Here is a 1,010,678-nt window from a genome sequence, read left to right on the forward strand (position 1 = left end):
GTGTTAAGGGTCTTACACCTAAAGCCAATTATACAGCGTCAAACTTTTCTATCAAATATTGTATCAAACTTTCTTTGACGATAATTTGGTCAAATAAGATGTGTATAACTTTCGCACCGATTATAAACGATCAAATTTAAAGGTGAATATCCTTGGTCAGTTGTTTATATATCTTGATTCAATTGTTAGGTCACATGAACGTATATGTGAGTTTTATGGTGGCACCTGCTGGTGTAACTATAATAAATAAGGTTGAAGAAATGAATGGAATGATTATTCACAGTTACTTCTGTCTCATTTCCCTCCTTTATTGCTATTCCCAAATTTTCATGGTTCCTTTCTTCTTCAGTAAATACGTATAAATCTACATTCTATTTATTAGTCCGATGCTTAAATTTCTTCTAATTCAGTTAATTTTCGAGTAACTTTTGTAACTTTGGGGCATTGATTAAGAATAAATAGTCCGTCATAAAAATGTTTGGCTATTGTTTAGCATTGGGCGGCCAGGTTTTAATTGACTTTTTTGCGGTTTTCTATTAACATTCGGTTAGATTAGCTTAATAACATTTAATTCACACAGTATTGCCGAGCGAGCGTTAGCAAGTAAAGGCGGGTTAGAGTCTCGCAGGGCACATTGTTTTTAGTCTTCGTTAGTGTTGGCCACCCATTACTAAACAGTTACCAAATGTTAGGTTTTATAGTTAAAATGAGAGAGTGCATATTAACGAGGGTTCTGTAGGATATTAAATTCCCGAGGAATTTTTCAGTGTAGGAAACTTCTAATTTATATTTAGAAATGCGAAAATATTAGGCACTCTAACCTATTTTGATTTTATGCAACATCAAGTGTTTTTCGCTACCCTCATTTTGGCTCTCACCTTCAGCTATTGATGCCTCTGCCTCTTGCGAACAAAACCCTGTGCTTACTTGTGGGTCCCATGCTGTACTCCCGCTCTGAATCGGTTAAATATCATCCTCGCTTTAATGGCCACCTTTCGTAAGATGCTTTTCCTGCAGTCTCTTTTTAAATAATATTCGTTCGATGCGTAGTTACACCTTGGAGGTCTTCACTACTGCGTAATTAAACTACCGCTAATTTTAGAGTTTTTCTGTAATATCCTCAAAGTAAATAAAAATATCCGAAAAGTAGAAACGTATTAAACTAAACAATACGATTTTGTGTGTGATATTGTTATCACAACTCATCTATCTGCTTTTGATTTGCAACTGTAGATAGATTTAACAGTTTTTGTGGGTTATGTAAATAGCGGTATACCAAAAACAGATAGGGAATTGTAGTAAAAGTATTACTTGCACAATTGTATTGTCTAGTTCACTACGTTACTGATTTTCGAATATTTCTATTAGTTTTGAAGATATTATAGAAAAAACTAAAATAAGCGGTAGTTTAATTTCGCTGAAGTGAAGACCCTTAAAGAAAGTCCTCTAAAGTGAATCTGCACTCATGAATGCAACTCCTACCCTGAGAAACAATTTTTAAGGCATTACGAATTAATTTCGTGAAGAAATAACTATATATAACAAGATTGCACATGACCGTTCCATACACGTGATACAGAGGCATATTGTCAATCTGTGCGCAATAATCTGAGCATGCGCCAAAGTAATAACATGCCAGAACGTCTTAAGAAATCTTTTAAATCAAGAAAAGTGAAAATAATGTTTGTTTTTTTTCTTTTTAAAAAAGTCACGGAATATTCTCAATTTACACCACTTTTGAGAAGTGGCCTGTGGTACTTAGACCTAATATTCTTTAATTTTATAGTTATGTAAAACAGATTACTGCTAGTATGCATGAAAATAATATCAATTGCTTTCCGTGTCCACATACTCAATTTTAGTGCCACCGCATATCGATTTTCGTTTGTTTTCTTTGATATAATGTTGGATAGAAATAGAACAAGTTCTAATTTAGAGCAGTTATGTCAAATGTTGTAACCAACCCAAACGTTGCATACAACTTGGTATCATAAATGTTCAAATTCCACTTTGATTAAATATTTGATACAATATATCATGGAATATTCGTTCGTCTATAGCGTATTTAAAAAAGTTGAAAATTTCTCCATTTCCCGTGTCTAGCCTATTTTAAAGAAAAAATCCCGCCAGTGCCCAAGACTGAAACCTTGATAAAAATATATGAGAACAAATTTTAAAAATTATACTTGAAAAAGTCTAGTAGCAGCGTTTTGTAAGCTAATCACAAAATAATGGAAAGTCAGGAAAGAAAAACTCTTAAGAACTGAAACTGAACAATGTTTTAGCATTCTAGCTTAACTTGCTACCAGCGTGACACAGTATATTCAATGTTACGAGATAGATCTTACACACACAATCGTTGTTTACAAATAAAATCTGTGTTTAAAATAAATATGAGCGTGTCCGATTGTGCTTAGAAATTTCGGTATTAAATGAGGAAGAGGGGGAACTTTTATAATTAATTCCTGTCTGATACCAAAGTGAAAATAAAAAAAACAAGGCTAGAAGCTATTTCGAATGTATTAAATTTACCGCACTGGAAATAAGACTGGCGTCAAATCATACCCCATGGTACCTGACGCAGGTTAAATTATGGGTCAGATGGGCCGAATGAAAGGAACCAATGGGCTGGAGCGGACCCGAAGGCCGGCTGTTGCAAGTGGCTGATTTCTGTAATTTCTAAAGACATGGGACAAATTTTAGACACACGTGTATACATACAACACAACAAATTTAAAAGTGTATATCGATCTTTCGTCCCCCTCATTTGAAAAAAACTCTTGCCGGCGTTACTGGTAATAATTATGTTGTTAACTTCTGAATTATATTTTTTAAAACAGAATAAATATTTGTGTATTTATGTAACACTTAGAATCTTCTTTATATTTATTACGGCTCTTGCTTTACGACAGCATAATGAGTTCCCTTTGTCTAATAAAGTCAGTAAGGCGAATGTCATAATTCAACCGTACATTTGATACTTGGAACAGGTCCTGAATTGTTGAAAGAACCTTTAGACCTTGCACTATTAAAGCAGTTTTCAGCTCAGAGCAATGGCGGGTACAGTGCTGGATTTCCAGCCCGCAGGTTGTGAGTTCGAGTCCAGCTTCTGTAACGAAGTTTTATTCTTTCTGATATAATTCTTGAAATAGAAAATAGTTCTTTCTTAACTTCATCTCGCAATCCTGGATAGAGATGATTGTATGTTCACATAAATATACTAGAATATAAAAAAAGAAGGATAAATTACTTGTTTCACTTTGTAACTATATTTATACCTTTCTAGGAAGTTTCTAAAGGTTTAAATTTCTAGATCTTTCTTTTGTCCTGTTAAGTGTGTTTCAACTCCACTAATTCAATTCCTTTATTACCTTAGTTGATCACATAGATGTTACATATGTCGTCTTTGTTTCCTTGTCTTTCTCTTCATCATGCTGGAGATGAATTAACTGAAAAATATTCTGCAGCCACTATTCTAAAAGTAAGACGACCTTCGCTACTACTACTACTACTACTACTACTACTACTAATAATAATAATAATAATAATAATAATAATAATAATAATAATAATAATAATAATAATAATAATCTCTTTATCATGCATGCATGGGTGGCACGAAATTATGCTTACGATATGGGTGTTCCTATTCTTATTTCGTCTCTCTTTCCATTTCGTGAGGATGTGTTTTATTGTGCCGTTAGGCTTTTATATTAAAGATTTACATTACTCAACTTTTTGTGTTTTTACGGGATTATATTTTGGGGGGAATTAAATTACTCTAACTAGTAACATTTAACAAATTAACCGTAATATTGGTGTGTAAGACCTAGAACAATATTTGTTTTTGTCGTGTGGTAGCCCTGATTACGCAGCTTCCTCTACGTCTCAGTAGCTTCTTCCCCTTTGTCCGTTTCGACAATAATTTTGTTATTGGGCAGTTTGAGAGGGCGACAAGATTGTTACAGTTTACTTTTCAAAACATTCCTTATCTCAGATACCAAAAATTACAGTATACGTCACTTTCACGCCAGTACTTAGTACTGCATATTGCGTTTTACGCCATATACGCTAATTTGAATAGTTTTATTATAGTAAAGTACACTTTATTATTTTAGTTACACATGCCTTTCTGGAGACATTTGGAACAGCCAAATACAATTAAAAAGATTTCGGTAAGACATACCAGACTTATATATTAATCTGAAATAATTGACGATATTGTGAACACTAATTCAAAGCTCGCGTCAGTGAAAGATTTCTTGACTGATTCACCACACAAAACACACTATCGAGAAACAGACAATGTTCAAATCAATGCTGTTATAGGTTTGTTATTTCTGACATCAGGTTTGAAATAAAATTATGAAATTGTTGTGTCACTGTTCTCCAAATGTGTTTGTAATAGACCGTACTTCAGTGCAGTGCGTAAAAGCGCCAAACAGTTGAAGACAGAAAATAGGAGTTCAATATTTGGTTTAGTTTGTAAGTTTTCGTAATGGTTTTATAATTAAGAAATGTTCTTAATACATATATGGATTTACTTTTATTGCATTTGTTTATACTTTCGTTAAATAGTTGCAACTTATAATATTTCATGTGTACTTGCCAACTATAACAACAATATATACTTTAAAAGTTCATTCATAAACTAGGTTTAAACTTCTTGTATAATTGTAGAAAGAATAAGGTAAAGATTTCGTGGTTTTATTTTTATTGTTTTATTGTGATTTTGTGATTTGTAAATAAAAATCAATGTACCGGTCTCACAGACCGTATATTAAAGTTAATATTTCGGGAGTTATATTACCGTTACAGTGTTAAACCATTTTGAATGTGAGCATTTCGACATTCGAGTAATGCGAGTAAGTCGCGTAAACCGATATTGCCGGAGGCCCTAGAATATTCCAAAAGCGTTCGAAATTATAGAATAATCGCAACAGCATAAAATTGTTAGTACTTAGTTTAATACAATTTCGTATGTAAATGATGTAGTGCGGTTTGCATTTTTTTCATAATTTGATATATTTTGGGAAGATGGTTCACTGGTAAATAATGTATCCTTTGTTATATTAGGAGAAAATCAGCGAGCTGTTGCGTAGTTGAAATTTCATATTTTTTAAATTTATATTGCACTGAATTGCAGACACAACACACGCAAACACACACACACTTGTCTAACAAGTTTTCTTCTGATGTTACACCTTCCAAGATTTAATTGTTATACCGTTTTAGCATCCTAAACTTTCAAGGCAGAATAACAAATGTTAAATTGTAGGTTTTCGCTCGAAAGGTAGACTTGAAATATTTAACAGTCACACGCATCCGAAAAATATAACTTGTTGTTGGGTGGGCATGAATATTTATACGATGATAACACATAATATTTTAAACAATGGTTTCTTCAATATAAGTATGTTACGGCATTTGGAGCACTACATTTAAGTTCAAAATTTAAAAGGACGTGCGATGATAAATCATCCATCGTAATGCTGTATGGATTGGTAGATGATATCTCTTTTGCTCACTCAATCAAGATATCTGTAGTTCAAATAAATGTAGTAATCAGAATCAACTTCAAAACATCATCCCCTATATATATATATATATATATATATATATATATATATATATATATATATATGTGTGTGTGTGTGTGTGTGTGTGTGTGTGCGTGTTTGTGTTTGTGATATGTGTGTATTTTTATACGTATATGTATATACTTATGTGCTTTGTTTTTTACTAGTAATATATCCAATTATGTAATATATTAAAGAACATGAACGCCACTTCAACACTGTCATTTGATTTATTTCTCTTTCGATGGTTGCACTAATAATACACACGAATACACTATTACTGCTTTAAGAATACCTGTTTTTCTTCTTTCGAATCCATTTAAGCTAATGACCTCTTCACCAATGCTATCGAGAGATTTTATATCAAACTACTTCATCATGGTTCTGTTTCTAGACGATCTTACAGTTCATTTCAAATTTGATGAATAATTTTTCTTTTACACACAAAAAAAAACTTTACGACTAATTTTAGAATTTAATCTTAAATTTGAGCGCCATCATCATATGCGAAACAAACACCTGAAAAAGAAATATTAATTATATTTATTATCTGATGATTTATCGCATTCCGATCAATGCTTACTTGTATACAACTGCACAGATAAATCGCCAGAGACTTGCTTTCATATATACAGTAATTATTTTCAATTATCTCGGATTCCTTCTCAATAATTTTGGAAGTACTTGTTTATTATGATATTAAAATGATAAAAGTTATTTCAGTTACAAATTTAAGTTGTCAGAAAATAATGGTGTACAATCACAATTATCTTTAAGTCACTCAAATTAATTTCACTCTGAACACAAGGTCTTCGCTAATTCGAAGAACTGAACAAACTCGTATTCTAATCAGATAGAATTTCTCATGATTTTCGCATTGTCATTCATATTCAACAAATAACTTTTTTGTAGTCATTGTAGGCACGCAAGTACTCGCACACACAATATTTTAACAAGAGATTAACAAAGAACATTACTCTAAAGTAACATTTACAAACACATAAAATTGGGTAGCAATCGTAATTCCAAATAGCTTGAGCGTGTTCCTTGCTCACTCATGTTGGCTTAACGTTATTACTTCAGCAATGTTTCTGTTCTGTCTAAACCAATTTTAAATTATTTTCTTACAAGTATAACAGCACTCCCGTTTTAATAAATGATATTAATACTTCTTTAACCGACTCTAAGGATCAGTATTGTGAATAAGTATTTTCACTCCCTATTCGTCTATATAAAATCTAGAATGTCTAGTAACACAACGGATACAATACCATTTCAAGTCAGAATCAACCTCAAAGACAGAACCAGCTGGTTATATGGCCACTCTAGTCATACTTAACCACTAAATTTGAAGTAGTACCAGTAAGTAATAGTATTTACATGCTTTAGAAAGTATTGTCACAAATTTGAAGAATTCATAATTTAACGAGAAAATTGTAAAAACGTACTCCTAGGATGCCATGGAACTACTAACTTTAAAGCAATGCAATGTAAAAACCATTACATGTATTAATTTTGTTATTTAATTTCCTAAATAAATAAAGTACCAGTAACAATTGTAACATCGTAATCTTTAAAATTTGACAAACTACAAAATAAATCAAATTTGAAAACTATTTTTATTTCCTTTTAAATGTTGTAATAACAGAAAAAGTAATATAATCACACACTATGTCCGTTTATAGTTAGGGACTAAAAACATAAGTAAAAATATAAAGTAAGTAATTCGAACAGCAAATCTTATAATATATGAATTTTATATTTTGAAATTAGTTGTCAACAATGGAATTAGTTCAGTATGTTTGTTAGGTATAATTGTTGACTTTAAAACATTATGATTTTTAAATAAACTTTGGCATTGTATGCTCTATACATTAGTCAATATACACACATATATTATAAAAGCAATTAAGTGTTTTCCTATAGTGTTATGTTTTACGAGCCCACAATGCAGTATTAGAACAAAGAAACATACGATATGGATGTGAATAACAAAATGTTTAACTTAGATTCGTTACGTGTAAATATTTTCACATGTTTAAAGATAACGAAGTAATGATTCATGATATCGCATAATGTCACTCAAGTTCTGATTCACAAATATTCTTTCCGTTCTCTCATACGAAATGAAAACTATGAATACATTAAGGTGTTTAACTTTGCTCTCATTTATATGCTACTTAACGGGTAAGTAAAAAATCTTCACATGTTGCAATTTATCAATTATAAGCAATAAAGAAGTAAGTAAATAAGTACACACTTTCGCCTTAAAATTAAGCTGTTATTGATAATATTCGTATCAATTATTTATATTTTTGATACACATAGTTGATTCGGACTGATAAACTATTCTTTTAATTAAATAAGGAAATTTTTTGTAAGATTTGGAAATAGAATAAGGGTCTGTCGAAGGAAGATTTTATTTCACAGCAATACGTTATTCCCATATTAGGCATCTCTCATTTAAGAAATTACAGCCTGTCTTTGTTATCCTTAGGTTAAATGACATTTCATTAATTATATGTAAACTTCAATCTATTTGGCATTGGCGTGAAAAAGTGATATTTGCGTTACTTCTCAGCACCATGATGTAAACATGGTCGGTTAATAACCAGATTAACGCCGCTATATCCACTTTTTATTTGAGTTCCGCTGTAGAGCGGGAAAATATCTAAAAATTAATTGGTCAATGATCTTCATCTCGGTGGGTTTGACGTTGGCCATGTCGTCTTTTTCGTCAGAACGTAGATGTAGAAGATTTTGTTGAGGTTAATTGTCGCAAAATACATAAATACAAAAATACAAAGTACTGCACTAAAACCAGGTAAATTCGAAGCAGAACAAAGTAGGATTAAGTACCAGAAATATGGAACTGATAAGCTATAGATAATTAATGTTTTAGGCGAAGGAGCACAAATTAAAATCTCTTAACGTTTGCTGGAACAATCATCTTTAAATGCAGGAAATAGGAAAGGAAGTGTAGTAAACAGTGACTTTTTTTATAAATTTCTCAAGTTTTCAATAAAAATAATTTTCTTAGATTTTTCTTCAGTGATTTTCTTTCCCAATTACAAAAACTTAGCTGGTTTTCCTCGTAGGCTAATAACTACTTTCTTAAGTAACTTTTTTGGTAGAGGTTAGGAAAATGTCCTATAACTATTCTATCAGGCCTTGTTTCCATTTTGTGCTAATACGCAATAACACACTGAGCAAGGCTAGGTGGTAATATTATCACATAACAGTTTCAACACAATAACTGTGTCTTCTTCAGACTTCCACTCCTTCTCTGATGAGGAGAAGGAGTAGAAGTCTGATGAAGACACAGTTATTGTGTTGAAACTGTTACGTGATAATGTCTTTTACATATTATCACATAGCCTTGCTCAGTGTGTTATTGTGTATAAGGCTACGTAAATGACAGTATTAAATGTGTTTAGTTGAGGTAGCGTAATATATAATATGCATGGTTTAATTTGTTGCGGATCATCTCGCTTAACAAGGGGTTAGCAGTGCGGATTTTGAGAATGTTTTCCCTTTGAAAGGACCAGGGTTTCTTTCTTACAAATCACCTCAAAAAATTGTGAACACAATGTAACAGTTTGACATTTCTCTCTATCTAACCGCTCAAAAAAAGACATTGAGGATGGTCATTGAAAAACGAGTCAATGACATCATAATAAAGTGTTAATCGTTTTTAATTAATGTAGCTTACATAGATTACGATTACTTTTAGAATATGTACATGCATATATTTTATATTTTTGTGATTGTAGTAATATTTAATATAATGAGTGCAAATGTTATGTATGTCTGTGGTTTTACTTATTAGTGATATGATATTTGTTTATTATTATCAAGTTTCATCTTTGAATTTAGAGGACATATCATTTCAAGTACCAATATATTTAGTGCTATACAAAGAAATTGCATACGTGAGCATTTACTGTGTAATTCTTAATATTTTCAGTGCCCCTCTTTATGTATGAATTTGCGTCGTAGCAAAAGTACCGTATGTTTAAATAATATGAAGAAGTTTTCTTTCTTGGCCTGATGGATAAGTACATGTATGTGTGTATGTGATAGGATGTATGTATGAGTAATGAGTGGTTAAAGGTTGTACCTCGGTTCCGAAAGTTTATAATGATTGAAATTTTTTATAGTGATGCACACATGTAAATCGGAAATCGATATTTCAAGTTCAATCGGAAATCAAGTTCAATTAAATTTGACTATTATTACATATTAAATGATTAAGTCTCGTGTAAATGTAATAAGAGTATTACTGGAAACAAGTTCCTAGTTTTTTTTGAAGTACACATATGTGTAGTGTTTGGAGGAATGAAGTGTTTTGAATGTGCACACAAATGAACATTTTCAGGACGATGCTGTAGCGTACCTATCCCCTATCAAACAGAACATATGCTGAGAAGTTAGCTTTGCAAGGACATCTAATATCCATGTTAACGATAACCATTCAACATTACCCTAATTCGACCGCAGAAAAATCTACAGGAGCCGGTGCAGCACTACCCCAGATCACTCCTGAGATTATCGATTGAAAACACACCATATTAAAAAGACATGTTAAATCAACAATCAGTTATAAAGATAATATGTAAATAAGAGGACAAAAATGTCACGTAACTTCATTACAATAAAATGCAAAACTATGTAGAAATATTCCTTGGAAAAATCTCGACGACAAAGTTATTGAAGTTTGCAAAAAATTAGCAAAAAATATCTCCTAACTTTGCAATTAATCGAATTTAACTTTTCACCTTGCAGTGACCTCCAAGCAAAGTGAGGAAAATTTTCTTAGTTAAGAAGCTAATATTTCTTACATAGGACCTCTATTACTACTTATTTTCCCATTCGAAACAAAGTTTAGTTTCATAGAAACAAATCAAATTCCTTGGTAAAATGACATAAAGCGCTGTCTAGTCATGTCAATGAAAGTCTTTTATACTCTGGTTACAAACCAATTTTGTGGGGTGGGAGAGAAACTCAAATTAGAAAACTCTAAGTTCCTAGCTGAATTCAACACAAAACGCAAAGTGATGGTTAATAATCCTTCATGGATATCAAATACAAAATAGTTGTCTCCCACCAACAATTATAGCCTACCGCATTCAATCACAGGAAAGCAAATATACTAATTCAAATTCAATAAGAAAGACTTACTGTTCGTTAACTACTTCCTGTCTTTCAATTAAGCAACCCAAGACAATTTCTGTATGACATCAACATCAATAAATATAATATTTGAAGATTAGATTTCTAGAACACTAACCAAAAATGATGCTGAATTATCGATCAACCTGTAGTGATAAATCAGTAATTTAATTACCACCTAGTTGAATTCAAAGCACGACCCATAAAGCATAAGAAACAGCCAAACAAAATATAATTAATAAGGAACTCACCTTGACTTTTCATCTAATGTATTTACCTTGAATTTTCCTCTTCAGTGGTCCGCGTACAGACTCAACACAACAAAAGAAGAATAAATTGCAATGTCCAAGAAGCTAAATAATTCAAAAAGACCAATGCAGGTCGATTGAGAATGGTGAGTTGATAATCTTCGACCAGGAGACTACTCCTTCAAATCGAAGTAACTCCAATGCAGTTTGTAAAACGCCAGTGTTGTACACTATTGCTTTGCGAACTGAGCAAAACGTATTGAAATAGACCAAAATTTAGGTGAAACAAGTCTGATAGGACGTTAAACTTCAACCAAGGATCAACTACTTTAAATTGCAGGATCTCCATCGCACTTTCGAAACACTGTAAACTCTATTTCACACACTTGAAAGACTATCGATAAACTTCTCACCAACTATTCACAAATTCAATATAGCCCACTCCAATTTTAGACAAAGCACTCCCATTGTAACTCCACCCACTACTCGTATTGGACTTTTGCTACTGTATTAGAAATGTTCCTTAGTGTCCTGAGAATAAAAGAAATAGTTGTTGGTGAACATATAAGTGCAACATCTGGGCCCTGGGACTCATTACCCTTTAGTACCCCTATATATCCAAAGCCATTGATAGGATCTCGTTAAATAACGGTAGATCAGAACATAGTGCAACACTGGAACAAGTTGTTCCTCGATCGATTTGTAAGAGTGTGCGCTTTCAGTTTAAGTATTGAAATACTTACTTTTGCTTATAAAGGAAAAATAATCGAGTTATGCTTAAGAAAATTTCCTTTAAAAAGTCTTTTCTCGCAATTCCTTGGCAATTTTCGTTATTCCTTGGCTTCAATCCAGACTAGTTGTATAATAAAATATATTTATGCGTTCTGTTATATGTTCACTTTAAACTGAAAATTTCGTCTTGATCCTTTAAATAGCAGCAGAGAAAATATGTATTTTATAGTCATAATAGGGTTCATAATAATTAATTTTCATGGAACTACGAGTTTGTAAATATTAAGTTTTATTTTTCTACACGAAACAAGGGATACAAGTTATTAAAATTGATTTTCTCATTCCTTGTATTATGACACATTCCCAGTACCTAGAAATCAACAAGGAGATTTTATGTTTTGTTGGTCCATGGTATAATAGAAATTATTTCAAAGCAATAATTTTACTGTTGTGGGATTACCTTATGTTCTTTTGAAAATACTTGTTCCTCTTGTATTCTACAATGAATACAACTTCCAGATATGTCTGTTGGTATGTAAAGTTATCAAGGAACTCTCGTATTCTTATTACATGTACACACAGATAATCGCGCTTAATATAGTATGTAATATGTAGGTTTTTAATTGCTTTAATAATAAAGAATTTGTTATATTCTTTGTAACATTATCCATCTGTAATTTGATAATAGTAGCACATTCGCCCTAAAATCCGTGTGTTCTCGGTTAATCTGAAGAACAATTGCAAACAAAAGATGCCAGTCAGACAGACGACACTTGTAATAGGAAACGGAATTGCTATTGTGAAAAATCGAAAATTCTGTATAATACACTACGCATAAAACGAAATTGACATGAGGACAAATTTGATTTAAAAAAGGTTCTATAAACACTTCCAGGTCAAAGTTCTGCGGCAAGTGAGCGACACTGCAACAGTCTACCGCTAAACATCAATTTGCCTCCAAATTCCTACAGAATACGACGCTAACAAACACGGTCTATTGCTGGAACTATCAAAGTATTGATTCAGCAAACTGACCTTACAAAATTACCATGATTGCTACGTAAATCTGCTGAATCATGTGGGGAGTAAAATTGTACATTCTTAGTGAATAATTCATCATATTTGGAGTGTATTGGTACGTGCCAATATGTAACAGACATCCTGTTGAACGACAAGCAGTGATTGTTTTGTCAGAAATAGATCTAAAATGGGGTGTACGAGAAAAGTGAAAGGATGTTTCATGGGAACCTCAAGTGGCATGTTCTCTGAAACAGCTGATTATGCTATTAAAGGAACATCTATTCGATAGAATGATGAATCACTACTGTTAGAGATTCAAGAAGTGGATCTCATAGCAGCCGAAAGGAGGTACGACAACTTGTATCAGACGGTTGAGCTGAAAATGTTCATGGAAGAAACATACCTAAGGATAAATTTATTGAGGTGCACTCTGTGCAGATATATCAGCAGGTCTTGGCTGCATTTCTAATATAGTGGCAAAAGTTCCAAAAAGGAGGGAGTTATTACCCCCTTGGCGCTTGGTCTATTTAACATGCGTTTAAACTGTAGTTTTCCGCGGTTTTGGGCGTTCAAAATCTTTTTTCCTTTCCTTTTAATCTCACTGACTCCGTAAATTTGAAACGTATACTTCAAATTTTTATTCTTCTTTTGTGCCACACACACACATTCAAAATTCTCCCTCAGTCAAACTCTTGATCGCCAAAGAAAGGAATCGAAGGACCCACAGGAAAACGTTTTTATTATCCGAAAGGCATAGGAAGGACAGGGCACACCTACAGCCATACCAATTCAGGGAAGAAGGCACTTCTCGGAAATACGTAACGTGCTTAGGAAAATTCTGGCCCAGTGATCGATAGTCATAATCAAATACGAAGGAAGGTATGTCAATGATCTGTCTTGGAGCCGCGTCTTTCCAAGAATATTTACAAATGGTTTACCAAGAAATATCAGAGAATAAAAAAAGAATATGGTCTGCGTGTGACTCGTATCTCGTTGAAGTAGTTAATAATGAATATGATATTTATCTTCTAAAGAAAGATTTAGATTCAGAAAATAACTCCTACAAGCGTGCAGAAAACTTGTTTATAATATTCACTGACAAATCTTGACATATCATAGAAAATACAAATTTAATGCACTAAGAATGAACACATGAAAATAATTAAGAAATCATGATTGAAAGTTGAAATTTGTTAACAATATTAATGAAATGATGCAAACACCGAGAAAAATAACATAACACATATTTAGTCAATGGCCAGAATCTATAAAGGATTGTTTACATGTCAATATTTTTGTTAGTTTTACACTTTAATTTGTTTCAGCCATCTGAAACAGGCGCTCATGGACATTTAAACAAGGTTGAAACAGAGTGAATTATACGATTAGTATACTATAGCTTAAACAGAAATAGGTTTACTATTCCCACGATTACAATTATTGAACACTTATTGGGAAGTTATTCTCCATTGGAAAAAAATCTATTGTTAATTTATGTACAAGAAAACCAAATTGGGCAGCAATTACATTAGTGAATGTTGAGAAAAAGGATCAAGTAAATTAAACATGGTGCATGGCATTAATCGACAATGGCTGCACTAAATTAAAAACTAAATATTTTTCATTTACAAACTTTGCTTTAATGGACTTAACTCCGTTTAAATCTCCTCGTTAACTAACACAATATTTTTATTGCAAAACTAATAACGTGCAACAGTTTCTCCCACTATCCACTTGGCTTCATCAGACTCTATAAATAAGCAGGTAATGACTCATTATATATATATATATATATATATATATATATAGTATATAAGTAACAATACTTGAATGCTGATTGGCTACTACAAGCTATTTCAATGACAAATCCAGAATAAAAAGCAGACCCAAAATTATCTAATTTAATCTCCCCTGTTGACAGCAAACACATACGTATCTAATTTACAGAATAACTTTACAAATAACTCTTAAGAATGAATACTAAGTAAATAGTAAATAACTAATATAGAATAAATACATAATATAACATAAATAGTATAGAATAAATCAGTAAGTAATACTGAAATTTAAAAAAAATAGCCTGTAGAATAACCATATTCAATCTTTAAGGCTCCTTAACCACCTGTTTTATTTTTTATCAATTTTCAGCCCTGAATTACAGTTCATGATCCCATCACCTGCGAATTCATTGAATCTTGCTTCCTACCATTATCTCACAAATTTTCTCTGCTTTTGGTCCAGCATTTCAATTCACTCCAATTAATCGAATATCCCGTGTTTCCTATGTGCTTATAGACTACATTTTTGTTTCTCTCCAACCTAACGCCGTCCTTATGTTGTTCTTTCGTTCCTTTAACCACTTTTCCGTTTGCCCGATATAGCACATATCTCTACGTAGAAATACCTCCAATCATATTCACTATTCTTTTGATTACGTTTATCTCTTCCCCATACCCTCTAGTTTACTTTAATATTTTACTTTCTTATTTTTCTCCTTCCAGTCTCTGTACTCCCTTTACGTTTTCATTCCCCCATTTTCTTTAGTAAGTTACATTTGTAACAAAATTCATCAAGGGACGAATTCTGAACCGGCCAGTGAGCTTAGAATAATAAAATACTCAAATGCTCACTACACAATCTTATTTAATACTCTCGGGTATAATTTTTGTAATACAAATAAAGGTGAAATGCGGATGTTGGAGGAACTCTCATCCAATATCTTACTTTACACACGTTGTTTAAATTTCATATAAAAATACTAATATCCATATACGTAATGCAATTCGAATGATCTCCTACCACTAATCTTTCTCAATCTAAAGAAGTGACGTGGGTTATATACTAGACAGAAATAAAATTTTAAGAATTTAAAGGAACCTTCTTTATAATAAAGAATCGTATCAATTGAATACAATCCATATATACAATTTCTCAATAATATAGATTAATTATTATTATTATTAGGGAATAAGTAATGTTCTTGCAAACAACTATTTCAGTTTTACTTCTGAAAGTAATTTCAATAATTATAATGTGAACCTACCACATACAATGAAATAACTCTTACGCAATATAAACTCATTATTTGAAACAAATATTATATAGAACTTCACTTATTGAAAAAATTAAATACAATATTATAAAGTAGGTCTTTAACTTACCTAATAGATGGTATAGGCAAAGTTATGAACAGCAATTCTTCGTTACATAGGACTCCACATTTATGCCTAGGTACTTCTTTAAATAGCATAATAGTTTGCCGAAGTGGGAGAGTAATTCCATACTTAACTCGTAGATTGTGGAAATAGCAATATTAACGAAAACTCTCAGATAATCGGCATAATTACTGAATTCACTTGATCACCCACACGAACAGTCCACTCACCGAAAAATTAATCCAATCAATAGATAGTCAAAATGGAAATATGGATGAACTAACCAAATAATTTAAGAAAGTACTTCCACGGACAATCCATTATAGTGTAATTTAACACCATTTAGATTTCGGATTGCACTATATCTTTATATCGATAATCATTGCCACAATACGATTTTACTTCCATAACTTTTAATAAACTCGTGGTTCACTTCAATGTAACTATAATCTTATGAGAGTTCATAGGCGAAGTGTTAGCCGTTCCCAATTTCACACTTGTATGCCCGGGCAAACTCCAGCGCGCTTCTTCCTTTCAGCCTAGTTCGGCATTCCACCACCTCTTACAAGTGGCGCTCTAAGTAGTATTAAAAATTTGATAGCGCGCTAGCCTCCTGATAAGTCAAAAATAAACAATAAATTTATACGCAGAAATTAAATAAATCCCTCTCCGCATAAATGCTCTTTAATCTCTCTCTCTCTCTTTTTCATTATTATTTAACGAGAAATCGTTACACACATCCCCCACTTCGGAAAAAAAATTCTGTATATTTTTTTTGACAAGGTAATCCAAATCGTAGAACCAATACTTGCTATCAAAAACTTTACTTTTTATACATAGTCCATTTATGTCAAGCGTCAATGTTACTTGCAAACACAACTAACATTTCACTACATACCAGAACGAAACAAAATATAAACCAGAACTAAACCAAAACTAAACAAAACGAAAAATTAAGAAACAAACAAAACAACTCAAAATACCCCAAAACTACACATATATACAAAAGTTAATCATTACAGTCAAACGTCAAACTGACAATGTACGTCCTTGTAATTTTTATAGATGTACCAATAAACAATCAATAGCAAATACACTTTTCAAGATAAATATACCAAATATATCTTAGCAAGTTATTATGACATTATAAATAAATATATATAAACCTAATAAAAAGCACACACCATATTTAATGTACCTAGGATTTTAAATAACATTTTAAACATTCATCCAAATTATACATATTCTAAATAGATTTACATATTTGATAATGTTTATTTACATATATATAAATATATCAATAATACAAAAAATATAAATATACATACAGTAACAGGATAAATTTTAATTTCAGAAATATTCAGAAACATGACGATGAATGTTACGCTTATGGGAGTCCTGCCAATGCCTCCATGTACAGAGCCTATGTCGTCGAGCGATGTAGTACTCCAACATATGTATACATCCATTTAGTAATACAAATTCCAAAGTTAGGCCAATAACAATGATGAATTATAGGTACCTATAATTGAAAATACTTTAGTATATTCACCATATACAGACATGAAATACCCATTTCACTGATGAAATATTGTTATAGATGACATATAACATGAAATGAATAAGAATAGCCATTTAGGAATATATGCAAAGATAACCTTCAAACATTAACAAACAAATCTATATGAACACAGTCATTTACTTAAGACAGCATGTTAATTATCTCGAATACGAGGTTCACAAAAAGGCTTGGTCATGGATACATGAGCCTTTCTGACATCTTTTTGGTCATTAATAGATTGTAATTGAACAGTGTTGGTATTTAAAAGTTTTATTACCTGATAAGGACCTATCCAACGGTAACACAAGCTTTTTGTGATTTTATCCGCCAAGGAAGACTGGAATTGTGATTTTATTAGGACCTTATCACCTACTTGATAGGATGTTGGCACCCGATGTTTGTCATACAACTTCTTTTTCCTTTTCCAAGCTAGTTCCATATTTTTCAGAGCATTTTTCCAAAGCTCAGGATCCCTCTGACGAACATCTAATAGATCCACATTCCATTTTATGTCTAGAGGGTCATTTACAGAGAAGGTAAAGGTTAAATCCATAGGACTAGCTTTGTGATCGGAATGAACTGAAGAATTTAATGAGAATTCTATTTCATGGATTCCCTTATCCCATTGCTGTTGTTTTTCCGCAAAATATGCTTTTAAACTATCTTTAACTATGCGAATATATCGTTCGCTGGCGTTACTCCCACTATGATATGGAGATATCCTAATATCTCGAATACCATTGGCATACAGGAAATCCTTAAATTTGGCACTTACAAACACCGAGTGGTTATCATGACATAATGCATGTATGAATCCATGCCGACACATTAGTTTATACAACTTGTTTATTATTGTTTGACTCGATAAGGTTCTAAAAGGTTCTAAGTAAGTCATCTTAGTGAAAGAATCAACGACTATTAAACAGTATTTCCCTGAACTGGAATTTACCATTGGTCCAATTATATCACAGGCCCATCTTCCATTGGGGAATTTTTCATAGGTAGATACCAATTGACCCATAACTCTTTAATTATTACTCTTTGATTTTTATTTCCATCTTTATTTCCATCTTTATTTCCAACCAGAAAACATGGAAATGCAAAGTCACTTTCACTAGGTTGGATAATTTTTTGTCCAAGTAAAGAATCGAGAATTTTATCTAATTCTTTTTGTGCCATTCTAGACATTGGATATGCCTTATGTCTTATAGGAGTTTGATCCTTTAACAAAATTAGATATTCATAGTTAGGTATTTCTCCTATATTATTAGAAAATACAGAAGGAAATTCTATACTTATCTACAAACGACTGCAACTCAGGATCTTGTTCCAAGAACATTGGGTCTACAACCAAAGATAGTTGCTCAACATCCTTGTGAACCATCTGGTATAACATTGGCTTGACTAAGGCTTCATCAGCTACCTCACATATGTCAAAGGTATGATCCACTGGATGAGGGATGTGGTGAAGACTCTGCGCATTGGCTGCTTTCGTTCCAATATTGGATTGAAATCCATTATCTGATTGTCCTTGGACACCTGTATCACCATCCATCTCGATGTTGGGACACCCTTCATCAGCTTTCTCTGATTCAAACACTTCAGTCTTCAACTGTGATCTGCAAAACTCGCCAGACTGATTAATATGACTACTAAACTCATTATGTCTAAAACCATCTGACTTATTTTCCATAAACCGAAACTTGTCCGATGAATCAACCAAGGCACGAAAATTAAAATATAGATTATTATCCAGTGGTTGATTAAATTCAAATGAACTGGCACCACTGTTATAGTCTAATTTAGGATGACACTTCACATGTAATTCATCACCACTCTTACTAACATGTGAGTTAGCACCACTGCTAGATTCCAAAAGTTCACCATGGCTAGATGATTTTGGCCTAGGGAAATCCTTATTTCCATCTGAGTTTTTAATGGAACAACCGAGTTCATTTGATGCACTATTTATCAATGATGAGGATGAATTGACAACACTGGACAGCTGAGAACAACTATTATTAGGTTGGAGTTTATTTAGACCCTGGGTCATTACACTTCCCGTTAAAGGTTTTAAATCAGAATGATTCGCACCAAATAATGTATCGTCAATGTTTTTAATAGAATTGGCAACACTGGGTAATCGTAAGTTCGAACCTCCTTGAACTTGTTTATCTAGAACTATGAAGTTTGGTTTCGAGTCCAAAGATTGAAAAGAAACATTATTTTCCTTACAATCATTTTTGGGAAAACTACGAGAATTGGCAACATTGCACCTACCCAGTGTGCAATACTTGTTTTTTGGAGAGTTAGATCTGGTGTGATTTGGTAACGAATTGAAATCCTGGCTAAATTCTTTTCCCTTGCATTTATAGGATGCTTTTAGATTATTATGGGAAGTGGCAACACTGGTCTCCTGGAACTGTGAATATACACTAAGTCCACCTAAACTTTCAGAAAACTTCGGAATGTTCGAAGAATTTCTTGAAGTAGCGTATTTATTTGTGATACGAGAGTTTTTCCTATTTGTTGGAATTTTATTACCGATGGCAACACTGTCACCACAGGGTAATTCACTAACACACATTGGTAAAGGATGATTCATAGGATTACCTAGGTTCGCAGATTTCCTTTGAGTTTTATATTCACCAAGTTTATTATCACCACGATTATTTTTTATAGGGGCAGATACTGTGGCAACACTGTTATATACAGGGAGGGAGTGAACCCCATGTTTCGAAATGTAGTAGTCAGAATTTATCTGACCCATAAAATTCACTGAAGAAGCAAAACTTTTAGGTTGCTCCTCAAGTTGATCACTATTTAATGTTTTTGGAGAGGTGGCAACACTGGAAACCTGATCGTATATCTGAACAATATCCTCTGATGCAAGCACCGCCCCACGAAAACTATTATGATATCTTCTTTTTCTTCTCCATCTACGTTTTCTTCCTCTATCTGAAGACTTGGCAACACTGGAAAACTCATCAGGTTGGATACCGGATGACGTCACATTTAACTGATCAAGCTCCCCTTTTAATATCTTAGAAGAATACTGTGAGCCACTCAGCTTACTGGAAGATGAATTTGGAATATCCGTCGTAGTTTGATAAATCATCTTTCTAAGATGGGATGCTGGCTGTATCATATCAGAATGGTCATCTCTACAAGTTCCAATAACCGATGTTCTATGATTAGATGAAGTATACATCTTTCTTTTCTTCCGTCGACCCAACCTCTGAGGACATTCCATCAAGCCAGTGGCAACACTGCGTGTAGACGTCTCAGAATCTCCATCTCCTATGAGATACTCAGAACCAGCTGTTTCCTTGGACGTAGGTGCACAAGAACCATTGGTCAGAGTCGAAGGTGTGGTACCGAGACTATTCTCTCTTTGAGAAGAAACCAACCCAGCATCAGCAACTGGTTGAAGAATCCTTTCTTGACCGGAAATAACTCCATCATTCAAAAAGAGATTCGATATGGCAACCGAATCTTGAGGATAACATGATTTCCTTGATGACGACTCTATCCCCTTTTGCGACCTTGAATCCCGATAGGAATCTATTGACGTGGGATTATTATAATACAACGGAACCCTTACCTTTTCCAGGCCAAGATACAGAAAATTATTAGTAATATCTATTTGAACTTGCAAATATTTTAAGTGATTTACACCAATAATGAAAATTGGTTTTAAATCAGGCACTAAATAAAATTTTAAACGATAGACTCTCTGTTTGAACCGTAACGGAAGAATGACTGACTGTGACAATTGTATTTTAAAATTGCCAACACCAACTCCAGAAAAATTATCAGTTTTAACTTCTACAGCTTTCTTGAGGGATTTGTTCCACAACGTGAAACACTCCCGATTAATTAATGAACAACTCGCACATGAGTCAATAGCACCAATAATATCTTGTCCTAAAATATACACTTTAACTAAAGCTGCAACTAAAGATTTATGTTCTTCAGATCCTGTAGATAGAGTCTTATCACATTTCGAACGCACCTGACTAAGGTCATTTTGCGTAAGTGGAGTTTGAACCTGAGACCCCCTTAGACTTGGACTCGATCCCGGTTCCCCAACGACAAGAGTACTATTATTTATATATTTTAAGTTTCTATTTTGTCGACTCAAACCACTATGACTCCTCTGTGCCTTATTGGAGGAAGTATTTGAAACATAGTTTGATAGAGACACACGACCGGAATCGAACCGTGGCCTTCCACCTGAGAAGTTACGAGAAACGCTTGACACTAGTCGAGTCTTTTGGTTGGTATTTTTGACCGCAGCAGTATACATATCAACATTTCTACGGTGTAACGCATATACTTTGAGTTCAGTCACTAGTGTAGACAAATTCTCCGGCACTGAGTGTCTAAAAATTTCAAAACGTATTTGTGGGTTCAATCCTCTCATGATAATGTCTTTCACTCTATGATCCTCTAATCTCCCATGTGTTAAACAATAACTGTCCATCACTTTATTTACATAGTCTATCAAAGACTCATTTGGATCTTGAATACAATATACGTACTGATCAAATATTATTTTTTTCCCAATAGAGGTGATGACATTTTCAAACACCCTGTATGATATCAGTACCCAATCCTGTGTATATTCTAAACAGGCTAAAATCTGATCATGCAATGCTTGGGAACTCTTTCCGATAGAAGCCATTAAAATTGCTTCACGGGGATAAACATTAGATTTAACTATCTTATTCACACTTAACAAAAATGCGAACGTCACTAGATCGTCACTTCCATCCGCAAAAGGAATATTTCTATTTAAACCAGTCAAGTTACTTGTAGCAATCCCTACTGTAAGTTTACTTAAGTCTGTACTAAAGGGTTTAGCTACGTTTAATAACCCATTTTCTCTCGAAATTTGTAAATTCGGGTTATTCGAAGTTATATATGGCTGTTTGACAAAAGTCTCTGCATCCAAACAAGGCATACAAGCTTCCTTAACCTTTATCAAATTATCACTGAATTCTGCTTGAGTACCCATATCATGACAAAATGGATTTTTCTCCTGCATAACATAGGGTATTGGTGGTGCCCATTCACCAGTTTGTGTAACATTATCACTTACACCCATCTGTACACTTATGTCATTCAGAAAAGGATTTGTATTATTCCTAACTGCAGGTACCGACTGGGCATGTTCAACGTGCAAATCTTGCTTATTATTCAATTCCTTCTCATTATAGCCGACAGGCGGGCCTGAACCCAGGACCTCATTAACATGATCTAATGTCGAATGTAACGGTTGAGCTACTTCCAAATTGAGGTCCACTACATCGTTTGAAACCCAAGCTTGTTGAGCCCCACGGGGATTAAAACCGGGGACCTGATCTCGACTTGAAATCCCTACTTGGCTACCTATACCCAGGTCCGGCAAGGACAATTCAGACAATGACAGCCTCGAAAAATCACTAATCAGTGTTTCACTAGGAGACCTTATAAATATACCATGATCTCCGTTTGTAAAGTCCCCCAAGCAAAGCTGACCAGGATAGGCAAAAATTGTCGAAGAATTGCTGTTCATGTTAACTTCTACTAAACTAGCAACTATATAAACTAGGAATATAACAAATGTCATTAATTTGTGTGTAATTTTAATCTTTATAAACAAAAGAGAAAACTACTACTTCTTATGTTCGTTCAACCACTTGATCAATAATAAGTGTATATATATATAATGACGTAATGGAACCTTGACGACACAAACATAACATCTTACCCTTTTCTTTCTTTTTTTTTCCAAAACACGTCCAAAAACTCTGATACAAATAGATCGAGATATTGTAAGGCAGTCAACACCTAACACACACAACAAACAGACAGCTTCTTGCTTGTCCTTGATAATCCCTCAGACGTAATATAAACAACAACAATCCTACCTTTAACACAAGCAGTCTAGCCATTAAATATTAAGACTTGTTTTCTCAAACAATCCCAAAAGCGATAGCGGCCACTGAATGCAACTTATCAATCGAAGTGCCTAACATTTATTAAGGATAACAACACCTGTAGTTAATAAACAGGCCTTCAACATTCACGAAGACAAAACTCTCTTCCGTCTGCCTTGTTTATGCACATGACGTGACTCCAGGCGCAACTACTCGCATATCGGAACTTTTTTTTTTAAGGTATACGTAGAATCTACAGTTTTGTAAACAAAATATACCAAAGAATATCTTATCTCTGCAAACGCAAGGTACACGTTCCTATAAGTCTATTCCTTTTACCACAATCAACCTAATTAGTGAATAAAAGCTACGACTTAGCAGAGGCAGATACAAGTGTGAAATTCTGTGTAACAAAATTCATCAAGGGACGAATTCTGAACCGGCCAGTGAGCTTAGAATAATAAAATACTCAAATGCTCACTACACAATCTTATTTAATACTCTCGGGTATAATTTTTGTAATACAAATAAAGGTGAAATGCGGATGTTGGAGGAACTCTCATCCAATATCTTACTTTACACACGTTGTTTAAATTTCATATAAAAATACTAATATCCATATACGTAATGCAATTCGAATGATCTCCTACCACTAATCTTTCTCAATCTAAAGAAGTGACGTGGGTTATATACTAGACAGAAATAAAATTTTAAGAATTTAAAGGAACCTTCTTTATAATAAAGAATCGTATCAATTGAATACAATCCATATATACAATTTCTCAATAATATAGATTAATTATTATTATTATTAGGGAATAAGTAATGTTCTTGCAAACAACTATTTCAGTTTTACTTCTGAAAGTAATTTCAATAATTATAATGTGAACCTACCACATACAATGAAATAACTCTTACGCAATATAAACTCATTATTTGAAACAAATATTATATAGAACTTCACTTATTGAAAAAATTAAATACAATATTATAAAGTAGGTCTTTAACTTACCTAATAGATGGTATAGGCAAAGTTATGAACAGCAATTCTTCGTTACATAGGACTCCACATTTATGCCTAGGTACTTCTTTAAATAGCATAATAGTTTGCCGAAGTGGGAGAGTAATTCCATACTTAACTCGTAGATTGTGGAAATAGCAATATTAACGAAAACTCTCAGATAATCGGCATAATTACTGAATTCACTTGATCACCCACACGAACAGTCCACTCACCGAAAAATTAATCCAATCAATAGATAGTCAAAATGGAAATATGGATGAACTAACCAAATAATTTAAGAAAGTACTTCCACGGACAATCCATTATAGTGTAATTTAACACCATTTAGATTTCGGATTGCACTATATCTTTATATCGATAATCATTGCCACAATACGATTTTACTTCCATAACTTTTAATAAACTCGTGGTTCACTTCAATGTAACTATAATCTTATGAGAGCTCATAGGCGAAGTGTTAGCCGTTCCCAATTTCACACTTGTATGCCCGGGCAAACTCCAGCGCGCTTCTTCCTTTCAGCCTAGTTCGGCATTCCACCACCTCTTACAAGTGGCGCTCTAAGTAGTATTAAAAATTTGATAGCGCGCTAGCCTCCTGATAAGTCAAAAATAAACAATAAATTTATACGCAGAAATTAAATAAATCCCTCTCCGCATAAATGCTCTTTAATCTCTCTCTCTCTCTCTTTTTCATTATTATTTAACGAGAAATCGTTACACATTTCTTATATCATATTCATTTTCCTCTAAACGTTCATTAAATGCCTCATTCCCCACCACTGCTTTCCTTTTCTTACTATTCGCCTGCCTGATTCTTTGCTCTATGTTAGGTATTACCTAATACAGGAAAGATATGATGAAATTACTAGAAGTAATAAGGGAGAGGCAAAGAAAGGGGAGTGAATCAAAGAAGGGATTAATCATGCAGAAAGAAGAAGTAATATATAAGATCCACTGGAGTGACTCTGATGTGTGCTATATCCTGTAAACGGGAAAGCGAATAAAGGAACGAAAAAATAATAAGAAAGACGTCAGATGGAGAGAGACGGAAATCTAGTATATAAACACATACCAGAAACGTTACATTCGATTATTGGAGTGAAGTGAAAGTTTAGGGCCAAGTAGAGAGAAGTCTAGTGAGAAAACGGAACGAAATAAGAATGAATTAACTAAGGTGATACGATCATGAACTGGAATTCAGGACTTAAAATTGATGAACAGTGGAATAAATTCTTGAGGAGCATTAAAGATTGAATATGTTCATTGTACATGTTATTTCTTGTAAATTTTATTATTACTTACTTATTCTATATTGTTATTTATTCTATTTTATTATTCTTTATGTACTATATAAAGAATGATAATTGTGAATTGAGTTATTTGAGTTGAATTGATTTGGGCCCGTTCAACAGCGAGAATATATGAGACATGGACCAACTGATTAACGTGGAATCCATGAGCTCCCGCCGAATGATATTTATTATTCTTCACTATTTGTTTAGTATTCATGGTAAATAGTTATTTGTAAGGTTAATTCTTAAATTAGATATGTATAATGTATATGATGTTAATAGGGAGGCAACAAGATGGCACTCCGCCGCACTACTTGGTAGACTTAAGGGGATTCCTTGGTGAGGGTTTCCAAGATAAGTGGATAGCCATCTGACCGCCAAGGTCTCCTGATTACACTACAATTGACTTCTTTCTTTCTGCGTCCCTTAATTTTAATGAACTAGAATATCGCGTCACATCAGCCATCGTGGGCATTACCCCCGAAATGCGAGCAACTGTTTGGCAGTAAATCGACTTTTGTTAGTGTGTGTCGAGGTTGCCCACAGGTACACATATTGAGCTATAATGGATTTGACAAAAAAAGCAATAAATAAACGCTTGAAGTGTTCGTACTATAATGACACATTAACAAAGTCTATATGTGATTTCAATAAAGAGTTTTCTCTGACTGGAGTTCTGAACACTATAAAGAATCACCCTCTATTTAGAAAGGACCCCGTATTTTTAATCAATAGGGTTTTCCTTATCTGGTCTATAATGTTGGCGATAGGGTGAGACCAAAAGAAAATGTTGTAGAAAAGGAATATTGGACAGTTTATGGTTAATACAGAAGATAAAAGAGGAAGAGAGAAGAAGATAAAAAAGAAGAAATACGGGATAATTATTGAAATACAGTAAAGAAGCTTAAATAGATCTTAGATGTGAATCATATCCAAATTTTATTACTTGGGAATCAATTCTGAACCGTTTTTGATGAGACACATATTCCCTCATACGACTTTGATCTGAATCCAGGTAACTGCACAACTTGAAGTTGCCCTCACCCAGCCCAGATAAAGAGAAGTACTAATTTAATAATTTGTTGGTTGTTTCTAAGCATTAAATATCTTTCATGCAGTATCCGATTTTACATGTTGAAGGTAGATCATAGTTTGAGTTAGCCAAGGAAAAAAATCAAATGATAGACATATTTTCAACAAATTGGAGTTCTTGGAAATTTCCAAGAAACTCTTAATATCCCGCTGTGTAAAGCTTGTCTTTCAGAGCTCATTTGGATTACTTTGAAATTAATTATCTTCGTGACCTCGATCGATGTACTTTAATGTACTTTATATCAATGTACTTTAATGAAACCCTTTATAGTTTGCAATACAGAACAATAGAACCTTAAAAGTTAACAATTATTTACTGGCCCATATAGGCCCTATGTATACAGAAAATTCATTTTTACTCCATGGCATTAAAACAAGAATGGGCATGATGAGTACTACTTGTCACTTTCCTACAATTTTCTAATTAATTACCTCGATTAATAAAATTCTTATTTTGCACCACTATATCACAAATCACGAAATGAACTTGACGATGAAGGTGAGTAACCGTCACAATATAATAAATGTGTTTACAACCTCAGTAATTTGTAAATAATATGTTAAGAACAACGGACAATCGCGTATATCAATGTACTATAATGAAACCCTTTATAGTTTGCAATACAGAACAATAGAACCTTAAAAGTTAATAATTATTTACTGGCCCATATAGGCCCTATGTATACAGAAAATTAATTTTTACTCCATGGCATTAAAACAAGAATGGGCATGATGAGTACTACAATGATAAAATAGAAAGCAATTAATAACAAATGGTGGAAGAAACAGAAGCATGTTAAATCGCATACTGGGCGATTGCTCACGACTACAGAGGGTCGAATAGCGATGGAAACGTTCCCTCGATACATGACAGAGTAAATGACCCTACGAATTATATCTTCCCACATCTTAAACGAATATCTTAATTGAAATTGGATATGATAAGTGGTAGTATGATTTGACAGGTAAAAGTGAGGGGAGAAGAGGTCAGGAAAAATCTTCGAGAAAAGAATTGAAAAGAGCTAGATAATAGAAAGTGGCGCCACTTCAAAGCCAAATATGTATATGCTCTTTTTCAAAATTTTTGAATGGTCTAGCTTCCATCAAATAACAGAAATGCAGTTACAAACTAAACAGCCTACGTACAAACATAAGAAAAATATTTACAAACATGAATGTAATGAATGAAAAAATGGAAAACTATCAATTCATCTTTGAACCTCCATTGTCTTTGATGTCTGACATCACTGGGTAGCATATTAAAAATAACAACAACCATTGCAATACATCAATAGAATCATGCGCAATCATTGATACAAGTTTTCCCCAATCAAAGTGGGAGAAACGTATGCATTATGTTTCTTCAAGGTGAGGGAAGAACAAAAGTATATTTATGAACGCATAAATATACATAACCGGATGTATCTGAACTCTAACCATAACCAAAAATTTAAAAGAAAAAATCCTACACCCTAAGAATATTGTAGTGAATATAATAAAAGCACACAAGTTTGTAACGGAAACAAAATAATATTATGCTACGGGAAGGAATGAAGGAAAGAAAACACTTTCGCAAACGAGAGTGAGAGATGGCTAGAAGAAGAAGAAGTTATTTGTTTAGTTGGGATGACATGCCAGAGAATATAAACAAAACAAACAAAAATCACTAAATGTGATGCAACTGTCTTGATTGTATTACGAGAGGGTTGTTGGAAAGATAAATGGGCAAATAAAAATATGCATGAGAAAATATGTGAGCAGGGTTGCCAACACACAGTAAAAAGATATTGTGAGAAACTTATTTGAACATTATTGAATAATTATTATCAAAATACTAATATTAATATAAATGATTAGAGAAACGATACGTTTCACTAAAATAGTTGAAGTGTTAATCATGCAATAGAATCAATTCACTGGTTAGAAAATGTTGAGCGAAACAGTGAGAGAGGAAGTCAGAAACTAGAAGCAAAATACATTTGTTCGAAAAGGTGTACGTGTTACAAGTAATTTCAGTATTTTGTCACACATTGTGGGATGACATCATTTTCATAATAGAGTATAAGTCAGTTCTTAGAGAAAAGTATGTGATGTCCATTGAAGTCAAGGAGATACGAATTACCATCAAGTCGGAACATAATAGGATATGGACCACGAAATAAGCTACGGAAAGCAATATCTTCATTTGATTTTGTTTACAATCTTTTGACTATGACTTGCATACCGGGAAGAAACTAAGTATTAAATTTCTCAGCGTGAATTTTGGATTGGTGTTTTCAAAATTGTGTTTTGTCTTGTAAGCGACATAATCGCGGAGATCTTTAAGTTTCGCTAACTTATCGTGTAAATCTATGTCTTAAGAAGGAATTTAAAGTGTGTATATAGAGAGGGTCACTCCATAAAAAAATTGGAAAGGGGAAGACTGTTAAGATATGATCGTCTTATTTACTGTGACCGTTGCAGTAGGAAAATTCTTTTCCCATAATGAATTACCTTTTTCTCGTATGAGAACGCAAAAACTGTTGGAATTTTTTTGGGTTGTTTGTTTCTGCGTATCCTAATGTACAATGTTGGTTCGGCAGTATATTTTGAATCTCAACAAATTTCCCTTTGAGAAATTGTCTGGTTTTGCATTTGTGTAAGACGATTGCTTATCTATCAAGACCAAACAAGGGTATGAATGTGGAATAACAATGTGTTCCATAAAAATATTGAAGGCGTCTGAAGTAGAACTTAGACTCGGAGCTGTGATTGTAAAAGACTTGCTATGTTAAACTGCGGTATAAAGATATTAATATTTTCGAGGATAGGAAACTAATATTTTTAAACATAAATCCAAAGAAATAGCTTCAAGCAGCTGAGATGAAGGATGTATCTGTACAGTTTGATTGACAAACGAGGTGGCGAATTTCAAAATAGCACAATTTTGACAACCCTTGACTTTGTGAAATAAGCCAGAATTTAATTGGAAAATGTGGCATTTTGATTTGAGTAACAAATACACTTTCAAAAATGCAGGATGCGTCAGTGATGCTTATGGGAGTCGTCCCTATCGCATCGGGAAGAATTTTAGTAATAGACAACAAATGTTTATCTTCGGGAATGGATTTCATGCGTTTATATAAATTTCCTTGTTTTTGAAGAAACTGATTCTCGTATCGTTTATAATGAAATGAAATCATTGAATTTTACGCTCCACGCTTATGCCGGTGAGGCTAAAGGAGACGGTGATAATGAGAAATGAATGAAATGGTGGAATGAAGAAAGTGGGAGGAAACGAGAGAACCCCGAGGGAACCCACTAGCACGGTGTTTGTCCAACACAAAGTCCACATGGCGGGTGCTGGAATCGAACTAGGATCCCAAGCATAGGAGGTGAACGCTCTACCACTGAGCTATGCGCCCCTTTGTATCGTTTATATTATAAGTGGTTTGTCTCATTACTCTGCAAAATTTTGATTATTTTTATAACGTGCAAAATAAAACGATTTATCGACAGAGTAAGTTGAAGCACGAGGGGTGTCTCATTGGCCTCGTGGACCGTCTCTGGCGTTAGAGGTAAAGGGTTTCTGCACATATGATCTGGGATTAAGTTACGGACGCCAGCAATGAGCTGAATGCCAAAGTCGAAAGACAATAAAAGAACGCCGTCTTTGTAGTTTAGGTTTTGAATATGTGGAAGATTTCGTTCCTTGTACAGCAGTACTATCAGTAAAGATAGTGAAACGTTTCCAAATTATATCTTCTGTAAAAAAATAGAGCAAAGAAAACACTCGCAAAAAATTCCATCTCATAGATTTGGTGCCCCTTTTGTGGGGGGAAAGCGTGAACTTTCATACATAACGGATTTGTAAACATTTTCAAATATCTTGTTTTAATAACACCTTGCGGACGCCTAGTATTGAGCTGTCAACAGCGACTGCGTGTTAAGTGTTGTCAGTTGAATAAATTTGGAGGAGAGCTGGAAAGCTTCATCCACTGGAAAGCTTTTTCTCTTTCATTGTTCCCAATAAGCTCCTTGGGTTTATTTTAAGTGTTTCATACAACGGCACAAGTTCAATTTAAAAATTGTTGTAAAAGGAGAGGAAGAAATTGATACTACTTAACCAGGAACGCAATTGGTTGATACTGGAAGGTCTAGGAATTTCTGAAATTGAATTTTGTTTATCCTTATTTGGTAAACATGTGCAACGTTTAATATGAAAGCATAAACAATTAATTTCAGTATTACCAAAAGTAGATTTGTCAAGGTTATTTTTTTTCTTTCTGATTGAAAGATTTTTACGAAAATACTAAGCAATTCTGGGAAAATGTTACAACCAACATAAACATCAAAGACGTACAGCGCATGCGAATCTGAAGGCACTTCTTCAAAAATGTGTCGTAAAACACTTTGTAAGTTGATAGTATTATTAACAGCGAACCTCGGCATCATTAGGAGATGAAAATACGATGGGGCAAATTTAACGAAGGAAAACCAAAAGCAGTAAATTATCTGTCATCTTCACATAGGGGAAATTGAAAAATACTTTGATGAAAGTCACAACATATAAAGTACCGAGCATATTCTGACTTCTGAATAGTTCGTCAATTGATACTATAGAATTGCGAATAGCGTTTAAGTAGGGGTTGAGCCTGCGTAAATCCAACAGGCAACGAACATCATCCTTGTTTTTTCTCGGAATCTCAAGGGTATTATTCCACGTACCACTAGGAGATTCCTTTATGATTTCGTGAATTAAAATTTTCAGAATTTGTTCTCCAACATGGGGTCTTAATCCATGAGGAATGATAAACATAGGGCTCTAAAAACTGTTACGAATCTCTAACTTTAGCAAAAATTTCAAAGCCGTTATATTAATGTAATCGTCACGACCCCAGTAAAAAAGAGTGGCGTCCTTCAAAGGTCTCGCAATTGTTACTCTTGCTGATGAATAAGATTTTTACTTATTTTGAATTTCACGGGATCAAGAAGGTGTCCTACGTTTTGAATATGTTGACGCGTGTTTTCTTGAACTTCAGCGTCACTAGGTGTGTACAATTTGCGTATAGTATGTGCATGTACCACGTCTTCATTATCCTGCTGAAAGAAGGACCATATTGCAAGCGGTGTGCCCTGTTGAAATATTTCATATGATTCATCACGTTAACTAGAGGCACATATAGTTCTCTCTAGTTCTCTAGAGTTCAATGCTCGTAACAAATTCCACCTATTATTTACTGGAGTGTATATCAAAAGTTGCTTATCATTTGTCTTAAGAGGGAGGGATAATAAAATAAGTTTAGCAATGCGGAGGGGATAGAGAAATTTTGCGTAGCCAAGAGCGTCAAATATTTGTTCCACTGTCGTAGTGTCTGTCAAAGTAACTTGAGTTTGAAGAGCTACATTACGCAAAGTGCCAAGGTTTCGCAGTGACATGTTTAAGGGCAAGATTATTCGTTGTATAATTTATTTGGCCTCAATGACATCCTAAGAAATCCTTTTCAAGAACTATGGGAACATTTTGAAGCGGGATCGACTGAAATAAAATTGAATAAAATTTACCTTTAAGATGAATGTCTATGGCAGGAGCGGAATCAAACTGAATGGATTCCTTTGATACAGAATGTAAAGGAGTAGAAAGAAAATCGATTTACGGGATCTACTGTAGACAGGTCTGAGCACCTAAATGAAGGAGCAATGAGACATGATTGTTATTAAATGGAACTGTCAATATAAGCTAATGTTAGTGTAAATTTCAAAGGTAACTTTATATTGGTTACAGCATGGTTGATTAGATATTCTACATGCTCATTATGAAGCGGCACTGACGTTGAACATGTACATAACAAAGTTGCAGTGGGATTGAATGCCTGAGACGAGTTATTGGGGTGTGGAACGGTCTCGCACTCTAAATGGTCAGTTTGTGTAACAGTTGTGGATCTCTGAGTATTTGGCGAATAATCCAAGGCACAAGAAGGAAGTCCCTTCTCAACACATTCTAGTTTTTGGTCAGCTATCTGTGCTCATTTGTATTGGAGGAGCTGGGGAAGGGAGGGAAGGAAAACCTGGGAAATTGGCACTGTACGCGGGGGCAGCAAAGTAAGGTTAAAGAAAGGGATGAGTTACGAGAGATGATGAATAATGTGTTTGTCTACTATTTGCACTGTTCTTCTGTTTGTTTTTTCTCTTCCTGGCTCCTAGAAACAAAGAAAACATTTACTGAAACAAACTACGTTTTCCACTTGAGCTATTGCATGAACGGCGACGAGAAGAGAAACGTTCTTGAATAGACGAATTGCCATGGTGGAATTTTGTATTCTCGGAACTGTCCTGTTTGTACGTGAAGGAGACCTATTTACCCTTTTAGTATAACGATATGGAGAAGGTTACCTAGAATGTCGATGATGAACAGGGGCATCTGAAGAATATTATGAAGAGAATGAGAAACGAGTGAGACACGCCTTATCTGCAGCATAGTGAGCAAAAATAGTACTTTGGTCATTCACTAACGTATTAAGTTGTAATTTAAGGGATTCTAGCTATTGTGTCAGGGTGGATGTCGGATCGTAAGAAGATGGAGAGGGGAGGGAGGATAATGGAACCTGGGGTGATGTTGATACAATGGGCTGGATTTCTGGCATGCGTTCTCTTTCGAGTCCATCCGCCATTTGTAACACCTGCGCTTGGGAAATTAAATTATCAAAATTAGTAATAGCTTTATGTGATAAAGCATATATATTCAATCTGTGAGCACACTACAAACGCACTCCTCCAGAAATTCTCTAAAAGTAAGTTTCGGATTTTGAACGTAAACCAAATATTTCTTTGCGAAGATATAGTGACATAACGATTCATTCGGCTGTTGTGCCCTATTCTTGAATTCTGTGAGCGTAGTTACTACACCTTTAGACTGACCAAAGAAAGTGAGAAATTCCGTGAGTTTCGCTAAGGAATGAGGGGAAAATTCTACGAATTTTATCGACATTTCAACCATGATGTTGGATTTGTCTTCCAACATTTGCAAAAAAAAAAAAAAAAAAAAAAAAAAACATCCGCCATTTCTAACACCTGCGCTTGGGAAATTAAATTATCAAAATTAGCTTTCTGTGATAAAGCATATATATTCAATCTGTGAGCACACTACAAACGCACTCCGCCAGAAATTTTCTAAAAGGAAGTTTCGGATTTTGAACGTAAACCAAATATTTTTTGAGAAGATATAGTGACATAACGATTCATTCCGCTGTTGTGCCCTATTCTTGAATTCTGTGAGCGTAGTTACTAAACCTTTAGACCGACCAGAGAAAGTGAGAAATTCCGTGAGTTTCGCTAATTAATGAATGAAAAATTCTACGAATTTTATCGACATTTCAACCATGAAGTTGGATTTGTCTTTCAACATTTGCAAAAAAAGCTTCTGTATTTTCTCCTGGATGTCCCAAAAATACTTCTGATGGAATAGGGGCTATGATTACTGATTAGGAAGATGAAGAAAAGTATCATTTGTACACTTGGAAGCCATAATACAATTGTATGAAAATTTATCGATGAAAACAAGTAATTGAAATTGTAATGGACCAAACACACCAAGTACACAAAAACAGAGAGAATAAATATAAGCATTCCACTTAAGTAACATGAAATAGACCAAGAAATAAGAGTAACTTGTAATAAAAAAAGTCACCCCAAAGAGTGATTGAAGACAATTCCTAGATTGCGAAGCCATAAAACTGAACGATGGTTTTGTCGTAAAATATTATTATCATTATTAGAGTCGGTGGATGAAATTTCGGATACTAACGTGGTAATGCAGTGGAAAGAGTGAGACCTGTAGTTCGAATCTCCTGTATTGTATGTTATATCAGTGCAATTAACAGTATATTCTTCTTCCTAATAAAGATGGACAATAAGCCATTGCAAATCTATCATTGATAAGGAAATAATTATTTTAAAAACTACTTGGTGACCATTCTCTAATATAACGATACTAATTCTTACAACCCTTGATTAACCTTATTTAATAATTGCTAAATGGAATAAGAAATAAAATATGCAGTGGCTATGACGTTTACTTAAATAAGATATACATATGACAAAAGGGAATATGTCGGTCACTACTGCTTATTTTTATATTTCGTACATGTTGTGATAGACCAGGGTCAAACTCTTAATGGTGAATGTAAATCAATACCGGGCTTAGTGTGTCATAAGAGTTAGTTCAAAAGAATTTCATAAAATAATAGAAATTTGTCTGGCTTACAAAGAAAATCATCATAAGCAAGGTGATTTGTAATAATATGAGAGGCATAAGACAAGCCTTGGGCTGTATCACCTAGAACTGAATTAATAATGAATCTATTGTTTCATCCACTGAATTACATTACTGTCGACTTACATGTTACGGCGCCTTCTTGGAAGTCAGCTTCTCGTCTCATTTTCATGTCACACGATAATGATTTCAATCGCGCTGGCGCTGTAATTCTGTGAATGCATCTTGTATTTTTCTTCCAAAGCCTAAAACAGTGATTAGGTTGCAGCACACAGCTAAAATCCATTTTTGGTGGGATTTGCGTGGCAATACAAGGAAGCAAACCGTTCTGGAGTTTTTTTCATTTCTCTTAGACCTCGGTCCTTCAACTTTAATTTGACTAACCAGAAAAAAATGCACATGTATTAAACAGTCTATCATTTTCTCCGATTTGAGCTTGCACCCCCTTTCTGAGCGTAGGATTTCCACCTTGGCCTTCTGTAAAAATAGGGTGCCTGTATTAAAGCTTATACTGGGAAATCATCAAAGCAAGGAACCTTGTTTTAAACCTTCTAAATGTTTATGTACAATTTTACCACAAATTTGGTGTCAGAAGATACAATCAGATACCAACAAGCTTTTATCTTTATTCTCTCTATTTTATATCCCTTCCTTATCCACATCATTCAGGGTTAGAGTCAAATTCATTTAAGAGTAAAGATGTCTTCATTCAGAACATAGACTCTACAAAAGCACATCATTCAGTGGCTTTCTCCTTTACCCTATTTTCACCCATATATATATAGAAATCCGAGGCTACTAGCTATGGAACCTTCCGCGGAAAACAAAAGTTTTCTCTACACGGAAGCAAAGAACTTTCTTTCCTACAATTAGGCTAGAAGGTTTCTACCGGAAAGAAAATGTATTAAACATACATAATATACAAGTCGTTTTCAAATCTAATACACAAATTAACTATATATACTACTACTAAATATATATTTATTACTAATTTCTAAATATAACTAATGGCAGTCTTGGTATTATATACTAATTCTACAATATTTTGCATATTACTAAGTACAATATAACTCTATACCTTTGTGTAAAATAAAAAAAAAGCAGAAAGGTGCTTGTTGGAAACACTATGTGAATATTATCAACCCTGTATTTACCACTAGGAATATAGGTTATATTAAGTAAAAATTTTCAATACAAATTTAAGAACATGGTATATGAAAGCTACTAGCATTTTTCATAACCCTATTTTAACCCTAGATATTATCACGAACGTAGTAGAACATAGTTTCGCTACGTCTATTTACAATAGCAGAGATTACAAGGTAATTTGATATTTTGGTTACCATTTATGAAAAAACATTTCCCATCCCTTATTTTAAACCACACAGAAGACAAGTGGACAATAATAGAGATGGTATGTAAAGCTATGAACGTGGTGTTTAGCTTGTAATCGTCGAACCATAATGGGAATCTGTTTTCATACATGGTCTGAGGACATGGAAAATTAACTCTAGGTAAAAAGTCAAGTAGTTAATCTGGTGTAGATAGTAAATTGAGATAATATTTTCGTATTTAGTAGGAGGATACGGAATAGTTAATTGAAAAACAGTGACTATTACGTAACAAACATGTTACTCAATTTTATAAAAGTAATCATCATCAAAATTTTTATGATTAAAAATGCAGTGACCATGAAAAAATTAGAGCTGCTAATTCACATAGCAGTCAATGCAACTTATGTATTAACACGACGAAAAGTGCTTTTGCTCTTCAGATTTTCTTATCATACAACGTTAGACAATCAGCCATACTGTTAATGTTAGCTGGTTTAGAACTACATAAGGCGTTCTACAACTGTAATACTTTGTTCGAAACATGTCAGTGTAGCAAACCTCAAAAAAATAGAAAAGTATACATGCTTTTGTGACGAATAAAAAATCGGGTAGCATACGTCGTTTAGTATCTACAGAGCGATTGGTATTGTGAGATAGCCACAAAGAGACCTTATTTAACCTTAGACATACCAAAGAAAAGTGAACTTTTGTCATATATTCATTTTATTTTACAGGTTACAGTATGTTTGAAATCTCTGAATGTTTTATGTTATTCGCTTCAACGTTAGCTTCACTTTTGTTACTTATCAGTATTAATGTCTGTAGTAATCCTTCCAAAAAAATATGAGGTCAGGGTGTTTTGACTTCCATTTTTGTTTTGCGAGAACATTTTTATTAGAAAAACTGTCATAGTTATTTTACAAAATGTATTATTATTATTAGAGCTATTTTCATTTGCACAGCATAGCTAACAAGAATATTTTATGAAGTTATATTACAAATTTCCAGTGTGTTCGGAAAATGAAACATAAAAAATAACTAAAACTGAAAAGAAAGAAAATCTAAAATAGTAAAAACAAGATATGCAGTTTTTGTCAGTTCAATTTCCTAAAATTATAGCATGAGTAGAAATAATGTCATATCTTTAAAATATGAAAAATAGTCATATTGTGTGTTCACATAACATGAACTTGTGTAATTTAATATCCAATTAACAATACAAGCATGTTTTTATTTGAAACATTTACGATATCAAAAGAAAACGACTTCTGTCTTGGAATACACTGTAATACATCATTTACTATCTCTTGCTATATTCTAAGTAACCGAGAAATGTAACTTCGTAAACAATAATAAACAAAACGAACTAAAACTTAATCATGTGAATGTCAATGTATGTTTCGTATCATATTTCAATCGGATATAACTCCACTCTCTCTCGTTTGATCGGTTAAAATGTGCATGATGCCTGCATCTCATCTAGATTTAGAACGTTGACTAAAGAGAAGTCATCATACAACTTGCAAGAACACAGTAAATTTATAAGTTTGATTGACTTACATTGGTACTGAACCCACGTCCCCACGACTTCTAACCTAGTGCCTATAACAACTCGACTATTCTTTCACTACTGCTGATGTCTCGTAAGTAAAGAGTTGCGTCACGAAATGATGATTGCACGGAGAAAGAACGGAAACAAAAGTTTGATTTAAAAAAGAAATAAACACAGGAAGTGTTAGTTTGCCGAACGAGGGCTTAAGTAGCCAAGTCTCGGTTATCACACTGCTTTGAAGATATATTTAGTGAGACACAATGGGTACCTGGCATTTAACCTGTCATATCTGTAGTTTGGTATGGAGAAGAAACAAAATAGAGAACTAAAGTTATCTGCCAACTACATAAACTATGCCAGAGATTATTGATTTACATCATCATAAATGAAATACGAAAACAATTTCACACTCTTGTGACCGGTGATTATATTCAATGAGAAAAACCACACCGCAAAAAATATGTAACAGAATTTTCCTGTACATGCAACAGGTAGCGCTTTCGGAAGTTGTAACTTCCTTCTTCAGCCTTTTGTAGACTCCAAAAAGGATAAAAAGCATGAATGAAGCGTATACAATAATTCAAAGGCTTAGATATGTAAAGAAATATGTCAAACATTAAAACACACGGGAATAGAAAACAGTGAACATCAGTGTACAATGCCAGTGATTGTCTATTCCCGTGTATTTTAAGATTTGACAGAAGATTTGTTTTTACATATCTTAACCCAGTGACCATTTTAACCCTTTCTTCATGGTTTCAACCTTTTTGAAATGTGACAGAGGCTGAAGAAGGTAGTAGCAACTTCCTAGACCGCTACCTGTTCCATGTAAAAGAAACTTCTACAAAATATTTTTTGCGGTGCGTAGTAGCATTTTTGCTTTTTTTTTCATTAAAAACGAAAAACGTTTCGAAACGAAAGAAATAATCTAGGGCTGTAAGCGGACGCAAAGAAATCTAACGTGAAGACACTAATGACGAATATTTTACCGTGCAGTGATCATGGATCAGTGGTCAAAGACTCGGCCAGTAATCTGAATGTCCTCGATTTGGATCCAGGGACGAAGGTTTTTTTTTTTAGAATTTATGGTGGTGATTAATAGGGGAAGAACCACGTTCTATTATATTCATTTATTTGAATACTCTTTCAGTTATTTCAATACTTGGACTAGCAAATCTTTGGAAATAATAATAATAATAGTAATAATAATAAACTAATAATAATAATTTTTATTATCACGTAGAAGAAACATCTAGGAGCTTAATATCACTCAGAACATACATTTACAAGCAGAAACGTGACATTTGGCAAGAATATTTGGATTTATTTTAGTTTTTCCCACAAGAAGAGAAATTTATCTCGTTTCTAAAAGGAAAAAAGACGAGAATGAACATTTTATATTCGAGACGTGACAAGGCTAACTGAAATTATTGTCTTCTTTTCGAGATGAGAATCCAGAGGAGACGAAAAGTATTGTAAACATTTCTCGTCATATCTCGATTCTCGAAATGGTCTATGTTCATTCTTTAAGTAACAATTGCTCTGTAGGCTAAATCTTATACGCTATTTTTTTTACTTTGTACTTCAGAGCTCATCTAATTATGGTCTGTGTAAGTATTTTTGTAGCAACGCTTTTATAATTATATCTGCATATCCTAAAAGTTAGTTTATTATTAGCCTTACTGTTTACTGATATTCAGTTATTTTCATTACAGTTATATACAATAAAAATACAGAAGAATACTTCCTACGTGAAACTTTAGTGAAACGCTTTCGTTTAGATTTGTGTAATCGAGTTGTAAATCTCTGCATAAGTAGTTCCCCACAAAGTACTATAAAAAGTTTTCTGAAAGTTCAAACGTTTAGAACATCTTGAACTTTATAACTTTTACGTAGAGGTATAACAGATGTAAGTTACTTAGCCTTGACGAATTGTTCCTGATGTGAGCTCTGGGGTCAAGAGTAATCTCTGCCTCTGCATCATGAAGTGAAAAATATTGAAATGAGTCCATATACTTGTATGTTTTAGATTCAAATGTCCACTATCATTAGAAAGTGAACACGGGAGAACTTTAAAACGCTGTAAATAGACACGTCCCATATTGTTATAAAATTACAACAATGCGAGAGCATATTATCTGGTACCAAACGGTTATCGTCGAATATACATGGTTAAAAAAGAACTCTGATTAGGGTATTAAAAATACTTCAACGATCTATCCTTCCAGAAGCGATGGTCACTTCATCGCATCCGTGGCTAAGTAGGAAGATAACGCGATTCGTAATCTCAAGGTTGGTGGCTCGTGTCAAACCCCATGATTTTTTAAAAACTTTTGAATTTGTTTCTTAGACTCATATTAATGTAAACAAATCATGCATATTGGCGATTTAACGTATGACGAGCAACATTTTGAAAATCATTTTCGTTCCGTAGCCTCTCTGATGCTGGTTTACCAATGCTGGTTTAATTCTCAAATCGGAAGTAGGGCTACAGCGTAGAGTCCACCATCGCCGCCAATTTTTGACGAAAATGTCGCAAGTTGTCCATCGGTGTTAAAATATTATTATCTTTATTTTTATCGCTAAAGATAGGACACTTCAATATTACGTGGTAATCCAAGAAGGTTAAGAATATGTTCGGGATATTTCAGTGGTACTCTCCACGTAAACCTGGAAACTGGTTCAGACACTATATCCAATAATATAAGCCTACATCTATCACAATTCCCACCGATTTATACCGAGGGAATTGCATTTTCCCCCTGTTCCTTATATAGGTACTAGCTGGAAGCCGTACATATGCCGCCAGTATTCAAGCGTGTTGAACAGCTCTGTCTTCGTAAAAAAAAAATGTGAAATTTAAAGATCCAGAGCTCGAAAATAGCTGTCAGATGTTTCATTTATTTTATCACATGTAGATATGACAAAATAATTAAAAGTGTAATACTTTTTACATATGTAGATTAAAAATCCATTGATTTCATATTAAAGTTGGTGTTTACTGCCTATATTGCATGTTTGTTCACTTTTAGTTCAAAAAAGATTTATAAGAATTCTCTGTTTAAATTTCTAGAATAATCACTGACATTTGCATGAGTAAAATTAGACAGAAATAAATGCAAATAAGCACACTGACAATGGTAGGAAAAAGGAAAAGACATTGTTTCATTACAGTGTTTAAGGATGAATTGCCGTATAAAAGATACTTTGGAAGGATTTGTTTTAAGGCCTTAAGAGTCTTGTGTATTCATGAATTATTTGGTATACACGTTACGTTTACAGAGAGTTCGAATGAAGTTGCAGAGAAATCAAATTGAAATTAGAAAACCAAAGAAGATATATAAACACGCTAGGGCATGAAGGAGAATGTGGCCATTTGATCACTTAACTGAAATCTTGTGCTTCAAATTACTTTCTATTTTGTTTCCTGAATCACCGAAAATGTCTCTGTAATTGGTCTCTATTTTCTCTTTGGTTAGACACGTTTTACAGTTTCATTAACCTTGAACGACAGGGACACGAACACAGGCATCGAGGTCATTTAATTTTTTAAGATTTTTCTATCTCGAATCGAACCTGGGACGCTGTCTACTGAACTATGTGATAGGTGGGGTACCTGGTTCGTTCCGAACGCAAGTATATTTGGAGTTGGAAAACATCGTACACGTGGATTTTCTAGTAACACTGCCGTCCTACCTCTTCCTCTCCCTTCTCATTCAACCAACTCGTCTATCATAATTCACTTGTTTTAATCACGGTTTCACTCAACCTGATAGTCATAATCGTGGAACATTAAACGCAAAGAATTTATTTCATTTCATTATCAAACGGTTAACCGAAAGAAACGAACCGAATAATGTTGTATTTTCTATTACTCATTAGCGTGTTCTCACAAAAATATATACTTGAGTTGACTTTAAGTTTAAAATTAAATTTTTATTAATATAAATTAAAATTTTATGATTATATTATGAAATAAATATTATGATTATAAATTAAAATTTTATTCTGGAAATGCTAATGAAAGTCAGATTAATCGTAACATTCACAGAATTAATATTGCGAAGCTTCTTTCATATGTCAGTGACTGAACATAGGGCTACAACTCCCGTCCAAAATTCACATAAATGTTCGGCATAGATATAGCAGGGATACCAAATTACTTACAGGAAGAAACTTTTTTGTTAATTAATGTGAAAGTTGGCGTTCTTAGAATATAAAGGTTTTGTGCGTTTGAAATCTTGATTGTCTTTATTAAGACAGCGCCTTAGGTGGCTTTGGGGGCATATCATATGATGTTCAATCTTCATAAAACTCTAAATTTTATTTTGAAAATGAGAGTCGGTAACAAATTAATTACAAATGTCACAGGTCTAATACTAAGATGCTCCCTCGATGTGACAGTGACTGATGTAAGGTGACAGCATCTCTTCTAAAAATCACATGAAAAATTACCATCAATATCTTTAGCAAGAACTACCACAAGAAACTATCTTTTGGGTCAATTAATAATGAATTTCATGCTGTCGTACTAAGGAGGTATGAGATTTTCAAATTTGAAATGCTATTTTGGTAACGCGCCACCTTAGGGAGACCCAAAGGTTGAAAATGATGCATTTTTATATAAAAGTATTTTTCCTAGAAATGAAAAGGAGCGTCATATCAATTTAAAATGTCACAGAATTAATATTCTGATTTTCATTGCATGTATAGATGGAGCTACTCTCGACCCTTCCAAAAATCATAGCAAATGCAAGATAAATATCCTCAGATTGAATATACGGGAAGAAGGTAGGTGTCTTATGAATTTCATCAATATTGAACACAAATTCTGTGATTTTTTTAAATCACAAATTTACTGTAAATGATTTTTCACTGTAAAATATTCTATTACTAATAGATTGTGCATATAGTTTTGTTGTTATGTTGTCACTGTAATATAATAAAAAATGCTTTTGATTAAAGTCAAATGAGACTCTTGTTATAGCACAAGATCACACGCCAAAATCGCCACTTATTATCTGCACACTTATGTATTATCGGCTCGAAATAGAACATAATATGACATTGGAAAATGTTGTAGGAACCAAATAAAATTTTTAATGGAATGTATTAGGAATATCCTGTTTCACTGTTAATGGATTTACGATTTCAAAGGTTTTTTCTCTATATATTTTTGTGGACGCGTTAATGAGCAATAGAAAATTCATTTTTTTTATCATGGTTTCATTTTTAACCTGATAATCATAATCGTGGGACATTATAAACGCAAGGAATTTGGTTCATTTTATTACCAAATTGTTAACCTTAATCAAATCAAACCGATTGCTGTTTCTATTGCTTATCAACGCGTTCTCACCAAAATATAGAGAATAAACCTGGGAAATCGTAAATCCATTAAAAGTTAAATAGCAGATTCATAATACCTTACCTTGAAACGAAAGCATTGCATAAATTTCGAAACTTTTCCAAAATATGGACAGATATTTTATAAAATGGCAATATAATCTCGGTTTTCAAATAAAACTGAATCAAATAAACCGAGCATCATTTTCAACCTCAAACGAAATCGAAACCTGTTAACAGGGTTTTGGAACGCGTCTAGTACCCAGACTGTTTCTTTTATCTCGACTTTCATTCGAGTGCAAAGTTGGAGATAAAGCCTCTATAATCCCCTATTATGATGGACGTGTTGGTTGATTGAGAAGGGGGAGGAAGCGAGATGACGGCAGTGTTTCGAGAAAACCCTCGTGCACAATGTTTTCCAACTCAAGCTAACTTCCCTTGGGAACGAACCCCCTGATATATCACTTATCATATAATCCAGTAGTCGGGGTCCCGGGTTCGATTTGAAATGGGTGAGTCTTTAAAATTTTGAATGCCGCGGATGACTGTGTTCGTGTTCCTGTCGTACACGGTTAATGAAATTGTAAAACCAGTCTAACCTAGTAGAAAATAGAGATAAATTACGGAGATATTTTCGGTGAATCTTAAAAACAAAAAAGAGAGTGCTCTGAAGCTCAAGGTTTCAGTTAAGTGCTTGAATGACATCTTTCTCTTTAATGTTCTAGCGTGTTTGTACGTCTTCTTTTTCCACCTAATTTCAATTCAAATTCTCTACATTATGATATTTTATCACGACCGAAATAATATTGTTTCTTCCTTATTCAAACCTTTTAATCGTAAAGGCATGCGTTTTGCTACATACTCGATTTTTTTCCCTCTTACTTAAGAAACTGTCTTAGAGTAGTAGCGTGAGCATTCGTTTCATAATTAAAGAGTCCTGGGTAAGATTCCCGCTAAGGTAAATAAGGAAATTTTTATCGTTCACAATACTGAAGCTTCTGATGTATAATAACATATAGCTATTTCACTTCTCTCGATCTTAGAGTAGAAACCATTTTCTTCACAGTGGAAATATTAACAACTTGAAGTAACATGTCTTCAATTCTTCAATCTTGATTCGTACTGTCTGAGAATCTAACGTGTTTATAAAACTATTCATGAATATATAAGACTCATTCTTAGAGCCTTAACATTAATCCTTCCAAAGTATATCTTATAAGGCAATTCACCCTTAGACACTGTAATGAAACAATTTCTTTTCATTTTCTAACATTTTCAGAATTCTTATTTCTATTTATTTCAGGCTAATATCACTCATCCAAGTGTCGGTGATTATATCTATCTATCTATCTATCTATCTATCTATCTATCTATCTATCTATCTATATATATATATATATATATATATATATATATATATATATATAAGTGTTTTTTGAATTAAATGTAAACAAACATGCAATACAGACAGTAAACACCAATTTTAATATCAAATCACTACATTTGGATTACATCACTACAAATCACTGCATATCAAATCACTACAAATGTTACAGTTTTAACTATTTGAACATATTATCATGCTAAGAAAATAATGAAACATTTCAGACCGAGTTTCGAACTCTGGATCTTAAAATTTTACAAATTCTTTCCGAAGACAGAGCTGCTCAACACGATTCCCACTGGTGCCATATGTACGGCTTGCAGCTAGTGTCTTTATAAAAAACAGAGGCACATTGCAATTCCCTTTGTATAAATCTGCGAGAATTGTGATAGATGTAGGCTTACTTTTTTGGACTTCATGTCCGAACAAGTTTCCAAGTTTATGTGAAGAAGAGTGAACCACTCAAGAAGTCTGAAAATGTCCTCAATGTTGAAATAGAACATAATATTAAGGTCACAAATATTCAGTAATAATAATAATAATAATAAAAATAATAATATAGAATACAAATAACGTGTGACAATAGACTATATTAAAATTTGGGAAATCGACCTTAACATTAGGCAAAAGTTAGACAATAGTCAGGTTTGGAGAGAAATGCCCATACCAGCAGGACATACCACTTGCGTATGTCCCTACAAGTAGCTAAATGTTAAACGAGGCTTCAGTAAACTTTCATGTAGGAAGTGGAGCTACGGCGCTCACAAGAGTCGTAGAAAGTTTATGTTTTTAAGTTTTATGTTCCATGGTTATGCCGGTCAAGCTACGGGAGCTTCAATGATGAGAATGAAAGAAGTAGTTGGATGAAGAAAGTCTGAGGAAACAGAACCCTGCTAATACCCACACACATGGCGTTTGCCAAACAAAATGCACACTGAGGGTGAGTTGGGACACAATCTCCAAAGCTGAGTGGCCTACAACTGAAACAATCATAAAGGAAGCACTTAATCTTTTTAGTACGGGGTGAGCCGTTAAATTCTCAAAACATCAGTAATAATAATAATAAAAATAATTATTATTATTATTCATATCAAAATTTTAAAATTCATCTAAGGTTAGGCAAAACTTACAGAAAAATGGGGACGGGATCGGGATTTTGCGGATGGGTTCTACTTTTTAGAGCACAAATTTGCACCTACCCAAATATTGAACAAAATGATTTCACTTAAGTTTTATGTAGAAAGTATTCAACTGTACGTTTTAAAGAAAATAACTGTAATAAATGTCAATGAGTATCTCTGACAAGGGACGTATGCGAACCGTGAGAGCCAGATATTATTTTAAAAATTGGTACCCGGACTAATTGTGGATCGTTAATCATCGTGTTGATAGTCAGTCGGTGCGAAAACGCTTTGTTTACTCTCTACGTATAATACATATACCAAACAGTGACCTGTGAGGCTGTTGCGAGTTATATCTCAAAAACGCCAGATAAAGGCAGAAAATTAAAACTGCATGCAGGTAAACTGATACCTACGAGAGCATGAGCAAGAACACAACAGTTCTGTCGCACAAAAAGCGCTACTATGCAAATAAAAATATAGTTTTTCAGAAGTAACGTATATTATTTTATGGCATTAAAACAACTAACGTAAAGGTGAAAGAAGATAAGAATGTATATAATTTTGTGTCATTACAAAATTGGCATAAAACATGAAAGAAAACAAGCAAAATGTAGGTTATCATTGTTACCAAATAAAGGAGATATAAGGCTGTAAATTTGTGATATTATGGGATCCGTACAGAGAAATGAAAAATTACAACAAGAAGAAGAGTGCACAAGAACCAAATGTACAGTAGAGAGTAAACTGCAGCAATCACATAAACCAGTGACCAACGAGGTTGGTGCAGGATTCACCCAAAACGAATACATGGTAGAGTTGACGTAGAAGGAAGAAATTCAATGAGACATTATGTGAAAATGTAACAACAAGGCTTCCTGTAGCTTAGCAATTCCTATGTCGTTCATGTGGAATCGATATCTCGAACCGTTCGAAAAAGCTATAATACGAACTGTTTGCGGTTGAAACACTGCATAGACACCTGTATGCTTCCAGACCGCAGTAAAGAAGGCGTAGTGTCAGAAAGATTACAGAAAAACTGTGGCACGAAAGATAACAAATCTGTGACAAGAAAGAACATCAAATTCCATTCGCTGAAATTAACGAACTGTGATAGGAGTCAGTCCATAGTATAGGAAAGGTATTGTTAGCAATGTGAAACAATCATGAAGATAAAACACACTGCATTTAGTACAGGTGCAAAGTCATTTATTATAACACACCAATATATACAAGAGGAAAACCACAAATATTATGGTAAAATAGGCACATTTCTCCCCCTCACGGCAGAATCTACACGACGTATCAAGCCCTTAAGTCACTGGATGCTGTGTATCTTGTGGTTTACTTCCTACCGTACACTTGGCCCTTTTGTAGTATTGTTGCTGTTATACCTTTGTTCGTTTCATTGTATGGACAACATAATTTCTGAACTTCAGAGCCGCGTATCTCTCTTGTTTTGCAACACTGATAAACCATCTTTTGCCTATTTTTTTCAGTTTTATGCCAATTGAGCAATTCCCATAAAATGATGCACGCTCTATTTCAAAAGCTATAATTTTATGTTGGGATGGTATTACTGTTTGTGTGACACTACTGTAGTGTATTGGTCACGGGTCTCTTCTGGTAAGTATCAAATTGCCTACATACGTTTCTCATACTGGTAAGTATCAAATTGCCTACATGCGTTTTACCAGCGTCTTTTTGGTAGAACTCGGCACAGTGTCTCTCGATCAGTACTTCGCATATATGTTTTATAAGCAGCGGCTAAACAAGGCATTTCCACACCAATTAAACAACACCAGGATAATTACCGATCCACGATTAGTCAGGGTACTAATTTTCATAAATATCTAGCTGTCACGTTTTGCATACATCCCTTGCGAGCAGTAATGCATATAATAAATTTACTTTAAGAATATGCAGAAGTAATTATAAAAACTTCGCTGTAGAAATACCTAGATAAACCATAAATCGATGGGTTCCGAAATACATTCTAACAAAATAACAGACAAAATTCAATCTACACAGCAATTGTTACTTAAAGATTGGACATACACTATTCCGAGAATCGAGATAAGAGGAGAAATGTTTGCGATACGATAATTTGAGTTAGTTTTGTACCGCCCAGAATGTGTAATATTCTTGTCCAATTGCATGTTTCTGCTTGTAATTGCATGGCTTGAGCAATAATAAGCTCTTAACTTTTAATCTTCTAGAGATAATTATTATTATTTCTGAAGATATTCGATCAATTGCAAGGCAAAATTCTAAATTAAAAAACAAATTACCAGTTGGTGATCCGCCCCGAATACCTTCAGATTACCTTCATAATCAATGCAAATATAATTATGGTATATTTAGTAGTCCTAGCAACACGTCTTTTTTCCCCGTCAGAAATAAAATTGGTTCTGGAGGCGGAGTAAGTGTTGTAGTTAAACTTCATAAATTCAGTCTATAATTAACGGATATCTTATATGTCGGTCCAATGGGAATCAGTTCAATAGAAAGGAATAAACATTGCCAATTTTAGAGAGTAAGCATTACACCTGCAATTCACACTGAAAGCAAGCGTGATTCCCTTCCGAATTTACATTAAAAAAAATCAGTGTGAAAGGCTTTGCACGTAGTGTGGCAATGTAACAATTTCGTATTTTAAAAGGTCTTTGGGAGTAGGTAATCATTAATATTGAAAGTAGACACTAAATAACTTTAGCAACCGAACTCGTGGGTTGGTAACTTCACTGAAGAAAAGGTAAAGAGTTTTCTCCTCTTAAGTACTACGCTAATTAGATAAACATTCAGTTCAGTAAAGAATGGTTGTTTTATGTTACCGGTGTTCTCGACACCAACAGGTCTGGAGAACACCTGCATGAAATGAGAAAAGTACTTTCTCTGTCATTACAGAATTTTCAGAAGGGAAAAAGAAAATGTATTTTCACTTGAATAATATATTAATGTTGTATGATAATTTAAATTCGTTGAAAATATGCAGTTTACCCAACAAGTTAGTTGTATGGAAGAAATGATCATAATCTTATTTTCTGGTTTCCAAGTGAACTAATCAAACCAATCGATTCTTTTAATACATGACGCAATCACCACGTGTCATCGGCAGCTATAGATTCTTTATCAATTTGTTATTTTTTCGTTTCTTGTTTTCCGCATGAGAAATCTACCAACTGTAAAAGCTGAGGTTTCTGAATGGTATCCCATCAGTTGGAAGCGTATCGTTGCAGAGTGAACATCTATCCAAAGAGCAGATTTCAGTTTGCAGTGAGTTTACTGTGTCGTCGATAGTTGCAGAGTTAAGAGTGTAGTATGATGCAGTTTATATAGACAGATGTGAGAATTTTGACTTGATAGTAACAAGCCTAGAACATTTCCTCATTTCTGCCATGGAAAAAAAATAAATTAAGCAGTTGTATATGCACTATTGTAACTGACTATATGCTTTAAAATGAAACACACTTTAGCTCCTTGTTCACATTTTCTCTCCATGCTCGATATTTCGATTTAAATTTGGCTCATAAACTCACCTTCAGGAATAGTTGAGGTAGTTCTGGTCCTCTGATTATTGGAAAGCCTGAAAAAACACTATCTTTTGAAGAAAGCCCCACGTTCCCACGCGTTTCAGAATACTACGAGAATAGTTTTGAATACAAATGAATGTCATCGTGGATAGCTTTTGTGCTGTAAGATAAATTCTTGGGAAGATTTTATCAGGGGAAGTTTCTGTCTGGCTATCTTTTATCTCTGGAGATCTTGTACTAGATAGCTTACTTATGGGAGCTCTTGTGCCATAACCTCGCTGGAGTCGATATTATGACCATCCGTTTAGCAAACCAGCTTCTTGGCTAACCCCATTTGATAAAAACCTATGAGGATAGCTATTTCTTTAGTATATTTTAGCCAGGCATCAAATTCATATTACAAGCACTAAGTGTAATTACTGTTGCCTTGTTTAGTTGTGGTGATTTTTGTTATTATGTTATATTTCCCTCCCCTTACATCACAATTCTATTCCTTTTTAATCTTACTTGGAACCTTCCCAAAGAATTATAGCCCTTCTGTTTTACATAATTTATTTATTCAACACAACCGGCTCTAGGCCCAGTTACAGAGTTGTTCCTTAGAAATACATTTACCCTTAGGTATATATATAAACAAGGTTATACATTTATATATTTTCATTATCACATATTTCTAAGGCTATTCTTGTAAACTGTCTCCGATATTAAAAAAACATCTATAGAAGTTATCCTTTCGATTGCATCGTAGGAAGGATTCATTCTCCATATAGGAGACTTAGCGAGGGTATTTGTTCTTGCCTTTCTGCAGTAAAATGTACTGCTATTTTCTACGTGGGTTTTACCTGATGGGGCATGCAATTGAACCTTCGAAGTAAGATTGGGGCAGTCAATTTTACCATGTAGTAATTTGTGTACAAATAAAAGATCCGTATGTTATCTCCGTTGTTTCAACGTGAAGTTTTGTACTATTTCTGAATACGATTCGTATTTTGGTTAATGCCAGTTTTTCTATAAGCAAGCAATCTCGTATTTTCATTGTATTCTTTCAATCATACTATGTGTTTTTGTATTTTTGGTGACCAAGACAGAGTCACATATTCTAATTGAGATCTCACAAAACAAAAGTAGAGTTTCATTAACGTAGCATCGTTTTGAAACTCATTACCTATTCTCATAATAAAGCCAAAATTTCTGTATGGAATATTAACAATTGTTTCAATATGATGAGTAAAACTTAATTTAGGATCAAATAGCACTCCTAGATCTTTAATTAAAGCAGATGTCTCTAAAATAGTTTCTTCAATAGAATAGTCATATTTAATGGTGTTAATGGTAAAGGAAATGGTAAAGCATCAAAATCGAACAGGTTTCCGGTCTGGTACGACAATGAACTTCGTGAACTTCTTAAAAACAAAAAGCTTGCCTGGACTCTATGGAAATCACATCCGAGTGACTACACATACAAAAACTTTGCTAGAATTAGAAGTCTTGCCAAGAAGGTACAGCGGCGTAAATATTTTGAATACATGGACTCAATTGGTGATTTTACTGTTAGTAACCCTAAAGTCTTTTGGTCTGTAATTAAATCTAGAACAAAATCTCCGGGCATACCGGCAACAGTTCAAGATGAAAATACTGAAGCGAGTGATGATCAAAGACCAGACCTCTTCAATAACTACTTCTGCAAAACATTTACTTCCCTTCCCTCCACGACCCATCTCCCCCCTCTCCACCCCATCTGTTCGGACACCTTATCCATTCTCTCTACCACCCCGGGCGAAGTTCTGGCTCTCTTGCTATCGTTATCTCCACATAGATCACTTGGACCTGATAAAATTAGTCCTCTCTTTCTCAACAAAACTGCTTCAGTTATTGCGGTTCCTCTATCTATCTTATTCAATAGATGCTTCAAGGAAGGGTATTATCCCACCAGTTGGAAACTAGCTCACGTGACCCCAATATATAAATCAGGACTTAAAGATCATGTATCCTCCTATAGGCCAATATCTCTTCTTTCTGTAATATCAATTATCTGCGAAAAAATAATCAAAGACAGGCTACTTAAATTCACCTCACCTTACATCCATAGTTCTCAGCACGGCTTTCTACCGAAAAGCTCAAGTCTCTCAAACTTAAGTACTCTTCTTTCCTGTGCAGTCAAATGTATGAATAACAATACTCAATTAGATGTTATCTACTTTGATCTCTCGAAGGCCTTTGATTCTGTCAGTCACATTCATCTTCTTCATAAACTCTCCAATAGATTTAATGTACATGGCAAATTTCTCTCTCTAATCACAAGCTACTTGAAGGACCGTAAACAGAGAGTTGTTCTTTCAGGGGCGACTTCTAACCCCCAACCCGTGATCTCAGGGGTGCCTCAGGGGAGTGTACTTGGGCCTCTGCTGTTTGTCCTGTATATGGATGATCTCTACACGCACTTATCAGCTCAACCTAGTGGCCTTCTGCTTTTTGCTGACGATTGTAAGTTATACAGAGAAATATCGTGTCTCCATGACACAATTGCTCTACAGGAAGACATAAATTACCTTACAGGCTGGTGTGAAATGTGGCACTTGAAACTCAACAGTAAGAAATGTGACAGTATTACTATTACTTTGAAAAAGTCTCCTGTTCCCTCCACATATCATATCAACGATTCTCCTATCACACATTCTGCTAGTCATAACGATCTTGGTGTCATCTTTGATTCAAAACTCACCTTCTCTGACCACATCTCCTCAATACTAAAGAATTCAATGCGCATGTTGGGACTTCTTTATCGATTCACCGAACTACGCACTGTTTCTTCATTAGCAACTTTTTATAAGACTTTAATAGCGCCCAAGATCGAATACTGCTCTCCCATATGGGCCATGGCAGCACCTACACATCTCTCCAGACTTGATTCTGTTCTCAATTTCTTCATTGCTATAGTCCGTTTTCGTGTTCCTGCACTTCGAATATTATCTAAGAAGGAGCTCTTGCGACATCTTAATATTCAGACTCCTGAAGTACGCAGAATTATCTCTGACCTGAAATATCTACATAAAATAGTTAATGGAAGCTTAGGATCGGAAATATTACTTCAGGAACTATCCTTACGTGTCCCTTCCCGCATCACCCGGAATACCCACCTATTCCATCTTGCCCGTCCTAGGTTGGCTATTATACAGAGGTCTCTTTTTTATAGAATACCAAACTGTTATAATCAAGTAACAACTGATGTGGACATTTTTTCGAGCTACCCAGTGTTTGAAAGAGCAATTAAGCGAGCTTTGACGGAATAGTTTTACTTAAACACTCTTTTTTTTCTATGTTGTTGTTATTGTTGTCTTGTTTTTTTTCTTTCTTTTGTTAGCATGTCCCTGTGTAAAATGGCAAAGTTATGCTGTATCTGGGAATTTGTTCAATAAATAAATAAATAAATAAATAAATAATGGTAAAGGTATGGTAAATGAAAGAGTTTTGCATTTATTTACGTTCAACTTAAACTTGTTATTGTCACACCAATTTCTAATATCACTGAAGTCTATTTGCAGTTTAGCACAGTCTTCAAGTGAATTAATTTTTAGAATATTTTAAGGTCGTCGGCGAATAGAAGAGTGTTAGAATAATGCATATAAGACGGTAGGTCATTTATCACTCCAGATAAGGCTGTACATTTTTTAGATACATATCCTTTGTATATGACGGCCTGTTGAAGAATTTGCAAATAGGATGTGAAAAGCTTTTTGCTTGCATAGAGAAATTAAAAGTCGTTAGTTTTTGCAACAGTACATCATGGTCGACCAAATCAAAGGCTTTTAAAAGGTCAGTATAGATCACATTCACTTGACCCCGTTTATCCAATTCATTTACAATAAAAAATGTAAATGCAACATTGGCAAATGCTGATAAAATAGAAATAGGCCTAAAATTCTGTATATTCTTCGCATCACAAGATTTAGGCATAGGACAAACTATAGCTTCTCCACGGGAACACGCTTGTTTTTAATGACATATTTATAATTGTATGTAGAGGATGCTTATAAATGTCTATACAACCCCTGAGAATGTACGGCGGTATACCATCGGATCCGCACGATCTTTTGGATTTCAGCATTCGTGTGGCTTCCTCAACATCCTCTACAGCGATTTCATTTAAGAAAAGCATATCTAATGTTTTGTAAGCTGTCCCATCAGGCATGAATCTAATTGTATCGTAATGCACTCTGCCATTATTATAAACCGAATTAAAATAGGTAGCAAATTCTTCTGCAATACCATTATTGTTTCTCAGTTCCTTACCATTATACGTAAGGAAGCCTGCAGAAAGATGCTTTTTTATTTTTTATAAATTTCCAGAATTGACTATGATCCCGCTCTATTATGTGTTCGGATTCAAAATCGCAAGATTTATACGCTAACGCTATTTCTGTTTTCAATTTTTTTCCGGAGTTTACAAAATTCCTATTTGTGAAACGAAACATTGCCCATACCGTTTCTCCATTTTTTATGGTGATAGGACTTACATTTATTTTTTAAGAATAATATTTCAAGTATACCAACAAGGATAATTTTTGTTCAAAAATTTCTTAGAGGGAACACTTACACATATCGCATTATAAATAATTTCATAAAACTTATCAACAATCACATTAAAACATTCAGATCTTTGAGGCAGTCCGAGTTAGCATTTAGTATTTCATTGTACTGTTTACTAATATTTGCCTTTCTAAAGTTAAAATCTTGCAAATTGTTTTGCAGTTTATCTCTTATTAATGATTGATTGAGGTACAATAAGCCTTCCAATGTAGGATGATGTATATCTTAAGAAACCAAAGGGTCCTCTACTCTTCAATAAAAGCGTCATCAACATTAGTAATTACTAAGTCCAATGTGCGACCATTCTCGTACTGTATATTGTTAATCGAACTTAGAGCAAATAAATTAATAAAATTGAAGAACTTTAACAAGGGCCTGATGAATTTAAAAAGGAGAAACTTGAATTTAGCTCTGGTAGATTAAAGTCTCCCATACAAAGAATAGTGTTCCCTAGTGGGCAATTGGATTCAAAGAATTGACAAAAATTTTCATAATTTATTAAATTGGAGTCGGGTGGTATATAAACAGCAGAATCATACATAGTTACACAATTTGTCGCAAGTTTTATTAAAATACATTCAAATCCATTGTCATCTGAATTAACATGAAACATTCAATGTTTTTTAAGTACCGCCAGTAATACCCCTCCAGCTTTTGAGTTCCCAAACAATTCAAAATTCCTATCTTTTCTAAATGCAGTGTATCTACAATAAAAAATTCAAAATTATATAAACTATCCTACAGACCACTTTCAACAATTGCGATTATATCATAATTATTTCATAGTACACTTGTAAAAAATTCAGATTGTTTGCTAGTCCATTCACATTTTGAAAATAAAATTCTCGCTTTGATTTTGTTTACAATACTTTTATTATTGTTACCTTCAATATGGTCACAAGAAAGATTAGGTAGATGGACATTGCTGTTAGCACTTACATTGAACTGTCCCTTGAGTCATTTTTCTCATTTGGTGTAGTCTGATTTCCGCTTGACCAAACTTGCAATCTGCGCCTGTTTTCTTGAGGGGGAGGGAGACGATTGAGGGATGGGATTATTTTGGGTTTCCTCACTGACAGTTGAAGGTTGAACGACCGTGAATTCCGGCTTATCTGCTCGCTACACAGGTGCCCCATTGTCTTAGCGTTCCTGGTCTCTTTGGTGTTTTCCATTCTCCAGATCCCATAATGTAAATTTCCTCCCGTCTATGTTTAAGTACTTGAACTCCAGATATGCATCAGAACACGTTCTCTTAGCATTATTTAAATACAACTGTAGTTTCCTGCGTTCTTGTCTTACTTTGTAAGAGTGTCCTGTTCAATATAAATGTTCGAGCCTTTCAGTTTACTCCTATTTCGCAGCACACTCTCTTTTTTCTTGTAGCTTAAATATTTACATATTATAGGCCGATTTTCTGTTTCGGTCTTTCTCACCAATCTATGGACTTTATCGAGATCAAGTTCATTTATTTCCACTCCCAATCTATTCTATATCACTTCAGAAACTTTGCGTTCACTTTCTTCCCATGTTTCATTAGCGCTTTCACTTATTCCATAAAAAACTAAATTTTGTTTTCTGCTTCTATTTTCTCTCTTCTATTTTACCTTCAAGATAACTCTTCTAGTCTTGTAGTTCACCGATTTCCTTTGCCATCCTTTCGAACTTGCCTCAATGTTTTCTAGTCTTTCCACTAGTCTAACCACAGTACCGTTTAATCGCTTCACTTCTGACACAACACTATCATTTGAATTACGCAAAGCACTGAGCATAACTTTAACCTCTGCCATATCATATTTTGTGAATTAGGGGGTTCTGGGCTCTCCTCCATTCCTGAAATCAATAGCATAGCAAGAACCAGAAGCCCATACACGTAGTACGCTTTATTCGATTTTGAGATACTACCCACACCTGGATTACTGCACAGTATTTTCTTCCCAGCATCTAAAGAAGCCAATTCTGGCCCTCCGCACACCAATTGATACTCCCATGTCACACTTCACTGAGCACCGGAGCGTTAAACCAACACGTCTTTTCTCGACTACCACTGGGAGGAATTTGTCCTATTACCGAACGATAAGAGGTAATAACCGTTACAAGCAAGGTGAGGTGAAAAAAAGCTTTCAACAAGGCTCATCATCTGAGCATTTTTCATGCGACAACTATTTTGTCACTCAGAAAGTTCGATGTAATGTACTTTAGTCTACTTTATTTTGGATCCAGTTGCAACTCCAAAATGACTGTTTTGGGCTCCAGTCGACCAGCTACCACGGCTACTGTAGTCCACTGCGACACCTCCCCTTTTGTAAAATTGGCTCCAGATGCATGGGTTTCTAATACATTTTCTGATGCCGAATTGTGACTTTAAAATACTTGACTCTAGGAATAGAAGTCAGCAGAACGTAACTGTTTTCAGATGCCTTTTTAATTTACGAAAGATTTATAATTGTACGATTTTAATTTACGATTTAAGAATTTACGGAAAATTGTTCATGTGAAGGTTGACCTAGAGAGTTCAATATTTTAGCAAAGGAATGCTATAGTACTTTATGGCGTTACGGAATTTGATCGTACAAATATTTTATTGTTTATATTCTTTGCTGTTAAAAGTTTACATGTTGAGTTACCAGTAAGGAAATCATTTTTTTAAAGAAAGGCTGATCAAGCCTCTTTAAGGGCTTTGTACTCCTTTCCCTCCGATAGTATATATGTTTCGACGATATTTCTGCTCCTGAAGATTTCTTCAAAAGGGGTAGTTAAGAACCGGAATTTTTGGCCTATAAGAGTCATATAAGTAACAGTTTTTGCGAAAGTAATGAAATCGTAGAAAAGTTATGTATTTGTGGAGAATATATTACATGAGAATTGTGCTGGAAACCGTAGAACGAATCCAGCGAAGAAAGGATACGTGTTCACATTTTGCCAGTTTAAACGTTACTTTTGTGTTTCTCCAAAAGTCCCAAAACCGTCTCGAAAAGTGAACTTTAAATATTTGATTGAGGAGGTAGCCTTAATTATGTAAACATTTTCATACATGTACAATCTTGTCTGAACGAACAATACCTCTCATATGAGTTCAAATTATACTCCTATGTGACAATTTAATTGAATCGAAGAACTGGATGATCTATCCCAGGAAATTCAATTCCCAGACCATCTAATACGGCTTTACAATTATATTAATTAATACCCATTGAAGTATACTTGAGCAAATCCTTATAAATTAATGGTGACGTACAGTAGTTCCTGGTGTATTACCTTATATTATTTTATATATATGGTAGTAAAAAGGCAAACTTCATTTTTTTACAAGATTAAAGACTTTGAGCCATAAATCTAGCTCTTAACAAATGGTGCAATTCTGTTCACCTTAGCAAAGCAACGGTGGTAACGTCCCGAACCATGACCCCCAAAAGGCGTATCAAGACTTTTCAAGACAAAATAATATAAACATGTCCATTAAGTTAGTTTTTCATTATAATTTTCTTAACTTTTCTTACATGATTGCACTCTTTACGTGGATTCATTCAATGCCCTGGTCCGATAATTTTCCGAAACAACCATGGACACTTTAACCAATAAATAAAACACGATGTTGTCATTTGAGTCGGTTGACGCATTCTGCAGTAATCTTGAAATCATAGACAACAGCACAAATGCCAAACGACTAGGGAAGCGGAGATCACGATGTTCGGTAAAACATATTTTTTTCAACATGTAGAAATATAGCTGTTAGAAAAGCAAGGTTATTTTTATTGTACTTATATTTTTTAATGCAAATCATATCTTTTAATTTAGAAAGAACAGCAACATATCCCCTGAAAATTTAACCTCATTAATTAAGGGCCAATCTCTTGCACCCACATCATCTATACCCAAAGTAATTTATTTCATATAGATTACAGATTATAGATCACATAATTCCGTAAGTGTAAGTTTCTGTTCATTTGCTTTTTTAGAAACTATGACCATCGCGTATAGACACATAGCAACATTCCCGTGAAAAAAAAGATTAATTTTCGACAGAGTATGATCATTCTACTAGTGACGCGCGCTCAGCATTGATGATTGCTACGTAGTTGAGATCATTGTTAAATTCCTAGTATGTAGTATCATCCTGCATGTTGATATATCTAACGCGAGAGAGGTAAGATACTTGTCTTGGTTATTTGAAAGTATCTAATCGTAGATCCTTCGCGTTTTTACCTTGTTGTAGTCGTGGATGGGTGTCAGAGTTAAGTCCTTTCTCTCTTGCTTTTTGATCCCTTTCTTACTGGCGTGCAGAATTCACCCACCATTTTCCTTTTGCTCTGGTAATAGACTTGTTCTACAAGAAAGCTAAGTTTTACTATAGTCCTTGCGCCGAGTCGTGAAGCTTGGGCTCTAAACCAATCATAGAAATATTTTGCTTGAGTTTCAACACATCGGAAAACTTCGGTCCCCAAGTGTGCGCTCGGGAAGCAGCTCCACGAATTGTACCGAAGTTTTCCGATGTGTTGGAGCTCAAGCAAAATATTTCTATGATTGGTTTAGAGCCCAAGCTTCACGACTCGGCGCGAGGACTATAACTCTTCCGAAAGGTACCATAGGTGTCTCTCATGAGAATGTAAATTCCATGTCATTTTTCGGAGAGTGATAAATATCTGGTGTCTCATGTCAATATAACAGTACTGAAGACAGACCTAGATACTGACGTTTGTAATTGCCTCAACTTCGTTAGCACAGAGATCGAGTTCCTTCCGAAAGAGAAATATCTTTACCATAAAAATACCGTTTGCCACGTGGCATCGTGGAAAATGTCAGGGGTATTCATGCAAACTCATCCTTTAGGCCGTTCACCCAAAATGGCATACGGAGGAATCAGAAATTCTTTGCAATTTTCAAGCGGATGTGATATCACCATGGGCGAAGTCGAAGAGTCATTTTCGCACTTAAAGACGTTCAACACAATGCTTTCAAATATGTAATGCCCTCTGACCATTCATAGGAGATCCTTACCCAACACCTGCTGAAATTCGACGCCAGTTAGCTGCAAAAGGCCTGTATTCGCCGCTGTTGTGTCGGAGACAATTTCCTTAATATGATTCTGCAAACCACGTTGTAGGTTTTCCAAACAAAAGGCTTCGGCTTGAAACATTTCTTTGCTCTTAGCCACTTGTGACACACAAAACAGAATTCTATCCAGTTACTACCGAAACAATCGTATGAATATTGCTTTAATGATGAGAATCAATGTGTGATAATGTCTTTGTATAACAGTGAAAGAGAAATGGAAGAGTTTGAAGTATGCCAGCAACAGCCATTTTTGACAAGGCTCACTTTCCTGCTTCTTTCCTGTTTGTCCTTCAGTTACGTCGAATGGAACTTATTGAGAGAATATCTCCTTCAATGTTTTGAAATGTCAACCTAGCCACAATTCCAAGAGTTGCCAGAGTCTTGCGATCTGATATAAAGAGCGGTCTAGTACTGATGTTATTACTGAAGTCAAAAGTGTATAAGGAGAATTTTCATGTGTATTTCTTAATTTTGCCTGACTGCGAATCGGACATTGAGCATCATCAGTGTCTTTTATATCCAACCGCGAAGAAGAACAGTCAACCTTTATAGAAGAAAGATGCTACAAATCTCACTTTCCTTCTCACCACACATTTCATGGATACATATTATAAATTCAAAGTTCAGCTAAACTAAACGTTCAGTGGGAGTTCCAAATAATGTTTCATCAAGGTTATATTTGGTACACGGGTTCTCAATGTCAAATGGAAGCAGCCACAGTGTGGCTCGTAATGAACATTGTTGATGAATCACACTTATCCTTGTATATATTGCAAGGATACCCACGTCACTACAAAATCATATGTTCATGACTATACGTGCTGATATTCATAAATAAGCAGACGATACACGAAGGAACGATGGATACGGAAAGAAGACGAGCCAACCGAAGAGGACAAATAATTACGACCATTTTCAATGAAAGGACGAGATAAATATATGTTGGTAGCAACAGAATTAGTCATACATTACATAGTAGCAAAGATAGTGGACACAATAAATACCAAAAACGTACAGAATTTCTTAGAACTTAGGATCATTCTAAAATTTGGACCATTTAATTATATTTCCACCAAAATCAAGCACATGGAGCCGCTTGCTTACAATATCTTGAGCGTACTCGCCAAAATTTAATCACGCTTCGACCGGATTGGTACAACAAACCAAAAAAAAATCTCAAAGTGTTCGTACAAGAATATCATGGTGACAATTCGAGTCTCTCCCAATATGTGGTAAACTAGCCTTCTCGTGGGGGACTTCAACAACTCATATCAGTCAGTGCAGAACGCTTCCTTTCGCTGATATTGTGACTGTTTGGGACCGTCGCAAAACAGTGTAGCAAATCACGCAAAAGACAAAAAAAATTGTCAAAAAATGTAAGCTAGAACATGGCTGGGCTTTCTTCTCCGTTCACACTTTGTTTCAGATAGTGTTCTTTAAACAAAGGTGTGCTGAAACGTCCTTTGTTCACACGAAACAGCAAGAAAATTGAAAAAGAAACAAACAAAACGTCTTCCAGGAGTGGGCTTCAATCCCAGGTATGTTGTGCTTTTGCTCACCAATCCAAGATTATATCTGCTACATTCCGGAGCGAGCTGCAGAATTGCTGTTCAATAAGAAATAGTCCTTTGTAATTTATATAGTCTCCAAACTAGTGCTCGTGTCGCTGGTTGCAACTTTGATTTTCACGTCCGAAACGGAATCCCAATATCCTCAAAAGGCATAGTGTGTCAAGACGGATGCAATTCCATGCACAGACACTGTTGCAGTTACTAACACTTTTAAACTTCCAGCTCATAGAGCAACACTTTGACTTAATAGTACAAAGCATATTAGATAATAGAATTAACTATACACTAAGTAAACCAACCCTTTCTAACAACATTATACAGCGTACTTCAAATATAAGAGGCACCTTAATGGAACAGGACTTTGGACTTTTTTTATAAATGTTCAAAGGCATATCTGATATATTTTCATTCAAATAATCGGATTTTAGATATCATATTACAAAATCCCATTATACGGAAAAGGAATTATCACTTTCTCTCTAAAAATTTTAATAATGGATTTTTGACAGACTCTTCATATCTGCGTCTACAAACCTCAGAATTTGCTATATGTACGTCGTCAGTACTTTTTGAATTCCACGTTTCATTTTGCTAAACACACCGCATGATGGAAATCCGTAAGTTTCAATGGGATACTTTTTGAATGGGATACTTCCTAAGGAATCATTATAACCTTAACAAACTAAAGGTATTATGATTGCGTTTCGGTACAAGATTTTGAAACATGGATATTGATTTGTCCTTTAGAGTCGATGAATCTTTTTAGGTACTTACATGTATTTCCACCCTCTTTAATACTTGCGTTTTTATAATATATAGTCTTCATATTTCTCTCTGTATGTATGTATTTGTGTATGTATGAATCTATTCTTTCTTTCTTTCTATCCGTTTCTGTGCGTGTAGATGAGTGTAAAACGTCCAAGGCATATATTCCGTCAGATGGAATTGTCATGCTGATTAATGACAAAAAATAGTCATATAAAAATTCTACTATTTATGTTAAAATTTCTTCCATTGGTAATTTTATTTGATTATTCGTCTCGGTATCTCACTGCGGCATACCTGCTACAAAATACTTATATGAAGTTGCTTCTATTTGTATTAATCAGAATATTTTGTATGATTATTACTTTTGTTGTGTCACTAGAGTGTAAGTGACACATATTATGCATTTGAAGTTTCGTCTATTTGTTTAAACTGGCATATTTTGTTTTACTATTCGTCTCCTTGTCTGAAAATAGCGCATCTTTCCCACTATTACCTTGCAAACCTCACTTTGATTTTATTGAAAGGTTTTATATGTCTCCATCTTTTTTGCTGAAATAATTCTATTGTTCGCGATTGAATGCGAATGCAAGGTATGAAGTATAAAAGTGAATTATTTTAAAACTCTCATGCTTTAAATGTTTATGTATATAAAGAATAGTTGACATTATTTCCTCGATAAATCATAATGCATATCATTTCTAGGATATCCCAACAATCCTTATAGGAGGAAAATGAATTTCTTCAGAAATATTCCGGCAGTAGGTAAGTTCCTCAAATTTTGTAGTTTCCTTATTTAAATTATATATATATATATATATATATATATATATATGTATGTATGTATGTATGTATATATACATACATATACATACATACACACACACACACACACATTTATATATATATATATATATATATATATATATATATATATATATATATATATATATATATTGATTGATTGACTTGCTCAAAATGGTTTAATTTTGATATAAAATTTAATAAACCTCCTTTAAAGTTCAATATTCACTCATCTGCAGAGATTAAGGTCCGTTGTGATGACTCGCAATGTTCTCGTAGAATATATATTTGATTTATTGTAGTATTTGAATCAGACATATTTGATTTGAGGCTTTAAATTAATTTGTAATTAATGTTAACACTTTTAGTTAAGAATACGAAAATGAATTTTACTTTCCAAAAATATACTTCATCCAATCTTTCGTAAAAATGTATTCGTTTATTGCGTATCTTGGTATCTTGGGTATCTTTCAATGTGTTTCTGAAGCTTTCCAGTTATTATTTACACATATGATTATAATTTGTCGAGGATAAAATAGTGGCTTTATCTGACTCCGTGTTTATGAGAAAACAAGTTCCAGGTTTGGTTTTGTGAGGATAAATTGATTTGTAATAATATGATGCATATATTCAGAAACAAGTAGGTAATATATTATAAAATTAACCCTGCTTTGATCATGTGCTATAATCAGGGATTTTTTAAATGAATAATAATCTAAATATTTTTGTGAACTCAGTAAAATTGGTAAACGATAGGCCAATTAACCTCTGAATTACAAATAGTCTCTTCTTTACTATATAATGCGTATCACTTCTAGGTATTATTTGAAGCGAGAGTAGCGAGCTTAATTCATTATATATAAGCAACATGTGTGTGTCTGTGTTCCCGTTTGTCTTTCCAGTGACAACACTAACAAACGTTATCAGATTTTAAAGATAGTTGGTTTGCTGCCATCTTCCAGCCTATCTAACTGCAATAATAGTGTGGACGTACTAGCATTCTAGGTAGAAGTAATTGGTATAAAGCTGACTGTAGTTTCATTTGATGCAGAATCCAACATTGACACATTAAGAGCCCACCGCTACCCAAATTGGGATAATGTATACAGGGTGTTCCAAAGTGGATTAAATCTTATCTTAACTATATATAAAACTACATAAACTGACGTAAATTGTTGAGCACTTCCTGTAGGGCTACAATAATTAAATTTGGCATTATTGCAGTTTTCCGAGACTAACAAGCAGGAAAATTGCAAAAGTGAATATTTTTAATTTTTAGGAGGTCTAAAAAAGGGATGAAGAATTTCCCATGCTAATAAAATGGCCGCTTTTTGGACCTATACCCTGATGTTTAAGTCTGAATTTCCAAATTGCCACTAGCAGTATATAACCAGAATTCTGCAAAGAGGGAAAATTATGCATTTATTAAGCTTTACTCGGCACCAATTAAGAAAAGAATCTCAACAACCCTGAGACATCCACGAAATGAAATAATTGGGTACAATTTGAATATATGTCAAGAAAAAATTTACATATGGTGACGGTAAAAAGCCAAGACATTTTGAAGGATATCGGAGCCATTAAGCTCGTTATTGCATAATATGAAACATTAGGGCACATTTTCAAACATCTCCGTGCTCAAGGCCCCACGCCATGTATTTAGAGGTTAACAACTATGTTATATACTACATACTATAAATAAATCTTATATCGCAAATTTCAATGAAACGAAAAGGTAAATAGTTACTAAAGATGGTTTCGTATGTTTAAACCTTTCCAAACCTTATACTTATAAGTGAGTAAAGCAGAACAGCTTCCAAAATGTTAAAAATATCCACCTGATACTAAAGACACATCAAATAAATGTATTTTTTAAGTAGTGCAGAATTCAACACATTGCCTCTTATAAAGATAATAACTGAATACTGTATGTGTTTCATCATTCCAAAAGCATCTGCTCGTGAAAGCGGAGATAGAGAATAATTTAAATACCATTAAAATGTCCTATTGTTTTTATCTTCTTTATAGATTATTATAAACAAGATAAATCTTTCAAGCTAGCACAGATTAAAAAACTAATAATATTGTATTCGTTCATAAGAAAAACATATATTTAGATGAAAATATGCCATGTAATATTAAACTAGAAATCAACAGGTCTTGACTTGAAGACAGAATTCTGGAACTTCTTTCTTAATTTCAACTAGATATGTTTGTATATTCACTTTGTATCGTGACTATGAGTTAAGACGACTGGGGTTCATAATTACTATTTTAAAAGATAAGAATGAAGCATTATTGTGGGAATTTTAAATATGATCCGTTTTTGCAAACGTTTTAAATTGTACTGATTTTTTGAACTCCCTTTCCCCTTTTATATCCAATATTTTAATACATATAGTGTTTAGTGGATCAAATGTATACTATAGATATATTTTCTTTAAATCCTATTATTAACATACATACATACACATACACACACACATACACACACACACACACACAACACACACACACACATATATATATATATATATATATATATATATATATATATATATTGAGCCTCTGGGTTCCATAGGCCATAGAGTTGGTGTCTTCCCGTTGTGCCTACTTCCCGTTATGCCTACAGGCCCTCCAGCACTTTGTAGAAAATATTTTTAATGATCTTATCTGTAGGCAGAACGGTAATTCCCGTTGTGCCTACTTCCCGTTCTGCCTACTCTTTCGAGACGGGGAATTCTGTGCAGGGAGGGATCTTTTCTAGGGATTTTTTCTTTAGTAATTCTAATATATTCTGTAAGAAGAATAACTATTCCTTTAAATTTCATCATATATTTTAAATGTTATCTTACTTGCTCTTCTCAGAAAAAATGACTAGGTACAGTTTTGTTATTAGCAGCGTTATTCACGTCTACTTTAGTAGAGATGTGTTTTTTAATACTTACAGAGAAATGGAAAATTAATTGATTCAGTTACAAGAAAATAAACTTATTTCGGTCTAATATCAAGTCATTTCACAACAAAATTTTATTCAGTTTTCCAGTAGTTCATCTCCAACATTCTAAGGCTCGCAGTACGTAATAGGTGCTACAGTTCACATCCTCAAAATATATTTGGCCATATATTAAACAAACAATGCAAAAAGATGCATAATTCGGTCTCTTTTCTTTTTCTAAAAAAAAGTCTTTGTCTTCTACATCACAGATCTTTTTCCGGCATCACCTCTATATATGATCAGGTGCTTTGTCCTCTATACATGATTCTGTATTACACGCAATATGTCGTACTTATATTGTAAAAAAAGAAAAAAATGGGACCGCAATGGCTCAGGGGTAGAGCGTTCACCTCTGGTGCATGGGGTCCATGGTTCGATCCCAGCTCGAGCCAGGTGAGCTTTGTGGTGGACAAACACCGTGTGCGTTGGTTTTCTCGGTGTTCTACCGTTTTCTCCTACTTTCCACTATTTCATTCATTTCTCATCATCACCGTCTCCTTTAGCCTAGCCAGCATTACCGTAGGACGTAAAACTTGAAAATTTCATTTCATTTCATTTATACTGTCAATGTAAATACTAAATACCACATATCGTCAATATACCCAATGTAATTTAAATAAAGATCTCATAATCGTTGTTCAAAATGTAAACAGTATGCAACCACATCTATGTAAGCCATCAAGCCTATTACACGTGGTTCCAGCCTTCCTAATAATCGTAAATATCTGTGATTTTATTCTGTATGTGACCACACAAATAGCATTTTAATTTCGATTATTTTACGGTAAAAATATTCTGTGAAATGTAATGGAAATTCAGAAGGAGCCTTCTTTGCGAATTTCTCAGAGTTTTCATTCTCACCGTCGTGAGTAATCCGATTGGGTAGAGAAGCGTGATTATCTAAGCAAACTCATCACCAACAAAACGCCGAACACGTATTTCATACTTTGACCGTTTCTGATTTTGAAAACACTCCTGTGTAGACTATAAGTCATTACTAGGCACCTTGCTTATCACACTGACACTAACAAATCATATATAATAACTTTTTAACGTAATAAGTAAAAGCTTGTTGTGATTCTTATTGAAACGTTTATGTTGCGAGCGGAGCAAGCAAGAAAATTTTTATCATATCTATTTCTTTGCAAACTAACAATATTGATTTAATCGGACTCCAATACGTTTTCAGGGCGACGCGTCGTTTACTGACTTCCCATATTTTTCTTTCTTCTTGCTTGTTCGGCGACCCCTACTATTAGCGCTCAGGGCAACAGCCCCTCTCGTTCCCCTCTAGCTACGCATCTGATTACTATAACAGTCTTATGTGTTTCGTTGGGTTTCGTTGGGTCTGCAGGTCTTTGGGACAACCGGAAATTTACGGAAGCTTTCAACCACAAAGACAGTTTGGATGGATGGTACTTTTAAAGCAGCTCCCCGTATATATCAGCAGCTGTACACCATACATGGGACATATTTGGGGCAGACTTTTCCGTTTCTATTTTGTTTATTGCCTTCTAAGAAAGAGGAAGACTATCGTAGGATGCTGCTTCTCATTAAAGATGCGGCTTCTGCAAATGGTCTTTCCTTTAATCCTACTACAGTGATTATAGACTTTGAAAGAGCGGTAATCAATGCCGTTACTGGTGTTTTTCCGGATGCAGCCATTCGTGGGTGTTTCTTCCATTACACCCAATGTTTATGGAGGAAAGTTCAGTCATTGGGGTTGTCCACTTTTTATGAAGAAGACAAAGAGGTCAGGTAGTGGATAAGACGTGCTGCTGCACTACCACTTGTGCCAGTGTAGCAAGTGGGTGACATGTTCCTGCATCTCCAGGAAAATGCCCCGGAAGTACAAAACGCAGAGAAGTTTCATGACTATTTAGTCGAAACATGGCTGGACGATGCAGACGCCATTTTCACAAAGTAAGTACGATATAGTAGTTACCTTATTTTCTACGCTATTTCACTATCTGTTTTTCGTTTGATTTTTTTTTCAAATATATGTGGTTTTCGTTTGGGAAACGAAATCTACGTTAGCAGTGATTAGTTTTTCATATATAGGCCTACTCATTCGGTCATTTTAGTCCTTTATGTTTTTCCATTAGTTTCGTTTGTCATTGTTGTATTGCCTATGTGTTCTACAATTGTGAGCTCAGAAGTGTCTGGATATGAAATGGTGCATAGTGTCTTTAATGGAGTGTGGTAAGCGTAATTATTATTCTCATTCCATAAAAAATCATTTCTGAGATCTGCATGCCAATACGAAATTTTAATCTGCTCATACCAGAGATCTGAAATTAACTCTATACTAGTGTAATGATTACAAAACTGAATACTTATAAATTTACCGTGTTACTAACAACAAACAACAGACGTTATCCTTAACGTTATCTACGACACACGTTAACATGCAACTTCCAATCGTTGTTGAATGTCTATTGTCAAGCTTTGATTTGTTTTATGTAATTAATGTTTCTCTCTTTTCCAGAGATATATGGAACCAATATGATAATGTTGAGGGAAGAACAAATAATGTTGTAGAGGGCTGGCACTCTAAATTAAACAGAAAACTGACAAGAGAACATCCAAATATTTTTACATTTGTACAGCTGTTGCAGCAAGAACAGAGTGAGAATGAAGCTTGTATGCTGATGTTGGAGGTAGGAAAAAAGCCGAAGGAACCAAAGCTGAAATATAAGCGAATTGAACAAAAAATAAAATCATTGAAGGCACGTCTGGAATCACATGTAATAGACTTGGTGGCTTACACAGATGCAGTTGCATACTGTTTGCATTTAGAACAGTGATGGTGAGATGTTTTAAATATATTGGCTATATTAACGATATATGGTATTAACATTGACGATATGTAGTATTTACATTGACAATATAAGTATATGTAACATTGCATGTAGTATAGAATCGTGTTAGAAGACAAATTACCTGTTAAGGTAATGCCAAAGAAGGAGCAGTGATGTAAAAGACAAAGGCTCTTTTTTTTCAAAAGGGCCGCCTTATGCATCCTCTTACATTGTTTGTTTAATGTATGTATTGTATGACATGTCTTGAGGATGTGAATTGTGGCACTTTTTAGTACTGCAAGCCTTAGTATGCTGGAGATAAACTACTGGAAAACCGATTAAAATTTGGTTGTGAAATGAATTGATATTAGCCCGAAGTAAGTCTGTTTCGTGTTCGTTTCAGATACAATGTCAAACGGGTTACTGGCAACTGAATCAATCAATTCGAGGAAAGAGATATGATGGAGACAAACACTCTTTTTAAAGGCCGCCTTATGCATCCTCTTGCGTTGTTTGTTTAATAGTTGGCCAGACATGTCTTGGGGATGTGAACTGTGGCATTTTTTAGTACTGCAAGTCTTAGCATGCTGGAGGTAAACTACTGGAAACCCAAATAAAATTTTGTTCTGAAATTGCTTGATATTAGATCTTTTTTTTTTTAATGTTTGTTTCACATACAATGTCTAACATTCTTGCAACTGACTCAACCAATTTTCCATGTATGATGAAACTTGTAGAGGTGGTGGTTGTTTTATAGAAGCTTTTAGAAATACTAAAGAAATATTCCCTACAAAAATTCCTCCCTGCACATAATTCCCCGTCTCGAAAGAGTAGGCACAACGGGAAGTAGGGACAACGGGAATTACCGTTCTGCCTAGAGATAAAATAATTAAAAATATTTTCTTTAAAGTGCTGGAGGGTCTGTAGGCAGAACGGGAAGTAGGCGCAACGGGAATGAACCATAGAGTTAGTCAGTTAGTTATGACAACATTGATGAAAGTAGCGAATAGACTGTGATGACGTCATAGGCGGTAATTAAGTTGGATAAAATTAAGTAAATATAAGATTGAACAGCTAACAAATAGCAATAGAAAATCTAGTATTTTTTTATTACTGACAAAATGTGATGAAACGATTAAATAAAGTTTAGCAATGCTACTGTTGTCATAAGGCCGTCTTATTAGGAAATATCCTCTATAATAGAATTTAACAGTTTTGTTCAACTATGTATATTTTTGAATATCACATGTGATTGAAGTGAGAAATTGTACCTCGTAATGATTCCAAATATAAGATAAATGATGCATTGATTTTCTAAGGACTGGGTATCCCGTGGGACTGTGCAGGGAGCCGATATATGTGAAGATGTTAAAAAGCCCATTTGAAAATTTTGCCCTGTCCTGTCACTCATTTCATCTCTTATTAATTGCAGCTAATGATAAGGTGATGCATTCTGTTACACCACGTGAACCGGTTGTGACTTTCCAATTGCTATTAGGAGCTACAACGCATCACGATAGTGGTTCAAGATTTGTAGTTGACCTCCATGAAATTTAATTTCACTGTTCTTATTCAGGAGTACACTGTTATCAACTGTGTGCAACAGAGACAAATAGATCTGTCCACTATAATTAGAGCCAAGAATGTTTGATTGAGTATGCAGCAGATAGTACGGAAAAAAGCATCCAAATCATGGATAGATATGGGAACTTTCACGGAATACTCATGATTGCAATGATTGCTCCAGGAGTTTGGATTGGAATCAAAGTGCCACGTTACGATATATCAATCAAATATATTGAGGAAATAGCTCAAATTAATATCAAAAATTACCCAGCACCCTGCAAAGTGGATTGCAAATCTTTACTACAGCCGAATAAAAGAAAGTATAGCATTACAGACCGATGTCTACTATGTTTCATGTCTTAGAGCGTCCTGATTCCATATGACATGGTACCGCCAAATCTTTCTGAAAGGAAAGGATCATTCTGGGAACCATCTAATACTTTCCTCCGAATAACAGAATTGGACTCATCAAATGAGTATTGCACACACTCTACCTTGATGTCCGTGTATGATTACGCGCTGAAGAATACTGCCATTCCAACACTAATATTCTAGCAGTCCCATAATAAAACTAGCTCCATAAAATGCTTGCAATTATAGAAAATGAAAAGGACAGTCCATTGAAGAAAATTGTTACACGTCTGGGTGAACTTCATCTTTTCATTACTTTCTGGCATCCATCTGGCGCATCATGAGAGGGTCTTCACTCATAAAGATTTTGGAAGTTATCCAGATAGCAGTGTTCTGAATCATATACATTCTAGATGAACATTGGTATGAGCGATAGGTTGATATCTTGTAATTTTCCAATCTATTCACAATACTTATCAGAGAAACCATTGACTACGAAAACGATATAGCCATCACTGTTACGAAACCAATGTCTGCAGATATTTTTTTAAATAAAGGAGTTTTTAGATTTAACCGACGTAGTGACGATCTTAAAAGAAAAGATTTCATTTTTGAATCATATTTGAAGGAATACGGAGCAACCTCCTTATGGCATCTGCATATGAAAATGGTAAATGATATTCAAAAATTCATAAAGGCTGAACGTACTCTAAATTGGTTGATGCATTTATCAGTTATTAAAAATAACTCTTTGCAGCATCCATTGTTTGTACAAAATGGCAATAGAACATATAATACAAGTTGTATATTGTATCTACAGAATGTGTTGGAGTTAGAACATTCATCTCCTGATCTGTAAGAGAAGTTTTGTTAATGGTATCACTTTGTTCGAAGAAGTGATCGATTCTGGGGTGAACTGTCAGCTGACATAAAAAAATTTAGTAGATGCTGATGAAAAGTGTGAAGGGACAAGGACGCTTGACTCGTGGTCGAGGCATGACAGAACAACATAAAGTTCTCTGTATTTTCTCACGTCCTTTCTTCACTCAATTGAATAAATCTATGAAAGAGTTCACAAACACGAATCATAATATAAGTCGGTTGCGTATGACAGAAAGTGCAAACAGACAAGCGAATGATCAAGCAGATTTTCAGCAGTTGTTCATTTCTGGATACCTTTCACTGTATTTGACAAAATAAAAGGAATTTGAGAAATGATTTTAGTGTTGTAGCTGCGGGCAGTTGTGTCAATTCTGAAGAATTAGAAGAGATAAGAAATAATAATTTCAATGAGAAAGAGTTTCTGCATTTTCACTTAAGAAACGCAAGGAGATTTGCACCTTAAATGTTAAGCGTACTTTACAGGAAAGACATTTTGCTGTTCACATTGACCACTAACTTTTGTTTCAACGCCTGTTGCTATATATGAAGTCTAACAATTACGTCTTGCGAAAAGTGTTCTCATGTGAATTGTGCACTTTCCCAGCATCACTTTTGACAAAGAAGGTCTTATGCGTGAGAAGAAACACAAGAATGCATCTGTTGTTTCTGATGTCTTTAATCGTAATTAGCTGAACACAAACTCCCAAACCCATGAACGTCGTATAAGAGCTTCAGTTGGACCTCTTGTAGCATTCTCACCATTAACATAAGTTATGCTGGTAAATAGGTGTTCCTAGCTAATATTCGAAACTATCAAAAATTTCCTCAATACCTTGCAGAAAGATTAACATGTATCAGGTGTGATGTCTTTCAGCCACAAGTTGATGCTGATGAGACAATTGTGAAAACAGTCATTGCATTAGCAGAAAAGATGCCAACAGGTGTAAGTGGTGATGATACTGACTTGTTTCCTCTGCTTATTCATTACATTGTCAACATATCTTACAAATTTGTTATGTTAATGGGGCAGACTATTAAATATTTTTCAAAAGCTATCAATTATCCTTTCGCCCAGTTTTCGTAAGTGTAAAGAGATAATGGAATGTAACTTACCACATTAATAGATAATGTTATTCTACACCCAAAAATACGAATTCGAAGAATTTTCAGTGTTGCCATCCATAGAAATCACAGTGTACAAGAATTTGAATGACCCAAAAATCTAGGTTGAGGCAGCGACTAGAAAAGTGATCTCAACGCTAGTTGATAACTTATCATGTTTTTCTGGTTCCTTGTTAACTAGATGTTAAATAACAGTTGTGTTTATTTTTTAATAACTTATTTATTTTGTAATAGCTTACGAAAGTTATTACAAAATAACTACGAATGTGATTTGAAAAGTAGCTAACAAGGAACCCAAACACTATTGTAAATCATCATTACCGTTGAATTCATTTTTCTACCAGCTGCCTTAACCTAGATTTTTGAGAAATTCAATTTCTGGTCACACTGTGATTTCTATCGATAGCAACCCTAAAAATTCTTTGGATTCGTTATTCGGGGTGTAGAATAATATTATCTATTATCTATTATTGTGGTAAGTTTCATTTCATAATCTCTTTCAACTTACGAAAAATGGGTAAAAGAAAAATTGTTAGCTTTTGAAAAATATTTAGTAGTCTGCTCCTTAAGAAAACAAATACACCAAAACATTGAATGCACATACTATTTGCCTATGCAATGCATGACTGTGTCACAACTCCAACACTGTGATTAGTTGTTAAAAGTGAAGAGATTAAATTGTTAAAAATAAAGAAGCCTGCAGGGAACTTGCTTCTGTATTTTTGAATCCCACTAGTTTAAAACAAGAAGAAGCAATCACAACTGGTATGACAGCAAAAACCATGATATATTAAAAAATGGAGAAAGTTTGAGTGATGCTCGCTTTCGAAATTTCACTCAGAAAGTAACAAAAACTTTAAGTCAAGTGAAACAAAAGTCAATACCATCAACTCGACATGCATTTGACTTTATTTTGTTACTTTGTATTTCAGAGCTCACTGAATTATGGTTTGTGTATACATTTTTGTAGCAAAGATTTCTAAATTACATCTGCATATTCTACATGTTAGGTTATCATATGTTTTACTGTTCAATAATATTCAGTTATTATTATTACAGTTATATTCCTTAAAACGTACAGTAAAGTAGAATACTTTCTTCATGAAATTTAGTGGAAAGCTTTTGTTTATATTTCGGTAGTTCCAGAGGTGTTTCTTGAAGGCACGGTGCCCCTAGTAGTTAAAATTTACTTGGGAAAGATTTGAATTTTGACCTTCAAGCCTGGCCTGGGAAAGTTCCCTGGGGAACTAAACCGGTCCAAAAATGGCCTAAACTAATATGTCACTATATGGTCATGCTCTAAGACGCCTACCAGCTGTACAAACAAGATGGAACGTGCCTTCTTCGTCTTCTCACCTTGTATAGGCTAGTTATTTGAACCCACGTTCACGCCCCTCTTCCGAAGCTAAGAACCGAAGTTTCTTATAGCATTGGGTAGCTATTTTGGACAACCCATCCTTGTTCCTCGTGCGAAGCTAAATACGGAAGCTTCTCATAGCATTGGGTAGCTATTTTGTACCCCTACCGCCCCAGCCTCACGTCCGATTTGCATTGGTCGCATTACCATTAAAATGCCTGTAGGTTATGAACTGAATGAGTGATATTCAATGATCGAAGCTTCCCACCAAATTGTATTAAATTATTATTAGTTGCTAAGCTAAATATTGTATTTCATGATCTTTTGTAAACATAGAGTGAGAAATATTATATGCAGATTCACTCATAAGGTAGGCCCTGAGTTGTTAGTTTCGAAACAGATTCCCATAGAAAACGGTGAATAGTAATCAAAATCATGAAACATGCTGTTGCTAAGTGTTAGGATCCTTGTGGGAACCTTTTCGCCCTGCAAACGTTCCCTGGGCGCTGGGTTGAAAAGATGAATATGGTACTTCGTGATTGTTTTTAATCGTGTTGGATTCTATGGATTTGTTGCAAGTGATGAGATATTGCTCTGAAACACATTCCCATAGCATAAAGGACTACATGAAATTAAATGTGATTAAGGCGACCAGATTTTTGAAGACTTGTTTGAACTTGTTATGACATGTTTTGTCGAAGGCAATTGTGTGTTTGTGAATGTGTGTCTGGTGGGAAGCTTCGACCATTTGATATCACTGCTTCAGTTCATATTCTACAGGCATTTTATTGATAATAGGACCAAGGTAGATCGCTTGTGAGACTGGGGGCGGAAGGGGACCAAACTAGCAACCGAATGAAATGTGAAGCTTCCGTTTTTAGCTTCGCATGAGGTACAAGGGAGGGTTGTTCAAAATAGCAACACAATGCTATAAAAAACTTCCGTGTGTGTGTAAAACGGAAAAAGAATAACTGTAAATGAAATTTAACAGACTGAAGCTGTTTCCAGTACATCGTCTTTCGCATGTATTAGTGTGAGTGTATTTGCTGAATCTGGTTCCGCCGGATTCGATAGTTGTGAATAGTTGTGATCACCGGACGTTGTCATTAAAACAGGTAATAAAAATATATTACTAAAAATGTTACGGTCCATGGTTATTATTGAAGGAATAAAAGAGTATGTTATGTCTTCATTTAACTACAAAGTCACTCGAGAGAACGAAGAATAAAGTATATTTACTCATAGCCTCTTCGTATTTGATAAAAAGAACTCTACGTTAAAAAAAAACACATACACATACATATAATCAAATCTGAATGATTTGTGAATGTTTCTTCTTCTCGTTGTACATTGAATTCCGTGTCAAAAATGTTTAGTTTCAAGAGTAAAAGTTAAGACAAGATGTCAGTGTGTTTTGATGACACGTATTTCAACTCGGTCATAGCTGTCGTGAGAAATGTCTGGAGTCTTGTATAAAGCAGATAGTGAACGTTGAACGATGGAGACGTATCACATGTAGTTTAATGTTAAAATAATATTATAATAGAATAGGTATATTATGTGTTTAATTTTTATAATATCTTGTCTACCTGTCTGTGTGTCTGTCTGTAGTATGTGCTCGGGAACCAGAACACATTGACGACGCGATCTGGGAAAGAATCAAGAAGCCCACCAGTACTGAGGCCATCGTGCTACTAACGGAATTATAATAGAATAAGATGTGCAACAAGAGAAAAAATGAAATCCAATCTTTTCGTTTTAAGTCCCACTGTGTTGATGAGAAATGAATGGAATTTTGGAATGAAGGAACTGAGAGGAAACGGGAGATGCCAGAGGAAATCCAGGTACACGGTGTTTGTCCACCAAAAAGTTAACTTGGTGGGAGCAGGATTTTGAACCCTGGACCCTATGCACCAGTGGTGAACATTCTAACACTGAACCACCGGGGTACCTGGAACGAGGCATAGGTCAAATCACAACAAATATACAATGATTGGTTTGGTAACCCATGAAAGTTTTAAGAATGAACATCCGACCCAATACGTGTGTATTAAATATAAAAGTGTATACCTCTCTGTAGATCTTTGTGTCTATATGTGGACTAGGGTATCAGACAACTGAGTTGAAAAGTGACAAAAATTTGGTCATAGTCACAGACCAAAACGAAGCGAAATTATGTGTATGTTTTAAAACTTGATATTATATGATAGCTTTAAATAAAAGTGTACGTCTGTGATTTAGGTGGTCAGACAAAGAAGCCGAAAAGTTATAAAAATTTGGTAATGGCTCAGAACAAGATGAAGAGTTTTGGGGTGGTAAACTCGAGTTTACGATACTTTCAAGTTATTTCAACCTTCATGAGGTAAGGAACACCGCACTTATAGAGGGTTATCAAATCATATAAAAGTAATTTAAAATATTCCATATTAGTGTCAAATACATAGTTGTGTGGTTGGGTAGTTGTGTTTAGTAATGAAACCCTTTCACAAAGCATCTTAGTGGATTGGAGTTGAGTGCCCCCAAGGGGACATCGAGATACGTAAAATAATGCAAAATGCTCAATATTAGTGTCCATTCCACAGTTTTCGTGGCCGTTATGTTCACTGATGATACTACGAACTCATTAACGCATCATCTAAGGGGTTAAAGTATGCGTTACCAGGAGTGATATTGAGACACGAAAAGTAATTCAAAATGATCGATATTAGTGTCAAATCCATAGTTTTCGGGGACCTTGTTTTCAGTGATGATACTCCGAACTCATTAACACATCATCTAAAGTGTTCAGATACGGGTCGCCAGGAGTGATATAGAGACAGGGAAACAAAGTAATTGAAAATACTTGATATTATTGTTAAGTCCAAAGTTTTCATGGCCGTTGTGTTCAGTAATGAGACTACGAACTCATTAACACGTCATCTAAAGGGGGTTGGAAGTCTGAACCACACTCCAAATTGAGTTACGGAATAAGAACATCATACTGAGTTAAGTGTCAACATCATACCTCGTAACAGAGAGAGAGAGAGAAAGAGATGAAATTTTTCAGCTTAAAGTCCAACAAATATCCTCCTTACGGTGTAAAACGTGCGATAATAGTATTATATATATATATATATATTTCATGGTCACTGAAACTCTGACAGAATAAGTATAAAACCAACGTACAAAATTATTGTATATTAGACACCACACTTGAAGCAAATTATGAACCTACATTTGCTTCACTCTTCTGGAGTACAAAAAAATGTTAACAAATCGTTTTTAGCACACATTAAACAGTTTAAAGGTATGTTTTTGTTTCCTCGAAATTTGTCTTTCCTTACAACAAATTTATATATATATATATTGTTTGTATTTATTTGTAATATGGTTGTAAGTAACGAGATGCATTTCGATTTTATTTTAGGTTAAATACAAATAAACAAAGATGCGTTTGTAATCGCTATTCTTATCCTAATTGATATTGTTATTAATTTTTGAATACTTATTTATGTATCTTCTTTAGATACCCATATATTCTTTTAAAGTACTTATATCTTTTTGTATATATATATATATATATATATATATATATATATATATATATATATATATATATATATATATATATATATATATATATACACATTCTGTTTTACATAATACTTATATATCGTGTAATAATAGTTATACATACATACATACGCGAAAATATCCTTTTTCAACTACTTATTATATATATAGGGGGAATAAGGTGGAAAACAAGAAGAGATTACGGAACTTTATTAAAGACATAGAAGAAGAAGAATAAGAGGACGTACTAAATAAAGAGACGGAAGTTTTTCTAAGGTGAAATAGATGACGTAATCGATATATAAGAAGATTATCACCATAAGAGAAAGGATTAAGTCCAGAAGTAAGAAGAAGAAGATGATGAAAGGGAGAAGAAATGAAACACATAAGGTATAAGTAAGATTACAACAGATGCCACTGCTCAAGAAGAAAAAGGAGAAGAAAGAGATGTAGGTAATGAAAGGAACAAGCAGCAGCAGAAGAAGACATGATCACCAGTGCCAAATAAGAAGAAGAAGAGAAAGGAAGAGTTGCAGTTAATGAAATTGAAATTGCAGAAGAAGAAACATGAAAAGATGATGAAGAAGAAGATAAATATAAAGTACTATTAGAAATTTTAGAAAATCTGTGTAATAGAATGATAAAACAGGAAGAGGAAAAAGAAACATGCATCTGTATGAAGAAGAGATTTGAAATCTCACGTTTTTGCATGTAATAGTAGAGTCTTACAATAAACAAAACAAGAAGGCGGAAGAAGAATACTTTGCGAAAATGATCTTCAAAACTTCCTTAACAGATTATTTCCCAATCCTGGAAAAGAAGAGGAAGAAAAAGAAATATGTCCTATCTTTTTTGAGATTTTAGCTGCTGCTAACAGTAAACATGAAGAAAAAGAATATGTTTTAGACGAAATAAAAAAAGGATGGATGAATTTCTATCTGAATTTCAAGCTGAACGAAACACAAATGCAAACTGGAATTTGGAAGTAACAGGCGTAATCATGGGAACAATAGATTGCATATAATAGAAGAACGTAGAAGACAAAACAGAATATACAATATGGAGGGTACAATACTAAGCATTGGATTAGAACCCGTGCGTGCAGATGAAAATCCTTTTACTGCAATTGAAACAAGTCTTAGGGGTCTAATACATTATTTGCTACGTAATGTGGACCAGTGCGATTACGTAGAAATAACAATCACAAGTGAGAGACAAGGGTGTCGCCCTTTTCGGTTGTCTTCGAGAGCAGCAAAAAATCTCTCAGCAGAAGTTCTATGGACAAGTTATGACAAAGTACTGCAAAGTAATGCGTCAGTAGGGTATGAATGTATGTTCTAGAAAACTTTTCCCCCTCAACCCCCTAACTGTTAAAAAATTTATGAAGCCGCCACTGGCTATTGTACTTTAACAAAGAAGGATAACCCAAAGTGAGATCGCATAGGCTTTTATGACATCGAAAATCATAAAAGCTTATATTTAAAAACTTATAACTAACTTACATCTAAATCTTATAAGTAAAACTACAACTACTCCTCTTTTATCCCATAATTACCCCAAGTTAATGTATTTACCCCATCCCGTAATTTGCATCTTTTATCGTCCGAGGAATCTAATGCTAGCTTATGAACGGTTATACTATATATATCATGCTTATAACTTCTAATGAGGTTTATGTCTTTATACGTTTTAACATTTTTAAATAAGCTTTCTTTATAATCATTAAACTGCAACTCCTTTGATATTACAGCTTTAGTTACTCCTTTAGCTTTTTTCTCTTAATTATTTTCTACTCTATAAACATACATCTTTGATCTCAATCCAATAAACTCCGTCATTATTTTACCCTTATTCTCATCTTTCATCTTACCTATTACTTTTTTTGTTTATTAGTGGCAGTCCATATATGTTATTTTCCCCGTATTCACTCGTATCAAACTGGTCAACTATTTCTACTATATCTTTAAAAAAGTCATCAGTTTCAATCTCATATATAAAGCTATCAGTATCCATATAACATAAATCTATATTGTTTCCATATTTCGGCTTCATAGTGTTTTAGTGAAAATCATACATTAACAGTTTTGATAGTTCTAATACACTCATACCAACATATATTGGCTTATTAAATGTTAATCGCTCTTTTTTCATATGTATAGCACATAAATTCTCTGTAAATATTGTTCTGTAATCAAAATTAGGTTTTGCAATTAATTTTTCTACTCTTTGAGGATCACATTCTAATTGTATGGGCTGCCTCTTTCTAATATTTTCCATAGTCTTTCCAAATACCGAGTTATTCATGAGCTTATTAAAATCTTCTTCAAACTTGTTTTTAGCTTGCGTTCTTATATTTGTATTTAAATCAATGTATTTCTTTAACCAGTCTGATTGTTTGAATTCTAATACTCTATGCACTTTCTTTAATTTCATTCCAAGTGACATATATAGTTATAAGTTCCTATAGTGTATTACATATCTTTCCTTATTATAAAGTGTTGTTAGTAGTTTTGATTGTTTAGATTCTGGTGGACACATGTTTTCTGGAGCTAATGGTAAATCAGAATGTTTGTTGTGTAAATACTTCGGATATTCTAAATCTACTTCTAATATGTAACCAGTTTCTGAGTCAACTGGGATGTTCATTATATCTATACAAGGTTTAATCCACTTAAAGTCTTTATAAGGCATGTATTGACTCATAGCCCATCCATATAAGTTGTTTGCGTCTAGATATGCTAGGTATGTTGAACACTCATCTTTATTATAATCTTGCATATATTTGTTGTTAGCTTTTACTTATCTTTTACTACATTGTGAGATACCTCCTCGTATACCCTTTTCTAGCATTAGTATATTATCATAATCAGTCAACATTTCTAAGTTAATTTTAGTCATCTTTAACATTGCACCCCACGATAGACCCGGTGCTGTATAATACCAAGCAGGATCTAATCCATTTTCCTTTAAACACGCATCTTTAAAGTTTTCAAATATATTTGTTAATTGGAGGGCATCTGTTTTGTTATAATGATCAGTTAAGTCCCTCAATAACTTCAGATCGAATTCTCTACAAACTCGAACATGAAGCTTATGACGTTCAGGACTCATTTTTTCTCCTGTTAATCTGTTTGTACATTTGTCTGGAGATAGTGGAACGGGTTCTTCTAATTTTTCAAATGAATCAACAAACTCAAATGGATAATCACATTTAGTATTAACTAGATCAAGTTTATCAATTGGGAAAAACTTTAATGTTTCTCGAAATTGTTCTGGTTTTAAATTACTAGTTAACTCTGCTAAACTCTTTGGCATAAATCTAAATGAATCAACAAATCTTAAAATTATTCCATCTTTTTCTGGTCCTGCTTTTACATATTTTTCATATGTTATGTACCTTTCTTCATTATCATCAGTTATAGACAAAATGTTTTAAGTGTTCGAGATGGAAGTATGTACACGCTGAAAATGAAGCAAAGAAAGAGCCATGTAGAAACGCCCTGAAATATGTCGATATTTAAACTTGATAATCAAGAGTTATTAACACTATTAGACGTAGAAGGCAATGTATGGTTCAAAGGTAAAGACGTTGCCACAATTTTAGAGTATTCACAACCCAGAAACGCCATCCAAGATCATGTAGACGAAGAAGATAAGAAAAATTTTTCAGAAGTTAGGGGCATTGAATCAATGCCCCGTGTTAATCCACAACCACATACAATCTTCATTAACGAGTCTGGGCTGTACTCTTTGGTTCTACGTTCAAAACTACCGAAAGCCAAAGAGTTTAAGAGATGGATAACAACCGAAGTACTACCATCAATCAGACGAACAGGCCAGTACAGACTAGAACAACCCAACGACATGCTCTAGTTAGTGTCAGCCTTCCAAAAACAACTACAGATTAAAGGCAACCAACTAACAACCCTTTCCAACTCATTAGACATATTAAGCCACAACTTGTTTAAACGCGAACGCCTACTCCAAGCCGTAGAACCCAAGATAGTACCCGACACATACAATAAGCCCAAGTGACACAAGTTTGTTTTAATCAAGAAGAACTACAAGGATTGAGATGATTCAGGCGAAGAGACAAACCGACGCAACATTGAGTTTGAATACTACGCCATTAGAGTCCAAGAACAAAACTTACAATCAAGACTCGACGTAGCACGAAAACGTTACCCACAAATGGAAATCATAATGCAAGTAACAGACCGCAACTCAATCAATCTATGAAATAGGGTGAAAGAGCGCTTACAAGACAAGATAAAAACAAAACAGATGCACTAATCACTTGGTTCAACGTTGAGTGAGTCAGACCTAATGATGGAGATACTTAAAGTTCACAAGCACAATCTTAATCAAGTTAAAGAAAGTGCCCAAGACGGTAGCGATAAAGAATAACTTCACATACACCAATTGGCTTTATGAACATGTTCATCAAGCCTGTTACTGAAAACGATAGACTTTTAGCTACGTAGTAGTTGGACTTTAAACTCTGAAGGATGTGTGTTTGGGGTTTTCCAAAGATGCTTCTGACTATTGTAATGTCGCTGGAGCTTGTCTTTGTAAACGTTGGGGGTTAGAGAAAATTAATATAACTATAACACTAAGAATAAATACGATCTAATGTTCCAGTTTTATAATTACTCTACTGTTACCCAGGCTAATGATGTTAGTTATAGTTTGAAATATGTGCCTTCTGATGTGCGCAATTGTGTGCTTGCTAATAAAGGTAGGACCGCCGTTTGCTGCTTGAGCTCTTTGGTGTTAGAAACCTACGATGAATGGAAATACAAACAACAATTTTACTATGACACGATGGCTATGCTTGATAATGATTTAACTTTCTTTTGTAACTCGATAAGGTCGGTAAGATCAGCAAGATCAGATGGGACAATTGGTTCAGTGTATTCAAAGTGTATTAAGTCGATAGAAGGAGAAAGGCCAGGTATAGGCACGATTGGGTTTCAATCTTTGCTTCAATCTAAACAAATACCATTCGAGTCACCAAGAGCAATAAACGTGAACAAGGAAATTTTTAGAACAATTAGATTAAACGTAGATGAGTGCAACACAATTTTATTCCGAGAGAGAGGTACGCCAAATGACATAAAACACATAACAATACAAAAAAGGTTTTTCGTAGAAGGCAATAGTAAAGACGCTGCCGACATACTTGGTTATGAGAAGACCGCAAACGCCATTGAAAGACACGTAGATGAAGAAGACAAAGTTACATACAAACAAATACGGGTCCTGGAAAACGGGACCCGCGTTAATCCGCTACCATCAATCAGACGAACAGGCCGATACAATCTAGATCAACCCAACGACATGCTATGAGAGTAACGTTTCATTACCCTTATCTCATTCTAACCAGCCTTTTATGATTATTATTCCATAAAAGACAACATTCATATATTTACAATACAACATTACTCTTATCTACCCAACTATTATGTGAATCATCAAAACCTAGCCATTTAACATATACTTTGTCACCTTTCTTTCTCAACACCTTTTCCACCAAGTATTCATCTTTATGTTTCGTCTTTAATAGTTCTGGTTCGTAAAATCTACCTTGTACATCCTCTTCTTCTAAATCTTTAATTCTATATGTAGGTGGATTGGATGGAATAATTTCACTAATAACAAATACTTCTCTTGACAAATTAGATGTATATCTTTCTCAAATAACCCTTTCAACTTACTTATACGAACATGATCACCTAATTTGTATTTTTGTTTAACACGCTTATATACTTTCTTATACACTTTCTCGAATATTGTTTGCTCATTTTCTTATTAATTTCTATAGGCTTTAAACCGATTGTTCTATGAATTTGATGATTATACTCTTTAACTAGTGTTGGTAATGTATCTATCCATTTATAATTTCCTTGTGTTTTGAACTTCTTCCACATGTTCTGTTTAAGTGTTCTACTGAATCTTTGAACAACAGAAGGTGTCTTACCACTATAGGTTGAGTAATGATTAATCTTATTTACCTCCATCAACTTTTTAAATTCTTTATTTTAAAACTCTTTACCTTGATCTGTTTGTAAGTTATTATTTTTTCTAATTTTTAATATTGGCTCAAACGCTTCTGTAACATTCCTACCACTCTTATCTTTAACGGGAACAGGAAATGCATATTATTAAAACACATCTATAATCGCTAGCAAATACTTATACCCTTTATTGATTTTGGAAATACCTTTTAACACACCACTATCCATTTCCACACGATCTGCTTGCCATAAATCATCTATACCTTTAACAATAACACAACCTAGGATAATTCTTTCTAGATGGTTTATGAATTTCTTCTGTAATGTCTTCTCTAATACCTTCACCTTTATATAGTCAATCGGGCTTTTTAATGAATTGGGATTTATTAGTACCACATACAACACATATACCTCTCTTAACATATCTTCCATTCTTTGTCTGTTCTACTTTTTTGTCTGTCTGATTTTTTACACTTAACACAATACATCATTATTTATTAAAAGAAAATAATTAAGGTTGTCTCTCTATATACCTAATAACAAATAATAACTTACCTTCCTCCATAGCTGAATTTGTTTGTGCTTGAAACATAATTTTATCACCCTTTTTAATATTTAAAGGAAGATTTGCCACTAAAGTATTGTTCAAAAATATATCTAAAAAGTATCTATCCAAACCTAATTCTATATGCATTATTTTTCCATTGTAGAAAAACTCATAATCACTAGATAAATTAAATATTCTGAAGATTGGATTTGGAACATTTCTAGTTCTCAATCGGCATAATAAATTTATAGTTTCTTTTTGCATAATTTGATTAAGAGTTTCCTTTTCCATCATTTGGAAATCTTCTTTTGTTGTAAGTGTATTTAACAGGGATGATATTTCTCTCTTATATAGAAGAGTAACATTATTATTGGTCTTTTTAAATTCTTCCATATATTCGCCTTTTAAAACCTCAATATCATCTTTCTTTATATATGTGTCTTGTAATGTTTTTAATGCATCTTCAAATTTGTTTCTATCATCTTCCAATTGACTATTAACATTACCATTTATTGAATCTAGCTGTTGTAAAGTTACATCATGTTGGTTAATTGCATCACCTACATTAACAAGTCTTTTGTTTTTGAAATCAACCCATGTTATATTATTTGATGTAAAAACTTCACTTATATGATTGAGGTTTGTAGTCCTCTTTTTAGTATTACCAAAGATATCCATATTTATTTGATAACAATTCATATTATTTAACAGCAAGTAAAACAGTTATACGAGCTCCACCAAAATCAATCAGATCACCATTCTCATCTTGAATTGAAGCTTTTATATTATTAAATTTGTTGTGATGTATTGGAAAAAATATCTTTTGTCTAGGTTCATATATGATTGGTTCTCTAAACTCTGCATTTGTTCTAAATGTTGCTATTAAATCTGTTTCGTTGTGTGTTGTATCATTATATTTTTAAATCATACCTTCCGCTAAATCACAATGAATATTTATAGTATCAAACGGATGAAACCTTGGCACCTTATCTATTACATGTTCTGTGTTTCTAGTTAAGTTTTATCACTAAAACCTAATACAGTGTTAATGGTGTCCAAGGTTATATCACATTGCTGGCTAAATATTTTAACTCTATTTTTCCTTCTATCCTCAGTAAATTGAATATTTTTAAAAGGATCGTTGGTATATGGAAGGTATGATTTAATATATTCTTCTAATTCTTGTAAACTATATTGACCAGGCTGAATTATGAGTTGTTTTGTAAATGTTGAGTTACTATTACAAAATGTTAATTTGTTGTTCTCTTCTGTAATGTTTGGAGTTAAGTATGGTGTGTAAAACCCTGCAAGAGCTACTTCTAAATCGTATTCAAATGGGTAATGCAATGACATATTTAATACAGATGAATAAGCATTTAAATTAAATACTTTCATTTATTATATAATAAATAATTAAAATGGATAATTGGGATATTAAAGTAAGGTTAACAGAAGAAACGGCGAAGAGAAGGAGGAATGGTGAGTTGTTACCTGATGATATAAGATGTTTAATAGTTGGGCCTAGTGGTTGTGGTAAAACGACGTTAATGATTGATAATTTTTTGTTAGCACCTAAATGGTTAAAATATGCAAATGTTTATATCTATTCTAAAAGTCTAAATCAATCTAAATACCAACACTTAATACAACTTTTTCGAGATATTGAACGTAATATTAAAGATACAGTAGCAAAAATAAAGGAAACAATGAAGAGATTATTCCTTTAGATGAATGTGAGGACTATTCTGTGGTAGTATTTGATGATTTCGTATTAGAAGAACAAAATCACGTTAAAGAATATTTTACTCGAGGTCGTCATAAAGGTTTGAACTGTTTCTATCTTGGGCAAACCTATCTCAAGTGCCAAAACAATTAATTAGATATAACCTAAACTTTCCGTGTAAATTTAGACAAGACAATGTAAATTTAAAACATATATATGATGAATTTGTTGCACCTGATATGTCGTTTGAAAAATTACAATTATTATATAGCAAGTGGTGGAGTGAAAAACATGGTTTCTTAACAATAGATATGATTAGGAAGGTGAATAATGGTAAATATAGAAATAAAATTAAAGAATTTCTAAAAGTGTAAACTATACGTATATGAATGCAGGTGAACGTATATGTTATGTTATGTTATGTTTTTATTTTTTCTTTATATAATAAATGGATGTTAATAAAGCTAAGAAGTATATTAAGTTAAAAGAAGAACTTATTAAAAGATTTAAGGAAATTAAACAAAGTAATCGAAATAAGTATGAGAAATTTAAAGAACAAGATCAGCCTGTTATTGATGAAATTAAAGATTTAGGGCAAGATATATTAAAAGTAGCAGAACAAAATAAAAATCTAATTCAAGAGTTAGTTCCAGTTGTACATAAAAGTACGAGAGTGGATTCAAGCTTATTAGAAACACCAGTTTTGTATGACAGTCCTATAAATGAAAGTGATACGCATATAACAGAAGAAATAAAACACATGAGAAAACAAATTAAAGATAAAGTAGAATGAATAGAATCTTTAGCAACAACTCATTTTGGTAAGATTGCCTCAAGATATTATGCAACTAGAGATGATAAAAGTTTTTGGAATAAAACCATATGATGAAGATTGGAAAATTATACATATGATAGGAAATGCAGAAGTTAAAATTCATGGTGATGATTTAGTTATTAATAATCGACAGTATACAGGAACAGAAGGTTTATGGGAATTATTGACAAAACATAATCCAACAAATTATAATGATGATGATCTAGAAAAATATAAACAAATAGTAATTGATTCTAGCGTTGCATTTCATAATAATGATCCAAGTACAAGAAAACAAAAATCTAGTAAAGGTAAAAAATATAAAGAGATTATCAAACCTATTTGGAGTGAATATATAAAACCAACAACACCTTCAAAAAAGACACCAAAATCTGGAGAAGGAATAAAAGTATATAACGAATTATCAAAAGAATATATATGGATGGATGATGTGAGAAAACTGATTGATCGCTTGATTGTTATTGATGGGGAAGAAAAATCTGGAAATAATAGCTTTTATAATGAGAAGTAGGTATTATGGATATGATTAATTCTAAACTTTCACAATTTATACTTAATGATCCAAAGGGGATAGGTTATTTGGTTAAGATCTTAAATACATTACCACCACGATTCTGGAATGATGAGGAGCTTGGGAAGGGACTAATGAATAAGATTTTAGACATGAAGGGAATACCAGAGTTACATATACCAGGGTTCAGATTTTGCGGACCTTTTAAGAAGCTTCGAGAAAGGTTAGAGAGAGGTGATGAAGGTATTAACCTATTAGATGAGGCTTGTAAAGAACATGATATATACTATAGGGATAATAAAGATACAGAATCAAGACATATTGCGGATAAGGAATTAGAAAATAAAGCTTGGGAAAGAGTTTTTGCTAAAGATGCTAATTTAATAACTGAAAAACTACCTGCTCTTGGAACTGCTTTAGTGATGAATACAAAAGTGAGATTTGGTTTAGGTTTATAAATATTTTTTAGATTTAGGTTTATGTATACTTTTTATGGAAATTTTTCATAAAAAGCTTTTAATTATATAATAAATTTGCAGTTAAAAGGTTTTACATTTACGATTCCTAATCAGGAACTTAAACAATTAAATATAGATCACATTTTAACTAAGAAACAACTCAAACAAAAAGAAGCAAAATTAAGTAAAGGACAATGTATGTCTCTATCTCTTTCTATACCACAACTTAAGAAAATAAGCAAAGAAATGAAGGCAAATGATAATAAAGGTAATTATGGTGGTTTTATATTTACTATTCCAACGATTTTAGCTTTAATAGGTGCTCTAGGCTCTGTTGCTGGAGGTGCGGCTGCTATTGCTAAGACTGTAGATGATGCAAAAAAGAATAAAATGGAATTAGAGGAACAAAAGCGACATAACTTAGCAATGGAAGAAAAACAAGGTGGTACTTTCAAAAAACGTAAACTCCAAAACAGTAAAGAAAAAGAAGAAATTAAACCTTTAAGTAATTTAGACCTAATACAACTTGTTAAAAAACTTAACATAAGAAACTTTAGATGTGTATTTATGACTGATGAAGTGCCTAAACAACCAAGGAAGAATCAGTGTGGTATTGTTAATTTTGATACGTCTAAAATTATAGGAACACATTGGATTTGTTATTGGAAAAAAGGAAATAGAAAGTATGTGTTTGCTTCATTTGGAGGTAATCCACCAAAAACACTCGTAAAATATCTTGGTCATAATATAGAGTACAATATCAGCCGTATACAACATTTTAACGAGGTAATTTGTGGACATTTATGCATTACACTGTTTAAAATGTTTACAGATGGGTATAGATTTTCAGAAATTATTAGTCAGGTGAATAGGAATAAGGATATTTGGAGAAGTTATATTTAAGTTTTATGAGCTTCATTCATAAAACGATTACACTTTTTTAATAATAAATATGGCTAAGATAGAATTATATGAATTACAATCCTTTAAAAATAATCAAAAAACAATCGAGAATTTAAATAAGCCGAACAGGTCTATTGAATTTGATATTGACGTAGGTAATGACTTCATACATCCTTATTATGCTGATATTTATGTAACTTTTGAAATTAGAGGTAGAGATACTGATGGAGAATATACTACTGGTCAAAATATTAGACTTATTAATAATTTCTTCCCACATTTGTTTTCTCAAATTCAAATTAGTAAGCATGGACAGATATTATATATTACATATTATCCTGGTTTAACTTCAACAGCTGCAAACACATTTACGATTTCAAAACCAGAGGCAAATCACTATGATGAATGTGGATGGGAAGGAATTACGTGGGCAAGAACAGATGAAGAAATAGTGTTTTTGCTAAGACTTTTGCCAGGATTTTGTTCAGATTTTAAAGATATTATGTGGAAAGGAGGTTTGAAATATACATTTCAAAGAAGTGGTTCTGATGATAATGCATTAGCTATTTGAAAAAAAAATGCAGGATGGAACATATGAGAATGATCAACCACATCCAGGTAAAGTTAAGATTACAAATATGGAGTTAAGAATGCCTATTGCTAATTATGAACCTAATTATGCCACCTTGTTAAGATCTAATATGTGAAAAGAAGGTAAGATTCCTATTTCATTCAACACATATCAATGATTACAGAAATCAGTTAGTGGCAAATATTTAGAATTCGATTTAACCACACAATTTAACTCAAGTGAATTTGATGTGCCTAATTTCGTGATTGCCTTTTTCCAAACATCTTCCTTTAAACATTAAAAAGAGTTATAAATTTACGTTTCAACCACAAAAACTTCAGCTATGGAAGAAGGTAAGTTATTATCTGTTATAAGGTATATAGAAAGAGAACCTTAATTATTTTCTTTTAATAAATAATGATGTATTGTGTTAAGTGTAAAAAATCAACAGGTGCAATGAAAGGCACCATTACAGTAGAACAGAAAAAGAAAGGAAGATATGTTAAGAGAGGTATATGTGTTGTATGTGGTACTAATAAATCCCAATTCATTAAAAAGTCCGATTGACTATATAAAGGTGAAGGTATTAGGAAGACATTACAGAAGAAATTCATAAACCATCTAGAAAGAATTATCCTAGGTTAAGTGTTATTGTTAAAGGTATAGATGATTTATGGCAAGCAGATCTTGTGGAAATGGATAGAGGTGCGTTAAATGGTATTTCCAAAATTAATAAAGAGAATAAGTATTTGCTAACGATTATAGATGTGTTTTCAAAATATGCATTTGCTGTTCCCGTTAAAGATAAGAGTGGTAAGAATGTTACAGAAGCGTTTGAGCCAATATTAAAAATTAGAAAAAAATAATAACTTACAAACAGATCAAGGTAAAGAGTTTTAAAATAAAGAATTTAAAAAGTTGATGGAGGTAAATAAGATTAATCATTACTCAACCATTAGTGGTAAGAAAGCTTCTGTTGTTGAAAGATTCAATAGAACACTTAAACAGAACATGTGGAAGAAGTTCCCAACACAAGGAAATTATAATTGGATAGATACATTACCAACACTACTTAAAGAGTATAATCATCAAATTCATAGAACAATCTGTTTAAAGCCTATAGAAGTTAATAAGAAAAATGAGCAAACAATATTCGAGAAAGTGTATAAGAAAGAATATAAGCGTGTTAAACAAAAATACAAATTAGGTGATCATGTTCGTATAAGTAAGTTGAAAGGGTTATTTGAGAAAGGATATACACCTAATTGGTCAACAGAAGTATATGTTATTAGTGAAGTTATTCCATCCAATCTACCTACATATAGAATAAAAGATTTAGAAGAAGAGGTTGTACAAGGTAGATTTTACGAACCAGAACTATTAAAGACAAAACATAAAGATGAATACTTGGTGGAAAAGGTGTTGAGAAAGAAAGGTGACAAAGTATATGTTAAATGGCTAGGTTTTGATGATTCACATAATAGTTGGGTAGATAAGAGTAATGTTGTATTGTAAATATATGAATGTTGTCTTTTATGGAGTAATAACCATAAAAGGCTGGTTAGAATGAGATAAGGGTAACGAAACGTTACTCTCATAGCATGTCGTTATGTTGATCTAGATTGTATCGGCCTGTTCGTCTGATTGATGGTAGCGGATTAACGCGGGTCCCGTTTTCCAGGACCCGTATTTGTTTGTATGTAACTTTGTCTTCTTCATCTACGTGTCTTTCAATGGCGTTTGCGGTCTTCTCATAACCAAGTATGTCGGCAGCGTCTTTACCATTGCCTTCTACGAGAAACCTTTTTTGTATTGTTATGTGTTTTTTGTCATTTGGAGTACCTCTCTCTCGGAATAAAATTGTGTTGCACTCATCTACGTTTAATCTAATTGTTCTAAAAGTTTCCTTGTTCAGGTTTATTGCTCTTGGTGTCTCGAATGGTATTTTTTTAGATTGAAGCAAAGAGTGAAACCCAATTGTGCCTATACCTGGCCTTTCTCCTTCTATCAACTTAATACACTTTGAATACACTGAACCAATTGTCCCATCTGATCTTGCTGATCTTACCGACCTTATCGAGTTACAAAAGAAAGTTAAATCATCATCAAGCATAGCCATCGTGTCAACTTAAAATTGTTGTTTGTATTTCCATTCATCGTAGGATTCTAACACCAAAGAGCTCAAGCAGCAAACGGCGGTCCTACCATTATTAGCAAGCACACAATTGCACACATCAGAAGGCACATATTACAAACTATAACTAACATCATTAGCCTGGGTAACAGTAGAGTAATTATAAAACTGGAACATTAGATCGTATTTATTCTTAGTGTTATAGTTATATTAATTTTCTCTAACCCCCAACGTTTACAAAGACAAGCTCCAGCGACATTACAATAGTCAGAAGCACCTTTGGAAAACCCCAAACACACATCCTTCAGAGTTTAAAGTCCAACTACTACGTAGCTAAAAGTCTATCGTTTTCAGTAACAGGCTTGATGAACATGTTCATAAAGCCAATTGGTATATGTGAAGTTATTCTTTATCGCTACCGTCTTGGACACTGTCTTGAACTTGACTAAGCCTGTCCTTGTGAACTTTAAGTATCTCCATCATTAAGTCTGACTCACTCAACGTTGAACCAAGTGATAAGTGCATCTGTTTTATTTATCTTGTCTTGTAAGCGCTCTTCCACCCTATTTCATAGATTGATTGAGTTGCGGTCTGTTACTTGCATTATGATTTCCATTTGTGGGTAACGTTTTCGTGCTACGTCGAGTCTTGATTGTAAGTTTTGTTCTTGGACTCTAATGGCGTAGTATTCAAACTCAATGTTGCGTCGGTTTGTCTCGTCGCCTGAATCATCTCAATCCTTGTAGTTCTTCTTGAGTAAAACAAACTTGTGTCACTTGGGCTTATTCTATGTGTCGGGTACTATCTTGGGTTCTACGGCTTGGAGTAGGCGTTCGCGTTTAAACAAGTTGTGGCTTAATATGTCTAATGAGTTGGAAAGGGTTGTTAGTTGGTTGCCTTTAATCTGTAGTTGTTTTTGGAAGGCTGACACTAACTGGAGCATGTCGTTGGGTTGTTCTAGTCTGTACTGGCCTGTTCGTCTGATTGATGGTAGTACTTCGGTTGTTATCCATCTCTTAAACTCTTTGGCTTTGGGTAGTTTTGAACGTAGAATCGAAGAGTACAGCCCAGACTCGTTAATGAAGATTGTATGTGGTTGTGGATTAACACGGGGCATTGATTTAATGCCCTAACTTTTGAAAAATTTTTCTTATCTTCTTCGTATACATGATCCTGGATGGCGTTTCTGGGTTGTGAATACTCTAAAATTGTGGCAACATCTTTACCTTTGAACCATACATTGCCTTCTACGTCTAATAGTGTTAATAACTCTTGATTATCAAGTTTAAATATCGACATATTTCAGGGCGTTTCTACATGGCTCTTTCTTTGCTTCATTTTCAGCGTGTACATACTTCCAACTCGAACACTTAAAACATTTTGTCTATAACTGATGATAATGAAGAAAGGTACATAACATATGAAAAATATGTAAAAGCAGGACCAGAAAAAGATGGAATAATTTTAAGATTTGTTGATTCATTTAGATTTATGCCAAAGAGTTTAGCAGAGTTAACTAGTAATTTAAAACCAGAACAATTTCGAGAAACATTAAAGTTTTTCCCGATTGATAAACTTGATCTAGTTAATACTAAATGTGATTATCCATTTGAGTTTGTTGATTCATTTGAAAAATTAGAAGAACCCGTTCCACTATCTCCAGACAAATGTACAAACAGATTAACAGGAGAAAAAATGAGTCCTGAACGTCATAAGCTTCATGTTCGAGTTTGTAGAGAATTCGATCTGAAGTTATTGAGGGACTTAACTGATCATTATAACAAAACAGATGCCCTCCAATTAACAAATATATTTGAAAACTTTAAAGATGTGTGTTTAAAGGAAAATGGATTAGATCCTGCTTGGTATTATACAGCACCGGGTCTATCGTGGGGTGCAATGTTAAAGATGACTAAAATTAACTTAGAAATGTTAACTGATTATGATAAAATACTAATGCTAGAAAAGGGTATACGAGGAGGTATCTCACAATGTAGTAAAAGATAAGTAAAAGCTAACAACAAATATATGCAAGATTATAATAAAGATGAGTGTTCAACATACCTAGCATATCTAGACGCAAACAACTTATATGGATGGGATGTGAGTCAATACATGCCTTATAAAGACTTTAAGTGGATTAAACCTTGTATAGATATAATGAACATTCCAGATGACTCAGAAACTGGTTACATATTAGAAGTAGATTTAGAACATCCGAAGTATTTACACAACAAACATTCTGATTTACCATTAGCTCCAGAAAACATGTGTCCACCAGAATCTAAACAATCAAAACTACTAACAACACTTTATAATAAGGAAAGATATGTAATTCACTATAGGAACTTAAAACTACATATCTCACTTGGAATGAAATTAAAGAAAGTGCATAGAGTATTAGAATTCAAACAATCAGACTGGTTAAAGAAATACATTGATTTAAATACAAATATGAGAACGCAAGCTAAAAACAAGTTTGAAGAAGATTTTTATAGTCTCATGAATAACTCGGTATTTGGAAAGACTATGGAAAATATTAGAAAGAGGCAGCCCATACAATTAGAATTTGATCCTGAAAGAGTAGAAAAATTAATTGCAAAACCTAATTTTGATTACAGAACAATATTTACAGAGAATTTATGTGCTATACATATGAAAAAAGAGCGATTAACATTTAATAAGCCAATATATGTTGGTATGAGTGTATTAGAACTTTCAAAACTGTTAATGTATGATTTTCACTATAACACTATGAAGCCGAAATATGGAAACAATATAGATTTATGTTATATGGATACTGATAGCTTTATATATGAGATTGAAACTGATGACTTTTTTAAAGATATAGTAGAAATAGTTGACCAGTTTGATACGAGTGAATACGGGGAAAATAACATATATGGACTGCCACTAATAAACAAAAAAGTAATAGGTAAGATGAAAGATGAGAATAAGGGTAAAATAATGACGGAGTTTATTGGATTGAGATCAAAGATGTATGTTTATAGAGTAGAAAATAATTGAGAGAAAAAAGCTAAAGGAGTAACTAAAGCTGTAATATCAAAGGAGTTGCAGTTTAATGATTATAAAGAAAGCTTATTTAAAAATGTTAAAACGTATAAAGACATAAACCTCATTAGAAGTTATAAGCATGATATATATAGTATAACCGTTCATAAGCTAGCATTAGATTCCTCGGACGATAAAAGATGCAAATTACGGGATGGGGTAAATACATTAACTTGGGGTAATTATGGGATAAAAGAGGAGTAGTTGTAGTTTTACTTATAAGTTTTAGATGTAAGTTAGTTATAAGTTTTAGAATATAAGTTTTTATGATTTTCAATGTCACAAAAGCCTATGCGATCTCACTTTGGGTTATCCTTCTGTGTTAAAGTACAATAGCCAGTGGCGGCTTCATAAATTTTTTAACAGTTAGGGGTTGAGGGGGAAAAGTGTCCTAGACCATACATTCATACCCTACTGACGCATTACTTTGCAGTACTTTGTCATAACTTGTCCATAGAACTTCTGCTGAGAGATTTCTTGCTGCTCACGAAGACAACCGAAAAAAGCAACACTCTTCTCTCTCACTTGTGATTGTTATTCCTACGTAATCACACTGGTCCACACTATGTAGCAAATAATGTATTAGACCCCTAAGACTTGTTTCAATTGCAGTAAAAGGATTTTCATCTGCACGCACGGGTTCTAATCCAATGCTTAGTATTGTACCCTCCATATTGTATATTCTGTATTGTCTTCTACGTTCTTCTATTATATGCAATCTATTGTTCCCATGATTACGCCTGTTACTTCCAAATTCCAGTTTGCATTTGTGTTTCGTTCAGCTTGAAATTCAGATAGAAATTCATCCAGCCTATTTTCTATTTCGTCTAAAACATATTCTTTTTCTTCATGTTTACTGTTAGCAGCAGCCAATATCTCAAAAAAGATAGGACATATTTCTTTTTCTTCCTCTTCTTTTCCAGGATTGGGAAATAATCTGTTAAGGAAGTTTTGAAGATCATTTTCGCAAAGTATTCTTCTTCCGCCTTCTTGTTTTGTTTATTGTAAGACTATTATTACATGCAAAAACGTGAGATTTCAAATCTCTTCTTCATACAGATGTATGTTTCCTTTTCCTCTTCCTGTTTTATCATTCTATTACACAGATTTTCTAAAATTTCTAATAGTACTTTATATTTATCTTCTTCTTCATCATCTTTTCATGTTTCTTCTTCTGCAATTTCAATTTCATTAACTGCAACTCTTCCTTTCTCTTCTTCTTCTTATTTGGCACTGGTGATCATGTCTTCTTCTGCTGCTGCTTGTTCCTTTCATTACCTACATCTCTTTCTTCTCCTTTTTCTTCTTGAGCAGTGGCATCTGTTGTAATCTTACTTATACCTTATGTGTTTCATTTCTTCTCCCTTTCATCATCTTCTTCTTCTTACTTCTGGACTTCATCCTTTCTCTTATGGTGATAATCTTCTTCTATATGAATTACGTCATCTATTTCACTTTAGAAAAACTTCCGTCTCTTTATTTGGTACGTCCTCTTATTCTTCTTCTTCTATGTCTTTAATAAAGTTCCGTAATCTCTTCTTGTTTTCCACCTTATTCCCCCTATATATATAATAAGTAGTTGAAAAAGGATATTTTCGCGTATGTATGTATGTATAATTATTATTACACGATATATAAGTATTATGTAAAACGGAATGTATATATATATATATATATATATATATATATATATATATATATATATATATATATAAAGATATAAGTACTTTAAAAGAATATATGGGTATCTAAAAAGAAGATACATAAATAAGTATTCAAAAATTAATAACAATATCAATTAGGATAAGAATAGCGATTACACACGCATCTTTGTTTATTTGTATTTAACCTAAAATAAAATCGAAATGCATCTCGTTACTTACAACAATATTACAAATAAATATAAAAAGTATATATATATATATATACATTCGTTGTAAGGAAAGACAAATTTCGAAGAAACAAAAACATACCTTTAAACTGTTTAATGTGTGCTAAAAATGATTTTTTAAACATGTTTTTTGTACTCCAGAAGAGTGAAGCAAATGTAGGTTCATAATTTGCTTCAAGTGTGGTGTCTAATATACAAACGTTTTGTCCGTTAGTTTTATACTTATTCTGTCAGAGTTTCAGTGACCATGAAATATATATATATATATATATAATACTATTATCGCACGTTTTACACCGTAAGGAGGATATTTGTTGGACTTTAAGCTGAAAAATTTCATCTCTTTCTCTCTCTCTCTCTGTTACGAGGTATGATGTTGACACTTAACTCAGTATGATGTTCTTATTCCGTAACTCAATTTGGAGTGTGGTTCAGACTTCCAACTCCCTTTAGATGACGTGTTAATGAGTTCGTAGTTTCATTACTGAATACAACGGCCATGAAAACTTTGGACTTAACAATAATATCAAGTATTTCCAATTACTTTGTTTGCCTGTCTCTATATCCCTCCTGGCGACCCGTACCTGAACACTTTAGATGATGTGTTAAAGAGTTCGGAGTATCATTACTGAAAACAAGGTCCCCGAAAACTACGGATTTGACACTAATATCGATCATTTTGAATTACTTTTCGTGTCTCAATATCACTCCTGGTAACGCATACTTTAACCCCTTAGATGATGCGTTAATGAGTTCGTAGTACCATCAGTGAACATAACGGCCACGACAACTGTGGAATTGACACTAATATTGAGCATTTTACATTACTTTTACTCGATGTCCCCTTGGTGGCACTCAACTCCAATCCACTAAGATGCTTTGTGAAAGAGTTTCATTACTAAACACAACTACCCAACCACGCAACTATGTATTTGACACTAATATGGAATATTTTAAATTACTTTTATATGATTTGATAACCCTCTATTAGTGCGGTGTTCCTTACCTCATGAAGGTTGAAATAACTTGAAAGTATCGTAAACTCGAGTTTACCACCCCAAAACTCTTCGTCTTATTCTGAGCCATTACCAAATTTTTATAATTTTCGGATTCTTTGTCTGACCACCCAAATCACACACGTACTCTTTTATTTAAAGCTATCATATAGTATCAAGTTTTAAAACACACACATATTTTCGCTTCGTTTTGGTCTGTGACTATGACCAAATTTTTGTCACTTTTCAACTCACTTGTCTGATACCCTAGTCCACATATAGACACACAGATCTACAGAGAGGTATACACTTTTATATATAATACACACGTATTGGGACGGATGTTCATTCTTAAAACTTTCATAGTTTTCCAAACCAATCATTTTATATTTGTTGTGATTTGACCTATGCCTCGTTCCAGGTACCCCGGTGGCTCAGTGTTAGAATGTTCACCACTGGTGCATAGGGTCCAGGGTTCAAAATCCTGCTCCCACCAAGTTAACTTTTTGGTGGACAAACAACGTGTACCTGGATTTCCTCTGGCATCTCCCGTTTCCTCCCAGTTCCTTCATTCCAAAATTCCATTCATTTCTCATCAACACTGTGTTCATTATCCTAGCTCTCATAAGCGTGGGACGTAAAACGATTTGATTGGATTTCATTTTTTCTCTTGTTGCACATCTTATTCTATTATAATTCCGTTAGTAGCACGATGGCCTCAGTGCTTGTGGGCTTCTTGATTCTTTCCCAGATCGCGTCGCCTATGTGTTCTGGTTCCCGAGCACATACTACAGACAGATACACAGACAGGTAGACATGATATTTTAAAAATTAAACACATAATATACCTATTCTCTTATAATATTATTTTAACATTAAACTACAAGTGATACGTCTCCATCGTTCAACGTTTGACCTAAAAGGAGATAACGATATCGTTAGTTTCTTTGATGAGTTCGATGATGCTTGCCAAATGACGGGTGTTAGTGAAGCGAAGAGAAAAGAATTGTTACCGAGCGTCTTTAAAGGTACTGGTAGGCAATGGATAAAATATTTTTAAAGCGTAGGAATATTACTGAACTAGGATATAAGGAACTCCAGGATAGTATCATAGAAGAATTTACGAGAACGAATGTTACGATGGATATCGAGGACAAAATTAGAGAGGTTACATCAGGAAGATGTACCAATAATTAACTATGTGTACGATATGTTAGTCCTATGCGAAAGATTAGATGCTAATATGACAAATAAAAAGAAGATAGAAATAATTCTAGGTCTTCAGCCATGCTATATGGAGAAAGTTGACACAGTATCTTACTCAACTATAGTTAAGTTTGTTGAGGATCTTCAAAAATAAAGAAGAATAAGTGTAAGGTCGACAAGCGTGTGAAAAGAGAGACAGGCAAGGTTACAATTAAAGTTTTACTAAAGAAGATGCGCAAACAAGTAGAAGAAGAGGATAGGGATTTGGAGGTAGATAAACTAATTTTAAAGAAGGAAATTAGAAACAGAGATGACGTTAACGTAAAGCAAGAATCACAGAGCAAAACACAATTAGGCCAGTTACAAAAGAAAATAGAACAGTAACAGTTAACTTTAGCTGCCAAGTTTCAAGGACAGGTGAAAGAGAAGAAAGAAAAGGCAAATCGTCGAAAGAGCAGAGAAATAATAATAATAATAATAATAGAGAAAATATAATTTTTAGGAATAGAGGTCGTAACCAGTATAGAAACAATAATAGTAGAAATTGGAATAGCAATTATGATATTTTTAATCGTATTAGAGGAAACGGCAATTACGGAAATAGGAGAGGAAACAGAGGTAGTAATTGGCGTGGTAATAGAGAAGGTCGTAGACAAAATTTTTGCCAAGAGAGAAGAAATTGTTGTGGTGATAGGAACCATTGGGAGTCATGTTGTAATGGTCAAGGGCAATACAGTCAGGAAGTACAGTATGTACCGGTAGTGCCAAACCAAGTTAACGGGATTACATATAAACAAACGCAAAATTCGCAAAATTTAAACTAAGTAACGCTGTAAATGACAGAGGCACATTTACAGGAGACAGAAGAAAGTCTAGAGAGATTGTGGCCTCTATAACGCATGAAAATGAAATGCTGTACGTACCGGTTGAGGTAGAAGGAAGGAAATATCAGGCATTAATAGATACGAGATCACAGATATTGATTATAAATGAGCGTTTAATACCTCCTAACGCTAAAATACTTTCCCAGTCTACTAGAATACAAAGTATAACACAGAACGTGTTAGTAGTAAATAAAGTGGCAATTTTAAAATTTAAGGTATCAGGGCAAACGTTTCATTTAGCCTTTAGAGCAATCAGTGACCTTCCGTATCAAGTATTGATCGGAAATGACTTCTTAAGAAGCCAAAGTTGTCAAATAAACTTTGGTGAAGAAAAATTAACGTTACAGAGATTTGGTAAACCTCAAATTAAGAAGAACGTAGAACAAGAATCGGTGTCTGTATCCGAAAACGCAGCAATCAGTATTAAAAACAGTATTAGACCTAAATGGGTATTACGACATAAGGTACGATTGTTACCTAGGACTAAAACCACGGTCGAAGTAAACCTGGTAAATTCTTGGAACAACAGAGAGTATTTGTTAGAGCCTAACAGAGATTTAGAAAGACAATGTAACGTTTTGATACCGAGAGTACTATTATCTGCGAAAAACAATAAGATAGGGTTAGTCAATCCTTCAAACAAGTTCGCGATGCTGAGAGCTAATGTGATGTTAGGACATGCAGAAGAATGTATGCATGAATAGGATTTAAAGCAAGAAGGGTTATCAGATGAGGAAGTCGAGAGTGTGTTAAAATTAAGAAAGAATTTTGATATTTCCAGACTAAAATTTGGCGAAGATACGAAACCTAAAATTAGATACCAAATAGAGAATTTATCTTATAAATATGCCGATGTATTTGCTTGGCAGGAAAACGAATTAGGCAAGGTGAAACATTTTGAACATCATATCGAATTGGAAACTAAGGTTCCATTTCGACGGCACCAGTATCCTATTCCGATAGCTTTTAGAAATAAAGTTAAGGAGCAAATCAATATCTTGCTCAAACAGAACATCATACAGGAAAGTTCCAGCACGTACAACTCACCTATGTTATTCCTTAAGAAACCTCCTGGAGGGATCAGAGCAGTTTTGGACTGCAGATTTTTGAATTCCCGCGTCAAGCTGCATAGCATAGCTTTGCCGCCCATTCACCAAATTTTAACGTGTATGGGAGATCATAATTTTTTCAGTATCCTGGACGTCAAATCGGCCTATCATCAAGTGCTTATCTCTAAGGAATCGAGAGATTACACGGCTTTCAATATACCTGGTGTAGTGGCGTATTCATATAACGTGATGCCCATGGGTTATCTCCAAGCTCCTGCGATATGCACGAAAATAATGGCAATGACGCTCGCTAACGTCAGTCCTGACGCTGCTTCATACTATATGGACGATGTGTTTATATTAGAGTTGCAAAAACGCCGGATTTTCTGAATCGATGTTTTTTCACATAAAAAGCCGGCTTCTTTGGGAAAAACGAGAATTTTGGAAATTTTGGCTTTTTTCTTTTTCATGATTTTTCTATCTAAATAGCTTTCTTATAGCATATTCTATAGTTAGATAAGACTTCAATGACCTAAATGCCATATTTTGCTCTAAAATTCACCATCAAGTTGGATTTAGCACAGATTTTACGAATCAAAACTAACATGAGGAATGTAGTATTTTAGGACAATTTTAGAAGCTATTTAACTTTATTTTCACTTTTGAGTTATCGACATTTTTTCTTCTCGGGATCATTTCAGTTTGTCATCTGTGTTGTATTATTAAGAGCTTAGTACTCTAACTTCTAGCGCAAAAGTTAAACTTACGTTTGTCTATATATACGTCAAAGCGTACGTTTTTCAATATATCCGTCTAACCGTACTTCCACATTTCTTTTATATTGTAGTTGTGCAACGATTTAGCAACAATTTTTCGGATACAACCTTCAATACTAATTTATACAAATAATCTGTAGCGGATTTAGAAATGTACTTTGGGACGGGTTTCTTTGATTGTTTCGTTTTCTAAAATGTCCTAATTTTAATTGGGAGAAGCTTGAAGTTTATGAGTACAGGCATTACTAATACTGTATTTCGTTTCGTTTATATAATTAGAGACAATCTTCCGGATACAACTTTGAAGATCATTTTATAATGAGAATTAGTGGCGGATTTAGAAAAGTATTTTGATTTTTTCTTACTAATGTTTAGTTTTTCTAAACATTCGTAATTTTTATTTGACGGGAGCTTAGAGTTTATGAGTAAAGGCATAACTAATAGATATTTCGTTTGTTTTAGTTATTCGGTAAGTTTGGGGAACAGGCTTCAGTTCGAAACACCATCCCCCTAACCTTCGCAAACCGTCACTGCTGGTAATTAGTAATAATAACGATTTAAAAATAAGAAATGAAGTCGGCCAACTCACATTACACACACTATTTCTACTTCATACATGGAATGAAGAAAAGTTTTGTGAGAATGGTCGAATGCTGAGTTGATCGCGGACTTCCCGATAGAAGCGAAAAAGCTCCACTCAGTCATGTTTGTTGTGCAGTTGTATTTATCTTAACTTAAATATATTCCGTATCCTTTTTTAGTAGTGGGGTTGGGAGAGTTCCATAATGAAGGGTGTGAGCCAAGAACATGGTAACTAACAAATTTTCATTTGCTGAGTTATGCAACACCAGATAGACATCAACCGTTTACCGCTTCGCATAGATAAACGCATACCGCTTCGTTTAATCCTTCATGTATAGTCTTATGTGAAAAATCAGCTTTCCGACTTTCAAAGTATATTGTGCAGCCAAAATTTTCTAATTTCTTCAAATAGTAAAATTGTGGGTTACCATGTTCTTACCTCACATCCATCATACGTTGAATCCCTCTTGTTAAAAATACAGAACTTGAGGACTGAGTAAACCGTCATGGTGCTTATGTAAAACTGTAGAATTTCAAGAGTATACAAAACCAAAAGCTCTAGATGTATAGCCTTTAAGTATATCATATAAATCTAAATATTTTTGTTATGTTTTATATTAATTTATTTTGTTCCAAAAAGAGGGTATAAAATATTTTGAAGGAAAAATACTACATAGAATTTTGCTAGTTATTTGAGTATTTTTTAAAAGAAGTATTTACTTTTATTGTTGGCTGGTTTACACCAGCTGTTTTTTTGTTTTTTTAAATAAACAACTGGTTTAAACCAAAAAATAAAATAGAAAGAATGAAAAATTCAAATCGTGTGATCTTTATGGTGACGTTTCCACACAACAAACCATCTGCATTACTTTTATTTTCTTTTCACCTTTTAATCAAGGTGCCCCATGTTTAATTCTCGGTCGAACTACAACCCTTCTTTCATGCGTAAACAAAGTAGCGGTTCGAATGTAACTTTAAGCGAGTCTTGATAACCTCGGTATTACGTAAGGATCCTAAGCCTGGACATACGAAACGAAACTAAATTGTATATTTTTGCATGCTTGAATGCCTGTTGTTTTATAAAGAAGCCAAGGTTGCTTAAATATAATGATATAAATTGGCAAAATTTATCGATTGCCTACGTAGCTTACAACATTAGCTTGGATTGTACTTTCAATGATATGTATTGACTAAATTTGTAATTTAATACCTCGGTACTGATTATGATACGTTGACCTTTAAATTTTACATGCAAAGCAATAAAAGGATTTTTCCGTCATTGATTTACATTTAGAGTAATGACGGGATTTTCCCGATAGCTAGGGCGGGAGTGTCTCAATTTAAAAAATTTACTGACCGGACTTCTTTAAGCTTATGTGAACTCTTCCAGCATAACCTAATTGTTGCATAATAACACCAAAGCGAAAGAAACTTATTTCTGTTAATATGTAATATAAATACATAAAGCAAAATATCTAAACCCAAAAAACAAACTATCTAAACCCAAAAAACTAGTTTAAACTTCTCCCAAAAAACGGGTTTTTGGCATTTTCAAAACAACCATGGTTCTTGCCAACCCTGCTTACTTTTGTATGTAGGAGGTTAAACATAATTATATACATTGGTTAAACATAATTATATACATAATATAATTATATACATTGGTTAATCCTTTGGAATTCATAGTGTAAATATGCTGAGAAGTAAAACTGTTTGAAAAATCTTTTCAAAATTCGTAGTTTATTTTCGAGGTTTTATATTATTATCGGTTACAACCACCAATTAAGTGACTTTGTGTTATAGAGAAGCGAAACAAAATCTGGTTTATCAATTTAAAGCAGAATTTTAAAAAAAAATCCCAAGCAAACAAGTAAAGCAGAAATAACCGAGTTTTTTTCGAAAAAGCCGGTTTTTTCCGAGCCCTTGCATCTCTAGTTTTTATACGTTGATAAAAAAGAGAAAATTATAGAAGTCTTACAATCTGTGTTCAAAAGATTCAGGCATTACGTTCGAAATGTCAATTTATGGAAAGGAAAATTTTAGCTTCAGGACATATCGTTACTGACGCCGGTTATGAAGTAAGCCCGAATATCATACAGGCTATTAAAGCATGTAAATCTTCGAAGACTGTTAAACAACTAAAGTCGTTTTTAGGGTTGACAAACTATGTTCGTAGATTCTGTAAAGATTACGCTAAGATCACGTCTGTATTTCAGCCTTTATTGAAAAAGGGGCATAAGTATGAATGGAACGATACTTATCAGGAAGGATTTGAGAAGTTAAAACTTGCTTTAATGAATGCACCATTATTAGCTCCATTTAGAGAGGAATTAGAGACCATGGTGTATACCGATGCGTCAACCAGTTCAATCGGTGCAGTGTTAATACAGTAGCAATCAAATAACGAATGGACCCCAGTAGCTTACTATACTCGTGTGTTAAGACCTCAAGAGAACACCAGACATATCGTAGAATTAGAGATATTGGCAGTAATAAGTTCTTTAAGAGTATTTAATTATTATTTGTTCAATAAAGAATTTGAATTATATACGGATTGTAAAGCGTTGAAATATCTATAAAAATCTCCTAAACTAGCTCCAAAACTTGTTAGGTGGAGTCTTGATTTGTCCCAATACTAATATACGCCAGTGCACTGTCCAGGTGACAAAATCCTAGTGATATTTTTTCTAGAAACATTGATATTGAACCAACTCAGGATTATGTAGACCTAGAAACTTTAAAAGTAAATGTTGAAGACCTGCAAGTTAATTTAACGTTTGATCAAGACATAGATGTTGGCGAATCACAGCGACAAGATTCGTTCTTTTGCCCGATCGTAAAAGCGATCGAGAATCCGGAAGAAGCAGACGTTAAGGCAGAAAAACAGGCTAGGTGGTATACAATAAGGACAACAAATTGTATAGAACTCGGAAATTGGCTAGCGGTACTAAGTTGTTATTATGTATCCCATTTTCTTTGAGGGAACAGGTTTATCGAAATCTGCATTGTTCGATATATGGTGCTGGACATTATTCATATACCAAATGTTATAGGAGAGCGTTGAAGTTAATCAACTTCCCGAACATGAAAAAGTTATTTCAGGAAAAAGTGAGTCAATAATAAGCTGCCAGATGCAGAAAAAGAAGACTGGCAGAGTACCTTTTCATGCCCAAAGATACCCATCATATGCGTCTTTTTAATCTTTAACGATGGACGAGGTCGGACCGTTTAAAATTTCTCGAAATAACAGAAATAAATATATTTTGCTATTTATCGATAACGCTACAAGATTTGTAATTGCAAGAGCAGTACCTGCTATTACAGCGGACATAGTAGCTCAAGTAATATTCGAGGATTTAATTACGAAGCATGGCGTCTCATCTCAGCTTCATTTAGATAGATTGTCCTCTCATAAGAGCAGAATATTAGAGGAAACGGCTGGGAAATTTGGTATGAACTTGTATTTTGCGAATACAAGTGCCCACTATAGTATAGGAAGTGCGCAGAGAGCCATAGGTTCATTACAGCAAGTAATGAAACATTACATTGAGAAGGATTTTGCTAATTGGAATGAGATCTTACCCAGTTTGATTTTCACTATGAATACGCAAGTGCATGATGGTACCGGTTTCTGACCATATTACTTATTGCATGGAGTTGAACCTCGAATATTTCTCGAACAGGATTTGGATATTCCTTGCGAGTATGTCGAAAACGATGTAAGACTTCAAGTCATAAAGGAGGCAACAAAACTTGCATACAAAAATTGGCAGAAGAACTTTAAAGCGCAGAAGAAACAAATTGAAAGGAAATTCGATCAACCGAAATTTGACATTGGACAAGCCGCACTAATAAGAGAAACGCCTAGAGCTGGATTACCTGCATGTTTTGGCAATAGATATAATATTAAGGGAGTGATAGTAGTTAACATCAATAATTATTCCTATAAAGTTCGGTATGAAACCAAGAAAGGTGAATCAAAGTTCAATACTATAGACATAAGACGATTAAAATTATTTTTTGGTAATAAACATGAAACGTTAGGTAATGACGATGATCAAGTTTCGGATAGCGAAAACTAAATTTAAAAAAAGAAAGAATTGTTAGAGTTTATTGTAACTATAGGACAAATTGGGTCTACCGATGAAGTGCCAGTCAGGGGGCACTTTTCTCAACAAAACCCTTGTTTCCGAGACTTGAGAAAATCCGAGTCTAAATCGAAATTGTCCAGAATCGATAGACACTTTTTGGATTATAGTTACTAGAAATTCGAAATGTTAAATTTTATATATATGCAATAATTTTATAGAATTCAGTGTGCTTGATCAAGTGCCTAGAACATAAAATAAAAGAGAGGGTAAGTTAATAAATATATCAATGTATCAATAAATTATATCCTGAACATATTAATGAATAAATAAATAATATCGGGATAAAGTAGTAATTGGAAAATTTTTATTAATTTCAGAATCGATATACGATATGCGGTAAAGGGAAGTATTTATAATATGACATCAGCAAAATTAATCTGCACTCTTAGTTGCTTATTTATATTTGCAAATGGAAATGCAGAACACCATCAGTTAACGCTGCAAGATGTGGGAATAGCTTTAACCCAAGACGCTTTAGCGGTACACTCTTTTAATATGGTCTTCACGACGATTAAAATGCATATAAATTTTCACGAGGTTGTACCAATGCATAATGTATGTAGTGAGACATATGGTATTTTGGACGATTATGCCGAAAGAGAAAAGGAATTTAGGAACAACATCATCAACTCAATTCCATGTCATTTTGTGTTTATAAATGGAAGTTCGAAATGTGTTCAGAAAATGAGAAGTAAACGATCCATTCAGTCTTTCTTATTAGGATTTAGTTCAACTTGGTTGTCAACGTATAATCTGATACACACTCAGCAATAATCGTCGTCAGTTAAACAATTAGCTGAACATGAACATTTGTTAACCAAAGAAATACACACTCTAGAAGTATCGTATAATCAAGAGATCTCTATAGTTCATAAAATAGTGGTTAAAGTACACCATGTATTGCGGAATGTTAGGAGTAAACTGCAAGAAATGTATTGTCACTTGCAGCAAGCTCAAAGAAAAAATTTAACTAATTTATTTTCTCATTTAGCTAAAGAAAGAGTAACTAAAATATTTATGACGTTCTAAACAATCAACTGTCTTACCACATTTTGTCGAATTCTGATGTAAATAAATTTATAAATATTCATGATATTCAAAAACATTCTACATATCGTTCGGACATAGTTATGTTTTATAGTTTCATCTATATACCTCGTGAATATATCATTATAATGAGAATAATATTGATTTGTTATTAAAAACGCCCATTATCTATTTCAATACAGTGTCCATGATGTATAATGTAATTTCTATGGGTTATCTAACTCGAAGTTCACGATTTTTTTTTATAAATTACCTGATACCGTATATCTAGCAAATGGCGTACCATACTTTGGACAGGTCAAAATGCGAATTCAAAAGCTTTTTATATTTTTGTGAGTTAATAACGCTTGATGACGAAGCGAAATACCTCAATGACATTATATTTAATGGTTCATTACACGGTTTCCAACAGAGTACGGAAAAATATTTGGGAAAAGTATTGTATAGATACACTCATGCAGGTGTATTGTATTCTTCATTACAAGAAGGTTATATAACTAAGCTAGGTAAACATCATGAAGTAACATCAACAAAAGTAATGTTTGGCAACAATTGTTCTTATTTTGTAAACTATAATCAATTTGACAATTTAATTTTTGGTGAACTAGCCATACCTACGAAAAAAGTAATCTCAGTAAATAATAAACATTTAAATTTAATTGGTAATTGGACACAAAAGCAATTAGATTTTACTTTGCATTCCGAAGAATTAAATTCATTAGCTGAAAATTTACTTAAGTTAAAAGTGGACACGACTGTACCACAACTTGTAATTAAGACCGATTATATAATGTATGTGATCGTTTGATCATAATTGTTTTGGCCGTTTCTGTAATCTCATTAATGGTACTGTATTGTAAATTATATAAATTCATAAGAAAATATAAGTTAGAAAAATATGAGGCAAAAACCTAGTAATAACAATAATAATAATAATAATTGTAAACAATAGAAAATTTATTTTTGTTCTGGCACACAATATTTTATGTAGAATATGTTTTGGTCAGCAATGAAATCCGTAAACTGAAAATGTTGTTGTGAAAAAAATGTAAACAAAACGATTAGGTAATGTTGAGGTTCAAAATAAACATGCATCAAACACTTACCAACCAGTCATCACCAACAGTAAAGACCATCACCAAGTATCAGTATGTATAGGAATAAATAAAGTCTATAGTTCATAGTAACCGACCGAATATGTAGTAACCGATCGAAACAAGAAACCGAAACGTACGATGTCCCATTTATATCTCAGGTGTAAGGAGAAAAAATATTTCATAGTAATAGATGAGAATAGACAACCTAGACAAGTCTAGGAATGATACATCATAAATAAATGAATAGATATTTATGGAGAATAGATAAAGTTAATAACATCTAAGATTTTAAAAGGGACTAAGTTAATAGTAAACTAAAAGAAGAAAATTAGTAGTAAGAATAATAGTAAATAGACCAAAATAAATAAAATAGATAATAGATAAAGAAGAGTATTATTACTATGTTAATGGCTAATGTAAAAAAAGAATATTATAAGTATTATGAGAAAATGATAACAACTATATTTTATACAATGTTTACATTATTTGTCAGAGGGTTAATGTTATTTAATAAGCATAGATAGAATAAGAAATAATAAATGAAAAATATAGTAAAAATATTTGGATCCAATGAGCTTGATATATTTCATATTTATTTATGTTAAGTCGAGAAATTATTTTTAAAAATAATAGATACACATTTTAATAATTAAATAATGATAATCATTTATTATTAAACAAGAGTATTGATTGGCATATATTAATCGATTATTGTATGCTTCTTGCAAGCGCTAAAGTTAATAATGGTCAACGAATTAGTATTCATTTGCGTCACGACCGTCAGTAATTTCTGGTTAGCAAGAGGTGAAATACTTGACTGAGATCTGTGTTGAGGCTAGCTCCTCTCCAGCATCGCAGACGACACCGAGTATTTCCAAGAGCATCCGACCTGATACGAAATCCGGGAGAATGCGCTAGCTGTTTCATAATGAGCGATCGGGCGAAAGCTGAGCGTATAATGGATGAAATGCATACTAAGACATTAAAATATAATGAAATTAAATAAAATTAATTACGTTAGTGTATATTTATTATTACACACAAGCTCAAGATATATAAATACGTATTTTAGAATAGATATAAGCGATGAAATTTGAAGTTAAGAGCGAGTAAAAAAGGGGTTATATTTTAATGTAATTTTAATGAATTAACACGACGAAAAAAAGCAAAATTTTCCGTGTAGAACTTAAGCTTATAGATTAGCAGTGTTTTTACACACAAACTTTGTAGTTACAGAGAACAGTCTTACACTGATTTTACGTTGAACGTAGCAAGTTGTCTATGACAAAGAACAGAACATTATAAGCCTGCTTCAGTATAACGCGTAATGGAGTCAAAGAGCGTAAGACCACCAAGAGACTATAACGGGACATTTTAGTGATTGAAGCCGATAAACTCGATAAAAGTGGGAACACGGAAATCGACGGCAAGGAAACGATTTTTCCCTGAGATGTAGTGGTGATTTAAGCGCAAAACTTACGAAAATACATTAAACTTTTTGTGTGTAGGTTCGCCGAGTTAACTTTTATGCAGCCAAAGCCCGAATGAGAACGCAAACGTGGACGTTTTAATCAACCTTGATTGAAAAACGCTGATTTCGCGCTCCTCATCAAAGTCAAGATCATCGTTGTAAACTGTTTCAAAGACAACTTTCATTCTCTGAGAGTGAAAATCTGGCGAAAGTTTATTTTGATTCAAATAATTAGTAAATTCGTGATATTGATATGTGTAGTGCGCAGTGTCATATGAATATATATAGTTATTTAATTAGTGTGGAATCTTTTATAAAGCAGAAAACAGTGAATGAAAATGTTATAAATATGTAAATAAATTATGGGTGTGGGTGTGTGTTAAACATGTGCCCAAAGTGGCAAGTCTGTATACAGCATCGCTCACAAGAGACAGTGGAAAATTTTAACTTTGTCGTAGCAACAGACTAAAAGATAACTTAATTGCGTATCATGAAAAGAACTCTTGAAGCAATTAACACAGAGAATATACTTACTTGAGATAGTTCTCACCTCAGCCACAAGATGGTGTGAGGATTCATATTTAAAACTTTATTAACACATAATGTATTTTAAATGACCAATGATTAAAAAATGAATTGTATTGATAAAATTAGGGTTTTTGGAGATGGTAATATTAATCACGAATATTTATTTATGCTATTATATATATATATATATATATATATATATATATATATATATATATATTTCATTTTGTCGTTTAAACTATGTACAGTTTTATATATTTGATATTTTCATGTTTTATATATACAGGGTGTTTTAGCTAGCAACGATCTCCTGTGAGATCTAATTTGTTAGCAGAGCTAACAAGGTTTCGGTGGGGGGCAGAGCCCATACTTTATGATCATTTTTGTGTATATTTTATAAAGTTCATTTTTATTAAAGATTTTTATTTTGGTTAAGTTTGGTTGAAGAGTGAAAGAATACGGAAATAATTAGTATCAGCACAAGAAATTACATAAATGTAATAGTCAGTAATTTCATAATCTTATGTAAACAGTTATTCAGAACATTAGTATAGCGAATTGTTTCTTCTCTGAGAAATCAGGAATATAATCTCACAAATGTTTAATTGAGAACAATTAATATAATGTATTGTCAATGCATTTGTAAAATAATTGTCAACAGCAGACACTTTCACGGGTATGTTAGAATTGCCAAGAGTCGTGAGACGAAGCATTCCAAGGATAGCCAATTGTTGATTACAATGAGGAAACAACCTCGTTTCCTGGAGAAAAGAGCACACACGCCTCTAACGTCGTGCAGCAGCGGCGAATTCCGAGGAAGAGAAATTGAACAAAAACTGAGAGACGAGTGGTCTCGAGATCAGTCATGATGAGTTGAGATCAGCCAATGCGTCGAAATCAGTCGAGGAGTCAATGTGTCGAGCAGTTGAGGAGATTAGATCAGAGTAGAGGAGAACCGATGTGACTAGCCTTAAGTCACAGGAATACTTTCTTAAATTGACGAACATTATAAGTTCAATACGTCGTGTATATTAGACATAAAGTTTATCTGCAGTATAACCACAGATTTATACGGCTTAGATTCTTCCCGGTCGAGATTTGACCCGTCAACCTACAGCGTGGAGATATCAACAACAGTGATACCTCTTAGATTGCAGTGATTCTAGTGAAGAGGCCGTTGAGGACTACCACAGAAGGACAGCAGACCAGAATTCCAGAGGTATGTGTTGCTTGGAATTCATTAATCAACAGCTCAATGCTTGGTTTGCGATGCGTTGTCTGGCAAAACGTCTAAATACCCGTATTTGAATACATGACATTTTACACATGCACACTTTTTATATGAAAATACAAACATCATTCATTATCGTATTTCTGAGTTGTGATTTCATTACTAGAATCCCCATAAGGTTATGTATCGTAAATGTACCTCTCGCATATTAGCCGAAAACATTCCCACTCATTTCAGATGGTGAGTGGAAGGTGACTTCTTCAGTTCACCGTAACATCCCCGAATTTTTAGATACGAACTGAGGAGCTTGTCAAACAATAAAATTGACGACATTCACTGACACAACACGAAGATTTATAATGCATATGTCATCATTAAGAGCATGGTTGAGAAGTCAAATTGGACTCCAGAAGTGATCATGAACGGGGCGTAAATTCTATATCTTAAAGTACGGAATGTAACCTTCATGGTTTCATTAAGTTTTTTCCTATGTCTTTAAGTTTATTTAGTGGTGAGTTTGGTCTTCAATTTTGGAAAGAGTATTTCCTACATTTTTTCAATCGACGTGAAAACTTCAAGACATTAGCTATTATGGAGCAGATGTCATGAAAGTAGAGGAAAGACGCAAGTTTTCACAATGGTATACTAAACATCATAAAAGCACAAAAAAATGAAAAAAACTCATCAAGTATTGTGTACAGGATGGCGAAGTTTTACGATAAGCATGTAGATCATTTATGAATACATTTCAGTCTGAAAAAATGTAAATCCCTTACTTGAATGCATTACAATCGCTAGTGCATGCAATTTGGTATATCGAAGAAATTTATTAAATGAATATACGATTGGTTCATACTAAAGAACGGTTATTGATGTAGAAATGTACAATCAATTGAAGAAGTACAATGAATAGCTTTTGAGAGAAAAATAGAAAACTTTCAAATTGCCAATGCTGCACAAAGTAAGGGAAAACGAATTGCATCAATAGAAGTAGATGGTGAGTGGACAGACACTGACACAGGAAGAATAAACTTGTGGGATTATGAAGGATTTTGGACACATGGCTGTACTTTTATTACCCTAACAGTGATAAACCCATATTTTACAATGCTACAGATAGAATAGAATTTCGATAATAAGCAACATAGAAGACGATTCACACATTAAAAGATTTTCGTTGTGAAGTGCACAATATATGGGGCTGTGAAATAAAAAAAATATCGGATGAAGAAGTATTTTAGAAATCATCCATACACAAATAGGATCCATACACATATTCTTTACATGGAGGATGTGTGAATGAAATATTTAGTATCATAAAGCAAGAAAGTCTGAATAAGAAACAATCTGTTACAAAGATGGTATTAGTATTTATCCTTATATACGTAAAACTAAGTAAAATCAATTTTCTTCCACACTATTTATCCGCCTGGAGATTCAAATATTCCCAGCATTGAAGGAGTAGAAGGATTAGTTAATCCAAGTATTCTATCTCCAAAAACTCTTCTCCACCCTGTTTTATAATACATATTAAACGATAGATTGATGTTTCTCTATGTCTTATATTTTGTGATGAATTCCACAGTCACTTTGCAATCACAGTAATGAAGGCCAAGTTCTAGATGGTACATAGGTAGCAGATGATGTAAAAAAGCATTGAAAGAGGATTAGAAAATAATAGATATTCATGAAATTTGGACATATGATGTTAAATGTGATGATGAAAGACAAAGTGGCGGTTTATTTGGCAGATACATAAACGCATTCCTGAAAGCAAAAACTGAAGCTACTGACTGGCTATCATGGTATGGAGCAGATGAGGTATAGGAGAAATAAAGAGTAACTTTATGAAAAGGAAGAAAATACGTCTAGATGTAAAGAAAATTAAACATAATCCAGCACTTAGGAGTTTAGCAAACTTAATGCTAAATTAATTTTGGGGAAAATTTGGTCAACGTGATAACATGGGCCATGTAAGTATTATTAATGGCCTCAAGGAATTATATGAGAAATTAACATCTCATGGTTTACCGTACATCAAATATTTCCAGTAAATGAGGACATGGTATATATATATACTGGCAAAACAGAAATGAAGTACGACTTTCACTTCCAACTGTAAACGTTGCCATTGCCGGATACACAACAGGACAAGCAAGATTGGAATTTTACAAGTATATTAAATTCATATGAAACTCTTAAATACGGATACAGTCGTTAGAACAAAAGAAAAAGAGAAATATAATACGGCCCTTTATATATGTGTTTATGAAGAGAGAATTATCATACTTCTTGACATGGATATGATGTGGAAACATCCCGTTTTATGTATTGTTGCAGGACCAAGTGAATATGGAAAAACTTCCTTTGTAATATGATACCTGTTTAATTTATTGCGTATGGTTAATACATCGTTTCGTCATATTTATTTGTGATATGCAGAATGGCAGAATGCACACAGAGAAATTTCGACAAAAGTACAATTTATTGAAGGGTTACCTCGACCTAAGTCTTTTTACCTGAAAATGGACCTCATCTTATTATTATTGATGAGCACATGAGTGAAGTGAACAGCAATGCAGTTGATTTCTTTACAAAGAGTTCTCATCATAGAAATCTTAGTGTATTTTTTTTACACAAAAGATATTTCATCAGGGAGAAGGAAGGAAAGATATGAGCTTGAATTATTCGAATCTCGTATTATTTAAAACTCCAAGAGATAATAAAATATTGGGTTATCAACTAATTCCTGAAAATCCAAAATGTTTTCAAGAATGTTTCAACGATGCAACACAATAACCATATGGATAATTGTTTATTGGTTTAAGAGAGAATACGCCAGATGAACGTTTCCAAACAAATATGTTTCCTGATGACATTTTTCAATATGTTTGTCCCATCGAAATAGAAGAAGATGTGTTTCTAATGTGAGTTACAATTTGTGTTCGTTCATTCTGCTAACATGTCTCTACGAGTTAAACACGGAGATCTTCTTCGTACGCTGAGGAAAGCAATTCTTAAATTACGTAAAGCTACAGTGGACAATGCAGACTGTTCCGTGATTCGTAGTATTTGAGAACGTTGTTGTAATGTATTAAAAGGGAATATAACTTTACAAAGACACAGAAAGCAAGACTAAAGTGATATACGATTATGCTTTGATATCTTGTGAAGAAAGGAACTCCGTCGAAAAGAAAAAGAAGCATTTATTAGTGCAACAGGGTGAATTCCTGCCGGCATTATTAGCTCGTATTTTAAGTGGTGCATAATGTAATTTACTATTCCGTTAATGCAATTGAACACGCAAAGAAAATGCTTTTAGTTCCACCTGAAATTCTTAGTTGTATAGAAACACTAGCAACATCATCTCCAGCTCTGGAGAAACGTGAATCTAGTTTGGATCAAGAAATGCAACATATTTTACTTTTATCATCACTTAGTGATCAAGAAAAGTGGTATCAATATAAGAATATTCCTCAAAAATATTTACGTTTAGAACGAAAAGAAGCACCTTTGACAGTCTCGATTACTTCAACTAAATCAGAGAAGCCTAAAGTAGGGGAAGAAATATTGTCACCTATAGTCAAAATGTTTCGTAAAAGAGCTGAATTACTATTACATAGAATGAAACATGATGACAATATCACGTGGGATAATAAAGGAACAGTTCACATCAAAGGTGATATACTAGAGGGATTTCACATTGTAGATTTAATTTGTGATTTGTCGCGACCACGGAAACAAACAAATCCATCCGGATCTGAACAATTTTGTAATTATTTGTCTTCTAATAACACCTTAACAAGTTATTTAAAATCCAGAACGTTTGTCATACATTATACGACGAACTCAAGCATCACCAGAAGCATCATCGTCATTAAAAAAATACCTCTAAAATTGTTTGTAGAAGACTATGAAGTAGAAGCAGAAGGAGAAGAAGCAAAGAAAAAATAATGGTCTCCTATAAGGAAATGAAACATGCATGTAAATGTTCAGTATAATCAAGATGGAAACCACAAACAAACAGTTAAGCAAGATTTTCTACAGCCATTCACATCCTGCTTCATTTTCAACTGGTAAAAACCAGTTCATTGTGTTTAGCTACAAAGAAAAAAATTCCTAGACACTGTATAAGAAAGTGGTTACTGAAGCAAAGATCTTATATGATACACAGGACAGACGTCGTCTTTTAAGAGAGATTTCTATGTAGTGAATATAAATGATGATGAGACCGAAAGCGACATCAATTATCTTCAACCTCTTCATAAATTTAATGATGTATATCGTTATTTTCCTACAACGATAGATGTGTTCAGTCCATATGCATGAAGTGTGCTATTAAAATCTAAAATACAAATGATGTCATAAAACCATTAAAATTGGTTTCAAAGACAGAAAACCAAAACATTCCGAAAATATAAAGGAAGTGACTTTACGAATAAAACAATATAAAAGGAAAAAACATATTACAACTAAAAACCGTAATATGAAAGCTAGTATTGTAGAACGTTTTAACAGAACTCTAAAAAAATTGTGGAAAAATTTCACAAAATATCAACGTATAATTAGTTAAATGGATTAACGCCTCTTGTGAAATCATATAATTACAACAAGTACGTTGACACCTGCAAATGTTTCAAAAAAAAACTATTACAAGTGTTGGATAATCAGTATGGTAATACAATAAAGAAGAAAAAGAAGAATCCAGATTTTTCAAATATTTTAAGATTGGTGATACAATAGGAATTACAAAAACTAATCGTACATTTGATATAGAATTCATACAAAACTGGATTTGTAAAATATTTAAAGTTAAAAAGAAAGTAGCACGAGAGCAATCTGTTTATAAAATAGAATATTTAAACAAGGAACAACCTGATGGATTATATTATAAAGATGAGTTACATCATGTGACGGTATCAAAGACGTTTTATATGGATAAAATCATACGTTACACAAAGAAAAGGTAAAAGAAAAGAATATCGTATTTTTTCTACAGGATATCCTTCTTCTTTCGATTCCTGGATACCTGCATCATCAGTAAAGAAGATTGAGAAGTACAATTGAAACTGATGAAGACTTACTTTACGCATCCGAGTAATAGTTATCTGGAATATTTTCCTGACATCACCTTAACATCACACACTACTAAAATTTATTAAATAATGGATTCATTGTCCTCATTCAATATTAAATATTAAAGAAGAAAATGTTTTTTTTCAAGCCTGCTAAAAGTGATAAATGGTAATTTTGTAACTATTCCTTATGTTATTACATTGACATTTCAGAATTGATAAATATAATTAATACGCACAACAGATTCACAAATTTACATATTCCCTACACTTGCGAGATTAATACCTGTTCTATACGACGTCTTCATCAAGACGTAGATGTAGACCTGGCATTATCAACAAGTGTCAGTGCGATGTTGGGTTTTGATCCAAAGGTTGATTTAAAGGATATGCAACAAGGACCAATCATTCCAAATTTACGTTTAGGACCTCCATCTACAATGTATGTATATTGTCATATAATTTAATCCGTATTTGTTGGAAGTACAGTAGCATCTTTATTACGAATCATAAAAATGAATCCTGTGAATTATACTTTGGAAGTAGTGTTATAGAAATTTTGAATCATTCATATAATATGCCTATAGAGAAGATGTATCAAAAAGATGTAAAAGATAGTACAGGCTCTCCACTGGCATTTATTTTAGGAACTGTATGCGTTAAACTACATTTTCGACCAGTGCGAAAACATTAACAAATATGGCTAATTCCTATTTACAATATTATCGAAAAACAAGCTCCTTCTGGAACTATAAACGTTTCCTTGGAGGATTATTTCTTTCTATGATGCCATTAGTAAAACAAGTAGCTAAAAGAGTAGAAAAGGAAATATTAAATACTGGAACAAACTTTATTACTGATGTCATCGTTGATAAGTAACCTATTAACGATTTCTTTCATCAACGAATATGTGAAGCGAAGTCCATCTTGCAAGGAAAAGCTAAAAAAACTGGAATCAATGCTAGGGTCTGAATATCAACGAAGGTAAAGAATCACACATTATTCCATCTCAAGCCTTTCCTCATTACACATAATCAAGCGCAAGAAGGAGAAGAAGAAGAAGTTCAAGAGGAAACGTACTCAGAAAACAAAGAAAATTATTCGTATAAGAAGAGGAAAGCATCAGACGATATCTTTGATTAAATGATCATCTTAGCTCTCTTACATCATCAATCCTACGAGTATGTAAAAAGTGGTCTAGATATTTTTTCTACAAAACCAACGCAAACCAGTATATTGGATAATCATGTTGTTACATCCAAACCAATCAGTTCACTAGCTGATAGTAAACCTATAGAATTTGTCATCCCAGGAACAACTGATGAATACATAGATCTTCCACATATTCTTCTTTATTTTGAAGCTGAAATCTGTAAGCCAGATGGATCAGCATTTGGTAAAAATGATAAAGCTGTGGCTCTTATAAATGACTTCCTAAATTCTATATTCAGTGAAGTGGAAATGTGTTTAAATAACAAACTGATTTCTTTTATATCTCCTAATCATTTATATCCATCATACATCGAAGATCTGAAAATTATGATGATTCTGCTAAAAATACTCATCTTCAATGTGCATTCTTTTTTGAACATACTGCTGGACATATGGATGCAACACCAAGCGGTAATAGAGAATTTCAACAACGTTATGAATAACCAATACTCAGTGCAAAATTAGACATGATTAGACATCTTCATTGTGATATTTTTAATCGAGATAAATTTTTAATCTAAAGAGTAGAATTACGCATCAAATTAATTCCTACAAATCCAAACTTTTTTCTCATCGCAGGTGATTCGTCTGTTGAGGCTAAAGATAATATTTTAGACGCTGTTTTACATATTAAAAAGATTGATGTTAGTCCTACAATAAAACTAGCACTAACAAGCTTCTACAATCAACAACCTCCAAATATCCTCTCAGAAGAGTGCAAATGAAGTCATTCGTCATTCCAAATATCTTCAATCAAAAACACTCTATTATGTATTTATGATAGTACTCCAGTGATTGCGGCGTTTACTCAAAATGATATCTATGCATGACCATATAGCAAGATACTAGTTAAGGACGGTTTAGGGCGGGTTTTGGCCCCCAGGCAACTTTCCCAGGATACGCCTAAAGGTCAAAGTTAAATTGCTTCCCAAATGAATCTTAACTACTCCCCTTCTCTGAAATCCAAATTTAAGTAAGTTTTCTAAATTTTAGGCAACTTTAAAACTTTTACTACCATTTTTATTATCAATATTATAATGATTGTTATTACTGAAGTGTCGTTAATTTACTGGTTCATCCTGTTCCAACCATCTCCCTCCAAGTGGGCATTGTGCTGAACAAGCACCGTGTGTGTAGGTTTTCTCCGGGTTCCGCTTCCTCCCACTTTCTTTATACCAATATTTCTTTCATTTTCATCGTCCACGTCTTCTACAGTTTAGCCGGCATAACCGTTATTTAATAACACATTTTCTTCTGGCTCTTGTGAATTCATTATTCCTACTTTCCACATGTAATTTGCCTGTAAACTTTCCTTTTTAACATTTAGGGACGATGCAGAGGGTATGTTGTGATAGTCCTGACAGTTCTCTCCAATCCTGACTATTTTATAACTTTTGCCTAACATTACGGGCAGTTTTACAGATTTTAATACAATCTGTCCCCATAAGAAATTTGTGTTCTACGTTATTATTATTATTATTATTATTATTATTATTATTATTATTATTATTATTATTATTATTATTATTATTATTATTATGATTATTATTATTATTATTATTATGATTATTATTATTATTATTATTATTATTATTACTGAATATTTGGGATCTCAATATTACGTCCTATTCGAATGCAAGTAAGCATACTGAAGTTAAGAAAAACGAATGGAATTTTTTCTACGATATATGAGGATGAATTGCCTTATAAGATATACTTTGGGATGAAAAGAGGGGGAAAAGAAAGTTTCAACTACTGGACGATATGAAAGTCGAACTTTCGAATGTCGATTTGTCTTCATCACGATACATAGTAAGACCTTTCTTTTAGTACAAGACATTGGAACATGTATGCGTTATATTGATATTTAGGAAAATATACATACCAATATAAAAAGTAATTTATTCTTACCAATTTTGGTTGAACGAATATATGGAACATGCTGAAAATCTCTAACCAAAGTATTATTATTATTTTTAGTAAGAGTAGAAGAACTTATTAACAATCTAACAATGACGTTTCAGACAAATTTATGACTCATACTAGGTCTTAAGGATCACCCGTTTGTATTCATGAATTCTTTGCTAAACACACGAAATTTTCACAGTAGGTATCGAGATTGTACACTGTGACGTCATGTTTTTAGTTTTCCCCTATTAAGAAAGTCGTTTAAACTCTAACTTGTAAGAACGAGAGAAATTGACAATTTTTCATGCTATTATACGTAAGAAATATCAGTACTCATTTTTTTTCTAAACTTCCTAGGAAGCAATGGCACCGCTGACTCCGAACTCACGAAACAAATCCTTAACCACTACCCAAAGACTGCTATTTTAAATAAGAGTCAACAAACACTGGTCTATGTAGCAAATTGGAAACTTTTACAATGAAACACTGATTTCCGTCATGATAAAGTACTATAGTACTTTATTTTTTTTTAAAAAAAAGACAGAAAATATCTCCGTAAAGTTTCCATGTTGTAGTCGGTTATCCTCGTTTTAGTGTTGTTTCCAGTAACCTTGAACAACAGTGACACGGACACACTTAAATCAAGGACATTTAATATTTCAAAATCTCTCCCACCGCGAATCAAAACTAAGATCCTTCCTATTAAACTATATTATTGGTGGGGTATATGGTTCATTCCCATGTCAGGTAAAGTTGAGACGGACAATATCGTGCTTGTAGGTTTCCTAGGACATTCTCATTCCACAATTCGTCCATCATAATTCACTTGCTTAAATCATAGTCTTCCTCAATCTAACAGGCATAATCGTAGGACATTAATGGTAAAGATTTCATTTTCAAGTTTTAACCAAACCATTCCAAATCGAAAACTAGTTGTATTTTCTATTGCTCATTAACGTGTTTTCACACGAAAGTATGTACAAAAAACATGGGAAATTATAATTCAATTCAAAAGTGAAACAGTAGGCTCACAATACATTAACCTAAAAAGAAACAATTCCATAACTTTTGGAACTTCTACAAAATCTGTACCGATATTCTGAAAAGTGCCAACCAGAGTTGGAGTAGATCAGTCAATCGGTGATTCATTGGGTCAATTGGGTCTAGTTTTCTGAGTGTCAGTAGGGCATGGAAAACAGCATGTGACCAACTGCGCTCCATCAATCACCATGCCCACTGCGACATACCACCCATTCTGCTCACTGCATTGTAGACAGCACATATTTTTCAACACTTGACCCCAGCCATACAAACTAAAAAATACGTTACTGAATACTTGCAGTTTGCGATTGTCGAAACCAGGCCAGCAACCAGAGGGGAGCTAGATGGCCTGTCTCCGATAAAGTATTAGTAGCCCCTCCTGACCTAAAACAGGAAACACAATTTTGATTTGTGTAAGAGAATGTTTAATCACTTGTCCACTCTATCATAAAAGTGGACCCTCAAAAATCTCTGTGGCGGATGCGGGCTTGCTCCAAATCTTCTTATGTATGTTATGTATGTTATAGTTGTAATAGAAAATTGTCGCTTTGTTGAAATTGAAGAAGAAAATTGAAGGAGCAGTTGAGGTAAAATTTATATCATGAAATTCAAGGTGGAAAAAACGAACCATGCGGGGCTTCTAACTCTTTCCTACTTCTTCTTATTATTATTCCTCTTATACCGTGGAATCGTATAGCAAAACTGCACACCTAACGTGTGACTTGTAAATCACTTTTAGAGTATTATTTTCTTATTAAGAAACAATATTTTTTTTAAAAAAAATGACAATAGTAATTATAATTACTAGCGCATTGTGCTAGCAAGCGCGACCATGATGCCCGCCAGTAACAGTCAAATGATTTCTGTTATATATATACTACGTGGCGAGAAACTGATAACTCCAACTAGGTCGCATGAAATTGCAAAAGGTGGACCTTCCATAAGATCCCGTATTTAGACTCTAACACTTCCAAATTCCAACATTATGCGTTGTCCGTACGTTTGGTAAAAACAGAGGGAAAACGAAGTAGATATCCACGTGTAAATCTAATGCCGGTGAGGTTCTTGAGTGAGTTTTCTAAACTCATTTGAAATAACCCTTTTTTGTCATGCCAGGTTGTAAGTCAGGACATGTTAATAGCGATGGTAGTCATTTCTTATACCTCCAAAAGGTTGTTTAGTCGAGTCGAAGAGAGATATTCCTCGAAGAGTGATCGAACAGAGATCGTGTCTGTGATATATATATATATATATATATATATATATATATATATATATATATATATATATGATAGATAACATGTTAGTTAAAGTAGATTTTTTACAGTAGAGGGGAAGCCAGTAGAAATAAAGCGCGACAAGTGCAAACTAATTCCAAATGTTAGGTGAGGCGAGACTTAACTTTCATTGGCATGATACCTAAAACAAAACCTAAATCATGCCCCTTCTTTATTTTTGTTTTTTGTTATTGTTTTATTTCCTTTTTAAAAAAATATTGAAAAGGTACATAAAGGCACACACACATACATCCATACATATATACGTGAGCAGGAAACACCTTGCACAAAATGTAAAGGTATGAGCTGAAAAGAGAAAAGAAATAATTTGTAAATAATTTAAACAAGTATTACCAGGATCTTTCTTTTTCTTTAAATAGTTATCTCCCATGTATGAATTTATTTCTTGATGTTATTTATAGCTGTCTTCTCCACTAGGAAAGACAGTTTTTTGAAAGGAAATCGGACTTCCAGATTTCCAATTTGTTAGTTCTGGAAATCAACATCAGAACTATTATGGTCTATCTGAATTTCTTTCACCAGCTTTGTAAAGTATTCTTATTTTGTCTTTTATTTTAAAAGACTTTTTATATTTTAAAACCCTGCCACCACTAGTAAAATACTAAATAAGGCACTATACACTAACACTACCATAAATAAAGAACGTGATGTGTAAGTTCTCGAATTATCATCAGAACTTAGTTTTTTCTGTATAATTAGTTTTATTTTCTTCCAATTCTTTATTTGTTTGTATTTACAATGTAAGTTATGCGTGTTGTTAATTTCTTCTTCTTCCGTCGTTTCTTTCCCTCCACAAGCTTCTTGATAATGTCTTGCAACAAATTGTAATTTTCCTAATTTCATTTTATCGTTTATTATAGTTTCTATATTATCCCTTTTTTATTGGTCTCTTGTTTCGTTTCTGTTGTTTTGTTATTTGTTATATAACTATTGCAATTCCAGAAGGCATGTTCTGGTGTTTGTACTTCATTACAAGTACATTTATTGTCGTTAATTATATTAAGTTTTCTCAGATGAGATTTATACGGTTCATGTCCAGAAATGTATTTTATTAACTCACTACTTATTGTCCCCATTTCTTTTCTCATTTTAAAGTTTGAGATAATGGTCCTTGTTCTTTGTCCCTTTGTCGATCCCTACATTCATCTTCCCACTTCCGTTTAATAATTTTGTTAATATCGTCTTCGGTGCTTGGCAACTCTCTCGTAATTTCCAATATCATGGTTCTCTCATTATTCATTAGCCACGTCTTAATATATTTCCTTAATATCTGAAGGTGTATGTTTTCTTCATTGGCCAAAAGTTGTGTTATTTCTGCAGAGAAAGTCTTTATGATTCCACGGGTTCTAATTAGTATTAATCGCTGCATTCTTATTAATTTTTGCCTTAACGTTTTGATTAGAAAGAGTGTATGTCCCCAGATTCCGGCACAATATTGTGCAACAGCCATTAGAATATCTTGTAATATAATTTAAAAATTTCTCTCAATTTAAAAACCATTTATAGCCATTAAAAACCATTTAAAAACCATTTATTTAATTTACTTTCTATGCACCATCTTTCTAGATTTTCTAATATTATATTTCCTTTTTGGTCTATTTATCTTCTTGAGGATGCTGTTATCACAATTGTTAAATCGTCTACATATCCAACTACGACTAATGTTCTTTTAGGTTGTTTAGTTTTCTTAAACATGGTTGGAAATTAATGTTCCACATTGTAGGTCCTCATATTGAACCCTGTGGGAATCCTTTGGTGATTATTATTGATATATATTTTCCTGTAATGTAATCGTTTTGTCAGTACAGTAATCCAGCATGATGTTGTAAAGAGCTTTACGAATTTTTAGTTTTTTGAGCTCTTTAAAAAATGCGGGCCACCATAGATTGTCAAAAGCACCACTAATGTTGGCATAAATAACAACTTTGTACTTTTCTAGTTTAAGTTGTTCTATGAGGTCAATTAGTCTTTTTACAGCTGTTTCGGTGCTTTTCCCTTTTCTGAAACCACATTGCAATTTGTCATTATTTAAAATTCGGTTTTTGTTTATTCATTCCACAACGGTTGGTTCGAAAAGTTTACCTATTACATTTAAGAAGCAGATAGGTTTATAAGATTTTGGATCGTCATTTTTCTTGTTATCTGACTTTTTGAATATGATTAAATTTGCTTCTTTCCACCTTTTTAGAATTCGTCTGTTTCTAAAACACCAGTTGAAAAGTTTTGCTAGGTTTGGTGCCCATGATTCAGCATTATGTTCAAAAATTTCCGATTTTATTCCATCCCGTCCAGGAGCTTTTTTGCTTTTAAGTCGATTTATGTGATTTATTATTTCTTGGTTTTATATTTCTTCTTTTCTTTCTTCCAAAGGTGGTAATTGCATTTATCTTCTAATGAAACTTTGTGAGTTATTATCTTCTTCAGGTATATCCTATGGTAATGGAGATTTCATTAGATAGTCTATTGTCTCTTTCCAATTACCTGTATATGTACCATTTGTTCCTTTTAGAGTTGAGCGGGTGGTAGGTATTTTAACTTTATTACTTATAATTTTGTAGGGTTCACCCCATGAATCTAGATTTAAATTAGTTTCAATGTATGTTTTCCAGCTATTTTGATATGCATTATTTTGTTTTCATATTTTTGTTTTGACTTCTATACTTGTTTAATATGTTAGATTATTTGATTATTTTCTGTAGTATGTTGACAAAGTTTCCTACCTTTACGTGTTTTTCTTTTCACGTCTTGTAGTTCATTGGTCCAGAAGGTATCTGTTTTAGTGTGTAATCCTTTAGTTGTTTTTTTTTGTTTTTGCTGATTTCGTAATTGCTACTTTTATTATATCTTCTATTTTCTGGGGTAATTCATTTACTTTGCTCTCTTCTTCTATCTGTGGTAGATTTATTGTTTGCCGAAATTTGTCCAATTTATCTTCTGTGGGTTATATATTAATGTTTCGTCTGAAGATTGAAAATAATTTGTTTCTTCTGGTTTGGTTGGTTTTATGATATCAATATTATTATATTATGATCGCTTATTGTTGCTGAATCGAGTACTTTCCAGATTTTTATTTTATTACTCAATCTTGTAGGGTCTATTGTCTGATCAATGTTTGATTCCCCTGACTGTTCTTAAATGTTGCTGGGTTCCCTTCCTCATTTATTTTTATTAGGTTTATTGGTAATTCATGACCAATTCTTAAAACCTTCCTCCTCTATTGTCCGTTTTATAGCCGTGCCATAGTGTTGATTTGGCATTTGGATCCATGCATCCAAATGTTTTGCCGCATAATTTTCCCGGTATTCTAAGCTATTTAAGTTTCAATCCGCGTAAACGAAAAACACACTCTTAACATCGGTGCCCCTTCACACACTCTTAACCTCGGATAGTGATAAATTATGAACTATTAAATAACAAAACTGAGAGACTACCGGCCAAATAGAAACTAGCCGTTCCATCCATGACAAAGAATAACGATTCAAAGAAATGCGGAATGTGCTATGAATCAGAATTCATTTAGGAAAATTTCCTTTTTTTAATAAAATCAAGAAAAGGGTATGAACATTGTGCGAATCTTCAACAGTTGCCTACTGTTTTTTTTATTAAGTAAGTTATTACGCGATCTCAACTGTAATTGTGGCGTAAATCCGCATCCTCTCTTAGCTATCACTAAGGACAAGTAAGATGGTTACGGAAATGAAGATGGCCGTAATTGTGTTCTGATTTTTGATGAAGTAAAATTAAGCAATAATATTAGATACATTACTTCTGCTTTGCCTCAGATAGATTTTGCTTTGGGTCTACAAAAACCGCTATGTAATGGCACCCAACATGTTCCATAGTGTTATTTGGTTACAATCCCTTATTATCTAAAATTAAAACTCGTAAAAATGAGGAAAATGCTAAGTGGCTCATATTATCAGATATCAGATATAGTATCAGGCATAACAAGTGTAAGGCACAGGGATAGTAGCAGTAATGCTAATGCTGCTATAAATAAGTAAGGCATATCTCTATTAGGGAGAGCAATGCGTTGGACTGAAACATGAAAAGAAAAAAAATGATGTAGGTCAACCAACTTTCACTGCAGTATACATATGTTGATAGGGTTGTTGACACGCTAGATAAAAATATTGCTGCTTAGAGTCCACACTCGTATGAAGGAATGTACAGCAATTTCGAATATATCGTCTCAACGTAATGCATATCATTTATTCAAGATAACACATAATGGAAAGCAGACCAAAGCATGGTATTTTTGACACGTACAGGAAAAGTCATACAATCATAGGAACTTATACACAACGACTATCTCTACGGAGAAACCCGGAAGGCAACCAACAATCATGTCCCAGACTGCGTTCTTCTAGACACGGTCATACATTCAATACGAAAAAGTATAAAAAAGTGTGGAGTCATAAAAATTATTACTAAAGCATATGTAAAATGTAATATCAGACTTCACGAAAACTGTTTCATAAACTTCCTCTCCTAAAGATTCATGGAATTACGAATCATGTTGAACGTGTCTGCGTCAGAGACGGATCTAGAAGGTAAAATCTGGGGGTAAAAAGAACCAGACACTAGAATAATAACTTCAACTATTTTTGTTACTCAAAAAATTGGGGGCCCGACTTCCCTGGATTCGGGCTAGATCCACCACTGGTCTGCTTAGAGTAATAAATCAATTAGATAAATCAATCAAATAAATAAATCAGTCAATAAAGAATTAAAGTGCTAAAGCGAACAAAATATTCAAATTCGCTTGCTTTTGCTTGTAAATATACACTAAAAGTGCACTTAGCTTTCACTAATACGTTTCATGTTACCTACTCTCCTGTGCCCACTGCCCCATTTTAGGGGTGTTCTACTAAGCACAGGTAAATGGTTAGAAAAGTAAATTGTCGATTTATTGATATTACTTGATCTTTAAATAGACTAATTGAAGAGAAAAGCTAAAACAAATCAAGAAAAAATAATTCGGGAAAATATGGGTTAATAAAAACTGGTAAAACTTTTTCGATCATATATATATTCACCTATGGGTTGCATCCATTGCCAAATTAAGTATTCTACTATACTCTTTATCGTGTCTGCTCTATGCATGCTGTGTTGAAGTGCTTCACGGGATCCCTGCTCAGAATCGAGAGATACTCTATATGGGATTTAACCGTAAACTGTAGGTCAACGTCTCACATAGCCACGCTGCTAAAAGAATGTACGATAAGCTTCAATAATCTAATCTAATCTTTCCACAAGTACCTTTATATCAGAACAAAATGTAGTTATTTGCGATAAATCTGCGAAAAATCTGGATTGAGTTTAGAACCTACATATTCTTTTGGTTTATTTAATTTACATTTTGCCCTCTACCTGGAGTGAAATACTTCTTTCAGTTTTTGCATGAGAGCTCCTTTCAGCTCGCGGTTTCCAACAAAACTAAGATGAACATTCCTATTGACCTAGTTCTAACAAGATATAACTGAATTTCGCAGATTGTCCCTCGCAAATGCTGTTGTTATTTCTTCTCTTTGTCCTCTTTATTTTACTAGAGCTGCGTAAACTATTTCATTGATTTTATTTCATTTTGGAGATGGTCTTTTAGGTAAGGAAACTAAATGACAAACATAACATGTGCTGACACGTATTAAAAGTTTCGACATTTTGTCATTAGGTATTTCAATCAACATTACTTTCTATACACGTATAACTTTTCGGCACCTCTTTATTATATTTAAAGAAGAAACCAAATCTGCACATTTTTTCTCGGTTTGCAAGATTGGCTTGTGGGCTCGAACCTAGCATCATTGGTTTACTGCTTCTGCAGATACCCGAAGATGCCTTCTAATTTTTGTAATAAGGTGTACACATGTATCGAAAATTTTGTCACACGTCTTTATAAATTAAGTAAATAAAAATAACTATCTAGTGTATGATAGAAAATATCAGATGTCTTCTTGAAAATATGTACAAAAAGAACACGCAGAAATCCCAAAAATATTTCAGTAAAAAAATAAGCAGGTTGTAATAAAAGAAAGACATTTCTAAATCTTTGCTATTGCGCAGAAAAATTTAGAAAGTGAGTTCGAATATTATGATTTATTAAAAATACTAATAAATATCTTACGATTTGATTACTATGTATGTGGAACAGATTTATCAATCCTAGGTATAAAATATTTTACCAATGAACAAATGAGTAAAACGAAATATGCTACACATTATATGAAGCCATCAGGTCACTGCTTACCATATATACATGGAACAAATTAATAACTCTTAATTTACCTGCGTAGAAGACTTGTTTAGTTGTTTTCCCTTGTTTTCTAATTTTACATTATCATGATTTCAAATTCCATATTCTACACTAACTTTGTTAAGTTTTAGTAATGATTGATTCTTTTAAGGAAAATCTTACAAACATCAAGAATTTTATAGTAAGAGGAAATTTCATTTCTAATCATTGTCGTAGCAAGAGAAAACTTATCAAAAGCTTGAATTGTTAATTACCATATTAAATAAATTTAGTATTAAAGTTAAAAAAATATTCCAAATAGTCGCTGCAATTAATATGTAAAAATAGACAGAAATAATGAACATCAACTATTAGTTGTCAATTACATTTGTAGTATCCAACCCAAGCGGAATATTGACTCCGTGCTCATGAGAAAAATGAATATTAAAAGTCAATGACAAAAAAGTAATTTGATGACATTTACCAAGCGAACATGGTAGGTTAGTGGTTACCGTTGATGCTTCGTGATCGAAAGTTCACAGGTTCGAATTAAAATACCAACTAATGATTTTGTCGTACCACTAGGCGAATGCCGGGTTACTTTTAATACATAAGCTTTGGCGAACTTTCTTTAAAACTTGTTTTTACATTGTTGATGTCTCAGTGGGTTAAAGGGAATTTGCTGCATCGAAAATACTTTAATAAATGTATAGAAATGTACGTATTATATATAATACAATCACCGTGTCTTGATTGCTGGTTGGGTACAAGACTGAAATAATAGAAATAATACTATTAGAAGGTTTATACAGTTAAATGAAAGTATTAGCTAGAAACTGTTTATACGAAGTACACTCTTGCGCATTAATGAAAACGAAATATTGAATCTTCATATAAGCAATAGATTTGTGATGATTGCATCATCTTTATCAAACTTAGGTCGCACTTTATCCCTAGGACCATGAGTAATTATTCATTCTAGTTGGTACATTTTTCATTCTTTCGATTTCAAGAAACAGTATGAGTCAGCTTCATTAGTACCTAATCAAGCCTCCACATATTTGAAGAGTTTTGTTAGGAAAATACACATAAGCGCAAATGATTATCTAGGGGAACAGTAGAAGTTACATCCTTTGCTCTTCAATAACAGTAATAACGATAATAATATATTGTATAGGGTACCATAATGTGCACACGACAGGAGTCATATTTGAAAATGTTATATACAGGAAAGCCATATGAAGTATAATACTCTCGTTCAAATTGTGGGCGTAGATCCCTAAGATGGGTAATTTTGAAGAATCGTCTACAGATGAGTAAGAGCTTGAATTGCATATTACATATTCAGAGCATTTTTCCTACTTTTTCTCTGAACCTTCAGATACCATATACGAAATGAATTGGAATAACATTTCAATGTAAGAAACACAAAAAAATTATGTTTATTTTATAAACATACAGCTAATATTGTATAATGGTTCATCGGGAAACCAGCAAAATGTTTGATACTAATTTTTGAACATAAACAGCACTGTCCTCGTGCCGGATTCTTATCATTTTACTTCTATTTAAATCCAGATTCTAAAATAAATGATGCTACAAATTGATTATCTCAGAAACATCTTATAGTAGTAAATTAAAATCTGGTATATAAAAGATTTATTTAGCATAAGCGACCCTGTATCCAAGCGCTATCATTAACTAAGCTCCTGAGAACGAAAAGGGAACAACTTGAATAATATGAGGACTACCACCGTATACGTGAGTCCTATTGGTTTCATCCATTTTCTCCATTATTATCATTTTCTCATTATCATCTTCTCCCTTGGTGTCAGAGTACAATCGCGGAACATTATTCCAAGGATCAAGTAAAATATATAATTATATATCTTGAATATTTTTCTCAATATATTGACATAAACTCGAAGGTTGTCTAATTATCGCAAGAAATTGGCTGAACCGTAGTAAATGAACATCTTATCACGTGACTCCGTGTTTTAGACTTTCATAATATGCTACTCTTAAATAATGTAAGGTTCCATTCGTTTGTCAATACTTGTCATTGCAACATGCTAAGATACCAAGAAGCGATATTTTTCTCGATATCTTAACATCTCCAAAAATAATTTGATTTCAACTTCCAAAGTGAGAAAACAGTTAAACCATTTAAAATTATCTTGTGATTTGAGTCGACTTTATTTTCATTTCATTCACTTTGACCCACTCGAGAATTCTAAGTGGAACAAGAATGTTAAATATATCTTTAAAATTTTCCCACTTTATTTTCCCATATTTCCTATTAAAAACAATTTGGAATATTAGCTATCCTATTCCAATATTTGGGCTTTAAGGAAGGGAGGGGAGATATTTGAACAATACTTTTTCGATATTGAAATCAGCATTATTTATTTCATCATCATACAAAATTTTGTCATTGAGTAGGGATTTTCTTGCGTTACTTTCGTTAAGAATACAAAACAAAACAGCGTTCAAAATGTATGCTAAAATAAAGTATGTGAGGAGACCTTAGAGTTAAGGATATGAAACTTGGTGCATACATCCCTAATTTTAAATTAATAGATACGTATTGAAGTGTTCTACATTTCCGCTCGTAATTAGTAGAAGGGGCAATTCGTACAATGATTTTCTTCAGATTCGAATAAAACACCTTTTTTTTTATTATTAAAAGGTCTTAACAGTAGAATACAGGCTGGATAGATCGCTGAGTCAGCAAAAAATTATCTTGATTTCCTAGAATTCGATTTTATTTTCCACAGGAACGTGGCGTGGGCGTTGTCGCTAATATGGTGTACCTATGTTCACACTCTTGGACGCCTACGGGCTGTAGGATCAAGATGAAACATGCCTTTTCATTTTCATCTTCTTCTCGTTGCGTATTGGCTAGTTATTTGAATCCCCAACCCCCAACGCCCCCTTGCAAAGTTAAGAACAGAAAGAAGCTCATAGCATTGGGTAGCTATTTTAGATCCAACCCCAGTCCTTTGATATTCAGTGATCGAAACTTACCAATTGATTGATCATTGTCTCAGAGTAAACGCGTGTGAATTGCATCCCCTTCCGCATAAAGACATGGGTGTTCAGCTAACTATGAAGATAGTGTGATTACAGTCTTTTCCGCCTAAAAACATTAGTGTATTTCATGAAATGTATTTTGTGCTGCGAACAAAGTGTGATACCGGTCGTTCATATATATATATATATATATATATATATATATATATATATATATATATATATATATATATATATATATATATTTGTGTGTGTGTGTGTGTGTGTTCTTTCTTCATTTAGTTATATAAAGGCAGTTGAAAGAACAAGATACAAAGTGTATTTATTCATAGCTCAGTTCATATGAGTCCAGTACTTACCATTAAAAAGACACAGACACATACATACATATATGAGAATTTCTCTTTCCTAGTATCGCTTTCTCTCTGTGTTTGTTAGCACATTCAATTCCGTCTTAAAAGTGTTTAGTTTCAAGAGCAATAGATAAGATAACATTTCCAAATGTTTTGATGATTGGTATTGCAACGAGGCAACAGGCTGACCTACAGCCCTCCTAAACGAATGATAACAACTGCTATGAGATACATTAGTGAACATCGGACTTTAAAAGATAGAGTACTTTTAATTGTATGTTAAATAATATTATGGTCTTAGAAAGTTATAATATTATGTCTACCTGTCTGTCTCTCTGTAGTATGTACTTGGGAGGGCACTGGAACATCGGGCCACTTTATCTTTAAGTAATGATGATAGAATAAAAAATGTGGAACGAGGGAAAAAAGAAATGAAATCTTTGAGCTTTACGTCCCACGTTTATGCCTACTAGGTTAATGGAGGAATGGAGTGGAAAAGCTTTCAAGCAAAACGAGTTTTACGTCCCACGGTTATACCTACTAGGCTAATGAAGGAAGGCAGCCGAAATCAACTAAAATGAGTTTTACGTCCCACGTTTATGCCTACTAGGCTAATGGAGGAAGGGAATCGAAAAGCTATCAAACAAAATGGGTTTTACGTCCAACGGATATGCCTACGACTAATGGAAGAAGGGAGAAGAAAAGCTATCAAACAAAATGAATTTTACGTCCCACGCTATGCCTGCTAGGCTAATGGAAGAAGGGAGCAGAAAAGCTATCAGACAAAATGGGTTTTATGTCCCTCGTTTATGCTCATTAGGCTAATGGAGGAAGGGAGCCAAAACAGTTATCTAACAAAATGGGTTTTACGTTCCACGGTTACGTCTACTAGGTTAATGGAGGAAGGGAGCCGTAAAGCTATCAAAAAATAGCCTTTACGGCCCAGGGTTGTGTCTACTAGACTAGTGGAGGGTAAATGATGATGAGAAATGATGGAGTGAAGAAAGTTGGGGAAACGGGATAACTCACAAGGAAATCCATTCATACGGTGTTTGTCCACAACAAAGTTAATTTGTAGCAAGCAGAATTTTAAAACGTGGCCTCATGCATCAAAGATGAAAGCTTCGGAAGAACCCAGAGGAAATCCACCCACACATTGTTTGTCCACGATAAAGTTCACTTGGTGCGAACAGAATTCTGAACCTGTGATCCCATGCACCAGAAGTGAACGCTTTACCACTGAGCCTCCGAGACCCCTGATGAAAAAGTATCACAATATGGTCAGAAACGCGGCCTCCGAGCTAAGATGCACTCCAGTAAGTGAATCTACTTTGCGTTTCCGTATTTGATAAAGAGATGAAATTCTAACTTTAAAAAAACACATACATATAAGCGAATCTTAACTGGATTATGTTTCTGCTCGTTGCACGTTGAATTATAAGAAACTGATAAGATGAAATTCTTGAATGTTTTGTGACTCGTATTGCAAGTAGATTACAGCTGACGTAAGAAATGTCTGGAAGTTTGTATAAAGCAGATAGTGAAGGTTAAGTCGTATCACTTATCGTCTAATATTAAAATAATAATATAAAAAGAAGAGGTATATTATGTGTTTTAATTTTAATAATATCATGTCTACCTATCGGTCTATAGTATGTCCTCAGGGCCAGCAAACATTAATGACGCGAACAATGAAATGAAATCTTTGAGTTCTATGTCCGACGATTATGTCAGCTAGGCTAATGGGAAATCTTTGAGTTTTACGTTCCACGATTGAAAATCTTTAAGTTTTACGTCCAACAGCTATGCCTCCTAGGTTAATGAAGACGGTGGTGATGAGAAATGAATGTAATATAGGAATGAAGAAGATGGAAGGAAACATATAGTGTTTTTCCAAAACATCGTTCACTTGCTTTAAACAGGATTTTGAACCTGGGACCTCCATACACCATAGATGAACGCTCTACCATTGAGCCACAGAGGCCCCCTGCCGAAAAGGTATCAAAATTTGGCCATGGTCCCAGAACAAGACGAGGCAAAGATATGTGTGTATTAGCCATTGATAATATCATATGATAGATATAGATAAAGTGTATATCTGCGTGTATGTTTGGCTGTAATCTGGGGGGTCCGACAAGGGAGCCAAAAAGTTATCAAATTTGGTCATGATATTAGACAAAGAAGAAGCGATTTGGGGTGTTCAACCCCGGACTCCCATGCACCATAGGTGAACGCTCTACCACTGACCCACCGAGACCCCTGATAAAAGGTATCAAAATATGATCAGAAACGCGGCTCCCCGAGGTAAGATCGAACGAGAAAAATAATGAAATGAAATTTTTGTGTTTTACGTCCCACACATATGATGATGAATAGGCTAATGGGAAATCTTTGAGTTTTACGTAACACAGTTATATCGGCTAGCCTTATGAAGACGGTGATGATGACAAATAAATGTAATGTTGCAATTAAGAAATTGGAAGGAAACGGGACAACCCAGAGGAAATCCTCTTACACGCTGTTTGTCCACCTAAAAGTTCTTATGGTGGGAACGAGATTTTGAACCATGTGACCCCATGCAGCAGAAATGAACGCACTACCACTGAGCCACCGAGGCCCCTGATGAAAATGTATCAAAATATGGTCAGAAACGCGGCCCCCGAGCTAAGATAGAACGAGAGAAACAATGAAATGAAATCTTTGAGTTTTATGTCCCACGTTTATGACAATTATGTTAATGGAAAATCTTTAAGTTTTACGTCCCACAGATATATATCTGCTAGGTTAATGGAGATGGTGATGATGAGAAATGCGTGAGATGTTGGAATGGAGAAAGTGGGAGAGCCCAGAGGAAAGTCTTTGAATAAAAATATCATACTGAGTTAAGTGATAGCTTTTGTATTCATTCAGACATCATACCCTCGTAAGATATATATATATATATATATATATATATATATATATGTGTGTGTGTGTGTGTGTGTGTGTGTGTGTTTCAGTTTAACATCCCACAAAGTGCTCCTTACGTTGTAAAACGGACGATATTAGTGTCAAATAATACCTTTCGCGGTCGTTGAAACTAAAAGAATAAGTATAAAATTAACGTACAGAACCTTTATACATTAGACAACACACTTCAGGCAAACTGTGAACATACATTTGTTTCACTCTCATGGAATACGAAAAAAAAGTCACAAATGATATTAACTACTTAAATGGTATGCTATTTTTTCCTTGAAATTTCTGCTTTTCACGTATAACGAATTGAAATCTATGTGTAGATATATTGTTTATATTAATTTGGAATACGGTTATAAGTAACGAGGTGCATTTCTTTTTTATTTTAGGTTGAATACAAATAAATAAAGATACTTGTATAGTACTTTCCTCATCCTTACTGATATTATTATTCCTTCATTTACTTACATATAGTCTTTTTTATTTATTCGTATATCCTTTTAAATCACTTTTATTTATATTTCATTTTAAATAATAGTTATATATCCTCTATTTACTATTTACATATACATATTGGAAAATATATTTTTATTGCATTACGTATATACATTTGGAGAAAAATGGAAAACAAGGGTACACAAAATTTATTAAAAAGGATTACCGCATTTATTAATGACAAAGAAGAAGATGAAGAAGAGATCGTAATAAATATAGAGACGGAAGTTCTTCTACGAGAAATAGATGCCGAAATCGGAATAGATGGAGACCATCATGAAAGGAAGGAAGAAGAAATGAAAGGAAGGAAGAAAAAATGAAAGGAAGAAAGGAACACAAAAGAAGAAGAACAGATAGAAGAACAAAAAATAGAAATAGGAAAAGGAAGAAGAGATGATCATCAATACCGAAAAAGAATAAAGAGATGCAGTTCATGAAATTCAAATTGCAAAAGAAAAGAAACATATGAGGAAAAAGAACTATTAGAAATATTGGAAAGTGCAGGTTATAGATTGACAACAGAAGAAGACGAAGAGGAGTCATCCGACCGAATTGAACAAATTAAAAATGGTTACAAGGAATAGCAGAAGAAGAAGAAGACGAAAAAAAGACAATTGAAGAAGATGAAGAGGAAGAGTTGCTAAATCTAACGTTCTTCGAAATAATGGTAGAGAGTTACAATGAGGAAGAGAAGAAGACAGAAGAAAATGAGTTCTACGAAACTGAGGTAGGAAAATGGATTAACAATTTGTTTCCTAATCCTGAAAAGGAAGAAGAACAAGAAGTAATACATCTATCAACTATGGAAATATTAGCACAGGCTAATACAGAACATACAGAAATAGAAATCGATTTAGACGAAATAGAAAAAAGAATGGACGATGAAAACAATACATTTCATATAATAGAAGAACGCAGAATACAATACAGAAGATACACTATAAAGGTTATAATGACAAGGTTCCTTCTAGACCCCGTGCATGCAGGTGAAAATCCTTTTACAGCAATTCAAGCGAGTCTACGGGCGTTAATACATTATTTGCTACGTAATGTGGACCAGCATGATTACGTACGAATAACAATCAGAATTGAAAGAGAACGACACCTTCCTTTCAGAGAAGCAAGAAACCTCTTAGCAGAAGTTCTATGGACAAGTTATGAAAAAATATTGGAAAGTAATGCGACTTTTGTTATAAATGAAGATCGCACTGTGAATTTTCATCATGTATGTATGCCAAGAGGACAAGGGGGATTAAAACAACATGTCATGGATACTGAGGAATATGTAAAGGCAAAAATTGGTATTATCACAATTAAGAATAAAGGCACAATATGTTTAGCAAATGCAATCGTCGCTGCCATAGGACTGAAAGAATACAAGGGAAGAAATCAAACTGAATACAATAGATAAGTAAAACATCAAAATAAATATATCGTAGAAAAAAGCAGAAGACCTGTGTGAAGCTGCCGGTGTAGGTCTGTCATGGTGATGGAGTTCCTGAAATTCGTAAATTACAAGCATATATAAGGAATTTAAAATCACAGTGTATAGGGGATTTTAAAGAAGTGATGCCATGTATGAAGCTCCACCAAGTGATAATGAGAGAACTGCTTTAAATTTACTCTTCATACATAACACTAGAACGTCATTGAAAGCTTCACAGAATGTTTTAGCTGTAGTTATTATTGCAAAAGCTGTCATAAGAAATATGAAAACAAACACGAACATTTGAAACATTTTACAGCTGTATGCTACCGATGTAATCAGAAGCCACCGTGTGAGTTTCAAGAAGCTCATATTACTTGCAATGATTTTAATCGAGAATTTTATGGTCAATCATGCTATGACTATCACAAGTCAGCGCCGTATCAAAATAGAAACCCTTTATGTTCCACTGTGAAATGTTGTGCGCAGTGTTTGAAAGTTTATGTAGTAAAAGAAAAAGGATCCCACGTATGTGGAGAAACGTATTGCAACATTTGCTATGCTATAGTACCACCCAATCGTGAATGTTACACGAAAGTGAATAAAAGAAGAAAATCGAAAAAAGCTCATGAAAAAATTATCATGGAGAAGAAAGATTGTGTTTTGTGGTATTGAATGTACACAAGATACGAAAATAGAAGAAGAGGAAGCAAACATATATGAAACGATACTTAATGTCTTGGTTAGCCAACATGCATGTTACAATTGTTATGAAGACAACAACATCAAAAATAGTTGTATCGTTTGTGCAAAACGAGAAAATATATTTGACGGAGAAAATGTAATAGAAGTCTGTCTAAAAAAAATCATAAACAACATCGTCCAAACATTAAATCAGTAACATTTGTGGCAATAATTCTAAGGGATATGATGCACATTTAGTCATCAAGACCATGGTTGAGAAAATGAATTGGACTCGAGAAATAATCACGAATGGGGCGAAAATTCTATCTCTTAAAATAGTGAACGTAAACTTCATTGATTCATTAAGCTTTCTTCCTATGCCCTTAAGTAAATTAATTGTTGCATTTGGTCTTCAATCGTGCAAAGTATATTTCCTACACTTTTTCAATCGATTTGAGAACCATACATATGAAAGTACACTTCCAAACATTAGATATTTTGGAACAGATACCACGAAAGTAGTCGAAAGACGCAAGTTTCTCCAATCTTATACAGAAGATACCTTTAAAATGAATGAAAAACTCACCAAGTATTGTGTACAGCATTTTGAAGTATTAAGCTAAGCATGTATTTCCTTCATGAATACATATGAATCTGGAGTAAGTGTAAATCCCTTACCTGAATGCATTACAATCGCCAGTGCATGTAATTTGGTGTATCGAAGACATTTCTGAAAGGAAAATGTGATTGGTATCATACCAAAGAATGGGTATCGATGCAGAGATGTCCAATCAGTTGAAACAGTACAATGAATAGCTTGGGTAGAAAAAACAAGAAACATACAAATTCCCAATGCTGCTGGTAGTAAGGAGAAACGAATAGCACCAATGAAAGTAGATGGTGTATGGACAGATCCCAACACAGGAATAATACATGTGTGGGAATATGAGGGAGATTGGCCACATGGCTGTTTTTTGTGTTACCTTAACCACAGAGATAAACACATCTGTAACAATGCTACAGATACCATGGAATTTCGATATGAGACAACAAGAAAGAAAATTCAAAAATTGAAAGATTTTTTGTTGTGAAGTGCATGAAATATGGGGCTGTGAATTAAAAAAAATAGCACGAAATGAGGAGGTGAAGAAGTACGTTAGTAATCATCCATACACCATTAAAACACCATTAAATCCTCGTGACGCTTTTTATGGAGGACGTGTGAATGCCATACGTTTGTATCATAAAACACAAGAATCTGAAGAAGAAACAATCGCAAACAAAGATGTTTTTTCATTATACCCATTAATCGATAAAACAGAAATTTCCAATTCGTCATCCTACTATCTATCTTTCTGGAGATTCAAATAAACCCAGGATTGAAGATGTAGAAGGTTTAGTAAAATTAGGTATTCTACCTCCAAAAAATCTTCTACATCTAGTACTCCCTTACAAGTCAAATGATAGATTGATGTTTTCACATTGTTGTAAATGTGTTCAATTAAACCAGTAATCTTGTAATCACAGGGATTAAGACCGTGTTCTATATGGTATACGGGTAGCAGATGAAGTAAGAAATGCATTATAAAAGGGATACAAAATAATAGGTATTCATGAAATTTGAGCATATTATGTTGTTCGATATGATGAGGAAACAAAAAGTGGCGGCTTATTTGCAGAGTCCATTAACACCTTCCTGAGAGCAAAAACTGAACCTAGTGGATGGCCATCATGGTGTGAAACAGATGAGTTAAATGAGAAGTACATTCAGCAATTTTATGAAACGGAATAGGTCTAGATGAAAAGAAAATTAAACATAATCCAGCACTTAGCAATTTAGCGAAATTAATGCTAAATTAATTTTGGGGAAAATTTGGAAAACGTGAGAACATGGGTCATGTAAGCATGAGAAATGGGTCATGAGAAATTACCATCTCATGATATAGACATTCATAAAATATTTCCAGTGAATGATGATATGATATATGTATATTGGAAATACACGGATGAAGTTCCTGTTTCACACCCAACAGTGAAGGTTGTTGTAGCCGCGTACACAACAGCACAAACAAGATTAAAATTGTAGAAGTATTTAGATCAAATACAAGAAAGGGTATAGTATTTTGATACTAATCCAGTAAATTATACGCAAAAACGTGGTGAAAATGGAATTCCTAATGGTGACTTTTATTTGGTTTAACAAAAGTATTGCTTGAATATGGTAAAGAGCCCTATATTTTAGAATACGTTTCGGCTGGACCCAAGAACTACGCGTTTCGTATTTTTGATCCCAGTACGAAGGATTTTCAAGTATGCATGATACGGGGCTTTTCATTAAACTATGAATCATCTAAATACCTAAATTTTGACGTAATAAAGAAAATGATAGTAGATAATGAAGAGGAGGAAGAAGAAGAAGCAGAATCATGTCCCACTGAAGTCAAAATTACAATGAAAAAAAATTCCCGCAGGAAAGACCATACAATCGTCAGCATGCTCGGAACGAAAGTTTATAAGTTAAATTATATAAAACGACATAAAATACCGAATTCATATGATACTGTTCCATATGGCTACACTACTTATGACAAAAAACAGAGAAATGTAATAAGGCCAATTTATAAATATGAATATGAATATAGAATGATCATAACCTTTAACATAATACGAAGTGGAAATATCCCTTTTCATGCATTGTAGCCTGACCAAGTGGATTTGGAAAATCTTCCTTTGTAGTACGATTCCTGTCCAATTTATCACGTATGCTTAATACAACTTTTCGTCATTTTTATTGGTACTATGCAAAATGGCAAAGGCATACAGAGAAATTTCGACAAAAGAACAATTTATTGAAGGATTACCTCGAACAAAAGACTTTTTACCGTAAACTGGACCACATCTTATTATTATTGGTAATCAAATGTGTGAAGTGAACCGCAATATAGTTGATTTCTTTACAAAGTGTTCTCATCATAGATATCTTAGTGTACTATTTATTACACGAAACATATTTTATCGGAGAAAAGGAAGCTGAGATATCAGCTTGAATTGTTCTTATCTCTTATTATTAAAAAATCCAAGAGATAAATCACAAATTAAACATTTGAGTTATCAACTAACTTCTGAGAATTTCTTCAAGAAAGTTTCAACAAAGTTACCATATGGATATTTATTTATTGATTTAAAACAGGATGCGCCATATGAACTTCGCTTTCAAACAAATATCTTTCCTGATGATATTTATCGTTACGTTTATGTTCCAACGAAATAGAAGATGTGTTTAAAGCTGAGATGTGATGAAAGCTTTAAACTGTGTTTCTTCTTTTTGGTTATATTTCTCTAGGAGTAAAACACGGAGATCTTCATATGCTGAGCAAAGCAAATTCTAAATTACGTAAAGCTATAGTGGACAATGCAGACTCTTCCATGATTCCAAGTATTTGCGAATGTTGTTATAGTGTATTAAAAGGAAAGGTATCTCTTGCACAGACACAGGAAGGAAGATTAAAGCGATACAAGAGGACGCTTCGATATCTTGTGAAGAAAGCAAACTCCATCCAAAAGAAGAAACATTTATTAGTGCACCAGCAGGGGGATTCCTACCTGCATTATTAGCTCCCACTTTAACTGGTGCATTATGAAGTTTCCTATTCAGTTAGTGCAATGGAACACGCAAAGAAGATGATTTTACCTGAAGTTCTTAATCGTATATAAACACCAGTATCATCATCATCAGCCCTGAAGAAACGTGAATCTAATTTGGATCAAGAAATGCAAGAGATTTTACAGTTATCATCGCTTAGTAATGAAGGGAAGTGGAATCAATATAATAATATTCTTCAAAAATATTTACATTTAATACGAAAACAAGAAGAACATGTGACATTTTCGACTACATCATCCAAATCAGAGAAGCCTGAAATAATATTGTTATCTATACGCAAAATGTTTCGTAAAAGAACAGAATTACTACTTCATAGAATGAAACATGATGATAATATCTCGTGGGATAATAAAGGAACTGTTTATATCAGGGGTGATAAACTAGAAGGATCTCTCATTGTAGATTTAATTTCTGATGTGTCACGACCCCGGAAACACACAAATTAACCGTGATGGGAAAAATTGTAATCATTTATCTTCTAATAACACAGCTCAAGAACTTATTGGAAATTCAAAACGTTTGTCATATATTTTAGGACCAACTAAACATCACCAGTAGCATCATCGTCAAGGAAAAATACCTCTGAAACCGTTTCCAGAAGATGACGTAGAAGAAGCAGAAGAAGCAGAAGAAAAAGAAAAAGTAGTATATCCTATAAGGAAACGGAAACGTACCTGTCAACGTCAAAAATTGTCAAGATGGAAACCATCAGTAAAGAGTTTAGCAAGATTTACTACAACCCTTCACATCCTCCATCGTTTTCAACTCTTAAAAATTTGTGGATAGCTACAAAGAAGAGAATTCCTCTACATTGTATAAGAAAATTATTACTACAACAAATAACGTATACGTTGTGCAAGCCAGTTCGTCGTCGTTTGAAAAGACATTTCTATGTAGTGAATAACATTGATGATGAGTGGGAAACTGATGTTAATGATCTTCAGTCTCTTCATAAATTTAATGATGGATATCGTTATATTCTTACAGTGATAGATGTGTTCTGTTGATATGCCTGGGATGTGCCATTAAAATCTAGGAGTACAAATTACATATTAAAAGCATTGGCGATTGTAACCAAAGACAGAAAAAAACAATTACATTCCGAACGGATCAAGGATGTGAGTTTACTAATAAAACAATACAGAACTACTTAGAGGACAACAAAATATAACATATTACAGCTAAAAATCCTGATATAAAAGCTAGTATTGTAAAACGTTTTAACAGAACTCTAAAAAATGTGGAAGTATTTTACAAAGTATCAGATGTATAAGTATTTAAATGTATTACCTCTTCTTGTGAAATCATACAATAAATGTTATCATTCAAGCATAAAGATGTCACCTGCAAATGTTTCCCAAAATAACGTACTGAAAGTACGAAAATAAAATCAGTATGATAATAAAATGAAGAAGAAGAAGAATCCAAATTTCTCAAATCATATGAAAATTGGTCATACAGTACGAATTAGAGAAACTGAATTAGCAGTACATTCGATAGTGAAGAAGATAATAGCAAAACATCCACCTGTTTATGATATAGAAGATTTAGATAATGAACCTCTAGACGGATTACTTTATAGAGACGAATTACAGCCTGTGACGTTATCAAAGACGTTTTTCATAAATAAAATAATACGTACAAGAAGAAAAGGCAGCAAAAAGAAATTTTTGTTCATTGGAAAAGATATCCTTCTTCTTTTGATTCCTGGATTCCTGCATCATCCGTAAAGAAGATCGAGAAGTACAATGGAACCTGATGGAGTTTTTTACGTTACACTACCCAGTAACAGTTCTATGGAATATTTTCCTGACAACAGCTTAACATCATATACTACGGATCTTCATCAAAGAATGGAATTCCGTGAAAAGTGGGAAGTGGCTATTGTTGAAATTCATTGTCCTCATTCAATATTAAATATTAATGAAAAAAGTATTTTTTTTAGAAACCTGCAAAAAGTGATGAATGGAAAATTGTAACTATTCCTGTATATGTTATTACAGTGACATATCAGAATTGATAAGGATAATTAATCGGTACAACAGATTCACAAATTTACATATTTCTTATACTCGTGAGAGTAATACCTGTTTTATGCGACGTCTTTATAATGACATAGATGTAGACGTTGCATTATCGCCAAGAGTTAGTGCGACGTTGGGATTTGATCCAATCGTCGATTAAAAGGATATGCACCAAGGCCAAAGCATTCAGAATTTACGTTTAGTACTTCCATCTACAATGTATGTGTATTGTTATATAATTCAATCTGTGTTTGTTGGAGATGCAGTAGCACCATTATTACATATCATAAATATGAATCCTGTGAATCATACATTTGGAAGTAGTGTTATAGAAATTTCTAACCATCCACATTATGTGCCTATAGAGAAGATACATTTTGAACAGATCAAAATAGATATAAGAGATAGTATAGGCTGGCGTTCACTTTCGGGACTGTAGGGATTAAACTACATTTTCGACCAGTGCGTCAACATCTACAAATTTGAATAATCAATACTTACAATATTATCAATAACAAGCTCTCTCTGAAACTGCAAAGGTTTATGTTGGACCTCATTATCAAGTTGGACATGGTATTGTAAGTTTCCTTGGAGGATTATTTCGTTCTGTCCTGCCATTAGTAAAAAAATGGAGCTAAAACACTAGGAAAGGAATTATTAAAATCTGGGCCAAACGTTATTACTGATGTCATCGTCGATAAACAACCTATTAGCGAATCCTTTCATCAACGATTGGGTGAAGCGAGATCCGCCTTGGAAGACAAAGCAAAAAATAAACTGAAATCTATGGCAGGATCTGGATATCAACGAGGGAAAAGAAGAATTATACATGATTCCATCTTTAACCCTTCATCATTACACATCATCAAGCGCAGGTCGAAGAGGACGAAGATGAGCAAGAGGAAACGTACGCAGAAAACAGAAAGATCAGTCGTATAAGAAGAGGAAAGTATCACACGATATCTTTGATTAAATCATCACCATAATGGCTTTCTTACATCATCAGTCCTGCAAGTGTGTAAATGTGAACTAGATATTTTTTCTACAAAACCAACGTAAACCAGTATATTGGAAAATCATGTTGTTACATACAAACCAATAAGTTCACTAGCTGATAATGCTCATATAGAATTTACCATCCCAGGAACAAGTGATGAACACATAGATCTACCACATACTCTCCTTTACATTGAAGCCCAAATCGTTAAGCCTGATTGATCTGCATTTGTTGAAAGTGATAAAGCTGTGGCTCCTATTAATAACTATTTAAATTCTATGTTCAGTGAAGTGGAAGTGTATTTAAATAACAAACTGACTTCGTTTCCATATCATAATCATCCATATTGATCATACATCGAAAAACAGTTAAATTATGATGATTCTACTAAAAATACACATCCTCAATGTGCATTCCTGTTTCAAGATACTGCTGGACCATGGATGCAACATCTGGTAATAATATAGGATTACAACAACGTTATGAATTAAAAAAAAATTTCAAAACTCGACAGGCTTGGACAACTTCATTGTGATATGTTTAATCAGGATAAATTTTTAATCCAAGGGGTAGAATTAAGCATCAAGTTAATTTTTTCAAAGCCAAACTTTTCTCTCATCGCTAGTGATTTTTCCGTTGATGCTAAAGTGAATATTTTATCCGCTGGTTTATATATTAAAAAGATTAATTTTAGTCCTACTTTAAAACTAGCACAAAACAAGCTTCTACAATCAACAACAGCCAAATATCTTCTCACGAGAGTGCAAATGAAGTCATTCGTCACTCCAAAGCATTTTCAATCAAAAACACTTGATAAATTATTTATGGGAGAATTACCAACTCGAGTGATTGTGACGTTTACTCAAAATGATGCTGATACAGGAACAATAAATTCAAATCCATTTCATTTCAAATAGTTCGAGATCTATTTCTTCTCTATAGACATTGATGGAAAATCTGTACCTTCAAAACCTTTACAACCGTATGTCGGAAACAACCTCTATGTTTCCTCATATCATACCGTATGTGGATCAGGTATTGACTTTTCCAATCATGGCAACAATATTCCTCGCCTTGCCTTTCCTCAATGATACACTTTCTTTGTTTTCGAAATTACAAAGATGGAGAAGGCAGCGCTGTGCAGCATAGGAATCTCATCAAACATGGATGTGATCTTCTGGAAGTTCTTTCTCTACCAGCACATGTCTCATGCATCACATATGGCGAGTTCCAATCTCTCTTAGAAGTCGATCATCAGGGGAATATCATCATGGATTTTTAAAGGTACGGTACTATTATTATTACTATTATTATTATTATTATTATTATTATTATTATATAAATACCGTACCATATATGTACATGTCTGCATTTTTGTACATGTTGCCCTCTAGACTAGATTTATTGAATTCTTTGCAAACAAATTATTTATTTCACAATCATTTCTTTATCGTATATGCAGCCAATCAATTACCAACACATGTTCCACTACCTGCAGCTATCATCCAAAATACAGATCTCTGGAAAAAATCTTGGCACACACTGAATTTCCGTACACACTCATACTGATGGACGTGCTCACTACTTCCATATATTTCGATTTCCTCCATATATAATGCAACACATTCAATTTCTACTTAGAAATTCCATTTTTTATTCATTTAATAATAAACAAATTCAAAGTGTGAAATCGTCCCTTTGTGGAGATTATTCTTACCTTTTCCTTTGCTTCAAGATAAAGGAAAGTCCTTAAATGAATTTCGTTACACTTTCTCATTAACTCCAGAAAAAAATGACCGTCGCTTAATTTATTTACTTTTACAGGTAATCATTTCTCCAGTATATTTATCATCATGTCATCATTTCTCTTCTTCGTTTGTTTCGAATACTTTTTTGTTATAGTTAAAATTCTAGCAACTGTTATTGCAGGTAGTCATTTTTCCTTTATCGTTATGTGTTTGTATTTATTATCATTTCTTGTTTTTTTATTTGTTCACGATTATAGATAAAATAAATTTTAAGTTATGTATTTCATTTTCTCATTTTTAGAATAAAAGTTCGTCAACGTGTGTATGGAGATAATCATTCTACATAATAACGTTTATCTACGCTTCATCATCATCAACAGCAGTAGTATCATCTGTGAAGTTATCATTAATAAAACAGTGGACTGTGTATGTGTAAAAACAATACAACTGTGTACGAGTGTATGGACAACATCAGTGAACAGTATATGGCAACTGTGAAGTTATCATCAACTGGAGAATGAAAAAAATCTAACGTGCTGTCTTTTAAAAATGTACTATACCTACCGTCGTTTTAATTGTGTAAATATCATCAACATCAATCAATACTTTGTATTCTTTTTCTGTTTCAAAACACATGTTTTATTTCTAATTTTTTTCCGTTTCCTGATAAATATGTTTTAAGATCAATTATGTAATTAAATACACATATCACAAAACATATTTTAACTCGTTGAATTTAAGAATTTCATACTGTCTTTTTAAAAAAAACAGTATGAAATTTTTTAATTCAACGAGTTAAAAAAGAATCTAAAACTGATTTTAAATTCAATGATGTAATCACATAACTAAATAATAATAATAATAATAATAATAATAATAATAATAATAACTTTTATTTTAACATTCATTTCAACAATTTGAATTTATCATTATTATTATTATACATATCACTTATAGTATACGAGGAAAAATATGTTAGGATATTTTCTTATAAAAATTAGTACACTATTTAAAAATCCTATCATATTGAGGTGTATGAAACGAACACAAAACACACACAAATAAAACCTTTCACTTTCACTATATATTTTTATTACATTTGATATTATTATATTTAGTATACATTAAAAAACAAATAAATTTTCTTATTCTTTATGAAGAGACGTTCACTTCGTTGATACTCTCCGTAGGTTGAGTGTCTGTTTCTCCCCACCATGGATGTAGCTTTACACTCTCAAATAAATCAGCCATAATTGAAGCTATCAGTTTTTGTTTGCGAAATACTTTCATTTCCAATTTTAATCTATTACCATCAATGTTCACATCACTGTTCTTATCAACAGAGACACTTGAAAAACTAATGTTCATACCGTTAATAATACTCTGTTCATCTATACAGGTATGGATTTCTTCAAGTCCTCTGCATGAAAGACACTGCGATTGTACATGATTGCGAATTGTATCCATACACAAGTAAAAATATTCACGTAGCACAACACTACAAACTTTACTGTTTTTCACAGTATGTTCGTAAACAGTAATTTTTCCAACAAATAAAGCCAATCACTTGAAGTTAATTACACAGTGTTTCGAGGAGCATGAAGTGTTTCTTTCTTCTCTAACATCACTAATTTTTCACCCATTAGTTTTCGCACCACTAGTTCGTTTTTTCGGCCAAGTGATTTTATAAATGTAATTTCCACTTTAGAATTTCAATAGTCCGTAACAACCGGTGTAAAATGTAAAAGTTTCTCCCACTTAGCCACATTTAACTCCACTCCAAACACAAGTCCTTTGCCAAGACGAATCACTGGTTCAAATATATCACTATCCAGACCAATCTAAATTAATTTGGTTTTCATTGAATTAAGTCCATATTCAACATTTAACAAGTACTATTTCTTGGTGTCCATAGTTGTTGCACAAGCACGCAAAGGCTTGTTACTCCAGTAGCTGGTCAACAGAGAATAACGACACTATGTATACAGATGACTGCCCACGCATGAAGAGGGGAGTGAAGAGGAAAATTCATGTTTCATCTTGTTTGTACATGCCACCATACACTTACGATGAGTGTACCAGTTCAGTAAATTCAAGATCGTGCATGTTACGTCCAGATATATTCATCTTCATTCCTTTATACATTAAACATACATTTTCACTTTGTGAATAGGTTAATAATGCACCATTACCTGCTTCCAATTTTTCAGTACAACGTCCGGGTAAAATCACTGATAAAATCCTTCGAATGTCACACACGCCTTCCTACTATATACCGTTGTAATTATCTCACAGTTTACAATACGAAATCGTGCTCTAATCTCCAAATCTCGCATTTTTGTAAAGGGTATAATTGATGGCTTATTAATCTTATCTAATAAACTCATTGACGATGACATCTTTAAATTTGACGTTTCTTCCTTTGCAACAGCTGCTAACGGAATGATCTACAAAGCACATACGTTCTGGTTACGCTCTTCGCGAGAGGGGCAGGGCGTGCGGCATCCAAATTAGTTACCCAATACAAGACGACTAGAAAAAGAGGACGAAAAGGCATTCTTTCAAGAACCAATAGCTGGTGGTTGCCCTAAAAGGCTATGAGCCTAACAAATAAAGGCCTGTTGAACCCTGCCTTCGAAGTCTCCAATACTATGAGCTTCTTTCCTTTCTTAACTTTGCCGTGGGGGGTTGGGGGATTCAAATAACTAACCAATACACAATGAGAAGAAAATTAAGAAGAAAAGGCATGTTTCATCTTGATTTTACACGCGGTAGGCGTCCAAGAGTATGAACATACGTATACCAGCTTAGCAACAACGCCCAAGCCCCCTTCCCGTGGGAAAAAATCGAATTCTAGGAAAACAAGATAATTTTTTGCTGACTCAGCCGTCTATCCAACCTGTATTCTACTTTAACTGCTTGGAGTGATTTCTAGAATATATAAATACACAGTTCAGTAGACATACGTCATTCTGTCCTGGCATAGAAAGGTTTCTCCTTTGGAGAATATAACCGTTGGAGTCGCGTGTGACCATTTCTGCGGGATTTTCGTGTGAGGATTATTTCTCTTAAACCGCAAACTGCCACGTACAGAACTGGGTATGAAGTCTGCGGAGCATATAAACATATAAGTGTCCATAATTTCGACATGGTAGAAGTTCCTAATTAAATATTCTTTACTTTTTGACAATTTAGGGAGAAGTGACAGATACTCCTTGTTGAGCATTCAATTATGAGTTATAATACGATACATAAGAATTGTTTCCAAAGGCGGTCGACAGTACGAATAATTGATACACCTTTTTTCGCATATTAATGATCTTATAATTTACACAGAAGAAATACGATAATATATGCGGCTGCGTATGGATGTTGTATATGGGATGAAAATGTCACGTATAATAAATATTTTCCGGTTGAGGAAACGTTAATTGGACAAGCAGAATATAAAAAAAATCTTTAAAGTTTGCTATCAAGGTTATTATCGTTGTAATAGGGAAAGAAGATTGGCAAGTTTTTAGATTTTTCTCAAGGTTATTGTCCTTGGAATAGGGAAAATAGTAGTCTCAAAGTTTCCAGATGGCTCTCAAGGTTAATATACTTCTATAAATACCGATTCATTTGCATGATGTGTACACTTGCGAAGAAGATCGTATGAGGAGCAAGTGTTAAATTTGCGAAGAAGATATTTTACTACTAGGAGAGATTGGAAGATTGGCAAGTACTAACTTTGTAGTATTCTTGTCTTATACTTTTCATTTTATATGGAAGGGCATTTGGAAAATTAAATACATGTAAAACATATTGTAATTGTCGGGAGCATAAGGGAACTGAAGTGTTTGTCTTTTATTGGAAATTGATTGCGGATTTTCCTACAAAACCGTACGCTAAACCTTTTGTCTGCAGTGCGGAGTTTTACTTATAAATATTATAAACGTTACTGCGTATGAACAAACTTACATTCAACAGGAAGTCAGCGGAATCCGCGCCGGGAATCGAACCTGCGCTCTTCCACGTGGAAACCCACACGATAAACCTTTTGCTTAGCAGGTGATGTTACTTATATGTAGCTATGAATTAGGAGAATCCGCACAGGAAATCGAACCGTGGCTCTCTCACATGCAAAGCTACCATGCATGGGAACGTTAGTGCTAGATTGAATATTTTTTTGTAGTTTGAAAAATTGCAATACGGTAACTATGTGCAGTTTTGTATTTTCTGGTCTATGTGCTGAAGCAAATAGAAAGTGATAGAAGCGAGAAAAAAAGCAGAGAGCGACAAAGGACCTGGATTGGATCATTAATTAAACAAGAGATAAAATAGTTTTCAGTAAGTAATATAATAATAATAATTATTATTATTATTTTCATTTTTTCATTGTCATATGACTCGGTGTACTTTTATGGAATTATAACTTGACTAAGATATATTATAATGTAGTATGGAGGGTACAGGGAATCAACATTGTTCATTGAAGTAGGATTCTCGAACGTGGAAAACCGTACGCTAAACCTTTTGTCTGTAGTGCGGAGTTTTTACTTATAAATATTATAAATGTTACTGCGTATGAACAAACTTATATTGAACAGGAAGTCTGCAGATTCCGCGCCGGGAATCGAACCAGGGCTCTTCCACATGCAAAACCGCACGATGAACTTTTTGCTTAGCAGGTGATGTTACTTATATGTAGCTATGAATTGTGTAAGATTTATAACTGGTGTTTATAAAGTATATTTGAGAAAGAAGTTATATTGGATAGGTAGCCATGTCACTGACGGGACGCGAACCAAGGCCTTCCTACATGGAAAACAATATAACTAATACTCTAATCCTTTTTATGCTTGTATTATGGACTTTCACTTATAAATGATACAAATTTTACAGTGTGAGAAAAAACGTCCGTGTTAGAGGTAGTTAGGAGAAACCGCACAAAGAATCGAACCGTGTCTCTCTCACATGCAAAGCCAATATGGTTGGGAACGTTAGTGCTAGATTAAATATTGTTTTTTGTAGTGTGAAAAGTTCCAATACGGTAACTACGTGCAGTTGTGTATTTTCTGGTCTAAGTGCTGAAGCAAATAGAAAGTGATAGACGGGAGAGAAAAAGTAGAGAGCGACAAAGGACCTGGATTTGATCATTAATTAAACAAGAGATAAAATAGTATTCGGTAAGTATTATTATTATTATTATTATTATTACTACTATTATTATTTTTTCATTTTTTGTTTTAGGCTTTTTTCATTGTATACATCTATTGATTGTAATTTTCGTCTTGTATTTTACAGAAATGGAGTTTTACTTTGAAGGGGTTAACTTTATTGATGAAGCAGTTTTCCAGCGAAGACCGAGAGGCTTAGATAGTGCTGATCGTGTTTTACATACTTGGCAGCAGGTAGTTGATCTGCAAGCAGCAGGGTACATTGGGTCTTCCGAAATTGTAAGTGATATACTATCACTTTTGTACTTATATTTTAAGAATAATCAATATATGATTTTGAATAAAGTGCGCTAACATCGGATACTATAGATCTCTTTCACCACGGTTTCTTCCGTGAAGATCGATTGTATGATGCGGCATTTATGTCATATTTAAATTATATGGCCTCTGAGAAGGGACAGCTAGAGTAAGTTAATGATAAAAGTGTATCTGAGTTTTTTCATTTACGGGTAATCGTGAAAATGCTCAATCAGAAGATAATGATTTGACTCATTACATATTGATTGGGCACTATTGGACGAAATTAGTTTGGATGAACCATTGAAAACTCAAAATTCCGAAACAAATAACGAAAAAGTCTATACACAGATGTTTTGGCAAAAATTGCAAGAAATTGAGGAAGAAAATGCGCGTGTGGATCGTCTGAATAATGCACATTATTCACAAGATTTGGGCCCAAAACTTCTCACCACCCTCCATTGGGAGGGCGTGGAGGCAATGAAATAGACTGTAATATTTCTGAAATTGTGGTGAAAAATGTGAAAGAATACTCACGTTTCAATATGAAAGGGGTATAAATTACTGTAAAACCAACGGTGCAACATGTAATAACAAATCCCATGAAATATATTAAGTACATGATGAATAATACTCCCTCTACCGTTCTGAGCGATACACGGCGATTTTGTTGGGTTAAGATTAAATTCCGATAGCATCTTGTGAATAAGGAAGTGTTTGTTTCATGACGAAGCCGTTAAAATTTGAATACCGATGTGGTTCTTAGAACGGATGAGAAAGTACTAAATAGCAACGAATCATTTATTTTAAGGAATCAAATAGAATTTCGGTTTGACATCGTTGATGGATTACACGGACAGGGTATACCTAAGCGCGCAACGGTAAGAATATATGCAAAAATCAGTATTTTTTGAAGGATCCTGTTGTGGCCACAAATGTTAGCGATTTCTTCAGCCTGGCAAACTCCATAGTATATTAGATTACAAAACATGAACAAAGTGAACAGGCTTTATATGATAAGACCCTGCCTACGAAGGAAACATGCCAGAATAAAGCAGATAAATTTTGTAAGGACGGTAAAATGTAAGTTGAACGGAAGCAAGGATTTAATTTGGAAGATGTAGTTACTTTTCAAAGTTATTTATTGAAAAAGAATTATCAAATAATAGTACATGAACTACCGGAAGGTTCCAGAACACCTGTGGTACGGTACCCAGGAATAAATGCAGAGAAAAATATATGTATTTTGTATCAGAGAAAGGATGCTGTGGGTCATTTCCAACCCATTAAGAATATTAATTCATTCATGGGTAAGAGGAATTATTGATTTTCGTGTATGGAAGAATTCAGACCAGACAGCAGTACTCACCAATGCCAGACAAGGTGATCGTATTGTGAAAATTCCCATATTATAGATAATAACGCGAAGCTTGTACATTGCACAAAATGTAATAGGAACTTTGCTGAAGGCAATTGTTCTAACAACCATTTAGCACTGAACAAAATACAAAGATCCGTGTCTGATTAAGTGAAATTATGTATTTCGTGTGGTGTAATTTACGATATGAGAAAAAGAAAAACATCTCATGTATTCGGCGACTACTACTGTAGTCTTTGTAAAGGGCACTTAACTGTTGCTCATCGACGTTTCGACACCCGTGAAGTTAGCGACCAAATGTTTAATAAATAGATATTTTTTTAAAGTTCTGATATGCACTCAAAGAGTTCCTGCTAGGTTAGACCAATAGTTCTGGGTAAATAAAGATTTTATAGCGAATTTAAAGTTTCGCTGCTAACTTCACGTAAACCGAAAATCTTAAAATGTCTATTTTTTAGTCTTCTGAGTAGCACGCAATGAGTTCTAGAGTTCTTGCTAGGTTAGACCAATTGTTCTGAGTAAATAAAGATTTTATAGCGATTTTAAAGTTTCCGTGCTAACTTCACGTAAAACCAAAAATCTTCAAAATGTCTATATTTTTTTAGAGTTCTGAATAGCACTAAAAGAGTTCTAGAGTTCTTGCGAGATTACCCAATAGTTCTGGGTAAATAAAGATTTTATAGCGATTTTAAAGTTTCGGTGCTAACTTCACGCAATAACAAAAACCTAAAAATGTATATATATATATATATATATATATATATATATATATATATATATATATATATATATATATATATATATATATAGAGAGAGAGAGAGAGAGAGAGAGAGAGAGAGAGAGAGAGAAGAAGAGAGAGAGAGAGAGAGTTCTGAGTAGCACTCAAAGAATTCTAGGGTTCTTGCTAGGTTAGACCAATAATTTTGTGTAAATAAAGATTTTAATACCATTCTAAAGTTTCGGTGTTAACTTCACGCAAAACAAGAAAAATCATAAAATGATTATATTTTTTAGAGTTCAAACTAGCACTCATGGAATTCTAGAGTTTTAGCTAGGTTAGAGCAATAGTTGTGTGTAAATAAAGATTTTATAGCGATTTTAAAGATTCGGTGCTATCTTTTCGCAAAACCAAAAATCGCAAAATATCTATATTTTTTATAGTTCTGAGTAGCACTCAAAGAGTTCTGGAGTTCCTGATAGGTTCTACCAATAATTCTGGGTAAATATAGATGTTATAGCGAACTTAAAATTTCGATGCTACCTTTTCGCAAAACCAAAAATCGTAAAATGTCTATATTTTTTAGATTTCTGAGTAGCACTCAAATAGTTCTAGATTTCCTCCTAAATTTGACCAATACTTCTGGATAAATAAAGATTTTAATAATTTACCACTTGTCAGTACACTGCCAGAATAGTAAATCCGTTCTTTCCCTCATGTCACTGTAGTGACAGAGGCGAAAGGTCTACTTTGACCCGCGACACACCGGTTGAGAACCAACGTTTCTGGTTCCTTTCACTTTGGACTATCTCTTCATACAATATGGCACATCATTTTAAAATATAAGTGTGCTATTCCTACTTTTATCTAGTTTTTAACAGCGATAAGAATTTAGGTTTGTGATTTTTAAAAAGAATGGCTTTTAAATTTTAAAAACTCTGTTTCACAAGATTTTATAAATGTTTCGCATTGAATATTGTCATGGTAATTCAATGTATACTCTAGCTCGTATTCGCCGAAGGAAAAGAAAAGTCTTCTTTTTTTACCACATCTAGGGGTGCGTGGAGGGGGAAGTTAGGCAATCATGTTTTTCTGCCGTTCTAGACTGAACTTATGTCGCCACAGAAAATAATTTATGAATCACGAATAAGAAGTTGATTATGTTATCTCCATTTCTTTTTCACAAGTGGGCGATATACACAACCTGCCCTGCTACCCCCTTCCTCTCAAACCCTCGTGCTCAAACTACGTCGTTTGTTTCTTGTGTACAAGTCCATGTGATTCATTTTCCGTTGTGTGTGTTAGCTGGAATTCTTTCACGCAGAAGAAAGTCTAGAATCAATTGTTCGTTTACCTTTTGAGAAGATGGCGTCAGCAAGCCTTAAACAAAGAACTTCCTTGACGACCATAATAACGCCATCAAACCACACATTGTTGTGGAATACAATTAACACATGGGTTACGTTGACAATGCTGACAAGATGACAAACACGTATAATGCGCGGAGACAGACAGTGAAATGCACAAAGTAGGTTTTCTTCTACTTTCTTGACCTAGGTATTTTAATCTCTTTCATTCTGTTACGTTTTTTCGACCTTCCCGTGCCTTAGGAGACTATAGAGTTCAACTGATTTACGAACTGGTGGCTCTGGGGACGCCACCAGTTCCGGGACCGTCGCGCCAGGCCCGTATCCAGGGGATGTCTAGGGGGCCGGGCCCCCCCTAAATTTTGGCTGGCCCCCCTACAATTTTCACGGTAGGCTTGCAAATGAACTATAATGTGGTAATATGGTTGGATCGGCCCCCTTAACTTCAGCCGGGCCCCCCCTAAATTTTTGGGCTGGCTACGGCCCTGCGTCGCGCGTAAGTCTACTTCCACCTCCAAAAATACGAAGGTTGGAAGCTGACCATTCTAAGCATTGGCCTAAGAAAGTAGACGAATGCAAGGACTGTGTGGTGTGTTCCAATCATAAAAATAGGAAGTATGTGGCCGGAGAGTAAGGTTTACCTGTGCGTGGATCCATGCTTCGGGCTGTACCACACGCGACAGTGACCCACACGTGACCCTGACCAAGGGACCTGAGTGCATCGTACACAAGCTGTGACCAGGCTGTTGCTAAGTACAAGTACTAACTTTCATTTATATGGCATAATTTTACTTCTTTGTCAATGTATATAATGAAAAAAGCCATTGGATTGTTACTGCATACATTTGCAATGTTTGAGAAGAAAAATGTATAGTGAAAATACTATTTCATTCTAAAACCAAAACCACAAAGATTTCGCATTCGGAAGGATATACGTAGATTTTCAATAAAATTCTTTACAAACAAAATTAAAAACGGGGGACTTGGGGGTGTTTTCACCCCAAATTTATCATTGTTTCTAGACTTTTTGACTTTTGGCGTCTCGTGGCTTCCCGCCAGTTGGTACCAAGTATCTCAAAGGACCCAAAAAGTATATCACGGACTTTCCTTAAGAACATAAAAGTCGCATTTCGTAACGTCAGAATAAAATGTTTTCTGAAACACTGCAATGACATAAATTATACACATTTTTTTTTGAATTTGCAAGGTGTGAGAAAATAATTTATAGTAACAGTACTATTTCATTCTAAGACCTCAACCAAAATGATTTTGCATTCGGAAGGATGTACGTACATTTTTAATACAGTTTTTTGCAAACAAACTTGGAAAGAAGGGGGCTGGGAGTGTTTTCACCCTAAATTGTGCATTTTTCTAGACTTGTTTATCTTTGGCGCCCCGTGGCGCCCCCTCGGCTTGTACCAAGTATCTCAAATGATCTCCGAATTCATAGCAGAGACCTTCGGCAACAAAATGCTTTTTATTTTATGTCTCTGTACCAATAGAAGTTATTTTAGAAGCTTTTGTTTCATACACTACAAACTATTAAAAATCATTTAAATTTCCCGCGGTATGTGGAAGCGTACAACCTGTTGGCAGGCGGTATTATAAAGGTAGACATTTTAAAGTTTCGTTGAAAACTTCACGCAAAACCAAAAATCTTAAAATGTCTATATTTTGTTCGAGTTCTGGGTACCACTCAAAGAATTCTAGAGTTCCAGCTAAGTTAGACCAATAGTTCTGCGTATATAAATATTTTATAGCGATTTTAAATTTTTGCTGCTAACTTCACGCAAAACCAAAATCTTAAAACTGAATGTTTTATTTTTTGAGAATTCTTAGTACCACTCAAAGACTTTTTGAGTTCCTCCTACGTTAGACGAAAAGTTCTGGGTAAAAAAAAAATTATAGGGATTTTAAAGTTTCGTTGAAAACTTCACCCAAACAGAAAAGCTTAATATGTTTATTTTTTTTATTTCTGAGTAGCACTCATAGAGTTCTGGAGTTCCTGCTAGGCTAGAACAATAGCTCTGGGTAAATAAAGATTTTAAAGTGATTTTAAAGTTTCGGTGCTAACTTCACGTAAAACCGAAAATCTTAAAATGTCTAAATTTTTAAAGAGTTCTGAGTAGCAATCGATGAGTTCTGGAGTTCATGCTAGGTTAGACAAATATTTCTTGGTAAATAGAAATTTAAAGCAATTTTAAAGTTTCGTGTTAACTTCACGTAAAACTGAAAATCTTAAAATATCTATATTTTTTAGAGTTCTCAGTATGAATCGAAGAGTTCTAGAGTTCATGCTAGGTTAGACCAACAGCCCTGTGCAAATAAAGATTTTATAGCGATTTTAAAGTTTCCGTGTAACTTCACGTAAAACCGGAAATCTTAAAATGTCTATACTTTTTTAGAGTTCTGAGTAGCACTCGAAGATTTCGTTCTGGAGTTCCTGCTAGGATAGAGCAATAGTTCTGGGAAAATAAAGATTTTATAGCGATTTTAAAGTTTCGGTGCTAACTTTACGTTAAACCAAAAATATTAAAATGTTCATATTTCTTTACAGATTTGAGTAGCACTTGAAGATTTCTAAAGTTTCTCGTGAAAATTTAGAAAAGTACTCTCAAATTAGGGAGTAAATGAAAAATAAATGTTTTGTCTTAATCTACTGACCACACATGCAATCGGTGCAAGTCACTAACAAGAATATAACTCGCACCTAATAAAATTCAAACAATGTTACCAAAAACATTACAGATATCGAAAGTGCTACCGACCAAAGTTTAAAAAATCGGTGTTTTTAGAGGTGTGAGTAGCACTCAAAGAGTTCTTGCGTTCCTGCTAGATTAGACCAGCAGTCCTGCGTAAATAAAGATTTTATAGCGATTTTAAAGTTTAGCTGAAAACTTGACGTAAGACCGAAAATCGTTCGAGTTCTGAGTAGCACCCAAAGAGTTCTAGAGTTCCAGCTAGGTTAGACCAATTGTTCTGGGCAAATAAAAATTTTATAAGGTTTTTAAATTTTCTCTCCTAACTTCACGCAAAACCAAAATCTTAAAACTCAATGTTTTTTAGAATTCTGAGTACCTCTCAATGAGTTCTAGAGTTCCTGCTACGTTAGACGAACAGTTCTGGGTAAACAAAAAGTTTATACCAATTTAAAGTTTCGCTGAAAACAGCACGCAAACAGAAAACCTTAAAATATTCATATTTTTTCGATTTCTGAGTAGCATTCAAAGAGCTTTAGAGTTCCTGCTAGATTAGACCAACAGTCCTTCGTAAATAAAGATTTTATAGCAGTTTTAGAGTTACGTTGCTAACTTCACGTAAAACCAAAAATATTCAAATGCCTATATTTTTTTTCGTTTTCTGAGTGGCACTCAAAGAGTTCTAGAGTTCCAGCTAGGTTAGACCAATAGTTCAGGATAAATAAAGATTTTATAGCGATTTTAAAGTTTCGGTGCTAACTTCACGTAAAATCCGAACATCTTAAAATGGTTATATTTTTTTCATTTTTCTGAGTAGCAATCGATGAGTTCTGGAGCTCCTGATAGGTTAGACCATTAGTTCCGGGTAAAAAAAAACTTGAAGCAATCTTAAAGTTTCGAGCTAACTTCACGTAAAACTGAAATCTTAAAATGTCTATATTTTTTAGAATTCTCAGTAGGAATCGAAGAGTTCTAGAGTTCCTACTAGGTTAGAACAACAGTCCTGTGTAAATAAAAAATTTGTAGCGATTTTAAAGTTTCTGTGCTAACTTCACTTAAGAACGGATATCTCAAACATTCTATAGTTTTTTAGAGTTCTGAGTAGCACTCAAAGAGTTCTGGACTTCCTGCTAGGATAGACCAACAGTTCTGGGAAAATAAAGATTTTATAGCGATCTTAATGTTTCGGTGCAAACTTTACGTAGAACCAAAAATCTTAAAATGCTTATATATTTTTAGGGTTTTGAGTAGCACTCAAAGAGTCCTACAGTCACAGCTAGGTTACATCAAAAGTTCTGGGTAAATTAAGATAATAAAGCGATTTTAAACTTTCGGTGGAGTACCATTTGAAGAGTTCTAAAGTTTCTCATGAAAATTTAGAAAAGTACTGGCAAATTACGGAATAAATGAAAAATAAATGTTTCGTCACAATCTACTGACAACACATGCAATCGGTGCAAGTCACGAACAAGTATATAACACGGGCCTAATAAAATTCAAACAATGTTACCAAAATCATTACAGATATCGACAAGTGTGCCGACCAAAGTTTAAAAAATCATAATTTTAGAGGTGTGAGTAGCACTCAAAGAGTTCTTGAGTTCCTGTTATATTAGATCAACAGTCCTGCGTAAATGAAGATTTTATAGCGATTTTAAAGATCCGCTGAAGACTTGAGGTAAGACCAAAAATCGTTCGAGTTCTGAGTAACACTCAAAGAAATCTAAACTTCCTGCTACGTTAGACGAACAGTTCTGGGTAATAAAAGATTTTATAGCGATTTTAAAGTTTCGCTGAAAACATCACGCAAAACCGAAAGTCTTAAAATGTTCATATTTTTTTTTTAAATTTCTGAGTAGCACTCAAAGAGTTCTAGAGTTCCTGCTAGGTTAGACCGTCAGTCCTGCGTAAATAAAGATTTTATAGCGATTTTAGTGTTACGCTGCTAACTTCACGTAAAACCGGATATCTTAAAGTTTTTTTTTAGAGTTCTGTGTAGCACTTGAATACCAACCACTCACTTTAATATAACATTGTCCACTATTGGTTGATGACCAAAAATTGCCCAATCACAAATTAGTTTAGATGCCACTTAGACACTTGGGGTGACTTGCTGATTTTCGTTCTCATGGGAAGTGAAGTAGAAAGGTCTCTCAGCAACTTTTCGAACAAAGAGTTATTGTTCTACGCACACACACATATAGTAATAAAGTTAAGTTTGTCGTCTTCAAGTCAGTGTATGGCGATAAGACTGAATTCACTCTTGCCAACTAGCGTCCTTTTCACTAAGATTTGTTGGAAAAATTAATAAAATAAGCGTTTTAATTTTCTTGCTCTGATGAGCGTCCCGCTAACGATAGCAATTTTCTAAGGCCATATGTGAGACCTGGGTTTCGGTGGTTATTAATGTTATCGAGAAAACCTGTGAGAAACAAAGGATGGACTTAACCCGTACCTGTGCTGGTGGGGTATGAAAATACCCCATTGTCTCTATTATGTTACGCATGTTTACTTCTCGCTAGCAGATGGCGCCGTCCTCCACAGTATTTTCACTTGACAGTGCCCTTGTGCATGTGATGCTATTAAGACGTTGTTACGACTTTACTGCTACTAATAATACGTTATTGGGGTGCAATATTATCCCAGAAGCACAGTAACGTCAGTTTTTTATATAGATTATATTTATACTTCTTTTTCGCTGAAAGTATTCCTTGTTTTTATTTTAACATATATATTTGTGTTGTTATACTGAAAACATGGCAGACGAATATCACATAGTAAATCCTTGGGTGAAGACGAAATCATTGCTATACTGCAGAACCAATTAAAATCTGATGTTGAATCAAATGCAGATATTGAGTACAATATCGAAAGCAGCCATTCATCTAGTTCAGAACAAAGTGAAGACAGTACGTCATTCGATGATGATAACAACGATGTTTCTGATTTCTTCTATGAAAGAAAAATAAATGTTTTAAATGGAATAAAAGTGCTCCTGTAAAGAAACGTACCAGCTCGTGAATTATTATTTTGCATTTACCTGGAACAAAAGACTGTGTAAATATGTTCCTTCAGGAGATACTATTGATTGTTGGGAACTGTTTTGTTCACAAGTTATCTTAGGGTGTATTTTGGAAAACACAAATGTGAAGATCCAAGAAAAACGTGAAAAATTTCGTGATCCCAAACCTTCGTACACAAATGGCATTGACATGATAGAGCTTCGATCGTTCATAGGCCTTCTCTACTTATCAGGAATGATTAAATCAGGACACGAGGATGTGACAAGTTCATTTGCTTTAGATGGAACTGGAAGGGATATTTTTCATTCTACTATGGGTGTGTCGAGATTTCCTTTCATACTTTCGTGTTTACGCTTTGATTGTACGGAAACAAGAGAACAACGTAAACAAGATGAAAAACTTGCTGCAATAAGAGATGTGTGGAATTCTTTTGTGCGTAACTGTCAGACATAATTTGTTCCCAGTGACAACGTCACTATTGATGAGATGGTAGTGCCTTTCTGTGCAAAATGCAGTTTCAAAATGTACATTTCCAAGAAAAGCGCCAAATACGGAATAACAATTATAGAACTTTGTGATTTAAAAAAAACTTTTTATATGGTTAACGCAATCGTTTACGTGGGAAAGAATCCTGACAGAAATCAAGATATTAGTGTTATAACAGAAGCTGTTCTGAACCTGATATCACCAGTCGAGGGAACGAACAGAAATATAGCTGTGGACAACTGGTTCACTTCGATTGAAGTAAGAGATAAATTGAGGAGAAAAAGCTAACCATGTTAGGAACAATGAAGCAGAATAAAACCCGGATTGAGCACATGTTCAAAGCAAACAGAAAACGACCAGTTAAGACAACAATCTTTGGACACTCGAAAGATTGTACACTTTGCTCTTATGTTCCTAAAAAAGGAAAAGCTGTTGTTCCAGTTTTAAGTATGTATTTTGATCAAGCAATTGATGCAAAAACGGGGAAGCCTGATACGATATTCGATTATAATAGAACAAAAGGAGGTGTGGACAGCTTGGACGAATTATGCGCAAACTATTCAACGTCCTTCGAACCAGAAGATGGCCAATGGTTATATTTCATGTTACTCTGAACATAGCTGCAGTAAACAGTCAAGTAGTTTCTAAAACAAGTGGAACTTATTTCGGAAATAAGTCATCACTGCCTGAAAGAAGAAACTTCTTGAAGGAGATAGGTATGGCCCTAGTGAAACCTCATATTTCCAGAAGAGAAACAAAATATTAACTTAGGAAATTACAAGAACTTGTAAGAAGAATGAGCGGGAAGAAACGTAAGAAAGCCAAAGAGACAGCAGCAGAAGAAAATGCAAGTAAAAAGGTAAGGAGATGCGCATTTTGATCGCGTTCACTGGACAGAAAAACAAAAGTGTTTTGTAGCAAATAGCACAAAAGTACCTGCAAGGACCACTATAATTATGTTTTCCCCGATTATGTGTAATATTTTCTGTATATATTATATACAATGAAAATGCTGTTATATTAATAAAGTTAATTTTCACCAGGGGTCTGTAGGTACCCCACCAGCAGGTAAAAGTTACTTTTTTTACCAGCACAGTTAAGGGTTAATGATTATATTGGAACAGACCAGATTACATACATTATCCTAAATGTACTCCCTTCAGCATTAAAAAGAAAAAATCCTTAAAGCTCTTCTCATTACAAAATAGGTTTTATCGTATCATGAATATTTAAAGTTTGTTTTTTTAACAAAAGTTTTTCTAAAAAAATGTGACTTCACCATTTGTAACTCGAACTTGGGATACGACGGAAAACTATTTACCATCCTTCATGTAACGCAGTAATATAAAGGAGATAGTATCAGCTTGATTTATTTTTATTTTGGAATTCCTGCAGAAAATTTTTGATTTACAGAAGCTCACTAAAGAAGGACAAAGAAAATTGTGCCATCAGGGTCCATAATTTAACGTCGCTTTTGGTCCTATTACTCACCTTGAATCAACCCATTTATTATCTTTTTCCTTAGTCTTATGACATTTTTTGTGATTTTCACTTTTCCCTCAATTTTATGTTTCGGGATCGTCATCTGCGACAGTTAACCCGATTAAAACAGTTCATGTTTGTGAAAACAGAATTATTTTTGAGTGAACTTCACAACGCACGTTCCAACTTACTAGGCTGTCTCCTCATACTGAAAATACTAGAATTTTGATCCACATACTGGAAAAATTATCAAACTGGTAATTTGTCAAAAATACATTTTTGTAATTGTTTTAATAATCTTAGAAACAATTTTGTACTCATTTCGATTGTTATTTTTTTCCAAAGCAAGAATTGTCTACATTTTGTAATTAGAGATTTAAAGCAATGGACGGAGTGGAGGGCTATGAGGGAAGTTGGGAGGCCATTTCAAAATGTCAAAAGATCATTTTATTTGAGAAAAATCAAGGCTGACTAAATTTATTAAAACTAAAATATTATTTTGATAGTCAAACAATTGCAAACTTGATACCATCCAAAGTGTAGTTATTCCTAAAGAACTTCTTAAAAAAATCATTGTAATAGGTATTGGAATTTCGATAATAGTTCTACTGAAATTTTGAAAATAAAACTCAGTAGACACCCTGCCTACGCAGACACGTAAAGTTACATTCGATTAATTTTAACAAAATAGGTCCAAACTTCTCTTACCCGAAGCTAACCTGACTGTCCCTCTCATACGCTACTACACTCTTTTAAAACAGTCCTATCGATGTGCTGGTGAAGCGTATCTTGTAAAGGTACCCTTATTTTCTTTTAAAAAATAGTGCGAATAGTTTATTTATAATTTTTGAAGAAAGTATGTTCTTAAAAGAATAATATCGTGAAAATTGAAATTTTGTTTGAGGTACTGAATACTAATCCCCGTATACTAGGAAATCCCGTTTTACTCAAAAAATGTGGTTGTTGCATAAACGCTGATATCGATCTTAGATGTTAATTAATACAAGAATTGTAACAATTTGGTTTGTTGCGTGATACATTTAAGAATTTATTATTTTTATTTCAGACGAAGCATCATCATACTCAGGTGAGATTAGTCATATTTGGCTCTCCATTTACTAATAAGCAGTTTTCAAATATGTTTGCTAATTACGATAACTATATTTGACAGAAGTATACATAATTTTATCAATATAACATATTAACTTTGGTTTGGAGACATTGGGAACCTGATATCAGTTATACCTTGCTACACACGATTAGAAAATTCGGATATGTTTTCAGAAATGCTTAATATATATTTTGCTTCACTTCCGAACTTTTCTAAGCTTTTGTATATTACAATATGATAATGACATATTAAGAATGATATATATTATTAAACATTTTCTTTTATATGTGCAAAACATTTGTACATGTTTTTCCATAAAGAATGACCGCAATATTTATTGCTGTTCTGAGGCAAGGCTATTCTAATTCCAACTTCGTGTATCTTTGGAAGAAAGTAACTACGTTTCAACCTCCAATCCAACCTTTGCAATCGGTAAAAGTGTGTAGATTGTTTTCCAGTTTCTTTTAAAATAACGTAAGACTTCTTATTAAGTGTAGAGAAAAGCAACACTGATTGAAATACTTAAAGATACATATTTCGAAATCGTGTATTTTTGGCAGCACATAATTGTCATTTAGCTTCCCATGCGGAAAAGAACATTTAGATATGTGTAGGAAAAAATGAATAAAAGAAAACGTGGAGAAGATAGTTCTCGCATTCCTAGAAAAGTTAAAAGGAGAAATAGGAGAGAAAGACATAGAATTTGTAAAGGATAAGAATGACACTGTCTTGAAACTTCAGTTATGTTTTGTTACAAGTAACTTGGCCAGGGTCGTCATGTTAGTTCAGTGTTAAACAGCGGGATTTCAAATCGTAACGTCGTGAGTTCGGTTGCCGATTGGATGAAGTTTTCTCTATGAAAATTTATTTTCCTCAATGTATAAAAATTATATAAAATAATTGCAATAAGATGACTAAGTTATTTATAAAAAAAGTTGTATATATATCCATATAAGGACATAATATCAATATAAGGACATATCCATATAATCATTTCAGGACATTGTAGTATGTTGTAAGATTATAAAAAAATAAAGATCGTTTAAAACTAGCGCCACTTGTAATGAGTGGCTAAAATAGGAGCTACTATTTCTGGAGGTAGTTAACTGACCACCTTCTGGTAATTGGAAATTGAATGTAACGACGAGAGCACATGCTCCTATTATTAGTCGTAAATGGTGCAATATCATAGAAAGTTCCGAACTCTGTCATCTACGTTTTATAATTTAGTGAATTCTGATATTTTGATATAAGCTGGATAAGTATTTATACTATTTTCTTGAAAGTGACTAACATAATCAAATGGAGTTGAATAGGTGCCAAAATTGAATACTTATATGAGCTATTTTTGTGTTAAAATTATCTAGGAATGAAGTTTGCAATTTCTATGGCTATGTTTGACAGACTGAGTAATTATATCAGTGATTGTGAAGCTTTTATTTAATATTTCCAAAAGTGTTACGAGAAATAACTTTTATTGTGAGGCAAAATATATTAGTACGAGTGATTCAAGGGAACATTTAACCGTATTTGGCGTAATTCATCGATGGATTACATAACCAGAATTGCTGTATGAGTTATTGCAATTATCTATATCCTAGTGTGATTTTGAATATAATCATTCCACGTATTAGTGTAATAATGTATTTAGTGATATTTGTGAAAATACATTAAAAGCTTGAAATCACTATCGTCACCACGCTTTTGGTATTTCTAACGCACTCACCCAAATTCCATTATAATGACAGTTTTTTTAAATAATTTGTGTGGGTTTGATACCCTGCATCAACGGCGTCTAAATTATTACAAGACGTCGGCACAAAAGTTCAATTTCCAATCCCTAATTATAAATGGAATTTAGTAGGGAGTGTCTAAACTGTGCTTGGTGGAAGAATAGTGAACAAGTATTGTCATTGGAAAAAAATACTAGGCATAAAATTTTTAGTTGGAGTTTGCTACACCTTGGTAGATACGTAAATGTTGGTTATTGGTTCGTCTTGTCTGGCTGTTGGAGTGGTGAGAAGAGGAGAGCTATTACGACAGTGTGCTGTGTGTGAATAGCTGTGATTACCTGGTTGGATTGTGTGGAAGAAAAGAAAAGTGATAATATAAAGTTTGTGGTTAATAATAATAATTAGTGAAGTGAGTATGGCTAATAGTGAAGAACATGTGGAACGTGTTCCACAGTTAGTATTAAATCATTTTTCGAATGGAGACGCAGGAATCTTCAGAAGGTCAGTGGACAGCTATTCGGAAAAACAAGGACATGAGCCGGCTAACAAGGTAGGTGATTCATTTATTATGCCTAGAGGCGCTGTTTGCTTCAACGAACCTAACTTGTTATCAGGGAGACAACGTGAACCACAAGTGGACAGGTGCGCAAGGTCAGTTACTCCTGATATTGATATAAACAGACTCGGCTTAAATGAATGTGAAAATCAGATGTTTAATACTTTGCATTGCGATAGAGAATCAGCTGAATTATTTGACGAATACAAAGAATTACCGCAAAGAAATGAACTACACTGCTTTGAGGATTTACGACTTCCAAAATTGAATGAACAAGTTGTTACTAATAATCAAAACGTGGGAAACGATAGGTGTTGCTAATAATTCCTTTTGTAATTTAAGTCAAGAAATCAATTATTGTGACGGAAGCGATGACTTGCTGTAGATTGAATTTCTACTGGAAGTATAGGGTTTAAATAAGGATAATGTTTATCCATATGAATCAATAGTAATAGCTGCTTTAAATAAGAGTAAAGGAATTTTGCGTACGAAGATCTTAGAATATATGAGACAATGTGATAATTGGTTGATGCTTGCTCATAAAGTGTTCAAAAATTTTAGTTCTTCCTTAGGAAGAAGAGTTGTATCACGTAATTATGTTGAAACGATACAATCTGTAGGTCAAGATCCCATTCACTTTGTAGAAAAAGTGAAAGATAGTTATATAATACTGCATGGGAAATTAAATGAGGTTCATGTGAAAGAAATTATATTGAGTGGCGCAGATCCACGACTCGTAAGAGATATTTATGGGGTTCGAGTTCCAGATACTTTACAGGAACTTGAAAGGGATTTATTTTCATTTGTGACTCATTTAAAGAATGTAAGTATTTACAAGGCAATTAATGAATTTTCTGAAAGTGAGGAAAATTTTAAAAGGAAAGAGTTGAAAAAAGCTGTTTCATGTTTTGAATGTGGAGGACCACATTATGCAAGCAAGTGTAATTTGAAAAGAGCATTGAATTAATCTAGAAAGTTGCATAGTTTGCATTAGTAGATAAGAGGAATGCGAATGTTGGAGGAGGAAGCAAGAGTAAAGGAGGATATAGGCAAGAAAAGGGGGAAAATAGTAGAGATAATGATAGAAAAAGTAAAACTGTGAATAATACGTTGAGTGTGGGAGTAAATGGCAATGAACAGTTTACTAAGGAATTCAGTGTTGGTACCTTCGTAGAGGCTTTTGTGTTAGGAAAAAGATTAAGAGGGTGTGTAGACACTTGCTCAACTATCAGCCTGGCAAATTCTGGGGCTTTCAGAGAATGGAATAACACATTAAATAATAAATTCAAAGTGATTGTTGATTTGTTTATTGTTAAGGGTGTAGATAATAAAATGTTACGTTGAAAGAATCTGTTACTCTGCCCCTGAAATTGCTAAATAGGGTATATAGAATAAAATTTTATTTAGCAGAACATCTAAACCCAATGTTTATATTAGGGGTTAATGAGTTAAAACAAATAAAGGTTACTATTAATTTAGGAAGTAATAGGTTAGTATTAGGTTTGGAAGAAAACAAGACCATTCGTTTATTTGATCAATTGAGTCAAGCAAACTCAGATATTAGAAAAGAAGATGCGTTAATGTCTTTTGGTCCCATTGATTGTTTTCATGATAAGTTGTTCATTCCATCCGAAGAATAGGGGAATGAGAATGTAGGAGAAACGTACCATTTGGAGGGTGTGAATAAAGGGAAAAAAGGAAAGCATAAAGAGAAGCTAAGGTTACAAATAGTTGAGAGAGGAGAAACACATGAAGGGTCATTCCATGAAAACGAAATTGACCATTTGTCCCCGGATTCTATTTTAAATGTCAGTACGGAAGCTAAACTTAAGGGTAGCGATTCGTTAAGAACTAGGCAAAAGTTAGTTGACCCCAAAGTTCTAGAATTAGATAGTGGGTTACAACATTATGTAGATGAGTTAGCGAATCAATTTAAAGATATATTTGAAGAACACATAGGAGAGGTGCCTAATTTTTGTCATCAGATCATATTAAATGATGACCAGCCGGTAAGAGGAAAAGCTTATCCAATAAGCAGGGTCGCACAAAAGTAAATGGATAAAATATTGGATAACCTATTGAAACAGAATATTATTCGAGAAAGTGATAATGCATATGCCTCTACCTCTTTCTTGGTGCGGAATAAAGATATCAGTAAGAGATTAATCGTTAATTATCAAAAAAATAATAAAAAAATGTTACTAAATTCTCAGTATACCCCGAGAATGGAGGATATCATGAGTGAGTTATCCAATAGTTAATACTTTTCTAAACTAGATATTCATCATGCATATCACGTGATAAAGTTACATGAGGACTCAATTAAATATACTACATTTCTTACTCATCGTGGGTTATACGAATATAGGTATGTCCCTTTCTGTATAGCAAGCGGATCGTTCGCTTTAAGTAAATTAATCACAAAATTGTTGTATCATCTTAAGGATAAAGGTGTTACCTGTTATACAGATGATTTAGTGATTTACACAACAGACATTGAAAGTCATAAAAAGCTCGTTAGTGAAATTTTTACGATTTTTAAAGAAAGTAACATTACATTGTCATTCAATAAATGTGCCCTTTTTCAAAGAAAGATTTCTTATTTGGGGCATATAATAGAAAATGGCCATATTTACATGGATCCATCTAGAATAGAAGTAATTAAAAATTACCTTCTCCGAGGAATAGGAAAGCTCTAATTAGCTTATGTTCATTTCTTCAGTATTTTGCCAAGTTTATTCCTAATTTTCAAGATCTTATGGACCCTTTGAATAAGTTGAGGAGCCCGAAGGTTGAATTTAGATGGGGAGATGAGCAGGAAGCTGCCTTGAGTAATATTAAAATGATATTTTAAAGTCACGTAATTCTTAAATTACCAGACCTCAATAAGAGATTTTTCCTGTCAAGTGATGCCTCACTAACCTCCGTAGGAGGAATGATCTCAGAATTAAACGAAAAAGGGGAAGAAGTTCCTGTAGGGTTTTATAGTCGACGCTTGAGGAAACATGACGTAAATAAACCCATATTCCTGCTTGAATTAATGGCTGTAGTGGAAACTGTGGAACGATTTAAAACTTTTCTCTCTCATGCACCTTTTGAATTAAAAGTAGATAACATGGGGTTAAGTTATGCGTTACGTAATTTGAAAAGATTAAAGCCATATGGTAGTTTATTGTATCGTTTGTTTCAATTTAGTTTTACAGAGAAACATACACCTAGCGTTTTGAATATTCCGAGTGATTTCATTTCTAGATTGCACAATAAAAATGAGTTTGAAGAGTTCATAGAGGATCCTACTTTAAATGAAGAAATAATTAATAAGCTATTTGTGAATATTTGGAGTATGCCTTTTACAAGACAATCTATAGAAGAATTTCAAAATGAAGATCAGGAAATGAAAAGTATTATTGATAAGATTAAGAAAAAGGAAGATGTACCAGAATATAAAATGGTCAATGGAATATTGTGTAAGAAAACTAGATCTGTTCACAACCCTTATAAAATTTATTTACCTATGGCTTTGACCAAATCTATTATAGAACTCTATCATAAGCCAGGCTTGTCATTAGCACATTGTGGGATTAATAAATGTATAGGAAAAGTGTGATCTAGATTCACCTGGGAGGGTGTTATACCTGAGATTAAGGAATATGTGAGATCTTGTAGGGAATGTCAACTGGCAAAAAAGTAATAATAGAAAGAAGATAGGTCAATTGGTATCAGAATTAATTCGAGGAGTTAATTCTAGGATATATATATATATATATATATATATATATATATATATATATATATATATATATATATCCGTGTAACGTGGGTTCCTGTCACCACGGCATGGCGCGTCCTCAGGTTGCGGATCGAGGAGAAGGCCTCTAGATATAGAGGTTAGCTGCGAATATACTGAATAAGCAGTCGCGGACAGACGACTAGGAGTGGTCCTCCAGCTTGGGGGTTTGGGTAAGGCTAACACCCTCATCCTGTAAAAAAAGGCACTTGTTCAGAAACATTCACAAAAGCCTCGGACAAGGACTGATAACTTGGCACGACATCAGCCAAAGAAAATGGACATGACATTTGGAACATGGAATATTAGAAGTCTTTATAGGGCAGGCGCGTTAAAATCTGTAACGAGTGAGTTAGAGAAATACAGGATGGACTTAGTAGGAGTTCAGGAAGTTAGGTGGGAAGGAAATGGATCTGAGAATTCCGGAAATTTTACGTTCTTTTACGGGGAAGGAAATAAAAATCACCAGTTAGGAACAGAGTTTTTCGTTCACAAACGAATATTACCAGCAATTAAACGGGTTGAATTTGTTACTGACAGACTTTCTTTTATTACTCTTAAGGGACGGTGGTGTGATATTATTGTTTTAAATGTACATGCTCCAACTGAAGATAAGGGTGACGATATAAAAGATAGTTTTTACCAAGAAGTGGAACGGATATTTGACCAACTCCCGCGATACCATATGAAGATTCTATTAGGGGATTTCAATGCGAAGGTAGGACGAGAGGATATTTTCAAACCGATTATAGGGAACGAAAGTTTGCATAAGGAAAGTAATGACAACGGTGTTAGACTCGTAAACTTTGCAACATCCAAAAACCTAATCGTGAAGAGTACAAAATTCCCACATCGCGACGTTCATAAATACACTTGGACATCACCAGACGGAAAAACACATAATCAAATTGACCACGTTTTAGTAGATAGAAGAAGACAATCTAGCATAATTGACGTCCGGTCGTTTAGAGGGGCTGATTGTGATTGAGAGATTATCGTTGAATAAAGGTAATACTCAATGTCCGAAAACGGAGAGATTTAATTTAAAGAAATTAGAAGAGAGCCAGGTAAGAGAGGAATACCAGATTGAAGTTTCGAATAGATTCTCGGTTTTAGAAGACTCGGAGTGCACTAGTGTTGAGGATACTTGGATTGAAATTAGAGATAGCATTAAAAGTTCAGCAATAGAAAAACTGGGACACGCGAAAATACGTAGGAACAAACCATGGTTCGACCAAGAATGCATTAAACTAGTAGAGAAGAGAAAACAGGCAAAATTACGGTGGCTACAAAATCCGAATGAAATAACTACACAAAATTTCGCAGATATCAGGCGGGAAACTTCCAAAACTTTTAGAACAAAGAAACGGGATTTTTTGAAAGCTAAAATTAAGGAACTTGAAGATAATAGTAAAAATAAAAATATTCGGGACATGTATAAGGGGATCAGCGAATTTAAGAAAGGCTATCAACCTCGTGCTTATATATTAAAGAAATCTGACGGAACAGTTCTCACTGATACGGATAGCCTCTTAAATAGATGGAAAGATTTCTTTGACGATTTGCTGAACACGCAGCCAAAAACTAATGTGCGTGGAGAAAAGGAGATACACACCGCAGAACCGTATATTCCAGAACCCAATCGAATAGAAGTGGAAGCCGCTATAAAGAAATTAAAGAAACACAAATCTCCGGGTATAGATGAAATTCCGGCTGAGTTAATTTTAGCTGGAGGCGAAAAATTGTGGAACAAGATACACAAACTCATTCTCCTTATCTGGAACAAGGAAGAATTGCCACAAGAGTGGAAAGAGTCAATCATTGTTCCAATTCACAAGAAAGGCGACAAAACTGACTGTAATAATTATCGATTCATTTCTCTTCTGTCAACATCCTATAAAATCCTTTCAAATATTCTGTTAGCAAGATTGACCCCATACGCAGATGAAATTATTGGAGATTATCAGTGCGGATTTAGACGAAATCGATCAACTGTCGACCAAATATTTACCATTCGCCAAATACTCGAAAAGAAGTGGGAATACAATACCCCGGTACATCAACTATTTATTGATTTTAGAAAGGCTTACGACTCGGTTAGGAGAGAAACATTATACAACGTCCTTACAGAGCTTGGAATACCGAGAAAGCTAATTAGATTAATTAAGATATGTTTAAGTGAATCCCAAAGTAAAGTCCGGGTAGGAAAATTTTTGTCCATGAGCTTCCACGTCGAAAATGGCCTGAAACAAGGAGATGCGTTGTCGACATTATTATTTAACTTTGTGCTGGAATACGCCATAAGGAAAATCAAAGATAGCAACCAGGGCCTAGAGTTGAACGGCATTCACCAGGTTATGGCATATGCTGATGATGTAAATTTAATAGGGGATGATAGGAGAACAGTAGAAATAAATGCAGAGATATTATTAAACGCTTGCAGGGACATGGGTTTAGAAGTAAATGTAGAGAAAACTAAATACATGGAAGTGCGTCGGGACCGTAATACGGCAAATTGTGGAGGCGTTAAAATATTAAATAATACTTTTGATAAAGTGTATACTTTCAAATATTTAGGATCAATATTAACAGACGAAAATCATATTCACGAAGAAATTAAATGTCGACTAAAAGCAGGGAATTCGTGTTACTATTCGGTTCAAAATCTCTTGTCGTCGCGAATTCTGTCGAGGAATTTGAAGCTTAAAATATATAAAACGATAATCATGCCTGTTGTTCTGTATGGTTGCGAAACATGGTCGCTTACTCTGAGGGAAGAACATAGACTGAAAGTATTTGAGAACAGGATCCTGAGAAGAATATTCGGACCCAAGAGGAACGAGAATGGGGAATGGCGGAAGCTTCATAACGAGGAACTACATAGTTTATACGGTTTACCCAACATTGTTAGGGTCGTCAAGTCTAGGAGGCTTAGGTGGGCAGGTCATGTAGCTAGAATGGAAGAAAGTAGAAACGCTTTCAAAGTCTTGACTGGTAGACCCATAGGAAAACGACCATTAGGAAGACCTAGGCGCAGATGGGAGGATAACATTAAGATGGATCTCGCAGAGATAGGAATACAAAGTAGAAACTGGATCCAGTTAGCTAAGGATAGAAGTCAGTGGAGAGCTTTTGTGAACGCGGCACTGAACCTCCGGGTTCCATAGGCCATAGAGTTATATATATATATATATATATATATATATATATATATATATATATATATATATATATATATATTTATATATATAGATGTAATAGGACCTGTTACACGTTCGAGATCTGGTAGATACTGTTTGATAATAGTAGATTCTTTTTCAAAATACGTGTTTTTCGAACATTTAATTAATTTGAATAGCCAGATTATTGTTAATAAGCTTTTCAAATTAATGTGTCGAAGAGGATTCGTGGCAAGTATAGCACATGATAATGCCAGTATATTTAGATCATCTGTATTTAAAGACTTCTTGTATAGCTTAGGAATAAAGGATATATGTATTTCACTCTACCATTGTGCAAGTAACGCGGCTGAACGATACATTTTAAGCTTTAAGCAGGCTTTGGGAATATATATAAATGATAAACAACATTTGTGGGATAAATTTATACATGGAATTGAGTTTTCACTAAACTCTTCTGTACACTCCGAACATTGGTTTACGCCTATGGAGTTAGTTTTTAACTATAATGTTAATGATCCCCTGGATATTTGTTGGAAAATAGATGAAACAGATATTAAAAATAAAAGAACTGATATATGGGTAACAACATTAAAAATATGGAAGGCGCATGGTTGAAAAGGAAAAAGAAATGACAAAAACAGGACCGAAACTAATTATCAAGTAGGTGATAAAGTTTTGATTAAGTCACAGATTCAATCATCTTTATCTGGTCAGATAAATAAGAGCTTATCAAATGTGTGGCATGGACCTTCCGGGTAATACGTATCTTAACAGTCAATACAATATTGGTAGAAAATCTTGAGAATCCTAAAGATATTAGAAAAACTCATGTGAGTTTAACGAAACCGAATAGAGAAAAAAGAAATAGTTAAATTGCTATTCAGAAAAATTACAGGCCTGTAATTGCTAAAGAAGGGGACTACATTATAACTGAAATTGCAACAAGACAGGAAAATAAGATCTTTACCTGTGATACACATAAACTAAGGTCTATCTGTAATTAATTAATTGCATGGTTAGATATGTTTTGAGATATATGCATTTAATATTAAATGGTGTATACAATACTTGAATGGCTAGAATGATTAGTGTGAAAGATGTATGAATGTCATTATGAGGGATTTTTTTTTCTTTCGTTTAATTATTAATTTTTAGTTTAGTAAGTTTGAATCGAATGGAAGTTTAGTGTTGTTTACATTATTATATCTCTTAATATATAAGAAGGAAAAAATGATTATATCAATTTTTTCCCAGAGGGTGGGATGTTGTAGCATGTTGTAAGATTATAAAAAAAATAAAGATCATTTAAAGCTTTTATTTAATATTTCCAAAAGTGTTACCAGAAATAACTTTTATTCTGTGGCAAAAGATATTAGTACGAGTGATTCAAGGGAACATTTAACAGTATTTGGCGTAATTCGTCGACTAATTTATAGAATTTTTATAAATTAGGAAGAAGGCAGAATAGCATTTCTTTCCAGAGGATTTCGGTTCAATACTCTGCCATACATATGAGGCGGAGAAAGCACTGACCACTACAATATACAAAAGTATGTCAAAGTATATAGATAGATAGATAGATAGATAGATAGATAGATAGATAGATAGATAGATAGATAGATAAATAGATAGATAGATAGATAGATAGATAGATAGATAGATAGATAGATAGATAGATAGATAGATAGATAGATAGATAGATAGATAGATAGATACTTAGATAGATAGATGTGTGTGTATGTGTTTCATCGTAACTCTAGATTTAATGAAGTAAATTTAAACAACAATCCTACATATAGTACTTACAGTCTGAAAAGGTGTACTTTCGGGGTTAGCTATTGGGAACTTGGAAGGGATATATATACAGCACGAGCGATCAATATTAGTTTCGAATCCACAATCCTCGAATTAGCTTAGATAAGAGTGTCACTTAAGATTCCGTTTATATCCTATTTAAGGTTCCACTTGCCCTGGGCTAGGTGTCCCGCAGTTACGTAAAAGTATTAAAATCGACCAATATTATTGTCGAATCATAAATTTTCAACGATGCTAAGCTAATTGGTATCGGTTGCAATGCCGTTTACTTCCAGATTCATCACGAATGGTGGCAATAGTCTCTTAGCTTAACTGATAGTGTGGGAGTGGCAGATATGAAAATGACAAAAAGACTGATTCTGGTGTCTTATGCATAATTTCGGGGATACCTTAGAAAAGTGCGATACTCCACATGGCCTTTTAGTTCAACCTGCATTAACACTATGAAATGGTTTGCAAAAGTGTGACATTTAAAAACAATTGAAAATGACAAATATTAATCTCGACTCCATAGTTTCTAGGTCCTCCACGTTCATCGGCAACATTTCCAGTAACCTTCAAGTTCATTTTCTACAGGAGATAAGACCGACTGCTAGATCTAGGGAAGATGAAAGGGAGTAACATCACAATAATTCAAAATGACTGATATTGGTGTAGCGTTCATAATTAAGTGGATATCGAGATAAATGGCAACACTTCCGATACACTTTAAGTTAAGGTTCTACCAATTAGTATCTCCGCTTTGGGGAAATGGTGACGTGAGAAAATAATCTATAACAACAGACATTAGTATCGAATCCATAGTTGGCTCCGTCTCACACGTTGATTATCGACAATCCCTATACCATTTAAGTCTCTACTTTTTTACAGGAGCTAGAGGATCTAGCGCTTCACAGGAGCTACTGGGATAATTTTTTACAAGCCTAAAGTCTTTCGTGTCTGGAGAGGATGGATCAGAGTGGATGGCGATGGGCTTTAGTGGGTGTGAGCTGTTGGCAATGCTTCAGAGTGGTTTATAATTTGTGTTGGTTCTGAGTAGGTCACGGTGTGTCAATAGATCACGTACGTTGGTGTGTCATCACGGGTCATGATGTGTCTTGGTTCACTATTTTGGTGTGACAGTGTGTTGTGAAACAAGTTTTCATTGACCCACGCCCTCTCTCATTACACTTGTACTAAACAATAGAGAATTCGAAGGTTGTCGGTTATTTTGTTCGAATTTTGCAGATAGATAGTTCCTCACCAGAAAGTAATAAATCTGAATGGTTAACGGTATCAGTTCATAAAACTCGAAATTGAACAGAGGGATTTGTCTGATTGGCTAAATAAAGACCTCCATAATTTACCCTTCTACAAAGATGTTTCCTTCATTGTTTCTGACGTGAAGTGGGATGAGTACGCGGCAAAAAACATATGATTGAAGGTTGGTACTCACCTGAAAAAACTTGGTTTGGTTTTAGTGTATTTTAGACTCATGTAAATATAAAAACAAATCAGTCATATAGAAGGCTTAACAATTTTTTGGAGATTTTTTGTTCGTTTGTATTTCGAGGTCTTCGCCGGTGGTGGAATAATTTTAGAAACGGATTTGAATCCAGCAGCTTATATTCGCTGCGGGTTCACAATGTTTTAGCCATAGTTTTCCTTTGGTGGTCTACTGACACTAACGGCATAGGGGGTTTGTATCTGAAAGATAAGAGAATAAATATGCATTACATCAATGAAGTCTGTGTGCACAAATATGAGAATGGAGCAATGATATAAAAGTGAAGACTGAAAAATATGTATTTCATATTTCGAAAGGTACCGCGTATCAAGGTAAAAAGATTTGCGAAAAACGTTGCTTGGAGCGTCCCAAGATTGGCTCAACTCAACATTAGAAAATGGCAAGGTTATTAAATAGTATATCATTTCAAAGTATTGATAAAAGAATAAATACTGCAAGAGACTCCAATTCCAACGCTAAACTTGTGCAAAATAGCGAGCGGTCAAGATAGTAATAAATCCTTCATTGAAAACTCCGTGGTTACCTCTAGAAATATTAAGCTGTAAATTCGATATCAAAAGATCAAATCCTTGTCTTATTACGGCAAAAGTGTGTTGAATCAAGTTGAAACAAGACATGTCCCAATGTGGGTTTATAATGTCACTAATGTTAAATTCCAAATTCCACATTTTTATGTACGCCACTGAAAAGGTGGTAATGAATTACGAAGTTAATGGTAAAATACAGAAAAAAGGAGATAATGGCGCATGAAACGTGCTAGGGTCACCAAAGTGCCTGAGAAAAGTAAAATTCAAACCAATAAAAAGCTGTGGATATTGTCAAAGTTTATTCCGAACTTTAAATTCTCCTGGTTTAAAAATCTCGTCTTGCCCCAGCAAAAACATCGTTATTTCTCAAATTTTTCATTACATGCTGATGTTTACGTTGCTGAAATAGATTCCTAGGCGTAAAGAAATGGCATAAACACTGAATCAAGTCATGGTTCCAGAGTCGAGTCTTGGTTGCAGAGTCGAGTCATGGTTCCAGAGACAATACTCAAAAGGAAAAAAACTCTCCAAGAAATTCTCCATTTGCAAAGGCCACGTGAACAGACTAAAGTTATTCTAAGAACTGAAAGTCTTTTCACAGGATTCCAGTTCGATACTCTGGTATACTTTTTAACATGGAAGTGATATTTCTTAAAACATGGCGATGCCTTGGTCGCTTCATTTCTCGCTATCGAATATAGATATATCACCATATAATATTTGGGCTTTATTTTCGCCTGTAGAATAGTGCTCTGTGTTCCGTGGTCGCCATTTTAGGAATACCCGATATATATCATACAGGGTATTATTGAACTTACAGACAAACTGTAAGAAGTGATTCATTACATCAAAATACGTCAGAAAGTTTTTTTTTGGACATGTGGGTAAACGTTCAAACTCTCAGAGCTAGAGCTCTCCAAATTTGAGACAAAGCCACATTTCAAGAGGAACTATTTTGAATTCGTGACATTCCAGAGTGGTGATCGTTATCAGCATAATAGAAGTCACACATACAGAATTAAAAGACGCATGTTTTATTAATGTTCAATATGTGTCCATTATGTTCGCTGCAGGGTGGAATTCCCAGACATGCCATCAAAAGAATTTTGAAACATTCTATGATTTAATCATTGGTGCAAAGTAGGTAAGCGATAAGCTCTGACAGCAATGACCAGGAAATCATTTGACACGATGTCGAAAGTGTTAAATATCGTCAACAGCACGGTCTTTTGTACTCGAGGAAAAACATGATACGATGATTTCTTTCACGCTTATAAGTGAACTAAACGTCAAATATAAAGTGACGAAATACGTCGCTTCACACGTTATTCCGAACACAAAAAACATTGAGCTGTCGGTCCCTAAGACTTTTTACTTCCCTCCGAAGCACTGCGTGTAGATTGTTGTCGACTGTTGTTGATTGTTGTTCCCTTCTACTTACCTTGGACCCTCCTTGATAAAAGGTATATCTGAAAACTCTATTGAGAGCATACTGGATAATTATAAACTGCACACCTATTGAGAGTTTAGATAATATGAATTATTGGATTGTATGTGCTTCCTTTATGCATAGTTCTAGCTCTAGGACCCTGCACTTTTTTTATACGTCCATGTAAGCTTTTTTTCTTACTTTTATTTATATATAGATTTGGTTATAATTAATTAACAAGTTATATATATATATATATATATATATATATATATATATATATATATATATATATATATATATATATATATCCGGTAACGAGTACGAAATAACACATTATCTGAAGCTTTGTGGTAACCACCGAAAAGAGTGGAATATATTTAAATTTTTATTTTAACAATTTTAACCTCCTGAGACCCGAGCATTCATTTGTCAAGAACTTTTGATGAAATTTATATATTAGGTAATAATAGACCCAATAGTACATTTTTAAAACCATTTTGTCATGCTGCTATTGATCCGTAATGGGTCGTATTATATGCTGTACGTTGGGTCTCAAATTACTATGTGCATACAATACACAAGGAAAACTATATTTCCCCTCGTAATATAAGCATAAAATATATAAATCATTAAACTTGAAATTTACTTCTCCATGTTTTATTTTCTGAGAAATTATTCAATCAATGTACCTGGATCAGATGTGTCCATAAACCCAATTGTCCTCTTCCCGCCTTCAGCAGACAATAGAGCCACCTGTAGGTGAAAACAAAAACCAGCTGGCTTTTCTACAGTAATTGAGACACTTCCCGTATACAATAACCGAGATTCGGGTATGGTCTATAATATTCGTAGTCATAACGGGCGTTGGAAAAACGTATTGTATGCAATACGCAGGGTCTCAGGACGTTAAGACATTTTATTACATTACCATTAAGAAACATGGTATAACCAGCACTGGTATAACCACCAGCAAAGGTATCTCATAGCTAAGTGCTCTAATTCCATTACTTGAAATTTTGATAATTTGCAGTTTGTAAAACGCCTGGGAATATGAAACCCAACTTACATGCTACTAATATCGGCACTAACAGAAGTTGGGAGCAGTGCGTCAGGAATTTATGCAAGAAAAATTGTGAGTAGACTATGCAGGAAACATTTCTTCACTCTGAGACGACGCTCTCTGGTTCGGAACGAATATTCCAAGTAACACAATATATTAATCTCAATATTGCTTTGTATGTAATGTATTATTTCATTATAACTGTATGTTTAAAGAAATAAAACACTGACGACGCTTAATTTAGAAAATACTTGAAAATAGTTGTCAATATCAACCCTAGAATAACTGCTGAAAATAAATTTGTAAATCATTGCCTTCATTCACAGAACACATCCAGTTCTCCTCTTTCTAACATCTTTTACTTTCTGAAGAGAAGATCTTGTATGCTACACTTGGAATGCACTGAAATTGAAGTTAAAATATTTGAAAAGTTTAGCCTGAAGGGGATTTGAACTCGGGTCTACGGAACAGAAGTTCAATGCGCTAACTACTGACCTACAGCATAGCTTCGATTCAAACTAATAGCTAGTTAAAATATTTCCATGGAAGACCATACCCAAATAATACTATTCGTATAAGGAAATTTTGATCATGTGATTGTCACAATGACATACTCTAGATTTCCATGTTTATCTTAAAAACAAGTTATAAAGATATCACTCATGGAAGATAATATTACGAAACGTTCTACAAGTTGAGGGTACGTCACCGTTTTCAACAACATTCCCAATTATTCTTACTATTCTTGCTCACCTTAACTTCAAATTTACAAAGAAGGAAATAAGTCAGGAATTATTTTAACATTCTCTGAGTTCTATGAACACGTTCGGAAATAGAAAGTTTTATGTTTATCTTCAATAACAACTAGTTTATTTCTATATCATCCAATGATTAATTTTTTCAACTCAAATCGCAGCTACTCGGATTGGAATTCCTTGCTTGCAATTATTATATATATTTTTTATTTATTGCAAAGTATTATTTAGGAAATTTATATTATATTTCTCTTATTTCTTTATTATTATTATTATTATTATTATTATTATTATTATTATTATTATTACAACATAGGGAGGAAAGAAACAGCCACATAGTTATATATAGGAACAGAAAATATACGTCAAATATTTCTTAGGTTTACACATAATGCAATAATATTATTACGTATATGGATTTACAGAGAGAAGTATCATTTTATGAAAAAAAGAAGTATTTGTGAGCTGAAAACTATAATGAATATTTTTTGCTCTACGTGTAGATACAAATGTGAGGTGGCATTTTAAATAATATCAGAATCGTAACTAAAGTTTTAATTTCAGTGGCTATTTGCACTTTGTGCACAGGTAAGAATAACTCCATAATTCTTAGCAAACAACAACACATTTTTGATTCATCACATTTTTAGCAAACACTAACATGCCTTATGCATTCATCAATAATTGGCTTACAATCCATAAATCATCATTTGTCATATGTTATCAAAATACGTCATTAACTTTCTGACAACGTGATACTTTAAATGTTGTTAATACGCGAAGTTCATTTATCTCGTCACTTATTAACTTAGTTTCTTAAGATCATAAAAACTTTTCAGGGTACTTCCAGTAGATATAGCAATGTGGAATGTAGTGTGCAACATGAAAGTAAACAAATTCAAAGTAAGAGGATAATATTTTTCTTCAAATGGAGTGTGTTGATTCTTGCACGAAAAGACTTTAGATCCAATAAGAAACTTCATAAAGTATAAAATGTGTAGCTAAGTATCAACTTTGCGTTCACAATAAAAATAATAATAATAGTAAAGGAATAACACTACTACAATACCAATTACGGAAACAACACCTTCCAATTATGAAAAGTTAACACTAGAAGGACCAACATTTTTACCTCCCTAGAAGTACCGAGCCGTCATTTTGACGGCTATTTAAATGAAGGAGATATATATCATTTTTCTTTATATTTCTCTTATTTTAGTTTTAATTTAATATGTTTAATCGACTACCTTATATTTTATGTAAGTTTTTCTCGTGATATAATACAGGGTGATCCACTAAATTCCGTCAATACATTAAACATAATATTAATATCGAAAGTTTGTTCGCAGGACAGTGACATGAAAAATTAAAATAAAGGAATAATACGTACATTCCTACGTATGAAATCCTTTTTTACTAATCACGTGATCACACTACCTGCCCTGTAGACACTAGCTGGGCTATTTTTCTTTAGCACAGACCCAGTGTATAATACACCAAAACCATTATATTTATTTCAAACTTTTTATTACATGAAGGTGAATTTACATTTTCAATACAATTTTGTTTCAAAACTTTATGCACTGAACTCAAGGGAAAAACACTTTCCTCGCGTTTACACTTGTGTACTGTGAGTGGATTTTCTGATTGATATCCATAAAGGTTAGTAGTGAACATATTCTTTTCTTTCTGATTCAAGCAAATTTCAGAAAGTTCTCTTCTATTTGGACGCATACTACCAATCAAGGTCAACTGTTTCTTTTTCAAAGATTCGACTAATTTTTAACTCGTAAGAAAAGTTATCGTATGTAACATTCAGACCTCTGTTGAGAAAAGAATCAATCGTCTTCAGAACAATATATTCGCCTAACTCTAAATCCCGACGTCGTTCTTAGTCGTTTCCCATGTATGGAATGCCTTTTAGTTGATACCGTGACTTTAGAACTGCAAGCAGCCACATTTGAATCCAAATTTGTCAGGCTTGTTTGTCATATATTATATGTATTTGAATGTCATCTTACTAGAGAATAACTGTTCATCCACACAAACACTGTTGTGGATTTTGTAGTGCCTGATACAATTCTCAATGAATAAGTTCTACACAGATGATACCAAAGCAAGCTTGTTTGCTTTCAGCATTGAAGAGCTAGGACACTTTTCATCGAACCGAAGATACTTCATTATTTCAAGAAATATCTTTCTCTCCATAATCTTTCTGTAAAACACTGGTCCACAGCTTACGTTCTATAGTTCCTTTACAGATATATCTGAAGCTACACGAAATATCAATATTGCTAAAAATGAAAGTGTTCTGCAATTGACAATGGCCAAAGAGAATCTTGACTGTCTGAACTTCAATAACGGTGCATTTCAGAATGTTTTTGAACATTGTCTCGTCTATGTACAAGCGAAAAGCACTACAAAAACGACCATCTTCAATATGATGTAACGCATAATATAACGAACAGGTTTCTCGCGAAGGATCTCATGTGAGGCAGTGCACCCATCATTGTTCTGTCTGTCCATTTTACTCCAACGTGTCCTATGACCTGCTATAAAAAAATTTGATTGATTACTTCTGGAAACTTCTGTATATGTTTCCTTCCTCTTATCCGAAGAACTAGCTTCAGACACTGCATTCTAGTTACTACTGCTGGCTTCATCGAATAAATCTCCCTGTTGTTCTTCCACGCGAAATTCATTTTCACTCAAATCTTATAAAGCAGTCAAATGGGGCAGTCAAATTGACGGTTTGGTCCTTCTAGGGGTATACAACAAAAATACGTATTTATTTAAAATAGACACACAATGTTTATATGCTGTATCAAACCTCTCTTAAAAATAATAAAAGTCCTAAAGTATGGTTGCGTTGGTCAAAGAAATATATGAGATATAGACAATTGTTTTACGTGATGCCGTCAAAATGACGGCTTGGTCCTTCTAGTGTTAATAATTGCTAAAAGCGGACTCAAACCGGCTTCGCCGTATTGGTAGCTTTCCTTTTTTACATTTACCCACAAATATCTCATACGAAATTAAATAAATAAACTAGTAGTTATATTAGATAAACAAAAAACTTTCTATTTCTATAGGTTTTGATAAAATTCAAAGGTGAAAATAATTTCTACCGTATTTTCATGTCTGGAGATTAGAAATTAAGGCAAAGAAAACTTTTAAACCTTGACCGTATCTCAGAAAGATCACATTACCTCAAATGTAAGAACGTTTCGTGATGTTTTCTCCATCGAAAAACATCTATATAACTAGTTTTTCAGTTTAACAAGGAAGTCTCGAGTAAGCCGTTATGATACTCACATAATCAATGTCTCGTTATATGGGCATTACAATCTTGAGTATAATCCCACACGATTTTAATTAGTTAATAGTTTTGGCAGGAGACGGAGTGACGCGGTGTCTAAGTGAATAGCGCACTAAACTTCTAGTGGGTTGTAACGGGTTATAATCCTATCTATCCTCAAACTTTATCAAATGTTTCAATTTCAATCCCAATGCTTCTTCAATGTGATAAGCAAGATGTTCTTCTCTCAGAAAGATAATAAGTGTTAAAAGGTGGGTAAATGGAGAACTTATAGGAATGGAGACAATGATTTTAGGAACTTGTTTCCAGCAGGTGTTCTAGATTTGATATTTTCATCTACATTCAAGCATTTTCTGATTCATGCGTGGTCCGTGTTTTTATTTCCTGTGGCAAAAATTACTTTTAGGATACTACTCGCAGATTTACAAATCTGTAATGCAATATCCAGGCTTGATGTAACGTGCAAGTAGAAACAAACAAATCAACAGCATTTTGTTTTTTCCCTCCCCTTAACCCTTACAGTGAATTGTGTTGATTATTCAGCAGTAAAACGAGCTCCACTCAGAAAATTCATAAAATATAAAATATGTAACCACTCTGTAGGTCCCAATAATAATAATAAGAAGAAGAAGATAGAAAGAAGAAGATGAAGAAGAAGAAGAACAAAAGAATAACAGTATTACGATACCAAGTACGTAAACGATACCTTTCAAACAAAATTAAAAATCTTTCCCATGACAATATTCCAACCCGAGTCTGTGTGGGTCTTGAGCACTCTATCACAAACTCCTGATACAAATATAAGAAAATAAACTGGTATTTATGGATGATAGAATAAAACTCTATTTTTACACGCGTTGATACAAATCAAAAAAATGTGAAACTAATGTCTTCTGTCTCTTCTTAAAAGTTCAGGTCAGCGACAATAGTATAGTAATAGGATCATCGTTGAAACCTATGACGTAGTCTCTCAGCTTGAAGAATGTTTAGTTGTATTTTAATCATTCACGAAAATCTATACAACTTGCTTTTGGGTTAAACAAGGAAATCTCTAGTAATTAATTGTGATACTCATATTTGCAACGTTTCATTATATGATCATTAGTATAATTTATATAAATAATACGAAACGATTTTAACTAGCTAATAGATTATCGTAAGATGCATTGACGCGGTAGATAAGAAGTTAGTACATTGAACTTCTATCCTGCGCACCAGGGTTTAAATCCCGGCCAGGATCAGCCTTATTTGAAATGTTTGAATTTCAATTTCAGTACACACTTAGTGTGACAAATAAGATCTCATCGACAAAAACATCTTGGGATATGGAGAACTGGGAAGCTTCTGTCAATAGAAAGTAAAAGATTTACAAACATATTTCCAGCAGTTCTTCTAGATTTGATACTTTTAACTGCTTCCAATCACTTTATGATTGATAGATGGTCAGTTGAGTTGATTTTAGTTTAGCGTCCCGTTCAGCAGCGAGGCTATATGACACGTGGACCTACTGATTAACGTGGAATCCAAACCACATGAGCTCCCGCCGGGAATCGAACCCGGGTCTCCCACGCCAAAGGCGCGTACGCTAACCGCTTAGCCACGAGAGAGCTCAATACACATGGTCAGTATTTATATTTCTCTTAACATGGAGTATATAAAGAAATAATACATTACAAACACAGAAATATTGAAAATAATATGTAGTTTACTTTAGGCAACACGTTCTGAACCAGAGATATTCATAATAGAATGCTGAACTGTTCGTTAGTCACCTACTTTACACTTTTAGCTGCATAAATACCTGAACCAAAACTACCAACTGCTGTGAATGCCGAGAAATGTCTCATTTAAGTTGAGTTGCATCTGTCGACTAGTTCTTACAACTGAAAATTATCTGGACAACAAGTAATGGAATTAGAGTACTTTTGGTGAGATACTTTAGCTAGTGACAGTACCAGTCTTAAAAAGTTTCATTTAAAAGTTATATTTTTAATTGAGAATTTGAGTAATTATGCGTTCAGTATGAAGATACAGTAAGATGCCCATTCACTCTTTCTCTCTCTTTATTTTCTTTCTTTGTTTCTCTAGATCTTGGATTAAGCATGAGGGAATTACCACATATACTTACTTGTGTTAATGTGTTTTTAGGGTGTATGAAGTATGTATTAGGATCAGGTAGTGGAACTTAATGTATCGTACGGTAATACTAGTACGTCCGTCTGCCCACCCGTTATTCCGCACGATAACTTTTGAACGAATGTGAAATGTTTAATTTTTTTGTACTAGATAAATAGAGAGAGTATCTCTATGCATTTCTTTAATGGAGGAGTTTCGCTTAATGGAAGTGCTAGAAAGAAGTCAGCTCCAACTTCAGCGTTAATCACTATAAAGCAAGAATTGTCATAAAAAGCGAAATGCTGTTTTCGGCAATAGATGCAAAGTTTCAACGAAACTTTTATCTTCATTCTAAACTCAAATGAAACAGGAATTTGTATAAAAAATGGATTTATAACTTTAACATTGATCACTTCAGAGCAAAAAGAGTTATAATTTGCGAAAAGATATTTTCGGCAAGTGATTAAAGTGGTCAAGGGCAAGCTCCGTTTCATTCATAACTCTGTAGTGATAGTGTAAAATTTAGAAGTGAGTGCAGAAACAAGTGATTTTCTGTTTCAATCTTCATCGCTATACAAAAATAAGTATTAGATAGGAAGAGTGGTTTTTGGTAATCGATTAAATGTTTCAAAGGTTTCTAACATCTTCATCACTAACAATCTAGTATTCCTAAAAATGGTAGAAATTGAGCCATTTGATTTTTTAACATTTATTACTATTTATTACTATAGAGCAAAAACGATAAATGATACCAAAATACTATTTCGGCATTCGATGAAACTTTTCAAGTACTATCTTTACCTTCAACTTTATCACTTTAGTAGAACCGGAAGGAACAGGGATGGGTCTTATCTATTTTCAACGTTGAGAGTAAAAAGTAATACTGAGAAAAGCGTCTTTCGGAAATATATTATACATCTCAAGAACAACTTTCATCTTCACCCTTAACATTCTAGTAATACCGAAAGTGGTTGCAATGATCCATTAAGAGTTTCAAAGTTGATCACTATAGATCGAATAAGGTAATAGATAGTAAGAAGTAATTTACGCCAATTGAGGTACCAAAAACTATAACATAAAATGAGAAACTGTTTTTGTGGATCAATTTTGTGTATTGAGAAAAGGTATCATCTCTCTTAAAGACCTATTCAAACCGCAAGTAGCAAAGCACATCTTCTTCTGATTTTACGGGTGATCGTCAAATAATAGAAATTTTAATAGAAGGTGAGAAGTATCTTCTGTAATAAATTAAGCATTTCAAGAATATGTTCTATCTCTACTTTGACCTTTCAACTAAAACCGGAAGTTGTAAAAATCAATCTCCACCGGTTCTAACATTGAGTGTTATAAAATGGATAGCGAGAAAGGGTTTTATGTAATTCATTCAGTACCCTAAGAGTTATTCCATGTCGAGAGTAATACCCCTATTCAAGTTGGAAGTGCTTACGGTTTATACAATAGATTATTTTTCAATAACTTCTTACTTGGTTTTAACCAAACTTGGGAAGAAAGTAGACCAATGCCCATGGAGTATTGGCTTATGTATTCTTTGCCACGGTCGCGAAGAAGAGGCTCCAATAGGGTTGTATTTAATTAACATACTCCTCGATAACCACTTAATTAGTAGGTAGTATAAGAAAAAAGATTACTGTACTTGGTGAGTGACAACCGAGTTACAGGCTTAGCTTCGCAAAGTACGCTATGCGGTACTTTAATTGTCGGTAACCAGCCGCCGCATCTGAAGCAAATTTCTTGATCGTGTGGGACATCATCTAAGAAATAACGCTTGTTATCATTGGTGCCCGAGCTCTTGTTGAATTGTTCTTCATAAAGTCTTACTGAATTCGAACTAAATTCTTTGGTCGGCAGCCCCAAACCTAACTAATTGAGGCCATCATATTTGTTGACATCGCTCCGCCAAGTTGTGGGGTCGACTTGTGTGTGGCATTTCATTTAGCGGTAACCTCTTATAGATCTAATATAAAGTAATTGCCAAATACAGAAAACAGCTCGTTATTACTAACTCTGTGGTGATAAACGTAAAGTATAAAATGGTTTATTTTAAAACTTTTGGATTTAAATCAGTATTAAAGATGTAGATGAAATTTATTTTTGGAATGCTTATTCAATTGCCGAAAACCGCTTCACGCTATATATTACTATTTTTGATTTACAGTGGTCATCGTTGAAAAATAGAAATGGTTCATTTGTACCAGTTCCTGTTTATCTATCATCTAAATTAACTAGCTCCTCCGAAATAATTATTCAACCCATAATTAAAAAAAATACTTTGTTTTAAGTGATATTATGTGCAGTAACAGACGGACAGTTAGGTTATTATTATTATTATTATTATTAGTAGTAGTAGTAGTAGTAGTAGTAGTAGTAGTAGTAGTAGTAGTACTTGTAGTGCTAGTAATAGTAGTAAGTATTCTTTATTTTGACATGTCCCAAGACTAACAAGAGGTGTGTACGCGCCTTTCGAGTGGGAGATCCGGGTTCGATTCCTGGCCGGAGCTCTGCGTTTACGATTCCACGCTAATCAGTTCATGTCTCATATACCCTCGCTGATGAAAAAGACACTAAACTCATTCTGAACTCAACTTAATAGAAGATGTGAGTGTGTGCGTATGTGTGTGACTGTGTGCGTGTGTGTGTGCATGTATGTATGTGCGAGTGTTTGAGTGTGTTAAGATTTGGTTTGGAACAGCTTTTTGAACTTTTTCGATCTTCATCTTCGTCTTTTAATTCCCAATATTTTCTTCCATTTTACGAATCATCGACCAGCTACATTCTTTTTCTTCCTATTACTCTCTTATCTTTCATGTCTTACCTTTAATCTCGCACGTTCTTCTTCTTCAATGAGTTGAGGATGTGCTATTACATTTTAATCCGTTTCCTAATAATAAATGCCAGTAGTTTCCTCTAGTTGTTTTGAAACTATTTTTGTTTCAAATAAATAATTAATTCCTTATATAGAAGCATAACCATTTCTGTAGTTTACCATTGCAGAAGCCTCATAAAACTTTTTTTTCGTAGAAACGAAAAACTTTTTTTTCTCTACCTTTGATATCATCTACTCTAATCGACAAAACTGGAAATCAGCGATAGAGTTGTACATGCAAATGTGTTAATTGCTATTTTACTTCTTTGTAAAAAGAAACGTAGAAAGAAAGAAAGAGAAAAGAAATAATGTAAAGAAAAGCATCTCTTGTATCTGCTAACAATACTAATGAAATTCAGTCATTGTTTCCAGGTGCGAAAATACTTACTTCTTTAGTATTTATTTTGGTTTAATCGTTATGTGTATACTACTTCCAGTTCAAAAGTTATAGAATTTCAGTTCCAGGTTGTGTTGACAATTTAACACCCTGTTTATCTCAAGAGTACAAGATGACGAAGACAAACGGTTTTCCTATTTACAATCTGCATGAAATACTCCACTAGGAAAGCGAGTATTATGTCAGATGTCTATAGTATTATTTCAGTGTAATGGGCAATTTCAATTTATTTCATGTGATACCCAATGGAGCAGTCGCCAAACTTCTCGCCTTTGGAGAGAACGATCTTGGATTTAGTTCCCGGTTGGTCACTCCGTTCTAAATGTGTAATAGTTTTTCAGAGGCCAACCATACTGGGTAAAGTTTTTCCTGGGTTCTCCTCATTCACACCACTGAAGTACCTTGATGGTACCCTACAAGTCCCAGGACTCTCCCATCCCTCTCCGTTCCCTTTCATCTTTATGCTCCCCGAAAATGTGCTCGACGCGGGACTTGCCTAAATGTGCCGGGATTAACGCCTGAAATGCCAATTAAGTATATAAATGAATAAATTTATATCATAGTAGTATGAATGTGACTACTCATGATGATAAAGTGGTCACAGAAAAAGGTATACAAAATATATACAATTAAAACGAATGTGTGTGCGTATTATGATAAAGCGTCAGCCCCAGGCCCCCATCGTTACAAGAGGAAATGTTTTTGGTCTGCGCCAAAAACGTTTGGGCGTTATTCTAGTACTTATTGACACATCACGCGCCTCCTTTCAATTCCCTCCTCTTCCCTTCAAGATCAACATCGAATTTTCCTTGTTCCCGAGCTTTATTTGAAGAAAATTGTGCAATTCTGTTTGTCTCGACAAGTACTGCAAGAATCAATAAAAACATTATGAAACTACGTGTGATTGCAAAGTAGCCTCCTTTCCAGATTCAACACCTGTTTTTCCTATGTTCGCGAGAATAGGTTTAATCAAATTGTTATCGTTGGGTTTGTTGCTTCCAGTACTATAAAAAGCAATCAACACATGACAGGTGCCATCAATTTTCACCAATAAGATCTCTATACGTCCTTAGCTGAGTATCTCCACGTCTCAGCTTCAATGTCTCAGCTTTTTTACAATTGTGTTGTACTAGCGACCGTTTGAAGTGTGAGGGTTGTGTCCGTTTGCTAGGAAATTATCGTTGTGGGTTCGATGTGTGGATTATGTAAGCAGTTGTGTCCGGATTTTTATATAATATCAACTCTCTAAATATATACATAAATATGTAAAAAATGCTTAAAATTGTAAGAAATGTGTAATAATATATATGAATATGTAATATTACACATGCTACATACTTATGAAAACGTAATATTAAGGCGGGTATGAGTATGCAATATTTAAGCGAAATATGAAAATTAAAAGAAAATCTACTACACTTTATCCTGCCTGAGGAAAGTCCCCCAATGAAGCGAAATGCTTCCACAGCTGAGACAGCCATATTCCACTGTCGTGACTGATTTCAGGATAATAAAAATCAGACTCGAATGAAGGAAGGTGTGAATCGGTTAGAGAGAACCAGGATAGCCCCGAGAAAGGCAATGGATACGGCTTTGGTACCTCAGAAACCTTATGTGGTGTGGTGTGGTCCCGTTTCAAATATAGAACTTTTTTCACTAAATGCGCATTAGTCATCACGTCCGATCTTGAAAGTAATTATGGGCAATTTATATATTTAAATACTATAAGCACCTTAAGGGGAAATGTATTGTCTTATTGTAACCCTGTTTCAAAAAGAATATGCGTATTTTGAATGCATTTATTTATTAAACATTAAGACATACGGATATGAAATTTCACACCCATATTTACGAACCTCTCAAGTTCAAGTTAGAGTTCAAGGTTTAAATTTCAGGTGTACAATACGTCCTCCATCAGCGACACGAACAATATCACATCGATACTCAAATTCCTCCCATAATCGTACAAGCATGTCCTGCGAACTGATGTTATGCTATACGGATCCGGTTCTTCAACTCTTCCAGGTTATGTGGCAGTGGTTGTACATAAACGTTGTCTTTACCGAAACCCCACAGGAAGACGCCACAGGGTGGCAAATTTGGGGACGTCGAGACCAGCTGAAAAAGAGTTCCCAGCTCCTTGACGACCAATCCAACGGTTCGGTACAGTTTGATTCACATATTCACGCACTTGGCGACTCCTTTTAGGAGCTGCCTCGTCTTGTAAAAAAATGAAGTAGTCTTCGTGCATCATCGGAAACAACCATTTCGGTAACATAGCGAGATACTCCTGACTGCTAACCGTGTTTCCATTAAAGAAGAATTGGTCATAAACAGACGATCCAAAAGTCGCACAAAATACATTGACTTTGGGCGAATTCGTACATGTGGGTTCTGTAGGCAGAACATTTTGTTTGTTTAACTAAATACTGCTGGTGATGACAAATATACGTATACAGATACATATTAGTAGATACATATTACTAAATTCTCTGATAACATTTACTATGCATTCAAGTAACTGACACACATGCTTCTACTGATGTTATTGAGAAGGATGAAAGGCAAAACTACTTACGACCAAAGGAGATTATTCATTGTTACATGTTTTATAAATATTAACATATGCAGAAACAGAACTATGTATATAAATTCAAAATACTACTGAGAATAATAGGATTGAAAAGGCTTTCTAGCTTCAAGTACGAAAAGCTTTTTTGCGCTTGCAAAACCTTTGCATATGGGTTCAGAATGACTCAATTTCATAGTAGCATCAGACGATACAAATTGTTATCAGTCATCTGATTTAATGGGTTTGCTAATTGGGAATAAACAGATCATTAATGAACAGACAATTATTGTCCTTCAATTATGCATCGTATGGTTCGCACTAGTGTAAGCATGAACCCTTCTCAGTAGTTGTCTATCTAGTGTAATTAAAAGTTGTGTGTTTTTAGTCTACACAAGCGTGTTGCGAGATGGACAAAACTATGCGAAATAATTTAGCATTTCATCTTTGTATTATAATTTGCATGAAACAGTTGAATCCTTTCTTTAACCCTGCATCTACCATACATTTTTACAAACATGTTCTTCCATTCGGGTCCAATGGACCCTAATCAAGAATTGAGGATATGGAGTAATTTTATGAGATTTTCACATTGTTTTATTGTATGAAAAAACAAATACAGCGCAACAAATTAACTTTCATGAAGAAAATAAAAATATTGGAAAGTATAATCACTGATCCAATGGACAAATCGTTATTTTGATGGAAGAGATTAATTTTCTAAGAGACGAACCCTGAACGTTTGGAGACCACAACGCATGCGATTCATAACCTTCTTCCACTGATCTAGGGGCTTACGCCGGTTACTGTATTAAAATGAACATTATTTTGGACATCCAATATCTGTAATCTAAAGTAGATTTATTTTGTTTGGTTTTCCATGCCACTAAAATAGGATATGCAGTGCGGTGGTATCTGAGTTTTCCTCTTTCACCATGTTTTAGTTCCAGATGGATTGAAATTATTAATTTTTAAGTATGGAATTCCTTTTTCTTATGGTTCCCTTTGAACAACTATAGGACACATTACAATATTTTCAATTTGAACTACGTCAGTAGCCCATGAATGTTAGCTAATACAAGAATTGTAACGATTTGGTTTATTGCATTTAATGATATGTTTAATAATTTATTATTTTTGTTTCAGATGAAACATCATCATACCCAGGTGAGATTAGTCATATTTGGCTCTCACTTTACTAATATGCAGTTTTCAAATATGTTTGCTAGTTACGATAATTGTATTTGACAGACGTAGACATAATTTTGTCATTATAACTTATAAACTTTGGTTTGGAGACACTGGGAACCTGATATCAGTTATACCTTGCTACACACGATTAGAAAATTCGGATATGTTTTAAGAAATATTTAATATATTTCTTGCTTCACTGTGGAACTTATCTAAGCTGATGTATATTATAATAAGATAATGACATATTAAGAATGATATATATTATTAAAAGTTTTCCCTCATATGTGGAAGATATTTGTACATATTCTTCCATAAAGAATGATCGCACTATTTATTGCTGCCAACTTCGTGTATCTTTGGAAGAAAGTAATCAGGTTGGAACCCCAAAGCCAACCTTTGCAATCGGGAAAATTGTGTAGATTCGTTTCCAGTTAGTTTTAAAATATTGTAAGACTTCTTATTAAGTATGAGAAAAGCAACACTGATTGAAATACTTAAAGATACATATTTCGAAATCATGTATTTTTGTCAGCACATGTTTGTCACTTAGCTTCCCATGCGCAAAAAAAAAGCGTTAAGATATGTGTAGGAACCAATCAATAAAAGGAAGCGTAGAGAAGATAGTTCTTTCATCCCCAAAGAAAGTTAAAAGGAGAAATAAGAGAGAAAGACATAGAATTTGTAAAGGATAAGAATGACACTGTCTTGAAACTTCAGTTATGTTTTGTTACAAGGAACTTGCCAAGGATCATCATGTTAGTATAGTGTTAAAAAGCGGAATTTAAAATCGTAACGTGAGTTCTTTTGCCGTTTGGGTGAAATTTTTAATATGGAAATTTATTTTCCTCGATCTATAAAAATTATATAAAGTAATTGCAATAAAATGAATAAGTTTTATATAAATAAATTGTATATATATATATCCATATAATCATTTCAGGACATAAGTAATTATTATGTTTGAAATATAACTTATGAGATGTGGGAGGTGTTAACACAATGTCAATGTATTTTGTGCGACTTCCCGATCGTCTGTTTACGACCCATTCTTCTTTAATGGAAACACGGTTAGCAGTCAGTAGTATCTCGCTCTGTTACCGAACTGCTTGTTTCCGAGGATGCACGAAGACTACTTCATTTTTTAACAAAACGGGGGAGTCCCTCACTGGAGTCGCCAAGTGCGTGAATAACTGAATGGAATTCTACCGAACCCTTGAATTGGTTGTCAAGCAACTGGCGACTTAGCATGTCTCAGCTGGTCTCCGCGGTTACCGTTTTTGCCACCCAGTGACTTATTCCTGTGGGGTTTCGTTAAAGATAACGTTAATATACCACCACTGCCACAAAACCTGGAAGATTTGAAGAACCGGATCCGTACTGCCATAACATCAGTGACGCGGGGCATTCTTGCCCGAGCATGGACGGAATTTGAATATCGATTTGATATTATTCGTGTCTCTGTTGGAGGACATATTGAACATCTGTAATTTGAACTTGAGAGGTTCGTAAATTCGTTAATGTGAAATTTTATATTCGTATGTCTTAAAGTTTAATAAATATATGCATGCGAAATACGTATATTCTTTTTGTAACAAGGTGTATACAAAACAATACATTTCGTCTTAAGTTGCTTATAGTATTTAAATTAGTATATTGCGTATAATTAATTCCAAGATCGAAACGTGGTGATGGATGCGCATTTTGTGTAAATTGTTCTAGATTTGAAACGGGACCACACCACACCACATAAGGTTTCTAATTACAAATGCTGCATGCATTGCTTTTCTCTGGGCTTTCATGTTTCTCTCTAGTCGATTCACATCTTCCTTCATTGGCGTCTGATTTTTATTATCCTGCAAACAGTCACGTCGATGACGTGTGGCTGTCTCAGTTGTTGAAGCATTTCACTGATTGTGGGACTTTCATTAAACAGGATATAGTTTAGTATATTTTCATTTTCATTTTCATATTTCGTTTGAATATTGCATACTCATACGCGTGTTAATATTACGATTTCATAAGTATGTAACCTATCCAATTTTACATATTCTTATATAATGTTACATATTTCTTTCAACTTTAAGCGATTGTTGCTACATATTTATGTACTCCCATGCGCAATAAAAATTGCGCGTATACTGTAACTCATGATTTTTCGCATTTATTTAATTTTCCTTACGATTTTGTGTAAAGCAATCCATGTAAGAAGATATTTCCAAAAAAAATATAATAAAAAAATTAAAAATATAAGCAAAAAACAGTTTTGTATACACGGGCAATCGCGGTTTCTGGGGATTTTTTCAGTAGAAGAGCACGATTGCGTAAGGAATTCAGTAGGAAAATCCGGGAATTGGATCAAGGATAGTGGAGTAAAATGTTGAATTTATTGGTTAAAAAGGTAGTGTGTAGATTGTCTGCGGAATATGAATTAGCTTTTGTAAGAAAGATGTAAGGAAATACAGATACAAAGAGGAAATGTCCTATCTTGAGGTAAGAAGTGACATGGATATTAGTATTTATTTGTTAAGAAAAAGAAGAAAAGCAAGAAGAAGATTAAGTGATTAAGTGGGTTGCGTGGTGGATTAGTAGTTGTTACACTACTTTGACACTAGATCGAATCCCATCCCGTCCTTTTTATTACAAATTATAATTTTCATGTTAATATGAACCGAAGCAATTTAATAAAAACAAAACTTATTGACATTTTGTTGTAATGACGTATTAGAGTACTATCGTTAATAGCTATAGTTTTCAGTTCATGCTGTTGTGTAGCTTGTCTCATCCTGATTCGTTGGGAAAAGAACAATTTTGTCTCCAACAAAGTGAGAAGGATATATACGTACAGAAAAACAGACATCTTAGTACCAAAAGCGATTTATCGTGATGAAATAAAATAGTTTGCCATTATTTAAAAAAATTAAAATTAAAAAAAATTAACAAGGAAAGTTTCATTGAGCTCATATCGAAACCTACCATACAATTTCACTCAGAGGAAGGAAGTCCCACAGAAAGACACACAAAAAAGCTGGTGAGTTTTTAAGTGGAATTAACCAATAGTAAAAAGTCAAAAACAACAATGTGGGTACACACTATACCTAAGGGAAAGTCGTACGGTAAGGTGTGCATTGACGGCAGCTATCTTGAAAACCGCATTTTGTAAAAAGTGATAGGCATATTTATTGTGTATGGTTCCATGTGCACAACTTCCGAATGAAGCAGTTGTTCAAAAATAAGTTTTTGCTATTAAAATGTAACTCCTACAAGTGTTTAGCTTTGCTCAATTACATGTGGTGCAAATTTGAAAAATATAGAAGGTATTTCCTATACTTTTGTATTTTACAAATTGTTGCAGCTGCTTCATTCGGGAGTTGTGCACATGGACACATACACAATAAATGTGCCTCTAACTTTTTACCAAGTGCACGTATCTTAAAACTATTCCTACCATTGCTTTTCCCTATAAATTCAAGCCCAAAATCATGTACCATATTGCCAATTGTTATTTAAAATCATGATTTCCATTCAAGATGGCGGATTGCAAGATGGCTGACGTCAAGGTTCCCATTACAGTACGACTTCCCCTTACATATAATATGTACCCACATTGTTGTTATTGACTTTCTATTATTACCACGCCGTTTACAAGGGGTGGTACTGAGCGTATCGTGCAATTGTCGACAATGATACGCGACAATTTCCATCTACCATTTTGGTCAATTCCACTTCAAAAACGTATCTGCTTTTTGTGTGTGATCTTTATGTGGGACTTCCTTTCTCTGAGTGAAATTTTAGGTAGGTTTCGATATGGGCTCATTGATACTTACGTTGTAAGTAAATTATTGAAGTTGGCTTCTCTTTAGCTTTTAGCTAAAAATATTTTTTTCTTTATAATACTATACTTTATAAGGCAATGTTTGTGGATTCCATGTCAGAAGGGCCTGGACAAAAGGGCGAGGACAGAAAGGCCCGAGTCAAAACGGCCCCGCGTCAAAAGGGCCCGGGTCTAAGGGGCCCCGGTCAAAACGGCCCCGCGTCCAAAGGGCCCGTGTTAAAAGGGCCCGCGTCAAAAGGGCTCTGCGCTAAAAGGGCCTTGCGTACAAAAGGGCGTGGGTCAAAAGGGCCTGAGTCTAAAGGGCCCCGCCTCAAAACGGCCCCGCGAGAAAAGGGCCCGAGCCAAAAGAGCCTCATGTCAAAATTGTCCCGCGAAAAATTGCTCGAGTGGAAAGAGCCCGGGTAGAAATAGTCCCACGGCCAAAAAGCTTGAAATCAAAACAGAAGTTGAAATCAAAGATGCAGGAGTGGATAATGCCAACTTAGTAAGTAGAAGTGATTGTCTAATAGAAGGAAGAATATCAGTGGTTATTAGTGACAAAAAGGAAACTTGAATGGTGATCTTAATTTTGTTTGGTTGCTGTTTGTTCTGGAACAATCCCTATCGCTTAAGTCGTTTCTCGATGAAAGTTTACTTTCAACCGCGTTTCTCTGAGTTTGTAGACGTGAAGACCGGTGGGATCTCATGTGGTTCGAATTCCACGTTAATCAATAGTTCCACATCTCATACAGCCTCGCTGCTGAAAGGAATGCTAAAGTGAAAATCATATCATATCATATCTCTAAGTTTGTATTCTCGAGACCTAGCCCAATCAGACTATCTATTAATGACTGTTCCCTTAGTTCTAAAATTCAATTTCTGCCCCTGAATCAAAGTAGCAAAATACGTGTTATATGAATAATATTATCTTGAAAACGTTTCTTTAATTTTGGTGTAAGAACATACATGTGGATCTCCATACAGGGTTAGTCAAAATTATTGGGAAAGAACAATAATAACGACACGCGTGGACGGGGGAAAATCAAATGTTGCAATTGGTGTTATTGCAAAAACTGCTTTGGCTTGGAGTGTGGTCACCGTGGAAGCCACTTTGAATTACACTATATTGCGGATCGCACATTTTTTAATGGAAAAGGTTATAATCTTACACTTCAGTTTAGGCTTTATGTTTCCACAAATGTGAAGGTGAACTCATTTTTGACGCATTACCATTTGTTTATGATATAGGGTGTTTGACATATGTATCTAATAGAAAAAAGTATCATGACAGGGCAGTAACAAAGAGACAAATGGACAGAGGAAAAGTAAATGTTACAGGTTGGTATTGGTGTTAAAACTGCGTTAAATGATCATGGCACCCAACTTGAATTCCGCATATTATATACCATAAAATATTTTCAAATAGACAGGGGTAATTATGTCACATAAATTTAGGCTAGAATCTTGCTACAAACGATAATCTGAATTAGGGATGCGCACAAGACAAGATTTGAGGCTGTCTCGTCTCAAAAATGTATTGTAAACGTGATCTCTCGACTGGAAAAATGTGCATTTTTCTATTGGAAGAGCTGTCTCGACTCGGATATTCTCATGAAAATTCTGTCTCGACTCGTCTCGTGCGCATCCCTTACTGAGTCGACTTTTGACCGATCTCTATTCATTTACGCGATAGTGTGTGCTAAGTTTGACATTTGTTTCTAGTAGAAGAAAGTATTTAGACAGGTAACTAATAAATAGTACTTCATTGTGTTCTTAACGTTTCTGTTCGTTTGCTTACGTTTGTAAAATATAGAGAAGTTACCGCATATGTATAACATATTTTAATAGTAAGTATATTTGTGATTAATTTTTACTTTACGACTATAAAGCAATAGAATACTTTTAATGTGCAGTTCCGAATATTTGGTAGAGCTCAACAATGTCGTTCAAATAGTAGTGGGTGATAACGATGTTTCTTCTAGTCAATGTATTGTACCATGTAGAGTTAATACGGGAAGGATATAATGGTAGAATTGCTAGAAAGAAACCATGTATTACCCAAATTAAGAAGTATAAGATACTTAAATTTTCTAGAGCTTTTGAAAATTAACCCAAAAACTGGTGGGAATGTTTTTATGGACAAATTTAAGTTAAACCTGCATGAATATGATGGCAGAATAATAGTGTTTCGACAAGTAAATACAGAAATAAATGTCGAGAACTTCCAGCCTGCTTTAAAATACAGAAGAAATATATCTTCACATTCTTAGAAAGACTTCTAATTTTATCAAGATATTTATCCCAAACAAAGTATATGTTGTAAAGAAAAGATTGCTTTAAAACTGCCCAAAAGTTCGCTAAACTCCACCACACAGTACCGGCTTTAATTCCATTGAGAATCTTTGGAATGAATTGCAACGTAAGGTTAATATATACGAGTTACGGTGAAAGAAGGTTTGAGAAAAGCATTACGTACAGATTGGAGCAATATTTCCCCATACTACACCAGGAAAATTGTAACAACGATGCCGAAATGCTTAAAGAAAGTTATAAATCATTGTGTGTTTGCTATTAAATACTAACTGTATTAACTTGAAGGAATAAAATAATTTTAGAGGACATTTTATAGTAGTTTTTTAATAATATCTGAATATTTATGTGATCAACAATGTCCACATCCCCATTCAATGTAGTTTTTGCAACAAATCACACTTGCAACATTTGCTTTTCCTCCGCCACATTATTATTTTATTGTCCTGATACTTTTGTCTACTACACACAAATGTCAAACATAGCACACTTTCCTCGTAAAAGAATGAGGATTGGTAAAGAATGAATCATATTCTCGTTTGTAGGAAAATTCAATCCTAGATTGATGTGCTAAACATAGTCCTTTCCATTTAAAAATATTATGTGATATCCAATATGGCGTATCTAGGATGGCTGTCGTTATGTCCACGCCCTCACTCAGTGTAGTTTTCGCATCAACCTGCAACCTTTTACTTTTCTACGTCTACGCGTCTCTTTGCCTGTCCAAATACTTTGGTCTACTAGATACAAATGTCAAACGTAGCACCCTATCTCGCAAACGAATGAAGATAGATTTTTAAAAATTAGTTCTTCTTCTCATCTGTGGGAACATTCTAGCCTAAATTGATGTGTCAAATCCACCTCTTTCCATTCAAAAGATATTGTGTGATATCAAATATCGCAGAATCCATCATCTTCAATATTTACTTTATCTCCGCCCACGCGTATCGTTATTACTGGTCTGTCGTAACATTTTTACTAACCCTATATTTTTTCCACATGTATGTTCTTTCAACACAAATAAACACGTATGTCCACGTAATATTGTTCATCTAATACGTATTTTTATACTTCTGAAGTTTTGCAGGCTAGGCCTATATCTCAGATTTCTTGACGTTGGGCCTTTTTGTTAGGGGGCCCTTTTGACCGGGGCCACTTCTGACCAGGGTCCTTTTGATTTAGGCCTTTATGACTGGAGCCCTTTTGACTAAGGCCTTTCTGTCCTTGCCCTTTTGTTCGGGCCCTTCTGACGTGACACCGGTTATAGGATAGGAAGAGATCATATACAGAGGTAAAACAGTTATTTAATGCTACATTTTCTGACCATAACCCAATTTCGAAATCAACTGCCTAAGAGAGCATTGAATGTTTTGCAGAAAGGTACCGCATGCGATCAGGAAGGCCGAAACAATGTAGCAATTTGGCAGTTTCTTTTAATTTGCAATCTCTCGTGGAAATTCCGCATTCATTGATAACCAGAGTTGCTAACAAGCTAGGTGTTTCCCAGAGTTCAGCGCAATGAATTTTTGTACACTATGCTCTTTATGTAAAGTCATTCTGAAGTATGATTAGTACCATACTAAAGAGTTCGATTAACATATGTTAATTACAGTAGTCAAACCTTTACTATGACGCTAATCATACGTCAAAACTACTCTGCATAGCACGGGATAAGTTGAAACCCTAGGAGAATGCGTTTAGTGCATGAAATAACGGAAGACGACTTTGATAACCGCATTGAGCTTTGCGAAGTAATGATATGAAATATCGATGACAGCAATATTGTAAATGAAATGGTATTCTCTGATAACTTTCAGACTGTCAGTTTAACGTCCCACATTATGCCCTTTAGGATGACGATGATTAAAGCAAGTGAATGATGATGAAAGAACGAGTGAAATCAAAAGGAAACGAGGGTACCCCGGGAAAACTCACGTATACAATGTTGTCCACCACAACCTTACTTGGCCAGGAATCGAACCAGTAGTCTTACACACCAGAGCTAAGCGTTCTACCACTGAACCACCGTGCCCCTCCCTCCGCTATTCTTTGATGAAGTGATATTTACCTTATATGGCCTGGTGAACCGAAAAAAAATATCACTATTGGAGCGATGAAAACCCACATTGATGGGATGTTATTCCCAAGAACAGAAGTGCAAAAGCTACTGACAGAAATAAACTACATTTTTAATTAGAAATATTACGAATGATATAAGAGATATGTTAAATTAAAAGTAGGAATGCAAAATATTTTTTGAATACGAACTGTGGTTTAATTAGGAATACAGCTCGTAAATAATAATATTGGACTACAAAGGTATTCAGAAGTCTTGCTAGAGGAAATATAAATATATTATTATTATTATTATTATTATCGAATTGAAAATTCAATGCTGTATCTGAAATCAGGTAAACGATCAGAAAAAGTACGTGTAGCCAACAAGCGGTAAGAAATGTGTGAAGTATTAAGGGCTTGCATTGAGGGTGCCAGGTAAACATGATTGGGAGCCACTGATATACGATATTGCATTGAGGACGACCCCTTCTGTACATGTCGTTCTTTGTCTAGGCCTTACTGACATGGAATCAAATAAAAAATAATGAAACAAGAAGTATATTATAAACAAAAAATGCTTACTAAAAACTATTATATATTTTTTCTCCACTAAATCTCATCAAATTATATATATAGATATATACAATATTAACAACTTGACTTCGGTGAACATTACATTATTCTTATTATATATTAACGGTGCTAACCTAACACGAAGCCTTATAATAAGGATTTAAAAACAGCTGAAAGACAAATGACAAACATTACAAACAAATAGCATTTGTTTGTATTTTCTGTTGCATCTGATCAGATTTTATACGTATATAATTATTTTACATTACAGTATATTTTTTGAACAACTTGACTTTGATTAACATTACACTATGATCATTATATATTAGAAGTACCAATCTTGCATAAAGCCTTACAGTAAGATAAAAATAGTGAAAAAAAGAAATTACTAACAAAAAGTATTTTTGAGATAAACATATATTTATTATATTTGGAAAGTACGTACCTAACATGAATCCTTAGAAAGAAAAATCTTCATATCTTGTCGATTAAATTGGATTTAAAGTGCCAGTGTCACTTTTTGGCAAAAAATGAGATGTTTGTCAAATTTTAACGCCTATAAATGGATATTTTCTTTGCAAGAAAAGCAAATGTTAATATGAATAGTATATATACTCCAAACTACTTCGTGTTGACATTAGCCCTTTTAGTCCCAAGTCGCAGATATATAAAGTATGTGAACTTACATTGAAAAATTATGGCTACTTTAATCTGTTTTGAAATTCTTGCAATTTATATTGGACATAAGTTTATTATCATTTTTGCTTAACTTTCCAAATGCCAAATACGATTGACATTTGTCTCGAACTGCTTGCGTGGATTGCAAATTAAAATTGTGAACCAAGCCACGAAGAATAGTTCTCTAAAGGTCTCTGAGCATACTCCTGTACAATAGTACGTACTCGACTTGCAGTTACTCTGTATTTTTTTCTGCCGGTGGTCAATACTTGTCTAGCAACTTCTATTAATTTGATCAACAGAGTGCTCCTTTAATAAGCAATGTATATTCGACGATAACCGTTTACGATAAGATAAAATTCGTTGCGCCATATAATTTTATGATAAAATTACGAGCATCTCTTTATTTCATAGTTCTACCATATTCACTTTTTAATATTCAACGACAGTTGCCATCGAAATTCATACAGTTATACGCAAAATAATAATAATAATAATAATAATAATAATAATAATAATAATCATAATAATATTAAAATAATAATAATAATAATAATAATAATAATAATAACAGAATTACAATATCAATTACATAAACAATACCTTCGAATAAAGAAAAATAACTGTCACGCTGGGATTCGAACCCGAGTCACTGAAATGGCAGTTCTCTGCTTTCACATTTGATACAAAGAAGAGAAAATAAACTAGTAGCTATGTTACATAAACATAGCACACACTATTTCTACACATGTTGATGCAATTCAAAGAATGCGAAAATAATGTCTGCCGGCTTTTCTTCTTTAGAATTTAGCAGTCACGGTAAGGAAGAATTGCAGTAATATAAATCGGGACCAGTTAGAAACAATGAGGTAGAATCATGTTGAAGAACGCTTCGCGATATTTTTCTCATTGACGAAGGTATATATCACTTGTTTTTGAGTTAAAGAAGGAAACCTCGAGTAAGTCATAGTGACACTCATAAGGAACATCTCCTTATACGAGTATTAGTACGAGTATTTTGTGTATAGTCTTACATGTAATGCTTTTAACTAGCTAATAGTTTAGGCGAAAGATGAAGTGACGAGGTGGGTAAGTTTTTAGCGCATTGAACTTATATTCGGCGGACCGCGTTCAAATTCCGGTCAGGTTCTAACTTTTTCAAATGTTTCAACTTCAATTTCAATACATACACAGTGTGATAACCAAGATTTTCTCTCCTCCAGAAAGAAAAAAAATGTTGGAATGAGGAGAATTGGAGGAGACTAACTTATTTCCAGCAGTTGTTCTAGATTTGATATTTTCGTCTACTTTCAAGCATTTTCTGATTTATGTGTGATCAGTGTTTTTATTTCTTTGAATATACAGTATATAGTGAAATAATACATTACATACACAACAATATTGAGATTAACATATGATGTTCATTGGACAACACGCTCTAAACCAGAGAGGTTCATCTCAGAATGGAGAAATGTTTCGTGCGCCATCTCCTCACAATTTTTCTTGCAAAAAGACTGCATTCAGTGCTACCAACTGTTGTCAGTGCCGAGAAAAGTTACGTGTAAATTGGGTTGCACCTGTCCAGGCGTTCTCACAACTGCAAATTACCTGGACCCCAAGTTATGGAATTAGAGCACCTAGGGTGGAGAGACTTTTGTTGTTGGGTGTACATATATTTTCCTAACACGAGTAACACTATCTGCTATTGATTTAAAATATTCCAAGTAATTTTTCCTCTTTCTCTTTCTTTCCTTCTTTCCTTTTATTTCTTACTCCCGAATTTTGCGCCACCTTACTTCGGCAGCCAGGGTCGTTGTCCCGCTCACCCGCACCATGACACGGCACTGATCAGTACCTACCTCCAACACTTTTCTCTGTTCACATGATTCGTAACTGGGCTGTCGTAATAACTTTGACTAACACTGTATACAGATCCACATGTACGTTCTTTCAACACGAAGCAGGTGGTGTCCACTGAATACTTTTAATCTAAAAAGCATTTTTATATTTCTCATGCCTTTCACGCTATATATCAGGATTTTTTGACGTGAGGCCCTTTGACCGCGTGGTCCTTTTGACTCTGGGCCCCTTTTGGCTCAGGGCCTTTTTGACTCGCACCCTTTTGCTGGGGACCCTTTTGACCCGGCATCTTTGGACGCAGGGCCCTTTTGACTCGGGTCCTTATGACCGGGGCCCTTTTGACGCGGGCCCCTTTTGACGCGGGCCTTTTGACGTGGGGCCCTTTTGACTCGGGCCCTTATGTCTGGGGCTCTTTTGACGCGGGGCCCTTTTGACCCGTGCCCTTTTGACGCGGGGCCCTTATGACCAAGGCCCTTTGACGCGGGGCCCTTTTGACCCGGGCCGTTTTGACGCGGGGCCGTTTTGACTCGGGCCTTTTTGTCCCCGCCCTTTTGTCCGGGCCCTTCTGACGTGACACCGATTTGTGATCATACCCACAAATTTAGATAGGGAGTGGCAGATAATTGTTTATACATACATTTCACCGATTTAGGTGCGTGAAACACGAATACTAGTGCTCTTAAACGGGTCGGGTTACGTGTCGGGCAGGGACAGGTCAACTTGGGTCGTGTTGTCGGGTCGGGTCAGGTCAACTCGGGTCGAGATGTCGGATCGGGTCAATCGTGTCAGCTGGGGTCGGATTGTCGGCTCGGGTCAGTCGGGTCAGTCGGGACAGTTCAGTTTGGTCAACTGAGGTTAAACTCGGCTGAAGTTGAAACCTGCTGTTTTCCACTAGCTGCCTAATTAAAAAAAGCAATTTTCAATTGATTTTATAGAAGCCATAAATCTATTTTGAACTCTTGCAGCTAGTGTTTTTTGGTGAATGCTTGCTTTTGTAATTATGTGTACTTTAATTTTCAAATGTGGAACATTGAATTTACCAATCGACTGTAATATTAATATCTACGCCAATATGGAGTCTGGACTTAAATCAAAACTAGAAGTTGTTTAAGTAAGGCCAAGAGAAAGATTGGATATGGAATACCAAGCCCAAGTGGGGCTGCTGTGGCTCAGTGGTAGAGAATTCATCTCTGGTGCATGGTGTCCGTGGTTCGATCCCAGTTTGTACTAAGTAGGCTTTGTGGTGGAGAAACGCCATGTAGTGGGGTTCCTTGGGTATCTCGTGTTTCCTCCCACTTTTTTCATTTCACCATTGCATTCTTTTTTCATGGTCAACATATCCCTTAGCCTCGGAGCAGAATTGAGGGACCTTAAAATGAAAATTTCATTTTATTTCACCAAGCCCAAGGACATCGATACAAGAACAAGATAAAGATTGGATATGCAAGACGAATTGCATAGTATTCTTGCTCTTGGTCTTGTTTTTTATCACCAATTATATGAATTAATGTATTCAATGGTTCCTTGCTCCTTGTTGTTTCTTTCTGGTAAAAAGTTATGTTGTCCCATTGGTCAGTTCAGATAGATTTCCACGCTTCTGATTGGCTGTTTGAACGGGCCAATGAGAGAGCAGATAGGGAGTTGAATTGTGTAATTTTTTGTAATCACTCAGTGTACGTCTGACGAGGATCTTGGCTAGAAGATCGAAACGTCACGTGTAAATGTGTTTTTATATTAAATAAATGCAGTCTTGTTCAGCAGTGTGTTTATTTTTTCTTATTTTATTCGCAAGACGTTGACTATGATTGTGTGTCAGGACCAAGTAGCAATGAGCGTATTTTCTTGCTTTCCGTATAGTATGAAAGACCATAATCAAAATCACACTTCGTCTTCATTTGTACCGATGAGGCGAGCATTCTTGGCTCTTGTATAGCATGAAAGACCACCAAGACTACTAAATGCAGGACCAAGACTTGACTGCAAGACAAAGAATAAGACGCAGTATTGACGACCAAGACCCAGGGAGCGAATTGTTTGAATTTCGTTTGTTGGGCTGAAAGGGACGAAATAAAGTTAGTACTTTATAATTAATTATCACACTGCAATTTTTAATTTTAAATTGCAAAATTCACATTAGGTGTCTTCTTACTTGCAATTATATAAACTAAAAAATACGTTTTAATTACCGAGAAAGAAAAATCAAACTTGCGCGGGTCCCGGAATCATAAGAACCTATTTTGGAATGAAAGTTGAGGGGTTTGAAAAAAATCACAAGTATCCTCTCGTTTCCGTAACTCTAATCATTGTAGTTAAACGATTTCCTTTTGTCTCCGCCAAGAGACTCTTGATACTTTCTTCTGACAAGACCCCTTGTCGTCCGAGCAAGTGAGAACACTGACCTTGAAGAAAAATTTCGTCACATAGAATTAAAGCATTTAAAAAAATTCTCCCACGTCGGACGTTGGTATCGGCTATAAAAAGAAATAACCAAACTTGAAAAGTGTCAAATTATCATTAAGATGTATATACAAATCCAGTGGTGATCCGGGTTTAATTCCCAATGGGAGTGATTTTGGCGCTAATCGTGTCGTGATAATAAAGCTTTCAAACGAGTCTGGTCGGTTCAACTCTGATCGGGTTCTCGGGTCGGGTCAGCTCTGGTCGGCTTGTGGGGTCGTGTCAGTCGGATAAACTAACGTCGGGTTGCCGGGTCAGGTTATCGCGTCTGGTCACTCCGGTCATCGTGTCGGGTCTGGAAATTCGTGTCACGGATCGGGTTGGGTCTTTCTTCAACCCGACCCGACCAAACCCGTTGAGAGCACTACTTGCTTGTAATCGGCGACAGTTCCATCTAAATTCATACAATTATATGCACCCATCTCAAGATTTTTCACTTCATGATGTAAAGGCAGGAGTTACTCTTGACCCCCGGAGCACAAGTATTGTCGTTATAAAAAATCCGTCAGGGAAAATTAACTTATAATAATAACCGCATGCACATGTATGGCGATAGATCGTGTTGGGCCCTTTGCGATTCTCCGTGACAAATCAAAGGAGAGCGAATCAGAATGAAGTACTCGCTGTTACGCGGTTGTAACTTCAATACCCCCGATTCAAAATATCTGCTTCGACTCGACGAGATCCTGCCACTAGTGGCACACTAGCTACAATTCTTCGGCGCATCGCTATATCGACGATCGTCATTTACTGCAAGTGAGGCACTAGGTGTTGACGACGTTTACGGCATGGTGAAGCTAATAAACAAACAAATCAATAAATAAATCTAAACTCTTTTAAAAAGATTTCCAAAATTTATATCTAGCAAAATCATTCCAGAACTGTAAATTTACCTTTATTTATAATTTACATCTATCGTAGTTTTGATATGACAATGATATGTCAGAAATTGTAATACAGGTCATTAATACTTTTTTGCTTTAGTCAGATATAACAGTTTAACTTAACAGTCAGACAACTTTGAAATGAAAAATGAAATGAATTCTTTCTGTGATTTGTCAGTTTTAGAGATTCACTTAAAGATTTTCATTTCTACAACAGTTGTCAACTAACACCTTTAAAGTATCAGTTTCGATATTTTCACTGGTAATGGCTTGGTCACTCCCAGTATATTTCAAACAATAAACTACGGTGTCTTACTCCATTAATCCGAATTACAATTAATATCCAACAACTCCGTGCAGTTTCCCTTAAATCTGCAAACTTTGTACTAGGTTGAAACTGAGAAGTATCTTTTGTTTCCTTTCTTGCGAAAACAAAAATGTTCTTTAGACAATCTAGAAATAATGACCGAATATTATATTATGTTGCATAGGGCATTTTATGTAGCATATCATTTGACAGTTGGATACTCTCTTCGTATATTGAAAGAAACATGGATTAAGTCCTTCTACACTTACATGAGAAGTAAAACGTTCCTTTTAATTCGTGGAATCGTGCCAAGGCACTAGGTCCAGAGAGTTTTTAATTTAAGATTATTATTATTATTAATAATAATAATAATAATAATAATAATAATAATAATATCTTATTATTGACTTAAGTTTTCCTGAATATTAAGCAATATTTCACAAAAAGATGGTATTTTTAAACAAATGTGTTCAATGTCTGATTTTCATAAAGTAGTCACTCTTTCCTATAAATAATTTCAGAGTGGCCGCGGTGGCTCAATTGATAAAGTGTTCACCTTTGGTGCATGGGATCCTCGGTTCGATACCACGTCGCATCGAGTGACTTTTGTGATGGACAAACAACATGTGCATGGGTTTTCTCGGGGATCTCCCGTTTTTCCCCACGTTCTTCATTTCACTATTTCGTTCATTTCTCATCATCACCGTCTCCTTAGCATAGCCGGTATAACCGTGAGTTGTAAAACTTAAAGATTTGATTTCAAATAATTCCAACCCAAAGAGTTGCCGGATTTCATATATATATAATTCCCGCGAACCTTATTTCTAAATTGACGGGTAAGAAGACTAAATTCACACCCCTATTATTATATATTCATTTCAATTGAAGCAGTTAAAATAGTTGGGAAAAATTAGAAAGCCATACCCTGTATTCCAGTGAACCACAACCGGATAACACGACCCACTGGCGTGCCCAGCAAAATGATCAGTGTGACGCAAACTTTTGCCTATTATTTTCAAGAATATTTGTCGAGTTTATTTTATTTATTATTATCAACGATTCTTCCACGGATCAGCTGTCTGTATACAGTTAAACAAACAAGTATCCCATTGAGGGAATTTGTGTAATTATTTACTTTAATAGGAGTAAAAGTTAATTTATTGTATTTTCGCCGCGAATAACTGCATACGGTCTAGAAAGCTGGAACTAACAACAAAGGAAATCAATGTGCCAACCACACGCCACCCTCTAGTTGTGAGTGTCACAAGTCCTTTTCTACGCCTTGACACCCAAAGTTTGTTGCTTTCAAAGAGAGAGAGAGAGAAATAACTAGTCTTTTGCTCTGCCATGCTTAAAAAAACTAAATTATGTAAATAACTGTTTCGTTTTATGTTTATTATTATTATTATTATTATTATTATTATTATTATTATACAAGATGGAGCCGACTGAGGACACGTTTGGATTGTGTCTCAAGCCATTTTTGGTAAGCATCTAATATGAGAATGCTCTTTATGTAAAAATAGATTTCACTAAAGTATTGTTTAAAATTTGTACGCACTGAATATGAAATGTATTTGGTGAATGGTATATCAACGTATAAGTGCCAAAATTGCATAAGGCACCTTGATGACAACACAGCCATTACTCCCATAGTGACGAAGCATATTAGATCTCGAAGAAGAGACCAAACTGTGAATTCTGATGCTGAGTTAAGTGAAAATGAAGACTTAGACAAATCAGTTCTTTCTCAAGCAATAATGGACAGAATTGCTCTACATGCTGTGAGGAAGTGAAAAATAAACTTTGTCAGGTGTTAATTATGTTAAGTGATATCAGTGAAAAATATGATGCACTGAAGGCAGAAGTGATATCTGTTAAACAAGAAAATATTAAGTTGAATGAACTACTATCAACTAACAACAAACCGAAAACATTTGCTCAAGTGATCAACAGCTCAACACCCGATGTTCAAAACAAGGTACAAGGCGATTCTGAAAACATGAATGTCAAGGTCGGAGAAGTGTCTTCTTTCACATTACAGCAGGAAACAAGTGGTAGTGAGTGGAAGCTAGTAACCAAACGCCAAAGGCGAAATAACGCTCAAGTACAGACAGGAGTGAAACAAACGAGTGAATCAGGCTTCGTTTCCAGAAACCGGAATACTCTTATGCAAGGAAGAAAACCACGGACAAACTAAAGATAAAGAAAAAGGCCCCTCGTATAGCAGCACTGTTTGTAACGAGACTTGACCCTTGTGTTTCTTGTGAGGATCTTATTGCATTTGTGAAGGACAGTGTTAATATTAATGTTAAAAAATGTGTTCAATTAAGAGCTAAAATAGCAGTTACTCTTCGTTTTATGTTAGTGTAGAAGAAAGTGAGTTTAATGGTATTTGTACGGCCTGATGTATGGCCTGATGGTGTGCTATTTACTAGATTTCTTGGACGATTGAAAGACGAAATTGTATGTCATGAGGCAGAAACTGATCCGGCTGGAAAAAATAATTCAGGGAAAAAACTACAATAAATTAGTACACAACAAGCTGGCGTACTTACAGCTATTCTATCAAAATATGAACGGTTTAAATACAAAAGCAAAGCTATTTATACATGAAATAAACTGCTCTAACTACGATTTTTATTGCATAACTGAAGGGTGGTTAAAAGGAAACAAACAACATTTTGTAAAGCTCTCAAATAATATAATGTCGTATGAAAAGATAGAAACTTGACATTAGTAAATAAAACAAAGGGTGGAGGATGTATGATCATAATAAGAAACGAATAGTCGTATGAAGTAATAAATCCTCCAGATGAAATACTTGATGTTATTATAATTAAAGTTTTAATCCCTGGAAATAAACCATTATTGTTGTGCTTGCACTACTTCCTACCAGATTTACCGTTGACGAATTTTACTAATTATTGTGACTGGCTATGTACGTTTTTACTCACAAAAAACTATAATTTTATAATTTTAGGTGATTTTAACGTAGATAGAATAGATTGGATTACCGGAAATATAAATATAAGTAATTATTATATTAAGAAAAAAGCTGAAAAAATAGTTGAACTGTGTAATATTCTCCAGTTAATTCAATTGAATATATCATATGACCCCTTTAACAAGGATAAAGTATTAGAACTAGTGTAAACTAATACAGAAAATAATTTAATGGTATTTGAAATTCCACCGTTAACAAAAATTGATCATTTTCATCCACATTTTCCATTACAATGGAAAATAACAAAAAAATATAGTAATGACTTTGGGAACACCTCAAATAAATCCAGAATTTATGATCTTTAAAATGCTGATTTTCTAGGTGTATATAATGGAATTAAGGAAATGGATAGGATATATACTAAGAGTAGTAATATTAATGATTTGACCAATATATTGTATAAAATATATATGATGTGCTAGATAATTGTGTTCCTAAGAAACCAATTAGCAATAGGCCTAAATACAAAGACCCCTGGATGAACAAGGAGCTGAAATCATTAATTAATAAGAAAACCAAATATTTTGTTAAAACAAGACAAACAAATAGTAATACATGATATCAAAGAAACTCCAATTTACGGAAAGTTGTCAAAAAGAAATACTTAGAGGCGAGAAAATCATATTATATGAGTCTCGAAAATAGTGTTCTCAATAACAATATGTTTTTCTTGAAAATATTTAAAAATTCTGATGGCAAGCAAATACCAACTGAAATGAAACATAATGACAAATCAATTACTGAATTAAATGATGTTGTGGAATTGTTCAAAGATGTTTTTAGTGAAAATTTTAATTTAGAATTAGGACATTACCCAGATAGCCAGGTTATGAATTCTCCTTCGCTCATTAGCAACCATGACGTCATAGATATTCCGAATATCACTGAGTCTGATGTAATTCATGCAATCAAAGTTATTAAGGCGAGCACAGCTCGTGGTCCTGACAATATCCCCTATTATATAATTAAAGCCTGTAGTACCGAATTGTCAACTGTTTTAACAAATATATTTAATGCATCCCTGAGAAATGGTGAGTTTCCTTCAATGTGGAAACAAGTATACATTGTACCAGTGTACAAAGCAGGTGATCGTAGAATTATAAGAAATTATAGACCAATAACACTAGTCAATGCATTTTGCAAGATTTTTGAAATTATAATACACAAACATTTATATTTTAATGTAAAAAACAAATTAAGTGAATTTCAGCATGGATTTTATAAAGGGAAATCGATTGCAACAAATCTTGTACATTTTACTGATTTTACACATTTAGGACTTAAGAATAGATTACAAGTAGACACTATATATATAGATATGTCAAAAGCTTTTGATTCCATAGAGCACGAACTTCTTACTGATAAATCAAGAAACATAGGTCTATCTCCATTGTACATTCGATGGTTTGTAAGCTATCTAGCAAACAGAACGTTTGAAATAAAAATTGGTGAAACAACCTCTAGTTACAGTTATATAAAGAATGGCATACCTCAGGGATCACCTATGGGACCCCTTCTTTTTTCAATATTTATTAATGATTTGCCTGAGAAAATTAAATACTCAAATATTCTGTTTTATGCCGATGATTTAAAATTATTTAGAATAGTAAATAGTGAGTATGATCACTACTTACTGCAGGAAGATCTAGATACTGTTAGTACGTGGTGTAAAAGTAACTTACTGAAAATAAATTGTGCCAAACATGCCAAACTGTTGTTATCGGCACTTATAACTACCGACTGGCACGACGAGTTGATTTTGAAAGAATACGTTAGAAAACAGTTTGAATTCGTGCAACGTTTTCTTCAGGAACATGAGGGCGGCAAGGACACATTCCTAATGATTGTGAATACACAATATCACGTACACCGAAAACCTGAAATTAGAACTAGCATCCTAAATACAACTGTTGATGACAAATATATTGGTAGATACATATTACTAAATTCTCTGATAACATTTACTATGCATTCAAGTAACTGACACACATGCTTCCACTGATGTTATTGAGAAAGATGAAAGGCAAAGCTATTCACGACCAAAGGAGATTATTCATTGTTACATTTTTTTATAAATATTAACATATGCAGAAACAGAACTCTGTATATAAATTCAAAATACTACTGAAAATAATATGATTGAAAAGGCTTTCTAGCTTCAAGTGCGAAAACCTTTTTTGCGCTTGCGAAACCTTTGCATATGGGTTCAGAGTGACTCAATTTCATAGTAGCATTAGACGATACAAATTGTTATCAGTCATCTGATTTCATGGCTTTGCTAATTGGGAATAAACAGATCATTAATGAAGAGACAATTATTGTATTTCAATTATGCATCGTATCGTTCGCACTGGTGTATGCATGAACACTTCTCAGTAGTTGTCTATCTAGTGTAATTAAGAGTTGTGTGTTTTTATTCTTCACAAGCGTGTTGCAAGATGTACAAAACTATACGGAATCATTTAGCATCTCATCTTAGTATTATAATTTGCATGAAACAGTTGAATTCTTTCTTTAGACATGTAAGTACTATTAATTGCGAAAACTAAACTGTTAACTAAAACCTGATATATCCAAATCGTTATTTTGATGGAAGAGATTAATTTTCTAAGAGACGAACCCTGAACGTTTGGAGACCACAACGCATGCAATTCATAACCTTCTTCCACTGATCTACGGGCTTACGTTGGTAATGGTATTAAAATGAACATTACTTTGGACATCCAACACATTTAATCTAAAGTAGATTTCTCTTGTTTGATTTTCCATGCCACTAAAATAGGATATGCAGTGCGGTGGTATCTGAGTTTTCCTCTTTCACCATGTTTTAGTTCCAGTTGGATTGAAATTATTAATTTTAAGTATGGAATTTCTTTTTCTTATGGTTCTCTTTGAACAACTATAGGACACATTACAATAATTTGAATTTGAACTACGTGAGCTGCCTCATAAATGTTAGTTAATACAAAAATTGTAAGATAATTGTTTATTGCATGATACATTTAATATTTTATTATTTTTGTTTGAGATGAAACATCATCATACCCAGGTGAGATTAGTCATATTTGGCTCTCATTTTACTAATATGCAGTTTTCAAATATGTTTGCTAGTTACGATAATTGTATTTGACAGAAGTAGACATAATTTTGTCAATATAACTTATAAACTTTGGTTTTGAGACATTGGGAACCTGATATCAGTTATACCTTGCTACACACGATTAAAAAATTTGGATATGTTTTAAGAAATGTTTAATATTTTTCTTGCTTCATTTTCGAACTTTTCTAACCTGTTGTATATTATAATATGATAACAATATATTAGGAATGATATATATTATTAAACATTTTCTTTTATATGTGCAAATATTTGTACATTTCTTCCATAAAGAATAACGTTTAGATACGTGTAGGAACCAATCACTAAAAGGAAACGTAGAGAAGATAGTCCTCGCATCCCTAGAACAGTTAAGAGGAGAAATAAGAGAGAAAGACATTGAATATGTAAAGGATTAGAATGACACTGTCTTGAAACTTCAGTTATGTTTTGCTACAAGTAACTTGCCCACGGTCGTCATGTTAGTTTTGTGTTAAAAATCGGGATTTCAAATCGTAACGTCGTGAGTTTGATTGTCGTTTGGATGAAGTTTTGGGTATGAAAATTTATTTTCCTCAATACATAAAAATTATATAAAATAATTGCAATAAATAAATAAATTTTATATAAATAAGTTGTATATATATCCATACAACGACACAATATACATAAAAGGACGTATCCGTATAACCATTTCGTGACATAAGTAATTATTATGTTTGAAATGTAACTGATGACATGTGAGAGGTGTTAACACAATGTCGCTTTATTATATGTGAATATTAAATATATATTAAGCAACTGGCGTTTGAGCAATAAGTGAGTTGTGTAACGTATTTGTTGCTAGCTATTGTCATTTGCAGGTTACTACTCAATATTCTCATTGCAGCAAGTATGAATGGTGAAGTGAATATACGGGAATACATATAAATAATCCCAACTCAAATCTCAGTTAAAGACACAAATCTCATGATCCCCAAAAAATGTTAAATCTACGAACTAGTGATGGGTAAATTCCCGGGAAGATATTTTTCGGGAATATTCCCTTGGAATATTCCTGGGAAGGTTCCCAAAATGGGAATTTTTCCGGGAATTTATATACAATCACAAAGAAAATTGCATCCTATTACTATATTATGATTTCAAAGTTAAATTCGTTTCTTTTATCTCAGTATATTATTACAGTTGTCCCCAGAGGATTCTTTAAAATGTATATTCTGAACGGTACTATGTTACTTTATTAATATTTTATTATATTTAGAGAGTACGCATAAATGTATATTTACTTAGAATTCTATGAAAGTAAATATGTGGAAAAAATGGTATAGTAAATCCACATATTTTTGCACCGCTAAACCGTTTAAATTTATAAGTAAGTGGATTTTCTAAACTTCACTCTACTACTGATATTATAAACATATTAAATTTTTAAATGTTATAAACAAATTAGATTGGGTTACTGCCAGAAGATACATGTATCAGCAATTTATCAACATTTGCGCATACATACTTATGTTCACAAAATTTGCAAGATACTGACTTAACTTTATAATTTTGCACGTAACATTGCCTCACATGACCTTTCTTCCTAATTAGTTCTCGAAATTTCATGCGTTAATTCACATGTAAGAGAAGTCCGAGTACCTCTTCAGAAGCTGAAGTCAGAGACAGGAGACAGATCGACGTCTATTACTGAAGATGGTTCGGGGTGTATTAACTGTACTTCATCTCTATTTCTACATAATTTCTATTTTACTTTACAAACTGGTTCCTTTTCAGAATTTTAAATTAGTGCTTTGCTACTTTTTAGTGCAAATGGGATTGGAACAAATAAATCATATTATTAGTTATATAAAGTACAGTCAACGAATTTTATTTTTTTAAACCTCCAAATTATTTAAAGCCTAGAAGTAAATCATAATAAATGAAAGTAAAGTAATTAGTCATACGGTTCTTTTAATTTGGAAGATAACATAAAGAAATGGAAATAAATTCCTTCCCAGAAATTTATTTGCCTAAGAAAAAACCCTGGAATACATATTCCCATTTTTTATTTTCCTTCGCACCGGGAATATTCCCACTGCCCATCACTAGTTCAGGATTTGTTAATAGTACTTCATTTCTATTTCTACATAATTCTACATTACTTTACAAAATGGTTTCTTTCCATCATTTGTAAATTAGTACTTTGATACTTTTGGCGATTGTTCAGCTTTGGCGGGTCAGATTTTGCACCTATTTTTTTGCGATATTCTATTCCGATGTTTTTGTTCTATGGTTTCATACGTTAAATTACGTTACCAACATTAAGTTTTGACAGCATTACCGAGTAAGCGTTAGTGAGTGAAGGCGGGTTACAACCGCGCAGGGGAACGTTGTTTTCTGTCTTCGTTACCAGCAATCCACTTTCTTTTCTCACATAAATCACTTCGACTTACCTTTACGGTTTGTACAAATCTCCTACTGACCGCCAAAAATGTGTTCGATACTTTCTTGACTGCTTGAACACTACCATCAATTCATTTCTTCCGTAAATCATCCTACTTTTTGCTAGTTTTGGCCCTCCAATACTAAATAATTACTCTTTTTCAGTGCAAATGGAAATGGAACTTGAAAAAACATATTATGATACAACATAATACTGTCAAAGCATTTAAAAATTTTTAACCTCCAAATTCTTTAAAACCTAGAAGTAAGTCATAATATATAAAAATACAGTAATTAGTCATATGGTTCTTATAATTTGGAAGATAAAGTAAAGAAATTGAAATAAATTCCTTCCCGGGAATTTATAGGCCAGGGAAAAATCCCGGGAATATTCCCATTTTTAAATTCCTTTCCACCGGGAATATTCCCACTGCCCATCACTACTACGAACACCAAGTTATATCTAAGAATTTTTTTAACTTAGAAAGAAGGAAGAATAGTACTTCTTACCAAAAGGATTTCGGTTCAATACTCTGCCATACTTATATATATACACACATCAGCTAATGATTATGACATCAAACACTATTCGAAGCTTTCTTGCACCCACTGGAAAACGTGAAGTATATTAATATTTATTTGCATATATTGTTATTGTAGACTGTTCCGATAATGCCCAACGATTTCGATTTTACAAAATTTGAGAAATAAATTTCACTTTTTATTTTGTGGTCAATTTGAAGGCATTTTGTTATACTACCCTTAAGAAACCCATATACATCATATTACCAATCAACCATTTTGGAACAATTTAATGTGTTACACGCAGCTTTGGTACCAATCTTTGAAAGTTTCATTTACAACTTTCTTCCTTTCTTTTAACTGGTTTTATGAGTAATTGTGCATTCAGTATAAAGGTACAAGATTTTTTTTTTATCTCTCTCTCTCTTTCTGTCTGTGTATGTGTTTCTAGTTTCCGGCGTAAGCGTGTGTATACTACCAAGTATACTTTCGTGTGTACATATGCTAGTGCGTGTGTGTGACGGGGGTATATGAAGTATTAATTTGGATCGCGTAGTGGAACTTATCGGTATTAGTACGTACATACTAGCGGCCGTTACTTCACACGATAACTTTGGACGAATGCGAATTGTTTAATTTAGGGAGTTCCTCTTCAGGGAGTTAGTTAATAGTGGTGATTCGCCAACTGGAAGTGGTAGAAATGGGTCATTTCCGACTTTAACGTTGATCACTATAGAGCTTACAAAATTTGGACGATTACTGTGTTTGAATTCCATCATAATCTTTGGGTCTACGTCTCATGTAACCTCGATGCAGAAAGGATTCCTAAACTTAAATAATTAACTAACCCGAAACCGATGACAGTACAAAACTTAAGGTTTCGGCAGAAAACAAGCACAAAAATTTGGAATAGAAAAAGTATCAAGTATCCAGTTGGAGGAGAAAGGAAAGGATGGAAACAAGGACATAAGACCATAAAACACATTACTGAAATGGCAGTCAGTGATGATTATAGAGGTGGCTCTTGGGCCTAGAGCTTCGAAATTCCCTCTATGGCATTTATCGAGCGTGCACAATCTGAGTTACTAGAATTTTCACAGTAATATATTCAGCCATCGTTTATTCAATTCTCCCGCCCTGGAAAATCTAAAATGAACATTGCCTCCTATCGTGCTCAATATGAATTACATGTATTTTTGCAGTACTGATTTTCACGTCCATTTAGACAGCCCCCCGACCTTTTAAGACTAAATCGGAAATGGTCTCGTTTGTACATCGTTTGTACAGAAATGTGGGGGGCTGTCAAAATGGAAGCCCCCCACCATGTCCAATTCAATCACAAATTCTCGAAATCATTTGTACGTCGTTTGTACAGAAATCTGGAGGCAAAGTTTTTGTTTGTATACAATTAGGGGCGCCGCCAGAACGAAAACAAAGTGGGGGCTGTCTAAGTGGTTGCCCTCCACCATATTCAATTCAATTACAAATTGTCGCAATCATTTGTACATCGTTTGTACAGAAATGTGCAGCTAAATATTGTTTTTTACACAATTATGGGCGCCGCCAGAACTAAAACGATGTGGGAGCTGTCTAAATGGTAGAAACATTAAAAAAAAAGGTGTCACCTACTACGGAGTATTTTTCTAACAAGACTTTGTACACACTATTGTGTCGATTGGTATGTTCACACTATCGTGTGATTCACTACATTGATCTTATTCTAACGATGATAGAATTAAATGTCTGTTTTTGTTTTTATATTTATATTTATACTTACAATCATTATTGCTGAGTTACTTTATCACTCATCGGCTCTTATTATTAAACTTATTCATTATTTCTTACGTGAGCTGAATCCTTATGAGAAAAATGCATTTTTTTCTTTCTAACTTGCACAGAAACCGTTATTCTCATCTCGTACAGGAAATTGATAAGTGGAAGATATAACAAATTCGCAAAGTAGATTGTTAAAGGGGAAATTATAACACAATATATTGATTTATTTGAACATTTTCATTAAACTCATTTTGCAGAAACTACAGAATGCAGAAACTATAGAATAAATTTCCGTTGTATTATGCATTATCGATATTTTTTAATCTATGGCAGCTTTTTATTTATTTAACATAAGAAATTTGATAACACTTAGATTTTATTGTTAAAGAATATTCTACATTTATTGAGAGTAGAAAATGATTTTTTAAAGCAATTTCCTTTGTTTTGAAGTGTGAGTAAATTTCATTTTATGAACCAACAATTGTTACGTAAAGATTAATATCCAGTATTATTCATCTGTTTCGTTAATTTTAAAGAAGTGGCAATTGCTTGTAAATAGAATCACGATCAATACAGCCTTCAGTTTCTCATTTGTACAGAGAACTTTAGGGTTTGCCGGTAATTTTGTTTTCCTGAGTTGGCAACCTATTTAGGAAGTTTTGTTTCAACTCTGCTACGTAGTGGCTCCGTACTGACACTCCGCATGCAAATAAGTATGTAAGGCTACCATACGTCCCGGTTTCTTGCAGAAATTTTCCTTCTTGTCCTGTGTTTTTATTAAAATTACATATGAAAAGTTCTGAAAAGATAATATAATCGACTGATTCCTTTTGGTTTCGATTCCGACAATACTATAGGAACAATTTAATTCTAATCGTTATTTTTATTCCAATCGCTGCTTCCCCGGATATAACATGCAATGTTTAAATCCTCCTAACTGGCTTTCTTATCACCAAAAGTAAGAATGTATACTCCCAGGTGGCAAAAAAATTCTTGTGACGTTGCAGACCAACCCCGAAAATACTTTTATTCTCTACTCCACAAAAACAATTATGCAAATTGCTTTCTTTTAGTTCGCATTTTAGGTTAACAAAAATAAATCAGTCCAATGAAATTTGGAAACAACTTCATAAATATGTTATTTTTCTTTATAGACATGTAGAGCATGTGACGTGGTATGTGTAATAATATTGAAAATATAATTTTTGCCTAAATATTGTATGTTCACTGATTGCGTTTATATTGTATAACACCTTCTAGCTTCTATAATAATTTTTAGCACTGTTGATTAAGTATGGACTTCATTATTACATTATTTTAAGTTGTGTAATTAGTGCGATGCTGTAGTAAAATTCGAAAGATAATATTAATACAAAATGCAATAATTACTACTAATTTGTAAAATGTCCCGTTTTTTTCTCTGTTTTCAAAAATTATGGTAGCCTTAAAGTATGTTAAACCATACAAAATAAATTGTACTGTAAATTGTGCCCCTATGATAGTACTCTCAAACGGGTCGGGTTACGGGTCGGGTCGGATATGTAGGGTTGTCGGGTAGGGTTAATCGAGTCAGCTCGGATCGGGTCACTCGGGTCGGGTCGTCACATTCTTCACTTATTTTGAAATACTATAAGGAGCTTTGTTGTAGAATTCAATTCGAAGTCGGTGAATAAATGATAATTGTGACTAATTGTAGCTGAAATAGTAATAAAATTTTAATTGAACCCTGTATTAACTAATTGGCATGATAATTGTAATTAATATTGCGACCGACTTTTTCTTTCTGCGTTTTTATGTCAAGTTAAATGTCACATTAAGTGAAATTGAAAGGAAATATCTAGTTAACCTCCCACGTTATGCACCAACGCTAAGAGAGACAGTGATGATTAGAAATAATTGAAGTGGTTGAATGTAGAAAGTGGGAGGAAATGGAAGAACACCGAGAAAACCTATGCACAAGGTTTTGTCCACCAGAAAATTTACTTACTTTTGGGGGAGATTTTTTTTCGTTTGTGTTTCGAGGTATCCGCCGCTGGTGGAATAATTTTAAAAACGGAATTAAAGCCACCAGCGGATCCTCGCTGCGGGTTCACAATTTTTTAGCGATAGTTTTCCTTTGGTGGTCCACTGACACTAACGGCATATAGAAGTTTGTATATGAAAGATAAGAGAATAAAGAAGCATTTCATCTATGAAGTTTTTGCAAATATATGAAACTGAAGCAATGATATAAATGTGAAGACTGGAAAATATGTATTTCATGTTTCCAAAGCTAACGCGTATCAAGGTAAAATGATTTACGCCAACGTTCCTTGGAGCGTCCCAGGTTTTGTTCAACTCAACATTTGAAAATCTCGGTGTTGGTGTCGAACCCATAGTTTTCGAGGTTGCTAAGATGAACAGTGTCATTTTCGATGAAGCTTAAATTCAAATTCAGCACTGCAACTTGGGGGGAGGGGGGGTATATAAAAAAAAGGAAAATAGCCGATATCAGTATCGAATCCATAGTTTTCGGGAACGCTAAGGTGAACAGTGACACACTTTAAGAGCCCTCACTACTTCTCAAGCATGTCAGATTTCAGTGTTCTGGGAGCGGGGGGAAGGGTAGTGTAGGTGTGATCATTCGCCTGTCAGTCGAACTCGTCCTGTAGTTTTTCCACTTTGCATTAAAAATCGTTATCGGTACTTAGACATTTTCCTCTTGTTTTGTCATTTGTTAGGAAAATTCTACCACATTTTCATAGGTGACGTATTCACACAAAAGATACTACAAATTTCTTACTGTTCTTCTTGCAGAATACGTACAGAACTTTAACTTTCTTGTCGAATTATTTTTTTCCTTTAGATGATTCTTTCATATCAGATATGGTAACCTTGAAATTCCGCCCAAAATAGATCTCATCAATAAAACGTGTAAATTTCGGTTATAAGTTTTCTTTAAAACTTTTCACTGCTTGAAAACAACCATAATGAACCTTCCTGACATCCTTACAGACACTGGTCTCAGCATAAAGTATGAATCCTATACTTCTGGGACAATTTACTGCAATACTTCCGTGATGCTTGAATGGCAATGAAGTTGCATTGTAGTCGACTTTGAAACTACCCTGTGCTCTGCATCACCGCTTGAGATATGATTAAGCGACCTACCACATACACACACACTCACAACGTGTGAACACAGGTTCCTTTTAGAAACGCGCGCGCAGACTCTTGATACCTGCCGGAAAGATAGTAAATTATTCCCGCACTCCACAGTCCATTCTCCTTTGACACGGTTTCAAGCTGTGAAGGAGACCTTTCAGTTTGTGAAAAATATGAAGGGACTTCGTAATGAGAACTGCCTTGTTCCGTTTCCTGAAGATAGGTTTTTTAATCCCACATTGTAAGAAAGCATATGCCCTATGCAATTTCAGAAACGTATATCACAATACTTCACACGCAAAAAATTCTAATACAGTGGCGTCAAAAAATATTTTGTTTGGGGGCTGAAGACCTTTTGGGTGGCATACTCCCCAACAACCCAAAAACTCCGTTTAGTATTTTAGAATCATCTTCAATCAAGGACACAATGAAATTCGCTTTTGGGCGAGGAGGGGGGAGAATATTGTTGCTGCTCTACGCTTTCATATTTTTGGTATCACAGTCATGTTTATTTGTTTCACTTTTATCGCTACGGAAATGCACATCTTGTACTTCATCGATTCATTCAGATACAATCACGCATTTTTTTCTTTCTTCGTTTCCTTCTTTTCTTGATAGTTATTTTTCTTAAAAATACTTCATGAGAAACTTCTTTCTCAGCAATCTGATTTTTATATTCGACTTCTGACCTGCCTGAAATAGTCGTGTAGTCCCGTTTGGCCGAATCCCGTTTCTCCGAACGACCTTACAGCTATTTAGATCAAAACTCTTATCAAATCGTATATTCGTCGAAACGGGATATATCGTTTGGCCTAATCCCCTTTCGCCGAAAATTGAATTAGGGGAATCTTGTCCTGTTTGAGGGATTTTTGCTTGAGAGTCAGGGAAAGAATTTCCTTGACGGATTGAAACAATTTCGCGCACAACGACGATAAGTAAAACTCGAACTAGCCTTCCTTTTATTATCAGTAATGTGTACTTTCTAATACATAATGTGGTTTATTTTTTATATTTTACGGCGAATATGGTAATGTAAATAAGTTGATGTTGTAATGCAATTCAAACATACCATATAATTTAAATAAATTTTTTATGGAATTTATTGAAAATCATACATACAAGTACATATTATTGATCATGGTATCCATCAAAATCTTTCGCAGTCCATTACTTTTCTTGAATTTTTCTCACTTCACTGTTGCAGTTCCTTCACTATGCAGTTCAAAAATTAATAATAATAGTAATAATAAAAGCTTTAGTACATTTGAAAGGGAACTTAACGAACTGATTAAGAGAATCTACAATTTCATAAGAGAAAACAAAAATTAAAGGTCATATTTTTCCCTGTGATGAATGTTCTTATAAAAATTTATTATATTTACAGAAAATGTATTCAATTCTACCTAGTTGTTTGCTAGGGGTTTCCTTTTATTTTAAGCAGGCTTATCAAGAAATACCTTATTAACTGCGTTAAATTGCTACAGTGTACCACCAATATACTAATGATAAGAGGAACAAAGACAAGACAAAAAAATACTATACAGCACGATTTATAAATGGAATAGAATTAAATATGAGGTACACAATCATTCGCATGCTGAATCATACATCCCTATCAGTATTAATTTTGCTAGTTACGATACAGGCAGAAACTTTCAGTCAGAAAATTCAAATGTTACGTACCTAGATGAAAACAATATGATACTGCATCTACGTATTGGAAAACATCTATCTCTCGAGACACTAGTCTCTGTTTAAGAGTTTGAATCCTCTCATTCAGCCGCCTATAATTCGGATTTTGTTTCCTTGGCGTATTTCCCACTTCCAAAGTTTTGATTGCAATTTCATTTTCAGCTTGCTCTTGTTTCGTCAGTTCTAGAAAGACGAAGATATTTGGATGTTCCTTTGCGAGTCTTTTGTTGAATTTCGAACACCATCCTTCCACATGATTCGTTGCCCTAGGATTATCATTATTGAAGTGGTTCCATATACCGCTGAAATAAACACACCCAAACGATGAGTATCATCAAATAAAATTGAGAAAAGATCATTGTAAAAAACATAATATTATAACTTGAGCTGCCTAATTTGATTTTTACCACGGGATAAAAACGCAAAAATAGATAATTTAAAAATACATATAAAATAGAGCTATTTAGAAACATTATTTATCTTTTCTTCTATTGTATTTTCCGAATTTTCACTACTCGCAAAAACTGTTACAATATTCTTGCTATATACTAGGTTCTACACACACTAATTAAGTGTAAAGGTTTTATATTAAAGAAGAAGATAATACATAAATACTCACGGTGAAAAAATTGCATCCGATTCATGAATCCATGTTTCCACCAAATAATCATGGAATTCTTCTTTATTGATAACGTCCGGTGCATTTTCTTGTAGATAAATGAACACATCTCCTACACTCTCTACAGGTACTAATGGGAGGGCAGCAGCTCGACGTATCCATTTCCTCACTTCCTGTTCCTTCTTGTACGCAGCAGACAATCCTAACTCTTGCACTTTCCTCCAAATACACTGAGTGTAATGAAATAAACAGCCACGTATCACACTGTTTGAGAAGATGCTACAAAAAGCGTTCATTGCTGCTTTCTCAAAATCTAGAATTACCTCCGATGGGCTGAAATTAAATCCACTGTCACTAGCTTTCTTTCGTATCAAATTAAATAATCTGACATTTACTTCCTCTCGCTTGCTGGGAAGGAGGCAAAACAATAAGGGAAATGTCTGCCCCAAGTACTTCGTATGCAATGTGTACAGCTGACAAAAGATGCGAGGAACACACTTAAAGGTACCATCCATGTAAACTGTATAAATTGAGACTTTGTTTGTCTCCTTTAGATTCCCATGAAAAACATAAGTCCCTAACCAGTCAAGGAAATTCTTTTCCTGACTCTCAAAGAATAATCCCTCAAACAGGGCAAGATTTCCCTAACTCCATTTTCGGCTAAAGGGGATTCGGCCAAACGGGATATCCTCTTTCGCCGAAATCAAGATATGATAAGAGTTTTGATCTAAATAGCTGTAAGGTCGTTCGGCGAAACGGGATTCGGCCAAACGGGTCCAAATCGAAACAGTAATACAATAAGGTAAAAATGGGCAATAAGAAATAGCATTAAAATTTCTTAAAGGTTATCCATCTAAAATTTGCCGCATGAGATAGTTTATAGTTGAGACCTCACCTTGCAGAAACTAAGAAGTAAACGAATGAGAAGTTCAGTTCATATAGTATTTCCAAGTGAGAAATACGATAGAAAAGCATAATTACGTCCAGTGGCGTATTTACGATTTTGTTTCGGAAGGGGCTTTCCTAACTTTCGGGTGGGGGAGCTTTGCGTGGAAATGTGAAAATTCAGCAAGATATTTCAGTTATTTTATTATAGTAAGTAAGATTTCGGGGGGCGGCCTTAAGCCAGGAAGTCGCCCTAAATACGCCACTGATTACGTCATAGTTATAATAGCTATCGCTTTTTTCAGCTAAATCTAACACATCAACAAGTATCTGTAATGGCTCGCCGAAGACTGAACTTCACATTGAGAACTCTATAGAGAACGCGTTACTGTTTGTTGAAGCAAAAAGAAGGCAACCCAATGTATCCTGAGTGTACTGAGGACGTGTTAGTATCTTACCTTTGAAATAAATTTCTCAGTATATAAAGTATTTTCAGTGTAAGATTTGGGAGGTCGGCTTGGAAGAAATTTTCGGGCTTTAAGCCCCAAATAAGGCCTAGTGACGCCACTGTACATATAGTCGTCTTCTGAAAATAAAAACGAAATTAGCTAAGTAAATATGTATATTTTTAAACAATGTGCTTACATACTGAACTTGCACACAATAAAAAGTCTCACATCACAGAAACAGACACTTTGCATTGGGTCGATTATTTCCCTTAAATGACTATATAGGAAACAACAAGATGAAAAAAAAGACACAATGCTCCTATTGGTTATATTTACATATTATCCATACACTGAATAACTTACGTTTCGATTCCGTTTCTTTTCCCACTCCCTTTCTCTTTTGCATGTACCGTAAGACGCGGTTAATTTGCACACGATTTAAGGACTTTTAAAGAAAATCGCATGTAACTTAGAAACGTAATGATTTAGAACACTGTATTTTAAACATATGATAGCTAGATATGTGTGGAAAACATTCGTTTAAGTTCATAGTTCATATAGTACATTCAGTATGACCATAGTTACTGAAATATAAACTTTGGTGAAAAGTAACCCCATAGTTGGGGTCACTTTGCACAACATACAAAAAAGTACGTTAACATACGAATATAACGTTTCTGTGCAATGTTTTACCTTCAGTATTTATACATTTTACTTTATAGACAAAACTGCATACAGTTTACAAATATTGATATTAGAACGAGGGTACTGGTATCGATACTAAGTATGAATTACCAATATTTGTGAAGAAAATTTTGTATTTTCTGGTACCGGCACAGGGACTACATTCTAATAGTTCAGCATATGTCCCACACAAATGCCAACTCAGGAACAGAAAAAAAATCCCCGTGAACTGATTTGCCTGGGTTATTCCTTATAACCAAGAATATCACCCCAACCATAATTAGTGGAAGATCTACGGAGTTTGAGACTTTCAGGCTGAAGTCCACCCAAATTGCATGATTTCTTTTTCAAAAAATCTAATGCTAATCATCGAGCCGTTGACAACCCTAAACCCGGGCCGAGCAGCTATGAACATGTTTGACCGACGCTCTATGAGTTTTAACAATTTTTAGCTCAAGCCCGAATACTTGTTCCTCCGGAACTCAAACCCAGAACCTCGTGACCGATGTCCTTGCCTCCTGAAGACTCCTCGACGACCGAGATCGACAGTCAACTAGTTTTAAGTATTTCAATCCAAACCGCCGACATTTCATGGTTATACACACTGTTATAATAATAATAATAATAATAATAATAATAATAATTATTATTATTATTATTATTATTATTATTATTATTATTATTATTATTATAAGTAGTAGTAGTAGTAGTATAATCATCATCATCATCATTGATAATTATACTGTCTATGTAGGATATTTGAAGAGAGTACTTGGAACTACACAGGCTTTAGCTCAAATTGGCTCGACTCGACTCGAAACTTGACGCAAATTCCAGTCGAGTTGGAAGAAATTTTTCGAGCCGAGTTTTCGAGTCGAGCTCAAAGATATCTGTTTCAAGTTGAGTCGAGTTTCAAAGAAAACTCGCTCGTGCCCATCCCTAAGTATTACAGTCTTCATTGATAAATCAGTGGCCACCCCTAGAAACCTGGAACGGTGAAACGGATGTCAAATCAGGGAGTTTTTGGGGCAAACTTCTAATCTCCATACGTTGTTATTTATTATTATACCCATTGTTACAATTTTGGCTTATTATGATTTGAAGCTAATGAACTTTCATTCTCATTTGTAAAGATTGTATTATATGGAATATGATTACTTATCATCATTAACAGGAGATGGGCAAATATAGTTTTTCAGAGAGAAATGGAAAGTTTCGCCAATAGGGACTGTTGCTGCCCTGATATTTCTCCTTTGCTCTAGCAGAATTATAATCATTGATAATATTACCTCTGTCTTATATTAGCATGTTTCAAAGTAAAATATATAACACTAAAAATATGCAAAATACAAGTCAATTACATACTATACAGTGACCCTGGTGGAATGAGTGGTTACGCTCGTCGCATTCTAATCAGTGATGGGTTCAATTCCTTGTGGGACACAAGTGGCTCGTGTCTCACGTTAAACTATAGATCCCGTCCTTTGGACGTCATCATAATCCCATAGAAGACAATGACAAACCACCATGGGCTCACCTTGCCAAGAGATATTCGGGTTAAAGACCTACTTTCGGGCAGAACACTCATCATCATATAATGTTCATCGTTAGTTGTCTCCATTTTTTAAGTTCCGTTTTCTTTCTACATCACTTCAAATGCAAGACTTTTTTTGCGCTAGTAACCTCACCTTACGATACGTATAAGTAAAGTGAGACCTCCACCAAAAACAAACCAACAAAAAAAGAAAGAAAGAAAGAAAGAAAATAAGAAAGGAAAACAAATAAATAGCTGCATTCACGTCTAATGTTAGATGCGTGGTATTTGCAAAAAAAAAAGTTTTTAGTATTTGTTGCCAGGGTAACTCTATTATCACTGGCATGGAACCGTAACTTATCATTTAATATTAGCAATGTCCGTTGACTAAATACTAGCCCTGTTTTTGAAATGATGTTCGAGAAGAGAAACCGAAGTCAAATAGCAGTAATAGGTGAGACAATACCAAGACTGTATCTGCAGCACACCAACAAAATGTACTCAAAATTATAGCCTATTTGTGAGGCCCTGGAAACGATAATGACTCCAGTTTTCTGAATTTCTCGTAACCTTCTTTAGACCACCTGATTTTCTAGTCAGTAAAGTGTTTTTTCTTTGATTTTCCCTCGGTGATTTCGGTCGCTACTTTGCCACAGAATCGTGAATATTTATAAAACTAGAATGTCCTTCTGATAGGAATTGTGAACAGGGACGTATGCAGGGGGTGGGTCCTGGAGGTCCGGATCCCCCACCGAAATTTCGACTTTTGTATAAATTTAGCCTAAGTGTAGGGGCAATTTTAGGAATGTTGATATAAAATACCTTCATTTTGAGTTTAAAGCCCCCGAAATAAATTCCTACGTACGGTACGCTACTGATTGTGAATTATGCGACCAACCCCGCCTACTTTACAATTTGCTTTCATGCTCTTTACTTCTCCTTTCGCATAGGCAAAGTATCAAAATACTTATAGTCTTTACTGATGAGTGATAAACATAACAGTGATATACTTGATAAAAGAAAGACAGGATTTTTATGCTGAAGACGTCCAGTTGTTAAAAAAGCCATCAACATTTAGGGTATTCGGTGCACTAAATTACAAATCAAAATCTTAAACTAACAACTTATCTAAAAATTTTATTAAAAATCTACCCAAGTAATGAATGAAAAATTAAGAAGAAAATTTTGTCGATAGTTTCAAAATTTACAAATGACATTTAACTGTCCGTTCCCTCCAGGCAGCTAAATTTTCGTCTCGATTTTTCTTCCTTCTTGCAAAAAGATAATGGCCGCTCTTCTTCCTTTTCTGAGATGGCTTTTTCCTAACGATTACTTTCTTCAAAGCTGCACAAACACACTGCGGAAGCAAAACAAAACACACTATGCGTTCGCCCTGGAATTCGGAGATTACAAACCTACCAACACAGGAAAGGAATCCCGAACGTGACATAAGCAGCCGATTTCGAATGAACTGAACTCGTATTTCGGGCCTATAAGAAGTTGAGTGAGGCAAACTGCAAGGAATAGTATCACTCCGCGCTGACGTCAGAAAGTGGGTGGGTCTATGCTTGCAGCAAACGCCGCCTTTGCTGGCTAGATTTTTTTTTAATGTACCAATTTCGAGACCATGTAAAATATAAAATATGTAGCTAAGTATCAACTTTGCGTTAATAGTAATAATAATAAAGGAATAACACAACTATAATACCAATTACGGAAACAATACCTTCCAATTAAGAAAAGTTCAAAATTGCCACAATCGGACTCAAACCGGCTTCGCCGTAACGGGAGCTTTCGTCTTTTACAAATTCCTCATACGAAATTAACTAAATAAACTAGTAGTTATATTAGATAAACAAAGAACTTTCTATTTCTATTTTGATAGAATTCAAAGAAGGTGAAAAAAATTTCTACCGTGTTTTCATATCTGGAAATTAGAAATTAAGATAAAGAAGACTTGTAAACCTTGACCGTCGCTGAAAAAAGATCACACTGCCTCAAATGTAAGAATGTTTCGTGATGTTTTCCTCATTGAGAAACATCTATATAACTAGTTTTTCAGTTTAACAAGCAACTCTCGAGTAAGTCGTTATGACACTCACATAATCAATGTCTCGTTATACGGGCATTACAATCTTGAGTATAATCCCACACGATTTTAACTAGCTAATAGTTTTGGCGGGAGACGGAGTGGCGCGGTGTGTAAGTGAATATTAAACTTCTATTCGGATATCCATGGGTTTAAATCCCCTCAATCCTCAAACTGTATCAAATGTTTCAATTTCAATTCCAATGCTTGCTCAGTGTGATAAGCAAGATCTTCTTTCCAACAGAAAGAAAAATATATATAAATGGAGAACTTATGTAAATGAGATAATGATTTTAGAAACTTGTTTCCAGCAGTTGTTCTAGATTTGATATTTTCATCTACTTTCAAGCATTTTCTGATTCATGCTTGGTACATGTTTTTATTTTCTGGGACACAAAGTACTTTTAGGATACTTCTGGCAGATTTACAAAGCTGAAATGCAATATCCGCACTTGGTGTAACGTGCAAGTACAAACAAATAAAAGAACAGCATTTTGATATTTCCCTCCTACAGTGAATTGTGTTGATTATTCAACAGCAAAGCGAGCTCTAATCAGAAAGTTCAAAAGATCTAAAATATGTAGTCAGTCTGGACATCTCAAATAATAATAATAATAATAATAATAATAATAATAATAATAATAATAATAATAATAATAATAATAATAATAAAAATAATAATAATAATAATAATATTACTATAAAAATAAGATGATGAAGAAGAAAGGAATAAAAGTATTACGATACCAAGTACGTAAATGATACCTTTCAAACAAAATTAAAAACATTTGCCCTAAGAGGATTCGAACCCGAGTCTGTGTGGGTCTTTATCACTCTATTACAAACTCCCCATACAAATATAAAAAAAATAAACTAGTATTTATGGATGATGGAATAAAGCTCTGTTGTAGCAAGTGTTGACAAAAATAAGAAAATGTGACACTACTTGTCTACCGTCTTTTCTTCTTTTGCAAATTAAAAGTTAAGGTTAGCGACAATAGTAATGTAAATCACGAACAACGTTGAAACCCATGACACAGTCTCTCAACTTAAAAAAAGAATAGTGGTATTTTAATCATTGACGAAGCTCTATATAACTTGCTTTTGAGTTAAACAAGTCAATCTCGATTAAGTCATTGTGACAGTTATATATGTAACGTCTCCTTATATGATCATTAGTATACTGTGTACAAATAATACGAAACTATTTTAACTAGCTAATAGTTTTGGTGGAAGATGCATTAACGCGGTACATAGAAGTTGGTACATTGAATTTCTATTCTGCGGACCCGGGTTCAAATCCGGGCAAGGATCAGACTTTTTAAAATATTTGGATTTCAATTTCAATACACACTTCGTTCCCCCAGAATAAGACTCTCGTAACTCAAAATAGATTTTTAATTTTTATCAATTTTTAGCGTGTAATAATTGCAATGTGCATGTATTTAAGAAAGACTTTGTCTGCAATAATTATTACTGTACATATTGAAATAACATTACAATTTTCAAAAAGAGACGAGATAATGAAGTTCCTCTAGATATAACAAATTTCTTTGGCTTACTTTTAAAATTGATATTTCAGAGTTACGACAGTTTTATTCTGGGGATGCGACTTAGTGTGAAGAATAAGATCTCTCCAAAATGTGGAGAACTGGGAAGGTTCTGTCAAGAGAAAAAATATTTTCGAACTTATTTCCAGCAGTTCTTCTAGATTTGATAGTTTTAGCTACTTCCAATCACTTTCTGATTGTTACATGGTCAGTGTTTTTATTTCTCTTAACATGCAGTATATAAAGAAATAATGCATTACATAGACAGCAACATTGGAAATAATATGTAGTTTTCTATAGACAACACGTTCTGAACCAGAGAGATTCATAATACAATGCAGAACTTTTTCGTTAGTCACCTACTTGATACTTTTAGCTGCATAAATACCTGAACATGAGCTACCAACTGCTGTGGATTCCGAAAAATGTCTCGTTTAAGTTGAGTTGCATCCGTCTAGGAGTTCTTACAACTGAAAATTATCTGGACCACAATTAATGGAATGGAATTAATAATATCAAATTATTATAAGTTATTTATTGGTGACTGGCATAATTGTAATTTAAATGAAGTCAAGTTTTGGGTTAAGAGATTACAAAGAAAGATGTGAAATTGTGATATGTTAGAATAGCACGTGTTATTGTTATTGTTTGTTTATGTTATCGAGTCATGTATGGTTGTGATTTTATGTTCATGAAATACTGTCGAGACGCTAGCTCGCAGTATGGTGTAAATAGAAATTGAGATAAATTGATGTAAGCCTGAATTTAAGAAAGATGTAATGAAAACTACTTTGTTAGCACAAACACAATTTGGATATGGCATGTTATTCAGATTCGCAAAGATTGACTGTTTGGGAATTCGGTCATGATGTGACAACTCTGTAACGAAAGTTTGACCAATAGTTGAGGTAACCTAGTCGGGACATGAAACGACGAATTCCATTGTCTTGAAAAGAAGAATAAAAACGAGATGTACATTGGATCGAGGTCGGAGTTCTACATCAGAGTTTTAGATGAGAGCTTGAAGAGTTAGGATTCGACGGTTACAAGTAGTAGCATATTTGTAACTACCATCTTACGATGGTTGGCTTCTAGTCGGCTAATTGTCATAAAGCCGAACTGTCAGTTTAAGCATTAGTAGCTTATATCTTCGATCGACGTGAGAACGTGATTTCGTCCATGGTCATCACCGAGAAGTAAGACATGCGACTGTCCACGAATTGCCAAACGTAGTTCAGAGAGGATTCCAGGATTGAAACATTCGTCGCTCCAGGGACCAGCCAGAACATCCTAACGTATGTGTATCTCAACTATAGTATTGACTGTGATCAAATCTCCAGACACTCGTGTACTGTGATCTGAATATATTAGGTCATATCCGGACCAACAACGCATTACACATTACACTTTCTTATTGGTTATAATGCATGAGATTTTACAGATGAAATGGAGTGCTTTGATTTACTAAATTATCCTCTCGCTAGTTTAATAGATTTATTGAAACCTGCCCATTTCAGATAATGGGTAGAAGCAACTTCTCATCACAACGCATTTGTCCCCGAAAATTATAGGCAGGAGGTTGTCAATATATATATATATATATATATATATATATATATATATATATATATATAGAGAGAGAGAGAGAGAGAGAGAGAGAGAGAGAGAAGGGAGAGGTAAAAATTTAAGAATACATTTGGAAAACGTAAAATTATATATGCACACAGTGTTTTAATTGAAAACTTAAATATATATATCTAGCATGCACGGGAAAAATAATATGAAAGAAAGTGCTGTTTTTCAATAAGCTCTTTGTTTTCTGGGAGACATATACTAAATTTCTCAATATAGTTTATTCAACTGAGGTTTAAGAATGACTTGTAAAATTGTACAAAGGTGACGAAACAGTTGTGGATCTCAAATATCGAGTTACCTCATTTTGTCTAATTTCTGACTTTTATTTTATTTTCCAAGCACGATAGACATATTGTAATTAAAAAATCCATAATATTTATTATGCTATAAAAGTAAAGTAAATTTCTTCCTTATGAAATATGGATACATGAAACATAAAACAAAGGAAATTACGTGAAACTACTTCCAAGGAGACACTCCCTACCTTGAAAGTCTATCCTTCCAATGCCTAGTTGTATATGAACTTTATTTTAACACTACAATATTTTGTTACTATTTAAAAATGTATTCTTCTTTTGTAAGTAAAAAACAGTTCCAGTAATAGATAACATTTTTATACACGCTAAAATATTTCACTCATTAGAAGCTATAAATAAATATTCTTGTGTGCACGACCAATGTACAAGAGATTTCAATAACTTACTTTTACTAAGGAAACACAATGGAAACATCAAACATTATATGTACATCACATACATAAACTGTACCGTCTTCAAGCAATGCATCAAATTCTTGTTTGTTTCCAATTTCCAGTTCTTGCAATCAAAATCACACCACCTCAGAGGGAGAGCATATAGAGAGCAACAATGGAGCTACATTATAAATTACAGTAAGGTTCAAGAAAGCAGTACACTCCTCACTCCTACGTTTCATGCGTGATATGTACAATATTCCAAATTTCCCAAGGAACACCGTGCCTCAAATACTTGAAAGTGCCAGTGAGTGTCTTTATACATATTATTATACTTATATCCATTCAGAACAACAGTTCTTGTCAAAGATATTATTAACAATAAAATAACTATATAATTACTAACTACTGTGCAGTATCACAAGAAATCATGTCAATATTATTACTAAACAGTGACATATTTGAGTAAAATCTATATGATCTCTTCCAAACAAAACGCAATTTGATCATATAATCACAGGAAGTAAAAAAGATAAATAACCAGCACTGGTACTATTAAAAATATTCGAAAGTAGTTGTAGAGAGAAATTATCAATAAGCAAGGCATATTGCTTTCTGCAGCAATTGTGAGGCTATTCCTTTAGATAAAAAGTAAAACTTCTTAGAGAAAACAAATGAAGATTAATTCGAAGTTTATTTATTTATTTATTTATTGAACAAATTCCCAGATACAGCATAATTGTGCCATTTTACACAGGGAAATGTCAACAAGCGGGAAAAAAGAAAAAAGAAAAAGAATTAAAAAATAAACAAAAACGGTAACATCAATAGTATTAAGAAAGAGTGCCCAAGTAATATTATTTAGCCAGCACGCGTTTTATTGCTCTTTCAAACACCGGGTAGCTCATAAAAATGTCCACCTCACTTGTTAGATTATTATAATAGTTGGGTACTCGGTGAAAAAGAGACCTCTGTATAATTGTCAACAAAAGAAATTTAATACTGTAATGCGTCGTTATTATCTAGCTGTCCCGAAGCGCATTATATAAAATTTATTTGTTGATGGGGTGTCTGGTACGCTTCTTGTGATGTTAAGATTAAAATTTAAAGAATAACTTTTTGGAATCGAATTTAAAAGTTAGTTAGTAGCTCAATATTATAAATGGTTTTCACAGTATCAGTTTGTGTTTGTAACTCCCGATTTAGTTTTAAAATATGAAGCGTTGATAAGTAAAGGCCTTGCATCATACGTCAAAAGCTAATCCATCTCTTAAATTATGTATGTATTTATATTTAATGCCCAGAAATATCAAATCAGTTCGAGCTGTGTAAATATATTGTTATTTGTTCACAGATGATGTGCAGCTTTATAGAAAACAGAATGATCGATAATTAATAATGTTGATTATATTTATAAATATAGTCAGAATATTAATTCTAATTTTGAATACAGCCTCTATGAATTTGAAGAAGGTGATAAAATGAGTTTAATGATATGATAAACTATAAGAACTGTGTATGTTTATAATCAAATTAATATATTACAACGCTGGTGTGGTACTTCCCGAGGAGGTGGAAGTTGACATTGTAGTGAGTGTTTGCGCGCGCATGTAGCGGAAGTTGTGTTTCTGGAGTGCGGTGGAGCACTTAAACTGTAGTAAGTTATTCGCTGCTTCATGCAGAAAATTAGAATGCATTGATTACTTTTCGTTGAATTTTTAAATACTAAATGATAGTGCGTGTTGTGAAGTATGAGATAATTATTTCCTTAAAATGATATTTAACGTGTAATTGCATTCAGTGCTTGGAGTGGCGTTATCGTATGTATATATGGCCACTAACCGAGCTTATCAGTGTATTAACCCGAAGTGTGTTAAGTAGGAAAGAACGTTCAAGAATTATTTAGTGCGACCAGTAGGCGTGGTAAATTGAGATCAAAAATTGCACGCTTGATTGTTATGCATATTCCTGTGGAGGTCGGTAGATTATACCCACATACAATGTGAGGTAAGTTAAACATTGCAATAGTAAGTGTAGGGTAAGATTGCTTTCGTATATATAGTATTAGTAGTAGGAACCGGTTAGATGCACCGCAGGGTTGGTTGAATTCTGTTCTCAACAGAAGTAGTAGTAGTAGTGGTACTAGTAGCAGTAGTAGTAGTAGTTGTAGTAAAAGCAGTATTAGTAGCAGTAGGAGTAGTAGGAACGGTTTAGAAGCCCCGCAGGTGTTGGTTGGGTTTTGTTCTCGACATAAGTAGTAGTTGTAGTAGCAGCAGTAGTAGTAGTAGCAGTAGTAATAGTAGTATCAGTGACAGTAGTAGTAGTAGTAGTAGTAGTAGTAGTTGTTGTTGTTGTAGCAGCTGTAACAGTAGTAGTAGTAGTTGTTGTTGTAGTAGTATGATTATGATGATGTATGTATGGAGATTCCATATCGTTGCGCTATTGGTATTCATGGTTCTTTATTTTGTGGGAGGGGTAACTTGGTACATTGTTGATTACCAACATGCCATGTTACCACTTTTTTATAATAAGGTACCGATAATATAGATACTACAACGATATGGGATCTCCACATATGCTAGAATGGTCACACCATCGTTGTAAAGAATTACCATAATGAAGATGATAATATGATAATATGTAATGAATATACTATAATATGTAATTTGGAAAAAGGGCTGTTGAAAAGTTCAGAATTGACACCTATTAAAATATAATCTAATATTCGTATGTTCTTTAATGCTGCATAGTCTAGTTGACATTTAAACGGTGTTTTCCTGCAAAGCTTGACTTTTAATGTGCACTTTTACGCATGGCTAATGAAATGAGATGTTACGTTCTTCATTGTAGGAGTACCTTCATTTGCACAATTAACCTCCAATTTTATACAATAGAACATTCACCTGTGTGTGGGACAAGGTGTATTTCAATACTGGCTTATTTCTATTATTAATAATAAAAGATTCAAAAATTGAAGAATCGCAATCATTTCTCTGTTTCATTCAGTATTGTATAATTTTATTATAATCGTTCTATGCAACCTTATTTTTCAATGGGAGAACCTTAACTAGTTATTATTTTTATCTTCCATTTAATCCATGTTACTACCTACTGACGAAGAAACAACCAAGAACCTAAGAAACCCGAAGTATTCGAAATTTAAAACAGATGATTATTTTGGTTAGGTATGATTTATTAGAAAGTTATGTTAATGAACCCTAATATGTATTAATTTTACCTTGAAGCGCTCCATATTGATTCAAACTTCCTTTTTTATTCTTTCAACTTCCACCATTGAGTTCATCATTACAGATGGAAGGAAATAGTACTTAGGTCTCCTTTTAGGTGGAAGAACGATACAGATAAGTGTAACCCCTGAATAATACAGCACATTCTACCAAGAGCTGTAAGTACGTGAGAAGACAACATGGAAGTGATCAGTTAGGACAGCGTTGGACAACGTGGTTTCTATGTAAAGATGGTGTAAAGACTGCGGAAATTCACAGGAAATTCGTGGCAGTGTGTAAAATGCGTGCACCGTCACGCAAAACCGCATAGAACTGGGTGAACGGCTGAAGAAGTCGTCGCACACAATCGGATAGGGGAATCAGCACTGGAAGAAAAGTGACTGTGACAACACCAGTGAATATTTCAAGAGTAGAGAACAACGGGTGCACCACGTTGACGGAACTGGAGGCGGCCACAGGACTTCCCAGAATCACTCTGCATCGTATAGTGGACGAGCACCTTAAGATAAGTAAGGTGTCTGTCAAGTGGCTTTACAAATTCCTGAATGTAGTACAAAGACAACAGCGCAAGGGCGTGAGCAGTGGTCTTCAGCATCACTGCAGCCAGGATCCAGAAAGCATCATGTCCAAACTCGTTACTGGAGACGAGACCTGGCGCACTATCATGAGCCAGAGATCAAAGACCAATCAATGCAGTGGAAGCATTAAAGGCAGCCCCATGCCAAGCTAGTTGCGTACACAGCCCTCCGCAGGCAAACGCATGGCCACAGTCTTCTGAGAAAAGGATGGAATTATCCTCATTGACTGGCTGCAACCCGGGATCACCATCAATAACGAGTCATACCTAACAACGCTTCGGAGTTGGCGCCGTGTAATTGAGAGGAAACTACCAGGAAATTTGGCGAAAGGAGTGTAGGCCGAGCAGTATTACAATCACTTTGAAATTTCCGCACACAGATCACTCATAATGTCTGTACTGCACTTTTTCAGCAGAAATTTAAGATCTTAGTCCGTATATTTCATGTTCACGTACAATTTTGACACAACCAACTATCCCTCCTTCTCCCTAGAGCAGGCTGGAAAATTTCTTGTCTCGAGGTCGGCATTGACTACTAGAAATTTAGAGCTGGCGACCAGAGTTTAGTAGGAATGATTTCTGTCTAAACTCGTATGGCTTCGCAGTTTATGTTTCGCATAAAAATAATTGTCGCAAAGTGGGGGAAAACACGGAGTGTGAAGTCTTCACAACGGACATGGAAAGCGAAGTCTACACAAGGTTGCAATTCATCCATCCTTTCTCAACCTGAATGGCTATATCACATTTTGTGCAGGGTTACCTGTGAGTACAGCCTCATGTGAGAGAGGCTTCGGAAGTATCAATAAAATTAAGACTGCTTGCAGGAAATTAAGACTGCTTGCTGCTTAAGACTCACATACTGGATAATTTTATCACAGTTGCAATTAGTAGCCCTTCATTTAAGGACTTTGATTCGAAAACTGCAATCGACAGCTCGTACTTCCGTGCAGAGAGACAGTGTTACACAAACGAGAGGTCTTAAGTTAAGATATTTTTAACATGTATATGAGCTGTCCAGTTGAAATTCACTATCCTGAATTTCATTGTCTGTTTTAAAAATTATATGCCTGATGTAATATCTTTCTTTGTCAAAGCAGAGGTGTTGCGACAAGGGGGAGGGACTCTCATAATTTGTACGTGAGAGATAATGGCGACCATTATTTTTAGATTGGCGAGTGGATCTGACAACGAAATTTTGCGTTCTGCTCTAGAGCATATTTTAACACGCTATGCACGTTAATATATACAGGGTGATTCAATAAGAACGTACCAGGTCTACATCGAAGCTAATATTGCACGCATAGCTTTCAAACAAAAAAAAATGCATTACCAAATCGTATGTGTAGAATATAATGAAAATAGTAGCGGAACCAGCGCAGTCTCGTGAATACCTCCAACGAGGGGCACCTTCTAAATTTGAAATGGAATGTGGTATAGCTGTTGGAATTGTTCGAAAGGACATTAAATGCCATGCAACTTTTAAAGGGCAAACTTTGTCATATCCTTTCCCACTTAGCCGCTAGAGGCGTTGTTGCAGACTTGTATCTGACTACTCATAGCAGGCCTTTTTTCTCAGCTACTAATGCACATAGAACCCGTCAAACAAGCAATTGAACTACCAAATCGTATGTGTAGAATGCTATAAAAATAGTAGCGACACTAGTAGCGTAACGCGAATATCTCCAACAAGGGTTACCTGCAAAATTTTACCTGGAAAGAGGGGTTGGTTATGCCTCCATTAAAACAATCGCACAATGTGAGAAACGTTGAGAGGAAACACGTTGGCACATTTCTTCTTCTGTGGAAGCAACACGATCTTATTACGAGGTCAAAGTCAGTTGATGCGAGGTTTTCTGCATGCGGGACCAAATGGAAGAGTAAATACTGCTCTCAAACGAACGGGGCCTACAATTGTACATACGCGGAATCACACCGTGTAAGTGGCGACAACAATGGCGTCAGTAAGAGATCACGACGGGGGTAGGGTACATACTGTAACATTAGCAGACTAACATATGCTCAAGTTGAATTAAGCTCTAAATAGGGAACCAATGACGCAATACTTGAAGGGAATGGTTTCCACATGGCTGCGACAGAAGCGCAGTGGATGGGGAGTACTATAATGAGGGGCAATGTACGATGCTATAACAAAACGGAAGAAGAAACTATCTTTAGCAACCAAGAAAGACGAACCGAATGTGCTGGTGTCAAAGCATAGAACAAAGCATTGGAACAGAAAACTGAGGTGTTGCTATCAAGCCATTGGAGAAAGATGAGTAAAGAGTTGAAGAGTCAGCTTACCTTCTGCGGAGTGTAGTCCACGCCCCCTGGCTTTCACAAATGTTCAATGTGATGTCCCCGAAAAGCATTCACTGATTTATTCGCTGTACGTAATTGTGTGTAACAGCTTCCAACTCGGTCATGTTGATGGTCCGGAATGCGGCTCTAATGCACTCTTGCATCTTGCGAATTGTAGTTGGTCGGTTGACATAAACAAGTTCCTTAACTAAACCCCAGAAAAAACAGTCCATACAAGTAAGGTTGGGTGACCGCGGAGGAAACTTTGTGGATTGGAACCTCTTCCGATCCAGATTTGCGGAAATAGAGCATTTAGGTCTTCTCTACACATGGCAGCTTTATGTGCTGGACAGCCATATAATTGAAGCTACAGTGACTGACGGATATGGAGCGGTACGTTTTCCAATAGCGGCTGTAGATGATGCCGCAAGAAATCACGAAACATTGCACCTGTTAAATGACCACCAAAAAAACATGACCCAATGACCTGAGTCCCTACAATGCCACCCCACACATTAATGCGCCATCGGTATTACCAATTGACCTCTCTCACCCAGTGAGGGTTCTCTGCTGCCCAGTAATGTGCATTATGGAGATTCACGTTGCCATCACTGCAGAGCGTCACTTCATCTGTCCATAAAATGAAGTGAACGAAATTCGGATGTTCTCTCACGCGATTGACCAACAGTTGCAGAACAGAAGCTGTAAATTACAGTCAGAAGCACTTACTTCTTGATGGATATAGAGGTAATACGGGAGAAAATGTGATTTCAAGAGAATACACAGGACAATACCTTGACTGATACCACGATGTCGTGTGATCTGCTGCGAAGATACATGATACTGCAATAGCTGCAAGTCTTCATTTTGTATGACTCTTCTCCAGACACCATAGCGTTCACGCATCTTGCCTGTCTACCGCAATCGTTCTGCTAATCTCAGCAGCAGATTGTGGGAAATAGCTTTTCGCTGTGTATAGCGGTCAGCGTGTAATCGATCTGCAGCCCTATAATTTTCCCGGCATTCACCTAAAACCATGAGCACTTGGAATGCCTTCAAATTCCTATACAACATGAATGTTATTTACTACCGACACTTTCTACTTCAATCACTGAAATATCAACTCAATCAAAGAGGTTTTACTGCTTGTGGAAGTTTCGTATTCGTCCCGTCACTAGATTCTAACGACTCCTTGTCCAGTACACTTACCACCTTAACTCACTGCAGAGGTACCTCTCGGACTCTACATGCCTGTGTTACCTGTTTTGGCTACAGCATCATTCCTTCTTCCCTGTGTCTGACATAACAGCAATCTACTGTTTGAGGCCGCATAGACTATATATTCAGCAAAGTCATGTACGTTTTAGCTACTGGATCTACAAGAGTTCCACCTCACAATCACTTGCAACGATAATGATTGTGCTGTTCGAAACAACGAGAAACAAGCCCACAACATATGCTCCCAGATTTGGGAGATATTTCATAATGTACATACGCACACAAGATACATCGTGCGTCCGCGTCATTGTGGGTCTTGGCTACCCTTGGCTTAGGCCCCGAGTTAATCCTGCAAAGGCGTGGGCGGTAGTTTCCCAGGTCATGGTTTGCACGTACCCTAACGCCATTCGAATGGGGTAACTGGGGACACCCTCGCACCATCTGAGTATCACCTAGTAATGCGGCATACGAGGAAGAAATATGCCAACGTGTTTCCTCTCGACGTTCCTCTCATTGTGTGTTTGTTTTAATGGAGCCACAACCAACCAATGTTTCCATGTTAAATTTTGCAGATAACCACCGTTGGAGATATTTACTATTTTATTGCATTCTACACATACGATTTGGTTGTTCAATTGTTTATTTGACGGATCTATGTGCATTATTAGCTCAGATAAACGCCTGCTACGGGTAATCAAATACAGGTCTGCAACAACGGCTCTAGCGGCTAAATGGGAAAGGATATGACAAATTTTGTCCTCTAAAAGTTGCATGACATTTAAAGTCCTTTCGAACGATTCCAACAGCTATACCACTTTCCATTTCGAATTTTTAATTTGCCCCTTTTGGATGTATTCATGACACGCCACTGGTCCCGCTACTATCTTTATTGCATTCATCAGATACTATTTGGTATGCAATTTTTTGTTTGAAGGCTCTACGTGCAGTATTAGCTGCGATATGGGCCTGGGCCTGGTACTATCTTATTGAATTACCCTATATATATATATATATATAGATAGATAGATAGATAGATAGATAGATAGATAGATGTCATTAAAACGTGTGTTTGTATAATTTTCACATTTTCGTGATTAGTGAAAATACATGACGTAATGTATAACTTTGATAGTTACATTCGGAATCTGCAAAGCAAATCGATTCCAGTACACCATTTTACTTCAAGACAACAGAAAAAGGTCAAAAATGCATATCAGTGCTTTTTCTACTACTAACAATGATGAGTACTGTTTCAAAAATGTTGGTTAACGTCATCCCACATAAGATGGACTTAGCTTTGAAATAAGCTCTAGATAACGTTTGTATTTTGTCAGTAAATAAAATTTACAGCTTTCCTTATATCATGAGAATCAATCCAAAGTTGGTGTTCCTGCCACATAAAAGTTTGCACCCATGAGGGCTATAATTGTGCAAATAAATGCCCCTTTCACACCACGTATTTATCCCACAGAAGTTTCAGGAAATTTGGAAAGGGTTAGATCGAAACGGAATGTTGTTTTATTAAATTCTACACTCCATACATTTGAGTTGAGTTGATTTTGGGTTTAACGTCCCGTTCAGCAGCGAGGCTATATGAGACGTGGACCTACTGATTAACGTGGAATCCGAACCACATGAGCTCCCGCCGGGAACCGAACCTGGGTCTCCCACGCCAAAGGCGCGTACGCTAACCGCTTAGCCACGGAGGAGCTCTCCATACATTTGAATGTCACATACTGATATGTTTAATCGTAATAAAAATATGTACAGTAAAACAGATAAAATGTAAGGATTTCCACAGGTGAAAATTTACACTGGTATACAGTGGATTTTTCCAGAAACGAAAGTAGCCAATCTTTATAGATTTCGAGGCGCTGAACACGAATATCACACTTAAAATTAGCTGGTAGCTAAGGTTTGCCAGTAAATGTGGAATTTACGTAAAAAAATTAATGTTTTTCACATTTATTTTGTTAGGTTTTACCCAGGAACATATAATTTCGTCCCTATTTATTGTTGCGGAATGTGTTATACATATTTCTATTCGTCGATGACCGTACTCTCTGAAAATTTAACAATCATTCCGGTAACCGGTACCGTTCGGAAATTATATACTCATATATTCGAAAATATTCCTTTTTTAGAGGAAAATCCGATTTTTTTCTTTACTGGCTTCCCTGCAACAGTAAAATTATAATTTATATTTGAAAAATATCCTGTCAATATTGGGAATGTTTTCTGCAAATGTCATCATGATCGAAGGGGGCCGGACTGTGAAAAAAAATCTCTGGGAAGACATCGAGGTGTGAGTGAAGAAAGTGCTTTTTCAGTGTCATGTTGCAGCCAATGTTTTGATAATCATGAATTAATTCATCCACAAGGTCCCTGTTATTGTCTGTTATTGTCGGCTCTCTTAGTATCCAAAGAACTATGTGGTCAAATTACTTAAACAACGCCATGCATGCAGCTAATCAGGGGTTAGAGTGGCCTCAAAGTCAGGGTCATTTAGGAGCTGGCGTATCTGTGGACCAATGAATATTCCCTGTTTGATATTCTCTGTACTTAATCGTGGAAACTTCATGCACAAATATCCTAATGCTACTTCAATTGTGTTCACTGCCTTTACAAACGCTGTCATATGTCCCAACTTAATATGCAGTGGTGGGAGAACAATTTTCTGAGGGTTCACTAGAGATTCATTCACACTATTCTTTTGATCCAGGAATCAGAGCGGTTCTTAAAGGCCACTCCTTTTGTGTATAGTGTTTATCTTCTGTGCGGCTGTCCCACTCACATATATAACAACAATACTTAGTATAACTTCCTTGCAAACCCAACAAAATCGAAATTACTTTGAAATCTCCACATACTAGCCATTCATGCCGATTGTAACTAATGACGCCTAGAAAAGATTTCAACGTTGTGTACGTTTCTTTCGCTAAAGCAGCATATGCGACAGGAATGGACAGTCTTTCGTTATTATTATGTAACAGTACACCCTTCAGGCTTGTTTTGGAACCATCCGTGAATAGTCTCCACTCGTCTGGTTTCTATGAAATATGTAGGTCATTAAACAAACCTTCAACATCACTGCAGAATGTAATGTCATCTTCAGTAGTGAAATGGTTCTCAAGTTCTTTCTAAGGATCCCGAAAAACTGTCACTCGCACTTCGGGAGGTCTAAATCCCTAACCAGATAACTGAGTTCACGTTGTGTAATTTTGTGTGTTTCGCTGGATGAAGATGGCGAAAATGAACAGTGGTGGATCAAGAACACTGGTGGATGGATGCACTTCTTCGCCTGGATGTGTAGGATCATTATTCTCGCTATCACTGCTTGATTTTGTTGGTTTTGGGGGAACAGGAAATGGCAGTCCTTGTCCATGAGGCACAGGGCGAATTACAAATGGAATGTCAGGGTATTCGATATTTCTCTTCCTTTTGGTATTTATTCCTTTCTTCAAGGGCGGTGTCATACAAAAATAGCAATTAGTCACATGATGTGTTGGTTCACGCCAAATAGCAGGCACGCCAAAGTTCATGGAGACGTTTTCCCCATGCATCCAAGCATTTAGTACGGAAGAACACGACGTACAACACACGTATGTAGCCCAAGATTTGTCTTGTTCTCCCCCTCGACAACTGAAATACAATGAATAGGCTTTCCTTACTGCATCAGTAAGTGGTCGCCTTCTATTACCACAAATAGCGTCTGCACAAATGTAACAAAAGTTATCAGGATTGTTCTTGCAGGTGCGGGACATTTTCATGAAAACCGACACTCGTTCAAATAACACAAACACTCACAGTTGACTTCAAATACTTTACTGTGTATACATTCACCACCAACCAACTCTCAACCAAGACACATTACAGTAGTAAAAGAGAGCGCGGACACACACATGCACGCCGCCAAGTTTCAGCCTGTCGAATGATCAGGTAATTGGATCGTGGACACATGCGTGAGCTTTACGCATTGTTGAGAGATCCAACAAGTACAGCTTGCTTAACGACGGCAGCAAAGCCGTTGTTACACTTCTTTGTATATTGCTATTATAACAACAACTCAATTAATTTGTTCCTTAAGCACGTGTCACATTCGTTTTTTTTTTTGACAATACTGTCATCCCATGGCAAAAACATTTTTTTGTGTGGATGTGAATGGAATATAAATTGTTGGTGTCAACGTATATTTTATGGTTATATTTATCCAAGGATTAACAGTGCAGTTATTTATTGCAGGATGGCCAGCTGTAGGCAGAAAAAAGTCGGAATTTTGCAGAAAGGGAATTTTTCGTGCAATACTTCAATACATTAAATCCCCACCCCAGTACAGACTACCGAAATGACAGTTACATTATCTGCATGTATTGTCCTATAATTCTGTTCGGCATACAGAAGTCAATATTACATTTTTAATGTCCATATTGTAAAAGTATGTAAAATTTCGACAATTCGGTAGAAGGGATAATATCTTTTTCACAGATCGGCTCGCTTCGATCATGACGACATTTCCAGAGAACATTTCCAATATTGACAGGTTACTTTTGAAATATAAATTATATTTTCACTATTGCAGGGTTGCTAGTAAAAATATTTAAAAAATCGGATTTTCCTCTAAACAAGTGATATTTTCGAATATATGGGTATATAATTTCCCAACGGTGCCGGTTACCGGAATGATTGTTAAATTTTTGGAAAGTACAATCATCGAAGAACAGAAAGAGCTATAACACATTCCGCAACGATAAATAGGGACGTAATTATACGTTCCTGAGTAAAACCTAACAAAATAAATGTGAAAAACATTAATTCTTTACGTAAACTCGACATTTCCTGGCAACCCTGAGCTACTAGCTAATTTTAAGTGTGATATTCGTGTTCAGCTCCTAGAAATCTAGAAAGATTGGCTACTTTCGTTTCTGTAAAAAGTAAAAAGTGAAAATTTGTTGACCAGTGTTATAATTCACAGATTTTGGTGCAAATCGTTATATTTGCACCATCTTTTACCTCGTGTGTTATCCTCGTGTGGAATATACAATTTAACAATGAGAAAAGTACTGTAATCAACAATTCAGCTTTTTTCTGCTATTTTCCGATGCATTTCTTCTCGTAGTTATACTACTATTTAACTTCTTTACAAAACGAACAAATATGTAATTCTGAAACGTAAATGTACACTAAAAATGCATCTAGTAAACACTCAGCTAAATGAAAAAAATAACACGTTATTCTTTGATGATGCGTTCCGTACATCACAACTATGCGATGTATATTTATATCAACATTTTACTTTTTAAGAGAATGAATTTGAAACTAGCGATTGAGGTATGTGTGTTGCGAACACGACATATAGCAAAATGGAAACGTATGCAGTAAATCTTGGAATGATTCACAAGAAGATCACGGTGGTATCAGATAAAAAAGAACATTTTGAACGAGTGAAGCAAGATCAGTCGGATGCAAGTATGAATATATTCATAATTTGCTGGAGTATGTCCAATCCAGGACATTTGATTATATTACACTGATTAAGGTCACTGGAACAGCTGACTGTAACAGTTGGTTAAAGGTATAACTGAATAACACGTTACGCATCCTGCAAGGTAAATAACACTGGTCGGCAAATTGAAACTTTTTTCGCTCCCACGAACGAAAATAGCTGATTCCTATAGGTTTCGAGCTAGTGAGTTCGAATCATTTACTCGTTTTTCTAATGGACCTACCAGTTTTCAGGGAAGAGGTGGGCTGTTTCAACATCCGCCCACAGATGCTATTTTCCACCCATAAAATTTGCACGTTATAATTTAAATATCAATATAAATTATTCATATAAAATTTCATAAAAAGTTTAATACTAACATGTCACATGGTTTTCCTACTCCTCTTGTAATTACAACAGGGTGTCCTGCGTGTCACATTCCAACATAAGTCTGCCAAAATATTCACACTTAATTTATCAGAGAAGCGCCTCTCCATGGTAGGTATTTGCTGGTAAAAACTTTCCCCGTGTTCGTCAGAGACCTCCCCCAATCTGTACATTTCAGGGAAGAAGTCCAGGTGGCAATGCAGGAAGTGTTACTTTAGGGACATATTACATCTCATGTTACGAAATGAAGTAATTAATATGCCCACAATGTCTTTGTAATCAGGTGACTTATGGTTCCCTAGAAAGTTACTGCACACTTCTCGAAAGGCCTCCCAAGCCTCACTTTACACTTCATTAAGCTTAGAAGAAAATGTAGTATCCTTAAAAATGTCTCTGATTTGAAGTCCCGTAAAACACCTTCTTTCACCTTTGCCTCGCTAAGTCTTGGGAATAGTTTTCTGAGATGATTAAATGTTTTACCATCCCGGCTCAGGGCCTTAACGAAGACCATCATGAGCCCTAATATGATATGAAGGGGTGGTAAGAATATTTTCTTTGGATCCGCAATTGTTCATCTCCCCTGGGACCAGTTGATTCGTTGGAAGCCATTTTGTGATGGTGGACTGATCTTTGGCTCTACTATCCCAATGTCACAAGAAGCAGCAGTGCTTTGTATAATATCCTTGTAAACCGGTGAGGAAGACAATAACCTTAAGGTCAGCGCATACAGACCACTGGAACTGTTAGTACTTTATTTTCTGCAATAGGTTTCGCATGTTCTCGTATGTTTTTTTTTCATATGTACAGCATGAGCAATAGGGATGGTTGGCTTTTCATTGCTATTGTGTAGTAACACTGCCTTGAGACTTATCGTAGAGGAATCTACAAATAGCCTCCAATCTTCAGTGATGTACAGTAGTTCAACTTCAGTTGTCTCATAAGCGACGGAATGTCATTGCAATACACCAAATCACGATCCTTTGTAAAATTAGGAACTAGGCTCATCTCTCTTTTGCTATACATTGATATATTCACATCTTGGTTTAGTAGATTCCATTGTTGAAGTCGTGATGCAACCAACAGGGCCTTAGACTTGGGAAGGTTTAATTCTCTGATCAGATCATTCCCCTCTTCCTGACTTATCACATGTGGTTCATTAGTGTCAGGCACTGGAGCGTAATTGGGATCTGACTGTGTACTCGAAGATTGTGCAAAATCCTCACAAGCAGCAGGTTTTTCATCGGATGAGACACTGCACAGGGTGTGTGAGTTTGGTGGTACGAGTACACGCAGACAAACATGATGTTTCACAGGTCATGTTTCGCGGAATCCAAGTTAGGATACTGTACTGTATGCTTCATGTTTTTTGAGAAACCTATTATATTAGTCAGGCAGAAGTAACAGTCTGAAACATGATCACGGGGCTCGCGTTAAACCATAGGTACAGCGAACAGCATCGATTTATGTGTACCTGTCAATCATCCTGTGAGAGTTACAACTTTGTTTCGGAACCCAAATGCGATCCTGGTCGCCGATTTTACATCCGAAATACAGATGGTAAGTTGTCTTCAGGAACAGTAACAATGGCCTACTTTGTCCCTTGATAATCACTTCCCACCACATGTAGCAGAAAGAAAATGTCGAATCGTTGCAAGTTCTCGTCATGTTCGTTTAACACAAACGTCAATATTTCACGCAGAAATATTTTTCACCTATTGTATACACAGACACAGCGTAACACCACCTTCTAACACAAAGGTCAACTCGAAACTGAAATATTTGTTTCACGCGACAACGTGGCATATGTCTTGGCGCTTTTTCAACAATCTGTCTGTCGTCTAGACAAAAGGGAGAAGATTAATGTTCGCTAGTTGATTACGAAACCTTTCTCCGTCAATAACACCTAGGTTTAGTGTATGCAGTATGGAACGCCAATAAATCTTTGCAACCCTAGGGAAGGGGGTACGTTTCCGGGGTGTCGTGAGCTACAGAAAAGAATGTTCCTGGGCTATAGCCTGATAACAGTTCGTGCGCTCGAAACACGGAAAGCCATATTAGATACGAAAAATAGATTTTTCTTTCAATTATGGAAACAGCACCCCGCCAAAAAAATCCTTACGTGCTGGAACTTTCTTGATGAGATATTCATAATCAGCGTCTCAAAATCTATCCGATACACCCTTTCACCCTCGTGGGATGATTTTCATGCCGACCAGTGTAATTGCTTACCAAACACAGTCCTCCAACTGGTGATACAAGCCTGCTCTCCCGAGCTTGCTGCACTGTTTTTTGACATTCAATTTCTTTTTTTTTTTGTGTTGAGTTGACTTAAAGTTGTAGAACGTAATGTCAAATCATTAAGAATTCAACATTAAGTGAAGAATAAGAACATAATCAATGGCGTTGTTCAGTAAGATTAAGAAATAACATTTAATAATAATTTAAGATTTAATCTTATTGAATAAGATTTAATCTTGTTCAATAAGATTTAAATAAGAAAAAGGTCAACATGAATTTCACAGCAGATAAAAATATTTATTGCTTCTAGCAAAACGTTCAAAAAATAATGAATTTTCAGGGTTTACACTTTTAAAATTTGGAATAGAAAATTACTATTTGCGAGTGGTAGTATAGAATTCAGACTTTTGTACAGGGGAGCAGTAACGTAATTACTTTTCCTGCGCCCTGTATCGATCGATCATCCATTTACTCATACCCGCGCCCCTGGAAACATTTCAGCTGCTAAGTTTGTAATTATTATTACAAAGGTTTTTTTATTAAGAAACCTAAAATTTTTACTTCTCTTTTTCATTAGTTATTACTACATATCATTTTTTTTTTTTTTTTTTTTGCTGCTACTTTTATACTTGAAAGGTAGAATGATATCATTCCTTATAATTCTTGACGTACGTAGGGAATACCTTATAGTCTTATAAGTGTCGACTAGGTTTCAAACAAGCAAAACTTCCGTTTTATTCCCGGGTGGGGGTGTAACCCGGGAGGGGGCGCGGCGCGTTGATTGGAATGACTCATTAAGCAATCTTTTACTAGACAGCTAGCTAGACAAATATTGTAGTGATGATTGTCTAGGTTTCACCCAGTGTGGATCAACAAAGAGCTCGCGCCACTCCATGAGGAGTAAAATATATAAATTAGTCCCTAATAAAGGGCTTGTTCAAAGGCTGTGGGAAACAGAATTAAAATTTCTCTGAAAAGAATGATTCTGGGTTTAAGATTTAGGATTCAGATTTCTGTTCATTCGGCGTCTGAGGCCATTTTGCCCGTCACGTTTTTCTTTTCATGTTTCTTAGGAATGACGTTTCTCGGCGAGCACACAATCCCTGGAAAGGATAGAAGAAAGGATTGGGGAAACAAGGAAGCGGCCTGGGACCTATAAGTTAGATACCACCCTGAGTACGTTCTCTATTTATTGAAGATAATGTATGCGTTTCCAGTTCATAGTAAGCATGGATTCTCTTAAGCAACATGCCTTTCCTCAATGTCGCCTGCAGATGGGCAGAGTTAAATACATATTACGAAACATTGCAGTTCACAATTTTAGTTATCGAACCAAATATCGATAAATTTCTCAAGTTTATTTTCAGACCTTAGCCCCCCTAAGGATTCCTGGATAAGCCCCCGGTATTGGCTCTTGTCAATTAACTGCTAATAGTCATAGCAAAACTTCTGAAATGTTCTGATAAGTATATATGCTAAATGGGTAAGTGATGTCGCCCAGCGCAAATCTTTTCATGAACAATAAGAAATCATGATCAGGTAATTTACGTATTTCAAATTCAGAATATAGTAAATTGCCCTATAGTTTTACAAAGAGAAAATTATTCCACACCTTAATACTAATAGTAGCGCAACAAATACGAAGAGGGAAAGGTTCATTTAGTAACAGGCGCGCTCTATATTCTACTTTTAATGGTATCGGAAAGCAAAAGTAGACAAAATAAGTTGTTCAAGATAAGTTTTTGATTAATATGTTGTAGCATGATACAATCGCCTAATTATTTTATCACAGTACTTTACCCAACATAGTGTAAGAGTATTTACAGAAAGAACTTAGTAATTTGGAATTTTATAATATTGCTGTAAAATAATAAAGATCGCAAAATTTCGATTTTAAATAGTATTTATTTGATTTATATGTCTGAATTGAGTTTTGAAAGAAAGGTTAAAAACCATATACTAAAGATAACAAATATACACACATATAAACTTTAGTTTGCTTGATGAGAGAGAAGCAACAGTATGCATATATATTTAGATTTATAGCATGGCTTTCCTCGCAATCCTGCCTTTGATGCCGCTTACATCTCTCTAGCACCGCATATGAGAAACATAAGATGAAATAAATTATCTTGTATCATCAACAAAAGATTAAAGAAGACGAAGAAGACAAAAGATCAACAATAACACAAAAAATCTTTAAAGATGTTGTGATTAATTTTCTTCGCACTTATTCTTTTGTACCTAGAAATGACACGAAAAGAAGAAATGAACAGAAAAAGAAGCATATTCTCATTGGGATAAAAAAAACAAAATCATATTTGGCGTGAAAAACCAAAAAATAAAAATAAAGTGAGATTGAGAGAAAGAAAAAAAAATATTTAAAACTGGATGGTAGTGAGGAGTTTGACCAACTCCGATGATATATTAAGATACAGTCCAGCCTTCAGGGAAACTTGAGGAGATAATTGCTAGGTACTAAAGTACAAGAGAAATTAGTTGGAGGAGTTTAATATATTAATCCATGATATGAAGCTTGGAAAGAACATGATATATACTATAGAGATAATAGCAATAGAGAACTACCAGTTCAACCTTGGGAAAGAACATTTACAGAAGACGCATCAATTGGATAGAGACTCGTAGTTATTTTGTTTGGTACTACTATGAATGCTGAAGTTAAGTTAGGATGTGGATTGTAGGTGTTTATTAAACATCTTTTTATGGGTAATTTCAACATTTTTATATAAAAAATAGTATGGAGAGTATGAGGGTTGAGTTGCAAACTTTTACAGCAAATAGAACATGTAATTATTTGAACGAAACTAACAAAGATATTGAATTAGACTTTGATATAGGATTTGGATATATTCATCCTCAAAGAACAGACCGTTATATAGAGTTTGAAGTTCTCGGTGATCAAGCAGGAGGAACATTGTAGCCAATGATACAAGAAACTTATAAATAATTTCTTCCCAATCATCATAGAAATTAGAAAGCATGGAACAATTTTAGGTGGGATTGATCTACCTCAAATAACATCTACTACAATCAGAACGTTAAACCTTTCTAAACCAGAAGCTAAATACTTAAAGCAAGCAGGTTTCGCAAGAGATGGTAAACTAAGATTGAGAAAGGATTTACAGTTTCATATATACTAAGATTAAGTACGGGCTTTTATGTTATTATGAATAAGTTATGAGGAAAGAGATTGGGAATAACATTTAAAATATCTGGTAATAATAAGGTGGTCTACATAAATGAACAGAAGCAGGTGACAACAGCGAATCATGATTGTAAATTAAGAATAAAATGTGTGGTGATAAGAATGCCAACTGTAAAGTACGAAAGACAGGTAAAATTAAATATTGTTAAAGATCCTAAAATAATGTTTTCATTTCACACTTATCAAAATCTGTACAAAATAATGTAAAGAATTTTCCTTGTAAATTGATGTAACTACTTAATTTGACTCTTGACTATTAGATATGCCTGATTTTATAATTGTAACATTACAAACTCATAAAGACAATAAGCGGATTGCTGAATTTAGTGAACTTGATCACTGTAAAGTTAAGAATATTGATATCCAAATGGACGTCACGAGATCTTCCTAAAAGAAAATAGAAATTTAAGTATTGCTAATAATGATTATTTTAACGTTTATGAGGATTACACTTCTTTGAAGAGAATAACTTGTGTAAAACAAAAATATATTACAATTTAGATAGTTCATTAAAAATATACCAATGTATGTAGTTAATTCTAGTATCCATAAGTAAGAGAACTAATATAAAAGCTATAGTCGATTTTACACAAGCAGAAGCTAATTATACAATTTGTTAAATAATTTTAATATGTCCAAAGAACTTTATTCATGATCCTAAGCATGATAAAGTATTAGTAGTATTTGTTATATAAAGTTAATTTTAGATTTCATTTATAGAAGTGTTATGATATAAAGTTTGGTTTTACATAAAATGATTTTCTATGAAGATTTTCAAATAAATAAATATGGTAGAACACATTGAATTTTTAAATAAGCTTGTATCTTAGAACAGAAACTAGTTATAGGCTTGAAAGAATTAAAGAGAGAACATCAGATTTTAAAAGTGCACAAAAAAGACTAATTTCTATAGAAGAATTTAGAACAATGTGAAAACTAAGGTATAACTTAACCCTAGATTTACGAAACACATAGCTTGTAAAATTGTAAGAGATATAGTTAAAGATGGCTTAAAGGTTAGTTGTACTGGGCTAAGAGATAATCATCCAACAGTTGAATATTGTGTTTAACGTCGTAAATAAACTATTTAAAGATTTTCTAGATAGTAAATCAGAAATACCTTCCAATTTATACGTTTATAAAGATATCACTGTTTTAAGACCTGTTAAATTACATGATCTAGGAAAAGTCAAAGTTTACGAATTCACATTATAGAAATGGAAACAAACACAATATCAGGTTAAAGTGCTTTAGTACATCTAGATGGGAAATATAGAATATTTTTTTACCAGAAAGATATAGTAATATTGCAATGCAAGTAATTAAAGATATGAACATAATGAACTACTTATCTGAAAACTTATTTATAGTATTATCCACAGCAGTATGCAATTTGTGAACCATTAGGGAAAACTTCGTTTAATCCTTTGTTGAAAATCGTTCGAATATTTTCAATATTCTAATCACCAGTTGAGATATTATATTTTGAATTTAGTAGTTTGATAAATTGCGTGGAAATATATAGTGAACTTACACTTGTTTAGATTTTTTAATATCTTAATCAGCAACAGAGATGTATTTCTTTCTACAGTAAATTTAAAATCTAATATAATAGTTCGGACTAGTTTGAGATGCAAGTATGTGATGAGGTCATTCGACTGTCAATTGAACATGCAGCTATTTTTACTTTCTCAAACTGTTAATTAGGAGCTGAAATATATAATTTGGGTGGTGTTAGTTAAGGGTATTTTAAAGGTGAAAATATGAGATGAGTTGTTTGGGGAAAATTAAAGCTACCTAGTAGTTTGAAGTTTGAAAATAGGTAAAATAGATCTTGAAATACTTGATTTTGTATTTTAAAATGTCAATATTAAGTATATATTTTACTCATTTTTGTCAGAAAATTGCCATAATTTTTATTTAGGGAGATACTATATTGAAACTTACGGGGCCAAAATAATAATCTCGAAAACTTTTGGGTATATATGATAGTATTGTTCAAAACAGTTGGCAATACTGCAATTTTAAAAAACCGCCATAAATTTTTTTAGGTTTCTCAAAAAAGCAGTAGAAGAGAAGAAAGGAGTGATGCCCATCGAAGTATCTAGAATCCTAGCATAAGTATGAAGACTGTATTGCTGATATGAGTTTCCCTACTTCGAACTTTGACCTGATGTCGCGATAGTGATGATCTAATCTCCATTGCAGAGACTGTCAGTGAGAATGCTATCTGGTGGCTGCTGGTCCTCGTTGACAGAAAGAAACACGTTGTGCATATGTGTGTGTGTAAGTACGATGCCTATAGAAGGTAACGTTTTGCTAGAAAGATGTTTGAAAATGAAAGAAAGACAAATGTAAGCAGCATCAAAGGCAGGATTGCGAGGAAAGTCATGCTATAAATCTAAATATATATGCATACTCTTGCTTCTCTATCATCAAGCAAACTAAATTTTATGTGTGTGTATATCTGTTAGCTTTAGTATATGGGATTTAACCTTTCTTTCAAAACTCAATTCAGACATTTAAATCAAATAAACACTATTTATATCGAAATTTTGCGGTCTTTATTATTTTACAGCAATATTACAAAATACCAAATTACTAAGTTCTTCCTGTAAAGTACTCTTACACTATGTTAGGTAAAGTACTGTGATAAAATAAATAGGCGATTGTATCATGCTACAACATATTAATCAAAAACTTATGTTGAACAACTTATTTTGTCTACTTGTGCTTTCCGATACCATTAAAAGTAGAATATAGAGCGCGCCTGTTACTAAATGAACCTTTCCCTCTTCGTATTTGTTGCGCTACTATTAGTATTAAGGTGAGGAATAATTTTCTCTTTGTAAAACAATAGGGCAATTTACTATATTCTGAATTTGAAATACGTAAGTTGGCTGATCATGATTTGATGATAAAAGCCTTGCAACTTTTTGGTATATGGCATCACACACATAGGCATTTACTTATTATTTCATATGAAGCAACAGTATACCCAGATGAGATTGTCCTGATTTAACATTTAGTTTAAAATTAATTTGTTCTAAATATGTTTGTGAATTGGGATAATAGTATTTGAGGAAGGTAGACATAATTATTTTAACCCACCTTGCTTAAGTTGTTTTTCTGACACTTAACATGAAATACAATGCAATTATGAAGTTTTACGACCTACGGTTATGCTTTATATGATAAAAAAATACAGTGATGAAATTAAATGAACGAAATGGTGGTTTCGAGGAAGTTGTATGAAACGATACACCCGAGTACCCGACCAAACCGACACCACAAAGTTCACTTGGCACGAGCTGTATCAAACTACTCCAGCTCCAGAAGTGAACGCTCTCCCACTGAGCACCAGCGTTTCGTTTTTGTGTCATGCAGAAACAAATATGTGTCAGAACTAACTATATACGGTATGAAGATTTTGTTGTGTTATAGGACATTTTTAATACATTTACCTCTCCATATTCAAACATTTCTAAGTTGATGCATGCTATAACATGATAATGTAATTATACTAATAGGCATCTTTAAAAAATTCTTTCATAAGTGCGAAATATATGTACCTATAAGTTTAGAGTAGTACATTTTAAACCACGAATATATCCTCATTGCCAAAACTTCCTCTACATCGCCGTGATGGATATGTGACCGAGTATCACATTAAGGAATGCAATGTTCAAATGAATTTTTTAGTAGATTTTTATTGTGACTAGAGGATTAAAATATGTATAGGCATAAAAAAAACACAATTGATATAATAATCCACTGTCATCTCAAGATAATTGTATTCCAAGTTTTTCGAGTTATATTCTTATATGTTCAGTTAAAAACCAAAATATGTATCACTAATAGCGCTGATTGTCTTAACTTTTATAATGGTGTCTGTTGAATATTTGTGAGATCATTTACATCCACACATGAAATAGAGCGAAGAGAAACAAAGATTTACAAGATCAGTAAGATTTATTTGATTCACTACTGGATAATAAGAATAAGAACATCCAAGGAAAAACACGCGTAAAAAAGCGAAATGGAGAGCAAGAATGGTAACTTAACTAAATATTATAGTGTGTAGTATTTGCAACTTCTTATCTGTTTTGGGTTCAGTTTTGTAAAACAAGTCCGCACACGGTTAATACGGTTATTAGCCTGCGTCTCTTTGAAAACGCTATACTCTGAATAACGGTATTCAGTTGAACATTTAGCATTTTGACACTGTAGATACAGTCACCAGGGGATTAACATTATCCGAATGTGTCTTACTTATTTGAGATTGTTAACATAAAACTGATACCGATTAATACCACTTCCCTCTCGCACCCAGTGTTATGTTCTCTATTCTTAGCGATATGAATAGCAAAATTCTCCAGAATATTTTCATATAAGCAGACAAGTTTCCGTTATGATCAGTATTTTTCTATGTCTTTATTTGGTTTCTTGACTATATTTTATACTTGTGTTAATTCTTCCTCAATTCTGATTGTCATATATTTCTTCGAATAACATTATCAACAACCTTCGCCGCAGGGGTTCTAAGGTGAGCTTAGAAAGAATCTGAATTATACTAATATAAAAATTCCAAGCTTTTCAGTCTTTTTTTTTATTTGCCATACATGAGATTCAGTAAGTATTCCTTAGACCTCGAGCACATATCCACTTCCATTGAGAATAGAATCATTTTTATGGGAACATTAAAAAAGAAAAAAACAGTGAAATGGTGAGATATTTAATGTAGATTTTCAATAAGACTTCTATTTCCTCCTGATGAAAATATCGGCCATGAACCAAATATATAAATTTTACAACAGGCTTGCTCTGACTAATATCTTTAGGGTTCGGTCTCTCTTCTCATCAATCATCGAGCTCAGGATTACGTTACCAAAGGCACACTGACTTACCACAGCAGAAGAGGAAAGGGGACATCATGGGCTTGTTCGATAACCTGTAACAAGGATAGTTTATCTTTCAAACAGTGTCGACATATCTGATTTGATATAAAGCTTATTTTGAGATCAGAATTACATTCTATATCGTATTATCCATGTGGCATTCTTCATGAATCTCATATGTAGTTTCGTAAACTATTGAATTGTGAACTGAACGTCCAACTTCACGAGGAAACTGGTTCGAACCTTCAGAAATTGGGCAATTGGGCGCAACTTCTTCACAAACAAACTGTTATATTAGTTAAAAATCTTTATTGAAAAATAGTAAGCAATACTTTATCAATTTATAACTGATATACAAAAGCCAAAAATCTAAATTAAATCACAAAATTTACAATGATGCAACGGACAAAAATTACGAAGTTTTTTGCCAAGGGGTGTTAAATTAGGTACCACAAAAAGCGGGGGTAAAATTGAATCTGAAACGCTAGGATTACGCATCTTGCTTGTCTATTGCTTTATCCATTCTTTCATTAGCTTTTTTGGGGGGATTTTAAACGTGCAAAACTTTCAAGACGTGAAACCACGAATATTAAAACGTGAGCGAGGTATATTCGTTTGTGCGGGTGCTTTTCCCATTTGTGTAACAATTCTGACTAATTCTTCGTAGTCTATCCTTTCATGTGGAAGTGTTGTTCATTTATGTGGAGATTGATACCATTGGTACGTGTGGTGTTTATGACTGATTCAATGGGTTTCTGGAAATTTCATGAGTGTCGTGGCTATGGTTCTGGGGTTTATGACGCATCGCGCGTTTGGTCGATTTGTGCGTTCGTGTGGATTTATCACTGACTGTGTGGGAGGTTGAGATTTCTTGGGTGTTGGAGTTTCTTCTGTGGGGTTATGACCCTTTCGTGCATGTGCAGCACTTGTCAGATAATGTTTGGGTTGTGACCGGTTGTGTAGGTGTTTAGAAATTTCTTCTGTGTGATAGTTTTGGCTGTGAGATCTTTAGCCTAAACAAAATAAGACAGTAGTGCAATTTCTCATTTTCATTTTAACATATAGTTATATTTTTAATTTTGTTAGTTGCTAAAAATCTGTCTTATATCTTACGTGTATACGATGAAGTCCTTGATGTACAAATTTCCATTAGAACACAATTTCATATACATAATTAGCATATGTTAATTCATAGACTCTTCTTTTATTTTAAAAATATTAGGCACTACAGTAACAATAAGTAACAATCACGTACGTTTGACCACTTCCACGTCGTAGAGGAAAGTATAATAATAATAGCAGACTGCAACAGTTCTTGAATTATTGCAAATATAGTGTGTACCATACAGTGGTTGGTACTTTAAGCACTTTCAAAAATATAGATGTCTACATCTTTCATCATTTTAAATATATTCTCTTGATTTTTCTCTAAATATACATCAATTCTAATTAATTACAGAGAGCGAGTATTTTGTACGGAGCCCGATTTCAGAAGCAGAATATTTTGTAGAGATTATAGTGAACACAAATATAAAGATATAGTGATTGGCACTGTTAGTAATCCACAACTCAAATGATTATTATTTATAAAGGACAACATAATTTACACTATGTGACGAAATACAATACTGTCGGGTTACTCTTTGATGAACAATTACAAGAAATCACTAAAATTGTTTACAACGTTCTACAAACAACAACATTTAAATTTAGGGAAAACGACCAATGATTTTTAAACTCTACCTTAATAAATCTTTAACTATGAAAGAAAGAAAAAAAAAACAAGGGTCGCACAATTTGTGTTGTAGAGATTGATATTAGTCACTGTTATCATAACGTGGTATGACTATCTTTGCTGTGATCATCCAGAACGTTGGCAATCTGGAACACAAAATCATCATCTTCCACCTCTTCTGGAATATGAATCATGTGATCTCTGAGAATGCATATAAATAAAAACTATTTGAACACAAAGTACGCGTTGTCATGTTGTAAGCGTTTAACTGTAGTACACATTTTAGACATGATTTATTGGAGTTTCTACTGACATTCACGGAGCTATTTTCTTTTACGTTTACCCCTTTTGGAATTCTGAGGAGAAATGTTTCCGGTTCTAGCACTACTTACGTATATTTCTGATTGGTCTTTGGCTGTACAACTTTTTGATAAGGTAATAATCCATGATATGAAGCTTGGAAAGAACATGATATATACTATAGAGATAATAGCAATAGAGAACTACCAGTTCAACCTTGGGAAAGAACATTTACAGAAGACGCATCAATTGGATAGAGACTCGTAGTTATTTTGTTTGGTACTACTATGAATGCTGAAGTTAAGTTAGGATGTGGATTGTAGGTGTTTATTAAACATCTTTTTATGGGTAATTTCAACATTTTTATATAAAAAATAGTATGGAGAGTATGAGGGTTGAGTTGCAAACTTTTACAGCAAATAGAACATGTAATTATTTGAACGAAACTAACAAAGATATTGAATTAGACTTTGATATAGGATTTGGATATATTCATCCTCAAAGAACAGACCGTTATATAGAGTTTGAAGTTCTCGGTGATCAAGCAGGAGGAACATTGTAGCCAATGATACAAGAAACTTATAAATAATTTCTTCCCAATCATCATAGAAATTAGAAAGCATGGAACAATTTTAGGTGGGATTGATCTACCTCAAATAACATCTACTACAATCAGAACGTTAAACCTTTCTAAACCAGAAGCTAAATACTTAAAGCAAGCAGGTTTCGCAAGAGATGGTAAACTAAGATTGAGAAAGGATTTACAGTTTCATATATACTAAGATTAAGTACGGGCTTTTATGTTATTATGAATAAGTTATGAGGAAAGAGATTGGGAATAACATTTAAAATATCTGGTAATAATAAGATGGTCTACATAAATGAACAGAAGCAGGTGACAACAGCGAATCATGATTGTAAATTAAGAATAAAATGTGTGGTGATAAGAATGAAAACTGTAAAGTACGAAAGACAGGTAAAGTAAAATATTGTAAAAGAGCCTAAAATAATGTTTTCATTTCACACTTATCAAAATCTGTACAAAATAATGTAAAGAATTTTCCTTGTAATTTGATGTAACTACTTAATTTGACTCTTGACTATTAGATATGCCTGATTTTATAATTGTAACATTACAAACTCATAAAGACAATGAGCGGATTGCTGAATCTAGTGAACTTGATCACTATAAAGTTAAGAATATTGATATCCAAATGGACGTCACGAGATCTTCCTAAAAGAAAATAGAAATTTAAGTATTGCTAATAATGATTATTTTAACGTTTATAAGGATTACACTTCTTTGAAGAGAATAACTTGTGTAAAACGAAAATGTATTACAATTTAGATAGTTCATTAAAAATATACCAATGTATGTAGTTAATTCTAGTATCCATAAGTAAGAGAACTAATATAAAAGCTATAGTCGATTTTACACAAGCAGAAGCTAATTATACAATTTGTTAAATAATTTTAATATGTCCAAAGAACTTTGTTCATGATCCTAAGCATGATAAAGTATTAGTAGTATTTGTTATATAAAGTTAATTTTAGATTTAATTTATAGAAGTGTTATGATATAAAGTTTGGTTTTACATAAAATGATTTTCTATGAAGATTTTCAAATAAATAAATATGGTAGAACACATTGAATTTTTAAATAAGCTTGTATACTTAGAACAGAAACTAGTTATAGGCTTGAAAGAATTAAAGAGAGAACATCAGATTTTAAAAGTGTACAAAAAAGACTAATTTCTATAGAAGAATTTAGAACAATGTGAAAACTAAGGTATAACTTAACCCTAGATTTACGAAACACATAGCTTGTAAAATTGTAAGAGATATAGTTAAAGATGGCTTAAAGGTTAGTTGTACTGGGCTAAGAGATAATCATCCAACAGTTGAATATTGTGTTTAACGTTGTAAATAAACTATTTAAAGATTTTCTAGATAGTAAATCAGAAATACCTTCCAATTTATATGTTTATAAAGATATCACTGTTTTAAGACCTGTTAATTTACATGATCTAGGAAAAGTCAAAGTTTACGAATTCACATTATAGAAATGGAAACAAACACAATATCAGGTTAAAGTGCTTTAGTACATCTAGATTTGAAATATAGAATATTTTTGCCAGAAAGATATAGTAATATTGCAATGCAAGTAATTAAAGATATGAAAATAATGAACTACTTATCTGAAAACCTATTTATAGTATTATCCACAGCAGTATGCAATTTGTGAACCATTAGGGAAAATTTCGTTTAGTTCTTCGTTGAAAATCGTTTGAATATTTTCAATATTCTAATCACCAGTTGAGATATTATATTTTAAATTTAGTAGTTTGATAAATTGCGTGGAAATATAAGGTTCAATTTACCAAAGTAAAGTGAACTTACACTTGTTTAGACTTTTTAATATCTTAATCAGTAACAGAGATGTAATTTTTTGAACAGTAAATTTAAAATCTAATATAATAGTTCGGACTAGTTTGAGATGCAAATTTGTGATGAGGTCGTTCGACTGTCAATTGAACATGCAGCTATTTTTACTTTCTCAAACTCTTAATTAGGAGCTGAAATATATAAGTAGGGTATGTTAGTATGTTTTAGGCCACTTTCCCCCCTTCAACCCCCCTAACTGTCAAAAAAATTATGAAGCCACCACTGACTATGGTACTTTAGCACGAGAGGATAACCCAAAGTGAGATCGCATAGACTTTTATAACATTTAAAATCATAAACACTTACATTTAAAACAACACTACACTATACTACACTACACTACTTATTATTATACTTTTATTCTGTCCCATATTGACCCCACGCTAATGTATTTACACCATCTCTTAATATATATCTTTTATCATCTGAAGAATCTAATGCTAGCTTATGAACGGTTATACTATATATATCGTGCTTATAACTTCTAATGAGGTTTATGTCTTTATACGTTTTAACATTTTTAAATAAACTTTCTTTATAATCATTAAACTCCAACTCTTTTGATATTACAGCTTTAGTTACTCCTTTAGCTTTTTCTCTTCTTTATTTTCTACTCTATAAGCATACACGTTTGATCTCAATCCAATAAACTCTGTCATTATCTTACCTTTATTCTCATCTTTCATCTTACCTATTACTTTTTTGTTTATTAGTGGTTGTCCATATATATTATTTTCCTTGTATTCACTTGTGTCAAACTGGTCAACTATTTCTCCTATATCTTTATAAAAGTGACCAGTTTCAATGTCATATATAAAGCTATCAGAATCCATATAACTCAAATCTATATTGTTCCATATTTAGGCTTCATCGTATTATAGTGAAAATCATACATTAAGAGTTTTGATAGTTCTAATACATTCGTACCAACATATATTGGCTTATTAAATGCTAATCGCTCTTTTTCCATATATATAGCACACAAATTATCTGTAAATATTGTTTTGTAATCAAAATTATGTTTTGCAATTAATTTTTCTACTCTTTCAGGATCACATTCTAATTGTATGGGCTGCCTCTTTCTAATAGTTTCCATTGTTTTTCCGAATACTGAGTTATTCATGAGCTTATAAAAATCTTCTTCAAACTTGTTTTTAGCTTGCGTTCTCATATTTGTGTTTAAGTCATAGTATTTACTTAGCCAGTCTGATTGTTTGAATTCTAATATTCTATGCACTTTCTTTAATCTCATTCCAAGTGACATATATAGTTTTAAGTTCCTATAGTGAATTACATATCTTTTCTTATTATAAAGGGTCGTTAATAATTTTGATTGTTTAGATTCTGGTGGACACGTGTTTTCTGGAGCTAAAGGTAAATCAGAATGTTTGTTGTGTAAATACTTCGGATATTCTAAATCTACTTCTAATATGTAACCAGTTTCTGAATCATCTGGAATGTTCATTATATCTGTGCAAGATTTAATCCATTTAAAGTCTTTATAAGGCATGTATTGACTCATTGCCCATCCATATAAGTTATTTGCATCTAGATATGCTATTTATGTTCAACACTCATCTTTATTATAATCTTGCATATATTTGTATATTTGTTATTTGCTTTTACACATCGTTTACTACATTGTGAGATTCCTCCTCGTATTCCCTTTTCTACCATTAGTATTTTATCATAATCAGTTAACATTTCTAAGTTAATTTTAGTCATCTTTAACATTGCATCCCACGATAAGCCTGGTGCTGTATAATACCATGCAGGATCTAATGCATATGCCTTTAAACACACATCTTTATAGTTTTCAAATATATCTGTTAATTGGAGGACATCTGTTTTGTTATAATGTTCAGTTAAGTCCCTCACTAACTTCAGATCGAATTCTTTACAAACTCGTACATGAAGCTGATGACGTTCAGGACTCATTTTTTCTCCTGTTAATCTGTTTGTAAATTTGTGTATAGATAATGGAAAAGATTCTTCTAATTTTTCAAATGAATCAACATAATCAAATGGATAATCACCTTTAGTATTAACTAGATCAAGCTTATCAATCGGGAAAAACTTTAATGTTTCTCGAAATTGTTCTGATTTTAAATTACTAGTTAACTCTGCTAAACTCTTTGATTTAAATCTAAATGAATCATCAAATCTTAAATTTATTCCATCTTTTTCTGTTCCTGGTTTTACATATTTTTCATATGTTATGTACCTTTCTTCATTATTTGCGATCAGTTTAATTTTCTGCGTATCATAAGCTAACTTCTTAATAAACAAATGCGTATCATAACCAGTTAAATTGTGAAGAAATACAGGAACAAAGTTTGTATTTTTATAGTTTAAATTGCAATAACTGTGAGCTGCACCTCTACACTTTCCAGTTAAATGATCATGATCTCTTACTTTTGCTTTATTTTTATTTATCTTATAGAAACATTTTCTTAATTTGTATTTCCATCCTTTTATCTTTTCATTCATATCATTTCTATTCTTATAGAACTATATTTTCCTCTTTAATATATTTATTTTTTTCTCAACAGCTGGTGGAAGTCATTCAAGTTTTTCTCATATATATGAGAAGTATCCGAACTGTTATAAGCTTCTATTTCCTCCTCACTAAGCGGAGTCATATCAACTACCCTGTTATATTTCCATAATTTCTATTGCTTCTTTTTGTAACATTTCAATAAATAGTTTCGCAGTATGTGGACCTATATGACTAACCGGGGCTTTATAGTTCCCATTTGAATATTTGACATAGTAACAAAACTCATTGGTTCATGCTTTTGTTATTTTACTGCTTTAGTACAATTATGCTCTATTTTTAATTTGCACAAGATACATTCAAAGTCAGCAATTATCGCAAATGGAACTCTTAATGATCGATTATAGTTTTGAAACTCTATTTGATTGTCGTATGGTTTTGGAAGTTCTATTCTAACCGCCTCATGCTCTTTACAATATAGCTGATGGTTTTGCAACTGCTTCTCATTTCGAAAGTTCCTCGTTAAACATCTATCACAAAAGTATAACTTCTCGGTATTTTTTGTAACTTGACTTCTTATTAATCGCGATAGGTCTTTTATCCAACAAAAATGACTGTTTTTTATCTTTTACATATAATAAATTGATATGACTTTCCTGCTTATTTTTTTTGATTTGAAGTGGATATACATTATAGTTTCTGTCATAGCTCTAAACATTGATGGAAATATTACTTCTTTTTTCAAATTTCGGAATATCTTTTAATTGTACACGAAATTCAATCTTATCACAATACTTCTTTTCTAATTTGTCAACAAGTCGTTTATAATGTGAAGGTCTTTCAGGATGTTTTTCAACAGGTTTTAAGTAACTTGCAATAGAATACAAGAAACATTAATTGTCCTTATTTTTAATATTAATCACTGCTTTCTTATCTTTAATTGGTTTATGAAGTTCAATATAGGAAAAAGCTCTTAATGGTACATACTTGTTTAATCTGATTTGTAAATATTTAATTTGATGTAATGTCCATCCTGATCCTCTACCTTCAAACTCTTCCATTTCTCTACGAAGTTTCTGCTTTGCATGATGTATATATTCACTTAAGTTAGTTGATTCTAATATTCTCTCGTTTGATGTTTTGAAATGGCGCTCTTGTATTTCTTTATCTTTAATATAGTCACAAATGAAAACGAGATTTACTTTAAGAGGGTTGAATTTTTATTGTTCTTTGATTTTGTTAATAGCGACTCTTCCACTTGTATCTAGAAATTTTATTGGTCTTTATATAGCAATAGTTTGTAAACGCTTCTTGAGTGCTGTTTCTTTTAATTCTATTTTAATTGGTATTCGTGCTGGCTTTGGTTCGTCAATTACTTTTTGTTTAAATGGGAAATAATTCTAATTTGTCTTCTGTTTTGTTCATCATCATCATATTCTTTAAGAAGGTTTATTAGTTCTGCTTTTCTTAATCGGGAATATCTTTGATTCCCTCTTCTTTACATTGACGTCTTAACTCTATTACAGTAAATGTACTATAATTACTCATCTTATTTACAATATAGAAAATCTTACTATTACTCAATTTTTATCTTCGCCGGATTGTTTCTAATTATTTTTGTACTATTTTTACTTCCATTTATTCTAATACAACACTTAACATTGTGCACTCCTGCCGTTGTCTACATATTACGCGTTGTATTAGAACACAACTTTGATGAGAATAACTCATCAAAGTTATATATACACATATTAAAATTAAATCATTTTTGTAAACTTACCCATCATCATCATAATCATCACTACAATATTTATATTCACCGTCACTACTCAAATCAGATGTTTTTTGTTGCATTATTAATAATTCTTTTTCCTTTAACAGTATTTGTTTCTCTAATAGTGCTGCTAAGAGTTTAAGATCTTGATGAATTAGCTTAAGTCTATATTGTAATAAATCAAAATCTTTCTCCATATTTATTATATAGAAAACCAGCAAAAATGAGATAAATTTTAAAAAAATCTAACAATAAAAACGAACAGGTGAATATGACTAGTGCTAAGGAAATATTATCTTAAAACCTATATTTGATTGTGTATGTAAACATTTAGATATTGGTGGTTATAATGATGAAGACAAAATAAATTTTAGCGTGTCCATACGTATGTTAGATCATTTGTTCAAGAAAGCCACTAAAGAAAAGAACTCATTTCTTATACAAAACATTCTCTATGCAAACGTTATGAATTTGTCTGATGAGATGTTAGATTCCCTGACTGATGAACAACGGTTATCTATAGGTTATGTTGATTATGAGGACGAATATAACTATGATCACATTACAGAAGATTTCATACGCAAATATCAGGAGAAAGTTAATTTGAGTGAAATATGTTCATGGAAAAAGTTATCGGAAGAGTTTATAAGAGAATTAGCTGTTAAAGTTGATTGGGACATTATTTCGGAAAGCCAAGACTTATCAGAAGACTTTATAAGAGAATTTGCAGATAGAGTTCATTGGAGAGAAGTATCGTATAATCAAAACCTATCTGAAGAATTTTTTAATGAGTTTATAGACAAAGTTGATTTTGATGCTATATCTTTTGGAAACAAACTCTCTGAAGCGTTTATACGAGAACATGCAGATAAAGTTTCTTGGTGGCGCTTATCTGGAACTCAACAATTATCAGAAAACCTTATAAGAGATTATGCTGGCAAAGTAGATTGGGAAATAATTTCAATGTTTCAAAATTTAACAGAAGGATTTATTGCAGAGTTCAAAGACAGAGTTCATTGGCATAACATTTCAATTTATCAACATCTCTCTGTAGAGTTTATATATTTATTTAGACATTTTGTGGATTGGAGAGTTATAATAAGAAAATATCATAATAATTCTGATTTAGGTAGTATATTGAATTTAGCATTCGATGTTACAACAGATGGTTTGTTTAATTTTTAACTAATTACCTTTTGTGACTATTATATCATAAAAGTCGTAACCTTAATTATTAGATATTAAACTTAATTATTAGATAATAACCTTAATTATCAGATATTATCTGATCATATAAACAATCAATTTCTTTAATCAATTCTTCTTCTGATAGTGATGTCCAAAACTCATTACCCTTACCTTTACGAATATCTAGTTCTTGTTGCATTAGATTGAATAGCTTAATACTGTTAGGATCGCTAAACTTTTCATATATTATTACATGATTCGGATATTTTTCTTCTGCTTCATTAAGAGGCTTGTATAGACTTCTCTTTTGACATCTGATAGCATAATAAGGGAAAGGATCATTAGGTATATTCTTCTTATATATGATTAGACAATTATCTTTTAAATTATCGCTTGTATATGGTGCTGCAATTTCTTTTAAGCCATCGTTTTGAATTTTCAATCTCTCCATTGTTTGTTCTATCTCTTCTACTCTTCTTTGCAACTCTTCTTTGCAACTCTTCTTGATCTTCTTGAATCTGTCTAAAATTAGAAACGAAATAGTCCTCGATAATATCATAGCATTTGTCATGGAAGTCTTGTGATATCCATAAAGCAATAGCTAGAAATATTTTCTTATATACATATGTTCCTGAGATGATCGATGTTGTTTCCTTATCTCCTCCTGTTATTAGATATGTAGAAGAGCAGTTACGTATTTCTTCTCCAGTGCTTTCTTCTATTGTATTAATCTTTTCATTATAATATTGTATAAATTGCTTTGATTCTTTATTTCTCAACCACTCTTAAAATCTCTTACCTCCATCATTACATACTTTTGTTGCATTAAAGTGTCCTGTACTCTTATCTATAATCAGTTTAAAATCACCAAAAATGCTATACCAATAACTATCTTTAATCTGTTCATAGTAAATTTCATTTAAACTATACGAATTATCCATAATACTCATATTTATTATATAGAAAATATTTCATGTGAGCTCTGGAAATATATGCTATGAGAGTAAGGTTCTGTTATCTTTATCTCATTTAAACCAGAATTTTATGGTTATTATTCCATAAAAGACAACATTTTTACTTACACGACAACATTACTCTTATCTACCCAACTATTAAGTGAATCATCAAATCCTAACCATTTAACGTATACTTTATCACCTTTCTTTCTCAACACCTTTTCCACCAAGTATTCATCTTTATGTTTCGTCTTTAATAGTTTTGGTTCGTAAAATCTACCTTGTACATCCTCTTCTTCTAAATCTTTAATTCTATATGTAGGCGGATTAGATGGAATAACTTCACTAATAACAAATACTTCTGTTGACCAATGAGGTGTATATCCTTTCTCAAATATTCCTTTCGATTTACTTATACGAACATGATTACCTAATTTGTATTTGGGTTTAATACGCTTATATTCTTATACATTTTCCACAATATTGTTCGCCCATTCATCTTATTAACTTCTATAGGCTTTAAACCAATTGTTCTATGTACTCTATTATTATACTCACTAACCAATGTTGGTAATATCTCTATCCATTTATAATTTCCTTGTGTTGTGAACCTTTTCCAGATTTTTTTAAGTGTTCTATTAAATCTCTCAACAACAGAAGCTTTCTTACTACCATAGGTTGAGTAATGATTAATCTTATTTTCATCCATTAACTTCTTAAACTCTTTCTTGTAAAACTCTTTACCTTGATCAGCTTGTAAGTTACTAGGTTTTCTCGTTCTTAATATGGATTCGAATGCTTCTGTAACATTCTTACCACTCTTATCTTTAACAGGAACAGCAAACGCATATTTCGAGAACACATCTATAATCGTTAGCAGATACTTATAACCTTTATTTAATTTGGAAACACCTTTTAATACTCCACTATCCATTTCAACAAGATCAGCTTGCCAAAGATCATCGATACCTTTTATAACTACACTTAATCTGTCAAAGTTTTTTTCTGGATGGCTTGTGAATTTCTTCTATAATGTCTTCTCTAACACATTTACCATCATATAGTCAATCATTCTTTTTAACGAATTGAGTTTTAGTAACACCACATATAGAACAAATACATTTCTTTAGATATCTTCCATTCTTTGTTTGTTCAATTCTAATGGCATCTTTCTCCGTATCTGTCAATTTCTTACACTTAACACAATACATCATCATTATTTATTGTATAGAAAATCAACAAAAAATTAAAATTTATCACTATACTTTTAATATTATCATCATCATCACTTGATTCGTCTTCACTTTCATCTTCTATTTCTATATACATAATAAGCAATAATAAATTACCTTCTTTCAATTCAGAATCTTTGGATGGTCTAATTGTTAACTGATCATACATATTAAAGTGTAATGGAAAACTTTCAACTAAAGCGTCATTTAAAAATAGGTCTGTAAGATGTTTATTAAGACTTGATTCTATATGCATTAACCTACCTGTATAAAGAAATTTGTAGGCAGCAGCTAAATTAAAAAAAAAGGCTCTTTTCCCAATATCATCTTCTGCCAATCGACATGGAAATTCTACAATTTCTTTTCGTGTAAGTAAATTAAACTCTTCTTTCACTGATTCAAGCATTTCTAATGTTACAACATCTTGTTTATCAATAGCATTAGATACATTAACCAATCTTTTAGTCTTAAAATCAACCCAGGATGTAAAAACTACTCTAGATTCTTCTTTTGTACTTTTAATGTTACCAAAAATATCCATATTTATTATATAGCAAACGTCTTTAGGAAAGTTCTCTTTCTATGTACATTACAACAAACAATAATTGACCTTCTTCCATAGCTGAATTTTTATTTGGTTTAATTCTAATTATATCATTCTTGTTAAAGTTAAAAGGCACATTTTCGATCAAAGTATCACCTAAATATATCTCTAGAAAGTATTTATCCAAACTTAATTCTATGTGCATTATTTTTCCATTATAGAGAAATTTGTAACCATTAGAGAGATTAAATACTCTAAAGATTGGATCTTTAACATTCTTAGTTCTCAATCGATATAATAGAGACATAGTTTTTTCTGCATAATCAATTTAGTAGTATCCATCCTAATCTTTTGAAAATCTTCTTTCTTTATGTATGTATCTTGTAACGTTTCTAATGCATCTTCAAATCGTTCTCTATCGTTCTCTAATTGAGCTTCTATTGATCTAAGTTGACTTGCGTTAACAACATCATTTAACTTATCCAACAATTTTAATCTTTCTTCACTAATATCAACATCACCTTTTCTATCTTTAACATTACCAAATATATCCATACTCATTTATTATACAGAAAATGGCCATTCTAATTTTTCAAAACATTTCTTTAACATCTCTATTTGTTTAGGTGAATGTTTAAAATCAATATCAACATGAACATCGTGCTTTTTCAACCTATAATACAATACACATTTTAAGTTAATAAACAATAGTCTTTTCGGATACAATTCTATAAAGGTCTCGTGTAAGTTTTCAAACTCGTTTATAAGTGTTTCTTCCGTATGCCCTAAGTTTAATGGTTTTTGATCGGTAAGGTGATAGTGTATTAAATAGACATCATCATAATATTTTGTGTATTTAGTTTTCTTTAGTACTTCTAGAACATTTTTTATTGATATTAAATCTTTTGATATATCTCTAAATTCATCATTTAATACCTTGATCACATCTTCAGGAATAATTCTATCCTGTAAAGCTTGCAAACGAGATAACTGTAACTTAAGTCTTTTTGTAGTATCTTACCATGGTTTTCTCACACAAGCAACAAATGTAGCTACTTCTACTTTTGTTAATGACTTACTACCACAATAACTGCATTTTAATGGTCCGCATTTATAATTTGTCAACATGTCCTTTAAGGTAATTATTGGATATAACTTTGCCAACTCTTCTTCCTATACAAAAATTTAGGTATTAAAATTTCCCATAAACCAGTAACTTTATATACGTTGTTTTTATCTTTTAAGTCTATCATACTAACATCTCGAAAATACCAATTAAACTTATATTTAACTAGTGCATCTAGTTATTCCTCATGCTTCTCAAAATAATCTAAATATCTATTGTGTATAGCTTCCATATTTATCTTAAAACAAAACTTTTATGGATATAAACCATAAAAGTACTAAAACTTAACAATATTTAATCATTTTTAATCATATAAATAACATCACTAAAACAATACCCTTGATTTAGAAGATTTAAAACCTTAACACAAAGATGACCATATATAACTGAATTAAAGTAATGTATTCGTTCGTCATTGTAAAATAAGTTTTCGGTACCAAGATATTGTACTAGTTGTTTAGGAGGAACACCACCATAAGAATCGAACACGTACTTTTTATTGCTATCTTTCCAATAACATATCAAATGAGTGCCAATGTTTCTGATCTATCAAAGTTAACTACACCACACTCATTTATATAGGGTTTTTGTGGAAGTTCATCACTCATAAATACGCCTCTAAATCGTTTTATCTTTAATTCTTTAACCAACCTCTCTATATCGAAGTTGGTCAACGGTTTTAGTTTTTTGACTTCTTTGGTTTACCCGCTCCCTGCTTTTCTTCCATAGCCGTATTGTGCCTTTTTGTTCTTCAAGTTCTTGTTTATTCTTCTTAGCATCAAGTACAGTTTTAGTAATCGCTGCTGTACCACCTGCTAATGAACCAACTGCTCCTAAAGCTGCTAAAATGGCTGGAATTGTAAAGATAAAACTACCCATATGCTCTTTCTTAATCTTTTTCATTTGTGCAGTATTTAAAGTTAAATCCATTCCTTTACCTTCTTTAATTTTCTTAGATTTATCGTTAAGTTGTTTCTTTGTTAATAAATGATCGATATTAAAATCCTTTAGTTCGTTGTAAGGAACACTAAATATACAACCTTTAATAGAACACATCTTCCTATTTATTTAAGAGAAAATCTTAGTTTGTAAAAGTACAGTTGTTGTAGCTCGACCAAAATCAATTAAGGAATCATTCTTATCTGTTATCCTTATCTCAAAATTATCAACTTTGTCTTTAGATGTAGGGAAAAATAATAGATAAGTAGGCTCATAAATAATACTATGTTTAAACTCAGGCTCTGTTTTAAATGATGCTATAATTTCTGTTTCTTTATGTGTATATTCCGTATCTTTAACAAACATACCATCAGCTATATTACAGTGAACATTAATTGTATCGAACGGATAAGGCTTTGGCAACTTACTTCCAATATGTGTTTTTTTCTCAAACTTCAAGAACATTAAACCCGAGGACAGTACCTATACCCCCAATTGTAACATCATTACTATCAGTTTCTATTTTAACTCTATTTCTTAAATGATCTTCTGATAGGGTTATGTTGATGGATTGAGATCTTAAATACTCATTAAGTGATTTTAAATTATATTGCCCTTCTGGTATAAAAACTTGATTATCACCATATGAGAAACTGCTTTTTTCTGTTGTTATGTTTGGAGTTAGATATGTACTGTAAAACCCAACTAGTCCTATACTTAAATAGTTCCTACTTTTGTCTAATTCGTAATGGAGTTTCTTCTTTAAAACAGAAGTATGACTCGTTAACTTTAATACCTTAGCCATTTATTATATAATAAATGAATGACCTTGATTTACCTAGAGATATACCAAGAGAGAAAGTATCAAGTTAATAGAAGATATCATTCAAAAGTTAGAATACAGTTTAAAGAAGAAAAAGAGAAAACTACGAATTGTTATATATGCATACTACACTTTGATTACGTTATCGGTTATACTTTCTGCAACAACTGGGTTTATTGATATTTTTATACCTGTAGCAAATTACTCAATATTAACAACGTCTCTTGCAACTGGAAGTGCTATTATAACAGGTTTATCATCTAAGTTAAACATAAGCAAAAGAAAATATGAATATAAAGCCATTGTCACTTTATTAATTCATTCAAAGAACAGTTAGAGATGATAATGACATTAAATGGTGAAATGGATGACGAATATATAAAAGATACGTTGCTGAAGATCAGAGAACAACTTAGAGATACAAGATCGTAAAACAGACGATTTTCTCTATAATAAGTGAGTAAGAAAACTATTAATTGGGATGTAAAAGAGATGATAAAAGAAACAACAGTTAAGAAAAGAAATGGAGAGCTTATACCTGATGATATTCGATGTCTTATTGTGGGTCCATCTGGGTGTGGTTAAATTTTTGGTTATTTAATTTTTTATTATAGCCAGGTTGGTTAAACAATAATTACTTTTACATATATTCTAAAAGCATGAATCAGCCAAAGTATGAACAATTAAAGGATCGATTTGAAAAACAAGAACTAAAATTCAATAAACAAATAGCAACGTTCTTAAGTAGTACTGATTTTATTGTACCTATTGATGAATGTGAAAAATACTCTGTTGTTGTGTTTGATGATTACATTTTAGAGAATCAAGATACTGTAAGAAATTACTTTACAAGAGGTAGACATAGACATTTATACTGTTTCTATGTTGCACAGACATATTCAAAAGTGCCTAAACAGCTTATAATAGATAACGTTAACTTCCTATGCGTATTTAGACAAGATGATACTAATCTTTAACATGTGTATAATCAGTTTTTTTTAGGAGATATGTCTTATGATAAATTTAAAGAGATATGTTCAAAATTTTGGCAAGATGATTATGGTTTTATAGTAATTGATATGACAAGGAAGGTAAAGAATGGTAAGTATACTAACAAGATAAAACACTTCATAAACGTTTGACGTTTTTCATGTTTAATGACGTTTCTTCAAGTTTATTCACCTTTATTGACTTTTGTTCGTTTTCTATATAATAAATGGATGAGAAAGAAATTAATAAGAATATCAAGTTAAAGCAGATCTTGATAAATTGCTTCAAATCTTGGAAGAAAGAAAGAGCAGGTATATATGAAAAATTTGAGACACAAGAACAACCTGTAATTGATGCTATTCAAAATTTAGGAAGTGAAATCAAAGAATTAGCAGAACAAAATAAAAATCTAATAACTGAACTTGTTCCTTCTGTACATAAGACGGCTTCAATAGATCCTAGTCTACTAGAAACACCTAAAAAGATAACTTATGATAGTTCTCCAAGTAGTAGTGATACGCCTATAACAGGAGAAATAATACAAATGAGAAAACAAATTAAAGACAAAGTGGAAGGAGCAGAACCTTTAACAACAGCACAATCATTTGATAATATTGCAACGAAATACTATAGTAAAAAATGGTAGTGTATTTGGAATAAGAACTGTAGAAGAAGGTGGAAAAATAATAAATGAGATAGGAAATTCTGAAGTTAAAGTGAGTGGTGATGATTTGATAATTAATGGTAAAACTTATAATGGAACAGAAGGTCTATGGGAATTGTTAACGATGAATATTAATAAAACCATTGAAGATTATGATGATGACGATTTTGAGCAATACAAGGAAATAATAATGGAATCAAATGCTGCCTTCCAAAAATCTAATCGAGATAAAAAGTAGCATCTAAATGAGGTTCTAAGTACATTAATATTATCAAGCCTATTTGGGATAATTATATTAAACCATCTTTACCTCCAACACCTAAAAGGACTGGTGAAGGAATTAAAAATATACAGAGATACCTAAAGAATATATATGGATGGATGGTGTGAGAAAGTTAATTGATCGGTTAATAGTTATAGATGGAGAAGAAAAGGCTGGTAATAATAACTTTTATAATGAGAAAGTAGGTATAGTGAGTATGATTAATAACAAGTTTTCACAATTTATTCCTAATGACCCAAAAGGTATAGGTTATTTGATTAAGATCTTAAATACATTACCACCACGATTCTGGAATGATGAGAAGCTTGGGAAAGGATTAGTAAATGATTTGATTAATAAACTCCCATTTGAATTACATATTCCAGGATTTTCGTATTGTGGTCTGGGAACTAAGCTACAAGAAATACTAGAAAGAGGTGATAAAGGTATTAACTCATTAGATGAGGCTTGTAAAGACCACGATATATACTACAGAGACAATAAAGATACAGAGTCAAGACATATTGCAGATAAGGAACTAGAAACTAAAGCATGGAAAACAGCATTTAGTAGTGATGCATCAATTGGTGAACGATTAGCTGATTTTACGGGTTGGTACTGCTATGAATGTGAAGGTTAAGTTAGGATGGGGATTATAAATTTTTTAACTGTTATTAAGTATGATTCTTTTATGAGTATATCCCATAAAAGCGTTGTATCAAGATGTTCTTTATAATAAATGGATAGTGTTGAGAGTTACGAGTTACAGAGTTTTAAAGCTAACACAAGAACATTTAATAATTTGAATGAAGCTAACAAAGATATTGAGTTTGATTTCGATGTGGGGGAGGGGTTCATACATCCACACAAAGCAGATTGTCATATGACTTTTGAAGTTGTTGGTGCAGTAGTTAGAGGAACATTTGGAGCAAATGATACTATAAAACTTGTAGATAACTTCTTACCATTCTTCTTTTCTCAAATTGAGGTTAGTAAGCATGGAGTTCTTATAGATAAGATTGAACTACCTGGAATAACATCTACGGCTATTGGAACATTAAAGATTTCCGAAACAGAAGTTGAATATCTAAAACAAGCAGGAATGAAACAGATGATAAACTTGGTCTAAGAAAGGACTTTAGCGTTTTGTGTCCATTAAGAGTATTTCCAGGCTTTTTAAGTGATTATAAAGATGTTATGTGGAAAGGTGGATTGAGAATAACATTTACAAAAGCTAACAACAATAACGATGTCTTATACAAATGGGCTGGAACAGAAGCAGGTGCAACAGCTCCTTATGATGGAAAAATAACAATAAAAAGTATGGAGAAAAGAATGCCTATTGTTGAATACGAATCTAATTATGGGAACCAGTTAAAGTTGAATATTCTTAAAGAACCTAAAATTATGTTTTCATTCCATACTTATCAATGTGTTCAGAAGACTGTTGTAGGTTCTTTCTTGGAGATTGATGTTACTACTCAATTTAATTCTAGACAATTTTATATGCCTGATTTTGTAGTTGTAATGTTCCAAACTGATAGAAGTGGCAAACAAACAGCAGTTGCAAGTAAGTTTGATCATTGTGAGGTAAAGAATATCTGTCTTAAGAATGGAAGGAATGAGGTATTTCCAAAGAATCAAGAAACTTAGATATTGCTAACAGGGATTATTTTAAGATGTACGAAGATTATACTGCATTTAAGAGAATAACATGTGGCAATACCGAAATGTACTATGATCCTAAAGAGTTTATTGATAACAGGCCAATGTATGTGATTAATTGTAGTAAGAGGAAAAATGTATCGGTAAACGAGAGTAGAAACATAAAGATTGTAGTAGACTTTGCAGAAGCTGTGGCTGCTAATACTATATGTTATGCGATTTTAATTGGACAAAAGAACTTCACATATGATCCCAAGAATGAGAAAGTAGTAGAAGAGTATTAGATAGTTAAATGTATGTTTGTGTTGTTTTATGGAAGTTTTTCCATAAACGAAATTAACAACAATGATTAAAATCTTTTGGTGAAGATAAAACTTGGAGAGTGTTAATTGATTTTCTATATAATATATACGATGGCGAGTCATATTGAGGTTTTAAATAAACTTGGAAGTCTTGAGCAAAAACAAGTTATTGGATTAAGAGAATTAGAATTAGGTACAGAATATAAGATTGTGAAAATGGAAAAGATTAAACCTAAGTCTGGAAAGAGCATTTTAGTTGAGTATGAGGAGTTTAAGGTCTTTCTTAAACCTAGATTTACAAAACACTTAACAGATAAAATGATTGATGAGATCGTTAAAAATGGAATAAAAATCAAATACACTGGTCTTAAAGATAATTATCCAATTGTTGAGTTCTGTATGTAAATTTCAAATGAGGATTGGTTTTGTGAATTTCAAATGAGGATTGGTTTTATGAATTTCTCATAAAACGAACATTTTCGTTATAACAAATAAGCTATGCCTACTTATTTGAATAAAAAATGACGTTAAAGCATTTAGAATCCTTCGCATAGATGAGTTAGAAAAAGGTAAAGCGTACGAGATAACATTATGGAAATTGATTCAAACACAGCGTTATGGTCAAAAAGTTTTAGTACATTTAGATGAGAAATATAAGACGTTATTACCACAAAGATATAATGACGAAACTGAGCAAGTGTTGAAAGATTTGAAAAAATATAACCTGTTTTATAAGTATGAGGGTTTTAAATATTTAGATAATGATTATAAAATACATCAGTTTCCCTTTAGAAATGAATCCAAAAATAGCAGAAGATTCCAATATCAATTACCGAACTTGTAATTTTTAGTATGTTTTAAGTGTATAAGTGTTTTTATAGTATCAGGACTATAAAAAAATAAGACCTTTGGATATACAGAACATAATGTCATTTAAATTTTAAAGATACATGTATAAATGAGGGATTTATTTCAGTTTTTTGTAATTATATCCTTAGAGTTATACAACCTACAAGACATTCGATAGATAGTAAATTTCTTTCTCTCTTGATTGAAGTTCGAATTTTAAAAATCGGTTAATATTTGACGAAGTTATAACAAATTCAAAATTTCGGGAATTTTTTACGGGTTTATTTTTGAGTTTTCTGGAAAATGTTATTCTTTAAAAAAGTATTAGAATTTTATGTAGATTATGGTAGTATTTTTTATTTTTCAAATATCTGAATTTTTTGCAGTGTGCCAACTCATTTTTTTTCTGAAATTTGCCAACTTTTTTATTTGATGAGTTAGCACATTATAACTATGGAGGGGTAAAACTATCCTCTTAAAAATATTTTGGGTAAACACTATATTATTTGGTAAGTGGGTTGGCAACACTGACATTTTTTTTCTTTTTTGAACATTGATGCTTTAGCTATATTTGCTAGCTAGGTGGACATATTCAAGAAGTTACTCACCTACTCGATAGATGGTGTTGCGGATTCAGTGACGTTGTCTAACAGCTATTATACTACGTCATCAGTACAACGCCCTGTGGTTGAGACAAAAAAATGCTTGAATATGTATATATGACGTTGTCTAACAGGCATTATACGACGTCCTTGGTATACAGCTCCATCTCACGACTGCTAGCTAAAAAGTTCTGTTGGCATGAGGAGGCTAATGTATATATATGTATGTTAGTGTGAGGAGAAGAAGGAAAGAGAGAGGCTATAAATCTCATGCTTCTCTCAACTGAATATATGTATATGTGTGTGCTTAAAGTGTATATACATGTAATAACCATATGCGATATACTAAACTTTAATTTCGTATTACTCAGCTATTTCTGAGCCGATTTACACCAAACACAAACTATTTTTTTCAATCAAAGACAGCACTATATGTTACAAGTTTTAGATGTAAGCGTTTTATGAGTAATTTCATAAAACAGAAGTTTATTTATCTTTACTTCCAATTTAAATAATGCATCATCCTTATCCTCCATTTCAAAAATGCATTTATATAATCAATCCACTTCTTATTATTAATATGATTGATAAAGATATGATGATTCTTAAAACTGAAATAGTAGTCTAATTTCTTATAGGGTAATGCATTATTCCACAGCTCGTGTATTTTATTAAGATGATATTTTGATCTTTCATCAAGTTGAACATTTCCTTTCTTATAGTCGATGTAAAATTCTAAAAACATTAGTTTGATACAATTCAGTTCGTTTTGTAAGTCTGTAAATTCTTTTTCAGATAATTGTTCAGGATTTACAACATTATAAGCAAATGCACCCATTTTTTCTGTTTCATCATTTTGTTTGTGCATTTTTTCCGACATGCTTTACACTCATCTCGTCTTGTATTTCCATTGCGAGCAAATTCTTGATATTGTTTTAATTCTCCACAAATTACGTACTTTTTTATGATTTATTAAATATAAAATATTCAAAATAGTTAGCTCATTTTTGTTTGATTTTTAAATGTCATAAAAATCTATTCAATCTCACTTTGGGTTATCCTTCTGTGTTAAAGTACAACAGTCAGTGATGGCTTCATAATTTTTTTGAGAGTTAGGGGGGTTGAAGGGGTGAAAGTGTCCTAGAACATACATACATACCCAACTTATATAGTTTGCGTGGTGTTAGTTAAGGGTATTTTAAAGGTGAAAATATGAGATGAGTTGTTTGGGGTAAATTAAAGCTACCTAGTAGTTTGAAATTTGAAAATATGTAAAATAGATCCTGAAATACTTGATTTTATATTTTAGAATTTCAATATTAAGTATATATTTTACTCATTTTTATCAAAAAATTGCAATATTTTTTATTTAGGAAGATAATATATTGAAACTTACGGGGTCAAAATAATAATCTCGAAAACTTTTGGGTATATATGATAGTATTGTTCAAAACAGTTGGCAAGACTACAATTTAAAAAAAACCGACATATATTTTTTTAGGCTTCTCAAAAAAGCAGTAGAAGAGAAGAAAGGAGTGATGCCCATCGAAGTATCTAGAATCCTAACATAAGTATGAAGACTGTATTGCTGATATGAGTTTCCCTACTTCGAACTTTGACTTGATGTCGCGATAGTGATGATCTGATCTAAATTGCAAAAACTATGCCATTGAGAATGCTATCTGGAGTTTATTCTGTGGGGTTATGACACTTTCATGCATGTGCCGGATTTGTCCGATAATATGTGGATTATGACCGGTTGTGTAGGTGTTCAGAAATTGGTTCTGTGTGGTAGTTTTGGTTGTGAGATTTTAGCCTAAACAAAATAAGACAGTAGTGCAGTTTCTCGTACATTTTCATTTTAACATTCAGTTATATTTTTAATTTTTTTTAGTTCCTAAAAATCTGTGTTATATCTTACGTGTATACGATGAAGTCGTTAATGCACAAATTCCGTTAACACACAGTTTCATATACATAATTAGCATATGTTACTTCATGGACTCTTCTTTTATTTTGAAAATATTAAGCTGTACAATAAGAATAAGTAACAATTACTTATGTTTGACCACTTGCATGTCGTAAAGGAAAGTATAAAAATAATAGCAGACTGCAGCAATTCTTGCAATATTGCAAATATAGAGTATACCATACATTGATTGGTACTCTAAGGATTTCTAAAAATATAGATGTCTACATCTTTCATCTTTTTAAATATACTCTCTTGATTTTTCTCTAAATATACATTAATTTATATTAATTACGGAGAGTGAGTATTTTATACGTAGCCCTATTTAAGAAGCAGAAAATGTTTGTAGAGCTTATAGTGCACACAAATAAAAAGCTATAGTGATTGTTACTGTTAGTAATCCACAACTCAAATGATTATCATTTTTAAAGGAGAACATAATTTACACTATGTGACGAAATACAATACTGTCAGGTTACTCTTTGACCAATAATTACAAAAAATCACTTAAAATTGTTTACAACGTTCTACAAACAACAACATTTAAACGACCAATGGTTTTTAAACTTTAGCTTAATAAACTTTTAACTATAAAAAAAGAGAGAAACGAAAAACAAGGGTCGCACTATTTGTGTTGCAGAGATTGATATTACTCACTGTCATCATAACGTAGTATAGCTATCTTCGCTGTGATCGTCCAGAACGTTGAATATCTGGCACACAAAATCATCATCTTGCACCTCTACTGGAAAAAGAATCTTGTGATCTCTATGAATGCAATATAAATAAAAACTATTTGAACACAAAGAATGCGTTATCATGTTGTAAGCGTTTAACGGTAGTACACATTTTAGACATGATTTATTGGAGTTATTACTGGCATTCATTTAAGCACCGAGCAAATTTCTTTTTACGTTTTCCCCTGTTTTGAATTCTGAGGAGAAATGCTTCCGGTTCTAGCACTACTCTCGTATATTTCTGAGTGGTCTTTGGCTGTACAAATTTTCGATTCATTTCTGGCTATACAATCTTGAAATCCTATTTTTGTTTGAATTTGTGTTTTCTTTTCTGCCTTTGATTTCTCTCTTGTTCTTTTCCGCTTAACATATTCTTCTTCAATTTGCCTATCCGGATTTCAATTTCTTCCTATTTCTCTGATATGACAACAAACGGTAGTCTTTCCACGTTGCGTTTCCCCTTGCGCTTAGGTGTTTCTGGCCAATTGAGATGATCAAATGAAACATTATTCAGATTGAAAATTTTCAACTCTCTGCTTAAGCCTTTACTCATCTCTGCACTTTTTGCACTGACTTCACTGTCAAATGTGTCTACATTTGCAATCTCCAAAATAATGGTCTAACTTTGTTGGAGTTATTTTTATCATGCATATTTGCGTTTGCTTCTTGTTCGTATATGGCGGCACCATTTGTTTCTTCTTTTTAATTGACTGACGGATCCCCTATTAGAGAATGTTAAAGAACATTTGGATTAATTCCTTTCCCTAGTGAATCTAAGTACTGCTCTGTGTAGATGCTTCGAAATGTCTTTACAAAGAATGAAAGGTTGATATTTCCACACTACAAGCTTTTTCTGAGTCCTTATCAACTTTAGTATATTCCAAGTATTGCAATGCATCTACTCTTACAATGTCTGAGAACTACTCAGCTGTTAAGACAATAGCATCGTTTGTTATCGCACAAGACTCTTCAGCAAAAATTGGTGAAGACAAAGACGTGTTCCAAACTCATTTAAAATTTAATCTGGATGCCTATGCGTCCAATTCCGAACCACTTTTCTCCACCAACTCTTTATTGCTCGAAATACTGCAACATGTGTTGTTTATAGTACTCAGGTTGCATTTCGATACAAATCAATAAGTTTATTTGTAAATCAAATCATTTAACTGGTTCGTTAAGTGGGTCTAATTTCCATCAACAAAATAAAGGTTTGTAAATTGAACATTTTGTTCTTTGTACAACATATTAGCAACGTATTCGTAGAATACCTCACATTTCATTCAACCGTTGTTACTATGCCCAATGCCTATTCTCTTGGGAACAGATATTGCCTTATCTTTCGAATATGCACATAAAATTACGCTACATTGATGAAGTTGTATCACCGTTAGCGTAAAATATAAACATTACTGTTACTGAATCCTTAACATTAACTTGATAAACGTTTTGGCACTCTTTTCAGCTAAAACACTCATTCTACTCTGCAAGTATGATTTTTTAACGGGATTAAAGTGTAGAGCTTGGCATGCTGTAAATATTTGAGGCTCTTTCGATTCCAATGCCTTCTGAAACTTTCAAGAATTTGCTTATAGAGGGTTAGAAGTCGTGACATATTGCAAGGTTGGGATACGTGTTTAAACAACAGAAACTACTTCAGTACAAGATTTAAAAATTAACATTACAGCAACCCGCAGGCTTAAATATTAATTGAATCGCTGAATTCGATGACCAATCATCTCCACTTTTTGAGAAAATTGAGATTATTGCATGTTCTAGCTCAACTGATGTGGGAACACAATTTAAGGTGAAAACAAGTTACTTTCCCCCACTGGTTGAGGAAAATAGTAAGCATAGAATTTTCGCTTTAGTTTCAAAACATGTTATATCAGAAAAGATTTATTTCGATGGTTAAGACAGATTTTCCAAATCAATAATTGAATTGAAAAACAAGAAATACGGACAGTGTTTTGCATTAATAGGCAAAACGCCAATTCTTAGAATTTCTCTATTATGGCTTACTCTATTTGAGATCATGGAAATAAAAATCACTACCAATTCTTAGCAGCGTTTTCCTACTAATAGTTTTAAGACAAGCACCAGTTCATTTATAGGTGTACTACTTTAAAAACTTCAGAGTTAATCATCTCATAATGAGATTCTGGTGCTTCATCTAGTATTATCTAACACTATACTAAAATGCCATGATTTCTGACTCACGCGAAGAAACTAAGAGCTCAAGTGTTTAACATTTTACAATTTGATTATTTTTGAATTACAGCGATTGGCACCACGATATATAGTAATTGGTATGGGTACCATTAACTAGAAAGAGTTAACGTAGTAACACGAGCATTTAGTTGCTACGAATCGAAATAAATCTTTTCTGAAATAACATGTTTAATTTTAGGAATATATATCAACGTATTCCATAATATACTTAATTCTAAAACACAAGTAGCAGGAACGAAACTTCACAGAATATAAAACCAAAAACTAGTGCTACCATCTGTTAATGAATACATTCAAAAAACTGATTTGTTTTCTTGTTATTTGAATATTAACTGGAAAAGTGCCAGTTACTATCTGGATGTCAGCCACAGTATGGTTTATCTTAGTTCGGAGGCAAAATGACACTTAAAAGTGTATGTACTCTTAATAAGTCTCCATTGCTGTTTTCAAAGTCATCCTGTTGCATTGATTTTTTTCGCGAATAGGGATTACTGAAAACTAATGTGAAAAAACCTCATTGTTTGGAATACATTATAACATGCAAACGAAAAACGACAAATTCGAACTAGCAGTATAACGTTCAATATCCATTTGATAACAAATTTGTGATAACTAGATAATAACAAGTCTCTGATAAAATGTATTAAGCATTCACCTATTTGAAAGGAAATTTTCTACTTCTGTTATTGAGAAAGATTAAAACCGAAGACGTTACGAATACACCATTAAGGGAGAGAATTCATTGTTACCTATTTTCGAAATATTAACATATACATACATATATGTGTATAGAAATTAACATTTTGTTAAAAATAATAAGATTGATATTTTTCTGTCTTCCGTTTACACTTAAAGACCTTTGCATTTAGACTCAAGATGGTTCATTTTTTAGAATCTTCAGACGATACAAATTGCTATCAGCCAAATCATTTTACGACGTGGCTGTTTGGGAATAAACGGATAATTAATTAATTGACAACAAACGTATTTTAATGATACATCTTATATATAGTACCTAATGCTGTATGCATGAACCCTTCTCTGTAACCTTCTATCTAGTTTACCTAACAGTTGTGTGATTACGCTCTTGAAGCGTGTAGTAAGATGAAGAAAATTATATCCAAGATTCTGGCATCTCATCTTAATATTTTTATTCGCCTGAAGCAGTCCAATAGTGTTTAAAACATGTAAATACACTTAAGAGATTAAGATAAACTGTTAAGTAAGAGTTTAAATATTCAAGTAGTTGTCTTCGTGAAACAGAGTTATTTTCTGAGAAAATAACACAGAACGTTCCGGCACGGCAATACATGAACGACTTGATCTTCGTTTACTCATCTACGCCGTTTCATCCGTAACACTGTTAACACGAACATTACTTTTGTAATCCAAGATCAGTAATCAAAAGTAGAGTAAGAGTGTTTGCTTTCTTATACCATTAAAAGTAGGATATGAAGCGAGGCTGTATCTGAATGATCCTCTTTGCCCATGCATTACTTGCAATTGGAAAAAAAATAATATTAAAGTGTGTAATTACTTTCCCTTATAGGTGTCTTTGAAAAACTATAAGGTACATCACAATATTTTGAATTTGAACTGCATAGGAAGCCTGAAAAATGTTAATTGATAAGATTATTTCAATTTTTTGATTTACTGGATCATACATATAAGATTTTGTTTGTTTTTTTAAATTTCAGATGAAGGACACACACACCCCGGTTAGACTAGTCAGATTCAGCTTTCACTTTACTAACAAGTAGCTTCCAAATATGTTTGCTAATTATGATAAGAGTATTTGACAAAAATTACACATAATGTTATCAACTTGTTTTTTTGACAATTGGAACCTAATATGTTAAACCTACGTACACACGATATGAGTATTTTGTCAAGTTTAAGAAGTTTTCAATGCATAAAGAAAATTTAGATAACAAGTTTTCGATATTTATTAATTTTTACGAAAAATATTTCGGATTTTAAAAGTGGAAAGTTCATATCGCTTGATTCTTAGAACTTTAATTCCATGCAGATGCTGATAGTTGTCTGTTGCGATTGAAATAATGGCTTTCTTTTGGGAAACAACTTCTGTAATCCAAGCTATCAATAAATAAAGATCACCTAAATATTTAATAAAACAGACTTTTTTATCTGAAACGAAATGAAAATTTTCAGCATATGTCCAATATTATTGCCAGATAGGTTAAAGAGAATGATGATAATGAGAATGAGCGAAATAGTGGCATAAAGAAAGTGGAAATAAGAATAAAACGAGCATACGAAATTTAACCACAAATGTATACATCGTGCGAGTTGCTATTTAACAAAAACCACACGCACCAGGGTAGAATGCTCTATTACTGAGTCAGCGTGTCCCGTTGTCGTTGAAAAGGATCGTGTGAAAACACATCATAGAGTACATATAAATGCGATTGTTGTTTTCTTCTAGAGCTTATCACGGAGTATTCTTAAAATGTAGCAGGGTAATTAAACAGTGCATTTGCTCGAAAACATATGAATGAATATACTATACGAGATCGGTTTCTGTAGACTTTTGTCTGACTGAACACACTCCATTTGAACTGAAAACGTCCCACTTCCATTATGATAACTGTGAAAAAAAACCTTTCCGAAGCTGTTCTTAAAGATGTAGATGAATCTAATACAGAACATGACACCACAATTGCGGCTCCAAACAATCAGCAAACAGTAAAAGTCGGATTTATTTCTACGTCATATCTGGTAAAAATAATGACGTTGGAAGGTATGCCTTTCTCTGAAGATACGTTATTACCTGAAAGGTATCCTGCATTAGATTGTAACCTTTATGAAAAATAAATGTGTAATTGCGAATATCAGGATTGTAGACGATAAAGTAAATTTTCAGTACAGCATTTGGATCGTCAACACTTCCAGCAGCATTGTCCCCAGAACCACCATTCACTCGCAAAACGGATTGATATGATGGTCTTTGTTGGAGGTGATCTATTATATTTTTCTATGTCGTGGCGAAACTATCCTATGGATCATTCCGTCGGAGACTCACGGAAGAGGCTGTAACGTCTCCAAAGGTAAGATCAATTGACTTTGCGATATAGAGGCAAGATGTCTCGCGTTATACAAGGTTCGAAGATTTCGAGACGCGTGGTTGCCGTGGCGACTGATAATACGAGCCTGGCTTCTAATAAACGTCAGCCAAAACTTGTAGGATCATCTATCAAATTTGATTTCCTGGTTTTCAAAACTTTCTTGTAAATTGTAAAATTTTTTAGCACTTTCAATATATACGGGCGATAATTCTTATTACCTCACCCTACACCCTTTCTCCCACTGCCATTACGACATAGTGATGTGTTGATAAGGAGATTGATTTTCAATTCAGGTGCAGAATCACAAAAGAGTCGTAAAGTTGGCTTGACTACGGAATGAGGAGGTGAACTGATAGTTAAAATTACTATTAGTAATGGGCGTCCACTATTGGCGTGTTTCAGTAACATCTATTTTTTATATAAATAATAAGGTGTTCTCGACAGTAGAAGACCTACAGCCAGTGATGTTTAAGAAGAGTACAAGAAAGCTCTTGGGCATATCAAAGTTGAAGGTGGAAAATGATTATATTAGTTCTTAAATAAGGGTCAGAAAAATAGGGGAGATCGTTAGCAAACCACCACTGGCAGATGGCCTACTTTTAAGTGTGATGTTTAACATTTATGAGTGTCAGTGAGATGTTATTTCCTTTGATATAGATGATATTCTCAACTTGCTGCTCTACAGCATTACAGTGCTCTCGTTATAAAAAAAAGCAAAGTGATTTGGCCCAATTTTTCAAGTTGTTGTCATCTGGGGAATACCTTACGAACTCGATCTCCTATTGTAATTTTTCCATGTTTGGTGATTATATGTTATGTTCTTTTTCATGCCTTAGAACACCACCGCTCTATGCACTTTCATTTCGCGCCTTCTCTGGACCAAATTTCTTTTCCTCCTCCAATTTTCACACGTCTTTAACTTGGAAAGGAAGCCATGTACTAATATACACAACTTTTTGCATGGTTATCAATGCGAAATTAATTCCCAATCTTTATCAACGATAAAGTATTACATCTTGGATAAGTATATTGCATTCAATGCAGTGAAGTGCTTAACGTAACCAAACACATACAATATCAACATGGTCGTGTATAAGGAACCTTTTTAAATGGAGGAAAATTGTAATGCTTTAGGAAACTAAATATTACTCGCTGAGTCATAAAATAATATTTATATTACTGCTTTCGTTGGAATTTATACTCATACAAAAATTGATTGTCGCATATCTATAATTGTTTCTTTGTAACAATATCATTTGATAATGATTTTTTCAGAGTTATTTTCACACTATGTGTATAACCGGGAAACGTAAATGTTTGGTAAGTGTCATAGGGAATGAATTATAAAAACGAAAATTAGAATGACTAAAACAAAATGTTGCTAAATGCAAAAGAACTTTTTATTTTCGCTTTGTTGTTCTTATTTACTGCTCTTTTGACATGACATTGGCCACATATATGTCTCAGCCGATTATAAACGTACTACACGGAGAAAAAATTGTAGGTGGCGTACTTAAAAAGGTAGATTGCATACGTAATTCCTGTAGTTTTAGGACTTAACGTATGGCAGAAGTATAACTGAAGTATAACACATGTTTTAGAATACCTTCTGTATAAGTGTTACATCTATACTTACTTCCCGTACGAAACAATATAAGCGGTCAGGATCTTACATACGAATGAACGTATATAACATATAGCTAAGAATTTAGGATACATATATGTAAGTGATATACGGAAAACTGTTAGATGTCAGACATCCTGCAAAAGCATGATGTAACAACTAATGGTAGTGCCTTTGTAACATTGGGTAACGTATGCTCCCTACTGATTTGTGTAGTATGCAAGAGGATACGTGTATTTGTACAATATACTGCTCTCCTTAGAACATACTTTTCTCTGTGTAACATTATAAGGAATACTGGGCGAAATCATTATCTAATTATATTCCTGCAACAACATATTTATATATATGCGACAATAATTTTGGACATGAGTGTACCTATTACGCCTATGGACATTAACACTACAGTACTCGCATGAAATTGTTGAAACGTGAGCGCTCGCGTAAATTACGATTGTAGTCCATTTGATAAATACATATATCTTAGTGGTTATTCAATTGGTATTTTTAAAAATTATTTTTGTGGGTTTTCGCAACCAACAAAGGACACATTTCAGTGCAAACATTTTATTTTTAATGCATAAAAAGACTTATAAGCCAAAACTTTAGAATGCGTATGCAATTTACTATATTTTTGTAAATGTTCGTTTATTTTCTTGTTATTTGATTAAAAATTGAAATAAAAGAGGAAATTTGCATTTAAAGTCTTATAAACTGTTATAAACAATAAAAAGAAGTTGTTAAATTGTTTGCAAGTTTAACTTTTACACTTGAAAACGTGGTCAAAATTAGGCAAAATTTTGGGCGTTTCAGTCATAAGAGTCAGTGCAAAGAGTGTTCTTGTGGTGAGAGCAGATCCACTTACTGCACTTGAAACATCTTTTTCGGGTACTCTTGTTTCTTCATCTTCCACAAAGAGGTTTCATAAGTTCCATAGCACAGATTGCAGGAAGTCTTTACGGTTGATCATAACATCATTGTTATTTGCTTTGAAAACAATGAGAGCGTTTACTCCAGCAACGTTTAACACGTGGAAGAAGAGAGTGAGTGGCCATCTTTGCGAATTCCTGGCTGTATCTGACTGGCGACACAATTTGTCCAATATGTCAACTCCAAATTTAGTGTTGTTCTATGGAGTAAAAACTATGCAGTGTAGGTATGATGTTATGACGCTGTGTTCGCGTATTTCTCCGATGCACTGGATCAATATACCATCTGGTAATTCTGCCCTTTCCAATGTAAAATTCTCCGTAAAATTCTGTCTTCCTGGATAATACCGTTCCTTTCTTCATCTTCTATTTCTTTCAAATCGTCACTACCACTTTCTTCACAGTCACTACTCAAGAACATCGTGCTCTATTTCATTTTAGTGTTCTATACTCAAAACACTTTCGTCGTCACTTTCAGTTTCTGTTATTCACTGTCGTATCTGTTCTTGCTCTGACATTTTAAACTAATACACATATCACATATATTTGAGCGGACAATGTGAAATAATACATTAGAAACGAGAACAGTTAAAACGTTAGCCAGGAAACTAACTACCACGTCAGTACTCGCACGGATTACAATAGTAGTCCATGCGAAAATAACAATCCGTATAACATCAGTGCGTTGACTTTGGGTTCTATCACTCGACTAATATTGTTCTAAAAATGGGGGAGGAAGGTAGACGACCGCTCAGGATCACAGGTGTTGCCAACCCTCAGATACCAGAAAACTGAAACCCACTGGACTACAATAGTAATCCGCGCAAGCTGTATAGTGTTAATTATCATACGCCACACCCACACGCACACCCACCCCCAGCCACCCCCAGCCACCCCCACACACATACATATACATATACATATATATATATATATATATATATATATATATATATATAGTTTCTTTTTCTTTTCTTGGATCTATTAGAATAATTTAGTTTTATTAGTTTATTAATTTATTATTTATAATTTAGTTTCCTTTCGTGGATATTGCCAGGAGTACTGGGGTCAAATCAAATGTACCAAAAAATACCAAACGTACCAACATTTCAAGTATTTCTTAGCAAAATTTAGAGAAAAGTCTAGATTTCAATCCCAACAATAACCGTTAATATATTTCTAATATATGACGAAAAAAGGTCTATTTCCAAATGTTTGAGTAGATGTGTTACTTTTTTGTGGTTAATATTTCTCTATCTATATCATTAATCAGTTTACTATCGGTCTGCATTTCTAAGATTTCTTACATACAGCCTTTTTAATACTAATTTACTAATAATCACGATCAACTAAATAAAATTTTATGTAGTAATACTTTAAAATGGTTAGGATATATATTTGGAGACTTGCATTATGAAGTTGGTTTTAAAACTCCCTACTTTTGTGGATAGAACTTTCAGATAATAGAGGTACATCAAAGGGTTAGGGAAATGTACAAATCAAGTTTTGCTAGATGATGTTCTTCGTGTTAAATTATTGTCCAGTCAAGAGAAATACAAATGAAATCGTTGCATTCTTCTGGTTTCTGAATTTTCTGTTTTTGATTGACAATGCTAGAGGCGTTTCAATTATGTAAGTGAGGAAAATGCTTTTAGTGACAAGAGAGGGCTTTAACAGGGATGTTCTCTCTGTTGTTCAGTTTGTTCTGAAGTTCCGAGAGATAATAAATACATTTCTCTATTTGCGTACACAAGTTCGGCTTTCGGGGTTTTACTCCTTCCTTTAAGCAAGATATTAAAGAAAAATTAGATTTACTATATACTCAAAAATATTGCCTTCTTGAAAGAATACTAGATAGAATACTTGAGCTTCCTTAATGGAATTCTGCATATGCCATTACTTTAATTGATTAACACACACTATGTATGATTCCTGTATTTTCTTTTCAAGAGTGTGTCCCAGCATAGCTACTTCATATTTCATTTTGTCCTTCCGAACAAAACTTCCCGAAAAAGCCTGAACGTATAGAGTTTGAACTATATCTCATGAATTGAATAGATATCATAGATATAGATGGACTCAAAAATTTAGATCATTTGAAATCGGCAGGAAATGGATGACAGAAACACATTTCACCTATACAAATGCCAAATTGAGCAAAATAATATAAATGAATGTAAAATACAATTAATATAAACAGACTTCCATACTAAATTTCGTTCTTCTTTCCCTGTTGTAAGAAATTAATTATTTCTTACGCGCAGGTGTAGAACCTAAGAGGTCCTTATCTTTAGTTACATATATTTGTATATCACTTTGTTTGCAAACTTGGAAAACTCCGTCTGTGACAGAAGTTCAACATCTTGTAGAGAAGACTTAATGAATCACGGATCCCAGCAATGAGTTTTATTTATTTATGCCATATTTAATGTATCAAATTTGAACCTTAGTAACTCAGCTTCTTAAAATTATCAATATAGTTGTAGAAATTTGTACTTTTCATGTAATATTTTAATTCCAGAGATGCAACACACAGAGAGAAACGGGAAATGCAATTCTTATATAGTCACCCAGAAAAAAGTAACCCAATCAGTAAAGAAAAAAAATCTATATTTTTATTAATATAAAATAATTCTACTTAAGCGGAGTCAGTTAATGACTGACAAAGCGACAGTATTTTGTTCTCAATTAATTATTACATTGATAACGGAAACCATGCCATTAGGCCTTATTGCTCCATAGAAATCCTTTAGTTGTGTAGACTAGTGATGGTCAATTCCTGGCTAGCAAATAAAAGCTGCAATGATATATACCTTTAAAAAATTCAGTGTGTACTTGCAAGACTATAGACGGTTATCATAAATACTTAAAACGAGACTTAAATTTTAAGATCATACACTCTATAATCTCTCGGTTACCATTTCTATCTTGGGAGGTAAGACCAAGGGCAGTATACTAGTTTTGCCGCCCTGGGCTGTACTTTCGCATGCAGCACCTTTAACTCTCAGACCTTATGTTGCCAAAAGATGTTCAAGTGTCACGAAAAAGTATAGGTAAAAAATCAGGGTTGGCAAAAAATCATGGTTTATATTGAAAAAAGAAAAAAAAATAAATATTTTTTGTTTAAACCAGTTTCTTTGGATTAAATGATTTGCCGGGTGTTTTTATGTCACATAATGACAGAAATAAGTTTGTTTCGCCTCGGTGTTATTACGTAACTACCGGGTTATGCTGGAAGGAGACACGGATTTAAAGTAGAATCCAAACCGCTTATCAGCCTTCATTCGAGAGAAATCACCCTCCATTTGACTGGAAACCGGGACTAATTGGCCACAAATGCGACATGTCTGTCGCCTCATTCGCGAAGGACTCCTGATAAAAATCCGTTGATGGGCCTGCTGATCTTTACATATTTGTTAATATAATTGTCCAGAGTCATTTCAGGACAAACAAAATAAACTTTTAGACAAGTAAAACCAATTATACAGAATTACATATCGACAATTTCAAAATGCTGCAGAGTACAAAATAAAATAACTAATAAAAATAGTAAAAGTTAAAGAATTGCAACGACTTAATTTGCGTATCAATAAGAAAAGTGAATAACGATACGAATTATGTGAATCCACTTTGGCTCGGACGCGTTTATACATATACAGATACCAAAGATACTTCTGATTCCAACATATTCCTCCTGAGGGATTTGTATTACTCCCCAAAACAAAAAGTATGGCATTTCGATGTATTTTGTCGATAGTAAACATTATTAAAACAAAACAATTTTTCGAATTTTTTTCGAGTGCAATAGTGTAACAATAATAACACAATAGAAAAATAAAGGAATATTATGAAACTTATTTTAAAAAAACAATATTGCTTTTTTTCGTGGTATAACTTCTTTAGGTAACGAATTTGGAATTTAGGTCTGAATATAATGCAAATAATATACGGGAGTGAAACGTAATAACCCACAAATGTGTGTTCATAAAGACTTTACTAAAACTTACAATTTTACGAGCATCTTTCGTTTTCTGGTTGAATACAGTTTTTGTTAAACAGCTGGTTAAAACCACGGTTTAAACCACCTTGGTTTAAACCAGCCAACCCTGGTAAAATAAAAAAATAAAATACCTCTCTCAAATGCTTAAGTGATAATTTAACGATTATATATATCACATAATATTCAGTGTGTTCCACTTTGCTGAATATCTGTGTAGTACAGCAACGTATACAGGAAATAAAGTTTGAAAATACGTGCGTTAGTGACGATTAAAAATTTTTATTTTGAACTTGATTGTATATCAAATTGTGTTTCTCTCAAAGTATCGAGCACGAAGATAATGCTATGAATAAAATGTAACGAAAAACTAAGAGAATAGCCTAAGCCTTATAGCGCACTAAAAAAATAGAGATTTTTGAATTTAATGAATCCTATTTGAAAGAAACATTTCTTTCTTTGATATGAGCAAATTAAATTTTGACATTCTCGTAGTCCAATGTTTCAGTCAATTGATATTATCGCTAGACCATCCAAGCATGTTCAAGCATATACGTCAATCCATTCTAAGTGAATAAGCATGTGCTGTTCGACCATCTCCAAAAAGTCTAATTTTTTCATGAATGTTTATCTACATCAGGATACTTCAATACCACAATCTTTGGAATTTTAGAACATCTCGTATTTACGCAGTCGCTGCCACCATTTTGCGTTTTCTCAATTTGAAGGATTCAAAGGTTATTCAATATCCACTGGTATATGTTTAAAACTACCTATATCATAATAGAATCGAAATACTCACTGTGATGTTTAAGTCGCTTAAACGTTTTTCTTGAAACTAAAAAAATCTACAACTTTGTAATGAAAGTTGATTTTGTATATTCTTTGTCGAACTTCAACTGCTTCATCCTCTGCCACGTAATTAAACGGTCTCTCCTTCTTTCGACCAAAAGGTTGCATTGCAAAACTATCACTGGATCATCCATATGTTGCGTTGATTACAACGCCGTCGCATAAACTAACTTTGTAACATTGTATCATTTCTGTTTCTTTCAAAGTACTCATATATATTTTAAAGAAACCCGACTGCATCCAACACATGAGAATCACTGCACTGGAAACTTTTATGTGGAGTGAAGGGTAATACCAGATAATAAGTAAGCAAATTAAAGGAAAGTGATGCAGCTGGTTTGCTACACACAGAGCAAACATGGGTGACCACTTTATATGTTCTATTTTCATCGGCGGGAATTTGTCTTCAACATTGAAGGGACTGGTAAGACCGTTGTCATATTATATATATGTATATATATATATATATATATATATATATATATATATATATATATATATATATATATATATATATATATATATATATATATATATATATATATATATATATATATATATATAAGCGATGTTCAAAATATTTATGAAGTTGAAAAACAATGATGTGAAGGATCAGGGAACAGAATTCTCTTCAGTGGCGTATTTAGGAGGCTATCGGGCTCCATCCTCCCCGAAATAAATTTGTTAGTTTTTCGCATTCCGCGCACAACAATAATCGTTCTTACCATTTCTAAGAATGCGATTGACTTTCCATTTTATTATGTTCTTTATTCAGAAGCAATAATTATTTGTCAAATTTTATTTCATGTAAGAACTGTGTCCTTTTATTCTTACTTTCGTTCTTTCTACGTTTCAGTTTCTTTTTCTTTGTTTGACGTTACTTTCTTTCATTTCGCCTATCATACTTTATCGACCGTTGTCAGCTGTGATTCCATTCGGCCGTTATCAGTAACACCAAAACTAAGAGGAGTTGATAAGCGAAACTGGTGATCCACTCTAACTTGCGCGGACATCAACATGACAGTACTTTAGTTATTACAACAAACGGAAAATGATATTGTTATGTTATTTTTAAAAGAAGGAAATGTTTGAATTAAGAAAATTAGAACTTGGGGAATAATTAGCATGGGAAATGAGGAATGCCAAGAAGATGGTTACTTTTTCTTGTATGAATAGAATAATTATTTAGATTCACTACTAAAGTTTTGTATTATATCAAATAAGGTTTAACAAAGCCCTAAATAAGCCATTGGATGTCTTCAAGATTGGGAGGAGGGCAGATTTGAGGCTTATTCTAGAGAAGGGAGATGAAACTCTTATTACGGTAGATGTATCTGTTCAACTGTTGTAGAGTATAGTATATATTACGCGATGTAGATGAAGTAGTAGAACATATCATTATTGGAAATCACTCCCGTGAACACATTCTGAAATCTGAATACATGCATATTTATAATTAGTATGTTTCTAAATATTCACCCACAAAGATCCACGTTAAAATTGTTTTATAATAATATAATAATATAAACAATGAAATCTCCAAAACTATGAAGAAAGAATATCAATTACGTATCAAAAATTTCGAAGACATTAGCCGAGAAACTTCCAAAACTTTTAGAACAAACAAACGCGATTTTTGAAAGCTAAAATTTAAAAACTTGAAGATAATAGTAAAAATAAAAACATTCGGGACATGTATAATGGGATCAACGATCTTAAGAAAGGTTATTAACCCTCGTGCTTATATTAAAGAAAGCTGATGGAACAATTCTCACTGATACAGATAGCATTTTAAATATATGGAAAGATTTCTTTGACGATTCGCTTAACACGCAGCCGAAAATTAATGTGCTTGGAAAAAGGGAGATACACACCGCAGAACCGTCTGTTCCAGAACCCAATCCAATAGAAGTAGAAATCACTAGAAAGAAATTAAAGAAACACAGATTTTCGGGTTTAAACAAAATTCCTGCTGAGTTCATTTTAGTTGGAGGCGAAACATTGTGGAACAAGATACACAAACTCATTCTCCATATCTACAACAAGGAAAAATTGCCACAAGAAAATGAAATGAAATCTTTGAGTTTTAATTCCACAGTTATGCCGGTTAGGCTAAAGGAGACGGTGATGATAAGTAATGAATGAAATGGTGGAATGAAGAAAGTGGGAACAAAGGTTTGTCCACCACAAAGTTCACTTGGCGGGGGCTAGGATCGAACCATGAGTCCCAAGCACCAGAGGTGAACTCTCTAAAACTGAACCATAGCGGCCTGAAATTGCCACTAGAGTGGAAATAATAAATCATTGTTTCAATACATAAGAAAAGCGACAAAAGTGACTGTAATAATTATCGATGCATATCTCTTCTGCCAACATCCTATAAAATCGTTTCAATCATTCTATTAGCAAGATTGATTCCATACGCAGATGAAATTATTGGAGATTATCAGTGTGGATTTAGACGAAATCGATCAAATATCGACCAAATTTTTACCATTCGCCAAATATTCGAAAATAAATGGGAATACAGCAGCCCGGTACATCAAGGCTTACGACTCGGTCAGGAGAGAAACGTACAAAGTCCTTAACAGATTTTGGAATACCGAAAATGCTAATTAGATCAATTAAGGCATGTTTAAATGAATCCCAAAGTAAAGTCCGTGTAGGAAAATTTTTATCCACGAGCTTTCACGACGAGAATGACCTGAAACAAGGAGATGCGTTGTAGCAATTTTTATTCAACTTTGTCCTAGAATACGCTATAAGAAAAATCAAGTATAGCAACCAGGGCCTAGAGCTGAACGGTATTGACCAGGTTATGCGTACGCTGATGTAAATTTAATAAGGGATGATAAGTGAACAATAGAAAGAAATACAGAGGTCTTATTAATCACTTTCAGGGTCAAGGATATAGAAGCAAATGCAAAGAGAATTAAATATATAGAAGTGCGTTGGGGCCGTAATACGTCAAATTATGAAAGCGTAAAATATTAAATAATACTTTTGATAAAGTGGATACTTTCAAATATCTAGGATCAGAATTAACAGACGAAAAATTATATTCACGAAGAAATCAAATGTCGACTAAAAACAGGGAATTCGTGTTCACTTCGAAATCTCTTGTTGTCGGAAATTCTGACGAGAAATTTGAAGCATAAAATATATAAAACGGTAATCATACCTGTTGTTCGGTATAGTTTCGAAACATGCCGCTTACTCTGAGGAAAGAACATAGACTGAAAGATTTGAGAACAAGATCCTCAGACGAATATTCGGACCCAAGAGAAACGGGAATGGGGAATGACGGAAACTTAATAACGAGGAATTACATAATTCTTACGGCTTACCAAACTCTGTTAGGCTGATCAAGTCTAGGAGGATTAGGTGGGTAAGTGGTATAGGCAATTTGGAGGAAAGTAGAAACGCTTTCAAAGTCTTTAATGCAAGACCAATCGGAAAACAACAATTAGGAAGATCTAGGCGCAGATGGGAAGAGAATATTAAGATGGATCTCGCAAAAATAGAAATACAAAGTAGAAACTGGATCAAGTTGGCTAAGGATAGAAGTCTTTTATTTATTGCAATTTGCCTAAGTAGTTGAAGTGGAATTATTAAATATTGATGAGACATCTAAACGCACTGCAGAACAAAGTTCGGGTTGAAATATTTCTGACAGAATATGATTCTCTTAAAAAATGGAAAAGCCATGAGAAATCAATTTAATTTTACATTCCTATGTGCAGTCGGACACAAGCCATCAGATTTATCCCAAAAAGCACTTTTTAAATCAGATTATTGCGGGGACAGTGCACCCTCGATCCACGATTTGGGGTGACATGTCCCCTCTTCCCCTGGGATTTGGCAAAGTCTTTATTATCATTAGTTAATTGAAGTATGAATAATAAATCTCTTAGGCACGTTAAAAAAGAAGCATGGCGTCTACAATAGGACACAGATTCAGAATAGTGCAGCGTCTCCCTTTGCCAAATTCCAAAACCTGAAATCTCTCAGAAAACATTGATGGTGCAGCAGAAATTTTGTGGATAGGATCCTCTTCCTCACGCTATAAGTCGTTGGTGTATAATATGCTAACCTTCACTTTTTAAAATAAACAAACAAGATATGGAATTCAAAATAAAACAAAAAAAAAACAAATTCTTCTTTTCGACAACAATTTTATTAACTGAAGACCAACTGCTGGTTCTGTGTATATAATAAATATTTTAGATAAAATTTACGGCTTACTTGTTGGCTACAGCATACTGCAGTCCACCGATATTAATCCCGCAGCCGATCACTGACACTTCTTGCGCTCCACCGTAACTAGGACGTGTGATAGAAAACTCACAGTGTATGTTCGTGACAAAGCGTGAGCAATCACTATTCCACTTAAGACAATTTTCATCAAAGAACTCTGCTTTGTATCTAGTTAGGAATAGCTCTCTCTTTCTCTCTCTTCTTCCAGCTAGACGGCGCTGTAATTACTTAACATCATGTATCTAATCTCAGATATTTCTATCCTCATAGACTCGTTGATATGAAGTAAAACTGAAAGAGAAAAGGTATCGAACTAGTAGCTCAGATATCTCTTGTCTGTACCTGAATCTACTTAGTAATCACTCTACTGTATGAGAAGTTCAATGAAGAGAGAAATTTCAGAATATTAAAGTTTATTACAGTAATAGGATCGTTATACAGAATTGGTACAAGATAATGGGATAAGCACTGGATTCCTACGAGTGTCATGATTACTTAGTCTAATAACGTTAGAGTCTATCACGTACCCTTGATTATTAAAAAGGCTAAGTTCTATACTACGTCAACGTTTCAAATATTATTTTAACTTGTCGATCAAACGTCTCGAAAGGAGGAAAAGGAGACTAGAAAATTAAAATAAGTAAAAAAGGCCAAAATGATTATAATTAGGCCGAAGCGACATAGTAGTCTGTCTGACGCAAGCTATATGAAGAGCAAGGCCACCTGTCGATTCTAAGACGACTCTAGATGTTACAGCGCAGCGGCTAAGATTACTCATACCTGACTAATGTCCGAGACTGCTTCAAGCACGTCTATTCGTCTTGGAAATCGATGAAAAGTGATAACCGGAATTGATCAAGGCCGTTTCCGACTCTCTATATAATGCCTGCTCAAGTTCGTCCTTGAAAAGAAAGTGGTGGTATGAGGTGGATGAGAATTCCAATGCAAAATAGAGGAAGAAAAGAAAACCACAAATAACAGTGGTTGTAGGTGGAGTGACAAGTGCTTCCAAGCAAGCTACACTAGCGCCGTTGTTCTAACTGGTGGATAGATGGCTAATCCAGCCGGTTTTATTCGATATGGAAATGCTTCCCCAAGGATATTTTTGATACAATACACTTTACACTTTACTACATTTTCTCTCTTTCTTGAACTTTTCTTGTTTGTAAGGATTTGGTTACAGAATAATGTCGTTGTTTTATTGAATAACTAATAATCCCAAGTCGTTGAAGCCTTTCCTATATTTCAACCAGGTGGATGTTAGCTTTAGCTAGGTCTATATGAGTAAATAATTCGTTTCCCCTTGCGGTCATTCCTATCCTCCTTCGGCTTTATTAATGGCTGCACATTCCCAACAAGGACTGCTGAGTTCATAATCCAGGAATCGAAAGGCGGCCATCACGCTTGCTCGCCTTATGTAACAAATTTTCCTCGACTCATTTTTTTAAAAAATAAGACAACAACATTATAAAGAGTCAGAATTTATAACTTTTTAGAAAAGAGGTGTTATACTTACGGAACAATCTTGCACATAGATATGTACGACCAAGCAGACTGTTAAAAGAAACATCGGATAATAAAGAAAAAGTACTAAAGAAGCTACATTCCTTTCTGAAATGGTGTTTCTGCGAGGTCAGGTTTACTTCTTGCTTTCCGTAGTTACTCGGAAAGAAAAAGTAAATTGGAAAAAGAAGGGATATGAACTGCTGGCTATCTTGGCAGCTTCGATGCTCGTATGCATCATCATGCGTTTAAGACAGGAGATATGTTTGATTTTTTGACGGAGTTAAACAAAAGAGATCGATCCTTGAGGAATTGACATAATCGTTCGGAATTGTATTCTTGATGAAAAGTGTTCAAGCACTTTGTCTCTATGCTTGAGTTCATACCTTTACGGTAGCTACAAGATAAGCCAAGCATTAGGACAGACACATATACATGGCTTACAAGCTCAATACTTTCTGGCTAGCCGGTCTGATAGCAGAGGGAATGCTCCCGTTTAATATTACGTTACAACAACTATTTTACAATAAAGATATTATAGGATAAAGATACTATAGATCTTGTTGTAATGGACTACATAGGCTGTATTCATAAGGGCAAATATAAGCTTCATACTAATAGTAAATGTTTTAAAAAAGGCTACTGTACTTGATGAACTCTGTGCTCCAGAAATTTATTGAGCTTTAAACAATGTATATGTTGCTGTCCTAATGCATTATGGTTATTAAATGAATTAATAACATTATTACAAGTAATGAATATTATTGATATTTCAGAGAAACAAAGGAAAATGTGTGTCTGCCTAACTTTAGAGCAGCGTTGCTAGTTTAAAATAATCCTACTACAACGCTTAGATAATAGCACCGCGTCTCCTATTTACGGCAGAAGTATATAATCTGAATATGATATCAGTAGCTAATAATAAGCTGTTAACTGGTTATAAACACTAAGCAAATGCTTATAGAAATTAAGGTTTGATATGTATCCAGTTTTACAAAAGTTATGAAGCAACCTAGAGAATCCTCACAGGAGGATTTTACAATTAAGGAAATATTTTCATATTTCTTACATTAGAACACTAGTGCATATCTACTGACTTCACATTAGCTGTATACTTTTGACAGTAGTTTAAAGGTGTTTAATCCTTTTGGAAAAGATTCAAACAGTTACTTCTTATACAGAGGAAACAAGTAAAATGTTGATTATAGTTGAACAATACATGCACGCTGTTAATTGAACAATAATTGCAAACTAATTAAGGAGTACAATCACTTAGGCAATAGGGTTTGAGCTCTCTACAATGCCCAAGGAGGGAATGCAGGTATATAATGAACATTATGTTAGTGGTTCGCAACCCGAAACTTTCATTCAAGAAAGTATAAACAGAGTCGCGGTTGTCTTGTGGTTCGAGTTCGAATACTTAAATATCCCGATCGTTCGTTGGGTATTCTACGTTTAAACGTGAATGCTGTTGAAATATGAGTAAAATTAAATATGAAATGGTATATCTACTTCTTCTACTGCTATCATGAGATACGTTTTTCCTGGAGTCATATTGACTATCAGTTATCGAATCTTGACCACATTTACCGTTCCTTGTTGCAACAGTTTCTGTCTTAGGCTATGGTCAATTAAAAAAAAAACAAATACCAACTTGTCCGTGATAACAAAGTAATACAAAGGCAAGTCGTCTTACATATTACACTTAATTGGTCAAAATTCAAGTCTTATAATAGTAGATATATGAAAACACTGGGTGAATGTAATACAATAATTCCTCATTTATTTGAAAATTCAAACTCATTTATTTGAAAATACATAGATTTTTAAACATAGAAAGTGACTGCGACGAATCCATATGCATATTTTCGAATGATGAGTTTCTTTCTTTATGTATCGGAAACTCAATCAATGCTATTCTTGAGCATCCGGCCGCTTGGTTCGATCTCCGTTGGGCCCAAATCAGAGGAAGACTTTATTTTTTATCTTATTTTATTTGGTAGTCTCAAGGCTATTAAAGCATTCTGAATTATTTTTCATTTTCTGTTATTAAAGTTAGCACACAAGGCAAACGTCCTAGAAGTCTCTCACATTTACCTTTAATTTCCGTTTATGCAGTCTATTGACAAACAGCAGAAATGCTGAACCTGTCTACCGGTTTTAGCTTCCGCGATCAGCAATGAGGAAGATTTTCTACTGGTGTTTGAATCTTCCGTGTTTACTTCAAGAGTCAGAGATTTTGTCTTAGCTGGGACATCGATTTTTTGCCATGTTCGATTCTGATGAGGTCGGCATGCACTGTGGGCATAGTAGTAACGTGGAAGTCATGAGCTAGCCGTGCGTGGCGTCTAGAGGGACGCCTTGAGCAAATAAGGAAGACCGTATGACGTGATGTTGGAACTCTTAAACGGAGTTTTAACAAAACTAGCGGACAGAAAGTTGTCGGGGAGGAAGGAGTGTGATCGTCGATGAAGGAACATCTCCAAATTCCAGCTTGGGAAGCAAGTAACAGCATCATGGACGTCGCTCAATAGTTAAGGGTAAAGTACCATTCTAGCCGAACAGAATTCAAATACCAAACTGTATGCGCACGCCCCTAAAATTCTTCACTATTTGCGTTTCCAACTCCTTCATGTTTGCTGTGCTACATCTAAATATAAATTTGAGTTTTTTCTAAATTATTAGAAGAGGAGTAGATTATTTAGAATCAAGGCCATATGTTGTTTAACCATAGCTTAGCTAAGAATACTATAGACTACAGAAAAAATATTAACCTATCAATATTTACTGTACGATTTCTTCATTCATTCCCTGCGTGGAAATATTTGAAATCTAGTTACGTTTCACTATGAAAGAAATTTGATCGAAGGGAGCGCAAGTACTTGGTTCCCCTCACGTGAATGCGCCGTATAGATTCGGTTGCATTCCCCATACTGGATTTCGAATGAGAAAAGAGATCAGGAACAGAGACAGAGATGACGCCACAAAGATGCTATGGAGATCAACTGAACTTAAAAAAAAAATTTTCTCATTACTCATTTTGCTCTTTAGGTACATTATAAGTTGTATTCTCCAAAGAGTGTGCTGGCTGCATGTAGAGTTCTGTTACAAGTTGCATACAAAGTTACACTAATGAACAAAGAATACGTGAGTACAGTTAATGGTCTTCCGTGCCCTTTTTCTCTTTGATAATTTTAAACAGTATAATGTGATACTACTACATATTTGGCCCAGGTTCTTATCCCGCTGTTTGGTACTCGGGATAAGGTATCGCGAAAGAGGATGGAGTCCTGACACCATCAGTGGTCAAGTTGTTCACACTACAGGCGCGCACTTCATTTACAGCTAACATTACTAACTTTTCAATGTTTATCAGTATATTCCCCGATAATTTGTAATGTATCCAGAAATGCTTTGGGCTTCAGTGGCAACGAATCTTTTAGACGATGATCTTATCCTGAACCCAAGACAAGCAATATTTCTTAATAATGAAGTTAATACAAGCTTCGACCTTACATAAACTAAACTTGTTTTCCCATCGCCCTACTGTAATCAACATTATAACATAAGCCTATTAAGTCTTAACTCCCAGATTGACATGTACATTCCCCATAAAAGACAGCCAAAGCTACTTGAAGAGGAATCATTTAATTGTAGTGCATCGCTCCAATCACCTTATGGGCGGATGTTAAGTTCAATATAATATTATGTTCTGCAATACTAATTGGCAATGTCACTTCTTTCTCTCTGCAAAAGACCTTTTCATGCATAATTATTTGCATCGCGTTTAAGGTATTGTATAACGCCTGTAATTGTTTCATTTTAAGATTAGCCTCAATTGGCGTATGAGAATCAAAACCAGATGTGCAGTTATTCTTTCTCTTTCCAACGGTAAAAAACTACTCGCATGATTAATGTTAACTCCATCCTCTTACGTATACAAACATTAATTAGCATTAATCCGATTTTCACCCCCTTTTAGTTCGCCTCTGTTAACAATGTTCAGTATTGCCAACTCATAAACCTTAGGTAACACTACGACAGTATAATTTTGTAAATGTTGTATTTTAGAAAATAAATGAAATTGTTATCCCAGATTTACGATTGCAAGCAAACCGAAACTGATATTAATAATAGTTTATATGTATTTCGTTTCTGTGATAATTTTACTTTGGTTTAGCACACGAAACAAACTTTACTTGTATCATATGATGACTCATTCAGAGAGATTATAAATTTAATACAGTTTAATTTGCCATCCTAATCATACAGCTTTATAGTTTGCCTTGCTAATTATGTCGCTTGAGGTCCGTTGCTCATTGTATATGACATAGGCTATAATAATTTGAATTGTCAATATCTAAAAATATAAGGTAATTTTATTGTCTGGTGTGGAACGAAATGAGCAGCATCTAGTGCACACACCATATCTTTCTATCACGACTAGTTTTTGTTGTTAGTCTCTCATAAATTAGTCGACTTTAGCTGATCTGACTTCATACAACTTCTGATGTGTACCTACAAGGAAAATATATTTAAAGAGTATTTTTTGAGCCGGAGAACTTTACGTTGAAATAAACAAAAAAGTCTTTAGTATCCATGATATTGCCTTTATCTGAAAAATATTTTTATGGCATTACTCTTTGAATGAAATTTTGAGCATATGACCACCACGTCTGGCGAGTACATGGTATAACCTGGAGGTCCAATTTTCACACACTCTTCACGGCGTAGACTTGCGCCTTTACATATTCCCACAAAATGATCTTATGGCGTCAAATCGCACTAACGAGGTGCCCAGTTGACACGTCAATTTCGTGAAATTAATCCTTCATCCAATGTTTCATTCAGTAATTTAATTGTGGCGCGCTGTGGCATATGGTGCCGTCCAGCTGGAACTACATATCTGCAGCATTAATGGCTTTCAATTGACGCACGAACACGTTAGTAATCATGTCTCTGTACTGCTCAGCGTTGTCTGTAATGTTCTGACTAGCCTCGTTCTGAAGGCATTTGAACCAATGATTCCACTGGCCCATAGGGTGCAACGGTCATCTTACGAGATGCGTATGATTGTTTTGATTTAAAACATTCTGAAACGACCCATAGTTTCTGTAATTAATTGCTCTCATGAACGATTATGAGCAGAGTAAAATGCACGTGATGCTCGAAGAATTTATCAAATTGAAGCATGTTTCTCTAAATAAATTTATATAATTTGCAAACTTTACCCCAGAGTGAGTCTGTTCATGATATATTGTCAAAACAATCTAACCTGAAAATAACCGACAACTGTAATATCAACTGTCACAGAGAACAGTTTTGCTAGTGTAAATATTCCCGCCTATAAAATAAGCCCTTTATAACAATTAGTAAGTGAGTGATTGATTTGTGACTATGAATATTAAATAATCTATCTCTTAATATAATTTCAGTAAGGTAAGTAGCTTACTACTATTTACACATGCAATACATTATTACATGATAAATAAAGGATAGTGATTTGACATTTTTAGTGTGTAAGTTCCATAAGATTTCAGATTATTTGCTTGGTACTTTTGCTATCATATACCCCCTGTTAATTCTATTTCTTCTAAAATATGGTACTACAGAAGTAGTAACGGATGATAGTAAAAACCAATTATATGCTTTAATTAACAAGACTTTCAAAGATGTCTGTGACTGTTCTTTTAACAAAACCAAAACATAGAATACACCCCCTTCAACAAACAGAGTTATTAAATAGTAAGAAGCTCTAATTGCAGTTCATTTCTCTGTATTTTATCCATTCTTTTATGCATGGTCTGATGTTATGAGACGTAACCGTTAGCTTCTATGGTAAGTTCAACAACTATACGTGGTTGATTAGGCTATGATTAATAACATCTTGTATATTAACTGTGTTAGGTTCACCCTTGTGCATTGCTAGATCACATTATTACTGTTCCTTACATATAATAATTACGCCAATTTACGCAAAATGTTAAGTGATATAAATTTCTAGAATATGCCATGTTTATTGATAACACCAACAATGGTTCGTTATTCGAGTAGTGACGAATACCGAAAGCCTAAGAAAGGAGACGTTATATCTCACGTTGACTAGTTACCTATATTGTGTTTCCTCCGTTTTTCTTTCTCCTCTTCAGCATCACTCTGAGTACGTCTATATATTAAGAAAAAAAATCTTGGATCATAAATATTTAACGGGTGTTATAATGGTATTTATTATTTGTTTCGCTAGAAATCCTACTGCATTTCAGTATTACACAAATCAACTCTATAATCTATCAGATGCCTTTGGTCCCTTGGTATTACACCCGTAGCATACTGTGCGAACAGAGTAAGAACAAGAAATAGTATGTAACTTTTCCAATGTTCTACTGACACAAAGTAATTAACCGTCTAGAATGTAGCAACACAAGACCCCAGTATTAACTTAAGATTTCATTTAAACACGCCGTGTTTCACTGATACCGTTTTTTAAAATGGTGTTCACAAGAATAAAGAATCACACGATGACTATATCTATTATAGATCTTGTTAAAGATATAAGTTGAATGTATCTAAGATTATCTAAATAGAATGTTAGCCATTTGCCTAACTGCTAAGAGTAACATCCATGTAATATATAATACAAATATAAAATCTTAAGATTACGTTACATGACTCCGATTACATTTAGTAGCTGCACTGCGAAATAACTTTCTTCGTATGAGCAAAGCCTCTTCATACTTTAACGCTTATGAAGCCATTACGAATGTAATGATAAGCTTCTGTTTCATGCCTATTCTAGTGATGAATATATTATTTTCTAATGTTTTCTATTCTTTTCTGTTTAGAGCTCCTTTGTGGCTAAGCGGTTAGCGTACGCGCCTTTGGCGTGGTAGACCCGGGTTTGATTCCCGGCGGGAGCTCATGTGGTTCGGATTCCACGTTAATCAGTAGGTTCACGTCTCATATAGCCTTGCTGCTGAACGGGACGTAAAACTCAAAATCACCTCACCTCAATCTTTTCTGTTTCTTTTTAATCAGTTAGACGAATTGTCAATTATTAAATAATGGGTCTCACATCGATCTCATGCAAGGGTTGACTTTTGAGTGCAGTCACCTTACACTCTTTCATATGACCCAAAAGGAAAATGCATAGAGAGTAAAAAGGTGCTAGTGAAACAAACAATTCGAAACCTTGGGACGCAAGTGTTCTTGGTTGAATCGTTGACATTGCTATTTGATGGTCTCCTTGAATCACAGAGCCAGGTTAATACTTAATATGTAAGATTGCGTCACCTTTTGTAACAAAAGCAAGAACAAATTAAAGAGTGTAAAGGTAAAAGGAAAAAGAAGTGGCATAAAAAAGAAAATAAAAGGAACCCTAAAAAGTATATTTTAATAGTTCCTTCTGCGTGATCGTTTAAAAAATAGACTACTAGCAATGCTTTTGGTGCTTTTTCCTTTATTCTGATTTCCATGGGTCAAGGTGAAATGACAAACAAGTGTAGGACATCAGTCAGTGTAAAAGTCAGCCTCTGACCTTGGCAAACCAGTTTCAGAGTCAAAACTGTACAGGCAAGCGAAGTACGTACGCTATCGCTGTAGAAACCTTCGACCATTTCTTCAACTTAGACTTTTGTAACAGTTATGCTATAATTTACAACGAAGGTATTTTGTGTCTGAAGTGAACTAGCATTTGACTTCAGAAATAACTTATAGAATCTATTTCATATATCCTTCTGTTTTTCACTTTGAAACATCGCATTTAAAAGAAGAGAACTTTAAGTAACTTAAACATTTTTTATCCCGATGCGGGACTTCTGTTGAAGCAGGGCATAGCACACATATATCTTAAGTTTGTTACTTTGGGTTCGATTCCGTACACTACTATAACCAACAATTGTATTATTCACAATGCACATCTTTTCTAGCTTTTGCATGTTTCTATTTTCTGCTTTAAATAAATTTAGCTTTCTATGAAATGTCTCTTTCCTACAAGAATATACAACAGCAAACTTCATATATTTCCATCATGAGATTATAATAATTGGATTGTGTTGCTACCTGGTAACGAATCTCTTCTGACAACATCCTGCTTGGAAACTCCTATCCCACATAATTCAATACTAGCGAGCAGGTGACGGCGTCAGGCGACCTACACGTAATTGAAAGTTTTCTTTCTTACGATTTGTTGGTCACAAGCAAAGTACGATAAGTTGTCGCTAAAAAGCTATAGGAAAGGGTTCATCATTAGAAACATTCTTCTAAGTTGGTAGTATGGGGCCAATCCCGGCCTAATAGTGTGTCGTAGATGTCACTTATCGAAGTTGAACACAATCGAAACACATACGCTGTTACTCATTAACTCAGCACAAACACATACACGAGTAATCACATAACCTAAACTGGTGGAACGTTGGGCTAAGATCTGGTGAATCTACCCCTTCCCCCATAAAACAACCGCACATATTTTTACCTAACAACAGTATTTCTCCAATTCATTTTATTTGGTATGTCCTATAGTTGGTAGATTCTCTACACGTTTTTTCCTAATCTTGTTTTGGAAGTTTCATACAGCTATGTTTCAGGCACAAAGTAGAAATCTTAATAATGAAAGCGCAATTCTTAATTTGATATTTTTGTATTGCTTGCCAGTTCACGATGCAAAAGATTGAAAAAACTTTAATATCTAATGTGTGGTATTCATCTTGATGTTTAAGGATCCATCGTAAGCAGTTTTCTTCCACTGAAAAATTATAATCTTAGTGTTCAGCTAGTTTCTTTAAAACTGATGTAATATGCTACCTTACTTTTAATATTGAAATTATCATATGTTATTTAAAATAAAGAAGCTTGACTTGATATTTGACTACATTTTTTCCTGCTTCGTGGCCGTTTCTCATTATTGTTACAACGATACAGAACTTCTGGATGGTATGAGAACAAACAAGACCCGTTATTAAGTTTGGAACTCACTTTCATTTTAAAATATACTTTTACATTTAATGTAGTTTAGTGCCTGAAGATATGTTTTTCAACTGATGTGTCTACGACGATGCTGTCGAGGTACTAGTTTCTGTTGGTAGAGTATATTACATCAATGATAAGCATATGTTAATTTTTAGCACTTCCCCTGTTTTAAAACTATTAAGCTGTAAAATAAGAATAAGAAATAATTATCCACCTTGATCACTATGCAATTGTGAGCACACTACAACACTTCTTTTAATATTACAAATACGATATGGGTGAGTTAAGACACTAGAAAGGGCAAGTAGTATTAATACGTCTGCACAACATTGTTCAAAGTCACTCTGCTACCATGTTCTTTAGAGAAAGGGAGCTACAGAAAACTATTTCTAAAATACCTTATTATTCCGTATATACAGTACCTTTACACCAATAATAGTAAATCCTTTGATAAGAAGTACCTACTATACTCAATTTTTTTTGCAATCATAATCATAACGAGATAGTTGAAAAACATAAAATATAGTTAATTATTTTATAGTTATACAAACAATAAGTACTGCTCTTCTAACATTAAAGTGCTTACAATATTTAGTATTGTGAAATGAATTATATATTTATAGTCATGCATACGATATACGCATAACCGTGGAAACGATACGGCGCTTGCATGAAATTTCATAACCGTAATATTGATAATGTTTTGCTTACTTTTCTGCGCTCTAATGGATTGGAGACATAATATGACACACATGTTTGGTAAACTTACGCGATTTGAAGGTATACATGCGTGAACCCTATGTTTCTATGTTTAAACAGTATAGTATTATTTCCAAGTTAATGTGTTAGGCTTTTTTCGTAATTATGCTTTGATTTTGGTAAAACCGCTCAGTGTTAAGTGGTTTTATATGAGTTGATTTGAGGATGTATTTATATTCTACGCCTAACGTTTCGGATCTGTTTGGAACATTTAAAATATCTTTATTTTCTCCCTCAATCTTACAGATACAAGATCTCTAGTGTTACTTACTCCAAAAAATATAGCTGAACCAGCGAAGGGGGTTATAAGCCATGCTGGGATCATTGTTTTCTACCTCTTACACGATTTAGACAAAAACAAGTTTCTCGGTTTTGGAGACATGAAACGTGTTGGGGGAAGAGTTTAAAAACAATTTCAAAACGTACGAAACACGTAAGAGTATCGGAACAAATTTAAGCTGATACGTGCATTGCTCTCAGGAATCGTAGATTAAAGTGTGAATATTGTAGAACGTTTGCAGCATTTAGGGTAGGTTTGTTAATTTGTGTACCTAAGCTCAATTGACATAGTACTAGGGCAAGGGAGCGATCCAGCGGTTACTAGCTCCGCATGCAAGACGTTATCTATATTTATTAGAACTCAATGGAGAGGGAGCGAGTGTTCTAGGAATTTGCTGAATGAAGTAGTAAATCCAGTAATTCTATTACATCCTGCAGAAGGGTATAGTTCCACCTGGCAACTAACTTATATTTGGGGACTTCCTCTTTCAGAACCTTTCCAGAGGCTTTTCTCTTTCCCATGTCTAAAATAATATAGACCTTTAGTTTACGAATAACATTTAGCAGTTAGAGTGAATTAATAGAATTGCATTGCTATTTGCTTAACATGTTGGTTAGGTTTAGAATGCAGTTATTCATATACCGTGCTAAATGCACGTATTGTTTGTTTTCGCGTTATTACGCCCCTTTATTTTTTGAGACGTTTAAGTTCGGCATTTTTACTTTACGTTTGATGGCAGGTTTGTATTGTTTCATTTCTATGTTGCTTAACATTATGCACCTATATATATATATATATATATATATATATATATATGTGTGTGTGTGTGTGTGTGTATTCTTTGTACTATTATTTTGTTATCGAGCGTAACCTAATTTTCTTTTAGTGTTTTATTTTAATTTTTACTGTTATCTATGTATGCAATTTGACGTATTATTTTCTGACTTGTCCTGTGTGCTTGAAGGATGAAACTAAACTAAAGCGAACTAATAATAAGGGAATATTTTTTATGAATTCATCATTTGTGCAAAATATCAATTTTAACATGGATTTGTATTAAATGAGATGAAATTTGAATGTAACGTTTCCCAATTACATACCGAGGCAAAGGGGAATGGTGATGATGAGTAATGAACGAAATGTTGAAATGAAAAAAGTGGAATTGGGAAGAGTGTACCACCATGGCCTCGTGGATTGCATTGTACATAATATTTAGAAATAAATGTTAAAGATTATTTTTCGAAGCTTACGAGTGGAAATGGTAGCAGAATGCATTAAGTAGTTGCCTTGAGACAACAACTGTTTTACCTTTTTGTTTTTGATGAATTGTTTTTCTATTTTGGTTCTAGATTTACAAGTATTCATCTTGAATCAGTATTAAATAATTGCAGTCGTAGCAATAAATACTTTTTTTAATTTTATGCCTTCTTACGAATTTCACCTCAAAAATTATACAGTAATAATTACCGAGTGAAGTGGAATACGTTAGTTTCTTTTTGCATTACTTGTTCTCTATTACATGTAAGAGGGGGCTATTTGGCTAAATGATAAAACGTTCACTCGTGCCAAGTAGGAATTTCGGTAAACAAACACTGTGTGTATGTCGGTTTTCTCGGGTTATTCCGTTTCCTAACACATTCTCCATTCCACGATTGCATTCATCTTTCTTCATCAACGTCTCCATTATCCACGGTACATAATCAGTAGAGGTCCCGCCGTTCATTCAATTGGGACTTAAACCGGTGTAAACTAGTATGATCCTATATGGTCATGCTCTTGGACACCTACCAGATCTAGAAACAAGATGAAGCATGATTTTTTCGTTTTCTTGTCGTGTATTGGCTAGATATTTGAACCCCCAGACCCCCACTCCCTCCTGCGAAGAGCTTAAGCGTAACGTATGTGCTTGTGTAGATCATTCTGCTAGCAGCTGTTGCAAAAGAAGGAACGTCAAATTTAAAGATGGCATCGTCAATGAGTTTATTAGATAACCATAATGAACCATCAATGGTACCCTTTACAAAAATGTGAGAATTAGAGATTGGAGTACCATTTCTTATTGTAAACTTTGAGATGATTACAACAGTATATGCTAGGAAAAAATGTGTGATACTTGAAGGAGGTGAAAAAGGAATTTTACCATGACGTTCTACTGAGAAATTGGAAGCAGATAATTGCGCATTATTAACGTATTTACAAAGTGGAAATGTCTGTTTAATATATAATGGAATGAAGATTAATGTATCTGGACATAACATGCACGTTCTTGAATTTACTGAACTGGTTTATTCCTCGTAAGTGTTTCGTGGATTATACAAACAAGATGAAACATGAATTTTCCTCTTCACCCCTCCTCTTCATGTAAGCGCAGACATCTGTATGTATAGTGTCGTTATTCTGTGTTGATAAGCTACTGAAGTAACATGTCTTTCAGTGCTTGTGCATCACCTATGGACACCAAGAAAGAGTACTTGTTAAATGTGGAATATGGACTTAATTCAATGAAAACCAAATAATGTTTATTGGTCTGGATAGTGATACATTTGAGCCAGTGATTCGTGTTGGTAAAGGACTTGTGTTTGGAGTTGAGTTAAATTGTGCAGAGTGTGAGAAACTTTTACATTTGACCCGTTTGTAACAGACTATTTAAATTCTCAACTGGAAATTACATTTATAAAATCTCTTGGTCGAAAAATCGAACTAGTGGTGGGTAAACAAATGGGTGAAAAGTTAGTGATGTTAGAGAAGAAAGAAACACTTCATGCTCATTGAAACACTGTGTACCTAACTTCAAGTGATTGGCTTTATTTCTTGGAAATATTTGTGTGTATTGAACATGCTGTGAAAAACCGTAAAATTTGCAGTGTTGTGCTACGTGAATATTTTGACTTTGTACAGATATTATTCGCAATCATGTACAATCGCAGTGTCTTACATGCAGAGGACTTGCCGGAATCCATACCTGTGTAGACGAACAGAGTATTATTAATGGCATGATCATCAGTTTTCAAGTGTCTCTCTTGATAAGAACAGTGATGTGAACATTGATGGTGAAAGATTAACATTGGAAATGAGAGTATTTTGCAAACAAAAACTCATAGATTCAATTATGGATGATTTATTTGATAGTGTACAGACACAGCCATAGTGAGGGAAAATGATAATAAACCTTCCTAGAGTATCAGCGAAGTAAACGTCTCTTCATAAAGAAGAAGAAAATTGATATGTTTTTTCATTTATGCTAAACAACGTAATAAGAAAAATATATAGTGAAAGTGAAATTTTTTATTTCGTGTGTTTTGTGTTCGTTTAATACACGTAAATATGATAGGATTTTTAATTGGTGTGCTAATTTTTTACGATACGAAAAAGGTCCTAACATTTGTTTCCTCGTATACTATAAGTGATATGTATAATAATAATAATAGTAATAATAATAATAATAATAATGAATTCAAATTCTTGAAACGAATGTCAAATAGATGTTAGTATTTAAAATTATTATTATTATTATTATTATAGTTTTTATTATTATTAAAAATTCTGTCTTAAGTATAATACGACTTATTTATTTTTAAAAAAGGTACTAAAATAGTTAATATTAAATTTTTAAAAATAAAATCCTATCAAAATAATATACACTTCACATACTTAGTTTAATTTACGAAAGATTAACTATTATGTATTTGAACTCATTGTTATTATTATTATTATTTAGTTATGTGATTACATCTTTGAAATAAAAATAAGTTTTATATCATTTTTTTTAAAAAAAACAATATGAAATTCTTTAATTTAGTGAGTTAAAAATATGTTTTATGAGATGTGTATTTAAATACATAATAGATCATAGAACATATTTATTAGGAAATGGAAAAATAAGAAATAAAACATTTGTTTTGAAAGAGAAAAAAGAGGAATACAAAGTATTTATTCATGTTGATGAAGATATTTACACAATTAAAACGACGGTGAGTACAGTATATTTTTAAAACACAGTACGTTCGATTTTTTCTTTGTGCAGTTGATATAACTTCACAGTTGCCATATACTATTTACTGTTGCTGTTCATACACACGTACACAGATGTGTTGTTTTTACACATACACAGTTCACTGTTCATATAATGGTTAACTTCACAGATGATACTACTGATGTTAGTGATGGTGAACCGTAGATAAAAGTTATTATGTACAATGATGATGTCCATACACACGTTGACGATCTTTTATTCTCTGAAATGAAAATAATGAAAAACATAACTTAAAATTTATTTTATCTAGAATCATGAACAAATAAAGAACAACAAATTATAATATATACAAGCACATTATAATAAAGAAGAAGTGACTACCTGCAATAATAATATCAAGAATTATATCTGTAATAAAAAAGTATTCAAAACAATCGAAGAAGAAGAAGAACGAAGACATGATGGTATGTATACGGGAGAAATGATTACCTGTAAAAGTAAATACAGCAAGCGGTGATCATTTATTCTGGATTTGATGAGAAAGTGTACTGAAATACATATAAGGACTTTCCTTTGGCTTTGAAGCAAAGGAAAAGGTATGAATAATGTCCAATTAAGGACGATTTCACATTTTGAATTTGTTTATTATTAAAGGTATAAGAAATGGAATTTCTACGTAGAAATTGAATATGTTGTATTACATATGGAGGAAATCCAAATATATCGATGTAATGGGCACGTCCATCAGTATGAATATATATGGAAATCCAGTGTGTGGCAAGTTTGTTCGAGGGTTCTGTATTTATGGTGATAGCTGCAGGTAGTGGAACATGTGTTTATAATTCATTGGCTGCTTATACGCCAATGAAATCATTGTGAAATGAAGAATTTATTTGCAAAGCATTCAATAAATCTAGTGTAGGAGACATCATGTATAGAAATGCAGACATGTACATACATGATACGGTATTTAAATAACGTACCTTTAAAAATCCATGATGATGACCCTCTGATGAACCACTTATATGAGAGGTTGGAACTCCCCAAATGTGATCCTTGAGACAGGTGCTGGTAGAGGATTCTTAAAATGAACTTCCAGACGGACACATCCATGTTTGATGAGATTCCAACGCTGCACAGCGCTGGCTTCTCCATCTCGGGTAATGTCGAAAACAAAGATAGTGTATCCTTGAGGAAAGGCAAGGCGAGGAATATTGTTGCCATGATTGGAAAAGTCAATACCTGATCCAGAGAATAAGGTATGGTATGAGGAAACATAGAGGTGGTTTTCGAAATTCGGTTTTAAAGGTTTTGAAAGTACAGGTTTTCCATCAATATATATAGAGAAGAAATTGATGTCAAAATGAAATGAAATTGATTTGAAGTTATTATTCCTATATAGGCATCATTTTTAGTAAACACCACAATCACTCGAGTTGTTAATACTCCTATAAATAAATGATCAATTGTTTTTGATGAAAGATCCTCTGGAATGACGAATGGTTTCACATGCACTCTTGTGAGAGGATATTTTTCTTTTGCTGATTGTAGAAGAATGTTATGTGCAAGTTTTATTGTAGGACTAACCTTAATCTTTTTAATATGTAAAGCAGCGTCTAAAATATTCACTTTAGACTCAACAGACGAATCACTAGCGTCAAGACAATAGTTTGGATTTGCAGGAATTAACTTGAGACGTAATTCTACTCCTTGGATTAAAAATTTATCCTGATTAAAAATATCACAATGAAGATGTCCAGGCATGTCGAATTTTGCACTTTTTTTGTTAATTCATAACGTTACCACTAGATGTTGCATCCATATGTCCAGCAGTATCTTGAAACTAGAATGCACATTGAATATGAGTATTTTTAGCAGAATCATCATAACTTAACAGTTTTTCAATGTATGATCGATATCGTTGATTATGAGGTGGAAATGAAATCACTTTGTTCTTTAAATAAATTTCCACACCACTGAACATAGAATTTGAAAGTCATTGATAGTAGCCACAGCTTTATCACTTTCAACAATGCTGATCCATCAGGCTTAACGCTTTGAGCTTCAATGTAAAGAAGAGTATGTGGTAGATCTATGTATTCATCACTTGTTCCTGGGATAACAAATTCTATAGGAGCATTATCAGCTACTCTTACAATGTCTGAGAACTGCTCAGCTGCTAAGAAAATAGCATCGTTTCTTTCCGCACAAGACTCTTCAGCAAAAATTGCTGAAGACAGAGATATGTCCCAAACTCATTTAGAATTTAATCTGGATTGTTATGCCTCCAATTCCAAAACACGTTTCTCCACCAACTCTTATTGATCGAAATACTGCAACATGTGCTGTTTCTAGTACTCAAGTTGCATTTGAATACAAATCAATAAGTTTACTTGTAAACCAAATCATTTATCTGGTACGTTAAGTGCGTCTTATGTCCATCTACACAATAAAGGTTTGGAAATTTAACATTTTGTTGTTTGTATAACACATTAGCAACGTATTCGTAGAATACCTCACCTTTCATCCAGCCGTTGTTACTATGCCCAATACCTATTCTCTTTCTAACAGATATTGCCATATATTTTGGAATATGCACATAAAATTACACTACATTGATGAAGTTGTATCACCGTTAGCGTAAAATGTAAACATTATTGTTTATTGAATCTTTAACATTAACTTGATAAACGTTTTGGCACTCTTTTCAACTAAAACATTCATTCTACTCTGCAAGTATGATTTTTTAACGGAATGACAGTGTAGAGCTTGGCATACCGTACATCTTTGAGGCTCTTTCGATTCCCATGTCTTCTGAAACTACTTGGCGAGCACCTTCAAGAATTTGGTTATAGAGGAGTTAGAAGTCGTGACATGTTGCAATGTTGAGATAGGTGTCAAACCAACAGAAACTACTTCAGTACAAGATTTAAAATTTGACATTACCACAACCTGCGGCCTTAAATATAAAATGAATCGCTGAGTTCGAGGACCAATCATCTCCATTTTTTGAGAAAGTTGACCGTCTTGCATGTTCCAGCTCAACTGATGTGGGAACACAATTTAAGCTGAAAACAAGTTACCTTCTCCCACTGGTTGAGGAAAATAATAAGCATAGATTTTTACTTTAGTTTGAAAACATGCCATACCCGAAAAGATATGTTTCGATGGTTAAGACTGTATTCCCAAATCTGTAATGCAATTGAAAAGCAACAAAGACGGACAATGTTTCGCATTAATAGGCAAAACGCCATTTCTTAGAATTTCTCTTTTATGGCTTACTCTGTTTGAGAAGTCATGGAAATAAAAATAACTACCAATTCTTAGCAGCGTTTTTGCCTACAAATAGTTTTAAGACAAGCACCAGTTAATTTATATGTGATTCACTTTAAAAACTTTAGTGTTATTAATCTCATAATGAGATTCTGGTGCTTGATCTAGTGTTATCCAACACTATGCTAAAATGTCATAATTTCTGACTCAGGCGATCGAAACTAATAGCTCAAGTGATTAACTTTTTACAATTTGGTTATTTTTGAATTACAGCGATTGCCACCACAATATACGGTAGTTGGCAAGGGACCATTAACTAAAAAGAGCTAGCGTAGGAACACGAGCATCTAGTACATTTGTATTTTCTCTAATTTAATACTTTTAAAAGCCTGATATCATAATAAATATTAATTTTGTATAATGCAGGGGTAAGCCAATTACTATGTAGACACATACATTCTCAAGCTGTGATTGGCACCCACATTTTTTTAAAAAACGTAGATATGGATTACAATATTGTTTGAAGGGAAAAGACATTTTGATGCCTGACCTGCATAGGCAACAAACCAAAACTTAAAGAAAAAATTGATAAAGAAGAACGATGGTAAATATCCTTGAAACATCCTTAAAAAATTCGTAAGAAATAAGGCCATATTTAATTTTAGGAATATATATCCACCTATTCCATAATCCACTTAATTCTAAAACACAATTAGCAGGAAAGAAACTTTACAGAATATAAAATCAAAAACTAGTGCTAATATCCGTTAATGAATACATTCAAAAAACTGATTTGTTTTCCTATTATTTGAATATTAGCTGGAAAAGTGCCAGTTACTTTGTGGATGGCAGTCACTGTATGGTTTACCTTAGTTTGGAGGCAAAATGACACTTAAAAGTGCCTGTACTCTTAATAAGTCTCCACTGCAGTTTTCAACGTAATTCTGTTCCGTTGATTTTTAGCGAACAGGGCTTACTGAAAACTAATGTGAAAATACCTCATTGTTTGGAATACATTATAACATGCAAACGAAAAATTAGAACTAGCAGTATAACATCCAAAATCCATTCGATAAGTAATTTGTGAAATCTAGATATTAATAAATCTCTTATAAAATGTATTAAGCATTCACCTAACTGAGGGGAACGCATTTACTTCTGTTATTGAGAAAGATTAAAAGCGAAGACATTACGAATACGCCATTAAGGGAGAAACTCCATTTTTGTTACCTATTTTCCAAATATCAACATATACATATATATCTGTGTATAGAAATTAACATTTTGTTAAGAATAATAACGTGTTTTTTTGTTAAGAATAATAAGGTACATTTTGTTAAGAATAATAAGGTGCAAGACCTTTGCATTTAGACTCAAGTTAGTTCAATTTTTTAGAATCTTCAGACGATACAAATTGCTATCAGGCAACTCATTTTACGATGTGGCTGTTTGAGAATAGACGGATAATTAATTAATTGACAACTAACGTATTTTTATGATACATCTTATATATATTACCGGCTGGTGTATGCGTGAACCCTTCTCTGTAGTCTTCTATCTAGTTTAACTAACAGTTGTGTGATTACGCTGTTCAAGCGTGTAGCAAGATGAAGAAAATTATATGCAAGTTTCTGGCATCTCATCTTATAGTTTTATTCGCCTGAAGTAGTTGAATAGTTTTGTAAACATGCAAATACACTTAAATGAGTAAGATAAACTGTTACTAGGAGTTTATATATCCAAATCGCTGTCTTGATGAAACAGAATTATTCTCTGAGAAAATAACACTAAATGTTCCGGCACCGCAATACATGAGTGACTTGACCTTCGGTACTCATCATTCATAACACTGTTAACACGAACATTACTTTTGTAATCCAAGATCAGCAATCAAAGTAGAGTAATAGTGTTTGCTTTTTCATACAATTAGGATATGAAGCGCGGCTGTATCTGAATGCTCTTCTTTGCCCATGCATTACTTGGAATTGGAATATATTAATATTTAAGTGTGGAAATACTTTCCCTTATAGTTGTCTTTGAAAAACTATAAGGCACATTAGAATCTTTTGAATTTGAACTGCGTAGGTAGCCTGAAAAATGTTAATTGATAAGACTATTGCAATTTTTTGGTTTACTGCATCATACATATAAGTTTTTTTTATTACAGATGAAGAATACACACACCCAGGTGAGATTACTCAGAGTCCGCTTTCACTTTACTAACAAGTAGTTTCTAAATATGTTTGCTAATTATGATAAGAGTATTTGATAAAAAGTAGACATAATGTTCTTGACTTGGTTTTGTGACAATGGGAACATAGTATGTGTTAAACCTACGTATACAGGATATGAGGATTTTCTCATGTCTAAGATATTTTCAATGCATAAAGAAAATTTAGATAACAAGTTTTCGACATTTATTAATTTTTACGAAAATTATTTCGGATTTTAAAAGAGGAAAGTTCATATCACTTGATTCTTAGATCTTTAATTCCATGCAGATACTGATAGTTGTCTGGTGCGATTGAAATAATAGCTTTATATCTGTTGGAAAAAACTCCTATAATCCAAACTATCAATAAATAAAGATCACCTTTATATTTTCACAAAACAGACTATTCTTTGAACTAAAACGAAATAAACTTTTTTTAGCATTACATCCAATGTTATTGCCAGATAGGTTTAAGGAAATGATGATAATGAGAATGAACAAAATAGTGGCATAAAAAAGTGGAAAGAAAAGGAAAATAACTACACGAAATTTAACCACAAATGTATACTTGGTGAGAGTTGCTATTTAATTAAAACCACACGCAGCAGGGTCGAATGTTCTATTACTGTGTCAGCGTGGTCCGTTATTGTCCTACTGTTCTTAAAGCTGTAGATGAATCTGATACAGAACATGACACCATCGCTCGCGGCTCCACGGAATCAGCAAAAAGGAAAAGTTTTATTTATAGCTACGTCATATCTGCTAAAATAAATATCGCCGTTAGAAGGTATGCCATTCCCTGAATGTATGTTATCACCTGAAAGTTATCTTTCATTAGATTGTAACCTTTATGAAAAATAAGTGTGTTATTCTGAATATCAGGATTGTAGACGATAAAGTAAATTTTCAGGACAGCATTTGGGTCGTTAACACTTCCAGCAGCATTGTCCCCAGAACCACCATATACTCGCAAAACGTGTCGATATAATGGTCTTTGATGGAGGTGATCTATCATATTTTTCTATGTCATGCCAAAACTTTTCTATGGATCATTCGGTTGGAGACTCACGGAAGAGGCTGTAACGTCTCCAAAGGTTAAACTAAGATCAATTGATTTTGCGATATAGAGGCCAGATGTCTTGCGTTATACAAGGCTTACGTTATACAAAATTTCTAGACGTGTGCTTGCCGTGGCGACTGATAATACGAGCCTGGCTTCTAAAAAACGTAAGCCAAAACTTCTAGGATCATCTATCAAATTTGATTTCCTGGTTTTCAAAACGTTCATGTATATTGTAAATTTTTTTAGTACTTTCGATATATACGTGCGATAATTCTTATTACCTCACCCTACAACCTTTCTCCCACTGACATTGCGACATAGTGCTGTGTTGATAAGGGGATTGGTTTCCAATTCAGGTGCAGAATTACAAAAGAATTATAAAGTTGGCTTGACTACGGAATGAGGAGGTAAACTGATAGTTGAAATTACTATTAGTAATGAGCGTCCACTATTGGCGTGTTTCAGTGAGTAACATCTATTTTTTCCTTATATAGATAATAAGGGGTTCTCGGCAGTAGAAGACCTACAGCCAGTGACGGATGTTTAAGGAGAGTACAAGTAAGCTCTTGGGTATAACAAAGTTGATGGTGCAAAATTACTATATTTGTTTTTTTAATAAAACCTTCTAGGTAAAGGGTCAGAAAAACAGGGAAGATCGTTACCAAGCCACCCATGGCAGGTGACCTACTTTTAATCGTGATGTTTAGCATTTTTGAGTATCAGTGCGATGTTATTTCCTTTCATATAGATGATATTCTCAACTTGCTGCTCTGCAGCATTACAGTGCTCTCGTTATAAAAAAATGCAAAGTGATTTGACCCAATTTTATTACGTTGTTGTCATGTGGGGAATACCTTACGCATTCGTTCTCCTATTGTAATTTTTTCATTTTTCGAGATTATATGTTATGTTCTTCTTCATGTCTTAGAACACCACCGCTCTATGCACTTTCATTTCGCGCGTTCTCTGGACCAAATTTCTTTTCCTCCACCATTTTTCACAAATCTTGGAAAGGAAGTCATGTAATAATATACACAACTTTTTGCATGGTTATCAATGCGACATTAATTCCCAATCTTTATCAACCATAAAGAATTACATCCAGGATAAGTGTATTGCATTCAATGCAGTTGAAGTGCTTAACGTAACTAAACACATACAATATCAACATGGTCGTGTATATGGAACCTTTTTAAATGGAGGAAAATGGTAATGCTTTAGGAAACTAAATATTACTCGCTGAGTCATAAAATAATATTTATATTACTGCTTTCGTTGGAATTTATACTCATATCAAAATTGATTGTCGCATACCTTGTTTCCTTGTAACAATATCATTTGATAATGATTTTTCTCAGGGTTCTTTTAACACTATGTGTATAATCGGGAAACGTAAATGTTGGTAAGTGTCATAGGGAATGAATTATAAATACGAAAATTAGAAGGACTAAAACAAAATGTTGCTAAATGGACAAGATCTTTTTATTTTCGCTTTGTTGTTCTTATTTATTGCTCTTTTGACATGACATTTGCCACATCCATGTCTCAGCCGGTTATACACGTACTACACTACCAAAAAAATGTAGATGGCGTACCTCAAAAGGTAGATTGCACACGTAATTCCTGTAGTTTTAGGACTAAACGTATGGCAAAAGTATAAGTGAAACCGCATGTTTTAGAATATTATCTGTATAAGTGTTACATCTATACGTACTTCCCGTACGAAACAATATAAGTGGTCAGGATCTTGCATACGAATGGACGTATATAACATATAGCTGACGAATGCAGCATACGTATATGCATGTAATATACGGAAAACTGTTAGATGTCAGACATCCAGTAACGGCATGATGTAACAACTAGTGTCAGTGCATATGTAGCATAGGGGTAACGTATGCTCCCTACTGATTCCTGTAGTAACCAAGAGGATAACGTGTATTTATTCAATGCACTGCTCTCCTTAAAACATATTTTTCTCTGTGTGACATTATAAGAAATACTGGGCGAAATCGTTATCTAATTATATTAATACAACAACATGTATATAGATATGCGACAATGATTTTGGACATGAGTGTACCTATTCCGCCTATGGACATTAATTATCATACGGCAAACACACACACACACACACACACACACACACACACATATATATATATATATATATATATATATATATATATATATATATATATATATATATATATATATATAGTTTCTTTTTCTTTTCTTGGATATTGCCCATAATACAGAAGTCAAATCAAATGCACCAACAAATACTAAACGTACCAATATTTCAAGTCTAGAGAAAAGTCTAAATTTGAATCCCAACAATAGCCGTATAATTCTTATATGACGAAAAACGGTCTATTTCCAAATGTTTGAGTAGATGTGTAACATTTTTGTGTTTAATATTTCTCTATCTATATCATTAATTAGTTTACTATCGGTCTGTATCTCTAAGATTTCTTACATACAGCCTTTTTAACACTAATTCACTAATAATCACGATCAACTAAATAAAATTTTAAGTAGTAATACTTTAAAATGGTTAGGATGTATATTTGGAGACTTGCATTATGGAGTGGGTTTTAAAATTCCCTACTTTGATGAATAAATCTTTCAGACAACAGAGGTGCATCAATGGGTTAGGGAAATGTACAAATCAAGTTTGGCTAGATGATGTTCTTCGTGCTAGATTATTGTCCAGTCAAGAGAAATACAAATGAAATCGTTGCATTCTTCTGGTTTCTGAATTTTCTGCTTCTGATTGTCAATGCTAGAGGCGTTTCAATTATGTAAGTAAGGAAAATGCTTTTAGTGACAAGAGACGGCTTTAACAGGGATGTTCTCTCTGTTGTTCAGTTTGTTCTGAAGTTCCGAGAGATAATAAATACATTTCTCTGTTTGCGTACACAAGTTCGGCTTTCGGGGTTTTACTCCTTCCTTTGAGCAAGATATTAAAGAAAAATTAGATTTACTATATACTCAAAAATATTGCCTTCTTGAAAGAATACTAGATAGAATACTCGAGCTTCTTTAATGGAATTCTGTATATGCCATTACTTTAACTGATTAACAAACACTATATATGATTCCTGTATTTTCTTTTCAAGAGTGTGTCCCAGTATAGCTACTTCATATTTCATTTTGTCCTTCCGAACAAAACTTCCCGAAAAAGCCTGAACGTATAGAGTTTGAACTATGTTTCATGAATTGAATAGATATCATAGATATAGATGGACGCAGAAATTTAGATCATTTGAAATCGGCAGGAAATGGATGACAGAAACACATTTCACCGAAACAAATGACAAATTGAATAAAAGAATATAAATGAAAATATAATGTAAAATACAATTAATATAAACAGATTTCCATACTAAATTTCGTTCTTCTTTCCCTGTTGTAAGAAATTAATTATTTCTTACGCGCAGGTGTGGAACCTAAGAGGTCCTTATCTTTAGTTACATATATTTTTATATCACTTTCTTTGAAAACGTGGAAAACTCCGTCTGTGACAGAAGTTCAACATCTTGTAGAGAAGAGTTAATGAATCACGCATACCAGCAAAAAGTTTTATTTATTTATGCCATATTTAACGTGACAAATTTGAACTTTCGTAGCTCAGCTTGTTTAAATTATCAATATAGTTGTAGAAATTTGTAGTTTACATGTAATATTTTAGTTCCAGAGATGCAATACACAGAGAGGAATGGGAAATGCAATTCTTACATAGTCACTCATAAAAAAAGTAACCCACTCAGTAAAGACAAATAATCTATATTTTTATTAATATAAAATCATTCTAATTAAGCGGAGTCTGTTAATAACTGACAAAGCGACAGTATTTTGATCTCAATTAATTGTTACATTGATAACGGAAACCATGCTATTAGGCCTTATTGCTCCATAGAAATACTTTAGTTGTGTAGACTAATGGTGGCCAATTGTTGGCTAGCGAATAAAAACTGCAATGATGTATACCTTTAAAAACTCAGTACGTACTTGCAAGACTATAGATGGTTATCATAAATACTAAAAACGAGACTTGAATTTTAAGATCATACACTCTATAATCTCTCGGTTACCATTTCTATCTTGGGAGGTAAGACCAGTGGCAGTATACTAGTTTTGCCGCCCGGGACTGTACTTTCCATTGCCGCGCCTTTAACCCTCAGACCTTATGTTGCCAAAAGATGTTCAAGTGTCACGAAAAAGTATAGGTAAAACATCAGGGTTGGCAAAAATCGTGGTTTATATTTAAAAAAATAAATAAAAATTTTTGTTTAAACCAGTTTCTTTGGATTAAATGATTTGCCGGGTGTTTTATATCACATAATGACAGAAATAAGTTTGTTTCACCTTGGAGTTATTACGCAAACAGGGTTATGCTGGAAGGGGACACAAACTTAAAGTAAAATCCAAACCGCCTATCGGTTTACATTCGACAGAAATCAACCTCCATTTGACTGGAAACCGGGACTAATTGACCACAAATGCGACACGTCTGCCGGTTCATTCGCGAAGGACTCCTGATAAAAATCCGTTGTAGGACCTGCTGATCTTTACATATTTGTTAATATAATTGTCTAGAGTCATTTTAGAACAAAGAAAATAAACTGTTGCACAAGTGAAACCATTATACAGAATTTAATATGGAAATTTCAAAATACTGCAGAGTACAAAAGGACTAATTTAGTCCAAGTCAGTTCACTACGATTTTTGTTAGTCCAAGTTAAAGAAATGCCACGACTTAATTTGCGTATCAATAAGAATAGTGAATAAAAATACGAATTATTTGAGTCCACTTTGGCTCGGACGCATTTATATATAAATAGGTAATAAAGATAACTGATTTCAATAAATTTTTCGTGAGTGATTTGTATGACTCCCCAAAACAAAGAGTATGGCATTTCTATGTATTTTGTCAATAGTAAACATTATTAAAACAAAACAATTTTTTGAATTTTCTACGAGTGCAATAGTATAACAATAATAACACATTAGAAAAAGGAATATTATGAAACTTATTTTAAAACACAATGTTGCTTTTTTTCGTGGTATAACCTCTTTAGGTAACGAATTTGGAATTTAGGTCTGAATATAATGCGAATAATATACGGGAGTGAAACGTAATAACCCACAAATGTGTGTTCATAAAGACTTTACTAACACTTACAATTTTACGAGCATCTTTCTTTTTCTGGTTTAATTCAGTTTTTGTTAAACAGTTTGCTAAAACCACGGTTTAAACCTCCTTGGTTTAAACCAGCCAACCATGGAAAAATAAAAAATAAAATACCTCTCTCAAATGTTTAAGTGATATTTTAACGATTAAATATGTTACATAATATTTATTGTGTCCCATTTCGCTGAATATCTGTGCAGTACAGCAACGTATACAGGAAATAACATTTGAAAATACGTGCGTTAGTGACGATTAAGAATTTTTATATTGAACTTGATTGTATATCAAATGGTGTTTCAATCAAAGGATCGAGCACGAAGATGATACTATGATTAAAATGTAATGAAAAACTAAGTGAATAGCCCAAGCCTTATAGTGTACTAAACTAAATAGAGAAACATCAATTTAATTGATCATAATTGAAAGAAACATTTCTTTCTTTGATACGAGCAAATTCCTTTATCACATTCTCGTAGTCCAATGTTTCAGTCAATCGATATTATCGCTAGACTATTCAAGCATGTTCAAGCATATACGTCAATCTATTCTAAGTGAATAAGCATGTGCTGTTCGACAATCTCCAAAAAAACTAATTTTTTCATGAATGTTTATCTACATCAGGATACTTCAATACCACAATATTTGGAATTTTAGAACATCTCGTATCTACGCAGTCGCTGCCGTCATTTTGCGTTTTCTCAATTCGAAGGATTCAATGGTTATTCAATATCTAGACATGAGTTGGTCCAACTTAAATGGAATTTTCTGGGCGTCTCCAACCTTTGCAGAGCAAAAAGTTTGTTCTTTCAATATTTTTTCATAGAAATACTTCAAAGGGGTGATTGCAGGTCCTACAATAGCAACACTTTTTGGACATTAAAGACATGGAAACAACTGACACGTAGTTCTAAATTATTGTTTGCTTGAAGTTGGCGTCATACATTTATACATAAACATTTACAGAGCTGTAGCTGCTCCCAAAAGTCTGAAAAGAAATCGTAAAGTTTATAAATTATGCGGATTTCCATGTTTCACTGTCCAATAGCCTATATTCAATGGGCCTGAGAAAAATTGTGAAATTTTGGGTATGGTTTACTCTTGTACTATACCATAACTCACAACAACATAATGTTTTGAGATTTTAAACAGAAAGGTGGCAAAGTATTAAGGAATAACGTAATACTCTAGGAGGTATATTCGGTATACTGCATCGTACGTATATTGCTCATTCGCTGTAAACACTGACTGGTGTATATAGATCAAATGAAGGGACAACAGTCTCGTGCATGAGTTGATAGTTAAAACAAGGAAAAAAGGATTCAATATAATTGATATAGCAAGCAACAAGAGCCGTGAGTACTTACGAACTTTTTGTCAAGTGTACATTGTGACCCTTCTCGCCTTCCATTGATGGCGGTATTCTTCACCAATGCTTCTGTAGGAGCGGTAAGACAGTGAGGCACAAATAGAGGAAAGAAAGAGCTTGTGAACTCTGACTGTAAAAGCCTTTGATACTGCTTATGTTTACTTCATAACAACGAATTTCCAGTAGAATTTCTGAAGAAAATAAATCCTAGAGTATGACATCATTCCCTTATACTTTGACCTTCTGCTCAAAATAAAAAAAATGCGCTGTTGTTGTGTGTTATGGTATGCTAAAAGAGTAACTATTCAAAACATTTCAGATTTTTATCCAGGCCCATTGTAGATACTGGAAATTGATACATGCCAAATTGCCAAAATTCCCTAACTTTTGCTATTTCTTTTCAGGCTTTTGGTAGCAGGTAGTGTCTGGAAATTTTTGTGTGAACACTTATGATCCCGGATGCATACACGAACTCAGACCTCTACATCAATTGTCTCGTTTCAAAAAATATGTCTTGAATGTTCAAAAATATTGCTACCGTAGGCCCTGATTTTCTCCTTTCAAGTGGTCTGGTAAAAGATGATATATAAACAAAGTTACAGCTCTGCACAAGTTGGAGACGATTAGCAATTTTCAATTTGGTAGGATAAATGCAAACTGAGCTATTGAAAACAATATAAACTTCTGGCATCTGCCTCTGCGTAGCAAACACTTGTTTTAAAAATAGTTAATTGTGGTTTTGAAGTACTCTTATATCGATTAAACATTTCTGAAGAAACGAGATTTTTTTTTAAAAATTTCGAGGAGCAATTTTCATTTTTTCTTGATCACTTAGCATGGATTGACCAACATGGAAGAAAGTAGAGCGTTTCTAATAAGCTTTAGGTTCGATAAATAATTTCCTTTCCCACTTGCCATAGTTAAAGGTAAGCTTTGCGATCAAAGTCAGCGCCTCTCAATTTAACCATTCGTTTTGAAAAGCCATGAGTCAGATAATAGCGATAACAGCGAGTCAGATAATATAGATATGAGTACCCCTTTTGCGGCTGGTATTAAACTGTTTCTTATTTTGTACAATGACAGGAAAAATCCACTTTTTCAAAGAAAGGTCATCATTTCATGTTTAGCATAAGTATGAAAAATTAAACATGTTTTGTTAGATTGTTGTATCCCTCTACCATTTCAAAACTACTGATTCAATTAACTTTAAAGTCTGTTTATTTTTTTAAACCTTATGCTTAATTATAACTGATAACACTTCTTTTCGACCTTCAGATCACTTACTAAATATCTTTCGTGATGTTTAATTGCTTAAACGTTTTTCTTGAACCTAATAAATCGCGAATAAAACTTTGTAATGAATGTTGATTTTGTATATTCTTTGTCGAACTTCAATAGCTTCATTCTCTGCCAATCAAACGGTAGTAATCAAACGGTCTCTTCTTCTTTCGACCAAGAGCTTGCATTGTAAAACTATCAGTGGATCGTCCATATCTTGCGTTGATTCCAACGCCATCGCATAAACTAACTTTGAAACTTTGTATCATTTCTGTTTCTTTCAAAGTACTCAGATATATTTTCAAGAAACCCGACTTCATCCAACACAAGAGAATCACTGCACTGGAAACTTTTATGTGAAGTAAAGGGTAATACCAGATAATAAGTCAGCAAAGGAAAGGAAGGTGATGCAGCTGGTTTGCTACATACAGAGCAAACATGGGTGACCACTTTATATGTTCTATTTTCATCGGCGCAAATCTGTCCTCCTCAACATTGAAGGGACCGGTAAGACCGTTGTCATATTATATATATATATATATATATATATATATATATATATATATATATATATAAGCGATGTTCAAAATATTTATGAAGTTGAAAAACAATGATGTGAAGCATCAGGGAACAGAATTCTCTTCAGTGGCGTATTTAGGAGGCTATCGGGCTCAAGCTCCTCCCGAAATAAATTTGTTAGCTTTTCGCATTCCGCGCACAACAATAATCGTTCTTACCATTTCTAAGAATGCCATTGACTTTCCATTTTCGTATGGTCTTTATTCAGAAATAATAATGTATTTGTCAAATTTTATTTCATGTAAGAACTGCATCCTTTTATTCTTACTTTCCTCCTTTCTACTTACTGTTTCTTTTTGTTGACGTTACTTTCTTTCATTTCGCCTATCATACTTTATCAACTGTTGTCAGCTGTGATTCAAGCCGGCCATCATCAGTAACACCAAAACTAAGAGGAGTTGATAAGCGAAACTGGTGTTCTACACCAACTTGCGCGGACACCAACAAGACAGTACTTGAGTTATTATAACAAACGAAAAATTATATTGTTAGGTTATTTCTAAAAGAAGGAAATGTTTGAATTAAGAAAATTAAAACGGGGGAGTAATTAGCCTGGGAAATGAGGAACGCCAAGAAGATGCTTAATTTTTCTTGTATGAATAGAATAATTATTTAGATTCACTACTAAATTTTGTATTATATCAAATAGAGTTAAACAAAGTCATAAATAAGCTATTGGATGTCTTCAAGATTGAGAGATGGGCAGATTTAAGGCTTATTCTAGAGAACGATACTCATATTACAAAACTCATATTACGATAGATGTATCTGTTCAACTGTTGTAGAGTATAGTATATATTAGGCGATGTAGATGAAGTAGTAGCACATATCAGTCTTACAAATCACTGCCGTGAACACATTCTGAATCTGAATACATGCATATTTATAATTGGTATGTTTCTAAATATTCACCCACAAAGATCCACGTTAAAATTGTTTATAATAATATAAACAATGACTTCTCCAAAACTATGAAGAAAGAATATCAATTATGTATGACGCAACAATACTCATAGAGCAAAATGATGATAATCTCAATAACAATGCAGCAATCGTTACAGAAGTCTGACGCATGTCATATACTCTTTAGCTAAAAGATGTACCTTAAGAATAGGGAGAAGAATATTCCATAAATTGAATTCTTTTCTTTGCTTACGGAGCATCCTCTGTCAAAAGAAAAATTTGGACACGCAGAAATACGTAGAAACGAACCATGGTTCGAACTAGGAGAGAAGAGAAACCAGGCTAAATTACAATGGCTAAAAAATCCGAATGAAACAACTACACAAAATTTCGAACACATCAGCCGGGAAACTTCCAATACTTTTAGAACAAAGAAACGCGATTTTTTGAAAGCTAAAATTTAGGAACTTGAAGATAATAGTAAAAACAAAAATATTCGGGATATGTATAAAGGGATCAACGAACTTAAGAAATACTATTAGCCTCGTGCTTATATTAAAGAAAGCAGATGGAACAATTTTCACTGATACAGATAGCATTTTAATTAGATGAAAAGATTTCTTTGATGATTTGCTTCACACGCAGCCGAAAATTAATGTGCTTGGAGAAAGGGAGATACACACCTCAGAACCGTCTGTTCCAGAACCCAATCCAATAGAAGTAGAAATCACTAGAAAGAAATTAAAGAAACACATATCTCCGGGTTTAAACGAAATTCCTGCTGAGTTCAGTTTAGTTGGAGGCGAAACATTGTGGAACAAGATACACAAACTCATTCTCCATATCTACAACAAGGAAAAATTGCCACAAGAAAATGAAATGAAATCTTTGAGTTTTAATTCCACAGTTATGCCGGTTAGGCTAAAGGAGACGGTGATGATAAGTAATGAATAAAATGGTGGAATGAAGAAAGTGGGAGCAAAGGTTTGTCCACCACAAAGTTCACTTAGCGGGGGCTAGGATCGAACCATGAGCCCCAAGCACCAGAGGTGAACTCTCTAAAACTGAACCATGGCGGCCTGAAATTGCCACAAGAGTGGAAATAATAAATCATTGTTTCAATACATAAGAAAAGCGACAAAAGTGACTGTAATAATTATCGATGCATATCTCTTCTGCCAACATCCTATAAAATCGTTTCAATCATTCTATTAGGAAGATTGATTCCATACGCAGATGAAATTATTGGAGATTATCAGTGTGGATTTAGACGAAATCGATCAAATATCGACCAAATATTTACCATTCGCCAAATATTCGAAAAGAACTGGGAATACAGTAGCCCGGTACATCAAGGCTTACGACTCCGTTACGAGAGAAACATTGTAATAAGTTCTTAACAGATTTTGGAATACCGAAAATGCTAATTAGATCAAGGCATGTTTAAATGAATCCCAAAGCTAAGTCCGTCTAGGAAAATTTTTATCCACGAGCTTTCACGACGAGAATGGCCTGAAACAAGGAGATGCGTTGTCGCATTTTTTATTCAACTTTGTCCTAGAATACGCTATAAGAAAAATCAAGTATAGCAACCAGAGCCTAGTGCTGAACGGTGTTCACCAGGTTATGCGTACGCTGATGTAAATTTTATACGGGATGATAAGCGAACAATAGAAAGAAATGCAGAGGTGTTATTAATCACCTTCAGAACAAGGGTTTAGAAGCAAATGCAAAGAGAACTAAATATATGGAAGTGCGTTGGGACCGTAATACGTCAAATTATGAATGCCTTAAAATATTAAATAATACTTTTGATAAAGTGGATACTTTCAAATATCTAGGATCAGAATTAACAGACGAAAATCATATTCACGAAGAAATCAAATGTCGACTAAAAACAGGGAATTCGTGTTATTATTCACTTTGAAATCTCTTGTCCGTCGAGGAATTTGAAGCTTAAAATATCTAAAACGGTAATCATACCTGTTGTCTGGTATAGTTTCGAAACATGCCGCTTACTCTGAGGAAAGAACATAGACTGAAAGATTTGAGAACAAGATCCTGAGACGAATATTCGGACCCAAGAGAAACGGGAATGGGGAATGGCGGAAACTTCATAACGAGGAACTACATAAATTATACGGCTTACCAAACACTGCTACGCTGATCAAATCTAGGAGGATTAGGTGGGTAGGACATATAGCCAAGATAGAACAAAGTAGAAACGCTTTCAGAGTCTGGAATGCAAGACCAATCGTAAAACGACCATTAGGAAGACATAGGCGCAGATGGGAAGAGAATATTAAGATGGATCTCGCAAAAATAGGAATACAAAGTAGGAACTTGATCAAGTTGGCTAAGGATAGAAGTCAGTGGTGAGGATTTGTGAACGCGTCATTGAACCTTCGGGTTCCATAGGCTATAGAGTTAGTTAGCTAACGAAGCATAAATTGATGCCTAGGCTGATACTACAAATAGATTAAATGCGCGTTTACTGAAAAATGGGTTCTACTGACATTGGATACTCTATATACTCTTCGTGTGCTAGGGCCTAAGGTAGAGGAGGAGATACGATTTCATATCACGTTACGTCACGCACAGTCACACGCCTTCTTTTTCATTAAAAATGGTAAAGCCAAGAGAAACAAATTTCATCTGACTTTGTAGCAGTCGGACACAAATCCACAAATCATCACACATATCTGTAAAAAAGCACTTTTCAAATTGGATTATTGGGAGAGCCTGCAGTTTCAATATTGGGGGTACATGTCTCCCCACTTCCCAGGAATTTGTCCTCGTACCTACAGCTGGGACAAGTTTCCAGCATGAGAAGAGAAGCATATCCTCCTCTTTTATTTATTGCAATTTGTGCGTAAGTAGTGGAAGTGGAATTTAATACATATTGGTGAGGCTACTAAACGCACTGCAGAACGAAGTTCGGTTTGAAATAATTCTGACAGAATATGATTCTTTTAAAAAATGGAAAGCCAAGATAAATCAATTTCATTTTACATTCTTATGTGTAGTTGGACACAAGCCATCAGACTTATCCCAAAAAGCTCTTTTTAAATCAGATTATTGGGGGGGGACAGTGCACCCTCGATCCACGATTTGGGGTGAAATGTCTCCTTTTCCCCTGGGATTTGCCAAAGTGTTTATTTTCGTTAGTTACTTGAAGTAAGAATAATAAATCTCACAGGCATGTTAAAAAAGAACAATGTCGTGTACAATAGGACACAGATTCAGAATAGAAAGGAAACGTACTCGATTCCACGGAGGGTTCTTATTTTCCACTGTTATCAGTGCTTATTTACTTAAGAATTTATCATATAAACTCAGAAAAGTTTACCAATTTCAACTTTAATAGTAATATGAAAGAGAAATCGGCCAAAACTTGTAGAGGGTCCAGCAAGAGTAACTATGTTGGGAACACGCATTCTAACTACTCACATATCTAGGCTTATAGGGACCAACTGAAAAAGTCTTCTACAATAAAAATGTCTACCTACCTCAACAAAGAGTGTGCGTCATCATCTACACCAGTAATAGGCATAGTTTAACCTGTGAGGTACGGCGTGCCAATTCTAAAGTTTTCTCTGATCTACGACCCGATTCCTAATCTGACACAGGGAGTACATGGCTGGTATTGATCTTTTTTAACAAATCATATAGACAGAGTAAATTATTATCTTTCTCGGCTCCCCACTCCTCTAAAAATTTTCCCTAGGGCTGCTTTTCCGTTCGCCAAATTCCACAAATAAAACCAAATTAAATCTCGAAAAAAGTTTTTAACCTGAAATCTCTCAGAAAACATTCATGGTGCAGAAGAAATTTTGTGGGTAAAATCCTCTTCCTGATGCTATAAGTCGTTGGTGTATAATATGCTAATCTTCACTTTTAAAAATTTAATAAACAAGATATGGATTTCAAAATAAAAAAATCTAATTTTCGACAACAATTTTATTACCTAAAGTCCAACTGATGGTTCTGTGTATTTAATAAATATTTTAGATTAACTTTACGGGTTACTTGGTGGCTAAAGCATAGTGCGGTCCACCGAATACAAGCCCGCAGCCGATCACTGACACTTCTTGGGCTCCACCGTAACTAGGACGTGTAATTGAAAACACAGTGTGTGTTCGTGACAAAGCGTGAGCAATCACTATTCCACTTAAGACAATTTTCATCAAAGAACTCTGCTTTGTATCTAGTTAGGAATAGCTCTGTCTTTCTCTCTCTTCTTCCAGCTAGACGGCGCTGTAATTACTTAACATCATGTATCTAATCTCAGATATTTCTATCCTCATAGACTCGTTGATATGAAGTAAAACTGAAAGAGAAAAGGTATCGAACTAGTAGCTCAGATATATCTTGTCTGTACCTGAATGTACTTAGTAATCGCTCTACTTTATGAGAAGTTCAATGAAGAGAGAAATTTCAGAATATTAGAGTTTATTACAGTAATAGGATCGTTATACAGAATTGGTAAAAGATAATGGGATAAACACTGGATTATTACGAGTGTCATGATTACTTAGTCTGATAACGTTAGAGTCTATCACGTACCCTTGACTATTTAAACGGCTAAGTTCTATAATACGTCAACTTTTCAATTATTCTTTTAACTTGTTGATCAAAAGTGTCGAAAAGAGGAAAAAGAGGCTAGAAATAGAAAATAAGTAAAAAAAGGCCAAAACGATTACAATTAGGCCGAAGGGACATAGTAGTCTGTCTGACACAAGCTATAAGAAGGGCAAGGTAACCTGTCGATTCTAAGACGACTCTAGATGTTACAGCGCAGCGGCTAAGATTACTCATACCTGACTAATGTCCAAGACTACTTCAAGCACGTCTATTCGTCTTGGAAATCGATGAAAAGTGATAACCGGAATTGATCAAGGCCGTTTCCGACTCTCTATATAATGCCTGCTCAAGTTCGTCCTTGAAAAGAAAGTGGTGGTATGAGGTGGATGGGAATTCCAATGCAAAATAGAGGAAGAGAGAAAATCAACAATAATAGTGGTTGTAGGTGGAGTGACAAGTGCTTCCAAGCAGGTTATACTAGAGCCGTCGTTCTACCTGGTGGATAATGACTAATCTAGCTGATATTATTCCATATAGAAATGCTTCGCCAAGGATATTTTTGATATAATACACTTTACACTTTACTAAATTTTCTCTCTTTCTTGATCTTTTCTTGTTTGTAACCATTTTGTTAGAGAAGAATGTCGTTGTTTTATAGAATTACTAATAATCCCTCGTCGTTGATCCTATATTTCATCCAGGTAGAAGTGAGCTTTAGCTAGGTCTATATGTGTAAATAATTCGTTTCCCCTCGTGGTCACGCCTATCTTTCTCCGGTTTTGTAAATTGCTACACGTTCCCAACAAGGACTGCGGAGTTCATAATCCAGGAATCGAAAGCCGGCCATCATGCTTACGCGCCTTATGTAACAAATTTTCCTCGACTATTTTTTTTTTAAATAAGGCAACAGTATAAAGAGTCAGAAGTTATCACTTTTTAGAAAAGAGGTGTTATAAAAAAAACTTGCACATAGATATCTACGACCAAGCAGGCTGTTAAAGGAAACACCGGATAATGAAAGAGAAAATACTGAAGAAGCTACATTCCTTTCTGAAATGGTGTTTCTGCAAGGTCAGGTTTACTTCTTGCTTTCCGTAGTTACTCGGAAAGAAAAAGTAAATTGGAAAAAGAAGGGATATGAACTGCTGGCTATCTTGGCAGCTTCGATGCTCGTATGCATCATCATGCGTTTAAGACAGGAGATATGTATGATTTTTTGACGGAGTTAAACAAAAGAGATCGATCCTTGAGGAATTGACATAATCGTTCGGAATTGTATTCTTGATGAAAGGTTTTCAAGCACTTTGTCTCTATGCTTGAGTTCATAGCTTTACGGTAGGTATAAGATAAGCCAAGCATTAGGACAGCAACGTATACATTGTTTACAAGCTCAATACTTTCTGGCTAGCCTGTCTGACAGCAGAGGGAATGCTCCCGTTTAATATTACGTTACAACAACTATTTTATAATAAAGATATTATAGGATAAATATACTATAGATCTTGTTGTAATGGACTACATAGGCTGTATTCATAAGGGCAAATATAAGCATCATACTAATAGTAAATGTTTTAAAAAAGGCTACTGTACTTGATGAACTCTGTGCTCCAGAAATTTATTGAGCTTTAAACAATGTATATGTTGCTGTCCTAATGCATTATGGTTATTAAATGAATTATTAACATTATTACAAGTAATGAATATTATTGATATTTCGGAGAAAGAAAGGAAAATATATGTCTGCCTAACTTTAGACAAGCGTTGCTAGTTTAAAATAATACTACTACAACGCTTAGATAATAGCACGGGGTTCCCTTTTTACGGCAGAAGTATATAATCTGATTATGGTATCAGTAGCTATTAATAAGCTGTTAACTGGTTATAACATTAAACTGTTTATACAAATTAAGGTTTGATATGTAACCAGTTTTACCAAAGTCATGAAGCAACCTAGAGAATCCTCACACGAGGATTTTAGAATTAAAGAAATATTTTCTTATTTCTTACATTAGAACACTAGTGCATATCTACTGATTTCAAATTAGCTCTATATATTTGACAATAGGTTAAAGGTGTTTAGTCCTTTTGGAAAGGATTCAAGTAGTTACTCCTTATACAGAGAAAACAAGTAAAACATTCATTATAATTCAACAATACTTGTAGGCTGTTAATTGAACAATAATTGCGAACTAATTAAGGAGTACAATCGCTTAGACCCTCGGGTTTGAGCTCTCTACAATACCCAAGGAGGGAATGCTGGGACATAAAGAACATTATGTTAGTGGTTCGCTACCCGAAACTTTCATTCAAGAATGTATAAGCAGAGTCACGGTTGTCTTGTATTTCGAGTTCGAATCTTTTAATATCCCGACCGTTCGTTGGGTATTCTACCTACTTTAAACGTGAATACTGTTGAAATATGAGTGAAATTGTAATATGAAATGGCATATCTACTTCTTCTACTGCTATCATGAGATACATCTTTTTCTGGAGTCATATTGACTAACAGATATCGTCCCTTGATCACATTTACCGTTCCTTGTTTCAACAGTTTCAGTCTTAGGCAATGGTCCATTTAACAAACAAATACCAACTTGTCTGAGATAACAAAGTAATACAAAGGCAAGTCGTCTTACATATTACACTTAATTGGTCATAGTTCAAGTCTTATAAGAGCAGATATATGAAAACACTGGGTGAATGTAATACAATAATTTCAAAATAAACAATTCAGTGCTGAAGAGATTGGACTGAAATTACAATAAAAAACAAATGATGAAGGCGTTTGTTTAAGTTGGTGAACTTGGGATAACTCATTTATTTGAAAATACAAAAATTCCATAGATATTTAAACATAGCAAGTGAATGCGAGGAATTCATATGCATATTTTCAAATGATGAGTTTCTTTAAGGATCGGAACCTCAATCAATGCTATTGTTGAGGATCCGGCCGCTTGGTTAGATCCGACCGCTTGGAGCCACATCAGAGGGACACTTTATTTATCCTCTTATTTTATTTATGCAGTCTCAAGGCTATTAGAGCATCCTGTATTATTTTTCATTGTCTGTTATTAAAGTTAGAACACAAGGCAAACGTCCAAGAAGGCTCTCACATTTACCTTTAATTTCCGTTTAAGCAGTCTATTGACAAACAGCAGAAATGCTGAATCCTGTCTACCGGTTTTAGCTTCCGCGATCAGCAATGAGGGAGATTTTCTATTGAGGTTTGTAACTTCCGTGTTTACTTCAAGAGTCAGAGATTTTTGTCTTCCGCTGGGATATCGAGTTTTTGCCGTGTACGATTAAGATAAGGTCGGCATGTACTGTGAACATAGCAGTAACGTCAAAGTGATGAGCTGGACGTGCGTGGCGTCTAGAGGGACGCCTTGAGCAAATAAGGAAGACCGTGTGACGTGAAGTTGGAACCCGGAAAACGGAGTTGGAACAAAACTGGGGGACAGAAATTTCTCGTGGAGGAAGGAGTGTGACCGTCTATGAAGAAACATCTACAAAATCCAGCTTGGGACGCGAGTAACCGCATCATGGACGTCGCTCAACAATTAAGTGTAAAGTAACATTCTGGCCGAACAGAATTCAAATACCAAACTGTATGAGCACGCCCCTAAAATTCTTCACTATTTGCGTTTCAATCTCCTTTATGTTTGCTGTGCTACATCTAAATAGAAACATGAGCTTTATTTCTAAATTATTACTACAGGAGTAGATTCTTTAGAATCAAGGCCATATGTTGTTTAACCATAGCGTAGCTAAGAATACTTTAGTCTACACAAAATATATTAACTTATTGACTCTGGCCAATATTTAGTGTACGATTTCTTCATTCATCCCGTGAGAGGAAATGTTGGAAATCTAGTTACGTTTCACTATGAAAGAAATTTGATCGATGTGAGCGCATATACTTGGTTCCCCTCACGTGAATGCGCCGTATAGATTCGGTTGCATTCACTTACTGTATTTCGAATGAGAAAAGAGATCAGGAACAGAGACAGAGCTGATGCCACAAAAGTGCTATAGAGATCAACCGAGACTTAAATAATTTTCTCGTTCCTCACTTTCGCTCTTTAGGTACATTATAAGTTTTATTCTCCAAATAGTTTCTGGCTGCATGTAGAGTTCTGATACACGCCAAATACAAAGTTACAGAAAGGAACAAAGGATACGTGAGAACAGTTAATGGTCTTCCGTGTCCTTTTTCGTCTTCATAATTTTAAACACTATAATATGATACTACTATATTTTTCGTCCAGGTTCTTATCCCGCTGTTTGGTACTCAGGATAAGGTATCTCGAACGAGGATGGAGTCCTCACCCCATAAGTGGTCAAGTTGTTCGCACTACAGGCCTGCACTTCATATACAGCTGACATTACCAGCACTTCAATGTTTATTAGTATATACCCCGATAATTTGTAATGTATCCAGAAATGCTTTGCGCTTCAGTGGCAATGAATCTTTAAGACGATGATCTTATCCTGAGCCCAAGACAAGCAATATTTCCTAATAATGAAGATAATACAAGCTTCGACATTACATAAAGTGAAGTTGTTTTCCCATCGCCCTACTGTAATCAACATTACGACATAAGCCTATTAAGTCATAACTCCCAAATTGACATGTGCAATTCTCCAAGAATGAAAGTCAAAGCTATATGAACAGGAATTATTTAATTGTAGTGCATCGCTCCAATCACCTTATGAGCGGATGTTAAGTTCAATATAATATTATATTTTGCAATACTAATTGCAATGTCATTTTTTCTCTCTGCAAAAGACCTTTTCATGCATAATTATTTGCAACGCGTTTAAAGTATTGTATAACACCTGTAATTGTTTTATTTTAAGATTAGTATAAATTGGTGTATGAGAGTCAAAACCAGATGTGCAGTTATTCTTTCTCTTTCCAAAGGTGAAAAACGATTCGCATGATTAACGTTAACTCCATCGTCTTTCGTATACAAACATTAATTAGCATTAATCCGAAATTTCATCCCCTATTAGTTCGCCTATGTTAACAATATTCAGTATTGTCAACTCATAAGCCTCAGGTAATAGCAGGGGTGCCCACAAGAGGGGCTATGACGCAGAGTGCGTCATTGAAATATTTGGGGGGGGATAAAAATCTATATAAATATGTTTGACAGGGTGTAAAAATTAATCGAAAAGATTTTTTTCAAGGAAGAACAGCTACGGATAGGCAATTAAGGGGGGTGCGTCATGGACATGAGGGGGGTGGGCACCACTGACGACAGTATAGTTTTATAAATGTTGTATTATAGTTTAGGAAATGAATGATATTGTTATCCCAGATTTATGATTGCAAGCAAACCGAAACTGATATTAGTAATAGTTTATATATATTTCGTTTCTGTGATAATTTTACTTTGGTTTAACACACGAGACCTATGTTACTTGTTAACAACATTAAAACCTATAGGATATCACAAGGCAATATATTCAAAACCAAAACCCACATACTTCCTGTTACAGTGGAAGAATCCCCTTTACAGTTTAAATTTAATATGCTTTCTTCTATGTGAATTTCTACTCATGTTACTGTTTTCAAAATCACAACAGAAAATGACACAGAAGGGAATTGTACTCCCACCTGTTCAATTAGTAACTTATATCTGCATAGACTAGGTTGTGAATTCATATAATTGTTAATCGCATGTAACTACGAAAGGGGAACTATTGGTGTATTTAGGTAGGGAAGACCGGTGGGACATCTTCCCTTTTTTGTTTAATAAGTTAAATTAAAACACAACAATTCTTCCCTCCGATCAGATTTGGTTGGCGTAAAATGTTAGTAAAATAACACAATTATCTTTCTCTTTATCCTCTTTCCTTATAAGACGAAACAAGGAAACAAACAGAAAGTAAAATCATACAATATAGGTCACCCAAGCGTTGCTCATTTCTCCATATATTTTATTTTGGTTTGTGCCTTTTTGTTTCATTAAGAGCCATTATTTACTATCATACTTACAGAAACTTTATGGAAACACTGATACCTGTACATTTTCACTAATAGCAAAAGTACCATTAGGTCCCATCAAAATTGTGCAGTTGTCCCTTAGATGGTTTAGAAATAAAATTCCTGTAACCTTTTACAAAACTGCTTTACTTAAGAATTAATAATAAAACGAAACTGCATGTACTTTTTGTACCACATATTCAGTTAATAATAAAAGAATACACTAACATGTAATTTAAATAAACTAGTATATCTCTAATGCTGATAACCTGTAATGTTACTTGTTACCTGTATCGCGACTAGTTTTGTTTTTAGTCTCTCATAAATATGATGACTTTAGCTGATCTTGTAGCGACAGTTTCAAAATGTTTGTTCATACAACTTCTGATGTGTACCTACAAAGGAAATATATGTAAAGGGTATTTTTTCAGCCGGAGAACTTTACGTTCAAATAAAATAAACAAAAATGTCTTTAGTATCCATGATATTGCCTTTATCTGAAAAATATTTTTATGGCATTACACTTTGAATGAAATTTTGAGCATGTGACCATCACGCCTGGCGAGTACATGGTATAACCTGGAGGTCCAATTTTCACACACTCTTCACGGCGTAGACTTGCGCCTTTACATATCCCCACACAATGATCTTATGGCGTCTAATCGCACTAACGAGGTGCCCAGTTAACATGTCAATTTCGAGAAATTAATCTTTCATCCAATGTTTCATTCAGTAATTTAATTGTGGCGCGCTGTGGCATATGGTGCCGTCCTGCTGGAACTACATGTCTGCAGCATTAATGGCTTTCAATTGACGCACGAACACGTTAGTAATCATGTCTCTGTACTGCTCAGCGTTGTCTGTAATGTTCTGACTAGCCTCGTTCTGAAGGCATTTGAACCAATGATTCCACTGGTCCATAGGGTGCAACGGGTCATCTTACGAGATACGTATGATTGCTTGGAGTAAAAGTATTCCGAAACGATTCATAGTTTCTGTAATTAATCGATAACATGAACGATTATGAGCAGGGCAAAATGCACGTGATGCTCAAAGAATTTGTCAAATTGAAGCATATTTCTCTAAATAAATTTACATAATTTGCAAACCTTGCTCCAGCGTGAGTCTGTTCATGATAAATTGCCAAAACAATCTAACCTCAAAATAACAGACAAATGTAATATCAACTATCACAGAAAACAGTTTTGCTAGTGTAAATATTTCCGCCTATAAAATAAACCTTATATGACCATTACTAAGTGAGTGCTTGATTTGTGACTATGACTTTTAAATAATCAATCTCTTAATATAATTTCAGTAAGTTAAGTGACTTACTACTGTTTACACATGCATAACATTATTACATGATAAATAAAGGATAGAGATTTGACATTTTTAGTGTGCAAGTTACATGAGATTTCAGATTATTTGCTTGGTATTTTCGCTATTATATACCCGCTGTTAATTCTATTCTAAAATATGGTACTACAGAAGTAGTAACAGATGATAGTAAAAACCAATTATATGCTTTAATTAACAAGACTTTCAAAGATGTCTGTGACTGTTCTTTTAACAAAACCAAAACATAGAATACACCCCCTTCAACAAACAGAGTTATTAAATAGTAAGAAGCTCTAATTGCACTTCATTTCTCTGTATTTTATCCACTCTTTTATGCATTGTCTGATGTTATGAGACGTAACCGTTAGCTTCTATGGTAAGTTCAACAACTCTTCGTGGTTGACTAGGCTATGATTAATAACATCTTGAATACTCACTATATTAGGTTCACCCTTGTGTATTGTTAGACCGCATTATTACTGTTCATTAGATAAATTAATTACTTCATTTTACACATGATTTAAATTTCTAGAATATGCCATGTTTAGTGATAACACCAACAATGGTTCGTTATTCAAGTAGTAACGAATTCCGAGAGCCTAAGAAAGGAGAGATCACGTTGACTAGTTACCTATATTGTGTTTCCTACGGTTTTCTTTCTCCTCTTCAGCATCAATCTGAGTAGGTCTATATATTAAGAAAAAATCTGCGATTATAAATTTTAGGTGGTGTTTTAATGGTATTTATTATTTGTTTCGCTAGAAATCCTACTGCATTTCAGTATTACACAGATCAACTCTATAATCTATCAGATGCCTTTGGTCCCTTGGTATTACACCCGTAGCATACTGTGCAAACAGAGTAAGAACAAGAAATAGTATGTAACTTTTCCAATGTTCTACTGACGTAAAGTAATTAACCGTCTAGAATATAGCAACTGAAGACCCCAGTATTAACTTAAGATTTCATTTAAACACGCCGTGTTTCACTGATACCGTTATTTGAAATGGTCTTCACAAGAGTAAAGAATCACACGATGAGTATATCTATTGTAGATCTTGTTAAAGATATAAGTTGCATGTATCTAAGAGTATCTAGATAGAATGTTAGCCATTTGTCTAACTACTAAGAGTAACATCCATATAAAATATAATATTGTTTTCTAATGTTTTCTATTCTTTTCTCTTTAGAGCTCCTTCGTGGCTAAGCGGTTAGCGTAGGCGCCTTTGGCGTGGGAGACCCGGGTTTGACTCCCGGCGGGAGCTCATGTGGTTCGGATTCCACGTTAATCAGTAGGTTCACGTCTCATATAGCCTCGCTGCTGAACGGGACGTAAAACTCAAAATCACCTTACCTCAATATTCTGTTTCTTTTTAATGAGTTAGACGAATTGTCAATTATTAAATAATGGGTCTCACATCGATCTCATGCAAGGGTTGACTTTTGAGTGCAGTCACCTTACACTCTTGCATATGACCCAAAGGAAAATGCATAGAGAGTAAAAAGGTGCTAGTGAAAAAAACAATTCGAAACCTTGGGACGCAAGTGTTCTTGGTTGAATCGTGGACATTGCTACTTGATGATCTCCTTGAATCACAGAGCCAGGTTAATACTAAATATGTAAGATTGCGTCACCTTTTGTAACAAAAGCAAGAACAAATTAAAGAGTGTAAAGGTATACGGAAAGACAAGTGTCATAAAAAAGAAAAGGTACCCTAAAAGTATATTTTAATAGTTCTTTCTGCATGATCGTTTTAAAAAATAGACTACTAGCAGTGCTTCTGGTACTTTTTCTTTTCTTTTATTCTGCTTTCCATGCTCCAAGGTGAAATGACAAACAAGCGTAAGCCATCAGTCAGTGTGAGAGTCAGCCTCTGACCTTGGCAGACGAGTTTCAGAGTCAAAACGGTACAGGCAAGCGAAGTACGTACGCTATCACTGTAGAAACCTTCGACTGTTTCTTCAACTTAGACTTTTGTAGCAGTTATGCTATAATTTACAACGAAGGTATTTTGTGTCTGAAGTGAACTAGCATATAACGTCAGAAATAACTTATAGAATGTATTTCGTTTATCCTTCTGCTTTTTCACTTTGAAACATCGAATTTAAAGGAAGAGAACTTACTCATTTTGTTTCCCGGGACTTCTGTTCAAGCAGGGTTACATTACTATAAGCAACAATTGTATTAATCACAATGAAAGTCTTTTGTAGTTATGTATGCTCCTATTTTCTGCTTTACATAAATTTATTTTTCTATGAATTGTCTCTTTCCTACAAGAATATACAACCGCAAACTCCATATATTTCCATCATGAGATTATAATAATTGGATTGTGTTGCTACCTAGTAACGGATCTCTTCTGACAACATCCTGCTTGGAAACTCATATCCCACATAGTTCAATACTAGCGAGCAAATGACGGCGTCAGGCGACCTACACGTAATTGAAAGTTTTCTTTCTTACGATTTGTTGGTCACAAGCAAAAGTACGATAAGTTGTCGCTAAAACCTATAGGAAAATGTTCATCATTAGAAACGTTCTTCTAAGTTGATAGTATGGTGAAAATCCCGGCCTAATAGTGTGTCGTAGATGTCACTTATCGAAGTTGAACACAATCGAAACACATACGCTGTTACTCATTAACTCAGCACAAACACATACACGAGTAATCACATAACCTAAACTGGTGGAACGTTGGGCTAAGATCTGGTAAATCTACCCCTTCCCCCATAAAACAACCGCACATATTTTTACCTAACAACAGTATTTCTCCAATTCATTTTATTTGGTATGTCCTATAGTTGGTAAATCCCTACACGTTTTTTCCTAATCTTGTTTTGGAAGTTTCATACAGCTATGTTTCAGGCACAAAGTAGAAATCTTAATAATGAAAGCGCAATTCCTAATTTGATATTTTTGTACTTGCTTGCCAGTTCACGATGCAAACGATTGAAAAAACTTTAATATCTAATGTGTGGTATTCATCTTGATGTTTAAGGATCCATCGTAAGCAGTTTTCTTCCACTGAAAAATTATAAACTTAGTGTTCAGCTAGTTTCTTTAAAACTGATGTAATATGCTACCTTACTTTTAATATTGAAATTATCATATGATATTTAAAATAAAGAAGCTTGACTTGATATTTGATTACATTTTTTCTTCTTTGTGGCCATGTTTCTCATTATTGTCACAACGATGCAGGACTTCTGGATGGTATGAGAACAAATAAGACCCGTTATTAAGTTTGGAACTCTCTTTCATTTTAAAATATACTTTTACATTTAATGTAGTTTAGTGCCAGAAAATATGTTTTTCATCTGATGTGTCTACGACGATGCTGTCGAGGTACAAGTTTCTGTTGGTACAGTATATTACATCAATTATAAGCATATGTTAATTGTTAGCACTTCCCCTGTTTTAAAACTATTAAGCTGTAAAATAAGAATAAGACGTAATTACTCACCTTGTTCACTATGCAATTGTGAGCACACTAAATACTTCTTTTAATATTACATATAAGATATGGGTGTGTTAAGACACTAGAAAGGGCAAGTAGTATTAATACGTCTGCACAACATTGTTCAAAGTCACTCTGCTAGCATGTTCTTTAGAGAAAGGGAGCTACAGAAAACTATTTCTAAAATACCCTATTATTCCGTATATACAGTACCTTGTACACCAATAATAGTAAATTCTTTGATAAGAAGTACCTACTATACTCAACTTTTTATTGTAATCATAATCCTAACGAGGCAGTTGTGAAAAACACAAAATATAGTTAATTATTTTATAGTTATACAAACAATAAATATTGCTCTTCTAACATTAATATGCTTACAATATTTAGTATTATGAAATGAATTATATATTTATAGTCATGCGTACGATATACGCATAGTCGTGGAAACGATACGGCACTTGCATAAAATTTCATAACCGTAATATTGATAATGTTTTGCTTACTTTTCTGTGCTGTAATGGATTGGAGACGTAATGTGACACACATGTTTGGTAAACTTACGCGATTTGAAGGTATACATGCGTGAACTCTATGCTTCTATGTTTAAACAGTATAGTATTATTTCCAAGTTATGTGTTAGGCTTTTTCCGTAATTATGCTTTGAGCTTTGTAAAACCGCTCAGTGTTAAGTGGTTTTATATGAGTTGATTTCAGGAAGTGTTAATATGCTACGCCTAACATTTTCGGATCTCTTTGGAAAATTTAAGGTATCTTTTTTCTCCCTCCATCTTACAGATACAAGATCTCTAGTGTACTTACTCCACAAAATATAGCTGAACGAGCGAAGGGTGTTATAAGCCATGCAGGGATCATTGTTTTCTACTTCTTACACGATTTAGACAAAAACAAGTTTCTCGGTTTTGGAGACATGAAACGAGTTGGGGGAAGATTCTAAAAACAATTTCAAAACGTACGAAACACGTAAGAGTATCGGAACAAATTTAAGCTGATACGTGCATTGCTCTCAGGAATCCTCGATTAAAGTGTGAATATTGTAGAACGCTCGCCGCAATTAGGTTAGGTTGGTTAATTTGTGTACCTAAGCTCAATTGACATAGTACTAGCGCGAGGGAGCGAGGCAGCGGTTAGTAGCACCACATGCAAGACGTTATCTGTATTTATTAGAACTCAATGCAGAGGGAGCGAGTGTTCTAGGAATTTGCTGAATGAAGTAGTAAATCCAGTAATTCTATTACATCCTGCAGATAGGTATAGTTCCTTGTCCCGCATTAGTTCAGTATGAAGTTACAAAAAAGGGGTATACTTCCACACAAGGCATACCGCGGTGCCATGGTGTGAAAATATGTCCGTGGTATTCAAGTTTTCGGTAGGGTCCTTGGCCCCCTTCTCCATTCAGTTGTAATAAAGTTAGAAAAAAGTATGCCCTGTATCGATACTAACCTGTCTTCCTTCGCTATCGCCTGCTCGGCAATACTGTGTGAATTAGGTATTGAGCTGTGGTACAGAAAGTGTCACACTGTACCACCTGGCAACTAACTTATATTTGGGGACTTCCTCTTTCAGAACCTTCCCAGAGACTTTTCTCTTTCCCATGTCTAAATAATATAGACCACTAGTTTACGAATAACATTTAACAGTTAGAGTGAATTAATAGAATTGCATTGCTATTGCTTAACATGTTGGTTAGGTTTAGAATGCAGTTATTCATATACCGTGCTGAATGCACGTATTGTTTGTTTTCGGGTTATTACGCCCCTTTATTTTTTGAGACGTTTAAGTTCGGCATTTTTACTTTACGTTTGATGGCAGGTTTGTATTGTTTCATTTCTAAGTTGCTTAACATTATGCACCTATATATATATATATATATATATATATATATATATATATATATATATATATATATATATATATATATATATATATATATGTGTGTGTGTGTGTGTGTGTGTGTGTGTGTATTCTTTGTACTATTATTTTGTTATCTAGTGTAACCTAATATTCTTTTAGTGTTTTATTTTAATTTTTACTATTATGTATGTATGCAATTTGACGTATTATTTTCTGACTTGTCCTTTGTGCTTGAAGGATGAAACTAAACTAAACCAAACTAATAATAAGGGAGATTTTTTTATGAATGCATCATTTGTGCAAAATATCAATTTTAACATGGATTTGTATTAAATGAAATGAAATTTGAGTGTAAGGTTTCCCAATTACGTACCGAGTCTAAGGGGAATGATGATGATGAGTAATGAACAAAACGTTGAAATGATAAAATTGGGATTGGGAAGAGTGTTCCACCATGGCCTTGTGGAATGTATTGTTCATAATATTCAGAAAATAATGTTTAAGTTAATTTTTCGAAGCTTACAAGTGATAATGGTAGCAGGATGCATTAAGTTATTGCCTTGAAACAACAATTTTTTAGCTTTTAATTTTTAGACTTGGAGTTAGTTCTTAGGTTTGTTTCTATTTTGCTTTTAGATTTACAAGTATTCTTCTTGAATTAGCATTAAATAATCGTAGTCGTATCAGTAAATATTTTTTTTTAATATATGCCTTCATAGAAATTTCACCTCAAAAATTATACAGTAATAATTACCGATTGAAGTGGAATACGTTAGTTTCTTTTTGCATTACTTGTTCTCTATTACATGAAAAATGGGGCTATTTGGCTCAATGGAAAAACGTTCACTCGTGCCAAGTGGGATTTGTGGTTAACAAATACTGTGTGTATGTCGGTTTTCTCGAGTTATTACTTTTCTAACGCATTCTTCATTCCAGGATTTCATTCATCCTTCTTCATGACCGTCTCCATTATCCTCGGTACATAAGTAGTAGAGGTCCCGGCGTTCATACACTTGGAAACGTTTGGCAGTAGGAACGTTCCCGCGGACTTAACTGGTGTAAACTAGTATTATCCTATATGGTCATGCTCTTGGACGCCTACCAGATCTAGAAACAAGATGAAGCATGAATTTTTCGTGTTCTTGTCGTGTATTGGCTAGTTCTTTTAACCCCCAAACCCCCACTCCCTCCTGCGAAGAGCGTAATCGGAACGTATGTGTTTGTAGTTGAAAAAGTGATTTTACCAGGATGTTGTACTGAGAAATTGGAAGCAGATAATTGCGCATTATTAACGTATTTACAAAGTGGAAATGTCTGTTTAATATATAATGGAATGAAGATTAATGTATCTGGGCATAACATGCACGATCTTGAATTTGTTGAACTGGTATACTCCTCGTAAGTGTTTCATGGAATATACAAACAAGATGAAACATGAATTTTCCTCTTCACCCCTCCTCTTCATGTAAGCGCAGACATCTGTATGTATAGTGTCGTTATTCTGTGTTGATAAGCTACTGAAGTAACATGTCTTTGCCTACTTGTGCATCAACTATGGATACCAAGAAAGAGTACTTGTTATATGTGGAATATGGACTTAATTCAATGAAAACGAAATTAATTTGTATTGGTCAGGGTAGTGATACATTTGAGCCAGTGATTCGTGTTGATAAAGGAATTGTGTTTGGAGTTGAGTTAAATTGTGCAGAGTGTGAGAAAGTTTTACATTTGACCCGTTTGTAACAGACTATTTAAATTTTCAACTGGAAATTACACTTATAAAATCTCTTGGTCGAAAAACGAACTGGTGGTGCGAAAACTAATGGGTAAAAATTAGTGATGTTAGAGAAGAAAGAAACACTTCATGCTCCTCAAAACACTGTGTACTTCACTTCAAGTGATTGCCTTTATTTCTTGGAAATATCTCCGTGTATTGAACATGCAGTGAAAAACCGTAACGTTTGCAGTGTTGTGCTACGTGAATATTTTGACTTGTGTACACATATTATTCGCAATCATGTACATCACAGTCTCTTACATGGAGAGGACTTGCCGGAATCGATATCTGTGTAGGCGAACATAGAATTATTAATGACATTAACATTAGTTTGCAAGTGTCTCTCTCGATAAGAACAGTGATGTGAACATTGATGGTGAAAGATTAACATTGGAAATGAGAGTATTTTGCAAACAAAAACTCATAGATTCAATTATGGATGATTTATATGATAGTGGGCGAAAACAATACTCAACCTTCGGAGGCTATCAGCGAAGTGAATGTCTCTTCAAAAAGAAAAAGGAAATTGATTTTTCATGTATGTTAAACAACTTAATATCAAATGTAAGAAAAACTTATAGTGAAAATGAAATGTTGTGTGTGTTTTGCGATCGTTTCATACACCTCAAGATGATAGGATTTTTAAATGGTGTACTAATCTTTTGTGATAGAAAAAAATCCTTAACATATTTTTCCTCGTATACTATGAGTGATATGTATAGTAATAATAATAATAATAATAATAATAATCATAATCATAATAATGAATTAAAATTCTTGAAACAAGTGTTAAAATAAAAGTTAGTATTTGAAATTATTTTTATTATTATTATTATTATTATTATTATTATTATTATTATTATTATTATTATTATAGATATTATTATTATTATTATACAATTCTGTCTTAAGTATAATAGGACTTTGTTATTTTCAAAACCGGAACTAAAATAATTAATATTAAATTTTTAAAAAGAAAGTCCTATCATAATAATATTGGATTCAATACTTAGTTTAATTTACGAAAGAACGACTATTAAATATTTGAATTCATTTTTATTATTATTATTATTTAGTTATGTGATTACATCATTGAATTAAAAATCAGTACTCTATCATTTTTTAAAAACAGTATGAAATTCTTTAATTCAGTGAGTTAAAATACGTTTTATGAGATATTTAATTAATTACATAATTGATCATAAAAAATATTTATTAGGAAATGGAAAAATAAGAAATAAAATATTTGTTTCCAAAGAGAAAAAAGAGCAATACAAAGTATTTATTGATGTTGATGAAGATGTTTACACAATTAAAACCACGGTAAGTATAGTACATTTTTAAAACACAATACGTTCGATTTTTTATTGTGCAGTTGATGATAATTTCACAGTTGCCATATACTGTTCACTGTTGATGTTCATACACACGTACACAGATGTGTTGTTTTTACACATACACATTTCACTGTTCAATTAGTGGTAACTTCACAGATGATACTACTGATGTTAATGATGTTGAAGCGTAGATAAATGTTATTATGTACAGTGATTATGTCCATACACTCCTTGGCGATTTTTTATTCTCTGAAATGAAAAAATCTAAAACATAACTTAAAATTTATATTATCTCTAATCATGAACAAATAAAAACAACAACAAATGATAATAAACACAAGCACATTATAATAAAGAAGAAAAAGGAAGAAGAAATGACTACCTGCAATAATAATATGTATAATAAAATAGTATTCAAAACAATCGAAGAAGAAAAAGAAGAATGAAGGCGTGATGGTATGTATACAGGAGCAATAATTACCTGTTTACCTGTAAAAATAAATACAGCAAGCGGCGATCATTTTTTCTGGAGTTGATGAAAAAGTGTATTGAAATTCATTTAAGGACTTTCCTTTGGCTTTGAAACAAAGGAAAAGGTATGAATAATATCCACATAGGGACGATTTTACATTTTGAATTTCTTTATTATTAAATCTATAAAAAATGGAATTTCTACGTAGAAATTGAATATGTTATATTAGATATGGAAAAAATCCAAACGTATCGATGTAGTGGGCACGTCCATCAGTATGAATATATACGGAAATCCATTGTGTGCCAAGTTTGTTCGAGGGATCTGTGTTTATGGTGATAGAGGAAGTGGAACATCTGTTGGTTATTGATTGGCTGAAAATACGCCAACGAAATGATTGTGAAATGAAGAATTTATTTGCAAAGCATTCAATAAATCTATTGTAGAAGACATCATGTATAGAAATGCAGACATGTACATGCATGATACGGTATTTAAATATCGTACCTTTAAAAATCCATGATGATGTCCCTCTGATGAACCACTTATATGAGAGATTGGAACTCGCCAAATGTGATCCTTGAGACAGATGATAGTAGAGGATTCTTAAAACGAACTCCCAGACTAACACATCCATGTTTGATGAGATTCCAACGCTGCGCAGCGCTGGCTTCTCCATCTTGAGTAATGTCGAAAACGATGATAGTGTATTTTCGAGGAAAGCCAAGGCGAAGAATATTGTGGCCATGATTGGAAAAGTGAATACCTGATCCACAGAATAAGGCATGATATGAGGAAACGTAGAGGTTGTTTTCGAAATTCGGTTGTAAAGGTTTTGAAATTACAGGTTTTCCATCAATGTATAGAAGGAACAAATTGATGTCAAAATGAAATGAAATTGATTTGAAGTTATTACTGCTGTATAGGCATCATTTTTAGTAAACACCACAATCACTCGAGTTGTTAATACTCCTATAAAGAAATGATTAATTCTTTTAGATGATCCTCTGGAATGACGAATGATTTCATATGCACTCTTGTCAGAGGACATTTTTCTGTTGTTGATTGGAAAAGAATGTTATGTGCAAGTTTTGTTGTAGGACTAACATTAATCTTTTTAATATGTAAAGCAGTGTCTAAAATATTCACTTTGGCCTCAACACACGAATCACTAGCGATTAGACAAAGTTTGGATTTGCAGGAATTAACTTGAGACGTAATTCTACTCCTTGGATTAAAATTTTATCTTGATTAAAAATACCACAATAAAGATGGCCATGCATGTCGAATTTCGCACGTTTTTGTTAATTCATAGCTTTGTTGAAATCCTCTATTACCGCTAGATGTTGCATCAATATGTCCAGCAGTATCTTGAAACCATAATGCACATAGAAGATGTGTAATTTTAGAACAATCATAATAACAGTTTTTCGATGTTTCATCTATATGGATGATTATGAGATGGAAATCAAATCAGTTTGTTATTTAAATACACTTCCACTTCACTGAACCTAGAATTTAAAAGTCATTAATAGTAGCCACAGCTTTATCACTTTCATCAAATGCTGATCCATCAGGTTTAACGCTTTGAGCTTCAATGTAAAGAAGAATATTTTGGCAGATCGATGTATTAATCACTTGTTCCTGGGATGAGAAATTCTGTAGGAGCATTATCAGCTGTTGAACTGATTGTTTTGTATGTAACAACATGATTTTCCAATATACTGGTTTGCGTTGGTTTTGTAGAAAAAACATCTAGTTCACTTTTTACACGCTCGCAGGATTTGTAATGTAAGAAAGCCTTGAGGGTGGTGATTTAATCAAAGATATCGTGTGATTCTTTCCTCTTCTTATACGACTCACTTTTCTGTTTTCTGCGTACATTTTCTGTTGCCCTTCTTCTTCTTCTTCTTCTTCTTGCGCTTGATGATGCGTAATGATGAAGAGTTAAAGATGGAATGATGTGTAATTCTTTTTTTGGATCGTTGATATCCAGATCCTAGCATTGAGTTCAGTTTATCTTTTGCTTTGCCTTACAAGACTGATCTCGCTTCACCTATTCGTTGATGAAAGGATTCGTTAATAGGTTGTTTATCGACGATGATATCATTAATAACGTTTCTGCAGATTTTAATAATTTCTTTCCTACTATTTTAGCTCCTTGTTTTACTAATGGCATGACAGAACGAAATAATCTTCCAAGGAAACTTCCAATACCATTTCCAACTTGATAAGAGGATCCAACATGAACGTTTCCAGTTCCAGAAAGAGCTTTTTTTGATAATATTATAAATATGGATTATTCTTATTTGTTGATGTTGACGCACTGGTAGAAAATGTAGTTTAACGCATACAGTTCCGAAAGTGATTGCCAGTGGAGAGCCTGTACTATCTCTTATATCTATTTTGATGTGCTCAAAATGCTTCTTCTCTATAGGCACATAACGTGGAGGATTAAAAATTTCTATAACACTACTTCCAAATGTATGGTTCACAGGATTCATATGTAAGATACATAATAATTTTGATACTGTATCTCCAACAAATACAGATTGAATTATATCACAATACACATACATTGTAGGTTGAAGCCTTAAACGTAAATTTGGAATGCTTTGGCCTTGTTGCATATCCTTTAAAACAACGTTTGGACCAAATCCCAAGATAGCAGTAACATTTGGTGATAATGCAACGTTTACATCTATGTTTTCATGAAGACGTCTTATAAAACAGGTATTACTCTCACGAGTATAGGAAATATGTAAATTAGTGAATCTGTTGTAGGTATTAATAAACTTTATCAATTCTGATATGTCAGTGTAATAGCGTAAAGGAATACTTACAAATTCCCATTCATCACTTTTTGCAGGTTTGTAAAAAAGTTAATATTTTCTCCATTAATATTTAATATTGAACGATAATAATGAATTTCAACAACAGTCACTTCCCACTTTTTGCGGAATTCCATTCCTTGATGAATTTTAAAAGTGTATGTTGTTAAGGTGTACTTCTCAATATTCTTTACGGATGATGCAGGTATTCAGGAATCGAAAGAAGAAAGATATCCTTTCCAATGAACAAGGTATTCTTTTCTGCTGACTTTTCTTCTTGTAGTATTATTTTATCTATTAAAAACGTCTTTAATAACGCCACAGGTTGTAATTCCTCTCTATAAAATAATCCATCCAGTGGTTGCTTGTTTAAATCTTCAATTTCATAAACAGGTGATCTCTTGGTATTATCTTCTTCACTTTAAATATTTCCCACGTCAAGTTTTGCATCTATTCTTTATCAAATGTACGTTTAGTTATACTAATTCTTACTGTATCACCAATCTTAATAGTTTTTGAGAAATTTGAATTCTTCTTCTTTTTTATTTTATTATCATACTGATTATACCATAATTGTAATAGGTTATTTTGAGAAACATTTGCAGGCGACATCTTTATGCAGGAATGATAACCTCCATTGTATGATTTCACAAGAAGAGGTAATACATTTAAGTAATTATACATTTGGTACTTTGTAAAATACTACCACATTTTCTCTTTTAGAGTTCTGTTAAAAAGTTCTACAATACTAGCTTTTATATCAGGATTTCTAGTTGTAATATGTTTTATTTTGTTGTTTTCTAAGTACTTCTGTATTGTTTTATTAGTAAACTCACTTCCTTTATCTGTTCGGAATGTAAAAAGTTTTCTGTCTTTGAACACAATTTTGAATGTTTTTAAGATATCATTTGTATTTTTAGATTTTAATGGCACAACCCAGGTATATCAACTGAACGCATCTACCACTGTAAGAATATAACGATATCCAACATTAAATTTATGAAGAGATTGAAGATCATTAATATCATTTTTCCACTCATCATCAATGTTATTCACTACATAGAATTCTCTTTTACAACGACGACGTACTGGTTCGTGTAACGTATATGTTTTTGTGTTGCAGTAACCATTTCCGTATACAATGTATAGGAATTATATCATTTGTTGCTATCCACAATTTTTAACAGTTGAAAACGTTGCAGGATGTAAAGCGTTCTAGTAAGTCTTGCTCAACTGTTTCTTTATGGTTTCCATCATGACCATACTCGATGTTTACAGGCACGTTTCTTTTTCCCTATAGGAGATACTACTTTCTCCTTTCCTTCTTCTTCTTCTTCTTCTTCTTCTGCTTTTTCTTCGTCGTCTTCTGGAAACTATTTCAGATGTATTTTTTCCTTGACGATGATGCTGCTGGTGATGCTTTAGTTCGTCGTAAAATATATGACAAACATTTTCTATTTCGAATAAGTTCTTGAGTTGTGTTATTAGAAGATAAATAATAGCAAACTTTCTACCATGCCGGTGTATTTGTGTGTTTCCATGGTCGTGACATATCAGAAATTAAATGTACAATGTGATATCCTTCCAGGTTATCACCTCTGATGTAAAGAGTTTCTTTATTATCCCACGTGATATTATCATCATGTTTCATTCTATGTAGTAGTAATTCAGCTCTTTTACGAAATATTTTGTTTATAAATAACAATATTTCTTCTTCTACTACAGAGATCTTTGATTTTCTTGCCGTAATCGAAAGTGCCACAGGTTCTTCTTGTTTTGGTAGTAAATGTAAATATTGTTGAAGAATTTTATTATATTCATTCCACTTTTCTTCATCACTAAGGGATGATAACAGTAAAATCTCGTGCATTTCTTGATCCAAATTAGATTCATGTTTCTCCACGGACGATGATAATGATGCTGGTGTTTGTATACACTTAAGAACTTCAGGTAGGACTAAAATCATCTTCTTTCGTGTTCCATTGCACTAACGGATTAATAAACTTGATAATGCACCACTTAAAGTAGCAGCTAATAATGCCGGTAGGAATAAACCCTACTGCTGCACTAATAAATGCTTCTTCTTTTGGATGGAGTTTACTTTCTTCACAAGATATCGAAGTGTCCTTTTGTACCGCTTTAATCTCGCTTTCTGTGTCTTTGCAAGAGGTACATTCCCTTTTAACACATTATAACGACATTCGCACATAGTACGAATCACTGAAGAGTCTGCATTTGCCATCATTTAATTTAGGATTTGCTTTGCTCAGCGTACGAAAAAGATCTCCGTGTTTTACTCATGAAGACATATTGTCAGAATTAAGGAACACAGTTTAATACGATCATTATAAACACATCTTCTATTTCGTTGGAACATAAACGTAATTATAAATATCATCATGAAAGATATTTGACTGAAAACGAAGTTCAACTAGCAAACCCAGTTTTAAATTAATAAATAAATATCCATATGGTAACTTTGTTGCGTCGTTAAAAGTTTCTTGAAGAAATTTTGAATTCTCAGGAGTTAGTTGACAACTCAGATGGTTAGTTTCTAATTTATCTCTTAGGTTTTTAAATAATACGAGATAAGAACAATTCAAGCTCATTTCTCTGCTTCCTTTTCCCTGTTGAAATATGTTTTGTGTAATAAATGGTACACTAAGATTTCTATGATGAGAACCCTTTGTAAAGAAATCAAGTATATTGCGGTTCACTTCACCAATTTGATCATCAGTAATAATAAGATATGGTCTAGTTTCAGGTAAAAAGTCTCTTGTTTGAGGTAATCCTACAATAAAATGTACTTTTGTCGAAATTTCTCTGTATGCATTTTGCCATTCTGCATAGTACTAACAAATATGACGCAATGATGTATTAACCATACGTGATAAATTGGACAAGAATCGAATTACAAAGGAAGTTATTCCACATCCACTTGGTCCGGCAACAATACATGAAAAGGGATGTTTCCACGTCGTATCCATGTTAAAGAGTATGATCATTCTTTCTTCATACGTATAATTATAAAGGACCTTATTACATTTCTCTTCCTCCTTTGTTGGAAGTAGTATAGCCATATAGAAGAGTATCATATGAATTTGGTATTCCACGACGTTTTATATAATTTATCTCATAAACTTGTTTCGGCATGCTGACAATACTATGCTCTTTCCTGCGGCAATTTTTTTCTCATTGGTAATTATGACTTCAGTGGGACGAGATTCTCCTTCTTTTTCTTCCTCCTCTTCATTATCTAGTATCATTTTCTTCATTACATCAAAATTTAGGTCTTTCGAAGATTCATAGTATAATGAAAAGCCCCGTATCTTGCATACTTGAAATTCCTTCGTACTGGGATCAAAAATACGTAACCCATAGTTCTTGGGTCCAGCCGAGACGTATTCTGAAATTTAGGCCTCTTTACTATACTCGAGTACTTCATTTGTTTAACTGAATAAAAACCACCAGTTGGACTTATACTTTCACCAGGACTTATACTTTCAGTTGGACCTATACTTTCTAAATACTTGTACAATTCTAATCTTGCTTGTGATGTTGTGTATGCGGCTATGACAACGTTTACTATTGGTAATGAAACAGGAACTTCATCTCTGTATTACCAATATACACATATCATATAATCATTTACTGGAAATATTTGATGAAATCTATATCAGGAGACGTTAATTTTTCATATAATTCCTTAGGGTCATTAATAATGCTTACATGACCCATGTTCTCACGTTGCCCAAATTTTCCCCAAAACGAATTTAGCATTGATGTACCTAAACTATCAAGTGCTGGATTATGTTGGATTTCATTTACATCTAAAGGTATTCTTTGGTTTTCATAAAATTGCTGAATGTACTTCACCTTTAACTGATCTGTTTCACCCCATGATGGCCATCCACTAGGTTCCGTTTTTGCTTTCAGGAAGGTGTTATGTAGTCTGCAAATAAGCGGCCACTTTTTGTTTCTTCATCATATTGAACATAGTATGACCAGATTTCATGAATATATATTATTTTGTACCTTTTTAATGCTTTTCTTACATCATCTGCTACCCCTGTACCATGTGGAATACGGTCTTTATCGTTGTGATTACAAAATGACTGATTTAATTAGTCACAACATGTACGACAAAATGGAAACATGAATCTATCATTTGACTTGTACTGGAGTACTGCTTGTAAGTGATATTTTGGAGGTAGAATACTTAGCTCAACTAATCCTTTTTTTTTCTTCAATGATGGGAATATTTGAATCTCCAGGCAGACGCATTGAACATCTCTTAGTCTTAGAAATGTGTGTTTGTTGCGAATTAACACCCTTGTATTCGAATGTTTCTGCTTCAGATTCTTGTGCTTTATGATACAAACGAATGGCATTCACACGTCCTCCACATATAGCGTCACGAGAAATTAATGGTGCTTTTATTGTATATGGTTGATTACTAACATACTTTCACATCTCCTCATTTCCTGCTAATTGTTTTTTTTTAATTCACAGCCCCATATTTCGTGCATTTCACAGCCAAGAACCTTTAAATTTTTAAATTTCCTACTTTGTTGCTTTATATCGAAATACCATGGTATCTGTAGCATTGTTATAGATGGGTTTATTACTGACGTTAGGTAACAGAAAATACAAGCATGTATCCAATATCCCTCATGCTCCCACACGTGTATTCTTCCTGTATTGGGATCTGTCCATACACCATCAACCTTCATTGATGCTATTCGTTTTTCCTTACTACGAGCAGCATTGGTATTTTGTAAATTCCTTGTTTTCCTTTCGAAGCCATCCATTACACTGCTTCAGCTCATTGGACATCTCTCCATCGATACCTGTTCTTTGGTATGATACCAATCGTATTTTCCTTCAAGAAATTTCTTCGATACAACAAATTAAATGTGGTGGCGATTGCAGTGCATTCAAGTAAGGGATTTACATTATTTTCATATTGAAATGTGTTCGTAAAGGAAATACATGCTTGGCGTAATACTTCAACATCCTGTAAACAAAACTTGATGAGTTCTTCTTTCATTTTAAAGGTATCGTTTCGATGTTCAGTATAACATTGGAGAAACTTGCGCCTTTCGTCTATTTTCATGGTATCTGCTTCATAATATCTAATGTCTGGAAGTGTACCTTCATATGTTTGGTTTTCACGTCGATTGAGAAAGTGTGGGAAATATCCTTTGCACGATTGAAGACCAAATGCATCACTTAATTCACTTAAGGGCTTAGGAGGAAAGCTTAGTGAATCAATGAAGGTTACGTTTCTTATTTTAAAAGATAGAATTTTCGCCCCATTTATAAATACTTCTGGAAACAATTCATCTTCTCAACCATGGACTTAATGATGAAATGTGCATCATAGCCCTTAGAGTTGTGTGCAATACATGTTACTGATTTAATGTTTGGACGTCGTTTTTGCAAATGTTTTAGAAATTCTTCTATTATATTTTCTCCGTGAAATATATTTTATCGTTTCCCACACACGACACAATCATTTTTGGTGTTGTTGTCTTCATAAAATCGGTAACATGCATGCTGACTAACGAAGACATTAGGTATATGCTCATATATGTATGCGCCCTTATCTTCACTTTTCGTATCTTGTGTACATTCAATATCATAAAATACAATCATACCTTTTTTCTCCATGACAATTTTTTCATTGGCTTCTTTTATTTTCTTCATTCATTCACTTTCATGTAACATTCATTATTAGGTGGCACTGTCGTATAGTAAATATTGTAATACGTTTCTCCACATACGTGAGATCCTTTTTCTTACACTACATAAATTTTCAAACACTGGGCACAACATTTCACAATGGAACATAAAGGCTTTCCATTTTGATAAGGAGCTGACTTGTGATAATCATAGCATGACTGGCCATAAAATTCTCGATTACAATCATTGCATGTAATATGAGCTTCTGTAAAGTCACATGGTGGATTCTGATGACAACGATAACACACAGCTGTACAATGTTTCAAATATTCGTGCTTTTTTCATATTTCTTATGCCAACTTTCGTAATAAAAATTGCAGGTAAAACATGCTGTCAAGCTTTCAATGACGTTGTAATGGTTATCTATGAAGAGTAAGTTTAAAGATGTTCTCTCATTATCAGTTGGTGGTGCTTCAAACATAACATCACTTCCTCAAAAACCACTATACACAGTAATTTTATAATCCTTTAAGTATTCCTGAAACTTACGAATTTCAGGAATTCGATCACCATGACTGAGATCGACATCAGCATATTCAAATAGGTCTTCTGCTTCTTTTTCAATTATATATTTATGATGTTTTACATATCTTCTGTATTCGGCTTGGTTTCTTCCCTATTATTTTTTCAATCCTGTGGCAATGACGATTGCATGTGCTAAACACATTGTACCTTTGTTCTTAATTGTAACAATAACTTGTACCTTCGTTTTTCCTTTACATATTCGTCGGCATCTCGGCATGCGTACATGTTGGAAATTCACGAAGCAATCTTCGTTTATAAGAAAAGCCGCATTACTCTACTTTCTCATAACTTATCCATACAACTTCTACTGAGAGATTTCTTGCTTCTCTGAACGACACCCAAAAAGGACGATATCCTTCTCTCATTTGAGATTGTTATTCCTACGTAATCATGCTGGTTCACATTACGTAGCAAATAATCTATTAAAGCCCGTAGACTTGTTTCAATTGCAGTAAAAGGATTTTCACCTGTAGGCACGGGGTCTAGACGGAATCTTTGCATTGTACTCTTCAAATTATATCTTCTGTATTGTCTTCTGCATTCTTCTATTATAAGAAATCTATTGTTTTAATCATTACGCCTGTTATTTCCAAATCCTACTTGTACATTTGAGTTTCGTTCTGCTTCAAATACGAATAGGAATTCGTTCATTCATTTTTCTATTTCGCCTAAATCGATTTCTGTTTCTGTATGTTCTGTATTAGCCTGTGCTAATATTTCCATAATTGATGAATATATTACTTCTTGTTCTTCTTTTTCAGGAAATAAATTGTTAATACATTTCTCTAGTTCACTTTCGTAGAACCCATCTTCTGTCTTCTTCTCTTCCTCATTGTAAGTCTCCCCTATTATTTGGGAGATAGTTACATTTAGCAACTCTTCTTCTTCTTCATTTGTCCTTTCTTCGACATCTTCTTTTTCTTTCGCTCCTTCTTGTAACCATTTTTTAATCTGTACAATACGGTCGGATGCTTCCTCTTCTTCTGTTATCAATCTATTACATGCACTTTCCAACATTTCTAGTAGTCCTTCTTCTTCATATTCTTCTTTTTCTTCTGGAATTTGAATTTCATTAGCTGGATCTGTTTCTTAGTACGATCTCCTCTTCTTCTTTATCTTCTATGTCATTAATAAATGCGGTAATCTCTTTTAATAAAGATTGTTTTCCATTTTTACCACCCAGATGTATATACGTAATGCAAAACATATATATTTTCTAATATGTATATGTAAATAGTAAATAGAGCATATATAACTATTATTATTTAAAATGGAATATAAATAAAAATATTTTGAAAATTATACTAATAAGTAAAAAAAGGCTATATATAAGTAACTAAAAAGGAATAATAATATCAGTAAGGATAAGGGAAGGATTATACACGTATCTTTATTTGTATTCAACCTAAAAAAAAGAAATGCATCACGTTAATTATATTAATATTCCAAATAAATATAAACAGTATATATACACATAGATTTCAATTCGTTATACGGAAAAAGCAGAAATTTTAAGGGAAAAAGTAGCATACCTTTTAAGTAGTTAAAATGATTTGTAACTTTTTGGTCATATTCCTTGGGAGTGAAACAAATGTATGCTCACAGTCTACTTCAAGTGTGTTGTCTAATGTATAAACGTTCTGTACGTGAATTTTATACTTATGCTTTCAGAGTTTCAGCGACCAAGAAAAATATGTATTTTACACTAATATCGTCCGTTTTACAACGCAAGGAGCATATTTGTGAGACGTTAAACTCAAATATTACTCTCTCTCTCTCTCTCTTTCTCTCTTACAAGGGTATGATGTCTAAATGATTACACAAGCTATCAGTTAACTCAGTATGATATTTTTATTTCGTAGCAAATACGGAAACTCAATTTAAAGTTTCCGTCCAATTCCCTTAGATGATGTGTTATTGAGTTCAGCGTATCATCACTGAACACAGCACCCCCAAATCTAAGAATTTGACAGTAATATCTTTCATTTTGAATTATTGTTGCGTGTCTCGATATCAACCCTGGAGACCCCAACTTCAGCCCGCTTAGATGGTATACTGACGAGTTCAGAGTATAATTATTGAACACAGCGGCCCTGCATGAGTGTTGTGGTTTAACTTCCCTCTCTCTCGTTTTATGGGTCTCGGTTTCTCGGTGATAGAGCGATCACATTTGCTGTATGGGGTCACAGGCTCAAAATCCTGTTCCCACCAAGTGAACTTTGTGGTGGACAAACTCCGTGTACGTGGAGATTGCCAGGTTACAAATCCCGTTCGAACAAAGTGATCTTTGTGGTGAACAAATACCGTGCACGTGAATCTCCTCCCACATTCTCCGTTCCAACATTTCATTCATTTCTCATCATCACCATCTCCATTAGCATAGCCGACATAACTGTGGGACGTAAAACTGAAAGATTTCCTATTAACATATTCGTCATAAACGTTGGACGTGAAACTCTAAGATTCCATTTCATTGTTTCTCTCGTTCCACATTTTTTATTCTATCATCAATCACTTAGGGGGAATTGATGGCTTAGTACTTGGAGTTCCTTGATTCGATCTTAGCTCGGGGGCCTCCTTTCTGACAATATTTTGATACCCCTTCATCAGGGGTCTCTGTGGCTCAGTGGTAGAGCGTTCACCTCTGGTGTATGGGGTAACAGGTTCAAAATCCTGTTCCCACCAAATGAACTTTATGGTGGACAAACAACGTGTACGTGGATTTCTTCTGGGTTCTCCCTTTTTCTGCCACTTTCTTCATTTTAACATTTCATTGATTTGTCATCATCACCGTCTTCGTTAACCTAGCAGGCACAGCTGTGGGACGTAAAACTCAAAGATTTCATTTCATTGTTCGTGCCTTTAATGTTTGCTGGCCCCGAGCACATATTACAGACAGGTAGACATGATATTTCAAAATTAAAACACATAATATACATCTTCTTTTTATAATATTATTTTAATATTAGACTATAAGTGATACGACTTTACCTTCACCAGTTGCTTTATACAAGCGTCCAAACATTTCTTACGTCAGTTGTAATCTACTTGCAATACGAGTCAGAAAAGATTCAAGAATTTATTATTATTTTCTCAGAATTCAAGATACAACGAGCAGAAACATCATACAGTTAAGATTCGCTTATATGTATGTGTTTTTAACGTTAGAATTTATCTCATTATCAAATACGGAAACGCAAAGTAAATACACTGGTCGGAGTGCATCTTAGCTCGCCGGGCCGTGATTCTTACTTTCGATACTTTTTTATCAGGGGTCTCGTTGGCTCAGTGGTAGAGCGTTCAATTCTGGTGCATGGGATCAGAAGTTCAAAATCCTGTTCCCACCAGGTGAACTTTATAGTGAACCAATATCGTGTACATGGATTTCCTCTGGGTTCTCCCGGAGCATTCATCTGTGATGCATGAGGCACCGTGTTCAAATTCTGCTCCAGGCAAGTGAAATTTATGGTGAACAAACACCGTATGAATGGATTTCCTTGGGAGTTGTCCGGTTTCCCCCACTTTCTTCCCTCCATCATTTCTCATCATCACTTTCCCTCCACTAGTCTAGTAGGCATAACTGTGGGACGTAAAACCCATTTTGTTTGATAGCTTTTCTGCTCCCTTCCTCCATTAGCCTAGTAGACATAAACGTGGGACGTAAAACCCATTTTGTTTGGTTACTTTTTCGACTCTCTTCCTTCATTAGCCTAGTAGGCATAATCGTGGGACGTAAAACCCATCTTATTTGATAGCTTTTCGGCTGCCTATCTCCATTAGCCTAGCAGACGTAACCGTAGGATGTAAAACCCATTTTGTTTGATAGCTTTTCAGCTCCCTTCCTCTATTAGTTTAGTAGGCATAACGTATGACGTAAAACCCATTTGGTTTGATAGCCTTTCGGCTCCCTTCCTCCATTAACCAGATACGCGTAACCGTAGGAATAAAACACATTTTGTTTGATAGCTTTTCGGCTCCCTTCCTCTATTATCCTCGTAGGCATAATCGAGGGACGTAAAGCACAATTTTTTTGATAGCTTTTCGGCTCCCTTCCTTTATTAGTCTAGTATTCATTATCGTGAGACGTAAAACAGAAAGATTTCATTTCATTTTCTCTCACTCCACATTTTTTATTCTATTATCATTACTTAAAGATAAAGTGGTTCGATGTTCCAGGGTACTCCCAAGCACATACAACACACAGACAGACAGACATGTAGCCATGATATTATAAAATTTTAAGACACATAATATTATTTAACATACAGGGTTTGTCCAGAAAGTAATAGGACTGAGTCGATTTTAAAAAAATATTGAGCCAATCGTTACAATTCTTTAAAAACTTTCAAAATAGGCTCCTTCTGCGTCGATGCAGCGCTACCAGCGCGACTTCCAAGCATTGAAGTCGTCACGGAAGTCATTCTCCGGAATAGCCTTGAGAGACGCGGTGCAAGCTGCTTGGATTCCCTCTGTCGTCTCAAAATGCTTGCCTTTCATCGGGCGTTTCAGGCGAGGAAACAAAAAGAAGTCCGGGGGTTCCACATCTGGGCTGTAGGGCGGCTGGGGAAGCGTTGGAATGCCGGCCTTGGTCAGGTAGCTTTTCACAAGAAAGGGCCGGGGCGTTGTCGTGGTGCAGCTTCCAGTCGGCTTCGATGTCTGGTCGGACCCGATTGACCCTTCATTTTAGTCTCTTGAGCACTTTCACGTAAAACTTGGTGTTGACGGTTTGTCCAGGAGGAACAAATTCATGGTGGACGGTGCCTTTGATGCCAAAAAAGACAATGAGCATCGTTTTCACTTTGGATTTGCTCATTCTTCCCTTTTTGGGGCGAGGAGACGCCGGCGAGTGCCACTCGGAAGATTGCCAATTTTTCTAGGTATCATACTTAAAGATCCATGATTTGTCACCTGTGATTACGTTATTTAAAAATTGGGGGTCACTTTCACACATGTTCAAATTTTCTTGGCACAATTTCACTCGCCGCAATTTCCGGTCGTCAGTGAGTACTTTTGGGACAATCTTCGCGCACACCTTGCGCATGTTCAAATGCTCCGTCACAATTTAATGAACCACAGTTTTTGGTAAATTTGACATCTGGTTAATTAAACGAAAACTTAGTCGACGATCTGAGTTCAAAACTTCGCGCACACGAGTCACATTCTCGGTGTTTGTCGAAGTCGAAGGTCTTCCAGCACGGTCTTCAACGGCGACCTCTTCCCGGCCCTCCGAAAAGGCCTTGTGCCACCGAACCACTTCTTGCTAAACCATCATCTGGGTAAGCCTGCTTGATCATATCAAACGTCTCTGTCGCAGATTTACCGAGTTTAACACAGAATTTAATCGCGTACCTCTGCTCTACCGAACGCTGCATTTTCGGCGTGCACCACTCACAAAAACACGTCGCGCGAAAAAGCCTGTCCTGACTTTTCTGTCGTTCGTTAGCTAGGAACGCCCTCTATCGGATCCAGTCGGTGCGCGTACGCTCCGAAGTACAATCATGGCGGAATAAAATCAGTCCTATTACTTCCCGGACAAACCCTGTACAATTAAAACGTCCGATATTCACTAACATCTTTAACGTCCGATATTCACTTACGTTTCTCACGGCAGTTGTTATCATTCATTTAGGAGGACAGTAGGTCATTCTGTTGCCTACTTGCAATACGATTCATCAAAATATTTGGATTTGTTATCTTATCTGTAGCTCATGAAACTAAACACTTTTAAGATGGAATTCAATGTCCTAACAAACAGAGAGAGAGAGAAAGAGAAGCTATCAAGCAGACATTCATATATATATATATATATATATATATATATATATATATATATATATATGCCTGTGTTTTTTTAATGTTAGAAACTAAACTCATACGAACTGAGCTATGAATAAACCTTGTTTTCAACTGCCTTTATAATTAAATGAAGAAAGAAGATACATATATATTTCTACTTACCTATTTTAACAAGAACGACCGGTATCACACTTTGTCCGTAGCTCACAAAATACACTAAAATTTTTAGGCGCAAGATACGGTAAAAACACCATCTTTACTGATACTTCAACACCAATGTTTTTACGTGCAAGAGGTTGTAATCCACACACGTATACTCTGGTAAATCTGAATCACAAATGTTCTCTGTAGACAGACACACGTGTTTGCCTTAGAGAATGATATCAGAAAAAGTTTGATCATGCCTACCATATTCCAGGTCCCATACTAGTCATCAAAAAGATATCTCGTCACGGTTTCAATACAGACAAAAGATAATACCTTTCACATCAAAACTTGGGTAAGTCATGATTCATTTTGTTAATATAGGCATCTCTATGGGAATATGACATATTTTCATCCTACGTTGTGAAAACCTTATCAAATGATTCATTGAAATTTAATACTTTTTAAAACATTCATATTCATCTTAACAACCCAGGGATCGTTCTAGGGCTAAATTTTCTCACATGTGTCCTATCACTTAGCAACATGAATTTAACACTTTTCATATGTAATACAAGTATACCCTGTATAGTATGTGAATGCAGATTTTCATCCTAAGTTGTGAAATCATTATTAAATGATATGGGAAGCTTCCGTTATTAGATTAGGTTCAATCAATGCCATCCAATACGTTTTAAAACAATCATATTCATCTTAGCATATCCATGGAACGTTCCCAGGGCTCCTAGGTGCTAAAATTTTCCCACGTGTGGCTCTAACACTTAGCAGCAAGCATTTGGTTTGGGTATGTGTTTCGCTATGTGAGTCATATATAATTTCTCCTCCCACGTTTTAAAAAGGTCATGAAATATAATATTTACCTTTGCAACTAAGACCAATTTTATACAATCTGCTGAGAAGCTTCGATCATTTGAATATCACGCTTTCAGTTCATAACCTACAGGCATTTCGTGGGAATAGGACCAAAGGGCTAAATCACTTATCCTCTATGGCTTTCTAGGAGGAGCAGGGTGGCGGAGGTTCAAATAACTAGACAATATAAGGTGAGAAGACGAAAAAGGCATGTTTCGTCTTGTTCATATAACTGGTAGGCCTAAAGAGTATACTTCCTTATTGTTTGTCCCTACGTTTCTTACTTGGGCTTTTTATCTTTGTATTTACTAATTCTTTCTTTTTACTCTCCATAGTTTATTTTAGAAATTATCCTTTCTCTGGCTACTTTGTATGAGACACATCCTTCCGTTTGTGGGTTTTGACATACTTTGTGTCTTAGTTTACATGGTATACATATCTTTTTTCCTTTGTCTTCACATTCGTCGCTTTTATGTTGCAATGAGCCACAATATCTGCATCTCACTTTTTCCTTATTGTCGCAATATTTCGTAACGTGACCGAATTCTTGGCAAATAAAACATTGAGGAACGACCAGGAAATCTTTTATTCTATGTGCCTCATAATCGATGTAGACAACTGGCAAAGAAAGATTGGAAAATTTTCTAGAAAGAAAAAGACAACTACTTAAAGAAAAGAGAGATAAAGAAACACAAACATATGATACAAAAAAATGAAAAATCGAAAATAAAAACTGAAGAAAATGAAATGGGGAAGTTAACAAAAAACGACAAGGAAAAAGGAGAACTAGAAACACTTCTAGAAAATAGAAAAAAGAATAGGAAAAAGAAATTTAACGAAGAGAATTATAAATGTATGCAACAGACTCCTAACATTAATGAAACATTTATCCACGGTGAAGAAAAATATCTTTTCCTAATTCAAGAAGAACATATACAACAAATCCAAGATCCGGAAGTTTCAAGTACAGAAAATACTCCAGTAAAACCATCAAATGAAGAAATTTTAATAAATAATGTACAATTATACGAAAATATAAACCATATGTATAGGCTAGCAAAATTGGAAGAAAAACAAATCCTAATGACTGCACTAAGACAGATAGTAAGAGATATTCATATAAATGGAAGAACTATAACATTTCCAACCTTGGAGGAAGCCGATAGAATTGAACTGCGAATTTATGATCTCCCAGCAAACGGATGGGAATTACTTGATCTAGTGGATGAGGTTTTTGAGAGACGAGGGATATACTTGACGCTAGAAAATGTTTACAAACAACTGGTGCGTGCGCATGGTAGAGTATACTTCGACCCAACGAAATCAGGAACGGATGCCTACATATATACGAGATATGGATAAAAATCAGAAGTATTTGAAAATTATGCAGAATAACGCACAAGGAAGTAAAATAGCCACAATGGAACTTAGAAGACTAATAGAAATCCAAAAGATTGATATCGTAGCAATACAAGAACCATATTTACTTAAAGGGAAATTAACAACCTTTCCAGCAAGCTCAAAAATAATGTACGGAGGACAGGAATCTAAAACAGCTATAGTTTTCATGAATAGAGAAATTGAAGTAATTAAACTAAGCCAATATAGTAACAATTGGATAAAAACAGCTGGAGTTAAGTGTGGAAACATGAAATTCTGGGTAATAAATGCGTATTTCCAATACAGCTTAGAAACACGTGACTTCATAGACAAAATTCAAGAGATAATATGGCAGAGGAATAATACGGAAATATTAATCCTTGCCGATACAAATGCAAAATCAATCTTATGGGGTGCCCCGGAAACAGATGATAGAGGAAAAATAGTTGAGGATTTTGCAAAACTGACTTCTAATCTCAAACATAGGAAACAGACCAACTTTTGTAGGGAATAAAGGCAGCTCTCATATTGATGTGACATGCGGAACATTTGAAATAACAAGTAGGATTGAAAATTGGCAGATTGGAGATAAAGTCACTCTCAGCGAACCACGAAATAATACTATTTGACATGAAAATTGAGAAAAATGGAAAAGAACAAAAAAAAATAATATAGCTAAGACAAATTGGATTACTTTCAAGAACAAATTAAATCTACCCCAAATAATTGAAGATGAAAACTTGACCGAAATAATCAACGAAATTGAACAAGCAACAAAAAAAGCTTACAAAGAGGCTACTCCGGAAAGTCAAGAAAGAAGAGTATATGAAGACTTTTGGACACCTAAACTACAAAGATTAAAAAGACTTGCAACGTCAGCCCGGAAAAGTTATCAAGCAACTTATAACCCAATACTAAAGGAAAGAAGATTAGAAAAATATAGAAATGCAAAGAATAAATATAAGGAAGCTATATTAGAGGCTAAGAAAAGAAGTTGGGATCTTTACCTCAAGAAAAATATTGAAACAGATCCATGGGGTGTTCCATACAAACTCATAACACGAAAAATAAACCCATTAGTATTAAATACAGTCAAGAAATTAGATGGATCATACACCTCAAACAGAGAAGAAACTCTAAAAGTTTTAGTGAACAATTTTTTTTTCCCCAGAGATGAAAACAATAACGACACAGAAAGAAACACAGTACTAAGAAACAAAATGAGTGAACAACATACAGGAACTGTACCAGAATCGGACAAAGTCACTAACGAAGAAATAGAAAAGATCTTTAGAAAACTTAAAAACAAGAAATCTCCGGGTATAGATGGCATCAAAAACGAAATATACAAGAAGACTAAAGATTTATGGGTCACCTACCTAACGAAGCTTTTCAATTTACTAATAAAGAAACAAGAAATTCCAGAGCCGTGGAAAGCATCAAAATTAATTATTCTCTCAAAAGGACCAGAAAGGGATACATCAGAAGTAAACTCATATAGACCTATATGCTTATTAAAAAATATATCAAAAACTTTTGAGAGAGTAATATCAAACAGAATTCAAAAATACAGAAACGTAACTGAATACAAACTACAATTTGGATTCAGAGTAGGAAAATCAACAGAAGACACCATAAATACTCTTCTAGATGATATCAAAGAAAAGATATACGAAAAGAAATATGTATTAGCGATCTTCATTGACATCGAAGGAGCATTTGAGAATTTATGGTTTCCATCCTTAATTGAAAATGTAAAAAAAAAACTGGAAATGCCGGCATACTTACTGAATTTGATAAGAAACTATCTAGAAAACAGAAAAATAATAATACCCAATGAAGAGGGCGACATAATAATTAAAACAGAGAAAGGATGCCCGAAAGGATCAATATTAGGACCCGTACTGTGGGACATAGAATTACCACCTTGCTTGGAAAAAATAAACAAAAAGCAAGAAGTCGATAAAATAGTGGAATTCGCCGATGACGTCGTAATAACAACATCAGGAAACAGCCGAAGGGAATTAGAAGAAAAAGTTAAAAAGATAACAGAAACACTTGAAGAATGGAGTATGGAGAGTAAATTAAGGATATCATCAAAGAAAACCAAATATCTAATTTTCGGCACAAAACTACAAAAAAAACCGACTATAAAATTAAATGGAGTAGGAGTAGAACGAGCGCAAAGCATAAAATACCTTGGCATAATGTTAGACGATAGACTAAAATTTGATGAACATTTGAAATATATAGTAAAAAGGGGAAACAGTGTAGCGAATAAATTGACCACTATTGCAAGAAACAGATACAGGCTACCATTAAAAATACTAAGACTATACCAAGAAACTATTTTGTCAGCTACCATGGCGTACGCATCCAGCGTTTGGATTGATAGACTATTAAGAAATAAGACTTACAGAAATCAAATCAATAGACCACAAAGAAACCTATTAATCAGAATGTCTGGAGGTTTTAACACTACTTCGCATAGCGCACTCTGTATAATCCTTGGTATCCAACCAATGAACTATGTGTTATTGCAAAGGGCAATTAATTACTGGTTAAGGAAAGAAGATAAAAGGAAAATTAGAGAAATTTTTAACAGGGATCTAAAAGATGAGAAAGAAATTAACGACAACATAATACAACTATGGGATAAAGAATGGCAGGAATACAGTGGAGCGCAACGATTACATAGACTTCTTCCTAGCATCGTCGATAGACTAAAATTAACCACTTAAATCCAACATATGGATTGGTTCATTATCTATCAGGCCATGGACCATACGAACAACACCTCCACAGAATCAAGTTAAGACCCAGCCCAACGTGTGAATGCGGAGAAGAAGGAACTCCTGAGCACCATGTCATGTGGTGTCCATTATTAGAAGAAATTTTAGAACTAAGAATTCAAATAAGAGAAAAATTACTGAAAGAAATAATAGAAGTAGAGGAAGACTGCAAGAAATTGGAAAATTTGACAAATGAATACTCCGAACTAAGACGAAAAACATACAGAAGAAGAATAGAAGGATGAGTGCAAGTGGAAGAATGTGTGAAGAAGTCCTCGGACCGGAGAAAAGACTCCTGGAATCCAAGCACTGGATCACCGTGCTTTCGCCGAGGACTAGAATGCGTGCTGCACCTCCAGCCTCTCGGTTTGGAAAGGAACTCCGGTGCAAGAGTGAATGTTGCGTGAGTGCATGAGTAGAGGTGAAGCGAGGATAGTGTCTCAGAGATAAATAATAGAGCAACTCTTGCCAATAGGACGGCCCATCCCGGGCGTGCCGGCCGAAGGATAAAACGGACCAGGGGCTGCACTAAGTGCTCTGAGTGGGCCCTGGACCTCAAGCCAGCACAAATGGGTGGAACCTGGCATTGATACGCAACTGAGAACACTAAAGCATCAAGGCAAAGGTAACAGGAAACGCTTATATAGAAGCATCAGAAAATTAAAAGTTTTGAAAATGTGAAAATTTAGATAAAAGTAAGTGTAGCGTGTGTGTTTCATAGTGTAAGTACTAGTTGGTGAAGGTTAGTGATTTCATCAAAAGCAGTCAGTGTCAATAGTGAGTGTAGTGTAGTGTTGATGCAGGATAGTGAAAAGAGGTAAAATATAAAGGTGAAAAGCCAGTGTAAATAGTGCAAATGTGAAATAAAACACACAGGAGAGAAATGCAGGCAGAAACCAGAGAAACCAAACATACAGAGTGAAAACCTGAAGAAAAGAAGAAAGAAGAAGATGACCAATAGGTAAACACGAAAACACAAAACATACGACATACAAAACAACACATACGTAACAAACTTAAACTCAATAAAACAAAAAACACACAAAATCTCACAAGACTAGAAATGAGAGTAGAGTTAAGCAAATATTAAGTTTAGTTATTTTTTTGTTTTTTGTTTTTTTGTTCGTTTCATCTTTTTTTGTCCAATCCCTTGTTTAGGTTTCACGTCCTTTCCCCCTTCCCTTTCCTTCTTCAAAATTACGAAATAAATAAACCCAAAAGAGAAATCATTCGCAATGATGATACTTCGCCGGTTTTGAATGCTCAAGGCACCGGCTGACAGTAACGCGGCTGAGCGAATGAAAAGAAAAAAAAACTTCCTTATTCTAGCATAGCAACATAATGGTTTATGCCTGTTTAGGGCCTCTGATAACGGTTTTAGGGCCAAAATTTTCCCACATGGATGAACGCCGGGATCTTTACTACATAAACGTGGAACGTTAAACTAAATATTTCATTTCATGAAAAAACTATGTCAAACACTGAAATCAGTCTAATATAGTCTTAGAACAGCATTCAATATTGTGATACTTGTTTAAAAGAAAGGTTATTTTTGATGCGTAGAACGTAAAATAATCAAAGTTTGTTGTTTTAGTTTGAGTTTCTTTCTACCTACTTCAAAAGCTCTAGATCGAGATGTAGCTCATGTTGGTGAGCTAAAAGTGTAGAACAGGGATGGCAGTATTGACATTAAGAAAAGTATAAAAACGTTCTTCGAGTACACTCAAAATTTGTGGCTTTCAGGAGGTGCTAATAATGCTAGCGTACAAGGTCTTCTGGTATATATATATAGGATGTTTCTAAGCAACACCGACAACCTTTTGGGAGGTGATTTCTGACACCAAGATAATACAAAAAAATAAGACAAAGATAAGACCAATGCTTCCTTTCGGAGTTATAGTCTGCACAAATCCAGAAAAGTTGGAATTTTAAATATCCTTAGGTCCATAACTGTGGGACATACCTTAGTCGGACCAAGACTTCACTTAGGAACTATTATCTGCTCTGTCCAAATATCCATGTTTCAGAATTCTGCGGTGCTTCACAATAATTTTATAGATGTTGTTGTTGAGTGCTTCAAACTATATGCCCCAGCTCGCGCTGTGTGAATTTGTAATGGACAAACAGCGTGCTCGTGGGTTTTCTCGGGGTCCTCCCATTTCCTCCCACTCTCTTTCTTCCACCATTTCATTCATTTCTCATCATCACCGGCATAATCGAGTAACGTAAAACTTAAAGCTTTCATTTCATTTTCATTTTCAAATTATATGCCCGTATCCAAACTCCTTCTTTAAAAACCGTTGCGGAAGTACCTTTTCCGAGTAACAAAAGGACCAATTAACACTTTTGCCATTGTTGCAAGCGGTTGTGGGAGAATGTGTCAACTGTGGCCTATACGCCCTTCTTATGTTGGAGGTATGCCGTCTTTCGGCAATCACAAAAACCGCAAAAACGAATTGGAAATGGAGAGTTTAAAATTATATATTGTTATCATGCAGACATTTGCTTCGGTTAGTAGACCTGGAAAGAAAGATGTAGTACCCTGCCTTGTGTCTATCAATTAGGTTTTTGATGTTTAAAATAACATCACATGATTTGTCGGATAAGGAATCCGATGATTTTCATCATTCCTATAATACAAAATCCTTCGATTCAGCTAAAGATAAATATGATCCTGTAATAATCAATGGTAATAACATTCACTCCTTATACTCATATCTGATATACGATGAAGGACAATAATATACATTTTCTTTTCGTTGGATGCTGATTTCTTTCATACGTCCCCCACAAAGAGATACTGTTCTATGTGAGATGGGCAGAAGTAAGACCAAAATTAGAAAGTATTTTCAAGAGTACCACATACTTAGCTCCACAAACAGTGGAACTAATGCAAGCTTTGGAATTCAAAAATATAGAAACAGGTAACTTATTTTTGTTTCCTTCCTACTTGGCAATACGTGTTAATGAAAATAAAATTATATTTACCAGAGCATATTGAGCCAGACTAACTAAATGTAAATTACTGGAGTGTTAGATTCGTATATTCACAAGATAAAACAATTACGTTTTCACTTCATCCTGTCTGGTTTCCTGTTTGGATTAAGTTACAATTTATTAAAATATCATTAACTACAATTCCCTAACACTTTCTAAATGTTATTTATACTGTACAGGGTGGCATAAAATGTATTGTATCGTCTAAAGTATATCTTTATTGTAGTGCCGGACGTGCAAATGGAGAAGTGGGGATTCTCATTGATCATCGACCAAGGTGGAAACACGCTCATACTAGATACGTGATGACCATCCCTTTGCCATCGACAGCCACTTACCGACAATATGGTGTTGACCATTCCTTCTTGATGTGATAATTCATTGACACCACCATTTCCACGTTCGAACTTGAGTGGTGATATATTGGGGAGTTCAGAGTATTCTTTACTCACCCTGTATATTCGCCATTGTTAATTATTTCTCTGATCTTGTGATTCACTGTTAACGTAGTAAGTTATATTTTATTTTTTATCTGCATCAGTTATCCACATCCGCAAAACGCAGAAAGTTACCTCAAAAATAAAATAGTATAAAATCAATGATATAAGCAAAAATATATAAATAAATTAAAAATACTTCATATAACTTAACTTCTCCGTTACACAGCCATAAAAACGGAAAAATCTTTCATAGATGATTATTTTTTTCAAATATCCAACGATCTGGTATTTATGAAATCTGTTGTAACTATTTGCATGTTACGTTTAGATGATAAGCGTTCGTCATGTGTTACGATCATGGACAAGAAATGAATGCAATTAAGGGTCTTCAACACCCGTCAAATTAACTACAGCGAATTTTGCAGTTTTTATGTAATATTTTCAACATAAATAAAAGTAACTGAAAGGCAAAAAACACTGAGCATTACAGAATATTATTTTGCATGTCATAACGTTATTACAACTCATCTATCTCCTTTCGCTGTGCAGCTATTTATAAATCTGCAAATAAATGCAAAATCTATAAATATCTGTAAAGCGAAAGCAGATAGATGAGTCATGACGTTACTACATGTAAAACAATATTGTGTAGTATACTGTGTTTTTACTTTTCGATTAATGTTATTTGTTTTGAAGATATTACAAAAAATTTTGAATTCATAATTTTGGATTATAGTTATAGCTCGAAAGCTTTAATAAGTTTTAGAGTTTCTGACATTTTTTTTGCCAGAGAAATGGAAGGATTTGGGAAGAAGTATGTTATTACCGTTAGTCTGTGTTCAAAAATATTTTCCATATATGGATTCAATAGATCACTCAATGGGCTAATATTTATTTTTAGAAGTATCTGCGTACATAGTTTTGATTCTGTAAGACTGTACACTATGCAGAGCGTCTCAGCATACCCCACATGACCCTATTCATTACGTTTCCTACTTTACGAATACGTTCTTACTGATCTGAGAAAAAATTATAGATTGTGGTGTTTTAGAAAGAAAGCAATAGATGTAATGAGACAGAGAGTTTGAAGGTTTTGCAAATATTGTTCGCATCCATTATTATACAGATGCTTAAACGGACTTTGGGGCTATTAATTTCTACTCCCAGAGGTAATTACTTTTATAGTGTATTTTTAAACCTACCCTATTGTGGAATAGTAACGTCTTTTCTTTTTGATGCATTTACTGTATTTCTCGAAATGAAAGTTGCGCTTTTGTCCGAAGCAAGACGGAGTACAAGGGAAAGGATGAACTCAAATATTTCAACCATATTCATATTTAGAAACTTACGATTAGAGAAATGGAACTCATGGAGATCCGAGCATCGGCTGAAAAGTTACAAAGAATAATTTTCTTAATAATGTAAGCTTTTTGAAAACTTCTTGGGAAATATAAAGTTCCTATGCAGCGTGGTGAACGAATGGCTGCGTTATTCCTCTTAGTTGAAACCCAAATACATTACGAGGGAAAAAGAAAATCTAAATACTATTTCTTATTTAAAAAGGAAGTTAATAGACATTGTACCGAATGATCTCGAACTCAATAATGTCAATCACATCTGCTTACGCAAATGTGGTCAAACTTCCAAAATTTGTAACTCGAGAATCAATGGGAAAATTGATTCAGTTTTGAAATCAGCATACAAATCTCAACTAACAGAAATGTTTATACGGTCTTGGTATAGTCAGGCTCAGGATATTGGGTGGACGTACATCAAATTATATAAGTTCAAATTACTATCAATTATGATAATCGCAATGCTAATCGCACTGCATACTTTATAAAGAAACATTTTCCGGAGACAACGTCCCTACTATCAGCTTGAAAAAACATGAAAAATATGAAATTACGGTAAATGTCATGCGGAAGATTAAAAGGATAAAAAGTGATTAAAACAACTGCGCTGCTCCATGTTACAAAACACAATGTATAGACAGGATGTGTTTTGTAACCTGGAGTAGTGCAGTTGCTTTTCTTTTATCCCTTTTTGTACTTTCGCATTACCATATGATTGTAACTTATTTAACCTTTCTCAGATTTTTAAAGCTAATAATGTAATGTTGTTTCTCGCAAATATTACTTAAACTCTTAAAGAGATAGCTATGGAATATCCAATGGATTAGCCACATCCATTTTGCAAGGGATCTGCAATTCCAGGAAATATTGCCTCCCTGAAAAAAAAAATATATTCATCACTATGAAATATCCAAAGAAGTTTCCCTACGGTCGTTCAGTGGTCTAGAGAAGACGAAAAGAATGTTAATTAGAATTTACAAGAAAATAAAATAGTTAAACATATTTCCGCATACATATCAATATGGGAGAAAAACGACCGATCACCATCATAGTATCTGTTCATATAGTTCCTTCTAAAAATAAAAAGATTACTGGCTTAGTTTGGAGAATACTCTTTTCACACGATATTCCCGCACATACTATTAACAAACAAGGAAATGCCTGTTTTCAATCGTTTAAGGCTTAGCCTACTTTCCTTTCTATTAATTATAAATGTAAAATTTAATATTTTACGCATGAAATCATATATTGAATTTCAATTACCAATATATATATATATATATATATATATATATATATATATATATATATATATATATATATATATATATATATATATATATATATATATAAAAGAGAACGTACAAAATCCTTTGTTCCCTCATCACGCTAATACGGCTGAACCAATTTCTTTCATTTTTGGGGGGTTATTAGGATTTGGACCCTAGATGGTTTTTATCATATCACTTTAATTTTTAATTACCAGTGTCTTGAGATAATTGACCATTCAAGTGTCCATAACGTACAAATCCTTTGTTAGTTATTCATCATAGGTAAAAATAAACGTATTTATATGCAACCCACATGACCGTGTCACTCGGCGGGTTAACATAAATGACAGGCGATATAATGTTAACATTTACTGCAATAGCGAAAAAGTAAAAATTATCTAAGTAACAAAGTTTATTGCGTTCCGGGGTGACCGCAGCGAAGCGGGGCGGGTTAACATAAATGACAGGCGATATAATGTTAACATTTACTGCAATCTTCTATGGTTTTTATCATATCACTTGAAAGCGAAAAAGTAAAAATTATCTAAGTAACAAAGTTTATTGCGTTCCGGGGTGACCGCAGCGAAGCGGGGTGAACGCTGCTAGTATATCTATCTATCTATCTATATATATATATATATATATATATATATATATATATATATATATATATATATATATATATATAGTTAACATTTAAATATATTCTTATCCTGGGCATCTCGATACGCTTTTTTTTAAATTCTGAAAAGAAAATCAAACATTAATTGTGAATCATACCTATGATAACATATTTAAGAGTGTGAAAAGTGTTAAGAGATTTTAAAAGAATTTTGAAATTTAAAACACTTACTAAAATATAATACGAGGAAAAATATCTTCCCAATGGCTGAAGTACGGAACTGCGCTACTAGTTCAAACCGTTTTTAGATAAGCACGGTCCCCCTACGTATGTAACGTAATTAAGAATTTGGAAAGTGGGAAGGGATCCTAAAAAATAATTCAAAATTTAAAGACATTTAATATATTATAACGCCAAAACATCTTCCCACTGGCTGAGAGGGCGGAAATCTCGCCAAGATATCAAATTGCTTTTAAAATGCAATTCCCCTACGCATTTAGAATGCCTTTTTACTAAAAATTCTAAATTCAATCATCTGAAAAAAATAATGACATTAAACTAATAGTAAGTCATTAATAAGGTTTGCAACATTGATATATACTTAAATGTATGAAATACGACGTTGGGCCAAGAGATAAAATCAGCTGTGTGTCGCCCGTTATTCATCGACATAAGCAGGTTTTCGAAAATGCAGGGGCTATATTATCAAAACAAGAAAAAATAAAGAAAAACACAATAGGTGGTCTTCGCTGACTTGTTAAAAACTAGAAGCAAATAGGAGTTTTAGAAGTAATGCGTAGTTCTTCTTTTCGTATCCAGGTGTTCTGATCAAAATATGAAAGCAAAAAGGAAGAAAAATGAATACATGTTTATCACCTAACAGTTGAAAGAAAGTTTAAAAGAAATGTGTGGCTTTCCTGGAAGAAAAATTCGTATCAGTGTAGGAAGTCTCTGTTTCTTTTTTAAAAAATGAAACGAACCTCACTTAACATCTGTTTTAATTTCTGCTCTCTGCGTAACTTCTAAGCAATTGTAGTCCATGGTGAGGTTAGGTGCGATTAATGAAATACGCGTAGGCTCCCAATATGGTGAATTGAAGTAATAATGTAACCAAAGATCTCCTAAATAAAGAGATAGAAAACGGGTGGTTGATAAGTTGTTGACCTGTAAGAGATTTGAATTATTGTCATTAGACTTGTTATTTCCAAATGTTGACAACTTGACTCCTCCACTAAGGGAGAAAGAGATTGGTTCTTGAGTTTCATTAACAGGTGACGAATTAAGGTCATGCAAAAGATCTTCTGGCAGTTGGCTACGTGCCAAGGTAATCCAAATTTCACTTGTTTTAGGGCCAGGTTCACATAGTTTGGTCCTGTCTATGGAATGAAGTCCTAAATATTCACCTCTAGAAGGGTTAGTAAGTTCAACAACACGGTAATTAATAACCTTAACACATAAAAGGGGGGCTGGATACTAATAAAAAACTTAAATTTCACCTTTTAATAGATTACTAATGCTACGCTGCCTTAGAGAAATTAAACTTCCTTGTTTTATACGTCGTTGTTGTTGCTTACTGTCGTTCCACCGTGCGTTCCTTTTTTCAATGATGGCTTTTCATCGGTGGTCTGCCATAAGTAATTTATTCTACCAACAAATCCCGTCTTCCTTATCAAAATCTTAAGAATCCTGTAAACCATAATGCTTAAAAATGGGACAAGAAAAATGAGTATTAAGATACAAACTTCCTGGTGAAACAGCAAGACTTTCAACGATGGAGTAATTATGTAACACAACTGCTAGCTTCAAGTTCTCGGCCTAGTTGTTATGTGACTGGCAACATAATAACCTAAAGGTAGATACAAGAATTTTATTAGTGTGTTCTGTGATATTACTCATGGTGTGATAAAGTGTTGTATGATGGACTTTAATATTGTACTCCTGCATTTTAGATAGAAACGTTTTGGTATGAAACACTGCAGCGTTATCTGGCGGCACTGTTCCATGATACCTAAATGTAGCATGTATATATCAAATAAACACTTGATAACTGAAGTATCGGGTAAGCTGTACAATATTGAGTAAACACATCAAATCAGGGTGAGACAAGAGAACGTCTTTACAAATATCGTCTTTAATTTGTTGAAAAGAATGTTCGTGTTATTCAAGCCATTGCTATTAGTAGTAATTCAAGCTTGACATGCTTATGTAATATTTTAAATACTTTTTCCCACTGTTCTCCTTTTTTTAGAAGCTGAAAAGAGATTGCATTTTTTCTGAGAAATGAGGAATAAAATTTCGTGACCAATTAAAGAGACCAATTACAGATTATAACGATTTAATATTGGTCGGTCGGGTAAGTTACAAACCGCTTCTATGTTTTTTGGATATTTTTGATGCCTTCGGGATTAATCATAAAACCTAGAAAAGATATTGAGTTAGTACAAAACAAACATTTTTCAATGTTAAGAGTAAGGTTGTGTTCTCTGAACTTTTCAAAGATTTGGCTCAGCAATGCAAGGTGTTCGCATAAGCTGTCTGAAAAGCAAGCCAAATCATCAATATATCGCAAGAATTTAGCATGTAACTCTGGTCCCAATACTTTTTGGAACATACTGTTTAATACGCTGCTGCCATTTTTGTAACCAAAACATGCGACTCGGTATTGGTAATGCTGGCCTTCGAAATTGAATGCTGTATATTCCTATGACTTAAGAGTAAGCAAAGCTTGATTATAGCTACTTACGAGATCCAGAGAGCTAAGGAAAGGTTTACATTTTACTTTTAATAACAAGTCCTGTATGTCCTCAGATTTTCTTATTCGAAGATCCACAAACTAGTTCAGCAACGAAGATCAACACATACCCTTGGTGTCCCGTTTTTCTTGGGAAATACAAGGATAGGATTGCTGTGAACAGAACTAGAATGACAAATTAATCCAAATTCTAATAACTTATCTAATACTTACTGGAGATACTTATGGGGGATGGGATATTGTTTACGTACTAATGGCTTATAGGTTTTCACTTCTTTTTCTTAAAAAATATTTACAAAGGAGTAGATAATTTGTGAAAATACCTATATTTTTGATAAAAGGGAATGTAATTTACTTTTGTGTTGATTGTTTAAATTAAAAGTGCGGTTAACAGCGTCTCTAATCTGTTCGTCTGTAGCACATTGTTTTACAAATGTGGCAGCTGAAGCAGAAAAATTGTTATCTATCGTATCTCTCTCTTCATCTTCGGAGATTTCCTGAAAGTCAAAATTTTCTGGTAAAAGATTAATAATGGTTTTTAAATTATTGTATTCCATGGAGATCGTACCATCCGAAAGATTAATTTGGCTTCTCAAGGCACTAAGTGCATGAAGTTCTAAGATGAGATCTTGATTAAGAGATTATGTAACATAAACTTTTACATAAACAGAAATGTTATCGATGTGGATAGTGATTAATGTGTAACTTCTTACTTTTCTTCTGGTTGACCCACTGAAATCCACTAAAAGTACATCATCAGCTGGAGTGAGTTTGGGTGACGTCACATCTGCACTAATGCGTTTCCAAAACGCTAAAGACATGAGTCACGTGTCGGAGCCTGTGTCCGCCAAACATTCGGGCTTAGTATGGACTAAAATTTTAAGTTTAGCAGAGATAGGGTTGGGTTTCGCATATAATGATCTAGACAATCGGTGTGCGATTCACAGTCACTTCTAACCAAACCAGGATTATTTACACTACAAATGTGAGTATGAAATACCAGAAAATGTTTAGTTGGACCTACTGTAGGATAGTATGTGTTGGCCGGTACCCGGTCCACAGTACCGCCTTCTAGTTGTTTTCCAAGTGACGAGAATACCGTTCGTTACATCGGTTTGACCGGTTTGAGTTGTTCCTGTTGTTATGATTTTGCCTATTTTGTTACTTCAACTATTATTATTACCCCTATCATTATTGGCACTATTGTTTCGCTGATTTCTAGAATTATTGTTCTTTCGTTCAGGTCTAGTGTAAGCATTATCGCGTGAGTTCCGATTCCTGTTTCATTTAATATTATTGCTCTGATCACGTGATCGCGAGGGTCGGTTCCTTCTGTTTCTAGTATTGTCATGTTACGTACGACCTTGGTTCTGATTCCTGTTAATTCACATGTTATTTAAACGTTGATCCTTGTACCTTTGATTATTACTCTTATTACTTTGATTATTCTGGAAAATTTCCTTGGTTACCTTGGAAATTGGAATTTTGATTACCATTATAACTTTGCAGAGCATGTAAAATTTCTAATTTCTGAATTGCGGCCTAAAATTCCCTGATATTGTTACATGAATGAGGAACAGTTCAGTTTTAAATCTATTAGGCAAAGTCTGTGTTACATATATAAGTATAAGGAATTCAGTCAATTGTGGTGTTAATTCACGAAGTTTATTGAGTTGATCGAGCGCGAAATCATGTACAGAATTATGTACCTTGGAATCGAACCTAGTACACTTACAAGTTGATAACCTGTGCTGTTTTGTAGCTTCTCCCGCAAAAGCTTTAATAAATGCTTGTTTGATTTGATCATATTTAGCAAAGTCGTCTTTCCTGATATTATACCAACTTAATGAAACTCCTTGCAATAAATGTGGAATAAGCTTAAATAGAGCTTTATCAGAAAGGGTGGCTAATTGAGCTGTAAGCTCTAACTTTTGCAAATGATTGTGAATTGGTTCACTGGAAGGGTCATCCTAAAATTTAGGAAAACACTGAATTTCTTTAAGCATGACGTCCTCTTTCAATTTCGTATTCTTTCTGTGATGACTTGTGAAAGTAAAATTTTTACTATGCCTCCGCCTTCGATCATATACAACCTTTTTTCTGAATCATCACTTACACTATCACTACTACTGGTGACTTTAGATTCCGAATAAGCCGAATCACTATAGTGTCTATTTCTGGCTTGTCTAGAAGTATCTGTTTCTACTCAGGGTTCAAATTCTGGCGCTTATTTTCAGTACTTTCTATTCTCTGAGCGAGCTCTACCTTATCACGACTAATTTATTTTATGTTCATATCTATTGCCCGTATTTCAGCGCGACCTTCTGCTTAGATTCATTTTTTACCTTCATATTATAATCTATTAGTTTCGCTTCCTCATATACCATTTTAATGTCTTTATCTTGCCTTTCTACACGTTCGGAAATTTCCTGAATACTGTCGTGCATCTCTTCTAATTTATCAACAGTATATATGTGTAAACTAACGCAGCGCTCCTTATTGGCCTGACACACATCTCGGGTTGATTCCAACTGACCCTGGACAGATTCTGTGAATTCGTGCAAAAATCCTGAATAATTCTGAATTTTACAAACCTTGTTCTCTATATGTTCTACATGATGGCATGTTTCTTCAATTTGTTGCTTAACTTCGACTCTGGTCTGTGTGGCGAGGTCGATTGCTTGTTTCGTAGTATGACTAACTTCCTGATGCTTGTTATGAATATTGAGTGTCATGCCATTTTTGTTCGAGGATTTCATTCCTAAATTTACTTTCGGCTTCTACAGTCCCAATACTCTCCCTTAATCTTTCGTTATTTTCGCGACATTCCTTTTGAACGGCGTCTAATTTCTGACCTAATTCGCACTTTAAGTCAACAAAATTTTCTTTATTCTCCTCTACTTTTCGTTCTAATCTACCAAAATTTTCTTTGCTTTCCTGTTCTAGCTTAGCTGGTTCAAATCTTCAAATCTTCAATATTCTCTTTAAGATAAGCAAAATTCTCATCGTTTTTGAGGAAATTCTCTTTGTTGTCTCTCTATAATTCTTTGAAAAGTGAATTCATCCTAGTTATCATATCTATTTCCTTGTGTTCCTCTTTGGACAAGAATAAAACTTAAAACGTACAATTAGAATTAAATAAACTATCACAAAATGTATGATTAAAATCACCTGAAAAGATTTTTTTCTGATTACTGGTTCTAAGGTAAAAGAGAAATAGTATATTAAAATATAGATGTTATAAGTATTCGAGCTTCAACGGTCTCGAATCGGGTCGGTATTTCGGTATCCAGTTATTTGCAACCGTCCGTGGATCTTGTCGTTATTCGTGGTTCGTAGTCGTAGCAATAAGTACTCTCTCGAGACCAGAACTTACTTGGATAGGACGATGAAGGACCTTTTGTAGAAGGGGTTACAAATTGTTTCCAAATCGCTCGTCGGTCTCAATGATGAAATGAGCATTAGGCAACGAGAGGTTCGGATGTCTCGTCTCGAAATCCTCACGGACGATCAAACAGTCAGCAAGACAACAACGCACACAAACTTCACTCACACAAACAACGCATCACACGAATTAAATAACCATATTTATTTATTTGAAGACTATTATATAAAAATAGCGAAGAGAAATGAACACAACACTTAACACAGAATATGCATAATAATCTTCATCACTAAAATAACACGTTGCCTTTTTAATGCACTGTAGCCCTTTATATATATGAGATAGGGAAGAAGAATGAAACAACACTTAACACAGAATATGTATAATAATCTTCATCACTAAAATAATACTTTGCCTTTTAATGTACTGTAGCCCTTTATATATATGAGGTTATATTTGAAAGTACTTTATAAATACTTTTCTCACACCATTGACGCAGTTAGGGGATCAGCACTGGCAAAAGGATAGCCGGGGTAATCCCACGTAGTATCCTGGTTGCTACTCGAAACAGTCCTGAACAGTCGACGTGAGTGTTCAGCGAAATAATTTCCGAAGTGGAATGCTGATGTTGGAGGGCGCGTTTATAACTTTTTGGCGCACAAGGTCTATGAACCTGGGACTTCACTAGTTGGGGCTAGCCGTAAGGAAACGTGCTTCACCGGCTAATAGCTTGTGCCTCTTAACACAAAATCATACTTAATTCCCGACGCAACGTGCGTGTGGCTGCACACAATACCGGAGTCAATCTCTCTGAGCACCAAAGGCCAAGTTACGAGCTGCAGTGGTCGACTGAAGAGTGTTGGCAGTTCATTATAAAAACCACTCAGTTAAATTAGCTGCATGCACATGCAAACAGAATACGGAAAACATTTATGTTAATTTTAGTTCACTGATCACAATGCAGGAGACATTGTGATAACTCGGGCATGAGAAAGTACAGATAAGAATCTGTAAAAGCATTGTAGTTGGTGCCACTCTGGTGCTCGAAAATCTGGTCAGTAGTATTTCCATAAATGATTGAAGAAAGCACTTAATTGAGTTCCAAATAACTGCAGAATATATACTATGTATAATAATTAGTCAGTGAGAAATACTGAAAAGGTTCGTAGTTCACTGAAATGTACTCACCAGAAAGCAGTGTTTGAATATATATATATATATATATATATATATATATATATATATATATATATATATATATATATGAAAAAGCAATGAAAGACTTCTTTGTCCATTTGTGTGGGATAGAAGAAATTCCCACCGAAGAAAGAACTTTTATGCGTCGCAAAATAAAGTATAAATCGAAAAAAATGATCACTGTCTTTATTAAATATACAGACCGTCTACAAAATACCTCTATAACCTGGTTATAAGCTTACAGATAATGAGTTTTCAAGTCTATAGTGCTACTGATAAAAATAAGAGTTTAGCGTCCTAAGTGGAGCCTGTCCTCGCAGTAGTGAAGAATGATGCCAGGATTGGATTTCCTTATGAGATTCTGTGATGATTTCTCACAACTTGTTCCCCTCACTAAGTAATAAAAATAACTTCATCTTCTAAAGCTGTGTTTGTGACATGTGTTTTAGAACCAAAGAAAGGAAAATCATTTGCTGGGTATTACTCTTGAAAAAGAATTTTTTGGGTATAGATAATGAATTGCTCGTAATTCGTAGGTTGTACTATGATGTTTATATTTGTAAGTAGTAATATATTACAACGATATTGTATATGTGCGATAAATTAGTTCCGCTTTCTTGTAGTTATTTTTGGCAATGGCACTTAAGTGTGCACAGTTGTTTTAAGGGAAGAAGAAGAAAATAATATATAGGTTGTTGATTTTTTAGATTAATAATCAGACCAATGGTCTTATAAAATAGAGGATGTGCCCTTACAACAAATTCATGAAGCCATACGACACAGTTTCGCCACGCCTACTCTGCCTACTCCGTCCAAAAAGATTGCAATGTTTTGAGCCAACAATCATGGCGGAAACGAAAGTAGTCAATCAGACTATGGTGGGAACGAGATGTGCCTCTGCTCGGTTGATTTTTTGCTTCATCGATTTAATAGTATGACAATTCATATGGGCAGATCCTCTATTTCTAACATCCTTGAATCAGGCAATGTGAGCTTGTTAAAAAGAAAAAAAGTTAATTTGCTCGGTAGCTATGACAACATAATAATAATTTTCATGAACGTTCTGAAAACAAAAGGTAATTTTGCTACAATTGACGTGTCTGATGTGACGGGCTATATTTCGTGACCACTTTATATACGCCTGGGTTCTTGATTCAATTCTCATTAACTTTATTGGAAACAAAATTTTAAATTTTTTCTTTGTTCTACATATGCATTGCTTATAGTAACAACAATCTTAATGTTTGATTGCTATTTCCTTTAAATTGTCCAATTTACCTGAAGGAGTGAGTGATTCAAGAAGAGAGGAAATAGAGAGATAACGGTTGGTTGACTAATGCATTCTAGTTTCATCCAAACCTGGAAATTATGTAAACACTTCGTTTTCTTCCTGACGCAAAGACATCGGATGATTAGTCAAGAAAACGCAAACAACAAACAACTCAAGGTTATGTTGCACGACCAGTGCATACGTGACCTAGTTTGCAAGAAACAGGACATTGGCTCGATATGGATCAAGTAATGCCACAATTCAGGAAATGTCAGTATGATAATGTCATAAAGTTTGGGATAGGAGTGATGTGAAGCTTCCGATCAAGTGAGATACCATCTCCCGCATATCCAACTTCTCCCTCTCCCTCCTTAGACAATCACTTATTTTGATTGTTGAAGAAAACAGATTCCGGATAAGCAATTGTGTATATCTCTTGTACTTTCTTCCCTCCTCACACTGACACTTGAAGAGGAGACTCATCCTGCCTTCTGGAAAAATCCAGAATATCACACAACCACATGCGTCACCAATGACAGAGTCGGGCATAATAAAATGACCGAACCCGTGAAACATAGTGTGAGATAGTTGAGTGCGATTGAAAGTATAGTGTTCGTCCAGTGTCAACACCTTGTACGAAGCCTACCATCACTTTTCAGATAAATATGTTTCTGTTTTAAGTTATTTTTGTTTCCGGCAGGCAGCCTCGGAACAAATTCAATATGGGAAAGTTCTAGTGGAGAACTCTCAACTTAATACATTCTCTGTCAAATGTTAGAATAATTTAACTCTTTAATTGATTGCAAACGATTTCAATTAGTATCTGTCATTGTAATTTGTAATTTTGATTTTTACTTTATTCTGATATTACTTAAACTTACAGACAGACAAGATGCCATAATTTGTCAAGGCTTTCAAAATATTGTCTCAGTACTCCTCTGATATATTCTGAGTTTTGCAAACTATGTTTTCTTCTTTCTTTTTTCTTGTTATCTTTATTTTATTTTAATAAATTGTATATTGTTAAATGAAGAAAGAGTTCTTCCTTTATATTTGACCTAGACCCATCCATTCTAGGATAACAGTATAGGGTACAACTAGATGGGTGTATCTTGATCCCTATATCCCTAGAGAAATTTTAATCTGTAGTATCTCATGTTTCTCTGCCTTCTGGCCTGGAAAAAAGGGCCGTGAGAACTTTGCGGGCCTGTTCGGGACACACCCTTGTACCTTTCACATTGCCTAATTGCTTTTGTTTAGAGTATGCCTGCCTCCATTTAAGTGTAAGAATGTTTTTATCCATCCATGTTGTATTCCATGAATATTTTGAGAGAATATGTTAATCATTATTCAGCATATGGGCTGTATTTTTGTCATTAGAAATTGAAATTCCATTCTGTTTCGGTCATGTCTTTCTTTATGCAGCGGTCTAAGGTTAAAAAGCCGAAATGTTCACAAGTGCACTGTTCGCCATGTGGAGCTATCGCTAAGAATGATGAGGAACTGCAGAAAACGCCATGTCTAGGAAGGCCAATGGTTGGGTCATTCCTCCCTCAAACCAGGCATGAGGAACCATTGGATACTACTGAATATAAGACGGTGTCGAAACCCGCACCGAAACCACGCACCGTATTCTCAGATACATCTTCGGATTCCCCTGGGAACATGTCAACTAGCTATGAGTTTCATAACCCAATGGCTACTTCAACTCCTCAGGACCTTCTAAAAATACCAAAAGAGGAAGTTGCATCTTCTCTACATGTACATATACAACCAGGTGACATCCTCAAACAGGATGAAATATCCTAAAGAAAAAATTCCTGAGGCTTTGCCGTTCACACCTCGTGTTGAGTTAAGTGCCCAGGAATCTAAGTTAGTGTGGGCTCGTATTTTAAACTTTCCTTTCTTTAAGGGAGCCAAAGGTGAATCAGTTACTCGTTTCCTGGCAGACTATGAGCTTTTATCTCAAGCATACCAATGATCTGAAGAAAAGAAACTTTCTTGTTTCTCATTATGTCTTCGAGAAAGTGCTCAAGCATGGGAGTACGTAGTACGGCCACGCATAGCAGAAATGCAAACGTTTGCAGAGTTGAAAAACTCTTGATAACAGCATTTCCAGACGACCAGTATTTATCCTATCTGCATCGGGATCTTCTGAAGCGAAAACTCTAACCCGATGATGCAGTGATTCTTTTGTTTACATTTGCAAACGAGATTGTCTGCTAGTAAGACCTGACATTACCGAACAGGAATGGTTACTTTATTTCTTTCGAGCTCTCCCATATGCTGAGACTCTTATGTTATTTGAAGTGAGATCATTAGAGGATGTTATTAGGAAATTACGTACTTTAAAAAGTGTTGACAATCTGAGAACACGTAGTGCCTCCCTCGATAAGGGATGATATTCCTAACACGAAAATTAAATTATCTGTTGTTGGTGTTGTCAAAGGTCCACAATTAGGTATATCACTCCCCACGGTTCATCTTAAGTTAGGAGGGCGATTGGCAAATGCTCTTTTGGATACGGGAAGTGAAGTGTCCGTGTGTCACGAAAGTTTAATACCACCCAAGCTTTCTATAGCAAATCGTCTTAAATCCACAGTTCGAATCCAGACTATAGGTGGAAACCTGACCGAAGTACTTCCAGTTGTTCGGTTATGTTTCTATTTAAAGGATCATCAAGGTTATACCACCCGGATGTGGTTAAATATGGCTTTGTTGAAAGGTCGACAAAACGAACATAGTGTTATTCTAGGTAATGGTTTTATCCAAGTATTCACTTGCCTTCCATCCAAACTATTTGCTGTTGAAAACCCCTGCAGCTCAACCTAAGGGACGAGTTTATTTTTGGACAAACCGCAGATGTACCAAGTCTAGGTTTAGACCCAGGTTAAACTTATCACGTGTTTACTACTTCACACGTTCAGGTTTACCACGGAGACCTCCTAACTTAAATGCACGCAATGATTCCAATGTGATCACCAACAGTAGGAATCGAACCAAAAACTGCACTAGAAGACGAAATAAATAGCAAAGACCACAGCGGAAACTAAATTCGAAAAGTAGTCTAAACCAGAGTAAGTCAAAGGATTACACTTCAACTCAAGATCAGATTAAAGATCAACAATCACAAAGTTCAACAAACAACAATGTTGAAAAAGAGAATTTAGACGATGGTGTTCGGTTGATCTTTAGAATCCAGGACATAGAAGAATATAAGCCATCCGTGTTTACTTACACTGCTAACGAAATAAAGATCCCCGCCAAACAAATGGCGGTAGTAAAAGTAAGAACTGATTCCCATAATTTTACTAAGGTGTACATTGAACCTAGTGATGAGTTACATCACCGGTTTCGATGTCTTGTACCACGTACTACATATGACCCAAAATTGGAAGGTCAAGTGTTAGTACTTAACTGCAACCATGTGACCACCGTTATCCCTTCAGGTACCATGATAGGTAATATGACGAAATTATTAGAAGAATATGACGAAATTATACATTCTGATTCTGTTGCTTCAGTAAATCGGTCGACCAGGAAAAGCAAAGATAAGCCCCAGGGCTCTCCATCAGTCCAGTCGACGACTTCTGAACATGATGTAGCCACTGAAATAGACATCTCACCAGATTTCACGCCTCATCAACGGGCAGAGATTGTGGATTTACTTCGTAAATACAAAGATATTTTTGCCTGGCGAGTTGAGGATATTACGGTAGCTCCAGAATATGAACATTCAATCGAAATGCTCACAAATGTACCCATAAGTACCGCACCATATAGAGAAACGCCATCACAGCATAAAATAATACAACAAGAAATAGCCAAACTTCTAGCTCAAGATGTAATTTGGCCAGTGAAATCTGCCTACGCATCTCCAGTGTTAGAGGTAAAGAAACAAAATGGTGAAAATAGACTCGTTTGTGACTTCCGGAAAATCAACCAGTACACAGTTCGAGACCAATATAGGGCCCCTCTGATAGATGATCTTCTATATTACATTGGCAACTCTCAGTTTCTAAGCTCAATAGACCTCCGCAGCGGATATTATCAAATCAAACTAAAGGAATCAGACGAGGAAAAGACATCAATCATATGTAGTGAAGGTTTGTTCTGTTTTAAGACAGTTCCTATGGGTTTATCCACAAGTCCAAGTTGTTTCCAGCGATGTATGGACAAAATATTTGCGTCTTTGAAATTTAATATCATGGTCCTGCTTCTTGATGACCTCATTGTATACGCTCCTGACTTTCCTGAGATGGTTAGAAGAATCAAATTAGTTTTTCAGATACTAAGAGAAGCTAATCTGAAACTCCACCCAGGGAAATGCCATATAGCATATAACAATTTAGAAGTTTTAAGTTTCAAAATTGGGCGGGATGGGCTACTAAAGGTTCCATCAATAATCGAAGCAATCACTAAAATTCCCGAACCAAAAACTGTCAAAGATGTTCGTTCATTTCTGGGTTGGGTAAACTTATTTCGAAGATTCATAAAAAAATTGTTCCATCATACCCAAGCCTCTCACTGAACTGACAAAACCTTCAGTTCCATTTCATTTTGGCGAAGAACAGAAATTAGCATTTGAAAACCTAAAAGGGAAACTCACGGATGTTCCAGTTCTTCAGATGTTTAACCCAAAACTCGCAACAGAATCGCATGTAGATGGAAGCCAGAAAGGCATTGGATCGGTTCTCATACAAGTTAAGGATGGGAAAAGACATCCTATTGCATACTTTAGTAGAACTCTCACTAAACCTGAATCTAATTATTTAATACCGAAAATCGAAACTTTAGGATTATTGCAAAGTATCCTTCATTTTCATCATTACTTGTGTGAAATTGATTTCGTAGTGTATGTAGATGCATGTAGTCTCTGCTACTTACGCAATCTCACTTCTCTTCGTGGAAAATATTTAAGATGGACAGTAAGATTGCAAGAATATTCTTTCAAAATCGTGCATAAACCAGGAAAAACAAATTATGTCCCAGATTGTTTATCAAGGTACCCTGTTACTGAGTTGTCTCTAGAAGAGCGTGATCTAAGAGAAGTATGACCCATGGTGAATTATCTTCGAGTAAATACTGAAGAAACCATGACGGCTAAACAAGCACAGGACTCATTTTTTTCAAAATCCTAAACGAAGTCAAAGACAACCCGACTGGCGCTGTCGCACGCCCTTATGTGTTAAAGGACGGTGTGTTGTATAGAAAAATGGGAGATAGCCTCAACCTGTGCATTCCGGAGTCAGAGATTTCGAAAATTCTTCTAGAAGCTCATGACTCAGAATTGCATGGTGGGCATTTTGGTTTTACAAAGACGTATGGAAAGATAAACACCCGTTTCTATTTTCCCCATATGGGAAGAATAGTGCGAGACTATGTCAAGTCCTGCCTTCCGTGCCAGCAGAGGAACGCTGATAATAGACCTAAGCAAGGTTTCCATTGCCCAGTAGATGCTAAACATCCATTTTATTCCTTGGAACTCAATATTTTTGGACCTCTTCCTCCTTCCAATTCATATAAATATATATCATCACTTGCACTTGTAAGATGACCAGGTATACTGTTGCGATCCGTAACTGCAAAAAGTGCGGTGAACTTCGTGATCGAAAATATTGTCTGTGTGTATTGTCTTCTGTCGATCATACAAACAGATAACGCAAATAACTTCCATTCCGAATTGATGAAGGAGACAGCTAAATTGTTAGGCATACAGCAGGTATTCAGTAGTTCCTATCACCCGGAGTCCCAAGCGCGTGTAGAGAATTGTAATTATACCTTGCCCAAATACCTACGTAAATACGTTGATGCGAATCAAAGATAATGGGCAAAGTACGTTCCTTTAGCAGCTTACGTTTATAATATAAGTAGACACCACTTGCATCCCTATAGTCCCTTCGAGCTAGTGTATAACAGAAAGCCGAAGTTGTTTAATGAATTAGAGACGCAATGTTATAAACCAATGTCTCGTGAGTTTAAAACAAGACTCAAAAGAATTCACGAAGTGGCCAAGAAAGTTTCAGCCCAGCGATAGGCTAAAGATAAAGAACGGATTTATAAAGGAAGGCGTGAAATATCGTATAAAATTGGTGACAAAGTACTATTAAAGTCCTACGCTAGGAAACCTGGTCGTTCACATAAACTAGAACGAAAGCACTATGTTTGTCCTTACGAAATACTCAAGGTGTTACCTCGTAACACCTGTGTCTTAAGATCACTTGGTAGTGATAACAAGGAATTTACGTAGAATGTTAAGCGCTTAAAATCATTTCATGAACGCAAATGGTCTCCAGGCAATCCTATCAACTCTGATACTAAAGCCTAAAAAAATTAATCATCGCCCTTCGATGGTATATCTTTATAGTCGGTTTACTTAGATAGAGATACGTGTCTTCCTGATCCAGGCCGGCTAGGTCTCGAAGACATCCATTTCATTTGAATTGATCGGCAAGAAAAAATGTATACGCCCTGTACTCTCAAAAAAATTGTTCCTAAGGTTCTTCGAGTAGGCAGCTTAAGTTCAAGGTTCCCGGGTTTGAACCAATATTCATTTAAACTCTACCCTGATGGATTGTTTTAGTCCCGTCGTAGCTCTTAACACGGAGTATACTTTGCTCAGAAATGGGAAAATAATTTATAGAAATATTAAATGAGTGTTCCCGGAAATAAAAATATGAATGAGGAAGGTGGTAATGTAGAGCTACCAAATTCGAAATCATCAACGAACGTGGCTGATCTTATAAGACATCTTGGTCAGCAGATATAGCAGCAACAGCAAAAAATGAATATCAAGCTTGACCAAACACAAAAATGGATGCCAAGTTGGAGCAAATGTCACTTCTAAGACAACAAAAATATTAATACAGCAAAAAATGGTTAATAAGCTAGAGCAAATACAGCACAAAAATATACGCAGGTGCAGCAAATGTCCCACCAAACTACACAATCCATAACACATCAACAAACACAACAGATGGATTCTAAATTTCAGCAAATAAACCAACAAATGCACTCAAAATTAGTAAGAAAAATATTATAAGATGTAACAGATTTTACATCGAGTTACTGATGTACAAATTTCGGTAGAAGTTGAAACTGTAGTTAATAAGCATACTAGTCAGATCAAGGAATTGCAAGAAGTAAATGCAATCAAAGAGAAATTTTGCACTACAAATAGTGACGGAGTTCCGCTTGTCAACTTTGAACCAATCCCATATGAGTCCAGAGTTATAGTGGAAGATAATAATTCCTCCGAAGTATATTCAGGAAAGCACGGTAGTGAAGATAGTATAGACAGAAATGGAAAAAGGAGTCATTCATTTCACCGCCAGAAAATATTCCCGTAAATTCCAAACATTGTAAGCCTACTAATAAAGGTAATCATTTTCGATTTAGTGAAATTATATATCTAACAAAATTTAGTGTAATGACAGATGACATCCCGGCCAGCACATTCTTAGAAAAGTTCTAGAAATACTGTGTTTTAATTCGAGTAGAAAGATCTAACTTTTTGAAAATTCTGCCGCATGTTTTAATACGACCGTGTTCCGCATGGTTCGAAGCAATCAAAAGTAATTTATGTAATTATTTAGATTGTAAAAATACTTTACATTCTAATTTTGAAAACGATTTAATGTTGGCCAACAGATAAGTTTTAGTTCGAAATGAACATTATAACACAGAATTGGATAAGAGCCTCACCGATTTTTCGATATCTGTATATAATGAATTAAAGTTAATTAATCCATACCAACAAGAATCATGAGTAATAGCATCAATCAGAATTTTGTTATCTTTCAAGTTGCAACAAATGTTGATTTCTGCACAATGCGATTGATTTCTGCACAATGCAAAATTTTGAAAATCATTCGATGCGTATGTTAGAGGATAATAGTAATCGGAATCAATTCAATACTAATCGTAATCAAGTTAGTTATGTAGCTGTTCACAACCTTAATGTCAGGGAAGAAACTGATCTTAATGCGAGAAATAATAAATTCCATTCTAACGAGAATTGTGCTGAACCCAATTTTACCGGTAATATAAAAAAATCTAATTTTAGGAGAAACAGGAACAATAATAGTAATACATTTAGGAATAAAGGAAACAACTGTGACTTTCGACGAAAATGATTTCATAATAGATTCATAGGTGGCAGAAATTCTCAGAATAGAAACCAAATTACAGCGGAAGCACGTAGTAGGTATAACTGTAGAAAAGATTTATCATGCAATGTTACTTAACCGAATTCTTTAATAATGTAACTTAAGCTAATGTTGTGGTTTCTGAGAAAACATACTCAATTAATTTTTGTTTCATTTCACCTTAAACATCATAATGATTTCATTTTTCATTCGTACTCTGTTTGAGTTCTATACAGGTAATATTAATAATATTGTTAATGTAAATTGATACGAATAGTTCCTATCAAAGTTATGCTAATTATATACAAATAAATACAACATTTTACATTGTATCCTAATTCACATAAACTTTGTCGGTTCTTATTATGATAATGTCATTATTTGTATTATTCCTGATAATGATATTGATCAAGTCAGGTTTTGTTTTTTTGACTATTATTATCATTTATTTATAATTTGCTTTACTTCTCCGTACTTTTCAATTCTTTATAATTATCTTGATTATGCTCAAATGGAAGGAATTGGTTGTGTAATATGTCAATGTACTTTTGTTGAATGATTTAATGAGCTCCGATGATACTGTATTAAATAAACTACTTTTGGGCCAAAATAGTTAACAAGTTGGTCATATTTTTGAATAAGTCCTCTTCAACAATAATTTATAAAATTAACATACGATTAATTATTAAATAAATATAAGGTTATTGTTGATATAAAATGAAATTAGTATATATGTATTATAATTTATAAGACGAGGGCTATTCGAAAAGTAAGGTAACTATGTATATGACATATGTAATGGTCTAGAATTATCTATTAAATTGTAACCAATTAAAGCAGCTCTCTTCGGGACTCATTTATACAACGCTATTGTATATCTATGTGGTAAATTACTTCCGTTTTCTTGTAGTTATTTTGGACATCGGCGTTTAAAGGTGCACAGTTGTTTTAATGGGAAGAAGAAAATAATATATATATTGTTGATTTTTTATTGATAATTCGATAGTGTGAGTTGTTGGAAACAAGATAGTTATTTTGCTTGGTTGCTATGACTGCATATTAATAATTATCATGAAGGTTCTGAAAATAAAAGGAAATGTTGCTACAAGTGACGTCCCTGATTACATGTAATTTGATTGTGTTGACATATCTAAATAGTACATAAACTGTGAGCTGAATGTAACAAAAAATTAATACATACAATATTACACCAACCATATTTACCTCAGTTCAGTGCTTTGGACATTACTTTAGAACAATTAAATTGAGATTATATTCTGGCTTTGATTAAGTTGCTTGTTATATAAGGTTATGTGCACTTAAGCAAAAAAAAAAAAGCTGAGAACAACATATAACATTAATTTTATTTCTTACTGATTTTCCGAGTTGGTAATGCAATAAAATAACGCCACCAATATTCTTATATAGACTTGTATCTTGTAATCTAATCGTGTTTCTTGTTTCACATTATTGTATTCTTGTGGAATTGTTAATGATTATATATATGGGGTTTGCAAACAACACAGACAACGTTTGGTAGATGATTCCTGGCACCAAGATAGGACAAAAAGTATAAACGGACTTGTTTGCACAAATCATTCATTTCGGAGTTACAGGCTGAGCACAACACGTAAAAATGACCTTTGAGGGTCCCTAGTTCCAATAGTATGTTATCTACCGTATTCGGGTGAAAACTTCTCCTCGGAACTAGTATGTGTCTTATCCACATATACATGTTTCAGAACCCTGACTTACCTTCGCCAAATTTTTTATAGATGTAGTTGGTGAATACTTCAAATTATATGCCCGTAGCCAAACTACTGTTATTGTTGTTGCGTTTGGATGTTATGTTTCTGAAACATTTCCTTTTGGATAACGCATATATCACTTCGTAAATGAAGTGTTGACTCGGTTACAGTAGATCCAACAGATTTGGAGCTATGGACCTATAAGTTCGTTTTTTATGTTTTCTGCACCGATTCGTTTCCACTATAACTCCGAAAGGAAGCATTAGTGCACTCATGTTGACCTTACTTATATATTATCTAGATTTAGGAATCCCCTACCAAGTGTTGTTTTGAGAACCCTACATATATATTTAGCGAGAGAGAGAGTTCGGGTAGATACCTGACGTCAACCAAGAAAAGAAGTCCTCTTCAACTTTGGCCAAAAGTGCATAGTTTCGGAGATACAGGATGCTTAAAGTAGGAGAAAATGAGCCTTAGAGATTTATATCCTCACTATTCTAAACGATAGAACAAAGGCGGAATGGTCAAGTCAAAGACATCGGATGTGCTTTTCCAGAAATGGACAAGCCACGATCTTGAAACCCCTGCGCAAGGGATTCCCCAAAAGGAGTGGGAATCGTCAATCTCTGGAGAAAGTTTCTACATTTATGTGGTTCGACGAATATAAACACAGCAAACAGTAATTCGTTTCCGGCAATATGATATCCTCTACGAATTCAACATGGCGCGGGAATTTTGTAATATAACATTGTCCCTACTTGTTACAGATAATACAGTTATGCAAACTCACATAAATAATAAAGAAATCAGCCTCATGTCGAAGTCGTTGAATCTATCACATTGCCGACGACGAATTACTGTTTGCTGTTTTTATAGTCTTCGAACCAAGCTACTGTAGACCTGTCTTTCCGAAGAGAATTGACGAGGATTTCATACTTCCTTTGGGCCATCCCTTGCTCTCGGGTTTCACTATTATTTCATAAGCATATGCGAATACAGCACATTCGATGTCTTTGACGTCACCCTACCGCCTTTGCTCTATCATTTAGTTTAAAGAAGGTTTAGGTTTATATCTCTAAAATTCATTTTCTCTACTTTCGGCCCAAATATATATATCTGAAACACTGAAGTTTTAGCCAAAATTGAAGAGTACTATTTTTCTTGGTTTGACATCAGGTATCTACTATTAAACTTCTTGTACGCATTAATAAAACACCTTGTATTTTTTAAATTATACAATAAAATATCACAGTAATTTAAGTTTGTATTGTCTATACTGGGTGCTCAGAAACAATGTCTCAAAAATTTGACAAATGAAATTTTCAATCTAAATCATGAAATTTTCAATCGAATTTTCAATGACTCAATCGAAATCATTACCAAATTATGAAATAACATAGTCTTACACAAATGTACTTCGGAATAATATCTCACCCAAAATTGAACGAAAAGGTACAAGAAAGGGTCATTTATTCCAGAACGAAAAATCGAAAATGGGGTAAATGAACACCGTGCTTATCAAGATCAAATACTGTTAAAATTAGAATAATTTATTATTCGAATATCCAAAAAATGAATTCTACAAATATTCTTTCTTTGATTTTTTAAAATTATAATAAAGTGTAAGTTTCATTAACTTAGCTTTATCTTCATCAGACATTAACTAGCAGAAATATCTCCACAAAATTAAATTAATATTGTTGTATAATGTCGATTCTTAATTGTTAATTTGTATATGTATAGCCCTTCATATATTCGGATTTCAATCATACACTTTATAATGCTCTGATAGAGGGTTGGTTTATCTTTTTTAGACATAACTATACATGAATGAGAGCATATGCAAAACAAATTTGATCAGGGGCTCCTTCTCTGAAACATGGGATCCACCCGATCAGTAATCTTCAATCCGCTATATTGGATTCAAATATCGTTTTTTAAATGGGAATAGGTGCAAGTTGTAAATCATATTCATGTACAATTTTCCCAGAAATTGACTCTTGTAATGATGTATACTGTGGTTTGTATTGTTTGGAAGATACCACATGTCATATTCCTCTAGGCTGTTCGTGAATAAACATTGTAGAGTATTATCAGTTCCTCCTACATTTTTGATGATGATAAATCAAATAAATTTTTAAGTGGAAAAATACTATAGGTATAAACAAACTCTTTACAACATTGATGTCATAATCTTATTACATTTCCGCTGGTGCTTGTTATTAATTCTATGTTATACTATAAACAAAAAGTACTGTATTACGGTGAAATTGTCTAACGTAAATTCAGAAACAACCAGATTTGTGTTAAATCCTACAATGCCCGTATTAAAATTCGTGTATGGGCATGTAAGCACGTTCAGAGAATATTTCGTCAACTATAAGTAACGTAAAATATTACATGTGCACACGGTACCCTGCACACGTTTGTATTTTTTGTTTTCAAAATTCGTGTGAAACCTGACACTTAGCATGCAATGTCTTGCAAAGGGAACAAGAGTAAAAACCACTACACCAATGAATTTTCGAGAGCATTGTATCACTTGAACATATTAGTAGGGTGGGGTCACTTGAGCGTGTTTTTTCCTACTGCGCATGCGCAAACCCTTGACGCTGATTGGCTGGCGCAGGTCACGTGACCCCGCCCCCTTGGCCACGCCCCCGACCACGCCCCTTGACGCTGATTGACTGGCCACGCCCCCGACCACGCCCCTTGACGCGGATTGGTCACGCTCTTTTATGACCTCCTATCTACTGCGCTGACTGGCTGGCGCGGGACCCCCGCCGATTGGCTGGCGCAGGAGCCTTCCGCCCCCTTGACGTTGATTGGCTGGCGGCGGCCATGCCCACTGGACTCACGTACCGCGAACATGCCACATTGCAGTGGAGAATACGAACACATAGCATAGACATATTACATAAGATTCGTTCCCTTTTATGAGCACTAGCAGATCGATAACACACACGCCTATATAACATAGCAGGGGTGTACTCGTTTTTTACGAACACATAACAAAGCACATATTACATAAGACTATATAGCATAGCAGGGGTGCACTCGTTCCCTTTTATGAGCACTTTTCTCAACATAGCAGAAATTACACAGAGACTCGTTCCCTTTTATGAGCATAGTTTCCACCCCTTACTTAAACATAGCAGAAATTACATAGGACTATGTAACATAGCAGAGCTAATAAAAGAGTATGGCTTATTTTCTTTTACGGGGGTAGCAACCCCAACCCTCCTCCTTTCTCATCCAGGGCTTGGGACCGGCAATGGCGGAGTTTAAAAAAATAACACCATCATACTCTCATAAATGAATAAAGCATAATATGTTTAGCATCAATAGTGGTGAGTGAGAATTTGTTTAAGAAATCGTGCAGTGAATAACCAGATGCACGACATGCTAGATATAGAAAACAGTAATGTCCACAAAATTGAGATAAATCTGAATTGAATACCTTGAATACGTCTATTATTAAATGTATAATACAGACAGTTTCGTTTTAAAAACCTTATATGATGTTGTATATAGAGCGGTATATCGTAGCTATCGAAATACTCTCCCACACACATATTAGATATATAAACAGCAACCCAATGTTCACCAGGCTTATCACTAGAATCAGTGTTTATAATTATGGCAGCTGGAAATGTATGAATAAACAGAGGTAACTCATCTGCGGCATACACACCAATAAAATGATCTTTATGTAGATTTTGTTGTAGTGCCTCATAAAGTTCAATTGTATTTAACATTTTTTAATTAATATATATTTTTCTCTGGAAATCAATTTCTAATTCTGAAGAGAATTCACCATAAATAATTGTTGTTACAGGAGATGGCAGTGCCTCTTTACAATGAACCTCTAGGCGTACACTTCCTTGCCGTTGTGGACTAGTATGAAATCCAGCACTAGCACTAGAATCGGGAGTTAAATCAAACACCAGTAGAGTATGACCATAAGGATATTCGGCTAGTGAAATATTATTACCTTGATTAGAATAATAAATACCTGAACCTGTAAATAACGTGGAATATGCTTGTATATATAGCTTATTATCAAAATCAGGTTGTAGTGGTTTGGATGGCACAAGCATTCCATCAACATACAGTGTAAAAATGACATATTAAAATGCTGAAAATTGAACGGATTTGTCTGATAAGTACCATTAAAAGCAGTATTACTAACAAAACCAATAATAATACGTTTAGGCACTAGGCCTGAAAATAGATCTGGAAGTGTACTATCCATAATTCCTTGTGGCAGAGTTTCAGTCTTCACCTGTACTTTTGTTATAGGATATTTTACTCTAAATTTAGGATTTTGTAATACTTTATTTTGTGCTATTTTAACGGCCGGTGACACATCAACCTTTTTCAAAAGCAATGTTGCATCTGTAATTACAACTTTTCCATCAGCTTCTGCGTCACCCATTAGGCAGAATGTAGGTTTAGCCGGAATTAGTTTAATGCGCAGTTGTACACCATTCAGTAAAAATTTCTCCTGATTAAATATATCAGCATGAATATAGCCCAATAATTCAAATGACTGACTTAAAGTAGTGAGAAGAAAACGTTGTTTAAATCCTACATTACTATCGGCCGCACTGTCCATATGCCCTGCAGTATCTTTAAACCACATTGATGTTTGAAGATGCGTTGATTTAGCTTTAGCATTATAATTTAGTAGTTTTTCAATATACGACCGATATGGATATGTGTGTGAAGAGTAGGAAATAAGTTGATTATTTAAATATAATTGCAATTCACTGAACATTGCGTTGAGAAAATCATTTACAGGGGCGATATCTTATCGGCAGAAGTTAAATTAGAACCATCTAATTTAGTAATTTTACCTTTAATATAAAACATTGTGTGCGGTAAGTCAATATAGTCATCCCCATGACCGGGGACTACAAATTCTGTTGGTGCATTATCAGTTATCGAAGCCACAGGCTTATATGGAACTATTTTATTACCTATAATACTGGTTTCAGTGGGTAAACCAGCAAATAAATCTAATTCTGATTTCATACACTCACACTGCATTTTTTCTCTTTTCTTACTATTAATATTCACACATGGTAAAATTTATAATACCGTATTACGTTTGCGAAAATGTAATTTTACACATACACTACCATGTTGGAAAGGAAGTGGATTACCTGTACTATCTCTTAAATCAATAATAATTTGATCAAATTTTTTACGTTGTACGGGGACATAGTGAGGATTGTCAAAAATATGTACATTATTAATACCATACTCTGTAATATTTGTATTTATAATACGTAACAATGGAGCTACGGTGTCACCCACCATTTGTGGTTCTACAATATCACTGTAAATATATATAAGTGTAGGTAGCGATTTTTGTAAATCAGGTGGATAACGAGCATGATGCACAACTGCAATATCTTCTTGTTGTATGTGATCAAACCCTAGTATTCTGGCTAGTTCAGGAGATAGACGTACTTCTATATGCCTCTGTTGATCTTTTATTACTCTACTGACTTCAACTCGTTTTACAGATGCTTTAACTTTTAATTGTAAATTTAATATATCACTTTTATGATTAATTTGAGATAGAATATCATCAACATTATAATAGTGTCCTGGTAAGATTTTAGTTATGTTCCAGCCTTTTGTATTCATGAGACGGTAATAAATATTATTAGTATATTTGGAAACATTCTGAAATGAATTTGCATAATGTACTTCAATAACTGCCGTCTCCCACTCACATTTCTCTAGCACGAATGGATGATATAATTTGGTCGTATAACATGACAAAGTATTTTGTGGGAAGTACTCCATAGAACTGTTACTCGGTAATGTAAGATAAAAGCTAGTCTGTTCCATATTAATAAAAAATATCTCTCCCTCTTCCTTTTCTTCTTACCACCAGTCTTTGCAAAATGAACTTCTCTCCGTTTTCTTCTTCCAGATCCTTCCAACACTTGATTTATTTTATTTTGAGCTTTAGTTTTTAAATTATTTTTAGCTTCTTGTCAACGTGATGTTAAAGCTTCGTCAATAGGTCTATTATCACCTAATACATCTCCAGCTACATTAATTCCTGTACATAACAATTCTTTACCAACAGTTTTTGCTCCTTGTTTAATTAACGGAAATACACTTCGAAATAAACCACCTAAGAAACTTCCAATACCATAACCTTCTTGATATGGTGCACCTCTATACACGTTATAACCACCTCCTGGTTGGTGTGTATAGTATTTAAAGTATGGATCATTCATTATTATTATTATTTTTTCCTATATACACAAATATAACAGTTATTTATAATATTGTATTGTAGCTAAATGTTTTTTAAATGTGACACAGGAATCCATGAATTAAAGGAAGGGGGGTATCCCCGCCAACGAACAAGTACACATTTACTTTTAACTTCTAAAGTTTCGTCTATTTCATAAACTTTATGCAGAGGCACTCCTTGTAATTCCTCTTCGTAAAATGTACCATCAATTACTTCACCATTTAAGTCCTCCAACACATAAACCATTTTCTTTTCCTTATGTATCACCTGTTTTATTTTAAATATTTCTACAGTCCACTTTTCTTTGTACCCTTTTTCAAAATGCCGTTTTGCTTTAGTAATGCGCACAGTATCACCTTTTTCATATTTTGCAATGTTAGTATGTGGCATCGGTTTTATTAATTTATTCCAAACTTGTTGAAAAGTGTCCTGGTTCACACTGGCGGGTGGTAATTGATGAGCTCTATGTGGTGTAGAATTATATGCCTGAACAAGTTTCGATAGCACATCTATGTATCGGTAAGTCTTCTTTGCTGTAAAATATTTCCACATTCGTCCTTTAAGAGTTCGATTAAAACGTTCCACCACACTTGCCTTAATATCGGAGTTTTGTGTTGTGAAGAATTTAATATTTTGCTTTTTTAAGTATAACTGAAATGGTTTATTAACAAACTCTGTACCTTTATCTGTTTGTAGACGTAAGGGTCTACGACGTGTAGATGCAAATATTTGCTTAAATGCTTTTAATATTTTCACCAGTTTTTGCACGTACAGGCACAGCCCATGCATAACGACTAAACAAATCAATCACTGTTAAAATATACCTATTGCCATCATTATACTTTTGCAGACTGTGCATATCGTTTAAATCGGCTTGCCACTGATCGTCAATATTGAACACTAAATAGGGATTACGTGGAAACTTTTTACGTACTGGTTCATGGAGAGTATAAGTCGACTGTTCTTTTAACCACTGTTGCACTTTATAATGTAATAGATTTAAAGGAATAGATTTCTTCACAGCTCTCCATAATGACGTAGCAGTTGAAAACGAGGCAGGGTGTGAAGGGTTATAATAAATATCGGACAGCTTCTTCCTATTTTATAATCACGCCATCTGTTGACAACTTTACGTTTACGTGGTGGCTCCTCCTCCTCTTCCTCCTCTTCTTCTTCCTGTTTTGAATCAGCAGCAGATGATGTCAGCTTACGAATATATTCTATACGCTGTGGGTTACCTATATACTCTATAGGTATATTGGATTTTGCTAACAGTACAGCAAAGGGTTCCCAACCTGTAGGGGGAATATATTCCTTGCGACACCTGACAAAATCTGCTATTAGATCTACTATATTAGCTCCAGGAATTAATCTATTATAAATATTAACATTACCATTGTCATCCCAATGAATGTTGGAATTTTGTTTTAATTTACGTAATAAAGGTCTTGCTTTACGCAGACAATTTTCGGGGAGGGTAGATAGTATTTCTTCGGCCTCCCCATCCTCCTCCTCCTCCTCCTCCTTCTTAGTACCAACACTAGTTGATGTTGTTGTAGTAGGCTTTTGCACAATGTGTAAATATTTTTGTAACACCTCTTTATAGCGTATCCATTTTTCTTCAACACTCATATTTTTATTATTTAAAATATTTTTCATCTCATCATCTAAATTAGATATAGTTTGATATTGGTGCAATTTTTCTGGTGCAATTAAAACAAGCTTTTGTGCATGCTGCATAATTATTTAATTAAACTAGATAGTATACCTCCAATAATAGGTGCTAGCAAAGCAGTAAGAAACCCACCTTTTTGTACAATTATTCGTTTTTTCTTTTGTTTTAATGATGGACCTTTTTTCGCTAAATACCTCAATTCCTTTCTATATCTTTTTAATCTATTTTTCTCTTTTTTATTTAACGGAACATTTCCTTGTAATACGTTATAGGAACATTCACAAATAGAGCGAATTAATTCGGGATCAGCATTTTGTAAAATTGCTTGGCGTACTTTAGGTTTTGCCTTTGCTAAAAGTTTTAGTAAATGTGCACTCTCTTTGCTAATCATTTTTTGTAGCTATAATATTAAAATCGAGTATTAAAATATATCAGTTATTGAGATTATTTTTTTACTGGTACATAAACATAATTGTAAGAATCTGAGGAGAAAATTTTTGTTCGAACACGATGTTCGTCGGGAGTGCCCTGTTTTAAATCAGAAACCAAATAACTATGAGGATCTCGTGCTGCGTCCTGATAGGCCTCCTGTACAAATCTTGTGTTACCAGGATATAATTGACGTGCTAGATAATCAATTTGAGCCTGGTCTCTGGGGTTTTTAAAACATATTATATAATGGCAATTTAATGATATGTCTCGCATACCTTTAGCTTGATGAAACATATTTTGTGTTATAAAAATAACACTTAAATTTCGGTGGTGGCTACCTTTAGTAAAAAAGTCAACAATTCGTATATCACATTCTCGCATTAAATAATTAATAATTACAAGATGTGGGCTAGCTTGTGCTGATAAATCATCTATTTTGGGGAGCCCTTCTTTAAATGTACAACCTGTGGATAGAGTTTCATACAGGGGTTGCCACTCACCATAACACCATACTATATTTTTCCATTTTTCGACATAATGTTTTAAAAACTCTTTTACAAAATATGATTTACCACACCCAGTGGGGCCAGCTATAATACAAGTAAATGGATGTTGAAACTCCATATTCTGATACACCACAAAATAATTATAAATATAATAACATATTATTATTATTACGATTCAAATTGTGAATGCTTTCAGACATGTTTACATCTTTACATAATTATGGGCCGCTGAATGCACGGCAAATGATGCTGGAGTTTTCGCCATGTACAAACACAGAAATTTACCTGACCATTACTATCGTCATCTGACAATGATATTTTATAATTTTCACTAATGGAATTTGTAACAGCATTAAAGTAGTTTTCAGTATACCACTCATCAGGTGAAAGACGAACTCTCCCTCATCATCGTATGCTAGACCAACACATCGATTATCCATTTTTTCTCTCTCTCTCTCTACTTAATTACCCTATTCGTTTTCTTTTATACCCGTAGGGAAGTGTATCAAAATTTTCTATTCGTTTTCTTTTACTAGCAGTAACCTGATAGATTTTATGCGCCTCCGGCTTAGTAATCAATTTATAATCTTTAGTACGTACAATTTGTCGACCGAGAGGAACGCTAATAGAAGGTGAATTATTTAAAATCATATCTTTCATCTGTTCAAAGTTAACATATTTTAATGTTTTATTATTCAGTGTGATTCCCTTGATTTTACATATTGTCTTTGTTTTACCATTAAGAGTGTTAACAACGGAATAGCCGTAACATTTGGGACCACCAGCACAAAATTCTTCGATATATGCATCCGGACCATATTCCGCCAACTCATTCTTCCATTCCCCTAAATGCATTCCTATTTTTAACTGTGGCTCACCAGGCGTTTGAGTGTAAATAATACTATTGGTATCATAATATAACACACGCTCGCCAAGTAAATCCAAATAACGAAATAACTCGAGGCGAGGATGTGTCGTGGTGTATGCGGCGATTATCACGTTAATGTTTTTAGCAGGAGCAATAACGCTCTCATTAACACTCCAGTTGAGCACACGGAATTTGTCGCCGATTGGAATACACAATTTAACCTCAATATTCGGATTTGTTAATTTATCGAAATACTCCTCGGGAGTTTTAATGATAGCGATTTGCTCCATGTTTTCTCTTTGTGCGAACTTACCCCACAAGCTGTTTACTCCTAGCTTTGAAATTCGTTTCTTAGGTTTGTTGCGCATAATCTTTTCCCGGTCTAATTGAATACCCTCTTTCTCATAATACTCCTGTATGAACTGGTCTTTTTGTTCGGTGACGCATCCTGCAGGCCAACCGTTACACTCAGTCTTGATCTTCATAAACAGGTTAATGTATTCCGTGAAAATACCGCCCTCTTTCTTTTCAGCGTCATACATTACAACCTCATAGCTCCATACCTCATGTTTTTCTAGCACTCTATATCCTTTCTCGACAGCTACCCACACTTCGTCTACAACCAACACTCCAGTCAAAGCTCTTTCCCCCTCCGAATGCGTGCATTCTTCTTCTTCATTCAGAGTGTCCGCTCACGTTCGGCATAAGGGGAATAATAATTTTCCACCACTCCGATAGGGCAGCACCGGGTGGTAGAGATTGGCCGGGGGTAATACCGAACACTTTATTATTCCCTCAAACGCCGAAATATCGGGACACTCGTCATCACCCACATAAACTTTCGGATGACCCACAGGATATTTTTTCACCTTACAGCAGTAAGGATAGAGGGAGATTATATCGGTATACATGATACGTTCTCCCTCTTTCGTCTTTTTGTAGAGTTTCATGGTGTCGACTGTACCGCCATACAGGGCATCCCGCGGATGAATTGGGGATTTCTTAGCCATGATGTGGTTTTTTACAAATATACTCCCCGGCGGGTGTTCTTTCAAAAACTCGCGCCACCGGCATTCCCACATTTCATGTACTATATACCCCAGCTCTTTTAATCGAATAATTTTGTTTACACTACTCTCATAACGCATATTGAAAGTAGTGTACGCGTCATTATATATGGGGTTGTCACGGCCTGTGGGTAACACTCCCGGCCCCCGTGGAATAGACACCCCTGGTACTCCCAAACATGTTCTGCACCATTATAGTGCGCATAACCATCCACTTTATACCCACCTCTCACCACAACCTCTCGTCCGTTACCAGAATGCTGGATTTGGACTTTTAATCTGTCGGCCTCGTACACGAGCCACTGAACGGCGCCGACAGATTGGTTGTCACGCCACCTGTACCCTCTATGTTGGATAATACCAATGGTGTCTGTTCGCAAGATATTTTTTCGATACATTAACTTGCACGCGCTGGCAATGCTTACACTTTCTAGGAACGGGTTGAAGCCAGATATAACCTCAAACTCGTTCATAAATTTTATGCAAGCATTGCGCAGCACGTTCACATCGTTCACACAGTATTTTATAAGCTGTTCTTTTAAAATGAAACCCACCTCTCCAAGTATTTCCTTTTCCTCATTGTACCAACGCAAAAACTTCTCTTTCTGCTTCTTTTTCAAGCCCCCAACATCGTAATACTCGATGCCTGGTAAAACACCCCTATACTCCTGATTAGCTTTTGTGTTGAATAAATGAGGGAAATGACCCTTCGAGACGGGCAAATCGAACGCGTCACCTAATTTGGACAAAGGCATTGGTAAGAAATTTAGACTATCAATAAATTTTAAATATAAATACTCCATCGATAAAATTTTGCACCCCCGCATAATTATTCGCGGTGTCCACTCTTTATGAAGCATCATCGCGCGTAAAATAAAATGGGCGTCGTAACCCTTTGCGTTATGAGCTACAACGACTATTTTATTTCTTTCAGAACGCCTTTGTGCTAAATAATCTAAAAATTCGCCAATGCATTTGTCCCCATAAAATACATGTGTTCTATCGCCGTATACACCACACCGTTCACTCTCACTGTTTTTACAACGGTAGCACACCTGTTGGCTAACTAACATGTTGGGCTCATGCTTAAAAATACCACCGGCTACTTCTTTATCCTGGCGGCACTCAATGTCGTAAAACACTAATATCCGTTTCTGTGGAGTACGCATTCGGCAGGGTTGTATATAACATAAATGCCCTGACGGCATCTTAATATTACATCCTGTGCAGAATACCTCCCCACAGACATGTGGATTCCGCCCTTTTTTCACCACGTAGGCTTTACGACATTGAGGACACACTTTCAGAATATCGCACAATGAAGCCTTATGGTTTTTGAGGCACTGAGCCCCATAAAAGCATCTATTGCATTCCCGGCAGTATATTACACTTTTCGTAATTGTGCATGGTGGTCTGTTCCGGCATTTATTGCATAAAGCTTTACACTTCCCCACGTGCCTGTCTTTAGTCTGAAATTGTTTGTGGCATTCTTCGCAATAGTAAACACATGAAAAGGCTGCTGTTAGGCTAGTGATGACATTATAATGGTTGTTAATATATAACAGATTAATCCGTTTCCCATGACCACGACCCTCAAAAAATAATTTTTCCCCCGATAACCCATCATACACGGTGATTTTATAACCTGCTAAATATGCCTGAATTTTTTTTTATTTCGGTATCCCCCCGCCATTCTCTAGGCTAACACCAGCCTTTTCACTTAGTTCGGACACCTTTTGAAACATATGTTTTGCGTATTGATCGCGATATCTATGTCTTTCATTTTTATCATTTTTATGTTCAATAAGCCCTATAGCTACCACCAGAGCTTGACCCAAACAATAGTATTCAGGGTTTTTAATGACTATAATACCTCTGTTGTGTTTTATGTACTCGTTTATGTCAGAAAATTTCTGTTTCACCCGTCCCATTCCAATAGGTAATTCGACGTGGTGAAAATAGAGAATAAAGCGATCTTGATATAAGAATGAAATATTGGATTGAATTACTTTTTCTAACGCACCCCACACATTATCAGCAGTCATATTATTAGCAGTTTGAAACGACAAATAGAATGGTTTATCTGGGTGATTTTGGTTTATAAAAGTCAACCCTACACGATGATGAGGGAGCACACCTCTCATTACATGCCGTACCAAATCAATAATGCCGTTTTCTACCCATTCAGGGGGTTTTCTCCCTCCGGGGGAGGAGTTAATTCAATTGTCAGTAAATTCCCGTTATCTTTAAACTGTCTATAATATTGCTGAGATTTGGATATTATATTAAATCGCTCCATTTTTTTAGAATATTGTAAAATCGTTAATGCTTGCTGTTTTATTTTAATTGTGGTCTTCCAACTATAGAACGCCGATTACAATTTTTTCTAATAAGCTATTATTCTTAACGATCAACAATTATTCACTGTAACGCTATATTGAAAGCAATGCTTAGAATTTTGTAAAATCGTTAATGCTTCCTGTTTTATCTTAATTGTGGTCTTTCAACTATAGAAAGTCAATTAGTATTTGTTTCTAATAACCTATTATTCTTAACGAACAACAATTATTCACTGTAACGCTATATTGAAAGCAATGCTTAGAATTTTGTAAAATCATTAATGCTTGCTGTTTTATCTTAATTGTGGTCTTCCAACTATAGAACGTCAATTAGTATTTTTTCTAATAAGCTATTATTCTTAACGATCAACAATTATTCACTGTAACGCTATATTGAAACCAATGCTTAGAATATTGAAAATTCGTTAATGCTTGCTGTTTTATCGTAATTGTGGACTTCCAACTATAGAACGCCGATTAGTATTTTTGCTAATAAGATATTATTATTAACTATCAACAATTATTCACGGTAACGCTATATTGAAAGCAATGCTTATAGATTTTTTTTGCAAAATTCTTCTCGGAAAAATCAAGTGTTTGCAAGAAAAAATTAATTGGGGCTGTTCCCACTATAGATCACCAAAAGTGTTTTTCCCAATAACGTATTCTTTCTAAACCTGTAAATAGAAAAAAAGGAATTTTACTTTGCAAAACCACCACCGAAAATTTTGACAAAGTTCAAAAATAGTTATTTTTTAAAAATATATATTTTGCTTATTTTTTACCTTTGTGACCTCGGGTTTTCATGAACGTATTCAACACAACGTATATTTCAAAAAAATCAATCATGGGTGAGGTTATGAGGAACACTTAAAATCCGCAACGAAAATTTTGACAAAGTTCAAAAGTACTTAATTTCTTTAAAAATCCATATTTTGCTTATTTTTGACCGCTGTGACCTCGGGTTTTCACGAACATATTTAACACGACGTATATTTCAAAAAATAATCGGTCTTGGGAGCTGTTATGAGGAACACTTAGAAATCCGCACCTAAATTTTGACAATGTTCAAAAACACTTAATTTCTTTAAAAATCCATATTTTGCTTATTTTTGACCGCTGTGACCTCGGGTTTTCACGAACATATTCAACACGACGTATATTTCAAAAAATAATCGGTCTTGGGTGCGGTTATGATGAACACTTAAAAATCCGCGCTGAAATTTTGACAATGTTCAAAAACAATTAATTTCTTTAAAATCCATATTTTGCTTATTTTTGACCGCTGTGACATCGGGTTTTCACGAACATATTCAACACGACGTATATTTCAAAAAATAATCGGTCTTGGGTGCGGTTATGATGAACACTTAAAAATCCGCGCTGAAATGTTGACAATGTTCAAAAACACTTAATTTCTTTAAAAATCCATATTTTGCTGATTTTTGACCGCTGTGACCTCGGGTTTTCACGAACATATTCAACACAACGTATATTTCAAAAAATAATCTATCATGGGTGAGGTTATGAGGAACACTTAAAAATCCACACCCAAAATTTTAACAAAGTTAAAAAATACTTACCCTTAATTCACACTTAAAATTCACTTCAATCTTCTCACACACTGCACACGATGTTGCATTTTTACAATCCAACGAATAACTGACTAAGAATTGCTTCGAACCTCAGCCCTTATATAGTTGTTCTGCTTTCCTCTGATTGGTTAAAATAAAACTCTTTTTCATTATAGCAAAATCGGCAAGTCAAGTACCCCATTGGCTAAAATAAAACTATTTACTATTGGCTAAAAACAAAAACGTCTAAGATATGTGCTAAATATTTTCTGAGCCCATTTTGAGTGTCCAAAAATCATAAAATGGCCCATATCTCGAAAACGGTCAAAAATATCAAAAAATAATCGAAAAAATCTCCCCGTACGTCACCCCTTGCCGTTTTTACACATGAAGAACCCATGGAACCATGTTTCAATCTTGTACGACAAGGGTGGGCCATGGTGGCCGAAAAAAAACTTCGGGTCGTCATATCTTGAAAACTGTAAGAGATAGAGCAAACATAACATATTGAAGCACTGTTTCTCCTCTTTCAGGGCGCCATTGGAAGAAATACTCCAACAAATCGTCATTTTTGGGTGTCCAAAAATCATAAAATGGCCCATATCTCGATAACGGTAAAAAACATCAAAAAAATAATCGAAAAAATCTCCCCTTTACAAATTCTCTTGTCGTTTTTAGACATGAAGAACCCATGTAACCATGTTTCAAACTTGTACGCCACGGGTGGGCCAAGTTGCCAAAAAAACTTCGGATCGTTATATCTCAAAAACGGTGAGAGATAGAAATAAAATTTTAACGGCATTCGATTTAGGATCATCAAACGCATCATCTACCCACGTTTGGTAAACATCGCCCAACTTTCAACTTTTTTTTCGAAAATCGCAATTTTTAACACTGCTTAAAGAACAAGTTTTCAATGTGTTAGATTGTCCACCACTTTCTCTTCTCATCTGAGCCCTGCTATGTTGAATGAATAGGGGTTGGAAAATAAGCCAGTCTGCTATGTTTAAATAGGAGTTGGAAAATATGCCATACTCTTTTTTTAGCTCTGCTATGTGCTATGTTAAATAGGTGGATGGAGAATGTGTTATCGATCTGCTATGTGTTCGTAAAGTGCTCATAAAATGGAACGAAACTTATGTGGCATGTGCGCTGGGCGGGGGTCCGGTAGCGACCGGCCAATCAGTGTCAAAGGAGCGTGGTCCGGTGCCAGCCAATCGGCGGAAGTCCCGCGCCAGCCAGTCAGCGCAGTAGATAGGAGGTCGTAAAAGAGCGTGGCAAATCCGCGTCAAGGGGGTGTGGCCGACGCCAGCCAATCAGGGTCAAGGGGCGTGGTCGGGGGCGTGGCCAAGGGAGCGGGGTCACTTGACCTGCGCCAGCCAATCAGCGTCAAGGGTTTGCGCATGCGCAATAGGAAAAAAAACACGCTCAAGTGACCCCACCCTACTATATTCCCTTTTGAAAAAAAACAGAAAGTTGAATCCAGCATTCGGATTCAGGTTTGGGAATGGGTTATACCATGTGTCAGAGAAGAGTTCTTGATAAAAATAGTTTGGCACGAGCCTGTATTCATGTTCAGTTCCATTTAAAGAAACTAAATCTTTTCTTGTGCCGAGTATACAGTATTGTATCATTGAATTCAAGTTGTTTCCGGCCAAAACAGAACAAGGAAGAAAAAAGTGCATGGACAAAAACCGCGAATGAACAAAAACAGCGCAATTATAGACATTGTTAGGAAAAAATAGTCAGGAACAAATACAGCAGAATTCCCTTAAGCTTATCAACTCAAATGTCTTTACTATGTTTCAGGTTGCATAGTAGACAAGCACTAATTTTACGCGGAGTCTCCCACAAGTTGTCGCTAAAATCACATAGCACATGTGGTAGAGCATCGTGAGAAATTAAAATGAACAAAATTTAAGGTACTATGAACGAGAAGGATATGAGCTACTGGGCTTCAAAATTGGAATACCCAAAAAATTATAGCATGGAATTATGAATATATAAGGAATTATCTTGAACACCGCTAAAGCAAATAAAACAAAAGTTGCTCAATATAATGTAAATATAATAAATATAATAAAGTTGTTCAATAAAATGCCCTATCGAAAACTACAGCGTTGCCACAAGTGAAACAAATTTAAAAACTCAGCATAAAAATATTTTGTTTGGATTAGCACCATATACAAGTGTGCACTGATTTAAAATGCGCAATTATCATTAAACCTAACATTGAAATGTAGTGATACAGTGTTGCACAGAATTGGAGGAACATGTGCTGAAAATGTACAATGGAGAAGCCAGATATATGGCAACAGATTTTAATATAGGAATCTGGGTCTCACTATGAATTTAGTTCAAATGCATAACACAGATAGTATAACATAACAAAATGTCGATAGTGTCACAAACATTGATGCATTTGGAAAGCGAAATTGGCTGATGCAATTGTTACGTCCTGTGTCAGCTCCAAATATATATATATACAGGAGTGTTCACTGGGATCCGAATCACTAACGAGAAGGATTGCTATGAAATGTAATGTTAAAAGTACAGCAAAACATATCCGAAGCGGGTTTGGAACCCGTAATAACTAATATATCCGTTGTCTAGCCTTCTAGATTACATGGCTGTTCTGGCCGAAATGAGGTAGTAATAAAATAATTATATTTCCAATTTGAATATGGTAATATTACAGTATACAAACAAGCTTATAGTATGTAGGACTGGAAGTAAAAGAATATGTCACATAACACTAGAAGCACGGAAATTTTGAACCCCCTAGAAGCACGAAGCAGTCAAATTGTCTGCTTTCCGTTTCTAAAATATAGAGTAATGGTGACACAGGATGAACGTTTTTAATGACATTGAGTCACATTCACAAGTAAGCATAGGAAGTATATTATTTATTTTATTATTTTTATTTATAAGCATTAAGTGCATTAATATGATATATTAAAAATATTTATGAATAAAATATGTTCGATATCAGTATTTTTAAAATAATGAAAAAATAATAAAAGATTACTCTCAACTCTTAGATATTAAATGTTTATTGTAAAATAATATATCCTATGATATCTTTCTAAATATCTTCTTAGGAGGAGATCATTACAAAGTCACCTACACTTGGCGCAGATTAGTCGGTTTCAGATCTCTGCAGTACATATTCCACAAACATACTTTCGACATTTGAAGCATATCTCAACTGTTTTGCTGTTTTATACAATTGTACTTGACATTGTCACGTGGGTGTGGAAGGAACTTCATCGTCTTCAGATACACTGTCATTGTCATAAGCGACATTGCCCATGAACTCCTTGGCCAAACGTTGGAGATATTTTCCCTACTGATTTTATTTCCGGTAGTTTCTCTGTATATCATCTAGGAATTAAAATATGCCGAATCAACCATGTTGAAGAAAACGTGCTTTAGCCACCGTCTGAACGTACATCTCAAAGTGTGTTTCTTCTCTATTTGATCCACGATGACTACACCAAACTGTGTCTGATTGTAATATATTATAGTTCGGGTGCTTCCTTGATGTCACAGAAATTGACACTGACTTATGGATGAAACTCAACACAGAAACGCTTTTGTTCCGCTTACACTTGTAGACATTTAATGTACTGCCACTCTGATTGCAGTAAACATCACAGTGAATAAGGACTTTGTTGTTTTTATTGAGGGGCGGGGTGCGAAGTAGGTAGTGGTGGTGCTTTAGGAAACTCTCTTCAGTCTTCCTTTATTGTCTCAACCAAATTAGCAGAGCTGAACTTTTAGCACTAAGAGATTCAGCAAGTTTCCTTGTGAAGAAGTTATCACATTTCACATTTATTCCTTATTTTAGTAAAACGATTTATCAAACTAGGCACCACAAATTCACCTTACTCTATTCGAAATCCTTGCCTAGAGATGGAAAGCCATTGATGTCGGCAAGTAACCAGATCTTGATGCCAAATTTATAGGATTTATTTGGCATATATTGCAGAATTCGACATCTGACTTTCGTAGAATAGAGTTGCTTGTCAACAGTCACGTTGTCATGTGGTTTGTAACATTTTATGTAGTTCTCAAGAAAGGAATCCCACAGTTCCAATGCGGTTGCGAATTTGTCCGTTTGAAGTCTTAGAGATTCTGTCACCTTTTCGTCAAATCTCAAGTACTGTCTTATTACACAGAACCCACCTCTATTCATTATTTTCCTATAAATTGGTGACCCGGTTGTTCTCTTGATTACCGTAATGGGTATTGCTGACGCACCAGTAGCACTTCGGTAAATAAAAAGGCCCAAATAAGATTGTAGTTCTGAAAGAGCTAATGTCCATGTTGTTGACTTCACTTGCCTATTTCCTTCAGGAATGTTGCACTTTAGGATATGATTCATCATTGGATCATCAAATAGTAAACGAAAAGCACTACTACATTCTTCCTCAGACACTCGTCGCTTGGCAAAATCTGTCAGTTCTGGAGCTTCGTGAACTATATTCTGCTTAAATATACAGCAAACGTCACCTTGCCCCAAATCCAATTTTGTCCACATTGTTCCATCTGGAGCAATAAACTGTACCAACTACTGGCGTGGTCTTATCACTGTATTCCACTTCTTCATCACTTGAATATACAATGTTCTCTTTAGGTTGAGAATCACTTGAGTTTCCATCTTCTTCACTCGAATCCTGCAAATTGCCATTATTTTCTTCAGACTCATCTTCTGAGAGATCATGCAAAGCTCGAAATATTTCTTGAGGTCTCATCGTAAAATGTCACATGTGCACAGTTCACCTCAACCAACTACAGGTACAAACTAAGATGCAGATATTGGGCACATGTACCTGAACTAATTTATTTTTCGACAATAAATCACTGCGAGATATCTGGTAAGGCATTGGAAAAACATCTGTGAAGTTATTGTTGGAATTAGATATCACAATAAAATAATAAGTTATCTTATTTCTTTCTGCTTCAAATTTCAACTAATAAAGGTTTAAATTTTTCTTTTCTCCAGAAACAAGAAGCGTGTTAAACTGCCATTTTTAAATTAGAAACAGATACACTATATTTCCATATTCTTTATAAGGCAGTCAAATTGACTGCTTCGTGCTTCTAGGTATAATTGACAATAGCGCCCCTGTAGAAAGGGACATAAACATACTATTAATACTATCAACAAGTGGGAACGAAAATATTAAAAGTAAATTAATTTCAGGGCCTTAGCGGAAACATTACAGAAGTGATACAAAATTATATTTCTCGAAGCAGTCGAAATGACTGCTTCGTGCTTCTAGTGTTAACACGAAAGAAAATCTTTGAGTTTTACGTCCCACGGTTATGCCGGTTAGGCTAAAGGATACGGCGATTATGAGAAATGAATAAAATGGTTTAATCAAGAAAGTGGGAGGAAGCGGAAGAACCTCGAGAAAACCCACGCAGACGGTGTTTGTCCACCACAAAGTTCACTTGGCGGGAGCAGGGTTTGAACCCGGGATCCCTTGCACCAGACATGAACGCTCTACCACTGAGCCACAAGAAACACAGACACCAAGAAAGTACTCTTCCAAATATTGAAAAGATAATCAAGAACAAGTTTACAGAATTAGAAAATCCGTGTTTCATTCTTCACAGGTATCATTTTGTTTTCGCGAGCTGTCTGCTTAGTCGTCGGGGTTATAAAAGTATACTGCAAAATCATCACTTGTTTCTAGTGCATTCCTTTATTACCCTTGTTGCCACATAACGGATTTCTCTATTATACATTTTCAACACATGTAGCTCCAACAATGTGCAACACTGTACCACCATACTTCACTGTTATGTTCAGTAATAATAGTGCATTTTTAATCTGTGAACATTTGTATATAGTGTTATTTCAAAAAATATGTTTATGCTGAACTAACAACATTGCTTCAGCTATCGCAACACTGTTTGCTGTATTCGATAGTCCATTTTGTTCTCATTATATTGTGCAACTTTTGTTTTGATTGCTTTAAGGGTTTTCAAGATATTTACTTAAAACTTACATAATAACATGATTTAGTTCGTTCATTAAAGCATGTTATTATTTGTGCACTCATTCGTTTATTTTATGCGTAGTATCTACCTGCCATTTTTTTTTCAAAATCAGATTGTTATATTTGGGAGGTGTTCCTTGTGTAAGTCACGCGTTACAATGAGACAAATAGAGCATAAAAGATGTCAATGAGAAGAAATAGGCAAACCAGAACATCAAATATTATGCTGTCCATTACTGAAAGAGCGGCTAATGGGGAGAGATCAAATAAAAAGCACAAAAAAGAACGGAAAACTATGTTCGTGCACTAAAATTAGGTACCATAGACAATGGACTAAGTCCCTGGAGCCCAATAATCCTGTTAGCATAAATCAAATGGAGGCTCGCAGTGAAAAAAGCTATTTCATCAACACTGCGCATGCATCGTAGTTGATTCTTTTCAGCATGAAACAAGTTTTCTAAAGGTGCTATGTATTGGTACTCATAACTTATATGAAAACGGAAAATTGTGAAAAAAATTCCCTCCAAACATACATCCCATCTATTTGACCGCCTCTGGAATGGCCCCAGATAAAACACACAATCCAAATGTATCTTGAAAAATACTACACTGCTTAACAAATGAGACTACCAAGCTTCGTTTTGATTGACGGAGTAGATATAAGGGGAAAGGTTGTATACCAATACTCTATTTCTATCCATAACCGACCCGGTGACTTGACCTATAAAGAGAACACAATATAAAAAGTAATAACGCAATACTATTTAGTGAGATATCAAGAGTTGTACAATGTTTGCTCTGTGAAATGATGTGCAATGCGGGCCATACATGCGCTGTTTTTCTCATAAATGTCCAAACTCACGGGCTCGACGCTAACGAGCTTGGCACTCGGTCTCAGCTGGTCTCGGGCTCAATAATTGACTACGTACAACATCCTAAATTATGTAAGTGAACGTGAGTTCGAGTGAAAGTGAGGCTAGTCAAGAGATGTTAGAGCATTCGCTGGCATAGTTTGGGGAAGTATTCGCGACCCGAGTGAGCGCGAGTCCAATTAAGAAAAGTGACCACGAGTGCGATCCCAGTTGAGGGAAATGAGCGCAAGTTCGAGTGAATGCAAGTTCACTTAAGATTAGTGAGTGTGAGCTCAGTTGGGAGAAGTGAGCGTGAGTCCGAGAGAATGCGAGCCAAACTTAGGATTAGTAACCTCAAGCCCACTTGAGGGAAGTGAGGACGAGCTCAGTTGAGAGAAGTGAGCGCGAGTCGGAGTGAACGAGAGCTAACTTAGGATTAGTGAGCGCGAGCCGATTTGAGGAAATTTACTGCGAACCCGTGTGATCGCAAGCACAATTTGGGGAAGTGTTCGCGATCCCAGATGACAGAAGTGATCGCCAGTTCGGTTGACGGAAGCGTGTGCAAGCCCGAGTGAGTGTGGGCCCAGTTAAGTGATTGCAAACACCAGTGAGCGTGAGCCAACTTGAAAGTAATTCCCTCAAGCACGAAGGAGTCTTATGCAAAAATGTTCATCTAAAATTTTTGTAATTCTATGTTTGTACATTCTATGTTTGTTGAATTTGCATTCGCTGCTTTTGTCCTAGAGCGTGTTTGTCCACACTGTATTTGCATGTGCTGTTTTTGTCCACGCTGTATTTACACGCGCTCTTTTCGCTCAACACTGTTATTGCTGTTATTGTTATCGTTATTGTTATTGTTATTGTTACTGTTATCGCTAAAATCAGTACAATACACATTGAGCCAAGAAGAACGTCGCATTTAAGTAGTGTGAAGAGACTAATATTTATTATTTATTGATTTGCGTTCATCTCCCACTAAATCATTTATTGTTTTTATAGGAAAAATGATATTCTTTAAGACTAATCATCGGTGTTGAGAGATTATTTCCATTTTCTTCCTAATTACATAAAGCTATTTCTTACGTGTCAAAGAACGCTCGTCATTCGGAAGTCTTAGTTAATGAAATTGATTTATGTGTGAGAATTTAATCAATGTTTTTCTTCCGTAAATTCGTGTTTTTGTAGCTAAATCGTGAAAGTGTTGTTAATATTATATAGGGGAGAGGGGGGTACATTTGAACATCTGTTTTCGAATATTCGTTCTTGCTTCCAAACACTCAGTAAATTTCCTTATAGAACTGTAGCAAAAGCTAAATATAATATACATTATATTTGCCATAAAATAGAGTACTTTGTTTGATCTTGTCATTCTGTGCAAGGGAGCAGGGGGTGCCGTTCAAATCTACCCCCTTGGGGGGTAGATTTAAACAGGCATGGGGTAGATTTGAACATGCGTGGGGCAGTTTTGAACAAACCATATTTTACTACAATAATTGTTATTTTCAGGATGAATTCGTTTACGAACAACAAGGCTAATGTAACAAAGGATCATTAACGGTTTAAGGCACAAGAATTAACCAATCGCGTATTTCAAGAAAATAATAATAATAGTAATAATTGCTGAAACATATATGCAGGCCCGTATTTGTATATTGTGCGCCTCTGTGCTCTAAATAATTTCCCTCCCTTTCGGAAACACATCTGAATTGAATTGAATTCATAGTTTTTGGGGTCACTGAGATGAATAGTGACAGTTTCAATCCAATTCAACTTCAAGGTCATACTCAACTACCGAGTGAGGTGGGCGAGAGTTTAAAAGTAATCGAAAACGACAGATATAAGTGTTGAATTCATTGTTTTCGAGGTCGCTGAGTTTAGCGTTATCAGTTTTCATGATGTTCAAGTTCATCCTCACCCCTTCGGGTGGGAGTAGGAGAGGATAACTTTTTTAAAAATAATCAGATAAGCTAGCTAATTAATAACTACTGTAATTAGAGCGAATTAAACATTTTCTCGCTCTTGCGCGGGACTCTTAGTGTGGTAGTGTTAAATGTAACTTTATTGTGAATCTTTTTTCTTTTAAAAATTCCAAAATTTTGCCGCCCTCTAAATTGGGACGTTCTGTGTTCGAGCACAGAATAGTAGTTACCTAAATACGGGCCTGCATATATGCTGTACGTTATACGTTACACACACACGCACACAAAAGGATATGCGGACAACATATCTATAGGCGTAGGTGTGATCTGAAGAAAATTTTTAAAAAATATGATCATCGAAGCATATCTGTGAAAATATGATTATGATTCACTTTTTAATTTTGCTCGTCACACCTGATAGGCTTAATGGAAAACCTATTACTATCTACTAGCAATCTAAGAAATTACATTTTTTTCACTACTAACCGGGTACTGGACACGAAATTTATTCTACCCTAAAATTCTGCAAATCAACATGAAATGTCAGAATTTTTGCAGTACGCTTTGTCTCTCCAGAAGTTGTGGGATCAGAAAGTCTACACACAATATCAGCAGTTGGCAGTGAACATTTGTCTTCCTTGTCTGAGAACACAAACATGTTGCTGGTACTTACAAGTTTCAGAAAAGTATAGGTAGAACAATGTTCAAATGTGCCCCCTAATTTTTGTTCAAAACTGCCCCAACCGGTATGACCAAGCAGAATTTGGTAATACCCAGATAGTACACACTATTGTGAAATACAAAGGGCAACATTAGATAAGTAAATTAATGTACTTGCTTCTGCAATGAATGGCAGATAATATCAAAACACAGGCTTCTGTCAAAAATCTTACAAAACTTCACACAAATTCCAACTTTCCACCCCACAAATGTAACAAAGTACTGCTGTTCATCAACAGTTACACTAGAATGGCAGATAACAGTTGACCGTCACGCAACGCTGTTTTGCCAAACTAAAAATTTTGAAACCACCAGATATGCTATTATTTCTAGCCTGTTATCTTAAATGTTCAAAGGTACCCCCTGTTCAAATGTACCCCCTCTCCCCTAATGTATTATGTCAATCTGTATTTTATGTAATAAAGCTGAAAGAGCTCCTTTCCCAATTATCTTTCCATCTCTGACGTCATGAATACCTGTTTAGACGAAAACATCAAATCTACACGTGCCTGTTGTCCGCAGGAATACCAGCAGATCTGTGTATTTAAATACTCTCTTCAACCCCGAAACGGAGAGTTACTCACAGTGTTGGGAGTCGGTTATCGAAGTTAGTCTCCAGAGTCTGTCGAGAGCCGGTCTTCAGATTCATCTTTGGACTCAGTCTCGGAGTTGTCAAAAGACTGTCAACGGAGTCTGTGCGGGAAGTACACGGCAGTCAATAGGGAACACCGAGAGTAAATTAGAAAACGAACCAAACAATCTGAAATTCGGTTATCGACATACAAAACGTCGGCCGAACAACAGGAGGACAGCAGGAAGCCCAGCAGAGAAGGTGGAGCTACAGGTACTGTAACGTCAGATTTCATCCCTTCTTCTCCTCACCTCTCGCCTATACACTCTCTCTCTTCGAATAAGCTGAAATCCTTCTTTTTATTCCTCTTAAAATGAGACGGGTCATGTCCGGTCCCAGGACTCGTTCTACCCTTGAGAAACATCCGAAGAACCTCATTTTGACGACACAGCTTTCTTTGAAATTTATTTTCAAATTAAGCACCATTAAAATGGTCGAGATGCTGATTTCTTTCTGTTTCTACCCCCGTAAAATGGCGGAGATATTGGTCTTTTCTCAGTAATTGTTCTTCTATTCCTGCTCCGTAAGATAGTGCAACCATTGGTTTCTTTTTTACAACCTTTCAATTAAGTCTTTTCTAATCCTTTTCACCACCGCTACCCTCTCCGTATTACGCTACTCAAAATTTTTTAATTTCATTTCTTTCTTATTCGCAAGATGTGTTTTCTTTTCTCTTCAATCTTTTAAACAGTGGTGGAGAAGTTCCAAATACCTCTTGTGCTTTAAGACATCCTTTATTCTCTCTTCCTCCCTCTATGCTTTTGCATGTGTAATTTAGACTTCAGTAGTGATATATGTACACAGTATATTTCGTTAAACTATTGCCCATTTAATTCATTTTTGTGTACATGTTGCAACGTCTTGTTGACGAATTTTTAGTACCGGGTGATGATTTCTTAAATCTTAGTGACACGATTTATTTCTATCCCGCGGCTTGTTCGTCCCCTGTGTCGGCTAAGTTTACCAGAAGCTATTTAGACTAGCTTCGGAAAAAGTTAAAATTTTCTGAGGTCTTATCCGATATTACACCAGATTCTTAAGAAGTTACTGTTGAGAAGCCCATTTTAGACATGGCACCAGTAGGTGATAAAAAACGTCGCCTATTTTTGACACCATTGTAAGACCAAAACCCTTTCTACGCTAGGTTAGGAGAAGACGTGGAACGTCTTGTACGAAAATATGAATCTATTGCTGAGATTAATGGTTGGGACGGGATAGGACGGAAGCTAGTACTTGGGAACCTGCTTAGGGGTTCAGCCGAATCATGGTTTACATTTATGGAAAGGAAGCCAGATTATGCTCAGATGTCTTATGAGAAATTTAAACAGGAATTGATAACAGCGTTTAAGGATAATTTTGTTCCTTAGTTGACAGAGGCCCAAATGTGAAGACGGAAACAGTGTGATGATGAGTCAGTTCTTGATTATATGTATGCAAAACAGGATCTCGTTCTGAAAGCAGATCCCTACGGGCCTGAGAAAAAACAGATATAACTGATAATGAAAGGGTTATTGCCCGACTTTTTCAAGGTCGTTATTTTCAAGAATACAATACCGTAGCTGGGTTGTTGAGTAACTTAGTAGTGGAAGAAAAGAATCGGCTATTATTCAAGAGAATGGAATTAGAAAAATTCTTTAAAGAGAATTCTGCGGTCTTGCGTTCGCCAGCGCTTCCGCCAAGCCAAGTTGATAGTCAGTTATGTAGAAGCAAGGAGTCAGGAGTTCAGAGTCCGCTTTACTGGCAAGAGAATTTTGAGATGCCAGATATAGCACAGAAAGAGCACACTAAAACCATTAGCGATCAAATGAATCACTTATAACAGCAATTGGCAAACATGACCTACATATATCCGCGTTAACCTCAAATAATGAACTTCAAGGTAGCGATCATGCACAAAATACTAAAAGTCAGCAAAGCAATGTAGATCAGGGTAATAACGAAAAGAGTGATAATCATCAAAAACCGTAAAAACAATAACAACAACAATAATAAAAACAATTCAAGTCCTTCCACGCAATCCTCTTCACAGACCCAGGGTTCGACCCCTAGTAAGTGTCCTATTATTTGTTACAAAGGCAACATGCCTAACCATATTGCACGGTACTCTATAGCGTCTTTAAACTCAAAAACAGAGTAGATCACAGGGACGAATCTGCTCGAAGTTGCGTTATAGTAAACATTGTATCTTCTATCGACTTACCACATGTTTCGGCTTTTTAGATGGTCAGCAAGTTAAGATCATGATAGAACCTGGTAGCCAAAAAATATCTCGGGGAGAATCTAGTTCCGAAACCGCTACACGTTTTCGTCTTAACACCAGATTAAAGGGAGTTACGGGTAAAAGCATTCAAGGATCCGAAATTGTCTTGTTGAAATTTTTCTTGGGAACAGATATTTTATTCAAGGTTTTAGGATAATCTCGAATTTTGATTATGATACTTTGTTTGGTGCGGATTTCTTAGAAAAACATAGAGCTATCATAAGCTATAATAAGCAGAATTTGATTTTGTATCGTTTTGAACGACCTCCGTGTAGGAAGTTACCACCTACGAACATAGAGGTCATTTTTTCTGAAATATGAACATCGAGTTACACTCGGGAATCTAGAGCTACTTTTAGAGTCCTATGGGATACAGTTTTACCACCTCGTTCTCTCACTGTAGTGAATTTACGTTCCTGATTGGACGTTACTACGTGGAAAAGTCTTTACTGTTACCATCTTAGCGTAGAGATGAAATGTTCGGAATTTTTATCACAAGGGTAATAGTAGATCGTGAGTCCCCGGTGGTGTTTGTATCTCATTCCACCGTCAACACCGTGAAGGTGCGCCAAGGAACGAACCCAGGCGATGCAGAGGTGTACGAAGTACCCGATGAACCAGAAAGGACATAGACAGCATCAGAAGAATCTTTGCCGTCTCCAGAGAAGTTGGTCAGTCTAGAAAGATGTGTGACCCGGACGTCTTTTTCACACCTGCAGTAACATGAAGCAGAGCTTTTTGAAATTCCAATCACAAAAGAGAGTCATGAGTGAACAGGATTTTCCGTACCAGGTGCTTCGTGTTATGTTTACCACGTTCTGCCTACGGGCCATATATCCTCCTCAGCTGCTTTGAATAGATTAGTGAAATTTACTCTCTCACGCGCCCCGAGTTCGAATATATAATGTACTACATTGACGATTTTTAAGGTAGTGGCTTCTACTGTGGACGAGATGATACACTGGTGCACCATCCTCTTCCAAAAACTTCGAGGACGTGGGTTGAAACTGTCACCCTAGAAGACAAAACTAGAGCAGCACACTATGGTGGTTTTAGGCCATAAACTTTCGAAATATGGTTTACAGATCTCTGACCGAATGCTGGAAACGATCAAGAACTACCTACGGCGAATGCCAAAGGAGAACTTGAAGAGTTTTCTCAGCGTTTGTTCTTTTCTGAGGAGGTATGTCCAGGACTTCGCCCAAATAACGCAACCACTACAGAAATTGATGAAGTGTGGCGAAGAATTAACTTGGGGTTCCGAACAACAGCAATCCTTCGAGGCATTAAAGAAGGCGATTTTCGAAAGTCCGACTTTAATGGCCTATAAGGCTGAAACAGAGCTGCACATCTATACAGATGCTTGCAAGAAAGGGTTGGCTTGTGTAACCAAACATCCACCTATAGATGAGCCGGATGCTGAATTGCTGCGAATGGGTATGGAAGCAGGGCGGTTGCTACAACAAAAAAGGATTTGTCCGTTTATCATTTGGAACTTTTAGCTCTTCTCTACGCTTTATGATCCTTTCGTTACTTTATTGTCGGACGTCATTTTCATCTTTACACTGATTCCAAATCTACCATCTTTCTTCGCCATAGCAAGAATTTTAAAGGGAAACTGGCTAGTTGGTTGTCAGAGATTGTTTCTCATGATTTTACGATTTCTCATGTTGCTGGTTTCGAGAAGTTAGAAGCAGACTCCTTCAGCCGTTTTGTGAAACATCGAACAGACAAGGAGGACGATGAAGTGAGTGCCTCAGACCCAAGGGTCCTTGATGATCGAGGATGTGGATAGCATTGGCCTTACGGAGGACCAGAGAAATGACGGATTTCTGATTAAAATCATTCCGTATTTGGAGGATAGACCCGACAAAGTCCCGGAGTAAGAGAGAATATCATAGCATTTTGCCATGCGTAACAACATCCTGCATAAAGTTAAAAAGGTACCCCTGGGTAGAAGTTTTTCCATTAGCAATGGCCACCAAGTTGAGGGATGTAGTATTTGAGAAGGCCCATTCAAAGAAATTATTAGGTGCCAATCACGCTGGTTTCAGTAAGATTTCACCTCCTAGTGAAATTGTTTATTTTGTAAATATGAAGAAATTCGTTTATGAAATATGCAAACAATGCATTAGCTGTCAACTATTGGAAAAGCGTAGTGGCAAGCCTTACAGAAGTCTCCAGACGCATCCTTGCGTTCCACCCTTCTATAGAGTTTACGTCGATTTAGGAGGGGTGTAACCCTGGAATAATATCTTACGACACAAGTTTCTCATCATCGTCGTGAAATAAGGGACAAAATTCTGAATCACTGGATGCTTCGGCGGCTTCCGTTAGTTCTTTTCTATACGAAAAAGTTGTTCTGAAATACGGATTAGTAAAAGAGATCGCATGTGACCGTGGAGCATCTTTCTATAGTGTTGTGTAAAGAGCTTTGTCACATCCTAGGAACACAGATACACTTTGTGAATGTTCAAGGGCATTACAGTGTCGGAAAAGTTGAAGTCGTAATCCGGCATATAGAACACCAATTGAAGTTAGCTTTGGACAAATAGGATCAGTCGAATTGGATAGAATTACTTCCACATGTTACGTTTCGTACATGTGACTTCTAACCTGGGTATGGGTTTTAGTCCCCTCGAAGCCCTTCATGGGTATTCTTCACGGCTATTACTCTCTGCAATATTAGCCACGCAATTCCAGTTCTCTGAGAAGCAAGACAGGATTCAGCAACTTCAGTACATAAGAAACACTACCCAGGAAAATCATGTACAATAGACCTCTGACTTCTGTAAAGTCACATAAGAGCGAGCAGCAGACATTTAACAAAGGTTAGCGTGTGTGGATCTACGATACGACCAAACGTAAAAATGACTGTGATGCGTTCTCCGGAAAATAGTTTGCACCAGACTAAATAGTATCCCGTGAGCACGACAATTGTTATTATGTAAAATACCGAACTCCTCGAGGTCAGATAAGGATTGACTCTATAACCATCGACAGGTTAAAAAGTATTACCCTCCCCCAGAAGGACTGCCTAAAAATTTGCGTAAATTAGAAACATCTGGGATTGATGTAGTAGGAGAGGGCGTACCCAATAAAATCTCCAAGGAGTGGACAAGGTAAATTCCTTCTTGATGGAATTCCAGGACCCAGATAATGAAACGCAATTAGAATCGTCGTATATAAGGAAAGTTGTCTTCATTTCCGATCTACCATCTTGGGATCAGGTGGGTTCGAGAACAAGTTCAGTAGAAGGTTTGGAGAGACCGATGTTTGCCGTTAACCACGACATTAATAAGAATGTTGCGCTTTATTACTTATCAATCACGACGTTAGCTGTTGATTGTATAATGAACTCGTCCAATTCCCTTCTAGAGCCACGAGGAGGCGTGGACAAACCAATTCAAAGTCTTGCAGGAGAAGAAATGCAAGAGGAGTGTCGTAAAATATCCTACCTTCTTCAGGATAACGTATTCATTACAGAGGGTTACAATCTACCCGCGGATTTTGTGATTCATGTAAGCACACCTGATGATCGAAATCCCAAGAAGTTAAAAATGTTTTGGGAAAAAACGTTGCTATTAGCCGTAGACAATGATATAACATCTATTGCGTTTCTCAACATCTCTACAGGAGCTTTTGGTTTTTCTAAAGAAGATACTTTACAATCAGTACGTCTTTTCCTGGAAGAATATTCTGACTTAATCCAAAGAATAGTGTTCGTGCAGTATGACAAAGAGAATCAGAAAATCTATGAACAACTCATGCACCTCTATTTTCCTAAATGAAAGTAGCTGAAACAAAAATGTATTAGTATATTAATGGCTAATGTAGGTTAATTGACTTAAAGTTATCTTAACGCAAGCAATATGTATATAGAATGAGAGAAAGGATATAGTTATTCAAAATCAGTGCTATGCAGTATTCTTCTTTCCTCTCGTCACCATATCCGCTTCCTATTATCAATTTTCCTGGGAATTTTTTCAAATTTTAGATTCTCCACTTACCTGAAAAGCAAAGAGAAAAATGTAATTAGTACACAATGTTCATCAAAAAAAAAAAAAAAAAAAAAGAAATCACAAATATTTTATTTTATGCACAATCTGGAAGTAAGAAAAGATTGCAAAAGAAATATTTGGTTGGGTTCTCTGTTTACATCACAGATAGTCAACAAAATTTTAAGCTGCCTGCACCCTTTTACCATGCTACCTTATGCGGAAACGAATGACATTGACTTTATCATCAGTTCTGTTTTACATTTTAAGAAACTACTTAATGTGATTCTATATCAACATTTTTAACAATATCATTCAACCTAACTTTTTCTTTTCCCCATGACCTTTCAACTTCTTCTCTATTTCAATAACTCCATTGCGAAAATAACGATGACCCACTGACAACATCAATTTGTCAGTCAGCAATAAAATTACATGATCTTCACAGACACATCAAGAATTTCTTTCTCAAACCGCCAAATCTCAAATCATGAGATGTCGAGCAGATCATCCAGAGCCCTTTTGTCTTTTGTTGGTGATTTCCTTTCTTATTGTTGTGGTGTTGCATACAGTTCATCCCGTTGAGGATATGAATAAGAGAGAAGCGCATTTGATTTGGAAAAGCAACTTTTAAAGAACAATCTTTTCATCCAAAATTTTACGTCTGAGTTTGTGACTTTTGAGAATTGAATTGAAAAGAATCGGGATTTTTCTGCGCGAGTTTTGGTCCAAGAAAAGGATATCACCGACCATTTGAACCAATTAACGGAAAAAATGCAACAAGAAGCGACAGCTCGAGGGGCTGAGTACGGGGAGGAACCACAACTACATGTGGAAATCCATTAATAACCTAAAAAAGAGACTGACGAGCCGCGCTGAGCAGGATTGAGGGTAGTTAATGGGGAGTGCGTAGTTGAGAGGGAAGAACGAGCAAAGCGAAAGCCGAAGTAAGGTGGGATAACGCACTACTAGGTTAGTTTTGTTAGGTTATGCCTACTTCGCACTTACCTTAGTACATGCGTACGTTGGTAGAGCTTTCCTACCTCAAGCAGAAACTCGCGAACCATTGTTGGTGGTCTTTGTTCTTTCATTCATTAAGACATGAATATTCAAAAGATTATTCTCAATCCCACCATTATGTTTTACAAGTGTTAGTACTGTCAATTCACATTCAGCGCAAAGACCTTGTGCATCTGCAGGCATGTTTACTCTAAAATTATCCACAATCCAACTGTCCTGAACCTAGAGACAAGTAGTTGCCTCTACTTGCGAATTAGTCCCGTCTTTATAACCGCTTGTCAAAAGACATTACAGATACATTACTCTTGACTTACATGTTATCAAGCACAAAAGCAATCAAATTATCAATTTCTTCTAGGTAAATTTTCAAATTTTGATAAGAAAAGGGCGGGCAACTTTGCAAGTTAACCCTAAACAAGAGCCTAAGTAAAGTTGAATTTCCTTATTTCACAGTAAATCATCTCTCGTTCTTGATCTTAATGTTAGTACGACATGAGGGATTAAAACATTTATATTTTAATTCTAGATCGTGTAATTATTAATACCCATTTAATAAAATCCAATTTTTTCATGTAGATTACAAAATCTTAACTAAACTTAATGTGTGTGTGTGTGTGGAGGGGGATAACAGAATTAAGTAGAAGGAAAATACTTAAACATTGAAGAGCAGATGTGATGAATTGCTGATGTTACTATTTGATGAAATATAATATGGTTGGCTCGGGCCCGCTCACTTTTACCGGGCTCCCTTTATATCTTTGGGCTGGCTACGGGCCTGCTCCGTACCATTATTGATCAAAATTTGTTAATTACCACAAGAGCAAAGCGGTGAAATACATTACAAGTAATACAATATATGGCAGTGTGTAAATAACTACTTCATCATATGTGTAGCATTAGCAAGTGTAGTATTTTATGCAATGTACAAGGACCATAATTTAGAAGGACCAGAAAGTATAAGAACCAACTGGCAAGTTGCGGAGGGTTATTGAATAGTTTAAGCATTTCTCACATGCAGAGATCTTTATTGTATCGTATTACAAATTAGAGAGCTCCTAAATGGTTGGTTCCCGCCATTATTTGTATGAGACTTGCACACTTACGTAATATATCATCCTGGGAGAGGATATCTCGAATTGTACGCTACAATTGAGAGCAGCCCGAGTCAACACTGCGTCATAGGGAATGTCATCTCTAGTTATTTATAATATCTGAATGATTGCGACAAAGTTTAAAGTAATCCTTTCAAATGAACTAGAATCCACATCTTTCCTACAGTTGTTCACTCTTTCCCTACGCGTTTCTTGCGCAACCAGGCTGGTGACTAATTGAGTTAAATAAAATTTGTTTTGAATGCTTGTTTTTAAGTTCTAAATTAATACTCTATTAGAGCTAAATATAAATCAAAGTAATAGAAATTAAAGAAGAAAATAATATATATCCCTGTTAAGCTTGTCAAAAGAAAAATAATTTCTTGTGTTATGAACTTTTTTTTCCTTTTGAACCATAGTGGTTACTCCATTAGTTATGAAATAATGTTGACAAGTGTAGCTTTCTTCTCCTAAACACTAGTGAATGCAATGTTACTTGTGCTGCTATATGTTATGAATAGACAATCAAAGACAAACGCTACAAAACTCATTAAAATGCATTAATTACTAAATGATTAACCATTGGATGTTAAAATTTTCTATCATTAGTGCAATGGTAGAGTAGACATTGGTGAGAGTTTAACAGCGAATTCATCCTACTTCGTGACATTAATTTAATTTTTCTTATTTCAATTATTATTGGTAGGCCGATTAATGTACTGAAATATAATGTAAAAAAGGAAGAAACAAGTAATTTATGTCTGATATATGTTTTCTGTAAAATATATATATCTGGTATATATAGTGGACAACAATGGTTCCCTGTATCTATTAGAAGGCACATCTAATTATACTGCAAATAGCTGTAGGAAAGAATGAAATATCTGCCACATATTTATGTGTTTAAAGGCAATAGCTGGCCATTATTACAATTCGTAATTGTGGAACTAATATTACTGTTATTGTTTTTTTTTCTGTTAATTTAATATATGCCATACATTTCAGGTCTTCTTGTCAGGCCACAATAAAAATTCCTTCCGTCTCTAGTATTTCACACCTTTTTCAATGTGACGTTGTGACTTGGAGTTTCTGGAATTGTAGCGCGGAACAACATGACATCCAAATCAGATAGCTAAACATCGTTTAAGTCTTTTTCTTCTATACATGAACATATTTCATACAAATTTTCAACACGTCGACTTTGGTTTGTAGATGTTTTTACAGGCACGAGTTTACTGAAGGCAAATTGATGTAAGGTTTGAGTGAAATTCTTAGGCACTTCAAAGGCAATTTTAATTTATGAAATAATTACGATTTTCACAAAAACATAATTTATTTTGTTTGTGATTGACCGATTTGGTTACAGTTGGATGTTCGCATTCCAATCATCTTACGCTAGGAAATGTAACATACCTTAAGTCTCCACATTCTCATAAACCTTTTCTTAGAAAAATTGAAATTATATGACATTCGGGTGGCCGGCTGGGCATATTTGTATGTAATAATATATTTGTGTTTGCTATGTCAGAAAAATGAACTACAAAATTCCTAAATTACTGGAATTTAGCTGAGTGCTGAAGGTATCAGGATAAAAAGATTTAGCTTTGAATCTTTAACCAGCATACATGTGTGCGTGTATTATAAAAATTGTTACGGATGGAAATAAATTTGAGTCTGCGTAGATTTAGTGTTAATTGAAAATCAATCGTCGCTTTAGAAGTGGTGGTCTGCATAAAACTATAAAACTCTTAACGAGGTTGTGGTGGTCCGTTGGTAAGGATACTGAATGTATATAGAGTAACTACAAGGAAACTTATTTCGAATAATAATATAGATGTAAATTGCGTAGTTGATTTAGAAACACTAATTAATACATGCACGTTACAGGGTATAAGCAAACTATAATAATAATTTGATAAATGGTAATGTTTTAATGTAGTCATAATTAAACTTCTGGCATATTTCGAGTTAATCGCGCTGCACAAAATAATAACTTGCATATTGTAAACTGTTAAAGAAAAACACTTTGGTGCATATGGTACTAGGAGAAACAGTAGATATCCTAATCTAGTAGGCAAAACAGCATACATAGGTTATTAGATGTATCCAAAGAATAACTTCCATGTTTTATATTAAGTGTTAAAAGCAGCATTAACCCTTGTACGTCCTTCGATTTTTGCATACACATAAGTTCCTCTGGTTCAAAATGGACCCATTCATTTTTTTACGTTTCAATTTGTAGTTTACACTACATTTGTACATGCAATAGCGTTCTGACTGGTTTGTGTCAAATATAACAAAAGATGGGTCAAATCTAGACAAGCGCCACTGTTTGCGGGGGATATCCTCGGCCCCCTATATTTTTTAAATACATGATATATTTTCCTGTCGTCCTCAAATATTTAGAAATAATTGTACAATTGTTTTATTATTCACCGAAATTTAACATGCCAGAGATGCCCTTGCATCTAGAACACTAAAACATCACACACATACGCACACCCACACCCACACCCACACCCACCCACCCACACACACACACACACACACACACACATATATATATATATATATATATATATATATATATATACCCTAGTAGCAAAATCGATTGGCCCAACGTTGGGAAAATGGTGGTAATGCGACATACAAACGGTGGCCCAACGTCATGTTTGGCCGCTTTGGCAACCAATTCCCACCCAAACCATTACCCACTTATTCCCCAACCAAAAGAAGGGTGGGCCTTCGTTTACCCAACCAATTCCCAACCATCTCCCAACGTTGGGCCAACTAAACCCCAACAACCTTGAGAATGTTGGGCCTTCATTCACCCAACCAAATCCCACCAGTTTCCCTACGTTACCCCAACTAAACCTCGACATTAAATGGTGGTTCAGCATCCAAACGCTGACGTTTACCCAACCAAATCTAGCATTATTCCCTGACGCTCCCCGACGTGTCCTTGCGACGGATGGGGTAGGGTGGTGATGCATTCGGTTTGGCACCTTTGACTTTTTATATGGTATTCCTGAGATATTCGGATGTTATTTATTTACACAGTTATTATTCATATATAATGACGCAGATATTATCGACCGTATTTGCGTTATTACCATATAAATAATAACTCGTTCCTAAATAAATAACAGATCTGAGTATCAGGAATACCATGTAAAAGTAAAATGTGTCGAACCGAATGCATCTCCACCCTACCTCATCCGCAGCGAAGACACGTTAGGGAACGTCAGGGAATTATGCTACGTTTGATTGCGCACACGACAGCATTGGATGATGAACTACCATTCAACGGAGAGGTTTGACTGAGCTAACTTGGGAAGACTGAAAATATAGATTATTGAATGTGTGAAGCAGTCTGCGATTCGACTCGCTCAGCATGTGTGTTGTGTGTTGGTCTCACGATAACTTTCGAACAATTGAACCGACTCAAATGAAACCTTCAATGATTATTTATTCGTTCAAAGTACATGCCAAGTGCATTGGAGAGGAAAATTGGGCAAGAGGGAGGGGGTAAAGCCCCTAAATGTGCAAAAATGTAGGAAAACACTAAAGATGAATACTTACATGTTGGGTCAGGATGCGACGTCTTCCGATTGTACATTTATACTAGTACTAAACAATAAACTCCCTGGTTCTGGATAATCAATAACCATTAAAACGCTCTGGAAAACCATTAACCATTAAATAACCATCAGTTGATAAGATCTGCTGTCAACAGTCTTTTCTCAATGTTTGCGTCTGATAAAGATGACGTTAGGTTCTTGAAACTGTAACGTATAGTTATTAATATAATTGTTCCGTTCAGAACTACGTTTTAATGGATACTAGTAGTAACCAAGCACATTATTGAAAAATAAAAATCAATAGACAAACAGCCAAATAACAAACACGCATTGTACCCATTAGAGATTGAGGAACTTTTCCTTGCTATTATATACACCAATCCACAATACTACTGCAATAACAAAGTAATTGAAAAGAGAACAGTATTAATTTAATGGAAATGAAATAAATTAAACACTGTTCTTAAGTTTCCACTACATAATTTTTATTATAATTGCAAGTTGCAAAATCATTTGTTTTACATTACAATCTTCTTACATGTAAAAAAGTACAATAACAAATAAAAATAGTAAATATTTTTGAAGTTGCAAACAAAATTTTGGTAACTGTTCATTGTAAACAACAATAAGATATGCATATTAAATCTGGATCCATGTTGAAATCCCAGCATTATTTCACATATGTGTACGAGCATATGAAAGGGGACCGGCCGGTGGTTAATGATTAAGAAGTAAATCTGTGCATGAAAATGGCATATTTTGAAGCACTATACAGTAAACAGTTTTACATAATGGAAATTCTTATTTTGTTAATATTACAATTATACTCAGAAAGCGTAGATCTGTTATTACTTCTACTACATATGAAGAAATTTTACAGCACCATCGCCTCATATACGTATAAAATAAACTTTTTTGAATGCGATTATATATATATATATATATATATATATATATATATATATATATATATATATATATATATATATATATATATATATATATATATACATATATATATAAGTCTGAGTGTCTACTTTCTAAATGCATGCACCCATACATATGTTGTAACATTTCAAGAAAAACGTTGAAAGTGTAACCGGCTACTAAACCTATATATTTCGTAATTTCTTAACTTACACAACTTAATATTCTGATCAGATAAAACAAGTAAATGCCTTTTTACCTTATAAATCCAAGAAAGCAAATAAATAAAAAAAACACTACATCATAGGAAAAGACAAGTAGACCTAACAGTGCGAAAGAAAATTGAAAGAGTCATTAAACGTACGATTCGATTTTATAAGACACAGGATGATGATTTGGATAAAACATACCTACTGTTTCCCTTCCCCCCGTAACGTACAGCTTAAAGTTCAATAAACGTTGCTTTCTTTCTAAAATTAAGAGACCCCGTCACGGCGAAATCAAAATATCGCTGATTTTTCAGTAATTATGATATCTTCAAACACATAAAAGTAATCGAAAAGTGGAACAAGAGCTCGCTAGACAATATTATTTTACATGAGATACCGTTATCACGACTCACTTATCTGCTTTCGATTTCCAGCCATTTAGAGAATCGGCACTTATTTTTGCGTTTACAAATGGCTGCAAACGCAAAGCTACTAGGTGATTCGTGATAATGGTATATCATGCAAAATAATATTGTCTAGGGCGCTCTTGTTCCACATTTCGATTCTTTTATCTATTTGAAGATATCACATAATTACTGTAAAATTAGCGGTATTTTAATTTCGCTGTGACTAGCCCTCTTAAAAGTATACTTCATCACAAAGTCAACACTCGAAAAGTAAGGACTATAGAAAATAAAAATATCTCAATAAAGAAATTAGGGCGACTTCCGATTTTTACACCAAGCCTCCGCAAGTGCAGACATTATAATTTTGAAGTAGAAAATGTGTGATTGGACCAACAATCGAACCTGAGCCCTAGGCTCATCATGCTTATGTGCTAACTCACTGCGTCACCCAGTCGATCTAACTCCCAACCACACAATTTCAACTATTGAGGACGGTGTTGTCTTTCTTTCAAACCACATGGAGTGTACTACAACTTTGTTGAGTTTGGACTGCCCCAGTGTCTGCTGGGAAGTCCAATGACAACAGAAAGTTCTGGTATTCTGACTCTCCATATAGTCTGAAAAAAAAAGAACACCGTACTCAAAAGTGTAATTGTGTGACTGGAAAATGGATCGACTGGGTGGCGAAGTTGGTTAGCACACAGGCGCGATAAACCTAAGGACCTGGATCTGATCTAGAGTCCTGTCACACACTTTTCACTTTTTAAAATTAATAATAATGTCTACTTGAAAAACTTAATTCGGCAAGCGGTAATGTAAACAACTCAAAAAGACTGTACTCACCGCAGTATGTGAAGAACACACAAATAAAATTTTCGAAGTACCCGCTACTTTATCCTCAGTTTGCTTACATTCGTAAAACGGGTTAAAAGAATCAGTTAAAGTCCTTTCTGACATGTTGAGGATGAAGTAACAAATAATTCAGAACATTATTTGTGGATTCTTCACATACAGCGGTGAGTACAAGCTTATTTGTTTACATTAAAAATATCTTAGTTTTCCAGGCCGAAATATGAAGCCTAAATTTCCCATATTAATTATCTGATTTCAAGTTGACACCCTGCGATCTGTTATTAATGAAATAAACACATGTTAGCATATGGAATAGACACGTAAGAAAATTGGTCATCAAAATATGGTAAAAGCACACATTTCTTCTTTAGATCTGAAGAAATATATCTCTTGTTTTCAGATATATTGCGAACTATATATATATCTAATGCTTTACTTTCGAAAGGTACATTGTACAAATTGGTTTTGCTTTGAAAAACTGCACACTGCAATTCGTATTCATTACAAGGGAGCTTTTTTATTTGACGGACAAGTATGACGTCACCTGATTGGCTGAGAAAGCAACCATCACATTCATTTGCCCCAATCAAGAAGGAACAATTCAACATTTTGGACATATAAATGACACCTTTACACCTATCCAATTGAACTTTGACCTTTTCTTTCTTGCAAACATCAGTGTAGTCTATTTCTTCAACTCTCTTTGCCACCTGCTGTATACAGTTGTTGGTGCTTCGAACCATTCTTTTAATTATTCTCATATGGTTTTCGAAAGGAAATGCCGAGAAGTTATCTAAGTTACCATAGTTAACAACATCCTTCTCTAGATGTAACAAATTGTGAAAGTTATATGTAAGTAACTCTTTGAAATACAGGTCTGTGATATGCTGCACGAAGCTGTGCAGAAGGTCATTTGCGTATGTTCTCCACGTTGCATTTTTCCACAAATCACTTACTAATATATAAATGGTTGCGTGCAATACTAAGAAATGTTTGTATAGTTGCTGAGGTAGAATTTTATACAAAACTACCGGCCCGAAATAAAGAAGGAAAGCACGATATTCAGTGGCTTTCCAGTATTTATACATTTTAAGCGCTCTTGGTTTACGGGCAAACTCAACAGGTACGCAATTTTTTGAAATAACTTCAAGTCTTTCAGAAACAATCACTATACTACGCCAACCAAGCTTGCATCTTGCAGGTCCCTTATCGACCCACGTTTGTACAAGGCGCTTTACCACACCTAAGCAAACTAAGTGCATATAATCTAAGGGCACTTGACTTACAAGACCTAGTTGCAAACCTGTTAACACAGTTTCGGAACGTTGATGCTCTTCGTATTTTAATTGTTTGAACGAAATGTCATCCTTTAAATTGGCATTTTTCTCATACAACCATATAGTTCTACTAAAATATACCCCTTCCTGAGTACACTTTTCACAGCCATAAATAGAATTATGTGAAGCAATACACTTCAAGAAAGCTCTTGCTGGAGCGTCAGCTATAACTGCACTGACACGGAATATATACTGTTTTTCCATATACACTACGCCACGTGATTCAAGTCCTTTACATTCTTTTACAAACGGTTCAAAGAACTCATTGCAGTTTGATGGTTTAGATTCACCATAGTAAATCGCGATTAAGAATGGTGTTTTATCTACTGCCTGATCCACAATTCCCATTAAAGGCCAAAAACATTTGGTTGAATTCGAATGTAAAGGTAAACCATCCACATTAATTGTAATAGTTACCAAACATGTTCCCTCATTTTCTACCAACAACTTGGAATTTACAAATGGATAAACACATGGAACCAAACCTGATGATATTTTCTTCACAATATTATGTTCTACGCCAAAGTATTTAAATAGACTCCCTGCACGTGTATCTACATTGGAGCAAGACGGTGTATGTAATAGAGTTCGTGCGTCTAAAGGAAGTTGAGGGAAATATTTGTTTAAAATATGTAACAGATCGGTAGTGGCTGTATTAGTTATGTTATGTTCCTTCGCGGACTGCACCAACTTCACTTCCAAAGAATCAGGAACTTCACCATGTGAACTATCACTCCACATTCCAAAATCACTAGAATTATCATATTCACTGGATACCTCTGAAATGTCGAGGTCACTAACACGTGGAACTTGATCATCATTTCTGCACAAAGTTTCATTCGCATTGTTATCTGAATCTAGTTTATTAGTTTTCTTTATTTCTTGTCCTATTACTTCTGCAGAGAGAAATGTGTATTCATTAACAATTTCTTCATACTCCTTTTGAATCTTGCGGCGCTTAGATCTCGCAGAATCTCCAAAGTTTTCTTTTTCCACTGTTTCCTCCATTTTTCAACTATTTACCTGTCCTTTTAAAATCTAAGAATTGGGTGTAGGTTCAGTAGCTGGCCTATCATCTCAACCAGAACTGCAAATATAAGTTAAGTAGCTTATTAGTACAAACAATCCCCTCCAATGCAACGTAATATATATTTCATATGTACAAAGTGAAAACAGCCGAACTTAATTTATAAAATATAATTTAAATACATTTGCAGTTCGCGATTTTCTAAAGTAAATAAATAAAGGTCCATTCTACCACTGGTTTAGCATTTGCAAATTCTGTGCTTCGCGAATGTCAATACTGGGTAGAAATTTTCATGTACACCTCAGATGAATACTGGAATAAAACTTTCAAAACAGACCCTACCAGAGCCCTTTGTCCTTCCGACTTGTGCCATATACACTTAACACCTTAAAACCTATCGAAATAAATAATGAAGTGTAAAAAATATTTTTAAAACTTCATTTGGCAGTTCTTTTATTTCAATCTTTTTTAAATAACATTTTTCTCTTGTAATAAGTGTTGCGAACCAGGGTTGGCAAAAAACGTTTTCTTACAAAAAATAAAAAGTCAACCTGTTTCTGTGATTGATTAAAAAAATACGTATGGACAGAAATAAATTAACTTGGCCTTCACGTATTTCCAGCAATGGGGTTATAAAGGACAAGATCTACAACTCCTATACGAAGTATATTCGGAAATCGAAATAGTACTTTGCGTATAGAGTTGTGCGGTTCTATTAGTGTATTTTTTAGACCAGGAAATTCCCGTCATAATCATGCCTGCATTATTATTTATCAACAATATTAACAAGTATGTAACGTCATTTTAGTGACATTGTATTATAATCAATACGCTAGAAATGACGTTTATAAAAGTAATGAATGGTTGAATTTTAAAATAAGAATATTACTCAACACAGGGTTCTTACAAAATTACTTTTATCATTTTCCCTGATTTCCAGGTGCAAGATCACCCATTTTCCCTGACCCGCGACATTTAATAACATAATGGTGTATTGATGATCAATGCCCGTAAAAGCTATATAAAGACTTGGGGCAGTGATTCTCAACCTGTGTGCTGCCAAAGATCAGCAACTTTCCGTTTGTAACACTATACAGTAGACACAGAGCCATACAAAATGCTAATAATTGTAGACCAGTGTAAGTTATCCAAGGAATTGCCATTTGAGATAGTGAAGAGACTTTATAAGACATTTTCAAATAATATTATACACTAACGTTAAATTTCTTTATATAAAACACTAAAAGATTAACCATCCTTCTCCACAACGAGCAGCTGTAACTTAAGAATTCTTAAAAAAATGGCAACAAATTGATTCTATAAATTACGAAAAAAATAAGCGCTCCTAAAAGTTTAGTAAACAAACCAGAAAAAAAAGAGATACTTTAATGGAATTTCTCAATATTTCTTTGAATTCAATAAAATGAAAAATAAAACAATGAGAAACTTTTCAAAATAATGTGTAAATGTATATGCAACTGTGAGAATGCAAATTGTGAATTTTCCACCCTCAAACGCAAAAATATTTGAAAGTTTAACATAACGAAAGTTATGACGAGCGAACACTACAGCTGCCCATACCAATTCCTACCGATTTTTTTTTCAGTTATTGCAATAGATCCTACTTGGTATCACAACAAAACAAATTTATTGTTATACATATTATACAACATATTAAAAGATAACGAGAATTTTAGGAATGACCCTCGCCCCCCAAAAAAAATTTCATCACAAGATTGCGATCTTGGCCGATAATTAGTTTTTGGATCAGGAGCTACAAAATTTTTTAACGGCACCTAAATCAAATTTTCGTATTTTTTTACGGAATAAGCTCATACAGAGTTAAGGGATAATTTTCTCTTTCTTTTCCCGTTTCTTCCAAAGCCGAATTGTCTTCTTCTCGCACATTTCACAGAAGTTAAGAGTTCTGAAGTTCCACGTGCGTAGGCCAATCTACTAGTTGTCGTTGGGCTAATGAAGAAGCCACTTACAAGTTGTCTACCAATAAACTTTTCTTAATAGAAATACCAGACTCTACACTTGAATTGCTATGTGAAATAATCAATGTCATTTTCACAAGACTCCACAAGTGTTAGAATTCACTTTTCCCACTTAGAACTGATTTATAAAATTCATCAAGATTTGAATTAAAATCAGACGCTTTTAGACGGTTGAAAAAAAAAGATTCGAACACTTTCTGAACTACCTGTTTTAACATCATCGAGACGAAACGACTGATGGAGTATTACCAAGCACTTCGTCATCCTTATCCGGGCAATTTTAGGTTTATACAAGAATACCTCAGGATCAAAGCATGAAATAGCACGAGTAAGAGGATATTTTTCGAGAATTTCTTTCAGTAGTGCCTATCCAAAATTTTCGACAATCAGTGAAGAAACTGCACTTGTTTACTTCCTTGACATCTTTAAGCTTCCCAATGCAATTTGTTTCTGCCCGAATCCTATATCTACATTCTTTGGAGCTTTCAAGTTACTTTTAACTTCTAGAGCTTGCCCTCAATCTTCTTCATTAGGCATTGGTATTTAAATGTCATCATATATTCTTTTAAAAAAGTTCACAGTCTATTACAGTGTGAAAAAGCATTGAACAGCAACAAATTACCTTCATTTACTTAACATTACTTCTACATTATTATGATCCCAACAAAATATACAATCATGATTTGAAAAAATTAGGTAATTAAAAAGAACTTGGACAGATGTGATTTATTTTCACAATTGGAGTTCTTTTCCTTTTAGCGGCAAAAAATGTTCCAATCTGCTTTATCTTCAAGCAAGACTGATAAATTACTTCGTGTGTCTATAAAATCTACAAATGTCTTAGAAACATAAAAAATGTTAAAAACTACGTTTGAAAGTAACATTTTTTGGCGTCATATTTACCCTGTATAATTTATGACAATTTAGGTCACATCTCCTAAATTAAAACATTTTATGTCAAAAGGAATTTAGTACATCACATTCTTAGGAATAATAACAAATATTTAGGCATCAATAGGGCGTGATATGGCTGAGAAAAAAGTCATCTCCTAATTGGTAGTATACCTTCTTCCTAACTCCTCCCTCGGGATTTCGAAAATGTAAAAATATCTTCCTCAAGTGGTTTCCCTGAGAAAATACTGATGTTTTGTGTGAAAGCACCACAATTTTAAGAAAGTACATCAAATAAAAACATCACAATTTGTACCTTATGCTGCGGAAAAGTGCCGTTTCACAAAAACACGTGTCAAAAGACAGACCAGGTCTATGAACTATGAAGAAAACAATTTTATTCCGATTACTAACACTAAAATGCGAAAGTTTATATTATCCTTTTCTTTGAAGTTTCATCATTTCAGAAAGTTCAGAAAATCATATAATGTAAAAAACAGAAAATTCTGGGTTTTAAAACTGGTATTTTTATGTTTTCATTGGGGAAGGGGAGGGGAGTTGTCTCGCTGGTGGAACCTTGAGTAGAATTAACGGAGATTAATTGATATATGTGGAAAAATCGTCACCAAATTCATACAATTTGTGGCACTTCGGCTTTTAATTTATTTTTTTACTTTATTTTATTTTAGTTGCTGTTTTTGTTTAAACCAACTGAAAAAAGAAAAATGGTTTAAACCGTGGCTCAGGATGAAAACTTTTAATGAACACTCAATCTTTAATAAATCCTGAATCCGTAGCAATGTTTCTTAAGAATTAAAGTTACACTAACGTAACTTTACACTTTTTTTCCACAAAAGATTATGATAACTGGCAAAGACGTATTTTACAAAATCAAACAGCTACGATTAGCTTACGGCACAAAAGACACACAAAATACATAAATTTCGCCTAAAGTTATGCAAAATACACGAATTTCGGGGATAGTGGGTCGGATCTTCTGGAAACAAACAGACGCGCATAAAAACGAATTTTTGTTTGATCAGCGTTCTGTAATTTCTATTGCAGCATTTCTAGGGTTAAAATTAGACACGGAAAACAAAAAAGCAAAAAGGTGAAAGTAACGTCCTTTCTGAGTTCTGCACGTGAGAAAATAATCAAGACTGAAGTTTGAAGCGCATTCTATAGTGCAAAGGATAATATAGTGTTCGAATATTTTCAGACAATATTGTCAGGCCTTCCTACAAAGGAATTTTCGATTCATTTATCTATTGTGAAGACATTACAGAAAAACGGTGAAATTAGCGGCAGGTTAATGTTAAACGCACTAAAATTATGACTTAAATAATATTAACTTAAATCTATCCATCTTAAATACAATTATTTTACATCGAAATAACTTACCGAAAAAATGCTTCTTTTTCTGTCTTTTTTAAAAATGTATTAGTTGTTTCTTAAGATTCCCCACTCGCAGAGGATGGTCGTCTTCGTTCCCGCCCACCGTCTCTGTCGATGGAGTATTTAAACCAATTCCTTACGTGCATTTCTATTTCATCATAGGTTGCTGATGGTATTACCCGCCGAACGCCATCTGGAATGATTACAAAGTTTCAATGTAATTAACATGTATAACGCAATGTATAGAACACTTATGAATTAAAAAGTACAATCGTTCACTGTTAAATTACTCGGAATATTCTGAAGAGAATTTAATTTTAATATTTTGTAGCCAAGTGAACATTACGGTCGAAGGTCGTCACACCTGAGATCTGACGTCCCTTGCCATTCAGATGCAATATCACTTGCCTCTGTGGGACTTAGAAAACCCGCAGAAAAACTCAGTCAGGATGATTACCGACATTGGTATCCTCACCTTCGACGTAGGAAGTAAAAGTTTTACTGCCATTCTCCTATAAACAGTACTAAATGGTCGCAAACACAAATGACGTGTTAATGTTCCGATCCTTGTTACCAGATCCGATTTCGGTCCATACGCTTGCAATCCCTCGGATATTTCCTATACCAACTAGCCTGTATTCATTGTACCATCTCGACGTTTGCTCCATGGTTGTGGAGGATATTAACGATGTAAGATTTTTCCAGTCCCTACAAACATCAATCAACACTACAGTCACTGACATAAACACATTCTCTCTTGCTATTTATGGATGGAAGATTTCATCCATGAATAACGTAAGACATAATGTTTTTGTCTGTTTGGTGGGAGTTTCGCGTCCCTTTTCAGCAGCGAGGCTATATAGAGACAGAACCTAAACTTTAAGGTGGGATCTGAACCACTACTCGAGTTGCTATCCGAGGCATTAGGTTCCCAGGTGAATTTGAACCTGCGACCGCGCACACTGAAGGCGAGCGCTGTAACCGTAACGACGGCTACGGGGGAACCCGAGAGAGAGAGAGAGAGAGAGAGAGAGAGAGAGAGTTTTATATCACTGAGTTAGTGTTAGTTGATTTTTAGAAGGACTGCTAAAAAAATCTTACTTCAATAAATTCCTCCTCAATATTTTAATTTTGTAAGGTTCTCTTCAATCAATAAACAAATAAATGTGATTTAATGGTTAGTCTGCAGTTTCATTCGAATCCAAAAAAAGTAAAAAATTCTTCATCTATGCATAACAAAATGATACAGTGTTCTATGTCAGTGAGTGCAGTATTAGTTGTTTACAGAGTTTGGAAAAAATCTTACTTCAATAATGATCTTCCCAACCATGGACTAAATGTCGAGATGGTACCGTGAATCCAAGTAAACTGTTGCTATACGGAACATCCGAGTAATTTAAAATTAATGGACCAAAATTGGATCTGAGAAACCTGTAATTTATTTTCGAGATAAAATTGGCTATTCCCTGTAAAGTACAAAGCGAATTAAATGAAAATGAGATCTTTCAGTTTTACGTCCCACGGATATGATGGTTAGGCAAAAATGATGATGATGAGAAATGAATAAAATGGTGGAATGAAAAAGTGGGAGAAAACGGGATAATCCCGAGAAACCCACGAGTTCGGTGTTTGTCCACCACAAAGTTCACACAGCGCGAGCTGGGATCGAACCAGTATAGCGAATTAAAATACTGTGTAGTCGAATGATGGGGACTAATGTTGAACTTCGCTCTATGCTTAAAAGTTCCCTTTGAAGCATTTTGGCTGAAAAAAATTGATATAGAAGTGTAATAAATGTGATGGGCTTTCACACTAACGAGCGTTATTCAGAATTCTTTTTCTGACATGCAACGAATAACTTGAATACAGAACATTTATCTTTAGAACAGACTTGAAAAGAAAGAAAGTGAAGAGAGAAGATATAGTCGAAGTAGTAATGCAACTTACTGCCAATAATCTATTGCAGCATGGAGAACAAGGATGATGCCGATAAGGTAATGAGTCTGTTAAACAAATCTACTATACTTATTAAAACACTCACATTTGGTAATCTCACTTCTATTTGGAAGCAACAGTTCACGATATGTAAATTTTGGACATGGTTTAAAACTTATTTCAAATTTTTTGACATTTAAATAAAATTAAATAAATAAACAAATAAAAATAAAAAAAAATAAAAATAAAATTCAAAATTCACTGTATTGGGGGAAGGAAAAATTCTTATAAAGCTAAATATTAATAGTAATAACAGTAAAATTAACTATTTTTTTTTCAAATTGTTAATTGTAAAAATTCTACATATATGCAGGCCGAGGCAAAAGTCTGGACATGTTATATTTTCAACATTGCTGGAGAAATCGGGCAATACCTTACGATGGAGTAATAATAACATGAGGACCGAACGCCTTATGACCATCATGTTGAAGTTAGTCACCGTGCGTTTTGTCGACAATTGTAATAAACGGTTATATAATAATTAACTTGGGACCAGTTGGTCCTAATATGGCGTAGAAGACAAATTTTATGTCACCTGGCAGCAAATTTGATTCATTAAGTTTTACTATAAAAGCTAGAAAGCAGCTGTGTAAGGTTGCGTTATTTTGCATGCAATCCAGCTAGGCACTCTCTTTGCATGACCGCACAGAAACTGTCTTGGTAAGTACTAGTAGCAACAACTGAGTGATAAGCCAGATAAATGAAAGAGCATTCATTTGGTCCTTGTCCAAGATACCGACAGGTCAAATATTAGAAAATCTAAGCAGTGACAAAAGCCAACGAGGAAACTATAACGAAATTTAGGCCGTCATTTCGAAGTGGTGTATCTTGATTTTTCCCAAGTTTACAGGAGAGCGATTTAAAGTTCTACTTGAAATTTGAGTTTTAAATCTTTATATCGCCGGAACTATAATGAAGTGAGATACTGCATTTTAACAGTTGATAGAACACGTGGAAGTCATAATAGAAAAACGCACTTTTTTTTTCAAGTTACGCCCCTTTGCGTTTTCACCCCTGAATTTGTAAAGCGTACAAGTTGTGTTTCGCGCATATTATCGGAGGAAACGAGCATCAATGAATAGTAAGTAAATCCTACAGGTCTGTTATTTACGAATGGAACCTACACAAGATTCAGTCACAACAATAACGCACATATGAACCTCAGATCGCGGGAGGAAGGAGGGGAAGGTGGCATTTTGCTCAATGTACTTGACAGGAGTGGTGACTGTCCAAAATTTGCCCTCAAACAAAGTGCATATTAGACAGGAGTTTCCAATCAAAGCATACCTTTTAGTATTTGCATTATTCTCAGGGTTCTTAGTGCTTCTTTACCCTTTCTACCGGTCCAGTTGAATTTCTTTGCTGCGTCGTTACTGAATACTTTTTCTAACATTCGTCTCACTAACTTCTCAACACTTTTACCACCCAAGGTACTCAAAGCTATTTGCTGTAAGCAAATATAATAAAGGAGTTATAATTATACATATTACCAATACACTAGTTGTTACTAACGAATAGCAGGACACAATGAACTAAAAATATCAATTTTTTCCTTGCCTAGCATAGAAACGAAGAAAACTAGAAGTAATAGATGAAAGGTTTCCTGCTCGTTTGGCAAAATCAAATTTCCTGACTTTTACAGGTTCTTAAATACCACTACTTAGAGATGTTTAGATAGCATATATTTATACCAGTGCACAGAGCAGTACAATTTGCACACGAAAGAACGGAAACATAACATTTTTAATATGAAACATCCCGTAACAACTAGCCGGATAAGGCAAACAGTAAAATATGCTATTATTTCCAAACATGAAAATAATGACGAACAGAATTTTAAAAGCATAATGAAGCATAAAGAACCTTAAAATGTGTAGCAAATATACAATGAAAAACTTATTTCTCTTTAATCATTTCGCCAACACTGAATAAATAATTATTTTCTTATGATACAAAATCAAAGGAAGCAAGGATGCTACTTCAGGGATATTTCCATTGCATTGTGTATAACGTTTTGTTTATAATCTAGATACAACACACACGTTACATAACAGCTTAAGATGCGGGAAAATGTTTAAGCCCTGACCATTTTCTATAGGCATAGTCTTAAAATTCTCCTGGTGGGAAAATCCTGAAAGTCCCTGTTAGGATGGCGGAGCCGAACTTGTGCCCAAAATACAACGAACGCAAATCCAAGTCTCTATAAAATAAGATATGCCCTATAGGCTTCATTAGGTTATGTATACTGGACCGAAGTTATTCATAATTGCTTCCGCGGTTGTGAATATTCATATTACAACAACTGAGACATTCATAGAAACAGATGCCGAATGTTTCTACCACACACGCCTCAACATGACACGTTAAGGTCGTTGACTGCTCTGTAGCGGCTTAATATATGAACAATTTATGAGGCATGTTATATAGATTCATACTAGAAGAGACGCCAATTGCTGGTATGAAAAAGTTTATTTCTATCATAGTTGCTGCATTATCAATGTTCGAAATTACAAAGGAAATTATGACCCACTTTGTTTATTCAGTTTCAAGTTGCCACGTGTCATTGAACAAATGTAAGATACCTAATGGGAAGTATCACCCCGTATAATATAAAAATACGGAAATTACTGTCTAAAATACTACAGTGAGCTCAAAACCTACCAAACTTGTAGCATTATTTTCATTGTGTGCCCATTCTTCCAGTGATTTAACCAATGATACAGTTTCACAGGGTAGAGTCAGACCGTCGGGTAATACCAGTGGTTGCGAAATTCCCGGTGAACGTAAATTTCCGTGGATGTATTCCAGTATGCGTGACTGGGTTTCTTCTATACGTTCCAGACGTCCCTTAATGTTCGCCAAATGCTTAGCAATAACCGTGAAACCTGCGGGAAAAATGAAGTATAACCTGTATTGCATATATAATAACTTTTAAGAAATAGAAAGAAAAAAAAAGAACTATAGAAGGAAAATAACTTTAAACAATTTTTTTTTGCAACATTACGATTTCGAATGCTCATAATTTCGGCATTTTTTGTTTAAGAATGTTAACCCTTGTGTACTATCAAGAACACTTTTACACAGGAATTACATGGGGTCTTCTAGAATCCCACCTAAATTATGTTCTTTACGCAGAACCATCAAAGAGACAACTTAGATATTTAGTATGCATCTTTAGCATACACTCGAGATAGTCTGCAAGAAAAGATGAATTGTAACCTCACTTTTTTAAAGCTGTAACATGAGAAACAAATCTAGGGTTCCAAAAGACCCCATGGTAGTACACAAGAGTTAAAAATAGTACTATTAATAATTTCTGAACTTTGTTTTCAGAATTTTATTCATTTATTAATAAATATTTGCACCAGTTCAGTTTCATAGAAAGTATAAAACCAACCAACCATTTCTGCTTTCAAAGATATAGTTGCTAATGGGTGAAGGAGTTTACTTCTGCCAGCCTCAAATGCATTCATTGCAACATATTTTTGAATGTACAATTCTAGGATATACTCATTTATATGCCTGCTTTCAAAACCCGATATTATGATACTGATCTTACAGTTTGGGTATTCTAATTTCTCCTCTCAGCCGTTCAGTCCAGCTCATCTACTGACCGCAAACATGCTCTGCACCACGCGGGAGTCTGGTGCAGGGTGGAAAATACTAACTTTTTCTTTTAAACAGTGTTATCTTTAATTTAATAATTTCTTTCGCTTTGGATAATACATCTTGAGACCTGAGAAAAACATTGGGAATTAGAGTAAAATGTTAATTAGCTATGAATTTTCATAGCAAATTTCCTAATTGGGATTAAATTTCGAATTGATTCCCAATCTTTAACTGATTGCAATCCCAAACACTTTTTCATACTTTTCATGCTTTGAGGAAAAAGTACAACAACATTCAACAAAATGATACACTGTATTCACGAAAGTTATTGAAATCTGGCAGGAACATATATATATATATATATATATATATATATATATATATATATATATATATATATATATATTATATATATATATATATATGTGTGTGTGTGTGTGTGTGTGTGTGTGTGTGTGTGCGTAAAATCGGCCGGTTCAGAACTAGTTTACGGAATGAGATGCATAAATTTCGACTCAAGTTATGTAAAATGCACAGGGTTTTCAACCTTGCGTGCAGATGGGGGGGGGAAGAACACCCGAAATAAGTCCCTGAAGTCTGAACGCCAAAAATTTACATTTTAAAAGAAGGAAATACATACCGACCGTGTTGATTTTCGATTGTTCTGGGCTTAATGAAGATGTTTCTTCAGCGCTGAAGGTCGCCTCATCCTCGCTTCCAATGGCACTTGAAGACTTTCCTGCATTTCTCCCAATTGCATTTTGGTTACTTTCTGAAGGTGACGAAACTGAATGGGCCTCTGATTCCCTGAACAATTCTCTAGAGTTCATACGTGGATAAATTATTTTCTGGGTTCGTTGACTATCATCTTCTTCACTTGTGTCATCACTTTCCACATATTGTGCATTACGACTAGTTTTCCTCTTTCTTTTAACTTCCTCTGCATCACTTAACAAATCCGAAGTATACTGAGCATCCCTTTCTTTTCTTCGTGCAATCAATAGGTCACCTGAAGAGATACATTACATGGATAAAGGACGTGGAAATTTCGTTAATAAGATCTTCCACTAAGTCTATTACAATAGATAGAACTTCTGATGCAAAGCTAACGTGAATGAAGTGCAGCTTCCGACATAAAATAAAATTAAAAATTAGTAAAAAAAAAGTCTTTTCCTAATTAGTTAATTTGGAAGTGTTTACTTAGGAGCGTAACATAATGTAATAGTAGCTGTCAGGCTGGAACGATATGTTTAATTTCTAATGAGAAAGAAAACCAAGTATATTTAATGTAAGTGAATAAAGCTAATAATTTTCAAGAGATTCATTGCGTTGATTTTGAGTTTAACGTCCCGTTCAGCAGCGAGGCTATGAGACGTGGACCAACTTGTTAACGTGGAATCCGAAACGCATGAGCTCCAGCCGGGAATCGAACCCATTGCGTGATTATTTCAAACGGGACATTTCCTTTTCGCAATATAGGATATGAATTGTAGGGTCATTAATTCGACCGTTTTAAAACGGCACAGACAGCTAATGTTTCTTAAAGAAAAAAAGTCAGTATCCTAACATGTCCGGACGGAGGGGAATATCTTTGTATTTACTGCACTGCATACCAAATAATAATAGCAGTAGGTAAAATAATAATGCCATTTTTCAAGGTGGTATTTATATTCCGCTATCCGGCTGACGTTTGGGTTCCGCCGTTTGGGCACCGGACGTTTGGACGCGAAGCCATTTGGGCAACAGACGTTTGGACGCGAGTTAAATTAAAAAGTCATTATGTTAGGCGCTGAATACTAAGTTCGAATCAAGTCATCACAAGATGTTTACTGTCGTGGAAGTCCTTGAATTATGCTTGATTTTGTTTTACATACTAGAATTACTGGAATTTCAAAATTCTAAAAACTTAATTAACAATTAGATTTCGTAAATTTAAGTTTCAACCAAGTTAAGTGTACTTTTTATTTGATAAATTTTCAAGCCAAAGGTAAGTAGACCAGACTAGATATGATTGACTGCATTACATACGTAGTGAGACTATTTCATTATTAAAAAAAAAAAAAAAAAAAAACTTTAAACCTACTTCTGCAGTTATGCAATATGTGAATGTCAAAAACACATCTTTAGTGGCTAAATGATCAATATATGTACACTTAACTATTATTTTTCACTTTGAAATCGTTCTTTTTTTTCCTTTCGCCACTTTCGCCAGTTTAAATGCTTACAATGAGACGAAAAAAGTATGTTAAGTTTTGACTTTTATATTGGAATGTTTATATATATATAAAGTGATATTATATATATATCACTTTATATATATATATCACTTTATATATATATATAAAGTGATACCAGTAATACAGCACACTGCAGTTCCTAAACTCAATGTCTTAGACACTCTGTATTAACATCTCTCCCTCAACATTATTAGGATTTAGAAGTTTTAGATTTCTGGGCTCTAGGCATCTAAGGCCATTTAGCCCGTGACGTTTGAGGGATGACGTCCCTCAGCGAGCACACTATCTGGGGAAAGTGAAGGAAAGAAGCGGCCTGGAATATATAAATTAGGGTAGTACCCCGGCATTTGCTGGTGTGAATGAGGAAAACCCAGGAAAACCTCATTCAGACTGGCTGGCCTGAAAGAGCTTGTTACACTTTCTCGATCGAGTGCCCCCACCGGAAATCGAACCCGAGACCGCTCGCACCGAAGGTGAGCGCGTTAGCGACTACGCTACGCGGGGCCACTTTCCTCGACTCGAGTGCGCGGAAATCTTTTATTGGTAGTTCTTTATTGGACTTGGAGAGAAGAGAAGAGTTTGGCAACGTAATACGAAAGAAAACAAATTTTAAGAATCATGAACAAGCGAAAAATCAAGCCATGACGATGTTAGGCAACAAATGTCTCAATCGCATTAAACTATTTAATTTAGATTAATAAATAAAGTAGAGATAGAAAATAGATAGATAAATGAGGTGAGATAAAGACAGAAGTGCAGGAAATGTATATATATCTTGATTCGCGCTTAGTTTTCAGTCCTAGCTTACTTTATATATCGTAAATTGTAATTTTTACTATGTATTTCGCGCCCAAACGTCCGGCGCCGAAACGTCCGCGTGTGAAATAGTAGCGCCCAAACGTCCTGTCCAGCCCTATCCTGGGAAGCGTGGAGGGGAATATACTTTTGTAAATGTAGGGTCGCTACCATAGCTCAAAGGAAAGATAATTAACTAACCTGTTACGTAATGAACTTTTCTGATTTAATACAGCTTCCAAGAGTCCTCAGGAATTACGCCATCTTCCAAAAGTTTATTGAATCTTTTTGATTCTTTACAAGGTGGCCAGAAACTCTCCGTCTTTCGAGGAGTTAGCCATTCCGAATGAACAATCCCCAAGCCACCCCCAGATTCTTCGTCAAATTCCACCACATGAAACATCCTGAAATCAACGTGTATACTTATAATATGCTATTGGATAAAGAAAGAAGAGAAACAAATACAACAATACAATACATTGCAATATAAAACACCTTAAATATAAAAATATAAATATAATATTTCTAGACAGGCTCACAAATACATATTTGGACGCATGGTTTACACGTATAAGTGAGTTACAATACACATTGATGCGCCACGTTTGCTTTCTCGAAGCAGGTTAACAGAGGAGATGAAACTTGTAAATGAGGTGTGTATATATAAAGGCTGATCAGATAAACTCTTTTATAAAGACCATTTTCAGAACAAACTACATTCACATTTTTTGTCAGGAATTCTCGTCAAATTATTGAAAAAAAATGCTTAGGTGAGTCCTAAATCGTTCGTTTTCAGAGGAATTTTTCTGTATATTTGTTCTAAATACCTCCCCCCTCTCCGCCTTGACAACCTAAACTACAAAATTACCTTAACCGTTTCCTGCATTTTCACTTTCCGCGCCCCGAAACCTTTTTATAATACATATTTTACAGATTAATGAAGTAGCTAATTATTATCATCCTATTTAATTACCCAATAAAACAGGGTTGGTTAAAACCCTGTATCTTGAAAGTTTTTATGGTTTAATACGCTGGTTTTCTTGGTTTAAATAGTAACATGTGGATACAAATAAGTATGTCTAGCCTTAACTTTCTTATGTGACAGCAGAGCTACGAAGGACACGTGTCTTACAGCTCATAGTTCCTTTCACGTACAGATACAGTGCTACTTAAAAACACAATAAATAGCCAACAGCCAGGCCTAGCACATATTTCGCGGTTCCACTCGAGCAGAATGTCTAACCAAAAACAAAATTTATAGCTAAATACGATGTGAAACATCTTTTATGAAAGAATGGAATTGTGAATGTAAGAAATTACTGTCAGTGCACAGCATATTTAAATGAATTTTGAGTGAGAAAAAGTGTGCGTCTCCACTACCCTCGTTTATGCGTACACCCTCCGTCGCTGACGCGCCTGCCCCGTACGGACGCACCCCTCGCTTTCGCTCGCGCCTCCCTGCTCTGACTCAGACAGCATTCATGTTTCTTAGTGGCCACCTAGTACAAGTTAGTTTGTGTTTTGTGCATTGTAGTTTGTGTGCCATACGTCTACACTGTATTTATACTGAGCCCCAGGGTTGGCAAAAACCATGGTTTTTATTGAAAAGCCAAAAAAACAGGTTTTTTTGCTCTAAACTCGGTCTTTTTGGTTTATACCAGGTTTTTTTTTTGTTTAAATAATTTGCTCTATGTATTTATATCACATATGGACAGAAATAAGCTTTTTTCGCCTTGGTGTTAGTATGCAACAACCGGGTTATGCTGGAAGGGGTCACATAAGCTTAAAGCGGAATCCAAACTGCTTCTCGGCTTACATCCAAGAGAAATTGTTCTCTATTTGAACTCGAAACCGGGACTAATTGGCCACAAACGCGATACGTCTGCCGACTCACTCACGAAGAACTCCTGGTAAAAATACGTTGACTAATCTTTAGGCTACATATTTGTCAATAAAATCATCAAGAGTCATTAGGACAGGACAAAAAGATAAACAATTGCACAAATGGAACCATTATACAGAATTACATATGGACAATTTCAAAGTACTACAGAGTACAGAAGAACTAATTTGGTCAAAGTCAGTTCACTACGACTTTTATTAGTAAAAGTTAAAGAAAAATAACGACTTACTTTGCGTATCAGTAAGAAAAGTGAATAAAGATACGAATTGAGTCAACTTAAGCTCTGACCAATTTATACAAAAATAGTTACCAAAGATTCTTGTTATTTCAATAATTGCCTCCAGTGGGGTTTGTATGACCCCATTCCCCGAAAAAGTACGGTACTTCGACGTATTTTAGCAATAGTAAACATTATTAAAACGAAACAATGTTTAGAATTTTCCTTTGGTTGCATAACAATAATAACAAACTATAAAAAAATCACAAAAGAAACATCCATAAAGTCACATAAAAAAAGTTGCTTTTGTAATATAATCTCTTTGAGTAAAGAATGGGGAATTTAGGTCTGAATATAGTACGAATAATATATGTGAGTGAAACGTGATAGCCCACAAATATGTGTTCATCAAAATTTTACGAATAGTTACACTTTTACGAACATTTTGTTTTTTGGTTTAAACCAGTTTTTTTTAAAAAAAAAAACCAGCTGGTTTAAACCAAGGTTTCAATCATGGTTTAAACCAGCCAACCCTGCTGAGCCCTCCTGAAGTCAATCTGCAAGTAGTAATGGAGCTCCTCCAAGGTTTGAAAGAAACCGGGTCTTTTTGAAAAAGCACAACCCACCTGGGCCCATATGGGTATTTTCCGGTTTAATTGTTGTTTTTTTTTAAACTAGCAGCGTTCACCCCGCTTCGCTGCGGTCACCCCGGAACGCAATAAACTTTGTTACTTAGATAATTTTTACTTTTTCGCTTTCAAGTGATATGATAAAAACCATAGAAGATTGCAGTAAATCTTAACATTATATCGCCTGTCATTTATGTTAACCCGCCCCGCTTCGCTGCGGTCATCCCGGTGCTGGCATATTGTAAAAGTGTCTGTAAAAATAAGCAAATCAATTAAAAAATTTTAAACAGAAGATTCAAGCTATTTTCCGCTGTATATCGCCTGTCATTTATGTTAACCCGCCGAGTGACACGGTCATGCGGGTTGCATATAAATACGTTTATTTTTACCTATGATGAACTAATAACAAAGGATTTGTACGTTATGGACACTTGAATGGTCAATTATCTCAAGACACTGGTAATTAAAAATTAAAGTGATATGATAAAAACCATCTAGGGTCCAAATCCTAATAACCCCCCAAAAATGAAAGAAATTGGTTCAGCCGTATTAGCGTGATGAGCGGACAAAGGATTTTGTACGTTCTCTTTTATATATATAGATATTTCAATGTCTCTTGATTTGTAGTGTGGACACCCGCTATTTTGAACAAAATGGCCGCCATTTTGAAATTTTACATTGCTATGCAGCCAAAGTCTGTACAGGAAATTTACAGAAAATCTCCTGATTGTGCTCTGAAAATTTAAGCTTAAAACACTGAAAGTAGTAGCGTGTAGTATGTGTGATACATGCAGACGAACGAATAAATATAGATAGAATCATCCCGGGAGCCTCAATGACGTTCGCCAAAAATATTAATTTAAAACAAATACACAACTCATGTTTTATAAAATAAATAGTTTTATCGGTGAAGTTCACTTCCGATACTTTGTGTTCAATTATGGGAATTTCCCGAGCATTTCTTTCGCGATGTTTTCTCTTTTTTTTCTTTCTTTCTAAAATCCAAGCATTTTTTACTGTACATCGAAACTTCTAGTAGTATGGAAGTTTGAATTCAGCACTTGAAATAATAAGCGTCACACGGTTTTCGGAACTCTGAGCATTACGCTTCTTAAATTTGACAATAATTTTTACGCTATTGCTGCTGTTGATTCTACAGAATGCTTATTTGAGGAGGAGCAACAAATAAATGGACTAAACAGCTGTTGTTGGAAAACCAAATTTTACTTAAGAATACTTGTGCTACCATCAAAGGTAACCAAAAATAAATAATGAGTAAGAATGAGTGAAAGTGGGGTAAGTAAACTAGTAAAAGTGAAGAAAGTTGTTTTTGTTCGTTGTTTTTGATTTTGTAAGCGGCACAGTATGTTGAGGCGGAAGGACTATTTGGCGGAGAGGTACATTTGTTATGATATTGTAGCGCGAAAGGCAAGGTGTTGGGGAAGAAGGAAGAGCATTTCGAGGGCTATTTACCGGACTATTTATTTAAGGAAACGAAACCCCAGGAAACTGTTGTACACGATTTTCTTCTTGAAATCGGGAAACTTTACAAGCCTCAGTTTTGATAAGTGACTTCCAAGTGAACGGGAACGTTGTCACTACCCTCGCTTACGCGTATACCCACCTGCTCCCTTCGGACGCAACCCCTTGCTCCGCTCGGGTCTCCCTGCCCTGTCTCGGTTCGACAGCATTCGTGCTTTTTAATGGCCACCTAGCACAGGTTGGTTTGTGTTTCTGTGCTGTAGTCGTTTTTATGCCCCTAACGTAAAGTAACATAATTTGATGTAATCCAACAAAATATAACCGAATGCAGTGCATTTTGGTGCTTTTTCCAGTTTTCAAATTGGTCCGGCGATACGGCACTAATGCCAAAAATAATACTAGTATTTTCACTAATGCAGTACATATTTACTGGTAGTACCGGCACTCTGTGAGGGATAACGTCCCTCGGTGTCGCATTTGGCGAGCACACTATTCACGGGAAGTATCTTCTAAAATATAAAATTGCATATTTTATTTCAAACAGGCTATAAGCATAATCTGCACTTTAATTTGTTCTATAATTATCTCAAGCTAAGAGAAGGTTTTTTCTTTTTATCCATTCAGTGCATTCTAAAGTTTATAAATGTCTTATGTTGAATGCTGTTGAGTACCTTAACGTGAAAGCATCTGATTCGCCCAATGAAAGTTCAAAATATGATAAAAATCACTTTCAATATGATCGCCTTAGTTGTACCAATAAAAATACTAACAAAAAGCTCAAAAACCAAGATGTTTTTTTCAAGTGGGTCCAACCAGAAAAAACCCGGGGGATTTTATCGGGCAGGGCCCACTTGGGCAAACCCTGATCTCCTCACTTAATGCATGCTCTGCTAAAAGGAATACAAAGCCCTAACATAACTTGAAAATATAGGAAACGTGTCAAAGTTTGGTAGAATTGTGTGCTCGAGTAATGCCCATTCCAGTACATAAAAAACTAAAATCTCCTAACTGATACACACTGTTCCTCTGAAAACCAAAACTAGGCCTAATTGTTCAATATATTCGGCAATGTTTCTGAAATTGGTTGGGACTTTGGCAATTCACTCAAAATCTAAGTACAAGGGGCATATGTCTTAAAGTTTATTGCATGCTGTTTTCAGTACATTTTGGCACTATTTCCCTTTTTTCAAGTGATTGGAGAATCGTTACTAATGCATAAACTTATACAAAGTCAAAGCATTATGTCACACTTGGGTGGAAGAGCAGAATTAACCTAACCTAATGTGCATGCGCAGGAACAATGCATTGTAGCCAAAGATAATCGGCCAAACTGAACCCAGAAATATTTATTAACTCTAATTTCCATGCAGACATCTGCTGTACTGTAACCCAGTGAAGAGTGTAACTAGCTCACGTAAACTAATTTTGCCTTCTTAAAATAGATATTAATCATTTCAATGTTATTCTACATTAGCACTCCATGCACAATCATAACCTGTTCACCCACATGTTTCCATAAAAAAAAGTATGGAAATTATTTTATATAGAACGATTATATAACCTACTTACCTTTCTTGTCTTGTCTTGTCTTCTTCACTTATGAATAGTGCTGGTTTTTTGCATCAGGTCTAAATCTTTTTACAAAAGCACTTAAGTTTGACCACACTCTTTCTTCTGTACAAACCAATGACCACAACACTTCTAATATGGCGGTGAAGAACTGCGCATGAACAGTAACGCACTCTACCAACATCAAGTATGTTGGAGTTAGCGACCTTTACCCAACGATAAAAATCAGTGGTCGTGTGGTGGGAAAAAATGCTTTTCGTAGAGCGATTCCCCGTTATTTAGCCAACGCTAAAGTAACGTATTTCTTGGTTGGGAAAACAGTCAACTCGAGTATAGTTGCGTGAAGGTCGGGAGAATAGCTGGTTGGCCAACCATACATTTAACCAACGGTGGGCCAACGTACGTTTCTCCACTATAGGCTTGTACCGACCATCACCCACTGTTTTGACCAAATCCCACTCAATCCCCAACGGTGGGCCAACCAACCTTGCTACTAGAGTATATATAATACTTTTGACTTCTGCTGCAAGCAGGTTTTATTTAGGTTACTTTTGGTTAGGTTAGGTCATGCATTCCTGTTAACTTTTATTGAAAACCTCTGAAAACAAAATCCACGTAAGTGGTTGTTTTCTTTTATGCTACTTGAAACATGTGAACACCCATTTAACTGCTTTTGACATTGCTCACAAATCTGATTGAGATGTCTTTTACAGATAAATTTGTTTCACAAACTGTATTTGATCGTATTTTAGTCGTCTGTTCCCTTTCGCATTTGGCAATACCTCTTTTCCTCAGAACATCAGGGCTACTCGTCGTTTGATGAACACACTCCTCCTATGTCTCTCCATGGAGCGATCGTACGATTTCTTGGGCTGCATTTGTTCTTAGCACATTTTTGTTTGTTTGATGTAGTTTTCAGTTGAGTTGATTTTAGTTTAGCGTCCCTTTCTGCAGCGAGACTATATGAGACGTGGACCTACTGATTAGCGTGGAATCCTAGCCACATGAGCTCCCGCCAGGAATCAAACCCGGGTGTTCCACGCCAAAGGCGCAACCGCTTTGCCACGAGGGAGGTCATGATGCAGTTTTCAATCACAGCTTTCCGAAGAATTTTCATCAGACAGGGAAGATGATGACAAAGAATCCTGCACCGATAATTGATCCTCCGTTTCAGATGTCACTTCATCGTAAGAAAAAGTGAGAATGTTTTGAATTCTTCTGGTGTCAAAGCAGTCATTTTGGACACCAAATTGAACTGTAATTACTGCACAACGAGGAAACATTCAATACTACGAATACAAACTTATCCAAAAATGAACCTAAACAATGTTGGCAATACAAGGTATCTGAAAAAACTAAACAATTTTGACAGTACAGTATACTGGAAGAAAATAATTTTCGGACAGTGCAATAACTAATAATAATTTTTGCATTGTTTTGTGCAGGTATTATCATCAGAAATCCATTCAATAATTGTTTTTCAGTCACTTAAATATTCATTGAACTAATGGGTCTAAATGGACCCGAGGAACTTATGTGTTAGTTTTTCTACTGTGACGTAACAGGATGGAGATTTGATTCGAAATTTTTACAAAACACATATTTAGTAAAATAACTAAAAGTCACGAAGTATGATGATCAAAGCTCACATAGTGTCCGAGATAATCAAGTTGAAAAATCGCTTTGGGTCAAAATGGACCCGAGGGACGTAAGAAGGTTAAGGTGCTTAACGAACTAAATATATTTATTATTAATTTTCTAAGTATCATTGCTTCTTCAACCTTATACCAAGAGCGTTCGGTATTAGACTTCAGGTGTTTTCGCAACGCAGTACTATCTACAGCACCATGTGTTTAACAACCGAAAGATTTATCTAAAACCTGACCTTGGTCAGCACAAGCACCACTTTAGCGGCTAAGTAAAATCAGTTACTTAACTAATTCAATGAATTGTTTGGAAATTAATGAACATAATCGAATATCGCAATTACATACTGAAATTAAGATCATGCAGTTCTACTCACTAAATATGATATAAAGTTTCAGAATTTAGAATACTTTCTTTTTCAGCTTCATAGATAGCTTCCAAAGCAACAGGAGGCATCATTCTGAAATCTTTGGATAAAACGTGACTTTCTCGTTATGCACTTAAATATAGGTTTGAAGTCTTTGAGAATTAATTGAAAATGAGATATTTAAACTCCATCAATATGAAACAAGTCACTACAAATCACCGTTGATATCGATTGTATTCCGGTCTCTATCTATTGTATGCGCACGATTAATTCACTTATGAAAGTAATGACCAAATCACGATTTTCTAGCATTAAATACATGGAGATCAAAAGTTGTTTTGTAACAACACATGCACTAAATCAGGAGAAATTATAGAGGAGCTTTTGCATTGGGTCATTATTTGTAACAAAAATAATTAACTATTTCCCATTCCACATCCACAACCAAAAATATTTGATCGGTTTCAAACATACAATGCCCATTTAATTGCCTAGCATAAACAATAAATGAAATGCGATTTTTTTTTTCGAAATCTAGAGTCCAAGTATGTAACTAACACCAAATTTAGCCCCTTGCGAAAAGATATGTTTTATATTTAAATACTGATGCAAAGATAAGCGACAGAGCGGAACTTGAAATCAGAATTAACAACACTATGAAGCGCTACCAAAACTCAAGCCAGACGACCCAGTCCATTGATTAAGTAGCCACAGTACATAAACTTTATTTGTTACTCACTTTGGAATGTTAAATTTACATTTTTTAGCCAATGTGTCCTGCAACAAGTACACGTACAAATACATGTCATGTATTCTAAAAATTGGTTAATATTATGCAGTGGCGGCTGGTACTATATGTAGCATGGTTGTCAAACCGGATATTTTTCAATACTAAAGATATATTTATCTATTAAAGTAGTGTATCAGTCAAAAACACACCTTTGCGCAAGACAGTATTGAGGTATGTCTAATAAATTCAATTAAAAATTGAAAGAAAGAGAGAGATTTCTGGAAGCAGTAATATTTAGCACATCGTAGCGAGCTCCTATCTCTTAACATGGGGAAGTGCATTTATTTCTGCATCGCTGCTATCCTTCCCTATTCTACGCTTCCAGTTTCACGTTGTTCCGCAACTGGTATATAGTCACCTTCTGTAATAGTTACGAGTTCTTCCGTTTGGCCGTGCTTGATTCAATTGATAGGGTGAGTAAGATACAGACGCTTGGAAGAAAGAGGTTATTCACAAAATACAAACTCGCAAAAACATATACTCGTCTATGGTAGTAGTGTTTCTTACAGGGGTAATGTTTTAAAAAGTTTGCCCTCCCAAAGTTGGATAGCGTTTCCCCCGAAACTAAGAAAATTGAATTGCTACCCAGTTCAGCCCTTTTGATCCTGTTCTCGGAGAAAAGTTTCTGGAAGAAAGCTTGAGTACTAGTAAAAATAATTAAAAACAAATAAAACAAAAAAGTAGGAACATAACCAAGCAGGATTGACGAGATTAGAACCAACAATGCAAGCAGGATTAACATGATGTAATGGCTCTCAGACTCTATCATTTTCTCATCGAGAGAACCGAGATTATCCATTATGGTACTTTTACAATAAAGTCCTAATCATAGACACGAACAACAAGACGGCAATGACCCCCGGGATTTTTGATAGGGTTTCAACTCTTTGAAACACATGCTCCAATATTTAAAATTCGCTTCCTCACTCTCTACAGTAATTTATATATTTACTATAGGTAGAGTTATAACATATGCATAAATAATTATGGTATTACATGCAAGGGTAAAACTGAGGGACACACGCGTGTATGCCATCCCCCACTATTGCGTCCCTCCACTTCCTAAAAAAATGTAATGGGCAAAGTTAGGCAAAGGGGATGGTGTGACGTCATGCGCCCCCCACCTTTCTCCCCTAATTACGTGAAGAAAATTGCATCAAGTTGTGTATATTCGATGCTTCGCTTTGTATCGCTGTTGCCCCTCTCCCACTTGCGGGTGCGTTAAAATCCTGCGGATGTTTGTGGGTCTAAATATTCATTGTTATTAAAACTAAGGAATTATCACAACACTAAATAATTCTTTATTTTAATTTTGTGGTCGTATCGGTGCAATTTTTAAGAATGTTTACTGCTTCATGAACTGCCTAATATCGGTTCTACTTCAAGCAAGATGATTTCCTTTTACTTTTTTGGGAAGGTTGTACATCATATTAGCAGCCAAAAAATCAGGAGATTACAACATGGGACACGAGAAAGTATGTCTAATGAAAAACTGAAGTATAAATGCAGTCAATGGAACTTAATATTTACAGTATATCTTCCCACTCCACACAGTAAATAACTTGTAATTAATCTCTCAATCAAAACTTTTTTATCGCCATATGCTAAATGATATGGTGAGAATAAATGAAATGTTGGAATGAAGAAAGTGGAAGGAAACACACGTACACATTTTTTGCCTAACAAAAAGTGCGCTTGATGCTACATGAGATCGAACCAGCGACCACAAGAATATAGAATCTAGGAAATAATTTGTGACACTGAAAGAATAATCTTACTATGCACAAAGTATATACATTCTTTTTGTGTTTTAGAGGTTGCTTGTTTTTGTTTTCATTAAATTTCTCTAATTAAAATCATTGTTACAGTTAAGATCTGAAATGAAAAAGACTCAATAGTCAAACATAATTATAATATGATGTACAGAATGAATGGTAAAATAAATCAAATTAAACAAATATTTATAATAGCAGAAATATCTAGTGTTTGAAATTGCAGTTCGTTCTTTTTTCCTACTTTGAAGTATATTCCTACCATTCCCAAAAGAGAAATTCCTATATTCAGGGTATTTTCAAATTCTGTGTTTTCGAATTCACGCTTAATTCCTTTGATTTAAAATTGACAAATTATTCGAAATATGAAATGGAATGAAATTAAATTTTGAGTTTTACGTCCCACGCTTATGCCGGTTAGGCTAAAGGAGACGGCGATAATGAGTATTGAATGAAATGGTGGAATGAAGAAAGTGGGTGAAAACGGGAGAACGCCGAGAAAACCCACGCACACGGTGTTTGTCCACCACAAAGTTCACTTGGCGGCAGCAGGGTTTGAACCCGAGACCCTTAGCACCAGAGGTGAACGCTCTACCACTGAGCCACCGCGGTCCCTATTCGAATATTTAGTAAATCATGTCTTCAAGGAGAAAAACTTCTACCATTGGTCTAATTCATAGATCTGTCTTTCATGCACCTGATCCCGTGTTCGATTTCCGGCGGAGAGCATGTACGAAAAACTTATCTCAAATAATTCATTTTCAATGATCACTGTCTTCTTTAGCCTAATTTGCAGGAATGTTTAACTATTGTTTTACCTTCGGAGGAAATCTCTTAGATTTCATGCTTTTTATTGTAAAACAGCAGATAAGAATACGTTGTTACTGAAAATGGACCTTCTGGCACTTAGTATTCATATAAAAAAAAATAAACGCTAATAAAATGCTTATTGTTGGAGCAGAGAATTTTTCTGTACTCTAAAGAAAATAAAACATAGAATATTTGCTGTATGCGAAGCTTTCTATTCAGAAAAACTTGGAGAGCAGCATTCTAGATTTCAATGAAGTCATAGAAAAATTTGAAATGATATAATTATGATTATCTTCATGTTACTTATATACATATATACATATATTCACAATTATTTAGTGTAGTGCTGTTGCGAACAATAGTGCAAATTTACATAACATAAAATCAGTGTTTATATATTAAAAAACGAATGAATTTTGTTTTATATAATGATATAAAAACATACTTACCAATATATCAGCGAATATATCTTGAAAACACATACAATTCACTCAATCACAGAACACAAACAATGTAAAACTGACCTATATTCAGTTTTGCTGTGTGGAGGTTTTTTTTTACATGTGACATTCCAAGGACCCATGCATATTCTTGTGATTGTATTACTGACCTTGTAATATGCAAACGTAATCATAACGACTTCTTTTCTATGTTTGATATGATTATCTTGGACTAAGCAGTGTTTTATAACTCATTCATTTCAGCTTGCTACAAACTGATTTTTATTTTAACAAAATGTCTTATACATATATTCAATTTATTTAAGGTTTGGTGTTACCTAGATTTTTAAATATTTATATCGACATCGGAGATGCCGAATATCCAAGCGGGGAGGAATGTAATATGACTAAAGCATTTTGGTGAGGGCGATTAATATTTTATTTTTAATAATAATTTTGTATGTCAACGTCCGGATTTCGGTAAAATATGTTGGCATATTTTAATATTATGCATTTTTAGGATATTGGGATTCCGTTTGTGATAGTGGAAACCACAGCCGCAACCCGCGATACAGGCGCTCGTTTGGAGATTGCATAAACTACAAAGGACAATTTCTTATTCAACAGCAGATCGGCAGATCGATCCGGAGTGTAGGAGATTTCATTTTGGATTGGCGATCAAAAAGACGACCTATGTGGGAATGAAGCCCACTTCTGGACAACGTTTTGTACGTTTCTTGTTCAATTTTCTTGCTGTTTCGTGTAAGCAAAGGACATTTCGGCCCACGTATGGTTAAACAAAACTATCTGAACAAAGTGTTACATGTAAAAAAAGCCCAGCCACGTTCTAGCTTACATTTCTTTACGAATGTTTGTTTTCCTTTGCGCGATTTGCTACACTGTTTTGCAACGGTCTCAAACATTCACAATGTCAGGGAAAGGCAGCTTTCTACATTGACTCGATGAGTTACATGAGTTGTTGCTTTATCAAACCAGAAGGATAGTTTACCACAGAATGAAACGACTCGAATTGAGACTATTGGTTTTGAGAGTCTCGTCCACATTCACTTTTGTTATATCGTGGTTGTTCAAACTCTCCAGCATGTGTTCAGTTGCTGGTTGTTCGTCCACTGTTGGTTCTGTCGATTGGATGTATACTTGTTTTTGAAGTAGACTTAGCATTAGTAACATCACATTGAGAGGGTTCGCCTTAGCAACTCTACATTGGTGTTTGTAGATGAACGATACTTAAGACACATTTGCTACGTAGAATATGGCCTCTCCTGTCACGTTTACTTCGTTCCGTATGTGCCGTTGAAACCAGTAGAGACAATTCGAGTAGTTTCATAGTGTGGTAAACTAGCCTGCTTGTGGAAGACTGCTACAACTCATGGAATTGATCGAGTCAATGATTAACGCTGCTTTTTCCTGATATAGTGACTCTTTGGGAACATCGCGAAACAATGTAGCAAACCGCGCAAAGAAATAGAAACATCTGGGCTTTCTCATTCGTAACACTTTGTTTCAGATAGCGTTGTTTAAGCAAACGTGGACCAAAATGTCCTTTGTTTACACGAAACAGCAAGAAAATGGAACAAGAAACGTACAAAACGTTGTCCAAGAGTGGGCTTCAATCCCACATAGGTCGTGTTTTTGATCACCAATCCAAAATGATATCTCATACACTCCGGAGCAATCTGCCGGTCTGCTATCCCATAAGAAATTGTCCTTTGTAGTTTATGTAGTCTCCAAACGAGCGCTGGTATCGTGGGTTGCAACTGGTTTTCCTTTCCCCAAACGGAATTCCAATATCCTCGAAATGAATAATCTGTCAAGGCGGATGCACTTCCATGCACACACAATGTTGCAGTTACTTGTCGCGTAACAAGGTCATGGGGTCTTGCCACATTATTCTGTTCTTTGAACACCCGCTTGTTTTGCCCTAGTCTTCCACACTTTGTCCCGTCCATAGATTACACATATCTTTTTCGCGGTTACAACATTGGTTTTCCTTTTGCATTTTACCTTTAATTGATATATCACACATCCCGCTTCTCATTTCAATAACCTTACGCTATATCCAAGATCGCGGCTTGCATGATGGCCGCCAAGCCAGTGTTATAGCATATCAAATATCTTTATATCATTCTGGTGCTGTCCATCCTTTCCGTTTTCGACATAAATGGGTATCTTGCGACGTTTACCTTATATCATAATGTCCCGTGGTGCGTTATGTTGCGGTGCATATCTCTGGTGTTTCTGGGTGGGGGCAGCTCCAATTTGGCACTTTTCCTTTTCTATTATGTATCGGATCTGATCCTGCCTTGTTCTGTACGTTGCTTGTTAGTCATGACAAACAATTTTCATCTTCATATATTAAAGTGACATATTATTTAACTTATCCGTATTGTTATGAAGAAGAAACAAATTATAACACAGCTATGTGCTTTAGGTACGTCACTGATATAAAAACAATATTTTATAACTTGCAAATAAACAGCATGAAATAAGTGGCGCCACGAGTTTTCAGTTTCCTATAGGAGTCATTCATTGCACACATGTTCAAATTAAAATGCCTCATGAACGCAGGGATGAGTACATAAATCGTAAAGAACATTACACCTTGAATGCTTAAAACACTTGTAATTGCGGTGAGGAATTCACGAGTGTTTGAGCTTCCTAGCCAGTTTCTGTGCACAATTCTTAAATATAGATGAACTCAGCTTTTTGCATGATAAGGGCAGAAGAGAACAGGAGCCTTGCTTCTGGAAGACACCACTATTGCCCCTTAGCTTATGACTTTTCCGTAATGTAGCTACAACAGCAAAAAGGAAAGTCAACAACTACTTCACCATTAAATGTGTGTAATAGAAACATATTTCGGTCAAGTTAAGCAATGATTCCCTGTACTGAAAAATAAAATAATATTGTCAACCAGCGAAGTGCTTTTGGTGATTCTAGCCTGTTTTTTCTGCATAATATGGCTTAATATCTGAAAGATTTAGATGTTGATATTGTTCAAAGAGGGTTGGAAAAAAGGACGCCTTTGCGAAACAGCGCGGGTTCAAATGACGGTAATACTGAACATGTTAACTGAATTTTTATGGCTTTCCCTAGTCCCACCATGTGAATTAAGGGTGTTGCTTTTATCAAAATCTTTGCCCATTTCCCCTTTTTATCTCATCCTAAAGGCAAACATGTGATGTTGTGCAGCCTTTGTTGATATGAAGGCCAGAAATACAGTGAAAATAATAAAATATAAAGAAAATAAGGTTATATCATTATTGAATCATTTCCTTAAATATATGTATCCTCGTCGCCAAAAGTGCCTTTACAAGCCGTGACGGGTATGTGACCACGCAGTACTCTAAGGAAGGAATGGTTGCATAAGAAATTGTGATTAATTTTGAAGAGTTTTTATTTTGACTAGAGAAATAACGTAGGTATAGGGAGTAAAGGAATATATTAGAAGCATCAGTGCACTGTCCTCTCTGAAAAGATTCCTATTCTCAGATTTTCAATTTACTGTCTTATATGTTAAGTTAATAACTGCTAACAACTGCTACTAGCGCTCTTCACTCTTCAGGACTTTACTACATGTTCGCAGGACACTTTTCTAAGTCCTAAATGTGTGCGTAAATTATTTCATTCCTCTCACTGTAATTATTTGAGAATGGAAATTGATTACGCTGAACGTGAATATGTTTCGATGTCGTAAAGCAAGGACCATACTAAATGTAGATAAGGTTCTTATTATTATACAAAACAAAGAATTATTTATTCCGTATATAGAACAATATAATACAGTAACTAGAAACATCATAATCACTTACGCCCGCAGGATTTTTTCCAACGGGGAGGGAGGGCAAAATACCGATATAGAGTTTTTCATTTTATTGCCCTATATATGTTAAGTTAAAATCCATAACATTAATATTGATAGCGTATATCGTCTTTCGCCGCTGTAGCTCATTAGTCAGAACATTCATCTCCAGACATGATGTCGAGAGAATAGAAAGAAAGAGATATGAACAGGGGCGTAATTAATTTTACTGCGCCCTGGATCGATCGATTATTGATTTACTCATACTCCACCAGGCCCCGTCCCAGGTATTTAGCTGCTGCCTTATATATAGGGTTCCATGTCAGAAGTTCAGACAAAACGGCATACACAGAAAGGCCAGAGTCAAAACGGCCCGCGAAAAAAGAGACCCGCTACAAAAGGGCCAGACCGAAAAGGCGCCGCGTCAAACGTGCCCGAGTGAAAAGGTCTCCACAACAAAATGGCCTGAGTCAAAAGGGCCCGAATCAAAACGTCTCTCATAAAAAGGGCCCTGGCCAAAAGGATCACACAAAAAAAACCGAGTCAAAAAGCTCTGTGTCAAAAGGGAACTGTCAAAAAGGGGCCCCGCTACAAAAGAGCCCAAGTCAGCCATGCATCAAAAGATATCGAGTTAAACAGTCTCCGCAAAAAAAGGCCAGAGTCAAAAGTGGTCGAATCAAAACGACCCATATCAAAAGGGCCGGGTCAAAAGGGTACCAAGACAAAAGAGTTCAAGTAAAAAGGGAACTGCCTCAAACAAGCCCGGGTCAAAGGGGGCCACGCTACAAAAGGGCCCCAGCCAAAACGGCCCTGCGTCTAAAGTACTCGGGTGAAAAGGTCTCCGCAGCAAAAGTGACTGAGACAAACGGGCCTTAATCAAAACGCCCCTTATAAAAGGGTCTCGCCAAAAGGTCCCACAACAAAAGGACCCTAGTCAAAAGTTCATATGTCAAACGAGCCTGGGCCAAAAATGGGCGTCGCTGCATAAGGGCTCAGTCAAACGGCCCTGTATCAAAGGGACCCGGTTCAAAAGGTATCCGCAAAAGAGGGCCCGAGTTAGATCACCTTTCATCAAAAGGATCTGGGTCAAAAGGGTCCCGCGACAATAGGGCCCTGCGTCAAACAATCCCCGGTCAAAAGTGACCCGCTACTAAAGATCTGAGTCAAAACGGCCCCACGTCAAAAGGGTCTGGGTGAATGGGTATCCCCAACAAAAGGTCACAAGTCGAAAGTGGCACCGCTAAAAAGGACACGAGTCAAAACGGACCCGCGACAAAAGGACTCGGCTCAAACGTCTCAGCAACAAAAGGGCAGGAGTCAAAAGGGCTCGGGTCAAACATCTCAGCAACGAAAGGGCAGGAGTCAAAAGGGCCCGAATCAAAACAACCCTCATTAGAACAACCGGCTCAAAAGGGCCTCACGACAAATGAACCCAAGTCAAAAGGAACCTTCCTTAAACAAGCCCGTGTCAAAAGGGATCCCGCTACAAACGGGCCAGAGCCAAAACTTCCCCGCGGCAAAAGGTCCCGGTTCAAGAGATCTTGGCAACTAAAGGACCTGAGTCAAAAGTGTCCGAATCGAAACGCTCTTTATAAAAAGGGGTCGGGTTAAAATGGTCCCACGACAAAAGGACCCGAGTCGAAAGGCCCTGCGTCAAATAGGCCCGTGTAAAAAAGGGTCCCCACTACAAAAGGGTAAGACTCAATCGGGCCTGCGTGAAATGGTTAAATGTCTTCGCAACAAAAGGGTCGGAGTCAAAAGAGCCGAATCAAAACGCCGCAAACCAAAAGAGCCCGGGTCAAAAAAGTCAAACGACAAAAGGTCTTGAATCGCAAGGGCTCAGCGTAAAACGGGCTCTGGTGAAATGAGGCTCCAATAGAAAAAGCCTAAGTCAAACGGCCCCGTGTCGAAAGGGCCTGGACCAAAAGTCTACGCAACAAAAGGATCCGAATCAAAGGGGGCCGAATCAAAACTCCCCTCATCAAAAGGACCCGGATCAAAAGAGCCCCACGACAAAAGGGCCCGAGTCATAAGGACCCTGCGGCAAACGGACACGGGTCAAAAGTGGTCCCGCTACAAAATGTCCGAGTCAAAACAACCCCACGTCGAAAGGGCCCAGGTAAAAGGTCTGCGCGGAAAAAGGGCCCGAATCATAAGGGCGCTGCGTGAAAAGAGCCTGGGTCAAAAGGATTCTGCGACAAAATGGCCCGAGTCAACAGGGAACTACGTCAAACGGGCCCTGGTCAAAGGAGCACCGCTACAAAGTGCACGGGTTAAAACGCCCATGCGTCAGCTGGGCCTGAGTCAAAACGCCTCGCTTCAAAGTGGCACAAATCAGGAAGGTCCCGTGTCAAAAGGGCCCGGTAAATACGGTTTCACGGGTTAAAAGCTTTAGATCAAAGCAAGATTGGAGATCAAGCATGCACAAGGATTTTGTGTCCTGTTAGTAAATTAAAGTGTTTGTGAAAAAGAAGGAAATATATCTGTGTTTGTTAGTAACAAATAGGAAATTTGAATGGTAATATTAGTTTTGTTTGCTTGTTGATTGGTTTGCAACAATCGCTTTCGCTTAAGTCGTTGAAAATTTGCTTGCATTCTCGTCATAGGCGGACTGGGTGTATTAGGGCCTAGGCCGCGGTTATCATGACGGGCCCTCAGACTATAACACCAATTTCTAAAATATCGTACAATCAGTGGCGCAACCAGCTATGCGCTCGGGGGCTCATGCCTCCCCGAAACAAACCTGGTCTATCTTATACAGCCGCGCTGCAGACAAATTTCGGTGAAATTTCAAAATAGATTAATGCATAAATGAATATTGAATTAAGTCAAAGCACTGTCGAAAGAGAAATACACAGAGAAAAACCCTACATTAATTTCTTAGAATAATAAATGTTAGTAAAGAGTGCGTCATTTTATGCAAAAACATAAATGAACAAAATAATAATTATAGTGAAAATTTTAAAACTTGTAAACGTTAATAATAGGGAATTTGTCAATTGGGATTTTCATTTTAAGGTTTTTTAGCAAGATAATAATAAGGATAACTAAATTGCTTGTAATAGGAATTCAAACTTTCGATTTTGTCCATATCAAATGGTGCAGCACGTCCTTTGCGGACTACTGTATTGAACATTCTTGTCCCCTCCCGAAATAAATTCCTGGTTGCGCCAGTGCGTACAATGAACATATGCGATGAGCCATCGCGTTAAGTAGTGGTAAATTCGTTATTATATGATAGTTTTTGCAAGCTATGATTTTTTATTGGTCATTGGAAATTTGATGTCATGACAAGCACAGGATTTTCAGAAACAAACTTTCAAGAGAATATTTTATAACAATTATTGTATTGCCACACGGGGTGTCTAAAAAGTCCCCTGACATAGGATAACTGTTATTATCAGAGTTACAACAAAATGTAAGAGGAGATACCGTCTTCAAATAAAGCTTTTAATGGACAGTAACTTCATTCATTTATGTTCTGGGTCCAGGTAAATGGTAACGTTGCATTTTCATGTAACATTATGCGCATATAGAGCGTACATCCCGAACGGCTTGTCCGATTTGAAAAATTCTTGCACTTTAGATTGAAAACATTATATTTGGAGACGTTTTCCCCTCCTACATTTTGTTGTAGCTCTGATAATAAGAGAGTTACCGTATGTCATGGAACTTTGAGACACACTGTATAGTAGCTGAAACACTAAACGAATAATAGCCAATAGCTTTTCACTATGGAGAGAACAGAACAGCTTACTGAAAATTGTAACAAACAACTAATAATAACTTTTGACTCTGGAATGAACACGACGTTTTACTGAAAATGAAAAACACTGCTGAACCACTAAACATTAAGATAATTTTACAACATTAAGATTCCTCTCAGTTCAGATTATGAATAGGAGAGTTCCTGAATAACTTCGTTCACACACACTAAATTTAACATATCTCTTTCCATTTTCATTAGTAAAAATGTGTCCAAAATGTCCTTACACAAATTAGCTCTAAGATTTGTTTACTCTCACACTTTAACTTTGAGAACCACCTTTCACATGTCACTTGTGTGCATGGTAGAGTCACCGCATGTTTGTATGCAATGTATAATTTATTAAAACTACTAGATTGACAGAAATTGGTACAAACTTTTCGCTGCACAAGACAAAAATTTTTTAGACAATGTCTTTGTAGCATCATTATCACTCTTGCCGTGAATCCCGTCCAAAATGTTCCATCTCCCGTAGCATGCTCAGATGCATAATCATCATCATCTTCTTCTACGGATTCAGGGGCATCATTCTCTTCAGGATCATCAAGAACCAGAACGTTTTGTGACAGCATACACGACAAAGAACTGCTGGAGCTCCTTGTATATTTCCTCCTATTTTATATTTAGTTTTTTCGCAAGAACTTTGAAAGTTCTTGCAGACACACCATTCTTCCTGATTTCCGAAAAGTACTTGGGATCCAGCATTTGGAGTTCATTTGGCTGCTGAAATCTATCACTGACTCATGTAACAGCTGTATTCAGAATTTTCGTTGAAGTTTTTTTTATTCTGAATAAATCATTTTCACTTACATTTAAGTCATTTTCCAGTTCAACTGCCGCAAGCTCTTCTAACATTTTGTTCTTCTTTAAGATTCTTCTGGGCGGAAAGTCTTTTTCCATTGCAATCTCTACACCAGATTGCACAAGCTGTTTTTTTCACACAAAATATTTTTGTATTTTCGTATAGCTTAAACAGACATCTTTTGCCTCTATTTTCTTCTGAAGCTGCTGCAGCAAATTCTCTCCAAGTCTCCAGATTGTACGATAATCCAATCCGTGAGGCTGCAGGTATTTTGAAACATGCTTCGTTTCTGTAAACAAGTCTTGAAACACAGAACACATCATTACAGTGTTACATTCTGTCAATTTATTCAACAAAGTTTAGCTTGAAATGTTGATTTCTCATTAAAACTCCTGCAATGTACATCATCATTGAGGAACAATAAAAATGAAAGAAATTTTGATGATGATAGACAGTCGTCTCGTCTTGGCTTCATGTAGCGAAACTCGTTAGTGTCGACTACCGCATTCAGTGCCTTGTTTTTGCTATACAATCGTGTTGCACCAACTTTTTGAACTTTTCGTAGTTTGTCATGTCCCTCGTGGCTTGCATCAATCATTTTCTTCCAAACATTTTTTCTTTTGTACTATTCAGACAGAACACGGCACTGGTTTCAACCACACCAAATAAATTTGCAGCTTCAGGGATCTACTCAGTCAAATTTGTCATAACCAAATTAAGAGCATGAGCCATGCATTGGATGTAAATGATTTCAGGATTATCCTTCTCCAGTAATGCTTTAACTCCTTTACAGCATACACTCAAGTTAGTAGCTCCATCAAAAGAGCAACTTACAATATCGGACATCAAAACATTGTTGGCACAAAATACTCTTTTGTTTTCATTTTAAGTTACTTGTCATACTGTCACTCTTTAGGACAATTGCTAACAGCCGCCCAAATACTTGATCGCCTATAACGCAGAGAATTACTATAGTAAGCTGATTCAGCACTAAAACATCTTAAATAGAATCAACCATTATGCTGAAAATGCCCGCTTTCTTGCCGTCTTCCACTGTTTTCTCGTGCAATTTTGTAACGCTTTTGATAGAAAATATTTTTTAAAAATATGCTGTCTTTCCATTTTTGAGTTATCAAATATAGACCTACAAGATGTATTAACTTCCATACAGGACCAATCAGCCTCTGGTTAAATGTGGACCCAGCTACAAACCAGACCCCAGTCTTCAACGATGAAAGGGCCCCAACTGCCAACCTAATGAAGAAGTTCCAGGTCCCACCAGCTCAACATGATGAAGACAGTGCCTAGAAGCCCAACTTCTCAATGAAATGAAAGAAGGTCCCCAACTGCCCAATATAATGAACAAAGGACTCAGGGCCACAATTGCTCAATGTAATGAAAGAAGGCCCCAACTGTCCAATATATTGAAAGAAGGGTCCAAGGCCCCAGGTACAAACTAAATCACAGTTTCCGACAATAAAAGACCATAGTGAAAGAAGGACCTAACCACAAATCCAGTTACAAAAGGACCTTATTGAAAAAGATAACTTACTGATTGATGAAAGGATAAAAAAGGAGTGTGTGTTGGCAGCATAATAACCGTGATCTACCGAACTATTTAGCATTCTTCTGTTTTAGCTTTTCTCTCTTTCTCTTTCTTTCTTTATTGTTTCTTAATTTTTTTCTGAGAGGGCCTAGGCCGCAATTGCGGCCTAACGGCTCTGGCCAGTCTGCCCCTGACTCCCGTCTTTCTGAGTTGGTATTCTCGTGACATAGCCCAAACTTTATCTATTGCTGGTTTTCCCCTTACTTGTAAAATTCCATTTCTACCCCCTGGATCAAAGTATAGTATGAAAAATATTCTGTGGAAAAGATTAGTTTAATTTTACTGTGAGAATACATATGTGGATCTGTATACAGGGTTAGTGAAAAGTATTGGAACAGAACAATAATAACGACATGCGCGGACGGAGGAAAAATAAATGTTACAAATGGTATTATTGCAAAGCCTGCATTGATTTGGAGTGTGGTCAACATGAAAGACATCTTGAATTCCGCCATATTGCATATCACACAATATTGTTTTAAATGTAAAATGTTAAGATTTTACACTTCAACTTAGGCTTGAATATTCCTACAAATGAGAATGTGAACTCATTTATTACACATCACTTGTTTGAGACAGAGAGTGCTATGTTTGACATATGTATCTAATAGAAAAAACGTATCATGATAGGGCAGTAACAAAGATATGCATAGACGGAGGAAAAGCAAATGTTACAATTTGGCATTGGTGTAGAAACTGCTTTAAATGATTAATATACATCATAGTAGCCATCTTGAATTCCGCATATTGTATACCACACAATATTTTTAAATAAAAAGAGATATGTGTTGAGTTTTGATTTTGAGTTTAACGCAGTGGCAAGGCCTGAGGGGAGACAGGGTAAACAGCGTCTACCCTTTAGAATAATAAATGTTAGTAAAGAGTGCGTCATTTTATGCAAAAACATAAATGAACAAAATAATAATTATAGTGAAAATTTTAAAACTTGTAAACGTTAATAATAGGGAATTTGTCAATTGGGATTTTCATTTTAAGGTTTTTTAGCAAGATAATAATAAGGATAACTAAATTGCTTGTAATAGGAATTCAAACTTTCGATTTTGTCCATATCAAATGGTGCAGCACGTCCTTTGCGGACTACTGTATTGAACATTCTTGTCCCCTCCCGAAATAAATTCCTGGTTGCGCCAGTGCGTACAATGAACATATGCGATGAGCCATCGCGTTAAGTAGTGGTAAATTCGTTATTATATGATAGTTTTTGCAAGCTATGATTTTTTATTGGTCATTGGAAATTTGATGTCATGACAAGCACAGGATTTTCAGAAACAAACTTTCAAGAGAATATTTTATAACAATTATTGTATTGCCACACGGGGTGTCTAAAAAGTCCCCTGACATAGGATAACTGTTATTATCAGAGTTACAACAAAATGTAAGAGGAGATACCGTCTTCAAATAAAGCTTTTAATGGACAGTAACTTCATTCATTTATGTTCTGGGTCCAGGTAAATGGTAACGTTGCATTTTCATGTAACATTATGCGCATATAGAGCGTACATCCCGAACGGCTTGTCCGATTTGAAAAATTCTTGCACTTTAGATTGAAAACATTATATTTGGAGACGTTTTCCCCTCCTACATTTTGTTGTAGCTCTGATAATAAGAGAGTTACCGTATGTCATGGAACTTTGAGACACACTGTATAGTAGCTGAAACACTAAACGAATAATAGCCAATAGCTTTTCACTATGGAGAGAACAGAACAGCTTACTGAAAATTGTAACAAACAACTAATAATAACTTTTGACTCTGGAATGAACACGACGTTTTACTGAAAATGAAAAACACTGCTGAACCACTAAACATTAAGATAATTTTACAACATTAAGATTCCTCTCAGTTCAGATTATGAATAGGAGAGTTCCTGAATAACTTCGTTCACACACACTAAATTTAACATATCTCTTTCCATTTTCATTAGTAAAAATGTGTCCAAAATGTCCTTACACAAATTAGCTCTAAGATTTGTTTACTCTCACACTTTAACTTTGAGAACCACCTTTCACATGTCACTTGTGTGCATGGTAGAGTCACCGCATGTTTGTATGCAATGTATAATTTATTAAAACTACTAGATTGACAGAAATTGGTACAAACTTTTCGCTGCACAAGACAAAAATTTTTTAGACAATGTCTTTGTAGCATCATTATCACTCTTGCCGTGAATCCCGTCCAAAATGTTCCATCTCCCGTAGCATGCTCAGATGCATAATCATCATCATCTTCTTCTACGGATTCAGGGGCATCATTCTCTTCAGGATCATCAAGAACCAGAACGTTTTGTGACAGCATACACGACAAAGAACTGCTGGAGCTCCTTGTATATTTCCTCCTATTTTATATTTAGTTTTTTCGCAAGAACTTTGAAAGTTCTTGCAGACACACCATTCTTCCTGATTTCCGAAAAGTACTTGGGATCCAGCATTTGGAGTTCATTTGGCTGCTGAAATCTATCACTGACTCATGTAACAGCTGTATTCAGAATTTTCGTTGAAGTTTTTTTTATTCTGAATAAATCATTTTCACTTACATTTAAGTCATTTTCCAGTTCAACTGCCGCAAGCTCTTCTAACATTTTGTTCTTCTTTAAGATTCTTCTGGGCGGAAAGTCTTTTTCCATTGCAATCTCTACACCAGATTGCACAAGCTGTTTTTTTCACACAAAATATTTTTGTATTTTCGTATAGCTTAAACAGACATCTTTTGCCTCTATTTTCTTCTGAAGCTGCTGCAGCAAATTCTCTCCAAGTCTCCAGATTGTACGATAATCCAATCCGTGAGGCTGCAGGTATTTTGAAACATGCTTCGTTTCTGTAAACAAGTCTTGAAACACAGAACACATCATTACAGTGTTACATTCTGTCAATTTATTCAACAAAGTTTAGCTTGAAATGTTGATTTCTCATTAAAACTCCTGCAATGTACATCATCATTGAGGAACAATAAAAATGAAAGAAATTTTGATGATGATAGACAGTCGTCTCGTCTTGGCTTCATGTAGCGAAACTCGTTAGTGTCGACTACCGCATTCAGTGCCTTGTTTTTGCTATACAATCGTGTTGCACCAACTTTTTGAACTTTTCGTAGTTTGTCATGTCCCTCGTGGCTTGCATCAATCATTTTCTTCCAAACATTTTTTCTTTTGTACTATTCAGACAGAACACGGCACTGGTTTCAACCACACCAAATAAATTTGCAGCTTCAGGGATCTACTCAGTCAAATTTGTCATAACCAAATTAAGAGCATGAGCCATGCATTGGATGTAAATGATTTCAGGATTATCCTTCTCCAGTAATGCTTTAACTCCTTTACAGCATACACTCAAGTTAGTAGCTCCATCAAAAGAGCAACTTACAATATCGGACATCAAAACATTGTTGGCACAAAATACTCTTTTGTTTTCATTTTAAGTTACTTGTCATACTGTCACTCTTTAGGACAATTGCTAACAGCCGCCCAAATACTTGATCGCCTATAACGCAGAGAATTACTATAGTAAGCTGATTCAGCACTAAAACATCTTAAATAGAATCAACCATTATGCTGAAAATGCCCGCTTTCTTGCCGTCTTCCACTGTTTTCTCGTGCAATTTTGTAACGCTTTTGATAGAAAATATTTTTTAAAAATATGCTGTCTTTCCATTTTTGAGTTATCAAATATAGACCTACAAGATGTATTAACTTCCATACAGGACCAATCAGCCTCTGGTTAAATGTGGACCCAGCTACAAACCAGACCCCAGTCTTCAACGATGAAAGGGCCCCAACTGCCAACCTAATGAAGAAGTTCCAGGTCCCACCAGCTCAACATGATGAAGACAGTGCCTAGAAGCCCAACTTCTCAATGAAATGAAAGAAGGTCCCCAACTGCCCAATATAATGAACAAAGGACTCAGGGCCACAATTGCTCAATGTAATGAAAGAAGGCCCCAACTGTCCAATATATTGAAAGAAGGGTCCAAGGCCCCAGGTACAAACTAAATCACAGTTTCCGACAATAAAAGACCATAGTGAAAGAAGGACCTAACCACAAATCCAGTTACAAAAGGACCTTATTGAAAAAGATAACTTACTGATTGATGAAAGGATAAAAAAGGAGTGTGTGTTGGCAGCATAATAACCGTGATCTACCGAACTATTTAGCATTCTTCTGTTTTAGCTTTTCTCTCTTTCTCTTTCTTTCTTTATTGTTTCTTAATTTTTTTCTGAGAGGGCCTAGGCCGCAATTGCGGCCTAACGGCTCTGGCCAGTCTGCCCCTGACTCCCGTCTTTCTGAGTTGGTATTCTCGTGACATAGCCCAAACTTTATCTATTGCTGGTTTTCCCCTTACTTGTAAAATTCCATTTCTACCCCCTGGATCAAAGTATAGTATGAAAAATATTCTGTGGAAAAGATTAGTTTAATTTTACTGTGAGAATACATATGTGGATCTGTATACAGGGTTAGTGAAAAGTATTGGAACAGAACAATAATAACGACATGCGCGGACGGAGGAAAAATAAATGTTACAAATGGTATTATTGCAAAGCCTGCATTGATTTGGAGTGTGGTCAACATGAAAGACATCTTGAATTCCGCCATATTGCATATCACACAATATTGTTTTAAATGTAAAATGTTAAGATTTTACACTTCAACTTAGGCTTGAATATTCCTACAAATGAGAATGTGAACTCATTTATTACACATCACTTGTTTGAGACAGAGAGTGCTATGTTTGACATATGTATCTAATAGAAAAAACGTATCATGATAGGGCAGTAACAAAGATATGCATAGACGGAGGAAAAGCAAATGTTACAATTTGGCATTGGTGTAGAAACTGCTTTAAATGATTAATATACATCATAGTAGCCATCTTGAATTCCGCATATTGTATACCACACAATATTTTTAAATAAAAAGAGATATGTGTTGAGTTTTGATTTTGAGTTTAACGCAGTGGCAAGGCCTGAGGGGAGACAGGGTAAACAGCGTCTACCCTTTAGAATAATAAATGTTAGTAAAGAGTGCGTCATTTTATGCAAAAACATAAATGAACAAAATAATAATTATAGTGAAAATTTTAAAACTTGTAAACGTTAATAATAGGGAATTTGTCAATTGGGATTTTCATTTTAAGGTTTTTTAGCAAGATAATAATAAGGATAACTAAATTGCTTGTAATAGGAATTCAAACTTTCGATTTTGTCCATATCAAATGGTGCAGCACGTCCTTTGCGGACTACTGTATTGAACATTCTTGTCCCCTCCCGAAATAAATTCCTGGTTGCGCCAGTGCGTACAATGAACATATGCGATGAGCCATCGCGTTAAGTAGTGGTAAATTCGTTATTATATGATAGTTTTTGCAAGCTATGATTTTTTATTGGTCATTGGAAATTTGATGTCATGACAAGCACAGGATTTTCAGAAACAAACTTTCAAGAGAATATTTTATAACAATTATTGTATTGCCACACGGGGTGTCTAAAAAGTCCCCTGACATAGGATAACTGTTATTATCAGAGTTACAACAAAATGTAAGAGGAGATACCGTCTTCAAATAAAGCTTTTAATGGACAGTAACTTCATTCATTTATGTTCTGGGTCCAGGTAAATGGTAACGTTGCATTTTCATGTAACATTATGCGCATATAGAGCGTACATCCCGAACGGCTTGTCCGATTTGAAAAATTCTTGCACTTTAGATTGAAAACATTATATTTGGAGACGTTTTCCCCTCCTACATTTTGTTGTAGCTCTGATAATAAGAGAGTTACCGTATGTCATGGAACTTTGAGACACACTGTATAGTAGCTGAAACACTAAACGAATAATAGCCAATAGCTTTTCACTATGGAGAGAACAGAACAGCTTACTGAAAATTGTAACAAACAACTAATAATAACTTTTGACTCTGGAATGAACACGACGTTTTACTGAAAATGAAAAACACTGCTGAACCACTAAACATTAAGATAATTTTACAACATTAAGATTCCTCTCAGTTCAGATTATGAATAGGAGAGTTCCTGAATAACTTCGTTCACACACACTAAATTTAACATATCTCTTTCCATTTTCATTAGTAAAAATGTGTCCAAAATGTCCTTACACAAATTAGCTCTAAGATTTGTTTACTCTCACACTTTAACTTTGAGAACCACCTTTCACATGTCACTTGTGTGCATGGTAGAGTCACCGCATGTTTGTATGCAATGTATAATTTATTAAAACTACTAGATTGACAGAAATTGGTACAAACTTTTCGCTGCACAAGACAAAAAATTTTTAGACAATGTCTTTGTAGCATCATTATCACTCTTGCCGTGAATCCCGTCCAAAATGTTCCATCTCCCGTAGCATGCTCAGATGCATAATCATCATCATCTTCTTCTACGGATTCAGGGGCATCATTCTCTTCAGGATCATCAAGAACCAGAACGTTTTGTGACAGCATACACGACAAAGAACTGCTGGAGCTCCTTGTATATTTCCTCCTATTTTATATTTAGTTTTTTCGCAAGAACTTTGAAAGTTCTTGCAGACACACCATTCTTCCTGATTTCCGAAAAGTACTTGGGATCCAGCATTTGGAGTTCATTTGGCTGCTGAAATCTATCACTGACTCATGTAACAGCTGTATTCAGAATTTTCGTTGAAGTTTTTTTTATTCTGAATAAATCATTTTCACTTACATTTAAGTCATTTTCCAGTTCAACTGCCGCAAGCTCTTCTAACATTTTGTTCTTCTTTAAGATTCTTCTGGGCGGAAAGTCTTTTTCCATTGCAATCTCTACACCAGATTGCACAAGCTGTTTTTTTCACACAAAATATTTTTGTATTTTCGTATAGCTTAAACAGACATCTTTTGCCTCTATTTTCTTCTGAAGCTGCTGCAGCAAATTCTCTCCAAGTCTCCAGATTGTACGATAATCCAATCCGTGAGGCTGCAGGTATTTTGAAACATGCTTCGTTTCTGTAAACAAGTCTTGAAACACAGAACACATCATTACAGTGTTACATTCTGTCAATTTATTCAACAAAGTTTAGCTTGAAATGTTGATTTCTCATTAAAACTCCTGCAATGTACATCATCATTGAGGAACAATAAAAATGAAAGAAATTTTGATGATGATAGACAGTCGTCTCGTCTTGGCTTCATGTAGCGAAACTCGTTAGTGTCGACTACCGCATTCAGTGCCTTGTTTTTGCTATACAATCGTGTTGCACCAACTTTTTGAACTTTTCGTAGTTTGTCATGTCCCTCGTGGCTTGCATCAATCATTTTCTTCCAAACATTTTTTCTTTTGTACTATTCAGACAGAACACGGCACTGGTTTCAACCACACCAAATAAATTTGCAGCTTCAGGGATCTACTCAGTCAAATTTGTCATAACCAAATTAAGAGCATGAGCCATGCATTGGATGTAAATGATTTCAGGATTATCCTTCTCCAGTAATGCTTTAACTCCTTTACAGCATACACTCAAGTTAGTAGCTCCATCAAAAGAGCAACTTACAATATCGGACATCAAAACATTGTTGGCACAAAATACTCTTTTGTTTTCATTTTAAGTTACTTGTCATACTGTCACTCTTTAGGACAATTGCTAACAGCCGCCCAAATACTTGATCGCCTATAACGCAGAGAATTACTATAGTAAGCTGATTCAGCACTAAAACATCTTAAATAGAATCAACCATTATGCTGAAAATGCCCGCTTTCTTGCCGTCTTCCACTGTTTTCTCGTGCAATTTTGTAACGCTTTTGATAGAAAATATTTTTTAAAAATATGCTGTCTTTCCATTTTTGAGTTATCAAATATAGACCTACAAGATGTATTAACTTCCATACAGGACCAATCAGCCTCTGGTTAAATGTGGACCCAGCTACAAACCAGACCCCAGTCTTCAACGATGAAAGGGCCCCAACTGCCAACCTAATGAAGAAGTTCCAGGTCCCACCAGCTCAACATGATGAAGACAGTGCCTAGAAGCCCAACTTCTCAATGAAATGAAAGAAGGTCCCCAACTGCCCAATATAATGAACAAAGGACTCAGGGCCACAATTGCTCAATGTAATGAAAGAAGGCCCCAACTGTCCAATATATTGAAAGAAGGGTCCAAGGCCCCAGGTACAAACTAAATCACAGTTTCCGACAATAAAAGACCATAGTGAAAGAAGGACCTAACCACAAATCCAGTTACAAAAGGACCTTATTGAAAAAGATAACTTACTGATTGATGAAAGGATAAAAAAGGAGTGTGTGTTGGCAGCATAATAACCGTGATCTACCGAACTATTTAGCATTCTTCTGTTTTAGCTTTTCTCTCTTTCTCTTTCTTTCTTTATTGTTTCTTAATTTTTTTCTGAGAGGGCCTAGGCCGCAATTGCGGCCTAACGGCTCTGGCCAGTCTGCCCCTGACTCCCGTCTTTCTGAGTTGGTATTCTCGTGACATAGCCCAAACTTTATCTATTGCTGGTTTTCCCCTTACTTGTAAAATTCCATTTCTACCCCCTGGATCAAAGTATAGTATGAAAAATATTCTGTGGAAAAGATTAGTTTAATTTTACTGTGAGAATACATATGTGGATCTGTATACAGGGTTAGTGAAAAGTATTGGAACAGAACAATAATAACGACATGCGCGGACGGAGGAAAAATAAATGTTACAAATGGTATTATTGCAAAGCCTGCATTGATTTGGAGTGTGGTCAACATGAAAGACATCTTGAATTCCGCCATATTGCATATCACACAATATTGTTTTAAATGTAAAATGTTAAGATTTTACACTTCAACTTAGGCTTGAATATTCCTACAAATGAGAATGTGAACTCATTTATTACACATCACTTGTTTGAGACAGAGAGTGCTATGTTTGACATATGTATCTAATAGAAAAAACGTATCATGATAGGGCAGTAACAAAGATATGCATAGACGGAGGAAAAGCAAATGTTACAATTTGGCATTGGTGTAGAAACTGCTTTAAATGATTAATATACATCATAGTAGCCATCTTGAATTCCGCATATTGTATACCACACAATATTTTTAAATAAAAAGAGATATGTGTTGAGTTTTGATTTTGAGTTTAACGCAGTGGCAAGGCCTGAGGGGAGACAGGGTAAACAGCGTCTACCCTTTAGAATGTTATATATATTAAGCCATTAAGCCTAAATTACTAACTTGAAATTTTGCAATTTAGATTCTGAACTTAAAATATCCTATAATTTATTCTCAGCTTTCTTTAATGCTTCCGTATGAAAGACAGAAAGCAATGGGTCTCCCGAAACCTTGAACATTATTCCTATAGAAGCGTAGGAGAAACAAACAACCACGTGCGAAGTCCAAAGACTCGTGCAATGTAGTACAGTGAAACCTCTCTAAAGCGGACATTCATGGGGAATCACAAATTGTCCGCTATAGAGAGGTGTCCGCCTTAGAAGGGTTTCAATACTTTATGACGTAAATTAGTAAATTAGAGAGGTTTATCAATTTGGTTTTTCCTATTACAGTGTTTGGGGATTACAAAATATGTCCGTTACGGGAGGTGTCCGTTGATAGAGGTTTCACTGTAGTACTTGCGAAAAGACAGTTGCTATTCTGACTACGTTTACAGGGCTACCTATCTTCATTTTAAGCTGGGTTTGTAAGTGACAGAAACAGACCGCTATTTCTTCTTATTTGTTTTTATTTTAAACCACCTTTCGAGCTCCCTTGAAGAACATTAGTATATATATATATATATATATATATATATATATATATATATATATATATATTGTTCCTATATGTCTCCAACATCAGAATAAAAAAAAGACTCCCTAACGAAAAGTTTAGATGTATTGGCAATTCTATCACTTTTATGTTTTCGAGAGTGACAAGTACTTTTACATGTCCCGGTAAATGCCCCCTCCCGGTTCGAATTTTGAAAAAGAGAAACCTTTTTGTCTTGGTCTGGGGCCTGGATCAAGGTATCCGTGACCACATTTTGGTAACTCGGTCCACTCGTCTGGTCCGCTGGCGCACACAGACACAGATAGATAGATAGACACAAATAAACTACTTTATTTATATTAGATTCTTCGCTCAATAATTGTGCAGATGAAAGATTTAAAAAATACAAAAATCTGGTCATTGCAGAACTAATAAATTATAGGAATATTTAGTATGCATCAACAAATTATTCCATACGGCGAACTGAATGACTTTATATCCACCTTTCCTAATACATTTTGCTCAGATCAGCTTAAGAATGAACTTATCAACTTATGTTCTGATAGTACTTAACACATTTCTCTTCCCCAATACTTGAAATACATTCTCAGTAATGAACCTCAAAGCATACATCAGGAAACAACGAAGCTGCTAAATATGGTATTGAGCATTCCATCAACTCCAGTTTTTTGTAAACATTCAATGAATGCCCTGAAAGGTGTGTAACTTACTTAACGAACAGCATGACAAACTTTCTGAATTACGGACACTTACAATAAAGAACTTGGTATGGAAGCTTTGTAGGCTATTTGAATTCAAAGAAATAGCTATTAATATTTTCGCCGAAACGAAGAATAATGTATAGAGCTCATTTTCAAGACTGTAAGGTATTAATTAGGTAAGGTATTTGGTATTAAGTATTAAGTTAGGTGTTGTAAGGTGTTTGTTTTCTTTATTTCTATCTTTTTTTGTTTACTTTACACTTCATTTCTAAGGTACTTAGAAATGACTATCCCTAAGGAGGGTATGGGGAAGTAATGCCCCCATTTCTTGCAAATGAGGTACCATTCAAAAATCTATGCTTCGAAAAAAAATATATTCACCAAATTTCACTACTTATTAATTTTATACTTATAGGAAGAGATGAAACATATGCCTTAGAAATACTATATATATATACAGTGAAACCTGTCTATGCTGGCCAACATTAGTTCCATTGAAAAGTGGCCAACTTACGGAAAATAAGTATGATTCGTGTATTTTTAGAATAGGATTTCTAGTATTACTTGATTGTTAATAAGCAATGGCACGACAGCTATTTTAAAATAATGTATATAGATTAATCATTTAACTACTTTTTGTTAATGAGCTACAAGTGTTTCCCTCGGAGCAAAAGATGTTTTGAGAAATGTTAAGGGAATTCATATTTCAAAACCTCCACTACCTTTTGACAAGAAGTCATGTGCCAATAGTTGAGAATTGATATGGTTAGCTTTAGCCTTGAGAATTTTCCGGAATTACTAAAGCTCCCCATTGATGAACGGAGCTGATAGGCTATAGCTAATGATTTTACCAGAACAGATAGGGTAAACAAATAAGTGCAATCATTTCCGGAATTCCTGTACGTACTTTTTCTTATTCATGTCTTCCTTCCCCAACCCTTTATCAGGGTAGTGTTCTGGCCTTTGACCTCCAAGAACAAATCTTAGGAATATATGCTTCTTTGTCTCCACTTACAAATAGAGAACATCTGCCTCGCGTATGGGAATAGGAAAGAGTTAAGAAAAACAACAAAATGGTACTTTGCTTGGCCAATATATGCAGTTAGATTTATCATTATCATCATAGGGTAACACTGTTTCAATGTGGCCAACTTCGAAGATAGACAGGTGGCCAAGTTGACAGGTTTTACTCTCTCTCCCCCCCCCCGTCTCTCTCTCTCTCCCTCTATATATATATACATATATATATATATATATATATATATATATATATATATATATATATATATATATATATATATATATATATATATAAACATACATTGTGGCCCACTTTAATCTTTCCACGGAAATATCTCAAGAATGGTTGAACATAAATGAACTGAACAAAAACTCAAATAAGAAATACCATGGGGCAAATCGAATGATGATATCGGGGTGCCCCCAGGGCCGCTCTTCAAGGGGGCCTGAGGTCAACTTAAAAATTTTAAATGGAAACATGGGGCTAGGGACACTTCATTCAATAGATCCTTAAAAACTGAAAAGCGATGTGGCAAACGGTTTTTCATATAGGTCACCGTATTCAAAATGGCCGCCAAAATATGTTACCTATATCAGATAAACGTCCAGTAGCACAAATATGAAAACGGTTGAACATAAATGAACCAAACCAAAACTCAAATATGAAAGTCATGGGGCAAATCGAGTAGCGTTATCTCTGTGCGCCCAGAGTCGCCTTCCATTGGGGCCCAGGCCCAACTTAGAATTTTTAAACGAAAATATGGGTCACGTGATACATCGTTCGATAGATCTTCATACACTTAACAGCGTTGTGGCAAAAGATTGTTCATAGGGTCACCGTTTTCAAAATGGGCGCCAAGACATGTTGCCTGTATCAGAGAAAACGTCCAGTATCACTAATATGAAAACGGTTGAAAATAATAGCGGGTGAACAGAATAGAACTAATATAGGAAATCACAGAGGGTATTATTCATTCCACGCCTCGAGAATGATCCAATGGAGAAAAAGATTATTAAAGTATATGTGATAATGCTAAAGAGAAAATCTAATTCTTAGAAAATTATCTTTTCGATCTCCTTCCGTAAGGGGTTAAGCGGAAATGAATGGTAAAAATTCAAATGAGAACCCCCACATTTACTTGCAATAGGTATGGTTTGTCTGAAACACTTGGTTGAGTTGATTTGATTTTGAGTTTATCGTCTCGTTCAGCAGCAAGGCTATATGAGACGTGGACCTACTGATTAACGTGCAATCCGAACTACACGTGCTCCCGCCGGGAATCGAACTCGTATCTCCCACGCCAAAGGCGCGTACGCTAACCGCTTAGCCAAGGAGGAAATTCTGAAACACTTGGGGTGTACAAGTGACTGGTACTGTAATCAACTAATATTCTGCAGACGACTTTTGAGAAAACCAACGTTTCTACAGATTGTTCTGAAATTGCATCGTTCGACAAATTGGTTTCGCATTTCAGTTGATTCATTTTGATCAAATTATTTCATGCAATCAAAATGGAAGGTACCGTTTAACAAGAATTTTACCTACTTTTTTCCATTACAGACTTATATCTCATAAAAAACGTGCATGAAATAATTTTATTATGTAGATACAATTTCAAAAACTAAGGTTCTCGTTTGGACTTTTACCGTTCCTTTCCGTCCCCTTCACCCACTTATCATTGGACCGTTTTCAAGGAATTAGATTTCCTCCTTTGCATCACGGCACCTTTACTCTAATCATCTTTTCCTCCGTTGCAACAATTTCGAGTCGTGGAATGACCCTCTGTGATTTCTTGTAGAAGTTTTATTCTGTTCAATCCATTATTATCTTCAACCGTTTTCATATTAGTTGTACTGGCCGTTTTATCTGATACAGGCAACATGTCTTGGCGGCAATTTTCAAAACGGTGGCCCATATAAACCATCTTTTGTCACAACGCCGTTTAGTGTATGAAGACCTATCGAATGAGGTATCACGTGACCCATATTTTTATATAAAACTTTTAAGTTGGGCCTGGGCAAAGGTGCAAGTCAGCCCTGGGGGCACCGCGACAACATTATTCGATTTGCCCCACGACTTTCCTATTTGAGTTATTGTTTGGTTCATTTATGTTCAACCGTTTCCATATCAGTGCTATTGGACGTTTATGTGATGCAGGGAACATATTTTGGCGGTCATTTCGAACACGGTGACCGATATAAAAAATCTTTTGCCACATCGCCTTTTAGTTTTTAAAGATCTATCGAATGAAGTCTCACTCGCCTCATTTTTAATTTAGCCCCGGGCCCCCTTGAAGAACGGCCCTGGGGGCATCGCGACACCACCGTTCGATTTGCCTCATGGTATTTCCTATTTGAGTTTTTGTTCAATTTGTTTATGCTCAAACGATTTCGAAATATTTCCGTGGAAAGATTAAAATGGGCCACCCTGTATATGTAATGTGTGTGTCTACTCCGCCACTGGTTTAACGTTCCGTTCAACAGCGAGGTTATATGAAAAAAGGCGTGTGTGTCACAAATTCATGCTAGAATCTTCCTACAAACTACGTTCATCGTCCGTTCCAAAAGCATCGTAGTCTACATTATTTATTATTTCCGTAATTTCTCGGGGCGAAAATACGCCACTATCATAAGAACCACGACTTGTCGCGGTGGTATTCATAGCCAAAAGCTCAACTAAAAAGAAGAAAAAATAGTAAGCAAACTACAAGAAGGATGTGAAACAACCATACACACTTCCAGTGGCTAATAGAAAAGGGGAAAACAAAAATAGCTACATGTTTTTCCCTTTTGAGTACTCATATCTTTTTGGAAACACGTATATACTTGACACATGTCATTTAAATCTCGCAATACGCATGAAGGTGAAAAATATTCGTGAAAAGTAAACAGAAGGGACTAGTTGTTGCTGCTGTTGTATTCTAACAGTCAACTCAATGTTCAACTAACGGAACTGACCTTCATAGGTACTGACTAAACGCCTTGTAACAAGAGGGCAACTAATTACCCATGGGTCTCTTGCAGCTACACAGCGAGCTGTGTGCGTTTTGAGTCTCTCCCTCAATAAGCTTCGCTGTGTTTGCGAAAATATTGTTCGCTTTTCTTGCCTTGGGGCAAGGATTAGGAAGGCATCCTTCCACACCTTGGAGAGTGGGACGGAGTAACATAAAATGATCGAAAGACGACCGACGTTAAAATAGAGTTAATAGTTTCGAGCAGTGGCGTATACTGGTTTGAAAGCATGGTCTACCACTGACCTTGTATATTATTATTATTAATGATAATAATACAAAAAGTAACAATAATAATAATCATTAAATTTGCATAACAATGAACAAAAACTAGTTTTATTTTTTTTCTTTTTTTGAACGTTTGTTTTGAGACCATTAATGTTTTCCATCGTAAATGAAATTCCACCATACATTTGCGCAGTTCTCGCGGATTACATACGTAAAGTGTAAATTGTTAAAATTGTAACTTCCATCAAATATCGCCTCCGTTACTGACGTTGGTTGTCATTCCTTAACAGTCTTCGCAAAAACTCTGAGTATAGTAACGTAATGCGAAAATGCAGACAGTCATTATAATTGTTATGTTTATTATCGCTACCTAAGTCCCAAATTTTTGCGTTAACAAACTATTCTCGGGCCCTTTTGTTGCGGAGTTCTTTTGACCGGGGCCCTTTTGATGAGGGGCGTTTTGATTCGGGCCTTTTGACTTGAGCCCTTTTGTTGTGGATACATTTTGACCCGGGCCCTCTTGACGCGGGGCCCTTTGACTTGGGCCCTTTTATAGCGAGACCATTTTTGACAAAGGCCCGTTTGACGCAGGTCCTTTTGACTTGGGTCATTTTGTCATTGGACCCGTTTGACCGGGCTCTATTTATGAAGGGCGTTTTGATTGGCCTCCTTTCGATTCGGGCCCTTATTACGAGGGGCCGTTTGACTCGTGCGCTTTTGCAGTGGACCCCATTTTCACCTGGGCCCGTTTGACGTAGAGCTTTTGACTTGGGTCATTTTGTCGTGGAACCCTTTTGACCCGGGCTCTGTTTATGAGGGGCGTTTTGATGGGGGCCCTTTTGACCAGGGCCCGTTTGATGAGGTGCGTTTTGATTTGGGACTTCACACGCGCCCTTTTGTTGCGGAGACCATTTGACCCGGGCTCTTTGACGCGGGGCCGCTTGACTAAGGAGCCGCGGTGGCTCAGTGGTAGAACGTTAACCTCTGCTGCTTGGGACCCTGGGGTTCGATCCCGGCCCACTCCAATTGAACTTCGAGTTAGACAAACACCGTGGGCGTGGGTTTTCTCGGGTTTGTCCCGTTTCTTCCCACTTTCTTCATTCCACCATTTCATTCATTACTCACCATCACCGTCTCCCTTAGCCTAACCGGCATAATCATGGGACGTAAAACTTAAAAGATTTTTCTATATTGGTCTTTTGCCTGCCCCCCATTGGAAAAAATCCTGCGAGCGTTAGTGATTATGATGTTGCTTAGTTACTGTATTATATTGTTTTATACACGGAATAAATACTTCTGTGTTTTATATAATAATGAGAACCTTATTTACATTTATTACTGTTCTTGCTTTATGACAGCGAAACATATTCACGTTAAGCGTAATCAGTTTCCATTCCCAAATAATTAGTGAGGCGAATGATATAATTCATGCACAGATTTAGGACTTAGGAAACATGTCGTAGTAAATTCCTGAAGAGTGAAAATCGCTAGTAGCAGTAATTAGCAGTAGTCTCCTTTTGTTGTGGAGACATTTTGACCCGGTCCCTCTTGACGCGTGGCCGTTTGACTTGGGCCCTTTTATAGCGGGCCCATTATTGATAAAGGCCCGTTTGATGCAGGTCCTTTTGACTTGGGTTATTTTGTCGTGGAACCCGTTTGACTGAGCTCTATTTATGAGGGGCGTTTTGATTCGGCTCCTTTCAATTCGGGCCCTTTTAACCAGGGGCCGCTTGACTCGATCCCTTTTGCAGCGGGCTCTTTTTTACGTGGGCTCGTTTGACGCAGGGCCTTTTGACTTGGGTCATTTTGTCGTGGGACCCGTTTGACCGAGCTCTATTTATGAAGGGCGCTTTGATTGGGCTCCTTTCGATTCGGGCACTTTTATACCAGGACCGTTTGACGCGGGCCCTTTTGCTGGGAGCCCCTTTTTCACCTGGGCCCGTTTGACGCAGGGCCTTTTGACTTGGGTCATTTTGTCGTGGGACCTGTTTGACCCGGACTCTTTTAATGAGAGGCGTTTTGATACGTCCCCTTTGACCATTGCCCTTTTAACCCGGATACTTTTGACTCTGGCCTTTTTGTAACGGATCCCTTTCCCACTCGGGCCCGTTTGACGCAAGGCCTTTTGACTTGGGTCGTTTTGTCGTGGGACCCTTTTCACGCGGGCTCTATTTATGAGGGGCGCTTTTATTCGGCCCTTTTGACCAGGGACCTTTTGATGAGTTGCGTTTTGATTAGGGACTTTTGACTCGCATCCTTTATTTGAGAAGACCATTTGACCCGGGCCCTTTTCACGCGAGGTCGTTTGACTCAGGGGAAGCGGTGGCTCAGTGGTAAAGCGTTCATCTCTGCTGCTTGGGGTCCCGGGTTCGATCCCAGCCCACGCAGAATTGAACTTTGTGTTAGACAAACACCGTGGGCGTGGGTTTTCTCGGGTTTCTCCCGTTTCTTCCCACTTTCTTCATTCCACCATTTCATTCATTACTCACCATCACCGTCTCCCTTAGCCTAACCGGCATAATCATGGGACGTAAAACTTAAAAGATTTTTCTATATTGGTCTTTTGCCTGCCCCCCATTGGAAAAAATCCTGCGAGCGTTAGTGATTATGATGTTGCTTAGTTACTGTATTATATTGTTTTATACACGGAATAAATACTTCTGTGTTTTATATAATAATGAGAACCTTATTTACATTTATTACTGTTCTTGCTTTATGACAGCGAAACATATTCACGTTAAGCGTAATCAGTTTCCATTCCCAAATAATTAGTGAGGCGAATGATATAATTCATGCACAGATTTAGGACTTAGGAAACATGTCGTAGTAAATTCCTGAAGAGTGAAAATCGCTAGTAGCGGTAATTAGCTCAGTCGGTCCCTATAGTTCCTTAGTGAATTACATAAATCTTACAGATGTTGTATCTCTTTCTTTCTCTTCTCTCTACATCATGTCTGGAGATTAATGTTTGCACAAATAAGCTAAGTGGCAATTTTAAAAAGTAAGATGATCTACGCTATCAGTGACAGATGTTTTGGTTTAACTTAACATATAAGGCAATAAATTGAAAAACAGAGATGACAGTGCACTGATGCTTGAAATCTGTGCCTTTACTATCCATACCTACTTTATTTCCCTAGTCAAAATAAAAACTCTTCAAAATTAATCACAAATTCTTATGCAACCATCCCTTCCTTAGAGTACTGCGCGGTCACATACCCGTCACGGCGATGTAAAGGCACTTTTGGCGACGAGGATACAATTAAATGGACATTAAAGTGAAAAATCTAGTTCGTGTTCCCATTCAGTTCACCTTATTAGCGATTTAACCTTAAGTGAGAACATACTTCCGAGAAAAAAAACAGCGAAAGACATAGCGTGTGTAATAAGTCAACAGTACGAACAGTAGGTCATACGTTAAATCTTAATTCTTATCTCAGAACGAGACGCTTAAACACATACATGTTTCTCCGGGGTTTGTGGACTCCAGATTAGGAATTCCTGCTTTGTTTTAAATATTTGAACCGGAAATAGCATATTACTTTAGTCTAAAATAGGCTATTCGACCTATCTGGTCGCAAATGCTGATATTTTATCTTGTTTTACTTCTAGCAATGAAGTTACAAGCATGATTGAATAAACTCATATCATGTCTACAAATTCTAGCAAAGAATCTTCTTTTTTCCCATATAGTATTTTTCGTATCACTGATTTTTAACACGTTTGTTTAAATTACATAAATATCTGACATATGTTACTTCTATGCTGTCTAGACGTGAGTTGAGCAAACTCTGTGAGCAAGCTCAGGTTATTTATGAGTTCTCTCAATTATGATTGTTTTTATTCATACGAAATTTGACTGTTTGTTTATAAAACAGTGCTTGTGACCTCGCTCATGAGCAAAGTGAGTATAGTCAAGACGCCGTTTTATTCCTAAGGCCCATTAAGTCTACTCAATTTGAATAAAATAGCAATATATGATCCTTAGAAATAGATGTAATGAAGTCGTGCACATTGCAAATTAAAATGTTTCTATATCCTGATCGAGAGTAAGATTCTCTCTCTTCTTTGGAGAAACATGGGTTTTCCAGGAATCCGTAGCAGTAAAGGAAGCCAGCCAGAATTAGTTGACTTTCTGAGTCGTTTACTTGTTCAATTGAAACTTATAGCTGACACGTAAATACAAGACCTTACAATGCATGGCAAAACACTGTTTCAAGAAGAAATGTTTTCGTGTTTTACTTATGACAGTCTGCAGGATGTAATGAAAGTGATTAACAACATACAATCCACATTGTAGTTGCCGATGAGATAAGCATACCTTTAGTCAAGAAAAAATTACATTTCATCCTCTCACTAGTAAAAAATTTACTTCGTTATTCCCTTACTACCGTAACTGTCCTGGCATTGCAGAAAACAGCTCGAGCACTGCCATTCCTTAAGTTTAAGGATGACTGGTCTCGGGGAGACGTAAGGCATATGCCAATGTTACCTGCGATATCTAATGTTCTTCAATATATATTGTAAATGACCAAAAAAGTGAGCACCAACCTAGATATAACCTCTTAGACACTTTTCAAACTGAGTTTGGTAAATTTTGCAGAACTTCTACAACCTATATACGCTCTGACTTGGACAAGAGGCAGGAAACCATTCTTCCCTATGGATTATATAAAACCTTTTAAACCATTACATTTTTCTACAGAAACTTGCACAAAATGTTAGCTTCTCTTCTTCAGCTGCGAAGTCTAACTAGATTTACTTATATGAACTAAAACAGTAGTTGCTAACTTATTTTCTGGTCTGTAAAACCTAACTTGTGAAGCTATTCAAGGTAGTGTTATAGGATTTCTTTTCGTTTCTGCCTGCTGCTGACTTACAACAATATACGGATACTGAAAATATCGCATATATACGAATCATGTACGATTACATCTTTCTCCTTCAAAAAAATAGGCAAGCATAACAGACATACACGAAGATTACAGTAATTCTGCTAAAAGGTGAGCAGATAATTGTAAGGACAGTCAAATAACAGTTTAATTACCTCCAAACATAAGGCTACGTTTTTAGATGTTTCACTTGCTCCTAATATAAGTTAATACTGCGTTCTTTCTCTTCCTCTGTGAAAGATGTCCTCGTAATATGTAGCAAGTATTTAACTTGATCCGGTGAAATTAGTACATCGTGAGAAATGGCATTTAATTTCGTTATTCCCTCACAAACTAAAAATGGTTTTCAATAGAGTTGGGAGACTTTTATCCAGTTTTAGTAGTACCATATTTGGAGTACTGTGACACCGCCGTAACAGAGACCAATATATAATGTTACAAAGTTAAGCCTCGAAGTCTTAAGCCGACTCAAATTATGGGGCGAGACACCCGCGCTTTTCTAATTGTGTGAAGTTGCAAAGAAAGAGAGAAAGGGAGAACGGAGTTAGCTAAGGCTTTGATTGTATTAGCAATCTGATGCCTCAATGACACCAACCCACCCGCATGTAATAGTGGTATGATGCTGGCTTTGATTTACCCAAATCACAGCGCCGGGTCGCGGATGTAAATTTAGTGAACACCACGCAAGTGATAAGTACGTAAAAACATTATGTATTTGGAGCTCTGCGTGAAGTAAAAATGTATTAGTAAATGTAAAATAGATACTTCAGCCCCGGCGTGATGGGGGAAAATCATAGAAAAACTAGAAGTCTTGGCCACTATTGAGCATGCGCGTGAAGAAGCTTCTCCAAGCTCGTCAAGCCTTGTGACGTAGCTTTCGAGCTACGTCATAACCAGCAGAAAATGCGTGGGACGAAGTCCCTACAAAAGCGAGGCTCTTCGCCTAGTTCCAGTTGATCGTTTCCGGACTTCGTATAGTGTTCTTGGATCGTCGTCCTGGACGTTCGCTGTAAAAACAGGTATGTGATTATTTTTCTAAGTCCCCCCCCTCGATACGGGATGAGCACCTTGAGATTTGTTAGGGATTAACATAAAGTTTAATGCGACCATGAGACCAAGTTTCTACTTCAAAAATTATCACTCCCCCTTTGGGCCAATGAAAGTTGCAAGTACGAATCATCAAACTTACTATTTTCAATAAATCGCGGCTTAGCATAATAACCTTCTAGCTACCCGTTTCGTAAGGAAGGGGTTGTGTCCATACATGTTATGTAGTAATCGAAGTATCGAAGACGTTTCGATACTGAGGCTTAAAGGGAGTTGAACTCAGAACCAACTTTGACATACTGGGTGGAAAGTAGAGGAGTGATCTCAAATACGATTTCACGAAAGAAAGTGTTTACAAATATAACGACAATCTCAGAAAACACATAAGAGTTTTATGGCGGAGGCGCCGGGTAACGAACTGTGTGTCTTGAATCCATAAATAAGTCTCTGGTGATCGCTCACTTTCTAGGGGAACCAAAAATCTCAGTTGCGTTTCAGGGCAAATCGCGAGTGTTCTTTTATCGAAGAATTATTAATACATAAAAGTGTAAAGTGTACGCGAAGTTTTTCTTTTGACTAGTCAAGTGGTGTATCTGTACTATGTAAAGTCAGTAAGGTTCAGTGGCGTACTTGGCCTAGGCGGTGTTAAGCTTATGACTCTGATATACAAGTATAATCCTTCTGCTCTAAGTAGTGTGTTTTACAAGAAGTGAAGTAGCGACGAAAATTTTCTATTGTCAACTTCTCTCGCTTTAAGTTGTTATAAGTCAGCAGAATAGTTGCTAGGTTCCGCAGAGTAAGACTCAGTTTACCTCACGACGTTTTCTTGTGTAGCGATGGAAATGTAAAATCGGGACGCGAGTGTTAAGACAGAATTCAGCCTTATCTCATGTACTTGCAAAACCCTAAATCTGCTTATGCTTCTGCTAGCTTTGGTGGGATCACAGTCGGTTTATCTCTGGGCAACAGAACAGCCCGTTTTACGGGATGAAAGTTCGACTCGTTTGTCCGGCGATAAGTGGCTAAAATCCTTACCACTTATTTGGGGAGGATATCACAGGCAGTTTATATCTAGACAGCAGAACTGCCCGTTTCACGGGATGAAAGTTCGACGGTCTGTCTGGCGATAAGTGTCTAAAATCCTTTCCCATGTAAAGCTTGGGAGTCACAGGTATCTTATTCTCTGGGTTCAGCAGGGCCCTCCTGTACTAGGAGTGCATGTCCGACGGCTGCCTGGGAATAACTGCCTAAAACTCTCATTTATGCAAATGCAACAAACCCAAAAATCAAAATGCACGTACATGATCCAATGGTTGAATATTAGTAATCCCCCTTGTGTGCATTAAAAAAAATAGTTTAAAAAATGATGATGAAGTTTAAAAAAAGGTTAAAGAATAGAAGTAAAAAGTAAAATCATTATAGAGGAACAAATAAACATTTTTCTTTAACAATAAACAGCTGTCTAGTCACTTTCCGTTTCCCGTTCTAAAAAAGTAAAGCCAATTTTATAAAGAAAGGGAAATTGAGTATTCAAGTTCAAAGGAAGTTAAATAAAGATATTGAGATAATAATAAGTCTCATAATACGTAAAAGTTGACGTAGCATTTCGGAGGGAAGAAGCTATAAGTGATTACATTCCTACTATAATCAGAGGAAATAGGTTGATTACCTACTGCCCTGGTTTAAGAGGCCACTGACCAGAAAAACGGTTATTCTTTACAAATGAGTTTTGTGCAGATAATAAAAGAAAAGCTATTATATTTAGGGCAATCCCATTGTCCTAAAACCCCCACGTGCAAGCACCGTTATATTTTGGATCGGTGGAATAATTATTATTGTATTGAATGCAATAAAGTGAAGGTATACGGACATTGTCCTCCTCAATTTGGCCGTTAGAAAAAGAACCCATTACCGAAATACTTGGATACGTGGAGTCAGCAAAGACATCTCGAACCAACGACCGCTAGCCCGCAAACTCCTGACGCTCCTTCAAGTGGCTACGACCTAACGCCGCTTGCCGCGTCCAGTCCTATCCAGACTAGAAATGATACAGAAATACAAAGTGCTGGTTCGAGTGATAAACCAACACCAGCTCCCAGGACGATATATGTAAATTCAGATACTGACGAAACCCCACCGGGGTAGATCCGAAAACTCTAGTGAATGAATTAAATTTAAAAGATGAACTAGAAATCGCAGAACTAATAACTGCAGGTCAGGAATGCCTTCAAGCAACAATTGAGATAGAATCAACAGCATAGACCCTTAGACAATAATAAGTTAGTTGATAAGGAAAATAGATTAAGTAACGTAGTGTTAAGTTCAGGAAATAAAGATATTGGTGCATCAAAAGAACCAGATAGCCCACGAGCACTATATTTTCCTATTAAATACGAACTATCAGATCCTACAACGCCGTTAGAAATGCAAAGAATGACCTTTCAATCTTTTTATGCTGGTAGTAGTGATGAAACAGTTTATGCTGAGATCGGTCCTAGAACTATGTATGCTAACTTAAATACCGAATCACGAATATCAATGAGTAAAGAGCCAATTTACGAAAATATTGGTATCGAACCCCAGACTTTAACAAATAAAGAGTCAATTTATACAAATATAGGAACCGAACCATGGGAAACGGAAATTGAGAGCCCTGACGAGAACAATGAAAATGAATTGCGCTCTCTGACACAACCTAACGATGAAGCATTAATAGACCAGATGAAGCATTCATTACAAACAGAACTGTCTCTTGTAGTAGGAAACTTAATTCGACCTTTAACTAAACAACTTCGGAACAAGAAAGTACAGGTCACAGTGGTTCGCCGCCAAGGTGACGATGAAGGGAAATTAGGTATTCTTTTTCAAGCTGACCCCTCAGCCCCTTTGAAGATATATTACCTGAGGAAAATGTAGTTGGAAATTTTGATATGGAAATACAGACCGAAGTTTATCCAAAGAAAGATGTTAGTGTTCAGACCGAATATAAGTTTACTAAAATGATCAGGATTGACACAGATCGGGATCTTAAAGTTATTCGGACAACAGCTACTCAGACCAACTCTGTTATGTTTGAAAATAGCTTTACCCTCCAAGAGAAACTGCAATATTTGGACAGTATAGATAACATACTCAGTGTAGTTACTAAAGTTAAGTGGTCAAACGAAGATATTAGTAGTGCAGATTCAGATGGGGGTGAATCGATGAAAGACGATTGGTTGAGATACAAACTGCAGAAATTACAAAACGAAGAACTAGTCCAATTTCAAGACGACAACCCAGAGTCTCCTCCTGCGTCATCCCTGGAGGATGAGTCAAAACCTTCTTGGAACTCCGAAGAAGAAGTCTGATATGACCATTGGGATACTCGCACGGTTTCTACTCCCCGAGCAGCGAACCAAGACCCTCCCACAGAGGACGCTAACCAGAGAAATGACCTTCTCGTCCCTGCTCTAGTTGAGAGGATGTTAGACGATAAGAAGAAAAGTGATGATACTTTCCCCTCAGTTTATTCCGACCACCAGAGACAAATTGAGGAAAAAGAAGAAGAAGTTAACTATTCCTGGTCTGAGAGTAGAATAAACGAAAACATCGGTAGAATATTTAAGTACGCGGAAATTCGTGCGTCAGTAGTTAGTTTAGATGAAGTAGAAAATAGAGACGATCCCACAACCTCTCAAAATCAAAGTGAACCTAACAAAGAAACTGATAGTGTTAAGAATATTGGTATACAAACTTCCGCTAGAGCTAGTTCTAAATTTAGTTCCCATAACGAGACTGGTGAATCCCCTGCGACCAAAGAAATGAAAAAATACCAACAAGAGAAAAAGTTAGATCCCTTACAGATAGTGTTTGTTTCGCCACCTAGCAGCGTAGTTACACCCACAACCCCAGTGGAGAAATTAGAGTTTAGCGAAGGAGAAAAGACAGAAAAATCAGTACTTAGCGAACAAGATAGATCTCATACATTAGAATTCAGTCCAGAACAAACCTCCGAGTTAGAAAATAGAAGCGTAACTTATACCGACTATAGGTCCGTTTCTGAACATTTCAACACCTCGGCTTCTTTAGACAGGTCCTTAGATCTGAAAGATGAGTCCTGTTCACATTCATCAAGTGAAGATAAAACCTCTGACAAGCAAAAATAAAATTTTTCGCCTTTTTTTAAAATTAGATCTTGAAGATAAGCCTCGTATAAATTTAAAATCTGAGGAAGAAATTAAAACTAGTCCGGTTACCGAGCCATCTATACCATATAGTTTTGAGAAACCTAAATTTTCAGATACAGTTACAACAGGCCAAGTTAGCAACCCTCCTCCCGAGGGTGATAATCAAAATTCTACTATTGGTGCTAATCCACAAGTATTCAAGATCTATCCAAATGTTGAAATTCCCTCCTTCTCTGATAATAGACATGAGTGCGTGGAAATTTTCCTGCAAGAATATGAATTAATGGCTAGCATATACGAATGGTCGACCCCAGAGATAGTAAATTATCTCCCTTATTGTTTGAAAGGGGAAGCTCTCTCCTTCTATTTGGTAGACACAGCAAACCTTTCACCCTTAAACTGTAACGAGATGAAGGAAAAACTTAAAAAGGCATTTCCTAGTATTGAGTACACTGCAAGATTAGAATATGACGTTGATACAAGAAAACAACAGCCCAATGAAAGGACTTTAGCGTTCATTTATAAGTTAATAAAGGATCTGAAATTCTTGGGTTGGTTTATGAAAGTGGTTTATGAAAGTGAATTGATGAGTAAGCTCAGAATGAGTTTGTTACCAGACGTCCTAAATTTGCTGATGCTTGAAGTGAATGATTGTGATAATCTCGAACAGTGCATGCAATATCTTAAAAAAATTCACACAGCACAAAGATTAGTTAGTCAGAGGATGAGTTATGACGTAATATGGGAAAATGACCGCTTGGACTGGTCAAGCATTAAAGAAACTACCCAACCTGGATTTGTACAGGTTAGTTCTTGTTACTCTGACGAAGTAGTAGCAGAACCGGGTTATAAAATGTTAAGGAACACTCACCAAAATACCTATGGCTTTGGCCATGGGCGGACGCAGCTTTGTACAGTCAAGATAAAAGTAGGAGACTGTTGGGCACAAGTCCTTATTGACACAGGGTCGGAAATTTCGCTGGCTTTGAAAACCCTCTTACCCCCAAGATTTCCACTAACAGAGAGACTGAAGGGTTATGTAAAGCTTCGTGGCGTAGGTGGCCAGCCCACAGATTACATTCCTGTGGTGAGAATAGCGTGTAGTTTCAAGGATCACTTGAAAACAACCAAACGAAGGTTTCTAGACGTAGCTATAGTTGACCCACAGTGTTGCGCCTATGATGTTATTTTAGGGATAGATTTTTTGCACAAGTATGTCACAACAATTCATTCCAAATACTTGGAGCTAGCAGATAAAGATGGGATTCATGTTGAAGACCTATGGTTCACAATCCCAAAAGGTACAAATGGGCATCGTCAAGGTGTGATTCATACCTTAGATTAACACATGTTAAACGATACCCACCATCAGGAGGAAAAGGATCGTTTAACGATTCCCAATCGGCACAGAACGATAACACTAGACTACCGGCTTTCTCTAACCCTCCTCATAGAAACAACCCAATTTATAGGAAACGGAACCTCACACTCAGGAGTAAGGATCCGTCTCCAAAATTGGTCACCGAAAATCCCATAAATCCCGTTGCTAGTGTAACTGATAAAAGACAAAAACTCCCTGCTAAAAAATTACATCTCGAGTATTCGTGCGTTACAGGGAAACTACAAAATTTCACTCGGAGCCTACGAATAGAACGAATTAAAAAGTTAATAAGCGTAAAAAGGCAAGACGTAATCGAACTAAGAAAAGCAAGGTATCTTCCAGTGCTCCTGAGCTGGAACCTACCAATTTGCCTGACTTAGAAAAAGGGGAAAAGAATCTATCCAACCTTGTCTCTCAACCAGGCACTAGTGGAACTTCGGTAGCTAGTTCTACAGAAGGTTCGAATACAGAGACTATTCCCAGAAGAAAAACAAAGTTTTTTATGGGACAAAATATAGCGAAAAGAACCAACACTCTGTAAAGCCACCCCTGCCCTCACAGGCGCCTTATGAGCCTGTAGAGGACAAATCAAATAGAAGAAAGTTAGAAACATTAAAAAAACTTTGTCAACGCAAGGAAGTGTAAAGATGCAGCAACTCTCTCTGACCTACAGAGTTTTGCTTAGGATCCTATTGGGAAAGAGGTCGTGCCAAACCCCTTGGGGTTGAGCGAAGAAATTTTTGATATCTATCCGGACACTACTTATAAAGTGCATCTTCCGGCAAATGTCCGCGTGCCGTCCAAGGCTTCGTAGGACGTAGAAATCACGGCACCAACCGGGACCGTGCATATTTGGGAATTCATGCAGTCCAAAGGAATTCGGTATTGGCACTCCTGTTTGATCCCCAGGGGACAAGTTTCTACTGAAAATGGAAATATTACTGTGACTATTTTTAATAGTTCGGATCGAACTAAATCTTCGTCTAAAAACCTTTATTTAGTTAAACTTGTTCCCCAGGTTGAGTCTTTACATGACGAGACAGACAAAGACGTGCAGGCCGTTAATCAGATCGTACACCTTACTAGCAAAGATAATTTAGTACTAAGTACTAAGTATTAGCACAAGTACTAAATATTGGTCCAAACTTAAACCCAGAAGAAAGAAACCAGTTACTGGATTTATTGATGGAATTTAGGGATGTTGTAGCATGGGACAAGTCTCGTCTTACTGCGGCTACCGATAAGTTTATGTGCCCCTAAGAGGTCATCACAGATATTCCTGTTTCTCACCCCCCATATAGTGAAACACCAAAACAGAGAGAGATAGTCGCAGAAGACATCCAGAAAATGTTAGACAGCAATATTATACAGGAAAGTAAGAGCCCATATTCGGCATCAATTGTGATAGTACCTAAAAAAGATGACTCTCCACGCATATGTATCGACTTTAGAGGAATTAATAGGATTTTAAGGCCAAATGAGAAAAACCAAATCAAAAACCAAAATGAGTAAATTAAAAAAAATGTATATTTTGATCATTAGTATAGGACAGAGTTATGCAGTAAGATTGTAATATATTGGCAACCAATGTAGATTGTAATAACTAATAATGTTAGTTATATTCTTCGATGTAATTAGGATTAGTTTTAATATCAAATGTTTATATTAAAAGATATCACTTGAAAAATTTATTAAGCATTGTTTATTAATCGTTACTTGCTCATTATTCAATATACAGTACCACATTCAAGTTATATTATATACACTTTTTAAGCATTTAGTATGCAATCGCTTCTGTATTACAAGAAATATATTATAGGATATGTAACATTGTACTCAAATACTTTCCAAGTTATATTTTTTCTTATATGCCATAAATATTCAACATTCACTTGATTCTTGTTTTATAGAAAAGTAGAGTATCGCCTATGCTTTATTAATTATAAATGGTATATTAAAACAACATAATGAATTTGGTTCACAAATTGTAAGGCACAACCCCGCACGGTTTTAAGAAATCAGGCAAACACGATCGAGTGTACTATCCTATATCATTATGCGTTTCACATTTGGTTTATACTATAAACAAGGAAAACTGTTCTTGTAATTTTGTTGTTCATCTCAGTCATACTTTAAAGCGCTTGACGCTATTTTTTTCTTGAGTGTACTTAATTCTACTACTAGATTAAAATCTACTAGATTGATTTCACACGAAACCTCTTAGAAATTATAAGCTAGAATGATACCATGATTGTAAGGTTTCATCCTACAAATTTCAAATCATAAAGCTTCGTACTAAACATGGTAATACTAAACATGGTTCTTTAATCTACTATTTTGTTAGTGGAACTGTTGTAGCATTTAAACGTAGTATAGTCGAAACACATGAAATCTTACAATTCCGCTCTCTTGCAATTCATTCGTTCATAATCTCCAGATTCTCAGAAAAGTTTGTTTTTTGTTCCTTAGCGTCTTAAGTAAGGCCCGTTGTATATTAACCTTTTAAAACCCAGCAACTTGCCTTGGATAACCGTTTCCGAATTTGGATATTTTATTAGAAAGATAACTTTCGACACTTTTTTTACTAAGGTCGGCGGATAACTGTTACACAGTTAAGCCTCGAAGTCCTATGCCGGACTCAAGTTATGGGGCGAAACGCCCGCGCTTTTCTAATTGTGTGAAGTTGCAGAGAAAGAGAGAAAAGGAAAACGGAGTCAGGTGAGGCTTTGATTGTATTAGCAATCTGATGCCTCATTGACACCAACCCACACGCATGTAATAGTGGTATGACCCTGGCTTTGATTTACCCAAATTACAGCGCCGAGTCGCGGATGTAAATTTAGTTAACACCACGCAAGCGATAAGTACATAAAAACATTATGTATTTGGATAAATGTAAAATAGATACTTCAGCCGAGGCGTGATGGGGGAAAATCATAGAAAAACTAGAAGTCTTGGCCACTATTGAGCATGCGCCTAAAGAAGCTTCTCCAAGCTCGTCAAGGCTCGTGACGTAGCTTTCGAGCTACGTCATAACCAGCAGAAAATGCGTGGGACGAAGTCCCTATAAAAGTGAGGCTCGTCGCCGAGTTCTAGTTGATCGTTTCCGGACTTCCTATAGTGTTCTTGGATCGTCGTCCCGGACGCTCGCTGTAAAAACAGGTATGTGATTATTTTTCTAAGTCCCCCCCCTCTCGATACGAGATGAGGACCTTGAGATTTGTTAGGGATTAACATAAAGTTTAATGCGACCATTAGACCAAGTTTCCACTTCAAAAATTATCACTCCCCCTTTGGGCCAATGCAAGTTGCAAGTACGAATCATCAAACTTACTATTTTCAATAAATCGCGGCTTAGCATAATAACCTTCTAGCTACCCGTTTCGTAAGGAAGGGGTTGTGCCCTTACATGTTATGTAGTAATAATCTAAAGTTGTAATATCAAGTAACCGAGCATATTCTTTGTAAGATTTTTTGTATTTTAATTTTTATTTTTTTTCTATTCCTATAAATAAACCGTACGATAGAAATGGTCTCTTTAATTTAGTCATGCTATCCCTCCCTACCTGGATTCAGTTCACAGCCTTCATATGTTACCTGGGTTTAGATTTCCAGTACAAGCTCTACCTCTGAAGTACGAGTCTCCCCCCACTATTGAGACTTTTAGTGCACTTTCTCATCATCTTCGAACCAGTAAAGCCGAAGACGTTTCGATACTGAGGCTTAAAGGGAGTTGAACTCAGAACCAACTTTGACATACTGGGTGGAGAGTAGAGGAGTGATCTCAAATACGATTTCACGAAAGAAAATGTATACAAATATAACGACAATCTCAGAAAACACATAACAATAATTATTTACAAAACTGTTTGCAGCAGAGAACAATTCTTGTATACGTTTCGTTTTCAACTTAAAATTCTTTGAACATGTAAAGAAACTCTTAAAAAAAACGATGCAATGGCTCATAATGCAACAACGATGTAACCTGCACTCACTGGTACAGTTCTATAGAATACTTGCACTAAAAGAACCGATTTACTTTTCAAAAACCTCTCTTTTCCAACTGATTTTCAGGACATAGATACGGGATAACATTTTAACTACTCCCTTGCAATTCAACTCAAAGATCTTATTGCTGGAAGCCATATATAGTTTCAACCTTTTGTAATTGAAATTCTTTGCCAAGCTTAATACAAGAGTAAAGTTCTCCAGCGTTTTTCTAAAGAATAGTTTACAATGTATACTTATTAAAGCAGTGTTATACGTACTGACAGGTGGAAATACAAAAAGAGAAGCCTCCCATAACACTGTTCAACAACGAAAATGTAAATTCAACAAACTCAGCTAATTCTTATTGATTTTGTGGTGCTGATCACGAATTTGAAAGTTATTTTCGAATATTAGCTCTACTTTTTGTTTTACAGGCTTTTCTAATAATAACGCTTTAAAAATAAATATATTCGCTTCGTTTGGGGTAAAATGTTACACTGATCCGGCAATACTGGAGAAATTATATGAACGCTTGGTTTCATTGTGTTCCTTCTCTGAGTAGTATTATGCTATTGTTATGAAACATGACTAAATAACAGTTATGTTTAGCTTGATTTTATCTATCCCTTTGGTCATTATGAGACCGATATATTACTAGATTTTGGGGTATCTTCTCCACCACCAGCAACTAGCGCTGGAATATAAAAGTACATCTCATCTGAAAGATAATTCTACAACTAAAGTATGTGGGAAATGTAGCTCATGGTATTTAAAAATCATAACTCATACTCAAATTTGCTTTTAAAAGTGCAGCAGATAAGGAAAGGAAAATTAAGTATAAGAGTAATTAGTCTGGCGTAGTCACTTATTGTTAAACTGTACCTTCTTCAAGGATAGTAACTCCATTCTTCTCCTCTCCCTCTCGCTGGCTCGTTGCTGTTCTTACAACTTCAAACGAAGTACCCCGAGAAACACTCACCATCCAGTTTTGTTTCCCGGACTGAGGCCTCAAACCACACCTCCTGATCTCCTCAATACCAAATATGGTCATTCCATAACTCACCTCCTCCTAACACCGTGTTCGTGACGTCACATGAGTCAAAACGTTTGAGAGTCGAAGACCTCACACGCTGGGGACTTCACCTCCAACTCCTGAATTGTACTTTCTGAGGAATTCCAAGTGCGAAGCTAAACCTCAGCGAAAAGTAGAAAATACAAAATACACACTTAATAATCGTTGACGTAGTTACCAGACAATAACTTTTAGTTGAGGCAATCCAATGAGTCAGCTAGAGAAGAGCTAACTGGGCGCTCGAAATATTTACAAATAAGTTGAATGTGAGCAATGTCCTCAAACGCAGACTAGTGACACTGCCAAGAAATGGAAACGTAGCCATACACAAGTAGAAAGTTGATATGTTGCACAAAGATAGGAAAACAAACAAGAGTAGTGATTTTATATGAGGTTAAAGGAATCTGCTATTGCACTTATCTTTTAATAAAACAAAAAGTATACAAAAATGCTTCTAGGAAACTTAAGACTACATAGTTAAACTTTCCGAGGAAAGAAAAAAAAATAATCCAGCGAAGTAGATGACGTAAATCCAATAGTCTGTCGTTGGAATCGAACCAGGGACCTCCGACGTATAGTATCGTAACAGTTAGAAAAGACAGGTTTAGTGCAGTTATCAGCGTTTTGGGTGTGACGTTTTGTAGTGCAGGACATAAAAATACAACTACAAGTACGCAAAAACACTGGTATTTCGAATGTATATTTTTAAATAGTTGTTGGAACTATTTCAAGTGACATTTTGATAATTTCAATAAACAAAAATGCCGCGAAATTGTGTAAACAGTGCGGATAGCTACTGTTACGTGTGTGGCGAAGTGACATTTTCCTCACAAAAGCAGACTATAACACCACTAATAAGAAAAGTCTATCAATATTACTTTGGTTGTAATAATGGAGACCAAGATAAATCTTGGGCACCCCACATTGTGTGTAACACTTGAGCCACCAATGTAAGAAATTGGGTTAATTAGAAGGGGCACTCAATGCCTTTTGCAGTGCCCATGATTTGGAGGGAGCCAAGCGACCACATCAGAGACTGTTATATTTGTATGGTTCCTTCCGTCAAGAAGGGAATTTTCGCGAAGAAGAAGCGGGCCTTGATCTATCCTAACATTCCTTCTGGAATGCGCCCTGTTCCACATGGATGGGACTACCTGTTCCTGACCCACCTAAAGAATACGATCTTTTTTCGGATGATGATCAAGAAGTTGAAGCTCCTGAATCAAGTACTTCGAAGGACCCTACGTTTTTTGTAGAAGAACCTCCATGTAGAAGAACCTTTTGTAGAAGAAACTCAAGAGGAACTAAGTGATCTAATAAGAGACTTGGACCTCTCGTAAAGGAAAGCCGAAATTTTAGCGTCACGCTTAAAGCAATGGAATTTATTGCAGGAAAAAGTAAATATTTCAGTGTATCGGAATAGGGAGATGTTCATTTCATTTTTTACTATGGAAGACACACTTGTGGCATGTACAGATGTAAGTGGTCTCATGAGGGCACTTAAAATTAATTACGAACCTACGGAGTGGAGGCTCTTCATAGATTCGTCCAAGGTGAGCTTAAAAGCAGTGTTTTTACATATTGGAAATGAACTTCCTTCAATTCCTGTAGGTTACGCAATTCATATGAAGGAAAATTATGAAAATTTGAAACATTTACTTCAAGCCATTGAATATTACGATTTTCAGTGGCTCATTTGTGATGACCTTAAAGTAATACCACTATTGTCTATTTTCTCCATCGTACTGATCGGTAATTGGTTTCAGTAATTTTCAAATTCGAAAAGTTAATGATAAGAATTAGCAAAATAATTGATGTGTTTGTTAGAACTTAAATGAAATCTTCAAACATTGCAAGTCCCCTGCATCAGGTAACTTATGAGACTTATCCATACAAACATATTTCATTAAAATGAAAATCGATCCAGAGCAAACAATATCTCTAAACTGAATCCTAAAGAAATATCAACATGAATACATTTTTTTCTTAAATATCCAAATTTCTAACACACATCTACAACTCTCGAAATTTAACGCATAAAAATAAAAACTAACTATTTATAAATATGTTGTTTGTAAGATCAATTACCATTATTGCTATTAAATACATACTACATTTAAATATATTCAGTTTCTGAAATACTTGAAAAATATCAAACATGTACAGAGAAACACACACATAAATATACAATCACACAAATAATAACGTTTTCGGTTAAATATTACTTCTAAGCAAAATGTGATTAGAAATACTCGAAATGTGATAATAACATAAACATGAAATATATCAATAATCATTTTCTCTACATTTTATTATCCGTAGGTATCTTGGAAATATTGAAAAATACCATACCCAAATCATTTTTAAGAGATATTTACTTTTGAAACATGAAAAAAGCTCTGATTAATAGTACCATTTCTCGTTACATTTAGTATTTCAATAAATTGAATAGAAAAAGCAAATGCTAAATACTTACATCAGAAAGTGCTTAGAAAGTTCTAAGTCCGGAGGCTGAATACTTTGTGTCTAATTTGCCAAAACAACTTTAGTTTTATTAAATCCATCGCTGGAGATAAACCACAATTTTCGAAATGAAAACGTACTATCTGTTCTAAAACAGGTTTAGTACTTTCCCTGCTTAAATATGCAAATATTATTAGGAAATTGTAATCGTAAAAGTACCACAAAATAAAACAATGTAAAAAGGATATTTGATAAATAAATATTTGTTAATTACTTGCAATGTTGAATACGTTTCTCTCCAAGTGTTCTTCTTTTTGCTTATACAAAGAATCCATAACAAATTGTATTTTATATTTTCCACGATGGCAGATAAATTTTCATTTTATGTGCACTATCTACAATGAAATCGATACGTATTATTTTAAAAGTACACAATAAACTATAATATGCAGAGCTAAGTACACCAATAAGTAGTTGTCTGTGGCTTCACATGATTCATCTCACAGTGCATCCCCTAGACGAAAAGAAATTTAAAATGTTGTTTTAAAATATTTCATAAAGGCTAAGAGGAAAATAGATGCATATGTATTATGTGATTACGTAATTATAAAAATTGTTATGGCAATATTGGTTTTATTGGTAAAAATGTGTTTATAAGCATTGCTGAGTAAAAGCATGCTCGAAGTCCGTAGCTACTCCCTAATTTTCTCCTCCTTCAAATAACTTCACTCCTTGTGAGATTAAATGACAAGTGCCGTAGACCATGATACGATAATTTGAAATTCGTTTCAAATTTATTTGTAGTGGGGCATGTAGACTATACCTGTATCGGCAAGTGATTATATTTTAAGCTCCAACGGCAGATTATACCGTTATGTAATCATGGCAACTAATATTATCAGTTCTGTTCATAAAAATGCATAATATGAGTATTGTTTATTTAGGTCAAAGTACTCATTGCTAACAGTATTACGAGTACTGTTTTAATTACTAGGAATAATTCCAAATTAACTCATAAATAAGCCAGTGTAAACATAGATAACTGTTTTATAATTTAAACGAGAACGAGTAAACATGAAAATACAGAAGGCTGTTTCATCCTTATGGTAGCAATTTGCAGTCGCCAATAGAGGCGTTAGCCAGACACTTCTGTACAATCGGTGCAGACGAGAGACGTGTGTGAGGAGAATGCCGGAGATGATCGACCTTTTTGGAAGGGCTACATCGTAGCACTTTCTGATATATGCTACAACTATAGCCGAATGAGAAGACAGTGCAAGAAGAAAGGTTTCACAGTGTGTGATAAGGGAATTAATGTGGCCATCCATCGTAATGCGAACTCAGAGCAGACAATTGCCATGCGTCGTCAAAAGGGCCAAAAGTAGCAACTGGCTCCAAAACGCAGTCAAGACGTCATGACCAAGGTCTGCCGGTTTGTGACCCAGGAGAACCCACCAACCCAATGTAACATAGCGTATTGGATGGTCAACTCCAACTGTACACCGAATCATACGCAACAATTTGGGACTCAGAAGTGTACGCAAGTGGTGGGCCCATGTTCTGAAGCCAACGCACATCGCAGAACGGTGAGTGGCATGCAAAAATCTGTATGAAGGTTATCTTGCAGATGACAAATGGCGCTATGTGATCACCTTTGATGAGGCATGGGTATATTTGACAGGATCCTAGCAGATGAATGCAAGTTACTACCGCCTCAGTGATGCAACCGATCATGCAAATTGTGTTCGCTCCTGCAAGGAGAGTTTTCCAAATGGATTTATGGTAGTGACGGGATTCTGTGCAAAAGGAAAGCTTCCGATACACCGGGTGTATTTAAATGTGAAGGTGAATGCAGCGTATTATACCCAGCATGTACTGGAACCCATTTGTCCCGGCTTTGTATGGCAATGACACTAACAGAGTGTCCATCCACCGGGACAAGGCCAGTAGCCATACTGCCAAACGAGCGGTGACCTACATGACACGTATGGAACAGGAGACAGGTGTAGAAGGAATTCCATTTCGAGACATCTCCGTCAAGTCACCAGATTCATCCCCTATGGACTTCTGTGCTTTCAGCCTCCTCAAACGGAACATCAATAAGCGTCGTCCGACCACACTTGGTGGCCTTTGGAAAGTGTGCAAAGAGGAATGGGCGAAATTGGATCAGGCAGTGCCCCATAGAGGTCTAACGATTGCACGACATCGTGCTTCTTAATTTGTATGTATATGTGGGGGAATCGTATATTCCGTTTATAGACTACAGCTCACTGCCTAAACTTGAATTAATGGAACAGTTTACAATTTAAGTAATATGCTAAATTGTTTTGAAACATAAATGTCGGTCAAAAGTAAATGCATTTGTTAAATGGTGCATTTCAGTTTATATGCATAACGCTTAGGGGGATATTAACTAGTTCATTAGCTTCATAATAGTGAAATAATGAGTAATCATTTATTTTCTTAGTTGTAGTTGTAGGTAAAATTCTTCATCTTACATTAAGTGTTTAATACTTGCATCTGTATGTGATTATTTAATTTCGATTTTAGGTGATGTGATTTTAAATTATGAAAGGGACTGATATCGTAGAGTGCAGTGTGAATACAAATTTAAATAATCTTTATAGCCCAGTAAATAAAGTACCAAAAAGGATGTCGACCTGAAATAATTTCGAAAAAGCTGAAAATTTCAGGATTTGTTTTTCATGTGTTCTTAAATGAAATATCAGAAGTCCCCTAAAATCCTGTGTGCGCTTCATCCTCAAAATGGCGGCCAAAGATGGCGGCCGTCCGCATTGCGCATGTCTCCCGATTTTAGCTTGTAACTCTGAGACTATTTAAGATATTCCAATTCTGTAAAAGCACTTTTGTTCTAGAAGCGCTAATCTATAACTTTTCTTAAAACTTCTTTCTCGTAAAGTTTGACGCAAAGCCACCATTTTCCATTAAAATATAAAGTGATACATTTTGAAAGTCCTGTTCTTGGATTGGTTGTAGAAAATCTCCAAAACCGTTAGGAATTCCGAAACAATGCTCGGAATAGTTTAGATTGAACAATTAATCAGCTTTGTTTTTTTAAAAAATGAATCATCTAAATCGGAATACAATTAGTCGGGAAATTCGATGTTTTTAATTAAAAGTAGTTGGATAAAAATTAATCGCTATTAGTCCAGCACCTAAAGTTTCGAAATTCATTGTTGTGTTGGATTTATGGCATTCATGCCTTGGATTCCAAACTGAAATTTCAAAACTGTCATAAAACCTATGTGAATTTCATACCAAAATGGCGACCAAAGATGACACTTGTCCGACATGTCCAACCCTAAGAAAACTAACTGCTAGAAAAGGGATTATTATATTTTAATTCTGTAAAAAGCACTTTTATTATGAAAAATAAAAGTCCTATTCTGTAACTTTTGTTAAGAGTAATATAATTTTAAGTACATTGAAAACAGTGGCGCTTGTTGTTATGCAACCGGTGGTGCACACGGAATAACTAAGTTTGGTTGTATATTCATAAGGATACCAAACGGTCAACTTGCATTGAGTCTACTTGTAGATACACAACCAACTTACAGTTTTGTACTGTGCCTCACTGATTATATACCAACGAGCCACCATTGTGAAAATTAAGTATCTGTTTTTACATCTCATTTGAACTCTCTTGTACAGTAGATTCTTCATTGTAAATAGTCAAAAAGGGAGTAAAATGTTTTAAAAATATGTATTACACCTACCTTCTTTAATACATGAGAATTTCATGGTCTTCAGAGTCGTCAGGAATTAACATATTTAAACAAATATTTTCCCGATAATTAAAAGAGTTTGAAACAATCCAATCCTGCCTTTCTATATTCACATTTGCTGTCACAGTCTTTCTGCATTCTTATCTTACATGGGCAACATACAAGGTTCAGCAGATTGTCAGGAGCAGCTTTTAATTTTATTGCACTATTAGCAATTTACCTTCTATTAATTGCCACTGGAAACAATTTACCTTCTATTAATTGCCACCCCATTTTGTTGGGTTCAAATCATTCCAAAATCGTTGGTGTACTTGAAGGTAAACACATACACTGTGCTGAGAGGCAGCATCACTTGTAAGAGGGAAATTTGCCAAAGTGAATTTTGAGGATAGTTTTCTAGTCATTATCCTGTTGTAGGCTTATATCGAAGTTCGTCTAAAGAAATTTGATTGTGTTCTCCATACAAACGCGTAACCAATTTTTCTCCTATTTTAATGACTGGTTGGAGATCTAAATTGGGTTGGTGGAAGACTGTGGCCGCTTTAGATAGTTCTTGCTGCTTCTGAAGAATTTTGATAGCAGCCTTTGTTGAAAAAAATATAATGATGTGTTACACCCTGTGATAGCATGAAGACACCCTGTGAAAGATGTCCTTCAGTGACTCCAGTTTCCTTTGGATGTTGCCAATGTGGAAGCATTTCTGTTCAACTTTGTTTGTTTTCGGCCTCACAAAGTATACTGTAGTCTGCAATTGTTCTAGAATTAAGATGGCCAATAAGTGAGAGTTAGTTCCTACTACTACAGCAACAAAAGTGTTTTATTTACTAAGATTAATGGCTGTGCTGACAATCAGAGCATCTGCATCTCCTTCAGCTTCGTACACTGTAATGCTTGAAGAGTTAAAGTGGGTTTTGAAGAAATAAATCAAACGTCTTTTATTTTCAGAGTTCAGTGAAAAGGGTGCTTGCTCAGTAGTTACTTTAGTATTTTCATCAAATGCGATTGTAGAGACATCTTTGACATTGCTCTTCTCTGTCGTTCAACATTTTTGGTGTTATTGTCTGTTGCATAGCCATCAAAAACTGCAGTTCTGCATGGTGAAATGTGTTTCTGTATATATCGTACATATGTTTCAGAAGTATTTGCATGTGTTAATATCGGACAAACAACCGCATGGAGTAAGAAACCACCTTCTACAACGTAACTCAATTCTGATAGAGTTTTCATATAGGGTTCTGTAGGTCCTACAATGTCCACAAGTATAGATTTTCTAGTTTTTCTAATTGAAATTTCATCAAACAAAGAGGTAAGATAAGGTGCTAGTTCATATTTAAAAAAATAATGCATCTATTAATATGATTGCAATACCACAGCTATTCGGCTGAACAACCAGAGTGAGTTGATGCTAACAGCTTCCTTCCTAATATTAATTGTATTGCTTGTCGCAGACACACAGCCTCCTCTTTTCTTTTTAGAACTACACTACTAAAGATTTTACCTACCATTTGAGATAGTGATTTTAACCCTATCTCTTTCGCCCTATCACAGTTAACTTTCTTACCAGTTACTAAGCCAGTTGCAATGTTGACTAGGTCTTTTTGATAGGACTGTTTAAAAGGGTAGTGAAGACTAAGCCAATCAGAAAGTTTTCTAATGTTTTGATCATCTGTCTCCTGAACGAAAGGTCTAGTTTCTACATGCTGTTCAGACACTGACGACCATTTTTCACAGAAACTTTCTAAGGCTTCACCATATCTCGCCCGGTCCGAGATAACATATTTGAATCAGCTTTCTTACTTCTAGTTACATTTTCAACAAAAAATTATAATAATTGCGGATTCTCGGGAGTAACTTTTTCCAATGAAGGAATTGCTTCTTTCTAGGTAGATGCGATACGAATGCATTGTTGATGCTTCTATTTTTAGACATGATCTGCTTTTCTTTTCTTGTTTGCTTCATTCTTTGAGATAATAAGGCAGGGGTTTGCTGCTTACTTTCATACCACTATGAACCACATTAGCTTAAAATTTATGTATGTTTAGAATATAATAAAATATAGACTACCAGCTGTTACGCCAATGATGTTAAGGGTGAGTCTACTGATTATATATATATATATATATATATATATATATATATATATATATATATATATATATATATATATATATATATATATATATAACTTTATTTCTGCTGCTAAAAAGAAAGAAAGGAGATTTAAAGGAACACAGTATGGACAATTGGGCGACAAGAAAGCAGCTCTGTCCAATATATTTTCAAAAACGTCGAATTTCTCGAATAATTGTATTTCTATTTGGATGATTTTTTTAAAAAAAGAAAGGTTATTTAATGTTCAATCTAAACTATTCCGAGCATTGTTCCCGAATTCCTAACGGTTTGGGAGATTTTCTACAACCAATCCAAGAACAGGACTTTCAAAATGTATCATTTTATATTTAATGGAAAATGGTGGCTTTGTGTCAATCTTTACGAGAAAGAAGTATTAAGAAAAGTTATAGATTAGAGCTTCTAGAACAAAACTGCTTTTACAGAATTGGAATATCTTAAATAGTCTCAGAGTTACAAGCTAAAATCGGGAGACATGCGCATTCCGGACGGCCGCCATTTTGAGGATGAAGCGCACACGGGATTTTAGGGGACTTCTGATATTTCATTTAAGATCACATGATTCACATCAGTCCGTGATTAATCGGAAGTTAATTGGGATAAGGCGGAAGTATTGGAGATGGAGAAAAGAATGATAATAAGGAAGTGGAAAGAAGCAGATTGGATAAAGAAGGTAGGAAGAGATAAACTGATAAACTGGACAGGGAGCTTACGTATTAATGAATTATGGCAAGGAAGTTTGAATAGCATAAAGAAAAAGAAATTAAATAAAAAAAAAGAAAAAAGACTCTTATAAAAACCAAAAATGAATTAACGTGATTAGTTGGAAAGTGGAAACGAAGGCTTATGGGATTGGCTGAAGGCCTCAGTAAATAGGAAGATAATAATAATAATAATAATAATAATAATAATAATAATAATAATAATAATAATAATAATAATAATAATAATAATAATAATAATAAAATAATATATAAATAAATAAATAAATACAAATAAAAAAGTAAAACTAAAACTATACATATGTCTGTTGAAAGAATTTAAACTTTTTCATAATAATGACTATATATTTGACGGTTAAATAATTTAAACATTGTCATAACAATATTTATATATATGTCTGTATTCTCATTTATTTTTAATAGTGTCTGAAGAAGGATATGCTAGATATCCGAAACAGTTACAAATTATAATTTAAAATAAAATGGGTTTTAAGCTTTGGTCAGTGTCTCTTTTGTTAATATAATCAATCCAAAGCCATGAATAGTCTTACTATCTATTCAAGGTCCCACAAAATAGTATTTTCTTCATACTAAAGGTTTCTTTCGCCATTTCTATCCTTGCTTTTATTTCACGTTAGCATGTCATATCATCACTAATAATACTACTCAGATATCGAAAAATAGTCGTTTGTTTTTTTCTCCCGCTCCTACTTCTATATTTGACACCGATCGCTTCGTTTCAATCACCACGGTTTTTGTCTTTCTAACATTTATGCTCATCCCATATTCTTCAGAAGCCCTTCTCAAGTTTCCTACATCTTGTTAATTTTCTTTTTAGACAACAACCATGTCAACCCAAAACCCTATACATCCCATCATTTCATCTCCTACCGAAATTCCATCTTCATTAAGTAGACTCGTTTTCGCAATCACTTCTACATAGCTAATAAATAATGCAATGGTGCCTACCCCTTATGTCATGACACACCTCCCCAACTGTCTGACTTACCCTACCCTCCCAGCCTGATCGTATAATTATGACAATTCAAATTTAAATGTTATGTATATACAAGTAATTTCTCTTGCCAAATCGTCTGTTTCACTATCCATAATTTTAAGTTAAAATACAAAATTCTTTCTGTGAACCACAAAGAGCTCTCAGCAAGCAAAATTCAAAGAACACGCTAAAATTCAAGCACAACTACAGTACGCCAAAAGTAAAAAAGAAATCCTGAAACAGTTTCAAGATAGCGGCCAAGGATAACAAATATCTTATCTGAGGCTACTGATACGTGGAAGTTCCAATCACTAAAAAACATTTAAAATGCAATTACATAGTAAAAACTATTATAACCGACTAATTCAAATATCAATCTGGTCTGATGCAACGAATTTTAACTCATTTAAAATATTAATCAAAACAACGCTTTATTCAAAGAGAATTGATGACTTTGCCTCTGTTTAATCATGGACAAGAGTAATGACTGGTCAAGGATCTGCTATCTTAATATCACTTTCCATATTCCAAACTCTGGAAAAAACAGAACTGAACTTCAAACTAAAATTGGATGACTAGTTACTTAATTAACAGGGCCTTCGACATCGAAATTAAACTATCAGCTAATTTAAAAAAAATCGTAAATATCCCTTAATGTAATAAAGTTCAGAAGAACACAGACTGAAGTGGTGTAGACAAGATGATCTTCAGGTAAGGAATACAACCGAAAACCTTAAAACCGTTTCAACCATTAACCAAAATTGTCAGCATCGTGGTATAAAGCACAGAAGAAAAAAATTATGCATTGTGTTATCCGTAGGTGTTCTTCCATGAAAATTAAATCTTCTTTTAGATTAATTTCTACACCCCCCTTCAAAGATATTTATATGGATTTTTAATCCCCCCAAATGTTACAATGACGCAGTTTGCGTCATAGATCCCCCTTGTAGGTACCCCTAAATAATTTCAGCGAAATGCATAATCTCTTTTGAACCCACCTTCCAATTATGTCTACTGTGCATGCACCAGCGAATTTACATGAAATATTATGGATAATTCTAATAATTTATATAATATTTATGGACGAATACGGCATAGAACCTATATAAATACCATATATCATTCCTCAAAGTAACGAATACGGTAAACATAAAAAACATAAATAGACATATTACATCAGGGTGAAATAGGCATAAACATCAGACACTTCAAAATACGTTTCCCTCGCTATTACCGCTGGTGTAGTAGCTAGCACGTGTACCTTTGGTATACGGGGCCCCGTGTTCGACCCCTGGTAGGGGAACATTGAAATTTAAACTGTTCTAAATGTTTGTATTCTTGTTCCTGTCGTTCAAGATTAAAGGAAATAATTGTAAAGCGAGTAGAAAATTGAGACAAATTACTCAGTTCGGTGAATCAGTTAACTTAAAGAAAAGAATCAAAATGTCCAAGGCATTTGGCTGTAAATTGTAAGGGAATCTTAAAGGTTAGTTTCAGTCCCACTAAAGTAACATTTTTCTTTTACCTGTTCTCTTAAGTTTTTCTTTGTATTTCTATCGGATTCGAATAAATAGAACTTCGAATAGAGACATCGTTAAATTCATTTGTTGAGTATGCCTTAAATTCTTATAACATATGGCTATAATTTTACTTTATTATTATTATTATTATTATTATTATTATTATTAGTTAAAATACGAAGTTCAGATCAAGGCGATGAAGTATTTACGTAAACTAAATGATAATTTATTTTATAATATTAATTGCCCATTATACATCTGTGAGGCTTTGCTTTGGATAATGAAATGTATACGCCATTGAATAGTAAAAATATTACAACAAAAATATATTATTAAAAATATTGATTGAGTAATTGGTGTTAAGCATGCTTTCCAGTAAGAATTATATATAGAGAGGATTTACTTTAAAGTGCTCTGCAAACAAATATTCTAGTTTTAATCCAATTAGAAATAGATAACTTACACAATACTATTTACTTTATTAGTTCTAGAAATAATTATGCTTATCGTATTACAATTCTGTTTAAAATTATGATTTTGTCATTTCAAACTTAGAACTAGAATTAAATGTAATATTATATCTAGGTATTTGTTAAGGAAACCTTTCAAACAGTCATGATTTTAGGGCATGAAATGTGGGACAATTTGAGACCCTTTCGACTAAATTTCCCCGTACGTGGCCACATTTTCGATCATGCTGAAAGTGGACAAATAATGTTTTATCAGTTTTCTCTCATTCATACATTGACCATTACCCGGGGAGAATCTTCTGAAATCATGACTGCTTATAATTAGTTTTTAAGTACAAATCAAAGGATAATAATGAAATATTGAACATACTTAATATTTTGTTTTCAGCTTTGGATTTTAAATTTGCAATTCATATAATTTTCCCTTCTAATCGAATTTTAGAAAAAGTAGTTATCAAAGATTTATTCAAAAAAAATGTTCTCAGTCCTTTGATGAAAATAGGAACACATTTAAAATAGGATCACATTTAAAACACATTAAAAAAAACAAAACGAATACTTCCTACAGAGTTTGAACACATAAACTTATAATTGACAGACTATTGACCCTAACCGCTCGACCAGTTCGTACGTCTTCACTGAGTTTCTTTAGACTTTTGTGTAAAGTGTTTTCCTCCTCCACATTTTTTTGTGTTTTATATCTCGATACGACTATAAGTTTGTTGTGAATATTTGGATGTTACAGGTCTTGCAATGTATAAAAGCATTTTTTCTTATAAAGTGCATTCAATTTCACGTCCTAATAACCTATATACGACAGATTGAACCAGTGAAATGATTGGTTTTAGAGTGATCTTAAATGTTTTCATAGTTAGGATCCAGGGTATGCAAACCCGCTTAATGTTGGGATATACTTCTGTGAAATTTGGTACATTATTTTATTGCATTGTTTATTGATATATAATTTGTGAAAGAAGCCTTTGCTGGAGATTACTTCTTTAATTGGAGTTATTTACTCTCTTTGCTCTCTATGAATGATATACATTGAATATAAATAAATAACTTAGGATTAAGTATTGTATTTGAAAAACACGCATTTTAAAAGATAGGATAACTACTCTGCCTCGTGGTCATTATAAGATAAAAGATGCAATTTTACATATGAGTTTATATAGTTAAAACGCTCTAAAAATTATACTAGCTAAATTACTTCATTGAATTGTTTGCTATATTAATTTACTGGACTCTTCTTCAAATATCGTATCTAGTTTTTGTATTTAATAAGCTTAAAAAAGGCAAAGTGCTTTTGAAATGAGGTATGTATATAGTCCAGTACTTGAAAATAATTGTTTCTATATCTTATCGTGCCAGGAAGTTACACTCTCGTGCCGTTGTGCTCAATTTATTTCCATTTTCTGGTTCAAATACTCCATCACAAGTCACTCTAACTCCCAATAATACAAACGCGAAACCGAAATAAAAAAAATCAATATTAGCTGAATATAATCATCAGACTGTTCAATCGACCTAAATATTAGATTTCTTTCTCAGAAAGCAATGCCCAGTATATGAATGCGTCGTGACTTGCCCGATCACACCTGTATTGAAAAGCTTGCGTCACCAAACCCACCCTCGCTCTACTTCCTTGGTATGCAACATAACCCGGTTATTTCTTCTCCGGGCAGTTGCAGTAATTGCTAGTGCAGTACTTCAAGATGTATGAGTCATTTCAACAGAGCATAAAGACCTTGTGTGCGTGGAGGGAAGGTTGCGGGTTCTTATTCGGAATAACATAGAATCGCTCGTGTAGTACGTTTAGTGGTGTATTCTCAGGATTAATAGCAAAAACAAACATGAAATTTTCAACTAAACGAATGTAACAAATTATATTGTAATAATTCAAAAAGAGAAAACAATTTTTAACTAGATAATTTCTCTTGCAAGTAATTAAGAAAACATGATGTCGTTTCAATTTCGTCTTCAAACAATTTAGTCTATCCGCGATAGAAAATCAATAATGGATATTTCGAATGTCTATGTAGCTTGTTATCGTTTGAAGTACTTTATACCCAACATAAATTGTCCATGTTCTTCTGGATGACAATAATAAAGAAAAGAATACATACTAAGAATCCAGGTAACTTAACATATACTGGGTCCAAATCTAACATGCATCTAGTAGGTCAAACTGGTTTGTCCAAATTATTTCCATTCATAATTTTGCCTTTCCTACACAACTCATTTTTCATTTTTCATTTTTTTGTTTCTACACACTATACATACAGGATTTGTTTCGAAGCAGAAAAAGTTAATAATAATTTTAAGATAACATGTTCACATGATTAAACTACTCAGAAAAAATAAAGGTAGTCCTACTTCTGCTTAACCAGGTCTCTAACTGAAGAGATAAGGTTTGCTGCATATGCACGAAAGCTCATAGATGGCAGCACCGTCCACTACCTCAGCAAGAGAACAAGGTAGCCAGCTAATATGCACCTAAGACAGTGTCCTGTCCAAGAGGCATACGCCAGCTGGTTATTCTTTTTCAACAAAAATTTTTTTCAAACAACAAAAATCTCTTTGGGGCGCAGAAACAATTTTATGATAACTTCACTGAAAACTTTATTTTTTCACTATTCACTTCCACTAGATCATCTTCCACATCACTAAGTTCTCGTGCCTGGAGAGTTCCATATTGCATTTCAAGGGCCCTTACTACGTAGAAATACAATGACGTTTCCTAGTGAAATTTCTCTTTTCAAGGAATCCTGATGGTCAGAAGGTGGTACCACGTCCTTCTAACTCTTGTTCCAAAGGATCTTACATTCGTGTTTGGCGACTTCCCAGGTTACAAAAATGCTGAAAAATAATGAATCAAAAACAGTACCATTCTTACATAAAAAATCATTAACTCTAGGTATATCTATAGCAATTACTTTGAAATATAGCATGCTATTATTTTACAATTGACATCTGTACTTAAAGTGTGTTTTTCTTAACATACTACACAAGCTTTAAAAAAATAAGCGTATGTTACTGTTATATTTGTTGCTACTGCTTTGGCATTTACAGAACTTCTACCGTCATGATATTTCTTTAGGGAGTTAGCATGTCTTTTAACTTGTACATCTGGATTTTCTGCTAGTATAGCCCAAACAGTATTCTGTGTCGGGAAGTCCAGGATTTCATACGGGCCTTTAGATATTGTATCGAGCTTAGGATTATATTTCTTCAGTAATGACGCTGTAGTCATATTCTTTATAAGTACCTTTTGTCCGACAGTAAACTCAGCAGGTATTGTTTTCCTCTTATAATTTTGTTCTTTTCTCTTCCACGATTTACTTATGTTATCTGATATAATTTCTAATATTTGTTCTTTTTTTCTCATTTTTAAAAAGATTTACATTTAGAGACCATTTGGAATCTAATGGACTTAAAAGATTTCTTCCAAGATAAAGCTCTGCTGGTGAAGCACCAAGCTCACTAATTATACTTGAGTTTAAAGTAAATTGAATCTTATCTAAAAGTTTCGACCAATTTCGATTATTGTTAACGTAACCTAAAATCTGTTTAACTATAGCATTTACTTTTTCTAATAAGTTCGGACAAGGGTTATATGGACTAGTTCTAATGTGTTTTATGCCTTGACTATACAAATATGTCTCAAAGGCATCACTTAAAATATGAAGCACTACTTGGTAGTAAGTTATTTATCCACCAGCAATGACACAAGATTTTTCCAAATTATTTATTATAACTCTGGAATTTAATTGTTTTAATTGTTCTAAAAATGAATATCTACTGGCACTATCGTGAGTATCAAAATAAATTTATAACCAGAACTACTAGTAAGAGGTTTTTGGACATCTATATAAAAACTATGATTCGGTAGAGTTACTGTTTTTGAATAATATGTCTTACCATGTTATTATTTTTCGGTTTGTTTTCCTGACAAGTTTTGCAGCTCTGTACATAATCTCTAATATGTTTGAACATTCCTGAGCATGTAAATTTTCCTGCAATACGTCCTTTTGTACGTTTTATTCCTTCATTAGATCCTGAACCTAGAAAATCGTGATGGCATTGCAAAATAGTATTTTTCATATCTTTAGGCACTACAGCTATAAAACCTGTAATTTTTTACCTTTAGTTTCTCTAACAAACACTCTGTCTCTCATAAAATAACCTGGTACTGTTTTACCTTCTTCTATTTGTGTAATTACGCCTTTTAACTCTGGGTTTTGGCGCTGCAATTCCTTTCAAGATATGTTCAAAGAAGGAAGCTTCCAAAATTTATGAAAGATAAAGATACGGTTTTTCCTTCATATTCTGAAATTTCTATCTATTTTTGGAGATAGAGAATGAAAATAAGTAGTATCATACAGTATAGTGATAAAGTCTGCCTTGCTGCTATGGAAACGTTTCAGGTGAACTATATCAAATGGAAATTTACTGATTTTCTCTATAAGAATATCATATTTTTTCAGTCTACTATGATTTTATAAAATCCAAGTTAAAGCTTTAGAATCTGTAAAAATGGTAAATTTCCTATGCAAAAATGGTTCAAATTTTGAGAGAGCCAAAGCTAATGATTTTCGTTCTAGTTCAAAGACATTTTTACTCCAATCTGTTTCCGGAACCAATTTAGAATAAAAGTAAACTGATTTAAGCTTACCATTCTCGTCATATTGACTAAGAATCCCACTATAGTCCTTAGTGCTGGCATCTACATGAATTATGATTAGAGAATCGAAGTCTGGAACTTTCAAAATTACATGATTTTCTATTTCTTTTTTTATTTTATATAAAATTTTATTTTCTTCCTCACCCCACTAACCAGGTGTTTTTACTGCCTTAATTTATGCAAGGATCTAGCAATTCTGAAGAATTAGACAGACATCTATTGTAATATTCTAAAAAAGCCTTTAAGCTTATGTAGACGTCTTCTGTTCTTCGGCCCAGGTAAATTTCTTAACACCCTGACTCTATTCTCGTCAGTACACATGTTACATTCACTAGATTTGTATCTCATGAATTTTATCTTTCTCTTATACAATTTACTTTTCTTGGGTGAGACTGATATTCTACATTATTTACATCTATCAAGAATTTTTTCTAAAGTTCTTTTATGGGATTCTACATCTGGACCGTGTGTTATAAAACCATCACATAGGATGCCTAACTGATCCCCAAATAGATCTTTAAATATGTTATTAAAGAGGTTTCCTAATACAAAGGGTGATACACATAGGCCCATTGGGAGTCTTCGAAAGGATGGAAGTTTATTGGGAGTAGCAAAAGCTGTATATAATGTAGACTTTTCCTCTAATAGGCACTGGTAGAAGGCCGACTACCTATCAAAAGCACTGAAAATCTTATGTTTTCCAACATTCCCTATTATACTTTCACAATTAGGAGGTGGAAAGGCCTGCATAATTACTTTTTCATTTACGGAAGAATAGCTGACGACCAATCTCTTACAAGAAAACAAAGGGATATATATTGCGAACTTCTAATTTATTCTGCAACATCCTGTTTTATTATCCCATCTATGTAGCTACTCGTTTCTTTCGTTTTATGTTTCGGTAGGGCATAAGGCTGTTGGATACTAGGTTTGTCATCTTTTAACAAAATCTCATATTTAAAGTTTTTTTATAGTACCTAATTTTTCTGAGATGGCTTCAGAGAATTTTACTTTTATATCTTTTACAGAATAACACAAACTTTTATCCAAAATATCGGTAAGTATTTCATTATTACCTTGGGATTCATTCATGACTTCATCCAACTCATTGTTATGAATTGTATGGTATACTGGATTGAACACGGGCTGTCCGGCAGCAGGAAAAAAATGGTAGCCAGCTTTTTTCACTCTCCCCTTTCACCTTTTCTCTTTTGTGGGTGCTGAAGGTTTCGCTGAGTAGTAGATGGTTGCTGAGAAAATTGCGCAAGGCTTTTTGTCCTCTCCCCAGCAATGCCTACTTCGCTTCTCGACATAGCTGTTGAGCCGGCAACCCTGGAACGAAAATTCCAAAACGAGGATTTCCTGTTTTTGACACTTTGTTTTCTTCCAATTTCAAATGCACAGAAATACCTTCTTTACCAGTTCTTTTTCTTTGTACCGAATACACGCATCGTTTTCTTCCAAATATTGTCTACCAATTAATAATAAAAGATCTGAATAGTGTATCACAAGAAACTAATCTGTAAGTTTCCTATAAATTATAAAAGAAAATCCTCTGCTTCTTTTATGTAAATCGGTATTTCAGTCATGGAAGTGATCACATGATTACCTGTCTTTCTTTGGGAGTACATTTTAACTTAATCTGATCCAGTAATGTTTTGCCTATATAATTTGTACTACTTCCAGTGTATATGTAACAACGTACACAAATATGAAACACAGAAACCATAATTGGCACCATGTAATTTTGTTTTGCTTCCGAAATATAATAGCACTTTTTGTTTTCTAGTAGATTTTCAATTTTTCTCTTTTCTTAAATTACATTGACGCAAGAAATGATTTTTCATACAACAAGTATAACACTGTCTAATTTGACTACGATCTATTCTAACTTTTGGTGAAATTGAACTACTAGCTACTTGAGACTGCACGGTCGCATCTGTATTATATTTCCAGTTTGAGACGTAGGTTTTGAGTAAATGACAATAATAATTGCTTTTGATTCGTAGTGGAGGTTAACAAAAATATATTACGAATCTCAAGTGTGTTTAAGTTAACTATCACGTTACAAAATTCTATTTCACCCATATGCATGTTGAATATTTCCAAAATATTTTCTTTTTCGAGTATAAATTTCTTAAATGTTTCCTCTGGTCTCATTACATATACAATCTATCTGTAATTATTTCAGTTTTTATAATACTGCTTACACAGTTTTCTACGATTCTATTACATACTATAGCCCAATTAGCATTTTGATTTATGTTTTGGTGGAAGTTTGGACCTGTAATTGTACCTAATAATAGTACTAATATAATATCTGTATGTGCTATATTCTGTTTTATCAAACTGTTTGCCTGCATAAAAAAATTATATATCTTGTATCCATCTACGGCATTTCATATGGGAATATTATTCACCAGACATTTTCCTGATTTGAATGCGTTTTGATTTTTAAATTTACTGGTCACATCGTATACTGGTATTTTACCCTAAGTTAGGGTTATGACTTAAGGTGTCGTGAGGGATTGTAGTCCCTGCAAAATCAATCAGATCCTCAACTGGTCTCACCTGACTACTTCTACCCGGTTCCACATGCCCAGATGAACACATATTACCCACACTAGCATTATTAACACTGCTATTTAAATGGGTATAATATTGATAGCGGTTAAGACTATAATATCCCCTATTAAAATTGTTATAATTTTCATATGCCTCTGCAGCGTACATGACATTTATACTGTCTTATGTTTAGTTTAAAAGGCTTCTCTTTCAAACTTCTAAACTCAATTTTACAGGTTTTAATTTTGCAGGTTGATCTTTTCTCTGATAAAGTTACAATCCAAACAAACATAAATTTTCACACAAGCCAGAGCTTTTACTGAGGAACACCGAGTTAGGAAACTGGGTAAGATAATATCTATTGCGGGTTCTTTTACGTAATAATATAGAACCGCTCGGAGAGTACGTTTTGTGGTGTATTCTCAGGATTAATAGCAAAAACAAACATGAAATTTTCAAGTAAACGAATATAACAAACTTTTTAGTAATAATTCAAAAATAGATGACAACTTTTAACTAGATAATTTCTCTTGCAAGTAATTAAGAAAAAATGATATCGTTTCAATTTCGTCTTCAAACAATTTAGACTATCCGCGATAGAAAAATAATAATGGATATTTCGAATGTCTATGTAGCATGTTATCGTTTGAAGTACTTTATATCCAACATAAAGTGTCCATATTCTTATGGATGCCAATAATAAAGAAAAGAATACATAACAAGAATCCAGGTAACTTAATATACTCGGTCCAATTCTTTCATGCATCTAATAGGTATAACTGGTTTGTCCAAATTATTTCCATTTATAATTTTGCCTTTTGTACACAACACAACTTATTTTTCATTTTTCCTTTTTTCTTTTTGTTTCAACACACTATACACACTGGATTTGTTTCGAAGCACAAAAAAGATAACAATAATTTTAAGATAACACGCTTATAAGATTAGACTGGTTAGAAAAATAAAGGTAGTCCTACTTCTGCTTACGCAGTTTACTAATTGAAGAGGTGAGGTTTGCTGCAATGCGCGAAATATCAAAAATGGCAGCACCATCCACTACCTCAGCAAGAGAACAAGGTAGCCAGCTAATATGCACCTAAGACAGTGTCCAAGAGGCATACGTCAGCACGTAATTTTTCTTAACAAATACATTTTATCACACAACTGGGTGTGTGTGTGTGTGTTAGGTTCATCATTCATAAATCATGATCAAAGTTTGTGATTAACAATGGTAGGGAGAATACGAGGAATAAATAGCAGATTCAAGTAGAGATAAATTTAAAAACAAATACCTTATTGAAGCAAAATTTGGTATTAAAGGGGATAAAACAATGCTAAATATACGAATTTAAACATTTCTGTAAAACTTCTAATAATTTAGCGTATTTTCTAATATATGGCAATTGATTAAAAATTAGACTTCGGAATAGAAGGTCATAAAGGATGAGGAAATTAAAACCTGGTATGAGGGTTAACGAATGAAATAAATTTATACCAAATAGGTTGAAAAATTATTTTCCCCAAAATTACTGGGAGGGTGGAATTAAAATGGTAAATTGACTTTCGTTCTATATCTATCTGTAGTGGAAGTGTATTCTATACTTGTCCAATATATGAATAAATGAGACACACTGACGATAGATTATGCCGTTAGGTAACCACAGCAATTAGGTTTACAGTTGGGTGCATAAAAATACACAATACATATACTGTTTATTTAGGCCAAGAATCTTTAAATAACCTATTTTACATAAAACGTCACATTAACAATACTATGGGAAAGGATACATAGAATCGGAAAAGTGACAGGAAGCACTGTGCCAGATTGCTTCTCCAGGCGTATTTAAAGCTTTGAGTCACCACCTAATTGATTTTGTTCTTAGTGTAAACCGGCATTTACAAAGCACTCTAAAGAGTGACTTGGCACAATAATGCGGATCCTATGGTACAATTTGTACCATACGCATTTTTCATGGTGCATTGCGTTATTTCTCTTCTATTTGAGCTTTTACGTCCGGGTTTTTTTCAAGTCCAGAGGTCTTGTAGAAGACAATACGTATGGTTTCAGACCTTCCTGCGTCCAGACATAGGAGGTGATGACGTCATAAATCAAACATTTATTTTCTCATTTAATAAGCTTATGTTCAATATTTTTTGGCGGGCTCATTTTTCAACGTAGAAGATTGAAATTTTGCCCAAACATTCAGTCCACCGACGTTTTGCTCCGATGCCAGTGCTAAAACAGGGGGGGACCAGAGGGGCAAAGGGGTGAAAAAAGGGATATTTTTACCCCCAAAATCATGTTTCTCGTCATTTTCCCGCCTCACATACATGATGGGGACACGTGAGTCATACCGTCTGAAAGGCAGTTCCATTTTAAAGAGAATGACGGTCGAATCATTGTCCTAGGGTAAAAAGGGACGTCTCAGGGATTTTTGAAAAATATACTTCTATATAGGGAAAAATGGGACATGGTGGGTAAATTTTTTTTGACGGGCTTACTTTTGCACCTAGAAGATTGAAATTGTGCATAAACATTCAGCCTACCTAGTAGTATTTATCAGATTTTTTTCAGATCTCTGGGTTAGAACAGGGGGTCCAGAGGGGAAAAACTGAAAAAACGGTATTTTTAGACCAAAAAATCACGTTTCTCAGAATTTTCCCGCCTCACATACATGATGGAGACACGTGAGTCATACCGTCTTTAAGGCAGTTCCATTCTGAAGAGAATGACGGTCGAATTATTATTCTAGGGTAATTAGGGACGTCTCAGTGAAGTTTTTTCAAAATATACTTCTGTATAGGGTAACATAGGGAAATGTCTGAATTTTTTTCTGTTGGGCTTATTTTTGCACCAGAAGATTGAAATTGTGCACAAACATTCATTCCACCGAGTAGTATTTAACAGATTGTCTTTCAGATTTCTGCGTTAATACAGGGGGTCCAGAGGGGCTAAAAGTTGAAAAAAGGGAAATTTAGACCAAAAAATCCATTTTTTCTGGAATTTCCCGCCTTAGATACATGATGGAGACATGTGTATGGTACCGCCTGAAAGGCAGTTCTATTCGGAAGAGAATATGGGCGACATATGACCCTAGGGTAATTAGGGATGTCTCAGGATTTTTTTCCCTGAGATCATAGTGTTTTGCGGTAATTAGGGGCATTGTGGGAAATTTTGATAAAATTTCTACCTCCCTTACTATTAAAGATAGAAACTTAAAATTTGGCACACACATTCAGTATACCAAGTACTATTTATCAAAGTTTTTTAGATGGCTACGTTCACACAGGGGGGTCCAGGGGGGACAAAGTTCGAGAAAAAAATCCCTACGAAACTTTCACTTTGACATTTTTTCCCACTTCTGGTATATGGCATGAGCATGCAAGTGGTACCAATTGAAAGCCAGCTCTATTCTGAAGAGATTGAGGTGTGAACCAAGATCCTAGGATAAATAGTGACAATACAGTAGCTGCTTGACTGGAAGTCTAAAAATAGCCCAAAAAGTCAGGATCCGGAAAGGATTAAAATTTAAAATTATAAGTCGACTCATAAATATGGGTGAATTAACTTTGCTAAAGCGACTATAATTTAAACGAAAGCGAGTATATATGGAAATGCTGAAAGCAGACACAATCGAATTAATATTATGTTTTAGAAAAATAAACACAATTAGCTTTTCCTAATGTGGTGTTTTGAAAGAAACATAAGAAAATGGATGTCGAATTCCTTCTTGGACAACAGCTGATCAGTTCTTAGGAGTTGTTTTTTAATTTTATTGCAATAATTAATTGCATAGAGGTATATGTAGCTACGTGGCTGTTTTTTTAACTTCATATTTAGGTGTCGAGATCTTGGGAGAGCTAACAAATCCAACGAGACGATTGAAATATCGTTAGCTGATATACCTTTATCAGTCTCTTAAAAGGATAAACAACAACTCGTGCGCAAATGAAATAGGGGAAAGTTTACATAATATTCATTGCAAATGGTTCGAAATCTCCTAATTATTCATTCCGTAAGTAATTTCTTAGTATTAGTTCGAAATAATTTTAGAACGTTCGGCTACAGTGAGATGAAAGCAGGCATCATTTGTGTTTCTAACGAGAACGGGTAAGAACCAGGATATACTTTGTGACATGTGATTGCATGGAGTGTGTCGTGAATTCGAGTTCAGATGGTGTTTTGTGATTACTACCCATATTTTAATATCCACACTTTCTAAAAAAAAAACATCAATCGTGGAACAATTTGGCTAGTGAGGGAGGACTGTTCTGAGTTATGTAGAAGTTAAAAGTTAGAAAAATGACTGCGACTAAACAGCAGCTACTGACAACATTTCTCCCAGTGCTCGGCTGTTTTCGAAAGTATAATTAAAAACAAACATTCATCGTTGTTAATGTTTTAGTACACTGTCATGTACAGTTCAATTACCAATTTGGGCATTACGTAGATTATCCCTCTAATACGAAGGGTAAGTAAATTCGTTGTCAATAGTAATAATCCAGTCTCTTGTTGTACACTCCTCATCAAAAAAATTGCGACAGCTAACTCCGTGCAGCTAGGCCACTAAATATACACCTTCATATCCCATAATCATGTCTCGTAAAGAGACCATCTCTCTCTCCCCATTTTTCACTCCCATACCAAAATTAGCTAACAACATAAACGCAATTATAATTTCAAACTACACATGTATTAGTATCGAGAAAACGAAATAACGAAACCGAGACTAAACAAGATTCATAAGTTTATTTAGGGAGAAACTGAAACACACAAAATGAAAAATTGAAACCACTAGATGTCTATAACGCAGAGGTTCAGAAATGAGGCAGAGAGAGAGGATGCGAGAGAAGAAGAAAAAGAAAAGGAAGAACAGATAAAAATGTGGAATTTTAAACTTAGTAAGAAAATAACGTAACATTATAAAGTTCCCTTACCCGAAATTTAACAGTAATATAGAAATAACGTTTGTTTTTATATTTTTTTCACGACTGTTTGAATATATAGAAGATGCTTGAAACATTCATTAAGTCTCTTTCATAAACGATAACTTACTCAATTTCCTGTAGAATTGTAGATCTCACAGACAAATCTAAGATAATGTCAAAAGTTTTAAACACATGCTTTGTTTCCGCGTGGTTCGGTTGTAAATTCGGTATTGTTAATTGGACGTACCGATGCAAACTACATTGTAATAAACCCAGTAGGTAGCATAGGTCATATCTTCCATTCCAGACTACTAACGGAAAGTGAGCAAAAAAAAAAAAGAAATAAAAGAAAACAAAAGTAAGAAAGAAAGAACGATAGAATTGAATGAGTGCTATTTTACTGGTAAATTATAAGAAGTATCCTATATTAAAAGTCCAAACCTTATCATAATGAAAAGTTATAAATTTTCAAACGGAAGATTAGATGTTCCTTATAGATATAGTAGATCTTTGTATGTTTCAAATTTCAACCTCAATAAATCACATTGAATTATAAGATAGAAACAAATTTGTGTCGAACTAGTATGAATAAAATTTTGTTCTCAAATAACCAAAGAGGTTGCCATTTTCTAGTCTTTTTGGAGGATTTACCTGTTCCGAACATGCAGCAGCACTTTCATTTCCTGCGGATATAACGTAATTCGCACAGATAGAATAAACACGCTGTACCTCAAACGGATCACAGTGCCAGTCGGATGATGTTGTTTGTTTATGGATCACCTCTGCGTCAAGGATTCAAACCGGTAGTGACCACGTAATTCGACTAAAACTCTGTAACGCAGATGATAAAAAATATATTTTGCGCATTCCCTTGCGTTTAGGCAGTGTTTCTTTCAGAGATGACCAGGACTGGAGACATTATGCCCAGAGCACGAAAAACTCGACGCTGAAGTTGCCAGTTAATTACATTCTCCGGACCACGTGAATCGATGTCTTGCTCCGTTTAGCTTTGGAACACGCACACGTACATGCACAAGTTCGAATGTACGTGAGAGTGATTGGGAGAAGTGAGAGATGCAGCGACAGGATAGTAAAGGTCAAGAAAGAGAGAGGTACGAATAAAAATATGAAAAATACTGATCATTACAGCGTATGAAGAAGAACACACACACTCTTTATTCGAATCCTCGCCAGTGGTGGTTGGTAAGTTCTGCAACAGAAGATAAATCTGTGTTTGCAGCCATTAGTTTATGAGAGAAAGTTATACTATCTCGGGGAATCCAACACCGATTTTCTGGTTGGAAGTCTGATAATTTACCACTACACCACAGATTGCTTTACCCAAACTTTGTTCACGAAACGATAACACGAAAAGTGTTTACTGCAAATCAATGAAGTGTTTCGAATGTCCTGCTAAATGCCTTGCCCTTTCCCAACCAATATTCGAAAATCATCTTTATCATGATAAAGTCGTTTGCTTCTACATTCTTAAGCATGGCATGTCGAATACCAGAAATCGATTCTTCACGATCACTTTGTAAAAAGTGCAAGTTTGGCGTGAACAGGATTTGAGCCTTTATTACTCGTAAGTCCATTACGTTACCGCTGCACTATCAGTTTTATTATTACTTTCATGGTAAATACAAAATTGACTCAACTAGCTGAGTCTATACAAGAAAATCACAAGACATAAAATAAAATTACCAATTCTGGGTCCACAACTATAAATGTATAGAACTAGAACTAGATAAATGCATATCAGAAAAAAACACGAGAGAGGAAATTTAATTCATGACAAAATCACTTCTAAAAATGTAATAAACGAAATCCTTCCTGCTCCGGAGAATAACATTTCCGGCGTGTACGTTGAAGAAAATCAAAATAAGTTCGTGCATCCAGTAACGAGATATGCTGCTGGAATTATAGTAAAGTGCTTGCTAGTGGGAAAAGAACTGTGCGATGCTTAATGGAGGGGAAAAAATGAAAGTCCGGCAGGAGCATATGATCAATTTGAAACTGTGCACACGGACGACGAGTGATACGACCCACCATCACCTGCAAGGCGTTCCAAATCACTGGTGGTCCCTCATATGTTCCAAACCGGTGAGCCAAAGTGTCCTCAGAACGACATATAGTACACAAGGCATCTGGTGCTCGTTGTAAATGCATAAAGGCTCGCACGTGTCGGGATAAGTTGATGGACTAATTGAAACCATAACACTTGCATATAGGAAGGTAAGATTGGGTTCCAAATGTTTGCCCACACTTGCTGCCACTCTATATGTGGAAACTGTTGTACTACTGTAACTGAGTCGACTGAGACGACAATGTGATGAGAACAGAATATAATGACCAAGCATTGTGCTGCTGACGGACCAAGGCCACCCTGGCATAAGTCCAATATCGAATACAGAAAAAGACATATTTCGGACACTGATAGGCAAATTGAATAAAAGGGAAATTGACAGGGTGATCGTACTCCGGCCAAAAACAGCTAAACCAATGGTTCGTAATAGAGTCGACGGATGAAAGACCCACGAAGGAATCTGCCATGAACAGAGTTTGGCAATTGAGACGGATATCAACTAAACCTAGACCACCTCGGGAACGTGGGAGGTAAATGGCATTTCTGGGAATGCGAAAATAATAACCATACCATATATGCCAAAGGAAGAAGGATTAAAATCTTTTTGCGTAAATCTCAGGGAGGGGAAATCTCCGAGTCCTATACCACAACTTAGATGCCACGTATATATTCATAAATTGAATGCGATGCCGAAAATGCAGTCTACGAAAACGGAGGGAGAAGAATAACCCACGAATTTGCGTGAGGATAGGTTGCCTAACTTCTTCATAATGGGGAGTGGGAAGTGGCGTAATTGGAATGCCTAAAATAGTTAAGGATGTAACATGCGGTACAGTCTGCGTACCTGGGGTAGGAGTGGGTAACTGAAATCCGTGAAATTGTAACACTTGAGTTTTCTTTTCATGAAACTGAACGCCAGAGCAACTCGAGAATCGCTTGAGAACCGGAAAGACACCCTGAAGAGAAACCGCGTCGACCCCTCAGATAGCCAGATCATCAGCGAAACAATAGATGTTTTGACAAGAGGGTAGGGCCTGGGGGAGACACAAGCGCCAATCGATAGAGGAGAGGGTCTATAACTAAGGAAAACAAAATAGACGTTAAACTACAGAACTGGCGCAAACCTCGCGTTAAGGGAACGAGGTCACATAGATGTCCGTTAATTTGGAGACGAAACGTGGCGGCGGCGTATAAATTCGAAATTACATGACAGAAAGCTGCGGGAAAACACCAAACGTCTAGGGTTAGACGAAGGAAGTTGTGATCGTCACTATCATAAGCTCTCTCTAGGTCTACTGCCAACGCTTCTGCTTAAACACCGCGAGACTGAAAGTATGCAAATAGATCTCGAAGAGTACGAAGGGTGAATTGCATGTTATACGATTCGTGCAGGGCTGCTTGATACGGACTGATAAGTTTCTGTATGATAGGTCGTAATCGGGCTGTAAGAACTTTAGTAAATAATTTCAAATCAACTGGCAATAAAAAGATAGGTATGTAATCAGCCACAACCTTCGCCTTGGACGATTTAGGTATAACTGCAACTACAGCAGTATTAGAATGGAAGAGTACATTAGACAAGCAGGAATTAAAAAGTGTCACAAGTGTACCACGAAGAATAGTCCAGTAGTGACGGTAAAAAGATACACTCAAACCATCTATGCCGGGAAAACTAAGTCCCTTAGACTTATTGAGAAGCGCAAAGATTTCGTCAGCAGTGATAGGGCACAATAAGGCCTGACAATTATCTTCTGTCAGCTGGGGAAGGGCTGATAGAAACTCGGGAGCAAAAAGAAGATCCGAATTCGACGCGCTCGTAAAGGTGACATAGTGTCACGTAAATTCTTTTAGGATCTGTAAAGGGTCAGAAATGGTATCGCCTTTGGCCAATACTAACGATTCAATACATGTAGCTCGTTGCTGTTGAAACAGGAGATCCACATGATACAATGAAGACGATTCTTCCGGAAAACAATGATAGAGATCGTCTGAAAAATGCGCCTGCAACGATACTCGAGAATCGATTTGACGTATTCTAAGTTTAATATCGTTAATACAAGCCTGATTAAGTAGAGACGGCTGGGCAGCCCAGAGGTCACATAGTGCCCTATAATAAAACTCATATAGCTGACGATCGTGCTGTTGGGACAATTTCCCTCTCCATTGAAAGAAACTACGGAATTTGGGTTTAAAATAAGTAGACCAACACGCAGTATCCGTTGGAAAATAACGTTGCATTTTACGCCAGTACTTAAAACGCTCAGTAAACTATTCAACAGTGTCGTCTCTTAACATCACTTCGTTGTTGATCTTCCAGAATGAACGTCTCCTCCCCACCGGAAGAAAAGAAGGGAGTTTAAAATGAACTAATACAGCTGCATGATTTGAGAACGATAAAAACTTGTATGAACAGCGAGGACAGCCTTACTTAAGCTAGCATCGACGTAAAATCTATCCAAGTGACTCCGTGTCATAGGACAGGTGTACGTCATTGCATGCTGAGAGTGAGATGCTAGAAGAGCATCGTGGAGCTGAAAACCTCTCACCAACTCAACTAAGGCATGACAGGGAGGTGATGGTGTGAGCGAATCAGGGGTTTCGATAACCGCATTATAATCGCCGGCTAATAAACAATAATTAAGACCTGGAGGTAACAATGTTGGAATGACACTGGAAACAAAATCTTCCCTCTCTCGTGTTTTAAGAAATCCACTAGGGGCATATAAGCATATAATACATATACCATGAATTTAGCAACGGATGGCTCTCCCATCCTGAGATAGCATAACCCTATCATAATGTAGACCCTTTCGTACTAACAAAGCTACACTAGTTTTTTTCGGAATTCACTATAGCATTATAGTCAGAGAGATAGTCAAATGTATGAAATGTGACTTCAGTTAAACAATAAACATCTGCACGATTCTGTTCAATAAATTGTTGTAATAACGCTAGATTCTGTGCAGAACTAATTCTATTAATGTTGAGAGTAATTAAAGTAAATGCATTTATCTGCGCCATACTCTCACAAAAAACACGAACAGCGGTACAAACAAAAACTTACTTGTAGCGCCCATAGAAAAACACTGCAGTAGACAATAAATGTACGACACATAAAAACTTGAAAAAGAAATCTTCACCTTGCTAAACACACAACTCAATGAAGCTGTAAAACACTCGTGAACTGAAAGCGCAAAAAAGAAAAAAATAAACACACTAGGCAGGCACGCTATATCTCAGAATCTGAAGTAGCACGGCCTTTGAGACTGTCGTCATGTGACTTGGACTGTATCGCACCTTGAGAACCACCAACCACAGCAGTATGTTCTTTCTTTTTTGTAGTTGATCTAGATATCCTTCGGCGTTTTTGTTGGGAAGCCGGATCAACGGCAATCATCATAGCACTGGGTGATATAACAGAATTGCTAAGAGGATCAAGACACTGGGATGGGGGGTTCACTCGAGCACATTGTAACATCTACATTCTGGAAATTTGCCGAATGTATCGTAGAGACCAGAGGCAACTCCGAGGGCTGTTGCTCAGACACCAATAATTTTTTCTCCTCTAATACTCACGACATGGTGAGTAATGGCAAAGGCCGTGCTACGTCAGATCCCGTTGGTAAAGCAGGAAACTGAGATTCGTCGGGAACACTGGTATAATTTGCAAACGCAGTCTTAGATAAACTTGGTTCATCACTTACGTGATCGGAAGAATACTGAAGCGGATTAGATCGCCATACCTTCCCCAATTCAGTCATAATCACTGGCGGCGGGGGCGGTTTCCGCCCATATCACTATTCTTCTTCTTTAAATGACAATTAGACACTGTATGAGACGTGCTCTGGCAAAAAAACAAGTAATTGGCTGACCATCATATGAAACATGCACTTTGTAACCTTGCACTATCAATCTAGACGGAATATGCTTAGTTAACTCAATATGTATGACTCGCACAGCACTGTCAATGCCTGTAGGAAACGGGGCCGCCCAAAATTGTCGTTCTACTCGCCTTACCAATCCATAAGCACGAAAATGATCTTCCAATAATTGCACTGGAGCTTCCAATGGAAAATCATAAACTCTCACCAATTTTACAGGATCCTCATCCGGTAAAATTCGTACTGTAGTTATGTTACCATCCACACGATTAAAGGTCACAGTCTCAGGCACTGTCAAGGCAAACTGTTCATAATATGTGAATGATTTAAACTTAATATAAATACTAAAAGTTTTTTCATGAATTTGAAGAGCACAAATCAGGTCAAACAGGCGAGGAAACTTCTCTAACATCCATTGGTAAACTTGATTTGAATTAGGTCGAAAACTTCGATAACGCTCATCGAATATAATTTTTTTTGTAATTCTTTCTTATAGGACATGACACTCAAATTTTCTAGACACAGGAATTGGAATCGCCACAAATATCAAACGTACTAGCCTGAATAGGCAAAAAGGATGCCACTAAGTGCACTACACTACGAATGTGTGAAAATCTTATGAATAATGCTCCCAGCAGGCTTTGCGACCTGTGCTGCTCGAAGGCACGAGCACGAATAACTATCATGCTACCTGAAACTAGAAACTAAATATTAGTTACTTTTGCTTTGATCTTTGGAACGATCAATCTTCTTCCTGTAAGGTTATTTTCACCTAAGTGCCCAACGAAATTCATTTATTCGACGACCTGGAGAGAAATCAGTGCCCAATAATAAAGGAAACAACATACAATCAAGGAAAAATTACAGAAATAAAAACATATTATAAATTAATTTCGCACTGCAAGTTCTAAAGTACGCCAGTAATAATAATAATAATAATAATAATAATAATAATAATAATAATAATAATAATAATAATAATTATTATTATTATTATTATTATTATTATTATTATTATTATTATTATTATTATTATTATTATTACTAGCATCAGTTAGCCACTTTGCTGGACTAAATTGAGAAAAAATAATATGCTCCTTTATTCAGTCACTTTTTACTGTTACTAAAGTGCTCTTTGATATCGGTCATTTTTGATGAGTTTTATATAATCCTCCCTCCCATGTTGCGGAGCACGGCATCTTCAGTCATTGTTCATCTCAGCTACCCGCAAAACTATGAATTTCACAACGATATTGGTTATTTTGATCATTTCCATGTCTCCCCTCCTCCGGGCTGAATTTGAATTTAAACGGCATCAGACGTGTCACTCTTCATCTTAGCAACTGCAAAAATTATAGATTCGATACTAACATTGGTCATTTTTTGTTATTTTTTAAATGTTGTTATCCTTCCCCCTTCCTTTAGTTACACCATCAAAATGATATTAGGTAAACCATATCAGGCCCGAACCTCATCTATGTTAACATTTGATTGAGATAGGTCGCGTGGTTAAAGAGTTATTAAGTTTTATTTATTTTTATATATCTTTCCCCTCCCTGCACACCCCTACGTTTTACCTTAAATGTGATATGAAAACCATTCCAGGATCAAACTCCATCCATGTTGAAAATTTGATGCAGATCTGCCCGGTGGTTCAAGACTTATTAATTCATTAACATAGTCACTTTTCTTTTATTTACAATAATTTTTGAATATCTCCCCGTCACCCCATTTTCTACATTCCACCATCAGAGTTAAATGATTAAAAGCATTCCACTGCACGAACGTAATCTATGTTGAAAATTACATCCAGATTGGTCGTTTGATTCAATACTTATTAGGTTTTCTTTACTTTCTTATATTTTTCCATCCTCCCCTCCCCTAAGTAACACCATCAAGACGAATAGATATAAATACTCTTACGTACGAACATTATCAATGTTGAATATTTGATCGAGATCGGTCGGGTGGTTCAAGAGACTATAAGTCACAGTCACTTTCAATTTTATAATATAGGTTATTATTATTATTATTATGATTATGATTATTATTATTATTATTATTATTATTATTATTATTATTATTATTATTATTATTATTATTATTATTATTATTATTATTCGCGCACATTTGAATTTGAACGGCAAAATTACTGCATAATATGTTTTTATTTCTGTATTTTTCTTTTATTGAATGCGGTTTCCTTTATTAGTGAGCACTAGTTTCTTTGTAGGTCGTCGAATAAATGAAATACGTTGTGCACTTAGGTGCAAATAACCTTACAGGAAGAACCTTCATGGTTCCAAAGATAAAGGCTAAAGTAGGTAACATTTAGCTGGTAGCTTCAGGTGACATGATAGTGTAACGGTAACGTAAAGGATTTACGATTAACAAAGCTGTCCAGCACAGGTTCAAATCCTGTTCACTAAAAAGTAGCATTTTTTACAAAGTGGTAGTAAAGAATCGATTTATCATATTCGACATGCAATGCTTAGCAATGTGGAAGTAAACACATTTATCATGATAGAGAGGATTTACGAAAGTTGGTTGGGAAAGGGCAAAGCATTTATCAGGACATTCGAAACACCTTATTGATCTGCAGTAAAAACTTTTCGTGTTATCGTTCAAATATTACAGGAATTGTTGAACAAAGTTTAGGTAAAGCAACCGGTGGCGTAGTGGTCAAGTACCAGACTTTGAACCGCAAAATCCGGGTTCGATTCCCCATCACGTAGTATAACTTTTTCGCATAAAATAATGGCTGCAAACACAGATTTATCTTCTGGTGGAGAACTTGAAAAGCATCACTTACCAGCATTCGAACAAACAGTGTGGGTATTCTTCATCACACGCTGTAATGGTGAGTATGTTTCATATTTATATTCGTCCCTCTCTCTTTCTTGACGTTTCCTTATCCTGTCGTTGCATCTTTCACTTCTCCTCATCTCTCTCACGTACACTGGAACTTCATGTGCGTGTGAATGTTTCAAAGTTAAAACGAAACAAGAAACCGATGGACCTGGTCTGCAAAATGTTATTAACTGGCAATTTCAGCGTCGAGTTTTTCGTGCTCTGGGAATAACATCTCCAGTCCTGGTCATCTCTGAAAGAAATAATGTTTAAACGGAAGGGAATAAGCAATATATCTTTATTTTTCATCTGGGTTACCGAGTCTCAGTCGGATTACCGAGTCACTACCGGTTTGAATCCTCGACCCAGTGGTGGTCCATAAGCTAACCAACATCATCAGTTTGAGCTCTAGCGTGTTCGTTATATCTGTGCAAATTACAACGTTATATTCGCAAGAGATGAAAGTGATGCTGGATGTTCGGAACAGGTAAATCTTCCGAAAGGACTAGAAAATGGCAACCTCTTTGGATATTTGAAAACAAAAATTTATTTATACTAGTTCGACACAAATTTGTTTCCATCTTATAATTCAATGTGATTTATTGAGGTTGAAATTTGAAACATACAAAGATCTGCTACATCTATAAGGAACATCCAATCCTCCATTTCATCATATGTAACTTTTCATTATGATAAAGTTTGGACTTTTAATATAGGATATTTCTTATAATTTACCAGTAAAATAGCACTCATTCAATTCTATCGTTCTTTCTTACTTTTTCTTTTCGATTTTTTTGTTCACTTTGCTTTGGTAGTCTGGAATGGAAGATATGACCTACGCTACATACTGGGTTTATTACAATGTAGTTTGCATCGGTACGTCCAATGAACAATACCGAATTTACAACCGAACCACGCGGAAACAAAGCATGTGTTTTAAACTTTTGACATTATCTTAGATGTGTTTGTGAGATCTAGAATTCTACAGAAAATTGAGTAAATTATCTTTTTGAAAGTGACTTAATGATTGTTTCAAGCATCTTCTATATATTCGAATAGTCCTGAAAAATATATAAAAGCAAACGTTATTTGTATATCACTCTTGGATTTCTGGTAACGGAACTTTATAATGTTAAGTTCTTTTGTTACTAATTTTAAAATTCGACATTTTTATCTGTTCTTCCTTCTCTTTTTCTACTTCTTCTCTCGCCTACTCTCTCTCTCTGCCTCATTTCTGAGTCTCTGCATAATAGACATCCATTGGTTTCAATTTTTCATTGTATGTATTTCAATTCCTCCTTAGATAAGCTTACGAATCTTGTTCCGTCAGGGTTTCGTTATTTCATGTTATCGATACTAATGCATGGGTAGTTTGAAATTAGAATTGCGTTCATATTGTTTGCTAATTTTGGTATGGGAGTGAAAAATGAGGAGAGAGAGATGGTCTCTTTACCAAACACGATTATGGGATATGAAGGTGTATATTGCGTGTCCTATTTGTACGGCGTAAACTGTCGATTTTTTTTTTTTTTTGATGCGGAGTGTATATAAGTCTCTTTGGCTCTATAATGAAATTTTGCTCCTGCAATTCAAAATACACTGTGGGGTTCCAAATAAACACTGGAGTATTGCAGTAATGATGAGTTCAATTCAGCACAGTTTCTGAATTTTTGCATGTTTCCATGGCAATATTAATATTTTAGGTCAAATTTGTTCATATTATTATTTATTTCTATGCAGTATATATGAATGAGTGAGAGAGTGTAGGTTTGCGGTTAGCATGTATGGGGAGTTTCTTATGTTCTTTTAACAATTTTGTATATTATTACGTACATCAATGTAATTCACTGTCACTTACTTCGTCATAGTGCATTCTAAATTGTACGTGTGAGTGACCATTTGTAGATTCCCTTTAAAAGTTATTCCCCACTGTCTAAACTGGAAATTAAAGCACATTTTCTAATTTAAATAATATGGTAAATGGTTTTTGAGACATGAATCTCAATAAGAAGTGAGTATATTTGTTAGAAAATACATTACAGTTTGAGTGAATAGCTCTTGGAGAAACTTTAACAAATCCGTCAGCTACATAGTAGTGAAATGAGAAATAATGGTTCTTTCTTCTTTGAAAGCAAGCAGTAATTACTTATCATGTTAGATTAAATGTTTAATAATTTCCTGTGTATGTAATTGTTTAATTTTGATTTAGAGTCATGTAATTTTAAAAGACCAATGGAACCAAATTCGTAGTGTGAAACTCTGCTTATCATAACATTTAAATATTGTTTAACTAATATATGCAAATCTGTACAAGTTTAAACCAAAAGGAAGTTCTGAGAAGACCATGAAAAATTATGCTAAATATTTGATTTTGCTTTTCGTGGGCTAAATACAGGGTGTTACAAAGCAATACAGATAACGTCCCGGAGGTGACAAGTGCATTTCTTTGTAGTTATGAACTGTCAAGAATATCAAGAAGTGAAATTTAAAGGTTTAAGACTTCACTTAGGAACTATAATATGCGCTATCCAAAAATACATGTTTCAAAATCCTAAGGTACTCACGTAACGATTTTCTATACATGGAGTTTGATAATGGACATATAATTTAAAGTATTCACGAACTACTTCTATAAAAGTTGTTGGAAAAGTATTTGAAGATTGTGAATCGCGCATATTTGGGTAGGACACCTATTAGTTCAAAGGAAAGTCTTGACCAAACTCCATCGGTCCCATAGTTTTGGAGCAGAAGACTATTAAGTTACGTTTCTTCATGTTTTCGGCAGCCTTTAACTCAGAAAGAAGCATCTTATCATGGTGTCAGAAACCACCTCCAAAACGTTGTCAGTATTGTTTGGTAACACCCTGAAAGTCTATGTTTAGTGGTCCAAAAAATGAAATGAAATCTTTGAGTTTTACTTCCCACGGTTATGGCGGTTATTCTAAAGGAGAAGGTGATGATGAGAAATCAGTAAAATGGTAGAATGAAGAAAGTGGAATTAACCCCGAGGAAAACTACGCACACTGTGCTTGTGCACCACAAAGGTCACTTGGCGGGAGCAGAGTTTGAAACCGGGACCTCATGCACAAAATGTGAACGCTTTACCATTAAGCCACCGCAGCCCCCTTGAGTAGGCCAAATGTTGTCTTTGAAAGTTATACATAATATCACTTCTGAAAACAGTATTGTCATTATCATTTCATACATTCTAACATTTGAAAAACTTTAAAGTATTGCACTTCGCCGCTACAATGAGTTGTGGCGTATATGTTGATTTAACTTTCCATCGGATTTGAGAATGCTGACCTTGACAAGGAACTGGAAGAGTATTCTATATATTATTTTTGGGTTGTAATGATTTTAATAAGATTTCCCTTGCGCATGTTTTCTTTATAGTTGGTTATATTGAGTTGGTATATGATTCAGTGTTTCTTTACGGTAATCATTAGTAATTCTTTTTTCTGTTTCTCTCCAGTCGCATGGACTACTATGTTTCTTCATTGTGTGTCTGATACGCATATACGACTTGCCGATAGAGAATCTGAGTAATGGAAAGTTGGCACATGTTTGGCGCCATGGAATATTTCTCGGCCATGAATAGGGTTCGACCATAAATATGCTTATCATAAGTTCAAAATGATGTTAATAAACTCTTTCGGTATAAACGAGTTTCAGCAATAGTCCTAGTTCTTTATTATTACACTGTATTAAATAAATCTTGGGAAAGGGAAGAATGTTCTTTCATACAAATGATTCATTATTTTGTCCCTCATCGAAGACACTTTTCCCTACCACCACGCGGTTCACGATAAAACCGTTAAATGAATCATTAATTAACAGTTATGTTACCTGTTTATAGCAAGTAAATCAAAAGTGAACTTTCTTTTATTATTACGACGCTGGTTGAATACAATATCGTAATTGTTACATAGCTTATGAATCTAATGATTATTTCTACCACTTGTCGGTACTGAGTATTTGGGACTGAAACAATTTCATTCAATTTGGTCATCAAAATTTTGATTTCTTAAGAGCAGATGTTTTCGATACAGTTTCTTAAAGATGGTAAACTCCATAACTATACATGTAAGGAAAGTTAAGATATGATTATATCAAGCACAGTGATGCAAGCAATGTTGTCAAATCTTTAATAGAATTCATTGTTATAATGCCAACACATTGCTACATGCTTTTTGTATATTGTTATTTACACACAAAATACATTTATACTGCTTACTTTGTAATATTTACATTCGCTTTAATTCTGAGAATAAGTATATTTATGACTGAAATGTACTTTATGAATGTGTTATATACATGAAAAGTTATACAATATGAATACATAAAAATGTTCGAAATGCTGAACATTAGTTACTAATAACTTGAGAAATAATATTTCTCAATTTTACGTAAATCAAACAATTGGATTTGCATAAAGTTACATTGAACTAAAATTGAATTCTTGTTAGTGAGGTTTTCTCATTAGTGTCATTTTTCGTATGTTTCATTTATATGCTTATTTTGTTTTCAATCTCATTTCATTTTTGTCTTTTGTTTTTCAGAAAAATCGGAAAGTTCTGATATCAATCTCGCACAATATATAAAAGATGAGGCACCTAGATTTCATGAATTGCATGCAAACGAAGAGCTTAAAGGAGAAACACTTGTTGATGCTGCATTGGTCCTTCTGACTTACGTAGATCGTTGTCACTCAGATATTCCATTCAGAGATATAACGGTAAGTAGATGTTAAGAATAAGAATAAATACTATAATTCTACATATAGCGAAACTGTATATACATTGATAAACTTTATATAATACAAATGCTGGACTCGGATATTTTTGATAAGATTATTGGAAAAATATTATTGGTAAACTTCGTACTTTCTGTGGGATGGACGCACTTCATCCTGAAGAACTTGTGTGTAAGTCTATTATTTTTCTACCTCTTTTGAAAGATACAGATTTGAAAAAAGAAATAATATGAAATTTAAATAATCTCAAGAGTGTATTATGCCAGTGATTTTTCTTGTGCTTTGTTAATTCATATGGATCTTTCCTTCTCACTTTCTTCCGAGGTCAAATGCAAATGTCGAAGGCAAAAGTAATTTAGTACATCTCGCTATCTTTGTGAATCAAGTTATCACAAAATTTAACACAAAGTGCGAACGAGACCGATATTCGGAATACACCATGTGGTTGATTATTCTGATAAAGTGTAAGACATGTGTCAGCTTCAGATCCGAAGTTACCGTATTCTACAGTTAAACTATATAAGCAATCGCCGAGGAGCGATGCAGCTTTAATGGGTTATTACAAGTAAATATAAGAAAAAACTAAGCACACAGTAGTGCCAGTGATTCTAAGCAGGCTTGTCTTATTTTGTTAATAAATACAGGATAGAACATTTACTTTCATGAAAAGTAGATTTTAAAAAATAGTTGAATTTCTCCTTAGATACTAATTTCATTAAAAGTGTAAGAAAAAATATAATTTTAAGATTATTATTTTGAAAACACTAAAGTCTTCCCCTTCATAAATATTTCATAGTACAAATTATGATTGTTGTAGAAACTTCATTCAAATTTGAATTCAAACCGTTGAGTGCACTCTTCTTAGTCCAGGAAAAATTGGCATTAATACCGAGCGTTTTATTATTATTTTTACACTTGTTCTCCTCCTTGCTTAAATACTCTATGAGTGCTAATATAGTATACCTTTAAACTTAAACTTCGTTTGGAATGTCCCTAGCCATTAAAGCGATCCTGATAAATAATATATAATAAAAGCGATATTTAAAACATTTTTTCTGAGTTCTTTCCTCTTTCTACACACACTAATATATTGGCTGGTGTGTCTAAAATTTAATTATATTTTCCATATATAAATTCACATTATAAGATATAAGGTATAGAAAGGAAATTAAAAGTTTAGTAATATTGACGTTTTGGTTACTTTCACTCATGTGCAACATGAACGTTTTACATTATTTAATATTTAGAGTTGAAAATAGGATGCCATTATTCAATTCTAAAGCGTTTACAATTTTTTGAATTGAATCATTTATAATTCAGAATATGTAAAATGATAGTTAAGTACGTTTTCATTGCCTAAGTTTACGATGTATGAATAAAGTTTGTTTTGGATGTCCGCAGAATTTCAGTGATATGTTCTAATACACATGAGTAAACAAACACAACTACGCATAGGCGTGCTTAAGTGCAAAGAAAATTTTATATAACGAACAACGTAGAAATTGGTCACTTTCGGTTGGCAGCATCAGTGAAAACAGGCAAGGAAGTTTGAATACTACGATTAATACCGTGTGTTGATTAATAGCCATAGTACTACCTACAAGTTTTGTTAGACATTCCTAAACGACATCGGTGAGGAATTAAATCAGACGTATCAAATAAAAACGTTGTTAATATTGCTATAATTAAAAGTATCAATTGACGCAAATTCTGAACAACTCAATTACTTATTCACATCATTCGTCTGTCTAAAAATCAATCATTATTTAAAATTACATAATTAAGTGTCAAAGCTCGTCTTTATAAGTTAATAATGTTGATTAAGTAAATTAACTTCTTAACATTGAATTATTCTAGTGCGAGAGATAAGGTATTATCATGCTAACGAATATAAAAATAAGCAAACCATATGTAACAAATACCCACTCCGCGCAGTGGTTATAAGCCTTGAAAAGTTAGTAACCAAAACACCAGTTTTTGCTTTAGCTCTCAAATTTTGAGGATTACAATTGTTGGCTGTAATAGCATGCAATTAGTTTATTATCTATATTTGTAATAGAAAAATTAATAAAGGTAGAGCGGTACATTTAAATTATATACCTCTAAAGTCGCAATCACGCTTAATTGTTCGCATACTTCCACAAAACGTAGAAACAACAAATTTCGCATGCATACTCATCATGTGATGTGAGTAACGCGAAAATTCCGATATCATGAAAAAGGGAACATTTTCCATGTGAATGAAGTGTGGAAATTTTTCGTCGTTTCGAAATGCTGGTTTTTATAGTAGTTGCACACATAATAAAAGCGTCATATTTTGCCAGGCAGTGAAGCTAGGAACATAGTTTGTGCTAGAAGAAAGAACATTAAAATTCGTTTTCGTTTGGATGCACAAATCGAGAAAATGTAAAATTTTTAATGGCTGTTGCTAGAATTTCAAAATTTCGAGCGCATTTATTCTGATGCGTAGTCTCCGGGAAAAAATCGGAGTAAGGGGAAAAAAGGACATGTTGAAAAGTCGCCATCTTCGATACAATATGGCGGCTGAAAAATTTGTAACGATAAAAATTATAAGTTGTGCTCAAGGTAGGTAACACAGGTTCTCCTATATTATTAAACGTAATTTGTAGGTTAAACTAAGAAAAACATCCTTGGAGAAGTGGCCATCTTGAATGCAAGTTTGCACTATTTTTGAATTGCCTTCAACTGGCCTGTTATGTGGTATGTTGAGGGTAATAGAAAAAGCGGAAAGCTACATAGTAAATTGGCTCTGCGGTCAAGTTCCGCTCGAGCAGTCGAGCGAAGCACATCGTGGAGTAGTTTCTGTTAGGTCTCTTTGTTCTACTCCTGCGAAGTTGTGTGCTCTTACAGTTTCTCGTTCTTACTGTGTTGGGCCGGTTAGTGCCTCCTAGTGAGTGAGTTCTGTGTGTTTTGGTGTTGCTTGTTTCTGAGTAAATATGGCTTACAAGAAGGACCTGGAATTTAAATGTATCTTTGATAAAAAGTTCTGCAGTTCACGCACGACTTCCAGTCAAGTTTATCAGTGATTAAGTGAAACTTTTCCGAGCATTTTCGATAATATTAGTGCTCTTCAGTTAGACGCCGAGTCTTATCTCAAATTTAAGTATTATCTGTTTTTAAGTCCTACCTGAATAGAGTATTTATCTAAAATTTAAGAATGTACAAGCGTATGAACAGTTTGCTTTTAGTGCCCCTGATTCTGTGGTTTTCATCATGCCGATGGAATATCTAGCACTGTGAGGATTGTTCCAGCGGAAATCCGGATAAAGCAGATTAGGATATATGACTTCGCTTTGGAGGCGCCATTACAGTTACTTGGAGAACATTTTAATGCTTGTGGAAAGGTGGGTCAGGTGGAACCCCAATTTTGGGCAGCTCCTTTTCCCCGAGGAATTGATAGTGGTATCCGCATTATTCATATATAGAACTCCAGAAACATATCCCGTCACGTTCAATAGTACAGGGCTATAAGGTGGGTGTATCCTATGATGTTGAACCTATTACTTTTTTTGTTTTGGTCTCATTTACATATGATCTCCGTTTGCGCATTGAAAAAATCCAAACCTGTGATTGCGGAACCGGCCCCTGTCTCTGTTCAAATGACTGAACTTGGAAAAGTGCAACGTTACTTTTTGTCGTCACGGCCCTTGGAGGTTCGAGCAGATGTCCACCAGAAACCTGCTCGGGGTCCCCTAGAAGTTTCTGTTTTGAACAATGAGAGTGAGATTCCTCAGTTACCAACATCACGCCCAGTATCGCTGTTATCATCATAACCACCTATTTCGGCAGAGGCAGTGCCAAATGTACTAACCCGATAATCCAAGAGCCGCCACTGGATGTTATGCGCCCAGTGTCAACTAGTGTTTCGGTGCCTGATATTCTTCCGGGGTCGAGTGACTTCTCTTTAGTACCGGCAGAAGCCTTCTTTTCCCCTCCAGTTCCTCAAGGTGATGTGTCTGCTTTCCTTATCCCGCTTCTCAACAAAAAGACGACGAGTATCAAGGTTCTGTACAAGGAAAAAAGAATTGAGTTTACTTCTTAGTGCAGTTAAAGGAACGGATAAAACTGATTCACGTGACCCAAAATCGCAAGTGCATGCTATTTCTTATTCGGAACTCACGGGAATTCTTATTCTCACAGCGAGCGTTTTGTAGCAACAAGTTGGTGATGTATGTCTCTTTACTTATGTTTCTCTTTTGTGTTACGGCACAACAAAGCTCTATATTACAAGAAGTGCCATGGGTGAATAGAGACTTCTCCCTTGTGTGCACAGAAAACAATCATTCTTTTGATAGTGAGTATGCTATTGTTGTTAATGTTTTCTTCTTTTGTACCGATATGTCAGCGGTAAATTCATTTACAGTATTAGCTCTTAATATACATCGCATCAGTTCTGCGTCTAATAAAGTCCTCCTTAAACAGTTTTTAAGCACCGTCACCCCGACGTATGTGGTAACGTTGAACTGACTTTTCCGTCGTTAGACTTTCTTCGTGACTACCCCGCAATAATTAATTGTGAATCTTCTACAGGGGTGGTTCTTTTGGTAAGGAAGGGTCTTATGTATGGCATTGTCTCCCGATGGATGGGATTGTTTAATTGTACTCTATGCGCCTTCGGGCTATCTCATGGTACGAGAAAGGAAAAGTTTTATGAGCATACCATCCCATCTTTAATTCCGCCCGGTATAGTCAGTGTATTTTGATCGGTGATTTTAGTGCTGTAATTAACCCCCAAGATTCTCTCAACCCTTCACCTCCATGGAGCTTGTGCGAGCTATGCAGCTGCAATATGCGCTCAGTGTATCCAACTCGCCGCATGCGTTCACCTTCAGTGGGTCGACAAATAAGAGTCGCCTCGACCGAGCGTACTTAACGGAACCTTTATGTTCGACGGTGGTCCATTTGTTAACTCTTCACTTGCCGTTTTCAGACTACTCAGCCATTGAAGTGGCTTTTAAATTTCCGTTTTTCATACCTGCAGCACGAGGTTCTTCTTTTTGGAAAATTAATACAGACGTTATGTCAGGAGAGGAAGTGGTGGAGTTGTTTGCTACTAAGTTTGTCTATTGGTGTAGTATTAAAAAATATTATTCGACTGACGGATCATGGTGGAACGTATACTGTAAGCCCGAAATCCGTAGTTTTCTTCAATGGCGCGGTTGAATTGCGCGCGAGGACGATCGTCTGTTGCACGATTTTTTATAGTCTTCTTTTTGAACTTTGGGCGGCTCCTGCTTCCCTCAAAAACTTAGCACGTATTAACGATCTTAAATTCCGGATGAAACAGATTTACGCACATTCCTCGCTCCAAACTTATTTTTCTGAGGATTTCTACCATTGTTTCCCAGAGGAAACTGCGTCTATATATCACGTTGACCGCCTGCTACGAAAACGACGGTCGACTTTCAACCCTTCCCTTGTTTTACATGACGGGACGACTACGAACGCCGTTTTCCAGATTTTAGATGAATTTATGCACTATTACACCGCTTTTGCGAGTGCCAAGCCGATGGATTATGCTTACGGAAAGGAATTCTTTTCCACGTTACCCCACCAACTCACGGATCAAGAAGGTCAGGCATTAATGAGTCCCATCAACGCAAATTAAATCTTAAATATTTTTAAGAAAGCTAAAGGTCGCAGTGCCCCTTGAATAGATGGCTTGAACATAACATTTTACAAACGTTATTGACCATGTCTCAGTGCAACGCTCGTCACTCTCTTTAATGATTTATTTTCCGGAGTCCGTTTTCCCACAACACCGCCGTCCTTGCACTTATTCCTAAATCATTTTCCGCACGTGAAGTTTCAGACTTCCGACCTATCTCTTTATTGCCGGTTGACCTCAAACTATTTACGAGGGTACTCACCTTGAGACTACGACCAATTATTCGCCTCTATATCAGTCCTTTTCAGGCGGCACAGCACGAGACCCATAACTTTCAGTATACTTTACGTTCCCTCAGACATCTTTTTGCGTATTTTCATTCCCGTCATGTGCCGGCGGAAGCACTGGCGGTGGATCTGGAAAAAGCGTATGATAGCGTCGATCATGGCTTCTTAGCGTTAACTGTTGAAGCATGGGGTTTCCCGTTAGCCTTCCGCCGGGTCATCTCCAATCTGTATGCTACAGCAGACTTTCGCATTCTGTTACAACGAGGTTTGCGTCATTTATGTAGTTTGAGTTTCACTCTCTTTGCATTGGTGCTCGACCCTTTACTTCGGCGGTTGGCCACATTATCGCCTTATGGCCCCTCTAGGTTTCGCAGCCAAAATATCTTAGCGCATGCTGATGATCTGAACATCATCTGAGTCGATCCCGCGGCTATGATGGAATGTTTTCCAGTTTTGCAGCGATTTTCGCGATGTTCCGGTCTCCACTGTAATACACGTAAGACTCACGTTCTACAGTTTCGTGATTTTCATTTACCTCCCGATGACTCCGGTACACCACCTTTACCTCATGTAACGTCTTTAACAATCCTAGGAATTCCCTTTACGTCCTGTCCCACTCAGCATTATTATGAGATTTGGTCCCCACTGTTATCACAAGTACGTCAAGTGTTGTATTCCATACATTTTCGAAGACTACATCTATCACATCGTATTCAATTTATAAAGGTTTATGTGGCGACCAAATTGTGGTACCTTGCGAGAGTCTACCCCTTACCGGAACTGTACGCACCTAAGTTTGAATCCCTTTTCTTTGGCATATTTGGCGCGGTTTCTTTTTCCGCATTCCCCGTACTGCACTTTACCTTCCGCGTTTCCGTGCCGGATTAAGTCTCGTTCACCTTCGCCTTAAATGCCAAACTTTGTTTATGTGCGACTTCTATAATGCTCTTCTCATTTGAGACTCTGTCACACAACGATGGATTCGTTACTTCTGGCCGAGCTATGAATCTCCTCTGAACCCTCCTTTTATCCAATTTGCGGCCCAGGGTCCGTCTTATGTTTTGACCTTAATTCGTAATTGGACCTACGCTGGGTCCCCGCCCGCCACAATGCCCCTACATTATATGGTATTATTTTAGAGTTAACATATCATCAGGCACGCCTTAGAATCCTCCACCATTTCCCGCATGTGATTTGGCCTCAAGCATGGGCCAATATTTTTCCTGCTGTGTTACCTTCAAATATGCAAGAGGCCTGGTTTAAAGTTGTTCATCAGCTTATTCCTACTCGTGCGCATTTATTCGCAGTTCAACGCGCACTCGATGCGATTTGTGATAGATGCAATGAAGAAGATACATTGGACCATTGTTATACGCCGTGCGTGGGTGCGTCCTCAATCTGGAGAAGTTTGATGGCGATGTTAGGTCGTATTAGCCGCCGTCCACCACATCAGACCACTGTTGATTACTTGCTACTTCCAGATTTTCGTTTATTCCCACCAGCAAAACATCATGCAGTGCTCTTCCTAATTGCCTGTACGATAATTTATGTTCAGCGCTTCACGCCTTTGTTAGATGTCACGCCTTTGTTAGCTGTCACGCCTTTGTTAGCTGTCACGCCTTTGTCAGCGCTTCACGCCTGCACGTACTTTGACTTTTTGCGACGCACTCGCCGAAAGCTCTTCCCTCCTCTCCTCTCCTCAGTCGGTTTTTAGAGGTGGTGTTACTCTTTCCTTCCCGTACGTGTGAATATCCAATAGTATATAGACGCTATCTTTTTATATACAATACTTTTTTCACTGATTTCTTTTATATTTTTTCTGATATGTTGATTATTTTCTTCTTATATGTTAATGTTCATTAAGTACAGCTATTGATAGAGCTGCTCTCTTGACATAATTCATAACGGCAGTTTTTCGGTTCCTCTTATGCTTGTGTATGTTCTGTAGGCACAATAAAAACTCAACGGTAAAGCTTCTGCTTTCTAAGTAGCAGGTCTGGGTTCGATTCCCAGGCGAGCCTGGTTTTTTCTTGCGTTTTTCTTCCTTATTACCGTTGCTTCATTTTACCTAAATAGTTTCTGTTGGTATTTTGTGAACAAAATATTTTCAGTATTACAGACATAAACGGAAAGAATATATTTATAAGGTAACTGTTGAGATGGTCTCGAAACTAGGCACTATGTTCGTGTGAAGCTTCGAGACGACACTCAACTATTTAAAAAGAAACGTATGTAGCTTTACAGATTGGGTATCACCATTGTATCTTTCAGAACCAATGTTCCGGGGGATCACAGTTAGTATTCCCAGGGGCACTGCTGATAATATTCTATTTTTTATTCTATTATACACGTATTATTTGGTCTCCTGCAGGGGCACTCTAAGAGCCCGAAGGAGGGAGTGTACCACCCAAAAACATTTTGGAAAAAACATTGGGCATCATTTCCACGATATAGTATTCAGACGAGAAAAAATACATTTGTCTCGCGAGAATAGTGTGTGCCTCACACCGGAATTGATTGCTAATAATCTTCCTTTTTATACTAGTCGTTTAGATACATGAGTATACCAAGTTTGAAGTCTATACCACAACTCAGAAAGTATAATATTATAAATTTTAAAGCAATACACACACACACACATCTATTTATCTATCTATCTCTCTACCTATCTATCTATCTATCTATCTATCTATCTATCTATCTATCTATCTATCTATCTATCTATCTATCTATCTATATATATATATATATGTATATATGTATATATACGCATCTTTTGACAATTGTCCCGTCGACAGCGTGTATAGTTATAACATATGAGATACGTGGAAAAGTCCCCTTTCGGTTCAGTTGTTTGTGTGCAGGACCGGTTGGAATGAAATGCGATGTATAACAGACTCAAGCTTATAGGCAAACGATATATGCTATAAAAATAAACTTTCAAACAAAGAAAAAGTGAGAAAAAAGATTTTGGGAATTGAACGCCAGCCTCTTGCCCAGTACGCTCACGTCATTCCCCTACACTACTGAATTCCTTAGATTTTCGACTTCCTACTTTCTATTGATATAGTACTGGTACGTAGCGGGCCGGCATGTGAGTAACGGTAAAATTCCGATATCTTATAAAAGGCAACATTTTCCATGTGAATAAAGTCTCGAAATTTTTCGTCGTTCCGGAGGCACATATAAAGAAAATGTGAAATTTTTAACGGCTGTTTTAAGAATTTCAAAATTTCGAGTGCATATTTATTCTGATGCGTAGTCTCCGAATGCGTTTTTAAAATTAAAAGAAAAAGCCATCTTCGGTGTTAGAAAGTGCTAATAGTGTTTTATGGGTGTGTCTAAGTCTAGACAACTTGTAGATATGGTGCAAACACGAAATTGCGTTCAAATGTGTAGATTCCATCGAAAGCAAGGGGAAAAATCGGACATTTTGAAAAGTCGCCATCTTCGATACAATATGGTTGATGAAAAATTTTTAACCAAATATAGGGAAATGATATATGGTATAAAAATAAACTTTCAAAGAAAGAAAAAGTGAGAAAAATGGTTGGGAATCGAACCACGGTCTCCTGCCCCGTACGCTCACGTCATTCCCCTACGCTACTGAATTCCTTAGATTTTCGACATAGTACTTAGTTCTTACATAGTAGTGGTACGTAGCGGGCCGGCATCAGTAGAAGTATATACCTATATAGTCGGAAACACACTTAATTGTTTGTATATTTCCGCAAAACATAGAAACACCAAATTTTGCATACTTCCTCGTCATGTGATGTGAGTAATGGGAAAATTCCGATATCATAAAGAGGCGACATTTTCCATGTAAATGAAGTGTCGAAATTTTTCGTCGTTTCGAAATGCTGGTTCTTAGAGTAGTTCCGCAGATCATAGAAACGTCATATCTTGTCAGGCAGTGAAGACAGGAACATAGTTTATGTTAGAAAAACAGTATTAAAATTCGTTTTGGTTTGGCGGCGCAAATCGAAAAAATGTGAAATTTGTAATGGCTGTGTCTAGGACGTTGAAATTCCTAGATGATTTTTATTCTGATGCGTAGTTTGCGAATCCGCCCTTAAACTTGAAAAAATAGTCATCTTCGGTGTAAGAAAGTGCTAGGAATGTTATAAGGGGGCGTCTAATTCTAGACAACTTGTAGATATGGTGGAATCACGAAATTTCGTTCAAGTGTTTAGATTATAGCCTAAGTGAGGGGAAAAATCGGACATGTTGGAAAAGTCGTCATCTTCGATTCAATATGGCGGCTCAAAAATTTGTAACCATGAAAATTATAAGTTGTGCTCACGGTAGTTAAACTAGGTTTCGCTATGTTATTAAGGACGTAATTCAGTTTAAGTGAAGAAACAAATCATTGGAGAAGTCGCAACCTTGAATGAAAAATTGCCACATTTTTGAATTGCCTTCGTTTGGCCTCTTATGTGGTATGTTGAGGAGAATAGAACAGACAGAGTCCAACGTGGTAAGTTAGCTCAGCGGTAAAGCGTCTGCATTCTAAGTTGCAGGTCTGGGTTCGATTCCCAGACCAACCTTCTTTTATCTTGCGTTTGTTTAATCACCGTTGCTTCGTTTTAGCAAAATATTTTCTGTTGGTATTGCGTGAACAAAATATTTTCGTTATTACAGACATAGACGGAAAGGATATATTTATACGCTAACTGTTGAGATGGTCTCGAAACTAGACGTGTGTTCGTGTAAAGTTTAGAGACAATAGTGAATTATTTAAAATCAAACATATTTGGCTTTGGAAATGGAGCATCAGCATTGTCTCTATCGGAAGCAATGTTCGGAGGGGGAGTATTACCCGGGGGCACTGCTGATAACATTCTATTGGTTATTGTATTATAGACGTATTATTTTGATCTCGCCAGGGGTGCTCTGAGGAGACAGTGTCCCACAAAAACAGTCTGAAAGAAACTTCACGATATAGTGTCCATACAAGACAACAATACATTTTGCATTGCGACAACAGTGTCTGCATCAAACCGGAAACGATTGCAAAGTATCTCTCTCCCCTTTCATGTCCCTCGTTAAGATACACACGTATACCAAATTTGAAGTGAATACCACAAGTGGAAAGTATAAAATATTAATTTTAAGGAAATACACACACACACACAGGGACGTACGCAGGGGCTGGGTTCTGGGGGTCCGGACCACCCCCAAAATTCCAACTTTTGTGTAAATTTAGTCTAATTTTAGGGACAAGTTTAGGAATTTCAATATAAAATACCCTGATATTGAGTTTGGACTCCTCCCGAAATAAATTCCTGCGTACGCCACTGCACAAACACGCTCATACACACACACACACACACAAATTGGCACCTCTTGAAAATTGTCTCGTCGGCAGCGTACATATTTATAATATATACGATACCTGGAAAAGTGCCCCTTTCGATTTAATAATTTTAGTTGCGGGTCCGGTTGGAATGAAATACCGTATATAATAGAGTCAAGCTTATTTTCAATCACCTATACTATAAAAATAAACTTTCAAAGATAGAAAAAGTGAGAGAGAAAGTTGTTGGGAATCGAACCCAGATCTTCAGCCCAGTAGGCTCACGTTGTTCCTCTACACTACTCAATTCCTTAGATTTTGGACTTCCTACTTACTGCTCACATAGTACTGGTACGTAGCGGCCCCGCGTCTGTTGAATTACACCTCTAAAATCCGAATAGTAATCGTGTTATAAATATGTTTTTAGGATGATTCAGGAAATGATGTCTTGTTATTTGATTGTAATAAGAAATTAGAATGACACCATTCTAGTACACTGTTCTACCACAATGCAGAAAGTGGTGTTTTTTTAAGTTGCTATAAACAAATTTTTAAAAGCCTCCAATAATATTCATATTGTAAATCACCTAGTAAATAATCGTCTTCATTGAAAATATAAGAGTAAAGATACAGGAAGACTGTATCTAATTGTCCAGTATAAATAAACATTTCAACAAGTCTTGCTGCCCAATAATTACTTTTGTACCAAAGGCCAGCCTTACAATACAGTGTACTACGTTACTGTGCAAAAACTGGTGTTCAATTAAATGTTATGAACTAATGTTTAAAAAGCCTTAACAAAATTCATATTTGTAAGTTACGAACAAATTTAGTCTTCATTAAAAATACAAGACGAGAGATACAGGTAGACTGCAAGAAATTGTCCAGTAAATATGAACTATTTGAAAAAGTCTTGCTGCAGGTAATATGTACTACTATGCCGAAGTATTCCATTATAACGGACTTTTCTATATTATAGTGCAAAAGTAGTGTTCTCTCAAATGTTACCAACAAATGTTTAAAAAGCCTCTAACAGTATTCATATTTGTAAATCACCTACAAATTGTAGTCTTCATTGAAAATACAAGAATAAATATACAGGGAGACTGCAAGAATTTGTGCAGTATATATTAAACTTTTCAAGAAGTCTTGCTGAGGTAATATGTACAACTATTGCCAAGGTTTCCATTATAATCCGCTGTACTACATTATAGTACAAAAGTAGTGTTCACTCAAATGCTATGGAAAAAATTTAAACAATCTCCAACAATAATCATATTTGTAAATTATCTAGTAAATTGTAGTCTTCATTGTAAATACGAGAATAAATGTGCAGGAAGCCTGAAATATTTTCCCACCCTTATATCACACATATGAATTACTTCTCCTGCAGGTAATATGTACAATTAACTACAACGACACTATTATAATACATTGTACTAAATTACACTGCAAAACATAAAATTAAAAAATTGCTACGAATAAATATTTACAAGGCTGCAAAAATCACATTTGTAAACAGTGAGTGTTTTCGTAAAATGCAAGGTTTAATAGGTAGGCTATTGGAAGACAGAGTCCGCTGTTTATGTTTGAGAAAATAAATTCTGTTATTGTCTCTAACATGTATAGATGTGCGCAAAGTGTACATAATAAGCCATGTACATGATTCCCAGAGCAGAAGTAGTAATAGAGTTCTTTCTAATAAATTGTGTGCTTGCTTTTCAAAGTTACATGGAAGGAATAATACCGGTTGAATTGAAGTATGTGCAGGTAACAAGTGTCTGCTGTAAAGGGAAGTGAATTAATGAAGAAATAGTTTTGTAGAACATGACACCTCTTGGCAAAGCGATGACCAGTGGTCTGGGGCGGAGCGAGCTTTAGGGAGTTGAACCTCTAAAATCGGAATAGTAATTGGGTTATATATGCGTTTTTTAATATCATTAAGGAAATGATGTCTTGTTATTTGATTGTAATAAGAAATGACAAAGATACCATTCTAATACACTGTTATACTACAATGCGAAAGTGGTGTTGTTTAAAATGTTCTAAACAATTTTTCAAAAAGCCTCCAATAATATTCATATTGTAAATTACCTAGTAAATCAGAGTCTTCAATGAAAATATAAGAGTAAAGATACAGGAAGAATGTATGTAATTGCCAACTATATATAAAAATTTCAAGATGCCTTGCTGCGCAAAAAGTACATTTGTACCAAAGGACACCATTATAATACAATGTACTACGTTACAGTGCAAAAACTAGTGTTCAATCAAATGTTTTGAACCAATGTTTAAAAAGCCTTAACAAAATTCATATTTGTAAACTATCTACAAACTGTAGTCTTCATTGAAAATACAAGACAAGAGATGCAGGTAGATTGCAAGAAATTGTCCGGTAAATATGAAACATTTCAAAAGATCTTGCTGCAGGTAATATGTACTACTATGCCGAAGGTTTCCATTATAAGGGACTTTTCTACATTACAGCGCAAAATTAGTGCTCTCTCAAATGCTACGAACAAATGTTTAAATGCCTCCAACAATATTCATATTTGAAAATCACATACAAATACAAGAATAAATATACAGGGAGACTACAAGAATTTGCTCTGTATATATGAAACTTTTCAAGAAGTCTTGCTGCAGGTAATATGTACAACTATGTCCAAGGTTAACATTATAATCCACTGTACTACATTATAGTAAAGAAGTAGTGTTCACTCAAATGTTATGAACAAAACTTTAAAAAAAATTCCAACAATGTTCATATTTATAAATTACCTAGCAAATTGTAGTCTTCATTCTAAGTTCAAGAATAAATATGCAGAAAGCATGAAATACATCTGTATTTTCCCACTCTTATATAAGAGATATGAATTAATTTTCCTGCAGGTAAAATGTACAATTAACAACAACGACACTTATAATACATTGTACTAAATTACACTGCGTAACATAATATTTTTAAAAGTGCTAAGAAGAAATATTTAAAACGCTGCAAATATTCACATTTGTAAACAGTGAGTGTTTTCGGAAAATGCAATGTTTAGTAGCTAGGCTATTGCAACAGTGTCCGCTGTTTATTATTCAGAAAATAAATTCTGTTATTGTCTCTAACAGGTATAGATGTGCGCAAAGTGTACATAATAAGCCATGTAAATGATTGCCAGAGTAGAAGTACTAATAGAGTTCTTTGTAATAAATTGTGTGTGTTTGCTGTTCGAAGTTAAATGGAAGAAATAATTCCGGTTCAATTGAAGTATGTGTAGGTAAAAATGTCTGCCGTAACGGGAAGTGAAGTTTTCAAGGAATAATTTTCTAGAACTTGACACCTCATGGCAAAGCCATGACTGGTGGTTTGGGGGCGGAGCCCCCAGCGAGCTTTAGCGAGTTGAACCTCTAAAATCGGAATAGTAATCGGGTTATATATGCTTTTTTAGTATCATTAAGGAATTGATGTCTTGTTATTTGATTATAATAAGAAATGACAAGGACACCGTTCCAATAAACTGTTATACTTCCATGCAAAAGTGGTATTGTTTAAAATGTTCGAAACAATTTTTCAAAAAGCCTCCAATAATATTCGTATTCTATATTACCTAGTAAATCATCGTCCGTCTTCATTGAAAATATAAGAGTAAGGATACAGGAAGAGTGTATGTAATTGCTCAGTATACATATATAAACATTTCAAGAAGCCTTACTGCCCAATTAGTACATTTGTACCAAAGGACACCATTATAATACAGTGTACTACGTTACAGTGCAAAAAGTGGTGTTCAATCAAATGTTTTTAACTAATGTTTAAAAAGCCTTAACAAAATTCATATTTGTAAATTATTTACAAATTGTAGTCTTCAATGAAAATACAAGTCAAGGGATGCAGGTAGACTGCAAGAAATTGTCCGGTAAATATGAAATATTTCACAAGGTCTTGCTGCAGGTAATATGTACTACTATGCCGAAGGTTTCCATTATAAGGGACTTTTCTACATTACAGTGCAAAATTAGTGTTCTCTCAAATGCTACGAACAATTGTTAAATGCCTCCAACAATATTCATATTTGAAAATCACATACAAATTGTAGCCTTCATTGAAAATAACAAGAATAAATATACAGGGAGACTACAAGAATTTGCTCTGTATATATGAAACTTTTCAAGAAGTCTTGCTGCAGGTAATATGTACAACTATGTCCAAGGTTAACATTATAATCCACTGTAATACATTATAGTAAAGAAGTAGTGTTCACTCAAATGTTATGAACAAAACTTTAAAAACAATTCCAACAATGTTTATATTTATAAATTACCTAGCAAATTGTAGTCTTCATTGTAAGTTCAAGAATAAATATGCAGAAAGCATGAAATACATCTGTATTTTCCCACTCTTATATAAGAGATATGAATTAATTTTCCTGCAGGTAAAATGTACAATTAACAACAACGACACTTATAATACATTGTACTAAATTACACTGCGTAACATAATATTTTTAAAAATGCTACGAAGAAATATTTAAAACGCTGCAAATATCCACATTTGTAAACAGTGAGTGTTTTCGGAAAATGCAATGTTTAGTAGCTAGGCTATTGCAACAGTGTCAGGTGTTTATCTTTCAGAAAATAAATTCTGTTATTTTCTCTAACAGGTATAGATGTGCGCAAAGTGTACATAATAAGCCATGTACATGATTACCAGAGTAGAAGTAGTAATAGAGTTCTTTCTGATAAATTGTGTGGTTGCTGTTCAAAGTTAAATGGAAGAAATAATACCGGTTCAATTGAAGTATGTGTTGGTAACAGGTGTCTGCTGTAAAGGGAAGTGAATTTCTCAAGGAATAATTTTCTAGAACTTGACACCTCATGGCAAAGCCCTGACCGGGGGTCTATGGTACTCCCAGCGAACTTTAGCGAGTTTGGAGTATAAGAGCTGAAGTAAAGAATTACTGTAAAAGTTATTTTTCGACAAGAGAAAATCACCACCATACTAAAATTAATGGAACTTATACCTTGTATTCTTTTATTAAGACACAAGCATAAATACATTGATCTCAACACTTTTCAGAATCAGCAATTGTAAAGTCATTCTCGCCCTTCCATGTCTTTTATTCGAAGTTTATGTAAATGTCACATTTTAAAATTATCGGTAATGGCGACCTATTGGAATCGGATATTCGTCAACTTTAGTCACCAACGACTGGGATATTGACATAATTTAATGATTTTTGTTACCATTATAGTTTAAATGCTCATTTCTCCTTCAGACGGAAGTAGAACAAATTCCAACAATTTTGATGTGACACGAAAAGTGTTAATAAAAAATCAAGCTAGCTTACGATTTCTCTGAATTGATTCATAATTTGTTATTGTTAAACTTTATATGGTTTGATTGATTGGTAGTTTATAATTCATACATATTTTAAAGTCTGTGTAATATTGAATACAAAAATAAACTACAGGGATAAACAAACTTCGTAATACACTTATCCTTACTTCATACGTTATTTTCTAGGTTCCACAATCATTGTGCAACCCCATTTTTATATGTGTTATTTCCTTAATTTGCTCTTACTTCAAACGCCGCTGTGCAAGTAAAGAATATCCAAATTATTGTATTAAATGAGTCGATTAAAAATTATTAAATAGTAAAAGATATTTTTACTATTGTATTGTAAATCTCTTGTTTTTATTATCTTAGTATCTGGTTATCTACTGTGTTGAAATTGCTGGTGCATCTTTGCTCCATAATCTGACAAATACATTTCTACATTTCTAAACTTTTAGCAGTACTCCAATGAAGCTTTACTGAAAGGTCTACAATGCATATATTCAAATACAGCAATAACACACTGACTGCGAAAGTAATGAAGACAATTTAATAATTCACCTTAGCGAGTTGGACTTCGGATTCCAGAGACGTACTATCCATTCCAATATATACTGTGTACTCTGCTTTATGCTTAAAATATCCCATTGCAAATCAGTCACTTGCAGAGTACAATATAACGTAATCCGATTATATGCTTTTACAATCTCCTTGCGTTGTGCCTATAGAATTCGGGGATGACTGCGTTGTGACACAAAGAAGTTGCCTCTACTCATTGTCTGAAATGAGTAGGTTTGAGTACATCTAGTAGTTAGAGAGAGGATTAATTTGCATATTACAGAAACAATCCACTTCATCTATAATTACATGTATTTAAAATTAACGAAAGGTGTAATAGTGTAATGATGTTGTACTAGAGGATATGACTTAAAACATTCAGATCACAGTACTCAGACATCTGGAGCTTCGATCACTAGTAACGCTTATAACTGAGGTACACATTCCTTTAGTTGTTCAGTTTTCTTGGGATGACGAATATCCACTCCTGGGCTTTCTCTGGACGACTTGTTATCAGAAACTCGGCTTTATTACAGTTAGCCGACTGAAAGCCAACCGTCAATAGCTGGTCGCTCGTAAGACTCGTAACTTAAAACTAAGAATCCTCGTATCAAACTCTACCTTCTGATCTCAACTTCTGAGGACCGACTTGTGATCTTCAACCCCTACAGCATCTCGGTTTTTGTTCTCTTCCCAGACGATGAAATTCGTCATTCCATGATTTGACGTTGGTTACCTTAGCTATTGGTCAAACTTTGGTTGCAGACCGCATTACATTGTGAGTGAATTTCCAGACTATCAATCTCAGCGAATTCCGAATATTATGCCATATCCGAAATGTGTCTGTGTTAACAAATGGCTTCGTTACATCTTTCAGGCTTACATTCATTTTCTTAATTATGTTTATATCATCCTGCGAGTTAGCGCCTCGACAGGATTTCATGAATATCAAAACACAGCAATGTGTAACTGATCATATAAACAGACAGACAATAACAAACAATAACAATAACACGTGCCATACATATCACAATTTCACATCTTTATAATTTCTCAATTTAGACCTGACACTAAATTATAATTATTCCAATCACCTACTGAAATCTTGTAATCCTTTATTATTTATCCACTTGCATCACATGTTGTTCCAATCTCCTATCTGGTTCCAACAAAAGCTGGTTCCCATTCCAGGAATTAACCAGGTTCAGCTCTACTGTTGTTCTACTTCTTGGCAAGAATCTAACCTTGTGGTTTAGTACCCATTTAGGTATGAAAGTCATCTTAACTTCTATAGCTGTATTTTCCGATACTAATCTTGGTTCTTGATCGTTATCGCATCTCATTCTAAGTTTTCCAAATCTTTGTACTATTATCTTATTATTACCGTAATTAATTTGACAATTTTGTGTTTTTAGAAAGTTATTTCCTATCAACACCTGATATGGAAAATCCTTAATTACTCGAAAAGCCAGATGAAACGTCTGGTTACCGATTTAGAACTTTACAATTGCTAACTTGTTAATTACCAAAACATTTTGCGTAACGTACTTTTGTTCCCTGGGGAATTACTCTAGCGCTAGGTGGTATTAGTTTCTCGTTTATAAGCGAAATCTGGGATCTACTATCTAGTAACGCTTCCACATGTCTATTTTCCACTTCTATTGATAAATACATCATATTGTTCCCTTGGAGTACTGAAGCTATCACTTCTCTTATTCTACTATTCTTTTCCTCTATAAATGTGCCTTGACCATTTAGTACGTTCTAGTTTAAATTCTGAGCACCTATGGGTTGATAATAAGTAGTCCCATTTACTTGAGCCGGTACTACTTGCACAAATCACTGTTGACCTTGCTCATTACAACACGTATGTTGACATCGATTTCCTCCTTCCCAATGCTCTCGCTGTGATCTACCTCTATGGTTCCGCCAATAACCACCTCTGTTTCCTCGCCTATTCGAAAACCATTATTATTGCCTCTTTCCATCCATTTCTTCTAAAATTATTCTGACTTCTGCCACCACCATTATTGTTCCACGTTCTATTGTTATTATACCTATACTGATTTCTTTCATTATTTCTAAACTGTCTATTTCCTCTATTGTTTACACAATTCTGATTTGTTCCAGACTTATTTTCTTTACTGTCCCGTTTATCACTATCATGCACCTTTGCTGCTAAAGCTAACTGGAGCTGGTCTATTTTCTTCTCTAACTGTGCACTCTGTGTTAAACTTTGGGGTTCCTGCTTAATATTCGCTTCTTCTTTGCTTTTACTATCTTTCCGAAATACCGCTCGATCTATCTCCGTATCACTATCGTCTTCTTCTACTTGCTCTCTTATCTTTTTCACTAAATCTTTAATGTTACCTTTCCGGTTTCTCGTTTTACTCTTTTGTCTACTTTACACTTATTTCGCTCTATCTTTTGTAAATCTTCTACGAACTTGTCCAAATTCGAGTATGCTACCGTCCCTACTTTCTCCATGTAGTAAGGCTGCAAAGCACTAACTATAATCCCCATTTTCTTTTTATCTGTTATATTCGAGTCCAATCTTTCACACATCACGAGCATATCATATACATAATTTGTAATCGGTTCATCTTCCTGATGCAACCGTTCCCTGATTCGTTTCTCTATTTCTAGGCTTACGTTCGTCCGCGTAAACTCGTCAACTATTTCCGCCTGTAATTCCTTATATGATATACCGTCCAAATTTTTCCGCTTTAAGAACAACTTGATCCACTGTCCAATACCTTTAAATACACTTGGCAATAACTCTTTTCTCTTATTTTCCGCGACACCTGCCAGTTGACATGCATCATCGAATTCATCAAAGAATGATATTATGTCTCCATCATTCTTCAGATCAAATTTGGGAAGTTTATTTACATCCGCATAAAAAGTCACATTTGATGCCATATTTGTTTTACTATTGTTACCTAACTTTACTGAATTCTTATCTTTAATATTATGTAACACGTTTTCGTCAAGCTGAATAATTGACGGATAATCTTTGGGAAATGATTTAACTACCGGGCTATTAGGAAAATTAAACACCGGTCCTTTTTCTACATCAACCATTGGACTTGCGGGCTCCACTTCTGTATTTTGATTATTTATATTTACTTGTCTTAGTCTTTCAGGCATTCCCAAACTAAATAAATTATTAAACTCTACTCTTATTCCCTTATTTGCTTTTTGCGCTCTAGATAGTACCGTATTTTTACTCATTTATTTATAAACTTTGAATTTCAAAAATAATTTTACTTAACTGACACTGAGGGTGGGTGGTGAGGGTTAACCTATTTTTCTTATTATGAATACCACCTTTCATTTCATCTACCGTGTCTTATTAAAATTAACATCTAAATTAAACACCCTTACTATTGTGAACAAGCCGGGACTCGAACAAAAAGTGTCTCCACCATAACAATAATGAGGCAATATGCTTAAGAAAATTATAAACGCCCGGGGAATCGAACCAAAAGCATCTCCGCCATAACAATGGTGGGTTAATATAGCTAAGAAAATTATGAACGAACCGGGAATCGAACCAAAAGCATCTCCACCATAACAATGGTGAGATAATAAAATGATAAACGCACCGAGAATCGAACCAAACGGTTCTCAGCCATAACAACCTCCTCGCGTCGTGCCTATAGAATTCGGGGATGACTGCATTGTGACACAGAGAAGTTGCCTCTACTCACTGTCTGAAATTAGTAGGTTTGAGTAAATCTAGTTGTTAGCGAGAGGATTATTTTGCATATTACAGAAACACTCCACTTCATCTAGAATTGCATGTATTTAAAATTAACAAAATGTGTAATAGTGTAATGATGTTTTACTAGCGGATATGACTTAAAATATTCAGATCACCGTACTCAGACATCTGGAGCTTCGATCACAAGTAACGCTTGTAATCGAGGTACACATAACTTTAGATGTTCAGTTTTCTTGGGATGACGAATATCCACTCCTGGGCTTTCTGTGGACGACTTGGTATCGGGAACTCGGCTTTATCACAGTTAGTCGACTAAGAGCCAAGCATCAATAGCTGGTCGCTCGTAAGACTTGTAACTTAAAACTAAGAATCATCGTATCAAACTCCACCTTCTGATCTCAACTTCTGAGGACCGACTTCTGATCTTGAACCCCTCAGCATCTGGGTTTTTGTTCTTCTTCCCAGACGACGGAATTCGTCATTTCATGATTTGATGTTGGTTACCTTAGCTATTGGTCAAACTTTGGTTGCAGACCGCGTTACATTGTGACTGAATATCCAGTATACCAATCTCTGCGAATTCTGAATATTATGCCATATCCGAAATGTGTCTGTGTTAACAAATGGTTGCGTTGCATCTTTCAGGCTTACATTCATTTTCTTAATTATGTTTACATCATCCTGCGAGTTAGCGTCTCGACAGGATTTCATGAATAACGAAACACAAACATGTGTAACTGATTACATAAACAGACAGACAATAACAAACAGTAACAATAACACGTGCAATACATATCACAATTTCACATCTTTATAATTTCTCAATTTAGACCTGACATTAAATTATAATTATTCCAATCACCTACTGAAATCTTATTATCCTTTAATATGTATCCACAACTTCTATGTCTAAAGATCTTGAGACTTTCCCACTATAAAGTGCTTCCTCCGTTGCTCCGCTACTGGAGTATTTACACTCCCAAATATTTTCAGTAGGCGTTGTTGACGTAGACAGATCTCGCATTGAGCGTTGTATAGAATGAGATCGACACTCTGAGATCGAGAATGAGGCCGATCTCAATATTGCTGAGTATGTAATGTATTATTTTATTATGTACTATATATTCAAAGAAATAAATCAGTGATCAAACATGAATCAGAAAATGCATGAAAGTAGAGGAAAATATCAAATCTAGAACAACAGCGTGCTAAAAGGTTTTAAATCACGGTCTCCAAATCTCCTTATTCCATCTTTTTCTTTCTAGGGAAGCGAAGATTTTTCTGGTCACACTGAGTATATATTGAAATTGAAATTGAAACCGAATCACTTGAAAACATTTCATCCGGGCCGGGATTCGAACCCCGGTGTACCGAAAGAATGAGATGAAATCTCTGTTTTACGTCCCACACTTATGCCGGTGAGGCTGAAGTAGACGGTGAAGATGAGAAATGAATGAAATGGTGGAATGAAGAAAGTGGGAGAAAACGGGAGAACCCCGAGAAAACCCACGAGCAAGGTGTTTGTTCACCACAAAGTACACACGACGGGAACTGGGATCGAACCAGAAACCCCAAGCACCGGAGCTGAATCCTCTACCACATAGCCACCGCGCTCCTCGGGTGTACCGAATAGAAGTTCAAAGTGCTAAGCACTCACTTACTAGTTTTTATTGTTCATTTGCTTGTCTTTATACAAATAATATACAAGAAACGGACTTACTCCGGGTGTAATACAACACAATAGTTCTTACATGCACGAAAAGGAATGACGAAATGTATAATAATAATCGCTAAAATGAAAATAAAAAAAGAACGCTAAACCTATATCAAGAGTAGTTACTTTTTCTTCAAGGAATGGAAAGGAAAACCACTCCTGAAAACCGAGTAAGATACTGCCTGTCCAACTCAGGGGAAAAGAGCTTTCGGCGAGGACGTTTTAAAACATACAAGTAGATGCGGTAATTAAGGAAATGCACAATGGCGATGGATATAGACAATTGTACAGGCCACATGAAAAAGCACAGCTTGGTGTTTGGTCTGTGGGAAATAACGAAAATCCGGAAACAAAACTTATGATACTGTGAACTGGTTTGGAAGTTGTCGACAAATGCGTCCTAAGAAGGACGTGAGACAGTTCTAGATAGCTCGAGCACCTACACACTGATCTTCCCGATGGTAAAGTGTATCCTGTTTGGCGCATAGAGAACACAGAGGGTCAGGAACATGCTTCAGCTCAAATAAACGAGTACTGATACCACTGATACACCACTTGAAACCCTTAAACCTGTAGATATGAAGGTAATAATCAGACGAAGATATTAGCCCTTACCTGTGACCACACAGTCTGAGGATATCGGTGAGGAATTCGGAGAATAATCTGATCGTTAGGCAACGAAAAAAGGAAGTTATACAAAGTGCGAGAATTCTTTGGAGGTAGGGCAGAGAATCACACCGGCGGATATCCAAAATCGTACTAGCGAATTAATGTACGCCGGACAACAATCAGCAAAGTTAATAAAGGGGGATGTCAGGGAATTCATAACTAGGAAAAAAACATCGTATCCATTGTTGTGTGAATGATTCGTTAATAGCAACTGCAGTATAGAAATCCAGCATAAGAAGAGTTTGGCATTTCAATCTGAGATTTACGAGACCCAACCCTCTCTGTGAACGGGGAAGATAGAGTTCTGTACGTGGTATGCGGAAACAGAAGCCACTGCAAATACTCCATAGGAATAAAAAGTCAATCCGCTTAGCAAACCATTCATGTAATGGGAAAATTCGAGCCCTGCACCACAGTTTCAGTGCAATGTAAATATTGATAAAGTGGATACGATGAATTAAATGAAGGCGACGGAAACGCTAGGGAAACAAACGTTGGCGAACTTGTAACAACAACGGGGGCAAAATCTAATGGAAAAGGGAAGTAGGTTGTGACGTAACGGGATACCTAAGATCTTCAACGAAGCGACGTGGAGTACACACGACATCCCAGGCTAATTAGCAGGTAAATGAAGACCATTGGACTAAAATACGTTAGTTTTCTGTACATTATACTGTAATCAAAGTTCGAAATGTTGCAAAACTGCAATAACTGCGCCATAAGAAAAGGACACACTCCGGTGATCCTGACGTCTCCGCATACTGAAATATAATTTGACGTAAGAAACAGTAGGGATCAGGTGTGTACATGGTGATCAACTGTCTCAGTAAAGGATCTAATGTAACCGCAAAACGTGTCGTAGAGAGAGAACATCCTTACCTTAATTACCGCTTCAGCAGAATAAGAGGAGACAGGTGTCAGTTAATCTGGATGCGGCAATTTGCCGTGGTACATAAATTATAATAACCGTGCTGAAGGCTAAAGGAAACCTCCATTCTTCCAGTACCTGCAACAAAATACCTTGATCTAAACTGTCGTACGCTTTTTCTAAATTTATAGCTAATTCGCGGCACTTTCCGAAAATGCAAATAAGAAAAGATATCTCGCAAAGAACGAAGAGTATATCAAAGGTTATGGGTAGCATAGAGTGCTGCCTGATAAGGAGTAACGTAGTGGCGGGTGAATGTTTGAATTCATGTGAAGCACTGTAAGCACTTTGGTGAACAACTTAAGATCGGCGGCAATAAAGAAATCGGCCGATAGTCCTGAACATAAAGCGCTACTCGGGGTTTCAGAATGGGGACTATGATGACCGTATTACCATCCCACAGCTTCGCCTTGTAACAAAGCATTGAATAAAGGGGTAAGAGAGGGACTGAGGTGAGAACAATACTGTTTATAAAACTGGATATTTAGTCTATCTTCTCCGGGAGCACTGCGGCCTTTTGTCCTCCTGAGGACTGAGTAAATTTCCTTCTTACTAATGGAATTGTCTGACACTCATCATTCGTGAGATGATGAGATAACATGGACAGAAACTCCTTGGCATATGTTTAGTCTATGGGACGCGCACGTGCGAAGTCAGTATAGTAGCGAGTGAACTCTTGTAAAGTCTGCGTACAATTGGTAGTGGTAGCACCATCTCCCAGAATGAGAGAGGGAATGGCGGTGGATCGCCGTTGTAGCAAAATCCAATCAACATGATAAATACTTAAAGTCTTCGCCACAAAACGTTGATAAAAGTCTTCCGACAAATACGTACTGATCGATGTATGAGAGTAAAACGTTTTCAATTAATGTTTTATACCGTGAATGCAGGCCAGATTCTCCAGGGAAGGCAGAGCACTCCAAAACTCTCAGAGAGCTTGATGTACAAATTCATGTAAATGGTGCTGGTCTCCCCTCGGGACTCGCCCTTGCCATTGAAAAAACTGCATAATTTAGGTTTGCAATATAAATTCCATAAGGAAATCACAGAGGTGTAGTACCACTGCATGCCACACCAGTAAGGTAATTGACGCGACATTTCCTCCACAACTTGCGTGCGAGACATGCTTTCAGCAATAGTCTTCCAATTGGAAGGGCCCTGAGATGGTGGTAGAAAGAAAGGCATTTTAAAAGCTACTTCATTTGCGGCACTATCCGACAGCTATACAGGAATTGTTTTTTCTTGTATCACCGCAGTGCATAAATTATCTGAAATGTATGCTCGGTCGATTCGACTCTTCGTCGTAGTAGTGGAGTGGGTGAAGACCTGTTTTTGACACAACTGGAGCGTCTTTTAACGTTAGGACGCAAATAAGCTCCGACAAAATAGAACAACGCATGGAAGGTGTCAGAGAATCTCAGAGATCAACAAATGCACAGAAATCTCCGGCAATTGTACAATGAGAAATTCCTGAAGGAAGTAAGGAAGGAATGGTTATCGCATAAAACGCACTCATCACTTTTGTACGTAAAACTCAGAATGCCCATACAAAGTTACATACAGAACCCTGAATGCCCATACAAATCCCAGAATGTCCAAGTCCATGGAAAAACATTGACTGGATACAAGAACGTATAGCCCTTCCTTTAGGTGCTAACACAATACGATCATAACTGAGACGCTTGCGTACCAAAATCGCAACCCCCGTCTCTTGATCGCGGTTATATTTGAGTAATCTGTAAGCAACTCCAACGATGTAAGAAGAGAACTTATTTTTTGTAGCACGCAAATACCTGGTCGGCGGCTTCCGATAAAATGATTTAGAAGGGTCAAATTATGATCGAAACTAATTCTACGAATATTAAGTTATACAAACTTAAATGAATTTACCGTTAAAATTATAAAATCACTCAAAAACCAAAAAGAAAAACAAGAAGAAAATATTTACAAAGGTGAAAAGGTTTCTTTCCCGTGAACACTGTAGTAAATGTACGCAGTTTGAAACTTTTATAAGGTAAAACGAACTATATGAACTATCCTTTCCGAACACAAAAACAAACACTGCCAGATACAACAACATAATATACAATGTGGACGATACCCTGGAAAGCAGGTGTGACGTTGAATAGCGAATATTAAACATACCACGCCTGAGGGAAGTTCCAAGACTGATATAAACCCGATGTTTTGATCATTATTCGCGTGTTTCAGGTTGGTCTATCCTTCGTGTAACTTCAACGGCACACTGTTCGTTCTTTCTTGTAGACGTTCGAGTGACTTTCCGTTTTATTTGTTGGTAAGAAAAATCAGCTTGCTCAGAAGTGACAGTATATTCAGCTGAATATTGGTTGCTTTTTCGTTTTGTACTTCAGACAAAGACCAGGCAGCACAGTTAATACTTCCCGCTTCGACGGACGTGACGAGTCAAGATCCATGACATTCTCATTCTTACTCTCTAAAGCGTGTGTCTCAGTGTCACTCAAGAATCTCCCATAAATATGGAATAATTTTGTTAGGGATAAATCCACTTGAACGGTTCGTAATAACACTGGAAACTAGTTATTATCAGTCAATGAAAGCAACCCTGATGAGCTCTAACCGGGACCCGGGGGGCAGTGACAGAGAGCGAAAGCGATCCTGAATTGTGAAAAGACAGGTGCACCTTGCCAATCTTCGTCTTGTTAGAGACGGCAGTAGCTGGTTTTGTGTTCTTCAACGGGCACGTGGCTCAGGTATGAAAATTGCTTTGACATCGGAAACAAGTAATGGGCTGCCCTTCAAAGTCACACTCACTTTACAATCTTGAACTATGAAACGAGGCGGTATATGCTTATGTATTTCTATATGAACAATATGTACCCCACTGTCTATGCCACCTACCGCGCCACTTAACATTCCACCCAAACTAATACCTAGTTAAAATCGTTTCATGGAGAAATATAAACAAGATAATACTTATGTGAGTGTCTAATGACTTACTCGAGATTTCCTTGTTTAAGTCAAACACAAGTTATATAGACGTTCCTCAATAAGGAAACTATCGCGAAACGTTCTTAAAGTTGAGGTTACGTTATCAGTTGCAGGGATGGTTCCGATTTACATTACATTTCTACTTTATCATAAATTCTAGTTTCCAAAGAAGAAAATACGACAGAAATTATTTTCACATTCTTTCAATTGTTCAACAGGTGTAGAAATTGATAGTTGTATACGTATTTTCCATAACTATTAGTATATTTTCTTATATTCATATATGGAATTTGTAGAAAATCGAGCGGATGATCTCGAGCGTTCGCCATCTGACCATGAGGAGCAATCCACTAGGGATTAGAATTCCTCTGAAGAGCAAGTTGGAATTGTATCCGTCAACAGTATTTCTGTGTTCTTGTCTCTGTAGTGTTTTTAATACGTCGAAAGGACATAGGTTCCAATGGCAAGTAATTGGAATTTTATTTATTTTCTCTAATTATCTTAATCTATTTTTGTTTTATTTATTTTTATTTATTTTTTGTTAACTTAATACGCTTCCCGCCTGAACTACGGGGAAAAAATAAAAAAATAATAATTGCTAAATAAGCTCAAAAGAAAAACAAACAGGGCGAGGCATGTGTGGAGTACACAAAGGCAGGTGAGTGCTGTAGCACTCGAAGAGGGAGAGCAGGCGAAAGCTCATAAAAGGCTAGAGAAACATAAGTGCCTCTGGCAAAGAGAGGGTAGCATTAACACAAAAAGAACGAGACTGTAGGAGAGAGGGAAGGAAGAAGGAAGGGGGAGGAGGCTGCCCGTACCTAGGGAGTACCAGTTGGACACGACAACCACGCCATGGACAATATCCCTGGACTCTTCGTCCGTGTTTAATGGTGACTTTGGTTCATTCATGTGAGGTGTCTGATTTATCCACCTCAGAGGCGGTCGCAAGGACGCACTGACTCAATGGTATAGCAGGCCCACTAGTGGGACTGCTGAAAGGGTGGGGAGTGCATTGGAGCCCCCCAAATTACACTTGTCACCAAACAATGGAGTCGTACCCATCTTTAAGGCAAATGGTTCCTGGTGCGAGATTGTGGAGGCTACACATCGGGATCCTAGTTACTGGGATTAGGAGAGGGCAGATTCCAATTTAAGTACGAGTTGTGCATCCGTTCTAGGGTGCTGTGGCTACAGCGCGTGAGGTCGATCCCATGGTGTGCCACCACTGGGCAGGTAAACTCAATCCCCAACTCCGGATATGCGAGCCAATGGTGCCAGGGGTTGGGGCACACCACTGGCAGGTCCATGAACAGGCGCTTAAGAAGTTTCACTGGAGTAACTCGGTGGCGGCCTTGCCGTAAGTAAAAATGACCGTCCCATAAGGGACATGAGTCATTAACCTCCCCAGCACATCCTCTAGGAGGTGATAAGCTAGGTGATAAGGGGGTAGTCGCTTCGTGTATTGCTACACGGAGCTGGTTCGCGTAGGAAAGGTCAGCTGTGGAAGAGAAAGGAGTAGCTAGGAGGTAATTGTCGAAATCATGGACGACAGGTCCGTCCATGGGGGATTCATTAGTAACTAAGAAAGATAGTTCATAGGGGATAAAGAGATTGGGGCCCCAGCAATAGAGAGAAAATAAGCCGAAGCGACCGAATTAACATTGCAGAGCGGTAAATGGAGTTCGTCCTGGTTTCTTTGTGCCATGGCCATGGTAACACGTAAGATTCAGATGATACCCTGGAAAGGAATAACGGGCATAGTTAAAGGAGCCTATGTAAATGTCTGGTGGGGAGAATCAAGCTCCCTTTTTTTATATATACGGGTTGACAACTCAGGACGAAAGAAAGCGAAACGTAAACATTAACACGTGTATCATAAGTAGGAGTAAGTTTGGAGGTGACCAAAAAATGTACTGAATCTGTTTTATTTTCCAGGATAATGCATTCCTAGACACGAAGAGGGAGAGCGGCGAGTTTGTTAGAGAGAAAGAAATAAAGTAATCAGGCGTCAGCAACGGATGGATCCCTGTAATGTGAATGAGGAGTTTGCAGCTGCAACGAAGTATAATTAAAGCCGGAGTCGAGTATAGGCGGTAATACAATGATGTATAAATGTATGTATAAATGTTCGGGCTCACTAATAGTAATTTCTCTTTCAGCTATGTCAACTCTCGGTTTCGTTATATGTTCTTCGTGTTTGTCAGCATTTTGAGAGTGTTATAGGAGAAGAAGAAGGGTAACTCATTCTTCGCCGCCACATTCACACAAAGAACAAAAAAAAATTATCATCCCAATATGTTGGCAACACATTTTTTTAGGTATCAACTCGACGTAATTTTTCCTGTGACGCGTCTAACTTACTGGGTATGGTAGGGCTCTAATTCTAAAAACGACTGGTTTGTTCCTCAGGTCAGTGTTAGCGCCGCTGACTAGCCTACATGGCCTACTAATGCCTCTTACGGCATAGAGGGAAGAGGGGGATGCATCCCAGGAAGTAGGAGGAGAAGAAACATTTTCGTTTCTGATTCTCGAAGAGTATACTGTACCGTTTCTTTTTCATTTCACATTTTCACTGTTTGTAAGAGATTCTTTCGTTGCTTTTGGAAAAAAACCTGGAGAGACCCAGTCTTCATACGTGAGAAAAAGTGAGACTAACGTTATGAAAAAGTGATAGGAGTTGACTCTAGTGACCCAACCCTTTGTTGCTGGGGTGGAGTTCAAATTATCCTAAGGGATGGGATCTTGAGTCATGATAATATATATGTATATCTGTAGGCTCTATCTATAGCTATGTATGTACGTGTTTCCGGTGTGCCAGAGGTCATGTTTAAATACGTGTACTCCACCTTTTAGTGGTCTATGCGATATATGAGATACTCAAAACACTCAATAAATAATATACTCCTAGTTTTTTTTACACTATTCCTCGTCCTCACTATCGCTAGAAACTCCCAGCACGCGTGAGTTGTCTCGGTGGAAATACTTCTTTAACCTTTCGATGGTTACAATCTGACAAGCAAGGGGCGCGATATCGAGACTCGAATTGCGCAATAAGAGTTACACATACTGAAAGGGCATCAGGTAGTTAGTAAGTTACCAAATTATTAGCTACAGTCCGCCAGTAGGGAAAAAGTTATGGGACTGTAAAGTTTAGAGCCTGTCGTACGAAAACTACACAAAACTTAGTATTTGGCTTGTTCCTCTTTGTATTGACAAGAAATAATAAACTCTAACGCATTCCCATCACAGAACATGATGCTTGACATAAGAAAATTTGTATAAGAAGAATTGTCAGTGTTCCCATCCATAGAAAATTACAGTGTTGCCAGAATAAGAATACCTCGAAAAGCTTGCAAGCAAATAGTACGTGATCGGGACTTACGTTGCACAATAAGGGTTATATATTCTGAAAGAGCATCAATCATGAAATGACCACGTTGTTAGCTGCAGTCCGCCAGTAGGGCAAAATTATGGGGCTGCAAAGTAAACATGAGAGACTATGGCAAGCAGAAGGAATAACCTGTTTGTGTGTGCAAAACCAAATAATATTTGTTTGGGAAGGGGAGATAGCTATGTAAATGACAGTGTTAAGCCACACAATTGATATGAAGAGCAGAAAGTATCGAGTGATCCAAACAAAAACAGTTAGTATAATATGCGCATCGGACGATAGCCAGCGACGCGCAGTAACAACACATTTCTGTGGTAAGGGAGTCAAAACAGCGCTCCTGGAGACTTGCCATTGGTGTCATCTATAGACATTACAGTGTTGCTAGAATACCCTACGCTCTTCGTTAAGACACGGACTACAAGAATGAATTCAACGGCGTTATTCAGCGGCGATATATCACTAACAACACGAACCGAGTTTTACGATTCGCGATGCTCGGCATTTGTGTTGTCTGTCTGTCGGTATTCCTCACGATAAATGCCCAACGAAGAAACCGATTCGAACCCGAATGACATTTTCACAGGCTTATCGTGAGGTCTACTTTGCGAAGCATCTTCATACTAGTGTTCTCTTGGTAGCTTTTGTACTTATGTTTAAGTAATATTCTGTAATGTTAATACAAGTATATTATAACTACTTTCATTCTTACAAACTAAATAACCTATTATGTAAAATGTAATTCCGTGCGAACCACGAAAACATGATGTCACAAAACACCGTTGTGTTCACTCTTTCATTCGCTGCGAACCAAGCTTTTCGCTGTATTCTTATTGGGGCAACACTGTAATTACTATGGATGGCAACGCTGACAATTCTTCTCATATAGATTTTCTTATGCCAAACATCATGTTTTGATATGGGAATACGTTAGAGTTCATTATCTCTTGTCAATACAAAGAGGAACAAGCCAAATGCTAAGTTTTGTGTGGTTTTCGTACGCCAGGCCCTGAACTTTACAGTCCCATAACTTTCTCCCTACTGGCGGACTGCAGCTAATAATTTGGTAATTTACTAACTACCTGATGCTCTTTCAGTATATGTAACTCTTATTGCGCAATTCGAGTTTCGATATAGCGCCCCTTGCTTGTGAGTGTGGTTAGGGTTTGCCACTAATTCGATTTTACAGGCATTTGTGTGAGAAATACTTCTTAGGTAATACGGTCCCATAAACTTTGGTGTCAATTTAGGAGAAATATCCTTCTTAGGTAGATAATATCTACACAATACTAAATCACCAACTTTTAGCTTAATAGGTTGTCTAGTGCGATCAACTCGTAATTTAGTCTGCTGCTGTACATGCGTCATGGCCTGCTGAGCTTGCTTACGGATTAACTTTAGTTGTTTCTGATGTTTCTGTATTTTTGTAAATTGGTACTGGGTGTCCAACTGAGTGGGAAATCTTGCCTTTTGACCAAAGACAATCTCGTGTGGGGAGTATTTTCTAATAGGGGAGGTTGATACATTATAAGCAAATGCACACAATCGGACATATTCCGCCCACTTAGTAGGCTGCTTAGCCGTGTACTTAGAAAATTTGCAATGACAGAGTTAAATTGCTCACATCGATCGTTTGTTGACGGTTTGAATGCTGCAGTTTCAACATGTTTAATGTCAAATAAGTCATTTAGTTCGGCCATTATTGCTGATAAAAATTAGTTCCTCTATCAATTAATACCTCTTTTGGGGAGCCAAAACGCGTGATTAACTCGTCCAAGATGGCTCTAGCCACTGTAGGAGTTTTCATGTTTCGCAGTGGTACTAATATTGCGAAATGGCTAAGATATTCTATCATAACCAGGATGTAACTGTAGGCTGCGTACTATGTAGCGGGCCAAAAAAATCCAAACTCCAACGGGAGAATAGTTAATCTTTTACAGGTAAAGGGTGAAGAAAACTTTGTTTCCTTTCTCGAGGGATGTTCACCCTTTGACATTCGTCACAAGAGCGGACATAGTCCTTAACTATTTTCCCCATGTTAGGAAAGTAGTAACTTTCGTTCACTTTAGAGTACGTGCGAGAGAATCCCGTGTGGTCTCCACACAGCGGAGACGAATGGGCCTCTTGCAAGATGTTGGGGATAGCCTTTTCCGGAATTACCAGTTTCCTATCACTGTTCATGACTCGATATAAAAGATCACCAACTACCACATAGGGTTTTAGAGCACGATTAGTAGGTTTAACTTTCTTCTTTTGTATTAGTTCTCTAATTTTATCGTCCTCTCTTTGCATTGTTCTTATATCTTTTTGGGGCATAATACTAGGCTGCACACGTCTGCACAATCTTCTTGACTAAATTTGGAGAGTAACTCATCCTTCAATGGACACCTTGACATGAAATCAGCGGTAACGTTTTTGCGGCATTTTACATGGTCAATCGTAAATTGATAAGGTTGTAAACGGTTGGCCCAGCGCATAAGACGAGAACTTAGCATCTTATTATTTTTAGATAACAGACGCCGCAGGCATCAGTCCGAACGATAAAGGGGAGATCTGCCAGCAGAAAGTGGAAGTGCAAAATTGTATTAGTAACACCTAAAGCTTCCAGCTCAACCGTCGAATAGTTGAGCTCTGCTGCCGTCAAAGATTTCGAAAAATAGGCTATCGGGTGTTCTTTATTATCTTCCATAATTTGTGCGACATTTCCACCGATTCCGTCTCGACAGGTATCCGAATAGACTATGATGTCCAGTGAAGCGTTCACATCCGCCGTGAAAGACAGAGTAGTTGCCAAGAGCCCAACATACATGGATAATGAGGTCGCAAGATATGTTGATTCATCAGCAACACCCTCAATCAACTATAGAGGGTTCTACGCGAGCGGACGTCACTAGACTATATTCAGAGAAGGTTTGACACAGTGAAAGATAATTCGGCATTTATCAAATATTTCAAATAAATACCACTCAAATAACCAAATATACTTATATCAAGGGAATGACAACAAGCACAATTCAGCTTAACAATTTTATTAACATAATATTTAAAATTATATCTGATTAAAAGATATCTGATGGCAACAATGTATTCTCCGTCGATAAATATGTAATACGTGGTAGCTTCAAATCTCAAATTAAATCCTTCAAAATTTAGTGAAAAGGCAATAATCATTAATGTTCAAATCTCGAACATTTTAAAAAATACCTAAGTTTTCAGTAATTAGTTATATATAATTTCCTAATAAGGAGAGAGATCAATTCTTTGTAATGCCTCTGCATTTCAAGCGATAATAGCAATTCAAATACTACTAATACAAAGTATTCAATATTTCTGGGGGGAATTGAATTCTAAATGCAATTCAAGCAAGCAGAAAAGTTAAATATTTGAAGTTTAGTGAAGTAAAACTTTAATTAGAATTCAATATGAAAAACGCCAAGGCAATGTCTCACCCCGTAAGTGTAACGCATCCAATATTTGTACTTAATCTTTCAATATTATTTCAAGATTCCAAATGTTCTCTATATTCAATATTGAGGTTACGAAACAAGTTAAGGTTATACCAATAATATACGAATATACATATGTATATAATAAATGAATGATAATAATGGCCCTTATCCAAGTATTAAATGCTGAATTATCACGCGGTTAAATCACTACGGAAGAATCGGAAACGTATTAGACCTCAACAAGCTACAATGGAAACGAATGCACAACCCACGAATAAACAACACACACCAAGGACAACCAACTAATAATTAAATAATTTAACACTCACCTCACGTCTTTTCAATTCTATAGTTACCTCCTCATATGCTTGTCCTGGGACTGCATGTCGACTTTACCAAGTTGAAAAGGGAGACGAGAATAATTGGTTATTGCTGTGTTGTCAAATTAAGCTGTATCGAATTTCCGATAAACCTTAGATACAGATAGGAAAACTCCTGTTTTCAATCAGCATGCAACCACTGCACTTCGCAACACCCTTTTGCAACTGTTGCAACTGAATTCTGAACAATTCTGTAATTAAGCCCAATGAAGATATAACCAGGACTTATATTTCTCTTTATCAGTTTGAACTATTTTCTGCCTTGTGACAACCCACATCCGCATTCCACTAATTGACTAAATAGCAACTTCATGAAAATAATGATAAGGTACTTTTACAAGATGGTGGGAACAAACCTTTTTGGAACAAACCAAAAATTAGACACTGTACGCTCTTGAGTTTTCTACATTCCCATTCCACCATTTATCAAAATTTCCAAAGTACCACATATAAGCGAGTACTATTTGAACTGGCATTCAACCGCCAACACATCGGAATGCTAACACTGTCTGAAGTGGGAAATTTCAACCAATTCAAGCACGTGTTTCCCTCGTTCTGATTCCACCAAACAGAGAACTGAAATTTAACAATTCCAATAAGGGTTTTCCGTGAATAGGGTAACTCAATGATCATGCCAGACTTAGGCAAATGTATCTTATACGACTTTTTTGTGCGTGAGAAACACGGCAGAAAAACGAGAATTATAAAAATCAAATAGAGTGGCAAATGGAAAGAAACTCCACTCACTCGAAAACACAATTGGGCTCAATGTGCAATGCACCATTACTTCGATCATGAAGTAACACTATTGTATTCACAGCACTTCACTTTTTAGAAAAATTACACAAAACAAATGCACAGCGACAACTTATTCTCATTTCTATTATTCTTCCACACAGTAATGAAACTTCACGAAAGTTTTAGAATGAAACGAAATTGAATCTAACGTCACATTAAGTAAAGTCCTCTTTCGACTATATAGAACGCGAACAGGACATAGCCTCTTTCTTCCTCCGAACAACAAATCCAAGAGATCCTCCCACACCTAGCACTCGACGGTCAGTTCGCTGCCACGAAGGACGAGCGAACCCACGAAACCAATCGGCGCTACCATCGCGTCAGGTGAGACACACGTAACATGTAATCGTCCTTGAGGCAATACAACGGAATTCCTCCCCTCTCTCTCCTTAACTACGAAACTCAGCTGATCGAAACATCTCACATTCTTTTACTCTTTCTTTTTTCTTCTTTTTTTTTAAAAAAGGCAATGACAAAGTAAGGAAATTGATACATAATTATAAGCATTCCCTTTCATGAAGAGAGCATACTTTACAATAATAATAAATTATGTTAATTTCTTTTTTCCTTTTTGTCCTCTCTCCATACCCATCGTAACGAGATCGCTACAGGCTTGCCACCGATGGAAAAGGAAAATTCTTCATCCTGGAATTTTTCGTCTACTCATGTAGCGAGGCTACAGAATATACAAATATCATAAGTACATAATATACATATATAAACATACAACAACTAAAACAAATTAAAATCTTAAATTATAATACACAGAAATTATATATTTATATACAATTAATTTTATTTTATTTACCATGGTTTTTAATTTACTCATCATCATTTTTTTTGTTCATCATGGCCATGATGAAATAGTAAAGCATTTAAAATTTTGAAAACACTAATATGATAACAAACAATTATAGCCTTGTACTTACAAACAAACATATTTATACAAGAATTCCAAATTATATCAAAACAATCTGCCTGATTTTTTTTTACATTTTAATCTCGTCTACTTCGGTAAAATTTAACTCAGATACGTGCCAACGTCTGTATGAATCCTCTTTGCCGTTTTCGTCCGATACTAATAACGTGTTAGGGGTCAAATAATTTCGGATGACAAATAGACCAAACCATTTGTAACTCACTGATTTTACTACCTTGTCCCTTAAACAAGACTTAATATGTGCCTTTATCAGTACCTTCTGTCCAACATCCAAATTAACGGAATTTCTCCTCCGCAACATTATTTTACGTCTTGAAGCAAAACTTCTCTCCGTGTTACACATCGCTTCCTTCCACAAGTCTGCTGACGATTTACCCCCGAAATCGAGATCGCTGATGCACCATCGATTTTCAAGCGTGTATTATAAGTACGTCCAAAAAGATCTCGAGGCGTGACATCTTCAATCCCGAATGTTCGCTGATGTTCAAGTAAATTGTAGCTCTGGGATAAGGGATGACCATAGATGTTGCTTAGTAGATATATAAGCTCTAAGAGAAGCCTTCATCGTTTTGATAAATCTCTCCGCTGCGTTACAACCAGGATGGTAAGGACTAAGCCTTATATGCTTAATGCCTAGGCCAAACAAAAACTTCTTAAAATATTCGGAAACAAAGATCGAGGCATTATCAGTAGACATAGCCTCCGGAAAACCCAATCTACTGAATATTTCCAACAAATTTGTTGGCCACCACACTATAACTTAAACTTCGAAGACGTTCTAGAACCACAAATATGAAAAGCATTATCCACCCGAATGAGAATATACCCTGTCAAAATCCATTGCGAGTTAATTCTTCTACTGAAGTTGGAAAAGAGTCTGGTTGGACTCTTTCACCTTCTGAGATAAATCACAGGTACTGACAAACTTCTTTACGTCTTCTTTCAAACCGTCCCACGTGAATTTCTTCATTACCTTATCCAGTGTCCGAAAAACACCAGCATGACCATCAATTAGAGCATCTTCGTGATAATACTTATTAAGCAATCTTCTCAAATCCTTAGGGATTACAATTTTATAAGGATTGATATCCGAATTCGTTCTCTTCAACAAAAAATTTTTGTTCATGATATACCCATTAACATCTTGGCCAGTCTCCAATTTCTTGATGACATCTACATCTGAATCTTCTCTTTACAGTTTGTCAATGGGTTCCTTAACTAACGGCAAATTCCTTATATTCATATTCTTCATATTTCTCTTAAACGCTGCCAAACCAACTGGGCCGTCTAAAACACTAAATTCAAAGGGGTCGTAAATTCGCGTTAAAAATTCGGCGATGATGTTCTCCCCTGACTTTATATGCCGGAATTTGAAGTTGAATTGGCAAAGCATCTCCACGAAAGGACCATATTTCAAAAGTCTTTTGCTATTGTTGAGGATCCAAAGTAACGCTTTATTATCGGTCAACACACCAAATTAGTTAACAAGGTAGTGCCTATAGCGAGATATAGTTTTTACCAAACTAATAAATTCAATCTCATAGATGCTGCGGTGTATGTCCGCCTCTGACAATTTCTTCCTATAGTAACATACCGGTTGGAGGTAACCGTTCGTATTTCTCTGAGACACGCATCCTGCTATAGTCTTTCCATTTCCGTCAACATGGACTACAAAGCGCTTATTCAGATCCGGAGGTTTCAAAACAACATTTTCGATCAAAATACATTTTAACTTCTCCAGGATCTGTTGATGTTCAGGTGTCGAGATAAACTTAAGATTTGGAGATTTTAGAGCACTAATGGGAGCCATGAGCTCTTGTAACTCTGAAGCAAACTTAGAATTGTAACTGAACACAACTAAAAATTTTAATAATCCACGCCTATTGCGGGAAAGTGGAATATTTCTAATAGCAGAAACTCTCCTCGGATCTATCTCCATCTGGTCTCCTTCTATTATATACCCTAGATAATTTATTCTTTTATAGAACATAAAACATTTATGAGGTGAATCCGTAATATTATATTCTTTGCATCTTTGTAATTTTTTTTTACCATTTGCATATATTCTTCTATAGTATTACTGGCTACCAGGACTTCATCATAATAGACCTTGACGCCATTATCAGTTAGATCACCCAATACTTTCTCCATAGCCCTCGATAAAATATTACTTCCCGTTTTTATACCAACGAGTGTACTGATAGCACCCTTTAGAATAACGAGTGTAGTGATGTCTCGAGACCATTTTTCGAGGTATATTTGATTGTAGGCCCGCTTTAAATGGTCAACCTCCTCCAGTATCCCTTCTTTAACAAGATCATCAATTTGTTCATAAAAATATTTTTCCTTGTTCTTGGGAACTGGGAAATTCGTATCTTTACATGGTCTATTCTCTTTTAAATAGAGTCTACCAACAAACCCTTTGATGCATCCAACCTTCTCTGAAATTACATCTGAATACTTGGCTTTCATCGAGTCGATAAAAGCGGTAACCTCAGGGGTTTCGTACTTCCATGAGTCCTGACCCAAACGGTGATCTTTCACCTGTGTGTTACTGTGGTTAAACACCTGCGTGTTATTCTGAGCCACATTCGATGGACCCGAACAATGGTCAAGAGGCTGGAACTTTTTGTTACGTTGAATCAATTTATGAAAGTTCTGGGATTGTTCAAAGTCCACATCCGATGCTTCTGAACCACTGCTACGCACATTAGACGAAATATTCTTATGTTTATTAACATCCGCCTTATCACTCACACCTGGAGCACAAGCATCTGTTGATCTTCCTAAACCACTATCTAGTTTCGAAGATTCGGTGACTTTATTCTTCTTTTGATCTTTTCTTCTTCGACGACGTTCACACCTTTTCTTACTGCAACACTTCTCGTATTGTCCAGTGTTCGAAAGGTATTTAACCAATGAATCCAACTTGTGAACATTACCAACGTTATCCAAAGGCAGAACACTACCTGATGAAGGATTACCACCAGATAAAGATTCTGAAGTTCTTCGATATCACGAGTTTCAGTATTCAAAACCCACTTCGATGATTCACTATCTACGAAGGTTCGCTGGCTAATGGTCATTCCATTCGCACCAACCTCATTAACAGAGTGAGAATCTTCAAAACAAGATCCCTCAGTAGCATTCGTAGGCATCACATGTCCTGCAGGTGAAGTTTCCTGAAAGCACATTTCACTTGCATCACAAGATCATTCACTCGAAAAACGATTCTGGAAGTAACCATCTGATGTTCCAGACACCCAACTATTCCGATGGTCTTTGTTGGAATCCTCGTACACACCAACTTGCATCACATTGGATAGAGTACCATGGACATTGTTCCGTTTGGAATTAATCGAACCCAAACTTTCACAACAACGTGAACGAGAACTGTATATACTAATTACACCATCAGTACTTCCAAATTCTTCCGCTGGAACAGTAGTATGTCTAAGCGCAGGTCTGAAGTTCGGTATGTTAACACCCATTTTTCTCCTCCCACATGACATTCCACTAGCACCAATGTTCCAGTCGAAATCCTTGATGAAGTACTAGGAGGATTTCCTGACGTTTCTGAAGTTGAATTACCAAGTGGTGAAAATTGCACCACGGACATTTCATTCACACCACGTAATCAAATGGTCGATGATACAGAACGATAAGCATCAGCCATAAACGACAACGTATCTTCAATAGGACTTCCTAAGTCTACTTCGGAATCAATCATCGCTCTAAGTTGTCCTAATTGGATATCATCTGGAACGTGAATTTCCAAAATCCTAGATTCAACGTCCAACAAATCCAGATTACATTGGATTCTCTCATCATGTAAACCGTAGTTGAAAATATCTTCGTAAATGAAGATTGAAAGCATCTTATTATCATTGGTTTCGACTTGACTCCATTTCCGATGATCCTTGGTATCATTCGAACTCAACTGGCAATCACGAGATACTGACTTAAATCCCTTGAGATGAAAAACGGGTTGACGAACCGTCTTCTTAAAGTTCAAAGAGATTCGACGTTTACCATTGCGGAGTATCAAGATTTCTTGGAGTAATCAATAACGGAATATGTACAACGCAAAAACGGAGTTCCGAGTAAACACTTGCAAGGTAACTGTTCAACAACCTTGAACCCAACTCTTTCGAAGTGACGCGAAAGGTTCAAAGTCAAGACAATTTCCTTGTTCGTAGTAAAATGCAAACCAGAAGGTGCATTCACTAGCTTTTCTTGCGTTATAGTAATCTTCTCTAATCGGCAAGCACGAACTAAGTCTATTCGAACGATGTTGAAACTCGAACCACTATCAATGCATACGTCCGTCACGTGGTTGTTAATTTTACCCACAATGAAAGAAGCAACAATATTGTCCATCTCAGAAGGGATTTGCATTTGTGCTGGTCACTTCGCGTCTAGGCTCAGATATGGAACAAGGACCCCTGGAATTCCGAAGATCCCCAGAGTTTCCCATGAATCTACCCGATTTTCATTAAGGGTTGATCTGTTTTTATTTTCTGACAAAGATTCATTTACCACTGATTTATGCTGATATGTACCTTTAGACTGATAACTAGATACCAATGTATTTATTTTCTTTTTATTATAACCCATTTCCTTATTACAATCTAATTGATCTCGGAATTTCAACACATGTCTATCGGCAATGTCTAATAACTCCAAACGAGTTGCTGGTATATAGTTGTTTAACATTCTAAACATTTGATTTGGGTTTATACCAGAAATTATAATATTTACTAATTCTGATTCTGGACTTAAGGACCCTAATACATTCATAGCCATAATAACCGATCTTACATAATCATTTATTTGTTCAGAGAATCTTTGCCTTCTGTAAACGTAATCCGAAAAAAATGAATTTCGACTAATAGGAGTAACGAAATTATTCAACAATTTCTCTCTTAAGTTCCGCCAACTTATGTTATTATAGATAGCAAATAATATTTCCCTCAATAATGCCCCTGTACATTTGGCAACAATCACAGTTAATATCATATCTAGGGAATAACTTGTCTCCAAGAGAGTTTTTTCGATATTTAGTAACAATTTAAAAACTAGATAACTATTACTCCCATCTGTTACAGCTACATTCTTGAATCTCAATTCAAGAGATTCCATGTTTCTCTTAAATGCATATTTAATCATTTGATTATGTTCAATATTATTTAAATCCGGTTGGTTACTACCACCGAAAGTACCAGGTTCTAAGCTATGTCTCTCCATACCCTTACTCGTAGGCTGAAAGACAGGAGAACTCACAGGAGCTTTAGGAGTCGAAGTTCGTATATGCGATACCCTTCGATAATAATCCCGAAGATATAAATATCTGTTAGTACCATTACCTTGATTATTAAAAACGGCATTATCACTCGAAGAATTTCTATTTACAAAACCCATTTGCATTGGTTGGCTCAACGGCTCTTCGAAAGCTACCTGTCTCATATCTCTCTGTGGTTCTGGAAGCATTAGCTAGTCTACTAAACCATAGCTAATTGAACGTGAGCTCTTATTATCTCTCCCCAAACTCCTATTGTTTTCTAAAGAAACTCGCCTAGCATATAGAATTCCATGCATGGTTGGAGTAAGAGACATGCTCAATTGCCCAAAATCTGAATGCATGTCCGTTTCACAACAGCCCGTTCTATGAAGTGTTACAAATTCCGAATACCCTTCTGTATATTAATACTAATATATTCCGATCGATTATTCACCATACACATTCAAAATAATAGCACAATTCAAACTTTACAAATATAACACAAGAAATTTATAACAGGTTATAATAAATAAACTTAATACTAAATTATCTACGGACACTACACAAACCAGAATGGATCAAGCTGAGCAAACAACATTTGACTTTAATTTCCACAAATAATTTTTTATAAACTCCAATCGATGTCAGCCCCACAAAAATTATCAAAAAATTTACAATTATTATTCAATATTTATCAACACGAACAAACAAATTATTTGCCTGTAAAAATAAGTATGATATTAACAAACTTTTTTTTCCAAAAAAAAAAAGACTTCTGAACTGTACTGAACAATTGGTATGGAAACTTTCTTTTTTATAAAAAAAAGATTCGGAACTGACCGTCGAGCAAATTTGAAGCGTTCCCATCCGCCATCAAAGCCAGAGTAGTTGCCAAGAACCCGACATACATGGATAATGAGGTCGCAAGATATGTTGATCCATCAGCAACACCCTCAACCAACCACAGAGGGATCTACGCGAGCGGACGTCACTAGACTATATTCAGAGTAGGATTCACACAGTGAAAGATAATTCAGCATTTATCAAATATTTCAAATAAATACCACTCAAATAACCAAATACACTTATATCAAAGAAAGGAGAACAAGCACAATTCAGGTTAACAATTTTATTAACATATTTACAAATGATAACTGATTATCAGATATCTGATGGCAACAATGTATTCTCCGTCGATAAATATGTAATACGTGGTAGCTTCAAATCTCAAATTAAATCCTTCAAAATTTAGTGAAAAGGCAATAATCATTAATGTTCAAATCTCGAACATTTTAAAAAATACCTAAGTTTTCAGTAATTAGTTATATATAATTTCCTAATAAGGAGAGAGATCAATTCTTTGTAATGCCTCTGCATTTCAAGCGATAATAGCAATTCAAATACTACTAATACAAAGTATTCAAAATTTCTGGGGGGAATTGAATTCTAAATGCAATTCAAGCAAGCAGAAAAGTTAAATATTTGAAGTTTAGTGAAGTAAAACTTTAATTAGAATTCAATATGAAAAACGCCAAGGCAATATCTCACCCCGTAAGTGTAACGCATCCAATATTTGTACTTAATCTTTCAATATTATTTCAAGAATCCAAATGTACTCTATATTCAATATTCAGGTTACGAAACAAGTTAAGGTTTCACGAATAATATACGAATATACATATATATATATAATAAATAAATAATAATAATGGCTCTCAGCCAAATATTAAATACTGAATTATCACGGGATTAAATCACGCGGTTAAGAATCGGAAACGTATTAGACCTCAACAAACAATAATGGAAACGAATGCACAACCCACGAACAAACAACACACACCAAGGACAACCAACTAATAATTAAATAATTTAACACTCGCCTACGTCTTCCTCAATTCTATAGTTACCTCCTCATATGCTTGTCCTGGGGCTGCATGTCGACTTTACCAAGTAGAAAAGCGGAACGAGAATAATTGGTTATTGCTGTACTGTCAAATTAAGCTGTATCGAATTTCAGACAAACCTTAGTCAATTCGTACAGATAGGAAAACTCTTCTTTTCAGTCAGCATGCAACCACTACACTTCGCAACATTCCCTTGCAACTGTTGCAACTGAATTCTGAACAATTCAACTGAATTCTTAACAATTCTGTAATTAAGCCCAATGAAGATATAACCAGGACTTATATTTCTCTCTTTATCAGTTTGAACTATTTTCTGCCTTGTGACATCGCACATCCGCATTCCACTATTTGATTAAATAGCAACTTCATGAAAATAATGAAAAGGTACTTTTACAAGATGGTGGGAGCTAACCTTTTTGGAACAAACCAAAAATTAGACACTGTACGCACTTGCGTTTTCTACATTCCCATTCCACCATTTAGCAACATTTCCAAAGTAGCACATAAAAACGAGTACTACGTGAATTGGCATTCAACCACCAACACTACGGAATGCTTACACTGTCTGAAGTGGGAAATTTCAACCAATTCAAGCACGTGTTTCCCTCATTCTCATTCCACCAAACAGAGAGCTGAAATTTAAAATTTCCAATAAGGGTTTCCCTTGAATAGGAAAACTCAACGATCGTGCCAGACTTAAGCAAATGTATCTTATACGACTTTTTTGTGAAGAATCATAAAAATGAAATCTAACATAAAGAGTGGCAAATGGAAAGAAACTCCACTCACTCGAAAACACAATTGGCCTCAATCTGCAATGCACTACTACTTCGACCATGAAGTAACACTATTGTATTCACAGCACTTCTCTTTTTAGAAAAATTACACAAAACAAATGCACAGCGACAACTTTTTCTCATTTCTATTATTCTTCCACACAGTAATGAAACTTCACAAAAGTTTTAGAATGAAACGAAATTGAATCCAACGTCACATTAAGTAAAGTCCTCTTTCGACTATATAGAACGCGAACAGGATATAGCCTTTCTCCTCCTCCGATCAACAAATCCAATACATCCTCCCACACCTAACACTCGACGGTTAGTTCGCTGCCACGAAGGACGAGCGAACCCACGAAACCAATCGGCGCTACCATCGCGCCAGGTGAGACACACGTAACACGTAATCGGCCTTGAGGCAATACAACGGAATTCCTCCCCTCTCTCTCCTTAACTACAAAACTCAGCTGATCGAAACATCTCACATTCTTTTACTCTTTCTTTTTTCTTCTTTTTTTAAAAAGGCAATGACAAAGTAAGGAAACTGATACATAATTTTGTACATTCTCTTTCATGAAGAGAGCATACTTTACAATAATAATATTTTTCAAATTTCATTTTCTTCCTTTTTGTTCTCTTTCCAAACCCATCGTAACGAGATCGTTACACCTGAGTCGGGTCAAGTGTGCGAGGACTAGAGCAGATATGAGACAAGATTTCAAAGTATCCCATGCCTTTTTCTCGGTTTCTCCAAAGTCGAATTTGTCGTTCTTTTTAGTCAATGAAATGAGTGGTTTTGCAATCGTAGAAAATCCTTGAACAAAAGCTCGGTAAAATGAGGAAAGTCCGATTAAACTACGTATTTCTTTGATTGTAGTGGGGTATGGTACCTTTGATATAGCCTCAGTTTTGGCGGAATCTACACAAATTCCTCGTCTACCGACGATGTGACCAAGCACCGCGGTTTCTTCGTAACCAAAATAGCATTTCTTAGAGTTGAGTTTTAGGTTCGTCTCCCGGAGCAGAGATAGAATAATTCTCGTCCTTTCTATTAGAGCTGGAAAGTTAGGACCAGGGTAAACCAAATCGTCTAAATAACAGATTACATACTTCCAGATGATGTCACCAAATATAACATTCATGATGTTTTGGAAAAGGCCGGGGTCGTGGTTAGGCCAAATGGTAATCTCAAAAATTCGAATTTTCCGCGGCTGCAGATGAATGCAATCTTCTCTATATCGCACAGACGGATGAGCAACTGATGTTATCCATTTTGCAAATCTAAGGTATTTATGAATTTGGTACCATTTAAGAAAGCTAGTACCTCATCTATGCGCGGCACTGGCACAAAGTTTGGCCTTAATATCTTATTAAAGAATATGGGCTCTTGCTTTCCCTGATAATATTACTGTCTAACATTTTCTGGATCTCCTCTGTGACTATCTCTCTCTGTTTTGGTGTTTCTCTATATGGGGGATGAGAAACAGGGATATCTGTGATGACCTCTAAGGGGCACATAAACTTATCGGTAGCTGCAGTAAGACGAGATTTGTCCCAGGCTACAACATTCCTAGATTCCATCAGTAAATCCAGTAACTGGTTTCTTTCTTCTGGGTTTAAGTTTGGACCAATATTTTGAACTTGAGCTAATTCTTCCTTTGTTTGTGGGACTTTTTGGGGTTGTCCAGAGACTTCCACATCGTCTGTTTCATCTTTATTAGTAAGGCGTATGATCTGATTAACAGCATGCATGTCTTTGTCTGCCTAGTCATTTAAAGGCTCAACCTGGGGAAAAAGTTTCCCTAAATAAAGTTCTAGTTCGATCCGAACTATTAAAAATAGTCAGACAAATGTTTCCCTTTTCAGCAAAAAGTGGTCCCCTGGGAATCATGCAGGAGTGCCAATACCGAATTCCTTTGGACGGTATGAATTCCCAAATATGCACTTTCCCGGTTGGCGCGGTAATTTCTAAGTCATACGAAGCCTTGGACCGCACGCGGACATTTGCTGGAAGGTGCACTTTATAGGTAGTGTCCGGATAGATATCAACAATTTCGTCGCCCAACCCCAAGGGGTTCGGCACGACCTATTTCTTAATATGATCCTGAGCAAAACTCTCTAGTTCAGAGAGAGTTGCTGCATCATTTACACTTCTTTGCGTTATCAAAGGTTTTTCTAATGTTTCTGACTGTCCTCTATTTGATTTGTCCCCTAAAGGCTCATACGGCGCCTATGAGGGCAGGGGTGGCTTTACGGAGAGTTGATTCTTTTTGCTATATTTCGTGACATAAACGCATTTTACTTTCTGGGAATAGTCTCTGCACTCGAACCTTCTGTAGAACTAGCTACCAAAGTTCCACTAGGGCCTGGTTGAGGGGCAGGGTTATATGGATTCTTTTCCCCTGTTCCTAAGTCAGGCGAATTGGTAGGTTTCAGCTGACGAGCAGTGGCAGATACCTTGCTTTTCTTAGTTCGTTTACGGCTTGCCTTTTCGCGCCTATTAGCGTTTCCAATCGTTCTATTCGTAGGCTCCGAGGGAAATTTTGTAGTTTCCCTGGAACGCACGAATACTGGATATGTAATTTCTTTAGCAGGGAGTTTTTGTCTCTTATCAGGTTCACTAGCAACGGGATTTAGGGGATTACGGGTGACCAACTTTGGAGACGGAGCCCTACTCCTGAGTTGGAGGTTCCCTTTCCTATACGTTTGGTTGTTTCTATGAGGAGGGTTAGAGAAAGCCGTTTGTGTAGTATTATCGTCCTGTACCGATTGGGAATCGTTAAACGATCCTTTTCTTACTGACGGTGGGTATCGTTCAACATGTGTTAAATCTAAACTATGAATTACACCTTGACGATGCCCATTTGTACCTTTTCGGATTGTGAACCATAGGTCTTCAACATGATTTCCGTCTTTATCTGCTAGCTCCAAGTATTTGGAATGAATTTTTGTGACATACTTGTGCAATAAATCTACCATTAAAATAACATCATAGGCTCAAAACTGTGGGTCAACTATATCTACGTCTAGAAACCTTCGTTTGGTTGTTTTCAAGTAATCCTTGAAACAACAGGCTATTCTCACCAGAGGAATGTAATCTGTGGGGTGGGCACCTACGCCGCGAAGCTTTACATAGCCTTTCAGTGTCTCAGTTAGTGGAAATCTAGGGGGTAAGAGGGTCTTCGAAGCCAGCAAGATTTCCGACCCTGTGTCAATAAGGGCTTGAGCCAAGCGGTCTCCTATTTTTATCTTGACTGTACAGAGCTGGGCTCGCCCATGGCCAAAGCCATAGGTATTTTGGTGAGTGTTCCTATACATTTTATAACCCGGTTCTACTACTACTTCGTCTGAGTAACAAGAACTAATCTGTACAAATCCCGGTCGGGTAATTTCTTTAATGCTTGACCAGTGCAAGCGGTCATTTTCCCATATTATGTCGTAACTAATCCTCTGACTAACTAATCTTTGTGCTGTGTAATTTTTTTAAGATATTGCATGCACTGTTCGAGATTATCACAATCATCCACTTCAAGCATCAGCTTATTTAGGACGTCTGGTAACAAACTCATTCTAAGCTTACTCATCAATTCACTTTCATTAGTGCAACCTCGTAAGAATTTCAGATCGTTCATCATCTTATAAATAATTGCTAAAGTACTTTCATTGGGTTGTTGTTTTCTTATATCAACGTCATATTCCAATCTTGCGGTGTATTCAATACTAGGAAATCCCTTTTTAAGTTTTTCCTTCTTCTCGTTATAGCTTAAGGGTGAAATGTTTGCTATGTCTACTAAATAGAAGGGGAAAGCTTCCCGTTTCAAACAACAAGGAAGATAGTTTACTATCTCTAGGGTCGACCATTCGTATATGCTAGCGACTGATTCATATTCTTGTAAGAACGTTTCCATGCACTCATATATATTACCATAAAAGGAGGGAATTTCAACATTTGGATAAAACTTGAATGCTTGTGGTTTAGCACTAATAGTAGAATTTTGATTGTCAGCCTGGGGAGGAGGGGTGCTAACTTGGTCTGTTCTAACTGTATCTGTAAATTTAGGTTTTTCAAAACTATATGGTATAGATTGCTCGGTAGCCGGACTACTTTTAATTTCTTGCTCAGATTTTAAATTTATGCAAGACTTTTCCTCACGATCTAATTTTAAAAAAGGCGAAAGATTTGATTTTTTCTTATCAAAGTTCTTATCTTCACTTGGTGTATGTGAAAAAGGCTCATCTTTCAGATCTAAGGACCTGTCTAAAGAAGCTGAGATGTTGAAATGTTCAGAAACAAACCTATACTCGGTATCAGTTGCGCTCCTATTTTCTAACTCGGAGGTTTGTCTGGACCAAATTCTGATGTATAAGATTTATCTTGTTCGCTAAGTACTGATTTTTCTGACTTTTCTCCTTCAGTAAACTCTAATTTCTCCACCGGAGTCGTGGGTGAAACTACGCTGCTAGGTGGCAAAACAAACACTATCTGTAAGGAATCTAACTTTTCCTCTTGTTGGTATTTTTTATTTCCTTGGTCGCAGGTGATTCACTAGTCTCATTATAGGAACTAAGTTTAGAACTAGCACTGAAGTTTGTAATCCAATATTCTTAACACTGTTAGTTTGTTTGGTAGATGCACTTTGGGTTGGAGAGGTTGAGGGATCGTCTCTATTTTCTACCTCAACTAAACAAATTACTGACGCACCAATTTTCGCGTAATCAGATATTTTACGAATATTCTCGTTTATTCTACTCTCAGACCAGGAATCGTTGTCTTCTTCTTCTTTTTCCTCAATTTGCTTCTGGTGGTCGGAGTAAACTGAGGGAAAAGCATCATCACTTTTCTTCTCATCGTCTAACACCCTCTCAACTGGAGCAGAGACGACGAGATCATTTCTCTGGTCCTCTGTGGGAGGGTCTTGGTTCGCTGCTGGGGGAGTAGAAACCGTAGGAGGATCATAATGGTCATATCGGAGTTCTTCTTCGGAGTTCCAAGAAGGTTTAAACTCATCCTCTAGGGATGACGCAGGAGGAGACTCCGGGTTGTCTTCTTGAAATTGGGCTATTTCTTCGTTTTGTAATTTCTGCAGTTCGTATCCCAACCAATCGTCTTTCAAAGATTCGCCTCCATCTGAATCTGCACTACTAATATCTCCGTTTGACCACGTAACTTTAGTAACTACACTAAGTATGTTATGTATACTGTAAAAATTATTGCAGTTTCCATTGCAGGGTAAGGCTATTTTCAAACATAACAGGGTTAGTCTGAGTAGCTGTTGTCCGAATAACTTTAAGATCACGATCTGTGTCAATCCTGATAATTTTAGAAGACTTATATTCGGTCTGAACGCTAACATCTTTCTTTGGAAAAACTTCGGTCTGTATTTCCATATCAAAATTTCCAACTACATTTTCCTCAGGTAATAAATCTTCAAAGGGGACTGAGGGGTCAGCTTGAAAATGAATACCTAACTTCTCTTCATCGTCACCCTGGCGATGAAAAACTGTGACCTGTACTTTCTTGTTCCGTAGTTGTTTAGTTAAAGGTCGAATTAAGTTCCTAATGCAGGGGACAGTTCTGTTTGTCATGAATGCCTAATCTGGTCTATTAATGCTTCACCGTTAGGTTGTGTCAGAGAGCGCAATTCATTTTCATTGTTCTCGTCAGGGCTCTCATCTTCGTTTCCCTTGGTTCAGTTCCTATATTTTCATAAATTGGCTCTTTACTCGTTGAGATTCGTGATTCAGTATTTAAGTTTGCATATATAGTTCTAGGACCGATCTCGGCATAAACTGTTTCATCACAACTACCAGCATAAAAAGATTGGAAGGCCAGTCTTCGCATTTCTAACGGCGTTGTAGGATCTGACGGTTCGCATTTAATAGGAAAATATAACGCTACTTGCTATCTGGTTCTTTTGAAACACCACTATCTTTATTTCCTGAACTTAACACTTAGTTACTTATTATATTGTCCTTATCAGTTAACTTATTATCGTTTAAGGGTCTTTGGTTCTAGGGGACAACAGGTATTACACCTGATGTTGATTCTATCTCAATTGTTACTTGAGGGCATTCCTGACCTGCAGTTATTAATTCTGCGATCTCTAGTTCGTCTTTTAAATTTAATTCATTCACTAGAGTTTTCGGATCTACCCCCGGTGGGGTTTCGTCAGTATCTGAATTTACATCTATCGTCCTAGGGGCTGCTGTTGGTTTATCACTCGAACCAGCACTTAGTACTTCTGTGTCATTTCTAGTCGGGATAGAACTGGACGCGGCAAGCGGCGTTAGGTCGTAGCCACTCGCCGGAGCGTCAGGAGTTTGCGGGCTAGTGGTCGTTGGTTCGAGATGTCTGGGCTGACTCCACGTATCCAAATATCTCGGTAATGGGTTATTTTTCCAACGGCCAAATTGAGGAGGAGAATGCCCGTGTACCTTCACTTTATTACATTCAATACAATAATAATTATTCCACCGATCCAAAATATAACGGTGCTTTCACGTGGGTGTCTTAGGACAATGGAATTGCCCTAAATCTAATAACTTTTCTTTTATTTTCTGCGCAAAACTTTATTCTGATGAATAACTGTGTTTTTCTAGTAAGTGGCCTCTTAAACCAGGGCAGTGTGTAATCAACCTATTTCCTCTGATATAATAGGAATTTAATCACTGATAGCTACTTCCCTCGGAAATGCTACGTCAAATTTTACGTATTATGAGACTTATTATTATTTCAATATTATTATTTAGCTTCCTTTGAACTTGAATACTCAACTTCCCTTTCTTTATAAAATTGGCTTTACATTTTTGAACGGGAAACAGAAAGTGACTAGAAAGCTATTTATTTTAAAGAAAATGTTTATTTGTTCACCTATGATGATTATATTTTTTTTACTTTTATTCTTTAACTTGTTTTCATTTTAAACTTCACTTTTTTAAAACTATTTTATTAAATGCACACATATATTCATAAACATTCAAGGGGATTATAAACATTCAACCATTGGATCATGTACCTCCAGATATTTTTCTTTTTGGTTTGTTGCATTTGCGTAAATAGGAGTTTTAGGCAGTTATTCCCAGGCAGCCATCGGACATGCACCCCTAGTATAGGGGGCCTGCTGAACCAAAAGGATAAGATACCTGTGACTCCCAAGCTTGCATGGGAAAGGATTTTAGACACTTATCGCCAAACAGACCATCGAACTTTCATCCCGTGAAACGGGCGGTTCTGCTGTCTAGAGATAAACTGCCTGTGATACTCCCCAAATAAACGATAGGGATTTTAGCCACTTGTCGCCGGCCAAACGTGTCGAACTTTCATCCCGTGAAACGGGCGGTTCTGTTGCCCAGAGATAAACTGACTGTGATCCCTCCAAAGCTAGCAGAAGCATAAGGAGGTTTAAGGTTTTGCAAGTACATGAGACAAAAGCTGAATTCTGTCTTAACACTCTCGTTCCGATGTTACATTTCTATCACTACACAAGAAATCGTCGTGAGGTAGACTGAGTCTTTCTCTGCGGAACCTAGCAACTATTCCGCCGACTTATAACAACTTAAAGCGAGAGAAGTTGAGAATTGAAACTTTTCGTCGCTACTTCACTCCTTGTAAAACGCACTACTTAGAGCAGAAGGATACTTGTTTATCACAGTCATAAGCTGAACACGACCTAGGCCAAGTACGCCACTGAACTTTACTGACTTTACATAGTACAGATACACCACTTGACTAGTCAAAAGAAAAACTTCGCGTACACTTTCCACTTTTATATATTAAAAAATCTTCGACAAAAATTCACTCGCGATTTGCCCTAAAACTCAACTGAGATTTTTGGTTCCCCTATAAAGTGAACGAGCACCAGAGACTTGTTTAAAGATTCAAGAATACAGTACGTTACCCGGCGAACACCGAACACCATAAAACTCTAATGTGTTGTTTGAGATTGTCGTCGTCTTTGTATACACTTTCTTTCGTGAAATCGTATTTGAGATCACTCCTCTACTCTCCACCCAGTATGTCAAAGTTGGTACTGAGTCCAACTCCCTTTAAGACTCAGTATCGAGACGTCTTAGGCTTTACTGGTTCGAAGATGAAGGGAAAGTGCACTAAAAGTCTCAACAATGAGGGGGAGACTCGTATTTCAGAGGTAGAGCTTGTACTGGAAATCGAAATCCAGCTAACTCATGAAGACGGTGAACTGAATCCAGATAGGGAGGGATAGCATGACTAAATTAAAGTGACCATTTCCATCGTTACTTTTAATTTATAAGAATAGAAAAAAAATAAAAATGAAAATACAAAGAATTTGACAATTCGGATACTTGAAATTACAACTTTAGATTATTACTACATAACATGTATGGGCAAAACCCCTACATTACCAAACGGGCAATAGAAGGTTATTATGCTAAGCCGCGATTTATTGAAAAAAGTAAATTCGATAATTCATACTTGCAACTTGCATTGGCCCAAAGGGGAAGTGATAATCTTCGAAGTGGAAACTTGGTCTCATTTTTAAGTCGAACTTTATGTTAATTTCTAACAAGTCTCAAGTGTTCGTCCCATGTCGGGGGACTTAGAAAAATAATTACATACCTGATCTGATACGGAGCGTAAGTGACAAAGAATCGAAACCTCTCGCTGAACGCCAGAGAAGAAGAACAACAAGAACAACACGAGGCTTGACGAGCTTGGAGAAGCTTGTTCACGCACATGCCCAATAGTGTCCAAGACTTCTAGGTTTTCTATGATTTTCCCCCATCACGGCGGGGCAGAAGTATCTATTTTACATTTACTAATACATCTTTATTTCACGTTTAGCTTCAAATACATAATGTTTTATGTACTTATCGCTTGCGTGGTGTTTAATAAATTTACAACCGCGACCCAGCACTTGTGATTAGGGTAAATCAAAGCCAGGGTCATACCACTATTACATGTGTGCGGGTTGGTGTCAATGAGGCATCAGATTGCTAATACAATCAAAGCCTCATCTGACTCCGTTCTCCCTTCCTCTCTTTCTCTGCGACACACACAATTAGAGAAGCGCGGGCATCTCACCCCATAATTTGAGTCCGGCCTAGAACCTCGAAGCTTAACTGTGTAACAATATATATATATATATATATATATATATATATATATATATATATATATATATATGTGTGTGTGTGGGGGGGGAGGCGGTGAGTGGGGGGGTGATTGGGTGTGAAAGGGCCAATGTCAGTTTTTGTATGTTCGCCAAGAAATGAGATGTTCGTTAAATTTTGAAGCCTATAAAGGGATATTTCCTTTTGCAAGAAAAGCAACTGTTAATATGAATAGTATATATACTCCAAATTACTTCTTGTGACCTTAGCCCTTTTAGTTCCAAGTCGCAGATATATAAAGTATGTTAACTTACATTGAACAATTCTGGCTACTTTCATCTGTTTTCGAATTCTTCCAACTTATTTTGGACATAAGATTATTATCATTTTTGCTTAACTTTCCAAATGCCAAATACGATTGAAATTTGTCTGAAACTGCTTGCGTGGATTGCAAATTAAAATTGTGAGCCAAGCTACGAAGATAGTTCTCTAAAGGTCTTTGAGCATATTCTTGTACAATAGTACGTACTCGACTTGTATTTTTTCAGACGGTGGTCAATACTTGTTTAGCAACTTCTGTTAATTTGACCAACAGAGTGCTCCTTTAACGGTGTATATTCGACGATAATCGTTTGCGATAAGATAAAATTCGTCTCCCATATAATTTTATGATAAAATACATCTGTTTACTTTATTTCATAGTTCTTCCATATTCGGCGACAGTTGCCATCGAAATTCATACAATTATACGCATAATAATAATAATATTAATAATAATAATAATAATAACAATAATAATAATAATAATAATAAATAACATTACAATATCAATTACGTAAACAATACCTTCGAATAAAGAAAAATCAATGGCATGCTGGGATTCGAACCCGGGTCACTGAAATGGCAGTTCTCTGCTTTCACATGATAAAAAGATAAGAAAATAAATTAGTAGATATGTTTTAAACATTGCACACACTATATCAACACGTATTGATGCAACTCAAAGAATGCGAAAATAATGTCTGCCGGCTTTTCTTCTTTAGAAATTAGATGTTACGGTGAGGAAGAATCGCAGTAATATAAATCGGGACCAGTTAAAAACGATGCGATAGCCTCATCTTGAAAAACGCTTCGCGATAGTTTCTTCATTGGCGAAGGCTCATGTGGTTCGGATTCCACGTTAATCAGTAGGTCCACGTCTCATATAGCCTCGCTGCTGAAAGGGACGCTAAACTAAAATCAACTCAACTCATTGGCGAAGGTCTATATCATTTATTTTAGTTAAAGAAGGAAACGTCGAGTAAGTCATTGTGACACTCATAAGGAACGTCTCCTTATGTGAGTATTAGTACGAGTATTTTGAGTATAGTCTTACATGCAATGCTTTTAACTAGCTAGTAGTTTACGCGGAAGATGAAGTGACGAGGTAGGTAAGTGTTAGCACAATGAACTTATATTCGGCGGAGCCGCATTCAAATCCTGGTCAGGTTCTAACTTTTTCAAATGTTTCAATTTCAATTTCAATACATACTCAGTGTGATAACCAAGATTTTCTCTCCTCCAGAAAGAGAAAGATGTTGGAATGAGGAGAATTGGAGAAGGTCTCTCAATGGAGGCAATCATTTACTAACTTATTTCCAACAGTTGTTCTAGATTTGATATTTTCGTTTACTTTCAAGCATTTTCTTATTCATGTGTTCTCAATGTTTTTATTTCTTTGAATATACAATATATAGTGAAATAATACATTACATACACAACAATATTGAGATTAACATATGATGTTCATTGGACAACACGCTCTGAACCTAAGAGGTTCATATCAGAATGGGGAAATGTTTCGTGTGTCATCTACTCACAATTTTACTTACATAAAGACTGGACTCAGTGCTACCAACTGCTGTCAGTGCCGAGAAACGTATCTGTCTAGGTGTTCTGATAACTGCAAATTACCTGGACCCCAAGTTATGGAATTAGAGCACTTAGGGGGGAGATAGTTTTGCGGTTGGGTGTACATAGATTTTTCTAACATGAGTAACGCTTTCTTCTGTGGATCTAAAATATTCCAAGTAAGTTTTCCTCTTTCTTTTTCTTCTTTCCTTTTATTTCTTACTCACGAATTTTGCGCCACCTTACTTCGGCAGCCAGGGCCGTTGCCCCGCTCACCCGCACCACCGCACCACCATGATCAATACTAACCTATAACACTTTTCTCTGTTTACATGAATCGTAACTGGTCTGTCGTAATAAATTTGACTACTAATGTATACAGATCCACATGTACGTTCTTTCAACACAAATCAGGTGGTGTCCACTGAATACTTTTAATCTAATAAGCATTTTTCTCATCCTTTTAGGCTCTATCTCAGGCTTTTATGACGTGGGCCCTTTTATCGCGGGGTCCTTTTGACTCGGGCCCTTATGAACGGGGGCCCTTTTGACTCTGGCCCTTATGAACGGGGGCCCTTATGACCGGAGCTTTTTGATGCGGGGCCCTTTTGACTCGGGTCTTTTGTCGCGGGGCCCTTTTGACCCTAGCCCTTATGACGCGGGGTCCTTTTGACTTGGACCCTTTTGTCGCGGGGCCCCTTTGACTGGGACTCTTATGACCGGGGCCCTTTTGACGCGGGGTATTTTTGACTCGGGCCTTTTTGTACTCGCCCTTTTGTCTGGGCCCTTCTGACGTGACACCGGGTCCGGTGGGTCGTGAATCATAGTGGGTCACGGTGGGTGGTGAGTCATTGGGTCGTGGTCAAGTTTTCATTGACCCAGGCCATCTCTTCTCAAATCTTTAAAACCAACCCAAGCAAAGAGCAATATTAATACATAAAACGCTAAGCATCTTAGCTATCCATGAGAAATATTTCATTATCCTAATAACTCTAGTATATCCACAAATCAACATTTGTTATATTTTACCAAAATACGTCATGACTTTCCGATAACCTGAGAGTTTAAGTATTGTTTATATGAAAAGTTTATTGACCTCATAACTTATTCACTTACTCTCTTATGATGACCGAAACCTTTAGGGTACTTCCCGTAGATACAGAAAGGAGAAATGCAGTATCAAGGCTTGCTGTAGCGTGCAAGTAGAGATATAAAAAGCAACATGATAATATTTCCTTCCCCTAAACCCCTACAATGCAGTGTGCTGATTATTCAACAAAAGGACTTTAAATCCAGTCAGAAAATTCATAAAATAAAGAATATTTATCGAAGTGTTAACTTTAATAATAATAATAATAATAATAAGAAGAATATGATAACAGAATTACAAAATTAATTACGTAAACAATACCCTCCAATTAAGAAAGAAATGATTGCCACGACGGGATTGGAACCCGTGTCTCTGATATAGGAGTTCCATAATTTAGTGATTTAGGATTTAAATTGTTGGGCTTTCCACATCTAAGGCCAATTAGCTCATCACGTTTCGAGGTACGACGTCCCTCGGAGAGAATACAATTCGGGGAAAGGTAAAGAAGAAAGGATTGGGAAAGGATGGTAGCGGTCTGGGGCCTATAATTACGTAGCACCACGGCATTTGCCTGTTTTGAATGAGGAAAACCCAGGAAAACCTCATTCGAAGTGGCTGGCCTGAAAAAGCATTTAACACTTCTTTGACAGAGTGACCCCACCGAGAAGTGAACCCGTCACCGCTCGCTCCCAAGGGAAGAGCGTTAGTTGCTACGCTATGCGGGACCAAGAATTGCATAATTTGCCAAACTACCACTAATTCCTCATACAAAGATAATACAATAAATTAGTAGTTACGGAAGATAAAAATATAACCTTCTTTCTTTACACGTGTTGATGCGATAAAATAATGCGAAAATAATGTCTAACGACTTGCAATTGCGCGGATTCCACCAATTTCAAATATCCCGTTATCTTATTGGCCGACGCAGATAAGAGATCAAGAGTCATGACCTAGATAAAGCGGAAAATAAATAGGCGCTGGTAGCTGAGAGAGTTAGCGCAACATCCTAGTAATAAAAATTGTTTTTGGCGTGGATTCAAATCCTGTCCAAGGGTATTTCTTTTACTTTTTAAATGTTTATAACGGTTTTGGTATAAAACCTTGCCGCCAGAACCTCGCGGACAACCTCGCGGACCAAAACCTCGCCTCCCAAAACCTCGCGGCCCAAAATCTCGCCGGGCCGAAACCTCGCCTGGCCAAAACCTCGCCGCCCAAAACCTCGCGGGACAAAACCTCGCCTTGGCAAAACCTCGCGCCCCAAAATATCGTCATACCCAAAATCTCGCCTGACCAAAACCTCGTTGTAATGATCTCGCGACACAGAATCTCGCCTGGTCTAAATTAAGCGAGACGTAGTGTCGCCTGGGAAGAAATGTCGTCAGGATAAAACCTCTTCACGACGATTTCTTCAAAGTAGAATGTTCTATCGCCAGATTTACAAAACTTATTAGTTTTGGAACTCGACATATTGTATAAATCTTCCTGCTCCACAAGGCCACAAGCTCCAGATAAGACAATATTTTGCGAAATGCATGCTCTAAGTAGGAATGGAATGGAAGGCCTTGAATGAATTTTTCCGTTCTCCAGATCTAAAAAAAAACTACTACGCATAGAACCTTTACTTGAGTTGAGTAGATTTTAGTTTAGCGTCCCTTTCAGCAGCAAGGCTATATGAGACGTGGACCTAATGATTAACGTGGAATCCGAACCACATGAGCTCCCGTTGGGAATCGAACCCGGGTCCCCAACGCCAAAGGCGCGTACGCTAACCTCTTAGTCACGGAGGAGCTCTAGAACCTTTACGTTTTGGTACAAATCTTCTCCTTGTACCATAAGAAGGAATGTTGCAAAATGCTCCTTGTAAGGGAGTGTTGAAGTTTAGATTATTCTTGAGCGTTGGCTTGATCTCAGGACCCACGAGGTTTTGCGGCGAGGTTTTGGCCACGCGATGTTTTGTCCCGCGAGGTTTTGGCCGGCGAGATTTTTTCCGTATCGCCTTTATAACACCTTTCTGATTAAAATAGAATTGAAAATAATACTCAAGAAAGTGATTTACCTATTATTTTTTTTTAATTTTCATAAAACATTTTAAATTAAATTAAGCTTGTGTTTTACTATACGGATCCATAGTAAACAGTAGTAAAACTTGTAGTAGTAGTAGTAACAGGCATAATAATAATAGGAGTAATTATAGTAGTAGCACTAGTATTAGGAACAGACTAGAAGCTTCGCGGGGATTGGTGAGGTTCTGTTTTGTTGCCCATTTTTTTCTGTACATTTTACATGACCAACTTGAAAACAGCTGGCTAGGGTAGCGCGCGAATACTGAAGCTCTTGGGATCAGCGTAAATACTGCCCGCTTTTCTTCTTTGGAAATTAGAAGTTACGATGAGGAAGAATAGTAGTAATGTAAATCGGGAGTAGCTCAAAATGATGTGGTAGCCTTAACTTGAAGAACGTTTCGAAATATTTTCCCTCATTGACAAAGGTCTATATAACTTGTTTTCGAGTTAAACAAGGAAATCTCGAGTAAGTCATTGTGACACTCATTTGGAACGTCTTTTTATACGTGCATTAGTATTTTGTAGTCTTATTTTAGTATTTTGAATAGTTTTTTATAAATAAACCTATTTACTTGTACTTGATAATTGATAATTGTTCAGATCTTTTCTTTAATGTTATTTGACTTCATCATCACTCTACCAGAAGAAATCAACCTCACCCGATTTATTTTTAGAAGACTATTACTGCGTTTGCACTAATCAGAGATGGGCACCTTCACTCACTTTTGCCCTCAAGAAGACTGACCTTGCCTTCACTCACCCTTATTTTGATAGATGAACGTAACGAGTCTGAGGTGAGCGTAAGATAGTCGATTGAGTGTGAGGGCGGCTGAGGGTCAGGGAATCGACTGAGGGTGAGGGATAGAATGGCTGAGAGCTTCTGTCATCCAGTTGATTGAAGGTGAGGGTGGCTTAGGGTGAGGATGATGGAGTCGATTGAGTGTGAGGGTAGCTGAGGGTGAGGGTGGGTGAGGATTAGCAAGAATGCCCATCACAAGAATGAATTTCTGAAGGATGTTAGTCTGAAACTATGAGTTTAGTTTGTTTCAAAGTAACACAGTTGAACAGGCAGATTTGGTAAAGGTATTGTGTTCAACAGTTACAGATCTTATCAGATCTTTGGAGAGCTCCTTGGACATGGTATGAGTGTATTGTTGTTCAGAAGGTCACACTGAACTTTGATCTTCAGGTGGTGAAGCAAAAGTAAATTTCACTTTCATATGTTGTAAATGCAAATCTAAAGTAGAGAGAACAGAAAGGAAACTTGATTAATTTCTGTGAATATCATAGGAAAAAGTCAGCCAGATAAAGGAAAATGCTGGTGGAAGTGGAAGCAGGGTCAGGGGAAGAAGAGAGTGAGTCAAAAGAAGCAGAGGAGGAAAAATAGACAACGTCTTTCATTCTTCATCTTGCTTTGTTTTCATATCGCTCTTCGCTGTTCACAAGAATAGCAGGATTAATTGATGTGAGACCTGTTTCATGAATGGTTTACGCAAGCCTATGAAAGTATATTATTATTCTTATTAAAACAAAACTTTACAGTTCTATAGCCCACAAAATAGGAAACTGCGCAATGCATGCCCACGTCATTGGCTAGCAGTCTGCATTATTTCTGGGGTATCTCACCGGAGTTTGTTGATTCTTAATCCAGACACATCCCCCATTGGCGTATTGTGTGAGTTTGTGTGTGTGTTCTATGGTAAATTTCGTCTATGGTAAGGGGTGAAAAGCCCATCCAATCATTTTATTATTGGGCAAAAGAAAATGTTCATTAATCCATAGAATGAGCATAAGAAAATATTATAAGTATACACATACGTGTATGATCCCAACAAAAATTGTACCATGCAAATAATATACACACAATAAGGAATACACTTTACTCCTTTCTATGAAAAATGATATTAAAAAGGAAAACACCCTCCCGTAAGTTTCTGGAGCTAGCTTTAAAAAATATAGAAAACTATATCCAATTTACTTGAAAATTGTTGCAAACATAGCAACAATAAATAAGGGATAATGTTTGTTTTCTTTTCTGTGAAAACTGGTATAAGGATTTAATAGCCCTTCCCGAAATATTTTCCAGCTAAGTTCGTAAATAAAACTTTATGATTAATTCAGTTGTAACTTCGATTATATGTAAATCACAACGATAAAATAAAATCCTTTGAAGTGTAACTTTTATGTGAAATCCCGTTTAAGTTAAATATTTTCGCCACTTCCGAAATACTGTAATGCCAGTGCGAGAAACTGTAGAACACGTCAAATAAACTTGAACTTGTCTATACGTACGCACTAATGATACAATATAACGTTTCTTTCTTTCCTGCAGAAACTCGCGAAAGGGACAACACATCTCTAAACATTTTGAAGGTAACTGCGTAACTGGCCAAATCCCCACTGAATTCTTTAGCAGAGATTGTCGAATACGCCATATCAATATGTACTATTCACTTGCAACTTCATACAACAGCTGAACAGGAATGAATCCAGTGTTTCGTTTGGTGGAAAATACTCCAGAAGTCCAGAATGTCCCCGGGAAGTCTTGTAACAATTTTATATCATTTAGGTTTTATTTTTATGTAGTTTTAGGTTTTATTTTTATTTTTATGTAAATGAAGCAAACATATAAAAAGTAACATTCCTGTGTTACTCTACTTAGAGTATAGTAGAATCTTAATAGAGAGGGACCCAATTTCTACCATTATTATTATACTAGAGTATCTCCGAGATTTTACTTCGTGCCCGCTGTTTTTAGAAAAATGAAATTCTATGCCATTCTATGTTATCGCGTTTCAAATGTCTCGAAAGCATTCCATGGCTCTCTCTTGTCCGATTATCAATTCTAACTTGTAAACTTCGTTACATTTCGAAGTCGCAGGGCTTCCAATTTTACTTCTATTATTATGAGGTTTACAAAAGAAAATTAGACGAAAAGAGACGAGATAACAATTTGTATCGTTTCGGAAACACGAGATGACACTGAGATAGCCACGAGACGAGACAGGCTTCGTCTCCCATCACTAAAATGAGAAAATTTAACATGGGTTGAAGAAACAGGCAATCATGTTGTATCTAGTGCATCATAATAATTTATTTTCTAAACTTCAGTTTTCATTTCATTATCGAATTATTTCCCGACGTCAGACATCGAATCATGTTTCAATGACCGTCTCGATTCCCGAACCTTAGGTGATAACGCTTGTAATAATCACTTTGATTTTTTATAGTTGTTTGTGTTCCACATTCTCATTATGTAAGCGTCTATTTGTGAACTCATTGATTTGAATGGAAGCAATTCACTTTCAGTTCCGGGAACATATCTCTCTTTCCGTTTCAGAGGCGGTGATAGACAAAAGGGCAAAATTGCATAGAAAATTTACGGCATTTCTGGCAAGATGGTCTATGCAAAAGGCACATTTCTGAAGAAATTTGCCTATCGTAGAGACTCGCATTTGCGAAATTCGGGAAAATTCGCAGTTTTTGAGATTGCCACCCTATAATACATACGCCTGATTAAATATACCTGCTTTCTCGTTTTCATTGTTTCACTTCTCTAATAAATTTCACCGAAAGTTTTAACTCTTTTTCACTTAACATATTAAACGGATAATACACTCTCTTTCACCATCTCTCATGTGCTCTATGTCTTATTTAAAAAAAAAAACTAAAAAATATATATCCTCCTTCGAGAATTCAAACCGTCGTCCTTTGGATTTGTAATCTAGCGCCTTAAGCACTACACGAAGATACGATACGATGCATACACCAAGTGAGAGATGTTAAAAGAGAGCGTATTACCCGTTTGAGATGTTAAGTGAAAACTTGGTAAATATTATACTGACATTTATTAGAGAAGCGATACAAGCAAGTATATCTAATCAGCGGTATGAATCAGAGGGCGGTGATCAATAAAACGAAATTTTTCTGAATTTCACACATGTGAGTCTCTATAATAGGCAAACTTAGTCAGAAATTTGGCTATTAGAGGGACCATAATATTCCACTGATTGCGCTAGCCAAAGTTAGTTTAACAATAACAAATGGTATAGTATATTTTCCTTAAAACGATAAATTAAAAAGTGCATACTGCAGATGAACGAAATGTTTCGAAGTCCTAGTAATTTCTTTGCCCTTTCCCAATTAACATGCGTAAATCGTCTATATCATGATACAAGTTCTTGCGTCCACTTTCTTAAGGATTGCTCATTTAGTATGAGAAGTCACTCTTTGATTCTTCACTATTGCTTTGAAAATAAAATAACTTAAAAAGGATTTGAAGCTATATTGATTAGCTGTATTACTCACAAGTCCAGCACTTCACCTCTACCTTATCTTATCATGCAACATCATAAGCTAAATATTGCTAAGGTCAGCCCTGATGTTTGTAACGAACCGGTAATGTTCCTGTAATGATATTTCTACCAAAGTACATGCCGAAGTTAATTTATTCGATGATCTGGAGACAGTTTAGTGCCCACTAAATAACATACTATGCAGTAAAATTACAGAAATGATATCGTATTATACAATAATTTCGCCATGCTAGTTCAATACTATAATAATAATAATAATAATAATAATTTTTCATCTGTCCTGCGTTGAAAATGAGAATTAAATCAATGAGATGTGTAGTCATGGTAAGGAGAAAAGCCTAAACTGAATAAGACATTGAAGCGGGTCACAAACTGGGAATAAGAACTCTGCATAGTGTAAATAAAGGACGACACCGAAAGAGAAATCCAGAAACAATAGATAAACGGAGAAGAAAAGAGTAGAAATTGTTGAAGTGGAAATATAAAATACAAATATGAATAGGGGTGAGCACGAGTCGAGCCAAAAATTCGACTCGACCCGAGTTCAATTCGAGTCGAGTTAAAGGTATTTTTTTGAGTTGAGTTCCGAGCCAACTCGCTGTTTTCGACATCGAGTTTGATAATGGCTCGCTCGCTCGTTCAGCTCGTTTTCAAATAATGTCCTGATTAGACTGGAAAGCGAAAGCCACGAGAAACGTAGGCAGTAATGTGTTAGTGTTGCTCACGACAGTGGTCAATCTAGTCACGTAATTTTAGTGCATCTCGTGGGGCAATTTTAGTGTATCTCGTCTCGTCTAGATAACGAGAGGACAAGAGTTTATTTTAATTATTGTTACGAGACGGCCTCAAAGTTCGTAATCACCAATATAAGTATCTTCTGTAGTTCTTAAAATCAAGGCTGAGACCTTCACGGTCGAATTGTTGAGCCCAAGCAGAATACCAACACGGGTAGTTATATCAACCGGCTCGGCTTGTATCAACTGAGCGAACAGCTCAAGGCGGCTGGGTTGGGATCAGCCATCGGCTCTACCCAATTGAGCCGATCACCTAAGCCGGCTCAGTTGGAACGAGCCATAGAATCGGCTCAATTGAGCCGATGGCTTGAGCTTTCTCGGTTGGGATAGGTGACCTACTCGGCTCATGTGAACCGGTTCGAGCCAGCTAAGTTAAAACTTGTCCATCGGCACGGTTGGACTCAGCTCAACTAAGCCGATAGCTCAAATTGACTCGGTTGGGTGACCTGTTAGCTCGGCTCACTTCTCGGTTCGGTTCGGGAGTGAATGAGCTGTTAGCCGAGCCGCTCGAGCCGTTGAGGAGCCTAAACCCGGTCCCAGCTGTTCCGAACATGTTTGGCTGAATCCTATAACTTTTAACAATTTTTGGCTAGAGCCCGAATACTTGCCCCTTCGGAACTCAAAAGCAGAACGTGACCGATGTCCTTGCCTCCTGAAGACTTCTCGACGACCGAGATCGACAGTAAATTAGCTTTTACTATTCAGATACAAATAATAATAATAATTATTATTATTATATTATTATTATTATTATTATTAATAATAATAATGGCATTAAAAGTTTTAAACTTGCCCTAAATTTTGGCAGAACTTACTTAAAAGTAGATATTTCGGGAAAAGGGTTCCGTACTTTCAAGACACACCTCTGCAACTACCAAAATTTTAAACTAGAACGTTCCGCTGAAGTTTCATGTAGCAAGTATTCTACTGTATGTTTTAAGGAAAATAACTGTAATAAAAATAATTGAATATCACGCAACAGTAAGGCATATAATAAACTATTTTTTTAGGATATGCAGAGTTAAATATAAAAACTTTGTTGCACAAATACCTACACAGACCATAATTCAATGAGCTCAGTAATACAATGTAACGAAATAGCGTATGAGATTCAGTCTACAGAGCAATTGTAACTTAAATAATGGACACACACTATTTCCAGAATCTAGACAAGACGGGAAATGTGTACGACACATTTCGCCTCGATTCTCATCTGCAAGACCGAGACGAATATTTTGAGTTATCCTTGTCCCGTCTCGAAGGTAAAATGTTAATTCTCATGTTATTTTTTTGTTTTAGAAACAAGATGAGAAATTCCTCTTCTTGTGGGGAACATTAAACCAAACTGAAATATTCTTTCCAAATGTCACGTTTCTGCTTGTATTGGTATGACCTGAGTGGTAATTTGCTCCTAGCTCTTAATCTTCTACGAGATAATAATAATTATTATTAATTTATTACTTTTACTATTGTTATTCCTGAACATTTGATAGTTTAAGTATTGAAAAATCCGAGTATTCAAGTATCTGAATATAAAAAAAACGTATGTCACTGTCGATCAATCGCCATCAAAAATCCTACAGGAAAGGAAAATATAAAAAATAAAAAAAAATGTGCGACGTGGATTCGAATAAGGCACCTTGACCACTGAACCGCGATAGCTACGCGGTAAATGATTCATCTTTAGTCTGGTTACGTTAGTTAGGTTTCTTTGTCTCCGCTTCCAAAGTTCTATGGTATATTTCTTCGATTCGAAACTTCTTTCGTATTTCTTTTTTGAATAATCTTCGCCAAACTTTATATTACTAACTTGAATTGTTCTTAAATCTTTGGTTAACAAGTTTGTTTTTTCTCCACACGAAACAACAGATACACATATTTAGTTCTCATACTTTGCATTTGTTTCAAAGCAGTAGCCATTATCTGGTCAAAGACTTATGTCCGACACGTTTCAGATTAACCAACAGAAATTCATTTTCCGGAAGCGGAAGTTTCACTTTCCGGATTTCGGTAAATTATGGAATTCGGTAAAAATTCTGGAACTCAGAAAGAATCCGGAATTTAGAAAATTCCGAAACTCAGAAAAATGCAGGAATTCGAAAAAAAATCGGATTTTTCCGAATTCCGGATTTTTTCCAAAATCGGGGTTTTCCGAATTCCGGAATTTGTGCGGTTTGACTTTCGGGAGTCCGGAAAGTAAAAATTCCGGAATTGGCTATCCCTAGTTTACGCACAACATATAAGAACACTAAACTAATAAGTCTCTACAAACAATGAAGTAATGCAAAGCAATTCGTTTCCAGCAATACGTCTTGTATTAAAAACCGATAGAAGTTTCAGTATCTAACCAGAAATTGAATATATCTAGCTACTGGAAGTTGAGGTATGAAGAATTGTATTGTGTCTTATCTTTTTGTGTCTTATACAACCATTGTGTCTTATACAACCAATTCACAGTTACATCCATTTGTTTCTATATTATCGGGTTAGTAAAGCTTTCTATAGGATAGGGTTAGTAAGTCTTTCTCTGCTCTCCCGTAAAGTTGTGATACGATCTACTACAGGATCCAGAACTAATTATCAATTTAACCAAAGTTCTTATATTACTACACATCTGATTCCGCCTCTGTCAACTCTGGTCGATCTCGTAGACGCGACATGTTTGCTTTCTATACCCTTGTCTTCGTTTAGTGAATTAGACTGTAATTATGCTGAATCATGTTACTGCGCATGACTTGTAGATAAATATTTCTTCTAATGCCAATACTTTCCGTTTCGTTCAACCAATATCCCGTTTCTTATTTCCAGCATGAACCTCTTTTTACATTATATGGAGAGCATGTAGGTCTAAATATTTCATGTATTACATATAGCATGTAGATTTAACTACTACATGTAAGCCATTTGTCGACTTCCAGCAAAGAAGGAACCCGTGATCACAATATACAACCCACGGAAATGATAGCTGTTAATACATAGTAATCCCTAACGATACAGTGCGTGAATGAACAAAGCACTGGCCAGCCGAATTCGAATTTATCTTGGCTTTTTTAATCCAGTAGGGAGAAAATATTGTTTCTTTTTGTTACAGGTAGTCACTCTTTTCATAGTTTCCGCCCTCCTTTGCATTGTAAAAAAGAAAACTGTCTATTCTTATTCTTTCTACGAATGATGGATCTTCTCTTTGATTCCATGTCAAACATGCGCAGGTATAGAAAGACGCTGGTGATAATAATAATAATAATAATAATAATAATAATAATAATAATAATAATCATAATAATAATAATCATAATAATAATAACTATTACTAGCTGACCCACGCGTAAATTTCGCACAATATCATTTAATATTAATATGTGAAAATAAGTAAGGGAGCTGGCGTACCCCTCATATTTTTTTCATGCGCCTTATGGATACGCAGTGCCCAACGTTGGTCCCATCCCTCTACCACCTCCTGCACTCGATATCAATTATTGACATTTTGCCTTTGGAGGGCTCTACTGTGGACGCATGACTCCACATGACGATGCCCCGAAGGACGCTCTTCATTATTATTTGAACTGAAATCGCTTATTTCCATTTGTTTACTTTTTAATGAAGTTGTGGGGGCTGGCGCCTCTACATATTTTTTTTCGATGGGCCTTATAAGTGCATAGTGTCCAACGTTGCTCGCATTCTTCTATCACCTCTCGTTCTCTGGATATAAATTATTAATATTTTTCCTCTAACGGAGATATGTCGTTTCAATAATCACGTTTGATAAAGAATTGAGGAATATACGGAGTTGCCATAAACAACACCTTCTAGTGATTATTATTATTATTTTACTTATCACTAATGTTGCTTATCACTATTTCCAATGCATGTTAAAAAAGAAATTAAATTATAGTCCTTGCCACTTACGCATTCGAACATCAAACACTTGATTTATAGTTTTCTGTGTTAGCGGAAAGCACATTTATTATACTATTCTTTCAAATAAAACGTTTCGCAAGTTACTTCACTTTCAGTGTGTAACTTCACATCATTACTAACAATCGTATCGTTCCGATAGGAAAATATTCCCCTCCCAAAACCTTAAACTGGCCGTAGTGAAAGGACGTGAACCTTTTTTAAGTGACTTCAATAAAAGCAGGTAAATACTCCAATACTTCAATAAAAGCAGATAAATCCCTCCGCACCAATATTGCAATAAAAGAGGAAAAGTCACTCAACTATTGTGAATACCCATTTATGGGCCAAATTTGGTTCCTTGGAACTTTTTAAAAGTTTGAACTGCCGAGATTTTGAACATTTACACCTCATTATTATGGTTAACGCATTTATCCAAGATATTTCAACAATTAATGTTTGTTACAAGTTTAATTTCCATCCACTGCAAGTTACGACAGTTGTTGCGTTAAAAAAAGCGTTATATATATTGGTGGAAATATCATTAAAGGAAGAACATATCCTATTCGTTCCAAACATCATACAAAATAGAAAAAGACGAGTATTGAGATTTGCAGTAACGTACGTTCAGCTGTAACCGGAAAGTTTTATCTTTTTTTATTATTTCGAGGTAGGGGAACAGTAATGAAGTGTCTTAAGATAACAATGCAAAAGTACATGGACAAAGTGTTCCTAATAAGAGGTGCCTCTACAACTATCATAATAATTTGATACATTGCATGTATCGAATATATTGATAACAGTTCACTAAAGAGCATGCATGGTAATTAAAATATAGAGTTGAGTCGATTTTGAGTTTAACGTCACTCTCAGCAGCGAGGCTATACGAGACGAGACCTACTGATTGACGCTGAATCAAAACCGCGGACTACCTCCGGGAATCGAATCCGGGTCTTCCATACCACAGTCACTTACGCTAACCGCTTAGACACGAAGGAGCTCTTCAAATATACGAAATAGCAGACGTTTGCAGTCTTGATACTAATGGAGATTACATTTAGTATATTATGAAATTGATGGTGAGTCTATAGAAAGACATAAAATAAAATTCGTGAAAATCATAGCAAATAATCCGAAGTTGACTGCAGAAACTGAAAGTTATGTTAGAACATTAAAGGAGTACCGTAGCTCAAAATAGTCTCAGTGCATTAGCTATAGTATCAACAGAGAAAAATATTGTAAAAACTAAACTTGAGAAGAGATATTGACAAGTTGATTGCCCAGAAGTATATGAGAAGTAATTTCATATACGAATGAAATGGAGTATTTGTTTATAAATTGGCTATATGCTTACCTTTATTTATTATTTACAGTTTTTCTTATTTAGAATATTGAAAGATTCTAGAATGGAATTTTCTAACTACTGTGAACTACCGAAAGATTATGTTACGAGACGCTACTCCTCCGTTAGCCTAGCCGGCATAATCGTAGGATGTAAAACTAAACTATTTCATTATTATTATTATTATTATTATTATTATTATTATTATTATTATTATTATTATTATTATTATTATTATTATTTGATTGCTTGCTTGTTCGATAGAAGTGTTCACCCAGCAACAATGACACACCTCCGGTGAAGCACCGCGGCTACAGAAAACATAGATCGACAGGCTAAGGTAGAATCTAAACCATTGTAATGCATTCAACTTCATTCACCAAAAATGGTCCCGGGACCGCGGTCATCAAAGAGCGCTCCTTTCTAGATTATCAGGAAGAGCATAGGCGTTACTAAATAGTCGGGAGGCAGAACACGTGGTTATTATGTTTCGCTCAACTCGAGAGAGTAAAAGCAACCGGTGTCCTAAATCATCGGGTCCACCATCCCGATCAGTTTTAGAGCGCCAGGAACTTGATACTAGCCGACGTTACGCCCGCACACTTCCTCCGACCTCTACTGAAGCTAAAAAATGAGCGTTTCTAATGAAAAGCCATATCTCCAAAACTAGTCAAGATATTGATAAATTTCTTCTTCCAGCTTTATATGTAAGGCTTGGTTTATGATTTTGTCTATTATGTTTGTATAGTCCCAAAGATTTTTTTCGAAAAATTAAACATAAACATTAAAATCTGACATATATTATATTGTCCTTAATATTTCCTTTTTTCCTCTCTATTTCTCCAATGAGTTGCGATATGATGATAAATTCTCTAATTAAATTTGTACAGCTTACAATTATCATTCCAACTGTACCAATATTGTTAGGTTTACTCCCAGAAGTAGCTTTATAGCGAGGAAAGTTTGAAGGCAAGTGCGCTGGTTCAAATGATGATTCTCCGAATGGCACCACCGAATTTCAACTCAGACATTAAGATTTTGTTTCCAAGGTAAAAGCTGATTTTTCTCCAATATTTGAACACCAAGTCCCACTCTTCTCCCTTGAGTTTCCTGCACTTTCCTGATTATTTCTATATCTCCGGTCACGTGATACAACCGTCAGTTGAGAATAACAAAATTTTGAGTTACATAGATATGTATTTTATAGTGTTCAATCTATTTGCAGTTGATATAGAGGATGATTCCGATTTTTCAACTCAAATTGTGTATAGTATTTCCACAAGTCATTGAAAGTAATTCCTCGTTTCTGTAACAAAAATGTTTATCTTACAATAATGAAAAAACAGAAAATATATAGAATGTAAGAACATTTGTGAAGATGTCTTAAGTGAGTGCGATCACAATTTACAGGTTATAAGGGTATTTTTAACATCAAAACTGGGCCATTATTTTCTTAAAGTTTAGTTAGAAAAAGCGTTTTTCAGAAACCTCAACAACTATATTTGTATAGAATCTATGACAATATTATATAAAACTTCATTAAATACTGGAAATATTTACTGGAAAGAAGCAGAAATACAATAATATTCTACATTATCATGTCAAATATCTGCCAAATATTTGCCGAATTACATAATTATTTAGTCTTTTAGATCCTCATCACATAAATTATTTTCTGGTATGTAATTTATAGCACTTGTCATCATTCCAGCTACAGGTTCTAATGTACTCCACTGGAAAACACACACACTTGCAATTCATTGTTTCGCACATATAGTTACATGTACAAGACTTTAACTCTGGAAAATTTCACACATAGATTCCTGAGTGATCCATTTGGGTACCAATTTTCCATTCGTAGTTTGCCAACCAAACTGTTCGAATTGAAGGAAGTCAATATTGTGGTTGCTAGGTTCCCGCCAAGTGTATGTTTGAAGATATCCTCGCTTGACGTGGAGCATTAGAGCATCCTTTTGTTGGAGGTTGGTCTGTTTTTTTTTTTTTTTGCGACCGACCATATTAACACGGACTGCCTTGATCGTTGATTTTTGTGAGTCGGTGTACACATTTACCACTAATTTTTCTGCACGTACTATCTTCTCATCATCCACATTACCACATCCTTAAATATTTAGCAAGCATGACTTTTTAAAAATATACATTCAACGCTTTCTTTTTCCAATATCTGCGGACTGACTAGTGGTGTTGCTTCCAGTAAGTGCGTGGAATTCGATATTTTATCGTTTAGCTATTTCACAATTGTGTGGATGGGAATAAATTTTTATTTTATTGCTGTTCTTGTAGACGTCCATATTTTTTGCCTTAATTCTTTTAAAAATATGCAAGGAAAAGAAGAACATCGGTGTCTCTGCAGTCAACGAGCAACTGCTTATAACCAGAGCTGGAAGCGTGGTATTCGCAAAGTATTATCTCCGTAACAGCCTCTTTATGATTAACTTTCAAAAATGGTAGAACTTCTCCCTGTGATGACTCCATGTGAAGTAAATCTGTAAATTTGCCTGATTTGAAAACTAACTCTTCATCGCTTGATGTAGGCCAACGAGACCTAATCAGCTCTAAAGAAAGAAATGATACGAATCAAATTTGTTTTCAGGCAGATCAATAAATCATTTCCTCTGCTGAGAAAGAGGACGATCTCGACCTTCAGTTCTTCTCCGTATCAGTCGGTAAGTACTTGCTGTTCGCCTAAATATTGTCTCTCCTTTGTTCCAGTGCCATGTCTGGTCATACCTGGTTAAATGCTTGGAGGGATCATTTGACAACGAAATTGCCATTTTCAAACTTAGTATATACTTTCTGCTGGCTCTGTAATTTGTAAGAAATTCATGTTAAGTATAATAGATAAACTGCTCCCCACGGAATTTAATTTTGTAATTATACACAGCCATCCAGGCTAACATACTTAGGAATGTAGTGAGGTATAAAGACCACAAACCTTCAATATCTGCTCGGATGAACTGCAATAAGATATGAATCACTTTCAAGTACTGTAGCCAGTACACAGAGGTAGGGCAAGAACCAAGTGTCATATCACATTTTCTTTTTAGGGAGCTAATTCCTATACAGCTAATTCCTACCACTCTATTGCATCAACCAGTATAGTATTATCATGATTCTTCCTTATTATAGGTAATATCTGTGCCTTGTGCACTTTTTGTGGTAAACTCCACAAACACAGCTTCATCGTCTTCCATCTAGTCCAAGAATTTGTTCCAATATATACGCCAGAGTGCCTATAGAATTCGTTTATAGCATTAACATCTCTATTCCATTGTTTCTCCTCCAGCGTGTTTTTTACGGTCGTGTCGTTGTAGAGTCCAGCCACGACTAACACATCCCGTAAAACACTATCTTCTTAATGCTAACTGATAACATTCAAAAAGTGTATAGCAATGTTGAATCCCCCTAATCGTGGCACGAAATTTTTGCATGTCTCAAGATGAGCCCAAATTAGTTGTTTAGCTTAGAAGTACAAGCATTCATCAAGTGTCCTCACAGTTCTGTTCTTCAAATATCGGAAAGAATCAGCTTTTATCTCGGAAACGAAATCTTTATCGCGTTAACTGAAATTCGACGGTGCCATTAGGATCATCACCATTTGAACCAAAGCGCACTTGCCTTCAATATTACCTCGCTGTACCGCCACTTCTTGAAGTAAAGCTGACAATATTGGTATCGTTGGAAAGATAATTTTATACTCTACAAATTTGAGAAGGGATATTCTTACTGCATCACAATTCATTGGGGAGATATAGAGCAAAAGAGGAAATATTAAGGACAAAATATGTCAGTTTTTAATGTTTATTTTAAAATATCAAAAAAAAAAAAAAAAAACGTTGGGACTATCCAAGCATAGTAGGTAAAATCGTAAAGCAAACCTTATATATAAAGCCGGAAAAAGAAATGTATCAATATCTTGAATAATTTTGGAGATATGGCTTTCTTTTAGAAACGCTCTTTTTTTTAGCTTCAGTAGAGGAAGGAGGGGATGTGCAGGCGCAACTTCCGCTCGTATCAAGCAACCGGCAGTCTAGAACTGATCAGGGTGGTGGACTCGATAATTTAGGACCACCGGTTCGTTTTACTCTCTCTGGTTAATCCAATTTTATAGACTTTTCCAGATTCTGCCTTCCGACTTAAAGAATAACTACTCCCAACTAGGAGCTGTTCATTACACCAAAGAGGGAGAGCTACCATTATTATTATTACACATTGTTTATTATTATTATTATTATTATTATTATTATTATTATTATTATTATTATTATTATTATTAATAATAATAATAATAATAATAATAATAATAATAATAATCTACAGGTGTTATAAAGGTTAGTTATAGCCCAAACCATGAAACCAGTTTACGCCACTGTTATATACTAGGTTTTCTAATTCATAAATCTTTGTTCAGACTAGGTACTCGGTCTGACTCAGTCAAGTTTGAACAGTGCTGAATGAAGAGAGTGGTAAACAATCTGTGCTCTACTTGTAAATTATTTGTAAAACTAATTTACGTATTACCTCGAGTTTCACTTATTTCATTTAAAAAAATGCAGGCGGCCAGAGCTACCCAATAAAGTAAAAAAGTGTTCACAAAACAAGTAGATTTCTGTGGTGCAATATTTTCACAACAACCGCAAAAGATAGTAGATTTCTACCACTTTTAATAGAGAGATTAGAACACAGACGTAATTTATATTCTTGGTACGCTTAACTCAACAAAAAACAGCTTTTTATTACATATTACAGTTTTTTTATATCAGTGTTAAAACAATAAGTTTCTGCTTTTCTACCACTTCCGGTTTGAATAGAGGCTTAACACAGATAATAACTGCTAGAACGCTGAATAGAATGCTGAAAACCGCTTCTCACTGCTACCATTCCTGTTCTATGAAGATGACTATTGTAACTGGAAGTGGTTCATTTCTACGGCTTTCGGCTTCATTTCAATCTCAATAGAGGAAATGAAAATTACTTTTACTCTTCAGATTTACTCAATTGGAGAAAACCGCTTTCACCTATCCTTTACCGTTCTTGCTCCACATATGTAGATCAATTTTTATTGAAACGTGAAATTATAGTTGAATGAAGCATTTCCGGTTTCAGTAGACAGTTATAATACAGATTAAATATGTTGTTACAAAACATAAACTCGGATCCCAATATATACAACTGTTTTCGATCTAAGGTTATCAATAACCAAACCGGAAATGGATCATTTAAACCACTTTAGAATTGAGAAGACTGTTTTAATAAACTCAACCTCTAATTCTTGACATTTTATTTTGACCAAATTTGGTGATGATCGATGAAATGCATCTTTAGTTTTTTTTTTGTCACACATGTACACACGCAGATATGGTAAATTTATAAAGGAGTTTTGGTACACCAAACTCTAGTTATTCAAAAAAAAAAAAAACTTACGGGAGAAACTTGGTTTTTGCCATTCCTGCACACAATTAATCCGTTCTAACAACATACACATCGTACTATGAATTTTTGTAATATTATAAAATGAAAAGGAATCTATCCTTCTAGGAAACACAAGAAATAGGCAAATAAATAAGAAACATTTTTACTTTCTTTGGTTTACACTTGTGAGTAGAAGAGATGAAAGCTACTGCTTCGAGGACAATCCGTCCGTTTCAAGAAGAACAGATGTAGAAAAGCAATTGAAAAGACATGTTCATACTGACGTTTCAAAGATTATTATATTTGTTCTACTAAGTATTTTGTTGAAACGTAAGTCACGCCAGTTCCGCGGAAAAAGCAGTTCTAGGAACTCAGTAGGGAAGTAGAGGTGGGAGTAGGAAGGGAGCTGGTCAAGGCGTAAATGATTATGAAACTGGAATGGTAGACACGAGTTTCGCTTCTCAAATTACCATAAGGCATCCATCCCCAGCATTTGTTCTTGAAAGAATGTCATCCGTAGTAATTAATGAGTTTTGCTAGTTGTCTTTTGTCACTTTACCAACAGTAACGATTACTTCATTACGGAAGAAAGCATTACAATTAATCTAAGTAAGCATTTGCAAAATTGTCACAGTCATGTAAATTGCATTACTCTTTGGTAACAATATTACCATATGACTACAAAATTACAAGTTCTTTTGTAAGATACATATTTCTGAACTAAATGTTATGGAGATTCTGTACTCTCTGATGATGAGAAGACATCCCCTTAGGCTGTAGATCATGTCTGACATGTATTTGATCATGTATTTGAAAGTAAAACTACATTGCTAACAAGCAAATGAATTGTCCTTCCCACTACCCAGGTGGCCAGTGTACGTGTAATGTTGGTTCATGCAGTTCCGGGTTAGATTCTTGGTTAGAAGTGACCTCGATCCTCAATGACATTGGTCAGTGATTGTAAAATCAGTTGTAAAATTGAGACATACGGTGACTACCGGCAGTGAGTTCCTTCGTGGCTAAGCGGTTAGCGTACGCGAATTTGGCATGTTAAACCCCGGTTCAATTCTGGCGGGAGCTCACCTTTTTCGGATTCCACGCCAATCAATAGGTCCCGTCTCATAAAGCCTCGATGCTGAAAGGGAAACCTTTAAACTATGGAGGTAAATTCTTTAACTCAAATAAACTGAACTACTGGCAGTGTCATCACAAGAAGTAAAAGTCTTATCAATAAACTTGAATTAAAATTTTCACTACTTGATCATTTTTATTTTCTCTCTTGTTAAATACAGAACAATCAAAGTAATGGTATTCTCAAAGGAATGTACCCGGGGCGTAAGGTGTATAAATATCCTAAATATGAGGGGAGATAAAGCAGAATGAAAAACTTGGAATTTATTTACTGATATTAAAGAGATTCCTTTTAAGGCCACCTTAGACCCCCTGTCGCAAAGGATGTTTATGTTACTCAAGCGTAACTCCAAGACCATCAGAATTGAAAAGTATACTTAAATTATACTTAAAGTATACTTAAAAGAAGTAGTTCAATAAGTATACTCAAATCTCCCTTACCTTTATATACATTTCATCAATCACGCTTAATAATCAAATTCCATATATTGTAATTTGACGCCGAAATTTTCCTTCTCGATTGTTTAGTTTGTTCCTCCACAGAATTTTCTCTTAATAATTCGAAGCAAAATTGTTACTTCATGCGATAGCAAGTTTATAATTCTATAATCCTCACATTTCTATGGATTTGATTTCCTAGCCATTCCTATAATGATCATCTTCAGGATATATTTTAATCAATTGTCTCTTTCATGTACCTTATGGCATATGGACACAATCCTTTCCTGTCCTTATCTCCCATATTCTTAACTAATTTAATTTTTATAGTATCTATCCCATTATGCCCGAGGTTATGTGCCCATGTCTACCCTCGGACATAGCTTTCCCAAACTTATCCAGAAGAATACTAAACCCTGTATCATCCTTGAGTATTTCATATTATACCTCAATATCTTGTCCGGAGTTCTTTCCGTAATCTCTCTTCATTCACCAACATATTATTTCCTTCTTCCTAAGCCTTCAGCACTTTCTCACTACATTAGCATTCTTATTTTTTACTATCATTGCAATACTTCCTTATTTTATCCTAAGTTTAATAATTTTCACATCATTGTGCACTTCCTAATATCTCCGCACTCTTTCTAATTCTTCGATTTCCTCGTATTTTCTTTTGTAAAATTTCTCCCTTGCTCCATCTTTTTATCTTCCTAACGCGTTATTTAACTATCTTCGTAACGTTGTACATATTTCTGCCTGTGTCTATATCAACTTTTTTCTACGTTTTACTTTTTCTCATACTCTGGAACATCTGCTCCGTAACGTATGGTTCTTTAGCAGTCGTTTGATACATCATACTATTTCTTGTACAACTTGTCGTACGCAAAGTGTAATATGTTCTTACCGTATGTTACTATCCACACCTCTCTTCGCACTTGGGTAATTTCCTAGTAATTTCTAAACGAAAAGGTTTGTTATTTCCTCCTTTTATTAATTTTTAAGAATTCAAGATCTAGTTGTGTAATTTTCTTCTCTACATTTTTTAAAATTTGAATATCCACTTTTCCAGAGGTTATGACTACATAAGGTATAAGCTCAGGAAGGATCTTCTTGTTCTATACGGTATTTCCAAACCTGTACAGAATAATAACAGAATCTTTCTGACATTTTCGGAATTGTATTGAGGATTTCCATGTACATCTTCTTCTCTTGTTTTGATTCAATCACATGTTCTCAGTTCCTACAGAATTCTGTCTACAGAAACTAAAGATCCCACTCCCTTTCATGTATTTCTCTTAAAGCATACTTGAATGCAACACTGTCTTCCTGTTTCTCTCCAACAATGCATTAAAATCTCCCATTATAATTGCATATTCTTCTCCCTATTTTTTCTATATTTTGCTCTACTCCCTTAGTCGTCAGTGCGTACGTCAGTATCACTTAGAGCCCCTTCCTTTTTAAGTCTTAAGTTCATCAACCAATCATAAACAAAATTTTATATATATACTACCTTTCCTTTTAAGAGCTTAACAATACTAATTCCTACACCACTATGGACGCCCTCTTTCTTACTTAGTAGATATATTCTATATACTTTGATGTTTAATACTCGATCAATTTCCTATAGAAGTTCGTGAACAGGTAGCAAACTAGTTTATTTTCTCCAATTTCCTCTCTATGATTTTCTAACTTCATTGTCTGTAGCATGTGCATACGTTCCATGTCCCTATTCTAAAGTTTTAACTACTATAATAAAAATAATTTTGTTTTAAGTTAAATGGTTCTTATGCCATTCCGAAGTATCTCTTAGACAGGATGCTATTATTAGCATTACTACTAGTATTAATAATAATTCTAGCAATAATAATATTGTGGCTTTGTTCTACAAATTTAGCGAAGTATCACTGTAACTGACTGATAGTTCGAGTTAACAGAATAAAATGTATTTATGATAATTACGATATAGAAATCGCAATTTAGTTTTTCTCTGTGCTCCGCAAATCAACATAATCATCATGTGACTATGTGAATACCGAGTATTAGTTGGAGAATACCGAGTAGCATCGAGTGCTTTTAAATAAAGGCAACGACACTAAATAATGCATCTTTTAATGTATCATTCTTTGAAGAACTTTAATACTTGTAATGTTTTTATGAGATACGAATTTTTAAATTTCCGAAATGACCTTTTGCTCAGTGTCACTTTGAACGAAGGTGACACTGGAAAAAATGTGTCATGCATATCATGAGACTACAAAATCAAATAACTTTTATATGTGATAAAAACTGTTGACTTTTCATGTGAGACTTTACAGCATTCTGTGATAAAGAGATGCACACAGAGATCAGTGACAAGACATAAAGAAAATATCAGCCAGACAAGTTCTTAAATGTGCGAATATTGAAGGATTTCGATAGCATATATAGCGTTTGCCCCAGCAAAAGATATTTTGTCCTCTTTCTAGTTGAAACATTGCCTTCGCCGGCACTAGGACAAATCTAATACAAGGACACTGTATGTTTTACGGGCACGCCTATACGAGTTTGCAAATTAGAATATTGTAGTCTACAAGCGATTCTCATATTAATACTACCGAGTTGTTTCGATAACTAATAAATTGATATTATAACTATTAGATTTTGATAACTATTAGATTACAAAATTTTCTTTAACTACTAATTGTATTGATGAACAATAGGTTAAATTGATAAAATATGTCACATGGGATTGAAATATCTCAATATAAAGGTACGCATAAGGTCTGTAGGAAAGGAATATAAACCTAAGTATCCTTGTATAAACGAGGTATTGTTAAGTTTAGTAAAAATGAGACATAAATATTACTCTTTAAATAAATATTCTCAGATAATATAGATACACGTAATGAGCATAGGAATCTTAGAAATATGGTAACAAAGTCGAGACTGCAACTGAAGAGCGAGTATTATCACCAAAAATACAGGAATCTTTGTCTGATAGTAGGAAATTTTTGGGTGTTGTTAAAGAAATATTAACTAATAAGATAAATAATGATATAGATTGTATACAATTGAAAAAAGGAAATACCTTAATTGATAATGAACGTCTACCAAATTTGTTGAATGATCATTTTGCAAATGTTGGTAAAACACTAGCATCAAAGATACCCTTAATGGAAAATATAGCTTTGAATACGGGTATACCATAGAACCGCTCATTCTTTTTTACGCCAGTTACCCACATGGAACGTATTAGAATTATTAGTTCTTAAAAAATGAGAAATCAGAAAAAGGTGGATTACATAATGAAGTTTTAATAAATTGCAAGGACACCATAAGCCATACTTTATCTGAAGTAGTAAATCTTTCCTTTACTCTAGGCAAATTTCCAGTGCAATGTAACACTGCCAAAGTCATTCCAATTTATAAAGGTGGAGATAAGTTAAATGCGAATAATTATAGGCCAATATCAGTATTGAGCTGCGTCTCAAAATTAATTGAGAAATGTGTACATAAATGTGTCTATAAATTATTTTTATAAATATCAATTTGGTTTTAGGAAAAAAATTAAGTACTTTAACCCTTATCCGGGCAACCGGGGCCTCCCAGGCCCAGTAGCTTCATTTTTATAAAATTTCTCAATAACCATACATATTTCGAAGACATAAAATACTGAATTCTTCTATCTTTCGTCGAAGTTAAAATCATGAACATATCGAGTTGGTAAAGCTATTTTTTTAAATTTGAAAATCTTTTCCTGACGTAACCGGGCAACCGAGCCCTAGAAGGTCCCGTATAACATTAGTGAAATTCCTGTCAAATATTAGATCAAATTGTCACATAATTATATATTGAACACGTGACTATTGTAAACTTTAGTCGGAACAGTATGCGGCAACAGACATTGAATTTTGTGTGTTCTGCACTTAAAATATATACTGGGCCTGACAGGCCCCGGTTGCCCGTTTACGTTACAAAAATATCTTGTCCGGATAAGGGTTAAATGCTTTAACTGATATAGTAGTAGCAATTCAAGAATGTTTAGATAACTATAAACTTGCAGCGGGATTGTTTATTGATTTAAATAAAGTATTTGATACACTCAACAAAAACATATTGCTTCGAAAGCTAGAAAATTTACGATTCAGAGGTATATCTTTTTCATGATTTAAAAGTTGCTTGTCTAATAGGTCACAATATATCCTAGTAAATGGAAGAGAAAGTATTGATGCTCAAATAGAGTATGGTGTTACATAATGTTCTATATTGGGTCCGTTAATGTTTTTAATTTATGTAAATGATGTTCATCTGCTTAATCTAAGAGGTAGAATAACTTTGTTTGCTGATGATAGTGCTATATTCTACAAAGCTGATACTGTAGAGGAAGTGATAACATACATTAAAGAAGACTTATCTACATTATGTTATTGGTTATGCATAAACTCGTTGTCATTAAATTTAGAAATGTCTCATTATATAATTCTTCACAAGCCGTTGTCAAAGATAATTCTTTCTAACAAAATTGGAATTAAGAATTTGGAGGTGAAAAGAGTCGAATACATTGCATATTTAGAGATAATAATAGATCAACATCTACCTTGGGAATTACATATTAAAAGATTAGATAAGAAAATAACTCCTATTGTAGGTATTATGACCGCTTTAGAAAAACCCTAACAGCGAACTTAAAAAGAATGGTATACAATGCATAAATACAAAGTCATTTCATATATTTGTGTATTAATTGGGGACAAGCTAATAAATAAAAAATACAGCCACTCATATTATTACAAAAGAGAGCCATTAGAGCAATGTATGGTCGACCTATGGACTATCCTATGGACTAAGAGATTATTTATGGAATTAAATATACTGCCATTCGATTTATTAATTAAAATGCAACCCTGTTTGGATGTACATAAGGTACTTTCAAATAATATACATAGTAATCTACTTTTAATGAAGAGAAAAGAGGTACATAATTATAATACTAGAGAAAAGAATGATATTGATATTGATAATGTTAATACAACAAAGTATGGTATAAATAGCGTTAAGCATAACATTACTCAAACTTATAATATTCTGCCAAATATATATAAAGGACACATAAGCAATACCTTTATTTAAAAAATAAATCAAAAAATACTTTTGGAATAAATTTGCTGAATAATCTAGTAGCCATAAAAATGATAAATGAAGACAGTGGATTCTGACACATTACTACATAAAAAATAGCAAAAAGAAATACTTAGTCCCTTAAGGTGAGCTATTTCTCGTTAGGACAACATTTTCCATCTTCTACTATCCACATGTTATACCTGTCAGTCATAGGGAACTTCGAGAACCAGTTACGTTTATATTTTAGATATATTAAGTGTGGGAAATCTGGAAGACCGATTTTCCTATTAATGACGTATATTAAGTGTGAGAAATTAGGATATTATCAAAATAAATTGCATGTAATTTGGATTTGCAATTTCCGTATAGTATGGTATTTATGTTGCTCTTTGTTTTTTTTTCTTTTCTTTCTTTTCCTCTTTTTTTTAAAGGACTTGTGTTAGTAAAAATATGTTTTGATTGTAATGTTATAATATATTGAAAACAAATGTAGATATCTTGTATAAATCTTCCAGAACTGTTCTAAATTCTGTAGCATCTCTTTTGTATAATATATAAAATATGTTTATCCTCTTTTCCCGCGTACAATACGAACCATTCTAGTATAACAAGGGGAGAAGAGGATTAATTTGTATGAAGTAGTAATAATTAATGCGTTTACAAAAGCGATTTCCTAGTGTATGTGTGCACATTTGTTTAGGGATATTGTTTATGTTAATACTTGTAATTAGCTCTTTCTTAAACATAATAATTTCAAAAGCATGTAAAACAGATTATCTTAATCAATCTGCTTAATGAGTCGTCTCCTTCTAGAAACAGCGGGTGCAAGTCTTGGAGAACGATATGTAGTTTATCAAAGTAGTAGGAACAGTTGTCATCACTATATTTTTCGTATGTTCATCATTTTAGTATGACTTGAATTATATCATATAGACCAGTGGGTGTGTACGTGAATTACTTTACTGGCTATGTAAACTCTTTTCATTCCAGTGAGGCATATTTATTACATCACGACAAATATTTTTCTTCAATTTAGTGACTTAAAATTGAACAATACAATTTTTATTGAGTTCTTCAGTTATAAAAACGAAAACCACGAATACAAACTAGGCTTAGAAATAGAAATTAACAAGCCCATTTTCAAAGTTAGAGGCAATGTCTTTTACTATGATCTTTAAAACTAAAGTAAAGTAAACATAGGCTTATTTATTTTTGCATGTCAATTTCAGTGGCTGCTAGCCTTTGCTATCATCCAACATTTTGCAAAGTGTTTTCATTGTAAAAGGACGTGTGATTTTTTGTCCCCTTAGGAGGTGTAGTATTATATCACAAATGTGATTTCTTAAATAAAAGATGTTCAGGTTATCAAGAGTAACAAAATTTCTGTTAGAGTTCTAAGAGAAGAAAAGCTATGCTGAACAGTGGAATAGCTCACTATAAAATGAAACAGCCACGAAATCTATTGGTACCACACGTAATGATTATCACTTTCCGGATCCGGGGTTTTCGGGCTATTTTTTAGACTTTCAGTCAAGCAGCTATTGCATCGTCACTACTTATTCAAGGATCATGTTTCATACCTCATTCTCTTCAGAATTGAGCTGGCTTTCAAACGGTACCACTTGCATGCTCATACCATATACCAGAAGCGGGAGAAAATGATGTCAAAGGGAAAATTTTGGAAGGAAATTTTTTCTCGCACTTTGGGAACCTCTGGAGCGGGTCTGTGTAAACGTAGCCATCGAAAGAAATTCATAAATAGCACTTGGTATACTGAATGTGTGTGCCAAATTTCAAGTTTCTATCTTGAATAGCAAGGGCGGTAGAAATTTTATCAGTAATTCCCACCATGCCCCAAATTACTGTAAAATACGATGATCTCAGGTAAAAAATTTCCCGAGACATCCCTAATTACCCTAGGGTCATGTTTCGCAAATCATTCTCTTCAGAATGGAACTGCCTTTCAGACGTTATGAATCACGTGTCTCCATCATGTATCTAAGGCGGGAAAATGAGGAAAAACGTGATTTTTGGGGTCTAAATATCCTTTTTCCAAATTTTAGCCCCCCTGGACCCCCCTGTTTTAACACAGAGATCTGAAAAATCTTTTAAATACTACTCGGTGGGCTGAATATTTATGCACAATTCCAATTTTCCAGGTGCAAAGGTAAGCCCGTCAAAAAAATGTACCGACAATGTCCCATATTCCCATATACAGAGGGAAATTTTTAAACATTCCCTGAGACATCCCTAATTACCCTAAAATCATGTTTTTCCCATCATTCTATTTAGAATAGAATTGCCTTTCAGGCGGTACCATTCACTTGCCCCCATCATGTATCTAAGGCAGGAAAATCCCGTGAAAGGGATTTTTTGGTTAAAAATTCCCTTTTTCAACGTTCAGCCCGTCTGTACTCTCTGTTTTAACGCAGAAATCAAAAAAAATATGGTAAATACTACTCGGTGGACTGAATGTTTGTGCACAATTTCAATCTTCTAGGTGCGAAAATAAGCCCGAAAAAAATAATACCGAAAATGATTAAAATTCCCCTATACAGAAGTATATTTTGATAAAAATTATCTGACACTTCCCTACTTACCCTAGAGCCATTTGGCCCACATCATACTCATCAGAATAGAACTGCCTTTCAGACGGTATGACTCACGTGTCTCCATCATGTATCTAAGGCGGGAAAATGAGGAAAAACGGGATTTTTTGGGTAAAAATATCTCTTTTTTCAACTTTTAGCCCCTCTGGGTCCCCCCTGTTTTAACGCAGAAATCTGAAAAAATCTGGTAAATACTACTTTGTGGACTGAATGTTTGTGTAAAATTTCAATTTTCTACGTGTAAAAATAAGCCCGCCAAAATACTTTACATAAACCCCTCAAAAAATATTACACGAAAATATATATTTTAGAATTATGACGTCATCACCTCCTATGCCTCGACGCAGGAAAGTGTGAAACCATGCGTTATGTCTTCTACAATGCTTCTGGACTTCAAAAACAAACAAAAAAAACCGGACGAAAAAGCTCAAATAGGAGAGTTATAATGCAATGTCCCATGAAACACCCCGTATGGTACAGATTGTACCATGGGATCCCCAAAGGGTTATAAATCTGCTGTAAAAATACACTGCGTTCCCAAGCGGACTCTGCATAAATGCTTGTAGTGGGAGACAGAACTAACTTTGGTTCTAACCCAGTGCCTACAAAGAACGAAGAAAATTTACTGATGAAGTGGTTTGCAAAATCCCAGAAGAAGGGCTTTCCTAATCGGAAAGTTGATATTTGTCTTATTGTTAAGTTATGCATTGAAAGTAGTAATATACGAATCCTTTCAAGACATAATTTTCCAAAAGTGGGAATTCCACAGTTTGCTTGGAGATATTCAACAAATTTTTCACCTAATAGTTTTGCACTATATATTATTATCGACCGAAAAATATTCCCACTTTTGGAAAAAGCCACGAACACAGTAAGCAATTATTTTTCATTTCATAAATCATCGTCAAACACATTTATATACCTCTACGAGCAAACAACATATGCTCAATCAGAATTGAAAATGTTTCCTTCGCCATTCGAAATTCATCCAATAAGTAAAAAAGTCCTCTGTTAGGTATTTCTGAATGTCATGAAACCAGTTTCTGGCATTCATTAATACCTGAACTTGCTAATCCCATTTATTGTAATGTTCTGGTCCCTACTATACAAGCCTACAACCAGAGGGGACTAGGGGGCAGGCAAGCCTTAAACTTTACATTGTCCCTCCAAAAGTGGGAATATTTTTCGGTCGATAATAATATATAGTGCAAAACTATTAGGTGAAAAATTTGTTGAATATCTCCAAGCAAACTGTGGAATTACTTGCAGGGATAGAAGATGAACGAAAATCTTATTATATATCAAATATCAAACGGTACTCGTTCATATGTATGAAAGCATACTACAGAACATCCGGAAATTTGGTTCGTATACGATAAGAAAACACCGTTCACCATTTAGTTCAGTCAACTTTATCCTGAGCATAAAATTGAGTAAATTGTTATGCACTCTTAATCAACAACAATTCTTCAATTAGTAGATGTTGTAGGATTTTGGTCCTGTGAAAACTGAAATGCTAGAATGGCATAGAAATTGTCCACCGAAGGCTGTAACCAGATAACACTATGCTCTTGATCTATAGATAAATTTGAAGACCATTAAACCAGAGACACTAAAGATCGGTTTCAGAACATGCTGACCATTTAAAGCGCACTTCTGTATGTAACGACTTCAGAAAGTACAACAAATGGTGTTACAATAATTTCCAGTTCTCAAGAAATGAAAAGATGCTCAAATTGTTATAGGGGATGAAAATTTTCAAACTGCGCTTGCGTACGAATTGTCTCCAGCTAGAAATACCAAGGAACCTTTAGAAGATGTAACGAAAGAATGTAAAACTCTCAGTGATAAGGATGATTAATCTCATGATGAGCAGAAAGTCAGCCAGATAGATAAGCCAAGCATCTCTCTTGCAGCATTTTTCACCATGCAGTAAGACATAAGAAATCTTGGTATTTCTCTTTGTAATCACTTCCGTTAAGCAGAAACAAGTTTAATATCGAAATAAGGGAGAGGAAGCTCAAATAGAATATAAGGAATTAGAGAGAAAGAAAAATGATTGGAGATAATAATAAACTCAGATATGGTAAAAATGAAGAGAGCAAAAATGTTTTTTTCGCAGGCAAGTAAAAAAATTGAGCATCTTATCATTGTGCTTGAAACAATTTTTGCAAAATGGTAAAATTTACCATTCTTAATTACTAATGTCTTCGACACTTATGAAAAAGTAAACATAGCAGACACTCAGAAAGTTACACCTAGTGAATTATCTAGAAATACATTTAATTCAAAAGGTATAAAAATTCAAAGCATTTCAAACATGAGTATGTTTCGTTTGGAGGGTTGTAGTGTCAATTTGCATATTTTTTCTTAGAGTTTTTCACTGGAAGTACTTGCTTTTTGAGTAACAACTTTTCTCTCAGATTCCCTTTTCCTTGTTCTACGATGTAGTACCTAAGAGGATAATAACGACGAATCGTTTTCTCGCGCGATGGTTAAACGAAAATTCAGGTGGCAGCGGCTGAAGAGCATTTAAATGTTAAAATTAATAATAATAAAAATGCATTTTTCTAGAGGTGAATGGTGTTTTGTGGCTTATATTGATTTTGTGATTATTAGGACTTCAGATTTTATTTCAGGATTACCAAACAATCTTATTGAAGCAGGCAAGGAGTGATCTGTATTAAGAAGAAGCAAAATTTACGAACGGAAAAGACTTCAGGCCTGTGCAACATCTTTCTTTCTTTTTAGGTTTGAAAGTTGTCAATTACTTACGTGTAATATTCATACGTGAAACATTCGCAATCCCTGGATAGTAGACAATGCACAAAAAAAGAATTAACTTAGTACGTTTCGAATCAGATTCGAAAGTATTAAATGCAAGAAAGAGGCGCACTAACACGAATTCTTATCGAAATAATTGTAGTCATTTCTTATATTTGATTCCATAAATAGTTACCCCTTCAAAACCATCAGCATTTTACAGCATATTTTGGTGGTAAAGTGTGTATTGTCTTTAACTATTACTAAGGTTTCGATATTTCGCCAAATACTTTCTTGGCCTTTGTGTATGATTACGTTGAGTAACAAAAAAAAGCTGAATATTTCAAAGAGCGAACTGAGAGCTATGTCTGGATGTGTCGTTATTTTACACCCTTGCTCTACCTTTTATTCGAATGTGTTGTTAACAAATCGGCAATTAAAATGGATTTAGTACAATTACATAGTGCAATTATATTTTGAAGAAGTTTGATAGTAGACAGCTACATAAAGTTAAAAAGATGTTGAAAGGAGTGCTATAGTACATTACGTTATGGAATGACGAACGAAAACACCATTCGATTTTCCTTTGCCAACTGTTGTTGTTACGATAGTGAAGAAAAATAATTTATCTTCAACCATCATCATGTTCGGTGAGTTTTTCAGAACACCTTGAAATGAAACATCTTAAAATAGTTTCTCGTATTGTTGCCACGTTAGTCATACACTATATGATTGGTGTTCGGTGGTTCCATGAAATCCACAAAATGACTCAAATAACTTGCACGTGCTAAAAGAAATGGCACTGACTAATATGAATTTCTTTGTGCGATGTAGATAATATTCTTATAGCAAGATGTACTTGAAAACATGAATTGTATTGAATAAAACCTATTATATGAGAAGTAAAAACGTACCCGTACGGCAATTGTAGGTAACAACATACAATTGGAACAATTATATTGGAATGCAATTTTAGGGCGACTTGATACACTACCTCTCTAACAACAGAAACTATTTAGTTTTCCTTACGATCTATAGTGAGGTTGATTCATCATAACCCTAAATCATTTCGAAACACTTCCTGAGGTTTCTTATATATCTAAACGTCAAGAAATACAACACAATTTTGCTAGTAAAATTTTAAATAGTTTCAAAAATCAAGGTGATCGTATCTCACAAAATGCACTCATATATATAGTTCAAAAAGACATTAAAGACTCTGCTTCAAACTACAGTATTTGACACTTTCTTAACTAGCACATTCTTCATAATCCTCTCCGGGTCAGTACCCTTCGATTCGGCATGAGAAATATTTTTCGAATTAGATCTATCTTGATGAAAATAGGTACAACGTGGACTATAGGAATTATTTGCATTATTAACTGGAGAGTCTAGTTAGAAAAACAGATACTGGAAAGACGTGTGTAGAAGCGGTGACTACTTTCAATGAAAATCATGTGATATAAACTACACTTATTTTCTTTGAATTGACACACTCTAAAAGGACACTTTATTTGGAAGAATATTATAAAAATATTAAAATTATATCACAGAAGCTTTTTTCTTCTTAGCATAAAGGTTAATGACATATATTTTGACTGAGATATTTAATGAAAGAAGTATACATAAAGTATCCAGACAACTACTTTAAGGACATTATATAATTTATTTTTCATTGTAATGTTGAAGCGATTGCTAAAACTTTTCATTAGCTTGTACAGCTGCTACTAAAGTATCTCCCCCATAGGTGCTCTAATTCTGTTATTTGGGGTCCAGATAATTTGCAGTTGTGAGAAAATCTAGACAGACAGTAGTGAGAACCCAACTTACACGTAACTTCTCTCGGTACTGACAGCAGTTGGTAGTGCTGAACAACGTGTTTATGCTGATAAACTCGTGAAGTAACTAACTAAAAAATACAACTCACCTTTCTAAGATGAATCTCTACGTTTCGGATCGTGTTGTTCAATGAACTCACATATTATTGCCAATATTGTTGTGTGTGTAATGTATTATTTCGTGATATACTCTATGTTTACAGAAATAAAAACCACGCATGAATCAGTAAATGATTGAAAGTAGATGAAATTATCAAATCTAGAACAACTCCTAGAAACAAGGAGTAAATGATTTCCTCCATTCACATGCCTTCTCCAATTGTCCTTATTTAGACATTATTTTCTGTATGGAGAGAAGATCTTGCTTGTCACACTGAATATTAAGTGTGGGGATATGAATAGAATTTTAATGCTCTAACCACTTAAATACCGCGTCACTTCATCTTCAACCTAAACGATTATCTAGTTAAAAGTCGCTGCGTGTAACACAATAAACAAGATAGTAATCCCCTTATAAGAAAACGTTCCCTATGTGTGTGTCACATTGACTTACTCGAGGTTTTCTTGTTTTACTCAGATACAAGTTATATATACCTTCGTCAATGAAGAAAATATTCTGAAACGTTCTTCAAGTTGAGGCTATCTCATCGCCTTTAAAGGTGGTTTCGATTTAAATACTACTATTCTTCCTCCCCTCAGCTTCTAATTTACAAAGAAGAAAAGACGGGAGACATTATTATCTTATCGAGCACTTATCGAAATGGAAAATTCTCTTTTTATCTTCCGTAGCTACTAGTTTATTTTCTGGTTCTTGTGTGAGGAGTTATAGCAGAGTGGAAAAGCACAAAACTCGTACGACAGAGACCCGCGTTCGAATCCCGTCAGGTCAAATGTTTTACTTTATTGGAAGGTATTTTTTACGTAATTGGTTTTGGAATTATTTTATTCCTTTATTATTATTATCATTGTTATTATTATTATATTTTATGAATTTTTTATTGAATTTCTTAACTTTATGTTTATTTCAAAATTATTTGAAGTGGCGAATTGCTACATACATTTATATTTCAAGCAGGCGTAGCAGTAGAAGAAGTACTCGTAGTAGAAACTTATCAGCAATTGCCGGGAAACGTTTGTGTTTGTTCCGCTGCATGTATGACCCATACTAACGATATCCCTTATATATTAGTCAGTTGTTAGCTAAACACGTTACATGCCTAGAAAGTCCGAATCAAGCTTGATACGGCCAGCGTCATCATCCGTAGTTAACTTTTATACTGGGAGTGCACTGAAGAAAGTTGTCTCAACATTAAGACTGAGAGAAATTTAATATTTTACATATTATCGTGCAGAGGGAGTATCAGTATTACAAATGATAAACGTTTCCTTTCATTACCTAACGGGTATCGAACACCAGACCACCAGGGTGTGAAGCCAACCCTTATCCCACTACTCTAAGACATCGCTGTTAATTAAAAGGGAAAACTTGGGGTGAAATATCTTCAGCAAATTGCGCATTTTTTGCGGTTCCAATACTGTAAAACTCTTGCTCCTGTCATAACAAAACAGGAAGTATTATACAGAGACAATAGTCAAGCGCATTCAAATCTAAATCGTCAAAGTACATTGTTGAAAATTAGTGATAGTATTAGTATTATAAATATACCACATTGACTTGACACCTAGTCTTCCGTTTCAGGCGCTGCTATCGGCTGAAGGAATTCCATTCTCTTTCGCTAAGTCTCTCTCGCTTAGCAGCTGCTGAACCCTTATTGGCTCAGCGCGTGCGTGTCGGAGTGTCAGCTTTAGTTCGCATTTTTGCCACGGCTCAAGACATTTTGGCAGCATAATAGTTGATGTGATTGCACTTTTTAGAAGTAAGGACGTTTAACGCTCTGCTTGAGCATCAAGGCTAAGTTGTTATGTGAAATTGCATTTTAAACATATTTATATATATTCGTGTATCTCTTTATAATTATATTCTCTCACAATCCATTAACACGTATTGGAGATTGTTGAATTCCACTTTTATCTAGTCTACTCGATACTGTGAAAATCAAAGGCTCTAATTCTTGATTCGCGAAGACTTGATGTATGGCCCGCGCACTTAAATGTACTTTATATACATATTTTACGTTTATTACGTTGTTTTGTGCGGAAGTTCTTGTTTTGTGGAATGTAGAAAGAGAACACTTATAATGTAAAAAAACATGAAACTCAAACTTCTCCATACCGAATACTCAGGTAGACCAACGATGGGCAACTAGGGACCTCTCAGCAAAAATTGGCGCCTTCGAAAATGCGCTCTGACTCAACTTCCATTTTGAAACTTATACCATTAGCGTTAGAGACGCGAAGTAACGCGAAGGATCCACAAAATTACAACCCCAAGATGTCTTAAATCTCTTATATATGTGATTTGTTTACATTAAAGTGAGTTTGAAAATAGTAAAAAAAGTACCAAGCTTGGGGACCAACCAAAAATCTTATAATCAGTAGGTGCGTGTTGTTCCGACTTCGTCACGGAGAAGACGTCGCATATAGAGGGAATTCTTTTTAATTTGGTCAATCAGTGTTCGTTAATGTAATCAACTGAAACTCAAGCCACTACCTTTTACGATTCAATTAAAGCTAAACCAACCTTGATGTAAATAAAATTTGTGATAATGATGTCCACTATGAAAATAAAATAAAAAGGTATTTTCAAATTCTCCACATTTCCATATAAATTCTTACGGAGTAAAATTTTAAATTCATATTAAGAAGTTTTAAACTCTATGAGTAGAGAAATTCCTGATTTAAGGGAAAAACTATAATATGCAAATTACAGAATGCCGATACGAACCTCTTGTGGCGCAGTCGGTAAAGCGTTGTCTCCAATTTAGGAAAGTTGTGAGTTTAGATTCCGATGCCGATATTTGGGACTGAGTTTCAAATTCTTTAAAGTATGCAATAAACAATATTATTTTGTAGTAATTAAGGATAGTATATGCTAAATGTCGTATACACCCTGAATATCGTAAATGCTCTTATTATAGTACACACTACATTACCTATGCAATTTCAAAATTATTGCAATTACAAAAGAAAAAAATAATAATATAACTACATACAATGTAAGAGAAGTAATTAACTCACATGACTGGGTTGCTATTATTCAAGGATGAAAATCTAAATTATTTTATTTCTCTTGACTTGCAAGTTCAATATTAGAGTTAACGTAAGGGGCTAAGAGTGGCCAGACCTTACGATTTTTCGGGACCGTCCCGGCTTTCAATGAGAGCATCAGCTGTCCTGAAAAAGGCATTTGGAACGCCTGTTTGTCCTGTTTTTCGTTTTTGAGATTAAAAGAAAATAACTTGTAAGAAGTAGTATCTCTCACATAAAAACGCAAGCTTTTCGGAGAATTTGTGTCGTCAATTAATTTTACTGAACTCTCTAACTGGAAGTTTGTTAATCACATCCATTCTTTCGTTCTATTGGTTGTTTAGCTTCCACAGAGAAAAAAAGGATTAACAAATATTCAAGAGAAACCGTGTGATATGTTATTAATTTCTTGAATATCACTTTCAATACAAAAGAAAGTACTTTTCCCTGTGACGGGCTTTAACTACTAATTATTTTATACTTCAATTGGCAGCGCAAAATTGTTAGTTGTTGGACTCTAATCACAAATGGCTAAGCTCTTAGTAGTTGCATGATAACCGCAATTAAATTGTCTATTCCTTCCTGTCTGTCGTCTTCTTAGGCACAACTCCTTTTGAGAGCTGAATTGGCTTTAATATATTTTCACATGTATGGGTTAATACTTCTAAATTGCTGTGCACGCATTCAATAATTTTGCATTAAAATATTTCATTTACCTGAAACATTTTCAGTAGTTTTCAGACTAAACTTGTCTAACAACCTACTCTAATACAAGAGGTGGCAGTTAAACACACAAAGATATTTGTCCTGTTAATTTTGATACAGGATTTTGTGTTCAGCTAATCTTTTGTAAAACCTGTGCAAATCTCTCAAGAGATTTAGTATTTATTTATCATTCTGAATTTAGTTTAGGGTTTACATATATTTTTCTTGCTAAATGCTAATTTTTTATTTCTTTTAGGAAAGTGACTATAACTAAAGCGATGTCACAACAAAGTAAAACAATATATCTTCTATCACGGATGGGAGGGTGTGACGTAATTGGCGAAATATTTAGCACCTGCTAAACACAGCAAATCGGAATTTGGAATAAGGGACGCCAGGCAGTTCTTCTTACATTACTTTTTCATATTTGTTTTGTTCAGCCTTTTTCGGGCTTCATTTGTGTTATCTACGCATGGTATGAACTGCAAAATTGTGAGAAGTAAAGGTAAAAGAGAGGTAATTGAGAAAATGAAATTTTTAAGTTTTACGTCTTACCATTATGCCGGTTAAGGTAAAGGAGACAATAATGATGAGGAATGAATGAAATAATGGAATAAAAAAAGTAAGAGGAAACGGGAGAACATCTAGAAAACCCAGAGCACGGTGTTTGTTCACCACAAAGTCCACCCTGCTAGAGCTGGGATAGAAAGCAGGGACCCTAAGCAGTTGTATTCAATGTACCTAATAAATATAATCAAATGGCAGTTCTGCATTTTGGGATTAATTCTTTTTAAAATCGGCCATTAACCCTTATGTCCACATTAAAAATTCTTTATTATAGTCAATACAAAGGGTTCCCGGGTAGCCCGAATTTTCTGAGCTTTAAATATTGATCTTTTTTTAGAAATAGTTTCAGTTTTTACTCATTCGGAGGATATATGGTAAGTATACACTGCAGAATTGCCATGGGCGGATTTATGGAGGGGGCATGGGGAGCATTGCCCCCCAGAAATTTTGGGATTATTTAAATTTTTCATTCTAAACATTAGCTTTCTTTAGATAACTTCGAACTTTCAAGTCATTGCCCCCACGTTATCTCTCTTGCCCCTCCCCCCGAAGAGTATCACTTCTAAATCCGCCCATGACCATTGCCTAACAAGCATTGCCGCCCGACAATTATTGCAAGACCGCAGCAATCTTTGATCACACTCCAAGCTATATTTCTTTCTTTTCAGGTTTTATACATTTTGGGTATACTCGTAACCTCCAAGACAAAAATAAGATTTATAATGTCTGAAGTAAATACATTACATGAAAGTAACTATTTTCGCGGTCTTGAGGCACAAATAGGTGCACTCAAAGTCATGAAGGGGTAAAGAACATTGTTTTGTGTTAATTCAAGTAAGAATGACCGCCTTTCAACCGGTGTGTACATTGTTGAGCATTTGTTTCTGCCGCTCCGGTGCAAATTTGGAAATTGGATGCGATTCAACTACTAACTGTGTTTACTGAAATAATAGTGTTATTATGAAAGTGATTTATTGTATTGTATGGTGAACTGTTGTAGTTATTCAGTTTGTGTAAAGTATGTCAGGTTTTCGCGAACTCAGTGCTCAAGAATATAATAAACTGACTTATGATGAAAAACAGAAGTATGTGCAAAAATTATTACAAAATGAGGAATCTGAAGATGAAGCAGTGAACTTCAATTGTGAGGATTTAGAGGATGATTGGGTGCCAGACCATGTTGATGATTCAGACATAGAAGATGTAATAAGAGAGCCTCAGAACATTGAAATTGAAGATGATGTGGAGAACGAAGATATTTCTGGTGATGAAGAAGGTGAAAATAGTGACACGGTATGTGCTTCGGGAAACATTTTACGGGTTAAGGATGGTGCAAAATGGCATAGATCAAATACCGGTTTGCGGAGAAAACTGAAACACAACATACTTCGAGAAAAATCCGGCCCAGTTCGGCCCATTCAAATGCATATTCACAGACGAAATGTGTGACATTATTATCCGTGAAACAAATAGAAAGGCTAGCACAGTATTTTCAAATTCCAGTGCAAATGTAACAAATAAGCCAAAAATATGGAAACCTCTTACAGCAGAAGAATTTGATGCGTACCTTGGTGTCCTTATTACTGAAGGTGTGCGACACTCCAATTTTGAACATACTAAGGAATTGTGGAAAACTGATGCTTGTCCACTCTATCGCGCTTCTCTTTCTTTGAACAGGTTTTGGCAAATAAGTAGATTCATTAGATTTGATAATGTCAACACACGAAACGAACGTTTGGAAAATGATAAGTCAGCAGCAATAGCGGACATATTTGCCACGGTCAATGCTAATTTGAGGTCAAATTATATGCCATGCGAATGGCTTACAGTTGACGAACAATTGTTTCCCTACAGAGGTCACACTCGATTTACTCAGTATATGCCATCAAAGCCGGCTAAGTAGGGCATAAAAGTGTGGTGGGTATGTGACTCTAGTAACTCTTATCCCCTCACTGGGAAAATATACACGGGGAAAATATCATCAGAAAGGGAGGTCAATCAAGGAGAAAGAGTTGTAAAAAACCTCGTTCAATGCTACAAGAATTCTGGGAGAAATGTTGTTACTGACAATTTTTTCACAAGTTTGCCACTAGCACGATTTCTCATGTCATGGAACCTATCGCTAGTGGGAACGCTAAAGCGTAATATGCCGTACGTACCGAAAGAAATGTTGCCCTCTCCTTCCCGCCAAGAAATGAGTTCGTTGTTCGGGTTCAGTAAAGATAACGTAACAATGTGCTCTTATGTTCCAAATAATAATAATAATAATAATAATAATAATAATAATAATAATAATAATAATAATAATAATAATAATAATAATAATAATAATAATAATAATAATAAGGCAGTCTTTCTTTTCTCTACAACGCACTACGATTGCAGTGTGTCTGGTCCTCTATCGAAACCTGAAATAATACATTTCTACAACAAGACAAAGGGGGGCGTAGACAACGTGGACAAAATGTGTTCGCACTACACAGTAAAGAGGAAAACACAGAGATGGCCTCTAGCGTTCTTCTACAACATTTTAGATGTGGCGTCACTTGCTGCATACATTATTTACGTAGAAGATAACCCCAACCTAAAAAGAGTGACACATCAGCGGAGAATATTTGTCACAGAACTTGGGAAAGAGATGGCAATGCCTGCTATTGTGACTCGATCAAACAATCCCGCATGCATTCGCCTATTTTCTGTAAAATCTCCTATTGAATGTATGCTTGGAAGACCGGTGATACCTACATTGAAAAGGGCTCCTGAAGAGAGGGACTCTACTGGTCGTCATCCAATCCTTGGAGACTGTTTTGTTTGTAAATGCCAACCGCAAAAGAGAAGAAAAAAGACACGAAAGAACTGTCATGAGTGCGAGAAGCCAGTGTGTGATGAACATTCAGTAACAGTATCCAAGTGTATTCAGTGTGGGTGAATAATAACAAGGAAATTGCGTCAGAATAGAAGCTAAAAACAAATTTTCTCATACGGTACGGTTTGTCTTGCAATTTTCTTGTGATATGCATTATTTCAAATAGATATTTGGTATAATATTCTCTATTCCTGAATACTGTAAAGATCCACAGTGTAATAAAAACTTTGTTAGAGTACCAAAGTGAACTCTGTTTTGATAGGCTATTGCATGTAAATATTGCCGGAAAAGAAATAAAAATACAAGATACCTATTCATTAAAATTTAAACTTCAGTAATTAGGGAGATTACTGAAAAATTGTTAGCACATTAATCGCTTGAATGTATAAAAGTCTCTGGGTTACCCGGTACCCCACTGCGGAGTATAAGTAATGATTATTTTAGTGGCAAATATATATTTTCTAAAAAAATCTTTCCAGGGTTTATTTAGGGCAAAGTGTATAAAAAGGTAAAATTAACGAATAAACGAACGCTGAAAGAAAAACTACTAGCCATTGTGCAGAAATTTCTATTCAAAACCCGGGTAACACAGTGTGGACATAAGGATTTAATTTCGCCTGCCAAAATGAAGTCCAGTTGTTATTGGTGCACTTCTTTTTAGACTAGCGTAGGCAGGAATTCTATAAAGCTAATTATAAGGACTCATGTGGTAGTGGTCGTACCCAAGGGAGCCCACTCGTATATATCTGTTCACATAGAATTAGTTCCAATTCAGTGTTAGTATGTAATAATAATAATAATAATAATAATAATAATAATAATAATTATTATTATTATTATTATTATTATTATTATTATTATTATTATTATTATTATTATTATTATTATTATTATTATTATTATTATTGACTCAAAAGCCAAACGGGAATCCGCTCGTTCCCGAACGGGCAAGTCCGCCCCTGTCAGCGAGGACTTCATTTTGGCCGCACTCGCATCGCGAATAATTCTGAAATCGCTTTCCAGTAATTGCTTATATGTTTCTACTACGAATACTTCTTTACTGCTAGTACTCCTAAAGATATTCATGTTTGAAACGATTAACAAGTTCAGATATTTCACATGTCAACAAACTGACTTGAAATTTAATCTGAAACTTCATAAAGTATAAAATATGTAGACAAGTATAGACTTTTTAATAGTAATAATAATAAAGGAATGACAGAATCGCAATACCAATTACGTAAATACCTTCCAATAAAGAGAAAAATAGTTACTAATAATTCCTGATACAAAGATAAGAATATAAACTAGTATTCACAAAAGTTAAAAATATGACTTTCTACTTCTAGACGTGTTAATTCTAAAATGATATCTGCCGTCCTTTCGTCTTTGAAATTTAGAAGTTAAAAGGAGAAAGAATAGTAGTGATGTAAATCGGGACCATCATTAAAATGATGAGATACCGTCAATTTGAAGAATGTTTCATGATATTTTCCTCACTGATGAAGGTATGTGTAACTTGATTTTGAGTTAAAGGAGGAAATCTCTTGTATGTCATTCTCAACTCATAAGGAACGTCTACTTATGTGAGCATTAGTATCTTGTCGATAGTATTAAATGAAACAATTTTAACTAACTAATATTTTAGGTGGAAGTTGGAGTAACGTTGTAGGTAAGTGGGTAGCGCAATTAACTTCTAGTGAGTAGAAACGGGTTCCAATCCCGGTGGGGTTCAAGTTTCTAAAATTTTTCAATATCAGTTTCAATGCATACTCAGTTCAAAGGAAGCTCTTCTCTCCAGAAAGAAAAATATTTTGGGAATGAAGAGAATTGGAGAAGGTAAATGGAGGTAATCATTTACCAACTCATTCCAGCAGTTGTTATAGATTTGATAATTTCTTCCACTTTCAAGCATTTACTAATTCATAGGTGTTGAGTATTTTTCTTTCTCTACACATACAGGATATAGAGAAATATTACATTACATACACAGCAATATTGAGAATAATATATTGTGTTCATTGGGCAACATGAACCGAACCATAGAGATTCATCTCAAAATGGAGAACGGATTTGTGCGTAATCTATTTACAATTTGCCTTTGCATAAAATCTGACTCAGTGCTACCAACTGCTGTCAGTGCCAAGAAACGTTACGTGTAAGTTGGGATACGTGCAACTGTCCAGGCCTTCTCTCACCTGCAAAATATCTGGTCCCCAAATTATGAAATTGTAACTCTTAGAGGAGAGATGCTCTTGCTGATGGTTGTACATACATATTACTTAGTAAAGAAAATGTTTTAATAGAATACAATTTTTGCATTTTTGTTCTACAGATGGAAATTATTGCCTATCATTCATGTGTTCGACTAAATGATGTTCATACTGGCTTGGACAAAAATATAACTACGTGGGAAGACTACGAACATATAGATGCTTTCTGCAAGTAAGTGATATTTCGTTAGATGTAATGGATATAAATCAATAGTTATGTAAAAAGGAAAAAGAACGAAAAGTTAGCAAAACTACCAACTAAAGTAATACGCCGATTTCCGACAGTATATTTTTATTTGGGGAAGGTAATGCTATTCTATAGCTTATGAACAACATATTTTAGAAATAAAACCACTTAATGCTGCTAACTTAAACCGAGGTACTAGTAAGCATCAATAGAAACCTTATAAGCTGCTTATTTTGCCAAAACATAGCAAAATAGGTTTTACTTTACCACATGCCAGTATTTTTTTTAATTAAGGCAGATTAAATGGGTTAAAGGAAAGTAAGGGAATTCAGCAAAATAATTGAGAGTAAATTATACTAATACGTATGTTGCTCTGTAATATTAAAATTTCAATTATAATAGTTTTAAAAAATCTGGCGATTATTCGGTGTTTTTCTAAAAAAATATTTTCAGTATAGTCAAACTAGGGTTGGAGACGAAAAAAATACTAGGAAGCATATTTCCATTTACACATTATCCTGATACTCCACAGAAAAACCTAAAATATACACGGGAACAATCCACCTGAAATGACGTCATCAATATAACAGCCACACAACTACGACTACTTGTGCCTATGCGGTAATATCTCAGCACAGAACTGAGGTACAAACTTCGTTCTGATGCCAAATTAAAGACAAAGCATCGTTTGAGTGATTTAAACTAATATCGTTCTTAAGTTTTGCCACCGTTTTAAATATGGTGGTTATTATTTTAAAAGTTAATTTTCTCAGTGCCATTTTATTTGTTTTATAGTAGAGTACTATGAAACTATCAAATATACGGAAAAACACCTCGAAGTAAACGTTATAGAGTAGAGTCTCATCTTTCTAAATATACCAATATTATTTCTGTTTCTAAACAATTAAGCGAACTGGTCCAGTTTATGTAGCACAAGGTGTCAATTTTCAGCAGTTAGATTACGCTAAACATATGAGATTTTTTTAGTGTTAAGGGTGGGAAAACGTTTGGGAAACAAACATTTAACATTTTTTTAAAACCACTGAGAATCCTCAAATCGTCAAAATAGCATATGGGTAACCACCTGAAATGATGTCATCAATAGAGCGGCCATGCAAATAAATTCATTTATGCTAGTACGATAATATCTCATGACATAACGGAGTATATAATGTCGTTCTGTGCCAAGTTAAAGGTTTAACATTCAAATGATTTCAGTTAATATGGATTTTATGTGTTACCTCCATTTTTAAATATGTCGGGTATTATCTTAAAAATTAATTTATTATGTTTTATTTTATTTGTTTCAAATCAAATCACTATGAAACTATGAAATACGTACATACGAAATATTTTAGTATTTTAAAGTAATATTGATATCACTAATTTACTTTGCTTTGTAATTGCAAAAAAGTCTACAAACTTATGATATTATCAAACAAAATTATTCTTTAAAGTAGCAAATATTAAGCATTCTACTGTTATAAAATAGCACATATTTAAAATTTATTAAACAACATAACACATACAATTAATAAAAATTTGGAAATCATTCACTGCATTACAAAGTACACATAACCTAGTTCTCTACAATTGCGTTTTAACTGTTTCATTTATTAATGTTTCTGAATCGTGTAGAAGATGGTTTTGAAGTTTCTTCAATATCATCACAATATAATCGTCGCTTTCTAATGAATTTAATTCTAGTTTATCTGTTCGTAATTCTCCCGCACATTCTCCACACATTGATGTGCAGTAGGGTCCTTTTCGGAACTCACAATTTCTGGAACAGTCACTTTTTCATCCACACCTTACGAGATGCAGTGGATTATCTGGCACTGGTGGGAAAGTCGATGACCCGGGTACGTACTGTCCCACCTCTATTTTCCATCCCCATTTCTCAGACGAAAGGTGATTTCCCTTCCACTCTTCTATGAGATGGTACACTCGCAAAATTTGCTGGAGCGCTCTGCAGCTGAGCTTGGAGAGGAGGCTTCCGAGGTTCATAACGTAATTCGGTGAATTTTCGCAACAGTTTAGATATATTTCTTAATCTTGTCTTGTCGTGTCTATCTGTTATTTTTCCACAGCACAATTTCACAACAAATGCTTGTACTAGAAACATAAAAATACGTTTTAATAGTTACAAAGGAAATTTACCCTTTCCTAAAAATAAAAGGAGTAAGTAAGAGGAAATTTGCTGAGTATTATTAAGAAAACATTTCAAAGGGTGAGCTTCATACGCAAAACTCAAGTATTCACATTAGGTGCCATGAGGAATACGTTTTTCTTGATCAGGATCCTGTGATAGTCAAATTTGGTATATTGGCTGTGTTTGACAAGAGCTACTCTTGTGTAGCGAGCACGACGTTCATTTCTGTTACTTTCAGCTTCATACGAACTGGCTTCCCACGTATCAACGTAAAAGCAAAATATATTTTGTATTTGGTTCTTCATTCCCGTCGAAAACAACTACCATATTGGTTCAGTAATGATAATTTATGTATTCGGGGTACCTATGACAAATTTTACCATAGATAACAAGGCAGGGCCAATGTGATCGATGTAAAAGATCGCCATCATCGAAAACAAATCGTGGATTATTGGGCAATGTATTGCTTAGATCACACGTCTTGTCAATGACATACGTTATCTTCGACTTCGTTCCTTTATCCAGTAGACCATTATTGAACAGAGTTAGGGAAAATGGAGATAATTCGTACCTCAAGCAAAGTTCTTTCTCTCTCCTTAACACGTGGGCAATACGGCGAAGGAGTTTGTTTGAATTAACTGTCACCGGATCCTGGTCAAGAAATAATGTATGTTCCCCCTTGGCGCCTAATGTGAATACTTGGACTTTGCGTTTGAAGCTCACTCTTGAAGCTTACCCAATAATACTCTGAGAAAATTTCCTCTTCTTTAATTCTCTTATTTTTAGGAAAAGGTAAACTTCCGTTTTATTAATTAAAACGTATTTTTAATTTGTAGAAGTGTTAATTGTGAAATTGTAAAGCGGAAAAATAACAGATGAACTCGACAGGACAAGATTTAAGAAATATACCTAAACTGTTGCTAAAATCCATCGAATTACATTATGAAACTCGGAAGCCTCCCTTCAAGTTCAGCTGCAGAACGCTCCAGCAAATTTTTCGAGTGTACCATCAGATACAAGAGTGGAAGGGAAAACACCTTTCGCTTGAGGAATTCGGATAGAAAATAGAGGTGGGACAGTACGTACTCGGGTATCAACTACAGACCTCGCTTCCTGTTCTTCACTAGAAGTGTCCAGTATGTCGGCAGCGTTATTTCAGATTTTGACAGTCGGAGGGGAACAAGATTGTCCACCGACATAAGAGTTTCACGTTTTTAATAAAATGTTATTACACAATTTATTAAAAAGCACGTATTTCTCAAACTAAGCGGGATGTAATTGCCCCTATTCTCCCCTATGATGCCTCTGCAGTGAATCTGCAAACCTTCAAGACTACAGTAGTAGGCAAGAAAGAGGGTAAAGTTACCGTTTAATAGAAGTTCTTGATTCTGTTCAATAAAGGTAGCCTACATTATATGTCTTAAAGCAAGACGATTTCATGTTTTTGGGCACGAAATTGCGCAAAAAGTTTTGCAATCAGAAATATACAGTAGTTTGTATAAAAGAACATGCATAATATATTCACGACACTTTTTTAACAGTAATAAAACCAGTGTTAAGTCTACATGTATTGAGAACAGAACAAGATTTTCGGCACCCCCAGAGAAAGAAGCCGAGGGTCATTGGGGAAGGATAAGGCGGACAAGTTATCCCTTGGCTTTCAGAATCACATGCTCTTCAATAAATTGTGTACTAAAAGACTAAACAAAACGTAGAACTCATATGTTGATAGAAAATCTTGCCCCAGCCCCTGGCAAAGTCTGAAATAACGCTACTGAAAAGAAATGCTTAAAAATTTTAATACAAAACAACAGGACTTAGTAAAAATGAAAACAATATATTTTTAAATTTCTCATTACATTTACATGAAATAAACCATGTACATGAAATAAAAAAGAAATGATATCTATCAGTTTAATCTTCGTTCAATATGAAGGTGAAGATCTAGCATTCCACCCACTGAAAATTTGTCATGGGAATCAAACATTCACTAATCATTGGATGCATCAAGAAGCTGTATGTTCTCTCGCTTTTCATAGATTTGGATTCAATATCTGGATTTATTTCAAGAAAACACATGAAATCAGAAACAAACGTATTTCGAAGCTGGAGAAGAATAAGGAAACTTATTTATTTATTTCAAACAGTAAATTGAGTTGTATAACTCTCAGCACAATATCGTGCTTAATTATGTTTCTTTTATCATAAATATAATTACATTTTATTTTTCTGTACAATGTTTCTTAGACAAACCTTTCCATGTTTGATTAACAATACTATAAGTTATAGACTTGCATTAACTATTCTATAAATTTATTGAAGCATTGATTGACACTAACCATTTTTATTTTGTACCGTTTTACATCCGTGAAGCTGGCATAAGAACTGTGGATAAAGATAATAATCTATATATATAAAAGAGAACGCACAAATCCTTTGTTACCTCATCACGCTAATACGGCTGAACCAATTTCTTTTATTTTTGGGGGGTTATTAGGATTTGGACCCTAGATGGTTTTTATCATATCACTTTAATTTTTAATTACCAGTGTCTTGAGATAATTGACCATTCAAGTGTCCATAACGTACAAATCCTTTGTTAGTTCATCATAGGTAAAAATAAACGTATTTATATGCAACCCGCATGACCGTGTCACTCGGCGGGTTAACATAAATGACAGGCGATATAATGTTAACATTTACTGCAATCTACTATGGTTTTTATCATATCACTTGAAAGCGAAAACTTCCGGGGTGACCGCAGCGAAGCGGGGCGGGTTAACATAAATGACCGGCGATATAATGTTAACATTTAATGCAATCTTCTATGGTTTTTATCATATCACTTGAAAGCGAAAAAGTAAAAATTATCTAAGTAACAAAATTTATTGCGTTCCGGGGTGACCGCAGCGAAGCGGGGTGAACGCTGCTAGTTAACATATAAATAAAAGTCTCGAAAACATATTTGGAATTTTGGAAAGAGATTAATAATTTTGCACTATAAAAGGTAATAAGAAATAATGTATTATCATTATTATTAAAAATTTCACCTAATAGCAGTATCAAACACAAGAAGTGTGTTTTCAGTTACAAAGTGATGTCATCTACGTCTGGAGTACATCGATATGGACAACGTTCATAATCGTACTAAGTGGGCTAGGGAGCCGAATGAGTAGAGTTGTGCATTTTGCGAATGTCCAACGTGGTGAGATGGTTGCATGCCACATCCGCTGTGTAATTAGTTCAGCAAATCTAAGCTCTTACAAAAATCAGATTCTGTTATTTCGGTTGTTGCAGTGAATTGGAAATGTTATGGGACGTTCTGAACACATAAGCAGCCAAGATGACCTCGGATTTTGGCATCCAGTATTCTGGAATAAGAGCGTCCAGAACTGTGGACCTTTTAAGTGGATTGTACTGTGATTCTCATTATGTATCAGGATCTATTCAGCATAAGCGTCCGGCATAAGATGTGGAAAATTAGTTCTTATGACCAAGTAGATACCCATAAGTAATTTTGCTCCGACAAATATTGTGTAGCCACCATACTTGGTGTATGGAGCGTCGTCACTGAGAGATACAACAAGAAGAAACGTTATGAACTTGGTGTAATCTTGGACTATATCAGTCATATAGTAATTGCCGAAATTTTCAATCGGATCTCCCGTCTTCATCAGAAAACCAACAACGAACTTATCAAGTAACACGGTATCCATTCTTGAAGTACAGAAATATCACAATATAAATGTTCCCACTAGTAACAAAAGTGTACAACTAACTTGATAATATCAGCAACAAAAGCTGTACTCTTTAAATTACGTTCTTCGTTCCTTTTAATAAAACGAACCCGTTTTTAGAGCCCCTATTATTAAACTTTTCCTGATATTCCGATCATCCTCTTATGAATAACGTGATGCATTCAATATATTTTCTATTGCTATTTGCATTGCCATAAGTCTCCGAAAACTGATACTTAATTGTTCAATCTCTCTCATAATAATATTTCATTTTTTGACATACTTTTGATAGTTGTTTTACATGCAACACTTTAATATCACTGACCTGTGTTTGAACGCATGAAGATGTGATAAGTCTGAAAGTGCCTGATCATCCTCTTTAGTATCTGGAATACTCTTTGACCTTAGTGGCTATAATCGTTTTTGTCAAATTCATGAACAATTCTTTGTTAATACATGTATATTATGAATAATTGTCATCTAGCACATCAACCATAAAGTTTATGGGTTGAATGGTACAATACAAGTTAATTTTCACACTACTTTATTTCCAGATAAATTTACAATTTCGATGCAATAAATTTACCAAACTGAATCTGCAACAACTTAGTAAAAATTCAACCTACAGGTTAAAGAAATATTGTTAGTTGGTTTGTAATATTCATTTCCTTTACATTTACTTATTTGTTCATTTACCAGCAAACACTTGTCTTTTTTTAAAATTTGATTTCATAAAATTATTGACAGAAGCATGGAGAAATTATTGCTTGCAAATTCTGCAGAAGGTATATGTGCTAATTATACGGCAAGCAGAAGCTCTTTTTTTTTTAAAAAAATATTAAATTTTATTAGATATATTAAGTAACTTTCTGCCACATTTATTTCTTGTAATTATAAGAAATCCAAGTAGGATCTATTAACTTTAAAACATTCTTTTTATAAGAGTGAATCATCTAACTTAGACAGGGTCAATTATTCAAATGCGCTAAGTAACCCAACACTGTAAATCAAGATGGAGGATAGTTAAAATTAGTGAACGTTGATGCTAACCTCAAAATTTATGAGTTAACTACACCGGAACATTAAAAATCAGCATGTAACACTTTACATTAAAGGGAGTTCAACTGTTGGTAAAAAGCAATGATAACTGTAAAAAGAAATATTTGCTGTATAAAGCAAATGAAGATGGTATGATATAGCCAGCACCTCAATATGCTCATTAATATGTCCAATATATTTTGAATGTTCAGTAAAACAGTGTATTAAATTAAACACATCTTATACGAAACAATGCATACTGCGCTGCTACGAAATTTGTAATGTTAATTCTTCTTGCCTTACTAACCTTTTTTTTCCCTAGCAATCAAATGTTAAAGAAGCGAAGTCATATTCCGATCTCCACCATTTTCGTTGACTCGTTAAAAAAGTATAACAGTCTCCACAGGGAACTTCGGGTTAAGTGTTAGAGAATAGGACCTGAAATATGAAATATACGTAAATTTTACAGGAAAGAAATGATGATTTAAAAAAATATCCTGCTAACTAGTTTAATCTACTACTTCAAACGTGAAAAGCTGCGTGCTGTTGGAGGACATGCTGACATGAGACTTACGCTGTAATGAGGAAATTAGTTCCGCGTATTCAAAGATGGCAATTCGAGGTTTCGATTTTGAGTTTCATAAGAACGTATGTTGAGAAGGAAAGAGTTATCACGTTTTGTGGAGTGGTATGGATTATTGAAATTGAGCAAAAAATATGATCAATGTAGGAAATAATTGAAAACAAAGCAATGTAGAAACAGTTATATAGGGTGGCCAAAAAGTAGGCACACAGTTCTGTACCGACCGGCTGATGATATTTTATATAATTCTCTTATTGTCATCCATTCAGGTAGTGACTTAGTTTCTTTATTATTTGTTCTTAACCTCTTTTCACTCATACCTTAACCTTGGAACAAACAGAAACAAATAAACTATCTTAATAAACTAAAATGTCATACTTTGTAGGACTGTATATCTACTTTTGGATGTATATACACATATTCAAATGTGTTAATGGTGTGAAAAACTGATCATATGGAAGTTTTTTTTATCACAGTACTTATTCAAGTCCTCTACCACAAAACAGCTAATTGTTTGTAGTTTCCTAAATGCAGAATTGTACAAATCGTAAAGTTAAGTAATCGCACTGAATGTGTTAAGAAACTAACCTAATTTAACTGTTTTCAGTAACATCCTCGTTTACGTGCATACGTACCATCTATGACGCGCCTGCTTCTGCGGACTCAACCCTCGCTACCGCTCGTGCTTCCCTATTCTGATTAGATAGCATTCATATGTTTTGTAGCCAGCTAGCACGGGGTTAGCTTGTGGTTTTTACACTGTAGTTTTGTGGCATATTTTCGGACCCAGTATTTACACGCAAAACTGTGGAGTTCTTTTAATGTGATTATACACCGAGGAATTGTTGAGAAACAATTTCTAAGGTAATGTCTGTGAATTTCTTGATAAACAACAAAATTTTAACGTTTTTAGGACTGAAAATACTTGTCCTGCTCTATGGCAAAAAAGTCCGTTCTTTTTCTTGCACTTAAATTGACGGCACACAGTACTACGTGCACTAGAATAGTTTGCGAACATACTTTTTATGTGGTGTTGCATAATATATGCTTTGAAGTCAGTGCGTTATTTGTACACTGAAAAAGGTATCGAACATTTTATGCAGAAACCAAGGTGCTTGACCGGCTAAAACTTTACACAAAAGACGATCTTGAAATAGTGAAAGAAACTTGCACTCCAATCCTTAAAATAGAAGGAATATGCACCTTACAAATCTACTTAAAATAATAACAAATGTACTCACCTATAATGTTAATATAACAACAAAACACAAACAAATATTTGCTTCTTCATATGGACACAAACACACAATCCCACAGCTCGAGAGAAATCAAACATAGAGCTTAGATGATGTAGTTTCGGAAACAGTTTTCATTTGTCATATCTAACGACAGTGCCTACAACCACTAATGTAAGACTAAAATTATTTAATAATACTTCAAATTATTTTGCTATTAAACAAGAAGAAATAAATAAATAAATAAATAACATTTTGGTAATAGTATACATGAGAACCCCCTGTCTTCCGTGCGCGAGGATACTTCATATATATTTCTACGTTACCAAATTAAATCACTGCGTTGTCTTCATTATATGTGCTTAACATTCTATTTTACTTTCTAGAATAAATTTTGTTGATTTCGATTCGAAAAGTGTTAAATATTTTTAAATTTATATCATGATGCAGACCAAAATCCTTGTTGCATATAATGTAATGCGCTATAGCATATAAAGTACAAGGGCAAATAGGTACGTTCTTTTTTATTTTCGTATCAGTGGATCAGTAAATGAAAGTGGGTTTGTTACCCCCTTTCTAAGTTCGTAGATACTCAATGAATAATCCCTAAAAGTATGAGCGTCCAGCTTCTTCTGGAACTCAGACGATCTTACGTATACTATATCCAATATTTTTAACGTTAATTTCTTTGGTACAGCTTAATAGTCATTCTATTATTCGAAATATATTAACAACTTCAAACAACTCGTAAGACCTTTTGTCAAATGCAGGATACACTGTCCAAAATTTATTGAAATTTCGCCTGAAATGTCAATTCTGGTAAAAGACCTATAAACTTTACGGTGAATTTTCAGCGAAACCATCTGAATTTTTAAGAGTGTATTATAATCGCCAATTAGATATATCGCTCACTATTCATTCTTAAGGCACTTTGCCGGGAACTCCGACATCCCTTCCCAAAAGGGGTGAATTGGCTCCTTCCAGACAATATGAACAAACACTTCACAAACTTCATACAACACTTTATCTTGCGAAAAAGAAGAAGGTATAATATTCACCACTTAATAGATTGGTTGTTGCACTGATTTCAAAACGCAATTTGCCCACTCTATGCATTTAATTTCATACTCTACTTCTAAAGAAAACACGCATACAAATTAATGCGAAGAATTCGACAGAGCACGAAAGTCGTTCAAACTTCCAATACGACATAATATACTTCAGGAAAAATAATAAAACTTGTATGCGATCACATAACGTAACAGGAGTAGTTCCTCTTTCAAACATTACGGCTTAAACAACAAAACATAAAGCCCCGCATACAAAAAATCTGACACTAGAACACCTCGAAGCAAATGTTCCCCGATAAAAAGCACAAGAGCAGGGAGCTTCACAACGAGCTCACTATCCTCGTAGACTTGATCGGCGATATCAACGCCCTCCGGCCAAACAAATTACCTCCCCTAACTTGCCTCCAGTAACTGAACTAATTCTATTTCTTCTTTTCCTTTCTTTCACACAAAATAAACGTTCTACAAAAGCAACTTAACCATTAATCTAACAACATTCTAACAAGTATGGACAGACTAATATTAAATATAATTTTATCGAGAACGTTAATTAACATTCCAGCATTGTATACACTATATGCATAGTTTCTAACTCTCTCTTACAAAACATTTCCCTTTTTTTAATAATTTCCTTGAGAAGAATCCATTTTTTAATGTCCCAAATGATCTTAAAATAATGGCTCCACTCACTCCATTCGGCTGAACTTTGGCTTTGCTACCCCAAATTCTATTAATTCAAGACTAATATATATATATATATATATATATATATATATATATATATATATATATATATATATATATATATATATATTTACATCAACTAATGCTTATGGCAACTAATACTATTCGAAGCTTTCTTGCACCCACTGGAAAACGTGAAGTATATTAATATTCATTTGCATATATTGTTATTGTAGACTGTTCCCATAATGCCCACCGACTTCGATTTTACAAAATTTGAGAAATAAATTTCACTTTTTATTTAGTGGTCAATTTGAAGGCATTTTGTTATACTACCATTAAGAAACCCATATACATCATATTACGAATCAATCATTATGGAACAATCTCATGTGTGACACGCAGCAGTGGTACCAATCTTTGAAAGTTTCATTTACAACTTTTTTCTTTTTTGTACTGATTTTGTGAGTAATGGTGCATTCAGTATAAAGGTACAACAAGATATTCTCTTTCTCTCTCTCTCTCTCTCTGTGTGTGTGTGTGTGTGTGTGTGTGTGTGTGTGTTTCTAGTTTCCGGCGTAAGCGTGTGGATACTACCAGGTATACTTACGTGTGTACAAATGCTAGTGTGTGTGTGTGTGGCGCGGGTATATGAACTATTAATTGGGATCGCGTAGTGGAACTTATCAATATTAGTACGTACATACAAACGGCTGTTACTTCACAGGATAACTTTGGAGGAATGCGAATTTTTAAATTCTGCTTTTTGCAATAAATAAGTAGAGTGATTCCTCTCGAGGGAGTTCCCCTAAATGGTAGCCCCTACCATGTCCAATTGAATCACAAATTGCCGCAATTGTTTGTACTTCGTTTGTACAGAAATGTGCAGGCGAAATCTATGTTCGCACTCAATTAGGGGCGCCGCCAGAACGAAAAAAATTGGGGGCTGTCTAAGTGGTAGCCCCCGACCATGTCCTATTCAATCACAAATTGTCGCAATCGTTTGTACTTCGTTTGTACAGAAATGTGAGGGGCAAAATTTTCGTTTGTACACTATTAGGGGAGACGCCAGAACGATAACAAATTGGGGGCTGTCTAGCTGGTAGCCCCCCACCAACATGTCCACTTCAATCACAAATTATAGCAATCGTATGTACTTCGTTTGTACAGAAACGTGCAGGCGAAATTTTTGTTTGTACACAATTAGGGGCGCCGCCAGAACAGAAAAAAATGGGGGCTGTCTAAGTGGTAGCCCGCCCCACCATGTCCAATTGAATCACAAATTGTCGCAATTGTTTGTACTTCATTTGTACAGAAATGTGCAGGCGAAATTTGTGTTCGCACGCAATTAGGGGCGCCGCCAGAACGAAAAAAATTGGGGGCTGTCTAAATGGTAGCCCCCGACCATGTCCTATTCAATCACAAATTGTCGCAATCGTTTGTACTTCGTTTGTACAGAAATGTGCACCCGAAATTTTCGTTTGTACATAATTAAGGGCGCCGCCAGAACAGAAAAAAATGGGGGCTGTCTAAGTGGTAGCCCCCCACCATGTCCAATTCAATCACAATATGTCGCATTCGTTTGTGCATCGTTTGTACAGAAATGTGCAGGCGAAATGTTTGTTTGAACAAACTTAGGGGCGCCGCCAGAACGAAAACAAAGTGGGGGGCTGTCTAAGTGGTAGCCCCCCATCATGTCCAATTGAATCAAAAATTGTCACAATCGTTTGTACTTCGTTCGTACAGAAATGTGCAGGCAAAATGTAGGTTCGTACACAATTAGGGGCGCCGCTAGAACGAAAACAAAGTGGGGGACTGTCTAACTGGTAGCCCCCCACCAACATGTTCTATTCTATCACAAATTATCGCAATCGTTTCTACTTCGTGTGTACAGAAATGTGCAGGCAAAAGTTTCGTTTGTACACAATTAGGGGCGCCGCCAGAACAGAAAAAAGAGGGGGCTGTCTAAGTGGTAGTCCCCCCACCATGTCCAATTCAATCACAAATTATCGCAATTGTTTGTATTTCGTTTGTACAGAAACGGGCAGGCGATATGTTTGTTTGTTCACAATTAGGGGCGCCGCCAGAACGAAAACAAAGTGGTGGCTGTCTAAGTGGTAGCCCCCGACCATGTCCAATTCAATCAGAAATAGTCGCATTCGTCTGTACGTCGTTTGTACATAAATGTGCAGGCGAAATGTTTGTTTGTACACAATTAAAACGCAGCCAGAACGAAAACAAAGTAGGGTGCTTTCTAAGTAATACCTCCCCACCATATCCAATTGAATCACAAATTGTCGGAATCGTTTGTACTTCGTTTGTACAGAAACGAGAAGCCGAAATGTATGTTTGTACACAATTAGGGGCGCCGCCAGAACGAAAACAATGTGGGGCTGTCTAAGTGGTAGCCCCCGACTATGTCCAATTCAATCACAAATTGTCGCAATCGTTTGTACATCGTTTTTACAGAAATGTTCAGGCAAAATTTTCGTTTGTACACAATTAGGGGCGCCGCCAGAACGAAAACAACCTAGGGCTCTCTAAGTGGTAGCTTCCCACCAACATGTCCAATTGAATCACAAATTTTCGTAATCGTTTGTACATTGTTTGTACAGAAATATGCATGCGTAATTTTCGTTTGTACACAATTAATGTCGCCGCCAGAACGAAAACAAAGTGGGGCTGTCTAAATGGTAGCCCCCACCAAATCCAATTCAATCACAAATTATATCAATCGCTTGTACATCATTTGCACAGAAATGTGCAGGCAAAAGTTTCGTTTGTACTCTATTAGGGGCGCCGCCAGAACGAAAACAATGTGGGGGATTGTATAAATGGTAGAAACATTAAAAAAATGTGTCACATTTATGGAGTATTTTTCTAACAGGACTTTGTTCACACTATTGTGTGGTTTGGTTTGTTCACACTATCGTGGGATTCACTATATTGATCTTATCCTAACGATGATGGAATTAAATTTTTTTGTTGTTTTTTTATATTTATATTTATACTTACAATCATTATTGCTGAGTTAGTTTTTCACTCCTCGGCTCTTATTATTAAACTTATTCATTATTTCTTACATGAACTGAATCCTTATGAGAAAAATGTTTTTTTTTTCTTTCTATCTTGCGCAGAAACCGTTATTCTCATCTCGTACAGGAAATTGATAAGTGGAGATATAACAAATTCACAAAGTAGACTGTTAAAGGGAAAATTATAACACAGTATTTTGTTTTATTTGATCATCTTCATTAAACTCATTTTGCAGAAACTATAGAATTCATGGTGAAGTATTTTGGTGCATTCAGCATTCTGATTTACGAGTAGAGTTGCTAACTGGCCGGTATTTGCTGTAATTTTGATTAAGGCCGGTGACCGGTACAAACTTCTTATTAGACCCCTTCTGACCGGTATTTTGGAATCTGCAATCCAGAATATAACATTGAACATCGAAATTTTTCAACAGTGCCTTTACAAACACAAATTTCCGTTGTATTATACATTATCGATATTTTTTTTAACGTATGGCAGTTTTTTTATTTATTTAACATAACAAATTTGATAACACTTTATTTTATTGTAAAAGAATTTTATTCATTTATTGAGAGTAGAAAATGACTTTTTAAAGCAATTTCCTTTGTTTGAAGTGAAGTTTATAGAATAAATTTCATTTTATGAATCAACTATTGTTACATAAAGATTAATATCCAGTATTATTCATCTGTTTCGATAATTTTAAACAAGTGGCAATTGCTGGTAAATACAATAACGATCAATACAGTCTTCAGTTTCTCATTTGTACAGAGAATTTTGAGGGTGTGCCGGTAATTTTGTTTTCCTGAGTTGGCAACCTATTTACGAGGTTTTGTTTCAACTCTGCTACGTAGTGGCTCCGTACTGACACTCCGCATGCAAATAAATATGTAAGGCTACCATACGCCCCGGTTTCTTAAAATTTGTCCCGGTGTGCAGAAATTTTCCTTCTTGTCCTGTTTTTTTCTTTATTATTATTATTAATTACATATCAAAATTTCTGAAAAGATAATAAAATCGACTTATTCCTTTTGCTTTCAATTCCGACAATACTATAGGAACAATTTCATTCTAATCTTCATTATTATTGCAATCGCTGCTTCCCCGGATATAACATGCAATGTTTAAATCCTCCTACGTAGCACTTATCACTAAAAGTAAGAATGTATACCCCGAGGTGGCAACAAATTCTTGTGACGTTGCAGACCAGCCCCGAAAACACATTTTTTTTTCTGCTTCAGAAAAACAATTATGCAAATTGCTTTCTTTTAGTTCGCATTTTAGGTTAACAAAAATAAATCAGCCTATTGAAATGTTGAAACAACTTCATAAATCTGGATATTTTTCTTTATAGACATGTAGAGCATGTAAAGGTGGTATGCGTAATAATATTGAAAATATAATTTTTGCCTAAATATTGTATGTTCACTGATTGCGTTTATATTGTATAACAGCTTCTAGCTTCTATAATAATTTTTAGCACTGTTGATTAAGTATGGACAGTGGCGTATTTACGATTTTGTTTCGGGAGGGGCTTTGCTAACTTCCGGGAGTGCTTTGCCTGAAAATATGAAAATTCTGCAAGATATTTCATATACTTTACTATAGTAAGTAAGATTTCGGTGGGGGGCTTGAGCCCGGAAGCCCTCCCTCTAAATACGCCACTGAGTATGGACTATATTAATACATTATTTTAAGTTGTATAACTAGTGCGATACTGTAGTAAAATTCGAAAGATAAAATTAATACAAAATGCAATATTTACTACTAATTTGTAAGATGTCCCGTTTTTTCTGTTTTCAAAAAGTATGGTAGCCTTAAAGTATGCTAAACCATACAAAATAAATTGTACTGTAAATAGTACCCCTCTGATAGTGCTCCCAAACGGGCCGGGTTACGGGTCGGGTTGTCGGGTCGGGTCAGTCGGGTTAGCTCGTGTCGGGTCACTCGGGTCGGGTCGTCACATTCTTCTCTTATTTTCTATACGGAATACTATAAAGAGCTTTGTTGTAGAATTCAATTCGAAGTTGGTGAATGAATGATAAATGTGACTAATTGAAGGTGAAATAGTAATAAAATTTTAATTTTACCCTATATTAACTAATTGGTATTGTAATTGTAATTAATATTACTACCGACTTCTTTCCTTTCTGTGTTTCTATGTCAAGTTAAATGTCACACTAAGTGAAATTGAAAGGAAATATCTACTTAACGTCCCACGTTATGCACCAACGCTAAGAGAGACAGTGATGATGAGAAATAATTGAAGTGGTTGAATGAAGAAAGTGGGAGGAAATGGGAGAACACCGAGAAAACCAATGCACATGGGGTTTGTCCACCAGAAAACTTACTTGGTACGAGCTGGAATCAATACCCATGGACCTTCGGGTCAAACATCTGCCTTTGGGCAGGAAACATTATTATTATTATTATTATTATTATTATTATTATTATTATTATTATTATTATTGTTATTATTATTATTATTATTATTATTATTATTATTATTATAACTTTAAGAGTGCCCAAGAAAGTTCCGCCGCCTTTTCACCAACACCTTCGAACATTGGTATGTAACCTAAGACGTACCTGGAATATCAAAAATCGTCTCCATCAGCCTTGACGACCTTCTGAAAACGTTCTGGAAGGCCATGGATTCCATCGCAGTCGAACTTGGTGGGACGTGAAGTGAAGAATGTATCAAGTGCATATTGAACCTCTACTAGCTGTTTGAATTGGCGTTCTCTAAGGTGATTGTCCAAGGAATGGAACAGGTGATAATCGGACGGTACAATGTCCATGGAGTATGGCGGATCCAATAGTGTTTTCCATCCAAGGCGTAGAATGATGTACTGGGTCATTTTAGCCACGTGGGGCTTAGCGTTGCCTTGTAACAAGAGGACCCCTTTGCGATTCAGAACTGCTGGATCCAGACAGTACACAGTGACAGTACACAGTGACAGTACACAGTTGCATTGATGATCTGACCAGCTGGTAGCAGTTCTCGATGGACAATGCCTCGAACAGTCCACAAAATGCACAGGAGAACCTTATTCTGGCGTAGTGCTGGCTTGGGCTTTTTTGAACCGGTTCATGGGATGGTAACCAACAATGACGGCGCCGTGGAGCTTCGTACAGGACCCACTTCCCATCACATGTCAACACCCTGTCCAGAAATTGCTCCTTCCTCAGACGGGACACCAAAGAAACACAGGTGTCTGCTCGCGTTGCTTTCTGGCTCCAAGTCAAATCATGTAGGACCTATCAACCCAACTTGCAGTGCTTCCCAAGTTGATGGTGGTGGTGCCGAATGGTTTCTCCATTTACACTGAAATGTAGTACCAGTTCCTCACATGTCTGTCTTCGCCTCAATTGCTGCTTGAAGATCTTTACTTTGAACATCTGTTTGTCTTCCGGCACGTGGTGCGTCTTCGAGTGTTTCGTCACCGTCCTTAAACCGTCATACCACTGCACTCTCCGCGTAGTCACGACACCCTCACCAAAGGCCTGTCATATCTTCCGCCCCGCGGAGCAGCAATTTGAACTCGTACAGCAAACAAGCCCTTATGACGCTCTGTGAAGGCCCCATGTTCACTCAGTACTTACGCACGTTCACGGTGTATCTGAACAGCCACACCAAGTAGTATGTTGGATATACTTACTAGTGTTGTTCACGAGACCTGGTTTGGGGCATTCTCGTTTCGAAAATGTGTCGTGAAGGTAGTCTCGTCTGGAAAAGTGCATATGTTTCTATTGAAAGAGCTCTGTCTCATCTCGTACCCTTTCATGAAAATTCTGTCTCGTCTCGTCTCGTCCAACAACTGACCTTCACCTTATATCCATTCGCATTCAACTAACGGTGTGAGGGCCAATTGAACACAGACCTCCACAAAGAGACAGAACTTCCTTGGTCACCTTCAGATTATTATTATTATTATTATTATTATTATTATTATTATTATTATTATTATTATTATTATTATTATTATTGCTGGGGTAGTGATTTGACTTTCTCCGCAATAAAATACTTGCTAATTTTATATAACGTTGCAAATATCTTCTAGATAAATTAATCAAGAAAAAATAAAAGGTAATTCCCTACAGAATGATATTTCAGTGCAATTAGTTCCTTATGATTCTATCAGACAGCAACGCTGTTTTTAAATAGAAAAATCGGAATGTTAACGTGATGAAATTGTTGTTTGTTACACAGCAAAAAATATTAAAAGAAGTTCTATATACATTCCTTACTAGAAAATAATGTTGTCTTCAGAACTTTTATTCTTTTAGTCTTCAGAACTTGTCTTCAGAACTCAGTCAAATTTTATTTTGACTTTCGAACTTGATTGCCTAAATTTTAACCTTGGAAATTTGGATGTGGAGTAAAATAAAGAAGGTTAGCAGGGTAGAAAGGAAAACGAATTAGGAAATGCTGAAAAAATGCGAGAAACGAGAGCAATATTAGACGATATAAGAAAGCGAAAAATGGACGGATCACAAGTTTTGATCTTGCTAAGGGATTGCATTCTGAGGGATGTAGTAAAGGGGGTAATATCAGGAGAGCGAGAGTGTGTAAGAAGGTTGGAATTGATAGATTGTAATAAGGAGGGTGGTACTTTATGTTGGGTTGCGAGGCAGATATTAACGGGAAATCGCAAAAATGGAAGCTTCTTACCTAGTTCACGGAAACTGGCCTGCTTATTAATGGGAGAACACTGAGGAGGAGGAGGAGGATAATTATACTACAAGTAAAAAAAGCCGAAACAATGGTTTATGCATAAGAATTGGTCAGCATTTTTTTTTCTGGTGGCAATTTTGTAAAGTTCTAGCTCTCTCAAACTGGTTAGATTGTAAGGTCAAGTCACTCGGGTCGGTTGTCGGGTTAAGTCACCTCGGGTTGGTTCACTCGGGTCACTTTGGGTCGGGCCAATCGGGTCAGCTCGGGTCGGGTTGTCGAGTCGGGTCAGTCAATTTGGGTCACGGGTGGGGTCGGGTCGGTCTTCAACACATATAATTTCCACGAAAATTACAATATACCACGGTTTATACCTCATTGGACTTACAATAAAACGTTTTCAATGATGTGTACACCATGTCACCATTTTTGTATGAGGGAATGTCTAGAGGGATTTTGTGGGAATTTGATGGAGTGTAGATTCCTGTGTGTGTGTGTGTGTGTGTGTGTGTGTGTGTGTGTGTGTGTGTGTGTATGTATGTGTGTGATACCTTACAGGATACAAGATGTCGAGGAAGTGTGTAAATAAACCGGACAATTTCTGTTATGTATGTGGGGAGCTGATATTTAAATCACAACGTCGATGTTTTACTCCACTTGTGAGGAAGTGTTATCAGTTATATTTTGGTTGCTGTGTAGGAGACCAGGATAAGAACTGGGTTCCTCACTACATTTGTTGTACTTGCGTGAAACGTCTGACTGGGTGGGCAAATGGTGGACGAAACATGAACTTCGCAGTACCGATGATCTGGAGGGAACCAAAAGATCATTCTTCAGACTGGTACTTTTGTATGACACAGATAAAAGAAATAAGCAGTAAATCTAACCACACAGTACAGTACCCTAATTTGCATCAGCAATTAGGCCAGTTCCACACAGTGCAGAATTATCTGTACCGGTACCTCCTCCTCATCTTACGGTAAATGAAGATTACGTACTTGAGGCAACTATTGAAGTTCCAAATGAAGATGATGATCCTACTTATGCAGGAAGCACATCTACATTGGATTCCCATCTGATAACTCCGGGTGAAATAAATGACCTCATACGGGATTTAAAACTCTCCAATACACAGACAGAACTTAAGGCTGGAATCTGCTCCATCGTGACACTAAAGTGTGTACTTTTTGAAACCTTCATACAGAGTTTCAAAACTACTATTCTCAAGAAAATGATTTAGTGTATTGTAATAATGTCTGTGCTGTGATGGATAGACTTGGACATGCACATATAAGTACAGAGTGGAGATTGCTTATTGACTCTTTGAAAACTAGTTTTAAGGCTGTCCTTTTGCACAATAGCAACAAATTTCCTTCAGTGCCTTTGGCTTATGCAACTAATATGAAGGAAACCTATGAAAACATCGAAATAGTGTTAGAAAAAATTCAGTATGAGAAATACAAGTGGACCGTTTGCTGTGATTTACAAGTCATTTCTTTGTTAATGGGTTTGCAGCTTGGTTATACGAAATATTGTTGTTTCCTCTGCGAATGGGACAGCAGGAACAAAGCGGAACATTACATCAAGAAGGAATGGCCAACGCATGTATTAACTCCTGGACAGAAAAATGCTGTTTATTCCTCACTGGTGAGCCCTGATTAGATAATTCTACCTCCTCTTCACATAAAGTTCGGGCTCAAAAAACTTTGTTAGGGGAATGGACAAAAGTAATGCAGGATCTTGTTACCTCAAGGAAAAAATTCCTCGGGTTAGTGACGCTAAAGATTTTTGTAGACCACGAAATAAGATGTTTGATTCGTGACCAAAAATTTGCGGATCTCTTAACTCTGGTTGAGAAAGCAACTTGGTGTCCATTTAAATGTTTAACAGAGAATTTTTTTAGGAATCAAGAAATCCCCAAATTACCGTGAAATTGTGAGTGATTTCCGGCAATCATTCAATGAAATAGGTTGCAACATGTCCCTTAAAGTTCACTTTCTAGACTCCCACCTGCATTTCTTTCCTGAAAAGCTTGGTGCTGTTAGTGATGAGTATAGGGAACATTTTCATCAGGACATTTCCTCCATGGAGAAGAGGTACCAGTGACAGTGTAGTTCAAAAATGCTAGCTGATTACTGTTGGACACTTAAAAGAGATGTTCCAGAAACCAAACACAGAAGAAAGTCGACAACTAAAGCATATTAGTTGAGGTAAGTAAGTGTCCATTTATTAAGAAGATACCACTCACTTCTTTTGTATTATTTATTAAGTAGATATAAAATGGTGACACGGTGTATACATCATTGAAAATATGTTTTATTTCAAATCCAATAAGATATAAACCGTGCTTATATAGTAATTTTCGTGGAAGTTTATGTGATTTTTTCTGCACTAATGAATATTGTAAAATGAACAGTACACATAGCATATTTTTATATAAATATGTTTATTTCTCGAGATAGAATAATGCTATTCTTATGAAACTTAGAGGGCTTACTAAGTATAAATCAGGCTAACATACAATATAATTTGTGCGTTTATATACCTAAGGTACCCAAGCTACAAGTATGAAAATGATTTAAAAAAAAGAAAAAAAAGAAAAAGAACAGAAATTTGAGGGGAAATTTTCCGAAAACACCTCTGTCACGGGAAAACTGAGGGTGATGGAGAAAAACTGATTGCAGATTCGAATTCTACGTGAAAAGTTCTATTAGAATCAGGCATTTCCTTCCGTGTGCCAGAGAAAAAGAATTATTTTTTCAACTAGTGCAATAGGAACCATTTTCAAACTCATCAACCGTTTTTCAAACCGGTTAATGTTCATCGTAGATATTAAAAATACTCACATCCGTATATTATTTAATACAAACGAAAATTTTACCTGCACATTTCTGCAGAAACGATGTATAAACGATCGCGACAATTTGTAGTTTAATCGAACATGGTGAGGCTAGCACTTAGACAACTCCCCTTTTTTTTCGTTCTGTCCACGCATCTGATAGCTTAGAAAAAAAATTTCGCCTGTGCATTACTGCTCAAACGATGTGCAAACAATTGAGATGATTTTCTTTTGAATCGGACGTAGGGGGTGCTACTAATTAGGTAGCCTATACTTTTTTATCGTTTTGGCGCGCCCGCAATTGTGTACAAACGAAAATTTCGCCTGCAAATTTCTGTACAAAACCGTAACAAACAAGTGCGACAGTTTGTGGTTGAATTCGACATGGTGGGAGGCCTATCAATTAGAGAGCCCATAGTTTGTTATCGTTTTGGCGGGGCCACATTTATGTGCAAACGAAAATTTCAGCTGCACATTTATGTACAAAGGCGTACAAACAAGTGCGACAGTTTGTCGTTGAATTGAACATGGTGGGAGGGCTAACATTTATACAGCCCCCCACTTTGTTTTCGTTCTGGCGGCGCCCCTAATTGTGTACAAACGAAAATCTCGCCTGCACATTTCTTTATAACTATATTCAAACGATTGCGACAATTTGTGATTCAATTGCACATGGTGGGAGGGCTACCATTTAGACAGCCCCCCACTTTGTTTTCGTTTTGAGGTCGCCCCTAATTGTGTACAAACGAAAATTTTGCCTGCATATTTCTGTACAAACGATGTACAAACGATTGCGACAATTTGTGATTGAATTGAACATGGTGATTGGGCTATCACTTAGAAAGCCCCCCACTTTGTTTTCGCCCTGGCGGCGCCCCTAATTATGTACAAACGAAAATTTTTTATGCACATTTCTGTACAAACGATGTAGAAACGATTGCGACAATTTGTGATTGAATTGGACATGGTGGAGGGCTATCACTTAAACAGCCCCCCACTTTGTTTTCGTTCTGGCGGCGCCCTTAATTATGTACAAACAAAAATTTAGCCTGCACATTTCTGTACAAACGATATAGAAACGATTGTGACAATTTGTGATTGAATTGTAAATGGGGGGGCTCCCATTGAGACAGCCCTTACATTGTTTTCGTTCTGGCGGCGCCCCTAATAGTGTACAAACGAAAATTTGGCCTGCACATTTCTGTACAAACAATGTACAAACGATTGCGATACTTTGTGATTCAATTGGACATCGTGGGGGGAGCTACCACTCAAACAGCTCCCCACTTTGTTTTCGTTCTGGCGGCGCCCCTAACTTTGTTCAAACAAACATTTCGCCTGCACATTTCTGTACAAACGATGCACAAACGAATGCCACAACTTGTGATTGAATTGGACATGGTGGGGGGCTACCACTTAGACAGCCCCATTTTTTTCAGTTCTGGCGGCGCCCTTAATTATGTACAAACGAAAATTTCGCGTGCACATTTCTGTACAAACTAAGTACAAACGATTGCGACAATTTGTGATTCAATAGGGCATGGTCGGGGGCTACCACTTAGAAAGCCCCCAATTTTTTTCGTTCTGGCGGCGCCCCTAATTGCGTGCGAACATACATTTTGCCTGCACATTTCTGTACAAATGAAGTACCAACAATTGCGACAATTTGTGATTCAATTGGACATGGTGGGGGGCTACCACTTAGACAGCCCCCATTTTTTTCTGTTCTGGCGGCGCCCCTAATTGTGTACAAACGAAAATTTCGCCTGCACATTTCTGTACAAACGAAGTACACACGATTGCGACAATTTGTGATTCAACTGGACATGGTGAGAGGGGCTACTACTTAGGCATCCCCGACATTGTTTTCGTTCTGGCGGCGCCCCTAATTGTGTACAAACGAAAATTTAGCCTTCACATTTCTGTAGAAACGATGTAGGAACGATTGTGACAATTTGTTATTGAATTGGACATGGTGGGGGGTATCACTTAGACAGCCCCACTTTGTTTTCGTTCTGACGGCGCCCCTAATTGTGTACAAACGAAAATTTCGCCTGCACATTTCTGTACAAACGATGTACAAAACGATTGCGACAATTTGTGATTGAAGTGGACATGGTGGTGGGGGAACTACCATTTGGACAGCCCCACTTTGTTTTCGTTCTGGAGGCGCCCCTAATTGTGTACAAACGAAAATTTAGCCTTCAAATTTCTGTAGAAACGATGTAGGAACGATTGCGACAATTTGTCATTGAATTGGACATGGTGGGGGGTATCACTTAGACAGCCCCACTTTGTTTTCGTTCTGACGGCGCCCCTAATTGTGTAAAACAAAAATTTCCCCTGCACATTTGTGTACAAACGATTGAGACCATTTCCGATTGAGTCTGATAAGGGGGGGGGGCTGTCTAAATGGACGTCTCCTTTTCAGCTCTACTGTAATTAAATTCTTCCTCGAGAAAATCTTAATCAACACTGTCAGTAGCTACGTCCTCGACTAATATACCTTAACAAGTACAGCTTTATTTTCGTATATTTTTCAACAGTTAACCAATTTAAAACTATCGCAAACAAGAATATGTAGTCAACTTCTTAAATACTTCGCTCGCCGAAACACGTTCAGCGCGTGCAACAAGCAAAAACAACATGTTTGGCGTCTCACAAATGGAAAAGGGGGAAAAAAGAGAAGGAAAAGCAGCACGGCAGTGCCTTATCGCAGTCAGAGCTGACAACATAGTTTCGGTCGTCACTCTCGCGAATAGACCTACTAGCGGTGTACAAGAGTTATACAGTTACAATATACGTCGTGCCACAGTAGCGCTACAGGCGGAATGTGCACGAACTACAAATGAATATGTTCCCTTACAAGCATCAGTCACTGTTGCACCCTCTTTACGTTCTACACATCCTTTTTTCTCCCACTTTTTGACCTTGACAAGCAGAAGTACCAGGCTTTTGCGAGTTCACAACCATAAACTGTTTGTGTACAGAGTACGTTTTCAGTTCTTCGAATGACTGTGCGCGCGAAGAACAAGGGTGATGATCGGGCTACCGTATACGGAAGTCAGTAACACCCGGTTGCAATAATAAATGTAAAATACAAATATAGAGCCTTGACAATGCCGTGAGGATGAATATATATATATATATATATATATATATATATATATATATATATATATATATATATATATATATATGTGTGTGTGTGTGTGTGTGTGTGTGTGTAAATTGAAGAGATTTCTTGGAAAACTCTATTTCCGTACCCCAAAATGCAAACCTTTCAAAGAATCAGTATGACGTTGGTAAACACAGCTTGTTTAGGAACTATTTAGTGACTTATTTTGGTTTGAGATATTGTACATGAAAGGCAATTGGTGTTTATTCCGAGAAAAAAATAGGAACTTCAAAGTACCAAAGTACTTGGTCTAAAACCTTTGGGGGCCGTCTGCCCTGGGCCCTCTTCGCTACGCCCCTGCATAAACTTTACAATATTGGGGAGATATATTCTTATTTATATTGTTTTCGATTATGCACCTATGACTATCTGACATTTATTTATATCTACAAGTTTTACTTTTCTTCTGAGTACATTGTATCATGGTATTAAAATAGTAATTGTTTGCACATTGTGTGTTACATAAAGGAAACGATTATAACACAGAAATGAACTGATGGAATGAATGGATAATGAAAAAATGGTAATGCAACAATTCCTCTTAGTTCACCAAATAAAATACATACACAAGATCGGTGTTAATTTACTCTTTACTCTTATTACAATAATAATAATACAATATATCTGACTAATGATACATAACTTGTATGTTACAAAGAAATATAATACAATATACTGTCTTTTTGCTTCTTTTCTACGATTAGTGCCGACGTTCGAAACATTCATCGCCCCTATTTATGCACAACCAGTACCCGTAAGAACAAGTGTACAATGTTCTCCGAAAAGACTTGATAATAGAATAGTTAACAAACTTTACCTCCGTACAAAACATAACAAATACACGTGAACAACAATACAATTGAACGATAAACGTGTTCAAAAAATAACTATGAAATTATTACTCATGTTAAAACATGTCAGCTTTATGAACGCCGGACTTCAATCCTAAAATATGAATCACTCTGTATAACGTGTTGGATATTTACAATTCATAATATTATGGAGCACTCCTTTATACCATTAGGTTCATATAACTCAAGTTGCACAGCGCATGGAAGATATTGAAAAGGGTAAAGTCACAGAAATGCTATATGGCATTAGTGTCATGAAAGGAGTGGAATATATACAGGGTGGACCATTTTTCTTGAAAAGCACTTGTAACTTGTAAACCAATGAATAGAGAATGCCGAAATTTTGCACCATGCAAATATCGGCAAAGGGACGTTTTCTCATGTACTGCTCGATACCAACAAATTAACAGTATTATATTAAACGGCACTACATCAGGTTATTACAAATCTTAAATTTACATTTAAAACAAAAACAAACAATAACACACTTGTTGTTCAGTGCTACAAACTAAAGAAGCTACAGCATCACAAACATTCACGAATATAAAAAAATTATAGGCCTATACAAGCGTAATAACTCAAGTGAGACGGATGGGAAATACACATCCAAGGTACGATTGTGCAGTATACTACTATCATGGAATTACATATATCGATGGGTTTGAAAATTACAAGGGTTTGAAAATTTGACCTTCTTTAAAAAGGCTTTATTTCGAAAAAAAGTGCTTAGATAAGTTTCACATCTAAATAGATAGATTAGTGACAAAAGACGTAATGATCATAATGTCGTTTACTGCAATTTTATATTTTAAACTACTCTGGAGATATAATAGCTATTGTTAAAGTTCGAAATATTAAAATAACGTAGTTGCAAGAAATTTTGGAAATGATTGTTGAATATTTATTTTTCTTTGGCATCTCAGCCTCAGTTTCTGATGGGTGTAATTACAGCAAGTTCTCGCATTTACAAGATTTTCAGCTGAGTTGACAACTTAAACATCTTTAAAACGGTTTGGAATATCAAATTGCAGTAAACAGCATTACGATCTTTACGTCTTTTGCAACTAAACTGTATAATTAGATGTCATACTTACCTGGGGACTTTTTGAAATAAAGCTTTTTGAAGTCAAATTTTCAAATCGTTGTACCTTTGTTCGTATTGATTCGAAATAAGTCATAGCATGATATTAGTAATACTGCACTAACGTACGATGGATGTGTATTGTCCCATCCGTCTCACTTGAGTTATTACCCTTGTAGAGGCCTATAAAATTTTTATATTTGTGAGTGTTTGGGATGCTGTAGCTCCTTAGTTTGCCACACTGAACAACAAGTGTGATATTGTTTGTTTTTTGTTTTAAATAAAGAATTGTAGATATTTGTCATAACCAGACGTAGTGTCGTTTGAAAAAAATATAACTTTGTGTTGGGTTAGCACCACTGTTAACTTGGTGGTACTGAAGAGTATGCGAGAAAATATCCCCTTACCGATATTTGTATGTGCAGAATCGCAGCGTTATATATCTATTTACTTAAAAGTTATAAAAGCGTATCAAGATGAGTACACCCGAACAAACTAAAGAAGCTTTATTTCACCCTACATCCGAACACAAAGATGGTGCGTGTCGCCAAACGCAAAATTTTACATGGGAATGGCTGACAACACAGTTTCTCTGTCCAATAATTTATATAACCGAAATGATTTCATTTAGATTCTCCTGTTCGAGTCCAGATACATCCCTTGTTAGTAAAATTAATTTTCAAGTTTATAATAGGAAATGATATTTAAGATGCAATTAAGTGCTTTTTTCGTGATTTTTTGTGATGCAGCGATATGGATAAATATTTTTGGATACGATGCCCCTGGTATGCCTTCTTGATATTTGTCATGTCGGTACCTCTATATTGGACTTATAAAATATATTTTTTTCCAAAGAAATGGTAGAGGGAGTGTTTTGGGATATTCAAGGTCAAAGTTTAAAACCTGGATGAAACTTGATATATAAGCTCCTTCCTAGTAACATTATTAAAGATATCGTTGTATGGAAGAAAACGTAGACTATTTAGGATTATTTGGTACGCACCTTGCGGGGGAGGGAAAAGAGGGGAAGGAAAATGTTCAAAAAGGAAAAAGTGAGTAACAAGTAATGCAAAGTTATAATATCTTACGAGGTGAGGTGATATTTAGAATACTTCCTCTTTTAGCAGCGATTCTATATAAGACGTGAACCTACAACTTAGCGAGTATCCGAACGACACGAATCCCACCGGGGATCGAACTCGGGAGAGTATATCACGAGTTCCTTATCTTAGGAAGATTAAACAAAATACAGCATATAAGTTCCTTCTAGGTAAATTCATAAAGGACATCATAGACTGGAAAATACTGTAGTAGACCTACATTTTTAGCGGGATTCAATGGAGAGAGGTTTAAACATTATTTCAAAAATAAAATATGTCCGGGAGGAGAAACTAAGTTCATGTATATCTTCAGGCACTTCCCATAACTATATTTTCTGTGTATAACTTGCATTTCAGCTGGTATTTCATAAATTAATGTGAATGATCACATGTATGTGTTTAACACCATTCGAAATTCTTGCTGACTTCTGTTTCCTGGTTCATCCCCGTGTACCGGCATCCCGACTAAAGTTTTATTCCATTTTATTACGTTTCATGATGAAGGAGACATATTTCTGAGCCTACGCTTACTTAGCTAATAATGACCTAACCACAATTTATAAATTGAAAATGCACTAAAAACAGTTTGAGAAAAGATCCTCCCGTTTAAATATGTCATATACCTAGACAGTGGTGTATCGAAGGGGGTTTCTGGGGGTTTTAATCCTTCCCATTGAGTCTTTCATATACTACAGAAGGTCAATTCACCTAAGGTGGTCAATTTTACAGAGCTGATGACGAGCACAGCATAGGAGAAGGAACCAGAAGTCAGTAGCTCGTGAATCCAGTAGTGAGTCACGTGCATGTTGTGTGGAATTTGTTGTGGTGAACAGCTAGTATGTGGTGAACGTATGTGCACTTTCCGATGCAAAATGCAATTAGTCAGTGATTGTGAAAATTTGTGCGACAAGCGTCAACAATATCAGCAGGCGTATAGTAGGGAGGGTAATCCAGCGTTGTAAAAGCACCGGCCCTAAATATGAAGTCGCGAGAGTGAAAAGGAAAGGGCATATCCAATCAGAAATCCACGCGTTGTGAGTAACATTAGGGCACCAGTTGTGAAGGAGAACCCACCCACCCAAAATAACCTTACCATCTCATGCAGTGTGTATGTCAAGGACAATTTGCGACTGAATAAACAACATAAGGCATTGGATCACCTTCAAGAGAGATCAAGAAAGCTGTATGAACAGTACCTCTTAGGTGACAAATGGTAATGAGTTGTCACTCTGAATGAAGCCTGGAGTTACCTTGATGTCACCAATAGTGGAGAGCGCAACACCACATGATGCGAAGGTCCGCGGCAAGTTCGTCCGTGAATGTCGTGAGAAGTATTCGAAAGGCTTCGTGGTTTTGGCAGGTTTCTGCGCCAGTGGAAGGTTGCCAATGCATCATATGAATTCCGAGGACAAGGTAAATGCAGCCTACTTTCAAACGAATATCATGGAACCCTTATACAGAACGCACATCCCACAGTTGTATGGCAGAGACTCCCGGAAGTTGTGGATACACATGGACAAAGCATCAAACTACAATTCTCGCAGTTCTGTTGTGTAATATTTGCGTATGGCCACGGAGACTGGTGTGTCTGTTATACCATTCCCGTCCAAACCAGTAGAGTCACCAGATGCGTCGCCGATGGATTTCTGCGCCTTTGGCCTTCTGAAACAAGGATTCACGCAGAGGCGTTTCTTTACCATAGAGAAGCTCTGGAAAGCTTGTCAAGCGGTGTGGTCTACAATTTCCCTCACATACCTTCGACGCGCAATGCTTCAGTGGCAATTGCCTTGCAGGGCAATAGTCCAAGCTCGTGGCCGCCACCTCGAGCACAACCGTTGATGGAGGAAGGAATTGTCTCAGCAGGTGAGAGGACAAACTTTGGATATCTTAGGTAATTTGACTTTCTGTATGGAAATGGAAAACATCGCAGTTGTATTTAAATCTTGGAAAAAAGGTTAATCTATACATATGACGATACATCATTCCAAACGTTTAGAAAATATAAACGGGTAGAGTATATTGTCCTGGCGGGCAAGAAAACGAAGGAATGTTTACTGAAATTAAAGATTGTAGTATGCTGGCACGTACCCTACTTCGGAGGAGGAGTCCAAATTCAATATGAAGATACATTATTTTCAAATTTGTAAAATCGCACCTAATATTAGACTAAATTTACAGAAAAATGATTATTTCTGGTTGAAGTGTTCGGGCTACGACGACACCCCCTGTGTACGTCCCTAATAGTATGTCATTTATACCAATTTGAGTACATCTAATTGTGCAAACGTAACCGAAGCTCGAAGAAACTGTATAAACGATTGCTTGACGGAAGGGAAAAAGTGAAAATTTATTCTAGAAACGCAATAGGAAAGAAGATAATAATAATAATAATAATAATAATAATAATAATAATAATAATAATAATAATAATAATAATAATAATAATAATAATAATATATTGTTATGTATTCCCTCCCATTGTATACTTCTGGCTACGCTTACGTACCTAGGTATGTTTAAATCGTTTTATTATTTTTAGTCCTATCATTGATTAAGAACACCAATCACAAGACTAGTATGTATCGTTCGCAATCGAAGAAGTTATTGTTACCATGAGGCAAGAAATGCCCATGAGAGATGAGAATCATCCGATTTTGACATAAATTTGTATTGTGGAAAATACAAGAAGTACATTTTTGTGTTGAAGATGAAACGAAACACATGACAATACTGTACTTTTTGATGATTTTCAAGAAACCCACCCCAACAAATTTCACGATTCTGGTAGGCAACAATAACACTAGTTAACAAAGGTTTTGTTACATAAAAGGAAATACCTGTTCTTAAAGGAACATTTTGCGCTGAATTCGAATATGCACTCGGTTTTTCTCCATCACGTACGATTTTCCCGTAACAGAGGGACTTTCGGGAAAATCCCTCAAAAATTTCCCTTTTCGTTTATTTTACACCCCAAGATCTTGTACCCTTGCATATACTAACATAGAAATTATACCTAAGTATACTTTGATTCATATTTAACAAACCTTCCAAGTTTCGTAATAATCGCTTTATTCTTTCTAGAGAAATAAATATGTTTGTATGTATACTGTGTGTACTGTTTATTGCACCTTATAGTAATGCTTTCAGATCTCTTAAGTTGAGGTAAAACGTTTTGCTTTATTACCACAAACACATATATAAAATTTAATACAATATAATTTACAAGTGTGACAATTTACAATAAACAATAATACAAATGTACCAAAAGGTCATGAAAAGACAATCAAAACTATCACAATATATGAAACTTCCATTGGGTTACAAAAACGTACATCACTTCCTTCTTTTGTAAGAAATGTTGCATTCTCTAACAAGACCCCAACAATAGTCCCCCATCATTGAAGGATCCCGTCGTCCCTGGTACCTTTTCTCCATTGCCATTATATCTTGGTGGAATCTTTCCCCCTGTTCGTCGCTGAGAGCACCTAGGTTAGCAGGAAAGAAGCTGAGGTGGGAGTGCAAAAAGTGGATTTTTAAAGACATCCTACAACCCAACTCTTTGTATTTCTGTATCATGTCCTGTACGATTTCTGTGTAACTCTCAGCTTTGTTATTGCCCAGAAAGTTGCGCACAACACACTTAAATGCTGTCCAGGCAGCTAGCTCAGCACTGTTTAACTTGCTGTCAAAGCTATCATCAAGCATTAATTTCCTAATTTGGGGACCAATAAACTCCCGCTGAAATCTTAGCATCACTCAGGTTAGGGAACTTATCTCGCGCAAATTTTGGCGCGGGAGACCCGTGTTCGATTCCCGGCGGGAGCTCATGTGGTTCGGATTCCACGTTAATCAGTAGGTCCACGTCTCATATAGCCTCGCTGCTGAACGGGACGTAAAACTCTCAATCAATCAATCAATTAATTATCTCGCAAATACTTGAAACCTTCACCAGATGTGTCCATGGCTTTGACAAAGTTTTTCATAAGTCCTAACTTGATATGAAGTGGCGGTAGTAATATCTTATTAGGATCTACCAAAGGAGCGTATTTGACGTTGCATTCTCCAGGTACGTAATTCACTCTAGGTTCCCATTCCTTCACTTCATAATGTTTGTCATCAGCTCGGCTATCCCATAAACATAAAAAACATTGGTACTTCGTGTAACCGCACTGCAGTCCTAATAAAATACCAACTACCTTGAGATCACAACATATTTGCCAACAATGGTCCTTGTAATTTATAAGATTTAGCAAAGTTGACATGGTGTCATAGGATTCCTTAATCTTCACTGAGTGCGCAAGTGGTATAGAAGGTTTTTTATTTCCATTATGTAAAAGGACAGCTTTAAGGCTGACCTTTGACGCGTCGATAAATAACCTACATTCTTCTGGAACGTAAGGAATTCCTAGCTCCGCCATCAACCCATTTATATCCGTACATACGCACACATTATCTTGCATTGAGAAATAGCTTGAAAATTGAACATGTCTTTTCCTGTACACTGATATGTTCGTTTCTACATCCAATAAGTTCCACTGCTGGAGCCTTGATCCCAGAAGTTCTACCTTTTGTTTTGTCAGGTGCAAATCACGGACTAGGTCATTAAGTTCACATTGCCGGATGAAATGTGGCTCGCGAACACAGTCAGGGATGAACGTTGGATCCTTGGATGTACATGTTGATGTCGATGGTTCATCAAGGTCATGATCATCATCAGAGTCTTTTGGCCACATCTCTTCCCAGTTGGTAGGCGGCTCGGGAAGTGAAAGTTCATCCCCGTGCGGAATAGGTCTAATTGCGGATTTAACGTTGGGATAACTTATTGTGTATTTGCTTTTTTTAGAATGTCCCTTAACTACTGTGAGACAAAAATAACAATCATCCAGATGATTGGTGGGTTCTCTCCACACCATTGGTACAGCAAATTTCATGAACCTCCGTTTCCCTTTGGCCCATGCAAGTAAAGTGACGTAGCACGACGCACAAATTATATTGGGTGCCCAAGTTTTATTCCGATCTCCCACACGACATCCGAAATATATATAATGTGCTAGTTTCACGGATGGCGTAATGGATCTACACTGTCCTTTAACTACAAACTGGCCACACACATAACAAAAACTATTTGGTGAGTTAACACACGAACGCCGTCCTCTTGACGCCATTGTACTGATCACAAACTAAACTTCTGGTCTTAGTTGGGTATAATGCCGTTAAGATCAAACATGAAAGCACTCTTAGCAGCAAAGACAACTTTGAAAGTGAAGTAGTGTTAAACCACACGTCAATATAAAAATGTACAAAACTCCCTCACCAGGTGTCAAGAACACAAGAAAGAAAGAAATGCGCAGGGGAGGGGGAAACGATACCGTAGTGGAAAATTCAGACTGCATTAGTTCATTGTTGTCAACAATGAGTCTGTATTCCATTCTTTCTTTCTTTTGCATTCTGTTACATTTGATAACAAATATTGATAACCATTTCATGAACAAAACGAAAAAACTTGGAGAATTGTATATATATATGTATTAAGATATACTGTACGTTTTAAAAAAATATACGTTGGAAGTACATTCTATTTTTATACACGTTTCTAATTTACAGAGAGCAATACAAGTGTGTTGTTGACTATTGTAAATATTCATTTTTATGTCTGTGTTTGTAGTAATAAAGCAAACCGTTTTTACCCCAACTCAGGAGATCTGAAAGCATTACTATCAGGTGCAATAAACAGTGCACACAGTATACATACAAATATATTTATTTCTCTAGAAAGAACAAAGCGATTTTTACGAAACTTTTAGGGTTTATTAAATATAAATCAAGGTATACTTAGGTATAATTTGTATGTTACTATATGTAAGGGGACAGGAGCTAGGAGAATAAAATATCTGAAAAAGGGAAATTTTGAGGGAATTTCCCGAAAATCCCTCTGTTACGGGAAAACTGTACGTGATGGAGAGAAACCGAATTCAGAGCAAAAAGTTCCTTTAAGATCAGGTGATTTTTCTCATGTAACGAACAAAAAGTTTAAATTTGTTAACTAGTGTAATTCATCCAAGTCTTAGATCTTGGTTATTTATTTATTATAGAGAGTTATGGGCATTACCAGCATATTTAGCCTTAAGCCCGTAACATTGGAGGGATGACGTCCCTCGGCAAGCACTCAATCAGTGGAAGGGAGGAAGAAAGCAAAGAAAACATCCAGATGGATCAAGATATTTTCTTTTTGCCATACTGGTGTGTCGAAAATTGGAAAAATTGCAAATTCTTAATGGGGATTTATGGTGTTAATTGTCCATATACAATGTATTCAAGTTATATCTTCAACATCCACCTTTATAAACACATTTCTCTCCGTTTAAAAGACCATTTGATGATCAAAACAAGTGCGCATAGTTTCACAATGTGAAATTACAGTACCATTCAAAACTATGCAAATTGAATATTAGGTTATATTTAATACGTGGAACATGGCCTTGGGACCCTAAATCTATTCTTGGAAACCGTTTTTCGATATCTCTCACCGTTAGTGCTATATAAAAAAAGATCTTGAAACCGGAAGTAGTATAGATTTTCTATCACTTTCGGTTTCAGTTGAAAAATAGAGATGGAGGTGGTTCAATTCCCTATTATCTTAAATCGATTTCCGGAAACCGTTTGTCGCTATCTACCACCATTTTTGAATGATAAGCATTACTGTTGAAACCGTAAGTGGTTGATTTCAACAATATCCAGTTTAAGTGGAGGATTGTCTAATCGGATGGAACATATTCCTAGGACTCCTAATCGATTCCCAGAAACCGCTTGTCGCTAGCTATTACCATTTCTGATTTATGAAAATTACTTCTGAAACTGGAAGTAGTCGGTTCCGGTTTAAATCGAAGGTTGTAAAAGGGGATTATGACAACGGTGAACCGATTCCCGAAAACTGCTTTTCGGTATCTCTAACCGTTTTTTCTTCATGAATATCAGTATTTAAACCGGAAATCGTGGTAAATTACTATCACTTCCGGGTTTAGTAGAAATATAAGAATGGAGGTGAATCGATTACCCAAAACCGTTTGTCGCTAGTTATAGCTGTTTTTGACTTATAAGCATTACTATTGAAACCAGAAGTGATCTGTTTCAACAACGTCCGGATTAAGTAGAGGGTAGTCCATAGTAATGAAACCTACTTCGGGAAAGTTTATCTACTTCAGGTTTCAATACTGATTTTCATAGAAAAAGATTGTAAGATATATTGAAAAGAGATTTTCGGGAATCGATTCAGCATACCCGGAATAGGGTCCATTTCCTTCAACTTCCTTCTACTTAATCCGGAAATGGTGGAAATCGAGCTCTTCCGATTTCAACAGTAATGCTTGTAACAAAAATGGTGATACTAGCGAAAAACGGTTTTCGGGAATCAATTCAGGTTGTTAAGGAAATAAAAACATCCATTCGTATATTTTTACTAAAATCAGAAGTAGTAAAAATTAACTACTACTTCCGGTTTCAAAACTTAATTTCATAGAGCAAAAATGGAAAGAGATATCGAAAAGTGGTTTTCGAGAATCGGTTCAGCTCTGCAATAATAAATCCCAACCCCTTTGCAACATTCTATTTAACTTGAAGGTGGTAGAAAATGACTACTACCGCTATCAAAAGTAAAGGGTATACATCAGAAACGGTAATACCTAGTGACAAGCGGTATTTGGGAATCGATTAAGCCTCTCAGGTATATATTTCACCTTCTTGGACAAAGTTTCAACTTAAACCAGATGTTGTGCAATCGACCACTTCCGGTTTCAACAGTAATGCTTATAACTCAAAAACGGTGATCGCTAGCGACAACCGGTTTTCTTAAATCGATTTGGGGTCATAGAGAAAGAAACCACCTTCACCCCTATTTTTAAAAATACCGAAGTGGAAAATTCTCTAGTACTTCCGGTTTCAATATTGTTTTTATATAGCGAAAACGGTAAGAGATATCAAAGAGCGGGGTTCGAGAATCGATTTAGGGTCCCAAGGATATGTTCCATGTATTCAGTATAGCCCAGTATTCAATTGGCATAGTTTTGAAATGTATTGTAGTTTCACATTGTGAATCTATACGCACTTGTTTTCATCATTAAATGGTCTATTAAACGGAGGGAAATATGGATATAAGGATGAATGTTGAATATATAACTTGAAAAACATTGTATATGAACAATTAAACCCATATATCTCCATAAAAATGCAATTTTACAAATTTTGGACACACCAGTATGGCGAAAGAGAAATAATGCCATTTGATTCTTTTCTGTTATTGGCGTCGTTGTGTGTTCTGAAAAATATAAAAAATTCATTGGTCAGGAAGAGTGCGATTACACCTTAAAAAAATCCGTATGTGATGGGTAGTCTCAACATAACACCATTAGTTAAAAATATTTTTAAATAATTTCCAAACGACTGAATCATTTTTCAAAAGATTATTGTTGCCTGTTGACTTATAAGACCCCTGGTAAGAAAAGGCTCTAATTTGATGGAAACATGAAAGTCGATTTTCCTAAAGTGGGTCCCTTTGCACAGACATTTCGGGACAGAATGGCTAAAGCAGAGATGGCCACCCTTACTCATATTGCCCTGATAATAGCTGCTCTAACTCTCACTCATCCTCACCCTCAATTGATTCATTACTCTCATTTCAGTAAATGAGGGTGAGGGCGTGTGATGGGGAATGCGTCAAGTGAGGGTGAGGGTGACGGAGCCAATTGAGGGTCAGTGTGTGTGGTAGGGTGAGAGCGAGTGACGTGATTAAACATGTCCATCTGTGGGCCAAAGTGACACATACGTGTTTGTTTCTTTTATTTTCCGCTCTTGTAGAAATAGTAATTAAGGTATCGGGATTATTTTTCACCAAATATAGTTAAACCATAATTTATCATATTATTCTAGGTGTCGAATTTTCTTGCCAAATTTGAGCCCAAAGTAAAAAAAATGAGAATTTTCGAATTTCAATTTTTCTCTGTTTCCCTATAGCTTCCTTTGTTTTTGAGAGATCTCTTTTCGACTTGCCAGGTAGATACCTCGGGTGGATCCCTAATTGCTGACGTCAATTAGACCGGCAGCCGCGCAGTGTTGACAACTAGGGAATTAAAATGTCCCTACATTTGGGGTGAAAAATCGAAATATTCGAAGACTATGTTTATAATTAAGTGCCTGTACGTCCGAGCCAAAGTCAACTGCGTCAGTCGAACTTCGGTTTTTACTGATCAAACGTGGGTACAGATCTTTTCAATTTGATTATTAGGGGGCGAACTATAAATTCTTATTTATGATCTAAGCCTTGAATTTTCCCACTTTCATATTTACCATAATTTATTATTTTTTAATTACTGGCTTCGTTAATTCACTATTGACATGATACTTTTAAGATATGTTAGTGGTGGGTTAAGGTTTATTTTAAGGTGTTTTACGCCTGTCTCATAGAAGTATTTCCAGATTCTATAGAACTAGAATTGTATTTATTTCCATACTTTTGGTAAAGATTCCGTTTTTTCCGTTCTACAATTTGCCTCTTACTTCCTTCTCTCCTATTGGCTACATTGAAACGAATATTCCAGATTATAGAAGCTTCATACATGACCTACACAAAGTACTATAAAAAGTTTCACTTGGGTGATTAGGGACAGTTCAATTGAGGTCTCATATTATACCTTATTACATAATTTTAAGGATAATAGTAACTTCGTAGATAAAATGATATATATATTTTTTTAAAATTGCATGCTTAATTTGAGGGATATCGTCATGATACTATCTGAATATATTAGCGGAAGGAGAAACGTTATTTTTAAAAGGTTTGCGTTTGTCTGGTAGCAGTGTTGCCAGCTACATAAAACTTTAATTCCGATACTTTGTGAATAATTTGGAAAATTTATCATTTCCCCCCTATTATTGCAGTGTTGTTGGCTATATTCGAACCAACGTACCATTGTCTGAACTCATCCTTGGCCTACAAAACGCATCATAGAGGATCATGATTGGATAATTAGGAAAGCTGGTCCCTCGCCATGCATGCTGAGGTTTGCTTCTGACGCGTAAGAAGTCCAAAATTTCATGTGTATTATGAGGGAGAATTTTCTCTTTCTCTCTTTGTATGGCAGCCAGCGACTTCAGACTTTTACTGTACCTTCTCAGCATACTGAAGAATTCTTTTTCTGTGACTTGAACCCATGTGGCATCAGTGTTGCCAGTTAGAAAAATCTTAAAATTCGGCTAGAGAATTTTTTTATAAATTTTACCCCTTTATTTCTCCTAATAATTTTCCTCCGGTGGGCAATACTGCAATCTAACTTACACCAAAACATAGCCATGTCCCTCTTCTAAAATACAAGTTCTTAGCGATATCAATCAGGCAAATAGTGTTTTGGCAATAAATCATTAACTGAAAGTCCCAAAATCTTTTCTGTTCCGTAAGGGTTAATGAGATATGGGCGGCAAAGATATCGGCCACTAATTTAACATGTGGCTCCCAACTTTCTGGACTGGTCCAGATAGTACTGTGGGCTGGTAAGGGTAGGAAATTTCAGCTTTTGTTCTCCCATAGTTAATGAGATGTGGGCGCCGAAAATTTGGGGGCTAACTACACCAGAGAATCCCTACTTTCTGGGATAGTTTAGAGAAAGATAGAGGGGATAACAAATTGCATATTCAGGCCAATATTTAATAAGCTGTGAAAGCCAAAGATTTGGTGCACTAACTTAAGGTGAGTCCTTAACTTTTGGGGCAAATTGGGATAATGGGTGTACCAGGTAGTATACTTCATGGGCCTTTATTATTTAGCACTTGGGACACTAAGGGAACACAGATACAGGGTCTCGAAATGTGAAAATGAAATCTTTAAGTTTTATGTCGACTGTTTTCCTGGATAGGCTAAAGAGAAGGAGGTAATGAGAATGAACGGAATGGTGAAATGAAACTTGGGGGAAATGGCACTACAAGAAAACCCTCACACACGGTGTTTGTTCACCACAAACCGCACATGGTGCAAGCTGGTATAGAACCACGGCCACACATGATGGGTGAACCCTCTGCCACTAAGCCACCGCGGCTCAGAACTCTTCGAGGTAAGACACAAAGGCATATACCTACGTGTGATTTGTTTCGTAGCCCGAATTTCTGTTATGGTAGAAGTTAGTTAAACAATGAAAAACCGACAATATAATGTGGACAATCGGACCGAAAATATACTGTGGACAATCTCGGACAAGCAATGAACAATCTTGCGTGATTTGTTTAGATTTTGGAAAATAAGTTCTTCCAGATTCACGCTTATCGACTGCAATCGTTTATTTATTTATTTATTTATTTATTTACTAGCATCATTTACCATATTCGCTGTGTTAAATTAAAAAATAATAATAATATGTTTCGTTAGTCAGTCACTTTTTACTATTACTAAAGCGCTCCTTGATATTGATGATTTTCGATAATTTTTATATATCCCCTCTCTTCCCCATTTTGCGGACGACGGCATCCGAAGTGTCATTGTTCATGTCAGCGACCCCGAAAATTATGAATTCGACACTGATATTAGTAATTTTGATTATATATGCATATATATATATATACGCATATATATATATATATATATATATATATATAAGAGGGGAAAGACATTTACAAATTTTCGAAAATGACTGATATTAGTGTCGAATCTATAGTTCTTAATGTCGCTGAGATGATCAGTGACACTTCTGATGCCATTTAAATCCAAATTGAGCCCCACATCTATATATCCCCTCCGGTCCCACAATTTTCGCGGGGATATCTGTCATTTTCGTTCATTTGTAAAGGTTTTTTTCTCCTTTGACCGAGATCGCTCCGGTGATTCAGAAATATTAAGTTTTATTTACTTATATATATATATGTTCCCCTCCTATCTCCTCTCATTAGTTCTGCGCTTGTGACGCGGGGAGGTTAGCATAAATGGGTTCAAATGCATTGATGCATAGGTTCAAAAGCACGCTGTAGGTATTGCACAATAGTTTTGAATACATTTTTTTTTTCACTGCACTTTCACTCCACACAATAAAACAACTAAAACTCTAGTCCGTTGTTTCCCACGTAACGTTTATGGTTGAACCGTAAACTAGTATAAATTGTATGTTAGAGTAAGTTTAAATTTGATATTTATATATATACTATAAGCATCCAACGCAGGTGGATTAATAAAGAATCTAATACATAGAATCGAATTGAACGTAACAATTCCACAGGTCACCAAATGAGGCGTCTGTCTTAGATATATTTTGCAGATAGTTATCAATGGTCGCATCTTACGCATTTGAACAGGTATCTTCCTAAGTTCCGCAAATAACAATGTCGCAAATGAATGGAATTTAAGTAGACTTTTGGAAACATAAAATCACATGTTTTAATTACCGTAAGTGAAATCGGAACAAAAACTTGGAAGTTCGGTTCGTTTAGAGATTTATGAGGCGCTAAGCAGTAGGCTGAGCAAAATTTGGATTTGGTGGTGAAGCTGCACCTAGCCAAAACTAGATTAATAAACCTTCAACTCTTCCAACTACCAAGTCCGTAAAAGAGTTAATAATTCACATCAACTGGGTAACTAACAAAATGCTAAACCAAGAAAGTCAATTCAACGTGACCACAGTCTCCTAAGTAATAACTGCCAACTAGGCATTTTAATTTGCCAATTTGCAAACTCTACCTAGCCAAAAACCTAGAATAATTACATAAATCTTCAATTGTGCCAACTGCCAAGTCAGTAAGAGAATTGATAATTCACAATAACTGGGTAACTAAGAAAATGCCAACTCGATCAGAAGTCGGTGACTTGGGGGGAAGGATCCCCCCTTTTGTCCTTAGCAACGCCCCAGGTCGTATACAATATGGATCGTCCGCAGTGTGGATTCCACAAAATGTGGATCGTACGCAGTTTGGATTCTACGCAGTTTCGGTCGTGCGGAGTCCATGAATATAACCCTAATTGATAGCTGCACAGGTTAAACAAATTAGAGAGATAATAAAATATATTTTTGAGCGCATGAATAAAACTTAAATTATTTCAGGGCAGAGGCGTAGGACCGAACCTGCGTAGGATCCGAACTGCATAGAATCCAAACTGCTTAGAGCCCAAACAATGTGGATCCTACGCCGCATTCCGGCAAATAGTACATTTTGCAATCTAAGCAATGAATTAAAGTTAGTGATGGAAACGACGACAAGTCATTGTTCCAATTTCTGTTAGATATTGAATCTTTAAATAAGGGAAACATTTTTCCGTAAGAATCCGCTGTAATGGTGACATAGATCAAAAGCACAGATATTTTACGTTATATAATTCTGGACTATATAAGAGTTTATGATAAATGGATAATGTTAGCTCATGTCATATTTCCGAATTTGAGTTGTTCATTTGAAAGACGAGTTGTAAATCAAAAAATTGTGAACGCTATGCAATCCCGAGAGCAGAATCCTGTAGAATTTGTAGAAAATGTTGAAAATGGTTACTGAATTCTAGATGGTAGCTTAGATAATTATCATGTGAAAGATATTATGTTGGGTGGTCTCGATCCACGACTTGCAAGGGACATATTTTGAGTTCGAGTCCCGAGTTCGTTAGAAGCTCTTGGGAGTGATTTACATTCCTATGTCATATATTTAAAGAATAAAAATACGTATGATCCGATAAATAAATTTTCTGAGTCTCAGGTAAACATAAAAAAGAGGTTTGAAAAAGCCTATATAACCTGCTTTGAGTGTGGTGATCCACATTACGCTAGTAGATGTAACATAAAACGTGCATTGAATATCTCGATAAGATTGAACAGCTTTCAGCTAGATAATAGGGAGAATGAAAATGTAGGACGAGAAATTAATTTTATAAGAAATGTACAGTCAGCGACAGTAGAAAATGGAGGTTGGATACATAAGAAATGATAGCTTTTTCCAGTAGCAGAATAGTTTCACTGTATGTCTGATAGTTGGACAACCAATATGACAGCAAATACATGCCAGAAAACATAACATGCCAGGATATTCCTCCATTTGGAGGAAAAAGTATTACTATCTGAGAGCATCACTTAGAGAAACAACCAAGATATAAATCTACAGAAATTCCATTCACTTTAAGATCAAAGAGATAGGAATTAATGCAAAAGAAACGAAAACAATAATACGCATCAGGCAGAGACCGAAAAAGTATGGGAAGCTAAACAAAATGAGAAAAGAAGGAAAGAGGGAAAGGAAAGAGCAAAAGACATGGGAATAAATTAAATTTTAACACTTAAGGATAAACAGTGTCCGTCATTCCTCCTGCCCCCTGTATTGTCTTGTTTCTTCTCCCTTCATAGGATAAATCTCTTTCAGTATCAAACGCGAATATAATTCATAGTGTTTAATTCCTTGAAAAAATTGTAACTCAGTCCAGGCCTAGACCCGAACCCCGGACCTTTAGCATAACAGTCAGACGCTGTAACCACTTACCTACACAGGCTATAGCAAGTGTGTTTATAAACCAGCCATTACCCGCGCTATCAAACGCCTTAAATCAGCCATTGCCGGGAGTTACCCCAGTTACACTTGAAGTTTGAATTTTATTTACGGCCTTTAGCCATCTACGGCAACAGAACCCATGCTTTCATTAAAAGCATTTGTTCTGTAGATTAAAATCAAGAATATCTTAATCTATACTCTTACTTACTATTGTCAATATATATATATATATATATATATATATATATATATATATATATATATATAGAGAGAGAGAGAGAGAGAGAGAGAGAGGAAGAGAGAGATAGGTATGTATATAAAATTCGTAAGTCGGTAAGGTGTCTGCTTATTCAGTAGGCAACTCGAGTTCGAGTCTTGAATACACCAATTACTTTTTATAATCCTTCAAAATGCATTTCTATATTTTTTATATGTTATTAATAATTGCTTTCCTGCATTTTTTGTAAATTATCTTAAATTAGTGAAGGTTCAGTAAAATCAAGAAGGTTAAAATACATATATATGATTGTTTTATCCGTATGTACAGTCCAGAGATGGACCGGATCGGGGGGCCGCGGGTCGACAGAACGTGACCCACTGCAACCCCCACTCTGATTTAACAACGTATTACGACCCACAGACCCACAGACATACACATATTCAGAAAATTCATGAAAAGCAGAGTAGCATTTGCCACTAATAAACTTTTCGGATCAACCACAGAATATAGAATAAATCTTGAGATATTGGAAGAAATTGCTATATAACTCTACTATCCATATAGCAATAACTTGAACGTTGTTATCACAAAATTTCATACAAAGCTTAACTTCCAGTAATAACATACATATTCTTGCCTTTCACGTTTCTCTTCCAGTTTCGGAATGAAATTGTTACAGAAAACACTTCGTCGATATTTGATAAATAATACCTTACTCATGAATTTGTATACATTTCCATGTTTTTACTTCTGACTATGTATAACTTGTAGAAAACTAAAATGAAGACCCAGGGTCAGATACTGAACCTTGAGAATTTGACTGTCCACTTCTCTATCGTAGTCGTAATTATGAACATACGGACAGCTACGGACAAATCACAGCCTAGCGCACGAGTTCCAATTCTATCCACTATCACATGAGTAGTGCTATTTATACTATAAATTGACTGCCGATTTCCTCACCTTTTTAACTTCAATGAAATCGTTACACACATCCAGCAGTATATTTATAAACAAACGCAACGTATATTTTTTCCTAATTATGAATGTAAAAGTACAATAGTGATCTGTCAAAACAAAAATTAATAATTTAATTATCTATACCCAAGTAATAATAATATTCTAACTACAAAATAAAAACCCCCAAAACTAAAAATTCCCAAAATAAACTACCTAAATACAAACGAGAATTCTTAAGTCTAAACGTCAAAACGTAATCTATAGTCTTAAAAGTCCAAGTACTAAATACATTCATAAACAAACATATAAATAACTAGAATCCTGAAATAACTATAGAAATCAAATTTTCCATAGATATGTATAAATAAATGTACCAAAATTCACAAAAGTAAATCCCCACGTTAAGCGGGTTTTCATATCCAGGCTCCTAACTATGAAAACATTTACGATCACTCCAACCCCAATCATTTTACAGATTCAACTTGTTGTATATAAGTTATTAGGACGTAAAATTGAATGTAGTTTATACGAAAAAGACTTTTATGCATTGCAACACCTGTAACGCCCAAATATTAACCACAAACTTATAGTCGTATCGAAATAAACAAAAAAATTGTGGAGCAGGAAACTACTTTACACAAAAGTCTAAAGAAGCTCAGTGAAAACGAACGAACTGGTGGAGCGGTTGGGTGAATATTCTATCAATCATAAGTGTATGTGTTCAAACCCTGTAGGTATTATTCAATTTGTTTTTTTTTCTTAAAATATGTTCATATTTTCATCAGAGAACTGAGAACATTTCTTTGAATAAATCTTTGGCAACTACTTTTCTCTCAAATTCGATTAAAAAGGAACATTATATGAATTGCAAATCTAAAATCCAAAGCTGAAAACAAAATATTAAGTATGTTCTATATTTCATTATTATCCTTTGATTTGTAATGAAAAACTAATTATAAGCATTGAAAATTTCAGAAGATTCTCCCCGGATAATGGTCAAGATATGAATGAGAGAAAACTGATAAAACATTATTAGTCCACTTTGAGCATGATCGAAAATATGGCCACGAAGGGGGAAGTTTATGTCGACAAGGTCTCAAATTCTCGAACAGATAATGTCCTGAAATCATCACTGTTTGAAAGGTTTCCTTAACAAATATCTAAGTAGAATCAGGGGCGGATCCAGGAGGAATCGGGGCAATTGCCCCCTCAGAAGAGGAAACTTTCTTACTTTATATATATAAATAAAATCTATCCCAGAGTTTGGAGCCCTTAGAAGTTTCATTATGACAACCCACCGCCCCTCCCCCCGAGAAGTCGGTCCTGGATCCGCCCGTGGGTAGAATATTATATTTATTTTTAGTTCTACGTTTTGAGATGACAAAATCATAATTTTAAAGAGAATTATAATACGATAAGCATAAATATTTATAGAACTAATGAAGTAAATAGTATTGTGTAAGTTATCGAATTCTAATCAGATTAAAACTAGAATATTCGTTTGCATGCACTTTAAAGTAAATCCTCTCTATATATATTTCTTACTGGAAAGCATGTTTAACTCCAATTACTTAATGAATATTTTTAATAATATAATTTTATTGTAATATTTTTACTATTCAATGTCGTATACCTTTCATTTACCACAGCAAAACCTCGCAAATGTATACTGGGCTAGTGAATATTATCAAATAAATTATCATTTAGTTTACGTAAATACTGCATCGCCTTATTTCAAACTTCGTACTTTAACTAATAATAATAATAATAATAATAATAATAATAATAATAATAATAATAATAATAATAATAATAAAATTATAGCCATGTTTTATAATAATGTCAGGCTTACTCAATAAATGAATATTCGAAGTTCTATTTTTTCGAATCCGATAGAAATACTAAGAGAAACTTCGAGAACAGGTAAAAGAAAAATGTTACTTTTGTGGGACTGGAACTAACGTTTAAGAGTTCCTTTCAATTTACAGACAAATGCCTTAGGCACTTTGTTTCTTGTCTTTAAGTTAACTGATTCACTGAACGTATCTGAGTAAGTTGTCCCTATTTTGTACTCGGTTATACAGGTTTTACAATCATTTCCTTTATGTTTGAACGACAGGAACACCAATTCAAAAACCAAACACAGGAACAATTAAAATTCCAAAGTCCCCCTCCCCCGGGACCTCGCACACGAAAGGCACACGTGCTAGCCACTAGACCAGCGATAATAACGAGTGATATGTATTTTGAAGTGTCTGAAATTTATATCTATTACACCCTGATGTAATATATAATGATGTTTTTATGTTTAGCGTATTCGTTACTTTGCGGAATGATATGTTATTCATATCGGTTCTCTTACGTATTCGTCTATAAATATTATATAAATTATCATAATTATTCATGATCTTTCATAGAAATTCGCTGGTGCATGCACAGTAGACAGACAGTGTAATTGGAAGGTGAGTTCAACAGAGATTTTCGCCGACATTATTTAATAGCTATATAGAAGAGATAGCAAAAAGAAGTCTACCTAATAAAGATGGAATTCCGGTAGGAGATAAAATGATGAGGTGTATACGGTTTGGGGTTGATATGATTGTTGTTGCAGAATCTAAAAAGAAAATTGATAAGAGGTAGAAAACTTGAGAAAAGCTTCTGAAGAATATGGGATGAAAATAAATGTTAGAAAGACAAAATCCATGGTGATTGAAACGAAGCGATCGGTGTCAAATATGGAAGGGGGAGCGGAAGAAAACAACAAATGACTAGTTTTCGATATCTGAGTAGTATTATTAGTGATGATATGACATGCGAACGTGAAATAAAAGCAAGGATAGAAATGGCGAAAGACGTTTTTAGGATGAAGAAAATACTATTTTTTGGAACCTTGAATAGAATTGAAAAAAAAACTCATAAAATGCTTCGTGTACTGTATTTTACTGTATTTATAAGGCAAAATCATGGACATTATTCAAAAATGATGAGAAACAATTGAAGGCTTTCGAAATATGTACGTGGAGAAGAGTGGAGAGAAATAGCTGGGTCGAGAGGAAAACGAATGAAAGGGTGTTAGAAATGGAAGGAGAAAAATATTATTAAGAAAAGGAAGAGAAACTGGTTGGGATATTGGTTAAGAAGAAACTGTATCATGAGGGATGTGCTAGAGGGTATGGTGGCAGGAAAGAGAGGGAGGGGATTAATTATACTATATATAAGCAGAATTAGGCTATTGGCGATATCAAAACAGAAAAATCGTATGTGAAGATGGAAAGGTTAACAGAAGATCGTTGAGCATGGCAGTTTCTCAGTCACGGTAAGTGACCCGGTGGTAATGGCGGAATACTTCTTATATAATGATGCTGATGATGCACAGTAGAAACAGAAAAATCCACTTTACGGTCATTACTAATGCGAATCACAAAGCAAATTTCTACAGGCTGTAAAAATACCTTGCTATAAAGGCTGTAGAGAACTATTTGTTACTATGCGAGGGGAAATCATAGGTCGTTTAACTATGAAACAAACTGCAATCAGATAGCTAAGGGTATGGGCAGTGACATGAAAACAGTGAAGAAATAGATTTAGTGGTATGAAGAAAGTGATGAATATTTCAAATCTCAGCCAAGAAGTGGGAGACCAATAATAATAATAATAATAATAATAATAATAATAATAATAATAATAATAATAATAATAATAATAATAATAATAATAATAATAATTATAGTAATAATAATAATAATCTCAGGTATTTATATTTATTTCCAGCAAGTCTTTAGCATACCCTCCTAGTTCAGTATTATTTTTTAAACGGTCATTATAAAATTGTCAATCAAAATTATAGAGTCATTATAAGTGGTGCTTTATTTATATATTTCACAATTCATTTCTGCCAGTAGCTTTCGCCCCCTTCATGCTTAACCAGGAGTAAACTGCGCGTCCTCAGGTTTGGAACCACTGCTTTTATTAAGGAATTCTGACAGCAAGTTAGAAATTTCCATTCGGACTAATATCAATAAACTGCATTCTTCTGTTTCTACTGCGCATGCACCAGTGAATTTCCATGAAAGATCATGAATAATTCTGATAATTTATATATTATTTATAGACGAATAGGTAATAGAATCCATATTAACAACATTTATCATTCCTCAAAATAACAACTACGATAAACATTAAAAAGTCAATAGACAAATTACATCAGGGTGAAATGCGTATAAACGTCAGACACTACAAAATACATTTCACTCGCTCTTACAGCCGGTCTAGTGGCTAGCACGTTTGCCTTTCGTGTACGGGGTCCCGGGTTCGATTCCCTGTGGGAAGTTTGGAATTTTTAATTGTTCCTGTGTTTGGTTTTTGAATTGGTGTTCCTGTCGTTCAAGCTTAAAGGAAATGATTGTAAAACCTGTATAACCGAGTAGAAAATAGGGACAACTTACTCAGATACGGTCAGCGAATCAGTTAACTTGAAGAAAATAAACAAAGTGCCTAAGGCATTTGTCTGTAAATTGAAAGGAACTCTTAAACGTTAGTTCCAGTCCCACAAAAGTAACATTTTTCTTTTACCTGTTCTCGAAGTTTCTCTTAGTATTTCTATCGGATTCGAATAAATAGAACTTCGAATAGAGACCACGTTGAATTCATTTACTGAGTAAACCTGACATTCTTATAAAACATGGCTATAATTTTATTATTATTATTATTATTATTATTATTATTATTATTATTATTATTATTATTATTATTATTATTATTATTATTATTAGTTAAAGTAAGGCGATGCAGTATTTACGTAAACTAAATGATAATTTATTTGATAATATTCACTAGAACAGTATACATTAGCGAGGTTTTCCTTTGGTAAATGAAGGGTATACGACATTGAATAGTAAAAATATTACAATAAAAATATATTATTAAAAATATTGATTAAGTAATTGGAGTTAAACATGCTTTCCAGTAAGAATTATATAGAGAGAGGATTTACTTTAAAGTGCATGCAAACGAATATTCTAGTTTTAATCTGATTAGAAATCGATAACTTACACAATACTATTTACTTCATTAGTTCTATAAATATTTATGCTTATTGTATTATAATTCTCTTTAAAATTATGATTTTGTCATTTAAAACGTAGAACTAGAAATAAATGTAATATTCTACAGACGGGCGGATCCAGGACCGACTTCTGGGGAGGGCGGTGGGTTGTCATAATGCAACTTCTAAAGGCTCCAAACTCTGGGATAGATTTTATTTATATATATAAAGTAAGAAAGTTTCCTCTTCTGAGGGGGCAATTGCCCCGATCCCTCCTGGATCCGCCCCTGATTCTACTTAGATATTTGTTAAGGAAACCTTTCAAACAGTGATGATTTCAGGGCATTACCTGTTCGAGAATTTGAGACCTTGTCGACATAAATTTCCCCCTTCGTGGCCATATTTTCGATCATGCTCAAAGTGGACTAATAATGTTTTATCAGTTTTCTCTCATTTATATCTTGACCATTATCCGGGGAGAATCTTCTGAAATTTTCAATGCTTATAATTAGTTTTTCATTACAAATCAAAGGATAATAATGAAATATAGAACATACTTAATATTTTGTTTTCAGCTTTGGATTTTAGATTTGCAATTCATATAATGTTCCTTTTTAATCGAATTTGAGAGAAAAGTAGTTGCCAAAGATTTATTCAAAGAAATGTTCTCAGTCCTCTGATGAAAATATGAACACACTTTTAAGAAAAAAAAAAAACAAATTGAATAATACCTACAGGGTTTGAACACATACATTTATGATTGATAGAATATTCACCCAAACCGCTCCACCAGTTCGTACGTTTTCACTGAGCTTCTTTAGACTTTTGTGTAAAGTAGTTTCCTCCTCCACATTTTTTTTTGTTTATTTCGATACGACTATAAGTTTGTGGTTAATATTTGGGCGTTACAGGTGTTGCAATGCATAAAAGTCTTTTTCGTATAAACTACATTCAATTTTACGTCCTGATAACTTATATACAACAAGTTGAATCTGTAAAATGATTGGGGTTGGAGTGATCGTAAATGTTTTCATAGTTAGGGGACTGGATATGAAAACCCGCTTAACGTGGGGATTTACTTTTGTGAATTTTGGTACATTTATTTATACATATCTATGGAAAATTTGATTTCTATAGTTATTTCAGGATTCTAGTTATTTTATGTTTGTTTATGAATGTATTTAGTACTTGGACTTTTAAGACTATAGATTACGTTTTGACGTTTAGACTTGGGAATTCTCGTTTGTATTTAGGTAGTTTATTTTGGGATTTTCTAGTTTTGGGGATTTTTATTTTGTAGTTAGAATATTATTATTACTTGGGTATAGATAATTAAATTATTAATTTTTGTTTTGACAGATCACTATTGTACTTTTACATTCATAATTAGGAAAAAATATACGTTGCATTTGTTTGTAAATATACTGCTGGATGTGTGTAACGATTTCATTGAAGTTAAAAAGGTGAGGAAATCGGCAGTCAATTTATAGTATAAATAGCACTACTCATGTGATAGTGGATAGAATTGGAACTCGTGCGCTAGGCTGTGATTTGTCCGTAGCCGTCCGTATGTTCATAATTACGACTATGATAGAGAAATGGACAGTCAAATTCTCAAGGTTCAGTATCTGACCCTGGGTCTTCATTTTAGTTTTCTACAAGTTATACATAGTCAGAAGTAAAAACATGGAAATGTATACAAATTCATGAGTAAGGTATTATTTATCAAATATCGAAGAAATGTTTTCTGTAACAATTTCATTCCGAAACTGAAAGAGAAACGTGAAAGGCAAGAATATGTATGTTATTACGGGAAGTTAAGTTTTGTATGAAATTTTGTGATAACAACGTTCAAGTTATTGCTATATGGATAGTAGAGTTATATAGCAATTTCTTCCAATATCTCAAGATTTATTCTATATTCTGTGATTGATCCGAAAATATTTTGAAGTTTATTAGTGCCAAATGCTATTCTGCTTTTCATGAATTTTGTGAATACGGCTATAGTGTATGTATTGGTCAAATTCTTGTGAGTATTGAGTATAAATGAATTGTGTTTAAAGTTGTTTTGAAGGTTCCTTATTAGCTTGTTTTGTAACAAAACCACATATTTATTGTATAAAGTGTAATATTCGCTATAAAAGATGTTGTAGTGATATGCGAAAAATATTGGTAAATGTTAACTTTCCTAATTGAATACTCTTTTATCTCAAAGTTATCCTATTAAGTTGATTGAAGATTATTGAAGATTATCAAATAAAATAACTTTAGTAGAATATTGAATATATTTGTGCTGATAATCAATTAATACACAATTATTAATTTTTTTATTTGTTGTAGTATCTACTTTGGAGTGATCAAATTGTTTATAAAATTATTTAAGTCAAATTTTATGTTCTGTTTCCTTAATGAAATTTACATATTATAATCCGACGAACTTTATGTATTATTTCATTGCATAATTCAAATAGCCTATTGAGCGATTTACTAAGTTGATAGTATTAATGCTTCTGTTTCAGCTTATTTATTACACACACACACACACACATATATATATATATATATATATATATATATATATATATATATATACATATATATATATATATATATATATTTCTTTAGTTATTTAAAACCAATTGTGAATGTACTTTACCAGTACTTGTCCCATAGCGTTAGTTTTTGTGGAAATATTTTATCTTCCACAAAGGCTACGTTACAAGTCACAAATTGAGTTTTCCACAAAAACAGTATTGTTTTATTTTAATAATTACGAAAGATGGGTAGATTGGTCATTCATTCTACGTGCAGAATTGTGTGGGTCAGGGCTGAATGGGCTATGACCTTTCCTATAGGTGCCGTGGGAATGTTTTCTTCAAGGAAGGTTTTTAATCTATCTATTTTATAAACTGACAATAGAAGTTAAAATAATACATAATCATCTTGTCCATCACAAATAGGGATTTGTTTATATAAATTACTAAAGCTGTCTGAAGCAATGCCTACACTTACTTTATCTACATTAGTATTAAAAGGCATAAATGAATTCCCTACACGTGAATCACCAAACACAATTCTTCCAGGTTTAAAGCCTAAAGAAAAATAACTTTCGTTTTCATTTTCCTTCGACTTGAAAACAGCTGATTCGCACGAGACGCTAAATGAATTGTTATCAGCCAAGCCATCTAAACAACTCGCGTGACCGACCTTTGGCTCTGTGTTCACACACACGCTGTCAACCAAAACCCGTCCCTTAACGCTATCGCTACTAAGCAAACAATTGCTATGATCACTCTCTGTTTCTACGAGAGGACTAGAAATATCGCCAAAAGACAATTTTTAGTCTTCTATTTGAGTAGTTGTATCCATATTTTCTGAATAAAAATTCCATGCCAGCCATTAGAAAAAACATTTAACACTAATTGAATTGAATGCTACTTCGGATTGCACAGGTTCCATTATGAATAATAACTAACAAAAGTCAACTCAACAAGTCGGATCACGACGAAAGTGTTTGTAGCGTTCGTTAATGTACTATCATGGCGTTCGTAGTTACTTAATCTCATCAGTTCTCGCTACCATTTTTGACTATTCTGGTTCAATATGAATGTGATATTAAGTTAGAAGTTAACAACCATTAATATAAACTATAATAATGTAAATATACACAAAATGTTATATATATATATATAGATAGATAGATAGATAGATAGATAGATATATAGATATATATCTATCCTCAAAATTGTTTTAAGCAGATACATAGGGATTTTATAGAACAAGAAGACTCTAGACCAATACCAAGATTATATAAATACACAGGAAGCTACATAACTTTATAGTTACTTCTTGTTAGTTAGTACGAATAATACGAATAATTACGACTACGATTTTGTTAACGTAGTCTGAGTGGGGGGAATAAAATATTCCAACAAAAACTAACGCTATGGGACATGTATTGGCAAAGTACATACACAATTTGTATTAAAGAACTAAAGAAGTATATATATATATATATATATATATATATATATATATATATATATATATATATATATACCAGCTGAATATACCCGTTCTTCGCATGGGGCCAGTACTTGGAAGTCAACTCTTGTGAAAATATTACCATTCATTTCGGCGACCGCGAAAACTTTCTATGTGACACTAATATCGATCATTTTGGATTACTTTAAAATGTCTCGGTATTCCCCTCCGACTCCCGACCACATACAATTGTAGCTGAATTTGCAAGTCGTCGCTAATGGAAGTGTCACCATTGATCTCAGCGGCCGCGAAAACTATGGATTTGACTCTAATATCGGTCATTTTGGATTACTTTTACATGTCTCGGCATTCCGTGCCGCCTCCCTCCCCGCTGACTCCCGGCCCGCATACAATGGTAGTTGAATTTGCAAATCATCGCTAATGAAAGTGTCAGCATTGATCTCACCGACTGAGAAAATTATGGAACTGACGCTAAAATCGGTCATTTTGGATTATTTTTACATTTCTTAGTATTCCCCGCTGACTCCCGGCTTGCATACAAGTGTAGCTGAATTTGCAAATCTTCGCTAATGGAAGTTTCACCATTGATCTCAATGACCGCGAAAACTATGGATTGGACACTAATATCGGTCATTTTAGATTACTTTTAAATTTTTCGGTATCCCCCCTACCCGCTGATTCCCGGCTCGAATAAGGTGAATTTTTAAGTTAATGTGGTCAGAGTTTCACCATTGGTTTCAGCGACCGCGAGAACTATGAATTCGACACTAATATCGAAAATTTTCTACTACCTTTACATGTCCCGATAAACGCCCCCCTGAGACCCCCTGGTTCGAATTTTAAAAAAAAAACGACTTCCTCTTGATGTGGGGCTGGGGCTAGGTACCCCTGACCAAAATTTGGTAACTCTCGGTCCACTCGTCTGGTTCCCAGGCCGCACACGGACAGACAGACAGATATACAGACAAACACACAAACAAACTTTATTTTATTTATATTAGATAAAGAATTAATATACTGAATATCAACTCTCCAACTTGAACGGCTTGTGAGATACTAAATGTTTCGCAAAAATTCGGACCCTCTTAGAATATGTAATATAATGAAATCGATACCGAATGAATGATAACTTCCTAGTTGAGATTGACGCCTAAGTATATACCAAAAAACATTTCATTTGACTTTGCAATTTGGATATGATGATCATGCACAGATAGTTACATTCAATTTTTTATATAATAATTCATATATTATACATGATTGAAACATTTTTCCCAGTAGTTAGGTCCTCTAAGAAATCACAGGCTGCGTCTCAAATAAGTCATGTTGCTATTATTACAGTTGCAAATATCAATATCAAAATTGCCTGAAGTTCTTTTGTCAATAGAAACAAATGAAAAGAGAAAGGATGCCTTTAAAGTAGAGAAATTCGCAGAACGAGTCTGTGGGTCGTAATACGTTGTTAAATCAGAGTGGGGGTTGCAGTGGGTCACGTTCTGTCGACCCGCGGCCCCCCGATCCGGTCCATCTCTGGACTGTACATACGGATAAAACAATCATATATATGTATTTTAACCTTCTTGATTTTACTGAACCTTCACTAATTTAAGATAATTTACAAAAAATGCAGGAAAGCAATTATTAATAACATATATACAAATATAGAAATGTATTTTGAAGGATTTTAAAAAGTAATTGCTGTACTCAAGACTCGAACTCGAGTTGCCTACTGAATAAGCAGACACCTTACCGACTTATCCACGGCACAACGGGCAGTTCGTCGTTTCGAAGCTTTATTTCTAATGTGTGTGTTACGTAACACCGCTACCAGATGTCAGTAGTGGTGCGATTATCCATTTCGCAGTTACGAAATCACTCTTTTAACCCCCATTAATCCGATTTTTATATACCTATCTCTCTCTCTCTTCCTCTCTCTCTCTCTCTCTCTCTCTCTCTCTCTCTCTCTCTATATATATATATATATATATATATATATATATATATATATATATATATATATATATATATATATATATTGACAACAGTAAGTAAGAGTATAGATTAAGTTATTCTTGATTTTAATCTACAGAACAAAAGCTTTTAATGAAAACATGCGTCCTGTTGCCGTAGATGGCTAAAGGCCGTAAATAAAATTCAAACTTCAAGTGTAACTGGGGTAACTTCCGGCAATGGCTGATTTAAGACGTTTGATAGCGCGGGTAATGGCTGGTTTATAAACACACTTGCTATAGCCTGTGTAGGTAAGTGGTTACAGCGTCTGACTGTTATGCTAAGGGTCCGGGGTTCGAGTATCAGCCTGGACTGAGTTACATTTTTTTTCAAGGAATTAAACAGTATGAATTATATTCGCGTTTGATACTGAAAGAGATTTATCCTATGAAGGGAGAAGAAACAAGACAATACAGGGGGCAGGAGGAATGACGGACACTGTTTAACCTTAAGTGTTAAAATTTAATTTATTCCCATGTCTTTTGCTCTTTCCTTTCCCTCTTTCCTTCTTTACTCATTTTGTTTAGCTTTCCATACTTTTTCGGTCTCTGCATGATGCGTATTATTGTTTTCGTTTCCTTTGCATTAATTCCTATCTCTTTATCTTAAAGTGAATGGAATTTCTGTAGATTTATCTCGTGATTGTTTCTCTAAATGATGCTCTCAGATAGTAATACTTTTTCCTCCAAATGGAGGAATGTCCTGGCATGTTATGTTTTCTGGCATGTATTTGCTGTCATGTTGGTTGTCCAACTATCAGACATACAGTGAAATTATTCTGCTACTGGAAAAAGCTAACATTTCTTATGTATCCAACCTCTATTTTCTACTGTCGCTGACTGTACAAGGAAAGAACAGATGAAAAAGTCAGTCAAGGGAAAATGTTTATAGATAATACAGAATGTAAAAGCAGTAAAACAGCAAACAATTAGTCGGGGGGTGGGAATTGCAACCTTTGTTAATGCTTTTTTATATAAAAGAATACAAGGTTGCATAGATAGGATCTCTACCATTAGTGTGATAGACACAAATAATTTTAATCAATTGAATGAAAAACTTAAAAATAAATTTAATATTAAGCAGGATTCGTTCACAGGTTGAGGATTTGTCAATAAAACAGTTACTTTTAATAAATCAGTTACATTGCCTTTAACATTACTGAATATGGTGTATAAAGTTAAATTCTATTTAGTAGATGATTTGAAACCTACATTCATTTTGGGGATCAAGAGCTGAAAAATATGATAGTTTTAATTACCCTTCGGACAAATAAACTTCTTTTTGGCTTATAGGAAAACAAAACTATTCCTTTATATTATACGGTTAACGGATATTATTAACTAAATGCGTTGGAGTGATAAATCAAGTGAAGTCAAACCGTTACCTGATAACCGTTATTGTAAATTTTTTATTCCATTAAGTGATCAGAAATTGCTTTATAAAAATATCACAAGAAATTTAGACAAGAAAGAAAAACAAAATAAAAGTGGTCTTATCTGTAAGCATTAGTTTATAGAAATGAGGAGACATGCAAACAGTCTGCCTATGTTGCCACATCGTCTTTGTTATTAGATAATAGTGACTTTAACCTTAGTGGTGTTACCCAATGAGTTGGAAAAGTTTAGTATGTGCGATTTTCTTAATTGCTATTAATACAGGTCTGTGATAATTAAAAACAACGACTCTTGTAATATCAATTAGCTATTAAGTTAATTCAGCTGGAATATCAAAACACTATAATGGTAATCAGGTGGTAATATCAACTGTTATGGTTAATGTTTAGAAAATATAAACATAATAATAGTGAAAGGAATAATCATAAAAAATCTAATAACTAAACACCACTCATCACTTATTATCTTTAAATATTATAATTGAGTTAAATAAATAAATAAATAAATGGTTAAGAGATATATTAAATCTTTTACTAATCTACAAAGACAAACTGTATGAAAGAGTTAATGAATAATTGTTATTTGAGGGTTTTTTTCTTTTAGATATGTTACATTGTTACTATGTGTGCATGTGCTGAGTGATTACTTTGTTAAATGTAGATGTTTTGGCATGGTTGGTTAATGTAGAATTAGACTATAACTTATCCTAGTAACAGTAATATATCTAGGAAACCACTTAATAATAATAAAAGAATCTGAGCTTTTCCTAAACAGGGAGATTTTGTAGTATGTTCTAAGGACATTTAGATTATCTGAGTAAAATAGTTACTACTAGCAACCATAAGTATTAGCGAAGACTTAAGTAACTATGAAAGTTTTCTAGGTAGAGAAAGTTGGCTGGAAAGCCATTGGTATACTGAATAAGACAAAGAGCACAAGTACCTGTTATTAGTCAAATTGATGCCTCTTTCTTATTGCCTGCGATAGCACAGTTATTCTGATTACTATCATAATTTGAAAGACAGTGTAATGTTTGGACTTTTCCACGTCAAAGTTATTATTAAAATATTATATCTAATTTCAATATAGAATTTTATTTATATTATTTCCAGAACTTAGCAGTGGATTTATCGAGTGATGATCGTAAAAAAATATTTGCAAGGCTATTATATGTATGACACCCTTAAGTATGTAACATTTAAATTATTTTGTGTGGGATTTTAGCCCGGCACCACGGCGTGCTGTATTATAAATCCTACGCGTCGCCGCAGTAGCAAAGTTGAAAATTGTTCCTACGACTTTCAAATTCTAAAGGACTATTTTTTGGCAGTTGCCTATTATTTCAGGAAAGGAGAATTACATGAAGTAATGCACTTTAGGAGTCGTGTATACATGCCGCTAATATGTTGCTGGAATTTCCGTCTAAAACCAACTTTTATGTTGAATATACAGTATTGTTTTTCGTTTTGGTGATGATATAAGAACTTGATTTTCTAGACCGGACACCTTCTTTCTCCTTTTCAGATGAGGATCTAGTTTAGCCCCTGTTCCACCCACAAGAACTAAATGAAACTAGTACTTTAAGAAGGTACCAACGTCCGTGAATCAAATTTAATATATAAACAGGAAACAAGGTCTTCCAAAGAGTTTAAATCCAAGATGGGCGCAAATTCTTTTACGTATAAAATATTTCTTTTGTTTAAGAATTTACAGAACCAAAATAAAAAACACTTAAAGTATAAAATACTTCGTTCAGTATGTAACTTCTGAAAGATGTTCTTAAGAAGAACAGTATATATTGTTGTCTCCATTTTTTGCTAACATTTAGAAGAAAGAATAAGAGATGGCATAATTATACATTTTCCACACTTATTTGGAAGTCAAATTTATTGCCAAAGTATTGCATCACCTATCCTCAGACGTACTACAATCTTGCACGATGGTGGGTGGGGGATACTGGAACACACTTAAGGCCCTTTCGCATATACAATCCGATAGTATTGATTCGTCGCGAAATTGCTATGGAGACAGGCAAACTTCTGAAGCCCTGGCAAACACACTAGTAATGAGAATGGCACGTTTGTTCCTTCTGACAAATTGGCCAATGCATCGATCCTCCTAACGCGACCCCACCAGCAAACGTAGCGTATCAGTTCTTCGCAAGTATCAGTTCTTGTGGTCATAGAAGCTTTCTTCAGTCGGAAAATAACACTTTGTATTACTCCTATCATACATCCAACACCTATAATACTTTGACTACCAGCTGTCCCATGATCATAAACTCTTTGTGCTATTCTCCAGAATATCTACTTTTTGTACTATAGTATTGTATTCACAACAGCGGCTATCATTCTCGACCGTATCTTTTGACCCATTCGGGAGTTTGTTCGTGAGTAGGAATCTCAAATTTTGCCAAGCTCTATCGTCTTCTGTCTTGGGAACAACTTTCTTACAGAATTGAGAATACAGTAATATATAATAAGATTAATTAAGATATGTTTAATTGAGTCCCAAAGTAAAGGTCGGGTAGGGAAATTTTTGTCCACGAGCTTTCTCCTCGAAAATGGTCTGGAACAAGAACATATTATTACCAAATTATTCAACTTTATTCTGGAGTACGCTATAAGGAAAATCAAACGTTTTGTCCAAATTTGAAGCTTGGAATAATAAAATCATTAATCCTGCACTGTTATCAAACATGGTCTCTTACTCTGAGATAAGAACTCAAACTGAAAATATTTAAGGAAAAGTGTTGAGACGAATGTTTAGACCCAAAAGAAACTGGAATGCGGAAAGGCGGAAACTTCATAACGGAGTAGTTGGATAATTTATACGGTTTACCGAACATTGTTGAGGTCATCAAATGTATGAGGCTCAGGTGGGAAAGTCATGTAGCCGTAACGATAGAAAGTAGAAACGATTTTTAAAATTGGACTGGAAATCCTATCGGTAAACATCCATTAGGGACAGATGTCGATGGAGATGTTTTGTGAATACGGCATTGAACCAACCTATCCATAGACAGTAGAGAGAGAGAGAGTTAGAGAGCTATATTTTCATATTGTGACTTTAGATTTTCATATTTTCTTACTGTTTCTTTATATTTATCCTCTATCATGGTACTACATTAATTTGAAACTGCTTGTTTGATGCTAATAATTTACAATATCTAATATGTATATGTAGTATTTAACTATTCCCCAACAGTTTTTTAATCGAATTGCAAAAGCTAAATTAAATAATTGTAGATGGGGTAATATACTAGGGATGGCCAGACGGATCCGGATCTCGGATATCCGAATCCTATAAGATCCGGATCCGGAATTTCGGATCTTGGATCCGGATCCGGATATCCGGTTCCTGGATCCACCCCCGAAATTTCAAAGCTCAGATTCGGACTCCTGTTTTGAATATTTTAGGCCTTAGATTGAGACCCAGAACTAAAATATCCATATTATAAAATTTACTAGGTGAATTTTATCTAACTCAGTGGGAAGAAAATTCAATTTAAATGACAAAAGATTACATCAAAATGTCATTTTTACATTTTTCGGGGTTAGACCAAAGTTGAGCACACAACATCATTTAGTCTTTAGTATATATTTAAACGTACTACAAGTATGCCACTTTCATCTCAAGTCAGTAGTTGTATAGATCTGCCTTTTGTTATATGGTATATTAATCGAGTTAGGATTAAAATTCGATTGTTTGTGAGACCTATGATAAAAATATTTTCAGAATGAGTTATAACGTTGAAAAACTGCATAGTAATGCTGCATATTTTCTTTGTGCCACATTGGAATTTAATGTAGTCTATCTTAATACAGTCGGCTCTTATGATTAATTCAATGATCTGAACTACTGCAGCATTACGCTAAAATCATGGATGTCTTTGAATTTTCGTCATCATTTCTATTTTTTTATTACGAGCAAAATAAATATCATAAGCGGTATTTTACATAATACATATAGACGTAGATCAGTCAGTTGATTGTTTAAAGTTAGTAGCAAAGCTATTACATTTCTAAGACACTGGCGGCCTTAGGACAAAATCCATGGCTTTCCCATAAAATCTTAACTCTCTCTATATAAAAAGGGCAAAGTCCTGAGTGAGTGAGTGACAGATTACCGTACAGGCCAAATCGCTTAAGCTACAAACTTGAAATTTGGACAGTTTATAGGCTTTGTGACGTAGGATACCACTAAGGAAGGACTTTGGGAAATTCGACGAAGAAGGGGGAAAATGGAGTGGAAAATATTGATGATTCTTGACGTTAGATACTTCAAATTTGGTATTTGGGTTTCTCATTGAAAATAATTTGATACTTCTTTAAGTGCTTTTTGATATTTAAATTAGAAGGGGCAGGGAAGATATAGAAAGTAAAAGAGCGGGTGGTAATTGCAATTATTGCAATTAGTATGATAATATGAATATATCTCGGAAACTTAAAGGGTTACAAACATGGAATTTAGTATTTGGACTTCTTACTTAAAATAATTAGATACATAGTTCAACGTTTTATATATATATATATATATATATATATATATATATATATATATATATATATATATATATGGGCCAGAAGGGAAGAAAAAGGGCGAGAAGAGAATTAAGTGGGGATTACAATTATTGTATTAATATGTGATATCCTTTAAGGTTAGAGACTTGAAATTTGGTATTTGAATTTCTCATTGGAAATAATTTGACATGTGTTTCAGTGTTTTTTTTAAGTTTTAGTAAAAAGGAAAAGAAAAGAGATGTAAAGGAAAGAAGGTGGGGATTGTAATTATTATAATAAGATGTCGATATCTAGGAACCTCTGAAGGTTAGGAGCATAGAACTTGGTATTTGGACTTTACATTTGAAATAATTAGGTATGTACTTAAGGGTTTTTTGATGTATGTCTTAGAGGGGAAGAAAAGGGGCGGGGAGAAAAGACTTTTATATCTCGGAATCCTGGAATGTTAGAGAAATGAAACTTGTTATTTGAACAAAAATTCGTAATGAAATGAAATCCTTGAGTTTTACGTACGACGTTTATGCCGTTTAGTCTAAAGGAGACGGTGATTATGAAAAATAAATGAAATGAAGAAAGTGGGAGGAAACGGGAAAACCCCGAGAAAACCCACGAGCATGGTGTTTGTCCACCACAGAGTCCACACGGCGCGAGCTGGGATCGAACCAGGGACCCCAAACACCTGAGGTGAACGCTCTACCACTTTTTTTAAATCTTCTTTATTGTGAAACAACAAACAAAATACATGAACATATTAAGAATTTTTAAAAAAAAATATATATATATATAATCAATACATTTTTTTTAAAAAAAGTATATGGTAAAATTAAACAAAACAAAAAAATGACATAATGAATAAAAACAATGTATATGTACAGAGATGTCTGTACGGGGCAGGCAAGTTACATTATCATTAGTAGTTTTACCAGGAGTTATTCCTACATTATCAGGAACTGATGTGACAAAGGTATATTACAGAGTTTTCATCTTTTTTTTTAAATATTACATTTTCTTCGTTTTAGTTTTGCTTCATCTGTGTTTTATTTTATGCGGGGACAAAGACTCTGTAAGAACAGTTAAATAGTTAGCAAAAAGTTTCCTTTTTCGTGCGGGAGATAGAAGGCTTGCTTGATATTTCAAATATTGGTTGTATAATTCTATATGATATTATTATTATTAGTATGCACAAGAAACATAATTGTCTGTATAGTAATCCAGATAATAGCATTATTTTTAAATGTCGGAAAATAATTAAAATCAGGCCACAAGATAAGTTTTGTTACAGTAAAGCTATGAGGTGAAAGACGACAAATTTTACTAATTAAAATACAAAAATACGTCCAGATGATTGATACGTTAGAACAGGCATGAAACTTATGTTCTAGTGTATCGAGATTGTTGCAGTATTGGAATATATTACTATTTACAATACCTATATTGTGAAGTTTTTCCAATGTTTCGTATACATTATTGACTATGAAATACCAGGTTGTACGTTGGTTGTGGGTGAGGAATGAAGCATTGATGGTTTTCCATATAGCATTCCAATTTTTGTGAGGGTGCTTTAACACGACATTAGGTATACTAGGAACCCACAAGCGAACATAGCGCCAGTAAAGGTTGTTGACCGAACCAGTTTCAATGGGATCTTTTGCTAGCAAGGCGTATATCATATCAAGTATGACATCACGTAAATGAGGAAATTTGTAGCTCCAAGGAAATACGTGTAGTGGCGCCTGAAGGTCTAAACAGTGGAAGCAGACATTGATAACAGCAGCCGTAATCGAAGTCTCGTGTTCACAGACCAGCTTACAACTTCTGTGCATAAGAAGGGCACGTGCCTGTGCTTCTATGTGCAAAAGCCTATGCCTCCTTCACGTGAGGGGAGGTAGAGTTGATTCTTAGCCACGCGTAAGATTTTGGAATGCCATAAGAAAAACAAAGCCTGACTGGTTAACTGGTTAGATATTTTAACTGGCATTGGTAAAATCTGTGCAATGTGGCTGAAAATACTAAAAACAGATGTAGTGTAAGTTTCTACTAAAAATGTTCATGTTTCGCTGTCTATGAATAATAAGAAGACTTCGGATTTTATTTGCTGTAAGATGATATGACTGTTCTACGGTTTGGTTGATATTATTGTACCACCATACACCAAGTATTTTGACACTTTGAACCGTATCATAGTAGTGGCTATATGAAGCATTGTATTCTGGATGAATACATAATATTTTTGTTTTTCTGTGATTGAGTTGCGCTCCAGAAGCCTGTTGATACAAGGTTTATAAACGTTGTAGGCAAGTCATGTCGGCCGGATTTTGTAAACAATAGTGGGAATGATCCATGTAACTTTGTACAGTTAGTTTGGTATTGTAGACAGACACACCAGGGAGTAAACGTTCAGTCGCGTACATAAGTGGGGCAAGGGACAAACTGAATAATAAACTTGACATTGGGTCACCTTGCAAAATACCATTATTAATGTTTATTGGGTTACTTAAGCCACCATTAACCTTGATTTTTGTCAATCTATGGGTATAAATTCCTCGTACAAGAGAAATAAAGGAGGACCCAAAACCATATTTCTCAAGGACTTTAAATAAGTATTCATGGTTAATCCTATCAAAAGCTTGAGAATAATCCGTGACTAAAACAGCAACGGGTGAAGGAGCAGCAGATTCGTGGTAGGAAATGAAATCTCTAAGATTTGATAATGCCTTATAGATCGGGTTCTTTTGGCCTATTCCATATTGATGTGAACTTAGCAGTTTGTCACTAAACACTTTTATTCTTGCAGTAAGACAGCGTGTTAAAATTTTTAAATTTGTACACAGAAGGGAAATAGGTCTTAAATCATTAACACTGTAAGTGCGAGAATGTTTAGGTACTAAAACTGTAACACCTGTGCGGAGAGATTCACCTAGAACAAGAGTCTGCCTATATTCATTGAAAAGGTTTCTAAGAAAGGGTGCTAATATATCGATAAAGGTTATATAGAATTCTAAAGGTAGGGAATCAATCCCCGTAGATTTTCCTCGACGGCCGGAAGCAATGGCTGATTTAACCTCGTCGACTGTAAATGGACTAGATAGATATTCTTGATCCTGTTCCTGTAAGACTGTAGGAAGATAGTTGAGAATTTCTGGACTGTCACAGAAGGAAGCAGGCTTGGCATACAGCTGTTTATAATGATTTGTGACACAATGTATTACTTCCTCACCGACATACACGTGACCTGTGGCATCTTTAAGCTGCGATATAAATTTCTGCTTTCCGCGCAGGAGTTCTTTGCTGATTTGTACAATTCCGGGAGTTTCTAAGTCGTCATATTGATGTATTTTACTGCGAGTCGTGAAAGCTTGGATGCGGCGTTTGTGCATGGCTAATAAGTGGGCTTTGATTTCTTGAATTCGAGGTCGAAAATTGCTACCTTGAAGTTGTTCTTTCATGTAGTCTCTTAAGAGATTGGTGTAATATTGATACTGAGTATAATATGAAGCATTCCGATCCCGACAATATTGTTGGGTAACCACACGAAACTTCGGTTTGACTCTCTGTTCCCAGAAATGCATAAGGGATCCTTTGTAAAATTGGTGACGGTGTAAAAGGGCTGCCCATTCTTCGTGAATAAGATGGATGTAGTCAGGCTCCTGGAGGATGGATGTATTAAAATACCACAAACCACTTCGTTTTAAAAATTTTGAGACGGTTAGATCGACGGTCATTGTAACTGCCAGGTGGTCACTAAAGCAGATGGGTGTAATTTGTACATCTCGAACCCCTTGAAGAAGAGACTTACTGATATAGAATCTGTCCAATTGAGAGGAAGACGATCCAGACGTGAAGAATGTATTTCTTGGTTCATTAGGATGAAAATGTCGCCACACATCCACTAAGTCATAGGTTGTTATTAGTTGACGTAGAGCAGACGAATCACTGAAATGAGGATAAGCATCGAGGGGAGAAAGGGTGCAATTATAATCCCCGGCAAGAATGCATGGGGAGCGACCATTATACAAAGCCGATGGGAGTTCAGTAGCAAAGAAATGATTTCGTTCTCGTTTATACGAAGATCCTGATTTAGCATAGACACTGCACAAACGAATATGTTGTAAATCTCCGCTGGCAATACGTTCACTGGGATGTTGTAAAGGTGTCAAGAAATTGAGATCGCTGCGATAAATAATGGCGGTTCCTGAAGCTGTTTCACTAACACTGGTAACATGGGAATGATTGGGTAGGTAATGGAATTCCGTGACTGCGACTTCCTGAGCGAACAAAACATCGATTTCTTCTTGATGAATAAAATCACTCAGGGCATGTTGTTTAACTAGAGAAGTGAACGTATTTAGATTAACAGTCGCTAAACGGAACGTAAACATAAAAATGAGGAGAGACCAGAAATATATGCAAGCGCAACACCACATGACAAATAGGATGTAATATTACTGCAAAAAGAATAAAGAAAAATAAAACAATACAGTATTATGATGCCACTACAAGTTTAGGGACCACCTCCTTCGGAATTAACCACTGATTTCAACTTTTTAGTTAAAGCTCGCGTTTAGCGTGCATGATTGAGAGGAAGATCGTGTATGGGACGCAAGTCCTTACCACACACACTACTGAGTATTTTTTGTTTACTGAGTTTGCGTTTATCACTATGAATCATTTCTTATCTGAGTCACTTGTGGAGTCACTACCGCGAGAGCGTGATTGTAACTTAAGAGTTAATTCTGGTGTAGCAGCTAAAGGTACAGTGTGAGAGACGGGACAAGGTTCTTCGACTAAACCAGAATCACTTACCGTAGAAACTGATGTTACGACTGTTGAAATAGCTGGTGCGGTGCTGGGTGTTATGGGTGCTGGAATAATTTTAGTATCCTGAGTTTCTTCCACTTCCATGGTATAAGAAGGTGCAGCTTCTGAAGGAGCCGATTCGGAGTGAATGTCGGGATCTGTTAGCTGGTTGTCTGCTTTATTCGGTGGATTTGAAGAAGTTGATTCCAGAACATTCTTATGAAGCACGGGAAAAACACTGTAACTACCGGTGTCAGGAGCTGATGGATCCACTGGTAAATTATGAGGTACTCGTAAAATGGGAGAAATGGAATAGGTTGATATAGAAGGCACAGTAAGACGTGAATTCCTCTTCTTGGAACACCCCTGAACTAAATGGTCGGGGGAGTTGCAGATGGCGCAAGTTTGAATTTGACCAGGAAAGCTGGTAAACAAACGTAAATCACAGACCGTGATAAACGAAGGAATGTTTCGTTTAATAGTCATTTTAACAAGCTTACGACCCGTTCTGGTAGCATAGACATGTTCCTTTGAATATTGTTCGTCGACAATACTAGTGACATCGCCATATTGGGAGAGCACACGAGATAATTGCATGTCACTAAGTTCCATGGGGCATAAGGACACCTTGACTATCACCACAGAATTATCCGCCAAATCAATAGGCAACACATGGTCCCCATTATTACCTGAGTACGTCACTACTCCATTAGTATTAGCTAGGATTTGTTCACATAACACTTTGTTAATTAATTTCAGATATAAGTTCTTACGTATAAAGTCCATTTTAATGGACAATACCTGATCAACAGTTAACTTAAATACCTTACGTATCCATTCATGAACGGCAATAGACGTGGGCTTTTGACTCACCGTGACAAAGTTGATGCGCAATGTATTAGCTCGTGTGTGTGTGCGCGTATTATTACTCATGGCACTAATTCGACGATAAACGTCACCAAACTATGAACAATAATAAATATGCACTGAAAATACTTATAAAGTTATAACTTTAAACTGAAAGTAAGTCACGCTGAAACTTTAACTTCACACAAGAAAGTAGCGATGTAAAGAAACACGCGCAACTGGAGCGACGGCAGAGACGATGTTATTCGCCTCGTTGCGAGCGCTGAACTGACCACTGAGCCACCGTGGCCCCTTAAAAATTCGTTATGTTGGCAGGCGTATGATGTGCGAGGCCGTAGAGCGAGCAAATGTGTGGGCTGGGGAGAAAGCCCCCATGTACTCGCACTGAAATTCGGTATGTCTCGGGATACCGGAATGTTATTACATACAATTTGATATTTGAACTGAGATTCGGTATGGTTGTAGGTTTACGAGGTACGAGGTCATAGGCCGATCAAATGAGATATCAGAGGGTCTAAGGGCAAATCCCCAGACATTTCTTTTTAAATTGATTAAGATTAGAGGCTTTTGTGGTGCGAGGCCCTAGTAACGGGGGTCTAGTGGCGAAGCCCCCAACTAGTCGAGGTCTATTAAGTATATAGATGTATTTGCGTAATGACTGAAAATTGCATGTATGCCTGAGGACAAAATTGCATAAGTAGCCACGAGAAATGACAATCCTTTAAGATAAAAAATTTAAAAAGCTACCAAAATGTACTCTTGAATGAGTTGTATATTATGTTTGCGCAGGGGCGAATCCAGATAAGACTCCTGAAGGGGGCGGATGGATTCTTAGGGGGCGGTTGGGAATGCTAGCAGTGAAAAATTACTTAGATGATCTGAAATTGCCACGAATTACTACTAAAGTACACTAATAGTGGTGGCGCTGGGTAGGGGCGAACGACTTTTCGCCCTCCCCCTGCATCCGCCTATGTGTTTACATGAATGATATAGCTCCTTATACAACCTATGCAGAGTTAATAGTAGTGGATTGCTAAGCTACGTGTTACTGCTCGAGGCTCCATATGGTATTTTGTATACACATACAGTACATTAATACATTGATTTTGATACATTAATTGCCATTTAGAACTTCATCTCTACTAGAAACGTATTTTTAAAGAAAGAAAAAAAGCTTATCAAGAGCAATAAATGGAAGTTGCTCCTTAATTTGATTTGATCTATATTTTATGGGCTGTTCCATTAGCAATGGCCTAGCCCATCACGACTAGGAAATGGCCTCATTCAGTGACCACAATAACTCAGAAAGAATTAGAAAAGTAAGCAGCCTGAGTCTAATGAAGAAGCTTGGGCTTGAGACTAAGGTTTCATCCCAGCATTTGACTAGTGTTACAGAAGACAAAATACGAACTTCAATCAGGACGACCGCTTTAAAAAACATTTACTACCTTTTCGGTCAAGTATTTCCACTAGAATCGAATCTGACAATGAGATTGCTCTCACCTAAGTCGACACTTTTACTCAATCAACTTTGGAGTAATTGTGACGTATTAAGGCACGAAAACCAAATATCAACACAATGAAGAGGACGCAAGGCTGTCACACTATCAGATACCAAAAGTGTCTTAAAATCTTATTTTAAGCATAGGAATGAAAGTCACTTTGTCAATAATTTCGAAAATTTTTCTGATTCGGAACACCCGAATTTTCTAACACGGAGTTTCGAATCCGAAATTTCGTATCCGGATTTTCGGATCCGGATACAATATTCGGTTTCTCGAATCCGGATCCAAGATCCGCTTTTTCGGATCCGGATCCAAGATCCGTTTTTCGAATCCGGATCTAAAATCCGAAATTTCGGATCCGGATCCAAGATCCTTTTTTCGGATCCGTTTCCAAGATCCGTTTTTTCGGATCCGGATCTAAGATCCAAAATTTCGGATCCGGATCCAAAAATATCCGGTTCTGGTCATCCCTATAATATACCAAAAGCAATCACTAGCACTGCAACTAGTACGTTAATAACTTGAATCTGTCACAAGGTAGTAAACTTAATTGCCATTAGTGACTTTCCCGTTATCTTGTCTACCTTGTTAATTCTATTATCATTTGTTTCTTTAGTTCACTGTTATATTTTAAATATACCTACAGGATAAATCATTAGCATTACTTCACAAATATTTCATTTCGAATATTTTTATGGAGAAGATAAATTTGTACTTGCATTTGAATCAGAGTATGTTATTTCTAGGAGTCAACCAAATTAAAATTATTCACAAAGTTTACGGTTGAAATTGTAGGTAATACATAATGGTTTTCTTGTCTCGTAATACTAAGGAATTAGATGAATACTTTTTATATATTACAGTCGGCTCAAGAATTCACATAAAAACAAAATAATTGTATACTTTGTGTGTGATAAATTTATGCTTTCCTTACATCTATACTCTTTGCATTCGAACGCGGATTCAAGAAACAATAATGTTCCGTGAACATGTTTCGAAATTATGTTAATTTGAAATTGTGCATACAACGCCGTTATACTATACACTAGACTAAGATGGCTTCACACTAGAAATTCTCCATCTCTGTGTATTATTAACTTTGTGATCCTCTATATTAGCCCCGAAGAAGCACGAATAATGTATCATCCAGTAATTCTGATTTTAATCTTTATAGTTTTTCTTGTCATATATTATGATCTTTTCGCACGTGGCGACTACATATTTATTTAACTTTAGCATTCAGATAGTCAATACATTTGTTCCAAATATCAATGTTCTTTGCCAGAATGGAAGAAAACAGATTACCCTGTAATTACAGACCTGAGAGAGATTTTCATGTCCATGACTTTTAATTATCATGTCCTGAAACGTTTAAATTTTACTATTGCCAGATGGGTACAACATTCTCTAAACGAGCAAAAGTAGGCAAGAAATGATGCCCAAAAGGAATTTGATAATATTGTGTACCACAATGTAATTAAACAAAATATTTAATTGAATTGGAAAATGTATATAAAATACGCAATGTATGAAGTGGAGGCAGTTTGAATATTCTCTAGGCTTCATAACCCAACGGAATATTTAGAGTCTCTTGACTTCTACAATGCAAATGACCGGCTAAGACTTTTACAACTAAGACGACACAGAAGGAATGTGTAAGAAGGTCGACATGGCGGAAAAAATCATAAATATTACCGGATTTTTTCAGTGGATTGGAAGTTCTGTTCTGACGTCGAGAATCTGTGAGTCAGACTATTCATCATCAGTTTGTCTACACCATCATTCTGTCATTAAGAGGTTCTCCTCGTCAACATTACCAAAAGTAAGTTATTATGTGTTGTCTAGTCTAGTCTATTATGTGTTGCCCATGTGTTCTTAGAAGTCATACCAGTACTTTAAAAGCTCTGTGAATATTCAATTATATTTCTTAGCTTCTGAACATCAGATCATTAAATTCTTATTCTAAATTATTTCTGCGTTATCGAATTTTATCTCTGAATTTCTATTCCCATGTCTCTAATCAATTCTGTGCTACGTTTTGTACATCCCCAAGACTTGCATTAATTTAAATTGCTTCTGGGAGAAACTGGGTGGACGTCAAGGGCATTCAGTAATTTAATGTATGAGAATGGTCTGGCGTTCGCAACCGAAACAAAATGTTTTGGTTTGACATGCCTGCGGGAGGTTTCTAATTGCTTTTTACGTCACAAAACTCATCACGTTTAAGGTAGATTACGAACCTATTTTACGGTTTAGCATGTTCGAGCGGTCTTTTGGATAGTGGAACAAGCTATTTTATATGTCGAAATTCACTGTTCAAATTGGTTTCGGTTTCATAATGTCTAGCCAAGTTCAGGAGTGTGCAGTCATATTTAAAAGTGTATTTTTACGTTTTGGAATGTAAGTGCTATCAGTGCATTTAAGTTGGTTCTAGGAATTTACGTTTATATTACATAGAGGACAAAGATATTAGTTATTTACTTTAAAAATGTTATTTTTCTTGCCTTATTTTGCCCATGTCCATTGATGAGTTAGCAGAATTGTTAGGTGACATAATTTATATGTAGTAAAGTTAAAGAAAATGTCAACGCAAACTCAAATAAGAATTCCATATAGATATAATGATAGATTTAACAGTAAAATGAATGAAGAAACGAATACGGAAACTTAGGCAAAAAATTCAGTTACGGCTGAGATTGCTCGTGGCTTTTTTTTTTTTTTTTGCCTCTTTCGAGTTTCGATGTCAAAAGTGGAGATGATTCGGAGTGGAGTAGAACAATATGATGACATATGTAGTATGAATGGTTGGGACGAAATTAAGAAAAAGGAAAAGTTACCTTAGCATTTACTGGGCAATATATTAAAAGGTTAAATGTATTTTTGCAGAGACAAGGTGACCACCCACAATCTTACGACAATTTAAAATCACTTATTTTTAAGGAATTTGGTAGATTAACACTGGGTTTAGAAGTGGAAAATCAATTGCGCGAAAGAGTACAAAAACCTGAATAACCGGTCTCGAACTTAGACATGCTTTTGCTGATTCAGAGATTTGATGACAAGTTGTTAAAGGAAACTATGATTGCTCTTATAGCCTCTGCAGATAACTATTATTTAGAGCGCATTGGAGTATATTTATTTCCAACTGTAGATAAATGTTAGGTGTTAAGCTTAAGAAAAATAAAGCCCTTGTACAGAGAAGGGAGAAACGTGAACATAGTACTTCCGTTACGAAACAATGTTGGAAGTCCATACTTATAAGTTTACGAAAATTCATTAACAGGAGATGCTTCCGATGTCGAGTCAGATAGTGAAGTTGACATCCAAGGATCTTATAAAATAAAGGCTCTGCCCTTACAACAAAATCTTGAAGCCATACGTCACAGTTTTGCCACCCCTACTCTGCCCACTCCGCCCAATAGGATCGCAATGTTTTGAGCCAAGAATCTTGGCGGAAACAACAGTAGTCAATCAGACGATGCCAGAAACGAAACTAACCAATCAGACGTGCCGATGCTCGGTTGCTTTTTGACTTCACCGATTTAATAGGATGAAGATACATATGGGCAGATCCTCTATTTATAACATCCTTGTTCATATCAAAGTGACGAGAAAAAAAGGAAGAGAAAGAAAAGATTAAGGAGGACGCTACTGAACCAAAAGTGCAGAGTCAACCAAGTAATCAGGCACAAAGTTGAGTTAGCATTGATCCATTGCTATCGTTACAGAAGAGGTTAGAGAAATCTGATTGAACAACAGCTATAGTACTAATAAAAACAATGGTAATAAAAACAGTCAGAAGTTTCAAGGAGAAGGGAATATTTTTTTGAGACAATTATAAGAAATCAGAATCATAACTCTAGTGAAAGAGGAAAATTCGGAGGTCGATTCCATGGAAACTTTGGAAATTATAGAGGCCCTTCAGAATTCAATTTTATCCTAGATGTAATTTTCATAATCACCAGTTTCAATAGTTTATGTAATTATAAACAGTATCCGAATCAGGCACAAACACACCCAACTTGCTCTGTTTGTGGTCATGGATTTCATACAGAGGATGCATCTTTATTGAGAAAACAGTATTTAAACGCGTATTGTCTGTAAATGTGGGAGGTACATTTATAGATAACGTAGTATTCAGAGAAATGGTTCATGTTGTAAAATCCTCCATCACTACACAAAACAATATGATGTTAATGCCATTACTGATAGAAGATAAGAATGCTCATGCTGAGTTAGATTCTGCTTCAATACATTAATAATTAGAGAACATTTAGTTTCACCAAAGGCTAAGATTTTGAACATTTATACACACATAAAATGAATTGCTGAAAAATTATATTTCACAAATAAAATAGAAATTGTCCCTCTTAAAATTAATGGGAGAGTAATTCATTATGCTTTTCGCTTGTTAAACATTTTTTTCCAAGATATGTTGTTACATATTATGAATATAAGGTTTTGTTGTTACTATATTTGGAAATCCTTCTAGGTTTGCTCTAACAAGGGACGTATGTGAACCGTGACAGCTAGATATTTATGGAACTTGGTACTCTGACTAATTATGGATCGCTAATTATCGTAATGATAGTCACTGGGTGAGGAAAATAAAATGTAACGTTAATATTTATATTTATTCTTACGCTACATTCCAGCTTACAGTTCGTGTACTTTTCAAAATATGTCAAAACGTTCAAATTACATAACATCAGACACACTACACTGAATCACTATTAGTTTTATATTGTCAATACTCCATTAATTATATCTTTCCTCTTTTGGTTGTCATAGCAACAATATAATAAATAACTATTTGCTGTTATGGTAATTATGAGTACGAATTATACATATAAAATCAACATATATTTCAAGCTACTAAAATTAAGTTTTATTTCCTTCTATTTAGAATCAACAACATATAATCTCTTTTCTTTTTCTTCTTCTCAGTAGATTCCGTACTTATTCGCACCGTTGCCAAAAACCAAAATATAAAAATAGAAGATATTTGCAAAATAGATATACAATATCGTTGTAAAATGCCTTGTTTACCCGCTACGTATAATACATATACATAGCAGTTATTGGGTGAGGCTGTGTCGAATTATACCTCAAAAACGATCGAAAAAGGCTGAAAATGAAAATTGTTTGCAGGGAAAACTGGTACTTACGGGAGGGGGACACTTGACCAAGAACACGGCAGTAGTGTCACACAAGCAGAGATGTCATCCCAGCACAAACTTATTATATTTCAAATCCAACTTATAAAATTTTAAAGCACTAAAACAATTGGCATAAAACATAAAAGAAAATAAGGGAAAGGTGGTTTATCAGTGTTGCCAAATAAGGGAGAAACGAGGCTCTAAAATTAATAAATTGTGGACTTCATACAGAGAAACGAAGAAATGTATAGCAACGACAAAGCTATAGAGGGAACAAATATGCAGTAGGGAGTGACCCACAGCATCCACTGATTAACGGGTCTGATCGAGTCATATCGTATATGGGGTAGGGAAAAATGTATTTTTTGCCATAGTATCTGTTATTTTCTGTTGTATGTATTGGTGTATTATGTTAAATATTTTCCGCCTGTATATTACTGGTAACCTTAATGCAGTGTGTTTTGTCTTCGTCGTTGTATCACATGGTGAAATTTCCAATACTCTCGACTGGCACCTATAAAAGATTATTAATCTTTGCGAATTGAATCCGACGTACTTTATTGTCACAGGTCTGTTTCCTTTCTTGACACAGATTTTCTGTACTCATTTGAGGTGCTATGCTGTCATTTCGGTGGTTTGGAAAGTATGCAGAATTTTATGCAGTGCTGCAACCCTAAGAGATCATTCTATATCTCTTGGGAACAGGTCTAGGTGTAGGTTCAACACACGTCATTTGTATTGCTGCGCTACACGAAATCTTCCTGTTCATATTTCCACATTATCTCACATGGGACTTCTCTCTAGCTTTCTCTAACTTGTGCCCTTTTGTTCAGTGAATCCTGTATTAAGCTCGTTAATCACTGGATGTTGCGCATTCTATAGTTTACTCCGTACAGTAAAGTTGTTCCTTCTAAATCTTATTGTTGCTATACATTTATTTGTTTCTCTGAACGAACAACATAATTGATCAACTTTAGAGCCTCACATCTCCCTCCTTTGGCAACACTCAAAAGCCGCTCTTTGCTTATTTTCCTCTCACTTTTTATATCAGTTGTTTCAATGCCATAAAATGGTATACGTTGTATTTGGGAAAGTATTTATTTGTATTGGGATGGCCATACTAATTGTGTGACACTACTGTCGTGTTCTTGGTCACGTATCCCCATCCCGTAGGTGTCAGGCTACATGCATACATTTTCCAATTTATGCCTTTTTCGGCGTTTTTGGGTATAATTCGGCACAGCCTCGCTTTAGGGGGTAAACATGCATTTCCGCACCAAGAGACTATCACTATCTCTTCACAATTAGTCAGAGCACCAATTTTCCTAAATATCCAGTTGTCACGGTTTGCATATGTCCCGTGTAAGTAATGACAGTAATATTTCAAAGAAATTATTACCACAGGCTAATACTTTTCTTCGCAATAGAATTAGCCTTGCGTTCGTTCTTGCTAATAATGTTGCTACTTCGCCTCGAAGGAAAGAATTTGTTGAAGTAAAATTAACGAATTCAGAGACATGAAAAGAATGGTTACTGACATAAACAAATCATTACAATATAAAACAGGAATTTTGATTCGTGGACAGTTTTATATCCGAAACAACACTTTGTATAGGTAATTAATCGTCTGGTGTCTTCAATTTCCTTATCGAAAAATAAGATCTTAGACTATGCTGAAGTTCTAGCATATTTGAGTGATTTTAAATGTTTCAATGAACAGTCAGAGGATATAGATTCAACGAATTTTGAAAGATCAGAAATTTTTCGATAGCACATAACTAGACGTTGTCAAGGAGGTTAAACCTGAGACTACAAAATAATTAATTGATTTATGTTATAGGTATGCTGACGCAATTTGCTTCTTCAGAGGATTCTATAGGGAAACTATAGGGAAAAAATGTTCGTTTTTATAGAAGACAGTTTCCCATTCCTTAGATCACCAATTAATGAACAAATCAATCTTGTTTTAAACCAAAAAGTGATTGATTATAGCGAAAGCCCATGTAATTCGCCCGTGCTATTTGCAAAGAAGAAATTGGAGATCTACGTCCATACTTTGATTAACGTCTCTTCGATTCCCATGCGTTGTTACAATCCGTTTCTCTACCAGCAATACATGACACTTTATCTACCATAGGAAGATGATTATACTATTGTTCGTTAGGTACCAAGAACGCGTTTTATTGGGTTCCTATGTCAGAAGAATCTAAACCTTACACAGCTTTTAATTTGCCTCAAGTTGGGCCATTTCGTTATCGTTCAATTCCTTAAGGTTTCGTAATTCTTCATTAATATTTAGTAGAATTATATCCATGTGCTTTGAGAACGTTTATCATAACATGTGATATGTTTTATGAATGATGAACTAATTTTAACAAATTCTCAGAGCAAATAATAATTGAAATTTTAGAAAAAGTGTTCCAACGTTTACGTAAAGTAGGTCTGAGACTTTCTGTTGAAGAGTGTAAGTTTATTCAGGACAAAGTAATGGTATCCGGTGAAAACAGCGCATGTACAAAAACCGCGCTTGACAATTCCGCGTGAACAAGAACTGCGCAAGGACAAAAAACGCGCAAGGACAAAAACCGTGCTAGAAATAAAACCGTGCACGAAAATGGTGGACAATAACCGCGCATGGATAAAAACCGCGCAAGGACAAAAATAGCACATGCAAATACCACGTGAGCGAAAACAGCCCATAGAAAAAACACAGATGAACATTTTGTACTGGGCTCGATCGCGCTCGAGCTCACTTTTTTCAACTGGGCTCGAGATCACTTTCCTCAATTGGGCTCGCGCTTCCGACCACTTTGCTCGACTGTTTTCACAATCACTCGTGCTCCAGGTCAATGCGGCTCCCGCCCACCTCTCTTGACTGGTCTCGTACTTACTCGGACTTGCACTTATACGAGCGGGTCAAGATAGGAATTAGGTTGAGAACCACTGCTACAGACTGTTTTCAATGTTTATAAACCTCCTTAACAAGAGGAGTCAGTAACATTTACAGCACAAAAAGGAATAATTTTTATTTTATTTATTTAAAGAAAGAAGAAAATTTAATATATTGTGTTTATTCAATATATTAAAGCATAAGCTTAAAAATACATAAAATACATTTAATTAAAAATGAAAATATACAAAATATTAATGGAATAAATAAAATAATAAGGAAAAGTAAACTGCTACAGAAATCAACAAGTCAAATTTCCTACTTGTAATTGTTATTAATTCTCCAAAGGAAATCGGACTTCCTAGATTCCCTTTATTAATAGAGTTTAACGTACCTGGCATTCAGAGATGACAGGACTTCGAACTTCCAGAAGTCATGTCTATCATCCGGTGTCGAGCAGATTTTTTCAGTGCAATTATTTGTATATTGCGAAATTTTTTGAATTTCTTGTGTAAACAATAAAGAAAAGATAGAAAATGGCTCACATAATCAACAACTTGGGTGTGAGCCTGATTCTAGTATTTTATTTTCTTACCGCAACATATAAGTTTATAATTCTTACTTTTAGTTAACAATAGCTTTTAAAAAATACTTTTGGATTATTTTAACCACTCTATAACTAAGCCATTATATACTTGAAAATTACTTTCCTCTTTGATTCGGAGTGGGAGCAGATATAATATGTTTGATTTTGAGTTATAGATTTACTCGTTGCTTTAATTTCTAAATTTTTGTTTGTCATATTTCTGGTTATGTACATTTTTTATTACGTCCCATTTGTTTCTATTCTCTTTAACATATGTTAATATGTTATGCTAATATAATTTTGAAAGTTGTAACACTGAAAATTAGTCATAGAGTTTATCTAGTCTAGGGTTGCAAGATTTTGTAAACGAAAAACCGGGACATCAATCTCGGGCTATACAGGCTGATTCACGAAATCAGGTCCTAGTGTACAGAAATCTTTGGAAAAAATGCATATGCTGAATTCTTATGGCGATGTTTCTGATATCAGGAGCGTCTCAGGAATTCCTCTATGGGGGAACAAGTTCAAAATTTTAAATGGAAACAGGGATTCATTTTGCCCCCATTGGAACAAACACTAAATTTTGAACAATTGGAGAGGAAACAGTTTGTCATGTCTCTCCGTTTGAGAGCTACACGAACTCATGAATACTTCAATGCGAGGATAGTAAATAATTGTTTGAAACTAAGAAAGTGAACATGACGAAACAAACAGTGCAATTTTCGAAAGCAGTGGTTTCTCGTGAATACCTCTATTGTGGCCGGCCAACTTCGAAGTGTCAGATAGAAACAGGAGGTCGATTTTGTTTGCGATGAAAGAAGTACAGAATATTGGACACTTTCATAAGAATAGTTAATGATAATTGGTACCGTATAGGTACTAAAGAAGCTGAGTTGTTGGGGGAAAATATGATGAGATACTATTTACGACGCCACATTGGGGTGAAATCAGTTACTTCATATTGCAAAATATATTGAGAAGCAAGCATCGGACGAAAGAAACTACAAATAAGTTAACATTTTGCAGGAAGAAATTTACGTATGCTAAAATTAATCTCTGCTTCCCCACTTAGGGGTGAAACTGAAAACTGATATGGGAACGCTATCATTTTAATTGCAGATTCGGGTTCTGAGGGGAAAATACGTAAATTTAATCCGAAACAGTTTTTAGAACTCTGATAGGTGGTGGTGTAATCAGTTAAATATAGGTTCACTAAGGTATCTTCAATTAAGTTTCTTAAATAGGAGTTTAGTGTCTTTCTCAGCAACGAGGCGACATAAAATTCATACGGACTATTTAACGTGGAATTGGAACCACTGTAATATGTTAAAATCAGGGCTGGATTAACCTATCTCAGTGATGCGCACGAGACTAGTCGAGACAGGATTTTCCTGACAAAATTCGAGTCGAGACACGGCTCTTCCAATAGAGAAATATACATTTTACGAGTCGAGACATCACTTTTACAGCACATTTTCGAGACGAGACTGCCACAAATCTTGTCTCCTGCACATCCCTATCTACCTGGAGGCCTGGAGCTAGAAGAAATAGGTGGGCCCTGCCGGCTCCAGTTAATACATTTCTGTGAAATTACATACATGTCCAAAATGATTGTCGCATATCTATAACTGTCTTCTTGTTAGAATATAATTTTATATTGATTTTGTAAGGTACTTTTAATACTGATACTATTGTATAATCGGTAAATGTATATTTGTGGTAAATTTCATATGAAAAGAATTATAAATATGAAAATTAGAATGAGTAAAACCAAATGTTGCTAAATGGACAAGAATGTTTTATTTTCGTTTTATTGTTCTTATTTACTGCTCTTTTGACATGAAATTTGTCACATACATGTCTTTTCCGATTATACACATACTAACACTGTAAGAAATAATTTTTAAGTAATAATTTTCATGTAGTTTTGGACATAAGTGTACAGTAGAAAAGTTAAGGGAATGTGTTTCATATTTTTGGTCATATTTTATCTTATGATTCATCTTCATGATTCTTTCAGAATAGCCATTTGAAATTTTGATCAGAGTGGAAGCACTTGTCCACCTGTAGGTCCAGGGCTATAGTCCTCTAAGATCTCCTTAATCCGACCCTGGTTCAAATGTCAATATTTTCACACCCAGAATCGAATATTTTATATGTAGATATTACCTTATTTGCAAATTGCAAATTTTGTTTGAAATAAATTTAATTTATAATTATATATAATGAAAACAACAACATAATACACGTTGCACTGTAATTTAAGTCAAACAAAAAACTAACATTTTGATATGCAAAAATAGCGTCCCCACAAAAATGTCTCTGTCTCTCCTTTGATCCTACGAAATTAAAGTTGGCGTCGTCACTGTTGTAAAATTGTGCCTCAGAAGACAGCAGGCAAGACGAAATAGTTTAAATGCGGTTAACGAGCAGCGACTGAGAGCAGTAGATATTTCCATTGTTTACTAAAGTTCCAGCAATGAAGTGGTTCTTCGCTTGCTATTGAAGTATAAAATAACTAGTAGTTAATGCCCGTCATACATTATTTTTTCTATTGAAAGTAATATTCAAGAAATTATTGCCATAATATATGATTCCTCTTGAATATTCTTAAACATTCATTTTCCCCAACTGTATGCTTGACAACTTACATGACGAACTAGTGGATGTGGATTTCAAACTCATGGTTGTTTGTTTAGTAAAATTAATTGGCTACAAAAATCTTCCCAAAACCTTTCGTTTTTAGCTGAGACATACTATTTCTTGCACGTTATTCTTTTTTCAATCTGAAGAACCAAAACCGGGAGAAACAGGCATCCCAAAAGCCTTTTTAGGGACAGTTAATTCTTTCATTAAAAACCACTACTGTCCTGGAAAACCGGTACGTCTGGCAACCCTAATCTAGTCAACTGTCAAATCCTCGTTTTAAACATATTCTTACATTATTATTTTCTTGAACCATCAAAGGTTTTAAATGAGTAGGGTAAGCAGCACTCCAAATTAATATACTATATATAGGTATACTATTTACAAAAGCATAATATACAGTACGTAATATTTTTATGCTTACAATGTATCGTAATTGAACAAATTTATACAATAATTTTCATATAGAAGTATCTTAAGTTCGATAACAAAAATGTTTTAACTGTTGTTCAGGTTGCATAATCGGCAGGCACTCTTCCCAGTTAAATACGTATAAGGATAAAAACAACTCATGGACAAAAACCACGCAAGCACAAAAACAGCGCATGAACAAAAACCGCGGAAGGAGAAAATACAGCGAATGCAAATTCCGCGTGAGCGAAAACAGCCCATGGACATAAAACATTTACACTAAGCTCGCTCGCGCTCGAGCTCATTCTTTTCAAATGCGCTCGTACTCACTCGGGCTCGCGATCAGTTATCTCAATTCGGCTTGCGCTATCGAACATTTCTCTCAACTGTTCTCGCAATCACTCGCGCTCACCTCTCTCGACTGGGCTCACTATTCTTAACTGGGCTCGCGCTCACTCGGGCTTATGCTCACTTCTCTCAACTAAGCTCGCACTCCCTGTCGTTCGCGCTCATTTTCATCAACATGGCTCGAGCTCGCCATCAGTTCCATCAAGTGGGTTAACGATCATTTCCCCAAACTGGGATCGCGCTCACACGAGGTCGCACTCAATTCTCTCGAATGTTCTGTCGCTCACTAGACGTTAATCAGCTTGATTTCAGCCGGAGCCCGATTGAGCGAGAGTCTCGAGTTCACGAGCGTCGGGCTCGCTAGTTGGGACCAGAGCCCTGCTAACCCAGGCCCTAAGACATCCCAGCCCTGCCCAGATGGATCTATATTCTCTGCCCGGCCTGTTTGTGCCCCGCTCACATTGGTAACCTGCCTGAGAACAACTAAGTCTGATAAATCAAGTCAATCCTTCAATTTGCAATGGAAAATGAGAAATGTGTCGTCACAATATTGCAATGTCTAGTGATCCTTCTCGAATAGGAAAATCGTGTGAAAGCTTACCCAATGTTTGTTTTATATATCCCTATTCTGTCTGTCTATTTGTTATCTGTGCTTACTCTGTCCAGCCATGTTTATTATATAATAATACAGCTCATGGACGTAAAAGTCTTATACTACACTTATTAGTGCATTACGAGTAAAAGAGAATATATGTAAAACTGCTATCATACTATATGTAATACTAATATTACAACAACTACTACTAGTACTAATACTATTATAATTACGATTACACATGCTAGTGCTAATTCCACTATTGCTGTCACTGCTACTACTATTACTACTACCACTACTGCTACTAATCATTACAATACTAATACGACAGCAAATACTACTACTGCTATTACTAGTAATACGGAAACAAAACAACGAAAATGAAATCTTTGAGTTTAACGTCCCACAGTTATGCCGGCTAGGCTAAAGGAGACGGTGATGAGAAATAAATGAAATGGTGGAATCAATAAAGTGAGAGAAAACGGGAGAACGCCGAGAAAACCCTCTACACGGTGTTTGTCCACCTCAAAATTCACTTGGCTAGAGCTGGGAACAAACCAGGGACCCCATGCAGCAGAGGTGAACGTTCAACCACTGAGCAACCGTTCCAGGAACACCTAATCGACCCGGTGTCTTGGTGATTTATTTGATTATTATATTTATTTATATTTGTAGTGTCATACTATAAACAATACAGGAACATGTAACTACATTTGTTATTTGTCTTGCTAACTGAACTTTAGTACAAATTGCATTGATCTTATGAGCACGCCAATTCACGGTTTTGACCTCCGTGGTCTAATGGTAGAGTACCAAATTCTACTTAGTAGGTCAAGTACTTGACTTTATCATACGTTCCTTAGGTAGCTACGGCTCAGGCTGTATGGATGATGATGGGATGAATTGGTGGAATGAAAAGAGTGGGTGGAAACGGGTCTCCCCGCACACGGTGTTTGTCCACCACAAAGCTCACATAGCACGAGCTGGGATTGATCCGAGGACCTCTAGCACTAGAAGTGAGATCTTTACCTACTGAGCCACCGTTGTCCCTCGTAGATCAAGCATCGGTTCACATTCTACGCTTAGCGACCATAATAACTAGTATTTCTCCTGTTTTTTTCTGTGCTTAGAAGGTAAATTCGGTACCACCAGACATGTTAACTTTGACGAAGTCGTAGCAGTTGTAGTAGTATTAGTAGAAGTAGTAGTAGTAGAAGAAGAAGTAGTAATAGTAGTAGTAGAAGTTGTAATAGTAGTAGTAGTAGTAGTAATATTAGTGGTACTGTGCAGAGTAGTAGTACTTTGTAGTAGTACTTGAATAAAGAGTCAGTTACCCAAACACATTACGATTAACATAGGCTGACAACACTAGTTTCCGATCCCTCTCTCAGAGTATTTGGTCCTGGCCGGCCCGGAAATACATGTGTGCGGTTCGGCCCTATAGCATTTCTGTCCGACCCGGAATGTGCCCGGCCTGGTCCAGTTTCATATTACTTGAAACAATTTGCTATTTCCTGAAATGGGCAGAGCCGGGCCGGGTAATCCGCCGGGTCAAACGGGCGCACCCGGCCGTGGAGGGTTCTGCTTGTATGTGCAGATGTACTTTGCAGTGCTTCCAATCATCTACCAAGGTCTCATTGTTTCCGTCCTAAACTGAATTGCTGCTGTCCTGTGAACCAAAGATAGACACATGAAATATAAAGTAGGTGGTCATAATGTTCCGGCTAGCCATTATCTATTCGTAGATCGTTGAGTGTTTTATAATCTTAAATATTGAAAGCCAAGAAAGTTATAATGTCGATATTGAGAAAGTAAACAACAAGTACCTCTTCCGAATGGTTTGTCGGTTTGGGAAATTGTGAGCAGTTTCCAGAAATTTTGATTGGTTTTGATATATTACTTGTGAACATTTAATTCTAATTTACTTAGGAAAAATCTGTTTCTGTTGATATTTTCTTAGTTCAAAGTATAATTGCTTAATAATAATAAATTTTTATACGCAACTTTTTCCATAATATGAACAAGCAGTGACTGACTAGATGGAACATCATAAGTCAAAACTTTATTTTCTATAAATTCTAGGTGCATTCATAAACTTGGAAGGAGAGTCCCTTTTAATATTTTGCGGGGAGGTCCGTGCACCCTTAGTTAGGCTACTGTAAATATGTAAAAAGAAATCATTGACATACGTAACAATATGTGAACATATTTTCAAGTGTATTTTATTTATGCGTCATTAACACAGTGAAAAAAATATATATGTTTGTTTCATTTATTTATGTTCCAATTGCTTATTTTCGGTTGCTTGAAAAAATTATGCATAACTGCAAAATTATCTCTAACTTGCCACATACAGTTGAAATTTTTACAAGGAACAAATGAAAATGTATTCCAAGAAAATAGAAATCACATAATAATAATAATAATAATAATAATAATAATAATAATAATAATAATAATAATAATAATAATAATAATAATAATAATATAATCCTCAGTTACTGAACTGAGCAATTTATCTAAGGAATGGGAAGGTATCTACTCTGGACCCAACAAGGCACCATCCCAGCATTTGCCTTAAGTAAAACCGAGGATAATCATTGGAAAAAAACAGTTAAAACGACTTAAAAATGATATTTCATTGCAAAGTTGTGCAGAATTTTTATATATCGAACTCTAACTATTTATTTCTGCCTTAAATAAAGGTGCAAAATGAAATTTCCGTAGGTATAAACTATTAGAAAGGCATATTGTTTCCCTTCTGCTGTTCTTTTATTTGGAGTTTCGTAGATAGTTAATTAGAAATTATGTAGGTGCGTCAGCAAAATGTAAAAATATGTGCAGTAGACGGAAAATATGTAACAGACTTCAAAATATGTAACGTGATTTTGATTTATGTGGCTCTTCACATCCTAATTTTCCAGAATTTCTGACTTTCACCAACGTACATACAAAGAAAAAATGTAAAAACATAAAATTCCATGGCTTAGTTGTAAGCTACTCATGAATCCTACTCCTTAATACTCATGAATCTGTTTTATTTCAAATAGAAATTCGGTTCTCCTCTAGAGTACGTTTGTTTCACTTTGCACGCTTCCCTCCTAAAGGGTGGATCTGTCTGCAATGCCTTGTTGCCACGAGGGGAGAGTTGAGAGTTACAATACGCTAGGAAACAGCAAAACACCACTCTTCTCACAAATCACGGTAACACATTTCTCCTTTTGTGGCAACTAAACATTCCAAATACACATGGCCGGATTAACCCATCTGGAGGCCCGGGACTAGGAAAAATATGTGACCCCTGCTGACGCTGCCTAATTGATACATTTTTGTGAAAGTACAGTAGGAAAATTAAGGGAATATGTTTCATATTTGCGGTAATATTTTATCTTTTGATGATGATTGTATATTGTATAATTCTTGATCTCATGATGATTGTATCTTGATCAGAGTAAAGGCTCGGGGCTAGAGCCGCTCTAAGATCCCCATTAATCATACCCTGCAAATACGCACCAATTAGCAATGACTTCATTTGACGGGCTGGCTGATAACTAACGTCACCTAGACGACGAAAGCAATAACACGTCTATTGGATTAAAACGTTTACTCGAGTACTAGCAGGGAATACTTTATAAGCCAATCAAGTGCATTGGCTGAAAATGTGTCAAATGTACTCTAAATTCTTTCTGCCTTTGCCCTACCTTCCAGCACTTGTGGATACAGTAAAAGCTCTTTGTTCGCGGCATATCTGTTCCATAAATATGCCGCGAATTCAGAAACCGTGAATACGGTATGATAATTTATATGGGATTATAGGGGATACGTTCCTAGGTCAGAAAATAGAAAGAAACAAAACATATATGTATAAAAAAAATTACTGTAATTGAAGTTTTTGACCATACCGATTAATTGTTATCTTCAGGATTAGGCAATGGTTTCAAGAATTTTCTAATTTTTTCTTGCTTGGCAGTTTTTAAAAGCTCCTTCAATTCAGACTGATATTCAGCAGTGGCATTAGCAATTTGCCTCTTGAAAATATGACTTCGTTCCATAGACGGATCAATTTTCTTAAAGAAATCACAAAGCTCATTTGCCATTCTTAAACCTTCACTAAGATATTTCAAATTAAATGTGACGTTTACAGTGCTTGTTGAAGCCTCTTCTTCAATGGGCTGTGAATTTAACATTTCCTAAAAGTCGGTATCAGTAAAATCTTCATCTTGCGATTCAAGCAATTAAGGAATGATACTTCATTCTATCTGTTCGAACCCATCTCGTCCTATTCCATTCGCAATTTCGGCTATGTTTGCAGTCAAAGTTCGAATTTGCACACATTCTTCGTCATTTTCCGCAGTCAGAGCAGGCCACAGTTTTTTCCAGCATGACTTCAATGTGTGTGGCTTCAGTTCTTCCAATGATTCTTTTAAGTTTACGATCTATTTTGCTATGTCAAATTTCTTCCAGCTTTCCATAACATTCATATCAGGATTACATTCCATATTATCCAATACGATTCTGAAGATTCGTCTAATGTAATAGAGCTTAAAGGCGTGGATTGTTCCTTGGTCCATAAGTTGAAGCAAAACCGTCGTGTTGAAAGGCAAAAAGGTCACTTTTATATTTGGATGCATACTTTCAAGTTCGCGAGGATGACCTGGTGGATTGTCCAAAACTAGAACTGCTTTAAAGTCTAAATTCTGTTTTTTTTAAATAAGTTTCAACTTCAGAAACAAAACAATTACGGAACCAGTCACAAAAAATAGCGCTTGTAAACCACCCTTTCTTATTAACACACCAAAACACTGGCAGGTCGTCCTTGTTTTGATTTTTAAAGCCCGACCGCCTTATGCAGAGTCGTTTTCAGAAATGAATAGCGTCATGCTAAACTCCCGACTTTTGCAGGAAGCATTTGTAGGTTAAACACTTTAGTATGACACTAATCACACGTCAGAATGACTCTGAATATGGCCCCGAGGATTTAACGATCTGTAAAGTATCAGTGGTTTAATGACACAATCTCCAGATGCATTAGAACATAGCAGCAGTGTAACTCTATCCTTTGCTGCCTTAAATCCAGGAGCAAACTTTTCGCTTTTAGATATGAATGTTTTTTTTGGCATCCTCTTCCAAAACAGTGCAGTTTCGTCTGCATTAAATACTTGATCAGGTCTGTATTCTCCATCAGTTACTAAGTTTGAAAATTCTTCTGGATATCGTTCTGCTGCAGCAGTGTCTGCAGATGCAGATTCTTCAATGATTATAATGTTATGCAATGATTGTTTCACCTTTAATTTATTGAATCAACCGTCCGATGCTTGAAATCCTCCATCTGTACATTCACCACTAAAACTACCATCAGGTTCTTTAAAATGAGCCTAAAGACGCTGTGCCTTCTAACAGACCATTGGACCACTCAGGGGCGCCCTTTTTTGTTGCGGTCTTCGATCCATAATGGCAACGCCACTTCCATTTCTTCTATTGCTGGATCACGAATATTTTCGCTGACAGTCAAGTTGAAGCTACTACCTTATTTTATCTTCGGATTATTTATAGATCGTAGAGTAGAGTCGTTGACATTGAATGAGCGTGATATGCATGCAAACGACTCTCCAAGACGCAAACGATCAAGCATTTCTATTTTCACTTTAACACTGCAGTGGTCGCGCGGATCACTATTGTGATCCAGGGGTGTATCTTTCGTTGCCGCTAGGAGTTGGTAGAACGCTTGACCTTAGGCAGCCATGTAACTTCCCCCCACATCATGTGGAACAGACCAGTGATGTCACAACTTTCCTGCTGGCAAAAGTGCTTTTACCGGGTAGTCGATTTTGTACTTGGATCACCATTGTGATCTACGCAACCAAACACGGACTACATTTTTTAAACTTGGCCCATTTTGGTTTTTGATATAACTGGGTTTGTTTTCAACACGGTGTGTATATTTAGTCTTTAAAATTTCCGAACGAGACCGGGAACAGATACGTAAGTGGTTAAATAAAACAGAGAGTGTCTGTGACAGCATTGTTGGTATTTAAGACCCAGACGAAGTAGAGGAAGACCTCTTGATTGATACTGAAGCTTCTTATAAATTCGACAGTAATGGAGATCAACAAAACAAAGAATCAGAGGCTGCAGCAGTACCCTCACTACCTGCAGAAGTAGCAGAGGAAGATATTCCAGTACGAGCAAGACCCACAGGAGAACCTCAACTATCTAGTCTTCATTTACGTAAGTTTTACATAGGTAGGGAAAAAGGTAAGAACAGAGAGCCAACCCACTGGTATTTGAATCCTCAATTGCTATGCACTTCTAGAGCTCCATCAATTTAATGCCACCTTTTCAGGAACCTGGCCCTCATGGTGCGGCTAAAAATACTCACTATACGCACACTCACTCACCTATTGGGGCGTTTGCTTGCCCCATTGACAATAAAATGAATGAAGTTTTGTTATAGGTTTGTTATATGTGTTGTTAAAATTGCAACAAGTCTTATAAAGAAGTGTGTTTTTCTTTAAATAATAAAAAAGTTAATAAAATATGTGTTATACTTTGCTTTATGCTCTGCACCCACCATACGATAACAGTACTATAAATATAAATGTGTGAAAAATAAATTAAGCTATGGATCACAATAGTGATCCGCGCGACCAAACACGTAATCTGAAAAGAGCGACCACTGCAGTAACACAGATTTTTTTCGTGTCGAAACTCGTTTTTCATTTTTTAGTTAACATTACTGTATAAATTAGGAAGACTATGGTAGACTACGGTTACTCGTTCATAATTTTTGTAACGAATGGAAAGACGAAACAATAAAACACTCAAAGCGGTTTTTACCAAAGGAGGGAAGTCTAATAATGTTGCGGCCTTTAAAAGTATACACTATCATTGAGTATTAATGTTGCTTTCATTCTGTTTGTTTACATTCTCAAAAACACCGATCACGGAGAAGGCCGCTTATGTCAAAGTACGAACCAATACTGCGGCGATATCAAATAAGAACATACTTTAGGCAAAGTTGTAATAAGGTATATTTTATCTTTTATTAGTCCATTTGACAGCGTTTACAAAGGATATTGGGTTAGATACCTATTGGAATCCTTTTTATTATTACGTATGTATGTACGTACTGATTAGATCCGAGAATAAAGAAATCAGGAATACAGGAATTGGGTCGCATTTTTTTAATCCGCGAATAGTGAAAGCGCGAATAAGGAACTTTTACTGTATTATGGCAATGCACTGTTTTTGTCTACGCTGTAATTGTATGCGCGGTTTTTGTTCTTGCGCGGATTTTGTCCATGAGCGGTTTTTGTCAAGGCGGTATTTGCTTGCGCTGTTTTTGTCCCTGCGCGTTTTTTACCCATGTGAAGGTTTTGTCCACGCTGTAATTGCATGCGCGGTTTTTGTCCATGAGCGGTTTTTGTCCACACGGTATTTGCTTGCACTGTTTTTGTCCCTGCTCGGTTTTTATCCATGCGCAGTTTTTGTCCACGCGGTATTTGCATGCGCGGTTTTTGGCCAAGCTGTATTTGTTGCGCGGTTTTTGTCCACCGCTGTTATTGTTTGCGCGGGATTGACCTAGAACTAAAGTAATAGGGTTATTACATTAATTATCCAGGTTTGGTTGGAAAACTTCGGACAAGATCATTAATTGAATCGAAACATTTCAGAAACCAACATCAACTAAAAAGATAAACTATTTTTGGGACTTAAGGATTATATTCGGAAACTCGTCAAGTAGTATGCGGAAATAGTGGAGCCTTTTCAGAGACTGATGAGAAAGAATGTGAAGTTTCATTGGACATATTAACACAAGAGAATTTTGACAGAGTAAAACAAGAATTTATGAAGACTCCGATAGGTAAATCATATGATCCAAAGAAGCCTTTAGCTTCGTACACAATGCTTCCCGAAAATCTGTGAGTAGAATTTTGATGCAATACAATGAGGATAAAACAATGGTATGCTATATCCTACTACAGCAAGAATTTGCGAGACAGTGATAAGAATTTGGACATTTATCCTTTAGAGTTGCTGGCAGTGTTCAGTGAATTCAAAGCGCTTAGACTATTTTTCATTGGTTGAGTATTCAAGTCGCCTTGTAACAATCGGAGTGAAGAACATCTTCAGCGGTAATTAGGATACGAATATCAATATTAATAGGCAATGCAATACGATTGTCTACATCTAGTAGGCGAAATCACATATTTGGAGAATACTCTTAAACTACCATCGATGTTGACGAGATGGCAGTTGCAGTTGTCGGAATATCACTTTATTCCTATTCATGTTTAGTCTTCAAACAATGTGGAAGATTACTCTACAGGGAAACAAATAATTAACCAACGAAAGAGAACTTTGATGTTGAAGACCTGATCACATTCATCTTATTGAAGGAAGAGGTTGATGTCGGCAAACTTCAGAGTCCATTTGCAGTCCAATTATCCGAGTTTGGAAGGCGTAGAACCGGAGGATGCAAAGATGGAAAGACAATCATACTACTTTGAGATTAAGGACGGATGCATTTCCATAAACAAAAACATCCCGGTGGTATTAATTATCCCTTCTTCTTTGAGTGATTATTTTTTGACTGCGCCCATTCTCCTAATTAGAAGGGAAACTCTAAGTTTGTCAAAAACGTTTCTCCAGCAGTGAAAAGAGTTTACATGCCAGGCTTAAAGCAATACACACAGAAACGTTGTCTGCAGTGTACATACTGTCAGGTGAAGAAACGAAGATCTGGTCAAATACCTCTACATCCACAGACTTATCCAGCATACTCTGTTATGAATACGATAGTGATCGGTGCATGCGGTCCTTTTCCATTATCGGTTACACACAGACATAAATACATTTTAACAATGGTGGATGCCTGTACAAGATATATGGTGATATAGAGTTTTCCTGACATTACGGCAGGTACGATAGCTAATACCATTTATGAGGAAATAATTCTCAAATTCGGTATTCCTGAAATTTTTTTGATCGCTTAAGTTCCAACAAGTTGAAGATCAGAAGAGAAATGGCAGTGACTCAACATGAAGTTGAAATTTGCGAATACAGTTAGTAGCCACATCATTGTATTAGCTGAGAAAATTACGACAAAACCCGAACATTCGTTTGGCACATTGTAAACAAGAAATCAAACGACTGGGACAGTCTTTGTCAAATATAACATTTTGTATTAATACCCACAAAATTGAAGGTACGCGTTTTTTGCTTTTCTTATCTTCTTTTTGGGTTTAAAGCGGGAACGATGCTGGATGCGAAGTTAGATCTTCTATGCAAGTTCGTGGAAAATGAAGTCCGAATTAAGAATGTACATGAAGCTAGGGATATTGCAGCGAAAAATCTTTCCAAGAGATTCGAGTCTCAGAAGCAATACTTCAGAAGAGGATATCCAATCAAAATTTTAATTTAGGACAGAAAGTGTTAATCCAAAACGTTAAGCCGCAGAAAAGCGTTCCGGTTTGCTTCAAAAACAAATTTAGAACGCAAGGGACAATTGTTGAAAAGCTGAATGAGAATTCGTACAGAATCCGCTTTCGAAATTCGAAGAATGTAGAAGTCGAGGATACATTTGAAATTAGAAGACTAAGTCCATTTTTCGAAGATTCCAATTGCCAAATCGAAACGTTAGTAAAAAAATAGTTACGAAATACAATTTTAATTAGTGTAGGTATTATCTGGTGGTTGACTATCTTATTATTTTGAGTTTTTACATGCTTCAGTGAATTCTGGACGCTGAATCTCAGCCAAGTCCAGACAATCGATCCGAAGTTGACACAGAAATATGTTAAAACTTTCTAAATTTCAAAATCGAAACGTAATTAGTGTTCTTCAATAGTGTCGTTTTTCTTCTATCCCTTTGTGTTAGATTAGATATGGATTTTTTCTTTCACACTTAGAGAAACGAATCAACATTAGAGAGAAAAAACGACTTTGTAAAGTAAACCTTAAGTTAGAGAACATCCTATGAATTAGAGAACATGTCTTAGATTTCTATTTTCAACAAGGCGCTTAGTTAAAACTTTTATTCATTTAAGATGAATTGGATTTCCATTACATTGATTCTTGTATGTTCTAAAAGTTGCTACTGTGAGCTAAACCTTGACCCTTGGAATCAAATTACTTTAGCAGAACTTGGTATTGCTATTTCACAAGCAGGCTTTGCAGTTCATGATGCAGAGAACATGTACATTATGCTTTGGATACATTTTTATATTAATTGTACGTTACCACACAATGATAGTTGTGCAGATTACTTCTAATTTAGAGAAGAATTATTGCACCACAAAAGATTTTTTTTGCAGAAATCAGAGATTTCATACCATGTGCTTTCCAATTTCCAAAAAATTAGTTCATTGTGTACATAACATCGTAATTGTAGATCAATTGTATCTTGGAAACTTCGTCTTATATTTTCAGGTTATAATTTTTATCAAATCTGTCTATTAAAAGTATCTGTAAATGCGTTACAGGAACATGTTCATTTGTTAACGACAGAGGTTCAAAATCTTAAGAAAGCTTTTAATCATGAAGTTAAAATTATACAGAATGTAGCCTTAACAGTCAAACACACTATGCTGAAAATGTAAAACAGTTAACAGAGAAACCTATTTGCTTGCAATGTTTACGTACTGTCAATCACAGCAAAGGATTATGAAAATGATACCAGACATTCTTCAAAATAAAGTAAGTCACGAAATATTAAACTCAAAACAAGTTTAAGTTTAGTTTAAAAACATGCAATTTCAAAAGATACTTAGCATGTCAATGATATAGGTATATTGTATTAAATTTCATCTGTATTTTTGGTTAAATTTAATTTTGAGACACTGAATGTTGATTTAGTTTCGAAAACACTAGTTGTAACACCAAACAAAAATTCAAATTTTTTTCGGGTCTCAAATTTGGAATATTAAGTTAAGTGAGATAGTAAAGTGAAATATTCAGTACAGAAATTGAAAGGAACAAAAAATTCATGGAAATGAATAAGTTGTTATGTATATGGCATTCATTCTTATTTTTTTCTAGAAGTGACACCATGGATTCTTCTAGAAGTGACGCCTAGTTTACGTGTCACTTCTCCATCAATTTTTTTAACGAATATGATTTTTATTACTAATTTTCATTTACTAATTGTGAAGTTAAAACTAACTTACATAACCTTGAGTATAGTCATCCTTATTCTCCTACACGATGGTAATTATTTGTTATTAGTTACATCTTCGATACCAGGGCACATTACAGAAAGAACATCCAATAACGTTCTCCATACTGAAGCGTTAGTCTATGGTAATAATAAAACACAATTCATTTTGTATAAAAACTTTGAAAACATTTTTATGAAACACACTGTATAGCCGTCAAAGCAAACTATTAATATGGTACACACGTACATTATTTTGAAAATAAATATTTCAACTCCACATCTAAATGTAACGCATGCAATTAAAAATTTAGATCAAATCCGTGCTGAATTAGAATCACTTGGACTTAATGAAAATGATTTGCATATGATACATTTTGATAACTTAGATAACATTTTTCAATTGTAGTCCCGATTATGTTAATCTTATTTCTTGCTTTATTGTCTTTTATTTTTAATTTAGAAAAATAGATAAAATTACACTAATACGCATGCACATAATATTGAGACCAGAAAACATTAAGCTACATGCCGAACTATGCATACAGAGGTTGTTCAGTGTACATTTGGCCAATTTTGATTTACACAAAATTTTAGAAGAATCCATGGCTCCAGGTCCGTGTGTGCTCGATGTGTTCCCCTTGGTTCTTAACAATAGCCCGACAACGTAATTGCGACTGTAATAGGCTTCTCTGAAGAACTATGAGGGAAATCTCCCATTCCCTTTGCACAGCATTCCAAAGTCCTTCCACAGTTGTCACACGCCATTTTCCCATAAATCCATGCTTCATCGAGCCTTACGACGTACATCCACCTTTGTTTTTCCAGATGCCATTCGTACAGCTTCCGGGCGTTACACTTTAGTTCGTTTTGGTGGGCATCCGTGAGAAGGTGGCCGCGAGTTTTCATGACTTTTTCCAGCTTGAGTTGATGGTGTAACGTAGGGCTCACAGTCCTTAAAGACACGTCAAGACGATTAGCCATACAACTTTACGTTGGCGCATTTTCCTCCATTGCCATTTTGGGAAGTTTCCTCTCTATGGTGGAGATTTCCTAAGTGTAACTTCGTTGGTGATCCAAATGGTGAAGCTTCGTTGTCCTTTTACTTTTTAATAACATGTTTTATTCCACTTTAACTGATGTTGCAACCATCCTTCTTGCACAGTTTTCTAATGACAGAAACACTAAAGTCATAAAGAGCCACAACATAGCCGGCTTAGTTTTGGCGGTATTTAGGTCACAGCGTGGAAACCCACACACTTGAAAACAAATTTAACAGAGCACTCACAACAGTGGTCCTGTTTTCTGCATTATTGTCGTCCGCGCGGAAAAATAACTCCGTTCCCAGGAAGTAACTGCACAACACGGCAAGACGCCACGAGGCAGGTCGGGTGAGTACATTCTGCTCGGCAGAGGGAAGGAACGAAATCGGTCAAACGTAGGCTAAACAACCTCTTTATTTATCTTATCCTTACTATTATTTATGTATTTGAGCTTACTATGCATATGGTGGACAGGATGCATACCTGGAACTAACAAAAAAGAAATGATAAACAAAATATTAGTTTTCTTTCCGCTGGAATAATTCAAATATTAGTAGAAGAAAAATTACTTTTAGTTAATATAGGTAGTTCATAGGAATGTGGGTACTGTACCTTGAATGACGCCCAGGTACACTCCTTCGTGTCATTCCAAAGTCAATATTGTTGATTTTGAAAACATATCAAGTTTTTTTGTAAATGATATGAGATAGAATGAAAACGGTAATAATTTAACCGCATCTCATTCTGTTTCTACTTTGTTGACTGAGTCACGCGTCATTTCCATCGACGTCAAATTCATTACATTTATATGACGATTTCAATGCTTCTCTTCCTAGTAATTACATTTTTAATCCCTATATCTTGTGTTTATACTTCGATGTCTTTGAATAAAACTCGTCTAGCCTTTTGCGATATGAAAATGACTATTATCTAAAACAGAGCATCACTTTAACCTATATCTATTTACTAGGCAATGTAGATCACGAGTTTTTATAAGTACTAAAAGTACATGACAAATCGATTAGAAGATAATTTATGCAAATAATTATAGCACTACCAATAACGAAAGAAGTCAGGATGGATAAAGAAAAGGAAAAGATATTTTTCATTTTTTTTGTTTGAAACCAATACAACTTTGAACCACAAATGACTATCATTATATACCGTATTGTTGGAAACACCAGGAATCACTATGACAATAAAAGAAGAAATGTCGAGAACATTGTACTAAGTAATTCTTTAATTTTAGTACATAAACTTTCTTATGACATTAAGAGACTCCGCACACAGATATGTAAAGGATGCATTTCCAGCACCAAAAGCGTCTTACAGGACTCAACCAATCGACTTTGCTCAAGCATCACTACTATCTCTTCCGCTGTCCTTGAATACTGCTCCACTGCTATTCAGCTATTAAGTGTTGCTAACTATAAATATTCGAGAGTTACTTATATATGTATATATATATATATGTACACTGAAGAGGTTTGATTTATTTACTTTCTTATTATTTTGACGTATACAGTGATAAAATAAGTGAGTGAGTGTATGTTATAAAACAATACATTTTAGTGTTGTGTGTAAGTTTTTATCCCAGTGGTTACATACTTCTTATATTGTGCTTTCCTACATCCTTTGCGTGATCTAAACTTGGTAGAACTTAAATACAGTTGGAACGATCTGTGAACGTTTATGGGAGCTTGGTCTCTGAATAAACAAAAGATAATGAATGTTTATTTCACACAGACACGAAGTGATAACTAGACAGAAGTATAATCTGTTATCTAATATGACCACGACATATTCTACGTCTTAGAATTGTTAGGGGTCTGCTTTTCACAGACTTTAACGAACAGCATTACAGAGACTTATATAAGATTGATATAAAATATTTTTGTTATACAGTATACTTCAATGTGAACAATATTTCAAAATAGTTTTAGTATTCTATCATTACGTTTTTTTAAATTTACCTTGACATACATTTTACACGTTATGTATTATATATTGGATGCTTCAGATATCGCACACAGAGTATTTCATAATTAAAGGGTTATTTTTCTAAAAGAGTTGGCTTATTATTATTATTATTATTATTATTATTATTATTATTATTATTATTATTATTATTATTATTATTATTATTATTATTATTATATGGAATTGTGTGGTTTTCCTTTAATTTTTCATTTGTTTCGTTTTTCATTTTTCACGCTTTGTCTCAATAAAAGAAAAAAAGTATTTAACTGAAGCATAGGGAGTATTGTGTACCACAATGGAATTGGAAAATGTATGAAAATTAGGGAATGTATGAAGTGAAAGCATTTTGAATATTCTTTACGTTTTATAATCCAATGAAATATTTAGAGTTCCTTGACTTCCACAATGCAAATAACCGGACATGACTTTTAGAACTAGGAAGACACAGAAAGAATGTGTAAGATGTTGCCATGCTGGAAAAGTCATATAAAAACTACGGGATTCTTTTCCGGGAATTACAAATTCTATTATCAAGTCGAGACTGTGTGAGTCAGAGCATTCATCATTAGTTTGCCAACACCGTCATTCTGTCACTTGGAGGTTCTGCTCGTCAACATTACTAAATAAATGTTACTATGTGTTGTCTACTCTAGTTTTAAAAGTCACACCAGTCTTTGAAAATGCTCTGTGAATATTCAATTATATTTCTCAGCTTCTAAACATTAGATCATTAAATTCATATTCTAAATTGTTTCTATGTATCGAATTGTGTCTCTGAATTTCTATTCCCATGTTTATGTTCAATTCTGAGTTACGTTTTCCACGCCCCCAGACGGACATTAATTTAAACTACTTTTTGGAGAAACTGGGTGTATGTCAAGGGCATTCAGTAATTTCGTGTATGAGAATGGTCTGGAGTTCGCAACCCAGACAAAATGTCTCCGTTTGACAGGCCTCCAGGAGGTTTCTGTGTTATGCGTCACAAAACTAGTCACGTTTAATTTAGATTGCGAACCTATTTTAGGGTTTAGCAATATGTCATTCTCCAATATAGATTATATTGAGAAGAAAAATTAACGTTAATAGATCAAAGAATAGAAGTAAGGGATTTAATTTATGTCTAATTTCACTATATTTTCATACAGCTGCAGATTAATGAAGATTGTTTATGATTGTTCGTATATTCATAACTTTATATTCTAGCACTTCTCTTGGAGGTCCTTGTGATATATTGATTATAATAGTAGTAGTTTTTGTCTTTTCAATATTATTGAATATTTTCGTGAATGTCGGCGCAGTTGGATCTGTTCTGAAAACCTGATAAGTTTACAGAATTTTACGTTCATTAAATTTGAGGAATTTAAATGGAAGGGACGATAGATATATAAAACTTTTGATAGACAATTTTGCTAGGTTTTCTTTGTATCTTGATAATGATAATTTATATCTGCCTCAAACATCATGGAAATAATGTTTAACGTACTATGAATTTCAATCTACACTGACAAAAAAAGAACACGTGCTTTCTTGGTTACGAAAGTGTTTTCACTTTCTCTGTCTCTCTTTCCCACTCTTTCTCTCTCTCTCTCTCTCTCTCGCTCTCTCGCTCTCTCTCTCTCTCATTCTACAAATATAGGTAAAATAGTCCAAGTGGAGTATGGTATTGCCTCTTAAATATCAAAGTAGTAGCCACTAACTTTCAGGATCGCTTTTAATCTTTCTTAACCTGTCAGATATTCTACTCATAAAAGTCGGTTAGTCCTAGAGGCAAAAAAAAATATCTAGATGCGAAATGTGTTTCTCATCCTCGTTTTAGCACATATTTAATTATGCAGGAAAGAGAACATCTACTATGGTGATGGTGGTTGGTTGCAGCAAATATGACGAATAGTTACTAGCAGACAAATATCAGAGGAGTATTTTTGGTGATCGTTGCCGCAAGTGATCTAAGGAGGTATTGTACGTACATAACTATCTTACTAAACACGTTTAGTTCTTTTTTTTACAACACAGTCGTTATACGTTTTTCTAATGCAAATAAGTAATCTTGCTTGACTTGGGCCTATAATAATGCTCAATGTGTCATTTTGTGGCCAAATCAACATGCATAGGATATGAATGTCTGTGAATTTCTGTTTGAAATTAGCATTAAATGCAAAGAACAGTCATGTAGAAACAGCTCATGTCTGTTTCACTTAATAGGGGCAATCTAGTCCAAGTTTTATCTAAAGTAAATACTTTATCATATATGGAAATATTGAGAACCCAAATAAGCAAGGACATACCCACTCCCTTTTCTTCTTAATTGTTGCCTGTTAGCAACATTAAAATGTACATTTGTTGAGTTTCTACAAATTTCGTATGCAATGAAAATCAACTGTGCAAATTTTCTAAGAAATATCCCTGGACATTTTCTAAGTCCCCAAAGTTCAACAAGACGTTTAACTTTTGTTCTCCTCTATGGTTATGCTCATGGCGATGTCATGAAATAACTGTTCTCGAATTGAAATATTTACATTAAATCTTTGAAGCGTGGTGGTAATTATACAATACCACCTTTTAAATAACGTTTTGGAAACCCCCGCTTCAAGGAGTTGAAAGGTCCGAAGTCCAGACCTGAAGCTCTAAAACAAATTGATGGCTCTGGATTTGTTCTTAACGTCTTCGACAAATGACTATAAATTTCACGATAAAAAGTATTCCATGAAATGATGCACAGTTTGCAGACCATTATGAAAGTCATAAACTAAACAACAGTCTGACTTGGATATATATACAATCACTGACCAAGCAATTGTATTATTTCTGCGGAACCAAATATTATCACCATTACTATTACGATTGTTCAAATAATTACATTTCCTCCTTCAATGTACTTTTTCTATGAATATTTGCTTTCAAAAAATTGCAATTCTGTAAAGTGTCATTAAATATCTCATTACAATTATCTTACGTAGCAGTTCTTGGAAACAACTAACTTCTTGGAATTTAAGAATTATTACAGTTAATAAGTGTATTTCTAAATGTATGTTTCCGTTACATAATTTGAACAAATTTTACATTGTGTCCTGATCCAATTTTCTAAATATACATAAATTACATAAACTTTATCCTTTAAAATAGAATTATAGTAAAAACGTAAATCTTATCTTGGTTGATATTTCAGTATGATATATTTATTGCATTTATTCCTTCTTTGCCAGGAGAGATTTCTTTTTTAAAGCGTGTTTGAAACACTTAATGACAGCGACGCAATTATGCTACTACGCGGATTACGAAGACAATGGAGCACAGGATAGAGTGTTGAATGAAACTGTGAAATACTTCTGTGCAAACCAAGAAAGAAACGGTAAGTATCCATTATTATAATTTTGGTATTCTTAAATTAGCTGTTTCAATGAAAAAATTAGCCCTGAATTAGCTATTGGTGAAAAAAGTGTCTTAGTAGTAGCACCTAATATTTTACGTCACCCTTGTCATACGTACTAAAAACTACACATAATAGATGTACAGATAATGTGTAATGCAGTAAGGGTGGCAGTTTTTTTCTGAAGGAACTAATGGTTTGTAGACCATGTTCCTCTGAACAAATACATTTTTTTTTTATTTTCCTTATTATAATTTATTTAACGTAGTGTTCCTTAGGATTCGTATTATCCCAGAAGCACACAAGACACAAGGACCTTTAGAAACCAGGTTGGAATTGTAATAACAGTGTAATAACCTTAAAATCTCCAAAAACGTCATCTGCACCTATAATATTATATATTATAAAATATTAATTTCTTTTATTCGTATGATTCATTAATTTAATCGGTCGGAATAACAATAAAGCGACCAATTGTACATGCTTCTGGATTTGCAGGAGATTTCATATTGAGTGTACAAGAGATACATTGACTGTCGAATTCAATTTTTATTTTATTTATTTATTTTTTGGTGACTCTGGGCAATCTTTGGCATAGTCTCCGATTTTGTACGGAAAAAGCATGCGGATGTGTTCGCCAGGGAATGGGTTGAACATAACATCCTTCGCGTAAGACCGCGGATATTCCTGAACAAGTCACGGAAGGTGGTCATCTCCTGGAATTAACCCAGGTCCGCCTGAACGCTATGAGATCTCTCTCCTGGATTTTGCCAGGATTTTCTCTCATTCAGACCAATTACTCGCTGGGATATTAGTTGCAAAATTTAGCTCCTGAACGCTTCAATCTCTCAAACTTCAATTTGTTACTTCGTAGTTCTCTGCTTTATCCAGAAAAGCTTTATTCTCATAACATCCTGTTTATGTTTAGCTGACAACACTGTCTCCAAATTTACTCTTGTTATGCATTTGATCAAGTTATACTTGGTATGTGCCTCGACGTCAATGTGAGTTGCTAATGGACACCAGAGAACCGATTTCTTCCTTTGGACTCGTTACATGTCGCCATATTTTCCCTCAACAACTCAAGATTCTGTGGCAGCTCCACGGTACAACCTATCATCAACTATTGCCTACGAATGTGATCAAATGCTTATAGCTTTTTATAACGCTAACAAAATAGATCCCTATTTGTCTTTGCTATTTTGAAGTTGGCCGCCACTGAGAGGCAATGCTTGCCCTGAGATGCCACTGTTTTGGAAAGTTCCACCGTTTGTTTTCTCATGGGAAATTTGTTACTTCATTTTACTTGCAAGCAAATATTTGCTATTCTTTGGCTTGGTAATGTTCGTTGTAGCTTCGAAATGGTGACAGGTATTTGCAAAATGTTTTCTCTCAAAGTTTTTCCAAAATTTAGCGGTTGTAGTAGCGGTGAGAAAATCAACCCTATTTCAATTTGAAATTCTGAAGTAGACCCCCAAAATATATTCCTGAGACGCCACTGATTTGAGGAACATAAACGGGTAATTTGGGACGCGCACTTTGGGTTGATTTCTGTGCGCTAGGACCACAGATAATTTCCTGTTACAGATTTCGTAATTCACCCTGTATTTTCTTCTTTCTTCTTTACACACGAGATTATTGAGATTGTTTTCTTCTATATCCTCTTCAACTGCTACTATATCATCAGACCATAATTGTGAAGACCCATATAATAATATTTATACCCAAGATCTGTTTCTGAAGATCTTGGCACAATTGTTCCCACTCAGTGTGAGGTTCATTTCGAGGTGCACTTCTTCAAATATAAAAGCGTACCTGAATTTTTAAAAGACACTTAAAATTGACAATAACGCATTCGAAGTAGTAAAAGGGGGAGCCATAGGAACAAGTAACTATACTTCACTTTCTGAAATACTCAGCTTTTCTTTTCTTATTTAATGTGTTGATAGTTAACCCTTAAACGGATTCGTTGTGTCTGACAGACCCCATATCGACAATTAAAGTGCCTTACAGTGTAATAAATCTGCAACAAATCTTTATCCTTCGTGAGATCTAGTATCTAAATGTGTTTTTGTTTGTTACGCCATTTTAGACGTGTGTAAACACTAATTTACGAGATAACTGTTATTTTGCATCAGTACTCCAGATTGCCATACCAGGGGTCTCTTAGTCCCCAACTAAATGATTCTTTGTTTCTAATGCTATACATGAACGTTGTTAGATAAACATATCTTATTGTCACATAAATGTAGATTTAAGGTTTTACAGGTATTTCATAAATTGCGTTGTTGATTTAACTTCATTTAGGTCATAATATTAACCTATCAAACGAAAATGCATCTTTCTACTTGACTATAAAGAGAAAAAAATAGTTTTGTCATTCTCTCTGCGTAGCTCTTTTGCTGTAAGTTTCCCAAATTATGAACGTATTTATGGGCCTTCTCTTAATAATAAGCTTCTTTTATTAATAATTTTAATGACACAGAGGAAAGACTGTATTTTGTCCCAAGTTAGTTTTACATTATTGCTTCTAAGTGTAAGTTTCGTGTTAGTTTCAAGATAAGACGAATAGGCAGTGAAAATGAGCTCAAGAAGGAGGAACAGAATCAGGAGAGAAGATATTCATTGAATACAGAAGATTGTAACTTTAGAAACGTCTCTTTTGTGTTTGAGAGACTTGTCTTATGAGGACAGTCGTAAAGATAGTCATGAGAATGATACACAAGGGTAATTCTAGAAAGCACAGGATACGTGACCTGTAACAAATAGTTCTAGTGAAACCGAATTTGCTAGTGGCAACAAAACTTGTCTTCGGATTTAGAAACCAATACATCAATTATTTGAACCGGGAGAGGTGGTACAGTACGATTTTCTTCTTCCAAACCTTTCATTCAGACTTGTCAATACAATGTGCTTCTCGCACACCCAGACAAGCACCTAGCCACAAAATAACTACTCCACAAAACGCATGGAAGTATTTTATTACATAAGTTTTGTGTGATGAATTTTATTTCATGCAAATTTTGAAGAGAGAACCATAGATTAAAAAAGTGAAACATGGTAAAATGTTAGTTCGACAAATCTAAATGTAAATAGATAGGTTTATTCTATATTACATACAACAAAAATAACGAGTATTTTTGTTGCCAAAGTGAGTGTGGACAAGTCAAAATAACACTAGTACCAGTAGCACATAATGCCTTATGTTGTAGTCTTCGGAACATAGAATTACAATTACCTTCACTCAGATACCCGAATGAGGTATACTAGACCCCATATATGTAAAAGCGTAAGGTTTCTTGGGTATGGATGGTAGTTTTAAGGAAAAATATTAGATTGGTAAACGCAGAATACATTTTTAGATAAAACACACACGAATTCTCACTGCAAAATTGGTTAAGAAATAAGGAGAAGTGTTAATATGTTAGTTCTAAATTCATACAACTGGAGGAAAGTTCTGTACGTGTTTCGATAACTATATGCGTTAAGATAGCAATTTGTGAGGGTTCAACACTTTTGAATCTGGTTCAAATCCCACTGGCTGAATTGATTTATTTTTAATATTTTAACTTCTTTGTTATTTTCACGATCAATGCCCTAGAATATGTATTATATCTCGGTCACTGGCAGCTTTCTAATTTATCAACAATTTAGAAGTTGCAAGGACTTTGAACCTTTTCTGTGTATATCTCAATCTGATTTCTCCGAAGTGTAAATCACTTTTTTCACCGATCCATTTTTTATGTGTAAATGAATATAAATTATTAGTTATAGGTTTGTGAAAATCACAGGTCTATTATCTTGATCAACACTAATACACGTAATAATAATAATAATAATAATAATAATAATAATAATAATAATAATAATAATAATAATAATAATTATTATTATTATTATTATTATTATTATTATTATTATTATTATTATTATTATTATTATTATTATTATTATTATTATAGAGCAGAGAAAAGGTCTGAGTATACTAAATTCCATGCTTGGACCTTGTGAGGCAGAGTGTTGTCTTTTGTTTCCTTATAAGTAAGCTGAGAATGATGAATATCACTGTCATTAATTTTACCCAAGCAAGTTGTGTTCCTGTTCGAAGGCGACTTCCTGATACTCTGTTCAAATCAACTCATGGTTTATCATCATCGCCACCTCCAATACTTAATGAGAGATTTTCTGGCGGTTCGGAGTATATTTTTAAAATGCAGAATACTCCCAAATTTCTTCTAGAATGCAGGATGCTCAATATTTAAACTGCCACTATGGGACATTGGTAATTTAGTTTTATAAATCACGAAAAGAAGAAAAGAAAAATTTAAACAGAAAAAACTAAAAATATAAGTACTTTGTGACCAAAAATTTTATATTATCAAAGTGCTGTTCAAAGCCTTTATCGTGCACACAATATAAATTATTACTGAAATTTCCAAAGTTGAACGGTGAATAGCACAAACTTTGAAATTCGTATTCATTTTGCAACCATGTACCCTTATAACAATAATGTTACTGAATTAAATTTTAAAACTAAGACATAGTTTCTAAAATGGTGTTATCTTCCTTTGGCGGACTAAATTACTTATAATGCATAAACTTATGCTAAAACACAAAACAGAACTATATGTCAAACCTGGAACTAAGAGGCAATTAATGATTACCATCCTAAATGATTCAGCGTTATGTTAAAATTAACTTATTATTGTTTCATTTTGATTTCGATCCCAGGAACGCCAGAAAATCTCTCCTTAAGTGCATGCTCCCTGTATATTTAGTGGAAACTAGCCTTTTCCGTGTGATCATATTGTTATGTTTTTCCACCAACCGAAAACTTGCATGCTTAGTTCATGCATTGTTGATAAATGATTCCTGATCTCCTTAATTTGAGGCTTTACTTGCCCACCTCGATGCTATTCTAATATATAATTTTTCAATGGACCAGTACAGTACTTACATTGAAGATGATGGTGGCTGTTTCGACAATTGTGTTCTGTCATAGAGTATACGTTTGGTTTAACGTAGGTTTCCCAAAACTTCTTGAGAGAACCATTATAATGTTGTTTTTGTAAAAAGAAAAAAGTATTCCAGCAGAGGGATTCATATGAAACTGAGATATTGAAATACCATAATAAACAACATATAAGAAATATTCAGAATGGAAATTTGATAGTCATGAGTATAGGATAAATGTCACTAAACATAATGTAACTATAGCCACGTGTTGGACCTAATGTTTAAGGATGAGTCTAATATAGAGCTCATACAATCTTGAGAAGTTCGTCCCTGTAAAAAAAAGTAGGGTCAAGCATATTAGAAAAATAACTGCCACCATATTTCTACAAGATTGTAAGTGGCAATTAAATTGAAACAGTTGTCTAAGAATGTATAATATGTGGTCTTATACTCTGCCGAAATCCGACTAAAGTTTCCTGCTAATATACAACGATAAGAACCAGTACGTCATCCCTAAGTAAGTTCACAGACAGTACTAAAGAAATAAATGTATACCAGTGCATGATTCAAACCTGACGGAGGACATGCTGTTAACAGACGTATATTATGAAGTGTTACTGATGTGGTACGTTTAGTAGGTATGTGTAAATCCTCTTGAAAGTTGATATCGCTGCGATACATGACGCCAGTCCTAAGCCATATTCAATGAAGCAAAAATCAACTGAAAAATTACTAATTTCTCGAAGGTCTTGTAATGAGGGAACAAAGACATGTGTATATTTAATCTCGAACAAGAAATAAATATATCAAGAATATAAATAATTTATATCAAATGGTTGAAATAACTTTGCTATTTGATTGAACACTAACTGCTTTTTGGTAAAAGCTTGTGTTGTTCTCACACTACTACTCCTGTTACTTTGTTTTTCACACGGAACTCTGCTAAGGTGAAATAATTGATGCAATCAGTAGTAGCATTGTTCATTGTAACGAGTGATTACAATTAAACAAAATTTAAGAGGAACCTGAACCCTTCAATTATATTACTCTAACCTATCGTAGAATTGACTGGAAGTGCCTAGTCTCTCACAGTTTCTGGAGATGGTACACCAGTTCCTTTAGTATCAGAAGTATTTGTCGCATCCATACTATATAATCTTCCATTACTAGAGGGATTTGTTGCACGAATGATATGAATGCATTCATGACAGACCGAATGCAGAACTTTCACGTGTCTAAGTCGGGACATAGGGGATACGTGCGTAACCTTTTCGAGAACAGGACATGCACCGGAAAGAGCTCATGTCTCCACTGGAACGTTGCAAGTGGTAAATACACCTTCAAACATAGAAGTAGAACTGTTGGAAAGGTGATATTTGTTCTTAAGACGGTTCTGTACAGATGATCTTGATAATTGCAGAGGGCAAATGTCTGAATTCGAACGACGTAATTGGCAAAATCATGCAAACTAAAATCAGTAACAAATTATGGGATATTACACTTAAGAGTTATGTAAGAAAGATATGTCTTGAGACTAGTGCGGATAAGATAAACATAATCAGCAAGTAGTGAGCATGAGCAATATTCTTAATATCCTCATATTCAGAGAGTTTATGACTGAACTGGGTACAACGAAATTCCATACGACATCTAGGTACCTTTACCATAACAAGAATGTACCCATGTCAATGGGAAAGATATGGTCACTGTCAGTATGCATATAATTCACGTGTCATTCGTACAGTCGAGAAAAAGTTCACAGAGCGTTTTACTAACTAGTTGGATATATAAAAGTTTGAGAATAAATAATATTCCCATAATTAGCACGTAGTCAACGGCTAACATGAAAACACTTCAAATACATTCATAAACATAAAATATCCAAAGTTCTGACGCATAGTTTTGAAATTAATTCTAAATGTGTAGCATAATTATTTTACCTCAGGTGCTCAAAATCAACGTTCACGAGTATTCGACGTGAGCTAGGTAAGTAATACATATAAAGCGTTGTTTCACAAACGAAGAAACTACTTGCAATTAACACATCAATTAGAAACATCAAATTCACTATTCTGTAAACAAGTTCTGAATAGCACAGGTACAGAAAAAAAGGCAGAGTAGCTACCGAGAAATAACTTTTAAGCTGTATTGAAAGCAATTGATCTTAAAATTACCTTTGTTTGGCCTGAAAGGCGTGTGCATTATATTTTACTAGAAAAGCCTGTCTGTTTTTTCTGCATTTGCCAAGCACTACTTTGATCTGAAACTGGCATTCTATTACGTAATAAAGGGTGACTGGAATAATTCACGGGGCGCGGTGGCTTAGTGGTAGAGTGTTCACCTCCAGTGGACGGGGTCCCTGCTTCGATCGCAGTTCGCGCCGTGTGTACTTTCTGGTGAACAAACACCATGCTCATGTTTTTTCGGGGTTCTCCCGTTTCCTCCCCTTTCTTCATTCCACCATTTCACTCATCTCTCGTCATCACTGCCTCCTTTAGCCTAAACGTGGGACGTAAAACTAAAGATTTCATTTCATTTTCAGTTTTTTGAATATTTCAAACAGAAAACAACAAAGACTATTGTGAAGACCTCCTTACTCTGTCATTCTCATGAGTATTCCTTACATTACTTCGAGTGCATTGTTTGAGGATTAACTTAAAGTTTTAAGGATTTTAGAAAAAAATCAGGCGTGCAAGTGTATTTTGGGCAAGTGTACAATAATTGGTATCGTTTCATCCCAAACTTTCTTTCATATCTGAAATATAGTGATAACAAAAAGGAGAGAGAAATAGCAAATCAATCCTGCTCTCAGTATCTTAAGAGATGCTTCTAATTTCCGGCTTCCTGAATTCGTTGATGATATTGTAAGTACTGGTTAATGTGGATGAGTTATTACGTTAAGGAAATATCTCGGTCAAAATTATGTTCCACGAATCCGTATTAATATTCGAACGAAATAGCCTCACCACAAGTGTTTAGTAATTCTTTATTATTTGTGATTTAATTCCCTTCAAATTGACATGTCGTACTTCTCATGTAGTTTAAATACATCGTACACTTTTTTACAAATGTTTGCTGGAACATCTATGTGGTACGAAGATAGACAGTATAGTTTTCTGGTCAGATAAAAAATAGTTTTCTGAAGGAACTTTCAGTGAGGAAGGAACTATCCCAACGTCAATATTGTTGTCATTACATTTCCACAAGGCGACTAGAAGAGTATTACATTTTAATAATTAAAAGTTTTTTTGGACCTTCCTAGCTTTCTGCTGCAGACGAAAGACCTCGCAATACATCGGAAATGTGATTCCAAATGTCTTCGTGGTCAACAGCAATTTCTTTATACAGTTTTGTAACATTATATTATTCTGCTTATTATATATGGAGTAGAGTTCAACACTGTTATGGGTACATATATATTGTACGCTAAACATTACTGTTTCCGTCATTCAAGATATCAATAACAGAACATCTATTCTAACTTCTTTCTAGAACGATTGTCAATCACTGAGAAACAAATTGAAAGAAATAATCACTAAAAACTTCCTAGCAAGGACCGCAGCTGATATATCATACCAGACACAAAGGTTGTATAAACCCATTTAAGAATTGGGATCGAAAATAAGAATTTAGATTTTTGAATAAATACTAAAGGAAATTAACACTTCAAACTAGTGGTATTTAATATACACACAAAATTCATTCTCTTATATGAAACCTTAAAAATATGATTAATAAAAAGGTTGTTGAATGATAGTAGCAAAATATCAAGTGCGGTGAGAGCTCTGACAGAGAGGTAAACAGGGTGGTTAAGGTGTTGTAGGATTTGATATAGGCTAAACGATTATCCCTGATGTACTTTGCTATTGATGTCTCCTCCGCACCGACTAACTTTCCACAATTAGTTAACAGCTCGTGATTATAAAAGAAATTAAGTTAAAATAAAATAAAGAAATAGCTGAAAAAAATTGCACATTGAACTTAGTGGAGGCTTACCAGAAGTTGAACACAAATCTGAAAGTTACTTTAATTAGATTACTTTGTGTCATTTATAAATGTCATTTTTTAATTCTCTTTATTTTAACTATTTTTAAATTCCAAAAAGCGATCAAAATATAGGAAGTAATTAAAATATTTTCAAAGACCAAATCAACTAACCCACTAGGCAGATTTTGTTAGCATAATAGTAATATTCCAACATCACTTTTAACAAGCTAAATGTTATCTAATTTTAGCGTGAAACATTGCTACAAATTTAAGAAATGGGTCTCGTAGCAGCCGAAATGAGTTACCCAACTTGTACCAGATAGTCGATAAACATACCTAAAGAAAATTCGTTGAAAGCACACCCTGTGCAGGTATGTCTGTAAGTATTTTGCTTACGGAAGCAGCTTTATTGTTACTGCGAGCTTTTGTTAAAAACCATTGACAACCGTCTCATTTTCGTGAATTCCCACGGCATAATTTCTACATTCCAAGAGTTTGGAATCACCTAATCTGCTTTTTAGTTTACATCTATCGTTTCAGCTGCAAGTAATACAGGCCCTAATGTTTGCAAAAAACCCCTGTCGCCGAATTTTCAACGCAAGATGTTTGTTCAGCTGATTCAAGTGTACCATGATTGATGTGAAAATGATGTTCCAAGGTATAACAGTCAGATACCTCACAAGTAGTACAGAATTAATAACTCTTCTGAACCATACGGGCCACTCGTTTATATACTAACAAATATATGAATTTGAAACAAGATATTACGATTGGTTGATTTAGATGATGTATGGATGCGTAAAATATAAAATAATACATTTGATAAAGTGGTCGTTTATTCGGAGGGAAGAACATAGCCTGAAAGTATTAGATAACAAGATGCTGAGACGAATATTCGTACCCAAGAGGATCGTGAATGGGGAATGGCTGAAACTTCATAACCAAAAACTAGATCTAGTACAAATTGTGGTATCCCATTTCGGCTGGTGTGAAATATATTTCTTGAATTTGTAACAGTAGTGATTAATCTGCCTGTTACATAAGTGTTCCTTTAATAGCACGTTAAACTGTTTAGTGACACATGTCACAAGAGTTTCACATGAAATATACTTTACCAGTTCTCTTGGTCCCCATTAGCTCTATTTCTGGCAAAATACGCACTACTCCTCGTTAAACAGGATGTCTACTACAAACTGTCGTATATCAGTACACTCTAAATATGGTGAACTATCCACTAAGAGTATACAATTTTCCGCCACATATGATTCACCAGACTTACTTAAACATCGGGCAATTTTGTGAAACATTGGTAGTCCCACCAACAGACCGTTTTATTGTTTCGTATTCTGTAGTAATCTGCATGCAAATTGATAAAGAATAGAACGGAGCATTTACACAAAGTCATGCCGGTACTTCCATGAAAATAAATTATTGGGCACCCTGTAAAGGCTCTAAGATACATATTTCTTTTGTTGCTATTTGAAGGATCAAGAAGAAATTTTCAATTTAAGTTGAGTATAAAAGAGAACGAATAAATACATTTTATTATTCACCTCCTTTGCAGTGTTGCGACGAATGAAATAAAGAAGGAACTTTTTAGGAAAATTATTTTAAGTATCTTTCAATTATTTTTCTGTTGCCTGCAGAGATGTCTACTTTCTTACGGAAACTGAGAGTCTGGGATGTTATATATCTATTGAAGTATAACTTGTTCCAGTGTTGCACTGACGTGTGGAACACTTATACAAAGTCATATTCGTACTTCCAAGAAAATCTATTGTTATGAACTGTGTGAAAAGTATTGAAAGCATATTTCCTCTGCTGCTATTTGACGGATCAAGATGAAACTTTCAATTTAAGTAAAACATTAAAACTACGCGTAAATACGTTTTATTATTGACCTAGTTTTTAGAGTTGCCACGAAATAACTAAAAGAATCACGAAAAGAGGTGTTCTTAAGGAAATTTTCTTGAATATCACCAAATTAATGTTCCTATGTACTCAGAAATGCTTCGTTCATTTCGCAAACTGAAAGCCTAAACACTTACAAATCGATTGTGGTATAACTTATTTCAGTGTTACACTAACAGTCTGATCTACGCTCGTTTAAAGAGATCCCATCGATGTCTCTAGTTTTGACCGGCGCTAAAGGATTAAGGTTTCCAGGACGCAAGTATTGCACTTACATGTTGAGTAACAACTATTTTTAGATTCTAAGAACTCTAAGGAACATTTCTAATATAGTGGGAAAAGTTCCCCAAGGGCTGAAGTTATCAACCCTTTGGTCCTCATTTTATATCGTTCTACTTACAGGAAGAGAGGACGTAGGAGAAGAAAGTGTAAGGAAAGTGCTTTCTACATATTTTATTTTGTAAATACTAAGGACTATATATGTCTGCTTCCTGCGAAAGTTATATAATTTGTAGAACCTATGTCCTAATTTTTACAATGAAGAATATATGGTTATCAAGATATACGTCAGATTTGTTATCACTATGTAACCACTTCTTAAATATTTCAAAGAAAAGCCGCTGAGACAATATCTTCGTTTATTATTGATGTACAGTGCAAATCCAGGTAAATGACTGCTTTCACCCATGTCCAGCGTGTAATATATAATGCATTGCAAAAAAGTTTAGATTTCAAATATTTTATAAAACTCATATTTTCTGAATATTTTTTACTGGAATTGATCCTCTGGGGTGGGTGTAGGAGTCAAAGACCCATAATATTTTTAGATGCTCCTTAAATATCTTATATATATATATATATATATATATATATATATATGTGTGTGTGTGTGTGTGTGTGTGTGTGTGTTGACACACATGTATCTGGTGCGAATCTATGAGCTCTCGTATGCTTATTCCGGGAGTGAAGAAGATTTCAAAAAATCTTTACTGTTCATAAGATTATATCTCGAAGTAACATTCAAGATTTTTAATGAGCATCAAAATATATTATGGGTCTTTGTCCCCTACACCACCCTATACACCTATGTATATATCTTGATAAGCATATATTCTTCATTGTAAAAATTAGGACATAGGTTCTACAAATTATATATCTTTCGCAGGAAGCAGATATATATAGTCCTTAGCATTTCCAAATAAAATATGTAGAAAGCACTTTCCTTACACTTTCTTCACCTAGGTCCTCTCTTCCTGCAAGTAGAACAATATAAACTAAGGTCCAAGGGGGTGATAACTCCTTGTCTTAGGAAACATTTGCCACTATATTAGAAATGTTCCTTAGGACTCTTAGAATCCAAAAATAGTTGTTGCTCAACATGTAAGTGCAGTACCTGGGTCCTGGAAACCTTAACCCTTTAACGCCGATCAAAATTAGAGACATCGATAGGATCTCTTTAAGCGAGCGTAGATCAGACTGTTAGTGTAACACTGAAATAAGTTATACCTCAATCGATTTCTAAGTGTTTAGCCTTTCAGTCTGCGAGATGAACGGGGCATTTCTGTGTACAAAGGAAAATTAATTTGGGGATATTAATTGAAAATTTCATCTTGATCCGTCAAATAGCAGCAGAGGAAATATGCTTTCAATACTTTTCACACAGTTCATAACAATAGATTTTCATGGAAGTACGAGTATGACTTTGTATAACTGTTCCACACGTCAGTGCAACACTGGAACAAGTTATACTTCAATCGATATGTAACATTCCAGGCTCTCAGTTTCCGTAAGAAAGTAGACATCTCTGCAGGCAACAGAAAAATAATTGAAAGATACTTAAAATAATTTTCTTAAAAAGTCCCATCTTTAATTCATTCGTCGCAACACTGCAAAGGAGGTGAATAATAAAATTATTTATTCGTTCTCTTTTATATTCTACTTAAATTGAAAATTTCTTCTTGATTCTTCAAATAGCAACAAAAGAAATATGTATCTTAGAGCCTTTACAGGGTGCATAATAATTTATTTTCATGGAAGTACCGGCATGACTTTGTGTAAATGCTCCGTTCTATTCTTTATCAATTTGCATACAAATTCCTACAGAATACGAAACAATAAAACGGTCTGTTGCTGGGACTACCAATGTTTCACAAAATTGCCCGATGTTTAAGTAAGTCTGCTGAGTCATATGTGGCGGAAAATTGTATACTCTTAGTGGATAGTTCACCATATTTAGAGTGTACTGATATACGACAGTTTGTAGTAGACATCCTGTTTAACGAGGAGTAGTGCGTATTTTGCCAGAAATAGAGCTAATGGGGATCAAGAGAATTGGTAAAGTATATTTCATGTGAAACTCTTGTGACATGTGTCACTAAACAGTTTAACGTGCTATTAAAGGAACACTTATGTACCAGGCAGATTAATCACTACTGTTACAAATTCAAGAAATATATTTCACACCAGCCGAAATGGGGTACCACAATTTGTACTAGATCGTCCAGCTGAAATTGTTCATTTAAGAAACATACCTAAAGATAAATTCATTGAAGATGCACTCTGTGCAGGTATGTCAGTAAGTGTTTTGTTTATTGAAACAAATTTACTGTTACTGCAAACTTACTTTAATCACCACCAACGGCGGAAATGCTACATTCCAAGAGCTCAGATTTACCTCATATATCATGCAGTTTGTATTTACTCTTTCCACTTGAAGTGCTACGAAGATTTGAAACTGTAACAATATTCGGTACATCGTACAAATTATCTAGTTTTTGGTTATGAAGTTTCAGCCATTCCCCATTCACGTTCCTCTTGGGTACGAATATTCGTCTCAGCTTCTTGTTATCAAATACTTTCAGGCTATGTTCTTCCCTCCGAATAAACGACCACTTTATCAAAAGTATTATTTTATATTTTACGTATCCATACATCATCTAACTCAACCAACGCAATCATAAAATCTTGTTTCAAATTCAAATATTTGTAAATATGGAAATGATTGGCCCGTATGGTTCAAAAAATTATTAATTCTGTACTGTACTACTTGTGAGGTATCTGTCTGTTATACCTAGGAACATCTGTTTTCACATCAATCATGGTACACCTGAGTCAGCTGAACAAACATCTCGCGTTGAAAATTCGGCGACAGGGGTTTTACAAACATTAGGGCCTGTATTACTTGCAGCTGAAACGATAGATGTAAACTGAAAGGGTGATTTGGTGATTACGAACTCTTGGAATATAGCAATTATGCAGTGGGAATTCACGAAAATGTGACGGTTGTCGATGGTTTTTAATAAAAAGCTCGCAGTAACAATAAAGCTGCTTCAGTAAGCAAAATACTTACTGACATACCTGCACAGGGTCTGCTTTCAACGAATTTTCTTTAGGTATGTATATCGACTATCTGGTACAAGTTGGGTAACTCATTTCGGCTGCTACGATACCCATTTCTTAAATTTGTAACAGTAATGATTTATCTTCCTACCGAATAGGTGTTCCTTCGATTGCACATTCAGCTGTTCTGGTATCACATGTTACTAGAGTTTCTCATAAAACATTCTTCCCCATTTTTCGTGATCCTCATTTTAGTTCTATTTCTAGCAAAATTCGCAATGCTCCTTGTTAAACAGTATGTCTGCTACATACTGTCGTATAGCAGTACGCTCCAAATGTGGTGAAGTATCCACTAGGAGTGTACATTGGTAGTTCCAGCGATATACCGTATTTGTTTGTGTCGTATTATGTAGCAATTCGGATGCAAATTGATGTTAAGCAGTGTAGTTCTGAAGTATCAACTCTGGCCGCTGTTGTTTTACCTGAAAGTTTATATGGGAGCTTCTTCTCGATGAAATTTCTCGTCCTCATATAAGTTTCGTTTTATGCGTAGTGTATTCCACAGAAGTTTTGATTTATGACAACAACAACCCCTTTTCTTTTCGCAATTGTTGTCTGACTGACTGGATTCGTTTTATTTGCCATTCTTCTTCTGAATAACGGAGAACACGTAGATTTCAGGGCGAGAAGCTACTATTATGAACTTACAGACACACTAGATCACAAAGAATATAACAAATTATTTAATATTACGGCGATTAAAACTATATACTATATTAAATGTGATTATCCGTGTGAACATGTAATAAAAGTACATGCCCTACGACATAACTTCGATAGTTTTTTTGATAATTTCACATACCAGCAGACATGTTTGTAAGTTGTATTCTTTGTGGAATACCAGAACAAAAAGCATTTTCAAAATAAGAAAATGCAACCACACAACAGTTAAAGTATTGCTTTGAAATAACTTCTATTCTACCATAGACCAACATACCATAAAAATTTCCCAGGCATTTCTCTGTACTGAGAATCTGTTATAATATAATAATTGAGAAAATCAACTAGAATAAGTTGTACCACTTGTTTTCAATAGAAAAATAAAACGGAACCTTAACAGAAAGTCATACTCGTACTTTCACGAAAATCAATTATTATGAACCATGTGAAGACTACAAAATACATATTTCCTCTGCTGTTATTTGACGGATCAAGGCGAATGTTTCAGTTTAAGTTCAACAAAAAGTAGGACACATAAATACACTTTTATTACTCACATTTTTTGCAGTCTTGAAACGTAATAAATGTAAATTGACATAAAGCATACTCATACTTCCATGAAAATCAACTATTATGAATCCTTTGAAGACTACGAAAGACATATTTCCCTGTTTGCTATTTGAAGGACTAACACGAAATTATCAGTTCAAGCTGAACATAAAACAGAACGCATAAATACATTTTATGATTCACCTAGTTTGCAGTGTTGCCACGTATTAACTAAGAGAATCGTGAGAAGGGACTTCTTTAGGGAATTTACTTAAATATCTCTCAATTATTTTTTGTATGCAGAAATGTATCGTTCATTACGAAAACTGGAAGTCTAGAGTCTTACAATTCGATCAAGGCATAACTTTTGCCAATGTTGCATTGACGGTCGCATCATTAACACAAAGTCACACTCATACTTCCATTAAAGTCTATTATTATGAAGAGCTCCTTCGTGGCTAAGCGGTTAGCGTACGCGCCTTTGGCGTGGGAGACCTGGGTTCGATTCCCGACGGGAGCTCATGTGGTTCGGATTCCACGTTAATCAGTAGGTCCACGTCTCATATCGCCTCGCTGTTGAACGGGACGCTAAACTAAAATCAACTCAACTCAACTATTATTATGAACTCTGTGAAAAGTATGGAAAACAAATTTCCTCTGCCGTTATTTAATGGATGAAGATGAAAGCTGAACATAGAGTAGGAAAGTTAAATACGTTTTAGTATTCACCTAGTTTGTAGTGTTGCCACGTAATAACCAAAAATATCGCGAGAAGGGATATTTTAAGGGAAATTTTCTTAAATATCTGTAAAGAGTTTTTGAAATCTTCACTCCTGGAATAAGCATACAAGAATTCATAGGTTCGCACCAGATGTATGTATGTCAACGCACACACACACACACACACACATATATATATATATATATATATGAGTGTGTGAGGCTGTGTGTCTTTATTTTATGTTTTGTTTCTCGGTAAATATTATTCGGATCTGAATGAAGGTTGATGAGCAAGTATGCTATTATGCACGAAATAAACATTGCCATACTTGGCAGTGGCAGCCCCTTTTGACTCCCCTTACGAATAAGAAGGGCTAGCCTCGGTCTATTTCCCGATAAGTACGGATCGTTTCCAAAAACGATTGGTGAGCAAGTACACCAATATATAAGGAATAAAGAAACATTATGTAAAAAGATTGACATTAGTGTCGAATCCACATTTTTCGGGAGCTCTGCGGTTAATAATGTCATCCCCATGGCGTTTAAATGTAACTTTAGTCACAAACTTCATGGTGGGTTAGATGCCGCGCCAGTAGTTTGGTTCATAGCTGTGCACCGGCTTATTTGTTGAGCTTATTTTTCTTATTGATGCAGAGTAGTAGTGAGGATGAGCTAGAAACGAAGGCACGTAAAATGTCTTAGCCCCTCCTAAAAATCTTCTTATGAATATATGTAGAAGCCGAAATACTATATCATGACCTAATGGCCCATAGTATAAAATATAATTATTGAGTTTATAGCCTATGCTCAACCAAGCCCACAAAACGTGGATCGTAGAGGGGAAAATCACTCTAAAATTTCCTTATTTCCATCTAAATTTATATTTGAAGACGCGATAAATCTGGCCTTCGCCTCTCTAAATCATCACTTTTTCTTCTTGTTCTTATTTGCACTCTTTATTATGTTCATTCTGTCATTTCTTACTTAGTAATTTCATAACTTACAATTTGGAGAGAATAATTCTGATTTTTTTCATAACTAACTAAAAAATTGTGCATGCATATTGTGAGATCGTGTTCAGTTATATGGATGGTAACTCGTAGAAAGAGATAAAACACATTTATACGAAATACCTTGAGTAAACTTCATAATCAAAAAATATGGTAAAATTTGGTTAGTTAAGTAACTAGTATCATATTATAAAGAGTAATGTAAAATGCATGCCTAAATTGGACAGTGGTTACTCGATTTTTTTCTCCAGCGTACATAATAAGTCCCAGTCAAAAAAACACTTTATGACACCCCATTATAATACAAGGAAACTATTTATGGGGAAAGATTTGTGTTGGAACTTCCAAAGAATTTGTAAGCGTCTGCTTAAGGAACACGAGGCAAAGGAGAGCTAGCACCTAGTAATATCTGATTGAGTGCTGACGTCATATGCAGCTGTTCGTTTCTTTCTTCGTTCTATCAATATTCTTTACCGAAGAGTTTTTAAATACAAACTGGTTATATATAAATCAATTTTGCTGTTTCTATTTAAAAAATGAACAAAAGAACTATATAAGGATTCTTTCCTTTCCTCCATAATCTGAAAAACACGTTTATTGAATGGTTATACTAAAGCGCAGATACTATTTGTTCATATTGATAGTCCTTCCAGTCTTCACCTTGAAACATGGGCGCAGATAGTATTTCCGTGAATTGTCTAAATATCATGTATTTTCTTAGAAAAAATAAGTCGAAACGAGTTTATTTTTTTAGTGGCCAAGAACAGCATGCGCTATAAAGTGCATGATTAATAACGAAAATAGATAGAGACAAGATAAACAAAGTTAATGATGATAATAATAATAATAATAATAATAATAATAATAATAATAATAATAATAATAACAATAATAATAATAATAATAATAGTTTTTCCATTACTTACATTTACGCTAACCTGAAATGGAATTCAGATTCTCATTAGCACTTGAGTCATCATCTGTAATATTTTCAGTGCTTGTGTCATGTGTGTTAATAACATTGTCTGGGGAATGACAACTTTACATAGTGTAATAGTGTAATTAACACTTATAGCGAAACGTCGGTCATTTTGACAGTTGATAAATTTTGCTTCTTAATAGTGGCAGCACTGTTTAATTTGGATTGCCGCCGCCCTCAATAGCTGCCTTTCTTTTCCCTTTCTACTTTTTCCGCCCTGTATTGTTTAGATTGAGTGGAGAACTTGGCGGCAACGGACACAAAAATAAAACCCTCTCGATCATTTGACCGTATCTTTCTCTTAATGTTATTTCTTCAACGGTCTAAAATACCGCATGTTTCGCTTAATGGTGCTGGCTTAGCATTTTTCAGTATAGCTTAGTAGCGTGTCAATTAGATTGCAATACGTTTTTGACTGAAATGGATCTTTGTAGTCGCAAAAGAAGTGTCAATACAGAAGACCCGGACTTCAGTGACCAGATCCGTAATTTATTGGATGAGATTGAAGCAGATTCAATTGAATCCTACTCGGAGGGGGATGATTCCGATGGAGATCCGGACTTCGTTATTTCGAGTGAAGAAGCCTGTGTTGCAAGTGATGAATCCAATGATGTTATTGATGATGATGATGCTTTGCTCAAGGACGATCAATTCAAGTAAGTGATAACGAAGCAAGTATACAAAATATGGTAGCTGACAACGCTAAAATTCCCGATTTCTTCTTGGAGAGGCTAAGAAAATCGGAATATGGACCAGCTAATGCATGGAACAGTAAACCTTTGAGAAGAAATGTGAGGACTCCTGTACGAAGTATAATTATAACCGGACAACCAGGGATAAGAGGTCCTGCGAAAGCGTTGGGAAATAATCCAAGTAAAGTTGAAGTGTGGAAGCTTTTCTTTGATTCTGACATCATTGACAAAATAGCTACTAACACAAACATAAAATTGGCTACTGTTAGGGAAACGTTTGCAACTGCTACAAGTGCTAGTAACTATAGAGGTAACAGTATTGAAGAAATAAATGCCCTTATCGGACTGCGACTTCTCTCTTCAATTCTAAAATAAAACGATGAAGATATGAAGTGTCTCTTTATAAATGATGAATTCATTACTCATATTTTACGCTACAATGTCAGGTAAGTGTTATGAAATAATGATAGTATGAGTCAGGTTTGAAAATTTACAAACACGTGAACAGAGACGAAAAGCTGATAAAGTAGCTCCAATTTCTGAGGTATTTTCTCAGTTTATCTCTAACAGCCAGAAGGTGAATTGTGTATCTGACCAAGTGACAGTTGATGAGATGCTGGTCTTTTTCCGGGGACGATGTGGTTTTAGGGTTTATATGCCCAACAAACCAAAGACATACGGCATAAAAATCATCTGTTTGGCAGACGCTAAAACCTCGTATCTGCTCAACGCCTACATACACGCTGGTAAAGGAGGTGATAGGGCAGTATTGATGGAAGAAGAAAGAAATATGAGTATACCTACACAGTCACTTATTCGACTTTGTAAGCCCATAGAGGGAAGTAAAAGAAATGTTACGGCAGATAACTGGTTTTCTTCCTTGGGAGGAGTTGAGGAGCTTGAGAGAAGAAAACTCACCTACGTTGGTACCTTGAAGTAGGATAAGCGTGCGATTCCTGAAGAATGTCTGCCAAATAAGGATCGTGCAGTTGCTTCTACTCTTTACGGATATAGGAACAATATGACACTTGTTTCGTACGTCCCCCAAAGGAATAAGGCCGTGTGCCTTGTTTCAACTATGCACAAGGCAATTGAGACAAATCAAGAAAAGAAGCCAAAGGTTATATGTTTTTATAACAACAAAAAGTGTGGCGTTGATCTCCTCGATATGAGGTGTGCTGTGTTTTCTGCCAATCGAAAAACAAGACGATATCCCCTAGCCGTGTTCTATAGGCTTATAAACATAGCTAGTGTAAACTGCTTCATAGTCTATATGAGCTCCTTGGAAACTACTTTGCAGGCAAGACATACATTCATAAAAAGCCTAGCCCATGACCTGATTGTGCCACATCTTCTGAAGAGGCTAATTGACACCCCTAATCTTCCAAGAGAACTGAGGATGGACATCAGAAAGCTTATAAAAACCAACTATTCCCCAACAAGAATGTGTGTGCCGAATGACCGCTTGGATGGAAAAAGGAAGACTTGTGCCAAGTACTCACCTGGAAAGGACAAGAAGACGCAACATAAGTCTTTCAGATGTAACAGCGCTATTTGTGGACAATGCGATAGAAGCATGTGCTTTGACTGTGCAGCCGAATGCGTATAAAGTGCGAAAAAGAACGTTAAGAGAGCACAGAAAAGCATATATCACTTTTATTTTATTCAAACCACTTTTTTGTACTTATGACAATAAATACTCCAAATGTATGCAAATTTTTATTTCACAATTTTGTCCTCTCTCTATATTATAGTAAAAACAGCACTGTACTGATGATAAATGAAAGGTTTTTAACGTAAATGGTGTTTAAAAATTTCTAAAGAAATATTCCCGAATTTGACAGTAATATTGATAAAAAATCCAAAAGGTGGTAAAAATGACCGACATTTCGCTTAATGTTATAAAAATCATGTTTCGTTGTAAGTGTTATAGGAAAAGGTGCTCAAAGTGCAAATGCGGAAGCTAAATGCCCGAGTGCTAATGTGAGTTTGTTCCTTTTCCTTAATATAGTAATCAGTTATAACGCTAGGCAGGTAAAGATATTAATATATTACAGAATGCAACTTACTTGCTGGAAATGGTCGACAACAAGCCAGCAAGAAAACTACTAAAATTGATTACCATTAGAACATTGAACTTGACGGTAGAACTTGACGGTAGACGGTGTAATATCATGTTTGGACTACCTAAAGGCAACCAAGTGTGATACGAGTGTATCTTAAATGGCTGCCCAACGTTTTGTAGAGGTAGTTTCAGTCAAAAGCTAGTAGTTAGGTGGATTAGTAATTACTGACTCATTGACTCTTACTTTCAGTTTGCCTATACTTCAATATTCCGTGATAGCTGTTTATTATCGACTTACGGTGCACCACTATATTCCCCATCTTTTTGTTGTTTCAAGTATCAACACTTCAGGTACATGGCATTTCGTGTAATAAGAAATCTTCTTGTGCGAATTATGACCAAAAGTAGTTAAGTTCCAAAAGCTGTACAGCACCCAAATCTTTTTGTGTCATCTGCTAGGGCGAGAAGTCTGCTTGGGCTCGAGATCGTCGAGCAGTTCATAATGAGAAACACATCCGAAAGCTAACAGTTGTTGAGAAGATCTTTGCTGCTGAAGCTAAGCATAACTTAGAGACTAGGTTCTCCTCGCTTTCTGTTCCGACGTTTCTTGCCAAATTGATCTTTTTCTCAACAAAGGTACAAAAACCAGGCACAAGTTGCATCGACTAAAATATTTCCTTAATCCCCACATGTTTGTACTAGTGGTGATCTTCGGCGACCAACAATACTTCGCCACTAAAAGTTTGTTACCGCTCTAAATCTTAGGAAGCATATACGCTAGCTCAATCCAACGGCTCTTTTACCGAAAAGAAATAAATTGTACCTCTTCCGAAAACACCTTCAGTTTCTTTGAAATCTAATATGGACAACGACAAGTTGATGGTACTGAATAGATGGTAGTTTGCCTACATGGAAACGTTTATCTCGAATGTTGATTTCTGGTTTCTAACTATTTTTATTGTTCTATTATTAGTATTTACTGTTATAGTCATAAATTTTACTTAATTGATATATTTGTTATTCTGATATTTATATTTTTATTAGATTTTTACTTCTCTTCCACACCAGTATTTCTCCTATATTTTTAATAGTACTTATTTCTAAATTTTAATTAAGTCATTCGTGTTGATCGTGACGGTTACGAATAGTCTCGATGCTGAAATAATGCCCATTAAAATTCAAGCTTTCGATCAGTTCGCTCTTGACACTTGGCAACTTCAACAAAAGAAGTTCTAGCATCTGCTTTCTGCTTTAAAAATCATAAACAGATAAAAGATGTTTTATGTACTGCTTTATGGATTGAAAAGATAATAGCTTTTAGAGTAAGGGATGTAAAGCTTTTGTACCTAACGCAATGCTATTCGTTGTCCCACCTTACCTCAAAGAATCTTTAAATTTCATATTGTGTTTTGTATCTTATGTTTTTTTCTTATAGGATATTATATTGTATTTTGCACATTGTATTTTCTTTATGAAAGATCAAACTAGTCGCTACAAAGCATAGGGTTGGTTGCTAATGAGATATTTTCAATTTTGTAAATTTCTTTATGTGAATTTATATTTCTGCGAATTTCTATGTGCTTTATTGGTATATTACTACCACAAAGAAGTATTTTTTGATAAGTCATACAGTTACGAAGTGTCGTTAAATTGTTTCAAGTTCTGCAGAGATATTCAGTATCTTTGCCGCATTCCTGAATCTAGATTTTGAAGTTTGGTGGGAGGGAAGATTACATTGCAGAGCTGTTAAGAAGTGCCTATTTCAACTTTCACATTTGAGTATGATCGGGCAAACCAAAGTAATTTACGTGGTTTGTACCGTATCATTTTTTGTTGTTATTTTAAATATTAATATTATTTATTTTCTTCTAGGTAAAGCGACATTTATATTTTTTTCTGTTTTCTTTCAGCACTTCGGTCTAGCTTGGACCTCTTAAAACTTCGTAGTACATTAGTGTTCATACATGCTAACAGCAAAGTAACAACGGAAAACAGAATTGTTACATGCAGGTTTGTTTTCTATGTGGTAATTTTATGAAATACTAATATAGTGATTAGCTAGTCCCTCGTTTCTACTTGGAAGAGCTACTAAGTTTTCACTTATATACATTTATATTTCGAACGTTATTTGACAACAACATTGACATAGTCCATTTAGTTTGAATATAAATTGTCTTATCAGGAGGAATTTTTTTATTCATTAAAATGTACACCAATAGGTTTATTTCGCTAATGTGATCATAAGCGAATACTCGCATGCTTCCTACTACAAAAATTGGGCCGGAGAAAATTCAAAATAAGTTTAGGCCACACTCGGACAGGAAGTGCGACTTTTAAATCCGAGAGGACAAACTTAGAAGTACACACAAAAAAGCAGAAATACATTGACTACTGTATTCAGCATTCAGACATTTGGGAAACTGTTTTACCCACTCCTTACTCCCCGCCAAAGATTTATGTGCTCATCAACTTGTCAGGGGATGATGCATCCTCTTATGTGAAATGCTAAATGTATTTATTATGAAATAAAAATTAATGAATAATATCAATGATCTCTGAGTCAATGAAAATACGTCTGGCGGAAGTTTACTATCGAAGAACATCGGACAATTTAGAAAATCTACAATTAATTTTCTGATAGAAGGATTTGAAGTTACACGTTTCCTCATAGATAGGGTCGTATCATCAATAACAATTCTGATTCTCTTCCGCTGTTTCTTAGACGTGACTGTTCACATGGTCATTTTCTCGACTTACGACAGTGTATTTAAATATGTAAAGTGTAGGGAAAATGATGTAGGTGAGAATTACGTATCTATCATCAATATTTATTTGTGCTACCTGGAATCCTACATATCAATTACAGTAATGTTTCTCAAAATATTTAAAAGAATTGAGTCATAATCACTTGATAACAATGTAATATATTACTTAGTATGTGTTGGAAAGTGTTGAATACATTTTAAATCATTGAATCATGCCATTTGGAATTAAAACAAAGTACATAGACTCAATATTTGAAATATAGGTTCCATTTCCGCCATTAACCCTTTAACTGGTGACGTTATGTTTTTGTAACGTAACTGGTGAGGTGGGGTGTTACAAACCTCACTTTTATTTTTTCTTGAAAATTCAAGGTGGCAACGAAAAGTTGTTTGGTGCATTTTGGGAAACACTCTATTGATTACCTAGTTACACGAGATATACCAAGAGAGGTATATCGCTATTAATATATTTTGAAACTACATAAAACTTTTCAACATGATTTTTTTCATGAATTTACCTATGTTAATATTAAAGAACACAACTCAGCTAATAAATCCAATACACTTTTGAAAATTTATCTAGCCACGTATTTGAAGTGTATTTACAACATACTGGAGTAGTGAAGTTCAAATGTTAATCAAACACAAAAATCGCAGGCTCTCAACCTCCGCAAGGAAAAAACTACTTAATGTGAGAACTAATGTTCAGTATGACTAAGAAATGTTTTTTTACTTAGTTATCCTATGGATTTAGTCTAGATGTTACTCAAACACAAAACGTTCGTTCACTCAACACAATCATCGCAGAAGAAGATACAACATTGTCCGCAAACAGGAGTTCGCCATCGATAGCAAGCGTTCTTCGTCTTCCTGTCTTTCTTTCTTGGGCACTTTCCAGATCGCACTTTATTGCCAAGCTCGCTCAGACGTTCTGCAGGAACCTTTGTTCTCAAAATGTGGGAAATGGTTATAAACAGTTCTCTTGGTAAGCGGATATTCAGAAGTCTTGCCTTCAAATGTGTTTGTATTAGATCTTCTGCCAAAGTTTAGTTGAAAATTAACCTTGTCTGTGGGGGATTTCCAGCAAATGCGCTGAATAGAACATAGCTGTTGACTAGACTGATATTCAGTAAAGTGTAGAATACGGCAAGCGGGCAACGATGTATGCGACGGCTAGTAGAATAAACGGAGCATTTCTCAACAAGAGCGTTTACTCGTCCTTTGTTTGATTATAAAATTCAATGATTTCAGGCTTCCCAGTTGTTATGACTTCTGCCTTGCTGTGGTGCATTGAGGAAATCAGGAGAACTGCTTTGTTACGTTTTGGAACATACGAGATAAATGTGAGATGACCTGTGAATCCATACAATGAGGACCCTTCTTTTCTAGTTTCGAAGGAAAGAAACTCTTTTGGTATGTCCTTTTGATTTGTCTTTAGAGTGTCTTTAGAGTTAGAAGAGAGAAGCTGTCACTAACTCAATGGAAGTGAACCAATTATTTGCGGTTACGTTGTGATTGCTGGCAATAATTGAAGTCACTAGTCGGAGTACAGACTGTACTGGTCTACGAGTTTAGTCTCGACAGAAGATAGGCTTTTTCGATCACTGTCCTTTCCTGAATATATGTATGCATTACGTACTGCAGTAATGTGTTTTAGCGTCGATCATTCTCATAATCTTTATTCCATATTTACAAGATTTGCTAGGAATATACACTTTAAACTAGCAACGGCCTCTGAATCCCACCAACATTTCGTCCACACAAGCATATTTACCAATTGAGTAACATTTCTGACAATTTTCTATAAATTTTTCAACACCCTGGAAATTGGGGCTGTTCCGTCAGTTTTCTTGCCTCAATTCTACTTGCAGCATCATCAAATCGAAGACACTGAAGAACTAAAGAAATCTCTTTTGTGACATTGTGCAGCGAAAGATATCTTTTCCTGTGCCGTCTGTTGCAAATAGTGCAGTAATATCATCATGATTAGATTTAAAAATTGCAGAGAGAAAGAGTAGTCCAAGGAAAGCCTTCAACTCTTGCAGAGTCATGTCTACGTAGTCAGCTCGCTTCTCATCAGAAAAGTCTTGGCTCACAGCTAACAACTTCTGGTTTGTTTGACAAACTATCTCTTCGAAGATGTCTCACCTCTGGTGCTAGGGGTCTCGGGTTCAAACCCTGCTCCCGCCAAGTGAACTTTGTGGTGGACAAACACCGTGTGCGTGGGTTTTCTCGGGATTCTCCCGTTTCCTCCCACTTTCTTCATTCCACCATTTCATTCATTAGACCCTACTCATCATCACCGTCTCCTTTAGCCTAACCGGCATAAACGTGGGACGTAAAACTCAAAATTTCATTTTTTCATTTCTTCGAAGATGTCATCTGTAAACAGCGATTCGCACTCTGCTCGTTGAGTGAATCCTGTACCAAGAAATTTTGGATTGCTGAGTTAATGCAGGAAAGTGGGAGATAATATTATGTTGCCTCGTTCGCCTTGCCCTAAACCGGTTCTTTCCAAAGTACGTTTCTTCTGATTTTTTTCTTTTTCCAAGACGGTGGCGTTCCTTTATCCTCCCTTGCCTCTTTTTCAGTTTCACTTGAAATTCTGGGTTCACTTTCAATGATTTCGTCTTGGTTCCATTCAATAACGTCATCTTCATGACCACTTTGAAGTTCCAAGGACATATTTTCACCCTGTTCGCCACTGAAATCACTTTCGATGTCCTCTAACATTTCAACAGCCCACTCCGAAAAACACTGCTCGTCTACGTTGATTTTGTTCCTTGTAAAACTTATTTTCTTCAAGTATAAGAAACATATGCCATTTCAAAGCTAGTACATAAATGCTGGGATGGGGTTACACAACCATCAGAGGAAAAAGAGAAAACAACAATCAAGACTGGCTCGCTTGGAACGGCACGTGCACACACCTGAATTGTTGCGGAGGAACCGACGGGAAGGTACTGAATCGTTTAGGGTGTAAAGCTATTTTTTCACTTCGCTGAATAACAATAAAATAATCGTGGGATTTGTCACACTCCACCTCACCAGTTGCGGGTTAATTTTGTAGGAAAAGCTGCGAGTTTTGGACATTTATGTGACTTCCGGTATCAATTGTGATCATCTTCGATCAAAAATAAAGTGTCTCTTACATGAATCGGAGGAAACAGATCTACTACTTTTGTTTTAATATTAAAACTCATAATATGAACACCTGCTGCCATTTCAGCAACACAATCAAGTTCTACATTAAAAATAACTTAATTGAACAGAATAATATCTTGCTGCCAGTTAATAGTACTTATAGGACTTTAAAATATTTAATGTTACGTTATGACTAACTTCTCTAAAATCTATTATTTCTAACATCACTATTACTGTCCTTATAATGATGTTGCTTTATTTTCTAACTGAAGAGGACATAATGTTAAATAAACTTATTTCAGGTTATTCATCATTTTAAGAAAGTCCTACATCAATTCATATTTATGGATTTCTTTGTTATATTCCTTTAAATAGATGTCAATCAGTATATGCATGATATATTACTTTGTGTATATTTTTGTATATTTACAATTATTGATTGGAAATATCCGTTATGTAGATGCAGCTGTAATAGGAATTGTAAGATTAAGATGACAGACTACTGTTATATGATTTTTTGGGTTGAGTAATATATATGATTAATATCCTGCACTGTAACATTTTCTGCCAGAATGAATGAAGTTATCAGTATAGACTTAACCTAAGAGTAGACGTTATCGTTTAATTCACTTGCAGAAACCCTCTAGTACGTAGTGTTCTATTTTATTGAGTACACAGCAATCAAATTTAGTGTCCAAAGTGTACGAACTAATATCTACTGCACATGAATTTGCTGAGGGTTTTTTTTTTTTTTTTTTTTTTTTTTTTACAGTTTTGAAGTTTAAAATGGAAATATTACGGTTATGTTTAGCATGCTCTATATTAACTTTCTCAGAGAGCTTCAAGATATTATTAATATTCATCAATAAAAAATCAAGCACTGCCAACGATTTCGTTCCTACACGAATTTGGAATTGTATTCTATTTTTGTATGTAAAGAACATAATTGTGGGTTAGGTTCACATAGCTAGTGTATTGTGCTAGTGGGTTTGGTTTAAATTTTAAGAAAAAATGAAATGAAATCTTTAAGTTTTACGTCCCACGATTATGCCGGTTAGGCCAAAGGAGACGGTGATGATGAGAGATGAGTGAAATAGTGGAATGAAGAAAGTGGGAGGAAACGGGAGAATCCCGAGAAAACCCACGAGCACGGTGTTTGTCCACCACAAAGTTCACTTGGCGGAGGCTGGGATCGAACCCGGGACCCCAAGCACCAACGGTGAACGCTCTACCACTGAGACACCGCGCCCCTCTAAATTTTAAGAGTAAGGGAATATTATTTTTATATAAAATGTATTTCTGTCAGAAAATAAAAGTCCGAAGATAAGAACTGCATCATTGAATAATTAGCCTATAGCATTGAAATTAATCAAGGCGAGTAATAGAAAAGCCACAAAAGTTCACAATCTGCTGACTTAAACTGAATTCGTACAGCAGAAATAACTGTCGGACTGAGACTTGAAAGACCTCTTTGCAGTTCAATTTTGTGGATGTAAGTCTGCTTACTTCAAAATTAGGAAGGTTTATTGTGCCAATGAAACATTTTCTCCACGGGGATGAGTGAATATATACACGCACAGCCATAATATATATATATATATATATATATATATATATATATATATATATATATATATATGTGTGTGTGTGTGTGTGTGTGTGTTGTGTGTGTGTGTGGGAGAGAGAGAGAATTCGACTTGCGGGGTGGAAAAATCGCGTCCTGGAAGTCGGTCATAGTTTTTCTTATTAGTTTTCCTGTATTTGGCATATTTATTTATATAATTCGTACATTGAATAATAAAATTTGAACTTTATACTTCCTAATTGGTATATTTTGCAGCAAATAGTGTATATGTGTTTAAAAATTCATTATTTAGAACCCCACGAAAAGGACTTGTGTACAGCTTTTTTTTTTTTGGCAAATTCCGGGGTCGTTTGAGTTTTTTTACGAAATAAAAAATATTTAGTAGCGTTTAAACGAATAAACGAATAAACTGGGTAAATAAACGAATTGATAACTTTAAATGTATTCTTTTAAATTGTAATAGAAAATCTACTTCACTATGCTTTATATACTTATATAAAAGAACGCACACATTTGCCTCAATTGCCCGCCCAATCAATGACAGTCATAATATGAGCAAGCTTTGTCAGGCCATGGCTCCTCCCACTGACTCCGTATTCCTCTTGTCAATCATTGTCAACCTAACATGTGGATTGATCTAAATTGAACGTACAAGTCAATAAAAAAAATGTGTAATAACTTCAGTTGTTGCTTCTTTCTAAATGAAGAAATTAAGAAATGGGGCTTAGCTTTTTTGGAAAAAGTCTGATCAGTATGAATATATGTCAGTATAAAGAAAACTATTCAAATACATTATTTTTATGTGAAAATCACTTTGTGTTGTCAAAAATAAATTTGTTCATGTCTTTGGTGCATGCCCATTTCCTTCCATTAGCTTTGCTCCAATTACTAATATGAAGCACAATGGTAGTGACTACAAAATTCCAATATGAACATAAATTCTTAACCAGTACCTTTAGTATACATAACAATTTAAAGGATATTTTGTAAAAGTAATAAATTTTTATTTTTTGCGCATAAAACAGGTTGATCGTAATTCTCAAGTCTATTTTGTTATGCTTTCTTCTACTGTTGCCACATCACAGAGGCAAAAAAATAAGCTTTTATCGGCTCATCTCGAATATTTCATAGAAGATTTATCGCCTCATCTCGATTCTTAAGGAATTTTTTCTCGTCTCGCAGTGATTACATTTTCGAGATTTCTCGTCTTGTTTTGTAAATTGATGCACTGTACAAAACTTTTGCTTTGATTCTTCTTTTCTAATTTTGTGTAGAAGTTACCAGATTTTTTCCGAGTCACGAGAAGCATAAAGAAGATTGTTGTAATAATATTTAACCTATATTTATTATTGGAGTATTTGCATAATAAGTTGCAAATCTTTAAACGTTGATAAATGCTGGTCACTATGTTCGTACAATCAAATTATAGCTTTTTATACAATTAATCATGTAACACTAAAACAGTGTTTGAAAACGAATATTTCGTAAAATTAATATCGCTTACGAGACTCGTAAACTTTGTCGCCTCCTTTCAAAAACGAGGCGAGAATTGTCATGTTTCTCGTCTCGTCTCAAAATACAAATTATAATTCTCGTTTTGTCTTTGAGCCAATAATAGAGACGAAGCTAAAACATTATCGTCTTGTAGAAAACACTAGCTTTTTTTACCTACCTTTATTTTCATATCATACTAATAACGTTCATTTTTCTAACGAATTTAAATTAATAAAAATATCACTGTAGGTGCTCAAATGACAAAGGTCAAGAAAACTAAAATTCTTAACTAGATGTTCAACATTCCATCTATAGTAGGTATGCTCAGCAAGAGATACTGTGATACTCGTAAAATGCAAGAGCTTTAATTTGTGTTAGCATACGATGGTAGGCCATGACTCGAAATATATTTAGGATCAGAGATATTTTAAGGATACGAGAACTGTGTGGTAGTAGGCGAGCAAATGCGGGGTTTACGGCCTCGCACTTTTGTAGGATTATATACATATAAAGTTCTGTCAAAAGGTAATGCACCTGGACTAATTTTTAATCGTTAAGATAAACGTTGGCAAAGGTGAGTGGAGGGCTTTAAAAATCAAATCAATTCCTAGAAAGTTCACATGAAGAAAATGAAATTCAGTCGTTCGGTTTAATCATGGCTGTATGGTTTCTGTAGTCACCTTCGGTGCGGGAGACCAGGATTCTCCTCCCGGTGTAAATTCACTTGTTTCGAATTCGACGTTAAATTGTATGTCTAGGTCTAATATGCTATATGTCAAAAAAGGGATGCTAAACCCTCACCCAACCAAGCAAACTAGATCGTTGATCTTGCAGTAAAAATAACTTGCTTCTTCAATCTAACGGCAATCGTACTACTGTCGTGGCCGCAAGATAAAATTTCAATTTCTGTTTTTCTTCTTTCTTTCTTTTTTTATTTTCTTTTTTTTTTTTTTTTTTTTTTGCATTCAATTTTCCACTCCTGCAACATATGATTATTTATTGCTAATTATGAATGTATATACCGAATTTCATATCTCCCGCTCGAGAAAATCCTCACATTAGTTATTTTCTGATGAGAATAAAATCTAATAGTATAAATTGTCCCCTCTGGAGCTTAATTCTTAAAAACTCTTAAACATGTTTCCGGATTATTTCAATTAGGTGCGTATGTACGGAATTTCATCCCTCAAACTTAAGTGAATGCTAACACTAAATTTATACGTGTAAAGAATTGGAATTGTCGAAAACATGGAAACATATATCCTTTTCTTTTTATTTATGAATTTAAGTGACGAACTTTACATATCTAACTTGAGTGAGACATCACATCTGACAGTTTCACCATAAAGATTCGAAACTTGTAATATAGAAATTGCTTCCTTTCCCATATTTAATAATGAAATTTTCTAAAAAATGGGTAACACATATTGTGTTATTTCTATTTTTATTGGGAAGTTTATATTCCGAATTTCAACCTCTTAGCGTGAGGTGATTTTTTTTTGGGGGGGGGGATATTTGAACACTGTTTAAACGCTCTTAAGATATGTATTGAAAACACGTTCTTATCTATTGTTTTCATAGTAAAAAGATTTTCTTGCCCAAAGTTTATTTTGTAGCTATAGTAGTACGCATTTATGATCATGATGGATGAAATGGATAGGGGAAAATTAACCTTCGAGATTTTTGACAGAGATTTTGTTCTTCGGGATACGTGTCACAGCACATTCTATTTACTTAGGTGTTTACTTTGTTATTGTCGAGCTTTTGTCCACCTATCTTTTTTGGAGAAACTTCGGTTGGCGCTTCGGGTAATATGATCTTTATGTTGATAAATGAGTAACTTTTACTCTTTTATATAAAAGTATAGTTAGGAAGGATAAAATTCTAAACCATGTAAATATATTGTAATTATTAGGAACATCAATAATTAGTGCAATATTGATTAATGACATAGACAGAAACACTGTTATAAATGCCTTACGAAGAAGAAAACTTGAACACACATATATATATACCATTATGTGGAGTCACGGGCCTAAGTGTGGGCCATATGGTCGGCGACAACTTCGTGAGCTCTTGTAATACGAAAATTAGTAATCTCTTTCTTTCAATATACAGAGGCAGGGAGAGTTGCAGGAGAGACAGATACGAAATAATTACTTTTGTTATTCGTCAGTTGCACAGCTTGGAAATACTGATGAATTTTGCGAGTCATACTAAATTAAACTTCCTGGCGCTACAGCTCAGGGTTTGATCTGAGAGTTGGCTCACGTTTAACTGAGGGCATCGGCGGCAACGCATCGCTTCCCAGCGCCATTATTTCTAGCTTTCAGAATTTAAGTCTGTTATCTCAATTCAGACAGCACCCCAATTATCTTATGATGCTAGGTCAATACCGGAGAACTTTAGTGCTCCCATCGAGAATAGAATAGGGATCAAGCACACCGACGTCGCGTATTTTAACAACTTGGTGAGCACTGATGAATAATAATAATAATAGCTTTGAATATTGGATTTGTTTGTAATGCTCTACTCGCATTCACATGTAAATTTTTATGTCTATGGTGACGAAAACAGTTGAAAAACATTATAAATATGCTACATAATTAATCTTCTTAAATCTCTTTTGGGGTTAAAGATAGAGCTTATGGAAAATAAGACACTATAATTCTATAACATATATATATATATATATATATATATATATATATATATATATATATATATATATATATATATATATATATATATATATAATTGAAAACCAGTATATTTATGACTCTAAATCTCCTGAACCACCCGATCGTTATCGATCAAATTTGCAACATATATGAGTGTCGGACCTTGGGAGTTCTTTTACTATTTCACTTTCACGAGCCAGCCTAATGGAAGTACAGGGGGAGATATGTGATATAAAAATTAAAATTCAAATGACTGCCTTTGTGACTTCATCACTCTTGAACCACCAGATCGATCTCTATCAAATTTTCAACATACACGAGTTTAGCTGCAGGGACTAATGATCAGAAATGGCCAATATTAGTGTTGAATCCAGTTTTCGGGGTCGATGAATGGCGGGGCTGATTTTGGATTTCAACCAGAACGGAAATGTCACTGTTCATCTGAATGTTAGCGAAAGCTTTGGAATACACAATAATAGTGGTAGTTTTCGATTATTATTATATATTATATATTATATATATTACTGTTAATTTCAGCTACTCTTAAAACTATGAATTTCACACTAATATTAGTCATTTTCGATAATTTTTCAATGTTTATCCGACTGCCTATGTTGTACTATGAGGGCTAACCTTGGATTGAAATATCATCAGTAGTGTCACTGTTTCTATCATCGACCCAGGAAACTATGGATTCAACAGTAATATCGGTCATCTTTGATCATTTTTACATTTCTCTCCCCCTCCCTCAACCCCACGTTGCATCGTCAAAGTGAATAGCCTAAAGTAATTCCTGCACCTAAATTTATGAATGTTGAAAATTTGATTGCGATCGGTCGGGTGGTTCAAGAGTGATGAAGTCTCAAAAACAGTCATTATAATATTAATTATTTAATATATCTCCCCTCCCATTCCTTAGGTTGGCTTGTCACAAGTGAAACAATGGAAAACACCCAAGGTCCGACCCTCATATATGTTCGAAATTAGATCGAGATTGGTTGTGTGGTTCAAAGCTTATTAGGATTTATTAGTTGTTATTTACATATACCCATTCCCTAGGATCTACCGTTAAAGTGAAATTACAAAAATGTTTCCAAATCCGAACCTCGTGTATCTTGAAAATTTAATTGAGATCGGTTGAATAGTTCAACAGTTATTAATTTACAAATTTCTTTACTACTACTGTTGAAAGTTTACATGTCAAGGGCGGTTCATAAACACCTTTAGACCAGTCAATCATATCTTGCATGAACGAGGCATTGGGGTCGATAGCAGGTGTTTTCTTCGGACGCACAGAGAGATTTCCTTGTACTGCCTCACTTATCAAGTTAAGTTTCTTTTGAAGTACAGCATTCACAACAATCTTCTTCTGCATATGAAGTCAATGCAGTTGAAAGAAGAAGTGGCGTGGCCCTTTTTCCCAGCAATGCTTGACTTTGATGTTGAACCAGCAGGATAATAGAGACTAACAATGTATTTCACTATCCGCCTAAGATTTATGAGATACTTGACGTTAAGTTCATGTTTAAAACCCACAATCGACGCAGTGTATGTGCTGTAGCCAACCATCTTGAACGGCTGACTGGACAAATTTCAAGAATCGCCAGATCCCATGGAGATTTTCTAGTGAGAGTGGCCTGTGTAATCTGATATCCGTATGCTTCATCTGTAGATAAATCTTTTACTGTATTTTCACTCGGTGCAATAAGAGGCATTCCAATTGGGAGTTTTTGCTATGAAGAATCGATTTCAAGTCCAGTAAATGCGACTAGCATATCTCCAATAGTACCTTTCCATTGATTGCTAGACAAAATTATGCCATTGAGTGTTGTGATTAGGTGTCGCAAAGGTAACCAATTGAAGAGCACACACTAAATAATTTAGCTTACGATCGAGTTTGACTTCTACCCAATGCATAGTACGACCTTCCTAACCAGTGTTGACGTTAGTAGAATGACCTCCAATTTCTTGTACGATTTTATCAATGCCCTTCTAAAATCTTCAAGATTATCACCGAAAATTTCAGCTTGCTTTGTATTGTCAGTCGATTATACCTTGTTGACAGAACTCATCAAATTCTTGGTCCACGGATTTCATTGTTTTTTTTCTTGTGCCCTCTTCACTTTATTGTGATCAATCACATACCTTTGGTCTTTGTCGGTCATCAAGTCAACATCCATAAGGGCGGCAGTAGGTATGGCAGCGGTGGCACGCAAGGCAACACCATACCAAATGCTCTGCATGACAACATAGCTTAATGACGGGAAGTTCAGAGGGTGATAATTCTGTGCCGGTTCCAATCAAATTACTCCTATGTATAAATGTATTACGCTTTGTTTTTGTCTTAGAAGTCATTGTAAAGAAACATCAAGAAACCACGATGTTAATATAAGGACTAGCAGAAAACGTTTCCACACTCAAATTTGAACCTCTCAATCTTATACCCTTGGAGTTATTATATAATAAATGTGAAAACTTTGGCACCCGTTTAAAATTGAAAATGTGTCTCATTTAATGATTATAGAATATAAACTCGCTAAAGCTCGCTGGGGGCTCCGACCCCAGGCCCCCGGTCAGGCCTTTGCCATGAGGTGTCATGTTCTAGAAAACTATTCCTTCAGGAATTCACTCCCCTTTACAGCAGACACCTGTTACCAACACATACTTCAATTCAACCGGTATTATTCCTTCCATGTAACTTTGAAAAGCAAACACACAATTTATTAGAAAGAACTCTATTACAACTTCTACTCTGGCAATCATGTGCGTGGCTTATTATGTACACTTTGCGCACACCTATACATGTTAGAGACAATAACATAATTTATATTCTCAAACATAAACAGCGGACACTGTCTTCCAATAGCCTACCTATTAAACCTTGCATTTTGCGAGAACACTCACTGTTTACAAATGTAGTTTTTGCAACCTTTCAAATATTTATTCGTAGCATTTTTTAATAATATGTTTTGCAGTGTAATTTAGTACAAGGTATTATAATAGTGTCCTAGTAGTTAATTGTGCATATTACCTGCAGGAAAAGTAATTCATATCTGTGATATAAGGGTGGGAATATATTTCAGTCTTCCTGCACATTTATTCTTGTATTTACAATGAAGACTACAATTTACTAGATAATTTACAAATATGAATATTGTTGGAGATTGTTTAATTTTTTTTCATAACATTTGAGTGAACACTACTTTTGTACTATAATGTAGTACAGTGGATTATAATGGAAACCTTGGGCATAATTGTACATATTACCTCAGCAAGATTTCTTGAAAAGTTTCATATATACTGCACAAATTCTTGCAGTCTCCCTGTATATTTATTCATGTATTTTCAATGAAGACTACAATTTGTAGGTGATTTACAAATATGATTATTGTTGGAGGCTTTTTAAACATTTGTTGGTATCATTTGAGAAAACACTATTTTGCACTGTAATATAGAAAAGTCCCTTATAAAAGAACCCTTCGGCATAGTAGTACATATTACCTGCAGCAAGACTTTTTGAAATATTTCATATTTACTGGACAATTTCTTGCAGTCTACCTGTATCTCTCGTCTTGTATTTTTATGAAGACTAAATTTGTTCGTAATTTACAAATTTGAATTTTGTTAAGGCTTTTTAAACATTAGTTCATAACATTTGATTGAACACCAGTTTTTGCACAGTAACGTAGTACACTGTATTACAATGCTGTCCTTTGGTACAAAAGTAATTATTGGGCAGCAGGACTTGTTGAAATGATTATTTATACTGGACAATTACATACAGTCTTCCTGTATCTTTACTCTTATATTTTCAATGAAGACGTTTATTTACTAGGTAATTTAAAACATGAATATTATTAGAGGCTTTTTAAAAAAAATTATTACAGCAACTTAAACAAAACCACTTTCTACACCGTAGTAAAACATTGTACTAGAAACGTGTCTTTCAAATTTCTTATTACAATCAAATAACAAGATATCATTTCCTTAATCATCCTAAAAAAACACATAGATAACACGATTACTATTCCGATTTTAGAGGTGTAATTCCACGGACGCGGGCCCGCTACCTACCAGTACTATGTGAGCAGTAAGTAGGAAATCCAAAATCTAAGGAATTGAGTAGTGTAGGGGAACGACGTGAGACTACTGTGCAAAAGACCTGGGTTCGATCCCCAACAAGTTTTTCTCTCACTTTTTCTTTCTTTATTTTTATAGCATAGGTGATTGAAAATAAGCTTGACTTTATTATATACGGCATTTCATTCCAACCGGACCCGCAACTAAAACTATTAAATCGAAAGGGGCACTTTTCCACGTATCTTATATATTAAAATTATGTACGCTGCCGACGAGACAATTTTCAAAGGTGCCCATTTGTGTGTGTGTGTGTGTGTGCGTGTATGAGCGTGTGTGCGCAGTTGCGTACGCAGGAATTTATTTCGGGAAGGGCCAAACTCAATATCAGTGTATTTTATATTGAAATTCCTAAACTTGTCCCAAAAATTAGGCTAAATTTACTCAAAAGTTGGAATTTCGGTGGTGGTCCGGACCCCCAGGACCCACCCCTTGCGTACGTCCCTGTGTGTGTGTGTGTGTGTGTATTTCCTTAAAATTAACATTTTATACTTTCCATTTGTGGTATTCACTTCAAATTTGGTATACGCATGTATTTTAACGAGGAACATAAAAGGGGAGAGAGATATTTTGCAATCGTTTCCGGTTTGAAGCAGACACTGTTGTCGCGAGAAAATCATGCCCAATGTTTCTTTCAGACTCTTTTTGGGGGACACTGCCTCCTCAGAGCGCCCCTGGCGAGATCAAAATAATACGTTTATAATACAATAACAAATAGAATGTTATCAGCAGTGCCCCCGGGGTAATACTCCCCCCCCCCCGAACATTGCTTCCGATAGAGACACTGGTGATGCTCCATTTCCAAAGCTACATATGTTTGATTTTAAATACTTCAGTATCGTCTCGAAACTTTACACGAACATACTGCCTAGTTTCGAGACCATCTCAACAGTTAGCGTATAAATATATTCTTTTCGTCTATGTCTGTAATGACGAAAATATTTTGTTCACGCAATGCCAACAGAAACTATTTTGATAAAACGAAGCAACGTGATAAGAAAAAAACGTAAGATAAAACAAGGTTCGGCGGGGAATCGAACCCAGACCTGCTACTCAGAAAGCAGACACTTTACCGCGGAGCTAACTTACTACGTTGAATTCTGTTTGTTTTATTCTCCTCAATATACCACATAAGAGTCCAAATGAAGGCAATTCAAAATATGGCAATTTTGCATTCAAGATGGCGACTTCTCCAATGATTTGTTTCTTCACTTAAACTGAACTACATCCTTAATAACATAGCGAAACCTGGCTTACCTACCAAGAGCACAACTTACAATTTTCATGGTTACAAATTTTTGAGCCGCCATTTTGAATCGAAGATGACGACTTTTCCAACATGTCGGATATTTCCCCTCACATGGGCTGTAATCTACACACTTGAACGCAATTTCGTGATTCCACCATTACTACAAGTTGTGTAGAATTAGACGCACCCTTATAACATACCTAGCACTTTCTTACACCGAACATGACTATTTTTTACAAGTTTAAGGGCGGATTCGCAAACTACGCATCAGAATAAACATCACCTCGAAATTTCAACGTCCTACATACAGCCATTACAAATTTCACATTTTCTCGATTTGCGCCGCGAAACGAAAACGAATTTGAATGCTCTTTTTTCTATCATAAACTATGTTCCCAGCTTCACTGCCTGACAAAATATGACGTTTCTATGGTGTGCGGAACTACTCTAAAAACCAGCATTTCGAAACGACGAAAAATTTCGACACTTCATTTACATGGAAAATGTCGCCTTTTTCGTGATATCGGAATTTTCCCATTACTCACATCCCATGACGAACAAGTATGCAAAATTTGGTGTTTGTATGTTTTGTGGAAGTATGCAAACAATTAAGTGTGTTTCCGATTATAGAGGTATATAATTCCACGGACGCGGGCCCGCTACCTACCAGTACTATGTGAGCAGTAAGTAGGAAATCCAAAATCTAAGGAATTGAGTAGTGTAGGGGAACGACGTGAGACTACTGTGCAAAAGACCTGGGTTCGATCCCCAACAAGTTTTTCTCTCACTTTTTCTTTCTTTATTTTTATAGCATAGGTGATTGAAAATAAGCTTGACTTTATTATATACGGCATTTCATTCCAACCGGACCCGCAACTAAAACTATTAAATCGAAAGGGGCACTTTTCCACGTATCTTATATATTAAAATTATGTACGCTGCCGACGAGACAATTTTCAAAGGTGCCCATTTGTGTGTGTGTGTGTGTGTGCGTGTATGAGCGTGTGTGCGCAGTTGCGTACGCAGGAATTTATTTCGGGAAGGGCCAAACTCAATATCAGTGTATTTTATATTGAAATTCCTAAACTTGTCCCAAAAATTAGGCTAAATTTACTCAAAAGTTGGAATTTCGGTGGTGGTCCGGACCCCCAGGACCCACCCCTTGCGTACGTCCCTGTGTGTGTGTGTGTGTATTTCCTTAAAATTAATATTTTATACTTTCCATTTGTGGTATTCACTTCAAATTTGGTATACGCATGTATTTTAACGAGGAACATAAAAGGGGAGAGAGATATTTTGCAATCGTTTCCGGTTTGAAGCAGACACTGTTGTCGCGAGACAAAATGTATTGTTGTCTTGTATGGACACTATATCGTGAAAATCATGCCCAATGTTTCTTTCAGACTCTTTTTGGGGGACACTGCCTCCTCAGAGCGCCCCTGGCGAGATCAAAATAATACGTTTATAATACAATAACAAATAGAATGTTATCAGCAGTGCCCCCGGGGTAATACTCCCCCCCCCCGAACATTGCTTCCGATAGAGACACTGGTGATGCTCCATTTCCAAAGCTACATATGTTTGATTTTAAATACTTCAGTATCGTCTCGAAACTTTACACGAACATACTGCCTAGTTTCGAGACCATCTCAACAGTTAGCGTATAAATATATTCTTTTCGTCTATGTCTGTAATGACGAAAATATTTTGTTCACGCAATGCCAACAGAAACTATTTTGATAAAACGAAGCAACGTGATAAGAAAAAAACGTAAGATAAAACAAGGTTCGGCGGAGAATCGAACCTAGACCTGCTACTCAGAAAGCATACACCTTTCCGCGGAGCTAACTTACTACGTTGAATTCTGTTTGTTTTATTCTCCTCAATATACCACATAAGAGTCCAAATGAAGGCAATTCAAAAATATGGCAATTTTGCATTCAAGATGGCGACTTCTCCAATGATTTGTTTCTTCACTTAAACTGAACTACATCCTTAATAACATAGCGAAACCTGGCTTACCTACCAAGAGCACAACTTACAATTTTCATGGTTACAAATTTTTGAGCCGCCATTTTGAATCGAAGATGACGACTTTTCCAACATGTCGGATTTTTCCCCTCACATGGGCTGTAATCTACACACTTGAACGCAATTTCGTGATTCCACCATTACTACAAGTTGTGTAGAATTAGACGCACCCTTATAACATACCTAGCACTTTCTTACACCGAACATGACTATTTTTTACAAGTTTAAGGGCGGATTCGCAAACTACGCATCAGAATAAACATCACCTCGAAATTTCAACGTCCTACATACAGCCATTACAAATTTCACATTTTCTCGATTTGCGCCGCGAAACGAAAACGAATTTGAATGCTCTTTTTTCTATCATAAACTATGTTCCCAGCTTCACTGCCTGACAAAATATGACGTTTCTATGGTGTGCGGAACTACTCTAAAAACCAGCATTTCGAAACGACGAAAAATTTCGACACTTCATTTACATGGAAAATGTCGCCTTTTTCGTGATATCGGAATTTTCCCATTACTCACATCCCATGACGAACAAGTATGCAAAATTTGGTGTTTGTATGTTTTGTGGAAGTATGCAAACAATTAAGTGTGTTTCCGATTATAGAGGTATATAATTCCACGGACGCGGGCCCGCTACCTACCAGTACTATGTGAGCAGTAAGTAGGAAATCCAAAATCTAAGGAATTGAGTAGTGTAGGGGAACGACGTGAGACTACTGTGCAAAAGACCTGGGTTCGATCCCCAACAAGTTTTTCTCTCACTCTTTCTTTCTTTATTTTTATAGCATAGGTGATTGAAAATAAGCTTGACTTTATTATATACGGCATTTCATTCCAACCGGACCCGCAACTAAAACTATTAAATCGAAAGGGGCACTTTTCCACGTATCTTATATATTAAAATTATGTACGCTGCCGACGAGACAATTTTCAAAGGTGCCCATTTGTGTGTGTGTGTGTGTGTGCGTGTATGAGCGTGTGTGCGCAGTTGCGTACGCAGGAATTTATTTCGGGAAGGGCCAAACTCAATATCAGTGTATTTTATATTGAAATTCCTAAACTTGTCCCAAAAATTAGGCTAAATTTACTCAAAAGTTGGAATTTCGGTGGTGGTCCGGACCCCCAGGACCCACCCCTTGCGTACGTCCCTGTGTGTGTGTGTGTATTTCCTTAAAATTAATATTTTATACTTTCCATTTGTGGTATTCACTTCAAATTTGGTATACGCATGTATTTTAACGAGGAACATAAAAGGGGAGAGAGATATTTTGCAATCGTTTCCGGTTTGAAGCAGACACTGTTGTCGCGAGACAAAATGTATTGTTGTCTTGTATGGACACTATATCGTGAAAATCATGCCCAATGTTTCTTTCAGACTCTTTTTGGGGGACACTGCCTCCTCAGAGCGCCCCTGGCGAGATCAAAATAATACGTTTATAATACAATAACAAATAGAATGTTATCAGCAGTGCCCCCGGGGTAATACTCCCCCCCCCCGAACATTGCTTCCGATAGAGACACTGGTGATGCTCCATTTCCAAAGCTACATATGTTTGATTTTAAATACTTCAGTATCGTCTCGAAACTTTACACGAACATACTGCCTAGTTTCGAGACCATCTCAACAGTTAGCGTATAAATATATTCTTTTCGTCTATGTCTGTAATGACGAAAATATTTTGTTCACGCAATGCCAACAGAAACTATTTTGATAAAACGAAGCAACGTGATAAGAAAAAAACGTAAGATAAAACAAGGTTCGGCGGGGAATCGAACCCAGACCTGCTACTCAGAAAGCAGACACTTTACTGCGGAGCTAACTTACTACGTTGAATTCTGTTTGTTTTATTCTCCTCAATATACCACATAAGAGTTCAAATGAAGGCAATTCAAAATATGGCAATTTTGCATTCAAGATGGCGACTTCTCCAATGATTTGTTTCTTCACTTAAACTGAACTACATCCTTAATAACATAGCGAAACCTGGCTTACCTACCAAGAGCACAACTTACAATTTTCATGGTTACAAATTTTTGAGCCGCCATTTTGAATCGAAGATGACGACTTTTCCAACATGTCGGATTTTTCCCCTCACATGGGCTGTAATCTACACACTTGAACGCAATTTCGTGATTCCACCATTACTACAAGTTGTGTAGAATTAGACGCACCCTTATAACATACCTAGCACTTTCTTACACCGAACATGACTATTTTTTACAAGTTTAAGGGCGGATTCGCAAACTACGCATCAGAATAAACATCACCTCGAAATTTCAACGTCCTACATACAGCCATTACAAATTTCACATTTTCTCGATTTGCGCCGCGAAACGAAAACGAATTTGAATGCTCTTTTTTCTATCATAAACTATGTTCCCAGCTTCACTGCCTGACAAAATATGACGTTTCTATGGTGTGCGGAACTACTCTAAAAACCAGCATTTCGAAACGACGAAAAATTTCGACACTTCATTTACATGGAAAATGTCGCCTTTTTCGTGATATCGGAATTTTCCCATTACTCACATCCCATGACGAACAAGTATGCAAAATTTGGTGTTTGTATGTTTTGTGGAAGTATGCAAACAATTAAGTGTGTTTCCGATTATAGAGGTATATAATTCCACGGACGCGGGCCCGCTACCTACCAGTACTATGTGAGCAGTAAGTAGGAAATCCAAAATCTAAGGAATTGAGTAGTGTAGGGGAACGACGTGAGACTACTGTGCAAAAGACCTGGGTTCGATCCCCAACAAGTTTTTCTCTCACTCTTTCTTTCTTTATTTTTATAGCATAGGTGATTGAAAATAAGCTTGACTTTATTATATACGGCATTTCATTCCAACCGGACCCGCAACTAAAACTATTAAATCGAAAGGGGCACTTTTCCACGTATCTTATATATTAAAATTATGTACGCTGCCGACGAGACAATTTTCAAAGGTGCCCATTTGTGTGTGTGTGTGTGTGTGCGTGTATGAGCGTGTGTGCGCAGTTGCGTACGCAGGAATTTATTTCGGGAAGGGCCAAACTCAATATCAGTGTATTTTATATTGAAATTCCTAAACTTGTCCCAAAAATTAGGCTAAATTTACTCAAAAGTTGGAATTTCGGTGGTGGTCCGGACCCCCAGGACCCACCCCTTGCGTACGTCCCTGTGTGTGTGTGTGTATTTCCTTAAAATTAATATTTTATACTTTCCATTTGTGGTATTCACTTCAAATTTGGTATACGCATGTATTTTAACGAGGAACATAAAAGGGGAGAGAGATATTTTGCAATCGTTTCCGGTTTGAAGCAGACACTGTTGTCGCGAGACAAAATGTATTGTTGTCTTGTATGGACACTATATCGTGAAAATCATGCCCAATGTTTCTTTCAGACTCTTTTTGGGGGACACTGCCTCCTCAGAGCGCCCCTGGCGAGATCAAAATAATACGTTTATAATACAATAACAAATAGAATGTTATCAGCAGTGCCCCCGGGGTAATACTCCCCCCCCCGAACATTGCTTCCGATAGAGACACTGGTGATGCTCCATTTCCAAAGCTACATATGTTTGATTTTAAATACTTCAGTATCGTCTCGAAACTTTACACGAACATACTGCCTAGTTTCGAGACCATCTCAACAGTTAGCGTATAAATATATTCTTTTCGTCTATGTCTGTAATGACGAAAATATTTTGTTCACGCAATGCCAACAGAAACTATTTTGATAAAACGAAGCAACGTGATAAGAAAAAAACGTAAGATAAAACAAGGTTCGGCGGGGAATCGAACCCAGACCTGCTACTCAGAAAGCAGACACTTTACTGCGGAGCTAACTTACTACGTTGAATTCTGTTTGTTTTATTCTCCTCAATATACCACATAAGAGTTCAAATGAAGGCAATTCAAAATATGGCAATTTTGCATTCAAGATGGCGACTTCTCCAATGATTTGTTTCTTCACTTAAACTGAACTACATCCTTAATAACATAGCGAAACCTGGCTTACCTACCAAGAGCACAACTTACAATTTTCATGGTTACAAATTTTTGAGCCGCCATTTTGAATCGAAGATCACGACTTTTCCAACATGTCGGATTTTTCCCCTCACATGGGCTGTAATCTACACACTTGAACGCAATTTCGTGATTCCACCATTACTACAAGTTGTGTAGAATTAGACGCACCCTTATAACATACCTAGCACTTTCTTACACCGAACATGACTATTTTTTACAAGTTTAAGGGCGGATTCGCAAACTACGCATCAGAATAAACATCACCTCGAAATTTCAACGTCCTACATACAGCCATTACAAATTTCACATTTTCTCGATTTGCGCCGCGAAACGAAAACGAATTTGAATGCTCTTTTTTCTATCATAAACTATGTTCCCAGCTTCACTGCCTGACAAAATATGACGTTTCTATGGTGTGCGGAACTACTCTAAAAACCAGCATTTCGAAACGACGAAAAATTTCGACACTTCATTTACATGGAAAATGTCGCCTTTTTCGTGATATCGGAATTTTCCCATTACTCACATCCCATGACGAACAAGTATGCAAAATTTGGTGTTTGTATGTTTTGTGGAAGTATGCAAACAATTAAGTGTGTTTCCGATTATAGAGGTATATAATTCCACGGACGCGGGCCCGCTACCTACCAGTACTATGTGAGCAGTAAGTAGGAAATCCAAAATCTAAGGAATTGAGTAGTGTAGGGGAACGACGTGAGACTACTGTGCAAAAGACCTGGGTTCGATCCCCAACAAGTTTTTCTCTCACTTTTTCTTTCTTTATTTTTATAGCATAGGTGATTGAAAATAAGCTTGACTTTATTATATACGGCATTTCATTCCAACCGGACCCGCAACTAAAACTATTAAATCGAAAGGGGCACTTTTCCACGTATCTTATATATTAAAATTATGTACGCTGCCGACGAGACAATTTTCAAAGGTGCCCATTTGTGTGTGTGTGTGTGTGTGCGTGTATGAGCGTGTGTGCGCAGTTGCGTACGCAGGAATTTATTTCGGGAAGGGCCAAACTCAATATCAGTGTATTTTATATTGAAATTCCTAAACTTGTCCCAAAAATTAGGCTAAATTTACTCAAAAGTTGGAATTTCGGTGGTGGTCCGGACCCCCAGGACCCACCCCTTGCGTACGTCCCTGTGTGTGTGTGTGTGTATTTCCTTAAAATTAATATTTTATACTTTCCATTTGTGGTATTCACTTCAAATTTGGTATACGCATGTATTTTAACGAGGAACATAAAAGGGGAGAGAGATATTTTGCAATCGTTTCCGGTTTGAAGCAGACACTGTTGTCGCGAGACAAAATGTATTGTTGTCTTGTATGGACACTATATCGTGAAAATCATGCCCAATGTTTCTTTCAGACTCTTTTTGGGGGACACTGCCTCCTCAGAGCGCCCCTGGCGAGATCAAAATAATACGTTTATAATACAATAACAAATAGAATGTTATCAGCAGTGCCCCCGGGGTAATACTCCCCCCCCCGAACATTGCTTCCGATAGAGACACTGGTGATGCTCCATTTCCAAAGCTACATATGTTTGATTTTAAATACTTCAGTATCGTCTCGAAACTTTACACGAACATACTGCCTAGTTTCGAGACCATCTCAACAGTTAGCGTATAAATATATTCTTTTCGTCTATGTCTGTAATGACGAAAATATTTTGTTCACGCAATGCCAACAGAAACTATTTTGATAAAACGAAGCAACGTGATAAGAAAAAAACGTAAGATAAAACAAGGTTCGGCGGGGAATCGAACCCAGACCTGCTACTCAGAAAGCAGACACTTTACTGCGGAGCTAACTTACTACGTTGAATTCTGTTTGTTTTATTCTCCTCAATATACCACATAAGAGTTCAAATGAAGGCAATTCAAAATATGGCAATTTTGCATTCAAGATGGCGACTTCTCCAATGATTTGTTTCTTCACTTAAACTGAACTACATCCTTAATAACATAGCGAAACCTGGCTTACCTACCAAGAGCACAACTTACAATTTTCATGGTTACAAATTTTTGAGCCGCCATTTTGAATCGAAGATGACGACTTTTCCAACATGTCGGATTTTTCCCCTCACATGGGCTGTAATCTACACACTTGAACGCAATTTCGTGATTCCACCATTACTACAAGTTGTGTAGAATTAGACGCACCCTTATAACATACCTAGCACTTTCTTACACCGAATATGACTATTTTTTACAAGTTTAAGGGCGGATTCGCAAACTACGCATCAGAATAAACATCACCTCGAAATTTCAACGTCCTACATACAGCCATTACAAATTTCACATTTTCTCGATTTGCGCCGCGAAACGAAAACGAATTTGAATGCTCTTTTTTCTATCATAAACTATGTTCCCAGCTTCACTGCCTGACAAAATATGACGTTTCTATGGTGTGCGGAACTACTCTAAAAACCAGCATTTCGAAACGACGAAAAATTTCGACACTTCATTTACATGGAAAATGTCGCCTTTTTCGTGATATCGGAATTTTCCCATTACTCACATCCCATGACGAACAAGTATGCAAAATTTGGTGTTTGTATGTTTTGTGGAAGTATGCAAACAATTAAGTGTGTTTCCGATTATAGAGGTATATAATTCCACGGACGCGGGCCCGCTACCTACCAGTACTATGTGAGCAGTAAGTAGGAAATCCAAAATCTAAGGAATTGAGTAGTGTAGGGGAACGACGTGAGACTACTGTGCAAAAGACCTGGGTTCGATCCCCAACAAGTTTTTCTCTCACTTTTTCTTTCTTTATTTTTATAGCATAGGTGATTGAAAATAAGCTTGACTTTATTATATACGGCATTTCATTCCAACCGGACCCGCAACTAAAACTATTAAATCGAAAGGGGCACTTTTCCACGTATCTTATATATTAAAATTATGTACGCTGCCGACGAGACAATTTTCAAAGGTGCCCATTTGTGTGTGTGTGTGTGTGTGCGTGTATGAGCGTGTGTGCGCAGTTGCGTACGCAGGAATTTATTTCGGGAAGGGCCAAACTCAATATCAGTGTATTTTATATTGAAATTCCTAAACTTGTCCCAAAAATTAGGCTAAATTTACTCAAAAGTTGGAATTTCGGTGGTGGTCCGGACCCCCAGGACCCACCCCTTGCGTACGTCCCTGTGTGTGTGTGTGTGTATTTCCTTAAAATTAATATTTTATACTTTCCATTTGTGGTATTCACTTCAAATTTGGTATACGCATGTATTTTAACGAGGAACATAAAAGGGGAGAGAGATATTTTGCAATCGTTTCCGGTTTGAAGCAGACACTGTTGTCGCGAGACAAAATGTATTGTTGTCTTGTATGGACACTATATCGTGAAAATCATGCCCAATGTTTCTTTCAGACTCTTTTTGGGGGACACTGCCTCCTCAGAGCGCCCCTGGCGAGATCAAAATAATACGTTTATAATACAATAACAAATAGAATGTTATCAGCAGTGCCCCCGGGGTAATACTCCCCCCCCCGAACATTGCTTCCGATAGAGACACTGGTGATGCTCCATTTCCAAAGCTACATATGTTTGATTTTAAATACTTCAGTATCGTCTCGAAACTTTACACGAACATACTGCCTAGTTTCGAGACCATCTCAACAGTTAGCGTATAAATATATTCTTTTCGTCTATGTCTGTAATGACGAAAATATTTTGTTCACGCAATGCCAACAGAAACTATTTTGATAAAACGAAGCAACGTGATAAGAAAAAAACGTAAGATAAAACAAGGTTCGGCGGAGAATCGAACCCAGACCTGCTACTCAGAAAGCATACACCTTTCCGCGGAGCTAACTTACTACGTTGAATTCTGTTTGTTTTATTCTCCTCAATATACCACATAAGAGTCCAAATGAAGGCAATTCAAAAATATGGCAATTTTGCATTCAAGATGGCGACTTCTCCAATGATTTGTTTCTTCACTTAAACTGAACTACATCCTTAATAACATAGCGAAACCTGGCTTACCTACCAAGAGCACAACTTACAATTTTCATGGTTACAAATTTTTGAGCCGCCATTTTGAATCGAAGATGACGACTTTTCCAACCTGTCGGATTTTTCCCCTCACATGGGCTGTAATCTACACACTTGAACGCAATTTCGTGATTCCACCATTACTACAAGTTGTGTAGAATTAGACGCACCCTTATAACATACCTAGCACTTTCTTACACCGAACATGACTATTTTTTACAAGTTTAAGGGCGGACTCGCAAACTACGCATCAGAATAAACATCACCTCGAAATTTCAACGTCCTACATACAGCCATTACAAATTTCACATTTTCTCGATTTGCGCCGCGAAACGAAAACGAATTTGAATGCTCTTTTTTCTATCATAAACTATGTTCCCAGCTTCACTGCCTGACAAAATATGACGTTTCTATGGTGTGCGGAACTACTCTAAAAACCAGCATTTCGAAACGACGAAAAATTTCGACACTTCATTTACATGGAAAATGTCGCCTTTTTCGTGATATCGGAATTTTCCCATTACTCACATCCCATGACGAACAAGTATGCAAAATTTGGTGTTTGTATGTTTTGTGGAAGTATGCAAACAATTAAGTGTGTTTCCGATTATAGAGGTATATAATTCCACGGACGCGGGCCCGCTACCTACCAGTACTATGTGAGCAGTAAGTAGGAAATCCAAAATCTAAGGAATTGAGTAGTGTAGGGGAACGACGTGAGACTACTGTGCAAAAGACCTGGGTTCGATCCCCAACAAGTTTTTCTCTCACTTTTTCTTTCTTTATTTTTATAGCATAGGTGATTGAAAATAAGCTTGACTTTATTATATACGGCATTTCATTCCAACCGGACCCGCAACTAAAACTATTAAATCGAAAGGGGCACTTTTCCACGTATCTTATATATTAAAATTATGTACGCTGCCGACGAGACAATTTTCAAAGGTGCCCATTTGTGTGTGTGTGTGTGTGTGCGTGTATGAGCGTGTGTGCGCAGTTGCGTACGCAGGAATTTATTTCGGGAAGGGCCAAACTCAATATCAGTGTATTTTATATTGAAATTCCTAAACTTGTCCCAAAAATTAGGCTAAATTTACTCAAAAGTTGGAATTTCGGTGGTGGTCCGGACCCCCAGGACCCACCCCTTGCGTACGTCCCTGTGTGTGTGTGTGTGTATTTCCTTAAAATTAACATTTTATACTTTCCATTTGTGGTATTCACTTCAAATTTGGTATACGCATGTATTTTAACGAGGAACATAAAAGGGGAGAGAGATATTTTGCAATCGTTTCCGGTTTGAAGCAGACACTGTTGTCGCGAGACAAAATGTATTGTTGTCTTGTATGGACACTATATCGTGAAAATCATGCCCAATGTTTCTTTCAGACTCTTTTTGGGGGACACTGCCTCCTCAGAGCGCCCCTGACGAGATCAAAATAATACGTTTATAATACAATAACAAATAGAATGTTATCAGCAGTGCCCCCGGGGTAATACTCCCCCCCCCCCCCCGAACATTGCTTCCGATAGAGACACTGGTGATGCTCCATTTCCAAAGCTACATACGTTTGATTTTAAATACTTCAGTATCGTCTCGAAACTTTACACGAACATACTGCCTAGTTTCGAGACCATCTCAACAGTTAGCGTATAAATATATTCTTTTCGTCTATGTCTGTAATGACGAAAATATTTTGTTCACGCAATGCCAACAAAAACTATTTTGATAAAACGAAGCAACGTGATAAGAAAAAAACGTAAGATAAAACAAGGTTCGGCGGAGAATCGAACCCAGACCTGCTACTCAGAAAGCATACACCTTTCCGCGGAGCTAACTTACTACGTTGAATTCTGTTTGTTTTATTCTCCTCAATATACCACATAAGAGTCCAAATGAAGGCAATTCAAAAATATGGCAATTTTGCATTCAAGATGGCGACTTCTCCAATGATTTGTTTCTTCACTTAAACTGAACTACATCCTTAATAACATAGCGAAACCTGGCTTACCTACCAAGAGCACAACTTACAATTTTCATGGTTACAAATTTTTGAGCCGCCATTTTGAATCGAAGATGACGACTTTTCCAACCTGTCGGATTTTTCCCCTCACATGGGCTGTAATCTACACACTTGAACGCAATTTCGTGATTCCACCATTACTACAAGTTGTGTAGAATTAGACGCACCCTTATAACATACCTAGCACTTTCTTACACCGAACATGACTATTTTTTACAAGTTTAAGGGCGGATTCGCAAACTACGCATCAGAATAAACATCACCTCGAAATTTCAACGTCCTACATACAGCCATTACAAATTTCACATTTTCTCGATTTGCGCCGCGAAACGAAAACGAATTTGAATGCTCTTTTTTCTATCATAAACTATGTTCCCAGCTTCACTGCCTGACAAAATATGACGTTTCTATGGTGTGCGGAACTACTCTAAAAACCAGCATTTCGAAACGACGAAAAATTTCGACACTTCATTTACATGGAAAATGTCGCCTTTTTCGTGATATCGGAATTTTCCCATTACTCACATCCCATGACGAACAAGTATGCAAAATTTGGTGTTTGTATGTTTTGTGGAAGTATGCAAACAATTAAGTGTGTTTCCGATTATAGAGGTATATAATTCCACGGACGCGGGCCCGCTACCTACCAGTACTATGTGAGCAGTAAGTAGGAAATCCAAAATCTAAGGAATTGAGTAGTGTAGGGGAACGACGTGAGACTACTGTGCAAAAGACCTGGGTTCGATCCCCAACAAGTTTTTCTCTCACTTTTTCTTTCTTTATTTTTATAGCATAGGTGATTGAAAATAAGCTTGACTTTATTATATACGGCATTTCATTCCAACCGGACCCGCAACTAAAACTATTAAATCGAAAGGGGCACTTTTCCACGTATCTTATATATTAAAATTATGTACGCTGCCGACGAGACAATTTTCAAAGGTGCCCATTTGTGTGTGTGTGTGTGTGTGTGCGTGTATGAGCGTGTGTGCGCAGTTGCGTACGCAGGAATTTATTTCGGGAAGGGCCAAACTCAATATCAGTGTATTTTATATTGAAATTCCTAAACTTGTCCCAAAAATTAGGCTAAATTTACTCAAAAGTTGGAATTTCGGTGGTGGTCCGGACCCCCAGGACCCACCCCTTGCGTACGTCCCTGTGTGTGTGTGTGTGTATTTCCTTAAAATTAACATTTTATACTTTCCATTTGTGGTATTCACTTCAAATTTGGTATACGCATGTATTTTAACGAGGAACATAAAAGGGGAGAGAGATATTTTGCAATCGTTTCCGGTTTGAAGCAGACACTGTTGTCGCGAGACAAAATGTATTGTTGTCTTGTATGGACACTATATCGTGAAAATCATGCCCAATGTTTCTTTCAGACTCTTTTTGGGGGACACTGCCTCCTCAGAGCGCCCCTGGCGAGATCAAAATAATACGTTTATAATACAATAACAAATAGAATGTTATCAGCAGTGCCCCCGGGGTAATACTCCCCCCCCCCCGAACATTGCTTCCGATAGAGACACTGGTGATGCTCCATTTCCAAAGCTACATATGTTTGATTTTAAATACTTCAGTATCGTCTCGAAACTTTACACGAACATACTGCCTAGTTTCGAGACCATCTCAACAGTTAGCGTATAAATATATTCTTTTCGTCTATGTCTGTAATGACGAAAATATTTTGTTCACGCAATGCCAACAGAAACTATTTTGATAAAACGAAGCAACGTGATAAGAAAAAAACGTAAGATAAAACAAGGTTCGGCGGGGAATCTAACCCAGACCTGCTACTCAGAAAGCAGACACTTTACCGCGGAGCTAACTTACTACGTTGAATTCTGTTTGTTTTATTCTCCTCAATATACCACATAAGAGTCCAAATGAAGGCAATTCAAAAATATGGCAATTTTGCATTCAAGATGGCGACTTCTCCAATGATTTGTTTCTTCACTTAAACTGAACTACATCCTTAATAACATAGCGAAACCTGGCTTACCTACCAAGAGCACAACTTACAATTTTCATGGTTACAAATTTTTGAGCCGCCATTTTGAATCGAAGATGACGACTTTTCCAACCTGTCGGATTTTTCCCCTCACATGGGCTGTAATCTACACACTTGAACGCAATTTCGTGATTCCACCATTACTACAAGTTGTGTAGAATTAGACGCACCCTTATAACATACCTAGCACTTTCTTACACCGAACATGACTATTTTTTACAAGTTTAAGGGCGGATTCGCAAACTACGCATCAGAATAAACATCACCTCGAAATTTCAACGTCCTACATACAGCCATTACAAATTTCACATTTTCTCGATTTGCGCCGCGAAACGAAAACGAATTTGAATGCTCTTTTTTCTATCATAAACTATGTTCCCAGCTTCACTGCCTGACAAAATATGACGTTTCTATGGTGTGCGGAACTACTCTAAAAACCAGCATTTCGAAACGACGAAAAATTTCGACACTTCATTTACATGGAAAATGTCGCCTTTTTCGTGATATCGGAATTTTCCCATTACTCACATCCCATGACGAACAAGTATGCAAAATTTGGTGTTTGTATGTTTTGTGGAAGTATGCAAACAATTAAGTGTGTTTCCGATTATAGAGGTATATAATTCCACGGACGCGGGCCCGCTACCTACCAGTACTATGTGAGCAGTAAGTAGGAAATCCAAAATCTAAGGAATTGAGTAGTGTAGGGGAACGACGTGAGACTACTGTGCAAAAGACCTGGGTTCGATCCCCAACAAGTTTTTCTCTCACTTTTTCTTTCTTTATTTTTATAGCATAGGTGATTGAAAATAAGCTTGACTTTATTATATACGGCATTTCATTCCAACCGGACCCGCAACTAAAACTATTAAATCGAAAGGGGCACTTTTCCACGTATCTTATATATTAAAATTATGTACGCTGCCGACGAGACAATTTTCAAAGGTGCCCATTTGTGTGTGTGTGTGTGTGTGTGCGTGTATGAGCGTGTGTGCGCAGTTGCGTACGCAGGAATTTATTTCGGGAAGGGCCAAACTCAATATCAGTGTATTTTATATTGAAATTCCTAAACTTGTCCCAAAAATTAGGCTAAATTTACTCAAAAGTTGGAATTTCGGTGGTGGTCCGGACCCCCAGGACCCACCCCTTGCGTACGTCCCTGTGTGTGTGTGTGTGTATTTCCTTAAAATTAACATTTTATACTTTCCATTTGTGGTATTCACTTCAAATTTGGTATACGCATGTATTTTAACGAGGAACATAAAAGGGGAGAGAGATATTTTGCAATCGTTTCCGGTTTGAAGCAGACACTGTTGTCGCGAGACAAAATGTATTGTTGTCTTGTATGGACACTATATCGTGAAAATCATGCCCAATGTTTCTTTCAGACTCTTTTTGGGGGACACTGCCTCCTCAGAGCGCCCCTGGCGAGATCAAAATAATACGTTTATAATACAATAACAAATAGAATGTTATCAGCAGTGCCCCCGGGGTAATACTCCCCCCCCCCCGAACATTGCTTCCGATAGAGACACTGGTGATGCTCCATTTCCAAAGCTACATATGTTTGATTTTAAATACTTCAGTATCGTCTCGAAACTTTACACGAACATACTGCCTAGTTTCGAGACCATCTCAACAGTTAGCGTATAAATATATTCTTTTCGTCTATGTCTGTAATGACGAAAATATTTTGTTCACGCAATGCCAACAGAAACTATTTTGATAAAACGAAGCAACGTGATAAGAAAAAAACGTAAGATAAAACAAGGTTCGGCGGGGAATCTAACCCAGACCTGCTACTCAGAAAGCAGACACTTTACCGCGGAGCTAACTTACTACGTTGAATTCTGTTTGTTTTATTCTCCTCAATATACCACATAAGAGTCCAAATGAAGGCAATTCAAAAATATGGCAATTTTGCATTCAAGATGGCGACTTCTCCAATGATTTGTTTCTTCACTTAAACTGAACTACATCCTTAATAACATAGCGAAACCTGGCTTACCTACCAAGAGCACAACTTACAATTTTCATGGTTACAAATTTTTGAGCCGCCATTTTGAATCGAAGATGACGACTTTTCCAACCTGTCGGATTTTTCCCCTCACATGGGCTGTAATCTACACACTTGAACGCAATTTCGTGATTCCACCATTACTACAAGTTGTGTAGAATTAGACGCACCCTTATAACATACCTAGCACTTTCTTACACCGAACATGACTATTTTTTACAAGTTTAAGGGCGGATTCGCAAACTACGCATCAGAATAAACATCACCTCGAAATTTCAACGTCCTACATACAGCCATTACAAATTTCACATTTTCTCGATTTGCGCCGCGAAACGAAAACGAATTTGAATGCTCTTTTTTCTATCATAAACTATGTTCCCAGCTTCACTGCCTGACAAAATATGACGTTTCTATGGTGTGCGGAACTACTCTAAAAACCAGCATTTCGAAACGACGAAAAATTTCGACACTTCATTTACATGGAAAATGTCGCCTTTTTCGTGATATCGGAATTTTCCCATTACTCACATCCCATGACGAACAAGTATACAAAATTTGGTGTTTGTATGTTTTGTGGAAGTATGCAAACAATTAAGTGTGTTTCCGATTATAGAGGTATATAATTCCACGGACGCGGGCCCGCTACCTACCAGTACTATGTGAGCAGTAAGTAGGAAATCCAAAATCTAAGGAATTGAGTAGTGTAGGGGAACGACGTGAGACTACTGTGCAAAAGAACTGGGTTCGATCCCCAACAAGTTTTTCTCTCACTTTTTCTTTCTTTATTTTTATAGCATAGGTGATTGAAAATAAGCTTGACTTTATTATATACGGCATTTCATTCCAACCGGACCCGCAACTAAAACTATTAAATCGAAAGGGGCACTTTTCCACGTATCTTATATATTAAAATTATGTACGCTGCCGACGAGACAATTTTCAAAGGTGCCCATTTGTGTGTGTGTGTGTGTGTGTGCGTGTATGAGCGTGTGTGCGCAGTTGCGTACGCAGGAATTTATTTCGGGAAGGGCCAAACTCAATATCAGTGTATTTTATATTGAAATTCCTAAACTTGTCCCAAAAATTAGGCTAAATTTACTCAAAAGTTGGAATTTTGGTGGTGGTCCGGACCCCCAGGACCCACCCCTTGCGTACGTCCCTGTGTGTGTGTGTGTGTGTATTTCCTTAAAATTAATATTTTATACTTTCCATTTGTGGTATTCACTTCAAATTTGGTATACGCATGTATTTTAACGAGGAACATAAAAGGGGAGACAGATATTTTGCAATCGTTTCCGGTTTGAAGCAGACACTGTTGTCGCGAGACAAAATGTATTGTTGTCTTGTATGGACACTATATCGTGAAAATGATGCCAAATGTTTCTTTCAGACTCTTTTTGGGGGACACTGCCTCCTCAGAGCGCCCCTGGCGAGATCAAAATAATACGTTTATAATACAATAACAAATAGAATGTTATCAGCAGTGCCCCCGGGGTAATACTCCCCCCCTAACATTGCTTCCGATAGAGACACTGGTGATGCTCCATTTCCAAAGCTACATATGTTTGATTTTAAATACTTCAGTATCGTCTCGAAACTTTACACGAACATACTGCCTAGTTTCGAGACCATCTCAACAGTTAGCGTATAAATATATTCTTTTCGTGTATGTCTGTAATGACGAAAATATTTTGTTCACGCAATGCCAACAGAAACTATTTTGATAAAACGAAGCAACGTGATAAGAAAAAAACGTAAGATAAAACAAGGTTCGGCGGGGAATCGAACCCACACCTGCTACTCAGAGAGCAGACACTTTACCGCGGAGCTAACTTACTACGTTGAATTCTGTTTGTTTTATTCTCCTCAATATACCACATAAGAGTCCAAATGAAGGCAATTCAAAAATATGGCAATTTTGCATTCAAGATGGCGACTTCTCCAATGATTTGTTTCTTCACTTAAACTGAACTACATCCTTAATAACATAGCGAAACCTGGCTTACCTACCAAGAGCACAACTTACAATTTTCATGGTTACAAATTTTTGAGCCGCCATTTTGTATCGAAGATGACGACTTTTCCAACATGTCGGATTTTTCCCCTTACATGGGCTGTAATCTACACACTTGAACGCAATTTCGTGATTCCACCATTACTACAAGTTGTGTAGAATTAGACGCACCCTTATAACATACCTAGCACTTTCTTACACCGAACATGACTATTTGTTACAAGTTTAAGGGCGGATTCGCAAACTACGCATCAGAATAAACATCACCTCGAAATTTCAACGTCCTACATACAGCCATTACAAATTTCACATTTTCTCGATTTGCGCCGCGAAACGAAAACGAATTTGAATGCTCTTTTTTCTATCATAAACTATATTCCCAGCTTCACTGCCTGACAAAATATGACGTTTCTATGGTGTGCGGAACTACTCTAAAAACCAGCATTTCAAAACGACGAAAAATTTCGACACTTCATTTACATGGAAAATGTCGCCTTTTTCGTGATATCGGAATTTTCCCATTACTCACATCCCATGACGAACAAGTATGCAAAATTTGGTGTTTGTATGTTTTGTGGAAGTATGCAAACAATTAAGTGTGTTTCCGATTATAGAGGTATATAATTTGACATAATATTAAAACTGCAATTCTGCAATGTGCAAATAGATAAAACTAATCTTAACATGCATTATTTCTGCTTAATAAATTAAATACAACGTTAGTGCCATCTATGAACAACAAAAGTATATTTGTGAAAAGAAACGAAAATGACAAAACTTTGGACTGATATTTACCAATAAAACAACATTATCTCGTCTTTGTATATATATGCTTCCCAATACAATGCCAGGTCTCAACTTTTTCGAACCCCTTGTTTTAGTATTTTGAAAATTGAAAAAATCGACACGCCCTAATATACGAACCTTATCTGACGTACCTGCTCCTATCGGAAGCACGCCCTCGCTAGAGCTGGGACTCTCCAGCTTCGCCCTACCATGACTCGGTTAGATACCATTCGTGCATTTTAGTGGCCTACTAGCACAGGTTGTTTCGTGTATTTTGCATTGCAGTTTTCATGCATTCATCCGGACGCCGTATTTGCTCGCAAATCCTAGAAGAATTTCAATTTTTCAACAATTAATTGTGGTGGTCCCCTTGAAATTTAAATATGGTATTTGAGATATTTTCATGTCGGCCAGTGTGAATCATTTAGTAAACAATTAGGGGGAATTTGTGAAAGAATTGTAATTTTTGAACTTCTATTTCGAGTGGCGCGGCAAAAGTATACCTGCAGGAGAAATATTCCTAAAAATTTGTATAAAACATCAAGTAGCTGCACATGAAAGGCAGTAGCGGGTTTCAACTTTATTTAATGAATTGTAACTACACATTCATTAAATGAGCTACCAAATACAGAAAATATCATGCAGTTTGACAAGCTGGCAGCAAAGTAGAAATCTAAAGAATACACGAATTTTATGGTACACTAATGTCCAAAGTTATTGTCGCATGTTTATAAATGTATTGTTGTAGGAATATAATTTGGTAAGGAATTCAACCGGTATTTCCTGTAACGTTAGTGTGTGTATAATAGGCAAAGACATATATCTGGCAAATTTCATGTGAATAAAGCAGTAAATAAGAAAAATAAACGAAAATAAAACTTCCTGTCCACTTAGTAACATTTTGTTTTACTCATTCTAATTTGTGTATTTATAATTCTTTTCCTACGAAATTTACCAGATATATACATTTTCTGATTATACAGTAAGTAGTATCAGCATTAAAAGTACCCGTTAAACTAATTATCAAATTATATTCTAACAAAAAGACAGTTATAGAAATGCGACGATCATTTTGGATATTATATATTACCAGAATAATGCCTATTTCATTGGTGTATATAGGCAGAGATTTACGCAGAGATTTGTGATATGGTAGCAAAATAATACTAAATAAAAATACTCACAAGTAAACCTTACGTTTGGGTGAATCGAGTTGCTGACTGAGACACATATGAGAAAGTAGTACTAAATGTGGTCAGTATTTCAGTGAAGTTTTAGGTGCGAAGCTCCAGGGGTTTAGGAGATACAGCTACCAGAACATCACATGGAAGTACAGAATAGTCTTCATACAGTTGGAGGTAAAAGCTCTGTAAGACCTCTTGTAACGACAAAAGGTGAATAACAAATATATGGGTACATATTAGGACCAGGGGGAAGTCATATAGTAAGGGTATACCTGACGGAGGCCATCTTGAAATCCGCCATTTTGAATTAAGGTTAAGTTTTTAAAATAGGAATACGGTCATGTGATACATGATTTAAGGCACAAATTTAATCAGAAGAACAATGGTGAAGTTAATTTTGATTTACGCGCAATTGGTAAAAAGTTACAGGGAAATTAAATATTGTTGCTGCATATGTATTAGTCCTTCACCCCACCTTGTAAATTTTGTGCTAATGATAATAATTAAATAAAAAGCAGATGGATAAATATTAGGTCTATGGTAAGAGTTGCCTTGATGGCGGCCATGTTCAAATCCGCTATTTTGAATCACAAAAGTTTTAAACAAAACGCATAACAGTGACACCATATTAATAGCAAATTTTGCCATAACTCCAACGGTATAACCATTTTTGCTTTATCATTAACCAGCAGAAAATTAAATGGATCGCTCCTTACGACTACTGCTTTGACGGAATTGTTAACGACAAATGTGAGAAATCTAACTCGATTGCCTTTGTCAGGTGTGCTCACTGTGAGCAGAGCATTTGTGCAAGTCATGCACTCTTTTCTGAACTACATATTGATTGTACTAATTTAGGACCTTTCTGGAAGAAAGGCCCAAGTTCAATTATGACAATTCCACTTTGGTCATTTTTAATTAAATTAGCAACTTGTTTATGCGATAACAAATGCTGGTTACTGATAAAGCAAAAATGGTTATACCGTTGGATTTATGGTAAAATTTGCTATTAATAAGGTGTCACTGTTATGCGTTTTGTTTAAAACTTTTGTCTGACTCAAAATGGCGGATTTGAACATGGCCGCCATCAAGGCAACTCTTACCATAGACCTAATATTTATCCATCTGCTTTTTATTTAATTATTATCATTAGCACAAAATTTACAAGGTGGGGTAAAGGACTAATACATATGCAGCAACAATATTTAATTTCCCTGTAACTTTTTACCAATTGCGCGTAAATCAAAATTAACGTCACCATTGTTCTTCTGATTAAATTTGTGCCTTAAATCATGTATCACATATCCGTATTCCTATTTTAAAAACTTAACCTTAATTCAAAATGGCGGATTTCAAGATGACCTCCGTCAGGTATACCCTTACTATATGACTTCCCCCTAGTCCTAATATGTACCCATATATTTGTTATTCACCTTTTGTCGTTACAAGAGGTCTTACAGAGCTTTTACCTCCAACTGTATGAAGACTATTCTGTACTTCCATGTGATGTTCTGGTAGCTGTATCTCCTAAACCCCTGGAGCTTCGCACCTAAAACTTCACTGAAATACTGACCACATTTAGTACTACTTTCTCATATGTGTCTCAGTCAGCAACTCGATTCACCCAAACGTAAGGTTTACTTGTCAGTTAGGACCAATGACTTTAATATTTTAGGTTCCTAAGTGAAAGTACATCTGTACCAAGTGTACCACACAAGGAAACTTGTTACGTGTCCTGATGGGTAATAGAAGAGACTTGGTAGAACATTCCGTAATGGATTGCGGTAACGCAAAGCAATATTTATCATTTTGTTAGTGATAATCGGCTTTGCAGTTATAATGACTTCTTGCATTTCTTGTATATAGAATTTCTTGAATACTGCTTCCAAATAATGCCCTTAGACGTGCAAACGAAGGAAATGAGTAATTATCTTGGTTACACCCACCAGGTACCACACAGCGAAAGAAATTGTGCTGGCAAAGCATCCTTTGTATTACTTCAATTGCAACAAACCGTTACTTATTTCATTCATTCCTGTTTAAAATGGAAATGGTAACAAGTCGGTAATATCTACAAATACTATTGTATTGTTTCGATATTACTCTCCTAAAGTTTTACATGAATAAGTGTAATGACCGCACGGAATAAGGTTTCTCTTATAAACATATTTGCACCGTCTTATTGAAATGTAAATTCGTATTACTAGCTCAAGAAGAATTAATATCCTCATTACGTTTAATTAGTAACTTCAAGAACTCAAATGGATTTCATTTCATTGTATGTCCATTCATTAATATTTTATTTCATTTTAATCATTCCTTCACGGTTTCTCCAACGCTGAGGCTGCACTCTTTCCAAACTCAACTTTTCTCTCTTCGTTGTGGCAACACTGTTTAACTGATCCTTCTAAACTGGAAGTCTTTTAAAAGATTTTTTTGGTGGTGGTGGTCGTTTGGAATAGCCTTCTGGATAAAATTTCTTACACTCTTGGCCTTTACACTTATGTTCATGCATTTACAGTAGTTATAAGATAATCGGGACAACGGCAATATACATGATGTATAAACCAATACCTTGCTGGAGGACTGAGCTTATATTGCAGATTACATTAACGAATTCACTACATAGAGTAGGCTTGCGTTCCCTTATTAGGACGGACTACCGGTATGTATAACAAGACCAAACCGATTGCGCTACATATGTTCCACTTACAATCGGTAAATAATTACCATAAAATCTTAATAGAACATATAGATAGAAACATGTAAGAATCACCGTTGTTATTATAAGGTGACCTTTCAGCACTATACCTTATGGAAAAACCAGTCAGGGACAAGAACATATAGACAGCAAATTTACAAACAACGAGTTTTGAAAATTTAGTACTAGATGTCTCCGTATTCTGGCTATCCATTCAGATATAGATGGGAGTGTTCCCGGTTATATCATTACATTACAACGACTATTATAAAATGAAGGTATTGTTACCCGTTATGGGTATTAAATGCATTAATGACATTGTTACCAACAATAAACATTATTATTACCACAGAGAGAAGAAGACAAAACAAAATAAGAAAGTATCTGCCTAATTTTAGACCGAGTTGCTAAATTATAATAATCCTTTTGAAACCTTAAGATAGTAGCAATGTATTCCCTATGCACAACAGAAGTATAGATCCTAGTGATTATATCACTAGCTAGTACTAAACTGTTAACTGGTTGCAAACGCTTAATCAAAGGGTTATACATATTAAAGTTTGGGATGAAACTAGTTTCACAAAGTCATAAAACAACCTAGAAAATCCTTACACGAGGATTTTACAAATAAAGATTTCCTTATGGCAATCTGTTACAACAGTACAACAAGAGCAGTTACATAAGATTACAACAGTACAACACTAGCTAGTACAATGACGTAGGGCCTAGAATTCAAACTCTCTACAATACCCAAGAACGGAACGCTGGGAGATAAAGAAAATTAGTTTAGTGCTTCACAACCAGAAGCAGAGAGTATAGTCAAAGTCGTGGTTTCTCTGTGGTTCGGGTTCAAAACTTTCAATGTCCCAATCGTTCACTGGATATTCCAGCGATTCGGCTCTTAAAAGGTAAGTGGAATTATAATATGAACCGTTATATATACTTCATATATTGCTATTCTGAGATACATCGTTTTCAGGAGTTATGTTAACTAACAGTTATCAAATTTCGTTCACATTTACAAAACGTCTTTTATATGTTTTATAGCACTCCAATTTAAAAATACACAATTTTTTTTGTAATATTCCAGATAAATACCTGGGGTTGAAGAGGTTTAAGAGAAAATATCGAAATACTGCGAAATACTTCATGAACATATTGAAGTATGAAAAGAATCGAAGAATCGTAATATGGTAATACTGAAAAGTAAAGAAATACTGGAAAATAGTAAAATATCGAAATATTAAAGAACATCGATCTTATAAGTTTGATATTTGAAAATATCTATCGATCGAAATACTGAACAGCTGTAGGTGAGACCGGTCACAGAGGATTTTCTTTTAACCATTGTTCCTCTTCGAGAATGTGGTTTTCCCGTAAATTCGTTGAATTTCATCACTTTGACCGTCACCCAAATGTTCATCGCGGCTCACTGAGCGCAATTACCACTTTCACTAGGCTTACATCACATATCCGAACATTAATAATTTGGCCTCTTTGGAAATTAGAGTTAACTTATTTTACTTTATGACCACTTACTCGATAAAAGCACACTACCATTCTACTGAGCATCACAGAATAACGAGTTAGCCATATCACCCCCACCAACAATCACGGGCTGCGGTCGCTGCCTGTCCTTTACCAATCCAAATATCTTACGTGTTTCCAACTCCATATGTTTGAATTAATTTAATGAATATGTATACTAAATATTGGTAAACTACGATTGTGAGTTTTTTATGTTAAAGGTTAAAATAAATATTTAGTTTATTATTATGTTTAAACTAACAGGTTTTATATAACAAAAGAAGAAAATAAAATAGTGTGAAAGTTGGAACATATTTTATGTAGATATGTATGAATCTGTGATTTGCAAATGTGCTTGTGATTCTTCAGTCTTAGACTATTCTAGTGTACCTCTAAGCACACATTTCTTTAGCTCTTCTTCCTATTATTCGGTCCCAGACCTTGTTATATGGAGCAACAGAAAGTCAAACTACGTACGCAGACAGATACAAAAAAATGTGTTCCGATAAGATCATTCACTGTGTATATGTTTTACACTAGCCTCTCCAATTCATTTATCACAATCTTTGCTTCTGTTTCCATCGTTTCTGGAAGCACGAATTGTGAATATATGCATATATATTCCAAATGTGAACAACACTTCCCCTGATTTCAAACCATTTCCTGCTCTTTAATTATGTCATGTGACAGGCAGGCTACAGGGAGTTGACACGACTGCGCAAACGAAAATTTCAAGGTTATATCGGTACCGACAAGTACAGTGCAAATTTACTTGTGTATTTATTTCTCCGCACGACTCACCTCCTCTATTCAGTCGCCTTACGTTTCTCCATCCCGTAAGCAGGGCAGTGCCAATAGATGCGGTGTGCGTCATATTTACACACCGTTTCTTACTTAAAGTGTGAGACCAGCAGGAGGCAGCTAATTCGGCAGAATATACACACAGTTTACACAGATTCTATCATTTTTCTAAAATGAAAGGGACCTTCCAGAAATTCGGCTATGAGGCCCAGGGGGTCGCAACGAAGCCCCTGTAGGCTTAAAAATTGTTGGCATCGGAAAATGTCCCAACAATTTTTCCAGTCTCAACTGGTAAGTGTTAAACCATATGCAGTTACAAACAAGGATAGGAATGCGGGAACACACACACACACACACACACACACACACTTGGCTGTGTATGCCAAATCCAATTTCGTAGTAAAAAACATCCATGCGCAGAAACATTTAAATTTCCGATTCGATACATCCTTTGAATCGATTTTGATGACACTAGGTATATACGGGAGGTTTCGGACATGCTGATCACGAATACCATTCCTATGTTTACCTTGGTCTTATAGTTTATGTGGGATACGCCATTTTTAAAACACTTAAAACCCAATCACTCGTAAACGAAGCAACATATTGAGGTGGTGTTTCCACATTTAGTAATTGGTCACCAGCAACTAAAGGTTCCAAAAATACTGTCCATCGAGGTCAAAGGTCAAACTCGAAAACAGAACAACATATTTAGGTTCTAATAGGGCATCAACTACTTACCATGGAGGTCAAAAATCAAACTCGTAAATGAAGCAACATATTGAGGTTCCGTTTCCTTAATTAGTAACAAGCCATCAACTAATACATGCCCAAAAATTCCCAAATATTTTAACCCAAATAACTCGTAAACGAAGCGACGGAGAAATCTTGTACCAAGCAGAAAAAGTGAAGCAGGAATAAATTTGAGGGGCATATTTACTTTTGTATTAACGAGAATAAATCAAAACAACGCCATTTTAACTAGATCTGAATTTCTGTACCTGTTTGGGTTATTCAAAATAAACGAAAAAATTAATTTGGATGGAGTATTTATTTTTATACTAACGAAAAAGAAACCAAAGATATGGCATTTTAACTAGCTGGGAATTTTATATAATCTTGTAGTATTTAGAAAAAGAAGGGAACCTACTCAAGTTTAAAACTCAAAATGTATGTGCCTTTTTGTGCTAAGGTCTCTTTTAACTCTTCTTGTACTAATTAAATATATTTGAATCGCCTATTCAATTTTGTGCCAATAAGAAATGCTATTTTTAACTTGTAAAATTTTCTAGACCATGTTCTAATATTTAAACAAACGAAGGGGTGAATTTGAGTGACCTATTAAATTTTGCACCAAAGAGAAATGCCATTATAACAACTAACTGCGTATTTTAAACAATTTTGCACTATTTAAACAAACAATCGGATAAATTTGTACTAACCATAAAGGACCATTTAACTGCCTCAGAAGTTCAATACTTTTTTGTGCTATTTAAACAACGAAGGTCTCTTGAGTGAGCTTTCTAATTTTGTATCAAGAAGAAAAAGCGAAGAAGAACAATTTTTTAACTAACTCGGAATTTCATTTCGTTTTGAGATATTCAAATTTGGAGGGAGTGTTTAGTTTTGTACGAACCAGAAAAAAAGTGAAGAATAAATAACATTTGATTGGATTATTTCCTTATGTACCAACTGAAAAAAGTGAAGGGCCGTTATATCTTTTTATTATTAAAATAAACGAAGGAATAAATTTTTACTTATCAGCAAAGGCAAGAAATGTTCATTTATATACCTTTTGTGGTTATTCAAATAATCGAGGGAATAAATTTGGATGGTCTTTTTTATTTTTGTACCCATTCGAAGAAAATAAAAAAAAACCTTTATACCTTTTTTGCCATTTAAATATTGGTGTCCTTTTTGCTTTTGTACCAACGAGAACCATGTATAACAGGCATAGATTTTGTATTATTTTGACTTTTTTGTAATATTTGTATCAAACAGAAAATGCTACAAAACAGACAAAAGAATAAATTTGTAATAAAAAAGCGAAGCTCAGCTTGATATAACATTTGAGCTACTCAAACACATTTGAGTGGCCTATTGAATTTTGTACCAACGAGAAATTTCATTTCCACTCCATGTTTTACTATTTAAACAAACGAAGAGATATATTTGAGAGAGAAAACATGGACTAAAAAATTTATACCACTTTGTAATACTCAAATAAACGAAAAACATATATTTGCATGGATTATTTATTTTTATACCAAGCAGAAAATGGAATAAATTTGTGAGACCAGAAAAGCGAAGAAGAATCAGTATTCTATACTTTATGTGCAATGTAAGAAAATAATAAATTTATTGGGGTGTCTTATTTTCTTTTGTGCCAATTAGAACCATTTTTAACTAGTTTAGAATATTATAACTTTTTGTAATATTTGTATCAAACAAGCAACAAAAGCAAGGAAATACCATTTAACTAATAATAATTTTTGTGCTAACAAGAAAAAGCGAAGAAAGACCATTTTTAACTAGCTCGGAATTTCTAGCCGATGTTTTACTTTTAAACAAACGAAGAGATAAATTTGAGTGGTTATTCAATTATGCAGCAAGAAGACCATTTTAACTAACTCAAAATTTTGTAATACTCAAATAAACGAAGAAATAAATATGAAACGAGCATTAGGTTTTGAGCCGAGCCTATAGGAATAGCCGAGCAAAAAGGAATAAATTTGTACTGACCACAAAAGGGAAAATTATTAGAAATATATAATTTTGGTGCCATTTAAAAACGGGTGTCCTATTTCCTTTTTCACCAACGAGAAAAAGCCTTGAAGGACCATTTATAACAGGCTAAGATTTATATACCTTTTTTGTAAAATATGAACCAAACCAAAAAAATTAAATACCATTTGACTAACTAATAAAAATTTTTGTGCTAACCAAAAAACCAAAGAAAGACCATTTTAACTAGCTCAGCATGTTATAACTTTTTGTGCTACACATTTGAGTGGTCCACCCGATTTTGTACCAACGAGAAATGCCTTTTAACTATGTCAGAATTTTGTAATAATTAAATAAACGAAGAAATAAATTTGGATGGAGTATTAGGTTTTGTGCCAAGCCGGAAAAGGAATAAAATTTTACTGACCAGAAAAACGAAAAAGGATCAGCATTGTTTACTTTTTTGTGTCATTTAAAAACGGGTGTCGTATTTCCTTTTGTGGCAACGAGAAATAGCCAAGAAGGACCATTTTAACTGGCTTAGAATTTTATACCTTTTTGTAAAATTTGTACCAAACCGAAAAAAGCGAAGAAAGACCACTTTAACTAGCTCAGCATATTGTAACTTTTTGTGCAACACATTTGTTTGGTCTCCCCAATTTTGTACCAACGAGGAATGCCTCTTTAACTAGCTCAGAATTTCTTGACCATATTGTACTATTTAAACAAACAAAGGAATAAATTTGTACTAACCTGACTCAAATTTTTTATCATTTTGTAATACTCAAATGGACGAAGAAGTATTCACATTTGTAGCAAACAGAAAAAAGAAAGAACTTACATTTTGTACTAATCAAATAAGTGAAGGAATAAATATGGGTGGCTTGTTTAGTTTTGTCCATTCTTTAACTAACTCAAACAAACGAAAGAATAAATTTGAGTGTCTTAAGCAAAGAAGGTCAATGGTAACTAGCTGAGCAATTTTTTCCTACTTGTGCTATTAAATTTGACTCACCTATTCAATTTTGTACCAAGAAGAAAAAATTGAAGAATGAATAAATTTTGTTTGCTTCTTTACTTTTGTATTAACGATTAAAGAAGCGGAGAAGGTCTATTTTTAAATAGTTCAGAATTTATGTAGCTTTTTGTACTACTCAAATAAACGAAGCCATAAATTTTGATGTTCTACTTTCTGTACCAACCAGAAAAAAACAAAGAAAGACCATATTCTGCTACTCAAACAAACGAAGTAATAAACTCAGAATTTCTATGCCTTTTTGTGCTATTCAAATAAACCAAAAAGCGAAGAAGGATAATTTTATATCCTTTCTTACTAATCAAATAAACGAAGGGATAAATTTGTGTGACCTATTCACCTTTGTAGCAAGCAGAAAAAGCCCCCTTTAGTTTTTCACCAACCACGAAAAAAAGGGAAGAAGTTAACCCATTATGACAAGGTCGGTATTTTTATACCATTTTTATTACCCTAATAAATGTGGGTGGTCAATTTCATTTTTCTAACATTCAGAAAAAAGTAACAATGATACATTTTAACTAGCTCAGAATTTTATACCTTTGTGAGGGATTAAAATAAAAGAGTGGTTCATTTAGTTGTGGTGCTACATTTTGTATATTTTTGTGTCATCCAGATCATTTTATGTATTTCCAGATCATTTTATTTATTAAAGAAAACAATACATTACTCTCAATGACAATTCAGTTGCCATTAGTTCAGTTTTTTAGCTCCAACTATTATTTACATGTGTTAGTACAATGTTTGTAACCTATTGAATTCTTAATATTACAATACTACAAATTGGTCCATTTATAAAATAATATAATTAACAGTTCAATTCTCTGTAACCCTTTGTAATTACTCAACTTACATCAAACTATTTAGCCCTAATATATAAAATAAATATGTTCTTCTATGCATACACAATCAAATGCTTATGCTACAGTGTCTCCGTTTCATTTACAGAATTAAATAAGTGTTTATCTTTCTCTAAAAACATTTCTACTATTTCTTTGATATAGCAATCACACTCTGTACTGTATTCATATACCAGATGAAATTTTTCTCCAAAGTATGTGTTCTTAATATTACAACCTTTAAAATGCTTCTTTAAATAAAGTTTATAGATTTTCTCTCTCATTTCACGTTTAACTAAGATCGTCCACACCATTTGTAATAATTCGTAATCATACTGCGGCAAACACTTGTGATTATTTTCATTTTCATTATGTTCAGAACATGCTTCACATAATAATACTGAATTTGGTGTGTACTCATTAAATAATTGTATAACACATATATCACTAATACTTTCACTAGTACACTCGCACTCATTATCTTCCACTTCAAAACAGTTAATATTTGAAACACTGTCATTATCACTTTCCGGGAGTATTTCATCATTATATCTATTATAGTGTCTAAAATAATACACTTCTTCTATTTCTTGTGATGGATATATGATTCTCACTTTATCACGTAATTCATCTGGCAAATCGGGTTCAGACGGGTGAATAACAAGTATAGGTTTTTCGTTTTCACGCTGAATTTCTTTTTCTCTAGGTAAAACATAAACAATCTCCATGCTAGTCATTTTTCTGCTCCTCAGAAAAAACAAATCAAATAAATAATTTTTTCAAGTGTGATACATCTATTTATATAACTACAATAAATGCTTCTGCGCATGTGTAAAACACATTTTTCCTAAAATTTAATAAAGTGTTCTATGCATTCTCCGTCTTATATTACATTCAAATCATTTTTATTGTAATTCTCCCTTTAATTATATGTTTCAAGGCAATACTAAATAAATCTTTTCCAAGATACAATTCGTTAATATAACATCATGATGAATGTTCTATTATTTTCCAAATATACTCCATAAACATGTATTCCATTATAATAAAAGACATAAATGCAAAAATATATATTTGTTTTTTTGGACTTAATAAGTTTCATATAATTTACCTTAGACAAGGAAAGAACGTTTTAAAAAATAATTCCATTAATCAAATATAATTGAAACTTTGAGCGAGAGGCAGTACCTTAGGACCCTCACTATACTCGCAATACAAATGTTAGGTAACGCATTCGTAACGTTGCTTAAATATCTGCAGCACTTTTTATATATGGTATGGAACATGGAACTTTGAAAGCTTTTCTTTTCCTTGATGAGCTGATTCTTACATTGATATGATATCTTCTGCTTTTTCCTCTATCAACACTGTGATCAAAAATAGAAAAGCATGCTGTTTCTTCTTTTCTATTATTGTCATGATTTTTCGTAGTTCATCAGTTTTCTTTAGAACGCTAATTGCTATGGAGTCTGTTCTACACAATTAAGTTAAAATTCAGTTATGACGCAACTCTGGTTTGTTAAATCTCACGTTCAAATACTTAGTTAGACACCGGGAAACTTTGGACTTTAGAATCGCCCCTTTATAAATATTGTTCCGTGAGTACTTTAGCACTTTAAATTTCACAAAAAGCTATAAAATGCTGATTTAGTTAAAATGATCCTTCTTCGCCTTCTCTGGTCAGTACAAATTCATTCCTTTCTTCTGCTCTTCACAAAACCTAATACTCTATCCAAATTTGAGTATTTCAAAATTATATAAATTTCCGAGTTAGTTAAAATGGTCTTTGTTCGCTTTCTCAAATTTATCTCTTCGTTTGTTTAAATAGTACAAAATAATATTGAACTTGAGCCAGTTATAATGGTACTTTCTAGTTAGTACAAATTTATTTCATTGTTTATTTAAATAGTACAAAATGGTATAAAATACTCAGCTAGTTAAAACGGACGTTTTTTTATTCTCGTTGGTATAAAAGTAGGACACCCAAATTTATGCGTTCATTTATTTGAGTACTACAAAATGTACATAAATACTGAACTATTTAAAAAAAGACCTTCTCCGCCTTTTTAATCGCTAATACAAAAGTAAAAAAGCAAACAAAATTTATTCATTGTTCAATTTTTCTACTTGGTACAAAATTGAATAGATCACTAAATAGAACAAGGAGGTACAAATTGCTGAGCTAGCTACCATTGACCTTCTTTGCTTAAGACACTCAAATTTATTCTTTCGTTTGTTTGAGTTAGTTAAAGAATGGACAAAACTAAATATTTCACCCAAATTTATTCTTTCGCTTATTTGATTGGTACAAAATGTTAGTTCTTTCATTTTTCTGCTTGCTACAAATGTGAATACTTCTTAATCCATTTGAGTATTACAAAATGATAAAAAAATTGAGTCTGGTTAGTACAAATTTATTCCTTTGTTGGTTTAAATAGTACAACATGGTCAAGAAATTCAGAGCTAGTTAAAGAGGCATTTCTCGTTGGTACAAAAATTGGATAGACCACTCAAATGTGTAGAACAAAAAGTTACAAAATGCTGAGCTAGTTAAAGTGGTCTTTCTTCGCTTTTTTCGGTTTGGTACAAACTTTACAAAAAGGTATAAAATTCTAAGCCAGTTAAAAGTGGTCCTTCTTGGCTTTTTTCTCGTTGGTACAAAAGAAAATAGGACACCCGTTTTTAAATGGCACAAAAAGTAAACAATGCTGATCCTTCTTCGTTTTTCTGGTCAGTAAAAATTTATTCCTTTTTCGGCTTGGCACTAAACCTAATAGTCCATCCAAATTTATTTCTTCGTTTATTTGATTATCACAAAATTGTGAGCTAGTTAAAAAGGCACTTCTCGTTGGTACAAGTTTGGGTAGACCACACAAATGTGTAGCACAAAAAGTTTTAACATGCTGAGCTAGTTAAAATGGCCTTTCTTCGTTTTTTTGGTTACCACAAAAATTATTATTAGTTAGTCAAATGTATTTCCTTTTTGCGGTTTGGTTCAAATTTTACAGAAAAGGTATAAAATTCTAAGCCAGTTAAAAGTGGTCCTTCTTGGCTTTTCTCGTTGGTACAAAAGAAAATAGGACACCCGTTTTTAAATGGCACAAAAAGTAAACAATGCTGATCCTTCTTCGCTTTTCTGGTCGGTACAAATTTATTCCTTTTTCGGCTCGGCTCAAAACCTAATGCTCTATTCATATTTATTTCTTCGTTTATTTGAGTATTACAAAATTCTGAGTTAGTTAAAGTGGCACTCTGGCTACAAAATTGAATAACCACTCAAATTTATCTCTTCGTTTGTTTAAATGTACAACATCGTCCTGAAATTCTGAGCTAGTTAAAAATGATCTTTCTTTGCTTTTTCTTGTTAGCACAAAAATTATTATTAGTTAGTTAAATGGTATATCCTTGCTTTTTTGTTTGATACAAATATTACAAAAAGGAATAAAATTCTATGCCTGTTAAAAATGGTTCTCGTTGGTACAAGAGGAAATAGGACACCCCAATAAATTTATTATTTTCTTAAATGTCACAAAAAAGTATAGAATGCTGATTCTTCTTCGCTTTTCTGGTCAGTACAAATTTATTCCATTTTCTGCTTGGTATAAAAATAAATAATCCATTCAAATATATTTCTTCGTTAATTTGAGTATTACAAAATGATATAAAATTCTAAGTTTATGTTCGCTTTCTCAAATTTATTGCTTCGTTTGTTAAATCGTAAAACATGGCCTGGAAATGAGCTTTCTCGTTAGTTCAAAATTCAATACGCCGCTCAAATTTCTTTGAGTAGCTCAAATGGTATATCAAGCTTAGCTTAGCTTTTTTGTGGTTATTACAAATTTATTTCTTTGTTTATTTGTGTAGGTTTTTCCTGTTTGGTACAAATATTACAAAAAAGACATAAAAATCTAAGCCTGTTATAAATGGTTCTCATTGGTACAAAAGGAAATTGGACACCAATATTTAACCCATTGGCGCCGTGCGAGATCATATGATCACAGCAGTTAGTATTTGTGAAAATGAGCCTTGTATAACATACTTTTAGTGGTCCCTTTACGCTTTATGTGTTAACAACTAGGAGAAGTTTCTGGTGTCGATATTCAGACAAAACAAATTCCAAATTGCAGCGTGAATGTAACCTAGAGGTACAGATACACGCAAAGCGCCAGAAATACAAGAAAAATGGCATCGTCCTCTAAGTAAGTATATAAAAACAATCTTATATCTTATCGTTTCAAATTATTTTCTGCTGTCTTATGTTTTAGAGATATCAAAAGTTGTTACAGATTACATTTCACTCATCTGAAAATATTTGTGTCGTGATTATTGACGTTTTCCATCAGTGTGATCGTATGAACACGCAAGGCGTTTGAGTAGCTTTTTCCCTCTTACGTACGTATTTATAGGTGTCGATAATACAGTAAAATTTTGCAGGTATATTACTTTAGAACAGTTTGTACATGCTTTCAGTTGACATAATTTATCATTTTTACTTTATTATTATTATTATTATTATTATTATTATTATTTTAAATGACTTTTGCAACTCCTGTTACTGGTAATTCTATGGTTTTCCTTTTAGATACAGAGGTCTTTCACTTCAACAAATTCTTGATATTCTAGAATCTGATAACATGCAAGACATAAAAGACATGCTGAACCTCCGAGACCTAACGTCTTCTCGGATGATGAAGATTCGGGAAAGGGGATGGAAATGGACAACCTTACAGGGCGCCAACTTACCAGTCATGCTGAAGTTGTTGTTTACAGATAACACTCGACTTGGTGAAGATGATGTGACAACTCTGTCGTCACAACTGCGTATGCTTGTAACGGGGTTCAGCCAGTTTTTAATGTCGAGCAAAATTTCCTAAATAAAAGAGAAAGTACTCGTGCTTATGAATTCGGAGAATATTAGCAAGCACATGGAACTTACTGAGCAAATTGACCAGGATATATCATATTATAGAATGAGAATCAAGTCCAAATGTGGTTGTGGGCGCCTCTCTCTTGGATGATTGATGTATCGCACGAAACGCATGGCTAATGTTGAGAAAAGCCAAAATAGGCATCTCATACTTATAATTTGAAAGACATATTGTACAAACTTATTTGCAAAATTATACAGCCATTCTATTAGATGCAGGTGTTGCAGCCATTTCTGAGTCCAGCAGTCAACAACACCATCTAAAGGGCCATTTCTCCTTACATTTCTCTTTATGGGAGAAACCACTTAGTGGTTCGGTCTAAGCGTAAACGTTGTGCAAGTACACTGTGTTCAAACACACTACCTACGAAATGTTTCAAATATAGCATGAGTTTGTGTGCCTACTAACGTTTTTTTCAATTTCCGTAAAGTCCCATATATATCCATAACCTGACAATTCCATAGTCCAAATACTGTGTTTATTTTTGTCTTCTAAAGTGTAACAATTTCTAAGACAATAAATGTATTTTTTCTTTTCCATATGTGTTAATAATTTAACATGGCATTCACTTAATCATGATACACGAAAGTACTTAAACACCTAGCGTGTTCATATGATCACGGGGCACCCCAACAAAACGGCTTACGTCACGAACTCAAAATTTCTAGTAAATGGTCCTTCACCTAAATAACTCAAAATTACCAATTTCACAGGAAAAAAAATAATTTCGGCGTTAATGGGTTAAGTTGTAAAAATGTATAAAATGGTTCTTCTTTGCTTTTCTTCGAATGAGTACAAAAATAAAATAGAACACCCAAATTTATTCCCTCGATTATTTGAGTAGCCCCAAAAGGTATAAAAATGAACCTTCCTCGCCTTTGCTGGTAAGTAAAAATTTATTACTTCGTTTATTTGAATAATATGAAAGTTACAATGGCCCTTCACTTTTTCCAGTTGGTACATAAGGAAATAATCCAATCAAATGTTATTCATTCCTCAATTTCTTTTCTGGTTTGTACAAAACTAAACACTACATCCAAATTTGAGTATTACAAATGTATAAAATTGTCCTTCTTCGCTTTTTTTCTTGATACAAAATCGGAAAGCTCACTCGTTCGGAATGAGACAATGAGTGAGAACAAAATCGGAGACCTTCGTTTGTTTAAATAGCACAAAATAGTATTGAACTTCTGAGACAGTAAATTTATCCGATTGTTTGTTTATTTAAATAGTACAAAATGATTTAAAATACGCAGTTAGTTGTTATAATGGCATTTCTCGTTGGTGCAAGATTGAACAGGTCACTCAAATTCACCCCTTCGTTTGTTTAAATATTAGAACATGGTCTAGAAAATCTAGATAAGTTAAAAATGGCATTTCTCATTGGCACAAAATTGAATAGACATCTCAAATATATTTAATAAGTACAAGAAGAGTTAAAACAGACCTTAGCACAAAAGGCACATAAATTCTGAGCTACAAAATTGAGTAGGTTCCCCTTGTTTCTTTAAATACTGCAAGATTATATAAAATTCTTAGCTAATTAAAATGGCATATCTTTGCTTTCTTTTTCGTTAGTACAAAAATAAATACTCCATACAAATTAATTTTTTCGTTTATTTTGAATAACCCAAACAGGTACAGAAATTCAGATCTAGTTAAAATGGCGTTGTTTTGATTTTTTCTCGTTAATACAAGAGTAAATATGCCACTCGAATTTATACTTGCTTCACTTTTTCTGCTTGGTGCAAAATTTCTCCGTTGCTCCGTTTACGAGTTATTTGGGTTGAAATATTTGGGAATTTTGGGGCATGTAGTAGTTGATGGATTGTTACTAATTGTGAAAACGGTACCTCAATATGTTGCTTCGTTTACGAGTTTGATTTTTGACCTCCATGGTAAATAGTTGATGCCCTATTAGAACCTAAATATGTTGCTCTGTTTTCGAGTTTGACCTTTGACCTCGATGGTCAGTATTTTTGGGACATGTAGTTGCTGGTGACCAATTACTAAATGTGGAAACACCACCTCAATATGTTGCTTCGTTTACGAGTGATTGGGTTTTAAGTGTCATACAAAGGGCGTATCCCACATAAACTATAAGACCCAAGTAAAAACAAATATGCTGTTCGTAATCAGCATTTCCGAAAAACCCTATATACCGAGTTTTATCCAAATCGGTTAAAATTGTCATAGAAAGGGCGTATTTCACATAAACTATAAGACCCAGGTAGAAATAGCAATGGTATTCTTGATCAGCATATCCGAAAACCCCCGTATATACCTAGTTTCATCCAAATCGGTTCAAAGGGTGTATCGAATCGGAAATGTAAGTGTTTCTGCGCATGCGTGTTATTTCTAGTAAATTGGATTTTGGATACGCAACCAGGTGTGTGTGTGTGTGTGTGTGCGTTGGTGAACCGGCCAATCTTTGTAGGTCGATCGGTCTGCACAGCAGCACTCTAAGCAATTTTTGCAAAGCGAGCATTTTTTAGTGGTTGCTCGAAATGTTTTTTACTTTTACGCGTTCAGGACCCTTATTGGGGTCCCCCCCCGCAAGTTCTTTTGATCTGCTGGTTTATACGGATACAGCCGGTTATGTGTGTAAAGTGTATGTTCAGACTGCAAAATTTTGTTTCAAGATCGGTGTGTATTCCGACACAGTGCCATCTACGTGTGTGTTCCAAGCAGGAACTAGAGCAATTCAAACTCCCTGCGGCAGTTTTCACCATTGTTGCCAATCAAGTATTTGTTGAAACGTTAAAGAAAATTTGCAGATATAGCAAGGAATTATTCACAGTAAAAACTCGGATATGAATATTACGTAAAAATAACCCTGTCTAAAATGTTTTTATTAGAACTGAGGGAAGGGAGAGGGGAGGGAAAGGTGTGTATATAAAAATAAATCTATATATATATATAAAATTGAAAATCACTATGTTTGTGACTGTAAATAGGCTGAACCGCCCGATCGATCTCGAGAAATTTGTAACACGGATGAGGTTCAAGGCTGGGCTGGTTTTGGGCTATTCACTTGCATGGTAAAAGTGAGAGGAGAGGGGGATAGGATATAAAAAATAAATAAAACTTAATATCTCCCGAACCACTCAACCGATCTTGATCAAATTTTTAACATGGATGAGGTTTAGGCCTCGAATCGTTTCTATGATTTAAAATTGACTGAGCAGCGTATGAGTGGAGAAGGAGGGGGAGGTATATAATAATCAATTTATATAAGACTGAAAGTGACTATTTTAGTAACTTAATAAATCTTGATCTGCCCGACTGATCTCATTCAAATATTCAACATACATAAGATTCGGATCTGGAAATAGTTTTATAATTTCACTTTAACGGTAGATCCTAGGGAAGGGGGAGGGGGACATGAATAAAAACTGATAAAACTAATAACTTTTGAACCACCCAAACTCGATCAAATTTTCAACATGTATGAGGGTCGGGTCTTGGGTGCCTTTTATCGTTTCACTATGACGAGCCCGCTTAGGGGCCGGGGAGGGGGAGATATATATAAAAAAAATAAAAATGACTGTCTGTGACTTCACTCTTGAACCACCCGACTGATCTCAATGAACTTTTCAACATGCATGAGGTTCGGATCTGGAAACCTTTTTGTAATTTCACTTTAACGGTAGATCCTAGGGAAGGGGGGAAGGGAGGGGAACGTATGAATAAAAACTAATAAACTAATAACTTTTGAACCACCCAATCTCGATCAAATTTTCAGCATGTATGAGGGTTGGACCTTGGGTGTTTTTTTTATCGTTTCACTATTACAAGCCACCATACAGGGGCTGGGGGAGGGGGAGATATATGTAAAAAATAAAAATGACTGTCTTTGTGACTTTATCACTCTTGAACCATCCGACCGATCTCAACCAAATTTTCAACATACATGAGATGTCGTTCAGGGATTACTTTAGGCTATTCACTTTGACGATGCAACCTAGGAGAGAGAGAAGGAGGAGAAATTTAAAAATGATCAAAATAACCAATATTAGTGTTGAATACATAGTTTTTGGGGTCGATGAGAGAAACAGTGACACTTCGGATGCTGTAAAAATCCAAGTTCATCCTGATAGTTAAGGGGGGAAGTTGCAAACTAGGGGAGGGGAATAAACATTGAAAGGATCGGAAATGGCTAATAACAATATCGAATATATAGTTTTAGGATTTGCTGATATTAACAGTGACAATTTTGATGCCGTGTGGCGCAGCACGTTTGAGGGGGAGGAGGAGCTGTATATAATAATGATTGAAAATGACCAGTAATAGTGACTAATCCATAGTTATCGGGATCATTAAGATGAACAATGACATTTCCTATCCGGTTTAAATAAAAAATAAGCTCCACAAGTTGTAGGAGGGGGAGAAAGAGATATATTAAAAATGGTCGAAAATGTCCATTATCAGTATAATTTATAGTTATTTGGCTCTCTTAGGTGAACAGTGATACTTTCGATCCCGTTTAAATTCAGATTCAAACCTTCAACTTGGTTGAGGGGGACTAAAACGTTTAAAAATGTTTGAAAATGACCGATATTAGTGCTAAATTCACATTTTTGGGTAGCTGAGATGGACGGTGACACGTCCGATGACATGGGCCGCAACATGGGGTAGGGGGATATAATGATTCGAAGTTAGTTTTTGGGATCGCCGAGATGAACAATGACACTTCTTATGGTGTTAATTCCAAATTCAGCCGCGTGTCTTGGGAAAGTGGGAAGAGGGAAATAAAAGATAACCCATATCAGTGTCGAATCCTTAGTTTCCGGGATCACTTACATGACCGGTGACCCTTCCAATGCCATGCCGCACAACATGAAAGAAGAGGAGGGGGAGATATATATATAAAAATGTTCAAAATTGTCCGACATTAGTGTCAGATCCGTAGTTTTTAGGGTCGCTGAGATGAAGAATGACACTTCCGATCCCGTTTGAAACCAAATTCAGCCCCGTAGCTTGGGAGATGGGAGATAATAAAATGATCGAAAATGATTAATATTAGAGTTGAATATATGGTATTCGGGGTTGACGGGGTGATCAATGGTCTTTCCGATGCCGTTTAATTCGATGCCATTAAAAACTAAAACAGCATATATCACGGTTACAAAACACATGAGATACAGAATTGTGCATTTCAATTTTCATTTCACCCAGCGAAACGGGTATATACTAGTAAAACTTCATAACTATAGAACCACCAAACCGATGTCGTTCAAATTTTCAACATGGATGAAGTTCGGACCTAGGATGACATTTATCATTTTAGTTTGACGGTGCAATGTAGGAAGGGGGAGAGGGTGTATCAGACCACCAGTCTTAGGCATTTTTCTCAGCTTATAGTGCAAGTAGACGCTGGAAACAAAAAAATGAATGACCAAATGGTACATGGAAAATCAAATGGTGATACTTCCATATGCAGTGGCGTAGCTGGAATAAACCAATGGGGGTCAACTCCAAAATTTTTAATGAAAAATGGTATCAATTTCAATTTTTTTGGAAGTAATATTGAATAAGAATGAACTTTTACGGGAAACACTTTCGTTACATTCTACGGTTTCGGATCTACGTGTATTATTTGTTGCATTGCTACTATCAGACCACCCGGTCAATTCATTTTTCTGTTCGTAGTGCACGGAGACACTTCAAACTTAAAATGAATGACTAAATCGTATCTGAAGATTAAAATGGTGATACTCCCATATCCAGTGGCGTAGCGGGAATGCATCAAAGAGATCAACTCCAAATTTTTAATGGAAACTGGTATCAATTTCGACTTCTTTGGAAGTATTACTGATAAAGAAACAACTTTCACCGAAAACACTTTTCGTCATATTCTACGGTTTGATATCTACTGACGTTATTTGTTGTTGGATTCCCACTTCAGACCACCCATCTCAGGCATTTCCTCTGTTTCTAGTGCACGCAGACATTTCAAACAACAACAAAAAACTAAACGACCAAATCGTACGTGAAGAATCAATGGTGATGCTTCTATATCAAGTGGCGAAGCGGGGATACATCCACGGTGGTCAACTCCAAAATTTCAAATGGAAATTTGTATCAATTTCGATTTCTTTGGAAGTATTATTGAAATAGAAACCCCCTTCTTTAAATTCTGCGGTTTGGGATCTAGGTCTGTTATTTGCTGTTGAATTGCTACTATCAGGCCACCCGGCACAGGCATTTTTCTCTGTTCGTAGTGCACGTAGACACTTCAGAAAAGAATTCAAACTGGAGCAGTAGTGTGCGTTGTGTATGCTGAAATCTCCAATACTCTTAAAAGTCGCTTCATCCGTCCACAGAATGACCTAGTGGATATATGGGTTTCCCGGCACTCATTCACTGACAAAACTCTAGACGGATATGTAAAGCTTGTTCTCGGAATTCCTGATTCAGATGAACATGGTCAAGATGGAGCACGTTGTTGAGCAGAATCCTCCAAGCCGTCATGTTGCTTATCGCAGTATCCCTGGCGAATCGTGTTTTCGAGATTTGGGGAACCACATGGACTGCAGCAATGATGCCGGGAGACCGTTTATCTTTACCACGACGCCTGATCTGCTGACGTCTTTTGTGTTGAGGAGGGACATGCCTAGTCCTCTACACACCACGTGTGAGAGACGAAATGTTTTCCTCGACTGCCCAGCACGATTGGGAAACCGTTGACAATATAGCCACGCAGCCTCGCAATAATTCTGCCGACTTCCCTCAATACTATTAACATATCAAAAGCTACGATATTCAGAAACATCGTTTCGGTTCTCTCAAGCTCACGAAATAATAGGCAATAGGAACCGTAATCAACAAACATTCAACACTTTATCTTTCAACTACAAACAACAAATATTCAACTGTTCTATATCAGAATTTTTTCCCGTTTTCTTTCCTTCTTCTACTTTGTCAGATGACACTTCATTATGTATTTTTCGCTACTAATAACCATCATACAAAATTTCTCCATTTTTACTCCTTTTTGCAGCTTCTTTTCCTCTTGACCCCCGTCTTCACCTGTATCTAATTCTTATGTGGAGGTGTAGCTTTGGGGCAAGACCCTTTGAACTATATACATGTAAAATTCAATTTTTGTATGGATAGGCGTGTTTATAAGGAACAAGTATCTGCATGCGACAGAATGAAATACAAAGTAATACTCTTTACTATAGGTTTACAAGTGTAGTGTTCCTAGACTAAAATGATTACAAGTGGTTTGCGTCGGATATAATTAGTGAGTGTATATGAAAGATGGCACTATTAGATGCTATTTTCGGCTAGCAGCATATTTTTGCACAACGTAAAAATCCTGTATTTTTTGTGTTCAAGTGCAACGTTACTAGAAAATAAGCCATTACAAATGCTATTGCAATTCGTACCATTGACAAAACCCATTGCTTTCCATCTTGGCTTGCGCACATATCTCCGACTGCTGACAGACTTGTTCCTTTCGGACGCACTCAAGTGATAGCGTACGGGCCCACCAGCTTTATTCTTCCTAGACCCGAGTGGATAGCATTCGTGTTTTAATGCCCACCTAACTTATCCTCTACATCTTTTTTCTTGACCAATTCCTCTATATCTTCGCCTTCTCTTTTATTTTTACACTTCCTTATTATTCCACTATCTACATTTCTGAATTGTTTTCTTCTGTTTCTTTGTTTCCTAACTTTATTTTCTATTCTCACCTATTTACCATATTTGTTTTGGACTTCTATTATTTGAATTCCTTCCTTCTATTATTGTTAACCTTGTAGGTATTCCGTGATTCATACTAAGGTATTCCATTTCTACTACCTGTTTGTCGGTGTGTTGGTGTGTCTACAGACCTGATCCCTCTGTTATCGATTTTCTGGTTCAGATTCTACTGTTTTCGTTTTACCAATTAAATTCGATTAATTACTAGTGAACATATTTTCTTCTCTGTATTGGCTACCGGAATGGAGCTTAACATAAAATCTCCACTGAACTAAAATTTCGTTCATCTTCTACATTCATATTTGTTTCTGTCATCTAATTCTTCTGTAATTCAGTAAGGATGAAGATCTTGTCTTCCTTCTCAATATCTTCATCAGGTAACTCAATGATTCTTCTTAAGTACCTATTTGTATACCTTTTGGACAATAGTGTGCAAGATGATTATATTCCTTGCAATTCCTACATTGTGCGCTCCTAGCTGAACATTGATATCTAAAATGTTTTCTACATGCTAAACAACCATATTGATAACATCCATATTTTCCTGTGATCATTTCAGAACGAACTCTATTGATTTTCTGTAGTTTATCTTGATAGATATTTGTATCTTTCATTGATCTGTTGCGACATTCACTTGTAGCGAGAAAGAATGCTTTTGTTCACTGGTTTAACAATGCAGAAGGCATAGATATAGCAAATCATGTAGCATTACTGGAAAGGGAAGTAACCATGTTTTGTGAATTTTATTCAACAGTGGAAGAAGTGAATCTAGCTGCTCTCACTGTATTATTGATCTTCATTTGAGCCTAATTATCTGTTCTATACTAGCAGCCTGTGCTGAATGGATACAAAATCATTGAAAACATGGTCGTCCCTGCATCAGGATTCGTAAAACTTGTAGTGCCGTAACAAGACGGAAGGGTGGTGTAAGGAAGCACTGCCTCTCCCAATTTCAGGAGGGGACTTGACTGGTTTCCAACTTTTAGTTTTGCACAAATTAGTACCTAACTCAAGAGTGCTTAGCATTTTCCGAAAGTAAACCTGGAAATATAAACATGTGAATGTTAGTTCACATTTTTAGGGGAGAGGAGGTAGCCCCAGACATTTTAACACATTGTACTGCCTCTTGGTAAAAATATGTAAAATTGTCCCGAAATAAGCCTGAAATATGGAATGTGAACTTTATTAACAAACTGAACATATCGACAAAAATGCTAAAATAACGAAATAAACAAATGGCAATACAGATCGCTAAATTTCACATATTTGGAATATTGGCGAGCACTAACGAACACTAAGGTGTTTAAAAAACATTATATTCTACACCTAGAAGGAACAATAAGAAAACCTATCCACGAAGCTAACAGTGGTAGCGTGTAATGGATATCTGTTGACTCGATTGAGGTGCTGATTCATGAACCCAGCCATCGCAGGATTCACACTGCACCCAGCATTCATTGAACGTTTCACCACAAATTATACATTTAGTGGGGCTTTCTTGTTAATATTTTCTCGTTGTCTGTGTAGTGGTTCATTAGCTTCTTGTGACCTTGCTTTGCTACTTCATTTGCTAAAGTCACTTGTTCTTTCAATTTGCCTCTTATTTGGAATCGCGCTTTACTCAGTTCTTCTGATGTGTGACGCTAAACGTCTCTTGCGATTTTCCGTCAATGATTATAACTGTTCACTAATGGAGAGCTCTTTACTAGTTGATGGACGAGTAGATTCTGATTTCTCGGTCATATGTGGAGAACATGGATTCGCTGCGGAAGACAAACAAGAAGTATCCCCATTTTCCTTAACCCCTAATGAAGTTGAACATTGTGGGTCTTTAGAGGTAGATCTAGTGTATAATCTTCCAACACGAATCAAGTTTGCGGAGAGATAGTCGGGTTTGTAAATATCTGAGGTTTCAGTGAATATATTCCGGTGCACGCAAATCTATTGAGAGCAATTTCCATGCAACACACGTTTCAATATGCCTCTGAAACAAGTTTAAATCCGTAAATTAGTTTGAAATAAATAATTGCTAGCTTATTTGCAGATCGGTGTTATGGTTGCAACGACAGTAGCAACTAGAGATGCAAAAAAGCCGGCTTTTTTGAATCGATGTTTTTTTTTCACATAAACAGCCGGCTTTTTTGGGAAAAAACGATAATTGTGGAAATTTTGCCTTTTTTCATTTTCATGATTTTTCTATCTAAATAGCTTTCTTATAGTATATTCTATAGTTAGATGAGAATTCCATGACCTAAATGCCATATTTCGCTCTGAAATTCAGCATCAAGATGGATGGAGCACATGTTTTACGAATTGAAGTTAACGTGAAGAATGCAGTATTTGAGGGCAATTTTATAGGCTAATTAACTTTATTTTAACTTTTCAGTGATCAACATTTTTTTCTTCTCTAAATCATTTTAGTTTGTCATCCCTGTTTTATTTGTAAGAGCTTAGTACTCTAGCTTCTAGCGCAAAAGTTAGACTTATGTTTGTCTATATATACGTCAAAGCGTACGTTTTTCAATATATCCGTCAAACCGTACTTCCACATTTCTATTATACTGTAGCTGTGCAATGATTTAGCAATAATTTTCCGGATACAATCTTGAATACTAATTTATACAAACAATCAGTAGCGGATTGAGAAAAGTACTTTGGGAGGGGTTTCTCTGATTGTTTCGTTTTCTAAAATGTATTAATTTTATTTGGGAGGAGTTGAAGTTTATGAGTACAGGCATAATATTTCGTTTCGTTGATATATTTAGCGATAATCTTCCGAATACAACCTTGAAGATCATTTTATACTGAGAATCAATGGCGGAATTGGAAGAGTATTTTGGGAGGGGATTTTCTTACTAATGTTTAGTTTTTCTAAACATTCGTAATTTTTGTTTGACAGGAGCTTAAAATTTATGAGTAAAGGCATAACTAATAGATATTTTCTTTGTTTTAGACATTCCGTAATTTTGGGGAACAGGCTTCAGTCCGAAAGAACCCCTCTAACCTTCGCAAAACAGTCACTGCTGGTAATTAGTAATAATAACGCAAGGAAGTCGGCCAACTCACAGTACACGCACTTTTTCTACTTCACAGATAAAATGAGGAAAAGCTTTGTCAGAATGCTCGAATGCTGGGTTGAATCCCGAACTTCCCGATAGAAGCGCAAAAGCTCCACTCAGTCATGTTTGTTGTGCAGTTGTATTTATCTTAACTTAAATATATTCCGTAGTCCTTTTTTTTGTGATGGTGGGGTGGGGAGAGTTCCGTCATGATATGAAGGGTATGAGCCAAGAACATGGTAACGAACAAATTTTCAATTGCTGAGTTATGCAGCAGGTAGACTGCAACGCATACCGCTTTGTTCAGTCCTTCATGTATAGTATTATGTGAAAAATCAGCTTTCCGACTTTCAAAATGCATTGTGCAGCAGAAAATCTCTAATTTCTTAAAATAGTAAAATTGTGGGTTACCATGTTCTTGCCTCACACCCTTCATATGTTGAATCACTCATGTTAAAAATTCAAAAAAGTTGAGGACTGAGTAATCCGTAATGGTGGTTATATAAAACTATGTCATTTCAAGAATGTACAGAACAAAAAGCTCTGGCTGTGCAGCCTTTAAGTGTATCATATAAATCTAAGTATTTCTCTTATTTTTATTTTATTTTATTTTGTTTCAAAAAGAGAGTATGGAATATTTTGAAGTAAAAATACTACATAGAATTTCGCTAGTTGTTTGTGTATTTTTTTGAAAGAAGTATTTACTTTTAGGGTTGGCTGGTTTACACCATATGTTTTTTTTCTTTTTCTTAAATAAATAACTGGTTTAAACCAAAAAAATAAAAAGAACGAAAAATGCGAATCATGTGAACTTCATGGTGATGTTTCCACACATCAAACAATCTGCATTAGTTTTACTTCCTTTTCACCTTTTAATCAAGGTGTCCCATGTTCAATTCTCGGTTGAACAACAACCCTACTTTCATGCGTAAACAAAGTAGCGGTTCGGATGTAACTTTAAGCGAGTCCTCTCCTTGATAACCTCGGTATTACGTAAGGATGTTAAGCCTGAACATAAGAAACGAAACAAAATTGTATATTTCTGCATGCCTGAATGCCTGTTATTTTATAAAGAACCAAAGGTTGCTTAAATATATTGATAGAAATTGGCATAATTTATCGATTGCCTACGTAGCTTCCAACATTAGCTTGGATTGGACTTTCAAAGATATGTACGTACTAAATTTGTTATTTAATACCTCAGTTTTAGCGTATTGATTATGATACGTTGACCTTTAACTTTTACATGCAAAGCAATAACAGGATTTTTCTATTAATGTTTTACATTTAGAGTAATGGCGGGATTTTCCCGATGGCTAGGGCGGGAGATTTCCAATTTAAGAAATTTAGTGACCGGACTTCTTTAAGCTTATGCGACCTCTTCCAGTATAACCCTGTTGTTGCATAATAACACCAAGGCGAAACAAACTTATTTCCGTCAATATGTAATATAATTACATTAAGCAAAATATCTAAACCCCAAAAACCTGATTTAAGCTAAAAAAGCCCAGTTTAAACTTCCCCCAAAAACGGGGTTTTGGCATTTTCAAAAACAACAATGGTTCTTCCCAACCCTGCTTACTTTTACATATAGGAGGTTAAAAAATTCTTATTATATACATTACTTAATCCTTTGGAATTCATAATGTAAATGTTGAGAAGTAAAATTGTTTGAAATATCTTTTCGAAATTCATTTTTTATTTTTGAGGTTTTATATTATTATCGGCATCAGCAAATAATTAAATGACATTTTGTGTTATAGAGAAGCGAAACACAATCTGCTTTATCAACTTAAAGCAGAATTTTGAAAATAGCTCAAAATTTCCCAAGCAAAAAAGCGAAGCAGAAAAACCGAGTTTTTTCCAAAATAGCCGGTTTTTTTCGAGGCCTTGTATCTCTATATTATGATAATAATTATTATTAATGAATAGGATGTTGCAATTAGGTTTTGTTATATGAAGTTGGGAAGTCAACTACGAAATCTCATAGGTAGTTATATAATGCTTATATGAATCATTTAGTAGCATTTGAGTTTCGCAATAGTTTGTAAGGACAGTGAGTCTTTGAAGCAAGCCGGCAGGACAGAAAACCGAGAGAACAGGTGGGGGCGTGGCCGGGGGCGGGACCAGGGCGCGTGGTCACATGGCCGGCGCCAGCCAATCAGCGTGAAGGGGGCGTGGCTTGTTTGCGCATGCGCAGTATGGAAAAAATTCCCCCAAGTGTACCCACCCTACTTATATGTGTAATTGTTGTGATTTATTTCAATGTAGTTCTGGGAGAAAAGCGGGAAGGTAGTGTCGTAGGCAAATATGATTAAGGCGAAAGAAATAATAGGGAAGAAAGACTGGTCAATTTCTGTAGACTGAATTCTCTAGCAATTAGGAACACGTGCTTCAATCACGACTACAGAAGAAGATATACATTTAATCTTCAAAATATAGATAAATATATCAAATTGACTATGTTGTAATTCAGGATAGATATCAGAATGCCTTGAAGAACCTTTCCTGTGGCTGACATTATCCTTGATCATAACCTTTTGTTGGCCGAAATAGACATTCAACTGAACAATGTAAGCAGAAGAAAAGTAGGCAACCAGATGTTTAATAATAAAAAGTTGAAAAACGATGAAGTAAGAAGTATTTTCGTTGTGAAATTCCCCCCAAAAAAATGAAAAGAAAGGGTAGGGGCAGGTAGTAAGAGTCAGTGGAAGCATATTAAACGTTGCATACAGGAAACTGCAGAAGAAGTAGAAGGTTACCATGAACATAAAATGCCTAAGAGAAAATGGGTTGCAGAACATATGTTGCAAAAGAATTAGGGAAAGGAAGAAGTGGGAACAACAGGAGGAGGGCAGAAAGATGTACGGGAAGTAAAACGAGTTACGAGGGGAATCAGTCTGAGCATGGCAACAGTTTTATAAACGAAAATGTAAGAATATGGAAAAATTGGAATTCGAAAATATGAGGAAAAGTACAAGGAGACGAAATATAAGGAACTGTGGGGGAAACAAGAAGCTATTACGATGTCAGTAGAACTTAACAATAGAAGGGTAGCAGCCAAAGACATGAAATCGTTGTAGGATTAAAAGAACATGTTGATTACTTGAGGACTTATATGAATGGAAATGAAACTGGGGTAGATAATATATCAATCTACCTCATTAAGAATATAGGAGACATGGGTAAGAAAGAACTGTTCCGACTCTGCAATGAAACATATGAAGGATAAGGGAAAAAAAGAAGGAATGTCACAAAACTGCATTTTCGAGAAAACGGCGTCTTAACAATGAAAACCGCGTACAAATGAATAGGGTCAGTCAAATCATTTGCCTATTTTACTTGGAGATTTCTACATCTAGTCATGCATGCACTATACAGTCAAATAGTACAAAGAGATACAAACAGATAGGACTAAGCACCCGACAAAACACACAGATGGACATTCCTTGTTTTTTCCCCTTACCCTTCATATGAATTAGAAGAGTGGCTATTAGCTCCTGACGACAATCATCATACCGATGGCTAAGAAATCGAACCCAGAGAGAGGTATTATAGAAGTATTAGTCTTAAACCTCATGCAGCAAAGAATAACCTTCGAATTTGAGCAGAAGGTTGTATCGAAGAACCAATGTGTAATGGAACATTACAATTTAACGTAATGATATTTTTGACGGGAGGGTCTCAGAAATTTTTGCACCGACTGTACTTCCTATTTAGAAAATATTTCTTTCGATCCATATAAATTATTTATTTGTTCGTTATTTTATTCCAAATTAACATGGAGGACGGTAAAAATTGTTTAGGAATCATATTTTGGGGGATTCATATCTTTATTTATATATTAATTAATTACAAATCTTATATATGCATATTTTAAATGGACGATTACAAATCTCACGGTGTCAGTGCTATTCGGAAATATAGTCCCACCATTGGATGGAAGTTTAGAATAATTAACCAATCTAAATTTTGGCACAATATTTTGGACTCTCCTCACCCCTCTTTTGGTACCAATGTTCATCTAAAGATCCGGTTCAATCCAGATTTTACCATTTTTTATTCGTTTTGAATACTCCACCGCCAAAAAAGCTTTACTTTGATTGGTGCAGTTACCCACGCTACAGATTAAGGCGCGATCATCTTCACTCTATCTCGTCGACCGAAGAAAGAAAGCTGTGCGTTCGATCGGATAGCAGATATGAAAGAAATTTAACAGTAAAACCGTGTGAGATAGGTAAATAGTATATCCAGGTAAAAAAACTACACTACCAGGAAGCACAGGAGCTCAAATTTAGAAAAATTTAACAGTTAAAACAGGATAAAATCTTAGTGAAATATAGCCAGAACCACAGGACGCCATGTCGGATGTAAATATTTAGTGTGGACAGGTTCGACATTTAAGTGCGGTTAATTTGGTGTGATAAAATCTTCATTTGCTTTGACTCAGTAAATTCAATTCAGTGATTATCCTTTTCCCCCCTCCCAATATCATTTACAGTCAAGACCTGTCCGTGTAGTAATTTATTAATATAGATAGTGATTTTTTTACTAACCCACATGGCGGTATCTTGAGTTTTGCAATCTTGGTAACATTAGAATGATGGCTTAGGTTAACTCTCAGGGCTCCTGTTTTCATCCCGAATTGGGATAGCTTCCAGCAGGGATGGGTTGAAAGCATAGTTATCATAAGGTTCTTTCCCTTCAGGAAAGGGGCCTATATATATTTTCCAATAAATAGTTTGGGTATTAACTGAATAGTTTGCATTAAGAATGTGATTTAGTGAATACAAGGGCCAATTGGCCCTGTTCCTTTCTTTCCCTTTCCTTTCGTGAACCGATAGAGCCGAATTAAAATGGTAAAATCTGAAGGTTGTTTGTGTATATTTATTAGTATAACATGTATTAATGTAGTGTGTAGTATAGATGTGGCATGTAGATATTCGTAATGTAGTAAACATTTTCTTGTAGTAGTAATTGTGGTAGTGAGTGATTGGGAGTGTGAGATAATTAAATATGGACAGTGTAGTATTTACCATGCGATTTTCATATTCCGTCATTAAATGAACTTATAAACAATATTTGAAAGTGAACGTAATATAGTACAATAATCCTGAGTACAAGGTCACATTTCGTGGTTTACAGTTCGAACAAATAGTTACTAGCGCCCTTGTGTCGAAATTTCGTACTATCAGTCGTGCATATTTTACCATTGAACCCAGTTAGTGATTTAGATTTCACAAAATTGACCTTTATTTTCGATTTAAAACCGAGTAAACACAATTTCCGGCCTATATGAACAGATAGTTGGATAATGTGATTTGACACTTTAATATTCTGAAAACTACAACATTCTGTGTAATCCAGTAATGAAAATATTTAAGTAAATAAACTATGCATAGATTCTTAACCGAAGTCAGCCAATGTGATGCTATTTCCGTTCTGAAATTAAGATATTGAATTCCAATTCTTTTCTTGTAGTTGCAGAATAATTTTCATTGTTGCTGTTAGAATGCTATCACATTCAGCAATATTATCGCACATATTTTATTTTTTTTTTGTGTGCGTGAATATTTATATAGATGAAACGTAAATGTGTGGTGAGAATCGTTTCGAGTTCTGACCTCCACGCCGAGACATCACTCGACAAGGTAGGCGAGTTATGTATCAGCATGTAGTATTACTTCGCAGTTGAGTATGCCATAACAGTAGTATTTATTTATCTCAATCTCGTCTGACAGCAGGGTAGGGACAGCATCATGTAATGGCTAACTAAATGTAATTGTTCATCGATTACGATACCAAATAGTTGGCGTTTTGGGCTGTTGTAAATTATGTTTACAGTCGGTTATGAAAGAGGATATCCTATGACTCTGACTCCGGGCATCGTCCCCTCCCCCCTTGAATATTTTCGTTTTCTTTTCTCAGTTTTCAAACTAGATAGTGATGGAAATTAATCGATGCCTCAGAATTTAGCGCATTCTGCGAAGGGGAGCTATCGGTGATGTTTGGTCATTGAAATCACCGATCCAAAATTCAGTTTATTTATTTTTTTTATTTTGGCAAATCACTAATTAGGGATATCTTAGCTATTACTTTTACTCTAAATTCTTTACTGTCCTTGAACCTTTTTAGTTCTTCTGAGGGGTCGAATGATTTTTTTCTTACTTAGAGATTTCAAAATTGGGGACGCATTTACCTGGTCCCTTCCCCCTCTCCTATTATCCTGCTGATCTGGGCCGGATACGGTGATCGGATTTCAATCTTACAAGCAAACTCTTGTGGGATTGGGATCTGATGGACACAGAACTTGCATCCTTGGCAGCAGGGCCTCCCTCCTAGTTTACGTATTTAAGTAAACCACCCTTTTTCGGCATATGTGAATATTTTTGGCTATGAGTTGTTATATATTTAAATTCGATCACTCTTCTGTGTAGTGAGTAGTACTTTAATCTTTCTTCTTTCGTTGGCGCGGCTTTCTCTCTCTTGTCTCTTCCTTCTTAAATCGAGATTTTTTAAATTTTCAACCTCCCCCCCCCCGATTTTGAAAGTATGATATATCAATGAATTAATGTATAATATTTCTTTTAACCGAAATGACCAGCTGAGACATCTCAAGACACGATTCGTTTGATGAAATAGTTAGGAACTGGGTTTACATTATATTTGACCCATCGACGGGGTGAGTAACGATTCGGTACACCATAATTTTCCACTTTCATTCCTTCACCATTGTCCGTCTGGGATTTTTTTTATCCAGTGGTCACTTTCCATTTAGTTTATTTCCGTGAATGTTGTTGTAATATTGGGCCCAAAGTTAAGATAAAAATGGTTTGGTTTATAAATATTCATGTATTTAAGAATGTTCTGTGTTACGTGCCTGCCTCACAAGTTTTTTTTCTTTCCTTGATCTACTCTCCAATTGGATACGTGAAAAATTAAAATTACTAGACGCGCGGTATAAATGAAAATAATATTTTATGATGATACGTCGGAAGTTTTGTTTCTTGGTGTAATGTTGCAACCTTCTTGGATAAATTAGTGTTAGGGTTATGTAATTAAATGTGTGCGCGTGTATTAAATATATATATATATATAGAGAGAGAGAGACGTCGAAATGTAAATATGTATGAAATGTAGAATATTAAAGTGAAATGTAAAATGTTAAATTTATAATATGGATATATGTAAGAGCACCGCATCTGCCCCATACGTTTATTGGTTGCCATGGGTTTTAAGTAATGTTTTCCGACGAATGGAATGATGTAGTCTAATTTTTTTTAAGGAATACCGCCGCGAACTTAAATAATTTCTTTTTGTTCTGCATAAATGTAATTAGTAATCAATAATGTAAAGAGTTTCAATGACATGCATTTCAAAATAACGGCAGGTCTAAAACATAATCCAATCCCTCGACAAATATTATCCTTTAGTGATCAACCAGAAATTCTTTTTTTTTTTGAAAGTGTACCTAGAATCCCCCCTGTTTTCCAATGTGTATCCTATGACTTAACCAGTGTTTTACCACGATATAAATCACCACAATCCTCCCAACTAGTGAAGATCTCCTCAAATATAAATACTATGAATAAAAGTTATAAGTAATTCACAAATAAAGTGTTATGATGTGTCCCAGTGATGAATGACTAACTAGTAACCTGGAATGGACTGAACCGAGAGGAGAATTCTCCTCTGACCAAATGTTGTTGGTGAAATCCCTAGATGGGTATAAACGTTGTAGTATGCGAGTACTGTCACAAACTGAAAATAGTTGATGAATGGTTTTATAAACCAATAGTCATATATATATATATAGATATATACACAAACTAAGTTAAATGGAGCGAAATGTTTTGGACACTACGAGTAGTACGTGATTTGTAATTTGAACGCTCAGAATTATTAATATTTTGTTGCTCGACGTGAGGTAGAGACTCATAAGTTCTAATACACCTAAAAGTTTTTTTTTCTTTTCTTTCGTCTTTGTCCATATTTTTTTTAAGTGAAATAAGTGTCTTCTTTGCGTATGTCGCAAATCATAATTTGCTTTAGCATGCCTAAGATATAATATATGTAATTATTTTTTTTATTTGTGAAGATGATTGAATATATAAAAATTTACTAAAATATAACTCTATGTATTCTATTAACATATAACCAAGAACTTGTGCTTTTAAGATTTCTTTGTAATTATTTTTCCTTTTCACTATGAATGTAATAAACTATTTATATCCTTGTAGCTAGTTGGTTTTCCTTTAAACATACATACACTGTCCTGAGTGAGTGAGCGAGTGAATGCATGATAGATTTAATTTAAGTAATTTTAGTAATATCATTTGTCATATTAACATCTATAATATATGTGTCATGTTTTAATATATGTGTTAAGGTAAATAACCGAGGTCATGAAAGACCGCTACTAACAAATTTAAAGTCGGCTCTAGGAGTGAGACAAAATAACGGGATGAGCCTAAATACGACATCTTTCTTCCAGGAAGTTGAAACTCTTGTTGAGACGATACATAAATTTTATATTGAGTTTATATTTATTTTTTTTCTTTCTCTTAGCTAATTCATATGTGTGGACGATCTCAGATCATGGAGTTCAGATATTGGATAGTTATCAATTATGGTTTGAGATTAAATTACAAAGAATTAAATTTCACTTTTCTCATTTCCAGGTCTAGGTCTGGGCAACCCCACGAATGTGGTGCCTGGAGATAGGTCTGGGTGGTATGAGGGAACATGTGTCTATTCCACATCACTTCAAAATTGATTTTCCACTAATAGTATTTGTAACGATTTACCGGATAATAACCATTCGAATTCATTACTATATCTCCTAAATCATCCAGTAATCCATTCTCCTTTAAAATCCTCAATCTTTCCTTTTCCCTCTCCTTTTCCTTTTCTTTTCTGATTTCTTTCTACTTCTCTCCCCTCCTTTTCCTTCTCACTCTTTCTTTTCTTACTTCTAACGAAACTGAAAAACTAATTAGGTTGTGACTAGGAGTAGTCGCTATCAGCACGGTCAAAAAATTTGATTCGATAAGTTTCTTCGGAAGTCCGATTTGGGATAATTACCTCTAAAATGAATATGTACAGAGACTAAGAATAATAATATAATTTATTCAAAATTTATTTTACTAGAAAATTTTTACAGTTTCAATTAGTAGTAGATATTTCATTATCACTCTTTGCTAAGTTCAGGCGACTCCTCCTTCAACCACGATGTTAGTTATCACGCCCAAATTCGTTTTTCAGAATCATTGAGGATTATAAAGGAGAATGGATTACTGGATGATTTAGGAGATATAGTAATGAATTCGAATGGTTATTATCCGGTAAATCGTTACAAATACTATTAGTGGAGAATCAATTTTGAAGTAATGTGGAATAGACACATGTTCCCTCATACCACCCAGACCTAGCTCCAGGCACCACGTTCGTGGGGTTGCCCAGACCTAGACCTGGAAATGAGAAAAGTGAAATTTAATTCTTTGTAATTTAATCTCAAACCATAATTGATAACTATCCAATATCTGAACTCCATGATCTGAGATCGACCACACATATGAATTAGTTAAGAGAAAGAAAAAAATAAATATTAACTCAATATAAAATTTATGTATCTTCTCTACAAGAGTTTCAACTTCCTGGAAGAAAGATGTCGTATTTAGGCTCATCCCGTTATTTTGTCTCACTCCTAGAGCCGACTTTAAATTTGTTAGTAGCGGTCTTTCATGACCTCGGTTATTTACCTTAACACATATATTAAAACATGACACATGTATTATAGATGTTAATATGACAAATGATATTACTAAAATTACTTAAATTAAATCTATCATGCATTCACTCGCTCACTCACTCAGGACAGTGTATGTATGTTTAAAGGAAAACCAACTAGCTACAAGGGTATAAATAGTTTATTACATTCATAGTGAAAAGGAAAAATAATTACAAAGAAATCTTAAAAGCACAAGTTCTTGGTTATATGTTAATAGAATACATAGAGTTATATTTTAGTAAATTTTTATATATTCAATCATCTTCACAAATAAAAAAAAAATAATTACATATATTATATCTTAGGCATGCTAAAGCAAATTATGATTTGCGACATACGCAAAGAAGACACTTATTTCACTTTAAAAAAATATATGGACAAAGAGGAAAGAAAAGAAAAAAAAACTTTTAGGTGTATTAGAACTTTTGAGTCTCTACCTCACGTCGAGCTATAAAATATTAATAATTCTGAGCGTTCAAATTACAAATCACGCACTACTCGTAGTGTCCAAAATATTTCGCTCCATTTAACTTAGTTTGTGTATATATCTATATATATATATATGACTATTGGTTTATAAAACCATTCATCAACTATTTTCAGTTTGTGACAGTACTCGCATACTACAACGTTTATACCCATCTAGGGATTTCACCAACAACATTTGGTCAGAGGAGAATTCTCCTCTCGGTGCAGTCCATTCCAGGTTACTAGTTAGTCATTCATCACTGGGACACATCATAACACTTTATTTGTGAATTACTTATAACTTTTATTCATAGTATTTATATTTGAGGAGATCTTCACTAGTTGGGAGGATTGTGGTGATTTATATCGTGGTAAAACACTGGTTAAGTCATAGGATACACATTGGAAAACAAGGGGGATTCTAGGTACACTTTCAAAAAAAAAAAAAAAGAATTTCTGGTTGATCACTAAAGGATAATATTTGTCGAGGGATTGGATTATGTTTTAGACCTGCCGTTATTTTGAAATGCATGTCATTGAAACTGTTTACATTATTGATTACTAATTACATTTATGCAGAACAAAAAGAAATTATTTAAGTTCGCGGCGGTATTCCTTAAAAAAAATTAGACTACATCATTCCATTCGTCGGAAAACATTACTTAAAACCCATGGCAACCAATAAACGTATGGGGCAGATGCGGTGCTCTTACATATATCCATATTATAAATTTAACATTTTACATTTCACTTTAATATTCTACATTTCATACATATTTACATTTCGACGTCTCTCTCTCTATATATATATATATTTAATACACGCGCACACATTTAATTACATAAAACAAACACTAATTTGTCCAAGAAGGTTGCAACATTACACAAAGAAACAAAACTTCCGACGTATCATCATAAAATATTATTTTCATTTATACCGCGCGTCTAGTAATTTTAAATTTTCACATATCCAATTGGAGAGTAGATCAAGGAAAGAAAAAAAACTTGTGAGGCAGGCACGTAACACAGAACATTCTTAAATACATGAATATATATAAACCAAACCATTTTTATCTTAACTTTGGGCCCAATATTACAACAACATTCACGGAAATAAACTAAATGGAAAGTGACCACTGGATAAAAAAAATCCCAGACGGACAATGGTGAAGGAATGAAAGTGGAAATTACGGTGTACCGAATCGTTACTCACCCCGTCTATGGGTCAAATATAATGTAAACCCAGTTCCTAACTATTTCATCAAACGAGTCGTGTCTTGAGATGTCTCAGCTGGTCATTTCGGTTAAAAAAAATATTATACATTAATTCATTGATATATCATACTTTCAAAATCGGGGGGGAAGGTTGAAAATTAAAAAAAAATCTCGAAGTAAGAAGGAAGAGACAAGAGAGAGAAAGCCGCGCCAACGAAAGAAGAAAGATTAAAGTACTACTCACTACACAGAAGCGTGATCGAATTTAAATGTATAACAACTCATAGCCAAAAATATTCACATATGCCGAAAAAGGGTGGTTTACTTAAATACGTAAACTAGGAGGGAGGCCCTGCTGCCAAGGATGCAAGTTCTGTGTCCATCAGATCCCAATCCCACAAGAGTTTGCTTGTAAGATTGAAATCCGATCACCGTATCCGGCCCAGATCAGCAGGATAATAGGAGAGGGGGAAGGGACCAGGTAAATGCGTCCCCAATTTTGAAATCTCTAAGTAAGAAAAAAAACATTCGACCCCTCAGAAGAACTAAGAACGTTCAAGGACAGTAAAGAAACTAGAGTAAAGTAATAGCTAAGATATCCCTAATTAGTGATTTGCCAAAATAAAAAAAAAATTAAATAAACTGAATTTTGGATCGGTGATTTCAATGACCAAACATCACCGATCGCTCCCCTTCGCAGAATGCGCTAAATTCTGAGGCATCGATTAATTTCCATCACTATCTAGTTTGAAAACTGAGAAAAGAAAACGAAAATATTCAAGGGGGAAGGGGACGATGCCCGGGTACGGAATAATAAATTCCAATAACTAATTGTTTTAATTCTGTAACCCTGTCAGAGCTGTCGCCTCCATGAATATTGTAAACTAGCCCGAGTAGGTAACGTAGAAAAAAGAATCTCAGAGTCATAGGATATTCTCTTTCATAACCGACTGTAAACATAATTTACAACAGCCCAAAACGCCAACTATTTGGTATCGTAATCGATGAACAATTACATTTAGTTAGCCATTACATGATGCTATCCCTACCCTGCTGTCAGACGAGATTGAGATAAATAAATACTACTGTTATGGCATACTCAACTGCGAAGTAATACTACATGCTGATATATAACTCGCCTACCTTGTCGAGTGATGTCTCGGCGTGGAGGTCACAACTCGAAACGATTCTCACCACACATTTACGTTTCATCTATATATATATATATATCATCATATGGGTAAAATACACCGGGCCCATGTATACACTATACGGGTGTCCTATCATCTATTCACTTTTGCTACAATATTCATATTCATATTCAAATAAATATTCATATATTCATATCATCATCTTTTTCCATTTACTACGACGTTATATTTTAAAAACACCCTGTCTCCTCTATCTACGCCCAGCCTACATACACATTTCATCATAATACTAAAAAAAATCTATAAGTCGCGTCCCGACCAACACGCAAGAAACATTACTCGAACCCAAGACTTCTTTGCCACACAAACCATCCTATATCTTACTTCGCAGCTGTTTTAAAAAATTCTCTATATATAAATATTCACACACACACAAAAAAATAAAATATGTGCGATAATATTGCTGAATGTGATAGCATTCTGACAGCAACAATGAAAATTATTCTGCGACTACAAGAAAAGAATTGGAATTCAATATCTTAATTTCAGAACGGAAATAGCATCACATTGGCTGACTTCGGTTAAGAATCTATGCATAGTTTATTTACTTAAATATTTTCATTACTGGATTACACAGAATGTTGTAGTTTTCAGAATATTAAAGTGTCAAATCACATTATCCAACTATCTGTTCATATGGGCCGGAAATTGTGTTTACTCGGTTTTAAATCGAAAATAAAGGTCAATTTTGTGAAATCTAAATCACTAACTGGGTTCAATGGTAAAATATGCACGACTGATAGTACGAAATTTCGACACAAGGGCGCTAGTAACTATTTGTTCGAATTGTAAACCACGAAATGTGACCCTGTACTCAGGATTATTGTACTATATTACGTTCACTTTCAAATATTGTTTATAAGTTCATTTAATGACGGAATATGAAAATCGCATGGTAAATACTACACTGTCCATATTTAATTATCTCACACTCCCAATCACTCACTACCACAATTACTACTACAAGAAAATGTTTACTACATTACGAATATCTACATGCCACATCTATACTACACACTACATTAATACATGTTGTACTAATAAATATACACAAACAACCTTCAGATTTTACCATTTTAATTCGGCTCTATCGGTTCACGAAAGGAAAGGGAAAGAAAGGAACAGGGCCAATTGGCCCTTGTATTCACTAAATCACATTCTTAATGCAAACTATTCAGTTAATACCCAAACTATTTATTGGAAAATATATATAGGCCCCTTTCCTGAAGGGAAAGAACCTTATGATAACTATGCTTTCAACCCATCCCTGCTGGAAGCTATCCCAATTCGGGATGAAAACAGGAGCCCTGAGAGTTAACCTAAGCCATCATTCTAATGTTACCAAGATTGCAAAACTCAAGATACCGCCATGTGGGTTAGTAAAAAAAATCACTATCTATATTAATAAATTACTACACGGACAGGTCTTGACTGTAAATGATATTGGGAGGGGGGAAAAGGATAATCACTGAATTGAATTTACTGAGTCAAAGCAAATGAAGATTTTATCACACCAAATTAACCGCACTTAAATGTCGAACCTATCCACACTAAATATTTACATCCAACATGGCGTCCTGTGGTTCTGGCTATATTTCACTAAGATTTTATCCTGTTTTAACTGTTAAATTTTTTCTAAATTTGAGCTCCTGTGCTTCCTGGTAGTGTAGTTTTTTACCTGGATATACTATTTACCTATCTCACACGGTTTTACTGTTAAATTTCTTTCATATCTGCTATCCGATCGAACGCACAGCTTTCTTTCTTCGGTCGACGAGGTAGATTGAAGATGGTCGCGCCTTAATCTGTAGCGTGGGTAACTGAACCAATCAAAGTAAAGCTTTTTTGGCGGTGGAGTATTTAAAACGAATAAAAAATGGTAAAATCTGGATTGAACCGGATCTTTAGATGAACATTGGTACCAAAAGAGGGGTGAGGAGAGTCCAAAATATTGTGCCAAAATTTAGATTGGTTAATTATTCTAAACTTCCATCCAATGGTGGGACTATATTTCCGAATAGCACTGACACCGTGAGATTTGTAATCGTCCATTTAAAATATGCATATATAAGATTTGTAATTAATTAATATATAAATAGAGATATGAATCCCCCAAAATATGATTCCTAAACAATTTTTACCGTCCTCCATGTTAATTTGGAATAAAATAACGAACAAATAAATAATTTATATGGATCGAAAGAAATATTTTCTAAATAGGAAATACAGTCGGTGCAAAAATTTCTGGGACCCTCCCATCAAAAATATCATTACGTTAAATTGTAATGTTCCATTACAAATGAAAAGGTTAAGGAGGAACAGTTTGGATTCAGGAGAGGTAAGGACACAAGAGATGCAATTGTATTATTAAGAGTGATCGGTTAAAGTTTTACATACAAAGTAAAAGAGGTATATATGGTATTTCTTAATTTAAAAATTCTCTTGACAGCTGAATTTGCAATTGTGGTTAGAAGTTCTAAAGCAGATTGGGTTGTTATGGAAAGATTGAAACCTCATCAGAAAGTTATATACGAACCAAAAGTAATTGTTAGAATAGGGAAGGAAACGACAGAGAAGAATGTAATTGGAAGGGAACTCCAACAGCGATGCTATCTCTCACCTACATTATTTAATATATATCTAGAACAGATAGTGGAAAAGAGCTTACATAATAAAGATGAGATTTCAGTAGGAGGAAGAATTATTACGTGTATACGGTTTTCAGATGATATAGCGCTTGTTGCAAAGTCTGAAACAAAACTCAATAAGATATTAGAAAACTTTAGGAAGATCTGTAAAGAATACGGGATGAAAATACATGTTGAAAAGACTAAAGCCATTGTAATTGGAACGAAGGGATCGGGGTGAAAAATAGAAGTAGGAGTGAAGGAAATAGAAGCGGTGACTTGTTTTGGATGCTAGATAGTAGTATTATTAACGAAATGAAATGTGAACATGAAATAAAAAAAAGAATAGGAGTGGCGAAAGAAGGAGAAACTACTATTTTGTTGCAGCTTAAATAAAGAATTTAGGAAAAGAATAGTAAAATGATTGGAGTAAAATGTTGTTCTATATGCATATTGCGCAAAAAGCTGAAAAGTTTTCGACTGAAAGTTTTCGAAATGTGAGTGCAAAGAAGAATGGAGAGAATTAGCTTTGTCAAGAGGAAAATGAATGAGAGAATCTTAGTAATGGTGAGTGGGAACGAAAATTTCAAATATTATTAAGAAGAGGGGAAGAAACTGGTTAGGATATGGTTAACATGTTACACTTTCCAAGTGATTTGGATAAAATTTGACAGGTAGATAATGCACTTGAAATAAACGAATACGTGTTTCTTTGCTTGTTTCCTGTTTAAAATCGGTTTTAGCGCGGGCAAAAACCCCAACCCTACATCTAGAGAGTTCACGCCGAAATACAGGAAGTGTATCGAAGTGAACGAAACTGAGCACAAATACTGTAGATGTTAAATGAGGGAATACGTATTTCGTATTTTTCTGCAAAAAGAAAACCAAAACAGTTAGTTGGGTTGACACAGGCTCTTCCAAGTCATTGATTACGAAATGTAAAAGAACTAATATGTATACGTCAGAAATGCGTGAAGGATATGGAGAATTGCAAAGAAATTTTTTTGTTTGGACATTGCGCAGTGTTTTCATTATATGCGGATAAAATGGTTTAGGTTGCAAAATTATCCACCCAAAAGTTTGAAAATTAACGGCAGAAAGGCAAGAAGAAGTGAACCGAAGTCAATGAAATTGTGCACAGTTATTGTAGATGTACGAGTAAAATGAAGGAATACGTATACAAACAAAAATAAGCGAACATGTGTTTTTAGTGCGTGCGGGATAATTATGTGGAAGCCAAGACCCCATCCGAAAAAGTAAATATTACCGCAGAAGCGCACGAAGCAGTGGACCGAAGCGAATGTTATTGTGTATATATGTAGGTATATTGTATGTATAAAATAAGGCAATACGTGTTTCGCAAGTGTCCCCATCCGATTTGCTTCATATTTGGCACATCAACAGTAAGCAGAAAAAAACGACACGTTTATTGCGTATGCGGAAAAACATTGTAAACAGTAATCACCACAGAAATATTTTTATAAAATAAGCTATAGGTAGGAAACGGCTAGTGTTAAAATAGTTACAGTCTGCCAATGCATAGATGGCTGTAAGTAGGAAATACTTGAATGTTTGTGTTTCTGGCTGTTAGGAGAGGCAAATGAGCTAAAACATATTGAACACTCGAAGTAAAGAATGAAAAGTAGAAAGTAAAGTTTTGATAAAGATTGGATTTCCACAAAGAGATATAGATTTGTAGAAGCACGAATCAATCGAAATTCACTGTATTAATTCCTACTTGCAGGTCATCTATTTGTTGGTAAGAGTTCACTATTTTGACACTAGATGTTTCCTGCGTATAGCGTAAATTACAGTATTTCAGCGGGCGCCTATAACTGTTACAATGTTACCCGCGAAACAAGAAGTATGTGTCGATGTTTTCTTGTAATATTAATGTGTCAAAATTGAAACAACTTGAATCGTATGAGGACACTTGGGAAACACGTATTGCCTCATTTTACGTCTGCAATATCTGTGCATAACTTCGTGCACTTCAGTCCACTTCTGTTTGCCTTCCGAGCGACAACTTTCAAAATTTTGAGTGGAAGTTATTGCCTCGTAAATCTGTTTTTCGCTAGTAAAAAAGAGGTATATATTCGTTTATTTCATATGTACTGTCTACCTGCGAAATTTTATCAAAATCAGAGTGTTACACTTGGGAAGTGTTACATGTAACAAGGAACTATATTATGAGGGACGTGCTAGATGGTATTGTAACAGAAGTAGACTGCAATTGATGGACGATATCAAAACAGAAAAATCCTATGTGATTACAAAGACATTAGTGGAAGACCACAGAGCATGGAAACTTCTCATTTACGGCAAGTGACCTGCCAATAATGGCAGAATACTTATTATTATTATTATTATTATTATTATTATTATTATTATTATTATTATTATTATTATTATTATTATTATTATTATTAAGTTTTGAGAATTTGTGAAATACATCGAATATTTTGTTAGAATAAGTCAATTTTCTTATAGAGAAAAAATAATTATCTAAAGTATATTTTTCGAATTTTTTGTACTTCTTCCCCCACTTCTCTTACCATGATCGTTTCTCGCATACCATTAGGTTATTCACTTTTTATCATTCGTGGCAAACTAATTAGAAAATCGCTCGAGAGATCCTTCGTAGCTGAGCTGTTAGTATACAAGCCTTTGGCGCCGGAAACCCGATTCAATTCCCATCGAGAGCACATGTACTTCGAATGCGACCTTAAGATATAAGTCTACGCCATACATAGTCTCGCCGCTGAAAGGGACGCTAAACTCAAAATTATATCAAATCAAATTAAAGGAATGGCTCAAATTCGTTACATTGTATTCCCAGATGAAAATTCGTTCGAGCAAATGTTTTTGAGTAAGATCCTGTATCAATCAAATGTCAAGTTGGTTTTGCAGACAGTTTCCTCGAAATGGTAAAACACAATTGATGTTTCGGTAATAGGCAGTCGTGAGAATTTACATCCCGGTCTTGCTTCACTTTTGTCAGAATATTATTCACTTTTGCTGCGGTTGATCTCCCACTGCGAGAGTAATTTTGGGTATTCAAATTTCGAAAACGAAACCAACTGAACTATCTTTGAGCCTTTAATAAAGTGTCCTGCTTATAAATAGCACAAATTTGTTCACGCGTCTGGGAAATTAGCAAATAATTTTACTCATGTTAAGAGGGTACCCTCGTAGTTAAGCGGCAACAATAGGTGCTCTTTGCTTGGGAGACCCGGTTTCGATTCCCAGTGGAATTCATGTGCTTTGGATCCTATGTTTAGATGTAGATTTGCGTCTTGAGTCTCATAGTATCGCTTCTCTGTGCGACGTTAAATTGAAAATCATGTAAAATAAAATCATGTAGAATTATGAGGTGTACTCTGAAGTTTAGAATAGAATCTTTTACATATGTATTGAGATTCCCACTTCAAAAAAGGACCTAATACAGTAACGAATTTCTGTATATAGTGTAAAATTCCAGTACTTGACGTTATAAGAAGAAAACAACTTTGACTGTGCATTTTCCCCTACCTTCAAAGCAAATATGTCAGTCGGGTATTGATTTACGGCAACTTCAGTTGATGTGATTTTTAGTTACATCCACTTAATATTTACCGAATAATAATTTGGATTCTTCTCTTTCCTTCTTCAATATGATTTTTGTTTTTCACTTCACGAAACGTTTTTGCTTTTAGTTCTATATTAATAATAAGAATAATCTTATTTCAATATAGTACGCACTATATCATGTCGTAATTACTCTTCGTATATAATAAAAAATTTGCAGTTATTTTACATAAAACTCTTATGGTATTAGCCGTTACTAGCCCCTGTGCAATAGTATGAAAAAAACTTATAATGTTATCATGAAACAATATCAGAACCTTACGGACTGAAGCCAGAATCCTACAAATTGCAATATAACGAAACAAACAATTCGATATTATTCCTATATTGAACTTATTATTGGTACAATATTCAAATATATGTATAGATAAAATATTTCGTTACCAACTACAGTTATGTTTAGAGACGGCATTTGTTTTTTAAATGTAGCACATTTTTTTAAAATTATAGAACTTGCAAACAGAATATTTTTGGCAGTAAGGTTAATATTTGATACAAAAATGATCATATGTCTTGATTAGGTGCACATTATAAGTAATGTATTCACTGAAATTTGGAAATTCATGCAAAAGTTTAAACACTTTCTATAACGTCATCCAACCAATTCTTCCACAAGCTGAAAGATAACCCGTTTGTTCTTCTGTCAGTAAGAATCATATTGTACTTGAAACAGAATCTCTCGGCATCAACACTCGAGACTAGTAACCGTATTGACTGTAACGAGCGCACAGCGAAAGACCCGTTGTTAACTTTTAAACTGTTTAACAATGATACAATTCAACTTCCTTATTTTCACTGTCGAGAACTTCCATAACCTTACTTTTAAATTCACGGTTATTAACCATTAGATCATGAACATTCTCACCACGAAACACAGTCAAGGATTTAAATAACGGATTAGTTTTGTTGATGTCTGTATATTTATGAAGTGAAACAGTTTCTGGGTCAAATAACTCGCAGAGCGTTTTCGTTAGTGCAGCGTTTTTTAAGTTAAATAATATTGTAAATGAGCTTTTTAGTTATTATTAGCAATAATTAACAAGAATTGCACTTTTTCGTTTATATTCGCATCTATCGCAAATAATGAAGAATTTCTCTATAACATAAACGTGATTTCTGCCTCTAACGATAAATTTGAAGTTTTCAGAAACATGCACGCATTTCTTTAACGTTTCGTACATATCACATTAACGAGAAAGTTTCGTCTCTAGTTATGTTTTATTGATGTTAACTACAGCAAATCGGATGTTGTAATGGATGTCAATCACTTACGATTTCAGAAGAATGATAAACAAGAATGATAGAATGTTAGAATGTTTAGAATGTCAGGCAAGTGTTATATTCTTTATACACTGAATAGATATCAAGAAACAATAATTTTTGTCTCTGACCATCCTACTACTTCCGCGTCGTTGGAATAGATCAGTAAAAACGGAGATATCACATATTATTTGGAGGTTGAATCCATACAGGAAAACCATCTGTCTTTTATTGTAAATTTCTTGCTGTGATACCTCTCGAAGACAGATGAACTGGAAATTCCGATAATTATTCAAGTCACAGTTTTGAAATCTAAAAATAAGGCAACCTTAAAATAGACCATAATATACGTGTTATTAACATGTGCATTTTAAATAATGAGATGATATTGAAATACATGATCTATAGCTTGTTTATCCATACTAGAGGATGGTCCAAAAGTATGGAACACTCCAATAGTTGGTAAATGTTGCGAAACATAACTTAAATAATAATAAGTGAGGAAAATGTTCAAAGGCTCATCACGATGATCTTGAACGTTGTCGATTGTCTTATATGGTAATCATACCATATGACCATGTCATTTTAGTAGCAAACTCTCGTAGAAAGTGAAAGGGCACTTTTTTAACGGAGCTATGTTTCTTTCTTCGTATCATTGTAGGTGATTTATTAACAGAAGATGGCTGTGATGCTTCGAGATCATGCTGTTCTCTGGAGAACGAAGCAACAGACTGATTAAAGACGAGTTCAGTCAATCACATTTTGAAATTACTCCTATCACCAATGATACTATGTTCAAAGTGTTGAAGAAATTTAAGAAATCTGATTTCTGGTAGATATGCACAAGGGTCGTAGACCACGCACAGCGACAGAAAAGGCAGCAGGTGTGGTAAACTTGTTATCATTCAGAAAGCGTTGCAAGATAAGCACGCATAGTGAAGCCAATGAAGATGGTGTTAGTCCCACATCAATTACGTGTATTCTGTCAATGAATGTATAACTCCCTTATAAGCTTCAACTTTACGAAAAAGATTATCCAGATAGTAGTCCAGAGTTTGCTTACTGGACCATAGAGTTGTTACGACAGCAACAAGAAAAACATATTTGCCTCTACCGTATTGATTACTGACCAGGCAAACTTTAACGTATCGGGCGAGTTTAACAAACATAACGTGTGATACTGGTGTTATAATAATTCACGATAGTTTGAGAAATCGGCAAGTTTTCCTGGTAAGATGATGTGTGGTGTGACATAGAGAAGTAGCTTTAAGTGGTAGAGAATAGGAACTTTCAAATTTGACTGATGACTTGTTGTGGTTAGATGGTTGAGCAGGTGATGTACCGTTAATTCCCTGACCGTTAGGTGGTCAGACTGGTTCCTAGAAGATTGATCGTAAGGAGGGTTCCCAGAAAAGGTTGAATGAGCATTATCTTTTATTATATTGTATTAATTATAATAATACTCGTTGTTAAAATATTCATATCATACTCCTTAGGAAAGATATGTTGCGATCATACTAAAAATAGATTCAATCTCGAACCCAGATTATTTATCGGAGCGACTTTTTTTATTTATTTAATTACATAATGTTATTTATTTGGATAGTATCTTTATGGTCTTTAGTTTTCATTAAAACCATCTTTCTCATAATAAATTATTCGATCACTTGTGTGAGCGTACTAAAAACTTGATGAACAGTCTCTGATTGTGATCATATTAGTTTTCACAAATCGTATGTTATACAAACTCAGGAGAAACTTTGTTTCACGTACTAATAGATGGGAAGAAATAAACATTATTCAGGCGGGACTTGGTTTTATTCATTCGTAACATGTAAAATACTACACGTTTTACGGAGTACGTATACTTATGCATGATAGGTTATGGTTGTACATATACAAATCATGGTTTTCGTACGTCTTTTGCTGGTGAATCCAATAAACGAACTGAAATTTTCCCTGGCTTTTTGGAAACCGGTTGGGTGGGAGTGAAAGATGTCGTTGTGTGCAATGACCTTACGGTTACGTGTTAAAACTTGAAGAGAAATATACCGAAGAAAAAGGACCGACGCCGCGCCGGGTACACATGACAGAATGCCGACGGTGTAATATAAACATGTCTGGGTGAACATAATACAATGTCGGTGGAGAACACAAAAGAAAATTGGGGTTTGCGGTACATAAATATCACAGAATACCGACAGGTAATAAAAAAAACAGCTCGATGATGTGGTAGATGAACAGCTCGGTAGAGAATACAAAAGAAGATTGAGGTTGGGGTAGATAAACATGACAGATTAAAGACATTGAATAAAAAGAAGTTTAATGGCGTGGTAGATTGAGATAAGGCATTGTCAGCAGGGAATTAAAAAGACGTCTGGCTCTAAGAATGGTGGAACACGGCGCGACACTGAACGGAAATTAAAAAATTATTAATGCCATAGTGAGGTATGATCCCGTTAAACAAGAATTTTACACTGACCACTGAACGCAAATACATTGAAGATTGTCACACTGACGGATAGCTGCGATGAGATACCGAATGCGAATAAAACGGACATTTGGTAGTATGAAGGGTATTGATAATAGAATAGTAATTGTAATTCTTTTATTCTACGTAGATGATATTTGATTGGGTTGTAGATGTTGCATTTACGTGAATAACAATGATGATGGAATGTTGTTATAATAAAAGATGGAAATGACAGCATGAATACCATACATTATCTTTTGATAACATGGAAACTATTTACTTGCACACGGACAATCTAAATCTTTTCTTTGTACATAGATGACAAGTGATTGGTTGGTACGCGATATGAATAACGATATTGGTGACATATTGGTGTAAGATGCGAATAACCGTAGCATAATGTAAATAACATTAATGATGTTGTTTGAAAAGAATATTTTGATTAGGTGAATGGTATATGAGAAAATATGTGAAATGCACGTACATGTTTTCTTCACACCTATGGGTATAAAAATTGTATACATAATTGGGAAAGTATATGTGAAAATATTTTAATTGTTGTATGGTGACTGTCAGAGAAAATTTCTTACAGTATCACGTCATATGACATCGATGGTAAAGTTTTCCTTATATATGGGGTATAAAAAGAAGACTGTTATAGTATCGTCATGGAGTCGTTTTAAAGTCAGACATTATGAGAACTTGAATTTTGAAAGGAGGTTGATTTGGATTGTTTGTTTGAATTTGTTGAATCCCCCGAGAAGAAAAGTTTAAACCAGGAGAATCCCCACACTTATTCGTAGAGGGGCATACGTGCTATTCTTCGCAAGATTCACCATTTATTATTATAGATGCAGACATTACAGACATGAGACAGGAACCAATATTGATTCCTACTTCACTTGTTGGGTCGAGAACATCATCACCATCATTAATAGAGCCAACACTCTCATCCTCTTAATACCAAGATTATCTTCACTAGTTCCTTTGGGATCAGCAGCAGTAAGATAAAAAGCAGCAGGATTAACATAACATCACTGTTTCCTAATTCCATCGCCGAAGTGAACCCTAGTTGAAGAAAGATCACTTCCCATGATTTATTTAATAAAAAAAGGACTAACAAAAATTTGTAAATTATTCGAAGCACTAGACTATTACAAACGAGACAAACCACCAGCAAATGTTTGACCAATAGATTTTTCAACTTCACCGCAAATATTCCCAATGGATTTGAGTGTGCAATCGAGAAAGTGTCAATGTGATAGTAATAACTGAGTTGAAAATTGTCTTAACGAAAGTGTTTTAAAATGTGAATCGAAGACAGTTATACTTCGTGATGTCTCTAACCTAAATTTTTTAATCACTTTTGCCATAGATACCTCTTCAGTGAGAAATTAACAATAGAGGCATAAGCCTGGAAAATTATGGCCAGCAAAAGTGTAAGAAACGAAATGTTTAAATGAAATGAAATCTTTAAATTTTACGTCCCGAGGTTATTCCGGTTATATTAAAGAAGACGGTGATTTTGAGAAATGAATGAAATCGTGGAATGAAAAACGTGGGAGAAAACGGGAGAACCCCGAGAAAACCCAGAAGCACGGTCTTGGTCCATCACAAAGTCCACACGGCGCGAGTTGGGATCGAGCCAGCGGCGCCAAGCACCGGAAGTGAACGCTCTACCACAGAGCCACCGCGCCCCACGAAGTGTTTAATAAATATGTAAAATCAAATATGAATATTATCAGAAACCAATAATTGTTGGTGAAAATATATAATAACTTATTAAAACATAGAATATTTAGAAATACTAGCGGACGTTTTATTAGAAAAAGACAGGAACAATAAGCTGTGATTTTTTTGTATATGTGCATATACCAAAGTCTGTATATATTTTACTCTAGTTGTGTGTATTAATGTGTTTGTATATATTAGTGCTTATTTTGTATGTTTACTTATATACATATCAACATCTTTATATTCAAATACATATATACAGAAAATTTATTTCTTGATTTCTATTTAATAAAAAAACGTTTCCTAAATGAAAGATATCATTTGTATGTTACAAGGTGAAAATTATCATATATATAATGTTAACGTTATCATATATGTACTCTTAAACTTGTGGTATGTGATTTAACTTTCCTCTAAGTTTAATATTTGATTAGAGTTTTATTTTCTTGAAATTTTTACTAGTACTTTAAATTAAAATTTCGATGGGTATTTTTATGTTCTTGAAATATTTTCCATTCAATTATCTAAAAGTTTACATTATACAATTCACAACTACATATACTTGCAAATTTTCACTGTAAGTGTTCTTATGAACTTCTGCATGAAGCGAACGAATAGATAACCACACTTACAGAGTATTTTGTTAAGAAAATTAAGCAGAGTTGGTGCAAGAATTCCAATAGTCTCGCAACCCTATTCCTTAGAGTTTTTCCTGAAAGCGATCCAATAAATAATTAGCAATGAGTTTCTAAAGAATTTTAATTTCTTCACTCATGGAGTGTTCTGTTAAGAAAAGTAAGCAGAGCTTCTACAAAAATTTTAATATTCTCGCAAGTATGTTGCTCAGACTGCACAGCGAGCGATCCAATACATAATTAACACCGAGCTTCCATAGGAAGTGAATTTTTGTAAGTTCACACGTAAGTGTTCTTAGGAGTTTATGTAGTAATTATTTGACAGTACACAATTATGTTTCTGAGAGTATTATTGTAAATAGCATATAATAAAAAGTAAGCAGCAAACTAACAAAATTAGAAGAGATATAAAACTTAATTGTAAAAACTGTAATGTTATAATGTCGTTTTTATTTTATATAATTACGTTATAAAATGTAGCAACTTATTTTTTCACATACTTACAATATAAAATGTGGAAACTGTTTTCGCATAATCTTATTGTAAAAACGCAGAAAATTATTTTATATACTCTTATTATAAAATTATTATGTGGAAACTTACTTTTTCAACAAAAATTCTGAAATATGGAACCTTGTTTTTCATATACTTATAAAATGCAGAAAGATATTATACCCAATATTAAATGCTGAAAATAATTTTTCGTAAACTCATCTTATAAAATGAAGAAACTTGTTCTTTCCATTATAAAATATATAAAGTTTTACACATACACGCATCATAAAATGCAGAAAGTCAATTTTCATATACTCACATTATACAATGCAAAGGGTTTCCTCATACACTTAATATAAAATGCAGAAATTCACTTTTCATATACTCACATTATAAAATGCAGAATGTTTTTTCACATTCTCTTATTACAAATGCAGAAAATTTTATTCACATAATCTTATAAAATGTTGAATATCGTTTTCCATATAACCACCTTTTAAATGCAGAGAGTTATTTTCATATACACATTTTAAAGTTGTTGATTGCATAAAAATGTTTCAGTCTTTTGAGTACGAGTATGTAAAACGTATTTATACATAAGATTTTAAAAAACGGATGTAAAGAAATAATAATAAAAGCATGCAATATAATGTGATAGAAATTTTCTTTACAAACTTCAAAATAATATTACAACAAAATACTTTGGTTTGTGTAATATTTACCTGTACCTTGGGCAGAAAGTACTCATACATATGCACTATGCTTAGTAGAATGTTCATTTCATATTAACAAAGGAAGAGTGTTTTTAATATATGTAAGTGATTATTATGGGATAGTTGATGATATTGACATGTTTTATGGTTACGTAGTCAGTGAGTTTGTGTACTTAACAGTTTTAAGAAAAGGATATTATAAGTTATATCAAATAATAAACCAGTTTAACATCGTTTATAGACGTTGTTAGTTTTATTAAAAAGGTGAGATTAATGATATTTAAATATCGAAGCTAATATTTTTATGCCAAAGAATTACTACCACTTCGGATTTTTATCTCAGCAAACGAACCAGGTTTACGACTATCTTTTTGATAAGTCGTTGTAAAAATTTGGTTTACCTCACCCGGGACTTTGTAAATTCAATTCCCGAAGATGAGTAAGGCTGAATTTACTTTCATATTACAGTTAATGAATACGAACTTAACTATATTGCGAAGTGGTAAAGTAATCATAAGAAAAATGGACAACGAAACAATGCAGCAGGAATCAAATACTAGTGACAGCGATGAGACTAGTGTAACACCAGGATTGGCATCGGAAGATATCTTGTTAGCTTTACAGCGACAAATAATGCAGATGTCTACCGAGATAAAGCAGACCATAGAGCAGAAGTCTGACGAAGCTAACAAGCAAAATGAAGAATTAAGTAGACGAATGGAACAGAAGTTTGACGAAGCTAACAAGCAATATGAAGAATTAAGTAGACGGATAGAACAGAAATCAGATGAAACGAAACAGACAATTGTCCAGGTGGTGAACGACATTTCCTCACAGTTCGAGGAAAAGTTAAAAAGGATATCCGATGATTGTCAAGAAAAGCACAATCAACAAAACCAAGAAATTAGTGCTGTAAAAAAAGATTTAGAAGTAATAGAATCTTCCATTAAACAGCAAAAGATCCAGGTCAGCAACAACTCTAATAACATACGTGTAAATACACAGTTGTTAGCTACTATTCAGGAAGAGATTAGAACGTTACAGGCTAAAGACAACATTTACCGTAATAACTTGGGTAGTGATCGCTTTGAGTTGCCCCACTCACCAGAGATGAACTCGCCTTCGCCCGGATCTGATGAGGATATTATACTAGAAGAAAGTTGTCCGAAGAGCACTGATGAGCGAAACATAGATGGTGTCATGACACAGCACGTCACGGATAGGAACTATCACTCAACAAGAACATGGAATGAGAAAAAGAAGGTAAAATTAAGTGTTAAAATGAGTGAAATTAGAGCTATGAGCAAATTCAGTGGTAAGTGTAATGAGAATGCTACTTCTTTCTTAGAGAAATTCCAAGACGAATTCAAAATAATGTCTATCGATCGATCACAATATATGAAATTAATACCCCATGTATTACTCCCACCTTGTTCCTTATGGTTTAAAGCAATACGTGATCACATTAGTACCTATGAGGAATTCAAAGCGGCATTGATCGCAAATTATGAAAATGACTTTTTGCTGGCAAATAGAGATGCCACCCTTAGAAATCAACACTTCAATCCTCGATTGCACAAATCTCTTGTAGAGTTTGTTGTAAATGTCTACAACGAATTAAAGGTCGTTAATCCTTTGCAATCGGAATCGAGAATAATAGCATCGATTCGAAATTTGCTTCCATTTAAACTGCAACAGATCTTATTTTCCACACAGTGTATGAGTTTCAGCCATTTATTGATGCTTGTCCAATGCTACGAAACTCAATACCATGCCATGAACCCCCAATCAGGAATGGGTAAAAATAAGAATAATTCAGATCATTTGGTGCCTGTTCGGAATTTAAATATACGAAGTATGAATAATACAGAACCTAACCTAAGCCGAGTATACTCTAGCAATCCAAATGAGCAAAATAGGCAAGGTTATGTAGAGAATCCGCCTAACCTAATTAATAGTAGCAATTCGTATGTTAGACCATATAGTCAAAATAGATTTAAAAATAATCGAAGTACTGAGCGAAATTCCAGAAATGCAGCGAACTACATGGATAGACGTAATTGGAGATCAAGAGATGGGACTTCATACCAAAGTCAGAATCACGATGAAAGACATGTACAACACAATGTAGAACCTAATCATGATAGCGCAGTACAGTGTACTTTATTAGAACCGTATGCAAGTTCGAATGTAACCTGATTACCGTTACTGAAATTAGGTTAAATTCATGTTAGTTGTAGTTTCTTGTAAATTTTCATTTTAAGTTTATGTGTTAATATCAATAATGAAAACGATTCTTAAAAATACTTGAAATGCTTAAATAGAGTTTTAGGCAGACTGGAAAATTAATTTTCAAATGATTTTTATTCTTTCTTGTTAATATGAGGAATTATAATTCGATTTATACTCAATTAAAAGCAAAGATTATTTATATTAGATTAATTTGTGTTGAAAACTTAATTGTCAAAGATTATGTTAAAAAGAAGCTCTATTCTATAAAATCGATTATCCAACGACTACCTTGAAAGAAATTCTTCTTTATTATAACATCTTAGTGCTACTATGTATACCTTTAAATGCAACATCCGACTTATTTGTTATTTAATGCGCCCGTAAAGATTAATATTATTTGTAACCCACGTTTGTCCTTTACATTTTTCGAAATCGCATCCGTCGACGATTAATTAAATAAGCGACGATATTTTAACAAGGAAATATAATAATAATATAGTGGATAATAATAAAATAAATATAATTAATGTAATTAAAGATAAATATTGATGAAATGAAAGAATTGTTACGAATGTATTTATATATATGTGTATATGTGAAATATAATGAATAGATATACAAGGTGCGATCAAAATATGATGGACATATATAATATAAGAACACTAATGTAAACGGACCAGTGGTTCTTGAAGATAAAAGCCAAGCCTACTCATGACTTTTATATTCAGTCCCTTTGTCGAGCGACATTTTTATACAACAAAATACTTTGGTTTGTGTAATATTTACCTGTACCTTGGGCAGAAAGTACTCATACATATGCACTATGCTTAGTAGAATGTTCATTTCATATTAACAAAGGAAGAATGTTTTTAATATATGTAAGTGATTATTATGGGATAGTTGATGATATTGACATGTTTTATGGTTACCTAGTCAGTGAGTTTGTGTACTTAACAGTTTTAAGAAAAGGATATTATAAGTTATATCAAATAATAAACCAGTTTAACATCGTTTATAGACGTTGTTAGTTTTATTAAAAAGGTGAGATTAATGATATTTAAATATCGAAGCTAATATTTTTATGCCAAAGAATTACTACCACTTCGGATTTTTATCTCAGCAAACGAACCAGGTTTACGACTATCTTTTTGATAAGTCGTTGTAAAAATATATTATATTTACAAATAAAATTATGATTTCAAAATATTAACATTCGTTGAAATATTTTAGCACAATCCATATTTTACTTACTAATACAATTCTGATTTTAAAATGTTAACATTCCTTGAAATATTTTTAATACTATTAATAATTTACTTACAAATACAATTGTGATTTTAAAATATTAATATTCCTTGAAATATTGTTTAATACAATCCACATTTTACTTACAAATAAAATTATGATTTTAAAATGTTAACATTCCTGAAAATATTGCTGAATACAATCAAAATTCGTAATATATGTAGAATCACATGTTGACTGATTTAATGCTGGAAGACTTTTCTCAGTTTTCGTTAGTTTACGCACTGTTTTAAATGTTTTAGTTGATTAACAGAAGAAATTTTATTTTCCATTATTATTATTTTTCAAGTTTAAATATGCATATTATATAGCAAATATTTCGCAAGAATAACTGTAATTAATTGTATGTAGTCTTTGTTTAGTAATATGTTGTGTAGTGTATATCAAATGTCCAATCATCGATTTCAATATCCCTTTGGACTGATAAAAATTCTTCATATGTCATCAAATGTTTCCACATTATCAGTAGCACGCCACGTGTTATAGCATATTATATCATAGTCTAAAGTAATGTATCGATGTTTACGTAAAATACAACGATTTTCAAAACAACCGTAACACAAAATTTATACTGTGGCTTCCATCTTGCAATACACAGTAATACACAGTGCTCATTTACAGAAAAAGTAGTACACTGATATTCGCAATGATTTACACATTTAGGGAACACATTGCTACTCACATTGATGACTGTTGAAACACATGCTTATCTTGTTCAAGATACGATGCTCTTACATCAGTACTATAACAATCATTAAATGGTAGCTCGTGATATGTATAGTTAAATTTATTAATAAGATAAGGAATAATATTTACATCTATGTACTTCACGTTTATTTTTAAATAATGTTTAATATTTATTCACGTGCTGATTTCTTTATTAGAAAATTCTACACAAATTGTATTTAATTTTTCATCACTTTCACTTACACATTTGTGAGCAGTTTCTTTCTCAATACAAATAGCACAACTTTCACAAAGTAATGGTTCAGAAAGTTTATAATTTTATTGTAATTATTTTTACACAAACTTCACTACTTTATAAAATTACAATCACACTTTACATCATTAAACATCAGAATGTCATTTGATATTGTATCTCGTACTACTACTTCCTCTTCAAAGAATATTTCATTTTGATATATGTAAAATCGTCTATACATAGCATCATGTATTATATTTTGTGCTGGATAGATAATCATAAATGCAGCACCATCTTCTTCAGGAATGTCAGGATCATTTACATGTACAAAAATATTTTCTTTTGTTTTTCATCTTCAAAACATTTTCATGTGGTAAAGAAATGCACACAACTTATTAAACGCTTGCAGGGACATGGGTTTAGAAGTAAATGCAGAGAAAACTAAATACATGGAAGAGCGTCGGGACCGTAATACGGCAAATTTTGGATGCGTTAAAATATTAAATAATAGTTTTGATAAAGTGGATACTTTCAAATATTTAGGATTAATATTAACAGACGATAATCATATTAACGAAGAAATTAAATGCCCACTAAAAGCAGGAACTTCATGTTACTATTCGGTTCATAATCTCTTGTCGTCGCGAATTCTGTCGAAAAATTTGAAGCTTAAAATATATAAAACGATAATTATGCATGTTGTTCTGTATGATTGCGAAACATGGTCGCTTACTCTTAGGGAAGAACATAGACTGAAAGTATTTGAGAACAAGATCCTGGGAATAATATTCGGACCCAAGAGGAACGGGAATGGGGAATGACGGAAGCTTCACAACGAGGAATACATAATTTATACGGTTTACCCAACATTGTTCGGGTCGTCAAGTCTAGGAGGCTTAGGTAGCAGGTCATGTAGCTAGAATGGAAGAAAGAAGAAACGCTTTCCAATCTTGACTGGAAGACCCGTCGAAGAATGAGCATTAGGAAGACCTAGGAGCAGATGGGAAGAGAAAGTAGAAACTGGATGCAGTTAGCTAAGGATAGAAGTCAGTGGAGAGCTTTTGTGAACGCGGCATTGAACCTCCGGGTTGCATAGGCCATAGAGTTAGGTAGTTAGTTGGAAATATACTTAGAGTTTATATATTTACTTTGGGATAAGGAAAGATTGATTAGAGTTGCGCCTTACCCTTTCCTATTCTGAGAAGAAGAAGATGCTCTTACATGTTTAACATTATGTCAGTCTTTATTTATTTTTCGATTTGCGCCAGTTGAAACAACTATCTTTGGACTGTACATCTTAATACCGTGTCAATCATTTTGCTTGTACTAGTACAAGCACACACATGCATAGAATTTACACACCAAAGGGTGCGACAAACGGATTGCGCAAAAATAAGTATAAATATATTTAAAAATTTTCCAATGCAATATTAGTTTCCGTATTGAATTACAATCCATTTGTTTTAAACATCAAAAATATTTAATTCGAACCCTCAGAATAATCTCACTTTTGAATTTTTTGGTGAATACTATAACTTGAGAATCACATTAATCATATACATGATCTTATTAAGATATACGGTGAGAAAAGGATTTTTATTCATACAAATGTAAAACTGATATATCAATTCAGTATTTGGATGTTACATCTTTATATCGATGTGTAATTTCTCATAAGGCAATATATATACACAGACTCAAGAAATATCAAAGGAATAATACTCACATATACATGCAGGAGTGGACATTTACTTGTTATGTTGTGGATGAAAATAATCTAAACAATTGCAGATATTTGGATACCATTCCAAACACTTGCTCAAGTTTTACCGTGCTGTACACAACGATTAAAATCCTCTACGTTACAGAGATATAGGATTTCGAACTACGCGGTTTCGAGAACAGTAATTCAGATACTCTTTTCCGTTAATATGTAAATTCTTTCATGCTTACTACTAAAGCGAAGAAGACAAAGAAAATAATACATTAAAGAGTATCACGTAAGTTAAGGCATACAACAAAATCAAGATAATATCGGAACGAACCCAAGGATGAAACATATTGCAAAAATATTCTACAATTCATTGTCTGAAATTGGACGCAACGATCAGACTTGCCGCAGACAAAGTTTTTTTAGTTACTGCTAGCGCAATACGACGTGCAAACAACAGTGCACCTTTGATGATGTATGTATGATTGTCACATTCAAGGGCATCGACAACAAAAATAAACCGTTAAGGTTTGAAACTAAAAGGTAAAGACATTGGTAATGCTAAATCTTTACGAACTATTGACAATAGTCGGACATAATTTCATATTTCACGGACAGTATCATATTTGTGCAAAGTTCAAACTTATAATTGGGTAAATAACTAATGATTGTAGTTCAAATAAAGTGGCATGTGATCGTTTCTTTACAACAGTATAATTTAGTTACTACAAATTGTATGATCTGTCAGGAAAGTAAATGTACACCTGTTTTTCGAGTCTGGCATTCCTGCTCTCCATCCGTGGAGAGTATGAGAATTAAATCAATCAAATGTTTACTGAGGGGCAAAAAGAAAAGTTTAATCTGAATAAGACATTGCAGAGGTACACAAGCTGTGAATACGAATAGTGCATAATGTAAATAAAGGACGACACCGAAAGAGAAAGCCAGAAACAGTTGTTAAACTTAGAAAAAAGACTAAAAATTGTTGAAGTGGGAACATAAAACACAAATACAACAAATACGCCGAAAACTAAACCTTAATCATGCTATGATGTTGGTGTAGTGGCTAAAGTGCTGGCTTACAAATGCAAAGGTCGCCAGTTCGAATCTTCGGTGAGGACATTTTAAAAAATTTTTGTTTATAATACATGCAGCTCATGAGAGATGGTAAAAGAGATCGTATTTAGTCTTTCGTAGCAATTATTATTGGTAAGGTTTAGTACTGATAATACTTTTTGTCTTTGCGTATTGCTTTTATTCTTTTCTTCATTTCAAAAGAGAAGAATATCCGAACAAATGCCACCAAAATTCTTCATATTTTGAATGTAAACGCTATTTGCAATTAGTAAAGAATAAAAATTGAACGTTCCGATGTAGCTGCAAAAAGTAAAAAGAAAAACATGGAAGTAAACCATACTCATGGTTATTAAAAATACAATTTCTACATGCCTTACACCTCCCGACCACGTTTCTACGTTAGCAAGTAAGAGGTTTGTGTTTAGGTCAGGCTGGTCAATACGTTTTACAAAGGAGCCCGGTTTAGCTCTGACGCACCACAGGTGCGAGAAGGGAGCAAAACACTTTTTCTCTCTCCCTCTGTGTGTCTGTTTATCTATCTATCTGTATATATATATATATATATATATATATATATATATATATATATATATATATATATATATATATATATATATATATATATAACGCTATTTGTGAATGCCGTAACCACCCTAATTTTCAGCGGATTGAGATGAAACTTGGCACAAACATTAATTGTTGAAATATCTTCAGTTCGTTAACCAGAATAATCAGACGAAAATGTTCAAAATGGCGGCCTTTTAAACTCTTAAAAACTTCGAAGGGAACCAAATTTCCCCCATAAATGGGTATTCAGAAAGTATGAATAACTTTTCCTCTTTTACTGAAATATTTGTGTGCAGAGACTTATTGAAATATTGGACCCGATTAATCGCATAAAGAATGTTCACGCCCTTTCGCTACGGTCAGGCTTTTTTTTTTTTTTTTTTTTTGCAGGAGGGGGTTATTTTCGTATCGGAACAAGATGATTGCTAGTGATGATGTGAAATTACACATTGAAAGTGAAGTAACTTGTGAAACGTGTTATTTGAAAGAATAATATAATAAATGTGCTTTCCTCTAACACAGAGAGAGCGTGAATGGCGAGGAGTGTTATTTGGTTTGCTTTTTAGTAACACATTGCATTGCAAATAAAGGTAGGCAACATTAGTGGTAAGTAAAACAACAACAATAATAATAATAATAATAATAATAATAATAATAATAATAGGTGTTGTTTATGGCAAGGCAATATCTTCCTCAATTCTTCTTCAAACGTAATGATTGTAACGCCATATCTCCCTTACAAACAAAATATTAGCAATTTATATCGAGAGAACGGGAAACTGTTGAGTGATGGGAGCAACGTTGGACAGTATGCACTCATAGTGCTCAGAAAAATAAGCGACTTCAACGAAAAATGAACGAAGAGTCATTGCCGTGGGTAGTCATGGAGCCAAGCAGAGCCCTCTTTAGGCAAAATGTCGATAACTTATATCGAGAGAACAGGAGGTGATAGTGAGATGGGACCAACGTTGGACACCGTGGACCCATAAGGCGCATCGAAAAAATTAGGGGGGCGGGGGCCAGCCAGCCTTACTTATTTCCACATAATAATATAAAATTATATTGTCGAAATACACACACGAGTTAGCTAGTAATATTTCATATTATTATTATTATTATTATTATTATTATTATTATTATTATTATTATTATTATTATCGACAGCGTCTTTTCATTACGTGTGCATGTTTGACATGAAGCCAAAGAGAAGATCCATCATTCGTAGAAAGAATAAGAATAGCCAGTTACTTTAATTGTGAACGACGGCGAAAAATACGAAAAGAGACAACCTTAGCGAAAAGAAACAATACTTTCTCTCAAATGGATAAACAAATCAAGCCGAGATAGATTCGAACTCGCATGGACGGCGCGAACAGCCAGTTCATTGTCCACTTTTTTTTTTTTTAACTGACTCACCGAATGTGTTTTAGTAACTTACTTATTGCTAATTTTACTTCCTTCACTCGTTTAACTTGCTTTTTCTAAGAACTTATAACGACAGGGACACGAACACAGAAACATCGAGGACAGTTAAAAATCATAAATGCTCTCCCGCCGGGAACCGAACCCGGGACACCATGCACCAAAGACGCACGTGCTAGCCACTAGACCAGCAGGCAGGGCAATGTTCACTCTCTGTGTCGTTAGGGATTACGACCACTCTATTGCCAGCTATCACTTCTGTGGGTTGTATACTATAATCACATGTTTCTTCTTTGCTGGAAGAGTTAAACCTACATTCTAAGTAATACATGAGGTATTTAGACCTACATGCTCTTCATATAATGTAATAAAAGTGTCATGCTGGGAATAAGAAAAAGAACATTCCTTGGACAAAACGGAAACTATTGGCATCAGAAATATTTATCTACGAGGCATGCGCAGTAGTATATTTCAGAATAGTTACTGTTTAGTTCAGTAAACGAAGAAAGGGGTATAAAAAAGAAAATATGTCGAGTCAACGAGATCGACCAGAGTTGACAGAGGCGAAGTAGTAATACAACAACTTCGTTAAATTGATAATTGGTTCTTTATTCTGTAGTAGATCGTATCACAACTTTACGGGAGAGCAGAGAAAGACTTACTAACGCTGTCCTATAGTATGCATTAGTAACACGATCATACAGACACAAATGGATGTAACTGTGAGTACTACAACTTGGATTTAACGAAAGCCGTTTAGATATTCAGTGGTTTGCAGGGTTGTATAAGACACAAAAAGTTAAGACACAATACAATTCTTCATACCTCAGCTTCCAGTAACTAGATACATGCAATTTCAGGATAGATACTGAAACTGCTGTCGGATTTTAATACATGACGTATTGCAGGATACAAAATGCTTTGCATTACTTGTTTGTTTGTAGACAGCTACTAGCTTAGTGTTCCGAAAGGTTGGGTATAAACTAGGGATAGTCAATTCCGGAATTATTACTTTCCGGACTCCCGAAAGTAAAACCGGACAAATTCCGGAATTCGGAAAATGTTTCCACCATGATTCATATTAACCAAAATAAATTCATTTTTTGGAAGCGGAACTTTCACTTTCCGGATTTCGGAAAATTATGGAATTCAGTTAAACTCCATAATTCAGAAGCATTCCGGAACTTGGGAAGAATCCGGAATTTAGATAATTCCGGAATTGAGAAAAATTCCGGATTTCGAAAAAAATCCGGATTGTTCCGAATTCCGGAATGTAAACGAAATCAGAAATTTCTAAATTCGGGATTTTTCCGAATTCCGGAATTATTCCAAAATCGGAATTTTCCGAATTCCGGAATTATTCCAAAATCGGAATTTTCCGAATTCCGGAATTTGTCCGGTTTTACTTTCGGGAGTCCGGAAAGTAATATTCCGGAATTGGCTATCTCTAGTTTATACACAACCTTTCAGAACACTAAGCTAGTAGCTGTCTACAAACAAAAAAGTAATGCAAAGCATTTTGTATCCTGCAATACGTCATGTATTAAAATCCGACAGCAGTTTCAGTATCTATCCTGAAATTGCATGTATCTAGTTACTGGAAGCTGAGGTATGAAGAATTGTATTGTGTCTTAACTTTTTGTGTCTTATACAACCCTGCAAACCACTGAATATCTAAACGGCTTTCGTTAAATCCAAGTTGTAGTACTCACAGTTACATCCATTTGTGTCTGTATGATCGTGTTACTAATGCATACTATAGGACAGCGTTAGTAAGTCTTTCTCTGCTCTCCCGTAAAGTTGTGATACGATCTACTACAGAATAAAGAACCAATTATCAATTTAACGAAGTTGTTGTATTACTACTTCGCCTCTGTCAACTCTGGTCGATCTCGTTGACTCGACATATTTTCTTTTTTATACCCCTTTCTTCGTTTACTGAACTAAACAGTAACTATTCTGAAATATACTACTGAGCATGCCTTGTAGATAAATATTTCTGATGCCAATAGTTTCCGTTTTGTCCAAGGAATGTTCTTTTTCTTATTCCCAGCATGACACTTTTATTACATTATATGAAGAGCATGTAGGTCTAAATACCTCATGTATTACATAGAATGTAGGTTTAACTCTTCCAGCAAAGAAGAAACATGTGATCATAGTATACAACCCACAGAAGTGATAGCTGGCAGTACAGTGGTCGTAATCCCTAACGACACAGAGAGTGAACATTGCCCTGCCCGCTGGTCTAGTGGCTAGCACGTGCGCCTTTGGTGCATGGTGTCCCGGGTTCGATTCCCGGCGGGAGAGCATTTGTGATTTTTAACTGTCCTCGATGTTTCTGTGTTCGTGTTCCTGTCGTTATAAGTTCTTAGAAAAAGCAAGTTAAACGAGTGAAGCAAGTAAAATTAGCAATAATTAAGTTACTAAAACACATTCGGTGAGTCAGTTAAAAAAAAAAAAAAAAAGTGGACAATGAACTGGCTGTTCGCGCCGTCCATGCGAGTTCGAATCTATCTCGGCTTGATTTGTTTATCCATTTGAGAGAAAGTATTGTTTCTTTTCGCTAAGGTTGTCTCTTTTCGTATTTTTCGCCGTCGTTCACAATTAAAGTAACTGGCTATTCTTATTCTTTCTACGAATGATGGATCTTCTCTTTGGCTTCATGTCAAACATGCACACGTAATGAAAAGACGCTGTCGATAATAATAATAATAATAATAATAATAATAATAATAATAATAATAATAATAATAATAATAATAATATGAAATATTACTAGCTAACTCGTGTGCGTATTTCGACAATATAATTTTATATTATTATGTAGAAATAAGTAAGGCTGGCTGGCGCCAGCCCCCCTAATTTTTTCGATGCGCCTTATGGGTCCACGGTGTCCAACGTTGGTCCCATCTCACTATCATCTCCTGTTCTCTCGATATAAGTTATCGACATTTTGCCTAATGAGGGCTCTGCTTGGCTCCATGACTACCCACGGCAATGACTCTTCGTTCATTTTTCATTGAAGTCGCTTATTTTTCTGAGTACTATGAGTGCATACTGTCCAACGTTGCTCCCATCACTCAACAGTTTCCCGTTCTCTCGATATAAATTGCTAATATTTTGTTTGTAAGGGAGATATGGCGTTACAATCATTACGTTTGAAGAAGAATTGAGGAAGATATTGCCTTGCCATAAACAACACCTATTATTATTATTATTATTATTATTATTATTATTATTATTATTATTATTATTATTATTGTTGTTGTTTTACTTACCACTAATGTTGCCTACCTTTATTTGCAATGCAATGTGTTACTAAAAAGCAAACCAAATAACACTCCTCGCCATTCACGCTCTCTCTGTGTTAGAGGAAAGCACATTTATTATATTATTCTTTCAAATAACACGTTTCACAAGTTACTTCACTTTCAATGTGTAATTTCATATCATCACTAGCAATCATCTTGTTCCGATACGAAAATAACCCCCTCCTGCAACAACAAAAAAAAAAAAAGCCTGACCGTTGCGAAAGGGCGTGAACATTCTTTATGCGATTAATCGGGTCCAATATTTCAATAAGTCTCTGCACACAAATATTTCAGTAAAAGAGGAAAAGTTATTCAAACTTTCTGAATACCCATTTATGGGGGAAATTTGGTTCCCTTCGAAGTTTTTAAGAGTTTAAAGGGCCGCCATTTTGAACATTTTCGTCTGATTATTCTGGTTAACGAACTGAAGATATTTCAACAATTAATGTTTGTGCCAAGTTTCATCTCAATCCGCTGAAAATTAGGGTGGTTACGGCATTCACAAATAGTGTTATATATATATATATATATATATATATATACAGATAGATAGATAAACAGACACACAGAGGGAGAGAGAAAAAGTGTTTTGCTCCCTTCTCGCACCTGTGGTGCGTCAGAGCTAAACAGGGCCCCTTTGTAAAACGTATTGACCAGCCTGACCTAAACGCAAACCTCTTACTTGGTAACGTAGAAACGTGGTCGGGAGGTGTAAGGCATGTAAAAATTGTATTTTTAATAACCATGAGTATGGTTTACTTCCATGTTTTTCTTTTTACTTTTTGCAGCTACATCGGAACGTTCAATTTTTATTCTTTACTAATTGCAAATAGCGTTTACATTCAAAATATGAAGAATTTTGGTGGCATTTGTTCGGATATTCTTCTCTTTTGAAATGAAGAAAAGAATAAAAGCAATACGCAAAGACAAAAAGTATTATCAGTACTAAACCTTACCAATAATAATTGCTACGAAAGACTAAATACGATCTCTTTTACCATCTCTCATGAGCTGCATGTATTATAAACAAAAATTTTTTAAAATATCCTCACCGAAGATTCGAACTGGCGACCTTTGCATTTTTAAGCCAGCACTTTAGCCACTACACCAACATCATAGCATGGTGAAGGTTTTGTTTTCGGCGTATTTGTTGTATTTGTGTTTTATGTTCCCACTTCAACAATTTTTAGTCTTTTTTCTAAGTTTAACAGCTGTTTCTGGCTTTCTCTTTCGGTGTCGTCCTTTATTTACATTATGCACTATTCGTATTCACAGCTTGTGTCCCTCTGCAATGTCTTATTCAGATTAAACTTTTCTTTTTGCCCCTCAGTAAATATTTGATTGATTTAATTCTCATACTCTCCACGGATGGAGCGCAGGAATGCCAGACTCGAAAAATAGGTGTACATTTACTTTCCTGACAGATCATACATACACAAGAATTATGCTGGTTGAACAACTCGTTCATATGATTTATCGCTTTGGTTATCCTGTCCTGGAGGTAGTGTACTATGCATAGATAGGTCTTGAAAATTATCATTCCAAGGGGTTACGTGTACCCAACGAAAAAAATCAACAGTTGTTTATCAAACTATAGAGACATTTTGAGGGTGGACAGGATATTATTTTAGCATGATATCACACTGATCTTTATCACGAAGTGTTCTTTTGCAATGGTAAGAAAAGGAAATAGACTTGTGAAAAGTTCAATCATTAGATATTAGTAGGTAAAAGAAATACCTTTTCTGTTCAGATCGCTGCTGAACTATTAGATGATCCTTGAATTGAATTAGAATTGAAGCATGAGACGCTCTTATCCATAGTATAAAATACTCTCAATAGTAATGAAAAGTTCCTGATTGGAGATGATATTATCTTTAAGGTGCATAGTCTACATCTCCAAAAGGAAAAATACGAAATCGATCAATTAAGAAATATACTCCAACGGCTGGATTTTTAGAAGACAAACTTATTCCTATGAAGAAGGATCCTTATTTTAGGAATTGCGTGGGGTAAACATAAACTGATTAATGTATACACAATGCGAAAGAACCCAAAATACTTGTTAAAATAAGGAAGAAAATTATTCAGTAAATTGGAGTTAAATGCAGTAGATCATAATGTCCGTACTCTCGAAGATGTCAAAATTTTGAATATTATCTAGCACTAAGCAACAAGTTGTTGTATACGAAATAAATCTTAATAGTTGAGAATTTCATGTGTTATTTCCACACAAAAAGAATAGCAAACATATATTCACCTTATATGATGATGTTGACGACAAGCATTACAAACTGGTAACCAACGTACGTAATCCATTGGGAATAGAAGGAGTTTGTAAATCAATCTTGTAGAAGAACAATAAATCTGGGATTTATTATTATTTTTTACTGAACATCTTACTATCGCTTATTTAGCAAAATTTTGTAACCCTACATTATGAAGTTCTATGAGCCACCAACATCCCCTCAACATTTATGAACACTTATCTACTATAATAATAATAATAATAATAATAATAATAATAATAATAATAGCACTAAAAGAGTATTTTTCAGTATTTTAAATTGGTTTGCGCACAGTTTTAGCTTTGTAAAGAGCGTCGTAACACAGTTTTTCTTCTGCAACATTTATAACTCCTTCTCCTCCTCAATATCAGAAGAAATGGTTAGTATTATTGCACTGCACTACACTGCACAGTAACTAATTGAAACTTTCTTAGACAATAGAACAGTGTGATTCACTTGTTAAGATCTTGGGGTCCCGGGTTCGATCCCAGCTCCCGCCAAGTGAACTTTGTGGTGGACAAACACCGTGCTCGTGGGTTTTCTCGGTGTTCTCCCGTTTCCTCCCACTTTCTTCATTCCGCCATTTTCACTCATCTCTTATCATCACCGTCTCCTTTAGCCTAACCGGCATATCCGTGGGACGTAAAACTTAAAGATTTCATTTCATTTCATTTCACTTGTTAAGAGTTTTTTTACGCTCACAAGAAATCAAGTCATAACATTTCTTTTCATACATTTTGTATGCAACACACACATATACATACAAAACACTACAACCGTCATCCAATGAAACAGTTCTCTCACTTGCTGGATTTGTTTCAATCGCGAACACAGTTCATAGTTTTTAATAACACTACTTTCTATTCCGACATATTATTCTCAATTAAGAACTTCTTGTAATTTTCTGCGAGAACATTTCTATCTGTTGTTTAATAAAGGCATCATTATGAATTGCTTTTTCATACATATCGAAAATTGTTCTAATTTATTAAAAGTACGACCAAACATATTCTGAAACTAAAGAAGAATTTGACTTTGTATAACCATATCAGAAATAATGCTTATTATATTTGTCTTCAATATATTTTATCTAACACAATGCAGTCATGGTTTACTGTGTCCTCTTCTACACTCACTGCAAAGAAGCAAGCTTCTCCTTTTAGGCTCCCACAGTTGAAACGTGTTTATTAGGCATTGAATGCTTATGAGAATGTCATCGCAGAGCATGTGTACACTTCTTCAGCATTATATTCATTAGACATTTTGACTTCTAATCTCCAGCACCCACAAAAGGAATAAGTAGAAGATCCCTCTATTGAAAGAGTTTTATAAATATTGTCTTCTTTTTAAGTATATTTGTAAAACAGTACATCGAGATGAGCACAGTGCGTAAAATACACAGTCATATAGATTTATTCTTTGTGAAGCATTTATATAGTTTTTAATGACCCCATTACAACATTGTAGAACTTCCATCGGACCATTTATTATGCTACTTGGAACGACCCCTGGAAACAGGTTTGAATAACCAATGTTTAATAAAGGGGAAAAATTTGATACTGAAACTTTAGTTTGTTATTTTGTATTACCACTACATTATTTTATGATTATGGAGTGTACTTGTATTATGATACTTGTGTTGTGTTTGAGACTACTTTTCTAAGATCAACGATACCCAATTCTCACCAGAATACTAAAATTATCGCTTTCAGGCATGTTCAAATTATCCACCTAACTATTTTTAATGTATATGCGGTCACAGGTTGAATTCACATTACATGCTGAACCACTATTGTTATATTTTATTATTTTTCTCGTTTTAGTAAAAATAATACCATATATAGGGTAATATATAATACTAAAAGGTCAGATGCTTAATATTACTCTTTTTATTCTTGTTCACTAGATTCACCCATACTTAGGTATTTCCATTTTTCATTTTACCAGTTTGACCATTTCTGCTTCCGGCACTGCTTGCATAACTACATATCCATAGATTACTTTTTGCGTAACATTCAGCCGAGCTGCCACCAGGAGGCAATAGCTGCTCTATTATTGCGCAAAGTATGTACACAAATAGCCACGACGAACAACATCTGAAAATAATGCTCTTCAAGCGCAATAGGCAAGATCAAATGGCAACGAAAACTAGTTAAGAGTTAAGGTACACGACAATGTTTATAGGCATTGCATACTGTAGATTCTTGCCTTTAGAGTGTCGGGTTCAGGGTTCATCTTGCATTGACTGCCTAAACATCTATTTCTACTTTGCTGCAAACACATTCAAATTCTTATTACACTCAATAAATCTCAGAATGCTAATATTGATCAGCACAGTATACTTTTTATTGACAGACACTGTGACCTTCATACTTAATATACCTTAGACGATGAAACGCTCAAAGAAAAAAAAAATCTAATCCCTAACAATATTTAAGTAAACTCTATAAATTATAAAGTTTCCTACATCACCCTCCACCCCTCCACCTTAGAACCGAATTACTGTTTCATGAAATTGGAATTTATTTTTACGGGTAAAATGTGGTATATCTCCTATTTATCTGTTTTATTTTCTAAAACATACAGACGAATCTATGAAACGTCTCCAGTCTGAAGCTTCATAGTGAACACCAAGCCACGTAATAAGTTGTGGTATGTCATTACAGTAGATCATAGACTTTTCTTCTGAAAATAAAGATACTATTCCTTGTTCCCGGGATGTGTAATATGAGATTTTTGTTCCAGGTAACAATAAATATCTGGTTTTCAGTATGGACCCTAACATTCGGCAAGAACACGTACCAAGTCATTCAGTGCTGTCTGACTAAATAAGTGTGGTTTATTGTCATTTGTACTTGGTACGTAGTCGTCTATTCTGACCCACTGTTGTTTGTTGTATCACTTAACATTTCTTTCGCGGCGATGTACTGCTTGATGGGCGAGACGGTACAGGCAAAGTTTCGTCATGTTAGATCGGTCGCATTGCAGATCTCAAATGAGAATACATTATATCACGTTTGTTCTTGGCACTGAAACCTTGCACTTTCACCTGACAAAAATAACAATCACTCATGTGGTTTAATTGTTCCTTCCTTACAATTGGAAGTGCAAAATAAAATTTCTCCCTTTTCCGTTTTCCCACAACCGCAATCTTTCCACGCACATCTTACACACCTTCTGAGGTGTTCATGGTTCACTTTCATTACCAAGTACAAGTCCGAAATAGGCAAAATAGGCTTCTTTCACAAATAGTGTTATGGTTAATCTTTGTTTATACAACATGTACTTTCCACATATATAACAGAAAGTGTTCGGGTCGTTTCTGCAGCCACGTGAAGACATTGTTTTATTAGTGCACAAATCCACGTTTTATGACACCGTTCAGCGCACTCCAGTCTGTGTTAGCAGACTACCTATGAAGTGAAGAGCAGTTTAAATACTGTTGCCAGACCAGATATTCTACGGTATTCACAATTTCACTTTAGATTTATCACTAGAAATAAAGATAAACGGAAACATTGCTTGACGTTCTGTAGCATACAAACGGGGAGCTTTTATTAAACACAAATCTTTCAATTACTCAGACACCTGACATGCTAGGACTAAACGGATCGCCCCGTTGAAATCAGCGCAAAAATGTCGCTTAGGAACACCCATTCATTCTAAGACATAAATTTTGATGCAAAGCAGTGTTTTGACGAAATGAAATACCCTTCCATAATGCAATTGATTTTAAAATACTTTAACGAAAATATGAACTTAATTATGCGTATTTATCGGGCACGTTGACTATTACTTTCAGGTCTCAGCATGTCCTTTTCTGGTTCGATAACGTTGCTTGTTACCTTCATTCAGTCCCTTTACGCAATGCTACTAGTAAGTTAGTAGTTAAGGTGTTCTAGGATTTTTTTTCTGTGTACATGGATTATTAGAGCCATTTCCACTGCCCCTTGCTTTTCATCATTCTACTTTAGACAACTTTTGCTTTGTAATAGGATAAAGCACATACGCTGTTCTCCGTGCTTTCCAGGAGGAAAACTATCTAAAAATATGTGAGACCGGTCAAAACGAGCATCCGGACGTATCTAGATGCTAAACAGAAGAAACTGGTTCGATTCCTTACTGTTCTTTGATTTTCTTTTAATGCTGCGTAATATGCGGAGCTTATGTTTAGTATCTTTCGTCTGTTTTTGGTAGAGTACCAGCACATATACTGATTGTGAAGTGGCGTATACCACCCGATGATTTGGAGGGGACTACTAAGGCCCAACTATTGGAACAAGCTTCCTTTTGTACAATAAAGAGATGGTACGTTACGTTTTTTTAAGACATGGTGGTGGTTAAGTCTCAGTAAAACCTCATCTGAAAGCTACCGTAACAAAGTCATTGATGCCACAGTAGTAAAGCTAATCACATTCGTAGCAAAACCTACCACCCGTACAGTTAAATGTAAAACAGAAAATGACAAAACGATTGCTACCGATACAAGTTAAAATACATAACGAACAAGGAAGTATTAGCAAAAATGATAATTGAAAATTTAAAGTGAATCTGGTGTACAAGTTTTTGCGTTTCTTTTTTGTTATATGTGTTCGCCTTCATAATCAATCAATAATCTACTAAGACCTTTGCCATAATTATTTCATTTCATCTTCATTGTAAAATGTTCACAGTGGTTCTGAAATCTTGCTATGATGATGTAACTTGTTTATTGAAAAAATATTTTATGTTCGTAGAATTTTTCATCTAAGGACGGAAATGTGTGACGACATGAATTGAATTGTCACGAATATGATAAAGAAGTTTATATATAAAGACAACTACAATTGTTGCAGCCATTATATTCCCTACGATTGTGTAAACCACTTGAAAACGTAAAGTATATTAAGTATATTGATTTCTAAGTGCGAGTATTGTCAACGTCACGTTATCTGAATAAAAAGCGGCTTTGATTTTCCAAATTTTTTAAAAAAAATTCGTCACTTTTCATTCCATATGCAAAGTGGAACCCGCTCATGTTATGCCAATATGAAACCTGAAATGTACGGCCCCACAAGTTTTACTCCATTATCATTGAGAAACCATTCAGTGCACAAGGTTGGCAATCTATGCATTTGATATTGTTTCCATACACAGCAGGAACCCCAAACGCACAGAGCAATCAGAAAAAAAGGACAAATGCTATTGTTTGTTTCATTTTCTTTTCTGGTGTTTTTTTTTTTTTTTTGGTATCTCTTGTGACTTCCCCTTTTCTCTCTCATACAATGATTAATTTATTTTTAATGCGAACTTCTACCAGCAAGTGATATATCTGGAAATACGCATAGTTAACTCACCCCTTCCCCTCAATCCCCGCCCATTGCAATGTGAAGTATTTTAAAGTATTTTAACTTTATAATGGAATGTATTTAAATCGGAATTTAACATGGGACCCACATCGGTCTATCTGGACTACATATACTATGGAGATGGCATATAGATCCATCTTGGACAGGCATGGGATGCCCACTATATTTTCATCTATTTCTTTACCTTATAAACAACAAAATATACATCAATTTTCTTTCTGTATCGATTGCTTACATCACCTTTACAAAAAATGTGCACTCTGTTTGCATTCGAGATTATATCCGAAAACCATAACTGGCCTATATAGGTTCAAAAGCTTACAGCTTCTACCCACGTTTCCCACATAGGGTGTTTTTGACCACAGCTATTAAAATGTACGGATGGTACTGAGAAGGTAACTGTAATGTTTGTTAATATCGGTTAACTACTCAAGACCAGCTAATTGTATGCAAACAAGAAATTGAAGGATGGATACATTTCGATCCTTAAGTGTACTTTCAATGTTAAACTGGAACAAGTCGGACATTGCAATTTTAATGTTAAAATATAAAGTGAGGATTTAGATGCAACAAGGACGTAAATCTGAAACAGACAGTTGGAGAAAAAGTATGTTGAAAAATTAAATAGTGTTTTTCATCTTACATAAAACAATGTAATATGCAGCATTCGATTCCGATATTGAGTTGAAATATTACAAGGGGGTTAAACAAACATGGCAAAAGACCCAAATGCGTTTGATGGAAAAAAGGTGTAAACTCGCTTACGCGCTTACTACAAAAATTCCTCAACTGTTACTGAAATATTTCTTAATGTCACATATCCACTAGAAATCAAGGAACCGTATTCAAACAAAAAAGAAATCCGGATACCAGCTGCAAATTTGCAAATTAATGCTATGTTCAAGGTTAAAATTTCATTGTTGTTGAAGCACCAAATGAAAACCATATTCTTACCTAACATTATTTTCCAAGTCTAAGAAGGCAAATCGATATATTACACTACTAATTGTTTTAGAGATTATGTAACTAAATTGTTCATTTTAAAAAGAACGAAAGCAGTTTCGACACTAGAGGTGATACTTGCTCCAGACTGACGTCCTTACTAAAGAAAACGGGATTTCTGAACTTTCTTATATGCACAGACTTTTGACAATTACTTGAACTTCAAACTCATATTACAAACAACTGGATGGTCTCAAGTCGATATTTGATAATAACTACTATTCCGTTAATTATTTACATATCTAAATAAGTAATAAATATATCATATCCAAATTTTTCCTTGTTTCACTATGAAAATAACCTTAAAGGTCAAACTTGAAGATAGTGTCCATTCTTTCTTTTCTCGATTTCACGAAACAAGTTAATCTTAAGTAGGTACTTGACATTAAGATACATTTCAGTAACCATTTGAAAATTAAAATAAATTAGAATGTTTTCCTGTAGCTTGGTTACCACTGCGCCCGATGTGAAAACCGTGAGGTGGATCTGGGCCAATTGGAACCGACATTAGGCAGTTATGGGTCCCAGATAGAATTGTGAGACATCAATAAAAATATAGTGAAACGTAACGTAAGCATTGATGTAGAAACCAAATTCAAATTATTTTGTTGTGTATAAGGTCACAAAATCAGTGAAAATAAAATGGGAACTCAACATGGGACCCAGATGGGGCTACGGACCCAGGTGGGATCTTTATCGGACTATTTCTTATCGATTACAAAACTAGATCAATGCCCCGGGAGGGACATATTGAAATTATTAACGAAAAGAAAGGTCTCTTTCCTGGGGGGAAAAGGACCTTTATGGAAAACACTTATCCCATTGCGTTGGAAGATATTGCCAATTTAGGAATAAATGAGAGTCCCTGTAAAGGTTTACACTGACATAATAATAACTAACCCAACTAGAAAGGAATATACAAATATCGCCATGATAATAAAAAAATCACATCCACTACACACAGAGAAAAGCTATATAAGGGCAGGCCCATCTTAGCCTAACAAATTTTAGAAGGTGGAGAGGATATCATAAACGTAAAAACTTAATTCAACGATCACTTAAAGCTGAAAGAATTGATACACTGTACTATGAATCCTGTCCTTGGCTATCTGTATTCACCAATATGGTGTCTGCTGAGCTGAATTCCATATTTTAGATTTTCTGCTTATTTTAATACGCTTTGCAAATAATTTGAGAATATCAACAGCTTCCTGAGTTACTTATTTAACTACTATGTATATCGTTAAATAAATTTTACTGCTTCTCCCGGTAAAATCCAAATTTCGTAAGAGTAGAACTAACGTTGTCTTGAAGCTTGTCCAAACCAGCAATACTTAGGCGTCAGATATAGACACGACCCGCTCGGGAGAGTAATACTCCCGGAAGTACGTTTTTCCGCGCGCTACTCTAGCCAGCTGTTTTACGCGCTACTCTAGCCAACCTAGCCAGTTGTTTTAAGTTGGTCACAAAACTTATATCATGAAGTACAAGGGGAACAAAACGAGCCCTATATCATGGAGTACAAGGCCATAAGTACTACAACTACTTATTTGCAAAAAAGTAAATAAATAACTTTTAAAGTATTATTTTCATACTATTTTAATTTAGTAAGTGTTATAAAAATGTAAAAAAAATGTAAAAAAAACTTTCCTCGGGCCGGGTTTGAACTCGTGCCAAAAGAGACTTTACTTACTAGCATGTAGGGCTAGCCCACTTTTTTTTTATTGCAACTTAATGTCAGTACAAGTCAATAAACAAACTAAGGAAGGTAATACAAATGGGCAGATACAAGAAAAGGTACATTATGCAGATAGAACACTAAAAAAATTTGCAAACAACCTATTGCGCATAGCGAAAGGAATTTGGTTGAGCTGAGCATATAAAAACATAATATAGGTAGTATGAACAAGTTTCTGAGATTCTACGAACAAGTATAAAACAGCGTTGCCAATCAACCAATTAACAGCTTGATATTTTGTTCTCGGAAAAAAAGTAAAGTCGGGGAAAAGTATAAAGTCTATTGAAATAGCCGTGGGAGTAGTGCGGCACATGTGGGCCACATAGCGACAGAACTGAGGCCACACCACTTTTGCTTCACCACATTCGGTAAAACGATGTGCAATAGTGTCCTTTACATTGCAAGAAGCACAAAGGTCAGAGTCACTAAATCCAAGTGAATGTCGTCGGGATACAGTATCAACAATTTGATGCACCACAATAAACCATACGGATCTTGCACGATAAGTTAAATGAGGAGCATGTAGAACACGCCAGATACGTTGCCAATTATGATGGGGATGCTGAGTAACAATGGTAGGAACAAGAGTACAAGGTTGTCGAAGTACCGAATACAGTCTTTTAACAGTGGGCACTTCGTCTAAATCATGATTTAACAATCGATAACAAATCTCATACAAAACCGGTTGCAGATATGTATATTGACTGTCCAAGATAGAAAGGTGCTTCTAATGGAACACGGTGTAATAAGTTCATGAGAAGCTGAGTGGTAGGATGATCAGGATGCTCGTGGAGTAAACGTAAACATCGTTGGAGAAATAGGGCTTGGGTCTGCAATTCGACATCTTTCAAATTTAATCCACCTTGTTGGAACTCGTTGCACAAGATTTGGTAGGAAACACGAAAAATCATAGGTTTCCACAAAAAATTACCCACAATTTTCTTAATTTTTGCAAGATGACAGTTAGAAAAAGGCAGGACTTGGGCAATGTAATATAATTGAGATAATCCATACAAACGCAAAAATTCGAAGCGAGATAAAAGGCTAAGGTTCCGAAATCGATGTTGGTTAAGAACATAAGTTAGCCGATTCACTGTAAGGCCAACATTATTAGTATTAATGTCCACCACACTGGAACTGAAAGTCACTCCCAAGATTTTAGCTGACTGTTGTAACTGACCAATGGACGTAGTAGTAATAGTGGTTGACTTACCCAGAGGCATAACGTACGTTTTATTAGGGTTAAGCGTGGCTCCAGATACTGATTCGTAGAGCCGTATGTGCTGTAGTAAAACGGCGAAGTCAGAGTGACCAGTCGTGAAACATGTTACATCGTCCATAAATGAGTAAACTCGCACAGAAGTTTTACATACAGTGACACCATGAAGGGCATGTTGGACATTATATAGAAATGGCCCTAAACTAAGAATAAAAAGTTGACTGCTCAAGGGACCGCCCTCTTGGATGCCATTACTAATGCGGAAGGCAGAACTGAGATATCCATTAATTTTGAGTTTGATTGTCCAATTACAACAGCTTAATCAAATTACAGAAATCATCGCCAAAGCCATAGGCTTGAAGACAAGAAAATAAGTATGTATAGTTCACTCGATCAAAAGCATTGGAATAGTCCAAGGCAACTAAGGCCGCAGCACATTGATCAATATCTTGATGGTAGGTGATGACGTCACGTATAGCAGCAAGAATATCTTGAGCACGTTTATGTGGTAGACCACCATGTTGAAGAGGCCCAACAAGTTGGGCAAGAACAGTTTGTAAACGGTCACTAATACATCGACTAATTATTTTATAATCGCAGGTGAGTAAAGATATAGGTCTATAGTCCGCCACTGTACGAGGATGAGTCTTCTTCGGAATTAACACAATGACAGCAGTCCGAGAGGATTCTCCCAAAATGCCTACTTGCAGTACATAATTCACCCATTCAGTAAGCATGGGTCCCATTAAATGAAAAAATGTCTTGTATAACTCTATACCTAGTCCATCTATGCCAGGCGTTTTAGAATTCTGGGCTGTGAGGACGGCTTGCTTCACTTCCTCCTGAGAAAATGGTTGAGTGATCGCTTGTCGTTGTTCCACTGTTAATCTATGCGGCAGATGGGCAAAGTAGTCAATGGGAGGTGCTCTGACGACATCCTGCATATTGAATAATTGTTGGTAGTGTCGAAGGATGATAGTTTGTATATCAGAAAACTTAGTGACGGATTCTCCATGTTCATCAGTGATATTTTCAATAAGTTGAGACCTAGAGCGCTGACGCTCGCGTAATACTTGATATACAGACACACACTCATCGGAATCCATGGATAGAGTTTTACTCCGAATATGAATTCCCGCTCGTTGACGACGATGGATTTGTAATAGTTTTGCCTTCACCTCTTTAATGGATGCTATTCGTTTGTCCCCTTGAAAGGCCAGAGTATATAAATTGTGGAGGACACCATAATAAAAATTGTACATTTGATTAAAACCCTGCAACCTTATCTTTGCAATAGGAAATAGACACATAACGAATCGTGCGTTTAACATGGTATTCCCAATAGTCAACAATAGTTGTACGAGGAGAACGCCGCTGAACGAGGCGATGCCAGGTATCAGTTAACTCTTGCACATATAGTTGATCCACTAGAATAGATGTATTAAGATACCAGAGACCTCTGCCTCTCGGTATTTTATTAACATTTAACACAATACTTAAATATGGAACAAAATGATCAGAAGCACATGTGGGAGAAATTTGCATATCAAGTAGCCCGCGAAGCAAAGGTTGAGAAACAAAAAAACAATCTATTCTGGACGAGCTTGTATGCGTAAAAAAAGTAAAACCTGGAGAATCCGGATGTAACGTAAGCCAACAGTCTTGTAACCCAAGGCCTGTTACCAACCTATGTAGAGTAGCACAATAATTGTAGCCCGGAATTTGCTGTGATGCATGTATGACACAGTTAAAATCACCCCCAATGATAAGACCAGCATAATTTCCGGCACATTCCGGAGCAAACACTGTGTCGAAAAATTCGTTGCGGGCAGCCCTGTGATTATTCCCCGAAGGGGAATACAAGTTCAAAATTTTGACATCTCCTATCATACCACTAATTAAGCGACCAGATGGATGGTAAAAAATATTGTCAAACTGTATACCCTGACGAACAAGAATAGCTGTAATGGTAGCGTTGTAAGTGAAATTATTATAAACATTGTAACCTTGAATATTCACAAAGGATGCAGTACCAACTTCCTGTAAGAAGCAAACATCAATGGAATGACAACGTAAAAAGTCCTGTAAAGCAGTAAATTTAAGAACGCTGATAGATTTGTTAAAATTAATTGTTGCAAAATGGAAAGGAAACATAAGATACTGAGTAAAAAAACTATAAGAATGCACAAACTCCAATATGTAAACAACATCTTGGTGAACAAGAGACAGGTAAGTCGCTCGTATCAATACGAAAACAAAGCACCAAAAACGTAAACACTATGGTTGAGTGGGAACTGCAGAAGTAACCTTGGGAGGTAACTGACCTTCACTTGGTGCTTCTGAAGTAGGCTTAACACTGTCTGGAGTAAGTACACGTGGATCACGTGACGGTTGTTTGGTTGTTGACACTTTGCGTTTTTTGTTCCGACCACCTGTGTCTTCAACGTTAGGCAACAATAGCTTATCAGCACACTTTTCACTTGTAGAGTTTTTGGGTTGTAAAGCACTGGAGTTAGGAGACACATCACCACTATTGAGGGGTAGACTTGAGGAAGTAACAGAGAGGGGAGGCACAGAATTATGCTGGGAACTCTCCGGAACTTCTGGAGGAGAGGCACTTATATGAATATCGGAACGTGAGGTGATACCACTAGTAATAACATGTTCGTAAAGAGGGGAAAAGTTGCACATCTTGTATGTTAGGAACACCTGGTTCAAGTTTGGTCATCTCCACAGCTTCTGATGCGGCAGGGGAGGGACGAGACGCAGTAGAGCTTGAATACTGAGGAGTTTGGGGTAGACGTCCTACGAACAACTCAGTCATCTGTAAAGTACCAGACGAATGTCGGGCAGGTAGATTACGAGGTTGGCGTTTATTACAATTACTATATACTTGAGAATTGTTGCCACAGTAGAAGCAAGTAGGGGCTGACCAGGATACATGACTGTAGCACGATGACCTTGAAATGTCACTTTAGACGGAATATGCTTTTTTAGAGTCATATACACAATACGAACTCCATTAGACACTGGAAATTGTAATTTATCAGACCATTGTTCATTTATTACTTTAGAAATAGTTCCATAAGGACTTAATGTTGCTTGAATCACTTCGAGACTAAATTCAATGGGCAACTCTAAAACCCGCACTCGTGTGACATCTTCACTTGCACTGGAAATATGGACGAAACTTTCTGCTCCAGTGGAGTGAGTAAAAATCAACTTCTCAGGTGTTGTACGCAAAAAATTATCATAAGTACTAGGGGCACTGAACTTAACATAAAGACAATAATGTTCATTGTGCAATTGAATCGCTTCAACTTGGTCCAAGGTAAGCTTTACTTTCTCGGCAAGCCAAGTATGAACCTCAGGTGGCGTCGGTCGTAAATGGCGTAAACTCTTATCAAACTCAAATTTGACGGTATTTTTACGTATTGTATTCATATTGCACTAAGAAACCAAAACACCAACAGAAACTAAACGTTTAGCAAATAGCTCGCTAAACAAACAAAACACTATAGTAATATACTCGCAGAGCACTTCCACACGTCCGCGCAGTAAGACGGCTAGCACTCGAATCGCCCACTCGGCCACGAAAACCGACAACAACAAACGTTTGATTTCTGCTATTTTATTGCAACGTGGCAAGAAGTGGATAACGGCAACCAATCAGAACTGCTTTTTCGTTTCTACTTCCGGGAGCATTACTCTCCCGAGCTAGTCCTATATAGACCCCAGTCAGAGCAAATAATATTCGCGACGGAAAATGATAAAAACTGGATGAAACTGTATTTTGGGAGGATATGGGCATCTGAGAGGGATATTTTTCCTAGATGTTTTAAATATAATTTTTCCTAGATTATTCCGAAGCTCCCACATTAATTTTGGTTTAATTAAAGAACAAAATGATTTATGTAAACCGAGAATTATATATTAAAATTTTCAATACATAGTCGGAAAGTATTGGTCCGAAAAAATTAAAATACCTAAACTGTAATGGTACTTTACATAGCTTCGGTCGGAAGTGTGAAAAGTAAGAAAAGCATGGAAAATGATACGACGACTGTAGACGGTCTTCATAAGGGGTTAGATGCCACATAGAGTTTTTCTTTAAATTTGTTACGTTAAATGATTTTCTGTGTTAAAATCATTTGCAAACGTCATGTACATAGATGTATTCAATGGTTTTGCAATGTTTATCAAGGATTGATATATTTAGACACATGCAAGTATAATATCTTAGTACATGAAATATGACTTTAAATTTGAATGCAGAAAATTAGAATTTGCTGTAGGCATGCGATAAATACTTTCCAGGATGTTCGATTGCGAACTGTAATACTTGCTTTTACTATATACCCTTTTTAAATTATTGCCATGTTGAAGTATTTTATAGACTTTCACTGAATCAACTATTTCATCAAGACTATTTATCGTAGGATCATAGTTCACACCTCGCTTTGTTTCTAATAAACCTGTGTTTCCAAGTGCATCCATTAAATTTCCCTAATGTGTACCAAATGCGGTAAATTACTGTTCAAATTGGGAAAAAGAGATTTTCTGAAAAATCCCTTTTTTATCGTCAATATCTCTCATTTGGTACAGGACACCATCATACGAATTCTACCAAAAATGCTTCATTGTGAAGGGAATGAGATACAAAGAGTGGTCCTAGGATAAGTAGTTTTGATGCCACAGCCGATTTACGCATTATCCTTGATAATACAATTTTAAACAATTTCTATACCATCAGCTTCATCATCAAGACTGTTAACTGTGGTAACATGAATTGTACATCGTTTTCTTGGGCGTAAAGCAGACTTTCAACCAGTACTACTTGCATGTGTGCTTCGTGTACCACAGTGGAGAAAATTACCGAAGAAAGGAACATTTTGAGAAAAAATCCCTTTTCCCCGAATTTTGGCTTTCTGGGGGGCCCCTGTGTTAACGCACAGAGCCCCGTAAACTCTCAAACATGCAACATACCATTTGTAATAATTGGACGAACTTTCAATGTTATATGTCCAAAAGTGAGGGGGGGAATATCCCTTGCGCAAACAATAGCAACTTTCCTCTAAGTGAGAAAAGGAAAACAGATTTTTTATACAAAAATTTGATGATTCATCCCTAATTATCGTAGAAACATGACCCGTACGCCGCTGTGTTTGGAGTAAGACATTCCTTCCAACGGTACCATTGCATGTCTCTATCACGTACCATAGTGGAGGAAATTCCCGAAAACTGAAATTTGTGACAAAAATCCCTTTCCCCCGATTTTAAGCCACTTTGGTGGGCCCCTGTGTTAAGACACAGAGCCCAAAAAATCTCAAACAAAGCACATACAATATTTAATAACTGTACGATGTTTCAATGTTATATGTTCAAAACGACGGGAGGGAAAAACTAAAGAATTCTGTTTTCTTTTTCTAACATAGAGGAGTTGCTTTGTTTGCACATGGGGAAATATTTACCCATCATTAGTTTTGAACACATAACATTGAAACTCCATACAGTTATTGCATATGGTATGTAGTATGTTTGAGACTATTTGAGGCTCTGTGCGTTAGCACAGGGGCTGTCCAGAGAGGCCCAAAATCAGGGGAAGAGGGCTCTTCTCAAACATTTCCATTTTTCGGGACTTTTCTCCACAATGATACAAGAAAAAACATGCGATAGTATCGTTTGAAAGGCTGGCTCATAGCAAAGAAAACAAGGTATGTATCATGATTGTAGGATAAGTAGTAATAATACTGTAGATACTTTACTAAACTAATTGTCTAAAAGTGTGTAAAACATGATAAAAATAAAAAAAATCGAAAATTGTTGACACATTTCTGCTGACTCTAGCAAAATGAGTCGTATTTCTTTCTCTTCAGCGTAAGGCAGCCTTTAAACTGTACTACCCAAATTCCTCTATCGTGTACCTGTGAGGAGAAAATCTGGGAAAAAGGATTTTTTTTCCTGAAAAATCTTTTTTTAAATATGGCGAGATTTTCCCGCTTCTGGTACACGATAGAAAAATTTAAGTTGTACGTTTTGAAAGCCGGTCTCATAAGGAAACCAATGATGTACAAACCATGATTTTAGTATAAAGAATAATGTGTTAGGGATTTTCAAAAGGTTCTAAAATGTACTCAATTTGAAACCCATCGTCCATATTTGTAATGTCCCTGCCCCCAGACAGAGCACGCGAGACTGCAAAAATGTTCTATGATGCTTCCATGCTTGAACGAATGCAAAAGCTCGGTCTACAAAACTTTACTAGAGACTTATAAAGCTAATTCCGAAGGTCGACCCTATGGCAAATATAGTTGCCATATAATTTAAAAGGGATATTCTATTTTAGTTATGTTTGTACTGTTAGTTATTTTTTATTTTTGTTAATTTTCTTTATTTATAATAAATTGTTTTATTTTTTTTCTTGGATATACTAGATGTGGCATTGTTAAGTACTATCCAAGAAGAACTTTAATCTTAATTCTTAAAATAATTTTAAACGAAGTTGAGCAAATTAAAAGTTGAGAGTGAGACATTTTCTTTATCTGTATACGCTAGGCTGTATTTTAATACAAAATCAGCGAAAACTCTCCGTACTTGTTTCAGAGTTGTTTCACCGAAGATCAGCCAAGTAAGAATTTTGCCCCGGGGTTGTCATCCAGAAAGAAAGCGGTTTAAGTGTTTCGTAACATTCTGATTCTTATTCTAGTCCAGTAGAAAAACGTTCTTCCTTACGTATAGCTGAGACACTGCCTTGGGCCCGAACCTTTTTTCTATCATTATTTCATTAAATTGTTTTTATTCTCATTATTTATTTTTCCTTTTCTTATTTTAAAGTCATTGTTTTGATTACACAGAAATGAATTCCTTATCTGGCTGCAACTTCATTTGTTCTAATCCGGCTACTATTTCCGTTAAAGTAAAAGTTATTGTTTATCGTTTCGGGGTCCTTTATTTTCACTTATCTTAGTATGTATGTTTGATCCTCGCTTGCAGTAATGCACTGGTTCATATACTGAAGGCACAAGTCCCGAAAATTCGTCTCGTAACATTATACAACGAGCTGGAAACAGTCAGTGAAAATATTGAAATGATCGTTTAACTATATGATTTATCATGCATAAAATGTTTAAATTAAGCATCTACACAAACTATATTTAAAATATGTTGTCTCATTTAATTGATCACCCTACAAAATTAGTACGAAGGTTCTTGGAATTTTGAACACTTTGGAAATGCTATGATTGCTATGAATCGAAAATTTTATGTTCCTCCTTATATTAATTTCCCATGTTTTAATGAGTTTATATTCGGTTATCTTATTTCATCACTGTTTGTTCATTCACATTTAAATTTTTGTACAATTTGCTTCAAGAAGGCCGAAATATTAATTGATACTAAAGTTAAAATGTGTTTTTTTCTCAATTAATTTTCAAGTTAGATAATTTATCCCTCAATAATATGTTTGATTATTAGAAGGTTCAAAAGATTACTTATATGATACGTGGTGTTCAGAAATTACACCGGCAAACCGTAATAGGTGATTTTTCACATCAAAAGATCTAAGAAAGATAATAAGTACTTATAGGAAGAGTGCATAGCTTCATTGCTTGGGCTGTCCGAAATCCCAACAATCTAAATTTCAAGAGGCCCTATTTCGTGTTTGAGAAACCAATCGTGGTTCTTATCAATGTAAACTAAGCCACACATATACAACCCAAAAGTTTATATTTCGTCAATTGTAAATGGGTATGCATGACATTCCTTACAAGGTGTAGTTCTCAGGTATTCGCCCAATCAGATATACACTGATTTCAATGTGGGTCCAAGACAGACAAGAGGTAAACCTTGACAACAATGGGCAACCAATGCTTTAGAGGGAAGTTGGAAGTGGTAGAAACCGTCATCTGCACGATCTTTTGTGTTCGAGATAACGTGTAATGCGACGTATTTCGTCAAGATATATTTCACTTTTTACTTATAAGCGTGAAAGAAAGCATCGCAGCAAGCATTTTCCCATATACGAGAGACTATCCTACTGACGGTTCTCAAACGTTCCATACCTACTCGAAGGTTTCCGTGTACACTGCTGTCAAGGCGTATCCTTTGCTTACTTTGGACTAATCATATAATCAGAGTATATTAGGTTTGCGGCATGTCTGAGAATTACACCGTGCAGACATACACTGTACACCCATTTAACATAGAGAAGACATACATTTTTAGATTGCATATGCGTGACTGCTGAAGCATTCACAGGTTGTCTCGAATTTTTGGCTCTTCTAATTTAACTTTTTCGTAAATTTGGGCAGTCCTGCACTTTCTCCACAGGTCCATATGATTATTTCTCTTGATGTTAGAAATAACCTTTCATACTTTGTTGGTATAGTTCTTTAACACCCTTTATACACATTGCAAAAATCGTAAGTTATTCGTATTTTCATATATAAGATTAGGTCATAATTATTATTTTATTTTTTATATTTATGTTATTATGGCATTGTACTCGTAAACAAACAAATCACTTCTTATCATATTAATTTTATATTTTTATTAAATTGTATTCTGAATATTTTCTTTTTTCCTTTTTCAGGGATTTCCTTAAGATCATAGATGCGTTCTTCAAGGGACTTAGGAAAACGTTCGATGACGCAGGAAGAGTATACCAACTAAGACCGTGGGAGAGAGCAATGAGTCATAAATGTATATGCGAGGGGAAGTGCTCGTCTGAAATAGATTCAATCTTTGACTAAGAATAATAATATGTCATATATACGATGATACTAAATTTGTCTTCTTTCTTACTAGGTTTCAAATATATTTCTCTTGTGCTATACTATTTAGAAAATGAATCACATGTAAATTATTTGTATGGTATTTGTAGTACCTACATATTTCATTATAAACTTTTGTTACAAAGTCGAATACTTCAAAGGAAAAAGAATGTTATGAATTTTATTTTGAGGAAATAATGAAATCGGTTGCTCGTTTCGAAACAAGTGCAAATAGTAATATACTTTCATGATTAACAAAATACATTGCAGTTGGTAGGGAATGTGATATTAGTTGCTCAAAGTTATTTTTTACTAAGGAGAAACTTCAAATAATAGTAGAATCACATTACAAAGCAATAATTCCTTTCGTAATATATTATTAAATAAAATAGAAAATAATTACAAGAAAAACTGATAAATTACTCTAATTAAACAGTTACAAGGCTGCAGTACATTTAAAAACGTACGATTTTAATATTGAAATATACTTCTAACTTAAAACAAGAATTGATAGATAATCAGAGAAATTGTATTTTATAATACAAAATTAAATTGATATTAAGAACAGATTCTTGCTATTTCTTACTGTTATTAAGTAGGAATTAACAGCGATACAACTAGTTGTACTTTTTACTGATATACTGCTTAAGAAGTAAATCTAAACATAGTTTTACCCATATTACTATTTTCCTTTCATCGGACATGCCATCAAATCCCGAAGAAATAAAATATTCCCACCATTTCAGGTGAAAATAAACGGTCAGTCACCACTCTAAAAACGATTGGTCATGAATCAAATTGATTCTCTGATATTCAGATTTTTCACTTAGAGAATAATATTCCTAGTAATTGGAATTAATGAAAGATATCCTGATTCATCCCGCCTTCTATACGTAGATAATGGAATTCTAACCGCACTCAAAACTGATGTTATAACTTCTTCTGAACAGCTGATTTATTACATTCTTCTGTTATACCAGCGTCCTGTATAAAGGCAGATTATATTACAGAATATTTAAATCAATTAGGCTCATATATCGATCAATGCTCTAAAATGTGTGTGACAAGTCGGAGGTTGCTGCATATTGAAGTTGAACCCTGTCCGAACTCAGTGTTTGTTGTCTGGATAGCAAAGATAATCCAAGAATTTTGATTGAATGACTGAAAGTAATCCAATATCTCTTAAAGCAAGAATACTTAACATCGCCAATATATAATAGTAACAGAACTTATTAAGAAACAACATAAGTATGCCAAACTTAAATATAGCCCTTCTAAAATAACGACTCTTATTTACTAATATCACTATGTTGCTTACTTTACATTTATTGTAAATTTAAATTATAACGAACACTAGGTAATACGAACATAAGACAATTTCTTTCTTTCTTCTCCAGTTTAGCAAATGGTGTATGAAATAACATCATTTTTTTTTCACTCCGTAGAGAATTAAAGATTATCTTTGGAACATAAAAGTACCATAGATGAACGGTCTTCTACATTTCACTATTCTTTCATATTTACCAGCTAAAACTATCTAGCACTTACTTTTATTTTTGTACTCTCCTTCCCTTTAGGTTTCGAATTCAGAAATAAATTAATTATACTCAACACATTTATTCACATTCCTTTTCTTCTAAAATCCCAACACCTCTCACACAATACAAGGTATATATCATAATAATTAAACTTGTTCGATATTTATGAATTTCTGGACGGTTAAGAGTAAATATAATTGCTAGATACATTTATCTAACCCTATTATGCATTATGGGCCCTTCCTTATTTATAGCAATAACTTTGTTCCTAATTGTAGCCCTAATCACTTTGCTAGAGCAATTATTCAATCTTAGCCTTGGCAATTATTCAATCATACGTGTGTCTATGTTTAGTGTATTATATTCAAAAGTAGTTACCAATGTTGCAGACACTAAATCAACTTTAGCATAAAGCAAATCAAATTTGTTTACTACTACCTCGGGCTTCAGACTCTCTAAGTAAATCTACTTGTCTTACTAAATTATTTCATAAATTTGATTCTTCTTTATTCTTGTTGTTATTATTAATAATATTAATAATTCCATAAAGATGAGATGTAACCTGTAAAAGAACCTATTAAGGCCTTCAGACCATTTAAGCAGCGTTATAATGAGTTATGAGAAACAATCTTAATTATTATTTCAGAAACAGTTTTATTTCTTTCTTTCTTCTGAGGCTTTTCCACAGAAGTTTAGACCCTACAGTAGACATTGGAACATTTTGGTCCCTACTGGAAACTTCCGACTCAACCCTATACATGAACCTCTACTAAATACTGTCCTCCTAGTAGCATCAGAAGTTTCCTTAATATGTCCCCATCATAGCAGTGTAGAAGCTAATCGAATACTTACCTAAAGCAGTAGATTCTTTTGATAAAATATTTTATGAACATTAACTACCTTTGAGGCATGTCAACCTAATGACACCAATTTACTGCTTCATATGCACTATGTTGATGGAAACTCATTATAACAATTGGATTATTATTGTTCCACATTTCTACCCACTTGTTCACTTAATTATATACTTTCCTTTTATTCTCGCACGCATCATTTCGGATTTGAAGTTGTTGCATTATATTGATATCATAGATGCGGTATGAATATTTTAATTTATGATTACCTAGGCATTGATTAGTTCAGTGCTTCCTAGATTGTTTGTTAAATTTGATTCTTGATTCAAATTATATTTGACTTCGAATTAGAAAGATCACTTTTAGGAAGTAGGTAATTAATAATACTATAGCATTATCATAATTAACCAATCTTATTCTCCTAGTCACTAAGAGGAATTCGACTTTATTGTAAAAAAAATTAATATTTCTGAAAGACTATCCATTGTTCGCTTTAATACTATGGTACCTTGAAAGGAAGCAATCGTGAGTGGCAGGCACGTTGCCAGGATTTCGTAAATTTGGGGGTTCGTGACATGAAGTACTCTAGTCATCACACCAGGGATTCCATTATTCTAAACTATTTTACTGGAACATATATTGGTTCGTTTAGCCAGGATTTCGTAATGAAGGGGGAATAATACGAAATACTAAAGGCCCAGGAGCTCCATCGATCTAAACTACTTTACTGGCAAAATACATTGGTTTGTTAAGACAATAAAATGACGATATGTTGGTAAGTATTTTAATAAGAAACTTTGAAGAAATCTCTAGTAAAGAAATAAAAACAGTATTGGAAAAGATTTTACAATATTTACATTCCTTCTTCTGTTCATTTAAATATAACAATTTTCCTTTTATGACCTCAACCATTATAGAAAGCACATATTCACTATTATAAAAAAGTACACATTCGTTAATTTCTTGCAAAATATATTACATCTGAGAACCTTTTTTCTGTTGAATCAATATTAACAGAACTTTTTGTCTTTATTATTTCGTCAATTACTCTCTGCTCTAAATGACAGGTTAAAGGAGCAGTAGAAAACTGTTTCTGAAATGACATGTTTTATACTGTAGAGAATCAAGGACGAAAAATTATGATAAAAATGTCTACGCTGTTACAGAATGGACTATGCTTTCGAACGCTTGAAAGTTTCCTGACTAGTAGCAGAAATTCAGAAAATGCCGTAACTTATCTAGAAATTTCAAATTCCCTGACTTTTCCAGGATATCCCAGTCATTCGCCACCATGTATTGAAGTAATACAAATCCCCTCATAAGAAAGAGTGATGAAATGCTTGCTATGTCTTGTTATTTTTAACGCTGATTCTTCTTTTTCTCGTTTCTTTTTGTTTCATCCTTTCTTAATTATTTTTATTTCTGTTCTCGAAGGGGGGTTCGGATCCCCGAACACCCCTTGACTACGTATCTGTGATTTTGAAGTCGCTATCTTTTGAATTGCAATCTTGAAATTTAATAATTTATTCAAATATTAAATTAAATTAAGGTAATGAATTCTTGCTTCATATTTATATTTTATGATTAACAAATTCATATCAGACTTCGGATGAGAAACATCAAACCACTTTAATGACCGTGTCTATAGCGACATCTCCCAGTCATGACCCCTCTTCAGTTTTATTACAAAAAAGGAAAAGAAAGAGTGAGAAAGAAGAGAAGGAAGGAGGGGAAAGGAGGAAAAGAGAAATAGAAAAAGAAGAAACTAGGGATAAATGAATACTGGATAATTATGAAAACATGGTAAAGAAACTTGAATAGTAAATTAACATATTATCAATATTTGAAAGTTATTACATGAGGATCAATTCTGAGTGATTCCGAAAAGACACATGTTCCCTCATATGACCCAGGCCTGGATCCAGGCAACTGCACAAGCGGGAGTTGCCCTAACCCAGAATAGGTTATGATAAATTTTAATTTAACTTTTTGACTATTGTTTCGAAGTACTAAATAATCTGTATATAGTATTTAAACCTCTATAATGGAGATCGAACACACATTTAAATCAACAAAGAAAAAATCAAAGTGTATATTTTCCACAAATAGGTGTTTTGATATTTCTAAAAAGACTGTCTTTCTTCTGTCTCATCGTGTTATTTTGGCCTTCCTTCCAGAACCGATTTAAATTACTCTAGAATCAGTTATCATTCATAACCTTCGTCATACACTAATACATATAACATACTATTATACATATATTATGAACATTATCACAGTAAATCAATATTAATTTCTACTACTTAAGTATTAATTTGCCATTCAATCACACACTAACATACATACCAGACAGCGTACTGACGTGGGTAATAATACTTTTAAGAGAAATCATCTAACTACAATTTGGTGAACATTTATTGCCTTTACAGAGAGAATAAGACACAGAATTCTCAAACATGCCTATACTTAATGATGAACGGAAAGAAAAAAATAAGTGCAGCTTAATAATGAGTCTTTATCTCATTTATGAGCATTTTGAAAGTAATTAAAACGAGTCGTTTCTCGTACTTTCAGATTAGCTATAACAATATGCATATTATCGAAGAACTCTTTCTGGTGTCCACACGTTTCACTTTCTGCATTTTTCATATTCACATATCAGAATGTGTATACGTTAATTATAACCAACGAAAATTCTGTTTATAAAAGTATTCAATATACTTCTCCCATTTCGGTCGTGAAGAGATCAAATTCTCGTCACTCGTATCACGAAGACTGTTACGTATTCTGTCACCTGCTTACTTTCATATTCAGTTTCTTTCAAAAAATATCGCTTTGTACTACGAATTACACACATTTATAGTTAGGTTTGAATTATATATATATATATGAGAATTTTCTGAGTGCACAAGGACTTTCGCTTGATTTGTAAACACAACTACTAACATGGGATGTACTTGAAACTTGGACCCACAAAGTTGGGTGGTGTATATATGTCCTGAGAGCTTGGGTCAAGGTAAGATGAAAACGAATTACCGAAATTGGGGATGTCTCAACCATTCCGGTCGAGGGCAGCACGTTACTCATTTCTATGTACACCTTTAAGCATGTATATAAAGCCCGTTCCAACCCCGAAAAATCTGAAACGGTGGGACAAATATGAAAACGGAAAAACATGTGTTTTAGAATTTCAAAACTACAACGCATCAAAGTAAAACAAATTCTGCCAGGGTGCCCCGCAGTGTCCGAGAACCAACTCAAAATTTTTAAATAGAAAGGGAATCAACTTGCATATCAGTAGAGAACAGTCACTCCAGCTGAAATTTGATCCCTCCCGTTCCTATAATTCGGAGGCAAGTTTCAACAAGCCTTTAGTTGTTAAGCTCATAGCCTTTTAAGGTTATTATTATGAGCCCGTGGGAAAATGTTGATTATGGGAACCCGCTGTTGCTATGATCATAGTCTTGGACGCCTACCAGATGCAGAAACAAAAAAAAAAACATGTCTTTTTCGTGTTCTTGTCGTGTATTGGCTAATAATGTGAATACCCAACCCCCCACCCCTCCTACGAAGAGCGTAAGCGGAACGTATGTGCTTGTGTAGATCATTCTCTTAGCAGCTGTTGCAAAGGAAGAAACGTCAAATTTAAAGATGTCATCGTCAATGAGTTTATTTGATAACCTTAATAAGCCATCAATGGTACCCTTTACAAAAATGCGAGATTTGGAAATTGGAGTACCATTCCGTATTGTAAACCGTGAGATAATTACAACGTATATGGTAGGAAGGCAAGTGTGACATTTGAAGGAGGCGAAAATGTGATTTTACCAGGACGTTGTACTGAAAAATTGGAAGTAGATAATGGTGCATTATTAACGTATTTACAAAGTGGGAATATCTGTTTAATATATAAAGGAATGACGATTAATGTATCTGGGCGTAACATGCACGATCTTAAATTTACTGAACTGGTATACTCATAGTAAGTGTATGGTAGCATGTAGAAACAAGATGAAACATGAATTTTCCTGTTCGCCACCTTTCCTCTTCATGCATGCGCAGTCATCTGTATGCATAGTGTCGTTATTCAGTGCTGGAAAGCGACTGGAGTAACACGTCTTTGAGTGCTTGTGCATCAACTATGGATACCAAGAAAGAGTACTTGTTAAATCTTCAATATGGACTTAATTCAATGAAAACCAAATTAATTTGTATTGGGCTGGATAGTGATACATTTGAGCCAGTGATTCGTGTTGGCAAAGGACTTGTGTTTGGAGTGGAGTTAAATTTGGCAGAGTGGGAGAAACTTGTATATTTGACCCCATTTGTTACGGACTATTTAAACTCTCAAGGTGAAATTACATTTATAAAATGTCGTGGTCGAAAAAACGAACTGGTGGTGCGGAAACTAATGGGTGAAAAATTAGTGATGTTAGAGAAGAAAGGAACACTTCATGCTCCTCGAAATACTGTGTACTTAACTTCAAGTGATTGGCTTTATTTCTTGGAAATATTACCGTGTATTGAACTGCTGTGAAAACAGTAAAGTTTGTAGTGTTATGCTACGTGAATATTTTGACTTGTGTACAGATTCTATTCGTAATCATGTAGAATTGCAGTGTCTTGCATGCAGAGTACTTGCCTGAATCCATACCTGTGTAGATGAACAGAGTATTATTAATCGTATGAACATCAGTTTTCCAAGTGTCTCTCTTGATAAGAACAGTGATGTGAACATTAATGGTGAACGATTAAAATTGGAAATAAAACTATTTTTCAAACAAAAACTCATAGATTCAATTATGGCTGCTTTATTTGATAGTGTATAAACACAGCCATGGAGGGGGAAACCGATACTCAACCTTCGGATGGTATCAATGAAGTGAACGTCTCCTCATAAAGAAGAAGAAAGCTGATTTGTTTTTTTCATGTATACTAAACAACTAATATCAAATGTAATAAAAATATATATAGTGAAAGAATTGTTTTATTTGTGTGTGTGTTTTGTGTTCGTTTCAAACACCTCAATATGATAGAATTTTTCATTACTATACTAATTTTTTATAAGAAAAAAATCCTAACATAGTTTTTTCTCGTATACTATTAGTGATATGTATAATAATAATAAGAATCATAATGAATTCAAATTCTTGAAATGAATGTTAAAATAAAATTAGTATTAAAAAGTATTATTATTATTATAATTATACGACTTTATCTTAAGTATGATAGGACTTTTTTATTTTAAAAAAAGGAACTAAAATAATTAATATCAAAATTTTAAAAAACAAAAGTCCCATCATAATAATATTGAATTCACATACTTGATTTAATTTACGAAAGAATAACTTATTAAGTATTTAAATCCATTATTGTTAGTAGTATTATTATGTAGTTATGTGATTACATCATTGAAAAAAATCAGTTTTAGAACCTTTTTAAAAAACGCTATGAAATTCTTTAATTCAATGACTTAAAAATATGTTTTATGATATGTGCATTTAATTACATAATTGATCATAAAACATATTTATTTATTAAGAAACGGATAAAATAAAAAATAAAAAATTTGTATTCAAAGAGAAAAAGGAATACAAAGTATTCATTGCTGATGAAACTATTTACACAATTAAACCGACGGTAAGTATAGTACATTTTTAAAAGAACGTGAGATTATTTTTATTGTTCAGGTGATGATAACTTCACGGCTGCCATACTGTTCACTGATGCTGTCTATACACATGTACGTAGTTGTGTTGTCTTTTGATGATGCTGAAAAGTAGATAGAAGTCATACTGTACAATGATGATGTCCATAAACACGATGACGATCTTTTACTCTCTGAAATGAAAAAAATTGAAAAACATAACTTAAAATTTATTTTATCTATAATAATGAACAAACAAAACAACAAATGATAATATATACAAACACATGATAATAAACAAGAAGAAGAAGAAATGACTACCTGCAATAATAATAGCTAGAATTTTATCTATAATGAAAAAAGTAATCAAAACAAACGAAGAAGAAGAATGAAGACATGATGATATGTATACAGGAGAAATGATTACCTGTAAAAGTAAATACAACAAACCATGATCATTTTTTCTGGAGTTGATGAGAAAATGTAATGAAATTCATTTATGGACTTTCCTTTAGCTTCGAACCATAGGAAAAGATATGAATAATTCCCACATAGGGTCGGTTTCACACTTTGAATTTGTTTATTATTAAATGTATAAGAAGTGGAATTTCTAGCTAGAAATTGAATATTTTGCATTTCATATGGAGGAAATGCAAATGTATCGAAGTAGTGGGCACGTCCATCAGTGTGAATATATACGGAAATCCAGTGTGTGCCAAGTTTGTTCGAGGGATCTGTATTTATGATGATAGCTGCAGGTAGTGGAACATGTGTTGGTAACTGATTGGCTGCATGTACGCCAACGAAATGATTGTGATATATAGAATTTGTTTGCAAAGCATTCAATAAATCTAGTGTAGAGGACATCATGTATAAAAATGCAGACATGTACATATATGGTATGATATTTAAATAACGTACCTTTAAAAATCCATGATGATGTTCCTCTGATGATCCACTTCTAAGAGAGATTGGAATTCGCCATACGTGATGCATGAGATAGGTGCTGGTAGAGGCTTTGTAAAATGAACTTCCAGACGAAAACAGCCGTGACGTATAAGGTTCCAATGCTGCACAGCGCTGGCTTCTCCATCTTGAGTAATGTCGAAAATAAAGATAGTGTATCCTTGAGGAAAGACAAGGCGAGGAATATTGTTGCCATGATTAGAAGTGAATACCTGATCCACAGAATAAAGTATAATATGAGGAAACATAGAGGTTGTTTTCGAAATTTGGTTGTAATGGTTTTGAAGGTACACGTTTTCCATCAGTGTATATAGAGTAGCATTTGACGTCAAAATGAAATGAAATAGATTTGAAGTTATTATTCCCATATACGCATCATTTTGAGTAAACGCCACAATCACTCGGCTTTTTAATACTCCTATAAGTAAATGATGAATTGTTTCTGATGAAAGACCCGCTGGAATGATGAATGACTTCATATGCACTCTTGTGAAAGGATATTTGGCTGTTGTTGATTGTAGAAGCTTATTATGTGCTAGTTTTATTGTAGAACTAACATTAATCTATTTAATGTGTAAAGCAGCGTCTAAAATATTCACTTTAGCCTCAACAGACTAATCGCTAGACAGACGAATCACTAGAGACAAAAGTTTGGCTTTGCAGGAATTAACTTGAGTCGTAATTCTACTCCTTGGGTTAAAAATTTATCTTGATTAAAAGTATCACAATGAAGATGTCCAAGCATGTCGAATTTTGCATTTTTTTGTTAATTCATAACGTTGTAGAAATCCTCTATTACCACTAGATGTTGCATCCATATGTCCAGCAGTATCTTGAAACCTGAATGCACATTGAAGATGAGTATTTTTTTTTTTTAGCAGAATCATGATAATTTAACAGTTTTTCAATGTATGATCGATATGGATGATTATGTGATGGAAATGAAATCAGTTTGTTATTTAAATACACTTCCACTTCACTGAACATAGATTTTAAAAATTCATTAATAATAGCCACAGCTGTATCACTTTCAACAAATGCCAGATCCATCAGTCTTAATGATTTGAGCTTCGATGTAAAGAAGAGTATGTGGTAGATCTATGTATTCATCACTTGTTCTTGTGATGACAAATTCTATAGGAGCATTATCAGCTAGTGAACTGATTGGTTTGTATGTAACAACATGATTATCCAATATACTGGTTTGCGTTGGTTTTGTAGAAAAAATATCTATTTCACTTTTTACACACTCGCAGGATTGATGATGTAAGAAAGCCATGATGGTGATGATTTAATCAAAGATATCGTGTGATAACTTCCTGTTCTTACAAGACTGATTTTTCTTTGTTTTCTGTGTAAATTTCCTCTTTCCCTTCTTCTTGCGCTTGATGATGTGTAATGATGAAGGGTTAAAGATGGAATGATGTGTAATTCTGCTTTTACTTCCTTGATATCCAGATCCTAGCATATATTTCAGTTTATTTTTTGCTTTGTCTTGCAAGACGGATCTCGCTTCACCCATTCGTTGATGAAAGGTTTCGGTAATAGGTTGTATATCGACGATGACATCAGTAATAACGTTTGCTCCAGATTTTAATAATTCCTTTCCTATAGTTTTAGCTTTTTGTTTTACTAATGGCATCACAGAACGAAATAATCCTCCAAGGTAACTTCCAATTCCATGTCCAACCTGATAAGGGGATCCAACATAAATGTTTCCAGTTCCAGAAAGAGCTTGCTTTTGATAATATTGTAAATATGGATTATTCATATTTGTTGATGTTGACGCACTGGTCGAAAATGTAGTTTAACGAATACAGTTAAGAAAGTGAATGCCAGTGGAGAGCCTGTACTATCTCTTGTATCTATTTTGATGTGTTCAAAATGCATCTTCTCTATAGGCACATAATGTGGAGGATTAAAAATTTCTATAACACTACTTCCAAATGTATGATTCACAGGATTGATATTTATGATACGTAATAATGGTGCTAATGTATCTCCAACAAATACAGATTGAATTATATCACAATACACATACATTGTAGATGGAAGTCCTAAACGTAAATTTAAAATGCTTTGGCCTTGTTGCATATTCTTTAAATCAACGTTTGGATCAAATCATAACATCGCACTAACTCTTGGTGATAATGCAACGTCTACATCTATGTCTTTATGAAGACGTCGTGTAAAACAGGTATTACTCTCACGAGTATAGGAAATATGTAAATTTGTGAATCTGTGGTACGTATTAATTATCTTTATCAATTCTGATATGTCAGTGTAATAACGTACAGGAATAGTTATAAATTTCCATTCATCACTTTTTGCAGGTTTGTAAAAAATTTATTATTTTTTCATTAATATTTAATATTGAATAAAGAAAATGAATTTCAACAATAGCCACTTTCCACTTTTCACGGAATTCCATTCTTTGATGAAGTTTCGTAGTGTATGATGTTAAGGTGTTGTCAGGAAAATATTCCATAGAACTATTACTGGGAAGTGCAACGTAAAAATCTCCATCATGTTCCATTGTACTTCTCGATCTTCTTTACGGATGGTGCAGGTATCCAGGAATCGAAAGAAGAAGGATATCCTTTCCAATGAACAAGATATTCTTTTCTGCTGCCTTTTCTTGTTGTACGTATGATTTTATCTATGTAAAACGTCCTTGATAATGTCACAGGTTGTAATTCCTCTCTGTAAAATAATCCATCCAGTGGTTCCTTGTTTAAATCTTCAATTTCATAAACAGGTGGATCTCTTGATATTATCTTCTTCACTTTAAATATTTCTCAAGTCCAGATTTTCCATATATCCTTTACTAGTCCAATTTTACTAATTCGTACTGTATCACCAATCTTAAGATGTTTTGAGAAATTTTGGATTCTTCTTCTTCTTCTATATTTTATTATCATACTGATTATGCCATACTTGTAATAGGTTATTTTGAGAAACATTTGCAGTTGACATCATAATGCTTGAATGATAACCTTCATTGTATGATTTCACAAGAAGAGGTAATTCATTTAAATAATTAAACGATTGATATTTTGTAAAATACTTCCACATTTTTTGTTTTAGAGTTCTGTTAAAGCGTTCTACAATACTAGCTTTTATATCATGATTTTTAGTTGTAATATGTTTTATTTTGTTGTCCTCTAAGTACTTCTGTATTGTCTTATAAGTAAACTCACTTCCTTTATCTGTTCGGAATGTAATTGGTTTTCTGTCTATGAACACAATTTGCAATGCTTTTAAGACATCGTTTTTACTTTTAGATTTTAATGGCACAGCCCATGCATATCGACCGAAAGGGGCCGCGGTGGCTCAGTGGTAGAGCGCTCACCTCTGGTGCTATTAGTCTCGGGTTCAAACCCTGCTCCCGCTAAGTGAACTTTGTGGTGGACAAACACCGTGTGCGTGGGTTTTCTTGGGGTTCTCACGTTTCCTCCCACTTTCTTCATTCCACCATTTCATTCATTACTCATTATCACCGTCTCCTTTAGCCTAACCGGCATAACCGTGGGAACTAAAACTCAAAATTTCATTTCATTCATATCGACTGAACACATCTATCACTGTAAGAGTATAACGATATCCATCTTTAAATTTATGAAGAGATTGAAGATCATTAATATCCCTTTCCCACTCATCGTCAATGTTATTCACTACATAGAAATCTCTTTTAAAACGACAACGTACAGGTTTGTGTAACGTATATGTTGTTTCTTGCAGTAACCATCTTCTTATACAATGTATAGGAATTTTCTTCTTTGTAGCTATCCGCAATTTTTTAACAGTTGAAAACGAATCAGGATGTGAAGGGCTGTAGTAAGTCTTGCTTAACTGTTTGTTTACGGTTTCCACCTTGACCATACTGGACGTTTACAGGCACGTTTCCTTTTCTTTATAGGATATACTACTTTTTCCTTTTTTCTTCTGCTTCTTCGTAGTCTTCTGGAAACGCTTTCAGAGGTATTTTTTCTTTTGACGATGATGCTGTTGGTGATGCTTTAGTTCGTCGTAAAATATATGACAAAAGTTTTGGATTTCGAATAAGTTCTTGAGGTGTGTTATTAGAAGATAAATAATTACAAAATTTCTCCCATCCCGGTGGAGTTGTGTGTTTCCGTTGTCGGGACACATCAGAAATTAAATCTACAATGTGAGATCCTTCTAGTTTACCACCTCTGATGTAAGCAGTTCCTTTATTATCCCACGTGATATTATCATCATGTTTCAATCTATCAGTAGTAATTCAGTTCTTTTACGAAACATTTTGGGTAAAGATAAAAATATTTCTTCTTCTACTTCAGGCTTCTCTGATTTAGTTGACGTAATTGAAAGTGTCACAGGTTCCTTTTTTGTATTAAATGTAAATATTTTTGAAGAATATTATTATATTGATTCCACTTTTCTTCATCACTAAGTGATGATAAATGTAAAATCTCTTGCATTTCTTGATCCAAATTAGATTCACGTTTCTCCAGGGCTGATGATGATATGATGCTGGTGTTTGTATACGATCAAGAACTTCGGATGGAACTAAAATCATCTTCTTTGCGTGTTCCATTGCACTAACGGATAGTAAACTTGATAATGGACCAGCTAAAAACGGAGCTAATAATACCGGTAGGAATCCACCCTGCTGTTGCACTAATAAATGCTTCTTCTTGTTTTGGATGGAGTTTTGTTTCTTCACAAGATATCGAAGCGTCCTCTTGTGTCGCTTTAGTCTTGCTTTCTGTGTCTTTGTAAGAGGTAAATTTCCTTTTAATACATTATAACAACATTCGCAAATACTTCGAATCACTGAAGAGTCTGCATTGGCCAGTATAGTTTTACGTAATTTAGGATTTGCTTTGCTCAGCGTACGAAGATCTCCGTGTGTTACTCTTGGAGACATGATGTCAGAATGAAGAAACACAGTTTAAAACAGACATTATAAACACATCTTCTTCTATTACGTTGGAACATAAACGTAATTATAAATATCATCAGTAAAGATATTTGTTTGAAAACGAAGTTCATCTGGCGTATCCTGTTTTAAATCAATAAACAAATATACATATGATAACTTTATTGCGTCGTTGAAAATTTCTTGAAGAAATTTTGGATTCTCAGTAGTTAGTTGATAACTCAAATGTTTATTTTGTGATTTATCTCTTGGATTTTTAAATAATAGGAGATGACAACAATTGAAGCTCATATCTCTGCTTCCTTTTCCCTGATGAAATATGTTTTGTGTAATAAATAGTACACTAGGATTTCTATGATGAGAACCCTTTGTAAATAAATCAACTATATTGCCGTTCACTTCACACATTTGATCATCAATAATAATAAGATGTGGTCCAGTTAAAGGTAAAAAGTATTTTGTTCGAGGTAATAATTCAATAAATTGTACTTTTTTCGAAATTTCTCTGTATGCATTTTGCCATTTTGCATAGTACCAATAAATATGACGAAACGATGTATTAACCATGCGTGATAAATTGAACAGGAATCGTATTACAAAGCGAGTTTTTCCACATCCATTTGGTCCGGCAACAATACATGAAAAGGGATGTTTCCACGTCATGTCCATCTTAAAGAGTATGATCATTCTTTCTTCATACATATATTTATAAAGGGCCTTATTACATTTCTCTTTTTCTTTTGTTGGAAGTAGTATAGCCATGTGGAAGAATATCATATGAATTTGGTATTCTATGTCGTTTTATATAATTTATCTTATAAATTTTTGTTTCGGGCATGCTGACAATATTATGGTCTTTCCTACGGCAATTTTTTTCTCATTGGTAATTTTGACTTCAGTGGGACGAGATTCTTTTTCCGCATCCTCTTCATTAGCTACTATCATTTTCTTCATTACATCAAAATTTAGTTGTTTTGAAGATTCATAGTTTAATGAAAAGCCCCGAATCTTGCATACTTGAAACTCCTTCTTCGTACTCGGATCAAAAATACGTAATCCATAGTTCTTGGGTCAAGCCGACACATATTCTGAAATATAGGCCTCTTTACCATACTCGAGTACTTCATTTGTTAAATCGCCTAAAAAAGTCACCAGTTGGGAGTGTAGTTTCACCAGGTTTTTGCTTATAAATGACTGAATCTGAATCAAAATACAATACTCTTTCTTGCAGTTGATCTAAATACTTGTACAATTCTAATCTTGCTTGTGATGTTTTGTTTGCGGCTATCAGTGGCGGCGATTGGGCGTTAAAAATGGGGGAGCAAGACATGATCTGAATATTTGTATATCAGTGTTAATTTTCCTGGTTGTTTCTAACACTTTGACGAAAGGTTGTATAACTATTAGGATACTATCTTTTTCAGTGAAAATACCGTATATCATATTTCATATTTTATTAAGTAAATTGACAAGAGCAACGCAAGTGGATACTAGCTCTTTGTACTCTTAACCAACGAAGGTGTAAGAAGAGATTTGATTCCTTGCTCATGAACATCTTAAAATTCTGTCTGGAAAATTGTGTGATCAGATTATTTAATATCAAATGCAAAACAAATAAATAGAAAGAATAATAGGCCTATATTAATCATAGGAATAAATAATGAGGCTTGTTTTGCAAAAGTTGTATTGCAACTGGGGATTATTTAACAACTTATATTTTTAATTGCATACATGCAATTAAATGTATGTTTATTACTCTTATAAAGACAGTAAATACTAAAAACATGCTACGACATTTAAAGAAATACTGATTTTTGCAGCTCTCAAAACATGTTCATTGCCATTTTCACTTTCTTGGAATACATAAAAACTCAACAATACTTAGAGTGACTCCACACTCCACAGCATTTATACAAAATAATCTTGAAAATTTGAATTATGTTGAATTCACTAAATTTAATTTTATATACACTCGTACACCCCTAAACACATCACATCGTACACCCCTACGTATATTGCACTGCTAAATAATATACAAGTTAGTAGTTATTTCTTATTACTCTCTTCTTTAATTAATATTACATTTATTAGGAGAAAGGAAAAACATTTTTTGAACTGTCAAGTTTGGTGCAATTAAATAATAACTTCTGAAAGACTTTCTTTTCGAAATGTTTTCTCAATTTCAAAGCAGCTGAGTAGTTTGCAGAAATTGTTGCGTTCAAACGTAATTTTTGGACCATTTTCCGTAGCAACTAAAACGCAATTCCCGTAGGTTTCCTAACACCACGGGAAGACAAATAACCAATACGTACTCACGCAACGGCATATATTGTATGGCATCATTTTTTTCTATGAAGCAGTAATACTGCTATAACTTTACATTTCCAAATTACACTAAATACATTAAGGGATAACTTCAAAAAAGTGGGGGAACTGCCCCTCTTTGCCTGCCTAATCGCCGCCCATGGCGGTTATGACAACGTTTACTGTTGGTAGTGAACAGCAACTTCATCTGTGTATTGCCAATATACATATATCATATCATCATTTACTGGAAATATTTGATGATCGTCTATATCATGAGATGTTAATTTCTCATATAATTCCTTTGGATCATTAATAATGCTTACATGACCCATGTTCTCACGTTGTCCAAATTTTCCCCAAAATGAATTTAATATTAATTTAGCTAAACTCCTAAGTGCTGGATTATGTTGAATTTTATTTTCATCGAGACGTATTCCTTCCTTTTCATAAAACTGCTGAATGTATTTCTCCTTTAGCTCATCTGTTTCACACCATTTTGGCCATCCACTAGCTTCCGTTTTTGTTTTCAGGAAGGTGTTTCCGTACTCTGCAAATAAGCCTCCACTTTTTGTTTCTCCATCATATTGAACGACATCATATGCCCAAATTTCATGAATATCTATTATTTTCTATCCTTTTTTCTAATACTTTCCTTACTTCATCTGCTACCCATGTACCATGTAGAACTCGGTCTTCACCGCTGTGATTACAAGATGACTAGTTTAGTTCATCACAACATGTACGACAAAGTGAAAACATCAATCTATCATTTGATTTGTAAGGCAGTACTGCGTGTAAGAGGTAGAATACTTAGTTTAACTAATCCTTCAACTTCTTCAATGTTGGAAATATTTGAATCTCCAGGCAGATAGATAGTAGGATGACGAATTGGAAACTTCTTAGTCTTAGAGATAAACGGCTAAGGGATATAACATCTTTATATTGAATAGTTTCTCCTTCAGATTCTTGTGCCTTATGATACAAACCAATGGTATTCACACGTCCTCCATAAAAAGCGTCATGAGGATTTAATGGTGATTTCTTTATATGCGGATGATTACTAACATACTTCTTCATCTCTTCATTTCCTGCCAATTGTTTTTTTTAAATTCACAGCCCCATATTTCATGCACTTCACAGCCAAAATCTTTTAATTTTTGAATTTTCTTCTTTGTTGCTTCATATCGAAATTCCATGGTATCTGTAGCATTGTTATAGATGGGTTTATCTCTGTCGTTAGGGTAACAGTAGATACATCCATGGACCCAATCGCCAACACATTCCTGTGTTGAGATCTGTCCATACACCATCTACTTTCATTCATGCAATTCGTTTTTCCTTACTACGAGCAGCATTGGTAATTTGTATGTTTCTTGTTTTTTCTTCCCAAGCTATCCATTGTACTGCTTCAAATGATTGGACATCTCTCCATCGATACCCGTTCTTTGGTATAGTACCAATCGTATTTTCCTTTAAGAAATTTCTTCGATAAACCAAATTACATGCACTGGCGATTGTAATGCATTCAAGTAAGAGATTTACATTTGTTTCAGATTCAAATGTATTCATAAAGAAAATATATGCTTGGCGTAATACTTCAACATTATGTGCACAATATTTGATGAGTTCTTCTTTCATTTTAAAGGTATCCTTTCGATCTTCAGTATACCAATCGAAAAACCTGGGTCTTTCGTCTAGTTTCATGGTATCTGCTCCATAATATCTAATGTCTGGAAGTGTACCTTCATATTTTTGGTTCTCACGTCGATTGAAAAAGTGTGGGAAATATCCTTTGCACGATTGAAGACCAAATGCACCACTTAATTTACTTAAGGGCATAGGAAGAAAACTTAGTGAATCAATGAATGTTATGTTCCCTATTTTAAGAGATAGAATTTTCGCTCAATTCATGATTACTTCTGGAGTCCAATTCATCTTCTCAACCATGGTCTTAATGATGAAATGTGCATCATAGCCCTTAGAATTATGGGCTACACATGTTACTGATTTAATGTTTGGACGTGGCTGTTGAAGGTGTTTTAGAAAGTCTTCTATTACATTTTCTCCGTCAAACATATTTTCTCGTTTTCCACAAACAACACAATTATTTTTGATGTTGTTATTTTTATAACAACGGTAACATGTATGTTGACTAACCAAGACATTAGGTATATGTTCATATATATTTGCTTCCTCCTCCTCTATTTCCGTGTCTTGTGTAACTTCAATATTATAAAATACAATCATAGGTATCTTCTCCATGATAATTTTTTCATTGGCTTTTTTCAATTTTCTTCTTTCATTCACTTTCATGTAACATTCATGATTGGGTGGTACTATAGCATAGCAAATGTTGGAATAAGTTTCTCCACATACGTTAGAACATTTTTCTTTCACTACATAAATTTTCAAACACTGGCCACAACATTTCACAATGGAACATAAAGGCTTTTCGTTTTGATACGGCGCTGAGTTGTGATAGTCATAGCATGACTGGCCATAAAATTCTCGATTACAATCATTGCAAGTAATATGGTTTTCTTTAAAGTCACATGGTGGCTTCTGATGACAACGATAACATAGAGCTAGACAACATTTCAAATGTTCATGTTTGTTTTCATATTTGTTATAACAGCTTTCGCAATAATAACTACAGCTCAAACATGCTGTCAAGCTTTCAATGACGTAGTACTGGTTATTTATGAACAGTAAGTTTAAAGCAGTCCTCTCATTATCACTTGGTGGAGCTTCAAACATAACATCACTTCCTGAAAATCCCCTATACACTGTAATTCTATAATCCTTTAAATGTTCCTGAATTTTACGAATTTCAGGAATTTCACCACCGTGACTAAGATCTACACCGGCAGCTTCTCACAGAGTTTTTGCTTCTTTTTCTATGATATATTTACTTTGATTTTTTACATATCTATTATATTCAATTTGATTTCTTCCCTTATATTTTTTCAGTCCTATGGCAACGACGATTGCATGCGCTAAACATCTTGTACCTGTGTTCTTAATTGTGATATTACCACCTTTTGCCTTTACATATTAATCAGTATTCATAACATGTTTTTTCAAACGACCTTGTCCTCTTGGCATACGTACATGATGAAAATTCACGATGCAATCTTCATTTATAAGCAAAGCCGCATTACTTTGCAGTACTTTTTCATAACTTGTCCATAGAACTTCTGCTGAGAGATTTCTTGCTTCTCTGAACGATAACCGAAAAGGGCGATGTGTTTCTCTTTCATTTGTGATTGTTATTCCTACGTAATCATGCTGGTCCACATTAATCTATTAAAGCGCGTAGACTTGTTTCAATTGCAGTAAAAAAATTTTCACCCGCACGCACGGGAGCTAGGCGGAATCTTAACATTGTACCCTCCATATTGTATCCTCTGTATTGTCTTCTGCGTTCTTCTATTATATGAAATCTATTGTTTCCATCATTACGTCTGTTATTTCCAAATCCTACTTGCACATTTGAGTTTCGTTCTGCTTCAAATACGGATAGCAACTTGTCCATTCTTTTTTCTATTTCCTCTAAATCGATTTCTATTTCTGTAAGTACTGCATTAGCCTCTGCTAATACTTCCATAATTGATGAATATATTACTTCTTTTTGTGGTCCTTCTCCTTTTTCAGGATTACGAAATAAATTGGTAATCCATTTTCCTAGCTCAGTTTCGTAGAACTCATCTTCTTCTGTTTTTTTCTCTTCCTCATTGTAAGTCTCGCCTATTATTTGGGAGAATGTAAGATTTAGCAATTCTTCTTCTTCTTTTGTCCTTTCTTCGATATTTTCTTCTTCTTCTTTTGCTTCTTCTTGTAACCATTTTTTAATTTGGGAAATATGGTCGGATGCTTCCTCTTCTTCTTCTTCTGTTAACATTCTATTACCTGCACTTTCCAATATTTCTAATAGTTCTTTTTCTTCATATTTTTCTTTTTCTTCTAAAATTTTAATTTCACTAGCTGCATCTCTTTCTTCTTCTTCGGTATTGATGATCATCTCTTCTTATTTTTCTTCTTCTTCTTCTATGAGTTCTTCCTCTTTTTGTGTACCTTTCTTCATTTCATCTTCTTCCTTTCTTTCATGACGATCATCTTCTTCTATTCCGATTACGGCATCTATTTCTTTTAGAAGAACTTGCGTCTCTTTATTTACTACAATCTCCTCCTCTTCTTCTTCTATGTCGTTAATAAATGCAGTAATCTCTTTTAATAGCTCTTGAGTACACTTGTTTTCCATTTTTCTCCCCGGATGTAAATACATAATGCAAAACAAAAATTTCCCAATATGTATATGTAAATAGTGGATATATAAGTATTATTTCAAATAGAATATAAATAAAAGCGCTTTAAAAGAATATACGAATAAATAAGAAGAAGAGTTATATATATATATATATATATATATATATATATATATATATATAAGTAATGATTAGGAATGGATTACACGTATCTTTTATTTGTATTCAATCTAAAATAAAAAAGAAACGCATCTCGTTACCTATAAATATAAACAGTGTATATATATATATATATATATATATATATATATATATATATATATATATATATATATATATATATATATATATATATATTTCAATTCGTTATATGGAAAAAGTGGAAATTTTAAGGGAAAAAATAGCATACCTTTTAAGTAATTAAAATGAATTGTAACTTTTTTTTCGTATTCCACGGGAGTGAAACAAATTTATGTTCACAGTTTGCTTCAAGTGTGTTGTCTAATGTATAAACGTTCTGTACGTGAATTTTATACTTATTCTCTCAGAGTTTCAGCGACCACGAAAAATATGTATTTAACTCCAATATTATCCGTTTTACAACGTAAGGCGCATATTTATGGACGTTAAACTGAAATATTTCTTTCTCTCAACTCAATTCAAAGAGCCGTCCAACCCTCCCTTAGATGATGTGTTATTGAGTTCAGAGTATAATCATTAAACACAGAGACCCCGAAAACTATGAATTTGACACTAGTATCGATCATTTTAAATTATTTTTACATGCCGCGATACCAACCCTGGAGACCCCCAACTTCAACCTCCCTTAGAAGGTGTACTATCGAGTTCAGAGTATCATCATTGAACACAGAGGCCACAAAAACTATGTATTTGACACTAATATGAATGATTTTAAATTATTTTTACGTTCCTTGATAGCAACCCTGGAGACCCCCAACTTCAACAACTTTAGATGATGCACTAACGAGTTCAGAGTATCATAATTGAATACAGAGACCCCGAAAACTATGTATTTGACACTAATATCGATCATTTTAAATTATTTTTACGTGTCTTGTTACCAACCCTGGAGACCCCCAACATCAACCCCTTAGATTGTGTACTAACGAGTTCAGAGTATCATCATTGAAAACAGAGGGCACGAAAACTATGTATTTGACACTAATATCGATCATTTTAAAATATTTTTAAGGGTCTCGGTATCAACCTTGGAGACCCCCAACTTTAACCCCTTAGATGATGTGTTATTGAGTCAGGGTATCATCATTAAACACAGCGACCCTGCATGAGTGTTGTGGTTTGACCTCTCTCGTTTTATGGATCACGGTTGTTCGGTGTGCATGAGTCCCGGGTTGAAATCCCCAAAACGCCACGTCTTTGTCTAATACCATGACCAAATTTTGATAACTGTTTGGCTCTCTTGTCTGACTCCCCAGATCACAGACAGATATACAATTTATTTAAAACTATCATATGATATTATCAATGGTTAATACACACATATCTTTGCTTCGTCTTGTTTTGAGACCATGGCCAAATTTTGATACATTTTCGGCAGGAGGCCTCGCTGGCTCAGTGATAATGCGTTCACCTATGGTGCATAGGGGTCCCAGGTTCAAAATCCTGTTTCAGCCAATTGAACTTTATTGTGGACAAACGCCGTGTATGTGGATTTCCTTGGAGTTCTCGCGTTTCCTTCCACTTTCTTCATTCCAACATTTCATTAATTTCTCATCATCACCGTTTTCATTAACCTATCAGACATAGATGTGGGAGGTAAAACTCAAAGATTTCAAATCATGGAACGTAAAATTGAATGATTTTCCATTAGAATATTTTGCATAATTGTGGGACGTAAAACTCAAAGATTTCTTCGCTTCGTCTTGTTCTGAGACCATTGCCAAGTTTTGATACCTTTCCGGCTGGGGGCCTCGCTGGCTTAGTGGTAATGCGTTCACCTATGGTGCATGTTTGTCCCAGGTTCAAAATCCTGTTTCAGCCAAGTGAACTTTATTGTGGACAAACAACGTGTACGTGGATTTCCTCGGAGTTCTCCCGTTTCCTTCCACTTTCTTCTTTCCAACATTTCATTCATTCATTTCTCATCATTACCGTTTTCATTAACCTAGCAGACATAGATGTGGGGCGTAAAACTCAAAGATTTCAAACCATGGAACGTAAAATTCAAAGATTTCCATGATTCGGAATTCAAAGATTCCGAAGATAGAGCTTCGGAAAGAGTTACAATCAGAACAAGGAGTTTTCCAAGCGGAAAATATAAAGCGAATAGAAAATAGTAGAAACTGGATTAAACTAGATTTTGGGAGGATATGGGCATCCCAAGAGGACGAAAGGGTCCAAATTATTCTGCAAAACATAAGATTGGTGGACAATTTCAAGAATTGCTTTCCAATTGCTGATCTATGTTTTTGTATAGTATTAAAATGTATAATTTCAATACTGATCCATTTGAATGCCCACATACAGGGTTTACATTAAAATAAAGTATAAAGATATTATTACCCGAAAATTAACTCCTACTACGTTATTCAAAGTTTCTACATTGATTTTGATTTTGGTAAAGAATAAATGAATTTACTACACGGACTGAAATTATATATTCAGAAATCTACCGTACACAGTATGTTCAAAAAATATTGGGTCCGTGCAAACAAAATTTTCATTACCGCAACTTTAATGGTACATTACAGTCAATTATTAATTTTTCTGAATGCGAAGATAATATTTATGTAATTGGTATTGTAATTATCCCATTCTTTTATTATTATAATTATTATTATTATTATTATTATTATTATTATTATTATTATTATTATTATTATTATTATTATTATTATTACCACAGAAGGAAAGAAAGGTAACACAGTCGTAAGTACTTATAGGAACAGAAAAGATATACAGTGTGTCAGATGTTTCTTAAATTTACTCATGAAAGCAGTAATATTAATACGCTTACGCTTGCAGATAGAATTATCATTTTATGGCAACAAGGGATGAAATATAAATATCGGTTACATGACAAGAGTAATGCATTTTATTTCTAAATTATTATAGGTAGAAAGAAGAGGTGCCGTCTTCCCATGACTAGCGTGGAACGTTCGATTACTATTTGCACATTTTGCACAGGTAAAAACAATTCCTTGGAACTCATTTTTGGCCTATACAGCACTTAGGAGGTGTTTAGCCCTTATGTGTTCATCAATTCTTGTCCAAACACGTTACTTTCCAGACAGTTACGAATGAAGGTTGATACAAATGACGTAAATTTGTGTCGTTGGCATTTCGCCTGTGAAGGAAGTCACCTTAAACCCAGAGATGTTAAATATTTTTCATGTTAGTATACATCAGAAGTATGAATATTGCCAATTTTAAAAATTTCCTGAATTGCCACATTCGGAATCGAACTCGAGTCCCCAACATTATGAAACAAACGTTTATGCCTTTACTCTAAGACATCACTTTTCTGGGAGAGGAAAGTTAAGCTTCAGTGAATTCAGTAGTTACACACTTTTACAATTCCAGTGTAATAATGCGGAAACTTTCTGATTTTAGTCAGAATAAAATAGTAATGTATTATGCATAAATAATAGTCCAGAGAAGTCAGCTTTAAATTGACAACTCATATGTACGAGGGTGCTGCCTTATGCTCTCGCTTCGGGCCCTCATTTTTCAAGGCACAGGATTCAACAGATACTTATATTGTTAGCAATCTTATGTTTCAGGTTAACGGATTATTTTTTAAAAGTTAAAAAATTTAAAGAACATTTCCTACTTTGATGCGTTTTACTCACTTTAAGTTTCTCTGCTAACTCTGTAAGAACAGGGAAAACCACAGAAACACTGAGAGAGTAAAAATTACAAACACTATTCGCGCGTTCTCACCTTACCTGAAGTTAAACAAAAAATATGGTGAGCATGCAATATTCGGTCTTCCATCTCATATGTGGTGTAAAATCCAGAGTGGCAGTGGGTCTGTGAGTGAAATGGATCAAGTTTTGCGAATGGGTCCGTGGGTCGTGGTCGACCCATCGTCCGCCGTTACCCACTGCGACCCACCACCCACCGTGTACCACCACTCACTATGACCCACTCTGACCCATCTAACCACTCTGCTCACTGCATTGTAAACAGCATCTTCTGAACAGGATATTTTTTTCACCATTGACCCTAACCACAGAAACTAATAACATGTTTCAAATTAGTTGCAGATTGAGATTTTCTCAACCTTCTGGTGAATTTATTGTGTATTATAGTAGTAATAAACTAAAATTATCACTTTGCTGGAGTTGAAGAAGAAAATTGAAGAAGCACTTGATTTTAAATTTATATCGTGGATCAAAAGAGGCATTTTTCAGATTCAAGTTATTCTGTACCCCATACTGTAAGCGCCGGTGGACCACGGATGGTCAACTAGTGACATGTTGCCAAAAATTGGTGTCCCCGCGGCGGCGATCTGCGGTGGCCCCTTTTCTGTTTTGAAAATCATGCCACCAGCGGCATCGCCTATATGTGTAATTTCTCTACATTAATGTGGGTTCAGAAAACACTTGGAAAGTACAAAGAAAGTACCACGGAGAGAGCTCGAACGACCAACGTTAGGAAACTGAGCGGGTGTTCTTCTCAGTTCAGCACATAGCCGAATAAACAAACGTCGCGTGTAAAGGGATAAAAAGTTCAGGTCTTTTTAATTTTGTCAGAGGGCTGCTTTAACCGTGTATATATGACGATAACGGTTTGAAATAAAAGAAAATGCGTTCGAAACGTAATTTTATAACGAAATCGCAGGTGTCTATTTACTTTATTTTATAGTAAACCCATACTTACTTTCTAATGATCGACGACAGTCGCCATACAGATTCATACAATTATCGCAGTTATCTCAAGATTTCTTACTTCATAATCTAGAGGAAGAGGTTATTTTTAACCCCCGGAGACCATTTTAGGAACAATTCGTCAAAAAAACTATATACAGGGTGGGCAATAAGTCCCACACCACCCCTTGTAAAATTCATATTCGTGGAAAATAGTGAACAACAACCATGTAGTAACATAGTAGGCCGAGGGGAAGTCAGATTTTGATGGTGATGAATATGGCGGCCATTTTGAAAGCCACCATCTTGAATTCTCGTGAATATTTTTAATGTAAGCATGATTATTCGGCACATAATTATCAGCTAGAATTTAAAGACAAACACAATGGTAAAATCGGTTTGTTGATATCTTAATTTGTTCAAACGGTACAGGCATTTAAATTTGCTAATTTTACCGTACGGTTTCTGTTGTTGCAGGTGAATAATTATGCCGTTAACGACAGTAGGGAGGAAGGAGTTGATCAGGGGAAGAGGATTAAGAACTGCAAGCGCTGTAGCAGCTGAATTAAATGCCAGGCACCCAGATCGACATCCTGTGTCCCATGTTAATGTCGCCCAACTCTTCCAGAAGTTCATGGATACTAGTTCCATAGCAGATAAACCCAGGTGTGGAAGAGCAACCGATGAAGCCACATAAATAGCAGCTCTGGCATCATTTGCTATATCACCACTCAGGAGTACCCATCGTCTGTTAAGGGAATGTGGTGTCAGCCGTACATACATCAAACGTATCTTACAGAAAAGTAACTGGCATCCCTACAAATTGCAACTTCCACATCATCTATCTGAAGATGACCCTGATCGTAATGTGGAATTTTGCGACTGGGTCTTTGCACAGTTGCAAACGGATCCCAGATTCCACACACAAATTTTATTTTCCGATGAAGAAAATTTTTATGTCACTGGGGAAGTGAATAAGCAAAACTGTTGCTATTGGTCCCAGACAAATCCTCAGTGTGTTGGCTCCTCCAAAATGGTAGGTACAGGCAAATTAATGGTGTGGTGTGGTCTATTCGGCACCAAATTAATTGCTCCATTCATCATTCGTGGTACCCTCACGGCTGAACGGCTTTTGGATATGCTGCGGGATCTCGTTCGCTGTTCCATATTGTCCGAGGACGGGAGATTTCCTCTCTTTTTTCAGCAGGATAGTGCAAATCCACATTAGTACGGATTAAGGTCCGTACCAATCTGGATGAATAATTTCTGGACGTTGGATTGGGCGCCGTGGCCCCATTGAATGGACAGCAGGATCACTATATCTGACGCCCTTGATTTTTATCTGTGGTGTCATCTGAAGGCAAAGGTATACGTCGAAAAGATCCCGGATCTTAAACTACTGGAAGATCGCATATTTGCAGCCTGTGTCGATGTTTCACCAGAAAGCAGACAGTCATGGATAATTGGGTTGAACGGCTTACCTTGTACATAACTCGGGATGGGGTCAAGTAGAGTACGTGTTCCGCCATGCGTGACAGGTAAAATTAGCAATTTGAAATGCACAAATTAAGATATCAACAAACCGATTTCACCCTTGTCTTCGTCTTCAAATTCTATTCTAATCTTATGTGGCACATGACCATGTTCTCATTTAAAAATCTTGATGTGAATTCAAGATGGCATCCTTCAAGATGGCAGCAATCTAGGTCACCATCAAAATCCGACTTCCCCCTTTGAGTACTATGTTACTACATGGTAGTTGTTCACTATTTTTCACGAACACGGATTTTACAAGGGATGGTAACGAACTTATGGCTCACCCTGTATAATAATAACCGCATGCTCGTGACTGGAGGGTAATTCGTGTTGGTCCCTACGGGATTATCCGCTACGATTCGAAGAAACGCGGACCAAAGCGAAATCCTCGCTGCTACGCGGTGGCAACTTCAATACCGCTACTCGAGATATATGTTTCCACTCGACGTTACCCTGCTGACAGCTGGACACTAGCAGCAATCCTTCTTGTCATCGCTGCATTGAAGATCGACGTCTATCTGCAACTACGTGTTGGGGACTTTTCCGGCATGGGTTAGTTCCACGATTCATATAGACTTGTTGCTGAAAGGGACGTTAAACTCAAAATCAACTAAACTGAACTCTAAAAATTCAGTGCTACGCATTTTTATCCATATATGCTTACCATGCGCATTATAATAATCGCTGAAGCTTGTTTATTATATGAAGCGCTTAGAGCACAGAGCAATCAACTCCTAAAGTTGTGAGAAAATTATACATAAAATTTGTGATGTAAGCTTCTGTAGGCATGTTAGTCTGCTTACTTTAATTAGCGACTTTCAAATTTCATCCGTTTTTCCACTGATCTTCGATAATTCACCAACGTATCGATAATTCAACAAGGAAAATATAGATCATGTAATTTAATTGAAATTCATCGTATTTTTGCCCATGTCAAATATTTTACCATTTTATATCGTAAATTTGAGATCCATCGCTATTGTAACAGAGCGGTGCTTGAAGGATTGACAGTAGAAATTCAAACCCCGATTAGTTAGAATATGACAACCTGGTTTTATTACAAGTGTAAACTCTTTAGTAGGTATAGAAGAGGTCGTGAATTATGTGCCAGAGTTGATGACGATGTGTTTTGGTGGGACAGTAGTTCATGGTGAGTGGTGGGACGGATGGGGCCCCGGCAGGTGGTGAGTCGTGGGAGACAGTTTGTCATGTTGGGTGGTGGGTAAGTGGTTCGTGGGTCAAGTTTTCATTTACCCACGCCATCTCTGATCAATTCTGTAAAATCTAAGCAAACAAAGACCAGTATTAATACACAAGACGGTCAACATCTTAGCTATTCATGACATAACTATTGCATGATCCAAATAACTCTAATATATCCAAAAATCGTCATTTGTCGATTTTACCGAAATATGTCATGACTTGTCCGCCAATCTGATAGTTTAAATATTGTTAATACGCAAAGTTCATTGATCTCATCACTTATTCACTTAATCTCCCATGATATTCAGAACCTTTAGTGAACTTCCCGTAGATATAGAAATGTGAAATGTAGCATTCATGTTTGGTGTAGCGTGTAAGTAAACAAATGAAAACAAACAGTATAATATCTCCCTGCCCCAAAACCCCTAAAGGGAAGTGTGTTGACTATTCAACAAAAAGACTTGAAATCCAATCAGAAAATGCACAAAATATAAAGTATGTAGCCAAGTCTCGACTTTGAAATAATAATAATAATAATAATAATAATAATAATAATAATAATAATAATAATAAAGTAATAACACAATTACAAAATCAATTACGTACACAATACTTTCCAATTAAGAAATAAAATATTGCCAAAATGCATGTACGTTACTTACTTGTTGGGGACAGGGGGGGCACTGCCACTAGAGATGTTCACCGAAGTTCGAGGAGGGCCAGATTTAAAAAATTGTCTTACTCCATATACGATACGAACAGAAATTATAAGGGGAGCATCAAGGAGGTTCATTACATTACACAAACAGAACAGCACACAAAAGGTAAATAAAACAAAAATAAGTCGTATGCAGATTTCAGTAATAAATGTCTACTATACTAGAAGTAGGCTGGATAGCTGGATATGATCTGCAACCCTTAGATCTGACCTGGGAACATTTCCTGGGGGCATTAACAGGCTGAAACTAGTATGTTGGTATGCTGAAATAACGTAGTATGCTCTTGGACGCCTACTGTCTATAGTAACAAGATGAAACATGTTGTTTTCATCTTCTATTTCTTTTCGTTGGGTAGTTATTTTGGACACCCCACTTCGCCAAAGACGAAGAACGTAAGTGTTCATGGGAGCAGACTATATGAAATGAGTCCTTTGATCGAATTAGTCTTAGTTGCTACGGTGAATAATGTATTTCATGATTTTTTTTGAAAACGCTTAACGAGAATTAGTATATGCAGGTGCCTCCATAGACTTGGCGCTGAATGGCTACTTTCTAGGTAGGAATAACGTATTATGACCGTGGCCTTAGGTCCGACGTAATAGTTCTTGCAACATCAGCAGTAGCATAAGAATTTTGCCTTGCTCCTATTCCCCCGCAGATGCCTGTATAAACAAGATATGACATGACCTTGCCAGTTCTTGAGTAAATAGTTTTTTTTTTATTTGGATTCCATTAAGTATTATCTAAGAATGGAAGCTTCTCATAGCATTTCATAATGTTTTGACAACGTAAGTTGAAAACTTGTACATCAAATCCCCGAGTGGCATTTTTTGCACGTGAAAAATGTTACATGAAGAACTACATCAACGAAAAGTATAATACATGATGATCAAGCCTCTATGAAGCCGTGATGAGATATTTTTTTCGAAACATATTCCGATACAAAACGATGACTAGAAATCAAAATCACTTATGCAGAGAACTCAAAGATTAAATTATGCAATCGAATTTACAGTTAGTATAGCCTTAATATCATACGAGAAATTGGATTGGTCATTGCGATCCTCGATATTGAAGACGTGTTTTTAAAATGAATAATGCTTAGAGTAATGTTTTAAAGGGATCTTTTTTAGCCTGGATAACATTTCAACGTAATTACTTCTTGTATTCCACAGAATACACCTCCGATTCATGTTATGACATGTTTTGTCGATGGTAATCACGTGTGTGTGTGAGTGTGAGTATGTGTGTGTGCATCTGTGACGAAAGCTTGAAAGAATATTTGTATTTCATAAGTGATACAGTGTACATTTGTGTGCACTGTCTCATATTCCAGTGAAGTCAATATCCGAATTCATTGGTTCCTTTTATTAAAATAGGTAAGTAAAAATAAATTGAAATATTAATAGTAAAAAAATTATGTATTACCAAAATGTTACGTCCCATGAATAGGCCTAAATCATTAAACTGCATGTTATAACTTCGTATAAGTACAAAGATTTCGAGAGACACGTTTTGGAAATGACAATGAATGCTAGCGTTTAAAAAGATACATAGAAGATTACCAATGTTAGTTCCTTCTCTTCGTTGTACACTGAATTCAGCGACACACATATGTTGTGTACTTTGAAGAACAAAAATTAAGATTACTGAGTATGTGTATGGATCTTTCGTATTTGAATTTTGTTCCCAGCTGTTGAGCGATAAACTTTCAGAGAGTGTTGTGAAACATATACTGAACACGAAATGGAAATAATCATCACTACCTGTATGCTAAAAAATATTAATATGAATGAAGATATGTGTTTCTTAGCCATTGGTAGTATCATATGATAACCTTAAAATAAAAGTGTATATCTGCCTGTATGTGGAATGGGAGTCAGACAACGGAGCCGAAAGTTATCAAATTTGGTCTTGGTCTCAGATAAAGACGAAGCGTTTTGAGGATAAACTCGATTTCACGTCACTTTTAAAGTTATCCCCACAGCACTTAAGGAACACCATTAATAGGGTGGATTATCGAGACATGTAAAAATAATTCATAAATATTGATATTAGTGTCAAATCCTCAGTTTTCGGGAGTGCTGTGTTCAGTGATGAAACTTCGAACAAATTAGCTCATTCTGTATGGTAGTTGGAGTTGTGGGTCCCCTGGGGTTGTGAAGGAAATGAAAAATAATTCAAAATGATCGGTACTAGTGTCAAACCCATAGTTTTCGGAGAAACAAAAAATAAGACATTTCTTGTTTTAAATACTTCTTTCGAAATTCCTACTCTAGGTGGATTAATAATTTGGATCTCGCTACACATAACATGAATGAAGATATGTGTGTTTCAGCCATTGATAGTATCATTAGATAGCTTTCGAATCAAAGTGTATATCTGTCTGTATGTGGTCTGGGGGGTCAGAGAAGGGAGCCGAAAGCTGTCAAAATTTGGTCATGGTCTCAGACCAAGACGTAACGTTTTGGGGGGTAAACTCGAATTCACGTTACTATTAAAGTTATCCCCCGATCAGATAAGGAACACCCCTAATTGCGGTGGATTATTGAGACATACAAATAATTCAAAATGATCAATATTAGTGTTAAATCCATTGTTTTCGGGGACGCTGTGATCAGTGATGAAACTCCAAACAAATGAGCTCATCATGTATGGGAGTTGGAGTGGTGGGTTCCCTGGGTTTGTGAAGTATCAAGAAATGTACAAATAATTCAAAATGATCGGTGTTAGTGTCAAACCTAGTTTTCGGAAAGACCCAAAAATGAGGCATTTCTTGTTTTAAATTCTTCCACCGAATTTCCTAATATGGGTTAAGTGATAGTCTGTGTTTGGCTGTACTATAAGTAGTTATGATATATATATATATTATAACTATTTCGCAATTATTGAATCATGCGTCAGGGGTATCAAAATGTTTTTATTGCTCCTAAATCGAGTTTTCGTATTTTCTATGGAATAAGAACATCATACTAGTTAAGTAATAGCTTCCCAAACATTGATACACCATGCCCCTCGTAAAAGAGGGAGAGATGAAATTTTTCAGTATAACGTTCCACAAATATGCTCCTTCCGCTAAGGGAACACATGACTAAGGCAAATGATGAAATACAATGTGGAAAGAAAGTACTCCAAGAAACCGCAAGGATACAATGTTGTCTATCTTAAGTTTACCTGCTTGGAGATCGAATAAGGACGATCCTGAACAGTAGAAATAAGTACACTTTATGATTCAGACACCTCGCCCAGTAAGAGAGAGATAAAATCATTGATTTTAGCGTCCCCTTTACGCTAAGGTGGCACATAAAATGACGGTTTCAGGAGAAAATCAATAATATTAAGCTCGTTCTCTCGCAAGTAAGTTTATTCTGATGTAATATCGTATGAATATGACCTTTCGCTAAATAAGACAATGCTTCAAGCAAGTGAGAGGAAACCGGAGTATTTTGTAATACAGTGTGGAAAATGACTGATATTACTATTTAATTCAGGGTATCTGAGATCAATGTTGAAGTTCCACATAAATACATTGCATCGACTACCGTAGGAAATAGGGATAGCGTGATATGTAAAAACGGACGATATTATGTCAAATACATATTTTTCGAGGTCGCTGAAGTTAATGGTGAAACTCTGAAAGAATAAGTACAAATAACAAAGTAAAGAACGATTATTCATTAGAAATCACACTCATAGTAAACTGTGAAAACCCATTTGTTTCAATCACTCACGTGGTATACGAAAAAGAAGTTAAAATATGTCTTAATACACGTGAGATACTGAAAACGTATGTTTTTTGTTTCCTTGACATCATAAAGTTCTGTTTTACTTGTTCCCTATAAGGAGTTGATATACATACATATATATATATATATATATATACTAATTTATAACTATTTGGAATGCCATTGTAAGTAACGAGACGAATTTGTATCTTATTTTAATTTGAATTCAAATCAACAAAGATAAGTATATATTCCTTTCCTTTTTTATCGATATTGTTATTCCTTTTTAAATACTTATATATATCCTATTTACACATGTATCTATCTATACATATACAGACATATATATATACATATATATGTTTATATATATATATATATATATATATATATATATATATATATATATATATATATATATATATATATATATATATATATATATATATATATATATATATATATATATATATATCCAGTTTTACATACATAGTTATATATTCTTTTTAAATACTAACAAAACGAAAATATCCTTCTTTGAATTACTTTATAGGGGTAATAAAATGGAAAACAAGAAGAGTAAACGAGAATTATTAAAAGAAATTACAGACAATATTAACGACATAGAAGAAGAAAAGTGCATACGAAATAAAGAGACGCAAGAAGAGGAACATCATGAGAGGAAGGAAGATGATGATGATGATGAAAAAGGAAGAGGAAAGGAACACATAAGTAAGAACTAACATTACTATAAGAAGTAATTGCCCTAGAAAAATATACAATTAATGAGATTCAAATAACAGAAGTAGAAAAAAGATGAAAAGGAAGAGAAGATGAACATTGCTTGAGAAGAAGAAGAAAGAGGTGCACTTAATCAAATTCAAATACCAGAAGAAGAAGAACAAGAAAGGAAGAAGAAGAAATGACACCAAAGCTGTAGAACTAGAAAATGAACTATTAGAAATATTAGAAAATGGAGGTAATAGAATGAAAACGCAAGGAGAGGAAACGAAAGCTTATGGTTGTATTGAAAAAATAAAAAAGACGTCGAAGAAAGGCAAATTAAGACGAGTTGCTAAATCTTACATTTTTCAGGTAATAGGAGAACCTTACAGTGAGGAAGAGAATACAGAAGATGAAGAGTTTTACTAAAATGAGCTTGAAAATTGGCTTATTAATTTATTTTTGAATCCTGGAAAAGAAGAGGAAGAAGAAATATAACCACCATTTATAGAAATATTAGCAGAGGCTAATAATGGACATGAAGAAATAGAAGTTGATTTAGATGAAACAGAGAAGAGAATGGATGAATTGTCATCTGAATTTCAAGCAGAGCGAAAGACAAATGTACAAGTGGGTTTTGGAAATAACAAGCGTGATCATGATAACAATAGATTTCGTATAATAGACGAACGTAGAAAACAATACAGTAGATACAGTAGGGAGAGTACAAAGCTAAGAACTCGTTTAGCCCCCGTGCGTGCAAATGAAAATCCTTTCACTGCAATTGAAACAATTCTATTGGCTCTAGTAGATTATTTGCTACCTAATGTGGACTAACATAATTACGTTGGAATAACAATCACAAATGAAAGAGAAGGACATCGTCCTTTTTGGTTATCATTCAGAGAAGCAACAAATCTCTCAACAAAAGTTCTAAGGAGGAGTTACGAAAAAGTGCTGCAAATTAATATGGCTCTCCTTATAAAATGAAGACTGCATAGTGAACTTTCATCATGTACGTATTCCAAGAGGAAAAGCAGACGTTCGAGACAGGATATTATGAAAACCAGTGAATATGTAAAATCAAAACGTAGCATTATCACCATTAAGAAAAGAGGTGCAAGATGTTTAGCACATGCAATCGTTGTTGACATAGGATTAAAAACACAAGGGGGGAAATCATTCCGAATAAAATAGAAACGTAAAAAGTAAAAATTAATATATAATAGAAAAAGAAGCTGAAGACCTGCGTGAAGCTGTCGGTGTACGTGGAGGTGGAACTCTTGAAATTTGCAGATTTCAAGAACATTTGGAGCATTATAAACTTAAAATGTATATAGGTTTTTCAGGAAGTGATGTTATGTTTGAAGCACCAAGCGATAACGAGAGAACATCTTTAAGTTTGGTTTTCATAGATAATAATTACAATGCCATTGAAAGCTTGAGAGCATGTTTTAGGTGTAGTTGTTATTGCGAAAGCTGTCATAAGAAATATGACAATAAACATGAACATTTGAAACATTGTACAGATGTATGTTACCGTTGTAATCAAAACTCAGCATGTAATTTTAAAGAACATCGTATTACATGCAATGATTGTAATCGAGAATTTCATGGTCAGTCATGTTATGAATATCACAAACTAGCTACTTATCAAAATGGAAAACCTTTATGTTCAATTGATAAATGTTGTTCCCAATGTTTGAAAAATTTATATGATGAAAGAGGCAGGATCCCACGTATGTGGAGAATAGCATTGCAACGTAAGAAGATCCAAAAAAGCTAATCGAAAGATAATCACGGAGAAGAAAACGATGATTGTATGGTATGATATTGAATGTACACAAGATACCAAAATAAAAGATGAGGACACAAACATATATGAGCATACAAATAATGTCTTGGTAAGTCAGCCAGCATGTTACCGTTGTTATGAAGATAACAACAAGAAAAATGATTGTATCGTTTGTGGAAAATATGAAAATATATTTGATGGAGAAAATGTAATAGAAATCTTTCTAACACATTTACAAACACAACGTCCAAATGTTAACACAATTACGTGCAATGATCACAACTCGAAAAGTGTTGATGCACATTTGATCGTTAAGACCTTGGTTGAGAAGATGAATTGGACTCCAAAAGTGATCATGAATGGTGCGAAAGTACTTCAACTAGGGTCGCAACCTCCATTGGTTCACTGAGTTTTCTTCCTATGCCCTTAAATAAATTAAGTGGAGCGTTTGGACTTCAATCCTGCAAAGGGTATTTCCCAAACTTTTCAATAGCCATGAGAACGCATTATATGATGGTACACTTCCAGGTATTAGGTATTATGGGGCACATACCATGAAAGTAGACGAAAGACTGAAGTTTCTTCAATGATACACTGAACACCGCAAGGACACCTTAAAAATGAAAGAACTGATCAAGGATTGTGTAGAGGATGACGACGTCTTACGCCAAGAATGTATTTCCTTTATAAGCGCATTTGAGTCAGAAACGAATGTGTATCCTTTACTTGCATGTATTACAATCGCTAGTGCATGTATCTTAGTGTATCAAAAAATTCTTAAAGAATCATACTATTGGTATCATACCAATGAACGGATATTGGTGGAGAGATGTACAATCAATTGAAACAGTACAAAGGTATTCTTGGAAAGAAAAAGCAAGTAACATTCGAATTACCAATGAAGCACGTACTATGTAAAAACGAATTTTATCAATGAAAGTAGATGGTGAATGCACAGACCCCGGTACAGGAAGAATACACGTATGGGGCATGTAGGATAGTTTAGAAATGGTAGTATTTTTTGCTACTCTAATGACAGACATAAAGCCATATATAGCAATGCTACAGACAGCATGGAATTTCGGTATGAAGCAAAAAAAAAGTGTCAAAAATTAAAAGATTTTGCTTGTGAAGCGCACTAAATGAACTTAAAAAACAATTGGCAGGAAACGAGGAGATGACGAAGTTAGTTAGTAATCATCTATACACAAAGAAACTCCACTGAATCCTCGTGACGCTTTTCATGGAGGACGTGTGAATGCCAAAGATTTATATCAGAAGTTACAAGAGCCGGAAGAATAAACGATATGTTAAAAAGATGTTATATCTGGTATCCTTACATATGTAAAACTAAGAAATTTCCAATTCGTCACCCTACTATATATTTGCCTGGAGATTAAATATTCCTAGCTTTCAAGAAGTAGAGGGATTAGTTAATCTAAGTATCCTTTCTCAAGAACTCTCTTCCATCCGGTGCAGCCTTATAAACCAAATGATAGATTAATGTTTCCACTTTGTAGTACATTTTGTGATTAAATGAACCAGGCATATTATAATCACAGTGATGAAGACCGAGTTCTACATGGTACATGGATAGCAAACGAAGTAAAATAAGAATTGAAACAACGATACAAAATAATGAATATTCAAGAAATATGGGCTTATGATGTTGTTCAATATGATGAAGAAACAAAAACTGGCGGCTTATTTGCAGAGTACATAACCAGCTTCTTGAAACAAAAACGGAAGCTAATGGATGGTCATCATAGTGTGAAACGGATGAACGAAAGGAGAAGAATATACAGCAATTTTAAGAAACGGAAAGAGTATGTCTAGATGTAAAGAAAATTAAACATAATCCACCACTTAGGAGTTTAGCTAAGTTAATGTTACATTCGTTTTGGGGAATACTTATTTAACGTGAGAACATGGTTCATGTAAGCATCATTAATGACCCCAAGTACTTATACGATAAATGAACATCCCATGATATAGACGTACATCAAATATACCCAGTAAATGAAGACATGTTGTATGTATATTGGCAATACCCAAACGAAGTTCCTGTTTCACTACCAACAGAAAACGTTGTCATAGCCGCATTCACAACAACTCAAGCAAGATTGGAATTGTACAAGTAGTTAGAATAACTGCAAGAAAAGGTATTTTATTGTCAAACTGATTCAGTAATGTATACCAAGAATCGTGGAGAAAGTACAATTCCAACTGGTGACTTTTAGGTGACTAAAGAAATGAATTACTCGAACATGGTAAAGATGCATATATCTCACAATAAGTATCAGCTGAACCCAAGAATTATACGTTATTCATTTTTGATCGCAGTACGAAGAAGGAACATCAAGTATGCAAAATACAAGGGTTTTCATTAAATTATGAATTTTCTAAACTTTGATATAATGATGTAATGAACACAATGATAGTAGGTTATGAAGAGGAGGCAGAAGAAGAAGAATAATCTCGATTTAGAAAAGTCAAAACTACAAATGAGAAAAAAAATACCGCAAGAGAGATCTACTTACGTTAGCTTGCCCCAAACAAAAGTCTATATAGTGAATTATATAAAACGACGTAGGATTCTAAATTCATGTGATACTCTTCCATATGGATATACTCTCTCCAAGAAAAGAAGAGAAAGAATACGACCCCTTATAATTACGTTGATAAAGAGAGAATTTTCATGCCTCCCAACATAGATATGACGTGAAACATGCCTTTTTATGTAATGTTGCCGTACCAAGTGGATGTGGAACATCCTCCTTTGTAATACGATTCTTGTCTAATTTATCATGTATGGTTAGTCCATCGTTTCGTCATATTTATTGGTTCTGTGCAGAGTGGCAAAATGTATACAGGAAATTTCGAAGGAAATACAATTTATTGAAGGATTAACTCGAATAAGAAACTTTTTCGATTGAAACCGGACCTCAATTTATTATTGTTGGTGATCATATGTGTAAAGTGAACCGTAATGTAGTTTATTTCTCTTACGAAGGGTTCTCATCATAGAAACCTTAGTGTAATATTTATTACACAAAAGATATTTCATAAGGGAAAAGGAAGCAGAGATATAAGCTCGAATTATCCTTATATTGTATTATTTAAGAATCCAAGAGATAAATCACAAATTAAGTATGCGAAGTATCAACTAACTCCTGAGAAACCAAAATTTCTTCAAGAAATTTTCAACGACGTAACAAAGTTACCGTATGGTTATTTATTTATTGTTTAAAACAGGATACGCCAGACGAACTTCGTTTTCAAACAAATATCTTTCCTGATGACATTTATCGTTAGGTTTGTGTTCCGACGAAATAGAAGAACAGTCTATACTGCTAGTTTTAACTGCGCTTCTTCATTCTGTCAATATGTTTACAGGAGTAAAACACGGAGATCTTCGTACGCTGAGCAAAGCAAATCCTAAATTACGTAAAGCTATAGTGACAAATGCGGACTCTTCAATGATTCGTAGTATTTGCGAATGTTGTTATACAGTATTACAAGGGTATGTTTCTCTTACACAGAAAGCAAGATTAAAGCGATACAAGAGGACGCTTCGATATCTTGTGAACAATGGAAAATCGGAAAGAAGAAGACGCATTTATTAGTGCAAAAAGGTGGTTTCCTACCCGTAATATAAGCAACTATTTTAAGTGGAGCATTATCAAATTTAATATTCCGTTAGCGAAATGGAACACGCAAAGAAAATGATTTTAGTTCCACGTGATGTTCTTAATTGTACACAAACACCAGCATCATCATCATCAGCCATGAAGAAACCTGAATCTCGTTTGGATCAAGGAATGCAAGAGATTTTACATTTATCCTCTCTTAGTGATGAAGAAAAGTGGAATCTATATAGTAATGTTCTTCAAAAATATTTACATCTAACATGAAAACAATAAGAGCAGGTGACACTTTCGATTACATCAACTAAATCAGAGAAGGCAGAAGTAGAAGAAGAAATATTGTTTTCTATTCCCAAAATGTTTCGTAAAAGAGCTGAATTACTACTGCATGGAATGAAACATGATGATAATATCACGTTTGATAAGAAAGGAACTGTATACATCAAAGGTGATAAAGTAGAAGGATCTCAAATTTTAGATTCAATTTGTGAGATGTCGTGACCAAGAAAACACAAAAATCCATCTGGAAAGGTTCGTAATTATGTTTCTTCTAATAACACACCTGAAGATCTTATTGGAAATCCAAAACGTTTCTCATATATTTTACGACAAACTAAATCATCACTAGTAGCACCTTCGTGTAGAGAGGAATACTTCGGAAATTGTTTGTAGAAGACGAAGAAGAAATAGGAGAAGAAGAAGAAGAAAAGGAAAAAGACATCTCCTATATGGAAAGGAAACGCTTGTGTAAACTTCCAGTATGGTGAAGATGGAAAACACAAACAACTGTTACCAAAAACTTACTACAACCCTTCACATCCGTCTCCGTTTTCTACTGCTAAAAACTTGCGGATTGCTACAAAGAAGAAAATTCCTATACACTGTATAAGAAAATGTTTACAGAATCAAACAACATATACGTTATACAAACCAGTACGTCGTTGTTTTAAAAGACATTGGTATGTAGTGAATAACATTGATGATGAGTGGGTCAGTGATATTAATGATCTTCAATCTCTTCATAAATTTAATGATGGATATCCTTATATTCCTATAGTGATAGATTTGTTCAGTCGATATAACTGGGATCTACTATTAAAATCAAAGTATAAATGGTGTCTTAAAAGCATTAAATATTGTATCTAAAAACAAAAAATAATCGATTCCGATCAGATAAAGGAAGTGAGTTTACTAATAAAACAATACAGATGTACTTGGAGGAAAACGAAATGAAACATATTTCAATTAAAATCCTGATATAAAGGCTAGTATAATAGAACTCTTAAAGAGAAAAATGGGGAAGTATTTCACAAAGTATCAAACTGTATAATTATGTTAATATATTACCTCTTCTTGTGAAATCATCCAATGAAGGTTATCATTCAAGCATTAAGTTGTCACCTGGGAATGCTTGTCAAAATAAACTATTACAATTATGGCATAATCAGTATAATACTAAAATGAAGTGGAAGTAAAAGATGAATCCAGGTTTCTAAAAACATCTTAGGATTCCTGATACAGTACGAATTATTAAAACTAAACGTACATTTGATAAAGATATATGCCAAACTGGACTTGGAAAATATTCAAAATGAAGAAAATAATACATAGAGATCCATTTGTTTATGAAATAGAAGTTATAAGCAAGGAAGCACTGGATGGACTAGTTGCGGTGAAGGTAGTGCGGGTGGGGCCAGTGAAGTAGAACGGGATCCCTGCTCGAACAATCATGATTTATACACTGCTATTTTTTCCTATGCTATTCATTTTCATAATCATTCTTTCGGTTTAATTCTCTTCCACCTTTCCCTTTCGTGCGTGTGTTTATACAATCTTAATTTGGGATATATTAAATAAATGGGTTGATATTCAGCATTCCTGGCTATTTTCTCAATACCCAGAATCGCCTTCAGGCCGCTATCTAAAAATAAAACCAGACCAGGGCTATCACTGCATGTGTTTTTTTTCTTTTTATTCTTTTTGAAACAAAGGACATGATAGAAGAAGGATTAGAGATGCAAGTGTAACTGAAACTACAATTCACGATTGAAATAACATAATCTTAGGAACAAATAAAACGTAACAACAAAGAGTCCAGAATTTATCCTGCACCTAAGTTATAATATCCTATTTTAAGCATGTACTTTAATTAAATGGAATAATGGAAATAATGCTACTAATAATACATTTAGAGACAAATTTTCGTACAAAATGTAAGAATAAGGTGGTATTAAAAAGTGCAATTAATAATATTACACATGGGATTTCTAAATGTAAACTCTAAGTTTTCTAGAACTTCCTTGTTCGGTTTTCGTTTTTCGTGTTCCTCCTGTGCAATTTCTCATGTTTGAGTAGCTATATCGGTTTTATTTGATTAGATTTTTCTCTTACAATTTGCCCCATTCACTTTAACATTCGGTTTCTATCCAATGATCGTCCACGATACTTAAACACTTTTGAATCGAACTATCAGTAAATAAAGGGTACAAAAGGTTTCTCTCATGTGTGTCTTCTTCACTTAATTTTTACTATGTTTCTCTCCAATGATAACATACGATCTATTTAGTCCCACTACTTCTGCCAAAATATCAATGAATAGTTAATGTTTCTTTCTTGCTTGTCTTTTTTACTATTGCTTCCAGATTTAACACTCGTTTTATGAGTACATTGTTTTGTATTTAATAATTTAGTCATGTTTATATTCCGTCACTTATGACTATTTACATTACCACTTATTAACATACTTAATATTAGAATATTATAAAAAATACTGAATATATTGAATAACTGGAGATATATGATAGATTAGATATGTGAGTACAAAATTCTACTACGAGCTATACCATCTTACTTCTCATTACCACCCATCACCAGTCAATTGACAGACATTGACTGCTTTTTATTATTCGTTTGGTACTTTCGGACTTTTATTGTCTTAAGTTGAAACATGAAACTGCTTTCGACGATAGTTCCATCCAACATGCGAAACCACCAGTTCCAAAACTAAAGTGTGAGCTAGCTACAGCTATAATGGTTGTAAGAACAGTTATCGCCGTTTATATTAAAAAACAAAACCACAAAGACATATGTAGGCAAAGAGCATCCCTACTTCAAGTAATTCTCCTTTACTACAATTCTCAAAACTACTACATATATCCCACATAAAACAAAGAGCATGCATATTTGCCACAAAATCTTTTGCTTCGTTTAAACACACCTCGGCGCTGCAATGGGACTAGAAATGCTGGGGAAAATGCTACGAAATAGTGCAGGTTATATCAACAAGAAATGCTATGGCATGGGATGGTATGCCATACGTGCCTATTGCATTTGGCACTTTACATGGTGGGATATTGATAATACGGATTTTGCTACGATATGTGATACGGTAAATGTTTCCGCCTAAACTTAGACTCATTGTAGAGTGCAAGTATGATATTAACAGATTCATTTTGCTGAAAGAACTTTCATATGATGCGATAGACATGGGCAGTGTTATCAAAATCTGAAGTGTGTTTGCAAAACTTTTGTAAACTTCAAGCCCAATTAAAGACACATATTTCAGTATGCCTTGTGGTGGAAAGTGGAGTTATTCTTTAGCATTCTGAGTACACTTTAGTGAACGGATTATATTCTTACAATCCTGAAATAATTCTACGTCATCCACGTCATTCGGGTAGAACGAAGCCAAATTAAAGCTACATACTTTTAGTCTTGCTTTCTAAAAGTACTGGAGAGGTTTGGAAAAAGCCTTCGGGTTTCATCCTAAACGAAGGGAAAATCCCAACCTACACCTCCTGGCGGAAGAAAGTGTGCAATGTCGTAAGCGGCAGACGCAGGTGGGGACTGACCTACTCCCAGAAGTGCCAACGGCCTTCTCGGAGGGTGGATGAGCAAGTGGAGGTCAGGGCACCTTCTTGTCCTTAGAAGGGGAAATTGTCCAAAAAGGCGGATGAACTACTAGATGGCCAACGGCATGGAGATGTGCAAAGAAAATGGGAATACTACCACATTATCTTTTCCCAGAAGAGACGAAGGAGGAAAATAAAATATATGATGGTTCTTAGGTAAAAAATTCCGGAGGTAAAATATTCCAAGTGGGGATCTCCAAGTGGGGAATACTCCAGGAAGAATTAACAGAGAAGAAAATAATAACTCTCATTCCAGCATGGGAAAATCGAACCTACGGAATCTACGACTTGAGGGAAAACTTGAACATTTAAAAGTGGAAATGGAAAAATTTAAAGTGGACATAGTACACTTGAGTGATGAGAGATGGCCACTGGCCAGGGAAAGATGAGAAAGTATCGGGAAATTACAGAATATATTATTCGTGTGGCGATAAGGCCCAGAATGGTGTTGTGATAGCAATGAAGAACGAAGTAGCAAGAATTGTAACCATAGTGGAATGCTGCAATGACCGCTTGGCGTTTGTAAAACTACATGAAAAACCAGTGGATATAGTGATAATACAAGGGTATATGCCAACAACCAACCATGATGATAACAAAGTGGAAGCAGATTAGTGACATATTGCATCAGGAAGAAAGCGGTATGGTCAACGCCCAAGTAATGGAGACTTAAGCATCGTAGTAGAAGAACGAACTGCTAATAAGGTGTGGGACAATTTGGACTAGGTAGATGAATTCTTATCAATTTCTACAGGCAACACAATCTGATAGCAATGAACACGTGGTTTAAGAAAAGAAAAACCAAGCTGTACACGTGAAAAAGTTCAGAAGATAAGAACCGCTGGCAAATCGATTACATTTTTGTGAAGCAACGTTTCAGAAATAGTGCACGAGACGTGAAGACAGTGCCAGAAGCAGACATTTATTCGGGCCACAATATCCTGGTGGCGGAACTGCAAATCTGGTTAAAGTCAATCAAGAAAAATGGGAGGAGAAATCGAAAATGGAACCTGGAGCTACTACGAAGTTTCGACGATAATGTGAAAGAAGAAATTCTGTGCAATGGTCGATATGGTTCACAATATACAGAATAGTTGGAGAAAAGAAACAGATTCTACTTGACACACTCTACAATAACTTTGGCAGGATGAAAAGAGTACCGAGAAAACCATGGATAACTGAAGCAAAGCTTAATAAGATGGAGGAACGCAGAAGGGCGAAAAACACCGACAGAAAAGAATAGAGAAACCTAATTAATGGATTGAGAAGAGAAAGGGACAAAGTGAAAGGAAAGTAATGAAGCAAATATGTGAAGAAATAATGGAACTTCAACGGCGCGGCAGATATGATTTGATGTACCAGAAAGCTCACAAATTTGGAGGAAAAGCTAACAAAAGTACTGTCATCGAAGATCAACAAGGTAATGTAACTACTGACACCAAAGGATCCTTAGAATTTGGGAGGAATACATAAAAGATCTGTACGATAAGAAGAACCGCTCCAAAAGTATTGCGATCGAAGCAAGGATGAGGCGGATTATGATGAAAAATAACCCAGTATATTGAAAAGTGAAGTAGTACAAGCAATCAAAGACATCCGAATGAGAACGGCCCCTAGAGAAGACGTCGTACCAGTAAATTTGCTAAAGGGATTACGAGACAACGCAATGAAAGTACTGACTTCGCCTATTAACAAGATCTACCTAAGTGGAGAATGGCCAAAGGATTTTCCTGATGCTACAGTGATTGCATTGCCCAGGAAAAAAGCAAGCAAAAATGTGCAACAATCACAGAACCATTAGCCTGATTTCCCACACTGGAAAGATCATCGCATGCATACTAAACAGTAGGTTGTAAAGTAAGATAGGTGTGATATTAGAAGAAGATCAATTTTGATTCCGGAAAGGAAAAGGCACCAGACGTGCTATTTGATTGATGAAAATTATAACAAAGAATTCTTGGTGTAAAAGAAGAGTTGTGTTTGTGCTTTATTGACTGGCGAAAAGATTTAGACCAAGTCAATTGGACGAAACTACTGAAAATACTTAGAGATCGGAGTCAACTGAAAAGATATACGACTCATTCAAAACCTTACACAGAACCACGAGTGAAGAAGAAGAATGAAGAAGAAACCAACATGTGGAAATTGGAAGAGGAGTCAGAAAGGATATAGCTTGTCGCTCCAATTATTCATTATTTACAGTGTATGTTTAATGAAAGAATCGTTAATTGGAATTTAAGATTTCAAGATTGGAGGGCAGACCATTAACAAGATCAGGTATGCAAATGATACGGTCATAGCTATAACCGAAGGAGGAATACAGGAGATGATTGACAAAATAGTTGACACTGGAAAACTTTATGGAATGGAAATTAACATCGAAAAGTCGATAGTCATGAGAATATAAATAAGAACATGCCCTTACAAATCTAAGTAGAGAAAAGAGAACTTGAAGATGTTGATAATTTCAAGTATCTTTGAAGTATTTTGATGAGAGACGCTTACTGGACCAAACAGATAATTGTCATAGCTAAAGAAACGTTCAATAAGAAACGATCACTCTCAACCAGCAGGCTTAATATTGGACTTTAGAAGAAATTAATCAAGTGCTATATATGGAATATTGGACTGTTTGGTTCAGAAATTTGGACATTAAGAATGTTAGAGAAGAAATATTGAGAGGGTTCAAAAATGTGGTGTTGGAGAAAGATGAAAAAGATAAAATGCACAGAGAGAGCTACAAACAAAGATCTTTTACGAGTGGATAGAAAAAGGAATAGGACAATACAGGACAATTCCAGAAACCATCCGTCGTAGAAAGGCCAATTGGATTGGACACATCTTGCGAAGAAATTGTCTTCGTCTCACTGCCATGGAAGGAAAGATGGAAGGGAAGCGAAGAATTAAAAGAAGAACACACATAAATGATTTGAAAGGAGAAAATATTGGAAGTTTAAAGAGGAAACTCAAGATCGAGAAACGCGGAAGAAACATTTCCAGACTCAAAACTAAAATTGAAAAAATAAATCCTCATTAGTCCTAGGACCTGCCGAAAGGCAGAATACTTAATAACAAATAAAAAGCAAGAACGAAAAAGAGGAAAGAAGGTAAGCGAAATTGTTTCGCTCGCTGGAAAGTCTACTTGTAAAAAAAAGGACAGAAGAAAAACAAGTGAATCAGCAACTATAACGTCTGTACCAAAGCGCCTTTAGGTAGCAACAGAATGCTAGTATCCTAATAGAGATTTTTTTTATGTTGATCCCTTCTATGTGTTCTTCATTTGAGCTGATAAATAAATAAATAAGTAAATAAACAGTGATATTTTAGGACACAGACTAGCAGATGGAACCCCATTACTTACATTACAAGATCTTAGTATGTAAACTACACTATATACTTCGACTTTTCTTTTATTATATTATAATCTACACTCAGCTGTTTCTTTAAATTTCTCTGAGGATATTGAACAGTGAATCTTATTTTATTCATATATTAATACACATACATTCTTTCCTATAGATTTCTTTGGGGCCACAATAGAGGGAAAAGTTTCTATTACTATATTTTCACTTACATTCAGACTTTCCTTTAAATTTCTTTATGGCCCCTCAAGAGCGTAAAACGTTTACTTTATCTACTTTTCATCTATATTCAGTTTTCTCTTTAAATTTCTTTTGGGACCCCCAAGATAATGAAACTGTTATTTTTTTATTTTAAAGCTACATTCGGCTTTTTATTTAAATTTCTTTTCAGATCCCCAAGACAGTGAAGCCCTATAGCTATAGCTTGTTTAGCTTATACGAAAATCCGGCACTAATTAGTTTTATTATACCAGTATTTCCGTTATTTCATCTGATATTTGGTGTAGTAATAATTACCAATTAACTGTGTTTACATTTAGGGAAGATGTGGAATATAAACCTTGACGGCTCTTGTACGGCTCGTGCTTTCAAGAGTTTTCAGTAATTATTTTCTACCTACTGTCCAGGGCCCCCACAAAGTGGGGCCCGGGTCGATGGCACCGCTCGCCCCGTCCTTACATCGCCACTGGAATGGACTACTTTATAGAGAAGAAATACAACTTGTGACGTTATCAAAAACGTTTTACGTAGATAAAATCATACGCACAAGAAGAACATGTAGCAGAAAAATATAATGTTCAGTGGAAAGGATATCCTTCTTTTTTCTCTCTTGGATATCTGCTTCATTCGTAAACATGATAAAGGAAAAGAATGGATCCTGATGGAGATTTTTACGTTACCTACACAATATTTTCCTGATAACTTAACATCGTACACTATTAAACTTCATCAAAGAATGGAACTCCGTGAAAAGTTGGAAGTGGTTAATGTTTAGCTACATTATCCTAATTCCATTTTAAATATTAATGAACCAAATAATACTTGTTTTACCAACTTGCAAAAAGTGGGTGAATGGAAGTATATTACTATTCCTGTACGTTATTATACTGACATATCAGAATATATGAAGGTAATTACACATTCACAAATTCACAAATTTACATATATCCTACATTCGTGACAGTAATACCTGTTTTATACGACGTCCTAATAAGCACATAGATGTGGACGTTCCATTATCACAAGGTGTTAGTGCGAATTTGGGATTTGATCCGAACGTTGATTTAAAGGATATGCAACACTGCAAAGCAGTTCCAAATTTACGTTTGGGACTTCCATGTGCAATGTTTGTATATTGGGATATAATTCAATCCGTATTTGTAGGAGATAAGGTAGCGCCATTATTACGTATACGTATCATAATTATGACTAATGTGAATCATACATTTGGAAGTAGTGCTTTATAAATTTTTATCCTCCACATTATGTTCCTATAGAAAAGATGCATTTTGAACACATCACAGTAGATGAAAGAAATAGTACAGGCTCTCCACTGGCATTCACTTTTGGAACTGTATGTGTTAAACTACATTTTCGACCAGTGTGCCAACATCAACAATTATGAATAACCCATATTTACAATATTATCAAAAATAACCTTTTTCTGGAAATAGAAACGTTTATGTTGGATCACCTTATCAAGTTGGATATGGTATTAAAAGTTGTAGGATTATTTCGTTCTGTTATGTCATTAGAAAAAACGAGGAGCTAAAACAATAAGTAAAGCATCATTAAAATCTAGGGCAAACGTTCTTAATGATTTCATCATCGATAGAAAACCTCTTAACGAATCCTTTCATCAACGAATGGGTGAAGCGAGGTCCATCTTACAAGCAAAAGCTAAATATAAACTGAAGTCTATGCTAGGATACGGATATCAGTGAAGCGAAAGAAGAATTACACATCATTTCATCTTTAACCCTTCATCGTTACACATCTCCAAGCAGAAGGAGAAGAAGAATTGCAGAGAAAAGGTACAGGGTTTTCATAAAGTATGGACGGATTTAATTCGCTTATAATTTACATAAAAATGCTCATATTGAAATCAAATAAAGTGCAAACGGTAGCGGAAGCATTACATTTTTACCTGTAATCTGCACCAGCTCAGTTCATTCACCGCCACACCTCCAATTGGGCGCCATTTACGTCCACACATTTGCGTAGGACCGTCTAGGAATCGATTTCTGTGGGCTGTTGATGATGCTTTCCCTTACCCTGCTCACTGTTGTAGGCGATGTTGGCGGCCTCCCACTTCGAGGACGGTCCAGGACGCTTCCTGTCTCCAAGAACTTAGCATGCCACTTTCGGATTGCACTCTCAGTCGGTGCGGCTTTTTGAACTCTTTGGTGTACTTTCGACAAACCAGAATTGGCCTTGCCCTCCCTCTCCTTCTCTCAACGTGTTCAGAGTTGCCGCTAATCTACAGTGTTGCCAACTAAAAGTTTAATCCTTCCGCTACCGTTTGCACTCTATTTGATTTCATTATGAACATTTTTATGAAAATTATAAGCAAATTAAATCCGTCCAGACTTTATGAAAACCCTGTACATAGAAAACAAAATATCAGCCTTATAACAAGAGAAATTATCAGACGATATCTTTGATTAAATCACCATCTATGCTTTCTTACAACGTCAACCCTGCAAGTGTGTAAAAATTGAACTGCATATTTTTCTACAAAACCAACTTAAACCAGTATATTCGATAATAATGTTATTACATATAAACCATACAATTCAGTAGCTGATAATGCACCTATAGAATAAGTGATTAATACATATATATACACCGCATACTCTCCTTTACATTGAAGCAAAAATCGTTAAGATTGATGGAACGGCATTTGGCGAAAATAATAATGCTGTGCCCACTATTATTGACTTTTCAAATTCTATTTTCAGTGAAGTAGAAGTGTATTTAAATAACAAACTGACCTGATTTCCACCTCATAATCATCCATATCGATCACACATCGAAAGACTGTTAAATTACGGTGTTTCTGCTAAAACAAATACTCACCTCGAATATGCATTGTGGTTTAAAGTTACAGCTGGACATATGGATGCAACATCAAGTGGTAATAAAGGATTTCCACAACGTTATGAATTAAGAAAAGACAGTATTAAATTCGACATTCTTGAACATCTTCATTGAGATATTTTAGTCATGTTAAATTTTTAATCGAAGGAGTAGTATTACGGATCAAGTTAGTTCCTGCTAACCTAAACTTTTGCTTCATCGCCAGTAATTCGTCTTTTAAGCTAAAGTGAATATTTTAGACGCTGCTTTACATATTAAAAAGATTGCTGTTAGTCCTGCAATAAAACTAACACATAACAAGCTTCTACAATCAACAACCGTAAACGTCCTCTCACAACAGTGCAAATGAAGTAATTCGTCTTTCAAAAAAATATTCAATCAAAAACAATCGATAATTTATTTATGGCAGTATTACCAACTCAAGTGATTGTGGCATTTACACAAAATGTTGCGTGTATAGGAACGATAAATCCATTTCATTTCAAACATTTTGACATCAATTTTTCTCATTATATATTGATGAATAATCTGTACCTTCAAAATTTTTACAACCAAATTTTGAAAACAATATACACCTTTCATCATATCACACCTTATTTTGTGGATCCGGCATTCACTTTTCCAATCATGGCAACAATATTCCTCGTCTTGACGTTCCTCAAGGTTATACTATCTTTGATTTCGACATTACGCAAGATGGAGAAGACATGGCTGTGCAGCATTGGAATCTCATACGACATGGATGTGTTCTTCTGGAAGTTTATTTAAGAAATCTCTACCAGCACATGTCTAATGCATCACATATGGTGAATTCCAGTCACTGTTAGAAGCTGATCATCAAAGGAACATTATCATGGATTTCTAAAGGTACGTTATAATTATTGAAACTCCGCAACATACATGTACATGTATTCATTTCTATACATGATGCCCTCTGCACTACATTTAATCCATGCACTTCAAACACATTACTAATATCAAAGTAATTACGTGAGCTACCAACACATTGACCATTACCTGCAGTTATCATCATAAATACTGATCCAGCTAGTAAAATCGGTACCCATTGGGTAACCCTATATATTGATACTGATGGACGTGCCCACTACTTCAATACATTTGGATCTCCTCCATATGTACTGTAACATATTCAGTGTCTACATAGAAATTCACTTTCTTATACATTTTACAATAAACAAATACGAAGTGTGATATCTTCCTTATGTGGACATTATTTGTAACTATTCCTTTGCTTAGAAGCTAAAGAAGAAAATCTTAAACGATTTTCATTATACCCTCTCTTCCACTACCGAAATAAATGATGTTTGGCTATTCTATCTATTACGACAGGTAATCATTTCTCCTTTCTTCTTTTGTATACATATCATGTATTCATTGTTATTTCTTTTATTTCTTGTTCGTTTGTTTGTTATAAAAAAAACTTAAATTATATCTATTACTGAAGTTAGTCACTTCTCCTTCTTTGTTATAACGTGTTTTGTTCATTCATTATATTCATTTTTCCTTTGTTCTATTTTGTCATGATTACAGATAAAAGAAATTTTAAGTTATGTTTTTCATTTTTTATTTCAGAGAATAAAAGATCGTCAGCGTATGTATGGGTATCATCATTGTACAGTATGACTTCTATCTACGTCCCATCATCACCATTAGCATCATGATATTAAAGTTAATGTGAAGTCATCATCATCAGCCTTTAAAAAATTTAATCTACTGTGTGTGTAAAAAATTGCCTTTTTTAAAATTAATTCATACATCTAGCATGAAGAAGAAGGAACTGAATAAACGCGTTTTCTTAAAAAAGGATATACTAAAATTACCATTGTATTGCTTGTTTACATATTACTATCAATAAATACCTCTTTTCTCCTTTTTTGTCGTTTAAAACAAATGTTTTATTTATTTTTTCTTATATTTGGTAATAAATATGTTATGATCAATTATATAATTAAACAAATTTATCATAAAACATGTTTGTGCCTTTTTAGGCTTATTGAATTAAAATATTTCATACCATGTTTTGCAAAATGAATATAGAATTGATTTTCATAATTCCATAAAGTAATCATATGACTAAATATTAATAATAATGAATTGAAATACTTAATGGGTCTAGGTCAAAACCCCCACACTCAAGAAGTATCAAAACGCCCACACAAACGGTCATAACCCCCACACAAATGGACAAATCTCCCAAACGCACGAACGGTCAAAACCCCCACACTCAAGAAATGTCAAAACGCCCACACGATGGGCCATAACCCCCACACAAAAGGACAAATCTCCCAAACGCACGAACGGTCAAAACCCCCACAGCCGAAACCCACACACTCAAGAAATGTCAAAACGCCCACACAATCGGTCATAACTTCCACACAAGTAGACAAAACAGCCACACATAGCAACGTTCATAATCCCCACACAAATGGTCAAAACTCCCACATGCCGAAATTGTCACAACTCCCACACAAATGGACAAAACAACTACAAAATCGGACAAATCCCCCACACTCTGAAATGATCGTCATTTCACGTCTTTGTTGCGACTCTTTATGACGCCCAAGAAGAATAGTTGTACCATCAGTTTAAGTGGAATAAAAAATATTATTAAAAAGTACAAAGGCAAGACATGTAACCAGGAGCATTTCAGAGTGTGGGGGATTTGTCCGATTGTGTGGGAGTTTTGTCCATTTGTGTGGCAGTTGTGACAATTTGTGCATGTGGGAGTTTTGTCCATTTGTGTGGGGGTTTTGTCCATTTATGTGGGGATTGTGACCGTTGCTATGTGTGGCTGTTTTGTCCATTTGTGTGGGAGTTATGAACGTTGGAGGTTATGACCGACTACCACTGTGGGAGTTTTGGCTGTGGGGGTTATGACCGTTCGTGTATTTGGGAGATTTGTCCATTTGTGTGGGGGTTATGACCGGTCGTGTTGGCGTTTTGACATTTCTTGAGTGTTGTAACGCCCCATTCCCCAGGAGTCAGAGGTTGATTTAACCAAAAAAAACAACCCCGAACTCCACCGAAGAAGGGACTACGGTAGGTGGATCCGCGTGGCTCAAGATCACCTGATTAACCTGTGGCTAGACTGTGATTATCCACTATTCACTCTAGGATAAGGTTAAACAACAATAATAACAAAAATAACCAAACAAAATTCAGTTTTCAAATAACAAATTTTATTTCAATAAGTATAGGTGAATATTTGCTCAAGCGTTTGAAGAACAGATATTCACCAACACGATTAAAATATCCAAAAAAATTCAAACAATGAAATTAAATTCCAGAGCAATTAAGCAATTTTTCTTTATATTAAAAAAATCTAGTACTTTCAGATTGAACTTTGAATTTATAGATTTCTCTCAATATTTTAAGCTAAGAGCAATTCGTAATACTAGCAAAGACTCTAGGAAAAAAGAATGTTTAATATTTCGCACCTGTTCAGAGAAAATATTTTTCTTGAGCAAAAAATATCTTAATTGATCAATATTACTAATTAAAGGAATTCAAACCATTTAAGTGTTTTCAAATGCATGAAAATACATGAAAATACATTCAAAAATATTTTTGTCCTTTTCTGAGTATTTCTCAATAGCTCTGGATTTTTCGGTACTCTACCTCTTAATGTTGTCCGCGGGACATTTTTTTAAATACAATTTCTTATTGAGCAAAACGAGGTTCTTACCACAGATTATACTAATATAACCGCAAATTAAAGAAATCAATTCGAGCTTAGTACGATTTAGGACCAAAATTTCGAATCCGGTTCAATTAAATCTGACCAATTCAATTTCTTAAATTCACATATATGTATTTATAATTTCAACCCTCTTAATTGCCTCTTCAATTCTGTCTATTCAAAACATTGCAAACAGCATTTCTGAAAAACAGTTTCATTATACCCAAAACAACTGATTCCGAGTCTAATAATGACGTGAGAGAGTGTTTGCATTAAACGCTAAGCTCTGATCAAACAAATTAACATTAGAAAAGGTAATTCATTGAATACTGGACAATCATACCAAGAATTTCCATTCAAAACTTCATTTAAGCATTACTAGTGAAATGAGTCTAAAAATTGGGGGGGGGGATTTTTCAATTTTTCGCAAAAACTCTGAAAATATCACGCTTATACTCTAGAAAATACCCGAATACATGTCAGCGATTGAATGCAAGTTATAATAACCCATTTCCAGCTCATTAATGACACTACGTACCCAACTAAACCCATATGTACAAACTACTAATTAACTGCGAACTTACCAGGATTAAGCGAAACGCAATTTAGCTCCAGTAATATTTTACCTTCGCAGATAATATTACTTCCCTCTGGTTGGAACAGCTTATATCCTATGGTCTAGTACTGACTTTCTGCTAAATTGGGCCCGAAACGAAGTGAGTATAATTGATTTTTTTTATTTTGAGGAAAAGGCGGAAAAGATACTTTAAGAAATTACAAATCATTGAAATCCAAACAATATAATCACAAAATGGAGCAGATTGGAGTCACTTTAATGGGCACTTTTGTCTGACCACCAAGGCTCACTCAAGCACCCTCTCCTCGATGCCGGTTTAACTCCATTAAAATTCAAGAAAAATACTTTCCACAAGGGAACAAAATTCTCTCAGATCACAATTACTAACAAAACACTCAACTATGTTCACTGAAACCATTTCAATACACTCACTTCACCTTTGGCCACTTTTTTTTCACTTTTAACTCTGCATTCAACTACAACACGCGCCATGCAAGCTATGAGACAACACACGGTGAACAAGCACACGCGAGCACAACTCCACCAGCGGAGGCAAAACAGCAAATCAGTCTCAGGAGGCAGCTGCTTCGAAAGCAAGACTCGCCATACAGGATTGGAAATTCTCTCTCACGTTATTATCGCTCGTTACATCTTTTTTCTCTCTCACTTTTTTTTAAAAAGAAACATTTTCTATCAAACCTCTGATACCACATAAACGTTAGATAAACGTTACTATAGGCCCATATATAACGCAGATACTTCATAATTGAATATAATTACCTTAAATATCAATAATATTTGACTAGATATTATTAATACAAATTTTGCATTTAATCAAGATTTACATTTTTTTAAAAAATTCAGTCAATACAAATCTCTATTTCCATGTAGCTGGAATGCTACAGTGTGGAGTTTTTGGCTGTGAGGGTTATGACCGTTCGTGTATTTGGGAGATTTGTCCATTTGTGTGGGGGTATGACCGTTTGTGTGGGCGTTTTGACATTTCTTGAGTGTGGGGGTTTTGACCGGTTTCCTACTTAATAAGGTTTCTTCCTTAAAATTAAAAGAAGTATGTGAATTCATTATTATTTTTCACAATACTTATAGTACACAAGGAAAAATATGTTAGGATTTCTTATTATGAAAACATTAGTACACTAATTAAAACTCCTATCACATTGAAGTGTATGAAACGAACACAAAACACAAATAAAATATTTCAATTTTCTATATATTTTGGTAAATTTATTACTACATTGTCCAGTACAAACCAATTTTCTTCTTTATGCAGAGATATCCACTTTGTCGACACCCTTAACATGTTCAGTATCGTTTTCCTCTCACCATGATTGTGTTTGCGCACTATCAAACAGATCAGTCATAATGCAATCTATGAGTTTTTGTTGGCAAAATACTTTCATTTCCAATTTTTGTCTCTCACCATTAATGTTCACAGCACTGCTCTTATCAAGTGATGCACTTCAGAAAATGATGTCCGTTAAATTAATAATATCCTTTTCATTCACACTTGTAAGAATTCCGGGACGTCGTCTGCATGCAAGACATTGCGATTGTACATATTCACGAATAGTATCCGTACACAAATCAAAATATTCACGTAGCACAACGTTGCAAAGTTTACTGTTTTTCACAGCATGTTCAATGTGCTCTAATATTTCCAAGAAATAAAGCCAATGACTTGAAGTTAAGTACACAGTGATTCGAGAACCATGAGGTTTTCCTTTGCTCCCTAAAAGTCCTAATTTTTCACCCATTAGTTTTCACACCACCAGTTAGTTTTCTGTCCAAGAATGGAATAAATGTAATTTCCTCTTGAGAATTTAAATAGCCCGAAAAAAGGGGTCAAATGTACAAGTTTCTCCGACTCTGCCAAATTTCACTTTTCTCCAAATACAAGTCATTTACCAACACGAATTTCTGGTTCAAGTGTATCATTATCCAAAACAAATTAATTTGGTTTTCATTGAATTAAGTCCATATTCAACATTTAACAAGTAGTCTTTGTTAGTAGTCATAGTTGATACACAACCACTCAAAGACATGTTACTCTGTGCATTGATGAAGGGAATAACGAAGAGGAAAATTCACGTTTCGTCTTGTTTATACATGCCACCATACACTTATGACGAAGATGCCAATTCTGTACTTTCAAGAGCGTGTACGTTACATCAAGATAAATTAATCTTCATTCCTTTGTATGTTAAAAATAAATTTCCACTTTGTTAATTCGTTAATAATGCATCAGTATATGCTTTAAATTTTTTAGTACATCGTTTTGGTAAAATCACTTTTTCGCCTCCATCAAATGTTACACATGCCTTCTTGCCATATATCGTTGTAATTATCTCGTTGTTTACAAGGCGAAATGGTACGACACGCTCCAAATCTCACATTTTTGTAAAGGGAACCAATGATGGAAAATTAAACTTATCTAATAAATTCACTCTCGATCCCACTTTAATGCAAGTTTCTTCCAGCGCAATAACTGCTAATGGAATGATTTACACAATCACATACGTGTACGCTCTACGTTACGATTCCGATGTAACCATAATTTCATTCGCTACTTTTCATCACGTGTTCCACAACTATTCACTCAAGACAATATTCAATAATTATTTAATTTTTAAATTTAATAGCTCCGACAAATTGAATTTGTGGGTTGCAACACTTTACATGAGAAAATTCGACATATCACGCATATACAAATTCGACTAATTACCCAAGCATAATCAGAAAATTAATATTCTCAAATATTTTATTTAAACTGGGAAAACATTTAACTAGCATTGCAGGCACGTAAATGCATAATACGTATAAGTATATGGTTCTAAAATATTAACACCATTTTGATCCAATTGAACTACAACAACATTTACACTGGTGATAATCAATGAAACAAAAATAGAAAATGACTGATAACCGACTTGAATTCTGAAGGAATAAAGAAAAAAATGTATTGCGTACTGAATCATTGCTCACTATTACAGTGGATCGAAATATGATGGTTAAACGTTCCCTTAAGAATACATTTACGAATTGTATATCGCGATATCTCAGCTGATAAGCCAAGTTCAAATGATATATGTCGAATGAGCGATATATGTCAAGTTCAAAACTCGGGGGGAAGGTTAAAAATTTAAAAAATCTTATAGGAGAGAATACAGCGATAGATAGGAGAGCGAGAGAAAAGGCGTCGTCAAAGGAATAAACTAGGACACTAAAACTACAAAGATAAGTGGTCGAATTTTAACATATACAACAATCCACAGCCAAATATACTTTCATATGCTAAAATATGGAATACCAAATATTTAGCCTAAAATAAATATCTCCAAGAAAATGAACTAGTCCGTCTCCATAGCAAAACTTCCACAAAGATAATAGCTTTATGGAAATTTCACTGCGCGCTGTTTTTGGTCAGACACCGCCACTACCGGGAAGTCAGCGTGGTCTGTAATTTAGGATTTCTAAATAAAAAGTATCCGACCCCTCAGAAACTGAAAAGTTTCGAGAAAGGTATGGAAAACTAAAGTCAATAACTAGAAAAAATCTAACTGCGATTTGCCAAAAATTAAAAAAAAGCTTTAAATAAAATAAATTTTGTACTAGTAAGTCATCTGTCAAATCTTACTAGTAGCTCGCACATACGCAAGGATGCCAACTTTGAGGCATCGTTTAATTTCAATAGGTACATAGTTTAAGATAAGGAAGAAATGAAATAGTAGAATGGGAGGGAGGAACGACAACTAGGTACGAGAATCTACTATAATAAATTTCAATATTATTCTCCCTATCCATTTCGTCACCTCTGCGGACAATAATGTACTTAGCTTATTCAGCTGACGTGGAATATTTTTTAAAGTTGCGGAATATTATCGTAAAATAAACTGAACGAGTATTTTTAAGTGTATCAATTCGGTAAACGGTTATTCTATTATTTAATTAATTGGAGAATATCCGTAATCATTTGCTATATAACTATTAATAGTATTGTCAGGCCAGTTGATCAGTTAGTCAGTATATTTACTACTGAATGTCAAGCTATGAAGTGAAAATACCAGTCATAATTTTTACGTAACACACTATTGCCACACAAAACTCTAACGTAATAATTAATGTACTAATATATTTTTCATTATATACATACAATCAATACCTTATAGCAAACTTTAACACTGGGCCTGTATATACATGAGTGTCCTATTGTTTATTCATACTTTATAGCATACACGTCTACATATCATTTCCATTATTATTACTCACTTAATCATTTATATATATATATATATATATATATATATATATATATATATATATATATATATATATATATATATTTTCTCTATAACGTCATTTTTTTCAGACACCCTACATCAATACGCCCAAGATTGTTCAAGGCAGCTTACTATTTATATTAAAATTAGCAAATTATTATAGCTCAATAACTAACACGCGTGATTTTATATGAACTGAATATGAATTTCTTTCACAGCAAACTATGGTATATTTCACTTTACGGATTCGAATTTATTTTGTATACAATGACCATTATATATTATTGGCTACATGCAATTATATTTCTGATAATGTCAACAATGAAATCGTTCACAGAAAGCAACGGAAAGGGAATTCGTAAATGCAGCCTGGCAACAAACATAATGCCATAAGTAAACTTCAAGTAAATGGAAAAGGCGAAGTTGACTACTATTAATAATTTGATTACTGGACTATATAAATGATCGTGCATCTTCGGAAAGCTAGTGTACGATGTGAGTTATCTAAAAATACAATCTTATAGCCTAGAACCAATATTTACACATCATTTATAGTAAAAAAAGGGGTCATTTTCATCTTGATCAGTTTACTATGCATTCAAGAAACAAAACACTAGCAGCGAATAATTCTCAACTCGGACGAGATAGCATTAGTAGTGTGAAAACAACCTGTGCACGGTTAAATATTCTTTGTACTCTGTTTTTGTCTGGCTATAAGTAGTACACGTTACAGAATGTACTGTATATAAATTTTAATTTTAATTTTATAAATTTTAATTATGGATCAATACATTTACTACAAAGTACCAAAGGAGATGAATAATCAATAATCAACAATACTGTCCATAAATAATTAAACGATACTTTCAATCATATATGACCACGGTCAAAGCACTAAACCATACTCACACACAAGGATGCTACATAACACATAAACTAAGAAAACAAATAAAACTATATACATTAAATCATGTTAGCTCATGAATTCATTACATTCACACTGAACGAATTACTGTTTTCACCATTTAAATCGTCTCTATAAACTCGGAAAAAGAATTGAAATAATCAGAGCCCAATGGCCCTACTATTATTTGAAATCATGTTTTTTTAAAATAATTTTAATGCCCCAGGAAGGACATATTAAAACTACTAATGTTAACGTCCCCTTTCCTGAGGGAAAACTACCCTAACAAAAAAATCGTTCAACCCATCTCTGTTGGAAGCGTGATCAACTCAGGAATAACTGAGAGAGTCCCTGTTCTAACTAACATTAGGAATTCTACTTAATTATAAATAAACCTACACCAACCGCCATGTTAATAATAGTAAAAAATCACATTTACTACATGTACAAATGAAAGCTATATTTGGACAAGGCTTATCGCTGGAATTTTTTTTAGAATAACGGAGGTCATCAATTGAAAATACAATACTACCCCTTGAAAAACAGTTCCAATCGAAATAAACCGTTTTGGCGGCGAAGAAAATATAGAGTGATCACTAAGTGGTATATACTGGATGGAACAATATTTTAAGGGGATATGGGCATCCCAGAGGGACAAAGGGGGTCTAAATTATTCTGCCAAATATCGGACTGGTGGATAATTTCAAGAATTTCTGACCAATTGCGAGCCTATGTTTTCGTATATCGTTAAAGTATATAACTTCATTATGCATTCATTTGAAATGCCTACATACATGGTTTAGAATATAATAGTTTCTAAATAAAGATAATGTTCCCCAAAATAGAATTCCTACTAGGTTATTCCAAGCTTCAACATTAATTTTGGTTTTAACAAAGAACTGATGAATATACTTCATGGACTGAAAAATATATTTTGTCAAATCGCATAGAACAGTACGTTCAAAAAATATTATACCCTCCAAAAAATTCATTACACTGACTGTAATGGAATATTAGTAATAATAATATAGAAATTGTATAAATAAATAATGAAATTTCATCACGTGTGTCACAGTGAGTAAGATTTTTTTATAGTAAATGATTTAATGTTGACTAGATATTATAGATATACTTTTCTATACTTTAAAGGGCTCCGAATATAAGATAGTTCTGGTGAAATAATCATGTATTTTGGGTTTTATAAATTACTATTGGTGATAATTGAGAAGTGCATATTATTTTTTGATCTACTAGTCATGCAGACCACTTTGATATATAAAATATATACGTCAAGCTGTCTTATATAAGTCTAATTTTGACGAAGTGGGTTCAATTCCTGGCAAGTAATTGATAACTCTATGAACTTCCCTGAGAAACCCTTTAGAAAATACAAGATTTACCTCCAGATGTAAAATTCAAGTTTGGAGTCATCCCTGGAGAGTATGCACTGAAAATGAAATTGAAACATTTGAAAATGGAATCTGGAACGGATTTGAACGCGGTTCTTTCGAACAGAAGTTCAATGATCTAAACACTTAACTACCGCGTTCATCTTCTACCGAAACTACTGTATTAGCCATTTATGGTTGTTTCATGTAAACAATACACAAGACGCTAACGCTCGTATAAGGAGACCTTCCTGTGTTAGTGTTACAATGATTTAAATCTGATTTCTTTCTTCCTAACACAAAAACAAGTTTTGTACACCTTCGTCAATGTGGAAAATATCACGAAACTTTCTTCACTTTGAGGGTACATCATCATTGTTAACTTACATTACAATCCTTTATCAGCTTAACTTATAATTTTCAAAGAAGAAAATACGGCAAGCATTATTTCCACATTGTTTCTACTGTGTCAATAATGTAGAAATAGAAGGTTCCATGTTTGCCTTGCATAACTACTGGTTTATTTTATTACCTTCGTATGGTAAATTTACGGTAAAGTAGGAAACTCCTAACCAGATCCGAATTCCATAATGCAAATAGTTTGTATTTATTGAAAGGAATTCTTTAATGAAATGATATTGTTATCGTGTTATTGCGTTGTTATTATTAGTTTATTAAAAATCGTGAAGTGAAAATTAAGCCAGATGTTTTATACACTATGAAGTTTTGGATTGGATTTAAAGTCTTGTTTTGAAGAGTCAACACATTTCATTGCAAGAGTTTAGTCGTGGGAAATATCAACATGTATTTTATTTGTATTTTACTTGGACACTATGCCACTTGGATATTAAGTTTCCTCTTTCTATACGTACGGGAAATAAAATTAAGGTTTTAATGATATTAAAAGACTAATTGAATAATTGGCGAGATCAATGAACTTTGCGCATTCATAAGATGTAAAGTATAACTTTTTCAGAAGTCATGACGTATTTTGGTTAAGGACGACAAATTATGAATTAAGGAAAAACTAGAAATTTCCCAATCTATGCAATGATATTAATAGCAAAGAATTTAACTTCATTGCTTATTAATATTGCTCTTTGTTTTGTTCCGTTCACGGATTTAATAATAATAATAATAATAATAATAATAATAATAATAATAATAATATATATATATATATATATATATATATATATATATATATATATATATATAAAACGGAAGACCAAAAATTGCCTCTTCAGCATACATTATTATTTTAATTTAGGAAAGGAAAGAACGCGTGACAAGCCCGCAAATAGTTGCATACGGTGAAAATGCTCTACCGAAACATTGGACAAACATTTTTTTACAAAATTCAATGCTGGTTATTTTGACCTCTGGGTTCGGGGTTGAGGACGATCGAAGAAAGGCATTAACATATTTAAATTATCGACATGGCAGATTGTAGAAACTTTGAATATCCATCACTTACAATTAATTGAAGTAGCTCTTGTACAGAAGTAAGCTCAATGTGTGGATCCTCCTGCAGGTCCGCAACCAGCCACAAAGGTTTGGGGTTCATGGATATGTTAGGGGGCCAAGTCATTAAAATTTAACTTACACATATCTTAGTTGTCTTTTTTGTTGAGGTCTGGAGGAGACCCGAAAAGTTTATGGGCAAGCCCCCTAGCCCTCCTCTGGTTGCGAGCCTGTCCTCGTGAGATTAATGTTCATTTTACAACACATATAAGAATCTGAGACATACTTATTACACGTCATGAAAACGATCCTGTTTTTAAGCGATTGATAACTGGTGATATGAAGTGAATCCTATACTATCTATCAAGCAACTTAATGCAAGGTTTCCGCCAATAGTATCTTCTGCTCCTTACTCCTGCCGATGGCATCAATATAAAATACTGTAAAGTGAAAATTAAGTAAAATACCACCACGAATATAGTTACTCATACCTTTCATCAAAACGAAGAACTGCTCTCCAGCTTTATAAGTATTATCCATATTCCTTTCACTCTTAGTAAAAAAGTTTCGAATATGATTTTGAAAATATTTTTTTTATTTTCTAATGAAAATAGGTACGAAATGTCCACAATTAAGACAAAACAAATTTCCGTTGTAGGATAATGAGAGAGTAAAAATTGAGACAACTGTTAAGACTACAAACTGATCATCCGAAATTCTGCCAGTAATCATCATCGAAAAGAAGGATTGCCAAAAAATAATCCGAGACCTTTTACGTGGAGATTCCCAACTTTCATTTATCATTCTTCAAGAAAAGTAATGGAAAACAAGGAACCAAAGAAAATTAAGTGTGACATATACAATATAAAACCATTCTCATAAGCAACCAGATACAATCGAAATATTACTGAATCGCAGTCATGTTTTGAAATAACTTGTTTCCGGACAAGTTGAGAAATAATACGGGTAACACTGCCCACTACAAACTTGCGTATTTATTATTGTAAACAAAATTACCATCATTAATGAAATGAAATGAATGAAATATTTACTCTAGCAGTCATCACGTCGTATTTAGTAAATGACAATTCTATAGAAAAGTGGCTATTACAAGGGGCTATGAGTTTTCAATAATCTAGAGTAAAGTGTTAAAATCTAAACCTAAACAGTCATATTCTCATTACTGTTATTTACACACGTATTACTACATTAACAATTTTATTCATTATAATGATTTCTAGATGTACACCTATGTCCAAAATGATTGTTGCATACCTATATCTGTCCTCTTGTAAGAATATAATTTGATAATGATTTTGCGGGGTACTTTTAATACTGACACTACGTGTATAATTGTGAAACGTATATTTGTGGTAAATTTCATAGGAGAAGAATTATAAATACGGAAATTAGAATGAGTAAAACAACTTGTTGCTAAATGGACCAGAAAGATTATTTTTGTTTTATTGTCCTTATATACGTCCCTTCTGACATGAAATTTGCCACATACATATCTCTGCCGATTATAGACATATTAACATTATAAGAAATAGTGGGCGGAATCGTTATCACATTATATTACTACTACATATTTATAGACATGCGACAATAATTTTCGACATGAATGTGCATATGGAGAAATAATGAAAATTGAGTTGGAAAGAGAAAATAAGATAAAGTAGTTCTGAGAAAAGTGAATGAATAAAGAAGAATACTAAAGTTGATAGAAAGAAGGAAATCAGATTGATTTGAACACTGTCTAAAGATGAATTGCATTATAAAAGATATTTTGGTAGGATATTTGTCTTAAAGGAAAGAGGAGGGAAGAAGAAAGCTTCATTCCTTAACATAAACAGACACTCAGAATAGAAATAAAAAATTGGTTTGGGGGTAGGACATATCAATGCGGAAGAACAATGGTGATTTTAGTAATGTTATAGTGATGTTCATAATAAAATTTGTACGATTTAGATTTTGATCACGATTCATAATAACGCCCTCTCTTTCGGTAAAAGAAGCAAGATTATCTATGTGTTTCATTGGTACTTTGACGAAGTATACATACTAATATACAACTCTAATAATAGATTCTTGCAATTTTCAAAATTGTGTTGGACATATATATGGAACGTGATGAAAATGTGCACGAAAATATAATTATTTGCAGGATTATTACTAGTAGTGGAAGAAGTAGAAAGTTAGGAATAATTCTACAATTGCTAGGAATCAATAATGTATTCTTTATCTTTCACATTTTGGCCAATACTAAAGTTGAACCTTCTGTATACTTCAATGTTTTTCTGAGGACGTACGTTCCCAGATAGTAAGAATAAAAGTTGATAAAAATGGCGTCATACCGTGCTCTTGGTATATAACCTGTGAAGGAAGTCATTTCAGCACTGAAACTCAGAGAATTTGAATAATTTTCATGTTCGCACACATCAGAAGTGTCAATATGGCAAATGATAGAAAAACTTAACTACTTCGAGAATTGAACACAAAGCCCAAAACTGAACTTAACTACTTGAGTAACCGAAGGGCGACGGTTACGTCACTACTCTGAAAGATCACTCTTTAGGAAAAAGGATAAGCATTCGATATACAATGTGTTCAACAAAATTCACACTTCAATGATTCGATTGTTGTAATAATGACGAAGATTTTTATTTCAGTCAGCATAGAATAGTAAATTGTTATTTAGAAACAATATTACATTGAATTGGAATTGGAATTAGAAGGCATAAGGGAAAGAAATGCTGAAGGACACGAAGGAGGAAATTGCTGATTCGGTTACTCATAGTTTTTTTAGTATAAAACAATTCTTTAGCAACATGATAAACACCATTTTTCCGTTCATGCAGATTTTGCACAGAAGAAGACAACTGCGTCACGGACTTTTGACACGCACCTACACACACACCCACACCCACACACACACACACACACATATATATATATATATATATATATATATATATATATATATATATATATATATATAGAGAGAGAGAGAGAGAGAGAGAGATTGAGAGAGATACGTGAGGAATTTAGAATGATTTTTTTAAATATCTGAAAATTACAAATCGGAGTTTCAAAAAGTTGTAACAAAATTGTTCGTCTTAAAGTGGGACTTCCAGCGAAACCATACGCGACAGGTTGTCCTACCACCAGTGGGCGGCAGAAGGTCAACTTTGAAATCTTCAATAGGAACCCTCAATTTTTATTGCATATTCGGATTCCCAGGGAGAAAATACCTAACTTTTCCCTCCCGTTGAGTGATAGATTTCACTATAGTGATTACCAAATCCCCGTATGCAAATTTCCGAAAATAGAAATGGTCTGAGCAGTGGCGGCGTAAGGGCGGGGCGAGCGGTGTCCTCGCCCCGGGCCCCACTTTCTGGCTGACCGCTGACGGCAGGTGAAAAATAATTACTAAGGAATTTTGTTAGCATGAGCCGTACAAGGGCTGTCAAAGTTTATAATCCACACTTTCCCTTAAAAAAAAGCGCAATTAATTGTCACTCAATATTGCACCAAATGACGGATGAAACAACAGAAATATCTGCGTAATAAAGCTAATCAGTGCCGGATTTCCATATAAGCTTTACAATCTATAAGCTTTGGGTCTCACTCTTTTGCGGACCCGAAAGAAATTTAAATAAAAACTGAATGTAGATTAAAAATAAATAAAATGAAAGCTTCATTCTCTTGGAGGCTTCCAAAGAAATTTAAAGGAAAAAGCTCGGATATAGGTGAAAAAAAGTAAACGTTTCACTTTCTTGGGACCCCCAAGAAAATCAAAGATTAAAATTTGAATGTAGGTCAAAAATAAATGAAATAAAAGTTTTAATGTCTTGGAGCCCCAAATAAATTTAAAGGAAAAATGTATGTGAATTAAAATATGAATAAAATAAAAGTTTCACTTTGTTCAATAGCCTCAGAGAAATTTAAAGTTAAAAGTTGTGTAGATTAAAATGTAATAAAAGAAAGTCAAAGTATATTGTGTTGTTTACATTCTAAGGTCTTATGATGCAAGTAATAGGGACGCATCTGCTAGCCTGCTTCCTAAAACATCACTGTTTACTTATTTGTTCACAAATCAGTTCAAGAGAAGGGTAGAAAGAAGGGATGAACGTAATGCGTTATATGGGTACTAGCATTCTGTTGCTAACTGAAAGCTATTTGGTTCAGCAAACGCTATAGTCGCAGATTCACTTGTTTTTCTTCTGACTTTTTCTTTTGTCCTTTACAAGTCGAATTTTCATCGAGCAAAACCCTTTTGCTCAGCTGGTTTCCCCGTTTCTGCTCTTGTGTTTTGGTGTATAAATTTACATTTCAACCCACAAATTTAGAATGAAGAAAATGTTCAATAAAAAAACAAGTGTTCAAATATTCAAAATACTTCAGCATTATATTTAATTCTACTCCTAATTGTTCTCATGTGGAACAGTCATCACAAATCATTCGATTTATTGACATACAACGTGATTCTGTTAAGTTCGGGAAGCATTTATTAATTTTATCTACGTCAAAGGAAAGACTGTTGAGAGTATTTCTGCTGAAATACTGAAATAACTACAACGTGAGAGGCTTGATATTAAGATTTCAGAGGCCAATCTTGTGACAAAATCAGCCTACAATGACCGGGTAATATTCGTGAGTGTAAATTTTGATACGGAATATAAGTTCTTTGGCCATTTTCGTTCCATGTAACAATATTACATTGAACGTTGTAGCTTACGTGCTGCGCACGTTAACATTCTGGCGAACACTTTGTTTGGTTGTAGCAATGAAATGTTTTTGGTATTCTTCTCTTGATCTATTCACCAATGGATTGTGCTGCAAAATGGCGTAAAGATTGGTCTGAAACGTAAACCTGACACTAGATGGAGTTCAAAAGCACAAGCTTTGAAGGCTCTTTCTAGTTAATTGGATAAACTAATAGATCTGTTGGAAGATCTGCGTGACACGTCGACTGAAACACTTGATACTAGAGGAGATGCTGGTCTTCTTCTTGCAAGCATTCTGTCATTTAACTTCATCGATTTATTATATTTCTGGTCAGCACATCTCTCATATATTGATGGGATCCAAAACTTCCTTCAGTCTCAGGATATGAGTTTCAATCAAACTCTTATTCAGTTACAGAGCCTGGTTGACACCACTGATACCTGGAGACTTGAGGTGGGCGAGGAAATCATATCTGCAGCTGAAACAAGTTGTAGGACATGGAACATAACAGTGGGTACACACAGTAGGGGATCCATGTCTGGAGAAGAAAAGAATGAACCCCTGACTGCACAGGCCGAAGTGAAGCACTCTATCAATGAAATTTTAGATGAGATGAGACAACAAATGTGTGACCATTTTACTCAGATGCATGACCTGAACGACAGATTTGTATTCCTGTGTTCTATGGCCAACTTCAGGCAGTAGTTAGACGATGGGAGCGAGGAAAGGCTAAAAGCATGTTGCTCTGATTTGGCTTTGTTCTACCCGAATGACCTGCATGGCTTAGAATTATTTCAGGATTGTAAGGATATAATCCGTTTACTAAGGTGTGCTCAGAAAGCTAAAGAACAGCTTGAGTTTTCCCCACAAGGCATCCTGAAATATTTATCTTCAACGGTGCTTGAAATTTACTAAAGTTTGTCAACCGCTCTTCAGATTTTGATAACACTGCATGTATCTGCCGCATTTGTGAAAGTTCTTTCAGCAAAATGAAATTGATAAAATCATACTTGCGTTCAACAATGCGTCAAGAAAGATTCACGAACCTGGACATTCTTTCTATCGAGAAAGAACTAGCATCCACTTTGGATTTTCATAATATATTTGAGACTTCCGCGGCTACCAAAGCAAGGAAGGTATCATTCTGAATGTTGGTGGAACATAGGATAATATGGTAGTGGAACTACTGTCGAAAGTAGTTTCATGTTTCAAGTAAACTAAATAAAAATACAAAAGTACCAAACGAGTAATAAAAAACTGTCAAGATTTGTCAATTGACTGGTGATAGTTGGTAATGAAAAGTAGGATGGTATAACCCGTAGTAGAATTTTGTGCTTACATATTTAATCTATAATATATACCCAATGCTTCAATACATTCAAGATTTTTTGTTATATTTTAATACTATTTAAGAGGTAATGGAAATAGTCATAAGTGACAGAATATAAACATAACTGAATTATTAAATGCAAAATAATATAATCATAAAACAGGTGTGAAATCTTGAAACAATAGTAAAATAGACAAACAGGAGGGAAATATTCTAGTGCTTAATTATTCATTGATACTTCGGCAAAAGTAGTGGGACTAAATATATAGTACATTATCACTCGAGAGAAACCTAGTGAAAGATAAATGAAAGAGACACTCAGGAGAGAAATCTATTCTAGCCATTATTTACTGATAGTTCGGTAAGAAAAAAATTAAGTATTGTGTATGATCGCTGGAGAGGAACCGAAGAATGGGGCTAATGTGAATGGGGCTAATTGTAGAAGAAAAATCTAATAAAATAAAACCCATGTAGCGAAATTCAGACACGGAAAAACTATGAATAATCTAAGTCATATGAGAAGTTTTACAGGAGAAACATCAGAGGCGAGAACCGAACAAAGCATTCTAGAAAAGATAGAACTTACATTTAGAAATCGCATCGGTTATATTATTATTTGCAATTTTTGCAATATCAGCTCATTGCTACATTTTGAAGGTAAATTAGTCTCTAAATATATTATTAGGAGCATTACTTCCACTATTCCATCTAATTACGGAACGCGTTGATACTACAATAGTATAGGTGTAGGATAAATTCTGGATTCTTGATTGTTACGTTTTATTTGTTCTTAACCCGTAAGTACTATGGACCGTCTCTCAGACCGCTGCGACTTTTCATATCATTATATTTTCCACAGTCTCACTACTACAAGTGGATCTTTTCGTCTACCTTCCTGTCTAACAAATTGTTACATATTGCGAAGTTCGTGTTATAATTGATCCCCTGTGCGCAGCGCTGTAGGGGTCGAGCGGTCTCACAGACGTACTATAGTAGTTACGTGAGTATTTTTCTGATCAGTTGTCTTTCGTTATCTACAGGTTATTAGCAGTTTTGTGTCTTACCGTGTGGCACATCTTGCACGACACATCAAATAATGGCCCAAAGATGGGAAAACCTGAAATAATTAATCACATTTTATAACATGAGTAAAGGCGGAGTGGATACTCAAGACAAAAAAATGTACACATTACACATCAAGTCGTCGAACAAGACGATAGTCATTGACAATTTTCTTTATGCTGGTGGATGTTGCGTGTGATGTCAAAGCGTATTCGTTGCATTAAGTCTTCGCTAAGTCTGCAGTGATGACAAGACTTGATTTCATGAAAACGTTGTCAAAAGAACTTCTTAGGCCTCACATAGAACGTACATTGTTCATCGGACATCTGCCACGAGAGCTGAGTTTTTCAATCGAGATCATACTACAGCTTGAAAGTGAGTTTCCCACCATTGTGCAGAAGGAGTTGAAAAGGAAAACATAATCTTCTGTCAACTGAGTTGTAAGCGGAAAGCAAAGATATTCATTCGTGTCAGCGGTGTGGGGTACCTATTTCCTTCTAGTGCAGAATAAAAAAAATATTACTGCCTACCTGAAGAAAGTGCATGCTGTCAGAAAAGTCAGTGCGTTACTTTCTTTACCGGCAAAGCGTATTTTCTTTACTTTCTCCATTATATAAGAACTAAAAATAAGTTTTATTCGTTACTTTTCCACTACAAAAAATGTAAGAGTACAACAATGACAGCACTTTCCTGTAAGTTTAAATAGGCTAAAATTCCATTTTTTCTCCGTTTTTACTGTATTTTTTGTTCTTAGTGCATCTATAAGAACAGTGTCTTTTAAATTAGTGTTATTTTGACTACATAGAAACGGAGAAAAATATAGAATATTCCAACAGTTACAATTTTAGAATAACAATGAAAGAATTGTTGCAAATTTTGACTATGTTCTCTTTCTCATTGTTTTAAAAATATAAAGCTTTTTTTTTACATCGTGAAATTACTATGTTTTATTTTTCTATAAGCAACTAAGATATGTAGCATATAATTTTAAAAAATATGCAATGAAACTACTATTCAGAAAATGTGAAACAACAATGCGGTCTGACAGATCGTTCCATAGTAGTTACGTGATTCTTTTCGTCCATAGTACTTAAGGGTTAAGATTGTTATTTCTGTTGTGGGTTCTAGTTTCTGTTACACTTGTATCCCTAATCTTTTTTCTATCGTGTCCTTTGTTTAAAAATGAATTAAAAAGAAAACAATATGCAATGATAGTCCTGGTCCAGTTTTAGTTTTAGATACCAGCCTGAAGGCGGTTCTAAGTATTAAAAAAATAGACACGGATGCTGAATGTCACCACATTCGTTTAATATCTATCTATCTATCTATCTATCTATCTATCTATCTATCTATCTATCTATCTATCTGTCTGTGTATCTGTCTAAGATTAAAATGATCTAAACACATATACAAACGAGAAAGGGGGAGAAGTGAATAGAAAACATGATTATGTAAATTAATGTCAAAAATAGAAGTGTATAAATTACGATTGTTCGAAGATGGGCTCCGATCTACTCCACTGGCCCCGGGCCACAGTTTGCTTTACGCCGCCACTTGGTATGAGAATTTACGTTCAAACACAAAAAATTACATTATATTACTGTATTATCAGTTAAAAATAAAATTCGCTTTCCTATCACAGTATAGTACATTATTTATTACTGTTATCTCCAGAGTGTTCTTTAAAATGTACATTCAGAACTGTACTACTTTATTTTATTATTATTTTATTATATTTAAGGAGTACTCATAAATGCATAGTTACTTACAATATGTCTTATACGAGTAAATTTGTGTTTCAGAAACTCCTCATACTTTTTCACAACTAAGCAGTTTAAATGGATATGTAAATGGATTTTCTAAACTTGACCCTACTAAACTTGACCCTGCTAGTGTATTGGATGGCATACATACATAATGTTGATCTGAAGTAAACTGTGCTTTGTCACTATGTTCTTACTGTGTACTATTAAAGCTCTAAATTAAGAAGTTGGGCTATTTGGAAGAACGCAGACGAAGATAAAAAAAATCTCCAACAACGCTTGATACATGAGTACATATATAAAAAGAAGCAACGAAACGATCTCAAATAACACACGTCCGAAAACACCGATACTAATCGAACATTCTCGGAAGCAAACCTAATTTTCATATGTAAAAATAACATTTGAAAAGTATGTTTATTTACAACTACAGATAACTCTTTATTCAATGTCTGATTCTTCCTCAGAGAGCGAAATTCAAGTCAGGGACAGTAGACAGAACGACATCTATTATCAACGATTTTTCAGAGTGTATTGATAGTACTTCAACTGTATACATAATTTCTATATTAGTTTACAAAGTTTCTCCTTTTCACAATTTAAAAGTGGTAGTTTTCTACTTTCTAGTGCAAATGGAAATATAAATTAAAAAGAAGCATATTGTCAATTAATTAAATAATTAAAATCACGAATTTAAATTTTTTAACTTCCAAATTATTTCAAATTTAGAAGAAAATGATAATAAATAAGAATAAAGTAATTAGTAATACGGTTCATGTAATTTGGAAAATATACAAAAGAAATGAAAATAAATTCCCTGCGGGGAATTTACATGCCAGAGGAAAACCTGGAATACTTATATTTTTGTTTTTCTTCATGCTGTGAATATTCCCACTGCCCATCACTATATCGCTGTAATTGACAAAATCAAAATGAATTAAGAACAGTTGAAAAACAAATATTTCAAGAAATGTACATCATATTAGGATAATTAAAGTAGATAATTTACAGATAGTTGATAACTTTCAAATGCAATCAAGTGATACCATAGTTGAAGTTAGGTAATTCTATATATCATTTATTAGAAACTGGTGTTTTACAGCAAAACACTCAATTCTCCGGAACATTATATATTACTTTGTCCATATTAATGGTGTAATTTCTCTCACCGATTTAGGTGAAATTGACAGAAGTTGGAAATTTTCATGATTTGTTCTATGAATGATTTGAAATGTAGTTTCAGCGTTCCCCAGGAACTATTTGGACATAGTAGTATATTTTTCCTCCGTGTTTATTTTTAAAGTGAGTTCTTCTGTCCCACATAATAAGGGTGTTTGTTTTGGGGAATCCCTTCTCATTCTGTACTCTGGATAAAACTGGTTAAGCAATTCATTATATATTTTTATTCCGATATTATAGGCAAGCAGAGTTTTGAAGATGGTTCAGATCATAATGCTCCATATTTCCTCTTGGACGATGTCGATTGTCTAAACGTTCGAAGAACACAAAGCAAGTTGATTATTTCTTTCCCAATTTCTTCATTTGTTGTATTCTAGTGTTTCAGAGAATATCTTTTTCCTTCGTTGAAATAATAATAATTTTAATACAACTGACATTTCCAGATGACTATCACATCAACATGATTGTAATTTGAGATTTCTACTGTTCTAAATATTTGTGGTGGCTAAATAATTAAAATGTATGAAATAAAATTTAAAATTTGCTAAAGTAATGTACGTTTTAATAAAAATTTGGCTTGACAAATTCGTATTTTCAAGTAACTTTTAATTGGAAAATAAATATATTATATTATTGTTTTAAAAGCATTTTAATTCTCTAAATAAAGTTTGCCTTTTAATAATGTTCGAACAAAATTTCACTTGTCCAAGAAATTTGCTTTTCTGTCCCTTACCCTACTCTTAGTTTCAAAACCTCCCTTATCCAAAATAATTTCCTCCATATTATTTAAATATTAATTACTGTAGTAAAGTCAAGTAGCTTCAGAATACACTCATAGCAACATTAATGTTCTGGACATAAAATAGTTGAACATTCCGACAGATTTCTGAAGTACTCACCGTTTTTTTGTAAACTGTAGAAGAGAGGTTTTGAAAATATACTCGCTAATTCATTGATACTCAAACCAATGAATGTTTCTAACTGTTGTCCGTTCACCTACACCTGTGACAGAAATTAAACAAACAATGTGGACAATGTACTGTATTATGTTTTCAGTGCTTTGTTTTATCTATTTATAAATAAAGAAAGTGCTCCGGGTCTTAGAGCACCAACCCCCTTGGTAGTAGTAAGAGGCTATTTACAGGGTACGCTGTCATATTCTAGTAGTTTGGCTATTTATTTCATTTTTGTTTGAAATATGTTTTGTATTACAACATGCAGGGCACTCTGAGTTATTATTCTGGTGCAGTGTTGCCAACAGCACATTATAATATTTTAGTATATACATTTTTGTGATTACTTTTTTGGCACCTACATATTTTATTTTCTATTAGTTTATTAATACAAACTTGCTAACAGCTAAAGGTTTCTGTTTATATTATATCACACACACACAGACACACACACACACACACACACACACATATATATATATATATATATATATATATATATATATATATATTATAATATAGACTTGTGTGTGTATGTACACACTGCATTTTACACTAAAATCTGAGGGAGTTGGCAAGAATCAAGTGGCGAACCTAATTTAGTTACTACGTAAGTATGCAGAACAGTAGTTATGTGGTTCCTAGAAGGATCCTGAAAAAGAAACTTTCCTACTTTACCAAATATGGGTATTAGATTCCCATGATGCCATTATCGAGGTTGATCCCAGATTGTTCCTCTAGGCGAATCTTCCTTAAGCAAGTCTTACGTTGTTGAGAATGCACACAGAGTAGGTGTCGGAAAAGTAAGATTGAAGGTGAGTGAGACTCATAGTGAAGGTTCGATTCCGACACACCTTACGTTCAAGACGGCGTCTCACACTCTAATTCAGTACTTGCTTAAGCATCTCCCAGTATCATGTCCCTTGGTTAAGATAGTAGTCAGCTATCTAAACAGCCTCGAGTAAACCTTCTGTCATCAGCGCCAAGTTCACAGGATACTTACAAAGAAAACGGAAACGTTAGCTATAATACACTAACGGGATCGAGTAGCATAGTATGTCTATCGACTGATCCTCCAAACAGCTGCTAGTGGTCATTAACTCTTAGAACAGTAATCCATAAGAAAAATGATATAATCATTTTAAGCTAGCCAATTTATTTACATCATAGTAAAATAACCTATACAATAAAATTACAAAAATAAGAATTAAAAACTAGCTCAGCATTATATTAAGATTTACAAGGGTCATCTTCAATATCATATTCCAACCATTTATGTAGTTTTTTTTCTTAATATTAATCACTAATTTGAATAACTTTTCTCACGACTGTAAGGTAGTCTACTGACGTCCAAAAAGAAAAGTGAAGTAAAGGAATATTTAAAGAATATCATCTACCACGCTAGAGTTAAGGTACTAATTGCCGGAAAAGATGTTAAAGTCCAAAGTTTCAGCCTCCCAACCTTCATATCTGCACTTTCTTTGCCGTTTAGAAGAAAATGTTAAAGATTAATTTCTTATATATCTGAAGTAACTTCTACACGAAGTGTTGACTGACACTCTGCGCGACGACGTTGAACCAAGACCCGCACAAGGCGAACACCACACAAGACTCACCCCAAAAAAAATCACCGAGAATTTCCTTTTCTAATTTGTATATGCGCCTTCTGACGTAAGATCACCCTCTCAGGCACTGAGTCGGCAGAAGCCGTTCTTATTTTTTGGTTTTGAGATAAAGCTGCACAATTTTATCAAACACTGTCATTCCCTTCCTTTGGAAAAATAACACAACCCATGACTTTTAGGTTGTGCAGGGACACTGACGAATTTAGAATAATTCAAAGCGTCATACACAGGACAACTGAATTCCGTAATTTTCTTAATTGCGTAGAATAGAGATCTCAGAAACGCTCTGACTTTTGTTCGTCAGGTACTTCAGGGAATTGTTTGTTGATAATTTAATACGTGTTTATCATCGTCTACTTATTTACGTCAATCTTTTGATCGTGGCTTGCTCTGTTACCTTTTCCAAAGGTGTGGGAGAATTAAAAAGACAATAAAAAATAACAATCATGTTGGCATGGTGCCTACAAGAACCAATTTTCAATAACGATCCTCTACCGATTTTCCCTAAGATTAGGGTCACCTCACGTAAGTAGTGGCCGACGTAAATCAGTAGCGGCTGCACCCTAGTTTCAAGACCAGGCTAATGTTACACCGTAACGTCCGCTGCAACTTGGACTTTAAAAAAAGAGAACAGAAAAAGAAAAAAATGCTTAAAGTTATCTCTACATTGGTATTGGAACTGCTATGTGTGTGTCTTTTCTATTTTTTTCTGTTACTGTTTTATTGACAAATACTACAGTGCGAATGCCTTAGCTTCTCTCTGTCCGAGTAAATACCAATACGTCCGAATAAATAACAATACGTATTTTACTGTAAACAAATCTGAACTAAAAGTCATAGCTACACTACACAATATTATTAAAAGCAGAGAGTTGAGGAGAACTGAGTTAAAGATGTTGAAAGCTTGTTACTTTAAATAACATTGGAATCATCTCTATTTTACAATTATTAATTGGGTAAATCATGTATTAATCTTTTACTTTTTCGCATAGTGGTTCCAATCAACCGAACAGTCGTGAAATACATAATGCTAAATTGGAATAACATAGTTAATTATTACTATTATATAATTTATATTACTATTATTATATTAAGACAAACCTGACTAATATATATAATGTACATGCAATAATCCTAATGAACATTGGAAATTTTAACTGACTAACAAGGTGGAGAATGCCAGGTACTGATGCTGGTACCCGGTTAGCGACGTGTGTTCCGGATACCCAGAAAGAAGAGCGCTAATAAATTCAATTTTGATATTGCCATTGTTTTTCTATGAAGGAATGCCAGAGTAATTTTGTTATGGTATAATAAACTCTATATCAAATGCAAGATAATTTGTGATTTCTGGGCATGGTACGTTTCTTTTCGTTATTACATGCATGATGATATTACCGTTTGCAGTTTATATTTAAAAAAATCTAGTTATGATATATTACCTAGTATGTAGACATGACATAATTATGGTTACTCAATTATCCTTGTTATTCAAGACTGACAATAAGTTATGACTTAAGAGTCAATACGCTCACTATTTATTGAATTCTAAAAATTGAGGTTGCTATGCAGTTTTACCAGCAGAATTAATGATTACCATAGTCCAAATGTTGTTTAAGTTAATTATTAACCTTTGTAAATAGGCTAATATCTTACTACCGAAAAAATATCCATGAAACCAATAATTCATAATTCCTACATTAGGGTTAAGCCATCTTCACAATAGACTCACCATGTATTCCTTGTCGCAGCAAGGGCTGTTCAATATTAACATATAATTTAGAAGGCACAAGAGGTACTTACTCAAAGCCGAGTGGCGGGTATCTTATATAGCTCAATGCAGAAATTATTAAGCCCAATCATTCTACATTTACGAACGGTGGGGGTTCGAAACAATTTCTCCAAGGTTTCACAGCCTCAGGAGTGAAATATAGGTCTCGTTTTTGTTCCTCATTTCTGTATTAATTGAAACTAATGTATTTTACTTTCAGTATAAACAACGTCCCTTGCTTATTGCGAATTATGTTAACTGTACGCTAAATTGGCGTACTCTCATCCGTAATTGGGTTATAATTTCAAACTGAATTGAATATATACAAGAATTCAACTGATCATTAAGCGGAGATTTACACTGAGAGTAATAATTATCACATAATTACAATACGAGTAATTTGTTTTATTAAACCTAACTAACTAACAATTAAACTAATTCAATAGCAATTCTCGGAACGGCAGCCGACAACGATAATGCTGCGTTTTCTATTATTGTTATTATTATTATTATTATTATTATTATTATTATTATTATTATTATTAATAATTACAATATCAACACCAATATTGTTTACGGAACCTTTTAATACAAGAATTAGGTAGCATTCACTCTATGTTAGTCGCCTTCCGGCAGCCGGATCCGATCATTGGTTACAAGAAATACAAAACTAATTTTCACAGCTATTAAGCTTCTTGACAATGTTATTCCTATATCGTTTGTTCTACACTCTTCTATGCGTGTTTTGTAAACAGGCTGAGCGATAACAGCTCGTCTGTGGCTAGAGGTATTTCCTGTTTGGTAGGCTGATTCCGCTCTCACGTAATCAATGTTGTGAACTTGAACTATGTTGTGTAATGCGTCACAAGAGTAATGGACTTTATCAAGAGGTATCCTTTCGTGGAAGAAGCCTAAAAATCAGCTACAGTGGCGTGGGTCGAATTTTGCGTTCGGGTGTAACAATTGCTTTTATTTCAAAACGGCGAAAAGAATAGACTATGAAATGTATATATCTCCACATGGTTAGTAAAACGCGAAAGATCACGTGCCCTTGCGTACGGGACATCAAAGTGTACATATATATATATATATATATATATATATATATATATATATATATATATATATATATATATATATATTTCTTTGACTATACGAACGTTATTATGTAGACAATGATTGGATTGGTAGAAGAGGGGTCTATCACTTGTAAATCAAATTATTGTTGTTTGTACCGAAGCTGTATTTTATGCTTCTATACGGTTAACACATACAAAAAAAGATAGGTCCTAATGTATTTAACATACCCACGTGTTCTGTTTTATTTATAATAGAAAGGAACATTAGAAAAGTAAGTCAGCACAATTTATTGAATTCGGATCCTCTGTTGAGTTTCTCTTCTGCGTGTTTCACTACGACACTTGCTGATTTTACCACATTCACAAGGGTGGCTATTTACCTGGTCTATACACTGATGGACGAGTTTAATTTTGATTCTCTATTGAGTTTCTCACCTGCATGTATCACTAGGACACTTGCTGATTTTACCACATTCACAAGGATGGCTATTCACCTGGGCTATACACTGATGGACGAGTTTAATTCGTATTCTCTATTGAGTTTCTCACCTGCATGTATCACTAAGACACTTGCTGATTTACCACCTTCACAAGGGGAGTTGTTCAACTGGGCTACACATTGATAAACGAAATGTTGCACTGGGAATCGCTGGCACATATTTACTACTTTGAACTATGGTGACCGTTTGGCGTTCACAGGCCTCTTCACATGGAGGGGCACATGGTTCCGGAAGCAATTCGATTTTGTGCTGAGGCGGTTATTCCTTCTATTGGTTCCATTGGTAATAGTTTTGGGTAAAGTGCAGTAGAGATGTAAATTCGTGCTAATTTCTTCACCACCATCGGGTAAATTCGGACGTCGGTCTGGTTTCATGAGAGTTCATATCTCACTGGAATCGTCTCTTCTGACCCCATCCGGCGGTAGTATCTCTGGACTGGACTCTGTCAGGTGAAGTCGGGGGTTGGCGTGGCTTACCTCTAAGCCTTGTCTAGTGAGTGGCTAGGTAGAAGTACTCAATGGTCCTACAATATAGAAAATATTTGTAATTTGTGTTTAAAGCATTCGGGCTTACATGGGAAAGATCAGGTTGGTAACTTATTGAGCTATTACAAAAATTACTATGAGGGATTCTATTCATCCAAGCTTCATATAATTTCGCATGAGTGGATTTGGTTTTCTCTTTATAAAGTCATGTGTGCTGACCACACATCGGAGAATTGATTGTAAAGTAGAATATGTGGGAATACGTAAAAGAATTTCGCCCATACTGTTTTACTCTCAAAATCTGATTTAACACAACAACAACTTGTGGGACTCAAGTATTCATCGAATGTTTGTAGAACGAACATGTGGGAGGAGACCTCTGGATAGACATATAAATTGCTTGTGTTCAACAGATCCTAGTTTTTCTACATTCTTATACTAAGTTCCATTTTTTGGATCTTATTTCGTAATGGAAGGGGAGAGAGAGAGAGAAGGTTCTGAACACTAGCTTCTTACATTTTTTTAAATACGGTAATTTGTAGGTTACAGAGTTTCTTGGGTCTAAATCTTTAACCTAAACATTCTTATAAACTGGAATATCCGAATTCTTATAAACTAGCCAAATTTTTTTCAATTTTTCTAAATTTCTACCAATAACTCTACAATCTGTAGTCTGTTGTATCATTATAAAACGTTGTCAACCTTACTCAAATCAGTTTTTGTTACTAGTGATATTTTCTCTTTTTATCAGATAAGCTCATAGTTTTAACTAGATCCTTGTGTCCTTATAAACTAAGCCCTACCCTTATATTAAATACACTTTCCTAGCAAATGTACTGAATCAGGTGTAATTCACAGCTAAAACTAATTTGTTTAGCCTTTGTAATTGATACCAATTTGCCAAATTTTTAAATTTAGACTTCCTTTTATTCGAATTTTTATGTTGATCTCAGACGTCATGAGTGTTTGATAACTACTTAACTCACTATATTCCTACATTGCCTAAGTTCATGCCAAAGTAGAAGAAATCTAGCTATTTAGGTATATTTTTTGTATGAGTCTAAAGTAAAAACAGAAACGTAAGAATTAATTAAAATGGTTTTTACTATACGTCTTCCATTCAATATATTCCTCATGCCAATTCCTTGGTTGGTCCAACATCTATGGTTTGCATTCCTGGTCCATGGGGGTGCCAAGCGGCTGGCTTGATTCTGAAAGAGACACTTAACCTAACACAAATTTAATTTAAGCAAATTAATCCACTGTTGAGGTAATGTGTAAGGTCGCTAGTGTTAATTTAACTAGATAGCAGATATTTAAGTAAGCTGAATCATGAAGCACTCGAATTGAGGTGTGGACGATGGGCCATAACAAGGCGAGAAAAAAAAACGGGGGTCATAAATTTTACCATTTTAGAATGACGAAGTTCTGTTGTAAACTTTATATATCGTATATCTCCTAACTTAGCGTTCTTACCATTAAACAAGGAACTGAGATCAGATATAGCTCTAATATGTTCGAATTGTTATTACTCTCAGTACTATCTAATGACAATGACGTGTAATTATTATAAAACCAGCTTCGGCAGAATGCAGAATGCCCGCCGGAACCTCCCGGAAAATAAAAATTCGAACTGAGCAAGGAGGTAGTGATCGACCTACGTGTATGGGGATTGCACGTAAAAGCTTAAATTACTAAGGAAAAGGAATACTATTGACGAATATATACAATTCACAGACTATTTATTTATTTATTTATTTATTTATATATTACTCATACCAAATCTATTTCTCACTTCACAATAGGTAAAAATAATTCGTTCATGGGAATACAGGTTTGAATATTGATTCAAATGTTATAATCCAAGATAGCCATATAAGCTGCAATGATTCTGTTTGCGCGACACGTTTCTACTGCACGACATCTGATGAGATCACACAACGAATGTAAGGAAGGTTATGAGTACAGTAGTACGACAATTAAGACACGAAAAATTACCTAAAGTAATTACAAATTAATGATGCAACCACCTCAGGTGTCTAAGGACTGAGGCAAGTAATGCATAATCTTGTTTCTGTTGATTACAAAGCCGCAGGCATACATAGAGGAATGGGAACATAATTACAGACCGGAAGTTCGCCGATCTGTTACAGTAATTTGTTGCGTAAACGTCGCTCACGGGTGGGCCACTTACTCAATAATCACAATCTGATGGATGATGCTGAAGACTCGCCTAAGGTAGGTGAGAACAAACTCATGCTAAAAAGTATATGTATCACATTTATCTATTATGAACACCATAGCCTTACTTTATGAACTTCCTATAGTTATGATTGTCATAAGATCGGCTGATTGCAAATCAGAATGGTAACGTAAATTTACCAAAGTTGTTTACACTATGTAAGGCAATAAGTATTGCAAATATTTTTGTGTGGGTGACGCTGGCTCAGAGAGCGGACGTGGGATTCCTGTTCCTTTTACAAGCCGTACTAGTAAAATAGTACTGATTATTATTATTATTATTATTATTATTATTATTATTATTATTATTATTATATTACTCTTACTACTAATGAGTGCCGTACTCCGACATAAATATTCAGGAATGTGGAAAACGCATAAAATGTAATATGGCTTAAGCCCACTTTTTATTCACTGTGGTGTAATAAATATTAAGTTGATTATAAAAGCTCGGGCCCACACTAGTTTCTTTGTTCATATTGTTAAACGTTCTGTAGAGTGGCGGGAAGAGAAGTTGTAGAAGAAACACACCCATAGCCGGCCACATTCACTCAATAGAATCCCTATACTCTACAAAAGCTCAACATTGGAACCGGTATTTTCTGGTTTGTGATTAACGTGAATAAACCTATCTAGTCGTTTCAATCCCTTGCAAGTTGGCTACCCTGCAGGAACTATATGACTAGTATAGGGAGTTACTGACACCCAATATGTAGGGATAACAATCATCGGAGTAAGTGTATAATTCAAAACTGGACCTCATGCGAGGCATTTCATATGCACCCAACTAATCATAGCTATTCATACTGGATTTGTATGGCAAACAATTTGTTATTTGTTTATATTTTAAAACCTCCCACTCACTTCAAACTTGCATAGATATTATAGACGGCATATTTTGAAATATATTCAAGCTTCCGATACCGGACTCGTGCTGGTGTACTCGGCTGTGCAATACCACACTGAAAAACACTAATAGACACAGTAAAATTTCATAATTAAAGGACACTATAAGTGGTTACATTGAAAAAAGTATTTTAATTTTGTAAAATAGACAGTTTAACCTACGGTGACGTTTTCGCGCGAGTTATTTCCTATGGAATGCACTCAATGAGAGTACTTCCGGAGATAGTGGTACTCACCACAGATAGTTTCGTTGCTAAGTTTAAAGGAAACAAAAACTTCCGTTGATAATGTATCATTCATATTTAAATCGTAAGTTACATCATAGTGACTCTGTTGAAGTAAAATTCAGTTCTTTACTTATCGAGCAACTGCAAGAAAGGAAATGTATGCTTCCTAGTTGATTCATTGTCCACGGTATACATGTTATTCCTGCTTTCTGCCCTGCAGGTGTAAGTTTAAAAAGTTTAAACTGCACTAGTTTCCCAGAACTCGACTAAAAGAGAGAAAATCGGAAACGTTACAAAATTCACGACGAAGTGATATTCGTTTGTTTTAATTATAACATGCCCTACATATTCTTCATCTCTAACTCGACCAAGAGTACCAAAATTGCTTTTTAATAACGTTTCTCACTCGTCTGCACCGTCTTCCAACTCGTAACGAGGAGGAAGGATCTCAGCGCCTGACGTATTAGCAGGCTCATGTTGCGCCTTTGTTCTGCACTACTGGGACAGTGATACATTATTCGAGTAATTTAATGGTTGGCAACCTTTCTGGGACGGGAGCTGTGCCCCAGCACCTGAGTTCGATTCTTGCTGTTCTGTAACAGAAACGGTGCTCACTTTTGTCTGATTATTTTCTTCCGTCCCTTTTTTTCTAGGTGTCGGGACTAGTGTGCCTAAGAACAAACCATCAAGCAAAATTTCGCCAGTAATTGGAGATCCTAGAAATATGATGGGAATTTGGAGTTTCCCAGCGGAATTAGATACTTTTGATTGAGGGAAACTGCATTGATATCATGTCCTCAATCGTATTGCGCAAGACCATCGGACTCTTGCCTTAATTTTACTGTTACCGCAATTGTATTTTTTACCTGAGGGAAGTTAGCGTGTACTTAATGATTGAGGCTAGTAGTAGTAGCTTTAATTATCTCCCCTTGACAGTGCTGTGCAATTCCCTCTCTAATCGCCTGTTTCTAAAGTAGGGATGGCCTAACGGTGCTCTGAGAGGATGGCGTTTTAGCGTCCTTATCGGGACTCTTACTAACCTCTAACTGAGAAAATTCTCCATGTAAATCTACAACAAGGGTCTCCGAATGTAGAGTAATTACAGTAATGGAGGGTATGTTGGTGAGGGAACATGTTCTACAGGCATCGCTTATAGACTGATTAGCACAGGTATTCCTCTTGTTCTCCGGGGGTTTTCTTCGAGAATTATTATCCTCTGATTTACGGAAATATTGTCTTAGTTTCAGATTTCGAGAAAATGTTGCGCACCCTCTCACAGACGATGAAGTTCCTGATTTAGCTAGGAGGTCGACTGAGTTTGAGGCCTTCCCATCTCTAAGTTCCCTTTGCTTGTTTGTGCGTGAATTCACATATTTGAATGGGGAATGAAAATGCTTCCCTGTTCTACTGCCTTTATTTTCATTAATGATTATTTCGCTTAGTAATTTTTGGGAGGGAGAGACCGTAGGATGACCATCCTTGTGAGATGGCTCCGGACATGACTTCGAGGGCAGTCTGTAGTCTTTCCGTGATCGATTGTTATTACGAAGTATCAGATGCAAACGTGTCCTACCTAGATACGTCCTGTACGGTGGAACTAGAACTCGAACTCAGCGTAAGCGAGTCTAAATACTGGATTTGGTTCCACGTATCAGAAACTCTTGACTCGTTCTCTATCCACCGACCAAATTCGGGTCGTCGTGTTCCTATCTCCCTCCTCTTATCACAATGAATCCAATATACATTTCCAAATCGGTCTCGTATAATGTAATGGGCGAATATGGACATCGTCGAAATCCCAAATCTCTGAAAGCTTGTTTAATCTTTTCAGAAAAACTCATAATAATTCGTATGGTGTGTGGGCGCCTTTTTTTCTCATGACATTGCTCCAATAATCTTATCCACTACCCGTTATAGTAATCTACTTAAGATTATGAATCAAATATCGTTAATATCATTTACCACTTCCTTCCTTTCTACATTTCAGATAGACTTATCTTTCTTTTTTCTTTAATTTAAAAGAACTGTCGTTTACACCTATTAGATTTTATTTGAAAAGTTGAAGAGAAAAACTAAGATATCAGATTTTCATTACCAGGCGGACTTGTTGAGCTTTACAATCCTCAAGTGATTGGGTGTACTCCGGTATTCAAAAGTGACAAGGAATGGGTTGGACAGTGTTCGAGCAGAAATCAAAATTTTATTTCTGTAAAACTACTCCTAAACTTAGATATTTTTGTATCTTGTACTTCCAAGAGAAAAACGTTTGCTCGCGCAAGACAGATACTTAGCCACTGGATAGTCATTAAAATATCAGACATCACTCTAAAAGAATATTAGACAAAATACTATACCTAAAATATAAACATAAATATAGGCTGTAATAAAAAAAATACATAATTACTCTACCTACAACAATAGTTTGGCAAAAAAGAAAAGAGAGTATGGATTGAGGGATTGAAGAAAAAGCGTCAAGATAATAAAAATGCTACCCGGAAAAGCTTCCACCAGAGTTATTACGATATATATTTGTCTGTGTATGCACACACTGCATTTTACACTAAAATCTGAGGGAGTTGGCATGAGTCAATTGGCGAACCTAATTTAGTTACTACGTAAGTATGTAGAACACTAGTTATGTGGTTCCTAGAAGGACCCTGAAAAAGAAACTTTCCTACTTTACAAATATGGGTATTAGATTTCCATGATGCCATTATCGAGGTTGATCCCAGATTGTTCCTCTAGGGGAATCTTCCTTAAGCAAATCTTACCTTGTTGTGAATGCACGCAGAGTAAGTGTTGGAAGAGTAAGATTGAAGGAGAGTGAGACTCATAGTGAAGGTTCGATTCCGACACACCTTACGTTCACGGCGGCGTCTCACACTCTAATTCAGTACTTGCTTAAGCATCTCCCAGTATCATGTCCCTTGGATAAGATAGTGAGTAGTCAGCTATCTAAACAGCCTCGAGTAAACCTTCTGTCATCAGCGCCAAGTTCACAGGATACTTATAAAGAAAACGGGGACGTTAGCTATAATACACTAACGGGATCGAGTAGCATAGTATGTCTATCGACTGATCCTCTAAACAGCTGCTAGTGGTCATTAACTCTTAGAACAGTAATCCATAAGAAAAATGATATAATCATTTTAAGCTAGCCAATTTATTGTAGCCAATAGGCTTGTAAAATAACCTATACAATAAAATTACAAAAATAAAAATTAAAAACTAGCTCAGCATTATATTAAGATTTACAAGGGTCATCTTCAATATCATATTCCAAACATTTATGTAGTTTGTTTTTCTTAATATTAATCACTAATTTGAATAACTTTTCTCACGACTGTAAGGTAGTCTACTGACGTCCAAAAAGAAAAATGAAGTAAAGGAATATTTAAAGAATATCATCTACCACGCTAGAGTTAAGGTACTAATTGCCGGAAAAGATGTTAAAGTCCAAAGTTTCAGCCTCCCAACCTTCATATCTGCACTTTCTTTGCCGTTTAGAAGAAAATGTTAAAGATTAATTTCTTATATATCTGAAGTAACTTCTACACGAAGTGTTGACTGACACTCTGCGCGACGACGTTGAACCAAGACCCGCACAAGGCGAACACCACACAAAACTCACCCCAAAAAAATCACCGAGAATTTCATTTTCTAATTTTTATATGCGCCGTCTGGCTTAAGATCACCCTCTCAGGCACTGAGTCGGCAGAAGCCGTTCTTATTTTTTGGTTTTGAGATAAAGCTGCACAATTTTATCAAACACTGTCATTCCCTTCCTTTGGAAAAATAACACAACCCAGGACTTTTAGGTTGTGCAGGGACACTGACGAATTTAGAATAATTCAAAGCGTCTTACTTCAGGACAACTGAATTCCGTAATTTTCTTAATTGCGTAGAATAGAGATCTCAGAAACGCTCTGACTTTTGTTCGTCTGGTACTTCAGGGAATTGTTTGTTGATAATTTAATACGTGTTTATCATCGTCTACTTATTTACGTCAATCTTTTGATTGTGGCTTGCTCTGTTACCTTTTCCAAAGGTGTGGGAGAATTAAAAAGACAATAAAAAATAACAATCATGTTGGCATGGTGCCTACAAGAACCAAATTTCAATAACGATCCTCTACCGATTTTCCCTAAGATTAGGGTCACCTCACGTCAGTAGTGGCCGAAGTAAATCAGTGGCGGCTTCACCCTAGTTTCAAGACCAGGCTAATGTTACACAATATATAACAATATATATATATATATATATATATATATATATATATATATATATATATATATATATATATATATATGGTTTTGCTACTATTGTGCATCCATATATTACGAAGATTGCATTAAATGTCGCTTCCGCGTACATATGACATCCGTGTTTTTCCTGTGTGTGTTTCATAGAAAATGATGCTTTTTCTGATTGTTGGTTGGAAAAAATAATGTATTTAATTTACCGAAAATGTTCTTCGACGAGCAATACCTTCGATATTTAAAGTTTATCGAACGTTGAATGGATATCATATTGGAAACCTATATTCTGCTTTTAGTTCGGCCGTTTCCCACCTTGGCGCTCGAGTCACAAAGTTTGTATATTTTGTTTGTATACTTCCTTTGGAATTGCAGAATATATGGCGTCCAAAGAGTGGCAACAGCGCAATGTGCCTGAACGCTTATATCTCCTGCGTTTACATGCATTCCTTTGTAACGCTCCAGCGCTTGGGAGTGAAAATGACGGTTTAAAAGTTGGGTAGCTGTTTCGACAACTGTCTTGAGTTGCGTTTTATAATTTTTCTTTGAATTGCAATAAAAAACCTTAAAATTTGTATTTCGTAAATAAATGATGCTTTGATAATTCCTGATAGAAAATAAGAAACAAGTTTATGATTTTGCTGCCCATGCCTCGTGTTTGCTATTTGGTCTCCTACGATTTTCATTTATACTTTTGAAGCGATTTTGGTATGTCAGATCATATAGATGGATCGATATAGGCTTGTCGTTTTGTATTTTTTTTTAAACTTTCAGTTTCTGGAAACAAAGCGACGATCTTAAAAGCTTCCAAATTTACTTACACATTGGTTCCTTTCTCTTTGAGTAACTTCTTTGCATCTCAAACAATTTTATCGAAACTTGCACGATAGCTAAATAAATTAGAATCCTTTTGTATGAATGTGGTCCCATTAACATGACTTTGAAACAGAACGACAATTGTTAGAAAGTTAAATGTTAATAATTGTCCTGCAGAACTAATTTTCCTACCGGACTAATTTCGTACGAAAATAAATCTCACAGATTATATGTAAATCTATACTTGTCATAAATATTTAAAGTTTTTTTGAAATTTAAATGTCAGTCTTGTTGTTCACTATTTTGATTCAAAACCATGAGTAGCATTTTCTATCACAATTCAGACGTTTCACTGAATTGAATGAAACTTTTAGAATATGTCCAGAACTTAGGAAAATAACGTAATATGCACAGGTACATAACAGAGATATGACTAGGCTGGGGCAACCGGTGTAGTGTCCCTGGACTCACTAGTTGAATCCCGAATAATCGCAAATCGTAATTATATAATCTACCGTTTAATGTGTTTAGAGGCTCAGTTCAACTTCTGCTTGGTTTCCTGTTTGGCCTTGTTATGCCTTTGTGATAGTTATCATTTTCTGTGGGTTCTTAAACCAAAATGGTGGGCATCATAATATCATAAATATTCACTATTGTATATCCCGTAACTCGGATAATAATTGTCATATGGAAATCAAATTGCAGAATGTATACAGATTGATGAAATAACCTACAGCAATGTCAGTGTTGTTCGTCATTTCGATTAAAAATGGTAAACAGTATTTTTGTCATAATTGATTACTGATTAGGATCCAATTGAAATAAACCCTTTAGGAAATGTGCACCATTTCAAGTTTTATAATTGTTGATGCGCACGAGTCGAGACATGTCCAGAATCTCAACTCAACTCGAGTCGAATTCGAGTCGAGATTCGAGCCTAGGCACAGTTTGTTCGAGACGGGTCGAGACAAATTTATTTCTTGACTCGAATTTCCAGTAGATACTGATCGTAAAAATCTCGACTCGACTTGAATGTCGAAAATGTTTCTATAATTTTTAATATTATTTTCAAGAAAGTATATGTATGCAATTAATTCTTCGTAAGTAAATACAACTATATAGTATTTGAAACGGCTTGAGTTGTATTTAATGAAAAAGTTAACATGTATTCGAACTGCGTCATGTATTGTTAATTATCGTGAATTGGAAAAAAATATAAAAAATGGAAGCGTGACTGATTAACACCAAACAAGGCATGAAATATTTGTTGACGTCAAAGCCGCACATCTCAAAAACCTTAAAAAAGATTGCCTCATCAACTATTCTTATCTTGTCCAAGTCAGTTGCGTCTTGCCGTAACTTGTGGCAAGTTAGTCAGAATGTTGAAAATTTCCTACATTTTAAATTTATTTCTTATACTCCAGTCGGAACATTATGATCATCCACCTACTATCGATATAAACCCGTTCAGGCGGTAGCAGCGTCAATTGCCGAGGAATACCTGCTAGTCAGACAGACGTAGGGTGCATGCAGTATCAGTGAGAGTACTGGCCGGCTGTAGAAAAGAAAAGGCGTGCAATCTATCTTTGTTTGAATGAGAGCAGGTTGTAATCCGGAGACTCGGCACGATTATTTTGGGAACTGCAGGATTTGTCGGGTGTTCGAGGAGTGCTGTGGAGAGTGCCAATTCAACAAGTGGCGATACCAAGGGGAAACAACGTCCAAACGTCGAGGAGTTGGGCGCCCCACTTCAATACAGATGTCGGACGTCGTAAGTTGGGCAGAGTAGTAAAACAGGACAGGCAGCGAACTGTGATGGAACTAACATCAGACTTTAATGCTGGGCAAAGTACAAGTGTGTCTGAACACACAATGCACCGTACACTCCTAATGATGGGCCTCTGCAGCCGACGACACATCATGTGCAAATGTCAACACCACACATTGGCAACTACGAATGAAACGAACACGTTACAATCGCCAAAGGGCCTTGGCGCAGAGCGTTGCATTGTCTGATGAATCCCGATACCTTCTTCATCATGATGATGGAAGGGTGCGAATTCGTCGTGTTCCAAGGGAACAGCTCCTTGACCGTGTACTGCGGAACGGAGACAAGCTGGCAGCGGTTTATTTATGCTCTGGGTAACATTCATGCAAGCATCCATGTCTCCAGTGTAGGGATGCGTACGAGTCGAGTCAAGTCGAGATGTAAGCCTGTCTCGACTTTTCTCGAGAAAATTCTTGACTGGAAAATATGTTTATCTCCTTGTTTATCTCTTGACTCGATAGTTTTTGTTTTGACCCGACTCGAATTCGAGAGAAGATGTGTCGAAATTCGAGTCGAGACAAAGTATACGAGTTAAAATATACGTACCCATCTGCCAGAATTTTATGTCTACTTACCTAATTGTCATTATGTCCACCTTTGACACGGATATGAACGGAGACGCTTCGTGACAGGAATGCAGTGATCTTTGGTAGGTCGCTGGAGAGATTTTTCACCACATGTGCACACACAGATCACCGAAATCCCGTAAATTCCGGGGCGGGGATCGATGCGCTCTGACGTCTTGTTCAATCACATCTCAGATGTGTTAGATTGAGTTCAAATCCACCGAGTTGGGGGAGCCAGCACATCACTTGGAACTGGCCCCTGTCTTCCTCGAGCCACACCATCACACTCCTGGCCTTGTGACATGGTGCATTATCTTGTCGGACAATGCCACTACTGTTGGGAAACATTGTCGTAATGCTCACGTGAAGGTTCCACAGTGCATAATTAAACAACCAACATCTTGTCTCGGTCCTTGAGTACAGGAGTCAAAGCGCTATTCGGTTGTAACGCGATAGATTCGCACCCTCCCATCTTCATGATGAACAAAGTATCGGGATTCATCAAACATTGCAACACTCCGTGGTTGTTCATTTCAGTCGTAATTGTTGGTGAGAAATGCAAGGTGTTTCAAAATGAATAACGGGATTTTAAGTCTTCGTAGTACTTATTACATTTTACGTACCATTATAAGCAATTCATCAAGTAAAAGAGCACCTCAAACAGTCTTTGCTAGCAGTGTCCGATGTGAGATTCATTCGTCGTATAGTACACATCTGGCCGATAGGCGAGAAAGACCCATAAACCTGCCGGCATATGGTACGAAACACATACAATTTAGGGGAGTCTCGTTTCAACTGTACCATCTCCTGACGATTTGGTGCAGATGCAAACATTACGAGTGTTCATGTTAGCTCTTAGGTGAAACGTCGATTTATCACTGAAGACGACACGATCCACAAAATCTTCATTTTTATGCAGTAATATTTCACTTGCAAAACTGGCACATAAACCGTAGTCTTTAGTCTTTAGACCTCTAGCAACTGCAATCGATGAGGATGTAGTTGCAAGAGTCTCCTTAATATTCTTCACATAGAGGGTTGCATTGTACAGATACAGTCTTTATTAAAACACAAAAAGCTTTCTGCTCTATAGTCTCCATCTTTGCAACTTGCTCTTTCTAACGGTAGACAGAAGAAACAATGCAAGTACGTTAGGGCGGGGAAAAAATGAATTGATGCAAATTTAATGGTGATCGCCGCTCTTGCATGTACTAAGCACACTTTCAGTATGGTTTCTAAAAATTCACATTTCTACTGGTCGCAACTGGAATTTGATTCACTAATTTTATTATTTTGTAATTTTCCAATTTTCGCTAGATGGCGCCACAAATGTCAGTGTATTTTTATTTTACATGTAGTTGCAGAATTTCCTTACCACATATTTTATAGTTTATACATATTTTCATTTTTCTCTTGTTTTGTTTAAAATAAATGTTTATTCGATTCAAATTAACGCAGTTTCATCCGAAAACTTGCAACAACTTTTTACCAAACCTTGCATTTATATCTGTACACCGTTATTTTTTTATGACATACTTCGAACCTAACTTCTCTTGTAGTTCCTTACTGTACTAAGCTGTTATCAAGTATTGCATACGTACTTACGAGATCAGTACAGATACACTGCTTAGAAGTCTGAAAGAAGATCCTCATCTTCTGGAGCGTTTTACCTTAATTTTTTGAAGGTCATTTGTTGTTTCCACACTCTGTCCAACTGTTTCGTCGCTTTGCTTGGGCTGTACCACTTATCCTTCACTCGTGTAAATATACTTTATGCGGTGCACACTCTTAGTGGCACCATGCATAAGCTACCAGCCTTAGTTCAAGGCCCTACAGCTAAACCCGTGGCGGATGCCGAACAAGATCCCCGAAGTAATCGGCGTAGCCGCCAGTTATTGGAAAGGAGAGACTATTGAGAAGAGATCACGCTCTAGTTCTCCTACCTTTCTCAAAGGCCCAGAAGATCCAGAACCGATGCAGACCTCCACATCAAATCCTACCACGACCACTGTTGCTATGCAACAATCATATTGAGCCACTCTTGCTCGACCAAAGCTATATTCATTCCTTCTGACCAATTACGAACCCAAGTATAGGAACACTCTCCATACCTTTAACCAAATCACCAAACACCTACCACGAGCTAGCATTCACCAGATCGTCTTCAGCAGGGGTGGTGTTATTATCAAGTACTAAGATGAAAATTTTGGTACAACACTTCGTAATAAGGCGAATTACAAAATTTTCGGAAAAGTAGCACAAATATCGAAGCTTCCAGATAGAATCAAGCAAAATCCTCCACCTCCCAAAACACCCATGATGTCGTTTGTTATTAGAGGAGTGTTATCGGAAATTACTCACGAACAAGTACTTGAGGAATTAATGGCTGAGGGAATTGAGGTGTCGAAATGTATTCGTATCAAAAATAATAACGGAGCAACATACATGATACGAGTTTTAACCACTTCCCAAGCTGCCATTGATACCTTGTTACAAGAGGGCGCGTTTCTCTTTAAAAAGCGCCATAAGGTAGAACCATCTCGTACTAACCTACCTCTTGCAGTCCGGTGCGAGAGGTGTCAAGTATACAATCAACATATGACTGCTAAATGTCCAAATGTTGCAAAATGTGGATACTGTACCGGCACCAAAGACTGTCCGAATACAATAAAACCTCCTCAATGTTCTACTTGCTCAAGTGACAAAATTCCACATATAGTTCTAAATGTAAAGCTAAACCGCCAGCTAATCCGGATCATCCTGAGATGACCGTCCCGCTTCGTACCACAGTTTCAACCATGCCTGTATCGCAATCTATTACATCTCCATTTATCGTTGAAAACTTTCTTCTATACATTACCCTTATACTGCAAAATATCTTTCCTTCTCAACGCCAACTTATTCTCGATCATGTTATTGCAGCAGCATCAGCTATCTTTCAAGTCAATCTGTATGCTACTTACAGCGGAACTTATGTTCATTTTCACTTCGTACCGAAAGACACAGCAGTCTAACTCCATAACGTTGTATGTAAATATGGCTCTTACAATTCTTTTTATGAACATTCGCTCCTTAGCGTCACACAGTATACTATTTAAACAGTTATTGTTAGAGGAGAATATCGATATCTTTCTACTGAATGAGACTGCGCTCAATCCTGCCACTTATGTCCGCTTTCCTCGCTATAACTTTCTTCGCTGTTACTATGCAGACAATAATGCACGAGCCCAAGGCGGTATGTTATTGAGTTTTTCCTGGTCATGTCATGTCCGTCCTGGTCATTGAGTTTTTCACGTATTTGTTTCAGCAATTTCGACACCTATTAATATTGGCTGACATTAATATTCATAAAAAAACACTTTCTCGACCATATATCACTTAATTACATGGACATGTTCATCACTTACCAAAACATACGCTTCCAAGCAGCCAGACGACACCTGACGTTGTTATTAGCACGGCTTCAATTTTCGATAAAAGCACCATACACATTCTTGATTGTATAGGTAGCGACCACCTTCCCATAAAAGTGCTTGTCAATAATAAAAGACAACGGGCTGAACCAAGTTTAAGATATCGCTCTGATATCGATGTCACTCTTGCTAGTTTAGCACCACCTACCTTGAGAACCTTGAGAACGCCGTCCATAGCATCGTAGAGGCTATAACAAGTAGCGCTGACAAATATATACATCAGTACCACGGCAAGATATATCAGCTAATGTTACCTCCACAATACTTGGCTGTCGTTCGTAAATCTCATTATTTCGGGAATACGAAAGAACAAGAAACCCAGAGTATTTGACACAACCCCGTAGATGGCAACGGACGGTGCATAATTATATCATTGCTCACAAACGGCTTAACTGGAGCAAAATCTGAAATCAGCTGAATACAGAATCACAACCGACGAAATATTGGAAGAAATTTAATCTTCTAACTGGCCAGAAAGTAAGTTCCACTTATCCTCTTCTACATAATGACCAGCCTTAATATATAGACAAAGAGAAAGCAGACGTTTTCGCCACCCATCTGCTTACAGTCCTTACACCTCCTCCAAGCGTTCACCGCCGCAGTCCCAAAGTTTCAGAAGAAGCAATTAACAAATTACTACAGCCTTCCGTCAATCACGCTTTAGACATCAATAATCCTTTGACTAGGGACATCATTTCTTGAGATATTCATTCCGTTATTAACCGCAAACGTAGCACTGCACCTGGCTTCGATCAAATATCGTATAGACTTCTTAAAGAATGTTCGACAAACTTCTTCATTTTTCTGGCCACAGTATATACCTTTATATTCCGTACTGGATACTATCCTTCCGATTGTATGGTTTCCAAAGTTTGCATGTTTCTTAAATCTAATAAACCGCCAGATTCTGTACAATCATATCGCTCCATCCAACTTACTTCCACCCTGGGTAAAGTCTTTGAAAAAATACTAGTACTACGTTTACACCTCTATATCTCTGAACGTCAACTTTTACCACTTCATCAGACTGGATTTAGTCCTCATTACAGTATAAATGACCAATTATTACGCTTAACCTCGATTCTTACTAATCAATATAATAAATCTCTTCTATCCTGTCTTATACTGATGGATTTTGAAAAGGCATTCGACCGGATTTAGCACTACGGATTACTTAATAAACTTATTAAGTTGGGTCTCCCTCTTTCATATATGCGAGTCATATATTTATTCATACTTAACCGTTTTGCCTATGTCAGCGTAAACAAGTCCTTATCTCATCCAGTCTTCCCACAAGGCTCTAGTTTATCGCCTCTTTTATACATTTTATATGCTTCAGATTTGCCGTCTCCAGCAACGAACACTTATCTATTCCAATATGCTGACGATACAGCCTTCCTAACATTAGGAAAAACAATGCAACAAATTAACATCGATTTGCAGGCTACGATTACAGCTTTCCTCGACTGGTGTGGCAAATGGATATTGTCAGTTAACGAAAACAAAACTCAGACACTAGTTTTTCTCCCCTCGAAGTGTCATAGTAAAGTTCGACGTAACCCAGATTTATTGCAGGTACGGGTAGCCGAACACACTCTTCATCCTTCCAAAGAGTCACGTATTTTTGTATCGTCTTTGACGAGAAACTACGATGGACACCTCAGCTTCAGAAACTTGCTACGACGGCTAAAAATAGACTACAACTTCTGCGCCGTCTTGTTGGTCACAACTGGGGTTTAAACTCTAAGTTATTGCTTAACACCTACAAAGCCTTCATGAGAAGTGTACTCCCTTTTGGTCACCTAGCATTGTGTTCAGCCCCACAGAAATTTTATAATAGACTCGAGATTCTAGAGAGACACGCCATTCGTTTAGCATATCGGATCAAACTCCCATAAAATAATACTGATCTATATGTCATAATTGACTTTCCTCCGCTCGTTCACCACATCGGCCACTTGCGTCAAAAGTTTATAGCCGAGAATCTCCAGGATCGGAAGGATATTTTTCTAGATACAATATTTACATACTTACAGCAAGAATCTCCATATAAATACTATTATACACCACTCCGCATCTTGCTTTCAATATACCTTCGCAGTATTCCAGCAGATCATCACCATACCGCATTCTTCCATCATCACCTCATTAACCAGCATATTCCATATCTTTTTCCATTATAGCACTGTCTCTCTACACCAGTAATAAGGGCTCTCCATATGTCTGTCATCAGTCCTGAGCCGCCCCAGGACCGAAGATTAACATGCATTTGTCTATTGTAACATCACTATAATGTGTTGTGGCGTCGAGAGCACCTCATCCATCACCTTAAATTAGTTGTCAATTTCTAATTTAATATATTTCAACAATACTCCATATATTCCTCAACATTTGCTTCTGCACTATTTATTATCACTGTTTTTGCAAATAGGTTAATGTTTTGTATGTGCATCTTTGTTCACTAGTTTAATATTATTGTTGTAACATTTGTTTAATATGTTATTATTATTATTATTATTATTATTATTATTATTATTATTACTTTTATTATTATTCTTGTTGTTGTTGTTGTTGTTTATGTGTATTTAGTCACAGCTCATTGACCATCTATAAATTAAAGACAGAAAAATGATGATCACAAACCCCAGGCCAAGAGAGAGGGCGAAACCCTCTATTGGCTGATTGTACTAACCTTATTGATACTAGATTGGTATATTACACCGCACCTCATCCATCACCTTACATTAGTTGTCAATTTCTAATTTAATATATTTCAACAATACTCCGTATATTCCTCAATATTTGCTTCTGCACTATTTATTATCACTGTTTTTGCACATAGGTTAATGTTTTGTATGTGCATCTTTGTTCACTAGTTTAATATTATTGTAGTAACATTTGTTTAATATATTATTATTATTATTATTATTATTATTATTACTTTTATTATTATTCTTGTTGTTGTTGTTGTTGTTTATGTGTATTTCTTTCACAGCTCATTGACCACCTATAAATTAAAGAAAGAAAAATGATGACCACAAACTCCAGGCCAAGAGAGAGGGCGAAACCCTCTATTGGCTGATTGTACTAACCATATTGATACTAGATTGGTATATTACAAAGAATGCTCCCCCACAAATTGACGCCCCTCAATTTCTGAATAAAGAAATAAAGTATTACTTGCATCTACTCACCTAAAAAATATATATTTTTTATGAGATGAAAATTTCACTTTTTGGAGAATCAGTCTCTGGTCGACATCACCGTGTTTCTCGTCTGAGACCACAGGGGAGCCACCAGAAAATCTATATTTTTGAAGGAGCTAACACTGTGAAGGATCGTAAGATCGACATCACCGTGCTTTTGTGTTATTGAGAGCACAGGAGAGTCACAGCTAGCTTTATACATTCGGTTTGAGGACACCCGCCTCATTAATAAACGGGTTCTCACTTTTAGTTGGAGCACTTTCGATTTGAGAACACCCGCCTCATTAATAAATGGGTTCTCACTTTTAGTGGGAGCAGAACAATTTAATAATCGTCGACAGTTTCGATTTGAGGACACCCGCCTCTTTAAAAAACGGGTACTTACTGTGAGTGGGAATATAGCACGCTATCATCAAATATCAAACAGTGCGAACCACCTCAGAGAAAACGGACTTCTCATTCCTAGTGGGTGTGAAGTATATCTCTTAATCTTTTTCGTCGATGTCTTCCTTGGTTTCTGGATGGCGGAAAGATGTATATTAGGTCATTTCACACTGAATTCACTACAGGAAGACATTACATACCATGTCAATTCAAGTAATAATGTTCCTAAGAAACAAATGAGTAGCCAAGTAAAAAAGAGATGGAGATAAAGAATAGATGGAGAGATGTTAAAAAGTGGATAGATAAATACGATATATTTTGGTAACATCATGGTAAAATTTACATTGAAGCCCTCCTCGCTGTTTAGTGGCTACCATGTGTGAATAATTCATACAGTCTCGGGTTCGATTCCCGATACATGAGCAAGGTACATAGTACAGTGCTTCTGATTCCAATTAAAACTGTACTTTAACGTCTAATATAGCCTCGGTGCTAAAACGGGACGCTTAACTACAACTAACAAAATAACTTACAGTGATATCAAACTTATGTCTCCACCTTAGTAAAACGGAACCTTTGTTTTGATTGCAATTACATTAAGTACTCAAAATCACTATATGTTATAGAATATCTGTAATCGAAAGTGAAAATTTATATGGTCATCGCATCTTGAAAAAAAATGGCCGTATTAACTTGTTAATGTTTGTGTTGTTATAGAAACGAATGTAAACTAACTAGAAATTGGACAGGTATTCCATATTTTCGAAACTTTTCTAAGCAAATAATTATGATTCTCAGAAAGTATTTCATCGACGCTTCCGATATTCTTTCAAAAACCATATTTCTCAAAGGATTAACCCTGTGAAACAATCTGGTATCTATCGAGTCGAATTTAGTTAACGAGAGAGATATACGTTCGTGAAACAAAAAGAAATATTTATGTAAGACTAGAACAACTTGTTAGACAATCAAACCGTTATTTCGGGATTTTCGCTACTTTTAAGACTCTGAACAGGATATTTCGCATACAGAAGTTCTTTTACCGTGTTCATTTATCAAACTTCAATTAGGTGTTCATTTACATTTTTCTTCTATGTTTAAATACATGTAAAGCTGCTGCTCTGCGCGCTACAATTTAATTTTAAATATTAAATTGCAAACACGTTTAAATGGATAAATATTGAATTTTTAAACACTGTCCCTTTTGCGAACTTTCCCCCCTAAATTATTGGTTTGAATCCAGACATCTACAGTTTCACGTTTCGTTCAGAAAATTAACCTACTGTACTTGTAGAAAGTATGTGTACTCGATTTTTTTATCTAGGTTTGGCGTCCCGTTCAGCAGCGAGTCAATATAGACGTGGACCTACAGCTTAATGTAGGATCCGAGCATGAGTTCAGGCTGGGAATCAAACTCGAGTCTCCCGCGAGAAAGCGGTCAGTATCTACATAACCACGGAAGAGCTCGTATGTGCAATCGAAAATGAAGATAAAACACGCAGGATTAAAGATTGCTCCTCGTGATTGGGAAAGGGAACTTCGCTAACTTAAAGCTTCTGTATTCAATCGGATAATTTAGAAAAATTAATTAAATAAATTAATTTCAGTATTGTCACTTTGTACGTGTATTTTATTACTAGTTAATTTATATCGGACTTCCGAAGAGAAACATCAAAATAATTTAATGATCGTGTCTATAGCAAAAATTCCCAGTCGCGACACTTTTCAGTTTTATTACAAATAGGGAAAGCAAAAGTGAGGAGGAAGAAGAAGGTAAGAGAAAAGAAGAAGAGCAGAAAGGAAGAACGAACTAGAGATGAATTACTGAATCATGATGGAAATGTGGTAAACAAGCTTCAATATTTATTAGAAAGATGACTCATATACGAATTTTGCTATTTGAGAATCAATTCTGAATTTATCCTGAAAAGTTACATGTTCCTTAAAGTTACATGTTACACTGACCTGGATTTAGGCAACTTCACATGTGAAAGTTGCTCTGACCCAAACCAGGTGATGAGACGAATTAATCTAAACGTCTGTCTGTTATTTCCAAATGCTGGCTAACCTTTATTCAATAGCTGAATTTCCATAGTGGAGATCGAACACATGGTTGAATTGGCTAAGAAAAACATAAAAGTGATTTAATTATTTTCCACAAATAGAAGTTTTACGACATTCTTGAAAAGACTGTCGTTATCCAAGCTCATCCTGTTGTTTCCTCTTTTTTCTGAGCTAATTTAGAATAATTTAGAAGTAGTTATCTTTCATGACCTCGGCCATGCACCAATACACATATTGTATATTATTACACAGATATTTTAAACACTATCGTTGTAAATCAAGACTAAATGCTACCGCTTAAAGCTAAATTTCTCATTCATTCACGTACATGCACATACATACAGGACAATGTATTGATAAGGTTAAACAGTTTAAAAGAAACTATCATCTAATTACATTTGGTCAACATTTATTACATTTTTTAGGAATTTAAACACCAAAAAAATGTTTATGACATGCTATTGAATACACATATAAATGTATCATTCAATATAGAATCTTGGATTACGTCAATATATATTTGATATTAACAGAAGGATGAAAGACAGAGAAGCATACGAATATTTAAATTTTGATAAACCGTAAATCTGAAGATCTCGTTACATTCTATTTTATTTCATGGAAAAGAAAGAAAAATTTAAAATGATTGTTAAATGAGTCCATGTCCCATATAAAAGAAAAGAAAATACTTTAAAAATGAATAAACGAGTGTTCTGTCTTACTTTTAGATGAGCCTCTGTGTCACATTTGTAAGGCACTCTTTTGGTGTTCATGTACTTAATTCCACTTTATTTAGATATACGCACATGAAATAATATTTATAGATTGCGAATAAGACATATTGAGCATGTTGACTTATTTGTTCATATATTTTTTCAATTTCCGAGATTAATGAAACACATTTTTATCACTAATTTCGCAGCGACCTTGTCACTCATTTTGTTATTCTGTTTGTTATCTTGTCCATTAACTAGCCTTTTAAATCACTATAACATTGTATCACATTAGGTGCACACATATGTAGTTATATTAGCACAATGTAGAGCAAAAACGATAATTCTATGTTCAAAGATTTTTGTTTTTGTATCAAGACCACAATTATTGCTGAACATGAAAATACTATTCTGGTTGAAAGATTCGCATTTTATTTTGTATTGCTATCTTACACACTGTATTTCCCATAATCTACAAAGTTTTCAAAATGGAGAGAGAAAGAGAGAAATTTTTCGTAAAGTTAGGAGATTAAATATGTAAAATATGTGGCAACAAAATGGATGAAAACGGAAAACTTGTAGGGTGACTTTCCCCTACTGATCCTCGTATTTTAGAGGTTGTGATGTTTCTAGTGCTAAAAAATCTTTATGGTGGGAAGATTAGGCATAACGCTGCCCATAATATGGTTAAATGGGAAGGGCTGAACAGCATATTATTGATTAAAAAAACTTTTAGGATGTTGTTTATCATGGAAGAAACGATTTCTCCTTTGCTTGCTGCTTATTGAAGTGGCGTTGTTAGGTTTGGAGATATTACACTAGTCTGCGAATTTTAACTTTAGGACCATTGCATGAGGTGTAGTATGCTACCTTTCATATTTCAGGTGTACAGAGTTCTGAACAAAAATCGGTTTAGTCATTGCAAATCAGGTTTTCTTGCAAATTGCATATTAACATTGCCAATAATAATGTATCTAATGGTTTATTGCTATTCATAACGCTGCTACGAATACTAGTACACTTACTAATATAAACAATATTAATACCTTGTATTTCTAGTGCTAACCCGTAATCACGATATTAGAAACCAACAAGGCAAGAAAACGGGAAAAAAAAGAATCAATGTTGTAGCTAAGCATTCACATTAATACAGTAAGACTCTTAAAACAAGCAAACGTAAACTCCATAGTGTTTTTGAATTTGTGCCCTCATCTGCGCCATTTTAAAGTAGGAAATAACGCACTCATAGGTCATGACATGCCACACAATAAATCTACACTAATGGTTTTACGCCTCTTCCCTGAGAAACTGCGTCTTGTCGTGGCCCACTTGTAACTAGTGGCAAAATCTTCTCTCTGCAACAACCAGCAGTAGTCTGCAAGCCTGTTGCAATTCCACTTTCCTTGATAACGGTGTTCGAGTTCCTTGAGGTCCTGATGAAATTTCCCTCCTTGTTCCTCACTCACAACTCCAAGATTGTCTGGAAAATAGTCCAAATGGGAAAACAGCATATGCACTTTCAAACTCATGTTACAACCGAATTCTTTAAAACACAGTAGCGTTCTTTCCAACATGTCTTTATAGTGGGGATCCTTGCTGTTGCCAACAAAGTTTTTTGCTGCATCCCCGAAACCTTGGCATGATGAACGCTCGTTCTGGTTCATGACATTTTCAAAATTTGCGTTACCAAAAGTTTCCTAATATGCCCTCTTTAATTTTTGCATTACTGATGCCAGGAAATTTTTGACACGGGTATTTGAAGCACTCACCTTCAGTATTTAGACGCTTTACAAATTGCTTCATTGAGCTAAGCTAAATGTGAAGGGAAGGTAACAGTATATCATGTGTATTAACAAAACTTGCGCGTTTTAAGTTGTTTGAACTAACATTCCACTGCCTATTTGGCCATTCCTTTTGAGTCCAGTGAACTTCCCTTGCCCGACTGTCCCACTCACACCGAAAGCATGGGGATTTGATATAGCCAGACTGTTGACCCAACAGAAGTCCGATGACCTTAAAATCCTCACATATTTGCCATTGATGTTTGTGGTACTTTATCTTGTTCAACATCAAATGAAGGTTGCCATAGCTTTCCCTCATGACTACAGAATAAGCAACTGGAATGGATGATGGCTTATTTCAGTTGTGTGGGAGTACACACTTCAAACTCCGCTTGGAAGCATCGATGAAAAGTCTCCATTGGGATCGATCATTGTCAGGCGATCCTAATTGTAGTATTAACTCCGGAATGTTCTTTCAGAATACTATATTATCTTCTGCAGAAAAGAAAGCAGCAAGTTCTTGTTCACTATGCCTGTACGAATAGTATATCGTCTAATGCATCAACAAGTTTCTCTCCTTTAGTCGTGATCGCGGTAGTTTGGCAGATTCCTTTGTGAGATCAAGGTCACGAAATAAATCATTTAAACCACTCTGTTGGAAAAGTATAGGTTCTGTTGATACTTATGGATGAAAGTCCGAATCGTCATTGTTGTCACTAGGAGATACGGAAGATGCTTCGTTTAATTGGTCTGGTGGCTGTGGGACAGTATGTCAGGACCATGGAATACTGGTAAACTGACGGATGTAATTGTAGTTAGGTAAGCAACTTTATCCCTTTTCCTACTGTTGAAGTCTTTCACATTCACAGAACAAAAGTAGCAATTGGTGCTGTGGTCAGTAGGCTCACGCCACACAGTGGGGATTCCAAACGGTAATGCTCATCTTTCACTTTTCATCCATTGTCGTAGTTATTCGATGCATGCTCGACATATCTTATGTGGTGCCCACGATTTGTCTTGATCTCCCAATGCTATACCAAAATACGCAAGATAAGCCTTTCGCACAAAGGAAGTTATATTGCGCCGTTCTTTCATGGGCACAAATGTCCCATATATAACAGAATATATCTGGATTATTCTTACAACCTCGACGCTGCATTCCGAAAACTCTACGAACAAGCAAGTTATTTTTGACACTAAACACTAAGCACACACCACAATATTAGAGGCTTCAAAGCACTGAGCACAATTAGGTTGTTTACAACGAAACTGTATGATCATTCGCAGGAAAAGCAATATAGGAAACAAAACAATGCCGCTAGGTGTCACTACCGTACTGTACCACTAGTCGGACACGATAAGCTGTTGTTTAGTTACCGTTATAATACTTCATGCTATGAGTGTAATAGCATTTCAGCAATCAGGTTGTTTAGTCCTCCTGGTTTGAGACGCAAATGAATAAACAGGTAAAACGATTATCTCGACTTTGTCACAAAATGTGATGTGATGAGACAAAACTAACCTTACTTTTATTCTTAGGTAGCATTCACCACATCACAGAAATATATTGCACTTATGCAATAGAATCATCGCAGGCTAGTGTTATTATATTTCTTATTCTTGACTGAAGAAAACCTGTTTGGGGAATCACATCTAGGTCGCTGCTTACACTGTTTCTTATTTTCGTTATCATTGTGTGCTGTTTGTTGTTTTTTTCACAGAAGCAATAACCTTGCTGTTGTCAACTCGAGTAGGTGTGCTTATTTGGGACGCCTTGTGCTGTTTACAAATTCTGTCAAGGTGCTCTTTTGAAGGAGAGGAAGTGGACGGGGAAGGTTTGTGAAACCTGACTTGGTTTTCTTCCTGCTCAAGTCTATATTTTAATAGTGGCTCAGAATTCAATATAATTCTAGCTATAGCGTGAAATCATCAATTTGATGTTGGGCAAAGGGAGGGACAAATTTAGGCTGCAAGCAAATAATATGTTTCAACAAGAAGGACTTCAGAGTAATAAAGGAAATACGCTGTGATAAATCGTATTTTTCATAGAGAAACCGAGTGAGCCCGTTTTCCCCAGCACGGTCTCTCGTACTAGGGAAAACGCATCTTACGATTTTACTTTCACATTTATAAGTGAAGAGGACGTGAAAAATACCGTGACGAAATTAGTCGCAACACACGTTATTCTGAACACAAAAGAAACATGGAGCTGTCGGTTGCTAACACTTGCGACTTCCCTCCGAATCATTGGATGCCTATTGTTGTCAAGGCTATTTTGGCCCTACTTGAAATCAGGTTATATCTGGAAACATTATGGTGACCATATCTGAGAATTATACCATGTAGGGAATACCCTGTACATTTATTGAAAGTGATGAAATATGCAATTTTCGATCATGTATGCTTGGCTTTCTTTACGCTGATAAGGATCACCATCCACAGTTTCTGCAAAAAGAAGTAGGGCCTGTTGAAATTTAGATTTTTTATTTTCTAACAGCCCAAGCTCTGAAATTATGCACGTTTCGCCATAGGTCCATATGAACTTTTCTCTTATTTTGATTGAGGAATCACTTCTTACACTTTGTCGGTATAGTTCATTAACATCCTCTATATTTGGAAAGTCACCTGAAACATATTTAAAACACAGTCGTTCCTTTCCCATTACATAATACATATAATGTGTAGTATTTTGCACTATTCGCTACTGAACTAAACACTGCGTAATTTTGGTTGCCTTGTTATTTAATATAGTATAGGCCGCTGTGGCTCTGTGGTGAGCCATGTTTGATTATAGATTAAAAATCTTTAATCAGTTTGTTGTGAGACACGGCGTAGTACACCTCCGTTGTGAGGTCTTCTGGAAATTGGTCCTACGTTGGCCTTGACGGACTTTCTTTAATATATATTAAGTTTTATTTCTCTCAGTGTATCTAATCAAGAGTTCTTCGTAGTTTTGTTTAGCGAATATTTGTTGTTGTGTCACTCTACACTAGTTTTGTACGACTTACAATGGATGATTTACGTAGAAAACAGTTCGAATTGCATTTGACAAGATGACGCGTAATATCAGGCCAAGTCTGGCCAGGATAGAGGCTTGGTTAATTAACGAATTGCAGCTACAAATTAATATATTGCGGCGATTCAATTTCATAATGAGTATTATAGTTTGCACATCAAGTTTAAATGTGAAGATTATGTGGGCACGTTTCTTCGTCAGCACCCAAAAACCATGAATTTTGAGCATTAAAATGGTACGTCACGTACAGTTATCCAATTCCAGTATGCAATAGACACGTGTTCTAATTTTCTATCTACCCATGGAAATCACTAATGATGAACTTAGTGCAGTGCTTTGCCCCTATGGAAAACTAATACCTATCATGGAGGAAATGTGGTCTACCTTACCACTTCCAGTTTAGAAGTTGAAATAGACTTGTTCAAATGATTTTAGACGAACATGTTCCCTCTAAAATTATTGTTCATGGATGTCGTGCTAGTGTCATGTAACAAGGTCAATCTCCTATATGTTTGTTTGTTTGGCCCCTAACCACGTCGGAAGCAGTTGTTCACGGAATGTGAAACCTCAGCATATTTCTACTTCGTCCACCACGGAATTTAAGATGACTGAACTTTTCAGTGATCAGATGCCAACAAATCTTAGTTAATGCCACTCTTCAGCCGATTTACTGTTGCCAACGGTTTCTACTGCCCAACCAAAGGTCTCAGAAAGAACTCCCTTCCCATCGGCTCTTAATTTACAGGATGACATGAATTTTCCCCAGTTGTCAGTCAAAACTGGATCACTTCAGTCAGCATTATCAGAGATCCAAGGGTAAAGTGAGCAGTGGCCCTCATGACTATTTTCAACACTGCAATGACATTGACACCTGAAGTAGTAAGGGGGACCCTATCGAACTATTGATTATCCAATTTGGAGCCACAATGAATGATAGTGAATGAATCAGGAATGCTTTGGCCCGGGATAGCGTCACCTATTGAAATTTTGCTTATGCTTATTCAGAGGCCATGCACGTGGTGCAAATGAGTCAGAGGTACCTTGGTCCTGCTATGACGTCATTGAATTGGGGGTTTTGGATTAGAGGTTAAGATGATTCTTTAAAATTACTAAAAATATGGTCTTGATGATTCATTACGTTATGAAATAGTACAGGTTTACGAATGCTTTTTATTTTTCCTTCCTTTTATGGCATAGAATTTGGAGATTGTTATATCTTTGATGAGATGGACAAACACTGGTGCAAATGAAATCTTTACTTTTACGTCCCACGACAATGCCGGTTAGGCTAAAGGAGATAGTGACGATGAGAAATGAATGAAAGTGTGGGAGAAAATTGGAGTATCCCGAGCATAATGTTGCCCACCAAAAAACTACTTTCACGGGGTTTGAACCAGGGACCACATAAAGCAGAATTGAACGCTCTACCACTGATCCACCGCACCTCTACTGGTATGAATGAATTAGAGGCCTTTGGTTCGAGCTAATCTGTTCGTTTGGCGTCACTGAGACATGAGTAATTGTTTACTTTGAAAGAATACATTCATTCCTAGAGAAGGTAAAAAAGGGAAGTGATGAGCTGAACCTAGTTACTACTTTTCGTTTCCGTTCGTGAATAAATAATAATAACGTCATGAATATAGGCTTTTATAGGGCATGGGTACATGAACGAACACTAAAGTTAGGGCTATCTGATCAGATAATGCTTGATTAAACTTCATTTCAAACAATATCAATGTCTCGATTCGGCTATGGCTTACCAAACGGTTCATCTCTCAAAACTTAGTCCAAAATATTTTGTCAAGACAAGTAAAATTTTAAAATCAGTAAACGGCTATGAAATGAGTTATGACCAAACAGATCATTGCTATTTTTTTTTAAAAAAATATGGAGTTTTCTCGTCATCTAAAATCACAAACTTTTATGACCATAAAACTTGAATAGAGGATAGTTATTGATGAAAAGTTATCTTTGCCCAAAATTGGTTAATCCCTACCTCTAACTTCTAGTTCGACCTTAAAATCCATTCATTAATCTTACTCTTTGATTAGTCGAAAAGGTTTATTTGTTGTAAGCTGTTTATTTCTAAGGTGTAATCTAATTAAGTGATCACTTTCAAACCTTTGCTTATTTTTTCAAAAAGGTTGTATGAAAATTTAAAATAATTTTTTTTTCGAAACTTTAAATTTTCAGTTCGAAAATTTGAATCGAAATTTTAGGTTCAAAAATTTGATATGTAAATTTCGTTATAATTTTTAGTTTGAAACAAGTTGAAACTTTTAATTCGAAAATTTCAGTTTTAATTTTTCGTTTGAAAAATCTTCATTTCATTCCTGTTCGAAAATTTTAGTTTCAACTTTCTAGAAAATTAGTTTCAGCTCTCTCTAAAAAATTAGTTTCAATTTTTTTTGGTTCGAAAATTTTCATTTCTTGTTTTGAAAATTTTTAGTTTAAATTTCTAGTTCGAAAATTTCAGTGAAATTGTTTGATTTGAAAAAAAATTGAAATCGATTTTTTTATTTCATCTTTTTTGTTCGAAAATTTGTAGTTTTCCAAAATTTGTTTAGAAAACTTTTAATTCTAAAATTTCAGTTTGAATTTTTTTCTTTGATTTGAAATTTCGAATTCGAAAAAAATTTATTTCGTTTTTTGTTCGAAAATTTTAGCTTCAACTTTTCTAGTTCTAAAAATTGGTTTCTACTTTTTTAATTCGAAAATTGTGATTTGAAAATTTCAACTTATAAAACTTTTAGTTTGACAAAGGTTGAAACTTTTAACTCGAAAATTTCAGTTCAATTTTTTTTTAAACTTTTGAGTTCTAGAAATTTTAGTTTCATTTTTTCACTTGAACTTTTGTAATAACTGGAAAATAGTGAAGACTCAAAAATTTAATCGAGTAGTTAAAAACTGTTTATTTGTTAATCGAATAGTTAAAAACCGTTTATTTGTTAATCGAATAGTTAAAAACCATTTACGTGCTAATTGAATAGTTAAAACAGAATAAGGATTCACGGTTAACCGTGAAACAATTCCCTCTTTGCACTCACTGAAAAATTTTGGCTAAAATATTTTGAGATGACCTCAATGTTATTTAAAATATAAATTACACGAACTAACACCAAGACCAAAAATATAACCTTAAAGTATCGTGGTTCTCTCTTATGGAAAAGCTTAAGAGAAGTCCATTAAGGTACGCATATCCTCATTATACGCAAATAAAGTGACAGTACACTCTTCTTTGAAGAGCTCACACAACGAGTATGTAGAGCATAAATCCAAAACAACACAAAAGTTTGTTAATTTCAGTCATATACGCAATCATCGAAAATCAAACTCATGATCTTCGGAAACAAAATCTAGCCTGCGCATGCCTATAACGTAATAAAGAGAATACATTAGAAACCTTCCCAAATTATATCTTTAGCAATTTTAGGTGCTCAAATACTAAAATTAGTTCTGGAGACCATGACTTTGGTTTTGCCAAATTAATCCCACCAATCATGAAATTTTAGTGTTCGTTCACGTACCCATGCCCTACAAAAGCCTATACTCATGACGTCATTATTATTTATGCACGAACGGAAACGAAAGGTAGTAACTAGGTTCAGCTCATCACTTCCCTTTTTTACCTTCTCTATGAATGAATGTATTCTTTCAAAGTAAACAATTACACATATATGTTCTTGTTTTGTCATAAGAAATAACTCCTCAATGTTATCTCGTTACATAAGTATGATTAATCGTTATTAAAATGAACCAATCAATTTCAAGCAAGACCTAAATGTGACGTCACAGACGAAAACGAGATGTACTAACTAGGTCCAAAAGAACATCATCTCATCCCTTTTCTCCTTCTCATAGAATGAATATATCTTTTTCAAAGTAAACCATTACACACTATTTGACAATGAAACACCGTACTTGTTCAAGCAAACAATGCCAACAATACTGTGACAACGAATACGTAAGCATATGTAACACGATATAGTTGACGATTCGTTTTCAACGTATGATTATAAGTCAAAACACAAAGAAGCTTTTTAAATCTTTTCAACAGTTTTATTTAATCCACAAACGAACACAATATAAAATATTATTGTTAACCAAGTCCGGGATCGCCCCTCCCCCTCTTTTATGCGTCTCAAATAAATATATGCTTTCCTGGACACAATTTTTCAAAATTGAATAATATGGTTCGTATCCCGTAAGTCCCGTGAATGACAACCAACCTTAATCAAAAATCAAGTATTCGTCCCAAAGTTTTCGAGTTAAGTTGATTTTGAGTTTAGCGTCCTGTTCAGCAGCGAAAATAGAACCTAATAATTAACGTGAAATCCCAACCGCCTGAGCTCCTTCCAGGAATCGAACCCTGGTCTCCCACGTTAAAGGCGCATACGCTAAACGGTTAGCCACGAAGGAACTCCAAATTTTTCGAGTTTCATATTAATACTAATTTATACAATTACTGGGTCCATTTATTCATAATGTAATAGGTCATCAAGAAAGAGATCAAACCTTGTTTTGCTAATTTTATAACCATAAAAGGGAACGAAAAAACCATCATAAGCTCCAAGCTAAAAATCCCAGTGACGTCAAACGAACAGATTAGCTCGAACCAAATACCTCTAATTTATTCATACCAGTAGGGGTGCACTGGCTTACTGGTAGAGCGTTCACTTCTGCTTTATGTGGTACCTGGTTCAAACCCCGTCAATGTAGTTTTGTGGTTGGCCACATTATGCTCGGGATACTCCAATTTTCTCCCACACTTTCATTCATTTCTCATCGTCACCGTCTCCTTTAGCCAAACCGGCATAATCGTGGGACGTAAAAGTAAAGATTTCATTTGCACCAGTGTTTGTCCATCTCATCAAAGATATAACAATCTCCAAATTTTATGCCATAAAAGGGAACGAAAAATAAAAAGCATTCTTAAACCTGTACTATTTCATAACGTAATGAATCATCAAGACCATACTTTTAGTAATTTTAAAGAATCATCAAAACCTCTAAATCAAAACTCCCAATTCAATGACGTTATAGCAGGGCCAAGGTACCTCTGACTCATTTGCACCAGCGTGCATGGCCCTGAATAAGCATAAGCAAAATTTCAATAGGTGACACATTCCCGGGCCAAAGCATTCCTAATTCATTCACTATGGTCCATTGTGGCCCCAAATTGGATAATCAATAGTTCGATAGGGTCACCTTCTTACTACTCCTGACCTCTCGCCCTACTGCAAGCAGCCTGAAAGGTTTAGTAACCAAGAAGCAAATGTAACTAACCCGTAGTTTTAACACCTTCGTTAGAGCCAGTGCAAAGTTATAACCTCTCGAAGAAGAGGAAATTAGAAGTTTCGAAGGAACGGAACGAAATAACAAGTGCCTTAGCAGTGTGGCATTCTAGTACAGTGTCTTCCATTACTTCAGCAAATGTTGATAACAGTGTTAGGAAGTGAATTTGTAAGAAACCATGTGTCCAAGTGTTTATATCGTCATGATTTCTTACACGTTCAAACTGGAGATCAACAACACACCCGACAGACTTTCTCTCTCTCTCTCTCATTTTTTTTAAAGATTGTGATAGTTTCACGGTCTGTAGAATTTTGACTCTAAGATTAGATTTACGTCGAAGTGACTGTAACACCACAACTTCATTTACGTTGTCTTTACATTATATGTTGTTATATAGGTTGTTTACCAATGTGCCGTCTGTTAATAACTGTAACAGGGAAGTTATTTCTCTCCATTTTGTTTATGCAGTTACTGCGCTCTGTACCAGTGTCAATGCAAGATGTTCATAAGTCCAATGTTCGATCATATGTTTCATTAAATCTGAATGAAATTGAAAGTGATGCTAATCACCATCTATTACGTAGCTTTGTCAACCAAAGATTACGTTACATTACCCAAATGTTACATTACCCAACATGACGTTATTTTATTACAAGATGTGGCATTTGCAGGATTTGAATTTTTTACCACAATATATTGCATATGTAAATATAGGATCAGCGCACCGGGTTACAGCTATCTTATGTGAACGAGGCATTGAGGTCTCAAATCTTGTTTATATGTCGTCTGGCTAGGGTATTAGCATCACTTGTGACAATATTACCCTCTTTAATATTTATACGTATTCTGGCACTAATAATCTGGAACTATTTTATTCTAGTGAAAGCTTACAATTGTTTCCAAATGTTCCGACTAGCATAATACTTGCCGGCGATTTTAATGTTGTCTCTAGAGCAATAAGTACCACGGGAAAGTTTATTCCTTTCAGTGTCCTACACCAGTTAATTTCGTCAATATACCTCTCAACGACGCCTGGGTACACCATAGGCTAGATCTCCAATTCACTTTTAAAAATTCCTACAACCTATGGAAGAACAGCTTGTAAACTAAATACTCAATTACTTAATGACGTCGAAACGAAATGTTTGTTTAGAATTTAATGGATGTACTGGCTCAGACAAAACCACTACTAACCAACTCTAAATGATTGGTGGATCAAATATGCAAGCCAAAAATAAGAAGTTTTTCCAAACGGCAAGCACCTGAAAAGAAACGGAACAGCGTGAAACCCTAGCGTATCCTTACAGAGTGCTCCAACTTTGTATGCTGGTCAGCTCTGCGCAAAATGTTATTGCAATTCCATAAAACAAAGGCATGGAAAAAACGAATTCATGCGAATGATGTAGCCAAATATGCTCATACACTTCCAGACGTAGACTGTCTGCCCGATAAACATGCTACATTTTTTCACTATATAACAGGACATAAACGTCGTGTGGGAAAGTGATGGAGACCCTGAATCATAATAATACCAAACTTACAATTCTTCCTGATATTACAAAAGTCTTTTTAGACCATTACACAACCCAATATTACTTAACCCACAAGATTCCTTAACCCAATTGGGGCCCAGAATTCCCAACTGGTATTTTGAATAGCTTTTTCGTCTATTTGGTCTTAATAGTACTCTAAAATCGATATTATAATATTTTTGAAAAATATTTTTCTTTTGTTTTTTTATTTCGGCAACTTAACTTGCCAACAGGCACATACATATTATAAAAAGGGAACATTTTTAAATTTACAATTTTTTGAGAGAAAATACACTGTCAAAACATAACAATTAAAATGAAATAAATATTTCTTCCAAATCTACAATCCTTCCTTCTGTAGTCTTTAAAATCAATCCAGTTGAGTCTTTCTCCTCAAAACACATTGTAGCAAAAAAATAGTGCTAACCGCACGTCATCATACAAAGAAAATGAACGATGCTATGCCGAAATCGATTTCAAAGTTACTTCACGGTTAAAACCAGCAATGCCAATCCATGAATTTCTGCCCAATTACCAAAAATTACCGTGGCAACTTAAGTTACCAAGAGAACGCAATGGGTTAAATATGTTCCTACCACAACTATCGGTGTCTGATAATCAGACCTTAAGTGCACCACTAACGGAAGCGGAAATACTGCACACGCTTAAGCAATGTAATCCTATATCCTGTCACGGAAGTAACGGTTTGCCGCACACACTTTATCAACAGTATTGGGATATCATAAAAGTGGACGTGGTATCATTATATAATGTACTCTGAGTCACCCTTCACTTCCTTCAAAATGGTGATCTTGTTATTTTTATTCCTAAGACTTCTGATGCTAAAACGTTTACACAATATCGGCCAATCACCTTGCTCAACACCGATCTGAAATTGATTAATAAAGTTCTGGCTCGACGCCTGCAATCAATATTTCAAGACAAAATTAATCCATTTCAGGCTGCTCTCAATAAGAATGTTTATTATGCCCTGACCAAAATTCGGGATGTAGAAGGTTATTTTACGTTTGCTAGAAAACCGGCTTGCCTGATATCACTTGATTTTCAAAATGCATTTGATCGTTTATCCAATGCCTTTCTGTTTGCTGTGCTACGAGCGTATAATTTTCCTGAGGAATTCCTTAATTTTCTCACTCACATTTATAGCAGAGCCACGGCTAAACTTCAGATAATGGTTTCTACTGCTAACATTCTACTACAAAAAGGTGTGAGACATGGTTACCCCCTCTTCATATGTGTATTTGGCCTCGCACTAGAACCTTTGTTATATAAGTTAGCTGCGTATTGAGAAACTGGTCTGAATGATCAGCAAAATATATCTATTACCGCCTTCGCAGACGATGTTAGTCTTACCTGTACAACTCTAGAAAAATTTCACTATATCACAACACTATATAAATATTCACTATATTTAGTGTTCTAAGTGGCAAAATGCTTAATTTACAAAAAAAAAAATAAAGTATTGCTATTTAATTCTTGGAGTATGGTAGGCATATCCATGCCATTTGCCAACATTGAACTGGATACAAACGTGAAAATACTGGGCATCACATTTTCTAATTCGGCCAGAATTGATTATGAACACATTTGGGATCCCCTCATTGAAGTTTTACGCATGCTCAGTTTAAGTCGTAAGTTTCTCAACTTAAACGTCATCCAACGTGTTTCTTATATCAATAGTTATTTATGTGCAAAATTATGGTACTCTGCTCATATATATCCGAATGCTAATTTGTATGTTCGTAAAATAAATTCCATTATTGGTTGCTTTCTGTGGGTAGGGCATTATTTTCGTATCTAGAGTGACACGAAAACCCTACGACCTAAGCGGAGAGCTTGAATCTAATATCAGTCAGAGCAGAGATAAATGTACTGCATTCTTTCTAGCTAATAATTATAAACAATTTCAAGTTACTTATCAAATAACTCACGAATGGATTTCAGTTGGATCTCTTCCCTCCCCGCACCTAATCCTCCTAATATGATGTCACTCAAACAGGCGAAGGTGTATATTCAACACTGCATGGAAAGTCAGCCCTATGTTCCTTTATCTGATCCTACCAACTACTCCCATATACGCTTTCTATCCACACACTTAAACGCTCCTCTTTGCAATATCATAGTTCCTCGTGTTCAACTGAAATTTCCAACCAAAAATTAGTCAAGAAATTAGTTCAATATTCATAACACCACGTTGACATTAGCAGTCGAAAGTGTCTGGTATAGGATAGGGAATGATCTCGTATCAACCAAGGTTAAGTTAAAATGTAATTGTGTATTCCCAAAGGATATGTGACACCACTGTAATCAGGAAGATACGCTTCAAAACAGACTGAAGTTGGTGTGTTCACTCTTCTTCTATATGGGCTAAACTACAACGCCTCTTAAGTGTGATTTGCCGCGAACCTGCACATACGTTTGATGATACGTAGAATTATTCCAGAATATACGTATTTGCAATCACGAAAAATAACAGCGTCACATGGTTACTTGGTTAAACGATTTTCTATCTCATGGATATATATCCGTATGGAAATGAATACCTCTATGTGATATTGCTTAAAAATGCTTGTAAACAATTTTCTGTAAACGTAGCTCACAAATATTTTCCAATTATTTACGTATTATCTGTAATGAATATCTGTCCTAATCTGTTTTTAGCTTAATGTAACTTCTCTGGAAATATCAAATAAAAAGTGGTAGAGCGTTAAACATTGGTGGCATGGTCCCGAGTTCAAATCCTGATCGGCAGTGAACTTTGTTTTGGACAAACACAGAGTCCTTGGGTTTTCTCGGGGTTCTCCCATTTCCTCCCACTTCTTCATTCTACCATTTCATTCATTTCTCATCATTACCGTCTCCTTTAGCCTAGTAGGCATAATCGTGGGACGTAAAACTCAAAGATTTCATTTCATTTCATTTCTCAATATCGTATATAGAACAAAACGTACTATAATACAGATTCGTTGCTATAATGATAAATAAATTACAGAAATGCATATACTTTGATATAATCAAACAACAAATTGGTATTAACCACTATATTTTCAGGTACTTTTTTTATTCTTCTTGCTATTCTGGTTTATGCAACATTAAAAACACTTTTTCTTCCATAGCTTTATTCGTACATGTTATCAAAACATTTAACACAAAATATTAAAGTGAAATGAAAATTGAATGTAACGATGTATTACTTTCCACTTATATCATGATTTATATATCAAAAGTTTTTAATATTCTATTAATTTGTTATGTTTTACGGTAAAGAAAGTCTCCCCGTTGCCTCAATTTTCTTCCTGCATATTATACACTAAGATACACTTCTTGCACAGTAGACGCCTGTTGAAAAATGACCACATGGTACTAAAGTTCTCCAAATTCATTCACGTAACATACTTTGCAACGTTTCCCATTATCTACCGTCTTTTCTGATTCAAATAATGCTGTATCATTACGAGTTTTGTCATTGAAATTACTATTTATTTCCATCCCTTCACTGTGAAATATATTGCCATTTGGTACATGGCCATTCGTGAAGTTATGGTATGGTCGCATGTTCGAGTAATTTTAATGTACTATTTCGAGAAAAAAAGTTTTTCAAATTAAGAAACTCTTACTTACCTAATCATCTGTATGATTTACTCATGAATTATTGTTCTCCATCCAAGCATCAACCCTCCACAACAGTAGAAGGTAAGGTCTTCTTTGTTTGTGTAAGAACAAGGCTCACTGAAATTTTTGGGGCTTTGTTTTATTGAAACAGGCTAATGCCTGAATGATCTTAATCGCAGGTTTACATTAAAGCCAACACATTTACATGCAACATAATCTTGATCACAACTGTTTAGTATTCTTTCTGACACAGAATTCGGTCCCAGTTCCATCTTTAAACTTCCACAAATATCATACCCAGGTTTCGAACCTTCTGTTTCTTGCCACTCAAAGTACCATTACCAACATTAAAACCATTGAAATAAGGGGCAAGTGTTAGAAGCGTTTACATTTCCTCTCCAGATCATTGCGCTATCTCGACTGTCTAACTTGACTGTCTAACTCGACTGTCTATATATATTGCATCATCTGGACGTATGAAAAGTAGAAATCGATCTAGTCAAGTATTTTGGGCAAGTGTTAGAGTGAAATACACTATACAACTATTGTCATTCGTGGATAATGGAACAATCCCTTTTTGAAGTCCAAAGTGAAATGTTCGCAGATGTGGTAAATTTCATTTCAAAAGAGCATTAAATAATATCAATATAAAGGAAAAAAACTTTCTCGTCCATTTACCTACATTTGGTTCTCCTCATTCTAATTTTTGTATTTATAATTCTCTTCCTATTAAATTCACTACAAATATATCTTTTCGGATTATAATATAGTAACAGTATTAAGAATATCCTGCAAAATCATTATCAAATTATATCCCCACAACAAAACATTTATAGATATGCAACAATAGTTTTGTACATTACTGTACGAACGAAAATCTGAAGGTTTCAGTTTTGCCTTTTTTAAAAATTCAAACAGTTTTATAATCAATATAGCGTACGGTTCTGTTATCTTAGTAAACATTATAAATAAGAAAGTCACTGTTAAAGAGCACTTGCATTTACGGAGTAATCTTAGATGATTTGTGCAGAAATTTCAAACAGAATTTTAATATACTGTAACGTTTAGGTTTTATAAATGGTTAAATAATTGACTTCTGACCTTTAGAACGAAGAAACTTTTGTGGTATAGAGTAGTCAATGTTCAACTGCTAATGAGAAAACATAATTCAAAAAATTTTACCGTTTACGAACTACGCACGATTTGACTTTTGACTCGACTTCACCGCGTTTGCCGTATGTAGTAATCAATGTCCAATTGCTGAATGTGAAAGCTCATTATAATATGTGCCACTGCTAACGAGTTACACATGGCTAAATACTAATTTCATTCAATTTTTCAACGCATTAAAGCGGTGACCTCAAGGCCACAACTTTTATGGTATATAGTTGTCGATGTATAGTTTACGAGTTATGTATATTCAAATATTTGACCTTTGGCCACAAGGGTATAGTCAATGACCTTATCTTAACACATATTACCGTTTACGAGCTGCACATAATGTCCATAACCTTTTACACAATCTCCGCTCTGATGCACTGGTAACTGTAGGAGTTCGTATATTCTTTACTAAGTAAAAAAAACAGTTTGGAAACGGACTGATACAGGCAAATACGAAGTTAAAAATATGCAAGTTTCCTTGTACAGCTTTACTACATTGTAAGGCTTTAAAGATTTTATGTAATTTCTACTTGTCGTAGCCTCTCTTGTATGTATTACATAGGGGTTAAAATATTCCTCAACGCTTTTACGGAAGGTCAGTTGAAAAGTAGGCTAATTCCCTTTTACCGTAATTGTGTTTATCCTATGCAATTCCTGCTAGTCATACCCTTACTTATGTAATCTATGTTTCATTCAGTAAGGGTTAAAATGTGCCGTAAAGGGTCGTAAGTGCGAAAGAGTTCTACTGGGTACAAGTGGCACCGCATATAGTTCGTTTGCTGTAGCCTAGACTCTGTGGGATAAGTACTATGTTATATAGGGGCGGCGAAATTGTATATGTAATAATAGCCTATTATATAGGTTAAATAATCTACACTGTGTGTACTCTCTCCTATGTTAAATAGGGCGTTTGAAATATGTATTGGTAGTCTGCTGCTATGCTGAATAGTGGTTAAAGCTATCCATAGCCTTTCGCACTTAAGCTCAACTATCTTACAAATGCGTTCGACAATGAGACCGCAGAAGAGAACACAAAATTAGTAGATGTTACCAAACATTTTTACTATCATAAATAGGATTGACAACAGATCACCTTTGATGCAAGTTCTATGTAATGTTTGCTACATTAAATGTGGTGATAGCCTTTTTGCTTTAATAGTATTAATTATGTGTTATCTTCGCTATGCTTAATATAGGTTCCATGTAAGGGGTTGAAAAAATAGTCATAGATTTTCGCGTGTAAACTCTACCTTGTTCCGTTGGAGTAGGAGAAATGGATAACAAAAGAGAACACAACGTTACTAAACTAACTAACTAACTCTATGGCCTATGGAACCCGAAGGTTCAATGCCGTGTTCACAAAAGCTCTCCACTGACTTCTATCCTTAGCTAACTGCATCCAGTTTCTACTTTGTATTCCAATCTCTGCGAGATCCATCTTAATGTTGTCCTCCCATCTGCGCCTAGGTCTTCCTAATGAATTTAAATATGACAATTTAAGATCGAGAACATATTAAATTGATCATAAGAATGCAAATGGTAGAAAGAATTTATTACAGAGTAAGTGATTATAGTCTTTGGCTGTCCTGTTGTTGTGCTTTTCTGTAAGAAGGGGAGTGAAATAAACACTACATTTTCAAGAAAACTAAACTTAGGAAGCTGGTCAAAGATGGATTAAGTGAAAGTTCCGTACTTATGAATAGTATTTTGTTGATCAACTTTGTGTTGTTAGTTTTAAGTATCTTCTATTGTATGTATATTTATGTCTTGCTTCAAAACCACAGCAACCAATAGCTAAACTGTTGTTAAACAAAGGAAGGTTGAAGTACAATGTACGCAGCGTACATTAAGCGATAAGGAGAAAAGATCCACGTTTCCCCTAGATGTCTGGTGTGAGACAAAATGGATCAATTTTACTTGTACGAATTTAGATGGCACACTAGAAAATTAAGAAAAATCAAGAATCGAGAAACAGTGAAATATTACAATGACTGTGTCGTGAAATTAAACTAGTTTCGGGACTCGATGGATGTTTCGACTGTAAGAGAAATAGAGCATGTAGATTCTGACGTGAAACGCGGCTATAGCAAGCCAAAGAATAGAGGACAGATATCTCCGGTGCACGTATCTGACCTCGAAGATAATGGATAAATAGGAATTACATTGGCGATTCTCCACTTAATCCAAAACGTGACCGGACTGCAAACCCAACGGGAGGAGCGGCATCTGGCTGGTTTGACATTTCTGTTTTATTACAAGAGGTGACGCGAATGATGCGAGATATGAAAGATGAGTTAAAACGAAAGACAAACGAGAGACGATATGAACAAAAACCTCAGTGAAAAGGATCAGAATAATCAAAAATTAAATGAAAAACTATGTACAAATAATGCAGAAATGAAGCATGATATAAACCAAAGATTGAGCAGTATAGAACAAAGCCTTAATACCTCGAAGTGGGAAACTTAATCTCGATTCGAGGTATTAAACCACAAAATTGAAGACATGTGTACCGACGTTTCTTCCTCAATAACCAAATTGAGGGAGCAAATGTCTGAAGATATCGGTGGATAACGTACGTGGCCCAACAATCTGTAGAACAATTGAAACAGGAAACAGATATTAATTCAAAATTAGAAAAGGTAGCTAGTAAATTTCTACATATAGACAAAAAGAACTGAAGGTACACCAGGCAGAAATCGGTAAGTTAAATTTAACTCTAGCTAATATATAAGTGAAAAGAAAATCTGAAACAGTAAATAAGAAGGTTAATTAAATCCAGGAGGATGTAGCAAACCTACAAGGTCAAATAGTGAAATCAAGTCGGGATAAATTAGTTATATCCTATCCTTTCCCTGGCGGCACTTCACCGGAGATAACACCCGTGGAAGAAGAATAAAGCCGGCACTGAAGAAGAAAACCGAGTATTGGCTGATGTGCAGGATAACACAATGTATTATCCCCTGCAGAGTCAGGTTCAAAACCATGGTTGGGTTGTTTAAATACACTGACTAAGTCAAATGTTGTGACTACTACAGTCACATGTGTAAATGATCCTTCGTTAATTTGTTTTACGCAATCACATGGTGTGTTGCCAGGAAAGGGAGGAGGATATTGTGCTGAACCGTCAGTCGCGGGTAAAGTTGGTCCGAAGGTGGAACCTAACATGGTTGAAAAGACTTACAAAAACCCACATGATTATCCGAGTACATTCAGTACATCCAGAACATTTTCCATGACAGATTCACGAGCGACTTCTAAGTGTTTCCCAAACTATGGCGGGAACACTTTCAACAGCAAACACCTCGTTCGTTTGAAAAGCCATCAGAAACGACGAAAATTTTTTGGGATATTCCGATGGTTGGGCTGTCAATTGTAGTATGTCTTCGTATTTTTTCGAAATCTCAAGAATTCTACAGAAAGGAAAGAAAGCGGGAAAAGAGATTGTATTCGCGCAATCACTCCTTTCAAATTAAGCAAAATGACGCAGGTTACAATATTATTTGGTTGAAATTTGCGTATGTTAAGTTCAAACTAAATTCTCTTAATAAATTAATGATTGTTACTGATGTTCGATTCATCTCCTATTCACTTCACAACTCTGTGAAAGTATGCGATTAACAGATTCTTAAACTTTTTGACTGCACCGAGGAAAAAAACTGAATTATTAGCACAGTATCAGAAATGATAACATTACACAGTCCGTAAATGAGCGTGTGAGTGTTCGAAAGAGTGAGTCATTAATATTAAGATTGCATTTTTTTTATACATATCATCTGTACTTAGCACAATTTTGTTTCTCTAACTAAATTTTTGTGAATGACCCCGGGGAACTGTAAGGTATCATTAGAGATAATAGAATTATTGTTTGGAGGGTTCCAATAATTTGGAACCCAATATATTATGTGACTTTCCAAATATAACTTTGGTCAGTGTAGTATATTCAGTTGTCCCCTGTTCAAACCAGAATTAATGTGGAAGCTTTGAATAATCTAGTAGAAATTATATTTTCGGGAATAATACCTTTATGTTTACATCATTTTGAGTCCCATCTGTGGACATTTCAGATGGATGAGTATTGAAATTATCTTCTTAATGCTATACGAAAAGATAGGCCCGCATTTGGACACAAATTCTAGAAATAAAAATTAATCTGATTTTTGGCAGAATAATTTATACTCTCTTTGTCCCTCTGAAATGCCCCTATCCAAGCAAGATACGGTTTTATCCAGTTTTTGCTATTTTTCATTCGCTTTATAATTTTCCGCCCGTAAATCTCTCTGTTCTGGATTTATTTAGGAAATGAACGAGTGTAGAAGCAGAAGGTAGCGCGAAATAGTTAATTTGAGCAGCAAAACAGTGAAAACAGTAGGAGAATATTAAGATATAGAATTTCATTCAGAAGACGCCATATTTGGCAATATAAATAGTTGTGGACAGGAGTAACATTAAAGTGTTTGTATTCTAGTGTTGCGAATCTTCAAGATCTAAGTGTCAGTGATTTTGAAACATGTGAATCTCCCTTTCGCCCCGCGCAAAGATCAGTTTAGGATTGCGGCAGCCTGTCAATTTATATATCTGGGTTGTGTATATATTTCTGTATGTAGTATATACGAATTCTTTTAACATGGCGGTATAGACATGTACTGTAGTCAGGGTAATTATTATTAACGTAGTTAGGGTAGTGTAAAATTAAGAATGGGGGCTTTCATTTACTCCTGAATTGACTCAAGCTTCCAACTGAAATGGTTTAAACGATTGTTCGTTAGGAATCTTTACTTTCAGTAGAAGGATCTTTGCCAATAGCACGTTTGATGTGTCCTTTCAGTAACATTCAGTAGAAGGATCTTTGCCAATAGCACGTTTGATATTTCCTTTCAGTGACATTAATAGTATCCTGAAAACATGATTTAGTTGATAGAAGGGCTACTTGGTTCTGTTTATTTCTTTTACTCCTTTTTAGTTCATAGATCCAATTGGATGAAATTCAAAAATCGTGCTTGGTTCACATATAGTTAAATGGTATGATAATATGTATTAGTATGTATTAGTATTTGCCTTCTTGGGTATGTGGAATACAATGTGCATGTGTATAATTGAGATTGTGGATTTTTAGGAGTAAATTGTGAGTGGAAGTGTGATTTATATTTACTGATGGTCAATGTAATCTTGTTTGTTAATTTATCTCTTTGGTCCGTCATAATAAGTACATTACTCCTTAGTGAAAAATTTCATATTAGTTAGGTACAGTAATTACATAGTACAAGGCTTATATTTAACAATAATATTGCAAAATCATGATTAGAAATGCAAGGAATATTCAGTCCTGGACATGTTGTTTTCGTACTTTTAGCGCCAGCGCGTCCGAATTTGTTGCTTGTGTTCTGTTATTCTATTATCTACTGATCTGGTTTATACGAAATTGACCTTTCCCTTACAATTAACTATAACTAAATATTAGTTTAGACCAATAAGAAACGATTTCTACGTAGCTCCCAACGCAAGCTATCTTTCTGGAAAAGCACACCGTCAGAATATTAATAATAATAAACTTCGCGTTCCCAATTAACTTGAAGCTTTGTCTATATGACATTATTTTTGTCACCAGGCTGTATTTACGAATCATCTTTATCAGTTGCCTTGTGTGAGCAATTTCATTGTTGACAGTTTTGTGATATATAGTTGCATGCTGTAAGCCGTGATGTGAATTATACCGTAGTTTATCAAGAAATAAATTGATATTCAGTTTATACAGGATCACACGTGTGAATTTATGGGTTATGGTAATTGCTGATTTTAATATAGTTAGATTGCTTTGAACAGTCTTGCGGCTATGAAGAAAATATAGGGTGTCTAAAAATAAATCGAGGTCGTAGAGAAAAGTAAAAAAAAAATAAATGAAAAGTGAGTAATGATAATATTATTAATATGTAAATGGGTATAATAAAGAGTATGATTTGGGTTTAGCATACTGGGTTTAGACATAAAATCTAAAAACATTTGATACAAGACTTAAGTTTGGCCATCCATTGTACAACACGTGTTGCGGTTGCCAAATGTTTTTATTTCAATATTTCATGTGGAACTTCTTCCGTTAGCAGCAACCAGTTCACCTGTGAGTGTCGTGGTGTGAAAGTGGTGCGGTAAATTGGGCGACCTGACAGACTTCCAAAAAGGCATGATCGATAGTACCCGTGTGGTTGTAGCTTCAGTGGCAACAGTGGCAAACATTGTGAGGGTATCGAAAGGAACTGTGTCCAATGTTACAAGGACATACAGAAGTCATCGGCAAACGATGTCTTCAAAGCACAACAGTGGTCGAAAGACAACCCTGTCAGATAGAGACCGGAAGGCATTAAAACGGACTGGATCAGCTAAAAAGACCACTGAAAAGAAAATTACGTCTGAACTCAATTCCGCGTACAGAACCCGGTTTCATCAAAAACAATGGGACGGGAACTTCATAAAATGAAAGTTCACGGCATGGCCGCTATCGCCAAACTGATGATCAACAGTAAATGCAAAGAGGCGTATCCAGTGGTACAGGTACCACAATTTGTGGACTCATGAGCTGTGGAAACACGTAAGGTGGTCCGATGAATCGACCTTCACCTCGTTTCAAACAATCGGTCATGTTTACGTATGGAGAAAACCGTTGTATTCCTATGATACGGACAGTTTGCTCCCAACTATAAAGCATGGGGGTGGTTCTGTCACAGTATGGGCAGTGTTATCGAGGTTATATGCAGGTCCCATCATAGTCCTGCATGGAATTATGAATGTTAAGGCGTATGAGGTCATTTTGGGGGACCGTGCTCTAAACATCACCCAAATATTGTTCCCGGATGGTGATCGCATATACCAAGATGATTTGGCACTCTGTCACGCTGCTAAAACGGTGAAACCATGGCTTGAGGAGCATGACCAAGAGCTATCACACTTTTCCTGGTCCCACAATCAGCAGATCTGAACATCATCGGGAAATTGCTAAAACGGTGAAACCATGGCTTGAGGAGCATGACCAAGAGCTATCACACTTTTCCTGGTCCCACAATCAGCAGATCTGAACATCATCGGGAAATTGAGGTGTGAATTAGCATGGCGCGTAATTAAATTATTTTGATGTTTGTCTTCGGAAGTCCGATATGAATTAGTAAATAATATAACAAACATGTGAAGCTAGAATATTGAATTTCATTTATTTTAATTTTATATTTTGACTGAATAATCAAAACTACAAGATTTCAAATTCAAATATGACATTTCCCCTTCCTGTTCACGACAATTTTCAAGTGTTATATTGCCTTCGCAATTTGGAAAGTGTTTACAGTTTCAAACACCATCCATGTTTTCAATGGTAACTCATACAATTTTGAAATGCCTGTAGCAGTCTCCTGACTCACGGGTCAATACTAATACATAGTATGTTTCATCTCTAATATTTTGTTACAATAGTATATTTTCGTAGGCATTATTGAGGCTTATCCATAATTTTAGTGTCCACATGACAGGGGAAATATGTAAATTGAAACACTTGCTTCATCGTACAGAAAATATCTTAATACCACGATGAATAGTACTGTGTTTATATTGTTATATTGCGATCTTTATAGGTCATGTCATAGGATCGCCTTCTTGTGTACAGAGCATATTGATATACAACCTTCCTCTTTCATACCTATTCAATCTTTGAAAAGGAAACTTGGTACACCCATTTATTATGAGTATTTTTTGAGATACATTGGTTTGCGTGCCTTTGTCGGGTGCTACTCCAGAAGTGACAAAATTTATAGTATGAATTTCTGAATGAACTATAAACCACGGGAATAAACTATAAACTATGACTTTGAAATGCCTACGTTGAATGCAACACCTGTCTCACTGCGTGTCTATAATTTTTGTATGCTACCAATGTTAATGGGATCCAACTGCCTACTCCGTTATCCACAGTACTTAATATTTTGTGCATTAACATATCTTTGTTATGTTTCTCGAATGGAGTACATTTGATTTGGGTGTCCGGATGACGTATTCTCGCCCGTTCCTATGAGTATGGCGATGAAATTCAATATATTCTAATAACTTACAGACTTCCTCTTGTTGTTAAAAATAAAATTGCGTCATACTGATTATTTCCTTTCTAAGAGATTCAGTCATTTTTTCTCCTGTATTATTTTCTGTTTTCCTTTTTCCCAAACTCATATTTGTTAAACAATCGAATACGTATATTGTTTATAAGAATAGTGCAACTGTAGAAACCTAGAATTTGTTGACAACGGATACAAAGTATCAAAATAAGTTTTACTATACAGTTTAGAAAACGTCATATAGTAAAACGGGAAATAATGCAGTTAAATAACCCACATGCAGTATATATATTTATTTTATTTATTTTATTTATTTGCCATCAACACAATAGGCATAAGCCCAAATATAGTGTTGGTGTATTGGGTGTAATATGAACTCTAACAATTTTCTTAAACATAGAGTTCATATTGCAGATGTCAATCTCTTTGTGTTTGATACATATTTTGTTATTAGTAGAACACGTTCTATAAATTGGTGGTTTCAATATTACGTTCTTCCTTGCTTTCTCTGCAATAAAACAGACCAGAGTTATTAGCACGAGTTTTAAGTGTCGGGACATGAAAATTTAATGTTGATATGAGATCCGTACAATTAAATTCGTTTTGTACTATTTGATGGAGAAAAATTAAATCTATCGCATTTCGCCTTTGTTCAAGTGTAGGGATTCAGAAGTTGTCTATTAATGTTAGAGAAATTTCATAATATGGATAGATTCCGGTTGTCTTGTACGTCAAGTATTTGATAAATTTAGATTGGACCTTTTCCAGTTTGTGTCTGTATTGCTGTTGTGATGGGTTCCAAATCACAGCAGTATATTCCAGTTTGGATCGGACATAGGCATAATACATTTTAGTTAGTGAAGTACTATTGTTAAATTCCTTTCCAGTTTTAATTGTGAACTCTAACATCTTGAGAGATTCGCTAACTATGTTCTCTATATGGTTATTAACTGTCAGTTTCGTATCAAATAAAACTCTAAGATCTTTGACTGAATTTAATCTATTTAGTAAGATCTGATTCGTTGAGTAACCAAACTCTATTTGACTTTTGTTTCTGATAAACGATAAAATGTTACATTTATTTATGTTTACCTTAAGTTTGTTAAGAGAACACCAATTACCAATATTTTTCATGTCACGTTGTAAATCGAGACAGTCATGGATGGTCCTTATTCTACCGTATATTTTGAGGTCCTGAGCAAAAAGCAATTTGTTACTTAATAATATATGATCAGGGAGATCGTTAATGAATAAAAGGGACAATAATGGACCTAGATTAGAGCCCTGGGGAATTCCAGAAGATGGAATATAATCAGATGACTTATATTCCTTGTAGATAACATTTGTTTTCGATTATTTAAAAATGATGAAAAGAACTTGATCAAGGGAGGAGAGAAATTATATTCGCCTAGCTTATATAATAGTACATTGTGATTGACTCTGACAAATGCCTTCTCAAAATCTATATATATTACATCAACCTGACAACCTACATCTAACGAATTTGCTGTAAAGTCTGTGATAAGTGCAAGGTTTGTTGTTGTTGATTTGTATGGGATAAATCATGTTGATATGGTGAGATTACGGGTTGGATGTGATTAATTATCCGTCGGTATAGGATTTGTTCAAATATCTTTGCAAAAGTAGGTAAAACTGATATAGGTCGGTAGTTATTTATTTCGTGTTTATCATTGGTTTTTGGTATTGGGCAAACTATAGATGATTTCCATTTTTCCGGAAAAACGCATGTTTTTAAAGCGAAATTGATTGCAATCCTTAGTGGATATGTAAATGCATCTATACAACCCTTTACGATATATGGAAGTATTCCTTCAGGGCCAACAGCAGTTCTGGGCTTTATTTTTTTCGATTGCCATTTCTACTTCAGATTCAGTGATTTCCTCAATGGTAAGTGACTCTAGTTTGTTACTTACATAAGTTAATAAATTTTTCGTAGGAATGTCAGTGAAACCTGTATCTGGCACATATACTGACGAGAAATACTGTGCATTGGCTATTTCATCATTATGATAAAGTTCGCGTCCCTCATAATTTAATTTCCCCCCAAGAAGATGCTTAGCATTATTTTTTATAAAGTTCGACAATTCATTATCATTGTTATTAATGTCATTTTCAGAATCTTGTATGAACGCTCTGTATGCAAGCTTAATTTTTTTCTTTATTTCCCTACGTAATTCATTGAATTTATTGAGATAATTTACTTCTTTATTACATTTGTATTTTTTACGATACCTTGCTTTAGTTTTGATTTTTTTGATAATTTCATTTGTAAACCAGCACGAATAAGCTGTTCTTGAGTTGTGCCTTACGCTTTCTTAAAACCGTGTAGAATATAAACCAAAAGTACAGTAAATTCGATGTTCTTTTATCAGACGTAACCAAGCCTTTTCAAGGAGAATCATATAAAATCTCATAATAATTAATCACGCGTGATCTGTTGTTGGTGCTAACTAACTAACTAACTAACTAACTCTATGGCCTATGGAACCCGCAGGTTCAGTGCCGCGTTCACAAAAGCTCTCCACTGACTTTTATCCTTAGCTAATTGCATCCAGTTTCTACTTTGTATTCCTATCTCTGCGAGATCCATCTTAATATTATCCTCCCATCTGCGCCTAGGTCTTCCTAATGGTCGTTTTCCTATGGGTCTTCCAGTCAAGGCTTTGAAAGCGTTTCTACTTTCTTCCATTCTAGCTACATGACCTGCCCACCTAAGCCTCCTAGACTTGACGACCCTAACAATGTTGGGTAAACCGTATAAACTATGTAGTTCCTCGTTATGAAGTTTCCGCCATTCCCCATTCTCGTTCCTCTTGGGTCCGAATATTCTTCTCAGGATCCTGTTCTCAAATACTTTCAGTCTATGTTCTTCCCTCAGAGTAAGGGACCATGTTTCGCAACCATACAGAACAACAGGCATGATGATCGTTTTATATATTTTAAGCTTCAAATCAAAAGAGTTGTTGGTGCTCTGAAATCTAATCTCTTGTTATAAACACTGAAATTTTCTACGAATGAGTTAATCACTTAATATGTGACTATCACTTAAGTTTACTATTATTTAACTTTTGTAAATAAAATAACTAACACGCGCTAGATTTTATACTCCGTTGATGATTTTGTTCTCTGTGACGAAAGTGCGTTCTTACGTTTAATCCTTTCTCTTGTTATTTTCTCAAGGTAGTTTGTCCGAAAATTTAAAGTTACACAAGGCTGCTCCACAATAATGTTACATTCTTAAGGCGTACCTTTATTCCTTTTTGATGTATTCTTTGGAAGCGAGCAGAGAAAATATTTTGCAATATGGTGTCTAGACTTGAGAACTCCAGGCTTCGACCAGAAGTACAGAAACCTTGCACTTTATAAAAACAAAGAAGTGGGGAAGCAGTAGAAGAAAAAGCTACGAATAAAATGCCCTTTCGGAATATTCTTCATTATTAAAAATGCCTTGGAAAATTATGTTTCCAGCATAATATTGGCTTCTTTTTAATCCCAGATCTGACAGAAGAAAGCTCTTTTGAATAAGTAGAAAATTAACCTTGCCCTGCTGAATGTTTGCACAGCAAGAAAATAATAGAAGAAGCAAAAGGAAAAATATTTACAAAACTTCAGTGTAAAGAATTAATTTGTCTGACTGGTCGTAGAGCTTAACCACAAGTTCGTTGGAATTACTTCACGATCAGGAAAGACCTTTTACTAGCGTAAGCTAGCATAGGACAGCTCTCTTCTTACCCCATCATCTCTCATTACTTCCATTTTCAAGTTCAGCGTGGGAGTCGGGAAGCTATATAATGAGCTCTGATGTACTCGAGCCACAAGAGTCAATAAGTTCAACTTGGTCCGTCAGTTATTCCCCTCCCAGTGCTCTTGTAGTAGAAGCAGCCAGTGGCTATCCGCCAAAGAAAAGGTAACATGGAATTTATGTTTTTACTGCGTCTCATTTTTATGATGTTGAAGAACTTCATATTTTATGATGTTAAAGAAGTTTCTTCTACTTCATCATGCGGCATTGAACTTAACGGAGTGAGGGGTAGACAGGTTATATCGCATTGAAATCACTCGAGTTCAGCTTCATTTCTTTAGATTTTCATCTTTTTTATTTTTTCTATTCCTTTCATAAATATTTTATTAACTTCAGTTTTATGAAATGAAGGAAGAAGTTGAATGACTTAGAATTTTATCGGAGAAGTACACAGTGTAGACGCCCGCATAGTTAAACTGAAGAAGTTTTACTCAAGTTGGAAAGATATCACAGTTTGTAACGAAAACTCCTTGCTATTGAAAATATATGTTCTTCTTATTCCATTCTATTAAACATTCTTTATTCGAAATGACTACTTGTTTCCTGCTTCGTCTCTGAGTCCATTAAATGCATAAGTAAAGCAGGTACTCAGCAATTCTGCATACCAGCTTATTCTGGCTTTGCAATCTCCTATGAGATTTTTCAGTAGAGTATTTGACTAGATTTCTGACAATCTTTAACGAAGTCACTTTTGCTTGAATGTTAATACGGCATGTGCAACTAGGTAAGCAACCCGTCGGCGGGGAGGAAGAGAAAGAGAAAGGAGTCAAGCACTAGCATTGCTAGTGCAAAAGTGAATTGTGCATAAGAGGAGGAATTCTTCCATGGAATCTCTCTTAACTTTGAATATGCGATGATCCTTAAAAACAAACTCACATTGTGTAATAAAATGAAATGAGTGATAAAGCCCCGAAAATAACATTCTTCATCGTGTGACACATTTTACGATATAACGTAATTTGCACAGATAGAATGAACACGCTAAGAGTTCAAATGGATCATCGTGTCAGTCGGATGATGTAGGTTGCCTTATAGACCACCACTGGGTCGAGTATTCAAATCCGTAGTGGCCCGGTAATTCGACTGAGAGTCGGTAGCCCGGATGATAAAAAAGACATTTTACTTATTCCCTTGTGTTTAAAAAGTATTTCTGTCAGAGATGACCAGGACTGGAGATGTAATTTTCGGAGCACGAAAATCACGACGCCGAAGTTAACAGTTGATTAGATTCTCCAGACCAGGTATATCGTGCTCTGGCTCCGTTTTAACTTTGGAACATAAAGTGCGTTTGTGTGTGAGAAGGGGAGGGGGAGAAGTGAAAGATGCAAAGACAGGATAGGGAAGCGTCAAGAAAGAGAGAGAGAGGGACAAATTTAAACACTTTTCATTACAGTGTATGATGAAGAACAAATAAACTGTTCATTACAGTGTATGAAGTAGAATGCATACACTGTTTACTCAAAGTATCGCCAGAGTTGCCTTGTAATTGTTCCACCAGAAGATAAATCTGAGGAGCCGTTTTTTAAGCGAAAAATTTATACTACATGATGGGGAGTAGAACCATGATTCTCCTTTTCGAAGTCTGGCACGTTACCACTACACTACCGATTCCTTTCGCTAAACTTTGTTTAACAAATGATGCAGTGTTTCTTTCTGAGAACGATAACACGAAAAGTGTATACTGCAGATCAATTATGTTTTTGGAATGTCCAGGTAATTCCCTAGCCCTTTCTCAACCAGCATTCATAAATCGTCTCTATCATGATACAGGTGTTTGCTTCTATATTCCTACGTATTGCTTGTCCATTGTGATAAGTCGATTCTTTACAATCACTCATAATGCCATTACGTTACCCTGACACTATCATGACATCTGAAATTACAAGCTAAATATAATTAACTTTAACCCTGATCTTTGGAACTAACCGAAGTACACAAGGAAATTGATTGATTCGACGGCCTCAAGAAAATTAGTGCCCACTAATAAAGAAAAAATTCAATCCAGGAAAATTGCAGAAATAAGTAATATTTTGCTGTAATTTCGTCGTGAATGTTCAAAAGGTACGCGAATAATAATAATAATAATAATAATAATAACAATAATACATGTTCACATTCAAATCATAGTAGTCTATTATTATTATTATTATTATTATTATTATTATTATTATTATTATTATTAATCTTATTATTATTATTATTATTATTATTATTATTATTATTATTATTATTATTATTATTATTATTATTATTATTATTATTAACTTGACATACCCACTTCGTTGCGTTAAATTGAGTTCACTTGCTCATTCACTCATTCAATCGACTTATCGCAATGGTCAAGCAATACGTAAGAATGTGGAACCAAACACCTGTATCATGATAGAGACGATTTATGAATGCTGGTTGAGAAAAGGCTAGGGAATTACCCGGACATTCTAAAGATATAATTGATCTGCAGTATACACTTTTCGTGTTATCATTTTCAGAAAGAAACACAACATCATTTGTTAAACAAAGTTTAGCTAAAGCAATCGGTGGTGTAGTGGTAACGTGCCAGACTTCCAAATGGATAATCCTGTTTCTATTCACCATCAGGTAGTATGGATGTTTCGCATAAAATAACAGCTGCCGAGATTTATCTTCTCTTGGAGAACTTACAAGGCATCTCTGGCGATAGTTCGAGTAACCATTGTGTGCGTTCTACATCATACACTGTAATGATAAATATGTTCTATAATTATATTCGTGTCCGTCTCTCTCTTTCTTGATGGTTCCCTATTATGTCTTTGCATCTTTCACTTCTCCCCGTCTCTCCCTCTCTCTCACACACTCACTACATGTTCCAAAGTTACAACAGAGCAAGAGCATAATATACCTGGTCTGGAGAATCTAATTAACTGTTAACTTCGGCGTCGTGATTTTCGTGCTCTGGGAATAACCTCTCCAATCCTGATCATCTCTGACAGAAATACTTTTTAAACACAAGGGAATAAGTAAAATCTCTTTTTTATCCTCCGGGTTACCGACTCTCAGTCGAGTTACCGGACCACTACGGATTTGAGTACTCGACCCAGTGGTCGTCTATAAGCTAACCAACATCATCAGACTCACACGATGATCCGTTTGAACTCTTAGCGTGTTCATTCTATCTGTGCAAATTACGTTACATCCGGATAAGATTAAATCAATGCTGTATGTTCGGGACAGATAAATCCTCTCAAAAGATTAGAAAATGGTAACCTCTTCGGTTACTTGAAAACAAAATTGTATTTATACTAGTTCGAAACAAAATGTGTTCCCATCCTATAATTCAGTGTGTTTTTTTTCACGTTGAAATTTGAAACATGCTACATCTATGAGAAACATAAACTTTTCCTTCCCAAAATGTGTAACCTTTCATTACGATACATTTGGACTTTTAATATAGGGTGATTCTGATAGAAGTTTAGCTGTGTAATAGAACTATTCTCTTTTCTCTTTCTTTCTGTCTCTTTTCTTTTCATTCCGTCTCCTTTTTTTCTTTTTGTTCGGTTTGCATTATTAGTCTGAAATGGAAGATATGACAAAGGCTATTTACTGGATTTATTACAATGTCTTTTGGAACAGTACGTCCAATGATCACTACCGAATTTGCAATCAAACCACGTGGAAACAAAGCATGTTTGTTAAACTTTCGACATTTTCCTAGATGAGTCTCTGAAATCTACAGTTCTACTTGGAATTGAGTATGCTATACATTATGAAATTGACGTAATAAATGTTTAAAGCATTATCTATATATTCGAGTAGTTCTGAAAAAATATATGCAGAAACCAACGTTATTTCTATGTTACTGTTGGATTTCTGGAAACGGAATTTTCTAATGTTAGGTTTTTTTTCTTACTACGTTTGAATTCCAAAGTTTTATCAGTTCTTCCTTTTCTTTTTATTCGTCTCTCCTCTTTTCTCTCTCTCTCTCTCTCGGCCTCGTTGCAGAATCTCTGTGTCATAGAGATCCATTTGTTTCAATTTTTCATTGTATGTGTTTCAGTTTCTCCCTACATCAACTTGTGAATCATATTTCGTCTATTTTTTGTTATTTCATTTTATCGAAATTAATACATGTCTAGTTTGAAATAAGAATTTCACTCATGTTGTTAGCCAGTTATAGTATAGGAGAGAAGAATGGATAAAGGTGTCGTCTTTTTACCTGACACGATTATGGGATAATAATTTGTAGAGTGGATGGCCTAACTTCACGGCGTTAGATGTCGCATTTTTTTCATGCGACGTGTACCATCTACTGCTACACATTTCTCTGTAAGAAAAGTGCACATTATTCTTCTCCTTTCTGACTCCCTTCAATCCAACTAACTAACTATATCTATGACCTATGGAACCCGGATGTTCAATGCCGCGTTCACAAAAGCTCTCCACTGACTTCTATTATTAACTAACTGCATCCAGTTTCTACTTTGGATTCCAATGTCTGCGAGATCCATCTTAATATTGTCCCCCCCCATCTGCGCCTAGGTCTTCCTAATGGTCGTTTTCCGATTGATCTTCCAGTCAAGACTTTGAAAGCGTTTCTACTTTCTTCCACTCTAGCTACATGACCCGCCCACCTAAGCCGCCTAGACTTGACGAGCCTAACAATGTTGGGTTTAAAAGCCAGATAAGAAAGTGTAAAACACGTTGAGAATTATTTCTGAAGATTAATTTAACGAACCAGTGACCTGTTACAAAAATTGGTGCCTCACCACGGGAGTTGTATAAGTGTCGTTTCGAAGATCAGTAAAAACGGCATTTCAACACGTTACAAAATTGCGAAGTGGAAAAATAATTAGGCGAAATATGGACATGAGTACTGAAAGTAATAACATGACTGGTGAACAGAATGTATATCCCAAATCAACTCCGAGTGACAATTTGGCTGACATTCTAAAAGATTTGGGCCAACAAATGAAAAATCAGGCTCAGCAAATGAAAAACCAGTACGAGCAAATCAATGATCAAATGCGACACCAGTCAGAACAGATGAAAAACCAATCTGAACTAATTCAAGAAAAATTGGACCACAAATTAACCCAGTTAGCTCAGGACTTTGATGAAAAATTAGTGAAATTAAGCCAACGTAATGAAGACAGATGGGAGAATGTGTATCATCAGCTAAATCAGATCAACCTCCAGATGACGGAAAAATTCGAGAAATACGAAGAGAAGATAGAAAAGGTGGTACAAAGAAGTACAGAAATAGAAGAATCCATGGATGTTTTAAAATCAACTATCAACGTCCATGATAATCACATTAAAGTACTGCGAGATGAAGTTAATTTCCTCAAAGAAAAATGTATTCCCGGAACTTCATTCCAAGATACCGAAGGCGCGAGTCATCATATAGCCACAAGTTAGGTACCTGATCACCATTCAAGAACAACATTGCAATTAGAGGGATCATCCAGCGATGCAGAGGGTAGTGACAGAGAAGAACAAGTGAGGCAAATATCCAATCCGACACATCTCCAGTAGAGGTTTGAAGACATCCACAGGTAATCGGTTGCGGTTTAGCGAAGTAACGTCGCTCACAGTGTTTAGTGGCGTGCCAGGAGATATACCTGCTAGGTCATTTTTCGAAAAATTCCAAAATGAATGCGAGCACATCGGTGTAAATGAGTCTCAATACTTAAAATTATTACCGCATATCTTGTTGCCACCTTGCCTAACGTGGTTTAAGGCTATTAGAGGTAGTATTCATTCGTATTCAGATTTTAAAAATGCTATTTTGTCAAACTACGAAAACGATTTTATGGTAGCAAATAGAGATGCTGTTTTGAGAACGAACCGCTACAATTCTAAGTTACATCGTAGTATTACTGAAATTGTAGTGTCGACATATCATGAACAAAGATCATTAAATACTAACCATCCTGAATCACGAATTATAGCTTCAATTAGGATCTTATTGCCATTTATACTACAACAGTTGCTAATGTCAGCTCAGTGCATTAATTTCAATCACTTAATTATGCTCACTCAAAGTTATGAGAGTCAATCTGCAATTCAAAATAACAACAAGATGCAGGATAGAGTTCAGGGTAATTATGCACCTAATCAAATACAATATGCATCAGTTCGTAGTGTAGATTTACAACCTGCAAATGATTCTAATGTTCGTAGCCTGAATAATAGAATGAATAGTTATAATGATACCGGAAATCAAACGCAACCTAACTATAGAAATGGAGCTAGGAATTTCAAAAACAACAACAGGAATATTAGTAGGAATAATAGTTATCGCCGATTCTCACAAAACCAATTTGCAGATGGCAGGAACTTCGTAAATAGGAATCAAAGTATGGTAACAATGCCTAATTGCTCAAGACGTACTACTGATTATGGGATACAATGTTCCTTAATGAACCCTTCGAACGTATAACTTGAACTGACAAAAAGGTGTCCGATGGATTTGTAATCATTTGACCTTTGCTTACGTCTATGGTTAATATGTTCTTCGTTCAATTTATTATTAAAATGTACGTTGTATTCATATGTAATTATGAAATATTTTTATTATGGGTAAAACTCAGTTATTTACGAAATATTGACGAAGTTAATTTATGGTGGTTAACTGGAGATATTATTGAATAGCTTTAATTTGAGGAATTGTTAGTTTGTGCTTCATGTCCTGCAAAGTTGTCTTATAATTACTTATTTGAATATTATGAATATATGAAAGTTCACAATTTTAATGTAAACTTATGAAAGTAATGACAGATATATAAAATAAATGCACCTTATTATATGGAAAGAATAAGAATAATGAATATCGAATCTCTTAATTTCTCAAAGTTTATTAATGTATTGAATGAGAACCCTCAATGCGTTTATATGTTCCAACTTTGTTGACTTCTGATCCTATCAATATTTAATATTATGAAGATCCTTTGTTTGTAAATAGTGTTATTTGTATTGAAGGAATAGTTAATTTTGTACCCTAGAAGAAAACTACTCGTTAGGTTTAATTTGTGAATAGCCTTACTTATGATAATTGGTAATGCGTCGTTACTAATATTGAGATATATTGACAGATATGAAAATGTGTTATATTATAGTATGTTATATATAAATGGAAAAGTAGAATACGTATATTAAAGGTGATATTATATATATGAGGGCTATTCAAAAGATAAATGTTTCATGCTATTTAACCCAGAGTTCGTTCCTTCATAGTAAAACTATTATGGAAGTTCCGTTCGAGGCGACATCTACAACGATAACGTTGTATGTTTCATTATCAATCTGTGGCTATTTACTGAAAGGAATCAGAGGCGAATTATGTGAGCAATATGATGTATAAAGAAAAGAAAAATATATTGAGATTTTGAGATATTATATATGTAATCAGTAACAAAAATAAGTGTTGATGTTTCTATAGCAACGACATAAATAATTGTACTTACACGTAGACATCTTGATGGATAAAGAAGTGTGTGTATGAAGGTATAAATATTTTATTGTATGTGTAGAAAAGTTGATTATGTACGCTTCGCTTGGTCAACTATTAAAAGTCAGATAAGAAAGTGTAAAACACGTTGGGAATTATTTCTGAAGATTAATTTAACGAACCAGTGACCTCTTACAGCAACACGAATTCCCTGCTTTTAGTCGACATTTAATTTCTCCGTGAATATGATTTTCCTCTGTTAATATTGATCCTAGATATTTGAAACTACCCACTTCATCAAA

At 35.0% G+C, this 1,010,678-nt stretch overlaps 2 protein-coding genes across 4 annotated transcripts; one reads left to right on the top strand and one right to left on the bottom strand.

Moving 5' to 3' along the window:
- The first annotated feature begins 7,627 nt into the window (after window positions 1-7,627).
- Window positions 7,628-876,569, top strand: LOC145683405 (uncharacterized). Of its 3 annotated transcripts, XM_081754741.1 has the most exons (10): window positions 7,628-7,766; window positions 62,001-62,060; window positions 162,235-162,255; window positions 191,064-191,084; window positions 316,915-316,935; window positions 538,456-538,631; window positions 636,093-636,202; window positions 733,311-733,456; window positions 756,313-756,412; window positions 875,879-876,567. In XM_081754741.1, exons 1-10 carry the CDS (start codon window positions 7,706-7,708, stop codon window positions 876,036-876,038), a joined length of 876 nt encoding a protein of 291 aa, XP_081610867.1. In that variant the 5' UTR covers window positions 7,628-7,705; the 3' UTR covers window positions 876,039-876,567. The 3 variants fall into 3 exon arrangements, with proteins under 3 accessions (XP_081610867.1, XP_081610868.1, XP_081610869.1); XM_081754742.1 differs by lacking the exon at window positions 191,064-191,084 and having other exon boundaries at window positions 875,879-876,569; XM_081754743.1 differs by lacking the exon at window positions 162,235-162,255 and having other exon boundaries at window positions 875,879-876,569.
- LOC145683592 (uncharacterized) lies at window positions 439,379-446,025 on the bottom strand. The gene is made up of 4 exons (XM_081754933.1): window positions 445,567-446,025; window positions 443,979-444,202; window positions 442,605-442,764; window positions 439,379-439,515 (listed from the first exon to the last, which is right to left on the bottom strand). Exons 1-4 carry the CDS (start codon window positions 445,754-445,756, stop codon window positions 439,379-439,381), a joined length of 711 nt encoding a protein of 236 aa, XP_081611059.1. The 5' UTR covers window positions 445,757-446,025.
- Window positions 876,570-1,010,678: the final 134,109 nt, after the last annotated feature.

This window comes from Thermobia domestica, chromosome 4, assembly GCF_964235325.1.
Source record: "Thermobia domestica chromosome 4, izTheDome1.hap1.1, whole genome shotgun sequence".
Taxonomy (NCBI): Eukaryota; Metazoa; Arthropoda; class Insecta; order Zygentoma; family Lepismatidae; genus Thermobia; species Thermobia domestica.

Excerpts from the sequence above, each read along its gene's own strand:
- LOC145683592 (XM_081754933.1), bottom strand. The coding sequence starts at position 445,756 with ATGAACTCTAGAGAATTGTTCAGGGAATCAGAGGCCCATTCAGTTTCG. Across the intron at positions 444,203-445,566 it reads ATCGAAAATCAACACGGTCG|GTTTCACGGTTATTGCTAAG; the intron begins GTATGTATTTCC and ends TTTTTCCCGCAG. Across the intron at positions 442,765-443,978 it reads AAAATAATGCTACAAGTTTG|CAAATAGCTTTGAGTACCTT; the intron begins GTAGGTTTTGAG and ends ATTTGCTTACAG.
- LOC145683405 (XM_081754741.1), top strand. The coding sequence starts at position 7,706 with ATGAAAACTATGAATACATTAAGGTGTTTAACTTTGCTCTCATTTATA. Across the intron at positions 162,256-191,063 it reads CGAAGCATCATCATACTCAG|ATGAAACATCATCATACCCA; the intron begins GTGAGATTAGTC and ends TTTTTGTTTCAG. Across the intron at positions 191,085-316,914 it reads TGAAACATCATCATACCCAG|ATGAAGAATACACACACCCA; the intron begins GTGAGATTAGTC and ends TTTTTATTACAG.